Source organism: Crocodylus siamensis, chromosome 8 (genome assembly GCF_052110815.1).
Source record: "Crocodylus siamensis isolate JL-2025a chromosome 8, ASM5211081v1, whole genome shotgun sequence".
NCBI lineage: Eukaryota > Metazoa > Chordata > Crocodylia > Crocodylidae > Crocodylus > Crocodylus siamensis.
The window spans coordinates 15,565,876-16,586,452 of NC_143402.1; the positions used below are offsets into that span (position 1 = coordinate 15,565,876).

General features: G+C 44.0%; 7 protein-coding genes and 1 long non-coding RNA gene across 20 annotated transcripts; 4 read left to right on the forward strand and 4 right to left on the reverse strand.

Moving 5' to 3' along the window:
- Positions 1 to 48,454: 48,454 nt before the first annotated feature.
- TMEM164 (transmembrane protein 164) lies at positions 48,455 to 150,008 on the forward strand. 2 transcript variants are annotated; one of them, XR_016443990.1, is made up of 7 exons: positions 48,455 to 49,006; positions 99,670 to 99,719; positions 112,267 to 112,333; positions 131,430 to 131,508; positions 144,247 to 144,347; positions 144,736 to 145,161; positions 146,370 to 150,008. XR_016443990.1 is itself a non-coding variant. In XM_090061404.1 (6 exons), the coding sequence occupies exons 1-6, from the start codon at positions 48,620 to 48,622 to the stop codon at positions 144,940 to 144,942; spliced, it is 891 nt and encodes a 296-aa protein (XP_089917530.1). In that variant the 5' UTR covers positions 48,455 to 48,619; the 3' UTR covers positions 144,943 to 150,008. The 2 variants fall into 2 exon arrangements, 1 of the variants encoding a protein (XP_089917530.1); XM_090061404.1 differs by having other exon boundaries at positions 144,736 to 150,008.
- Positions 150,009 to 154,314: 4,306 nt separating this feature from the next.
- On the reverse strand, positions 154,315 to 321,837 carry AMMECR1 (AMMECR nuclear protein 1). 2 transcript variants are annotated; one of them, XM_090061402.1, is made up of 7 exons: positions 321,728 to 321,837; positions 271,395 to 271,933; positions 219,973 to 220,083; positions 176,069 to 176,183; positions 165,131 to 165,221; positions 163,187 to 163,283; positions 154,315 to 158,802 (listed from the first exon to the last, which is right to left on the reverse strand). In XM_090061402.1, exons 2-7 carry the CDS (start codon positions 271,853 to 271,855, stop codon positions 158,688 to 158,690), a joined length of 990 nt encoding a protein of 329 aa, XP_089917528.1. In that variant the 5' UTR covers positions 271,856 to 271,933; positions 321,728 to 321,837; the 3' UTR covers positions 154,315 to 158,687. The 2 variants fall into 2 exon arrangements, with proteins under 2 accessions (XP_089917528.1, XP_089917529.1); XM_090061403.1 differs by lacking the exons at positions 219,973 to 220,083; positions 321,728 to 321,837 and having other exon boundaries at positions 271,395 to 271,991.
- Positions 321,838 to 375,021: 53,184 nt separating this feature from the next.
- Positions 375,022 to 433,490, reverse strand: CHRDL1 (chordin like 1). Of its 5 annotated transcripts, none has more exons than XM_090060255.1 (13): positions 433,142 to 433,490; positions 432,926 to 433,051; positions 430,835 to 430,980; positions 428,821 to 428,933; positions 422,562 to 422,655; positions 395,113 to 395,258; positions 393,474 to 393,567; positions 387,195 to 387,262; positions 384,968 to 385,142; positions 381,262 to 381,456; positions 380,241 to 380,408; positions 378,869 to 378,958; positions 375,022 to 378,006 (listed from the first exon to the last, which is right to left on the reverse strand). In XM_090060255.1, the coding sequence occupies exons 2-13, from the start codon at positions 432,976 to 432,978 to the stop codon at positions 377,876 to 377,878; spliced, it is 1,473 nt and encodes a 490-aa protein (XP_089916381.1). In that variant the 5' UTR covers positions 432,979 to 433,051; positions 433,142 to 433,490; the 3' UTR covers positions 375,022 to 377,875. The 5 variants fall into 5 exon arrangements, with proteins under 5 accessions (XP_089916381.1, XP_089916382.1, XP_089916380.1 ...); XM_090060256.1 differs by lacking the exon at positions 432,926 to 433,051 and adding an exon at positions 431,247 to 431,356 and having other exon boundaries at positions 433,070 to 433,201; XM_090060254.1 differs by having other exon boundaries at positions 387,195 to 387,259; positions 433,142 to 433,164.
- LOC149858122 (uncharacterized) lies at positions 433,483 to 443,793 on the forward strand. The gene is made up of 4 exons (XR_016443847.1): positions 433,483 to 433,654; positions 434,719 to 434,866; positions 435,150 to 435,303; positions 443,582 to 443,793. It is a non-coding gene; the product is annotated as an uncharacterized LOC149858122 (long non-coding RNA).
- Positions 443,794 to 447,720: 3,927 nt separating this feature from the next.
- On the forward strand, positions 447,721 to 658,497 carry PAK3 (p21 (RAC1) activated kinase 3). 3 transcript variants are annotated; one of them, XM_090059184.1, is made up of 15 exons: positions 447,721 to 454,667; positions 596,294 to 596,490; positions 606,382 to 606,482; positions 611,221 to 611,374; positions 612,283 to 612,320; positions 615,440 to 615,571; positions 618,410 to 618,572; positions 626,841 to 626,904; positions 632,061 to 632,109; positions 635,015 to 635,127; positions 636,389 to 636,506; positions 637,307 to 637,406; positions 637,881 to 638,077; positions 649,268 to 649,405; positions 651,186 to 658,497. In XM_090059184.1, the coding sequence occupies exons 2-15, from the start codon at positions 596,316 to 596,318 to the stop codon at positions 651,273 to 651,275; spliced, it is 1,632 nt and encodes a 543-aa protein (XP_089915310.1). In that variant the 5' UTR covers positions 447,721 to 454,667; positions 596,294 to 596,315; the 3' UTR covers positions 651,276 to 658,497. The 3 variants fall into 3 exon arrangements, with proteins under 3 accessions (XP_089915310.1, XP_089915311.1, XP_089915309.1); XM_090059185.1 differs by lacking the exon at positions 447,721 to 454,667 and adding an exon at positions 454,761 to 454,971; XM_090059183.1 differs by lacking the exon at positions 447,721 to 454,667 and adding an exon at positions 541,174 to 541,361.
- Positions 658,498 to 668,313: 9,816 nt separating this feature from the next.
- Positions 668,314 to 767,175, reverse strand: CAPN6 (calpain 6). 2 transcript variants are annotated; one of them, XM_090060578.1, is made up of 14 exons: positions 767,026 to 767,175; positions 744,591 to 744,676; positions 743,561 to 743,732; positions 704,457 to 704,588; positions 702,881 to 703,089; positions 701,633 to 701,825; positions 695,979 to 696,172; positions 694,395 to 694,472; positions 692,968 to 693,163; positions 689,698 to 689,820; positions 686,906 to 687,108; positions 685,076 to 685,197; positions 675,527 to 675,663; positions 668,314 to 673,827 (listed from the first exon to the last, which is right to left on the reverse strand). In XM_090060578.1, exons 3-14 carry the CDS (start codon positions 743,720 to 743,722, stop codon positions 673,645 to 673,647), a joined length of 1,932 nt encoding a protein of 643 aa, XP_089916704.1. In that variant the 5' UTR covers positions 743,723 to 743,732; positions 744,591 to 744,676; positions 767,026 to 767,175; the 3' UTR covers positions 668,314 to 673,644. The 2 variants fall into 2 exon arrangements, with proteins under 2 accessions (XP_089916704.1, XP_089916703.1); XM_090060577.1 differs by lacking the exon at positions 767,026 to 767,175 and adding an exon at positions 753,382 to 753,451.
- A 6,393-nt stretch (positions 767,176 to 773,568) lies between these two features.
- On the reverse strand, positions 773,569 to 901,173 carry DCX (doublecortin). Of its 2 annotated transcripts, none has more exons than XM_090059853.1 (7): positions 900,634 to 901,173; positions 898,570 to 898,960; positions 878,318 to 878,658; positions 814,177 to 814,279; positions 808,926 to 809,063; positions 792,603 to 792,697; positions 773,569 to 786,615 (listed from the first exon to the last, which is right to left on the reverse strand). In XM_090059853.1, exons 2-7 carry the CDS (start codon positions 898,931 to 898,933, stop codon positions 786,559 to 786,561), a joined length of 1,098 nt encoding a protein of 365 aa, XP_089915979.1. In that variant the 5' UTR covers positions 898,934 to 898,960; positions 900,634 to 901,173; the 3' UTR covers positions 773,569 to 786,558. The 2 variants fall into 2 exon arrangements, with proteins under 2 accessions (XP_089915979.1, XP_089915980.1); XM_090059854.1 differs by having other exon boundaries at positions 808,941 to 809,063; positions 900,634 to 901,172.
- A 7,606-nt stretch (positions 901,174 to 908,779) lies between these two features.
- On the forward strand, positions 908,780 to 964,034 carry SERTM2 (serine rich and transmembrane domain containing 2). 3 transcript variants are annotated; one of them, XM_090061191.1, is made up of 2 exons: positions 908,780 to 908,895; positions 960,193 to 964,034. In XM_090061191.1, the coding sequence occupies exon 2, from the start codon at positions 960,817 to 960,819 to the stop codon at positions 961,093 to 961,095; it is 279 nt and encodes a 92-aa protein (XP_089917317.1). In that variant the 5' UTR covers positions 908,780 to 908,895; positions 960,193 to 960,816; the 3' UTR covers positions 961,096 to 964,034. The 3 variants fall into 3 exon arrangements, with proteins under 3 accessions (XP_089917317.1, XP_089917316.1, XP_089917315.1); XM_090061190.1 differs by lacking the exon at positions 908,780 to 908,895 and adding an exon at positions 952,382 to 952,532; XM_090061189.1 differs by lacking the exon at positions 908,780 to 908,895 and adding an exon at positions 954,573 to 955,007.
- The last annotated feature ends 56,543 nt before the right edge of the window (positions 964,035 to 1,020,577 follow it).

Consider the following 1,020,577-nt stretch of genomic DNA (forward strand, 5'->3'; position numbering starts at 1 on the left):
ATTTCTTCAATGACAGAAGAATTTTTTAAACACTCCTTTAGAAAAACTTGGAAGTTTATGTTTATTCTCAGTTTAGTAACAACTCCCTGCTACATGCTTCCATTATAGAAAAGTCTAAATATAAGCTACTAAATTCTGCCTCCTGTTACAGCGGCTTCTGGGAAATACCACCCATGTAAACATCCTCCCATCCCCCCAGCTAGTGCAGTCATTCTGGACCAGTTCCTCTGTTGGACCCTGACTCAGAGGAGTGCCAGAGGAAGGAAGAAGAGAGGAACGCTGAAGCATAAATGGAACAGCCCTGAAGCTTTTTATAATTTACGGATATGTTCAGACAGGCTCCAAAGTACCAGAAGGTGCCAACTTCATATCCACTTAATTCCTATGTTCAGAAAAGGAATTGAGCAGTGTTACCACTTTTGATCTGAGCAGTTATTAACCAACTTTTGGAGTCTGGTGCGTGGTTTCCATTAGCAGCGCCAGACGACTACTAAAGCTGTGCGAGGCTTCAGACCCTGCTTCAGATCCAGAGAAACTTTGGACGTTTTGGCGTCCAAAGTACCATGTCCAGATCAAAGTGCTAGCTTTGTTAGACTTTCTGAAGTGGTTCAGAGCTTCTGAAGTGCTTCGGAAAAGCTTCAGAACTGCTTCAGTGATCCGGCCATAGGGTATAATGGGGAATCAATGAAATATCTATAACTTTGTTTTCTGTCCGCTTTGGATGAAATTTGCAGGGGTGGTAGCCTCTGCTGACAGCATGAAGTCTGCCAAGTTTCAAGAAGATTGGTGTAGGGGTTCAGGGGGAACTGCACTCCAAATTCTTGAAAGCAAAACTGAAATCACATATGTGTGTTACAACACAGGCGGGTGAAAACTGCAGGAGTGATGGCCCCTGCTGAGGACACAAAGCCTGCCAAGTTTCAAGAATATCAGTGTAGGGGTTTGGGAGGAACTGCACCTCAAGCTGCTGACAGGCAAAACTTGTGACACAGATGACCCTGTGTGTATTAAGACACAGCGGACTGAAAACTGCAGGGTTGGTGGCCCCTGCTCAGGCCAGAAAGCCTGCCAGGTTCCAAGGAGATAAGTTCAGGGGTTTGAGGGAAACTACACCTCAAGCTGAGCACAAGCCAAATTCATGACATGGGTGACCCTGTGTGTGTTAAGGCACAGCAGGGTTAAAGCTGCAGGGATGGTGGCCCCTGCTGTGGCCACGAAGCCTGCCAGCTATTGAGGCGATAGGTGCAGGGGATTCTGGGGCCCTGCACCTCTAGCTGCTGGCAGGCAAAACTCGTGACATGAGTGTTTGTGCAACTCTGTCTGTCTTTGTGTTCTCAGCAGGGGCCACTACCCCTTCAGTTTTCACCTCCCTGTGTTGTAACACATAGCCATGGGATGAGTTTTGCTCTCAGGAATTTGGGGTGCAGTTCCCCCTAAATCCCTGCACCGATCTTCTTGAAACGTGGCAGACTTTGTGACCTCATCAGGGGCCACTACCCCTGCCCCCACTCAGAGACCTGGGAAAATATCACCTTTATTGTAGGTCCTAAAGAACAGCTTCCCCAGTCGCAAGGTATTTAGATACCAACAGTATATACATGTTTATTACATGGAAAAAAGAAAATAACAAAGCCTTATCAAATATAACTCTAAATACCTAAGCTATTAAATACCCCCAAATACCCCAAACAACAGAAGAAACTCCCAAATAACAAACAACCCCAAACAACAAGCCCTCTAGGTCTTTTTGTGTCGGTTTCTTTTTGAGAACTTCTCCCATCTGGGAAGTTGCTATTTTCTCCAATAAAATGATGCAAGGAAAAAGAGTCTCTCTCTGGCTTGCTGGGGAAAATCTGGACCCACTGACTTCTGCTTGCTATTGGTGCTCCTGGGACTGGTGCTGAAGTTTACTGGGTAAGACCAGGGGGGCCACTTTCGGGTTTGCCACCTCTCACTGCTAGGAACCATCACCAAAGGCCGAGATTATTTATTTTTTAAGGAAAATTTTTCATGTCCCAGGTCAAATTAGCCAAATCAGTTCCAAATCCTTTGAATCATTCAAGAACTACATGTGGCCTTACAACCAGCAAGTATCTTCCACCCCAAATGTTTCAGCCTAGGGTTTCAGATACTTCCCAATCTTTTGGCAGGCATCCTACGGGTAGACCTGGGGTTCAGATGCCCCCGAGTTTTGCTTGCCCTCAGCCATATGGCCAAATCTCCCATTTCCATAAAGTTGGGATGTAGCCAAGATCCTCCCACTGGAAGCTGACCAGTGGGAAACTAACTATGAGGCTCTTGTAGGGAGTCTTGTCCACAAGCACACAAGGGTGCCCCTGCTACTACATAGTGCCATTTCAATTGCATTACCTTGTTTATGGTATTTCACTTGAACCTACCACATGAATAGAAGTTTGCACAACACACCTGGATAAGATATTTGATGGTGCCTATTGCGTTAGACCCCCTCAGCACCGATTCTTTTTCAAGTCATGGTGAGCCACTCCACTGAATACATTTCAACTTTCTCTTCACTCCTTCAGCTGAACTGTACCTTTCTTCTCCATTTCCAATGATTCCTGTTTCTTCAGCAGCTTTAAACGTTTGGCAGGCATCACCAAACAGAAACCCAAACCCAGAACCCATGCATCTCCCCCTCTCTCCACCTGTCACATATGATTAGTGCAACCCTGTGCTGCATGGAGGTGGAGCAGGACCAGGTTGCCCAGTGCCTCATTTGCATATACATTTTTGGAGGATCCCAGGTCTCATGATAAGAACACCCAGTTCCAGTCATGAGTGGGGAGCTAATTAGCACACAAATCCTTTGTTGGAGTGGGGTTGGGGGAGGCATCTGGAGTACATACACATACTGAGGAATGCTGAGCTGTGGGGTCACAATGGTTTGAAATGCTGTTGACTCTTGGGGCCCAGCTCAATGAACTATATTGTAAATCTGAGCCCTCTGGCTTTGGACTAATATCATTTATAGTTCATATTACATATGGGTATATAGAATCTAATTAGTAGGGGATCATCTTATATTTGAGTAAATCATTAGTCTGTGTGCATGACTGCGTGTAGACACACGTCCTACTGTGTTCAGGGAAACGGGACTGTAAATATAAACCTGTTTACACACAAATATACGTACATATAGATAGATATAAGCAGGGGGGTTACATTTACAAAATTCCATTTCCCTGAACACAGTAGCAAGCAAACAGGAGACAGGCCTTGCTCAGAGCTGCAAGCCCCTTTTTTAGGTAGCTTTCAGCCCAAAGGCTCTCTTGGGCTTTTTCTCTGGTTTGCCAGTGGGATGTTCAGGGCAGGGAAGACAAATCAATTAAAGATAGGCAATTGCGGAGCTCAAGTTGAAAGGCATTCAACATCTAAGTGGATGCTCTAATTTAGAAGGAACGTGGCCTTAATTCTCATTTAATAGCATTTAAATTGGAACTTCAGACACTGGGAGCCACTACCAACAAACTTAAAGTCTCAGTCAAAATATTGGGGAAGAGAAGCAGCCACTAGCAGAGCGAGTAAATGCAATTCACCGACATTTAAAAGTTTTGTTTAAATCAGTACATCTTTGGTGAGAAGTACTGGTTTTATAGACCTTTTCAAACTGTGTATTATGAGGAAAATCAAAAGATAGAGACATGGCTTACAGAATTAGATAAAAGATTCCAAGCGAAGGGACCACCTACATCGTTGCCCATGAGTTTTCTGTGTTTATTAATTACTTGTTTAGCTTGTTCTCTTTTTTCCATGGTACACGAAACTATACAGCCTTGGAAGTCAATCCTTGACTCCTCTCACAACACTGTGAAACAGCCAATTTGCATTATTTATAACGAAGAAGAAAATTCTTGTGTCACATCTCTTCTCCCTTACCAACGCGTTTTATGTTTTGAGGGTATGGAGCAGCTGTACTCATGTCTGTTTTCATGACTTACACAAATCCCACCCTCCATTCTTGCAAGAGTCGTTACAGGGCAAGTTGTGCAGACATCTGCAGTCACAATGAGTTTTGTTACATAATACTGAATCCCTGATTATGTGGCTTTAGACCCACCTCATACATATACATGGGCTCTCATGTGTCTTATGATTTATACATGCACCTATAAACAGCGTTTTCAGTGAAAGCTTCTTTTCTTACCTTCTAAAAGCCATGGTGTGATTTTAAATCTACTTTCTTTTCCAGAAAGTCAATGACCAGCAGTAACCTCTTGTCTGGTTGGCACGTCAGCAGTACATATGATTCATTGTGCTGTTAATTCCAAGGCAAGCATTCGTATTACCCCACCCTGGATGTCCATGAAATTTCAGAGGCAGTGATTTACCGAGTTCAGCAAAGATAATGGCTACAAAATCTTACCAAGGTGTTTTAATGTATTTTTATCTCACACCTAAGCAAATTCCTAGTTACTTAAAGATAATGGATCAAACTTAGAGCTGTGTTATCCCCACAAAATATTACTGAGGACAGTGGGTGTGTACAATATATGAAGGATAGTGAAGAATTTAGTGCTATTATTTATGGTACGACTGAAAAAGCCTCACTCAGAATTGGGTCTTTATTATTTTAGACACCAGAGAAATACACAGAGGCAGGCAAATACTTCCTGGCTTTAAGAATTTGTATGCTAAGGCAAACAACATCAACTGCACCAGCTATTCTGGGTTCACACTGTCACAGGGTACCATCTCCAGGGGTGGCCATAAAACTTTATGCACAGTCAGCCCTGTTCTTACCCACCATGCCTTGATATTAATTGTTATTAAGAATGTGGGAAATTGCCCTGGTCTTATCATAAGAACCACCAGGGTTGTGGTCAAGTTCTTATGAGCCAATTGTGAGGCTCTGCTCCATTCCTGCACCACCCCAAGCCTCTCATATGACATCCTCATTGCTGTTCTTTCTTTCTCACACAGCCAATCTCCGGGCCCTCAGACTGCCTGGTCTCTCAACTCAGCCCCTCCCTGGGTTGCCAGGCCCCTCCATCTCCCCTGTGGCCCCTCTCTGAGTTGTCAGACCCCTGTCTCTTGTCTGGCCCCTTTCTGGGCCCTCAGACCCCTTGGTCTTTCACCTGGTCCCTCTTGGGGCTGCCAGGCCCCTTTGGTCTTTTCCTGGACACTTCTGGTCTCCCACTTTTCCTGGCCACTTTTTAGGCCTCTGGACTCTTCCAATCCCAGTCTGTTCCCAGCTGCTATCTAGGACTCAGGACCTTTCCAGTCCTACTCTGTTCCCAGTCTCTCTCTGGATCCCTGGGCCCTTCTGGTCCCACTCTAGCTCTTGGCCCAACTCAGAGTCTCCAGACCCTTCGGGTTCCACTCACTCTCAGCCTCTCTCTCAGCCTGTGCACCCCCTGACAGGCCACGTGCGCCGCTTAGCCAATGGGCAGGGGGGGCAGGAGGGGCAGGTGGGACATTAATTTAGGATGCAGAAAAGGCTGAAGTGCTCAGTGCCTATTTCGTCTCAATCTTTGCAGGCAATGTCAGCTCCCAGACTACTGCACCAAGCAAGTTAGATTGGGGAGGAGGTGAGCAGCCAACAGTGGCAAAAGAACAGGTTAGGGACTATTTGGAAAACCTGGACATATACAAGTCCATGGGGATGGATGAGGTGCGTGCTGAGGGAGTTGGCTGATTACAGAACCACTGGCCATCATCTTTGAAAACTCATTGCAATCAGGAGAGGTTCTGGATGATTGGAAAAGGGCAAACATAGTGCCCATACTTCAGAAAAGGGAAAAAGGAGGATCCAGGGAAATACAGACCAGTCAGCCTCAGCTGCTGGAAAAATAGATCAGGTCCTCAAGGAATCCATTTATAAGCACTTGAAGGAGAAGAAGCTGATTAAGAACAGTCAGGGTGGATTCACCAGGTAAGAGTCATGCCTGACCAACCTGACTGCCTTCTATGATGAGATAACTGGCTCTGTGGATTTGAGGAGATGAGTGGATGTGGTATACCTTGACTTTAGCAAGGCTTTTGATACCATCTCCCACATCATTCTCAAAGGAAAGCTAAGGAAGTATGGGCTGGATGAAGTAAGGTGGATAGAAAAATGGCTGGAACATTGGGCTCAGAGGGTATTAATCAATGGCTCAATGTCTAGTTGGCAGTTGGTATCAAGTGGAGTGCCCCAGGGGTTGGTCCTGGGGCTGGTTTTGTTCAACGTCTTCATCAACAACCTGGAAGATTGCATAGAGCGCACCCTCAGAAACCTTGCAGATGACACCAAGCTGGGGGGAGTAGTAGATATGCTGGAGGTTAGGGCTAGTATTCAGAGTGACCTAGACAAATTGGAGGATTGGACCAAAAGAAATCTCATGAGGTTCAACAAGGACAAGTGCAAAGTCCTGCACTTAGGACAGAACAATCCCATGCACCAGTACAGGCTGGGAACTGACTGGCTGGGCAGCAGCTCTGCACAAAGGGACCTGGGGGTTATAATGGACAATAAGCTGAGTATGAGCCAGCAGTGTTCCCTTGTTGCCAAGGAGGCTAATGGCATACTGAGCTGCATTGGTAGGTGTGTTGCCAGTAGGTCCAGGGAAGTGATTATTCCTCTCTATTCAGCACTGGTGAGGCCACATCTGGAGTACTGTATTCAGTTTTGGGCCCCCCACTACAGAAAAGATGTGCAAAAATTGGAGAGAGTTCAGCAGAGGGCAACAACAATGGTGAGAGGGCTGGGGAACATGACTTACAAGAAAAGGCTGAGAGAACTGGGCTCATTTAGTCTAGAGAAGAGGAGGCTGTGAGGGGATTTAATAGCAACCTTACACTACCTGAAGGGTGGTTCCAAAGAGGATGGAGCTGGACTGTTTCTCAGTGGTGGCAGATGATAGAACAAGGAGCAATGGGTTCAAGTTGCAGCAAGAGAAGTTTAGGTTGGATATTAGGAAGAACTTTGTCATTAGGGGAGTAGTAATACACTGGAACAGGTTACCCAGAGAGGTGGTGAAATCTCTGTCCTTAAAAGTTTTTAAGACCCAACTAGACAAAGCTTTGGCTGGGATGATCTAGCTGATGATGGTCCTGGTTTGAGCAGGGGGTTGAACTAGATAACCTCCTGCGGCCCCTTCCAGTCCTAATTTTCTATGATTCTATGATTTCAGCATAGCAGGGTTCTATGCAACTGTCCAACTGTTATAGCATGAACACAGAAAATACTGTGTGATTTCTTTTTCAACAGTTTGCTATCAATTCAGATTTCAAGGAAAAGCTACCTTTAGTCCTGGGGGTGGATATACAGACATAACACTTTCTCCTATATCTATAGGTATAAATACATCTAAGAAGTTTTGTGAAAAGTCACTGTGAAAATTTGGGGGGGAATCCATCTATGGATTATAAATTCTGTTTGATACTGGGGATTTTCTGTGCATGCCTGCATCAGCTTGCAAGATCTATTTTGAATGTTAAGTTCCTCTTTGTTACTCTATGCCTTCTTTGTTATTGTGTTATCTCTATATTGGGATGAAATTCCTGGAAAAAGTGGCATAACACTAGCAACAACGGGTCAAACATCAGTGGGATCTATATTAAGTTCAAAATTTGTTAAAATGCATGAAGTATGTTGACACTCAGACTTCAGCCTTCAATACCAGGTACAAACATTATGCTTTTACTTTTATAAGGGATCAGAAACCAGAAAAGAAGTTCAGTACACAAAATCAGGCTACACCCATAACAGACCAGAAGTTCAGCACACATAGACTGGTTTAAAAATGGCGAAACCCAGTCTAAGATTTGCCCCACCACCAACAACAAAAGGGCAAATGTGTGTTCATTTCACTACCAATCTAAGCTACGCCATTTACAGACAAACACATAAATTAAATTTATTCTGCCTCAGGCTTTTTGAATGGCTGTACCTAGCCCAAAGGAATGCAGTACAAACAAAGAGGCTGGAAGTAACAGTATCTCATCCATCATACCATAAAGATTTTTCAGGAAAATACATAAGTTTCATCACTATTTCCATTAGGTTCAAACAAATACAACTGTCATTTGTGTCTCATGGTCCTACATGAACACCTGCTAATCCGTATGGCATGCAGCTGACAAGATCATCTCATTAGCAACTTGCATGGAACTTGGAGGGACAAGCACAGAATCCTGTGTCTTTTTCCAAGTGGAGATAATGCTAGGAAACCAGACCACATACACATGCTGCACAGCTGGAGCATCTCTATAAAAAGTTGTCTTAGAGAGGCAATTTAATTTTATAGGCAGGAAGTCTTTCCATGCTATTAACCAGCCTTGTACATGGAACAGTCATTTTGGCTGTAACTAAGCATTAGTTTTTTGGGACACTGCTAGCTTCTCTTTCCCAACCATGACAAGTTCAAACTTCTTGTCCTCACAATCAAGAACCTCTATGACCTGACTGCTTTCACGCCATGCTAGTGCCAACACATTTTTCAGCTTATCCAAAAATCTATTCTGCACTCCTTTGCATGATGCCTCACTCATGGAATGCCTCCTTTGAAGTGATTTCCAAGGTCATCCCCTTTTTTTTCAAATATGTTCAGATGAAATTAGTTAGTTAATTCAGTACTACAAACCTACTCCACATGCTCAAAAAATTGAGTCAGCCACCCCTCCCCCAAACTGGAGATTTTTAAGACAGAGTTTTAAAATAAGAAAACAGAAGTTGGGTGGTTCTTATTTTATTTCTATTTTTTGAGCCTTTAGAACTCAAGTTTTCAACCTTTTTTCCATAACCATGAAAGCTAGAAATTTACTTTAAAAATTAAAGCAGAAAATCTTTTAATTGTAAAACTCTAGGAGTTGGGGTATGACAAATACACCAAACATCATGAGGCCCTGGAAAAGTAGCAGGAGCTAGCAACCCAACTAACTATTGGATAGGCTAAGAGATAGCTAATATAATTATCTTTGAACGTGGCTACACAGGAAACCCTCATTATTCGCAGGCTTGGCATTCATGGTTTCAGATATTCGCGAATGCTGAACCCGCATTGTAATACACTTAAAAGAGCTCCTCAGGAGCTTCACACTTGCTGCCACCGGGCTTCCGCCGCTGCTGCCAGGCTCCCACTGTCACCAGAGCAGCCATGGGCCCCCCAGCCACCGGGAGCACTGAGTTCATGAACGCAGTACGTTCTTCGCGGATTTCGCCATTTGCAGGGGATATGAGAACATATTCCCTGCGAATGGCAAGGGTTACCTGTATATTTTTTTCACTCTTCCCCTTTTTTGGTCTGTTTGTCACCTTAGTCTTTGTACAGAAAGCTTAAGTTTTATCATTCTGTACATGTGAGTAACACATTGTTCAATAGTGTGGAAAATATTGTTAAGACTTTCATCACTATTTTTGTGACATTCTTTGTAAACTTATTAGAAGGTTTTATCAACATGATTTCTCTTTTTTTCAGACAAAACATCCACTCTTACCCACAGATGTTGTGCATTTTGTGGAAAGATCCTTTTCCTTCAGGATATGGAGTTGTCTATATAATTAAACTATCCTGCATTCATCAGCAGAGGATCACTATATCCTGCTTATGTTAGGCCATGTGTAATTAAACAGTTATAATTTAGCTTAGTATTATCTGTGCAGTTGCCAGTAAAACTTCCTCTCCCCAAGTTGTACATTTTATTTTGCAATACTATCTAAAACTTAATGAGAAAGTAAAAAAGGGTGTGTTTTGGGTTTTTTTTTAATAAATCAGTCTTGTCCTATTCAAACAAGGACACAGGAATAAGGCTGAGCATTCAGATGGATCTACAGTTCTCCTGGAAATATTGTTATTTTATGGGGCGAATCCTGATAGCCTCATTCTACAATCACAAGAGAGATGGAGGCACAGAATTTATGAAGCTATGCCATTGTCAGAGTGGGTGAGCAAACCATGGCAGGAAATTAGGCAGATGAAATGCATCTTTGTGTGTCTTGGCTGGTCAGATTATCATCTCTGTGGGAAAGTGCTTGTGTATTAAGTATCTAGTGTTCACCTGGGGGTTGGGCCGTATTTGGAGTCTTTACTCTCTTGCACTACATATTATTAGTATGAACAATTACCAGAATTCCACAACTTTTATCTAAGAATTAAGCATTCTCGTGTCCTTTTTACAATTACATGTTTGTTATGTTGATATTTATGTCTAGTCTAAATAGCGAAATTCAGAACTGATCAAAGGAAATACCTGTGTCCTACAATGCCACAGGGTGTCATTAATATGCACTAATACAGAACAATTGTGTGAATAATTGAATGAACACTGAATAACTTACTAATACTGAACTCAAAGGAAGTTAGGTGCTTAATTACCTTTTAGGGTTTGAACTTCAGTGGCTGGACATTTGTGTGGATAAAAAGAACATCCAGCATTTTTAACAGTTAATGCTGACAAATTGGAAGGGGTATAAAATTGCATGCCTCAGGATTTGAGCCAATCTTAGAATAGGAATAGAGTGAGTCTTTCTTAGGGAGCACTTACCTGTGTAAGACAGCGTTTCTTATGCCTTCCTCTGAAGCATCTGTAAAACAGCTGCTGTCTGATAGGATACTGGCCTAGATGGATAAAGGCTATTCTAGCATGACACTTCCTACATACGTAGTTAAATTTTCAGTCAGTCTGTTTCCTGTGCCTTTGTAGAATAAATTGCTCTTTGTGATCTATTTCCACATCCTAGAGAACCGCATATCTTTGCACAGATATTTCTGGCTTCATAGGCAAGCCTAATATATAAACATACACAATGTGTTAACAGACAGTGCCTTGATTCATTTGAGAAGGATAATTCAGTTCTTATCTTCCTGTGTCCTAGCGGAAAGAATGTTTGCTCCAGTTCAGCACGTCTATCCCAGGGACATACTTTCCTCCCCAAAGCTATCATGGAAAATTCCAGGCAGACTTTAATCATCCATATTTTTAACTTTTTGGTAGCAACAACGTCATGATTTGTTTTGTGTTCGTGTGACTATGGCAGTAAGCCTCCCTTTGCTCTTAAAATTAAAAGGAATTCTAATGGCCCCAGTGATGCAATCTGTATGCTGTGTCATAGACTTGAATTTTATGAACAAAGCAAAGTGTATGTGTGCGTATAGCCCAAGCTTTTGTGGTCTGAGGCTCACTTCATCAGCAGGGATCCTGGTTTTCTCTGATAAAAAAAATCCGCAATTTTGGGTTTTAAAAAAGTAAGCCAAAATCCACATTTTTCTGTGATTAAAATGAAACACCCCTAATTTATGGTGCAATCTTATAACACTTAGCCACGTTTTATCTGGAACTAATAGGAGCTAATGTATAATAATTAAAATCGCTGTGTAAATATAAAATGTCCCATGATTTTCCATGTCATTATCTCTTTCAAGCCATACCCTAGAGCTTCATGTAATATATACTCATGTGTTCTGACACTGACAGAGCAATCTGATGAACAGGGATCTTGGTTTTCTCTGATAAAAAAAATTCCCACTTTTGGGATTTAAAAAAATAGGCCAAAATCCACATTTTTCCATGATCACTGGTTCTCTATTAAATTAAATCCACTTCGAAGTAAATACCATTATTTGTAATTATACCAGGTTCTGTCTGAAGAGCTTCTTCAGTATCTGTATTACATCTTGCCAACAGATTCCATGATAATAAGTATTCATCTGCAGAGAAAGAAGCTGTATGAATTCCAGGCCTGTTTTCTTACTGAACAAACAAGCTATGACAGTTCAGTTAGATGATGATGCTGGACAGGTTTCAGTTGAAGCCCATGTTGCATTGTGTGGCAGAGCACAGGTTATGCCTGCCACTTTAAGGGCTTGAGCAGGCTGCAGATCAGCCTGCAGGTGGGAGCAGATCCAGTCGGGGGGTCACATGGCACCCAGGAGGCTGCCTGATTGGTGTAGTCAGGGTATAAGACAGGCCCTGAGAGCAGAGCTGGGCAGTTGCAACTGGGGAGCTGAAGGGTGAACATCTCCCAGCCAGAGCGCTGCTGCTCCCAGAATACCTGGAGGCCAAAAGTAGGAGCTATGGGAATGGAGGAGGTTCCTGGTCCTGGGGCATGACCTGAAACTACACCCTGCTGGGGTTGCATAGTATGGTGGGGATGCCTGTGGCAGGGTAGTCTCCAGGAAATGCTGCACCAGTGCCTCCCTAGTGAGAGGCAAATATGGAGCACCATGAAGCCTCAGCCCCACTGCCTTGTGGGTACCCTGTGGAGGGGGAAAGGGCAGGGGAGCACACACTGAGAGAAAAGCACAGGGCCAAGGCCCAAAGAGTGGGACCTGAGACCCATGGGTTGTAAAGCCCAGAAGGCCCAGTGAGGGGGTGGAATGAGAGCTGGAGGCCACGTAGAGTAGGGTTCATGGCGGGGGGGGGGGGGCGGGGGAAGGGCTGAAGGACTGCACATAGGGTGGCCCAAGTAGAGGCCCAGTAAGGGGCAGAGAGAGAGCGAGCCCAGTGAGGCCAGAACAGTGGGCCCAAGAAGGGTCCAGAGGAGCTAGGTGGTCCACTAGCTCAGAAGGTGGATCTGTATGGGAAAGGGCTAGCTGCCAAGAACCTACCCAGAGAACCTCAACTGGTCAGTGCTGGGGCCAGGACTATGAGGGTCAGAGGGCAAGAGTGCCCACTGCAAGGGATGGCCAGAGCCAACTGCCTGGAGTCCTGACTGGCCTAAGGCAAGGCCAGGGCCTATGAGGCCAAAGGTCCTGGAGGGAGGTCACTGCCAAAAGGGAAAGGGGTTTAGCGGGGTTTGCAATCCAGGACGATGGTGGAGGTTGGGCTGCCTGAGTAGGAGGGATCCAGGGTGGGGTCCAAATGTCAGACTGGAATATTGTGAGCCCCAATATGGGGCTGGTGCTATATATAGTGACCTGAAACTACACCCTGCACCATATAGTGATGCCATCTACGAGGCATGGGACATGGTGTAGGGTCGGTACAGAGCCATGTATTATGCCCTTGGCATCGGAGCACTAAATGGGCAGCCTTCTGCCTAGGAACAACTTATCAGTTACATCAAAGGCATGAGTCAGGTGGGCAGGCCAGCTGCAGGAAAAATCCCAGGTACAACATAAACCTCTCTACACGGCCTTCTTCAACCTCATGAAAGCCTGCAAGTGTCAACTGAGAAGCACTATGGAGAATCCTTTTGAAGTACAGACCACTGAAATTCCTCATCATTCTTTGCCTGCTTCATGATGGTGTGCGAAAGGTGGTGCTCTATAACCAATCCATCACAGAACCCTTTGAGGTTAACATGGGAGTTAAACAAGGCTACATAATCCACCCCAACACTCTTCCTGATATTCCTTAGTATGGTGTTACATCCAACCACCAGCAAGCTTCCAGTTGGAGTGGAGCTAAACTACCACATGGATGATAAAATGTTTAATCTCAGCCAACTCTGAGCCAAAACCAAGACCACACCAACCTCAGTCATCAGGTTCCAGTATGCTGATGATGCTGTACTGTGTGCTTACTTGGAAGCAGACCTTCAGGCAATCATTGATGTCTTTACCTAGCCATACAAGAAAATGGGACTGACACTTAACATTCAGAAGTCTAAGGTCCTCCACCAACAAGGCCCTAATGGACAGTCCCCAGCTCCAGTTATTCAGATTCATGGTGAGATTCTGGAGAACGTTGAGTATTTCCTGTACCTTGGAAGGTCTCTCTCACAGCAGGTTGACATCGACAAGGAAATCCAACATCACCTCAAATGTACAAGTGCAGCCTTTGGATGCCTGAGGAAACAGGTGTTTGAAAATCGCAACATCAGATCTGAAACCAAGCTAATGGTTTTGGATCTGAAACCAAGCAGCCATGATCCCTGCTTTACTTTACAGAACGGAGATGTGGGCAACATACAGGAGACACCTCAAGTTACTGGAGAAGTACCATCAGCATTGCCTGCAGAAGTGCCTTTGAATGCAGTGGGTAGAGAGATTCACCAACATTAGCATTCTCTCGCAAGCAAACACCGCAAGCAGCAAGACGATTATCCAACTTAAACCAAGTTAAAATTTGTGCCAGGAAATTGTCATTAAATAAATCAGGAGAGTCCAGCATCATTAAATCCAGTGATAATATTACATAACATAAAAGCATAATTGGAGAAGAAACACAAGCTGCAGGTCTACTCAAAATGGTTATATTCATGTGGCTGCTGTGCCATTTAAATACAGATTTAAACTCCACAAGAACAGAAAGTGTTAACAAGGTTGGAGCATAAATATTAAAACCATTTGAAAGTTTAGAGAACCCTATCTGTGCTTTGATAAGATTTGTTCAAAGTTCCAGCTTCAGCAACTGCTATAATATTGCTGAACTGGAGCTGATTAAAAACATTCTCCTATACTGTTGCATTGACACTTCCTTTTCTAGAAGCTGGTTTACCAGAAGAGAGGAACTTTATACCCTGAGTGACTCCATGCACATGAGAAAAAAGACAATCCTACAAGTCTAGATGAAATGCATACGAGTGAACTGTGTGACTACCCGACAAATCAGACACACTATTGCTACCAATAAAAATACCATTCCCCTTAATCTGTTGATGGTACAAATAAGTATATTCCAATTACAGTAAAGTGTCAAAGGTCTACCTGAGCCTTGGTGACCTATTGGACTCATTTGGTTAGATACAGCAGTTCCTGTAGCCTAGCATGTAAGGGAGTGATGTGGCTAGCATAAGAACTGGGTGGTCATTTGGGTAAGAAATTATAGAGAGATACAGATTTCCACCTGTGTGGCCTGGACATGATTCTAGAGCAGTGATTCTCAACCTTTTTAGACTCAAAGCACCTCTTGTTAGAATTGAGACATGCCTCTATAACTCTTCTGACCTGTGCAGCACCATATTTCAAAGTCTAACATTTATTACAGTGTTTACCTCATTGCAGAGGGGCCAGGCAGTGCGGGTGCGAGAAGACCAGACAGAGAGAGCCTGCCTTTATCGGCTTATCTCTTCACATTTCCTGCAGTACCCTTCAAAGGATCTTGTGGCACCCTCAGCATCCTGCCTGAGAACCATTGTTATAGAGTGAGGCTTGAACTTGGGTCTCTGGACCCATAGCAAAGCATCTTCACTACAGAACTGGTCAACATTTTGATCTGAAGGCTACATTATGCTCCACTAATTTAAGTGGCATATAAAGGAAACTTAAGGTACATAAATTGCCAAATTCTGGTATTTTAACAGGTCTCTGTCCCTCCAGACTTGTTATCCAGTCAGAGGTGTAGCAACTCTGAACCCGGGGGAGCCACAGTGCACAAGGCAGTACTAGCTGCTGTCATGCCGATTGTGGCAACGTAGTCAGTCAGGGCTGCAGTGGCAGCTATTTTTGTGCCCCTGGAACAAAGGTGTGATGCTGCCTCAGTTGCCCCTCTCTGTTACACCACTGTACCCAGTTATCCCTAAGGTGCACAAGTTAGCCACTCAGTGATAAGTGTTCAGATCTTCTGACTCAAAAAGCACAACCCTCCTACCACATTCTAAGCCTGCATCATACACTTTTGTATATCTAGTAATAAATGGGTGAGTCTTTCATTAATATTGGTTTACAAACTATAAGTTTGTGTGAAGTAGATTGTGTTACCAGCCAGACAAACTGACTGAAAGAAGGGAATGACAAAAGGGTTTTATACAACACTGGTGGAAGTAGAAATTCTGACAGATATCACACAGTATGCAGATAAAGGGTGGATTGTTGCCTGCAGGGCTTACTAAACCCCAGACACACAAGCTCAAAAAAATGAAAATAATATGTTCAGGTCTAAACCAGGAGAGAGTCTTGACAGCTACGTGCATTCTTAAACAATAATGGGCTCCAGTGGAGGATGTTCTTTAAAAAGAAGCATTCACAAAGGAAAACTTAAAAAAAAAAAAAGCATGTTTAAACCCTGGAGTCTCTCTACTGAAAAATTTATGATGTGCCGGGGTGAATCTGCAGCAGAGTAAGCAATTTATTCTATTAAACATTGCACCATTTTTTTTACCATAAATACATTTGGTTAAATGGTTCTTTACTTCCAGCACCATAGTGAATGCTGCTGCATCATAAGCTGAACACTTAACTAGAGCTTCTCAAAACCGTGTTTAGTTTTCAGTGTGTTCACATGAGCTCTGTCTGGCATTTTGAACCGTGAATTGCTTTCAGTTCCAAATTCAGATTAAACTAAACATCAGCATAAACCACAGTTGGAGGAAAAGAGCTTTACAAGCATTTATTTGTATTACCAGATAGTAAAGCCATCAATTCACGCATGACGCATGAGACAAGATAGGGAAGCCATAGTTTCCATGAGTCACTTCACAGTTGAAGAAGTTGGACCTAGGAAGAACTCTGAAAATCAATTTTTTTAAGCCACTGAAAGCACCATAGATAATTTAAACCACAGCGGGCATGTCTACACAAGACGCTACAGTGCAGTAGCAGTGCTGTAGCTCATTGCTACCGCACAGTTGCATTGCCAGGCACTAACTGTGATATGACACTACTGCACAGTAGTAATGAGCTACTGTGCAGTAACATCAGAAAAAAAATGTGTAGCAACAGTACTGCACAGTAACTCCGATTAGTGCACAGTCATTTAGTGCGTGCAAGTACTTACAAGTACTAAATGACAGTGCAGTAACATCTGCGCAGTCCACCGCTCATGTAGATGCAGCCACTAGTGAAACTAAATTTTCCCCACTCAAACTGTAAAGGATTCTTTTCTACCATGCTTCTGCTACGCAGCACAGAGCAATCTGTGTGTTTGGGGGTGGGTGGTAAGGGGAGTCCTTGGGCAAACAGATTAGTTTTTGGATTACACTCATGCAGAGTTATCAAAGAAGTCATAGGAAAGGCATAGGAAATATGAAATATGACTATCTGTTAAGTTGAGCTGCTGAGACCATAGTGTGCATTTGGAAAGTCTTGTTAAAAATAGTTTACCTATATTCCTGTGAATAGTCTAAAGCAGGACAGTACGTGAGATCAGATACTCAAAGCAAAGTAACTATGACTTTCATACAGAATAATGCAAGAAGTGTGTGGCTTATTGACTTTGAAAACAAGCATTGTGAAATATTGGACTAGGTGGAAAGTAACAGAGCTGATCTTTGCAGAAACTTGGGGTAGATAAGCAGTTTGCAGCTCACGAGCCTACTAATTTTTTGCATGTATTTAGCAGCAGTGCAGGAATATCTGCAGTTCATGGGTCTCTAGTGGCGGACTCACTAAAGCCTATTGTTTTCCAACAACAATTTTTCTATGAGAGAAGTGAAGGACTTACTAACTGATGAGTAGGTAATGCAGCTACAATTGATAAGACTTCACGGGTGGGGATAACATGCTGAAAGATAGGATCTTAATAACAAGTCAAGTCAGTCTCAAGGCCGCTGTGACCTTGAATTATGCACATATGAAGAGATAAGTATGCAACAGCAAGCACAGGTCGCATATAGTATAAAATAATAGCATGTAGTAAGGGCACAGATTCTGCAAAATTTCTGCTGCGTGTCAAGCACTGATGAAAATATACAGGAAATGCCACAAAGTAAACCATTTTAAACTAGTGTGTCATTCAGACAAACAGAAATGGATAGGACATAGAGTAAATGGAACTGGAGAACATTCTGAAGGAGTTCAGTGCAGCAGTGATGACGTGGTGTTCCTTTTTTGGCTACAGTTTAGAATACAGATGAAAACAGTAATGGAACATATGTAGCTAACTTAAGTCCAGAAAGAATACCTTTAAAATCAATATTGATACTATGGCACAAGTAAACTGCATCCCTGAAACAGTATACACAAAAAGTTTGACCCACTTCATTAAAACAGCACTGCTTTGTAAAAGATGGAGGGCATGTACTCCATACAGGGAGTGGGGAAAAAGGTCACGAACTAGATTTCTATACAATAAGGACATCATTAAAGAGAATTTTAAAAATTACTAACTCGATTAAAAACAAACAAATTGTTGTCACAGCAGTGAAAACCATAGAGAGATACTGTACCAGGTACAGTTGAGGAAAGATATCCCAATATGTTCATAGACATAGGATAACTCTAGTGTCAGTAGTGCCTATGGAAAGACTGCCACTAACAATAAGGACTAAAGTAGAAAAAGAACTTCTGCATCTGCACAGTTGGGCATAACTGTGAAGCTGGATGAACAGTCAGGATGAAATAGCTTGATGATTGCATTATGGGGGGAAAAAACCCATACCTACATATACAATTTGGTTATTAGGGGTGTGCAAAATGGTCCGTATTCGATTCAGATTTGGCCCGAATTGGGGAGAGTATTTGATTTGTTGATTGTTGATTTGGACCACTGTCCCCGATTTGACAGCTCCTGCCCCAGTGTGCAGAGCTTCAGCACCCACTCCTGGCCGCCTTCCACCACTCCACTTGTCCGGCATGATGATCCACCACCTGTGGGTAGTCCCATGCCCCCTGCTTCCCTTCTCCCACCGACCTGGCTGCTGAGACCTAGAGTACAGGCAGCCCCTCCCTCACCCATCTCCACATGTGCACACTCCTGCACACACACTCCATCCCCCATGACTCCCACATCCTCCCCACACACCTGCCCACCCCACCATGTACCCCACTCCCCACACACAATATTCAAGGGTAAGGCTTCATTTTGAGCTATTATGCTATAACCTCTATATACATTACTCAGAAAAGCATAAACCAGGAAAAAAGAATTTTAAATAACATTAAAATATGTTATAGTAGATATTTGATTTTAGTTGATTTTTTTATCTATAATTTGTTAAAATGATATCTTCTGAAAGATTTTATGTATGCAGCCCTGTAGCAGGGAGGCAGAATCCACCCCTGCTAAGCTTACCTGGCAGACAAGCCGACACTGAAAAATAAGTGGCAAAGCTAAAATAAACATAAGTGCGGCCACATTTAACTGCATGCAGGAGAATGATGTCAGGGGCATGTAAAATTTAAAATGGATGCCAGGACTGCAAAGTGGGTAGAAAGACTCCTGACTGCAGGGAATAGAGGGCGGACCCCTGGGCAGGGCCTAGAATGGGAGACATGCTGGTGTGGAGACAATGGTCGACAAACACCAAACCAGCATGCTCAGCAGACAACACCAGACCAGGATGACTTGCAGGAGCTTCCTTTGCAAGGCAGAAGGAAACTGAAAGTGATGGTTTTGAGCAGAAATCGTAGTAAGAAGCTCAACCTGGTATTGAGAATTCTGGCTGGGGAAGACATAACTGGCAAGCGGCAGTAGCTCTCGGGTAAAGAGATAATTCAGTTGTGGGCAGAGATGGGGTTGTACCCATGCTATGAGCAATAACAGCATGAGAAGTCACCCCTGAAGAGACAGCGACCCTAAGGGGGGGAGAATCACTAAGTGGTTGAGTGTGGCCAGCATTTTTTCGGTTTATGGCAGCCTGGATTGTAGCTAATTATTGTTCCAAATGCAACTTAATGGCAATTTCTGTTAATACCAGATTAAAAAGTTTAATACAAACAAGCCATATTCTGCACCATAGGAGATCTACAGTAATACTAATTAAGCCAGATAATCTCATAAAATCTACAGCTGTAAGTAGGGCTCTTGAATGGCAAGCAATACTTGAGTTACATACTAAAATTTGTGAGCCAGGTCAATTAGTTAAAAATATATAAATAGTGGCAGACACTTTCCTTATGCCCCAACAAACTTAGATTTATATATTTGCTATGCATAACTATAATAATATAAGTTTTGGGGGTGAAATTAAAGTGTTTGACATTCTCAGGAAATAGCAAAATTCACTCTGCACACTGTACTGTACAATCATTCACTAGCCAGTGTTCATAGTATTCCTATGAGGAGAGGATAGGATAGGATTCCTATCCCAATTGTACAGATGAGGAATCTACACAAGGGGAGCAGTAGTCAGGGTTCAGCATTTTCAAAAATTGCTGCCAGTTTTCCTGTCAAGTTTTGGATGCCCATACTTGGGACAGAATTGGCCCAGTTTTCAGATATGAGTACCTGAAACCTGGTGTCAGCTGAAGGCATGGATTCTTTAAAGCTCTGGAACAGGAACCGGATCAAAGTATCTCAAACTGGGTGCATCTACTGAGATGTTTACTGTAGAGCTTCCTAATTAGCTCCACAGTAGTATCAGTGTCTACATGTGCGGCCCTATTAAGCTGCAGTAGACTAATTAACTGTGCTGTAGATTAGTACTTGTATATACAAGTACAATCCTGCAGCGGCATTTTTTAGTGTGCAGTAATGCACATGTAGATCCTGACGGGCTGGCTGGGACACAAGGGTGCTTTAATGTAGGGTCTGCCTGCCACCTAGCCTCATACTGTAGCACCATCGTGTCCCAGCCAACCCCTCCACAGCATATTGAGCCAGGTCGGAGCAGCCCCAAGCTGGCAGGCTGGACCCCATGCTCCCTGCCACCTGGGGCTACTCTCACCTGGCTCAACATGCTGCAGTCCCTGGTGCACATGTAAATACAGTGCCCCAGAGCAATAAACTCTGACTCGGTGTGCACTGGAGTTGATTGTATTGCATGAATTTCACATACGGACATGCCCACTGACTCCCCAAAATTCAGGTAATTCAATAAAGTCAGAGACTTTTTAAAAAAATGTTTAAAATATATAGAATATTGCCTATAATATTTTTTATCTGAATTGAGAAGGCCAAGCAGCAACTTGACCAGAAGTCAAAGGAAGTGAACTCCACAGCCTAGATTAGAACCCCTGAATTCCTGGCTTTATTCCAACATTCAGAGCACAAAGCATCAGTCCTCCCTTTTCTTGCAGGTATGGCTAAAATACCCCAGAGGATTATTCACTTCATTCAACACCCAAAGCCTAAAGGGTCACTGAGGCGATGAGAAGACTGCTCTCCAGCTGTAATGTGAGAAGACTCATGCACCCTGCACAAACTGCTGTTGAGTGCGAGGAAGCCTGACAGGCTTTGCCACCTGTTCCTATGTATGTGTACAGAGATTATGTGCCTGGATTCATTTCCCACAGGTCAGAGCAGGTGTATCCAATAGCTGAAGAAATGTCCTCAGAAGAGTAGCTGGTATATTTACCATCATCTTGCCTCATCATAATCCTGTAGAAAAAAATATGGAAGCAAGCCAGGGAAACAGTTGGAACAGGTATGCGGAGGAGAGAGAAGAGAAAAATCGTTCTTCCTGGGGCTGGGACTTTCTGTTCCTACTAACTAAATGTGACTGTGGGTGACCAAGAAGCACAACTTGTCTTCGTGTGTCATCAGATTTCTTCACTGTTCTTCCCTGTTACCCTGTGCTTATTCATGCAACATTTTGTGCCTGCACTGTGCAGTCTTACACAAAACCCTTCCCAACAGTGTAGTGAACATTTTCCCAGTTGGTCCTCCTTCCGGTCTTCTTCAAGAAAATAAACCTTGCAGGCAAGGCAATGTCAGAGGACATTTTACCTTTTCTGTGTCAGCTAGGTAAAAGCCATTTGCTTCAAACAAAAGAAAGGGGGGCAGTTGTCCACTGTTGTCCCTGTCCCTAACCCTAACCCTAACCCTAACCCTGACCCCTTACTCACCGGCACTGGAGCCCTGGTGTTGCAACACAGGGCCTGGCCAGCTGCATGTTTCAGCACCAGGGCAAGGGGCAACCATAGAGATGCTCTGGCAGCCAGAGCATCTTACTTACTCAGTTTCCACTCACCCTACCATATGACTATCTCTCGGAGATGCATCTTTAAGCTGTTTGTTCTTGAAAAACTATGGAAAAGAGCCACAGCCAAGCCTAGAATAATTTTCTTCCCAGCTGAACTCCTCCCTAGTTCAGTTCTCTTCCACCCAAAATTCCCCAAATATTTTTTTTCTCGAAGAAACTTAGCTCCTCTGTAGGTGGATTCAATAACTCAGTCACTTCAACAACCTCCTAGTGCAGCCATGAGGACTATTAGTGCTCAGATACCCATTAACCCTTTCTTTGCCTATGTCGGGTTTATATATCCTATTACCACTATATCCAAAGCCCAACAATTATGCTTGCCCAGTATGTATTCCAGACCATACAATCAGTGCCCAGACTATGTCTTAAACATATGTCTATCTATACTTTTGATGAGTCCAGTTGTCTCATTAAACCCATAGTAGAATTAAAGGTAGATATGGTGTAGATAGGGATGGAGCTGCCTGGAGCAATGGGTTAAGCTAAATGACCTCATGAGATCCCTTCTGGTTCTATGTTGTTAAGATTATATAGAAAGGCTGCCCCCTCCATGCTGGAGGTCTGGAATTATCCAGACTCAGTGATTTGTGTTCAGAAGCAAAATGAACATGCTTTTAGCAAAATGAGCACCTGCAACCAGCGCTCCAGTGAACCAGTCCCTTCACTGACTTCACTGAGACTACTTGTGTGAGCAAACAGCACTCCAGTGAAGAGAAGCTTCAGCAGAAGGCCCCAATTCAAACTAATTGTTCTAGGATAATAGAAGTTCATATAGCTGAGATAACCTGCAAGAATGGATTAACACTGAGAAATTATAGTGGATTAAATGCTAAAATATCTAATGCTAATATTTAATAGTTGTGCTGGAGCTTTCACAACAAGGTTACCCAGTAAGTGAATGTATTTATTAAAATTTACATTCAAAAGAGAATAAAATACATTCCACACTCTAACCAGATTCCCTTGGATAAAGGTCTGAGAAAAAGTCCACCATTTTCTTTAATTCCATTATATTTCCCTGATCTTAAAATTATATCAATATTTTATAACTTTCAGCCATCTGAGAATGGTTTTAGCATTAAACAGTCAGCAGTATGTATTAACATTCTAATGAGTTTTTATCATTTAATGAGAAAGCTGCTTCTGCTTCTCCTTCTAATAGCTGATTAAATATACTTTACTGTCGTTGCATGTCTAGAATTTCTTTTTCTTATCTTGTGGATGTCTGTGATCTCTACGGAGAAATTGCAAATGGATGTCTAGAAACAGAAGGTGTTTAGAACATCCATGAACTGGGATCAGAATATCCCTCTTATCACTTTACCCTTGAATAGACAGAATCTTTGTCTATATCCAGCAGTTTCAAATAAAACAGTTTAGTTAACCAAAATAAATCCTTTTGAAAACAACCTTATCTTGATTTCAGAGTGTTTTCTTTTTGTTTAACTTAAACCTATTTCTGAGAGCTTTTCCCCACAAGTAAATTAATTCAGATAGGGTGCAAATTTAAATTAGAATAGCTGTTCCTGATTAAATCTGTGGGCATAGGGTCTTATTCTGCAATATAGGTACCTTATCTATATATAGATTTCTATCACTTCAGTTGAAATCTTTTCATACACAGTGTAAACCGTTGTGTGAACACACTTATACTAGATTAAACCTTGTTATTTCAAATTAGTTTGTTTTAGTATACTAACACAAACAAGCTAAATTCTAATGAACTAGGTTTAAAATGATCTATACATAGACTTGAACCAGATTAACTAAACTTTAAAATTATACCAGAATGGATTTGGAACAGCATGTACAATTTATGAATATAATAGCTAGACAGGGTTATTTTGTAGTTACGGCACGTATATGTAGTATAGTGTATACTATATATACATACACAGCTACAACAACTCTGACCCTGCTGCATGTATGTACTGAGTTAATTCAATAGCAACCTTAGGAACTACAGCTCAGGAAGGGGAAGTAAAACCCAATATGTTTCTTTCTGCAAACACTTGGGGACAATGTAGATCAATTCACTTCGGACTTAACTATATTGCTTTGGCAGCATACTCCAACACACCTCACTTATATATATTCATAAGCATACTCCAAACTGAGCATGTCTACAAGTGGGCATTTAACACATATTAGTCCAACTTAAGGTGCATTAAGGGTGCACGTCTACACATGTGTGCCCTTAATGTGCCTTAAAAATGGCTATTTTAAGCTAATCACACCTAAATTTTGATACCTGCATAAAGTAAGTACTGAATTTAGGCACAATTAGTTAAAGCACATTAATGCATGTGTAGATGTGTTAATGTGCATTAATGCACAGCCTTCAGTGCTGGGTTTGCTCAGCCATTAGTGGCCTGGCCAGAGCCCAGCCCCAGGGCTTCTGGCTGGCTGCCTCTCCTCCCCCAGGGCTGGGCTGCTCTCTAGTGACTCCTAGCTGCAGGCTGTAAAAGCCTCCAGCCATTTTGTGCCTTGAGGTACACACACCAGGAGCCTGAGGGAGCCTGCTGCTGTGTGCAGGAGCTCAGCAGGCCCTGTGTGCCCCCCTGGACAGGACCCAGGCAGCCTCTGCCCATCCTATCCCCTAGCTGGAGCTGCTCCTTGGCCACAGGTGAGGCTGCAACCTGCTGTATCCCTTGTCCAGCCCTGACATTCTGCCCAGGGCTGCTGGCCCTGCTCTCTGTGCCAGCACTAGGTGTTGGCTACAGCTGAGGCTGGGGACTTCAACTAAGGCATGGTCAGATTGGTATGAACTGTGGAGGTTTTTGCCCTCCTCTGTAGTGGGACCTCTTGAGCTTATATTGGCAATGTTTTATAGAAGTAGAATATTGGCTACTGTGGTTCCCCTGCTTTACCTGCAGCAGGCTAGGGTGTTAGGTCTGTGTTGTGTCAGGGTTAAGGATAATCTTATATAGAGTTTAGATTATGGTTGTATGGGATGGTTTGAATAGGGATGATCCTGCCTCAGGCAAGGTGTGAAAGGGGAAAAGACAGCCTACTGACAGGCTCTGGCACACTGGTTTAGGAGCAGCCTGAGCCTGTGGATTGGGAGAGAAGAGGGGCAGAGCCCAAGAGAGAAGCGGGCTGGAGAAAAAGTGACTGAGCAAAGAGCCAAGGACAGGAGGAGAAAGACAGCATTGGGTGGCATGGGGATGCCAGGGACTGGAGCTGGGAAGCCACGCACAACTACCAGAGTGGGGAGGAGCTGGCTGCATGCCCTATTAAGGCTGTGAGGGTGCAGTGGGGAGCCGCTGAGCCCGCAGAGCACAGCTCATTATGGGGAAGCACAACCCCAAATACATCTCATTGGATACTTATTGTTTTACATTTTACGTTCGTTTTCCTGAGTTTCCTTTATAAGAACACTAGTAACTCAAGGCGGCAGTGAGTTCAGTTACAGTGGCCTCAGCCCTTGCCAAAGCTTCTTTTTGCACCACTTTCATAAAGAACTGCAACACCCGCTTTCTTCTTTCAGTTCTGATCTGGGATAGAAAGCTATTTCCTATGACTTATGCAAAGCCAGTCACTGAAGATAAAACTCTATGGATGCGAGTGTATTATTATACAGAATAGTCATTCTGTTGAGGTGTTCCCTGGTATTCTAGTCTCCTTCCCTCTTCACCTGTCTCCTTCCCTGCCGCACCCTCTAGGAACTCAGACTAGCCATTTACTCCCACTATCCTGCATTCTAGAGAAGTGACCAGATCTTTGGTACTCAGGTATAAAATGGACCCTTTTCCATGGTCCAGGCAAAAGAATCCTGTTGGGAAAAGACTGTGCAAAATTATTCCTTTGAAACACTCTGCTTGGGCATTTGTCTTGAAGCTGCATATTCTGGGCAGGATTCAAAGGACAGGAACAATAACAGCTCAGTCAGCTACACTGGATAGGGTTTGGGCAGAAAAGATACTTGATAACTTTTTAAAATCTTCTTTCCATCAGTTCACAAAGTATAATCAAATGCCTGCTAAGTCTGAGCCTTCCTATCTCCCAGTGAGTTTCCTGGTCTGAACCAAAAAAAAAACCCCTACAGATTTGCTGCCTCTTCATGCATGATTGAATGCCAAAACATGATCTGTTATTGCAGAGGCCATCGACTAATGCCCTGAGCCATCAACAGGCTACTCATCGGACGGTCTCACATGATGTTAGTTAACACAAACCATGCCAAGGAGCTGAACACCTTCTAATTTCATTGCAGGATCAGGCCCAGAATCTTTTGGGGTTTAAATTGAAATAGGATAATTTTCTTAAGTTCCATGAAATCAAGAACTATGCTGTGTGAGTCTGTATTTCCTCTTTACTGGCAGCCATTATCACTCACTAAAACAGAAATATTTTTTAGGAGTGGAGAGCAATGATAACAATGTAATGGCAGCAAGAATTGTGCCACTACTTGAAAAGAAATAATTAGTTTTCTAATGTCTGAGAGGGAGTGGGGAACAAGATGGAAATATTTTCAGAGTGCATAACCACTAGGGGGCACCTTACTCCACAGAGTCCTTTTAATGAGATGGTTTAGAGTTAAGAAATCATATGTACTACATTGCCCTCCCTACAATATTAATTTTTGGCCCACAAATATTTTATAAGGTGTGTGTACTTGCACAGGAAGACAGTGAAAATCCTTATTTTCTTTCCTAAACCCCCCCCCCCAGAATGCATACTCTGTGTAATAATACACACGCATCCACAAAGGTTTAAGTTCACGGAATCAGCATGGAAAAACAGCAACAAATCCAGAAGAAATGACAATCCACAAAGTATCCTATAGCATTTCAGTGGGAAGGAGAGGGATTCAGCTATGGGAATTTCACAGCTGTTTTCAGCAGGTGTGTGCAGCATAAGCTATTTTGTATGATGCTGCATCTGTACTTCTGCTTTACTATTCAGTGAATACAAACTTTTATTTTGTTCAATAGGAATGTTTGATGCTTGACACTTGTTTCCTTTATGTGAGGATAAAAGACACTGGGATCTGTGAGAACAAGTATATTGCTTTTGCAGGAAAACCCTTTTTCAGGATTTGAGATGTTCTGACAAAGACAAAATGTTGTTACTCACCTGAGCAGGGCTTGTGACTTGTGGCCTAATCTTGCGACTGCTGAATGCGTTCATGTGTGTAGCAGTGGCAAGACCGAGTCCAGAATCAGTGCTCTGTCCCCTTGGTATAGGACCATCCTTTCCCCCACTCGATACAACAGCTTAAAGAAAAATAATAGGAAATGCTTAGGAAAAAGGAGACTTTAAGAACATTTTAGATTAAAAAACTAAAACTTTCCAGTGCTTTTACATCATGCCAAAACCAGCAACAGAAGAAACTGCATTTACCATAATCAGCCCATTTTCCTAATTAGATGGAAATTTTCAGCAGTTACAGAAATTAATATAATATGAAGAGTCTTAGGATGCTGGGCAGTCTGTACAGTCTCTCAAACAAGCAAAAACCTCATAAAATAAAATATCTACAAGATAAATGTGAATATTTCCAACATATGCAGAGGTAGGTATCTAGACATTAGCCAGCAGAAACATTTTTTACATTCCTAACTAAATGCAAGCAGCTACTGCATTGCAATGCTTAAATGGCAGAGGTAAGCATTTAAAAATAAGGAAAAGTCAGCTCAGGTTCAGTGCACAGGCTACTCTTGTCTCCTTGCACATATGTAATACAGTATGACCAACCTCAAGCATTCAAAAAATCATGAGTCCTTTTTCCCCCAAAGGAAAAAAGGATTTTGAATAGTACACTGAGGCTTTTTAATAGTACATTTGGGGCTCTTCGTTTGCCTCTTAATTTTTTGAAACAATAAGCTTCACATCTCAAGATTTTCTCTGCAGCCATGTGATGTAAAAATCACGGTTCGTTTCTTTGGAGGCTCATGAATATTAATGATCCTTTAGGCACACATTGTTGGTAATACAAAAGGTATATATTTGCAAATAGGGTCAGAGAGAGAAGACAAAAGACCAAACTCTCTGCCCGCGGGGAACACTTCCCAGCAGGCTTTTATCCCCTCTCTCCTGAGCATGTGTACAGAAGCAGGAACTCTTACAACTCATTTCCGGTTCATACAAACATATATGAAATGACGTCACGTCATACATCGCATGTGTATTATAATTAACTACTTAAGTATGCGGGGCGGATAGGCTTATATGTATTAGCTAATTGCGCTTGCTCAGAAAGTACTTTAGGTTACAAGAAGTTCAAACCCAAGGACAAGATGGCAATTATTCTTATCTGCATGAGAACGCTAAGGAGTATATGCTTTACTGTAACAAAGAGATAGTAAATTTGCAAAACAAAGAGAGAGAGTGATACCTTAATACAAAGAGCCCTTAGTAGCTTTTTCTTCAATCTCCCCCCCCCCCTTCCACCAGGGAGACAGGGAGAGCTGGCAGCCGTGCTGTTCTAACAACACTATTGATAATGCATTTTCGATAATATTTCTAACACATGAATAACTGGATTTTTAAAAATTTTTAATTAAAGCCCAGTTCTTGGTATGCTCACATGACTCCAAGACATGGAGCTTTGAGTAAAATATTTAGTATCCCAAAACTCATGAAAAACTGGTGCGTGGCCATACTTAATTTGGCCACATATTATTTCACAAGTGGCATAAAATAATGCTATCTTTGTTTACCAACCAATATCACACAGTTAAACATGTCCTCTCTTATGCCATCTCTTGTCTTTTAGGCAGGGACTGTCTCTCTTCATATGCAGTTCTAGCACAGGAGGTTCCCAGTTTTGATCACTGCTTCTAGGTGCTGTTGGAGCACACATAATCAAGAGAACATCTGAGTCAGGGTTATGTACCACATGGGATTTACAGCTCTTACTTTGCTGGTTTCAAATACAGGACCAAATCCTAACTGGTCTGAATAGCTGGAATTCCAGAATGAAACTTAGGGAAGTTGCGTGTATCAGGTATCTCTCAGGAACAGGCCAAGGGTAGTATTAAAGTCTCTCAACACTAAGAAATGACCTTCCAATTGTTTTTAAATGTATAATGGATGTTGTTGTGATCACTATGTTTGTTAAGTGGCCATGTTTGCCAATCAGAAAAGTTATACAGAGTTCTGTAATAGTTGCTAGGCAGACACCATAGTTGTTTTTCTGCCATCAATGTGAAAGATAAGCGGTAGCTAGAACTTTCCACAAGGCGGAGTCCAGTGCCAGTCAGTCAGCGCCATGGGCCTATCGAAAGGTGCCTCACACAAACACACCACTGCACGTCACCTAAGCTATAAAAGGAGCCTGCACCTGATCATCAGGGTCCTTCCTGCGTCCAACGGACTCGGAACGATTCACGGCAGACTAATACGGACACGGCTCGGCCTTCAGTGTGGCCAACCGAAGGAGGATGCAGAGACCTGCCTGATCCCGGTGACCTGAACCCCCAGCACCTACTCACCAGCCAGGTTCATCGGTCTCGCGCACCATTAGGGTGAGTTCTAGCCGCTGTGCGACTACATTGATATTCAGTAATAAAAGCTACCAAGCCTGTTCGCTGTTCTCCCGCCTATTCGTGATCTGTGGTAAGCCCGACCAGGGAAAGATCCTGTAACAGATGTCTGTCTTGAAGTGCAGATATAAAAATATGAGGACCTATCATCTGTAAACTGGTGTGGCACAACCTCTATTTGTACTAACGAAGGATCTCTTGCACTGCAGTCACTTTGGCGGTAGTGTTTGTGTCATGGCTGTCGACACTCCTAGATTAATTTCAAGATCTACAAAACTATTAATCCCCATCATTCTCTTTTATTCTCTGATTGTCCAAGTAATATTCGTGATCATAATTCATTGTCATCTGCCCCATAATACCTGTAACTTGCTACATTCTCCACTGATTCACAGTTTTATTACTCAGGCACTTAACGCCCACTGCTTCTCAGCCTGGCAATTTGAATTGCCACTAAAATGACAAAACCAATACAAACACTTATTATCTGCTTTAATTTAATAATATGTGTTCATCTAATATAGTTGCTCTGCTAGTCATATTAAAGAGGCAGCTACTTGACCTTACAATTTTTTAAACACTTCCTCGTCTTGCAATAAATAAATCAAGTTTTGGCTTACCTTCTTTTGTAAACTTGATTTGCCAACCAATCCAATTTAGAGCATTACAAATACTGATCTGCAAACCACTAATTCTAGAACTATTTATTCAAGCCAAAGCAAGGGCTCTTTTGCTTTTGGCAATATATTTTATTGCACCAATTGTTGTTGTTGGTACAATAAAAGATATTACCTAAAATCCTTTGCTTCTCTCATTTTCTGGCCCTTCACAGTTACAACAACCCTTCAACCCTATTCAAACTGAAAACAGCCACAAAATCAAAGAGCAAAGCATATTGTTCCAAGCTGGAGGACCTGTGCTATTGGTTTCATGTTTATGTTCCAGTTGGTTTATAACAAGCTTTTTCTTGTAAGCTTTTATGGCAGAGGTCATCTTCTTTGCTTGTCTGTACCATGGCCAGCATGGGGTCCTTGCTTATGATGAGGATTTAAAGGTATTATCACAATTCATATGCTAAATCATATATTCATGTGATACAGAATAATATGGTAGGAATACAATATTGACACAGGTGGAGCTGCATTTGTATAAATGAGTAAAACTTCCATGAAGTAGAGAAATTCGAGATGGTCTAGAGGTGTATGAACAACATGATAAAGGGAACGGAATTCAAGCTATATGAGAAAGCTGAAGGCACTTTGCATGCTTGGCTTGGAAAAAAGATTAAGAGGAGACTTATTACTTGAAAGACTACCACAAAGAAGATGGAGAAACATTGTCCTTCTTTTCCAGAAGGGGCAGGACATGTGGAGATTAAACTGAAGTAAAGTAGATGCACACCAAATCTCAGGAAACCTTAACTGCAAAAACTATAAGACAGTGGAGCAAGCTGCCTTGAGAAGTTGTGGAATCTCTAGTCAACATACACGCTTGTTTTAGCACTTATGCACTCTTGATGTTGTTTCTATGCTTTGTTTGGCCAAATTTCCTTCTTGAATCCTTTCTTTTCATGTCCTTGTGATAAGGTATTTAGCAGAATTTACAGATTTGTGTGAGGAAGTGAAGAGGCAGCCCGAGACAGCAAGAGCAGCTGTGGGCCAAGAGGCTTCATCACCTGGCACTGCCATGCCATTGAGGCAGGATGCTACCATAAAATACATTTTTCTAGCTGGTGCTTTCTCTGGATAGGAGGAAGGGATCTGGTGCCAGTCATAAAAGATCTTCCTATAACCACTTGGGGAAGAGAGACAACTGGAAATCTGAAAGGCTCCCAAGAACAGCTGGAAGTGGCATCCTGGAGCCAGGGGAGGAGAGTCAGGCAGACAGAACACAGTGTGGAGAAGGGGAGAGGAGTCAGGTGATAGAGTGTGGCATGGGAGCCAGCAGCTAGAGGAGTTGCAACAGGAGCCTAGCTGCAGAGGCTTCATATTAGGGAATGAATGCACCAACTGAAGAGTAATCTTTGGTACATCTGCTGGGTGAGTGCTGAATGAAAAATTAATTTTTATTTGTTTCATACATCCCGGCAGAAGCCATATAGGGACGGTGACTAGACTGGGAGGCATGGGACTAAGGCTGTAACCTACACTCATACCTGAGGGTGAGTGAGGTTGCAGAGCCAATGGGCCTCCTGTTTATTTCTATAGTGAGATGCTTGTGAGTGTCAAACAAACTGACATTGTGTTTCTTTTCAACATTTGGGGGTCACCTGTGAGTGATTCACCCAAGGCAAACAATATAGTGCTTTCAAGAACATGAACATCCTAATGGTGTGGCTCAAGCTAGGGGTTCAGGGGAAGGAGGAGCCCTTACACGATCAGAAGGAAAACCTTGGAACCGGACCTGTTCACATACTCTTTCTCCCAATTTAATTAAGTATACAATCAAATTGTGGCAGGTGAGAACGCGAGAGTGTGGGTCACCTGTGAAGAGGGACATTTTTTGAGGGTGTCTCCTTGGTTACCAAAATCAACAGACAATGCAAGAGGTACGGACAACTGAGATGCTTGGTGAAGACTTGACAATTCGTTGGACTTTTACAGGGCCATGCCATGAATGCTTCTGCTATAGCCTGTCAACCATGTGCCTTAGCACCCATGACACGCCAGCCCTCTTACTTCTAAAATGATTTCAATAAGGTTACATGCTAGTCTCTCACCTACCACAACTTTGATCTTACTTCTGTTAGGGAGCTAGTTCTGCTGGGTGATACCTTGGGACAGGGGCGGGGCAGGGGCGGGCAATTATTTTGGGCAGAGGGCCGCTTACTGAGTTTTGGTGAGCCATCGTGAGCCTCATGACAGGCAGCCCAGGGCAGATAAATATTACTTTTCTAAATTTTTTAAGGGCTCTGCGGGCCAGATAGAAGGGCTCTGCATTCAGCCCCCAGGCTGCATTTTTCCACCCCTGCCTTGGGTCCTGTTAGAGGAGTTTCTTTGTGGGGCTCTTGTGAGGGAACTCCCAGTGGGGTTTGGGGAATTTCCATGGGAATTTCCATAGCTTGGTCTTGCAGGTAAACGACTATGCATTTTCTCCTAAGCGATGATGCGTGCTTTCTGAGGCTTGTATCCATAAGGGATGGCGTCTTCCAAATAAGGGCATGATTCAAAACCTAAGATTGTGAGTGGCTCAGCCAACACTACAAAGTCTCAGCGCACCCAAACACCAGTGGAGACGTTCCAGATCGACACTGGGACCATCAACTTCGATTCGATCAGTCAGAGACTGAGGTCATGACGAGGATCGCACTGGACCATGCCTCACCGGCCAGAGTCAGCTCACAAGCTCCAGGACACCTGACTTGTGAGAGGCTAACAAAGCCTAACTGGACAGAAAGCGTGCACGCTTGGCAACCGGCTCTGACCAATAAGTGCCACTGATATGTGTTTATGTTTGTGGTGTTATTGTATGTTATAGTCACATTTCATGTTTTATTGTTATTTGTAACCATCTCTTTGTTGTTGAACCCGGTTGTTTAAATAAATCTTCTCCATGATCTAACCCAGAAATGTCTAGAATCTCAGATCCGGCCAACTATTATCAGGCTGCGACAGGCTCTACCCTTCCCTACACCCCACCCTTACCACTTCCTCGATGTTATGGGATTCTCTTATCATGGGGAACCCCTCCCCTACACTTCAGGCCATGTATGGCAAACCTATCTGAGCTGCCAGGGATCCACATTAGATCCTACTGTGCAACAAATCCCCCCATGGGGCCTCAGATTCTTGATCAAAGGTGCAACAACAACAACAAAAAAAAGGTCCTTCCCCTGTTGTGGGTCCACTGACAAGGTGTCCTTGTGCACTCAAACATTAATTCTTTTTAATAGTCCCAAAACAAACCAGAATTAATTCAACAAGGAGATGCCTTGTCTTTGGGGTCAATGCTCCCTGTCATTTGCCCTTGTCACAGTCCCACAGAGGTCCAAATTTAAACATCAACTTAGGCTTCAATCAGTTGTAATCCCCGCCCAAAAGACAAGCATTTTTATCAATTTATTTCCCCCATCTATGAAGCGAGGTGGTTTGTAAAGTCTCTCAATGTACTCTGAGTCACTTTTCCTCAATTTACTTTCACTCTTTTAACAACAAAAAAACCAGTCACCTCCTGGTGACTTCCACACTGAGCAGCCCCTCTCCCTGCTCTCAGCTCACCTTGTGTCATTCCTGATCTGGCTTCTCTTCAGCTCAAGTGCTCCACCACGGTCAGCACCAATCCTGCCCACTGGTACCTTCCTTAGCCAGCAAAACTCTGGTCACCTGTGCCAGCTGCTTGTGCCTGTCTGCCACTCACCACAGACCAGCACAAGTGGGAGAGTCCACCAGTGTCTTTTGTGCCGCAACACTGCAGTCTCTCCCCAGCTGTCCCTCTCTGGGGCAAGAAGTACTTCTCTGGGCTTGGTTGCCACCAATCCACAGTGAGCACTGACTCTGGAGTGCAGCATGGTGCTGCAGTCCTCAATTACAATCCTGGCTCTGCCATCGGAAGTTGCAGAGAAGGGTCACCTTTCCCTCCCCCCTTCTCAGGGTCTCTCTTTCCATACACAGGCAGAACCTGTTCAAAGTATTTCAGACCCACCAAGTCCATGATTCTCTTCAGACATTTGGGGCACTTACATTTGGGGCCTGTTGGTAAGCCTATGTTTCTTACTGCTTCTGTTGATACTATGGGATGAGTACTTCCATCTTTTGCTGATGTTGTGCTCATACACAGATGGCATCCTCCATCTTTTCCCTTTTAATTAAAAAATCTGTATCACATGTACATATGGAAGGAATTCACCAGACACACTTACTGTCTTTTTTGTATCTGCTTCAGTTTACATTTATTTCCAGGGACCAACGTCATGCTTTGTTTTCACAATATTTAAATTGGTGGGCACTACAATCAGTTCAAGTAACATTTAGAATCATACCCAGCTCTCTTTCAGGACCTTCCCTTAGTACATGTTTTAGCACAAACATAAAAACTTGTAAAACACCCAAAAAAAGCCATTCTGCTGATCAAAACAGGATACAAAGACCAAAAAGCCTGCCACAGAAACCCACCTCTCTTCTTCTACAGCACCCTTCCCACTGAGTTGTCTGAGCCCTTTACAGGAATCATGTGACAGCTGCTGATTTAGGTCTTATCAAATTGGACCGAGTTTCCTAGGGTGTAGTGGATATGAAATGATCTGTAAGAGTTAGCTAACTCACAAAATGTTCCAGCAGATCCTGGAAGCACTCTGCTGAGACATGCAGCACTGTGTGGGACCAACTCTTATCCTCCCCAATGAAAGTTCTGGTTCTGTTTTTGGCCCAAGTCCCATGAACCTTGAAGGAGCAGGCTAACCTGGTACAGGGTCATTGTACATTTTCTTCTTTTAAATCTTGTTTGCTATTTCTAAGATGCTTTAATATGCTTACTATGCCAATAACTGATCAAATACTCTTTTTCAAATAAGTAATTTTGTTCATTTGGAAGTAAAGTATGACAGGGCTTTAAATTGAAATAATCCTTCTACATGTCACACCCTTTGGCTATCACCTTCACTTTGACTGTGCAGTCTAAATGCTATTAATTACTAGAACTGGCTGGAGAACAACTTTCAAGGTTTCAAAGCTTGTTCAGTTCCTCAGTGGAGCAAAACTTTTCGAACATGTTCATGAAATGGAATTGAGTGGAGGCATCCATGCGGAAACTGAAAATGTTACCAGTAAATTCTGATCTCTCTCTCTCTTTCCAGCCCTGATTGTCCACCTGGGATCTCAGAAACCTTCCCGTCAAAACTTTGTCACATCAGTAAGTATCCCTGAAATGTCTTAGATTCATATATTGATATGAACTATCATAACTACCTCAGTCAATCCACTTCCTTATACTGTCATAGAGTTAGCTAATCCCCATACTTTCTGCTTGCTGTTTTGTAGATGTAATGGTCCATGACATACATGCTCCTGAAGTGTGAATCTTGGTTAAAATCTTACAAACCATGCTGATCATTAAAATAAAACTCTAAGTAGCCAAGACTGGTACATTCACTTTCTGTATTTCAAACAACAGTATTTTATCGTCCAAAGGCTAATTAGAAAAATTGTATTAAGAGCTGAACTGTAAAAAAGCTACAAGTATTTCCACAGATACCCATTCTCAAAACTCTCCAAATATGACCATGGGAACAGTCCCAACCTACCAAATTACCAGTATTACATAATTAGAACAAAGTGCAATTTGCTGAAAACAACAAGCCATTTCCAAATTACGTATGTCATATATACCACACGTATGTGTATATTTTCATGTATTTCATATATACTACACATTTTCAGATAAAATAACAATGCCAAAGTTTAAGTTTTGTTTTTCTTTAACCAACAAGGAATTAAATCTTTCTATTACTTCTTGTCCCAAACACATTAACTAACATTTTATAAAACAGCAGGGGGAGACTTTAACCAAGATTTAGCATAGGAATAACTGCTTTGTCTCCCTTACGATAGCCATCTGTCTTGCTTTTTGTACTTCATTGAGAACTACACTGTAAAAAATGCCTTGTCCATTAAGGAAGGTTATCTCATGGAGTTATAATGGTTATGACGACCTCTGGAATTGATTCTTTATCTTATTATCTATGGCTGTACATCTCTTAAAATTACAAGAACTGAGTGGTTAGTGCAATTCTTCATCACCAACTTAGTAATTAATTTTCTTTGTTTTGACTGAAACAGCATGTCTTTGTTCTTTAGAAAATAAATGTTTCCTTCTTTCAAATAAATTTAACAAGTTACACTCAAGGGAGTAAGATAGTAAGCAGAGATGATCCTAGCAGAGTGTGGGGCCCAAGGTAAATCAGCCTGTGTGGGGCCTGGATGGCCTGGATGAAGGCAGCGGTGATGGGTGAGACGTGGCAAGTGGCCAGACGTGAAGCTGGCGGTAGCAGCAGCAGCACTGAATCACCAGCTCTAGGCAAGCCCTGCAGGAGGGGCTGTGGCTATTCCACTCAGCCCCATGGGGCCCTCCAAAGCAAAGGGCCCAGGGAGGTCTCCCTGATTTGCCCCTGTCCCCCTCCCCCAGGGACAGCCCTGATAGCAGGCACTGGATACATTTTACTCAGAAACTTTTTTCCTAATTCTTTTAATGGTATCTGTTTCTCATTTGTAGAAATAATTTGTTTATATATGGATTTTTTTCAGTTTTTTTGAACTACCAAAAAGCCCAATCCCACTCTCAGTGTCACAGCACCTGTTCCCCTTTGCTTCGGCAGCCAGGGCGGATGCCCCATTTGCCCCCCACCCCCGTTGCTACAGTACTGCCCACTCTCATTAAGGAATACACATTTTGCCACTGATATAATTGGAAGCAGGACATCTCAAACCTGCCATGACCAAAGCAGATGAGATGACATGAAGCTCTTGTATCCCTTTCAAAATTAAGAGTTCTCAGAAACCATGCTGGTTTTATAAAAGTTATAAGAAGGCTTCCATACATTGCCTGCTTGAAGTGAGTCTAGTTTTCTCTAGAATGCCCCTTCACCAAATACCTTCATTTCTCCTTATTACCTATCATTTAGAATGTAAGGTGTTCAGGGCAAGGACTAGGTCCTCCTGTGTATGGTTCCTAGTACACTTTGAGCACTACTATAATAGAAAGAACAGGAAGCCAATTATATTTCCTGGATCTGAAGTAAAAGTACTGATGAGTATAAAGTCAAAAAAGAAAAATGGCAAAGTGTTTCAATTAAATTTTGGGAGACAGAAAGCTGGAGTGAAGTTCAGACTCGATTTATAGAATTCTTCCCACCATTCTTTCAGCACTGTCAATAAAACCCATCCATGAAACAGAAGATAGCTCATTGTCAGAATAAATTCTCATCGACTGATCAGCAATCCTGAGGGTCACTGGTGCTTGGTAATTTGGAAAAAAAAGTTATGCTTTTGTGAGCATCATGTATAGCACAATCCTTTATGTGTCTACTCTGTAAATCTCAAATAGCACCAAAGAATGTCCTGAGCAAATTCTCTTGTCAAAATATTTAGGATCAAGTTCTCTGCTTTGTTAAGGGTATGTTGGCCCACATAAGTGGCACTAAATAGCTTTAAAGAAGCCAGAGGAGGCCTCTCTGTGGGTAGAAATTTGGCCTCTTATTCCAACAACTGCCACCACCCCTAGAATAAGGGAGTAAAAAATGCCAGTCCTGGAGTGTAGTGAAACAGAACACTGCCTTGTCTAGTTCTCTACTAGTTAGAGCTGCTCTTGTACATAGGCAGAGGGAGAAAAAATTATTTGGGGGGAGGCTGAGCACTTGCACCCCCCCAACCTGGCAGGTACATCTGTGGGGGAAGGGGTCGAGGGAGGGAAAAGGGGCAAGGGGGCAGATTAAAGTCCCCATGGTGAGGGAGGGAGTGGGGCAGGGGCTGGGGAAAATGGGGCTGTGGCTGGCTGGGCAGTGGGACAATCGGAGCCCGCTCAGCTCACCCAGGGGCATAGGGGGGCTCTCACTGCTGTGCGCACCCCAGGGGAGGCACAGGGGCAGCCCAGGGGCCATGTGGCCCCCTATCTATGTGTAGGACAGAGGCAGCTGCTGCTGCACACTGAGCTTTGTGCCCTGCTGCCTCAAGAGCTATGCAATACCATGTGCATCCCGCTGCCAGGGGGGCAAGGGTGTGGCACAACCCTGAGGCAGCAGGCAAGTGGCGGGGACAGGTACCACCCCCCCGCCCCCTGGGCCTCTGCTGGGGTGCACACAGTGGTGGGAGCCCCACCCCCATGCCCCTGGATGAGCAGGCCAGCCTCTGATTGTCCCACCACCCAGCCCAGCTGGGGCCCCATTCACCCCTGCCTCTGCCCCACTCCCTCCCTCACTGTGGGAGCCATGATCTGCCCCCCTGCAGGCCCTTCCCCTTCACAGAATTGACTGGTACTTTCCTGCCATGCTGGGCAGCCAATGATCCACATGCTGAGCTGTGGTCCTGGCTACATGTGCATCTCTCCCCACCTCTGCTGCAGCTGCCCAGAGACCATGGCTGGGCTGCCCTGTGGCCCTACCCGCTGCCCCACATTGGGGGAGGGGGGGCTGAGCCCTGTTAGCCCTGGCCTTCTGCCATCTATGCTCCTGTCACATGCTCACTTCTTTCAGGTCAATGGCTGAGTGAATGAGGAATCTGCTATCAGCTTCCTGAAGAGTCCCATTCTGAAATGTTTTTAAACAGAGTTACAGCAGGGTGGAGAGTCTGTGAGATGAGTGTATCAAGAACAGTGGTTTTCATCCTTTTTTCATGTGCAGATTCCTAAAAAAATTCAAATGGAGGTGTAGACCCCTTTGACTTGTAAGTGTAGATATTCACATACTTTTGATTGATCATAGTCATCTTCATGGACCCCTTAGACAAAACCACTGATCTAGAACATAGTTAACCATCTCCTTTTGTCTGTCTGAAAAGGCAACCTCATTCGCCATATCTGGTAGACGTGCCTTCTCAGTAAATCAATTAGACTCTGTTATAAAGAATGACTTAAATAGCTTATATAATAAAAAGTAGCATAGGCCGATTTCTAGGAATCCCAATTCCTCACCACTTATTCCAAGGCATTTTATTCTCTATCTGGTTGCTCAACAGAAGAGGGGGAAAAGCACATTACCAAAATGCTCCTCAGTGCTACTTTAATGTTGATACTTTCCCAGGACAAGAGCCAGTAGTGGGTTTGCAATGTAATCATTAGAAAAATGTTAAGAGTGGAACAACAGGTGCCACACAACTCTTAATGAAAGCTTGTGCAAGTAGTTAAAGCAGACAAGGTATACTCCAGGGATTCTTTGTCTTAAGTGTATACAATAGCGCATACATACATCTACTTCAAAGCTAAGAGCATAAAAGTTATAATGGCAACTAAAGTAACTGTAGCTTTTTGGAGCCTGAATTTCTTGTCCTCCACAGACACAAAAAGTTACCTGTTTGCTCCCATGGGCAATTCAGTGTTGACTTTTGTTTTCTAAATCCTGAGTGGTTTGGATCCTGTTTTCCCTACAAATCGCCTTTCTCCCTGAGCAGCATCAAAATAATTGTTACCAGCTGGTCCCTACATACTAATGCTGAACACTGGTGGCAGTGTGTGAAAGCAATCTACTAGGTGCTGGAAATTGCTTTACCACTGGTCCTTTGTCTACTGACTTTGAGGACATGGTCTTTTGATTCGTGTTATGTTCTGGTGGCTGGAAAGATTCAGTTTGGGCAAGGGAAGTTTCCTTAATTGGCTTTATTCAATATATCATGGTAATTATTGTGTATTACTGTATTATGCATTCTTTGATGGTTACATTTTAATACTCTATAAATAATCAAACTTAGGCAAATAATTTACCTTTAATATTTGACCTTCTTTTTTAAGTAATTTATCCCACATATTCAAATTTCGACTCCTTTTTTCTTCACTAATCACATTATAATGCTTTTGATTTGTAATGAGGAAAATTGTCACATGCATTTAGTTGTGCGTGAAACTACTTAGATGGAGAAGTGAAAAATACATTTTTGTGCAAGTATTGGATTATCTTCTTTGGTGCTTAAAACCCATTTGTGGTTTTCTTTTAGAAATGCCTTTTCTTAATGGCAAGAGTCTGAAGCCCTAGCTCAGTGTTGCAACAAAAAATATTGTCCAGGTTATTTAGAAAACAAAAACCCTCCCTTCTCACAGAAACCAATGATGGTGGTCATTCATCTCTGCCTCTGTACAGCAAGTTTAATTTTCCACTGTTAAAAAAAAAATGGTTTTCAACAAGTCTGCACTGAAAGCATTGAACCAAATAAACCAGTAATAAAATAGAGTAAGATTATCAACAAAATTCTGCTTTCCTTGTTTCCATACAGAGGCACGGCAGATGGAGCTGGGCAAAGAAAAATACAACACATATGCAATTATTCTTCATAAAATCCTGCTGTGCCAATAGGTTCCAGCATGTATCAGCTAAATTTAAATTAGTCTCTACCTTAACATTAATTGAAATCAATTAACCAAATTATTTTCATTACAGAAATAAATCAAGAAAGAATGTTATGTCTTCTGACTCATGTATCGATATTTTAAAGATTGCTTCTCACTGTCCAGCACATTCAAGCAAAAGCACTGGACACCTCAGCAATAACTTGAACATTGCTAGTAAGTTTAGTTACTAGGTTATTAGCCTTTTTAATCGTGCACCTTTTCCCACAAAAATAGTCCAGCAAAATTTGAGAGTTTGTACTAAGAGACAAGCTGATTTTCTGCCCTGCAGAGAAAGACCCTGCTTGGATTTTTGCTCAACAGTATAGTAGCTGTTGCATTACTATTCAGGCAGCTGAGGGAATCAACTGACTTAATGATTAATTGTTCTTCACTGCAAAGCTTTTAATGATTTTCTCTGCTTTTCAATAGTTTTGATGTTTCACTAATCAAGTTAACCTTTCCTAAGGCAATTTTGCTGTCAGCTGGCTGCTTCTGGTTTCTCTCTTCCTAGTTCAGAGTCTTGGAGACTCTGTAGCTCTCTCCAAAATCATAGATCCACTCATGGAGACCAGTCTTCAGCTTCAGTTAAGCAGGAAAGGGTGCATGAGTCATCTTAAGATTAGGATTTGTCCCTGCTCTAGACAGCTTTAACTCTGAAAAAAAAAAAATTCCTTCATTCTGCCTTCCAAAAAAGAAGGTGCATATTATATTCTGGGGTATGTTGTATGTTTGAAAATATGGTAATTCAAAAAATGTTACTGAGTTTTGGATTGGAAGAAAAGATGCAGTGTTGGTACTGTGCTGGGAAAAGTTGAGTATCCCAGATGGATTCTGGGTGGGAAATTCTGCTGGGAGGCTCTTCTTATACTCCAATAATTAAGGCTAGCTGCAGAAAGCATTGAGAGGTCACTAGAAAGCATGGTGCCCAAGTAAGCGTTACTGAAATCCATAAAACACGGTAGTTTATTTATGGCTTGTATGAGTGAGGAGCAAAGAGCCTGACTTTTTCTTCCTGGTGTTTGAGATACTTTATGACACCTAATAACTAAATGGGTGGACACTTTCTATGTGTGCAATAATTCTAATGACTATTGTCTAAAGGAAGCTTTTTAAAACCAGATTTAATTCTTCTCGCTCACCTGTATAACTGTGGCTTCCTAGTATGTTCCAAGTATATTTAGTGGAGCTCTTTTACTGGATGAGCCTCAGGTCTCAGAAGCAACTTGAGGCGTAGAAAACATTTAGGTATATTGGCTCCGACATGGGTAGAATGGTTATACCACGGAAGAGCTATTACTTGAATTTTTCCTACATCTCAAAACAAATCTTGCACATAGCAGGGATTTATTTCTCTCTCTCCCCTCTCCCCCCCACCTCACCATTTACAATCGTTTTTGTTTCTATTAACCCTTCAGCTTTCGCATAGGGGAAAATAATTAAACTTCTGAAAGTGACAGAAATGCAGTTCATCTGAAAGCTGCTTCACATAATTGCAATCTAAACAGATTCACTAGCTGCTTTATAATTAAAACTTCAGCTTTATGGATTAAAAGCATAAAAATTTGACATGATTTTTTTAAACATCTATTTTGGATGCCTTGGATTGACATTTAATTTTTGTAGTACTGTCTGGCATGTGTTTGTGCTAAATTAGCTGACAAACAGAGCTGTGGATAAATGCAAAAGCCTTTCATCTGCCTTCCAAGTTACAAGCTTATGAGCCCAGGAAGAAAAATAATCAAATGCCCTGCTTTCTGTTGAACAAGTAGGCATTTCTTTCCATTCATAAGAAAACACACTTTGTCAGTGGTTAAGGGGCATAAAGTCAGTTAAAGTAACTGTAGAATTGCTCTGAAACTGGATTTATGATAGCCAAGGGCAAGGTCGGATGAGGCTGGCACACTGATTGGAACTTTCCTAGGTGGCTGCCTGTTGAACACTTCTGATCGCAAAAGTAACTTAAAAAAGCGAGCCTGTTGTATAACAACAAAGTTATGCCTGCCTGAGTCTGTAGGCACAATAAACCTGGGTGAAGAACCCCAGCTGATCTTAAATAAGCACTTACCTAGGGGCCTGCAAAAGTGTAGAGGCCAATACTTAAGTATTTAACCCAGGGCTGTTCAATTGGGGTTCATTTGCAGCACCCAGGCTCCCCCTGGCAGCGACTCCCTGCATTGCTTTGGTTGCTGCAGCAGCTGGAGTCACCAAGCTTCCTCTCCTTTTTCTGTCTTTCACTCTTGCACCCTTGTCCCAAGTAAGTCAGGGGGAAGGGAGTCAACCATGGACCTGTGTGCCCAGTGCAACAGAAAGGGTGCTGCCCACCTGCATGCAAAGTGCAGCAGTGGGGAGAGGGGAAGGGCCCAGCCCATGTGGTAGCAGGGGTGCTTATACCTGGCAAAGTGGGGCATGGCCCAAAATGGTGCAGCCCCTGGCTGCTAATAAGTTGGACAGCCCCAGTTTAGCTGCTGAGAAAAGATCATGGCAAGATCTTAATAGAATTTATTTTCTATCTGCTGTAAATGGTATTTTCTCCTGGTGCTGCAGGTGGGGGATGGATTGCTTTGGCTGTAAACAGAAATTGGGAATTTCAAGAATGATGTTTGACAAGAAGACATACACATTAATCTGGGAAAGAGGAAGATGCATACTCTTGTGCAAGCGTTGTGTGTAAAGGGAAAAAATAACACTGAACATAGTGTTAATATTTTGAATTGAACACGTTCCAACGTAAATGCACTCCGAAGGTTAGATGTAGTACACCTCCATTCCATGACTGAAGCACTGTGACAAGGCTAGAGAATTGCATTGGCAAAATAACCCGTCTATTTGTTTTTAGGGGTCAACCTGTTCCCCTGAGCACTACCGGGGGTTACAAGGAACAATGGCCGTAAGTTGACTGAGAGTAGGTTCAGGCTAGATATCAGGAGGCACTACTTCACAGTCAGGGTGGCTAGGAGCTGGAACTTACTTCCAAGGGAAGTGGTGATGGCTCCTACCCTGGGGGTCTTCAAAAGGAGGCTAGACAGCCCCCTACCCCAGGGTCATTTGACCCCAGCATCCTTTCCTGCCCATGGCAGGGGGTCAGACTTGATGATCTGCTTAGGTCCCTATGGACAGTATTCACCTATGGAACCTTTTCATGTTTTACATTTTAATTTGCTGGTTTTCTTATTTAATGTAGCGGTCCATGCTGATTCTAGCCATCTCAGGATATTTTTAAAATAGATTCTCAATGTTCTAGCATCCTGTTGCCTGTCACAGGACTTTAGACCTGTAAACTTTAACTCTTTCTGCTCCATGTCAGCCTCCTAATGCACCCTGTTGCCAACCATGCAAATGCAAGTGTGAACATGCAGACACAAGCACATGGTAAGGATAGACACATGAAAAATTGGTTTGTGTATTTTTAACTGGTGTGAAGCTGGGTAAATACTATTGTCTGCATGTGACTATTGTGTTTTTCTTGGACCTGACCTATGTCTAGTGGGAGTCTTTCCGTTTTCTGTTTTAGTTTTTAACAAATAGTCTCCCTATTTGTGCTCTTCCTCTCACTCCATCTCCTCTCCCTGTTGTTTTCATTGATGGCCAACAATTCCCTATCAGCTCTTTGTTCATGTTAGTAGGAAGCAGAAAAGAGGCTCCTTATTACTCAGCACTGCCAGAAGAAAGAGAGAGAGTCAGGTAGCAACTGGAGGGAGCAAGACGAAGTTTTGTTCACACTATATGGTCATGCTTTGAAGCACACACTGCTCTTTAGCTGACAAAGGATACAGAATAAAATGGAAGGAAAATGGACAGGAAGTGGCAAGACAAGGGAGCAGATAAAAACATAATGAAGAACCAGAATGGTCTTGTGAAGGTACTAGTTTGAGTTCAGGTCCAGAGTTTGCACAGATGTCCTGTGTGACCTTGGGCAAATTAGTGAACTTCTCTGTGCCTTGGCCCCCTTTCTGTACAATGGGGAAAACTGTACTCCTTTTACTCTATACTTTGAAGGGTGTTTCAATACTATCACATTGGGTTGGGCCCTTCTCTAATTATTTTTAAGTGGCCAGCATCTCTCTAACCAAATAACTTTTAAAAGCTTTACATTTAGAATACACAGTATGATTTTTTTTTTTGAAGCTCTGGCCTTTCTTTTTTTTTTTTTGCATTTGGCATGAGACATTAGGGCCCATAAACATAAGATTAAACACTCATCTTGACTTTTCAGATCATCTATCTTTCCATCAGTGAAGTTTTTATTAAACTATTCATCATTAAACTTTTTATTTTATTACTTGTGTGTATAAACTTGTACGATAGTTGAGATACACTCAGTCTCACTCCACTGATGTTAACAGTTCTACTAGGGATGAATTTGGAGCAATGTGCCAGTATTATAGAGTTTTACAGCATCTCTAACAGCTTTACTTTCTTATTGCCTGCACTTAAAAATAAAGTTAATTTGTTTTAAACAGTTTCTGCAAAAGAAGACATGGCTATATTTTATAGACAAGGAAAGTAAACTGCAGTATCCATAGGTAGACCTAGACTAGTGATGTAAAGGATAAAGTAAAATTATCGCTTATCTAGGCCCTGGTTGAGCAAAGCATTTAAGAGTATGTTTAACTTTTGATAGAGTTTAAGGAAACACTTAAAGTGAAGCATGTTTTTAAACAGTTTGATTAATGAAGATGGATTTATGTGGATGCTTATGCTATGCTGAATCAGCATGCTAAAAGAGATTCCTTCATCTCCTACTTTTTTCTTTGAGGGTCCCTGTTCAAACCTTGGTGGTTATTGTTTTTACTGTGAGGCACTGGCAGGGCCTTCTGTTCCACGTGAGCTCCTAAGAATTTTCTAGTTGATTTAGTGCAATTAGAAAGGATCCCTGTGTCTGTTTTTAGATGAGAATATATTTCCATAAGCTATCCTTTGCATCCCAGTATTTTGCACGTATTAGTAGGGCCTAAATTTAATCCATTATAATAGCTATCCTAGAAATACACATGCCACACGCTATACCGAGATAGGAAAAACAAGCAGCCCCACACCAGATACAAGCCTCAGCTGCTCATAGGAAATATCCCACTTAAGCAGTTTATTGCATCTAGCTGATGATTCCCTCTGTTGACATATGATATGTCTGTTTACAATGGATATCAAGAAGGTAATAAATTAGTGAAAGGAACAGAAGAAAGGTGGATAACAGGAACGATACATTTGGCTTAGTATTTTGTCAGTTATAACACCTAGCTCTTACTCAGTCTTTTCTCTAAGTCTCAAAGCACTTTAACAGAAAAGTGAGTGGAGAAGTGGGATACTGAGCAACAAAAAGGATGTACCCAATGCCTTCTACCAGGACAGTACTAGTCTACCTGGATGTACTCAATGCCTTCTACCAGGACAGGGGGAGAACTAAGTATAGAATCAGCTCTCCTAAATTCCAGTCCAGCACACTATCTGTTAGGCCACTCTGTCTAGTAAGAGATTGGTGCACACGGACTACGTAACTTAGATCATACATTTCACAGACCAAGAACTGTATCTTCTGATTTGGCAGCAGAGAAGTTAGAAGATAAATGGTAACATGAGCCTGAGCTAGATTTCACTGAAATTAGTGGGAAATAAGTAACATAACCCTGCTATTAGCTCTTGGGCTCAGGGCTTTATTTTTTAAATATTTTAAAGCTTTCCAAAGTCGGTCATGTGTTACTAATGAGTGACCCTCCTGCATTACACTAATATTTAGATAATTGAGATCACTCTACTGACTACAGGGTTCATTTGAAGTCTGATTGGTATTTTTGTGTATGCACACAGAAATAATTTGTGGGTTGAAAAGTCACAAACTCTTTTGGGAATTGCATTTTTCACTTTCATTTTTTTTTTTGCTGAAATCATCTTGGTTTTAATAAAAAGTCGGTAATATATTTCCTCTTGATACCATGTACAATGAGCCCTTAATCAATCTGAAGCTCTAGTAAAAAAATTAACTGGTTATTTCAAAGGTCTTCTTTTGTTCATACCAATAAAAAGTAAGGGTTTTGTTACTGCTGCTAAGATTTCAAAGGGGGGGGGCAATTGTGGTTGTTTTTATTATATGTCTCCTTACAATCATGCTTTCCCGTTCTAATGGGCTTCTAATTAACTCAATACCAAGATTAAGATTTAAGGCCTCTAATCTACTCTATAAGGCCTTTCCAGGAGATATTAAACAAACTGGTAAAGCAACAAATAAGTGGATCTCACATCTGCATGTATTTCACTCAGTATTTACATACCATAACTTTAATTGCTTTTCTTTCATCAGTTTATGCCTTTGGTCAGAGCGTTCATTCTTCATGTTCCTGGTCCAGAGAAGGTTCCCTATCACACATAATTCTGTATTTAAACAGTACACCAAAACCCTTCCCATGGGAGGCTCCAAAACTAGGTGAAAATTCTGTTCCTTCCTTCCAAAGCAGTTGGAAGACTTTTTATCAAGAATAATGCAGAATAACCTTTCATTTTACGTGTAGGAGATGCCTACAGGTTTTTGGCTGCCCCGAACAACCTAGACCACGTCCATGTTCTTCTGCTACCTCAGTCATGCACAATACAAGTTACTGCTGCAGCGAGCAACTCTGAGTTATTTTTACCTTTCATGTCCTTGTGAATTGGGTAGTAGGGAAGTTAGCAGAGGGTACAGAAGTCATTACTGAAGCCAAAGATGGAATTTAGGAGTTCTTACAGACAATTTTCCTTTGGAGTGGAAATTATTTCAAGGAATGTATCAAGGTTGTTATAGAGAGCTCCCCTAGTGTCCTTGACACTTGGTGGTTTAATAATGACAGAAGGCCTATAGCGATAAACCAGGGGTGGGCAAAATGTGGCCCAGGGGCTGGGTGTGTCCCACCAGGCCATTCTATCCAGCCCGTGGGGCCCCTAAAAAATTTAGAAAATTAATATTTATGTGCCCTGGGCTGCCTGTCATGCGGCCCTCGATGGCTTGCCAAAACTCAGTGAGTGGCCCTCTGCCCAAAATAACTGCCTGCCCCTGGGATAAACTCTTTGGGGCGTGGATAACCTTTGTTATTGTATCTCAGTACACTCCCGACTGAAATCTCTAGGCCCTTCTGTAATACAAACAAGAGTGAGATCAGACCCATTTTCAAATCTTTATTATTAGTAGTTTGTCTCTGTATTCATCCTTAAAACTGAATGTGCTTGCTTCTGACCACTAAAAAGATGACACTACTTAATGTTACAGTACAAGGAAAGAGCTGGCATATGTGATGCAAGAAGTCAGAAAGTACAAACTTGCGTTAAACAGCGACCTGCTGAAGACTTGCAGCAAGAACCAGCTCAGAGTACAACATACCCTCACTGTGGGCACTGCCTTTGTGGTAAGCTCTATAAAAATGAGACAGCTCTCGAGTCATCTTGGTATAAAATCTTAACTACCTTGACAACATCCCCTTAATCCACAATTCTACCTAGTTCACATGCAATCCCTGTCCTTTCTATAGAACGAAAAGGCCATACCTACAAAGTCTGGCATCCAAGGTAAAGGCCACAGTGGCAACCTGTTCTCACCCTGCACACAGATCTGGGGGGCACCCCAGTGCCTGGAGTGGTTGCCCCATGTTGCTACAGCACCCACAAATGTTGTGTGCCTCCCAAGGCTGGGGGGCACAGGCAGCGGTGGGGTGGGGTGTGGAGGGGGTGAGTGGGAAGCTCCCACAGGTGGCCGTGGCAGTGTCAGCAGCAAAGGCGGGGGGTGGCGAGTGTTGACGGGCGCCGCTGGTGGAGAGTGGCCAGGAGGGCGGTAAGCAGCGACCACTTGCAGGCGCCGCCAGCAGCATCGGCAGTAGCCACCCATCTCGGGGGAGGGGGGTGCACGTGTGGCCAATGGCGGCACCCACGTTCACGTCTTAGCAGCACTCCACCCAGCCCCAAACCAGCCCTGCTTGCGTCTAGGCAGCTTCCTGGGGTCAAAGTTGCAGAAAGGGACCCGTTCCGCCTCCAACCCCTCGGACGTGCAGACGTCAGGCCTGCCCACGTGAGCAACCCCCTGCAGCCGCGCGGGCTCAGCCACCGCCGGACACCGGCCGGAGCTCCGGCTCCCAACCCGCCCTCCTTCCCCAGGGGCGGGGGGCGAGGGGGTAGGGGGCTGCTCAGCACGTGACCGGAGCCGAGGGGGCGGGGCTGCGTTCCCGCGGCCTTTCGCACCGCCCCCACGGGCGGGGCGGGGCGGCGCAGCCAATCAGGGGGTGGGCGGGCGGGCGAGCGGCTGCCGGGCCCGGCGGGGAGAGGCGGCCCCCAGCGGCCGTTGAGGGGGGCGGGAGCGGAGCCGGGCCGGGCCGGGCCGGGCTGCGCCGCGCCGTACGCACGCACGGGGCCTGCCCCGCCCCGCCCCGCCCTGCCGTGAGGGGGGTGTCGGCGGTTCTGCTTCATGTGGCGCCCAGCCATGGCCCGCTACAGCCTCGGCGCCGCGCTGGACTGGCTGTACGGCGGCGTGGACCCCAGCTTTGAGGGCAACGGCGGCCCCGAGTGCGCCGCCTTCCTGTCCGGCCGCCAGCGCCTGCTGGAGAGCCTGGTCTTCCTGAGCCTGGGCGTCGCGGAGGCGCTGCTGGCCCTGCGGAGGATCCGGCGCCTGCCCGGCAGGGAGGAGGAGGAGGAGCGGCTGCTGCAGCGGGCCCCGGTCCCGCACGAGAGCCTGAGCAAGAACCTGGTGCTGGCGGCCCTGGCCCTCACCTTCGGGGTGGAGGTGGGCTTCAAGTTCGCCACCAGAACCGTCATCTACCTGCTCAACCCCTGCCACGTGGTGACCATGATGCAGGTGAGGGCGTGGGGGGACGGTTGGGAGGGAAAGGTGACTCCAAGACGACCTCCCCCACGAGATTGTGTACCCAGATGGGGGGGGGGCGCATGCATCACTCTTCCACCCATCGAATCTGTATCCCTGGCGCTCGTCTTAGCCCAGATTTGGGGGTTGGCATGGCTTGATCCCTGTAGAGAAGCAAATGAATCTAGCCGTGCGATTGCGTAATGTTTTAGGGGAACGAAGCCCTCTGTGATTGCGCTGTCCATCCCTTCGTTCCCTTTGCTGTACGGAGAGGCACCTAAGCAAATTGCCTGGAAGCTGTTTGGCGGCTCAGCTCCCAGAGCTAGTCTGCCTCAGCCTGCAACTCAAAGCAGGGTTTTCACTGCTTGCATTGATGATTTGTCAAGTTGGACCTTGGGTCACTCTTGTGTCACACCGGGTCAGAGCGACCTGTTCCTCCCTCGCTCGCAGCCTCCAGCACTTCAGGTCTAGGAAGTTGTGATTTGGCAGCTGTGCCCTTCGCCCCAACGCTCAGAGGTGACTGGTGCCCCTTGTCCTCCAAGAACATGTCCTGTCCTCTAACTCCGAGCTTCTATCACCTCTGGTGGCAATGAACGCCACGCTGTGTGAAAAAAGTTTCCTTTGTGTTTGTTTTAAATTGACTACCTGCTCGTTTCATGTTGTGACGCCTAGTTTGGGGGCTGGACTCTATGATATTCCAAGGTCCCTTCCAGCCCAGATGTCTATGAAATACGAAATCTTGTCTGGTGTGAGACTAGTCAATAATGAATTCCTGTTTGCTTTCTTTCCATCATTTAGTATTTTACGAACACTTACCGAACAGGCTTTGCCCCTTTAGACTCTCCTCACATGGAAGTCCCTCTGTCCTATAAGGATTGTGAGCTGCCCTGGGAAGTGATCAGGTTTTGTGGGCCAGGTCCTGGGTCCCTCTTTCAGCCTGAAATATAAAGCAAGCAGCCAGCCAGTCCTTACAGAAAGTCATCTGTGAGGATATGGATGGGAAAATTGGGTGAGAGGCTGAGATGCTCTGTCAGGGAGGATGTTGTAACAGCAATCCCTTCAGGCATTAAAACATCTAGAATGGAAAAGGTTGTGATCAAAAGATTAAAATAATAGGATGCGCATTTTACTCTTGTCTTTAGTTCTGACATGGGCATAACTTTTGGCATTTTGAGAAGTTGCCTTGATTGCACCGGGGCCACTTTGACTACATCAAGTCAAGTGTGTCTGTTTTTGTGGGAGCAGAGCACTTGTTTCCATCCTAAATTTATTTAAGTGAGAAAATGAAAACAAATCGGGCATCTTGGTTCTCATGCACCAAGCCTGCACTGGTAGGGTTGCAAATGCACAGGGGATTTGTTTTTTTGAGGGGGGCATTAAGATACAAATAACAAACAAACAAACAAACCCCAAAACAACCCTGTTCCTATTGGCAATGCTGAGGGAGTTCCCTCAGCATCCAGCTTTCTCCTTCTTTGTGACATTAAAAAGGATGGCTCTTCGGCAAATATCAGGCATATGGCAGTTTATTAACATTTGATTTATATGCTAATACCTGCCTAATTAATTTCTGTATGAACTAGGTTTTCATGATCAATGAATTGGCATTTAATGAGAGAGGAAAAAATATGAAGCTTGGTTGGAAAGAGGAAATTGTAGCTACGTTTGAACTGACCAAGCCCTCACTTGCAAAAAGCCAAAAGTGAAGAGTTCTACTGGTTGCTTTCAGTGACCTGGGAAATCCTGCTCTCATTGACGTCAGCAGCAGTTTACATTTATTTGAGTGGAAGGAGGCCTTTCAGAACTCAAATTATAGGGTTGGAATGGACCTTGAGGCTCCTTTCATTCAGCCCCTATCAAAGGTAGTTACTTATCCAGCCACTTTAAAGAATCTTCAATAGTAGTTCTTATAAACTTTTTTCTGAGCATTCTGGTCCATTGTTCTACTTTTGCATCTCAGGAAAAATATCCTAGCTGTAATGTAACTCTGTTGCTTTTTTTCTGCTTTCTGTGGCAATGGAGAATATTTTTTCCATTTTCTTTATGGAACCTTTGAAATATTTGAAAACTACTGTCATGTCTCCCCTTAAACACTCTCTTGTGCAAACTAAACATGCCCAGTTTCCTTCAGCCTTTCCTCATATGCCTTGCATTTCAACCCCCTGTATTATTTTCATTGCATATCCCCTGAAACCGCTCCAGTGTTTCACATATTTCTTAAGTGTGGTACCCCGAAGTGGGCACAGTAGTCTAGCTGGCTAGAATGGTACTGTTACATTTCCTGTGTAACACAATGTTTCTGTTAATGCAGCCCCAAATTGCTTTTACTTTCTTGTAACAACTCTCAACAGCCAACTCCTGAGCTTGTGTTTCTTTCTGCTAGAACCCATTTTTGTTAGTCTTGTGGCCAGCACATTGGATGTTCCTCATTCTCTGTTTATGCATTTATTTTTTTTCTTTATCTGAATACCTCATGTCTGTCTTTTAATTTAATTTTGTCTGTAGTCTTCCTTGTAATCATGAATTCTCTCCAGTCATGATCCACTCCTCTCCAATTTTTGACAGCCTTCACTTCTGTGACTAGTTGATACTTTTGGTTTGAGCTCTCTAGTTGTTGCCTCAGCTTTCTGCAACAAATTGGTCCTTATCGTAAGGTCTTACTGATGTTTTATATTTTTGCTTTTCCCATGGAGATCAGAGAAGTCTTACACAATTATTGCCCATTTAGATCTTAATTACTTTATTTCCCCAAATATAAGACAATGTTCCCCCCTCACCCCATTTAACATGTTGTGGGGGAAAGCCCCTCACATTGGAGCTGAGTGCAAGATGTGTGGGGTGTGGCAGGTGACTGCTGAACCTCTGACTCTGGCCCCAGTTTGGCTGCAGCTGTGACCCCAACCCTGGCACCACTGGCCCTTTTGCTATCTTTGCCCCTCTTCCCCCACCACTACTTCTGCCACTTCTTGGCTGTAGTTGGGTTCTGGCCTTGCTCCAACCCTGGAACGTGGAACACATGATTGCTCTGGACTCAGCTTGGCCCAGTAGCTGTGGTGCCATTGAGAAAAGCTTAGATCTGAGTTTCAACATTTGGAGCAGGGCTGGAGTTGTCAGTGCTGCAAAAGCTGCTGTAGGGCTAATCTAGGGCCAGGACAGCCATGTGCTTTGTGCCCCAGGCTGAGAAGCCAGAACTGGACGATGAGGAGGGGTTGGGGGCAGAAGTAGCAGGAGGACCAGGTGCCATGGGGTGCAGGCATGGAGCAGGGCAAGTGGTAGAGGACATGTGGGGGCAGGTGCTGGGGAAGCATGTGCTGGAATACATGGGCACAAGGGGATAGGCAGCAGGAAGGCAAGTGTGGGGGCAGGACAGCCCCCACCAGGGGAGACACCTTGTTGGACCTGGTGCTGGCTACTGGCAATGACCTGGTGAGGGGGCTGCAGGTGCTCGACCACCTGGGCAACAGCGATCATCGCCTGCTGGAATTCGCCATCCAGTGCAAGGTGGCAAAGGCCTACAGCAAAGCAGCAGCCCTAGCTGGACTGCAATGAGCTAAGGAGAATAGTTGGAGAAGCACTGAAGAAGAGTGGTCGCTCCTTAAGGAGACAATCCTCCAAGCCCAAAGGGAGGTAATCCCAACACGGATCAAAGGGAGCAGGAGGGCGCAAAAGCCCCCATGGCTCACCAAAAGCATCTGGGAATGTCTCCTAGGTAAAGGGAGGCACACACTCAATGGAAAGGAGGGGCCATCACCAGGGAGAATTATACTGCAGTTGCTTGGGGATGCAGGGGGGTATTCAGGAAGGCCAAGGCAGAGATGGAACTGGGACTAGCTTCCCGGATCAAGGACAACAAGAAGTCCTTTTTTAAATACATAGGGGGCAAAAAGAAGGTCCTGGGTAGTGTGGGGCCCTTGCAGGACGAGTTGGGAAATTTGGTCGTCACACCAGACAACAAAACTAACCTATTTAATGATTTCTTTGCCTCCATTTTCCTGAGCAGAGACCGGAACAGCAAACCACACTCTGGGCCCCCCTTAGACCACAGGGCACTTAGGCCAAGGGTTAGTGAGGAACTAGTTAGGGAACTTCTGGAGGGACTGGATGTATTCAAATCAGCTGGTCCAGATGATCTCCACCCCAGAGTGCTGAGGGAATTAGCTGCGGTCATTGCTTTCTCTACCATTGCAGGACCCCAGGCATGGCTTTATGAGCGCTCATGATGCTCTGGTATGGTGCCAGAGGACTGGAAGAGAGCCAATGTGGTTCCCATCTTCAAAAAGGGGAGGAAGGAAGACCCGGGAAACTGTAGGCCAGTTAGTCTTACCTGAGTCCTGGGCAAGCTTTTTGAGAGAATTATTCTGGCACATGTCCACGAGGGGCCAGCAGGGGAGATTATGCCTAGGGGCAACCAACACAGGCTCGTTAGAGGCTGGTCCTGTCAGACCAACTTGGTGGCCTTCTACGACCAGGTCACCAAATCCTTAGATGCAGGGCTAGTAGTGGACATAGTTTTCCTGGACTTTCAGAAGGCCTTCGACACTGTCTCTTACTCCGTTCTCATTAAGAAACTGGGAGAGTGTGGTGTTAATACCTACACAGTCAAATGGGTCGCCAACTGGCTGGAGGGGTCATTTTCAACTTGGAGGGATGTGGACAGTGGGGTCCCCCAGGGCTCAGTCCTCGGGCCCGCGCTGTTCAACAGTGTTCACAGTGACTTGGATGACGGGTAAAGAGCACCCTGTTCAAATTTGCTGATGACACTAAGATGTGGGGGGATGTGGGTATGCTAGAAGGGAGGAATAGGCTGCAGTCAGACTTAGGTTACAGGGATGGGCAGATGAGAATAGGATGGGATTCAACACTGACAAGTGCAGGGTGCTGCTAGGTTCTGGAACCAACTTCCAAGAGAAGTGGTGCAGGCTCCTACCCTGGGGGTCTTTAAGAGGAGGCTGGATGAACACCTTGCTGGGATCGTTTGACCCCAGTACTCTTTCCTGCCATGGCAGGGGGTCAGACTCGATGATCTGCTCAGGTCCCTTCCGACCCTACCAGCTATGAAACCATGACACAACACAGGTGTCAGAGGCCAAGGTGTTAGGCCACTTGATCCCCCCTGTTGGAGGCCTCATTGCTTTCTCTGCCACAGTTGTGGGGTGACAAATTTAAAATGACCCTCCAATAGTTGGATTCTGTATATGGAAAATATACAACACATTTTTCATATACAGAATCTAATTATTGGGGGGGGGGTGTCTTAAATTCAGGGTCATCTTAAATTCAGATTAATCTTGGATTTGGGTAAATCTGATATTATTACCTGCTTTAAGAATGCCTCTTCCTGACTTTTTGGTCTATAAAACCCACAGTGCCTCTCCCTTAACAGCACCTTGATTCTTTCCTTATATATCTTTGCCCAGCTGTGTTCAGCCAGCAGATCTTTTTCACTTCCTCTGGGATTCTACAGCAAGTGCTTACGCTTTTGGGGCATTGCATTGTCTAATTTTGCAGAGTCAGGGGTTAGAGGGTGGGACTTCTGGTCCCAAGTTGGTGACCAGAGGCCAGGGCACCTGTCAAGGGGTGGGGCTACCCTTGTGGCCCTTGACAGTTTGCCAAGACTCAAAGTGTTTCTCCAGCTGAAACAGTTGCCATCCCTGCCTTCTCCCCTTAGCTAGTCTAACCCCTGGCAGATGACAGACATCCAGGTTGTCACAGACCAGTTGTTTCCCAAAGTTTCAGACCTTTGCACCTTGCAACCTGAAAGGATTCAAACACCTGTACTTCTAAATACTACAGCAGGCTTTCAAAGGGCAAGACCAGGCTCCTTACAGCACTGTGGGTGAAAATCTTGAACTCTTAAATTAATTAGTATCAGCAAAGATTTCATAGCATTTTTAATGTTATACCCCATGGGATGCTGGCTTTCTGTAAGATGGTAGCAATTCTTGGTAAAAGTAGTCAATACTTGTCTGAGCTATTGGGCGGTATAGCTGATAAAATGGAAAGTGGAAATGTTGCAAAAGCTTAATAAATAGTCTTAAGTAAAATATTATGTTGAGTACTGTTACAGAGGAAAATAATATACCAGCGGAAGATTTTTGTACTGGTTCTTGAGATTAGATGATAAGGATATCAATATTGCATGAAATGTGTGGTGTCCATTTCATGCCACCACTCTGAACAGCATTTTTATGCTATGCATTTAGAAAAGCTGGGCTGTTAATAGCTCCCTTAGTTTATGGATAACTTCTAACTGGTTCTTTTTTTATTATTATTATTAATGGTGTTCTGAACAGTTGGGAACAAAATACCCAACTGCTTTTTCTACTAGCTTAAGGGCAAGTTCTTCTTAAGCTGTTTATGAGGCCTCTTATAAATAAAGAATGAGAACATTGCAGTATCACTCAGATTTGCAGTTGAAATGAAACTCCACTCTTTTGCTTTTGCAGAGCTTTCAGGATTCCCATAGTGATACACCTGATATCTTCTTCACCCATGGATTGTTAGTGTAACTGCAGTTGTGGTTTTCCAGCTGCGGTCTGAATGGAGGATGCAGATTGCATTGCTGTCTCCTTCAATTCCACCACCCTCCCCTTCTGAGAAGTGTGCTTAGTGGACACTGAGAAATTTGGAGGAATGATAGTGTTCCAGTGGTCCAGAAATCTTGAGACCCACTGATCTGGTGCATGAAGCACTTTACAAAACATAAGTAAGATGTCTCCGTATTGCTGAATTTGCATGCTTGTTAAAGTAGACTTTTTTATTTCAAGATTTTTTCCCCCTGTGTTTGTTTATTTATTTTACACTGCAGTTAAAGGTGTGGCTGCAGGTCACATAGACATTTCAAGCTAGTTTTAAACTCATAGCTATGTTGTCTAGCAAGTGTGTTATAGCATTACAGAGACCTGCCTAAATAGTTGGACACCTAGTATTGTTTTGATTGCCCTGTTATTCATACTTGAACTAGTTAGCCCAGGTGTGTCTACGCCCTTGACTGTTGTGGAGAGATATCCAAAGTCTCAAAGATCTTTATTAGATCCTTACAAAACTAAAGAATTTACAGAATTGTGAGTTGTTTTTTTTTAGCCAGTCTTTCCCAGATAGCAGAGCTTGAAAAAAAAATCACTGGTTTTAGAACAAATATTTGCTTGTATAGTTTAAAATAAACTTATCAGTTTGTTTCAGATTGTTTTAAACTTCACTTCCTTTCTTTTCCTTCCTGGTTTTTATTTTGTTTTCTTTCAGTTCCTGCTTCTTCACACTGAACAAGTGGATCCTCTCCTACTTGTTGCTTATTTTGGACTTAGTCCTACTTCCACTGAAGTTAGGGAAAAATATGATCATTTCTCCAACTGATGTTCAGTAGGTGAAAACATACCTTTAAAGCTTAATTCTACAATGGAAATAAAATGTTGTTGTCCTTGTTCCTGTCTGTTGGATTTTTTTTTGATCACTTGCTGGCTCATGTGTCTGAGGGGTACTTTATTCGCAGCCTCCACAGATGTCTGTCTTGCGCTACAAGAATTGCTGTCAGACCCACTGCTAAATTAATTGGTCAAGAATGAGATTTTTCCCTGGGTCAAGAACGAAAACTTACGTTCTTTTATCTCATACAGGTAAACCAGACTCTCTTTTTTAAATAGTTTCTGCTAGTTGAAAAAAGACTGGCCAAGCAGTGGGTAGCAGTTGAAGCTCCATGGACACTCCATCTTTGTGTCAGTCCTGTATCTCTTTTAATCTCCCTAGTGAAGATGACCTGCAGACTTCAGTCCTTTAGATTGGGTATTCCTGCTGTACTAACACTTGTTTCTCTTTTTTTTCTTTAAGATTTCTGATGATCTTATAAAGTTAAGGTTAATTTATAACTGATTAAATAATTCTGGCAAAACGGTGTTGTCTTCCTTAAATCTGGAAGATGTAAATATTACTGAGGGCCTTTCTATTGCAGTAGCCCTAGCTTCATTAACTTCTGGTTTTATTTTCTTGCCAGCTCCACAACAAACAAACATTCTCAATTCTTTATGTAAGCAATATTTATTCGGAAATTATCCTGAATTAGTCCACCCTTTATCATCCGGAGTGCTGGGTTAGGGCAGTAGTATTGTCCTTGGTATTCTCCTCTCACACATGCAACAGCGTGATCTTGGCAGTTGGCTTTTATTCTGCTCTTTTCCCAGTAAGCCCATCATTTCATGTTGTTGATTCAGTCGTAACAGTAACCTCAGCTATGATTAGTACATCTCAGGCAGGGTGTGCTCTTTTTATGTCATTTTTTTAGTGATGTAGGCTCAGCATTTAAGGGCAGTTGGAAAAACATTTTGATTTTTACGTGCCCCAAGATGTTAGAACTGTAGTGTTGTCCACAGCACATAAAGAAGGGAAGTATTTTATGTTGAGAGATTATTTCAGATCAGTGAGGCTTTTAAAGCATGATGGACAGAATTAATCTCTTTCTATTTGAAGCTGTCGATTGGGGACTAACTTTTATTTTTTTTCAGGTTACGGCCCTTATGATTTCAGCTTCTATTTCAGCAAATTTTGTTCCCATAGATAGGGTGGTTTTGCCACTTGTCATTTAAAATGACTGGAGGAGAGTGAATTTCTGTCTTTCAGAGCTTTTCTTTTCTACTTCCATCACAAAAGCCTATTGTTAGAATTATGATAGAATTTATGCCAAGAGTATCCACTGGATTTCTGTTGCTATCAATAAATTTTACAGTTGGGTTTTGCTTCTACTCTCTCTTTTAGAAAATGAGGGAAATACTTTGTGCTATCAGAAATATTCTGAAGTCTACAGTTGATATTCAGGCCTAGTGTCATCTTATGTTGTGGATGAATGCATACTGGGCAAAACTGAATATGGATATAGGCCTGCAGGTCAGGAAGTCCCAATCCACCCTAGACAAAGTGGGATAAAGGAGGCAGAGATGTAGAAATTAGAGCTGTACCAGCTGTACATTAGAGCTGCACCGATATATCGGTTGCCTATCAGATTGGCACCAATAAGGGAATATAATTATTGGGTATCAGCTTTTTTTCCCACCTGTTGCAGCTGATAATGCTTACTGATAATTATGCCAACTGGCCAGGGCCCTGGACACCTGGGTTCCCTCTCCCCCACAGGGCCGGGGCCCCCGGATGCCTGGGTTCCCTTGGCAGACAGGTGGGCAGCATTCTAGCCTTTAAGAAATCTGTGATGGGGCCATCTTCAGCTGCATTTTTTTTTTTTTTTCAAATGCCGGTACTTGTCCCCATCAAGTCTTGCTGGATTTTTCTTCTGTGGGGATCAGCTCTCCCCCCTGTACTTTCCTGCCACAACTTGATGCTACTTGGTTCTAAAGAAAAAGGGAGGCTGACCCACAGGTTCCCAGACAGGCTCCAGGCTCACCACCCATAGGATAATGAGCTGTTGCCTTAAGGGCAAAAATGCATGCATGCTCCTACCTCCCCTTGACATGCCCAGTGCTTTGCAGGTGGCTTTATAAATTTCTCTTTATGGTAGGGTCTCAGCCTCTGTGGGCTTACCCCCTTCTCTCTCTCTAGCTGGGCCTGTCAGTCAAAACCCATTAATTGGGGCTTGACTCTGAGGTGCTAGCTCTCTAACTCACTTGGGCTCAAGGTCCTCTGTTCCATGCTGTCTACAACACCAGGCCTACTGTCCCTTTTACATTGTGCACCCCCATGGCACTAGACTGTTGGGGCCTCAGCCCCCCTCGGCTTTGCCCCTGTTTCTGTAGTTAGGGCCTTTCACTTAAGTCCAGCTACTAGGATCTGGCTTCATGGCTCCTATCTCCCCTTCAAGCAACTTTGGGCTTGTGGCCCTAGTGCAGTGGCCCTAGGGCAGTAGGGCTTCTTGAGCCCTCTATCACAGTGACTCTTGGCGCTAATGAGGCCTCCTCTACCCCTACGGCCTCAGCCACAAACCACCAGCCCTTATTAACATCAAGTGTAAGCCATAGGCTCCTATGGCAATATAGTGAAAATAATAATAAAAAAATAAGAGAGGCAAAGTGCCCGCTTACTTTATGTGATTGTGCTTCTGTCTCGCCACATGGCATATTCATCCCAAAGAGGTGGCAACAGCTGCACCAGCACCATAGTTATCAGGAATCCCCCTCTGTGGCCTTCTCCACTTGCATTTTATATGGTTCTGGCCTTCCCCTTCCTGTCACCTGACCAGCTGGCAGGGCTTGATCCTTAACCCCTACTCGACTGGCCGGCTGTACCCAGAAAGTTCTGGATTTAAAGGGACCGCCCTGTTTTTTCAGCCCTTCATTGTGCTCTGCATTTGTCCTTTAGGTAAAATAGAAAACTTATAAGGTATACATCTTTCTTTATTCTCGCACTGCCTTTTTTAAGTTGCCTTTGTTAAGATGTCACTACTTAACAAAACTGAAACAGGAAGTAGTTGGCTAGCTTGCTAAATCTTGGTTTAATTTTCCCTAAAGGCAGTTTGCCCCGTATCTTTCCCATTGCTTTTATTGGGTGTATTCCTGTCAACAACTGAAGTTAGCAACAAGCAGTTTGGGGATAGTCAATAGATCTGTCTTACTGGAGCTTTTTTAGGAAGGAAGATCTCCCACTTCCTTTTATTTTAAGGCTGGGCAGGATTTTTTAGAAGTGATGTAAGCCACGTGTTCCTACATTCTATGGATATAGAATAACAAAATGCGGCAGCAGTTTATAACCTCAAAATCCTATAGGGAAGGTTGGCAAGATTCATGTAATATTACTTTAACTCCATCTTCTCTTATAATGGTTTGCGTGTTATCTGCTGCTGGATTCAAACAGTAGGACAGACTATTTGGAGGAAAAAAAGAAAGATTAAATCTGTTGAACAGTTGAGATCACTCCAAGGGGAAATCAATCATAGCAATTTGTAAAGGTCTCTTCATGCAGGCGCTTTCTCTTTTTATATTCTCTGGATAATAGTTTACCTAAAACAACAAAGGCCTTGGGGCTGAGCCAAAAATAACTTTTGGAGGTGGAGGTTGTTCTTCAGATATATTTTTTCCAGTGGAAGAGCACTGATATTTTGCTTTGCAGCAACCTGTGTTTTTTAAAAATTATTTGAGGCTTGGTGCAGTTCTGTAGTTGACTGGCTGAGTGCTGCAGATTTAAAGCTCATTTTGATCAGGATGCTGATGTTTTCATTTTTTCATGCTAAGCTGTGTTTAAAGCACACTGGCTTCATGAGCAGGATAAGCCAGTTTAGACATGTCACAAAGGACAAGGCACTAACTTTTGCCTTGTTTTCTTGCTTTACAGCTTAATTCTTGAAGGAGAAAGAGGCAGCCTAGCATTACTTAGCAATTATCCCTCTGGCATGCCATTGACTGCTACCAAATAGTTCAGTTCATTGTTCCATTAACTGGAATAGCAACTGTGGGGTGCTGGGAGGTAACATTTTAATGACCCCTAGAGCTGGTATTCTATCATACTTCTGCTTCCCTTTCATAGTGGGAAACGGTTAATCTGCAGCTGTGGCATATGTTTGGGGGAATGTACCATGCTTTAAAAAAATCTTAACATCTATAAATACTGTGTATCAAAATGAAAGGTGCGAATAAAGGCTTCCTACATAAACAGTTTACTCGGATTCAGAGACGGTGTACTTCAGCCAGTCACCAATAGTGCCAAATAGATCTCAGAATATTCCTTAAATGCAGGGTAGGAGACAGGGAAGAGCCCTCAGAGTACTTTATGTAGAGAGAGCCCCTCTCTACATATGGCAACAGTATCGCACACTTCTGGGAAATAAGATGAAGAGAAAATGACAATTTCAACACTTGTAGAAGCAATTTTCATAGCTTTGTTTTTTCATATGGTTTAGAGCAGAGGTTCCCAACCACCGGGCCATGGCCCAGTACTGGGCTGTCAAGGACTGGCTACCAGGTCGTGGTATAAGCCCCCTGCTCGGACCCCCAACTGTCTTCCTGGGCAAGCAGCTTCCTCCACCAGCAGTCATATGCGGGATTAAAGCTGGGCAGCAGGACAGCCCTGGGAGGGAAGCAGCCGGTTCCGTGCACCCCGTTCTGCTCCTGTGCTGGTCCACAGTGTAAAAAAAGTTGGGAACAACTAGTTTAGAGTGCATTACACCTGAATATTTATAGCTACACAAAAATTTTTCAGATCTTGTTCAAAGAAGCATAACTTGCCAAGAGTAATTTTTGTTGTTGTTGTTGATAATTTTATAATCTTGACATGCTTCTCTCTCTTGCTTTGCCTTGTCTTACCAGACTTTCTTCTTTCTTTCCTTCCTTCTTTCTTTTACTCGGAACCAATTTTCTCTGTGGTTCACTAGAAACCCTGAACACATTCTTCTTTTTCTAACTCAGGGATGACTTGAGATCCTTTTAAGGGTGCCACACAAAATTAGCTGTTAGGCATGGAACCACATACATGATTCATAAGATATACCCAGAGATTTCAAATTGGACTCCTTTGTGTCAAAACCACTCTAACCCGTTGTGGTTTTTCTGAGTTTTTTCTGTATTCCAAAAAAAAAAAGAAAAAAGAGAGAATGAAAGCTAAGGGCTGACACATTCTGAGGGATGCCTCTAGTCTAAAAAGGTTAAGAATCTGCACTAGGTCTTGTTGGACAAGAGATTTAGGCAATAAATAAGAAACTTAGATTTCTTGTAGACAAGTGTATGTTAGTGCACAGGAAAAAACCCATCTAGAGTGGGAAGGTAGGAGTGCAGGAGATACTGAATGGTAATATTAAAAAGCAAATTAGATAGTTTCATAGTTTCTAGGGTCTGAAGGGACCTGAGCAGATCATCGAGTCCAACCCCCTGCCATGACAGGAAAGAGTACTGGGGTCAAAGGACCCCAGCAAGATGTTCATCTAACCTCCCCTTAAAAACCCCCAGGGTAGGAGCCTGCACCACTTCTCTTGGAAGTTGGTTCCAGACCCTAGCCGCCCTGACCGTGAAGTAGAGCCTCCTGATATCTAACCTAAACCTACCCTCTGCCAGCTTGTGACCGTTATTCCTGGTCACTCCTGGCGGTGCTCGGGGGAACAGGGACTCCCCCAATGCCTGCTGATCCCCCCTGACTAGTTTATAACAGGCCACGAGATCCCCCCTCAGCCTTCTCTTTTGGAGGCTGAACAGGTTCAGGTCCCGTAGCCTCTCCTCATAGGGCCTGCCCTGCTGTCCCCTGATCATACGAGTGGCCCTCCTCTGGACCCTCTCCATGCTGTCCACATCCCTCTTGAAGTGCGGCGCCTAGAACTGGACGTAGTACTCCAACTGCAGCCTGACCAGTGCTGCATAGAGGGGGAGGATCACCTCTTTGGACCTGCTCAAGATGCATCTGTGGATGCATGACAAGGTGCGGTTGGCCTTCCTAACTGCCTCCCCACACTGCCGACCCATGTTCATCTTGGAGTCAATTATGACTCCAAGATCCTTTTCCGCTTCCGTGCTGACAAGAGGGGAGTTCCCTAACCTGTAGGTATGGTGCCGGTTGTTCCTCCCCAGGTGCATCACCTTGCACTTGTCTGTGTTGAATCCCATCCTATTCTTGTCCGCCCACCCTTGTAACCTGTCTAGGTCTGATTGTAGCCTGTTGCTTCCTTCCAGTGTGCCCACATCCCCCCACATCTTAGTGTCATCAGCAGATTTGAACAGGGTGCTTTTTACCCCCTCGTCCAAATCACTGATGAAGATGTTGAACAGTGCGGGCCCGAGGACTGAGCCCTGCGGAACCCCACTGCCCACGTCCTTCCAGGTTGAGAAGGACCCATCCACCTACCACCCTCTGGGTGCGGCCCTCCAGCCAGTTGGCGACCCATTTGACTGTGTGGGTGTCTACACCACAGCCCCCCAGTTTCTTAATGAGAACGGGGTGAGAGACAGTGTCAAAAGCCTTCCGGAAGTCCAGGAAGACTATGTCCACTGCTGCCCCTGCGTCTAATGATCTGGTGATCTGATCGTAAAAGGCCACCAGGTTGGTCTGACAGGACCTGCCACTGATGAACCCGTGTTGGTTGCCCCTAAGCATGCAGTCCCCTGCTGGCCCCTCCGGGATGTGTGCCAGCATAATTTTCTCAAACAGCTTGCCTAGGATCGAGGTAAGACTAACTGGCCTATAGTTTCCCGGGTCCTCCTTCCTCCCTTTTTTGAAGATGGGAACCACGTTGGCCCTCTTCCAGTCCTCCGGTACGTCACCAGAGTACCACGAGTGCTCATAAAGCCGTGCCAGGGGACTTGCAATGACCTCGGCCAGTTCCTTTAGAACTCTAGGGTGGAGATCATCTGGACCGGCTGACTTGAATACGTCCAGCCCCTCCAGAAGCTCCCTAACTAAATCCTCACTAACCCGTGGCCCACGTGTGCCTCCCCTGGGGCCCGAGGGGGGCCCAGCAGGGAGGTGGCTGTTCTGGTTCCTACTTAGGAAGACGGAGGCAAAGAAATCGTTAAACGTGTTAGTTTTGCCGTCTGGTGTGACTACCAAATTTCCCAACTTGTCCTGCAAGGGCCCCACATTACCCAGGACCTTCTTTTTACCCGCTATGTATTTAAAAAAGGACTTCTTATTGTCCTTAATCTGGGAAGCTAGTCCCAGTTCCATCTCTGCCTTGGCCTTCCTAACTACCCCCCTACATCCCTGAGCAACTGCAGAATAGTCCTCCCTGGTGATGACCCCTTCTTTCCATTGGGTGTAAGCCTCCTTTTTAGCAAGGAGACATTCCCGGATGCTTTTGGTGAGCCATGGAGGCTTGTGTGCTCTCCTGCTCCCTTTGATCCTGGTTGGGATTACCTTCCTTTGGGCTTGGAGGATCGTCTCCTTAAGGAGCGACCACTCTCCTTGAACACCTGGCTCCCCGCCCCCACCCCCGCCTCCGGGACCTCAGTGCTTCACCAACTATCCTCCTTAGCTCACTGAAGTTTGTCCTCCTAAAATCTAGGGCCGCTGCCTTACTGCATGCCTTTGGCGCCTTGCTCTGGATGGTGAATTCCAGCGGGCGATGATCACTGTTGCCCAGGTGGTCGAGCACCCGCAGGCCCCTCACCAGGTCATCACCCGTGGCCAGCACTAGGTCCAACAAGGTGTCCCCCCTGGTGGGGCTGTGCATCTCCTGGGTTAGATGGAGGTCCTGCACTCTGTCTAAGAACCTACGTGAGTGTTCAGACCTGGCTGACTGCTCTTCCCAGTAGATGTTCGGGAAGTTCAGGACATCTGAACTATTTGCAGAGATAGTACAAAGCTAGATTGTATTTCAGGCTGAGTGTACAGAAAGAGTTTGACTTGGATCATATAGTTGGCTGATACTTTCCATTTGGCTTTGTGGGACTTGACCTGAATTGGCAGATTTTGCTTTGTGTACCAGAGAAATGTAGCTCGATTTGAGTAAATAAAGAATTTTAACAAATTTTGTTAGAAGACCAGTTGGAGGGAGACCCATTGCAATGTAGCTTAAAAATTTCAAATATGTAGCCATGATGCAGGAGATTTCAGCTGGTATTAATTGTCAGAGTTACAGGCATGTAGTCAAATTGCTCTCTTAAAAAATATCTGTAATTCTTACCTAAGATCAGACTGGCTTTCCATGAGCAAAAGTCTGTATACAGGAGCATTTCTGATGGGATATCTGTAGGGGCAAATTCTTGGCTGGTGTAAATTGTCATTGTTCCATTGAACTCTTGAGGATCTGGTCCTAGAAAAATATCCTCCAAGAAACACTCACGCACTGCAAGATGATTCTGTTTCGAGCTATGTTAACTCCAAGAGGGAAGAGTTACAAGAGACAACATTACAGAAGTCCCTCATTTAAAGAGGGAAAACCATCCTATAGTCAGAATTGCAGTTCTGTTCTTAGCTGAAAGTAATTTGATTGCATAACTATAGTGATGCTAAATGGAGCCAAAATCAAATGTCCTTTTTCTTTAAAATATAGGAATCCTCTGACCAGCTTTTCCCTTTCTGGTTTCTCCAGTGGCTTAATCAGTTAACATTTTAGCAGTTCCTTTCTCTGCAAAAAGGATCAACCTCCCCATTTATATGATGGGCCAGATCCTGAGCTGTAAATCAGTATGTCTCTAGTGAAATCAGTCAGTGAAGTCGTGCCTGATTTGGATATCTGACCCTATGTCTATGATATGTTGAAAAAATGTGAAAATCCAATCCTGGTATCAGTGGTGTCTGTTCAGCTTCTTGGACAATATCTTTGGTTTTTGATAGGGATTTTATTTTCCTCTGGTTTATTTTTTTGTGTAAGGTGATTTGTCCTTTACTTCACAATGTTGATGAGCACAGAAGAAATGGAGCGTGTAAAAACCATGCCTTTCCCTTTCCAGAACTTCAAATTAAAAAAATAAAGGGTGATTTTTACAACCCATTATTTTGTGGGAGGGGGATTTATTTTAATCTACAATTACATTAATTTAGTAAGTATCTATTGAGCTAGCTCTGTATAGTGGCAAGGGATGGTGTAGGTCGGGGTGGTCAAAATTCTGTGGTCTGTGGGGCTGATTCAGCTCACCAACTAATTGTATCTAGCCTGTGGGCAGGCAGCAGCAAAGTCATGGGATCTGGCCTGCAGGGAGCTGGTGACTGGCTGCTGGGTCATGCTGGGAATGTCCTGTTCCCTTCTGCAGCTTACGCCAGTTCCTACCCTGTGTGCTGGAAGCAGTGCTGGTAGGTGCTGTCATCAGTTGTGGACGTAGCCAGTAAGTTCAAGGTAGGGATTGGGATGTCTGCCTGAGTCCACAGCTGACATTGCTGAATCAGTGCATCAGCTGCAGTCATGGGCAGTTGCTCCAATCCCCACTGGGAACTTGCTAACAGTGTCCACAGCTGAGGCCAGTGCCCGCTTGGCACTGCTTCCAACGTGCAGGGCGGGAGCTGGTATAAGATGCGGTAGGGGCTGGGACACTGTGAATCAGGGAGTGCTGTAGCTTTGGAGATGGTTGTGGGGGAACCAGAGGAGGGAGGGCTCCCATTCACAAGGACAGGTAGGATAAAGCTTATTACAAATATAAATATTTCAGGTCTTTCTTGTTAATTGTAACTACAAACTGTACTAGAATGCTTGTTACTAAAACTGATGCTTGGAATGGGTAGATGTAAAGACACCACCACCAAATTCCTGGGATATAGCAACAGACTTGGTCCTGAGCTCCTTTAGTCACTTTTGAATATTTTTTTCAGACTATGTACTTCATTATGTATGTAGAGATAATAGAGGAATCTGCTCTCTTCTAACTCAGTATCCTGAGGAAAGGTTTGATTTTTGTTTTTTAATTTTTTTTCTTTCCTTCCTGCCCTGTGGGTGGTGGGGGGAGGGTGTTAATCAAACCATATGAAGTTTCGTTTCTACATTGAATTATGCTTACTGCTGAGAGATTTTTTTTCCACTCCTGTGTGTGTTGCTAGTCGCAATTTTCATAGTTTTGACAATGATGAGAGGCGATGATATCTGCTCAATATGAGCTTCTGTTAAGAGGGTTTTATACTTCCAGTAGTTACAAGTAATACACTTCCTGAAATATTTCCTTGTATATAACAGCATAGTATGTATCATATGTTGCTTTTTTTTTTATACTTTATCGGTCTCTCCTTTATAGATAAATGCTCATAAACATCATCGAGGTGTCAAACTTGTCTGGCCCCATGGACCAGATGAGTGGAGTGGTAGTACAGTAGTCTGTGGGCCAGATGAGGCCTGTGGATCCCCTCCACGTCTCCTTTCCCCAGCATATCTGATCTGGCTGCAGCTTCAGCTGGTTTGTATGTGGTGTGGCTCCTGGAGTAACCAGAACAGTCTGGCCAGAGTGGCAGCCATGCTGCATGTGGTACCATGTCTCAGCAGCTCTGGTACTGTGCCATATGCAGTGCTTAGCTCCGGCCAGTTTGGGACCTGGAGTGCAAGCAATGCCGGCACGTGCTGCGTGGAGCACAGGTCCTGGACTAGCTGAAGTGGGCACCCAGTGTGGTGTGCATCTCAGAATGGGCGCAGGGTGGCCACCATGTGCAGTATGACTGCTGCTTTGCTTTGTCCAGGCTATGCTTCATGTGGTACACATTCTACCCATTCCAGGATTGCACTCTACTCAGCGTGGGTCCCAGGCTATAGTGCCTGCTGGCTCAGGTATGTGGGAGGGTGGAGGGAGGAGAGATGAATAAGAACTTAGTTTCTACTGGAGAATGGGGAAATTAGCATTTTACTTGATTGTTGTTCCCAGTGGTGCAATATGTTGATACACTGTTGCAGTCTTTCAATACCTCTCTCATCATTCCCTGCATACCTACATGAAGCAAGGACTCTAGGGCAGTGGTCTCCAAATTTTTTTTATCACGCACCCCTATCAGTAAAACATTTTTGAGCATGCACCCCAATATAGGTATATTTATATCAATATAAATAGAAGTTCTAATATTTTCTTCCTGCACCCCAATGGATCGTCTTGCACTGGGGTGCACTCACCCCACTTTGGAGACCACTGCTCTAGGGAGACCTTCAGTCATTCCCAAGGATTTTTGGACTAAGTAAAAGTCCCAGAATGCCAAAAGAGAACTCAATATAAGTCCCAGGAACTGGTAAAGTTTTAACACTTTTGAAACAATTTTTTGAAAAGATGTGGCTATTCAGAGACTAAGGATATGTCTACACAGCAGTACCATGCTGTGTAGAAATCCCTGATCTAGCTCCAAATGGGGAGCAGTACAGTAGCATCCATGTGGTGCTCTGTCTGGTTTAATTAGTGCAGCACTGTGCCCTGACTAATGCCATTCTGTTGCTTCCTGTTGCTTATGAAAGATTCAAACAGACAGTGAAAGGACCTGAATTTCATGAAAATTGTCAGGTGGATTTTAGGAGTTTACCTAATGGGTACTGGCTTGTAGCAAAAGCGTCCAGCTTCTAAGGTCCTGGGGCCCCGGTGAGGGCTACTCTGTGTGGGCGGCAAGAGGCATGCTGTGCTGACACTCCCTTCTACCTACCTCTGCACCCACACCTTCATGGGCATCCCCCTACCACTGCACTGTACCTCCCCTTTCTCCTCACCATCACAATGTGTGTGTGTTCACAGCCCCTCCCTGCTGTCCTCTTGGGGTGATCGGTGAGCACCCCTGTTTTCTGCCTTGGCCATGGTCCTGCACTCATCCTTAGTTCTCTGCACTTCTGCACAGCCATGTCCCTTAGAGCAAAGGTAGGAAATGGCAGCTGGGGGACAGAGTGGGGAGCCTGGAGACTCGATGCTAATGCAGCGTGAGAGGTTGGGGACATGATGGCTGGGTAGAGCCTGGGTTGGGGGTGGGGGTTGCATATTAACATTTTGCTTATAGTATGAGGAAATAGCAAGTCAACCAAGCCAGTTCCATGTTCTTTCTTCAGCCTCATTGCTGCAGTTTTTTTTCTCATACAGGATGCTTGCTGTTCAGCAGCAAAAGACACATTTCTTATGCTTTTAGTTGTGCTTCTTAAATTAGTACAGGGCACTACAGATTGTTCCCAGAGCATCTCTAGTTGCCCTGTTAGTAAAATTAGGAGCAGCATGGTAAATCTTTGAGTAGTTATAACTTCCCTAAAATGGAGGCCGGTTAAATTCTAATTTATAAATCACAAATAAAGTGAGACTGATCTCCCTGTCTAATTCTATTTAGTAGTGTATCTACATCTCTTTACACTATATCTCTTGAAAGAATGCAAAGCAACTGTACAGTTGATGAGCCTCTCCTAGATGAGCATTCTTAAAACTTGAATATGCTGCCAAAACACGAAGGTCTGATGCTAAAGGTTAGGAAGATAAACTGACAAATCATTTCCCAAGGTGATGGCGACTAATGGCCATTCTTAAATTGGTGGAGGGAGTTGTAATCTGGAGAAACAAAGCTTGCATAGCAATTTTGAAGTAGGAAGGATTGCTATAATAACAACTGACTCATATTTTATTCGGAGCTAGTGAAGTACAAAAGATTCAAGGAAGAAAAACGTGTATTCTTGTCCTGCAGCACTTTCTTATATTTTTGATAGAATTTCATTTTTTTAAAAATGGAGATAATACAATTACTTGAATTCAGTGCTGTGAAAGAGGATTGGGAGCAGTTGGAGCTTAACTTTGTGGACATCAAGTAGAAGAAAGTTGGTATATAATTTTTAATGTACTATGTACTTAGGTTGGAAATCTATAAAGAGAATGAACCTAGAAAATATCATTGTAGGTTTTTCATTTTTCCCCTTGCTCTTTCGATATCTGTAACTTTTTGCAGTTATTGAAACAATTATATGGGACTTTTCGTGTGTTACTCATTGAACCTAAACATACCATGAACAACTCTGTTAGTGGAGACTGAAGTTTTCTCCTCAGAGAATGCTCCTGCAATTCAGCTTCTTTTGAAATATGCTTTTATGAGGTCTTAATGGTGTATTGTTATGTCTATATGAGACACTTAATGCACAGTAAACTAATCCTACTGTGCATTAGTGCATCACGGCAAAGACTGTTAATGTGCAGTGGATGTATTCTGCTGTGTATTATGTGTCACAAAAATACTATGCATCTTTGCTATTGCACAGTAATGCTGGCTATGTTCATTTATATAGGGCCTCATATTAGAAGTACTAAACTTAATGAGCAGTAGCAAAGACACAGTAATGCATGTGTAGACATGCCCTGTGTGTACATAATGGTGGTGACTTCTCGGAGAGTGACTTGTGGTGAGTTCTTAGCATCTAGAAAACTTGTTTTTTGAGTAAAACTTTCTAGCTTGTTTTCTACGTCCATTTTCCTTTTAACTCTTTCTCAGGAGTTTTTGACTAGCATTATGTTGGCGGTACTTAATCCTAGTAATGGCAACATGTAAACAAGGAATTTAATTGCTTTTCCTTGGTCATTGTCTTCCTTTTTCTCTACCTTAACTGGAGACACATTAGGCAGGTCAGAAACATATAAGCTTTCATAGCACCTAATCAAGCTGTGTCTCCTATGTAGATACAAAGGGATAACTTTTCTTAGAATGGACAAAAAATATCATACCAGGATTTCTTTAGTACTCATGAAGTATGGAGTGAAAAATAGGGCTATATCTTCATTTGGTATAAATGAGTGCAATTCCACTGCTGCATAGGAATGTGCACTCTCTCTTTTCTAACATGGGAAACTGAAGCACAGAAAGAGTAAAGTGAAATTTGTTCGCTAACCGTGGGTTTTCCAATATGAGTTGGCTGGAAGGACTTGATGCTTTCAGAGTGTTTTGGCATTGGGCAGTACTTCATAAGCTCAAGGTATTGACTTCCAAGAGCAGTTGCGAGTGCTCTGAACTTCTGCAAATTGGGCTCAGTGTCTCAAGCTTGGTACGCAGAAAATGAGGAACCAAAAGTAGTGGCATGTAGAGAAGTGTTAAATATAAATGACATGCTAGTTTAAAACTGGAACAACGTGATACTGACAGGCAGAGAATCCACTTCTCCACATCAGCATTCAGTTGTCTTAACCATTGGATGGTCCTTTTTGTTCTACAGTCCATTGCTTCTTTTTGACACACCTTCCAACTTCTGTGATATGTAGTCCAGGAAATTCCTTCCCTTTTTAACGCTTGACTGTTTCCCAGAGCAGGTCCACCCTGTTGCAGTAAATTGGGTTGAGGTCCTGTGGAAGGAGATGTGAAATAATGTAATTAAGAGCTGTGTCATAATGCCTATGCATAAGAGGCTGAATAAAAGCTGTTTAATTTTGCATTTTTTGACTTTGCAACTTTCATATTCCTTTTAAAGTAGCTTTTATTAGTGCTATAATTAAGGGATCCTAACACAGAAATAAAGCACTCTGAAAAAACAGAACTTAGCTTTTCAGATTGAAAGCACTACGTGTTTCAAGAAAGTTGCTGCTGAATGGGATTTTTCCAGAATGGGATCATTTGTATTGTCAGCTAATGATAATATAAGTATGCTAGAAGCCAGTACATTAATGGCAAGTTGCTTGTTGTATTAAGATATTATTACTTAGGCCAGGGGTAGGCAAAATATGGCCCGTGGGCCCGCAGGGCCCCTAAAAAATTTAGAAAATTAATATTCATCTGCCCTTGGTTCCTGTCAAATATGCTGGAACTGCAGGTAAGGGGAGGGGGGGCAGGTGGAAGGGCAGGGTGGGACCCCGGGCAGGAAAGGAGCCCGGGGAAAAGCTGAGCACGGGGTAGGGGGGGAAGTGGCCCCTCGCCCGCTCAGTGGCCTATGCTGCAGCTGCTTGCAGCGCACCTGGGGCTGCTTGTGCCTTCTCTGGACAGCCCTGTGTGGGCTGTGAGTGGCTACAGCAGGGGGTGTCGACCACAGGGTGGGCAAGGGGCCGCTTTTCCCCATCCCGCACTCAGCTTTTCCTCGAGCTCCTTCCTGGCGTGGAGGAAAGTGGCCCCTTGCCGGCGCTCCCTGCTGCAGTAGCTTGCAGCCCACACAGGGCTGTCCGGAGCAGGCACAGGCAGCCCCAGGCAGGCTGTGAGTGGCTGCAGCATGAGACGCTGGCTACAGGGTGGGCAATGGGCCACTTCCCCTTGTCCACCCTGGTGCTCAGTACCACCTTGTAACCCGACCCCACTGCTCAGTACCACTTTGTAACCCAGCCCCACTTTGGGCTGCACATGGCAATAGCAGCTGCACCCTGCCCGTTTGCTGCACTGGGCAGTGTTTGCCACCGCTGCCTGTGGGCTGCCCAGCATGCAAGCTCTCCAGCAGCCAACACTGTGGGGAAGCTGCAAGCAGGGTGCCTGACAGGTGAGCCTGGAGCCGGCAGGGCCCAGGCTGGCAGCGGGGTGGGTTACAAGCTGGTGCTGAGTGCAGGAAAAGCGGCTCCTTGCTTACCCTGTGGCTGGTGCCCTGTGCTGTAGCCACTTGCAGCCTGCATGGGGCTGCCTTTGCCTGCTCCAGACAGCGCCTCCTGGGCTGCGAGCACCTGCAGCAGGGAGTGCCAGCCATGGGGCGGGTGAGGGGCTGCTTTTCCCCGTGCTCAGCACCAGCTCCTTCCCTGCTGGCAAGTGTGGGGTCGGGGCTGTGTGCGGCCCCCTGCCTGTACCGTGGGGCTGGGGGGCACTGGGAATGAGCAGGTGTGGGAGCCAGTGGGAGCACAGGGGCCACACCGGTGTCCCGGGGCCAGTGCCAGTGGGGCCCAGAGCAGGGTGGCAGGAGTGTGGGGACCCAGCTGGCAGGGGCTGTATGGAGCCAGGCCAGCTTCCCCCTCACCCTGCTGGTGCAGCCCAGCCAGGCTCCACAGACCCCTGCTGGCCTGTGCCCTGCTTTGGGCCCCACCTGTGCTGACCCTGGGACATTGGTCCCAAGATGGTAACCAGGAGGTGAGGTGGGGCACCTGTCAAGGAGTGGGGCTACCCATGCGGCCCTCGACAGTGTGCCAAAACTGTGTAAGCGGCCCTCCACCCAAAATAATTGCCCACCCCTGGCTTAGGCCAATCAGAGGTTCTATTAAATTAGCTTTCCTAGAAAGGGGTACATTTAAGAGTTACCAATGACTTGTCCGGGATAAGAGTAGGTGAACTTTTTATTCCTTTGGCTGCTTCTATAATCTGGTTTTCTCTCAATTCTAGATAATAATTCTGGGGTAGCAATGGAGAGTTTGTGTGGTGTGGTTTTATTATCGATGTCATCAGTTTTGCTGCTTGGGGGTCTGATCGCAGCTGAGCCTAAGTTAGTGGGACTGACTAAACCAAAAGGTTTTAAAAGCCAAGCTTGTGATCACTGAGAGCCAAGGAAATGGGACACCAAGCCGTGGAATTAGGTGGGTGGTTTTTGGCAAAGAAAAAAACTCAAGCAATTGTGACTTTAATAGAGGGACCCAAAGAGTAGCCTAGATAAAGAAGATGACAGGATGCAGAAGATGTGGGATGTACAATTACCTTTGGGAAGGCTTCTGTAAGAACCTATGGGTTTGTGAAGCACTGCCTAATGAAGTTAATGGAAGAGAAGATCTATGGTCTGGAGATGCAGCTGAAGATGATGCTGGAGTTGAGACAGTATTTTTAAGGATATAAAGAAGAAAGATGAGGCTGCATGTGAAATTGAGGATTTGTAGACACCTGTTAAGCAAAAGATCCAGAGGGCAGGCCCTCAGATGAAGGAATTAACTATGATGACAAAGCAGAGGAAGAGACTGGTAGAACAGAAATAGGTTGTCTGTACTGGATAACAAAAAAGAGAAACAAGGAGGAACAGAAAATAGTGTCTCATGGAAGAGGAGAAGAGCAACCAGGCCAACAACAGACAGCAAAGTCTGACTTTGCAGACAGAAGGCAGGTTAGAGCGCCCAGAGATTAATGTCAACACTAGGAAGAGGTAAGTATTTGTGACTTGGGACTCTACTCCTTGTGAAGATTTCCACATTCCTTACAGGATTTTGTCAAATTCACTCATCATTCATGAAGGGGCAAATGATACTTCAAGATTCCCACTGAAATCATTCCAGGATTACTCTGCCAGGCATCTGTTCAAACTTGCGGGTACTCAGGTAATCTGTAGCAGAATTTTTTCCACCTTTTTTGAGTAGGAGGGTGAAGATGTGATAAGATAACAGATAAGCAGATGGTTTAAGGACTGGTGATAATTGATAATTTGCTTTTTATATTTATTTTTAGCTTTAAGCAATTAATGCCTATAGCAGCTCACAAAGACACTCTCATGGACCCAGAGGGACAGCCTTCCATCTTCAGTGCCCTCTGTGCAAAAATGACATTTATTTCCTACCTTGGACTTTTTACCATCTTGTACCATCTATAATTTCCCAGAGCCTGGTGAAGGGACTTCGATCCCAAAAGCTTGCAGAAAAGGACAATTTTCTTGTAATTTCCCAGTTGGTTTAATAAAATGTATCATTTTGGAACCAAGAGTTCTAGTTTTTGTACATCTTCAAGTTTAGACATTTGACTTTTGTCCTAGACTTGAAGTTTCCTCTGCTGGATATGAGAGGGTCCATTTTGCACCATCACAGGAAAGTTTTTCCTTGAGTTTAAGGCCTGCAGCATAGTCATTATTAGGGAAATAACTCTAGTATCTAAGGAGTCTTGCAGCAAATGGATTCAAATAGTTTTAAAACATGATTCAGAATTTCTTCCCTTTCACACCCATTGTACCCATACTAGATAGGATTAAGTATGTATTATGTCCCTAAAGAAGTACAGTGGTATCTTTTGGTTGCTTTTCATTATAAAACTGAATTCTCTGGCCTTTTTCAGCAAGGAGAAGGCTTGTGTTTGTCTCTTTTGAGGAATGCACCGGACAGGAAAGGCATTTAGAGTATTGAATGTTTTTGCAAGTCATCTCTTACTTGGGGATCTTGAGAGCATCTAGATCAGATAAAAATAAATATATATCTGACATGAGAACTTAGTCTGAAATTGCCAAGTTCTGATATGAATTTAGAAAACACCAAAGTTTTGGGGAGCTCAGATCCTGATACTTTTAGAGCAGGGGTGGGTAATTACTTTGGGTGGATGGCTGCTTACTGAGTTTTGGCAAGTTATCGAGGACCGCATAGGTAGCCCTGCCCCTTGGCAGGTGCCCTACCCCCGATCACCATCTTGTGACCAGAAGTCCCTCCCCTTGCCCCCAGAAGTACTTCTTTCAGCAAGGGGTTTTGCCATCTCAGAACAAGAAAAATACCAAATTATATGTATTCTAAAAACCGAACATCTACAACATTCATTACTTTGATTTCAAAAAATATTTTGTCTTGATTTACATGTACATAGAGGTGATTGCAAAATAGCTTAAAATGAAGTCTTACTCTTGTATATTATGGGAAGAACATGGAGGGTGGGTATAGGTTTGTGGAGGTGCAGGTGTGGGAGCATGAGGGTGGGTATGGGGTTTGTTGGCTGTGTAGAGGGGAGGGTGTCTGGGGTGTGTGATGGAGTGTGGGGGTCTGCGTGTATGGTAGTGCAAGGGGGGTGTGCGTGCATGTGTAGGGTGAGGTGTGTGTGTGGAACTCACCCTATGAACACCCACACGCATACATAAACTCTCTGTCCATCCCTGTACATATGCATGCGTACACACACACACACACACACACACACACACTGTCCCTCCCTCCCTGAACACCCCCCCCCCCCAGCTCCTGACCCTGGGGTACTGGCGCAGGCCCCATGCTCCCACAGTTCATTGATGCAGCTGGGAGCTATGTGGTGTTGGAGTGGCTGACAGTGGGCAGGGAAATGGCAGCTACAAGCAGGAGAGAGTGGCAGCAAGCAGGCATGAGGGAGTACAGCAACAGCTTGGTGGGAGTGCTGGGCCTGCATCAGTGTCCCAGGGCCAGTGCCAGTGGTGCCCAGAGTGGGGTGGGCCTTGCTGCTGGGGTGCTGGGTCCTGCTGCCAGTTTCCAGTGGGTACAGCCCCTTAGACCTGTGCGAAGCAGTTAGTATTTGTTTCGGATTTGGATGTGGTCGATTCGGGGGACTGTGATTCATTTCAGTTCAGTGATTTGAATCTGTGTCCTGAATCGATTTGGCTGAATCTGATTCAGCGATTTGGCTGCTGCTGAATTGGCTGAATCTCTGAATCACACAGGCCCACTCTCTCAGTCCCCCCCATGGCTGCCATGCCCGGCCTGGCTCCGGCCCTTTAAGTAAAACAAACAAACGAACCCTGGACTCACCAGTTCCTTCCTGGTGGGTGGGGGCAATCCCCACTGCCCCATGCCACAGGGGGGTTCTTCCATGAGCTCCTCGAAGCCCCATGGCGACTGCAGGAGCTGGTGAGCCTGGCATTTTTTTGGGTATTTTTTCTTAAAGGGCCAGAGCTGGGGCAGGCAGGCAGCTGTGGCGAGGCTGGGAGAGTGGGCAGAGGTCAGGGGGCTTGTGGCAGAGGCTGTCCATGCAGTGTGGGACAGTGGGGGGCAGTGAGGATTGCCCCGACACCTGGCAGTGAGTGGGGGCTTTTTTTTTTAAACACTAGGAGTTGTGGTCAGGCAGGACAGCCATGGCAGAGACTGGGACAGTGGGCGGGGGCAGTGGTATATTGGGGGGGCTGGGGGAGCAGGCAGAGGATGGGACCTGGCAGGGGTACCCCCATGGTCCCCTCCTCCTGCCTTCCCTTCCCCAGCCCCTCCTTACCAGCTCAGAATCTGGGTCTATCTCCCTGCTGCAGCGGGCGGGGACTGCCCGAATCACTGAAGCTCTCAGAATCTTTTCTGAATTGATTCAGACCTTTTAATTGATCCATGATTCAGTTTGGATTCAGAGATTCGGCTACCTCATTGGACTGAATCTCCTCTGAATTGAATCAGCACTCAAAGCTTTGTACAGCCCTACTGCCCCTGGCTCCTGTCATCTTTGACAGGCAGCCAGAAGCAGATGACTGTTAATTTTCTAAACTTTTTAGGGACTCCACAGGCCAGACAGAATAGCCTGGCAGCTAAATCCAGCTCACGGACCATATTTTGCCCGCCCCTGTTTTAGGGTCAGCCTCTTAAAGATGGGGTAATTAAAAATGTTTCAGACCCTGAAAGTACAGGGCTGTGTAATACACTGCCGTAATGTACAGTAATAGCTCTGTTATCTGGCATCCCCCGGGAATGGGGGATGTCAGATAACAAAATATTTTGGCTAATTGAGTGGCCCCAGTCGCTGCGTCTGGGGCATCCCTCCGCCCCTCCCACGGGCTCTGTGGGTCCCACGGGGCAGGGAGGCAGGCCCCACACAGCCCTGCACAGGCTGCTTTGCCCTAGGCCATGGGGGCTTGGAGAAACTGGAAGTGCTGTGGTGGGCACTTCCAGTTTCACTTTATCTTACAAGCCGGCATACCAGTTAGTGGAGCACGCCAGCTTGTAAGATGCCTGATAGTACAGCTTTTGCTGTCTTCTGTGGTTAAATGCCTAGAAAAGACAACTGCTTGCTGATGAAGCAGTATTAGCGAGAAATAGCAAGGATCTCAGAAGCTGGTATGATTTTTTATTTATTTATTTTTTAGTCTCGTTTTATACATCTAACATCATTCAGGAAGCACCTAAAGACTTATTCAAGTCCAGATTTAGTTAGAGCCTGTTTCAAAGGCTAATGTCCATAGTTTTCCATGAGACTCTGGACAGTTTGGGTCTAAACCATCCAGGTTGGACACATCTTTACTTCCAGTCTGCTGTGGTTCACAGTCTGCTGCTGATCTTTACTTCCAACTGAGTGTAATACAAGACTTCACTCAAAACCAATGAGATTGAGTCATAGTACTGTTGAAGGAGCACAGAAGGCGTATTGCTTCAGGTAAATAAGTATACAGGCCTCCTTCATTCTTTTTCCATCCATAATTTTATATTAGAGGAATGTAGGGCAGCGTGGACACTAACTTGCCTGTCTTGTTCTGTGTTTTCCTTTCTATGAGTCTGGTTGCATTCCACTTGGCTGGGTTTTTGTTTTGGACTGGAGGCAGTAGTGGAGTCTCTCCAAAGAGATAATCCTTCTTTTTCAAGCTCATGAACATGTTTGAAAAGTTAGCATTTTCCAAGGGAGAGTGCTGTTTTCAAGGAACTTACAGACTGTCCAGATCAGATCCTCCCTGCTGGGCCCCCCTCGGGCCCCGGGGAAGGCATACCTGGGCCATGGGTTAGCGAGGATTTAGTTAGGGAGCTTCTGGAGGGGTTGGACGTATTCAAGTCAGCCGGTCCGGATGATCTCCACCCTAGAGTTCTAAAGGAACTGGCCGAGGTCATTGCAAGTCCCCTGGCACGGCTTTATGAGCACTCGTGGTGCTCTGGTGACGTACTGGAGGACTGGAAGAGGGCCAACGTGGTCCCCATCTTCAAAAAAGGCAGGAAGGAGGACCCGGGAAACTATAGGCCGGTTAGTCTTACTTCGATCCTAGGCAAGCTGTTCGAGAAAATTATGCTGGCACACATCCAGGAGGGGCCAGCAGGGGACTGCATGCTTAGGGGCAGGTCCTGTCAGACCAACCTGGTGGCCTTTTATGATCAGATCACCAGATCATTAGACGCAGGGGTAGCAGTGGATATAGTCTTCCTGAACTTCTGGAAGGCTTTCGACACTGTCTCTCACCCCGTTCTCATTAAGAAACTGGGGGGCTGTGGTGTAAATACCCACACAGTCAAATGGGTCCCTAACTGGCTGGAGGGCCGCATCCAGAGGGTGGTGGTGGATGGGTCCTTCTCAACCTGGAAGGACGTGGGCAGTGGGGTTCCGCAGGGCTCGGTCCTCGGGCCCGCACTGTTCAACATCTTCATCAGTGATTTGGACGAGGGGATAAAAAGCACCCTGTTCAAATTTGCTGATGACACTAAGATGTAGGGGGATGTGGGGACACTGGAAGGATGCCACAGGCTACAATCAGACCTAGACAGGTTACAAGGGTGGGCGGACAAGAATAGGATGGGTTTCAACACAGACAAGTGCAAGGTGATGCACCTGGGGAGGAACAACCGGCACCATACCTACAGTTTAGGGAACTCCCCTCTTGTCAGCACGGAAGCGGAAAAGGATCTTGGGGTCATCATTGACTCCAAGATGAACGTGGGTCGGCAGTGTGGGGAGGCAGTTAGGAAGGCCAACTGCACCTTGTCATGCATCCACAGATGCATCTCAAGCAGGTCCAGGGAGGTGATCCTCCCCCTCTATGCGGCACTGGTCAGGCCGCAGTTGGAGTACTACGTCCAGTTCTAGGCGCCGCACTTCAAGAGGAATGTGGACAGCATGGAGAGGGTCCAGAGGAGGCCACTCGCATGATCAGGGGACAACAGGGCAGGCCCTATGAGGAGAGGCTATGGGACCTGAACCTGTTCAGCCTCCAAAAGAGAAGGCTGAGGGGGGATCTCGTGGCCTGTTATAAACTAGTCAGGTGGGATCAGCAGGCATTGGGGAGTCCCTGTTCCCCCGAGCACCGCCAGGAGTGACCAGGAATAACGGTCACAAGCTGGCAGAGGGTAGGTTTAGGTTAGATATCAGGAGGCGCTACTTCACAGTCAGGGCGGCTAGGGTCTGGAACCAGCTTCCAAGAGAAGTGGTGCAGGCTCCTACCCTGGGGGTGTTTAAGAGGAGGTTAGATGAACATCTTGCTGAGGTCGTTTGACCCCAGTACTCTTTCCTGCCATGGCAGGGGGTCGGACTAGATGATCTGCTCAGGTCCCTTCCGACCCTAGAAACTATGAAACTGTGCACCCTCTGAGAACCAGGCGGTACTTCATGGTTTCAGTGGCATTTTGAACTTTTAAGCTGTGATTAAACATGAGCTTACTCTAGCTCCTCTGCTTATTATGCTCCTGACCACTGATGGAGTGCTAGGAACAACCTAGTTTCTGTGATGGATATACAATGTCAGTTTAGCCTGTAAGATGTTGGCGGATGCAGCTTGAGAGAGATTGTAACCAGTGTTTTCAAAAGCTTCAGTGCACCTTTTCCCCACCCTGAAATACCCCAAGAAGTTCTTACCTTCTCCTCTTTTGGCCCAAGGTGGAAAAACTTAATTTTACTAACCATGCTCTGTATGTTAATAACAAAATTGTCTTTTCAACTAAACATTGAACTCATTAGACCAGGGGTTGTCAACTGCGGGTACGCGAGAAGGCTGTAGGGGGTATGTGTGGGTGGGTGGGGAGAGAGTGCTGCTACTCAACATCTTGTGCGTCTGGCCGCACTCCCCCCCTTGTGTCCGGCTGCCAGGGATACACTGCTCTGTGTCTGGCTGCCAGGGGTACTTTGATCCAAAAAGTTTGAAAACCCCTGCATTAGACTGTAGGGCCATGAAAAAGCCATGATACACATATTTATTACCCTCTCTGAATTACACAAAGTGATTGAGTATTGGAAACAGAGGGCCTAGTTTTGAGCTGTCTCTTAGAACTGTGGTACACAAGCAGCTTCTCAGACGGGCACTGGAGCCCTGAATGCTGCTCTCTATGAAGGGTGCAATAGATAAAACTCAGTTAGGGACGCCAAAGGCACTAACCAAGAAATAAAGAGCAATTGTTTTCACTTTCATTGCTGAACTGAACTACTGTAAAAGCTTAAGAGCAATGTTAGCCATCTAAAGGGAGATGGATTAGGAGTAGTTGTAAAATGAAAGTGCAATTGAAATTCACATGAGAGCCATTGAAAATAAAGAACTAAGAAGCCAACACAAATGAGGAAAGAATTGGGTAAGAATGAGCAAAGACTTAGAGCTGAAGAGGAGTTTATGCACTGCAGGGCCCAGCCCAGCCTCAGGTGTGGCAGAGCAGAGTGGTATGGGGCACAGCCCTCCGTCCTCAGGCTCCCAGTGGTGGCCAGCAGGTCAGATAAGATCACTTGATGTCCTGGATACAGCCCATGGGCTGTATTTTGCAAACCCGTGTCCTAAATCATGCAGGGGTTCTTGAAAATTGTGCTTGTAGACTCTCAATGTTAAACACACGTTTTATGTAAATCTTGACCATATCTTTATGTCAGTCACATAACTTTAAACATCCCTTATCTTTAGACAAGTCTGTAGAATATATGCATTCTCATCATCAGCCTTTTTTTTTTTTTGAGGTTATTCTGAGATTGACCCCAATTCAGAGAGTCTACCTAGTTGCAGGATTGAGTAGCCCAATTGACTTAGGTATAGTAGAAATAGACGTAGGTACAATATTTCATGTTCAGTGTGTGAGGTGAGGAAAGTTGTCACTCAGACTCCTGGTAAAACTGGTGAGTATTATCTGTATAAATCCTCATTTGCAGTTCAGAGTATGCTTAAATAAGCTCTGTTTTCCTAGAAAGCAGGTTACGTGCATTAGTTAGCTGTATGCAGCATTTGCATGCCCTTCCCTACATGTGTGCGGTGAGAATTGGTTGCTTAACAGATGCAGGCATACCTCGGAGAATATCGCAATAAAGCGAGTCACACGAATGTTTTGGTTTCCCAGTGCATATAAAAGTTATGTTTACACTACACTGTAGTCTATTAAGTGTGCAATAGCATTATGTCTAAAAAAACAATGTACACACCTTGATTGTGAAGTGAGCAAATGCTGTTGGAAAAATGGCGCTGATGGAAAAATGGTGCCAATAGACTTGCTCGACGCAGTGTTGCCAGAAACCTTCAATTTGTAAAAAACGCAATATCTGTGAAGCGCAATAAAGCGAAGCGCAATAAAACAAGGTATGCCTGTATAAAATAGCATCCCAATGCCTCTTTCAGTACATTTAAAAAAAATGTTAATGTAGCTTTGGTTTCTTGCCTAGAAAGCCTAAAATACACTCTGGCTCTGTGGAGAAGATAAGCAGAGGAATTGCATGCATATAAACACTTTTCCAAATGTAGCTTGCAGCCTAAGACCACTGGGGATAATGCATCTTACAGTTGGAATTCATTTGATATGCTAGTAGTTTAAGTTCAGTTAAGATGCATAGTAGCTGACTTTCACTAGATTTTTTTTCTTCATTTTTATTGATTATTTTTCTTTCTTGAAAAAATGTTTTGTTTTAACCTGTTCTCTTACTTTTTCCTAAGTGCCCAACCAGTTCTACATCCACCCTCCAATGGTTTCTATATTATTAATGTTGCTTCATTTAGTCAAGGATCGAGGTAGTATTTGGGATGCTAATGTTGATGCTGTGTGTTTGTTAATTTCAGATTGGTTAGTAGTTTGTTTCGGCACCAAAGGTGTACTTGTGTTGTGTAATGCCAAATAAAGACACTGTACGTTACTCCCAAAAGGTCACAGTCTGAGGCAAAAGTTTGACTAAAAGCACTGGATAACCTGTAAGATTAAGGAAAGAGCGATGGTGGAATCTTGATGGAAAGGTTTTATTTGATGATGACGATTGAAAAAAAACAACACAAAACTTTTTAAAAACCTATCCTGGAAAACAGTGAGACAGGTGTAATGGGAAGGTCTTTTGGGGAAAGGCAGAAAGTAGAAGCAGCAAGGTAAGGGAACAATGAGGCTGTCATTGTGGAGTGAAAGGGCAATTGTTGGCTTCGATAAGAGAAAGTTCAAAATGTTTACTTTGTTTTATTGGGAACCTATGCAAACTTCCTCCTCCAAAAAAGGTGGCTCATGTGGCCATTTTTCCAGCATTTATGTGGGCAGCCTACAGTACAGTCTAATTTTTGCTGTCAAAATATAGCCTGTATTCTTTCACACTTGCTGTTCTAGGTAGTTAAATAATAGAAGATTTATAAACCCTGGATTGCTACCTTTCTGCTTGTCATTCTGTTTAGTCTACAGTTTTGTTTGCCTCACCGTGAAGGGAGCAACAAAGGTAGTTTGAAGGGTAAAAGGGAAGTTGCTGCATTTGTATGCGGAGAAGTCCTAGGAGACTTACATTACAGGTACTCCTCACTTAATGTTGTCCCGATTAACGTTATTTCATTATTATGTTGCTGATCTATTGGAGAACATACTCGTTTAAAGTCGCGCAATGTTCAGTTACAACATTGTTTGGCTGCCGCCTGCTAGTAGGTAACTACTGTGATGTAATTGGATTTGCTAAACACCGTTTTGCTTGAAGTCACATTTTTCAAGACTGTAACTACAGTGTCAAGCGAGGAGTAGCTGTATTTCTCAGATTATTTCTAGCAGTTAGGGAGAGTACAGGGTTCTTTGTCTTTTTTTCTCTGTGGCTCTTGCAAGGCGTTTTTCTTCAGCTGAAATTCACGGAAGTAAAGGAAATTCAGTGATAACACTTCATTGTGAGCTGTACAAGACAGTTGGGAGCCTTAGTATATACTTGGGTTCCCTTGAAGTCCTTGCCACTCCATCTTCACTCCTGGTATTGTTGTTTGCACTACCTGGATTAGACAGGGCAGGCCTGTCTGTTGCTTGCTACAGTTGTGCCTTCATTTGCTGCATGCTTGTAAGCTTAGTGTTTAAAAGTACCTGTTAATTAGTTAAATAGTTTGGTTTTAATTAGAGGATGCACTGATATATTGGTCACATATTGGATCCTAGCAGCCGCAGCATGCATGCAGCCAGGAATGCAGCTTGGCAGCTTGGAGAGCAGTGTCCAGCTGTGGGGGGGGTAGATCAAGGCCCCCACAGTGAGGGAGGGAGTGGGGCAGGGGCAGGCACTGCCCACGCAGGGCAACGAAAGTGAGCTCACTGGGAGCAGAACAGAGCCATGGGCAGCTTATTTGGGGGCGTAGGGGAGTGTGCATGTGTGGTGGGGCACCTCCCTGCTGCTGTGTGCAACTCCAGAGGAGGCATGGGCATGTGCCCCCCTGATTTGTGCATGGGGCTAGGGTGGGGTGCTCACCGCGGGTGTGGGGCCAGGGACTGTGCTGGTCTCTTCCCGGCACAGGGGGCTAGGTGGGGGCAGGTGGTGGCACCACTAGGAGGGGTGGCTACGAGGAACTTTGGGGTGTCTCTAGCCCACTCCGTAGCCACCTCTCCTGAGTGCAGCCCCGGCCCAGTCCCTCTACTGGGAAGAAGCCAGTGCAGTCCCTGACCCTGAGCCCACAGCAGGCAGCCCACCCTTGCCCCACACACAAATCCAAGGGACACATGCGCCCCCATGCCTTCCTCAGGGGTACATGGAGCAGTGGGGAGCCACCTCACCCCCCTTAACCTCCAGATGAGCCACCTGTGGCTGTGTCCTGCTCCCAGCGGGGTCAGTTTCAACGCCCTGGCTCGGCAGCACCTGTCCCTGCCCCACTCCCTCCCTCACCTTGGAGACCTTGATCTGCCCCCACCCCCCTTCCTCCACCACAGACTTACTAGCAGGGAACTGCTCACCAAGTTGCTGGGCTGCATATTAGCTATCAGATTGGTATTGGTTGATATGGCTGGTTACTAATTGGCCATCAGTATTGGCCAAAAAAATCTTTATTGATGCACCCCTAGGTTTAACAAAGCTTTTAGAACAGTGACACCCAATCTTCTGGCCCTGTGGGCTGGATCCTGTGTGGGGTTGCCATATGGGGTCAGTTCTTGGGCTTAATCTGGTTATACGCAGATGTGGTTGTGCACTGGCATGATTTGGCAAACTGAATCGCACGAGTCCAGAAATTTGGCAGCGGAGTAGCAGCAATTAATGCTGCCACTAATTCCCAAAGTCACATTTCTGGACCCTTGGAGTCCAGTTGAGCACCCCTACTATAGAAGCATGGCTAGAGTATGTTGGGAGTGGAGGGGTGTGTGTGTGTGTCTGTGTGTATGGGGTGTAATGGAGGGTGGGGGGGTACAAGGAGCCTTCCACATGCCGCCTCCCCCCCCCCCCCAGTCGCATACAGCCCCTGCCAGTGGTCGTGGTAACAGCAAGACCTTGGGGTGCTCATGGCCCGTGCTGCTGCCTGGTAGCATGCATGTGATAGCAAGAAGCGGAGCCAGGCCAGCCTGCTTCTGTCATGTGGGGCTCCTGGGACTCGCATGCCACCTGGCCAAGCTCCACACAGCACAGCCTGCTGCTTTCCCTGCTGCCCCCTCATACCCCATAAATTCACACCTTGCCCATTCAAGTGCTGCACTCCCACTCTCCTGCTGGGCGTGGGCCCCAGGCTCCATGTTCCTGCCAGCCCCATGCTCTGTGCTCCTGCCCAGCTGCCGTTTCCCTGCCTGCTGCCTGGAGCAAGCACTGCAGCAGGAATGTGAGGAGGAGCCAGTGGAGGCCAGGGAAGCCAGGCAGGTGGCCTGGCAGCTATAGCAGCAGCTCTGCCTGGAAACAGAGTGCTTGCCAGGGCTTGGGCCCTCCCCTGCATGAGGGTGGGAGAGAAGCAAGCAGGCTTGGCAGGGTACAATTAACTGGCAGGTGCCCATGGACTGGATGAAATCTCCTGGCTGGCAGGATCTTTCCTGCCCTAGACGCATCCAGTGATGAAATAGGGAGCCTATTGTGAAAGCTCACAGAGCATGGAGGTCAAACAAATGCATGTTTTCTACAGCTCAGAGCAGTTTGGACATCAGAAGTATTCCTCCCTCATCTGTTGCATAGAATCATCCAGGTTGTTACGGACACCAGAAACATTTTATACAAGTGGGGATGTACCCATCCCATTCAACTTGGCAGTCCGGTAGTACCTTTATAGGCATAAAGCACTTTCTGTAACTCAGTCTGTTGCCTTATACCACCTAGAGAGATGGCAACCTGAGACACCATTGTAATTGAGCAGAACTACAGTGCACATTCATAAGTAGTCTGTGAAAATGATTTGTAAGGTGGGGATGCCCAGGCATAGACTTTTTTGTAGTCAACCAGAATGTGAAATGCCAAAGCTTTTTCTCAAGGAGAAAAGGACAAGGCAAGAACACTATGATTTCACTTGCTGGGGCTAGGCAGCAGGGTTCTCAGGCCAAATCTACCTCCCAACAGAGAACTGTAAAATCCCAGATTTGTCTGTTTGCTGGGCTGGTAGATTTCTTATCTAGAACCTGCATGTTGCCTTTTCTGTAAAAGTTCCAGATGGATGTAAAAACCTGCCTCTTGGTTTGGGATGCCCTACTGAACTGTAGGGAGGAATCGCCTTCAGGAGTGTTGTCATTGAAAGAAAAAACTCAAATATGGGCACAAACATGTAAATACATCTATTTTTGCTTGATGTTTCTCACAAACATTAGCTGTCCCGTTCTTCACCATGTGTTTTTGGTGAAGTTGAAGTGAATGTAGGCCTCTGCTTATGCGTCTTTCATTGAAAGAGAATGTTAACGGCTGCAAAGATAGTAGAAAACCCTTGGTTATTTGTTTGTGGATCAGGAGGATGTGTTACATTTTCTAAATGACTGTTTTTCATTTTAAATTTTTTTTGGCAACTACAAATGTTTCTGTTGATTGAGTGAATATAATAATTACTTGAAATCTCTCTGAGCCAAGATAAAATTTTAAATTATTTTTTTCTGGGGTGTGGTTACAAATCTCTTCATAGACAGAAGCATCATGATTATGCTGCAGACTATGCTTCACTGACTTGCACTCTGAGCTTTGGGGTGCATTTGGTGCGAATCTCCCAGTTCATTCACAGCTTGGAATTCTTCACGTGTGGATGAATCTCCCCTAGTTAATGTTCATTCCACTAATAAAGCTAACCTATTTTAGGGCAATATTGCTGTCTGGCAGGGCTTCCCATTTCACAGCTCGTGCTGCTCTGCCTCCTTGCTCTGCCCCTGGGAGGTTTGTTTTAATTTTCAGTGGCCAGCTGAAATCTCTGAAATCTGGGACTGTCCTATTCAAGCCAGGATGTATGGTTACCCTACTCATTTCAGATTAACTTTTCCTGTGAAATAGTTCTTTAATCCCTGAATTTAGCTGACATTTGTAGCAAGATAGCAGTTTTTTTATTATGGAGCCAACTGTATTGCTGCTGGTTGGCAATGAGATAATTCTGCCCCTTATTCTGACCCCTTTTTAGATTTTTCTTGCATGTAGTGAACCTATCCAGTGTTTTCTGCCATACCAAACCATGTGTTATGGACTGTCAAAAACTGCCTTCTGGAAGAATGGTGGGATGGCTGTTTTATATAATGTGGTGGTCCTGTGCTGAACTAATGGCTATAAAACCTGTCAACATTTCTGCCTTAAGGATCCTATGCCTTTGCAGGCACTGAATCTAATTTGTGCACAGTTATTTTTCTATTTATAATTGAGTTGTTTTGATTTTAGACTGACTTTGAAATATGGATTGAAAGTTTAGCTTGAAAAAGAGCTTGACTTGTTAATCTCAGCTGTTTACTTCCTAAAAGTTTCACCTTTTCACGCCTGTCATTTGAAAAATGTGTAGATATATCTTTTAAATATGAAGGTTAAAAAACAAATGTTGTCAGTTTGTGCTAGATTTCCCATGTTTCAAGGCATCGGCGTAGTTGATTTTTGTTGGAGTTCCAAGTGCCCCAGCATCTCTGAAAAGGAGCTTCACGTTCACCCAAAATCAGTGGCTACTTTTCAGTGCATTGTCACTGAGGACCCTTTTGAAGAGGAACTGATGGCACCTGAGCTGTGCAAGCCAGTGTTACTTCCTTGAAGAGCATGGAAATCACTAAGTATCAGGCTTGCGTTTCTGATGCACAAGGCAATGACAGATGACTGTTAAAGCAAACAAACCAAAATATCCTTCAGTACCTCTGAAAATACTTCTATATGCCTCATCTGGGCTTGTGATTGAGATATAATTATGAGGTATATCTATCTGTAACACTGATATTTTTTTTTCTTGGAAAAATCTTTTTGCTTCTTGACCTAGCTCAAAACTGCATAATGAATTGTAATTTTTCTGTCTGTAAAAGGGTGATAAAAATTCTAGTCTGTCAGCAGGTTCTGGGATTTCTTGGGTGTTGTTAAGACTTGTGAGGTTCTTGAAAGAAAGGTGGTTGTTTTTGTATGTGTTACTGACCAAAGCCTAGTCTCTCTGCTTGTGACTTCTGGGTTTTTCTGTTCCTCTCTGCTTGCAACATTTGGAATAAAATGTAAACACTGAAGGTTGCATTTTTTTGGGAGAATTCTGTCCCACATTTTGTAATGCCTGTTTTGTAATTTGGTTGCATGTATGCAATTGTGTCTGAAAGGAAAAAAATATTTCCAGCCTGTTTGAAACCAAACATTAAATAATACAGATGGCTTATGAAGATAGGGAAGCTGCTGTTCCATTTAGGATCAATGAAACCTTTGTAAAATTTACCTATAGCTTTCTCAGCACAATCTTCTGCCAGAGGCAACTTGTTTTGTACTATGAGTGAGGCATCTGTTATATGCAATTTTTAATTCTGAACATAGCTAAAGGTGAGTGGGTTTTATCCTCTTTCCTGTTTTTATTTACCTTTCTTCTGTCTGGGGATGCCTTTTCATTACATGGGGCTATCATGCATGTTATATCAGGCACTATTCTGACGGCCTTGGTCACTGGGGGAATAAAATCCTGCCTGAATGTGATTTTTGTTGCTACCTACAGTCTTGCTGTTAGGAAGATTGTTATTTAGTAGTTAAGAGTAAGGAAGTGAGTCAGGGCTCCTGCATTCTACCCTTTTTCTTTTCTTCACCTGCTGTGACTGAGCAAGTTGCTTAGTCTCTCTTCTTCAGTCTAACCATCTGTATGGTGGGGATAATGAAAACTGTCTATATTGGGGGAGCTGTATGACTTAATGTTTTGTAAAGATCTTTGAGACTTGGAAGAAAAATATCTAAATCTACTTAAACTTGGCAATCTACTAAAACAATTCAAAAGATTTCCTTAATCTAGTATGAATAGCTAATAATACATGTGATTGTGTAATGGGCAGACAGAATCCAGGCCTGAAATTTTGAAAAAGGCAATTAACAAATATAACTTTGATTTATGTGAGATTAAGATTATTGTACTGTTTGGTCCATATAATTATTTCTTTAGATGAAGCTTTGTGCTCCTTTTGAGGACAGCAGCAGGAAGCTTTAGTACCACAGGTCTTTGAATCTCTGTGATGCAGAACAGTCCAACTGTAAATGAATACAGACTTACCAAATATCAGCTTTCCATAGTTTCTAACTTGGAAGTATCCTTAAAAAATCAGCTCTGCTTTAATGAAAGCCAGTGGTAAAACCAGTGAGATGCTGTTTTTTAGAAGTCTTTTTTGGAATGCTGTAACACTGTCACAAGAGGGTTTTTTTAGGACGTGTAATACAGAGGGACTTGCCAGTTCAATCAGAGTTCTGTTAGCCTGGCCCCTATCCCATTAAATGCACTCACAAGCATATTTTTAAACCTAGCAAGACTCTTAAAATAGGCTGTTAGAAAAGTATTAATTAATAACCTGGTAACAGGACAAAGGTAAGTTTCCAAATATAATGATTAATGCTGCTGCTCCTTTACAATCTTCACATACTGAAATTATTAGTTTTTTCTTACTAAGGCCAGTTCATGTAATGTTGTTTGTCATCTCCTCTGCACCAAAAAAAAGCGCCATGCACAAGACTTTAAAAGGCACTATCATGTTTAACAGCATGTTTAATACATTAAATATTAAATAGGGAAAGATATTAAAATCTAATTGTTCAGTACTCTTTACCTTTATCTCTACCTTTATATCTTTATCTCTGGTTAATAAGAATAGTCAGTTTCAAAGTCTAGCTAGTTTCACTCTTTAATGTCTTGCACCTTGCTGATGTTGGATTTGCAGACATGGCAGAAGATTAAACTATTTTCCCTTGGACTGGAAAACCAAATAATGGAAATATTTCTGTTGTGTAAAATGTCATGCGGCAGTCTAAGCACAAATAGTGCCTTAAACTTAAAGTATAAGTAATGCAAATTAGTGTTAAGGGAGTTATCATAGCTTCAGAAAGAAACTGGCATAAAGACTAAATTACTGGGCAGTTAACAGAAGAACTAAGTGTTCTGTGCAGTCATTCTTTCCATTTTGTATTCATGCAAAATTATAAATGAGTTTACTTTTGGCTATGTTTCATTAAGTATTCCAGAAAACAAGCTTAATTGGCATGAATAATCATGACAGCAACATTTAAACTTAAATATTTTCTGGAAATGAATTTTGAATTGCATAACTAACAAACCATGCAAATTCATTTTTTACACTCTTTAATAGAAGTTTACACCCTTAATTAATTCCATTCAATTGGAAAAAGACAGTATCATTTTACTCATGTAACACCCAGCCAAAACTTTGAATATTTCAATCAAAGGCTTTAGAGACCAAAAATGATTTGTTGGAAAAAAAAGATGAATAAATGCTAATTAGTCTCATTGAAATTTGGTTCTTTGTGAGCAGTTCCTGAATGGGGGAGACAAAGAAATTTAATCAAATACATTTTTGTTCACCCAGCCAGCTCTTATTTCTTTACCATTATTTACAATATAAAAATATACCAGGGGAGGTAATAGTTAAGGCAGGGTGAGTAGCCAGTCTTATGACTTTTTTGTTTTGCTTTTCTTTGTTTTGATCAGCTTTATGTCAGGAGTTTATAATAGGTGGTGGTGGTTTTTTTTTTTTACATAGCACTGCTGCCCTTCCCCGTTTCCTTTGTTGTGGTGTTGTATTTTCCTTATCGAGGCTCTCAGTTTTGAGGCTTGCTTAACTTGCTGCTGGATTTGATCTGTGCATTTAAACTATTGTATCAATAATAATAATAATGTTCCTACAGACTTGGGGTTTTTTTAGGTGCCTATTTATCATCTTAAAGCATCAGCTTTGTATACAAAACAGTATACAGAGTCTGTTTTTTACTTAAGAGTTGATTTGCTTTGTTAGCCTATGGTATTTAAACGTGACTTTAAAAATATGCATCCCCAGATCCTGATTAATCAAAGCAATTCTTTTGAGCTGAGCAACTAGAGTAGCTGTATCACCCTTTAGTGGTTAAAAAAAAGAAAGGAACTGACTGGAGTTTTAAACAGCAAATGTAATATTTTGTGACATCCACATCTTGCTGCCCCATTGTTCCTGCCCAAGAAAATCACAAATAGGGTAAGCATACTTTGGGAAAAACTGCTCTTTGAGGGTTTTTGGAGGTGGAGGATTGAAAATATCATTTGCAGCTCTGTTGTGTACCCCCTGCTGTGTGTTACTATAGGAATAGCAAAACCTGTCTTCCTATATCAGCTAATTCCCTTTGCTTGGGAGGAGGGAAGGGTAAAATTGGCCATGGAAGGACAGGCAAGCATGAAAGACTTTGCCAGGAGCCTTCTCAGGAATCATGTGCTGCTGCGGAGCAACTGTGACTTATCTTGGTTGCCAGCCTTCTCTTGGATCTGTACAGTTGGAGAGACCTTCCATAGACTTTCCTCCTCTGGCTTTGTGCTGTTTGTTAGCTTTTTAGCTGAAAATAGATAAAGAATTTCCTTGGTATCTACTAAAGCCTTGTGTGGTAGCAGATGGAAAGATTAATGTCTCAGCCCTCTCAACATACAGCTCTGTCCCCTTAAGACCAGAGTTGAATTATATTCCTAACCCCAAAACTGTACTTGTGTGCTGCACTGGTTGTCTGGAAGAGATGCATGAGAGGGTCAACAGAATCATTCCAGAGTTACCTTTTTTCTGTCTTAATTAAGCATTATGGTTTGAAATGGCTTTGACTTTATGCTCTTCCAGAGAGGAATTCTGGTCCTTCTAAGCACTTGTTTTAGTATGACTCGCAACCAAAAGAACTCTGCTTTGTTTAACCAGATTGTTTCTAGTGCTCACCATTGCAGTCACCTGTGAAAGACTGGGAGAGACCCAGATATAGTAACTAGAGGCTTAAAGTAGGTGTTTTTAGGGAAAAATAAATGTTTTAAAATTATTTTTCTAATTAAAATTATGTAATACTGATTCTTCCTAGATGAACAAATGAGAGGATAAGACGCCTATAACTGCCATCTGATAAAGGAGCAAAGTGCCCAAGGTCCTATTCCCATGTATTCTGAAGATGTACAGTATTTCTAGTATTTCTGTTTCTTTTGCCTGCGGCACAAAGATTTGTCGTGATTCTGGGGTTTTGGTTTAGTGCTACTTAAGTTGCTTTTCCTTCCTGAAAACCACCTTGATGCAGCAAACTTTTTGTTGTTAATACGTACAGAAAGTCTGGGTTATAGCTGCATAAGTGTTGCCTTCAATATTTTGGGATAAGAAAACAGCAATACTTTATTTCCTTTAATCCCATGCCCGAAAAGAAGACATAGAGAGAGATTTTTGGCCATCTTAGAAATATAGAAGTTACTTTAGGCGTAGTGTAGCCTGAGATAAGAGTCAGTGTCTTGAAAGCCTACTGTGGACAAGACACTGCACAGAATATGTATGAAGTTTGGGGCTGGCTAGCCCATTTTAACACATTAAAATATATATTACCTTATTGACACTAGCCTCTTGGAATGTTTTAGCTAGTACTGGTGCTTGTCTCCCCTTTTTATCCCATTTTTGATGAGCTGAGCTGCAGTGGTTAGAATAGAAAATCTGGAGTGCAGCTTTACAGCTGTGTTGTAGACTTAGCAGGAGACTGAGCAGGAAATTCAATCTGTATCTCAGTTTACCCAGCCATACGGCAGAGCACTTTCCTGCTGTAAGGATAGGCATCAAGTTGCTAGTGTGGCTAGTGAGCTGTAATATTAGTAAGGCAGTGCATATGGGAGTACTTGTGTGTGTGAGCCTTTGAGCATACTCAGAGAGCTAGGTGTTTTCAGAAGATGGAGCAGATTGCAAACCGAGTTCCATGCTGTTAAAATCTAACTCAGGATACCTAAAATTGTAACCTCCATACATCAGGTGATCATGGCTGCCTGTATTCCACCTTTTCCCAAGAAGGTTTTGGCTGCTTAGAGAAAAGATACTGTAGAAATATGTTAAGATGGGAGGCTTCTGAAAGCATTTGAGCATATGTTTTACATCTATTATTTTAAAATATTAATAGTGAGGATTCTAGCTAAATCCCTTCTCTTGTCTCCAGAAATGCAGCTTATATGCACATTGCTCTGAAAGGCCAGTCACAACAGAGAATTGCAGAACTAAAAGTACAAAAGGCCTCTGTAACCCCCTGAAGCCCTGCAGCTCTGTCTCCTGCTGAAAAGCTGGCCTGCAAATGAGCAGCCAGGATCATGTGCTTTGTATTTACTTAAAAAAAAAATATTTTCTGGCCTGTCTCTAGGGCAATGGATGTATTGTCTATTACAGTTGTATGGCCAGATCAATCTTCGTAATTGTGAGAGTGACTGAGATGTTTCAGTAATGCTACTACTTAGTCTCACTGGTGAAACTCAGCCAACATACAAAAAAGGTGGTGGTGTTTCATATACTGTTAAGTAATTGGAGTTCTCTGCAGCCTGTATCAGAAAAAGAAATGGCTGGTCCAGTTAGTATGTTTTGTTTTGATGATCGCTTCCAAAAATGGCAGCGGGGTGGAACTCCATTGTGCGAGCACAATTTGTGTCCCTCTAAGACATGAACTTTACTTCACAGGTGGCAGCTGCCTTGGGTCAAACTGCTGCCCATTTAAAGGTGCTGTGCATAGGATAAAGATCATAATGGGCACTGACGGACGTGAAAAGCCCCCGCAAACAGCATTTTACTGGAAAAGGAGGTGCGTTAGTTTGACCCGGCTTCCCAGTATCTGTATAGATTGGGTGATTGGGTTGGCTTTTTGGCATGATTACAGGCATTTTTTCAACCTTTTTTAAGGAGTGTACCCCTCCTGGACTGTACCCAGCAGCTGGTCGACAAGCAAGGAGTGCTGACGGCCAGCCGGATGTGAGGTGGGGGAACTTGGGCAGTGGCGCATGGTGGCGCACTTCCCAAGTACCCCTATTTCTACAGGTACCCCTGGCTGACTACCCCTGAGCTATTGGATAAAAACACCGCTGAAGCGTGCAGTCTATACAGATGTTGGGCGAGCTGGGTCAAACTAGCACAATGCCTGTTCTGGGCATGTGTGGCACTCAGCATGGGAGCGTGCCAAGCTGAAAGTTAAGGGCTGTTTTGTTTTGTTGTGGGTTTTTTTTTCATGTCTGTAAGCAGCCAGTGTGCCTAGATTTGCAAAAATAAATTTCTGCCATTGAGGCCATCCATTCAAATAAAAACTTTAAATGGAACTAATGGGGTTAGAAATCAACCTACATAAGGGCACATAGAGTAAAGATCAAAAGTTAGAACGTTTCCACCACAGGCTTCTTGACTTAGCCTTATGTTGTTTTGAAGCTGGTAAGAGAAATTTCTGTCAGCACTTACCGCTTGCCTTTCAGGGAGTGAAAACCTTCCTTAAAAATCATGATTTGGGCTATAATGTGGCATGTATCTTTACATTTGGTTTACGTACGTTTAGATATGGAGCAAATTGAATAGAACTATCTGGATTATTGCGTGAACAATATAGATTGAAGTGTTTCTGACACATTCTTATGTAAATTTTATTCTCCCTCCCTTTTTCTGTCATGCTTTTTCTGTTTTTTCCATAAGTGATTGGCTATTCTGCTTTCTTAGCCAAGCATGTGCTGTAAATGTGTGACTTACGTTGCTGTGATAACACTCGCCATGAGAAAATATTGAGTGCTGCTTAAAAAACTGTACTTTTGGGGTAACCTTGATGGCTCTTAAAGCTACACTGATCACAGTCCCCAAGCAGAGGTAGGAGTGTATGGGGTGATGTCCATATTAACAAAAGGGCGTGGATTGCGCATTCCTGGTTCTATACTGATCATGCAAGTATATTCTTGGCTGTCTTTGGGTTGTGCTTTGCTTTGCTTTTCTCTTTCATGTCCGGTCTACTGATGTGCTGCCTGCCCCTTCCCTGATCTGTCCCATGTCACACACACAAAGGCTGCCTATGTCACTTCTGGCACCTGTGCCACAGGTTGGCTACCCTGGTGTAGCTGGTATAATCCCTAACTAAATCTTTATACATTAATAGTATGGTCAGGGTGTAACTACCTTACTCCAAATGGCTGCTTCCAGCCTGTCTCCCTGGAGCTTTTTCAAGACATGTCAGATGTAGGTCAGAACGTGCCTCAGTTCTCTGGCAGGTTGCTGGTGGCGTTGAGCCTGCTGTCTCACTTCCAGAAGCCTGAGGCACTAACTTGGTACTGGGTTATAAATTAAAAAACTCTGAATATTTTTACAATTTGTCACGTTGACACATTAGACTTAAGACTTTTGTTTCTTCAAGGTTGTTTTCTCTCATCAGGTATCTTGTTCAAGGCCATGTTTTTACATGGTGCAAATGGCTAATGTGCTCTGGAGGTTAAATCCTACCTTCTTTCTCACACACTCTCTCCCTTCCCCCTCCCCCCTTCTTACAGATAAAGCAGTTTGGTGACACTTAGGGCACCTATACACGGCTCCTCCAATGCTCTGTATTTACAGTGCGTCAGAGCAGACTCAATTGAGTCTGCTGGAACGTGGTAATTACCACACTCTAGCAGACGCCAGCATTGTGTGTATCAGTGTCCTTGCACTGAAAAATGGCTTGCTCTGATTTTTAGTTAAAGCACCCCGTTGCCATTTTTCAGCACGAGGACACTGATGCGCATGATGCTCCAAGTGCTTTAATTAGAGCAGCTCACCCTGCACTCCCAGAGCATGTGTATAAATGCCCTAAGTTTCTAATGCAGTGTGTTTTCCACTCCTTAACGTTTCCATTTGCATTGATTTTTTTTTTTTTTTAAATGTTCAAGATAAATGTATTAGGAAACAGCTGGTGACGCCCATTTTAAAAACAGTGTGAAAAAAACTTAACTCTGTATTGTGCGTGGGGAAAGGCACCAAAGACAACACTTTCAGGATGTTAATGTAGAAAGCTCAATATTTGTAGATTTGCCATGTCAACTCAACTGCATAGCTGTATGTGTGTGCACTTGAACTTTAGTGACACATACTGTGGTCTTTATAACCAGTTTTAATTTTTGGCCTTACCTGGACTCCTGGAAATTTCTTCTGAGAGTGCCAGTGAGGCTGCTGCGTGGTGTGTGAAACTGAGTCAGTGTGGTAGAGGATGACCAGTTGGCATCGCTCTGGGTTCAGTACTCGGACTAGTGCTTTTCAACATGTTCATCATGATTTGGATTCAGGTGTTAGAAGCATACTGGCAAAGTTTGTGGACGACACCAAATTACTGGGGGGTGTGGTCCCGCTTGAGGACAGGCTGGGGATACAAGTTCACCTAGACAGCTTGCAAGGTGGGCAGATCAAAACTTGATTATGTTTAACACTGAGAAATGTAAAGTGGTCCATCTGGGGAGAAATAATCTGCAACACACTTACAGGCCCGGCGGTGCTACGCTTGCCAGCACCACAAGTGAGAGAGACCTGGGGTCGTGATAGACCACAGAATAAACATGAGCCACCATTGTAATGTTGTAGCTGGCAGAACGAACCAAATAGTTATGCATTTACCGATTTATCTCAAGCAAGACTAAGGATGTCATCCTCCTGCTCTACTTGGCCTTCTTGAGACTGCAGCTGGAGTACTGCATCCAATTCTGGGTGCTGCACTTCAGGAAGGATGTGGAGAAGCTTGAGAGAATCCAAAGGAGGGGCCACACACATGATTAGAGGTCTGGAGAGCAGGTCATATAAGGAGAGGCTGAAAGATCGGACTGTTCAGCTTGGAGAAAAGACGACTTAGAGGGGACTTGGCGGTGGCCTATAAAAAATATAAGGGGCTTTTATCAGGGCCTGGGGGAGCATCTGGTCACCAAAGCACCCCAGGGGAAGACAAGAAACAATGGACACAAACTGCTTGAAGATCGCTTCAGATTGGATGTGAGGAGAAACTTCTTTACGATTCAAGTGACTAGGGTCTGGTACATTCACCTACCATGGAGGGCTTTAAAAAAACACCTTGATGCGCACATCAGATAACCCCAGCAGTCTTTCCTGGCCAAGTACGGGGGGTCCCGATGACCTCGTGAAGTCCCCTCCAGCCCCTAACATTTATGAGTCTTTAACACAAGATAGAACTTAGTCGAGTGGTATAAAAACTTTGTCAGAAGATCTAGAATTTCTCAGCCACAAACTATCATATTAAAAGAAAACTTCTCAAACGCCCAAGCCCTTTGGGGAGCATCCCTTATTGTAACTAAAGTGCAAGGTTCAGGTTTGAGTCTGGATTTTGAATGCTCCAAAGATTTTTTTCAGTTCAGCATTTTATTTGCATATAATGCTACTTCCTACTTAGATGGTCATCAGAAAAAAAGAGATCTACACCTGCCATCTGATAAAGGTCTTCTTTACGTCAAGTGTTAGATGTACTTTCAAGTTGAAATCCCAGTTTTCTAGTCTGTTGCCCTAAGAGATTTTTTTTTTTTTTTTGAAGCCCACATAGCTAGCTTTAAAGTTATACTATTTATCCTGTTTATTCTGAGCGGTAGCTTTGTGGTGTGGACAGTTTATTATGTAACCGCTAAAACGATCTGTGAACTGTAATCCATTACGGAATCTCCATTTCTTGTCTAGGGTGAACATATTTGAACTTTGCAGGGCTGTGTGTGATACGACAGATACGATGAAAAATCTTGCCTGAGATGTGCAACTCCTTTTTTGCCTCTGTATACAAAGCATCAGTTAGAGGGCTATTCCCAGTCATCTATTGCATTCACTTTTGCTTATTAATCCAGGCCTTAAAAAACTACAAGACTTGTTATTTTTAATATAAGTCCTGTAAAAAGTCCTTATTGATTCAGAGGTCTCTCAAAAAGAACATGTCTTGGTGCTTTCAGTTGAATTTAATTGGTACCTTTTCTTACTCTTTAGCAACTATAGTTCTGCCTGATCACTTGTCCAGGGGTTGTGGAGGGGGAGAGGAGATGGATATTTTGCAGATGCACATGGTAATGGCTATATTTCATTTAAGTAGTAAGTACCTAGCTTTATTTTAGGGGTGCATCGATAAAGATTTTCATGGCCGATACTGATAGCTGATTATTAAAGAGCCATATTGGCCATTACCAATTTGTAACCGATTTGGTTAATGTGTTGCTGGAGGCTGTTGGAGCTCACCAAAAAAGTTTGTCAGTACTTTAAAATCTACTGACATAACCCTTTTTTCTGTGGCATGCTCCAGCAGTGTTCTGGTACTTAAAAATGGTGGTGGGGGTGCTTGAACTAAAGTTTGTCAAATAAGCTTTAGTTCAAATGTCGCTGCCACCATTTTTAAGAACAGGGATGCTTTTGAGCAGAGCAGAGCAGATCAGGGTGAGGGCAGATGCAGGCTGCCCGCTGTAGGTTTGGGGCTCTCTGCCCTGCTGCCTTTTCCCTGGGAGGCCTGCTCCGACTGTTCATCCCTTACCCACCTGGCAGCAGGAGGCACAACTTGGCACCCTCACTGCTGCCAGGTGGGCAGGGGGCATGTGGCTGGCAAGGGGCTTCCAAGGGAAAGGCAGCAAAGCAGAGAGCCCTGAGCCCACAGCAAGCATCCCACATCCACCCTGTACACAAATCTGGGGGGGTGGGAGTGCGCAGTGGTGGGGAGCCACCCCGCCCTGTACTCTTTGGATGAGCTCCCCGTGTGTCCGTTCTGCTTCTCACCCTGGCCCTGGGTCCCATACACTGCCTTGGCTGGCTAGTGCCCCCAGCCCCTGCCCCACTTCCTCCCTCACCATGGGGGCCCCTCCTGACGCCTCTTTCCCTCCATAGGCTTGCTTGCAGGGAGCTATTCTCCATGCTGCCCGGCTGTCTTCCTGGCCACGTGCTTGCGTGTGGCCGTGCACATGTGTGCGGCGCCCCTTGCATCTGGCTCCCAGCAGCCCCATGCAAGGACTCCTTGCAGGCTAGAATGCTGTCTGCCTGCAAGGGAAACCCCACCATTTCCTGGGGGAACCCAGGCATCTGGAGGCCCTGGCCAGAAAGCATAATTTGATTATATTTACTGGAGAAGATTATTGATTGCAATGGCCAAAAAAAACCCAATAGCCAATAATGTAATTTTTGCTTTTATTGGTGGTAATCCATTATGCAACCGATATATTGGTGCACCTCTAGTTTGTTTATCTAGCCGCATGTAAATAACCATATTAAGAAGTACTAGAATCAAAATATTTGTTCTGCAAATTGTGTGCACAGAACCAAGGATAAGAGTCCTTTAGAGTTAAAGCAAGGACCAACTTTAATATTTCTGCTGTTGCTGTTCCTTTAGCACTAGCATGGTCTGGTAGTAATTAAGTTGAACATCAGTCAGGTCCATCTACAATGCATGTCCTGCACCAGAGGAGAGAAGTACATTTTGTTTGAATAGACTTGGCATCTTTTTGGAGGCAGAGGTGGTAGAGACAGGCTTACTTTTAAATAAATAGAAAGCACGCTCTTATTTCCCCCGACACTTTGTGTACCCTTTCCAGTAGGTCACGGTAATAAAGCTGAAGTTTTATTTTTATTTATTTTAAAGATCTGTCCCAGGCTTTTATAATACATGTTTATTACAGTAGCCAGCTGTAGGCAGTGGCAGTGTAGGCGTTTTCTCAACGCTTGTGTAAGTGTTCATTTTGCATTCTGCTTAAGATGTATTGCTTCAGAGACCTGACCAGTTGGAATTAAGAGGTTTGAACACTAGAGGATTTTTATTTAGTCCCTCACAGTTGTAAGGGATAGCATCTCTGTTCAATCTCTACATTACATAGAGATCCAAACTAGATCTTGTTTGGTACGTGTGTGGCCCAACAGCAGATCCAACCACATACTGTGCCAGGAGCATTACATTACCTTTTGGCCTTGTGTGATGAATAACTAATTACTGCTGTATTTCATACGAGGGCTTTGGAAGGGCAGTTAGACAAGCCAGTTGGCATGCCTAAAGGTGACTGGTAATGAAGGTTATCCATAGTGAAAATGTTAAGGTAACCATATTTAGTAAGCCTTGGCAAGCTGTTAAGGGCAACCTTGATACCTTAGATCTTCAAGAGCTTGATCTTACACTGCTGAAGTAGAGCTTGCCATTGTAAATGCATGGGAATGTGTAACGTATTTAGCCCAAGATGGTGCTGAGCTTTGCTGGGGTTGTTGGGAGCTACTATGATTGAATTAGTTGATGTAGTTATCTGCTTTGACATGAGCTCTTGTGCTGTTTTAATAATACAAGGCTCTACAGGTATGTTGAGACCTCAGACTTAAGCTGCGTGGGCTTGAGGGAAGTTCAGTTGTAGAGGGTGCTCCTGCTCAAATCTCTGCATGGGTGATATGAAACCTATGGTTTGTTCATGCTGCTCAGCCTTTTTCTACTGCAAAGTTTTGCTGTAATCTAAAACAGTCCTTCAGCAAACTCAGTGGTAGATGCAGGTCTTCCTGTACTAATTAACTTTTACTGAAGCTTCCTGGGAGAGCAGGAAAAAAGTGTGTAGAAAAATAACTTAACTATAGTACTAACTTTTTGTTTTACTCTTTCAGATTTTTCTCCTTGCCTGTCCTCCTTGTCGGCTTGCAATGGTTCTCTTCAGGTAATATCTGTTTGCTTCCTTCCTGCATTTCTATTCATTTGTATAATGTATTTAGTTCCTAACATTTTATGACCTCAGCCATATATTAAAATAAATCATCTGGGTTCCTCATGTAATGTTCTGTAGCCTGGAAGGAGAGACGAGATGGACTGAAAAATGGACAGCAGTTTGAAAATATTCATGGCTTAAATAGGGGTTTGTCACCTGCTTGAATTTTGTGTGTGTGTGTTGGTAGCGGTCTCTGTTTGAACTCACCAAAAACACGTATGGATTCAGCAAATGCAGTGGTGGATGTAGATATTCTTGTGCTGATTAAATTCTAGGCTAGTGTAATCTGTATCACATGCCTTGTACCCTTTGATCATCTCCCCTAATCTTTTTTTTTTTTTCTAGCTTACTAACTAGGTTTCAGAGGATGTCAATACTGCTAGCTCTCTAGGATTAATGCAGCATTCTAAAAGCCAGAGAGATGAAGCTAAAATTAAATAGCTACACCAAATTGCTGAAATGGATTGATAGATATTTAAAGCTTTTCTTTCTTAAAAGCATGGCTTATTGGCCTTAGCTTGCAAGGCAGTACAAATACAAAATATTTCCTGCAGTAACAAAGGATTAGAGGAGATTGACAGCACTGTTAATATTTTTGGGTCTTTTCCTTCTGTAATAGGCAAATTGGCGGGAGCCTTGTAATGTAAATTGGATTGGACCAAGTGCTCTAAAACCATTGCGGGACAGTTCTTGAATTGCAAAAATAAAAAAGAGATGAGCAAGATGACATAGCAGGTCTTTTTTATTTAGAATCTCAGGGAAGTCGGACAGTTTACATCTTTACCAATGTTTCTCTGTAAGCCCAGAGCAAGTGACGATGATAAGCATTAAGAAAGGTGACAGTTTGGAAGGTATTATCTTGGTGTCCATCTGCAGCTCCCCAGTAACTGGCATGTAAAAGGACAGGTGCAGCTTTTCGAAGGCCTGAAACATAACCATTCACTCTGCTTCTGTATGAAGGAGGCAGTGTTGCTTAGTGAGTAAGTCTTCAGCACACCTTTATTTCATTCCCAGCTCTGCCTCTGGCTTGCTGAATAAGCCTTTGTTGAGGCATATGGTACAGCTTGCTGTAGACATTTTCATTAGGTAAAACATAACTCGCTCTTCCTTTAAAGATGGAACTGTGAAGAAGCACTTGGCAATCATGCAATATGGACAAATGAAAAACAAACAACATAGGAGGGAAGGACTTATGTCAGGTATTCTGCAATGGCTTCATGTGTCCTATCCTTTCCCATAGAAAGTGGAAACTAAATTGTGTGATAGGAGTGGACACATGAAACCATTATCACCAAATTGTGATAATCATTGTAGTTCTTCCCCTGCTTTTACCTCAATTTTAGTACAATTTTTGGCTTTCCATACCTGTAGAAGGTTTATTCTAATACCTGGCTGTGTGGGTTGAGGGTGAGGCTAGAACCTAGAAGAACTGCTTTGTTTCCCTGCCTTTAGTTCAGGGATGGCCAGCCTACTGTAAGTGGCACAGGCAGCCTCTGTGTGTGACACATGGCAGATCAGGAAGGTAGCAGGCAACAGTGCCAGATAAGGTAGGGAGCGGAAAGCAGACCAACAGAACAGACAGGTGAAGGGGATCAGAGTAACACTCAGAAGGTGCTGGTTTATCTTGCAAAGACAGCTGCCAAAGATGTGGGTCCTCTTGTTCTGGTTTGTGTGACCTTTGGCAAGTCGCATTAAATATTTTATGCCTCAGTAGCCTCTTTGCAAAACAGGGATAATGCTCATCCTTTGTGGCTGTAAGCTTTTCAGCTGCCAGATTCTTATCTGAGTGCAAAATCTGTTTATGATAGTTGATAATAGACTTATCTACTAGTCCTGGAGATCTTGCATCCCAGAAGGTCATCTTTCTCCTTGTACTTGTGATATACCTCATCTTCTTTTTGTCCTCTGATTAATGTTTTAGAAACAGGGTGATGGATTTCTGTGCTAGTGCTGTAGGCATGTTTTTTATTAAGTGATTATACTGTTTGCATCCCTCCAACTTTAAAAAACAAACAAACAGTGGGGAGAGGTAAACAGTAGGGCTGTTCAAAGCTTTGGTAGCTGATTCAATTTGGAGGAGATTTGGCCTGATTTGGGGACTGAATCTCCAAATCCAAATCGAATTGGGAGACCAAGTTAAAGCTCCAAGCCAATCTGGAAAAGATTTTGCCAATTCAGAGATTCAGCCATAGACTAAACAGGCAGCTGAAAGCTGCCTCCAGCTGGTAAGTCTGGGATTGGGGGAGGGAGGAAGGAAAGGGTCCAGGGGAGGGAACGATGGGGTTGGGGCTGGGACAAGCTGCCCAGCCAGGGCAGGGGGAATGGGATGTGGGTGTGAAAGTTTTGGGAGCGGGGACTCTGCCTTGCTGCCGCTTGCCCAACTGGGAGTGGTGGTGGTGGTTGTGGGGGGTGCAGCTGGATGCAGGCGCGGCTCGCTCCAGGTGGAAAGGTGCAAGTAGCAGCAGGGCATAGCCCCCACTCCCAGCGCTGATGTGGGCATAGCAGTGCTGGGAGTGGGGGCTGTGCCCTCCTGCTGCCCAGAGTGAGCTGTGCCTGCATCGTGCCCCCTCCCCTCCCATGCAGGCTGGATCCTAGCCCCTGCGGATCCGCCTGTTGGGGCACAGCTGGAGGAGCCACGAGAGAAGCCCCCATGGCAGTCTTGCCCAGCCCCATCCCCCACCCAGCCCAGCATCTTGGCCCTTTTTTTTTTTTTTTCTTTTAAAGTCGCGCAGTAACTGGCTCTGGCAGTGGCAATCAGGGGGGCCTCTGAGGGCTCATGGCAGGGCCCCCTGCATAGCAGGGAGCAGCAGGGATTGCCCCACTCTCCCCCGCTTGCTGTGTGTTGGGGTGGCTCCAGCAGTCAGCCAGAGCCCAGGAGCACTTGGCTCCAGTGGCCCCAGTTCCCAGGCAGTGTGTGGTGCCCTACCAAGTCATACTGCACCCACACCATGGGGCATACTGCCGCATGGGTGCGAGGCACATCGGGCGGTGATCCCTGCTGCCCTGCACTTTGAGGGGGCCTCTGCCTGGAGCGCCCAGAGGCCCCAGTTCTGATCCTGTAGCCGGTGAGTACAGGGCTTCTTCTTCTTTTTTTTTTAAATGCCGGGACTAGGTTGGGGCTGGGCGGGAGATGGGGCCAGGCAGGACAGTCACGGGGGAGAGGAAGGCACAGCTGGAGGAGCCACGGGAAAACCTGCAGCTGGCTGGCTGTGCCTGCCTCTACCCGGCCAATCCGAATCACTGAATCTCAGTGAATCGGCACTGAATCTTCCAAAGCTGATTTGGCTGAATTGATTTGGGACAGTGATCCGAATCTCTGAATTGAATCACTGTCCTCTGAATCTGAATCAAATACTTCTGTATTTGCATAGGCCTAGTAAACGGGATAGTCTCTTGAGTGTGTCTACCTTGCAATATTTTGAATGGTGCAACTGTCATTTTTTAAAGAAATAAAAATTTGAAAGCAGCCCAAAATGTCTCATCTGTGTTCATTTGTAAAAGTTATCTTTCATATATGCAATCTATTCCATTCATGGGGCTGGAGATTCTTTTTGATATTAATCACAACAGAAGTATTGGTAAAAATAATAACAGTTTTTAATCAAAATCTGGGGCTTGTTCAGTCTCAGTAATTTTATTTTTCAACAAGAGAACATTAAGTTTTATTATATGAAGAAAGGCCCTTAAATAACTTCATGTGTTGTGGTGTGTGTGGATCCTCCATTTTGATGTAAAAAGCAGGCAGGTTGCTGTTACCGTGAAATTAACCATGATCAACCCTGGAGAATCTAATCTAATTTAATTTTAAAGTAATCTAATAATATTAACCCAGGACATTGCCCTAAATTGTAATTAATTACAGTTGCAATTAACTTAAGAGTAACTGCTTAGGCTCGACACCCTTTTCTAATTCTGCTGCTCGTCTTGGATAGTGGGGAGGACAAAGGTGTGTAGTGATCATATCCAAAAATCTCTCTTCTCTCTCTTTTTTTTTAATTTCGTATCACACAGGGAGTTGGGGAAGGTTGGAGTTCATTCACATAAGAATGCTGAGTTTGAAAAAATGACAGTCGATAACATTCTCATCATTAGAGAGAGGTAGTTTGTTCTGTTAGTCTGCAGTTAAGCAGAAAGCAGGGCCATGTGGCATCTTATAAATTAACTTGTCCAGAGGGGCATGAATTTTTCATAGTCTACTTCATCAGAGGCTGTGAATAGACTGGCCAAGGACAGGATTACTAAGTGGAAAGGAATAAGGTTATTTAAATACAATGTATAGGGAAAGGGAGAGAAAAGAAGGAACATTTGAGAGGTGAAGGAGCGTTCAGCCTTTGTATTTAAATTACCTTACTCCTTTCTATTTAGTATTCCTGTTCTCTGTAAGTCCATTCAGAGCCTGTGCTGAAGTAGGCTGTAGCCTATGAAAGCTCATGCCTCTGAATGAGCTAGCCTGTTGGGGACCACATTGCCCTGCATTCCCATCATTGCTTTAAGATCACCAGTAGGGACTAATAGGCCAGTTCCCTTTTTTAAAATTCCTTTTTTCCACAAGAGAGAGGAAGGGCTTTTAAAATGGGGTGGATAAAAATCAACATTTTTTTTTAAAACTGATTTTTATTCTAAATCATATTTTAAAATTTTTAAGATGCTTTTTAAAACTGTCTTTATATAGGTTTATTTTTAAATCTAATATATGTTAAAGCTCAAAGATATCATTATGAACGAGGGATTATAATTTTAATTTTATACTATTTGAGACAATATATTCATGTGAGCTTTTTAGAAAAGTTTTATAAATTTCACAAGTTTTATATAGTTTTTTATAAAGTTTCACAACAGGCCATGGACTATATTAGGGGCTCAATCCTATGGGATTCCTGGAGGCTCTTCTATAGATTAGTAAAGATTAAAGAAAATCACTCTACCCAATGGGACTAGGACTCAGTGCTCATTCTAGAAGATCCCATTAAGTATCTCTGTGATGCTTAGTTTTAGTTTTCAAACTGTGGATTTGTGTCTCCAGAGATAACATTCTTGTTAACAGCAGTATATTAAGATGAGACAACAGGCCTGATTTACCTGCCCATCAGCCCTGTTGTTTCTCTCACTTCTCTCTAAAAGTGCAAAGTTTCAAGGAGTTAAATGAATAAAGGGTTGTTGGGGAGTGGAGTAGATCTGGGCAAGGAGGAGGAGATTTGAGATAAATGCAAGGAGGGAGGGTCAGTACAAACAAAAGAGAAACATTTTGAATAGTATCTTGAGGGATAAGTTTTCAATTATAGCCTCTCCATTGATTTGAGATCTGGTAAGGGAATGGTATGGTAGAAGGGAAAATCCTAGCATGGCAGCAGGCTTGCCAGGCCATAAACGGAGAGAAGAAATCAAAGATGAGAAGAAATCTAGAAGAAAGCGCCAAGCTAATAACATATGGCTGGCAGCACTCATTTGCTGTCCTCCTAATAAAGCGTGGCAAAAATATCGCCCAAATATCCACGATTAATCTAGTCCCAGTGACTTCACAAGTATCTGCTTCAATCGGAGTGGATAAAAATCAACAATTTAAAAAATTGGACTTTGAAGTAAACCCAAATAAAGATTGTTTTAATTTAAGATATGTTAAATTTCAAAGATATAATCACTATTGCACGATGATAACTTCGATTTATTTACTATTTGAGATAATATTGCTGGATAAAGTGTATGAGAGAGAAACTGAGCAGTGTTCAATGAGTCTAGAGGGGAAAATTGTTAACCTGAGTCTTGATGGGTGGAGCATTGTCTACAACGATCCAGTAACATGTGCTTGTGTGACATTGGAAGAAGGGGCTGTGTACCTTACAGAAACAATTGATACATCAAAGAAATGCACGCACAGCAGAACACTTACAAGAAGTAGCCCTAAAAGCTATGACAAACTGAAAAAAGTTCAAATGTCTGGTATGCAGCTTTGTCATAGGCAAATCTTCAAATGCATCAGAGATTAAAAGGAATCTTGAAGAAAGTGATGAAAGCCCCAAACTAATAACATATGACTGTAGCACTCATTTGATGCACCTCTTAGACAAAGACTTCACTGCTCCAGAAATAAAGGCTAATGTTGCTGAAATTGCAAAATACTTGCGTAACAACCACTTTGCAGTAGCTGCTCTGAAGAAAGCAGAAGGAACCAGACTAACTCTCCCACAAGACGTGCAACAGAATTCAGTAGTGGACTGTGTTGAGTGACATGTTGAGAACTGGCCTATTCGGATGACGTTTTGTGAACAAAATCGTGATAAAAAGACATGGAACTGGCATAGCCAAAGTTCTCAACAGTGGGCTAAAGAGAAATGTAGAACGTATGCTGACTATCCTGAAGCCTATTTCTGTAGCTTTGTTCAAAGTGCAGGGAAGTTGCTATTTTATTGCTGATGCTGTTGGAATTTGGAAGCAACTGAGACTTTGAAAAGAAAAATATGCAATGACAGAGTTAAAGTACAGGTACTAAAAAACCAAATGGATCAGTCGCTATCTCCAGCTCATTTTCTTGCCAATATTCTCAATACTTGGTACCAGGGTCAATCCTAAACTGCTGAACAGGAGTTGGCTATGACATGGGCATCTAGCAGTCATCCATTCATAATATCCACTACAATAAATTTCGGGGTTAAGGGTGAACTATTCAAGAAATATATGTTTACTGATGAGGTTGCAAGGAAAGCCACACCAGTGAACTGGTAGAAGTCACTTAAGCACCTGGATCCAGTAGAGACTCCTGAAGTGATAATCTAGCTTTTAACTGGAAGACTGATTTTGCTGCATAATCCAGTATTTTAAGTTTCTCATGTTAACCTGGCTGAAATAATCTATTTAATTTTTGTTAAAAACACATTTCACAGAACTGAAATAGTTAAAAATTCAAAGATACATACACTTGTTTTGTTAAAATAATTATACATGTTTGTTGTTGCAGGAAAAATGTCTAAAATATATGATCTTATTTTAGTTTTAAATAACCAATTTAAATGTCATCATTCAGTTTTCTGATGTAGCTGCAAAATTATTCTGAAAAATATCAAAATCACTCCTTAAAAATGTATAGGGTGTACCTTTTAAAAAATAAACCTACATCTGTCTCTGAGTTGTGAATAATATGTATTAAGGTATCAAACAGCAAGAATGCACTCTTAGTAGAAAGCAGTGATTAAATCGAGGCTTCCTGACCAGTGATTTAAACCAAATTGATTTAAGGAAGAATTTCTTTACTGTCCGAGCCCCCAAGGTCTGGAACAGTCTGGCAGCAGAGGTGGTTTAAGCACCTACATTGAACACCTTCAAGAGTAAATTGGATGCTTATCTTGCTGGGATCCTATGACCCCAGCTGACTTCCTGCCCTTTGGGCAGGGGGCTGGACTCGATGATCTCCCGAGGTCCCTTCCAGCCCTGATGTCTGTGAAATCAAATCCACCCTGAAACTATTTATGGGAGTTCAGCTTTGTTTTGAAGTATGAATTCCATTGAACAAGAGGAATGTTAAAGGTACACGGTAACAATTTAAAGACAGTGGGTCATACGTAATCAAGCCACAGAGGTGGTATTGTAAATGACCCTGTGAATTCTCCTGACTTGAGAGAAGTCACAGTGCATGCAGAGTTGCAGCAGTTCATACCTTGCTTGGAGAAAGGGAAAATGATTTAATCAGCTTTTGCGAGGTGTGGGTGTAGCAGGGTGACATCTCCAGAGGTGGCTGTAAGCCCCTAGAGGCCCCAAAATATTCCAGTTTTCCTCTGCTTGCTCTGGGGGACAGTCATCCTTTTGCTTACCTGCTATGTCTTGATGTCTTTTATGGTTAGAAAAGGGAAGCTGCCCCAGGGCTTCTGAAAGACCTGGGCCCATTCTAATGACCACCTGGTGGCTGTGGTCTTTGCCTTGAGGCCTAATTGCATGGCTGTGTTCCTCCCCATATTATGAGAGTCACTTGGCATTGCACTTTTAATACAAAAAACTGAACAGAATTTTCTAAAATGTCATATTTGATTATAATCGGTTCATTTATGTGGATGACTTGCAGTATATTTAAAGCAAAATACAATCAAGGGAAACAAGGAGACTTTAAATGGAGCCTATTATATGATCTCGTGTGTATCAAACTCCAGCACTGCTTGGAAAAACTGCAGCCTGTTGTATCTTGCATATCTTTTGCAAACAGTCAACTCTGTAGCTGACACCTGAGATTTGTTTCGTCTGGCAGACTCCATTTTAATGTATCCTGACTTTGATAACAACTTGCTTTTGTGAAATAATAAAAACTAGCAGTTAAATTTCACTTGTTGAAAGTCAGTTTGGAAGAAGAAATGGGGCATCTTAAAATTAAATGAGATGAGCAGATAAAATATTCAAAAGAGGATGAGATTGCCTCAGTCCTTGAAGGGCTTATTCCATTCTTATGCCCAGACCTTAAGCTGTTTCATTGAATTTGTAGTTATCTTTTGGTGTTACAAAGACATCTGCCCTCATTTGTGGTCTTTTGTTTTCCTTTCTACATGGGGATATGTAGAGAATTCCCTGGCTTTGCCTCTGGGAATGCTGAGTTGTCTCATCTAAAACCAAAACAGGACAAAACCCACAAATATTGATTCCCCTTGTTTCAGTAAAACTACTGAATTTTTTTTTCTTGTTTTAAAATTAAAACTACCCTCTTATGGTGCCTGGGAAGAACTGTTTCTGTATCTAGATGCACTTGCCATGGTTTTTTTTTTTTTTAAATCATATTGATTGTGATTTATGGTGCAGTCTTCAAAGATGCAATTTTACTTTTGACTGAATATTGTTGCCACAGTCAGAAGGGAAAGGAATACGTACTATGTAATTATCCCTGGCAGTGGTTTACCCCCCCAAAACTTCAGGTGATAGATGCAGTATCCATGTTCTTCAATAAGTTACTAGAACTGTTAGCATACATCTCTGAAAAACTGAGCTCCTGCCTCTTGATATTTCCCAGCTACTGTATATAGGGCTAATTCCTGCAGTCCTTACTTCTTACTTGAACAGGAGTTGTTCCTTAGTATAGAGAATAAAATAAATGTATTTATGGTAGACATTGTTTAAAGGGGACAAGCCAAATAGGATTTTCAGTTAGGCAAAAGGACTAAAACTGAAGGAATTGTAAATGGTAAAAGATTCTGAGCCCTCCTATTTTCTGATCTACTTCAGGCACCTTCCAGAATTATATTTAACCTGGTCTGTGTGGAAACCTTAACTAGTCTCATTTTTGTTTTGTTTACATATTACAGATTTGAAACTTGCGTTTCTAGATCGCTCATTAAAACGTTATATAAAACCCATCAGTGAGAACTCAGCGATGCCTTTTGCCATAGATGTTCTGAGCTCTGGGTGGTTGCCTAGTTGGGAGTAAAATCTAGTAGTATCTTCCAGAAAGCAGAGACACTTCTTCGGCTTTGCTATTTCATGGTGCATATGTCTGTATTGTTCAAGGCACAGAGGTGAGCTCAAAAACAATTTTAACTCTAAGTCATTCACTTGGTCAACTCTGTTTGTGCAGGTTATTTTTCTGTAGAAACTGGATTTTTTTTTTTTTAATATAGAATTTTCAGATGCAGCCTTTTCAGTGATGATATTTTTAGGCTTATTTCCTGCACCCCTCCTTGCTCACAGGTTGAGATGAGCTTATTCCTATAACTGTCTGTTCTGTTCTGTTCCTGAAAGTGCCAACTATGATTTTGGCCCCATTGTACTTTGCATGTAGGGAACACAAAATAAGGGACAGTGTCCTGAAGAGCTGCTGTCTAAATAGAAAAGACACGAGGGGAGATGGGCCTAGAGAGAAGTGGCTTCTGTAGATGGATGGCAGAGCTAGGAACAGACCTTGGTCGCTAGAGTCTGCTCCCGTGTGCTAGCCTCTAGATCATGCTATCTCAAAGAACTTTCTCTTGAAGTTGAGGCCAGCATGTCCTTCTAGTCTGTATCTTGGGAGAACATCAAGAAAAGGGACATGCAAATAACAGATTAGGAATGTCACTAGCACACACTTCTCTACCTGAGACCTCAAGAAAGGAGCAAATCATCAAACTTGGTTTCTCTTTTGAGTGCTGGTCTCTGGTGCTGTCATCAGATTTAAGTCCATCTCTTGTTCTGTATTAAACTACAATAGGCTTCTTTCCTTCCCTCCGCCCCTTTTATTTTTATTTTAAGCTGTCTTTTGTCAGGGGGCATCATATTTTTTAATAACCAAGGGGTAGAGCTTTTAAATACCCTTGGTAAGCAGTACAAATGGACATGTTACAGTTGTTGCTTGGTACTGTAATACTGCTAAAATATTGAGTTGAAAGAGTTGAAATAATTCCTAAACATCAGAAGCATCTCTAAATATTAGAATTAAGTGTTGTCTGGGGATACTCTGTGTAGCTGAATAGCAACCTTCTGCCTGGATTAAGCAGGCTTCCCACTTGATGTTTCCTGGAATTGCCTGTAGTGGACTATTGTGGCCATTTTTTCCCTTTCTATGTCTTATTGTTAGTCAAGTGATGGTTGCAAGCCTCGTGCCCCTAGCTTCCTTTCCCTGCACTAGGTTCACCACTGTCCAAGAATCCTGCAGTCCCCTAGCCGGGCCAGTTATAGTGCTGTGGTCTAGTTCAGGTCTGGGGCCTCCCACTGATTTCATAGCTGCTAGGATAGGCAGGGACCTCAAAGGATCATCGAGTCTGACCCCCTGTCACTGGCAGGAAAAAGTGCTGAGGTCATGTGCTGAGGACCCCCAGACAGGTGCTTGCCCAGTTTCTTCTTGAAGACCCCAAGGTAGGGGAGAGCACCATTTGCTGTGGCGCTAGCACAGCTCGGACTGACTCGATGCATCTATGTACAGAACAGAAGGAAAGATGAAGACTTTTGCCATGGCCCTGCCCTACCCCCTCCTCCAGCGGTGCATTTTCAGCCAGATTTGAGGCCAGTATTTACTTGCCAGGCACAACTGGCATATGCATTCCTTGAAGACATTTTATGTAAAGAGAAAAATTAAGACCTCACATTTTGTTCTAGAAATGATTTGTCCAAATAGGCCTGTATCTAATTTTAATCAAGACTGATGAAAGATAGAGAAGTAGTTAGCTGTATTAATCTGGAGCCAGGCAGATTACTTTTGCACCTTTATAGATTAAATCAGAGATGTATAGCTCAAATTTTTTTGTAAGCAGATTAAGATAACAGATCGTAAGAAAAAGTGACCTACCAAAGAATTATTGAAACATGTTTTTGACCTGCAGGAACAAGTACATTTTTCTAGAGGACAGTTCCCTACCAGTATTTAATTCTTCACAGTGTAGAGATACTAAATAATCAGGCACCAGCATGGCAGACAAAAGCACACTGTATTTCCAGTCATTGTAGTCTCTTTGAGTTTTACTTTTACTATACAATAGGAACATGGAGCTGAAGGGTATCTCCTTGTCCAAGCTGAGATTTCTGGAGCAGAACCTGCACTTTGACTAGTTAAGACTGTGTTAGCTGTTTGGCCCATTCCCCCCTATAAATTCCAGATAAATTGTTTAACTGGGTGTGAATCCTTTAGGTTTCAGAATGCATGAACAATTGAATGTGTATTTTTGTGCTTATTCCCTAAAATAAGAAAGGATTGAAGAACTGGAGTCTGTGGGGAAGGTGAGGGAGAGTTTGAAGGGCTGTAACTTTGCAGATGTTTGCCAGATAAGGGCAGGGAAGGGAAGGTTTCGCAAATCCTAACGTCCTTTACTATGGAACAGTAGAAAACCAGTGCTTTTCTGTAAGTATTGTACTTTTCTCAAGTAATTTGTAACCTAGCATTAGTGTGGACAGACCAGCTCCGGTCACAAGATGAAGCCTGATGTGCTGCGTATCTGTAGAGAGGATTTAAATAGGACAGGGTGTGTGAGGTTGGATGTGTCAGTAGCTCAAGGGGAAGTGACCAGCAGTCTAACAGCAGCAGTGGCTTTCCAGTCTGCCCACTTTTCAGGAGTTGCCTTGGTGGCTTTTGAATGTATAGTCATTGTGGACATGAATTGTTCTGCTACTTAAAGCATTTACAGATACTATTCAAAGCACATTTCTTGAACCTGTAGTTTGGTACCTTGCATTTATACAGCTGGGCAGGAACAAAGGCTTCTTAAACACCATTTTGACCACCTTCCCTATTCTAAAGGGGAAAAAATGTCACATGCCATCCCCAAACCAAACGACCTTTCACAAAAATATCTTTAGGAAGCTTTTAAAAACAGCAGTCCAAACAACTTACGACTCCAAAGCTCATTGGAGAAAGCATTCTTAATTTGGGAAAACATTTAAATCCTCTCAACTACATAGATGCTTATTTCTTTTACTGCTGCTAGCACTGACTTTATTCAAATTCAAACCAATACACAAAGCTTTTCTTACCGTTTCATGGAAGATCATGCTGCATAAAATATTTTTAAAGTTTTGTAATTCAGAATAGATTCCCAGGCTGTGACTAACATAACATCTTTTTTCTAAGGCTGCAGATGCATATGTTAAATGGCGCTCTCTTGGCACTGCTGTTCCCTGTGGTCAATACACGTCTGGTGAGTAAACCGCGTTTGGCTTTCCTCCTGTGATTTTTTTTTTTTTTTTTATTCTTTGTTTAAGATTTCTTATGTTTTGTAAAATGCGGTCTCCTGGAAAGAGGTTTGACATTTGCAACGGACTCGAGGCATTTCTGATATTGTGAGCTCCTCTGCAGGGCAAAGGTTAAGTTATAGTTAGGACCTAACTCCGCACTGCAGTGCAAGATTTGACCATTGCTGCATGGACATTGATGGTTGCAGAAACCTCCTTTTAATTTGATTCTTCAAGGATTTCTCTAATCTTGCAAACTAGAAATCTCCATTGGAAACATGCTGATTTGCATATCAAACTTGTGTGTTCTCCCCTTATATAAAGCTTGTATACATATCCTTCTGTTGTTAAATTATTGGAGATATTGAAAAGTGGCTGGCAGAGAATCCCATGTATAATGAATGACAATGAGATGTTGCCAGATTGTTAGATTATCACTTAAGTGGTAAGGCGTGGGAAGGCAATTCAGTATGTAGGGATAGAGAACTTGCTATACTTGGTCAGCTGGTAGGTCCATTGAGTAGGGTTTCCTATCTTCAGCTGCAGGCAGCCAACATACTTCACCTAGCTGCTTTGTATGTGGCAAATGGAAGTCCTTCTGGACTGCGGTAGTAACTGGCTTGCTTGCTGAAGCACTGTATGCTTAAGTTGAGTGTACTATTAATGGAGTATGATAAACAGCTACTTTTTATTATTCTAACAGAGGCAAAAGACTTCATCTTCAATTTTTAAATTTTTAGACCACACACAACTTATGAGAACAGCGTCTTTTTACATCCATTCAACCAAAGAGAGAATCCACATAGAAATAGTTTTAAAAAATCTGAATTCCACTCTATTCTTCTGTGCAACAAATCTAGAAAGGCCACCAGTACCTTTATTCTGAGGTAAAGTGGTTGGGTACAAAAGACTGTTTCAGGGCCAGGTTCATACTGTTTTACGCCTATGCCTGCATCTGTGAAGAAACAAGTTACTTACCTTGAGGTAAAATCAGATGGACAATAACAGTTTATAGCTTTCATATGAACTATCAGGTTATGATAGTGTAAAATGTACCCTACAGTTTGAGATGAGATTGTGTAGTACAGGTTAGTTTCTATGGTAATTTTAATTTAGTTAGCATGGAGTATAATAACTTTCAGAGCTACTGCATAATGAAGAAGCGGCCCAGAAAGTCTGTCAAGACAATGTGGGCTAAACATGAACAGCCATGTTTTTAAAATTAGGCAAATATTTTCAAAATGAAGTGCAAATGAAGACATGCCTAATCTGTGACATGAGTGATGTGAGGCCAACAAAACCTGTTGAGCATTTACATGTGCAAAAATATATGTACAGAGTATTTTACATGCATGAATTAAGTGTGGCAGTTATGTGGGTAGTTTCTTACATCAGAGTTTTCAAATTGGTTGCAAATTCAGCTGCATCTCGACAAATAAATTAATTCATTGGTGTCTGTGGTAGTAGTTTTCTGTGTCTGAACTGCTACTAGTATTGATGGTAACAGGAAGAATACTATCCTAATGGCTGTATCATGTTAAACATTCCTCAAGATTAGCTTTTGATGGAGATCAGTTATGCTGTTGTCATAAGCATATGCGTGGAATACTTGTATAGTGAAGTTCCCTATGAAAGCGCTGCTACCTGCATTATATAGTTACCCTATTTAATTCCTTTTCCTCATGTTGATAGAGGATATGGTACTTGTTTAGGAAATTAGTCTTCTTATAATTATAATAGGCATTATTTATAAGATGGTGTCAGATCTTAAATTTATCTGCTTAAGTGTTTATAGAGTCTTAATGGAATACTTGTCTAAATCAGCAGCTGCATAGTGACTCACTGAATTAATTATATTGTTCATTAGCAAAATTAATATGGACTTCAGCACTCCAAAAACCACCACTCCAAGGGAAGTGTCATTGCAAAATCTTGTTACTGGTCATCTGTTTTAGAGCTTGACACTTTTTTTTCCCCCCCTAGGATTAATTTAGAATAAACAATGTTTGGAGTCCATATTTAATATTATTAATAGCTTTACGTTGTTTACATGGACTACTTTGTTAAACAATTGATAGACTTTCGCATGTCATAATTACTAAAGAGTGTGGTCACTTGTATATATTAAAAAAACTTACAAAAAGAATTCATTGTATTTAGATACCATATCATTATGAAAAGAAGCATGTTTTAATGCACAGGATTCATGTACACCTTAGAAATAAACATGAAAAAATGCTTATACTGTTTAGTATAGAGAAATGTAAAGTTACAGATAAAATAACTTGTCTTTTTCTTTTTATGCTGCGAGGCCCTTTTTGGAATGTTAGATGAGGTTTTAACCATATTTGATATAAAATCCAAATGGTCAGCCAAGCCGGGATGTGAAGAAGGTACTCGAAGGACACCTGGAATGATACAGGATCTGAATGGTCATTGTCTAGAGACCATATGGAAGTTCTTTGGAAACTTGCTCCACTGAACTTACTTCTAAATGGCATAGATTAGAGATCAGTGTTTCTCAATTTATGGGTTGCTACAAGAGAGAGTAGGAGTGGAAGTGAATTGCGTCACAAAAAACAACATGGTTTGCAAGTCCTTGAATAATTTTACTACAATTCTAAAGCAAAATGTTGCTTCTTTCACTTACGTTTACTTCAACTCCTTTTGAAATGCACACACAAACTAAATGGATTTATCAGTTTTTTTCCTCTTCTATTATCATAACTGGAAGGGGTGGAGTCATTTTTTGTCTGAAAAAGAGGTCACAACCTGAAAATGTTGAGAAACACTGGATTAGATGATCCGTTTGCCAATGTCAAATATTCCAAAAACCAAGGCATGACTGAAAGCTGAGCAGAAGAGGAACACATGCAGAATTGCTCTGCATGTGCATAGTGCATTCATTCTTACAGTGGAGCTGTTCTGCTTGAAGCTGGCACTTGGAATGCTTGCTGAGTAAGTTTCATAGGACTGTGTGTGTGCTTAAGTAACTTGCTGACTTAGTTGCCCATGTCCATTGCCATCTTTGACTCCAGGATATTTCTAAAGAGCTTCTGAATCTAAACCTTTATCTTGAAACTTAGAATGTAATAAAGTATCCTTGATAGCAGAATTGTTGTTTAAAAGACCCTTCATAATATGATAAACTGAAGCTTATTCTTCCAGCATGAAATGCTGGGCTTGGTTCTTTGAGCTGGCACATGGCCTTGGCACTACTTAAATCTCATGCAAGCCCTCAAATAGAGGTATTACTTGAGTAAGGCAACCTGCACATTTTAAAATTCTGGATTAGTTAGTTTGCGGAGAACTCCTTTTAGATCCAGGAGTTCCAGCTGTTGTGTGGGGCAAACTGAGTTCACTGTGCTGGGGCCATTAAAAATTGGGAAAAGCTCTTGTTATTAGGATGGAGCTACTATAACTGTAACCTCTATCTGTATTTTTTGTGTACTGTTGAGCAAGGTTCTTTTTCACCCTGTAGCTGGCATAATGCACCTTTAATTGTTTGCATTTATTTTAAATACAGAATAACCAACCCTTGATCCTATTTTTTTCCAGATTGTAGAGCAGCAAAGTTTTCTTGATATTTTAGAACTGAAGTGTTGCTGTCAAAACCTGTAGGAGGAACATATTGGCAAAAATGTAACTTCCCTGATGTATCAAAATAGGGTGTGTTGTTTTTCCAAACAATTGTGACTTAAGCATTTAATATGTCTTCAAAAAGCTGATCAAATAGAATGTAATGTATGGGTATTTGCCTGAGCTATTGCTTATACTCTGCTTCTACTATTCACCTCTATCCCCTTTTTCTATTCTCTCTCCCCCTGCCCCCTTGGAGGGCCACCAAGAATTTTTTTTCTGGGAATAGTAGTGAATACTCTTCCTATATATACTAAGGCTTGGCTGAGAGGGCTTCTGTGGAGATGGGGAGAGAATAAAATCCTTCAGAATAAAATAATTCCTGCTCCCTGGTTTCTGGAGCAGCAACAGAATGACTCCAGCAGCTGTTATTGGTGGTGGTGTTCATCAGAATTCTCATTGCTACAATTTTCTATGTACGTGAATCAATAATCTTATCCTCTATAACTGCATTCATGCTCAGATGCTTCTTTTTGTCTTCTCCCTTCCATCTTGTGATGTCTCAGTGTGTGTTAAGCAACATGCCAAAGTGTGAGATTTTACTGTTTTTATACACTTCTGTTTATGATTTCAAGTTTTAAATAGGTGCTCTGATGATAAATTATATAATAGCTGCTAACCACAGTACCTTGGATTATGAAAACGTAATTATGATTTTGAGGGTCTTCATTGCTGCTTACAAACTCTACCTACTTGCATGTGTTGTAATTGGCATAGATGCCAATGGATGTAGCTTGTTGAGATGTAGGACTTCCTTTTGTAATGGGGTAATTCCATGCATTGACTTTCACTCTAGAAATGTTGTGTTTGCAGCTGGCTCTGTAATATTTGTGAAGAAAAAATATATCTACTGCTTAGAGATGTACTGATACAGGGATCCATTTTGTATCGGCACTGATAAAAAGGAAAATTGACATTATCAGCAATTGGCTTTTTGGCTGATGTGGCTGATAGTGTCATTGATAAATACCATGTGCATGTGCACAGCCACAGCATGTATGCAGCCATTTTGGCAGCTTGGAGGGCAGTGTCTGTCTGGTAAGTCTTTGCAGAGAAGGGGCAAGAGGAGAGAAGGGGTGTGGGAGGGGAGGGGACAGATCAAGGCTTCTGTGGTGAGGGAGAGAGTGGGGCTGGGGTTGGGGCAGACACTGCCCGCTGGGGCAGGAAATGGGACAGAGCCCCGAGTGGCTTGTCTGGGGTGGGGGTGGGGGGTGGCAGAGTTTCCACCGCTGTGCACACCCCTGGGGGAGGTATGGGGGGGCTTGTGCCCCCCCAGAACTGTGTGCAGGGTGGGCACAGGCAGCTGCTGTTGGCTGGGGCCAGGCTCTTCCTAGTGGGGGGGCTGGGCCAGGGCTGCGCTTGGGGTAAACAGTGGCGGTGCAGGGAGGGGGGGCTATAGCGTAGGCTACAGCCACCCCAAAATTCACTGTAGCTCCCCTATAGCTCCTCTCCCGGTGCCACTGCTGCCACCCGGAGTGCAGCCCTGGCTTAGGTCCGCCCTTACCTCACACACGGAACCAGGGGGCATGTGCCTCCCGTGCCACCCCCAGGTACGTGCACACTGTACCCGCCAAGAAAACTAAAACCAAAAAAGAATTAAGCTTTCCTGAACATTAACATTTTTCCGAATGTATGATTTTTGAAAAGCTAGCATTGGCATTAACGTAAAGCCTGGAAATGATTTTTCCTCCTTAAGCACTCCCTTACATTATGACATATTTATAAAGTTTGAGCTGACTATGAAGTGCAGACATCCTCTTGGCCTGTATGTAATCAAAAAGTACCCTTCACCTTACTAACATTTGTGGAGGGGTCAGTGATGCAGCATACTGTTTATTCAGATTATACTAAATTTAGGTCCTACCATAGACTGTTACATCTTCTAATTTTTAAACCGGTTTACTTAACTCTGGGTGGCCTAAGGCTGTTGCTTCACATGGTACCTGCTCTAGCCAGTCTCTGGGGGTTTGATCCACATGCAGCACCTGCACCTGCTGCTCTGGGGTGGGCATTGCATGTGGGGTAGTCCTGGACTGGCCAGAGTGAGTGCTGGATCTGGCATACAGGAAGGGGTGCTCAATATATTGCTCCCATGCCTGCCAGATCTGGCACTCGCTGGCTGGTCTGGGATCCCTGCTGCACATAGTATCCACTCCAGAGTGGGCACAGCGAGTGCTACAGAGGCTGGATCTAGCATGTGGTAAATGGGGGTGGGGAGGGGGGTTCAGGAGGGGTTTGTAGGCCTGATCTGGCCTGCAGGCCTGGCTCTGCCTGCACCATTCATCTAGCCCGTGGGCAAGTCCTGGGCCTCTCAGCTGTCTATGGGGCTGAATAAGTTTGACACCCCTGTTTTAAAGATTCAGATTTATTTAAATTAATAACTTATTTTTGTCCTCTCTAGCAATGTTAGGTTTTGTTGGAACAGTTTTATTAGCATCTTTATGATTCTGACATATAGTAGTAAGCTTTATAGATTTTCTTTGCTGCTTCTAGTTATTACAAGCCCTATGTTAAATTTTCTGAGAATCTAGTAATGTGTTTCAGCTGCAACTTGACCATTCATTTTCCTGACTTTAAAGTGTTTCAGATGCAACACATTATAGTTGCTTCAGTGTCTGTTTGAGCGTTTTAAGGTTTACGCATGTATATGTATATATAAAAAATGTATTATATGCATATATAATACATAGTGCAAGGAAGGTAGTGCTTTATTTTTCAAAGCTGTGGTTTGAAATATATTTCATTTTAAGTAATTTTCATTGCCTTCAGTTGATATCTTCCTCCTTCCCCACTGGGGTATCTCAGCCATCTTCTAGCCAGAATAGATGTTTGTTGCTGAGCAGCCTGCTAATTTATCAGTGTTAGCAGCTTGCCCAGACATGTACACACCAGCACAGTCTGAACTCAGATGGAAAAAATGGGATGCAGTAGAAATTGGTAGGTGTCTAGTTCTGTGCACACACCAGGGAGATAAAAACAGGAAGAGGTAAAAGGTGTGGGGCAGCAGATAATTGTTGCTTTGCTAGCATATGGATCTGTGTCAAGGAGTTAGTAGTGGGTGGCACAACTCAAGCTTACAATACCAATGAAATCATGTGGATGCTAGGGAGATGAATAATGTTTTATGTATTTAGGCTGCTCAGTTGGTGAATCTTCTATTTTGAGAATTGGCAGTGTTGGCTTTGAGGTGGGAAAAAGAATGCAAATAATTTTTGGCACACAACGATGGGCGTAACTTATGTAGCATGGTATAACAATAATAGCAAGAGACTAGGGAAACTTGCAGTCTTTTCTGATGATCTGTTGTGTGAAGTAGGGGAAATCACTTAAAGCTACTTTAAAACATTTGTTTAAGTGTCGAAAGATGCAGCTAGGGCCAAATTCTTGGAGGAAGTTATACTTTTTTACAGTAGGAACTAATGCTTCAGTGCTTTTGAGAATCCACTAGATGTGTACCTGCATGCTACCAACCAGAATGTACCAACCAGAGTCACTGGAGAACGTGCTGCTTCCATACCTGTGCTACCAAAAAGTATGCTAACATGTGCTTTGATCACATTTTTGTTTTGCTTTGTGTATATGAAAGCCCACTGATGTTTTTGGACACTCGTTTTTTTGCCATCTAAAGAGGTAGGAAGCAAAATGTAAGAGATGTTTGTAATGTAGAAACTGTGATCACAGTTCTGGTTTCCAAGACAGTTACTGATTTAAGTATTGCTCCATTGCATAATGCATATTTAAAATCCATGTCTCTAGATCAAAATAGGACCAATGTTGGCATAAAACAGCTCTCTCGGGTGGATCAACCAATAGTACCTAGTAGCGCTACCTCTGGGGATACAGCCTAATTTTTCACTTTGTCTTAACATTTTCAAGATTCCAGTTAGCAAAAAAAACAAAGCTCTGAAAGCATCAGAAATGTTATGCTTTGGAGTCTGATTAATGTAATATGAAGGGTCACAAAAATCAATTACTCCCCAAACACTTTGGCCTTGTAATGTCTCCATTGGAATCTACTTGCTTACAACTGTGGTCCTGGAAACTGATCTAAAAATGATTTGGAGACCCTCTGTCTACTCTGGTTCAATACATTTGCAGCCATGGAAAAGCCTGCATGTTTATGGCATAAACTAGACCATAAACTGGAATACAAAGGGATCTCAGGTTAGTGCATTTCCTCACACACACTGATGAGCTCACACAGCTTGTAAGTCCCCTTGGAATTTTCATTTTTCCTCATCTAGAGATCCTTCAGTTAACTTTTATTTTTTTTAAGTAAACCGTAACAAACAAGATATCTTACTATTCTAGATGGGATTTTACATGAAAAGCAAAAATATCCCTCATCTAGTTTCAAGGCAGAAAATAAAGGCTACGAATGAACATTCAATGAAGACCGAGATGAAACGGTTTTCTTTTTTTATCTAAAAAATGCTCTGCAGGAGACCAACTTCCAGCTGTAAATGTTTAGTAGTATGAAAAAAATGTTCACACATTAATTGGTATATCATTTGCCAAGACTTACTAAGCTTAGTAGTTATGCACCATACAAGTGGTTATCTGCCAAGATGATTCTAAGCAAAGTTTTGCCTAAGGAAACCAACTTGATATTTAAAGCTATCCACTTTCCCATTACTACCTTAGATACCCATTGAAGTCAGGCAGAACTTTTTAATGACTAAATGTCACTGAAAGGTTACCATTTATGAAGCAAGGAACTTTCAGTTGAAACATCAGTGAACAGCTTAAATCTTTATACCATTTCCACTGGCAACAGGCAGACATAGTGTAGAACAACAGGAATTTTATTTTAAATAGGGCATGGCCAGGAATATGAAAAAGCAAATGGAAAATGTACAGAAACAATATCAGAGATTCATAGAAGTTTCTCTTTTAGGACAATATTTGCTCATTAGTATTAGATTATAACATCCATCCATCCTGAATACTTACAGGGCTTTTGAATGTGTTGGTACATCACTTTCAGTGTGATTGTATTGAATTAGTGATCCTAGAAGGTTATGGCAGCAGAAAGCGTTTGAAAGGGAATTTCAGAGATTAGACAGTTTTACACTTGGAACAAAAGGGCATTGGGCACTTACTGGCTTTTACTTGCTGTAAAGAACATTTTTTGTATAATATCAAAAATGGGACTTTTTTTGCTTCTTTCTTTTTGGTGAGCAAGAATGAGAGATACCGAACATGAGAGAGAGATTTCTTTAAAAAAAAATATACCACCTTGCACATATTGAATAGGAATATATACTTCACAGGGAAGAAAGAAAGATTAAAGAGGTAACAGATGAAAGGCTTTACTTTTGGTTCCTAACACATTGAGGATCGCCATCCATGTACAACTACTCAAGCCCCATCCTGTCTTTTATGGTTCTAAAGACACTCTTGCCAACTTGAATTTTGAATCTGCACAGATATGCATGTGCAAGCAGCAGGTGTCCATTACATAATGCACAAAGAGTTAAAATGATTTTTTTTATTCAGACTGGTCTTGAAGTAGAGCATTTAAGGATTTTAGTTTATTTTAAACTTCCTGCCTGTCCGTAAGAGAGTAAAAAATGAAATATACGCTTTAAATTGCAATACGTGCAAATTCACATTAAGAGATTCTAAGAACTGAATTTTACATATTGTACATTAACAGCCAAACCAAAGGCAAGGGGGTTAGAGAATAGAAAAAAATATACCTAAAATAAATAGTTATTCTGAAGCATAGAGGACAGGTAACTGCATAGTCTCATACCATCCATTATGGGTCCTGACTTACAAAAACTTACCCATGTATTTAACTTCATCCTTTGTGGGATAACTTGTATAGACAAAGTTAATTATGTATATGCTTGAAGCATCTTGGGGTGTTTTTTTTCCAGATAACACTAAGGTCCCCTCTAGTTCAGGTAAAGGTGTGATAGGATCTGATGCATGGTACACACAGTTGTACCTCCGGCCGTGCCACATGTTCATGGCAGGAGGCCTGATTGTGGGATCCAGCATCAGATCCAATCCTGCCTTATTGCTGGTGCAGGGGGAACCTGGGTTCACCATCCCAGGCTCCTTCTGTACCAGCAAGTGGCAAGTTCCTGCAGCTGACAAAACTTGTAGCTGTAGCAGCACCCCCACGCATTACTGTGGTTGTGCTGTGGTTGCAAGTCCTACAGCTGAGAGGATTCTAAACTGTGGCAGTGCCCCATGGCTGCTGGGTCTGAGAGTCGGATCAGTTGTGGGATCCTCAGCTGGGGCTCCCAGCTGTGGGGGCATAGCTACCTTGCTACGTGTGCGAATTAAAGATAGATAGAAACCAGCTATAAAGTTATTACACATTCTCCAGCTCTAACTTTATAGCTGGATGGACCTTTTTATGGCTTGATAGTTACTTTGCATGTGTAACCAGCCTAAATTAATTGTAATGTGAAGAGGGGGCCTAAGTCTAGTGCAGGTCACAGATTTAAAGTACTAGTAGATATACACAGAAGAAGATTGAGATCAATAATATATTGTTGTTTTGACACTGACTCTAGCATGAGTTTTTGTGTGTTTCCTGTAGTGATAGACCAAGATTATATTCTCTTGCATGTTCCAATATTTGGAAACAGATTGATCATCAAATTAGGAGCTGTACTTGAATACTGGGGTTTGACCTATTTGGGTTTTTTCTAGCTTTTGTGACCTAACAACAAATAAGTTTTCCTCAACCTCCTATTTCATGTGGGATTAGTTCCAACTCCGGTTACCCCAGTTCCTCCAATTTTTCTGTTTTAGAAGTCTTCACGCCAAATTCATGTTCGTTTACTACTCTCTAGATTGTGTTCCTGCACTTGCCTCTCATAGCAAAGGCAGACTTTCTATTCTCCTGTTCATTAAGTCACTGACTGTGCTAATTGCAAATTTAAGTTGGATATAACTGGTGGATGAAACTGCTGAATTACAGTTAAATTCAAGTGTGATAATCGGGGGATCCAGGTTTTCCGTTTCTCAAGGGAAAACGGAGAAGAATGTAGATTTCTCTTTCTACCGACGGATTTCTCATTTTAATGGAGAAATGCCTGGATTTTCACTTTTGCAAAGAGCTCTCTGCAGGCTGGCAGAGTTGCAGCCTGCAAGGGGCTGCGGGGAGTGGGAGGAGGGTGGTCAGGCAGGGTATATACACACGGCCACCAGGCAGCCTGGAGAGCAGCTCCCACAGGCAGGTATGGGGGTGGGGGGAAGGGGGAAGTGAGTCCCCATTGGGAAGGAAGGAGGGAGGGAGTTGGACTGGGGTTGCTGCCTAGCCAGGCAGTACATGGCGCTTAGGGCCCAGGACTGGAATGTGCAGCCGTAGGGCCCTGGTGGGGAGCAGGACAGGGCTGTGGGTGGCTCATTTGGGAGGTGGGGGAGGGGTGGGGCTGGCTCTCCACTGCTGTGCACACTCCCAGAGGGGGCAAGGGGGGACCCGTGTCCCCCAGATCTGTGCATGGGTTGGGTGCGGGCTCGGGCTCCCTGCCCTGCTACGTTCTCCCGGGGCCTCTGCAGCCCAGCGGGTGAAACCCAGCATAGCAGAGCAGAGCGGGCCTGGGCAGGGAAGCTCCTTGCTGCTGCGAGCCCTGTGCCACCCTGGTGAGGTGTCCCCTGCCTGTCTGGTTTTCCATGATAAGAAACCCAAAATCAAATGCCAAGTTTATAGATATTTACAATTTATTTTATTATAGTAATTGAGGCACTGATAGGCTTCCAAATTACTTTAACATTGTAAATATATCGATAAAACATCATGTGCAGTTGATATCTGTATATAGAGAGGGTGTTTCATTTTAATCATGGATTTGGGGGGTTTATCAGAGAATTTGCTATTTTTTTTTATCAGGGAAAACCAAGATCCCTGGTGATGATAATGATGCATTTCCCTCTACAAAGCATATCACAGCAGAATAGTGTGGGGCACCTGCTGGTGGAGACGTCTATTTCAACCTGACATTTTTGTCATCACTTTCTATTTAAACCCAGTTATGAACCTCTGTGTTGGTGGTAGGAAAGCTGAATGAACGTCTGCCTCTAAAATGTGATTTAAGGAATTGTTAAGGGGAAAAAAATTTAAGTGAATCTGCTTCAGAACCAATACACTTATTGTTTTGCAGCTGGCCCCTTTCTGCAGCCTCAGTGCCTCTCTTTTAAATGGTTTTGTTGCTGCCTGTCATGCTAGCAATATTTTAACGTTCCTTTTTTTTCCCCTTCTCTCACATTCTGACAAAGGTATATGGGAATACTCTTATCTGCCCTGTGTCGGGTACCTTGCCTGATGTCCAAGCTAGAGAGCTGTGTGAATAATGTGAAAGTAACTCTTCATTGTGTATCAGCTTTTTGGCAGCTCACCAGCCTTGGCCTTTGTGGGGAATGGGCTTCTGGCAGGACTGAGTTAAGCTGTATTTATTGTATTGCTGACCTGCTCTTTTCCAAATGCCACTTGTAAAATAACATTTAGTTTGCAGGTCTCAATTAGGCCATTCTTCTGATCTGACAACTGCCTCTTCCCTGTTAAAAGATGTTCAAAGCTATCAGTGGACCAGCAGATTGGTGGGATACTGCCTGTCACCATCAAAGATGTGTTATCGGAGGTATCAGCTAGCTGTGTAATGAGGCCTGGTGGCTGCTTGCAGTGTCATTCCAGTACAGCATTCGGCTTCGTTCCAGTAATTCAAAGGTGTTTAAAAGGTTGAAGCACGGTCTGGTCTGCTTGCTTGGCAAGTCCTGGTGTCATGAAAGCACTCCATTCCTGGCTTACCTTGAAGACCCTATACTGACTGTGTCCAGGACAGTAGCTGATGACTGGTGTCCTAGTGGCGTCAATACAGACAGATGAGCTTCAGAATAACCTAGAGTCTAGAAGGAGTTTAAGGATTTTCTCATTTTCCTCTTGACCAGCAGCTCATGGTGAGGATGTTGGAGGGAGCTCCCTACCCAGGTGTTTGGGGGTGTCGCTGCAAACAAAAGTAGCATGCTTCAAGGTGCTCCTATACTACCAGTGACTGATAGAACCAAGAGGAGTAGCATGTTTTTTTTGTTTTGTTTTTTTTTTAAAACAAAAAGAGAGAGAAGAGAGCAGACACCTCCCAAACCAAACAGAGAGGTAGTTCATTGTGTATACTCTGTCTTTTCTCAAACTGCTGCCTTTATCCTGGCTTCTCTCAAACTAAAAGCAAACTGCTGCCTTGAAAAGAGGCTTACCATAGCCCTTGCATCAAGGCACTGAATGGATGTCCTGGCAGATTCAAGTTGGACCTAAGGCATATGAACTCTTAGGTTTATGGTTGTTGAGATTTCTTGGAGTAAGGGCTTAAGCCAACTGATTACTTCCCTTGGTACTGTAGTCAACTGCCCGGCAACTACAGGGACTGAGATGGTTATCTTTTTCTGTACCACTGTATCAGTCTGATGGAAATCTGAGATGGGCACAGGAAAGAGCCTGTCCTTTAGTGCTCCAGGTATCACATACTGTATCTCCTTTGCCAAGGCCTTAGAAGCAGTTAAAAGAGATACCCACAAGTTCAGATGATGCAGAGATGCAGTAGTCCACATCCTACCAGTATGTGAAATGAAGGCTTTAAAATCTTAGCATCATATTTATGATTCTTGGAAAGCATCCAGTAAGCCCATTACCATGTGCCCTGGGAAGGGGCACTGTTGAATCTGTGTCCTCCTGGGCTGCTTTTAGCAGCAAGCAACAGATGTGAATGCATTATGAGTCATACTCTTTCTGGGGGGTGGAAAAATGCAAATATTTTCCAGAGCGAACTTGATTTAAAAAAACCCAAATCCTTAAAATTGAGTGGTTTGAAACTATTTAGTTTCCACAATTCTGCATCGATGTATTTTGATCTTGGTTTAGTTTTCAGGGACTTCATGTATGTTTTCATGAAATGTGTGTATTGCAAATTTGTTTATTGGTGTTTTGAATCAATATGTGACATTATATCAGTATTAAAAATCTTTGGGCAGCCATGAGAAAAAAAGACTTCCCTGCAAGAAATCTTGTAATTTCACAATAGCTTTAAATGTTAGTTTTAAAAACCACAAGTAACAAACTCCAAAATTTTTAAAAGAGAGTTTACCGGTTATTTTGAATAATGTGAATTTTGGGGGTCTAGAATGGAGTGTTAGTGGGGGATGAAATGTGTGATAATGGAAGAAAGACTTGTGCCCTTAGTTGTTTGAAGACTATGAGAAAAGCAGCTAAACTTAGAGAGTCACTTCTCCTTTTGTTTCAAGTATCAGTTTTTCCATAATTAATGAGTCCTGTGACCTGGTGAACCAGGTTTTTACATGACATGGTTGTCTTTCTGATGAACTGAAACAAGACTGTGCAACATTCAGTACTGGAAACTCTTTTATTGCCTCTGACACTGCATATATCTTTCAAATAGTAATTAGAACTACTTGTACATTCAGAAGCTAAAAAAGTCTTGCATGTTCTGGCCTAATTCAGAAATGGCATTGACCCTGATACTAAAAGGACACAAAGTGGCAAATGCCAGGCAATAGTGATTTATACAGAACCATAGAAATAGGTGGCGAAGATCTATTCAGTCCTGCAGTCCCTTCCCCCACTGCAGGACAGCACTGTATAGGATACCAGTGGTTGTGTAATTTCCTGAAGCCACAGAACCTTTCCTGTCACTTCTGCTGCTGCAGAACCCCTGCCCGTGGTGCTGCGGGCCTTGTAAGCTGATATGGAGCCAGGAGATCTGGCCCGGTAGTGGTGGGGCACTGCATCCCAGCCTCCTGCGCTGCAGTTACCCCCAGTCTCTTTGCAGAACCCTGATGACCTGTCGTGGAACCCCAGGGTGTTGTGCAGTGCAGTTTGAAAACCACTGGAGTATACTGTCTGATGTCTTGCCCAGTTCTGTTCTAACAATTGGGTTTCTGTAGTTTCTGACCTTACTGCCAGGAAACAGGGCTAGCCTGGTATCACCTATGAGTATCAGGGTCAGTGGTTCAGGTAGCCTGAAAGGGAAAGGGGAGGCAGCCAATCAGTAGGTCGGGAATATTGCTGGGTTGCGGGGCTGGTGGTGATAAACAATCAGAATGTATAGGTTGAGATGTTTTTGCTTCTAAGGCTACTGCCACCCTTGGAAAGTCCTGCTTTGCTGCACCCAGTGGATTTGGCTGGGGCCCTTGAGCAAGGTCCTTTCTCTTGTAGGAATCTGAGGTTTGAGACCATGGGCCTTTTTGCTATTCCTGCCATCTGCCTTCTGTGCCTTTTGTTAACTCATACAAAAAACTAGAACTCTTGGTTCCAAAATGAAACCTTTTATTAGATCAACTGGAAAATGGCAAGAAAATTGTCCTTTTCTGCAAGCTTTCAGGATCAAAGTCCCTTCGTCAGGCTCTGGGAAAGTGTAGATGGTACAAGATGGTACAAAGTCCCCATAGGTAGGAAATAAACATCATTTTTGCACAGAGGGAGCTGAAGATGGAAGGCTGTCCCTCTGGGTCCATGGGAGTATCTTTGTGGCCTGTGTTGAGTAACTCGTTGATCAGGTAGAATTCCTTCCTGGAGGTGTCAGGTGGCTGGTAAAAAATCTTCCTTGTTGTTCTGCAGTGAAGTTTAAAATCCAAAAATCGGCTAAAATTCAGCATCTTCCATGTTTCAGGGGTGTACTCGGATGTTTCAGGAGTGTACTTTTGTTAACTCGTGCATTTCAGGGCCAGTATTCAGTTAGCAGGCTTGCCTCATGCTGGACCTAAAATGCTTGCACAGTGCTACCTTCCATTTTAGATTTCTAAAACTCTTGCATGTTAAATTATTTGCTAGTAAGAAGTGCACAGAATCGCTTAAATCCTGGGCTGGTCCCTTTTTTCACTGTCCTCATTTGGGAGGCACTTGGCCATTTTTTACCATCTTAGCTCTTGTTACATAAATGGTTGCTCATGTGTATTATCACCAGGGATCCTGGTTTTCTCTGCTTTAAAAAAATTCCCCAATTTTCAATTAAAAGGACGTAACCCCCAAATCCACATTTTTCTGTGTTTAAAATGAAACATCCCTCTCCCTGTCTCCCTCTGTTTTTCTGTTTCACTTTAATCATGGGAAAATGGAGATTTGGGTTGCATCTTTTTAAACCTAAGATGTTTTTTTTTTTAAATCGGAGAAAACCCGAATCCCTGATTATCACTCCATGGCACAAATATTTATCAGATCCTAGCACTGGGTGAGGCACGATTCTGTGTGGCCGTACAGTCCATCTTCTTTGTGTGCTCTTTTTCCTTGTAACCTGACTGTATAGCTTTAAGTGCCTCGTTATGTAAAAAGGAAGCTAGTGTTGTCTGTATCTTACCAGGAAATGTACTTGCATAATTAGCCAGGCCACAGAACAATAAATCTTTCATAGCATGAAAATGTTTGTTTTACACAGTAAATACTGTCAGTGCTGTTGCAACAAAACAAGGGTTGGGCTGTTCTCAAAAGTGTCCCCAGTAAAATGTTTGTGTAACTGACCTTTGTGTTGACTGATCTAGTGCAGAAGCCCTTATGAAATCGCAGGTGGCAGATAGAGGCTGCTCCTTGCCAGGCATGAGCGCAGTGTGTTGCATTGTTTAGATCTGGAGCTATTGTTTCCGTAGCATGAACTTTACAGTAGTACAGTATTACAAATCATCTTCTACTTGCTGAAGCCAATTTAAGCCCTTTTCAAGTTGGTTTGTTTCTCATTCTCTCATTTGTGCCCTCAGCTTCTTTCTCTCTTGTGAGTTACTGAAAGTTGAAACAAAAAAATTCAGAGATTGCAAGGAACTTCTTGCTTTTGCATGCTATTGCTTAATCATTTTATGTTTTTGTTGTAGACTGTTTGGACAAATATTCCCTATAAGCCTTTCAAACTTTTCTTCCACAATGGTTGTCTGAATATCATGGAGTTTGGAACCAGGTTGCTCCACTGTTTAGCATGATCAGTTGGTGGCAACCAAGGCTAGCAGAGTCTAAATATTATTTATTTATTTATTTTTTATACTGGAGTAAGGCTACAAGAAGAAAAACACTTTTTCTGTTAATAGAATCCTATATTGTCTTTCTGCTGCGACGGCTGCTACCAGCTCTTTTGGAACATGGAGAGCTTCATGCTCAGCCTCTCCTTTCGCTTGTCTCTCTGTTGGAACTATAGATTCATATGTTTAAAACATTGGCCCCTGTTATCTGATTAAAACATTGACATTTAAAACATTGACATTTAAAACATTGACCATGATGACCTGCAGCATTAACAGTTCAGCATTATATTGATCCAGTTCCACAACATGGAAGGGAAGATGTGGGAGGGATTTGCGCATCTCTGAAGCATCAGTACAAAAGATGGACCAGGCAGTGGGGTTTTGGAACATTATTAGCATCTGACTATAGTGTGGGTCTGTTTGTCCTGGGGGCTAATTGTTTGGTTTTGGGTTGGGTTGAATGATATGAACTTTAGTGTATTACATTTCTTTGAGATTTCAGTCTAAAATGATGGTAAAATGATGGTTTGAACATCTGAATTATATTAGGGACATAAGTCTGTCTTTCTGCTTTTCAGAAGTGAACCACACATATAATCATGGGACCAGATTTGAATTTTGAACCTATATTTTCCCTGTCCTTTCTTAAAATTTTGAATCTTTGAAGCTCTCATCTGAATCAATTTTATAGAAATTTAAAGTACAGATAAAGAAACAGAAAAACATCCTGGACAGGTGATTTTTAGAAAATGTATTGCATCAAGCTTTTCCCAGTGCAATGTTTTGTCTTTTAACAAAATACAGTAATGCCTGACTGGAACTGGACTGTGCCAATTTAGCCCAGTGTCAAAGGACTCGAATTCAACCTTGAAATATGTATCACTAGTTATGCCTCAAATTATTTCTAGCTAAGTAGTTCTATGTATTTTCTCCCCTAAGTGGAAAAATGAGTTCAGCTAACCACACAAAATGGTATATTGTTACGTATTCTCTTGAATGAAACTATGAAACTATTATTGGCAATCCACCTCGCCATGTCTGATTCACTTTGATTAAGAATCTTCTTCCCATGACTGTTACACAGCTTTAAGATTCAGACTTTTTTTCTCTATATCGATTTTCGCTGGCTTAAGGGAATTGTGGTAGTTTAAAATATTTGTGTATGGATTGCTGTAATTTGCATTAATCTCTGCTGGCTTGAAAATTGTTATGTAAAATGTATAAATGGGTATGGCTATTTCTTATTTTTTCTATGCATTTGGAAATGTATTGTTTAGAAAGTGGACCCTTTTACTTTTGTGCAACTAGGTGGTTTATTTACAGTTCTTTGTATGTGCTTTGCCGTCTTGTGAAATGATTTTTATGTTTCCTCCTGCTTGTTTTCTGTTTTTGTTTTTGCTTTATGCTGCTGGTAATTAGGTTAGCAGCAAGTTACTAGGGGACAACAGAGAATGGGCTCAGGTGGTTAATTTTTTTGCTTTTCTGTCTGGCTGCCATCTTTGCAATTTTTTCCTCTGGAACTACTCCTCTATTTTGTTTCTAGTACTTGAGAAATTCAGATTGTCAGTAGCAAGGGATAGTACATTTGGTACCCCCTGATTAGCATAAGAAGCTTGAAAATAAATTAAATTCCATGGAATTATAATGTGGCTTTTGACACTGAAGAAGAGGCAGTAGGTTGCATTCCAGTTGACTTGCCAACAGTACTACATAACAGTTAAGGACAGGTAGGATGCTTTTCTAGTGCCACCATGGGACAATTTTCTGGGTGAAACAAGCACTGTTGAATCATTACACCAGTCTGGGATCACAGGTACCAAGCCTTTCAAATGAGATGTAAGGAAATAGTGGTGGCTGTATCGGTTTCCAAGGCTACATAGGGACAAATGCCCATGGTACTTGTAGATGGTGTCTGGATGGTAAACTTACCATTTCTGGTAGTGCTGTCTGGCAGCCTGCTTCCTGAGCCAGGAACAGTGTCCGCCCGGGCAGGCTAATTGGCATTAGCTCTCAGCAAGGTTCATTAGTCCACTCCAACCACCATGTAGAGGTAGCTGCACTGTTTCTAATTAAGGAGGCAGCCTGTGTAGAGTGGCACTATGGTGGTTAATGGCAAGATTATGCCACAAAACATTTGTAGCACTTATCAGAACAGGGCTGCAGGCCCCGGTTTTCTGTCCTTATTCTGACATGGGTAGTTGCACATTCTCTTCTAAACTTTTCTGGGTGGAGTTGTATACACCTGTTCTTCCCTGCAGAAGTGAACCTGTTATGTAGTGCTGCTTTTGCTTTCTATCCTGCAAGTGGCTGCATTTTGGTTGGACCTGAAGAAATGTAAACCCTTACGCTGTATGTAGATAGTTTGCAGCATGCTTAATGTTAGCAAAGGTGCTTTGTAAATCAGTTGTGAACAACAGCATATATTTATAAATGTTTTCCTTTTTTCCTCAGCTTCCATTTGAGATGGAGATTTATTACATCCAGCATGTGATGCTTTATGTTGTGCCCATCTATCTTCTGCGGAAAGGAGGTAGGTTAGCAATTAGTCTTTAATATATGCAAAATTAATTTTAAATAATAAATATAGTGTGTTCTGTTGTGGGTATCAGCTTTTCCTTTATAAGGTTGACACATTATTGTCCTATCAGTGTTGTGGTAGAACCAAGGAGGTGCAGTCATGGATGAGGCCATCTTGTATTAGACACAAGCTGTGTTAGGTTTTCTGTACAAACAGAACAAAAAGCTAGTTTCTGCCCTAAAGAAATAATGACGCCACAATAACAACATATGTTCTCTTCTTAACCATTGTCCTCGCCATACCTTGTCAGTCAGTTGCGTGCATTTGTGTGTCCTTTTTGTCCTTCAGATGGATGTCTCTGCGTAAGTGAAAAATGAGATGGAAGGGTCTGCTTGTAGTAGCTTTCTAGTAGCTTTCGAGGTGAATGTGAATCTGAGAGTGTAGAGGGTGTTCTTTAATTTCATAGCTCTAATGAAATCTAGTGCTGGGTATTAATGACTCAGGGATTGCTTGCTCATTATCTTTTCTAATCGGATTCTTTACCTTTTACTTCCATGATTAAGATAGATAGTGGCTCACTGTGTCCAAGAATCCTGCCATAAAAAAATCCACCAGTTGTTTCTGATGTAGCTCTTTCCATTAATGTACTGAGAAGGTTATATAACACATAACCGTGAATATGGTGCTGTTCCACTCTATTTAGGGACCTGCTTCTAACCTGGCAATAGATTAACTCAGACAGTAGAACCTCATTAAATCCCAGAGGCCTCAGATTCAGTCTCTGCTGACAACTCCCAGAGAGAAAAAACATTAGAGTGTAGGTGGATTAATGCATGGGCCAGCCAGGCCCCTGCCTCCCCGTGAATGAAACCAGTGGCCAGGCTGGGCCCATGCAACGTGGTGGGCCGTGGTTGCCAGGCTCTTGTTTGCCAGGCACCACTGCAGCCGACTGAGCCACAGTGGGGTGAGCAGCCGCCCCTGGAGCTTGGTCTGCACCACATGTGCCCTGCAGGCAGCAGCTCTACACCCCTGGTGCCATCTCCAGTGTGGACCTGTGGGCAGGAGCAGCTGCCGCTCCTGCCCTGGGCCAGGGCAGCGGAGCAACCCGCTCTGGCCACTGCTTCTGCTGCACGAGCCAGGGATGGAGCCCGTGGCTTCAGGGCAGGGCATGAGTTACCGGGAGCTGCAGGCCATGAAAGGGGGTCCTGGGGTCCAGTGAATCTTAATCCACCCCTGCCTTACAGATTAAGTGGTTCAGATAGGCATAAGTTTTTTGCAGGCGTCACCCTACTTCATGACATGTCAGAAGTGTGATATTACAATTTATGACAGTAGGATACAGTCCAGTATTTGCCAAGAGAGGGGGTGCTCAAACCCCAGCCCATGGGCCAGATCTGACCCCTTGAGTTGTCATGTGGCCCATAGTTTCCCACAGGCCCAGAAATTTGGCAGCAAGAGAACTGTGTTTCGTGGTTTTAATCACAAGTGGTATAGATAATAATGAACATTCCAGATAAGTTTAATCTGCTGTGCTAGCTGCAAGTTTGATCAGTATTTAAAATACAGCAGTTGTTATATATAAAAAAAAGAAGCTAAATTGGGAGTGTCACAAACTGCTAATTAGTGCAAGATGTGGTGTCAACAGCTGCATAATACTTTGTATATCACTGGCTAAATGTAATTCTGGCAGTATTTCTGAACCACTAGTGTCTTGAGCTCGTTAGAAATCCTGGCAGATAATGTAGCCTGCTTACAGTACATGAGATTCTGCACATAGTTTTTAGGCGTTGCTGTAGGAAGTCTCAGGGGCTCCCATTTTTACTGCCTTGAATTCTGAAAGAAAGATTGTGTCACTTGTACTGGTGCATGCTCCAGATGAGTATGGCAGAGGGAAACAGAAAGAGTCAGTGTAGTTCAGCAGCTTCATCGCAGCTCCCCCTCCCTCTAGCTCTGCCCTCAATCAGTTTACAGCTATCTGCTGCCATCTAATGTTGGCGTGAAAGCAGTGAACTTTGATGCTTCCTGTGGGCTAGCAGACATCTGGGGAGATTGCCCTTGGCTGATTGCTGTAGTCAGGCACTTCTAGCTAGTGTTGCAGTTGGTGTCTGTTCCCTGACCAGTTAATACCTTGTTAATAATGTGTAAACTTGTGTAGTACTTGTGGCCAGTGTCACTGGAGAGGGAGCTGTACTATAACTATTACTGAAAAAATGTCAGTTCTTTGCTGATTTGAAGCAGTTCTGTCCAAAGGGATTATTTTCTGTTACCGTTCTGCCTGTCTCACTGCATCTGGTTCAAGAATTTTAACTCAGTCTTGTGTGGACCATTTTAACATCATTGACCTCCGCCAGCATAGGGTGATATAGATAGAGATGACTTCTTATTTGGGATATAAACTTTCATCAGTGGGTCTATGGATTATGATCTGCAAAAGTGATTGAAAGCACAAAGGCTGAGGAGAGGAAAATGGATTGTGTGTATACAGTGCAAGGGTACTTCATTGTACTGGGGTGCGTGCTACTATTGTACCTTCTGACTTGAGAGGATAGCGTTTCACCTCTAGTGAAGTCGAGCTCATTCCCCAAAAGCCACGTACCTTTGCCTTGAGTTTTATTTTAGGCCACTTTCTGGTTTAAAAAAAAAAAAAAAATCATCTGATAAAAAAATCATTTGAAATACTATGGCACTGAGCTCTGGCTACTCTGGTACGGCTAGCAGCTTGGGCCAAACTCAACTACCTGTTGAAGTTGATGCATAAAGCGGTTCGTTTCTCTGGAGGCCACAAAAATCACAGACACACACTCATTAGATGGCACAAAAGGTGTATTTGCAAATAGGGTCAGAGCAGAGTCAAAAACTCAGATTACTCTGAACCCACAAAGGAATTTTGCAGGCTGTATTTATCTTTTCCCTCCTGGGCACGTGTGCAGAAACAGGAACTCTTACAGCTCACTTCCGTTTCATACAAGCATACATGTGGTTACATCACTACATACATCGCATGTATAGTATAATTAACTACTTAAGTATGCAGGGCGGAGGGGTAAATATGCATCAGCTAATTAAGCATGTTCAGAGACTACTATAGGTCACCAAGAGTTCAAACCCCCCCCCTTCAAGGACACAGTTGAATTCCAGCTTCTGTAATCTGTATGAGAAAGGCTAGGGAGAAGCTGGGGGAGAGTCTGCGATTTAGCATAAGAAAAGCTGTGGCAAGGCTGGGAAAGGAAAAAAGTCCTTGGTAGTGTTTCTTTCTTATCGGGTGCAAGATGCAAGCTGTGCATTTCTAACAATATTCCATTTCTAACAAAGTGGTCCTTCCAGGACCAGAGCTGTGCACCACAGCTACACGGGCTGAACCTGTCTGTGATGATGTAACACTCTAGTTTTTAGTGCCGTCAGTTTGAAACTCTTAAAAATGTATCCATTTAGCAATGTACAAGTCATGGGTTTTTTTCTCCAGTCTCTCCTTGAGATCCCAAATGGATAAAATCAGGTAGGGCAGCACCTGAAGCATCAGCTTTCTGTGTTTCCTAGTTGATGTTGAGGCCCTGCTATGCTCTGGTTAGATTCAGGTGCCTGGTATTCATGTTTCTGTGCTGCATAGTGAACAGTGTAAGCTGTTGTATCCTGGCTGAGCTCTCTCTGTGCTGACTTAACATTTATCTTGGGGAAACCGGAGATATTATTCTCTTCCCTTCTTCCTTTTAGATGCACCATGTGGACCAATATTTCCCTCCTTAATCTTTACTTACCTTTCCAGGCCCACAGAGTGAACACAGTACATGTTCTTTTCCAGCATCATAGAGTCTTAGTAAAGGTAGAAAAGATCTCACGCCATGGATCAGACCAACCTTTGTCCTGTTTGTAACTACGTTATGACTGGTGGTGCAAAGCAGGTGCAGTGTTGACTTAAGTGGCCAACGCAGGAGACCAGCATTGCAGGAGAATTCACAGGGAAAGTACAGCTGCAGTTTTTTATTGGTCCTACCTTAACCCCCAACCTTGGAGCATTTTCCAAGTCTCATCAATTCCTGGTTGCTAAAAAAGGCCCTATTTAGCTAGAGATAAAGTATCTAAACTGAGGTAACTTTGGCTGATAGCAACAGCCTGTCCAGCTATGGTATGAAGGAGAGGCATAAAAACTGTGGTATAAAGCCACTGTGCTGCATCCCTGTTCCCTGAGGAATGGCTCTGATGACAGAATTGGAGTCACGATTTTGGATTTAAGAGCCAGGATCTGATTTAAGTAGTTGTCAGAGACTCCTGTTTTGCATGACCAGGGCTAGGTACAAGTTGTCAAAAAGCCCAAGGCTGAATCAATTCTGGCTTCTCGGGTTAGTCTAAGCTGTGTAGATTGAACCGGTAAACAAGTGAACAGACATCTGCCTTTGATTCCAGAAATGCAGCCACATGCTTGCAGTGGCCCAGGCCAGAAGCTGAGGAGTGCTAGAGCACACCTCCCTGCTTAGTTGGAGCAGACAACTTGGCTTACCTTACAAGGGGGAACGGGGGGAGCAAAGCAACCTGAGATGCTAGGAGACTGAGTTAATTTGAATCTGGAGGGGATCTGGGACAGAAGTTCAATAAACTAATTTAACCTTAATCAGTTAAGTCTGATACTACATCCATCCAGGTTTATCTTAAACTAGTTTCTGCCATTTTGAAAGTGGTTTATGTGCACTGAACTTCTGTGGTATTACAGATTTGAACCCATTTCTGATCACTTATACTGGGTTATGTATATTTCTGTCCCTAGCCCAGGTGTCCAAGATGAAAAAAAAAAATAGCTTGCTGTGAAGTAGTGCTGAAAATATTACAAACCATCATTGGCGATGCATGTGCCCCACACTACAGATTTGCAGCATGGGCAAAATTTGCTACTGGAAAATTCCGGTAGCAAACCCCCCCCCCAAAAAAAAAAAAAAAAAAGAAAAGAAAAGTAAGTGGGGGGCATGGTGCGCCACAGGAGCGTGTGCTGGTGCATGTGGAGGCTTGGTTCTTCCCTCCTTCAGTTTTGCTTTGGCTCCTCCAGCATGCTAGGAGCCTGGAGAAGTGGGGCAAAGACAGTTTGCCCCGCACCCAAGCACATGTGCAGGGGCATGCACAGCAGCAAAAAGTTCTGGCACAAAATTGCCCCTGCACGTGGGGATGCACCCAGTCAGGCCTCTGACTAAAATCTAATCGTAGCCTATGTTCTGCTTGGTAAACATGCTAGCGGTCAGCTATTTTGAGAGCTGTTTTCTACCCAGTTCCCACTGTGGTTTCAGACCACTAAGGTACAGTACATATGATTTTTGTTGCTAGACAGCTGCAGAAGTGCTGCAAGCATCACCAAGATCTTGCATGGCCTTCATTGACCTGTGACCTTTACTTCAATCAGAGAGGCCTTATGTAATATTCTGATGAGATTTTGGATGCCTACCAAAATTTGTTACCATTATCAGAATCCTTCATGACGACATGATCGCAACTGTCTTAAGCAATGGCACAGAAATAGGACTCTTCACTATTAGAACTGGATTCAAGCAAGGATGATTGTACCAACACTCTTTTCCATCTATAGTGCAGCTATTCCACACCTCATTGCTGATAGACTTCCATTGGGAGTCAGCATCCAATATGACATGAATGTGAATCTCTTTCACATCGACCGTTATGTTCCAAATCCAAGATAAACCAACAAGTCCAATACTGATCTTTAGCATGGGGAAGATTGTGTCATGTGTGCCCACTCAATTGAAGAACCACTCTTGATTTCTTCTGAGAAGTACATGAAATGCTTGGACCCATGGTCAACTTCACAAAAATTTTACCAGCCCACCACAAACCAACCAGCTCCTCATGCATACATTACAATTCTAATATTATAACATTCTTAATCTGTCTGTCCATAACGCTTTATTTGCACTGTGATTGGCTGACTGAAACAACCAATCAGAGTGTGAGTACAGCGTTGGGACAGGAGGTGGTAGCATGGCAGAGCGCTGCCATGATGGTGGGGACATAGGATGGGGGGACAAGGCCAGCTGAAAACATTGACAACGCCCCCAAATGCTAGATCATTACTATTGATGTTGCCTTTGGGAAATCATCCATACTGGAAGGACAGAAGAATGAAAGCCAGTGTTCTGACTCGAGGAAACACCACCAACGTTGAAACCATGTTGATGATGCACCAGCTCTGTTGGATAGGACATGTCATAAGGATGCCTGACAACTGGCTCTGAACATGGGTCCTACACTCCCAAATCACTGATGGTCATTGCTCTAGAGGTGGGCAAGAGGAAAGAATCAAGGATACGTGATATCACCAGGATCTGCTCCTTTCTCCTGGGGAACTATTTGCCACATCTGCAATTGAACATACAGATTTTGGATCAGCCTCCACAGTCATCTGCAGACTCACTGAGGCCTTCCCTAATTCACTGGAAGACTGCTATCCTTGTATCAAGGGACTGTTGTGATGACAATTTTGAGAGCTCAGACAGCACTAGATGCCCACTTTACTGTGCTGGGGCTGGCAAGTCACTTGGGTTAGGAAATAACCATTTTAAGTTCTAGAAAAGTGTATTTTGCAAAAGTGGCACTAAATAGGAAGGCAGTATGTGGCTGCCTCATTGGTGTTTGGCAGGGTGCAGCTTTCTCTCTCTATCTTGGTGACTCCAGCATGAATTTAGTTGATCTTCTGAAGGATTGAATGGAGCAGAGAAGAAACTCTTTTCCTGAAGAGGCGAAGAAGTGTTCTAGGAGGTCCAGGGCTTCCCTTTGCCTTCTCCTAGCAGCCCTTCCAGTCCACCAGGGCACCTTCCGTTGTGCCCGAGTGTCACACTTTCTCTTTGGCCCAGCAGGGGGAGCAAGGTTTCTATCATCCTATTAAAGAGTGCATGGGCTACCTCTCTTTGCACAAAGGTAAGGAGACTGCAAACTGAGGCTTGCTCTTTGTCCAAAAATGCCTGGGCACTAGTCCAAAATGCCAGGTGTAGCCAGCGCTGACTGAAGCAGTCTCACTAGCTTTGGGTAAGTGGTTGTTTAGTCTGACAGGCCAGTCTTGTTGGAGCAGATTCATTGTTGCACACCTGCATCCTGGAGCAGCACGCACACACCCACTTCGTAGTTAAGCAGATAGATCACTTGCTGGGAGCAGCGCCAGGATTTTCAGCTTCTGAGACAAGTGTTGCACCTTTTAAGCTGTAAAGGAACTGTCCCCCTGGCTCCAGCCACATCAGCCTCTCTCTGTTTTTGGCTCAGGCTTCCTCAAAGGCAACATCAGAAGAGACAAGTTTCCCGAGCATCGAGGAAGTGAGCAGAAAGCTCAGGAAACCCTTCTGGTGTGGAGTTAGCTTATTTTGTCAGATGAATGACAGCTGGAGCCAGCTCTTTTGGGGACATTGCATTGCTTTAACTTAGTGAAAGGATGAGTTGTGTTCTGTGATGTAGGAAGTTTCTTTAAGCATCAAGTATGGGGGAAGAATGACTCTTGGAGCTGTGAATCGGGTACTAGCCAGCATGGTGATTGCCACATTCAAGGCCAGTTGCACTTTTTACCTCTTCCCCACATCCTGGCTTGTGGGCTTTCTTCAGTTGGATCCTTTCATATTTTTTTTAAAGGCCTTATTTAATGCTAAGACACTGAAGGAGAAACTGGACTGCACTTGTTTGAAAAAAAAGCCAGTTTAATGGCAGTGGATTATCAACCTTCCACACAAGTGTCTGGTTGGGCAGAAGGGGGCAGTGGCTGCAATTCCTGATCATAAAATGTTCTGTCAGGGCAACCCCCACTTTCACTTAGTGTCATTCCCTTCCCTGCCACACTGAATCGCAAGCATGGCAGGCAAAGATCTGTGTTTGCTAACAGCCTTCTGTCCCCTTCTTCCAACAGTACTGCATAAAGAGATGAAAGGAGTGCCTGGTGCTGGCCTTACCCAGCATCTCCATTGAAGTCCTCGCATACTTGGTCCATGAGAAGCTAGGCTGATCCACTGAGGCCTTTCTGGTCCATAAATGAGAAGGCCAGTAGCCCAAAGTAACGACATCTGTGTAAATGGAAGATACAGGTTCTGGTCGGGACCAAATTGTGCTGAACTGCTTAGAGCCCAGATGGTTGCAAGATCTCTCCCCCCCCCCCTTCTTTTTTTTTCCCCCTGTGGAAAGGTTACAGGACACTCACCAGTTCTTCTGGCTAAACGTAGACTCAACAGAGACACAAGGGTGAAAACTGATTTCAGGTTGGTATTAGCCCCTGTCCCCTCTTGAATCCTTCGGACTGCTTCAAGGAGGAAAGATTGCTTTTGGGACTTGCTAGCTGACAATGAGAATGCAGGTCTGCTGGAATAAACTCTGTCATTAAGGAGGCCAGGGTTAATTTAGAAGAGCTGTTTTTATTTGAACTCTAGTGAGATAATGTAGCCTGCTCATCTTGTTTTATAAGCTTGAAATTGCTTGGATGTTACAGTCCCCATGGCTAAGTTCAGGGACACCACCTCCTTGAGGGTATGTGTACAGTCATGAAGCCAATGAAGACAATGCTCTAGATTGGGTTGGAAGAATGGTCAAATCCTAGAAAAGTACTAGAAAACTGAAATGACTGTAGAGACCTGTAGAACTGAAATAGAAAGGAATTGTACTCTGAACTCTTCTGTAGAATTGTGTTGCAAGGGCTTACTTTTCTCTGACCTTCTAAAGCCGTGTGCGCGCATGTATACACATGCACGTTAAATGCACTTACCACTTTCTGTTAAACTCTTTTGGATTATTGTTTATTTCTACAAGGGTTTGTGTTTCCAAAATGAGTTAAAATGAGCTTATAAATGTTGTATTACAGAGAACATTAGCATTAGTAGAAGACTGCACTAATGCTAATCAGAATCAGATCAGAAGTTCAGTATAAAATAAACAATTTCCAAGCATCCAACTGATAATCTCTAGCACAAACAAGTACTTTTGTCTGTGTATCTCAAGGCTTCATTTCTATTTTTTGATGGAGAAAGAGGTCACAGAAGCTGACTGACTTGCCTGCGGTCATCCAGAGTGTTGTGTAGAAGAACCAGGAACTGAAGCCAGAGCTCCTTTATACCAGTCCACATCCCACCCTTAAATTCTCACATCAGCACTGCCCATTACTGCTATTTTGACATATCAAAGCGTAACTTAAATTGAAATACACGTTGTCTTTTTGCCCAGCACCACTGCAAGCATGTAGCCTACTTGGATGATCCTGATTTGGAAAGGACTTGGTGATGCTGTGTCTTCCACTGCCTGGGGCTTCAGCGTTTCTGAAAACAAAGTTAGTCAGTGCTGGTATGTGACAGTTTAAATAGTTGAAAATGCTCACTATATATGAACATCTTATGATCCCTGGTGAATGAGGAGATAGGGAAGCTCCCTGCTTAACACTGAAATTGATCTCCCTGTGCAAGCAACAAACAGTTCTCTACTGAACCCAACACAGGCTACTCAATCAGAAGCTCAGCTTGGCATCTGCTTTTATTTCCACATGCTGTCAACAGGAAGTGTGCAATAGATGGCACATCAGAGGTCTGTGAAACAGAAGCCTGCTGTGTAGCAGGAGAGTTGTAGAGTAATAAAATCTACCATAATGCTTTTTTGTGGAGGGAAATGTACACATGTTGTGCAGGGTAGGAAGTTAAAATGAATATCCCCAAATATGGTCAAGAGATTCTGAGGCTTTTTATAATGTTTCTGCTGGAGAATCCTTGTGACTTTTTTTCCCTCCTTCGTTGTAAGAAACAGCACTGCTGCAAAATACATTGTCACTTTTCAGGGTCAGCAAAATTTGCTAATTAGATGTGGGAGAGTCTCATCCTGAGGTTCCACATACAAAAGAATTTCTGGCTGCTTTAGATCAATTTGACCTGAAGTCTTACAGGGCAGTACTTGCCACCACAGGCATGAGTACAACAAAAAGCACTGATTGAGCAGTAAAAAACCTCCAGCCAGTTTGCACTAGAATAGCTCTCCACTGCTTAGAGCACTGGACTGGGATGCAGAATACTGTGCTTCCATTTGTACTGCTGGCCTGCTTAGGGCCACTTTTATTTCACCTTTTAATGGCTGTATTTTCCCTCCTGCCCTTCTTTTTTCCGTATGGTTGTAAACCCGATTGGGCAGAGCCTCTCTCCTCTTAGGTTTGTTCACAAAATGGAGTCCTAACCATGAGTGTGGATGCTTGGCCTCTCAAATAATTCTGTCTTCCCTAACTACTCAATGTCATTGGGGTATTTCATCCATGACTGTAACTTTGCAAAGCTTCATCCCTCTTTGTTCTAGGCTGTCTTTCCTGAGACTGTTAGACCACTTCTGAAAGAGTAACCAGAGTAACATGTACACCAGGGGAGCCTATGCTGACCTTAGTGTGGTGGCAGTGCTACTTTACAGCCTTCTGGGTGTTGCATGAGGATTTACTGTAAAAGCAAGGGCTTCAATAAAATCCTTTGCTGCTTTTGTGCAAGTAGGGCCTGGCTCCCTCAACTGCAGAAACATGAATATACATAATCTTCACAAAAGCCCTGCGGCAGGTGTACGTTCTTTCCCTTAGAAGGAAACTTGGTGTATGGGCTTGATAATGCCTACCTGTTCTCTTGCAGGGTGCTACAGTGTGGTGAGGCTTACTGAATATCACTGTTGTTCAAATGAATCTGCCTGCATAGGTTTCTGAAGTGAGTAGGCTATAGTTTGTGTGAGATGAGGGGCATTGGAGCTTTTAGTCCATTCTGTCTCTGGTTGTAGAGGACTCCCCTCCGTGTTTTGCACGTAGTGCTTATTGCTGTTCAGATGCTTCCCACTCGCTTGGACCTTTGCCGACCCAGTGGATAAGATAATTTATAAATTGCCTTATGTTCTGAAAGCAGCTTCCCTACTTATGAATGTAGCTACATTTTGCTCATCAAGACATGGTGCAGAGTTGAAATTGCTTTTGCCTGTTTGGAAAAATGTTGCCAATACTAATACTATTTAAGGTTACAATGGGAGAGTTCCTAGCAAGGGATGCATTAATGCTGCTTTTGAACCCAAAAAAGCCCACTGCTTTGCATCTGTTGTGCAAGACATGTAGACATTTAAACTTTTTGAGAGTAGACAGAGACAGGTTCTGAGTGGATGGAGACAGAACCTAAAGGGTAGTTGAGGTTGGGAAGAGTATAACTTTCTGATGAACTAATTCAAATAGAGGTCATTTGCTATTGTGTCTGCACCTGTGAAGGGCAGATCAAGGTAAGGGTAGAAATTGATGAACAAGGAAGTTGGAAAATAATGATGAGGATTTAGACATGTAAAGCAACGTGTAAAGTGATTTATGAAACCTAGAAGGTGACGGTGCATTTTGTGGGCTTGGCACAGACTAAATTGACCTGGTGTTGCTTTGCTGGGATTATGAAAGGTAGGTTGTTACTTTTTCTGTTTCTTACATGCTGCATCCTTCACTGCTTTTGCTGCCTGCGCCAGTTGAAATAAAGCTAGCATAGTTAGCAGTTTGTGCCCTGGATTACCATGAAATCACAACTTTAACTTGGTACTGCCTAATGGAGCTGGAAGCTGTTGAAGGATGTTAGCAGCCCTCCTTTGTGCAGTGTCTCATGCTGTTACTTATTCTGATGTGATGAGACTAGTGCATCTTTGCTGTATGCAGTCATACATAGAAAACAAAAGGAATCAATTGCCTTTGTGATTTTATGGCTTGGGTATATTTTAAATCCTAGTTTAAATTGAAAAAACATATTCATTCTCTATTTTTTGCTGTAGCTCAAAAGGAGAGCATTGTTAATTTAACATTAAGAAATTAGATGCATTTTTATTACAGATCTTAGATTGGATTCTGCAGTGTGTGATGGCTCTAGTTGCCGTAGGACGCAGGGTCAGGTGTCGGTGGCTCCAGCAGTATTGGGGTACCTACAGTCCATTAGGAAAGTGTTACTTTTTCAGTAGCAACAATCTTTGTTAAATGTGCAGCCCAGTTTGTAGTGGTGTTTTCTTTAAGACTGTCTGATAGAAATGCCTCTCTGCATTCTTTTCTACCTCAAATGCAGTCTCTCACTGGCTGACCCACTTGGAGACAGAGTGTTTGTGGAGTCTTTCTGTTTTTGTGGTGTCTGATATAAGTTAATTGTGTAGCTGTCCATAGGTAATGCAGTATCAAGAGACACTTCCGTGTGATTGCCACTAGCAATATAACATAGTGGCTGTGTCTACACAAGACGCTACTGCACGGTAGCATTGGCAGGCACTAACCGTGATGTGATGCTACTGCGTAGTCCGTTTCTCATGTAGACAGGGCCAGCATCTAGCTCCATCCATGCCAGTACAACAACTGGTTTTGATAGGGTATTCAAATAACGCCTGGCTTTTGAAGCACCTTAGAAAATCAGACGCAAAGCTGTAAACTTTAACACACTGCAGTTGTCGGAAGAAAATGTGAAATTTTTTTGGCAGAAAAGACTGACTTAATATATTGTGTGGTGTTAACAATCACATTTAAAATGCATTTAGCCTTAAAAACTAAATTGGAAGGAAGGAAAGAACGAAGAAGCTGAAGTAGGGTACCCCAGGTGAGAAATGAGGCTCTTTTGAATATTTATTACCGTAAGAGCAGTCAGTAGGTTATCAGCTAGAGCCAGATGCCCTGACATTCATTCAGGGGAAAGAGAAGATTATTCATAAGTGTTTGATGGAGCTATCAATAATTCTGCTGAATATTAATGATTTTCTTTATCTTTTTTTATTTTCTTTTTTTAGGTATATACACTCCAGAGCCACTTTCCAATTTCTGGTGGGCTCTCTTGTCTACTGGGCTTATGTTTGTGTATCATTTTAGCATTTTACAGATCCTGGGACTGGTAAGTAAATGTGTATTTAATTGTACCCATGTATTACTCATAATATAAAGATGCTGGCTTTTCATAGTGTTTAGGTGCAAATGGATGTCTAATTTGCATGGACAATTAATGCTGTTATGTGCACAAATTAGTAATTGCACATGCTAATAAGGTTATTTGCATATCAGTCACTGTATTTGCACAATCACAGTAACTTTATATAAATTGGGCATGAGTGCTTTGAATTCAAGCCTTGCCTAAATGCTGAAAATTTGGCATATTTGTGCTGAAGATTTGGTAACAGGTTTATCTCCTTTGTTTGCTGGGGAGTTAAACGATGCTCTCTTTATTTCTCTGCCTCAGTGGAACACAAAATAATGCTGCTTTTTAAATTTGTCCATTTTCCTAGGTCACAGAAGTGAACTTGAACAACATGCTATGTCCAGCCATCTCCGATCCTTTCTATGGGCCTTGGTATCGAATCTGGGCATCTGGACATCAGACTATCATGACTATGGCTCATGGGAAGCTTGTCATCTTGTTGTTTCACAGTGCTGTCCCCATCTTTAAATATAGTGTGGATTTGCTTAGACTCCCAGCTAAGAAAATAGACTGACATTTCTCTCTGGAGAGTAGCACATACAGGAAGGCGAGACCTACATTCTTACTGGAAAAGAAAGAAGAAAATGAAAGGACAGTGTGTTTAATATCCCCTTGTCCCCATACAGTTTTTTTCCTTGTAGAGATCTCTATAATAGTGTGAAGGTTTTCTTGCAGCAGCTCTGTTTCACTGCCTGTAGCCAGTGGCAAAATTAGTGGCCTTATTCTGGAAGAGGTCAGTATTTTTCTTATACACTTTTTGCAGGTGACAATGGAACCTCACTATTCCCTGCTTCACAGTGCCCCAAATGGGCAAATCTGTCCATCTTCCAATACAGAGAGTGGTACTGCTACCTCGTTAAAGATGTTGCCATTTTTACTAAATATCTTTCAGTACTTGTATTGATCACCTGAAGAAACAAAGCTAAATTACAGTTGAACTGAAATGAACATGCATTGTTTCAAACTCATCATCCTGGCTTACATTTTGTTTGAATTTTGGAAGTTGGCTCTTTCTTGAAGCAACATATTGAAGCCTAGTCAAAAGGGTGACTTAGTGAGGTTCTATTGGGTTTGTTTAGGCTGGTTGAAGAATGGGGAACAATAAGAATAACTGGTTCCTTTCTTTTTTTTTAATTGGACTACTTGATTCTCAGCTACCCTGGGGTGGTGCTTGGCTGTTCATCGCATCTAACAGCTATCGTGATGCTTTGATTAGTATAAATGAAAAAGCTCAAGGGGAAATGATTTCAAGAAATAAAGTAGGGTGTAAGCTGTTGGGGACCCAGTATTTTCAGGTGCCTGTGAACAGAATGCATTAGGCGTTCAAGGGACACTGTCAGCTGAAACGGCTTAGGTGGAGAGAGAAATTACAAAACTTCACTTAGAGAATCTGAAATCTTACTTTAGATTTTTAGTTTTGAATGTTTCCTTCCCTGTGCCTGTATTAACAAGCATTGTACTAGGCTGTGAGGAAACAACGTAAAACTATTCTGTACTTGCTAATAGCCTACATACTTATGCAAAGATGCAAGCTAAATTGGTGTACAGGGTTTGACCAAATCACTCCAGCTCCCTAGTGTAGATAGTTTTACCTGTATGAAGGTGTTTATACCAGTCTTTTTCAGTTATAGTTAACTGCGCTAACATGTTGTATTGATTTTTTTTTTTTTTTTTAAACTAAATGTGCTTGTTTGCTTGCACAGTTTTTAAACTAGAGTCTACAACCCAGGAACAATATAACCAGTGTAAAAAGTAAACTGTGCGTCTTACTCTTCTAAAAGTGCAGCAATAAAAAGCTGCACAGATGAGTTAGAAAGTGGTAAATCTTGACAAGAGTTCCTGTAATTTCTGAAGTCTCAGGTTGTCCCTGCAGGCTGTTTTCTCAGTGTTGTCACAGGACTATAGCAGAAAGCTATCTTTTTTTTTTTTTTTTTTTTTTAGATTCTTTGTGTTGCATTGCCATAGCTATGACTGTGCAAGATGCCACCATACCTCTTCCTTCAACTGAGTCGCTCTGCAGGCATGTTCAGAAGTTAAGGTACAGCCATGTTATACCTCAAGAAGTAAGAGTTACAAACTTACTCTGATTTTTACAAGGGCAGGTAGAGGAAAGGGTGGACAGTGGACTTCAAATTTTTTACTCCACTTGATTAAAAAGTGAATGTTTTGCAGCTGATTTTAGCAGTCTGCCCACCTGTATTGTGATCTCGAAACCCTTTTCTGGATTCCCTCTGTGCCTGGCTTTGTGTGCATTATATACATGGTGAAGACCTTCTACTACCACAACTTGATAAAAAGGAGATTTATGTAGGCTGTCCAACCACAATTGTGCAGCTAAGTTTCTATTACCCTGACCTGCAAAATGCACATTCCAACTCCTTCCCTTCAGTAGGGAAAGCTGAGCCCTGGGTAGTGGCAAGGGGGTGCTGCTTCAGTGTGCCTGGCACTGCAGACACTTAAGTCTATGCTTAATTTGACTCTGATAGTCTCACTGTTAGTCGTACAAAGATAGGCATGTGCTTGTTGTTTGCAGCAATGGGTTATTCAGAGAGATGGGACAGCAGCAGTATTTCAAAGCCCAAATCCTTCAGCTGAAGAGCACTTAACTCCCACTGAAGGTTTTGCCATTTCCTTGAGCAGGAGGGCAAGTTCCATCCAGGCTGCTCCTCAGGTTGCAGGCTCCTACAGTAGTGTTGGGGGTTCAGCAGTGCCCCTTACTTGAATAAGCTTGATCTCCTAGGATCCTCTGGGTGAAAGCATACAAAACTGCCTCCCATCCCTCAGCTATTAAGGTTATCTTGGCTTATTTATCTGCCTTGCAGTCCATTGAGAGAGACTTTGGGCCAGAATCAACCTGTTATAACTACAGTGAACTGTGTTTAGAGCCTCATGAGGGATGAATTTGACCTGTCTCTTGAAATCATTTGTTTTTTTAATCATCTTACCCTGCACCTTCCTAACCCACTTTTACCAAAAAGTCTATATATTGCAGCTACCTTTGACAGGCAAACTCAGACCAGCAACAGTCTCACATTTTTTACAACAGCATTATCTACCTGCCAACATGAGCCTCAGGGTGTGCTAGATAAGCACAGCAGCAGATGCCCGATGCTGATGCCTATGGTCAAATAATGTGGCTGCTGGAAGTTTTCAGCTGCACAGCTCAGGTAGCCCAACCACAAGACAGGTCAGTCAGAGTGCAGAATTTCTAGCTCTTTTGGCAAACTGAACAATTCAGGAGCAGGCCTGGCAGCTTGGAGTTTGTTCCCTTGAAACTGAGAAACACTCCAGTGCATTGGCAACTGCCCCCGGTAGACTGCTCAGGCCAGTTTCTGAAAGGGAGGAGACACCACTGGGGGAACATGGGCCTCTCATTTGTTTGGTGCTGGTGTGGAAGGGGGGTTGCTTTCCTCTCTAGCAGTCTTGCTGTCTGAGTGAGAGAACTTTGCCTTCACTAGCTTGCACATGCCAAGTCACTCACAGGGTCCAGGAAAAATCAGTTTTAGGACTGAGCACCAGTGGACTGCACGTGCTGAAAAATGCATTCCAGTGCCCAGATCTTCACTAGCAGGAAGATCATTCCTGATTTTTCTTTAACATGACAGGAGCCAGGACAGTGTGGTAGAGTTAAAGCACCATGGTGTGGAAGGAGCCAGAACAGCCACAAGCAACTGTGCTGGTCTGTGCCAATGGAAGAGAGATCCCAAACTAAGCCTCACTTTACTTAGTATTCTTACTTTAAGGGTGTTGCATTCTTCAGTGGTAAAGTCACATGTGTACATTGAGGGCTTTCTGCTGAACGCTGTGCTAAACTACATCTCAAAAAACTAGCGCAGTTGAGTTGAATTTGTTCCGAAGGACCTGATGATCTTTCCAAGGCAGTGTTCTCCAGTGGTTAGGTGGGCCGTTCCAAGCACACCAGACTCTGCCCTTTTCTCTTCTACAGAAGCCATTAGTAGTTGTAAAAATTGTAAAGGGAATAGCGTAACACTTCTGCAGCATCATGGCTGGCAGTAGCTGTGGACATTAAGGTTTGGGTGCCAACGCTTCCAGCTGTGCAGAGGATGTTGACTGCTGTGTTTTTCCAAAGGTTTAGACACACCTGTGGGTGTGGTGTTTGAGCCATGAATCCATCTCTTGACTTTATTCCATGTAACTGCATTGGAATTTCTTCCACGTAACCAAAGAGGAATTTGCATCTTGTTTCTCTTTCTTAGGCTGAAGATTTAACAGCATGTAGTCATGCTTAAAAATGTACATACATCTCAATGGATGGAAGGCCATTGCCCCTGAACACACTTCTAGCTAGGTTTTGGTTTGACTTCTTTTAGTGCTTGAGAAATGCTCATTGACCAAGGCCATTTTGCTGTTAAGCAGATGCCACCTTGCTGAAGCTGAGACATGAGCAGTTGGTTCATTTGTGCACTTTAAGGTTTTAGAGTACCTCATTGTAGTGGTATTACTCCTCTGTCTGTGGCCTCAATCAGGGTTTTGATATTTCTGTATATTTGATAACTGAATGTTTTGTAAATCCTATCTGTGTTTCTCTTTCAGAAACAGCTATTTGCAACTGTTGAAGTACTTGATTTTTATGTCCCCAGTCTTGTCTGAAACCACAGGCATTAGTTTCCTGTACATTTGTAGCTATATGGAAGTCAGATGTACAGTTCTTTTTGCTGTTGCAGTTGTTTCCAGTTGCATTTGTTGTGTTATTAGAGGTGAGCTTTTCAGAAATAATGGGGTTTTGGTTTGTCGTTGTTTTTTTAGGTGGGTGACAAAAGAATTGTATACAAAGTAAAGAAGTGACCTTTGGAAAATGTCCTCATTTTAGTAGTGCATAACAAAGCTCTGAGATTAGTAAGGCCAAAAATAGGAAGGAGGTGTCTGATACTAGCCCCTATGTGGAAGGTAGGTTCATTAAGGCAGAGAAGACTACTTTGTTTTGTGTTTTTGCTCTCATTACAGTGATGAAATGCATAATAAATATCAGTTATTTTGTGAGCTTGTACTCAAGGTGATATTGCTGTACATCTGTTTTGCTACTTTGAGTGTCATTTAGTTAAAACCAAGCTGTTTATAAAATGGTTTTTTTCTTCAGGGTCAATTTTGTACTTTTTTTTTATTTCTGCATTTACTGAGTCATTATCTCAATGCTGCAGAGAACACAGCAGGCAGAGCAGTGAGCACACCCACAGTGTTATCAACAGCCGCGCTGTGCCAGGGAGCTGGAATCGCTGCATGCACTGAGCTGAGGCACACAGCTGTCTTTGGAAATCAGTGGTTCCAGTTGCCCAGCCCTCTGTCCAAGCACCGCATTATCTGGGTGCAGAGTGGAGTGGTGGCAGCAGGAATTGATGTGGGGGGTGGGGTTTGCAGCCGTATCTGCTGCTAGTTCTGAGTAATTTGTAAGTGTGACCTAAATTTTGTAAACTTTTTAATGTGCTAAAAACTTGGTGATAATTGCTAAGAAGGGGTAATTTGTATACTTGTACTCCTTGTTGGTCCCTACGTGAGGTCCAATTCACTGGTCTAATAGTTGTTAAATCTTTAATGAAAAGAATAAATATGTTCTAATGTACATGGAGTTGTTCTGTCATCATTTTCTCTACTCCAAATCCTGACCCTGCCAAGAAATCAGCAGTCACCTCCAAGTTAGGCCCTGGCTAACACTCAAGCACAAAGGAAAGTGGAAAAAACAAATGTACTTTTAAAAATGGTCATCTTACCTCACTGCCTGTACACAGAAATGGATCCAGCATTCTTCCTGACACAGTGCACTGTGTTTTCTTCTCCCCCCCCACTGTACTGGCAGAAGAACAGGAACAAAACATGCACAGATGATTTAAGCCCTAAAAGATTTTCTTCAGAAAGTCATGAATAGGTCCTTAGCAGCAGTACTTGTCCTACTGCATCTGAAAAGCAGTGAAGAGTTAAGCATTAGCAGAGAGCAATTGTCATGTCGCAGCAATTAGCTTCAACATGTGAAAAAAGTGGCTTCACACTGTGTTTCTATCGCATACCAGCAGACTTTTAATTGCAAAAGTTTTTTAGTGACTTAATTTCAGTGCCATGAACTAGTTAGCTCTGTGACAGGCTATTGCTATATGCTCTTCAAGGATGTTCATGGAAAAGTATTAAATCATGTGCATGCATGTTGGCAACCTCAGTGCATGAAAGCTGTGGGGTTTCATCTAAACAAGGTATGGAATCCATACTGTGTCTTCAGTGACTATTACAATACACAGAAACCACTGGAGCAAAGTGGGGCATAGGCCAAAATCTGTTGAAGTGATGTGATTTTTAAGGCCGAAAAGTAAACCAGAGATCTGTTTCGCTTAACTTTGTTCCTTTTGTGTTTTGATTATCATCTAGTTGTTTGCAGGTCTTAGTGACCTGATTGTATTGGTTATGCTTGTCCTTGATACTAGCTGTCAGTATCAAGGTCTGTCACCTAGAAAATGGAGCCATATCTGATAGTGCTATATATTCCTGGGGTGCAAATTAAGGGGGAGCTTGGGAGGGGGCTGAGCCCTCCCAAGAGCCCCTGATAAAATTTGAAAATCATAAGGGGAGAAGGGAGGTCCTCCAATCAGATTGCTCCTTCACTTCAGTGGACTTAATCAATTAACCAGTTTAATTTTTTTGCAGACCCCACTTCCCCAAGAGTCAAAGTACAATTCAAACCCTGCATATTTCCTTTCTTTCATTTGAAACTAGTGCTTCAGTCTATGAAGCACCACACTCTTTTAATGGCACCTCAGACATCCTTCTGTCGAATCTCAAGATGTAAACTTCTGAGAGCTGGTTACAGGTAGTTTATCTGAATATAGATCAGAGATTTCTGCACTAACTCCTGTTGCTGTTCAGGTGTAGAGTTCCTGCTTGATGCTGTTAGACTTTGCACAGCACTCATGAAATAAATACTGAAAGATAGTTACTTATTCATACATTTTTTTCCTTTTCCAGAGCGAAGAAAAAAATCTTCTTTTATATCTGGGTTTGTCCCTCCTTATTCCAAACAAGCTTCCTGCAGGTAGAGCAGGTCAGAGACGTGACTGCCCATCTAACTCTTGGCTGTTGCTCAAGCTGAGACTATTAAAGCTTTCTTAGAAGGCTAAGCTACTGCAGGTTACCTCTGCTAGAGAAAGACTAGGAGCAGGCACGTAGACAGGTCCTGTAAGACACCTGATGTGGTATAGGCTTCCTCCCCCTTTTTTCTTGTAATGCGTTTGTCCAGACCTTCACTATATTCTGACAGATCCACCTTTTAGAGAGATTAGCACCCAGAGCAGGAGACTTTCCTTATTTATCTTTTATTGGATAAAAAAATCAAAACGCTTACTAACACAAAAGAATCTCTTCATTTCTTCTTTCTAATGTCCCACCAAAAAGGGAAGGTTTGGACTACTTTCCCTCCCATTGACGTTTTGGGGGGGTCATGGACTGCCCGCTTTAAAAAAAGGGTACAAACGAGTCAGTCAAGTTTACTGTTCTCTCAGGCGAACACCGGGTCTGCGTGGTTGTTACACCTGGCAAGTAGCCAGGAGTAAAATCAGTCTCGACCACATGGTAATGAAACGTAAAAAAATTGGCACAAGAGAAAAATGGGCTCTTAGTGGAGCAGCTCTCCCTCCCCCCCATCCTGTTCATTAATCTTTTCCTTTCTTTGCTGACTGTCTGAAGGGCTTTAATGGAGGAAAACCATAGAAGACCTAGAACCTTAATAGTCTTCTGAAAAAGCACACTTTTAAACAAGTTTTCAGGATATTCTCTCAGCTGTAAACCAAGTAGCAACAAAAAAATCCACTTGAATGAAGCACTATGGACATTTATATATGTGCTCCGGAGGCAGGGGAGGGTGCTTTAATTAGCAAGCCATACTGATTAAAAGCATCTGTAATGCTCAGGTAGGTATCAAATGTCCCCATGCTGAAAGAATGGCAATGAGGCACTTTGAAACAAAGCTCATTCAATGAGCTTTAGTTCACAGCATCCCACTGCCATTTTTCAGGATGGGGCTGCTAATGCACATTTCCACATCCAACGCGTTGGATTTACAGTGCGTTGGAGTGGCCTCCCTGCATATGTATAAACGCCCTATTTGTTCCACCAGAAAGTGGCCACAAGCCTATCGAGTGAGCCCTCCTAAAATGTGGGGAATCCCTCAAGCCTACCAAACTGACTGAACTTATAGAAACTTTTTCCCAGATCACTCAACTATTCCTAAAACCATAATCAGGTTCTTGTCAAGGATTAATTTTACGTAAACAGAATTTGAATGGATTTACGAAACTGAAGTGTGAATTAGATTCTAGTTTTAGCTGCAGCAGAGCAAGACCATGCGATTACGTAGACACTTTTTCTAGTTGAACCAGTTTTATGGTGACAAAAATTGGTGAAAGCCTGAGAATTGCATCACCTGGGAAAAAATTGAACACAAATATTCCAGACAAGCAAGGGTGCCCACATTAGTGCCCATAAACTTGCTAAGAGTTAAGCACAGGAGAAATATTCTACATCTGTCTTAGCACAGCATCCAGAGAGTATGAAAAAAGGATTAGAAAAAGCATGAACATGTTTCAGAGCTCCTATGACCTAGGACTTCAGCAGATAAATTCAGTCAAAAACCCATTTTGAGGAACTCTCATTTCCCTTGATTTGGAGACAAAGTAGGATTGTTTCTCTCTCAGAACCAAGGCCATCTAATTTCTCTCAATCCTTTGAAAAGCCCAAATTAGAACAGGAAGCACATAAACCTTATGGACTATTCATATTGGGAAAGGTAAAAATCTGTCAGGTTCTGGAGCAAGAACAAATACCTTTTGTTAGTGTTCGTTGTTCAACTTAATCATTTGACTTGGGGGGGACAGCTCTTGAGCTCAAAAATTCAATGTACTTACCTTATGTTGCCAATTATTTAGAACAGATTGCCTTTAATGGGGATTTAGGAAAGAGTCTGCATGCAATGAGCATGACTTGTAAGTAATCAACATTTCTGCTTCAGTAGTAAAAGTATAGCCCTGGTTTAGTTCAAGGATAAAATTTAAGAAGTTAAATCTAAAGTGCAAGTATGCCAGAGGAGTTCTTCCTTGGGTTTCAGAGGCAAGCTGCTGTCACGATTTGTGAGCTGACCACCTTGCCTGGAATTGAACTAAGCTGAGCACTTTTAGTGAGGCATGAATAAGCAGGTGCCTAAGTTTAGAAACTACAAAGGTAACTGGGCAAGCTCGTAGAGCACAGCGGAACATCATTTGTACAGGAACTCTACATTTACTTGCACAATCTTGAAGCACAGATGGCTGCTTGTTTTCACAACTCATGCGTACACACCTCCCCACCTCCTCTCTCGGCCATGGAACATGACCAAACAGTTTAAGCTTTACCTGGTACATCTTGCACTACACTATGTGAAATCAACCTGGTAAAGAATTAGGAAACCAACTCAAACAAAGTAGCATTCATTACTTTAGGTAGTACTTCAGATGCAGCAGAGTATTCACTTTGCTGTGTGTATTTCTTTATTCAGCTTTATATTGCTCGACACTGAGGCACGTGTTCCTAAAACGTATTAAACGAAAGGAGAAAGAGCACTGCCAGTCATACCAGTAGGACTGGTTTTGCACAAGCTTGTTGAAAAGAGCGGAAGCCCTAAAGACTAAGGGCCTGATTTTCAATTTGATTCAAGGTGTTTAAAGTCAAGAAGACAGTTAGTTATTCTCAGATCTGAGCCCAGAATTGAAATTGAAATGCTGACAACTTTTACCAGTACAGCAGGGCAACTCTAGACTTACCACAGAGACGGTACAATCTGCACATATCCAGACAAGTAAGTTTTGTCCCAAGTTCTTACTGGAACCCAACTGCAAAACAATTCACGCAAAGTAAAGAAACATGAACAAGGAATGGCGATTCTTTTTCCTTATTTTATTGGGTAAATGATTTAAAAGGTAATAACAATAGTGTTAAAACTACTACAATATCTTTCCACAGCCATATCTCACAGACCCACAGATAACCTTCTATAGAATTTTTTTTTTTTTTTTGCTTTTTCCTCATTTTTAAGCCGTACTTATATTAAAATGCCCATTTCAACAGTTTCTTCACACTAATAGCAATTAAATGTGGAAGGAAGGAGGATCTAGTTAAAAGGAAGGGGGTTTCAGGTAATTTGCAATATTATTGTAATCAATAATCAAGTTAGAAGGAAGGAAAAAAAATAGGGGCCTTATGAGCTACTCCAGGTAGCTCTCAGCCCATTCGGCGCGTCACCATTGCATTCCAGGTAACTCATTATGCTGGTGAACAATGCAACGTAATTTTTCATAACATATAAAACACTAAAATAACTTAGAAACTAGATCCAAATATTTTGAAAAGAATCAACTTTGATATACAAAAACAGTCATAAGTTGTTACAAAAGTTCCAAACAAAAGTTTGTTTTCTCAGTGCGTTTATGTACCAGCGCAGTTACTGGGTCCAGAGCAAAGAAAGAGGTTTTTATTTTTTTTTCTTTAACAGTAATAAAAAACGAGGAAAACGTATCTTTGTATATAAAGAATCATTGCTGGTCTTAAGAATAAATGTAACCAGAAACCCTTAAATCTGAGAGGCACACTTTGGGTTTCTTATTTATTTTCAACATAAAAGGAAAGTCACCAGTTTATTTACCTGGAGGAAGTCCTCAGACTCCTCAAATAAACTTAATTCAATTAACATCACTAGCAAAAATCAGTTAGAAACTGTACAAAAATAAAAAAAGGTAACCCATTGAATCCTGCAGGGCATTCGTAAGGACTGGAAGGCAGGCTTAGGAGCAGCATTGGGCATGGCTGGAGGCTTCTTTGGTTCGATCTAACACACACAAGAGATGTAATCTACTCCAGACGACAATTTCAAAAACCCGCACGTTTGAAGACAAGTAAAGAGGTCAATATACAAACATCAGGGTGTGCCACTGTATTCGATTGCCTTGATTTAATTGTGCAGAACAGATCAAACTCTCGAGTGTGCCCTCCTGCTGCTATGACCAGCGGTGGGGTGGAGGTGGCGGGATGTGTCAGTGCTGCAGCACAGTCTGGGCAGAAGGAAGGCCACTTGAAGCATGACTGAGCAAGAGTTGCGTGTTAGCTGGAGGGGGCAGCTCCAGCTAACACACTTACAGCAATGGTTCCAAGGAGAAAGCTTTAAAGCAACAATTTGAAAACCACTTCATGAAATAAGGCAAACACAGATTACTGCTCATCTTCAGCTAAAACATTAACTCATAACCAGCTATGTGGCCGCATTTAACTTTGCAGAAAGTACCCAAAATTAAAATCTTCCTGCTAAGCCCTGGGCTGGGCTAGCAGGACATGCAAGCTAGAGCTACAGTTGTGAACTAGATTTCAAACTGCTGTTCTTGATCAGATTTAAGTAAACAGACCTATTCTGTCCCAGTGCATCACACTGAAATGTATGTGTGTTTTGTACAAATAAACCCAGTTACATATGAAACAATCCATAGCATTCTCGGCACTTACATACCGAGGAGGTAGGTGCCCTAGAAACATGGTAGAGAGACTGATTATTCTAAGCATTAAAAAAAAAAGAAGAGAAACCAGTATATTTCTGTGCATCTTAAACGAAGCTGATTGACCATGTTATCTGTAACAGATTTTTAAACGGATGATACAGAACTCTGGTCCAGAAGGGTCTGGCATTAATCCATTTGAAGCACACCTTCACAGTTTGTATACAGCCTTTGAAATATTTTTGAAGCAACAGCTACTGAAATAGAGACACAAATGCATTGTGCATTCTGCTGTGTACAAAAAGGAGACAAAAACTATCCTTTTTTTCCCCCCCAAACCATGGTGGGAAGTATTGCTGACCTTGTCCTTCAAAGCCTGCAGGATTGTTTATTTCATCAGTATATCATTATTACACTGGTAAGAAATTCTGTATAACATCTGCATATATCGAGGATTTTAAAAAAAATCTGATATGATTTAGAGTCCGCATGACCAGTCACGTGACCTGCTCAAGGTTGATTAGCACCTTTAAATACATATATATTTTTATTTATAATAGATCTTCTTAAAAAACTTCTAACAATGAGCTCATACAGAAGCATGAGCATGCTGTAACGAGATGATGGATAAAGATGGGGTTGGGTGACACTTTTTTTGCAGCAGACAGTATTATTCAGCTTGTGCTCAGTTTCCCTATAAGGGCAAGGAAAAAAAAATCTTTCAATCAGGTAGCCACCTTTTCAGTTTCTACTTTAAAGGCTATTCTATTTTAAAATGTTCCCCAAGTAGAAACAAGACAGCAGCAGCATCCAAAATATCCTCTGTATAAACATCTATTGATTTTTTGCAGCGGCTGCCTGACACCTCTCGGCTACTGAATTTTCAGGCCCTCTGTTTGTTTATAAATTAAGGCATCATAACGGAAAGTGTTAATATTTGGACATCAGATGCTGTGGATGAAGGAATACCAAAACCTACAAGAACCATCAAACTAAAGCAGCAAATCCTGCCTCATGTTACAGATGAACAGTAACAATTTATCAGATTACCTTTTGAAATATGAAAGTGTTTTAGAATCAACAGTCTGCCATTTGTTACAGCAACTGTATTCCCAGTAAACCACTCTTATTTTTCTTATCTGTCTAGTATTTACATAAATATTTTTATATATAAGACATCCATTATTTTGTAATAGCTGGGAATTTCTGCATTTTACAACATGAAGAGGAATTTTCTTATGATAAATGGGGTGCGTTACCCATGGGACACACGGTGAACTTCCAGTGGTGTTAACAGGAGTTCTGCCTGTTTCTAACAGCCTTACCATGTTCATGGCTTGCTACTCTGCCATCCATACCTTTAATAAATTCCATTATTACAGCTGCAAAAATTCTTGTTAATAAAGTAAGTTTCTCTTCTACACTGCACAGAAAAGTTAGACCACAACTATTTCACAGTACCTGTAGCTCTCCAGTACTGTTCCTGTATCAGGCAAAGACACCTAAAATCATGGCATAGTTGCCCTGTGCTCTTTCTGCAACACCATCACTATTCCGTCAAACAGTTACATTTTAATCTGGCTAATCATGACTTAATGAAACATAGGAAGCCTGCAATTAAAAGAAACAGTGGGGAGAAGAGAGATTCTGCTTCATGGTACTTAAAAGAATTGCAGTTAATAAAAAAAAAAATTAAAAAGGAAGAAAGAAGAAAAAAAGACACCAGATCGGTAGAGAACTTAGAACGTTTGCCAACGCATCTGGTGCTTTTGCTGTGTATTTTCCTATAGTGTTTACACAACTATACAGTTCTGTCATAGTCAAAGGCACTAAAATCTAAATCCATTTTCTTCCTAATATAATAGTCACTATTCACCAACTTGTTTTTAAAACAAAAGTGATTCCTATATTGAGACCATCAGAAAGGCATCTATCTCTTCTCTTTATTACAAACACTGGTTTGGTGCCTGATCCATCGAGGGCCATAGCGCCCACAACTCCCATGTAATGGGATGGGTGTTGAGAGTGGTTAGTACCTCCTGGATCTAGTATTTAAAAATCTGTAATCAGACAAAATAATCCTGAAAATGTTTCCTACAATCACTGCCTCTTATGCTAGGCACAGCAGCTCCTCTTCATGCCAAAAAGCATTTTATAGCTCACCTTTCAAATTCTGGCTTGGAAGTACTGGATCTGAGGCTTGGGTAATTTAACCATTTGAAAAAAAGCTGTTACTTATAGGAGTGAGAAACTCTATGCTTAGCATTATTTAGAAGGCTTATGCTGAAGATGTCATTCATTTTCTAATTTAATACTACCTGAATCTGATATGTTTAGTTCCCTGTTACAACTATTAATAACAGCCAAAAACGCCTTATTCAGAAAAATGAAATCCCTAATTGTAACCCTGAAACATTACACTCTTCCTTCCATCCACAGTCACAGAAAATCTTGATTGATATAATTCAATGTTAATGAAGTAAAAATTTATAATTTTATAAAAAATCCAAGGGTTATATATGCTGCAAAAAAACCTGCAGTGACTTAATAAAAAAGTATGGGATCTTTGTAATAATTCACTTTCTCCACCGTTGCCATGATGAGCTTAGCCAATGAGAAGCATCAACATGGCAACGGAAACTATCATCATAAAATGGTACAGTAATAGAGATAGCTAGACCAAGAAGGGGCAGGGTCTCCTGGGAAGAGGTCTGCAGAGAGGTCCAGTGACTGGTCATGCGGCTCAGTGTCAGGAATAATGGTTGTATGGCGGAAGGGGGTGCCCAATGCCATTTTGGAAGTGATGATGCTGACGATGGGCAAGATACTCGGTGTAGCTCATGGTCATCTTCTCACTACGGTACCTAAGAAGAGGTGAAGAAAAAGGAAAAAAAAAAAATCTCAGGAAAGTATATATGAAGCCCTGAGGAATACTGAAATCTTAGTCAGTCATGCGTTTTCCATACGTGTCAGATTGACCATGAGGAGACAGACCACCCCTGTTAGGCACATCCACACCCAGCAAAACCCTATGGATTTCCATGGGGTTCACCTGAATCCACTCTGTTCAGCTGTTTATAGCTCCCATGGAGGTGATTTTTTCTCAGATACATAGAGATATCAGAATGCCCTACCCAGAACAGCACCTGCCTGACCTGGTGGTCATAAATCAACTTCAGTTTGTAGAATCAGAAAATGAGGGTTGGAGCGGACCTCAGGAGGTCATATATAGTCCAACCCCCTGCTTAAAGCAGGACCAGCCCCAATAGATGTGGGAACCATATCCAGCCCAAATTCTGTGGGACCTTCTTCTCCTGCCTCTTTATTAATAGTGCCTTAGTCTGGGCCAAATACGCCTTTTATGTAGTGCAAGTGCAGAACCACTCCAGTGAAATCAAGCCAGAGCCTATTCTGTCCTTACAAGTACAACAGAGCAGGCTCTGGCTCTGGTTGTGCTCTAAATACTTTCTCGATAATTTAATTAATCACCAAGTTTCTTAGCAGAACACCACTGTTTGCACTTAGCTGTAAAATTTACATTTGCACTTAGCTGTGAAATCAGGGTCATGCAGTTACGGAGAGAACACTTCACCAGAGCCACCACGCAGTGGTTAGAAAGACCAGGGACATAAGCAGCACAAATTTACTTGACATCAGAGTGTTTTTTAATGATGTATTTATTTACCAAATGGTGACTGGCCCTGACTGAGAGATTATTTGTGGCTCTCTTCAGTTTGATGTGAATGAAGTACAGTGCTCGCAGTGTCGGATGGGTAAGCTGATCTGTGAATGAAATCCCTGCTACTCCAAAACTAAACCATAAGCTTGGCAGCTAATGAAGATGTTTGAATATGGGTCAAAGCAGGCCAAGGACAGCTGAACTAAACTAAAATCACATCTGTTCATTTAACCAGGCGGAAAGAAAATGTAGGTAGTAGCTCCCTCCCAAATTTGAAACCCCTTTCTAGACAGGAGGAGAATTCCACAGACGTCTAGGATGCAAATTTACTTGAAGCCTTTTCTTTTACAAAGAAGGCTGGACCTATTGACATCAGTTTGAAGTAGGAATAAAAAAAATGCACAGTTAACTGCAAAACCTGCATTCATCACCAGGCTGGCTATTTTTAGGATCTCATAACGGAAGAGAAGTTGAGCCCTGTTTCTTAGTTTAGTATCAAGGAAGAAGAAAAAAGAAGCTATTCAACTACATAGTTTTCATTTTTAACTTAATAAAAGGGACCGAAGCCATGTTTTTAGATGTGTTTCACAAGAGTTTGCTGTTTCAGTATTGCTCTATAGCACAATATTGGTAAGAGGTAGTTAAATTGCTAAGTACACACAATAGCTGATCAGGAAACAGAACAACAAAAACTGGCTTTTGAATGTATATTTTGATTACTTATTTTGCAGATAGAGCTATAGTGCAGTGATTCTCAGCCAGTGTGGTGACACCGTGAGTTGCCTTAAGGTCGTTTCAAGGATGCTGTACAATGTTAGCACTATTAAGCGTGCAAACGTGATTCACAAGATAAACCCAGAATTGTCCTTTAGGAATCCATGTGGTTAAAAACACCCTGACCTGCTGTGGGCTTTCCGAGTTCTTTGCAACAGAAGAATTGCTGCATTATTTTTCTATTGTTAAAAAAAAGAGAGTGACAACCAAGAGCTGGCATTTTCTGAGGGGAGCCTCAGTCCAAAAAGGCTGGGAACCATTGAGCTAGTATTTCTCTACTGCTTTGGGTACTATATAGATTTAAACAATTTCAAACGATCTTAACGGATTCCTTCTTAGCCCCTTGCCCATGCAGTCACCACACAACACAGGAGTGGAGGTGCGGACCTTCTTACGTTACTTCTCTGCAGGACTGGTTCTCTGCAAACAATGGCACTTCTGGACTCTGTGGAAGCTCCTATGTCAGAGTCCCAGTATCAACTCCTCCTACTATCTTCAGTTTCCCTTCTAAGCAAAAGTAACAAGTACCAGAACTGCAATAACTGAAAAGAAGCTCTGGCAGCACCGTTTGGAAATGTAATTGGATTCTGTGAACCCCATCTCCTCCCTTTATCTGTTATTACATTTATAACTAGAGAGAACAAGTCCAGGTCTGTCCCTTCCTAAAAGAAAAAAGGGAGGGACACACAAACTAGGAAAAAAGGTAATTTCAAAAAAACCCCTTCCCTTCAAAATGTGTAAAATGTTTCTTAGGAAAAAAATAAGCTGTCGGGACCATCCTAAAAAAGATCTGGGTTTTATGCAATGTAGCACATTCAGCTAGACCACACATGCTATTCTTGCAAGACCGGATCCCGTCAGTAATGCCTTGTGAAACACACCACCTAGTGGGTGATCATAACTTATCTGACGGCTGTTCCCAGCAATCATAATCTGCTTAATTTGACACAGGAATCAGCAACTAGTAGAAGCTGAGGTTTTGATACCATTAATCCTAAATTGGCCCATAAGTGGAGGTGGTTGCCATATAGCAGGAGTGGCCAACCTGCAGCAAAGGGCAGGAGCAGAAAGCAGAAGAGCAGATCTAGTAGGGGTAGCAGATCACAGTGGCACTCAGAAGGGCACAGGGCTTAATTTATGGCACACATGCCAAAAAGATTGGTCCCTGCTGCTATACAGTTACCCTGAACATTTCATGGAGAGAAAGTGCTCTGTTATGCCACTCATGGGAAAGGTGCTCCTCTCCTTGTGTCAGGTAAATGAATACTACTTTGTCACAGCTCTTTTGGACTGGTGCCAAGAGAAGCAAAATACTAACTAGACTATAGCCTTATGCCCTTTTGATACTGAACTTCCATCCCCATCATCAGATCTTGTAGGGATGAACACAGTGGCGAGCACTGACAGTATTATGGCTAATGGAAGTAGAATTTCACTACGACTTTTGGGAGGAATTCAGAACACATGTTTAGCACCAATTCATTGTTTTGTACAAGGTGAGTCAGACAATATGGTCTGACATGACTTTGGTGTCAGGAAGTCACTTATCAGGAATAAGACTCTCCAGAGACGTGACAGCTTTCTAGTCTCCAGGAATAGGTATTTGTTACAAATAGTACTTCTGGAGAAGCTGAAGTGAGTCATTTGTAATCAATAGCAGGCAACCTCCCAAATGACCAGAATTATAAAAATATGCCTCTGATATGCATGTGCAAAAACTCTATTCAAAAACCTACTCCTATGTTATTCAATTGACAGTTCAACCACTGAGAGTGCTAAGGTAATCTTTAAGCACTGGACTCCTCCATCCCCATCTGATCACTAGCCCCCAAGAAAAGTCTGAGTCAACAGGCCTTGCAACAGACTGAAAAAACCCTCAAACATTTGTCTGTGTGGATGGACTAGATTCAAGGACTCTCCCACTGATAATGCCTTGGCTCTGGCGAACGGTGAGCAGCAACCCAGTTATCTACTGTCTGCTGCAACACAGCTGTTGAGATAATGTGAGCCAGCCTCTGCAATAAAAGGATGCAAAGGCGTAACATTAAATAAGGTCTCACCTTTCTTTCAGAAAGGGATCAGTGTTCCCGTAAGTGGGACGGGTGCCATGATTTCACAGCAGCAGAAAGATAAAATAACCTTGTCAAAGCAAGACTTCCGAATGTGGAATTGTGCAGGTTTCTCTTCCCACCCCTCCCCAGTGCAATGTCCCAGGAAAGCAGGAGCTGCTTCATCCTGCTGATTTTTCTCTGTCACAATCTCTAAAGCACTCACATAAAATAAAATATGCAGGGGGCCCTTGTTAAACATTAAACATTTTTCCCTGCTTAGTGCTAGCAATTCGCATTATGTTTAAGGAGGCTGCAAGAACATCAAAAGAGCTATTCACCCAAAAATATTCTCAGATACAGTATAGACAAAGGAAGCCTTTACTATCAACCCTTTAGCGGACATTTATAAGACACGCATAACTCATGACAATAACAAAACAACGCATCTTAGTTATAGTGCTGTATTTTCTCACATATAACATATATATCCCTTCCCCCTGCCCCCAAGCAGCTACTGGAAATTGCAGTGCATATACCATGCAAGAAATACGGTAAGAACAGGATCTGCCTGTTATGGGCAGGTGAAAGTAAAATCTGCCCTCGCTCTGCTCCACAACTGCCACTACTCAGTTCCTACACGGAAACTTCTTTTTGTCCCTTCATTTTGCCTTTCAAAAAACATGCTCCAGATTATACTGGAGCAAGAGGTATGTGAGGACATATGGTAACTCCCATAATACATACCTGGTCAGTTTTATAGATTTCCTGAACTCATTAGTAATTGGAGCTTTGTAGCCTCCTTTCCTCAGTAAGGAATCTATGGTCTGAATGTGGTCCCATCCTGTGGAATTTCATCAGAATAAAGACTGGTGAGGAGCAAGCAATGAAACAGTCTTTGCATATAAAAATATTACTTCCCGCTATATTTTTACAACTACTCTGCTAAGTACACTGAAAAACTTTCCTAGAGCAGTAACATGTACTAACAGCAGCATCTTGCAGGAAGTACCATGTACATGTTTTCTTCCAACATAAGGAAAAGCAAGTTTATTCTCCAAGACAAAGATCTTGCATGAAATTTAAAGACAGACCCAATATGCACGTTTTCTGGATTTGGGGGGGCAGGGGGAATCCCAGAACTACATCTTTTAGAATTAAGCCTTAAGGCAAGGTTATGCATAACAATCACCCTTTATATAAGTATATAAAGTACAGAAAGCCCTAGAAAAATGAAGTTGCTATTGAAAATGCTGTAACATGAGCAGGCTTGAGTGTCTTAAAATCTGCTTTTAGGAGGCAGAGGCAAAAGGAATGAAGTAGCCCAGAGCTCATTACAAAACAGCACAAGATGTTTCAGACATCTCTTTACAGTGTTGTTAGTGCTACAGTGATGTTTCCAATTTTAGAACTACAGTATTATACAGCGTGGGGTGTGTTAATTAAATTACGGACTAGAAACCCAGAAATAGTTTAAGCTCATTATTGTTCTCCATCAAGTCTTCTAAACTATCATTAATCAATACACAGTTTTGAAGACTTGATACAACATGCAGAAATTGAACCAGACATTTCAGATGAAAAATTTAAACTGTTAGATACATTATTTCAGAAGTATGCAATTTTTAGAACATTCACATATGTATATAAAAAAATCAAATGTTTCAATTTTGGGTACTTTAAAGACACCAAACAGTTATATGTGAACAGAGTCTATCAGACAGACACGACAAAACAACAAAAGATTTTGACTAAAAAAGTTCATGTAGCAATGTAATGAAACCTATCTTAAGCAATCACCTACAGGTTCAATAAAATCCCCTTTTAAAGGCAGGGTAGACAATATTACAGCTGAAATCTTAGATACATTTAAGAGGTTTCTAAACCAAGAGCTGCCCACTGAAGGTAGTCTTTAGTGCAGGTTTCATTTTATGCCTTAAACACCAACATTTAACACACAAGGAGGCAGAATTCCAACAAAAACGGAAAAAATACTGTCGTGGCTGGAAGAGAAGAATGTTAGTAAGTTGTCAAGGACACATGTTTAGCATCACAGACTCGAAACAAAACTAGAGTAACATTTTTTTTTCCAAATAACCAAGTTACAAGGCTCTGCCTTTGGTTGAGAGACAGACAGTTGAGTTCATAAAATTCTTTTGGGATGTTCAGTAAGAAACAAGTTCCTTTCTACCCACCCAAAACCAATGGGAAACAAAAGCTCTTATGGAAGATTAAGTGCCAGCGGTGAGAGCCTAAGAAGAGAAAGAACTTCAGCCTTTAAGTTTAGAAAGAACTCTGCTCTTAAGATCCATAACCAGTGGTTATATCACTGAGTTAAAACGGTTTAGCATACTGAAGACATTGTAACATACTGACTATATAAAAAACAGATTTTAACCATCATAAAATATGGTCAGTAGCACTATACCACCCACTACATTTATTGTGCACATTGCTACTTTCTTGCTGTTTATTTATGATGTGCTTAAACTGTTAAAATTTACTGGAATCGTCCCAATAAAGGGATTGATTTTAAACAGACACATAAATGGCATTTATATGAGAGTCATTCCTTACAATTAAATATTGCTCCATCATCTGACATCAGTGCAAGGTCAAATATTGCATTTTAGGTTTATATGTATGTTTAAATTCTTCACCAGATCATATGAAATAAAGTGCAACAATGACCTTGCTCCTTTGCAACCTCCGGTAAGTAGGTGGCGGTGCGTTTTGATCCTTTTTCATTGATGAATTCTATTCTAATGCCATGTACACCCACCTGAAAGAAATGGGCAGTTTTATTAGTACATTAAAAAAAATAGAAACAAGAAATTTCTAACATGATCCCAAGATGCAAACGTATTTATAAGAGGTTTACCCAGTTTTGGAATGTTTCATTTTAAGGCTACTGCTGAAGTGATTTTAGTCCTCTTGGATGGTGCCCAGCTGATGGCTCTGCCAGGGAAAGGGCAGTGCCAGCCTTCCTTCCATTTTTCCTATCATGTGCGCACATCTTCCCAAGTGCAACATCTCTGGCTCAAAGGGACCACTGCTTGAGACAAGAGGGTAGTTCAACCTCTATGCCCATTCAGTGCTTTTCTGACACTGATGAGAAGGGTATCGTTTACATTACACGAATGGACATCCACCACAATATGAAGTAATTGCCAGCTCTGTTTCATAGACAACCAAACAGGCTGGCAGATCTTATGACTTGTGGCCACTAAAAACTGGGACCTCATGTGAAGTTGTAGCCTAGTGATGAAAGGCCTGATCCCACTATCCCTTGAGCTTTCCCAGTTCCACTAATGTATGAAGGGGGGAGAAAGGAGGGGCAGGGAAGGGTTTTCAAAGTGCTGGGAGCCAAATAACTTCTAATGTTGTTTCCACAGAGCGACGGTTTTGTAGTTCACCATTCCCTGCCAATAACGGAAGGGTCAAAACTGCAGACACAAGGGCTGCTTGTGGACATTTAAAAACCCCCCAAAAGACAGCTATTTACTTTAAACTCTGCATGCTCCCACGCTGAAGAGGCAGTGCGTTAGTTGGACCCGCCACACCTGATGTCTGTAGAGACCAGCTGCTTTAGTGGAGCTTTTCTGGTGCTTTTATCTAATTGAATTGATTGAATCAGCTATTAGTTAAAAGCCCCCAAAAGCCCCGCTGAAACACCCGGGCTATATAGATACGGTGGAGCTGGGTCGAGAGAACGTGCTGCTTCTTCCAGTTTTGGGGGTGGAGGTTTAAATATCTGCAAGCAGCCAGGTGACTCTGAGGTTCTGACTGCAAAATAGCGAGCGTTTAAAGCACTCCCATTTTTGAAGGTAGAGTCCTTTTACTATGAATACCTGCTCTTGAATCAAGTTGGTCAGAAAAGACCTCCAGCTCTGTGAGGTTTTCTCTACCAAAAAACTGATGTGTGCGCTGCTTTTCACTACTACATAGTTACATACATTGAAACACAAAATATTAGTAGTCCCATATTATTCAGTCTTGTGCTCCTGTGACTAAGATAAGTTTTTATTTAACTCCTAAGGCCTTCAAGTGCATATGAAAACAGGAGCCATATGGGCGTAACACGTTACTGGTTGGTTTGTTTGTTGTTGTTTTTTTAAGAACAAGCTAATTTGATTTAATCAAAAATTATACAAGGATTATACGAATGGCAGCCTGCCCTACAATGTTTGCAATACAGCTAACAAGCAGAAGCTTTGGTATAGCAAAGGAAAAATGTTCTGGATAGCAGACTGCCCAATACACTCATATCTCAAGACAAACATAATTCAAACAATTAAGCGTAGCATTTTCATATGCAATATGCGGAGAAGGGAAAAAAGATTTGTCTCCTCCTCATGATTCTACCATGTCTTAAATACGAACAATTGCTCTATGTGATCACTTCGTATCTTTATTCTCCATATCGCTAATTATTCTTTCATCTTCTCAGTACCGAACCTGAATTTACAAGCATAGAAGCCAAATCTGTACCCTTGGAGGATGTAATTATGAGCCAAAGGGGTCTCTTATGAAGAGCAGAAACTTGGGAATCAGAGGTTTAGCCAGATCTTGTTTGTTTCATTCCTAAAATTATGAAAACCAACTGGTAACTTTTGTGGACTACTAGCACACATTAGCATGGCCCACCTGGGTAAGGTTAAGAGATCCCCTTTCATCAGCGTAGCAACTTGTACCCATTTTAACACGTTTGTTTTATCAGACAATGTATTAGAACAGAAAAGTAATTAAAGGACACTGCCAAAATACACGGCCCCCAAATAGACCCTGCCCAAATGGTCAGGCTGATGTATGGCAATAAACAGTTTTTAATTTCCCCAAAGTGTGGAAGGAAAGTAAGGGGCAGAGGGGGAGAACACATACCAACCCTCCAAACAAGAAGTGCAATACTTGAGAAATCGTTTCCACAGAGATGCATTAAAAGAGAAATTAGATCGGGATTGGGGTCTTATGGTTCTATATATCATAAGCAAACGTTGACTAGGTTACCGTCTAATTTTAAAAAGGTTCAGTAAGTGGATTTAGTGAGCAATAAAATGCAGAAAGAGAAAAGTGGGCAAGAGCAACAAGAGGCACATGTGGCTACACACCTAGCAGACAACTGAGGAGTCAGTTTTAGCCCATTTTGCTTCTCCAAAACAATTTGCAGAGAAATCACTTAGGTACTGGTGTAGCCTCTTTTATGGTAACAGCATGCTAGGGAGGGTATTGATGTTTGATTTGTCACTTAGAAAAACAGCAATGCATTTATTGCTCTTAGGCAGAAGCAATGAAGGAGATCTGCTGGAGATGGTAAAATGCTCATTTTTGCTGTATTCACCAATCAAACCAGCACCTGACAACGGCAGGTCATAAGAGAACTAAAATGCTATCAGCCTGGAAGCCCCTATCTGGTAATACCGAGGTGTAAGAATGAAAGATTTCACGATGGGCTTTATTTGGGATTTATCAGTCTACCTATCAAGCAGCAAAAAGACCAATGCAAAGCACTGAGGGTGCATCAATACTAGCCAGGGACTGCACAAGGCACAATTACAACTAAGCATGGTGCTCCCACTCCACACAGACAACTACATGGGTGCAAAGGAGCAGGCCCTGAGTGTGTTCAGGTTCACTCCTGTGGGAGTGCTTACTGCCACACGTTAATGCTCCACGCAGGCAGCTACATCCCGTCCGTCCTAGGGTACAGCATGCTCTAGGAAGGCTCTTGCCCATATAGACCTGCTCTTCATTTTCCACATAAACCTGGTTTAAAAAGTAGACAATAGTGGAAAAGCGATCAAGAGGTTTTCATGAGGGGTTTAACAGAAATGCCAACAGCATGTTAGACATGATGTAACACCTAGTGAGCAGGTAACTGCGCTTCCCTAGAGAGGAAGCAAAAGTCCACGGAGAACCTAAACAGACTATCCGACCAAAGATCATGGAAAAGACAGGACAAGGTATATGAAGCAAGACATCTGACACTAGCAACCCTTCCCACAAATCCACAGGGCAGGGAAATTGTGCTTGCAGAGTGTAACAAGTTGATTTAAACTGCTGTACTGAGATAAGTGGCTTCTCTTAGCTAAGCTTTAAGTTGAGGGGAGCAAACTTAAGTTAAAGGAAAATAAGCCACTTCAACTCAAATAAGCCAAACTCAAACCAGTTTAATTATATAAATTTAAAACAGATTTACATTATGCAGGGACCAACTTTACCACGTACACAAAACTAGAGTTTCCAACAATCACTCCTGCAGGTGAAGGATAAAGGGCAGGTGGACTCGTATGAGGCAATACAGGAACTGTCATAAGGTGTTAACTGAGGTATAATTGACAAGCCAGATTACTGCAAAACTTGACCTACCCAAAGTCCATGAAGTATTGCTCAAATTAAATATAAATTACTGATTTACGGCAGTGTGGGCCTGCAATTCACATATGTGCAATTCAGCAGCACAGCCTTCTAACTCACCTGATATGCCTTGTAGTTAAATATGGAAATAAGCTGCACAGAGCTATTCTACTGAACAGCAAATACACCACATAATTGTAAAAGTATTTTCTCATATTATTGTTGCAACTGAGCAGTGACTTATTTGGAACAACCTGGAGCTGAGAAGGGAAACTTGAGGAGAGAAGAAACTGAAGTGTCAAGGCAACACTCTCTGAACCAAAACACTTCTTCAGGACTATACAGTAAGAAAAATAGACTGTAAGATATAAATCAGCTTTGCCCTAGAATAAAAGGTAGGCAGTGAAATCCACTGCTTTGAGCCAGGAAAGGGACCAGAAAATATGCAACAGTCTATCATAAGAGTAAGTCCAGCCCTTACTGCTTATTAGAAGGTTCTATGAAGATACATTTTAAAGTTTTCTTTTTAAAATGTCACGAGTTTCCCTTCCTTTTGTATTTAACTAGAGAACCAAGCAGCAGCTCAAAGGCCTTTACTGCTGAGTGAATTCTTCACACTTCTCTGTAACATTCCTAAAGCAATTAGCAGCAACACTAAAAATCTACAGCTTGGTGTCAAATACCAAATTATTTATTAGAAACATGAAGAGAACCTGACCTAGAAACCTGGTGTGTATGAGCACTGGATGTTAGGCTGTAGTATACGCTCATCTGCAGCCTGGTGGGGAAATACAACCTTATCCTTAGTGTTCCCACTTACTAAACTTCTCTTGTGTTTTTTGGTTGGCATATTATTGCTTGGGGTCCACAGGCTGATCATATGCAAATGCGTTCAGACAAAATTTAACCTGAACCCAAAGTTCAAGTAACTATTTTCAACTTTTTTTATATATGATTTGGACCTGGCGTGCCAAATACATCTTAAGAAACGGTGCTCTTGCAGTGCATCTCTAGCAGGGCCAGAAGGGAGAAAGAGTAATTATCACAAGCTTTCCAAGAATTAATCTGGACAAGCGTCCTGAACATCAAGCCTTTTGAAGTTAGTTTTCAACTGAAAGAAATAAAGATAATCATAAAAAAATTATTTCCATTCTGCTTCCAACCATCCTACTGAGGAGTATAACAGGCCTGAGCATAACGGTCCTTGAGAAAATAAATTTGTATCCAAGAGGAATTTATCCAAAGCACTTTCAAAGAAAAAAAGCACAAGGGCACTGCTAAAAAACCACACTACTGCACACATAGCAGAATGAGGCTGTTCTCCCACTATCTGAAGCTGGTCACATTTGCTGCTCTCTCACAAAGCTAAGCAGGATTTGACTGGCAGTGGTGCCAAACCCAAAGCAGAGTCCTGGAATTCCTGGACACAAGATAGGAAGCAGCAGTGATGTCTCTCTTCAAATTCACTTTCAGACCAGCATTCTCACTCCAGCCTTTGCTCAGGGAAACTATGGCCACCTACATACTCTGAGGACTATTAAAAACCACTGGAGCAGTGGCAGTAAAAGGACTATTAAAAAAATTCAAGTATTACAGAGATTTTTCCCCACTTTACTTACTCCCTTCCATGCATAAAAGTACTGAGATACTGATGGAGCCTTACATTATCTGTATGAATTATATTATAAGCACCTCTAGGCATGAGATGTTTGGCATATACCATTAACTCATCTAGCAACATGTACCTTTTACCAGACCATACTTGTTCTGTAAGACATAAGGTTCCCCATGACTCCAAAAAGCTAACAAACAAACAAAAAAAACCCCCCCACCACGTTCCTCCCTCCTACACTTGAACTCTAAGTACAAAACTAACAGCACATTATTGCAGCTGTAAGTTGAATGTTTCAAACGTTCAAGTGAAAATAAATGTGTCAGGAGCTAACCTCACTGCACTCTCACTGGCGAACTGTGCCTCAAGTCAGATTTTTCCCCCCAGGAAAAGCAAAGATGATTTTTTTGAATGGCCTTTGATAAGTGCCTGACAGATTAGCTAATTCTGCTTTAATAACCAAAAAAGGACGATGGATCAATTGTGCCATCATATTTCATGACAGACCTACACTGCTTATTATTTTCTTAACATAACATTTATGTTGCATCTGCAATCATTGCAACTGTATAACCTCCTTAAACAATATCAAATGTTTATAAGTGATCCCAAGATTTGTTTCTACATTTACTAAATGATTATAAAAGGTAATAAAGAGGTTGGACTGACAACAATAGAAGCTGATCCACAAAGGTGTTATAAACACCAACACTATATGCACTTCCCCTGCGCATCCACAGCCCCCTTTTAGGCAACAAGATATTTTGGTGTCCCTGGTCTCTTAACTAGTGGGTACAATAGATCTGACAAATCCTTTCCTGTCATGAGAAGCTCTGACAATTACTATCTTGTTTCATACGCAGCAATGAGAAGCCACCTTTCAGTCATGAGCCACAACCGTTTCAGCTAATATTTGAAACCAGACAGAGCTGAAAGAACTTTTGTCTCATTATTAAAGCCATGGTGTGCCAATTCTTTGACTTTTCTATAAAATTGCTACCATATTATTGCTAGGGGGACAACCAATTCAAGGAGAAGATATCCTTAGTATTTTCAGAAGCCGAAGCTGAAAAAATACTAGGTATAAACTAACTTGAACCTAAAGCATTGTGAATTCACACGACAGAGTAGTGCAAAACCAATGGAGAAACTTGGCTAATCTACGGCTTCCAAATGATGATGTTTGCAGATGTCAGGAAAACCTGGTTTCATATTGCTAAGCCTTCTCAAGAAACAGGAGTTCAAGTTTCCTTGTTAAGATCCGTGTCTTCTCACAACAGAGTTGCTGACTGTAAAGATACAGAGCAGTCCCTTCGAGACAGAATGTACAAGCGAGTGAGGGGGAATGAATGAACTCTGACAGCTTCCAGATTTTCATGAATTTAAAATGATGGTTGTATAATTAGTTATATATGAAAGACAAACAAGATTCCTCCTTCCAGATAGTGAGAGTCTGCCATACCAAAGCCTGCCTCATGAGACATTCAATGAGCATATTTCATACTTAATCCCATTCCATCTTCTCTACCAGGGCTTCTAATGCAACATGGCCTCTCTCAAGTGATCAGAGATATGGGACTGAGAGATGCCTCCCTCTTTTCAGAGTCTACTCATGCCTATCAGAATCCTTTTGCTTAAAAAGAACTTGAATCTAAGTGTATTGCTCAGCAACCTAGCAAAGTGTTGTGTTAGTGCAATTTCCTCTTTTTGGAGTATTGTATTGTAAGAAAACGTCCTACCAAATAATGCACAGGGTGTCCTCTGTGACATGCATAGAGAATAAACTGTACACTGGTGCTAAGAATCAAGAGGAAAAACCTCAGGGCAAAATATTAAGTATTTTGTGGAGGGAACTGTAGTTTTTGCAGGGAAGGAAGGAAGGATCTTACTGGAAGGGTGAAGGAACCAGGAGAGGTGTTCGCAATAGGGATGGGGAGGGAAAGAAAAAAAGCTGATTTTTTTAAACGTTGGGGGCTGGATGGCTGCAGGGTGACTGGAATGGGAGAGTGTGCCATCTGATATAATGGTGGCTGTGAATGGGTATGGATCTTGTTTCCTCCGGGTCAATGGTATTAAACAGTATTTTACCTCCATGAGCTGCCTTTCCACTAGTCCACTACTAAGGCAGAGTTACCATTAAAATGCATCCCAGAATTCATTGCCTGCCTCTGAACGACTCCCTTTGTGATGAAAAGGCTGTTACACTCCACATGGGAAGCACCTGGACAGGGTAATGGAGAGACATTTTGTGGGAGGAAGACACTGTTTAAGAGAAATGAGGAAACAATGCATATATGCCTGGCACCCATTTCAAAGCTCCATGTGAATGAACTACTAATGCACAGTGCAATTCAAATACAGTCATGCGTCAATGAAAACCCTGAATTATTTGAATGGAGTATTTTTGCGAACCACTGGACTAAAACAGTCCTTGGAAAAGTAACTAGTAAGGGGTGCACACCTTTCAAAAAGTGAAAATGGACGCAATTTGAAAAATCATATGGGAGCTAATGGCAGTCAATTCACTCATGTCTCCTGGTTACTCGCCTGAAGTCTCTGCTGCAAAGAGGATCTCCCACTGCTTCTTGCAACTGAAAAACTGATCACTCCAGTTTGGGAAAACAATTCATTAACCAGTGGAAGGAAGTTCTATCAGTCTGCTTCAGGATATAGGAGGCACTCCTGAGTCATGTCTTCGAATCATCGTGTCTCTAAACCACAGCACTGCAAGCTGTCTGGATCTGCAATTTTGAAATATTTTGATTTCCGTCAGCAAATTGCTGAATTAGCTCCCACAAGATCATCAATAGCATACCTATAGAAGGACTGTCTCCTAACGAGGCTGGTGCTTTTCAGATGATCTGGAATTGAGCATTATAGCAGATGGAAGACCCAGAATCTCTTTAGATCATATTCTAGCCATCCTGAAATGTCTTTTTGCCATTGACATTGCATAACTTGCAGCTCCCTTAAAAGAAACATGGATGACATAAGCTGTCTCACTGGAAGGGGCATGTGCAGTGACAATTATTTTAAGCACTAACACGGAAGTATACATTTTTCATTTTACGTAGAATGCCTGTGCCTCACCTAGAATTATATACGGCACGAGCACCTGAAAAGCAACCCAGACGTGCAGAAAGGCTCCAGGATTCTGCAATATCTCAGGGGACTGACTGTATTGTGGCCACATTTTAGGTGTGGCCACATTTTGGCAGATTGGAAAAACCTAGAATTAACATGCCTGTAATACCAGCTCCGCCTTCCTACTCGCCCTACCCAAAAAGCTATGGTTCTGCTTAAAGAGCCATAGAGAATGTGAGAGAAGATTTTTTTTGTAGAATTCTTTAGCAAAAAGCTAGCTCTGTATTAGGCTAGGCTGACTTATTAATTCTATATAAAGATCATTTCTAACAATGTAAAGTAATTTGTATACAATCCTATGAGTTTCTTCTGTTAAACTCTACAGGACTTTGCAATAAAATTTAGAAAATGAAAGCCTGAAGTTAGACAGAATATTTAAGACACGAATTGGAGATGGGGTCCAAATTGCAAAGTTCTGATTAAAGTTTTCCAAAAGTGCGCTGTGTGTTCTGAACTGGGGTTTCTGTTTATGTTCTGCTTAGATAAAATATTACAGTTGTTTAAAAAATATATATTTATTTGATTGACTAGACTAGCTTTTATAAATCTGTTTTAGTCATCACGTAATTTTTAGGGCATTGGCAGGGAAAGGAGGGGCAAACTTGAAAAGCATGTCTCAATTTGGAAAGCTAATTATCACTAGACTGGTCTGTACCAGACTATAGCATAGAATCAATATCAGTGTACATTCAAAATGTTATATAAAACTATTCCTAAACATACTTTTTGCCAATTTTTAAAAGTTAAAATAATTCAAATCATTCAATTAAGTCCTTACCACCACCAGTTTTAGAATAAAATATTAACAAATGTGTAGCAAGGAAGTTAAAACAACTTCAACTAGGTAGTTTAAATTATTGATTTGTGTCCTCCAATGTTTCATGTAAAAAGCCACTAAAGCCACTACTAATGCTTGAAAAGCAGTGGCCCTACACAGCATACATTCTATAGCTCAGAGTAAGTCAATATAATGCTCTGGACAAGTACAAAGTCATCTCTGAGTAAATCTGACGAACAAGATATAAATAATGAAAAATGGTGTTAATGGTGAAAATATTCATAATTCCTCAAAGGAAACTTGCACTTATTTTGCTCAGCAGCAGAGAGGTTCAGAAGACAAGCTGCCCCTGTCATTATGAATTAACTGTGAAATGCATTTTTATTTAAGTTTCCAATCATTGTACCCCTGGTACTTCTGAGAATAATGCTACAGACAGCCATCTTGATAGAACTAAGGCTGCTTATGACTGACAGTAAGAGCACCCAACTCCAGATACTCAGCACCCATTTTCATCCTCCACTTATACCCAGTAGAAAAATATTAATGATCACAATTTTGGAAGCTAAACGTCAAGCATTAGACTCCCTTATAATGTTAAACTTTATTAAAATCAAGATGCTGAAATTTCATTGGTGTTCCTTGGACTGGACCACGATGTGTCCATTATTGTCACAAGCAACGCGTCTCAGTAAAATTGCCACATCCACTCAGAAATGCTCACTGTAATAAAAAAAATTAAACATGATGCCAACTGCTTAATTTATGAATTTCATGCTGCTGTGCCAAAACCAAAATGTCCACAGTTTCCTTTAACCAAAAGAAGTCAAAAGGATGCTGTTCTCCATATAATACTGAATAGAAACTAATGATACATTTAGTTCTCATTGTTTAAGGCAGCAGTTGCCAAACTGACAGACTGTGCACCACCAATTTAAAATGATACAACCTTAAGTACCACCAGCAAATTTTTGTCACAAACTTATTATAATAAACCTGTTAACACGTACCACTGACAGGTTGTCTGTGTACCACCGATGGTACTCGTACCACTGATTGGGAACTGCTGGTTTAAGGAATTAGTGGGCAAAGGTTCAATGAGACTGGTCTGTGTTATTTTCACTAGATAAAAAGTTTTCTAGCTTCAGCCATTCACAGCTCATTTCTAATTTTGGGCAAAGACACACTGTGTGCTTTCAGCAGCTTAGAATCAAATGCCATAGCAGTTTGGTACATCTTCTTCCAATACCTTATTCTGGCAGAATAATGGACTATGATCAATTTGGTATGCTCTGTAGCTACCAAGTTACAAAGAGTTTAAGCCACAAAACTGAAGGTAAATTTCAGGGTAATAGCTATTTGGACATTGCAGCACTGAGCCTTTAAAAAAAAAAGACGACACACATATCAGTGGTACATCTGATTTCTGCAGGTCACAATTTTCCTTTGACAATGCAATGGGCATAAAAGGGGCCCCTCTTTATCGATTCCAAACCCCTAGAACATAGAGCGTGACAGATCTACCAAGACACTTCTCTTGTATCCATGCAAAAATATGTGAAACAAAAGGGCATGTATCTAAATATTATATATAGATATATATACACAAAATAAAATGTTGAAATATTTAGATAGATGCAACATATATTGCAACATTTCAGTTTTATTCTTCTTAGGTTGGGAGGAAATGGAAGCTCATTGTATCAATGTTACTTCCTTAATAAAGATCTGAAATCCTTACCTCCCAATCCAGGTAGTCACATACATCTTCAAAGTTAGTGAGTAGAGACACTGAGCAGAAAAGCCGTGGCAGCTCATCCCTCGTCATGGGGGGGAAACGGCTATCTTTAAGGGCACTGTTGAAAACAAAATATATTTTTCAAGTACTACAGCTTGTTGGTTAAGCTAAACCCACGAATTAAGCTACTGAAAAAGGACAAAAGACAATATAAAAGCTGATGTAATCAGGACTAATCTGACAATTCAACAGTCAAATGTGATTTTGCAGCTTTCCAATCCTTTCCTCTAAGGCATCTGCTTTTCAAATTTCTTTGCTGGCAAACTTACATGGTCACACTGACTGACCAGAGTCCAAACAACTAGGTTTCCTGGGTGATCATTCTCTGCTGAGTTGATTTTGTTACCGGGATGATCTAACTAAATCAGAAAGAAACACTTTTGGGGGTAGTTATTTATTTATTTTTTTAAAAGACGAGTCATAGTATGTTTGTTTTGAGAGGATTAAACAACAGTGTTAGGAGGTGGAAGGACTATCACGCTGGAAAAAAATACATTGCAAATAATCAGAAACTGGTAATACTCTAAAATATTTAACATATCAATGTAAAAAAGCTGAATAAACAAAATATTAATGGAAAATTAAGAAACGTCAATACAAAAGAAAAATACTCATAAGAAACTCTCACTGGAACTCAACACTTGTGAAATTACCAGACGTTCAACTACTCTGCAAAACAGAGGTCTGAGTAATTCTGATGTCTAAACATCCTTGCTAATCCTCAACTAAGATATGATCCTGTGAGTAAATATACAAGATAGCTAGGCTTAGCAGGAGTCGATTTTTAATAAATGGTGGTTTTACCTCACACTCACAGGCCGACGGAAAAATATTTCTATTGTTAATCATCAACATTTATAGAAAGGGGTGGTAAGAATAGGCTGCTGCTGCAGTGCTGAGACAGCCTGCTGAGCAGTGGCTGGAGGTGGCGGCTGGGCTGAGCATTGTGTCCGTGTTTGTGCCCCACCAGCTTGGTGCCAATAACCCGGGCCCTCCCTTGCAAACTCAGGCAGGAGCCAATGGGCAGAACAAGCCACTGGCTGCAGAGGGCACATGCTGCGACTGCCATGGGATAAAGGAAAGCAGGCACTGAGCTAAGAAAGGCTGTGCGCAGGGGCCAGGTGGCAGGCTGACAGCAATTTCCCTTGCACATACTCTTCCTCCTCCAGCCCAACACGCAGCGTGTCCCCACACCCTTGTTTCCTGAAAACTTAAGTTGATAAAAAACAAAATGAATGCTTAAAAATAAACTCTGATCTTAGCTGATGAAATTATTTAAAAAATAATTTAAATTCTACCAAGCCTAAAGACAGCATAGCAAAATAGAAGGGAAAGTGGTCCCATATATATCAGATCTAAATACCTTTTACGAGAGAGAGAGAGAAAGACGATGGTTACAGAGCAGAGACTTTGTAAGCAATATAATGGCATCTTGTGCAAGGTTTCGTAAAAGAAGTAGAAGGTAAATCAGGAAAAGCTTATAATGAATACAATACACTTCCATTTCCTAAACTTGGGGGTGGACACACGGCATGTGCCTGTGTTTAACCGGAGGAAGCACTGTTCCATAACTGACAGATTCTCCTTCCTGGCTGAAACAAAAAGTATCGAAGACGGGTTTAAGGATCTCTGTTCTTCACTAGGCTCTTTTTTTTTTCTTTTTTTTTTTAATTAAATGTGGACAGCCACCAATTCCAAGAATTAGCTGGACCGGGTTATGATTCTTGGATATGACTGAAGCAAATCCTGACCACTACTGAAGCAAATCCTGAACACTATTACATGTGTAATTGCAGTCTCTAGGTCCAATCCAGCTACAGTGTGAAAGAAATATTCCTATCTATGGCAGGATACAATTCACTCTCACTCAAATATATTTGGAATGAACAGGGCTGGAGATCAAAAAAAGGTTTAACTGTTATACATATGCTTTATTCAGAGTTAATTCCCTGTCACAAATCAGTAGTATAAAGCAAATCATGCTTAATGGAGGAATTTTAAAATAAAGTACAGTAGAATCCAGGAAGATGAGGGGTAAACTGGCCAGGGAATATACATTTGCAGCAAAACAGCAGCACTGGACTGCTGAAGTACTCTAGCCGATAGCTGTAATTTTTACTTCAATGGGCGCTAGTTCTCAATCACCTGTGAAGGGCCACTGATATGCTCCAAGTGAATGCAGAAGCCGAGTCCTTTGAAGTAAACGCTAGAGCAAATAACTGAGCAACTCATCCTTAATTTCAGGTATTCAGGTTGTAACTGTACTGGTTTAGAGGAAAAGACAAACTGACTGCCCAGAGGAGTTTTCCATCTTTTGACTCTTCTGTGAAATCCTATGAAATACAAACTTTCATTTCTACCCAGGAGAACTTTTACAATCTTTTCTCCAATACCTGATGAAGGGTGTTTGTATCCCAAAGCTCGCAATTACAGTATTTTTTTTGCAAAAATCTTGTTGGTCTAATAAAAGATGATATCTCTACTATGAGTCCTGATTGCCTCATCCTTAATTTGGCAACTACCTCCAAATTAAACAGACTGTGAACCATACAGAGACAAATGATCTGGGTTCAACTGCATACATGTTATTTGGATGCAAGGATTCAAAAGATTATCTAAACACACCTAACAAGAGTAGTGGGGAATATTAAAATCCCTTTGAAAAAACAACTCTCATAATTTTAAAGAAAAAGAGGATGCATTCAAATTTTCACTCTGGGTATAGATAAACCCAGTTCACCATACAGATTGAGCCAGGTAAGAGATTTGCTATACTTAACATAAAGAAGAATTTTTAGCAAGTCCAAGCTTCATACCATAATAGACCCCAGAAAAACACCACGATGGTACGGCTAGGACAATAACTAGATACCTTCTTAAGAAAAAGGAATATGCTTGTGAAGAAATGTAAGCAAATTGCAAAACCCTGTGCCACAGTTTAGCCATCTGAAAACGGGGATAATATGAACCTACATAAAACTATGAGAACTTTGGAAGAAGCATACAAGCATTTACATTCACAGACAGGGACGATGGAATGGTTCTTTGCTGACAAAAGCTTGAGTGCCAGGAACACTTTCTCACTGCAATAATCTGGTAAATCATTGTTGATCTAGTAACTTCTGTGCCAGGCTACTTTTGAAGAGAAACGTTGCATTGAAAAGAATTTCTGTATAGTAAAGAATATGCCAAATGAACATACACAATATTCAGACACTTAACTGCATTTTTCAAAACCCAAAACAACTGGAAAAGTTACTTTCTGAGAAAATCTTTAAATTTGCTATTCTCAATTTTGAAATTTTAAAATCAAGATATTAAGTGACATGAGACTATCCACTGCCAACCCGGTTTGCTTACATTCTCAGTGCCTGGTAGTCTACCCACATCAGCTAATATAACACTTAACAGAGCCAGCTAGTCTTACTGGTATTTTTAAACCAAAAATTCCTGTTCTTGCACTCTCTCATTGACAAAGCCTTTCCCTCTCCCTTTTTTCTTCTTTTGTTTCATGGGTCATGCTTTCTTATTTAATGTCTTGCTTCAAATAATATACCAAGGCCCTGATCTACAAAGGTATTTCAAACAATCACAGAACTGCAGAAAGTTTGGGTTGGAAGGGACCTCAGGGGATCACATCTAGTCCAATCCCCTGCTCAAGGCAGGACCATCCCCAACTAGATCATCCAGCCAAAGCTTTGTCTAGCCGGGTTTTGAAAACTTCCAAGGATGGAGCTTCTGGGTAACCTGTTCCAGTATTTTATTACCCTCCTAGTGAGAAAATTCTTCCTAACATCTAACCTAAACTTCCCTTGCTGCAACTTGAGCCCGTTGTTCCTTGTTCTGTTGTCTGCCACCTCTGAGAACAGCTCCATCCTCTTTTGAATTTCCCTTCAGGTAGTTGAAGGCTGCTATTAAATCCCCTCTCAGTCTTATCTTCTCTAGACTAAATAAGCCCAGTTCCCTCTGTCTTTCCTCAAGTCATGCCCCCACAGTTTCACCATTTTTGCTGTTGTATTTAGGTGCCTAATATCCCTTTGAAATCAATGGGAACTGAGACCCTTAAGTAACTATGTGAATCTGCCCTTAAGCTCATTGGGGCCTGCATTAGGGTTACCATATAACACATCCTCTTTGTGGGTTCTCTGATCTCCAGGAGGGTTTTTTGAAATCTAAAACAATGTCCAGGATTTTGCTCTGCTCTGCTGGCAGGAGCAGGGGTGAGCCATGGGAGGCAGGGGACATGATGTGTTCTGAGTGCACACACACATGTGGCCAGTATGCAGCCAGGCAGGATGGCAGGAGCAGCCCTGGCATCTGCATGCAGCTAAAACTATGGAAGGTGGGGGGTGGAGGGCCGTGGCTGGGGGGCTGTCCAGGTGTGTAGGGGAAGGGGGAGGGAATGAGTGTGTGAAGGGGGGGGGGGGGGTACCTGTTGGCGCTCGGGAATGGTGTCTAGGTGCGAGGGCTGAGCCAGGGCACAAGGGCGGGGGGGAAGCGCCTGCCCCTCTTGCAGGGGAAGGGGCAAAGGAGCCCTTTGGAGGCAGTGGGGAGCTGCACAGCTGGGCTAGTGGCACTGAGGACTGGTGCCTGTGCTCGCAGGGGCGGAGCACCCAGGAGATGCTGCCTGGGGGAGAGGGGAAGGGGAGGGGGAGCCAGGTTGCCTGGCAAGGTGCAGGAGCCCCAACCTGGAGCGCGGGGTGCTACAGGTGTCTCCTCTTCCTCCCTCCAGCCCAGGCTGGGGCCAGACTCATTCCACCGCCACTCACACAAGCTGGAGCTACTGCAGGTGCCTCGTTACAGCCCAGCTGGGACTGGGGCAGCTGAGGCCCCCTCCAGCAGGGCTGGGGGAGCAGGTCTGTGGGTTGACAGTGAGGGGCACTGGACAGGGGGGCAGAGGGCCGTAGGTGGGGAGTGTGCAGTATAGGCAGGGATGTGGGGCTGTGGATTGGGACTGAGGGGCACCGGCTTGGCCCGGGGGGGGGCAGGGGACTGCAGGTTGGGAGTGAGGGGCACTGGCAGTGCCACGGGGCTGTGGGTTGGGAGCGAGGTGTCCCCCCTGACAGGTGTCCTCTTTTTTGGAACTGGAAATATGATAACCTTAGCCTGCATTGTCCTGCTAGGGGTGAAATCCTAGACCTAGGAAGTTAGTGTTAAAAATTCCAGGGACACATTCTCAGCTGTTGTAACCATCACAGATCTACAGCAATTTACACTAACTTAGGGGCAAAGACACCATCCTAGGAGCTTAGTAGAACAGCCAGCAAAATGAGACCTCAATGCTAAATGAAATCTCCGAGCTCTACTGCAACAAATGGAATACTTTGAGCGAGATGGATAAAATCATGACAAATGTGAATGAAGCCAGAAATATGAGATTAAGAATTTCTAGTACAAAAATATCAGAAGGAGAAAGGAATATACAGCAAAGATGAAAGTCTCAGTCAAGACAATGAAACTGAAAATGTGTAACACCTCAGTTTTGAGGCCTGCTGCACAAAAAACCCCCAAACCTTTGAAATGTTCATACTTGGCACCCAATTTTGGCTTCAAAAATTTAGAAAAATAAGCATCAGTTCAATTTGCATACTTTAACATTTTTGTGAACCTTCATGGTATACTCTTACAAATGCACAGATACATCGTCATAAGACTGAAGCAGTTCAGAGGTGCTGGTCATTAACTCTATAGTTAAGGATAAGTTAGAAATTTTCAGAACAGCATAACTTTAAACCTTCATTTTGTTACATGACAGTAAAGAAAAAGAACACATAGTAACCCAAGTTATTTTATTATATTCACAAGATGGTTTGATGAAACCCAGGTTTATATTGAAAATAAAAATGACTTATTAAATATTTCTCACTGCATCTCACCTTTTTTCCCCTAAGGTGCCCTTTAAAAGAACGCAAATGCACTGGATTTTGTACTTTTATCCACATATTACTCTTTTTACTAATTAATGATTTAAGTTATAACCAGGCAAGGTTTCTTCAGGTCATGATTTGTTTAGACTTAGTTCAGTTAACTTAGTGCAAATAACTGAAATGAAATGTGTCAAGCCAAATCTTCTATATTTAGCAATGATGAAGTCATATAACCACTAAGGTAAAAATGGGGCAGAGGGAAAGAGACATCAAACAAGTACTTTGTTGTAAGACAACTCTCCCACAGTACCTAAAAGCGTTTAAATAATAAATGGCATCATTCTTTTTTTAAATTATGAAGCTCCATTTCTTCCACATGGCTTTGAATCGTCATGATAAGCTGAAAATTTGCTCTACAACAAATGACGTATTAATGACATGTAAACCTTTTGTTTGGAAAGGTTTCTTCTACATTCATATTTCTCTACAATAAGAATATGCATGCCAGTAGCATGTATTACTATTACTGCTAGTAAAGGAAAAAAAATTCACAGGATAAGTCAAATCAGAAACTTTCCAATAAATCTGCATTCTTTTGTCTTGTTTTTAAGAGCAATGATTTATATGGTAAATTATATTCTAAATTGAAAAAAAGTGCCAAAACCCTCACAATTTTTTTTATACTCACCAATACATGACCTTGCTATTGTTACCACTGTTCTTCCCCAATCTCCACTCCAGATCCTCTGTATCATTTAGTTTAAACTGTTTACACTGCTATGTAAATAAAGCCCAAGGGTGTCTGAAGATATTTGTGTTGACCATGAATCAAACTCCAGAAATAAAGTAATACTAGAAGCAGCATTACGGAACATAAAGTTATACTGGCTGGCTCTACCTGAAATATTCGGCTGAGGTTTATAGAATTAGCCAGTCTACCCTGTTGAACCATTTTATCCAGACTGTGGAGCTGGGGGGGATTCAGCAGTATTTCAACAGCAGTGGCAACAGCAGCTGAGGCAGAAAAGCCAACGCACCTCATACCCCAGCTGGCTTGTTTCAGTCTCCAGCTGGAAAAACAACTGCCAACCACTGGTCTAAGTGATTTGACCTGTCTGGGACCCAAGAACTTGACTTAAAACCATTACTCTGCCACCAAATGTGACTTGAGCATTTTGAATACATTAGGTTTCTTTTTCCTGTAAAACAGGGAAATGCTAATCTGTCAGGTATTACATACAGCAATTAGGCTGCATTGTACTTTTCTACAATTGTCTTTTCTACCACCTTAGCTAAAAGCTCTCAAATGAAAAGAATCAGACACTGTCAGAAAACATGAGATAAGTGGCGTGGGGCCAGCCCGTACAAAACAGAACTGTGTTTCAGAGCATGTCCCGCAGCGGCCAGAGTGGGCACCACATGCTCATCTTCTTCTGGGCTGTGCAGCATGGCCCTACAGCAGCATGCAGCTGCTCTGGTCTGTGCTACGATGTGGAGGCCGCTCTACAGCTCTGGGATGCAAGCTGGAGCAGGTGCAGTGCACAGGGCATGGGGCCATTCAGTGAATCCTGTGCGCTGCCTGTAGGCCACACTGCACCTATGGGCAGCACTAGGGGCTAGATGATACAGCTCTGCAGGTTACGCCCAGCCTGCAGGCCATAACTCTCTGAAACCCTAGGATTAGATTAACTCAGCTTCTTTCTTATTTTCTCATTATTTCAGTGTCTTCCTAATAAAAGGAAAAGGTATTTGCTATTACCAGGATTTTAATTATTCCCTATGGGAAATCAGGTACTGGCTTTAAGTGTGTACTATGAAAAATGTCAAACAAGAAATTAAAGATGCCCAAACATACCTATGATAAAAGGGGCATGAATGTTTTGCATGGTCTAATTGATCTTTGAACACAGAAGAATTAAAAGATAATACAATACTAAACCATTCCAAAGTTCAATCTAACGTGATGAACTTTTCTTAGAACAGGAAAAAGTCTTGCATCTTAAAAACAGTACCTTTATTCAAGCTTGGATATCCTACTGGGTACAGTACAAGTAACTGCCGATCATATAAGCACTATTGAAATGGCAAGCTTTTCTATGTTACATAAATATTAGGTTTTCGCAAATAAAATCCAAAAGAGTACATACATTCCCCAAAGTATATTTCAGACATTCAATTTAACCCTAGTTTTTATACCCCACTTCACATTCAGGTTATGGAGAACGCTAGGTACCTCTAGATAAGTTGAAGGGTATCCAAAGAGAGGGAAAAACAATTGTTAGAAGTAGTTTAAGATACAAAAAAAACCCAATAGGGACAATACCAGGAATATTTTTAGCAGAGTTTTACTATACTGCAAAATCTCCAACAGGAGACTTCGTATCACTTGATTTAATTAGGTCAATTATGGGAGTGGAAGAAACAAAACTCAACGCGCTGATTGTGGGGGTTTTCCTGTGACTCCTATATGCATTAGTAAGAAGTGTGTGCAAGAATACAGAAATGCTAAAAACACTGTAGGCCGATTTTGATCTTGCCCACAACTGTGTCCGATTTGAAACTACAACTTGTGAAGCTCAAGGCTAAAAATCACTCTAATAAGTCTTTTTTGGGTCCTGTGTTGTTTTGCAATAAGGGATGTGAACAGCTGTAAAGTACCATAACTTTATTAATGACACGTACATACAATTACTCTTAAGTTTGGATTAGGTACTGTGTCCTTGTGAGGTGTTTCTGAATGATATACTTGGATTACTCCAAAATTATACCATATATAGGAAATACACAACTTCATCTGAAAAGTGAAGGAATTGTTGGTAAAAGTCCATGCCTGTAATTCATCATCTAATAGCAAGTCAGGTCAAGTGACTTGCCCAAAGGGTATGACAGCCAGCTTGAAATAGAACCAACTATTCTCTGGTCTCTGCTGTACCACACTGCTGTCAGCTGCTGGCTCTTTCAGTCCAGGCATTAGAAAGTTAGCTACATTCGGCCAGTTTAATCTATTGTGCCATCAAGACATTCTTAAAATACTCTAGAGTCTCATTTTCTACAGTATTCTAGTGCATATTGGAGGCAAACAGAACAAACTAAAAACCACAATATATACAGGAGGTTTAAGTGGTTTTAAAAACATTTTTGCTTTAGCTACTAATACGTGATTTGCAAGATTTTAAATTCCAAAGGAAAAAAAAAATCAAGTTCACCAATAGCCTGGATCCCACATGCAAAGGTGTAATGGTTATGGTTAGCATTTAAAGGCTCACATGGTGATTAGGCATGAAAAAAATCAGATCTCACAACAACCAAGATTATTTTGAATCTAAGAAATCTACCCGAAGTAAAACTCAAAGCAATAACCAAAGTTCTTGTTGTCCAGGAGTTAAGACATAACTTCTTATATTTGTTCGTAGTAGAGGAAGTAGTAGTAAACAAGCTTTTCTAGGCAATGTTATAGATTACACTAGTTATGAAGGCAAATACCTTTACTGAAGTGAGCCAAAAAACAACACAATTTATGGTAAATAATTAAGTACTAGAGACTCTATTGATATTCAAGTCAGCAGTTTTCCTATTTTCTTCTATACTGTATGGGAATAAAATAGTCTTTGATAAAATTCTTAATACTAACACATCCCTGGGGTCTAATGGATTGAAACAGCAGAAACAAGATATAAGGAATATTGTTAACCAAAGATTTTGTATGCTTGGCTCTATCAGAGAGCATATAAAGGGCAAAGAACCAAAAACAAAACAATCAGATAACAATAAAAGCACTCAAATGACTTAACTGGCAGAAGGTTTTTTTCAGGTCATCTCTGTTGAAGGGTTGGAGGGGACATAGGTGAACTTTCAGGTACCACTGAACACTTCCTCAGGTCTACAGGCCTAAGGTTTGCATGTGCTATATAGTGGGTCAAACAAAAACATTTGCTCATTCACAAAAACCTTTCAAGATGGCTTTAAGCAACCATCATTTATAAAGATATAAAATCTAATGTCATAATTAGCTTCCAACAATGCTAGCAGGCAATGGTTTCTTCTTGGTTAAATAGAATTCATTTGGACAGGTTTCCTCTACAGTGGAATGTGTCATATTTTAACATGTTACTATCTGCAAACAATTTTTAAAGGCCAGCAGTGGGGGGGGAGCATAAAATACCTATGACAGCAATCCTTGAATATGAATCTTCAGTAAATGCATATGTCTAGTATGGAAAAAAAAGTTTCACTTCATTAAAAACATGGCTAAAGCAGATCACAATTCATACCCCATATGCCATTGTTTACAAAGGAATGAATGCCAATACATTCTACGTGCCATAAAAAATTGCTAGAATAAAGATCACATAAAACAAATGATTTGCTGATTTTTAAAGCGGAAATGTTGCACTTTTTCAGGAGCTTTCTAAAAACAATTTTTTAAACATGCATGCATTTCCCCCACTCCCACCTTCGAAAACTGGGATCAGAGAAGTAAAAACAGACACATTCCCTTCTCAGTTACATTACTGTAAATCCAGAGCAACTCTTGCTGCTTCAGACGAATGTCTGAAATCAGAATCTGACTCAAATATGTTAGTGGACTCACTAGCTCTAGGTGTTTTATATCTTATTACTATTCACCTTTTGATCACTGGATCAAATGCCCTGTAGACAGTGGAAACATTTCAACAGATGTTTGGGAATCTGTTTGAAGTCTCAGCTTATGTTCTTGACAGGTATTGGCATCTCCCAAAGACCACACACAAGCAGCATACATTTCTTTGTATGCAAAGCCAAAAATACTTGCTGGTACTTGACACGAAACCCAAGTATTAAATAAGTATGGAAACAACTTGAGAGAAGATCCTCTCTCATGAGCATACAGATAGATGCCTGAGAGCAACATGAGAAGACTGCACTAGTATTATATCCAGTGTTTCAAGCTGGCACTAAAACTTTACTAGCTCTGCACCCTGTTACAATGCAATTATGTCCCACAACACAACTGCAGTATGCACATACCAGGCACCATAACATTCTTTCAGTTTTCAAAGAACATCAGTAGAGGAGGAGGAGATGTATTGCAGGGAAGTTTAAAAACAGTCTGTTATTTTAAACATGAGCTGTCAGGCCAAGAAAATGGACATGGGAGGCTGACAGCAAGACAAAAACAATACTAGGGAGATGGCAAGAAAACAATTGATCCTAGAAGGCCACAGGAAATTAAGAACTCAACACGTAAAAAAAACCTCATTTTAGTGTAATTGAAATAAAAAACATTTTCATATAATTGAAAACGCTAAGTTACAACGTTGTAAGTTCTCTTTATAAAAAATATACTATTTGGAACCTAACCCCAATATATTCAGCCAGCTTTTTTTTTTTTTATAGTTAAATTTATATACGGTAGAATCTTTGAGACAAATTGCAAATATCAGTAATACTGAAGTAGAACACAGTAGAAAAGTAGGCAAAATTTCTATTCCAAACATTTATAAGAGTAACTGAAGAGAATAAGTTAGACCATGGGGGTGTGTTAAGATATGTGTGGACGTTTGGTTCCCCGGGGACAAGTAGCGGTGGTGCACCTTGCGTTGCGGCTACTTGTCCCTGGGGAAAGCCCATGCTATGGGCACTTTAGTGTTCAGCAGGCTACCTTGGGGGTGGTAGGGGAGGCTGGGGCCAGCACAGTGCTGGCCCTGGCAGCCATACCTGGGGTCCTGGGGGCCTCCTGGGGCTGCAGCTGCAGTGATCCTGCCAGGCAGAGCAGGACTCCGGCAGGCCTGGCTCCACTTTTCAGTACTGCATGCTGCCTGAGTGTGCGCTGCTCCGTTCCCCCCCCGCCGCAGTATTTTTTTTTTGACCCCTGGATATCCAGAGATCAATAAATCCTGTGGGGAGAAAAAAATGGAGCAGTGCACACTGGGGCAGTGTGCCCTTGCAGTGCAGAGTACATGAGACTGTGCAGTATGTGGCACTGAAAACATGTTTGCAGTGCCACATACCACATAACTGCTCTTCTGGATGTGCCCAGGGAGTCTAGCTTAAGCTGGATCTGGGTTCCTCATCGGCTGGATGTGGACATGATGGCAGCAGGTGTGCTGGGGTTCACACAGCCACCGCTCACTCCCTGATGCCAATGTACGTCTGCCAGTGGGGTTCTGTGCCCTGGATTTCAGCGGCAAGCCCTGCCCCCACTTGTCCTGCAAGACATACAGCATGGTTCAATGGGCTAGATCCATGGGTCATATGTTTGACAGCCCCAGATTAGACTTTTTATGTTAACAGATGCAGGTCATTTTCATCCAACTCCTTCAAAACATTTGTATGCAAAATATTGGTAATTATTTAATGGTAAACTGCCAGAAATACTAATACTATGCTTATATTAAAACAATATGGTAAAAACAAACTAAATATAAGCCTGTCAGCCTGATCCTGATATAGGACTAACTATTACACTGGCAGGTAAAACAAAGATCTAATGACTGGAAGTTGAAATTAGACAAAAAATAAATGTGTTAAAATAAACATACAAAAGCAATATAAGACTGACACAAAAAACAGCGATGGGATAGAACAACTCACAAAGGATTGCTGAGAATTCACAACCACCGGAAAAATTAAAATTGGATACTTAGGTAACTAGTTCAAACAAAAAACTAATTTAGGAGCTGTCCCATGGCTCACCTTACTCGGGTAGTCAACAATGATCACAATGGTACCTCTGACTACAATCTTTTACTTTGCAATATGATGTAATAATTAGGGGTACCAAGCAGTATGGTAGAGATAGAAAAGAGAGTTATAGCAATGAGATCATGTTATTCACATTACAGGCATGTAAAATTCTTGTGATTTAGTTCAAAGGCTTCTTTGAGAAACACTGCTGACTCACTTCTGAGCATCTTGGAAGCAGCAAATATGAAGGTGGAAAACTGAATGAGAGCTGAGAAGGCCTCCAATATAGGAATGACAGAAGAAAATACAAGATGTTTGTAGTGAAACTGCTCAAACTGAGCAAGTAGGCTGGGGCACCAACAGACACGAAATTGGTGATGAGGCCATGAGTAGAGTAATGTAGGTTATGGAAAATGAGAGAAGCAGAGGAGAGATTCAAGGGCTGGGGATGATATAAGTATTATTCTACTTTTGCAAAATGAAATAGGTTATGAGAGGTTATGTGACTCATGCTATTTGAAGTGGCTTGCATGCAGTGAATCACTGAAAGAATTAAGAATAGAACTCAAGAGTCATGATTCCCAAAAGCTATTACAGTCTTTTGTACCGTATGCTACACAGAACAGAGCAGTATAGCTCCCAAAGGATTCATCAAAATTGGCCAGATTGGATCGATCCCATTTGAATTAATTTCAGAAAGGTTTTATTTATTATTATAATTATAAACATCATCATCAACTGGCTTTTTCTAAACCACACTGCTGTAACTAATTTTGCCATGACATACTTAATATTTCCAATATTCATAATGGGTGCTATGGCAAATATCATGGTAAACTTTATGTCTGAGTACCCATGGGAAACAGTAGTTCTCAGAACAACCCAGTGTAGCACTGAAAACCTCGTAAAGATCTTATTTTGCACAGTAACACCCCTCTTACTATAACAGGTACATTAGACATTTGCATCAACGACCAGTGTTCCAGAAGAACACTTTTCCTTGACTTAAAAACCGTCTTGCACCCTCTGTCCCATACAGGCAGAGCTGTATTTAGCAGAAATGGTCTAGCTAACCCACCCCCACACCCAAGGTGTAGAAAGGAGAGACTGCAGGCAAGGTATACTACCAAAGAGCCTCTGAGCCTAATTTATGAAAAACATCCTCAGAAATGTGGATCGGCCAGGATGCGTGTCAAAGCTCCTCAATTCTATCTGGTTTTGACAGATCTCTGAAGGTAATGAGACAATGGATGATAGGACTTTCAGAAGCATTTGCTAACAATGCTTATTGTTTTTTTCCATTGCATGGTTACTGTATTGCCCCCGGTACACACAGTTTCAGAGAGGGAATTAGGGAGTTCCTGTCAAATGGATCATCAATATTTTCCTAATGAAGCTCCCAGCAACCAACATAATTCACCTTGGCAAAGGCCAAGCAGACAAGCAGCCTCCATCCAAGTCATACATCACTGCTAATTTTCGAATTAGAAGACCAGTGCAAAAAACACTGCACCGCAGAGAACAAGCTTATCGTAACTAAAACAAGGCCATCCAGCTTTCAAGCGGTCAGGGGCTGCATGCCCACGTGCTGCAACAAGACAAGCCACGGTCCCCCCAACCCCAATGCCCCCGCAGTTGAGTGCCTCATGGATATCTTCCTGTTGCGTCATGCACCAGTGCCCCTCCCCATCACTGCCCCGCATGCCCCTGGGTTCACCCTCAGCTCCCCACACTGCTCCACACCACCCCACCTCCCGGGGTGAGTGCAGGAAGCCAAAGCTGGAGCGGGGAGGGGCAGCCTGGAGACTGGCTACTATTGCAGCCAGAGCTTTGGGGGCAGTGGCAGGCAGGCAGCAACACGGGGGGCCACAATGTAGCCTTTTTGGCATGCAGCCCATGTGCCCAGTTGGACTTCCAAAGGAAGTTGGACAGACCTGACCTAAAAGATTCTCCTAGCTTTCTCTGTGTAGGAAAGCAGCCAGCCTGGCAAGGTCCCACGTGACAATCTTCTAACAATCTTGAACGACTGCCACTAGAAATTTGCCAACATAAACAGAGATGGCATGGAGTGATTTAAATTCATCATCAAATCACTTGAATGCAAGGAAAAGGAATTTATTTACATTGTCTTTTTTCAGGCAGACTGCAAAATTTCCAGGAAACAAAACAACTGTGAAATGACGTGCGTTTCCTGAACTCTCCCTTACAGTGTGGAGACAAAGGGAAAGAACAACACTTCTGCTTCCTGCACAATTCTTTGCTAAGTGGCAGTTGCAGTAGTAACATACACATTTTTGAATACTCTCATTGCCATTTGGTTCAGAGATTATGATGCAAAGTGCGAAGCATAACATGTTAGTGCAATGCAGCATGTACCAGCAACTCTTGGTGCTAGAGCATGGAGACAAGGCACCGCTCTGGCATCTGTTTTTAAACAATTTTTCAAGTTTCTTAAATTAGGAGTAAGCCAGAACATTCCTTCCAAATATTTTTGTCCCTACAAGTCACTGACTTCACACTTGTAGTACCTCAGATTCATCCATGTTACCCAAAATGGCATATTTTCTAGCCAAGCAAATGAATGAAGGTAACAACAGGAGATGCTACTGGGAAACTTATTAGAAGCTCTGTACCTAAAATAATATTGCTATATCACCATGGTGACAGTGACAGACCCAACAGCTTGGAATGGCCACGATATTCATCTTCTACTGACAAGAACAGTTACTGCAAGTGAAAGTGAAAAGGGGCATGCTGGGACACGATGGTCTACATCTCTCATCAAAAGGTAAGCATCTGTTCTCTTGATCTCCTACCCAGGATTTTAAACTAGGTTCACCGGGGGATGAGGATGCTGAAAACAGGGTGAACCTAGGATCAATGAATCACAAGCCACGCACTGGAATGGTCCATGTAAGTACTAAGGGGCCCGTTAGGCATCAGGATGGGGGGGGGGGGGGAACAAGGGCACCCATCAGGAGTGGGGGGGGGATTAGGTGTCTCTATACTAATGCTAGGAGCATGGGGAATAAACAAGAGGAACTTACACTTCTGCTTGCAAACAAAGACTTTGATCTGGTTGGGTTAACAGAAACCTGGTGGGACCCTGCTGATGACTGGGCAGTAGGCATTGAGAACTATAAGCTGTACAGACAGGATAGAGTGGGAAAAGGGGAGGGGGGGAACGACATTGCTCTCTATGTTAAGAAGAAACATGTCTTCAATTATCAAGATAGAATTTGAAGAGGGGCAAATTGAGGTACTATGGGTCAGAATACAAGTTGGTTGGGGTGAAAAGGACTTGGTAGTGGGGGTCTATTACAAACCGCCACACCAGGAGGATGAGTTAGACCTAGGATTCTTGAGGCAGCTCTCAGAGGTGGTACACTCAAGGGACATGGTTATCATGGGTGACCTAAACTACCCCGACATCTGCTGGGAAGAACAATCAGCTAGATCTGCCTGTTCACATAGGTTCCTAAACAGCATACAAGATCTTCACTTAACACAGGAGGTATATGGTCCCACTAGAGAAAATCCCTTACTGGATACAGTGCTTGCTACAGGGGATGACCTGGTGGGTGATGTTCAGATACAGGGTAACCTACGGGATAGTGACCACCAATTGTTAGAATTCACTATCCGGAGAAAGGTGGGAAAGATAACTAGTAGGGTAGAAGTGCTATAGACTTCAGAAAGGCCAACTTCAGTGAGCTCAGGAGATTAGTAAGTGAGGCACTGAAGGGCAAGAGCATTGGTGAGATGGGAGTCCAGGAAGACTGGGCGTTCTTCAAGGGAATGGTATTTCAGACACAAAAGGAGACCATCCCAGTGCACATAAAGGGAGGCAAAAGAGCCAAGAAACCCTCTTGGCTGAACAGTGAAATCCAGGAGAGCCTAGGGGGAAGAGAGAGGCTTACAGACTGTAGAAGCAGGGGGTAGCCACCAAAAAGAAGTATGCCTGCTTGGCTCACACTTGCTGGGAATCAGTTAGGAAGGCCGAAGCAGAAACAGAACTCAGGCTGGCAGCAAAAATTAAAGACAGCAAAAAGAAGGCGCATGGTAACACAGGACCCCTACAGGACAGACTAGGGCAACCAGTAACAGATAATAGGGACAAAGCTGAGCTCCTAAATGAGTTCTTTGCATCTGTATTCCTGAACACAGGTAAAGACATATTTCCCAAAGGGGCTATAGATAGATACAAGAGGGACTCCAACCCACCAACAGTTAGCGCTGACCTAGTGAAGGTGCATTTGGATGAACTGGATGTGTTCAAGTCAGTAGGCCTGGATGATCTTCATCCAAGGGTGCTGAAGGAATTGGCCAGTGTCATAGTAGAACCACTGGCACGGTTGTTTGAGGACTCATGGTGCTCAAAGTGGAGAAAGGATGACCCGGGTAACTATAGGCCAGTTAGACTCAATTCTATCCTTGGGAAAACCCTTGAAAAAATTAAGGATCACATTTGTGGGAGTCCAATAGGAAAAATAATGTTGAAGGGCAACCAGCAAGGCTTCACAGCAGGTAAATCCTGCCTGCCTAACCTTGTTTCTTTTTACAACCAGGTCACAAAATGCTTAGATGCGGGAGTTGAGGTAGCTGTTATCTACTTGGATTTTAAAAAGGCCTTTGATACAGTGTCACATCCCATTCTCATAAATAAATTAAGCGGTTGTGATGTAGATTATTGCATGGTCAGGTGGATGAAGTACTAGCTAATGGGGCGCACCTAGACAGTGGTGGTAGATGGGTTGTTTTTGACCTGGAAAAATGTGGGCAGTGGAATTCCCCAAGGTTCAGTCCTTGGACCAGTGCTGTTCAATATCTTTATCAGTGACTTGGATGAGGGCACAGAAAGCACTCTGTCCAAATTTGCAGAGGATACCAAATTATGGGGCAAAGTAAACACACTGGAAAGCAGCGAAAGGATTCACGCAGTTTTGCACAGGTTGGGAATATGGGCAGAACACAATAGGATATAGTTTAACAAAGATAAATACAAAGTGCAGCATCTAGGGAGAAAGAATCACCAACACACCTACAGATTGAGAGGTGACTTTCTAAGCAGCTCAGCAGCAGAAAGGGATTTTAGAGTCATAGTCAACTCCAAAATAAACATGAGTCATCAATGTGATGAAGTGATAAGTAAAGCCAACATTTCGTGCATTAGAAGGTGCATCACGAGCAGGTGTAAGGAGGTGATACCTCCTCTTTATGCAGCATTGGTAAGACTGCAGTCAGAGTACTGCATCCAGTTCTGAGCACCACACTTCAAGTGGGATGTGGATAACCTGGAGAAGGTCCAAAGAAGGGCTACTTGCATGGCCACAGGCATGCAGGTAAGATCCTACAAGGAGAGATTGAGGGACCTGAATCTCTTCAGCCTCCGCAAGAGAAGGCTGAGAGGAGATCTTGTGCCCATTTACAAATTCATCAGGGGTGGCAGAAAGGAATAGGGGATACTCTGTTTACCAGGGCACCCCTTGGGGTTACTAGGAACAATGGCCATGAACTGATGGGGAGCAGATTTAGATTAGACACTAGGAAAAATGTCTTTATGGTGAGGGTTGCCAAAATCTGGAATGGGCTTCCAAGGGAAGTGGTGCTCTCCCCTACCTTGGAGGTCTTTAAGAGGAGACTAGACAATCACCTAGCCGTGGTCAACTGACCCCAGCGCTCTTTCCTGCCCAGGGCAGGGGGTCAGACTTGATGATCTACTGACGTCCCTTCCGACCGTAAACATCTATGAAATCTATGAGAGTCATCTTTAAAAATCTTTAAAAATTCAAGTCCCCTCTACAGATTTATTAAGGAAGAAAACTCCTTCCCATATTGCTCTATTTTTCATATGCTTTTTAAAAAGAATTGTGGCATTTAATTTCTGAAGGTGGAAACTAGAACCATTTACACACCTAGGACATACAGACCTCTTACACCCTAGGTAACAGACTGCATGAGTTACTGTGAACAAAAGTTTAAAAAAAGTTATTTGAAAGAATAAATTCAATTTTAACAAAAAGGTTAAGTAATTCCAAATCAGGAAGGCAGCAATCTTTTAATATTTAAGAGACCGTAGCTTCTTTGTAAAGTGTCACAATTTTTTCAAGTTCGGTAACGAAATACTAAATACTATGTCCAATTTTCCATTCATTTTTTCAGTTGCATTTTATTAAGTTAGAAGCACAAGTTCTGCATCTACTGGATGCAAAGATCCATTTCCAGTTAGCAAAGCTGACTGATGTGAAAAGAATGCTAAATGCCCAAAGGGCATACTGGAATCCCAAGGCATCTATTCCAGCACTGAACTTACACTTTGTTGGCCTCACATTGACAGATTTGTATTTCAGGAGACAAAGACTACACAGTAAGATTCTCATTAGAAAAATGCCACTAAAAACAGTTTAATAAGATGTCCTCAAAAAAGTGGAAGTGCTAATTCAGAACCCTAACAAGGAACATCCCATCAAAAATCCCAGGCATGTATTACATTAAAAACAAGGTCAGAATACAAAATAAAGAGAGACAGGGCGGGAACAAAGATAAGGTTTGAGGAGTAGGTTGCCTCATAGGGCAGGGTAGGTTAGCAATAAAATGTAGGCAGTGCAATCCTGCAAGTTATTTTCTAAAATGTAAACCTATAGGTCTATTTCTGTACAGGTTAATTGTTTACATTAAACTTCAGAGGGGTGTCATTCACCCAAAAAGCTCTTTAGTGATTTTTCACTCCTCCCAAGACATTTTGAGGAATGAAACTCTTCTTCAATTTATCTTTCAATTTAAATACTTCATGGTTGCAGGAACAATCTCCTAAATGTGGACAGACTGTAACTGAGACAGTGTTGTCTTCTGGAACCTGCAATATCTGAAACCATTCAAAAATAGGCTAGAGTTACCTCCATCTCAACAGACGTTAACTCACAAGTTTAACAATGATACAAGGAGTCAGATTTTAAGTCACTGAAATTGCATGATTGTGCCAAATATTGGCTAACAAATTAGACTGTGAAGCCTGCTTACAAAATTGGCTGTTTGTACAATACTGTCTCACTAAGAAAGGATGATTATGCTTTGTAATACTAAGAACAACATTTTCTGCCACACGCTGAAGATACTGAATATTAATTACAATTTTCTCTACAAAACCAATAAGGGAGAAAAATCCTATCTTGTTTCCTTTATAAATTCACCATCCTTTCACATTTAATTAAAGAAGTAGATTACATGGTAAGATTTCATTTGTGAAGTGTTAACATTTAGGTTTCCTATGGGCAGAAGGCACAACCATATACCACACACTGACCTTACTTATTCTGGTCAGATGGAAGAAAATAATACTAATTCATGCAGCGTTTAACATCAGTGTAAACAAAGTCTTGAGATACGATGCAATCTTGCTGTCACTGAAGTGAGTGCTCTGCCTCACTTCTGTAAAAGCAGAATTATACTCCCAAAAGTCACTTGAGTTTATCAATTTATTCTTGAATACAAAATATGAGGTCTTGCTGCCACTAGATGCTAATGTTACATGGAAGCTTTCTTCAATGTTACTAAAACTTGCTTCTGCAATGACAACTACTAATGAAATTTGATGATGTAGAACAGTGTTTCTCAACCTGGGTGCCACAGCCCCTTGGGGTGCCTTGAGATCATTTCAAAGGTGCCATACAATGTATGCACTATAAGTGTGCAAACCTGACTAACAAGGTAAACCAAAAGATTAAATTAAATTCACAGTATTAAAAACATTCTGACCTGTTGCAGTCTGAGTTCTTTGCAAAAAAAAATTGCTTTTTTTCCTATAGTAAAAAGTAAGTGAAAATTAAGAGCTGATTTTTTCAAAGTGTGCCTTGAGTCTATAAAGGTTGATGTAGGAGCTGAAAAGCCACAAAGAATTAGAAAGTGCAAATTTTCAGACACAAAGCAAGGCTGTATTTTGGCTAGAGGGATTTAATTAATTCTTTGTGATTATCTATGATCTACAAGAGCCAGGAAATGGAAGATGGTAACAAGAACAAGTCAAATGGTGTTCCATAGACAAGAACTTTCATGTTTATTCCTCAAATTATGCATTCAACAAAACATATCTGAATGGATTACAAGCATGCCCTGAACAATACATAGTTTAAATCAGTAGCAGCCAACCTTTCCCCTTCCTCCACTCCATCTACTGCTGTGCTTTCTGCTTCCTGCTCTATCTGCTGCTGTGCTGCCTGTCCCCTCCTTGATCTGTGAAGTGCCAAACATGGAGGCTGTCCATGCCACTTTTGGCATGCATGCCACAGGTTAACCATACCTGGTTTAAACTATTTATGTGGTCTTCCCTGTTTAAGATGTACAACTATCCATCATACACTGATTCTACACATTGACAGAGCAATGCAGAGTAAGTACTGTCTGACACCTGTGCTGAATGTCAGAATTGAAGATTTTTGTAACTGTTAGTCCAGAACCTTTCACGACCCCATAAATTAGTTTACGCTTGAATGACTTGTTTCGTTTCAAAGATCTTTGTCACTTTGATCATTTTAGTAGGAAAAAATAAATAAGAAGGATCAAAACCTACAAACAAAAAGTGGATGCATCTTGGTTGGACAATGAATGCTAAGTTAATCATTAGAAAATTTCACTCACACATTACCATATTAGAGGCGCATCTGAACTAGTTTTGGCAAATGGTTGAAATGGACTTTGGATTTGTACAAGGTTTGATGTTAAGACTATGTTTCTTTATGAAAAACTTCTCTGTACCATGCATTTCCATTGAAAAATGACTAGAACATCATCTCACAAGATTATTTGTCATTATTTTAAATAATAAATAATCTACATAGGTTTTTGGAGGTCTTTACTTTGATTTTTTTCCATTCTGCTGAATGACAGAAAAAGAACTTCTGGTAAGGGAAAAGCCAATAAAGAATTACGATGTTAAGGAATAAATACAAAGACTAAGCTATCAGTGCTATAGTATTCAAAATGGTTTCCACATCAGATACCAGTGCCCAAAGACAGAATTATTAGACTCCGAATCTCCTTTTCATAAACTAAAAGCTTCTGGGATTCAGATGTTAAAATTCTGAAAGAGCTGATTTGGGGGGGGGGGGGGGGGTGTTGGCCCCCAGTCAAGGTTTTTTAAACTTCTTTCCTGATAAAATTATTCCTCTAAAGCATTCTTACAACTCAGGCATACTAAAACTGACAATATTCTTCATTCAATACTGCCATGTTACTGCACAGCAAAGCAGGCAACATTTGTATTTTCCTGTAATGAACCCTGCTCCCTTCGTTTTATGGATTGGAACAGAATGCTTGAACAGTTTTATGGATTGAGCAGAACACCAAAAAAGGAAATTTAGCACATATGAAGAGACAGATATGCCGAAACTGCTATAGGTTAACGATTCAATAAACAAGATATGAGGGGGTTGGGGGATAACTATAATTTTAAAAAGTTTGAGCTCAAAAACTTTAAAAAATCCTTTGAAGAATTCCAGTGTTTGACAAGGGCTTCTCCCAAACTGTAATTCATTTTAATTGCTGTTTATAATTTGTGTCAACCATTTCCCCTGTTTTTCGGTTATATATGAAGGAAAATGTCTCACCCAGTTACTCTTGCCGACTACCAGTCCAATTTATGAAAAATGCAATTTCACAGTAATAACTTAACTGGTAATGCAATTGTCATAGGAGCATCACTGCATGCAGACAAGCAAAGGCTGACAAACGAAGAAACTATTTTCACTTTGATACATATCAACGGGTTTCAACATTAACCGGAGTCACAAATTAAAGCAATCTTAGCACCGTGAATCACATTTTTACAAGGTGTCAGCAATTTATTCTCCTACTCCGACTCACCTGCTCCAGAGGTATTAAGGTTTTTAATGCCTCAATTTAAAAGCGACTCCAAGTAAATTTTATTTTTCATTATATTGCAACAAAGTATAAAAGTAAATGGCTTGCAGTGATTCCTCTATGGTACCACTCACACACAACATCATCCAATACACAGAGAATAATGAAAGCAGTGGCAAGAGCTCCCTAGGTGGGTTTTGGGGATTTTTTTTTTGTTGGTTATGCTCTAATAGTGGGAAAATATAACCAAAAAATAATAATAAAAAAAAAAAATCACTCCTTTTTTTTATTGTATGAAAATACATACCCAATTAAAAAAACAGGAAGCTGAAAAGAATCTCTATCCACAAATAATCACCTTAAGGAGATGTTCAAGAATTTTGTATAGCTTCAATTTTTTCCTTACATGCTCCTGAAGCCAAAAGTAGGTGGTATTTTAGTGGTATTAAAGGAATCCATTTTTTCTGGAAACCCAGAGATATAAGGGTTGGCTGTATCTGTATCTACCTGTAATATTTGAATCCCACATTGTAGTGGGGAGAGAGGGGAAGGGAAGGAAGGAATAGGACATAGATAAGGAAGAGAGTAAGAAACTTAGAATTAGCATATAATATACATTGAAACTTTAAGAGTCAAAATAGCTGATAATGGCAGACTTCTGTGACTGAGTTTCACATCAGCCCTTTAAAAGGTAAGGCTTTAGACATAAGTGTTCAAGCCAAGTACAAAGGTTCTGGACTAGCCGATCATAACAGGATAAATCAGTTAGAGATGCGCTTATATTAATGACTATATTAAACATCCTGCAATTAAGCTGGAATTGCATAGCTGTGGTAGCGGCTCAATCTACTCTAGGTTAGAATAACCTAGATGAAGTATGTTCCATACGTCACTTAATTCTAACAGGTTTCAGAAAGTAGCGGTGCTTATTCAACAGGTTCTATGCTTCCGATTCCTTGTAGGTCATAACCAGCATGAGACTCGAGTCTCTGCACAGTGTTGTCACTCCCTCCCTGAACCACCAACATCACAACACTACGTTTTATCATGATGGAATAGATTAGGACACTAGAGAAAGCCTGCCAATTCCTTGAGGCCATGTAAAGATTTTTGTAAATTAACAGGATCGCTCTGTTTAATTCTGATAAATTCTGCATTTTTTTAAGTATATCACAGGCAAGGATATTGACTGCATTTAACCTCCTCAACTAAAGTAACATAGTAAAACCATAATGGACTTTGGAGAGGTTTATTAAAAAAGAATCTGAAGGCACTACAGAAATTGATCTATGTCTGCTTGAAAGCATGATAAAGAAGGGGCAGTAAATCCACTATTAGTGAATGATATAAGCCTAGTAAATCAAGCCTACAATTCTAGTACAGCAAGTGGAAAGACGTTCTGTTAATTAGTAAGACTTATTTAATTGCAATTCGGTTGCATTAGAATTCACTTTACCCAAATCCTTAAAAATATGAAACCAAAGTAAAATTCTCTGCCCTACCCTCCATATTCATAACTCCTATAAAATAATAAAATCTCAAATTTCATCCTGAAAGAAATGCATCCATCTCTGTCATACCAAACCCTGAAGGTATGATGTGTGTTAGAGGTGTGCGAAGCGGACCGTATTCAATTTGGATTCGGCATAAATTCGTTGATTCGGATCACTGTCCCAACTTGATTTGGCCAAATCCAAAGATTTAATTCTGATTCAGCGAATCAGCGATTCGCCCATAGACACAGCTTTAAAAGTTTTTTCTACGTACCTCAAGGTACCAGGCACAGCTCATGATCACTGCAATGCTGGGTTGTATAATTCATCAAATCTCTCAGAATCTCTCTGAATTGATTCGGAAGGTGCCGATTTGATTTGGAGAGATTAAAGGGTCTCCTGATTCGATTCGGAAATTCGGCCGCTTTTTCAGGCTGAACTGCTGCTGGATCGAATCAGAGATCAAATCTTTGCACAGCCCTAAGTTGTATGATGTGTGCGAACTTCCCACAGCTCATTCACTTAGAAAGAAATTTTGCTGACATCACGATTGAAATAGTAAAAGTAAAAACCAACAAAAAGTCTTTAAAATTTAAAAGGAAAGATTAAACAAAAAAATCTGCTGTTAAACCAAACTGCTGTAAATATTACAACAGATACTGAGAAGCAAGTATGTTCCCCAAACTCATCTAACTCATTCTGATGCAAAGAAGGAGACTATGGTAAATTCAAGGAGCTTAAATCTTCTGAATTATTCACTTGACTTGTAAAAAAGGCTTTATTTACACTTATATCCTTTAATGTTGAAAAACAATTTATGCACACATCCCAAATGTATTAGGCATTACTAATTTTGGAACTGGAAATATCTTAAGTGATACCAATTTACATTAAAAAAAAAAAAAAGAAGAAGAAAAGCAGACACTTAATATTCCATAATTAATTTTCAATCTAATGCCTTTTAAAAAGCTGGAAGAAGTAAGAATTTATAATCAAAAAAAGATAATTGGCCCCATCGTTATTATTCTAATTGTAACACTTGCAGGAAAGTTGCAATTGAACCTTTTAGGTTAAACCTTCGAAACCATGGTTAACAGTCTTAGATTTAAGTTACTGTTTTGGTTTGGTTTTTTTGTGATCAAAATACATGCACCACAGGTATTTAGAAATCTACAGCAACAGAACTGCCAAGGAAAAAATTTGTCAAATATATTTTCTGTAAATACTCCATAACATAATAGGAACCAACAAAGAAAAACTACTGTATTTACTCAAATAGAAGAAGGCAACCCTGATTATAAGATGACCTCCCCAATAATTAAGATTCTATACCTGGAAAATGTATAAATTTTTTATCATTTTCCAGGTATAGAATCTAATTATTGGAGGTTTGCCTTGAATTTTTCCCCCCTCCCACTGCTACAGTAGAGAAAATTAATCTGGGGGATCAAGTAGTTCTTTGCTCTTTCTTCCCCCACAACCGCTTCCTCTCTCATTACCATCATACTTTGCTCTCCCTGAGCATATGGAAGTGAGGAGCAAACCTGAAAACAGTAACTTTGAAATTAAACATGACTATAGCAATTTTCATATAGCACCTATAGACTTAGTTCATCCAGAATTGATGCACGTTACATTTTTTCCGAAACTGCTACAAGTTGTAGCATGGTTGTTTTATAAACACACTCTCGAACAGCACTTCGGCACCTATAGTGCATGTCTGCAAGTGCTATTAATTCAACTGGATAAACTCTGGCACAGTTTGCAATGGAGTTTATTGCTCCTGGGTGCCATGTTTACACATGCGCCCAGGACCACCGCACGTTGAGCTAGGTCAGAGTAGCCCCGCCTGGCAGGCCCACGTGCCAGCTCGGAGCTTGCTCCGACCTGGCTCAACATTTGCAGAGGGACTGGCTGGGGCATGAGGATGCTTTAGTGAGGAGCTAGCCAGAACCACCTTCGTGCCCCAGCCACCCACCTCAACATCTACAAGTGTGTTACAGCAGAGGAAACACCACCACCACCACAGGATAGTATTTGTATTGACAAGTACAATGCTGCAGCAGTATTTACTAGTTTACTGCAGCTTAATACGGCTGGAAATGTACATGCTGAGACTTTTACTACAGAGCTAATTAGGCATCTGCAGTAAATATCTCAGGTAGACATGTCCACTTACATGTAGTAAACTATGCATGATATTAATTCAAAATCAAAAGACTTATAACTCATTGCATAGGTCCCTGGGGTGGGCCCCACCAGAGGCAACAGCCTATCCAGTCATGCTAAGACATAACACTGCATATCCAGAAACCTTCTGACAGCCCCTCTCTCAGCTTGGGGCATACGATTAGTTTGGCCCTGCTCTCCACGGCGACCCCACAGCTCAGCACTGCCCAGTATGTGTGTATATTCCAGATACCACCAACAAGGATCCATGTGCTAATTAGCTCCCATCCGTGACTTGAACTGGGTGCTCTTGTCACAAGTCCTGGGATGATCCAAAAATCTATGTGCAGATGGTGCAGGGCAACTTGGTCCAGCTTCACTTCATGGAGTGTGGGGCCACACTAATCACACGTGCGAGGCTGAGAGGGGCTGACAGAAGGATTCTGTGTATACACTGTAGCTCAGTAGCTGCTCACCGTAACTTGAAAAAGAGTTGGCGGTGAGGGAGACTGCACTTAATGGGCATTACCATATCTTATTCAGATGGACTGCCCTAACTCATCTTTGTGATAGGGGCGCATCAGCTAAGATCAAGTGCAGTCGCTCCACTGATCTGGTACCTGAGCCGAAACGCATTTAAATGGCAGCGTGTAGCTTAGGGTGCACCCCCAGACCAACTGCAGACAGGACTCCCTAAAAGAGCCTCACAGTTAGCTTCCCATTGGACAGTTTCCAGCGGGAGGATCTCAGCTACACACTTATTTTATGGAAATGGAGGGACACCTCCTTAGCTTGCTCCTGCAGCCGTTGGCTGACACTGCTGGAACTTCCAGGTGAGCGCGATTGGCCATGGGGGGGACCGCTTCTCCTGGCACCCCCACTTCCCAGCTGGTGCTCTCAGGGGGGACACCAGCACTTTTGCCCCCCGCCCAGGAACACTGGCTGCAAGGGGGTGCCCGTGCACCCCCTACATGTCGCCACTGGCCATATGTTTTATAGTCATGCTCAGTGTTGGCTGTATTTAATCAACTTCATAGTTAATTTCTAATGCTGATCCTATGCTGCTTTTGGCAGCAGTTAAATGATAGACAATGTATTTAGTGAGATTTTCTTGTATGCGATTAAAAGATGAGAGGCTTTTATCCCCCATATCAACTGGGGAGAAAAAACCCTCATCTTGGAATCGAGTAATTACAGTAAATCAAATAAGAACACGGAAGTTACTGATGTGTGTGCATGTAATCCAACAAACCAGACGTGAAAGAGAGAGTTCTTGCTACCTCTTGTAGTTGAATTTCAAGGGGGAAAAAGTAATGAATGTAATAGTACTCTAGAATGCCCATTATCTTGATGAATGGATGGAAGGCAAACACCCCTGATGTTGGTCAATGTCTTGGCCTGTTTTTTAAAATGTGCCCCACATCAATACGAACACCATTTAACTTGGACTATGCTCAATCTACGTCTTCTTCAGCAAGATGCAGATCTTTTACATAACAGAACTATTTTCTATGTCTACAAAAGAGATGTAAGCCTCTCTGCTGTCCATATACTTATTGAAATTTGAGCCTGGTTGAGTTCCCATGTATATATTAAAAATGAAAGGAAATAATATTGATACCCTTGGCATGCCATGCATAATGGACCACATAGACAAGGTACACTTATACACCGATTTATAAAAATTGGTCTGATTCAACAAAATCATTTAGCATTGCCCCAGTTTATACTTACTAGGTCTCATACATAGGCTATAATTCACCATGTTGAGAACTGATGCATCAAGATGCCAAATGAACCTCTTCATGCTTTTTGAAGAGCAGTTAAAGAAATAATCAATATTTTCATAAGATCTCTTCAATGCATTGAGTTAATTCCAATATATATCAGATGCCTTTACAGAAAGCCGTTCGCACCTGTGCCAGATTTTCTGGTATATACATTAGAGGACTACAGATTTTGTAGCCTTTCTGCCAGATGAACTGCATACATTTGGAATTCTTGTATTCCTCCATTTTCCTACCCCAACAAAACTCCATTTTTCACCTTCCCACGCTCTTCTATTTCAGAGACTCCCTGTAACTCTTCAGCCCAGAAGTTACATCCTCCTCTATTTCCTCCTTTTGGTTTTCCAATTATAGTATAAGATGTATACAGCAGGCTTACTTGGCAGCCAAAACATGGAATGGGGATGGCTAATCATTCTAGCCCATCTCAACCACTGATCAGGTCCTGTCAATGTCAAGGCTGTTATTAGAGGGGCAAGACCCCATGAACAACAAACAAGGTAATGAACCATAATGAGGTGTGAACAGCTGAATATAGGCTGTTCCCAGGTGAATTTGTCAGCATGCTTATTTCGGTTTAAGTGGTGACCTTATTACTGAAATCAATAGGATCTGACAAATGCCCAGTGTCATTTGCTTAATTTAAAGGGCTGACCCAGTTTCCCAAGGGTATCTTAAAAGAAATTATATCACCAAAAATCAATAGTGTTCTCTCCACTGATGACTAGAATATTCCCTGAAATTCTGTAACTGGTTAGAGGAGGCATTCACAAATCATTCTGTTATTTCCAAACAGAGAAATGCCAGCAAGCTGAATGCAAGGACTCCCAAGCTTGAGTAAACATATATTTCAGCCACAAATCTGCCAATTACAATCCTCCAGATTATTAAATCTCCAGTGCCAGAAAGCCTTTCAGCAGGCACTAAAACTAATTCATATGCAAATACGACAGTTTCAAAATGAAAGACGTGCAAAAGTTCAGGTCACACAGCCCTATCTTTCTGCCTCCATTCTGTTAACTTCAGGTTTCATGCAGTACATATTTATTTAACTCACTGGACCACAAGCAAACATGAAAAATTCAGCTCAGCTACACAGTAAATATTACTACAGAACATAAAAAAGTATAGTGAGGACATGCATGGCTACGAGATAAACTGCAATGCAGAGTGCATACATATTGATTAAATATCTTCCTCTAAAAAACCGAAAAGATGAGATTCTGCACTCCCACTGAAGTCAAAGGTAGCTTTGCCACTGACTTCAGTAGAATATGGCTGAATTCTACTTGCCTAAAAACGGCAAGTAATTTTGTCTGGTCACTTTTTATGTGAATTGAGCTACTGAAGTATACAAATTGTTACATGTACATTTAAACTGTTTCTAGCTCAGAGAGGCTCCAGCCCCGTAATAAAGGAAGTAACACACCTGTTAGGTAAATCGTAAATATTCCATTTACAGTGTATCCTAGATTTTGCGTTATTAATGGGTATGTTACATCTATTATATATCCCAGCCCAATCCTTTTTCAATACATCTTGAAAAAGAAATATTTTAAACTGAAATAGGTTTAGTCAGCTTTCCAAAACACAGAATTCCAAGAGGGTTTTCCCCTCCCCATCAGAAATTTGTTCCTCCTCCACACGCACCTTTTGTGAAACGGTCCTTGGAAACCCATTTAAAAAATAGCAGTAGTATTTTCACACATTTACAGACCGTCTGCAAACTGGTAAGAGTTTATAGATAAGAAAAACAAAGTCACTGCTCCAGTAAATGAGAAAACAGATCACACACAGAGAAGGGGTTGCCCTAACTAATGAGGCGGCATGCGGTGCAGAGACCTCCGCAGACAAAGCACAGCTGCTGCTCTTTGCAGTAAAGGATTAGCAGTCTAGGTCAAGGGGGGGAAAAAAAAAAAGGCTGCTCTTTGTAGGGAGTGTAGCAAGCTGCAGAGTGCGTCTTCAGGATAGAGAAGAAAGAGAAATCTATCCAGCTCGCAAACTGTGCAGAAGCTACTGGGTACAACTCACAAGCCACATCAATTTCTTGACAGACAGTGTACAAATAATACAGGCAGGATAACAGCCACCCACTCTTAGGGGCCTGAAACCATTTTGTCATTTGTAAATGCTGTTTCCCCCCCCTCACAGCATCATGTTTTATAAAGATGAAGTGTACATGGTTTTCTCTTCACTAGATTATATGCCAGCTTCATCCTGCCCATGTGGCTATGACAATAACGTCTGCAAACTGCTGCCGTGGAGACAGTGGGAAAACATTTTTATTGTCTCCTATAAGAACGGAAGCTTCCTCCCCACCCCCAAGAAAAACATGTAATAGGCCTTTAAAAAAATTAAGAGAATTCTAATTCTTTCAAACATAATTTAAACTGTCTCCTTAAAATCACTAACACACAAAAATGATCGATCACACAGTAAAGACAGGCTACATATTTTTCTCCATATGTTTTAAAGAAATTATTCACAGTTGTTGAACTGAAAATAATCCAATGGTTTAAAGAAAAAAGTCAAATTAACTTTTAGTAACCTAACCAAATACACTATTATAAACATTCATGCTTAGTAACCTTGGTCCGGGTTCAGGGACAGAAAAAAGGGAATCTTTTTCTGAATTTGGATTGTCTCTTGCATTTTTCTATGTCAATGTGTTTCTAATCTAGTATTTCATTCTAGAACACAGAAAACACTACTTACACATCAATTAAACTAGTGTTTGAATTTAGCAATGACTGGTAAATTGTAAATAATGTGGCATTTATTTCACCCTGCGGTATCGTATGCCATTAAATTTTACACATATCAAAAGCAACAGTCACACTGTTGAAGGTTCCCCCTACTTTTTCCTTTTCTCGTCCTGCTAAATCAAACCAGATTCAAGCCAAAAGAAACCTACTGAACTGAAAAGTGAAGTGCAATAAAAAAAAAAGTAAAACCTTCTATAATTGTTCATTTGAATGACGTCAGAGTTCTTCCCTGATAAAAGCCTGATTAAATTTAGTTTCAGACACTGAATTACACAATATGTTAGCAATTACTGTTTGCAACAAGGACTCTTTGCAAGAAAGCTGGTCCTGCAGTATATAACAGATGGATAAGTTCCCCAGAGCAATTAGTTGTGCTCATACTTGTCAAAGCGTTCCTTAACATCTGTAAGAGTTCCAAAAGTTCTTGTGGGAGCTATTTACATACAGTACCTCTCAACCTGTCAGATTAATTATGGAACCACTGACCCTTTTGCTATAAGGAAATTACAGTAAAAATGAAAAGCGTTATACCAGCACAGAGGAATAACAGATTCAAGCTTAAAATATGGGCTACGCAACAGATTCTGGAGTTTCAAAAAGATATTTATAATGCAGGGATACACCACAACTATTTCTATCAATTTGTCTCCTCAAAGGATTCAGTGAAAACTGTTACAATGAAGGTGGAATTAATCAATGCTGCTACTCTTTATGTGACTATAAAAAACAGAGGTAACCTTTAAATGCACCATTTTCTGCATTCCCAAATATAACAGACTGAAATACAACTTTTGCACAGAAAAAGCAACTCAGAATAAATAGATTCCAGAGCACGTCTAAGAAATTGGAAGGGGGGAAAAAAAGACAATACATGTTTTATAAACTACATCACTGTAGTGCCATCTATAGCTAACGTACATAGTAGTAGGCAACCATCAATCCTCTGAATCATGGTGTATGTGTAAAAGATCTAGTCACCAAGACCTAGTATGGAGGAGTGGAGGCTGCCAAGACCTGCCATCCCTTCTTTAGACCACTGATAGGAACCTACTTAAATTGTGGTTTCACAGCTTTTGTGGAAAACACAAAAAACAGCAATCTTCACGATTGCTGCAAAAAAGTATTAGCCATAATTTTCCTAGAAATCAACCGAAAAAGCTTTAAAAAAAAGAAAAGAAAAGATGCTGGCTCCTCAGTGACAGCCAGCAGTCCTTGCTGCCATTACAGCCTGGCCTCACAGCCTGCCCAGGAAAGAAAGACTAGGGTTTTTGAGGAGCCCTATACTTGTCTTACTCTGGAGGTTGCAACATTATGGTATTTTATAGCCACCATGAGCAGCCCCACCACATTGCCCCCAGGCCCCCCCAGTCAGTGCAGTTTACGGTCATACCCAGGACCCAAGGTACATGGAAAGATGTATAAAATAAATCAATTAGACTTATTTTAAAACAGGTCATCAGTGTACATAAGTACCACCAAAAGGGGGACTGTTCATCAGGGAAGAGCAGAAGACCGCACCAAGAATTTGACAACTGACCAGCGACTGACACAGTTTCGTGGTCATCTTAAAATAGATTTCAGATACGTATGTGTTTCTGTCAAAAAAGTAACCTAATAGTAAGCAATGCCCTTAATATTAGGAAGTAAATTTATAAATGTAAGAACATACAGTTCAAATCTCTTCCAGAGAACACACCCCTGAGTTTATTACAGCCTGTCTGAGCTGAAAGGCCCACAAGAACCAGGAATGCTTTGTTTAGTAAGGACCAGGGCAGAGACCTGCAAAACGGACTCTTCTGGACTGCTCAGAATCTGAACTGAAATTGTCCTGCCACGCCAGGTCTGGAGCGCTGCTCATGCTCAACCAAACCTGGGTAACTCCATTTCTCCTTTCAAAGAACTTTCTACAGGCTCATCTGTGCAGCGCTAGAAAAGGAAGCAAATCTTTTTGATAACATATTGCTCTACCCCACACAGCCTTAACATGAAGGCTTCTTAAAAACTGCACTGTTGGTTCTGTATAAAATCTAGTACGTTTTCCAACTAATGAACATTAATTCTCATCATTCTGAGGCAGAACAGAGCCAATTCCATTGCAAGGTCTTCAGCTACCTTTGTAGAGAATCGAACAGAGCTAATACTGGCCTCTGGGTACTAGTCCTACACGCCCCATTCATGATATTTCCTCTGTATATGATCTCAGGAGGGAGCAGCAGAAAACATCTAAATGGAGGAGATGAAAAAAAGTCTCTACTGCATTTTTCAATGTGTCAGCATACATTGAAAAATGCAGTAGAGACGTTTTTTCCCCACAGTCCTTCCCACACAAGGCAGCAAAGTTTAGAGGGTTTAACAACTTCCACTTTTCAAAGCCCTTTCTCCTTTGCATCTCTGATAAGGCAACCAAAAACTGTATAGTTCACATAAAACTGCTCTGTAAAGCAAAGCTTTTCCGTTTATTTATACTGAATTGGATATCCCAGCACACTGCCACAGCAATTGAATCTTCCCCATCCCAGTGTGGGTTTTTTTGGGTGTAAATTATTACTTAACTGAACCATATCGAGCCCATAATAGATCAGCAGGTACAATCAGTTTTCCCCATCTTTTCACTTTTTCTCCAAAGTGAAATGAAGTAGATGGAAATCCTATCTGTCCATTTTAAATACAGGGCTGGCATTTAATCACCAAAGGAAAAAGCTGAAAAAACAGGCCTAAATAAACTCAGAAATGACTGCCATCCTACTGTTATAGCCCAGCCCTGAAAAACCTCCAGACATGCACCAAGCCCATCCTTCCGAGCTGACAAACTCACATTCTGGGAGCTTTCTGAGGACATTATAAAGAATGTCCTCTCAATGTACAAAAAAAAAAGTAAAAACTTAATTGAAAAATATTAGCAAGTAAGGGCACACTGATAAAGACTTTTGGGGCCAATGCTAATGGCCAATTATTAATGAGCAATATGGGCCAATACTGATCCAACTGGGGAGGCATCGGGGGTGGGGGGCATGTGCCCTCCTGAGCCATGTACAGAGTGAGGGTGGGCTGCCACTTCAGGCTGGGGCCAGGGGTAGCACTGGGCTCTTCCCGGGGCGGGGCCTGGGCCAGAGCTGCGCTCGGGACGGACAGTGGTTGTGCTGGGAGCAGGGGGCTACAGTGACTTTTGAGGTGGCTGTAGCCCAACTAGTAAGGACACCCTTGCAGTGCCACCACCTGCCCCAAGTAAAGTTCTGGGCCAACCCCCCGCTCCTCAGCAGCCAAATCTGCCAAAAGAACCTGATTTCCGATGTCTATTTCCCTTTTATCAGTGCCAGTAGGATATGAACTGATGTACTGGTGACTTCTATTAGGAAGTAAATTGTCCTTTATTTGGGTGACTTAAAATACAGGCTAACAACATTCAGAACTCTGCCAAGATGCTGTAACACCGATGGTTTCCAGCTCTGAGGCCTTCCCCTAATCACACACCCCTTTTCCCTCCCCCCCAAAAAAAATTATTTTGGGTAATGGATGATGTCAATTAGTACTTTGACACAGAACCAAAAGGGTGTCCCAACTCAGCTGAAATGCTGGCTTTGAACCAAAAGGGTGTGCACCGTAGTGAAGTCAAAGAAGACTGTGAGGGAAGAACTTGAAATGCCATGAAAGCATCGTGGGAAAGGACAACTGGAGCGCCTAACCACACAGATCCTCCCTGACACCAGTCTGGAAAGGCTGAGTAATCGGGTGTCCCTAGTTATAGGTCAACACAAAATAAGCATGTATTTTATAAAGCTTTTTAAAAGGAGAACATGCTCTTAATGTGCGTGGTTCCAATTCCCGTTTTCTATACATTTTTTATACTGCCTATAGTTTTTTAAATTAGAAAAAGCTATATATTTTTCATCCCCCTAATTTCAATACAGTTTTCTTACTGATACTGAATTACACAAGATGAGAGTATTAAAGTAAGTGTCAACTTAGAGAAGCTGCTTGCAACAGTCCTGATCTGCGTATTTAGAAAGTGGCAGAGAGGAGGGAGACAGGAAACTCAAACACGAGTAGAACTCTTTGCTGTATTACCTAAGGCACACTATTTATCTAAAACATTTTAATAAGCATTGATTAAACTACAAAATTCCACTTTTTCTGAACATTATATTTCTGGCACATTTAAAAAAAATACTGACCCCACCAAACAAGTTTACATTATCTATGTATGGCCTTTGTATACCTATACGCAATGTAATTCACATGCTATAGTTTGTTTTAGTTATCCAGCAGGTCACAATATTTTTTTAAATCCATAAAGACTGATCTAATTTAGGGGAAAAGAAACAGTAACCTCTTCCCATAAAAAACACTGCTGAGAGGGACCTCGCATTCTATTTAATGTGCTGCACCCAATACTTTGTTCCCCTGTGATGGCCTTCTCATCTCTGACACTGATATTTCATAGATACAGATGCAGGGTTCTAAAATTATATACAAGACAAGACAAGCATTTAATTAAACATCATTGTATATTTACAAATGATATCTAATACCATTTGACAGTACCTAAAGGTATAACACAAGCAATCATTCTTTGAAAACAGATACCTCACCACAAAAGAAACTCCTGACCAGAAGAGCTTTCCAACTTTCCACTCTTCTGTGAAATATGAAACATCATAACCTAAAAGGAAATATGCCTCTACATCCGACTTGCCACCAGACAACTTCAAGGTAAAAAGACTGTTTCATCTTTTCTCTGTGCCTAACCTGGACACTATTCCAGACAGGAAATTTTACCAGACCTTCAGCTCTTCTGTGAAATATGAATTTTCATTTCTACCTAGGAGAACTTTTACAATCTCTGCTCTGTCCCATGCCTGATGAAGGGTGATTATGCTCAAAAGCTTGCAGGTAAATATAATAATTTGTTTGCAAATATCTAGTTGGTCTAGTAAAAGATATTACCTCTTCCACAAGTGTTGATTCCTGTTAGGTATTAACACACTAAACGGTACTAATATGCTATCCTGTTAGGTATTAACACACTAAACAGTACTAATATGCTAGTAATTAAAACAAAGCATTCATACAGGGTACTTGTAGACATGCAAGATGCAGTTCATCATAGAAGACTTGACTGAGTCTGCCAGAGCACATTAATTAGCATACTCCAGAAGCGCTGGTGGATTGTGTATTCAGCGTCCCCACACTCATAATGGCTTTAAAGTGCCCCCACCACCATTCTGAAGCGCAGGATGCTGAATATGACATACTGCAAGTGCTTTAATTAAAGCACCCCCTCACACTCCTGGAGCATGTGTAAAGGTGCCTATAAAGACCAGAGTCAATTCTACGTATGTTTTTGAAATTAGGAAATTTTTTTTATGAATAAATTATTGTATAAACACATACCACCTTGGGGTGTTTGACTGCTTTATCAAATATCTTTCAACTTGAAGATAAGCAAGGAATGCTGTTACAAATGTGCTAACAATACTCTGACTTAAATTTCCTTTAACAGTTTAAGAGACAACCTTGCCACTTGTATACATCAAGAGCAACTCATAGTGAGATTTTAATACAAGATAAAGTTGAATGCAGATGTTCTCTATTATGTTAAAATAGAGGTGGCCAAAATATAGTTCACAGGTCAGATCCAGTCTGCCAACTGACTTTATCTGGCCTGCTGGCAGGTGGTATGGGTGGCAGCACTGTATGGCATGCCCTGGGCAAGTCATACTTGGGCCCTGGCTTCTGCTGGTGGGTCGCACTGTGGGGCTCTGATCTCTGCTGGCACGATGGGGGGCAGCGACTGGAAGCAGCAGCCCTGCCTGTCCGCCTCCCCCTCCCCCCAGGCAGAGGCCTGGGAGAGGGAATCCAGTGCACCCAGGGATCTCCTAGACATCGCAGGGGACACTGAGCAGAAGCAACCCTGCCCACCTACTTGGCACCATGCAGCGCCAGCACAGGCTGGAGCTGCTGCCTGCCAACAGAGGTGGGGGCCTGAGCACAGCTCAGCAAGGGCCTGCCATGTGGTGCTGGGCAGGCGGGTGGGGCTGCTTCTGCCCAGCATCCCCTGCAGCTCCTGGTAGATGCAGTATAGCCCTGCAGACACTGGGCACTACCCACCAGCAGAGGCTGGGGATCGAGCACAACTTACTGTGGGCCTACAAGGTCAGACTGTATCTCCCAGGCACCGTAGGAGACACTAGGAAGAAGCAGCTCCACTTGGCACCGCACAGCAGACCCTGGGGAGCTGCACTCAGGCCCTGGTAGTTCTAGCTCCAGCTGCCACAGGGGATAGAGCTTGGCAGGAGGCATCCATGCTATCCTGTCCCACCCTGCCATCAAGGCTCCTGAGAGCCATGAGGTGAGAGGGGGTATGCTCACACATGCCAGGAGCCCTGATGACAGGTCAGGACAGCACAGAGGCAGGTGTGTACGTGCGTGCATGCATGTGTGGTTCATCAATACTTGTTAACTGGCTCTCCAGCCCAAATAATTGCCCACTCCTGCACTAACATAATTAAATACAAAGAGCATAATACTGGAACCATCTCTCTTAAGGTAAAATCTCACATGCACAAAAAGTGTTATAACTTCAAAAGGATAATTGGGGTAAGGGAAAACATTTATGAATCTGGAAGAAAAAACAAGGAAGACCGTGACATGAGATTTTATCAAGTGCTGCACACTGTTTTCAATAAATGTACAAAGAAATCCTCTGAACAGATATTTAAAAGTTGTACAACATAACCAACATGAAAATCGCAAGAAAAGCAGCAGCTAATTTATAGTACAAATTGTGAACATGAACAAACTTCTACTGAATTCAGAATTAGTTTGTCCACTGAGAAAGGCTTTGCTAATTAACCAAAAATGTCAGACCAGCTTATTTTTCAGATTTAAGGCTCTATTATATATAAACCACCTATTTCCTAGCCATGCTTGACAAAGTAAACTACACTGCCTCTCCTCCCATTATTCATTTTTGTGGAAATGTAATCATTAACATTAGGGTTGCTGGTTGACTGTCGATATTCCTGAAGGGCGTTTATGCCTGAAAGCCTGCAAAGAACAGTTTTTCCAGCTACAGTAAAAGCTCTCTTAATCAGCGTCCCCTGGGAATGGGGGATGCCGGATAACAAAATATGCCAGTTAATTGAGCGGACAGCGTTGCTGCTTCTCCCACAGCGTCTGGGGCATCCCTCTGCCCCTCCTGCGGCATCGCTGCTCCTCCCCCGGACCCTGCGGGCCCCACGGGGCAAGGAGGCAGGCCCCGCACAACCTCTTATGCCCCCAGGCTGTGGGGGCTCAGCAGTGCAGGCTGCTTTGCCCCAGGCTGTGGGGGCTCAGACAAACTGGAAGTGTCACAGTAGGCACTTCCGGTTTCACTTTATCTTACAAGCCGGCATGCCAGTTAATTGAGCATGCCGGCTTGTAAGATCCTGGTTAATAGAACTTTTACTGTATTTAGTTGGTCTAATAAAAGATATCACAATTACTCAAAGAACCTTGTCTGCCTGTCATCATTAACGTCAGAAACTCAGATTCTATTTTCTGATCTGAACTCTGCTCTGTACAGGAAAACCTGAGTCTCATGTGGCTCAAACAAGACAACAGCTCAAGAGTAAAAGTAGCTCTGAACTGGGCTCATTTAAAGCAGGAAGCAGAAATGACGATGGCAGCTGCCCCTACTATCCTCATGTTTAATGATCTGATTAGCTGTGTCATAGACTTCCCCGGGATATAAAGTTGAGGTTAAAGAGACTAAAGATGCATAAAATAAAAGTGGTAATTTCTGGTGGAAATCAGCGTGAAGAAAAGTAGCCCAAGAATTGGAACAACGTAATGAAGGCTGCACAAGAACCTGTATATTAATCTTAAAACAAATAAACAAACTCCAAGAAGTACCAGAGTTCAACTGAATGAGGAAAACAGTTTACAAATACAGGCTCATGAAGTATCAGGCAGGGTCTCGAGCAGCCTGTGCATGTGGCATGCGACAGATTGGGGAGGGGACAAGCAGCATAGCAGCAGAAAGGGCAGAAAGCAAGGCAGCAGGTGGGGCAGGGAAGAGAAAGCAGAGCAACAGATCGGGCAGAGAGAAGGGATTGGAGTGACACTCAGAGAAAATGCAGGGCTAATGTGTGGCCTGCCTGCCAGCAAGATTGGCTCCTACTTTACTAAATTATTTGAGCCCTGATTACTAGATAAATCAGTAGGATGAATAGACTCTGGAGACAATTTTCCTTTCTGTGCAGCCAGAGCAGAGAGAACGTATACACTTTTCAGAGTACAAGCAAGAGAGAAGGAAGCAGACCTGTAACATATTTTTAAACACCCGTATCAATTAAATAATAATATTTACAATTTTTTTTTGTTATTGGCTGATTGTTGATCCCAAACCCCAAACAGAACTTGAATAGAAAAATAAGTTATTAAAGGAAAGTCTCGTATTCTCCCTTTTCCTCAGTGTTACATTTCTCTTCTCACATCTCTCGCTCTATTCTAATTTGCCTAGAGATTTTTTTTTTTTTTTTCCCTGTTTTTTTGCACCGGTCCTGGAAGCACTAATACCAGGTCAATGCATGGAGTGGATGGAGCACGCTCCGGTTCCACCACCCAATACCAAAAAGAATCTGCTCAATATAGACCTCCTGTGGAGGACATATCAGAGACAATTACCCTGGGGAGCTCGCCTACGTGGTCACGCTGCTTCCCCTGCCAGGTAAGTATGGAAGATTAAACCTGTCTCAGTCTGGAGCCAGTAACACTGCTCTCAGCTGGATCTGGTTAGCAGAGACAACATAAGGCAAACCTTTTTTTAAAAGGGCTAGTATACTGTGTTTCACACTTCCAGGTCACTGCAGCAGAGGAAACAAAGACTGTTTCATTATGCTGACTGTAGGTCCTCAGGCTGTCCATTATAGATTTAGGGGCCTCAGACTCCAACTTTACCAACTTCTCTCTCCTCTCTTTCTTTGTCTGTCTCTTCTCAAAAGTGTCTGCCCCAGGGATGTATCCTACTCTTGACAGGCTGGAGGAGCCAAACCACTGTTGAAACTGATGTACTTTATACTTCTGGGCTTGCTAGACTGATACATTTCTTTATGCTCTGCTAGCTTAAAATGCGTCTTCCAACTATGAAAAAACAAGCGAATTCTAACCAAACGAACATGCAAAGGATTACTAGCTAATGAACATTTTATTTTACTCAGTATCTCCACTTTAGGAAAACAATAATTTAATGTGTCGGTGAGAAGTCTTCCTGCTGAACACATGCATGAAAAATTGGTCATCTTCTTCCGAAATACTGTTGTAACCTGCTTCCAAGTTAAATGTATTTTATTTTATTACAAAATACAAGGTATTTTTTCATAAGGTAGGCCAAATCAAGTGATCATGTGAATGTTTAATCCTTGGTAAATTCATGTCAGCATTAAATTAAAAACAAACTGTTTTAATAAAAGTTTTGCAAAGAAAATGGTATTTTGATAATAAGCTTCCTTCTTTCCCCTTCCATATTTATAGATCTCTGAAGAAAACTGAATTCTACAAAATAGATTTGATTAAAAATACGTTACTTACATTGCTAATATTTTAATATGGGTATTCTCATCCTTTCCTCACGACTTAGGCAGATGCATCCAATTAATGATGAGTCATTCTACATAAATTTCCTATTAAAAACATGCTGGCAATACACTAGTGTACATTGCTTAAAATGGGACTCATTCTCCCCTCATATCACTACCTTTTTGTTCTGAGACTGTAAAAGAAGGGTGGGTCTGGCTTTCAAGAAAGAAGCTACTCATGTTGGGCTGCTAGATTCAGCACCCTTATTTTAAAAATTACATTATGAAGAAGGAAGAGAATCAGCTATACTTTCCAGAGGGAATGAAATCTGACGTACTAATTTTCCAAATGTTATTGCTGCTTTTGTATCTAAACCATAAGAAGGATACCTTCATGATCTTGGATGCCTACATGATTAGTAGCAGGACAATCAAGTTTAACAGCACCTTTATACCAACCTGCTCACCGGAATTTGGCTGCAACTCCAGAGAAACCAGTCAACTCACATACTAATAAAACTGAACTTGCACATGGAACTTCATAGTCAAAGCTTGGAATTCAAAATGTTACGGTCTAAATTTAAAAGTATTCCAACACCAACTGATGAGAATGTTTCTTTGTTTTTAGAAAGACAGCTGTGTATATTCAGAAAAGGCTACGAATTCTAACAGACGCAGAAAAAGCCACAACGTAGGGTATCTCTAGAAGTTGCTAGAAAGGATTAGAACGAATCAAAGAGGCAACTTTTTCAAGAACAGTTATCCCCGCCCAGCCCCAAATAACTAAGTTGTCCTCCTGATGGTAAAATACGATGAGGTCCTGAGCGGCCTTTTTTTTCCTTCAGTTTTCATCAAGCTACATTTTCTGAATTGGATGGCCTTTCATATGCAGTTTGCTCTGTGGATTAGTTACTGAAAAGCATCTTCAATAATTTCATTTTCTTGTGGGAATTCTCTTTTATCTTCCTCAAGTACATTACTGCCCACACACTGCTGGTTTAAATTAAAGTGTCCTAGTTTCTGACCCTTTCTAATGGAGCTCTATAAGCCCTATAGCATGAAAGTTGATGGCCAGTGTCTTCTGGTCTATTATTTCTCTAAATATCTATTTCAGAATCTCCTTGACCAAAATGATGGATATCTATAAGCTGTTTCCCTGATTTTTGTGGGGATGGGATGGGAAAAAGAGGAAGGAAAAGGCAGAGGCAGAAAATTGTATCAGAGGACATGCAGAAACAGTAGTAACCACTCTTACTGTTTCTCCTCTTTCTAAATTTCTGTGAAACAGAGACAAATGTCACCATGATCTTACTCAAAGGCAATGCAAAAGCAAAAGTCTCACTGACCAAACTCACCAAAGTACAGCAACCACGTCTAAAACCTTTTTATTACATTTTCCCCCTGCATTTGAGAGATTCCTTATAGAGATAAGCAAGTCTGTCAAACCAGTTGTAAAAACTGTACATACAGTCACTGCTTTATAAAGGTTTGTTTAAAAAAAAACAGACTGCCTTATAGTTATTTAAGTAGTAGGTTTCTTTTCTTTTGAAAAATACTGAGTTGCAATTACATTTTTCCATACTCAAATTTAACTTTAACTTCCCATTACAGCTACTTCCAAGTGGCTTGGTATATTCTTTCAGGCTAGTTGACCAACATTTAAATAGTGCACTTCAGGTACTTCGATTCCCTTAAGTTAGGTGCCATTTCTCACATTCTCATTGCTTTCCAACTTCTGATTTTAGGATGTGACAACAACAATCACCCATGATCACAGGACTGCACAACTCTTGAGAACTAGAAGAGTCCATGTACAAAACTGCAGTAAATCTATGTATTTTAAACCCTGTAGATTCTCAAGATTATGAAAACCTAATTTATTATCAACTCTTTCATGTTTACTAATTATGTTTTAGCCATTTCCCCTTCATCATTTCATTGTTTACATAAAACTTTACCCCTCTGGTATAACTTTTTTCACCACAGCCTCTTTGCTGCATACCTCAGCAGTTGTCTATTACGTTTTTAAAACCACACATTTAGACTGTAAGCTCTTTGAAAAAGGTTTTCACTATGGCCACGTAACAGGTGTTACATTTCTACTGGGAGAATCACTGCTCTCCTGGTAGAATCTGCAAGAGCACATGCATGTAGTCAATTCCGCCCAGGGAGAAACATCATACACATGTCACCTTGAAAGATTTCCCTTGCAAAAGATACTGTTTTTCAAGAATGGACACCTGTAAGCTTTCCTCTCATCTTGTCATCTCCCTAGACTGCCTAATTTGGGGAATGGGCTGAGGGCTCTGCCCCACTATTTCCCTCCTCAGCTGGATCACCCTGATCTGGGAAAGACCCAGAGCGCAAAGGAAAGGAGAAAGGTGCAGGCTGAATGCCTGTAGTGATCCTTTTCTGGAAAGATTTCCAGCAGTAGAAATTTTTGAGAAATTTTCACCACTAGAAATGAAATCCTGTTCGACGCCTACATCTCTGTAGGGCTTTAAACCAGTTTAGACCACTAGGTGGTACACAGTGTACAAATTAATAATAATGTATCATGGCAAGGCATGCAAAACATGTTTGTTTCACTGACCACTTTCATTGCAGAATTTTTAAAGAGCATGGCCAAACATGTGCCAGGCGGTGGTAACTGATGCAAAGACAACAGTCAGGTGTTCTGCAAGCTTACAAGGAATTTGCGGAGATGAGGTGTTGAGCCACTTTATGCATTGACCGCTTAGCCTGAGGTACACTTTTGACTTTTATCCCGGTAATCGTTCACATAGAGAGACAATTAATTACATGCCAATCTAACAGTATTTAAACTGGGATGGTGGGGCTTTTACAATGAAGGAAGGCTAAGATATTGTACTGGAAACAAATTTTCATTCTGAAAGTGGTCCGGAAATACTAAGGAATAGGGATGGGATGGTAGCCATCCTAGATGTCTGAACATGCCAGAAAACAGTTTCCACTGTGGAGTTCTACAAATAAAGACTAACATCAACTTTGCCTGCCCTTTAGAAAATTAAAAAAGCTCAGAAAAAAACTAAGTATAATGCTTACTAATAGCTCTAGTGATGTATTTATTAGTTTTTCACTCTGTGTAAACGGAAATGGGGCAATATTAAGGTGAATGACTTTAGGTGCAGGTCAAAAATGAAGGATTATGCTGTCAGGGAGTGAAGATCATCACTTACCTCCCTAGTCCAGAAGGTTCCCACCCAGGGGCTGGATGTATCTGAAGAGTAACATGTAATGGAAATTTGTAGCATTAAATTAACTGCAGCTGATTGGAAGCACCTGATGGAGAAGAGGTGAGAATACCTGCTGTTTTAGAACTGTGTATATGGTAATTCCAAAAACTGACTTTCTGGTCTTCTGCCCTCAAACTCACTTTTAATCTTAAAAGTTGTTTGTGCATTGGGAAAACACACAACTATAAATGAGTTACAGTAAACCACTGGAGAGTAGTCTTTTAAACAAAATAAAAAGATCCACTATGGTTTTAATTGAAACCATAATCCCACAGCACCAGTGGTCACACAGCTGAGAGATTTAAATAGTGTAAAGGAGTTAAAATTTTGGTTGACAAGTTCAGCAATACAGCAAAAACCTCTATTTTCCTAGTGCAGCATTTAAATGATGGAAACTGAACCTCCCCCCCAAACTAAAAACCGAATCTTACCTAGTAAGTGTGTACTCCCTGAGTCCTGAATGCAGGTTCATGGCAGAAAAAGTACCTATGCATCCACGTAATCGCTTATCTCGACCAATCTTCCATGTTACAAACAGGGGGCTGTTTTAGGAAGGAAAAAAGGCATGTGTGATTGCAGAACTCTTACAAGCATTACCATATTGATAGCTAAAGTAATATTTCAATAAGACTGTATTTTTTTCTGGCAACACTGGTCCCATCTCTAACTTACTTGTTTCTGAGCTAGTTATAGTATTTTTTTTAAACTACTTTTGCCTGACTGTTGTAGAAAGGCCCACATCACTCAAGCATATAAGTTTTAGAAACTAAACTAGAAACTAGCTACATTAATCAATAGCCTGAGATGCAAATCTTTTTGGCTAGCTGTTTCATTGTGATGTTGGATTTCCTGTCCCAGCTTCATTACTCATAAGCTTCTATTTAGAAAAGAAGAAACCCTTCCTCAGACGTCTCAAAGGTGCAGAAAGTCCCTAAAAGCCCTCCCCAGAACAAAGAGGAAAGTGCATCCATTCACATCAGTCACAAAGAAAATTCTTGGTCCTTTTCATTATGAGCTGAGAACAGCCGGAATCTTTTGCAAGCCAAGTGAAAAGTACGTAGGATTCCTGGTTTGCAGGCTAAAAATATAAGTCTGCACAAAAGAAATATTCTATGAGATCCAAAGTCAGCTTTGCTTTAGCAGCCCAGCTTCGTAAAGATGAAGAGTGCAGCAGAGCAAAGGCCAGCGCAATATCTTCTTTGAAAAGAATCCAATTCTGAAGCCAGCCAGAGCAACAGCTTCCGTGTTCTGTGTTGCACAAAAGCCTTAAACAGTTCTACACCTTAACTAACAGCTGGTGTGCAAGCTCTGCTCACCAACACTTACCATAACAATTTTGCAAATGCTCATTGCAGTCAAATGCCTCTCAAAGATCCAGGCCCCCTCTCAAAAAACAAAACAAAAAATCAATAGCTACTCTGCTGAAGTGAACAGTCATACAGGTAAGATTTAAAAAAGCTACTCTAATGCTGTGTTCCATCCCTTTCCATCATTCAGAAATTTCAGAGAATGGCAGGAAAATTTAATCCTCTACTTCTTTAAACCGAGCCTCTTATCAATTTACTGTGAGGCAATCTGAATTCTTGTCCTCACCAGGCTCTGTGATTCAACTTCAGTGGCATATAGGCACACTCTTGTAAAGGAGAACTCTATTTTAAATTAACAGAAGTACTCATATATACAAAGTTAAGCACATGCATAGGTAATTACACAATCAAGGCCTCTCTCTCACTCAGCACAATTACGCAGTATGCATGGATATTCTACATTCTTAGGTGTGACAGTGTGCTCACCTTAAAACAATATTCAGATACACTGACTGAACTGTACACACATCAGATAGCTTAGAACAAAAAACATACGCTGACTCAATTGAAGATGAAAGATCAATAAACAAAAATATTTAAATGGAGGAGGGCAGGCAGGCAGGCAACCACAATTCTTTGATTCAAAGCTTTTCTCAGAACACTACAACACTGGGCCGAAGTATAAAAGCCAGCAAATTACAGTGACTTGAAATTTTCCAGTCTACTCATTGCTGGAGAGGAACATGGGAACAGCATGCAGGAAAACCAAAACTGATTAATGAAATTTAACAATGCATATTTTAACAATGTTGGTAAAATATACCGAATGCAATTTTAACCTAGGAGTTCACTGTTATGCAACGTATTCTGCATATCTAAATCAAATTATTTTATGACTTACTTTCTGCTAAACTGCACTGGAGCATTACATTCAGCTGACTGAATTTTGGCCTCAAACTATAGTCTCTGGTTTACAGTATGGCCTGGCTCTCCTACATCAGGCATTTGTTCCAGGCTCCTTGTTCTCACACAGGGCCAGCACTTAGAAAAGTAAGGAAAGAGACAGAACTTGGCTCAAAAATATAGGGCACGGCTGGGCATATGGACAGAAACTAGAGGAGACAAGAATAAAATGCAGTGGCAAAAGATTCCTGGGGTAGCAGCTAATGATGTCTGATGAAGGAGGAACAGGCACATTGGGAATGTCATGAGAGAGAACCTGGACACAGGAGCCAAGGGGAGAATGAGAACTCTGAGTTTAATAGTACAGGGTCTGGGTATGGGAACATTTTGAAAAAAGAAAAAATAATAATGTGATTTTGTGACTGGGGAGAGTCAGGTGTGCATAAAACCAAAGAAGTACAAAGATACTGATGAATTCTGGGCAGCAGGAAAGGAAGTTCACGTGGTCCCTGATCCATTCACTGTCCTGAACTTTAAAATTAAATTTCTTGTCCCAGAGATGCTGGCACGTGCAGGGGGCTACAAAGGAAGAGATGAAAGTTTTGGAAAGAAGAGTAACAATACTCTGCTCTTCCCCCAGCAAGTTGAGCATCTGTATTCCAGACCTAGCACACCCTTGTTTGTCTCTTTCATATAAGCAGTTTGCCATAAATATGAAATATAGTCAAAATTGGGGCCCCAGATGGTAAAGATGTAGATAGAACAGTGTCTATTAAGTGGTCTATGTTGCAGAAATTGTGGAAACCTCCATTCCATCCTCCAGACACTGTTCACATCAAGTAACTTCAGCTTTTGAGGCAAGTTTGTGAATGGACCAGACCATTGTGGCATAAGTACATGTCAGACCTGGTCCTAACACATCAGCTGTATTGTACTAAAGCTGATACACTAAGGTACACCGATTTATCTAAACCAGCTGCTACTACCTCATGCACTCCTGAAGATGCTTCCTTACCCAAAGTATCTTTAACTCATTGCCCTCTCAGGCTGCAGAGGCAAGGCTGAGATAAGCTGAGTCCACCAAGTTTTGCATTAAGTTTTCTATTAAAAAATATCCTTACAGTGGTCACTTCACTCCAGAAATAATAAAACGACTGGAACAAGGTAGATCCTATCTGAGCTAAAGAATGGAACAGGACAATCCATACATGGATCTAGGAATAGCAACAAAGTTGAAAACGGTTGCCTCAAGAGAAACAGCAGTAACAATAAATTCTTCTGCTGTCAGCTGAGAATAGAAGTGCAAAATCATGACTGAATATAACATTTCACAGATCTTATAACAACAGACTTCTTCCTCTACTTTTCACAACAAGAAACTCTCTCTTTTGGAAAACTAGACCGAAAAGCATCCAAAAATTTCTCTTCTGTAAAAAAGAGGATATCTTCCTCTCATCCCTCCCTTCTCTTAAGCCTCAGAGAGTAAAACATATTTTAATTTCAGATAGATAGACATTTAATTTATTTTTCAGTTTCTTTATGGTAGATAATCAGTCATTAAAACCTCTTCATTTGCATGACTGTCACAGTTCATGTGAAAATAAAACAAAGACTTTTTAAAAAAAAAACAGGCCAATGGTAAAATGACAGGTGGCAATAACTATCCTATTGATCATTATCAGGTTTAGCTGCTATGTAATCGGAAAGTAGTTACCTAAAGTCATAGGCCCACGAACTGGTCATGAAGATAAAACCTGAATTTCGTAAATTGCTCCATTTTCTTGACGTAATAATTTACAAGAACATTTTTGGAAAGTAATCACCATACTTACCTGAATCCAAGATGACACTGAATTTATGACAACCACAGCCAATAACTAGACTCTAGATAGGGAACTTTTATAAAATTGTTATAATTTTCCATATATAGAATCTAATCATTAGAGGGTCATCTTAAATGCACCCTCCCCCCACCACCACTGCAGTGGGGCAAGCAGCAGCAGGAGTGTAGCTGGTAGGCGAGCAGGCAGCAGTCACCAAGTGGCCTGACCCCTGCTGCCTGTCACTCATACTGCTTGCTCCTCCAGCTTTCTTTCCCCCCACTGCCTATATCCCCTGCTGCCTGCTCCACAATTTGCACTCCTCCTACCTGTCCCCCCCCACCACTTACCCTCCCCTTCCAGCTCCAGCTGGGGTTCCACTACAGTTGAGGGCAGGAAGCACAGAGCACATGCTGCTTCTGGCCCCAGCCCAGTTATGTAGCAGCTTTTGTGGCTGCAGCAGTTTCAGCCCCAGAGTAGGGGCCAGAGCTGCTGCTGCTACTGTGTGGCCACACCGGGGCCAGAGGCAGGACATACTCTGTGCTCCCTGCACTCGGCTACAGCAGGGCCTCAGCAGAAGCTAGGGCTGAGTGGAAGGTAAGGTGTGGGAAGAGCAAAGGCAGGGAGAGCAGAGGCTATGGGGGGGCACAATGGTGCAAGCAGGGGCTGCAACTAACTCTGATCCTGGGCTCGGAGTCAGAGTTGGAGCCATTGCCCCCCTCCCCCTGGATCTAAAATGAGGGGCTTCCCCATGTTGAAAGGTGGGGAAGGAAATCTGTCATAGATTTGAGTAAATATGGTAGGCAGCTGCAGCCACATTAAAATCTTTGCTTTTCTAAAAGTTCTCTCTCAGCTGAAAGAAACTTTACATACTGAAATTTTGTAAAGCATTAAAAGAGATTATCTTCCATGTCTAAAACTTCTTTCTTCTTCCCTTAGTCAGACCAGCAAGAGTCTGTTCCTTTCAGGGCTGACGAACTGAGGAAGAAGCTAAAAATATTCTATCTTCTTACTTTTAGATTTTCAGGGCTCACACTTTTTTGGGTACCTGACAAATCTGAAGAGGAACTGGATAGCTCTAGACATTTTTTCATTGTTCCTCCTGTTCTTCCTTTATATTAGAAGGCCAGAAATAACCATAATCTCATCTAGTCTAAATCTGGTATAAGAAACTAGTATTTTACCCAGTTACCTCCATTTTGCGGTCAATAACTTGTGTATTAACTAACACACAGCTTCCAGGAAAGTGGTCTTGTTTTAATCAAGAAAATGATGATCAGGTTACTTCCAGCACCACTGTGCTGTCTTCCCCTTGCTCAGAGGCAAGTGTGAATAAGATTCTAGTTGGAGCTCAGGATGATTCGTGTGCCCTTTATAGTAGGATTATGAGACTTACTGGCTGTATGCCACTTTGTGGACGTGTAGAATTTGTTGAAGCAGATATTCTTTGTTTACTTAGTTACATTTTACACTCTATTTTTTTTTTTAATCAAATGGGAATTCCTTCTGGAATTAATAAATGGCAATTTTAGATGGGTTGCTTTTACATGGATCACTGAAAGATGTACAGTATTGATGAGCAGAGCTTTAAATAAGAATGCAGCTATACAGTTAAATTCCAGTTTGATCATCAGGTGCTGAGCTAAGAGTAGGAATTACTGGTTGAAATTTTACAGGTCATGCTAATGCAGGCGGTTAGACTGGAAAATCCAAGTGGTACCCAAGGTGGGGACATAAGAAAAACAAGAATGAAAGTGCCTACCAGAGGCACTAAGTCCACGGTGCGCCCAGTAGGAGGACAAACATCAAATAAATCTGTTCATAAACGTATTAAGCTCCATCTTAAAACTAGCTGTATTTCTTACCACTACTACACCCCTGTTGGAAGGCTGACCCAAACCCTTGCTCCCCTGAGAGTTAGACACCACCTTCTAAATTTCCTTATAGCCAGAATGTGCCCATTTGTTCTTGGCCTTTACCTTTGTTCTTTACCTTTCTTGGTGTTTGTAAAAAAGGTATACATTTATAGGACAAAAATCATATCCTGCTCAGCCTTCAATCTGCTAAGCTAAACAAGGAATGGTCTTTTAGCTTCCTCTGGTAAGACAGGCTCCCCATTCCCCGATTATCCTAGTAGCCTTTCTGGGCACCTCTCTTGCTTGAATTAATATTTCCTCAACATAGGCAGCCAGAATTGTACACAGTATTCTACATGAAGTCTCACTAGGGCCCTTTACAATGGTATTAATACCCCTGACCCCCTTAGAAATACCTCATCTGATACATTTTATGATCACATTTCCTGACTAATAATCTCTGAAACATTAAGTCTTTCCTGTCATTCAAAACGAGGGAGAGTTTTTATTTTTACATCAAACAAAAATGTTACAAAACCCCCAATAATATGAACTAGAGGCACTTTGCAGGAACCAAAAGCCAACTTTTTTACAACCTTCTTCAGCTTTTTATTTAAGTTGCATTCTTGGTTTCTTCCCTGTTTGTTTAACCTTTTAAAACTTACAGCATTTTCCACATACCTTGAAACCTCTAATGAGTCACCAATAAGCTTGCCAACTGATACAGAACTGTGCTGATCACAGGTTCAGAGAGCCAAACTACAACTCTTGGAAGGATAAATATATTTAAACTATAGCTATATGAAAAAAAACTTTCAGTCTGGAAGCCGAACTGGGGGATGGGGAAGCTAGATTCACCCAAGTGGGAGAGGAGGTTTTCCTTTTTCTCCAATAACCATGGGCACTTATCCAGGATGTTGGGAGATATTAGCTAAATGCCTCTTCTGTCGCTTTCCTGAGCAGATCTGAATTCAGATCTCCCACTTCCCAAGACAGGGCACTGGAGGGTACTCTATCTTTTCCACTGACACTCTTTCATTTTGTGTAAATATGTTAACATTCACTGGAGCAGATCAATGAACTTCCCTGGTGACCATACTGACAAGCAGCCCAGAGAATCACTCTCAATAAATATTTAACTATTTTACACAGAGCAAAGCAGCTCCAACAGGAGGCACTGAAATCACTTTTAGGGTCATGGTTAGACACTGACCTGAGAGATGCCTAGATCCAAGCCCTTGCTACACTGAATGTCTGAAGCAGAACAATGTCAACTGGAGAAATAAAGAACACCTCAGCCCAGAATACTGGATAGACTGGAGATTAGAAGATGAGCCTGGGAGGTGGAAGATGTGGGTAAGAAGCCCCTCATAAAATCATAGAAAACTAGGGTTGGAAGGCACTTCAGGAGGTAACCTACTCCAACCCCCTGCTCAAAGCAGGATCATTCCCAACTAGATCATCCCAGCCAAAGCTCTGTCTAGCTGAGTCTTAAAAACCTCCAAGGACAGAGATTTCACCACCTCTCTGGGTAACCTTCGCCACCCTCCTATTAAGAAAGCTTTTCCTAATATCCAACCTAAATCTCCCCTGCTGCAACTTGAGACCATTGCTTCTTATTTTGTCATCTGCTACCACTGAGAACAGTCCAGCTCTATCCTCTTTCAAACCCCCTTCAGGTAATTAAAGGCTACTATCAAATCCCCCCATAGTCTTCTCTTCTACAGACTAAAGAAGTCCAGTTCCCTCAGCCTCTCCTCAGAAGTCATGTGCCCCAGCCCCTGAACCATTTCGTTGCTCTCCACCAGACTCTCTCCACCTTGTCCACATCCTTTCTGTAGCGGGTGGCCCAAAACTGGACACAGTACTCCAGATGTGGCCTCACCAGTGCAGAATACAGTGGAATAATTACTTCCCTCGATCTGCTGGCAATGTTCCTCCAAGTGGAGCCCAGTATGCTGTTAACTTTCTTGGCAACAAGGGCACATTGCTGACCCATATTCAGCTTATTTTCCCCTGTAACCCCAAGTCCTTTTCTGCAGAGCTGCTGCCCAGCCAGTCAGCCCCCAGGCTCTAGTGGTGTATGAGATTCTTCCGTTCTAAGTGCATGACTTTTGCATTTGTCCTTGTTGAACTTCATGAGATTTCTTTTGGCTCAGTCCTCCAATTTGTCTAGGTCACTATGAATACTAGCCCTACCCTCCAGTTTACCACACCCCACAGCTTGGGGTCATCTGAGAACTTGCTTAGAGTGTACTCTATGCCATCTTTCAGATGGTTAATGAAGATGTTGAACAAACCTGGCCCCAGGACCGAGCCCTGGGGCACTCCACTTGATATCGGCTACCAACTAGACATAGAGCCATTGATTACTAGCTATTGAAACTGATCATCCAGCCAACTTTCTATCTACCTTACAGTCCATTCATTCATTCAACCCATACCTCCCTCAGCTTGCTTGGGAGAATGCTGTGGTAGACTGCATCAAAAGCCTTGCTAAAGTCAAGGTATATTTCACCCACTGCTTTACCTGCATCCACTAAGCCAGTTATCTCGTCATAAACGGCAATCAGGTTGGCAAGGCATGACTTGCCTTTGGTGAATCCATGCTGACTACCCCTAATCACCTTCTTCTCCTCCATGTGCTTAGAAATAGATTCTTGGAGGACCCAATCCATGATTTTTCTGGGGACTAAGGTGAGTCTCACTTTACTGCAATTCCCTGGGATCTTCCTTCTTCCCTTTCTTAAATATGGGCACTATAGTTGCCCGTCTCCAATTGTCTGGGACCTCCCCTCATTGCCATGAGTTTTCAAAGATAATGGCCAGTGACTCTGCAAAAACATCAGCCAACTCCTTCAGCACTCTTGGCTGCATTGCATTGCATCCAGCCCCATGGATCTGTACACATCCAGCTTTTCTAAAATAGTCGCTAACTTGGTCTCACGTACAGGAAGAAACTGAACCTAGGTCTCCAAAGGGTGCCAGTACATTAGCACAGAAGTTGCTCCAATGCATTGTAATTACAGCACACCAGAGCAGACTTGATTAATCGAGTCAGCTCAAGCATAGTAATTATCACACTCCAGCAGCCTCCCGCATTTTGTGTGTCAGGTCCCCATGCTTCAAAGTGGCAGCAGGAGCACTTGAACTAAAGCTCATCACCACTGCTGCCATTCTGAAGCACAGGAATGCTGATACATGACATAATGCAGTGCTTTAATTAGAGCACCCCTCTGAGTCACCCTAAAGCACTGCCACCGCCTCCCCTGAGCATGTGTAGAAGTGCCTGTGTATTAAGTGAGCATCCAAGCCACTCATCTTTTGGATTACGACAGGATATGATGTACTACTAGCTTTGAAAAAAATATTTTCCAGCCAAAACTATCTGGCAGATTCACATGTAGTTTCAGGAGGAACGAAGCTGCTTTTCTGGAAATTTACTGTTTGCCAAAAAAATCTCACATTGCTCTAATCTAAATAGATCTAGTAAGAAAGCAAGCTTTGTAAGAGGTTCTCAGACTGTGGCCCACAAACAGCTGGCTGATCATATATTATTTGCTTTCCTCCTCATTTCCAGTTGCCAAACTATATAAACAATTGCTGCCCTTGCTGCAAGGATGAAATGGAACTACAAGTGGTATAGACAGTCTGTCTATGAAAATGTCATCCAAGCCTAAGGGTTTAAGACCCTGTCATCTATAGTGCACATGAGAATTCTTTCTTCAGCTTCGCTAACATATTGCAATTGTTACTCTAAATTAATTACTTTACCTTTCTGCCCCCTTCCCCATGTTTTCATTAATTAATAACCTCAAACACAGGGATATTTCAAACTTGGCATGAGGAGAGTGCCATCTTGAGTAGCAATTGACATACACAGCATGTTGAAAGAAAGTGTAGGAAAGGGGTCCCTTCTCCAGCAGCACGTTCACTAACACCACTGGCATTCCTGTTAATGATTTACAACTGAAATGTTCTAAAATTACCAGAGATCTACTGCTATGCACTGTTGCTGGAAACATTTAGATTAAAGGCAAAATACTCAAAGCTACTTTAGTCATAAACCAGCTATCACAGCAAGAGTCAATGAAGCAAGGCCTTGTCATACTTCTACTATCAGGCAGATGCATTTAAAAATAAAATTCTGTCAATGTAAAGAGACATGAGATCAAATTATCATTCAATTAAATCTACTGGTAAAAAAAAGGAACAAAGAACACAAACTTTTCAATATGCATGTTTACATTACACTCTTTTCTCAGTTAATGAAATACTTCTATGCATGAGTAATTACCTAGATTGGGTATGCTCCAAAACAATAAAAATGGAATGTGTGTGGGGAAAAAAGTGTCCACAGAATAAAGATGCTTTGCTTCAACTCCATGAACATTAGAGATGTGCTCACTGATTTGATAAGAATTGCTTCCACTTGGTATAAGCTCAATGGATATTCAAAGTACTGTGAAACATCATCATGGCATGCTGATTTTTTACCTTGGGTGGAAATTAGGGTTTTGTCTTTACTTGAGATCTCTCAAGAGTATTTTTCTCTCCTATTAATTCTCCCTAAGTAGGGTTCCTGAAGATACTCTATTAGTATCTCTATCAGCAGTCCAGCGTAATACAATTGTAAATTCAGTAATACTTAGTAGTGGACACATTTACTTACATCAGTGAAAAACACAGTGGTAAATACTAATACGTCCTATTTAGAAATTACCAGAATCATGACACCAACAAAGTCAATGCTGTGTAGAGATTATAGAGCAACACTGGATGCCATGAACTCCTGAGATCAGCCAGTTCTGAAACCATTTATTGTGTTAGCTTGAGCAAGTCAAAATTTGTAACAGAAAACATTCACTTACAGAAACAAATGAAAACCACCATCAAGGACGGTTACAAATTCCTTAGCAGAGTTTCTAAGGAAGTTTATGTTACTCCCAAACTGGGCATTAGTTGTGTCTTCCCTAATCCCATATCATCCACCTACGAGTTCCTTTCCCCTTTTCTCAAACACTGGTGTGTTTCTGGGGCTTGCCATTTTCCTCCTGAGCTACAGAAAACCTGAGCCAGTATGAATTTCTTGTTTTCCCTTTTGTATACTTTTTAGTGGTTAAAAAGCAGGTAGGCACCGTGTTTTAAACAGCACAATCTTACTAATTTCAGTAATACTACGAAAGCCATTTAATCAAAGCTCTGAAGTGGGATTCATAGAGAGAGGGCCTTAAATCACAGAACAGGCATTTACAGAAACGGATAAAAAAAGAAACTGAAAGAGCAGGGTTTGAACACCACTGCTGTACTTGGGTACAATGAAAATACTGACAGAATACAACTTTACAGTTAGGCTTCTGCTGGTCTTTTCAGGATTAAAATAAAAATGCACTTCTAGTCTATCAATTGTTCCCACTCACCAGCACAATTTGTTACGTTGCACTAGATATTTGTTTCATAGCAGAATAGTTAAAAGAGATGTAAAAAAATCTAGAAGTCAGATCATTGATTTATTTTCTAATTTAAGTATTAATATGGTAACCTATATTAAGATTTATAATTACTACAATCTATTACATATTTTAAAATTAAACAAACAGGAGTGTGCATCTGCTGCTAAAGTTGTAAAAAAAAGTCAAACCATTGAGGTAGTCAAAGTTGCTGCCTGAGCACCTGGAACTAGAAGGGATAAAAAATTAGCAAGTTACAGTAAACCAGAGCAAGGATTTACCATGTGTCAACCAGTCCATAGTAACTAAGTGCCCAGTTTTATCACAAATGATAAATTACGAGTTCAGGTTCATTTGCTGTGGAACGGGGGGAGGGCATGCGGCGGCACACAGACAGTTACCAGAGTAGCTGATGCACACAGTAACTCTTTGTCCCCTGTTAAATTCATTGTAATTTGTTAGTATGACCACAACCAGGATTTGCTGAATCAGCTATAGCCAAAGACAGCCTCTTGCAGATGCAGGGTAAATATTTTATTTCAGTTTATTTAACTAGTTTAGTTCAATGACTGTTTCACTGAAAATTGAAAAAAACTGATCAGAAACAGAAAAAATAGACTTGGCTTCCTCTGCCAATTTCTGAATAGAAGAAATAAGGCAAGAGAAAATGTAGTAGTTTCAGCATCCTATAGAACACAGCTAGGCCCTGCATGCCCCAGAGGCCACATCAGTGGAACTACACACCATAGGGGCTGAGCACTAGCAAGGTCACGGGCTCCCTAGGTTGCACCCTACATGCAGAGACAGGTGCACTGTGTGTGTGGGTGCTCCATCACACCACACAGGCAGGCACTCTCCCAATGCACCATGAACAGGCAGGTGAGCCTCACCAGCACACAGTGTGACATCGTACCTCACCTGAGCTCCCTGTGGGCTCCCCCAGTACACTGTGCTACTCCGGCCTACCAATTTCCCTGACGACATGGGCTGGGCTGACCTGCCCTGGCCCCCGGCAGGGATGCCAGGAGAAGGAGGGGGAGCAACAGGGGCAGCAACGGATGGGTGGGAGTTTGGGGGCTGCATGTTAACTCCTTATCGGCCACCAGCTGGATACCCTTGCTGTAGAACACACTGACCAGAAACAATTGGTTCAATGTATTAATGTATTAACTACAGGTATTGCACTGATTAAAGTTATTTGGTTTAAATGAGACATGTTTTGATAAACTCATTTCCCTTATGTACCCAGCACACTGATTTAATCAGCAACTGTTTTCGTGAATTTTAGTTGAACTCTAATTTACATCCAAAAGAAGTTCAAACAAATCAGAGAAATCAAAAAAACCCAACACCAGTAAAAGAGAAACGCATCATTTACCATTTTAACCCTCATGAGCATGTTACATTACAGACCTGCTTAAATAAATGTGAATAGCTGTAGTGTGTCCTCTGGGTTAGCAAACCAAAACACCTTCCAAATGTAGTGTGCAGATGACCACTGTTGCAGCTAAGCATATGCTAATAGTTATGACCCACGAAAAGCAACCTCCCTTTACGAAAATAACTAAAAAACAAAAATGCAAATCAAGATCAAGAGTGAAATCAGAATGATTTAAATCAATCAACCCACGCTGCCAAACAGTTGATAAAATGTGGAACTTGACTATATATGAGCTGCAAATATCTGAAAGGAGTTACAAGTGCACACCACCACTTCTATTTTTCTTTACCCTTCTCATTACATGAATTCTCTGAAAAACCTTTGAACTATCAAGTTGATTGTATTTGAAGCTTAGTATTTATTATTATAGACTGCCATATGGATAGAAAATTTGCAGGCTTTTTTTTTCCTAATAAGGCCATACTATGCTATTCATATGGTATATTTTAATGCAATGATATTGCACGATTAAGTTAAAACATTAAAACGTTTTAGTAACCAACTCATTTGGGTTAAATGTAAAAAACAAACAAACAAAACTGATAAGTACCGTGCATTCAAGTCACCTTTTAGATGAAATGTGTGAACATAAGTATACACACTCTTTACTTTTCTGTTTCTCCTTGGCAATACTAACCACAATCTTCAGGCAATTAAAGAATCCTAGTAATAGCAAGGAGATTTATGCCATTTATCTGTATAAAACAGCATTTCCTCTTCACAACCCTGCTACAACACTGTGAATGCCATCATTTCTCCTGAAACATGAACCACTTTTCCGCTTCAAAGGCTATCATGGTAGCCCTTCTAGACCAGGGCTAGGATCAGGTTGGATCTGGTCCTCTTGCCTGGGGCTTCAGTGGTGTTCGGCAGGAAGGAACTTTGCCGATGCTGTGGGCAGGCAGCTGGGTGGCTGGACGGCAGAAAGCTTGCTGATGCTGTACTGCAGCTAGGTAGGTGCTGGGGTGAAAAAGCAGCTGTAGCGCAGGCCCACCTGAGCCCCAAGATGGGTCTTTTGGGCTGAACACAGGGAAATGTTGCCAACTGCTAGAATGGGGGGAGGCAATCTTTTTGGTAGGTAGCCAGATTATCCCCACAACCTTGCCTAGTGCCACTCTGATCCCTTCCCCACTCCCCACCCTCTGCTCTACTTTCTGCTCCCTGCCCTATCTGCCACTGTATTGCCTGTCCCCTCCCCAGTCTACCACATGCCATACAGAGGTTGCCCATGATGCTTATGACACCTGTGCCACAGGCTGGCCACCCCTGCTTTAGACAATAACAGTACTTTGGCAGGAGGGTGTTGAGGGGCTAATGTGCAACTGAAAAATATTAGGTCACAGATAGTTAAACTATTATATGACACTTAACCTAATACCTTAATAGTTGAAATAAGCAGCACAGAATAAGGATATTACTTAAAATAAAAAGCAATTTTAAAATACAGTTAATTTACCTTATTAGCTTGTGAAAAACACTGTCCCTATTTTTCAGTTCATTCTTAAGTCATTAATATGCTGAACTGCTATTTGGTGTGCACACACTTTGTTGGTTGTAATAAATCTAAGTTCCTCTAATGTAGTAGAGGAACAGAACATGTTGTTCATCACTGTTCTTACTGATGCACAATGCAAGAAATACAGCTCAGCAATGACCTTAAAAATCTAAGGAAAAATTAAATATGAATTAAGGGACTAATCAAGAGATTCTTTCATCACTTTGTTTGATGGCCCATTTACGAGTTTTTTTGAGGTTGTATTACTGCTTAGTATTTTCACAATAGTAACGGTCAAACTGGATCTCTGAAGTACCAAAATAAAACTTCACTAATTATTTTGAAAGGTTTAGCCGTGTCCTGCCACTGACAGAGCTGGGGTCTCACACCTGACCGGACAGTCTATTTGCACTCGCCTGCCATGACTTTGATAGAAAGGAAGGAACCACCAATGTATACAGTCCTATGAGACAGCTCTGGGACTTAGGAGGTTGGCTCCTCATTGCAGGGCTCCACCATCCCCATACCTTGCCCATGCCACACCTGTTGTTATAAATATGGCCAGCACAGTTCTCCCCTACAGGAGTCACCTCCCCCTGGTCTGGCTCTCCATATCTTGTTCCTGGTTCCCAAGCACTCCCCCTGCTCTTCCCTGTACAGGTCCCAAGCCCACCATCTCACAGTCCCTCCCAGCCCTTATCCTTCAGGGCTCGGTCGACTAGGAGCAATGCCTCAAACTCACTCCCACATGCATCCCCATCTCTTCTTTCTTCCAGATCTCTGGAGAGGCTGCTCACCCCACCTGGATCAGACTCACCAGCCGAGATGTTGCAGTTGTCTCATCTGCCTGCCTCCACAGGTATGTGGTTCACTGGGACTCTTCTCTTAGTTCCTCCTGTGGTCGGTCCCTTGCTGCTGCCATTTTACTGTGCACCCGTGGGGTCCTCAACGTGGGCTGCTCCTTTCCAGACCAACCCTGTCTGCCTCCTTGGTGTCCCTTTAGTTCCCCCACATTGGTCAGCTGCATTGGCAGCGGCAGCTTCCCACTGGCTGCCTCCCCAGCTCTTGCAGCTGACCAAGCTAATCATCATCCAGGTCTTCTCACGGTGTTTCACCAACTCAGTTTTTCCACATCTCCTCTCTCTGCCTGGGCTCCCCGCAGTAAGTTGTTCTTTCTTCTTTGTTCCTTCGGGATTTCATGGCAGGGCAGGTTTACTGCCCTGTCACAATTATAAATGTTTACTTTGCCTCTTTTTACAAGCAAATTCTTAACAATAAGAAACAGGTTTTAGTAAGGTCATGTTCGTGTTGTACCTTTCAAATAATTTTACAAGGCTTACCAGAGGAAAAAAAAGGTGTTTAAGAGTTACGAACATTAAGAGTTTGAATTCAGCATGAGAATACTTGTTAGTCTTAATCCAGTAATAAGTAGGGCTGTCAAACAATTTAAAAATGTGATCGTGAAATTTGATTAGTTGCATGCTAAAAAAAAATTAGTTGCAATTAATCACAATCTTAATCACACAGCAAAAAGATCAAAATTACACACAGAAAAACTCAAAGTTACGCAACATCACTTTATATTGTTGGGAGGTGGGTGTGAGGTGTGTGTGTGTGGGGGGGATATTTGTAAAGGAGTGGGGGCTATGGGTGCGTGTGTGGGCTTTGGAGCCCAGGGAAGGAGTTTCCTGCATGCCCTTGCAGGATGTGGGGTACTGTGGGTCAGTAGTGAGGGGAAGCAGCAGGGCTGGGGATGCTGTAGCTTGCGAATGAGGGGTAGAAAAACACACACACAGACAGCCCAGCAGGTAAGTCTGTGAAGGGGAAGGGGCATGGGGGAGAGAAAAGGCAGGGGGGCAGATCAAGGCCTCAGTGATAAGGGAGGGAGTGGGACAGAGGCAGGGCCAGGGACGGGTTGTGGGACAAAGCTGTGGCTCAAGAGCATGGGTGGGGGTCCCTGCCACTGTGCGCACCCCCAGACGAGGCATGGGTAGCATATATCCCCTGGATTTGTGCGTAGGGTGGAGGCGTGCTGGGCTATGCACCCCGCTGGCATTGCCCCAGGAGCCGTGCGACACCATGCTGTGCCTCCTGCTGCCAGTCAGGCAGAGGACGTGTAGCGCAGCCAACACGTGACTTCCACAGGAAAGACAGTGTGGCGCAGAGCCCAATGTGCAGCAGCAACCCACCTCTGCCCTACACACAAATCCAGGGGACATGTGCCTCTCATGCCTCCCCCAGGTTGTGCACAGCAGTGGGAGCACCCCCCCTCCCCCATGCCCCTCACCCCTGGACATGCCACAGCTTTGTCCCACGACCCGCCCCAGCTCCAGGGCCCCATTCACCCCAGCCCCTTCCCCTGTCTCTGCTCCACTCTCTCCCTCACTGTGTGGGCCTTGATCTGCTCCCGCTCCACCCCCCTTCCCCTTCACATACTTACCTGCTGGTTGCTGCTCCACACGCCACCTGGTTGTGTTCCTGGCCACCTACAGGCTCCTGCTGCATGTCTGTCTGCGTGCGCCCCTCCCCACCACTGCAGCCACCTGGAGCCACGCTTGGGCTGCCCTGCCCTATAGTGCAGCCCCGAGGCAGCGGTGATGGCAGCAGAGCAGAGCCTGGGCTCAGATTTCAAAAGCATGTGCGCAATTAACACATTAGAAAAATTAACACAAACAACAATTAACACATTAATCACAATTAACTGACAGCCCTAGTAAGTTCTTTTCTGATTCTACCTATGCTGCTCTTGTACCCAGTGGAGTGAAGAGAGAAAAGATTATTTTTGGGGAGCTTTCCTTTCTGCCAGTTTAATAATTAAATGAATTGGCATCATAAAGGCTCAAACCTAGGCCCTTATAAGTTTCAAAGCCTTTTAATTTTGAAACACAGTCAAATGATGAGGGGAGATGGCAATGCCAATTTACAATATACAAGAACATTGCAACAGTAATTTCCCTTAGCAGCTCTGTACAGGAATCATGCAAAAAACGATGAATTAATAGATCATCCTCCTCCTCTGTGATAAATGTGATGAGAAATTATTTTGAAGAAAATATTTTTTTTCCTTCTACATTTCAAAGCATTAGGTGCAGACTTTAGGTGTGAACAGTTTCTGCTTGAGGTCTCTTTCAAGGACTATCAATCAGGACCTGCGGTAGAGGTGTTTTCTTTTATTAAAACAACCAGATTTTCACTTTGCCGCTAGACTAATATGGCTACAACCTGCATACCTTTCAAGGACTAGAGAACTATCAAATTTTTTTAAATCAAAAGAATAAGCCTGAACAACCAAACAGTAAAATGACACTTTAAAAATTAGGTTTACTTTGGTAACAGCTACTATAAAAAAAATTCCTCTATGGACTTGATCCTACACATGTAGCTCCTATAACTGTAGCAACAAATCATCTCCAAATTCAGTTCATCCACTCCTTCTGATGTCTTTTTAAAAAAACTCCCACTTCAGTCTTCCATACCAGAATTCATAATTTTAAGCTGAAACACAACCAAAAAACAGATATCTAAATAACAAACATGTATGCTCTCCCCCTTATTAATCCATGCAATTAATAATGAACTTGTAGTCATTATTTCTAGAAAGTTTAAGCATTTCCAGGTTTTCCTATACCTTAAAAATAAATGCATACATATGTAAAAGCGTTACCTTCTAATTTGTAATCACATTATACTTGGGGACAATGCTGGCATGTTCAAGGAACCACACATTGTTTTATCACAATAGAAACATATCTAGAGGAAACTAAAATAAAAAGCTATTCAGAATTTCTTTTAAAGTACAAGTGACGTTTATAATTAGCACAAATTGTCAGTGAAGTCTGCTCATATACACAATGCCTACCCTGTTTAGAAGCATACAAAATTGGACTTTTACTAAACATTTTCAGACGTCTCCAGCCTTCATAGCAAAAACAGAGCCATTACTTTATTAAAAACGTTGATCCTTTCTCTATTTACAACCATCTTGGATATATTCCACACACAAAACAAGCTACCACTAAACTTAAACTTTTAAAATCATCAAAACTCATTCTGCTACTGATGTTTTTCATTTCAACGTATTATTTCTAGGAAAAAAGCACACCTTGAAATATAAATATTAAAGCTTTCCTATTTTTTGTAAGCTTACAGTGGCATACAGTCTTAAATTTTGTATTAATTTTTAATGTTTAAACTTGGGTCACTGGCATATATGGCAATGGCTTTACAAAGGACAAACTCTTGACAGATCACGTCCCTAATCCAACTGCACCTACACTAAATCCAGCTGTACATGTATTAAAGAGAAGTTGATCATATTTTCAAATGCAGTCTACTCTTCTAACATAAATAGTCCCCTTTCACCAAAAATGTTTCTTTACTGCCTCACTTTTAGTGATAAGAACTGCAGCAATACAAAGGAAACAAAGAGAATAAAATAGTTTGGTAAGTGAAGAATATCTTATTAGACAAACTGAATTAAAATGTAGGATACCCAAAAGACATCTGCTGAAAAAAAACAAGATTGGTCTCCCCCTTGTGACTAAGCTTTTTATTAAGCCACAAGACAAGCTATCAAAGGATGTCAGAATATCACAATGAATCTGACTATATTTTGAAACTCCCAAGTTCTCCTTCCCATATGAGAAGTTGAGAGAGGCTCTGTTGTTTGAGACACACTCTGTTTCATAGTTTCTAGGGTTGGAAGGGACCTGAGCAGATCATCGAGTCCAACCCCCTGCCATGGCAGGAAAGAGTACTGGGGTCAAAGGACCCCAGCAAGGTGTACATCTAGCCTCCTCTTAAAGACCCCCAGGGTAGGAGCCTGCACCACTTCTCTTGGAAGTTGGTTCCACATCCTAGCTGTCCTGACCGTGAAGTAGCGCCGCCTGATATCTAGCCTAAATCTACCCTCTGCCAGCTTGTGACCGTTATTCCTGGTCACTCCTGGTGGTGCTCGGGGGAACAGCGACTTCCCCAATGCCTGCTGGTCCCCCCTGACTAGTTTGTAACAGGCCACGAGATCCCCCCTCAGCCTTCTCTTCTGGAGGCTGAACAGGTTCAGGTCCCATAGCCTCTCCTCGTAGGGCCTGCCCTGTTGCCCCAATCATGCAAGCGGCTTCCTCTGGACCCTCTCCATGTTGTCCGCATCCCTCTTGAAGTGCCTAGAACTGGACACAGTACTCCAGCTGCGGCTTGACCAGTGCCACACAGAGGGGGAGGATAACCTCCTTGGACCTGCTTGAGATGCATCTGTGGATGCATGACACAGTACGGTTGGCCTTCCTGACTGCATCCCCACACTGCCGGCCCGTGTTCATCTTGGAGTCAACGATGACTCCAAGATCCTTTTCTGCCTCTGTACTGACAAGAGGGGAGTTCCCCAGCCTGTAGGTATGGTGCTGGTTATTCCTCCCCAGGTGCATCATTATGTTGTCCCCTTCCTTCAGCCAGTTGGTCAACTATATCCACCAAAACAAAAAGAGCAATTGGAATAATAAAAAAAGAAGCTGAACAAGCTCAGTCTGTGGGGTATACTGTTTGCCTGAAGCAGCAGTTCCCAACCCTGGGTCATGACCCAAATGATGGTCATGGGGGCAATGCTGGCGGTGCCAAACAGAAAAGACGAGCCATGCCACATGCCAGGAGCTCCCCCGCCCCCAGGCCGTCACCGCTCTCTGCTCACAGCAGTGGGGCATGGAAAAAAAAGGTTAGAAACCACTGGCCTAAAGGTTCACAGATGCTAGGGTGGGAAGGGACCTCAACAGATCACTGAGTCCGACCCCTTGCCTAGCCAGGAAAAAGTTCCGGGGCCAGATGACCCCAGCCAGGTGCCTGTCCAGCCTTCTCTTAAAGACCCCCAAGGCAGGGGAGAGCACCACCTCCCTTGGAAGCCCATTCCAAATTTTGGCCACCCTTACCATGAAGAAGTTTCTCCTGATATCGAGTCTAAATCTGCTGTCAGTTTGTGACCTTTGTTCCTGGTTAATAAAGCCCAAACATGGCTGCATCTGGTTCTTGAGACTTCTGGGCAGAATTAGCACCAAAAGTTGTGTTATGATGACCCTACCCAGTAAATCTCAATGGCCATGCAATCTGACAAGCCATCAGTGCAGACCAGTGCCTTGCATAACTGGCTATATCAACTCAGTGGCTGCAGTAATGCGGAACGCAGAGTGCTACATGGCTGGACACATGGATTTGTTTACAGGAGTGGTGGGCAAAGTTGATGAAAGAAGAAAAAGATGCAGAAAAAGATCTTGGATGGGCAGAAACTCCGAGTCTTCTTCAGAAGCAAAGACACTCTTCGTCCATAAGCATTAGCCAAGGACAGTGGAGGATGGGCATACATGCTTGTAAACTTTCAGTAAATGGAGAGACAACATGAGAACAGCCTCAAATATGTCACCACATACACCAGTGACTATTTGGAATACTTGTTTAAAATGAACAGAAGCAAACTGGTATGTACAGAATGTCAATGTCTCCAAGATGAGAAATGAGAAACAGTGAGATACTTAAGGGCATTCCTTAATTTAAAGAATGTGAGTTGTCCCAATAAAGATGACAGGATTACAGGCAGTCCTCAGACTTTCAACACAATTAGTTCCTGAAAACTGCGTCTTAAGACAAAAATGTCATAACTCAGAACTAATTTTCCCATAGGAGTGATATCAATGGGGGATTGGCTTCTTTACCACGGTTGTCACGGCAGTCGACACGGCTGTGTCCAGCTGGTAAGTCTGTTGTGGTGGGACGGGAGAGAGAAGGGGCATGGAAGGACAGATCAATCCCCTTGCAGCGAGAGAGGGATTGGGTCTGGGACCTGGGCTGGGGCAAACGCTGCCCAGGGAGGCAATGGGGCAGCTCGCACCACTGCGCACCACTGGTCTGGGACCTGCTCGTGTGGTGTCTTGTCCAGCAGCTCTTGCCACTGCTCCCACCACCAGTCCAAGATGGCATGGGGTGAGAGGGGTTGCACCAGGCTGACAAGAGTGAAAGGTGCTGGGAGTGGGGGCTACGTCCCCCCTGCCGCTTACCTAGAGGGTGCAGGGCTGGCGCGAGACTGAGCCACTGCACTGCTGCTGGACAAGCAGCACACAGCGGCGGATGCCAGCCTGGTCTCCCTGCGCCTCCCAGATGAGCTGCGGCAGGGCATGGGGGGGGGCATGCCCCACAAAAACTTGCTGCAGCCCCCACATCACTCCCACTCCGCAGCCCATCCTGGTCTGGCACAAGCCCCCCCATGCCCCTGCAGCTGTTCGCCCAGATGGGGCAAAGCCTCTGCTCATCTGGGAGGTGCGGGGAGGCTGGACCAGCTCCCACCACTGTGTGCCACTTGTCCAGAGGCAGTGCAACAGCTCAGTCTTGTGCCAGCCCAACGCCGGCTGGGCAAGTGGCAGGGGGGCATAGCCCCTGCCCCCAGCACCTTATGTCCAGCTCTGGCCCCACCCGCTTTGCACTAATCCTGAGGCATACACCCCCACACCATGCCCTCCTGGACTGGTGGTGGGAGTAGTGATGAGAGCCACCAGACAAGCCGCCACACTGGCAGCACACAGCAGTGCAAGCTGCCCCACCCCCTCCCTGGGCAGCGCTTGTCCCAGTCCCAGCCCCAGCCTCAACCCCTCCCTCACTGCAGGGGCATTGATTTGTCCCTGCATGCCCCTTCCCTCCCTCCCTCCCACCACAACAGACTTGCCAGCTGGATGCAGCTGTGTTGGCCATCATAAAGGCAAAACCAGCATGGGAACCTTGAAACAGGGTATCAATTTACAAATGTCGTAAATGCCGTTTTAATCGTAACTCAAAGTCATATGTTAAGGACTCCATGTACTCAAATGCTTAAGTACCTAACTGAATCAGACCAGAGATCAATTTCTTCAGCATCTTTGATAAACAGGCTTTAATGTTGTAACTAGTGAAATACAAGCATGGCCTGTGCAGGAACACTTCGCTGTTCAAGAAGCAAGCATTAACACACCAAGAGGAAAACACCCCCTCAAATGGAAGACAAAGGCTAGATCCAGACATGCAGGCACGTGTGGTTTGTAGCACTGCAAATCTCTTTGTAGCATCAGAAGTTGCACATTAATCAGTGCTTGGCACTACTAATTTGCAACACTGGGGCAAAATTTGTTACCAGGATTTCTTGGTAGCAAACCCTCCCCCCTCCCCCCCCATAACAAAAAAACCCAAAAACTCCCAAAGAAAAACAGTGCAAACCATGCCAAAGTGGCAAGTGCTGGGACAAACACAGAGATGGAGGGGCAGGCAGTCCAGGGCTGCCTGCTCTCCCAACTCCATGCACCATGGAGCCCCCATGCTGAGGCACCCTGCACCCTAGTCACCTGCTCCTGTTGGCTGGGGCACAAGATGCTTCACGGCAGGAGTGCAAGCAGCCTTGGGTTGGCTGCTTCCCTGTCTCCATGTGCCTCAGTGAGGGGGCTCCCTTGAAGAGCCCACACGCGGAGGTACACTGCACCCCAAACATGCCTACTTAAGCAGGAGGAGCAGGCCACAATGGTTCTTCGCAGCTCGTGCCTAGGGCTCACTGGTTCTTGAAAGCCAGACGTGCAGGGGAGGAGGCAGCTACAGGACAGGCATCTCCTTACATGGGAAGCTGGAGTCTTCTAGTGATGTGGGGAGGCTGCTTCCCACAGGTTGGGGAGTGGAAGCTGCACTGAGGGGTGGGTTTGGGGAGGGAAGCAGTTTAACCCAGAATGGTGCTGCCCTGGGAAGCGCCAAGCACAGGAGGAAGCAGCTCTCAATGGGATGGCAGCAGGGGGTCCTCCACTTTCAGAAGGTGGCTCCAGAAAACTTCCTCAACCCATCCATTCTTGCTCCCTGATGTTCCACGTTCTCTAATTTCAGAAATGCAGCTGAAAATTGTGACTTAGATTGGCTGAAGAGAGGGAGGGAGAAGGTAAGCAAACCAGAGAAGGAAGGCAAGGAAGTTTATACTTGCCCCCAGCAATTTAGGCAGGATTTGCAGTGCTACTTGCAGACAGGGGCCAAGATCCTCAGACAGCTATAGCGCAGCACTTCTGGAAAATCAGGTTCCTTTCAAGCATCTCAGCTGAACCCTGCAAAAACCCTGCCCCTGGGTTTCATGTATCAAGGCAAACCCAGAGTGAAGGGGTATGGCATATCTCCCTTGCGCAGGGAAGAGGAGGGGCTCCCTCTGCTCACATCTGCAGAAAGTGTCACTAAACTCAAAGAAGTTGTGGAGGGGTGCCTCAAGTTTAAAAGCTTGAGAATTACAGCAGTAAATAGAAACAAAAGCTAGTTCTTCCAGTAGCACTTAACACATATTTCTACACTGTGGAATGCACTACCTGCTAAGCTATTTGCAGGCAACATGGAGGAGGGAAAATCATTTGCTAAGCAGGCGTGATTTTCCTATTTTCTCCTGTAGAAGGTTTACACTATACATTTTAAATCAGTTTAGAGAAACCTACAATGATGTTGCACAATATATTCACAAAGTAAAGTGAGGGTATAAAATACTGGTATCAGGAGCTGTGAAGGGAAATCTGACAACCTGGGCTTTTGTTTTGTTTTGCTAACTAATGCAGGTATTTTTCTCCTATAAATTAATATTTTGGTTTAACAGCTAAAAATATATACAACTTACGGTTCTGAAAAACATATTTTCTTTAGAAATAATGGAAAGTTTCTTTTAGTTTGCATAAACAAGATGGCATGTTATTTGTTACTGTGTTTCTCAAACTTATTTAGGGATTTCCTTCTTCACTCAAAGAATAGTATATTCTTTGAAGTATATATAATAAATGTTCCTTAAAAATCATTCATGTGGCTCAGACAATGTCTTTTAACTGAAAGTCCTCTTATGTATGAATGTGTTAGGAAGCTCTGCTCATCTACACAATATATATGAATAAGTATATTTATATAATCATATATATGTAATATTAAAAGATGGACCTTCATCTAAAAGGAGGTCAGAGAGCAATTAACACGTTAAGAAACACTAATTAATCTTGTTAAAACTAAGTTAAGTGAAACAATTTAGCAAGAAAACATTCTTTAACTATCCCTTTTTTAACTGGTTTAAGAACTATTTTACATCTATTCCAGTAAACTGGCCACCAAGTTATAGGAAGGCTGTCTGCAGGGCTCCAGGACTAAACACTGCAATGCAGCAGCTTCAAAAAGGGAGTACACTGGGATTATACGAATAGCTGACAAGAGGTGCAATAACATCCCAGAAGAGAGTAGGTGAAAGTTTCTACTTCTCATGTATCGTTATTGTCTCCCAGACATCCCTTGATTGCGCAATTTCACACTTGAATGCCAGCCATCTGAAAATGCCTTCTCTTGCATTTTCTTCCTCTCACAAGATGACTCACCAATTTTGCAGTATGAATTAGTGAGTTTGTTGCATATGAATTTGTTAACCCTAGCAGTTCACTCTCTTAAAATCCATATTTAAATGTGACATGCTATGTAATGACAAAATTTCACAATTTAGAAGTGGTCACACATGTCAATTTAAGCACCATTAGAAGTGTATCCAACAGTTCTAAAGGCTGAAAAGTTTGATTCCATTCTGACTGTAAAAGCTGCTGCACCTTCCTATTCAAAGCTGTTCTGGTTTGCAGCCACGGGCCATAGACGCACATAAAACTCAGAATGATTTTAATGTGGTTTACATTTAAGCAGACAGACATACAAACATATTAAACCTATTTAGATCTGTCTGGAACAGTTCAAAAGTATACCAGGAAAATCAAGTACTATTTTAAACCAATCCACTGTGAACTGATTTAGCATTAAATGTGGACAGGGGGCTACTTAGTTCTTCGGGCATCCCATGCTACATTGCTTTCCCCACACACACATATATGCAGAGACACACTGCTGCAAGTGGCCACTGTTACGTAGCCAGAACTCCACTGCCCAATTTTTTCCATTTGTTGGCACTTTTCAATCAATGAGCTCCCTTGCACTGCTTGTTCAATAAAAGCTATCTTTCTAACAACTTAATGTATTGGCCAAGTACTGTTGTGGCCAAGTACTTCCCAAGCCAGGCACGCGTATGGCAGAATTCAGTCAATCACGGGCTATTGAAGTTTACTGAACTCATGTTTAAGAGAGAAAGGAACACAGAAAAGTGAGAATGCCTCCAGCCATAGGTCACCCGCTCTTGGGATTCCAAAAAGATGGGTGCAAGCACCTCTCTTCCCCCATCTTGTCCACATGAGACATGCTAGGCTGGGTGCATGTTCCCAACCCCTGATGTAGAAGCCACAACACTTCATTCAACTGTGAATCCACTCCCAATCAGTGACACTTGGGAACTGCTCAATTCTATGTGTTCACACCATGTCCAGCAGTAATGTGAACCCGATCTGGGGCATTTTGAGACAGTTCCATTGTTACGTGTCCACACCCACATATGCTGACTACTGACTAAAAGAAGTTTGCTATATTTTATTCTTAGCAGGGCATGACCAAATTATAGAAAAGTATAAATTAATCTTTCTTGTGACAAGCAGCATTATTTAATACATTTGTTGAAGTTACAGGGCTGCTCACATCTGTGCAATCCCACTGAGAATAAAAAGGTGTCAGAATGGCAACCGAGCACATGATTGGATATACAGAACCTACGTGACTGGTGATTATGATACTGCACAAGAGAATCTACCTTAACTATCATATCCCAGGTTGAGCTTGCAGGTATTGCAATTCAAAAAATGTTTTTACTTGTAAACTGAGCATTTTAATTTGGAAACCCCTTAAAAGAATAAATGTGGGACAACCCCCCAGTCCTTTTTGCAGGTCCTATGACTATTTCTATATTTAAGACTGTTTTGATAGCCCCCAAATAAGCTGTAATTGAATATAACTATGTCTAGTACCACTGCAAAATGCATAGCTCATTAAGCAAGATTCATAACCATCTCAACGTATAGATATATGTTGATACACTTCAGCCTTACCAATCCACAATGTTTCTGAAAACCCTTAAGTTTCTGCTCTGAAGAATGCATTGGCTTATTTATTACTGACTGTTTTCTTGCTTTTATTTACTGATGGATATTCAGTTTTGGTCTAAGATCTCACTGTTATAAGGTGCCATATCAAATATGGACTCTTAAGGCATCGCCGGTTAAAAAACACCACGTAATACTGTATGAAACATTACAAAAAGCACAGTATACAGTTTTCTTTCTAAAAAAATATATATATATACACTATAGCATCTCTCCAACAGCAGAATGTTCTCAGTGGTGACAGATGACGGAACAAGAAGCAATGGTTTGAAGTTGCAGCAAGGGAAGTTTAGGTTAGATATTAGGAAAAACTCTCACTGGTAGGGTGGAAAAACACTGGAATATGTTACCCAGAGAGGTTGTGAAATCTCCATCCTTGGAGGTTTTAAGACCCATCTAGACAAAGCCTTGGCTGGGATGGCTTAGTTGGGGATGGTCCTGCTTTGAGCAGGGGTTGGACTAGATTTGACCTCCTGAGGTCCCTTCCAACTCTAATTTTTGATCATTCTATGATTCTATAAAATCCTGCAACAAGGATCTCTGTTGGGAACCATGTTAGAGATGCAATACAATCATTATGCAGTAATAAAGGAAGTGCTGCTTGAATGGGTGGCAATGCCAGGACAGTTCAGTTGTAAGCCAGAAAGTAGCGCATGTTTCAAATTTCAATGGGTGAACTGAATTCTGACACTGCAGTTCCCAGTCTCCACTTCCACTGAGATGCTGGCTTGTTTGCTGAGACTGCCAACAAATGAGTTGTTTTTACAATAGCTTGTATTGTGGACACTTGGCCACCAAAAATCATGAATACATTTGGATGGTTGTTAATCATTAAATTATAGACCTAGAAGCAAGAAGCTTCAGAAACACCAGTTCTTAAAGTTCACAAAGTCTTAAAGTCTTCACAAGTCCTTTGTTTATTTTAAGATATTAAAACAAAGTCAGAAAGACTTAAAAACAAATGGCTCAATACCCAAACAGGAAAGCATAGAGCCAGGGCTGGAAAAATTTACTTGCTAGTATTAAGTGGACAGGTTGTTTAGCAGGTGGGAGAGGACTAAGCTCTCTCTGACAGAAGGATATTTTTAATGAAAGCTTTAAAAGACTTCTCGTCCATATGGCCAAACAGATAACTTTCCAAATGTGAACTGAATGTAAGCTAATTTGGTATCACTGGAGGCTGCTCCAGCACCTTTGTGGCTGATAGCAGCAGCAGGGTGAAGTTAATAAGATTTTCTGCTGCTACTACTATTCAGAATCATGAATGCTCCAGTGAAACTATTAGTCCTTTCAGTTTAATGTTACAGTTTGGAATGGTTAAAAACAGTGGTCCAACACACAAAATGGACAAGGGAGGTATAACGACAAGAGAACAGAGAATGTGGAATAATAAAACTGAAGAATCACTTTTCCACTTCTAGCAGCCAGAAGACCCTAGAGCAAGGAAAGACAGAATAGAAATTCCTGTCCCTACGTACAAGACGATAAAACTTACATTCACATGCGCTTATCTTAACACTGATTTAAAAAAAAAGCCAGGCAGGCCTTAGTTATAGAAATTACGGTGCCTGAGCTATTCACACAAAGTTATCCAACCACCTCACCAGTCAGGATGCCTGCTCTCCCTTCCTTATCTATGTCCAATTAATAGATTTCAATTCTCCAGCACGTAATAGCATATAATGAATACATGGGCCTGTTCTTCATACATAAGAGGTATATTCCAACAGCATAGAGCAATACAACCCACAAAAAAGAGCTTCCAGTTCTAAACTGGGAGCTTTACCCACATTCATAGCATGACACTGTCCACAAGTACAAATCAGTTCTGTGAATATTCATACAACCAAGTCATTTGGGATATGTTGCATTTTGAAATGTAGTGACTGACTAAATGCAGCATTCCTTGATAAACCCCAACTAAGCATGACACTACTATTCACTAGGGATACTTCTGGAGTAAAGCATACAGAAAAATTTCTTTGAAGGAGATGTCATCTTGGCCTTCCAGCTTTTCTCCTCTCTACCCTGGAAATGATAGGCCTGGACCTGTGCCCTGGTGAGCAAAGGAGAAGGGGGAGTTCCGATTTTCACGATAAAAAACCCAAAATCAAACACCAAAATATATAAATATTTAGAATTTATTTCATTATAGTGACTGAAGAACTGGTAGGCTTCCAAATTGCTTTAAAATTGTAAACATATCAATAAAACATTGTGTTCGATTGATACCTATATATATAGTGATGTTTCATTTTAATTGCAGATTTTGGGGCTTTAATCAGAGAATTTGCTTTTTTGTTTGTTTGTCAGAGAAGATCAGGGTTCCTGATCATTAGCTGACTGCTGGATTCTCTCTTTGCTCCTGCTTCTCACGCTACTGAATTTGTTTTACTTCAGACTCATTTCTCTGCCCATTATGCTCCTTTCTCCATTTCCTTTTCAGAGGATCCTTTTATCCCTCACCTAGCATTCTTCCATGCATCCTCCTCCCCTGCTGTCAACTTACCTTAGTAGTGTTCCTCCACTGAAAAAGCAATGATTGCAATTAGCATGTCACGTGCCTATCACTAATCATTTTGAATGCTGTAGTCCTCTCCCAAACCCTCCTGGGTTTTGTTTCTTTAGGTTCTACATTCCTAGCACAATGGAAGTTTGACTTTGATCAAGGCCTTTGGGCACTACCATAATAAAGCGATCAGAACATTCCACATTTACCCTAGTCAGTCATAAAATGAATGGACACTATGTCTGAAATTTCAGACGTTAAATATAACAGCTCACGTTATCAAAATATTGCTTAATGTATGAAGACCGTGCACATTTGCTAACTGCAATCAGTGTAAAAGGTGTACTAGAAGAAACTTTGCAGCAATATCATAAGCAGCCCAGTACAGCGTACCAGCAAATTTTTAGGTTATTAAACCATCGGAGCTTGTAATATTTAATACAATTATACAGCAATAAGTCTGCTTACATTATACAACTGTTCAAATTTATGTTCTGACCTATTTTAAATACCCAGCTTTTCCCTAAATTGCACAATTATCAAGCAGAGCAGAAACATTCAGACTGCATAACTTGTGAAACTTAACCGATCAATTCAGTGTCATTATACATAATTAAAGTTATTACTTATTTCACAGACTATATACTCACCTGAAGGAATTAAAAAAAAAAAAAAAATCAGACCCACATCTATGCAGCATATTTAGATACACCTTAGAAAAATAATCCTACTCCCTCATATGCATTGTCCTTATGCATAGCGAATAATCAGAATTATACTTATTCCTTTGAGGTTGCATACGAATAATTAAAAACAACTTGTACTATGTTTTTAATAAGTTGTATGTTTTGGTACAGAGTCATTTGGAACTAGGGAACTACTAAAACAAAGACCACAAAACCTAGCAACTGTAATTTTCCTTTGCTAATAGCAATGTGTAGACAAGATAAGCTAAGAACTCTAGGTTGTCATTCCAGTTCTGGTCTGATCAAATGTGTGGCTTTGGTTAAATCACTTAGGCTATGTTTTCAAAGATGTTTTAATTTGGGTGTCCAGCTGAAAATGCATCGGGGTTGATGAGATCAACGCATACCAGAACATAACTACCTACCCAAACCCCAATGTCTCGCAATTAGGTGTTCATAAATGAAGGTCCCAAATCAGCTAGTATATAAGGAAATGTTGGAAAACTCCCTCTACTTCAGTTAATATGCCCTCTAAAAATAATATTTAACCCCAAAGTATGTGGGAAAGCCTACAGTCGCTCTAGGAATATTAGTATCATTCACTCAACTTTTAATTAATGCAAGTTACTATGATCAAAGGTAACTGGAAACCTTGAAAGTAGTCGATTGATGTAAACCACCAAGTAGAAATTCTCAATTTAAACAACTGATTTTAATAAATTTTTCCACTTGTGCTTCAGTTATTTTCTAAAGAAAGGTGTGCTCTCATTGGCTGATATAACCATTAAAACATAGGGATGGAAAAATAAATACAGCTTGGACATTTGATTTGGTACATCTTTTTGCTATCTAGGAGGATATAAAACTTTATTAGAAAATGTTAAAAATTAACTACATGCTATCTTAGCTCATTGGGCACAATTACATAACAGTATTTTCAGATTCCTATTAATTTTGTGCGCAAGTACATTAGAAGATGGTGAATGATATAATATACTATACTTACTCAAATCCAAGGCAGTTTCCCCACTATTTAACACAAAGGAAAATGGCCCTTATCTTGGATTTGAGTAAAAGGCAGGAGAGAGAGGGGAGCAGACAGCTGCTCCAGCCTCTACCCAGGCTTGGAGCCACAACTGTTAGCCCCCAACACCCTCCCACCTCTGCTTACTCTCTGTCCTTAGCCTGGAGAACACAGCATATGGTTGCTCTGCCCCCGGCCTGGCCATGCCACTGTCATAACTGCTGCCGCATGGCCAGGCTGGGGCCAGAAGTACTGTGTGCTCTGTGCTCCAGGTTGGAACAGGACTGGACCTGGGAACCAGGCTGGAAGGTAAGTAGAAACACTGATATGTAACCATAAACTATCAGAATAGTTGTAACTTCAAAATTTGCCTCTCTCTTGAAGAGAGATACCCATGACTGAATGAGAGGAGGGGGAAACGAGTTTTAAGGCTTTAGTAAATATTTTCTGGATTCTTGATGGTGAAAGAATTTACAAGAAATGAGAGAAGAAGGAAGTGGAACTGGCAGCTGGAACTTTTGTCCAGTCTAATCTCTGCTGTACTGTATACCCATATGTGCGTAGGAAGGGCACAGAGGGACAAGTGGTGGCGGGGGGCAGAGGCTGCAGTGGGGAAAGCAAACACTGAGGGGGGGAAGAGGGTGGCAGTTGCCAGGGGGCACAGGCACAGCAAGGGGGTGCAGGTGCAAGGGGAGGCAAGTGACAGGGAGCTGCAAGTGGTGCCCTGACACCTGTCCCCCTGCAATGGTGGTGGGAACAAATTTAAGATGATCCTCTAATAATTATAGAAAACTAACAAATTTATACATTTTCCATGTTGAAATTTAATCATCAGAAGGGCATCTTAAATTTGAAGTCATCCTGGATTCGAGTAAATATGGTATTGCTTATTTATTAGAATAAATTTGTGTTGAGCAGCTGAATTAAATACAACTTTTAATTAAAAATACAGAATCATCCAAAACTCAAAATTCAAGTAGAAAGAAGCTACAAAGCAGGAACATGCGACCATCCAGGTAAGCTCAGTGGACAGTCCTGCCACAAAGTTGTTTCCTGGAGTCAGAGATAAGCTTTCAGGCCGGTGATGACTTCCGTAGTCTTTCCATCCACCAGGACTGTCCTTGAATCCCCTACCCACAAGATCAAGGACTTTATATAGTATGTTACTTATGAAGTGGTATTTATAACTTGACCTGAATAGCTGTGCATTTTTCCTGATTTTTTTTCTTAATATATAGTCAAGCATGCTGCCTCTATTAGCTAGAGGCCCATGGATTCAGCACATTTGTATTTAAAGCATTTTAAGTGTAAACCTTAACATTTTTTGTGTTTAATTCAGATTTCTTAAAAATAAATGCGTTAAAAAAACACCACCCCCTGAAGTAAAAAGCCTGATATTTTACTCTCTGGTAGCTGGGGCTCTCTGGTAGCTGGTAACCCTCTGTTGTTTTCTTAATGGGGTGATAAACATTGAGTTAGGGATGATAAACACTGTTACCAATTCCCTGTTGGGCTGGTAAGAAGTGGAGGGAGGATCCCTTCCTAATCAAAGCATCCTGCCAGGGCCTGGCTACACCCCCCCTCAGCTCAAAGGGGAGGGCTGCTCTAATGCTCTGCAGCTTCTAGCCTGAGCCACTGCAGGCATGTGCCTGCATTTCTGGGATGTCTGCACAGTTACAAACTGATTCAGCCTAGTCAGGTTAGACTAACTTGCAAAGGTTGAATCAATTCAGGTATTTTGAATGTCTGTCCCTAGCTCATGTGCCAGATTTAGCCCTGAAAAAAACAATTTTCAGAATATAAATAAATACAGCAGCTCCTGTGGACCACATCAATGTAACACACACACACACGAAGTGGGCAGTACAGCAGAGATTAGACCAAAGTTCCAGCTGCCAGTTCCACTTCCTTCCTCACTTATTGCTTGTAAATTCTTTCACTGCAAAGAATCCAGAAAATATTTACTAAAGCCTTAAAACTCAGTTCCCTCTCCTCTCATTCAGTTACAGGTATCTGTTTTCCTTTAAAATCCAGTATATTCTAGATCATGATGCACAACTTGTTTTAAAAATTAACCTCATTACTTTTTTATTTGTCTCTTGAATGAGAACTTACTTAAAGCCTTAGATTTTCTTCTAAACTAAATCTTATAAATCATTAGAAATAATGTTAAATCAATGTAGGCTGTACCATTCTTGTAATGGTACTCAGAAATACAATACACCCTGTGGAGCAATGATCCAGTGGCTTATAGACAGAGCATAATACTGAAGGTATTTAGTCAATTGATACTAACAAGCATATTACTTCCACATTATAGGTAGCATCTTTCAGCTGTCCTCTTAAGTCAAACCTATGCGATTTAAAACAAGAAGTTCCCTAATTAGTTCTTTTCTGATGTTTTTATATTAACATTTCCAAATCTGTCAGCAATAACCAATTCTGAAGTTCATTTAATTCATAAACGACTGCTTAAAAAAAAAAAAAAGGAAGCAACTCTACATGTACTAGCGATTATAAAACACAACAAATACCTGAATTTTCCTTAAAAATATTCTTTACTGCTACAGATCTGAATAGGGGCCAGCCAGTTTAGTATCAGATATCTAGTTACAAAGGGAAGGGCTTCAGAAATGGAAAGTGTGCTATCTGACCTCCTGTACAAATACCGACTATCAGGTTCTGCCAGGAACATGTCAGACCCACCCCATGCTAACTCCCCCAAGACTCCTAACAATACTAAGGCTTACAGGATATAGTACCGTCCATCAGACAGGCAGCTATTTACAGTTTTATATTTTGTCAAAGAGTTTTAAGAAATATATGGCATTAATCTGAATTAACAGAGAGAGAAAAATGCGTCCACAACAAAGTTTCAAGAATTCCTTCTAAAAATCACTCTGTCTCAGATTTCATAAACACAAGCCAAACACAAAGTAAGAAAGCCAGAATCTTCCGGCTATAAAACTTCACGTGTGTACATGAAATCTTCAATAAGATGCATTTAAATACTGTCAAAATTCAAATTTTGACAAATTTATTATCCTGGAAACATTGTAAAACACTAAGTCTGCATAATAAGCTTCGCCACTGATGTGGTCTGTGGTCTACAGAAGCAGTATTTTCTATGTAGCTAATGGGCTGTACAGTAACTAGAGGGAATCCAGAACTTTATCCTGAAAACTAAATGTACAATATATTTTATAAATGATGAATTATTGAACTTCCTCAGTTATACCATGCGGAAACAAGGTATACTCCAAGAGTAATGATTCAGTTCTTTTAATACAGAGGACACTCCAATAGGTCTGTAACAAAAAAATTAACAAAACTAGTCATTTCACAGAGGATAAGTGCAGTTATTTTGTATACAATTTAAAAAGTAATGCACTTACAATCCATGCACAAATCCCAAACAATTCCAATTAAAAATTCAACTGTCACATTTGAAAGCCACTGCAAAATAAAGCTTCGCCTGCGGAACAAACCACTGACACAGAGGGCGAGATTATTTTGCTCATACATCATTTGTGGATCAATTAGTCAATGGAGTTTCTAAAGGCCAAACCACTAAGTTAAATCTTCATCCCAGAACACACAAGACTCAGCAACCTCAACTGTCAACTTGCTAACAACTAAATTTAAAGGCATGTGTAAAACTGCAATATCTGTTTACTGGATTACCAAAATTGTAATTCCTATTATAGAGATTGATCCTATTAAAGATATTACCATAGTTTTAAATAGCTGTTGCTTTCTGATCCGAGTACCCTTGCTCAGGTGACAGGACTCCCACTTTTACACATCCCATGATAAAATCCCACAATTCTCCCACTCCTATATCAAGAGCATCCTGCATTTCAATCATGCTTGCCTAGCAGGTCTCCCTAGATTTGGCACCTGTTGTTTTTCCTGTCAAGAATATGAGATCAAGTAGCCTTCTTACAAACATAAATGCTGTTTATTTTAATACTGGCGGGGGGGAAGCATTGGGCAAGGGAAGAGAATGAATTTAAAAAATCATCAATGGGCACATCTAACCTTACCCAAACTGGTATCCCCTAGAAATAAGCTAGACAGGCCTAACATCTACCGTCTTCTGATAACCTAGTGAGATCTCTGTGTCAGTCTAGCTCCCCTGAATAACACCCCCTCCCTTGAGTGTCAGGTTTAAAACTGCCAGTATTGCTTTGGCTTTGCAAGTTCTCATGCTTCAGTTTTGCTCATCAAAACCAGTTTTGTAAATTGGCTGGAGCCAGGAAGTAGAATCTTCAAAAGTAATATTTTGGAAATGGACTCTTATGAATCCTTAAATGTTTGCCAAGAGTGGCCTATCTTGAACCGCTGTTTCCGTCTCTCATTTTTCCTGGCAACCCTCCTCTTAAATTAAACCAGTAAGTTTGTACTGCAAACATCTTAATAACCAAGTCAAGATACACTTATAAAATTATAGTACGGGACAAATTATGTCAGGTTACAAGAACAATATTTGTTCTTCAAACACAATGCCTCTGCAAAGCCATGCTACTGACTGACATACCCCTCTCTGCTGGAAGCAGAAGGTGATTAATATTGATCTCCCCAATAACAGAACAGTTTCTTTCCACAGGTAAACTCTACTGATCTCTCAGTGTCAATTACCGTTTCCTCTGTCTTCATTTGTCTCTAAAATTAATCAGTTTTAGACCTATAGAAATTCATTCCCATTTTAAGATTCAGAGTCCAATCATCTCTGTTTTTATCCATAGACTTGAAGATCATACGTCTGGAATGCAAGTCTGGAATGTCAAGGACCAAACCATAACATATCTGCATATTAACCAATATATAATGGAAACTTAAGCAGGATTAAAAAACCCCTCATTTTTTTAACTAAAAGTAATAAACTCATGGTAACAGGCTGCAAAGAAAAGCTGCACCTTGCCCTTAACAGGCTGATCATTTGCAGTTCCCAAAGGCAAAGTTAAATGTTCATTCTTTCCAAACCAGTAAAATTGTTGGACTTCTTACCCCCAGGCACCAAAATTTCCTCAATGCTGCCATGCAAGAAGCCACTGAAGAGCTTGGATTTAAAACAAACAAAATAAAATAAAACTCTTTTTCCCAGAGAAACCTATGACTCAAAGGGATCCCCTGGGTTGTTAAGTCCAGTCTCCCTGCTACCATAAGCACATGGATCATATAATTTCTTCATAAACTGATCATGCTGCATTTTAAGAGCAGTTAAATTTCTCACCTCCCACAAAGCCTTTTAGAAGGCTGTTTCAAATCCTCACTTTCTTAATTATTAGAAAATTTTTTTCTAGTTTCCTGCCTAAATCGAAAATTTATTCATGACCAGTTTACAAACATTTGTCCCAGTCCCAAACATTGTCCTTCAGCTTGAAATAGCTGTTTTGCCATCCTGAGATACATTTATAGGAAGCAATCATCCCCTCTCAGTCTTTGCTTTGCTGTGCTAAATAAGCCAAATTCTTTCAGTCTCATTTTAGCAAGATAAGCTCTCATCAGCCATTCTAGTAGCATTTCTCTGTACCTGTTACAGTCTGAATCCACCTTCCTTGCCAAAGAGACTCCAGAACTGTACACGGTATCCTAAATGGTATCTCAGTCAGAGCTTTGTACAGAGCCCGCCACATTTCTTCTGGTGATATGATAACTCATAAATCACTTGCCATTTTCAAGGATAGACTATGAATCTTTGATATGATGCATCACAAAGTGATTAACACACCCAGGGCCGTCTCTCCTTGGTCCTTCCCAACTGATGAGCTCATCTTATACCTGTTATTATTCTAAGTGCATAACATTAAACTGTGGTATTTACATTTCGTCCTGTTACTATTCCAGTTGTTAAGGTCATTCAGTTCTTCCTGTATGATATTCTGATTACTCTGTTTTGACAATGCCTTGTCTTTGTTTAAATGCAATCACCTTGGATTGAGTGATCACAAGTTATGTTTTATGCCCAGCTCTTCTGCAGTATCCTTGCTACCTTACAAAATAAACCTGAACTATGCAGAAGGTAGGGTAGAGTGCTATGTTAGAGCAGAGACACTTCAACTCCAGCCCACGGGCCAAATGTGAGCTCCCACAGATAGGAAAATTTAGCTGCAGGGGACTAGTGGCCCTTAATACTGCCACCCTCCCGCAATCCCGAATTACCACACCCCCTTCCTTCGCACAGCCAAACTGGGGCTGGCCCACGCCCCCTCTTCCCCACACAGATAGGCTGGGGCTGGGCCACACTGCCTTTCCTCACGTGGCTGGATAAGGTCACCCCCACCTTCTCCTCTCATGCCTGGGTTGGGACCAAGCCACACCCCGCTCTCCTCGTGCAGGTGGATGGGGTCCCAAGGGCATCCGTCCCAGGCACCAGACTGGGGCCAACAGCCACACCTGGCCTGCTGACAGACTAGGCACTGCCCATCCAGACCACTGGGGAAAAAGCTTGGGGACCACTGCATTAGAGAGTTACTCAGTCAGAGGCATGAACTTTCATAATCTCCTTTATCAAATGCTAGGAACAGTAGAAAGAAAAAATTGTACACAGAAGGAAAAGAGTCAAGAGGAGGGGACATTGCTAAGGAAGGTAATAAGTGAACTGATTAAATCAATAAAGATGAACAAGGCAGTTAATATCTGGAGGGACACTGACATGATAGTTCAGGTTATGGGACAAGAATCTATGGGCTCCTATACATGAGCAGGCTTGATTAATCGAGTCTGCTGGAGCGTGGTAATTACCACGCTCCAGCGGATTCCAGTCTCTCATGTATCAGTGTCCCTACACTGAAAAGTGGCAGGCGTGGGGGCACTTTAACTAAAACTCAGCAAATGAGCTTTAATTAACACACCCCTCACCCCTGCCATTTTCAAGCATGGGAATGCTGACACACGAGATGCTGCAGTCGCTTTAATTAGAGTGGCTCTCAGAGCTGCTTTATTTAAAGCGACCCCCCCCAACACACACAGCACATGTATAAATACCCTACAGTTCCTGTTGGAACCAACATTAATACAACCCAGCCTGTGGTGATTTCTTGTTCCAGGTGGCTTTTAAAGGTTTTTTTTATTTAAGGACAGCTACTTGGAGGTCAGTGATGGACCGTCCAAAGATGTTAAACTGTTCCACTACAGTGTGATTCTGGAACTGATGGCAAATTGGCATTCATTCTTTTATGCAGGGCTTTCCCCATCAGACCAATTTAGACAGCAGAGTGGCGCTATAAGCAAGTGATGGCATATATGGCATTGGTGGAGGAGCAAGTACATGAATCCCAGATGGTATAATTTGTATTGTTCTGTCCAGTGATGATCTGGCCCATGTTGATCTAGGGGGCACAACTGGGGTTCACACCAAACACTGGTTTAGTGGAAATAGGAGTTAGGGTAGTCTGTTGCTGGAGAAATATTATTTGAGGCTGGAAGGCTACACGTAAGCCAGGACAGGCCTGTCCCTCATCCCACACCCACCCCACACCAAAGCTCGCTTGAGATGGTCACCAATTTCCAGGAGGGGCTGAAGGGAAGTAATAAAATATTTTCCTTCTGCCGGGCCATTCCTAGGATCTGAAAAAACAGACTGTTGCCAATAAGAGCTCCTGCCTCTGAACCAGCCAGTTTGTAACGTGCCTTCCTCCCCTATATTCTGCCCGAATTCAGGCTAACATAACTAACCCCTAAACTAGGATAATTTTTTCTTGGTTCAATTACTACTTGACATAGAAAACCATGGATTATTACATCAAGAAATATGTGTGCCCTACCATTAGTAGTACCTATGCCCATCTATATCTGGGGAGTTACAATCTCCCAAAATGACAGCTCTATGAAGAACTTTCCTGTAATATTACAAATATTTCTATCCATATCCAAGTGAACCCCACGAGGCCTACTGCAAATTCCAGAACTTCCCCAAAATTATTTTGACTTCAATCTGTTTTAAGGGAAAAGAGGAATAGTACGAATAGAACAGTAGCAGTTCAATACTAGCCCAGCACATTTATTTCTCTCCTTCTCTCACAGCATATGATCCAGCTGTGACTATTATTCCTCTGTGCCTCCAGTATATTACTCAAACACCTTGCATTAGTCTACAAACATTTCAATTGTTTCTTACTGACAAAAAACTCAGTTCCCTAGCCAGATGAGGTAGTCTTTTCAATAGCTGTATTGACCACCTGACTGCTTGCAATGGTAATAACTCTGTCCTTTATCCTTCTGAGGTTCCTTTATCCATTACTGCATGATTATTTTCCTATTTGTGCGCTAAACTTGGCATGACAATTACCCAACTTTCGCTGTTTTTTCTTCGTTTAAAGCAACAGTTCTCAACCTTTCTAGACTCAAAGCACCACTCAGAAAATACCAGCTCTTAGATTTCACTCTTTTTTGATTATGGAAAAATAGAGCAATTCTTTTGTTGCAAAGAACTCAGGAAGACTACAACAAGTCAAAATGGTTTTGAGACTAGAGATTCCTATTTGAAATCTCTGAGTTTATTATATGTATATGCTTGCCACATCATCCTTGTTGAGAATCACTGGTTTAAAGCTATCATGGGTCCATGCCAGCCTGGGAATTAAATGACTATTAACCACCATTAGCTACTTTTTTCTAGGAAGTCATCCTATAGACTAACAGGTCCTAAAAAGTTAAGGTTGCTTTTGTGGAAGGTGGTGCTTTAGTTTTATCTGACAGCATACTTGATAACAGATCATCCACTCCCACAGAAAGCATTAAGAAGCAGGCAAAGGAGGATGCCATGACTATTGCCCACAGGGACTATAAAGATTTCTACTGAGAAGTTTATAGCTGTTGCTAGTAAACAAGGAAGAATACTCATTGATGGATCTGACCTACTATAGATATAGCAGTGACTCATTTCAGCTCCAAGAAAACAATGACTTTAAAAACCATATGCACCAAATCTACTACTTCAGTTTAAATAGTTCTGAGTTGAGTCTGAACAATTCTCTGGCATGCCTCTTCAAAGGATTTTGGTTATAGGTAAGAATAATCTTATTACAGAGGACTTTTCATCAGTCACATTGCAACATATTACAAATGGAGGAACTCAGACACAAAGCAGTGGCATGACTCAGGGTCACCCAGCAGACCAGTGACAGCTGAAAACAGAATCCAGATTTCCCCGGGCTCAGTGATGTAACTCCAATGATACTGCCTCCCCTAGTCAACAGGAGCAACCTCAACAGTCAAAATTTATGGAAGCCCCATTCCTAGGAGGATGCAAAGGCAAAAAAAATATCAACTGCATAAGTGCCTGATAATGTGACCCTCAGACAAATCTGATTCTCTATTTGATCCAAAAAAGGCTTCATCTCTGGAGTGGTTTGAAAACTGCTGATCCCTCCAACAACAGATCCTTCCAAGAGGTATTAGGCTGCTCTAAAGACTTACGCATTTGAGCCAAGAATGTTTTGGAGATCACTCTGGCCTTCCTCTTACTGCAATTTCTACCGAAGCCTCAAATCATCAGAAACTCCTACATAAAAGGAGAGTTTAAGGCTGTGTTCCCTTTTATAATAGTCCAGGATGCAAGTTCTATTTATGCAGCCTATCCACTGGAAGAGTGTCTGCCATCTAGACACTCAAAAGACAAACACTCTTGAAACGAAAAAACAGGGAAAAAGCACATCTCCCAATTGGTACAGACTTCTGATTTTAAACATCCTGCAAAATAATGGCGAGCACAATGAAACTAGAACTAAACTTTTCCTAATAATTTAGCACTTTCTCCTACAAAATAAAATAATTAAAAGTTTTTATTGGTAGTGGGCCTGCATATAAGGATTACAAATAAGAAATCAGACTGGGGGCCTACATAATTTAGTGCCCTTTTTGGAATTGCCACGCATAAGAGGTATCTGAAGAAAATACAAGACACCCATGCTGTGGATAATTACAGAAAATCCAAATTACCATAGATACAGAGGATGGGGTAGGGAGAGTGATATGGGAGTTCCATCCTAATCTCAGTCAGGGATTTACTGGTTCATGCCTTGAAGCAGAAAAAAGCAATGTATTCACCTTATAAATAGCATGAATATTCTCTATGCTATTTTTTTTTGCTTTCGTGACAAATAAGAGTGCCCATCTGCTACTGAGCATCTTTGACATTACTGAAATCAAAATAATGTGTAACAATATGGCGCAGGGTAAGAAGCCAGCTTCAAATAGGTATACTCCAACCATTTATATTATGGAAGTGAAAACTTAACACCTCTTGACTCCTTAAATTCCTCCAGCCACCAGGAAATGTCATGAAGCACTGATTTCTCATGCTCCTAAAAACATACACTGCTTAGCTCAAATTTTCATTTTAAAAAGAAGCCACCAGTAAGATAAGAGGTAGCAGTCAGGCTTAATGCTAAAAAATGAGTGGACCACAACAGTCAGGGGCACATACGAAAGCATGAGCCTTTTTTGAATCCTGATGTATTACTGACCTCAAAATAGCTGAGAAAGAAAGGGTAAGTTGCATTCTTCTTTTATAACCTCTTTATCATATCTGATCTTACCTGTCTTTTCCCCAAATTAAGGAAAAGGAAGAGTTTCACATGCATTTAGAGTATTGAAGAATATAAATATATTAATTTTTGTCACCTATTTTCACTACATATTTGAGGTTGACTAGAATTGCCCTTGTATTCCAAGTGATCATCACAAACCTAAATTATTGTCCTGTGTTTTAAGAATCAATTATCTTAATAACTTCAGGTTTTGTCACTGTATTAACAGATCTGGTTCAATAACCTATTTTCCATTCAGTTTTTCAGTGCATGGCCCACAGCGACTCGGAGTATAATATTGAAAAATACTACCTACCTACCCTTACTTAGGCCTGCCTTGGTTGGACTAAAGCCAAATAAAGCTCCACTCTTACCGTGCTCATTAGACCACATACTTTAGGAAGCAGCTTCCAGGAAGAGCTGTACTTCCCTCTTTTCTCTTCTGACTACAAGCCTCAGCTATTCCCACCTGGCACGCTTTCTGGTTTCCCACACTGCCCTTTCCTCCATTTCCAATACTCTCAGTACAGAGACCGAGATCACAAAAAGTTGGTCCACTTCTGCAACCTCATTTTCTGACTAGTTCTCCATCCATATCATCTGATAATCTGCCAGGACACAGGGGCAGTACAGTGGCTAAGATACAAGGGGTGCTTTTTTTGCCCATTTTTAAAGTGATTGTTACTTTTTTAAAATAGTAACAGCACTTGGGATTACTGGACTGAAAGCCTCTAAAATGGGACTAAACAGACAGAAGCTGATATTTACTGTATAAGTAAATTAAGTCGTGAATCCAATTAAACTGGTGAAAACGGAAATGTCATTCCTTTTACACTGATCATCACATAAGTCTTGCTGACTTCCTAAGTGTCTTGACACTTGCCTATAATAAAAAACAACTTTGAAACTTTTTTTTAAATGAAAATCCAGCATCTAATTTTCTCCAGGAACACCTGAAGACAAGGTCTACCTGAATTAGACCACTAACTTTTTAAATATAGGATAATGAGCGAAGACAACCTTGTTTCTAGTAAGAAGATTGTAATGGAAACCCTAGGCCTTCTTCCTCCTCTGAATCTGATACAGAGAAGACAATGCTACAAATCTGTTAGGTGGTAGAGTAGAGAGGAGGGACAACCCACCTCTGCTGGGAGAGACACAAGGATGAGTTACAGTGCTATGTTTTATTTCTTAAATGTTACAGTCCTCAGAGTCCTTCCTAAACATAACCCTGCCAGGAACACTTTAAAAAGCAGGGGGAGGGGAGGCAGAGGGAGGAAACAGGACCATAAATTAGTTATTCTGTGAGATGGAGAGAGAGAGAAATGGCTCCTCATAATCCTGACGAGGACAATGCAGTCACAGGATATAAAAGCATAATTGTCCTCCCAGTGACCCCGTCTCCTCACCTCAGGCAGCAACAAGGCTAATCAGGACAACTTGTGGAAGCCAGGGCAATTCTAGAACCCAGCCTTTTAAATATAATACAATAATATTGGCTCATACAGTCAATGTGGGGGAACACCAATGCAGCCTCAACCAGCATTTTCCCCTGAAGGTGAACAAATGCCAGGAAAACTAAGGCACTGTCTGTCATCACATAAATAGACATATCAATAGGCCAAAGCACAAGACACATGGGGTGAGTCAAAGAGTGAGAATAAGCAGTGGTAGCAGAAAGGATGCCACGTACAATTATAGAGATGGAGTACTGACAGCTGTGGGAGGGACAACTTTTTGATCTCAGGAAATCGCTATGCAGGAAAGGAGGTTTTGAATCTTTTTGTGAAGATAAGTTGATTAGATAAAGTTATGCTCATTTACCTCACTAATGTGTGCCAAGTGATTGTTGCATCCAGGTTTACTTCCCTTAGTCTTTTGTATATCAATGTAAAGTGAAATGCTGGAACTTAATGAACAATTTACCAGTGAAAAAATATCCTATTATTTTAAGCTACAAATTCTTAGCACACATTTGAAAGGTGTGTACAACTGGACTCTTCCAAGTTGAGTATAAAGAGCTGATTTTCAAGAGATTAAATGTTAGTATAAAATGTAAACCACTTATTTAATGACTACACCCATATGCCGATGTGAAATGATTCAGTGTTAAGCACCAATATAAATTTCCTCTTTTCAAAGATAAAGAGGTTGAAAAGTACGTGTTCAAAATACAGTATCATAAATTAAATAAAATTTATAGAAATTTGCAGAAATATCCATTGTTTTATGGATTCTGTGACCTTAATAAAAACCATGATTAATGCAAGACCTTAGATAAGACTAATTCATTCTATTTCTTCTGAAACAGAAAACTCCACAAGGTAATACAACCAAACATAACACATTAACTGAGGTAGATGAGATACAAAAAGGAAGAACATCTAGATCAGTGGTTCTCAACCCTGTTAGACTCAAGGCACCCTGTTTGACACAAGGTACCCCTCAAAAAATGCCAGCTCTTAGTTGTCACTTGCTTTTTTGATTACAGAGAAATAAGAGTTCAATTCTTCTGTTGCAAAGAATTCTGAAAGATCACAACAGGCCTGAATGTTTTTAACACCATGGATTCCTATTTGAAATAGTCAATGGAACAAAAGAAAAGAAATGCTATCTTCCTTCTTGCTCCCCAACTGTCTCTTCTTCCCCCCCTTTCACTATCAGACACACATGCTAGGTTAGGAGGAACAAATAGTTTTTCTAAATAAAGCTAGTATTGCAACTAACCACAGATTACACATGAGCAATACAAACTTTATGCTAAATGCTTCCAGATGAAACAGAGAAAACCCCAGGTCCTCCTAAGAGCATCTACAGTCTGATTTCCTGTACTGGAAACTCCTGAAAGTTTCTGCCTCTAATATTAGGATAAAAATCAGAGTATTATTTTTACTGGAAAATGAGGCTGACATTCAAATCAATAGCACACACTGCTAATAAAGCCCTCTAAAACAGCACTCGCAAACACTTGTAACCTAGGTAACTTGCTGACCATGCCTACAGTTGCAAGACTGCTTGCCCCATGTGCCCTGCTGAACAGTTTCATATTTTAATTCTCTATCTACCAAATACATTCAATTAAATAGAAAAGTGGCAGAAATGACAGAACACTATGACAGATGTTTTGAGTTTATCATCTCAGTGCTTCCTCACTCATGCAAACATATCAAAAGTAAAGCCTACTGGCAAAGGCACATTCTTTCTGCAGCCTCCTGATACTTAATCATTTTGCTTGCCATACAATATCAAGGCATATTCACAATCTTCCTTTCAAATACACCAGGAATTCCCTGAAGAACACGGACTGGCAGCCAATACACTAGGCATCTCTTACTGCACTGCATTTCCAAAAAGTTCATCTTACAAGACGACACTTGGAGAGACTTGCTGGTCGTGTCCAGACGAGTGTAGATGTGGGGTATGTGGCATTGCAGACCCGCCTGTGATGCCACACATTGCACATGCAGGTGTGCCCCACACTGCTACCTTGCAGCATAGGGGAGTGGGGGTGAGGGAGTGACCCTGGGAGATCCCAGGGTCAAATAAACCCATGCCAAGAAAAAGTGGAGCGGTGCATATGGTGGCAGCACATTCTGCCCAAAACTGGAGGCTGGGCTGCCAACCAAGCTCCCAGCTGCAGCAGCTCTGCAACTGCAGCTCCCTGAGGCCCCCAGGATCCCAGATAAGGCTCCTGGGGCTAGCAGAATTGCTGGTCCGAGTCTCCTGTACCCCACTTGTGGTAACCTGCCATGCGCCAGAGAGCACGTGGTACAGATGCCACCCAGGGGCAAGCAGCAGTGGCACAAAGTGTGCCCTGCTACTTGTCACTAGGGAAAGAAACAGCTATGTGCATCTGAACACAGGCACTGGGTGCATCTACACATGCCCTTTACTGCAGAGTAGACTAATTAGGGCTGCAGTAAAGCAACACAGCTGACACCTGCATCAGTATTAGGGCCCAGTAAACTAATTAACTTGGCCATAAGATAGTACTGTTGGGGACAGCACTATCTTACAGCAGAATAATGAAGTGCAACAAAATGTAATTTTGAAGTTGTGCCTGTGGTCAGCCTAGCTGGGGAGGGGGGTGTCAGCCCCTCTACTGCCTAATGCTGACCCCCATACCTCCTGCCAGCCCAGGCCTGCTGTACCCTGGCTCAAATTGCTGCTGTCCCGGGCACTCAAGCAGCTATGGAGTTTATTGTGTCACATTAATTGCATGTGGAGATATACCCACTGATATGCAACTGTGTTCAATATTCAATAATAAAGGCCATTACAATTCTGAATAAAATTGTTCATCTTTAGAGTTTATGAGAGACATTTTATAGAAGTAATATACTACAGAATATTATGGTTTAAAAACAAAGAAATTGAAGAGAATCAAATCTACAGACTGGGTACTTTGATCACCACCAAACCCTTCCCCCACAGTACAAGTGACATCTCTTCTGATGGCTGTTGATCTTTAGGAAAAGACTAAGCTAACAATTATGCCTATCCCTAAAATTATTTTGTGATATAGACTCCATTTTCACCAAAATAAAGAGCTCTGGAATAAAAATAAAAAAAGCAAGCCACTACTCTTAAAAGCAGAAGATGAAACTTTTTGTAAAAGTAATATAAAAATGTAATATAATAAGCTCAATTTCTTTAAGCAGTCTATATAAGCGTGGCTGAGTTTGAAGATTATGGGTTTTTTTGTTTGGTTCTGTTTTTGTAAGATCACATGAAAGTTTTACATTATAATCAAAATATTTACAGAGAGACACACTAATGAAGGCAATGGGTGGGTAAAAATAATAAACTGCAGAGAATAAGTGACCCAAGACCATATGAACCCAAGACAAACTCGCATACATAAGAAACACATAATTCTCTGGATTTCCAAGCTGTAACATATATAACCCAACTTTTATCACAGTCTATTAAAATACAGGGGCAATTGAAAAAAAAGCATAGTACAACAGTTTAAAGTTTTGATTAAATTGGTCTTGGGGCTGTAGAGGAAGAAATGAAGCTTTTTTATACACTTGAAGTAGCAGCAAACCACCATTCTCTCTGGATTCATGTATTAATAGCATAGTAAAAATTTGTAGCCAAGTCAAAGAACAACCCTGTGCCCCACCACAAATAACAAAACCCCCAAAAACTTGGAGTATAAAACAGGAAGCAGGGCACACTGGAAACTGTTCTTTTCCACAGGATCAATTTACACTCAATCTGGGCAAAAACAAATTTTAAAATCACATTTTTCCAGCCCCTGAAAGCTGATAAGCATAAAGGATCACAACGTATATAATTTATTTTAATGTTATTGTTACACTAAGAAGTCATTGAAATTAGCTGAGGAGGGTTTTTGCTACGAACAAAACTTCAGTAAGGAGATTTTTATACAGCATCTTTTTCTTAAAGGTTGTCTCATGTACAGTCTGTTCTTCCCACTTTAATAAGAGTACAACATTACAAAAGAAAGGAATAGGAATATTAGAAGAGAAAAGAATTTGTAATTCTATATGTATATGGAAGATAGGAACTGTTGGGGCAACAACAGTAATAGGGACTAACATCCAAAACATTTTAAAGGAAAATATTTACTCAAGTCATTTGCTTATTTGCTCCTTTAAATATATATACAATTGAGATTTAAATACCTTACTATTTTACTGATGTTGCAGTAAAGTAGCCCAGTGGTGCTTCATGCCCTTCTAGAACGTGGAGAGTGGCTAAACTTAAACCACTAAACACGAGGAAAAGCAAAACTAAGGTAAATGACACCCCCTGTCATGCAAACATCACTCCTTCCCAGGAACTAGCACTGCAAAATAGGAAAGTCTGCAGAAGGACTACAAACACTGCACCATGCAAAGGAAGTGGTGCATGCTCCATCTCTTGAAATTTTTAGTTCAAGGTGGAGTCCCTGGAGACCCCTCTGAAAGATAACACTAGCTAAACAAGTTATTAAACTCAATACAGGAATAACTGGACAAAATTTTATGGGCTGTATTATAAAGGTCAGATTAGATGATCTAATGCTCCCTTCTGGCCCTAAAATACATAAATCCATAATAAGCAGATAAGAGGGAGGATTAAGAGAATGAGCCGTTGCTTGTGTTGTGTTCCAGATTTTAATACCAGCATTTGTGCACACCTGCTGTCTTCACTTGGTTAGGTGTTATTGTACTGCAGGGTGATGAGCAGTTGGAGCAGCCTGGCACTGAGATACAGGGAGAGATGCATCAATAACTTGAGGGGTCAAGTACGTCTCATTTCAAAGATGAATTTTGTAGACTGTCAGACATCCAGAGGTGTCTTCTCACCACAGGGATTGTCAACAGTCTGGTGGCATACGCAACTGTTCTTCAGGGCTGAGGAAAAACTAAAAGAAGGCAAGGTCTCAAAATAATTCTCAGGATTAGTGTGAAGGGGTGGGAAATCTAGGATGGTTTGTGTGGAATCAACTCAGAATATAGGTAGCTTCTACTCATCCCACTTGACCTAAGCTTGAATTGTATTATGATGCTCATGTGCTCTCTTCCTAGAGCACTGGTAAAGAGCACCAGTAGGCATGACTAGCATGTCGAGGTGATGCTCAGGGAGGGTAGAATTAAGTTTGCATTGTAGGGCTTGTTTGTACCTTAACTTTGTTTTTTCTGGTTCTCAAAGTTTTAAGTTTAGCACTCCACATTCCAGAAAACCATGAGCTACCACAGGACAATCTCAAGTTTGCACCAACTGAGTATTTAGACATTTAATTTTTCCTTTTTTAAGAATGATTTATCAGAAGCCTCACATAAGATAGCCCTGTTTTCCCCTTCCAGCATCCCTGGACTTGTCTATCCATTGAAGCCTCTGCCTGCCCGGCCTGTTAGAAAAGATGTACCATATGCCGACAGAAAGCATTTTTCTGCCAACAGTTACTCCCTGAACAAAATCAACTAAGACAGTAAAAGCCCTTTTCTATTAGTATTGTTGCATCCAAACCAAGGGTCTGTTAGCACAGGTAAATCAACTACCGGATATAGTCTTTTCATGCTCCTAATTAATTGACAGTTCCATCCCAGCAAAACTTTGTAGCATAGACATGGCTTCAGATTATTCTGACAACATGCAAGTCCCTTTACTGCCCAGCATCCTACCCTGTTTCTCTATCTGTCCTGCACAGGCTGGTTCTCTCTACAAGGGATGAAGCCAGAGGAAGGAAGGAGATGTCAGCATGGGAGGGAGGATGAAGAGAATGACCAGGAATCAATGAAGTTATTTTTTAAGGGGATTTTTTTAAAGGAACCATGAATGTAGGCATTTTAAAGTGTAAGGTGGTCAACATCCTCTACAGCACACCGTATACCTCTCCTTTCAATGCTACTCTTCAACACACTTCCACATACCTCTTCCAGTGCACCAGCTCAGGATCCCTCCATCACCCGTGCCCCTTCAAACTCCATGCCAAACTTCAGGCTTGGGACATTGGGAAGGTGGGAAGTGGAGTATGGGAAGCACATGTACCAGCAGGAGGTAGGAAGAGGCAGGTACAGATCCTACTCCAAATATGGGTCAAGTGTATAAAACAATGGTCCTACACCTTTATCTAAAGGGTAGAAAGTTCAGACAGGTACAAAGACATACATGCATCTCAACAGGCTCTGTCAATTGAATAAAAACAACCACAAAGTTAAGCCTAAACTGAAGCAATAGCTCAGAGATTTGAGCTGCTTCATGTATCTCAGTAGTTTCAGATCTGGTGAGTCCTTAGCACACCACTGGTTTGCTCAATCTCAGCACTGCAAGCTTGGGAGTGCTCCAAACACATCTTTCCTCAACGCCCCACCTCATCTGAGCATGGTGCTTACTGCATACAATTAGAGTATGGTCGTTCCTTGCTCCCCAACCTGGTTTCAGTACTGTGGAGCATGAAGGGGCACAAATAGGGAGGTATAGATATGAGAAACTTTTTGAGCACAGAGTTGAAAGCCTTACATCCTGAACTGCACAGCTTTTACTCCTTTCCACTCTCATACATGACTCTGACCACTCCTTTTCCTCTTGCAAAAACTGCAGCCTGGACAAGGGCAAGCCCATATTCCTCACCTCAGAAGGCAGAAAGGGGAAAGAGGAGTGGGCTCCTGGTGTCTCCCCTGATGAGGGCTGGAACAACAATGAATACAAACTGTGGGAAATGGGAAGTATGTAGGGAAGGGAAGAGGGAGAAAGAACAGACAGATCCCATTTGAGCCACTTTTTAGGGTGGGAAGAAGAGGGAAGATGCTCACTTAACTTTCCCCTGCTGCCTCATGATTCCACTCCATCAGCACTTTTGAACTTTCAGATAGCCAAGAATCACGCTCAAAGAGACCTCTATTCGTGGAGTAACTATTTCAAAACTACTTTTGTCTATCCCAGGTTCTTAAAGCCCCAGTCTCACAGGTTTCCATAAAAGAGCCTTGAACAATCCCTTGTACTAGTACAGGTGACAATTTAGGGGGTGTACTACCCACACACAATAACTGTGCCCTTTAAGGGTTACGTGCCCCAATGCCTTTTGCTTTGTTTGGGAGCCTACTCCCATTCCTGCTTGGTGCTCCAACACCCCCCCCCCCTCTTCTGGGGCAGAGTCAAGGAAAAGCTATACTGTACAAATTTAGAAATATTACAAACAACTCATGTTTGGAGAACTGTATATCAGAAACCCCTTGACCAAATGACCTGCCCACCTGTTACCTCTTGAGGATGTTGGGTTCTGTTGTTCAGAAAATGCATGAGTCACAATTATATTAAGCTAACTGTTCACTAGAGAGTCTTTCATCTTCTCTCTAATTAATGCTAATTTTTGGATTATACCTCTAAAACAGAATCTGCACATGGACTTTAAGGAAAAAAAGACTGCTGCTAGACCAGAAACATCTGTCTCAGGCCAAATCTTCTAAAAGGATCCTCTGCAGAATTAAGGCAAGGGATAAAGAAATATATTCATTTGAAAACTGCCAAGGTTGTAGCTATACACCGTAAGTTTAAGCTCTAACTCAGGAAAAAATTACCATTACTATATGTCTCCTATGCTGACAGACTGCATGCAAACTCTTTGACTGTTAGAAGTTCTGCTGCACCTACAAATTTTGCACAAATAAATTGTGTGCCAACCTGAAATCCTACACTTAATGCTGAATTGTTTTTTCAATATTGCTTCTCCAGCAGGATGGAGGATGTTATATCCTAACAGAAATTCTGAGCAACTGACCTCAGTGTCATAGTTCAAGCCCTACACTTGTCCAAAAGTTTTCCAAAAAATTGCAATTTTATAACAGCTCACTGGAAGGGAGGTTGTAGTCTGATAATCTCTTTGTTAAATGACCCTAAATTTGGACCACACAACCTAGACTGTCTCAAGCAAAATTCGAGGCGATTCAAGTAAGCGATTGAATTTTAAAGCGATTAGAATAAATGACCTCAGAAACAGAAAGTAACGTTAAACCTTAAATAGTGGAGCTACAATTAACATGGGGGAAGAAAACTGAAATTAACAACTGGTTACTAAGCACAGGAGGAAGTAAACTCCCAAAGTGCTCACTTGAGAGAGCTCCACAGGTAAATTTAGTTTTTACCTGTGCCTTGGTTTCCCTGCTCTGTAAAGCAGGGACAAAGATAGTGAACTCTCGTGTAAAGCACTTCCAGACCTAATAAAAAACATTACATAGAAGCCAGGCGTGATCATAACAGCAAATTAAATGGAGGCATCATTCACTTCTCCTCCATCGACAAAACCATGAAGTGCCAGCTGCAGAAAGTTGAGCACAGTACCCCACACTGCAGAACAGACATGGGGCAGTCAATCTTCCATGCAGTGTGGTAGTTACTAAATATGAAGCAGGTGAAGCAGGAGTTCCTAGGCTACTGGACACTACAAAAAGGAGGAGTTGCATTTACAAAATAAGGAATAAAGCACCCCACAGCTGAGATACCCGTCCCAGCCACCATGCCTCCCCTCTTGGTCCTCAGCTGTCTATACGCAGGAGTTAAGAAGAGTGTATAGATGGGACTTGCTCATCAGACCCATGGAGCTGGGTTGTCACAATGGCAGTTATGGCCACCTAGGAGAGACGCAAGTCCTCAGTATTTACCTAGCAAGGGGATCTCTTAAGGGTATAAAAAAAACACAGGCTACATCTGGAATATGGAGGACACACATAACACATGACTGACAAACCAAACTAGTACTATGACTGCGGGTACACAGTTGACGAAGGAAATTCATTAGGACATATTCTCCATCCCAGCTTGGTGATCATGGGGCATACAAGGACCATGCTGGTACCAACAGCCTCACATGGCAGGGCATAAGAGGTCACTTGCTCAAGAGCCTGGAGGAGAATTTACCGGGGACAGAAGTGGAGAAGGCAGCGGAGAGAGGCCACGCAAAGGTACTAAGGGGTCATATGGGCACTTTGACCATCTGGGATGCAAACTATTCCCAAGGGGCCTGCAGGAAGCATGGTTTTCAGGTACATTGAGTGGAAAGGGTGAAAGGATCAGGAATTAAACTAATTACGGCTAGAGACAGTGTGCAGGGGGTCCAGTTGTGCCGTCCCCAGGAAACACTAGCCAAGCGGGGATCAGGCACCAACAGAGTCATGAGCTATCTCCCCGGGGGTCCCGGGTGACGTGGGGTCTAGAGGGAGGGGGCACAGAGGATACCAACTCCGAGCCAGGGCTCCGGCACAGGGCTGGCGGGCACGGGGGGAGACATCCCTGCGGCAGGGAGTCACGCAGGGCGCCGAGGGGTCGAGGCTCCGGGCCCGGGCGCGGTACTCACTAGGGGTCGTTGGTGAAGCGGGGGCTCCGCGGGGGCTGGTAGCCGTACAGGTGACAGTAGAGCACGTCGAAGCAGAAGCAGCACATCTCGGCCGACACCACCATCTTCCTGCAGCCGGGCCCGCCGGAGCCAGCGCCGGGGGAGGCGAGCAGCGAGGCGGCCGGGGGCGACAGGCCGCCGGGGCCCCCGCCGCAGCTGGGCGGCAGCGGCGGGGCCAGGGCGCAGCCGGCGGCGCCCCCCGCCAGCCCCCCCAGGCCGTTGAGGCGGGCGCCCGCCGGCGGGGCCAGCGCCCCCGGCTCGCCGCCCCCCGCCGCCGCCGCCCCGCCGCAGCGCGAGCCGCCGCCGCCCCCCGGCCCGGCCGAGCCCGACGGAGGCGAGCTGGAGAGTTTCTGCTTCTTCACCCCGCAGCAACCCGCCGCCATCTTGGAGCCGTCTCCCCCCACGCAGCGCTTCCGACCCATGGCGGGGGGGCGGCCGGCCGGCCGGGGGACGTGCGCCCGCTCCGCCTCCTGCCGGGCCCGCTCCGCCTGCAGCCGGGACTGGGGACGGGACAGGACGGGACGGGAATGAATGGGGGCGGGGAGAGAGGCCCCCAGGCAGGGAGGGAGGGAGGAAGGAAGGAGGCAGAGAGAGAGAAAGAAACAGCGCGGAGTTAGAGCCGCCCCGGCCAGGACTCGCGGGGGCACCGCCGACCCGGGCCCCCTTAAAGCCCCCCTCCCCAGTGTCCCCCACTGCCCCCTTAATGACCCGCCACTTCTCTCCTGCTCCTCCCCCCATGACCCCCCCCGCCCCGAGCCCCCTCAGGACCCTCCCACTGCTCCCCCCAAGTCCCTCCCCAGGACCCCCCACTGCCCCGAGCTCCCCCCCAGGCCTCCCCACTGCTCCCGAGCCCCCTCCAAGACCCCCTTGACTGCTCCCCCACCCCGAGTCCCCCTGGCTCCTTCCTGTCCCCTGCTTTGGACCCCTCTCCGGCTGCTCCACCACCCGGAGCCCCCTCGGGAGCACGCCCTCCCTGGGTTGCTGCAGCCAGGCCAGGCACCCGCTGGATCACTCAAAGGACCAGAGTTGCCTGTAGGAGGAGAGGAGGGAAGGGGTTGGGGGGTCCCACACAGGAAGTGACCAAGACTCCCAGGCTTGCGGGCTCTGAGCAGGAGCAGCAGGGGCCCAGAGCTGAGGGACCATAGGTGTCCCCTGCCCAGACTCAGCCTTCCTTGCCAGGAGATGCCCTGGCCCCAGTGGGGGTGGGTAGAGGTTTCCTCCAGCTGTGGAAGTGGCCCAAGTGCTGGGAGCTCACCTCTGTGTCACCCATCGCTGGCTTTCCTTTGCCAGGGGCCACCCCCTATGGCAAGGGCTGAATGTGTGTACAGAGACGTCTCACCTGGTCCCTTACTAGATGCAGCCCCCTCTGGCCTGCAACCTGGAGGCTTTTCGTTTTAGACTAGCAATGCTACTGAGCCAACTAGGACAGGGAGCGGAGACTTAGCCTCTCTCGGAGAAGCAGTGGGATAAATTTAGATGGGCAGAAAGTCATTATCCAAAATAGAAGCTCTCCTCCAGGGAGTTGTGGTGGCCAGAGCTCAGCAGGAGCTCTGTTTTGCATCTGATGTTGAAAACGGCATCGTCGCCGCCGGCATCACCGCAGCCTACTCAAGCCTGGGCCTTGATTCAGTGTAGATTTGGAGGGAGGAAAACCAGCCATTAAGTCTCTAAACTGGCTTCCCAGTGAGTTGCTGGGCCTCCTTGGATGGCACTCATCCAAATCATGGTCTGCTTTGTTTTGTGAAATCAGGTACAGTTACAGCCTGAGGGGATTCAGCTGCAGGCAATAATAGCGTATAAAGCAGTGGTTCACAAGCCTTTTGGGTTGCATGCCCTTTTTTTTTTTAAGTTCATTATACTGTTGTGCATGCCTACACTTCTATGTTATGGATAATACAAAGTCATCTTTTCTGTCAGTACCATACAATCGCACAGTAACTTCTCCAACCACTGACGACAGGGGTGTCAAGTATACAGCCCTGGGCCTGATCCAGCCTATGAAGTCGTGTCATCTGGCCCACTGAGCTTGCAAGGGCCAGGCATTTAGGGGTGGGGCAACCAGCTTTGGCATTAATCCCCAGAGCTTCCAGAGCTAATGCAGCAGCTCAGGGAGTTGCAGGTTACCACTGCTGCTATACACCCTGCCACTGAATCTCAGGGTACACAGTGCTGTTGGGACTTGTTTTGGCAGTGGCAGGGCAAGAGAAACCCGTGTGGCTCCCTGAGCTGACAGCAGCTAGGGCACCCATCGCAGTTAACATCTATGCTCACCCCACTGCTGGAGGTGGGTCCAAATCTGACCCAGAGGGTCAAGCAAGTTTGTCTCCCTTGAACTGAGAGAGCTTAGTTGTTTCTGGGTTTTTTTGTTTTCTTTTTCTTCCTATTCTTCCATTTATATTTCCTCTTTCCTTGGTTCTGCTTTTCCATTCCTTGTTGCATGATCTCTAGAAATTTGCTGCTTACCCCTGGGGATAGGTGTAATCCACTTGGACACAAGAGGTTCTAGGTAAGCAGGGAGAGAATTTAGATCACATAATGCAGATTTTCCCATCTTTTAATTCATTTTTTTAATGTTTGGGCTTGGTGAATAGTGAAAAAAGGGGAAAACCATTTTCTCCTTTCTTGAATAACTTTTAAATCCTTCTAAGACAAGGGCAGCATTTTCCACTTACAGAATCCAGTCATTCAATTTCAGTTAGCAGTGACACCTTCTGTTGCTTTTGGGAAAATAACTTTCCCAGGTACTAGGTCTAAATTTTTCTAGATTTTAACCACACTATATTATTTAACCTGAACATGGATAAAAATATTCAGCAAATAGATGTTGGAAAACTTTATGATGTTCATGAATCGTGTCAGCCTGGCACAAAATGTACACTCTTCTTTCAGAGAGATTCAAGTTCTGCCTAATGCCTAGGTTCCAGTGCAAAATTAGGACAGTATTGCACTCCAAAAAAAGATCATTTATAAGAGTGTAATATTACACTTTATTTTTTGCTTAATTTTGACAGTTGTCTATGACAGAGATGAAAGTTTCCATGGTGTTTTAGAATGGAGGCAATTTAAACAAACTCTCCCCCCCAGGAAAACAAACAAACAAAATCCCATTTTGCCTTGGTAACATGCCCTTCCTCAGTACAATGTTTTCTGCTTTGTATTTCTGAACTTTTGTTGAGCATGCACTGGCTTCTGTATTTGCCTGCAACTTAACAGTGCCACTGGTTTCTGTGCCACTACTCTAATTCAAGTGCTGTGTTGCACCTTGAGTTTTTATTTTGTTTGAGAAAGCAGTGCACATATGAATACATCTGTGAAATTACTTCTTAGTGCAGTCAGGAGAACACAAAACGTATTGTAAAATAGATTTCTCAGTTCCTTGGAATGGGAAAATGTTCAGACCTGTGAAACAGTTTGCCTAGTCCCGTGGCAAATTTCCTTTTATGTTTGCAGAACGGGTTATATAGTTCTGATTCTGCTGTCTTTGAGAAACTGCCACATTTGTTTTTATGAGCCCCTAGCTTCAGTTAAATCTTGTACATATGTTGTTGGTGTTCAACTCGCTTTAATTTTTTAAATACAGAAAACCCTAGATCATTCAGTTTCTTCATTTACACAATACTACTTTATTTTGCCAACCTTGGTAGATATTTTGTTGTTGGCTAGTGACTCTGCTCTGACTAATATACCCTCTTATAGAAAGTGAAGTCAGTATGAATATCAACATAAATCTTTTAAAGATACAACCATATGCTAGCACTGTACTTGGATAAAATGAATTTAATTTAGACATGATTTGGCCAGTCATAAATGATAAGTGCAGTAGTTCTTCCTGACTACAGCTCTCTTCAGCAGTTTTGCTCACCTTGGCTTCACTGAAAGATCAGACCTCCATAAAGAGTTTAGAATTTTCACTCGAATAAAAAGAGATTGGAAGAACCTAAGGGCTTAAATTAGTTAAATCTTTTAAATTTAGGATGAAAAACGGTAGTGTAAACAACCCTGTCAGGCCCTTAGAGATAAAATTAAAAACTGCATTCAAGGTGGGAAGACACTTCCAACCAGTCCAAGGCTACGTTCTACATACCCCTCTTTTCAAACTATTACTGGAATTTAGCTATTGGGAAAGGTGGCATTTTACTGGGCAGTCCAGCTCCCTTTAATGTCAAGGGAAAATTCCAACAGACTTCATAGGGCTTGGGTTGGGCCAGTAGAGCTGGCTCTTGAAACTGCATAATGGAAACAGTACTAGCAGTGCCCTACACAATACCCCAGTGCTCCCCACTATTCTGCCTCATTAATTATACCAGTTGTATTCTATATTCATCTACAAAGTAATCCATAAAATGGACTACTTGTATGAATAAGGATTACTCACCCAGGCAAAACTTTGTAAAATAAATCTCTTTAATCCCTCAGTACCTTTGCTTACATGTCTGAATGTACAGAGTTGGAAAACTCAAGCTGTTCCACAAAGTTAGAAAATAATTACTGTATTAAAATGTGTTTATTAAATAATTGATTCTGGCAAATGCAGTTTCAAAAGGAAAAAAGGTGTTTATTAAAAATTTTATTGGAGGCATTGCAGAAAATGTGCATTATGTTCCTTATTATGTTGTTATTTATTTGTATGGTGGCAGCATGTAGGGGCCACAGTTGTGGATTAGGGTCTTGTCATTCTGGGCATGGTACAAACAAAGACCAAAAAAAGTTCACCCATCATGAAAAAGTGTATAATTAAGACAAGAGCCAACATATGGATACATTAAAAGAAGAGAGCAAGAAAATGAAGTGTATGTGTATGCTGCTATTTAGAGTCCTCTTTAGCTCACTCAAGCCAGTTGCTTGACCTTCCCCTCCCCCCCAATGTACAAGTTACCTTGCAACCACTACACTTTGTGCTTTCTGGTCTAGGGCCTTACCCACTACTTGCGTCTCCTGTGATTGGTTGATATTACAGGCAGGAAAGAGAGGAAGCGGGGTGCTAAAGTTAAAAGCAGGGATTTGTAGTATTGTTGCTTGCCAACTCCCTGTAGCTTGCAGTGCCTGGTTCTGAACAATGTGTAGATGGGAGCAGGGCTGGTTTCAGGATCTGACTCCAGGGGTAGTCTGAACCACATCTAAGGATGGAATATAGGGTTTTCAGTGTTAGGCTGGTCAGCAGGTTTGAGCTTATGCTCAGCCTAAGTAACAGTGTAGGTGTATTCAATGTTAGTGGGGACCAGCCTTTTTGTCAGGGTGCCACAATGTAAGCCCTGTACCCTCCCTGAGACTCTGATCCCCTTCCTCTGCCTGTTCCATTGCTGTTTTCTGCTCCCTGTTTTATCAGTTGCTATGTTCCCTGGCTGCCTATACATGTGCTCATTGGCATTCTAATTAGAACACTTCAACATTGCCAGTGTCACACATATTAAGCCCCTGCACATTTTAAAGTGGTCACAGGGCACTTTATCTAAACTTCATTGGATGAGGTTCAAATAAAGCATTGCACAGCCAGTTTTAAATGTGTGGGGGCTTACTACATGTGACAGTGAAGCATTTTAATTGGAGTGGTTGTCCAGGAGCCACTCTAATTAAAATGCCCTCCCCCATCCCCAAGCATGTGTATAAGCAGCCCATTCCCTTCCTGATCTGCTGCTTGTTACACATATAGGCAACCCATGCCACTTGTAGCAAGCATGTCATAGGGTAAACAAAACCAGGCAGCAATCATTGTTTCACACCAGCTGCATAACCATGGCCTATCATTTTGTGGGCATCATGTCTAATTATTAAAATAGAAGGCAGGATAGATTTGCACCTTATAGGGTAACTAAAAGTGTTTGGGGGAGTGGGTATATGTGTTTACACATACATACATGCACACAGCACAAGCTTTCCTGGAATGAAATTCACTTCATAAGATGCCGTGAAAGGATATGCATGAAGCACTATATAAGGAGAGAGTAATTTGTGTTAAAGTAACATGCAGGGTGGTTTCACAACACTGAAATTTCAGCATTGGTCAATGTGAAACAATGGCAGGATTTTTAATGAACAACATCTGGAAGGGACCTTTGGTCTCTTGGTTGGCACCATATCTTGACTGTCACAGAGTGGGGCCTAGGGGCAGCCGTGATCCCTCCAGCGCCCCCTACGTGTCAAGTAGGCGATCCAGCACCCTCTTTTCTCACCCGCCACGTCTTGTTGGTATATCTAAGTTTCTATGGGAGGCTGCCTTTGATCCCCTTGTACATGGTGTTATGCTGAAACTATCCCCCGTTCCATATGAGGCGACTAGGTCCACCCCAGCCTTAAAGGGCTATGCGTGCCTCCTACCTGCCCTTTAGCACACCCCAAGCCTCGCAGCTCTTCCAGACATTATCAGGTCCTTTTCTTTTCTGCGCCCTCCCCAGCACCCCTGGGCTTGTCACGTACCCAGTGCCCCTCTATCCATTAGCCCTCTCCGGCTTACTGACAGTACTCTTCCCAGTTGGGCTCAGGCAGCCTGAGCCTCACCTGGCCCCTTTGACCCCTCGGAGTCCCCACCACTGTGGAGCCCCTCTGGGACCCTTTCCCGTCCGCACCCCTACTGGGGTTTCTGTCAATTCCCAGTTGGGCTCAGGCGGCCTGAGCCTTACCTGGCCCCTTTGACCTTTCAGGGTCCGCACCACTGGGGAGCCCCTCTGGGATCCTTCTCAGTCCGCACCCCTCCTGGGGTTTCTATCAATAGTATATGCCCCCTCCTGGGACTTCGCTCAATACTTGCCCTCACCGGGGCTTCTCTCTGTACCTGCCCTCTCATGGGGCTTCCATCAAGTACGCACCCGCTCCTGGGGCTTCTCTCTGCACTCTCCGGGCTCTCTGTAATCACAGACTCGCCCTCTCCGGGCTTGTCTCTCTAGTAGCACCCACCCTGGGCTTCTCTTCACGTGACTCTCCCCTTGGAGCCTAACACAAGTCCCTGCAGACTTCTCACTGGTGCTCCTTGCCAGTGGGGCTCAGGTGGCCTCAGCCGTGCCTGGCCCCAAAATCCTCTTTGCCTTTCTCAGGGCTAGGGTCTTGTACCCCAACTACAGTGCCCTCACCGGCACTGTGCCCTTCCCCAGGGCTGGGGTAGTACACCTCGCAATGTAGCACCACACTCCAGTGCTGGGAGCACCCCCACTTTACTGGGGCACTCCTCAAATGAGGCCTCCTCCATCCCCTTATAGCCTCACCTGGTCCTCTGGTCTAACAGTAACAAAACAGAACCATAAGCCAAACGGCTGTAACACAACAGTAAGCCTCCTGGCTATAACATAGGATCTAAGCTCACTTGGCTCTCTAGCAATGGCCTCCCAGTCAGGGTTCTCTCCACCCTTACCATGGTGCAGCCCCTTGCGTGCTCAGGCCGCACCACTCGTCTCTGCTCAGCTCTCCTGCAGAGCTCCTGCACCTCACACTGCTAGCTAGGCTCCAGCCTGGGCTGTTTATAAAGGCCCGGCCCTGCCCCCTTCTGGTCACCTGACCAGCACGGTTGCCCCAGCAACCATCACCTGCGCTGCCCTTGTGATGGGCAGCTGCCCTTATTCCTTCCTAGGAACAGGGCACCGGCATGACCCTGTGACATACCTTCCCCCTTAAGTTCAGCACTCACCAGGCCAGTCTTCCAATTCGCGAGAGGTGTTATTGCTCCAAGGTCCTTTCTGCTCTTGGGTTTTCTTCCAAGATTCAGCAGTGCATATACTGGAGGCAGAGGTTTTTAGGCACCTCCTGCTTGCCTTTTACCCGAGGTGCATCATGCGGGATTTCTTGGGATATACCCACCACAGGTAGTCCCCCCACATTAGCTAGCCTTGGTAAATTGCCTACTACATTGGCCGAGTGTCCGCTCACTCTTTGAAACCTTCTTCTGTCCAACATTCTGGGTCTTTTCTCTGCAGTCACGGGTCTATTTCTGGCGCTCATCCCCTCATTCTGGATATCTTGCAGCTTACCCCAGATTTCCCATTGACACTTTAGTGCCCTCTGTGCATCTTCTTCCTTCCAGAATTCAATTCTCCCCTGGCTAGTGGACCTCCGGCTAGGTCCCTTAAAAATTTCAGCAAAGGCTACCTCTCCTACTTTGGCCTCTAGGACCCTCCTCAGCATCCTCCATCCTATTTTCTTGGGTAGGCCAGTCACATATAGCTGAGGTTGGCCTTGGTCCCCGTGCTCCTCTTAGCTGATGACTCCTCCTTATTTTTCCCCAGACCCTCCATTTCTGTCCGCTTTCTTTGGATGGACCGTGTCCCTGTTTACTGAGCCCCTTTCTGCCATCGTGGACTAGGGATCTTTGCTGCCTCTTTCTTACCTAGAAAATGCAAGGGTTCCCTGAGGGGGAGTTTGTTTAGCCAGCTCAGTTACGGCTCCTACTGCCGAGTTAGTTGTTTCTGGCCTCTCCACCCCACATACGGCTCCCTCCACCCTATCCTGTGGAAAGGGCAGCCCTCTCAATTGTTCCTTTACATGGCTCATTTCTTGGGATCAGTGGTGGAAACAGCATGCCCATGTGAGGTCCCAGTATTCTTGAGCCGACAACAGAACCTCCTTCTTTAAGGCCTCCAGTCGCTCCATTATAAAGCCCTCTTCTCTAGCACTCCTCCCTTGCTGATCTATTCCAGCTCCCTCTCTAGGATCTTCCAAGTTCCCCTTAGGGGAACATCCCTTTTTCTTTAGGCCTTCCGTTAGTTTAGGCCCAGCCTTCTCCACACTTGCCTCCACATTTTGAGAGAGAGACACAGACTTATGAAAGCTCTCCATCTCATCCTTGACGGCTTCCCTCTCCCTGGCTAATTGCCCTTCAAGATCTTCCGACTGCTTCCTGAGCGGGTTCATCATCTCCAAGACCTGCACTTCTTGCTCCACTAGGGTCATGGCCTTTAGCTCCTCCACTTCCCTAACCTCGTGGACCTCTAGGGCCAGCTGGTTATTGGCCTCCAAGAGGCCAAAAGATACACTGGAGAGAGTATCTCTCTCCAGTGACTGAGCCTGTTCCTCCATGAGGTCATTTTCTGCTTTCAGGCTCTGCACTTGCACACTTAGTTCCTCCTTCTCTTTCTTACAGTCAGCTAATTCTACTTCCTTTTCTGCCATAAAGACCTTGATTTTTTCCATCTCTCTCACTATGATCTTACTATTTTGCTCTGTTTGCACCTGGCTCTCATTTAATTCTGCTTGCAACTCATCAACCAGACATTCTGCCCCCAGGCATCTTTCCTGCCAGCTCTCCGTGTCCTTATGGAGTCCCCCTATCTGTTCCACTTGGGCATGGAATTTCTTTTGCAGCACCTCTACCACACCCCTGGCTACTTCCAGCTTCCGCTGTGTCTCCTGCAGTTCCCCTGCCTTATTTACTCAGGCCTCCAGAGACTGTGCCATCCAGGCATCCATCTCTGCCTGCATCCTTCACAGCCTTTCTTCTCTGACTTGACCCTTCTGGGCCTCTTGGGCCAACAGCCACTCTAATGCCCTAGTTTTTTCTGCCTCCTCCGCCATCAGGTGCCTAATTTCTTTTGTTCCCTTTTCTTTCTCGCCTAGCCGCTCTAGCATTGCGACCTTAGCCTCAGCCCTCTTCTTCTGGGCCTCCGCTAGGGCTAAGTCACGCTCTAGCTGGGCTATCCTTTCTGTCAGCTCTTCAAGTCTAAGTCGCCAGAGGAATTTTTCCTGACCCCCCCCATAACCCCGTCCTGAGCCATAACTACCCTGACCCCGTCTCTCTGGTCCAGGGCCTCAGTTTTGTTCAGGACTTCTGAGCAATGGGTATCTTTACTCATCTCCCCCAGGCAAGCTATCGTAAAAATCCTCTCTTTCCGTAACATCTCTCTTTTGGCCCCGCTCTGGGTTTGTTCTTCCCCCTTAAAGAGGGGAACACAGGTCTCTTACCCGCGCACAGCCGGTTTCCTGGCCAATGCACCACTTTGTCACAGAGTGGGGCCTAGGGGCGGCCGTGATCCCTCCAGCGCCCCCTACCGTGTCAAGTAGGCGATCCAGCACCCTCTTTTCTCGCCTGCCACGTCTTGTTGCTATATGTAAGTTTCTATGGGAGGCTGCCTTTGATCCCCTTGTACACGGTGTTATGCTGAAACTATCCCCCGTTCTGTATGGGGTGACTCAGTGCACCCCAGCCTTATGGGCCATGTGTGCCTCCTACCTCCCCTTTAGCACGCCCCAAGCCTCACAGCTCTTCTGGATGTTATCAGGTCCTTTTCTTTTCTGCGCCCTTCTCTGGCACCCCTGGGCTTGTCATGCACCCAGCGCCCCTCCTCTGGCTCCCCTGGGCTTGTCACGCACCCGGCGCCCCTCTATCTGTTAGCCATCTCAGGCTTACTGACAGTACTCTTCCCAGTTGGGCTCAGGCAGCCTGAGCCTTACCTGGCCCCTTTGACCCCTCAGAGTCCCCACCACTGTGGAGCCCCTCTGGGACCCTTTCCCGTCCGCACCTCTACTCACAAAGGCTGCCCTTTCCCGTCCGCAACCTGAGCCTTACCTGGCCCCTTTGACTCTTTGGGGTCCCCACCACTGGGGAGCCCCTCTGGGATCCTTCTCAGACCGCACCCCTCCTGGGGTTTCTATCAATAGTATACGCCCCCTCCTGGGACTTCGCTCAATACTTGCCCTCACCAGGGCTTCTCTCTGTACCTGCCCTCTCATGGGGCTTCCCTCAAGTACGCACCCACTCCTGGGGCATCCCTCTGCACTCTCCAGGCTCTCTGTAATCACGGACTCACCCTCTCCAGGCTCATCTCTCTAGTAGCACCCACCCTGGGCTTCTCTTCATGTGGCTCTCCCCTTGGAGCCTAACACAAGCCCCTGCAGGCTTCTCACTGGTGCTCCTTGCCAGTGGGGCTCAGGTGGCCTCAGCCATGCCTGGCCCCAAAATCCTCTTTGCCTTTCTCAGGGCTAGGGTCTTGTACCCCAACTACAGTGCCCTCACCGGCACTGTTCCCCTCCCCAGGGCTGGGGTAGTACACCCTGCAATGTAGCACCACACTTCAGCACTGGGAGCACCCCCACTCTACTGAGGCACTCCTCAATGAGGCCTCCTCCATCCCCTTATAGCCTCACCCAGTCCTCTGGTCTAACAGTAACAAAACAGAACCATAAGCCAAACGGCTGTAACACAACAGTAAGCCTCCTGGCTATAACATAGGATCTAAGCTCACTTGGCTCTCTAGCAATGGCCTCCCAGTCAGGATTCTCTCCACCCTTACCATGGTGCAGCCTCTTGTGTGCTCAGACCGCACCACTTGTCTCTGCTCAGCTCTCCTGCAGAACTCCTGCACCTCACACTGCTAGCTAGGCTCCGGCCTGGGCTGTTTATAAAGGTCCGGCCCTGCCCCCTTCTGGTCACCTGACCAGCACGGTTGCCCCAGCAACCATCACCTGAGCTGCCCTTGTGATGGGCAGCTGCCCTTATTCCTTCCTAGGAACAGGGCACCTGGTGTGACCCTGTGACACTGACATGAAGTTCTGTGTTTTAAGAAGGGATTTATTGTTCCATATAGTTGATTCCCATTAAAGTCTCTTCAGAGTTTTGCACAGAGTTTGATGTCAGGATATGATGCCAGCCAAGAAAAAAAGGTCCCGATACGTTGTTTATTGACAATCCTGCCCATGTTTCGCATTTTGAGCTATGTTGTAATTTTACCATGCTGTGAAGCCAATCTGTGTGCTATTTTAAAATTAACATTTTTTTACAGACATCCTTCACCCTTACCCAAACATAGGGTTTGGTCTTGTGAAACCATCTGTGCACAGAACTTAAATTGCAGCTTTGGGCATGGGTTTGGTTGCTGCAAATAGTATATTCTAAAATGTGACTTGTCAAACCCAACAGATATATATGTTCAAACCGGAAACTAAAAAAGTCAAATTTAGATGGTGTTGGTGGAACCAAAAAAGTTGTTTACTTTAAAAAGCTCAGCGTAACACTTTCTAATAAATATCAAAGCAGGTAGCATAGTGTTCATATGTGATATTTTATTAACGAGAAGAGTCTTTTAAAGTATTATATTGAGACAAAAGCCCATCCTTTTTTAAATTATTATTTTTTTAATGATTTATTTTGCAGTCTTAAAAGCAAGATTATCTTGGTCAGATTCTCAGCTGATGTAAATTCAGTATTAATTCCACTGAAGTCAATAGAACTATACTGATTTGACTCAGACATATTATCAGTAAATCATAGTGCTTGTTTTCAGTTTAGCTGTTTGCAGTGTGTCTCTGTCACATTTCTTTCCTTGATAATGTGGATATACTCACCATACATATTAATAGCCCCTTTCATTTTTAAAGGGCCGCAAAATTCTGACTTTGCAAACTGATCTTAATTATTTTAGAACAATATGGAGGGATCTTGTCCTCACGCCACAGAGATATAGCCATCTCCTATATGAAATGGAAACAATTTAACGGGACATCCCCACACTAAACCTCTCTTTAAGGTAAGAAAAAAAATAATAAAGTATCTGTTTTCAAGTTAATGAGTTATTTAGATAGGATATAATTATTCAAATTAGATTTTAGCCAAGTCATCAGTGTTACCTTACCTATTATTTTCAAAGAGTGCCACTGGGTTTTTAATAGCACAAATTGTCAGGACTTAACTTTTATATCTTATCTAGAAAAGTTTACTTACAACATATATTTACATTTTCTGAAATACATAATTCCTTCAGTAACTGAAGTGGTGTTGAATTTTCATGAACAAAATGCTGCTATTGATTATGGTAACAAGAATTGCTACCATGGGAAGAGGCTAAAAAGCCAATTTTGATCTTCCTTTTCTTTCATTCCCTGTTCATTTTATTCCTCAGGTATTTGTTTCAAATCCTTGTTAAATGATTTAAGTTCTTGTGATTGCTGCTCTTGGTAGCTGATTGCATATATTAACTAGCTTTCTGTGTAAAGGAATTCCTCCTACATTCCTCTAATGTCAAACTCTTAGCTTGGGTTCGTGCTCCCTTGTTCTGGTATTTCACACTAGCTTTAATAGAATTTTAGCTATATACTGTCTATCCCCTTCAGACAGATGGGATATTTTTCAGAAGACTGAAGAACTATTTTCTTTCATCTTTCTGAATAGCAAAAATCACATAATCCTGCTGGCCCTCTGCTGCTCTGTTTCTGCAAAAACTATTCATGTTAAAATGGCCTAGAACTGCTTGTGCTGTTCTAAATGGGTCTTCATTAGGTACCTTTATCCATGCATCACAGAACATTGTTGGCTTTTGTTTTTTATCTACTTTTCATTGACTGTGCCAGAGGTTTGGGAGTATTATATTTCTTAATAACATACATCACACACCCTGAGTATTTCTTTTCATCTGGTTTTGTAACAGGTTATTATTAAAGAAATATTTCCTTCTGTTTTTTCCCCTCCCTCCTAGACTCATTACCTTTCTTTACATTCTGTACCCTAGACTGCTTAAACATAATATTTTGAGCCTGCACATGTCATCCTGAATTTCAGGTCCCTCCTCATTTCTGTGACTGGTTTCATAAGATCATTACTTTTATTACCTTATTGCACTTACTAATTTTGACAATTTTATAAGTAAAGTAAAGTAAAGAAAAGCTGCTCCTGACCTACTGAGTTCACGCTAGCAGATTCAAGTGATTTGCAGTATGGATATCATTGTTTCATGGCTGTCAATCAGGACTCTTTAAAAAGCACTAAGCAGATTCACTTAAAAAAGCCAAGAGATATAAATAGTATGTTAATTAACAACAGACATCACCCTTGTGGCAAAACGCCAGAGGAGTTCCAGCAAAATGTGCCTCATTGCAGCTGTTGCTTTCATCATTGGCTATTGTAGCAATCATTAATTCAGCCTCAGTATTGCTGATCCACAAGGCATATCCCGAGGACCTCTGTCATCCTTGCCTCAGCATGCTTTTCCTTATTCAGTACTTCAAATTGTTCTTTATATATTTACTGTACCAAAATCTAGTCAAATCATGTTAACTTTCCATTCTGTTAACTCTTTATTGTGCCCTCAAAATGTTTTATATGAGTTCTGCAATCTTAGACCCTGCTCCTGCAAGCATCTGAATAAACTGAATCAAGTTGAAGGAACTTAGCATCTCAGAAAACTGGAACTTAAATCATACATTTGTCAGCCCTTCTGTGGTATTCCTGTTTGTCTAATTTCTATTTCTTGAAGTTAGATCTCTTTTCACACATGTATAACTCAAAAATAGCTCCAAGGAATTCAGTGGAATTTCATTAGTGTAAAACGAGTCAGTCCAGAATTAGGCCCTACAAATCTGTAGTTTCCCATCTTACATGGAAGTATGATTTAAGCTAATGATACATTGATGTTTTCCAGTGAAGTTTTAAATATACCTGCTAACTTTTCCCTTTGTCATCTTAGCTATTATCTCTGCTGGTGGTCCAAATTGCCTTCTGCATTTCTCACTTCCTTGTAAAACTTGTTCATTCCTCTCCTCCCTCTTCTGAAAGCAATCTCAAGTTAATAAGTTAACTGTTGTCTCCATCAGAGGCTCTTCTGTCTCATTCACTGTTTTTCTCTTCTTTATTGATGTGATTCAGGGGTGGATTGGGGGGCTGGTGTGCAGCGGTGAAGTTGCACACCTTCCACTGTGAAGGTTAGGTGTCAGCAACTCCATTTCCCTATACCAGATTTCCCAACATGGCCTGAGGCACAGCTGGAGGCACCAGGGGGACCAAGCAGGGAGCAGGCAAAGCAGGGGGGACCCACCTGATGCTACTGCTGTTCCTAGCTGACCCAAGGGTGGGGAAGCCCCAGGACCTCTCCTGGTCACCTCCTGCCAAGGGTTGCAGGGAGCTGTTACATGGGCTGCCCAGGTAGTGGTAGGTTTGAGTCCCTGCTCCCTACCGCTCCACCACATTTCCCTCATGACCCAAGGGTACCAGCTTCAGGGAATAGCTGTGTAGAGTGCAGGGCAAGGGTGGGGACAGCAGTAATCCCCACCACCACTACTGGCACCTGCTTTTGGACCACAGGGAGCAGCCAGGGGGAGGGCAGGGAGCAGGAACTCCTGGAAGGCAGGGGATTGCCACTGATGCCCCCACGTCTGGCCCTCTGCATCGTTGCTCCCACAGCTGGAGCCCTTCAGCCAGCAGGTAAAACAGGGTGGAGAGGGAGAAAGCAGGGACTTGACCCTGCCACTGCCATAGAGCCCGGCACCCTGTGCAGCTACTCTCCCCAGCCTCTGGCTGAAGTGGGGCAGGAACTGTCCTTAGTCTTCCCTATCCCTGGGTCATGTCACCTGGAGACAACAGCAGTCTTGAGACCTTCTGCTCCCTACCTTTCCCCTGTGGTCTGGGAGCATGTGCCAGATGGGGATCTGCCTGCCGCTGTGTTGGTCACCCTTTCTTGCACCTGGACTCGACGCGTAGGCAACCCTTCTGGAGATGGTGAGAGGTTGAGGGAAGAGAAATGATACTGTCTCCCACAACATTCTCATAGGCAAACTAAGGAAGTATGGGCTGGATGAATGGACTAAGGCAGATAGAAAACTGGCTGGAGCATCAGGCTCAGAGGGTAGTAATCAATGGCTCAATGTCTAGCTGGCAGCCAGTATCAAGTGGAGTGCTCCAGGGGTCAGTCCTGGTGACTGTTTTGTTCAGTGTCTTCACCAGTGACCTGGAAGATTTCACAGAGCGCATCTTCAGCAAGTTTGCAGAAGACACCAAGCTGGGGGCAGTAGTAGATACACTGAAGACTAGGGCTAGTATTCAGAGTGACCTAGATAAATTGGAGGATTGGCCCAAAAGAAGTCTCATGAGGTTAAACAAGGATAACTGCATAGTCCTGCACTTAGGATGGAACAATCCCATGCCTTGGTACTGGCTGGAGGCTGACTGGCTGGGCAGCAGCTCTACTGTAAGAACCTGGGGGTTACAGTGGACAATAAGCTGAATATGAGCCAACAGAGTGCCTTTGTTACAACGAAGGCTAATGACAGACTAAGCTGCATTGGTAGGAGTGTTGCCAGCAGGTCAAAGGAGGTGATGATTATTTCCCTCTATTCAGCACTGGTGAAGTCACATCTGGAGTACAGTGTTCAGGTTTGGATCCCCCACTACAGAAAGGATGTGGACAAATTGGAGAGGGTCTAGCAGAGGGCAACAATAATGGTGAAGGTGCTGGGGGTCATGACTTATGAAGAAAAGATGAGGGAACTGGGCTTGCTTAGTCTAGAGGAGAGGAGACTGAGATGGGATTTAATAGCAGCTTTCAATACCTGAAGGGTGGTCCCAAAGAGGATGAAGCTGGACTCTTCTCAGTGGTGGCAGAACAAGGAGCAATGGTCAAGTTATAGCAAGAGAAGTTTAGGTTAGATATTAGGAAGCATTTTCTTAATAGGAGGGTAGTAAAACACTTGAAGGGGTTAGCCAGAGAGGTGGAATCTCCATTGGAGGTTTTTAAGACCCAGCTAGACAAAGCTTTGGCTGGGATGATCTAGTTGTGGCTGTTCTTGCCTTGAGCAGGGTGTTGGACTAGATGCTAAGGTCGCTTCCAACCCTAATTTTCTATGATTCTGTGATTCTATGAAGGGGTGCTGAAAGTGGTGGTGTAGAGGGGAGTCTCACCTTCTTTGAGAACTCCAAAAGGTCCCTGCTGTGGCAGGATAGTTAATGTGGCTCTTTAAGAGGTCAGCAGCCACCAGCAGGTGGGAGTCAGGGCTAATTGCGGAGTCAGCCGACCGAGGGTCCTGGCAGGTGAGGCTGGGCCTGATCATGGGAGTCATCTAATTGGAGGAGGGTTGGGTTTAGATAGGGTATAAGCTCAGATCCTAAAAGCAGGGCTGGCAGTAACATCTTGGGAACTGGTGTAGGAACATTACCCAGAAAGAAGGCTTCTGCTTCTGAATGCTAGCAAGGAAAATAACATCTGGAGGTTTGGGTAGGAACTAAGGGGATGGAGGAAGTTTCTGGGGACCCAGTGTAGGGTCTAGAGCTCTGAGAAGGGGACTGAGCGCCTGGGGCCTGTTGAGAGGCCAGATGAGCCCAGAGTGGGGCCAAATGCACAGGGGCCTATTGAGAAGCCAGGCAAGCCCTGGGAGAGGGGCTGAGAGTCTGTGGGCCTACTGAGGGGCCAGGTGAGCTCTGAGAGAAGAGCTGAATGTTTGACAGATCTGGTGGAAGCTAGTAAGCGGGGCAAAGTACTGGGGACCTACTGAGCAGTCTGATGAGCCCAGAGAAGGAGGGGCTGCATAGGAAGACCTATGGAGGGCTCAGGGCAAGCTCAGAGAGAGGAGGTGATCTATGGAGGGGCCTGAGAGAGTGGACCCACAGAAACGAGAGGGCTGACAACACAAGATTGATCCTAGGAATCTCAACTGGCCTATGCAGGGCCAGCACCCAGGAGGGCTGAAGGGTGAAATGGCAGAGATGGCCAAAGCCGGGACAGCCTGGAGTTCTCAACTGGCCTGAGGTGGGGCCAGGGCCTAGGAGAGGCCAAAGATCCTCATGTGGCCACAGCCTAGAGGAAGAGGGTCAAGGATGACAGTGCTTGGTGGTAGGCCGTCTGATGAGGGATCAAGGAAAGGGATCCAAGAGTGAGCTGGGGGCCAGAGATGGAGGATTTGGCTGTGGTTAGCAGCCCAGGAGCAACGTAGGACATCTGGAAGGAGCCCAGAGAGGGACAAGTACAATCAGGAAGCCCTTAGACCAGTTCTGGGTAAGATCTGAAACTGTACCCTACTGGGAGTGGTTAGCATGATGAAGCTGCCTGTGGCAGGCTCCATTAAATGCTACTCCAGGGAAAGGCGTGGGTGGGGCACTGGAAAGCCTCAACTCCTAGTGCACTGTGGTTTAATCTGAGGAGGGGAATGTCACAGGAGCACTGAGGAAATAAGTAGAGGAAATAAGGAGAGCTGCCAATCAATGGGGCAGCTCAGGTGCCGGTTGCCATGGCAACCAGGTGGGTCATGTGGCCAAAAGGGGGCAGGGCTAGGCCTTTATAAACAGCCCGGGCCGGAGCCTAGAGAGCAGTTCCCCTCTGACAGCCTCAGCTGCAGCTCTGTGGGAGAGCTGAGCAGCAGAGTCAATGATGGCGGTTTGACTGCCTGCAATGATGCAAGGGGAGAGAGAGCGAGAGCGCCTGGACAGACGTATGGGTGAGAGTCAGCATTGTATGGAGTTTATATTAAACGCCTGGCGCTTATGTTGTGTTGTAGCCGGCTGGCTGACTCTTTTGTCTACTTATGGTTAGACCAGAGGACCGGGTGAGGCTCTAGGGGTGAGAGGAGGCCTCACGGGGACTCCCCAATAGCTTGGGGGATCCTGGTGCCCAGTGGCGGGGCACAGTGTGCCGCGTGCCGCAGGGGTGCTTGGCGTGGCCGCGAAAGGGCGCTTAGACTCCACAGGTGGCAAGGAAGTGCGGGAAGCGTGGCACAGACCCCAGAGGTGGCGAGGGAGTGCAGTGCAGGCCACAGAGGGGGTGAGGACATGCAGGAGGCGTGGCACGAGCCCGGGGAAGCGTGGCTTAGACCCCAGAGAGGGGGCAACAGGCCCTAGGCAGGCCACATACTATATCAAGCCACCCCAAGGCGGGCGGCATGTATCATTGACAGGCACCCAAGACGGGTGCGGGCCAAGGAGGGTTCCAGAGGGCTTCCGCAGCAACGGGGGGGCCCAAGGAGCCTGAGGGGCCGGGTAAGACTCTGGCCGCCTGAGCCTACCGGGACGCACATAATTGGATGATAATCATTGGCAGGATCCAGCAGGGGTCAGGTAAGGCTTAGGCCGCCTGAGCCTAATCGGACGATGACTATTGACAGGACTCAGAAAGGGCCAGGTAGGGCTCAGGCCGCCTGAGCCCAGTTGATATAAAGAACTAATCCAGGTAGGGGGGCCAAGCCTGGGGGGCGCCAGAGAAGGGGCGCTGGTTGCGGATTAAGCCCAGGGAAGCCAGAGAAGGGGTGTAAGGGCGGGCCAGCCCAGGGGGCGCCAGGTAGGGTGCAGAAGGTTAAGGACCAGACAACATCCAGGAAGAGCTGCGAAGTTTGGGGTGTGCTACAAGGGAGGTAGGAGGCACGCACTGCCCATAAGGCTGGGGTGAGGGCACCCCATTTGGAACAGGTGTAATACCAGTGTGGTGTCATAGGTGCAAGTAGGCAGCCTCCCATACTGAACCTAAGATCAAAGACGTGGCGGGCGAGTTGAGGGTGCTGGATTGCCTAATTGACACAGCAGGGGCGCTAGCGAGTACATGGCTGCTTGTAGGTTCCCACTCTGTGACAGGGAAAGGCTACGGGAGCACACCCTGACAGAAAAGCACTTGGCCAGGGAAGACCGGGACCACGTGGGTGCAGTAGCTCGGTGAGGGGCCTGTGGAATAGAGTGCAGGACCAGTGGGGTCTGAGGGCCTGGAATATGTAGGAAAGTGGAGGACCCAAAGGGTCCAGGACAAGAAGCCAAAAGGCTGTGTGGCTAGCTTGCCAGGAGAAGCTAACAAAATTGCAGAAGGAAAAATAGCTGCATAAGTAGAACATTAAAAAAGGAGGGAGAGTTGTTAACACCTGTGGAATGATGAGCTCAGAAAGAATCTGGTAGATCATACTGATCCATTAATAAGTTGACTCCCTCACTGCTGTCTGAATAGAAATGGTGATGGTGCTGTCACTGCCAGGCAGTTGGTTTTAAACTTTGGATGGACCAAGAATTAAAGAGAGGTGTAACTGCACTGTTCCAGATCCACCCTGACTTTGTATATTAGCTCCCTTTGACCTTTTTTCTTTAGGGTCTTGTTACATGTGCTTCTTAGTCCCAGAGACAGACAATCTAAATGCATTTTATCCTGTTTGTATGGTGGGTTACTCCTTCACTCATGTATGCACAGCAGTTCCATCAAGTGATGCATAATTCAGTTGTATTCAGACTCCAGAGAAAGCCCCCTCGACTGTATAGCTCAATTCCTATGTCAGTTTGTTTTGAGGCCAGTGCTTTGGGTTGTGGTTTCTACTATTACAACTATATTATCCATTTTGTAGAAGGGCTTCCTGAATGAAGAGCAGCCATTACACCCACCAGCTTTACTAAGAGTCCACCCAATTCCAGCATAATGATCTTTATTTATGTGCCACATTTTGCTTCTCTTTTAAGCATATCTATACAGGTTTCCTTTACTTTATGCTGTACACATGTTCCTGGAAAATGGTGCATAACTCAAATTTGCATAAAGGGAACCTTCTTTACAATGCAACAAATATGGATACATTCCAAGACCTCGACTGTACTGACCCCCAGACCCACTTCTACTACTCTTGCAAGACAATTTTGGTACTCGTCAATAGCAGACGGTACACACAAGCACAGGGCACTATCATAATAGGGGTGGCAGCTGCATAAATGTGTGTCGCAGACAACGAGTGAAAAGCACAGATCCACACAGGAGATTATATTATGGTGCATGTCACTCTCACAATGCACTACACAAAGTGGCTCCTGCCGTTTTCCACCAGACTGGTCGCGTAAGAGTGAATTTATTTTGCATATAACAAATTTTTGGTATAAAAAGGGTCATTGCATAAGAGTGAATTCACACACACAGAGCCCACATAAAGTGGGGGAAACCTGTATCCAAGAACTGTGGTCATCTGATATAACAGGTATAAAAGCAAAATTATTTTCTGTTGAAGTGATTGATACCTAACCTAAAAAGTAAAGTAAATCACAGTTTACCATGATGTAAGCCATAGTAAATTAAAACATTAGTTGCTTATCTGCTTTTATACAGCAGTTGTTATTAGCTACTACAGGCTAGAAGCCTAACTAGTGATTGTCAACCAGAGTGCCTTGAGATCCTTTTTGAATGGTACTTCAGGGTGCCACACAATACTAGGTGTGTGGACACCTAGATATGATTCACAAGATGCCTTCAGAGATTTCAGATAGGAATGTCTACTGTCAAAAGACTCTGACCTATTGTGGTCTCTGAGTTCTCTGCAACAGGAGAATTTTCTCTATTTTTCTGTAATCAAGAAACGCACAGAAGGCAAGGTTGAGAACCACTGATCTAAATGGTATCAATGACATAAAGCCCAACTTCTGAATTTTTAGATTGCATGTTCATTTTTAAATTCTTTGTTCACAGTTAACATTCTGCTGTCATATTTGTTGCTAGAAGTTGTCTGGAGCAACAGGGTTTGGATTCATGCACCACAAAATCGGATTGGGGATGCTTGTCTAATAAACAGTGGCAGTGTTTATCCAAACAAAATACTTATCTATGTGGAATGAACCTAAACACTGAAGACTCAAGCAGCCTCTACCACTTGAGCCAAAGGATATCTCCCTTAAGTATTAAGTTAGTAGTAGGCTGAATATGTACTGAGCCATACTGTTCCGTTTTCAGCTGGGGTTTGATACTGTCTCCCCTAAAAATATTTATTTGTTACTGTTTATTTTTAGTTTGAATTTCTAAAGAGCAGTACACTGATGTCTTTATTTGATAGTGTAGTTGTAGCAGGTTGTCACTTCTCTCACCAGGAAGTTTATTTTTCCTGGGGCAAACTTGTCCCCATGGAATACAACATAAACAACGAAATAAGTATACAAACAACAAATGGATAAAGCAAACCCTGTGGTCCTTCCTTAGACCCTGAGAGGACAACCCTTGCTTTGTGCTTCCCCCTCAGCACCATAGCTTTCTCCTTCTCCCCCTTGCTCTCCTCCCTGGGGGGTTTTAACTTCCTCTAGAGCTAGCTAATCATTCCTGTTAGCTGTCCCAGTGCTCCTAGGCAGTCAGGATATTACCTAGGCAGCTAGGCTACAGTCCTGAGCCTCGCATCTTGTTACACATCCCTGCCCATTCCCAAGAGTAGAGCCAGGGATACACTCTTCCATTTTTTTTAATTCCCCCTCTCAGGAGAAGTCTGCATTTGCATGTGCAATCCCAGGGTGGTGGTGTATTGAGAAATCAAAAGGCTGCAGGGACAGCTACCATCTTGTTAACCAGGGGTTGGCTTTCCTTGTGGCATTAAGCCATGTTAAAGGGGTACAGTCAGTGACCAAATGAAAACGAGCCCCTAGGAGGTGGTAGTGGAGGGTCTCAACAGCCTGGTTAATTGCTAGATGCTCCTTTTCTATCGCATCATATTTCTGCTCTCGGGGATGGAGCTTTCTGCTGAGGTACAAGATGTGATGTTCTCCATCCTCAAACTCATGGGACAAAACAGCCTTGTTCCGAGGCATCTGTCTGCAATATAAACTCCTTTGTTATGTCCAAGCTGTGCAGGGCTGGTGCACTACTTAGTAGTTGTTTTACTGTCCCAAATGTTGCCTCACACTTGGGTGAGCACTGAATCCTTTGTGGTGCCCCTTTCCACAACAGGTCAGTTTGGGAAGCTGTAATTGCAGCAAATTGTGGGATGAACTGTCAATAGTGTCTTGTCAAGCCCAAGAATAACTGCACCTGCCTTTTGACTGTTGGCACTGGTAATTCCATCAAGGCTTTTATTTTCCTGATTGCAATAGGAATCCTGATTGTGCGATTACCCAGTATATATCCTAGGTAGCTAAGCTCTGTGTATCCCAGGTGACCTTTAGCAGGACTGTATTGTATTGTCTGCAAAACTTCTCTCACCCACTGGAGGTGTTCTGCTCACATGTTGACAAATATTACTTTGTCCCCATAGGTGGTTGCATATGCCCAAAGTAGGAGGAATACTCTATCCATCAGATGCTAGAAGGCTGAAGGGGCCCGTGGAAACCAAAAGGTAGAGTCTGGAAGTGTCCAAAAGAGTCCAGAGCATTGCAAAAAGCTGTGATTTCTTGGGATGCTGGGTCCAGAGGTATTTGCCAATACCCTTTGGTTAAATCCGGGGTAGTTATACATCTCACATTGCCTATTTCTTCCACCATTCATCTATTCTGGGCATAGGGTACATGTCACACTTTGAAACTGCAGTGAAAAATTTGTGAAAATCAATACAAAATTGGATGGTGTGATCAGGCTTCGGCACCAAAACAAGTGGGTTGTTCCATTCACTGGCTGATTCCCCTACTACCCCTAACTCCAGCATCTTTTTAATCTTTTGTTTTATCATTTTCCTCAGCTGTGCTAGAATTCTTGAGTATCCCTTCTGAATTGCACAGCACGGCTTGAGGATAATTTGGCATTCAATTAATGTAGTTCTGCCTGGAATCCCTATAAACATCTCTCTAAAATTTTGCAGTAGGCTTTTTATTTCAGCCCCCTGAGTTGGGGTCAGAGACTCCCCTGGCACGAGGCCTGTCACTGGATCGGGGTGGGGGGGAGTCCAGAATTTCCAGGCCATCTCCCAGGAAACACGTAGAGACCATACAGGCCTCTAAGGTTTTCCAGGGCTTTAGCAGGTTGATGTGATATCTGCAAACCCTGCTTCTTCCCCACTAGGCAAACTTCATAATTTACCTTGCCTACCCTCTGCTGGACCACAAAAGGGACTTGTCACTTGGCCAGCAACTTGTTCTCAGAGGAGGGGAGGAGTAGTAACACTCACTCTCCTGGCTGATGCACCTGCAGCTGGGTATTCTTATTGTACTGCGGTTCCTGTGACTGTTGGGCAGCTTTGAGATTTTCTTCTGTGAGGGCAGCCACCAGATCTAATCTTTCTCTTAGTTTCAGAATATATTGGCCTACATTCTATGGTGGCCTGCCAGGATTCCTGCAAGAGGTCTAACATGCCCCATAATGTATGAGCAGGTCCCAGTTCAAGAGGATCCAAGTTCATCCTGGTTCCTGTCAACTATGCCACCTGCTACCCTGAGGTTGCAGCAATCTGCTTGGCTTTGGCACAAACTGTGGCCTCTGAACTACTATTGATATTTATTTATTTGAACTGTAATAATTAGACATTATGCTGACTAATAGAACTGGTACTGGGGGGCCTTGTGAGTGGGCCAAGGGGCAACCTGCTGGCATTCTGGAAAGGATATACAATAGTCTCTTGGTATACCCCAGGCCAAAAAAAACCCTCCCCAGCACTCCATCCTGGGTCTTTTCCATCCCTAAATGGCCTCCCCATACATCCAGGCAACCCAGGCTCAACCACAGCTACTGGCCCCGCTCTCCCCAAGTCAAAGCGAAAGGTGTTTGTTGTGGGAGACTCCATCCTGCGGGGCACTGAGGGGGCAATCTGCCGCCCCGACCCCTTAGCCCGGGAAGTCTGCTGCTTCCCGGGGGCCCGCATCTGAGACATTGCAGAGAGGATCCCGCAGCTCCTCTGGCCCACAGACCACTACCCCATGCTCCTTATTCACGTGGGCACCAATGACATGGCTCGGAGCACCCCCAGCCAGGTCATGAGGCGCTACAGGGATTTGGGAGCGGGGCTTAGGGGTCTGGGAGCTCAGGTGGTGTTTTCGTCGATCCTCCCAGTCTCGGGCTATGGGCTGAGGAGGGAGAGGAGGATCCACGCAGTCAACCAAAGACTGCGTTGCTGGTGTCATCGGGAAGGCTTTGGCTTCCATGACCACAGCCTGCTCTTTGGCGAGAGAGGCAGCAAGCTGCTGGGAAGAGATGGCCTCCACCTCTCTCCCCTGGGGAGGAGGCTCTTCTCAGCCAGGCTGGCTGACCTGCTCCACCGGGCTTTAAACTAAGCCCGCTGGGGGATGGGGGGACTGCTGCCACTGCTGGCCCGCTGGGCGACTCTTGCAAAGCCAGCAGACCAAGGCACTTAAGGGAGCCCACCCCTGCCCCAGCCCTGGCACAATCTGTGGGCAAGGCAAGAGCCCCTAAGGGCACACTTGCCTGCCTGTACACTAATGCCAGGAGCCTGGGTAACAAGCAGGAGGAGCTTGTCCTCCTGCTCAGTGCAAAGAATTATGACATCATTGGGATAACGGAGACCTGGTGGGACTCCACCCATGACTGGACCACGGGTATAGAGGGCTATACCCTGTACAGGAGGGATCGTGTTGACAAAAGGGGTGGGGGTGTAGCTCTCTATGTGAAGGAAAGCTACATGTCCCTGCAAGCTGATGTTGGCGACCGGCATGGACAGCTAGAGACTCTTTGGGTAAAAATTCGTGGGAAAAACGGCACAGGGGACACAACGGTGGGAGTCTACTACAGACCTCCCACTCAAAGTCCTGAGCTTGACCAGGAGTTCACCTAGGAACTGACTGAGGCCGCTTGCTCCAGGACCTTGGTTGTCGTGGGTGACTTCAATTACCCGGACATCTCCTGGGAAGATCACTCAGCAAAATCCAAGCAGTCGCAAAGCTTTCTCTCGTGCTTGGATGACCTCTACCTGACTCAAGAAGTCTATGGGCCAACGAGAGGCAAAGCACTGATCGATCTGGTACTGGCTACGGGGGACGACCTAATCGGCGACCTAGTGATCGATGGGAAGCTGGGTGACAGTGACCATGAGCTGATCACCTTCACCATCCGCTGTAAAGCTGGCAAGTCAGTCAGCAACACAGAAGTCCTTGACTTCAGAAAAGCTGACTTTGACAAGCTCAAGAGGCTAGTCAGTCAGGCCCTCAGGGACCGTGACCCCTCAAGAAGAGTGGTTGCTTCTCAAGGAAGTGATCCTCAATGCACAAGCTAAATCTATTCCAACATGGAGGAAAGGCAGCAAGAGGGCACAGCAGTCCCCCTGGCTCTCTAGGGACCTAGCAGACCTCCTGCGGCTAAAAAGGAAAGCCTACAAAAGATGGAGGACGGGATTCACCTCCAAGGAGGATTATTCTGCACTGGTCCGGTCCTGCAGGGAGCAAACCAGGAAAGCCAAGGCTGCAACTGAACTCCAACTAGCTTCAGGCATCAAGGACAACAAAAAGTCCTTTTTCAGATATGTGGGGAGCTGGAGGAAAAGCAAGGGCAATGTTGGACCCCTGCTAAACCAGATGGGGCAACTGACAACTGATGCCCAGGAAAAAGCCAACCTATTAAATAGGTACTTTGCGTCAGTCTTTCATCAGTCCCATGGGACACCCATGCCTGCTATGGGACAGGGAGATCCGGGTGATGGGGATCCCCTACCCTCCATCAATGCTGACCTCATGAAGGAACACCTTGAGAAGCTGGATACCTTCAAGTCAGCCGGCCCTGACAATCTGCACCCCAGGGTACTTAAGGAGCTGGCGAGTGTCATAGCCCAGCCCCTGGCACGGATCTTTGAAAACTCCTGGCATTTTGGTGTACTGCCCGAAGACTGGAAGAAGGCCAGTGTGGTGCCGATTTTCAAGAAAGCCGGATCCACTCTCCTCCCTAACTACAGGCCCATTAGCCTGACTTCTATCCTGGGGAAGATCTTAGAAAAGTTTATTAAGGAGGCCATCCTTGATGGACTGGCCCAGGCTAACATCCTAAGGGATAGCCAGCATGGATTTGTTGCGGGTAGGTCTTGTTTGACCAATCTCATTTCCTTCTATGACCAGGTGACCTATCACCTGGACAAGGGAGAAGAGATTGATGTCATATAACTTGACTTCAAAAAAGCGTTTGATCTGGTATCCCACGATCACCTCTTGGCTAAACTGGCCAGTTGTGGCCTTGGCTCCACCACGATCTGCTGGCTGGGAAACTGGCTCCGTGGTCGGACCCAGAGGGTTGTACTCGATGGCAGTCGCTCATCGTGGTGCCTTGTGACCAGTGGGGTCCCTCAAGGCTCTGTCCTGGGACCCATACTGTTCAACATCTTCATTAATGATGTGGACACTGGAGTCAGGAGTGCACTGGCCAAGTTTGCCGATGACACCAAACTTTGGGGCAAAGCATCCACGCCAGAAGATAGGCAGGTGATCCAGGCTGACCTGGACAGGCTCAGCAAATGGCCGGACGAGAACACCGAAAACTGCAAGGTTCTCCACCTTGGGAGGAAAAACCTGCAGCATCCTTATAGGCTCGGCAGTGCTACGTTGGATAGCACTACAGAAGAAAGAGACTTGGGGGTCATCATTGACCACAAGATGAACATGAGCCTGCAATGCGATGCTGTAGCTAGTAAAGCAACCAAAACGCTGGCTTGCATCCATAGATGCTTCTCGAGCAAATCCCGGGACGTCATTCTCCCTTTGTACTCAGCCTTGGTGAGGCCGCAGCTGGAGTACTGCGTCCAGTTTTGGGCTCCACAATTCAAAAAGGATGTGGAGAAGCTTGAGAGAGTCCAGAGGAGAGCCACATGCATGATCAGAGGTCAGGAAAACAGATCTTACGATGACAGGCTGAGAGCCATGGGACTCTTTAGCCTGGAAAAGCGTAGGCTCAGGGGTGATCTGATGGCCACCTATAAGTTTATCAGGGGTGACCACCAGGATCTGGGGGAACGTTTGTTCACCAGAGCGCCCCAAGGGATGACGAGGTCGAACGGTCACAAACTCCTGCAAGACCGTTTCAGGCTGGACATAAGGAAGAATTTCTTTACTGTCCGAGCCCCCAAGGTCTGGAACAGTCTGCCAGCGGAGGTGGTTCAAGCACCTACATTGAACACCTTCAGGAGTAAATTGGATGCTTATCTTGCTGGGATCCTATGACCCCAGCTGACTTCCTGCCCTTTGGGCAGGGGGCTGGACTCGATCTCCCGAGGTCCCTTCCAGCCCTAATGTCAATGAAATCATGGGCTAGTTTCAAAACCTGGCTTGGTACTGCTTTGGGACGAATAGCTGGGACTGTCAGGTCTTTGGTCACCCTCATCATGAGGTTCCCCTTGCAACTAAAAGTGTGGGTCCTATTTTGCTAAGCTTGCATACACTATGATCCCATTGGCCCAACTGAATAGTGCATAATGAGGAGCTTATACTGAATCCTCCCTTTGTTCATGAATGAAGCCCTGGCCTTCCCCCACTTGGTCCAGTCTGCTCTCCCAAGGATCCCCTGAGGTTCCCTGATCCTTGGCATCCTCTGGATGGGGGTTCAGATTGCATTGAACCACAACCCTTTTTCTGAGCATTTTGTCTGACTTGAGAGGGTCTTTTGTCTGACCCACTGCTATTGTCAGCATGATTTGGGTTGAGGTCCAAAGAGCTCAGGGTCTGAGAAGGGGAATCTCTCCCCCAGCTCTGGCTCAGTGGGATTGAGGTTAGCTTGGGTTGTTTTCACTCTCCAAGCCAACTGTTTCAACTTAGGGTGAGACTGGGGCTCAATGGCCATCAACACTGGGTAAGATAAATAGTTAGCTACTGTAGCTCACATGTTAACTTCATGCTTAGCTGGAATTTGAATTGTAGTCAGGTATCTCCATGACTACAGGAGACATAAGCACATTCACCTCTCAGGATGTCTACTTGCTTCAGAAATCACTCATGGACAAAAGTCTGGCCACAGCCTGAATCTATGAGCCCTATGACAAATGAAAAACAGATAAACCAAAACCTATGGTGCTTCCTGAAACCCTGAGAGGGTAACACCAGCTCTGTGCTTTCCCCTCATCACCACAGCCTTCACTTCTTTTCCTTCTCCCCCTCTCCTTCCCCTTAACTCCCTTCCCCGGGGGTTTTTAACTTCCTCTATGCCAACTTCCTCAGGCTTGGGCAACTATTTGGGCTAGACGGCCACTTAGGCAGTTTTGATAAGCTGTTGTGGGCTGGGTCAGCACTCCCACACCCCCACCTGCCATGCCAGGCTGGGTCAACGTATCCATCTACCCCACCTGCAATAGCTCACCAAAATGTCTTAAGTGGTAGATTACTAGACCTGAGAACAGATCATGGCTCTGCCCTGGACCCATGCTGTCACTGCCTGGTGATCCTGGCCCCAACCCTGGGGACTCAGAGACAGGCCCTGGACTTCTGTAGGCATGGGCGCTCATGGCCAGGTAGATGGGATGGGGTCATGGGCAGAGCTTGGATCTTGGGCAGTGACTGTGTGGGGTCGAGGCCTATGGCAGAGCTGTGATCCACCCCCTGCATGCCCCACCCACCTGTCCCACTCCAAGATGCCACTCCCCACCTGCTCACAGCCCTATCCCACCCATCTGGCCAAGTGTGTCCTTCCCATACGGGTCCTGCTTCAGTCTCTATGGAGACCCCACCTACCTTCTCCATCTGGTGTCCTTGACAGTGAGTGTGGGGTGGATGGGCCAAGGTGCCCAGGCAGTGGGGCTGGGGCTGGTGGTGGTGGTAACACTGGCAGCATCAGTCAAAAGCACCTGCCACCACCAGGGATAGCAGGAAGTGGAGTCTGGCCACTGTGCTGCCCCATCTCCACTGCTTCCCCAGGGATGCCAGGACCAACCACATGTTCCATTGCATGGGCTGACTTTTGTACCTGGGCCAGGCATGGCTGAGGGACCCACTATGGGCCAGATAAAATCTGTTGGTGGCCCAGATCCAGCCCGTCCACTGTATTGTGCCTGCCCCTGCTCTAGGGCTAGCTAGTCACCCCTGTCAGCTAGCCTACTGCTCCTAGGCAGACAGGCTATTTACCCTCTATCCCCCTGCAGCTAGGCTCTAGCCCCTAAGCCATACACCTTGTTACAGTAGTCTTTGGGTACTATTACAAAGGGCAAATCAGATCCAGTATGTCATATGTAAGAAAATAGTGTTTGAATATTTCAGTAATTTTTTAATGGATTCTGCCCTTTCATGTGCCATTTCAGCTACTTGACTTTTAAAATGGTTTTCTATCATTTTGTTAATTTAAAAGAAGTCCACCAACAACTTGATCTCTGTGAAATGCAGTTACACTATATATAAATACACAATTTTTCTCCTGTGCTCATTCTGTTTTTTGTTTCCATAGGGCAAAATCCTATCCATTTTTCCCAACATTAAAATTCTATGGTGGCCTATAAGTATCCAATTTCTAAATTCTCGTACAAAAGAACAGTTGTGTTGTAGCCATGTGATCACCACATGAATACTTAAAGGGCTGAATTCATGTGTGTTTCATTGTATTATCACTGACCATTATATGGAGGGCTACAGTGTACCTTATTATGTTGCTTGTATTTTGAATAGTAAAACATTTGACTTAAATTATAACCATCCATACTTCTTAACACATCTATATTTTTAAAATTTCTGATGCAATTTGCTACATTTAGAACATGAGATTTAGAGTATAACAGATATACTTTAAGACATTTCTAAAATGGCCCTTAGAATTAGCTCTTCACCTGATTTCGCTGGAACTCGGAACTATCAAAGAAAAATATTACGTTTGCCCTTTGATGAACAATTACCAAGTGATACATGTTCAGAGGAGGAAATTTTATTTTATGAGTCCAGTAACTAATAGAGAATTAGAATAAAACTCCTGTGGGAACACATTTGACATTCAAATGAATAACAGATGAGTTCATTATGATCCATGCTTATAAAAAGAATGGCAAATGAATTCATAATTATTAGACATTTAAAATAACACATTCTCCAAAAAGATACTATACTGCATTAAATACTAGGCTGTAGTTCAGCTGTAGGGCTGTGAAGAATCTGCAATTAAATGGTAGCAAGGCAGGTAGCTACAACTCAATGACAGCCTAAATATTTCGTCATCTGCCACATCTTTTTAACTGCTTGTTCACCAAACTAATAAAGACTCTTATGTTTCTGAGTTAGGTTTGAAATTTACAGACAGATCTTGTGCCTGAAGAGGGGGAAGGGCATGGATTAGAGTATATGGTGCATAACAGAGTTATAAGTCAGTGTGTGTGTGAGAGAGAGATTTGTGCATATGGCCAATGATATATGAATGCCTCAGTTTTAAGTGTATCCTGGGCTGAGTTTTTGTTACAGTTATTTTGCTCATGAGCTGGGTGGACCGGTGTATGCCATGAATACCACTGAGGACAATTACTATTTTTCTAGGAGCAATTTTCTCTAATACCAAATGCCAAGGCTTCACATTAGCATGCTGCTGGCTGTCTGGCAGGAATGGTATTCTGACCCCTGCTTTGCTATGTGGTGACACTGAAAACACAGGGGTCTGTAAAGGTTAACTTTTCTCTGCCCAGACAAGAAGAGAACGGACATGGAGGGAAATGGGAGTAGCCAAGAACAAGAGGGCACAAGATAACACAGAGCTAGGTTGCATGAGAAAGAGGGGGAAAGGGATAATATATAGGGAAAAACATGGCTGCTCCTAGAACTCCTAGCTTGAAAGGGATCATCAGAGAAGGACTCAAAAGTAGAATACCTTATGGGTGCGGTAGACACTGTTCACACACAAAAAATGGCAGTCTCCTCCTTCTCCCTCCCCCAGTGCTTATAGTTTACCATAGTGATCTGCATAGCACTTGAGGTGGTGGTTGGGGGAGAAAAGCTTGCTGGCCCAACTATGGCTTCCCTCTATCAAGCCACATGCATGGATTTCTACCACATGGATTCTGACCCAGGAAAGCCCTCTGGTTATTCAAGGACTAGAACAGAAGGTGCCATACACTGTTGATGTTACTACCACTATATTGGTTGGGGAATACTTGTGGGAAAGGTCCTGTCTAAATAGATTTCAAAATCAGTTTTGCCACATGCTTCCTGACAGGTTGTTTCTTTTTCAGTTGGGATAAGTCTGCAAACCTGCCATTTTTTGCAGCATTTGTAGTAGTCAGTCAGTTTCCCGTTTCAGCACCAATATCCTGATTCGCTGGGTTATTCCAGTTTTACCTCTCTTATGCTGAGTAAAACAGGGTGGCAGGCTGCCCTACCCTTTTAACAGATAATGGAACCCACCCAATTAAGCATGCAGGGAGTTACAGATTAATTACTGCTGACACATTCAGGCAAGTGTGGCTTCTTAGATTCCATCATTAGAATTAGGGAGGTAGGAGTAGCTCTCATAAAAATGGAAAGAGGTTTGGGTATGGGCTCATCCTGTATATAGCAGCTATGGGAGTAGCCCAGTTTGAGCAAATGACTCAAGGCGAGGCTTATGTAGTACTATTCTGTAATTTCATTTGTTTTTATAAATTCCCTTGTTTAAATTAAACCAATCCCAAGAAGGGATGCTTTTTGGTCCTTTGAATGGTGTATCGCTTCTTTGTTCAGAGGTCTGAGAGGACTTCTTTACTTTAAATAAGTTTTTAGCTGTAGAATATGCTCATACAGGACAAATCTTATGGTTTATGAATCACCGTAATTTGTGGTGCATTGACTTGCAATATATAATACCTTTCTTAATCTTATGGATGAGTAATTATGGTAAGTAAAAGCAACTGGCAGTGATTGTAATGCTAATGGTAGTCTTCATTTTAAACATTTGTTTAGAATAACCTCAGCCTGTTATTTTACTGTTTAAGAACAAACCTTCGTCAAATTGTATTTGTCTACTACTGAAATGCTGCATTAGCGTTCTCTAACCAAATTAGGTCTAATTGTTAATAACTAATTGACCATAGGACTATTATTAACAGCTTTATTTATGCAAAATAAGGTTAAAAAGTAGTTAAATGTCTTACTTTCTGCATAGTAAATTCTACATTATTTCAGATTAATCCTTCAGAATTTCCTGAGACCAGCATGTGATTCCTTTCATTTTATAGGGAAAAAAAAAATAAACACATGCAATATTGGTCTCAAGGTAAAATGTTTAATAGGAAGAAAACAAATTATTCACGTGTAGAGAAGTAGTTAGCTATGTTAGGCTGAAGTCAGGCAGAAGGCAGGGTAGAGATGCACCTTATAAGTGTATCCACGTGATAGAATATGCTTTCTCTCTCCCACATGTGAATAATGCTACAATCATATCAGTAAATTCATGCCAATAAAGAAATCGCACATCAATGGGCGCATCTAAACATGCGTTTTACTGTGGAATTGACTAATCGGCTATGCAGTGGTGTCACTGTCCATGTGTGTACCCATATTAGGGCACACTAAATTAATTAGCTCTGCTGTTGTGTAGTAGTGTCCAGGACAGGTCATTTAGCGCATGGAAAAGCACACGTAGACGGTTACCAGGGCTAGCTGGGGCACAAGGGTACTGCAGTGCCAGGGTGCACTGTAGCATCCTTGTGCCCCAGCCAACCCCTCTGCTGCTTGACTCCACAACCCAGAGCCTGGAATTGACCTCCCCCAAATCCTCTGCCAGCCGAATCTGTTCCACCCTGGCTCAAACAGCTGCAGTCCCAGGTGCACATGTATATGCTGCATTTGGGAGCAGCTGACTTGGGTGCAAACTGCACCCAGAGTTTAGTGAGCCATGCTAATTGCATGTGTTGATACACCCAATACATACTAAATAGTTACCGTATTTTTTAAAGAAAAATTAGAAGTTTTATTTTTTACTGTTGGTTTGTTTTGTTGTTTTTCCCCCCCACACACACACATCTCCCTACCTATATGACTTAATTACCTTTGCTGAAATAGCTGGGTAGGACTCGAAGGGAGACATTTCTTTTATATCTAGTGGATATTTATATTTTTCATATGGTCCCATAAAATAATATAAAAATCAAGTCTGAACTGCTCTGATGTAGCTATACTTACTACTATGATAAAGCATTTTTGATCAACCTTATATTTATGTAGGAGTGGGGCATTGCTTATGAGACCTGTATACCTCATAACTAGTTTTACAATATAACTTTTAATTCTTTTTTTTAGCTGTTTGCTGAGTGCAACATTTTGGAAACTCCATAGGTCTATTTCTTTTTTAAATAAGCAATATTATATCACGAAATGTACTAAAGGAACAGGAAAATCATCAGCTTCTAGTTCGATCGATTTAGTGATTGCTAGGTGTAAGCTCTGCCTTTCCAAAGGCATTCCTTTCCATCTGTCCCCAGTTGTAGATAGCTAGCATAGCGCGTCTTTTAGCTAACATACAAGGGGAGAATTAATCTAATCACAAATCATATTCCTCTCTCACTGGGATCGGGAGCTGACCCTATACTACCACACTGAGACTTTTACAATTTATCTGCATGAATTATTAAATATATTTTATTGTAATAAATTTAAATTTGCCACTTATTTTCTTGCACACTATTGAGTATGGGCCATTGCTATTGGATTGCATGGCTGCATGTTGGTTTGTAGCACGTTCTCTCTCTTCAGTTCTCATGTCCTAGGAAAGTAATGTAATGTTTGCTTTGCAGACACTGCAGCAGTGTTCTAAAATAAGAATAGTCTTCCCCGCATTATTAAGTTATATGGGGGTGGCTGGTTAGATTTCTAACAAAACCCCCTAAGTTTTGGTCTTAAATTACTTGAGTGTATCCCTTTTAGATTGCTGAATGCAGGCCTTAAAATATAAACAATATTCATTGTTTACAAATCTTATTCTCAAAGACAGAAGTACCAGGGAATGGATATTCCTTGTCCCAGGGATGCTTTCACAGATCTTGGTTCATATTTCTCTGTCTCTTAATTGGCAGAGCTAGTGGATTTAGGGTCCAATCCAAAGATCATGAGAATCTTTCCATTGACATCAGTTGATGACAATGAGTTGTGGATTGAGGCTTTTGCGCGGGGGGAGGGTTGGAGGGAGGGGTTATATATTCCCAGGTGTCTGAAACAAAAGAGAAGAGAAGGAAGGGAAGCATCAGTGCCCCTAGGGCAGTAGAGAAGCTGGATCCAATGTGCTGGTTCAAATAAAAGATGAGAGCACCTTAAGGACCCGATGCCAATGGGGACCAGTGTTACAGAGTTATGCTATCTGTCTCTGCTCCAGTGTCTCCTGTGCCATAATGAGAGAATGGGGTGGCTGGCATAGGACGCAAGTCTACCAAATGTATAAGCATTCCCCTCCTCTGAAAGAATTCTCCACTGGCTTTTTGAAGCCAAAATCTGGCACCATTGTACTGAGTGGTGTAAACTGGCTGGATGATAATGGAGCATTGTGCCAAGAAATGGGAGGTAATCATTGCTTCTGTAGTACTCAGTATATGCTGGGGAAAACGTTCACTCTAAGAACTGAACAAAAGCATAAATTTAAAGAGACTAAGGAAGGGCAGGGCTCCACCTGCTGTTTACTTTTCTTTAGTTTTTAGAATTGTTATTGCCCACCTCATACTTCATAATCTTGTACTGTGCAGGGGCATGGCTTGGACTATTAACATTTTGATGAATAACTTCCAGATGACTGGAGAGAGAGAGAGAAGAGAAAAGTGATCCTTCCCATAAATCAAGTTCACTGTGCCTCAGGACAGGACTTGGATATCTACTGCTGGGTGTGTTTTTCCCTCTGTGTAAAAGCAGCATATTCACTTTTTCACCTTCTCTTCCTCAGTGTACAAAGTGTACAATGAAGGACCTTGATATTTTACAGTAGGGGTGTGCAAAGTGGGCCCTGTTCGATTCAGATTCGGCCCAAATCGGGAACAGTGATTGGATTCGTTGATTCAGATCACTGTTCCCGATTTGATTCGGTCGAATCTGAAGATTTGGTGCCGATTCAGAGAATCAGCAATTTGGACATAAGCACAGCTTTAAATGTTTTTTTTCTACATTCCTCGAGGTACCAGCGTGGCTCATGAATGCTGTGATGCTGGGGTGGATGGAGCATCCCACAGGAGCACGGAGGGCCCCCCACATGCTTGGCAGCGAGCCTGGAAGTGGACTGAAAGTACTTCTGGTTCACTTCCGGGTCAGCTGGGGAGCATGCTGGTGGTCCCCCATGGCTCCCCTGGCTCAGCAGTTGGCTTCAGGGGGACCCTGGGTGGCCCCCTAGACCCAGGAGGCACCAGTTGCCAAGCCAGTGGGATGTGGTGGGGGGCCCCCAGTGCGCTCTCCAGTGGATCCAGAAGTGGACCAGAAATGCTTCTGGTCCACTTCTGAGTCTGCTGCCAAGCACACTGAGGAGCCCCCTGTGCTTCTGTGGGACACTTCATCCATCCCAGCATCACAGCATTCACGAGCCACCTGGTACCTTGAGGTATGTAGAAAAAACATTTAAAGTTATGTCTATGTCTGGATCGCCGAATCTTTCCGAACCTCTCCAAATCGATTCAGAGGGTTCCAATTTCAATTCAGATTTGGAGATTTGGCTACCAAATCGGGTTGACTCTCTGCTGAATCAAGAGCCCAAGTGCAGTTTGCGCTAAAGGTTCGCACAGCCCCACTGTACAGTTTGAACAAAGCTATCACTAGGGAAGACCCAGTCAAAGGTAACAATAAAAGAAACAAAGCTGTACAGAAACAGTGTTTTTGGTTTTTCATTTACTAGCAAGTCACAGGGCCATAACATCCCAGTCCAGCTGACTAGAACTTTGCGATTTTTCTCCTCCATTAATAGTACATTTGCTTTAAATAATGAAGTTTAAGAGGGAATTAACCCATTTATGAAATTGGGTTGAATCAATTCTGAAAATGTTAATATATTGTATTAGTTTGTAAAAAAAAAAAACAAAAAAAAACACCTTTTTGACTTGATTTTAAAATGGTATTTTTGTTTTAAAAATGCCTTTTTAAAAAAAAAAAAAAAGCCCAAGTAAGTAAAAGGGGTTAATGACTCCAATATGTAACAAAGCACTTCATTTTGGATCAAACAGTGTTTTGGGCTGTCTTGAGATGAAATTTTTCCATTTTCATTTGGTTGAGAAATCTGAAAAATACCTGTCTGACTGTTAGTCTTTTTTTTTCTCTTGGAGAGGCAAGTCCATTACATGCTGGCCCTAATCATGAAAACTGCAGGTGAGCCAGAAAGACTGAGAGTTTTCCCCCTTAGAATTTCCTCGTAGTCGTCATGGGGGATGATGTAAGGGGGAGAGAAAAATAAATAAATAAATAAATAAAAAGTCTCCGAGCAGGAGCCATCCTCTTGGAGGATAAGTTCCTCTGCATGATAAGCCTCTCTCAGCATTATGCCCTGTACAGCTTTGCTGCCTACTGTGCTCTGTTCTACTCTCACTCTTTAAAGAGATGAGATTGTTGACTGGGAAATACCATAGTTTTAATGGGGTCATGCATGGGCTGAGGTTGCGAGATGGGTTCCTTCTGATCTTGGTTGCAGGATCTGGGCTGTGAAGTATAACTTAATTGCTAATAAAAAAAAGGCTATGAGAGTCCCTGCTGTTTCCCCTGTGCTTTGTGTATCTTTTCCTCTGTGCTCCTCACATCAGATACCAAGTAAAAATATTCCAAATAAATAAAACATTACAAGGCAAAGTTACCAAGAAGGAGATCAGAGACAGACTGAGGATCTTGAACTCTTATCAAGCCAGCCCGGGCCTACCCACCTTTTCAGAGGCTGCATTTTTAAGGCTAGGATACCATTAGGGAGATGCGTCTCTTATTTTTCTGTATCAACATAAGTGTCTAAATCCTATTTCACCTTCACACATCTAAGTGCCATGTACAGCTTGGCTTCTACTGGCACCTGTGGCAGAGTAGGACAAACTATGTGGGAAGGGGGCCATTAAGGGTTTGGTTGTTGTTGGTACCCTCCATGTCCTCCATTTAACATCTAATCATATTTTTAAAACTTACCCAACATTGCAGATGTGCTGGGGTGATTCTAATTTGGTTGGGCACCTATGCAGCCAGATTAGCAGCCTATTGAGCACCTAGAGAAGGGAAGTGTAGGGTGCACATAACAATGCTGAGTCACAAATCATGTAGGTGCTAAAAGCTGCAGTTATGTGGCTAGGTAAGTGCCACTTAGCCATGTGAAGAAATAGGATCTAGCCCCATGCAATCAACTAGTACTGTAACACAGGTGGTGCCAACGCTGCACTGGCACTAGGCACCCTCACACTGTCCTGGATGCCAACTTAAGGGGGAGAGGGAGTGCAATAAAAAGTGGCTGCTGCTGGCACCAAATGCCTGGCCATGTCACTACGCTATTAGATCAACTCAGAAATTATCCTGACAGGCTTTGTAGAGAAGTCTTTTCAGTCCTGATTGTTACCACAGGGGTTGAAGGTTGGTACAGTTTCTAGGAGAGGCTTGGAGGATTTTTCAAGGGGAAATAAAGGCGATACATGGTGCTGGACAAAATGCTTCACCCTTTGATTCAGCAAGATATGTAACTACATATCAGACTGTTAGCAGGTGAATTGTCCTGTTGACTTCTGGAAGGGAGGTTGTTGTTTTTTTGTTCAGTATATTTCAAAGTAGCCTGGTTGTCTTTTTTTGTTTTTGTTTTTTTGTTTGTGTCATGATAGCACCTAAAAGTCCCAGCTGATTTAGGGGACCCATAAACACTACTATACAGACTCCATACTAGTCATCCTTGCAATCTAAATAACCAGACAAAGAAAAAGTGGGAGTAATGAAGTTTTAACTTAAAATTTACAGGTAGGGAATTGAGACAGAAAAAAAATAAAGGTGCTGAATCATTTGCGTACAGATGTTAAAAACAAAAAACCAAAAAAACCCCAAAAAACAAACAAACCCAAAAACAAAGACCATGCTTTACTGAAAGCAGCAGTCTCTTAGTTGGATTGAGCTCTGCAGTATCTACATAGATCAGGCAGTACAGCTGGGATTTTTGGCATGTTTTATCTAATAATTGATTCAATCAGCCAAAAAAAAAAAAGCACCACTAAAACACCTGATTGATACAGATGTTAGGTAAGCTGGGTTCAACTAACATGATGCCTCTTCTGGGTATGTCCTGGACTTGGTGTGGGAGCGCACCAAGTTTAAAGTGCCAGGGTTTCTTTGTTTCGTTTGTTTTTTACCATCTGTAAGCGGCCCTATGTGCCTAACTTTCAGCATACGAGCGGTTCATTTAAAAAACACACTGAAGAGTCTACATGCTGATTTTTTCCAACATATAATTTGATACCTGAAACATTTTATATTCATACATTTCTAATATTGATTATCCATTTTGATATTTGATTGCAGCAGATATTGCATGTTCTATTCAATTTGATTGCTGGATTTTTAAATGGAGCACAATAACCATTTTCTATACAGAAGCACATGTCCAAGCTTTTGTGTAGGTCTCATTTTTAGAAAAAAAATGAAAATCAAAAAAAAAAAATCAGACTTTAAGTTTGCTTACATTACGCAACTATTTACCTACACCCACCCTTATCATGCACAACAAAGAGGGTGGGTGTAGGTAAATACACATTGCCTGGAAATGCACTTCATTTTGGATCAATGAGAGTGTTTTGGGCTGTCTTGAGATGAAATTTTTCCATTTTCATTTGGTTGTGTGAAAGTCATTGTCTATAAGGGATATTTCATTGCCATTTAGAAGTAATAAGACAATCATAACATAATGGATCTTAAAGATGGCTAAACTGTTTTTGGATTACTATATTGTAATCTAAATCCCTATGTCTGATACTAGGAGAATAATGACACAAGATCCTTTATCATTACTATAACAATTAAGATGTTTATAGCCAAAGTGAAAATGTATTCATATTCAAGCAGTTTGACTTCATTTAAGGTTCTGACAGCATTTGAATTAAATTTGCTAAAGTCAAAGGAAATTTTTCTCATGCAGGCTTTGACACACTCTAGTGGTAGGAAGTTGCAAAACTGCTTAGGTTATGAAGACCAGTCAAGGGCTAGACTTGGTTCTTTGCCAGTCTGTTTTTTTTCATGTTCATATGCAGTAATGTTGCAATGGAATAAGCTTTTAGTCTGTCATTTAGCAATTAAGACTTTACCAGTCCAACCATAACTTCAGTTTTACTCTTATGTATTTTGATTTTATTAAATGTTGTTAAGGTGTTTATCTGCTCTGTGTTTGTTGGGAGCCTCACCCTAACCTGAGTCTTCTGTGCAATGCCACAATAACAGTGTTGGGTAGTCATAATCTGTGACATCCATTCACAAATTCTGGAAAAAGTTTCCTTTACTTAGTCTGTAAATTATACAGACTTCAGGCTACCTCATCTCTTAACTAACCACCATCAAGTAGCAAACCAATATTCATTTTGAATCAGAACCTACATATTTTATAGCCAGACCCTACCCAAAGGTAGCATTTTGGTATCTCCTGGATAACAAATGTGGCATTGTCATATTGTGTGCTTTATTTTTGCTTGTTGTAGTTTTCTCTTATCTTATTATCATAGTCTTAGTTTCGGTCTCAAAAAATTTACAGTCCGTGTATGAGCACTCGCATGTATGTGCATGCAAGGAATCAGATTTCTGGGAGCAAATCCTGAACACATTTAGTTATAAGACCTGAAATTGATGTGCACTAGTCACTTTCACAGTTGCTAATATCAGCCCTGAAACTGACATTACCTACTCAGGTCCAGCACTCTTCTCTGTGTATGGTTTGCAAATACTAGCTCTGATCAAAGATCTTGAACCCTCTTACACGCAGTGGAATGTCCCATTTCAGAGAGTCTTCAGGAACACTGGGTTATGGTCTTGAAATTTGGGACTGCACCCAGGTAATCTGGAAGGGATGGTCATCTTAATGAGTCTCAATGAGCACAATGCATTGTGATATCCGGCTTCTAAGCACTATGACAATACTGATTTGAAATATAAAATTAACAATAATAAAAGCAATAATATATTGAGCCTCAAAGAAACAGTTATTTTGTGCTATGTTAGAAAGGGCTCCCCTTAAAGGTAAGAAGGATATACCATTGGGCCACATGGGCTTGTGACTCAATAGACTTTAACTCATTTCCTGGCTCAGGCTCAGACTTCCCATGTGACCTTGGGCATGCCTCTTTATTGTATGCTTCCATATCTTTTTACAAAATATGGGGATGGCTTTGTGCCATCATTTGAGGTGTTTCCCTAAAATAGTGTTGCAGTTCTATAGAAAACAGATATTAGGTCTGCTATAGAGTGGTTTACTTCTCTTTTTTTGTCCTATTGCCTCCAGGGCCATCAACCAAACAGAACACTCAGTTTCCCACTAGAGCAGACAAGTAGCTTTAAAGGCCAGACACTGATTTTTGTACAGCTCTATTTTGCCAATATATTTCTCATTGTTCTATAGTAATACAACTTTCAGAGAATAGTATGTGCCTTTATTTGAAGATACAGGTTTCCCTTACCAACCATAGTTTTGCCAACCACAGTTTTGAGTATCCACGCTTAATATTCTATATACCATTCTGGCTACCATGGTATACATTTTTGAGTATCCACACAGTTTTCCATGGCCACACATCAGCCCTCCACCTGCCATTTTTTTCATAAGCCTTTTGTCTCGTCAACCACAGTTTTGCCAACCACAGGAACTTTCAGGAACATAACCCCAGCTGTTGGCAAGGGAAGCCTGTACATACTTCATTGTTACGTAGCCAATAGGGCCTAGCTTTGGTAAGCAATTAATTATTCAGTGACTTAAGGCAAAACTATTAGACATATGTTTCCTGTGTCTTAGGAATGCAAGTCCTTTTTATATTTTTAGTAATGTCTTCATTTTTTACCTAGCCCCTAATCCAAGCTAGAATATGCCAACCCATAAGTGAGAAGATGGATGAATGAGCATCTAGAGATAATACCACCTTCTAAAGGCTCAGTCAGTCATACCCACTAAAGCATCAGTAGTTAACCTTAGGTCATCATTATCAAATGGAGCTTTGTAAAGCTGCAACATGGAGACAATTCTCCATAGATCTACAGAACACTATTATAGTGACAAAGCACTGTTGAGAGGTTCAGTTTATAGATTATCTGTGATTTTATTCTTTTCATCTTTGTGTTTTTAACCAATGCAGAATAATTCCATTTTAGGCTTGCATTAAGACAGATAATTTTTGCTTTGCAGATAATTATTTTAAAGTTCATCTGAGGGGGAAAAGAGAAGGGTAGGGAAGGTCAGAATCATATCTTGCAACTTCCATGATACTTCTTCCATTCCACTGCATTGTTAGCTTCCAAGTTACTCAGGAAGCTACATGGTGGGAGAGACCAGTTCTTAACCACTTATGATTTTGATGTGATGACACCTGTCCGTCCTCCCAGGATGTTCACCACATTCTTGTTTTCTTCCAATTCCTTATCATCAAAAAACAGCCAACATGCTACTGCCTTTATTTTATTTTTTTAATCATAACTATTAAACTCCAGTTCTCATTGTTCTTCATTGACCATAACCAGAGCCAGTTTCATCTTAACTTGCTTTTGTGCATTACAGGTTGTGAAGTGGTGTCACCAGAAACAGCACATTCATATTAGACCAATAACTGTTACTACCTGCACAACAATAAGTAGATTATGCAGGGGCCTGACTGTGGGGTGCAGGGTCACATCCTCTGCAATTGCCCATTGGGGCATTTTTTTTCCCTTACATTTCCTTTATCTGTGTAACAAGTGGGCATCTTGAGGCTGGTCTCAATTATGCCTACCCACTTGTTTCCAGGCTAACCACCTGCCTGTCTCACCTGCCACACCTTGCTGCTCCCAGTTGATAGGTTGATCTTAATTATGTGGGAGCCTGCCCTTTAGCTGCCCTGCTGATAAGACCTCTATACACACTCCAACCTCTCCTTGATGTGTCCTATGCCTTGCAGATGTTTCATATGGTCTAATAACTGGCCATATCGTCACGCAGTTTAACAACCAGCCTTATCATACACCAGGCTTCCAACCTTATCCCTGAGCCTATGAGCCCCTTCCATGGGCTCCTAGTCCCATCCATAGGACCCAAGCCTCTCCTGACTCTCAGCCCCATCCTCAGGCTCCCAGCCCCAACCTCGGGCATCAAGTCTGCCCCATCCTTGAGCTCCCAAGCCCCAGGCATCCTATCACTCTCAGGCCCGGATCCTCCCTGGGCTCCTAGCCCCTCTCTGCTGGGCCAGGGCTCCAAGCCCTGTCCACCCCTGGAGCCTCACACCCCACTTTCAGGTCCCTGTTATAGATTAACCCACCAGGGATGTTGGGGCTGGGGTTATCAGGCACCCCTACCTGCCTTTCACTGGGGAGATAACTGACCTGGCATTTCTTGGGAGCTACCCTACCACAGATAGCTCCACTAGGCCCCCCTTCCCTTGCAGGGTGCAGTTTTCTGTCATGCCCAGGACAAGCAACCTCCTATATCATCCACATAGTTCCCCCCTCCAGACTGAGCAGCAGCTCAACCAGTGCTTACCTTTGCAGCTCTTGGCAACAAACTACTGCCCACTCTGCAGTTCAGGACTCAGTTCTTATAGTCCAGCTAGGCACTGTTCCCCAATCCTGCAACCCTGCCTAATTAGGGTTTTCAACCAGCTCCAGCTGCTTGCCTGTTGCCTATGCCCCTGTAGGTAACAGAGATCATAGTGCTCTGTTACAGTCTCCTTAATTTGCTGCTGAATCAAGTTAGCTACAGATACCAACACTTCCTTAGTATGCTCTACCAATTCTTGTATTTCAAGGTGCATTTAAGGTATGAGAAGAAGTTACCCATGTTGCCAGGAGGGGTGATGAGTTCAGTCAGTGTGCTCACATCAACTATCAGCCAGAAAGCATAGGGTTTGTATGAAAAGGGAGGGGAGGGAGGGTGGAGGGGAGAGAGTTATAAAAGAAAAACTTTAGTAAGTGTAACTAGCTCTGTCAGAAATCCTATGAAGGAGAGGTGTTTGGGACTGTGAATTTTAAACTTCCATGGAGTTATGACTGATTTTTAGGTTTCAAGTTTCCTATGAAATTTAACTTCAGAAACTTAAGGTTCCTATACATGTGCAGGGAGCCTGTTCCCATGAACTATAATTTCAGCATGTTGGAGTAGGCTTGATTAAGCGAGTCTGCTGAAGCATTGAAATGAGTGCACTCCAGCATCATGTGTATCAGTGTCTCCACACTGAAAAATGGCAGCAGGGCACTTTAAAGCTGGTTCAATGAGCTTTAGTTTAAAGCGCCTTACTGCCATTTTTCAGGGTAGGGGTGCTGATGCGCATGATGCTGTAAGCACTTTCAATTAGCGCGGCTCTTGGAGCTGTGCTAATTAAAGCGCTCCTCTCTGCACCTCCTGGAGAACGTGTATAAACACCCTTAGAAATGGCTCCTCTCCTTCCTGGAACTCCTGACAAAAATAGAATGAAAAATGTTGGGTAAGTGGTCAAGGAGTTCCTGTGGCATTTTTATCAGCTAATTGGCATTGCTGAGTCACAGGGTCAGCAGTTATCCTGCCCCAAACAGGGTTGTTCACCCATGGCTCTATGCAGATGAAATTGTATTGCATCTTGCTAAGGACACAGCTTCCATAGACCAGTGTGACATACTTATGGGCACTGTTGCCAGGCACTTCAAAGCTTACTTTATAGACACGGCCTAATTCTCACAACTGTCCTGTGACATCAGTACACACAAACGTTACATGGATGGAGAAAGTGAGACAGAAGTTTGTGCCCAAGGCCAGGCAGTGAATCAGCTTTGAACCAGGCTGAAGTTTACAATGCAGTATTCCATCTAACACTACCAGCAAGATCAGTTTTCAGGAAGGAGGTAACTTTGAACAGTACATCATGCAAATATCCTTTGCTATATGCAGGACAGACTCCACTTCCTTGCCCTTATCCCTACCAACTGTATGTTACTAGGTACTGTTGTATTTGACTGCTTCCCATTCCTGAAAACAATATTTTGTCGTCTCTTCTTGGCATTATTCACCAACTGGATAAAGAAGATGGTCTCCTGATACTGGAAGAGAGTTGTTGATAGTGTGGTGATAGGCTGTGAAGAGCCTTAAGAATGAGGACAAGTAGCTTATGTTTGTGACTGAGAAGAGACGGAGCGTTAAAGAGAAGTGGAGATATGGTCAGAAGAAGCTAGGAAAATTATTGTTGCAGCAGTATTCTGAATCAATGTGACCGGGGTAAGACTGTATTTTTCAAGGCCTGAAAAGAGCTGGAGTAATTGATATGCAGGATAATGAGAGTCTGGGAAAAAAGCCATTGGCTTTGTTGATTTGTGAAGGTAGAAAGAAGATAGAAAAGACAATGAATTTAAGATAGCATGCACAACGAATCTGCAAGACTTAGATGAAGTCTGGAGAGAGGCCCAAGTTACTGATGTCTCTGCCATTGTTACTGGCATGGACAATAGGCAAGATGGTGACATAGTCCTGGTGATTAAGAAAGGATATAACAGGGAAGGTTTGGAGGCAAGATGGTTAAAGACTCCATTTTAGTCGTGTTGAATTTGAACCTAATGGCTATTGATGAGTTGTCAAATTGTGTCTTGACTGCTGACTATGAAGGACTATCGCTGGAATTCATCCATCTTAAAAGACACTAGTTTCTTTTTTTTTCCAAAGTATTTTAAGGAAAATTTAATGAATTCAACAGTTTTACATTTAACACACACAAGCATTAAGTTCATCTGTCTTAAGACTTTTATCATCAAGTTAGTTACTTGATGTCAGCTATCTAATCCAAAGGATTTATTTCTTGTCAGCATAATAAAATAGCATCACTCTAACTGCAGATGTTTTCAGTCATTTAATAGAATCCAGGACCTGCCATCTGTAAATGAATATCTCTAATAGACTATACCCCATACTGCTAATATAGGACCTGACTGCATTATAAAAAACCATTATGAGCATTTGCACAGGTTTCGGATTTTGAACAGTGTTTCAATTACAAATTGTGTCAGTACTGCGATCATGAAAAGCCTTCTGGATCATGTAGGTCAAATATACTGTAATATATAGTGCAATTGTATCATTTGCACAGCAAGTGAATGACCATATCCTTACTCCTTTAACCACAGTTGTAGAGAAACACTAGTGATGTCAGTGTGCAGTCCATATCTATTACTCTATACTCTATTAATAGAGTAGAATATGACCTATCGCAATGGTTATCACACTAAGTACAGGAAAACAGGACTGAAAGGATTGACCCCATCATATAATGCTTTTCATAAACTGGTAAAGATCTCTTGTAACACTCATTAGTTTTTGTTTGCTGCCACTACTCCTTCCAGGCAGCTGTTCCAGAACCTGCCTCCACTAATGGTTAGAAACTTTCTTCTAATGCTTGTCTGATATTTATGCACAGCCAGCTTATACCCATTTGTTGTTGTGCCAACACCATTATTTAGCTTAAATTATTCTTTTTCCTCACTGGTGTTTACTATTCTACTGAATTTAGAGAGAGCAGTCCTATCCCTTTTCAGCTTTCATTTTGTTAAACTAAACAACCCAGGTTATTTCAGTCTCCTCTAGTATGATAGTCTCTCTGTTCCTTTGATCATCTTAGGAACCCTTCCCTATACCTTTTCCAGTCTGTGTTCACATTTCTTGAAAGTGGACAACCAGAGCTGGTCACTGGTGAAGTCTCAATTATGTTGTGTACAATAGATCTACCGGAAATGTTGCTTACGTTCACCTTTTTCTCTGCCAGGACACATTAATCCTTAGGGTCACCCTGTGATCAGTTTTTACCTGCTAGTCTATCTCCTTCGTTAGTTCTAACTTTTGAGCTTCCAGGTTTAGCCATAATTATTATTAATCCCTCAGTATATGACCTGGCACTTTGCACTGTTACTTTTCATCCCATTTTAATTACTCCAGTCTCACAGATCATCCTGCTATTTCTGTGTGATATCCTGCTCCATCTCTGTATTGATGATGCCTCCCAACTTTGTCGTCAGCAGATTTCCTTTGTACAGACCTACTCTTTCTACTGTATTTGTATCTAAACTATTAATCAAGATCAGTTCCAGGATCTATCCTTCAGGAAATGGACCAGTAACCTCCCTGAAGCCAAATAATTCCTCTGTCAACACATCTCCCCAATTGAAGTTACCTTGGATCTGGAAATACCATGGTGTAATGCCACAGGGCAGTAAAATGATAATTCCGCCATGTATTTTTCCCAATGTTAAACAAGCTTGTCAGTAGGACAAGCTACAGGTTGATCACTTAACACATCTCTTTACTCCTGTATGTAAGGGAACTATATGACTGTCCAAATGACAGAATAAATATCCTTTCAGGCCATAGTCTGACTATGTAACAAGCTCTATTTTTAATCCATCTGGGTTCCAGTCTACCCATCCCCCATATTTTTTAAATGTATATTTATATGCATTAGCTCTTCATAGCAATCTCTTTTAGCCAGAGCTCCTGATGACTGCCAGCAAGTTTTAGGTATTCTAAAACAATGAGGCCCTGATCTGTGGGGCAGCAGGTGCTTATGCCATATTAACCAATATATTGAAAATTCAATTAACCCTTATTCACCTGTGTAGTTTAAGCCAGACTGTGGCTGCTACTGTGCAAGCAACAAGGGAGAAGAAGGCATAAAGAGTCCTTGCTTCCATTTTCTTTGTTTTCCTATGTAGCAGTCATTTGTTGACCCCAGGAGAGTTTACCAGGATTGCTTGTATCTAATGATGCCAGTGCATCTCCACTCACTGAAGTGGGTGTGTAGGACATTAGATAGCAGACTGAGCAGGCATGGGAGGAAGGACACACTGGGCACATCTACGTGAGACACTACTGCTCAGTTGTTACTGCGCATTTATTTAGTCTTGTATTAGCAAGTACCAAATAAGTGTGCAGTAACCAGAGTTACTGCACAGTAGCTCTGGTGAATGTCTTTTAGGTGATGTTACTGCACAGTAGCTGAATAATACTGCGCAGTAGCGTATTAGCAACTCTGTGCTGTCACGCGCTACTGCGCAGTTAGTGTCTTGTGTAGATGCACCCACTGTAGCCTGCAATGGGAGCTACCAAGTTAACAAGTGTTGCACACAGATTCTCCACAGAGTAATCACAGCCAGCAGCAGCAATATGCAACAGAAACTGGATGCTACACCATCTCTCCATGCACAAGAGAAGTCCCAGGCCCTCTCCACCAGGGACCTTGAATTTCCTGGGAGGGACAGGAATGATCGTTATCTCTGCAGCAGCATCCTCCATCTATAGTACTGATGCATGCTAATCTTGTTCCTGACAGGAGAAATTTATGGAGAAGGACCATGTGTGAGAGGGTGGCTAGCTAAAATATTAGGTGCATTAGCACAGGTAATTTGAAGACCATTTGGAGAATTTTTAGTTTCTTTAAAGTGTATTGCTTTAGATCTTGACTAATATCAGTAGGGATTTTTACCTTTCAACAGGAGAATTCACCTAAGCTGTGAACTACTTTAAAAATGAAAAGTTTATCTATATTTGTTGTCATTTACTTCTGTATTTTGGTGGTAATTTCTGTTTTTGAATCAAAATGCAGAAAATTAAGGTACAAATTCCTAATAGCAAAATTTTAACATGTCATTCCATAAAAAAAGTCCAAATAGGTATCATTTGAATAATTGATGGTCACCTGCATAGGTTTAATCATGGGCAACTGGTGCCTCCTGATTCTGGGGGGGCACCAGCTGCTGATCACCAACTGGGGGTGTGTTTCCCAGCGGCCGATCACTGACCGGAGGAGAAGTCCCCCAGCGGCACTTCCACCAGCACTTCCAGTTTCGCTGCTGGCGCTTCTTTTGCTGCAGTGGGGGTACACCAGTGCTTCTCCCAGAGCCCCCACTTCTGGGGGCCAATCTCGGAGGGGGTGTGTGTCTCCCCTACGCATCGCCAATGGATTTAATACTTTAATGAGTTTTATTGCATTGAATTAAATATTAAGCCCTTTAGGGGCCTGTCCTGGAGGCAAAACTGCCTTTGATTTCTGGCTCTGCAGCGAAACTCTTCTTTGAGAGGAGAGAGAGGGTCTGGTCAGACCTGTTTGCACTATAACTCTAATGATACATAGGCAGTCCTTTAGTAACAAGAAACCCCAATTTCTTTGCTAGCTTTTTTAGAATAGTTGTTCAACATGCAGCCACCTATATCTCTTTCTTTCTTTCTGTTTTGGTTTCTGTGAAAAGATGCAGAAGCCTGGCAAGACTTCCAGCCAGCAGGATGCTAGTTCTCTCCTCGCTCAAATCTTCCAGATGAAGTAACACAACTGGGTCAGAGAGTAAAGGAACAAGTTTGATCTCTCTTTAGTTTTATGCCAGTTAAGTTCCATTGACTGTCAGTGAAGTTAATAGGATAAGAAGTGAATTAAGCCTTAACAGCCAATCACAAATTCAGAGGGAATATAGGAAATGAAATATACACTGGGAGCAAAAGGGAAAGGACACTTCAGAAGAGGCAAATATGCCACCCCAGGATCTGTTCCAAAGTCTGTTAAAATCAGTGGGAGTTTTTAAAATTGACTTCCGCAGACTTTGGCTTAAGCCCCTAGTGTGCTGAGCTATAGTCCAAAGTGTCCTGGGTGGTTCATTTTTTGTGTTTGGTTCTTTGTGTATCCACCATTTATGCCCTCATTCACATAACTCAGGCTCACCAGTGCCCAAGAACAAAGCCTTGAATAAAAATCCTGCTTGTTGAAAGCCTTTTGTTTTGTTGCTGAATGTGCTGGTCCACTGCACCAGCCTGTACTCCCATAGATATGTCCAGTTATTTCTTGTTACCCTTCAAATCTGCCCTCTTGTAGTAGACGATTCACCGAGCATTTTCTAGTTTAAAAAAAAAAAGAAAATGAATTTCTACCTTACCAAAAAAGTGGCAGGTGAAGGAGGAACAGCCCCCTCCGACTGTTTGAGAAGGCAGTGCTAACTTCTGTTTCCACTGCAGACTGTAATGTCTGAGCGTTTTGAATGTCTAAGCATTTTATATCCCATATGGGGCTGCATTTGTACATTATGCTCTTGTTTCCTCCTGACAGTAGATACAGAGAGCAGTTGATTACTTATTCTGTTTGAAGGCCCCCCTTACCTCCAATGCAATGGCAAGTTTTCCAAAATGTCTCTCTTAATTGGACAACAGACACTGAGCTGCAGTCAAATGTTTGGATGCTCTAAATTAAGCCCTGAACAATTTTCTCTTTCTTTTTGTAATCATGATATCACCAACCATTAAAGGGTATTTTTTTAAAATTCCAGTTTTTCCAGAAAGCCTCAGATGGGGTAAAAAAAAAGAGGGGGGACCCCATTTCCGTTGACTAGCTAGAGCATTTGGTTTTTAAATGAATCATAAATAGAAAATGTTCCCCTTCCTGGGGTAGTTCATATATATAAGAAGTCCCCAAGCATACTTAAGTATTTTCATCACTGTTTCAGTAAAACTGTACATGCTGTACATCCTTACAGAGCATGCATTTCTGTGAAGATATGGAAGGGAACTGCATGATAAAAACCTATTTATTTTTGGTATAAATAGGTCTGCTGCTTTTAGTTGTACACTTGGTGTATCTTTGTAGTGTTCACACTGATGTATAGCAGCTTTAAAATATTATTGCAAAGCCTGTGTACAAGACAAGAAAGCAATGTATGTAACTGGAAATCAGCTAGAGCAGCTCCTTTTTTATAACAGTTCTATTTACAGTATACATAAAGCAGGTCCCAGATTTGAATAATTTACTGAGCTAAATAATAAGACTGACATTCTTTCTAATATAGGGACACCCAGGCAATAGAAATATCCACAATTCAAGCAGGGTGAAAAATTACAGATCTCCAAAACGTGCATAAATAGAATGGAAAAAAGAAACTGAACAAATCAGTGTCAGTCATTGATTTCTAGAACACACAAAGAGACAGTGAGTATAAATGTGTTACTTACAAGTGCTGAAGATTTTAGGGAATGAAAATGGAGACCAGAAGCTGGAGACTGCCTGCCATGCCAGCAGTGTTGATTTGGAAGCGATGGACACAAATAAACGTTCAGCAAAGCTTAAAAAACTGCAATGCAAGGTTAGCCAAAAGTGTCCATGTCCTTACCGTGCTGTGGCTGGCAGGCAATCCGTGTCTGGGAGCCTTCAGTCCCTCTAATCAGGCTCCGGGGATTTTGTTTGCAAGAGAGATTGTCCTTTAAGTGATCAGTGCAGGAAAACAGAGAAATAAAGAGAAATGAACAAATTGTACAAGGCAAATAGCTGCAGGTCTTTAGCATGCTCCCTGCGTTTTCTTAAGCTGCATCTGCAGTAGAGAAAATGTCCCAAAAATAACTCAGGCTGCCAATGACTTGCTGAAACCTGAGAAAGAATTGCTGAATTTAAAGATCTGGGTTGCTGTGGGTGTATGATTAAAGTGAGAAATTGCTGGCAGGAAGAACCTGGGATGAAACCACATGGTTAAGGAGCAACTTGCAAGTTCACCAGTGTCAGGACATGACCTGACCTCTGATTTCCCCTACTCAAATCCATGTTAGTTAACCCTTAAGATATCTGTATAAGAGAAAATTTGGTCCTCAAACAGAGGGAGAGGAAAGATGCATAGATGACCAAAAACATTCTTCCCAACTCTCCCCTGTGATTCAGTCACAGTAAGTTACAGCAACATCCTGCTGTCTAAATATTAAATCTCTGAAACAAAGTGGTACTGGCCAGAGGTCTTGGGAAATATCTATTTTTAACTTTTGGAAATGTTAGCTTTCTCAAGGTTGATTCAAAGAGGCTAAACTAACCCTAAATTGTAAAGCCAGTGCCAGCTGTAGATTGTAACCATTTTAGACTATTGAATATCTTAGTGTAAATGCCAACAAGAGACTGAGATTTGAATACAAGAACGTAATTTGAGGTAATCTGAGGAATATAATTTGAGGATTAAATTTATATAATAGGTTAAAAATTATTTATTATTATAGGGGTAATTTATGAATTTATGTTACAGAGTCGAACGTACGTATTTATGATGCAGATTATGGCCTCTATTAGGCTGAAACTGACTGTGAAAGAAGTCCTGTTGCCTTGGACATTTAAAACATTGCTGAATAAAAAAATACAAAATATTTCATATGGAGCAGTCCTGTGTCATAGGAAACTGGAATATTATATTGAGGGACTGATTATTCTATGAATAAACAATAATGGATAAAACCCTGCAAAAGGAGTTTTCTCCTAACTATGACCAGTTTAAAAATGAAAGATGGACAAGTCCTTTTCTGTTTATTCTGGTGTCTTGAATTTCAAAGCCAGGTTCTAAATCAAACTTAGATGAGTTTTTCTTAAGGAGTTGGGTGGAAATGGATTGGGTGTAGGACCTGGGATAAACGGAGTAGGAAGAAAAAAAAAGAACTGCAAGGAGGCTGGAGAAGACAGAAACTGAGCGCAGGAAGATTGTTAATGGAGAGGGGAAACAGACTATGTAAGACTTCCTTTGGTGCCAGACTGTTGGGAGTAGAAACCTCCATCTGCCCAAATTGAAGTATGCAGTCCAGGTCTCACTTTCTGTGTAGAGACTTGCATTTTAATTTGAAACTCTCTCAGGGAAATACATAGGTTTCAATTCTAGGAAAAGTATTTTTGTGATAAAGCATGGTTTCTTGAATCCTATGTATCCAAAAAAGACAGTAAAGTTCCTAAATCCTGATGCTCCAGAAAATTCATCCGTCTAAAAAACTGTCCCTCCTTCCTACCTCAGATAAGAAGATTAAAATGTTTTTCTTTCTGCTAGAAAAGTTGTCACATACTGACTCTGTGGTGTTCCCTTTTTCTCCCCTATATGGGCTGCCCACATTACCAGTAGCAACACAGAGGTAAGGGAAAGAAGAATAGTTTCTATAGGGCTAAAAGGTCTCTGGTACAGATGAGCAGACAAGGACAGGAGTGGAAGGAGCCTCGACCTCCATCTTCATTGCAGGACTGGGAAGGAAAGGTATTCCCTGGGAGCGTCTGCATGAGATGTTTCCTGCAAAATTGCCCAATTACCTCTTCAGTAAATGTCTCAGCGCCTACATGGCCACTGGAAACTAGTAAACTCCGCAGCAGGGGAGTATGTATAAATACTAAGTTATACGGAGTTTTTTTATGCACAGCATTGCACATGGAGACATTGATCCGGCTAGCTGGGGCACCAGCGTACTTCAGTGCAGGGGCTGTTTGCCTGCTAGCCCCGAACTAGAGCATCCTTGTGCCTCATCCAGCCCCTCCGTAGCACTGAGTTGGGTTGGAGCAGCCCCGGGCTGACATGCTGACTCCCCAGGTCCCCCTCCAGCTGGGGCTGCTTTAACCCAGCTCAACATATTGTGGTCCTGGGCAAGTGTGTACATGCCAGAGTTTATTGAATTGCATTAATTTCACATGTAGATGTGTCCCCTAAGTAGCAGGGAGAGGGTTGGCACAAGTTACTCTCGCTCCCAGTTTCTCATTTCCCACCTGCATCTGGAACAAGTAGGAATTAGGCAGATTTCAGCTGTGTTTTGCCTTTTGTTTATGGCTCCGGGAAAGCCACAGGTGAACTTTACTATGTGTTTGCACCTAGCACAACAGAGATTTGATGCAAGGTCGAGCCTCTTACTGCGATCAGAATAGTGCTGCTCCTGGTGTTGGTGCCCTGTTTTCAGGCAGAGAGCATGCCAAAAGTCATGCTCAGTGGAGAAAGCCAGTTAGCAATTCCAACCCCACCAATCTCAAGCATCAGGCTAGAAACAGAGGCAGCAGACAATCTCTGAAATAAGCAGTCATGTGCTATTTATGGGATTTTTTATACCAAGATTTTGGTGTTTTCATGTATACCAATACTGTATACCAATATTCTGCTGGTCATTAGGAAATGCAGAGTATTGGAAGTGATGGAGCACTGAGCTATATTCACCATTGGTGAACAAATAATCACGTCTCAGTCATGTTCTGCAGCATTTGTCCTCAAACAAAAGGCAGGAAGTACCAGTGTGAATCCAATAACTGAATGCATTATCCCAGGTGTTTCAAGGCCAGCTCAGAAATGTGACTTCAGTCAAATCCATGTCTCTGCTCCAGTCATTGTGGCAGCAAACAGTAATGTAAAGATTTTTGTGAGTATGTTTTTAGAAGTTATTACAAGTTCAAAGCAGTAAATAATGGTGGCTAGTGGTGGCTACCTTCAAGACAGAAGGTAAAGTACAAGGAAACAATTGGTACAGTAACAGTCAGGAAAGACTACTAGTGGTTGTGTTAACAGAGATACTGTATATTTAAAAAAGTGAGAATTCTGTGCCTCAAATAAGCTGATTAATTCAAGGTCTCATTATAAAGGAGTGGTTTATGCAACCCCAAAAAAGCATCACCAGATCTTGAGCAATTGGAAACTAAGCATGCAAAACCTGAATCTCAATTAATACTGTCATGCTAGAAGGACTAGAAAATAAAGTATTTATGAGAGATAAGGTTTGGTTTGGGTTTTTTAACCTAAAAATAGCTTAGGACAAAAGTAAGATGAAAAAATGCTGCAAAATGTAGTGAAGAACAGATGGATAGTTTGGCATAAAGCGGGAGGTATAAAAATGTATTTGTCATTTTTACAATGAAGCACTCTTACAGAGTTTATGATGCTAGGTATCTGCAGAGAGGGGTCTATTGTGTGTGATTATGCTGCTGCTACACATCTTTGAGCATATTTAATATCAAACTGTCTAGTGAACAGGTGAGGTTAAATCCTAATTTTTTTATTCAGTCTTTACTTGAATCTCCATTAACTTTGCTTTTGCCTAAATATGCACCAAATATAAACTAATTCATAGTCTCATCTTTGGTCCCTCTAGGTATAAGGAAGTATCCAAATTCTCTTTGTTCTTATCCCACCCAAAAGAACATTCCCATCAGTTACAATTTGTCTTTACCTGTCTTAACAAATCTTTTCTAGGAGATGGGCCCACAAGATAAGGTATTCTCGATAAATCATATATGCTCAAAATTGTCATGCACATTACAGTCTGCATTTCAGTATTCAGTATGCCTTGAGAGCACATGTTTTTGGTCCATGGTAACCATGGCATAACTGGCAGGGCAGTGGGAGGGATGGGGCAACTGCCCCAGATGCTGACTGGGGGTGTTAAAAAAAGCAAGGAAGAGTGCTTAGGGATATATGTCTTTCAAGCCATATATCTCTATGCGCTTTTCCTTCAATAACCCAGTGCATATGTTAGGGTTATAAGTTGAGGCCCTCTAACTGAACTTGACATCTCTTTCCACTGAGAGACTCTGGTGTTGCTAATACTGAGCAAACTGAGCTCTATAGGGTATATTAGTACAACAGTGTTATTGAACTAGGTTGTGTGTGGAAGTTCCTAGCTACAAATTTAACTGATGGCCATTTCCTCGATCTGGAATGTGCCTGAAGAATACAACATTTTAGAACTGTGCAAATTCATGACATAATTCATACAGACTCGAAGTAGCTTATGGCTCTGGTTCTAGGCTGTCTTCACTGGCTTCTAAATAAAATCTTGTTTCTGCCAGTAATTCTGTTTTTGCTTTCTTTGCTTTTCTCCAATGTGTTATTCGCTTTTCAATCCTTTTGTCTTCTGCTCTCTCCTTTTTGGTTTTCAGCCTTTTTTTTCTGTCCCCCAAATCTGGAACATCTTCTCTCTTGCTTCAACTCCCAACCATCAACCTTTCCCAACCAGTTCCACATAACTTCTCATCACATGCTACACCGTCCAAGTCCTGGGCCATTGTTCTGCATTTTGTCTTTTCTTAAAGTTTAGACTCATCTATCCTAACACATTGAGCTTAATTTTTGTAAAGCTTCATGTACTGACAGCAACTGACAGTGCTATAGAAACCTGTGGTAAAACTTATTTGATTTCCTATAGGGAATTGACTTATGAATTCTGTGAGGTCCTATAACAATTCCTCTGCAATCCACTAAAAAGAAAAAAAAGCTAAGGATCCCACAGGAAAAAAACAATCCCCTTTCCCCTCCAAAGCCTTGAATTCTTCTGGAAATGTCACCACAATCTTCCACAACCCATATTGGATCTGTTTCAAAAACTCTAGCTCTGCTCTGCTATATCTGGCTAATGACTAGTTCCAGAAATTTTCTCTGGTGATCCCTGCCTGAGATGCCAAGAAATCAATTGCTTCAGTAATGCCTGTGAGTTGGATGTGTCAAGGATATAGTTTGCTCCTCTGAGCTTATAATGAAACATTTTATTATAGCAATTGCCTAAAGGTACTAATTTGATATTTTCTACATCTGCTTGGACTGAGCAATTTGGGGCTGCTTTAACAAGTAAAGACAGTGTGGTAAGAGATTTCTATCTGCAGTCATCAAAACGATAATAATGTCTGTGCTGCAAAGACTTGGGAGAAACCCAACAGTACATTTGTGCAATATTGTGTGTATAGTTGTATAAATTGAAAAAAGGTAGGGGCTAATCCTGACTACTTCCAATTCCATTATAAAGAAATTAAGATCTGTTAAATGTTAGAGAAAAACCTGAACACAGCAGTTTAGATTCAGGTGTCTTATATAGATGTAAATCACCATAGCTCAACTGGCTGTAAGGCTAAGTATGGACATTCAAAAACTCTGAGGCAGAATCAATGTGGATTTCTCTAAAGTGCATAGATTGGATCAAGAGTGAATGGACCACAAATTTGCCCTTGGGGTAGGGCTAGGAGGGCAAGCAGATACCTGCACTGGCTGAGGCCAGCGTGGGGGGCAGTCCTGCATACCTCCCAGTCTGCCAGAGACTGCCGAGGGTAAGCTGAGTGGGGACCATCCCTGATGGGCTGCCGGGCATATGCCCCCAGCCCCCTGCTGACACCATGGACACTCCCCTGTGCCTAGCCCTAGACTTCCAGGAGAGCCCCAGAGTGGGTTCACCATGGTACAACCTTCCTTGCCACTGCCAGGCATGCCGTGGTGACCTCCTTTGGAGCTTTCCTGGAAGTCTAGGGCTAGGTGCAGAGGATAGCCCGTGGTGACAGCAGGGGGTCGGGAGCCTGTGCCTGACACCCAGTCAGGGATGGCCCAGCTCCATAGAAGGAAGGATTGGGTTCCCAGGTCCCAGTCCTTCCTTCCATGGAGCATTCATGTCCCCATTACTTGGTGCAAGCCTCCCGGACTGCCAGGAACATCTCACTGGAGCTTGGCAACAGTGGCAGCTGGCAAGATGCGCCAGTAAGCCTAAGAGGCTTGCGTTGGACAGCAGGGCCTAATCCTTCCTTCCACAGAGTGCTTATATACCTGCTGCCTGGCACAAGCCTCTTGGGCTCCCCAGTGTGTCTTGATGGCTGCCGCTGGTGCCAAGCTCTGGCAAGACACACCAGGCAACTCAAGAGGCTTGCGCCAGGCAGCAGGGCCCAGTCCTTCCGTCCATGTAGCGCTTGTGTCCCCACTGCCTGGCGCAAGCCTTCTGAGCTGCACAGCACATCTTGCCAGCTGCTGCTGGTCCCAGGGTGCAAGGGGCCCAATCCTTGCTTGTATGGAGCGCTCATGTCCCTGCTGTCTGGCACAAGTCCCCCTCCCCTGCAACTGTGTCTGTGCTGGTTGGGTCTGTGATAGCCCATTACATTCAAGCACCTGGCAAGTGCTAGCTTCTCACCCTGCAAGGGGAGGGCCAGCGAGGCCCCAAAAGCGCCTGTGATGCCAGCGGACAGCAACCTATAAGTTGAGTCAGAAGGGGATCTGGTACTGAAGTTCAATAGACTGGTTTAGCTTAAAGTGGTTAACTCTAATACTGCATCAGTCCTGGTCTATGTTAGACTGGGATCCACCATTTTTAAACCAGTCTATGTGCTCTGACCTTCTGTTCTGTATATAGATCAGTTTCCGACCACCTAAATGAGAAAAAAAAGTGTCATTCTAGATTTGTGCTTTCATAACTAGAGCAGAAGTTGGTTTAGTGAATAAGTACACTGACTGCAATGGAGATTTTGTCTAAGGACTGTAGAATCAAAGGATTTGCTGTATGGTCAACTATCTGTACAACACACTGGAATATTAACCAGTATGTGTCTCTAGTGGTCTAACTCTAGTCTTCTAGTGAGTATATCTGTTACACCTTTGGAAGCCAGGCATTTCTTTTAAGTACAGGTGGCTAATAATATTAAGACAAGGAAAATAAAAAGGTCTTGCCAGTTAGTAAAAAAAAAAAAGAAGAAGAAAAAATTAAAACGTAGAATTTAAAAAAGATTCAGCGTAATATCAAATCTGTGTGATGTGTTATGAGTAGAATTACAAAAGGAATTCTGTTCAAACACAGGTTTTAGAATGCTGCTTTGTTCAATGCAGTACATCTTTCTGCTTCTGAACAATACTTTTCAGTGGTGGTGCTAATGAATCATTTCAATGTTTTAATTTGTAGGAAAAAAATTAATAGAACTGCTTCAAGGTTACCTGTAGTTCTCAGCATAAGGTCTGTTGCAATCTAATGTAAACTGAATGTCCAGATGGTGAATGAATATAACAGCCATTTATATAGCATCTGCAAGAATTGGCTGGCATTCGCATTCTTCCTCTGAGCTTCCAACCAGTTCATACATTTTCGAAATGGTGATTTTCACTCTTGTGTTACCTTCTTCCCACGCATGTATTTTAAGGTTAAAGACCAGGTTTGCTGCCCTGCCTAGGCACTGTAAAAGCAGAAGCATCCACCTGCCTCCCCCCTGCTGAGGTTTCCTACATCAGAAAGGAATTCTGTGTTGCTTTCCTGTAGTTGTCATGCAGGAGCCATGTCAAGGGTGTGGCACCATGGGAAAGCAGCATGCCTTTTGTCTATCCTGAGATGGTGCGCAGTCCTTTAGGGGCCATTGCCAGGCCAAGAAGAGGGTCAAGGAACCCAAACTGTCCTTCTCATGCCCCACTTATGCTTTACTGAAAGGATTTGGCCACAGCAGAGTATCCGGTCTTAAGTATCCTAAGGCAACACACTATACATTTTTCTGGCCCTCCCTTTACTCCACTGTCACAATATTGCAAGAAGCAACTCTGGCTTTCAGGTGACCCAAGAAACCTCTTAGCTCAATGGCCTCCAAAGCACTTTCTTTGAAATGGGCTTTTATGTAGAAGATTCTTATTTAGCTCTGCTTGTCACCACTTAAACTATGCATCCAGAATATTTATTTGTCTCTCTCAACCTTCATGCGTCATGTTGTTATTTCATCTTGGTCAGCAGGACCAGTGCCTCATTTATATATTTTTCTATTTATAGGAGCCAGCTCTTTGTTTTTTTAATCTCCATGTATGTTTAATTTCAGCTGCCACACTAGAGATACCTCTTGCTATTCATGGGATGAGCAACTTTCTTTTTCTTGTGAAAGACATTTGTCGCCTTGTCATCTGGTTATTCTGCTGGAATTTCCCTTTGGATTGCTGTATTTCCGCCTCCTATATAGGACCTTATCTCATCAGACCTTGGAGGGGCTGGTGAGATGCCAGCATACTGGAACAAACAATGGATATGAACACCGCTGAATTTTAGGAAAGTTTAGTTCTGGATCCTGTTTGGGATCATTCTAATCAGAGCAAGATTTTCCAAATGAAGAACTTTTTTCCAAATTATAGATCAGAATTCTAGTTTCATTTCACAGAATCAGTCCAGTAAACCTTATAAATATGTGCTTAATGATGAATTGGCTTTCTGATTTCTGTGGGACTATGCATAGGTTTAGAATGAGATATGTACTGAAGTGCTCTGCTGGCTCAGATCTTAGCATCATGGTGGGGTTGCTGCTGTTCAGGATGTTTGATAGGAGTACTGGCTGACAGAGCCAAATTGCTGAAGGTAAACTCATACCTTTCTTTCTGTCATGGGGCTGCTCTTCCTGATCTGGTGCTTAACTTGCTTGTTTTTACTTTTACTTTTGTTTTTTTATGATTTTTTGCCACTCCAGTCCTCAAGTGAGTTGCATTATAAATTGAATGTGCCCACATGTGCCTTTGTGGAGGTGTTGGAAAGTGAGAGGGTGGCTTGTGGGGCCTCAGACATTGTTTGTGAGACTTAGGATGACTGGACTGTGTAGTTGCATCTTTCCAGAAAGGGCATCAGACATGAGGTCATAACCTGGGAAAGGACTCTGTAAACCCAGTGCTAGATACAGTCACAAGACTTCCCTACGTGAACCCCTCTCACAACTGACTAGTTCCAATACAGTGGGGTACTGGGTAGTTTGCGCAGATGAGCAAAGGATTGCTTTGTGGCAAGGGTTACCAGTACAGTATATACTGATGGCTTTGGTCTCCTTCAATAAGCAGCCATCAACTTGGTTTAGTCACCCAATTGGTATGAAACTGTTGGAGGGGGCTGGTAAGTCTGGCCCAAAATGTACAATTAAAAAGTTGTTAACATAACCAAAATAAATGTAATTGGCAGTTCTGGAGACACAAGGAAGAAAGAATCACATCCTCTGTAAGCAGAAGTTCTCTTTGCACCTAAACAGGTTTTAACTTTTACCATTACAAGTGATTAGCTAAATATTAAGGTTACTGTCCCACAGTCTCTCCTTGCCCACAAAAAAAATCAGTAAGAGAGAAATTTGGCTGAGTAAGAACTATGAGATGGGGGGTCCTAAACATAAAACCAAAGAAAATAATGTGAAAGGAAATGAGTTGCTAAATCTGCTTTCAGAGAAAGTTAAATTTTCTATGCCTTGTTTTGGTTGCTAGAGGGCAGCATTGTATAAGAGGTTAAGAGGATAGCAACCTCCATTTCCCTAAGCATCTAAATGCTTGGAGTTTAAATGTGGTAGCTTTGAAGCATATCAGTGGGTCTGCAGTTGTAGGATTCCAGAAACAGCACATATAAAACAATTTCTAATTTGATTGTTTTGTCAGTTATTGTTACAGTCATACACCTCCATATTTCCCATTCGCTTTTGGTTTAGCACAAATGCTTCAGAGACCTTATCTTTTTTAATATGCAACAACCAGTGAGGAGTTAGTTAGGGTACTTCTGGAGAGGCTGGACGTGTTCAAGTCCGCTGGTCCGGACGATCTTCACCCTAGGGTTCTACAGGAACTGGCCGAGGTCATTGCGGGACCCCTGGCGCGGCTCTATGAGCACTCGTGGTGCTCTGGTGAGGTGCCGGAGGACTGGAAGAGGGCCAATGTGGTCCCTATCTTCAAAAAGGGAAAAAAAGAGGACCCGGGAAATTACAGGCCAGTTAGTCTGACCTCAATCCTGGGTAAGCTCTTTGAAAAAATTATCCTGGCACACATCCAGGAGGGCCTTGCGGGGGAATGCATGCTCAGGGGCAACCAACATGGGTTCATCAGTGGCAGGTCTTGTCAGACCAACCTGGTGGCCTTTTACGATCAGGTCACCAAATCATTAGACGCAGGGGTTGCTGTGGATGTAGTCTTTCTGGACTTCCGGAAGGCTTTCGACACTGTCTCTCACCCTGTCCTCATCAAAAAGCTGGGAGACTGTGGTGTCAATGCCCACACGGTCAAATGGGTCGCCAACTGGTTGGAGGGCCGCACCCAGAGGGTGATAGTGGATGGGTTCTTCTCGACCTGGAAGGACGTGGGCAGTGGGGTTCCGCAGGGCTCGGTCCTCGGGCCCGCACTGTTCAACATCTTCATCAGTGACTTGGATGACGGGGTAGAAAGCACCCTGTTCAAGTTTGCTGATGACACTAAGATGTGGGGGGATGTGGGTGCACTAGAAGGGTGCAATAGGCTACGAGCTGACCTTGACAGGTTGCAACGGTGGGCGGATGAGAATAGGATGGGGTTTAACACTGATAAGTGCAAGGTGTTGCACATGGGGAGGAAGAACCGGCACCACACTTACAGGTTGGGGAACTCCCCTCTTGCCAGCACGGAGACGGAAAAGGATCTTGGAGTCGTCATTGACTCCACGATGAACATGGGTCGGCAGTGTGGGGAGGCAGTCAAGAAGGCCAACGGTACCCTGTCATGCATCCACAGATGCATCTCGAGCAGGTCCAGGGAGGTGATCCTCCCCCTCTATGCGGCACTGGTCAGGCCACAGCTGGAGTACTGCGTCCAGTTCTGGGCGCCACACTTCAAGAGGGACGTGGATGATATGGAGAGAGTTCAGAGGAGGGCCACTCGTATGATCAGGGGTCAGCAGGGCAGGCCTTATGAGGAGAGGCTACGGGACCTGAACCTGTTTAGCCTCCACAAGAGAAGGTTAAGGGGGGACCTTGTGGCCTGCTACAAACTGGTCAGGGGGGATCAGCAGGTATTGGGGGAGTCCCTGTTCCCCTGTGCGCTGCCAGGAGTGACCAGGAATAACGGTCACAAGCTGGCGGAGGGTAAGTTTAGATTAGATATTAGGAGGCGCTACTTCATAGTCAGGGTGGCTAGGGCCTGGAACCGGCTTCCAGGGGAAGTGGTGCAGGCTCCTAGCCTGGGGATTTTTAAAAGGAAGTTAGATGAGCACCTTGCCGGGGTCATCTGACCCCGGTGCTCTTTCCTGCCAAGGCAGGGGGTCGGACTAGATGATCTACCTAGGTCCCTTCCGACTCTAGCTACTATGAAACTATGAAACCAAATAAATAGATTGTGAAACTGACTTGTTTCCCCATTCACTCTTTTTTGTACATGAAGAATAATCCACAATCAGTTTGCCTTTCCCCCCACTAGATGGCATTTGTAAAGTCTGTGTACAGCTGTCCATAGTTACCAGGCAAATTATTGAAACTCATGTTGCTTAGAACTGTTTGGTTATAAAATTTGTGAGAAATTATTGCCTTGGCTTGCTTCTGAGTGGACATGTTGTTTTCTGTTTTATCTCACAAGGCAGTCTGTCTAATTTTTGTGGCTGTTTTTTTAGTGTTCCTTACTCTAACCCAACACAGCATGTAGCATAGGGGCACTCAGACTGGAAGTGAATATCGATTCAGATATGTTTCTGATGCATCTGCTTACAGAGCTCATGAACACCCAGGTGTTCTAAATTTGCTAATCTGGAGACTCATTAAATGTTCTAGTTCAAATATTTGTCCAGTTGCAAAATTAATGATGCACAATTTACATGCAACTCTGTTGACATCAGTGAAGGTTTTTAAATGGGGGTGGGGAGGGGAGGACAGAATTTATGTTAAATCAATGAACTCACTATTTTCAAAGTAGTAACTAGTATTTCAGGTCCGCTATATGACACCTTTGTTAGTCACCTGAAACAAAGATGTCCAGAAAATGAATGACTACTGCTGATGATCTGTCCGAAATGCCACCTGCATAAGAGGGCAATAATGAAGAACCGGCTATACTAACCATGGTGCCAGAGGAACTTCCTTTGGTTGGGAAATCTCTCATTGCTGTTTTTGGGCAGCTCTAAGTCCCCTTCAGTTGGTGTGATTCAAAGAGCAACTTAATCCCAGTAGAGCATCCTCTCCAAGGTCTTATCATCTTATCTCAGCTCAATATAGGCTCCCCATCTTAAGGAATAAACTGCTGTGTTTGCTGCATGGTCCATGGATATCTTCTAGGATCTCTGTAAAGCCAGGGCCAGGTACACATGGTTTCTCTGGCCCCTCCCCTGGGACCTCCCATCCCTTACTTGAGGCTATTTCTCTTCTTTGGAATCTCTGCTGGGTGCCAGTGTGTATTCCTCACTGCCCACTGCCCCACCTGTTCCTCCCTAAGCCCGCCCGCCCCAGGGGCCCTCTGCCAGTGGAAATCTGGGACACAAACCCCCCCTGAAGTCTGTATTGTTACCTGAAATTTGGTTTAGGCAAGAGTCGAGTGAGGCCCATAGTAACAAACATATTTGAAGAGTGAGGACTCGCACTGTAATAAACAACATGGAGGCAATCAGAATGTTTATGCTCAGGAAGGCAGCGTTACAGGAGTGTATTCATTATCTTTCTCATTCCATTGTTGTTTGTTGAGAGAATAAAGCAATTACTTTGTAACTTGACCTCGCAGTATATAGTCCGTTAAGCACCCGCCAAGCTGGCTGGAGCTGACAATCCATGGCTCTATGTTTTTTTTCTTTTCTTTTTAAATCTCACTTTTTATTTGTTTTTAGCAGCCTAAGAACATACTCCCCCCTCCAAAATAAGGAAAATAAGTGCTCAGAAGCTATTGCCTTTGGATTATATACTTTAATGACAGCAATGTGTGCTCATGAGTATGCTTAAAGTTGTGTCAGTATTTCCATTAGAGGCTTTTATTTTATGGATTTATTATTTGGCCATAAAACTATACTTTGGGCTGCAGCTCAGCAGACTAAGAATTGGCACAAAGACAAACTTGTTTCATTAAATTAAAAAAAAATGTTTAGCCATTCTAAATTAAGTTAAACCATAAGGGCCAGATTCTAAGATGGTGCAAATGGGAATGGCACTGTTGAAGTCTGTGGTTTGTTCCAGGAGGCAACCTGGCACTTAAGCCCTACCAGCACCGGCTGCTTTTTAGAATACCTGAATTATTCCAAAATATTTTTCATTTAAAAAACTAAATTGGTCACATAATTAGGGCATCAGATGGGGGTAATTATGGGCTAGAGCCTGTTGCTATTCAAGTCATAGGAAGTTTTGTCTTTGACTTCAAAGAGAGCAAGATTATGCCTGTATTTAGAATCAAAGAAAAGTAGAGCTAGAAGGGAATCTCGTTCAAACCCCTGCTTGAGGCAAGGTCATCCCTATCCAAATAATTCCATATAAGTCCTTGTCTAACCTATTCCTAAAACTGCACAATCAACACTGTTACACAAGTACATGGAATATGGTCAAGACATCACAAAGCACCCTAACCTGCCACAGGTAAAACTGGGTGATGAGGTCTGTCAGTGTCCTGCTCCTGGAAGGGTTTTTAAACTGCTCTGAAGAAATCCAAGGAAGAGGGCCATGGCTCCCACTACAGAGGAAGGCAAACCACTCCACTCTCCCATAGTCCTTACCAATTTGATGGTGGGGTGAAATTTATTCTTGATACCAAATATGGCAATTGGTCTGTCCCTAAGTGGAGGGGCAAAACCCTCCAACTTGGAACGTCTTGGTTTTTATCCCAGCAGGAGCGCTGGTATGTCTCCATCAAAATCCCCAGCCTTGGAGGCCTGGAGCCCAAAGTGAAATGCGTAGGGAGTTTCTGTCCAGTCTTGCTTTCTATACACTTCAAAACACTTCCAGCAAACTCTAGTTAGTCCTTATTGACATATCTTGTGGACAGTGCCTGTAGAAGAGCCAAAGATTGAACAATACGTGGAGACTGATTCTGCTGGTTGCTCTAGACGGGAAGTGATGCATGTTGGTGCAGTGAAGTAAGATAGCAAACCGTTCCTGACCCAGCTCCTTTTAGAGTCAGTGAGAATTGTCCTGTTGACTGCAGCGGGAGTTGAAACAAGTTTCCAATACCAGTGTGTTTCTTGGAGGTTAGAAGGAAGCTTCCCTGAAATGGGACGCAGCTCACCTTATCTCATGTACAGCAACCAGTAGATGCCATTGTTAGTCCAAGGCATGGGCTCCTCTTGGGACAGATTGCAGACTTTACTCTTCACGTTCCCTTCCCCAGTGCTACAATTACTTCATTTTGTAAATCAGTGCTTGTCTTCACAGGCTCACAGCATGACATTTCTTTTGATTGTTTGTGTAGTTTTTAGTTTCACAACTAAAGTACAAAAAACACTTTTAGCTCTTATTTTAAAAACTAATTTTTTTCTGGGAAGCAAAAGGCAGCCAAAGACACACAGTACTGAATAAGTCCAATTATGCTGCATTCTTGTGGTTGAATAAGACACAGAGCAACTAAAACAAACTAACATAAACAGGGGAAGCCAAATTAAATACTTACGTTTGTATAGGCAAGAAGATCCTGTGCCTTGGAATGTAATTCAAGCTTGATTTATTTTTTAAATAGACAGTGCATAAAATAGTTCAAGATCTAGCCAATGCAACTTGAACTGAATATTTTTTCATCAGGTAAAAAATCAACTAATAAGATATTTCAGATTAACTTAAATCTTTGCTCATTACATAAATTGACACGTCTAAAGAAAGCATTGTACAATCAATCATGGCTTTTTATAATGCAAAATCAAATTATCAAATGGAGACCTGATGCCAAATGGATGGGGGAAGAGAGAGGGAGAAGGAGAGAGGGAACACATACAGTTTGCACAGCACTGGAAGTGTGAAGTCCTTCTTGAAGCAAAAATGAATGTGGTATGCAAGGAATGCAGATGTTTATCTATATATCATTGCCACTGGGGCTTCACACAGTCCTCCTTTTAATTGTGCCACAGAAGGGCTTTTGGATTTTTACAGAACAAATCTGACCTTCACATTGCTTCCTATTTGAATGTGCTTTTTGCAAAAGAAAATAAATGAAAATGTAGGTATAGCATGATGTGGACATTAAGAAACGGACATGCAAGGGGTCAGCACAATGTATGGCAGCTAAGGATTTCTTCATTTTTTTTTTTCTGAAAGTAGCATAATTTACTGGCATAAATGATTTGCTTCAAGCTGTGGTTTTTGCTCTGCTCTCTGTGGTCTGTTTGGTACTGGCTGGTGGTCATCAGAAAGCTGTCTGTAGGACCGTTTCTTCTCATCTTCTCTTGATTCACAGTATCCCTCAGAAAATGCCAGCTCTTAGATTTCTCTCATTTTTTGACTCTGGAAAAATAATACAGCAATTTCTTTGTTGCAGAGAACTTGGAAAGAACGCAATAGGTCAGAATGTTTTTGACACTAGAAAGTCCTATTTAAAATTTCCGGGTTTATTTTGTGAATCATGTGCAGGAGTTTGCACATATAATGGTGCTCATAGTGAGTAGCAGCTCTTGAAAAAGGATCTTACAGCACTCCAGGGTGCCATAGCTGAGAATCTTTGTCATAGAGGCTATGACAATTTAACCTTAATTCAACATAGCAACTGGAGCCCCAGCCAGCTGGGAAGGACCCTGTCCCTGCGGCCTGGCCTGGCTCCATCAGCTGCTCATCTTGCCTGGGGTTGGGGCTGCGGGATTGAGCTGGGGCAAACAGCAGTGGTGGGAGGGGTGGCTATGAGGGGCTAAGTGGTGGCTGTGCTAGGAAGAGTTTGGGGGGCCACAGCTACCCAAAAATTTACCTTAGCCCCCATAGCCACCCTCCTAACCCTGCCGCTGCCACCACTCACCCTACACCGGCTGCGGCAGCTCTGCCAGCCCCACTCCCATCCACAGCACACTCCTCTCTCAGCCCCGCCACCAGGAAGAGGCTTGCGCTCCCCAGCCAGACTCCAACCGGCGTGGTCCCCTAAGGGAAAGGGAGAAGGTTTATTCCCCTTTCTCCTTGAAGGACCCCAGCTGGGTCTGCCTGGCTGGGGTTGCATGGGGGCGAGCAATGGAGGCAGCAGCTGGGGCTGGCAGACCCCTGCTGGGGTCCTTCAGTGGGAAAGGAGAGGGAGAGGGGACTAAACCCCCTCTCTGCCCCATTTGCCTTAGGTGGCCATGCCAGATGGCTTTTTGCCATGCCCCCCGGCCTTGAGAGCAGAGGGGCACGGCCAGCCCTGCTCTCTGGAGCAGAGAGCACATCCCAGCCTAGGGCTGCAAAGCATGCTGGGGTGTTGGGGGACTCTGATTTAACTTAAATCAGGAAGGGGCCTGGGACAGCATTTCCATAAACTGGTTTGACCTCAATCAGTCAAATCTGATATTACATTCAACCAGGTTGATCTTAAACCAGTTTCAGCCATTTTGAAACTAGTTTATGTGCCCTGAGCTGCTGTTCTGTTACATGTTTAAACCAGTTTCTGATCACTTAAACCAGTTTATGTGTAACTACTGTCCCTAGTCATGGTCACATGCAAAATGGAAGTTGAACTATGGTCTTCATTAAGGACTAGTCTATCTGAGAACCTCTGCTGTTGGTGATTTGATTAGTATTTTCAGAGTGGCTATTTGTAGGGAGGAAAACTAAGGACTGATTTGGTTCTTTATCACAGTAATTCCTGAGCAATGACAGTTCATCGATGTCAATGGATTCACCTCAGAATTACTGTGGTAATAGAGTATGGAGTTTGTCCGAAGTCTGTGTCAAAACTACAAATATTAATGCTGATTTGGCTGGATTTAAATATACTTTTTAATTGAAGTCATTGAACTGTCTTATCTTGTCCATATTGCAAGCCAGTCATTGCTAAAGATTTGTAATAGGCCTTTTAAATTCTGTTGTTAATGGTTACCACAGAAGATGTCCCAGACATTCAGTATCCTGTTTTGGAGCCTGTATCTTGAAGTTCTTACTGAAGGAAAATTCCCCTTGACTTTACATAAATTAGGCCCGTATGGGAGTTCGACCAGAGTAATGCTATGGGACATGGCCTGGATCTGCTGTTTATTTACTAGGATTTCCAAGATCAAACACAAAATTTCAACATCCCTAATTATGTCAATGTATTACAGTCCAACAGAGGAGATCTCCCCCCTGTTTTTCTTTTTCCCATTTTTCCTCTTTCTGTCTATTCTCTCCCCCTTACATTCTCTCCCTCCCAGAGTTGTTTATGGAATTTTCTTTCATCATTTTGGCAGATCATATGGCAGGACAATTCCTTCTGAAATCCTAAACCAAATCACTGGCTGGAATTTTCCTTTTAGCATTTCTTGGTTTAAGACCCAGCCTTGCACACATTCACTACATGAAAGGTTACCAAACATGGGTTTGGCTTATGCCATTTATACCAGCATTATGTTGTAATCCCTCTGCAATTTGCTGATCCATGTTGCCCCATTTCCTGTTCTTGGGATCTGTAAACCAAATGTCAGAATTTTATTGTCTGAGGCCACAGCTTTCAAAATTGGGAGCCAGCTGTAAATAGTCAAGTTTCTATTTAGACAGCTATATAAATGGCCAATTTTTCATAAAACAGTTCCTAGTGGCATCAGTGGGGTCACAAGGTGTTCAGAACTTTTTAAAAATGGGACTGCTTATTTAGGTGCCAAGGCATCCACTGTTTGAAATTCATGGATTCTGCATATAAAAAAGGATTCACAGCTCTTTACATTATTCACTAACTCCTCATAGTATTTTTATATGGATGGTTTCTTAGCCCATATTTACTAGCAAATAAGGAACTATTCTGATCATACTGGCATATACTGTTCTCTGTCTTCTGAAGCCAGCCATAGTGTCCATACTCTTGTTCTACAGTGATAATGGGAGTCAGACCCTAAGGGTGTTTATACACATGTTTGTGGGGGGGCAGGAGCACTTTAATGAGAGTGGCTCTTGGAGCCACTCTAATTAAAGCGCTCCGAGTGTCACATGTATCAGTGTCCCCAGACTGAAAAATGGCAGCGGGGGCACTTTAACTAAAACTCAATGCTCTATCTAAAGCTCATTGAACTATGTATTAGTTATAAACATTACTAGGTGTTCAGGACTTTTAAAAAATGGAGCTGCTTGAACTAACTCTAGTTAAAGTGCCCCTGTTGCCATTTTTGAGCCCAGGGACGCTGATACACATGATGCTGGAGTCTGCTGGAGTGCAGTAATTACCATGCTCCAACTGATTCAGTTAAGTGAGTCTGCTCCACCTCGCTGCACATGTATAGGTGCCCTAAGTGATTCTTGTTAGGATAATGAATCATGGTCAGATAGAGTGGCCATTGGTCCTATTTTATATCAGACTGTCCTGTTTTTAAACCGTACGTCCCCCTCCATTCCTGAATGAGGCCTGGACTGAAAAAAGTCTTGTTTTTCAGTTTATTGGTAGAAATACATGGCAGTGAGTTGTCCTTGCAGTTCTCTTGGCTGTGCCTAGAGGTAGGGCAGTGCACAGCCAGGAGGAGCAGGGTTTTAAGCCAGCCAGGCAGAAATGGAGAAGGGAGCCTTTTCTGTGGTGGCCCTGCCCCTTGGCTCTGATTGGCCAAGGGGCCCAGTCACCCCACCTCTCACTGGTGATTAGCCAAGGGGGGCAGTGGTCTTGCCCCTCACCAAGGGGATGGCCTGTATCCTGGAGATGTCAGTGGCTACCCTAGGGTCAGAGTTTGAGGTAGAACCCTGTGGCCCTGACTTGTGCCACCTCTAACCAGTAAATGGCATGCCTTTGATTTATTAGATATAATAGTACCTCTCTCACTGGGCAGTTCCCAAATAAATTATTCATTTGGTTATAAATGATACATGCCATTTTTGTGTGTGTTTGCAGAATGTGCAACTTAACCAATACCCAAGAAGAAGACAAGAGAACAGCTGGGCCTGAGGCTGTGGAGGGCTCAGAGTGGGACTGCTATATTCTGTGCAAGGTAATGGAAAACTTTACTGTTCTTACTGTTTTGGTGTGGAGTAATTTGAGCTGTATGGCTATTTTTATTCCCTTCTGTTTACATTCTTGGTGCCCTTTTCTGATTTTTTTCCCCGTACATATATGTGCTTATTCTCCTATCTTTAAGGGATACTAGGCAGAATTTTGCTGGAAAAAAAATTGTAGCACAGGCAAATGCAGATGCAAGAGTTCTGTAGTTACACTTCTGTTTTCTGCATTAATCCACTTTCCATGCTCTCTATATTTTCTGTTTATGTGCACCTGCTTCCTAATTAAACTACACACCAGCATTAGATTTAACACCAGTCTACTGTAGTGCAGCTATTAACCCTTTCAACTGCTTCTGCCCTTCATACCACAGACCCATGTGGAGAGGTGGCAAATGAATGGAAAACCTAGGGACTCAGTCCTCATCCATGTGGGGCTGATATTGGTACAATGGAGAAGAGCAAGAGGAAGAGCTCTGGAAGATGTTACATTTGTGGCACAATTAAAATGTACCATGTTGTACCATTGCACCTGTAACATGCCAGGCATTTAGCCAATTTATGGTGCAATAAAATGGCAAACCAGACAGAAAGATATTTTTCTATATTAAATGTGGAACAACTTTGTGGATAGTTTGTATCATGCTTTAAACTGTCATGTGGTTCATCAGTGGCAGGTCCTGTCAGACCAACCTGGTGGCCTTTTACGATCAGATCACCAGATCATTAGATGCAGGGGTAGCAGTGGATATAGTCTTCCTGGACTTCCGGAAAGCTTTTGACACTGTCTCTCACCCCGTTCTCATTAAGAAACTGGGGGGCTGTGGTGTAGACACCCACACAGTCAAATGGGTCGCCAACTGGCTGGAGGGCCGCACCCAGAGGGTGGTAGTGGATGGGTCCTTCTCAACCTGGAAGGATGTGGGCAGTGGAGTCACCCAGGGCTTGGTCCTCGGGCCCGCACTATTCAACATCTTCATCAGTGATTTGGACGAGGGGGTAAAAAAGCACCGTGTTCAAATTTGCTGATGACACTAAGATGTGGGGGGATGTGGGCACACTGGAAGGAAGCAACAGGCTACAATCAGACCTAGACAGGTTACAAGGGTGGGCGGACAAGAATAGGATGGGATTCAACACAGACAAGTGCAAGGTGATGCACCTCAGGAGGAACAACCGGCACCATGCCTACAGGTTAGGGAACTCCCCTGTTGTCAGCACGGAGGCGGAAAAGGATCTGGGGGTCATCATTGACTCCAAGATGAACATGGGTCGGCAGTGTGGGGAGGCAGTCAGGAAGGCCAACTGCACCTTGTCATGCATCCACAGATGCATCTTGAGCAGGTCCAAAGAGGTGATCCTCCCCCTCTATGCGGCACTGGTCAGGCCACAGCTGGCGTATTGCGTCCAGTTCTGGGCGCCGCACTTCAAGAGGGATGTCGACAGCATGGAGAGGGTCCAGAGGAGGCCACTCGCATGATATGGGGACAACAGGGCAGGCCCTATAAGGAGAGGCTACGGGACCTGAACCTGTTCAGCCTCCAGAAGAGCAGGCTGAGGGGGGATCTTGTGGCCTGTTATAAACTAGTCAGGGGGGATCAGCAGGCACTGGGGGAGTCCCTATTCCCCTGAGCACCGCCAGGAGTGACCAGCAATAACGGTCACAAGCTGGCAGAGGGTAGGTTTAGGTTAGATATCAGGAGGTGCTACTTCACGGTCAGGGCGGCTAGGGTCTGGAACCAACTTCCAGGAGAAGTGGTGCAGGCTCCTACCCTGGGGGTCTTTAAGAGGAGGTTAGATGAACATCTTGCTGGGGTCGTTTGACCCCAGTACTCTTTCCTGCCATGGCAGGGGGTTGGACTAGATGATCTGCTCAGGTCCCTTCCGACCCTAGAAACTATGAAACTATGTGGTTAGTATCCCAGACCAAGATTGTGAGAATGGGTATGGGAGTGCCTTGGGGTTTGGAACAAAGCCTCCCCCTGGCTGATCTCTGGGATCAGGCAGGGGACAGGCCCAGGTCTCAAACTGGGACATGGCTGCCACCAGCCTGATCCCTGGACCCAGTCCTCATGCCAGTCTCTTGGTATGTGGCCCTTCAAAGGGCACTCCAGGGAGCATGGAATCAGGGACAGGTTCCTGATGCCACACGTCCTGAAGCACTGTTTAAAAGTCCAAGTGCTGGGAGATTAGCATGGGGGACAGATCCTCTATGCTAGGCTCCTCGTGCTGGTGGATGTGTGATTTGGATCTGAGGAATTTTATACCCGATCCCTAAAATCATGTATCCTGCTGTGCATGTCTGTCCTGGCAGGACACACAACTTTCAGGATCAGGCATAAAATACCTTAGAATCATAGGCCGCATCTACACAAGATGCTGACTTTGCACTTGTTATTGCACAGTGATTTAGTACTTGCATACAAGTGGAGTAACTGTGCAGTAGTATTGCCAAATGGATTTTAGGTGACAGTGACTGCACAGTAGCTCATTCCTACTGCTCAGTAGCATTGCATCACACTTCATGCCAAGCAACACTACTGTGCAGGAGTAAGAAGCTACTGCACAGTTAGTATTTCATGTAGATGTGGCACAGTAGTGTTTCAAGCACATTCCTATTACCATCTACCAGGGGCCAAAGATTAATCTAAGCAATCTTTCTTTTTCCCCAAGCCCTAGTGAGACAGGGGCTGACATTGCTTCTTGCCCAACTTAGATCAGCCTCAGGATTGATGTAAACTATACCAGCTCCTGTCCTCAGCTCTGCTAGGCAAGCAGCAGATAGTGTAGTGTGTGCTCTGCTAGCACACCTCCTATTCCATTTCCTCCCCCCCTAAAAACTCCCGACAGGCTCCCTGTGTGGAAGGAGCATAGATAGGCTGCATAATCTTAAGATTCTTCTGGGCTGGGAAACCTTTGGTAACTTTCCAGTTGCTTTATGCTGCCATAACTGTGGAAAGCATCTGAAAAAGTCCTGAGAGTTTCAAATATGATCATATTAGGCAGTCTGTGGAATGCAGCAAGATTTTATTTACTACTGGGGATTTTCATATGATGCCTTTCATATGATTTCAAATGACTCCTCCTTTCATATCCAGCGGTAAGCACACCATTTTCTTTCTTTCTTCTTTTCTTTTGGAAACCAGACAATCTCTGATTCTAATACAAGGATATGGAAAATGTCGACTATTTGATAACCGAGCCTGTCCTGCTGTATGGCATATTACCTAATTGGAAGCTACTCTTGATAAATTTTGAGACTTCACCCAAATGAATTATTCACCTGGTGGGTGGAGTGACATTAATTATGATGCAGCAGACCTGAGGTCACTGCATCTCTTCCCAATGTGTGGTCTCTGAATAATATGGAAGCCTGTGAGTCCCTGAGGCAGTGATCTCTTCGTGAAAGAATTTAAGAAAAGAGAATCTCCACTCCAGCTAATATCTGCTATGTTTTTCTCTTGCATCCTTGAAGAATCTGTTCAGTACTTTCATACAAGTAACTGATGGTCCTGGGATGCAGTGCAAACAGGATCTTACCAGACAACATCCTCTTAACAGCCTTAAGTGGAAAGACAGCATGCAGAGAAGGAAGGGATATACATTGTCACTGTTATCTTGTGGGGAGCATTCAAAAGTCAGATAATGTAGAATCTTGACTCCAACATTTTCGGGGCATCTAAATATAACCTCTAAAGTCCATCTATAGGTATTGTAAAATAGTCTGATTTTCAGCAGTAACTACTTATAAATCAAACTGAAGCCTATGGTAATTACATGTACTTGGCACGGTTGAAATTAGACCACTTTTAATTTGGTGCCTAAATGTAGATTTAGGAGCCCGATTTTAGGTGTGCAAGTTTGAAGATGTTGGTTCCAGTCTGGTCAACACATTGTAGAATCATAAATCAGAGAAGCAAAGACTGCTCCACCTTTTAATTTCTGTCACAGGTGTAGTGTGAGGCAGGTAGGCCTGCATCTAAAACCTGAAACCTCCAAATTGTGAGATTAGAAGGAAATAAAAACACACATGCAAAAAAAATGTTTTCACTTGTTTAAGTTAAAGTATAACTTTCCCTTAGATTTTGTGTGCCAACACAACAACACTTCTGTTCAAAATTTCTCTGTAACGCATCTGTCTCTCAAAATAGAATTGTTTTGTTCCTCTCCAGGTATAATAGGGGAACTCTAGAATTAATGATTTTATTTCTAACTTTTGGTCTAATATTTTATAATTATTTCTGAGTCAGGACTTTTTAGGATGGATAAAGTATACATTCAAGACCTTTAATGCCTCAAAATACCTACTGACTTTCTGAGGTGGAGGGGTTTTTTTGTCTTTTGATCTCTGGATTTTTCTTTCTAATAACTGAGGTTCCTGGAATGGAATTGTTCCTTGTTTGCATAAAAATGACCTAATTACTCCAGCGATGGTCTGGTGATGCCAGTTGACCTTGGATCACGGGCAACTGGTGCCACCTGAGTTGGGGGGGGGGGGGCACATGCCCCATCCCCTCAGTGGCCAGTCAGCAACTGTCCCCTGTGGCAGATCTTGCCGACTGGGGGTGGTGGGGGCATCCCCTGAGGCTGATCTTGCCGACCAGTAAGCATGAATGGTGCTCATGGAATTGCCAGTGGCACTTGACCCTCATGTACTCCCTACATGTTGCCACTGCCTTGGATGGTCGCTCCATTCTTGTTTGTCAAAGTCTTGTCCCCATCTTCCAAAACTTGATGAAAGGAAGAAGCCATGCTGCTGACGTGCTTGCTTTTGGCTTCAGTGAAACCTGTGCTTCTTCTGCATTCCTAGGTGGTCACTAACATGCAGCTAGCTAGCAGATCTTCCTGTTAAACCTCAGAGTCCTTTATGACCACCAGCTAAGCTTTTCAACCTTGTACCGGCTTTGTAAAGCTGAGTGAAACCACAAGAGTCTCAACAGCTATCCTACATAACCATTTTTTTGTTTTGTTTTGTTTTTCAGTTTTTATTTGAAGAAGGGCATGTCTACCTCAGCACTTTTGCATTTGTTTTTAACTCCAGCAGATGGCTAGTAGTCTGCGTTGAGGGGGCATGGGAGATGTGTCTGCAGAAATGTATTTAGTTAGAACATATAACATATATTTAAGGATAGTTCTTTGTATACCTAAAAGAGACCAAAGTTAAACAACTTTTCTAAAAGATTGCACAAGTTTCTAGGTTTTGAACCAGAGAAAATAAAAGCTGGTTTTGTAACCCACCTAGCATTGGTCTGATAGGTATCTATGTTAGCTGCCATGTTAGTCTTTCTGCAACGTGTGCCTGAACTGTAATACTTTCAGGAAATTTGACTCGTGAATTGATCATTTCTTATGAAAACCATTGTGAAATCCAGAATCCTTGAAAGCCTGATGTTGTGGGTGAGTGTTGGTCAGCCCAATGACTGACCAGTTACCCATAATAGATCTGTACTTCTCACATCAGTGGCTCATTTTCTGATTTATTGGACATCATCCCATTTGAACTTGCTTCTCATCTTTCAGTTGGGTATCCATGGTTCATCTTTTTTCCATGTCTTGGGGTTTAGATTTTCTGAAATCAGAACCATGCACTCTGTATACATTTGGGCCCTGTTATAACACTCCCACAATTACAGGTTTATTTTCTTAGAGTTTAGCAATTCAGACTGATGGGTACCCTTTGAAATCGCTTACTCATAAAAAAACCTGAATTTAGATGGAGCCTAAGCTTTGTGGTGCTCTTGCCAAGCTGGTTGTATGCAGAGTATTTTCACATTAACAGGGCTGAAGAAGCAGGATGTATATACTACGTATATTTAAAGTAATGTTCTAGAAATTGACACACGATAAGGAAAGAAAAACCTTGTGAATACCCAGTTTTTATATTGATATAAATATATCAATAAGGGGAGGGATCTTCCCCAAAATTATACTGGTACAATCCTTGCTGTATATGGAATTACAGTGGTAACAATGGGACGTATTCCACTCCCCATATAAGATTAAGCTGTAGCAACACAAGTATATTTATAATACAATTGTAGCCATGCTGGAGGGGTTTTCCTCTTTTAAATCTACCATTAGAATTAATTCTACTGGTACAATTTGTATTTTGAGAAACCTTTTCAAGTGAATTCCAGGGCTTGTGGATACCTTCAGTTTTGGTCTGCAAGAATCTTATACATAAGTGTACTCAAGATTGAATTTTTGTCAAATGTATTGATTTTTAATTCTTATGCTGTTCAATAACCTATTCTTAGTCACTGTCCTTTACGAAAGTGAAAAGGGCCAAACAATCTTCCTGATCTCTTTCCCATTGAAGTTGCATGTAGATGATTCAAAGCCAGAAATTTGAATCTAGGCCGCTTAATGAATGACAGTGCAAGAGCAAGTTTGGAGCTCAATCCCCCAAATTAAAAAACCTGGAGTTCCAGCCAGAATCCCAGGAAAGATCCCAAATGGAAAAAGGCCCTAGTTTGGGTTATATTAGAAATCTCAGGAAGCAGTCATTTTTAGCCTAAGGAGAAGGAAATCCCAAAAGCTCAGTTGATCCCATGAAATTTCTTTTCACCATTTGGGCCTGACATAGGATGAGATTTTGCTGCTATCAAAGTGGAACCCCAGCCTAAGAATTACTTGTGTCCTAACATCAGCCCATTGGAATGTCCATGGCATGGAATGACTAAGACGACAAGCAGCTTGTGGACAGCAATTAGCGTTACTATCCAAGCATGTTAAATAACAACAGGGTAGCAAAGGCGGAATATGGACTCAATTCACATTTGCAAAGATATCCCCTTCACAACTGCAGTAGTGGCAAAACTTTGCAAAAGTGTAAATGCATATCATGCTCTAAAGCAGGAGCGCTCAACCTCTAGCTCATGGGCTGAATTTTTGGGGCTATATCATTCAGCCTGTAGGTCCCCCCACAGGTCCAGAAAATTGGCTTCAGGGGGGAATGGCAGCATTAGTTGCTGTGGTTTCCAAAGCCATAGCAATTAATTCTGCCACCGCTCCCCCCTTTGCCAGTTTTCTGGCGCCATGTGGAGCTCTGTGGGATGGATAACACAATCTTGTGCACAGGGCCAGGCCAATATGCAAGGCTGGGTTGGTGCACGGGATTGTTCTGTAGCCAGATCCAGTGCGTGGAGCCAGACTGGTGTGCCAGATCACACCCTCATACCAACCTTGTGCACTGACCCGACACTGGATCCAGCCTCTAGACTAACCCCACTCGCAGTTTGTGGTCCACACCACTCATCCAGCTTGCGGGGCCAGAAGGTTGGGCATCACTACTCTAAGGAGATTTGCTGTGCTTGAACTCTGTAAAGAGCTTATGTATAAATGAGAATCAGGCCCTAACCCCTTTTCTGTGAATTTTTGCATTCAATGAATGGCATTGTTAGAGGTTTGCTTGTTCCATTTTTCTTACATATATGTGATTTGAAACTTATTGTTTTCCAGTTCAAGTGCTCTTCCCCCTGCATTTGATTTTCAGTTTCTTACAGCTCATTGTTGCTTTTGTTCTAAACTCTGCCTGTATGTTACAGATGATGATGCTGGAATAGTTTAAGAAATCTGATGTCCAGTACTTATTCACAAACTGGCTTTACTCCAAAGATGACCCGTTTCATCTGATCATGATGCACCTTACTCATGTGAGAAAAGGCTGCCATCTTGATAGTGAACAGCTGCAGTATGATTGTCTGCCCAGGGAATAACTGTCAACTGATAAAATACAGCGTGCTCATCTTGCACTGCATGAAAGTGGTCTTTACTCTTTTTCGTCATGTAAAGCTGAACTTTCTTAGATTCCCCTTTGTCTGGAATGATTTCAGCAGTTTCCATCAAGAAAATGTTCCAAGGGAAAAGCTAGTTCCCCAAACCAGATTTACAACAATCACCTTCTTACTCTTATTCAGTATAGAAATGCTTAAATAAATTAGATAAAATAGCTTAACAGTGCTTTATATCCTTTCAGAACATGGAAGTTGGACAATACAAATTGAAACTTTCAAGATATTTGAAAAATACACAGGCAAACAATATATAAAACATCAGAAAACCAGAAAATACACAAGGAAGGTAGTACCTTCCCTTTCCCATTCTATGTACTTTTTCCTCTGCACTCTAAATGACAGGGAAGACAAAATCTACATTTCCAGGAGATGCAGAAATAGCACTGAAAGCTTTAGAGATTTAATTACAAGTGTCACAATTCATGGTATTTTTATTAAGGCTGGTTCTAAACAGTCATTTGATTGCATGAAAATCTTAATTTTAATTAAAAGAATAACTACTAACACTCAGCTGCAAAAAATGCTTAAAAACCATGAACCCCAAAGGCTCAAAAACAAATAAAAAGAGCCCAAATGTTGTCATTTTAAAATGCTATTTATTTTGAACCAATGTAATTATTGTCGGCACGGATGCATGGTTTTTGATAGCTGGACATCAGCAGTTACCTCCCACACTAAACATGTATAGATAACCTTCCTTCTGCCCTTGTAGAGAGTGTATCAGGAACAGGGGCAGGCACAGAGTCTTGCCTACCCCATGGAAACCTGCCATTGTCTCTTCCGCATTAGCGTCACAGTTTCAGCTCTGTACTGATGTTTATATATTGTCACTGACCCTCACTATGCTTAGGATAGTAGTATTGACACTATTGTAGCAGCTCAGGCTCACCCTACCTCACTGCAACAACAGAAAGCTAAGGCACACCTGTATAATACAGAGAACACTTCTGCTACATGTTAAAAGTGATCCTTCCATGTACAGTTTATTGCCCAAGCCAAAACAAGAGCTCTTTCCTTTTTGCCCTTAGTTGGGCAAAACTCCTGTTGAGCATTGCCTGAATAATGTGTCCAGTATTGGAACCATTATAGGCTGCAAGTTTAGTACTTGCAGGTGTTCACAGCTAACAATATTGAGCATTTGTACATGACATGGGGGTTTAATTCTACTTAAACTGAAGTGGTGTTTTTTTAAAAACACTGCTTTAATTTAAGGCGGAGTAAACCCCCCCGTGTCATGTACACCCATGTCAGAGACCGATCCTTACCTGCCTCTCCAGTGGCGGAGAGGGGAAAATGAGCTGCTGGCAGGCAGAGCAGTCCCTGAGGTGCGGGGGGAATGGAGGGGAGGGGCTGGTGCTTCCCTCGGATGCAGCAGTGGCCAGCACCCCCCAACAGCACTTGCCTGCAGGCACCCAGCTCGGGCAGTCCCTGGGGGGCACCGAAGCCGCAGAGGGAAAATGAAAATAAAGCACAGGGATAAAAAAGAGGAAAAAATGTGCAAGGCAGTTTTTACTCATGTTTTATACTCTGTAGCTCATGCTGAAACCAGAAGAGAACTTTTTTGTACAACTGGTTTTATAGGGTCATGTTCCACTTTAAAAAGTTCAGCATGTCAATAAGGATTTCAACAAATGGTAAACTGATATTTATTATCAACAAAGACATTTAATAAAAATAGGAACATGTCTGAATTTTTAGATGTGCAATGTTGCTAGTAATGAAAAATGTGGGTGGTTTTTAAATCAAATTATGTACTCGTCTCATTGAAGTTATTTGAAAAGGTTCATTGACTTCAATAACAGTAGGATGCAGCCATGAATATGGATATTTATTGCAAGAAAAAGTTGCTTGTAGTAATGACAAATAACTGTCAGGATCCTGTCCCAGACCCTCAATACATGGTCATTAGAAGATTAATTCCTGTTACCTGTCATTTCATGTACATAATCATTTCAGTCTCTCTTCACATCTTGTTAGACTGCAAACTGTAGGGCAAAGACTGAGTCTTCATCTCGTGTTTACTCTGGGAGTTTCACAATACATCTCTGATCCCATTTGGAGCTTTTGCTTGTTGCCTTAAAATACACATTATAAAACAATAGTAATGTGCTAATTGTGGCAGTGTTACTTAGATTGAAAATATGGAAGCACCTCTATTTTTAGCAGTAGGAAATAATCCTCAGTACAAGCAGTGTTCTTACTAGCTCTTTAGTGGCTGCTTAGGAAGTTCCTGTGTTTTCTGAAGTGGGCATTGATCATGAGTTTTATCAGAGTTGAAAACAGTGGATCTTACCAAGCACTGGGTCATAGCTAATTTGTGTAAATAAGGAATAAGGAAGAAGAAGTGGCTGGGATGATATCTCATGCAGTTAGGGTCAACCTTATGTGCGACGGTGCTCTCAGTGAAATTTATTGTGTAGCCCAATTAAGTAGTATCTTTCCCAGCCTTGCTTTCTGTGCCTTCTCCATCCTCATTACCTTTTCTCTCTCCTCACCTTCCTTGGGCAATCTTTCTTCAGCTACTTTGTCTGTCTTTGTGCTTTCTAACTCTTTTCCCCATTTGCCCAAGTCCTACTACAGCCTTGCATTTTTGGTGAGGTTTCTTTTGCACATTATGGGAAAGGCCTCTGGATGATGGTAGGACATCATTTGTAGATTTATGTGGTGCTGGACTGCACAGGAGGGGTGTAGATGTGTGAGAAGCCTTTAGGATTCCAGAAGATATCAACACATTAGCTGTAGCTGTAGCTCAGTTCAGGTTTTCCTAGATATTTTTACCAGAGGACACTGTCTAACAACCTGGGTGAAATTCTCCCACAAGGCTATTTGCACCATTTAAGTACCCACTTAAGCTCTGTATTATATGTATGCCTTTTGCAGGCCTTCTGTGCAATGTCTAAAGCTCTGTTGTATAATCCTCTGCACAAGAAGATGCTAAGAGGGCTTATACTCTAGGGACAGAAATTATACATAAACTGGTATAAGGGATCAGAATCTGGTACAAATCTGTAACATAAATAGAAGTTCAGTGCACGTAAACAGCTATCAAATTGGCTGAAACTGGTTTAAGATAAACCTGGATGGGTGTAGTATCAGACTTAACTGATTTAGGTTAAAACAGTTTAATTAATGTCTGTGTCAGATCCCCTCCAGATTCAAGTTCTCTCATAGTCCCCCAGCATCCCAGGATGTTTTCTACCTCCCCTGAATCCACCTCCCCGCTTGCAGGGTGGGTGAGCTAGCCTTAGCTCAAGTTGTCTGCTCCAGCTGAGCAGGGAGGTGTGCTCTAGCACCCCCCAGCTTCTGGCCTGGGCCACTGCAGGGATATGGCTGCATTTCCGGAATCAAAAGTGAATGTCTGTTCACTTGCTCATTGGTTCAATCTCTGCATCTTAGAATAACCTGCAAAGATTGAATCACTTCAGCCTCAGGCTTTTTGCCTGTCTGTACTTAGCCCAGATTACAAAGCAGACAATGGGTGAGGGTGGGAATGGGAAAGAGGAAACAAAATAAGTGACCCTGAGCAAAAGTCACTCAGGAGGTCTGGGGATTGATCCCAAGTCTCTTGAGTCTCTATCCAGTGCCCTCTCATCCAGAGCACACTGCTTCTCTCAGTCCTGCCATCAGCACATTACATAATGTTAGTCATATTAACAGTGATTATCTTTATCGAGCTGGAGCCAAAGGAACCTTAGCCTGCTTCAGGGGAGGTGGGGATATATTACATGATAATGACAGGATGCAAGAGCTGTCCAAGAACAGTTTAAGTTGAATGTATCTGATATTCCACAGATATAAAAAAGGCTGCAGGTGGCTGCTCTCTCAGCTTTGCCCCTTGACTCTTGGATTGTGGCCCTATAGAGGATTTTCAAACACTTCTATGTGGGATAATAGTCAATGGAAAGCTGCCCAGATGAAGCTTGTTTCCTACTGGGAGGAGGAGAAATTACCCATCCCCATGTTCAGATGCTTTGTGCACAAGTGCTTCATTTCTGTCAACAGACATAGTGTAGAAACAAAAGTATAGAACTGTACTTTCAACCACAGCATCTACTCAGATCACTCACGTAGAACAAAAGGATCTAAAGGAAAAAGGATCTCAGTAATAAAAATATGATGATAGAATGTGACCAATATATGATGTGTGTATGCACATGTGCGTGTGTCTGTGTACCTCTCTATATATTATGCTAATATTTACCATATCCATATACTTGTCTGTTAGGGCTGCATGAAATTTCACTGAGTGTTTCATTTCAAAGCTGCTTCGTCTCATTTCGAACTCGAAACAGCAAAATTGAATTGAAACAAAAAGCTTTGAAACAGTTTTGAAACCAGTTTCAAAGCAGCCCAGTGGCAGGAGGCAGGGGAGAGCCAGGGCTGCACTCCGAGTGGCTCCGCAGCCCCGTGGAGCGGAGCCCAGTGGTGGGAGGTGGGCAGAGCCAGGACTGCGCTCTGCCTCCCGCCGCCGGGCTGAGCTTATATGCCTTGCATTCACACGTATGAAGCAATGCTCCAGTTTGTTTGTATATGCTGTTAAGTGTACTTTGTTCTACGAGTGACAGTTACAGTTTGCGTTATTTGATATTTGGCCTGATTCAGAGTTTCTGCTGGCTTCAGTGGCCTTTGGATTGGACTGTTAAATGTTTTCAGAAAGGTTTCCTTCAATCTTCGCTAAACTTGGATCACAGACAAATGAGATGGATGAAAAAATGTGTTTGGATATTGACACAAAACAAAGAACTCTCCCTGCAGTAAGGCTATCCCCCAAATATTTTTTCTTGTATTTTCTTTTACTCTAAAACTATTAGTGAAAAGTTTCAAGGCAAAACCTGCTTCCCTCCTAGTTTAGACTCTCTGATAAATGAAAGGACTCAACTTAATCATATGGTTAAACTTGTTATATAAAATCACTTTTTAAGCAATTAATATTTGAGTGAAAGCTTCTCCAGAGAGAGGCCACAATGGAGCATTGTTGTACTATCAGATTTCATAAAGAGACTATTTTGCCGAGCTTATTTTGTAGAAAAACAAAACAATAAAAGCGAGCAAGAAAAATTCAGTATTTTTGGAGTTATTTGCTGTGGCTTATCTTTGTTCTTTGCTGATAGTAAGGCAGACTTCTCTACAATTTCAAATCTTTTTTCTTGGAGTGTTTTAACCTAATTTTTTCTCAGTGTGATTGTAGGATTTCATTAGTTTTTTTTAGTTTCCTAAGAAAGAGAAATGTTTTGGCATAGATTCACAACAGGCTTTGATAAGTTCCAGAAAAGTGACTGTTATGCAAATACAAAGAATGAAAAGAACTTGTTATCTTTAACAAGAGGTTGATCGGATGTAATAAAAGTTCCTTGTTAATTTACTGAATGTTAGCAGCTATGCTGTTAATGAATTTATAATCAACAACATTTGATCTCCTGCGGAAGCTTTTGTACAGCTCCCCCCAAAAAACGCTTCTGGAGAGAGTCCAGATAATTTCCTTTAATAGGGATTAAAACTTTAAAGGGGCATTGCTTTATGGTGACCCCTTTTTGGCAATTTATCAGAATACTTCTGCAGCTGCTGAATGTAACAATATAAGTCCATGGAGGGATGTAACTTTTTTCCTCTCGGATTGATTTTATTTTAAAATGAGTAGCATATTGTTTACAGCAACTCTGACAAAATAAAGAATCACAAAAATGAGCTACGTGAGCAGGAAAACTTGGATGTACGGGAATGGCTCCAAAATGTTGTTCATGTAATGTATGTTAAATGAAGTCATTATATTAGGACTTTGAAACAGTCCTGCACAAATAGACACAATGCTGTGTTTTTAACCAATTATGCTATGTTTAGAACTCTGAGAAATTGTCTGTGTTTTTAACATAAATTAGGACTGACATTTACATGAGTGCGCACAAAAGGCTGCCCAAGCACTGAGCTGGATTTATAGGAAAATTTTCCTGTTGACTCATTTTGATTTTATAACCCCTTTTATGGTCCTGTGTTGTTTTTTTTCCCCTTTGGTTCTCAATTACTTTCATATTCCACAAGGTTCCAACCTCTGTTAAACACTATCATGACTTTTTGATATAAGTACCAGTGCCAAAGTGACAGATGGACAGGGTAGACAGACGGCTCATGTAATCCATACTATGCTGGCTTTAAAAGTCTATAAAAATGTAATAAAGAAAAGGGTCTCATTAGCTAGAAGCAGGGGGTTGATTGATTTGCAGGCCACACTCATTTTATAGCCACCTTCTGTGTGAAAGTCCACCTTGCAGTGTGAGCTTGCCTGGTCTGCCCTAGCCTGTTTGCCGGTTTAGTTAAATTTCAGATACTCTTGGTAATGTTCAGTTTCAATCGCATTGTTATCATGCCTTCTACACAAGCCTAGCATCCAAGAATAGTCTCTCCCTCACAGTTCAAATGAAACTCTTATTTCTGAAGCCAGGAGTAAAATGGGTAAAATGCTCACAGCAAACTTTTTGCCCAGGCCTTGAATGTACAAAGGACAGAAACGGTAATGACCTTTTGTGACTAAAGGGCAAGATAGAGGAGTACTATCACTCTAAAAAACTTTCCTACAACTCTGATAAACAACATCCTAAGTATTTGGGGCAGACGGACACTGCTAATTTGGCACGTGACTGTATTTTTTTTGTTTTGTTTTTTTATATAATTGCCCCCACCATTTCCCTGTGTAGTCGGTTTCCTCTGTTGTTTTCTCCCCAGAAAAAAAGGCTTTGTATAGCATCAGTACTTTTGTCCTCTTTGAATCCTGCATGTCTTCTCTGCTGCTGCCAAAAGTTATCAGCAGAGTTAGAGAGAAAGGCAAATAACATTGTCATTGTGGAGTCTCATGAGGCAGCTGAGCATGCAAGAGCATAGGAAATGCCCCATTGGCTCAGTGCTGTGGTACACCTAGTACCTGGTTGGGGGATAGGGATAGTGCACTGGATTGGGACTCAAGAGACCTGGGTTTTATGCCCAACTTTGCTATTGGCCATGGGGTGCAGTTGAGAAATCCCCTTTTTGGTCTTTCTCTGCCTCAGTTCCCTTGTTTATAAAATGGGACTATAATGATACTGATTTGCCTTGGGATGAGATAAAAAATATTGTATTGGAATTAGTTGTTGCTAGTCATTTAGTAGTGCTCCCAAATGTATTGGTAGAAATTTAATAATAGACAATTAATGAATAACCCATCCATAGGAGATATTATTGAAGAATCTCAGCTAGAGGGATGTTAACACGTCTGACACCCAATGGTATATAAATCCTTTGAAATCTTTCCCCAATCTTATGTTACTGGAAACGTTCTTATTTAGTTATAGTTGTTGAATACATAATTGAGTCTTATTATGAAATTGTGCTTTCATGGTCTCTTGTGGCCATAAGTTCCAAAGATCTGTGTATCCGTTATATTACATTCCTTTAAGCAGACTGCTTGTTTTTATTTGCACATGGAGTTTTACTCAGGAGTTCTATGTGCTATTTAGCTCAAGCTGGGTGCGTCTACGTGAGATGCTTACTGTGCAGTAGTGTCACTTGGCACAAACCATGATGTGACACTACAGTGCAGTACTAATGAGCATAGGCTGTGCGAAACAGCACCCTTTTGTCTTGACTTCTGTTTCACCGTTTTGAAGGGATAGTGTTTCATTTCACTGCTTTGAAGCTCTGTTCCGTTTCATTTCATCAAAACTGTTTCGCTGTTTCAACATGTTGAGAAATTTTGCCAATAGGCTAGAATGGGGAATCATGAAAATGCCCATAACTTTGTCATGTCTTGATCTGAATGGAAATTGCAGGGTTGGGAGCCCCTTCTGAGGGCATAAAGCCTGCCAAGTTTCAAGAAGATAGATACAGGGGTTTTTGTGAAACTGCACCTCAAACTGTTCAAATCAAAACTAATATCACTTGCTGGCAGTGGCAGCATGCTGTCATTCCGCATGCAGATCTGGGGGCCTGCTTCCCCCCGGGAGGAGTCTGGCACAGCCCCGCAACCCTCCGGGGGCGCATGGGACCAGAATCTGTGTGTGGGATGACAGCAGGCTGCTGCTATCTGCTGGGGCCAGCACCAGCACTGGGTTCTTCCCAATGCTTGGCACAGGCTATGCTGAGCAGACTTGAGTGCTGTTGCTGGTGCTGCCCCAAGCTGGCAGCAGCAGCCTGCTGTCATCCTCATGCACAACAGCTGGTAAGCGCGAAGCTTTAAAAAAAAAAAAAAAAGCCCTGTGTGCACCGACTCTGGCAGTGGCCTCTGGGTACTCGTAGCAGAGCCCTCTTGCGCAGCAGGGACAGCGGAGATCGCCCCCCCTGCCTGGCACCTGTGCAGCAGCTGCCACATAGTGCGGGTACAGCGCAGCTTGGCAGAGTACCATGCGCTGTCTGGGAGCTGGGGTGGCTCCATGCATCAGTCGGAGCTCCCAGTTTGATTCCCCAGCTCTCTGATTGCTTCCCCCAGCTCTCTGATCATTCCCTCAGCTCTTCCCAGGGAGCGCAGCCCCCAGATCTGTGCACGGGGTTTCAGCAGGCTGCTGCTGCTGGCTGGGGAAATAGAGCTGCTGCCATCACCAGCTGGCAGCGGTAGCCTGCTATCATTCTGCATCATCCGGGGGCCTGTCCCACTCGGGAAGAGCTGGGGGAAGCGATCAGAGAGCTGGGGGAAAGATCAGAGACCTGGCAAATCGAACCGGGAACTGGTACCTGAACAAGAAAATTTCCCCAGCCCCCAGCTCAATTGCCTCAGCTCTCTGATCATTCCCCCAGCTTTTCATGGGGGGTGCGGGCCCCCAGATCTGTGCACTGGGTTTTAGCAGGCTGCTGCCACAGGCTGGAGCCAGCAGCAACACTGCAGTCTTCCTGGCACTTGGCGCAGGCTGTGCCGAGTGGTTGTCGCTGGCCTCAGCCCCCAGCAGCAACCTGCTGAAACCCCACGTGCAAATCGGGGGCCCACACCCCCTGGAAATGATTAGAGAGCTGGGGGATCAAACCACAAGCTAGATGTCAATATCAGAGCAATCCTTCCCCCCCTCTTCTCTCTCCCTCTCCTTAGTTTCTGTTTAGCTGCAAGCAAGCCTGGCTACGAAACTCAAAACGTTTCAAAACTTTTGAAATGTTTCGAGTGCCCTCGTTTTGTTTTGAAGCATTTGGTTTCATTCTGATTTTGCTGTTTCGAGCTTGAAATGCATCGAAACAACTTTGAAGCAAAACACCCGTCGAAATTTTGCACAGCCCTACTGTGCAATAAGCATCGCCGGGCAACTATGCCAGGATGCTACTGTGCAGGAACACCGGTTACTGTGCAGTCATTTAGTACTTGGTTATGGAAGTACTAAGTAACAGTGCAGTACCAACTGCACAGTGGATGGCTCGTGTAGATACACCTACTGTGTCTGATTCTTTTCCAGACCTGAGGGAGGGTAGCTTGTGTCCAAAAATTTGTCTAAGTTCTCTTTCAGCTATAGAGGCAGCCCAGTACAAGACACCGCCCCCCAAAATCCTTACCTCTCACATCATTTTAATGATGTGTTGGGAAAGAATAGAATTACTTCCCTTTAAAAAGTGGAATTTCAAGATTTCAATTACCATTTTTAACTCCTCCCCAGTTCTTAAAGGAACATACAAAGATGAATTAAGATTTGGAGCAGTTGGGATCTCTTACTGGGTAGTGAGATTTGGGGTTTCTAGAAATGTCCCTGTGTTTAAAAAGGCTGAAAACAGAAATTTGTCAAAGGAATAAATAAATCTAGCAGTAACCAAGTCCAGCAGTCATTTCTGAAATGTGTCATCAGCCCATAAAATTGGGACCAAGCTTTATGTAAAAAGCACCCCACAATGTTTAAACCCCATTAGGAGAATCCTTTGGGATGCTTAGGTCAACCCTAATTACAGCAAGAGATTATCCCCCTTTTCCCAAATTAAAATATTCCTCTTCATTTAGAGAAGCAAGAAAACCAAATAATTAGCTCCCATGTGATGCAATTAACTGGGCAACTGATTCCCATGGTTTAATGCTAAATCCCAACCCCAAAGAATGGGGTCTTCAAAGCCCCCTACTGGATGTGAGCAGCCAGTTTCCATTAATTTTAATGGTAATTGGGTATCCAACCCCTTAGACAGCTTTGAAAAACCTTAGTCAGATGCTTTTCCCACTCATGGCTGCAACACAGTGGATACCCAGTTACTCAGCTACTTTTCCCAGAACACTGTAAGGTGAGGGTCAGAGGCAATAGTACCATCCCAAATACAAACGGGTGTATTTCCACCTATGAATGTTTTATTCTGGAAAGCTCTTATCCATGTTCCACTCTTACATGACTAAATTGCATGTCAAAGTACATTACAAGCCTGCAACAGGAAAAAGAAAGAGACCTTTAACAAACAGATATAATACTGATTAGGCTTTTTTGGACTGCACAAAACAATGACTAATGTTAAGATATTTGTTTTCCTCAAACCCATCCAAACTTATTTTTTTAAGCATAATAGTTCCATCAGTGGTGTTTGTGTTAACAGTCCCCCAAAACCACGGGTTTCATCATTTAAGAATGACCCCAGGTCACAGCATAACTAAAAAAGCCATAAAGCCACCATATCCTACTCATCTATTTGCAAACATTCAAAGTCAGCAACCTGGGTTTTCTTCCTTATGCACTTCTATTGTTCTGGACAGGCAGTTACTACACAAAAAGATCAACCTCTTTAACCTCACATTAGAGGAGCTAGTTAGAGGAACCCATGCTTCACAAACATTTCAGAAGAACCAAATGGGAGAGTAGTTCACAATACATTCACATTCTCCGTTGCAGTGGCAGGGGCTGTTACTAACTTTCCTCTAGCCCTCATGTAATTCACATTTGGTGCTGTCTTCTGTTGGTTCCTCAGCTACACTGTTGTCAGTTGTGTTGTTTAAAATGTATTATAAATCTGTATTTCCCTCATCATAAACCAGTCTGGAAAAGGGCATCTGTACTGGAAGCTGTTTTTCTGCTTTTAGTGACTTGACACTTTGGCTCTTTTATGTAGTGAAACAAGTTTTAATTTTCTTAACATAGGCCAGGCATGGTACATAAAACTCTTCCCCCTAGGGAGGCTTTTATGTTTGATTCTTTTAGTGGCAAAGCTTTTGAATTTCTCTCCTTGATTGACTTGATTATGATCTTCCCAATGTATATCCTTCATGTTGATGAATTCCTGGTAGGGATCCCCAGAGGAGTTTACAAGGCTTGAAGTTAGATGAAACAAAGGAATTAAATTATCCCTGCAAATGTTGCTATTAGCAAAAATGAAGTGGAATATTACAACCATCAGTGTTTAATGATTTCTTGGGGGGTTTCTAACTGAGAAAACTGTAAACAGGGGAAGGGTGCTGAGTACTTTTGGACATCAGGGTTGTCTGGAGACAAAAGACACTTTGGAAATTTAGGCTAAAATAACTATATGACTCAATATTGTGCTGACTAAATTATCTTTTGTGTTGCACTACTTCTGAGAAGGAAGAAGGTATATGGTAGGAACAGGGAAGAAGAAGGAGACCCGTTTTGGTCAATGCATAGCAACTTCCAGAGTCCGCAAACTTACTGATATCAGGATTAGCCAGTCCACTAGCTCAGGGAACATTCAGCTTGAGAGGTAGCTTCTCCTAAATTGTTGCTCCAAAAGTGACACGTAGCAATTCATTTCACTGTCCTTGCTAACAGGACATAGCTGGCAGTGTTCCTCTTTCCTTCCTCTTCCCACACAGCTTGCCCAAAATTGGGAGGGATTTTGCCCTCCAGTAGTGATATCCAAACTTCATATTCTGTGGCTAATACTTAACCCCTTCCCCTCCTCCCCTTGCACACACTTGCCCTTAATGAGGGGCCTTTCTGGAGCAGCACAGCTGCCCACCTTCCATTCAGCTGTACGCATTGTACTTCTCCAGAGAGCAGGAGGCATTCTGAAACTTCCCCAAATTATGTATATTCAAATGGGATTTCACAGACACTGACTTCCCCAACCAAGACCTTTGCCAAATAAACTGGTAGGTTTCCTTGGAAGACAGGAAACAGTTCACAGAAGATCAAATATGACCAACGTAGGAAGAAAAAATCCTATGTTTTATTTCATGTGATCAGCTAGGCCTTTTCTTCCTGGGCATTAGATAAGATATGTTGACTGTAGTACTATTTTATTTTTGAACTTTCCATTGTTAACCTTATTACAGAGAGAACAATATGAGCATTGCTTATAGGTCATGAGGGACACACGTTGTTGATCTTAAACCTGAGTTTCAGAGAATCAGGCCTCTTCTAGGTCATTCCAGTTGGACAGCTAAAAGGCTCAAGTGACTTTTGAAAGGTTTGCATGAAGGTAGCATGTCATACCTGTGTTTCTGGGTACTATACCTTTAAATCTAAGATATTTGTTTTCAGCTGCATACAGAGTTAGGGACATTTCAGGAGGGAGGATCTTGCTGAGTGAGACCTATGCTCTGCTTTTCCTCTTGCCGTTTTTATGTTTATTCTTTGGTTTTCCTGAACCTAAAACAAAATTGCTTCTTTGTAAAAAAGAGGGAAGGGGAGGACTGTTTCCATTTTCAAATTTTGTATGCAATTTCGTTCTCTCTTTTTAATTAAAGAAAATGTTTGGATGGGTTTGTTTTCATCCAGTTCTAAAATTGCCTCTGCTGGGCTGGAAGTAACTAGAAGAATTGGGAGGTGAAGGCAGGGCAGACAAAGGAAGCTTCAGTAAGCACAGGCAGTAACTTAGGCCTGTTCTGTAAGACACTAGATATTTTTTTAACTGACGAGAAAAGTAGTAGAGAATGAGAGATATCCCATGCACTGCTTAACTTCATCTACTTTTGCATCCTTCTCCCACCCTACTTCATTCATCAGCGCTGTTGTAGCCAGTTGAAAGTCCTATCCTTTTCTTATTCTAAGGCCCCTAGCTGACATTACACGTAAGGTGAGATTAACCTGTTAATATTAACCTGACCACATGTTCAGGCAATTTCCTAATTTCCTGACAAAACTGGAAACCAGTCACAAAAATATTCCACATAAGATGTAACAATTTTGTTGCTCATTTCCATTTGTGCCTTAAATTGAACATATGGCAGGTGATCACCTATAACAGTATGATTGTTATCTGACCCCTGATCCCAAAATCATGTGGCTCCTGAGCCAAATGGTAGGAAGTGCAATTGCTTGGACTGGGAATCAGAGCCCCATTGCACCATTAAATGAATGTGCACCTGGGTCCTAACTTACCTTGGCCCACCGTTTCTTGTCATTCCATCTTGACTTCCATAATATGAATAAAAATAATGTAAAATAAATGACATTTTAGAAACCTTGCACTACTGACCTTGAACATTTATTTAAGCTCCCTGCTTGTGAAAAGTATGTGGATATAGATCTGTATATTAAGAGGGTTGATCTAGAACACACTTTTGTCAGGAGTGCTACAAATGAAGCTTTGTACCCTCCCAGAGTGCCACTCTGATCTCCTCCCCCTTCCTGATCTGCTGCTCTGCTTTCTGCTCTGTCCCCTTCCTGACACGCCATGTACCACACACAGAGGCTGCCTGTGCTATGGGTTGTCCGCCTCTGACTTAGAGAATAACCCAGAGAATAACCAGTCATAAACTCCCCCTAAGTATATGATAATTGCCTCAAACTCCACTTGGACAATATGGTTATTTTGACAGTTATCTTTTTTTCATTCCCCCTGTGAATCACTGCTGATGATTTACAGGCAACCCCTACTCTAAGACGGTGGGAGAGTTAACTTTCTGCCTAAACTGTTTTTTTCCCATGACAAATGGTTTTTTTCCACAAGACACAGTTTTTGGATGTGTCTGTTTTCTATGGATGAATTTGAGTATTCTGTTGAAAAATCAAATTCCTGAAAAAAATGAAAACTAAAATATATCAATTTGGATATTCCACCCTGAGCATGCTTGTGCTGTTTCTGTGGCAATCTTGAGACCACTGTGGAGAAAATCACACTGCCTCCTGTTCATGCCACACACAGAGTCAGAAATGAGGCCTGGAGGCATGCTGTGGGTGTGCCCCATGGCAGTTTACAAGCAAGTAGGAGACAGCAAGATCAAGAGTCATGGTGGGGACATCCCCAGGATGGTGTCACTGCCTCATTTCTGAGTTGGTGCCTGTGTACCAAACTGTGGAAGAATTGTCAATGTTACCCAAGATGTTTGTGATAGTTTTAGCTTGATTGTCTCCTTTCTGGGCTGTGCTGTATTATGCTGGATATGCTGCACTATATCTCTCATGATGCAGCATGGCCAGGGATTCCCAGGATGCAACACCTTCCCTCACTATTTTGAAAGTGATCGTTGGTGATGCGTAGGAGGTGCACGTGGGTGCACATGCACCCCCTGAGATTGGCCATGCCCCCCCGAGAGAAGTGCCGGCAGCACTTCTGGGTTTCTCCTGCCTAACCCTGACCCTATCCCTAACCCTAGTCCTCCCGGGTCAGCAATCAGCCGCTGGGGGATTCCCTGGGTTGGCAATTGGCCACTGGTGCCCCCAGTATTAGGAGGCACCAGTCACCCCTGAAAGTGGTGATTCATGTGGTCTGAAAAGGGGACCTGTCTTATGGAGAAAAATGGAGGCACAGGGCTTCTGGCATACCTGGAGACACCACTGAGGCTCTTCCATATTGAAATATTTCAGTTGTCAGTTTTTTGTCTAAAAGTCCAAATGTTCCATGGAAAAATTCCATGTTTTCTACAAAAACAAAATGTTTTTCATTTTTAAAAAGATTGTAATGCACCCCCCACTATTTTTGGACTGTTTCTAACCACCACCCTGGATACTAATTGGAATGCATGCAGAGCCATTACTGATCTGTTTTCCAGCATACACTAAATTTATGCTTATTGCCCTCCAAAGCTTGCGTGAACATGATCTCTACATTTTCTAAACACCTGGCTTCTTTCAGACAGGCTGAAAATTAACAACTCCCCCAAATATGAAAGCTTTAAACCTTCAGTCCTTTAAAAACACCGCTTCCCACTGGTGCTAACCTCCTTTTCATTGCAAGATAATTAACCTTCACTTCTGTTATGCACCCTCGCCTTCAGTGCGGGACTCTGCATAGCTCCCGTCATGGTCAATTATCTAGCAAGAGAGGTCCACAATGGTAGAGACTATTGCTTAATTGTTATTGTGGAAGCCTTATGCAGCGTGCCATTGCTGGGGCTCATTTACAATTCTAACACATCCAGCACACCCTGCATCAGGAGTCCTGTGAACTGGACAAAAGTTAGAAAGTAGCAGCGCTGTTCCTGGCCAAAAGCTCATTAAGATACACATCTCCTTCTAGTGAACATCACACAGATGACACAAGCAACTCACTCCAAACAAGCAACACTCTTTTGTTCTGCCTTGCTCGGCCTTTCAGATATAAAGAATTTGAGGGGCTCAAAGGGCCAGCTGTGATGTGAAGGGAACAGGTTTAAAATAGCTCTCAAGGGCTGTAAATCCTTAATGATCAGATCTTTCATTGGTCTTGGGACATTTGAGGAGACTCAGCCAGTTAAAATTTTTGTTGATTACTTCAACAGAGGCCCTTTGTTCATATTATCTTGCAGAATAATTAAGCCAATGCAAGCAAGCTCCTTTAGCTATATACATCATTAAAAACTTTGATTGTGATTAAGCAGACTGTTGGCACAGAGAACACCTATTCACTTCATAATAGAGTGCCATCACTGCTTTTAACACGATTTTATCCCAAAACTCTTTAATTTTTATATTTTGAAACAAGGAGTTTTACAGGCTATGGAATGGTCAGTTCTATCTGCCAGGACTAACAAGAGGTGTGATTGAATATTACCATACAATATAGCTCCAGTTAAGTCTGCTGAACTCTTTTTAGTCTGGATCTTATCACAGATTTACATAGGACAGTAAAAGGAAACAAAAGGCAAAACCAAATGAACACCAGTGCTTTGAAAAACAGAAACTCTGCAAAGCAGATATAGTGTATTCAGCTATTCTAGGATAGTGAGGGACTTTGTGTCCAGACAGAGCAGTTCGAGATTTTTAATAGTGGGCAAAGAGATGTGAACACATATAAAGCAGTTACCAGTTGGGTGGGAGATCAAGATGTAAAAACACCACGTCAGCCCATTTTATCTTGCTTAAAAGTTCATTTTAGGGGGATCTGCGTCTAATTTTTTCTTTTCCTTCATAACATTGGGAGCTTGTATGGAGAAGTCAAATGCCAAAATACAGGTATATGTGGTTTATAGCCACATATCACATGGCACTTTATTAGAAACAGAAGCCCTTTGATCAATAAACATTTTCAAATAAATTTGTTCACAACTTTCTTTGTTGAGTTACAAGACTGGGATAGGGAACCTAGTATGAATCAGAATGGTTCTCATCTTGAGGGCCCCCAAATCTAACCGTTCTCTTTGTCCTAGGCTGGATTCTCTCCTTCTCCTGGCTGCTCAGAGGAATAACAAATATGATGTCTACAGAAGCAGGAAAACTTTCAATAGTGTTTTATGGAAATTGAAAGTACCTTTCTTTTCTATATATATATATATATATATATATATATATATAAGATCCGCCTTGATACCTACTCCAGCACAGCCAGAATTTTCTTTCTATTAGATAACTCTGAGGCATGGCATGGTTTAGGGAACATCAGTAGACTGAGGATTGGGGAAAGATTGGCAAGTAGAACTCAACTTCTCTTGTTACCAAGATGTTTCCCTGTCTTATTCACCCCTTAACACTTCTTTTCAGGCTGCCACAAAGTTAGTGCATTGGCTATATCTATAGCAGGAAAAAAGGTACATTTTTAATGTGTTAACTGACATATTAAACCCTTAGCAAGTATGATCAAAGTTGCTGGAGCATATAAGGTGTAAGCTACTTAAAGTAAATTCTAACGGGGAGTCCGAGGTATTCCGTGACCAGCCTATGTGTATTAAAACTGCACAATCATTGGCTTCAGGCAAGGTCTTTGATTAGGTTAGCTACACATGCTATTAGTGCACTAGAGGCTTACTGCGCAGTAAAAGACCACACAGTAAGCCTCCCCTGGAAGCACAATTACACATTCACCCTGTTGGGAGCAGCCCTGTACAGAGCTGGTCCTTCCCTGCTCTGCCTCCCTGCAGCAGCCAGGGGAACTCCAGGCTCACCTGGGGTGCTACCCCGGGGGTTGTCAGGGGGTATGGGGCTGATCCTGCCCCATGCACATCCAGACACACCACTGTCAGCCACCTTAGTGCCCAGGGGTTTCCCCACCCAGCAAGGGGCTGGCAGGGAGCTGTCCTACCAGTGGCACAGCTCCTGGCCAGCTCTGAGCTGGGTGGGGATTTCCCACCCAGCCTGGGTCTGGCTGGCAGCTGCCCCAGTGGTAGGACAGCTTCTGGCCAGCCCCTGGCTGAGCAGGGAAGCGGAGAGCTCCCCAGCTCCAGCACTGCTTGGCTCCCAGCTCCTGTGGGAAGCTGGGAGCTGCGCAGCACGAACAAGGGGGACAGAGAGTGCCCCTGTCCTGGCACTGATCGGCTCCTGGGGGGAGCTGGGAGCTGAGCAGCACCAGGACTGAGCCTCCTGCTAGTGTGGCTAACTGGGAACAAATTTGGTCCTAGCCAGCATCTACATGAGCGCTGTATTTGCAAGTACTAGCTAACTGCACTGTAGACTAATTTATTGTGCAGTGTCTGCTGCACATGATTACACAGTGACACTTTACTGCACAGTAGATTAGTCTACTGTATCATAAAGCCTCTCATGTAAATGCACCTATACAGATTCAAATTAGATTCAAAGTGGTGACCACACTCTATTTCTTTTATTAATCCTTTGGGTTTTCAGTCCTTCAAATATTCTGTATTTGGAATTACTCTCCATTTTATCCTTCCTTCATAAGTCATTGATGGTATGGTTGATCAGAAACCACTTTGAGATCTTCTGACTGAACGTGCTGTAGAAGTGGGAACAATGGCTGTGGAAGAAAAAAATTCAGAAAGGAAAAACAGAAAATTTCATATTACCTTCCTAACAGTGTAATGTTATAGGTTCGACTTTTTCTATAAATTCCATTCTGTTTTTAGTGATAATTATTCCAGGGCAGATCTTTACCAGATATAATCAGCATGGAGCTACGCTGCTTTACATCGGATGAGGAATCTGATCCTTTATGTTTCCTTTGAAATCCTACTTGAAACTATGTCAATATTGAACTTCACAAACATTCTTAGAGCTTCTTATCAGGGCTAATATTATACAGACCTTTGTTTTAAATAACAGTGACTGCTAGTGTATTTCTGGGATGGTTCTTTCTCAAAGAGCTGTGTAACAAGAGATCTGTAAAGCCTTATTCTTCTGTGAATGCCTCCCTTTGCTTTAAGAATCTCTTAGCAGATTGATTGTGCTGGAGATGGCTTTTGAAGCATGAGCTTCATTTTAGAGGTAATCCTCTGCCAAATGCCCCTTTCTATATTTTAATCAATGGTCAAGAGATGGATTGTCTGTTCAGAAACGTTTGTTTATACTAAAGGGACCATAAAAAATGGACTCCTGTTTTCAGGAGCGTGCATATGCGTGCATGTGTGGTTTGCAGTGTCTCAAAGTAGTTTGGGGCACTGAAAACTGCAAACGGTGCATGTGCACCCGTTTGCCACGCTGCTAGTTTGACACTGGGAGATTCTGTGGACCCTAGGTAAGACTGCTGGGGCTAGCGCAGGTGCTGGCCCTATTCTCCCCTCCCCTCCCTGGGTCACTTTGCTGCTGCTATTTGTCCTATTGGAAATGTGCACCCCTGGACGTGCACACTCATCAGGACACGCCCTTTATATCCAGATGCAGCGTTTTTGCAGCTAACTTGCAGTTCTCTTCATTTCTTCAGGGTTTTCTTAGCTTCCTGTTAGACAAGGAAATTATTATGGAATACTTTATCTTAGGTCTCTAGCAGTAGGGGCAGTGGACACCATGAGCATTGGTAATTATGATAGCTTTGTTTGTCTTTATTAAAAGTGATCTCATCTTGGACATCATTTGGATACTATGAATAATTTCCAGCACATGCTGACTAAAAGAACTTGGGAACTATCTGCAATCTTAGGTCATGGGAAGTACCCAGTCTCAACAGCAGGAGGTTTGTCAGTGTCAAAGTTTCTAAACAGTGTGTGAGTTTGGACTAAGGGAAAAAATAAGACTAGGAAAATATTGCTGTAAATTTCAAAGTCTGCATGAAAAACATTGTGTAGTTTAGATGAGTGATTTATGATGATATGAATTTTCCATTTTTTAATTATTGTAAAATGCAAGTTTTTCTCATCTGAATTTTCACTGAATTCAAAACAACTATGCAGTTTTTTCTTCCTCCTGTGAAAGTGATCCCTGGAACCAAAATAGTGGCAAGTTTTTGAATACCAGAGTTGTGTCAGGTGCTGAAATTGGAAACTCAAAATGATTGACTTTTCCATGCCTTGCACTCTGTTCTACCCATTTCCACTGGTGCAAAGTGAGTGTAGAGTGCTGCTATTCTGACTTGGTAGCTTGCTTTTATACCCAGTTTGCACTGGTAAAATGGCAGTGTTTAGGATATTGAAGAATCAGGCCCAAAGTCTTATAAACATCCTTGTACAGGTCTGTGTGCTGTCTTTGGACCATGTTTGAAAGGATAGTACAATGCTGCTGTTAACTGGGTGCATGTAATTAACACATATCTGGAGAGGTTTAGCTTCTTACATGAATCAATTTATTTCTATCCAAAGCAAGGATATATTTCCCAAAAATGCAGACTCCAGAGCATGCCCCCAGGTACACGGTCATGTAGAGCTCTTAGAACAGTCGACAGAAGCACTGTGCACGTATCTAAGGGGAGAATTGTCTCTTGAGTAGGCGCTTACCATCAGAACTTACGCTTTCTATCAAAACACTGGCTGGATTGGCTGAATTGTTTAAATAATGCCATTTAATGTATCGGATAACTACAAAGTTTTCATAAATGATAATGTGCTGTTACTAAATCAGCGGGAAATAGTAGTAGGATGAGGGAAAAGACCAGAGGGCTTATTTGTATTACTATTAACTTGCATTTTCAGTGCTTTCTATTCCCAAATATCCCAAAGGATTTACATGGTATGTACATAGGAAACACTTCACTCTCCATGGAAATGCAGCTATTTCTATTTATTGAACAGCATATAGCACAGCTGCAGCATATAATATATAGGAAGTGAAAATAAATACCATATTCAATTGAAGCTACAAAGTTTAATGGAAAGTCCTTTTTCTCCCAGTGTGGATGTGGGGCATGAAATTCAGTGCTGTGCAGAAGGCCTGTGAAAACTTTATGCATTACTTACATCCCACATAAGCTGTGAAAATATGAAGTAAGACAGTCTGAACTGATCCTTTACCTTGACCTGGCCCTTTGCACACAAGATAATTTAACTAGGAATGAACTAATTGGAGTAACCATGTTAAGTCAATGACTCTTGGTGGCTGAGGATGTGTAATGTGTATGTGATATGTTTAATTCTGGTGTACTGTGAATTGGCACAAATTCTTCCACGTTGATTCAGAGTTGAGCTGTTTAGCTTTGTAAATAGTTTGGCTCGCAAGAAAGAGCTCCTCTATGCTATTTGAGAAAGTTGGCCAATGGGATTTGCTCATAATAATTCCATCCATTAATTATAGGAATAATGAATAGAAAACTAGTTTTCCTTTAAGGCTTGAACCCTCTTGGTGTTGAGTACTCTGGTTTTGTTTATCGAAGTGTATGAGCTCATCCTTGACCCCCGGTGCTCTGAGTGTATATATATATATATAAAGAATGTGCATAAGGACTGTGGTAGACTGAAGCTGGACTGTTCAGCATCCTTCATGCTCAAACCCCAAAACTTCAGTATTGAGGCCCAGCCCTGTATTAGTAAGACTGCATTCTTGTTTGCATACTGCTATAACCAGTTGTAAACTAGTGTTAATATATCCACACAGGGGTTGTACTGATTTAACTAAATTAATTCAAGGGGGTGTACAAATAAACTCTGAATCTCCTTTGTTCTCACTGATATAGAAGAAGTACAATTTTTCCCCCTTCTCTCCTCTTATCACCTCTCTTTCCTTCATCTCATTCTATGGCAGTAGCAGTGAATGTTTATATGAGAATATTTGTGCTGTTCATTTGTTCTGTTTCATGGTCATTAATATGGATATTGAATACTACATAGTTCTTGGCCTTTCAGGATATGGGTAGAAATCCTTGCCAGTAGATGTTGTGATGGTCCCTACCTGCACCCAAGGGTATTTACACCCATTATTGCACCCATTTTACTATTTACCTCTTCTGAATTCTAGTCACATGTTTATTTGATAAATACCAAATTGTATGCCTTGCATGAATCAGACGTCCTCTGTAGCAGGCATCAGATTTGTATCCAGGCTTTGTCTAAATAGCATTTTAAAATATTGTTGTTTCTTTTAGGAGCTATGTCTTATTTCCACACCTTATGCTTCTTGGCTCTCATGGTAGCTCTTCTGCATTGCTCTTAAGTATATGTCTTCCTAAAACACATGGTGAACAAACATCAACTTCTGTAAAAGGTAAGCAAGTCAGAAAAACCCTACAAAGCAAGTATTCCGTTTTTTTTCAAGCATCGTGGCAACAAAGCAATAACATTTAAACCAAAATGGCAGTTCTCCTTTAGTCACAAGCTGTTTTCAGGCAAGTTTGTGCTTTATCTCAGAGCACAAAAATGATCAAAATTGTACTTTACTTTTCCCTAACCTCAATAGCAAGTCAGTGAAATGACTTCAAGAGGCCACTAAGCAGCTGCTGTATCACATCTCTCAAGGCTTGCAGCTGAGGTTTCCAGGATGACTGATGCACTACAAAGTGGAGAGCTGGCAAAAGAATGCAGAAAAGATGTCAGGAAATACATGTGAAGAACTGTTTGAAAACTACCTTTTGTTGCCACTTTTAATTTTTGAAAAATTTTGAAGGCAGAGTAGATCTGCACCTTATATGCTAAATAAGATCTATAAAAAGCATAAACTATAAAATTACGAGAGAGTGAAAGAGAGAGCATAAGATGTATACAAAGAGAGCATATATAGCTTATTTAGTTAATCAGTAACCTGCCTTCTGCCTGGTTTCAGACTAATACAAGTGACTACCTCTCTCTGAAAAATGTTGACCATTTAAAAAAACTATTTGAAAAGCAGAGTGATTTTTATTTTATTTTTTTTGGGGGGTGTGGCAGGGAGGGGAAGAAAATCCCCTGAAATGTTTGCAAAGATATTGTTAGTAAAATGTCTGCGCTTGACCAGCGGGGACAAATAGTTTGATCCAATCACTTATGTTCTTTGATATTTCTGGGAGCTGTCAGGCCCTTTTAAAACCTGCTCCCACTGATATGAAGGGGAATTTTGCAGCTGAATTGAATAGGAGCCAGATGCAACTTGAATTTACTTAGGCCTTAGCACACCTTTTTGCTCAGTTATTGTGAACTTCTTGGAAAAAAGGAGAGAGCTATTTTTCAAAGCTTCAAATTCACCGTTGGGCAAAGAAAGTTAACATACAAGGCACTGGTGCCACTTGATAGGCACATTAGTTCCACGGCTTCTGAACTTGAGTAGTGAATAAGGTTTATACTAAACTATCTATCCCTTTGACTGTGGTGACTTTTGGCTGAAATAAAACTCATTGCCATATCTGAACAAACTGAATTAGCTATAGAGAAATCTAGGTTGAAACTTAGTTCCTCAGTTTGAAATTGACTTCTGCCTTTTGTCTGGCTGATTCGATTTCTTGCTTACAGTTGTGTTGATTTTATGTTGTTAAAAAGGGACAGGGTTATGGATTATACTTTGTGTTTATTCATTAGCATTATTTTCATTTTTTTGCATGCTGAATGCAAGCAGTGGAATGTTTTAAAACCTCAGTGCAGAACAACGCGTTTCTTAAAACCCAAAGAAAAGCAATAAATGGAAGTGAGGATTAGCTGTGTCAATTCCAGTCCCCATACAACAGATGTCAGAAGTATTGGCTTTTGAAGGAGATGGATAACAAAATAGGCATCAAACAGTGCACCAAAATTACATAAAGGCTTTATGTATTATCAGTTATTTTGGATATATTAATAACCTGTATTGTAAAATGGCTTTCGCTTTGGTCCTAATAGAAAATGCATGAAAACAGAGGGTGTGTGTGTGTGTGTGTATGTATGTGTGTATATATATATATGTGTATATATATGTGTGTGTGTGTATATATAGGCATTACAACAGAACACAGCATTAAATAGGGTAGTTCCTTCTGTATCTCCCATACATGAGCCAAAGATGATTCATGCTCTGCAACAGAGAGAATGATATAAGTTATTTCACCCAAGGTCTACTGCAGGGGTGCTCAACCCCTGTCCCATCAGCCAACCCAATCCCTGGCACTTTGTCACCCACATGCTAGATTTGATTTGCAAGGCAGCATGGGGCCCAATCCCAATGTGTGTGGCTAGGCAGAGATGGCATGAGGGTCTGGAGCCTAATTCCCACATATGGGTCAGAGTGGAGGAGGTACAGGGTCCTGGAGCCCCAATCCTAATGCATGGAACCTGGCAGAGGCAGTGCGGAGTCCCAGGCCTCTGATCCCAGGCAGAGGCAGTACAGTCCAGATCTAGGTGTGTGGACCTGATCTTGCGGCATGGGGTCTTATCTGACCCAGGGACCAGCCCTGCACACCTCATTTGACTTGTGGAGCTAAAAGACTGAGCACTACTGCCTTACTTGAAGGTGCTCACACAAGTTGATGATGGGGTTGGAATGAAAACAGCTGTGGAAGAGAATATTGGCACATGCTAAGGATGTGTCCTAGTAGTAAGGGGGAAATATTTAGCCTCATAACAGAGCCTTAATAAATGGAGGCGAAGGATTTACATGAACTTAAGATGAATCTATAGATGACAATGAAAGAAGAGAAAATAATTTAAGGAAAAATTTCCAATGAACCCAAACTTTAGGTTTGAAATACATCCCAGCTGTACAGCTTCTTGTCTCAAACACATTTACCTTTCCAAGATTTCATGGTCTTAGTTTTATGTAATTTATGTTGATTGTGGTTTTTTTCTGATTTTATCCAAAGTTATCCTGTACCAGTATTTTTCATGTAGCACAGACTCGTTATCTCAGTGTTTACCAGGTGATCTTGAGGTTTAGTTGTTCACATTATGTAATATGTCCTGTATTGATTTCATAAGCCTCAGGGCCTAGTGAATTGTTTTAGTTGGATGCCTCAAAGCTTTGCTTACATGAATTACTAGTACCTTGCTGACTGAATTGCTGCACTTGCCAAAGGGCAAGGAAAGAAAAGCTTACTCCTGCACCAAAATCTGGTTCAAGGCCCTTGCATCATAGTGTGGCTGTGCTGTCTATCTTCTGTGGCCCAGCATGAATTAGACCCCCTTTTCTGACCAGTTAGATCCACTGTCCATCTTATTTTACTGGCGTTGCACTACAAAACAGGTTTCTTAAAGATAGATTATGCTAAACAAACCCGAGAGCTTTTTTTTGAGAAAATAAATGAAATGTACTGAAGCACAATTAGTGACTTGCCTTCCCACATTCATATGGAAAACACTAGCAAGGCTAAAAAATAATATCTCCAGAGTCCCAATTTACGCAAAAGGCCACCTTTCTTCTTGTCTTTCATATTGTTTCTTGTATATAAATTACTAACATGTATGTGTAAGAGGGTGCTCCGTCCCCTTAAGAGAAGCCAGCCCTGCAGAGTAGCTGCAGCTGTCAGGAGGCTGCTGATCAAGGAGTAGCTCACTGGGAGCTTAAAAATCCCAGAGAGAAAATCAGTAGGGAAGCCAACTATGAGGGAACAGTTGTGAGTCTGGGGCAGGTGGTGGGCTGAACTGCTGGCTACATGGAGGGACCAGACTGCTGTGTAAATGCCAGAGCCACAGGGGAACACCCCATCTTGCCCAGTATCAGGGACAGGACAAAAAGGTTTGGTTTGCTTGTTTTGATGATTTAAAGACTCTGCTTTATCAGTATGGACTGGCTGGGGAGCACCGCATGGAGCCAGAGCCTACCTGGAGAAGCCCACAGACAATGCAACCTGCTTACAATATGTAAAAGATGAACTTTCTATAATAATGGTGATGAGAGAACTCTGTTAGTGTTAGGCATTTGGCCCCATCTCTAGGGCTGCCTCTCTTGGGTGAGCTACGTGAGAATGGGTAGCCCAACACTGGGGCATTTAGGGCACCGACAGATATGTAGCTCCCCACTAACTCATGTTGTTTCACAGAAAGCACCATGAGTTAGTGACCCCCCTGACCTAACAGACATTTGCTGTTGGGTGGGGGCTGGGGAATTGAGCTTCACTTCGGAGCTGATCCAGCAAAGCGAGACTGCCTATCTGCAGCCTCTCCTCCCAGGTCCTCCCCCTCCCAGCTCTGGTGCTGTCTGCAGGATGGGAGGGAGAAGAGGGAGAGGCTGGGGTTTTTCCAGCCTGCACTAGAGGGGGGTCAGGTGGATTGGAGCCCCCCCTTGGGGGAGCTTTGGAGCGCCTTCATCTGAGCATTAATTTGAGGATTTGTCATGCGATTGGGGCACTCACCAGGGCATGGCTGGAGAACACTTTTGGGGGGCCAATCACACAACAAAACGTCACTTCTGTCAGCCCCCTTAAAGTGATGTAGAGATAAATGAAATACAGGCATCTTCTCTCTGCTAAGCTCTAAGCTCTTACATGAATAGTTGGTGCTGTGGCTGGGCACAGAGCTTTGTCTCTACATACTCAGTTCCCCGTCTACCTCAAGGTATACAGCTTGTCATATTTATTTCTGTTATAAATGGTTTTGGTACCTCATTTATACCAACAAAATATTCAAAATCTGTACTCTTCTGCAGGGGGTTTTGCCTGCTAGTGCTGATGAATTGAGGTCATAAAGTGCACTGAAGTCAACTGAGCTGAGGTATACTGGTGTACCTCATATCCTTAAGTCCTCCAAATCAGGGTCTAAAAGACCTTCACTTAATTTCCTTGGCTAATCCCAGAGTTCAGTCACACAGTTAGTCCAGTGTTTTCACTGGACCACTCCCTCAAGCTAGGTTTGCCAACTTGGCTGGTTCCTGTTGAAGCCAGTGACGGGCTTAAAGGAGTAAATGATACATACTTGCAAACAGGTGGATTGAAGCCACACATTTTAGGCCTGCCACTTCATTGACAGAAGTTCTTTTTATTAACAACTTTAGAGTTTATTAATTTATAAAATCAGATCAAAATGATAGAGCAAGTACAGAAATAAGTACCATATTGGGCTTATGTCCTGTGAAGAGGATGAAAACCATGACACTGTGGACTTTATTGTCTTATGTGAGAGGAAACTGTAAAAATGTAAAAACTTCATTTACTAAATGGTCCTTGTTTTTTTTCCTTAAAAAGTGTTTATCATACAAATAAATACACAATCTGAACCCCATCTGTTCTGTCACAAATACAAAAGGCAGTTTGTCTCCTTCTGCGCAAATAATACAAACGGTGTACACTTACTTTCCACATAACAGTCTTTGCTCATTAGCTACTGCTACAAACGCACTGTACCAAGAGGTGAGCCGAACATAGCCCAGCTTTTGTCTGTGGCTCTTTAGGATGTCTTTTGCTATATCTTCATCCAAGGAATGTTCATGTTAATACATGCACTATTAGAGCATTTATAATAAACTTTTACATTTTTACAGCACATTTCAACCCAACAGACCCTAAAGTGCTTTACAAACTGCTTTTCCCACAACTACATTGTGACCGTCTCTGAAGTGGAACATACAGCTGTTTAATATGACACAGCAACATTACACAAACAATTTAGGACTAGGAGTGATCGCCCCACCCATTTTAAACACAAAAGAGAATTTAAGGAAGGAGAATATAATTACCCAATTTGGCCAGCACAAGGAACGATCTCTTTTATGAGAAATGCCATAGGATCGTTTTTGGCCGGATATAGTCAGGGCTTTGCATATGCTTAGTAGTGTCAGTGCCTTGTCCTGATCCTATAAGATTTTACTGACATCAAAGAGAGTGTTTTGTCCTTGCAAATCAAAGCGGGATGTCAGAGATGCTCCCTTCTGGCACACTGTTTTGTGATAGGGATGAAAGTGCTCTTAAAAATCTGCTCTCTCCCCTGGCATGGGGCCAGGAGTGCTATGAAGAACATGTATATAAAACACTGGGTATATATCCTTCCCCAAATCCTTATGTCTTCACTTAGTCCCCCTGTTTCTCCTCTTCACTTTGCCATCTGCACCCCTCACTTGCCTATTTGCTCTTTGTTGCTAATGCGTTCGCTGCACTCCTGGCTACTGCAAGAAGCACTGGTACGACTGGAAGAGCATAAAAGCTGACTGCCTCTTAGGACTATAGCAGCTGCCACAGGGAGGTGCAAGGAGTTCACAACTAGGACCAGAGCTCCTTCAAAAACTGTAATAGTACTTCTGGAGCCAGAACTGGGTCAGTGGCTTTCAGCACTGAATATCATGCATCTTAATACATTTTATTAACATGCACATAATCAAAGGGAGACCTAGAGTGCCATCACTGGAAAATCATGGTGGAGCAGATGGCATGGCAGGATTTTTTAAGGTACAATGAGCACCACAAAACTGTGGCAGCTACTATGAACTTCAGTCCCAGGAGAGCCAGAAGCTTGATCTGAAGCCACTTCCTTAAGGTTTTGTTTTAATGTGTGTCTGAACAGCAATGTTCCCGTCTAATTCTGGAATAAGAAGTGGAAGATAATGCAGCCACAGTCAATTGGTCCTTGGAAGTGACTTCAAGATGGAAGCCACAAATTGGTGTAATGGGATTTCATATGGCTCCTCAGAGGCCACATTTTCAAAGCCATGGCTTTATATTTCAATACAGAACTTTTCTTTGAAACCAGATATCACCTTTATCAAGGACATTATGCAGATACTGTAATTAACTTTCACCTGTGAACTACAGATCAACTGAATAGCCTGGATTTCTTTTTGTATGAAAATAATGGTCATGATGGAGGTGCCGTAACATAATGGCTTGATAAAAGTGCTCATTATTTTGCCATTGGAGAGATTTGCCCTTGACGTTATGCTTGCTGAGATTGGAACGGCCACTGTTAGAACAATGCAGAACACTGTTATTGTGGCAATTATTGTTAATAAATTATGTGATATCCAAGACATCTAATAAGTCATTAATCACTGTGACTTTAACCCTCTAGGGATTTTCAATAATGATCCAAGTGCTTTGTGTTCTCCTGCCATGTTAGTTTGTAAAAGCAGTTTATCATCTGAGGCTATGTGTTAACAGGGCCTGTGAGAATGCAACTTTGAGGCTGCAACAGAGAGCTGATATTTCACTTTTCACTTGGAGAAATGGGCGGCGGAAACCAAGTGAAAACCACTTAAAAGTGAACATTTTCTTAAATTTCTACAAAAATATAGTAATTTCCACTAACACCTGCTGCTCCACTTAGGTACTCAGTTCCTTCAACTGTGAGACATCATCCAAATGGCAGTAGACTGGTTAGAAGCTCGTTAGTTTAAATCTGTTTTTATGTCTCAAAAACAAGTATTGTATCACTTCTATTTCCCCCCTGCTAGAAAAATATGAGTCATTTCAACACCAGAAGTAGTATAAACTCAGCACAGGAAATAATGCTCTCCATAACTCCCCCACATTTATTATATGTCCTTCATTTCATTAGCTTGAACAACTTGCCAAATAAAAAAAGTTCTGTTTTCTTTTTTAACTTGTAAAGAAATGCAACTCTAAGAAACTAAAGTCTCCCTTTCCCCTTCCCCTGCCAATAATACAGAGCCTTCTAGTCTTTTTTGAGGAGATATTTAAATGGTTGACACAGACCACTACACATAAAGCAGCAAATTTGCTGTGCATGATGTGAATAATTACTGCATTATAGTTTGGGTTTTTAGGGCAACTGTTGACTTAAGCAAAATAAGCCTGCAGTCCAGCTGCAGATCCAAGTTTTCATAAGTTTTCTTGTGTTTCCCTCTCCAGTGCTTGTCTTCCTTAACAGTGACCCTTTTCAGACTTTTCAAGGTACAAAACCTTTACCAAATCCTCCAGCTCAGTCCTGCACACTCTGATTTCACACATTTGGCTGATCTGAGCTTCTCCCTCGCTAAATATTTTCCACTGGCCTGAAAACAAAAACACAAAGCAGAGAGATACAGACTTAGAAAGGGCATGGGCAACTTTGAGTCATTTACAAACACTATCCAAACAAATTCAAAATGTTTGAAGGGAGAGTTTCTAACCCTCCCATGGAAAATATTTGAAATATCTTACAATCATTTAGTATATCCCTGAAAGAGAATTACATTAGAAAAATCATTAAGGCCCAGATTCTGATCTCCCTACTCTGCTCCTTGCTGTATAGGTAGTCCTACTTGAATTCAGCCACTTATGAAATAGAGTGTTGTGCCATATGCCAGAAGGGTATTAGAAACTGAACCTAAGCAAAGCAAAGTAGAAGAGACAAGTTTAACAAGGTTAAGGTCTCACACAACTTTCACTCTGCCTACCTTTGTATTTGCAAATCATGTTTGTTGGGTACTAGCATGTGTATATTTTCTTTTATACAACTAGAAGTCTGCTTGTCAGTGATGCCGCTCCAGGTTTCAAATCGTGAGATGAAGAGCATAATGGACTTTCTCAGAATGACAAGATGCTAACAGAAAACTGACAAAATCACTCTAATTTTTTCACATTGCTGCATTCTGATTATTTAAATTTATATTCACAAATTATTGATTCCAGAGGTTGGAAGAAAAGTAGCAAATTTATTTGAGTTTGTGGAGTAAAGTTAGTAGTGTTAGAGCGATGCTATAGCCATGATGGTGATCCAGGAATTAAGTGAAAGGCAAGGATTTTTGAGGGGTGATATTTTTTTGCTGGACCAGTTGGGATAAAGTTAGACAAGCTTTTGAATAAAGTGGAACACTTTTCAAGGTTAGTATTATATTGAAAACTGAAATCTGAAGTCACAAAAATGTTACTCACTTGGAGTTGTCCTGGTTATTTGCTTGAAGTAAGGAAGATCTTCAAATTCTCTCTTGGATATTTTCTCAATGTAAAAGTGACGCAGAATCCCTGTGCACAGCAAATGATAAGAGCATGGAACTGAAGACACATATACTGCTCTGGCCAATCTTGTTGTTCTGATTGTATCTAGAACTACCAGCACGTTGAACCACATTTTAGAATAACCCTTACCAATAATTTGGATTTTCAGCATATTTTAATTGTTTTCATTTGCTGCTTCAGTTTTATGGTTTTAAAGTGGTGGAGAATGTTACAGAGATAGGAGACTTAGTTTCCTCACTGGCCCATACGACTCAAGCCATCTCCATTACAGATGAAGACAGGATCAGAGCACAAGCCAAAGACTGGTGTCTTGAGAAAAAGCAGAGTGACATTTTGACTTTGATCATTATTTTATCTAACTGCAGCCAGCCAACAAAAGATGTACCAGAAGGGTTTGTGTCCAACTGGGTGCATATGCCAGCGACACTCAGTATCATCCATCTTGTGCACACCTTTCTGATGGTTGACTGCATAGATTTAAGTATAGCTTTGCCTTTAAAATGAACTATACCTTTTCTCTTTTTTTAAGAGGTAGAGAATAAAACCATTTTGAATTTAAAAGGGGGTCTCAGAGCTACCTGTAAAGTCTGAGTAAACGAGCCTATCAAAGCTCATCCCAAATTTTCAATATTTGGATACTTCAGTATTTTTGGCACCTATCTCTAGTTTAATTAAACTGAACTAAATTGAACACTGCCCTCACCTGGGCAAAATTAGAGCTATTCAAAAAGGTATAGACTCTGCACTGCAGTACTAGTAAGAAATAACTAAGAGAGTTTGACAGAAGTGGGGCAGATTTATGCTTCTGTAATAGGAAAATAAAAGCTCTAGCCCTGTTGCCACAGTAAAGGACCAAGCAGCCTAGAGCTGTGTTTCTCAACCCAGGGGTCACAACCCCAGGTGAATTACAAGAATATATGAAAGGGTTGCAAACAGACTTTAAAAATGGATTCTCCTTTAAAGAAAAACGTGGGAAACTGTGGCTTTTTCCTTGCTGGCTAGCAGAGCTCCAGCCTGCAAGGGGCTGCTTGGGGCCCCCCACTGCCCCACACACCTTCCCTCTGCCCTACACACTGGGGGGCTGAGGCCTGGGGGTGGGGGCACTGCGTTGGGGCTGGCCATTGAAGTTTACAAATGAGTCCTGGTACAAAAAAGGTTGAGAACAAGTGACCTAGAATAAAGAATAAGGCTTGCTGTAAAGTCCTAAGCAGCCAATATTTGTAAACCTTTACTGGGGCTTTAAATAATGAAGAAAGCACTAGTTAAAGAAATAATTTCCTCTGCGCACCTTTCCGAATTGTCCAAACATGTATTTCTACTTGAGGTGGATTTTCCATCTCCGCTGCAATTTTTCTGATGGTTTCTCCTTCCTCCATGAAGACAGATTCATAGACAGGAAGTGTCTCTTCGCCACAAAAATCATCTCTGCTGTCAAAGCTCTGACTGGGCATTTCTTCTGTAGAAGAGACAAATGAAGCTTTAACAATGCCTTTCAGAACTTACTAGGCTCACACTGCCAAGCAAGTGTTTTAAGTTCCCCTGGCTGCTGCAGGGGAGCATCTCAAATCAAATGCAAAAACCAACTGGGCACCCAACAACCATTGGTATGACTGGTATATTTTAAACATTTCTTCTTATATTCAACACAATCAATCATTTGACAAAACATTACACTTGACTAACAGCTTTTTACTAGCTCTGTTCACCCATTTACACTAATGTCCTGTAAAAAATGAATCACCTGATTAGCATTGTGGAAAAAATCTATAAGGCCATTTTCTGTTAGCATTTATTTTAAGAATCTAGTTTACAGTATTGACACAAGTACATTTTTATCCAAGACTTCTGAATTTTAATGGTATATGATTTAAAAGCAGAACATATATTATCTTAGTGTAAATATCCCAGTGCTAGAAAATAAATTGAATATATTGGGAAGGTTATAAATGGGCTGAGCTGGGAGAGTGAGAATTTTCTTGAATCATTTCCAGGAAGAAAGTGAATCTCAGGGTGTGGGACAGATTTTGTTCTGAACGGGTGTCAAAAAGTCATGTTAATGTTAGAGAGAAAAGGAATGGAGGGGTCAGAATATGCAGGACTAATTCTGTAATTCTTCTGTCTACAAGAAGTGGGGAGGGCTCAGAAGAGTGAATGCTCCATCTCTTCTGTTTTGCACAGATTGCCCTCAAGACAAAACAGAGCAACAGAGACAAAAGCTGTTCTTTTTGTATTGTGCTGACCAAAGACCTAGGTCAAACCCTTTAGCATCCAAAGCAAAAAGGCAGTCTACAATCAACTCTTTGTTTTACCTGGACAGACTTTACAGCATTTTCCTTCTATTTTCTGAGGGTATTTGCAGGGGTATTGTTCTGGACAGTGAATTTTCTTACATTCTTGTTTGGTGATGTTGCAGGTACACAACACACACTCAACGATTCCAAACGCCCGGAGATGAGGATGCCAAGATTCACCGTGTGAGTATGTTTTCCCATTTGAAACACAGACTACAATAGAACAGGAGAGGAAGGTAATGACATCTTTTAAAGTTACTTTGTATGGTAAAGAGTTCCTAAGGTTCCAGTAAGGCCATTATTGAATTATAACCTCTGGTTTAGTGCATGAGGCAACAATGTCATTTAAGTGCAGTCTCTAATCCTCCTAAATTACATACCCCTACTTAAGGTATATTTTCTACTACTGTTTTCCAGCCCAATCCCTCCCCTCTTGATATTAATGGGAGTTTTAATTTGAAAGCCCTATCTCTGATTTCGTTAGGATATTGTGGGTGTGCATGGGTGCAAAGACTGGCTCTCCTCTAGCTCATGCATGTTTGCTGTGAGCCCTCTGTCCCTACCAGCTGGTTTATGATCCTCATTCAGCACTGTGTACCCACACATTTCTTCAAACTGAACTTGCTTCTGCTCCAGACCCAAGCCAGGAGGAGACCAGTGCTGGTCCACAATTAATTTATTCTCACAACACCCCTGGGAAGCAGGGTATTACAGCAGGCCAATGAACAGTGGAAAAATCCATATCTGGTGAAAGCAGACTCAGTTCTCACTGAAATGGAGTTATGTCAGTTTACACAGAGCCTGGATTTGCCTTATAAACATTGCTTCTTTTTAAAGTTTCATATATATAACGCAGAATGCAAACTAAACCAAAAAGGTGAAAGAAAGGACAGTCTGATTTGAAAAAGCAGTTAAAATGAAGCTTGGATGTGTTGTAAATATTTCTAATTCTTCTAATATGTCATCATTTTTATTAATGCTTTTATTTGTTAAATATGTTCCTCTTTTGCCTGTAACTTTCAAAAGCAATTTAATTTTTATCTGTAATCTGAAATTTACATCTAACTGGTAACAGATGTGACCAACTGGCTTATGCTTTACTAAGTTACCAAGATTTATGGTGGGTGTTCTTTGTAATGGATTGTCTTTCATGGAGGTTATACTATCATTTGGTTTAATAATTTATTACTTTTTTACTATTTCTTCAGAGCTGTTTTTGTTATAGAGGTGGAAATAGTTTGTTTCAGACAAATGAAGTGTTCTCTTTACACTAAGACCATAATGAGGAAAAAAAGAAACAGTAAAAATTAGATAAAATTGGTTAAACACTCAAATATTTGGTTGTAAAGATACTTCTCTCATGCTTTAACAATGTATTATTACTATACATTTGATATGGTTTTTTTCAACCAGATTTCTCCAAATGCCATGCAAACATAATTGTCTCCTATTTTCTCCGTATTTGTAGACAGGAATAATTATCACGGTGTTAAGTATCTTTGGTTGTGTCTATATGAGATGCTAACTGCGCAGTAGCTTTATTTTACTGTGCAGTAAGCGTGCAGGGCAAAACCACACTACACTGCTGCGCAGTAGTATTAAGCTACTGCACAGTTAGCATCACTAAAAAGCTTTGTGCAGGTGCTACCGCACAGTTGCGCCAGTTATGAGCATTGATTTAGTACCTGGTTATACAAGTACAGTACTAAATTTAATGTGCAGTAACTACAGTGCATTAATGAACCTGAAGATGTGCCCAGTTATCCCTGTTTTGCAGATGGGTAAGGTGAGGCAAGGAAAGGTTAAATACCTAGTCCTAGATAACAAAAGATACCTATAACCAAAAACAGAAATGTTACCCAGAAGTTCCAGTTCCCAAATCTCTACTGTATCCACTCTGTATATATGGAAATGTCATTCTCTGTGTCCCTGTATTGGTACAAGATTTGCATTTCAGTATAACTATTGTTTGTTCATTTTTACCTTTATAAAACATCTCAGGGTTTATGTGCTTTAATTAATAAAACACACATGCTAATTGCACTGAACAAAAGAAAAGACTTGGTCAGCACTGATTTCCATCACAGAGCAATCTCACTCTCTGAGCAATGACCTCCTAAAGTTGTCACTGGTACTATACTATGTACAGAAGTATGCCATTCATTTGTAGGCTTTTTATTTGCTGAAACAAATCAGTTAGAAAGTGCTTTGATGATGTCTTCATGTGTGCACTGGATGTCAGAGATATTGCACAGAGTGGAGATTCCTGCTCCTAGATTCAGCATAAAACACTGGCATGATCTGAATGTTTTTTCATGGTTGTTCAGGTGGATAATAGAGATCCTATGGCCAACATTCCTTCTGTTAGTTAATACCTTAAAAGATTAGTTGGCCCTAATACAAAGGCTTTTAACTCTTTGTGGGTCATTTCTGAGTGCACATGGACTGACTTTTGTGTATAGCTGCTCTTCTACAGCTAATTCTTTTACTGCTATGTGGGCCTGCTCCTGCAAGGCTTTTTTCACATAAGTAATCCCTGCTCACATAACTAGCCCCACTGAAATTAATAGGAACTGAATGCACTCAGCACCTTTCAGCATCCTGCCATTTGTCAGCACATAAAACCTGCTGCTCCTTTTAAGTTGGGGATTCGGTTATATTCCCTGCTTTTTTCTTTTCTTCCTCTAATCCTTGGGGAACGTGGCTTAGTCATGCATGTATAAAGGTTTCCATTTGAGCTTGAGGTCCTAATGTTCCCATAATGCAATATGTCCTATATCTCATAGATTTTAAGGTACATTATGTTTTTGAAATGCCTTGCCTGGTTCTCAGTGCTTTGTTTTGGGTGTGACATCTTTGATATAATATTAAATTATAATTTTGATATACTCTGATATTTGCTATTGACAGTGAATTTTTGTGTACTAGGGTGCATGCTACATGCCCACTGCAAACCATCCAGTACTGTTTATTTACTAGGTTTGGGCATGTACAAAGTAGGGGCTTGTGTTTTGGTGTCAGTCCACGGCTCTGCAAGGAGGCAATATGGACACGGTCTGTGTGGCATTGTTACCCTTGAGTATTAGATAACACTTTAGTTTGAAACAAATGGAAAGTCCCGTTCAGCACATAGGTACAATAGTCTTCTACTATGAGGATGGCTCGGTATATCTTGGCACTAGTGAACATGCTGATACTGTAGTAGGACTCCACAGTCTGAGGTTTCTGAGGTAGCTTAAACACATTCACTTATAGTTATAAAGCCTAGCAAATAGGAGAGCCTATAAAGAAAATAACTGAAACCAGACTCCCCCCATTCTTTGAGAGGCTAGTTCAATCACTGTGTGAGCACAGCAGCAGCAGCAGTGGTGACAGCTGCTCCCCTTCTTCATCAAATTAGAGTGCTGTCACATGAAATCATGTGACAGCCTCCCAAAGTGATTTAGAAACAGCATGGAAGAGCAAGTCTCAGGCATGGTCAAATGCAGCAGCCATCATGTTTTCCACCACAACCTACCCTCAGCCAAGATGCATGTCCCTGATGTCAGACCTTTGATAATTAATTAATAAGTAACAGGAATAATAAGTAAAAAGTAATAATTCTTTTTCTTTCTGAATTACAAAATTTAGTCATTTGCAATGGCTCACCCAATTTTTGTTAATACAGTTTTGCAGTTAAAACCTGATCCAGATTGGTGCTACTGGCAAGATGACTTCTCTTTACCTCGTCCATGCTTATGCTTGTTGTTGATGACAATCTGTACTATAGTTCCTGATGCTTGCTGGGGGTCAGGAAGGACTCCACGGTTACTCCTGCCACCAGAAAATCGTGGCACGTTGGCTGCCTGCCGAGCAGAACTGGGCAATGTGTCATAGTGGGAGCGATGGTATGAGTGCCTCTGCATGAAAAGAGAATGAGTACAGGAATGAAAATGTCTCATCACAGTGACCCAATCCAAGAGCTGAAATTTGTGTGAAGGGGCTGCATTAAGGTCTCTTGTACAATCAGTTTTGCCACTGACCTTAGGCAAGCATTAGTTATCAATATTCACCTCTCCCAGAAAAGTGACCTAATAATGCTGCTACAGGGATATTCATGGGTGGGTTTCCCTCAGTCTCTCCTGTTGAAGCAATTACCTTCATAAAAAATACTTATCTGTTCTTTGAGTCAGATAGTGACTAACTCCATAACCCTAGCATGAAGGCACTACCTGGGAGGTGGGACATCCAGTCTCCACTTCACTGAATATTTAAAAATTTTATACAAAAACTCCAGCAAGAGAGATTGAGCAAAATCCACCCCACGTGCCCCTTCCCTGGGAAGTGAGAAATACAGGTTCAACTCCTATTAGGCAAAAAAAGGAACTGAATCCAAATGTCCTTTGTTCTAGGTGAGTACCCTAAGCCCTGGGCCATAGGGTGAAGGGTGAGGGCACAATCAGTCTCCTGGCTTTTGCTTTTATTACAAGTGCCTGGAAACAAAATGTTCCATTTGGGGGCAAGCAGAATTTTGCAGTTTTCTTGTTCTGGCAGAAAAAACAAAAACAAACCCAAAACTACTTTGTCTTAGTCCAGGTTAATCTGAACCAAAATTGTTATTAGATTTTTTTTTTTGGTTCAGCAGATGAAATGAAAAGTAGTTATTTCCCTGAATGGGAATCCTTCCCTTAACACTGGCTCAAGCTCCAAGTGGACACACTTCCTTAAAAAAAAAAGAAGAGGAACAAGGAAAATCTCCATAACAAGATCTGTAGTGTGATCAGCCTGTTTTAACTAAGTCAAGGATAATATGGGGTGGGACCACAGGCGTAATAGTGGCACAGACCTTGATTTGCCTTTCTCTGTATAGAATCTGTATAGAAAATTAGAGTTGGAAGGAGGTCATCTAATCCAACCCCCAAATCCTATATGGTCATCTCAAAGCTTTGCAAAGTGGGCATAAAATGTAAGCATTGTCATACATGTGGCATACCCGATTCAAGGAGATGCAAGGCCATTGAGAATTAGATCCAATGAATGGAAATTTCCTGATACTGTTAAGAGTTGTTTTATTATTGTAGTTACTGAATGCCAGTAGATACAATAATAGAACCAGTGCAATAGTATAATAGCTTACAGAATACCACTTGTATATCACTGTGTATTTACTCGATATCAATGGTGCTATATTTCACAATGTTTCTGTTGCCCTACACTGAGGGTTTCTAACTTTTGCTGACTCACTGGCCACAGAAACGGATATGGAGTTTTTGTTTGGGAACAAGATACTCTACGAGGCAAAGAAAACAAGCAGTGTTCCTCTGCCTTCTACTGAGAGCTATTTTTTTAAACAAAGGGCACTGTATTGTTTCTGACCCCAATCACTGTAGCAGATGTTACAGTCTCCAGTCATGTGCTGACATCTCAACAGTCCAGGAACCACAAGTGGTTTTAGGAGGGAGAGTGAAGCACAAGACACAGTGAAAGAGATGGGAGGCAGACAAGAGGGATGTGGTAAGACCAGGCCGTGGAAGAGGCTGTCGAGAGAGGCCTATTCCATCTTCATCCATCTATTTTGCTCACTCTCTAAAGTGCCTTTGACTCCCCGGCAGTACATTTAGGCTGGTGGCAGCGGTAAGTGAAGCACGCTGCATTGTTGCTAACACATCTCACAGGCAGAAGGATACCACACTTACGGGTCAGTGGGAAGAGGGGCTCTAATCCACCACAAGAGGATTTTTGTTCATTATTTCGTCAACCTTAACATAGATTTTTCATCTCAGTTGAAAAAGCTAAGGGCTGACAGCACAGTTCAGTGGGAAAAGGCATTATTTGCTAGTGTCAGCATTTCTGCTAAATTCACTCACACCAAGGCAGCTCGGTGATGAGTTTAGGAATAACCATCCCTTTAGATCTGGGGATGTGCACAGCTCATCAGGAACATGTGACTTTTGGTGACAGGCCAGACTTACAGCTTCTCTGTTGGCTGGTTGGCGGAAGATATCCCCATCAGAATGCTCCCAAGAGAGCTCACCGTCTGCTAGATGCAAAATAAAACAGGTTCCGTTATGGGAGAAATTGTGCTATGAGATGGTTCTTCCTCAAAGACCTTAGAGACAGGTAACACGCGAAGCATTAGAATCAATATTTAATACTAAATTATATTTAGCACTAAAGGAACAAAGTATATTTGTGTTGCATTTTCCTTATAGGTTTTTTGTTAATTTATTTCCCAGGCGTTATTTTGAACCAGGGAAGTTCTTTACCTGTTTATAAAGCCTCCCCTGTGCCACAAATAACTTATTTAGAAAGATCAGTAGCAACAATCAAGGCATAACTCTCTGGATACAACAGTGTCTCTCTGAAGGCCTCATGTGCAGTAACTTACACTAAACTGAATACCAAATAGACTCTGTAGGACTGGATCTTGCACAGGCCGGTAGTTTCTCATGCTTGCATGTTCATGACGTTACAGAGTCATAGCCAGAAGGCATTTTAGAAAGCCTTCTAGTCCAACTCCTGCTCAAGGCAGGATCATCCCTGTCTAAACCATCCCAGACAAATGTTTGTTGGACAAACGGTAAAGATTCCACAACTGCTGTAGTGCTTAATCACCTTCATAGTTAGAAAGTTGTTTCTCATATCTAGCCTAAATGTCCCTTGATGTAACTGGACCCATTACTACTTGTCCTGTCCCTGAAGACAGAGCAATCCATTGCTCATCAACCTCTTTAAAATAGGGTTTTTGTATTTGAAGGCTGCTATTAAATCCCCTTCAGTCTTCTCTTTTCCAGCCAAAATGATCCCATTTCTTCCAGCCTTTTGAATGCTTCCAACATTCCCTCTTATGACACATTTTCTAAACCACTAACAGCACTGTTGTTGAACTAGACAAGCAGCCTGCAGGATTATATGGCTCATATCACTCAGGGTGCTTAAAACCAGGAAGAAAGCACTATAAAGACAGTCTGACTTGTGTTTTAGAAGAATATGGAATCAGGGAGAGATTAACTGAAACACTCTCAATTTCTCTATGTAATCCTGGAGGAGTTAAATACTTCCGAGAAACAATGAGGGGGATTTACAAAGGAAAACACTGCCCCTCAATGTAAAACTATGATTTAGGGAAAGTAGAAATATAAAGAAAAATCTCAGCTGCCAGTTTCTTGATGTTTTCCATATACAGAGAGCTTTGTAAGTGTAAACTTCTACAAATGGATGAGCATTGAGCACTAGGCCATAGGAGAATAATGGTGGGGAGCATTTGGTGCTGTTTTTGAGGTATAAATAGAAATACCTTCTTAATTACAAGACTGGGCCTGGAATATAGACTGACATTTAATTGTTTAAATTATTCTAAGCCTGACTGATACAGGTATGAGTTATTTATTGGAGATCTGGGCTTGAAAAGTAGTACCCCAAACATTTTGGTTCAGATCCCCATATAAATGCATATGGATTCAGTTGGTTTTAAAGTGTTTTCTTCAGAAGTTACAAATATCCAGAGTCCTTTCAGGGAGCAGAAATTGGCTAATAATACATTTCCCTGAGTTATGCTGATATCTTCATGCAAACACACTGCTTCAGCTTGTGTTTCATAGTAACAACAGGGGTAAGATAAATAAGCTTTTGCAATGTTGAAGACAAGGTTAGTCAGGAAAGAAATATGATTTTAACTATTTTAATAAATGGCTATAAACAATGGAACATTTAAAAATATTATGTAAACGCAGACCTCAGAATCTATTACAAGATCTCGATCTCTTCCAGTATGTAGCCCATCCTCCCTCTTATCTCTTCTGCTGAATTTCCAGCTATGATTAGCTTGTTTCTCTTAGTGATTGTCCCTCTGTTTTAGGTGGCTCTGACTTTTCCAATGTAACTATGGCATGATGCTTCTTGCTTTGAAACTCAGTCTGATTTTTGTAATTGGAATGGTTGGTTCCAAATCCAAGTCACCATATAAAGTAAAATTATGTGCTACCATCCCGAGAAACTAAAAATAGCAGTCAGGGAACAGATGCAAGGAAGCCGATGATTGGCTAATGTTTACTTCATTGCACAATCGGTATATTTGAATGGAAAATGGTAGTTTGCAAAACAGCATGCCAGGAGACAGGAACCATAACCTGTTCCTGTCTGAAGCCAAAAAGCTTTGAGGTCAATTTGCAGAATAAAATGTTTGTTGGGAAGTAGCAAAGCCTATCAGGAGACTATATTGGTCCCTCACTTGCTTGTTGATCTCTTTGCTCCTGTTGTTCCTGCCTCTTCAGTCAATGCTCTTTGAACACATCTACATGAGACGCATTAATGCTCATTGGCCTAAATTAATGCGCATTATGGGCATGTGTCTACATGCATGCGCCCTTAATGCACATTAACTAGGCTAATTGTACTTAAATTTGATACCTGCATATGGATCAGTTTGATACCTGCATACTAGATAGCTATGGCTAGATGGGTTGAGTACCGCTGCCTTAATCCATTTAGCACTAAATAAAGATACCATATATATTCAAATATGAGAAAACCCTGATTTTAAACAACCCCCCGATAATTAGATTCTGTACATAGAGAACTTATAAATTTGATATAATTTTCCAGGTATAGAATTTAAATATTGGAGGGTTGTCTTAAATTTGTCTCCCATCCACTGTACAGCAGGGAAAATAAATCTGGAGGGTAAGGTAGCCCCCTTGCTCTCCACTCCCCAAACTTCTTTGCCTTGCATCTCATTCTCCATCTCCTTAGTGTCGGACCCTGCTGTCTCTGAGTGCATGGAAGTGAGAAGCAAATTCAAAAAAACTGACTTTGAAATAAATATAGCTAGAGTAATTTGTATATAGTACCCATAGAATTAGTTTACCCAGAATTGATGTATTTTTTGAAACTCCTGCAAGTCTTAGCACAGGTACTCCAAAAGCACACTTTTAAGTAGCACTTCGACACCTACTTACATATATATGGGTGTGTGTACTTCAGATATCCCCCACGAAGGATCAACATACTAATTAGCTCCCCCCACCTCTTATGACTGCAACTGGCTGTTTTTGCCATGAGTCTTGGGATCCTCCAATAACTTACATGCAGATGAGACAGGGGAAACCTGGTCTGGCTTCACCTCATGGATGATGGGGACACACTAATCACATGCAACAGGCTGAGACCAGGGGTAACAAAGGGATTCTGAGTGTTTGCAGCCCAATTTGTTGATGTTTGCCAGAAATGTAAGGCTGGTGAAGAAACAGTAATGATTGGAAATGGGAAAGAAAGGCACAGCTCAGCTATGAGAGTGAAGAAGAAGCTGAAATGGATGCAATGTAGTGGCTCACCATGACTTGAAAAAGAGTAGGTGCTGAGGGGGACTGCACTTAATGAGCATTATAATATATCCTATTCAGAAAAAAAAGTAGGTTCCCATCAGTATCTCAGTTTTTTGGCTAAGATCAAGCATTTTTGGCACCAAGGGCAGGATTTCAGGGTTGGCTCTGGTCTTCCTGGTGCTAGCCTGGTGTTGCAGTGTCTCTAGGCCTTGTGTCAGGTCCTTCGTGGGGGTGGGGGGAGAGTGGGGAGGAGCTGCCCATTTTCTGTGAAGGACCACTCAAAAAAAAAGGTTCCCATCAGTACATTTGTCCGATATGGCCATGTATTTTATAGTCATTCTCAGCATTGGCTGCATTTAATCAGTTTCATAGTTGGTTTCCATCACTGAACACATGATGCTTTTAGCAGCATTTCAAAGATAGCCCGTGTTTAGTGAGGTTTATTTGTATGTGGATAGATGAGGGGCTTTTATCCATGTGCTGACTGTGGGGGAAAAACTGCAAAAGTTGAGGATTCAGATCTACAAGTTTGGCTTAGACTTTCTCTAGAAGTAAGCCAAAGGATTAATAAAGGAAACACTGATTATCTGTACGGAGGGGACATTTTATGGTCTAACACACACTTACTAGTAGAATATCAGAGATATTAGAATACAGCTTAGTGCTTAATTTGAATGAGAACAGTTGACATCATCTTAAAAATTAAAATACTTATTTCTTTTACATTAGAGCAGGTCAAGGAACTTGTACTATATATTAGACATATCCATTTTTCAAAGCTCATTTACCTAGAATACGACTAGGTATTTTAATACTTCATTTGCATATAATCCCATTACTATAACATAACTTTATCTTCACTGTATTATTCATTTTTATTTAGGGAAGCAAAACACAGTGTAGCAAAACTCCCAGGTTTTCTTTTTTTTAATTAAAAAATACATTCCCTCCCCTTCCCCAACCATTTGTGACTTTCTCTCTGCCCCCTCTATCCCTTATAAGTAGTTATAAGTCATTATAAGCCATAGTTAAGTTAAAACATAGGATAAGCTTTTGTATGCCTCTACTGTAACAAGCCCCTTTTATATTGTCCATATATCGTTGTGAATAGTGCTCTGTTATTTTGGTATTGATTTTTACTGTTTTATATTGATATTGTATGATTTAGGCCTGTTCCTGTAAGTTAGTTAAAGTAATGTCAAGTCTCCATCTTGTCTTTTCAAGTCTCCATTTTGTGTCCCCTGCCCAGGCATACCCTGTTGTTAACTGTGTTGCAACTGTGACTCCTACCTACCCCTCCCATGTAAATTGGTTCCTGGGTGAATGAGACTGTTTGAGACATAATGGAAGCAGGCCTAAGAAATAGTTCCTACTGAATGACCAGACCATCAGCTTAATGACCAGACCATCAACTTAACAACCCTACCACTGACTTGCATTGACTTTCCCTGAAACCACAGACCTACTCCCAGGACCAGAGAAAAAACCCAATATTTGAAAGACAAAGACCCTCCAAGAAACCAGCAACATGGAAACAAAGAACAGAATAGAAACCAGCAACTCCACCATTGTATTCCACCAGACAATGAGGACACCTGGAACTGCATGACTTCATATGAGCAGGATCGGCCCTTGCCTGGGCATGTCCTCCCCAGTGGAGTGACAGGTAGCCCACCCCTATAAAAGGGGTGGTAGAATGTGACCTCTTTGCAATGCCCTCCAACCAGACCAGCACTACGCCATTCCACCTATCTACCCAGAGGCCCTGTTGGCAACCCCCTCTAGACAACACCTTGCTGGAGAGACCCCAACTGGCCACTGAGGATCAACTCTCAGCCTGGACAGGTAGCTATCACCCACGTCTTCCCTCCAAGCAAGGGACCTGAACTCTGTTTCTTCATACCTTGATTTCTATCCCTCTACCAAGCCTTTTCCCTCCTGCTACCATTGTGTGTGCGTGTGTGTGCGCGTGGGCGCGCACCAATAACTTTGTGGGCTGTCTAATAAAACTGATATTTTTGGACCCCGAGCTGGTCTTTATCTTGCTGCAGGCTGCCCACTTAATCCCCACTCTCTTTGCCCCGACCTCTGACCCAACCTCGTGTCTAACTCCTGTTCCTCTGTCCTCTGGCCCTCTGCTCCCCATCCTGGATCTCTGCCACCTTTGACCCCTGTCCCAGCTCTCCCTCTACGTGCTGGCTTTCTGCTTCCTGGCTCTCCACCACCCCTCTGCCCCCTCCCAGCTCTAACCCCCAGCACTGCTTTGCTCTCTGCCCCGACTCCAACCCCCAACTCTCCTAGCTCTGCTCCATCACCTCACCTCTCCTGACCTCCTGGCTTCTCTGTGGGCTTCCTGCTCCCCTGGCTCACTGCTAGTGCACCACCTCCACCTCCTAGCTTTCTTTCCCTGGCTCTTATCTGCCTCCACCTCCTGGCTCTCTACCCTGGTTTTCCCTGCTGCCTCTCCAGCTTCTCTTCCAGCTCTCCCCGCCCCCCCCTTGAACCCTCCCCGATTTCCTACCACCACTTCCGTTGCCTCCGCTCTCTCAGTTCCACGGCCGGCTCTCCTGGTCCCATCTCCACCATCCAGGGCCCCAAGTGCCCTCTAGTCACCAAGCACCTCAGTTAACCCCAAGTGCCCCCTAGTGTTAACACACACAGCCAGCGAAGTGCATGTGTGTATATGTTCATGTGTGTGTACCTATAGTGTTGATGTGCAGTTTGTGTGCGTGTATAATTTTTGTGTCACGCCTTATTTTTGTGTCATGCCTTCCTGCCTAACAGCGCAATATTGAGATTCCAAGCATTGATCTGGCACGTGTCAAATCAACAAGAAGATTATAATGCAGAACCTGCTAAATTGCCGTTTCATTTCCAAACTCTTGGGGCATGCTTGCTATATGGTGTCTTTTAGAGATTGTACTTTACCTCTGCAGACTGGGCAGCAGGACTCCGGCACAGAAACTGGGAAAGAACATGTTAATTTAGGACAAGTCTTCAGGCCACAGTATACATTTCCTTCCTGCCATTAAAAAACAAGGACAGTTTAGAGGTGATTCATACAGTACTATACATTTACCTATGTGCCACTCTAGCATCTGGAAATAGGATGCTGTTTGAATAGCTTTCCTTGACTGTCTGGCCATATGGTTTAATGTATTTTTCTTAAAAAATGTAGTAACTGTAGGTTGCATGAACCTGGGATGAAAATAACCAGGATTTACAAGAGAGATGTAATACAATGCCAGGCTTTACTGCCCCAGTCCCACCAATGTGTTTCAACCTTAATCTCAAGGAACCATATTAAGCAATGATTGGGTAGTGCAGTGTCTTAGTCAAGGTGTGCTCAACCTCTGGCTCACAGGTCAGATCAGCTCGCAGCAAGCGGGGTTTTGAAATATGGCAGTGGGGGAGCCCCAGACTGTGCACTGAACAGGGAGTCCAATCCCAGTGAGCAGGGCCAGACAACGGCGGTGCTGGACCCTGGGACCCAATCCCAGTACACAGGGCAAGGAGAGGACAGCACTAGGCTACAGACTGGCCAATCCAGCCCACAGACTGGCCCTGCAGCAATCACCTGTCCTACAGGACTTAAAGGCTGCACACCACTGAGCACTAGATCTGTTGATCCAGAATGCACTCCTGGTTGTTTGATAATGGAAGCTATGACAGCCACAGTATGAACAGTTGTATAATTACTCTGTTTTAAAGTCAGTGGATGGAGTTACCACTTCAGAGTGCCCTTCAGATAATGTGGTATAACTGTTTCCTCTGTCTGTTCATATCCCACAGTAAGTGAGGTTGAACTATAGTAATTTTGCTCTGAATGAAAGGGAGGGTAAATTATTGCAGTTTAGCTTCAATAGGAGGAGACAGATAAAACAGCTTTACTGTAGTAAGCAAGTCAGCATCTCCATTTCCCTCCCTGCTCTTAGACCAGTATAATTGTTGTGTATATTCATTCCCTTAATCAGTGAAGATCTGATGTGGCCAGCTTTTGTTATGAAGAACTGAGCAGGATTAAATGATTATTTCAGTTCACACTGTGACTGTAAATGATTATTGCATAGCGGTAATGTTTGGGCACTGAGAAACTGGGGCTGCATTTGGACTGGTGACCTAGACATAAAATATCTAGGGCTCAGTATCAATACCCTGAGCCATTTAGTTCCCATTTGTGGGACTCTTATCAGCTGAATCCAGAATCACTCTGATCTCCTTCAGAGATTCAGTGTTGTACTTTCCATAGCCAGGTTAAAATGAAATATTATATGAATGCCAGTAGCAATATTTTACCTGCTACCGAACTGTGTGCAGGGTGGGCTCATGTAGTGGATGCCTGACAGGGCAGGCTTTGTCTACTGCGCTCTGAGCAGGAGGTAGCCTGGCATCCACCTGGTACTGCATATTGGCATGGACTACAGTTTTGTATGCCAGGGTTAACTCCTGATTTCCAGTCTCACTTACCATCTACTATTGTACACTAGTTAAACCTCGGTAGGCTGTCTCCCAGCAGTGAGAATCAAGTGACGTGTCCAGCAGGGTTCAATCAAATGATGTTACTTACTGAGCAGCTGCACTGGGCACACTGGTTGGGCTGTCTGTTCTGAAAAAGCCCTTCTGCCACAAACATTTCCCCATGGTGGTAGGTTGTGCCATTGTACTCGCAGGACTTCCCAGTGATTTTACTGCTCATCGAGAAAAGCGAATCCTCTGGAACAAATGAAAAATGAATGCTTCATGCAAGAATCCTGGCCAAGTAGTTTAACTGTGAGTGCCAGCAAGTGGGAGATTAATCCCCACTTCCCCCAGCCCCAAAATGGCAGTTGGATTAATAAAGGAAACACTGATTTTTATAGCTCAGTTTATTAAATGTAAACACATATAATCATGATACTATATTTAAGTGATACTCAGTAGATGTTATTTTAACTGTAATCCTCTCTCCTGCCCTCTCTCCGCACAACGGAAATTTTGTCTATATTCTTGTTATTCTCTGGAGCTCTATGGTCAAAATGTAATAAATACCAGCACTGATGGCAAAGTCTCGTGCTGCTACAGTACTTTACTGAGAAAGGCAAGCTGCTGCTTTGCTGTGGATGCAGTTAGGGTAGGTGGGAGTGGTACAAGCAGGCTGATTACACAATGATTTTTGGTACTTTTCTATGGAGAGATTTAGGGCTACTGTACACTGCGAACACAGCTGTTAATACCAGTTTTCTAGTGTCACTTCAGCTTTCCTGAGAACTATTACTATCTTTATTTGTAGTGTAGAAGCACTTCGGAGTCCTTGTCATGGGCCAGAACCTATAGTGGTGGGTACTGTATGCAAATAACTAAAAGATGGTTCCTGTCCCGAACAATGTAAATGGAAGAAACCATGTTACTAAGAAAGCAAAACTTGTTAGCAACAGTGCCATGGGTTACCTTCTCCTTACCATCTTTATACCATCTTATAACACTCTTCTAATGCATTGTCCATACTGGGCAATGAAACCCTGGGGAAAATGAACCCTGTTAAAAGGAATCTGGCACAAGGACTAGCTATATATCACCACGCTAGCTTTTCTTCATAAAATGGGTTATGCCTGTCAGTAACGCCTTTTACCTGCACTAAATCCACAAAATGTCATAAAGCTGATAGTTCTGTTTATATCTAAATTAATTTTTAATATGCAAATTACTTAATTACAGTGGCAGAAAACAGCACATACAGAACTGCACACCATTTGGCAGTGATAATCCAGTTATACTCCTGCTGGCCCAAATCATCACCATTATGAGCCAAGTTTTTTCCTAAGACCTACATTCTCTTCCAGCTGCAACCCTAAGTTAGGTTAGAACATCCCCTAAGTTGTATAACCCCTAATCTTCTGTAGTTAGGGCAGTAGCCCCCAAAGGGACTGCCCTTCAATGAGTTGTGGGTAAACTCCCTGTGTGCCACTTGAGTAGTGCTCCTGGGGCTATGATTCTGGCAATATACATTTTATATGCATGTCAGTCGAGCACACGGAAATAAGTATAGGCACTTTCAAGCAGGAGTTCTTCGGAAATAACAGTGCAGTATTTGTTCTTTGTAGCCAGAATCACTTCAGATTTCTAGGAATGCAGCTGATATTTCATTTAGTGGGTTTGGGGTTTCACGTGAAAGAAACCTGACCTACAAAATCATGCTTTGCTGTAGCTTTTTACTATCTGCCAGATCATTTCCCATAAAACCCTCTCCAGAATTATGTTCCCCAAGTATGTAGGGTTTTTTATCTTGGCGCCCAACCGAAAAACAATAGGTGTTGGAGTTAAACTTTGACATTTAGAGCCCTCCATAAAAGCATTTATTTTGGTTTGCTGGCACCACAGAATATTAATAATCTTTTGAACAGGGGGAGATTAGTAAATGTCAAATCTGAATGTAATATGTGCTGGTACTGGGCCTACTGCTGTGTCAGAGACAGTGCCAAGGTATGGAAGTAGGTTAAAGCAGAGGCTGGCAACCTTTAAAAAGTCATGGGCCAGAACAATCCGGCTCCGGTCTGACGCGGGCTGGGTGGCTTCAGCGGCATGTCAGTGGCCTGCATCAGGGCCAGACAGCTGTGAGCTGTGCCTGTGCTACTGATACTTTTCTCAGCCCCCTACCCTTCAGTTGGGGTGTGCATGCAGCTTCTAGGGAGGTACACCAGGGGTGGGCAGCTGCAAATTGCATCTGTGCTGCTACCACAGGCACAGCTGTGAGCTGCCTGGCTCTGGCATAACTACAGCTTCCTACTCACTGGAAGCTGCATTCATGCCACAGCCCTAGGGGCAAGTGGGGATGGGGAGAAGCAGCAGTGGTGCAGGCACAACTGGAAACTCCCAGGTCCTGACACAGCTCCTTACTGTCTAGCCTTTGTGTGAGCATAGGTGCAGGCACAGGAAAATCCCTCCAGATCCACCAGATCCAGGCTGTGGGCTGGATGTTCTCAACCCCTGGGTTTGAACATTGGAGTGGTTAGCACTCCTAAGCCTACTCTGTGTACTTAAGAATATCATGGGTATTTTTGGGAGGTGTATGCAGACCAGCATTATTATTTTAGCCTCTGCTATAAGATTCCTGAACCTATAGGCTAGGGACAGACATTCAAAAAGACAGAGCCTGAATTGATTCAATCTTTGCAGGTTAGTTTAACCTGGCTAGCTGAACCAGTTTCCAACCATACAGACAAACCCTCTGGACTGAGGAAATCAAGGCACGTGCCTGCAGTGGCTCAGGCTGGAAGCTGGGGAGTTTTAGAGCAGCCCTCCTTCCCCTTCCACAGAGCTAAACTGAGGGGGGTGTGACCAGGCCCTAGCAGGGCTCTGATTAGGGAATGGTGTGAACCACCCTGCATGCAGTCCCCAGCATTTCAAGGGACAGGGGTGTTGCCAGCCTACAGCCCCGGGCTAGCACTCGGAGGCAAGTGGGGTGTGCAATGCATACGTCTGTTGATGATACGGAAATTGTCACTCTCCCTCCCTGCTTCTGTATACTGTCTGCAGCAAACTGACAGGCAAGCAAGCCAAGCGTGGGATGGGAGGGAGGGGGGGAGCTGATAACAGTGTTTATCACCCTTATCTCAGTGTTTATTGCCCCATTAAGAAAACAACAGAGAGACATTACCAGCTATCTATTGATTCAGCACAGACCCAGCATGTAGTCTGCTGCCTAATACATGGACACCTTAGCAAAGGCATGGGGGGCAGGGAATCTGTGCTTAGCAGAGAGTGGTGATGGGGAGGGAGGGGAGCAAACAGCTCTTCTCAAATGTTTCCATGGAAGGACATTAAGCTACCTGTTGATTAGGTCCAAAAAGCCTGTCTGCCTTTGTCTCTCCCACAGCATGGAGTGTAGCCAGCATGTGGTCTGCTAGCTAATCCGGAGGTGTCTGCTAAAGCAGAGGGGCTGGGGGGGAATAATCTTAAACCAGCAAGGGGTCTGGTTTTTTACTCAAGTGGGGGCACTTGAACTAAAGCTTGTTGAAGGAGCTTTAGTTCAAGTGCCAAACTGCCATTTTGAAGTGTGGGGACGCTGATACAGGAGATGCTGCAGCACTTTAATTAAAGAGGCTTTTGAAACCACTCTAATTAAAGAACTGACCCCCAATCCCACAGCACATGTAAAAATGCCTAGAGTGCAGAAACGTGGGGTTTGTCAAAAAACCCCACAAAAATCAGCATTAACATTCTTGATCATTTTCAGCTTGAAAAGTTATTAGAAGGAAGGCAGGAAACAACTAAAAAGCTAGCTAATTATCAGCGTGACTGTAAGAGCATCTGATATGAGGGACTCTCTGAGAGACATAAGAGGTGTCACTGAGAAGGGGAGCGTCAAACCTGGTGGAAGGTGTAGAAGGCCAGAAGTCTAATGGCATACAGTATACTATACATTACAAAATTTCCCACATCTCCCACTGTGAATAGCATAATGCTGTGACAAAACTTGCACTCAACCCAGAGGTTTGGGCCTTTCTGTGTGGTTTTATTGAGTAACAACATGTGTTCTGGAGTAACAGGACATACGCTACAATTAAGCACATCCTTTGGAAATTGTAAAAAAAAAAAAAAAATCACAGCCACAAAAGGAATGAGGTACCATGTGGAAGGTTGCTCTTAGGATTCTGTCCCTTCCAAAAATGTGGGCAGGATCAAACCCCTGAGCTCTCTGCAGCTCCTTAGAGAGCATAAAAACATACAGCCAACTGTTTGTGTGCACTGGGCCATACATGGTGGTAAAGGCAGCTTTCCCAACCAGGCAGTGGTTTCTGCATATTGCATGCTTTGCAATTATAACAGAACTGATCCAAGTCAAGATACAGCGGAATAGCAATGCTGCTTCTGCAATGTATTGCTATATCCATTTAGGAAGCCTTTTTGTAGTCACTTGCAAGCAGGTAGCTCATAGCCTGTAGTTTGCAAAGACCAAGTCACACTGTACCTTTTTATGGTAAATCAGAATGCTGGAGCAGCAAAAAAAATATGCTGAAGACACTTTAAATCCAATAAGCAACACTGCTATGTGAAATCACCATAAAACCCCAGAGGCTTTGAATTATGGCTCCTATGCCTGGTTTATGAAAGAGTTTTTAGAAGACCGTTTGTTCATGTAGTTCCTTCTTACAGAAGAATACCACCATGGGACCACAGAACTGTTGGAGAGTTCTCAGGACTGCAGGACATGGAGGAACACTCTAAGTTTTACAGACCTTATACATCATTAGTGAGTCTAGAGACTGAAGTGCAGATTGAGCAGCAACAGTTGCTGCCTTTGCAGCTGGAAGAAAGAGGAATGACACAAAAAAGACAGTAATGGCAGTTCATACAGGCAGCTTACTCCAAATGTCATTCTGACCTCTACCTTGCTTTTCAACACTCATAGATTCAGTGCTCATCAGTAAACCAATCAATAGTTAACACATCTTTCAACTCTGCTAAATATCTAGACATTTCAGACAGATGTTTAAAAACATGAAAGAGCAAAGCAGGAAGGAGACAGGAGAGAAAATTGTAAAACAACCTGATGATGAACCTCCCTTTAGACCAGCTCCAGAACCTCTACTCTTCAAAATTAATACTCATTTAAAAAATAAAATAGTCAGGAGGTAACCCCCTATTAATTCCATACCAACTCTTATAGTGGAAGCAGATGCAGCAGGAAACTGAGCATCAGTAGAAAAAAGGAGGGATGAACATCTAAGTTGAGTATGAGGCCAACGTGGACACAGTGCTATCTAAGTAGTTTCAAGAAGATCTTTTCTTTGCAAAAATAAGACATCCACGGTTGTCTGTACCTCCTCCATGCTGAACCTGGACCACTGCTGACAAGCACATTTTACCTACTCACCCCACTGAGACATGCTAAATCTCAGAAAGGAAGTGATCTAACCATATTGGAGAAATCCTGACCAGACTCCTAAGACGAGAAGCCTAAAAGCAGGGGATCTAACCCTCTGGTGCAGCTGCAAGTACATGAAAGTTCTCCTCTCCAAATACAAGTATCAGAAATACACCCCAGTTCCTATAGTAGACCATTTTGCTCATCTGTATTTCAAAGAACTGAAGCCTGCAGTAGAGAAACCATAACACATGGGCACACAAAGCTCACTAGGAATCATACAAATGTCCACTCCCACAAAGAGGGCTTAAGTGTTACACTGATTTTGTACTGACCCTCTGAACAGCCACAGGAGAATATCACTGGGCATCTCCAGATGAGTGTGCACATGCATTTTCCTGAGGACAAATAGCAGTAGCACATAGTTGTGGTACTGTTTCTTGTCCCCAAGGAATGCCCCTGCACATGCACTCTGGCACAAAGCCAGTTGTCCCGAGTGGGGTAGGGGAGGCTGTGGCCAACCCAGGTGCTAGCCCCAGAAGCCCTACCCTGGGTCCTGGGGGCCACTCAGGGATGCAGCAGTGGTGATTCAGGCATGTGGAGCCTGGGTGGTAGCTGGAGCATGGCCCTGGTTAACCAGGCTCTGGTTTCAAGCAACGCATGCTGCTGCCACATTTACCACCCTGCTTTTTTTCTGGTGTGGTTTTTCTTTGACAGGAGATCCTGGTGTCAAACCCCACCCCCCTGCCATGCTGCAAATTAGGAGTGCAGTGAATGCATGCATGCTGTTTGAAGCACCACAGACGGGTTTGCAGTGCCACAAATGGCATGTGCATGCTCATCTGGACACACTCACTATATTGGTGGCCCCAGTTCTAAAAGCACTTATGCACCTGCTTGTCCTTGAGCACACAAGTGGTCCTCTTGATTTCTAAGACCCTATTTAGGTGACTAAAGGAAAGCTTGTAGGTAAAAGCTTGTGGGATCAGAATCAACATGCAATAAGTGCAACAAAAAAATACAGAATTGTATGTTGGAGGCTGTGTGAGAGAGCATGGTTGTCCTCCACAGATACTGCATCTGGCTAGAATTGTAAGGAGACTTTGTTTATACTGTATGTCTGTATACAACTTCTGTCTGGTGCAATTTTTCTCTTTCCTAGTGTGCAACTGCCTTTCTGGAACTTGAAATTGCCTTCTCATTTTTTTTCCATGTGCTCTTTAAATCCAGCCTAATTAGACAGCTTCAGGTTCCCTCATGATATCATACTCTCCTGCAGACTGTGAAATTAGAGTGATCGTGGCTTGTTTTAGGAAGTGTTAGGTTTGTGCTTTGAAGGAAGGGCCTTGGCATGGATCTTGATATCAGGATAACTAATTCTGTGTCTCAGTTGAGATGTGTTAGAATTGGATTAGATTAATTAACTGCAGCTATACAGTACTGCTTAAAGCCCATGTTTGTGAACCCTGACTCCTAATCAGGATTTTTCTCAAAGCTTAACATCGGACTTTAATGGCGATAGATGGCATTGCATTAATTAGCTGCCTATGCAAAGTGCCATGCGAATTATCTGTGTGAATCCATCTAATTAACTGGGTTAAACCTTAACCTTCCTTTTTGGCATTCATAATACGTCAGTGCAAGGAATGGGAAGCATGGAGGATAAAACATTTTACAGCATCACTGGAAACAAAGAAACCTAACTTGTGATTGACAAGCTTCCTTTAAGGGCCCAATTCTACAACACTACAATTGGTGCATAATGCATGGCCTTGCCCTTGACTTCAGTGGTCTGCAGAGAAGGCCTTAAAAGTCAGTAAAATTAAAAATATTTATCGATAGGTAACGTTAGCATTAAATAATACCAGAAAGATAAGATGTATGCTCAAGCTCAGCACATAGCTTAATATGGATATTTATCCCTTAAGCAGCTTTAGGTTGTGCCTATTCATAGAATTGTTTCATAATACCATGCCTTATCACAATTTGTGGTTGTCTTTACTATTCTTCAAGTGCCCTACTTCTCCAAACTTCAAGTTTCAGCTAGTAGTAACCTAGGTTGTATGCTGTTCACTGATGTGCCATATGCTCTATATATGAAATCCAGGCCCCATTAAAGTCAAAGAGACATTACTGGTGCCAAAATTTCATAGTAGCTTCTTGCCATACTCGCTGTAAAAAATGTAAGAGATTCATTGATTTGCAGTAGAGAGGAACAAGAAAGTTCGGCATAAATTCAGATCCACTCAACAGCATGGATGTAAAAGTTCAAATTGAAATGGAATGTTGTTGGATTCAACTTCTACTTTACCAGAGTCTGTGAAAACCTGGGGTGAAAAGTGAATAGAAAGAGTTATATCTTCCCACCCACTTACACAAGAGGAAAGAACCTGAGATAGAGGGAAGTCCTACTTACTGTGAAACAACAGGGGTGATGCATTAGGATTAAAATAGTTTGGAAATTTTCTGACAAAACAGTATTTTGCCAGAAAAATATGGACCCATCAAACCTGAAATGTTTCATAAAAACACTGGCCAGTTTCCTGACAGGCTGCCAAAGACTTCACACTTTTCCAGAAAAGCCTGCCACACCAGGGAAAAGTTTGGAGGTCCTGAGGATTTTGACTTGAGCTTGGGCTCTAAAAACTTCTGGGTTCCTGGCTGCAGGGCTGGGAGTGTGGAAGAACTGGGATGGGCTTCTAGGGTCTGCAGTTTTGAAGTAGCCCTACTATAGGGACCTCACCAAACAGGGGACCCTGGAGCTTTCTGGCTTCAGGGACTGCTGACCCCAGAAGCTATACAGTCCCAGTGAACATGTTTTACTACGATAACCATGCATGGCAGTATTTATAAAACATTTTTCTGCAGAATTTCTGATTGACAAAAAATTTCAAAATATTTGGCCACCCAATGAATCAGAACAAAGCCAAGTTTTGAAATATCTAAATTTCCCACAGACTGGAAATCCTGACTTCTGCCTAGTTTTAATGATAACTGCCCGCCTTCCTGGAATCCTGGAAAAACGATTTCTTGAGGTGCTCCAAAGTATAGAGGAGGAAAGCGGAAGTTATTTGTAACGTGATCTGTTGCCCAGGTTGGGGGTGTCCATATAGAAATGCCATGGGGAGTTAATGCTGCATGAAACAGCATGAACTCTTGTAGAGCTTTTTTTTCTGTAGCATTAAGCAAGCAGGAGTGCTCAGCCGGTGGCAGGGGTGGCTCTTTTTGGAACTTCCAAGTAGGACTGCTGGCACTTACATGGGTAAGGGCTCTGGTATCCAGGCTCAGAGGTTTCATAAGAAACAGTAAAGATTTCTCCTTAGGTCATTCTGGATAGAAGTTGCTGTATACATGTATAATTATTAACAAGCGATTTAGTATGTGATGGCTTTTGAATGCTAGCTTGCGGACTGGCTGAACAAAAAATCAAGCCAGTCATGATAAATTCTTCAGAAGTTTAGTTTTTTCTTCTGTAAAATCCAGCCTTGTACATCGAGACAGAGCTGGCCTGAGCCAAAATGGCACCCTGTGAAAATTTGCATTTTGGTGCCCTGCCCAGACCCCCTTAGGGTCAGTGGCGCTGCTGCAGGCAGTGGCAGGCAAGCAGGGTTATGGGGCGCAGTCTGGGGAGGTGGAAGGACATGGTGCTCCAGACAGGCGGGCGGGCAGGCAGCCACTGCTACTTCAACCTGCACTGCCCAGCCTAGCTCCTCCAGAGCAGCAGCTGGAGGTGAGGGGCAGGCTGGACTGGGCACTGCTCCTCCTGCCTGGGGTGGGGATTGGCTGGGGCAGGGCAAAGGGAGAGCACTGCTGTGAGCACAGGGCCTACTCACACGTGTGTGGGGGAGGGAGGAGGGGGCACCCCCCCCCGACCACACTGCCCTAAGCAGTTGCCCACATCATCTACCCCTAAGTCTGGCTCTGCATCAAGAAAAGAAAACAAGTCGCCTCTGAGTGATTAAGTGTACATAACTCATTTAGGCAGTGAAGGCAAATAACTTGGTTTACCCCAAATTGTTCTTACTTGATGTTTAGATATAATACAATCTGCAGCAGTTCATGGGGTGATAGACATGCAGTTTCTCTGTTATACAGGACAATCGTCCTAAGCTGGAGATCATACAGCTTTTCCTAGAAAGGTCTGTGTAAACTGAATTCAGGAAGTGGGTTATGTTTCCAAAATCCTGACAATATCCTGTTTTGGATCTCCCCACATTTGGGGAAGGGGGATGTATTACTCTTCTGTTGCATCTCTTTGAGAGGGAATTCTGGCTATTCCTTTTTGCACTTTCCTGAACACTCTCACTATTATTTATTTTAGTAACCAGAATGGGGGCTGGAGTGTATAGGTGCTAAGGTGCATGGTTGACAGCCCAGAGGTTGCAGGTTTAAGGCAGTAGCAGAAATGCACACAGTATGTATGGCCCTGGCAAATTCCAGCAAGTTTGCAAATTCTGCTAAATACCTGTCATAAGGACACAGGAAAGAAAACTACCTGAACAGCTGGCAAAGATGATTTTTTAAAATCCTACAGTCTCTTGGCTTGCTGGTTTAGAAACTTTTTAAACTACAGCATTCAAAGTCACCTACACTAAGTACAGATATTCAAAAAGCCTGAGTCTGAATCGATTCAATCCTTTTAGGTTAGTCCAAACTGCGTAGATTGAACCAAGAAGCAAGTCAGTAGACATTCACTTCTGATTTTGGAAATGCAGCCACGTGCCTGCAGTGGTTCAGGCTAGAAGCCGGGGGGACTAGAGTGAGCCCTCCCTTCCCTCTGGCAGTGGCTGGAAGGAAGCTGGGAGAGAAGCCCTCTGAGGGTCTTCCCCCCACCGTTTGAGCTGAGAGTGGGGTGGGGGGGGGGCATGGCCAGGCCCCAGCAGGTCACTGAGTATGTTTGGGGAGGGGTTTAAACCCCCATCCTGCCCTGCATGGTCCCCAGCCGGGGTGTGCCTGGAGTGGGAGGGGGGAAGCAGCCCTTGCCAAGCTTTTCCCTGCTCGCTGCTCAAGTGGCAGGGGTGGAGGGCATGGTCAGACCCTGGTAGGAGTGGGGGCAGGGACTGCTGCACTGCTGCCAGTGGGAGAGGGGATGGAGAGGGGATTAAACCTCCTTCCCCCTCTTCACCTCAGGCTGTTGGCCTAGAGCCGACATCTAGGCATGTCCCTGTTGCTGCCATCCCATGCTGGTGGGAAGGGGGAAGGGAGTGGGGTTTAAATGCCCCCCACCCCCAAGTGATGAAAAGCCTGGCAGGGGTTGCTGTTCCCCCACTGGACAGACCCCAGCTGCAGTTGAGAGCAGGCTTTCCCCCTCACCCCCAGCTCAAGTGGCGAGGGTGAAGGGCATGGCCAGATGCTGGCCCTATGCCAGCAGCCTGAGGTGAAGGGGGGCAAGGGAGGGGGGCTTACACCAGGTGGGGGAAAGCCTGGCAGGGGCAGCCAGATGCCAGCTGCAGTCTAGAGCGCCACCACCACGCCTTTCTCAGCCAGCTAGAGCAGTGATAGTGCCCCAGCTAGGGAGCAGAGCAGCAGGGCCAACCCTGTTCCACTGGAGCAGACAGCACAGCCTAGTCCAGGGCTGCAAAGCACCCTGGGCTGCTGGGGGACTGTGAGTTAACATAAACCAGGAAGGGGTCTGGGACAGAATTTCCTTAAGCCAGTTTGATCTAAATCAGTTAAGTCTGATACTACATTCAACCAAGTTTATCTTTAATCAGTTTTGGCCATTTTGAAACTGGTTTATGTGTACTTAACTTCTGTTCTGTTACAGGTTTAAACCAGGTTCTGATCACTTAAACCGGTTTATGTGTAACTTCTGTCCCTAGCCATAGTGTCATTTGTTGACAGGGATGGGCTTTTAACACAGTCAGAAACACTACTCGCTCAGCCTGCCTTGTTGTTTTTACTATTTGTTTTATGAACTGGCCTTAAACAATCAAGTACCAAACAATATGAAATGAATCATAAGGTCTAATACCTTAAGACCCTACCATACTGGGAACTATTCTGTTTCTCTGGGTCTTTTATAACTGGAGATATGACAGATCACAAATATAAATCCAGACAGGATTTTGTAAAACATATTTTCTGAATCATTCATAGAAGTTAAGTATTCATAGAGGACCAAGGAAATAAAGATTTGTTTCAAGGACTCTGAGACTGAGGCAAACAATTTAGTTCTGCTGTAATTCAAGGGTGTCTTTGCTAAAAGACTCCTTGGTTGCCTTCTCCTGTACACCCTTCCCCCCACCTCTTCCTAGGGTCTCTCGTACTATGAAAGAGCTTTGCTATTCACTACAAGCCTTGTGGAAGGCAATTTTAACTGAAGGCGGTAGTTCCAGGCCCTGCAGCTGATGCCTAGTTGCAAGAAGCCCTCTCTGAGCCCTGTCTAGCTGGTGAGCCAACTGGCTGTCTCTACACAGAAAGCAGTTAAACCCAGTTTGTTTCATTAGTATATCCTCGTGGTTCAATGGCTTTCAAATAGGGTAAGACTTTCATGGTGTGGGGGGCACAAGAATATCAATGTCACATGACATTAATGGGAAGAGCAACACAGTGCTTGGAAATGGTCAGATTGTGACCATCTTGATACTGCAGGGGCATAGGACTGGACAAGGAGAGATGTGCTCTCACGTAGGGAGCTTCGTTGGGAATGTTTAATCCTGTCTACAGAGAATCTGCTCTTACAAGTACATGTAGGAGAGTCTGATCCAACACTGGATAGTATGTAGTGAGATGGTAAGTCAGGAACATAGTGAGAAGTCAAGAAACTGATAACCACGGACCCATATTTGGGAGGCTGTGAGGCTGACTATAACTATTGTCTAGATAAATATTTGTGTGCATGTGTCGTTGTTTTTGATGGAAGTGTATTGTTAATCTTGGCCCAAATAAAATGGAAGCCGAGCTAAATTAAATTCTTCTCCAGGATAATTCTCACACAGAAGTCAGCAGCAAAAGACAAGGGATGCATAGTGCTCAGTTGTCATTTTTTGTCACAGTGATCAAGGCCAATTTAGCTAATGACCCTGTTAAGGATAAACTCATACTTAGACCCCTGAATATGAAGTGAGGTTGTATAAATTAATAATGACATTTACAGTTATCTATATGGAGGGCAGTTTCTGGATAAAATTTTGCAGTGACTTAGTACAGTAGGTTAAAATTGGTTTAAATTGCTTGGGAAATGGGTATAGATACACAAATATGGACAAAGTAATTCACACTGATCTGGACTTCAGCAAACACACAAATCAGGCCAAAGAAGTCAAGGAAGCCAAGAAAGAAATTAACATGTAATTGTAAGGTGAGATCCTGGAAATTTGCTTTGTTTTAAGCCAGCTTGTATGTTGATTTTGCTTCTTGCATCTCTAGCTCCCTTCCGCTCCTCCAGAGTGGAGCAGAGAGATTTCAAGTGGGTCCCAGTGATTCCAATGGAAGTACTGCTAGAGCAGGGGAGGGCAATTATTTTGGGCGGAGGGCTGCTTACTGAGTTTTGACAAGCCGTTGAGGGCCACATGACAGGCAGCCAGAGGCAGATAAATATTATTTTAAACAAATTTTTAGAGGCCCCACAGGCCAGACAGAATGGCCTGGCGGGCCGCATTCAGCCCACCCCTGTGCTAGAGGAAAGGGCATGAATGTGGAGTTGAGGCCTTGAAAAAATAAGAAATGAGATTTTTCTGCGCAATGTATGAATTTCATTTTATGGCCAGCAGTATTTGAAATCAATGAAAAAATGAAAAATGTACGAGCTGTGCTTTGGCACAGGTTTTCTCACTTTAGTGGGCAGTGCTGTTTCCCATTACATTACCCCAGAGAAAGTGACTTTGAAAGAAATTATGGCTGAAATTCCTGGTAAGCAAAGAAATGTGCTACATTTGGGATGACAGATGCTAATGCTTTTGGTACATGGTGGATTGAGAAAGCAGGGACTAGTGATAAATCTACAAACTGCACAAGGCTGAGTTTCTGCCTTCCTGCCTGATCATCATAATGCAGGGGTTTTCAGCCTTTTCTGAAAAGGCAGTGTGGGATGGTGGGTGGTGGCTGCCACATGAGAGCTTCCCCTCCCCCTGCTGTGTTTGGCTGGCCGGGTGGCACCTGTGCAGCCCGCAGTGGGGTGCCACTGTCCTCGCCCGCCAGTCCCTGCTCCTGGGAGGTGATGGGGGGGGTGGCAGCTCCATCCTCGCCTGCCCATGCATAACCCCTACGGCCTTCCCAAGTAACCTGGTTGACAACCATGTCATAATGAATTGTAATAATACTGTTTACCAGTATTTATCTCCCCCACAACCCCCATCCTCAGCCAAACATGCACAAGGCTTTGGAATTATAAAACTTTAAAGGGCTGACTATTTGGGAGTAAAGTTGCTCAGCATCTTACAGGGTCAGGCCTGAAGTTAGGGACTCAAATACTTTTTATGTGGATCTTTTATTATATGGAACTATTGAGAGCCATCCCCAAGTCTTCTAAAGCTCCGTTGTAAAAAAGGGCCATAAAGCCACTGAACCTGACAAATTTAAAATGCCCTTCGCATATAGCAAACATATACACATATAACACACGAATGGATATATAGTAGATGTTTTCGATCCGAGCCTTCAAGAGGCCGAGAAGCGATCCATTCATGATATATAATATACATGTTCCTACCTGCTTCCTATACATGCTAGGTATACATTACGCCTGTGCAAATAGGGAAGTATTCGATTTGGATTTGGATTTGACCGATTTGTGGACAGTGATTCAATTTGGAGATTTGGATCTCTGTCCCGAATAGAATCGGCTGAATCAGCTTTGGAAGATTCAGCACTGATTCGGAGCGATTCAGTGATTTGACCATAGACTATAATTGGGAATCACTAAAATACCTATAAACTTGTTATTTTTTGGCAGATTTGGATGAAAATATCAGGGTTGGGTAGCCCCTTCTGAGGGCATGAAGCCTGCCAGGTTTCAAGGAGATAGGTGCAGGGGTTTCTGAGAAACTACACCTCAAACTGCTGAAAGCAAAACTCATGTCACTTATGTGCATTAAGGCAAATTTGGATGAAAAGAGCAGGGATGGTAGCCTGTACCAGGGGGTCTTCCCAGTGCTGGTTAGATCTCTGCCCACCCACCTGTTTCTGGGCCAGCCTCCCGCCCCTCTTTTGCTCAGGCAGAAACAGCTTACAAAATGAACGAAAGGCTGAAGACAGAGGCTTAATATGCTGTTTCCATGTTCCTTCCCCAAAGCACTGTGATTGGAAGGGGACTCAGAGAAATATCACAGTCACTGGCCAGCTACAGATGTCAGTCTTTCCCCCCCTGCTCCCCCTCCCTCTTGTCAGTTTCTGTTCCAGATCTCCAAATCTCTGAATCTTTTTCTGAATCTTTTCTGAATTGATTTGGAGGTTTTCTTGGTCTCCTGATTCAATTTGGATTTGGTGATTCGGCCTCTGAATCAGGCCAAATCTTCTCCAAATTCAATCAGTGACTGAAGCTTCGCAAACCCCTGGTAGACACATACCCAAAATATATGACTCATTCTCAGCTCCTCCCCCCAAATCAAAAAGTAACGTGACCAGAGGAATGATGCATATATCTGGCTATTTCCAGCTATCAAGATGGCTCCTTGAGAACCTAGACAGTCATGTATACTGTAAACATAAGCAGCCCCGAGGCTGCTCTGACTTGCAGTAGGATCCAAACCAGCCTCCATTCAGTCCAAGAATAAGAGTACTAAAAAGTGGTACAGAGCCCTTTGCTCCCTACTCCCTAAGGGTCTGTGGTGCAAGCAGTTTGTTAGAAGAGTTCTGCTTTAAAGTACTAATGTTATACTTAGAAACTGTGCTCACCTAAAAGACACTAAAAAGTAGGCTTTGATCAGAAGTCCTGTTTTCAGAATCTACTTATAGCAAAACCTGTAAATGTAACGTTGGCCTTCTAGCCCCTGGTTCAACCCAAACTCTGTTTAAAAAAAAAAAAATACCCCAGGCCTTTTTTTAAAGAGAAGAATCACATGGTACTGTAATATGGGAAATAGATCAAATAAACGATACTAGCATATTATTAATATAGTGCTTTTCATTCACTGATATTACAGATATCCAAGCACTTCAGTATATCATAAAATCCAGCTTTTGTATATCCTCATGTAACTCCACTAACATTATGGAACAGTGAAAGCAGTGGGGTTTCAAGGATGTGTTTGAAAGTAGCAAGGGTTTTTGGGGTGATATCTTTTGTTGGATCAACTGAATGGTTGGGATAAAATTAGACAAGTTTTCAAATGAAAGGCATTCTTCATCAGGTCCCAACCATAGCCCAATAAGAGATATCACCCGAAAAGATCCTTGCCTTTTACATAATTCCTGGACTATCACACCTATAGCATCGCTCCACAGTTAAAAGTAGATACGTCTTGGTAACTAGAGTCCTAATTAAGCATTGCCTTGTGGTCACTTTGTGGCACAAAGCAAAGCTGGCACAAAATTACTTCACAGCAGGTGTTCTGGGAATACCCACTGAGGGAGCCCTGTACCCAGCCATTCTGCCAGCAATGCCTAACTTCTGCAGCAGGCCTTGGAAGTAAGGGGCATTCCCTGGCAGAAGCAAACCTGAGAGGGTGGGTCAGGTAGAAACCAGTACCCTGGTGAATCTATGCCCTTGCAAAATCCTGCAGGCATCAGACCACAGGTTAAAATTACCTCTAAGTATTTACAGTCTAAGTACACTACTTTCACAGGCATTACTTCCAGGGCCAACTCCTACAGTTTTCTCTTCCATTAAAGTCAAGGTACTTTTGCATGTGCTGTAGAACTTGGCCTGTAGAAATAATACTTGACTGGACTCTTACTCAAGACTGCATTGACTCTGTGCATTTGCTGATTTGCTAGCACCATCACCATGTTGTTGTTGCCCTTGCAGGCTGTGCTGTATGAGAGGTGGGAGGGGAGAAGATTCATATAGCTCCTACACAAATGTATCTCTTCACAACCTGATCTAAAGTCCACACAAAAGATTTGGGATCATGACTATATCCCTATTTGCTATGGTAGAAAGCCAGCTCCCTTTTCATCTGCTCAGTCATTTGTCTACCTTATTCCTTAGCATTTCTTGATAGTAGACCATACTGCAGTCAACAGCTTCATGCCTTTTCAGAGGGATTGCACCCAAGCCTGTCAAAGCGAACAACTACAGAGAATTTGCATTAATCTGAGGTCCACATACAACTAGTATTTTCCTATACTTGATTCATCACAATCCAATCTGATATGGTTCTAACATTTAAATACATGTAAAAGAGTTATTGTAGAGTCTAATGTTTTAAAAGACATTTAGCTGTGTTAATTTTTTAGCACTGGTTGAAGGTGACACTACATTTCAAATTGAAAAAACTATCCTCTATCAAACAAGTGCAAACACAAGCACTAAACCAAATCCATATGTGCAGCTCCCAGATGCAGGTGTCAAACACATTAAACCACAGAATGCCTTATGTAAAAGTAACTTAAATTACTGGGTTAAGATCACAAAAACAAAGTTAAGAGGGAAGACTTGGTCTTTAATACATTCAGCCTTTTGCATGTATATGATTGCTCATGACTTACAGGTACCAACAGTGCCGTACCTAGGCAACGTGGGTTTTCACACTGAGCAGAGTTAAGGATATATTTTCAGTTTGACTGCTCTTCTTTTTTTTTTTAGCACTATTGGGTTAAAACCAGACTTTTCATATTATTTTAATATGTGTTTGTACATCTTAATTTCCTGTATTTTCTTTTATGGTGATATAAAAAATGTCCAGTGAAAGTCTGATGGAACCATAAAAAATTTCTGTGTGGCTCCATTATACTTCATGCTTTAAGGCTGAACCATTTTATGAATCATTCCAAGCCTTTCACAGTACCCAACTGCGTGGAGTTTTGGTTCATTTGGAAACATGCTCAATGCATCTTTGAAGCTTTGCTTAAAAATATTCCAAATTAGCTATCCCAGCAGTCCAAGGTCCTGAGGTGTTACAACCTCACAGTCTATACACAGAAATAATGGCTTATTTTAGGGCATTTTGAGCATCTGATTTTCAATTTTTAATGGCCTAAAAACACTGTCTGAAGACACATAAAGCCAGTATTGAAGGTGAACTGCAATGCATAACTGAATATTGAGCTGAACCTAGGTTAGCAGATGTGAACATACCAAGAAAAGTCTGTTCTCATTATGTTTCCAGTTCATATTTAGGAAGTGAAGACATTCAGTTAAGTTACATTTGAATGCTGGCTACTTCTTTCAAGCAAACCTTCAGGAATTTGAGGTTTACTCACTGCTGGCAATGAGTGCTGACAGTGAGTGAAAACAAGGATAGTTGGCCACTAATTTCTGATGCTCTTTAAAGTTCTGTGAGCCTTTTATGCTCCAGATTGTGAGAATACTGAAATAGATTATTTTCCTGAAATTTGAGGTCATGAAAATATCAGTTGTGCCATCTTGCACCCGAACTGCACATGAAACTATGGGCCCATCTAGCCAGTCAAACACTTAAGTGGCCATCTGAGCAAATGAATATCCCATAAGACACTGAAATAGCAAAGGTTAGCAGTGACAAGCAGTCTGTGATCTTTCTGTATGTGCAGCATGAAGGGAAACGGAGAGAGTGAAGAATCTCTGGACAGCCATGGTAGACTCCCATACAATACATGAATCTGGAAGCCCAAATTTATTTTTCCCTTTAACAAACTCTGCTTGAAAATTACTTTATCCGTTCCTTGATGTCAAGAAAGATGATTCTAAACAAAAGGCTGCAAATGTCTAAAGGACTGCTGATCCCAGTATGTCTTACTGGTAAATTCTCATGTGTCTTCCTTCAGAGGTTATACAGAAATATAATGATTTGGATGACCCATTCAGGCAGAGAATATCTTCAGTGGTCATGCTACTTGTCAGCTCAGAACATATTGCCATAATGTTTTCTGTAAGGTGTTTCAGCAGCAGCTTTCAGTGCTGTCTGCTGCCCATGTGATATGAACAGTAGGGCTGCTTTGGAGTCATTACTATCTTATTACACTTATCTGTTACATCAGGCACTAGCACCATGGCCTTTGTCAGTGAAATTCAGTCTTGGCTGTTTTAGCATAGCATGTGTGAACTCCTCCAAGTGCTAACCAGTGTGTGACTGGCACAGCATAAGTGTGGAGTTACCCTGGCCCACCACAAGAAGTGTACTTGTTGATTCTGTTAAGAATCTCAATCAGCACGAAAGCTGTACTTTCCACGTCTAACATTATTGACATCTTCCCCGATTTGGCATTTCTCACTTAAAAAGTTCTGCCAGCACAAACAGTTCCCAGTCCATGACTGATGCAGAGATTCTTACCCACAAATCTGTAATCCTAAATCGCCTGAAGATCAAGATGATTTAAATGGAAACACTGTTTCTATCAATCACATTTGGTGGATTCAGAATCAGGGTCAAAATCCTTCTTCCTCCCCGCTGCCCCCCACGGGAGAATGGAAAATTGTTCCGTCCTAAATTTGTTTTCTGCCAGTGACTCCTGCTTCCAGTTGATTTTAAAATATTTCTCCTTAATTATTAAGCCTTCCATGAACTGGCAGCTGTTGCCATTCTGTCGTCTTCTCATCAACTCAGTCCACCCTGATGGGGGGTTGTGTATTCCCCATACAGTATTGAAATAGCAGTATGTTCTAACTCCATTGCCATGTCCCCTGCTACTTTTACATGCAGATCATGTCCAGGGGGCAAAGTAGGAGAGGGTGCCACTGCCCTGGCATGCTTCCCACTTCATCCTGGACCCTGCAGAACTCCCCCTTCAGATTGAGAGGAGGCTGACTGCTCTCTGCTAGATTTTTCTTCACTCTGACTTTCCTCTCCCTCTCCTTCAAATATCTACACAGTACTGAGCGAAGTAAACTACTTCTGACAGGCTCAAGAGCTGGTTGCTCCAGTTGCGATCTGGAAATTATTTGTGGTGTGGGATGGAGGGGTTCATAGCCAGCGGTCAGTGGATCTTCTGATGGAGTCTTGCCGCCTGAGACTTACGGAGCTAAAAAGGCAAATAGTTTCCATGTAGAAGCTTGTGGGGGATGGAGCATCCCCAGTCTCCCCCCATGGTGGGGGAAAACTAGCAGGCCTCAGGGATGGAGCTAAAGGAGGGCAGGTTGTCAAATGCTAACTGGGACCTACATGTGAAACATGTCAACTTCACTGGCAAAACTCTGGTTTGCTTGCTACCTGGGCCTTTATCTGGACTCCCATGTTTTAAGCCTTCCTTTGATCTGATGGGAGACTCAAGAGAAAACTTCAAGTTTCACCCCATAAGATTTCTGCTTCTTCATGCTCTTTATTCCCACAAAAAGGGGGACATGGACCTAGGGGCATGTGGGTGCTGAGCCATTATTTCACTTTTTCTGCTATTAATATTTTCTCCCAACCTTCAGAACAAGTGCCAATTCTTCTGCAACTCAAAGACTACATATGCTGCCCACACGATGATTTGTGGCTGATACAGCTTTGTAGTGGGGGAGCTATGGATTACATTGTGGAACACCTTGAGAAGCATGTGTGAAGACACTATATTGATACTTTTGCCTACTGAATCTGAATCTGGCCACACTGAATCTAGTTTCATGGGTGTTACTTCACTCTTCAGGTTGGTGAGTTGAACATGAGGGTATTAAAATCCCTGCAAAGATCCACATGGGTTAGAGTTGCAAATTGCAGTTTTGGATCTGAATTCCCATATAGACTGAAGGTTTTGGATCTTGGATTTTAGGAGTCAGTCATGAAGGTTGAATCCAGGTTCATATTCCAATTGGAGCCGTGCAGAGAGCAGAAGGTCTATGTCACAGAGGAGTTTGGAATTTGGAACATTTTTTAAATTCTTTATGAAACAGAATCCAAAACAGGGGAGTTAAAAAAGGTTGCTGGGAGACCTGAAGCTCTGGGAGTCTCAGCAAGGTTTCAGAGAATAGTCACTGAAATCAGACTGTTGTTTTCATGTTGACAAAGTTGCATTCTCTAACAGAAAACTGTTCCCTTGGGGAATTTCCAGCCAGTTCTAGGTGTGATCCTTGGACACCTATTCATGACCACCAGATTGCAATCATTTACAACTGAGTATGACATGCACTGTAACATAGATATGCCTCTTTATTTACGTGTAATATGCAAGCCACTGGGCAGTACGAGTTCTCAGCACAAAGGTGTGCTTACACTGCAGAATGGAGTATATTGGGGAAATGATTAAGCTACCTCACACACCAGAAGCAGCAGATGGAGCTTAGCCTGGGTTAATATACTCAGAGTGGGTTTTATAGCTCACACTGAGTTCCAAGCTGCCAATGCTAGAGTGCTTCCAGTCTCCAGGTTAGCTGGGTTATCTCTGTGCTGCACTCTGCAGCATAGCCATAACCTTTATTTTCTAAGTGATATTCTCATCTGACACTTGTAAGAAACCTGATCCTGTCTGTCCTCATGTTAGGCTTCAGTATTTATATAGAAGCACCTGGCATCTTGCTGTTATAGTTATTTCAATATCTGAATACAAAAAAAAACAAAAACCAAAACCCTTTCAAAAATGGACTGAATTTGATACGTGCCTGAAAATAAATGTGTTACTAATCATGAACGTTCCTGGAAGCCAGTGTGTATACTCTGGATAGCAAGCTTAAAAAATACTGGACCCAGATGGGCGGATTCATATGCCAACATGCTGAATTATCCACTGAAGTTTACTGGAAGATCAAAGCAGCAAGTGGAATTTGGAAACCCTACCTAAATACTGAAGTGCACATTTTTACCTCTATCATAAGTTTATCACCCTTTGTAGTTAAATTGTCTCATTAAAACCTTATACCTTACTTTGAATGTGCTATATGGGAATGACAAAGACACCATGTTCAATATAAAAATGATACGATTTATGCTATAAATAAAAGATGCATTTATAAACACATCCATGGTCATGCAGTACCTACAGGATACACCTACCTACCTTAAGGACTAGTGAGTCAATTTTTCTTGAAAGGTGGCGTATTGACAAGCCCACTGTCCTCTAGTTGTCTACAGAACTGATCCAGCACTCAAACTGGAGTGTTCCTCTACTCTCCAATTTGATAGGACTTGTTTAATCAGGTCTTAGGTGCAAATCAGGACCACGTCTAGGTGAGCATGGCCATGCAGTATGTGGCACCATATACTGCACATCCAGGTGTTCTCTGTGCTGCAAGGTAGCAGCGTGGGGGTGTTTTTTGACCCTGAGATTCCGAAAAATAAAAAGCAGGGTGGTGCACATGGGACAGCATGTGCTGTCCAAAACTGGAGCTTGGCCAGCCAGAGCCATGCTCCAGCTTCTGGCCAGGCTCTGAGCAGCACGATCACCACTGCTGCAGTCCCAGGAGACCCCCCAGCACTCCCCACCCCACCCCACCCTGGGTAACTTGCCGTGAGCCAGAGGGCACGTGGTTTGGGCATTCCCTGGGGACAAGTAACAGCAGCACAAGGAGCCCTGTTGCTAATTGTCCCTGGGGAAACAAACGTCCACACTAGTATGGATGTGGTCCAGGAGTCCAGGCTCTGAGACTACCAGAAAGAGTGCTGATCATTGTGACGTTCTTTCTGGATGAGGAAACCTGTCCACAAGGAGCTGGACACTCAGTGTGCACAGATCACAAATGTTTCCAATATGTGACACCAACTGAAGAACAATCTCCATTTTCGTGGAGAGCCATGTAACATAATGAAAATCTAATTCTGGTAACAATGTACATGTTTCCCAGAGCTGTAAAAGGGAGGATAATAGACAGGTTTGAAATGCACAGGCTTTGGATTGACCAACATCATTAAGATTCAGCAAGCCCCAAAAAAGGGATTATGGAAGGGTTTGCAATGAACCCATGCAAATAGAGGGAAAATGAAATGATGATTCATAATAAGTGCATCTAGCAGTTGGTTAGATACACTCTACATAGTGCAAAAGAGAGCGAGGTGAAAATTGCATCTCTTTATGCCAGCAGAATTGAGGGTTCTCTACATGGAGAGACATTACATGGGGAGAACACCAGCAGCTTCCCTCAAAGGGATTCCCTCAAGAACCTCTTCCACTTGAGCTGCTGTGAAATGTTGCCTCCTTCTGACATTGTCTCTGCTTCAGTAAATAAGGAGGCATTTGTTTGGGCAGTTACGCTCTATAATGTTCATAAAAGGGCAGGAAGAAGAATCTGAAGTCACTCTGATTCAAGAACTATTCATTTCTAAAATAAAATTTTGGAAGCTCAGTGAGAAACACCCATGACTGAATCTTACAAGCATTTAAGAAGAAAATCAAATGGACTGTCAGACACCTTCAAGCCAAAAGAATGATTGAGACCATACCATGGGCTTCTGCACAAAAGATATTTACATTTCCAACATGCCACAACTTTGGAAATGTAAAGCATCATGTGTGTTGAGAAATATGGGAATAAAATATGAGATTTCTGTTCTAGTCAGGAATGACTGTTGCTATTGAAGCTAAGGTATCCAAGTATGAAATGTACAATCAATGCAGTAAGCAGAATGCAAAAAACCCTCTGAACCCACATGAGATTTCTAATTACATCTTTTTCAGTGCTGGTGCAAATCTATTTGATCTATAACAAAATGATCCACTATTAAATAATCTTTATGCACAATTCTAAATAAGCTGCTGCCTACTGCATAGGTTAGCAACACAACAACATGCTGTATGTTGCAGTTTGACCACATGGGTTTCCGGATGATTCTAAAAAAGACAATAGACCACAGTCCATCCACAATCATTTTTAGCATTTTTGATAGATTCAGATATACAAAGTCAGATACTTGCAACATTAGCAGAGAAGCCAGCAAAATAGCAAAGGACTTGATTTAATAAGAGACCTGTGAACTTCCATCCTCACCATCGTTGGAATATTCAGCACAGATCTCTGTTGGAGTCACCAGCTACAGCCTCACAGGCAGAAAAAGAGCCAGAATCTAAAAAGCTTCTTGGACCAAACTTAAGTAACCCAGAAATATTAATCATTAATTATCATTATAGCTCCAGATGGTCACGGTTTCATTTTGTGATGTACTGTATAGTACGAATATATAACAAAGAAACAGTTATTCCCTAAAAACCAGTTCTATACACAAGAAAGCTAGGAGAAAGCCATTTGGTATTTTTTGGCATCCCCTTTCTCTACTGCAAGTGAGATAGTTTCATAGTTAGTAGGGCTGGAAGGGACCTGAGCAGATCATCAAGTCCGACCCCCTGCCATGGCAGAAAAGAATACTGGGGTCAAACGACCCCAGCAAGGTGATTGTCTAGCTTTGTCTTAAAGACCCCCAAGGTAGGAGCCAGCACTACTTCTCTTGGAAGTTGGTTCCAGATCCTCGCCGCCCTGACAGTAAAGTAGCGCCTCCTGATGTCTAATCTGAATTTACCCTTGTATTCCAAAAAACAGGTTGCTGATGACCTGCCATGGTAATAGTGATATCACCCACTCCAAGGTCAATGTAAGAACCATTCTCTCAGTGCTGGAGAGAAACAGATGTGATCTAACACAACCAAAGGGAAGACTCTGTTTCCTTTCCTTTGAGGATCTCCAGGATTCTACTGACCACTCCTAACCTGGCCATTGTTAATTAAAAACACCAAAACAGAAAAAAAAGCCTCCAGATGAATGAGACATCTCAGTAGCAAAGCCAAGCCACTGCAAAAAAACCCTCCTTGGAAAACAGGAAGGGTGCCTATAGACATACTAGGGCGTAGGGGTTGGTAGGGTACTTTTTAATTAGAGGAGTTCCCGGAGAGACACTCTAATTATAATGCCTCACCGTCATGTGTATTAAATCTCCTGTGTTTCAAAATGGCTGTGGGGATGCTTTAATTAACTCATTTGATGAGTTTTAGTTAAAGCACCCCCGTGACCATTTTGAAATATGGGATGCATAATACACGTGATGATAAGGCATGCTGGAGCTCCAGCAAACTTGATTAATCAAGTCTGCTCTGACGTGTTCTAATTAGAATGCATCAAAGCATGCCCGTAGGCATCCAAAATGATCAGAAAGCCACCAATGTCAAATAAAATGCAAAAAAAAAAAGGCCTTTATCTGCCTTTTTGGGTATGTATTTTGGGTCGTCTGCCGTGATTTCTATCCTATCAGTGTGATCTGTGTTAACTGTTTTTTTTTAGTTTGTAGCTGTGTTTTTTGCATGTGGATAGTACATTTTGTTTATATTTGGTTAAAAAAAAAAAAGACAGAGGAATTTCTTGGGTTTACCATCACTCTGACATAGGGCACAGCTATACCACACCTGGTCAAGAAACTAGCAAAACATACTTTCTCCAAGTAAGATTTTCTCTCTAATACTGAATCTTTAAGGTTTAAGATACACATGTTGTTGTGGGAAAGCAGTCAGAAGACGTCCGTGTGTTTGCCACAAGCTAGCACTGGCCATAGAGTTCTGCCTTCTTAGAAGCTCCTCTCTCTCTGCCCACCACCTTTAGCTACTGGTCCAATTTCCTGGCTTGCTGATGAATGCCTCCAGCCTGGCTTTTATTTCTTTATTGTATAGGTCCAGGGAAGCTGCAGGCCAGGACTGCACTTTCTGCCAGTTGGTATTCAGGTAAGGCATGTACGAGTCCTCATTTGTGAGGGTACAACTTCTATTACACTTTGGAATGCAATTTCACAGTGAAGTGTTCAAAGTGTTGCTTGGAATACAAATGTAGACAGGACAAAGCATTATAAATCTTCCTGGAGGGAGAAGTCCTGCCTGGGTGAGCAGGAGAGATTAGGAGATAGATGCAGTCAAACTAATAGGTTCAGGTTTTGGAACAGCTGCGATCCAGAGACCTTCAGAGCTACAAGCCAGGCTTGCTAGCTGATGTTTGCAAGAAACTCAGCTCCCCCGTGGACAGGCTCCAGAAGGAGGCACAGAACAGACGAAGCAGTGGATCATGTTTGCTGTGCAGAGGGTCCTACAGGTGTGTTCTTTATGCCACCGAACGGTACAATGACTCACAGATCTTTGCTCTTGCACACCATCCTCTACTCACCCACTTCAGTAGTGAAACAGCTCTTTTCCTCCGGCAATGAAATTCTCTGGAGAGAGCCGAATAAGTGTTTTTTCTGTGGTGGTGCATAAGTACCTTTTCTTAATGGTCAATAATGGGTGCCATAAAGAAAGAAATTAGGGAAACCCCCAGATCAAACCTACCAACCATTAGGCAATGTCAGGGATGTTGTAATGGCCACATGAAAGATCCTGCCTGGTCTCCTTTATACAGTAGCTCTTAACCAGGGGTGGGCAATTATTTCATCTGGAGGGCCACTTAATGAGTTTTGGTGAGCTGTGGAGGGCCACAATGATAGCCCTGGCCCTTGAAAGGTGCCCTGCCCACTAACCCCTGACCTTTGCCATTGGAAGTACCTCTCCTTGCCCCCAGAAGTGCTCCTTTTGCAGGAGGGAGTGCCATCTTGGAACCAGAAAAAAGCCAAATCAAATTCTAAAAGTCAAACATCTACTATAATGTATTTTAATGTTATTTTAAAAATATTTTTGTCCTGATTAATGTACTTTTGTGTAGCATATATAGAAGTGATTGCACAATAGCTCAAAAATAATCTTACTCTTGTATATTGTGTGTGGGGTATGGTTGGGGGGTGTGTGTATGGTGGGGTGTGAGGTGTGTATGTCTTTGGGGTTTGTGAGGGTGTGTGGAGCTGTGTGTGTGTGTGTAGGGGTATAGGGTATGTTGGGGGGGGGTGTATATGTGGGAGGAATGTGGGGGTTATGGGCAGGGTGTGTGTGTGTGTGCGGTTTGTGGGGTGTGAGGGAGGTTGGAGGACCCAGTTTCAGGAGCTGCACGCAGTGGCAAAGAACAGAGCCAGGCCACCCTGGCTGACCTGCCTCTGTCACACAGAGATCACATACAGCACCTGGGACTCACGTGCTACAAGAGGGAAGCCCATCACAATGGAGCCAGCTGCCTTTCCCACTCCCTGCTGCCATGTGCAGCTCATGGGACTCTGCTGAAAGTCGCAGGGAGCCCTGCTCCCTGCTTACCTGGCTCCACTTCTTGCCACTACATGCAGCTCCCAAACCTGGCTGGAGCTGCATGCTGCCTGGGGGCTGTGCCCTCACAGGCCACGAGCACCCTGAAGGCCTGCTGCCTCCTACTGTCACCGGCGGTGACGCTTGTGTACCATAGGGGCATGTGGGGGGGTCCCCCCATCCTCCCTCACACCCCACAAACCCCACACACACCCACACCCTGCCCACCCGAGCTCCATGCTCCTGTCACCCCACTAAGCTTGGGTCCTGGGCTCTGTGCTCCCACCAGCCCAATGCACCATGCTTCTACCCAGCTGCAGCTTCTTTACCTAGTGCCTGGAGTGAGTGCTGCAGCAGGGACATGAGGAGGAGCCGCTGGAGGTGAAGCCGAGGGGAAGCTAAGCAGGTCTGCTGGCAGCTGCAGCAGTGCCTGGAAGTTGTGAATGCTGGCTGGGGCCATGGCCCTCCTGCGCAGGAGGTTGGGAGTGAAGCATGTGGGCTGGGTGGGGTACAATTAATTGGTAGACACCTATGGGCCAAAGAAATTGCCTCGTGGGCTAGATGCAAACTGTGGGCCTTATTTTGCCCTCCCCCACTCTTAAAAATAAGCACGTACTAAAATGTACAGTCTGGAGGAATTTGCTGTACAGTATCCAATCACATTTTCAGTCATACAATTCTACAATGCTGCTCCTCTGATTTACAACAGTTCTTATTCATTAGGAAGCTAAGCTAAAATATGAGATATAGGGCTGTAATTGTATAGGGCAAATCCTACCCTGGTTCTCTGGTAAGATTACACGATTACGCATTTGACATAGCATTTTAGAACTACTCATTAATGTAGCAGTTTGCAAGCAACCATTTTTTAATTCTGAGCCTGCTTTTGTTGTAAGAATTAAAAAGAAACCCAAGAAAAAGAAGCCACTAGAGGAAATAGTAGCGCTGATTATAATAAAGAACATGTCTGTTCCGTCCCATGTCACAAATGGGGCATCTAATGGGGTTTGCTTTATGAAAGCTACTCAGCATTTTTCTAGTACTTCTTATAACCTAGCACAACCCCAGTACATCTTAGAGAGGATTGTGGTATCATAAATGTGAATTACCTGGGCACCGTGGGCAGCACAGTTGTGGCACATGCACTGGGGTAGGACAGTGTAGGTTTGGACATCTTATTCTGCTGCACAGCACGTTCCCATTCTGGGGGAGGAATGCAACAATAAAATAAATTAATGTATTGGGTCATCTTACATTGTTCAGCTCTCTATTCTGCACCTAGCTGTTCTGGTGCTGAATGTATGAAGGTTGAGATTCTGATTTCAGCTGAAATCTAGAATACCTCACCTCATTTTGATTTACACTAGTCACTGAAGGCACCTATACATGTGCTAGATGTCTGCTCCAATGCATGGTAATTAACACGCAGCCTCTGCATCATATGTATTCAGCATCCCTGCACTTCAAAATGGTAGCAGGGGCTCTTTAAAGCTTGAATGAGCTTTAGTTAAAGTGTCCCCTCTCCCCCCCATTTTGTACTATGGGATGCTGAATACTTCAAAAACAGTGGCTCCTGAGAGCCCCCCCATCTGCCCCGGAGCACAAGTAAAGATGCCCTGAGATCTGAATGCGGCACAAATCTACAAAATAGCATAGATGCTTTAAGTTCAAAAGAAAAGCCTAAATTGTGGGATCAGAAAAATTTTCACTTATGTAGTCAAGCTGATTTTGAACCAAATTATATTCAGTAACTGCTTTTCCAAAGCTCAGGAATAGATAATGAATAGTAGGTCTCCAGGGCACCCCCTGTTGAGGATTAGTTCAAGACCACAAGAGACCATGAGGTCTGCAATTTTTCTTAAGGCTGCAGAGATTCCTCTGTTCTTATTTTATTGGTTCCCCAGTAGACAAAGAAAACCAGCTGGTAAACAGTCATTTTTCTAAGAAATCTGAGCAGGACTTGGGAATAGTGTTCATTATTCACATGATTAACGTAATATTCTATTTGACCCTATCTAGGCTTGATTTATAATTAAAACATAGGGCATTTTCAGTCTTCTGTGTCTGCAAACCATCTACATTATTCTAGAAAATACTGACTGTTTCAGATTTCCACTTCTCCAACCATAATTCATACCCTGATTTAGCTGTAGAAATTACTTGTGTTTGTAACAGAAAAAGACCTTCAATCTGAACATTTGTCACAGCTTGTAGTTTAAGGTGTACCTTGAAATAAATCCTCTTAATTTTCACATGGTTATCAGAAATATACGACTGGTACAACTAATTAATTTCCATTTGATTAGGTTTTAACTTTCCCTACACACAGTTTCCTTGTATTCATCATAAAGTGCAGTTCTGTTCTGAAAAAAGTCTCTCTCAAATGGGTAGTAATCATATTCTAGTATTTTGTGTCTCAGTGGGTACGTTTACTCTAATTTACTCTAGAGTAAACCTACCCCAGGCAGGCATCTACTTGTGTAGGAAAGCAGAAGTAGATTTGTTGCTCAAAGCAGCAGTCTGCTTCTGCCCCTACCAGCCCTGCACTGGCACCCTGCAGCAGCCAGAAGAAGCTCTAGGCTCCCCCAGGTGCTAGCCCACGCAATAGCAGTGATCACAGGGCCAAGAGACAGCTGTCTCTTGGCAGGGGCTGGGAGATTGTTCCCTGTCCTTGGGAGCTGCCTGGTGCCAGGGCGGGCTCCAATGGCAGAGCCAAGGCAGTTACAATGTCCCACTGCCATGGCAGCATGGAGCTCCCAGCCCTGGCTCCCTGATCAGGGGCAGAGGGCTTGGAAAGAACTGAAGGGAAGGGGCAGGATGATCCGTTGGTGGGCCAGCTAGCAGCAAGCCTCTGGCTGGGTAGGCAGTCCTCTGCCTCTCCCCTTCAGCTCTTTCCTAGCCCCACACTTTGATTGCCTGATTGGGTCTTAGGGATGGGACCTGCCCTGACTGAGACAGTTCCCAGCCAGCCCTGGGCTGTATGTGGAAGACTGCATGTGCAGCCTAGAGCTGGCTGGGGACTGCCTAAAATGGAATAGTCCCCAGCCACCTCCAGGTTGCACATGCAGACTTCCCCATGCAGCCCAGGCCTGGCCAGGAATTGTCCCAATTATTGGCAGGTCCCGTCAGCTCCATGCTGGGCAGGGAATTCTCCCTGTGCACGGAGCTCCCAGCCCCAGTTCCATTGTGGAGCTGGGGCTGGTAGATAACAATCCCGCAGCCCCGGAGTGGGGGTTCAGAGCTCCCTGCCGCTGAGGCAGAGGGATATTGTATCTGCCCAGGCTACGGTGGTGGAGCCTGGCTTGGCCGCAGGCAGCTCTGGAGGGGAAGGAGCAATCTCCCACCCCCTGCTGCCCAGCTGACCAAGAGACAATTTTCTCCTGGTTAGCTGTCTACGCATGCCATACTGTGCAGTAGTTACTCCTGAATACATTTGCTACTTGTATTTACAGGTAGCAAATTTATTTGAGATTAGAGCAAACTGCTGTGCAATAGGTGCCCACATGTGCAGACAATGATGATTACTGCACAGTAGTTTGCTTTAATCTCTAGTAAAGCATCTCATGTAGACACGCCCAGTGATTGCAAATTGGAAGTGCTGGGTTTAAAAAACAGGGACAACTTTTAGACTGTAAATTCTTTGGGGCTTGAGTACTCATTCACTATTGGTCTCTACAGTGCCTTGCAGAACAAGTCACCAGTCTGGTGGGTTGACAGGCACTGCTGCAATATGAAGGTTAATGAATACTATGCTACTTAAAATGGATGTGGCTTCCTTCATTTCAGTGGAATTTTCCTTGCTTTCACCAGCAAAAAATTTGACCCACAACAGACTGTCTTTTATTATTACTTACTAGCCCTGAAACTCACCATGGCTCTGAAAGCCAATCTGGGTCCATTCCTTCTTGTGCATCATTACTTATAATGAAAGTTCTCCAAGCCTAAGTTTTGTTCTCACTAACTGCTGGACCATCCCACTGGCTTCACTGGATTCAAACCGGTAAGGAAGGCCAACCGCACCTTGTCATGCATCCACAGATGCATCTCGAGCAGGTCCAAAGAGGTGATCCTCCCCCTTTATGTGGCACTGGTCAGGCCGCAGCTGGAGTATTGCGTCCAGTTCTGGGCGCTGCACTTCAGGAGGGATGTGGACAGCATGGAGAGGGTCCAGAGGAGGGCCACTCGCATGATCAGGGGACAACAGGGCAGGCCCTATGAGGAGAGGCTACGGGACCTGAACCTGTTCAACCTCCAAAAGAGAAGGCTGAGGGGGGATCTTGTGGCCTGTTATAAACTAGTCAGGAGGGATCAGCAGGCATTGGGGGAGTCACTGTTCCCCCGAGCACCGCCAGGAGTGACCAGGAATAACCGTCACAAGCTGGCAGAGGGTAGGTTTAGGTTAGATATCAGGAGGCGCTACTTCACGTTCAGGGCGGCTAGGGTCTGGAACCAGCTTCCAAGAGAAGTGGTGCTGGCCCCTACCCTGGGGGTCTTTAAGAGGAGGTTAGATGAACATCTTGCTGAGGTCGTTTGACCCCAGTATTCTTTCCTGCCATGGCAGGGGGTCGGACTAAATGATCTGCTCAGGTCCCTTCCGACCCTAGAAACTACGAAACTGTGAAACCTTTATATGCAACTAAAATGTAATGAGCAATTCTGTACCATATACAAATAGAATTCAACTCTCTTCCTATGCTGTAAGGGTGCCACTAAAAAGCAGTAAACATTGTTTTAGTTGCTGCCATCTGCAAATCAAACTCTGAACACATGCAGAGGAGCAGCTGGCCTGAGCACTAGAGCTCTATGTTTTAAACAGTACATTTCAGGGTAAAGTAGAAATCTGGCAAGTTACAAGCACTGCAATTTACCTAAAGCTAATTAACAACACTGCTGTTCCAATGCCAGCACTCCCACTTACAGGAGATAAAGGATTACCTGGAGTTACTCTGCTTACTTAGAACCTGGAAGTCTTTCCTTTAAACAAGTCACAATAACATACAAAACACCATGAAGGATTTTTTTCCCTCTGATGCATAAATTGGTTGGTTTGGGTTTTTTTTACCTTCTTCTGAACCATCAGAGATTAACCGTATTTGCAGATGGGATATTGAGCAGGCTGGTGCTTGGAGGTAGTAGAGAGAGCTGTCTCAGGTGCCTGGCCCATGTGACTTGCTCACATGCTCAGGGTCAGACCAGTTGCTGGATCTGGGGTCAGGGAGGAGTATTTTTCTGGCTCATAATTGCAGGGATTCTTGAGAGTGGAGGATTCACTTTTTTTGGCAGCATATCGGGTATAGTTCACTTGATGAGACCATCTTGTATTTCTTACTCAATCATTTCCCCCAGTTGCCTGAGACTTGGACATTGGTGGCTCCCTGATCTCTCCTTTTCTCTGTCTGTGGCAAACTACAGTTTAGCTTGTTATGATTAAAATTGCTGGCTAAACTGAAGCTTGATATAAGGTGCATGAGTGAAACTTAATGGCCTCTGGTGTATAGGAGGTCAGGCTAGATGATCCAATAGCCCTGTTTATCATAATTTATCTGAAATAGGGTAAAATAAGAGCCCTCCTCACTCTAGGTGACTATTCAGATGGTAATCCCTTGGGCCATATCTTTGCTCAGCAGAAAACTTAAGTGGCTAAGCACTAGGGAAGTCCACTGGGAATCTTCCCTGTTAGTCAGTTTACAGGATGGCGGTACATTCATGCCACAGCTCCAAGATCTTTAAAAAAAGAGGGAGAGATCAATCAATCAGTGGTTCCATGTGGTTTCAAGATCCATAGGATGGAGGGAGCCACTTCTAGGTGATACCTGGCAATAAGCACCTCTGGCATGGTCTCCTCCTAGCATGAGCTACTGGTGCCTCCTGAATCTTGGGGGGCACCCACAGAAGCTGCCGCCAGCGGTGGCCCTGTTGGGGGGGGGCACCAGCCCTACCAACAGCATCAGTGTTGGCCATCAGGGGAGCACCGGCCCCTTCGGGGGGGCACATGCACCCTTGTGCACCCCCTATCAGTCGCCTCCTAGCCTATGCCTCCTAGCCTACTTCTGCTTCCCCAAATCCATGCATAAGTCTTTCTGCCATTCTTGACATCCACATCTGTGTGCGTCTATGGGTCATGGAAATAGGATCTTCCGTCTTTGAGTCTATTTGTGTATGGATTGGCACGTCTTGTGGAAGTTCTCATTTAACTTTAAACACTATGGGGCTTCCCCAGACCTTAAGAAAGCCTTCTGCTTACTTTACCATTTTTCTTCCCTCCTGTCCAACTTTTCCCTAATGTCATTGGTCAATGGTCTATCTTCAGATTGCTAGCGTCTCTGGTGAATTCCACTGCCTCAATGAGGTACAGCCCTTAAACATTTAATGAGTGCTTTTTTCCAAGCACTAATTCCAAAGAGGTTTTAAACATCTGCGTGAAGATTATCAGCAAAAGTGAATAAAAATCTGCCTAACTTAAAAAGGGGACTTTCCTCTTTTCACAATGCTACGTAGTCGCGTCATACTCTCTCTGCTTCACAGATGTGCACCCCTGCCAAGCTTGTGTGCTACTGTTTGTAAGCCTCTGTGCACAGAAGTGAAGCAACAAATTCCTCAGCATAAATGCTGCAGAGAGCCCACTATTTTACATTTGCTGGGGAATAAAAGATAAGAAGACTATGTATACCATTAAAGATAGCAGATAGATCGCTGCATTTAGAGTATCTTGGCCTTTTGGCTAAGATCAAGTGTAGATCCCTTTGGTTTAGCCATTTTAAAGTACTCTAAGGGAAATTTTTTGCCTTTAGATATGCCTCCCTCCTGCAGCTATTTATGATACTACCAAGGAACTATAAGGGTGATATCTAAGCATCAATTCAAGGCAGCTTAATTATATCTCAGAGGGACCATCCTTTTATGTCCAAGTCAATTCTCCCTCCTTCCCTCATCCTTCATTAACTCTGTCTATTTGTAGTTGTTTCTACAGATAGGCCTCCTTGGGAAAGATCTCTCTATTCTGGTAATACTTTACTGGAGAGCTGGTTTGCAGTTAGATCAAGCGTAGGCTCAGTCTGATCTTCCATTCTGGTAACAAGATAAAGATTGCACTTGGATGCCAGGATTAAACTATTTAAGATTCACTGCAAGGAATGTACAAAGCTGCTGCCTAACGAAGGAGACGACATGCATGATCTGGGCATTTTTTGGTGGTCTTGGTTTCCTCTGTGAAGATATCCCATAACTAAGATTCTCTGCCTCTTTTCTCTGCAGCTGCCAAGGAAGCCAGTAGGAGATGGACACATCCACAGCAGGTCTGGGCCACACAACTTCATAAAACAATGTTGAGAACATGCAGAAGGTCTGGAGATTGAAACCTGGATTTACCTCTGAGCAGAGACAGTTAACACAGTAAACGAGTCCATAGGGCTCTAGGTAGGGATGCCATCTTTCACCTACACGGTACTTCTTATCTTGAAACACACAGTTTGTCTCTGAATCTGTTAAAGTAATACACAATAGAAAGAGCTATAGATAAATCATACCATTCAGTGCATAAACGCAGCTGTAAGTACATAATCTGTGTAGGATTCTTTAACTCAGTTTGTAGAAGGTGCAAAGAAGTTTGTTGTAAAGAACTCCATTTTTTCTTTTCATGCAGAATCCTATTTCAGCATGAAGATGCTTTAGTTTCAGACAAAGAATAACAGTTATTTCATATGGTGCTTTTTATGCTGGATTAGTTCATTAGCCTTTTACTCCCTAGAGGCTTGTTTAAATTACAAATTAAAAATCATGGTCATTCAGCCAAATTTGTAGTAAATAAAATGTTCCCATTCCAAAATCATTGCAACAGCTGTTGCTTGGGAAAGGCCCAGGATCTGGTCAGCACAGGTGTTGAAATCTGGGATTACAGAACGAGGAAACATGTATTGTACTTGTACACGTTCAGTATTTCTGTAGCTCAACAACTTGATCACAGAGGAGCATATTATGCTATTTTTAAACAGTTTTCATCAACCTGCAAATGTATTGCTGTTTGAGACATTAGGGGTCTAATGTGCAGTAGATGCCATTCTCTAATTTGGAAAGCGCATTTTTTGCAGTTAGTCCTCTTGCTACCTGTTTGCTTAGCAAATATTAATGTCCTGTCTCTCACTCCTGCTAAAAACTGTGAAGGCATCTTGTTATTATACTATCTCCACGACAGAGATACTCACTCTTGTCAAGCCACATGATAAATGATCACCCTCATTATAAACATACTCCATAGTATCAAAAAACCACTTGTCCCCCAAGCACTAAATGAGAGTGGAATGAATGTTCTTAGCATTCAGTCTGCTAAAAGCAGGTAGCAAGATGCAAGGATTACTAGCAGCATGTGTGAAGTGATCTGCTTTCACTTCAGACAGCTGCACTGTGAAAGAAATTCAGTATCTGAAAAACTAGTGAGTTGACATTGCAGCCGACAGTTTCCTAAGTTGCCTCTCTTCTGAGTGTGGATAGCTGTATGCTTCTTTGGTGGTACATAAACTGAGTAGACAAAGGAATGCTTCCTTTGGACCACCTTCTTTTATTTTGCACTGCATCCACTAATTTAGGATGAGAAGCTGGAAAAACTGCTGACAATAAAGAGTAGCTAAAAATTTCAGCTGTAAGAATAATTACTGAGCTATGCAAAAACTGGCCAAAAGATCTGGACATGAAGGCAAGGAAAAACACTCCAGGTGCCTCCCAACAAAACCGTAGTAGTCACCGTCGATGCTAGAGTGTGTTGTTAGTTATTTCTTTCTGCCACTCAGCTTCTTCTGAAATGTGTTAACATCTCCCACAGATCATTGGTTTTCTGGAAACAGTCCCTTTGTTTTGTGTGCTTTTCAATACATCTCATCAAGTTTTTGACAGTGCTTGGACCCTTACTTTTCTCAAAGGGTAGATCTCATCCAGTTCAGATGAGGTTGTTTTTGGAACATGATAGAACTCTTTTGGAAGAGGTTTACACTAGCCAAAAACCTCAGCAGAATAGTCTTATGCATGGGACAAAATCCAGATAATCCGTCAGATGTTTACAGAGGTCACTAAAATGGAATTAAGCACCCTTTATTTAGGACATTTGAAATAAAACAGATTCTCCAACTGATGTGTTATGTTCTTTTGGAGCAATGAAAACTGCATGGTTTTAAAGAAACACCAAAATGTAATTTGACTTCATTGTACTAAATGAAATTGCAAATGAGGAAACCGCTTTGCTGAATTATGATCCTTTTAACATAAGGACCCTGCTAAAAGACCAGTACTTCCAACATTTGTATCTGAAGATTTGTACTGCCGTGTGTGTTAGACAACGCCCCCCCCCACGCACAGACGTATGAGAGATGCATTTTTCTGGAAGTTTACTTACGTTTTATTTGTTCCAATTTACCACCATCTATGAAAAGGAGACAGAGCATAGTGTGCAAGATAAATCGAAAGTTCTCCAATCTCCACTTTTTTTTCATTTTTGCCAACAAAAGGGAAGAAAAATCCTTCAAAATACAGAATATTGAACTGTTGGGAAGAAAATATGAAAAGACTTAAGACTGATATTCTGTGGGACTATGTAAGTACACCTCCAATACGATTTCATGCAAAATGTAAAAGTTTTAACACTGCCAGGACAAATATATATATATATATATATATATATAGAGAGAGAGAGCGTCATTTAGAAAGAGTGTCATTTAGTGGAAACATCTTAAGCTTCAGATGAAACTGCTTTGCTTTTGGAAAAGGGACACCATTCTCTGTCATGAAATTCAAAAAATCAGTATTACCTCCTATGTAGCCCTTATCTAATTCCAAAGCAGAAAAGCAGTGCAAATTCTTAAGGTCCTTTTTTTCACAAGTTGAGTTGCAAGCTCTCGCTTGAAGAGAAGCAGATCTTCTGGATGTAAATAGGGAAATATGAATGTTGTTTGTAATGCCTTAGCTGGTCGCATCATAAGATTGAATACACTTAATATGTTAACCCTTTAATGTGCAGTTAACTTTTAGTGTGAAATCTGGGCCACAATGAAGTCAGTGGGAGCTTTCTCTTTTACTCGAGTACATTCAAGATTTCACCATTAGTTAACTCGTTCCTCCCCCATGCACACCGCCTAAACTCCAGTTATTTGGGGACTCTGGACAATTAATTTCTGAAGAGTTAACCCTTACAGCTGCTTTGAACCCTATGCTGATAACCCTTGCATTTAGCAGTTGTATCTGGAAATACAGTATAAACATGATATCCAGCCCTTTAGTACCCAAATCCTGTCAACAAAGAGCAGAGGTTTCTTGGAGAGCTGCATTGGTGTCATACTTTCTACAAGCATAATTATATTGTTTGTTTTAAAATGCTCTTTACAGTAAAAAGAAGAAAGTGATCAAATTGTATTTAACCAAATCTGGAGCTTTTTAAAAAAAATCCGACTTGGAATTAGGGTGTTTTCTTCTTATTCCTTATGAAAAACTCTTCCCCTGTTCAAAGGAATTTACCAGACTAGTCTTTTTTGAACAGTCTTGATATTGGACTTGATACTGACCTCTGTAAAAGTCTGCAAAGCCATTTAGTATTTAAAAGTTAAAACAATGATATAAACTGCTTTATGAAATAAGTTCTATTCATTTGAGATCTTTGGCTTATATTAAAAATAGATCACAAATCAAGATTTCACAAGGTTTCAGCTGATACACAATCAACACAGCAGTATTTACTAAACATGGAGATAAAGAAAAATAAGGACATGTTATTCAGGAATACAAGCACTGAGAAAAGGAACAACACTCAACATACTGGGGCAAATGCTCATTGTAGAGACTTTCCATTTTAGACAGCAAACAACTAAAGAGTAATAAACGTTACAGTCATCTAGGGAATCGACGTTACTTTTTATAAAAACTTTCCAGGCAGGAATGTTCTTTCTGACCCGGGTTTCTGTAACGTGACGCTGGTACTACGGGTGATTTTTGATCTTTTTACGTGTGTATTACTCTCTTCACCATGCTGTCATTTCTTTGCCCTACCTCAACACAACACAACGTAACAGTAAGAAATGCTATCCATCCTAGCGACTGAAAACCACATGGCCCGGCCCCCGTTTGTATTGTAGTGACTCCTAAATCATTTAAAGTGCATGTGAAAATGTTCACAAGCCGAAAGGTGCTTCCTCTGCACAGAAGCAAAAGAGCGGTTCACCGTCCGTCTTGGAAGCAGGATAGGAAACTGTAATTTAAGGAAAAAGTTTGATTCCCCATTCTTCCCCCCTGGAACATGTCGGTCTCTCACAGAACCATTTCTAAGCTGCACTTTTTGGGGTGTTTAAAATTTAAACCTTGCCATTTAGTCTCTGCACAGCATGCAAAACCCCAGGGCATCACTGGGCCTGGCAGCAGCAGGAACACTTACAACCTCTGGCCTCTTCTGCGGGCAAAACCTAGTTACAAAGGGAGCAGGATTCATCCTCCATCCTACCTCCGAGCTCCTTCCAACCCCGGGGCAGGGCAAGGGAGGGAGGAGTTGATCATCGAGCTGTGCAAACGGTCACCCGGAGCCGGGAGCGGCCCCTCCTCGCGCGCAGCCCGGTGGTGGGTTGAATCCCTGGCGAGGAAAACCAACCTGCTGAATGCCCGCCGCCCGCGGGGCCAGGGCTGGACCCGGGGCACCAACCTGCGGGGCCGGCACCTGTACCTGCTGCTGCGGCTCCCTCGGGATGCTGAGCGAGCCGCGCCGCGCCGAGCCGAGCCGCGCCGCGGGGACTGGCAGCCGCACCGCCCCCGCCCTGCCCCGCGCTCCGGGGCGGAGCTGGGCCGCGCCCGCGGGAGGCGCTGCGGTGCGGTGCCGGCGGGCCGGGGCTCCGTCGCGGTCAAGGGCACGGCGAAGAGCGGGGGCAGCCCGCCCCGCGCAGGAAGGGAGGAGGAGCGGAGCCGGCACCAGCGAGCTGCGAGGGCATCGCGGAGGAAAAGCCTCGTGCCGGCGCCCGCCTCCTCCTCAGGGCCGGCGCGGGAGCCGTGAGGGGAGGCGGGCGCTCGCCGGAGCCTGGGGGAGGTGCTGGGGCGGGCGGGGTTGTCGAGTCCGAGAAGCGCGGGCTGAAGGTGAAGGGGGCTGGTAGCAGCCTGAGAGGATGGAGCTGGGCTGGGCTGGGCTCAGCGGCGGGCCACAGAATAAGGAGCCAGGGGGCTAGGACGCTTTGCCCCCCGCCTGGTGAGGGTCTCAGCCGGGGGGGGGGACTACAGGTGATCCCCTCCACGCCCCATCTCTCCTGAGCCTAAGACTGCCTAGGACCGGGTGGTATTAGTTGCCTTTTTAAGTGGGGTGGGTTTTTTTCAGCGCTAATTTCTGAGGCGTAATAAAATATACTGTGACAGAAAAATAACGCTGCCTTCTGGAGCTGAACGTTTTGTAACGTGCAGACACAGTCCCGCGTTGTGCATCTGTTTGGCTCCAGGGGAGTGTGTGTGGGGTGCCAGCCCTGCACAGGCGGGAGCGACTCTTGTTTCCACCGTGGGCGAACACGAGAAATTCTCCTACAGGGTTGGGAGCCCCCGCTGCAAAATCACTGGCGAGGCGTGAGCCATGGCCAGCGGTGGGAACATGCACGTGGAAAAACAAATGCCAAGACAATGGGAATGTTATAAATTCCCCCTCATGGGTAGAAAACCCGATTCATTGAGACCCTGCTCCTGCAAGGACTCATTCATGGAGTTTCCCACTGTGGGTCGAGTTTAGTATTTGCTTAATTCTGTGTGACTGGACCACAAAGCTCAGAGTTGAAGAGGAGCAGCACCTAATGAGATCTGGCCTTTAAACATGTTGCCTGGTCAAATTGCTTGGTCTCCACCTATGATTACAGATGTGGCATGCAAACAACCCCCTGCGTGCGCTGAGGGCCTCAGCTCTGAGCAATCCAACCCCTGAACACTCCCCTAGGAGCCTGATCCAAAGTCCAGGCAAGCCGGTTTAAATCAAGACCGAACGTCTCTCTAGGGGTTATGGAGGCACAGGCACTTCACTGATTGCAGGATAAAAGAGACGTGGAGTTTTACTGCACATCAACTACTCTGTGGCAAGTCCTCCCATGCATCTTGTGTTAAGTAGAAGCCAAATGTGCTCAGTGAAAATGGAGTAACTTTTTGCATTTTGGCTTCTGCTGAGAAACACCTGTTTGGAAGGGACCTCAGTGGTCAACTATTCCTGTCCCCAGCATGGAGACATGATTGCTGTTCCTAAACTATCCAAGATTGATGCTTAGCCAACCCCTTTCTTAGAGTCTTCAAAGAAGATTTCACAACTTTCCTATGCGTGGAAGAATACTTCAGAATCTCAGTTTAACAGGATTCAACCCTGTGCATGGAAATCCCAAAGGAATCCTAGACCATTGCTCTGACCACGAGTACTGGACATAAATCATCTGGGGTAAGAGCATGCATATGGTCAATAACTGCAGAATTTTACCCACACTTTTACCCACACAGTAACTAGTTTAGGTGTTCATATCCTAAGAGAGAGGTTTTAGTTTTTAGCCAGAGGCTTGATGTAGGAATTACAAGTTCTCTGGCCTTGCAGAAGATCAAAGATGGTTGTACTGATCCTCTTCATTTTTTTTATCTATGGGAAAAAAATCACAGTTGTGTTGGTGGCTTAGTAGGTAGCAGTTTTCTTCCAAGCCTGCACTGAATTGTTTTCTTCATGATGTTAGGAGCTGAGGTGCCATCTTCCAGATGAGATGTGAACATAACCAATGGCCATGAAAGAGGAGCAGCTTTGAAAGAGCAGGAGCAGCTGACATCATGTCCTGGCCAAAATCCAGCATAACATTTCACTCTAGTTTTCGGAGGTTGCATAATACTACAGTAGGTTAAAGTCTTCATTTCTCTGCTAGGTCTCTAAACTATTATTTTTGTTCTGTAATTGGAGTGATTATATTTTTCTGTTATAGAGATGGTTGAATGTTGGTGAATTACCAGTAAGTAACCTTTATGTAGACGCTACATTGCAGAGTATGTATAATAGGATTTTTGCAAGTGCCTACATTTCAATGAGAGTTCAACAGCTAATTATCAGTGTTGTTTAAAATGGAACCCCAAATTGGTCATTCTGTTTTTGTCTGTGTCATCTTATAAAAGTATACTGCTGACTTTCTCTTGACTGTGGCTCTGACACGTTTCCTTATTTTGCCTTATAGAAAAACCCAAGATAATTTAGTAGGGATGAAAATATTATTCTGTATAGCTACACAGTATAGTAGAGAATGAGATCCTTTCTACAGAGTTTGAGTTGTCTGGTAAAACTCTGTGGAAAAGAGAGAATTATTTATTGGGTTCTAACAGGTAGTTCAAGAAAATGAGGGGCTAGCTCAAAGTTGTCATTTTCTATTAAATTCTGTGAGATGATGGTATAAGGTCAAGGAGACAGGTTGCCCTTGCAATGACATGCTTGGGCTCAAGGCTTTCTTTGAAAAATAAAATATAAAGCATGTATCTTGGCTCCCATCAATCTTGGAGCCCCAGGGGACTGACTAGGCTTGGGAATGCATTGCCTTTTACTGAGGTGAGGACCAAGATAGATTGGAGGGGAATTGAGAAGAAAGCTGGTAGTACAGCTATTCACAGTGGGTTTATTTCAGCTGTTAAAATACCACTGTTGAGCAATTTTAACCTTCTGAACCAAAGAAATTAAAAACTAATGCTATATCAGTCTTGGTCCACCTCATTATGCCTTGCATTGTCATTGCAGCTGATACAGCTTTGTATTAGAGTCTGTGACCTGTGTGTCACCTCATCTATGTTGCAGTACTCAAATACAATGCACACAATAGGTGCACAGAACTAATAAACTCTGGAATAGGGTTGTACTTGTAAATACAAGTAGTAGCTTGCTCTGGAGTTTTTTCATGTGCAGCAGTGCATAAGTAGACACTGCCTGGCTGGTTGGGGCATGAGGGTGCTTCAGTATGGGGGCTGCCTGCTGGCTAGCCATGCACTGAAGCACCTTTGTGCCCTAGCCAGACCTTCCAGAGCACATTGAACCTGGTCAGAGTAGCTCTGAGCTGCTGTCAGCTGGGGCTGCTCCAGCCAGGCTCAATGTGCAGCACACAAATAAACTCTGAAGCAATATGCTTCATGGTTATTTGCTCTTGGGCACACATTCAAATGGCCCACCCAGGAGCAAAAAACTCTGGAACTTTATTTGTGTGCACTAATTGCACATGTAGACACACCCTGTATTCCCTAAAGCAGTGATTCTCAACCTTTTCAGACTCAAGGCATCCCTTGTTAGACTCAGCCCCTCCCCTTTTTGGAAAATGCCAGCTCTGACGGTTCACTGTTTTTTGGAGTTTGGGGAGAAAAAATTGCACAAAACAACATTTCTCCCCTTGCATCCCCAGGGATGGGCCTTAAAGACTCAAGGATGCCCCTACAGTTTTAAACAGCTCAGAGATTTATCCATGTGACTCTCATTAAAGGTAATGGGACTTATCCAGCCAACAATCCGTGAAACTGGCAATTAGAGCTCCATCTCTTTATGTTGTGGATGAAGCTAAGATACTTAACAATGCTCAGTTATCCCAATCTAATTTCTCAATTCATGTGGCAATAAGAAAGAGCAAAAGAGAGCCCACATAGATTCAAACCTATCAATACTACATCTTGGTGTATTTGAATACTAGCTATTAGCCCAGTTATCCAAATTTAGGATGACAGGTGCCTAATGGAGTCTTCATAAACATGCATAACTTGATTTTCCCTTTAACTGTAACAAAATGTTTTAGCCTGAAATCAGGCCTAGGAGTCTGAAAATTTATACAAGTGTGAAAGAAAGCTTTAGAAATTGTGAACTCCTGATTTTTTTTGCATTCCTATAAGAGCTTAAACAAAATCTTTTGGAAGATGTATTTAGCACTCCCCCCTCCCTCCCCTCCTTAAAGTTATTTGCAGGATTCTACAATAAAAGTTTCATCCCTGAGTAAATGTTTGTTGCTGTGCTTAAGCCATAAATGTTGAACTTCATCATGGAAAAGAAATCTGGACACTTGTGATTACAGTGGGGACTGACGCCCTGGATTCTCAGCTCTGCCATTTGCTCTAAAATAGGTTTAGATTAAATTAGAAGGAGGGAAGATGAGGATGAATGCCTTGAGATGAATGCAAATCCACCACTACATCCATCACAAGTACTTCTCTACTTTTATCCAAGGATCTCAGTACAAAATACTGTGACTTTTACGCTTTTGGTAAGTTTCTAATTTAAAATCCTGATTCATGAAAGTCAATGGAAAAATTCCCATGGACTTTTAGATATCTTTGGTATTGGTAATACTTATCTGCCTGGTGGAGTTATTGTGAGGTTTGACCAATCAACTACTTAAAAACTCTGAGATCCCTGGACAAAAGTCTCAGTATTTTGAGTCTTGAAGTCTCAGTCATGACTGTCTTGAATCATGATACGTGTCTGGAATTAGTATACCAATGTACTAGAAAATATACTAGAAAATATCAGTTTCTAGATCTGTCAGAAAATTGCCCAGACCTAAAAAAGTCTCCAATTAATGATCGTGTAATGGTAAAGTAACTGTGACAAAAACAAGAAATGTCAGAGAAATGTAAGGATAGCTTTAAAATTAATTGTGTTTCAAAGAAGGTGCCACTAAACCATGGGTGAGACCACTCTTGTATGTGATAGATATACAAGCCATGCATGCAGAATACTATACTTGCAATGGATATAGTGGTAGATTTGCATTCATCTCAAGGCATTCATCTGCATCTTCTCCCTATCTGATTTAATCTAGACCTATTTTAGACATATTATGTAAGTGCATAATTATGGACATTCTTTCCTCACGTATAGAATTCCACATTAACTTAAATGGGACTACTTGTCTGAGTATTTCTCCTATGAACAAAGGATCCACATAAAGTTATAGCAGTTAAGTGAGCATTATAGCACCATAACCCAGCAGTTCACTGCAGGCAAAAGTGTCACAAGAGCTATAACCAAGATAAACAAGCAATTGAAGTTGGGTCTTTAAGACAGCCTAAGAGAGGTAGATGTCCAAGTTACCATGAGACTCTCTATGAAAATAAGAGCTGATGTTTTAAAGTGTTTGTCTCTTTCTCTCCTATCAAATCTTCTCCTGCTCTGAAAACCAGATGCTTGAATTTAGACCTGGTCTAGTTCCGGACAGGCACATAGCTTACTGTCAGTGTTGCATCTTAATCTTTCTGACAGCAACCTTTGATCTCTGATTTGTCCTCTAGGGGTGTTCATCCACTAAATTCACTTTTTAGAGGTGATTCCCAATGATGCCAGAATGCTGGCTTCTCACCTTGCTTTAACACTATTGATTAAGAATAAGTACGTTTCATATTTTCCTTAATTTTTTTTTTTTTGTAAGTCAGTAGGGGTTGGTGCCTTGCCTCATTTTGAAAATGTCAAGACTTCAGTGCAGGCCACTGGATGAGCCTTTGCATGAGTGAAGAGGGGGATTTTCAGTTCCCAGTATATGATATCAAAGTACAAATCTATAATTACTTAAATTCTCATGATGCACAGCTGTATACAGAAAACATATATATGGGTGAATCAGACTCAAGCTACAACTTCACTTGATAAAAAGTTACAACAGTACAGGTCCAGCAGCTTTTTCATGCCTACATTTTCATCATGTTCTATGAAAAGCAACATAAAATCTTCTTTGCATGAAAGTTCACTTAAGTTATAGAGTGAGATTTATTCTGATTGTCTTTTCAGTGCTGCTGTATCCCTATCTGTCTCTGAAAATGGCAGAGTTCATGTAAAAGTTCTTCTCTACAATTGCAATAGAACTCTTGTGCCTCTTTTATCACCTCCTTTATTGCAATAGCAATAAAAGTTCTTCCCTACAATTGAGGCTACAAGATACCTTTTCAGCTGATACAAATCTGCATTGACTTCAATAGTTTTTTAATGGTTTTCACCAAAATGTAACCATGTACCTAAAAGGCAGTTAAGTGTCTGCAGACACTGCACCATGATGTAGATGTAGTTGCAGCCAGGATGCACAAAGTAGGCTCTATTCATTCTCATTTTCTGAGGCAAAATCAGGCAAATGAAGAAGACCAAATGGGACCCCAAATCTCAATTCAAATATGCTTTTCTAAAAGCATGATTAGTTCTGCTAATCTCGCCTCAGTGAGTCAAAGACAATAACAAAGAGGTTACGTAACACCTCCCACATTATGTAATTCTTTTGCACAGAAAATGTACTGGTCTGACAGAGCGTTTGAAACCCATTAGTGGAACTGAAGTTGCCAAATGAGACTTCTCTAGGGAGAACAAAGTCAACTGTTTCTAACATGGAGCCAGGAGCTGCCCAGTGCTGAGTACTGTCCACTCCTGTTGATGCCAGTGGGATGTGAGGGTATTTTGCCCCTTCCATACTTGGTCCCAGTGGTAAGAGTGGTAACTATACTACTGATAGTTCAAGAGTTTTCTTTCATGTTAATAGAAATATCATATGTTAACCTCAGAGGAAAAGATGAGACATCAGATTTTCTACATGCATTTGGAATATGCATTTTATGGAATCCATCACAATCTTTTCCATAGTCTCTTTAGGATGTTATCTTGGGCTAATTTAGGGTCACACTTTAGAACCACTGGTGGCATGCATCCTGTTGCCTAAGTTAGAGAGCAGGCCTTGAACTTCCTTCAACAGACCTCCAGGAACCTTTCACTCAAACAGTGGTGCATGTGAGTAGTCTTTGACCATTCTCAAAAAGCCTCTATGAACTTTCAACAGAAGATGGGTTGAGTGGAAATTTCCAAGGGGATGCTGGTGAAAGTAGAGCCTCCTATTTGAGAACAATTATCTACAGAGAAGTTTTAAAATAATGGTGTTTTCTTTCGTCATAAAAACATTATTAAATACAGAGTGAAAATAAACATCTAGCAAAGGACACTGTTCCTGGTGGAAGAGTTTCTTTTATTCTTTCTTATCCCAGCTCCCTGCTTGCAGGGTCCTGTGTGAATGTGTAGTAGTTTCCAAACTCAAGGCTATGAAATTATCAGGCCTGGACCAAAGCCAGTACAAACCAATTTATTGGGGTCCAGCAATTAACTAAAACCTAGAAAGCTTGATTAATTGTGGCATTGCTCAGCAGGGAGCATTCAGGAAAAGACCCAAGGACTGAACTCCATGCAGGGTCTCTGTTCTACATCCCAATTTGCACTGTATGCCAAGAAAAGTTCCTTCTCCATAGCCACCTTTGCTATATTTCTTTGCATCATGCACAAAATAATGTTGTGATGCTGGCAGAAAAAATGTTAGCAGGCCCTAAGCGCTGAGTAAGTAACGATCTCATCAGAGCACATACCAGTTTAATTTTGTGTCACTGAATTAATTTCTCTTTGTAACCTACAGAGTGGGCTATACTGTTTAAAAACTTGATTTGCTAAACTTCTCTCAGGAGTGCCATCTGAAGGGTCTAGCACTCCCCTGATTCCTTTAATTGTAACGTTGTGCAAGGGAGACTCAGGGCTTAGTAGCTGGGCCGACTTGTTTAGGCTCAATGTGCTGAGAACAGGGTTACCAAACCAAAATAGGTTGGTCTGAATGCATACAACGGTGCTTCAAAATATATAATACAAAGCAAAGAATCCAGTAGTCCCCTCATGTACCTTTTAAACTTATAGAATCCAATAGCTAATGATGGGGAAAAACATCCAGTGATATAAAAATTTGTCAAAATGAGCAGTCTGCCTTATAAAACCCCTGCACATGGCATGGCAATGGTTTTCAGCATTATTTCACATCCTATTCTGTATCCAGCTGCTGCACTTTCACATTCTCATATTTAAATAGTGTCATACACAGACTACTGAATCACATCAGGCAATGCATACATTTCATCTGGGCCCATCATCTGGCTGTGTATAGGGTGCTTTGGGACAGTCAGTGAGGTAGGAAGGGCGGTCTCCTCCAATGTCACTACATTTATTAGGGATTCAATACAGTTAAAAAAGAAAAGATGTTTGCAGTGGAAATGGGTTTGTCAGAGGTCATCTAATTGAATCTAAAGCCCTGGCAGCCCTTCACAAAGCCTGCCAGGAATGGCTGAGTTGCTAATGTTTAACTGTGAATACCCAGGAGGGGTCCTTGGCAGGGCTGAATACAGTCAATTATGTTATTTTTCTAAATATTAGTGACTCAGCTGTCTCTGCTTGTGAAGAGCTGCCAGGGTCACAGATACAATCAGCCAGTCCCCTCCCCCACTTCCAGGAGCAGAGGGAAGTTTTTAAATACAGCATTAAATCATCCTATTGGGAGGTGCACTGATTCAGGCTATTTTTGACCTTCAAAATGGCTGCCTGCAACAAGCATATGGCTTTGGGAATTTGTGCACCTTGTCTTGGTGGCTGTCACATGTTGGGGGTACACAGGCCCTGGGGACATTTTCATTTAAAAACACCGTGACTTCTGATCCCTGATCCCAACAGCTTCACCTCATGCATGGCACGAGGCACAATGTTGGGATCAGGAACCAGGTGCCAACCATGCCCCTTCTACTACCAGTAAGTTGAAAGCTGGGTGCCTGAAGCCTAGCGTCCCTGATCAGCTGATTGTTGGCCCCAGTCCCAGGATGGCACAGGGGTTGGTTTGAGGCCCTGAACTGTCTCAGGACCAGGACTTTTTCTGTAAAATAATTTTCCATATCCCAAGCCAAATTAGCCAAAACAAATCCCAAATCTGAGAGTCAGTCCAGAACCATAAGTGGCCCTACTCTGGCAAACCTCCTCCAACCCTACCTGGGGCTTCAGATGTTCCCGAATCCTTTGGCAGGCATCTTACTTGCAGGCCCAAGCCCAGCGGCTTGGGTTTTGTTTGGTTGCCCCTAGGTTTTGCTTGCCCCGAGCCATATGGCCCCAGGGGTGAGCTAGGGAGGAGTCTCCCATTTCCATAAAGTGGGCATAAAGCCACGGTTAACTATGCATTACTATGCATTACCTATCCCATGCCAGCAGAGAGGTCTTCCCCGGTGTGACTAGGAAGCCACCGTGGTGGTGATCATGGCATTTCCCCTGCCAGGCAAGCATAGGACTATGCTTGATCTGAGCCCACAAGAGGCTTAGCCAGGTCTGCTCAACGGTTTCCTCCCCAGGAAGGTTAAGCTCCTTGTCTGGCAGTTGTGGGGGGGCTGCCGGGACAGGGGAACACAGGTTTGAGCTGAAGTACTTTCCCCTCAGGGATTTGAAACCAGAGTGATGGGGTTTAAAGTTGCCCTGTGGCTTCTCCTGCCAGGAGCTTTTGATCTCCTGTGCCTGGCAGCTAAGGAAGCTACAAGGCGCTGGGATTTAATGTTGCAGGTGAGGGAAACCCTTTAGCTCCCCTGTCCAGGAGCTTCATCCCCCACGTGGAAGTTATACTTCTTGGTGGGGGGTCCCTAGACTTCCCCTGCTGGGAACCCACAGGGCAGTCCAGGGCCCAGCTGGAGAATTGGGGCTACCCTGGAGGTACGGACCGATAGTTGGCACTGGCCCTGAGGCAGCCTCTGACATGCCACATACTCAGTTTAAGGCATCATAGAAACCAGCCATAAGAATACATTATATGTGCAATATTTTTATATTCCCATTTTATGGTACCTTAAATTGGATACACCTGTAGTACTGTTGCCATTTATGCCGCAATTAATATATTCATTGTGGCATAAATGTAATGTGTAGAGTGACACTTAGGCACTTAGGTACCACCACTGAGGTCACAGGAGTAAGTAAGGCTTGCACAGTCAAGCCCAGGAGGAACGACCTAACCATTCTCTCTTTTTCTCCAGAATAATCCCCCGGTAAGTTATTTGTTTAGTATCATAACAAGACAGTTTCCTTCTCCTTTTCCATTAGGTAAATTTGCTGTTTATCAAAATGAGGAACGATGAGCCATGATTAAAGCTGGCCTGGCACAGCATTAGTAGGTTCTGACCAGAATTCACTGCACAGCTCTGCCAGGTCAATTTTGTCCTGCTGTGCTAAGCCTGAGCCCTACATGTGCATGAGTTAGCAAGTGCACTGCACCCTGCCTCTGCAGCTCTCCTACTTTTCCATCCCTGGTCATCGCATAGTTTTTGCCGAAACACCTTTTTCTTTCTACAGCATCCTTGATTTTCTGGCCATGTTCCAGTGCAGAGCCCTTCAGATATCCTTCAGGTCCTGATCTGCAGCATCCAGCCTGATATCAGAGGTGGAGAATCCATGGACCATTCTTGGAGAGCTAGTAAGCAGTTTGGCCCAAATCTGGGGAATGTTTTGAAAATGGGGAGGTTTCTTAATTTACTGTTGATAAATTTTCTCTCCTGTTCTGTGGACATGGGTAGCTTGCAGTGATTCTGACTCCATAGCAAATATTTTGCCAACATATGTCAAATATAATCTTGCTCCCCTGTGTTTAATATGAGTAGATACAATTTCCCTTTAAGTAGCTTCAGGCCAGCACAGGCATGAGCTTAGCAGCTCTCCCCAGTCTAGGAACGCTATGCCTACAAGGCAAGACACTTTTATTCTTTTCAGTCACTTTCTCTTCAGGAGTTGAAGACCCCATAACTGATCTCTGGTGGGTCCTTTTGATTTTTCCATCTTGATGAAGTGCATACAGTGCTTCTGCTATGGTGTGCTGGAGGACTAGCCCCCACAGAGGGAGTCAATACTCCCAGGTTCTTCTCTTGTCTTGGGCACTGTTTTATGATACTAGTTTGGGTAAATTACTGCTGTGTGCTTTGGTGCTTTACTTTAATACAACAGGCATATTACCCTTCTCACAAGGATGGCTGGATTTAATTACTGAGTGACATACAAACATTATCATTTTAGTCTTTTTAATCATATAGATTTATTTAAATAATATCCTGTATTTGTGTAGGGTGACATGCAGTCCAATTCAAAGGGTTCATACAAAGTCCTCCATGCCACTTAAAGGCCACTTCAAATTAAATGCCAGGCTGGTTAGTACCTTAGAAATACTGTCGCTAGCTTAAAGTCTGCATTGAAAGCCTGAGTTTTACTTACAAGCCCTTAGCATTGGGGTGACCTTCCCATTTAGGGAATGTGTGCTGTTTGAATGATTCCTTTGTAACTCTCTCTCTGTGTCTCTGTCCCTCTTTCAAAAAGGGGAAAGCAAGCTAGCCTTTGTTAAAGCTCAAGTTTCTAGAGAAACAAGGTCTAATTCTCCATTGAAGCCAATGGAATTATGCTGTAAATGAGAAGAGACGCAAGCCCATTGCATTTGAATTTATTTTGCCTTTGTTGTTCAATTTTGTACGTGCCTCTTGGAAAGATGAAACTTCTCACAAGGTTTTGGTGGCCCAGTAGTTTTCCATGCTGTAGGTATGGCATGGTTCTGTGGTGGAAGGTGTCAGTCCATAGGCTGAAGAGCTGGTTGGCTGCAAAATTTAGTTTGACATATTTTAACAATGTTTGGCATGCTTTGTTTTAGCTGTTCATAGTTACTCACAACAAGTATATGCCTAATGGGGAACATGTTGGACCCGACTGTCCTCTCCCTTACAGCTTCAGGTGCCATATAAATCAATGATGCAAAATGATTTGAAGTCAGAATCAAGTCCAGAGCATCTTATCCTGCACCCAATGAAGTCAAAATAAGAGCTCTGTATCCCTTTATATAAATGTATCAGTGTAATGCCATGTGCTGGAGGGAAGGAAAGTATTTTCACGTACTGTTTTTTTCTAGCGCAAAAAAATACATTTTTTTTTAGAGGCGAGGATTTTTTGGGGGTGATAACTTTTATTGGACCAACTGTGTGGTTTTTGAATGCAAGACTTCTTCATGAAGTGACCTCTGAAGAACGTTGTGCATTTGAAAGCTTGTCTACCTTTATTCCAACCATGCAGTTAGTCCAATAAAAGATATCATGTCCCAAAACCCTTGCCTCTTGCATTATTCCTGGACCATCACAACTATGAGTCTAACACTACCATCTTGTTTTTTTTACTAATTCCACAATCACAAGTTATTCAGTTTAACAGTCCTCATAGCCTTCTACTCACACCCTCCTTACCATTTGATTTTTCATGCTGTTTAAACAGTTGTGATATCTAACATGTGACAGCTTATGAGGTGGGCTCTCCAATAGAAGGAAGAGATGCAAGAACTCACTGGTGGCTTATCTCTTAAGAGCTCTAGCCCTTTCTTTCCATTCATAAATATGTGTCATAAATATATAAATTCTGTATCACAAATTAGCCACTATTTTATGACCCCTGGCCCACATACCAAAACACCAGTGATATAAGCAGATACAAGTCTACAAATTTCAGCTGACTTTCCCTTATTCGAGGCAGTCTTAACACTTGTCTCTAGCAAAGCTTCTTTATATCAGTAACTTCCAAAGCACTTTCCATTTGGGGTAAGTGCCTTGAAATGAACATTAAGTTTCATTGTCTCCATTTTATAGAAGGAAAAACCAAAGCAACAACAAAGAAAGTGGATTGCCAATGTCACAAAGAGTTAGTACCTTTTTTTCTTGAATCCCAGTCCAGTATGCCCATTTATTGGACCACGCTTCTTTCGTTTAAGGATACCAGCGTTCTGCCTTTGGATGTATGTTTTTTTCCTAGTTTAATGTTTTGTGTGTATCTGATTCTCTTTCTTCCTCTGTTGCAGCTGTATTATGATATTCCCATTCAGGTTCTGCAAAGATTTTGCTCTGGTCCTCTCCAAAGGGGAGGACCTGATATTTCAAGTGGGAAAAAATACCATGCAGAGAAAACAAAAGTATTAAAAATGTGATCCCATATAGGAGGCAAAATCACTTCTCAGTTTGTTTTTCTTTTTGAAGTTCACCTTCAAAATTTACACTTAGGGCAGCCTTATTACTGGAAAGGGATTAGCCCAGGCAGATTCTATGAAGTGGACATGTTTAAGTTATCTTTAATATCAGAAGTGGAGTGATTGTTTTCTTTAATATGGATGGCAGCACCAATAAAAACATACAAGTCAAAGAGTGCAGTACTACAAGATCACAAGTCTGCTTTTATCTTGCAGTGAAGTTATATTAGAATGATTTTTGCTTGGAAACTTTAAAGCAGGACTGCATCCTTTCATGCTGAAATCATATCTTCTACTAGGATTATTTGAGGATATAAGGTTTCCCTTGGTTTCTTATTTTCCCTAGTCCTGAACTTGGACTGCTGGCACCCCCCCGCCCCACTCTGCTTATGACTGAGTGCTGACCTTCAATCGAATCACCATACATTTTACAATCATATTGAACCCTACTCTTGTAATTCCAGACTAATTTTGTGACATTGATATTGTAGATCTTAATTAAAATGTCAAACCTTTTATATCTCGGGTAATGACCATACAGGAACTGCAAGGTTTTGCTTCTGAATGGTTAACCATCCAAAACATTCAGTGTGGGACTGAAGTCACTGCAGTTGCACCAAGTCTGAGTTTGGCTTTGCCTTTATCTCTTTTCCCCTTGAACATACACTAACACAATCCTGCACCTGTCATGCTCCATGTAACCACAAAGACCTATGCAAGAATGCCAGGTAATATGGCCCTATTAGCTGAGTCCTGAGCCTCTCATTAGTTGAAACAGCTAATCAGGGAGAAATGTTTGTGGCTTTGCAGCTGATTACAGGGCAGGATTAGAAATCAAAGTAGTAAAAATACCTAAGTCCTGTCTATACTGTAGTGTTTGCTGTCACTGTCACTGCGGGGTGGGAGCAGGGCGGGAGAGAATGACACTATAATTCTTGTTTCACTCATACAGACTGGGCTAGAATACTCTCACTCATCAGTTTGCTCGTTCCCCAGTGTGTTTGTACAATCTTCTAGTTTGGACTCAGGAAAGTTTTATTGCCTTCTTTAGTTCATGGTTTGTTAACTGGGGGTATTCTGGGGATGGGTGTGATGGGTGGGGGAAGCTACTGCTATTGTTCCTGCTCTTGTATTTATTTGGGCAAACTGGCAACTCTTGTTTCCTTTTGGTTTAAGTAGAGCGGGTTGTAATTTTCTCATGTGAGCCTTTTTTACTTTGCCTTTTTAAAAATAAATACGTATTCACTTTTAAACAAGGTTACTGAGCTGGTACTGAGCTTTCATTGCGCAGAAAAGTCAACAACTCTTTCAGCAATGAAAACATGTTTTTTAAAGTTGTAAAGAATCTTGAACACATGAAAAATAACGATCCCTTTTGAACAGTTCAAAACAATAATAATGCTGCAATTTAAAAAAACAAGTCCCAGTGTTTACTAGCTTTTTGTTTTGAAAATTATTTTATTAAGGTACAAAAGGTCTTTGAGCAAAGGCCCCTTTCTCTTCCTGGTCCATTTTTACCATTGGAACAGCAGAAAGGGATCTTTTCACTATCAGTACAGAGAAATGTTACATGGCAGCTCCTTCTGATGTCACGTTGACACCTCTGTGGCCCTCAGACAATAACTGACCAAGGGATCACCCATATCAGGGGATTCTTGATTCAGTGAAGGACTCTCAGCAATACTAACTTTCCAAGAAAGAATCTGCAGTGATGGAGATGATGCCCCTGCTTGTCCTGTACCAGCTTCCTGTACCCTCTGTGCAGATTTCTATACAATGTCTTCTGTAGTGCAGGGGAGGAATGAAACATTGTCTTGTAGATGGCAGAAGCCCAGCTCTCATCAACATGAGGGAGGTCACCATGGAAAGGGTCCTTTATGTGCATAGATCTTTAAGGCCTCATTGTTCTTTACATTGGTGACTACTATTATGAGAGCCACATCCTAAGAGAAAGATACAGCATCTAGTGCTTGGAGTTTCAGACCAGAAGCCAGAAACTCCCACGTTCATTGCGTTCTTCTGACACAATGACCTAATTGAAGCAGAACATGAGTTTGAAAGGAGTTATTGCCTTTTAAGTTGTCAGCAGAGATGATGACACTTTAATGGGGTTTCACAACCATGATGTTGAATTTTGAAAATTTATATTCATAGCAAAAGTTGTTGGTTTGGAAAATTGTTCATGCCTTCATGATTAAAGACAGGCCATAAACCAGTTACTCTTCAATATATACCCTGGTAGGCTTATAACAACAAATTTAACAAGGAAGAATTACCTTGGCTAAGATGCCTCATTTAATTCATTAGTGGAATCCTGCCGATGGTAGCAAAAATACCATAAACGGTTTTATAAGTCACAGTATTATGAAAAAGTAATTAATTTAACAAATACAGCATACAAATAGGGCACCAAAAGCAATAGGAGGTGGCATTAACCATCAATAGTTAAAATTGGATTTTGGTCCTGTAGATTTCCTATCCTTAATAATGGAAACATAGGAAACACTGTCACTCAGTGGTGGCAAAGAGGTATTGCTAGAAAGCAAATGCACAATGATTTCCTCAGCTGATTGCACACTTCTGGGTTGGTGGCTTTGTTCTCAACAATTGATTAACATCAACATGCAATAAATGAAGACTGGAGATATGTTTTTACACTGCATTGCATATGACACAATTAGAAGAATAAAACCAGCAGCAAGTGTTAGTGATTTGGAAATGCAGATTAGTTTTCAGGGTGCATCAAAATATACAGGCCCTGCTCCTGGCCTCAGTTACAACCGTGTAATTGAGTCACTCGTTTTATACTGATGTAAGGGAGACTGGAATCTGACCCACATATTGTAGGCAAATACTTAGAGCCTTCAGTTCCTATAGCAACAGAAAATATACTTATTTTGTTTGTGTGCAGTACAATCATAAGAGGTTCAGAGCAAACAGTATTTATAAGGGGCATTGAACCTGAACCCCTTCTCCCACATCCAGAGAATGTGCCTCTGTGTGTCTGATGTACTTGTTGGAGGCAATGTGATGGGGAAGCCAGCCTTCCTATTATCTGTGCTATATGTGGTCTGCAGGTAGTCTGGGGGTTTCAGTCTGGCACATATTGCCTGCAATAAACTCACTGTCATTTAAAAAATAATGATGGAAGAGTCATCCCCCTCCTTTGCTCCTCCAGCAGATCTAATCATCTCCTAGTAGGAGATGTTGAAGATCTCTCAGTAGCCTACAAATGCATTTATTTGGTTCCCTTCGATCTCTTTCTACAGGTGAAGTCATTATTCTGTCAACAGAGAATTTCCTCAACTCCATCCAGATGTCTGGCTAGTTAATTCAACACCCATACACAAAATGTATTGAAAGAAGATGACTCAGAGGAAGCTTTGCTAGAATAGGGAAGCCTGTTGAGCACTTTCTTTTTCCACTGGGTTGCTGGCAGTTTTTAGAGATCCTGACCTTCTAAATACTGCAAATACTGCCAGTGTATTATGAAGACACTGGACTGGCACTCAGGAGTGCTGGGTTTAATCCCTAGCTCTGCCATTGACCCGATGTGACCTTGGCCAAATCACTTGATCAGTTTGTCCCATTTCCCTGCCACCCCTTTATTGGGACTGTCTCTGAAATGTGCCATGTTTAGGCCAATGGGGCTTTAGTCCTGGTTGGGACCTCTGGGACTTATGACAGCAATGAATTAATGAGTAGCGATGGGCAGGTTCGTAAATGCTTGCAGGGCCAGGGTAAGAACAGCAGCTCTGGTATTCCTGGTAAACCTCCCTGAGCTGAGGTCAAATGAAACACACAAGGTCCTCTCCCTTTACGCTGTGAAAAGTCTGCAGTCTCACCCCTGCTTCCTCCTCACTGCAATCACACACCAGTATTTTCTGTTTTGTGCTGTGTGCCCTAATGGTCACCATCTGCTTAAGCCTTCTTCCCTAGCTTGTCCCTTTAACCTCTGCTTATATCCCCTCACCCATGCACTCTACCTGGCTCTCTCAACTGGCCTTTTCAGGAGAACCATCTTGCTGGTGTGAACACTCACATGAACCCTTCTTCCCTTGGACTGTACACTGGAAAACTTCTTCTGTCTAGTCTTGCCCCACAGCTATGAAGCCGATGGTCTTACCTAAACCACACGTCCCTATGGACGGTGGACCTTTCAGAGGAACGTGGGAGTCACTAACCCATCATTCTACCCTGCAACCTTAACAGGCAGGTGTTTGTTATTGTACAAATACAAGACAGCAGGTAAATGTACCATTATTTGTTAAGGAAATCAGTGGCATGATATGGAAATAAGCAGATTTTGAGAAGAAATAATCTTCCATTTCAATTCTTCTCTTGTAAATATTTCAAACGTGGCAGTGGTTTGTTTTGTTTTTTACTTCAAGCTCATGATTTCTAGGTGCATTTATTTCCTTTGGGGATTAGTTTCTGCTTTATTAACAGCAGATTGTTTTTCATCCTGTAGCAATTATGTAGAGGAATATATAAGTTTAGGCATGGGGACATTATATTATTATTAATCATAGAATCATAGTATCATAGAAGTAGGGTTGGAAAGGACCTTGTAAATCTTCAAGTCTGACCCCCCTGCCTGGGCAGGAGAAAAACTGGACTCAAATGATCCCAGCCAGGTAGGCATCAAGCCTCCTCTTAAAGACCCCCAGGGCAGGAGCCAGCACCACTTCCCTTGGAAGTTGGTTCCAGATCCTAGCCGCCCTGACAGTGAAGTAGTTCTTACGGATGTCTAATCTAAACCTACTCTCCAACAACTTGTGGCCATTGTTCCTTGTTATGCCAGGGGGTGCTAGGGGAAACAAGGTCTCTCCCAAACCCTTCTGGGGTCCCCCCGAGTGAGTTAATAACACACTAAATGTTAATAACAAAATGTCATTTGCTAAATTCCAAATAAAAGCATTAGAACTAAGAGAATGAAATAAATGACAGCACTTTACAAATGGTGAACCAGACACGAAGTCCAGGAGCGACCAAGAATTGACGCCTCTGTGACTTTGTGTATCAGTACCGTGGGTTCCTTTGTACCAGACAAGATGGAAGCATGTAGGAAGCCTCAGTCCATGTCCCATCCTGATCCTGTTTGGCTGAGCTCTGTGCCACTAGATTTCTGCCTTAACTCCAGGGTGAAATCCTTGTAGAGGTGAGGTACTTGTCAACTGTCTGGGGAAAGCTGAGGTCAGCCAATTGTGGGGGACAGTCTTTACCTTAACCTACCTTGCAGTCAAACCTACAGGTACTCCTTCTCCACTGGGATTTTATAGCAGGAGAGTGAACCACCGAATCATAAAGTAGGGTCGTTTAGTTCGGAGCCCTGCCTGAGGCAGGATCATCCCTATCCAAACCAACCCATACAATTCATAATCTAAATTCTACATATGACTACCGTCAATGATGAAAACATGTTAGTTTTCCCACTGTTAAAACCTCCCAACTTTTTCGCAGTGAAGACGGCCTGAGTCTTTACAACTTAATGGTTGTAAATCAGTGACTGTAATATGGTGGGTTGAGATACTGAATAGACATATGGTACCTCCATCACTTACATATTACTGCCATGTATTTTATTGAATTATCTGGTGAACTGATACCTTTGTCTGTTTTCTGCATGTCCTGTACCCATAACTGGACTTTACCAATAAACACTGCCCCAAACAAACACACACGGGTAAGAGCAGACAGCACATTAATTATTGCTGCTCTATAACCTGTCAGATAGCTTTTCAGATACTCAGGAAAGACTTACCCTTCTGTCCAGGCAATGGAAGTGCTAGTAGCAAGACCAAGCTGGACTTAGATTCAGGATTCCTGGTTCTGTTTGTAGCTCTGATGTTTGCTCTGTGACCTTGTGCAAGTCATTTTATCCCAACATTATCAGCAATGTGGGATAATAAGATTGACCTCTGTATGGGATGTTATGAGGCTTCATTAAAGCACAGGCAGTCCTCGGACTTGCAACACAATAGGTTCCTGAAAAGCACATCTTAAGCCAAACTGTTGTAACATGGAACCAATTTTCTCATAAGAAACAATGTTATAAATGGGGGATTGGCCTGATACCGTATTTTCACAAAAAAAACCCTCAGAATTTTGTACTCGATCCATTACAGATGAGTAATATAGCTACATTAATGTATTTATATTGTAAATAGCAATCACATTGATTTGGAAGGACTTCTTTGAGGTGACTTTACTGGATTTTTTTAAAGGCTCTGGGTTGGACTTTTTGAAGGGTTCCTGGCTGGAGTCTTCTCAGGAGTCTTGGCTGCAGGTTTTTCTGGAGTCTTGTCTGCTTTCTTAAAGAAAGTGTCCAAGGAAGTTTGGACAGATGTTCTCCAGGGAGATGAGTGATGCAGTGAGCTTGTTCGCTGGTGTGGTGTGGCATTGGATCAAGTGTTGTAAAGCTGAAACTGATGTCATAAAGTTGAAATGGGGGACTGTCACTTCAGAAACACTGTAAGTGCAAAACGTTGTAAGTCGAGGATTGCCTGTATTGCCTGTAAATTATCTTGGGCTCCGTGGCTAGAAGGTGATTTAGAACCAGTGTTACAAACATGAGGCGTTGTTCACAAGAAGAAAGGTATACTCTTTTTTGTTACTTGACACACGACACATCCATGTGCTAAAAACATAGCATGGACAAAATAGTTGTAGTTCGACCAGGAGTTAGTGGGTTGATGTAAAGCTGAGATACTCCAGTATTGTTTATCTTGATTAGCAAACGTGTTAGAACCACAAACGGCCCGTCTCTCCTGTGATTTTACTACGTGCCAGTTTCCACATGAGACTGTATCATTTCCTAGGGAAGGCAGACCCACAGAAGGAGCATGGAAGCTACCTGCTGTGTGGCAACAGCAGTGCTCTTAAATGTGTGAAGATTACTGGGAGAAGGTAGAGGCAGAAGAGCTGCATGTCCTGTGCTTCAATTAAATTGAGGGGGTGGCAGACTCAGCAGCAGGCAGGCCCAGATAAGCTGTGGAAAGTGGACAGGTTGGGCTGATTTCACCATCTGGCACCCAACCAGCAGAGCTGTGCATAGTAGTATGTCGGCCAGCCTAGCCCAGGACTGTGTGGGGGCTACTTCGGTCTCACAACTGGAAGAGGTTAGCTGCAGGTTGACCGGGAGAGAAGTGGTCATTTGCCTGTTTGTTTTGTCCAGGGAGACTTGGGTAAGTGCCCCCAGTGCAGTTGCTCTGAAATCACAGGGGCATTTATCTTTCCTTCCCTTGACATGTGAATTAATATTATGCATGGGTGTATGAAAGGAGGAGGTGGGAAGGCTGTTGGGATCCAGGGAGGGATTTGTTGGCATCTGTGGTAAAAGCCATCTGCTTTCATCCCACCTCAGTGAGGCTGGATGCGTCTCCACAGGTTTCATGAGTTTATTTCGTTAATCTGGCAAGGGTCAGTTGATCTCAGTTGTATGCACACGTGTTTGAGCAGGATCTCAAACACTTAAAATATCAACAGGGCTTTTACCACTTCATGAAGCCATCAGCTTTTTCCACTGGTTTCTATGAAGCTGCTAGGTTACACCAGCTGGATTCATTTACCTATCTGTTTACACCAGCTTATCTAGACCAGCGGTTCCCAACGGGGTGACTGCAGGCACCATGGATAAAACTGCAGAAGAGCACAAAGGAAAGGGAAGCTGTGGATCTGGTACAATTTTACATCATGGATGAGATGATCGATCCATCTAGATTCTGAACTCAAATATTCATACTGGCGCCCACTGCTTTTCCTTTTAAATTCAAACGTGCCCTTCGGCACATAAAGCTGGGAACCCCTGCTCCAGACATGTACCCAGCTTCCCTCTCCGAGAGACCTGCGCACCTCCCAACTATTTAAGAAGAGGAACAAACTATTTCTCCACCTCCCCTTTTCTCTCACCTATATGGCAGAGAGCTGGGTTTGATTTTTTGTTGCTTGCGGCTGACTGTCCCGCCCGCAACCAGAAGAAAGACTGGGCTGCAAACAGGGCCGGGCCTGGGCGAACTGCGGCGGGCTCCCGGTGCGTTTGCTCCGTCTCTTCCCAGCCCCGAGGCGGAGGCGGAAGCGGGCGCAGGCCTCCAGGTGCTCGAGGCCGGGCGGCGCGGCGCAGGTGCCTGCAGGAGAGCGGGGCCAAGCTCCTCCTCGCCGGCTGCACCGCGCGGGCAGCTCCCGGCCCGGCGAGGGAGGGTTCACTTCCGCCCGGCTGCAGGAACCACAAGTCCCCGGTAGATGAGGATCAGGCCAATCCCGGGCGTCCGCCCCCGCGCTGCGCACCGGCGCTTCTCCCGCCGCCCGAGCCACGTGGAGCCGGGAGCCCCGGGGCCGCCCCGCGGAAGCTGGAGCATCCTTCAGCCGGACCCGGCCCGCCCCGCCCCGCCCCGGCAGGTGTGTCCTCCGCGGCGTCGCCCGGCCCTGGGCGGGGACCCCGCGCTGGCGGGGCCGGGGGAGGCGCCCCGGGGAGCAGGAGGGAGACGGCGCCCAGCCTCCTGCCCCTGCCCGCCGGGTGGGGTGCCGCGGGCGGCAGTCGCAGCCCCCTGGTCCGCGCTGCCCCTCCCTCGCGCCGGGGCTCGAGGTGTCATCGGTGCCGTAGACGTCGGGCGAGACCTGTCCGCGGCGTCGCAGGTCTTTCCGCAGGGGAGAGGAGGACCGGTCTCCATCCCTTTCCTCCCTTCTCTCTTCTCCGCTTCAGGTGCGAGGCGCCGCATCTCAAAACGGTTGTGGATGTAGCACTGTCGGGGTCAGCTGAGGGTGCCCGACGCCTGCGGGTGCGCTTTCGGTGCATCCTGGTGGCGATTCCCCGGCCACAGTGAGGTCTCGGGCTGTCACTAGGCTGGGAGTTGAGAGTTGGGCCTCTGCACGCAAGGCCCAGTCCAGCAAAGTCCGTGCTTGAGGATCACCCACAATGTTGGTGACATCGGCATTGGCAAGGATGCTGGCATTTGTGTCGTGATCTTCCCATTTGATGCAGAGGCTTTTATTATGTCCACCAGTCTGAATAAAAGCAGTGTGTTTTTTAAGGGCATTCAAACCAACGGTAGCTTAACCTAGTTAAGATGGCATTAGTTGTAATGAGCAATGGAGTAGTTGAAAGACAGCTGCAGGTATCCTCTTTAATACTGCGGTCTCACACACTGGGATTACTCTCAATTTCTTTAGCTGAAACAATTGGCCAAGTAAAATTGTGGGGTTGGGCCTGCAGTACTGAAGGAAATGGGAACTTTGCTTTATGGATTCAGTGGGATCAGGCCTTATATTCCTCCTTGCCCTTGTTACTGCATCTACCTATAGTTCAGTGTTTGGGTTCTCGTTCTTAAAGTATGTCTTCCTCCGGTCACAGCAGTGTCCAACGGTGATGTTACAGCAGGTTTGTGCAGTACCGTAACTTGTAATTTCTGATGCATAGTATGGATTTATTAGGGCTGGGGTGGGTATATTTGTCTCCATTTTCCTAAAAGCAGACCTGGTGAAAATCTGAAAATGACTTGTTCATTAGAGCTGAGATTGCTCCCCTTGCCAGCAGGAATGATGAACAGTTTCTCAGAGGAACATGATTTGTCAGGTTCATACTAGGATTCAGCTTGGGATGAGCTTATTTTAACTGAAGGGCCCAGTGTAGTGGCTGATGTAATCAGTGGACTAGGTTTTTTAAAAATAAAGAGACAGTCAGTACAGTTAGTACAACTATTTTTATAAGCCTATTTAAGTAGGAGAGCTTTAGACCCATTCTTAATTTGGGATCAAAAACCTGTTAGTACCATTCAAATTCCCTCTTTGATTTGCTTCTTGAATATATACATTATGGTGGACATCGCTGAGTGCTTAGCATTTCAGTGTCCTTTGATGCTCAAGACAAACACACTGGCAGCTGAGGTCTGTATGTCCTGGATTTTGCTTGGAATAAGAAGATGGAGGCAGCGACTTGCCCGGTGCCTGACAGTTTGCCGCAGAGGGGTGGGCATTGCTTTTTGCTTCCTTTTAACACCACCCCAGAGAGAAGAGCAATTCATGGGATCAGTCAGAGCATTCATGAGCGGGGAACTGAAGCAACTGTAGTCATGGTTCTGCTGTCTGAACGTAACTGTTTCTTCAACACCTAGAAACAGACCTTATAATGCTGCTTTTAAGCTAGAAGAATTGTGTCGGCACCCTGTTACACTGTTGTGCAAAACCCCATGCCTCTCTCAAGGCCGTGATGATCAGTGAAACACTCTGGGAATCTGTAATGGAGCACTGCATGCTACTTTCTAACAACGGGACAGCGGAAATAACTTGGGGAGCAGTGGGATAACGCAAGTAGGAATTTTTAACTAGCTACTCAATCTGTTGCCTTACTCATTTTCTTTAAATAAAATATGAAGGTGTGTTGAAAGCAATTTAAAAGTTCAAGTTCTAGAGCATATGCATCAGGCTCTCTGCTTCTTTCTAAACAGACTAGAATGACTTGACAGCAGTTCAACATTTGTAGCTTAGCCTACTGTCAAACTGGTGTAGTGAGTGTCTGACAGTCTCCAGCTACAAAGAGTTTTAAGAATGGGCTGAAAGCACAGCTCTCATTTTCCTTATGAATCTGTAGAGAACGGTTTTTCTGTTCTTTCTTTGCTTTCTTTTGAATAAGAATAACTTATTCTGGGCATATGAACAGTATGCAGGGAAAGCAATATGAGTGAATTATAGCATTGATCTTTGATGCTGCCTTGGTAGAGGCTCTACCTTGCTGGGAAGTGTAGATATTGGTATAGTGCTCAGTATGGACTGTACGCAAGCTTGGTGCCGCCATATCTGAGCTTTGGCTGCTGTGTAGCCAATGTAACCTCTCTGCTGTACATTGCCTGTCTTTTTGCATCCTCAACAGTGATCATAGTTGCTCTGACCTCTTCCAGCCAGATTCAGGTCTATGCAAATCGCAACTCGGGGATTAAAGAGTCATAGATTATAGAGTTGGAAGGGACCATAGTGGATCATCATGTCCAACCCCCTGCCCCTGGCAGGAAAGAGGACCGAGATCGGATGACCCCAGCCAGGTGACTGTTAAGCCTCTTCTTGAAGACCTCCAAGTTAGGTGATAGTACCACCTTTCTTGGAAGCCCATTCCAGATTCTGGCCACCCTTACTGTAAAAAATTTCTTCCTAATGTCTAACCTAAATCTAACCTCCACTAGTTTGTATCCTGGCTCATGTTAATCTTGGAGTCAACTATGACTCCAAGATCTCTCTCAGCCTCTGAGCTGCTGAGGAGGTCATCCCCCAACCTGTCGGTGGAAAATGGTTGGTTTGTCTCTCCTCTGGCTGAGGAGATGGGGGTTGCCTTAACTTTTTCTCCTGCTCCAGTGCCCCTGACGTTACAGCGCTGTAGAGTAGCAGGTGTATAAGCAGATGTCGATCAGTCCTTCTCCTGAATGTTGTACTTCCTATACACTCTCTGCACTGTGGGCCTCTGCTGGGAAAACTGTCAACCCTTTGCCTCCTGGCAGGCTCCCCTGGAGTGGGGAAGAGGTGTATATTTTGGTTTGTAAGCACAGGCAGTAGGGGTTGCAGGTGTTCAGCATGTGAAAATGAGACCACGTGCCAAAGTTTTTTTGAAGACTGACTGTGATCCTTAGACTTGTACCATCACTTTCATGGAGACATTGTTATCTCTGTCCCTTGATGTGATGCCTCTGCAAACTTGCAGGGGTTCTAATGATGCCACGTATTACTGCTGACTGACATGTAATTTGCTCACTCTGCCCCTGAATCCGTGTTGGTGCCCTTGCTTTCCAGAGCCAGTTTTCTTTAGTGATATTAGCTTGCCTTTTCCCATGCTGAAACTTTGTTGTTTTCTGCTTGTTGTTAAAATCTCTCTGGTTCCCTTGGTATTACCTCTGTCCCTAGTGGCACCTGCTACTTCTCTCCATGCAAGCAGCTCAGTTTGGTTTGCATGCTCTGCAGGGATTCCTGCAGTTGGCTTAAGGTCCTGCCCATCCTGCAGTGAATGTTAAAGCAAACTGCCCCTGCTAATACCACTAAGAAGTCTAAACAAGTTTCCATATTCTGGTTCACAGCAGGGGAATCAGCCAACAGACTGTATTTTAAACTGAGGTTGCATGCTTCTCTGGGGGTCTGAGCACAACAACTGGGAAAGGGGTGATGGGGCATCCAGAGAGCAGACGTCTCATTGTAGCCCTTTTAATGCTCCTTAGCTTCACTAGAAAGTATGACCTGCTTGAAGGGGAAGTCAGAGAGGATGGAAGTATTAGACCCCATAACTGATTAGGTGACCCAGCAACAACACAGTCATCTCTTGAGCTGTTAGGTCACAATTAGAGTCTGAAGCGTGAACCAGAGCCCTGTAGTCAGGTGAAAAGGAAAATCCTGGGTAGTAGAGTGCTTTTGCCTGGTCAGGGCCTTGTCTCTACTACTGCTCTTAGTTGTATTATAACTGGATCTCTCCTGACTCACCTGAGGCTTGTGTGTAAGCCAGGCCTTTCAGAGGTCATAATCAGCTACACTAAACTGGGGTGCTGGAATAGCTATCGGTTAAATATTTTCCATGATGCACATCCAACTTCACCATTGATGGCACTTATATGTTGTGCTTGTACTGTGCCACTTATTGCAAAGGAGACCAAAGTAACTGATAGGTGGCACAGGGGTCACTTTCCCTATCTCTGAGATGCAGCTGTATCTAGGGTGAAGTGCAGCTGCAGCTAAACAGAGTACAACACAGTAATCGACATATGGGAGCTGGTACAGCCAGCACTACTTTATAATGCAGCAGTAGCTCTCATGGCCTACTTGGACTTATGGAATGAAGCATTTTTTTCAGTTCCAACTTCATAATGCTCTGACTGAAGCAGAAATCGCAGCTCTTTGCATAGAAGTTGGGAGAACCGCTTCACGACTGCCCCCCCTCCCCAAAACCCATGCCCACCAACAAAACCAAAGTTTGCACACTACAAATAGACCACATCTATTCTGGTCTCGCTACACTAGTGCAATCTGAATACGTTTGTGTGTTAGCAGAGCAGCATTACATTTGAAATTCTTAGTTGCCTTGACTTTTTCTTCGTGTCTTAGCTGGCTTCAAACTATGCTTCTGGACGATTGCCATTCCTGAAGGTTAATTTCACCGAGCTTTTGGACTGGACGTGTAGGCCCTGCAGATTTTCTGTTTCCAGTTTTAAACAGATTGTCACTGGCTGGCACAACAGCTGCATGGAAATACCCACTCAGTAGGGAAGACATTGGGCCTGAAATACCTTGGAACATCAGTAAAGATCAGCGGGGCATCGGTAAAGATCACCTTAAATTTATGTAGATAAAACTACTATTGGTTATTCTAGCATAATATATAACAAAAATCTCTTTCAGTTCTCTAGCATTATTAGCACCTTTTTGCTCCTTAACTCTTAGGATGGAGCCAGACTTACCCAAAGATGCTTTCACATCTGTACGTCAGATCATTCTCCCTGTTAATCTGTCTCCAACTACATTGGGAGCCAGAAGGTTTTGCCTGTGCTGGGATGCCTCATCCAACAGATGTCTCTGGCTGCGTGAGGGAAATGTAGCAGGATATATATACAGGGTAGTTTCCTGGGTGGGTTAAAGTTCTGTGCTGTCTGAAATGTTTGCTGAGGGCGCTGAAAGGGAACGTTTCTGGGGCTGTAAAACTCTCCAGTAGTGATGTGTTGGACAACTTGGTTATTTCTCAGGCGTGTTTTGTCTGCTTGCTTTGGTGATTTAGTGGCTCTCTGCCCTCACCTACCTGATCAATACCTTATTGGGAAGAAAGTCCTGATACAGTGGAATTATCATTTGCCCCAGGCAAAGCTGAGGACCACTGCAATATGTCTTGTACATTTGCAAGAAGAAACAGGCTTGCCCTAAAGAGCTTATATTGAAGGCCCCACTCCTGTCATTCCTTCCTTTTTCACGTCCTTGCAACAGACTGTTTAGTAGGACTCATGGATTTGTTAGTCTGACGGCTGCACCGTGGATGCTTCTGTTGTAGCCTGAAACGTGTGACTTCTGGGCTGTCAACTGTGCCCCTTAGTGCCCATGCCACCCTAGCCCCTGCTCCTGTGGTTGATAGTCAGTGATAGTGCAGGCACTATGTTACTAAAATCAGTATCCCTGTTATATAAATGGGAATCAGACAGAGATTTTGTGACTGGCCTAGGGGCATACATGGAATCTGTTGCAGAGCTAAAAACCAAATCCAGTTTCCCAGAACATTGTCTTACCCTGAAAACTGTCCTCTTCCTCTCTCCTGTCTGTAACTCTGGGCTCTTCCTCAAGTTCCAGACAGTGCTCTTCCTCCTCCGCTTTCTGGTAGACCTGGGCAGCGTTGGGAAATCCCAACATTTTTAAGTTTGTTCCTTTTTTAGCATTTTCATAAAAGCTCCGTTTGGCTTTTTTTTCCAAAATTAAATCAATGCATGTTTATGGCCAAATGCTTCCATTTGAAGAAGCAATGTTTTCCAATAGGAAAAAAAATCTTCCTTTTGAAAATTCTTGATCACCTTGACTGTATTAAACTAGAATGCGAAGGATGCAATGTGGAAATGCGTCAGTGTGACCATGTCAGGTCACTTCTGCCCTGCATTTTGCATATTGTGGTTGTTTTTTTAAGTCAGTCTGTACACTCCTCTTCATTGTATCCAACTGGTTGATTTTTAATGTTGGTGTCTCAGACGTTGCAAGTATTTCAACTCTTGAAATGGTTGCTACAGTACAAATAAGCCTGAGGATTTAGGTTGAATGTGTGGGTGTGGGTGTGTGTAGCATAGATTTCTTGTAGAAGTATTTTTGGTGGAAAGGATTTTAAGCAAATCAGTCTGAGTCAGCAGAACCCAAGCTGTGGGTCTCCAGCAGCAAGCCTGTCAGGAGGTGGGAAGTACACAGCAGGCCTGAGAGAGCTTTGTTCCAACAATTTCTGCCCCCTCCCCCCCCCCCAACAACAACAACAACAAAATGTGTTGTTTTTTGAGTCACTGATATTTTCTATAAAGTATTTTGTTGGAAAATAACTTCCTGATCAGCTCTTCAGTGGAATCTGTAGTTCCAAAACAGGAGGAGACAGAATTCTGCCATAATACATATGAAAACCCTGCAGTTATCTCTGGTTTCTAGGCCTTGATCAGACAAGTGCTGATCCAGTTTCTCTCCTTCCCCTTGATGAATGTACCTGGAGATCCTGCAGGTTGCACAGGGTTGAATCCACTCTTCTGCACAGTTGCCTTTGCAACATTCAGTTTGTCTCTGGGTGCAAATCTAGTCCTGTGTTGTTTATTTCTTACGGAGCATCCTTAGGAGGTCAGTCATTTGCCCCAGGCAAACCTGAGGATCACTGCAATATGTCTTGTATGTATACAAGAAGAAATAGGCTTGTATTAGGTGCTGTACAAAAGCACAATAACAGCCCTGCCCCAAATACTTACCATCTAACTGTACCAAGGGTACAGTTCATCTGATGGTTCTTCTGTATCTTAACTTGTCCAACTCTGACAATATCAGAATTTGTAGACTGACCTACCTGATAAATGCCCTTTCCTAATGTGGGCGTTAAACCCTGAAATTGCAACGTTCGGGCTTAGCTGTTCCCTCCTGTCTCTGACCCTCCAACCCCATGTTTCCTTCCCTGTAATTTTTTTGTTAAGCTCTACAAGGTAATTCATGTTCTGTTAATGAAACCTTTTCCAAAAGGCTTGGGCAGGTCAAAGAACCTTGACCTGAGCATGATGATGTATTAAAAATCAGTTAAACCCTGATTGAATTTCCAGTGATAATTTCTGACTTAGTCCTCTGTGGTTAATTTATGCAGAGGTTATCAGAGGGCAATAATCAAACAATCTGTCTTCCATAATAAGACAGGAGATCAGATGGGAAAGCTGAGCTGCCTGGCAGTTGGTGTAGTGTTGTGTTTTAGTCAAACGTAGGAGTTGCCATACCAGATCAGATCAGAAGTTTAGCTAGTCTGGGAGTCTGCCTCTGGCAGTGACCAGTACTAGATACTACAGATGAAAGTGTAAGAACTCTATATTGGGCAGATGTGGGCTAATATGCTTGCTACGCTAGGTCTCATTCTGATCTCTTAATGGCTTAAGCCGTAGACCATAAGGTTGAACGTGTCTTCCATCCTCGCGAAATAGGATCATTCTGGATATTCTTGTAAGTTTCCAATCCCTTTTTAAATCTTGTTAAGCTCTTGGCCTGAGGAATTTGTTCTTTGTTGGGTTCTGTGTTCTGTGAAAAAGTATTTCTTACCTGGTTTAGCTTTGCTAGTTCGTGGGCTGGTGTGAAGGGATGCTGCTGTTCTACAGAAGTTGCTTTGTTCAGATAAAGAGGAAGTGGTTTAAGGAAAGATGGGGGTTAAAACTTCTCTTCCCCAAGAGGTTCAGGTTGAGACATTCACTTTATACCTGTACACTGTAATAGATACACTGTACTAATACTATTAATAATATTATTACTAATACTAATACACTGTAATAGAAAACATTGTGCCTGGAAGTCAAGCCATTGAAAGCAGTGAAACTGGTTTTGGCTGACACCTCATTTAATATCTCTTGTAACTCATTTCATTGTGCAGGACTTCGTTATAGGTGGAGCTTGGTTAGCAGGACTCTCTTCAGTTTTAGGGAAATGTGTTTATTACTAAAGAAACAATTAATCTGATACTTGAAATAATTTAGATTACATACAGAGTCAGAAAAAGTTTACCTGAATAACCATATACACCTGGGGAAAATACTGACAAAAACTATTGTCGAACTGACCTCCTCTCGCACAACAGGGATTCACCCGTTGAGTCGCACTGTCAGCACTGGCTGGACAGAATCCCCTGATAAAGGATGCACTAGATACCAAATTGGTATTGATTTGGGGAGGCTGCATGGTGAGTCATGGCGCTGGAGTCGAATGATGTGGTTTCTATTTTTGACTCTTCTGTTGACTTGGGTGAGGTTGGGTAATTCACTTAACCTTGTCGTGTTTTGACTAATTGTGCAATGGATGCAGTAACATTTGCTCATCGTTGTGAAGCCCCTGGGAAGTTGTGAAGAAGTGCTGTGTGAGTGCTAAGTGTTATTTTACTATTTAGTTCGCTGAACTTAATTTTTGCAAAAAAACCCTTAGAACAGTGCTTGACACGACCTCCAGCACCATTTCAACCCCTGCATCCAGGACCACAGCAAACTGCTTAACTGATGCAGAGAACCAGCAGAAGGCTTTACTGCTCCCGTCTTCTGAACATCAGCCTTTGTAGCTTGATTTTCCCACCCTTGCTGGACTGGGCTAGCACCTGCCCATGGCAGATGACAGGAGGTTTCAGAACAGTGTGGGATCTTGCTTGTGCCATACCAGCTGCAAGACTGCCATACCAGCTGCACAACAGAGGCAAGCAAGTGAAAAATGGAGCATCAGCTTTAAGTCTGTATTTCTGGGCTTTCTCTTTTTAGCACTAGAGAAATGCTTTGTTATGTTTCACTTGTAAGTTTTATTCACATTGTGAGTTGAGGAGGGGAGAAAAGGGAGCTCTATTTTTTATGTCCTTCCTTGAGTAGTTTTAATGACTTCTAAAGTCTTCTCCTTACACAATTAACAATCTTTCTCACTCATCTGCTAAGCTGTGACCAGTACATCTTGGGGCCTGATCCTGTCAGGATAGCTACGGTATTTCTTCATGAAGAATAAGGGAGATGAAAGATTACTTTACTTTGAAGGGGCTTTTCATTCCTTAATTGTTTTTCTCTTTAGGCATTCAGGCCTTTATTGTGGAGGACTCTTGGTTGACTAAAGAGCCAGGGAAATTCTGACATCACAAGAATCAAGAAAGTGAAAATTGAATAACCGAGGGGGAAAGGATTTTTAGTCAGGCTGTTTTAATGCTCTTATTTTTGTCTAATATTTCAACACCATCACCTCTTCAGCAGACCCCCAACTATTCCTCTAGCAGATTCAGTGAAAACTGGTTTTAATTATAACGGATCAATTTTTTTATTTTAAGTATTTCACCATGTCTGCATTACTCTGCCTTTGTAGTACATGTTCACTGAAGGATATTAAAAGCATGACCCTTCAAAACTACATTTGTATTTGTTTTACTCTTCCCATTTATGTTCTGCAGCGAATGTAAAAAGTCTTACTTTTGACCTGGACTTACCTGTAGTAAAATGTAACAGCTTCTCTGTCAGACCCTGTGCTTATCTTTGGAATCCCCCTGGAGGATAGATGCCCACTACCACTATCCTTACGCCCACAGGTAGTATGCCAAAACATGGCAGCGTGTGCTGGCCTACTTACATTTCCTACCTAACAAACAGTGCTGAGAACTGAGCCACATGTTCCATACGCAGCGTGGCCACCATTCATTTTTGGGGGTATTTTTCTTAAGTCCTCAAAGCAACTGAAAGGAAGGAAGCAAGAGGTGTGGTTTCCACCCCATCCACCTCCCCCAAAGAGTAGAACAATAATCACAGTTGTTAGATATTTTGCACCTCAAAATGGCCTTTAGCAGTCTGCTTAATCAGGGTTAGAAGCTAGAATCTTGATGATGTTGGTTAATCACAAAATCATCTGTCTCCTGGAACCAAAAGAAAGATACTGCTGTAATTCAGTGATGGTACCCTGATTTCACTGGTAAAAAGTCTCCAAGTCATTTAGACACTTTAACTGATTCCCTGTTCTTTCTGGACAGTCTGTACAATTTATAGCATTCATTAAAGAGCGCAGAACATGATGTATAAACAGTTATTTGCTCTTGCTGCTCAGATATGGCTTCTTGATCTCCTGCCCCACTCCAAGTAATGCTACTGTATTATTTGTGTTTGCAAGAGTAAAACCAATGAGATGAGGACTTCTTTTTTTAGTTGTCAAGTAGTACATTGGCTTTAGGGAACGAAAAGTGTTACATGAGAAATATGAATAGCACCATCAACAAAAGATTTCTCTTGTCCCTTGTGCCAGTTTGTGTTATGCATAAATGCTATTTTTAGTTGCTTCACCATCAGCCTGGGCCTGGGATCCTGTGTTTGTGTCAATGTTCTGCCATCACTAGCAGGCAGATCTGTTTGCAAGTAAGGTGTACCAGGCTTAGAAAGCCCAGAATGCAGTACAGTAATACCTTGGTTAATGAAGTAGATGAGTTCTATGATATCACTTTGTTTTCAGAAACTTCATTATCAGAGGTAGAAATAACATAGGAGGTATAGGGATGCGTTTCAGGACTTCAGAGAAGAGGTGCGGGGGTGGAAGAAAGAAAAAATAACTAAATACTCCATTAAAGGCTTCCCACAGCTTCCCCAGCCTTGCTTGTGCCTCTCACTCCCCCCCGACAGCCTTGCTGTGCCCCTCAGCCCCCAGCCCTGCCAGGGATATGGAACTCCCTGCTTGCAGGGAGCTCACTGCCGGCTGACTTCGTTATAAAGGAGCTTTGCTCCTAGAGGCTTTGTTAATGAGATATTACTGTACTTGATTGTCCTAAGATCCATATTTCTGTATCCGTAGCACTATATTCATAGCACCCATTCCTGGAACTTCAGCAGACTGGGGTATTTTGAGTGTGAATGAGGTAAGTGGGGACTCCACTTCCTTCAAACTGTGTACATTTTTGTGGTTGCCCTCTACCATCTCCCAAAATGGGTAATTCTGAAGGGGACTGCACTGGATGGGCTCATGGTAGTGTCTTACAACAGCTGTTTTGTCTACATGCCTGAGTAGAGAACGGGTGTGATATATAAGACACCCCTGTGTATTGCCAGGAAGTGAAAATGACCACTTGCATTACCCTGGGCAAGAAAATAAATTGTGTCAGTGGAGAAAAGTAGGTTAATGATTAAGAGGAAGATTATCAAAGAGAAAATTCACTGGGAGATGGACTCCTGGCTGCTGTTTGTGCCTCTTGGAGGGAGGATCTTCTCATAAGACTCTAAACTATCCCTTAATTTGTAGATGAAAGAATCCCTCCCCCCCCAATGTCTCCTTTCAAATTGCTTTTCCATATCATTGCCATATCACGCTAGCTATAAGCTGTATGTTCTTAGTGTCTTGGAAGCAGGCAAAGATTTTATAGAAACTGGCTCTCAGAATTACACAGTTGGCTAAAAAGATGCCAAATGGCACTGTTTATTATGAATAATCCACATTTGTTTAGCAAATCCAATGCATACCACTGGTGGTTTTCTCGATTCGCACAGTAGTTGGATCTTTCGAATGTGGTTGCTTGTGAAATATTTGCAACTTGTTCTCTTCAGCATTGGCATAGTGGCTTGAGTCTTTGGACTTGTTTTTGTTCTCTACAAGAATGATTTAACAAGGAGAATAACGGGCATGACTTATGCATGTTCTGGTCCACCCTTTCAGACTAATCAGGGTTCATGTTAACACTCCTGAAACATTCCAGTTTAACACAGGTTTTCACAAAGAATCGGGGCTTCTCCAAATAGTTGTGAATGATGAATAACTTGACCCTGATGATCACAGCAAGCCAAATTTGGTACTTTTATTATTAAGTCAGTGTTGCTCGTTTTGGTAACTCTTTAATCAGAGTACTGCTAATTACAGTCTGCAACATTTTCACATTTTCTACTTTGAAAAAATTTTCTTCAAAATTATCTCCACCAATAAGTTTGGAAAGCTGCTGAACAAGCAACAAGGATGCATGGGAACAGGAAAAGGGGAGGCCAGGGCTTACTACTCTCAGGCATTTTACTACCATTGGAAGATCTGGGTATAGCCTCTAACTCCCTTTCCATTCATGCACATGCATCTCTGTCCTAAGGTTAGCAATATGTTTAACCCAGGCTATCTGGTCCAGATAAAGCCAGGTGCTGTTTTCACTCAGTGTCACCCCTGAAGGTAGGGGTGCACCAATAAAGATTTTCTTGGTTGATATCAATTATTAACCAGGCATATTGGCCAATACCAATCTGATAACCGATTTACAGGAATGCAGCTGGGCAGCGTGGAGAGCAGGTCCCTGCAGGTAAGTCTGTGGAGGGGAAGGGATGTGGGGGAGGGAAGGGGCGTGGTGAGGACAGATTGAGGCCTCCCAAGGTGAGGGAGGAGTGGGGCAGGGGCTGGGGCTGGGATTGCTGCTCAGCCAGGGTGGTGAACGGGACCCATGGCTGGGGTGGGGAGTGGGACAGATCTGGGGCCACATGCCCCCTCTGTCCTTCCAGGATGTGTGCCCCCTGGATGAGCTGCAACTCTGTCCCTCACCCCACCCCAGCTGTGCAGCTCCTGCCCCAGTTCAAGCCCCTCTCCCTCCCTCACCGCAGGGCCTCCATTGCCTCCCCATGCCTCTTCCCTCCCCGCTTGCCTTTTCCCCCACAACAGACATACCAGGCGGGCACTACTCTCCAAGCTGCCAGGCTGTGTGTTGGCAGTTGGCCAATAAGGTTTGTTAAAAATCAGCCATCAGTATTGGCCCAAAAAATCTGTATTGGTGCACCCCTACTCCTTATAGATTGCAGGTGAAAATGTGGACTCTGAGCCTGGGGCATCGTGAAGACCCTAGTTGTTTGTTGCTGTATACTGCACGCTGATGCGGCTGAAATGGGGAAATTGGGGAATGTACAGAAAGTTGGGTGGCGAGTACTTGGCACCAAGTGGAAGTGTTAGCTCTTTTGAAGTCAAAGGGAGTTTTGCCATTGACTCTTATAGGGCAGGATTTCAACCCATGTTTTCAGAGAGGCCAGGTCAGTCCATGATTTTTTTTTTCCATGTTTGTGTGCAATGTAGTCTTGTCCCACACGATACTATCTAGTTTGTTAGCTAAATGTAGTGATTTGAGCTTTCAACTGATTGCAGCTGCAGTGGATTGTATGCAGAATTAGAAGCCATTAAAAAAAAATGTAATTTTAAGAACTAGAGGTCATTTGGCCTTAAGTGTTTAAATGCATATTATCAACTATTGCTCATTTCCTTTTGTCATATGTCCTAGAGTTTGAATGATGAGCTTTTAGAGCCCAGCAAGGCTACAAAGGAAGTGGTTTCCTTTATTGCTTGACTTAATGGTGAAATGAGTTCTCTCGTATATAATGAAGCACTGATTACCTAAATTAAAAAAGACCCCAAACAATGCTGTTGTCTCATTTGGTAGAAGGCGAGAGATTTTGTGGACAACTGAAGGCAATCTGTGACCCACTCAGTGCTATTCTTATGCTAATGTGAGAACCGGTATCCCGGGCACCATCTGCTGTCCCTGAGGTCCTGGCCTTGGGCATTCAAAATGGGTTTGCTTTATTAATGCTAGGCCATCCAGAACAGGAGTGGTGCATTCGTTATTTTCCATAATATTAGAAGTTCTAATTGCATGAATACAGAGATAATTGTCACTTCTAATAATGCACTACAACACGATAGCTACCATTTTTTCCAGCCTCTTAGACAAAAGTGCTGTCTTCCAAGCTGCAAGCAGTTTGAACAAATCTATGGAAGGCTCTTCTTGTTTTTCATAAAGATGGTTTTACTTCCTGGGAAGGTCATTTCATTACATCTGCGATTGAATTCATTTGATTGCTCTGTATTTTAAGTTTTGTAAAAGCCCCCCAGAGAAATGGATGAATGTCTTGATCGAATCAAAATTTAATAAACAGAACATATGATGTGATTATTTTTAGAAGGGCCAAGAGGGTCCAGGCTATCAAACAGTTCCAGCTGGACTGGTGAAATCTGTTGTAGTTTAAAGGGTGCGATTAATAATTTTACCCAAGCTTACTGGTATAGTGAATGGCTAACTGCTTCATTTTGGGCCACTTAATAAAGCCTTCTCTAACAATAATTATACTTACAAGTATTAGAGCTATGTAGCTCAATAGGTATTCATGTTACTTCAATGAAAAATAATTCCCTTCCATCTAAGAAGGAATAGTAGTACTTCAATAGAGAATAATTAAGTCTCTCAACAGCCCTACGATGTAAGAAGCTATGCTGAAGCAATGCTAGTATTTCTTGTGAACAGGCCCAGGGATGAACCTGTTAGTCCCAAGTGCTGTGGTGTCCTCTGCCTCGGGCAGCTTGAAATTAAATATAAAACAAGAGAAAACTGAGGGATACAGGTGTTGGGGCCCCAGGAAAATGTCAGGCTGTGGTAAGCAGCATGATACTGTAGTGGCAAACCAGGTGCCTAGTTGGTGTCGTGTGTATTAATAAAAATAAAATATCTATTAGATATAGATGTATTATTCATTATACATTTATAATAAATAGATCTGCTCTTGTAACTTAACCAAGTTCGCACAACGAACTGTACTGGGAACAAAATCTAGGGGTCCTGACTCCCAGTCCCATTGCGTTTGTCACACAGACTTCATCCCTTCTGCAACAAGCAGAAATGATTTCCCAGTTTCTCTCCTGGTGAGAACTACCTGTACTCTCCATTCTGCACATATTTGTATGTACTCAGATATGTGGTCGTGGGAGAACAACTAGTGCAGCATAGGTGCTATAACCATTTTTTTCTAAACTTGTCTCATTTTTTTCAATTGTGTGAAGCACGATCATTTCAGATGTAGAAAAAAAGTAACTGTGTTAGTTAATGCAGATACTTAAGCTTGAGGAAAGGAGAATAGCATCATCACTGTTTTATGAGAACGCTACTGGCAAAACCAATCATGTTTTGATGTTCCTGTTGGCTCATTCTTTGTGCTGAATTAAGACCATTTGAAATGCAGATCTGGCATCTCTCTCTCCTCCAGAAGTTAGCTTCATCTTAGGTCTCAGCCTCTTGAAGACCCACTTCAGATCTTCCAGAAGTCTTGACAGAATCGTCTAGCAAAAATAGGACTGCCTGGGCCTGATATTCTTAACCCTGAAAAAACTAAAAATGTAGGAAACACCTTTTCTACTTAGTGTATGTGCAAGTGCCCCCACCCCAGACAGACACACACGTACTCTTCCCCCTCTCTTGGCCTCAGTGCTGACTTTATATATCACAACAGTACAGGTAAGAACAGTTTTTACCTTTGATCTACCTTGCTGTTAAATTCCTGCACATTGTCTACAGGGCAACATGCACATATAGGAATAATGCTAGCAAAGAGAATGATCATTTTAGAAATGAATCCAGACAAAGTTCTTCTTTAACTCAGCCAGAAAATAGTGCTTTGCCTTTGTTGCATTCAGCACGTGGGAAAGAATCCTGGCTTCTTAACTGGGTGCCATTGTGAAAGATGCTAAGAAAGAGCTGTGGCAGTGTTGTAAAACAAGCCCTAAGGAGGAGACAGATTAGAATTGCACTGGCATTTTCAAACATAAAATATAAAGTACAAATTTGCAGGAAATCCAAATATAAGGGATGATCTCTTCATAGCTGATCTACTCTTGTATTCCATTGCAGTCGAAGTGATGTGAGAGCACTTGGCTTTGTACGAGGTACGGCATTATTGGAGAGGTACTGTCTGCCTGCTGGTGTGTATATCTATGCGATAGTCACAGAGTATTCAGTCATGGTATTGAAAAAGTAATCCCCACTCTCACTCTTCTACTATGTGCACGTCAACCCTGAGTTGTGGCAGTGAGCATGTGCCCCCAGCATCACATGTAAGGTCTGGCCTTTTGGCATGCTCAGGAGGGCAGGTCCAGCCACCTCCTGGCTATCCCATCATTTCTGCAGATGACATGCATTGAATGGGAGGGATGCCTGGGACTTGTTTCCTTAATGGCACAACGTCAACGTGTTTCTGGCCTGGTGATGCAACTCCTCCATGTGGTGATCCTGCTGTGCACTACTTGCCAACTTAGTTCTGAAGTTCGTCAGCATGTATGAGCACGTCCTTATACCACAGCTGAGTGTGGTCCTCCAGCCTTATGTGGAACGGTCATTACATTTTATGATATTTTGGAGGTTCAGGTCTCTCTAGTAAAAAAGAAAATGCTGTGAACCAGTATAGCTCTGAAACTTGAACTAGGACATCCCATCTAGTGCTCTAACAACCTGACCATACAACTGTCCTTGTTTACTGTCCTGACTTGCTCATGGATTGATCTGAAAAACAACCATTTTAACAGAATTGATTTTTCATGAAAGCACTTGAAAGGCTTTCTTTTCAGGCCTGTACAGAATGGAACTTCAAAACTTGTCATTCAAAATCATTGCCCTCTGGTTAGCCCTTGTACATACCACCAGGAACTTCTGTATTTCTGTATTTTAATAGTAGAGGATGTTATCCAGACAGCATAAAATATTCCCTTTAATGCATAAGCGGAGAGTAGTTGGAGAAATATTTAGGATTCTGCATGATGCAGTTCTATATTGGAGTGTGACATGCCGCCAGTAAAGCCTATTCTGCCTGAATTGGCTTTGGAAGCAGCTGGTGTCTATACCTAGGCAGGCAGGCACATCAGGTATTACATGATGCTTAACAGTAGTGTTTAAATGCATTCTGATGTTGTTCTTGATTGGTTTGTCTGGCCTTGGTCTTTCAACTGAGCGAGGATTAAATTCACATTTTCAACATTTATTTAAAAAAAACCCCTAAAAATGGGTTTTTCTGTTCACTGGAAAAAACTATTTGTGGTAAAAATTGGTTTCTGATGAATGAGGAAAGCCAGGAATTGGGCAAGTGCTGCCTGTTGTTAGAAATTGGAGTTAGTGCTTTGATGTATCAACATTTTGTGACCCTATTGTGCTTTCATTGTTTCAGGAAGAGGAAGGATAATCCCTTCAGTTTGCTTGTACTTGAAGGATGCGTAGGGATATCTGTCATGATCTGCTGAACTTTGTTGCTTTGAGAACTTGCCAAACAGCATTTCTGCAAAGGACAGAGAGGCTCTTACTGAACCTGTGTGTGGGGTGTTAAACAGCTTTTCAAGCCATTTATCACTAGGCTGGGAAGCTCCATTTTCTAGAAAGCCACCAAAAAAAAAAAATACTGAACTGAGAAAGTTCATCTGTGTCCAGAGAAGTTGAAAAAATAGTTCAGAGGAAATATGAATTCAGAGGTGGAGTAACTTTGTCACATCTTGTATCCTGTTTACAAGTCTCTACTAAGAATGTTAGTTTGGTTGCTTATATAATTATCTGTGGGTGCATCTACATGCAATATTAAGGCACCCAAATAATTCCTGTGCAGTTTGTGCCAGAGTTTTTTGCTTGCTCCTGGGCACAATGTCTTCATGTGTGCCGGAAATGGTAGCATGTTGAGCCAAGGTGGTGCAGCCCTGGCTGGTAGGAGGCCTGGGGGTCAGCCTGCCAGCCCAGGGCTGCTCTCCCTACCTCAGTATGCTGTTGAAGGGCTACAGTGGGGGACTAGCCAGCAGGCAGCCCCCTCACTGTAGCACCCTTGTGCCCCAGCCAGCCCAGTCTCCATCTATGTGAGCGTTGTGGCAGAGTAAAGTACTCTGCTGCAGGATAGTACTGGTATCGGGCAGCACTATCCTATGGTGCAGTTAATTAGTTTACTTTGGCCTAGTAGCTCTGCACGTGTACACACTGACGTTTTACTGTGGAGCTAATTAGGCACATCAGTTGTAAATGTCTTGTGTAGATGCACCCTGTATGTTGGAGTATACATCACTTTTATCCTCTTCTCTGACCTAGCCTTTTTTTACTATGGCTTGATCCATTGGTTCAAAGTGCATCAGTGACACGGAGAGAAATGGTACCATGGAGATCAGTGGAGAAGGGTAGCCTAGTGGGTAAGATATTGGCCCTGAACTTGGGGATACCTGGGTTCAATTCCTGTTGTGACTGTGGACCCCCTATGTGACTTGATTCAATCTACACATGCAATTAATGTGATTGAATATACTCTGGCCCAATATGAGCGGGAGTAAACTAATCTTGATCTCACTATCTACACATGGGTTTAAGAGCAGTAATTTATTGTACTGCTGGATACAACTGGTATCTGGCCATGCAGCAGTGCAGTGAATTAGTCTACTGCACTCTAATTGCTGTGCATGGGTAGACAGTGATGTTTCACTGTGCAGCAGTTTAGTCTGCTGCACAGTAAGGCATCTTGTGTAGACACGCCTACTGAGCTTCTGTTCCCCATTTGTAAAATGGTACTTCCATCGTTTGTAGGAAGATTGCAGTAAAAAATGCATTATGCATTTTCAGGTATTCATATACAATGACAGTTGTGGATATTTCTCTCTTGCTCTGCATGGTGATCTTGGGCTTAATTTAGTCTCTGCACCATGGTCGTGTCTAGTTTCAGGGTAAGAAGGACACATTCTGACATTTCATGATGTATTCAGATACCAGGTCCCATTGTGCAAGACAGTGGAAGTAGACAGGGAGACAAACAGTTTATGGGCTTGGTGTTTGATTAGAGGGAGAGGACGAATACAATGAACAGCATAGTTTGTTGTGCGAAGGGGACCCAGAGACTGGCTTAGGTATTGCACAGCCTGGCCTTCCACACAAGAGTAGCAGGCAGAGGTGAAGCGAAGATGCTATGACCAGTGACCTGGCCAGCCTATGGTGACAGGGACGAGGGCCAAAGAAAGATTATGCTGGCCAGAGGAATTAGAATGATGGGACTGCTGATTGCACCATTGCTAGCAGGAGCAAGAATAGCCTGAAAATAACTGGCCATGTTCAGATAGCCGTTGTTCAGAAAATGAGTGCGACAACCCATCCTCCTCAATCATTAGGCTTCCCTTTTCTCCGAGTTCCATTTAATGTTCACTCCCACTCCTAAAGTTTTTGAAATGTAGTAAGATTTCATGGTCTGCTTCACGTCCTTCTAGTCTTGCACAATGATGCCTCACTTCTAAGCAAAGAGAGAGGCTTCTCCTAGAAGAGGGAGAGAAAAAGCTGAACAAAAACTAGAGAGCTTCCCTTACTGGGCTTGGATTGTCTTTTGTCCTTGTTGTGGTTGATAGACATTGTGGTTGTTGTCGAGTGCTACCAAAACACCGTTCTACGCTACATGCACTCGCTCAGCGCGGAGTATTTCGTGGCTAACTCTGCATATAAGGCAACTCATTTGCAAAGCTTAATTTAAACTGGTAGATCAAGAAACGCTTGCAGCTCAGCATACACTTCCTCCAGAGAAAGGAATGTTTTTTCATTCCTGTCTTATTTCATATTTCACAGCTGCAGTGCAGGGTTTGTCCTCTTTTTATTTCCACCCCCCCCCTCCCCCCCCGCCTAGGGCCAGTGAGTATTGAGATGCACAAGGTTTTAAAGGATTATATATTTTCATATATATAGCATTGATGCCTGCTTTGGGAAAACCATGTATGTTTAGTTTGTTTTACAGAAGCCTTTTATTATCACAGTTTGGGGATTTGAGGGGGGAAGGCTGTAAATATGCATGTCTTGCAGAAACGTGCTGTATGAAGATAGGCCTTTCAGCTTCCATTAAGCAGGACAGATTGCTGGGGCCTTTGCTCCTGCATCCATTTTTCTTTTTGAAGTGGCAGTTTGCCTCCCTCCCTCTGTGTTCTTAAACATCATTGGCAATAATGCTGCCAATCAAATCCAGTGGAGTTGCCTTATATACCAGTTTCATGTATGGGGTGGAAAAAAAAGGTGTCTATTGATAAAGGACCAAATTCAGCCCTTCTGCAACTCTGTTAACTTGGGTGAAACTGCAGTGGGATGCATGGGCTTGAAACAGAGAGATGCTGCTCCAGTATCACTTATTAATGTGATTTCATCCTGGCAGGTGTACTGAATTTATCATGTGATGATGTGAGAGGCTTTTGGATTTTTTCGAGTAACAAGCTGAGGTTGGCTCATAGCAGGATCCACAGTGCAAGACAAGTATGTCCGTCTCTCCCTTTGTGGTGACCAGAGATCCAAACCTCAAAACCTTGTCGCTCCAAGCAAAAGACCGTTTACTTTTAGAAATAACTGTGAACTGCTTCTAATGGACATGGGAGCATTGCCAGATCTCATGCTTTTTATCCTGAGCCTTGCCATTGTTGAACCCCCCCTTTAGCATCCAAGCTCCGGGTGGCACTCGGGAGAAGCGTTTGCTTTTTGCTCAAAGGAAGTTTCTTGCCCTTCTTGTTGCAGGGCTAAAAGTTTGAAGAGATGACTCCTGAAGGAACGAGGCAAATAAAATTGATTGTTTTGAAAAACCTCTTGTGTTTTAAGCCAGCCTCCTGCTTTTTTATTTTTCTGGCCTGACTAAGAGTTTTGAATGCCTGGGGAGGCTTCAGGGACAAGAGGCCTGATTTTTTCACAAGTGCTTAGCACTCAGATGCAGCTTTTGCAGATGCTCTTTTCCTAAAAATCAGACCCAAAAAGCCCTGTGAGCAAACACCTACCAGGTGTTGGATGCGTAGAAGCAATGAAGATCTCATGGCAGATGGAGAGCCCTGTGCCCTGCATCATGTTAAGAGTGGATTGTCTTCCTCCGCATGATTTGCTCCAAGCTAGGTTTACGTGAAGTAATGATAGAGGCGCTTGTGACCTTTTGTGGTTTTTAATGAATTAAAATATTACAAGCGTCACCTAAGCATATGCACCCTGGAGGAAATCTGCATAACCAAGATTTATATCTCGGGAACAAGCTAGGGTGAAATGAGGGAGTGATGGAGAGGAAGGTAAAAAAACATGCGACAGAAAAAGGAAGCCAGAAATAATCACTGACAAGGAGATTCAGAAGTGAAATGGTGCACTCCAGGGCTTTATCTTGCACAGCAAGCTCACTCCATGTGACATCCTAGCAAAGACAAGGCATAGAAATACTTTTAGTGCTGTCAGCTATCATGGATTTTAACATGAGTGTTACATTAGATGTTTTTTTCTTAAAGTTCCCACTTCCGGATTCATGAGAATCTTGGCTTTCAGTGATGAAAAATGAACTTTCTTGCAGTCTTGCAGAAAAGCCTACTAATGTGATCCCACCATCCCTTGGAGCCTCAGAAATAAATAAGTGCAATGTTGTTTGGTTTTAAAAAATCACAAGATTATTTAAAAATAAATGTCACAATTTTTTCAAGGCCTAACTCTTGATTTCTAATGCCTGGGGTTGGCAGTTCCATAGCTTTTTACTGCAGTGTGGCTTGTCAAGGTTGGTCCTTCTTACCCTTGTTGTTTACCTCAACTTACTGCACCAAGATCAAAAATAACACACCTCATCCTAGCTACAGTTTTACCTTGGGTAGCTCCTTTAGTTTATAAACAGTCATCTGTTGCAGTGAGGACAGCCTGGATGAAGGCTGCAAGCTGAGCAGAGGGTGTGGGGCAAGTAAGAGCAGAAAGAGAAAATCAAAGATTTGGCATGCATTCTGTTTAAATAACCTGTAGTTTGTAATACAGATAACAAGGGAGAAATTGCATTACGTAAATCTGAAGAGGCAGTTCCCTTTTAAGAGTAAGCTTTTCATAGAGTGAAGATCCATGTTTGGTTCCCTAGCAAGAAATTCAGGAGCTATAAGCTCTAGTTTTTTATTGCTGAATTTTGTGTGTGTGTGTGTGTGTGTGTGTGTGTGTGTACATATGTGTTTATATATGTGTGTGTATGTCATAGTATGCATATATTTGTATATTAATATAGTATAAATATAGACATCTTTTGTGTGTGTATGTGTATAAATGGCTCTCCCCTATGTCCCCTGGGCTTAGCGGGCTCAGCTTGTAAGTGAAGATGAGAACTATAAGTGTGTGTATGCATGTGTCCAAGGGAGAGAGGAAAGGAGAGCCCTTAATATGGACGTATGATAAATACTCTAGCTGCTCATTTATCAAATAAACATATACACATTGAAAACAAAGCCCCTCTATGCTGCGAGCACAGCCCAACTTTTCTAACAGGCCCCTCTCTCAGTCTGCTGAAAGGGCTCCTTTCATTGCACTCTCTTACATTTGCTCTCTGGTTCAGCAGGCAAGCGCTCTACCTCCATGCTCTTGCACGTTACTAAGCCTGTCTCTTTCTTTGGAAAGCAGACTGTGTGCTGTGAAGTAACCTCTCCAAAGAGACCTGTCACCTTTTCGTAGTGTGTTGTAAATGTGCATCGTGTCACTGTAAAACAGCGAAAAACCAAAGCAGGGTTTTCATAGGCTGTTCGGGGAAGGTGGGGGCTAAATTGGATTAGTAAACACTGTGCCCATTAAAGTGATGCCATGTGTGTATGCTTGAGCAGGGAAATTACCTTCTTAAAAGTATCTTACAGAAATCCTTTGGGTTGAGTATATTTATTTACACTTTTTTTATTTGTCGGACAGACAATGAAGCCCGACAAATAAGGCATCTGTTTGCCATACAATCAGCCAGCTGGGTTGAAATTCATTTGGATGTAGAGAGCTTATTACATATTCAAAACAAAGCGCATATTAGCTCTTTTAATAGTGGCTGTCCCTCTGGGTATTGATTTGCAACATGGGGGAGGTGTGAGCAGGTGTTGGGGAAGGGAAGGGGAAGTCCTAGTTAAAGAGAGTGGGACCCCATGTTGGGAAAGACATACTTGCTATAGAAAATAGGGTTTCATGATAGAAAGGATAACAGCCAGTGCTTCAGAAGAAGTGTTGGGTAGTGAACACTTTTTTGGAGACCTGACTCTGTTGATGACGAGAATGGTTTGTACCAGGGTATGAATGTAAATCCAAAAATTGGATTGAGTCTAGCTCTGGTCTGGGCTAGTGGAAAACAAACTGCAAATAGATCATGGTCTGTGTGGCTTGAACATCACCCAGTAGTTTGGATGCCTTTTCTGAACCCCTTGGCTTTGCAAGGTTGCCGTGGTGACCTCTGGCTACCACCATCCATGCTTTCATAACCTTGAGACCAAACTATTGCAATGTGCTCTGTGTGGGGCTGCCCTCGATGACTGTCTAGAAACTGCAGCTAGTGCAAAATGTGGCATCCTGCCTTCTGACAAGGTTGGGTCACTGTGAACACAATGCGCCCGTGCTCTAGAGCTTGCACTGGCTCTCAGTAGCTTTCTGGGCACAATTCAAGGTGCTATTTTTGACCTATATGACCATAAACTGGGGTGGGCAATTATTTTGGCTGGAGGGCCACTTAATGAGTTTTGGTGAGCTATTGAGGGCCACAAAGGTAGCACCGGCCCTTGACAGGTGCCCTGCCCCCGGTCACCGTCTGGGGACTGAAAGTCCTCCCTTTAAACCCTGACCTACTGGAAGTCCCTCTCATTTCCTCAAGATATACTCCTTTTTGGGAGTGGGGGTTGCCACCTTGGAACGACAAAAAGACCAAATCATATACTAAAAGTCAAACACCTAAAATAACATTTAAACTTTATTACAAAAATATATTAGTCATGATTTGTGTTTGTGTAGTGCATATAGACGTGATTGCATAGTAGGTCAAAAATAAAGTCTTACTCTTGTATATAGTGTGTGTGTGTGTGTGTGTGTGTGTGTGATCGGGGTTTGTGAGAGGGCCTGGCTTTGTGGGGGGGTTGTATATGTGTGGGGCAGCATATGGGTGTATGGGGTTTGTGGGGTGTGAGGGAGTGTGGGGGGATGTGGGGACCCCAACACACTTCCCCCCCACCCTCCACCATGGTGCACACCCCCTGCAACTGGCAGCAGCAGCAAGCCCTCAGGGCGCTCGTGGCCTGGGCAGGCCCCTCCCTCACACTCGCACCCTGCCTACCTGAGCTCTCTGCTCCCACTGCCCCCCACCCGGGCACAGGGTCCACACTCCTGCCGGATGGGTTACAGTTCATTGATAGGTACCCATGGGATGGGTGAAATTTTCTGGCAGGCTGGATCTGGCCAGCGGGCCATATTTTGCTTTTGCCTCTGGGCCCTATGTGTCTCAGGGACAGCTTTCTTCTTTACACCACATCATGAACCCTAAGATTAGCCAGGAGCAACTTCCTACTCGTACCATCAGTGCACTAGACTCTCTTGCTGAAAGCACAAGATCTTGGTAGTTGCTCCATAGCTTTAGAACTTCCTCTGTTTGAGGTCCACGAGAGCCCCAAGTACATTTTCAGTAATGCTGTACAACCTTCCTAGCTGGGCAGACCTATAGTGCACCCGGCTAAGCTGGGAAAATGTTTAAGGAGCTTTTGTTTCATATTCTTTGCCATTTGTCTGGTATATTGTTTCTGTCTCTAATTGTAAGCCGCCCTGTGTCTTTATGGGGAAGAGTGGCATATACATGTAATAAATAAAGATCAGTTGTTTCTAACAATTTTCTGCTTCCAGTTGGGTTTTATCAGTAACACAAGAAGAGCCTTTCTCCAATATTTTAGTGGTTCAGCTTCTAGCCAAAATTACACTATCCTTTCTTAACCTCAACAATGGTTTGAGAGGGGAATGGTTCCTCTTGTCTCTGTGTGAGCCAACTGGTGGCATAGAACTGAGACATACAAAAACGGTAGATCCGTGAAGAATGATTTTGGTCTTTCCTTGTCTAGGTGATGGAGTGGACATAACTTTGATAGCAAGAATAACAAGGATGTTTGTAATAGTACAACAGGGCCTCACTCCAGGTAATCAAAGGCAAACAGCGATACAGCTATGTCAACCTTAGTTGGAAAATAAGCGCTCAGGATTCAGACTGAAATTTGACCTCGTCCCTGTGCGCCCTCCTGCAGGGAGACAAGGTGTTGTCTGCACTACAGCTGTTAATTGAATTTGTGACCATTGACCAGAGTGGGTGACTCTAGATGCCATTTATTATCTGTATACCACGTGGTTAAACCCTGTTGAAACTGTGACAGCTACTCTGCTCCCTGCTGAGGGCTAATACAGGTGTATGCAATTGTCAACTGGTAATTGTTTTGCTGTCCTGCAGTCGGGACTTTCTCCTCATCCCCAACCAGACCTGTGTAACCCCGGCCACTGGGGAGGAAGTCTTGGCAGATTTTCCCAATACCCAGCGCAGCTCTTTGGACAGGGGGTTGTGGCCTTCTGCAGGGTTATTTACATAACTCTATTTAGCTTTGATTAGTCAATCTTGGGTCTGAGTCTCTTCCTGACAAGGTGTATAATGCAGTCTTCACAACTTTGCTGATAAGCCAGGAGCACTTCAAAGCACAAAGAACAAATTTATGTGCTGCTCGCAATCTCCACTGGGGATATTGGCTCTCTGTGTCCCTTTATCAGTTCTTTTTTTTTGTGATATAATCAGGAGGTAGCAAATATTGAAGTATTATTAGTAGCTGTAGCTGTCAGCGCTCTGGGCAGAATTGTTTACTCTTTTGCCATGTCTCAGCCAAGAAAAGAAAGGCAAATTCACACTTCTAGAAAAACAAAAGGTTATAAATGTATAATAAAACACTTTTTAAAGAAGGACAGTGATGTGTGCTGAGCAGAGCTGGTTTTTATTGGAAGCAAAACATTGCCTTTTTTTAAAATTCTTCCTCATTTCATTTGTAATACATAATTGGGAATGTCTGGCTTCAGTAACCAATAGATTTAACTCTTTATTTGCAATGGTAACATGAACACAATTGCTGCAGTAACTACATTTGGAAAAATAAAAAAGAGGAGAGAAATTTAAGTTCAGTGTCTGGGGAAAAGCACAGAAAACAAAACAGTGCTAAGTAGCGGATTTGCCTTGTTTTCACATTTTTATTGTTGGCTTTCAAAGGCTTGCAGAGGTCTCTGAAGAGGGGGCACGAGGGGTTTTGAATGAGGAAATAAGAGCAAGCAGCCTCTTTTAAAACCTAGTCAGTCTCTTGCCCTCCTTTTTAGCTTGAAAGGCCAAGGGGAAACTTGAACTGAAAAGGAGTAAATTGGAAACGGGCTAAAGGAAGTGCTGCATAAAAACTGTTTAGCTGACCCATGGAATTTATTGCCACAAGGCGTCATCAAAACAAGCCATCCAGCAGGATTTGTGAAAGGACTGGGAAATGTTAAGAGCTCTAATAGATTTGGCAGCTTTGCAAGCTAAGGCAATGTTAAGGGCAATCACACATTGTACTTCAAGGCATAAACTTACTGCCTGCAGTTATAAGAGGCATCCCTCCCACCTACTTGCTCTGTATAGCATTGCCTAATTAGCAGTGGGCATGATCCTGGAACATGGCTTTGAGAGTGAGCCTTCATCTGGTGAGAGAGTGATTTGCCTTCATTAGGACTATAAATGTGGACAAAGGTCTGAGGTCTTGCTCACTGTTTCCCTCCTATAGGTATTGGCAGAATAGAACACTTCTGGACAGATCCTTCTTTGAGGAACTGTGCAGGTAGCAGTGGTGGTGTGGAAGGGAGGAGTATCAGTGTGTGGGGTGAGAAGAGGACTCCTAAGTGAAGGAAGCAAGATATAAAACCATTGCTGCAGTCAAGTGGAGTTGCCAACACACATCTGTTTGTTTGTTTGGTTTTTTTTACTGATAATGCAGACCTTTCACTGACAATCAAACTATTTTTATTTTGGTTGGTGTTAAAAATTTGAACCCAACCCTTTTTACTCCTAGGGCCTGACAGAAGGCTTATGCTTACATTTTGTAAAACATGTCAGTAAAAACATGTCAGCAATAAGGTTTGGCTGTTAGTAAAAAAACCCCTGCATAATGTCGGTAAAAAACTTGGTCTTGGGTTTGCAACCCTGCTCCTAGATGATACAGTCTAATGGTCTCTTCCAGGATGCATTATGTGGTATAAAGTCTTATGGCATTTCTTAAAATACTGTTGGCTGGAAGGTTACTTTTCCATGTTTCCTTCTGATTTCTTTCCTGTCTTTCACCCATCATGCCCAATGGGTCAAACAAATTCTGCATGAGAAAAAGCGAATGTAGTGGGGAAAGTGACTGCGTCATTTCTTCATCACTGTTGAAGTGATCCTGAACCTGGATGGAATCAGTGAGAGCAGGTTAGATCTTGTTATGTTCTGCATTAGTTGCTCAAGACAGGCTGTATGTTGCTTAATTAATTGATTAACTCTCCAATCTGCATAATAAAATGTTGTTGAAAAATATTTAATGATACCACCAAGTATCCTTAAGCTAATTAAAAAGATATTACTGGGAAAGAGAACTGCTCTGAGCCACATGGGAAGTTTTCAGGAAGCACTTGGGGCATTTCAGGCAGGAAAAAACACTTATTTGCCTGTTGGCTCTAAAAGGGATAGTCTGTGTTTTTAAACCTCCACCTAAAAGTGCAAAGGTCTAATGCTCCCAGGGGAAACCTCTTATGGGTCTTGTTGTTTGGGGAAGAATTTTGCTTTCAACGAACAGCCACCCCAAAGGAAACTTAAGCTTTGTTTAATTTTTCAACTGCTTCTAGTTTTTGCACCTAAAACTTTTCAGTTCTTCAAGGGAGTGCACATAATACACTGTGCTGTTGGTCTCGTCCCACTGAAGTCAGTAAAAGGTTTGCTATTGAAGTATGTTACCCCCAAAATGTTTTCCTTTGTATGGAAGGGAGTTTGAGATGAAGGATTTGATTTAATGTCCTAGTCATTCTCCCTTTGGCAAATTCCCAGTTAGGGTATGTGTTAAATCTGCCACATGGGGCAGGCTCAGGTTCTCTGTCTTTTCCTCCCACCTTTCTAGATTCCTTCTAGGTTTCCCTTCCTCCTTAGTAAGCCCTGAGCCTTGTCTTCAAGCCACTCTTCCTCCACTTGTAACATGCTATTGTGGCGTTGTGATGCGTCTTAAAATGTGGCACCAATATGTGGGGGATGACCTGCAAAGGGCCTTAGCAACCTCTGCATAAGGCTGCTACTCTGTTTTAAGGAGGTGGGTCTGAGCCACACAATTCAAATTTTACATATTTAACAAGTCACTTGCATCAGTGCTTTGGTTTAGGCCATTGCAGAGTTTGAAATTAAATCCCATGTTCTCCAGAGCTTAAGTGTGCCTGACTGGTGCCAGGTTCTAATAAATATTCAGCCTTTCCCAAAGTATGGGGTGGTTGGCTTTAGTTGGGTGTGTTTCACAGTATACTAATTTTATTTTGCAGCCATTTTGCACCTGGGCTCTTTGGAGACTTCAGTTCTCCAAGCTTGTGATTTTGTATGCTTTCCTTTGTACCTTCTCCCTAGGCCCGTGAAAGGTTGGTGAGGGAAGCTGTCTAATTAGAAAGCTATGTGGTGCTAATGGCTAAGTACAGACACTCAAAATCCGGAGGCTGACTTGATTTGGTCTTCGAAGGTTAGTCTAAACTGCAAAGATTGAACCAATAAGCAAATGAACAGACATTCACTTCTGAATCAGGAAATGCCGCCACATGCCTGCAGTAGCTGAAGCCAGAAGCCAGGGGTTGGTAGAGCACAGCTTTCTAGCATGTAGCCAGCATGAGCTATGTGTTTGCTTCCTCTTCCTGCTGCACCCAAGATCTCTGGGATTTGCAGTCCATACTCTTAACCGCAGGACTCCGCAGGGTTGCTTATCACTTCTTCCTGCTTTCAGGTGTCTCTAGGATTTGCAGTCTACAGTCACAGCCAGCACTAAGTATGCAAGGCAGGGCAGCTCTGTGCTCGGGGGAAGGGAAGTTTAATCCCTCTCCCTGGCTCCAGACCCTAGCAGGGGTTTGTCTGTGGCAGGAGTGGCAGTGAGCCAGCTCTCACTGCCCCAGCTAGGGAGCAGAGGGGCGGGTCCAGCCCTGCTCACTGGAGCAGACAGCCCAGCCCAGCCCAGCATTGCAAAATGGTGGGATGCTGGGGAGTGTGATTGAACTTGAACTAGGAAAGGGTCTGGGACAGAAGTTTCATGAATAGGTTTGACCTAAATCATTTAAGTCTGATACTATATTCAAGCAAGTTTATCTTAAACCAGTTTCAGCCATTTTGAAACTGGTTTATGTGCACTGAACTTCAGTTCTGTTCCATATTTAAACCAACACTTAAACCAGTTTACGTGTAACTTCTGTCCCTAGCCCTAATGCTGAATAACTGTGCAAGTCCAGCTGTGTGGTGCCTGCTCTCCTGTGTCCCTGCTGGTGTGGGATGGTGGGCTCACCGGGGACCGGGGTGAAGTGTTTACAAAGGCGCTGCGAGAACATGGGCAGAGCCCCAGTGTCAGCTCTACTCACTCGAGACGAAGGGGGACCCTGTGAGCAGAAAGTGTCAATTTTGTCTCATGGTCACGTCTGGCAGTGTGTGTTCCTTCCCGTGGCGGTGCCGGGCGGGTTCCCTTCCCTCATTGGTATTCATTCGGTGCGTGTTGTCTTCTTGCCATTTTCTCCTTGACAGAAGAGGAAGTCCCCAGAAATTCCACATCCCGGCGAACGTGAAACTCATGTTAAAACCCCAGCAAAATCAGGCTTGAAAATTGCTTTTGGGCTTTGTGGCAAGAAAGGAGGGGTCAGGAGGAGATGCTCTCCTCACCCTCACCCACGCTTCGCCCCCCTACACAGTTAGCTGAATTTTCCTTTGAGGAAATCAAGCAGTGTGTGTGGCCAGGGTCACAGGCTAATAGAGGAGAATTCACCGAAGGGAGAGTGAACTGTTAAGGGCACATGGGTCTCCTTTCAGGCAAACAAATACACTTGCAAGGAAATCTGTTTGCTTTGCTACTTTGTCTGACTTACCGTATGCTGGATTCTCTGGGAATTTGAATTGCACCTGTAAGGCCTGTGTTTAGCAAGTCAACAGGGAGCTGTAGAAGTTTATGTTAGCCGTGGATCTGGTTTTGTTACCTTTGTAATGCAGGGGCTCAGGTTGTCTGGGAAGGTGGGGTTTATTTATTTGCAATATTTCTGTTTCATGTTAATGTTTATCTTGCTGAACTATGGAGAAGATTGAGGGTGCTTCGCAGTTAAATAATATATTTCACCCAAATGTTCTTCACCCGATGTAGGAAGGCTGCGGCATAATAATGCAGCCACCTCTTGGGAGGAGGGTGACGGGGAGACAGTAATTGTGCATCCCTGGCAAAAGAGATCTTTTGGAGCATTTGCTTGTACAGTGAGACTCACAACGCTGGCTGTATGAAAAATAATGCTGGTCAAAGGTTTTCAACCAATATCTTCTACTGCAAATGTGAGATATAATTTAAAACCAACTTTGTTTTGCAGGACATACTGTCTCTGTTTCTGTCTTTCTCTTTTTATTTCTCCATGAAGAAGTTCTAAACAAGCAAAAAAGAAATTAAAAACCCTAACATGAAAATGTAATTTGAAATATCATAAAAGATATTTTTAAGTTCTGGGTTGGTACTTTGCATATCAGAAGATGATTTTTTATGTACAAATCCCCCTTCCATATAATTTTATATATAATGTACTTTGTTGCAAATGTTCACTAGGAGAAGAAATGTTTTTTGGCTGGCACTGAGAATATTGTGGGTGCTTTATCCCTTCTTCCCCCACTCCCCAGCAAAGCAGATTGTCCTGGGTCTTAGCCATCTCTTTCCCTGGTATTGTTGTGGAGAGATGGCATGCCTGTGATGTAATGAAAGAACATGCTGTTTGTATTTAATTTGGACCCTGATAAACACAGTGGTTAACCAGAGCTAAAAAGGGAATTGCAGGGTTAGTTGAGCAAAAGGAAGAGCAATGTGAATCTAATTTGACTCGATTGTTAATCACAAGGAATATTTTTCAAACTGTTTCTGAATCATTAGGGGGGAATGCATAATTGGAAGAGCAGTTTCTGGAAGAAGAGAAGTGCTGGCTTCTCTTGGCCGTTTGATCACGGTTCCCCGTTGAAGATGCTGGACGAATCAGATGGGGTTTGGTTTGGCACAATGCAAGATTAACCATGGTCGATAAGTGAAAACCAGTCCATATGTTGAGCTTTGGAAAAGATGCATGTGGTTTTGCTTGCCGGCTCTGTGGTGGGTGGGGCATCTCTTAGATCACTGGAAACTGAAGGCACTCGGCACCCTGCAAGATCTGGCGCCTTAATTGATTTAATATGAGCTGCAGGCAGACTTCAAAGACCATCCCTTAACACCAAGTGTGGAATGAGGAATCATTTCTCATAGAGTTAGCAGGACTTTGCTTACACCATCATGTCAGTGTGTCCCCACGGGACCATTTCTAAGCATCCCCTTCCTACTTGCACCTTGTCCCTTTTCCAGTTTGGTGTTTGCAAGCAAATGTGAGGGGCTGGGGATGCTCAGGAAGGGTCCACTGGCCTCTGCAGTGATCACGCCTGGTGGCCATTCTCAAGACTCTGGTCTCCCTTGTGCTAGACAGCCCTGGGGGTGAGCAGGGTCACAGTGTTGCTGTGTACCCACTGCACCCGAAGAGTCTCTGTGTCAGCACTTCCTATGTGAGGATGTCACAGCGCTTTGCAAACTAGTATGAAGTAAAGAAACCTCATGATATCTTTGGGATGGTGAGGACATAATTGTCCACAATTCACTAATGGTTAAATGAGGTGTGAAGCAGTGAATGACCTACACAACCTTATGTACAACATGGCATTGTTTTATATCAGGAGTGATTTTAACCCAAGTTTGGGGCAGAAGTGGGAGACAGAACTCCAGGTTCTGACATCCAGTCCTGTGCTTTTACCATGACCTCCCCCACTGCTCACAAGGGTGTAGAGGCCAGGGCCAGGTGAATACCTTATCATAAAGAATAGGTAAGCAGAGCGGGAGTGCCTTTTCTCAAATTTGTTCAGCAAATAATGTTCAAACCCAAAATAAATTCTTGTGGTTGAGCTGGGCCTTGGGAGAATTCAGGATTGGAATTTGAACTGTTTTGATTTGGACACATGCAGTAGATTGGATGGGTGTTACTCTGGGAGTTTTTAATGTCTGCTTCGATTCAAAGACAATCGCATGAATCTGATTAAAGTGGATTGTGTACTATGTACTCTTCTTTCAGAAACCTCTTTGTGTATTAGAAACTAAAAGTTATAGTAGCTACTATCAAAAGGTGTTCCCCTTATTTAGAGGCAGATGAGATGAAGGGTTTGAACCAATGTGTTAGAAACCCAGAAAAGTAGTTGTGATTGGGGCCTTGGATGGAAGCAAAGAAACAGAGCTTTTTGGGCACAGGACTTGCTGGAGAGGCAGATGTGGGGACTTAAGAGCAAAAAAAATAAAAAGCCTGGTTGCTGCTGTTTGATGTGGCTGGGTCCGGGGAAACCTTTTCTGTAATCAAACAAAACAGCATCATTATATTCAGTATCTCTTCATTATCTCTTGATTATTTATTCATCATATCATGCATGTCTTCATTACATGAACATAAAGCCCCAAATACTATTTAATACCTTGGGCTAAAGGCACTATTTGCTTCTCTTCCTTTATTGGATGAAAATAACTCCTGGAATCAGTTTTCCAATGGATATGCCAAGCATTGCAAATGTAAAATTTATTGCTTGGAAGGGGCTCTTAAAATATACTGTTTCACCCAACGTTTTTAATGAGAATCTCATTTGCTAGAGGCTTCCAGAAAAGGGAAGGTAAAGGAGTGTAAACATGGACAAAGTGAAAGGAGTGGAATAAGAAGTCAGCTAAAGTATTTTGTCACCGTTCTGCCCAGGCCTGGTAGGAGCTGTGAAGTCTATCGTACCATGTGATTTATTGGCCAGACTTTCTCCCCTCAAACGTAACATTTTGGGTTCCAGCAACAGTGGATCAAAACCAACCTGTACTTTATCCTTCTCTAGTAATAGATATGGGTGAACAGGGTACATTTTTGCTACTTCTGTCTCTTTCTTTCTCCAGAGCTATGGTTCCTGGAGTTTTTGAGTCCTTCTAGACTGAAATTTGAGGGACAGCCTTGATTTTCCTGGGTTTAGAGCTTGCAGGACAGTCCCGGGAAGGACTGATGTTGTGAACTAACCTGTTGTGTAGCGATGCTACATCCATGACTAGGTCACACAACACCATGCCATGGTGATGATCAACTCTGTGGTACAATTATTTTGCCCTTCAAGGATAATGTAAATGGGTGGGTTTTGCCAAAGCAGAGGTACTGTTCATGAAATAGTGAGTTAAGGCCTTACCCTAAGGTGTTGTCTTCTGGGACTGTGCTGCATGCAGCTAAATCCTAGAAGTCAGCTTTGTCAGGAGAATAAATCTGTGTCTCGCTAACTTACAGGATATACAGACTGGCATGGTTTTTCCAGCTTGTTAGGCTCATTTAAGGAAAAAGTCTGCATTTTGCTAGCTCAGCACTCTTGAATCCACCTGATTCTCAGCCATGTTTTAAAATTAGGATGGTTCTATACGAAATGAGCCAGTTTTCTTGTTCAACATGTGAGTAAATATCAGATTCGTGGAAGGTGATGGCTAGTTCTTCTTCAACCCAGGCGTCTTTTGGAGCATGGGAGGTAGCAGTGAAAGCTCGTTTCTCTTTCTTCCGGATTGAGGTGCCCAGCACTGTTTTGTCGGCCCTGTCTGACAAGGTAAAAGGGACTGACTGTTCAGTGCCCCTGGGTGCCTCTATGCATTCATTAATCTGCTGTAATTACGGCGCATTAAGTTTTTAGTACCTGTAATGACAAGTACTAACTTAACATGCCATAATTGGCGTTAATGCTGATTAGTGCAGATGAATGCTTTTTAAGTGACATTAATGTGCTTTAGACTAAATCTGCGCATTAGTATGGGTTTTACCTGCTGCGTTAATGTGCAGTAGAATTAGTCTTCTGCACATTAAGGATCTTGTGTAGACGCACCCCTGGCTCTTATTTTTGTCCCTCTGCCGAGATAGTGACTGTCAATTGAGGCCCTCGTGTTCATGTCAAGTTTAGTAACTTTTGGGCAGTGCACTTGTACGTCATAGGTTCAGCAATGGCAATGGAAAAAGGCTGCGCCCTCTGGCTCATTTATGTTACCAGGAAAAGACTTAGCCTAAAGCTGAAGTCATAGGCCAACAAGAAAGTGGTAGATAGAAATCCCAAATCAGTCAAACCTCGCTCGCTTAAACTATCTCACTTGAATGAAGTTTATCAGATAACCTTTAAAAGTCTCTCTTAATCTTGGTAGCTCTGCCATTTAGCCTCCAGCAGGTCTTATGTTTCCTGAATTATTATTCATTTTAATTTTAAAAAAAAATGTGTAAAAATCAGAGGAGGCATTAAAGGGGTGTGTAGAGCAGAGCAGTATAGCTCCTTCTAGATTGGAACAGAAGGGAGTGGATTGCTGTCCAACTGGCTGGAGAATCCAATGCCAGGTAATACGAGCTGTCACCGCACAACGAAGCCACCGTGTTCCTTCAGTGACAGTTAGTGGCTCCCTGCTCTCTCGGGCAGAGCACAAATCACTGTGGGAACAATTCAGATGTTACTTATACAGGCCGTGCACTGGTGAGACTCCACTGGCCACAAAACAGCTACTCCTGGCTTAATGCGAAAATCAGTGAGATCTGACTTGGGCCCTAAAGATTCAATTATTGTGCTTGCAATGGAAGGAATGCTGCTTGGGAGGCACTCTCTTCTTACAGAGCATGATGCTAGCAGTGGTGCTGGGGGAGTTTGGCCAACAATGTCACTTGGTGCTACTTTCTTCCCTGCCATCATTCCCCTTGCACTTGAGTGTGTGCAGGATAATGTGATATAGCCATGATCACATCCCTGTCCCACAGGACACTTCCCTGCAGGCTGGGGGATTAGCATGCTCAACCATCTAACCAGTAAAAGGTCACTGGGTAGGAACTTCTTGTCTTGGCTTTGCACACACCTTCTTCAAGTGAGGTCTATGCTGGCCTGTGATTAGTGTTCAGCACAGGTAATTAGTAATGTTCGACATAAAGGCTGTCCGACTGAGAAGCCAGGAGCTGCTCACCTCATGGGCTGTACCAGTGCGGGCTGCTGGCCCTCCTGGTGCCCATCACTGTACTAGGCACTCAGGTGCTCCCTACCCCATGCTGCACCAGGCACAGGGGTGCTTCCCCCATGCTCAGGGTTGCCAACCCTCTAGGACTGCTCTGGAGTCTCCAGGAATTAGATATAAATCTCCAGGAGACTGCTTAGAGTCATCTGAAAGATAAATGATAGGGCATTCATTAAAAATAAATATTAAATGTTGAATCTGACTTATACAGTAGTCTAGTGGTTTTTTAAAAATGTAATAGTAATGTGTATTCGCCTTCCTCACGTAAAGTCTGTATACCATAATCCACAACTGATAAACGTGCCTGCGTGCTAGCATATGTGTTGTGTGTCATGGGCATGTTGGTGTTCCAGAAACCTGAGGGATAGATTCAAACAGAGTTGGCAACCCTTCCTGTGTCCCCCCCACTAACCCTTGGTATATAGGGGCTCCCTCCCTTCTGCTACACTGCAGGCGTGAGTGCATGTGCCCCAGCCCCAAGTCTAACTGTTTGGACATTGGCTCTGCTTGCACACCTCACTGCACTGGTGCCCCACGCCATCGAGTTCCCTGAGTGCTGTACCAGGCTGCTCCCATGCCTTCTCTCCCCTTTCCCCTAGGGCTTAGCAGGAAGCAGAACCCAGAGACGGGGGGAGCCGAGTCCTTCTGGCTGCTGCAGCAGGAGTGGTGGTGGGAATGACAGCTGGGTGGGTACCTGGAGGCTACAAGTTCACTCTTTGGCTAGGTACAAAGAGTCAAAAAGCCTGAAGCTGAATCGATTTAGTCTTAGCGGGTTAGTCTAAACTGCACAGATTAGATTGAAACAGAAGTGAAGAGACATTTTATTCAGGAAATGCAGTCACATGCCTGCAGTGACTCAGGCCAAAAGCCAGGGGGGTGCTAGAGCACAGGTCTCTGGCTGTGTGTTCACTTCCTCTTCCTGCTGTCCCCAGGGTCTCTGGGATTTGCAGTCCAGACTCTTAGCAGCAGGACTCTGCAGGGTTGCTCATCACTTCCTTTTCCTGCTTCCATGTGCCTCTGGCATTTGTAGCCCACAGCCGCAGCCAGCAGTAAGCAAGCAGGGCGGGGCAGCTCTGTATTCCCTGTGGGGGGGTGGGGAATGGGGGAAGAGAAGTTTAACACTAACCCTGGCCCCAGACCCCAGCAGGGGTTTTCCTGGGGGTGGGGAGCAGTGAGCCAGCCCTCGCTGACCCAGCTAGGGAGCAGAGGGACAGGGCCAACCCTGCTCTCTGGAGCAGACAGCCCAGCCCAGGGCTGCAAAACGCTGGGATGCTGAGGACTATGATTGAACTTGAACCAGGAAGGGGTCTGGGACAGATGTTTCATAAGCTGGTTTGACCTAGATCCGTTAAGTCTGATACTACATTCAACCAGGTTTATCTTAAACCAGTTTCAGCGTTTTGAAACTGGTTTATGTGCCTGAACTTCTGTTCTGTTACTGGTTTATACCAGTTTTTGCTCACTTAAACCAGTTTATGTGCAACTTCTGTCCCTAGCCCCTATGGCCTGCAGGCCACCAGTTAGCCCTGTTCTGCATACTCTGCAGGGAGCAAGGGGTGGTTTGTCGTGGCTGTCATTTGTGCTGGAGCATAGGACAGTGCTCCTTACCCCTTCCCTCTAATCTCCTTGCCCTCTACACAGGAATGGTGATAATTTGGCCCTGAAATCTGGGAGTGAAATTCCCAAAGAAGAGATGTGGGATTTATCTGTTTTCATGTTCTCTGGGGCATCGTGTGGATTTTAGCTGCAAGGTACTGATATAAATGGGCCTATTCAAATGGTTTGGAGATCTGCCCTTTCTTGGCTCTTCCAATGCATGAGTGCTAGCTAGATGCTGCTGACTAAATCCTTTCTAGAATGTGTTGCTCACACAGTGCATCAATGGGAGGTAGCACAGTATTTGCAGAGAGTAAGAAAAGATGAGTGAAGTCATGAATGTTAGAGAGAAGCAGAAATGCACAATGCAGCCTGCTTGCTTTGTAAGATCATTGCACTGAAATGATTGTTTCCATTCATAAATGTAATTACCACAGCATTGGTGTGTTCTGACCCATACATTCATCTCTATGCAGCTATGCTACCTTAAACTGTGACCTGTGAGCTCTTGCAAGCTAAAAGAGGTTAGCCCAGGTTAGGATCTGGAGGCGTCAGATGGTAGTACTGGTGATCCAAGGAGCTGTGCACTTCTCTCTCTGGCAGTACTATGCTGGCAGTCCAATACGGTGTTGAAGTAGAAGGATATGGACTTGTTACTGAGATGCCCCTTATGGAAGTCCCTGACTGCTAATAGCCTGTTTTTTGCGGGAGCACAGCCATCAGCCCTAATGGCCTGGCATTTCATTCTGCCTGCAGATATTCCCTGGTGGGTCTGACTGGCTACAACATTTTTTTTTTTTGCGCCTTGCCTTAAACCATTGGCAAGCATCATGCATTGATAGACAGCTGCCGTGCTTTACCGGAGGTGGCTGCACTTTGCTGGTGGCTCATGTCACCCTTGTATCTATGTTGTACATTAGCTTGTAGTGGATTTGGCATGAGAGTTATTGTATGCAGCTGGATTTTGCAAGGTGTCCAAGGGAGTTAATTGCTGAAATCCCATTAAAATGTAATATAATTATATGGCTTGATTTTATTTAACTGTTTTTCACTTATTTATCTTTTCTGTAGCGCACAGTGAGTTTTTTGCATTCTGCTCCCTATGCTGCTGAAAAGCTTTTTTCCCATGTGGTTCTAAATATTAACCATTTATTCTTTCTATTTTAACACCACAAGCAAGAACCATCAAGCTTTAACAGTTCCCGTCACAACGATGCATTCTTCCGCACCTATGTTCAAAATCGATGATAGGACTAAGACGACAAATTCTCGTGTGTCCCCCCCCAAGATAAACACATTGGACTGGTTGTAAGTAGTCAGGAATTTTAAAATGAAACGAGAAAAAGACCTTACGGTTGAAATTTGTGTAAAATAGATGGAGGATTATCTGGCAGAATTTGTTATATCGGCTTCCTGCTGCTTTCATTCCTAATTGAATTAAATGAAATTCGGCTCTGCAATGATAATGCAAGCAAAAGAAGGATGTGAACATTTTCTGGTAGCAAAGGGAGTTGCATTGATAGAACTGAAAGAGACTTTTCCCATTATGGCTAAAACTGCCCATGGGACACTAGCTTATTAATTTCTTCTCGATGGAAATGTGAGGCTAGAAGGGAGAATAAGGAAGGCAGTGAGGGGGAGGGTAGATCTGGTTAAGATTTTAAAGGTAGCTGGCTGGTGTTGTGGGCTAGCGATCCTCCCAGGGCATCCTGGTGAGATGTTAACTTTCCAGCTGACCCAAAACAATAAAATTTTAAAATATTGTGATCTCTGTGTCCCAAAGCATTTTGCATTGCAGAGCATGGGCTGTCATGACAGGTTGTTGTGAGGACTTGAGCAATGCAAGCAATTACAGGAGTGTGGCTTTTCTTGAGGAAAACACCCAGTCACTTAAAAATAAGAGGAAGGGGAAGAATTTTCCTTCTGTCAGGCGAGAAGATAATGAAACTACAAGAAAAGTTGGAAAGAGGGCATTTTTCCCTATCAAAAAAAGACCCTGCCATTTGGCATGATTAATAATCTGGTTAGGGTAGCAGAACTGAGTGCCTTCCTGTAGTCGGATCTGAACTCTGTGCAATCAAGTGGCATGAATAATCTTCATTAATTTTGACTTCTGCCTTCATGAAGTTGGAGCCCTGGAGTCATGTGCTGGGCTGCTAGTGGGCCACTTCTAATTGTGCACTGCGCTTGAGTTACATTGGGGTTATGTTTTGTCAAGTGTGCCTAGCATTTGGAGAGATGCCCTTTTTTAGTGTAAGCATAAATGGTACCACCTGGGTTTTATTTCTCAACCTTCTTCTCTAGAGACAGTGGGACTGGACAAATAATTTCTTGTCCCATTTTTCTCCATACAAAAGTCCTTCCTTCTTAGGGTTACCATATCTCCAGTACCAAAGCAGAAGACACCTGCGGTGCCCCTCGCTACCAACCCACACTACCCCACCCCTCCAGGCCATGCCGATGCCTTTCGCTCTCAACACACAAGGACGCACACCTCTACATCCCCCCTCCCCATCCTGGGCAGTCCCTCTAGCCCTGGCCCTCCAACCCCACTTCCCATAAACTTACCTGCATCCTCCTGCCTCCATTTGCCCCAAGCAGCTCCTTGCAGGCTGGAAGGCTGTCAGCCTGCAAGGAAAAACCTGCTGTTTCCTCCTTTAAAGAGGAAAATCCATATTTTTCTGCAGCAAACGGGAAACCCAGATCTCTGGTAAACATGCACCCTACTAGGGCAAGCTGGGAAATGCAGTTCTACCAGCAAAATCCCAGACATTTGTTCATATTAAAAAAACAAACCACCCGGATGCAGATCAGAAGACCCAAAAAGAGAAAATATCATCTGGGAAAACTCGGATGTATGGTAACCCTATTCCTCCTGACTTGTGGCTTTGAGTAGGTCACCCGTCTCTCTACATCCTTCCACTGCTCCCATTTCTCCTACTGATTAGACACAAACTACTCATTCTCCCTTAAGGCCCTTCACTTTGTTTCCCTCCCATGTTCTGCACCATCATTTCTTGTATGCAAGAGTTTGTCTTTTGCTTGGGAGGTGCCTTGATGACAGCCATCCTCACCCACGTTACATTGTCAAACAAGCACCGTCATCCTTTTCCTCGTGCTGCCGTTCATGCAGTAGAGAGGCTCCCAGTAAAGACCTGCTTCAGACCCCTCCTTAACTCTTTCTCCCACTGTGATGCCTGTAAGCCCCTTTCCTCCACTCCTCACTACAGTTTTGCACCAGTACTTGCCATATTTCCCAGCAATGTTTTACTGTTTCCTTATTCTCCGTCTATTGCTTTTTGTTTTATATTTTGTTCATAGGCTTTTTGAAGTAGAGACTGAGCATGGGTGTGCATTTGCAGCCCTTGATGCTTTGGGGATTTGGTCCATGACTAGGCTCCTAGCGCTCCTGTAGCAGTTATTTTGTGCTCAGCTAACAGACTGTGCCGTTCAGCCTAAGACCCCTTGCAGAGAGCTCCTGGCCAGCGGCTTTCCCGCTTTCTTAACAAGGTGGGTTTAAGTTGAGCTCTCCTGCTGACCACAGCTGTCATAGGGAAGGAGGCTATTTATGTATCAGGGACCACCATGTGTGTTACTTGACTCCATAGCTTTTTCCCCTTCTCTCTATTGCTCTTCTACGTGACCTACCACCACTGGTGACAGCCAACAACCAGATGATTAACCAGACGGATACATACAACATGGAGGCCCCTTTAGAAACATGTATTATATGAATAATTCATTTATTTTAATGACATTTTTCAGTGTATAGACAGCCAATACTGTCACAGAGGATCTGTCTCTGATCTTACGCAGTGCTCAGCCCAGTCCCTGATTTTTACTCTGTTTATTCCCTGCAGCCAGGAACAAACTGGCTGGGGTCCACAGCTAGGGTACAACAAGACACAGATCTTTTCCTTCTCCTTGAATGTGATATGAGCTGTGCTGTTGTCAGCATTTCCAAGTGCAGTTGCCAGGCTACTTGACCAGTCAATAGCAAATGCTCCTTAATCCATTTCCCACTTCTTGATGACAGCCCTGTGCTGGCCAGATCAATTTTAGGACTGTCACTTATGTGATGGCCTCTTGCTGCGAGGCTCTATCACGCTGGATTTTAAGGAGAAGGAAGAAGAGGAGAGAGCTTGGAGCCATCAGCACTTCGTTACCTTCTGTTGAGGCTCGGGCCAAGCCGGGAACTTATTGCTGAATGTTCTTTTATTTTACATTAGCTTTCAGGATCAAATTCCCTTGACAGGATTTCTGTGACAGCCTTAAATACATAAATATAGAGGCCTCTACTAATTCCTGGGGGACCAAAGACCTTATATGTGAATAATCTCACCTCCTACTTCAGAACAATAAAAAAAAATGTGTATTATGCACACCCACAGTCTAACTTCAACAGCCTCTCATCTGTTGTGTGGAGCATGTGTCTAAATATTTTAAGGACAGGTATCGAGTTACTAGTGTGGGAGTGATTCTACAAATAGGGTGATTAATGTTATTATGACACTGACTGCGCCAACACTTGTTAAGTGTCTAAACCGGCTCTGTCTCCAGCAGCTTGAACTGTCTGCGGCTGGACTGAGAGCTTGTGTAGCTCATGCAAAGGGCTGTGTCTTTTCCTGAGAGGCTGGAATTTCTATTTGAACATAGCCATGCAGCGTGCTCTGTACCTTAAAAGGGGGATTAACCAACCAGTTAGTTTAATACTTAAATGTATTTCCCTTTTCCATTGGACAAGTATCTGTAGGCTATAGAAAAGAAAAAATCCAGCACGTGTAAAGGTAGCAAGTTCTCCAAGGACTGCTGCATTCGAACAGTTGCTCAAGACAGCCATTTCCCTAGCAGATGACGAGGCATCATGATTAGCATTCAGGTTGCCTCTTCTTGGCTTTCAATTGAATACATGTGTAGGGGTTAATTAAGGCTAATATTGGACTGTATCGACGTGAGGAAGAATTGCTACCAGAAGACCCCTGCATTGTACCAACAAAGTATTCCTCGTATGAATGCCGCTTACCCCAGTGACACTGGGCTATTATGACATACACACACCCTCAGCAAAATGAGACTAGCCTGCTAAAAGGAGAGGTTTGCTGATGTAACCATCCGTGTCCGGGATCTTGTATTTTGGTACCTTTGGCTGGCATTGGGATGCTGGCAGAGGACTCTAGTGCAGGGGCGGGCAATTATTTTGGGCAGAGGGCCACTTACCAAGTTTTCAGAAGCCGTCGAGGGCTACATGGGTAGCCGCTCCTTGACAGTTGCCCCGCCCCTGGTTGCCATATGGGGACCGGAAGTCCAATCTGCTAGCCCCTGACCTTTGCCATTGGAAGTCCCTCTCCTTGCCCTGGACGTACTCCTTTTGGGTGGAAGGGTGCTGTGATCTGAAAAAGTTATATATATGTACAGACACGCATACAACATCTACTATAACCTATTTTAATTTCATTTAAAAATATTTCTCTACTGATTTCTGTGTTTACAAAAAGTGTATCTAGAGGTATATAATAATAATAATAGCTTAAATACAGTCCTACTGTGTGTTTTGTGTGGGCAGCAAGGGGGTATAAGTGGCGGTGTGGTTGGGAAGAGTGTGCGCGCGCGCATGGTGGGGTGTGGGTATGGTGGCTGGGTGTGCGCTGAGAGAGAGCCGGGGCCGGGATACCAGCTCCACAGCGTGCAGCTCTAACACGCTGCATGTGAGCCTCGCATGATGCAGCCAGGCAGACCCCATGCCTAGGCTCTGTGCTTCTACAACCCTCTCCAGCCCGGATCTGCCAGTCCCAGGGCACTTGCACAGGCTCCGTGTTTCTGCCTGCCACCACCTTTCCCCGCGTTCCCTTCTGCAGGCTTGCCCGCTGCTCCCTGCAGCCCCCCACTTCCTGCAGTGCTCCCTGGGGACCACCGTGGCTCCACCGCCTGCTGCGTGCCACATGGGTCCCACCGCTCCCCGCAGCTGCCACTTCCTGCACTGCTCCCCACAGCCCCCTGCCACCGCGCCACTCCATGCAGCCCCCACCGCTCCCTGCAGCCACCACTCCCGTCCAATCTTACCTTATTTTCCACTCAGACGGAGGGAGGGGGAACGGCGCCGGGGGCATGGGGCCGGAAGCCACAGGGGCTTCTGGTTGGGGGCTGAGGCAGAAGGGTGCAGCCGGGCTAGACTTGTTGTTCAGCCACAAGCTCCTGCTGAATCCTGCTGCTGCTAGCTGCATGTCATCTTTGACAGGCGGCCATGGGCAGATATAAATTAGTTTTCTAAATTTTTTTTAAGGCTCCACGGGCCAGACAGAATGGGCTGGCGGGCTGTATTTTACCCACCCCTGCTCTGGTGTAATCGTGGCGCTGGTCTCCAGCCTTAGCATGTATTCTTTGTTGATGGTGACCAAATTCAGATGTTTCCCTGTCTCCATCACCAGTGCTGCAGGCTTGTCTACCTTCTCTGTGCCATGCTAGTGAGCATGGCTGAGCGCTGCCCAGGCACTCATCCTAGCTGACCCCAGCTGACTTCCTGCCCTTTGGGGACCCCGTGATCTTATGAGGTCCCTTTCAGCCCTAATGTCTATGAAATCTATGAACAAGAAAACTTGATGTGCATAATGGTGGTGTCCATGGGCCTGGCTTGGAAGTGGTATCCTAGGTCTCCTGAGATGCCTGATTGATGTTTGGTTTAATAGGAAAGAGATGAAGGTGATGCAAGACACTTTCATACAGTTGGCAGTCCCAGCTCTTTACCCCTGCCAAATCAGCACGTAGTCATTGGAGGAGTGGCTTGTGTGAAATTTGCTCTTCCAAAGTGGGACCTGTGCCTCATTCCTACTGGCACAACGTTCTTTCAGGTGCATTCAAAGCAGAAGCAGATAAAGACCATTCAAGCTTATTCTAATTTATTTAATTATTTTTGGTGATACATTAATGCCTGGGCTTTGTGGAAGGGCTTTTGAATAGGTTCCTGACTGGCACTGCATCTGCTTCTTTATATAGTCATTAGGACTGTTTGCATCAATGTAACAAATTTAGGAAACTGGCATCTCAGATCAATTCAAATGAGGGTTGCTGCTAAATTAAATGAATGCAAAGGTCAGACGGTGCTTCATGTTCAGCGCTAATCAACTTCATGTCTGCTGAACTGCATACAATCCAAGTGTTACTTTCTCGTTGCCACACTAACACACCCAACTCCAGCTCCTGGTTTGATGAGCAGGTTTGTTGTTTCCATTCGAAGTTCACTTAGGAATCAAGGCCTGTCTGGTTCAGAAAAGTGGAAGCCAAGTACCTTTTGCTTGGTAGTCATTTCTTTAGACTCTGGATCCTGGCTCTTTGGGATGCTACTGTGACTGGATGCTAAATTTTGCAGTCTGATTTCAGTAGCATCCCATATTTTTGTACTGAGGATTTTGACATGGGGGAGCTTTTGCTGTTCAACCTGCAGGGAATGAATGTAAGACTGAGGTATAATTTCTGTGCCTTAGTTCCAACTATTTAAACCTCCCACTGATTCTGAAAAAGTAGGAATTGGCTTCCATTTCTTGCACCGACAAATCATTCGCATCCAGCACTTTGATCTGTACCTCTCGCAGTGTGTTACCAAGGCAGGCAGCCTCATCATTCCTGTTGTACAGATGGGGAAACTGAGGCCTGGAGCAGTGAAACCCAAGGTTACACTTTAGACGAGAAGCCAAGCCACAAGTAGCATGCAGGTCTCCTGAGGCCTTATCACCTAGGTTATCCTGGGCGCATCTACACGTTCATTAGTGCGCAGTAGTTACTGTGTGTTTAGTTTAGTACTTGCTTAATGAAGTACTAACTAAATGTGCAATAACTATAGTTACTACACAGTAGTGTCAGTGCACAGCTTTTTTGTGATGCTTACTGCGCAGTGGCATATTAGTATGGTTTTTGACCGGCATGCTACTGTGCATTGTTATTAGGCTACTGTGCAGTAAGCATCTCGTTTTGATGCACCCATTGCTTCTGAGGACCATAGTCTGGAGCTGAAATGCATTCATTGTACATTGTAGGAATAGCACTGAGTGTACTTGTGCAGGGTGACAGCACAGCCCCGAAGCAGAGCGCTTCTCCCAGAATCATCCAGTGGACCTGCCACCTTGGTGCTGAAAGAACAGAGGCAGAAGTAATCTGGATGGGGAGATTGGATGGGGCTGTTGCTAAATCAGAGGTGCTCACTACCCGACTTGCATCTGATAGTCCCTCTGGATTAAGCTTCTGCAGCTTCTGTTAACAGTCCCTCTGGTTTTTGAAATCTAAGATTTCATTCAAGCCTCTACGGGGTTTGGTGTGCTGCATTCCCCTTGCCAGGAGTTTTGCAGTGGAGCCCCTGCGTTCAGCCAGGACTCCTGCTCACCTTCCCTCCCAACCCGTTCCCTGCACCTGCTCACACTGTTTGGCCAGATCATTCCTGCCTTGTCTTTCAGTCCCACCTAAAATTCACTTTTCTTGCATTCCCTTCAAGCGGCAAGTTAGCCTATCAGGCCTTAGTGGGAACTCAGGATGTGCCCATATGTTTTACTGTTCCTTGTAGCGTCACATCTAAGGTCCCTGAGGCAGGCATGAGTGTCCTGTTTTCTCTGGACCCTGTAAATAAAAATTGTAAGTATATTTATGACGTGCATGGACCACAGTGTTGCCTGTTTGGCTCATCTCTTCTTCTCTTGTTCTTGCCATGTAGGGTCTTCACAGCAGCTTCTCTGCCAGGTTTGGTGAAAACTAATAGGAGACCCTATCTGCTCCTCTGGGTTCCCAGGGCACAGACTGGTTGGTCTGCCGAACACCCATGACAAGCTAGCCTGAGTACTCGCCTAGCTTCTGTCACTATAGTAGTTTGGCACATCATGATCTTTTCATTCTGTTTAGCCTTGCAACACCCTCGTGATGGAGGGAAGTACTGTCCTTCATTTTACTGCTGGAGACCTGAGGGTGCTCAAAGTGCCTAACTCCTTTTGGACGTTTGGGCTTAAGAAACTTCCCAGGACACACGGAGAATTCATGGCTGAGCAGCAAACTGAGCCCCAGCGTCTCTCCGCAGCCCAGCCTGACCATGCTGCCTGACAAGTGTGGACCCTAGGATCTGAATTTCAGCTTCCTCTTTCTTTCTGTCCCAAGGTTAGTGATGTCGTTTCTCAAATTTTTGGTTGATTTAAAGTTAGAAGCAGATTTGAAAATCCTGCGGCCTGCTGACAAATCACCTCGTTGATTTATCTGTACCCTAAATGAAATGTTCTGAATTATCCATCTTTACGTCATACTTACAATGTGAGTGACTGATTTAGAGATGCTGAAGCCCTGCCATTAATGTATTGGGTCTATAAATCCTGGTGGGCAGGTTTTAAGCGTTGATTTATAAACCCAGATCCGTTTCTTTCCTGCAGCGGTAATGGGCACCCAGAAAAGTTTCTCCATCTAAGTGCCACAAGTCTGGGTAGGGGACACTTGACACAAGTTCATCAAGATGAATTCACTCTGAGCCTTGCAGGGCTTCACACATTGGAGTTTGGAGGTCAAATCAATAACTCACATCGATAAGTTAGTGGACAGAAGAGAGTGAGGCATGAAAGAGGGTTGAAAATGCTGGTTTTATTTTTGACAGAAGCTCTGGAGATAAGGAATGGAGCTGGGCTTCTCATACCTGTAATGCTGGTTGGGTCCTTGCTTAACTGCTGCTTTATGGCAGGTGGAGTCATAGCAGCTCACTATAGGGACATGAGAAGAGAGAGATGCATGGCATTTAAAGTGAAAAGGGACTTGTCACATCCTCTAGTCCAGGGCTGGAAACCTCTGGCAGCTGCAGATCCAGCAAAAAGCAGGGAAAACGGTGCAGATAAGGTACGGAGGAGAACAGAGCGGCAGATAAGGAAGGGAGGAGAGAACAGAGCAATGGATCAGGCAGAAGAAGATAGCAGTGGCACTCCAGAAAGTGGTGGGGTTTACTTTGGGGCATGCTGGGCAAAAGGTTTGGTCACTTCGGTTCTTGTCTGACCTCCTAAATTATACAGGACACAATACCCATGTTGAGCCCAACAACTCCAGTAGCATGTGGTTGAATTAAAGCTGTAAGGAAAGATTTTTGTTTTTTGTTTCCCCTGGAAAATTGTACTTTGGGGTATGAAATATGTCAATTCGTATTTGAACAGCAAGGGGCCTTCCATCCCTGCCATGTTTTGCCTTAGGTCAGCAGCGTGCCACAAGCAGTGCGATTTGTGTTAAGTACCACATATAGGAGGCTTGTATTTGTGACTTTTACCTAGTAGCCTATTCATTCATGATTCTTCATGGGCAGGACCAGGATACAGAAGTTATAGTGGCTGCTGTTATGCACGTTTCTGTCAAATAAGCTTTGAAATGCTATCATCCAGCAAACCGAGGGAAGCTTATACCAGGTCTGATTTTTGTGATTGCTTGAACTGGTTTTATCCCAGTATGACTGCACTGCTGTATATTGCATTATTTCAGATAAATGCTGCTGCAGAGGGAGGAGGATCTAGGCTCTACTGATGGGAAAATCATTTACCTCTCCATTACCGGTGCAGGCACTGAAATACTTTTTGAAATGTTAACAGGCTTCAGCTGATGAAACAAAGGGACATTTTAATTAGATTAGGGATAAAACAAGACTGCCCCCTCCTGTATGCTTTTACCATGCTAGGTAATGCTGAAAGCTGCCTGAATTAATAAGTGTGGTGTCATGGGTGTTAAAGCATTAAAACATGCTTTAAAAATTACCTCCTGCATAGCGAGATCTGTTGAGGCATTAACATTTCTGGAGAGTTTGGATTAATAGATCATAAACAGAGCTGCAGGAGAGTTAAGGAGACTATCTGATTTGAGTGGTCTCCAGAGAGCTGTAACTGGACAGGTTGACTGGATTTCTGTAACTTAATGGTCTCTCTTTTTTCCCCCCTCCCTGCTCTGTATTTGGATGCTCTGTGTATGGCACATTGTTGTATGGGTGTTTATACAGGGCACATGCAGGCACAGCTTTTTGCTGTCTGATGGAAGAGGTTTTCAACAGAAGTGGGAGATGTTTTCTCTCTAGTAGACACGAGTGTCTGGGTGGCTGCTGAGCACAAAATAATCTGCTACAGGCTGAGCACCAGATGATCCGCTGCTGGGGGTTGTTTGGTGGGGACCTTCAGAGGAGCAGGTTTTGGCATTTACATAAGGACATTCGCACCTGCCAGAGCTGGTGTTTCAGGTTTTCTGCAGACCCCAGTTTGTTGGCTACACTTGGCTTGTGCTTCTCAGCTTTAGAACTGGGGGGATTGAAAACATTTCTTTCTCTAAAGTGAAAGCTAAGAGTCTGAGCAGTGCATGTCTCAAAGAGCCTGGCTTGTCTTAGTGTGTCTGTGCCTTAGTTTTGCCCCGTTTTAAAGCTGGGGATGGTGAGTGCATCTGTGCTTTGAAGTAGCGGTGGTTCCCTGCTCCCTGCCCATCTTCAGCAGATCACTGGATGCTCCTCTCCCACCCATATCCCTGAACGGTGGGAAGGGCTGGGCTTGGATTCCAGCGCTGTTCTGCATGTTGGCCCATTTGTTTAAATACACCAAACCCCTCGAATATCTTGTAGCACAGCCTGGGAGACAGGTTAACAAATCGTCCTGCACTTGATGTTCCCAGCAGTTTGAGCATCTAGTAAGCACTCACTGATTATTACTCACCTCTGGATTTTTAAGTATTTCCTCCCACTACAGTTGACTTATTTTCAGCTTTGGGAGATTAGCCTGTCTGAAGTGCCGAGTATCTCTGACTGGCTGGGACTCGATTCTGTCTGCGTGTGGATAATGGAAAGGGACTGAGATCACCTGCATGTAGGCAGCCATTTGTTTTTTGCTCGGTGATTAGTTGCTCTGTCTGTCAGAAAAAGGCCTACAGAATAAATGTGTGTTGGTTGCAGTACTTCTTGTGTTAGGAAGTTATCATCTCTCCTGTCTAGGAAGTCCAGAGATGATTTGCTAGTGGTAGCACAAGCTCTTTGAATAGGGCTTTGTAGCAACCAAGAGGAGGACTCAGAGGATCCAGAAGAAGAGCTGAGTGGCTAGGTTTGCACTGAGTGATAGTCAACTTCTTAAAACATTTGGGGTGCAATCCAGGTGCCCTTGAAGTTGATGGCCAAACTGCTTCAAAAGCACCTTTGATGCTTTCTGGTTTTATGTGCAACAATGGCTGATGGAGAGGATTCAAATCTTCAGGCTGATCTTTATGCCATAAAATACTCAAAGCACTGCTGCTGCTGTTACTTCTACCACAGAAATCCCTAGAGTGCCCCCAGCAAATTGGAGCTCCGTTATGGTAGGTGCTCTACACGCATATAATGAGCAACAATCCCTGCCTGAAAGAGTTTGCAGTCTAAAGTCACAATGCAGCAAGGTACTTAAACGTGTTCCTAGCTTTTAAGCACATCAGTAGCCCCATTGACTTTAGTGGGCTGACTCATCTGTTCAGCTTGAGGCATATGATTAAGTACACTTCTGAATCAGGACCTAGGTACGGACAGGCTTTTTCTTTTGCTTTGACTTGTACCCCATGCCCTGCCCCCTCTTCCTCTTCCTCCATAGCCCATCTGCCAGCACATATAGGAATCTGTCATCAGCATAGCTTGGCTAATTTAGCTGTATTCTGGGAAAGAAGCTGCCTTAGTAGCCAAAATGTGCAGGGTTTTGAAACCTCACAAAATGCTCTTGGGAATTGAGAAGAAATAGCATTGTTGACATGAGCGTTAAACCGGAAGCCTAATGCAGAGAACAATTATTCTGTACCTTTTTTAGGCTTATAGTGAAATTTGTCCTAAGTCCCCATTCAGGTGGCTAACAAAACAAGGGTTGCTTATTAGAGGTGGCCTTTTGTACTAAAAGTGAAGGAGAACTGTACTTCAGAATTTGGAGACAACTTGCCAGAGAGAGCAGCTGTTTTATAGGTCTGCCTGTTCGTTTTGCACCTGCCATATCTCTGGCTTCACCCATACTGCCCAACCTTGAATTCCCTCTTCTAGGAAAATCCCAAGCAAGTCCCAACCAGTAAAATGTCACAAAGGAATTGAAGGATTGTGTTTGTACTCCATGGTGTATCCCAGGTACAGTTTGGCAGGATGGAGTACCATGCAAGGGGCCAGCTGGCTTCAGCCCAGCTGACGTTGTCTTCCACATCACTCGAGGATCCAGTCTAACTAATATCTATTAGTTCGACTGTCTGCGTCCTCCGTGGTATTGCTCATGTGGGTAAGACAAAAGGAGCAAGTAGGAAGAAAGATAATTAAAGGGGACTAGCAAAGTGTTGCTTGAAGGGAACATAAATCTAATGCTATGGGCACTTCTTTCAATGCATATTTGATATGGACACTTCTCTTTCTTTTTAAAGGTACTGAGGAAAAGGCAGAATTATATTATGAAAGGCAGAGATGCATTTGAGATACAGGGGCAGCTTGAGATTTAATTGAGAGGCTATTATTCTCTGCGTAGACTCTTTCCTTCAGAAATCTTTACATTTTAAAATGCTTCACTCATGCTCTTACTGTCTCTTTTTCCTGTTTTCCTTCTTCCTTTTATATTTTTACATTCTGGAGCCAATGAAGGACATGGCTGGGAGTGCAATGCATGCAAGAGAGGAAGAGAGTCCCATCGAATGTTTTAGTCATGATTAATGGTCATTCATTTACTAGATAGATTTTTCTCTCCATGCAAAGGAAGCAGTTTTCTTAATGAGAATATCTGCGTACGGCAGTTTGTGCTGGAACACTGAATAAATACTTAAGTTATGAAACAGAGATGGGCATCTCAGACTTGCTTTTTAAAGCAAGGTTTAAAAATGAACTATTAAAACAAAAAATGAATTTCCTTTCTTCTGGCTAAGCCCAGATGTCTTTCTTTAGTTCTGACACAATCCTTAAACATAGCCAGCTTCACTGACCTCGGTGATGATTTTTTCCTTTTTAAAAATGAAATGAGGTCATTACTGATATATTCCAATCTTGAAACGCATGCAGTAGGATCTTCTAGGAATCTGCTTGGTCTCAGAGCTCATGTTCGGTGTGTGTTTTCTTATTTCAAATATACTGGGCAGTGAAAATGACTTATTTGTTTAGATTTCAAGCCCCCACACTGACAAATGCTCATCCAGAACTTAGTACCTTTTCTGGAAGGAAGTGCAATGAAGGAAAGTTGTGTAAGACTTCTTAATAATAACACTTCTGTTTCTAGCCGATTTTATGTTTAGGTGCTCCTGCAGTAGTGCGAAGTGGTCATGTTTGCCAGCACTGCAGGAGAAATATACCTTGGGGAACAATGTCATTTTAAATTTTCAAAATTAGTTGCTGTCTTGAATCCTGTAAACAGAAGCTAAATTTTGAGTCCAAATCAGCTCTGAGAGCATCTCCATTAACCATTTGTTTCACTAGAAGAGAGTTCTTTTGAATATCATAATTGCTATTGCTTTTATAGAAAATGTTTTAAACCCTTATTCTAGACACAGGCAGAAAAATTGTAAAGAGCAGTTTCTCCATGAGGGTAATTGTGGGCAAGGCTTCTGTGCCTGTGATGGAGAGAGCACAAAAGATCAGGATGGCTGAATTCAGACAGACACTGATTTGGTTTTGTTTTTTCCTTGGGCAATTTCTTTATATTTGCACAGAGCTCACTGTGTTCATGGCCAAGATTTAATGAGCAAATTTTTGACAGTTCTAGCGAGTGTTGACTTTTTCTCATTCCTTGCTTGCTCATGCCGGCTCACCCAGTGTGGCGCACACTTTATAAGCTACCCATTGCCAAACGGACTGGCAACCTCCAGTGACGGTTGCTGCATGGCATACTGGCCAGTGGCACTCTAGTGTGCCACGTGGAACTGGCTGCATTGGCAGCCTGTCCCCTTTGCTTGGGGGAGGTAGAGGAGGATTTATTTCACACCTTCCTTGGGTGCCCCTGCCTGCTGCCACTCTTTGCTGCCCTTGGCGCCTTGTTTGAGGCGCTAGACTTGGACCTCTTGGAGGCTTTCTGTTTGTTTCTTTTCCATATCTGGTGGCAGGTGTGATCTGCCTGGCCAACTTTCTGCTTGGACAGACCCAGATAGCCATCCTCAAGACCCGCAGCTGGCTTGCTGGGGCCAGTTCTGATGATGCCCTGCAACTCTTTCAGTTCTCGGTCCGGGTGCGCCTGTCACTGGAATTTGAATATTCGGCCCTCCGGTGAAGCAGACCTGCCTTCCAGGCACGTTGGGCCATGCAGGGGGTGCTCTGCAGTGTTGAGGGCGGCTGTTTGGTCCTCTTGCTGTGATACGGCTTGCCCTTTCCCAGGGTACCGGCAGGGGTCTGAGTGGGTTGATGTATTGGCTGTTTTTGTTTTTAGACTGTGAGGGCAGGGCATGCCGCCAGGCTCTGTCTGTTGTACCGGGGTCCCTGCACAGGCCGTCTTGTTTGTTTGCTTGTTTTTTTTTTTTATTGCTACCCTCTTTTCCCCATAATAAACATTTATAAAAAGTCAAAAGTCTCTCTTCCCCTCTTCCCCCACTTTCTTTCATGTTAGGAACATGGGACTGCAAACAACGTCCTGGGTCATTGAATTCAATTCCTTGCTGTTGCAGGAGGAAGGCTGAGCAGGTTTAGAGCGGCATACGCTTAGAGACTAACTGGTTCAGAGAGGCATAAGCTTTCATCACAGATGCTATGAATGGACTTGCTATTGTAGGTGACCATGTCATATAATATGTTTTATAAACTAATGAAGCTCAGTAAAGACGAGTAGTTAGTTCCTCCCTTCCCACCCCCCAACTTCTCCCACAGTACTTCCATTGGAAATCTATCCCAGTACCTCGGTACTCTGTTGGTTAGATCCCTTCTGGTATCCAGTCTGAATTCATGGCCAGTTTATGCCCAGTCACCAACTCTGCCTGTTAGATTTTTTTTTTCCATCCATAGGACTTAACCCCCTCTCCATGCATGTATAGAATGGGATTGTGGCCCCTTTTAGCCTTTGCTTTGCTTGTCTAAACAAGCCGTTTAGTTTCCACCCTTCTGATAGCATGTCCTTTACCCTCATCATCCTAGTAGTACCTTTCCACATCCGTTCCCATTTGAAATAATTCTTCTGAAACAGTACTCCAGACGCGATGTTAATGACTCACACAAAGGTATTGATACTTCCCTTTCTCTGCTGGACAAACCTCCTTGATGCATCTTCAGATCACAATTGCCTCTTTCAAGGCTGCAGTCACATTGGAGACTTGTAGTCATCCTGTGATCAACTTGTACATCCTGATCCTTCTCTTCCTCTGTTTCTGTTAATGACCTGATAATAAAATATTTTTACAAGCCTCTAAATGCATGACCTTGCATTTTGAAATTGTGAAATGTCAACGTATTTCTGTTGCTTCAGTTCTCAAGACACCTGCCTTAGTCAACCTTGGGGAAACCCCTGCTGCATTTATCTCACCTTCCACTTACCTTTATGTTTTCTTCAGTTCTTTCATTCAATAATGTTCCTAAGTGCATGTACACTTCTGAATTTGGAGTAAGGGCCTCAAGTTTGCTGGTTTGCACTTCCTGACTTGAGGCTCATTGTTACAAGTCAGCTTTTGTTTGTATCCTTCCATTTATTTTAAGTGGAATCAACACCAGCCCTTTTCTCCATTCTTCTGCAGTACCATTGATAGTTACCAAAACCTGGTCTCCCCTTGTTTCTGTAACTCTTTGGTGAAGAAATCTATCAGTTATCAAATTCATGAATGGCTAGCTACTACCTTCTCCATGATTAGCAACATATTTTCTCCACTTTTTGTCTGGGTTGTTGAAGTCTCCTGTAATAAAACAATTCTTGGTAGTATTCATCTCACTATAAGCACTGCAGAAAACCTCTGTTTATATCCAGATCCAACCTTGGGGGTCTCCCAGCACCATTCATTCGTAGAACTTTTTACTGTCATTATTCAGGGTGATTTTGGTCCAAATTCATTCTGTTTTATTGATGCCATCTCTTTGTATTTCGTTGTAGTCTATCATTTAACGTACAATACCATCCCACAGCCTTCTCTTTCTGTCTTTCCTGAATAGGGAATAGTCTTCAATACCCGTGTTCCAGTCACGGTTGCTATTCCCCCATGTTTCTGTTGCCAGTTGCACATAATATATTGGTAGTGAAACTTCCTTCATTTTGTTGCTCAAGCTCCTTGTATTCATTTATAAACATCTTAGTTGCTTCTTACTGAGCACACCCTCTTTCCTAGTCCACAATCCTTACCCCAGCCATATTACCTACTTGACTGCTGGTTTCAGGATTGGTATTTTCTTTCCCTTCCAATGCCTATCCTCCTCTCCACCAATATTCTTTTTTGCACTGTCTCATTCTCATTTACCAGGCTTTTTCCCCTTGTCCTATGTGCTAAAACCAGGCGTGGAGGTTGATTCTCCTCTGACTTACTCCCTCATTTGTTAAAATGAATCTCTCCTGTTTTCTGTCTTTGATTCCAATGCTTCTCATGGTTGATATCCTAGACCCTTCCTCATAGAACAAATCATCATTATTTCAGACTGAAAAATCCTGAAGCTCATTTGCCCTTGCTTATTCAGTCCTTGTTCTCCCCAGTGATCATGTCAGCAAAAGGGTAGTTTGGTTGATATACCAGTAACTTCTTCCAGACTAAGAAATCTTATTACAATTTCCTTTCCTTTCCCAGATGCACCATGCATATACAGACATGTTCTTTCATTCAGACCACCAAACAGCCTTTTGACACTCCTGTACAGTATACCTAGTGTTCTGCATTCTCAGTTTTTATTAAAAAACAACAACAAAAAAACCCAGGAATTTTTTGGGGTTTATCTTCGAAACATAACATACCTTTGAAGCACAGCGGCACTTTTAGCTTATTGGCACCACCCATTTTTTCAGTTCAAATCCCTGCTAATCAGCATGAGTGAGGAATGGGCTATTCCCCACTTGTGCCAGTTAATGGGCATTTGAACTGAACAATGGGTGCAAATCAGTAAAAACCAAATTACTTAAAAAATAAATAAATCAGGGAATATAGAAGTGAAAATCGGTAAAAATTGAGAATGTGGAACACTAAGTGACATGCCTGTGGTATAAGCAAACCAAAAAACTGGCTTGATTTCATCCATGAATTAGAAATGTAGACAGGGTCTTGGTTCAAGCATGAAGGCGTGTGATTTGAAGAACGGCTCACAAACACCCGTTGTATTCTTGCTGGTACCCTCTGGGCATTTGGACTGTGAAGATGTCTTCACTATTTGCGTGAAGCCCATGTGATTTTTAGTAAATACTTTTTTCTTTAAAAACAATTAGGCATGCATCTAATGCAAGGAATCTTTGTTTTTTGAGCATAGCAGGAATTGCACGCAGGGTTTCTACATAGCTAAGGAATGAAATGTGTGCTGGGGAGTTCAGATTCTTTGAGCATTTAAAAAAGCTTTCTTTCCTTGCTCAGTTAGGGAAGGCCGGCTTTGGTCATTGCTATTGCTTCTTTATGAATAGAATTGTCCTAACCTAGTCATTAGGGTTCTCTCTAACTCAAGGCACTAACATTCATTAATGAATGGGACACGCAACTGTGAGTTTTATTAATGGCGACCACACTTGGTAGGCATTCACACATCAGAGTAGTTCCCAAGGTCTTGGTACTATCTGTGTGGGGATCACTGGGAAATCTGGCAAGAATTTTGTAGGAGGAGCTGTATTGTCTTTGGTTTCTGGAGAGATTGCAAGGGTTGACTGATTAGGGGAGCATTTATAAAGCCTTAGTACAGTGGGCCAAATCTTCAGCCAGTGCAAATATAGAAATCAGTGGATCTTCATGGATTGACCCCAGCTGACAATCAGGCCTAATATTTGTTTTTCCAAAGGAAAGGGCTCCATCAGTCTTATAACACTGACTGTAGGACAAAGAAGTGAGGCAAATTAATGCTTGTTCTGTTAATTGCCCAGTGGCTATTCTCTCAGCACAGATCTCCATTGACGTGCCAGAATAATTTGTGATTGTGTATGACATAGGAGAGCTGGCTTGTAGGAAGTCTGTAGTCTGAGCTGTTGTTGTAGGAAGGCTAAGAAAAGCAGGTCATCTCCTCTCAGCCTTGAGGTTTTGGAAGTAGGTACGCTTTTCAGGTCTGGAGGAATCAGAACTCATGGCAGAGGTGATATTTTTTATTAGACCAACTAGATATTTGCAAAAAAAATCTTTATTTGCAAGCTTCTGGATACACTCACTCTTCCTCAGGCATAGGAGAATGCAAAGATTGTAACATTTCTCCTAGGTGGAAATGAAATTTCATATTTCACAGGAGAGCTGAAGGTGTTGTAATATCTCCTGAGTGGAATAGTTCATTTTGTGCAAATTAGGCTATTTACCTCAATGTTGTCTGATGTCGAGCAGGATGTTGGATTATGTTTCCTTCTGGTTATGATATTTCATATTTCACAGGAGTGTGGAGTGGTAGACCTGCATCCCTTTTCAAGTCTGTGTGTTCATCTCGTCTCCTCTCATCACTGATAAATTTATCATCCCTTTAGTAATGCAGAGAGACAGAAAAGGTGGGTTTGGGGTTTTCCCTCGCCCTGGGCTCAATTCAGAGGTGCCATTGTATGTGTTGTGTTGTTAAATCTAAAATGAGGCCTATAGCAAACTGCTCCCATCCAAAACACCTATGCAAAGCACTCTGAAGACACCCCAACGATGTGGGGAATGTGACTGGAAGGCAAGGAGAGTGCAAGAAAAGCAACTAAGAGGAGGTGCAAGGCTGCCAGTAGGAGGGCAAGACTGACTCTTTTGCCTCTTTGATATACAAGTTGCACCTATTTATTAGCACCTTTCTTGCAGCTTTTTTTTCATCACATCTCATTTTAGCTCAGGTGTTCGGAAGCTCTTCCTGGCCTGGTCTGCTGTATCTGTTGTGTACAGGTGTGCCGTACCTGTCACCTAGTTTTCATAACATACTTGACTTTAATAGGACTGAGCTTTAAATAAGAGGATTGTCTGGCTGCAATAATGTGCAGCACCTTGTCCCATCAAATGCAGCTGAATGATGTTTCACAATGGCTGAAATTATCACACCTAGTTTAAAATCGCACCTAGTTTACTAGGAGATCAGTGTGTAGATTCAGTGAAGTTCAGGTCATGTTACTGAAACAGGGTTGCAGGATTGGAACGAGGGGCTGGACCTTTTTTCTACGAAACGTCTGTAGCTCAGGGGCTTAGCAACTGCTCTGTAGTAAAGACGTGTGAAGCGTCCATGTCCTTAACTTTTTATAGGAGGCGCATCATTTTACTGCTTCGGTCTGTGCAGGTCTCTCATTTGGTATGTATGCAAATCTAGCTCAGCAGCAATGGCTCAAACAAATACGTCTGAATCACAATCCAGGCATGCAAATGAAATCGGTTCCCTTCCCGTCTGCAGCTGGCAAAAGTCTAGTTGCAGAGATGGGCTTGGGAGTGAGAGCCTGATAAGGAAGCAGTAGGAAGATGCATGCAAACCCAGGGAAGAAGAACTACCAGAATATCTTCAAATGATAAAACTGGATCAGGAAGTGCTGCGCCTCCACTGTATCGGGACCGTACATTGCTATGATCTGAATAACTCCCAACTGTCTGAGTACTGATCTGGTGTTTTGCGACAGCTCTCGCTGGTATGTTTTGGCATTTTGAATAACTAAATTAATTATAATCTGAGTGCCGACAGCATGCTCAGTTTGAGACCAGGCACAGAAACAGAGACTGTTCAGATGGTCTTTTCATCTGAAGGCTGCTTAGCAGGAGCTGTGGATGCTTTAGCCCTTTGATGGATCAGGCACAAAGGAACTGGAGAAAGCACAAACTGCAGAATGAGCAGACAGCAGAGACAGGTAGTGAGGCTCATGTGGGAAAACTGGGCTGTTTTCTTCCTAGCAGTTCCTTGTGTCCCGTGTGACGCTCGGACAGATGGATAGAGCACAGAATAATTATACATAGCAGCTTCCAGTTGGTCACAAGCTCCACACAGCCTTTTCCTCTTGCTCTTTGATCTGCCTTTAGCATCGAGCAACTTGTGTGACTGCAGCATGACACCCTGGCTTTGTTGTCAGACCTGGAAATGAGCTACATCAGAGGCTTCAGACTGTTGGGCTGTGTTTTGTGAAACACTGAAGCAGTCTGTGTTTCCATGTGATTTCTGAAGCACAGGCCTCATGAGCTTGACTCCCGTCACGTGAACTCCTTGCGGTTGTTTTTCACTATTGCAGGCCACCTTCCCTCCCCCCAGGAGATGGGTGAGCTGGAAAGAACTACCTGCCTGTTAACTAAGACTTTTTTTTAAAATCCCGTTTTCATTTCAAAACCACTTCCTTTCTCAGCATTGGCAACTGCTGGGACATTGTTCTGGTGGCCTCACCCAGAGTCAGCATTTGTAGCAAACACATTGTTATTGGGTTTGGAGTTTGTCTTTTACTCTCAGAGTTTATGGACATTTTTTCTCCCCTTCCTGTCTGCCAAATGCTTATGCAGTTCTATGCCAGGGTTGTCTGCTTCCAGAGGGTGTCTGGGTTGGCATGGGATCATCTTGGACATCCAGCCTCTGCAGTGCTGCCCTGGGCATATACTCAGCATTATGGATCAGCTTCTTCACCCATCCTACAGCAGTTTCCTGCATCATTTTTAGCTTTTCACCTTTGGCCCTGCATGAACTGATGCCGTTGTCTGGAATAACTGCATGATCCTTTGCTTTTATGCATCTTTCAATGTAAACCACAGGTTTGGGTCATCACTTGGATTGCATTTCTTATTAACTGCAAAGTTTTCCCCACTCTTTCGTCTTTGCCAGAGGACAGATTACACCCTATTCCAGACAAAGACTTGTTTGAAATGTTCTAAATTTGCCCTTCGACTTGGAAGTGAATGGACAAGTGCAGTATTTTTTTTTTTCCAAGTGGGTTCTTGATTACGGCCTTAAAAGTGAAGGGCTAGTGTAGGATTAAGCAAGGTAAGGGTAGGTTGTTGCTGTCTGTGCACAATGATTTCACCGACCCATGGAATTCAGAGATGGGCAAGACCTACAAAATCTTCCAGTCCCCTATAGCTGATAAACACTCTTGAGTCTGAAAAGCTCTATTCATTCTGTTCGTATGTTTTTTTTCCCAGTTGCTAAGGCTTTTTTTGGAGGTCAAATTGGTTACTTTTTGTTTGCATCTTTGTAGTAAGTCGCTTTTTTTTTTTTTTGTACTGTATGTGACAACAGGGAATGAGAGGTATAATCATGATGCAAATAATGCCATCTGTCAGCCTTACCTGTAAAGCGGAGTATAGAGTGATTGCCACTTGCTTTTAGTAGAATCATTTTTGTTAGGAAATGGAATTTAACTACAGGGACCGGATGTGAGCACGGGGCATAAGTGACAGCCATGCAGGTAAGTACACGTCACTCACTAATAAATAAGAGTCATAAGGCTTGATTTATTATTTTTTGACAAGCACCTGCAGCTCCCTGTGTGTCTAAAAACTGATGCTGAGAACTTCTGAAAAGCAGTTCCTAGGCACAAAAGACCTCCTGGCTCTTAGCTTATCTTAGGTAACCCCGTCATATCACCTCCTCCGTAAACTTACAGTCTCTGCCTTGAAATCACTTACATTTCTCATCCCCACTACTGCTTATTTATTTAGCGAATGCAAATCCATGAAGCCAAGCAATAGCCTCCTCGTTAACTGAGTTCAAACTTATTAATCCACATCTTAGTTTGCAGAGGGGACACTCCTCAGTGTTGTGTGGCATTGTTTGCATCTCTCCACAAGTGCATGATGGGTTAGCACTGAAGTCCCCGCAGCGAAGGCTGGCTTGCAGGGACTTTGGCCTGTCCTGAGCCTGTTTAGCAGGGACCACTCCTGCCACTGTCTCCATTACCATAACTGGAGGCTATTCTGGAATCTTATTCCTTTAATGGTTTGCAACTTGTGACTTCCAACCTAGATTTTTTTTTTCCATGGGGAGCATATTACTCATTATCTTAACCATGCAGGAAGAAAGGGAAGGGCTTTGGTTTCATTGGGTCACAGTTTAATTCATCTGGGACCACTGCCTAGCAATAAATTGTAAAAAGCTGGGTGTTGGTGTCATTCTTTCCTTGAGCATTCATACCTGTATGGGGTGGGGGTGGAGGTGGGGGCGTGCCACCAGCCTTCCTCAGTGCCTAAGGAGGAAGCATGGCTTACTTTTTAAAGCATGAGGCTAGGAGTCTGTTCTGGTGTCTGTTTCTGGCTCTGCCACTGATGCACCTGGCACCCTGGGCAAGTCCTCCTGCTTTTGCTTTTATGCTCATGTCTGAAAGGGCTAAAAAGCAACACATGGGTGTATTTAAGAGGTGTAACCCAGTTAACACAGGGCTGTCCAACTTCTGGGTGGCTGGGGGCTGCCGTGGCTGCTTGGTGTGCTTCCCCCCCACCAGCCTGCCATGTGTGTCCCCCCTGCCCTTGCCAGGATGTGATCCTCACTGTGCCATACCAGTGGGCCCCAGCTGCAGGTTCCCTTAGCCTTGGAAGCTGCCTCTCCCCCGGGGCTGAGGGGCAGGAAGCAGAAGCTGGATGGTTTGTGGGGGGTGGGAGAGACTTTGGCAGCTGCAGCTGGAGCAGTGGAGGGAGAGGTGCCCAGACTGGGACTCTGGGGGCCGCAGGTTAATCCTTGGGGTGGCCGCATTATGGGCTGTCAGTTGTGCAGCCTGGGGTTACTACAGTCAGTATTAATTGCTTACGAAGTGATGTGGACCTTTTATGAGACTATATTAAACAAAAAAAGATGAGGTTCCTGCCCCAAAGTGTTTACAGTTTCTACCACTGGGATTTGTCTGGACACAGAGGCTTGCTTATATGGATCCAATTGCAGTTTTTTCTCCCTGTTAAGATGACTGGAAACAGGGTATCGCAGGGAAGGGATGACATGTGATAAGGAAGATGGAGGATAAGAGGATGGGCCACATTGGAGGTTAGTGGCTTTGCAGCATACAAATAAGTTGAAGTAACTTACTCTATGGTTACATAGTTAAAGAGTCTGAATTACTTGCTAATGTAACTGTGGATTCCAGTGAAGTCCATTAAGGATGTATTTGACTCGAGGTTAATGAGAGCAACTGTAGAAGTCAAGTATTGAGCCCATCGAAACTGGAGATGAAGCAGCACCACTTTTCCCTGCTCGTATCTGTGCGATTTTTTTTCTCATCCAGATCTTATTTGCTTTTCATTCTGGCAGGTGATTTCAGCCTTCAAGCTTTAGACTCTTCAGTTTTTTTCTTCTTTCATCAGCCTTTGGTATACGTACTTATGGGCTGAGATTAGGTCTGGACGTTCCATTATTATCACCTTTTAGGAAAGGTGAATCTCATGAGTTCTGGTATTTTGCAGAGTCCCGGCAAATAGTCAGGCAATCTTATGAGAATGTCAGCCCTTGCTGAAAAAACAAAGCATGGAAACCCACATCCAAAAGGCTCAGTTACTAGAAATCAATTAAAAGCCCAAATTTCTTATTCTTAAAATCTCATGTTTTTTAAATAGAAGTGGGGGGGATAAAACAGGGCCAGAGGCTTTGCACAAGAAGTAAAGTTCATATTTTAGCTACCTCTGTTTTGTGTCTAGCCTGGCTGGTTATGGAGACAACCTCCTTCCTGGAACCCAATGCACCGATGACCTCCTGGGTCTGCAACCTGATTGAAATAATCTCATTAGGGGCCTGCTGTATCAGAGCATCAGTATCAAACCCGTCAGCCTTTTAAAGCAGTGACAATCCAAAAAATGCCTGCTTGTTGTCGGGACAGAACATGGTCCTTAATAGTTACTTAGAGCAGTGTCAATTCTTTATCGGTGAAGTGGAGCCCATTTTAATGTAAGCAAATTGTGGAAATGTCAGAACTTCTTCAGTGGCCCTCTAACAAAAAAAGAAAGAAGCCAGAGACATGCTTGTGGTGCATTGCACAGGTGTTTAAATGATGCTGGTATGTGCTAGTTGTGTCCCATCAGTGGGAAGAACTGGAGCATGCCCATAGGGTCCGCTGATATCCTAGCTCTTGGCTCCTCTATAATTGGGGAAGGGACCAAGTCATGGTATGTCTCAACTGCCACCCCAGTCGCAGCACCAACATGAGACATCACTCTCAGGAAATTGTCTGTCTCTGTGTTTCTCTCTTTATCTTTTTTCACTTGAGAAATGTACTAGTTAACATGGTTAACATCTAAATTGTCATCCCTGCATTTGTGTTATCACCTCATGGAGGTGAATGGCACATATCACTCTTTTTCAGAGCTGTTGTTTCAGGCTCTCTGCAAACACAAGCAGACACCTGGGTAATTACTATTTTTTTTTTTTTCTGAACATAATGGCTAGAATTTTTTTTAATGAAAATTGGGATTCTGAAGAACAGGATAGTAGTTTTCAGGAAGGTGCCAGGATGGCATATAAATGTATGCCAACTTCTCGAGTCCTAACCAAGCAGCATCTTTTAGTCATAAATGATCATGTTATCCCAGCACAGGAGCAGCAATCTCATATAGTTCAGATGTTTCCTTAAATAGTCTCACAAATGTCCCTGGAAAACCAGAAGGAGATGAATACATTTGACTTTGTTTCCATAGTTGATGCTACCGTAATTTCCAAACTGGAAAACCAGGAAGAAATTCTTTTTGATTAAAGTTTTTGCTTTTGATTCATTGATTCCATGCAGCAGAAGCCAGGGCTACCTCCACCCAGTGACAGGACTTCCTCATAAAAAGGTCTCTCCCTATGGAAGTAGCTCATGAACAGATAAGGTGCCAGCAGATGGCACTCAAGAACATGCCACGTTGCGCACCGCAGGGAGGTTCTTGCGTACAACTCTTTACATGCAGTTCTTAATGTGCCCGCTCTAGTCCATTATTCTCTGCATAAGACACAGGAAAACTGAAGGATAAGATATTCAGGCACATACAAAGTGCATATAGTTGACACGTCCAAATAAACGCTTGCTCACTTGTAAGAACACGTCCCATCCTGAGTATTTTCCGACGCAGATTCAGGCAGTGGACAGCTGGTGACCATTTCCTTGTTTTTTGCCCTCTGCATCTTCCTCTGTAACCTCATCTCTTTTTGCTAGCAAGGTCCATAGATGACATTTGAACTTGCCAGCAGGAAAATAAGTTGTGTGTGTAAACAAGTTGGCATCTCGTACAGTCAAGCAAGTAGGCAGCCTTCATCTCAGCACTTCTTACGTGCCTGGGGAGATGGTGGTTTCACTAAGGAAAGGAATCGATTTGCACTCTTTGCAATTTTTAGTAAGCTTGTAGATTGTAGTTGTGGTGCCTGATCTGTGGATGGGCAAAGGACTTAAGTGTCCTCTGTGGCTGCCCAGTGCCTTTCACTGGGCTTAATGAGCTCAAATCAAATAGAAGGTGTGTTGTAACATCATCAGGGCTCAACAAAAAGTGGAAATTCATCCTCTTCTCAGAGCTTTACATTGGGGGTCCTAATGTAAGAAATCCAGAACTGGGAACAGGGGAACACAGCCTGAGTTTCCCTGTCTCTTCCTAGTGCTATCTGAACGCCCTGCCAGATGACTGTTCCTAGTTCAGAGGAAGTTTGTTAGGAGTAAAGTGCTTTTATCTTCTAGCACTGAGTTGTGAGATCTGGGTCTTGATTATACCAGCCCTGACTCCTGAGGGGAGAAAATTGTGGTATTAAATTCCCATTAGACTCCAGAGAGCTGAATGGCATCATCTGCTGTTTGATGGCTCACTTCGGCAGCCAGAGGTAAGGGAGGGGCTGGCTCCTCTTGTCATTCAGAAGAACAGTGTGTTCCCAGTCAATGGAAATTATCATAGATAGCTCCAAGGAGTAAGGATCAGCATGGAGAAAGCAAAGGCTGAAGAACTCCCCATTGCCCTCTTCCCTGGTTCTGGGAGGAGAGATGGTAAGTGATTCATCATGCAGCTGGGACATAATTGGCCATAGTAATGTGCAGTGAAGTACACGGGGATGTGCCAATCGCTTTTGTTATACATTTGTCCGTATGTTATGTTCACTGCTGTTGTTCACTTTATGGTGAAATCAATGTACTCCAAAGCCTTCCTCATTTCCGGGAGTGCCTGGTGGCCATGTGAAATTCAATGTAAAAGCGCTTTGTGGCATTCTTCATGCTATCATGCGACCTATGTGAACAGCTGGTATCCAGTTTGCTGCTGGAAGGCAGAGACAAGGTAGCACAGGAGGGGCAGGTAGTGGAGGGAGCATAGACATTATAGTTTTCATAGATTTCATAGACATTAGGGCTGGAGGGGACCTCGGAAGATCGAGTCCAGCCCCCCAGGCTGGGGCAGGAAGTCAGCTGGGGTCATAGGTTCCCAGCAAGATAAGCACCCAGTATGTCCAGCCTGAAATGGTCTTGCAGTAGTTTATGGCCATTCAACCTCGTCATCCCTTGGGGCGCTCTGGTGAACAAACATTCCCCCAGATAGTGGTGGTCACCCTGAAAAACTTGTAGGTGGGCCATCAGATCACCCCTGAGCCTGCGCTTTTCCAGGCTAAAGAGCCCCATGGCTCTCAGCCTGTCGTCGTAAGGTCTGCTTTCCTGACCTCTGATCACACGCGTGGCTCTTCTCTGCACTCTCTCAAGCTTCTCCATGTCCTTTTTGAATTGTGGAGCCCAAAACTGGACGCAGTACTCCAGCTGCGGCCTCACCAAGGCCGAGTACAAGGGGAGAATGACGTCCCGGGATTTGCTCGAGAAGCATCTATGGATGCAAGCCAGTGTTTTGGTCGCTTTACTAGCCGCAGCATCTCATTGCAGGCTCATGTTCATCTTGTGGTCAGTGATGACTCCCAAGTCTCTTTCTTCCGTAGTGCTAGCCAGCGTAGCACTGCCGAGCCTATAAGGATGCTGCAGGTTTTTCCTCCCAAGGTGGAGAACATTGCATTTTTCGGTGTTAAACACCATCAGGTTCTCGTCCGCCCATTTGCTGAGCCTGTCCAGGTCTGCCTGGATCACCCGCCTGTCTTCTGGCGCGGATGCTTTGCCCCAAAGTTTGGTGTCATCAGCAAACTTGGCCAGTCCACTCCTGACTCCAGTGTTCACATCATTAATGAAGATGTTGAACAATATGGGTCCAAGGACAGAGCCTTGGGGGACCCCACTGGTCACAGGGCACCACGATGAGTGACTTCCATCAATTACTACCCTCTGGATCTGACCACGGAGCCAATTTCCCGGCCAGTGGATCATGGTGGACCCAAGGCCACAGTTGGCTAGTTTCACCAAGAAGTGATCATGGGATACCAGATCGAAGGCTTTTTTGAAGTCAAGATATATGGCATCAATCTCTTCTCCTTTGTCCAGGTGATAGGTCACCTGGTAGTAGAAGGAAATGAGATTGGTCAAGCAAAACCTACCTGCAAGAAACCCGTGCTGGCTATTCCTTAGGATGTTGGTGTCGGCCAGTCCATTAATGATGTCCCCTTTAATAAACTTTTCTAAGATCTTCCCCAGGATAGAAGTCAGGCTAATGGGCCTATAGTTAGCTAGATCCACTTTCCTCCCTTTCTTGAAGATGGACAACACATTGGCCTTCTTCCAGTTTTCGGGCACTACACCAGAGTGCCAGGACCTCTCAAAGATCCATGCCAGGGGCTGGGCTATGGCGCTCGCCAGCTCCTTGAGTACCCTGGGGTGCAGATGGTCAGGGCCGGCTGACTTGAAGGTATCCAGCTTCTCAAGGTGTTCCTTCACAAGGTCAGCATTGATGGAGGGCAGGGGATTTCCCTCACCCGGACCTCCCTGTCCCATAGCGGGCATGGGCGTCCTATGGGACTGATGAAAGACCAATGCAAAGTACCCATTTAATAGGTTGGCTTTTTCCTGGGCATCAGTTGTCAGTTGCCCCATTTGGTTCAGCAGGGGTCCAACATTGCCCTTGCTTTTCCTCCGGCTCCCCATGTATCTGAAAAAGGACTTTTTATTGTCCTTGATGCTCAAAGCTAGTTGGAGTTCAGTTGCAGCCTTGGCTTTCCTGGTTTGCTCCCTGCAGAATATTCCTCCTTGGAGGTAAATCCCATCCTCCATCCTTTGTAGGCCTTTCTTTTTAGCCTCAGGAGGTCTGCTAGGTCCCTGGAGAGCCAGCGGGGCTGCTGTGCCCTCTTGCTGCCTTTCCTCTGAGATGGAATAGACTTAGCTTGTGCATTGAGGATCGCTCCCTTGAGGAGCAACCACTCTTCTTCAGCTCCCCTCCCCCTGGGGTCGTGGTCGCTTAGGGACTCGCTGACAAGTCGCCTGAACTTGTTAAAGTCGGCTTTCCTGAAGTCAAGGACTTCAGTGTTGCTGACTGACTTGCCAGCTTTATGGCAGATGGTGAAGGTGATCAGCTCGTGGTCGCTATCACCCAGCTTCCCACTGATCACTAGGTCACCGTTTAGGTCATCCCCAGTAGCCAGTACCAGGTTGAGCAGTGCTTTACCTCTCGTTGGCCCATAGACTTCTTGAGTCAGGTAGAGGTCATCCATGCACGAGAGGAAGTTTTGTGACCGCTCAGATTTTGCTGAGTGATCCTCCCACGAGATGTCCGGGTGATTGAAGTCACCCATGACAGCCATGGTCCTGGAGCATGCAGCCTCAGCCAGTTCCTGGGCGAACTCCTGGTCAAGCTCTTGACTTTGTGTTGGAGGTCTGTAGTAGACTCCCACCGTTGTGTCCCCTGTGCTGTGTTCCCCAGGGATTTTAACCCAGAGGGTCTCCAGTCGTCATCCACCCTGGTCACCAACATCAGCTTGCAGGGACATGTAGCTTTCCTTAACATAGAGAGCTACACCCCCGCCCCTTTTATCTACATGATCCCTCCTATACAGGGTATAGCCATCTATACATGTGGTCCAGTCATGGGTGGAGTCCCACCAAGTCTCCGTTATCCCTATGACATCAAAATTATTTGCATTACGCAAGAGGACAAACTCCTCCTGCTTATTCCCCAAGCTCCTGGCATTTGTGTACAGGCAGGCAGGTGTCTCCTTGGGCTCTTGCCTTGTCCATAGATTGTACCAGGGCTGGGGCAAAGGTGGGCTCCCTTAAGTGCCTTGGCCCGCTGGCTTTGCAAGGGTTGCTCAGCGGGCCAACAGTGGCGGTAGTAACCCTGTCCTCCAGCGGGATTAGCTTAAAGCCCTGTGGAGCAGGTCAGCCAGTCTGCAGACCTGCAAATAGCCTCTTCCCCACCCTGAGGACCTCATTTAGGTGTGAGAACTGGCCCTGTGGAAGGGGACTGTGCAGGATCTGCATTACACATGGGCCTGAGCACTGACTTGAGCTTCGTGTTGGGCTCTATGGCTTACTTGGAAGATTTCTGTAGCCAATTTTATTGTGTATTATATGACTAATTAACAAAAGCCAGGGGCCAGGCTCTGTGTCTCCGTTGCAAGCTGCAAGTTGCTGGTCTTAGCTTTGTCTCTTGTGCTGGTCCTGGATGTGAGCGAGTGTCTCAGTGCACTGGTGCCCAGCCCGGCTAGTAGTTTCCCAGCTCTGTGAAAGGAGGCTGCTTTCCCCCTAAACCTGCTCCTTTCCTTTGAGTCTTTAGGGCCATGTTTCACCTTCTGCTGCGTGGAGGAGATGACATCTCAGTCTGTTGAGGGGAAGCTCATGCTCTCACTGTGATAAGCAAGGACCTGTGCAACATTTCTTCCCTGCTCTGTAGAGAGTGCTTTTCATGTGCTCTCCCTAAGTATAGGTAGAGCACTGGCTCCCTGTGGAACAAGCACCCTCTTGTCTCTCCAAGCCCTTGCTCTCTGCGAGCAGAGTGCTAACTAATTGGCCTCTTTCTCCTCATTTGGAGCTGAGCATCTGTTTGGCAGCTAATGAGAAGCAGCCAGGAGAGGACTAGTATCTGACAACACAAACAAACGTTTCCAGTTTACTGCAAGGATGCTACCGAGTGTAATAGTCTGGATCTCAGAGCCAGGCAGAGGCAGACGGGATTAGCATACAGGTTGTCTGCTGCATGAGAGACTCCCATCCAGAACTACTTTGGCTAGGAAGTGCGAGGGAACAGATACTGATCTCCTTTATTCTGGTGAAAACCCAGGGTGGTACTTCTGCCTGCTGTGTGAGCTGGATCTGAAATGAACCCTTTGTAAATTGAGTTGAGTTATTTTTATTTTTTTCCATCTCAGGAGTTTATTTATACATCTGCTTTGCTCCTCCCCACCTTTTGAAAAAAATCCATACCTTATATTTCATTTGAAGGAAACTTTATTTCAAAATAACGTTTCACTTCAAAATATGAAGTGAAATGTTTTAATTTCTATTGAGGAAATTAAAAATGCCTTGCAATGGAGCAAGCGAGTTGATTTGAACAGAAACCGGAAATGTTTGACCAAAATGTTTTTCATGTTTTTCTTTCATCAAACGCTTCCCAAAATTTTGTTGCGGTCAGCCCAGAGCAGCTCTTTCTTGTTGGGCGATTCTCTTTTTTCCGCCACCGAGTCAGAAGGCCAGTAACTCTCACAGACTCAAGTCATTAGTGCAATTTTCCACGAGCATACTGCAGGTCTGAGTGAGGACCAGGGATTACAGCCAGATATAGCAAAGGAGCAGGGGTAAGTTGTAAAGGTTTCAGCAAAGAAGAAATGGTAGGTCTAGGCAGAACCAGCCCTGCCCATTCCCACGGCAGGGGGTTGGGGAGGATCTCAGCAGCAGAAGGGAGGCACTTTTGAATAGCCAGTTTTCCCAGGTCACAACTAGTGCAAGCAGGTCTGGAATCCAAACCACAGGAGCTGTTAACATGTGCAGGGGTGCTAACATCTGGGAAACCCACTGTGGAGCAGAAAAGCTTGCCTGCCCTCCTGGTTTAAAAGGGAGAGGAAACTTCAAGCTGTACCTAGGGACCTACCGAATTTGTTATTTTGCAGTTTTTGTGGAAACCACTAATTCGGTCAGTCCCCATGAAGAAGCATGGAGTCTGTGGAAAAAGTGCAAAATCGGCAGCAAGGGGGGTGGAGGGCTGGGAAGAGAGAGCTGCAAAAACAAAACGGGACAGAAAGCCCTGGCAGCCTGAAGGAAGGAAGGCGGGGTGCAATTTTCTCAGTAGAGCGTGATGCACCCCACCGCACGTCTGGCTAAGGGGCCTCAGAAGTGACTCACAGATGGCCATCTGTCAGTCTCTGGGGAGTGGTGGGACTTCCGGGGGCCCTTGGCCAATCAGAGCTGAGGGGTGGGTGCCACACTGCACTGTGAAAATGGTGCCCGGTGCCATGCTCAGACCACAAAATCGGGGCAGCCACCCCTTGTGGACTGACAGATTTAGAGAGACTTAAGCTTTCATAGGCTACTTTGTCAGATGCTGGCAGATGCTATGGGACCATGCATCGCATCTGACAAATTAGGATGTCGCCTATAAAAGCTTATGCTTCAGCCCCATGCTGGTGCTGTGTGGATGATCCTAACTCTGCTTTGTATTTTATGATAATTTCCAATGAGGCCCTTCAGGATTTTCCTTTTGGGTGCTGTAACTACACTTGCCTTGAATGGGCTCCACAACCCGAGTGAAAACAAAAGCTGCAGCTGCTTTAAAACTAGAAGTTTCACTTTGCTGGATTAGGTATAAATCCGTTTTCCAGGAGCTAATGATCACATACATCAAACAGCATCTGTAGTGGTTTCCTGATACTATAGTATGAGGTTTTGGCCTTTTCTTAGCTGTATTCCCTAGTCCCCACTGGACGAATATGTTTCTTAGCAATAACTCTGACATTCCCTAGTAACTGGATATCCCAAATGTCTGAACGAGAAGCTAGGTACTGATGTTGTTCAGCCTTGTGTCTTCAGGGAACCAGCTCCCTGACTACCACACAAGGCAATGACAGTTTAAATGAGATCACCAGCGAGGGCATCACGGGGACAGAAAAAGACAGGAGGCATTTAATTTTTTTTCTCTCATGGGAGAATGAATTAGTATTTTTAAATGCACTGTTTTGTGTTAAGGATGACTGTGCTTCTCTTTGAGCCTATAATAATTCCCAAAGCAGCTCCCATACCGTTGATGGCTGTCAGCACAACTCACACAACAAATGGGCTGTGCTGGTTTGACTCTTATGAAACAAAGGTGTGTTTTGTGCTGGCTGCTTGTGGCAGGCTCTTTTGTTGAAGCAGCTTTGCCCAATGTGAAAACATACCAGCTAGTTGCAAAGTTACTTTGAGACAAAGAAATATTAGGACGTAAAACACGCAATACAATAAGGCAGCTAAACTAACCCTGTTTGAAGGGACTGCACCTTCCCATTCAGTGAACCTCTTGCAGAAAGGCTGCTGAATTACTTGCTCATGAAGGGAGATTGTCCCTTCTCTTAAGTTTGGGAGTGAGCAAGAGGCAATGAATCCCTGGGTTTTAGGTCTCAGTAATGCTAGAAGAAAGAAGCGTCTCCTTGAGGCTGCATGCCAGTGTGAAGGCTGGAGAGCCGATGTAAGTTCATGGCCCTTTGAGAGCTATGATGATACTACACCCATCACCTTCATAAATTTGACTTCCGTGCAATGATTTATAGTCCTTTTTTTGACTGTGTTATTGCATGGTGGTCATGGCAGTAAGCCTGTTGAAGAAAAGATGCATAGAACTTGCCAACCGTGGAGCAAATAAAATAGTTCATTTAGTGCCATACCAATCTCCAACATGATTCATGTTAACTGGTCACCTCAGTACATCCCTTTTGCTGCCACTCCCTAGGAAGTAAATAAGTAGGATCAGGAAGGTCAATCCATTTTTTTGTGAGAGCTGCATTTTGTCCAATGCATTTTTAACAGTGCAGTTACCAGGAGGAGGTGCCTTCTTCCTGTTGCACTAAGGTTTCTGCAATGGTCTGCAGACTACCACTGCAGACTTTCATGGCCAGAGGAGAGGGGTGTTAAACTTGCAAGATTTGTTACTGCAGACTTCTGTTCCCAGAATTCACTGGAAAGTTTCTGACCAGCTCAGTTTTTGACCCATCCTTCCCCCTTGAAAATAAGTTGTTTTGTTCCTGTTCTGTGACCTTTTGTCTTAAAAACAACCATTGCCTTTGCCTCTGGTTGGTCTAGGCAGGCCCTAGATTTCTCAGCTAAATGAATGATGAATTTGTGGGGCAGCCCTTTTCTCTTCTTGGTGTTTGCAGTTATACACATTTAACAGAGCCAGGACTTCCAGACTTCATTATTTCTTAAATAGTTCTCTTTGGGCATGTCTACATGAGCTGTTTACTGTGAAGTTGCCTAATTAGCTCTGCAGTAAATATCTCAGCGTCTACACGTGGAGGGCTATTAGGCTGGAGTAAATGAATAAACTCTGCCTCGGGTTAGTAGTTGTAAATGCAAGTACTGTCCCACAGTGGAGTTTTTTACTCCACAGCAGTGCATGTGTAGATGGTGACGGGGCTGACTGGGGCATAAGGGCGCTTCAGTGTGGGGGCTGCCTCCCAGCCCTGCACTAGAGCACACTCATGCCTCAGCCAGCCCCTCCACAGCATGTTGAGCCAGCTTGCAGCAGTCCTGGGCTGGCAGGCTGACCCCTCCGCAGGTACCCTGCCAACTGGGGCTGCTTCAACCCAGCTCTACATGCTGTAATCTCAGGAGCTCCTGAACACACGGTGCCCGGGGACAATAAATTCCAGCTTGATGTGCACTGGAGTTTATTGCTGCTCATTAATATGCCCATGTAGATGCACCCTTTGTGTCTGAGCAGAGCTGGAAGCAGTCACAGACAGTAGCAAACATGAACGACGTGTGCCCCCAGAGGCTGGGGGGGCATGGTGACTGCCCGCAGGTGGCTGTGGCAGTGGCGGCAGTGAGTGGGGAGCTCCTGCAGGCAGCCACAGGGGTGGTGGGGGTGCGAACACCGACCAGTGGTTGGCAACTACCCACAGACGCTGCCAGTGGTGTTGGTGGCAGGGGGATGGGGGTGGTGAGCATTGACTGCCCGCAGGTGCTGTTGGCAGCACTTCTCTCAAGGGGTGCACCGCCAATCTTGGGGGTGGACATGCACCTCTACGTGTTGCCAATGGTAGCAAAGTGACTTGTTGCATTAACAAATCTGCAGCTCTCACATTTTATTTGCTCTATGCTGGTGTGTGACCCAGGAGTGAAACAAGGGCTTGCGCACGGCTATAGAAAGTAAGAGGAAGAAATGAGGGGAAGGGTGTCAGTCACAGCCAGGCTGGTGGGATGTGGCAGGCGGGTGAATTACTTTTTGAAGAAATCTTGTGCTAAAGAGATGGTAACATTGAGGATGTGTGGAGGGAAAGGGGAAGTGGCTCTGTTAGGCTCTGCTGTTTCCTAGTACATTTTCCATTTGTGGTAGTGACTTTGTGGTCAGCCAGCCATTCAGAAGTCCCCTTGTTTGAAACGTGGTGTTGAAATCTGGTTTTCTTTTGACCCAGACTGAGAAGTGTCTCCCGGATTGGGATTTCTCTTTTAATTTGCATCATTGCTGGAAATGATTTACATCAAAAGGCAGGTTCATGAACTAGCTCTTTGAATTATGCTAAAGAAATGATTCCCACAGCATTCCCCCTCTTGCATTATGGCTTACTTTGGGCCTCTGTCCTAGTTGGCTTGCCGCCCTTTTTCCTTCTCCTTGTCATTGATTCCTTAATGCAACCTTACGTACCTGTAGAATCACTTCAGGCACTCTTAAAGCACTGAATACTTGGCCATCGCAGCTTGCAAGTCCAGGGAGCTCAGGAGCGATAGTGGGGAAAGTGAGCTATATATTCCCACCCTCACCATAGTTGAGTAACTCTTGAGGCTCCAGCCTGAGTGATAACGAAGATCCTATGATTAGCGAGAAACCAGGCAAAGGTTTAAGAAGAAAAAATATCATAAGCAACTTTGGCAAGAATGCGAGCAAAATCCAGTCAAAATGCCATTTCCCATCTGATAAATCTATTTGGGAATTGTGCCTTGCATAAGCAGAAAGGGGCATGGCCTTGATCTCAAAGGTGTTTTCTAATGCCTCATGTGTATATTAACTAGTCTATTGGTAACTTCTTGTATCCTTTGGAGCAGTTCTCACCTGCAGTTATTTACTGCAGTGAATTTCATCTGTGACATTTTTTTTTTTAAGTTTATCCCTGGAGCAGCGCCACTGAAGTCAAGATGGAGTTGCACCAGCAGTGAATTTGACCCATTAACTCCGAGTCCACTTAGATCAATAGAAACTTAATGCCATCTGTTCTCTTTGCTTGGCACAGCTGCAGAACAGTATAGACACTGAAGTCCAGAGAGAGAGACTCAATTATTGATCATGACTCTAATCTTACACCAGTGTAAATCAGGAGTAACTTCATTGATTGTCTCTGAGTAAATCCTGACTGGGCGGGCTCAGAATCAGGCCTGTTGGGCTTTTCTAATAAAGAGTAATGCCGTAGTGGGTAATACCATGGAGGATAGATAATTGCTGAAGAATTTATTATACTGAACTAGTGTAACCACACACCAGAAATAATCTCTCATTGTGCTCTTAAGAGAATTAGCCTTATTCTGAATTGAAAATTGATTGTGCATCAGATTAACTCCCAATAATCACCATTTGCCAAATTATAATAAAAAAATGGAGATAACTGAATTCTCTGTGAAAATAGTGGGATCGTTCAAGAGTCATCCAAGGCTTTTCTGTGTATCCCAATGGAGTCTTATTGGGTTCCTTGCAGTCAAAAATGCAGGGACCGAATGTTGGGGGAAGAATAGAAAACATAAACAAAGAAAGGCATGAAAACAGTATTTCATCCTGCCTGGTGAAATCACTACCCACTCGAATTTTAAGGTTGATATAAAGGTTTTTAATCCACATAAAGTTGATACCATTAAAAATTATCTATTTATTACCTTTCAGTTATTGTATCATCAGGATTACTTTAAAAGACTTCTATTGATTTTGGAGGATCAGACTAAATGGTCAAACATATGGTGAAGAGAGATTTTTCAAAGGTACTTAAGCGTCTAAAGAGATAGATAGATATAGGTGCCTGGTGGGTTGAAGTCTATAGTTTAATACCCAACCTGCTTAGGCACTTTTGAAAGTCGTACTTGGCTCCTTTCTTTGTGTTTAGCTTAAATAGATTTGAAAACTTGGCCTGAAATCCAGGCCATCTTGAAATCAATGGAGTTAGTATTTCACCCAAGATGTGAGATGGTGATGCTAATAGCTTCTCCTTTCTTTTCCTTTCACTAGCATGTCAAGGTGGCCAGGATGCTCTGGTTCTCCAAGCAATATTGTCTTTTGTTAATGCTTATAGTTCACAAGCCCTGGGAAGTGATAGGTCAATTTGAGGTCTGTGAGAAGCAAAGCTTTTCAAACTGAAATCTCTGCGTTTTATGAAGTACATGTTGAGGAGAAATTGCTTGTTCAGAGTAGTAGGATAGAGGGGCCTCCACCTCTAGGTTGTCTACCCCTGGCTGGTAGGAACTGAAAGCAGGTTACATGCTGGTAACTGTCTTGACTCATGTGAGTTGATATTCTCTATCCAGTCTTAATAGACAGCTGCCCTCTGTCTCTAGAAGAGATGAATGCACCATGGAGACCGAAATACCGTCTTAGGGCAGTAAATGAAATCCCAGCTCTACCAAATCAGTGGGAGCTTTGCCAGTGATTTTTACAGGACCAGACTTTAGCCTGCTCTTTCTAGACTAGAGTCAAGTCATATGGGAGTGAGGTTGTTCTGTAGCTGCCTGTGCTATACAGGTTTCCCTCACTTTATGCAGGTTCTGTATGTGTGAATTTGCTCTTGTGCCATGACCCTTTTTATACCAACAATTTGTTATATGTGAGGTAAATTCAGGCTTGAGATCAGTGCGGTGAAAGCCCGCAGTTAGCTGCTTTGTGGGAGTGACCTGCACCAAAATATAATCTTCTGTGTGGCTCTGTGCTCCTCACTTGTTGTCTGCGACATGTGTTTCTGTAGCTGCCATCCCCATTATGGTAACGTTCACCACCACCCTCTGCTTGTGTTGTTGGCGAGTACCAAAATTGTCTTGTAAAAGTGGTAGAAATGGGCCTGGGGGTCAGTGCAGTCAAGGTCTTGAAACGTATCCCTATTTGTTACGTTGTCAAGTGGGTCCCCTTTAAGCAAATTTGAGTTATGGGCTGTTTTCCAGGAACGCACGTACAGCATAAACCGAGGGAAACCTGTATCTGTTCTGTGAATGACCAGGAGACATCAGTCTCCTGAGTTCTTACTCCATCACCTATACTAAATTTGCTGAAGATGTGAAGGGGGGAAAAAAATCCCATGCAAAGTAGATGCCTGTATCCTCACGTAGGCCCTTCTGTTCTGGAAACATAGCAAAACAAAAGTGCTTTGAGCAGGGAAGAGCTAAGCAGACTATCTGAAAACCAGTGGCTGCAGTGTTAAAAGCTGTTAATGCCATTTCATTTGCTAAAAGCTGTATCAGCTTTAATTGCACATAAAAAATGCATAAGATGATCCTGTCTCCTTCCTTACTGCACCTAGTGAGTACGCTTGCCGACTCTCCTGAGGATGTGGGACCTGTTGTAGAAGCAACACCTGAGGCCTGTGTGACCGGGATGATACAAACTGTGTGGCAAAGCATCCACGCCAGAGGACAGGCGGGTGATCCAGGCTGACCTGGACAAGCTCAGCAAATGGGCGGACAAGAACCTCATGGTGTTTAACACCAAAAAATGCAAGGTTCTCCACCTTGGGAGGAAAAACCTGCAGCACCCTTATAGGCTCGGCAGTGCTACGTTGGTTAGCACTATAGAAGAAAGAGACTTGGGGGTCATCATTGACCACAAGATGAACATGGGCCTGCAATGCGATACTGCGGCTAGTAAAGCGACCAAAACGCTGGCTTGCATCCATAGATGCTTCTCGAGCAAATCCCGGGACGTCATTCTCCCCTTGTGCTCGGCCTTGGCGAGGCCGCAGCTGGAGTACTGCGTCCAGTTTTGGGCTCCACAATTCAAAAAGGATGTGGAGAAGCTTGAGAGAGTGCAGAGGAGAGCCACGCGCATGATCAGAGGTCAGGAAAACAGACCTTACGATGACAGGCTGAGAGCCATGGGACTCTTTAGTCTGGAAAAGCATAGGCTCAGGGGTGATCTGATGGCCACCTATAAGTTTATCAGGGGTGACCACCAGGATCTGGGGGAACGTTTGTTCACCAGAGCACCCCAAGGGATGACGAGGTCGAACAGTCACAAACTCCTGCAAGACCGTTTCAGGCTGGACATAAGGAAGAATTTCTTTACTGTCCGAGCCCCCAAGGTGTGGAACAGTCTGCCATTGGAGGTGGTTCAAGCACCTACATTGAACACCTTCAGGAGTAAATTGGATGCTTATCTTGCTGGGATCCTATGACCCCAGCTGACTTCCTGCCCTTTGGGCAGGGGGCTGGACTCGATGATCTCCCGGGGTCCCTTCCAGCCCTAATGTCTATGAAATCTATGAAAATACAATAAAAAGCTGCTGTTGAGATGCTGTATCACTGGCAGAGAGCTGACATGCTGCTTTGGGTAAGCTTTCTGGCTGTTGCAGGTCCAAGATGTAGACCTAACAGCTGAGGTACCTTGGCCATGGTTGCTTTGGTGATGCTATTTAATAATGAAGCTCTTGCCTTAAATGACCCAGTGATGAGAGACTTTGAATATATTCAGTTTAGAAAACGTTCTGCTGATTTCTCTTCAGGGCATTAAGGGCCTGATCTCAAGCTTAATGAGCCTCTTTGAGGACTTGTCCCTATGGAGCCCTATCCTGTGTGAGGCTGAGTCTCCTCAAGGCCGCATGGAGATCTTCTGAGAGGCACTCGGCATTATGCAGGAAATCTGCAGCTACAAAATTGTCCAGTGAGTTTAGGGGCCTCAGTTTTGGGCTTCCAGCTCAGGATGATTTGAGCCTTCTTTGCAAATATGCTGGGCTTGCATTGCTTTTGACTGGAAAAGGGGGAGCTCAGTACCTCTGAAAATTAGGCCTAATAAGTTAGGCTTAATAAGTCACCTCCTGTTGGATGCTCAGGATGAGTGATCCCTCGTGAAAATGTTGGCTTAAGTGTTTAGCACCTTGGTCCCCACTGATGCATGCATCTCTGATCTGTCCTTTCACAGCCCAGTGAGTTGTGTTGGGTTGGGTTTAGGATCAGATGTCATGAATGACATGTCTGCATAGCACTTCAGCAGGGCAGTAATTTATCTTCACACTTACAGCTGAGCCTGAATGGCTGCCATTGTGATTAAGTTGGAATCCAGCAGAAAACCTTACCTCGGGGGTGCATCACTGCCCAACACATGTGGAGGCAGATGAGGCTATTCTTACACCCATTTTTACAGCTTATTGAGAAAAAAAATGCTTGAAACATTTTTGATGATTTTGTTAAAAAATAACAAAATAATTTGAAACTGTAGATTTGCCTAGGAAGCAGGCCACTTGGGAAATAGTAAATATGTGGCCGAAACAATGGCAGAGACGCAGTAATGGCCTATTGCAGGGGCGGGCAATTATTTCAGCTGGAGGGCTGCTTAGCGAGTTTTGGTGAGTCATCGAAGACTGCATGGGTAGCCCCACCCGTTGGCAGTTGCCCCACCCCCGGTGGCTGTATTGGGACTAGATGTCCTGCCCCCTAACCCCTGACCTTTGCCACCGGAAGTCCCTCCCCTTACCCGCCTCCCACAAAATACTCCTTTTGGGAGGAGGGTTGCCGTCTTAGAACCAGAAAAAACCCAAATCATACCCTAAAAGCCAAACACTGACTATAACATATTTTAATTTTATTACAAAAAATGTTTTTGTCATGATTTGTGTTTGCGCAGTATATATAGAGGTGATTGCATAATACTGCAAAAATAAAGTCTTACTCTTGTTTACTGTGTGTGGGGGTTGTGAGGGGGTGTGGCTGTGCGTGGGGGGCATAGGGTATGTTGGGGGTGTGTATATGTCGGTGGGGGTTGTGGGGGAAGGGTGTGGATGTGTAAGGTTTGTGGGGTGTGTGGGGCATGTGGGAATCTCTTGCACACTCCCCCACATAGCACACAGCCCCTGCTGCCGGCACCAGCAGCACGTGGGGAGGCTCAAGGTGCTTGTGCCCAGAGTAGGCACCCAGCGAGGTGCGACTTCAGCCAGTGCTGCATGGGGAGGGGGGCAAGAAGCGCAGCCTGCCCGGCTGCCTCTATTGAGGGGGCTCTGCATGGCGCGGTGCCCCTGCAGCTCCCGTACAGTACCGGGGGAAGCCCTGTGCTGGACTCTGTAGGGAAGCAGGGTGTGGGGCTTCTTCCATTCCCGGTGGAGCTCGGCGGTGGCAGGGGGTGGGGAAGGCAGCTGGCTCCAGCACAGGGCTTCCCCTGGTTTAAGTGTGGGAGCTGCAGGCGTGTGACGTGGTAGAGGTGGGCTGAGCAGGCCATGCTCATCGCCCTTGAACACAGCTCTGGCTACAGTGACGCACGAGCACCCTGAGTGTCCCTGCCTATGGTTGCTACTGGCAGCAGGGGTTGCACGCCATGTGGGAGAGTGTGTGGGGGGGACCCCACACCCTCGACCCTCCCTCATACCCACACCCTACTCAGCCAAGATCCGTGCTCCCACCCGCCCCAGGCGTGGCCTCTGCACGTTTCTGCCTAGCTGCATCTCCACCACCCCCGCTGCTTCCCTACCTGCTGCCCGAAGGAGCTGGATGCCTGGGAAGCCAAGCAGGTTCCCATGGGGGCAGCTGCAGCAGGGGCAGCAGCAGCCCCACCTGGAAGCTGCGTGTGGGCTGGACCAGGCTCTTTCTTCCACGAGGGTGGGAGAGAGGCGCAATAGGGTATGTTGGGGGTATGCATATACACAGGCGCCTTGCTCCCAGACTTGTGGGTGGAAGGGCTGGGTGGGGCTCAGTTCGCTAGTGGTTGCAATGGGATAGTTGAAAGTGCCTGGCAGGCTGGATCCAGCCCATGGGCTGTATTTTGCCTTCCTCTGGCCTATCGGGATCTTATATCAGCAGGACATCCTGTTCTACATCGGAGACTTACTTGTTATATCTGGGGTTCCCGTAAAGCTTTCCCACTTGTTCTTCCAATAATAAGCATCTGTAGCCGTTTCACAGCGCTCTTCACCCAAAGCTCTGAAAGGGCTTGATACAAATGGGCAAATACAGTTGCTTGTGTTTTTGTAGATGGGGAAACTAAGATACAGAATGACTTGGCCAAGTTCACTTGCTACCTCAGGGGGAAGGCCAACTGTGGGTGAAAACCTAGTCCTGTGGCAATGACATTTTACTCTTGATGTTAGTACAGTCAGGACCTGACTCTTCAAGTTCAGAGCTTCATCCACTAGGTATTGCTTAGGCTGGGCTGTTTTTTTTTTTTTTACTTTGAATACATGTGACACCTCCCACCTCTTTAATATGCTCTTACTTGCTATTATAAATAAAATGTTTCAGGACTTTGAGTCAGTTCAAAGCAGGAGATTGCAATTTCCTCAGACAGACAAGTTTTGCACAAGCGAGGACGTCACTTCTCTTAATCATAGCAGGGCCTGTCCTTTCCTCTGGTGAGTTATGGTGAGTTTGGATTCTGTCACTGGCTTTCATTTGTTGTGCTATCAATAGCTGGCTACCGTTTGTCATTCCTTTGCTGGCTATCAATTTTACTATCTGCTACTAGCAAAATCAATCCCACTCAAAGGCAAAGTGCAACATAGGAAAGAACTTACCGGTGTCTTCTGTGCATTCTGGAGGCTTTTGAAAATCTGGCTATTTATTTTGCCAGCTTGATTTATTGGGCAGGGGACTGTCTTTTTGTTCTGTATTTCCCTAGAACCTAGCACAATGAGGTTTTGTACCCTGATTGCAGCTCCTAGGTGCTATTGCAACACAAAGACTAAACAAGGAATTAGAAGCCTAATATTAGGCAATGGAGTGTGAAAGTCTGGGCATTCCACTTTTAAACGGTTTATTTTATCAGAGTTTAGGATTAGTGGGACTTCTTGGGGTTGTAGAGATGTGGGGTAAATTTTGGTTTCTCTGACTTGGGGATGTGTGTTTAATTAAACATCTTACTGAGCTCTGGTTTAAAATGAGCTGCCTTGTATATCCCCACTGCTTTTACTGACAAGATGTGCTGATTGTAATATAGAAAAGAAACATTTGAATGATGGGAGGCAGCATTATCTGGAGGACTGTGTACAGGTCTGGCAGCTGGAAATTTTCTCTCTTCCATTCCTGCAGCTCACAGAACCAATAGGCAGCTTTGAGCCTCAGTTGTTCCCTTCTGTAGCACTGGGGTAACAGTACTCTAAAGGCTGTTGTAAGGTTTTTAGGATTTAAAATGTCACGGGCTTTGCAGGTATATTAGCTCAGATCAGGCAGAAATCTTCCTGTGGACTTTTCCATCCATCCTCGCAGTTGGGAGGCAAGATCTGCAAATGGGATTTGTGGCTCTGAGGCCCATTATCTGGCCCATCTTTATTGTAATAAATTTCCTGTTGCATCTAAGCTGATACTTGCCTTGAGGGTTTAATATTATCATCCCCACAGAACTTCAGGCTACTTTTAACTATGCTAGTTCCAGGATAGGGGTTAAATATCAGTTGATTATTAACAGCAGTTACTGACACTCAGCAACTGCCTAATGAGGCATAATAAGTATATATTAAGATAGATATCTATTAAACACAGTCATAAGAGTGGATTGGTATTTAATTGGCATTTGTTAATTTTCTTATTACATCTAAATTAAATCCAGAGTTGAAGCATCAACTTGTAGTGTGAAAATTACCATTGGAAGTTAAAAAAAAAATGTTGAACTCACTAATAAATAAAGCTTAAAAAAATATAAGTTGAACTATAATAAGTAAATTATATAGTATAGAATTTGGGGGTCGGGTTTTTTAAAACAGTGCAGTGCAGGAAAGATGGAGACAAGGAATCATTCAGTTACTTATAGCAGTCGGGGATAAAAAGGTAGCTGCAGTTATATTGATGTAAATTCTTCCACCCGTCTTTTCTGCTAAATAATGCAAGTTTTTTCAAAGATCATTCCTTGGAAGGGATGTGTAACAGCAGCAACTAAGACCTTTAAAACATGTTCTCCTCCTCTGGTTTGGGTTGGGAGGTATGTGTGTGGGGGGCGGGCAACAGTTTGTAAAATACATTGGTCAAATTTCCCCAGACTCAGGTGTGATGCTGACGCTGCTCCCTGTTCTCAGGCAGCGGAGACAGAAAAGCATCAAACCATAAGACAGGTCTTTATCCTGCTCGTATTGCTGTCAATGGCAAAACTCTCTGACTCTAGCAAAAGCAGGATAAAGATAAAGAATGATTAACAGAAAGATGCAAAAGACTGAAGAGTATGCAGGGACAAAAACATTTCCCAGGCGGAGAAGTTATCAGATGCTAGGAGCTAGGGAGGCAGGTGAATTTCTTTAGGTTCTCCCTCTATGTATGAATGACTACAGACACAGCAGCCATCACGGAGCAGAGGAAGTCTGCAGTCTTCTTGTCCATCCACCTCTCTGACCCGATAGGATTCCTTGGTACTCTTCAGTCATGGTGCTCCAGTGAGCTGCCACTCTCACTTGTCACCTTCCTAATACACAGGGCTCAGGGGTCATAACCCATAGACCTCAAAGCACTTTCCAAAAATGGATGAGTAACACCACATCCTTTCTACATGGGTAAGCTGAGGCAGGCTGACTCAGTGACTCCCCAAAGGTCACACAACAAATCAGTGGCAGAGCCGGGACTAGACTCCAAGTTGCCTGGTTCCTAGTCCCATGCCTCGTGCCTTGCCCCGCGCTGTGCCCGTGTCCGCTCTGCTGGGTCTAGACATCGAGCGCTTGGTCGGGGCTGCCTGCAGGCGCTGCAGGTCAGTTCCTCGTTCTGCTCCTCTGCTTGGATATCCACAGGTCCCAGGTCCCACGACGGAGCCTGTAGGGCCCACTCGCTGTCAAACAACCTAACTTGTTTCCATTGCTGTGTGTTGTTAGGTGTTTCCTCTCTAATGAAGCTCCTGTGCCAGGCCGGCTGTTCTTGTTCCAGCAGCGACAAACGTTCCCCCTACCTCTTCTGCTTGCACGTTTCCCTCAGATGCACTAATGATCGCTAAACCTTTCTGATGGCGGGACTCCTTTTTGTGACAACCTTATTATTCGGTTATCAGGAGCTGACACTATCCAGGTTGTCACGACAACCAGCCATGATTCAAAGCTGCTCTGAAAGGTCTGAACCTCCAGGCAAATAACCAGCCCTTAGCTCTCAGCAGATGCTCAACCCATCAGCCAATCGCAGGGAAGCTGGGAAACCATGACATCATAGTCCAACCAGTCCAAAAAATTTAATTGTTAGTTTTCAGTGTCCCTCCTTGTCACTTTTTCTCTCCCCTGCTCAAACCAACTCGGCGCGCTAGGCAGGGTGGCTAAACCATCCCTGCAGTGTTATCCTTTTCCAACCTCGCTGCTGCTGACTTGGATTCATGCTGCCTGGTGGGGGAAGTGGCAAATGTGTAACCCAGCCCACCAAAAAACCAACAGCATTTCAGCTAAGTAATTCAGGCTTGGTTAGAGCTCGTTTTCTGCAGGAGAAGGATTGTGCAATCCAATCAAAATGCTGGCTGCTGCTAATAATACTAACAGCCATTCAGTCATTAGGACCCAGATCAGTTATGTTGGCTATTTTCTTTAAGATTGGGGAAAAATAGTCCTTACCACTGATTTCCTTTGCAGGACCAAATCTCTTCCAGCTACTACTGATTATTATAGATTATTAAAAGATTGGAAAAAAAAAAAAGAACCTCATTTCCCCCAGTATCCAGCAGCCATGCTGTACTGCAGCAAGTATGTCAGGTTTGCCTCTGAGGTGTGTTAAACACTGTCAGAGCAGTTCCAGCCCTGCCAGAGGTTGGTGCCTAGTGGAAACCAGAAGAGGGGTTTCTCAGTGGCATTAAGCCTCAGGTTTGGCATGCCAGGACTACTCTGCCTGGTACCAGGGATCCAATTAGTGTGGAATAAATTAGAATAGTAGTGACCCAAGGATTTCCAGGGAGGATGCTTCTGCTTTCTGGTTACTGAGTTTTCCTGAATTCTGACACTGTGGAAATCGGGTAAGCACAAATTTGTCTGTTTTTAGCAGACACTGACCCTTTTGTCTAAAAGCACTCACCAGTATGGCTGTCCCAGCTGAGTGAATACTGGGCTCCTGCAAGCAGCTCGTGAGCCTGTGCTTGGCCTCTTGTATGGAGACTGCCAGTCTTGCATGCACCTAGATACATGGTGCTGGGTGTCAATAATCACTTCCGGGGAGTGCTGAGTCTTTTCAGGGGACACTGAGTCCCCAAGAATTTGGTGCAATGAAAGTGCTGAGCATTATAACTATTACGTATCCACTACATTAGGGTTTATCAGGTTAGACGTGCAGCATGAGCTGTGCCTTCTGTGCCCTCTGTGCTACTGCTTTAAAGGTCCCCAGATATGTTGCAGAGATATAGGCAATTACCCTATTGTGCTTGGCCAGTATAGCCCTTGTCCTTTCCTTCCACCGCAGCGCATCACATTGGGGACATCTGAATATAGTCGTGAGGAGGTTTTTACCATAGGGCCTCACTTTGTTGGTGTCTAGAAGCAGCCATTGGGCTCTTGCCAGCAGGAATTGAGTAGATGCAATCAGTTCTGTGCCACCTTCTGCCACAGCAGATGTGGCAGGGACAGCCGGGGGGATGTGTCTGAGGCACCCTGTGCTCTGGTTACTCCAACTGTTCCACAAGGTGCAACAATTGGGGTTCAGGTTTAAAGCAGGTTACTTTGACAGGCTCCAGGGGCAAAATTGGCACCTAACAGAGTCCTGGGGAGTGTGACCTGGGGCTTCGGCCACTTACCTGGTTGGGGCTTAGTGCTGGGCTGACTGAGGTATTTGGTAAAGAAGGCCAAGCATAAATGCCACCTCTAGCTTTAGTCTTTAGATACACAACAGCTCAATATTGCATTTTCATTTCCCTTTGCCAGGCTTTTGCACCAAAAAACTTGCATTTCCCTTGCCAGGCTTTTGCACCAAAAAGCTTGCCAGGCATTTGCATGCAAGGGGTATATTTAGCAGGGAACCGTCTCTCCTGTGCCAACCTTGTAGGAAAGAGGTAGTTGTTTGGTGATCCAGCACAGCTGTGGGGATCAAGTTAAGCTAGATTCTGGCCTGTCCAAAGGGTCCTACCTGCTGAGCAAGTCCAGCCTGAGAAGCAGAATTTCAGTGCCCTTGGGCCTTCCAAATTCCCTGGCCATGAAATCATTGCAGCGGGGAGGGGGTGGCTTTTAACCCTTTGGAATACCAAGCACAGCGATGTTCCCTTTGTCTGTCTGCCTTGAAGCATACAGGGACCTTTCCAGGTAAGTGTATGAGCCTCAGAAATAATGGGGTGGGAACAATGGATGTGCTTTTAGGAGACCTTCCCCATCAAGGACCAGAGTGCCTGTGTGCCAGTGAAGTTCCATTTTTTTGGTGATTTTTCTCTTTTTGGTTTTGCTCATCCCCCTTAGCCAGAAGGATGGTATAATGTGACCAGAGGGATTGTGCTGATTCTGTTTGCTCCTGCAGTCTCTTTGCTGCTAATTCCCTCTTGTATCTGGTTATCTCCCTCATTCTCCCATGTGTGCTTCCCTCTCCTGCTTTTGTTCTTTACCCCAAGATCTCGTTCCTTTCTGAGGTCCCATATAGTGATGACTTCTGCCTCTCTCCTTGCACCAGAATTTCCCTTCTTTCTTGTCCTTTATTTCCCTGTGAGGGATCTTCTCCTGAAGATTGGAAAGGGAGACTGCCAAAAGTGGGGTAAACTTTCAGGAGAGCTGCAGGGGTAAGTTTATGTAGAACTAAGTCCATACCATTATCCTCTTCATGCCTCTTGTTTGCTACTAAGCTTCAGCCCATCTAGTCTAGTGTAGTCACTTATTACACTCATAACTCTAGTACCAGAGCACCTCTGTCGTTGAAGACTGCAGTGGAAACTCTGTGAAGGGGCTGGCTCCAATTCAGACAGTTGGCTTGAGTACTTTTGAAAATCCCATCCTACCGGGACAGAAAGAGAGAAGCAGTTCCTCATGCATTCGTTCAGATCTAGCTGCCGCGAGGCCTGAAAACTTCCCCTGTGTTCTGACCCCATTTTCTTCCTATTTAAATTACCTACCAGCACAACTGGTCCCCTGTTGCCTGTAGCATGGAGAAGGGATTTCCTTCTTGGACTGCTTGGAAGTTGCTAGGTTTGCCCCTAGTGAACGTTGGCATTATCCGTGCAAGGTTGACCAAACATCTCTCTCTGGTTTGGGAACAGGCATACCAGCTTGCCATATACCTTGTACTGTGAGCATATTGGATCTCACAAACTAAGTAGCATTGTACTACAGCAGGACTAGGAAAAAAGACTTTTGAGAAACCTCTTTTGCAATAGGAAGGGGTGGGAATGATTCAGGAGGGGTGCTTTTCCAAGTCATTATTGATTCAGTGACTCAGCATGGTGTCGTCACTTGAGGAGCCAGTCTTTTGAATGAATTGTAAAGCTAAGACATGATCACATGTGGTCACTGAAGATCACAAGGCACTTCGCAGGACCGGAAATGCTTGTTATTCTAGCTTGGATAATTACCTTTGGTTTACCTAAATTTCTTCCCAGGTTTCAACTAGGAAAAGGTAGTCTTTATTTCTTGTCCAAAAACTATTGTGTTATGCAGCATAAGTGTGTTAAACAGTTGGCATGCCTCACCCTAGAGGTGGATTCATTTTAGAGATTGAAAAAGTGGTTGTATTTTATGATTTTTTTAGACTCGGGTCATTGTCACTAAACTGGAATGAGTTCCTGCTTTTCCAACTATTATGTTATATATTAATTCAGTTATTTGGTTTGGGGGAAACAGTAACTTAGATCAGACTGTCCTGGAAGATGTGATTCTTCAAGCACTTTAAAATCCTCAACTGGGGGGTGGGGAAGGGAAAAACACTGAAAAAAAAAAAGGGAAATGGGAATCTTCTGAGGCTAACCTGTGGCTTATTGCATCAAAGTGTTCACTTTGTTCCAGACTGGCCAGAGGGTTGTGCAGAATTAAATTATTGCTGCAAAATCGCATAGAATTCAGCAGTGACTTGGCATGATGTTTAGCTGAAGGGTTTTCTGGGAACCTAAATGAAGTTTCCTGATATTTTTATCCTTTCACTGCACGACAAGAAACCAGTGTCACAATCTAAGATGCAAACCAAAGTTACAGCTGTCAGCTAGATATACCTTCAATATGATCAAAACCAAAGATTGCAAGAGCTAAAAAGACCTCACTCTTTTGCCGTATCATTGTGGGTTGCAGGAGAAGTTTACAGTGCTTCTGTCTGTAATCTGTGCGTGCAAGAGAGAAACATAGGACCTGTATAGAGAAGCAGACCTTTCACCATCACACTGAACTTGTGTGAAAACAGTGGGTAAGAAATACAGTGTCCCACTATTCACTCCTTGGCTGAGCATAGAAAATAGTTTGGGATGAGGAGTCATTTATTTTTCAAAATAAAGACAGGAGTGAAAGGGATGAGACTGCATGTAAAGCTTTGTCTCAGTCTGTGTGTACATTTTGGGGCTGGGCACTTAATTTTTTTTTTGTTGATCTGCTGCTTGTGAGCAGTTTCTTGCAGCTGCCTTGTGTGATTTTTCTTCAAGTTTCTAGATTCCCTCTCCCACTTCAGCTTTCTCTGCGCAGACTGCTTTGAAACAAAAGATTTGTGTATTCCAGCCCTCTCCGTGCTATTAGTAGTATTATTATCTGCTCCCGCCCAGCCAATGAGAGCAGGCCAAACCTGGTGACGACATGGGCTAGGGAACAGCAAGGAGGCAGTGAAGCATCCAAGCTACTAATGTTAGGATTGGAGGTCAGAAGCTGTTCTACAGGGAGAATGGGAAGCCTGCAGATGGACTAAGCCAGAAGGGGGGTTGCTTTTGATGACAATACTAGACCTTGAAGGTGGACAATCGGGTGCAGTATGACAGGACAAACTGCAGGTAATGCCTTTATTTTTGCTGTCAGGCTGTCAGTGCAATTGGTGCCTTATCGTGTGCTGTTGAGCTGGGACAGGAATGGCCTATGGTCGCTTTTCTTAAAGCTGCCTGCAATATACATTATAAATAGCCATGTGTTCTGTTTATCTTCGAGATTCCCATGCCTGTCACAGCCGCCGGCTAGATTGAGGGGAAGGAGATCAGCCAAGATTTTTGATGCTGGGTGGGATATTCGGTTGTGGGGAAAGGCTAGATTGGCGTGTCCCCGGCGTTCTGCATTTTTTCCGTCGGTGACACCTGTATTATCATGTAGCATCTGGATTTTTTTAAAGGGGGAGACTGGTGTGTTATGGCAGGGAACTCTTGGCTAAATAAAATCCAGAAAGCCGACGTCGGTGTCCAAGTTGTGTCAACACAGACGCCTGCTGTAGAAGCTGTCTTTGGTGTGTTTCAAATCCTATCCCAACAATGCAGTTCCCTGGGCTGTGCTTCTGCAGAGGAGTGAGAAAGCCTTTTTCTTTTGATCCCTGGTGGCAAAACGATTCAAATTCCCCGTTTTAATTGCACTTTCTTGTTAAGTTTTCCCCAAATCAATTAAACATAGGAGCGTTTCTCATCTTCCCCACACACGCATGCTGGTGGTTTGTGATGCCACAATGAAGCCTGTCCTTCTCTTGGGTTGTCCCTTTGTCCCAGTCTTGTACACTAGCCAATTGAGGTAGTGTTACAGCATGATGCCTTGCTGTTTCTGTCTCCTTTTCTCTGAGGGGGAATGCTCTCCATACTGGTGCCCCCTTTTATCTTCTATCTTTTTGAATCCAGCTTTTCCTGGTGCCAGGTTGGAGCCACACTTCAGAGCTCTGAGCCATTTTTTTTCTTTAGTATTATTCAGCATACTAATGTTATGTACTAATATTCATTCTGTATGGTTTCTGAAGATGCTGTGGGCCTGCGAGACAAAGTGTGAAAGACTTCGGTGCGGGGGCCTTGGGGTTTTGATTCATTTCTGTTTCTACTGCAAGTGAACTGTGTTGGGGTAGGTGGCACACCAGCCAGTAGTTAGCAAGTTATTTTATTGGCCTTTGGCAAATGAGCTTGCGCCTTTCATGCTTCCCGTGGCTCTTAAATTTAACCCACAGCAAAGAGTATTTGGGCTATGGGTTATTTTTCCTGACTGAAAGGTAAATGGTAAATGCTGCTGTTGGCAGGGGAAGCCCCGCGTGGCTTTGGGAAAGCAGAAGGTCAAAGATCAAACTCCACTTTGCTGAGTGACTTAGAGATGATCTGCACCTTCCCGGCAGGAGAAATAGGAATCACAGTCAAAAGGGTGCAGGGAGAAGCAGACACTAAGGTCTGCAGACGGCAAACTGTCTGCTCGAGGAGGGGATAAAAGAATATGCTGGGGCCTGTAGGGATGATGAGATGAAATGCTTTCCAATGTCTCCTGTCATTTTTTTTTTTTTAGTTAATGTTGTGCAGTGTGTGGCCCGAAGGGGCGGCAACAGTGGAGAGTCTGGGACAGGGGGAGGGTGGGTGGGGAAGAGGGAGCGGGAAGCGTGGCCTTGGTGTGGAGCGTGGGTCTAGGGATAGTCGGGGCAGAAAGCATGTGCAGAGGCAGAGTAGGAAGGGTTGAGAGCATGGAGGGGAAGAGGGTGGGGAATGGGGTGGCATAGTGGAGGAGAAGGTAGGCAGGTGAAAGGCAAGGAAGGCGATGAGGAGGGCCCAGTAGGAAGTGGTGGAAAGCGGCAGGTGAGCTCGTGGTTGGGGGAAAGCAGGGGGATGGGAGGGTAAACCTTGCCCCTGGAGTGAGGCAGCACTATGGAGCTGGATGACTTCACGGGGAGAAGAGCCAACGTCTGGCAGCTGGCAAACCCCATGCATCCCTGTGTGGGAGCCACACTGGGTGCCTCCCTTCTCTGGTCACAACCAACTTTTCTTCAGGTTTTCCACCATGGCTCCACCCCCAGCAGTAGTTGTTGGAGCACTTGTGCAAACAGGACATAGCATTTCAATCATCATGCCTCTAGACCTCTCCTGACATACATGACATGGTGCTTAGAGACCTGATGGGCTCTCTACGCTCCTGTAGTGCCGGTATCAGCAGTGAGCACCTTTCAGTAAGAGTTTATTGTAGACAGGGCTCCTGGGCACTCACTGGACTAGTGTGGTGTCCTGGGTCTGGGTGGCAGGATGGGTAGGATGCTCTAGGATTGTAAGGAGAAGTTGTTCTTGGCCTGGATGAGCAGCTAGGCAAGAAATGAACAGGCAGCTTGAACTAGGTCTGAGAGAGGGCTTGTTCCAGGCTCCAGGTCCGAGTGGATGGCACCGATCCTACTTGTTTAGATACTTGTGGCAATTAAAAGCTCATCTCAGGTGCACTTGTGTCCCGGGTGTGGTGGGCTTTTCTTGCATGATAAGGTTTCATGTCCCTCTTGTCGGCAGCAAAAACTTAGGAGACAGCTGAAGCTTTAGCAGGAGGCATTAAGCAAGGCAGTCTGTATGGGTAATCCTGAGCATTGTGCTATTTGCTTTCATCTGCTGCCCAGCGTCAAGTCTCTGACACCTTCATCTGGCCCAGGCAAAGGTGCCACCACCATCCTTTGTGGAGGTTTGCCTCTCTCCTCCAATGCAGGGTCTCAAGGAAGCCATGGAGCAGCCATTGCTTTAGATAAAAAAGCCTGTTCAACCTCCTTGGGTGAAATCTTTGCCCACTGATGTCAGTGGAAATTTTGCCATTGGCAACAGCAGGGCCAGGGTCACATCCCTAGATAGACATGCTCAATTTGCTCTTCCTTGTGTGACAGATTGACCCTCCCATTTTGATCCCTGTGCCCCTGCAGCAAGGCCTTCTTACCTCTGGGCTTTATTTAGAGATGCACAGAATTTGCTTCTGGGTCTGGATTCAAACCTCCCCGGAATTTGGCAGGCACAGTAAAGGACCCACTGTGGACTTACGATATGGACAAATAAGCAACAACTGGTGCAATAACTGTTTACATGCCTGGTGAGAAGTGCAAGCTAAGCCAGGGTAGTGTACCCCTGCTGTACACTGGGCCGACTTGCCCCAGCTCATCTTTCATTTACTGGGAGGTAATGGTGGTTGCATATAAGCAGTTTACTGTGCATCAGCTGTTCTCTAAGTTTGTGCCTCCTATCAACTGGTTTTCTTTTGATTGTTTGTCCATAACCTAAGAGACTAGATCAAATGTCCTCAAAACATGAAGGTTTTTGCAAGTCCCTTTATCATTTGAACCTGGGTTTTTGTATCAGTCAGTTTATACTTGCAAGTTGCTGTTAACTGTGGGTGTTAACATCACTGTTGGCCCTGGCCTGGTCTCCCTGGGCTTTTGATTTCCGTTCCCTATCGTTCTTAAGCATAGACAGGCAGGAGCCCTCTGTGATGTTCCTCTTTCACTATCTGCCTTGGCTTCTGTCACTGCTGGAGTCTTTTCTTAGTAGCTAGATTCAGAAGTCCTGATTTCCGGTTTCCCTGCTCTGTACATGATGATGAGTCAGTACCAGTCAGCAACTCCTGCGTTTTACAGAAGTGTTTTGGACCATAAAATACTTCTGTTTTCTTTCTACTACCTTCTTCAAATTTTAGGGAGAAGTTTCATAGTGATGCACTTGTAGATCAGTGGATCAGTGGCTAGTATCATTAAATCTGACAACCATTCCAGCATTCCTGTGTTAAATCCATGGATATTTTGTCTTTGCCACTTTCCTTATCAACCAGGAAAGGTTTAATGCAGGGCCAGGATCATGTCCCTAGATAGACATGCTCAACTGGCTCTTCAGTATATATTTTCTCTTGAGCAAGAAGCTACATTGCTAGGAGAGGGTACTTCATAAGGTAAAACCAAGGTGGTACCAAGTCTGAAGAGGCCAAGTTGGAAGGAAAAGTTTAAAGGAGCAGGAAAAGAGCAAAGAGACCCTGAGGTGACCCAACAGAAGATTTCAAACCTGATGAAGATAAATTGTTTTTATTGAGAACAGGGTTCAAAGGAGAGAAGAGAAATAAATGAGGCACTTGGGCAGGACTGTTTCATACCAAATATCCAACATATGGAATAAGTTACCGGAGAAGGTGAGTGAAACGGGGTATATGAGAGTTCAAGGGAGATCAAGAGCTATTGCATCTGAAGAAAGAGAAAAAGCAGGCGAGCAGGGTAGGAAAAGCTAATACAACCTGTGGTTTGAGGCATTTTCCTGTTCTTGAAACTGTCATTAATTTCCTTAATATTTTGAAGCTCTGTTATATGTCAAGTGATGGTTGGGATGGACGTGTAGATGGTCACTGGTTCTAGAAGCCCGTCCATCCCATTGAAAACTCTGGGGAAGTTCAGATCCAATTCTGGGATTGAAAGTCTTGATTTGGACCCATACAATGGTGTGTGGTAAATTCTCCCATCCTGTCCAGCAAGCTGATAGCTTGGGAGGTAACACAAAGAAAGTATTGTGAGAGCATATGGGTCTGGGTAGTGGTTTGTCTTGGCACTTCCAGCTTTGATTCCTTCCTGATTTGATCAGTGACTGAGTTGAATGCTGTCATCTGTGAATGACAGGCAGCTGCAGTGGCAAAGCCTCGTGGGACCTTTGTTTTGAGCACAGCTGAGGGATTCTGGTCAAGTCTACACCTGCCCCTTTCCACCACTTCCTACTGGGCCCCCCTTATCGCCTTCCTTGCCTTTCACCTGCCTACCTTCTCCTCCACTATGCCACCCCATTCCCCACCCTCTTCCCCTCCATGCTCTCAACCCTTCCTACTCTGCCTCTGCACATGCTTTCTGCCCCGACTATCCCTAGACCCTTAATGTGCCTGAATTTTCTGCAAAGTGCTGTGGGGCACACATCTACACATGGGCCCCTGTTGGCAGCAAATTGTGCCTGACAGGAGCAGTCCAGTCTAGGGCTCTTCCCACTCTGCTCTGTCCCCATGTAGCAGCCAGGAAGAGCTCCAGACTCCCCTGGGTGCCAGCCCCGGGGCTCGTCCTGATCCACATGTGGCTGGGATTCAGAAGTCCCGGCTGCCAGGACATCTTTCCTGGCCACATGTGGATTGGGACAGGTCCTGATTTCCACATAGCAGCTGTTTCGGCAGCACCAGGGTTTAGCCAGGCAGCAGTGCGCTACTGTGCAGTAGCTAATGCGCCATTAATGTACCTGTATTTCCTGGTACTAGCAAATAGCGCGTTATCCTAATTTACTATGCAGTAAATCCCGTGCACATGTAGACATTTACTGAGCATTAGATTAGTCTCTGTATGTAAGAACTGGAAAGAGGCAGCTTTCTGATAACATCTGGTTGACCTACTCCAGGAGAAATGGTTCATTTCTGGTGGCAAAGACTATTAGCTATCTGTGGACCTTGTCTATGACGGGACACAATGCTGGTGGACTGACTGTCCTGCCCATGGAACGGGGAGTCCACTCAGGTTGCATCTTCTCCAGTGCCTGGCAGACATAGGATTTAATTCTGCTGTTTCTAGTTACACAAAGCATCTGTGACTTCTGTTGGTAGCAGTGTGAGTAATGACTGTTCAAGGTCAGGCTACAGAGATCCTTCACAAATTCCCATAGGAATTTTGGAAAAGTCCCTTTTAAGCATCTCTTAAATAGGGTTAACCCCTACTCAAACAGGAGCTTTGCTTTGAAGATCCTTAGAATTGCTGAGCAGAGGTTGGTCTGCAGTTTGCATTGTTTGAATGAACTTTGGGCATGTGGGTGGATAAAGCACATGGGCACACTGAAGCCAAAAATTACAGACACTGTGTAAGTGGTGTGTTTCAGGCAACCTGTGTGAGCTGTACCCTGAAAGAATGGGAATGTATGGTAGAAGCCGTGTAAATAAATGCAGGAAACTACAGTGCCACAGTGAGTAGGAATTGAAACTGGGAAGCACCAAAGTTAAGGTTGACAGCATCACCTTTAGTCTGCCCCTTGTCTGCACACAGCATGCTGTAATCATTTCTAATGGGACCAGGACCAAAAGAAAACAACTGCGGGTGTGTATTGTGACATGTTGGGACTAAGGGTGCTGCCATTACTTGGATGAGGGATGGCAACAGGGTCTTGTCCCACGTGTCTTATCCACCTCTTTTCTCTTACCATTCCCCATGGAGCAGCAGCTAAATCCTTCCCCTCCCTGCCTCGGTGACACATGGGCCATGTTTTCAATGTGTTCTTCATGACAAGAAGGGCTACGCATTTGCTTTTATAAAGAATGGAAAGTGGAATGTCTGATGCATTCCCGACTCCTGAAGTAGGCCCCTGGCATGGGTCAGTAGTGCCCATGCCTTCATTTGGCTCAGCATGTGCCCACACTTGCCGGTTTACCAGGTGGTATGATACGCTGTTTACAGGAATTGATTTTACAACCTTAGACTTACTTGGATCTAAAACAACCTGTGATTACAGTATCACAGGCTGTGTCACGATGCTGACCTCTGACTGGCCCCTCTCATCTTCTTCCTAAATTCATGGGACTGATCCCACAGCATTTTGCATAGGAAAGACATCTGGGCTTTTGCATGAGCAATAACCCAGCTCACATGTATGCCAGTGCTATGGGTTTATTTTGGGAGTGTCTGTGAAAAGGGGTTCTGTGTTGGGTCAGTAGTGAAGGTTGCAACTTTGTGAGTTGTCTTTTGATCCGCTTCTCCCCATTGTGGAAGAAAAAATCCTTTAGAACTGAAATTTCCCAACGCTTCCCTGCAGTGCCCAGATGCCAGCTCATATTTATCAGGTGCACCCAGCCACAGTCCTCATGTAACACAGTTTGCAAGAACTGGAGCTACTATTGCCTAGTAGACTTTGGGGCAACAATGCAAATCTCTTAGTTAAATTTCAGAACTTGGTTTTATTCAAATGTTTACTTCAGCCCTTGTGTATATCTGCTCCCTGGATGAGCTTGGACTTGTATCTGAGACATCCTTGTAGAGAAAGGCAGGCACACTTGTAGAGGTGAAAGTGTGGAAAAAAAGCCTTTAATTCTGATTCCATTCTGTAAAACACAAACTGTTGTACCTTGAGCTCAGGTTCACTTGTATCAGGGCAGACACTGACACCACAGCTCCTATTGGTGCATGAATATTTCAGCTACTGAAATGATGCCTGTGTGCTCCAGAAAAGAGCTTCCATGTCCTCATTTGATCCTTTAATGAACAGGCATTAGGCTGGCTCAGGTCAGCATCTTGATTATTTCCTATGGACGTGGTGACTATTAGCCACATTGTGTGTGTTGTCCTGTGACCTCCTCTTCATTACTGGGCCTCTGGGAGCTCCAGCTGGGAATGTGAGGTTTGTAGGAAAGAAGAGTAAAGCAGCAGATTTGAGCTCTGTTTTACTGTGCCCCCAAACACCATGGATGGTGTTGTTTTTTGGGGTGGTTGGGCCGAAACATTCAGGGGGAAGTTGCTGAAGGGTGCATCTTGCATTACAGTACAGCCTTTCTTGTTTAAGATTTTTAACACCATTTTCCCATGCTCTTCCTTTGTGTCTTCCTCCTGCTTTTAGCTTTATATGTTCCAATACCATCCCATATGCTTGATCCTTGGCTTTCATGTAACAAACTCCCTGTCTCTTATCCACTCTTTACAGAAGCCTCCCTCTGTTGTCCCAAGTTGTCCCATTACTTGTACTTGTCCGAGTTCAGGCCAGATTGGGAAGGGCTCATGGAATGGGGGAAGTGAGGAGACTCATCTCCCTTTTGTTTCCATGTGAAGTGCTGGTCACAGCTCTAGTCCATGAGCCCATGAGCTGCAGATAAACTTCCCAGCTGGTTCTGACTGCTATTGAGCACCCCAAAGGAGTCCACACTGCATTGGTTACCAGAACTGGCCCCTGTACAAAGAATGAGGTTGTTTTTTCAATGTGTGTAGCAAGAGCCTTGCTGTTCAGTGGGCATGTCTACATGTGCATTAATATGCTTTTCCTAACGTGCATTAAATTTAGTACCTCCAATGTGAGGTGCTAAATAAATGCACATTAGGCTGTCCTAACGTGCAGTAGCCTATTTGACTGCATGTTAAAGTAATTGCATGGTTTTTGACGTGATGTTTTAATACGCAGTAAGATAGGCTACTGCGCATTGAAGTGTATGTGTAGACATACCCGGTGCTTCCAGACTACATATCTGTTTAAGGTAAGGATGTCAAACAAGTCCTGCTATCTGGCCTCCGGTGCTGCCGCTGGGTTGATTGAACTCATACGAGGCATAGTGTGTGCCTGTGGACCCGAGTTAGTCTGCAGACCGGATCTGGCCCATGGACACTCTCCTCTCTCCCTTACCCCCTCTATCCCCTCTGCTCCCAGCCTACCTGATCCGGTGGCCACTCCATCCAGTCTGAGACCAGCACTGTATGTAGCTTGGATCCCAGAGTGGTCGGAATGGGTGTCATGTGTAGTTCAGTCTGGCTGGAGCAGCCATCGCACTACACGTAATGGCTACCCTGGCCGGACCACGCCACACGCAATGCCTGCTCTGGGATGTGTGCTGCGCATGGATCCCACTCCAGCCAGTCTAGGACCTGCACTGAAGGTGGTGTTTGCAAACACCCTGTGCAGTGTGGATCCTGGATAAGTGTGACACTGCTGTTCTAGGGGGTTCCGCTGGGGTTCAGTGCCACCACCCTCAGTGCAGCCAGTGACTGCATCCACAGTCCGACTCTGGTCTACCTGTTCTTCTTAGCATAGACCTTGTCTTTTTTCATGCCCTGTGAAGCTTTCTGGACACTTAAGGCATCTGTATATATGAGCAGCTGTGATACCAACTTACTTGGATAAGAGACATACTGGCACCTTTCTGCAATGAGCAGAAGCAGTAGGGCCTTGGGAGCACATAGCCTGGTAAGAGAGCTCTCTTGCTCTTAGTAACATCAGGTCATCCCGACCTGCCTCTGCTTGTTCAGGCAGATCGCAGCAGCAGCACATGGATAAAGTTTAAGCCAATGTCTGAGGTCAACTGTCCAGTTCTTGAATTAACCGTTGGTTTAGTCTGTTTTATTCACTGAGTCATGGTTTCTCTGTATATGGAAGCTCCTAGCATATCCATACTGGTATCATTAAACTGCTGTAGTTACCTGCGTGTTACCTGCTGTGTGGATGCTGTCTTCTAGAATGCACAGGACTACTCCAAGGGAGTGATTACACCGGAAAGATATTGCTGATATTCCAAAACAGTGGTATTTAGACATCTAAGAACCTGATTTGCAGCTATAATGGCTAACTGGAGTGTCTCAATGGTGGGACATGGAGCTTTCTGCACATGGTGCTTGTACTGCTAGAGCTTAGTATAGCAATGCAAGGAATTTTCCCTAATGCAGTTTATGTCGGCATTTGCTTCTAGGAAAGAATGGATAAAGACCTGTCCATGTGTTTTTCAAGCAGCCTCCAGAACAGAAGTGTCTTAGATCCATCACCTAGCTTGCTGGTGGGTTTCAGTCCCAAGAAGGTCTTTTGTGATGGCTCTGTTCTTTCATGCAGCACTGTAAGATGCTCCACAGAGTTTCATGGAGCTTGGAAACAAGTTAGTTGAATCCCTCCCCTTCCTGCAGAAAGGGGAGACAGGAAGAGACTTGCTTTCCACCGCTCAGAAAATCAGCTGGATTTCTGATGCTGGCGTGAGAAGTTTACAGGCAGCAGATAAATGAATTGAATGCATTTCATCAGTGGCTGTGTTCAGAGCTCTTGTGAGCCTTCAGTCAGACTATTGCTTTATTTGAGAGAGACTCCGTTCATATAAACTTATAATCAACTCAAACAAGACAGCCAAAGGTGCGTGGGAAAACAGAAGCACTGTGCGGTGAAATGACTTTCCAATGGTTGCACAGCAAGTCAGTGACAGAGCCAGCAGTAGAAGCCAAGTCTCTGCCCAGGGTCCTTGCCCACTGGACCACTCTACCTCTCACTAGAGCCAGTAAACACAACCGTATATTTGCACCCACTAGTGGTAAATATCCTTGGTAAACATTGACTTTTGTACCTCAGGGAGGTGATAGCATTGAATAGTAACTGTTGTGTTTTCAACTGATTTCAGGGCAAATCCTGTCATTGAGACAGTCCAGTTAGCCATTGCATCTGCAAATCAGGCACTTAGATGCCTAAATAACAGGGTTTGTATCTATTACAGGAACAATTAACTACAAGACGATATTGGGCTTGCATTGAAGGATCCCCTTGAAAAAGCAGACCCATTTTACTTCTGTCTGCCTCTGCCAGAGACCTACAGGAGTTCTCCGGGTCCAGATCTCCAGAGATTTCAGAAACTGAATCCTGACTTAATATGAAATGCACAGATGCAGTTAGGCACACTGTACAGGGTACCTTGGTATTTGTGATTTAGTGAGGTGTGCAAGTCAACAGATCCTGTGATGATGGCACTATAAAGACATCTAGTGTATGTGTGGGTGTGTGTGTACAGAATTTAAAAAAATGTTATGACCATTTTGAAATGGAATCAAAACCTTTCTTTTCCCAGCAAGCTGCTTGCTGTGTTTTGTGTGGCTGTCTGGGTCATCAGGTAGCCACTAACACATTACACAGGTGGCCACATAATGCAGTGTGATTTATAATGGAAGAAATAAGAACTCCCCTGAGGATGGAGAATTTAATAGCTGTTCAGACACTTTTCATGGCATTTCACTTGTTTGGCTCTATACACATATGTGCTTGGGTCCCCCCATGGAGGCATGTATGTAAATGTATTTTGGTGTCTACATGTCTTTAGAAGATAAATTGTTACAAAAATAAATTGGTTTCAGGAATTTCTGATGATTCTAGCCCTGTTTTTTAAAATCTTGTTTTAGAATGTTATTGAATTTCTTTTGTGCATGATTTTGGGAAAACTCCAGCCAAGGCCCACATATAGTCAAATGAATCAGCCTCCCTTTTTGCCATAAGTAATTGGCAGATTTAGCTGCAATGCAGTTTTGATGTATGGCTAATACAGTTTTTCTTGCTTGATCTTGGGAAAACACTGCAGAAGACGTATGATTTTGAGCTGGTCTCTTCTTGCAGTCTCTGAACAAATAGGAAAATGCTTTTCTGGAAAAGTTGAGGCTTGCTACAGGTTTTCCATACTAAACAGTATAGTCATTTCAAGGCTGCTGTTGCTGCAAGTTTCCTGTAGAAAATATATCTTTTGTTACATACACGTGTAACTGGGGAATGGAATCTGACTGCTGTGCACAGGACTTTCTCGGGAGGATGTCGTTATAGCAATTTCAGCACGCTATACATATTGCTAGATGACTGACTGTTTCTGTGCTGACACATATGTAAATAAACATACTGTAACAAAATGAAAGTGATTTAAAAAAATACAAAGTTCACTTTCAGAATTTTCTCGGTTTGCTGCATTAATTTCCAGTGGGCTGTGGGGATTGCTATGCAGTAGCCGCTGTTTAAAACTCAGTATTCACCCTACCCATAGGAACTGTCCCATTTGCCTGTAGCTGAAATAGGAAATATGATGGTGAACTGTAAAAAGTCAGTGGGAACATCTACACAGGCATTAATGCGCTGTAATTACAATGCATTAAGTTTAGTACAGGCAGTCCTCGGACTTACGGCACAATTGGTTCCTGAAAACTCGGCAAAGTCGAAACATCGTCACTTGGAACCAATTTTCTCATAAGAAACAATGTTATAAATGGGGGATTGGAAGGCCCGATACCCTGTTTTCACCAAAAATACCCCAGAATTTTGTACTTGATCAATTATAGATGAGTAATATAGCTACATGAATGTATTTATACTGGCATTGCATCAGATCAAGTGTTAAGTTGAAACTGGCGTTGTAAAGTTGAAACAGAGTGTCAATTGATAAACGTTGTAAGTGCGAAACATTGCAACTTAAAATGTTGTAAGACGAGGACTACCTGTACTTGTAATAACGGAGAGTAGTACCAGCACATGTCTTTTAGGTGACACTAATGCACAGTAGACTAATTCTACTGCGCATTAGCACAGCTTTTGCCATGATGTGTTAATGTGCAGTACAATTAGTCTGTTGCATTTTTAGCATCTTGTGTAGATGTGCCCAGTGTCCACCAAATATTGCTGTTACTTCCTGATGGAAGCATGCTTTTTTTTCTTTTTCCTTTTTAATGGAAAAACTGTGGTACTTATACCATTCAATAATTATTAGTAAGTCACTGTACCTCAGTAAAGTAACAGCATTGAATGGTAAATGTTGAATTTTGAATCACCCATGTTGTACCAGAACACTGGTGTGGAGGAGCCCACATTTGTATACTTTAAAATACTGTATTTTCTTGCACACAGTGTGTCCTGGAGTAAGATGCAGAATGAAGAAAAAAAGACCTTTCCTTGTAGTAAGTAATTGAGTAGCGGGAACTAGAGAGCCGAGTCTGCTCATTGCTCCAGGGAGCTGAGCCTACTCATTGTTCTACTCACTGGCTGTGTCTACGCAAGATGCTGACTGTGCAGTAGCCTGATACTACTGTACGGTAGCGTTGCATGGCAAAAAATGTGACATGGCGCTACTGCACAGTAGCATCACAAAAAAAGACTTTTGCCGGCACTACTGCCTGGTAACTTGAGTTACTGTGCATTTATTTAGTACTTGTATAAACAAGTTGAAAGGCCCAACAAGGTATAACAAGTTTATACAAGTACTAAATAAGTAGTAACCACTGTGTAGTAGCGTCTCATGTAGATGCAGCCACTGTGCATCATATGCAGACTTGAATTTTACTTTTGGTCAGAAAGTGGTAGAAACTGCTCTTACCATGTTTCCTTGCATATAGCGTGCACACCAATTTCTAGCAGCTGTTTTTGGGGGTTGTGGAGGGAATGTATTTTATATGCGATAAAAATGATACTGTGATTGCAAAACATTGTTATATATACTTCATAGCATTGCAGATAATTAAAATGAAACTGTGTGAGTTATTTATTATACTTATTTGTATTACTTATTTTTGTTAAGGTTGTGCTTGGGAGACTTTTTCATGGACCAGGACTGCATTATGATAGGTGCTGCCCAACAAAATAATAAGGTGGCCCTTGCCAAAAAGAGATGACAATCAAAGCTATTCGTCTTTATGTTTTCAGATACAGAGAGCATGAGCACACACTGTCATTCCATCTAAGTCGGGGTTGGCAAAATGGCAGATCCGGCCGGCAGCCAGACTTCACTTCCCAGCAGCCCCTGCCTGTATGGCTGGGGCCGGTCTCCATGGAGACCTCAGCCGCAGCTGTGCTGTGATAGCAGGAGGCTGGAGTTGCCATGGAGACCAGCCCCAGCCATGCTGGCACGGTGCATGGCAGGGCAGCTGGGACCTTGTGGTGGAGGCAGCTTGGTTTGGGACCAGGGCAGAACCGTGATCTGCAGCCTGAACGCCCCTGCCTGGAGCGTGCAGGCTGCATATTGTGGCTGTGCACTGGCTTCTTGCAGCAGTGATGGTGTGGTCCTGAACTGGGGTAGAGCCACGATCTGCTGCTTGTGCACCCCTGCCCAGAGCGTGCAGGTTGTAGATTGCAGCTCTTGCCCTGGCCCCAGACCAAGCTGCCCCCACTGCAAGATCTCAGCGGCTCTGGAGCAGCCTCCTGCCCTGCCACACTCCTTGCCAGCACGGCAGCCCCAGCCTTGTACTACCACAGCACAGTTGCCACCGGCCCCAGTCATGTGGGTGGGGACTGCTGGGAAATGAAGTCCACTGCCAGCTGGATCCAGCCCATGGGCTGCAGTTTGCTTGCCCCTGATCTCAGTGGTCATTCGGTCAAAAAAAACACCAACAGGGAAGAACAAATATAACATCTCCATGAGAGAAACCCCCAGGGGTTGTCCCTGCAACATTTGGCCCCTGAACAAAACACAAAATGGCAGGTCTTTCACAGCGCAGAGGAGCGTCCCTGGCATTTAAAGATGCAGTTCATAGAAAACAGATTCTCCGCTCAGTGCTTGGTTACCTACACAGCACTTCTGCTCATTTGGTTCCCTGTTTTGTGTGTGTGTGGAGAGAGATTCTGTACACGCCAATTTGGCTGAAGTTTGCTCTTTTTCTCTCCAGTTCACTGGACAAGTGTTTTATGTTTTCTTCAGCATAACTTTAGGTGGACATTGTTTTACCCTATTCTGCAACTTGCGCTGTCGTGTACGTAACCTTTTTCTTTTCTGAGCAAGGTCATTGCATCACGATGCAGTAGTCTTCGGTCTTTGGGGTAAAAGATCAGCTCTGCCTCTCATGTTTTTTTCTGCATTTGTTTCTTTATAAAAAGTGAGGAAAAAAAAAGAAAAAGTCCTGATTCTGGCCTCTTAAGCTAGTCAATGCTTAGAGAGAATAATACGTGTGCTGTGGGGTACTGAAGGGCCCTTGGCTCATAGAGATGTCGCTTTGATACCTGATCCACAATAAGAAGCACCAAAGTTTTAAGTCAGAGGAGCCTGGGGATGAAATTACACCTGTGCTAGGCTCGGACAGGTTAAACTTTACAGAAACACACAGGTAGCAAATTATCCACAGACTGAATTGCAAAGGAGGGATTTGAAATGGGTTTGAAAAAAACCTGTTGGGTAGATTGGGTGTATAAAAATACTTTGCTCTTGTATAGCACTTTTCATCCCTAGATCTAAATGTGATCTAAAAGGAGGGTCAGCATCATTATCCTGGTGATAGCCATGGGAAAACTAAAGCCCAGTACAATGAAGTTTTTTGCACAGCAGTTAGAAGCAACGAACCTAGGCCCCCCCGTTCTGTCATTAAGCTTCATTGTCTCCTTATTTGTTATAGCTTGGACATGTGTATGTGACGTCTCTCATGTGCCAGGTTACGCCACAATAGATCACCTATAGCCAGTCTGAGGTGTACTTGAATGAGGCACATACACTTTCAAAATGGAGTTTGTTCACTTAATGAAAGGGATTATATGACATAGTTGCTTGTAATAGCAGGAGATGACTCTCTGACCCAGGAGGTCCCTTCCAGACTGATGTTCCTATGTAACCTGAGATGATGCTATCTAAGCTACGCGGAGATGCAAGTGATGTAATTTCACACTGTTTGGCCGAAACCCCACTAAAGTCAATGAGGCTGCACAGGTTTAACTGAAGGTTGACTTTGGCCCCATGTATTTTAGCTGGATAATATTTTGAGGGTGGGAATGTTTTGATTCAAGTGAAGGCAGTTTACAGAGCAGAGTGGTTATTTCACAGTGATAATGCGGGAGTTTCCATCTGCTCTCAACATTGAGCAGCAAATGTCCAGTGTTGGTTATTTAGTTACTATAGTTAGTATATTTAGTACATGCTCTTTACACAGTGAATGAGGAATGTCTAATTTTGGTCGTAAAGTTGCAGCGTCTTCATCTAGCTACGAGCAGGCCGCCATTCGGTGTTGATATTATGCTTGAAGAGACTAGAATAGAGAGAGTGATTTAAAAGTATATGAAAACTTCAGAGTTACTGCCGTGCTGCACTCCATAGACACTGGGAGCTTTGCAGTGAGGCGACTCAGATGCTCATGCTCCAAAAGCTAGAAGAGAATCTCCATTAGCTCTTAGCGGGGTATGGCCTGCAAAGCACGATTCAGCCCTCTACTTATTTTACTTAGTAGAGGGCAGTTGTAACATGCAGATGGTAACAATTTCCTTGCAGTAATATTTTTGTGTTTTGTAATGCTTCTTAATTCATTGCATGCCAAAAAATCCAGGGGCCCTTGCAGGCCTGGCAGCTCGGGTCTGCCACTCCTATGATACAGGTTATATCTGTGCAGTCTCGAATCTGGAGATCCCTGTTCTGCAAGAATTGAAAGGATGCAGTACAATATTGTAAATGAAGTGCTACAGACAAAGTTGCTATAGACAGCTGGGGCTGATTGTAACTGTGACCATGGGTGTTTTTTTCCCCCCATGTCTGAGTATTATAGTGGTGAGGAGAGCATTATGAGCTGTATTAATTTGATTATGCAGTATTGTTGTTGTTTTTTTGGTAGAGAAATCCTAGCAACTAGTCTGTAGCACTTCATCTACAATATTATATTGCATCCCTTTAATTCTTGCAGAACAGCAGGGATCTCCAGAGTCCAGACTGCTCAGATATAACCTGTATCAGGGGAGTGGCAGACCCAATAGAACTGCCCAGCCTTTTGTACAAAAAGCTTTTGTTCCTCTTATTTAATGCACTAAATTTCAGGGAAACATTGATTTCATTTCTCCTTGTTACTTGGGATTTGCTGAGTTATAGCTGATGACAGCTTTTTCTTGTCCTTAAAGGGTCATTGTTTGTTTGTGTCTGTTTGCAAACTGCAGAATCATGGCGTAGGGGAAAACAAGAAAGACTTCAATATGTATAACTGAGTTTAGTACTTTTGTTTTTTTCTTGGTTTTAAAGGCAAGTGTCATAAAACAGCTTCCAAAGTGTTGATATAGGCTCATAATTTTCTTATTGATGCTATTAATGCTGCACATCTCCTTGCTCCTTGGTGGACATCCCTGCCTGCTAGCAGCAGCAGACTGAGACCAGAGCTCTTCCCCATCAAAAGAAAAAAACTTTGGGCCAGCTGTAAATGCTGGAGCCAGATTTCTCAGGCTGCTCTGTTGCATCCTCCCTTACCTCTCCCTGCCCTGTGATGACATGAAGTTGAAGCCAAAGTACATTCAAATCCAAGAGGTCTCAGAACTGATATACCACAAACCATAGCATCCACCAGTTTGGTCCAATTAAATGTGAAGTAGTTGGGAATGAATGAGGTCATTGTTTCAGTTTGGGTAAGAGAGGAGCCAGCTCCTGAGATCCATCGGAGGATCTATGAATCCCCCACGAGCAGAAATTGTGCATGGCAATGTTAGCAGTCCTAGCAGAAATGTGATCATTGCCTTGATTTTGTAGAGCAGAGAAAACCAAACTTGCTGTATGATATTTGCAAAAGGCAGGAAACTGCCATTTATCCTTCTCATCTTCCTTCTGGAAAGAGAGCCAGGTTACAAATGAAAAGAGCTGCTAACTGGATCTCAGGAGCTCTCAGGATAGTGGTAGTTTGGGAGATTTCCTCAAGTCTGAATCATTTTGCAATCAGGCTTCTGCACTTAAATGGACTTTGAAGCTTGTTTCTGAGTTAAGCACTGGGATTGTTTAGCATAAACTAATCTCCTTGAACTGGTAGTCTGGGTTAAATGTGTCCTTGCTGTTTTGTGGCATATGTTTTAGTCCCCAAGGAACTATCCTTATGGAAAAGAGTGTCCTTTGAGTCATCTTCTTCCTCTATTTACATGATCTGAGCTCACATTTTTGTGTAATTTCCATGACACAATCCATGTGATTGTATTAATATGTGAATAGCTGATGTCTTGATATGACACTTCTGAATCTGGTAACTATTGCACCATTTTTTGTTTGCTATATTGTTTTGCTTTCTCCTCGGCACATGATTGTTACCCAGCTCTTTCAGTTGCTAGTTCCCAAATCCCTCTTCTTTTTCAGAGGGCTCCCTTTTTCCATCTCCAGAGATCTGAGGATATACAGTGTGAAGCTGTCTGCTGGCATGGTTTATACAAACCAGAAACAGTTTACATCCTGAAAGCATTTCCCTGCATTCAAGAACAGGGGTAGGCAATCTTTTCTGGCTGTAGCAGGAATGACCGTCCTGGATCACAGGCAGGCAGGTGGGTGGTGGGAAATAGTTGCTGCCTCTGCTTGTCCCTGGGGTGTCCCCACAGAGAGCAACTCCATCTGGAGTTTGTCCCCATGGCAGCATTAGGCGAGCACTAAACGCTGCTGAGATCTCACGTCCATGGGCCAGATCTAATGGCTCTGTGTTGCCGGCTCGCAGACCTCAGGTTGCTAACCCCTCTCATAGAAAGAGTGCATCTGTTCAGGGAGACTTCCCACCCCAAAGCACTGAGCCCTCTGGGACACCTGCAGCTTGTTCTTTGAAGTGCGTTTGGGCTCATTTCACTTTCAGAGGGATTTGGGATGTCATTCCTGTTTATACCCTCCTCCGTCTCCCCTCATCAGAATCATAACCACATGCCTATACTTCATGATATACCACTTGTAGATATGAACTGGACCAAGGCATCACTTCACAGCATCCAACAGCAAGAATTACAATAGTTTTCCAAAAATCCTTGAAGTGACAGTTTGTTTGAGGAAGACACTCCCTTTTCTCCTCCCCCCACCCCAATGAATCCTGGCTGCTAAGTATTAGGAGTTGTCCTTGTAGTAAACCTTTACTTCATAGCAGCATCCATGGATCTCACTAGTCTTGGGTGCTGGTCAAACTCAGAACCCCGGCCATGCTTACCGAATGGCCAGCCACGTGCTCAGGCTCTGAAAGATGCAACAATTTCATGCTTACGGGGTTCAGAGAGCACCTGGGTTTGAGTCTGATTTTGCTGCTCTTGGCTAAATGGAGTCATCCCACAGACATCACTGGAGTGACTCCTGGAGTAAGGAAGGTGATATTCCCAGTAAGCTGTGGCACAACTCCCTCCTTAATAAGAAATCTTCCCTTTTTGGTCCGGTCTCAGAAGCATGTAATGTCTAAAGAATATCTAGGACCTGTGTCACACAGATGTAGTTCACAATTCAAGGAAGAGTGTAGTTCATGGTCCATTGGCCACAGCACTGTCAATGTTGCCAGCGCCAGCACTGCATCATAAAACAACCATGTGTCCTAAATTTTGGGGCTGTCTCCTGGTACCTGAACTATCTTCTGAACTGAAAGCAGAATAGGGGCTGCATAGACAGCAGACTTCCACATGATGCTCTCTAATCCGGGCTAAGGCTAATATCGTTGACCTGAAGGAACCGCTTCCATGAGTGAGATCGTTCTTGGGTCTTGGTGCCCTGTGCAGGCTCTACTCTCCATGCTGAGTTTGCCAATGATGGTGTGCAGCACAGGTGTAATAAAGGATCCATCTATACGCGACCAAAATGATGAACATGGACACTTGGTAGATCTTCAGATCCAGAAGCGGTTTACATCAATATCAGTTCCAGTTAGTGTGGCCACCTTTGAGTGGTGTTATGGGTGGGCTATTGGTTCTTCCGAGGGGAGCCTCACCCCGGGGTTGAAGCAGCATTGTTTTTCTCCTGCTCAGACCTGGTATCTGAACAAAGGCCTAAACTGAGCACGCCCCACTAGAGACAATTGTGAACTTCTCTCCTAGAGATGCCACTTGCATTTCCCTCACACAAAAAGCCTAGCAGGAATTGTGGGAGTGCAGAGGGTGAGAAAGAAGGTTAAGGAATGGAGAGCATTTTGCTCGTAAGCGGTCCAGTGAGAACAAACCAAGGAAAGGTAAGCCACATCCACAGTAGACAAGCCTTTGGGAAAAGTCCCCTCAAAAGAGCAAGGGATGTTAGCTTGACCATTTAACACTTCTAGGAAAGAAGCAAGATGTTTTATATTCTCTCTGCACCCTTCAATGCAGCGTCTTAGATTTTCCTGAAATATTATTTCAGATCATATTAGGCTCTTATCTATTCTGTCCCAGTATTGTTTGCAGCTTAATGACATGTTATTGTATGGTTCTTTATCATTTGACTTACTTGGTCGTTTGTCTCCTGGGAGGAGGGGAAGGAGAAGAGTTATTGGCCCCTGCTTGCTTGATGTTCTGTAAAGCAAAGTCATGTAGCCACTGATTGGGGTAAGGGGTGCTAATCTGAAATTGCGTGCTGATTGCACACCTCATGTGCATGCCACACTATGATAATCTAGCCCAGTCAATGTAGTACTCTGTTACCCTGTATCCACCTAGTTTGGTAGAAAGGAGATTAGTGAGATAGCTGGATGATACAAAATAATTTTCTACGTGTGCGCGCACACACAGACACATATGAATTGGATTTTTGACAGCTCTTGCTACCAAGTTATCAAGGACTTTTTTTTTCCCTCTGCATCTATAGAAATAGGGACCTACCAAACTCATGAGTTTGCAATTTTCACGGAAACTGTGAAAAAGCGTGGGAACTGTGAAAAAGCAGGAAAATGTGGTGAGGGGAGGAGGGAAAGGAGCTGCAAACTGTCCCACCCCTCCTTGAGATTTACCATATGTCAATCTCCAGGGAGAGGCGGAACTTCTGGGGCACCTCAGCCAATTAGAGGTGGGGGGCAGCACCGCTGTGTCTGCTACGAAAATGGCACCTGACGCTGTGCTGGGACTGTGAAATCTGGAGGCAGCCTCCATAATTTAGGTAGGTCCCTATAGATAAGGTGAGGAGGAGAGGAGAACAATTCCCTGAATTCCAGAGCAGTTGAAGCGCTGCATTCCCTGTTCCTAGGGGTAGAGTGACACAAGATCTGCCGCTGGCTTCAGTTTCTGGAGACGTATCTAAACTAGCTTTAAGCTAACTGGCTTGGATCTGTTGTTGTAGTCATTGCAGCAAGGAGCTAATTCACTTTGTTCTGTCTGCTCATGCTGCTGTCACATCTAGTACAGTGTAAACACACTCTCTGTAAGTCAGTAGAGCAAAGAGGGGCACACCATCGTCCCATTAGCCTGGCAAGAAGCAAGCTCACAGGCAGGTGTGGGCTTGATTGTATTAGAGATGTTACCCCAGTATAGTAAAATTGGTTTAAAATCCTCTAGTCAAACTATGCAACCCCCTAATTCAGCCAGCCTTTTAACTGGTTTAATCCCTGCCTTTGCACAGTTAAATTGCCAAATTACACTCTGCTGATTGAAGCAAGAGTTAAACCAATGTTGAGCGATGAAGAGATAAATAAGAAAAATTTGTTCTAATCTAGACTAATCCAGTGTCATTTAGGTGAAGAAGCCTCAGTCGCCAGGGCTCTCTCAAAAGATCATAATCCAAGACATCAACTCTCTTGCTAGGGCTCGCATCCAGCATTGTGGCCTCATTGTGTTAGAAAGGAAGGGCACATTTTAGTTGCTAGTGGCATGCCCATTAGAGACATATAGCAATGGTGGAAAGCGACAACAATACTTAGCACTTTAGAGCAATTAGCTAATTAATATTCTACATAATATCCCCGTGAGGTAGGTAATAAACTGGTGTTTTTCAAAAGGACAGAATTAAGTTAGGCTTTTTAACTTGCTTCGGCTCCCTTGAACAATCAGAGCCTACAGCATTCTGTGAATATTCAGCCCGGCCTGCTGATGGGACCAGAGCTCTGTTAGAGCTGGGGAAGAAATGGCTTCTCCATCACAAGAACGTTTTCTGAAACTACCAGCTCTGCGCCATTCCTGCTCTAGACCCTGTGTAGGTGGCGGAGGAGAGGGCTGATCAGGTGAGTTCACAGGAGGCCACATCAGGCTCCTGTTGAGAGAAAAGGAGCAAACCCCAGCTCTGGTCATTATTGCCAGTGACCCAGAATGAGCGATTCAAACATGAAATCATCTCGCTGGATGCTGGAATAGCAGGAAGTCTAACTCAGGACCAGACCTTTGGACCTTTGCTGTGCATGTCAGCAGGGGGTTGGAAGCTGTATTAGGGGCATTATCAGTCCTGGTGGCAGAAGGACTTTGTGTTCAGCAGGGGACATTACTGCAGGCCCCTGTCCCTGTATTTAAAAGCAGGTGTACAGATGTCCTCTGGACATGCTCTGAGACAGGTGCCATTATTAATTTGATTCCTAATTCCATGGGCTTATTATGGGATGTGTGTATGGACAGGTCTTCTCAACCCTTCCATTTCCTCATCTTTGTTCTCACTGCAGACTTGTGGGATTTGAGTTGCAGTTAGTGTAGTGAGCCTTGGGGTCTGCCAGCATGGCACGTGGTGTCCCTGTGGTCTGACCCATCTGCCAGCTTTTCCCTGGCCCCACCTCACCTCCAGATTCTTACCGGTGCAAATTCAGTGTGACTTTTGGGTTTCTGTGGAGACAGTCCCTGGAGCTGGGGGTGGCTTCTGTCACTGGTGGTGGGGGAGTGCCACCCAGGCACTCCAACCCGTGGTCTCCTCCTCCCCTGTACCCACAATCCACTCTTCTGGTAGAAAATCTCTAACACAAAACAGCAAACTAACCAGTTGTAACTTTAAACATAAAGCCCCCATAAACTGTGGGGCTCAAGCCCTGCTTCTCAGGCTGGCTAGCTTCTATCCCTCCAGCCCTCAAGTACCTCTCTCAAGCTGGCTTGGCTTCTTGCTGCAGCCAGTTCTCTCCTGCGAGCTCCCTGTCTTCCCACAGCCAGGGCCACAGGGTTAGGATCTGGGTTTATATGCCTAAGCCCAGCCTTCTTCCAGGCATGTGACTGGATCTCTTGCACTGGGGGTCAGGTGCAGCTAATTGCATCAGGACCCCCCTGGCCTTTAGACCTTGGCTCAGTCCACCTGCTAGCTGCTACCCTGAATTTTCTGCCTTCCCCTACCTTCCTAGTAACAGGGCCAGGGGTTCCCGGTTACACTTAACCTCCTAACTTTCAGGGTGGGCTTTGTGTGGGAGGTAAGGCGAGACACAGGCAGTGTGCAGCACATGCAGTGGCACCTCCAGGGCTTTTTATCATTTAGCTTGAGCAGCAGAGACCCAAGTTTTGCTAGTTGAAAGACCAAGGCTCTGGCTGTGGCTGGGTAGCAGAGTATGAAGATTTATCTAGTCATAGCACATTGATCATTCCAGGAGTGCTTTCAGATTATTGGATTTAAGGATAGGTATATTGGAATTTACCTATGTGCTGTCATGGGGTTTAATTAATTAGTGTTGGTAGAGGGTTTTGTGAGCCTGAGATAAATGGCTTTTCAGAAGAGCAAAATATTATCAGACTTCATAAATCTTTCCTTGATAATACAAGAGAAATATTTTTAAAACACAGAAAGCAATATAGAAACGCCTTCTGTTCCTGGAGCGGAAGCTCTTACTCATGTTAACGCTGCTGCTGATCATAAATAATAATAAACAATGATGTTGCAGCCTACGATTTTGCAACACACCCACGCTAAAATACACAGATATTCCTTTGTGGACGCAAATTAGGCTAGATCCCAGGGTGAACTGGACTTGTGTGCATGCTTGTGTCCAGGGACATCTATGTACCTAAGCCAGGAGTGAGTGCAGTTGAGAATGGAAGCCAGAAATGGCAATGCAGTATACACCTACCCACCCACCCACACGTATGCACACATTGGGCCTTCCCCGCTGCCACCTGCATCTGCGAGTGCTTGCCAGCAGCATCTGCGAGTGCTCACCGGCTCCACCCCCACTGCAGACGCTGCTGGCGGTGTCTGCGGGTGCCCCCCCAGACTCGGGAGGCACCAGTTGCCCATGATGCAAGGCTATGTCATCTGAGGCCTTGAGTCTCCTACACTGTACATTTTGTACATTTAATATTTGGTACCTGGTCAGCTCGTTGAAGCCAAAGTTTACAAACTTGGATGCTTAATATTAGGCCCCGGTAGCCATGTTCAGATGCCTGAATAAGCCTAATTTTTCTGATGCGGTGCTTACCTGCAGCTCTTTTTGATTCGCCTCACTTCTGGGGGTTAGACTAGGTGACCTCCTGGGGTCCCTTTCTGTCCTTCATTTCTATAATTCATACCGTGACTGTAGTCGGAGGAGAAGACCTCGAGTATCTTGTAGGACTGGGCTTTGTCTGCCTGCATTTTGTGAAGCAAAACTAATTTGGTGCTTGAAAAGAGCACTGAGCTTCCCGACTGGAAAGAGCCCATCTGTAGCTGGTATCTTGTCCATAGGAGTCTACCCTTTGGCTTTGAGCTTTGGATTGGACTAGTTATCTAAGAGTATCATAATGAACTCTGATGATGATCTTAGATAACTCTAACGAATAATATCATGGAAAGAGCCTTCCTCCTTCCAAAACTGTATGACTTGTGCAATTGCAGCCAGCTTTTTTAAAGTTTGATTTTCCTCATGAATAATTTGTTGTTCCTTGTGACAATTTCTTTGCCACTGAAGAGAAGGGATCCAATTTCGTACCTTCTCTAGCAACAAGACGTGTGCTTACAAAGAGTGTCAGCCATGTTCGTACCTTCCAGCATTGCCTTCTGTTTACAAATGTATCTATACCTTGTGACATGTTTGCTAATACAAGGTAAATATTTGCTCCTTTTTAGCGCATCAAGGTTTTCTGTTCTGTTTTTGATGGCAAATGCAACATTTTGAGCAGGAAGGAATGATCATATTTGCTAAAGAGTTTTCAGTTTTCAGAGGTGGGAGGATGATTAACTGTTAGGAGTCCAAACAAACTAAAATTTACCACAAAGGCGATGTTTATCTGAAGTTCCCCAAGTGACTATCAATGGCAGGGTCTACACTACAAACGTCTGCTGAGGTGTGATCTCTGACCAATGGGGCTGTGCCAGTAAAGCCCCTACCATAAACAGTTTACTGGCAAAACTGGTGCAGTTTATTTTACTTATGGGGGACACAGGGTCTGCGCTAGCAGCTGTGCAGTTTTCTGGTATAAGCCACCTAGACTGGCATAGATGTGCCCACAGGGCCCATGACTCTACGTGCATTTATGCTGGCTTAAATTTCCTGCACAGTAAGCGGGAATAGGCTGGTGTCTACACGTGCAGGCATTAAAGTGCATTAGGACTGTTTGTGGATTGTTACTGTGCAGTAAGGTGTCTACATACGCATTACTGCACAGTAACTAATCGGGCATAAATTTGATACCTGCATCATGCAGGTATCAGATTTATGCTTGAGTCTGCATAAGTTACCATATTTACTGCACAGCAATTTTGGTTACTGCACAGTAAATGTGCATGTGTAGATGCACCCTGTATGACCTTGGACAAATCACTTAACCTCTTCCTCATTGTCCCCTTATCTGCAAGATAAAGATACCACTTACATATTTAATAAGAGGGCTATGAGATTGAATTAAGTCCTTTGAATATACAAGGCATATTACACTTTCATTTATAGCAGCTGGTCCGCCTCATTACTGTTGCACAGCTGAAACAAAGGAGCAGTTATCCATAAAACACTATGTGAAGCAGTAAGCATTAGTATTAAAATGGCATGCCTTGTTTGGGGTCCTTGTCATATTTTAAACACTGGTGCGCTATTGCTGACTCCAAAAGTACAAAATTAAGTCAGGCAAAATCGTGAGATTAATTTAAAAATCATTCATTAGATTTAAAAAGAAATCACGTGGGAATCTCTGTATTGGCCTTCTGGGTCTTCAGCATTTGTGGTTCATGTCTTCAAGCTTTCCTTTTGAAGGAAGGGGGAACTAGAAATTTTTAAAACAAAAGGTGAACGTGAAATGCAATGAAAGAAATAGGAGCAGAGCACCTCTGTGTCTGTCGTTCCTGATATCACAAGTGAATAGTGCTCTTCAGACCTTTTCTCCTGTCAGTTAGGTTTCGTGAAGCTGTGGAGTCTCTGTATGTTGTCAGTCATTAGACTCTTTACACTTCTTGCACTTGGGTTTTTGCTGGGTCAGTGGGTATTACATTCTGGAGCCTGGCTACTGTCTTTAGTCATGTATACCCAGCAGAATCTGCCAGAGGTGGGACAGAGGGTGTGAGGGAGCTGGATGGTTCATTTAGTCCAATATGCCAGTACCCACCTTTTATATCACAGATGGTGAATACTTGGACAGATTGGGTAGTGGGTTCCCAGTCAATGATGATGAGTAGTGACTTCTTTTATGTGCTTTTAAGGCTTTTAGATGAATGCATATCCACAGCTTAGCACAGTTTGGCTCAGTGGTTTTCAGACAGGTGTATGCAGCACTTTGCTAAGGGGTGCATGCCTGAATTTTAATAATGGCAGTGGAACTTTTCTGTGGTCAGTCCATGGTGAGTAATGGTGTTTTGCACCTGCCAACATTGGTGTTGACAATTTTCTTCAGGAATGAACATGAAGATTTACATTAGTTATAGGTGGTATGAGTGGCAGAAGGGCACAAGGCCACTGTTTTTGCTGAAAAATTTTCGACACTACTAGAGGTTAATCTACCTTTTTCTAGTTTCAGCAGCTGCAATAATGTCTTATTGCACCAATTCCTTCTTCAGTCTCTCCATAAGGGTTAACAGAAATCTGTGTGTTAGTGATTTCTTAGGTTGCACATGAGGGCCGTTTTCTAACTTTGGCCTGCCCTTGGAGCATGTCTTGCTATTCTGTCACATGGCTTCACAGGGCCCACACGCCTGTCCCCTCTCTTCTCAGGGTGCCATGTTGTATTGCAATCAAAGAGATCCATAGATTAAAAAGACAATATTTTTACATTTTAGTCTGATCTCTTGGCTAGTGTAGGCAATAGGAATTCCCTGAATTAATTCTTGTTTGAGCTAGAGCACATATTTTAGAAAGACATATGACCTTGATTTAAAGGATTTTAGCGACAGAGAACCTATTGCAACTCTCAGTGGGTCTTTCTATGTTTAATTGCCTTCACTTTCAGGAATTTGCATTTACTTCTGGCTTGGCCAATACTGAGCTCAAGCTTTCTATGGGAATCAAGGACAATACAAAGTCCTTCTTCAGATACGTAGGAAATTGAAAGAAAAGTAAGGGCAACATTGGGCCCCTGCTGAACCAAATGAGGCAGTTGACAGCCAACACCCAGGAAAAAGCTAATCTCCTCAATGATTACTTTGCATTGGTTTTTCATCTGCCCAAGAGGATCACCCTGCCTGACAGGACACAGGACTACGAGGGTATGGGTGACCATATGCCTACATTTGGCGAAGACCTTGCGAGGGAACACCTTGAAAGGCTGGACATAAGTCAGTGGGCCCTGATGGAATGCACCCAAGAGTGCCAAAAGAGTTGGCTGACATCATAGCTTGACCACTGGTGTGGATATATGAGATCTTGTGGCACTTGGGAGAGCTTTCTGAAGACTGGGAGAGGGCCGATGTGGTGCTTATCTTCAAGGAAGGAAGGAAGGAAGATCCAGGGAACTACAGGCCAATCAGTTTGACCTCAATCTCTGGAAGATCTTGGAAAAAATTATCAGAGAATCCATCAACAGCAGGCTGACAGAAGGCGCCATTCTGAGAGACAGCCAGCACGGCTTCCTTACAGGTAGGTTGTGCCCGACCAACCTCATCTCCTTCTATAACCAGGAGACGCATCACCTGGATGGGGGAAGGGGGTTTGATGTCATTTACTTGGATTTCAGAAAAGCCTTTGACTTGGTCTCCCATTATGTGCTTATGGCAAAACTGGGGAACTGTGGCTTTGACAATCTTGTGGTCCAGTGGCTGGGGAACTGGCTCTGTGGTCAGACCCAGAGAGTGATAGTTGGTGGAACTGAATCAACATGGCATTTGGTGACCAGTGGCCTCCCTTAGGTTCACTACTCAGACTGGTACTCTTTAATATATTAATTAACTATCTGGATTTGGGTGTCAGAAGCAGACTGGCTGAGTTTGCGGATGACACTAAACTATGAGGAAGCGTGGTTACATTGGAGGATAGGTTGGGGATACAGGCTGACCTGGGTAGGCTTGCAAGGTGGGCATATAGAAACTTGATGACCTTCAACATAGAGCATCTTGCATTTCTCTATCTCAGGAGAAAAACCCCACATTAGACCTATACGTTCGGCAGTGCTTCACTCACTAGCACTACATCCAAAAGAGATTTGGGGGTCCTGAGTGCCTGCAAAATGAATATGAGCTACCAATGTGATGCTGCAGCCAGCAAAGCAAATAAAACCCTGGCTTGCATCTACTGATGCATCTCAAAGAAGACCCAAGATGTCATTCTCTCACTTTATTCAGCCTTGGTGAGGCCTCAGGTGGAGTACTGCATCCAATTCTGGGCTCCACACTTTAAAAAGGATGTGGAGAAGCTCAAAAGACTCCAGAGGACAGCCACGCTCATGATCAGATGTCAAGAGAGCAGGCCTTATGAGGAGAGGCTAAAAGGCATGATGTACTTCAGCTTGGAAGAGCATAGGCTCAGGGGTAACTTGGTGTACACCAGGATCTGGGAGAAGGTCTGTTCAGCAGGGCTTCCCTAGGGAAATCAAAGGTCCAACAAACTGCTAAAAGACTGTTTTAGGCTGGAAGAGCTTCTTTACCGTCTGAGTCTCCAGAGTCTGAAACAGACTTCCCTTAGGAATGGTGCAAGCACCTACCCTGGACACATTCAAGATGCATTTGGATGATTATCTTGCTGGGATCATCTGACTCAAGCTGACTTCCTGCCCTTTGGGCAGGGAGCTGGATCAGATGATCTTGCAAAGTCCCTTCCAGCCCTAATGTCTATGAAGTTTATGCCTTTGTCCATTTTCGTTTCCAGGGATTGAATCCTACTGTCCCCTTGTCTGCTAGATTGGCAAGCCCTTTGATCAAATTACCATTCACCGTGGAGGTCCTTGCAGACAGTGCTCACATCATCTCCTCACTTTTTCTTTCACTATAAGTTTTGTTTTCCAGTTCTGTAAGCACTCTTGTAATTGTTTTCTGAACCATTTCCAACTTTTCAGCATTCCTCTCGGCGTGCAAACTCAAAAACCGGCACAGAACTCCAGAAGGGGCCACACTAGAGTCAAGTACAGATGTCACATGATATAATAATAGACGTATAGCCACCTCACTCCTGCTTAGTATTCCCCTGTTTATACAAACAGTCCTTTTAGCTACACTGGAAATACAGCTGAGTGTCCACCATAACTCTTAAGTCTTCTTCAGAGTAACTACTTCCCCCATCCTACAAGTGTGGCCAAGTCCTGAGTTAGGCCTGTTGTACCTATGCGCAAGGCATGGGGAGCTCCGTGTGTCAGAATGAAATCCACAAAAGCCAGCAGGCCGAGTGGGGAACTGCCCAAGCTAGATAAGGGGAAATATTGAGGTTCTGAATTCCCGCTCCTCTGTGGGGTGTAGGCATCTCCCTCTACTTGGGAATTAGCCCTGAATCCTTTCCTACAAGTAGGCAGCTAAGATTAGTTGGATCAGAGACAGAATGGGAATGACTCTCTAGATTATACAACCCTGGATCTTGTATCAAAGACGTTTCTAATCTCATTTTGCACTCCCCTGCTGCCCAAGAGTGTCTGGCACGCCTGTGTGTCGATTGCTGTACACTCCAAGTGGTATTGTCTCTTGTTTTGTGGGTTTTTTTATCGACAGTCTGTATTTGCCCACTGGCCTCAGAATGGTGTTAGTTTACATCTCCAGTGGTTGGTCACATTTCTTCAGTCTAATCTTGTTGCTTATCACCCTTGTTGGGAATACACTGCAGCTGGGTGTACAGTCTAGCTGGAACAGAATTGGTCATTGATCTAATGGCAGAGCTGCAAGTTTAGCGGTAGAGTGGCTGGCAGCTGTATCTGCAGCACCCGTGTATCGAGAGTCTGTGGATCTGCTAAAATTGCTGTGCAGATATTCCCTTCACTGGAAGTCTCTGTATCCCCAGTCAGCGTGTCCTGCTGCGCTTTTTTCCCCTTGTGGATGCTGCACCATCCAGAAAGTGGTTGTTTCCCACACTCCATACACCATTTCCCATAGGCTGGGCATTTTTCTGTCAGCTTTTCCAGTTGCTTTCCACAGTGTTTACACTGGACCGAGCTATCTGCCCTATCTCTGTCCTGCTTTTGGGGTTTCTCTGTGTTCTGCACCGGAGAGTCATTGCTTTAATCTTTTGCCTGGGTAGTCTGGCTTCCTTTGCTATTTGGAGGCATTCTTCTAGGGTTCTTCAGTTTGCATTAAGTCTCTTCTGGAATTGCATTATGAGAGAGGTTTTAATTCCTCCGAGTGTTACATGTGGACGCTAGAGTTCTCAGCTCTCTGTAATGTAATTTCTTTCTTCTTGGTCTTGAGCAGACAACAGTATTTCTCTACAGTTATCATGTGTCTGGGGCCACAGCATTCATCAAACATTTTATCAGTCGTACCTGTGTTTTGAACGTTATTCCTAGCAACAGTTGAAGTGCTCATTCCTAATCCTTTTCCCAGCAGCAAGATATTGAAAAGTTTTTACATTGATTTTTTCCAATTTCAGATTTATATTAAGACTCACTGCTTACTTCCACTGCTTCCACGCTTATGTGCGGGGATTTTTTTTTTTGTTGGAAATCCAGCATTCCTAGTAGTCTTAGATATCCATGCCACTTTTTGCTCAATTTTATGTGCTGCTTTATTAGCTTATTTATTACCCTCTCTTCCTTGCTGTAGTCTTGGTAGATGGATCACGGCCACTCTTTCATATCTCATATGCAAGCGTAATTATGAAGTATTTTCCTAGCTAGAGAGTAATGGTAATGGAAATGTAGCCACCAAATCAAAAAAAAAAGCTTTTCCAGTTTTATATAGGCAAAGCCCCTAGTTAATTCAGAGTGGATCATGTGTACCCAGAGGCAGCCAGCCAGACCCTCATTTGGAAAGACAAAAGGATTCAAACAGACAGAGGTGTAAAGGATGCTGTAAGCTTTCTTCAGATGCAGTAAGCTTTTTATATCTCACTGGCCTCTGCTTTCCTCTCTGGTTCTCAGGTCATCATCTGTTGCCTTATAAAATCCTCAATTAATTTTCTCCAGTTTTCTTTAAGGGCTTGAGGTTACTGTAAATGGGAAGCGGGCAGTGGTGGGCTCCAGCCACCAATGGGGTGAATGCTGACGCCTTGTTTTAAGGAAGATTTTGTTTGCAAAGCTTTCCTGCCATCATTCTGATGTGTGCCTGGTGCAGAAAGGCTGACACACCAGGAATCTATTTTGGTTCTCCTTTTCCTTTCCCCCTTCTCTCTTCTTCCCATGGTTGGTTTGTGTGCATTTTTGATGGTTCCTTATTTCTGGTGCTTTTGTACATGACACTGGAGTTCCCTGTTATGGGGAGAACTTGCATGTCTGTAGGACCTTGCAGTGGAGATCTCAAACTGCTTTACATGTGGGTGTTAAAAGCAGGAGCTCTATCTTTTAAGCAGGTGCATGTGTGCACTTCTGTGCATTCCTGATAGTGCACACACAAGCTGGAGTTGTATGTGAAATCCCCCCTCACCCCATATATGGCCTTATGTTCCTTTTTCAGAAGATTTGCACTAGCTGCTTGAGAATTTGGGCCCTACCTCCTATAAGGTGGGTAAAATTACTTCTCCTGATAGCAAAACTGAGGCCTGGAGTTTAAGCCACGCAGCATAGATTTCATAGACATTAGGGCTGGAAGGGACGAAAGCTGGGAATACATCGTGCTTCCCACTGGACAATATCTAGTTCTAGATGCTGCCAAATCTAGTACCACAAAAGACAAGACACTCTTAGGCTCAAGTTTGTGATGGGGTCAAGAACAGGTGCAGAAGGTTGCAATATGTCTCCTTTAAATCTAGATGAGATGTCGCTTGTGAAACTGGTTTCCTGTTACGACTTCAGGCCTTGAACAGCGAATTAGAGAGCCACTCTGATGCAAAGCATCCTTTTTCCGAGTAATCAAACCTACATTTGCCTTAATACAATGTCAGAGAGGGTATAAACCTACATGTTTTCTTTTTTTTCTTTTTCTCAGCTAGCCTTAAAAAAAGCCAACCTTTTTTGAGCTAACAATAGAGTCTATAAATTTGGCTGTTCTGTTTTTTTAAATGATTGCTTCAAACGTGAGCATAGCAGGCAACCTGAGCTGTGCACATGCTGCTCCATCCCCCTTCTGCCTGGTTGAGACACCTCATGTACCCCAATGTAGATGTGCCATTACACATGATAAGTTCACAGGTGAACGGTAGATGCATGGAACAAGTCAAGAGTTAATAAAAAGTCTGGTGAAGAACAAGTAGGAATATTGTCCCTGCAGAACTAAACTGGGACAGGCCTGCCTACCTATCGGTGTGCCCTGAAGAGAGGTGATTGAGACTCGGGCGTGTTGTAACAGGCAAATCTGTTGGTTAAGTGTCCTCCCCTGGTTCAAGGAGAAGAAGGGGATTTCTACATGTCAGAACAAAACATAATGCTTTTGTCTTGGGAGATGTCGTCACAAAAAAGATTTTTATATGGTAGTGGTTCCAACTTCTAGTGCTTGGTGGCTGAGAAGAGCGTCTCGAGCACTGGCAACTATTGCATATTCTTCATTCATACATATGTGGTGGAAGAAGTGATTTTTGCAACCATTGGACTTCTGTTTTCTTTTTCCCTATGGAAGGAGAGCCTTGTCCAAGTCCTGGAGTCAGAAGATGTGACTTTGGTTCTTAATTCTGCCCAAAGATCCTGTGTGATCCTGGGTAAATTAGTTAATGCTGTGCCTCCATTTCCTCATCTTTACATGTGCTTAGATATTTTGATGGTAGTTGTTTGCAACAGATTACTTTTCAAATGACAGATTGGAATAATGAAGGAGTTAAATGAGTTGAAATCTGTAAAGCACCTTGAGATTCTTTGAATGGATGAGGCAAGGCAAGTGCAAATGACTGGTTGGTTTAATTCATTCCAAAGGCTGTCACTTAGCAGCTTGACCTGCTGTTCTTTTCCATAGCGTCTGTGGGTGCGTTCAGACAAGCGGCACCGCAAAACTGCACACATTGCACATGCAGGCATTCACCATGCTGCTAATTTGTAGCGTGGCATGTTTTCTTGACACTGGGAGAGCCTGGTGTCAAAAAAACTCACAGCAGAAAAAAGCGGGGCGGCGCATATGGCAGCAGCATGTGCTGCCTGAAACTGGAGCCTGGCTGGCTCCGGCTGCTGGCCAGGCTTTGGACACCAGGATTGCTGCTGCTGGAGTCCCAGGAGGGGCTGGACTCCCAGGATCCCTGGTAAGGCTGCTGAAGCCAGCCCAGGTGCTGGCTCTAGCCTCCCCTACCTAGGGCAGCTTGTTTTGTGCCAGAGTGCACATGTACAGGCATTCCCTGGAGACAAGTAGCATAACTATGTGCTGCTACTTTTTGTCCCTGGGGAAATGCATGTGTGCACACGTCTGGATGCTCCTCATGGTGGCTATTGATACAGTCTGCATACATCTAGCACAGTGGTTTTCAACCTTTTCTCATTTGCAGTCCCCTCAAAAATTTCAAATGGAGGTGTGGACCTCCTTTGAATTGTAAATGTGGGTTTTCACATACTTTTGATTGATCATAGTCATGTTTAGCAGACCCCTTAGATGTAGTCTGTGGACGCTTAGTTGTCCATGGACCACAGGTTGAAAACCACTGGTTCAGAAGAACACATACCAAATAAGTCATAGTTTCATAGTAGCTAGGGTCAGGAGGGACCTGAACAGATCATCTAGCCTGACCCCCTGCCACAGGCAGGAATGAATGCTGGGTTCACAAGACCCCAGACAGGTGATCATCCAACCTCCTCTTGAATTTGGCCAAGGTAGGAGCGAGGACCACTTCCCTGGGAAGTTGGTTCCAGATATTGGCCACCCTAACTGTAAAATATTGCCTTCTGATCTCTAACCTAAGCCTGTTCTCCATCAGCTTATTACCATTGTTCCTCGTCACCGCAGGTGGCGCTGGGGAGAAAAGGGCTCTGCCTATTTGCTGTTGATCTCCTCTGATGAGTTTGTAGGCAGCCACCGGGTCCCCACTCAGCCTCCTCTTGCTGAGGCGGAACAGGTTTGGGTCTCTTAGTCTCTTATCGTAGGGCCTGTCCTGAAGCCCTCTCGCCAAGCGGGTGGCCCTCCTCTGAACCCTCTCCAGGCTGGCCACATCCTTTTTGAAGTGCATCGCCCAGGACTGGATGCAGTACTCCAACTACAGCCTGACCAAAGTCGCATAAAGGGGGCCGGCTGGAGATGCACCTTTGGATGCATGACAAGGTATGGCTAGCCTCGCTGGCTGCGGTCTGGTGTTGGCGGCTCATGTTCATCTTGGAGTCGATAATGACTCCAAGATCCCTTCTGCCTCTGTGCTTTTGAGAAGGGAGCTCCCCAGCCTGTATGTATGCTGTGGATTCCTTCTCCCAAGGTGCAGCACCCTGCATTTGTTACGTTGAACCCCATCCTATTCTCATCTGCCCACTTTTGTAGTCTGTCTAAATCTGTTTGCAGCCTCTCTCTCCCTTCAAATGTGTCCACCTCGCCCAAGTCAAACATGCGCTGCACCAAGAGTGGGGAATTGCATCCTGCCCTGGGATATGTGCATCTCCAATTGACTTCTGGAAGAGACATGCACATATGTCTGAAGAGAGAATTTGTTTTCCACTGTATCCCACAGGGAGGGTGTCACCAGGGGATAAGCCAAAGTAACTAAAATTGTGAAAATTGTTAAATATGGTTTTGGAAATGCACAAGACTGGAACATTTCAGCTGGTTTCTGCTGCTCATGTTTATCATGGCATATCTTCTGTAAATGTGTCAAACAGAGAACAAACTTTAGGGGAGCAGCAGAGGTACTGATCTCTGCAGGGCAGGAAGGGGCCAGGGTGGCTTTTGGGCTAGTCAAGCTGCTTGAACATGCTTATTTTCTACCTCAGTTATTTTTCATATCAACAGAATCAACAATGCTGTGAAATGATTACTAAAGGCAGCTCTAAAGCTCTCTGAGGAGGTCATTAGGAGTTTAGATTACACAAGGAATGGAGAATCGAGAGATTTTATTATTTACAGATCCCTTTCTATACTGTGAGGCCTAGCAAGAAAGCCGTTATGGTCCAAGGTGCTGTACATAGACATAGGAAAAGTCCTGCCCTGTTCCAAAACCCCCTGAAGTCTATGTAAGTAAGACAAAAAAAAAAACAACAAACCCATGGAAAAATAGAAGAAAATGGAGGTAGAGACACATTAATGACATTGGAGAGACATGCTGGGTCTTACAGAGGCAGCCTGTGGAGGAGCCAGAAATGCCTTGTCTACACTAGGACATTATACCTTGCTACAGTGGCACAACCTCCATGATGCGGTGAAAGTATACTGCTGTAAAGGCGCTTTATAATTGTTAAAGTACAGGAAGGGAATGCACTGTTGTAATATAAGGCACAGTGATGCCTGTACAAGGGCTTGTGGTGGTATGAACGTCAGTTCAAAGAAAAAGTCAGTGAATGGTTATACTAAAATTAAGTGCATGTAAATTTAAGTGCATGTGTCCCAGTCCAGCCCCTTCCCAGTAAACTAGCCTGCTTCCTTGGCACTAAAATTGTAGTTTCTCCTGTAATCAGTCTGTGCCGGGGAAGGGGGGATGGATAGTGTTCCTACAGTCCAGCAATGCAGTAATCCATCTTCCCTGACAATACGCTCTCAAGGACTTTGTGTTCCCCACTCTGTGACACATGGAACTCGTTCAAATGCTGTCAGACAGAGGAGTTGAGCTTCGTGTGCCAAAGTGCATTATTTGTTCTGTGTTCAAAGGTTTGTATATGTGGGAAAGGCTTACAGTTGTACCAGTGTAATAGTACCATGGTGCCCAAACTGGTATAGCTCTCGTATGTGAGCACACTTTTACTCCAAAATAAAGGCATGGCTACAGAGCAAAAACACATATGTTCTTAACTCGTGTTGGCTAACCAAGTTAGCTAACCAGGATTAAAATAGCAGCAACTTGGGTTTTAATTTGGTTAGAAGCTCATAATTCAGGACCAGTAGACTTCAATTTGTGTGTCACTTTAGTTAAAAACAAAGTTGCCTTGTTTTCACTGCTGTTTTAGGTCAGGTTAAGGACACATCCTTTCTTTTTTTTTTTTAATTTCAGCCTATTTTCAGCTGCTTTCAGAGCAATAGGAGCTGAACCTAAATAATGGACCAATACTAGAATAAACACAACTACACAGGGAGTTAAAAGCATGCAACTGATGGGTTTTAAATTCATTCTTTATCTTATAATAGTCGTATTTCATTGTGTAGACAAGTCCTAAGAAAACACTGAATCACTTGTTATGTGCAGAGCAAGGTTCTTTTATGGGTATGGCTGATATCTGTTATTGCTGTATAAAGACTTTAACATTGGATTGTACAAATAGATAGGGAAAATGTGCAAGTTGTTTGAATTTTGCAACAGAGAACTGCAACATTAAGAATGGTCTTGCGACTTTCTTCTCTCACAGGCCATCCTGATTTTGTTGCCTGTGCTTCATCAGACTGAGGGAAACGTGTATCAGAGTGAGAAGGCAGCAAGTTCTAAAGGCAAAATTATTTCTGTCTCTTCTAGCTTTTTGGTACTGCCTAGGCGGGATGGATACAGTGGGCAGGGGCAATGGCACTCAGTCTTTTCAGTTTGGCTTGTGATTTGTGGAAAGCAGGTATTGGAAGGTAAGCTGTTCTGGGAGTGGCTCTGACTGCAGCCTGAAACCAGAGTAGCAAATAGCCAGTTGGAATTGCTCTTTTTTTCACTCTCCTTGAGTGTTATATGTGCATGAGCGATCCAGGGAGTGGTTGTTTTCTGTCTCTGGGGCCAGACATCTCTTTCTGATCTGTGATGAGGTCAGTTTACTGATGGTGAGACACTAGTCTTAGTGGTATACTTTGCAATAGCTCTTTACACAGGCTCAGCAGTATGCAGGAGTGTTTGAGGGGCTGAGCAACCCTGGGGAAATTGCCCCAGTGTGAAGGAGACTTAGGGCCTGTGTTTGATTCCACTTAAGTGCCTTTAAAAAGAAGCATTCTGGGGTCGTATCTGTTGGCACTGGATTTATGGCCCAGGTACCTTATTCAAGGCAGACCCAAACCCTCAGACAGACCACTTCTTTCATTTGATAATAGGCAAATGTTATTGATACACAGTGATAGCAGATGAGAGTAATGCAGGCAAGGCAAACAACATTATCCCTCCCCTCCCCTGCCCCCCAGTTCCATTTTTCTACCAGTTTCAGGGTTCACAGAAGAAAAGGTACTTCTGGCCAGTGCACAAGTTTCACTCTGTGGTTCTTTCTTCAATGTCAGATGTCAGCAGCCTTAGAGGTCAAGGCCAGAGGCCCACCTGCCATGGGGTGGGTAAGACAGGCCAGTGGCTTGCCCTCTGCCCATGGTGGCCTCTGGTTCCCCCCTCAGGGACATTTTGCTGCTCTGAAATCCCTCCCTTTGTGTCTTTTTCCTCTGATGACTCTCTATTTCCAGGCATTATTGATCGGTCTCCCTATGGTCGTTATACTGTCCGCATTTTGTTCTGTCACCATAATTCTTTGTTACCAAACTCTTCATATGCACACATTTTAATTTGGTCATCTACCAGTGTCTTAAGCTGGGCAACCCCGGCCTCCTAATTTGGTCTGTCCACCAAAACCAGAAATCCCAGGGACTTTGCAGCTGGTCACTGTGACCTGGCCTCAACATGTCAAGCCTATCTTTGTTATGGGTTTTTGGGGATCACTGTGATACATGTCTTTAATCTCCCAGGATGTGTATGCCTGCTTGCCTGTTGGCCTCAGACACGGTGTCTGTCTAGAAGGCTGTGAAACTTTGTCACAAACGAGCTTTTAGAAACCAGTTAACCCTTCCCCTGGACTCTTGTGCTAAGGCAATTTCTACTTTTCCTACCAGCCAGTTCTTAAAAGCAAATCTCTAAATATAGTTTTTTAGCCATCAGTAGCCACATTGCACTGTGTTCCAGCAGTTTCAGGCTGAAGTGGCGGGAAAGCCATCACATAAGATCCACCCCAGGGTTGCTTTGGCTTAGGCTGGCAGCTATACTAGCCCTGGCACCAGCCCAGAATCTGCTCACACAGCAGTGCAGGTGTGGTTACAGCCTGCACTAACTTATAAATGCTAATTTAATCCAGCTAGTGCAGGTAACAGCAGCAGTGAGAACGGTAGTGGTACATGATTTGGTACTCTAGTTGTTAGCATGTACAAAGCTGCTGCTGTTGCATCCTTACCGCTACCTCTAAATGATCAGTAGAGTAATGAAGCCCAGGTGCAGAAGCACCTGTCCTGCTTATGCCTTCCCCTTGTAGATGGACCATTGGAAATGCAAATGTTTGGTCCCGCTTCTTCCTGTTTGGACAAGACTAAGTCCCTTCCCCTCCCTGTACATCAGCTCTCCCATTTGCAAGATGCTTGCTTACTATTCCCCATCTGAAATGGATATACAGCAAGGCTATATTGCCAATAAGTATTAATACTCTAGCCCTGAAAAAGGTCTTGAGTGGTTGACTGAGTGGCCAGAATCCTGGGATTTCTGCACAATTTGTACATATTACTTTTGTTTTTATTGGAAATGCACATAGGGAAAATGTGTTTGCCAGGACCTGCTCTTGGCCTGGCTCCAGATCATGCGGGGCAGAGAGCAGCTTTAATTTGTGCCTGGGCACTCTCCTTCAAGAGGCTGAATATGGCGGGCCTGCATTGTTATTAATTTGGTCTAGAAGCACCTCAGTCCAATCTGCTTAGATAGAGTGCTCTGTCCTGCCACGACTTGATGTCATCACGTAAATTCTTGGGAGCTGGAGGAAATGGACTGACGGTAATCCCAGTCGCTGTAGGCCGATCTTCTTATGGGACTCCAACCTCCCCTTTACCCCACCCTAGCCACATCAGATTCACTTTGGCAGCAACGTTCAGTGTCCCAGCCTTTGTTCAATTTCTGTGAGCTCCATACAGCTCTAAGCTTGGGTGCAGACTGATTATGAGGAGACAACTGCACACGAGACTCTCAATAACAGTTGGTCCTTGGGTGTAACCTCGACCCGAGACCAACAAGGTAAATAGCAGACTAACAAAACACAGTCCACGTCTTCATGCTGCTTTGGGGGCAATGCTTTGGTTTCTATTATTCTTCAGTTCTTCTCCCCTTTGACACATTTTAGTCAGGGGCTATAACTGAGTCCTTAATGTAGCTTTTAAAGGAATACTCCCTCCCAAATAGACTGATGAATAATTAACAACAAGTGAATAATAAAAAAAAGGAAATGAACAAGAAAAAAAACTCTCAGGTACTTGTCCAGGCTCCTCGCTTCTTCAGTGGGTGCAGGGCTGCTGCTAGTAATCATCACAGTCTATTCGCCCTGGGTCCGTAGCTGGAAGCTCCGGTCTCTCCTAAATACTAACTGGGAACCCGCCTTCTCTTCTCAGGATGGTTCCCCCGGATTGGTAAGTGACCCTCCAGCCATTATCTACTCACTCGTGTGTAGGCAGCTCCTGCCTGCTTGAGGCCTGATTCACTTCCAGTTTCCGACTATCCCAGAAGTGAGACAGTGCCATGCTCTGGCATTGTCCTCCTCACTCTGCCCCTTACTGGGGCCATAAGTAAACCTGCCAGATGCCTCTCCTCCAATCTGGAGTGAGAGGCTACTTTTAAAACACTGCGTCTCTGGCACAGCACATTTTGTCAATTTTGGAAATGGGTAAGTGTGGGGCTGCTCTGCTGCTGTTCCTGGCAGTGTTGTTTGATCTTCTGCAGCTCTCGCCTGATCTCCGGTGGCTCTCTCACCATTCCTTCGCTGTTTTCCTCCTTGGTGTCTCATTGCTGTGCTGAAACCATGATGTCTTAATCTTATTCTGGCCATGCTGTTCATTCAAGTTTCTTCCGTTAGGTTTTAATTTATTAGATCACTTCAGTGTCTCTTAATCTTAATCTCTATTATTAATTTCATGGTTTAAACATGTACGTTGTTGAATGGATGCCTCTGTCTAAAGAGCCTGCTGTTGGGTATGAAGATCTTGCTCCATGCTGAGATGTTCTAAAGAGGTCCAGGCTTCCTTACATAGTGGCCACAAATGGAAGTCAGAGGTCTCATAAATCTGCGATATTAGAAACAGGTAGTGGAGGTAGGGATTTGGAATCTGGAGAACTTCAAGGATGGCAGCATGGAGAAGCAATAAGGGATGAAAATCTTGAGAGAGACATTATTTCATCGCATTGACTATTTCTGGCACTTCAAAATATAGACTGAGTAGGCAAAATACTGGGGAAGGCTGTGGGCAGGTGGTTAGAACAGCAGATTAAGGGATGTGACACCCGAGTAAAGTCTGCTTTAAAATTTCTACCAAAATGAAATTTAGTTAAAACATAATCTTTGCAAATTATTTGGTTTGATTGTGACTAGCTCTAATACTATCTGTTGTTACTGACTCTGCTAATGATTTAGCCTATAGCCTCAGCCATGTCACATGGCTTTCTGTGTAGAAGAATGGGAATAATTTAGATCTGGGTGATTATGTCCAATACGTTTTGATAAATGGTTACTACAAAAGAAACATCCAGTTAATTCTGATTGCCTTCACTTCCTCTCTGGTTTCACTTTCTGACAGTTTCATAGTTTCATAGTAGCTAGAGTCGGAAGGGACCTAGGAAGATCATCTAGTCCGACCCCCTGCCTTGGCAGGAAAGAGCACCGGGGTCAGATGACCCCGGCAAGGTGCTCATCTAACTTCCTTTTAAAAATCCCTAGGCTAGGAGCCTGCACCACTTCCCCTGGAAGCCGGTTCCAGGCCCTAGCCGCCCTGACTGTGAAGTAGCGCCTCCTAATATCTAATCTAAACCTACCCTCCGCCAGCTTGTGACCGTTATTCCTGGTCACTCCTGGCAGCGCACAGGGGAACAGGGACTCCTCCAATACCTGCTGATCCCCCCTGACCAGTTTGTAGCAGGCCACAAGGTCCCCCCTTAACCTTCTCTTGTGGAGGCTAAACAGGTTCAGGTCCCGTAGCCTCTCCTCATAAGGCTTGCCCTGCTGACCCCTGATCATACGAGTGGCCCTCCTCTGGACTCTTTCCATATCATCCACGTCCCTCTTGAAGTGTGGCGCCCAGAACTGGACGCAGTACTCCAGCTGCGGCCTGACCAGTGCCGCATAGAGGGGGAGGATCACCTCCCTGGACCTGCTCGAGATGCATCTGTGGATGCATGACAGGGTACGGTTGGCCTTCTTGACTGCCTCCCCACACTGCCGGCCCATGTTCATCGTGGAGTCAATGATGACTCCAAGATCCTTTTCCGTCTCCGTGCTGGCAAGAGGGGAGTTCCCCAACCTGTAAGTGTGGTGCCGGTTCTTCCTCCCCATGTGCAACACCTTGCACTTATCAGTGTTAAACCCCATCCTATTCTCATCCGCCCACCGTTGCAACCTGTCAAGGTCAGCTCGTAGCCTATTGCACCCTTCTAGTGCACCCACATCCCCCCACATCTTAGTGTCATCAGCAAACTTGAACAGGGTGCTTTCTACCCCGTCATCCAAGTCACTGATGAAGATGTTGAACAGTGCGGGCCCGAGGACCAAGCCCTGCGGAACCCCACTGCCCACGTCCTTCCAGGTCGAGAAGAACCCATCCACTACCACCCTCTGGGTGCGGCCCTCCAACCAGTTGGCGACCCATTTGACCGTGTGGGCATCGACACCACAGCCTCCCAGCTTTTTGATGGGACTGATTTACCAGTGTTCTGGTAAATGAATTTACTGGTATGAATCTTCATGGAACAGTGAATTTTAAACCAGTGGCTTGAAATCCTTTAGTAGACGTGAATTTTGAACTCTTAAACATTAACATTCAGATCAGAAATCAGCTTTTTAAACATGGTGTTTATCCAATCAGAGAAAAGCGCCAGTTCCCTATTATTCATGTGACCTGGTTAGTTTGAATTGGACATGGCTCAAATTTTGTATATCCAGTACTCACAATGAGCTGCTTGTGAACAGCCCAGAGGCCAAAAGTTACTGGTAGAAAATTTTCCGAGAATAATTTTGAATAATGAATACGTTGGAGAAAATTGTAAGCTGCTCACAGGTTACTTGCAAACAGAAGCAGAGTAAATCGTTCGTGAAATGATTCAGTCTGAATAATTTGCTCAGCTCAAAGAGTGCTTACCTGCTTGGTATATTAGGAGGTTTAATTGACAAACCATTGTAAAGTGCTGAGAGACACTTGTATGAAAGATAGTCTACAGAGGGAAGTGTTAAGGTTTATAGAGTTATAGCAGTTAATTCTTTTTTGTATTATATTTGTCCATTGTTTTTTCTTGTTACTGATTGCAAAAAGGCATAATGGTGATTGAAACCATGTATGCATGTTCCAGTAAGAATCAAAAGTTTCTTTTATTCGGAAAGTTAGACACAACGGGACGTCTTCACAAGTGAATGCGGTTCGGTTAGCTTTGATGGCATTGTGCCTACTTTTGCCAGTGCTGAACTTGGCCAAATTCATCAAGAAGGAATTACTTCAACTATATTCTGTGCAAAAAAATTCAAAAATTCCAGCGGTCACACAAAAAGTAAAATATAATTACTAATGCGGCCAAATACCTATTTCAACTGAATTCCAGGGAAGCTAGAGATAAATGCACAGATTAATGTTTATTTTAATTGTGTAAGATTTAGAAAAATATAGGCACATGATATTCTGATATGAGACTGGAAAGAACTGTTATAAATGCATTTAATTAATGCTTAACATAGTATGTTAGTACCAATATACAGACAGGCCCTAATTCTTAGCTACAATTTTTCTGTTTTCAGTGGAGTTCACAGGAGTAACTGAAACTAGAACCTAGTCTATATAACTGAATGGTAAATTATCTTTTGCAGGAGTTTATATTTATAACTAGAGAGCTGTATGGAGAAGAGCATTGCATCTTTAAGTTATGCAGATCTGCTATCTGAAAATTGGCAGTTCCTCTCAATCAAGTGCTCTTCTTAGAAACAGTTTTGCTGCATCACAGGCTGCAATAGCATCTCTGAGGCTTGGGAAATGAATACCAGTATTTCTGGATATTGGATACTCTTTTTGAGTTTTAATTGGATCAGGCCATCTCTGGTTGCCGTGGTCTGAAATAACGTGACTCACATAAGAAGGCTATTCAAGATCTGTTTACAGTCAGTATTGCCCAAATATACTTCATCGAAAACCTGTTTGAATTAATGGGACTAGCAGGCAACCTGGACTAAAACTTGGAACTGAATTGATGTGTTTATGTATGTGTATGTACGTGTCCTTGTTATTTGGATGCTTCTTAAATTGTTTTGCCCCTACTTTTTCTGACTTTGGCGAAAATTGTTAGCAGAAATACTATGAGACAGGTTACCTCAAATTGGGAAAATGAGTCATGGAGTAATTAGAAACCCAAGGGGCATCTATGTACATGTTTCGGGGTAGAGGAGGGGGCACTTTAATTAGAGAGGCTTCAGGAACGCCTCTAATTCAGGCACCTGTGACGTCACATGTATTCAGGATCCCACACTTCAAAATGGCAGGAGGGGCGTTTGGGCTAATGCTACTTCAATGAGCTTTAGTTCAAGCACCTGCACCACCATTTTGAAGTGTGGGGATGCTGAATAGATGCGATGCAGAGGCTGCTGGAGCACGTTAATTAATACACTGCAGCAGACTTGATTAATTGAGTCTGCTCTGACGCATGTTACTTAGCATACGTTGGAGCAGACGTCTGGCACGTGTATAGGTGCCCATGAATTCTAATCTCTTGTTGTAACCATTAAACTGTGTCCCATACTAAGATAAAGGAGGGGTTATCAAGTTACACTATGGAATCTGCACTTTTAGACATGTAAGGCCAGAAAAACGTTGTGTAAGGGGGACTGCATGAGTAAACTACTTAGTATCCTAAACCTTTAGTCTTGGCAGCCTTCTGTATTGAGGAGAAGGATCCTTAATACAGCCTCCTGTATTAAGTATCTGCAGTTTGAAGGGAAAGGAGCAGAATTCTGCACTGAGTTAGGTCTTATCCTGCTGCAACCTAAATATCTACGGGTGTGTTGGCACATCACCCTATAACGCACTATGGCGACATAGTGATCACGTGGGTCTACACATGATCAGCCACTATGTCGCTGTAGCGGTGCGTTCCCCTGGTATAGTGCACTGCTACAGCAATGTAGCAGTGAAATCTAACCCTGTACAGCTCACATGGTGCAGTACAGGAAGTGACTGCGCCATGCTTTACTACTTCCAAAGGGAGGTATTAAAGCATGGCGATGTGTAGATGTGCCCTATGTGAAAAAGCGTTAGAGCTGTTGGCCTTTGTAGAGACTCAGGACAGAAGTACAAAAATCCCAAATACAGATACAAGAAAGAAAGAGAAAAGAAAAGGGCAAAGGAAAAAGAGACAGCAGAAACAGAAGAGGATGAAAGGATCTAAATAAATGGGAGAGGAAGAGAACAAAGGAGAGAAGTGCAGAGGAGGAAAGAGATTGCAGGAAGATAAGGTGAGAAATGGAGAAACTATAGTCACTGATCCCAGGGAATATCTCAGCCAGTGCCCCGGCATTTCCTTTGAAGTCCCTCTGCAGCCAGTGCAGAGAAGCACAGTGAAGGGTTGATTGGGACAAGACTGGTGAATCCAGACTGTGTCAAAACTGTCCATGGCTTGACCCGGCCTGTACATTTTGTAAATATTAGGCCTTTGTGAATAGGGAAGTATTGGATTTGGATTCAAATTCGGCCTATCTGGAGGACAGTGATTCAATTTCGTGATTCGAATCACTGTCCCCATTCGATTCGGCCAAATCAGAATCAGAGATTCGGTGCTGATTTGGAGATTTGGATCAGCCGGGGAGAGGGAGGCACACCTGGATGACTGCAGGCTCTCCTGAGGCTCCTCTGGCTGTGCCTGCCTCTCCCGTGTGGAGGAAGCTGCAGGAGAAGCCCCCATGGCTGCCTTGCCCAGCCCCAGCCTTGTGGCACTTAAAAAAAAAAAAGCCCTGTGTTCATCGGCCGCAGCGGTGGGGATCAGGGCCCCCGGGAGCTCATGGCAGAGCCCCCCACCCAGGGCAGTGGGGGCAGCATGGATCGCCCCCCATCGCTTTGCACCTGCATGGCAGCTGCTCTATGGCACGGGTGCAGTGCAACTTCGCAGGGCGCTGCGTGCTGTCTGGGAGCTGGGGTGGCTCCACGTGTCAGCCAGAGTCTGGCACTGCTCAGCCCAGGCAGCCCGAACTCCCAGACGGTGCGCGGTGCCCTGCTGAGCTGCACTGCATCCATGCGATGCAACAGCTGCCACGCAGGTGCCAGGCTTGGGAGGCTGGGGTTGGGTGGGGGATGGGGCCAGGCAGAGCAGCCACGGGGGCTTCTCCCACAGCTCTCCCACCCGGAGAAAGGCAGGCACAACCGGAAGAGCCAAGGGAGAACTTGCAGCCACCCGCCTGTGCCTGCCTCCTCCGGGCCGATCCGAATCAGCACCAAATCTTTTCCGAATCGATTTGGAGGCTTTGGATTCTATTCAGGTCTTTTAATGAGTCTCCCGATTCAGATTTGACGATTTGGCCACTGAATCGGGCAGAATCTCCTCTGAATTGAAGCTTTGCACAACCCTAGTAAATATGTATAATTAAATATCCTTTCAGCACTGACTGTCTTAACCAAGAAACCATAGCACATAATCCTGAGTTACTGTATTGGGGGCTAGCTGATACCTTTATGGATATGCCCATGCAGCACGGTGAAGATGCAATTGCCGCATGGTAAGTATAACTTTATGTGAGGTGTAGCTTCTCTGGAAATAGCAGCAGTGGAAATATGGCTGCCTGAGCAGCAGCTATAAGACAAACTCTTTAGGTGCTTTGGGTACGTAATCCTGTTGCTAGCCCAGGTTGAGGCTTGAGCTTCGTCATCTTTCCTGCTATTGTTACCTTAAAAGCTGCAATCACACCATCCTTTGCTTTTACAGATATGCCCTCACCTTTAAAACAAATGATTTGGTTGGTAAGTAGCCTTGGTAGCCTAGCTTTTATAGACCACACCCTTGTCTTCATTTGACAGCTCCTGGAAGAACAGAAGTGCCATAAACTGAGTTTCTATGTTATATATTGTTCCTGAGTCCAGGGCTTGCCTTTGTATTGGGCTGCAGCACTTCTAAAACCAATGAATAATGTGACTCCTTAGGTGGATTTAAGTGGTACTCTGTAGTCTTCAGCGTGAGTACAGTGAAATAGCAACGAAGGGCCATTGACTTAGCTGAGGTGCCAAGGCTTATGGGTTAAGAGGCTGGAGAGAAGCCCCAGATAATATAGTTAAAGCATGTTTCTTTATTTGGCATGATGGTCTGTTGCTGTAAAGGCTTCCTAAGTCAGGGTCATGAACAGGGATCCTGGTTTTCCCTGATTAAAAAAACCAGCAAATTCTCTAATAAACCCCCTCAAATCCATGATTAAAAAGAAAGGACCCCCACAGCCCCCTGGCTCTGCTGGTACCCCTCGCCTCCTACCCACAACTCCTGCTCCCCCGGCCCTGCCAGAGGGGGCCCAGCCGCCAGGGCTATGGGGCCAGGGATCTGGGTATGCAGCCCCCACCCGAGCCCACAGTGGGCAGCCTGCCCTGCCCCTGCCCCTGCCCCATTCACAAATCTGGCATCCCCCAGGACCATGCAGCAGTGGGCAGTCAGCCTGTCCCCCTGGTCGAGCCACTCCCGGCCCCATCCCACTCCCTGCCAGGGCCCTGTGGCTGCGCATCCCTGCCAGGGCGCTGTGGCTGCCCACCAGTTAGCAGTCTGGTCCTATTGGGTTGCTAACGCTGGCCGGTCTTGCATGACTGACATGGGGAAGACTTAGGGCCTTCTGACGCATTACACTGTGAACCGCACGTATGCTGATGGGTGTCAGTTCCAGCACAAATTTGGAGCAGTTGCTTCAGCCCAGCAAGGGCCTGGGGGACTGAAAGGTAAGAATCCCCCCAACCTCTCCCATTCCAGGTTTCCCCCTACTCTCGCAGCTCCCTGGTTCCTCCTCCCTGCCTTCCCCAGCCCCTGTGGCATTACTTACTTGTGGCTGCCCTTGCTGTCTGTCCCAGGGCAGCGGGCAAGGGAGGGTTAACCTGCAGTGCCCTGCTGCCAGGCTGCTGCTTTTCTGGGCCAGAGAGCAGCAGTAGGGGTAGTGGCTGGGCCGTCAACTTAACCCTTTCCTGCCTGCTCCCGTGGGACCAACAGTGCAGACAGCCACAAGTGGTGGGGGAACAGGGGCAGGGGAGCAGTGAGCAGGGATCTGGGGTGCTAGAGATGGGGGTGGGAGGTGGGCAAGAAGGCCTGACTGGGACCAGTGGAGGTGGGGGGAGTGTTTACACTAAGGTGTAGCCTAGGGTGGCCACACCTTAGTGTAACAGGAGCTGGGTAACATGGATCAGAGATAATCCTGACCTGGGGTGGTGTAACTACTAGTTTCAGGTGTCAATGTGTGGACAGCCCAGGGGTTAAGTGCTCCAGGAGCTGCCCAAAATTACTGTGTAACAAGGCCCTTACTGATTCTCAAGTCAGTCTATATTACTGTTTTACTGTAGGGGCTTCTCAAGAATAACTGCTTATTCATACATGTGCTGTAGGTGTGTTTTATTCTTGGGACCAGTGGATTTCCCACCTCTGTTTCCTTGTTAAGGGATTTACTTCTTGCTTCAGACTGGTGCTCCACAATGCATGCATTTTATTTTATTTTTTTCCCAAGAATTAAATCGGTAGCCCCTTTGATTTCAGGGAGAAGCTCAAGTTTACGACTGGATTGAAAGCTAATTCATCATGAGTTCACCATGAGCCTGGAATAATAGTTTTGAGAAGTTTGATCTGCGCCTTTGACCTCAGTCAGGGCCCTGTGGATTCTGCAGTCCTTTGGCCATTGAACATGCTATTTCCACCTTGGGTTTCTGCTCTTGCTGTAGCAAGGTGTTGGTGTGTTGTTTCCTGTCTTTCTATCATTCTGGGACTGCCTTCCCCTGCCTTTCACCCTTCATATTTCCCACAAGGGAGGAGCACAGAGCATGCTCCTTTTGGCGTCCCATGGAGTGAAGCACTGTGGGGTTGGGAAGCCGGAACTGGGGTCCGTCTTGCAATCAAGCACTGCAAGGGACCACTGATGTAGGACTGGCAAGTAATGATGCCTTGGGAATAACTCAGCAGCCAGCATCTGAGTTGCTGCTCAAGTTGGCTACACATTGCTCACCTTTCCTAGCTTGCGAGGAGGTTGGGAGCGGGTTAACAACAGGACAGTGATAGACCATGCAGCCAAAGTACCCAAATAAGCCAGTAAAAAACACTCTTCATAGAAACAACCTTTTACAAAATAAGCATCATCAAATCTTAGGTCTTGAGTCTTCAGCTGCAAGCCATAGATGTATGTATGTGATTGGGACGTGGAGGGGAAAAGGAGCCAAGGATATTTTATGGAGACAGAATAAACTGACCATACCCCTGGGTTTAGGGGCACTAACGTTGTCCAGTGATGCATGGAAAATATGGGGCTCCAGTTATAATGAGGGGCTGTGGGGGCCTGGAGTGCACTGAGGTGCACAGCTGACTGCCTGGAGGTCACAAGTTTGAGACTATAGTGGAAACAGTGGTGGTGCTGCCTGTCCCGTTCCAGCAAATTTGTGAATGTTGCATCCCTTGTCACAAGGAGACAAGAAGGAAGGGGGATGTGCATGTGATGACAGGGCTCCCCCATGGGAGCTACGCACTCCCTGGTTTGTTGTCTGAGCACTGCTGAAAAGAGCACTTCAAGCTTCGATTTGAAAAGTAAACTCCACGTGCAAAAATTTAAGACATCTGCAAACATACAAGCAAATAAAGATAATTAGTTTTGACCTTCTGATCTTGTCAATGCCTCTGAACAAAAGGAGACTTATTAACAACTCTAACAGCATCTGACTGGGAATGGTCGAAGTGCTGCCAATAAGCGGGAGAGCTTAATAATAAGCGCTTCTTTAAAGTGTGGACACGGTGCTGTCTCATTGCAAATTGCAGTATGCTGACTCATTAGTGTCACAGGAAACAATTGTCCCAGGATGCAGTATAACGTGGTTTATCACACTGTTAACACTTCTCAGCACTGTAAATCCAAAGCATTTCTACACTTAATGGGTCTTATGGCCCTAGGTTCTTTGCAAATATATCCCAAGATAAAATGGGACAAGACAGCACAAACTCTGAAGTTAGAATCTGCTCAGGTAAGTGGGTTTTCTTTTGCCTTAGTGCAGTGAAACACTGGTAGGTTTGACATTTTAAACAAAAAAAAAAAAGACGGCACCTAGACCTTGAGCAGAAAAAACAAATTCTCCCAGTATGCCTTGCCTCCTGGTTTACATTATCTTGTTTCTTTTCTCTAAACTGGTTTTAGAAAGTCAGTATTAACTGTTAAACCTTTTAGGCTATTCCCCCCCCCCTTTAATTTTTTTTTTTTATTCGGAAGTGAATAATAAGGCTTTGTATAATTGTTGAAACTGAGCCTGAAGCAGCCGTGGACAAAATATAGTGTTCCTTTCAATATCTTGGAAATAATGACATCATAGGCAAATTGGGCCAGAAACCATTAATAGTATTCTTTGTGGAAAGAAATCCCATGGGAGGACCTATTTCAGCAAGCCGGCATTGTTTACAAACAGATACAGTAACAGACACAGTCATCCCACTAGATAGGGCAGCTGAAACTTCATACTGTACAAGAGACTTCCCAGAATGCCCTTGTTTATTTTTGGTAACAAACTGAAAATGCTTCTGATGGCTTTGAGAGCTCCTGGTGTTAATGATCTGGGAGGCTGTCTTTGGCACCCTGAAAGGGATTCATAGGGTGTATTCAAGTGAGTGCCTCTGAGGTCACTGCTGCCATTTAGCTCATTGTTTGGAAGAAATAGTTAACATCCTGTGAGGCAGGTACATGTCTCTTCTGTGTGACTGGTTGAACTTTTTATAGTACACATGTGGCTTGCACTGCAAAGTATCCCACAGCTGTGAAACACAGCTGTATCAGTAGGGAGCAGGCTTGTAGGGCACAAATGGTGTTGATAAAGGTCTGTATGTGTGCTTCAAAGTGAGGTACTCTTATGCAACTACCCACTGACATTTGCTGTTAGTACACATATGGAAAAAAACGGCTGGAGATGACTTATGGCTAGATCCTGCTGCCCTTACACCGAGAAGTACTTTACTCTGCAGGTACTTAAACTGCAGTCAGTGGGGCTAACCGAGTAGATGTCTACTTGTTAAGAGTAAAGGGAGGAGAATCTTATCCATAATAGGAATGTTATGTGAAGAGTGGGCCCATCTACACATGCGCTTCAATGTGCATCAGCCTATTTTAATGCACATTAAGGCATCTTTAAAAAAGTGCTTTTTACTTAATACAGGCAGTCCTCAACTTACAACATTTCGAGTTACATCATCTTGCACTTACGTTTATAAATTGACACCCTGTTTCAACTTTGTGACATCAGTTTCAACTTTACAACGCTTGATCCAATGCCACATCACCCCAGTGAACAAGTTTGCTATGTCACCCATCTCCCTGGAGAACATCTGTCCAAACTTCCTTGGACATTTTCTTTAAGAAAGCAGACAAGACTCCAGAAGAACCTGCAGCCAAGACACCTGAGAAGACTCCAGCCAGGAACCCTTCAAGAAGTCCAACCCAGAGCCTTTCAAAAAATCCAGCAAAGTCACCTCAAAGAAGTCCTTCCAAACCAATATGATTGCTATTTACAATATAAATACATTAATGTAGCTATACTACTCATCTATAATTGATCGAGTACAAAATTCTGGGGTATTTTTAGTAAAAACAGGGTATTGGGCCTTGGTTCAGGAACCAATCCCCCATTTATAACATTGTTTCTTATGAGAAAATTGGTTCCAAGTTACAACGTTTTGTCTTAACACGCTGTTTTCAGGCACCAATTGTGTCATACGTCCGAGGACTACCTGTAGGTTTTAAAATGGGCTAATGTGCACTAAGTGTCCCTTGAAAAGCGTTCGCTTTAGTTCACATGCATTAAGCCAGCCTAATATACATTTTTCTAGTACCTCACAATGGAGGTCATTTATATGGATACATTTTTGTGCTTAGATGCACTGAAGATCCAGCATGCCGGAGCAGATGTGATTAATTGAGTCTGCTCCACATGCAAGCTGACGTGCATGGTGCTGCATTGCTTGCAGTTGTATAAGTGGTGAAATGCATGTCAGCATGGAGAAAATGGCAACGGTGCACTTTTGAACTAAAACACCTTCTCTGTGTTTTAGTTCAAAAGCAGACCGCCACCATTTTCTGCATGCTGAGATGCATTTTGCCACTTCTACAGCTGTAAGTTATGCAGTGCTGGGTGCTTTTCTAAGCGCCTGGCACTGTGTGCTTACATGTGTAAAAATGCCCAAAAGTACTAAATTTAATGTGCGTTACCTAAAACTCATTAATGAATGTGTAGATGCACCCAGTGTCACTATTTGCATAAACTGTGCTTCATCATCATTTTTTTTTTGCTGCCATAGTTTGGAAAACTCCAACACTTAATTACATGAAAACACAGAAAGCAAAACCCCATTAATTGTAAAATATTGGACATCAACCCACAAAAGCAAACACTCTGAGTCAGTTAAATCAGGTCAGATCTACACCTGATAGTTATACTAGAATAAGTGTGTCGGTTGGAAGCGTGGCTTTTTTCTGGTCTAATTATAAGGGTACAAAGAGTTTCACAGTTATATTGGAATAGCTATTCAGTTTACCTGGTTGGGCAAAGCTGTGTTGGGGTATATCACCTTTACATTGTGTAACTTTGTCCACAGTAGGGAAACTGTACCACTTTAATTATGGGCTTGTCTACACTAGAACAGACTTTGCTCCTGTAGCCATGTTGGAATACTTTAGACTGGCAGAGCCCCCTGCTGGAGAAGTACTATGTGACAGTAGAAAAGGTTTTCTATTGGTATGGAGCTATTCCACTGCCCTAAATGACATAGACTAACTGTCGTGTTGGTAGAAGTGTGGCTTCTGCAAGGGTTTGGCTGGCCTGGACCGAGGGAGGGGGTGAGAGGTGGGGAGGGGCAGGTGTACGTTCATATGTTCCATTTTTCCTCCTCCCTTCCAGCCAATACAGCTATGTTTACGAAACCTTGTTGTAGAGACCTGGCTTATACTTGTATACGCCTCAACTTCAGCTACTGCATAGTTAGAGCTGTACAGCTTCCTACTGTAGATGAGATCTGACAGCTGACATGTCAGGGCCTAATTTTCATTATAGTTAGGTTCTTACCCTGCTAGGGTTAAAAAAAAAAAAAAAAAAAGATGTGGAAAGGGTGTAAATAGGAGTGTAAGGGGGTCTTTGTTATATCAGTGTCACATAAAGGATGACTGTCAGGGAAGAACTCCCAGGGAGGATTAGGTAATTGGTGAGCACATGCCCAAATTTCCACTTGGACTGGAATAGATCTGTGGGGTAGCAACTGTTTTTTTCCTCTGTGTTTTGTACAGTGTCTAACACAATGGGGTTCTGATGCATAACCAAGCACACAGACCATGCAAGCACATAAGAATAATATTTATTATTATGGTAACACATCAAGAAACAAACAAACAAATATGAAAATAATCTTAAGTCAGGAGCCTGGAGCAGAAACCTAAAACTTTACAGACAGCACAGCAGGATGCTCTCCATGTTAATATGTGTGTGCTCATACAAGGAATGTGCCTTCCATCCTTTTACCTCTGTCCTGAGACATCTAGTCCCACCTGTGGTTTGTTCTCTTTGGAGTTTTTGTTTACTAGAGGCTGTTTGTATGCTTCAAAGACGAGAACTGGGTTGAAAATGGCATGTAAATGTATGTACACTGACCACAGAATGGTATAAGGACAGAATTGCAGACTCTTCCAAGCACTGTGTACTCCTGGCCATTGATTCAAGGCCATTATTGTGTCAAGGGCTTTAGAGGGTCATTGACCTGAACAACTGTAATCATTTCCACGGGTCCAGCATCAAAGCTTTCTTAGAAATGCTTTAGAATGCAGTTCAGTGAGCCAATAGACCTGGCACCACTGTATGGGAGACACCTGTGCACTAAGTCCCCACATTCACATTTCTTTAATTCAGGGGTGGACAATTATTTTGGGCAGAGGGCCACTTACCGAGTGTCGGCAAGCCATCGAGGGCCGCAGGACAGGCAGCCCAGGGCAGATTAGTGTTCATTTTCTAAATGTTTTAGGGGCTCCGCGGGCTGGATAGAATGGCCCGGCTGGCTGCATTTTGCCTACCCTTGCTTTAATTGATAATTGTTGTCACTTGCTCTTTTTCCCCCTAGAGCAACAGAAGTTCATAAAAATAGGATCCTGATGGGGTGCTTCTTTCTGTCTCTTAGGTCAATGATATAAGTCCCACCTAGGTCACCGGTGACTGCTAGATTGTTATCTGGCAGGTACGAGTTGAGGATCTCCATTCAGTACCTACTGAGTGAGATTTAAAGCTTCACTTCTTGTAAAAGCCCGTCGCATCCCCACTTCAAGGTTATCATGCATTAGGATGTACTGTATATACACCTCATATATAGGTACTGGCTATGGGCAGAGGGTTTGAATTTCAGTGCTTGTTAATCTGTGATCTCATACAGGCTAAATTCAGTTAGTAAATACAGTAATACGAGAGAGAAAAACACCATTTTGTGTGCGGTGCTATTGAAACAAAAATGACAGAGACTAAAACCATATGTGTTTTTATAACCAATTTAGACTATAGTGAATTTCTCTCACTTCTGGACAGATCTTTTAGTTTTTGCATGCATGTAACTCTCACTGAAGCCAATGCAAATTTTTAGTTTTAGTAACCCTTAAAAATTGGTCGTGCTAGTGAAAAGATCTTGACAAAACTTTATTTATGTCACTATGAATACAATCTCTGTTAGGGTCTCTGACCAGTCCTGCAACCACACAAACGAGTAGCTTTTCCTGGCCCTAAACTTGTGCCTAGGCAAGTGTTTACATTCATAACATAGTGCCTCCGGACTTGATCTTGTAAGCAGAAGGGCTGCCATCTTTGGATCACTCAGTGGGATTGACCTTGGGACCTCCAGAGCTAATAGCATATGCTGCTATATCTTAAGCTTGAGAGCATAGGCTCCCTGGCTGGCAGCTGTAACAACATACATCATCAGCACAAAAGGAGCCTTGTAACACACGTTTGCCAGTGGTTCACATAAGCCCTTCCCAAATAGAAATCAGAGGTTTTGCGAGGCAAATTGTTAAACTGTAGAGACCCTTTAAGAAAAAAGTGGAATGTGGACATGGTTACTTGAAAGATCCTTCCTGAATAAGATTTTATTTCTGAGAGTTATGTATTCAGAGCTCATTTGACCAAATCACCTCTTGTTTGTCATACTAGTTTGATATTATTGTCTTTTGTATTTCTGTTGCAAATATACCAGAAAAGTTGGGAGATTTAATATTTGTCATGCCTTTCCTTCCTTATATCTACTTGCAATTCTTGTGCAACTATTTCTAGGTATTTTAAATTCTCATGAATGTATCAGTTCAGGGAAAGCAGAAGAACGCCCAGTGATCAGCCTCCAGTCATGTACCAAGATCACACAGCCCATGGCTTGACAGATCAGTCTACAATGCCATCGTGAACATCCACGCAATACCAGAATGTTACAATTAGCTCTTAAACATCCCTGCTGTAATGTACTGGTATGGAAATATAACAGGATGGAGGGAAATCCAAATGGTTTTCAATGTGTGATTATTGTTTCTCATTTTGTTTTGTGTATTGAGTATGAAGGAAGTCTATTGCTTATTTTTATGGGTAAAAAAATTAGTGCTTCAAAATCATTTGTCGTAGTGAAAATGCTCCCCTTCTGAAGCTATAAACTCTCAGGGACAAACTTTTTAACCAGCATGAAGCAGGAAAGAAATAGAAATCTTTGTGGTCTGCTCTTTCCCATGACAAGTAGTTTCTTGATGATCTAAACATTATACATTTCGGTAAACATCACTAAATTTTGCTTTATATGGCCTGGCCTGGTTTGTAAACAAGCAACAGAGAAATGAGTTTCTAAATATAATTTTTAAAACTGTACCTGGGCTGGAAATGCTTTAACACTGTTTTTACAGTTCTCATGTCTACTATGAGACAGTGGGGGCCAACCTTTTTGGCAGGTGTGCCACAAATTAGCCGGCACCATCCCCAAGTACCACCCTGATTCCTTTCCCTTATCTGATCTGCTGCTCAGCTTTCTGCTTCCTTCCCCATGCTCCCTGCCTAATCTGATGCCCTAGTTTTTGCTCTCTGCCTTGTGCTGCCTGTCTTTCCCCAGTCTGCCATGGGCCACACACGAGGCCTGCCTATGCCACATGTGGCACCCACGCTGCAGGTTGGCCAGCCCTGGCACAGGCAGTTTGAGTTGGTATCTAGTACCAAGAGGACCCAGTTCAAAAAGCTGAAACTAACTTCTATTACTCATAGCACCTGTAGCGTCTTCTCCCTTTCCCATAACTCCAGGCTTGGTGTCCCTTCTTCACCAGGATGCTCTGTGTTGTGCCATTTGCAGGAGGCTGTGAGGGCTGCTGAAGATGTCCGATAGTCTGGATATTGAAGAGAAACCTCCAGCCCCTCCGTTGAGAATGAACAGCAACAATCGTGATTCTTCAGCACTGAACCACAGCTCCAAACCACTCCCCATGGCCCCAGAGGAGAAAAACAAGAAGGCCAGGCTGCGCTCCATCTTCCCAGGAGGAGGGGATAAAAGTAAAGTATCAGCAGTACAAATAGGCCTCTCTCTCTTTCTGTCGTTTGTTGGTTGCTGTGTTTACTTTCCTCCTCTGCTTTCTTTCTGTTTCAACGGCTGAACATGGTAATTAAAAACCTCCCCACAGCCTTATGTTCCTATTACTCTGCTGCCATATTTTGAAAGAGGAGGAGGTGGTGTTTAATTAATTACCATGGTATAGTTGACTGGCCAATAACATGCATGCTGTATCTTGAAATGTATTAAATTACACTTACAGTTAAGTACAAGGGGGGTTGTACAGTACAAGCGGGGGATTTGGTTGTATTTTTTTAAAATGCATTTGTAGAAGTAAAGGAACAGTGCATATTCCATTTTTTTAAAAATGTTTTTGTGTTGAAAGAATAGGGAGAAGGCTCTTGCATTTCTTTGAATCTTCATTGATAAGGGAAGGGGGTATCTTTTTCAATTCATGTTCCTACGAAAGCCAGAGGTGCGTGTGGGATTTTTTAAAGTCAAGATTTGGTGTTGCATCTTAGAAATGCATTGAAATGCATTGGCAGGAGAGCAGTGTCATTTTGTATTTTAAATGTACTTGACAAGTTAAGGGAGGTAATTCTTGAACATTATTCAGTGCAGCAGGACCTAAGTTATGAGGCTGCGTTGCATCATTTGAATTTCAGGTGCGCAATCTTCAAGTGAGTCTTGTATCTGAACCAAGACAAACCATGTTACATCTTTCCCCTTTTTAAGTTTTTCCATGGGATGACTAGGAGCACCTGAGGTGCTGCAAATGGTCAAGACACAGTAAACGTTCTGTGTCAGATTCTGAACCATACAAAGGGAAGGGAAAATGATCATGGTTAATGCTCTTGCCTTGTAACATAATCATAGTCACTCTTCTCTCTTCTCTCTTCAAAGGGGCTATTAATTTCCCATGTTAATAAAGTTTTAAAAGTCTCTAAAAGCTGCATTTCAGTGGCTGTGTGCAGACTGGAAGGGAAGGGAGGAGGTGTTTGAGCTAATACAGGACTTGGGGAGCAGATGGGAAAGCACTATTTATTGTGGAGGATGTGCCAGACCTGAGCCAAGACATTCAGGGGACTGAAGAGTTGTCACAGTCTCTGCATAGGGCTGAGGTGGCAGGGGTCTTGATTGGAGGATAACTTGGACTAAAAAAAGAGAGGGTAAGGCTTGTGGAAGTGGCACTAGACAGTCGATTTCAGAGACAGTGCGGGGGCTGAATAAATGAGTGTATGAGCATATGAGGGATGTCTGCACTGGGTGTGTGTGTTCAAGGTTGCAGGGGGTTGGGATGTGTGAGCAGCAGGGATGTTGGAGCGTCCACAGGTATGTTAGGAGAGAATTAGTGGGAAGGGGAGGTTAGTGGTTAATAGCAGGTTTTGAGTGCATGACAGTGACTTGTGGAGGGACGGGTTTGTTTGAGGGTGTTAGAGGTTGAAGAGGAGTGGGAAACTGGAGTGTTGGTGTTGGGGTGTTTGGGATGGTTAGAATCATAGAAAATTAGGGTTGGAAAGAACCTCAGGAGATCATCTAGTCCTGCCCCCTGCTCAAGGCAGGACCATCCCCAGCTAGATAACCCCATCCCTGCCATGATTGTGCTGTGGGGGTCAGTATGAAATAAGGGTGAGTCCCTGGAAAGGGAGTGATTGAGGAGGTATAGGTGTTATGAGGTCTGGGTGCAATAGGTGTGTCTGGGGGTGTATATACCATGAATCAGGGTTGTAGTAGGGATGACTAGTATTAGGGTATGGGTCAGAGGTGTAGTAGTGATGACTGGTTATACCTGGATTGGCTTTGGGGTGTATGTGGTACAGGTAGAGGCAGGGTCAGATGCTGGGGAGGGCTGGCCGGAGGTACATGTATATCAGGGTTATCACTAGGCTGAGGTTGATAGGAGCAGCAAACTTAGTCCTTACCTGATTGATCCCTGTGGCTCAGATGGTCTGAAGCGCCACTGCCCTGGGGGGGTTGCAGGCCGCACAGACATTTCCCTGCCAGTGGCTGGAGCTTGTTTCCTGGCTGTGACATGGCTGATGGGTTTGCTAGCCAGTGCAGTGTGCAGTGGATGGAGCAGTGGACTGGGGTCGGGCAGGAGAAGTGAGTTGAGAGAAGGAAAAGGCTGCAGCAGCTGTGAGAATGGCCCTGTCTATTGGAAGCTAGAACAAAAGGCCTGGCATAGGGAGGGGAGGTGGAGAGGAGCAGGGAAAAACAAATGTTGGAAATAAATTACATGAGAGGCAAGGATTTCATAGGGTGATACCTGTTACTGACCAAACCACTTGTGTTGCTGGGATAAAGTTAGACAAGTTTTTGAAGCATTCTTGCTCAGGTCTTGTATTCGAAAGCTTGTCTATCTTCATCCCAACTTCATGGTTGGTCCAATAAAAGATATCACCCTAAGACATCCTTGCCTCTTGTCTAGTTTCTGGACCATCACAGCTGCAACATCATGCTTACACTACTGTAACGTGGGAAATGAAGAAGAGAGGGAGTAAAGAGGGGGGAATAGAGCAGAGAGCAAAAGAGAAGGGGAGGGAGGGAAGCCTGCTACAGAGAAGCAAGCCCACTTAAGAGCAGCATCCTCCCTCCACCTAGATAGAGGCTGCCTTTCACCCTGCAGCTTCTTTCTGTGCCCATCTCTTTCTCTCCATGAAGGGGATGATGGTAGGAGCTGGCCATGTATACTAGTCAGGGCTTTTCATGTATGCTAGTCAGGGCTTTTCAGCCAGCCCGGGCTGTGGGGTGAACCCAGAGTATTCCTCTGCTGGCCCTAGCAAAGCCCAAAAAGTCCAGAGGGGAAGTTTTAACTTGACTCTTCATAACGAGCAAAATTAAAACCTGTCTAAGCTCATTCAGTTCCTGGACTGACATGTGTCACTTCCCCATCTGGCTGATGGCAAAGTGGTGTTGGATGTCTCCTGATAGAAAATATACTGTGGCTGAGGTGGTACTGAAAACAGAAATGTAGAAATGTATAGCTCTAGGTGGAAACCCACCAAATACAATTTGATTTTTCTAATCAAAGTAACTGCAGAAAACATTCAAGTTTCATGACTTGAAAGCACTACTAAGTAAACTAGGATTTATATTTAACTTTTCTTGGGTGATCTAGTGAGTTGCAGAATATACAGCTTTGACAAGGGTGTGCCAAATCTCTTAAGGTGAAATCTTTTTACTGCTGATTGGTAGGTCAGGAGATCAGAGGGCTCATGCGTGCTTCCTGGACTCACACAATGGCACCCACTTAAGAGTCCTACTTAAAAAAGACAAAATGACTAAAAATGGCCATTCTGACTCAGTGCATCTGACTGCTGCATCACAGATTTATTGTGGTTGTCAGCTACTGAAAGCATGTAAAAAGCATGGGAGGGAAGCATAATCTCAGGCCATTTCTGCTTACACAGACTAGGATGTTTTGGTCCTTTGTTCCTTCATCACGCAAAGGATGTGCAGTGTTGCTCAGAGAGCTCTGTCAGAGTGCTTGCTTCATGTTGGTTTGACAGCTGGCGTGGTATGAGAGTTGCCTAAGCTGACCAGCGCACTGTTGCTTTGTCTCCTTGGATGACTCCTGTTTGATTATCTCCCACCTGTTGCCTCTCAGCTTGCATTTAATTTGTAAACTGGGGTTTTGGTTGTAGCTGTGTTGATCTAAGGACATAGGCAGGCAAGGTTCTTTGAGTAGGTGTAATATCCTTTATTCGACCAAATGAGTAGTTGGAAACAAGTTTTTAGCAAGCTTTTGGGTGCAGTCACTCTTCTTCAGGCATAGGGAGTCTCTCCTGGCCTGAGACTCTTCTTCAGGCATAGGAAGTCTCACACTTCTTCAGGCACAGGAAGTCTGTGCTGGTCTGAGACTTTTTTCCAGCTACTCAGTTGGTCTAATAGAAGATACCGCATCTACTCAAAGAACCTTGCCATTTAATTTGCAAGCCCGTTAGGGCACAGACCATCTTTGTTCTGTATCCAGGACTGGAGCTCTTCAGTGCTTCCACTGTAAACTATCTTAGGGGTGTAGATGGTCCCTGTCATGATGGAATCTGAGGTCCTCATGCTCATGAATGCAGTGATTCTCATGACACTCCAATGAGTTAGCCCTGTCGGCCCCGTTTTACAGGGGGATGGAGCACAGAAAAGCCAGTTAACTTGCCCAACACCACACTGGCAGTCTGGCAGAACAGGGAACTGAAACCAGGTCTTGAGTCCCAGGCTATAGACTTAATCAATAGATCACCCTTTCTGTCGAGCATGAGGAGTGACAGCACTGTACAGATTGTTCAGCTCCTGAGCGTTTCTCTCCAGCTGGGCAGTCCTTTCTAAAGAGGATTGGAAGCAGAACTGTATGAGGAACCACACTGAGTTTGGCAGTTCAAGCTGCCTTTTTCCATTCTCTCTGAATCACCTCTAGTAGCTGCTCAGTCATAAAAATTACTATCCTGTGGCAGGAAGTGGTGGCCCAGTAAGGGAGTTACAGGAAATGCAACTAAAAGTATTTCAAGAAGAACTTAACCACATGGGGCTACATGCCGTTTTCAGCCACGATAATGCAGATCCAGAGTTGTAGGAACAGTATTACATTCAATGAAGCTATTCTTGATTTAGATTAAGGTGAGAGCAACATCTGGCCCCTGGTTGTTAAATTCTCTCATATGGGTACAGGATAACAAAATAGGAAGAATGATCGGGTGGGGATATGGAGGAGAAAGAAAAGAGTGGAGATGCTAGGGTGTAACAGAAAGGTGAAGGATGGAAGACCATGATGATGTGGTAAAAAGACAGAGAAGAGGAAGGAGATGGAGAAAGGAACAGAATGAAATGCAGATAGAAGAAAATGAACAGAAATGAAATAAGCAAATGAAAAGAGGTCAAGTTATTCTCTTCTTCACAAGAGAAATGAAAAAGTTACCACTCAGCTGAGTCACAGCTCACTGCTAAACAAGGACCTTTTTGGCATAATAATGATGTGATTGGGAATGACCAGACAGAACACACTCCATTTCGTTGTCATCTTTTTGATGTGCAATAATTATTTGCAGAGGTGGTGGATGATTTTGCAGTGCCCATGATTGGACAGCTGGGCTTAGCTTGTCCAATTTATCAGAGAACTTTTATAACATAGGCAAGTAAGAATCACTAATCTGAAACCAGCAACTCTGGTCAGCTGTCCCTTCCGAGTCAGTCCTTTTTGCAGTGCATTTCAGCACTTCAGATGGAATGGATGTAATTTGGCTGCAGGGCATAGACAGAAGTGTCAAAATGTTTAGACAGCAGTATTAAATATAGACATCTAATTCCTTATTTAATTTACATTTTATCAGTGTTTTGAATACAGGCATTATGTATGCAGTCTGTTAAGCAGAGGTCTGCTAGGCACACGTGCCGAGTCTCTCCCCGTAAGCCAGAACGCTTGTCTCCAGGCCCGAGTGTCCTGTAAAGGACAAGTTGCGTTTTTAATGGAACATATTATGAAACACCTTATTTCACTTATAGATTTGACTGTTCCTTTAAGCTGAACTTGATGACCCTTTAAATCTAATTTTCACTCCAATCACTTGCCAGCGCCGAGATAGGAAAAGCCAATTTTGTTATCCTCAGTAAAAAGTTATGTATACTGAAAAGATATGACATCTTGTTGCTGGCAACATCTATCCTGAAAATTAAAGTACCAGCACCTTCTAGATAAAAGGAAAAAAATGACCATGGTATTTCTATTTGATATATTGCTGCTGTCTCTACCAAGTGCCAAATGAAAATAATTTATCAATTAACATTGAGTAGAGATTGGGATCTTGGACAGAAATGCAGCAGATAATTATTTAGAGAGGAAAAATGGAGCACTATGGACATAAGATGAGAAAATTCAAATACCATATATGCTTGGGATGAAGAGCAGAGTGGGTTAACTTGTGGGGCGGAGGGGAAATTCATGCTTTTTTTGGGTGCCTATACATGAGGAGCAAGGCTGCTCCAATGTGCTGTAATTATAGCGCATCACAGCAGACTCGGTTAATTGAGTCTGCTGGAGTGTGGTAATCACCACAGTCAAGCGTACTCCAGCATCTTGTGTATCAGCATCCCCTCAGTTAAAAATGGTGGCAGGGGCACTTGAACTAAAGCTTGTTTAAATGAGCTGTAGTTAAAGAGCCCCCAGTACCATTTTTATGCGCAGGGACACTATACATGGGATGCTCCAGGTGCTTTCATTAGAGTGGTTCTTGGAGCTACTCTAATTAAAGCACCTCCCCCTACACACACTCCTGGAGCACGTATTAACGCCCTTCTTTGCCAACTAAATGAAAGTGTAAAGAGGCAGTGAGAAGGACATAGCGGGTTCTCCCTCTGAGATAACATTTGCACAGGTCAGACTGGTTTGCCTGGTTTGTCCATGACCAGAGAGGGGCCCAGTTTGCCTTGCATATTGTATCACTGTAGAGCGTGCCTCTGTGCAGAATGTGCTCAGCCGTTAGAGGAAGGGCTGCGGTAATGCCATTGTTTGGCATATCGCCTCTTAAGGAAAGGCTGAGTAAAAAGTCACCCACTTAGTGTTTAAATTAGAAGTCTGGCTTGCCTTGGATGCAAAGAAAGTGCAAAAAAGAAGCTATTTACAACTCCCTCAATTCATTAAGCTCCATGGTGCTCTGTGTCAATAGAACCCATGTGTGGAAATAAGTCACTCCACAAACTAGCCTTCCCAGTAATTGTTTTTCTCTGGTTAGTTTGGCTATCATGCTCATGCAGCCAAAGAGTGTGAAGGACAAATGGAGGGAATGAGCAATCACTTTCTGGCCTCTTGCTAAGCTGTGGCTGTTGCACATTTATTCATGTTGTTATTGTATTAGTAACATTTCAAGATCCCAGTCGGAGCCCCATTGTAATAGCCAGCGGGCTCATCTGCATGAGACACTTAATGTGCCTAATGACACTGTGCAAATATGTGCAGTATTATTTGGCATTTGCTGGTGCTACTGCAAAGTAACTCTAGTTACTGCGCACTTAGTGAGTACCTCATTAAGCGAGTACTAAATTGAATGCTCAGTAACTACTGTGTGTTTAATGAACGTGCAGACTGTGGTGGGCCAGTAGCAGGTGCTCTTGCGTTGAGCCACCCACCTCACTGCGCCCAACCACCTTCCAGGCTCCGAGTGCCTCCCTAGGGGTGCCTTGCATCTGGTTGACCTCGTTCCTGGAGCCCACCTGCAAGCCTGGGGTAATGCTGCCACCACCCCAAGTCTGGAATGATTGTGGACCCGTGCCCTTTGGGAAACACAGGCCTAGCAATCCTTGAGGGGACTTGACCCGCTGCAGAAACTTGGAGTGTTTCCTTCAGTCTGAAGCACAAATAGTGGTCTCCCTTAGTCAGCTGAACCAAGAGGTCCCCAAGGCATAATCTAGAGCCTCTTCCAAAAAGTCTCCCATGCTAGGTACAAAGGAGAACTTTATTGGTTACAAGGAGTAGGTTTGAAGTAGGGTACAGGGTAGAACAATATCAGAGAAATCCATTAGAGCAAACAGTGGCATGGTGGCCTTTGATTACACATCTGTATTACTGCAAGCTGTATATCTAGTTAGATTTCAGCTAGCTTACTTATGAGTATCATCCAGAGGCAGGTGGAGATTTCCTCTGGAGGCAAGCAGTTAATTGATCATGAGTTTCAAGAGAGAGAATTTCACATGGTCCAGCTTCTCTCTGCGTTCTCATCGTGGCTACTGCTCCTCCTCCTGGGGGCACTTATAGCCCTTATGACCTCATTTACCTGATTCAGTGAAGGCCAGCAACTTTTGGCTCCCAGCCAGCCAATTTGAATTGGATCACTGGTTGCTGGGTAGACTGGCAGTGTTTAGCTCCCTCCCAGTCATGTTGGCAGTGCTTAGAAGAATAGGGAGCTTAAGCCCCCCACCCAGGTATGTGATACCAGTCATGTAGGCAGAGGGAGCAGGTTTCCCCCCTCCCTCAGGTTACAACTCAGGGTTACCTGAAGCTGACCGGGCAGAGGTGCCTGCCCTTTGCAGTGATTTGCCCTCCCCCCCCAAAAAAAATAAAGTAGCACAAAGCAAGCAAAAATTGCATGCGCCAGGACAAACAGAAATGGGTGAGCTAGCAGCCCAGGACTACCCTAACAGAATTCATTGCATGGGCACAAAGATTTCACCATGGCACTTAAAATTCAGTATGTCAATGGAGATGCTTCTAGTTTTACAGAGAGCTGAGGTTGTCATTCATAATGTATCAAATACATTTGACAAATATGAAAAATAAGTGCGCCTGACATCCTTGAATTTGGTCACCAGCTAGAGGCAAAAACTTTTGTTCACTGTGCAGTAAATAAAACTGGACTTATGTGCGAGGTGGTCACTCAGTTCTTCAATGGAGAGAAGCTCTGCGAAATGGGTAGCCATAAGAGTTGATACTTTTCGAAGAGCTGTAACAGCGCAGGTTCATGGGTGATCTGATGGCCACCTATAAGTTTATCAGGGGAGACCACCAGTATCTGGGGTAACGTTTGTTCTCCAGGGCTCTTCAAGGGATGACGAGGTCAAATGGTCACAAACTCCTGCAAGACCGTTTCAGGCTGGACATAAGGAAGAATTTCTTTACTGTCCAAGCTCCCAAGGTCTGGAATAGCCTGCCATCGGAGGTGGCTCAAGCACCTACATTGAACACCTTCAAGAGCAAATTGGGATCCTATGACCCCAGCTGACTTCCTGCCCTTTGGGCGGGAGGCTGGACCTGATGATCTTCCGAGGTCCCTTCCATGCCTAATGTCTATGAAATCTATGAGGGAATGCTGAGGCACTTCAAACCTTTATTGATTTTTCACAGGAGACGCCAAAATATTTAGGGCAGAGGTAGGCAACCCCTGGCACAGGTGCCAGAGTGTGGTACACAAAGGCATTTTGCTTGGCGCGTGAACATCTGGGTGGACGGCAGGAAAGGAGCCGGGATGTACTGCCTCAATCAGACCTCTCGCAGCTTCCCCATGGTGTGCCCATGGCACACCAGCATCTTATAAGTCAAAATTGTGAGTGTTTTTGTCACTCCGGCCAAAAACGTTGCCAACCCCTGCTTTAGGGGCTGATTTGAAGGTTTAAAAAAAGAAATTGGTCAACTGGAATTAGCAAGTGAATATGAAAGTTTGATACAAAGGAGAAATGATGGTGAAAATGACACTGCAGTTATCTGACAACTTTACCTATATGCAGATGGCCTAAGAAGGCCATTTGTTTAACATAGCCGGGCCTTTGATAGCTGGAACCTGGATCAGATGAAGAAAATCAAATATAAACCTTGTGAGTAGGGCCCTGCCGAATTCACAGTGGAAGTGGGCTGTGCTGCAGCTCCTTTAATCTTGCAGGTTCCCCTGCATGCTCCTTTGCCGCTAATTGGTTGAGGGGCCCTGCTAGCGGCTCGCTCCTGATTGGCAGGGAAGCAAACACCATGGTTTTAAGCATGGCACCGTTTTTGCCTCCCTGCTGGTCAGCCGCAAGCAGCGGGGCTGCCCTCCACCAATCAGCGGTGGGATCAAAAAGAGCTCCTTATTTAAAACTGCAGTCTTCACCTCCCTGCCAGTCGGGAGCGAGCAGGAAGTGGGGCCCTTCCAACCAATCAGCAGTGGGCGGCTAATGGGGGAACCTGAAAGATTAAAGGAGCAGCAGTGCAGCCCATTTCTGCTGTGCATTTGGTAGGACCCCACTTCTGAGCCAACCCTAAATGGAGCATAGCCTTAGAGAGGCACTCAATGAACCCGGGCCTGCTTTGCCGATGAAATTCCCTTGGAATGAATGTGCATCCCAGTTCTAAAACAAATGACTGCCTGGACTAAACTTGGTTGTAAAAATTTTTGATGAAAAACTATGCAGAGAATAAGCGCATGTTAACATTTTGCCTCTAGCCAATAAGAAGAAAGAGAAAGAGCGTCCTGAGATCTCTCTTCCTTCAGACTTTGAACATACGATTCATGTGGGGTTTGATGCCGTCACTGGAGAATTCACTGTAAGTAGCCTCTGTATTGCACCTTTGGTCAGTTTTCTGATTGACAGTGAAATAATCTTTTATAGTCAGAACATCAGAACAGCAGTCAGCCTAAGGGGATGGGGGGTGGGTATCGGGGAGGGACAGAACCAGCTTCCTACTTGTTGGATTTAAATATTTTGAGTAGTTTACCTCTGATTCAGACGCATCTTTTTTCCTCAAAATATTACCGGCAGAGTGCCTGTGGAATATAAGAACTAGGAAAAAAAACCAGGTGCATGCTTGGTTAAGTTTTGTAGGGTGCTTCAGGGACAGATTATTCACCGTCTCTGGAAAGACACTAAGAAAAAGCACAGACATACACACAGACACATGCACACAATCAGGTAATCAGGCAAGTTATTAGCTTGAATGTGATAGTAAAGTAACAGCACCTTTTGCTTCTAATATTAATCACAAAATGCATGCAGTGTGCAAGTAATGGGAAACAGTCTGATATAAAACTCCTTGAAGTCAGTGGGAGATGTCAATAAGTTTGGGGTCCGGCCACTAGTGAGGTGTTAGAATCAGTAGGCCTTGTAAAATGATAGCAAACTTGCTTCAACTTTTCCCAGCTTTGCCATAATAATTATTGCAGTTAGATGGAAAATAAGTAACTTTCCATATCTTCAGTCATCTGTGAGCTGATTGGAAGATTGTGCGATTACAACTTACTGAATAGTGGAGAGTATTGCTATTGATTAGCTCTAAAAATGAAATGCACAGGATGGGACAAATCATTTTGTGGATTGCTGGCCAAGGGGCCGGTACCTTCCTGAATCTGGGTGCCAAATGCAATGCTGTGATTTTTGCTTAGGTTGCTACTTTTGTCCCTTTATTACATTTCAACCATTTGAAACCCTCCTGCACCCTTCATAAATAAAAATCAGCTAGCAATAAAAAAGCTAGTTGATGGCAACACCTCTATGTAAAGGAACTAACATTGAAATGCTCTTAGTAATTTGGAAATATTTTTATATTTAGAATATTTATATTGGATTTTAAAGAATAAATGAAACTTAAAGTCTATATACATATATATGTATTTTTTAATATTCTGGACCAGATTCTGAGATCTTAACTTGAGTGGGAATATTTCTCAAGTATAGCCCAAGAAGAAACTCAGTTTAGATCTCAAGCATTAGTCTTTAAAAAAAAATTACAACAAAATATCCATTTCAGAATGTTTTTACTGTATTTTCTCTACATTGTTTGTCAGTCTCTTTCTCCTCCTTTCACTGTAGTTACTTCATAGATAACTTTAATTTTGTCTGGTGAATAGTTTGCTGCCATTGTTTTTCTTCCTTTTGTGTTTAAAGTTTCCATGTCTTTACCTGTCCTTTTTTTATGTTTTCTTTCCTTTTCTTTTGTGTTCTCTCTTCACTTCTCTGATGCCTCCTTTTTCAGTGTTTTTTCCTTGACTTCTGTTTTTTCTCCTTTCTCTGTTTTCTTCCCCTTCTGTTCAGTTTTCTGTTTTTATCTCCATTCCCTTTCTTCATTCCCTCTATCTTTTGCCTGGAAGAGAAGTGAAATGGATCACAGCAGTATCCCCTGGTACACCAATAGGAAGAAAACCAGGTGCACACTTGGTTAAGTTTTGTAGGGTTAGTTTTGTCAGCTGACCCCAAAAAAGAGGTGGTGAGGCAGTCTGCTGGCTTTTTAGAGATCACTCTTTGAATCAATTTTAAAAGTGCTGTCACCATAAACTGAAGCAACATAGAAGGACTGCAGCATCAAATGGTTTTACTTTCCATATCTAATGCCGTCAGCAAAACATTAGCACAGGTCTTGGGTTCTCAGAGAAAGCATCACTTGTTCTGAACTAACGATGAACAGTTCCACTTCTGTTCAAATGATTTCTCTTTTAATATCTCAGAGTAGTGGGCACTGATTTGCTGCTGTTGATTGTTATACAATCATTTCCCCAAGAATACATGCTTACTTCTGTAGCATGAAAGTGCAGATTGATATTCAGGAAAGTGCTACCATGAAGAGATGGCGGCAGCATCTGGATCTACCCAAGAAAAGACTAGTGATTATAAGGTTTGTTGGCATAGGGCTTAATTTTGCAGTCTTTTGTGGAGCAAGATATACTCATTCAGGTCAATCTGAAAGTTTGCTCCATTAAAGACCATAGTTTTGTCTCTCAGCTACCTGTGACCACAAGACATAAAGTACTGTGTTACATTTGATTTCCCTGATTTGTCCCAACCTGGACACACATCCTGTGTCAGCCAGATAGTCTCCTGGTAAGTAAATTTGGTGGAAGGGACTGCCACTAAAACACAACTTTTTAAAAAAAAAAATCCCCTCTGTCTAGTTCTTACGCTGTCTGTCTCTTTCAAAAGTTTGGAAGTGCCATGGGAATGTGCAAGAAATGTGCAAATATTCTTTAATTTCAAACCTTTACAGTGGTTGTTATGCCAACTGTGTCTGCTCTCCTGGTTATGTGCAATGCACAGACAATTTTCTAACACCTAATGTTAATCATCCTTCTGGCTATATTAGCTGATTGCTGTTAGCTGCATCTAGAATCAGAATTGGGAACACCTGCATGGGCTCCTGAGTTTTGGCTTTAAAGCTTTAGCATCAAGCTGTGTTTAGTACTCATAAATGCACATTAAATCTTCATTTCGCTGTGCTTAGAACAACCATGATCCCTAAGAATTAGAGCATCAAGCACCAGATGAAATTGGTTGGCAACTGTTGGATGAAGGCGTGCTTCTGTTGTATAGTTTTATTTCAAAGCAGCTGCTGCACTTTTTTGAGGGAAGGGAGATGTGGGGTGTTTTCTTATTGAAGGAAATTTCATAAAGCATGCCTCTTCATGAAACAGTTTCCTGACATCCAGTCTAGGATAAAGTATGGGTCACATACCAATCTTTTAGTTTCCCAAGCAAGACTGCAGCCAACTGGAGAAAGTCATGGCTTTAGATCCAAAGAAGTTGCACATTAGTCATTTAAAACTATCTTTTTCCAGAGTAGACAAAGATTTTCTCTCTAGCACATATATGTTACTTGGATTACAGCAATATATGATCTCCTAACATGAAATCTGGATTTGACCACTGCTTTCTCAGTTGCGTTTTAGTCATCTGTGCAGTGGCCAACTCTGAGCTCAGGGATGGAGAAGTAATAGAAAAAGTTGCAGGGAGCCACTGAAAATTTCTTACCTGATTATAGAAACAAAACAAAATAAAAACATTTTTTTTAAGGAACACTAATTTTTCAAGTTACTTGCCATTAATCCTCAGTAACACATTTTTACAAGGGAGAGAGAAACTGGTTAAAAAAAAAAAAAGGAAATGATGCTTCCAAACTTTGGAACAAACGTGGTTTTTCTGTTTTCCTAAATCTGTCTTCCTGTAGCCTGTCCACCACCTAATCTATTTGGTACCTATCTCATAACTCTCCCATTTTAGATGGGGTTTTTCCCCATTTCGGCCCATCAGTTTCACCTCCTTACCACCTTCTAAGTTGTCCCACATTCTGTTTTAACTTTCTTTTCTTTCTTTATTTACGTCCATTACAGCCAGATCTCTATGGCTCACAGATGTGCACAGGGAAGCTCCCAGAGGTGCGTCACAGGCCCAAAAGAAGCTTGCATCAAAGTGCTTCTTTGAGATGTCATAGCACTGCAGCAGCAGGTTCATGTGTGTGCAGTAGATTTGTTGCTTGGCTTATCCCACTTTTTGTCATTAATCCCAAACTCTGGAGGCCCATATCACACATTGTTTTGCCGAGAACTTCTTAGGAAGACGCCATGTAAAATGTCTAGATTGGGGTGGTACCAAGGGTATGCTTAAATGCACTTCAGGTGTAGTCCTCTAATTCAGTAAGTCCTCCAATTCGCTGGTAGATGTTGGCTGTGCAGTAAAAGGGGAAAATCATAGGTTCTGAAATTTAGGAAATTATACTGGATGTTTAAAACAAATTCTCTAAAATCAAATTTCAATGCAAATCTGTGGCTTTCAGTGATTGGACCAATTCTCCAATGCCACCGTCGCTTGTAAGATGATTGAAAAGTCATGCAAGGCTTTGGCAGTTCTAGCCTATTTTTTGAGTCCCTACCTCCTAGAAGTGTTAATAACAAACATAGAAAGCTTTAGGGGCTCAAAAAAGAGACTTCCTTAGCACCAGCTGTGTTACAACTCAGTGTTACAATTTTGACCACTACTTGCAAATGGCCAGCCCTCTCCTCTAAACTAGAAACCATCCCCCCTGATCTAATATTGTGACGTATCAGGGATGAGGTTCATCTTTGAATCAGAACATCAATTATGATTCCATGAATGTATTTTTTCCATTATTAAGCATTGCGAATCCAGTGTAAAGCTCCTAAAATACACTGTGTTGTCCACAAACCTAGAGTAGTTTTGTTATGTCTGCACCAAATCACCAGGAAAACAAGCTAAGCCTTAAATCATTATTCCATGGAAGAGCAGGGTTGATTTAAAGATGAGTTTCATGCACTTTTTTTCCTGTCACAGTCATAACTTTCTTTTTCTTTTTTAAAGTTGGATCCTGGTTTTAGCTCTATATTTTGATAGAGAAGAGAATGAGTGCATCTACAGTATATAAGTTTCTAATTTTAAATGTAAAGCGTCAATCAAAGTTTCTGAAAGTAATCTTACAGGTAGCATGGATTCTTGGTAAGGAACTATATCAACTGTGGCTACTGAGTATTTTAAATCAATTTCTTCCCACTTGGCATCCACAGGGAATCCCAGAGCAGTGGGCCAGGCTACTACAGACCTCCAACATAACCAAACTAGAGCAGAAGAAGAACCCACAAGCTGTTCTAGATGTCCTCAAATTTTATGATTCCAAAGAGACAGTTAACAACCAGAAATATATGAGCTTTACTTCAGGAGGTGAGTCAAAATTGTGCTGTGCAAAGAAACCCCCTGGGAGTCAGACCCAAGCAAGCAAATGTGGAATGTCCTTGAAGTGAAACAGGAGGGACCTGAATGCCATTCTGATCACAAGGAAGGATCAAAAGCTCTTGAATTAAATGCTACATTTTCCCCAGAGATGTAGTTGCAAACAAGGAAGATTAATTGGAAATGCTACTTGTTTTTGCTAGCTTTTTTTTCCCAGAACTAAATACGGGCATTGAGTGACTGAAGAGAAAAGCCACCAGTGCTTTCTTTCTGAAGCCTCAAGTACTGGTGACCAAACATTTTGTCTACATTTATCTTGCTTCCTCCATACAGCTGGTTCCTCACTGTGTCCTTACCACCTTGCAGCTCCTAGGTCGTGAGGCAAGGTGAAACAGTGTGGTCTGTTTTTGGATTAAGTGGTGGAACACAACAGCAGCAGGTTATGGAGTACCATGTTGTTGGATGTATCTTTCAATTTAAAGAAAATAGTTCAGTAATTATCAAAAGTGTCTGACTACTGAGCTGCTGAAGAGATAAGTGCTGTGTATGAATAGGTGAATTGCATTTACAGATTCACAGAAGTTTAGGGCTGGAAGGGACCTCGGGAGATCATCAGGTCCAGCCCCCTGCTCTGGGCAGGAAAGATTTAATCCAGAATTTTGGGTCATGTGGTATGTTATAAGGAGCTTGACCCTGAAAGATGGGAGAAAGGAAGGTACCTCTGAGGTAGCCTTTGTAGCGTCTTTATTCTGGGGAGTTTGTTTGTATTAAGTAACCATTTCTACCGAAGTGCGGTTGTGAATGAAACCTGATGTTGTTGGGAATGCGCATGTCCAGGATTCCTCAGAACAAGTGTTGTTATGATAAGCGTCTGGTTAATTTCCCCTTGCACCTTTCAGATAAGAGCGCCCATGGATACATAGCAGCCCATCCTTCGGTGAGTGTAAAAATAACGGTATATTTTCGTTCACAGTGTTTGGGTGAATGGTGGTGGAATAAGCTGTATCTGGTATTAAGAATGTCAGGCTCCACTCCTGAGAGAAGTCGCATGCGTCTTTGCAACAGCGGTGTTGAAACACCATTGGATAGTCTTAATTTTCTGTCAATACCTTTTAAACAGATGAAAGTCTGAGTTTGTTGACAGAGAATTGCTTATGATTCCCAGTCTTTTGTGGTTTATATAATTCAATACCATGTACATTACAGGCAAACTAACACATTTTAATGCAATTTTTCCAACTTTGTTAAAGGCATCTTGAATAAATGTTGAACTTTGTTCTTTCTTTGATTCATCTGGTTATACTACTGCATATAAATGAAGCTATAATTGATGTGCAACTCACTGGAACCACTTATAAGAATGTTTTAAATAATGTTCCATGATAATTAATGCTGAATTACAATGGAAATCCCAAAGATGTACTTATGACATCCACATTAATATTGACCAAATTTATCAGTGTTAATGTTAGTAAATTAAATACTGAATGATTGAATAGGGAGTTAGCCTTTATTTTGAAGTGTTAAGTAACTTAATTTTATGTTCTTGATTGCACAGTAGAGATTGTCTATAATAAATATTCACAGTGAAGTTTTCAAGTTGGGGCTACTTTCATTATATAATATATTTCTACAAGAAAACCTCAAATACACAGGTATATTAGTAGAATAGTTTTTCTGTGAAGTACGTGCAGTCATTATAGATCCACTGAGAACTGTAGATGTACTAGCCAATTGCCTGTCAGGAATGACCTGGGGAGGGAGCATGTGGGGTGGAGGCTGCAGTGGCAGGGGGAGGGGAGGAGCGGGCCTGGGCCTGATGCAGGGGAGGACCAGGCCCGAGGGCAGGGAGAAGCCGGCCCGCCATGGTGTGGGGAGCAGCGGGTCCAGGCCGACCCGGCAGGGGAATGGAAGTAGCAGGCTCAGAGCTGACAGAGGGGAGGAGGGGGTGGGGGAGGAGTGGGTCCATGTCTGAGAGGAGAGGGGAGGCCCAAGCCTGAGCCAGGGGAGAAGGCAGACCTCTGCAGCAGGAGATAAGTGGGGGGGAGGGCATGAGACCAGTTTTGGTAGCCTGGCCCCCACCCTCCGTTCCATCCTTGTCACCTGCAGGAAGCACTGGCCTCACCCCCCTGTTCCACGCACTCCATTGCCCCCGCTTCCACTGGAGCTGGCCTCGCCCCCCCCTTTCTGTCCCCTGTGTCCCCACCATCATGGCGGTGCTCCACTGGCTGCCAGCTCCTCTTGGAATGCTTGTTCACACTCTGATTGGCTGTTTGTCAGCCAATCGGAGGATGACTAAGTGTTATGGACAGACAGATGGATAGACTTAGGTTTTTATAATATTAGAATGGTTCCTACAGGATGTAACTGGTAGCAGGATTGTCAAAACACACATGGCCATACAAGAGAGTAACCTACTCAAAGGAATCCTGCCCTAGAAGGGAGGTGGGAGGACTAGACTAGTACAAAACACTTTGGGATCTTACTGGTTGAATTCTACCTAGTAATGTAAATCTGGTATTTAAATAGATATTCAGTGTATTATATGTACTATAGCTGCACAATTCTAGTGCTATCACATTGACCCTGGAAATGTGAAATATAAGTATGAACTCTTATGGTATCACAAAACATACTATACTATATTACATTGTGTGGCTTTTTTCAAAAGTTTATGCTTTGCATCCCAGTGCAGTACTAGTAAATAGGAAACTGTTCCCCACCTCCAATAGGACAGTTTCTCAGTCCTGCAGAGTTGGATGATGATGTTTTAAGTAGCAAGTGGAGCTTTGCCACAGTATTTGGATTTCCATTATGTAATTCTGAAATCCTGGTGTCTTTGGAACTTTTGCTACAGGTCCCTTTTAACTGTTGTATGGTAGAATTGCTCTTTGTAGGAAGTGAAATCTATCTATCCATCTGTGTGTGTGTGTGTGTGTGTGTGTGTGTGTGTTTAAAAACAAAAGATTGAAGGCAGTAGGAGGAATGAGATGATAAGCTATTTTGCAAAATACAGGCACTAACAATGAATGGTCCAAATACTATTTTCTGGCCCTTCTGTTTCTGTTGCTATATAGTGTGTCCAGTGGCCATTTTAGATATAATGCATAAAATGATTATTCAGGCTAGATACTTTTATGTAGCTTGAGCACCTGCCTTGCTAATGACCTAACATACTCTGAGTTCCTTCTTTCTTAAAATCTCTTTAAAATATTTAGTAAAGATAAATTTTACCACTCCACTCCTTCACTAGCAAATTCTGGTTAGTGTGATTATCACCATTCATGGTGGCTGGTCTTAAAGGAACAGCATCCCCATTAACTTGATGATATTGTTAAACTAATCATCTGGCAAATTGACACAGCAATAAAATAATGTTATTAGATGAAGTTGATGATGACAATGAAAAGGAACTGCTAAACAGGAAAACATGACATTGAAAAAATTGTAATGGTAATTATCCCAAGGGTAAAATAATGTAGGGAAAAAAGAATGCATTTCTTAATAATACATAATTCCCTGGTAGACTTAATGAAGGAGCCTTTGAGCTTTCAAGTGCATTAATTAGCCTAACAGGTAGACCTGTTAGCTTAATTAACTGCTACCATTTCTTCGAACACAATGCCAAAGCAATTAACCATCAACTAGAGGTGACTTCTAACTCCTGCATACATTCAAGTACTGTTCTTTGTGAAATTAATCTTTCACTAAAGGTGTAGGTGAATGATTTATATGCTTTTATTTAATTTATTGCCCTAGTAATGCAGCCCTGGATACAGTTCAGTAGCCCAAATGTAGCAGTTTCCTAAGGCAAATCATCAATAAATAAAAGGCAAACACTAAAAACTCCAAGATGAATTAGCAGTACATGCATTTATAAAACAAAGGTACTATGCTATAGATAACTAACTGAGGTTTCTACAACTGCATGTAAATACAAAACACTTCATTCTATTAGAGTAACATTTACACTATAAGGTAGTACCAAGCCTTCCATATTCTGTCTTTGAATCAATAAAATGAACAGTTATTTATGCTACTGTTCTTTATCCACAGAGCACAAAAACTGCATCAGAACCTCCATTAGCCCCTCCAGTTTCAGAAGAAGAAGATGAAGAAGATGAAGAGGAGGAAGATGATAATGAGCCTCCACCTGTTATTGCACCACGACCTGAGCATACAAAATCAGTAAGTCCCTAGCAGCTTTGACGATATGCCACATGGTGTAATTTGGAGATAAGACTGTTTATAATAGGAACATGTGCAGAATCCCTTGGATGAAGATGCAAGGGTTAGTATCCTAAAGAGGATTCTTACTTCACAGGAGCCTGCAGAAAATGGGAATTTCCCTCTGAAGCTCATCACTTAAACCTGATCTTTTTCCTGTTATACCAGTAGTTACTGTACCTTAATGTGCAATCAGATGTGCATGTCTTGAGGTTCATTTTCTCCATAAAGAATTTAAATTAGCCACTTACTTTAAAAATATGTGTTTCAATATATATACATCTCATACGTATGCATGTATATATATTTTATGTTAATATATATGATAGCCCAAAGCTCTTCAAGTTACAGTTCATTGAGCACATACTAGTGGGCAGTGGAAAGAAGGCTTAGACAGCACTTTCTTTCCACTTTGCTTCCTGCAGAAATTGGGAGAGAAAGCAACAGAGAGCAAGAGAGAGAACAGATGTAATGAGACAGAGAACTAATGGGTGAGAGGAAATGGTGTGATTTCTTCTTCTAACAAGACAAAATGAGCGATAAAAATATGGGCTTTCCTCATACTGGCTTCCCAGTACACATTTGCAGATGCAAGCAGTTGCTGTATTTGCTACAGGATGGTAGACAATTATGACAGGGAGCAGTAGTTGATATGATGGCCAATCAAAGAAAAGAGACTCATAGAACAAGATAACGTGTCTGTTAAGATATGGTCCCCATTATGACAGTAATAAAGGTAGCATTGGAAGTGGTCATGGCAAAATGTACTGCTGCAGATAATGAAAATACAAACCATCCAGAAAATATAAACCAGCCCTATCCAGTGCTGCCACACCAACCCATTTGTTGTGCTTGGGTTAGGCAGATGTTAGCTTTGCTGTTGTCGTGGCACTGGATCCTGGTGCGTTGCTCCTACCAGGCATTTATGGAACTGTTTGCTGCAAGCTTAAAATCTGTAAGATTTCATATCCTTACTACAGAGACTTCCATCACAGATTGGCTAGATCTGTAGTTCAGTTAGGATTGATTTAATGCAAGGGTGGGCAAAATGGCAGATCTGGCCAGCAGCTGGACTCCATTTCCCAGCAGGCCTTACCTGTGTCACTGCATCTGGTTTCCATGGAGATTCCAGCAGCAGCGGGGCCATGAAAGTGTGGGGACAGTGTGCGCAGCTTGGCGGGGAGCTGCTCTGGGGCTGGGGCTGGGATCTTGTGGTGGTGACAGCATAGCCTGGAGCCAACGCAGTGCTACAGTCCGCTGCTTGCACGCCACTTTGCCCACCCCCCATCTAAGGGGTCATTACATCATTCTACAGGTTCTAAGACCCAATATAATAAACTAGCTTCTTTAAAACGCTTGTTTTTTGTGGATGAGACCAAAACGGCTCCAAATCAAAATATTCATGTCTGCATGTCATTTATTTTTTTTTAATGGCTTTCTTCCCCCGAAGAAGAGCTAAAGGCTCTTTTGAGAAGCATTAACTATCCTGGAAGTACAATTTATTCCTATTCACAAGCATCTAGGATTAGATGCTGGTAGATTCAAACAAATCGTGAATTCCTTCTTTGATTTTTTTTTTAACTTGGGTAAATAGCCTTTGAATCTGGAAGATTTTTGCTTGGATAAAGATTTTAGAGTTTGGCCAGAAATAAATTATACAAGACCTAGATTAAACTTAGAGGTCTGCTGGGTACTTCTCTGAAGGACCTTGTTTAGTTCCTAATTTCAGCTACCTAAAGCTGGAAGTACTACTGAGGCAGTACACTGGACCCGCAGGATGATGGGGATGGAATACTTGATAGTGATTTTTTGGGCCAATTTAAATGACTGTCATGGTCAGACAAGACTGTGTTAAAATATCAGCTACACACCCTGTGTATTATTTAAAGATCTGTCTCCTGGTTAAAAACAAAGATGGCCTATACACGTGCTGTGGGATGGCGCTCTCATTAAAACTCCTGCAGCATCTCGTATATTCAGTGTCCACATTTCAAAATAGCCACAGGGGCATTTTAACTAAAGCTCGTTTGACGAGCTTTAGTTGAAGTCTCCCTACTGCCAGTTTGAAATGTGAGATGCTGAATGCACAAGCCCGTTCAGCATGCTGGAGCGTTTTGATTAGAAAGCTCCAGCAGACTCGGTTAATCCAGTCTGCTCCGACACGTTCTAATCAGAACAGGTCGGCACACAAGTAGAAGCGCCCAAAGGTTTTCGCTACTTGTTATTCCACACTGTTTTCTCTGGAGCCGTCACAGCTTCTGGGAGGTGAGAAGGAATCTCTCCTGCCTTATGCATCATCAATTGAATTTTTAACTAAGTTCCAAATGGAAAATTCTGTTGTTGCAGATGTTGACCTCTGAGCCAGGAAGAGCCAGGCTTGATTCTCTGTTCTTAGGCTGCTTGTGTAAAATGAGCATTTTTGCTCCTGAATTACTTAGTCGCAATGAACATGGAGCCCTAGTTGTCAATTTTAGAGTCTGCCTTGAGGGCCTAACCAGACTGTAAGAAGGTCTGTGTCCCCTGTGCTTGAAATACAGAATAGCAAGCAGCACACAGAACCTGAAACAGGAAAATGCCCATAAACAGGAATCAAACCGACTTAACTTTCCTTATCCAGGCTTTGTGAAACGCACAATCAAACCTAAACACCTTAATATAATATGTGATTGATGAAATAAGGAAAGGAATATGATTTGAGTTGTTTTTGCAGATTTGTAAGATGACAAAAGCCCTTAGAACATAATCTCTGGTGTGTCTCCCTACCTGCCTTTCTGACTGAAAAATCATTTTCTGCCTCAGATTTACACGCGCTCTGTAATTGAACCTGTCGCTGCACCACAACCAGCTAAAGAAGCTACCACCCCCCAGCCTGAGAACTCAAACACAAACACGTTGTACAGGAACACGGACCGGCAAAGAAAAAAATCAAAGATGACAGATGAGGAGATCCTAGAGAAATTGAGTAAGTGTCCTGGCCTGACTTCTGGCTTGACAAGGTGGCCTGCTGCATCTGTCACCTGCAGTGCATTTGTTGAAGGATTGTCTCTAGTTTCTTGTCGCTAAGACACTTCCATATTATGTACTTGTGATTATTGGAGGGTGAAAAGGGATGCTGAAAATTCCTGCTCAAGGGGTGACTATATTTGAAATGCTGGTGACCCCTTATGTATCAGACGGAGAGGACATATCTGAATAAGTTGAAAGCTATGGTCTTTTAAACCCCTGTGCACTGAGTTACCAACAAGTGGCTACAGATCTGAGCTGAGGAGCATGTTACTATACTACTTCTGTAGTCACCGCGTGTGCTGCTGGGCAGCATGCTCTGCTTAAGGTATATCCGTTCCCAGCTTGCTGTGGCATTATGCCATCGGTTACTGCTGCTTGCACAATGCACTCCTCCTACTCCTCCCATCCCGCTGCAGATAAATTCAGCAAAGAGGAGGTAGCCTGGGTCTTACCTCCAGTTAACAGCTCAAGTTCAACCCGAGGTTCAACACCAGGTTTGAATTTGAGCTGGTAACTGCATTGAAATCTAGCTTACCTCATCCTCCCTGCTTCTTGAGTGGTAGAAAAAGGAGATAATTGTGACTTTATCTTCATTACCACGCTGCGTACTGTGGTGTTATATATATCAGAGATTAATCTGGCCTTGTAAGTAATAGCATCCCTGTAAGGCATCCACTACTGGACTGCAGCCACCTCTTGCGTGGAATGCTACAGCTGTTCATAGTCAAGAGTACTGTTAATGTGCCCAGCAGTTTAATGCAAGAACTAAAGCTCACATCCACAAAAGGATTTAAATGCCTAATGTGGGATTTAGGTGGGATTTGGGTTCCTAAATCCAAAATTACAATCCTAAAAAACCCTTGCTCACATCTAACCAAAAGCTGAGACATGATTCTGGTTTGGACCTTAAAATTTCCCAAGCATTTAAAGTTCTGCTTTTGCACATGCCAGGGGTCCTCACAGAGCTGTTTAGTGCCTACTTCAGGCCTAAGCCCGACCAGGATGTGGGAAGTAGATGTTCCTCATCCTGCCTTCTGTAAGAGAGGCGTTCTCACATCACTCCTGGTAGGTCAGTCTCCATACACACAATGCAAAGGTGGCTGTTGCTTTCCTTCAGAAAAGATAGGGGGGTGGGGAGAGTTCTGCTCTTTTAAGTAATAGTATAGCAATCAGATCACTTGCCCAGGAGAGATCCAGGTTCTGTCCCTGAAGACATTAAAATCCACACATCCTACCTCCTCGTGGTGGGCCCTAAGCAGCAGACTGTTCCTTGGCAGAACAACTTCCTCCCTCCTTAGTTGATTTTTCCTTGTAGGAAAGAAATACCAATTTCCATTGTGCCAACAAGAAGGGGGCAAGCAGAAGCATGGCTAGGACTCTCTTAAGAGTCTCCAGGCATTCAAGGACAGTTTGACCTTTTTACACATATCAACTGTGGGATAAAATGCATAAAGTCTTGACCCCCATGTTCGACATATCCTAATGACTCACTCTGCAGTGTACCTCTCAGAGTGCTGCCTATTTTGCATCTCCCTTCTGTGGTTCCTAACTCTCTCCAAGCACAGTATAGAGAGCCTGGGACCCTAACTCAGGTTTCTGGATTCCAGGCAGGACAGACACTTACCTGTTAAGCTTCTGGCATTTAATTTGTAGGCGCCTAAATCCTCCCTTAGTAACATATTCAGCTGAAATTTCAGAAGGAATGGTAAGTGAGCAGAGCAATTACTTGAGTTTAGACCTTTGTTTGATGTCTTCTTTGAAAGATGGAGCCCTCTGGTAGTAGAGTGGTCTTTACCAATACCTTTGTTTCATTAATGCTGTGAAATGAGAACAAAGCTTCAGAGAACCACTATCACTCCCTGTGGTACCTAGGGGCATTTTGACACATGCAAGTGCTGCATCTCTTGCAGTTGTATAAGTGACGAAATGCACGTCCGTGCTGAGAAAATGGCAGCAGCGTGCTTTGGTACTAAAACACATAGCGGATGCTTTAGTTCAAAAGTGCACCGCCGCCATTTTCTGTGCTCTGGCATGCATTTTGCTGCTTGTACAACTGCATGTGGCAGAGCACAGTGTGTGTCAGTTAGTGTGCAGAGCAGACACAATTAATCAAGTCTGCTCCAAAGTGGCAGATCTGCGGTGTGTCACAGAATGAAAAGGTATGTGTATAAATGCTCTAGGTATCCCTTGGACCTCTTCCACTCAATCTGTTTCCACTCAGCTTGCAGATTCTGGTGGAATCTCTACAAAATAGTGTGCTATAGTTACCGTTTAATTTCCAGTTCTAAAGAGTTTTAACCATTTTGATTTCCTCCAGCCTTCAGGAGGTCTTGTCTTGAATATGCTGGGAGTTTTTGTCACTGTTGTTTTTTAAATACTGAGTAGTTGTTGGGGTTTTTTCAAAATGCTCCATTCTTGAAGGACAAGAGAAGTGTTCAAGGGTGCATGGGTTGGATTTGGAGCCCAGATATTATGGATGGAGACCTGTTATTAAATCAAGATAGATAAAAGTGGAAGGATCTTACAAAATAATAACAAATGTGCCCTTCATAGGAATCTTCTGGAGCTTAGTTTACTTTTGAGCTCTACTGATGGTAAAAGTGTCCAAAAAAAAAGAATAGAGAGAGAGTGAGCAGGTCTCAACGATCTGGATAATTAGATGCTGATTAAAATGGCGCCTCTGCAAACCTCTCACTGAAGCTGACTATCAGTATGTACAATGTGCACTGTGCATACCCCATATAAGACTTTGTCATGGTTAATTCCCAACTAGATAAGCTGATAATGATTCTAACTGTGAGCTGCCCAAAAACCGTGAATTGGTTGTGGTCCAGCTATTTCAAACCCTGATGAGCCTAGAGTGAAATAAGTTTAATCAGGCTCCAAAGCAAAATGTCTGTCACTGCTGTTTTTGTAACAGATGAATTTTCAGGTTCCTAGAATACGCCAATTCAGCCTGTCTTCGTCTCTGACTAGTTGTCAGACACTTGCATGAGACAGAGAATGGAGAGGTTTAGGTCTCTCTTAACATTTTATACTTTGCATGTAACATTTTGACATATAATGTACAGATGTTTGAGGTAATCTATAATGCAACACCTTATAATTGGTGCTGCATGAATGCATCATCTTTACAGCAGACAGCATGGTTCTTCACTAACCAAGCAAATATATCCCTCACTCTACTGCGCAAACTTGTACTAACATCTCTCCTCTTCTTCACTGCCGAGCAGTGGGAAAGCGATGCGACTCCTAAAGCTAAAGTCTTAAAAGTGGGATTTCAAGCCCTGCTGTAGATTTTTCCTGCAGCAATTACATGCCTTTTACAGGTTGATAGGACTGTTAAGCCTTGCATCTCAAAGAAGTGATGGGATAACCAGATGACCAGTTCATTGGCCTTAGCTTCAGACACAATGAAAATAATGACTGATTTGTGACAAGCTGTATTATCATCTCTGAGTTTCAACTTATTATAAGAGGCAGGATGGCCTCCTTAGCTGAGACTAAATAGATGAGGCATGCTTTTTGTATGAGTTCTGCTGGCACACTGCAGGCATCACGTAGCCGTTCCTGCAGCCATGGATTATTCAAGACGTATAGCTGTAATTGCTCATGTAACTCAGATTAACGTGGTGTCCTTGGTTTGCTTCCATTTATTTCTTTGAAGTATTACCACTGGTTCTCCTTTCACTTTCTTAAGAATGTGGTATTCATTTGAGCAAGGCCTCTGCAGGTCTCCTACCAGCAAGTGTCTGAGGTAGAGATTGAAAATCCTGTTACGCTTTGAATAAGTTGTCTGAAAACTGGAGCACTGTACTCTTTTCTGTAACTATAGGCAAAGTATTCATAAGCGTATATACTTTTAGTTTTTGACCCCCATGACATCTCTTCTTTAATCAGTCTCCTTGTCTCGTCACCCAGAATTGATTTTTACATTGTTTCTACAGGGGAGTTCTCTAGTCTTTTTTATCTTAAAATTAGTTTCTTAATTCTCTTTTGTTTGAAATAACTTAGTGCCACTGTCATTACATGGGGAATAAATGCTGTAGTATTGAGCTTACATAAACTGCAATTTTCTATAATGAGATCTGCAAATGCACCAGTATAAAATGTAAATGGCCTGGTTCTGTGTTCATGTATATTGGGCTTAGGACCTGGTAACAGAAAGTACAGAAGAATGTATTTAAGTCTGACACTATTCAGGACACTGAGTAAGCATGCTTACATACTGCTTTCCTGAATCAGAGCCTTGCATTTGTATTACTGGTTGACTTCAGTGTAGTTCTCTTGATTTGCATTATGTAAAGAGAAAGGGAATCAAAGCTGAAGTAACCAGTTTTCAAAATGGGTGGTCAAGCTGGACACTTGAAGATTGAGATACCCAAATCAGTAGCCACTTCTATAGAATTTGACCAAAATCTGTTCATTCATCTCATTCCTTTCTGGTTTTTTATATCAGAAAATAGGCAGCTTGTTATGCCTCTTTGTGACCTGAGGGTCATCTTAATGGTACATTGTTATCATTAAATGGGTTTTGAAAAATGCAAGAGGGAGGCACAACTTTAACAGGAGTTTTTCCTCTTACAATGATTATAATAATTCTGGGTGCAGCACTGTAGAGAGTCAGTGATTCCTAGGTCCAGTTACCAGTCATGTACCCAGTGCTGCATGACTACTCTTTCAGGACAAAGTACTCCTCTATTCCCACCTCCGGCTGCTTGGCAAGTAACTTGACTATGCACGTCCAGTAGAAATGGAGTCCAAGATTTGCTGCTTCTTCATACTGGTCAAAATCCTTTAGGCTGCAGAATCAGTTTATAGCGAAGATCTGTTATAGCGAAGTAGAATACAAGTCCTGTCTTGCATTATACAATTCAGTGCATTCCCTCTTGTATCCTGAAACTCACTTCTTTTGTAGGGAAACATCACTCTCCTCTAATAGGATTCCACCAAGTGAAACCCTTTGGACTATATAGGCAGCAGGTTTTAACTAGTTTTTAAAATAGTGCAGCACACAGCCGGTGCTTGGAGATAAACAGCATTCAGCATTGGTTCAGCTGCACCTGTTGTCTGCTATCAGCACCTTTCAGTGCAAGCTCAAGCTGAAAAGTAATTGCCACTACTGCGCTGGGGAGAAGCCAGTCTTGGTTTATTTGTCCCTGCTGTGGAGTGAAAAGGAATCTGACTGGTCTTGAAGTACCAGCTACTAGATGGGGAGCAAAAGTGTATTTTGCCCAGCAGCTAGTGCTCCTTGCTTTTGTAGGGGATTGATAGAGGAGGTTGCTGCAGCCAAAGTGAAGAGAGGAAGCTCTTGGCCTAGATGGACCATCCCTGTTAGAGTGACACCCAATTGAGAATAAATTGTCTGGTACTGAAGAGAGTCCTCTGTCCCACAACTGATTAAAGTGTAGCAAAATGTCTTTCGTATTACAAGTGACATTTCAGAAGCCACCATCATGGGTTGCTTTTTTTAAAACAACCAACATTAGTCATAATTTTGTTGTTCAATTATCTTATAACAGAGGTGCCATCGCACTGTGATTCTGTATGCATAGGCGACTAGTAGGGTGGACACAGGTGAGGTATGTGCCCCCCCTGACAGGACCATGCCTGCCGCCGCCAGTGGCATCTGCAGGTGCTCAATGTGCCCCCCCAGCAGGTTATCCCTGCTGCCAACACCAGCAGTGGCATCTGCGGATGCTCGCCAGCTCCACCCCTGCCACTGATGCTGCCGGCGGTGTCAGACTCAGGAGGCACCAGTCGCCTATGTCTGTATGTCCAGTGATTGAAATGACACAGAGGATTTTGTTCTACAGTCTTCAGGATGAAACCCTGGGATGTATTGTTTAATTTCATTAAAAACAATATCCTTGCTTGAGTGCCATTTTTATTGTAAATACATTTTACATTGCTGCTCTGCATCTAAAGGAAGGCCTTGTTCCAGTGCAAGGCACAAGCTTGCAGGATGCAGCGGGCAGCAGCCCCTGCAGCAAGTGCGAGGGGATCAGACTTGATGGCATTTTAGCTATCATGGTGTTTTTAAGTTTTGTTTTGAGAAGATTAGTGAGAGGCTTGAAGAGTGGCTGTTTCCCTTCAACTGATACCGTATTTATCAATGTGTGGCAATTACTACTTTTCCGCCTGAGCGTCAGTTGGCTAGCTCCTCCCTCCCTCCCTCCCATCTAGCTCAGACTGTTAAGTTCTAATGAAGTCCCTGAAATAGTCATTTCAGGGAACACGTGACTTGCAATTCAGTGGTGCACTCAGAATAGCTGGTGCTGCACTCTTGTGGGATGAAGCTGCGGGGCGGATTGCTTTGGGCTACTTGAGAGAGCAGTGAGATATCCCCAGGTAGCAAACGTATCTGTTCTGGTCAAAAGTGAATCCTAGCTAGTGACTCAAAGGACACAGGTTATGTGGGTAGCATAGCATACCCCAAAGCCCTCCTTCCTAGCAGGTGTCCAGTAGAGATCTGGCCTTGGTCAGCAGGATTCCTTTAGCAGGGGGTATCCCAGGCGATACCTGTGCTGCTTCCCCTTGCAATGGCCAGGTGGACAGGCAGCACTCGGTCAGACATCCTTCAGCAATAGATACCAAAGGACTGGGCTCCAAAGCAATGCCATAGGCAGCAGTAGGAGAAAGACAGATGTATTTGTTTCTGTGTTACTAATTACAGCGACTGGCAATTTAACAAGTTTTCTACCATTTGGAAATGCAGTTAAACTGGTTGGTGCATGTGCACAGAAATGTATGTGTGATTATCTGTAGATTTTCAGACATGGACAAACAAGAAATATTTTCACCTGCTTTTTTCCCCCCCCAGCAAAAACGAATAATCTCAAAATGTTCTAATTATGGACATGATAAATTAATTTTTAGCAGCCTCCTAAATCTACTGCCATTATATCTCAAGTGCTTGTATTTTATTGAATCTTAAGTGATAAGATAAATTTTTTTAAAATCTCGTTTTATTAAACCATTTTATTTTGACACTTCAGTGCTTGTATTTTATCTTGGAAACTGCTGGCCCAGGGAATAAAAGAAATATTATTATTTTTTTAAATATTTCTTTTGATTTGATTCTATCCTTACCAAATTTTGGCTCCCTTAGTTGACGCCGACACCCTTTTTCAGTTACCGCTCTACCTTGCAACCCATTAACACTTCTGAGCATGCGAAAAATTAGAACGTTATTAGCATTTTTTTACTTTGAGTGGGACTTGTGTCCCCATTATTCTTAAAGCTTTAAAAAAATGTTGTTTCAATGTATTTATACCATTATGAATAGTGGATCTGAAGTCTCAAATCTGTTGTTGCAGTATTGTAGCAGCAGGTGGCAGCGCTTCATCTCCCACTGTAATTGAGAGAAACTTATAACATTATTGCCATAAAAAAATGTAAATAAGTTTTAAAGGAAAGTTGCAAGTATCTGTCTGAAGAATGTCGCCGTTCTCAGAATCTATTTGAATTTCCTTTTCATTTATTAAGATTAGCATGTGTGCACTGTAGAGTACCTAAGTAACATGTTTGTTACAGATCAAAGCCAGCGGGGAGACAAGCAGCGTTACTCTCATATAAATTAGACAAGTTAGATCTTTTGACAGCTAAGCCTAGAGAATAAATAATAAACTGCATAATTCTCAAAGACCCACTAATAATTAGTTTGATATTACTCCTTAAGCAGGAGAAATCATTTGCTCAGTAAACCATGGAGAGGCAGATGGAGAGCTACTCCTGAAAATGTTTTTATCATTTGCTTTCCATTCTCTAAATGGCAACTATTTTCAAAAGTAGAAGCCAAAACAAAGCTGGATTTAATCTATGAAAGTATTAAACCCTCTTTGGAGCCATACCAAGACTAGCTAGCTCTTAGAAAATATTAGTATTGTTATTCTATGTCTCATTAACATTTAAACAACAGACAGATATTCATTTGCATGTTTATTCATTCTTTAATTCATATTAGTGTCTTGTATATGTTCTTCCACATACCACATGTTTTTAGTTTCCTGTTTTCCTGCAGAGGAAAATATATTCCTCAGTGGTTCAAAGAACAGCAGATGCCACCTGAACGATTGAACTGTTGAACTTATTTTTAACCAGAGTCCTAACATATAAACTGAATATGAACTGCACATACTGCAAGCAATACTTGTTTATTTTTCCCAATAAAAATATAGCATGTTCTTTCTCAAGTGAGCTTTCTTGTTCTCCTTTCCTACAGGAAGTATTGTCAGTGTTGGAGACCCTAAGAAGAAATATACACGATTTGAAAAAATTGGTCAGGGGTAAGTACAGTTACCTTTTTAGATAGATGAAATACTTTGCTAATATGTATCTAGAAAGTATGTCAGTTCATACTCACAGAATCCTCAACAGTTGACAGGATTTGTGGTTTCCCTTAAGTATTAGGATTGTAAGGAAGTATTAAGAGTTTACTGACTATTGTCTATTATTTATCTTCTCATACTAATATGAATGAAGACATTTTGATATATTGGCCTGATTCTCTTCTTCAGCCACACTGTTTGCAAATCGGTAGAAACTGCATTTAAAACACCAATGTAACATTTGTGGGAGAGAAGAATATGCTGTATGCCTATTGTCATCTCTTCCATCCCTCCATGGGACTCACTACAACAGTATAGCTGGTTTAAAGCCTTCACAGATCTTGATGCAGGTTGTGTTAAAGTCTACCGGCTTCAGGAAAGCAGGTGGTGATTTAATTACTGAGAGAAAAATCTTTTTCTGAGGAACCGTGAAGGTTAAATAAGTCAAAGCAACTTTATGTGTAAGCAAGTAAAAGGTACTGAGATTTCCTGGACAACTGCCATTTGAAATAAGTGTATTAGATATAAACCTCAGTATGATATTGGCTTTTTTAGAAATTCCCTCTGACTGGCTGCATCACAGGAATTGAGTCCCAGGGAGATTAAGCATGAGAGATACTCTCACTGGAGCTGTCCAAGACAAGGAAGAGTTAATTGCAATCCTTAGATGAAGTAAATGAATGCTAATACCACCTTTCTCACCACAGCCAGAAATCTTTATTTTTAGACCAAGTAATATCTTTGCTTGACTGATAGCCCTCATGAAATCTTATGGAAAACTTTGCTCAAAATCCTTTAAGCTGGGATTATAAACAGTGGGCATGTCTACACATCTGTTTTAATGTACTGTAGCCTATTTTAATACTCATTAAAGCATCACTAAAAACCGTACTATTTAGTTAATGTGCATCAAAATAGGCTAATACTCATTAAGTGTCACTTAAACACCCTGGGCGCCTATATACATGCACTGAAGCTGCTCTGACATGCTGTAATTACAGCACAACTGAGCAGACATGATAAAGCGAGTCATCTGGAGCGTGGTAATTACTGCCCTCCAGCAGCCTCCAGCATCTCGTGTATCAGCATCCCTGTGCTGAAAAGTGGCAGCATCAAATCAGCTTTAGTTGAAGTGCCTCTGCCACCATTTTCAGTTTGGGGATGCTGATACATGAGACGCTTCCCCACACACAGTCTCAGAGGACGTGTATAAATGCCCTGTGCTCTTTAATTAATGGGCATTAAGACAGGCTAATGCACATTTTCTTAGTACCTCACAATGGGAGGTACTAGATTTAACGCACGTTAACTAAAGCACATTAATGCACGTGTAGACATGCCCAGTGTCTTGTTATTCATAGAAACAAATCTTTTCTGGGGTTAGAAATGGGAGAAGCTTTTGTAACCATTCTATTGGTAGTATAAGAAATGTTAAAGTTACTTTGGGCTTATAGCATCAGCAGTGATGGGCTTCTAGAATCAGCACTTATATTCTAAACTTCATTGAGAATCTTAATTAATATCTGCTGTACTTTGGTATATTAGACAACAACCGGGTCAATATAATGAAGATGCTGTTTCTTTACGCTCAGGATTAGGCAGAGAGAGTAAAACAGAAGCATCAGTTTTGCTGATGGCCCTAGTCTGTGGGTACATGGGAAAGCTGTGTAGCCACAGAAACCAACTCTGGTAATTTCTTGCCTGTTCAAACAATAAAGGAGAAGAATGTTAAGTCACAGTGAACAAGTCTTTCTTTAGCAGGGCACCTTACCCAAGAAACAAAGTTAATACCAATGGGCTGCATTTGTCAGGGACCTACACATTTAGATCATACTATTAACAAAATATTTATTTTGATGCTAAGCCATTGATTTTGAAAGATGAATGAGCAGAAAAGTTCAGATAAAGTAAATGTTATTTGTATCTTTACCCTGAATTGAGCTTGAAATACCCCATGACTACTATTGAGCTCTGCTTAAACTATATATGAACATCCAGAAGTCTGTGTTAACAGCAGGCTGAGGGCTGTGTGAGGGCTGAGTCCAGTGTTTCAGAAGTTGTGAAATATCAGATTTAAAGTTGCCTATGCATTCTTGATTCCTCTTCTCTGTATGTGTGCATTATGACACAGTCTGTACCTGCTTTTACTTATCTGGTGTCATGAAGGTGGCACAGGGCACATCCCTGACACTGATGCAATCCATCCTTCCCTATCAGATTCCAGGGCCTAGTCTGAAGCATGGCTTTTCCCACAGCAGCCAAAATAGTCATACATTTGAAGAAATAGCCAAACAATTTTAATTGAACCCTTAAAAATGCAGCTTCAGGGTTGTACAGTAGAACGTGCTGGAGAGCCTTAAGCACTGAGATTTTTGTTGGCTTTACCTCTTATATATTAGAATGACTTTAAAACATTATGGCTTCACTCAGACCTGCAAATAAGAAAATAATGAGAGACGTTACTTTACCTGGATTTAAAAAATCATGCAAAAACCCTTAGACAGAAAACTTGTTCTCCTGAGAATTCTGATTTTGCACCTACAGCATTTTCAATTAGCGACTGAATCATTAAATGCTTCCTTCAATGCAATATTTTTGCATTCACCCATTGTTTTTAAAAAGATGGAAAAATATACAATGACTTTATATAATACCTCAACATACAGTGCAACCCTGGTAGAAAAAACACCCCTTTTTCAGTGTATAAGTTGGACAACAGGTTAACCTAACAGCCAAGCTGGAAATATACTTTGACTGCCATGCTGTTAGAGCTTTGCTTCAGGTATTTTACAAGTGCGAAAAAAGGAATAGTTTACGTGCTCTGCATACGGATACCAAAACAGAATCAAAGCATGTAGGAAGCAAGGGATGTCATCGATTTAGGCTTTATTTTGTAATGCGGCCATGAATTAATGTGCATATTTAAAGAAATGAGACCTAGCAAATGAGATGGTGTGGACACCCATCTGCATATGTATTTACTTAATGTTAACGAAGATGACATAGCTATTGAGCTGGTTTCCTGTGTTCCACTGTTAGTAATCAGATACGCTTATATTAAACATAATAATAGACCAGGAAATGAGTGGCTAGCTCTTTCAGTAGCTTCTAATAAAGGGGACTATCGATTTAGAGTGCAAGACTTGATTACCCAGAAGACTAGTGCAAAGAAACGTTTGATTTTAGAGAAAGATGAATAGTGTGAGCAGTCACCCATCAGTGCTCCATCTGGTTAGTAAACAGAGCAGACTAGTCAGCAGAGTTGTATTTGGGGATAGGTAAGCTTTGGTGCTCAGTCCTAATATACTCCTTTCATATTAGGATCAAGGATATGACACAATACCTGTGAAATTTGGGTTGCTGGTGGTAGAGAAGGGAACATTGGCACAACTAATTTTTAGCTTTTCTAACATAAAAGAGTTTTCAGTATGTAGACGTGAGCAGGTGAGATCTTGGTTCATCTTTGCTACTTGCATTATACCCAGGACCTGCCACTTCCTAGCTTAAACCTACAATTTTGCAAAACATTTTAAAAGTCGAGTACTGATCAGAAATGTTAGCCATGTAGACTTCAGAGTCCCTAATGAAAATTACAGACTGTTTGCAATCAATATACAGCTTTACTTAAAATACCCATCTATCCAAACTCTTTGCAGATGGCCTCGAGCATACAGAAAGCATCCTCATTTAAATAGCTGTTTTTAAATAAACCCTGACAGCCCTGAACTCAGGAGGTATTGCTCAGTATTAGCCACTCTGAGGAAATGTTGGATTTTTTTTTCTGAAACCAAATTAGATTAATCTCCACAATTAGTAATAGAAAGACGCATTTGCATTTATATTAAAAGAATCTGTAGCATGTCCAGCGATAACAGGGTTTCAAACACGAACATGCTGGCTGTGGTGCCGCCTGCACAAAACAAGGAAGCCTGTCAAGTTTAAAATGCAGTGGAAGGAGTTCAGCTTCCAGGTGATCAGCACTAACACGACAGTCATGTAAAGCTGAGCAGCACTACCTGGCTTCAGTTCTAATTAGCTTGTTGTCCGGTGTTCTTGATCAGTGAGCCGCTTCCTAAGTAAAGCCTCCCACCTCCCTCCTCCTATTCCCCTGCTGGCTTTTGCACTTATTTAAATGTTTAATTACTCAGCTGAGCAGGAAGCGCTCTCTAGATGATCGCAGTATGAGGGCTAGTCCTGTGATTCAGGTGTTAGCCTTCAGTGGGTTTTGCAAATGTTCCCACAGCCCGCCCCGCATTTCAGTCCAATGGGTGGTTTGCCTTCTTTCCAATTCTAATCCGTAGAAGCAGTGCAGAGAAAGAATCGTTGCTCACTGGGGACAGATGGTAAAAAAAACCACAGTCTAGCTTGCATATGCTGATCAGTGTGTCGCTCTGATTTCTGGTGGCTCCCAGGCAGATTCCGGACCTGCTTCAGAAATGAAGTGGGGGTGCAAGGACTGTGAAGAGTGTTTTGTATGTCTCACACCTTGAAACAAAAAGCTGCCATGTGGTTGTTGAGGCATAGGGGGATTTGAGGGCTCTCGCTTATTTATATGCATGCATTCTTGGAGTCTAGGACTTTGCAGGTATTATTACACTTGTGAGATTCAGTTAACCTAGTCACTAGGTTAATGTACACAATTAAACAGCCTATGAAGTAATACTGCAAGTTGACTTGGGGTCAGCCAAGGACTGGGCCATCTCTCCCTGAAGGAAAACCTCAGGTTTCCTTAACTATCCACAAGGTGAGATCCACTTCATTGTCCTAAATATTGGTGACTTGAATTGATATCGGTGACAGCAAGGAAAGTTTAGGTTTTTAGGGAAAACTTCCTCGCTCGGAGGGTAGTAAAGCACTGGAACACGTTACCCAGAGAGGTGGTGAAAGGTCCATCCTGGGAGGTTTTTAAGACCTGGGTAGACAAAGCTTTGGTTGGGATGATCTAGTTGGGGAGGGTCCTACTTTGAGCAGGGGTTGGACTAAATCTCCTCAGGTCCCTTCTGACCCTTATTTTCTATGCCTTATAAATATTTTAAGCAATGATGCTGTGCATGCATATAACTGTGATCGAACTATGTGAGTCTTTATTTCCTGGTTTCTGCTGTTCTTTCTAGGGCATCGGGTACAGTTTATACAGCAATAGACATTGCTACAGGGCAGGAGGTGAGTTCTAACATTCACCCCAAATTTTTGTGGTATTTTTCAGTATCTCCTTCTTCATCAATAATAATATGCCTTGTTGATTATTCACTTATTTTACATTAATGTAAATGAGGCTTCTTTGACCACCTGAGAAGAAACCCTGGCTCTTGTGAAAAATCAGTGAGTTTTGCCTGTAACTTGAATAGGCCTGAAATGTCACCATTTGTATTAAGTGCCCACTTGTTACTCATTCCTCAAATAAGTTCTTGTGTTCTGATGAATGTTGTCTGATGAACTTGTAGCCTAGCATCTTACACTGTTGTGTCATTCTTGAATGGAGTATTGCATAGAAAGAAATATGTAAATACCTGTCAGATATTTTACACCATGTAACTGTCCTGGGTTAGAAAATAATGTAGGTAAATCTCTGAAATGCCTCAAGTTTGATGCAGTTAGATTGGTACTGAGGTACTTATATCAATTTAATTTATATCTGTAAACACATAACTACCAAACCGTGTGCAGCCCAGCCCACAGATTGCATAGAAATGTAAGCTATCCAGTCTAAATATGCAGGACAACCACAAGACTCTGGATAACCCCATGATGGAAGATGCCCACCATTTGTCAAACAGCTTGGGCCATCTCTAGTTCAGAAAAAGTTTTCCCATACTGACTTTAGGAATAAGTATGTTTCAATATAGTGACTGAAAAGATTTGTCGAGTAACATGGTGAAGAATAACAGAAAAAGTGTAAGAAGAGACGTTATGTCTTTCATAGAAGGACAAACTAGCTCTGTTTTAATTATTGAATATATTAATGCAACAACCTGCTGTCTGATTATCTGATGGATATTCCCATCATTTCATTTCAATTTATCTTGATCACTGATGCAAAGATAGTCCATAGCCTTTTCTATACCACTTTTCATCTTCAAAGTACATTGAAAGTATTAATTTAAAAGACAAAGTACTGTTAAAACACAATTTTATACTTTAGTGATAGTGAAGTTGGTTAACCCTGCCCATTTAAAAACAAGAGACGCTCAAAATTAAGGGCAAAAGTCTGACCGTAAAAGATGCAGCTATGCTGAGGTCATTAATCATAGACAGGAGATGACACTCCAGCTTGATATATGTGTGACCCTTTCGATAGCTGGTCACAGATTCTACTGTGGAAAAATGATCAAGGTCTTGAATGAAGGATGTCTTGACTTACTTTTCAGGTTTGTTATTTTGAGGTGTCACCTCAAAGCAGTTTCATCTTTTCAAACCAAAGCTTTTTAAATTATGCAAAAACCTGTATAAATGTCAACATTTATAAGCTGGAGTGACTCAGGAAAGGCACCTAAAGCCATAACAAAATAAAAATGCTCTTGCTTTCAGAGGTGTTGAGCCCCTCAATTTTCAAAGTCTTCAGTAAAAGCCACCGGTTGTTGCATAGGCAGACAAGGTTTTCTTAATCTTTCACAGACCTGCATTTTGCATATTGGCTTCTGTTCTACCAAGGAGAGCGCACACAACACCAACAGACTCGCCCTATGCCTGAAGAAGGGTGCTTATGCCTGAAAGGTTGCAAAGAACAATTTTCCCAACTGTTTAGTTGGTCTAATAAAAGACTTCACATCTACCTGAAGAACCTTGTCTGCCTCTGTCCTTAGACCAACATGGCTACAACCAGCAACCCTAAAGCTGGTAATTACAGTCTTTCAGGGTCAGCTCTAAACTCATTACATTTGTTATACTACTAATATATATTAACAGGATTTTCATAAAGGATGTGATGGCTCAGAAGGAGCTATTAACTTCTCTCAGGATGCCTTAAGTTTAGGTCCTAATACTGCAAGCAATACACATTAAGTGGTTGCTGGATTGGGCCCAGCAGAAACTTGGTTTTGTGGAGGCCCTGCAGTGCATGCTCCTGTGCATTCCAGGAGCCTGAAGTGTGGAGGCCTGGGCTGACTAGGCAAGGAGCATGGCTAGGCGAGGAGCGTAGGGTTGGTATCCTCATGGTGCAGATGTAGGACAAGACTGGGATGGGGGCAGGAGAGAAAGGGTCACTCTTTAGGAGAAATGGTCAAAAGAGGCTGTGGTTTCCTTCCAGTGCTTGTAAATGCAACTCAAGATTCTTGATGCTCACCATTTTGTAGCTGTGAATCCTACTGAATCTTACTGCTTAGCTCAGGTGGCAGAATGGGCATAACTGCAGATTACTGCAGATTGCAGTTTGACTGATGCCATGGGTATTGGTATGATGCCACATGACTGAATTTCTGGTTTTGCAGTTTGGGTTTCTAAAAACTTAGGAAATTACATGGACACAACTTTGATAAAAGATAAATTCACAAAGCCAAGCACTCAGAAGTTAGTGCAAATTAAAATTGCCTATGCAACCTTAATAATAATTTTTGTGTGCAATTGATATATACATTTTATATCATTTATGTAATAGGATCAATAATAATATTCTGGATAATAGTTATCAAGCGTGTATTATTGCTATAATATTGCCACTGTTATGCATTTCCAAAGCACCAGTCACTAATTGCACTGCAAAAATGAATTAATAATCTATGGAATATACTGAAATGATGTTAGAATAATCTAGAAACCCCAGAGTAGCAAGCTAAATTTGCAGTTGATATTTTTAAAATTATTTTGTATACTTCACAACACAAAGCATGTAAGGCAATGTGTCCTGTAATTGGCACCCAAGTACTGGTGGAAATAGGGTGCGTTTCACAACACGGAGCCTACCTTGGTGATGTCAGGTACCAAGCCCAGATGCCTAATAAAAAGGGAGCCTGGTGTAAGTGTTCAGATGTTCTGAAACATCTGTTTCCAACCACACTGATTTCTCTTTCATTCTGGTCTGCTGTAAATGCATGCTGTTATAATTAGTATTTTTAACATAATGTCATTTTAGGTGGCCATCAAACAGATGAATCTCCAACAGCAGCCCAAAAAGGAACTAATTATTAATGAAATCCTGGTCATGAGGGAAAATAAGAACCCCAACATTGTTAATTATTTAGACAGGTAAGCTGTGGCAGCTATTCTCCTTTTAGAGCTTGTTTATGTATTGTGGGTCAAAGATTAAACCCCCCCCCCACAGAAACAGGTGGGCTAAATTTTGTGATCAGATGAGCTCATGTATACTTGCACATCTCAATGGAGTTATTCTTCACATAAGCTCTTTAATTTGTTTAAAAGATATGTTTCGAAAATTTGGCCCAGCATGTCCCTTTTTGAAAACAACTTGGCGATTTCAGAAACCTTTGTATTTTATTAATCAAGTCCATTTTCCTTATTTTATTAAGGGGACTGGTAAACAGAAATGATACCATTTAGTGCTTCCCAGTGGAATACCATTAAGGAAGTCTTTCAAGGAAGAAAAGAGGCATATTGGTAGTTTTACATTCATTTAACAAAAAAACCCAACATTATACAATTACGAATCTGATTTAAAGAGAAGTTCCTTTGTCAGGGCACTTCATAAGTGTATGCATTATTAGTTTCTAAACTGTTTTTTATATTGATGGAAAAGACAAAATCTTTGCTTTGGATAAGCTGAATGAAGAACACGCGTCTTCAGTTGAGTTGTATTTTATAGGTGGCACACTAAGGCATTTCTTTCCTCATCTTTATATAATATAAAGATGTTTCAAATTGTTGACCCAGTTCTACTCTCATTTGCACACAGCTGCCATAGGCTGGTATAGAAATTATCTTACTGCTCTTGGAATATCTTATTGTGATATTGTTATACATATTATCATCTGAAATGGGGAATATCAGCATCCCAGTTTAACATCTACCTTCACCTTTTCTAAACTGTAGTTTTATTTTCTAAAGTCTAGGATATAACTCTACCGCATAATGTACTTGTGGTATTAAAGAATAATGCCTTTTTCATCTTGGGTAAGATCTTTCCACTATCTTCTTTGAGCCACTGAAAATTCATTAATGCATTTATTTCTATAAGACACCATCACCTTAGCTTTAAAAGAAAGTCACAGTAAAGCATTGAGGAGGAGGAGGGCCCACCCATCTTTTATGTTAACAGTTTTTCAGGGACTCAAGTAGGGTCATACTCAAATAGGCTCCTCAGTCCAGTTAAACACCTAAGAGGTGGAGTAGGATCTGGTCCTGGGGCCTACAAATTCTTTTCCAACCAAAAGAGTGACCAAACCCAGTCTTCTATGAAAAATGACCAATCGATCAAATCAACTGTGATTGTCTGAAGACAGTTCTAAAACAAGTGTTCACATTTGCATCCGTCTTTGCCTTCTTGTTTCAGCTACCTAGTAGGTGATGAACTCTGGGTCGTTATGGAGTACTTGGCAGGAGGCTCTTTAACTGATGTTGTTACAGAGACCTGTATGGACGAAGGACAAATAGCAGCTGTCTGTAGGGAGGTAAGAGGTGCTGTGCATGGATATGCTGGCTGGCATAGTATCATGCTATGGTAAGGACATGAATGGGCTCATACTCCCACCTTCAGTTTAAGGTGCCTCTCTAATATCAGAGAAGAGCGTCAGAAAGGAGGTCAGAACTATGTTATATTAGTAGCCACCATCCTCGTAGCAAACCGCTGTTCTGATGCTGTTCTTTCTGATGTGCCTCTTTGCTTGGTGTTTCTGGGATGGGCCATCACTGAACTGTATTCCTTGCCTGTAAACAAAATAGTCTTGCCACAGAATTTTAAAAGCTGCAAGTAAAAATAAATGCTTACTTCACAAAGATGCAGCTAAAAATGAGGGACTTTCACCTAAAGCAGAGTTAATTTTTGAAAAATGACTAAAGAGATATTTTTAAACCTGCTATAGATTCTAACAATAAAGTCTTTGTCATGCAGCCTTCTGCCAAAAACTGGTCCGCTCCTTATTGAAAGAACTTTTTTTTTCTTTTTTGGCAAATAATACTTTGTCATATGGGCAGAGATGGCGAATTCACTGTAGCAGCAATCATTCCGTCTGTGCTTTCAGGGTATAGTCTGTAACAATAATTGACATTTCCAATTCAAAAGCTAATGTGCCTTCATTTAGAAAGTTATTATTCTAATAGTATTGAAGCAGCAAGCTATTTCACTTGACAGCACAATATTCTGCCATTACTCACAATTCATCTAGAAATTAAATCTTTCAGAGACTTTTTCCCCCCGTGTGATGAAGTCAGACCATTAATTTTTATGTTTATGTTCCTTTTTATATATCAGTGCCTGCAAGCGTTGGATTTCTTGCATTCAAACCAAGTGATCCATAGAGACATCAAGAGTGACAACATTCTTCTCGGGATGGACGGATCTGTCAAATTGAGTAGGTATTCTTGGTCAGGTGGCATTATTCCAGCAAAAGTTGAAGAACTGTTGCTAACTGACTGCCAGTTATCAGAAGGGCGTGATAGTGCATTAGCCAGTGTCTGGTAAGAAAGATTTGGTATGAGAACAATTTTAGGAGCACAGGGAAGTATAGTATCAAAGTATTATATTGAAATATAGATTGGCCGTTAATTTTACTTGATTGTATGTTTCTAGAGGCTAAGCTCCCATCTAAAGGCCTTAACAAAGTGTAGTTTCTTATGTGAACAAAAGCTACAAGCTCAGGCTTTGATTTCAGTGAGCTTAGATAGTTAAATTGAATATTTGCTTGGCCACTCCTTTTATGTGAACAAGAACATGGCTGTGTTTCCAGCTAGATACATCAGTGTACTTTTGCATGCCTAACTGAGAGTATATATTTGATTGCTTCATCGTCCAAGCCAGCTTTAACCACATTTCGTTTTCTCCACAGCTGATTTTGGGTTCTGTGCTCAGATCACGCCTGAGCAGAGTAAACGGAGCACAATGGTGGGGACCCCTTACTGGATGGCACCGGAAGTGGTGACGAGAAAAGCATACGGCCCCAAAGTGGACATCTGGTCATTAGGGATCATGGCAATAGAAATGGTGGAAGGAGAACCTCCGTACCTTAATGAAAATCCTCTCAGGGTAGGTTGCATGAAGAAACATGTGGGCACCGTTCTTTTCCAGCCTCTTAAGTTTCAGTATAAAATCCTGTCCAAGCCACACTAGCCTGAAATATTTTCACAAGAGGACCAGTTCTAACAATGTCCCTGCAGCATATCGCTGTATTCTGTCACCTCCGACACATGGACGAGGCAGCCTCAGAAGAGTACTGACATGGAGTCAGTCTACAAATGTGTTGTTTTTGCCTGGAGGGCTGTTTGAAATGTCTCTCTCAGGATGTCTGCTTGTTTTCTGAAGCCTCCTTCGTCTGTATCTCTGATGACAAGGATCTCTCTATTCCAAGTATCTCTGTTGACGAAGTCTTTGTGAAAAGAATTTCAAACAGAAATGCAGGAAAAAGGGAGTTTTGAAACACAGATCAGCACATATTTGTCAACTGATCCTTTCATGAAATGCCTTCTGCTGTACTAAATTCTCTAATTATTTATCGAGGATATTTGCGACGGTGTATTTTAGTACAAACATTTTTTAGGACAAAACTGTGGCACTTATACTGTTTATATACAGTTTCTCAGAAAAAAATGAAAATAATTATATTTGTTTCCTAAGTTAATACATTTTCATATAACATGAATATTAAAGCAAAACTGAACATAATTACATGAGTGAATGAAACGCTTTTCCTCCCCTAAGGGTGAATTCCTTGTGGGATGCAGCAACCGAGCCTGACGCAAGCAAGGACAATATGTAACTCCCCTCCCATCAGGGGAATCAAGCCAAGGGCTTAATGCTTTATAAATAATTAGAGACTGAAGAGTAGAGACAACTAGACCACAGTATAGCCTGTAGATTTCATGAGTTCTGGGCTGGATTTCCTCTGGTCTGTGGTATCCAGACTGCACACATTAGCCCCTTGTAACTGCTGCCTCTGCAAGAACCTACTGGGTGTGTCCAGATGAGTGTGCACGTGCCTCTTGCAGCGTCTCAAAGTCCTTTGAGACGCTGCAAGAGGCATGTGCAGGAACAAAAAAATGTTCCCTGTGCTGCAGATTTGCGGTACGGGGGCAAAATTAGACCTCTGGATATCCAGGGGTCAAAAAATACCCTGGGCAAAAAAAGGGGGACAGGGTATGGTCTAGGACCATGCCTTGAGTCTACCAGAAGTTTGGGTCCTTCACAGAGACACTCTGATAGTCAGTCAGAGAGCGTCTCTACGGCTGGCTCTTGCCCTGGTGCTGAAGCATACTGCCTGCCTGTGCAGGGCAGTCAGCGTACCAGCCAGTATGCTGGTGCCTGCCCCCCCTCCCCCCAGTCACTGACTGGTGTCGGGGGGGGCATGTTGACTCCCCTTGACTCAAGAGGCACCAGTCATCCATGGTACCAGCCTCAGGGAGCTGGACCTGGGCTCTGTGCTGTTAGGCTGGTAGGTTGGGCTGTAGCCCCTGTGGGGGGGCATATGGCTCCTGTGGGGGAGCAGTATGTGAGCTGTGTGGGGAGGGGCTGCACTCCTGAGCAGCCCCCACGCAGTCCCCCCACAATCCATCCACACACCCCATGGCCCCCTACATCCCTCCACAGCCACCCACAAGTGCTGGCCCTAGGCTCTAGTTCCCCCTGACTGCAGATCTGCAATGAGCCAGGTAGGGTTATTTTGCCCCGAGTGGCACAATTTGCCCCACATCAAAGTTCATGTCCAGGCATGTGTGCTGAGGCAAAAAGCCCTGGCTCAAATTTGTGTTGCTTCAGTTTGAGCTGCTGCAAGTACATGTGCTTGCATATGTGGATGTGCCCAGAATTAATACTAAAGGAAAAAGGGGATTGGTCATTGCCACTAAAGAAGGAATGTCAGTGCAGAAGTGATCTGCATATTCCGTGTTTCACATGAATAAAAGCTACAGGGTTAGGCTTTCTTAGGTACATTTATATCAAACACTCCTGGTTTTCCTGGAAAACTAGGCTTTTTGGGAGTGGTGCTCACAGAAGGGATACTGCAGCTTCCCGAAATAGGGAGCAGTCCACCCTGTGGGATGATGCAAGGTTACAGTGGGGGCTTTAGACCTAGAAAAGTTGGGTCCTGAGGCTGGGAGGGGACATTCATCGTGATACTGATCAAGCATACTATGGTAGGTATAAGAGAAGACACATGTTACTACATCTGTGGTACTACTGAGATGGCCTGTGAGTGGCACCAGTTTTGCTGTGCTCCCTTGTGAACAAAGCATTCAATACATTATCAGGCTTCTCACAGGAACCTGCTTGCCCTGTGTTTGGCCTCAAATCAAGCACGGTCCATTAATGACTCTAGTCACCAGCTTACCAAATGGCTCTCTGAAATGCTACAATCCTGCTACCTCTTTGATGCCAACAAGCTGACTGGAACTCCTTTTGGAGGTGCAAGACAGGTGTTGCAGAACTAGTTAGGCTTCTTACCTTGGCTGCATTCTCATTTGGTTGTACCATTTCCCACCCAGAGTAGACTGGTGGATTTTTTCACAGTAAGATGGGTGAAAAACTGGGTAATGGGATGCACCCAGAGAGTGCTGGTAGATGGGCCAGTTTCCTCCTGGAGAGATGTGGGCAGTGGTGTCCCCCAAGGCTCTTGTCCTTGGACCAGTACTGTTTAATATCTTCATCAGTGATTTAGATGAGGGGTTGAAAGCACTCTGTCAACTTCACAGACAGCACCAAACTGTGGGGTATGATAAACACACTGGAAGGAATTCAGTCTGATATGGATAGACTGGGGAAGTGGGTGGATCAATATAGAACGCAATTTAACAAGGATAAATGCAAAGTGCTGCACGTGGGGAGAGAGAATCTCCAATACACTTATAGACTAGAGGGTACCATTCTGAGCACCATGGCAGTGGAAAGGGAGTCATAGTTGACGCAAAAATGAACATGAGTCGCCAATGTGACCAGATAATAAAGTAAAGCTAACCGCACTCTTTCTCGCATTAGCAGGTGTATCACGAGCAGGTCTAGGGAGGTGATACTTCCCCTCTATGCGGCACTGGTGAGGCCAGAAATAGAGTATTGTGTCCAGTTTTGGACACTGCACTTCAAGAGGGATGTGGATAACCTTGAGAGGGTTCAGAGGAGGGCTACTCGTATGGTTGAGGGCCTGCAGGTAAAATCCTATGAAGACCATCTGAGGGACCTGAATCTCTTCAGCCTCTGGAAGAGAAGGCTGAGAGGTGATCTTGTGGCTTTCTACAAGCTCATCGGGGGCATCAGCAGGGCATAGGGGACACTCTGTTTACCAGGACACCCTTCGGGGTTACTAGAAATAACTACCACAAACTGAAGGAGAGTAGATTTAGGTTAGACATCAGGAAGAAATTCCAAGGGAGGTGGTGCTCTCCCCTACCTTGGAGATGTTCAACAAGAGATTGGACAAGCACCTGGCTGGGGTTACATAACCCCAGTGCTCTTTTCTGTTGGGGGCAGGGGGTTGGACTCAATGACCTTTCTGACCCTATAAATGTATGAAATCTGTCCTTACTCTCTGTTCCAAGGGGTAAACTCTTTAGGGCATCCTCAGTGAAGGGTCCGTGCATCCAAAAACACTATTCCTGGATGGTCAGGGCAGTTTCTAGGAATCTGCTTGTTTGGCCAGGTTTTCAGCTGACTTGCATGTCACTGTGATTGTTGCATTTTGTCTGCATACAGGGAGTGCTGCAAGGCTTGAAGCTGAAAGGGATTTTATTTTATGAATGATTGCTTTAATAATGTAAGGCACCTAGGTGCTATTGGTGCTGGCACCAATATAAATGTATAAATAAATAATGAAGGCATTTAAAAGTCATTAATCAAAAACTGAGTTAATAGCTGTCCTGATGCAGATGCATGTGTCATTTCCCAGACCTAGAATAAACATGTGCCATCCTGGTCAGATTCTTTATAGCCTTTTCACTAGTTACAGAGAGTCCAGGATACATATGCCTTTCTCTGCCCTCTGGAGAATTAGCTTCTAGTTCCTGAATATACCCTGCAAGTGTTAGGTTCATTTCACAGTGATTATAAGCGTACCAGAGATGTGCCCAAGCCTTAATACAAAAACTATGCTTTGAAATCCATGCTGGCTCACCCTGACTTCAAGTAAAAAACAAACATATTTTGACTGTTTCATCTCTAAACTTCAGCGCATCAATTTTTGCAAAATATTCCCGGAGTACCTGACATCCTACAATATCAAACTTCAGAGTCCTCTGTAAATCAATCAATGTATCTGAGTGACCCATAAAAGTACTGCACATTGCTTTCAAATTGCAACTGTAAAATTATCAGCTGAATCCTTTCTGATTTCTTGCTATGCCAAATACATTCATGAACTTACCCACCCTTTGTAGAAATCCATTTACTACATATATAAAATTTTCTTATGTTTTTGGTATAGGATAGTTTTTTCTCCTGATGTCATTGGGGATAGTTACGAGACATAAATGTACCCCCCTCCCTTTCTGCTTCCCTTTGCCATAGCAATATTCAAAGGCTGCAGTGTCTGGCCAAAGCTGACTGTTCTTTGTGACTCATGTATTATGAAGAAAATAGCACAGTGGATCAACAAATAAAAGAGCTGCTGTATTTAACTTGCTGCTCATGTTTAATTTTGAATTCAGAACAAGGCAGATATAACTGGTACATCGCTCCACTACTAAAAAACTTCTGGGTTTTTGTTCACCTCGGAGTAATTCATCTAAGTGATCCTGAAGTAAAAACCTAGAGAAAACAAAGTTGCATAATTTTTACCAGGATGTAAACTTACTAAAGTCACCTGTAAGGGTGACCTCATGAGTGTGTCATGGTAATACTGGAGCCCTTCGTCTTCAACTACATTGTTCAGCTGGATTCCTTGGTTTTCAACTCATACATATGAGTTACCATCCCCAAATGCCGCTTTTTGAAGCAGTGGTCAGTAGGGGTCAGTAATTTTTGGCATCTGTTGGGAACCAAAATTCAGCTTGATGTTATGAATGTCTTCGGTACACATGGAGTCCCGCAGGTGGGACAACTGAGAAATCAATTCAGCTATGAATTCTGCAGCTCTGAGAGATGTTGCCACAAATTAAGTTACCGTGGATGTATCTTGGTGTGAGTAAGATCAGAATCTGTCCTAAGAATGTGGGAACCCTCTGATAACACACTGAACTATCAGTTTGCTTGTGAGAAGCAGTTGCTGTGAATGCCAGGCCCTATATTTTAAGATAGTAACAAAGTCATGTGTACTGAAATGCTGGAGACAGAGCTGGCGGTGTTTTAGCAGGGACAGTATGGACTGGGGATTTCCAGGCCTATGATTACCATTCTGAAAGTCCAGGCTCAGAGATTCGATGGGGGTCCCACAGTTCCTTTTTGCAAGCTATGCAAATTCTGTCCTGGTAACGATTCAAAACGTTATATTGCAGCAACATCCTGTGGAGGCATAGACAATCAAGTCGGTTGCCTTTCTATGCTCAGGTCACAAGTGAAGCATGTCTGTTGATCTTCACAGTCCTTGTCTGTGCCCTTTCCTCAGAACTGTGTCGTGATTTCATAGATTTCATAGACATCAGGGCTGGAAGGGACCTTGGGAGATCATCGAGTCCAGCCCCCTGCCCAAGGGACAGGAAGTCAGCTGGGATCATAGGATCCCAGCAAGATAAGTATCCAATTTACTATTGAAGGTGCTCAATGTAGGTGCTTGAACCACCTCCAATGGCAGACTGTTCCAGACCTTGGGGGCTCGGACAGTAAAGAAATTCTTCCTTATGTCCAGCCTGAAACGGTCTTGCAGGAGTTTATGACCGTTCGACCTAGTCATCCCTTGGGCCGCTCTGGTGAACAAATGATCCCCCAGATCCTGGTGGTCACCCCTGATAAACTTATAGGTGGCCATCAGATCACCCCTGAGCCTACGCTTTTCCAGGCTAAAGAGTCCCATGGCTCTCAGCCTATCGTCGTAAGATCTGTTTTCCTGACCTCTGATCATGCGCGTGGCTCTTCTCTGGACTCTCTCAAGCTTCTCCACATCCTTTTTGAATTGTGGAGCCCAAACTGGACGCAGTACTCCAGCTGTGGCCTCACCAAGGCCGAGTACAAGGGGAGAATGACGTCCCGGGATTTGCTCGAGAAGCATCTATGGATGCAAGCCAGTGTTTTGGTCGCTTTACTAGTCGCAGCATCACATTGCAGGCTCATGTTCATCTTGTGGTCAATGATGACCCCCAAGTTTCTTTCTTCTGTAGTACTATCCAATGTAGCACTGCTGAGCCTATAAGGGTGCTGCAGGTTTTTCCTCCCAAGGTGGAGAACCTTGCATTTTTCGGTGTTAGACACCATCAGGTTCTCGTCTGCCCATTTGCTGAGCTTGTCCAGGTCAGCCTGGATCACCCGCCTGTCTTCTGGCGTGGATGCTTTGCCCCAAAGTTTGGTGTCCTCGGCAAACTTGGCCAGTCCACTCCTGACTCCAATGTCCACATCATTAATGAAGGTGTTGAACAGTATGGGTCCAAGGACAGAGCCTTGAGGGACCCCACTGGTCACAGGGCACCATAATGAGTGACTGCCATCAATTACAAGCCTCTGGGTCCGACCACGGAGCCAATTTCCCAGCCAACGGATTGTGGTGGAGCCAGGGCCACAACTGGCCAGTTTGGCCAAGAGGTGATCATGGGATACCAGATCAAAAGCTTTTTTGAAGTCAAGATATACGACATCAATCTCTTCTCCCTCGTCCAGGTGACAGGTCACCTGGTCATAGAAGGAAATGAGATTGGTCAAACAAGACCTACCCGCAACAAACCCGTGCTGGCTGTCCCTTAGGATGTTAGCCTGGGCCAGTCCATCAAGGATGGCCTCCTTAATAAACTTTTCTAAGATCTTCCCCAGGATAGAAGTCAGGCTAATGGGCCTGTAGTTAGCCGGATCCACTTTCCTCCCTTTCTTGAAGATCGGCACCACATTGGCCTTCTTCCAGTCTTCGGGCACTACACCAGAGCGCCAGGAGTTTTCAAAGATCCATGCCAGGGGCTGGGCTATGACGCTCGCCAGCTCCTTGAGTACCCTGGGGTGCAGATTGTCAGGGCCGGCTGACTTGAAGGTATCCAGCTTCTCAAGGTGTTCCTTCACGAGGTCAGCATTGATGGAGGGTAGGGGATCCCCATCACCCGGATCTCTCTGTCCCATAGCAGGCATGGGTGTCCCATGGGACTGATGAAAGACTGATGCAAAGTACCTATTTAATAGGTTGGCTTTTTCCTGGGCATCAGTTGTCAGTTGCCCCATCTGGTTTAGCAGGGGTCCAACATTGCCCTTGCTTTTCCTCCGGCTCCCCACATATCTGAAAAAGGACTTTTTGTTGTCCTTGATGCTTGAAGCTAGTTGGAGTTCAGTTGCAGCCTTGGCTTTCCTGGTTTGCTCCCTGCAGGACCGGACCAGTGCAGAATAATCCTCCTTGGAGGTGAATCCCATCCTCCATCCTTTGTAGGCTTTCCTTTTTAGCCGCAGGAGGTCTGCTAGGTCCCTGGAGAGCCAGGGGGACTGCTGTGCCCTCTTGCTGCCTTTCCTCCGTGTTGGAATAGATTTAGCTTGTGCATTGAGGATCGCTTCCTTGAGAAGCAACCACTCTTCTTGAACTCCCATCTCCCTGGGGTCACAGTCCCTGAGGGCCTGACTGACTAGCCTCTTGAGCTTGTCAAAGTCAGCTTTTCTGAAGTCAAGGACTTCTGTGTTGCTGACTGACTTGCCTGCTTTACAGCGGATGGTGAAGGTGATCAGCTCGTGGTTGCTGTCACCCAGCTTCCCATTGATCACTAGGTCGCCGATTAGGTCGTCCCCCGTAGCCAGTACCAGGTCGAGCAGCGCTTTGCCTCTCGTTGGCCCATAGACTTCTTGAGTCAGGTAGAGGTCATCCACGCACGAGAGAAAGCTTTGCGACCGCTTGGATTTTGCTGAGTGATCTTCCCACGAGATGTCCGGGTAATTGAAGTCTCCCATGACAACCAAGGTCCTGGAGCAAGCGGCCTCAGTCAGTTCCTGGGTGAACTCCTGGTCAAGCTCAGGACTTTGAGTGGGAGGTCTGTAGTAGACTCCCACCGTTGTGTCCCCTGTGCCGTATTCCCCACAAATTTTTACCCAGAGGGTCTCTAGCTGTCCATGCTGGTTGCCAACATTAGCTTGCAGGGACATGTAGCTTTCCTTCACATAGAGAGCTACACCCCCACCCCTTTTGTCAACATGATCCCTCCTGTATAGCCCTCTATACCCGTGGTCCAGTCATGGGTGGAGTCCCACCAGGTCTCCGTTATCCCAATGACGTCATAATTCTTTGCACTGAGCAGGAGGATGAGCTCCTCCTGCTTGTTACCCAGGCTCCTGGCATTAGTGTACAGACAGGCAAGTGTCCCCTTGGGGGCTCTTGCCTTGCCCACAGATTGTGCCAGGGCTGGGGCAGGGGTGGGCTCCCTTAAGTGCCTTGGTCTGCTGGCTTTGCAAGGGTTGCTCAGCGGGCCAGCAGTGGCAGTAGTCCCCCCATCCCCCAGCGGGCTTAGTTTAAAGCCCGGTGGAGCAGGTCAGCCAGCCTGGCTGAGAAGAGCCTCCTTCCCAGGGGAGAGAGGTGGAGGCCATCTCTTCCCAGCAGCTTGCTGCCTCTCTCGCCAAAGAGCGGGCTGTGGTCATGGAAGCCAAAGCCTTCCCGATGACACCAGCTCCGCAGTCTTTGGTTGACTGCGTGGATCCTTCTCTCCCTCCTCAGCCCGTAGCCCGAGACTGGGAGGATCGAGGAAAACACCACCTGAGCTCCCAGACCTCTAAGTCCGCTCCCAAATCCCTGTAGCGCCTCATGACCTGGCTGGGGGTGCTCTGAGCCGTGTCATTGGTGCCCACGTGAATAAGGAGCATGGGGTAGTGGTCTGTGGGTCGGAGGAGCTGCGGGATCGTCTCCGCAATGTCTCGGATGCGGGCCCCCGGGAAGCAGCAGACTTCCCGGGCTAAGGGGTCGGGGCGGCAGATTGCCCCCTCAGTGCCCCGCAGGATGGAGTCTCCCACAACAAACACCTTTCGCTTTGACTTGGGGAGAGCGGGGCCAGTAGCTGTGGTTGAGCCTGGGTTGCCTGTGGGAGCCGGCAACTGAGTAGGCTCTGCCGGGGCTGCAAGAGGTGCGAACCTGTTGCTAAGCTCCGGCGGGGCAGGGGCCTTGGTGTGGCGGGCCTTCGGGCCCTTGACCACCTTGGTCCATGCCCCTGACTGGGCAGAGCGGGAGGTCCCAGAGTCCTCCTTAGTCCTGGAGGGAGATGCTGCTCTCCCCTGCGGCTCCCGGGGGAAAAGGGCCTGGCAGTAGGAGTCTATCTTCTGCTCGCGGTCCCTGATGGCACGCAGTCTCTGGCCTGTGGCCTGGAGCTCCTCCAGCTGGCGCGCCAGAGACCCCAGTAGGGAGCAGACCGCGCACGGGGAGGTGGCCATGCTCCCGGGCCCCAGAGCCTGAAAAAGGGACAGGCAGCCCCCGCAGCCAAGAGCCAGGGGCTCCGTGTGCGTGGAGCCCGGGACCATGGGCCCCGTCTGGGTGGCCGTCTCTGAGGTGCCCGATGGGGGGGCCGCAGAGCCCGAGGGGACACGAGGGGTGCGGCGCGTGCCCATCCATGTCATGCCTCTGGTAGGCTGGCTACGGCTGGGGCTGACTACTCTGGGGGGTCACAGGCAGGGTCTCGTGCCCTCCCACGCCCTCTCCTGCACGGACTCCGCGCTAACTCGAGCGCCTGTTTACGCAGCCTGTTCGCGCGGCTCCGGTCGCGGGGCTTCCTGCGGGGGCTGGGCCAAGTAGGGGCCTGGGCGGCGCTTGACCCCGCCAGGCTCCACGCAGCCACCTCCTCCCAGGGAGCGAGGAGTTAACCCCTTCCCACCACGAGCCCGCTTACCTCCGGCTGTGCTGGGGGTCGGCGGGGGGGCTGCTGAGGGGGTGTCTGGGGGGCTTCGGGGGAGCGGGGGCGCAGCGGGCTTTCACCCGCGCATCTCTCACTGCTCTGGAGTCTGATGCCTGGAACAAGGAAGTCAGAAAGGTTTCAGAGCAGCCTGGAAGTACAGGATGTCTGAAGTCTGTAGTCAGTTGTCTGAAGTCAGTTCATGAGGGCCCTAGGCTGAGTTTTGTCCATGAATATGAAAAGCCTGGATTTAATAAATGAGTGGAAACAAATGTTGGTTTTCCCCCCAAATTCCCAAACTGGGTGGAATTCAGTCCTTGGGATAGAAGAATTCTCCAGACTTGTAGTTGTCACTGTTTTTGTTTTTCAAAATGTATTTCCAGCCCTTGTAGTTGTGAGGATAAACTATGAACAGGAAATGAGCAAGTTGGATAGAGTCTTACCTTTCTAAGGTGTGAATTCATTCATCTCAATGGGTGGTTTACTTGGAAGCATAAATTGCAAACTGCTTCTCCAGGTGAGGAAACCCTTGACCATCACTAGCTGAGGTGTCCCAAGCCCCCCGTTCACTCCCTAGCAACTTCTGTGATGCAGTTATGCATTGGCACTAGAGAACATTGTTACATTTTCGAAGCATGGAAACACCATGAAATATGTGGAAGTCAATATCAAAATAATGAATGTGGCCCTGCCATATGGATAGTATTAATCATTTTCCTATGTAGCTCATTAAAGCGTAATTTTTCATTTAAAGAAAGCTGATATGGAATTTGTAGACTGCTGTAAAAGATCTGGCTTACAGGCTTCCATTCAACTATGCATCTCCTTTGTGTGCATAGAAATGTGCACATAAATTAGGCACGACATTGTACGTGTCTTTTGAAAATGAGGCTCTAAATTTCTTGTCTTCCCATCCAAGTTCAAAACTGACTCACTGCACCAGAGTGCTAACTTCAAAATTCCTTTGATTGCCAATTGCCTGGAATTGAATGAAAATGTCTACTGCAGTCTTCTGTAAGCATTGTTGGAGGAAAGAGTTAGTGCTGCAGAGATGCACTTTAATATTCCAGCTTCCTTTGAAGTATGTATTTAGCCCTGTGCTACACCTAGAAGTTTTGTCAGGTCCTGTCTACTGATGCTTTGTCTTCGTAAGGGCCTCTGCCAGTGTAGGGTTGTCATCAAAAAGCACATTCTGAACTTCATTCTAAAAAGGTGGCTGCTATGGACTTGGCCTTGAACACAAAAAACTGTGTGAGAAGCTGCGGACCTGAAAGAAAGAGGTTACACTATCTGGGTTTTTTTTTTTTGTCTCTAGGCATTATATCTGATAGCTACCAATGGCACTCCAGAACTGCAGAATCCCGAGAGACTCTCTGCTGTGTTCCGAGACTTTCTGAACCGCTGTCTTGAGATGGATGTAGACAGGAGAGGATCTGCCAAGGAGCTTTTGCAGGTAAAATGGGAAGGGAAAGGAGGAGACTGCAAGTGAAAAGTGGCTTTTATATCCTGCAAATATGAGGGTGATCTCATGTGTTCACTTGGAACAGTTACAAGTCACTGTAATGTTGCATGCTAAGGTTTAATACCATTTCTTGCCTGCATAGCTCTGATTTGCCATTAGAAGTCTGGCGTGCAGGGACATAGTTAAGAGCCAGGACACTTGAGCTTCATCTTTGCTCTGTGGGGGGCATGGGGCAAAGTACCTCCTGGGATGCTGGAGGGCGGCAAATTGCTTGTTTTATCTCCATGGAGTAGACTGAAGGAGCAGTGTTAATATGTGAACTTACTGTGTCACCCAGCCCACTGCAGTCAAATTTTTGCCTTCTGATACAAGGCAACTCAGGTGAGTCTTCAATTAGAACTTGTGCATCCGTGCTTCTCAATACAGGATCAGGGCCCCCAAAGAGTTGGGCTAATTTCATCCTTATGTTACCTAGGAATCGGCTTTCCCTTGATAGCCTTCAAAAACTTAAATAGTACTCTGTAATTTTTAAATTAGAATCATGCATTAGAACCAGCGTTTTCAAGCCAGGGGAGGAGTGAAGTTCTGGAACACCTCCCAGTGGCTAGGGACAGACATTCAAAAAGCCTGAGCCTGAACTGATTCACTCTTTGCAGGTTAGTTTAAGCTGCACAGCTTACCCGGATTAATAGCTGGACAGGCATTCTCTGTTAAGTCAGGAAATGCAGACACATGCCTGCAGTGGCTCAAGCCAAAAGCCTGGGGGGTGCTAGAGCATGCCAGCCAGCCACTCTCAAAGGGGAGGGAAAAGCGATGCCCTCCAAGGCTCACACCCCTCCCTGCTGGCACGGAGGTGGTAGCCCCAGGCACCACCTGGGGCTAGCAGGACACACAGGATGCCAGCCACCAGTCGGGGTGGGGGTGAGGGACAGCTGCTGCCAGACTGAGGAGTGGGGATAGGAAAAAAAAGTCCTTTCTCTGAAGCAAGCATGTATTGAACCCAGCAATTTGCAAAGCTTATAACAGAGAACAACCAAAAAGCTGTGCCTAAGCTAAGATACAGCCCAGTAAAACATGGCATACACAACTTAGTTTAACTTAAAATGTAAAGCAGGAAGACAAGAGAAAGCCTTGCATAAGTCTTACTAATCCTGAGGGCAGAGTGTTTCCTTACAGCCAGGCATTCAGAAAGGCTATGTTTAGGTTTTACAGGTTCTGCTTTATAATGTAAATGTAGTGCTCTGCATTCTTTGATCTGCAACTTCCAGCCCCACCCCTGCTCCAGCTAGAGAGCAGAGAGGAGGGGCCAGCTGAGCCCAGAGAGCATGCTGGGATGCTGGGAGTCTCTTCTTTAACAGCAAGGGGTGTGGACAGACACTGCATAAACCAGGTTGAGCCAAATCAGTTAAGACTGATACTACATTCAACCAGGTTTATCTCAAACCAGTTTCGGCCATTTTCAAACTGGTTTATGTGCCTGAATATCTGTTCTGTTACAGGTTTAAACCAGTTTCTGATCACTTAAACTGGTTTATGTGTAATGTCTGTCCCTAGCCAATAGGAGTAGCAGAGGCAAACAACCAGGTTTAAGGTGGTGTTTGATCAATTCTTGGATGGAAGTATGCGAGATGGCTACCTGGACCCTGACCCAGGAGCAATATGTTTCTGTGTTCTTAATTATAGAGCAACCACAAAAACACTCCAGGAAGACTGTCTGAAAAATGTGTGTTGGAAAGGAAACTAATCTGCTCTTCTTATTCTTTTTTGGTAGCATCCATTTTTAAAACTAGCCAAGCCTCTCTCCAGCCTGACTCCTCTGATTATTGCAGCAAAGGAAGCGATTAAGAACAGCAGCCGCTAGCACTGAGGGCTGGCTTCACCCCACACCAGCTCTCTCCAGAGCAGGACTGAACAAAAACTCTGTAAAACCTCAACTCTTGTGCTGCAGGACAGGTGGGTAGAAGGACAAACCGTCACAGTCATGATGGGGGCCAGCAGTTCTCTGGTTCCCCAAGGAATAGAAACCTATCACGTGTCTTCTTCCTGCTCTCTGGTTCCTTAATATATTTCTAAGATGAAACAGGACCCAAGACAGAATGGAAAGGTAATGGCTTTGCTATCTAAGCTATTTCCAAGGTAAAACAACTTGGTAGCAAGACCCCCAGTGAACGTTTTATGTTTTACTTTTAAACAATTGGTTGTTTCTTAAAGATGCACAATCCCATTTTTGGGATTTGGGGTTTTTTGGGTGTTTTTTGTTTTGTGTTTTGTTTTGCTATGGCTTGGAATTGCAGCGAAGTCCTGCATTCAGCTCCTTCAGGACGGTATCATCTTTTGAACACAGCCTGCTCTCTAGCGTTTGCCCATTCATGGTACCATTAGATAAGGAAGAGAGTGAAATTGTATTTCCAATCCAAAAATGTATCAAGAGCAGAGCAGATGAAGCATCCTTTGGAGATGCATACTTTTAGCCATGAATATCTAGTGTTCGGGTCCCTGGCAGCTTGATTCATATAATTAATTGTACTATTTTTGCCTTTGTGGGATTTTTTTAAAAACAAGAAAAGCAAGATCAGCAAGTTTGCTCATAAAGTGCTCGTCCAATAGTACACTATCATCAAAATGTCAAGTGACAATGGGCCCAGTCTAGCTAGGTGCCGAGTCTCTTTTCTTACATGCTGAGCACCCAGAGCTCCCACAGAAGACTAAGTGAAGAGCACTATCACTGAAGGGAGCTGAGGAGGCTCAACCAATTTGCAGACAGCACTCAACCCTGTGGGATTGGACCGTAAGAACTACAAGTCAACTGATGGCAGATCTTAGCCTGTTGTATCCAGGCCCTGGCAGCCCTGTGGAAATGAATTATTACCTGACCTAGGTTTGCATTGGTGTAGGGGAGGGGCAATCTTAGCTCAGTGATATTTTTAGTTCTGTAAACAGAGTTTGCCTGTCCTCATGTCCACATTGTGTCTGCTGAAGAAGGGTGTGTAGCATCTCTAACATTGCCAATAAATTGGAGGGATCCATTCCTATGAACTCCTACCCAGGCGAGCAATCTAGACGTGAGCAATCCCACTGAAATCATGAGGACTACTTACGTGAATAAGGGCTTGCAGGATTTAGTTCTGCATGAGTGAGTATAGCAGAAGCCGGAAGAGGAAAGGCATCTAAAAAAAAAAGGGCAAAGGCAAATATAGGAAGAAAAATGCAGACTGGACTACATAAATATTCTTACAGCCATAAACTGGGTCTGCTTTCAACTCTCCTCAGTGCACACACCAAACACCCCATAATGCAAGTGTGCACTTGTCGAGGGGAGACTAACTCCTGGAAATGACTGAGGATTGTGCTGACTACTACATTTATCTGTAAAGGAACAAAATGGATTAATTAAGCAATTTGTATTTTATTTTTACTCAGAAGTGGCAAATTTGAGTAGTTTTCACTCAGCAAAGGAGTTTATATGGATTTTTGCTGCTGTATTTTAGTAAGATGACTAAGTCAAAATCCAAGCCCTTTGAAACAGCCTTGGATCCTGGCTGTGAGTAGCGGAGGTCTTGTCACTGTTAGTAGAGCCTTCTAATGCAGATCAAGGCAATTTTCCCATTGAGCGTGTCCACATGTGCATTTATGCTGGCTTAAATGTACTGCACGGTAAATTACTGTGCAGTAAATGGGAATGGGCTGGGGTCTACATGTGCTGGGATTAAAGCAAATTAATGCTGTGTGTGGACTGAGTTGGGACTAAAGTGAGTTCCAAGTCAGTCTATACACAGTGTTACTGCACAGTAAGGGATCTACACGTGTGTTACTGTACACTAACTAATTGGGCATAAAATTGATACCTGCATCATGCAGGCATCAGATTTATGCCCAAATTGGCATAAGTTGCCATAGTTACTGTGCAGTATGGGCATGCATGTGTAGATATGTGCCTGTACTGCGCAGTTATATTAGGTTACTGCGCAATAAATGTGCACATGTAGACGTACCCATTGAGGGCCTGATGCTGCAAGGTGCTGAGTGTCCTTGCAAGGTGCTAGATGTCTTTAACTCATGCTGTAGTTAGAAGGAGTTTATGGTGCTCAGCCCTTTCCTGGATTAGGTCTTTAGCCCTTGTTTGATTTGGGGTTTTAGTCCAGGTTTCCTATTCAGGTCTTCATGTTGTGACTTTTCTTCGGTATCACCTACTGGCCAGTCCTCACTGTTTGATTGTTTTCTTTGAAGCTTGACTGAGGTGGCATTAATTAGTTTATCATAGTCAAGTGTTAATGAACCTTTCCTGAATCACCTGGGGGGCAGAAGAAGTTTATTTATTGACACCCAAACAAGAAAAGGTCCTTCCCATCTTGTGAGGTGATAGTTTTTTTTCCTTGTCAACCCAAGCTAGATATCCAGGCAATGCGAGTTAAGGCTTGAAAATCCAGTGGTTCAAGCACAGGAAGGCCCATCTTTGTTGTGTAACGAGTCAGTGAATAAATAAAATGCATTTAACTTTTACACAAGTAGTAAACAAGCGACAGTTTCTATTTCCAGTGTAACTTTTACTTTCCTTAGCCACAAAGGTGCATACAGATATCTGTCCCTTGAAATAAAATCAGTTTTTCCAGAGCGTCTCTGCCAGGCACAGAATACAAAACCCTATGTTTGAGAGATTATACTATTTGATTTACTGTTTTTCCATATTTGTTTTCTTCAGCTCTAAAGATGTTGGCATCTTCCCCAACCCTATCCTTCAAAGCAACCCCAAAAAGATAAGAGATGATTTTTTTTTTTAAATGGTAGCTTCAGTTCTTCAGGACAGTGCACACTCCAGTCTAGGAAATATTATTGGCTCTAGCTTTTTAAATGCAGCTGTTTTCATAAGAGGCCTTAATTTTTATTTTCGTTTTTAAAAGTGTTTATTTTATTTTGCAGCAGCAAATCCAGAGATTTTACACAAAAAAAATAATTCCTAGGATACTGACAAGATACTGTTGAAATCCAGTTCCTGCCAGTGACTCTATCCAACATGCAAGCCCCACTTGAATTCTTTGTAACAGGGACCAATTAGTTTACATGCCTGCTAATGGGACCGGTAGCATCCCTAAAGCCCTTTGCTTTGGGATATTCTGCAGCACTAAATGCTGTGCGTCACCAGATGCAGAAAGATGGCAGCTGCTCTTACAGTTTCCTGAACTAGGAGGCCAACTTCCAAGTGGAATACTAATGTGGAAAGCAGTCTGGAGAGGGACAAACCTTGTACATGACTTACAGGCTCAAGTAACAGCACATTAGGATAGGCATTGCCCTTGCAGAAAGAAAAAGAAGCAAACAAATCCAATAAATCTCTGGTACCATCTTGATTGCTGAGAGGCATCTCTTATATATTTTTAAGAAGTATTAGAGAGACCTGCTGCCAAAAGCATATATATATATATAGATAGATAGATAGATATATAGATATATCTATATCTATAGATATAGATATATAAGGATTTACATATTGTACGTTGGTCAAATACTTTCATTCCAGGTTCTAATAGATTGGTTATTTGCCTTTTTCTATTTTAATTTTCAAGTCATAGTCCAGTAAAGCTTTATCTAGCTCTTGAATATTATTCCAGTCCGCTGTCATGACAAAGTGTGAAAAAGGCCCTTTTGCTACCTGGGGATCCAGAAGGTCCTGAGAAAGGAACAGGACAGCAGTAAAGTCAGGGAAGCTTGAGAAGCACAGTACAGATTATTTATTTAAGAAAAAAGAAAAGGGGGTGGGGGAATAAAAACCTTATAGACGTATTAAGGCTCCTGCCTGCCTTCACAGGAGCCCAAGGAATGACTGGATCTTACAGTGCTCTCAGGTCTTGGTGGCAGGCTCGGGCAATGGTGGTGTTATCACCTTTCATGTCTCGTCTGCTATTGTAAATATGTGCGTCTGTTTTCCACCGTTGGCTACTGGTTGGCCAAACCTCATTGTGCGCAGATGAATTTGAGTATTTATTTGATCTTTCATTTTTGTTGATCAGGTTTCTTTGAGGCTAGCAGGTGCATCTCAGCATTATACTTCTGTTAAATAACCTCCCTGATTTCCCTCCATTCTGAAACAAAGCACATTCCAGCCACTAGGAAAGGGAAACGCTAAATCATATCCTATTGTTTGTGAAGATGTTACTTCCAATATTTAGCCAGAGGTTTGGTGACATAAGGAATATTCCTCACCCCTGTACCTTGAGCATGTAAATAAGTGGATTTCTTTGTTCAATGAGTTTGTTAACAACTTGATTCATAGCAGAGAGAATCCATAAAACCTACCATTGAAGACAGGAGAAAAGTTTGCTTTGCTTGAAATACCAGGGCATGCACAGTAAAGCTAGATTGGCCCGTGTGAGCCTTGCAAAGGCTCTTAGTCTACATGTTTCATCAGTGGATTGTCAGTTATTCACATGCAGTAACTTATAAGGGGTGGGAAAAGTGACTCCAGTCCAGAAGGCAGAGCCTCCAGCTTTTCAAATAGTTTTTTCTTTGGACTGGAGAAGTATCTTCATTTTTAGTCACCTATTTTGAGAGAGACAGGGAAAGGACAATCTCAGTGTTTCAAAGGAGACCATTCTGATATCTCGCTTGGGTTTCTGCTGGTACCATGTGAAACAACAAAACCCTTCCCTTTGCTCTCTTTGATGTAAAAGGGTAGTCCTTTATTTTCTCTCTTTGATGTAAAGGGGTCATTGCTTGGCTGAAGCTGGTAGCAGCTCACCTGCACCTTCCCCTATGTATAAATGTTGTATAGCCAAGATAGCCTACTGGGATTGTGTATGAACGATGTGGTGGTGAAATCCACTTGCTTTGGGCCTGACACTGGACATGTGCATCTTTGGGAGTAGCGGCAGTCTCAAACACGGTGTTGTGGGAATGGCGAGGAAGGGGAAGGACACTTTTACTCTCTTCACTGGTGCCTTCTGCTCGGTCATTAGGGTCTAAATTTGCAACTGTTCCTATCCCTGCTTAGCTACTCTTGGTGAGCGAGCATTCAGAATCTGACCCTGACTATGGAAACTGTGGACAACATAACTCATCAAGTTGATTTAATGAGAAATTACCTTTTTATATAATTTTGGTGCATAGTGGCTTTGCACTTGATGTTTTCCTAGAGGACTAACCGTGTCTGCATTCCTGTTTATATGCCAGATGCTGCTGTTTCTGACCCAGGGACACCCACCCACTCATGCTTAGTGCCCATTTACTGCAAGGCATAGCCAGCAACACCTGCTTTGGCCAGTTATGTACTGAATGGTGTCAAGGCGAACAGGAAAATAGAATTGAAATCAGGAGCAATGAATGGTCAGTCTGAACGAGCAGTCATGGATGGAGTGCAGAAGGGGCTAGCACATACTTTCAAACCTGAATTTCACTTGCAGTCTAGGGAAGAGGAGGGTATGAATTTAGTGGTTCTTATCGGTGTGTCCTCCTCGCTAGCCTTCACTCCTTTCAGGGGCTTGGAATAGCTGAAAGATTATTTCCAGAGAGAGAGAGAAAGCAGAGGTTAACTCTTGCCATCGTTGCTGTTCATAATCTCATGCTTTTGGCTACTCAAGTCTTTCTACTCCCTCTCTGTTGCTTCTGCCCAAGGTGGCTGCTAAACAAGACCTTGTAACTGGCTGAGATAAAGTAGTCAGGCTTCTCATTTCACTCCCTTCTAGACTGCCTGTTTACAGTAAGGCTTTAAATCTGTCTACTCAACCTGGAGAATGGGTCTATTGCTTCCATCATGTGTGTAGCCTCCACTAGAGCACTGCCTGCAGTCCCAGGCCCATTCCTGAATCTAGGTCTCCTCAGTGTTACTCGCTGGCATCATATTGTAGGAAGCATGGGGGAAGGATGTCAGCTTGACTTGTTTTAAATGAACATCCTTTTGCTGCTGAATGTTCTCTGTTTCATCTGTCCAAACTTACTGCATACTTAGGGGATAGATGTAGGGCTCAGCTCATCTATCATGGAAGTCAGGAAGAGTTTTGCTGTTGACTCCAATGGCAGTGTGACCTGGCACTTAATTAGCAGGTCCTAGGAAGGCATAGATATCTATGCTGAATGTTACTATGTGCTGGCTGCTAGAAATTCTCCCCTGGCTAAGTAAGGGGGTGAAAGAGGATCCTGACTTCTCTCTCTCTTTGTACATGGTACGGTGCTTAACAGGTCAGAATAGGCCAAAAACCATGCCGTTGAGGCATGCAAACCTTTTCCATCCAGGCCTGCTAAGATTTGACCTCTAAGCTTCCAGGTTACAAACGAAATGCAAATGCAGTCGCTTTTTGCTGCACTGTTTTAGGCTAGCACTAGGCAACGTTGGTAGATCTGTCAACAGAATATTGTCGTCAGCCACGAAAGGCAAGTCGGCTCTTCTTGATGCAGCTCTGACAAGTGACAAAGGCCTGGTGGGGAGAAGAACTAATGTTGTGAGTACAACTTCAATCCGGTGGCCAAGCCAGGGTGTTCTTTTAGAGTTACATACATGGGCTCATACTGCACAGCACGTGTGGGGCACACGCACATGCTCCATTCTAGTGAAGTCTGGCACAAGAATTCTGTGACCTTTAACTGGTGTGAGTCTTAACCAGCTCTAAGCCCCAGTTCAACTGGTTCACAATGATACTGGTGTCTGCTGGATTTTTCTTCAGGGTATCCAGACAAATGTACACAGAGGAGGATCCTACATTTTCATTGTTTATCAGAAATGTATCTCATTTTGCTGTACATTCCTTTTTTTAGGACGTGTTATCTGTTTAAAAAAAAAAAAAAGAAAAGAAAAACAAAACAACGTGTAGTGAAATTCTTCTGTAACTTTGGATTAAAAGGTACTTATGAGCTTTTTAAAAAGAGAACTAAGTTATTTACTTTGTAAATGTGCTGATGGCATGGATCCATCTTACTGACCTCAGCAGCCATTTATTTTTTTTAAGATTTTTTTTTTTTGTTTCCAATATTAAGTTATTTTAAATTGTGGTTGAAGCAATAGAAAATTGAAATATGGATTGTGCATGACTGTGTCTTGAGTGTAAAAATATTGCAGTTTGAAACTTGGACCTAAAGTATTGCAAATAAAAGTTATAAATACCAATGAACGGTGTGTTCTCAGCTCTCTCTGGAGGCTTTTCCCGGGAAATAGTTTATAAGTACCATGGCTGGATTTGATGATCCAAAGCCCTGGACATATTCTGATACGGGGGCTCCTGTAGCTCTACCCTCCCACAGAGTCTTAGTCCACTCTCCACCCTGTTTCTTCCCTGAAAAGCAGGAGCCCGCAGTTGTAGCAGGCCTCTTCTGTACCTCACAGAGGTAGAGATAGGTGTGTTGCCATCTGGCATGACTGGGTGAGCTAGGCCTCTTGCACTCCACTCTTCTTACCACGCATAGGGTACATCCCCACCAGTGGGCACATGCATTTCCCCAGGGACAAATAACAGTGGCACAACGTGTTTTGTAATGGTGCATGGCACGTTGTCCAGGGTTGGGTAAGAGAGGCTGGGGCCAGCAACTGTGCTGGCCCCAGCATCCCTACCTGGGGTCCTGAGGGCCTCCGGGAACTGCATCCATGGCGATCTTGCAGCAAGAAACCTGGCCAGCAGCTGGAGTGTGGCTCTGGCCGGCCAGAGTCTGGTTTTGGGCAGCGTGCACTGCTGCCATATGCACGTGCCCCTCCCCCTGCTTTTTTTAGGTGCGGGTATTTTTGACCCTGGGATTTTCCGGGGTCAGACATCCCCACCCCCAGTGCTGTGAATCAGCAGCACAAGGATCACCTGCATATGTGGTGTGCAGCACTGCAGACAGCCACGTACCACATTTCCACACTTGTCTGGACACATCCATGGAGTCCTTAGTGGGTGGGACTGGTTGCCAGATTCTTCCAGTATCTTGGGTTTTCCAGTTAACATCTCCTTGAGATGCATAAAGTAGTTCATACTTCCCAGAGATCGCTGCAGACATCCATAAATATCACTTTGTTTTGCATGAATGTAAATGGCCAATATTAACAGAGGGCAACACAGTCTCACCTGCTGTCCGGCATTAATGAGTCCTTCTGCCTGCTTATCCTTTCCCAACTGGATTCTGGAGTTCCTGTATTTCCTGGCATTACCAAGCTAGGTTGACAGCTACTTCAGTGCCCCCCACTTGTTCAGATGCTTCACCTAATGTTGTTTTCAACATCTTGTACTTTGCCCATGTTACTGTATATAATCATAAAACACTGGAAATGAAAGTGCCATATTATACAGATAGAGATTACTCAACCTTCCTTTTCCCAAAAATCATAAAAAAGTCTTCTCAGATCATTCATGTTGTTATACATAGAAACATGATGTTAAAGAACACAGGTGAAAAATATGATGGCAAACAAACAGCTGAGCACTGAAAAGAGAAGAAATGCCCATGGAGCCCTATCTCACCCCTTGCACGTACTCGTTTTGTGCTGGGTCAGCCTTACAGGTAGGTCAAGTTGGCAGCCATGTACCTTGGGGAGAAATTAAAGGGGGTTGAAAAGTAAATTCAGAAATAAAAAACATTCACTGGCAATAATTGTTTTCCATTAAACTTGGCAAACTGGTAATGCCACAGAATGTGCTGTCAGGCAACAGCAGTCCGAGGTGGTGCTTTCAGATTGAATGAGAAATTCATATTGGATGTTTGGTTGGTTGATCTCTTTCTGGCTAGCGGTCTTCAGTGATCGGGTGGATGGTCATGACCAAAACTGGAAGTGATAGTGTGATGGTCTTCTATGAAAACAAACATTTTTTCTGCAGTCGAGCATTGCAGACGAAACACTGGAAGCAATGTCTACAATGTAAAACTGCTTTACTTCCAGCTGATGCACGGGAATTGTCCGGTCATGTATGTTCACCCAACCAACACGTCTGTGAGTCTACCTCTGAAAATAGCTTTTCTAATGAGAAGAGTCTCCTGGCATTCGGACAGGCTTGAAAAAAGAAAACAAAAAAGCAAATGTCACCAGTGAGGGGGTGTCATTTGTGGCTGTAGCTGTTTGTGGACAAGCAACTTTTATGATTACACAGTTATTCAAGGAATATGCAGGAATTAACAGAGGAAACAACTCTGAGCATTGATGTTCTGACAGATCTTTCCAAATGGTGAGTAGATGAGAAGAGAGTTCACTTTTTTGTTTGTGAATCCTGGGCAATTTCAAACAAATAGTAAGGGTTTTCCTTCGTATAGTAATGGAAAGGAGTTTTTAGCTTCCCACTTTTCATGCCAGGTTTCCAGTGGAGAATGTATAAAGTGAGATTGGCTTTTACATTCCTGTTTATTTATTCTGCTGCTATTTACTTCTAGAGATTTTGCTTTTACTTGGCATGCTTACTTGAGACTGGAAAACAAAATGAATCTCCTAGAGAAACAAAAGTAATCAACAGTTTGCATGAACAACTATCCTATAGAGAGCGTTTGTCTTGGAAATTAGACTGAAATGAATTTGTAGGATTGATAAAGAGAAATGATGGCATATTTATGCTCTGATTGAATATTGGCAAGGTGGTTTGGAAACATTTTTTGATTTTATCATTCTCCACAGAATGGTTGAACTATTTCCAGTTTAGGAAACAGGCTGCATGGAGCAGTGCTGGGGCTTGAGGATGTGGAGGATGGTAAGTTTACCGTGGCGACATGGATACAGCCACTTGCTGAAAGAGTTTTCCAACTTAAGGAGTACCGTAGGCTGTTCAGTTTTTTGTACAATTTCTTGGAAGCACTGAAGATGCTGCACAAAGCTTTATACCACATGCACTGCTTTAAGCAAAGTGGTAGAAGACAGAATGCCTGTGGAAGAGACATCCTTTGACGTAAATGCCCTGGATTTTTGCATGCAACTTCAAGTTTTTGGCAGGCAGCTGGGACTGGAATGCTTCCAAAACACAGCGTTGGCATTTCTGTGCAAAAATAAGCTTTTGCCCTCGTTTCTAGTCATAACCATGGAACTCAGGATTCTGTTAACCTTGTCTGTCCCTGTTGCAACTGGGGAGTTTTTGAAACTTAACCTTACAAAGATGAGCTTGTGTCCTTCCAAGGCTCAATTTCAGTTGGGTCTCTCTATAATTTCAACTGAAAGCCAAATTGCAGAGAGCATTGTTCCAAATGATGGCACTAACAATTCACAAAGTGAGAAAAGTGTAAGTCATAGAATCATAGGACATGAGGGCTGGAAGGGACCTCAGGAAGCCACTTAGTCCAGTTCCCTGCTCAAACTAGGACCATCCCCAACTAGATCATTCCAGCCAAAGCTTTGTCTATCCAGGTCTTAGAAACCTCCAAAGATGGAGGTTTCACCACCTCTCTGGGTAGCCTGTTCCATTGTTTTACTACCCTCCTGGTTTTTCCTCATATTTAACCTAAACTTCCCTTGCTGCAGTTTGAGATGGTGAAAGAACCCCCTACCAGCCTCCATACTTTTTGGGTTGCCTGTTTCCAGCCTCTTCTTTCACTCATGTGCCTATCAACCCATGGGAGCGGGGAAGCTTTCTCCCTCTGTGGCCAGGTCTATTGTTAAACTTCCTGCCTTTAGCCTAGGAGGGCAGGCGTTGGCTGGAGTCTAGGTCAAGGTGTGATGCTTTTCAAATTGGTTGGTCGGCCTCAAGCAACCCTGCCCCTGATTGTGTCTGGAAGGTGAGGTCAGGGGAGCTATTTGAGAGGCTCTCCAGGGAGAAGCAAAACCATGTTGGGACGTTGACGCAACAGCTGGAACCTCTGCAACCCTCACTCTCTTCTGCGATGCTGAAGCGAGTAAATTACCAGAAACTTAACTAGAAAGGTAGCTTATAATAATTTAGAAGCATATTAAATGGCTATCAGGCTAGTTTTCTTTGCTCTGGGTAGTCTTTTGATACTTCTCTGATTCGTACCCTTCCCCAAGCCCACCCTCTGTACCCAGTAAAGCTATCTGCTATACAGGGGCGGGCAGTTATTTTGGGCAGAGGGCTGCTTTACTGAGGTTTGGCGAGCCATCGAGGGCCACATGACAAGCAGCCAGGGGCAGATCAATATTAATTTTCTAAATTTTTTAGGGGGCTCCGTACGCTGGATAGACTGGCAGGCTACACCCAGCCCACGGGCCGCATTTTGCCCACCCCTGTGCTGTAACATACTTTGTGGTACATGTTTGAGAGGGGATGGGCATGCCTTTGTATTCCCTTGGCTTGGATGACTTAGGAAGGCTACTCAGGTTAAAGGAAGCACTCCAAGATCTCGCAGGGGGGTCAAGTGACCTCAAGGTCTACAAGGCCTGTACACCTTGGGGGGCACAGGGCTGAGCAATGACCAGACCCTGGGTGGTGGAGGTGGCAGTTATTCCACACTTGTGGGTGTGCCCCAGTAAGGTGGGTGGCTTGGTGCACAAGTGGCCCCTACTGGCCCGCCACAGAGACCGGTGCTCCTTGTTCTGTTGTCTGTCACCATTGAGAACAGTCCAGCTCTTTGGACCCCCCCCCACCTTCAGGCAGGTGAAGGCTGCTGTTCAATCCCCCCTCAGTCTTCTCTTCTCCAGACTAAATAAGCGCAGTTCCCTCAGCCTATCCTCATATATCTTGTGGTCCAGGCCCTTAACTATTTTTGTTGCCCTCTGCTGGACACTTTCCAATTTGTCTACATCCTTTCTGTAGTGTGTGTGTGTGTGGGGGGGGTGTCTTACTAATGCAGCCCACGATTAGCCTTAGAATTAGAAGAATTAACCTTTTTCTCAACAAGGGCACACTGTTGTCTCCTATCCAGCTTGCCTGCCGTAGCCCCCGGGTCCTTTTCAACAGAGCTGCTGCTTAGCCAGTCAGTCCGCAGCATGCGGTGGTGCATGGGATTGTTCTGTTCCAAGTGCAGGACTTTGTACTTGTCTTTCATAGTTTCATAGTTTCTAGGGTCGGAAGGGACCTGAGCAGATCATCTAGTCCGACCCCCTGCCATGGCAGGAAAGAGTACTGGGGTCAAATGACCCCAGCAAGATGTTCATCTAACCTCCTCTTAAACACCCCCAGGGTAGGAGCCTGCACCACTTCTCTTGGAAGCTGGTTCCAGACCCTAGCTGCCCTGACCGTGAAGTAGCGCCTCCTGATATCTAACCTAAACCTACCCTCTGCCAGCTTGTGACCGTTATTCCTGGTCACTCCTGGCAGTGCTCGGGGGAACAGTGACTCCCCCAGTGCCTGCTGATCCCCCCCTGACTAGTTTATAACAGGCCACGAGATCCCCCCTCAGCCTTCTCTTTTGGAGGCTGAACAGGTTCAGGTCCCGTAGCCTCTCCTCATAGGGCCTGCCCTGCTGTCCTCTGATCATGCAAGTGGCCCTCCTCTGGACCCTCTCCATGCTGTCCACATCCCTCTTGAAGTGCGGCGCCCAGAACTGGATGCAGTACTCCAGCTGCAGCCTGACCAGTGCCGCGTAGAGGGGGAGGATCACCACTTTGGACCTGCTCGAGATGCATCTGTGGATGCATGCCAAGGTGCGGTTGGCCTTCCTAACTGCCTCCCCACACTGCCGACCCACGTTCATCTTGGAGTCAATGATGACCCCCAGATCCCTTTCCGCCTCCGTGCTGACAAGAGGGGACTTCCCCAACCTGTAGGTATGGTGCCGGTTGTTCCTCCCCAGGTGCATCACCTTGCACTTGTCTGTGTTGAAACACATCCTATTCTCATCTGCCCACCCTTGTAACCTGTCAAGGTCTGATTGTAGCCTGTTGCTTCCTTCCAGTGTGCCCACGTTCCCCCACATCTTAGTGTCATCAGCAGATTTGAACAGGGTGCTTTTTACCCCCTCGTCCAAATCACTGATGAAGATGTTGAACAGTGCGGGCCCGAGGACCGAGCCCTGCAGGACCCCACTGCCCACGTCCCTCCAGGCTGAGAAGGACCCATCCACTACCACCCTCTGGGTGCGGCACTCCAGCCAGTTGGCGAACCATTTGACTGTGTTGGTGTCTACACCACAGCCCCCCAGTTTCTTAATGAGAACGGGGTGAGAGACAGTGTTGAAAGCCTTCCAGAAGTCCAGGAAGACTATATCCACTGCTACCCCTGCGTCTAATGATCTGGTGATCTGATCGTAAAAGGCCACCAGGTTGGTCTGACAGGACCTGCCACTGATGAACCCGTGTTGGTTGCCCCTAAGCATGCAGTCCCCTGCTGGCCCCTCCGGGATGTGTGCCAGCATAATTTTCTCAAACAGCTTGCCTAGGATCGAGGTAAGACTAACCGGCCTACAGTTTCCCGGGTCCTCCTTCCTGCCTTTTTTGAAGATGGGAACCACGTTGGCCCTCTTCCAGTCCTCCGGTACGTCACCAGAGTACCACGAGTGCTCGTAAAGCTGTGCCAGGGGACTTGCAATGACCTCGGCCAGTTCCTTTAGAACTCTAGGGTGGAGATCATCCGGGCCGGCTGACTTGAATACGTCCAGCCCCTCCAGAAGCTCCCTAACTAAATCCTCACTAACCCGTGGCCCACGTGTGCCTCCCCTGGGGCCCGAGGGGGGCCCAGCAGGGAGGTGGCTGTTCTGGTCCCTACTTAGGAAGACGGAGGCAAAGAAATCATTAAACATGTTAGCTTTGCCATCTGGTGTGACGACCAAGTTTCCCATGGCGTCCTGCAGGGGCCCCACATTACCCAGGACCTTCTTTTTACTTCCTACATATTTAAAAAAGGACTTCTTATTGTCCTTAATCTGGGAAGCTAGTCCCAGTTCCACTTCTGCCTTGGCCTTCCTAACTACCCCCCTACATCCCTGAACAACTACAGAATAGTCCTCCCTGGTGATGACCCCTTCTTTCCATTGGGTGTAAGCCTCCTTTTTAGCAAGGAGACATTCCCGGATGCTTTTGGTGAGCCACGGAGGCTTGTGTGCTCTCCTGCTCCCTTTGATCCTGGTTGGGATTACCTTCCTTTGGGCTTGGAGGATCGTCTCCTTAAGGAGCGACCACTCTCCTTGGACACCTGGCTCCCCTCCCCTCCGGGACCTCTGCGCTTCACCAACTATCCTCCTTAGCTCACTGAAGTTTGCCCTTCTAAAATCTAGGGCCGCTGCCTTACTGCATGCCTTTGCCACCTTGCGCTGGATGGTGAATTCCAGCAGGCGATGATTGCTGTTGCCCAGGTGGTCGAGCACCCGCAGCCCCCTCACCAGGTCATCACCCGTGGCCAGCACTAGGTCCAACAAGGTGTCCCCCCTGGTGGGGCTGTGCACCTCCTGGGTTAAATGGAGGTCCTGCACTCTGGCCAAGAACCTATGTGAGCATTTAGACCTGGCTGACTGCTCTTCCCAGCAGATGTCCGGGAAATTCAGGTCCCCCATGACTACCACATCCTTGGCCTTCACTACCTCTGTGAGCTGACCTAAGAATTCCTGGTCAAGCTCTTCTCCCTGGTTGGGAGGTCTGTAGTAGACCCCCACCATTAAGTCCCTTTCCCCTTGACTGCCTTGTACTCTAACCCAAAGCACTTCAGAGTGCCCCTCCCCTGACTCCTTGCTAATTAACGAGGATCCTTAATATAGAGCGCCACGCCCCCACCTCTCTTTCCTATCCTGTCCCTCCTGTACAGCCTATAGCCCTTGACATTCACCGCCCAGTCATGTGTTGCGTCCCACCACGTTTCCGTAATCCCCACTATGTCCGGGCTGGTGTCAGCCAGGAGGAGGGTGAGTTCCTCCTGCTTGTTGCCCATACTACGAGCATTTGCATAGAGGCATTTGAGGCCTCCTGTGGGTGTGTGTACTGACCGCCTAGTCCCAGCGTTACCCTGGCCCCTCTCTCTCTCTTACCTATTTGTTTGCTTCACTCATTGGTCTGGGCTGGGCTGTAGTTGTGGGTGCTGTTTGGTCTGGCAGTCTGATGTTTCCTCCGCCCTCATCTTCCCCTTCCCCCGACGAGCCTAGTTTAAAGCCCGCCAGAGGAGGTCCGCCAACCTAGAAGAGAACCTCAGGAGACTTCTTTTAGTCTAATCCTATTTGTCGAGGTCTCTCTGAATCCCAAGCCAACCCTTCAGTGTATTATTTCCCCGTTCTTCCCCCACAGCTTGGTGTCATCTGCAAATCTGCTGAGGTGGCACTCCATCCCATCTTCCAGGTCGCTGATGGTATTGAACAAAACCAGCCCCAGGATCAACCTCTGAGGCACTCTGCTTGATATCAGCTGACAACTAGACATCAAGCCATTGCTTACTATCCTCTGAGCCCAATGATTTAGTCAGTTTTCTATCTACTTTACAGCCCATTCACCCAACCCATACTTCCTCAGCTTTCCTATATTTGCTCTATATAGAGCACTATATTTTTTTCCAATCATCCAAGACTTCTCCAAATTGCCATGAGTTTTTCAAAGATGATGGCTGGCAGCTCTGCAATCACATCAGCCAACTCCCTCAGTGCCCTCAGGTGCCTTGCATCCAGCCCCAGGGACTTGTACACATCCAGCTTTTCTAAATAATGTCTAACCTGTTCTTTCACCACTTTTGGCTGCTCACCTCCTCCCCAGACTGTGTTGCCAGGTGCAGTAGTGTAGGAGCTGATCTTGCTTGTGAAGACTGAGGAAAAAGAGGTGTTGAGTACTTCAACCTTTTCCACATCATCTATCACTAAGTTGCCTCTCTGATCTTCCTCTTGTTGCTGACGTACTTGGAGAAACCCTTCTTGATACCCTTCACATCCCTTGCTAGCTGCAACTTCAGTTGTGCTCTGGCCTTCCTGATTTCATCCCTGAATTCCTAAGCAATACTCTTGTACTCCTCCTTAGTTGTTTGTCCAACTTTCCACTTCTTGTAAGCTTCTTTTTTATGGTTTAGCTCACTGACGAGTTCCTTGCTAAGCCAAGCTGATCTTCTGCCATACTTGCTATCTTCCTGTGCGTCAGGATGGTTTGTTCCTGTGCCTGCCTTAGCTGATGTGTAACATATATGCCTATGGTTTGCCAGAATTATTAACACAGAGAATGGAGTTTTAGCTTGGGAAGCACTGGGCACTCGTAACAAGACATGAAGCTCTGGAGCAGTTTCGCTGCATGGCATGCAAGTCCATTAGAAAGTAGGGTAGACTTGTATCTTCTAGACTAACCAAGGTAGATATATGACACTGTGACAGGACTTCTTTCTGCACTAGCTGTACTGCAGTAAAACTACTTCAGTTAGTCCATGATGCAAGTCTACCTAGGATGCAAGTCTACCTTGCCTTCAGACTAACACACATCTCTGCAAGTCCATTGTTAGATAGGAAGTCAGGCTCTGAGCTGCTTTGAACTTGCTTCAGCACTTGGCCTGGATGTTCGTGTCTAGCTGTGGTGAGAGTCTGCATCCTGGAGGAGAGGCCGGGTGCTTGTCCGTGGTGGCCTGGCAGCTGGAAGGAGGTGTGTTTGGGTGGGTTGAGCACTGGGGAGGCAGGGTTGGTGTAGATACCCCATATGGTCAGGGTTCTTGTGGCTGAGTTCGTGTTTCATGCCCCATTAGGAATAGAGTGGGAAATGCATGGATCAAACATCCCCAAGTTCAAGTCTCACTTTAGCTCTTCTCTGATGGCGAGGGGGAAAAAAGATGTGCACATCTCCTCTTTAGCTGAGAAACACAGTCACGGACAGAGCAACTGATGCATTACTATAAAGAAGAGCATGATGTACCGGCTTTGTTTGTAAAATGATTAGACTGCCCTAAAGCAAAAGCAAAAGGAAAGGAAAAAAGAAGGGTTTCTGAGAACAGTAGAGCAGCATTGCCACCTCGTGGGCAAGCTGGGTCTTGACAACTGAGTGCTCACCCCAGCCTTTTAAACTAGTTTTAATTTCTAGTTTCTAACTGGAAGACTGTCACTGTGGAAGCTTCCTTTCCTTAGTTCAGCTTACCTGTTTTGTGTTTTTTTATCATCCCCAGTTACACTAACAAAAATGACAGCAGTGCAGATAACGTAATAAAAAAGTTTATTCTCTAGCAAGTATAGAGATGATCTCTCACAATATAAAAGTACCAATGCTGCAAAATGCTTATACGGCATGAAAAACAATAATGTGCAAGAGTTGAAATCCATCTGGCAGGCGTGAGCCCAGCTGAGCATCACAGCCTCATGGCAGAGTTGCATTCAAATGACATCTAACACCTACTTTTTTCAAAGGGTGGGGGGTTAATTTAGGGTGATTGGTTTAAAGTACTTATGGTGATGGGATGTGGGTGGGTGCTGATTTTCAGAGGCTCTCCTTGCTTCTGTTAGACATGCTTAAAAACCTCTGAAAACATCAACCCACACTGCTGTGGGACCTATCTACATAAGTTCATTGACCCTAGAGGCAGCCGTCATAGAGGACAGTCCAGTTTTCTGCTACTCTGTTCTCTATTGATACGAGACCAGATGCCTTTATGTCCTCTATTTTACTCTGGAAGAGAAAAATAGAGGACATAAAGGCATTGGTTTTGTATCGATAGAGGACAGAGGACTGTCCTCTATGATGGGCACCCGGGGTGTGACTGAGGCCTTTAGCAAGCAGAAGGTGGAAAGGAAGCCAAGGCTTGATTCAGGCAGGTGCAGTGTGTTGTCACGAGTGCCTGCATTTGTGGGAACAGGTCTTCTTGTGAGGGACACCTTACTAGCACTGGGGCACAATAGAGAACTGGGCTTTTCTCCAGACTTGGAAGAAGAGTGGCTAGCACTATGCTTAATGAACCCAGGGCGCCCATCGGGAAACACTTGTACTCTTTACACAAGAACCAAAGGGCAGTGACTGCTAACAGTGGCCAGTTAAATGGGTAACGAGTTCACCCTCTCATGAGCCACAACTAACTTGTGGAAGGAGCGGCCGGAGCCTATCCCAGCACAAGCTCCAGCTATTTAATTCGTGTAGCTACAATGCATCAGCAAAGGATGTGGCTCTGAGTCTTCTCGCACAGCTGTGAAGCTTTTTTTTTCTCTTGATTTAAGCCAGAATATGCACAGAATCAGGCCTCAGTGGATATGGGGATGTTTGCTCCTCCATCTGAAGTATCCAGCCTCAGACGCAGCCGGGAGCAGTGGATGAGAGTACCGTGCCCATGCTCCTGCACCAGTGCAACGCCAGGAGAAAAACCATGGTGAGGGAGGAACGGTGAAGCCCCACAAAATGCTTCCTCACACTATAGTGGCAATTGCTAAAATGGCATAATAGTTATAGTGCTGACTTTGAAAATGCGGGGGACTCTATCAGGCTGTGTCTTCTGCTGTGCAAATCTACATTGAAGGTGATGGAGCTGTGCTAACTTGCTGTCAATCTGATCCATTTTTCCCAAGGAGCTGAGAGACGGTCACAGTATTTAACAGACGGTGAGCACTGCTTGTGATATGTAGCCCCCAGACACCTCCTGTTAGCACACAAAAGTCTTGTCCTCCTCCCTCCTGCATTTCCCAATGAAAATATGTCCTTCAGGGCGGGGAGAGCTGTGTTACAGCAAAGCTATGTCTACCACGCCTATGCTGGAAAATGGGATATGTTGAAACTGTTAAGGTTTAATTAAGACAAACAACTAAAGCCCATGCAAAGTGGTTCCTTTCCAACTCTGGACACATTACTGTGCCTTGTGCTCAGCAAATTCAATCTATTATTCTCCTTGGAGATGACTGGTCCTGTGAGCCAGGGAGCCATAAATCAGCATCGGCCTACGCTTGGCTGAGGGGAGGGGAACTGGGCATTTTCTGTGCTGTAATAGTGTCTGTAGAGGAGAAGACTGAGGAGGAGGGAAGGGAGCTTCAGAAAAGAGAAGGGCTAGAGATCACATTGGGGAGGGGAAGGCAAAGCCTCAGTGAGGCTGGATGTGGATTTTGTTCACCCTATCCAAGACACAGTGGGGCTTGGGCCAAAGATGCGGTAACCACATGTCTAATTCACTTGCAGGGTACAAATGAAGGCAAAGAAAAGGTTAAGCAGGGGTGTTTGCAAACTGGCAGCACTGAACATTTTAATAGAGCCAGCTCAGGGAGGCCTAGGACTGCATCTACAGCCTGGCTTGGCCTCTCTGTTTCTGCATTACTCAGCCATTGCCTTCCTACCAAGGGCAAGAACGTACAGAAACCAAAAGAAGTCTTGCTCTAAAAAAGTCAGAACAAACCCATTCAACTTCTGAGGCCTTTCCACGGGCAGGACTGCCAAACATTTTGTCTGTTCTCAAAAAAATTTTCTTGCTTGATACGACACTGCTTTTTCTACACTCTTTGTGTTCTGTAGTGATGTCCATGACTTTAATGTGTTATGTTTCTCTTATAAGCAGAAACCCATTACTTACCCTAGCCTCATAGACACAAGAAGATGCATAGTGCCATGGGAAGATGCCATTTCAGCCCTACTAGTCCAACCTCATCTTCCTGGGGTCTGGCTTCAGGAACAGACAACACCCAGCTAAGTCTGGCTTCTTCCCCCTACCAGGGCCTGTTTCCATCTTCCATATGGCTGGGTAGGGTAACAAGGCAGTCAGCTGCCTCAGTGAGTCACAGACCCCAATGGGCATTCCCCAGCTTGCATTAGCACCTGCTAATAGGCAAATGCTGCCCAGGCTGTTGTTACACTGACATCTCATTTCCAAACACTAATTAATGCAGAACCACAGATAATCCTATTGATCATAAAATACCCAACTCCTTCATACATGCCAGGCAAGGTGGTGTGCTGGAACCATGCCCAAGGCAATGCTCCCTCTCCATTGTCTGAATTTACCAGTTATTAGTATCATTAAGTCAACACTTGTCTCTCTTTCTGTGGGACAGCCTTGCAAGAAGGGAATGAGACAACACAACCACCCGAGCTTTGATGACATTAGGTGAGCCCTCCCTACTGCTTCTTCTTGTCAGGCCAGCATAGCTGCATGCCACAGGGTAGAGACCTGCATCTCTGGGATTGTAATTTTTGCAGTCTCTAGCACCTTTACAAGAAAGCTGAGCTGCTTTGTACCTTCGTGTATACTTGGGCAAGCACACAGGAGCTGCTACAGCCCATGTTTCTTTTAGTTTGCAAAAGGCAAAGGGCTTCTGCCAACACACGGATACATGATGCTACCTGAGGGCCATACCCCACTTCAGAGTGGCGCACTGCTGAGGGGACAGTTCTGCTGACTAGGATACGATTCAGTCCACAGGAGCAGCTTTTATTGTCTGTTCCACTTTAAACATCTGTTTCTGGGCCCTCCTGGAGCTCATGCAGTGGAGGCTTTGCTGTCCTGGCAAGGCTCCACCCTGAGCATCCCTCCCTGCCAGCTGGTGAGACTTCAGAAAGATGCCTTGTTTTAAAATCTGGGACCTTGCATAATTATTGTGCACCTGAAGAGCACAAGTCTCTTGCTGGCTTGCACTGCTGCAGGTCTGAAGTAACTCCACTGTCGACACCGGAGTTACAAGGGTGTCAAAATAGTGGGCAAAGAGATTCAGGCCTGGTAACTGCCAGCAGCGCCTCAAGCAGAGCCCAGATGCTTTGTGATGTTTGTACCCTGCCCTTAAAAGCATTCTTGTTTGGCCGGGGCCTGAGCTGTCTGGGAAAGCTGGATCTTTACACTCCCGCAGATGCATACTTCCCTCTCCCAAAAGAATATCCAGAAACTCATTCCTTTGTAGAGAGTACAATTATGCAAATTATGCAAAATGCATGCATATACTGGCATAATGTGAAACTGGTTAGTCACAAGCCTTTTCAGGGCTAAATCTGGATATGAAGATTTGACACATGAAACCAAGCCAATGGCAGTCAACTAGCACAGTGGCAGATTCATTTGTGTGTTTCCCTCCCTGCCTCAGGACACCACTCATCTCATTTTCACACAGGGCCAGCGGGGTGTTTCAAGCTGCAGAACAAATCTCCACAATATTTTGCAGAAATATTCATGTAATTCTGCCCTAAAGCATTTCACCCACTAGAAAAAGATTCACAAGATGCCTGGCATTACTTCCGCATGAGTGAAAATTCAGCCCTACCCAGGATTCAGCCGCTGTCTGAACGTAAAGCTGAAAGCTGAACCCCAAGAGCAGAATTTGCAACACTAACACTGAACAGGCGAATGGTGAAGGGTCTGGAGTTCATTATGAATTGATTTTACACCTAGAATTTGCTACCTCGCTCAACGGCACAGGTGCTTTCTGTTCAAGGGAAAGCTAACTAGTAGGCTACCTGCAAAGGCTGGAAGGAAGCTTCTATCTCGGCCAACTCTGTGGGAGAACTTAGTCCTGTGATACAGCTGGTTAAAGGCTATTAGTCCCTCACACAAAATTGGGTGTGATAAAAAAAATGCTAGCCTACTACAGCTCTACCTTCCAGACTGCCCCCAGGAGGGCTGTGTCCTCCTACAGTGAGTCCTTGGTACCATGCTCAGCAGTACAAGCGGCATGAAGGGAACGTTCAACAGCAAGGACAGCCCTCTGGTAAAGTGTCTCACGTATCAAACTGCTATTCAGACAGGCTCTTGTGACTAGAGGCTCTTCTTACTGAGTTTCTACTAGGTCAAAGCCATCGCTGGATTTGTAGGTGCCCTTCTCATGGTCAGAGACCTCAGCTTGCTGGCTGGCTCAGGAAGAAAGAATATGAGGGTAAGTCCAGTGGTCTTTGCCCGGGCAAAACTCACACTAGTTACACTGTTCAACTGCTTAGTCCTACTGCCATTTGAACACTGGGATTCCTCTTCTGCAGGGTTCCCTAGGCCTATTAATAAGAGCAATTGTAGCATTATATAAAAGGAAGCCAGTTTCAACTCATTTAAGACCAGAACAATCTGCCTCATAGATGAAAGCCATGCTATTAAACGTTTCCAATAGTGGACAAGCATTTGGGCCCAGGATGCCACCTTTGCCCCTTACCCTTCCAGGTGATAACATGGAAATCAGCTTCTTTCCTGTCTGGCTCCACTCTCATTGCCATAAAAAATATAACATAACAAACACATTGCACTGAAGCCCTCCAAAAGTAGTCAGATATGCTGTAATATGATTTGTCATGATATAGTGCAATGCACCAAATATCTGGGAAGGACAGATAGTGTGGTGGTTTGTAATGAGCTTGGTCACTGAATTACTGTTGCCCCCTACTACTATAGTTGCTGCATGATATATTTTCTTCCTGTATAAAATCCTCTCCTGCTTATAGCTGTGCTGAGATGGGGCACAAGGGGGCTTTTCTTTTAAAATGATTTATGGTTTTGTGCAATTTTTGCTCCCAAGTCACTCACACTGAAAGCACAGACAAGGCCCCCAGCCGCGAGGTGACAGCTTTGTCTGGGTCCACAGGGCTTTGGTATTCATAGCTCCATAAAGTCATCGCTGGAAACAACCTTGACGGTGATGTGACCCGGCATTTCGTCTGCTTCTCCGCCGCCTTTCCCTTGGAGCTGCAGAGTCTGCTGTTCTCTGGGGTCACTGGGCGATGCTGCCAGCAGCACTTGTCCAAGGAACTGGTCACACAAGATGTTGCTGTTCCAGACCTACAGACACAATTGCGAGGGAGAAGAAATAACTGGAGCTGAGACGCTGCTTTCCTTTCAAATACTGCCTAAGAGAGCCCTGGCAGATGAGGGGCACCCGTATCAACCCTTTGGAACAGAAGGAAGGAAGGAAGGGTGTGTACTAAATGGGGCTAATTTCCTAGGGCCTGAAGCCTGCTCTATACTATGCATATGCTATGCAAATAAATATGCATCTATGAATCTGTGAAAATAGAGGAATATACAAACTCATAATAATACTCACTATCCTACCTAGGAAATGAATGAAAATGGGATAATTGGGTCCAGCAACAATAACAACCCGCACCTAATAAGATGCCGTCTCCACCTCACAGCCCCTCCTTGCCCCCGGATGGCTGCTTTATGCTTAACTAGTTATAGCCCCAGGGGAACTGCTCTTGCAGCTGGTTTTTGTCCATGTCTCCTCTGACCCACATATGTCTCCTTGGCAGCTCTACCTCACCACATGGGAGAATCCGCCATTGCCAAGTACAAGCAGCTTTGAGGCTGGTTTGTGTTGCTAGAGAAGCACATAGTTCTCCTGGGGATGTGGATCTGGCTGAGACTGCAAAGCCCCTGATTACTGAAGTAGTTGCCTGATTTACTCTAATTGTTCTTGGTTGAGCTGGGAAAGTGAAAGGGGTTGAGTGGATTGTTGCAGAAAGATAGGAGGGGTATTGCCTTGGTACCCACTGGTGCTCAGAGTAAAACCTGCTTGTGATGATGCACAAACCTGCCCTTCTTGTCAGCTGTTTTTTCAGGTTACGTTCACCCATGACTATATTCTGAGTTTTATGATGATAGCTCTTCTATCATTCTTTTTTGCCCATGGGGGACCAAGGAGATACCTTTCAGCTTAGGAATGCCAGGTGTCAAGACATGGCATCCCAAATCAATTAACTTTCCTTTCTCCCCTATCAAGTGGGGGTAAAGATACTCTAGCACTCTTGTAAAATATTTTGAGGTCCACAAATGAAGATTGCCATGTAAGTCTTGGGTATCAATAACAGTTACTATATGGAGAGGAAGCACCATATTTATTTGGATACCACACATACTTGTTCCCATGAAAATCAGAAGCTGTATGTTGGGGTGTGGGTCTCAAAAGAAGAAAGGGATTTCTGAACAGCATTGATTAAAAGCATATTTGATGTATGGCTAGGTAACCTTCTTCATGTAGGCCTACCATAATATCCAGTTGTCCTATCCTATATCCCTAGTCTTGCTGAGTCAGTCTTACAGCATATGTGAATACATGCAACTGTGATAGGAACAAAGCAGTGTTATGCAATGTGTTACTTGTTCTATTACATTACTTATTGTCAAGTCTTTTTTTCTGTATTCTGCCTTCCCAAAACAAAGTGTTTGCCTTGTTCAGGAGCATGCAGTATACGAATAAATATGGTCTCTATACAAGGTCAGTATAAACAGCTGAATTGCTCCAGCCAGTGCTGTCATGGAGAAGCAGTGATTCTCGCAGCCTGGGTATCAGACTAGTGAAGAAACAGTTAATGCTTGTCAGACCCTCATCCCATCAAAGTCAAATTTATTTAAAACCACCTGCTACTTTATGTCACTAAGATACACACAGGTACCATGGAAGGAAGTGAGCTTTTCCCCCTCACATAATGTTCCTCTTTTTGCTGGCACTGCAGCACACCCAGGTTCTCTTCCTTACCTGGACAGTAATGGGACAGTCAGTGCTCTTTCTGTAGAAAACTGCTTGCATGTCAAAAATGGCATTGACAGTGTCTTGCTGGACAGCACAGCGAACTTTCTGATTCTCACATTTAATGATCACGTACGGGTCTGCTCCTGAAACAGTGAGAAAAATCTGTATTGGGACTTGGAGTGTCAATTTTCACTTGGAATAGCTGAGAAACTGCCCCAGACTCAGAGAGACACAGGAGTGAGTCAGAGGGAACAAGGGTCTCCTGCCTGCAGAAGCAACCAGGCTTGGGACTTCAGTAGATGGTAAGTCAGAAGGCAAGAGAGCTCAGGCTTTGGGAAAACCCTGTCCTGTCACTGGCCCATAGCAAGAGGAGGTCACTTACCGCCCTGTGCTCCACCCTTGGAGACTGAATCCTTCCATCTTCAGAGCTTCTGGCTACTTCTGCCGAAAAATGTTTGGAAAATGACACTACAGATGGCTCCTACTCAACTCATCTATGCAAGCAGCACCTCTCCAAGTTTCATAATGCCTGTTATATAAAAACTTTTTCCATGCCTGGAGGTGAACAAATTCAGCCATGGCTGCCTTGAGAGTTGAGGTAGTGGGAGGAAAATGTGCAATACTTTTCCCCTATACATCATCACCAAGTGCAGCCTCAGTCTGAATAATGGAAATCTAGTATCTAAATGCCCACAAAGCAGGCCCAAAGGCTTGCACAGCAGTAGCATCATCCTCCCAAACTTCTGTTATGGCATTTGCGTTGCTACTCTCATGCTTGTAACACACCACTGGTCTGCTCACTGAGCCACACTGGCTGGATGGAAGGGAGGGCAGGGAAATGCGAAACAGAGGAAGGAGAAAACAGGATCTAAAGCTTTCCAAAGTATGATAAGAGTTTGGTCCAAAGTCCTGAGAGAAGGTCTGATGAGTTGGTAATCAGTGTATTGCTCATTCCTCAATAATCAAGAGAGAGGGCTCACTTGAAGGAGTCACATGAGTTTTGGGAGTAGTAAAAAGTCCCAGCTTGCTCAATGCTTTCTCTCTTGTCTAAGTGCAAGGCCAGCCTGCAAGGGTTCAGATCAGCAGCTAGTTAATGGAGACCAAGAGCCATTATTGACCTAGTGAGAATCCTAGCTATGCCGTTCTAGCTGCCACCATGACAGCTTCTCCTGCCTCAGTGGGGGCCAACCTGTATGGCAGACATGACACAAATTAGTCTTGCGCTTTCCCCGATTGCCATGCCAGTCCCTTTCCTCTGCCCAATCTGCTGCTCTGCTTTCTCCTTCCTGCCCTGTTCCCTCCCCAATCCGCTGCCTTCCACACACACAGGATGCTCATGCCACTTGCAGCATGCATGCTAACACACATTGACCACCTTTGCCCTACCATACTTACACAACTGACAAATGGTCTTTCTGTCAGCCTGCCACAGAGATCAAGTTGCATGAAAAGATAGGACTGTGGCCAAGACCAAAAAGCAGACAAAAAGGATCCCAGGTGGAAAAGCAGAGGCTTAATGGGGCATTTCACAGCCATGACATTCCCCTTTGTTGTGTCACTGTGCAGAAGGACCAGGGGAGAGGTGCAAGGGGCAGGGAATCATAATGCTACTGTGGCCTCACCTGCCCGGTCCTGCCTGCCTGCAGGCAAAGGCTGCATATAAAGTAACTAATAGCAAGTACTCAAATAATAGCATGTGAATAAGAATAAGATACAGAGATGTTTTAATTGTCAAAGACAGTGACGTTCTCCTTCTGTCCCTGCAACAAGAAGCACGGTCACTATGGTCCTCACCATGCATCATGAAGGAGAACTCTCCTGCTCCCCACGCCTTTGAATGCCTAGAAAAAGTCCTTCCCTTTGCCTTTCACCATAAAGCAGGAGCCCATTTGTCATCCTGCACTGCTTAAAAGAATATTTGCAAAATGAATGGGCTGGCACTGCTATTATTAGGAAGCCTGGGGAAGTTCAAAGTAAATCAAAGGTGATTTATACTTGGTCATCTACATGAAGAACAGCTTTGCTAACCTTACAGCTCCATTAAATAAAAGGATACAGTGCCCACATTTCTCAACATTCATCTCTGCATAAGAGCTAGGCATGCACCCAGTGCTCATCAAAAGAAGAAAAATATTATTCATGTCATTTTTACAGATGGGAAACAGAAAGCACAGAGAGGCGAAGCAACTAACCCTTCCGCCAAAGCCACAAGCAAAGAGTGATAGCGCTGAGAAAAGAAGCAATGCCTCCTGATTTCTAGTCTAATACATCCACAAGGCCACAATGCCTCATCCCCTTCTGGTCTGGCATATTCCTGCCTCACCTCTTCTAGGCATCTTCCCGGTTCATGCAACAGTCTTTAAAATGAAACCATGAGCCTTCTCATCAATCCTCTAACTACTGATGCCAAAGTCTGTGTTTGAGCGTAAAATTACATACTGAACTTTGTATGCCGGATTTAAATAGCTGGGCAGAAGGGTTGAGCATCTTACAATTCCTACTGAAGGCCACAGGAGGAGTGCTCAGAAACTCTAAAATTTAGACCACTTTGCTTCACATCAAATACAGAGAGGCCCAGCCCAGGCCTTGGAGCGTGAAGCTGCTGGCCTGCATCCTCTGTGGTAGAAGTTCAAGGTCTAGTACAATGATTCCCACAGGAAACAGTTTTGTATCAGAAGATACAGTTTTGCCAACCCTAAAACCCTGATAGGAATGTGTCAATCTTGATGACACTTTCTATGGGAAGGCATTAAGAGAATATTGTTTTGGCTTTCCCATTTCGTTCTGATAATGTTGAAATACTGGCTCTCAGAAAGGTAAAACATCTTATAGTGAGGTCATCACTTTGATTCATTTCAATCTGAAGATTATATTATAGTGGAATATGTATGTTGACAGTATATTAATAGGGCATATTTAATATTGCCTGCCTACTTTGACATAATCTAGATGAACTATTTTGACATAATTTAAAATATTCCCTTTTATAGAAATGCATGGTTTTGTCGTTTCCAAACCAAATTGTTTTCAGAGCTGACTTTCCATGGTAGGTTTTGTAATTTTGACTTCTTGTTTTAATTGGTCCCAAAAACAAATCTTGAAACATCAGAATTTCCCCTGGAATGGGACAGCTATTTTCTGATCACCTCAAATTAGGACCGAGGCACTATATTACTTTTCCATTTCAACATATGCATTGTATAGGTTTCCTTCTGGGATCACATTACTGGATCCAATTTTTAATGAAGGCATACCTAGCAAAGGCAGATATCTAATTTGCCAGACTTCCTCCTTCCCACATAAAATGCTTTCACCTAATCCACTGATTCTTGATGATAACCCTTTTATAAGCAACTTCTCATCATCTTTATTAAACGGTGTCTCTTCTAGAATAAGGCCTGTCTGGATGTTGATATTTTTCTGCCCCACAAACGGTTGTTTGCTGGGCTTTGCTCAAAGAGCTGGACGTACGAATGCCATTTTCTTTTAGCCACAGATTTCAGCGACTGTTACTATTTAATAATTGATTATCACATATGATTTCCCTAGAATATATCCACCTGGTCCAAGAACAAATGCCAACATCTCACATAAGCCAGAAAATGGCTGCTTCTGAAACAGAAAGATCCAATGTGACTTAAGAAAGAGGACCAGGCTTTCATACATCTGTATTCTGACTAAACCTGGCTATCACTGTAATAGGGCTGTTGCCCTGACAACATATAACACTTACCGCAGAAGGGAGCAGTTTATTGGCTACTTTAGTAAATGATTATTTTGGTGTCACTAAATATATTGATTTAGCCTGTGGGACACGGAGTTACACCAGGCTGTGCTACAAGCGACAGGAAAACCCACCCCTTTGCAAAGAGATCTTGAAAATGGACTGGATCCAAGTCAGAGGGGGTCTTTAAAAAACAGTGGCAAGTACTGCAGCCTTATGCAAACACCAGAGCAAGACTGCAGAGCAGATTGTTCAGAGCAAGCGCGAGGTGCAAAGGAACAGAGAGAAATACACCAAATTCTCAGTTAATGGGCATCTCTGCCCTGGCACACAGAGCTGTTAACCAAGATAATTTATTGAGCAAAAGAAGCAGGAAAGCTAGCACGTGCAAGAAACTAAATAAACCTGTGTGCATGCTGCAGAAATCAAGAATAAGTAATTAAAAAAAAAAAAAAAAAAAGGATGAAAGGTGCCAGTGCAGCCACGTTCAAGTTTGAGATGCCAAATTCTTGACTTCACCAGGAAACACAATAAGAACATAAGAAGTACCCACTTAGCCCAGGGCCCCATGTCTCAGTGTCTCACAGTGTCAGAGGATGGGCGCTAAGGGGAAGAGCACTTATGCAGGGCTGATCGAGACTGATCTGCAGTTTCCAGAAGAAAAATGATTCAAAAGAGATGTGATGCCCAAAGATATGTGACAAGACAAGATGCTTTCCCTAAAGCTTTAAAGGGTCTGACTGTGCTCTCCCTTTCCCTTGGTTTATTCATACCTGTGCATCATAAGTGCACAAGTTAACCCTACTGAAATGGCAGCATTATCACACCCACTTTACGCAGGTGTCAGTAACCAGAGAAGATGCAAGGCGGTGGAGGGGGACTCAGAGAGCCATTCCTCTGGCAGTTTAGGTTTGAAAGTCACACCTGCAGAGCAACCCCAGTCACGCTTCCATGACTGATGCCTCATCATAGAAAGGACATGGCAAATCCAGGAAAGGATAATGCCAGGGCGGAAATGAAGCTGCAATCTAATATGAAAGCAACTACACCGAGAGAGGAGATGCTCACCGCAGTCTCTATATGACTTTGTCAAGAGATTGGATAAGAATCAGCTGAAAAGTGTGATCAGGTCATTGTTTCTTGGGGATCTCCTCTGAGAAATCAGCAGTCATATTCTTTGCTGTTGTACACGCCAACAGAAGCTTTCTGTGTGATGTGGAAATGGGTTCTGCCATTGCTCAGTCGGGTAAAACTGGACCAAATAAAAACTGGGCAAAGCCGGGGAGACGTGTCACTTTGTTCTTCACAAATGAAATGCCTCTGGGCTTGCAGTTGCTTAGATTGCTCTTTGCAACGACGACTGCTTTGTTCTGTGTTTGACCAACCTAAACCTGGTTCGGGGGTGGGATGGGCAGCCACCACTGCAACGTAAGCAATACGTAGGTAGAGGAAAGTGCCCAGAAGGGTGTTAGCCACTTGGCAAGGAGGCCACATTTTGGAACTGGCTCTGAATGCCTCCCTGGGAAATGTTTTCTCTCTCTCCTCCCCTCACCAGAGGCATTTCTTGCACCTTCACTCTTTCTGTTCATCACATCACTATTAGGGAGAGGCATTAAAAATACTGGGTTAGAAAAACAGGGAGCTGTTAAAGACAAGACTGAAACTTGTGAATCCCATATGGTGCTTCACTGAAAACATGTCAAAGCATGGAGGCTTATTTGCTCTGAGAAATCAGCTGTGATGAAATGACCCTGACACAGTAACTGGGACAATTTTACAGATGGACTTGGGAAAACCAGAGGGGAAGGAAGGGGGAATAAAGCAAACAGCTCTTCTTCATCCCCTTGCAAATCTGCCACCATAATCGGCTTGGAGATTAGTTGGCTACATCTCAGCACAAGTTTACTCAAACACTGGATGCTTCCAAAAGGAGCAGCAAATATGCATCTGGTAGCTGAAGGGCCAGACTGAGTGGTTAACCTCATTAGCTGCAGAAGATCAGTCACTTTTCTGGACAGGACAGCTCATCTGCAGCAGCAGCAGCAGCAAGTAGAGCCATCAGAGCAAATGTCTTTAAAACAAACAAAGCAGCCTTCCTCTGGCAGGAGGAAACATCTGGAGGATAACTAAATCATGAAGAAAGCCACAGAGCAAACATGCTATGGATAAAGCTCTACTCTGCTTCAGTTTTTGAGTACCTTTCTCAGAAATATGTCTTTGACTCTCAGATATTAGAGACAGGCTTGACGCAGTGAACTTTACATCCGAATCTAAACTCCCCCCTCAAATTTAAGGAGATTTAAATCAGGTGTTTCAGTGACAGCACTGTGGGAACTAGTCCTAACCATGACTGCTTATCCCAAGTAAGGATTTAAGGAGACCCCCCATGATAACATTATGGAGTGTGAATTTGGCTAGAAATTGTGTGAGCTGGAGAGAAGTACAGCAACCTCTGCATGTTCAGAAGAATCTCATTGACATTCATGACCATCCATACCGTCTCTCCACCCCAAAGGACCCTAAAACTGGCTTATACAAAACCAACAGCTGATATTTTCAACCTATGTGTAGCATATGGAAGTAGAGGGTGGGGAAGGAAGAAGGTGGCTAGGGACACTACAAAGGAGAGAATGAAAAGCCCTCAACCTGGGTTAATAAGCATTAACAAAAAGTAACGGGTAAAAACAGGAAAAGAAGAAGGTCATTGTGAAAGGCAAGGTCTCAGTGATCAGGAAAAGTAAAGTAATCTGTGTATAAGGAGGAACCAACCTTCAACAACATTTAGAGCATAGACATGCTTCCTCTGAGCACCGGACATGCACGTCCACTTGATCTACTTATTTTCCTCTTGAATAATTGTACTGAGTATACCTAATGCTAGGGAAAACCCTCACTTATCATTCCTTGTTGCTGCTTTCCCTTGCTGTCCCCTAGTATTGATTAGTGAGAAAGCTGTTATGGCTTATTGCCTCTGAAGTAAAATCCATACCGTTATGCTCCAGGACCAATGGGGAAAGTTAAGGATTGTGGACAATGATCCAAAGGACTGCGGCCCACGCTGGACCTGGACTCCTCCCACGAGAAAGCAGATTGAAACTCACTGAGAAACCCGGTCTTTCCAATTGCCAACCCCTACTTCTCTCTGGGAGCGGTATGAAAGACTGATTCCTTGATTTGCTTGTTGAACGGAAATATAAATATATATATATTTGAAAAGTTTGAAAACACCTGAAATGTCAACTTGAAACAAACTGCTGTTGTTTTCTGGCAAAGTGAATAACCAAAAAAAGAAAAAAAAGGTATTTCAAGTTCAAGAAAGAGGTGCCTTTCATTTGGGGTTTTACCCATTCACATAAGTAAATTTGGCCAAGTTCAAAATGGCACGTTGTTTCACTTAATAAAAATCGGCATGTTTAGTTCTAAAAAAAAGTCTAACTGAACAGGTTTTGTTTTCAACTTTTTTTCCTGTTTTTCTCCAGTCAAGACATTTCATGAATTTGGAACATATTTGCAAATAGATTCAGTTATCCCTAATCTGCATTTTATAGCGGATGAAATATTTGATTAGAAAATGTTGCCCAGCTCTCCATAATACATACCCCTATAGGTTCCTTACACTTTTTAATGTTTTTCTTGTTCAATAAATATAAATTACCTGTTTTTCAAAGTAAGCCCCCATCCCAGAACTAGTTGTTGCTAGCCTTAAAATCAAAACGGAGAAAGATACGACTCAGATCAAGAACCACAGATTTTGTAGATAGTTCCTATTAGTTGCTGATTGTAAGTCCCTGTTGTACGTTACTGACAGTCACAATGAGACAAATCACATTTTGCTTCCTGAGCTGAAGCCTATATTTTGGCAGCTACGGGAGTTAGTTTTAATAATCTTGCCAACACTGTAACTGTGTTAGGAATTGCAAAATGGTAGAAACCAATTCCCTTTCCCTCCTGCTTTACTTTAGGGAACATTGGAAGAAAATGATTAAGGAATCTGAAAACAGGTGGGAACAAATCCCTTAAAACCAACAGTAGTTTTTGAGGGAATGAACAAGACTTTTTTTTAAAATCACTGTTTTTTACTGTTCTTGTCACCATATCTCCCTTTGGTCTTCTCTATCCATCCAGCCAGTCTGCCTATCCCTCCAAAACAAGGCTACTTGTACATCTGAAGTTTAATCACACAAAATGTCATTATAGCTGTGCAAGAAAAAACCAAGTAAAGCAATTTCCTAGCCGCCCCCTTCCTTGTCCCCCGAAAAGACAAAAGGGTTAGCATGAATGGTTAGCAAGAAGTGCATTGTGCCATAAGGGACGTCACTAATGGTTTCTGTAAGAGGACGGGGACAGAATTCTACGCAGCAACCTGCTTGTGATCAGAAGGTTAGGAATGCGATTCAACACGGCTCTCACTGACATTCATTACTGCCGACGCTTCTTGACCCTCTGGGATACCAGAACCCCCTTTACAAAACCAGCAGCGGGTGTCTTCAGTGGTACAACACACCATGTAGGTCACGTGTGGCAACGTTTTTTGGCTGGAGTGCCGAAAAACCCACAATGTCTACCTTGGAAGGTGCCAGAGTGCTGACAAGCCAGAGCCCAGAGCAGCTGTTTGCAGCCTCCCGGCTGTAGCCGGCCCACAGAGCCCAGTTTGCTTGCAGTGGGGCTTGCAGCCTCCCAGCCGCCTGCTGGGAGCAGCCTGGGCTCCGTGGCTGGCAGCAGCTGCTTGGAGCCTGGGCTGGCGGTGGTGTGCCGAGCAAAATGCCCTGGCATGTCATGCTCGGCACGCGTGCCGGGGGTTGCTGACCCCTGATGTAGGTTATGGCCATTGTGGGAGTGGGGTAAGGGTGGAGAAGGCTGGGTTTAAGAGTCTTGTTTTGCAGTTCTCCTACAAGTCAGACTGTAATTACTGCTTCACTTTAAGGGGTTACAGCAAGTGAGCTCCTAATCCCAAACCAACCAAATCTCTGAAGTGTTCTCTGGAGCAAATGCATCCTAGAAGCAATTGTTTCAGTAGCTGTATTGGTTCCCTGGTCTTTCTCCCTACCAACTACTTAGTGCTAGTTGCCTCTGCTTGTTTCTCCTTTGATGATCATGGGACAGAACTTAGTTTAGTTGTACCAGATGGAGGAGGATGCAGAAGGTACAGGGCAAAGGATGGAGGTGGGACAAGTCAATGAATTAGCACTTGGTGTCATGCACCACTCAGCTTCAAGACTGTTCCCTTGATACACACAGACATACAACAGTTGATGCCATACAAGTCCTGTCACCTCCCTGTGCCTTGGTGTACCAGCCCAAGATGGTTGCAATCTTACAGTAATTGTTTCACAGACATATTAAAAGTGAGTGCTTTCAAGTCCTTGGATGAACTGTAGCTAGGTAGGTGTTCAGTGTCACACACCCCATTACAGGGAGCCCTTCCTAATGACCTCTCAGTGGACATTTTTCATTGACAGAATGGACAACCCTGAATGAAGGAAGGGACGTAAGCTGAAGCCATTACTGTGACTTTCTGGCTAATCCCCACCACACAGTTATCAAATTGACCGCCTATTAGTCACCATCTAGGCCATCACAGCTGACATTTGGCTCTTGTTTTGTGCTGCCTCCTTAACCCTGGTTCTTCTTTTGTCCATATAAAAGCCTATTCCAGTATAACAGGGCTCCAGAAAAAAAAAATACAGTCTCCCCAGACAGAATTTGCTAAGGTTTAAATTTTCAGTTCCTTAGAATAATTTGTGATCATTTGCATATCAAATCAGCAGGGCTTTGCAGAAGCGTTAGCAGCCAACAATTCCTACTTCTCTACAGACATTCTCATTACTTACCACCGTATCTGTCTTGCTTTTGTAGGCCCTCCACAGAGTGAATTTTAATTTGGGTGACTCTGCGAGGGTAACCACATAAGAGGCTCCAGCATGTCCATGTAGGCTTATCTGACTTCAGCTCTCTGAAAGAACAAAGTTATGCAATTTTGATAGGGGTAAAGCTTTGGTGTTGAAAGCAAAATAGCAGAATGGTGAATGTTGGCCTTTCCAAAACATCTACATTTGCTGTTCTTTTCCTGTATGTCACCTGGGGTGGTTTGTGTTTACAGGAATAACCCAGACTTACATGAACAGAAAAAGTTATAGCATCTCTTGCATGGCAGCTGCATGTGGACAACCAATTTTCAAGACATCAAAAGCTTGAGAGAGTCCAGAGAAGAGCCACGCGCATGATCAGAGGTCAGGAAAACAGACCTTACGATGACAGGCTGAGAGCTATGGGGCTCTTTAGCCTGGAAAAGCGCAGGCTCAGGGGTGATCTGAGGGCCACCTGTAAGTTTATCAGGGGTGCTCACCTGGATCTGGGAGAACGTTCGTTCACCAGAGCACCCCAAGAGATGACAAGGTCGAATGGTTATAAACTACTACAAGACGACTTCAGGCTGGACATAAGGAAGAATTTCTTTACTGTCGGAGCCTCCAAGGTCTGGAGCAGCCTCCCATTGGAGGTGGTTCAAGCACCTGCATTGAACACCTTCAAGAGCAAACTGGGTGCTTATCTTGCTGGGATCCTATGACCCCAGCTGACTTCCTGCCCTTTGGGTGAGGGGCTGGACTCGATGATCTTCTGAGGTCCCTTCCAGCCCTAATGTCTATGAAATCTATGAAAAACAATATCAAAGCAAAACAAAGATATAATGGACCTAAGTTTATTTATACACTGGTTTATTTCAATTGAGTTGTTCCAGATCTATGCTGGGGTAAATGACAGACGAGCCAAATCCAACTACTCTAAAAGGCCCAGTCTAGTTGACTTAGGGGAAGCGTGTGGTTTGGCCTAAGACAGTGGTAATGGGGCTGGGCTCTTTCCATCTCAAGATCCCCACATTCAAAGTCACTTGGTTGGTAATTATGCTGTCGGATGGTTTACCAGCGGGAAATAAATCTGGTGATCTGTTGTGCCCCAAATTAAACACAAGTCATCACCAGCATATATTACCACTCATCTTAAAAATGTCACAGTAAAGAGGCTGTTGGCTGTAGAGAGGACAAAGATAAAATGGGCCACGGAAATGCTTAATTTGTCAACCCCTGGCATTGAAGTGGCCTCCTCAAGACCAGGACATTGTGGAGGAAGCTGTCTCCACTTTGCTATTTCCACGTACTTTGTGAAATATACCTACCCTGACTGGTTTAAGGGCTCCTGCTTATTACAGAGACCTCATCACAGTCTCCTGGTTTGCAGATGAAAATATCTGTGGGTACAACTGACATCATTGACATATCCACTGTTCCAAGTTGTGGGAAGAAGATGACAGATCAGGAAATGATATAGACTCCTACCCCCAGACATATTAGCACCCCAAAATTGTACCTTTACAATAGGGGGATTGAGCAGGGAATCAGAATGGCCAATCTTGGCTGCCTGCTCTTAATAACAGAGCTAAATAACAGTGGTCTGATTTCCAGAGGTGGTGAGTATCCACAACTCCTAGTGAAGCAAAAGGGGATGAGAGCACTGAAAATCCCAGGAGACTAATTTTGATCAAGTTGTCAAGAAGAATCACACATCTGCCTTACAGGTAAGTGGTATATTGAGGGTAACCACTTCTGTGGGGCAGAACAGGAGGAAGTGGATGAAGGGTCCATGTTGTATAAAATACAAGGTACCTAAGTTTTGATGGTTCGTCTGTAAAGAGCCTCAAAATGAACTGAGAAACAACACCAGGAAGGAACGTCGTCGGAATGAGGACGTAGCGGCCTTTCTGAAGGAGCTTGTTTAGGAACACGGTGCGTGTGTTGATGTACGTGGATGTTGCCACTCTCTCTTGTATTGTCAGCTTGTGGATTCGGTATTCTCTGTTGTCCTCCACCTATAATCACAAGGAATGAGAGACATTGGATGCTTGTTTTGGATGCACGCTTTTTGTACACTGCTTGGTCCTGGTTTCTGGTGATAAGTGAATTCTTTTACAGTGACATGAAATCACAAAAGAGGAAAATCAGTTTTTCGAGCTGGTTAAAGATTCTAAGGTAGGATGGTTCAGACAACCATCACCAAATGGACAGACCACATTTTCAAAAGGCTGAAGTTAAAATACATAGCATAAATTTAGAGCATGTCATCCAAAGGTCTCACAGTCCATTGCAAGGATTAAGCATCTTATGCCCGTAATAGAGATGGAGAAAATGAAGAGCAGTCAGGAAAAAGTGACTTGCCCCAGGTCAAACAACAAGGGAGTAGCAGAAAGCTAGCCACCCAGTCCAGTGCTCTGAACCCAGTGCCTCCAAAATAATGTGTGGGGAAGATATTTTGTGAACATAATGTCATGTATGTTATGCATATGTCCAACTATAAGTGTGGTGGAAGCTGCTTTAATTTCAAAGGTACAATTGCAAGGAAATCAATAAGAGCATACATCAACAGGTGCAGGCGCAAAACTGGAGCTGCAGAACTGTAAGATTAGCAGAAGGATTACCTGGGCACTCATGCACACGCACATCTGTATGCGCTTAGCTGCACTGCATGCTTGTGTAAGCAGAGTGCCAAAAACACCCAGAACCTCAACTTGAGATGTTGGCATGCCAGAGACGGATGGCGGGGATGCTGCAAGGGGCTCGATCCTTGCTGTGGCAGCTCAGCCCTAGCCCCTTCCCCAAGGCACGTGTGCCAAGCCAAATGCCTTTGCATGTCACACTCTGGCACATGTGCCAGGGGTTGCCTATCCCTGCTTTCTACAGTATCATTTAAATATACATATACTCCTCCAGTTACTTAGATCCCAAAGATGGAACTTTCTTTACAAATATAACTCTCTTTGCTTCGGTCAAGCAGACTTTGGCCTGTTTACCTTCACATCCAGTTAATTAGTGCATCTGATTGAACATTTCCAAACTAGTTTACTGCCCAACAGGGGAAGGATTGAAATACTTCTTGAAAACATATTCTACTTTTCAATTCTCTTCACTGAATGCATTTATTAAATAGGCATGGAGACGGAACAGATGAAACATTTTCTGTAAGGATGAATGATTTCATGGTACCTCTAATAGATGTTGTTAATGTAAAATGATCAAATTTACATGCGCTGAATGGGAATGCTGATTTGCTACATACGGCTCAATCACATTTTGTACTGATCTTTGTGCTAGGGACTAGGTTTATGCCGTGTCAAGCTGACTTTTGACTCCCACAGTAATAAAATAACAAAATACTGCTGGACAATGGACATCCTTATAACCTTTCTAATTACTGAAAAAAATCTAATGGTAGAAAAGAAAATTCACATGTACTGCAGTTCTGGTAAACTCTCTTGCAAATGCCATGGTATGCTATGTTTACTCTCCACTTACAGGAGACTAACTTTCTAACAAGAAAAATGTTTTTTTCTCCCTAAATAAAGCAATTACATTTTTTAAGGAAATGTCATTTTGGACAAAATCGGAAACAACAATATTTATCTGCTTTGATTCCACCCCCAATCTTCTTACTTGTTTCATTCCTTTTCTTCCTTCTTTGGGCCCCCTTTATTCTTTTTTTATTTTAGTGCTGAATGCAGTACAGCAAATGATATTCTAGACTTGTCTTTCTTTTTTCCTGTCTGTTAGTTTTCTTTCTATTGCCTTGTTGCTTTTGAAAACTGTCTCAACTTTTCAGAGTAGCAAAAAGGAAAAAAGAAAAAAAAAAGAAAACAATTTGGACTCTATTTGGTCAGCTTGTAATCCATCTATTAGGTGATCAACTGTTATCCTATTCTGGTCAGCTTAACCCCCTGAAAAACCATTAATAAAAAAGGTGTGCAGGTCCTCCTTTTTTAGACTGCTGCTTTTGTGCCTTAGTTTGAGAGCTAAAATGGTAACAGTGGATTCATCAATAGATTTACAGGGACTCGAGGTGGAACAGGATCTGCCTTTGTTCATTCCACTGCACTTATCAGTCTCTATGAAAACAGAAGACAGAAAAAGGAAAGGGAAAGATTAAAAAAAAAATTTCAAATCTCCCGCCATTTCAAATATTTGTTTTGGTGAAATGTAGGAAAACATCTCATTCCAAAACCTGCAAAATGAAAATTATTGTAAAAATTCTGTATTTTTTAAAAAATGTCCCAACCACCACTAGCATTTTGTGAACTGCTGTATAATACGATCATCATAAATGCCATGCTGGAGACTGCCAGTAGATGGCATGGCAGTGTACTGGCTTAATGGGCATGTTCATGTCTCCAAGTGGCTTGTGGCTGGGGCTTGGCCTTTGAGGCTGAAGGTGTCCAAGGGCAGCCATCGTATTTGTACCCATGTGCGGTAATGGTGTGGGGATTTTGCTGAGAAGTGCGCAGTTAGATCCCACTGAGTGAAATAGGCACCTGCCTTCCCAGTATCCCAGAGCTGAGATGAAGCTGCATTTGGGAGCAGGTTTCCTGAAACCCCACCAGGTCCGAATGAACATGCAGGTGACGGCCTACCTTGAAGATTTCAAAGCCAGTAGGGAAGTTGTCCCCTTTCCCATCCTTCCTGTACATGCGCCGGTCCTGTTGCTGCAGTGAGATCAGCACTTTGTCCTCAGCTTTCTTGATATCGAAGACATACTAGCAAGGGCGAGAGGGGAAGAGACACAGGACAGAGAACAACCTGTTAAGAACAGGACCTCTTCCAAACTGCATGTAAGGCATTACTAAGGAAGACTAGATATGGAAACAGGGTTGTCCACAGAACGAGGGGTCTATATCGAGGATGTGTCCTATGAAAGTCCTAGTGAGAACTTAATTATAATGGTAGGAATTTTGAAACTGCTAGTGTCACAGATCACGAAGCCAGGGAATCATCCAAGCATCATCCAAGAGCTGTTGACGTACAATGAGAGCTGATGTCCTCTGAAAGCAAAAATAAAAAAGGTGAAAAAAGGAAAAGAGATAAGAATAAAAATGAAACAAATGTCATGCTGGGTCTCTGTTTATTTGGACCTGTTTTTTTCCAGGTATTTTTATATGAATCATGACCTGCAAATGAAGAAAGGGTTTCTGTTTTATGAAGTAAATAGAAAGCCTGAAAAGGATTTTGACTCCACATCCCAATTAGTCTTCCAATGTCAGGAATCCTATTTTGCTCTGTCCTGGATTTGTGAGAGAGCTTTGGAAGAGCCAGAGAAATGAAGCAAGAGGGAATTTTTCATCTTTAACCAAGTCATCCTATCGCAACCATTTAATGGGCATTTGAGTAGAACTGGCGTTAGTAAGACCAAACAAAACTTAAAAGCATTTTATATAGTATTTGTAAAGGGATTTCCTCTCTCAATGAATCAGACTTTGGTTGCTTTTTACTCAAGCTGTCACTATTATCCCAGTTCACTAGCGACTCGGAGCCTTCAGAGAAAGCAGGGCAGACAAGGCCAGCATTTCTACTTCATAAAGATCAGAGTACTTTTTATATCATAAAGCATCCAAAGGTGCAAAGCTGATGTTCTTTTCCCCTTCAGAAACTTCTTTAAGTTCCATTTTTTTCTTGCTCTTGCAACTAATGGACAAAACGAAGTTGCAGGACATTGGCGGAAAGGGAAAATGGCACCACATCATGTTAAGCTTAGGCAGATTTATGTCCTCCAACCCCTCAAAACCTTTGAGTGTGGAGCTAATGAAAAACAGCAGCAAATTCTCAGTGGAGGCCAGCTGTGTGCTGGGCTCACCATGTTTCACGTTTTAAGCAGACTGCTAGAAGACTTGAACTAGTCTTGCCGGAAATACAACCTCTGGGATGGTTAGTATTTTCCCACCAGGGGCTGCTGGTGAGCCCTGCTTGCTGAGCGGGCCACGAGATGACCTCTGCTGCAATAGTGCCCCCTTGTCCTGTGATGGCTCCCTCCCTCTCTCCCTTCACTCCTTCCTTACCCACGTGCTCCAGGGCAGCATCACTTAAACTGTGATGAAATACCAATCTCTTGTGGCGGAGGCTCGAGTACAGCTGCCTCGAGAAAATCAATTCCTTCCCAGGCCCCTAAATATTCTTTCTTTCCGTTTTGGCTGTTTTCACTCAGGAATCAACATTTATATGGATGATGTGATAGCCCTGGCTCTCAAAGGGGCCCAGCTAGTCTGCAGAGTTGCTCTTTACACAGCGGTGAAGCATCTGTCAGTCTTCACTGAGAAATAATTTCATTCCCAGGTCAGGAATCTCAATATTTCCCAAGATTATCTGATCAACCAAACAAAGCCCAGGTTCCTGTGTGTGGCTGCTACCTGGCTTTCTATGAGGGCTGTATCTTGTGTGTGATGTCAATATTGGGATAAAAAGCACAGGGACTGATGAGAGGACTTGCTTCTAGAATATCCCAAAAAACACCTTGTCCCCAAGGAGGGACAATATTCAAGATAAAGATATCTAGAGACAGAATAGGAAGAGGAAAACACATAGCTGCATCCACATCAATGAGTTAAAACACCCGCTACGCCACACAATGTTGGTAAATCATATGATCAAGTACCACATTTGTTGTATGTGTAGTGATTTTGCAGAATTGAAACCCTGAGCGCTCAGGAATGTCTCCCTGCGACTGTGGGCACCACTGGTTTGCAAACACTTCCACTACACTGATAACCAAGATGTTAGCAAGCAAGAAGAACGAGCAGCTGGCTGTGGGCCAGCGTGCGTATTCTGGGCTATCAAAATACTTGAATACTCTGATTTTGTAGGGGGAGTGGAGTGCTTACCAACCCTACTGAAATATATTTACTTCACAGGATGCCTTAGAATTAGACAGCTCCCTCTCAGAGGATAGCAACCGTCATAATCTCTAAACTACTGTAGCATGTGCCAGTGGGACGGTAATTTAATTTTGCCTTAAGCTAACATAAAGATATCCCAGCACTGCTGTTAGCAACCTTTTAGTCAACCAGCCTAGAGACAGAGCCTTAATAAAAGAGCTCTTTTCACTGTATCTGGCACGACTCTCAACTAAACATTAGGACCTCTTTCTTTCTTTTTAGCAGCTAAACATGTAAAAATTAGACCTGCACAAACACTGGGAAAATACCCAGAATCCTAATGAGGAGCAGCCAGCCTTGTTAACTGAATAAATTCACAGGAGCACGAGTCCTGTTGAAGAAAGACGTTTATCACCGACAGAGGAGTAAAGATATGCTTCTCTGCCTGAATGAAAGGACAAACCAGGAATTACAGATGATTCCTAGCCTGAGCTGTGAAGATTGCAGCTCTGCACTTGCCTGCTATGAAAATGGGGGGAGTGCTGGTAGACGCGGCCCACCTAAGTGGAGAGGAGGCACAAAAACCTTTTCAGCAATGGGGAAGATGCAACAAATGGAGAAGTCAATTTTTGAAGTAATACCGTGAACATTATATGCCGAGCTCCTGTTGACAGTAATGGAAGCTTTGTGTCTCATGCTGCCCGCCCTGGTGCTGAAAACGTCTAACAGAGAGAGCTGCAGAGCGAGGAGGTGGGGTAGAAAGTGAGCGAGCAGGGTTGGAAATGGAACCTGGCCTATAACTAGGTCATTCTCAGCTGCATGGTTCAGGTTCAGAAGAGCCAACAATGAGTCCTGGACAAATCCTTAAACAGTTCGAAAAGGTACTGAAGAGGCTGCAGAAGCACAAAGGCTGTTTCTACAGTGAAACAATAAAAATGCCCAACAAGTTTCAATTCAGGAGCCACTGTTCATAGCAACTATTCCCCACTTGGCACTGCACAATGTGGCAAGATTCAGTCTGTGTAAACAGGTTCCCACCTGGGGGTTTTGTAGGAAGGTGGCTTGGTTATCGAAGCATCCTCCGGAGCGGTTTAGCAATGGTTCTGAATTCTTTGTCCAAGCCCCACGCACCATTCTCTTTTTCCAAGTCTTGTGGATACTAAAGCAGGAAGTGTTCATAATCCGGCACACGTCAACATCTGTGAAGTTCTTGCACCAGTCCTCAAATGTCATCCTGAGCCAGGGTTCACAAGCAAAGTAAGGTTAGTAACATATGGTGAGTAAAAATCATAGTTTGTGGCAAAACAACTCACGGCAGCTTCACGCAGCTCAAGATGAGGCACTGCTTTGCCTTGACCTTTACCTATGAACTACCTGATTCACCAGAAACCTTTCGAAATAAAAGGCCCACAAGAAAATCAGAGTATAACATAGGCAAAGAGCAACTCAGTGTGTTCATCTAGTTCCTAAATGTGTTTCAGTCTAGAACTGGATCCTAAAACGCAGGTTGTAACTACAGGGTTGCTGTTGGTACCACTGGCCTGGCAAAGGGAGATTGGAATTTCTGTATTTGCAACACAGAAACAACCAGTTCTGGTCACCCTCTTATAACACTCTGGTCTCCATACACGGGCTACTTAATATTAATATCCATGGTGAGCAGCTGATTGGCCATGGAGGAGCAGTCTGGCGTGCCACACAAGAGATCATTTAACTCCTTATTCTTAGTTCTGACAAAACTCAGCATGCTGCAATGATGCACTGAAACTTGGCACGAGACGGTTTTTCACAGTAACCCCTACCCTGTGACTGGGGTGATATATTGGTAGGTTAGTAGAAAAGTCAGTAAATTCCTTCTGAACTTTGTGGACTTTTGTGATGGAAATAACACGGTGGGCCTCATGGGTCTGGTGCTTAAGCAAAGGAAACTGTCCGAGCTCCAGCGGGTCTCAGGGATACAACATCCTATGGCAGAAAAATGCAGATTGGGCTCAAAATTAGTTGACTGCATATTTACTTCTAGATAACTTGGTGCTGCAGTGATGGGTGAACTGGAAATTCCTTTAGCACATTGCACAGAAGGCACATACAGGTTTTGATAAAGTTTGGGCAGGTATTTGAACTCTGCTATATACAACTTAGCACGCGAAGTAACTTGGTATGAAGGGCACCTCGCTAAACACTAAAGTATCACAGACAGGCTTTAAGCCCTCTGAAATTTAAGGATTCAATTAAGTCTCAATATTTCTGACACATCTTTAAAAGGTTTTTCTTCAGCCGTGGCCACTCCTTCTGGAGGGTCTGAAGAAATACAGGCCCAATGCCAGAAAGTGGATTGCCACATGTTCTCATTTTTTCAAAGACGTCATTCTTGCGGTAGTTATGATGCCGTGACTACTACTAACTGCTTAACTTAGCCAGGCCCCAGTCCAGAATCCCCAAGGGATACAGACATTTCTACACACCAGAACTCTCCATCGTTTCTAATGGTGAGTCCCAATCTCTTACGCTCCGATTCACTGACTTTCTTCCACTCTTCAGAACTAAAGGGAAAAAAAAGGAATTGGTTTAGTAAGTGAAACAAATGGCACCTGGAAAAAACAGCTCCTTGAAATATTTTCTGCAGTCCCACCCCTCTTTAAATAATGTCAGAGCACTAACAGGGTGTATCATATTCACTATAGGGATATACTTCCAAATAATCATTGATTTGGAAACACTTTTTTGAAAATGATACATGGTTGAAGACAAATTGATAAATTGTAAAGAAGAATGGTATCAGTTTTCTGTGACAGTCCCTCCCTTAGTATAGAGAGAAGTTGGCTTGAATGGGTAGATTTGGGTGATATTTCCACATGAAAATGACTTTCTTCTCTCAGAAAGTACATGGGTATATTCAGCCTGGATTCCCTCTTGGGTAGTTATCAAACTCTTCATCTTGATGGGAATATCTAAATATCTGGTTCTCCCTAAAGAAGAATGTGCAGAGCTTGAGCTCTTCCTGTCATCAGAGAGCTCTGATAAGAAACTCTTACAGGATACTAATAGTGCTTGGCTGCTGGGACACCGCCAAGGTACCAAGAGTAATGCACAAGTGAATAAAGACCTTGCACACCAATTCCCAGCCCCTTTCCAAAGGTACTCTGCTCCTCACAGGACTGACTCCCAAGGTGGAGGTTCATTAGAACAGATGATATTTTATACTAAAGTTAATGGGATTTTTGCCTAAGGACTGCAAGAGCACTTCAGGGTGTTGGATTAATCCAGCCAACTTGTTTTCTGCCTACATCAGACCAACTGAGCCTTTTTATTCAAACTTGAAAGCAACAACATCCTTGACCTGCGACAAAGAATGGACAAGAAAGGCGGTGCACCATCAGTTAAGGGTGCCATATTATTAAGTGTTAGAGTAATGCTTAAATGGCCTTGAAAGAATAATTGAAATGCACTGCATGTCGGGTGATGGAACCCAGCCATCTGAGCGTGCGAGTCTCTCTGCTCTACCCTAACCACTGAACAGGTCCCTGCAGAACAGCTGACCCATACGACGGTCCGTTTCAAAACAAGAAATAATACATTTTGCACTTCTATCACATCTTTCTTCACAGGCTCTTAGAGCTGGTTGTAAACAAGGCCTCATCAAAGCCTGGCAGAGTGTTTTACAGAGGGGAAATTTGTTACAGAGACTTTAAGTAACTTGCCCAAGGTCACATGGGGCACAGCTGGGAACAGACTTCCTGGCCTTGGCTGATCAACAGAAGTCCTAACCACAGACTCTTTCCAGCCTCCAACAGCTTGGCAAAAGAATGCCATAAGGATGACAGTCCAGAACGTGAAGCATGCAACATCTTGCTCGCTACTCCAGGACGTGGTCATCCCTTGCTCATTGCTTGCTGTGCTTGGCAAGAAATGTCAAACCGCTGTGTACAGTCAGCGAGCCTCATGTCTCATGGAATGACAGCGTTTCAGACTTCTTAATCGTGCATCTAACTCTCAGCATCCCCATGTGACAGGTAGATTCCTCTGACTCCAGAGCGAGCAGCACTTACCTGTCACTCCAGGCTCCATGCCACTCCCTCCTGCCCCATGGGTTCCTCAGTCTGATCATGAACAGCTTCTCTGACTTGGAAAAGCATCTATGCCTCTTTCCTAGGTGCACCTTCCGAACGGCTGTCACCGAGTAGGCATGGCCAATGATCAAGCCACTCTCTGTTTCTGCCTCCCGGTCATTGGTGGATGAAGTCTGCAGCCCAAAAAAGAAAAACAACAGAAAGAAGGTTATGGTCAATCTCTTACTAGAGGTGGGCTCTAGCCTTCTAGGATAAGGTTAACTGTTCCTTCCAAAATACTGATATCAGTAATTAAGATAACTCTGGAACTTGCAGCTTTCCCACGATTTTGGTCATGCCTGATATTGCCTTTAACTTGGATATGGCCTGATGGAATATTAGCCAATCATTCTGATGCCTATCCCTCTATTAGCATGAAATTAATACCCATGGAGGAAAAACAGTAACAGCTGAGGCCAAGCGTGATACAAGATGTGGCAAGAAATCTTTGTGTTGCACTGTCCAGACTTTGTCATTATCCTCGATACAAGGATGATATCTGCCAGGGGTGCAAAACAATCATCACATGACCACTGCCTACATGCAGATTGGTGCCTACGTGCAGATCAAGTTCCTGTCCCCACCACCACTCATCCATTGGCGCAGGACTTAGTTTCTGGGAGATGTTAACATCCCTGGCAGAGGACTATGTGTGACACCTTTTAATGTAGGGAAGCTGGTGCACAAGCAACAATCACATGAGCTTGACAGGAGGGAGCCCTGAACCCAGTGGCAAGGATATCCAAGACAACTGGAGACCTCCATCCCACTGCAGCCCTCATCCACCTTCACAGCTTCAGGGAACCAGCAGGTCCTCAAGTTTTGCCAGTGGGGTCTTCAGGAGTTCGGATGATGCTTAGTCTGGGATCTCACCTCCGATCTGCTCACCAAGGGAGACTCTACCAGGAGTATAAGACTCCAGATGACACAGCTCTGAGAGTCACTGGACTACACAAGGTTACGGTCCAAGGAGGGGCAAGACTGGGTACCACATTCCTGAACTGATCTAGGGTTGGACATGGCTTCTTGTGCTGAACTGTTCCAGTCAATGGCTTTGTTAAGAATTAGACTGATTTGATGGATTTGTTTCCTTTTTGGCCCCTAAATCTGTATTTGAGCCCAGGTCTCTGGAAATATTAAGTTGGCATACTCTTCTGCTGACTTCTTAGTCCTGATCTGCCAACAAGCCAAGAAAATTGACACGTTTCTTCTGTACTTACAAGACCATCTATCTATTTTATGCATGATGGGGTTAATCCAATTACCCCTGGAGCCATTGTATTTAATCAGTTTTGGACTGGGCTTTGTCTTTTACTGATATGAAACCTGATCCTATAGACCTTCCTTACTCTCTGTGGAGTCAAAACTCCTATTGTGACAGTAAGAAGTCAGTTATTAGGCTCTGACACAGTGCATTGCTTAGTTCCCTGCATGTAGCATGCAATAATCTAACTGAGTGGTCAGCAATGTATGACCCACAGGCTGGATCCGTACCATGAAGCCTTTGGATCCAGCCCACAGATGTGAGGTTTTGGCAGTGGGGGACATGTTCTGCAGGTGCTCTCCCATGCCTCCATGGGGAAAAGGGCCAGCTGCAGGGGCTTTCCCCGTGCGGCCCGGGAGGCAAGTGGTGGCGGCAGCAAGGCTCTAGCACCTGCCCACCCACGCCTAAGCCACAGCGGGTCATTCCGGCTTGCAGCTGGAAAAGGTTGCCTACTCCTGATCCAACTCACATCCCTGCGACTCTGAAATCCTGTGTTCTGGTATGAGGGAAGAGACAACTACAACTCTACAATTAATTAGGAGATGTTCCCCCTCCTTGTTCCTCTTGGGATATAGAAGTATCTGATAGAGTAGACTGCTGCATTTGAAAGTTTATGCCTTTCTGAACCAGCTAGTATGGAAAGTGGTGCCCCATCCTACCCTGTGCCTGGGTTTATTAATGTGACAGAGCTCCATTTTCTGGTTTCTTGGTATAAAGTAACAACAACAACAAACAGCAGCCGAACAAATTCTCGACACCTTTTGCTCTCCGGTTAGTGCTTACTGCGGATCTCGAAACTGCAGGACAAATACTGAGGCCTCAGTGCGTTTCAGTGACCACAGCCTACAGAGCTGATACGTCGTATCAAGAGCTGCTGACATTTCTCACAGGTTAGGCTTTTTCCCTCCGATCTAATACTTTCTTTCACTTGCATTCCTCATAAATAAGAGAGAACAAGGTTTCCATGACAGCACAGAAATCTATCACCATTCCTGCTCATTAAAACTGCAGAGCTAGAGGGTTCTCCATTAGCCTCTTTGCTCTTCTTATCACCAGCACGGCGCTCAGGTTTGCTACCTGATATTTAAGCCATTAAGACGAAACAAAACAAAATCCACAATAAAGCAAATTTAAACATCGCCTTTCTGTTTGAATTTCCGCCGCAGAAGCTCTGGGATATTTTGTGAACAAAAGACTGTTTTGGCTCATTTGCGAATTGGAACAAAAGCCTCTTAAGTATTAAAGGCTGCTCATTTAAGCAGCACAGTGGCGGATATAGCACATTTATCATAGCTGTGAGGGAAAATGCTAGCGAGTCAGTTTTACACACCATGCTAAATCAATATGTATAGTCCCCAAGTAATAATGTTTGGAGGCATTCATATTTTATTTGATTCAATGGGCAGAACTATAACTCCAAGGGAAAATGGGAAGCATTACAAGTGCTTAATTTTATTTTTATTCCAACCACCTAGCCCTTTGCCTTTTCCCCTCAAGCTATTTCTATTAAGAAATAAAACCTCCCTCAATATTTGGCAGAGATAATTTCAATCATCCCCTCCCCTCCTGAAACTCCCATCCCGTGTGATCATGCCGCTACGTGTGCCAGCACAGGACTGGGAGGAGGGTTAGTGACAAGGCTTGTCAGATAATGAATGGTGTGTATTACATATAAATAAATACATTGGAGGCCAATTTTGAGTCATAAATGTCAATCTAAAACCAAAATTAGTGGGTTCTAAGAAGCTGCTGGGATGCTTGTTACAAATTGTAGCTCGAGTGCCTCAGTGGTCCGATTCTTGTGCGTACATGGTTTCCCTGGTTGGACAACATCTCCCATGACGCACCATGCTCTCCCCCCTTGTAGCAGGAGGAGGCAATGTCTCCTGGAGTGGCATGGCCATGATGCATGGTTCTTTGGGGGACATCTCCAAACACAGCTGATTTTCTTTCTAATCAGAGAACAAGCGATACCTTTAGGTTACTACTGGCTTTCTGCTGCAGAAATAGGGCCAAGCTGATTGTTGCAGGGTCCAGGCACCACTGCCAATGTATTTAGACCAGTGATTCTCAACCAGGGTCCCAGGGCAGATCTTCTGAAGGGTGCCGTGAGGTGTAAGGAGATAAGTGAGGAGTGAAGAGATAGGAAACTAAACTAAATGCAGACAGATGTAGGCTCAGGCTTGTCGCTGCCTGGATGATCCTCCCTTATATTGTAAACTGAAAGTACTGACCAGTTAATCATCATCATGACATCTCAGTGAAAGTGAGAAGGAGCTCAGTCTTCATTTTACAGAAAGGGGAATTAAAGCAGAGACAGCCCACAGGGGCCAGCCTTCATGATTATGGATTTCCAAAACTGGAAGGAGAGGGCAAGGCAGTCAGGAGTTGTGTCAAGCCTTAGCGCCACTCTTACAAAACCACATCTTCCAGCCAGCATCCTCAGCCCCTACAACACCACTCCATAAATAACTAACCAACACAAATTCACAGGAGATATTAACCTGCGTGGTGGCTGACTTGCTTTCCTTTCACTTGCGATTCAACCCTCCTGCTAGGTGGGCTTTTGCAATAGAGCTCAGCAGTTTCTTAAGTGTAATCTGATGGCACTTGTACACATGACAGGGCTTTAGTTCCCCTAAACTGAAAATGGTAGGTCTTTAATTGGTGGGTTTTAATTGTGATGATTAAAAACCCACCATTTCGATTTAGGGGCTTCTGTGACTGTTATGGACTAGTGACAGTCCACTGGCAGTTCACTCCCCCAGGAGGCACCTGCCTGCTAGTGGCCCCAGGGAGTGCTGCTGCTGCTGCAAAGGGAAGGACTGGGGCCCCCCACAGCTCAAAGGCCATCGGCAGCTTGCCTCCTGGCTGTGGGAGACAGGCAGGCTCTATGAGAAAAAAAAAGGATCAGGTCTCTCGCCATTTTTTTTTTACCCCTTGGTGAAGCCTGCCTGCATAAGCTGTTGCTGGTTTGCGCAGTTGCAGGGGGCCCAGTCCTTCCCTCCACACCAGCAGTGACCCCACGGCCACCTGGGCAGGATGCTCGCTGCATGGGTGCTGCCCCAGCTCACAGGTAGCACCCGGCCTGATCCAACAATGCACAGGGCACTAGAAGTTTGGGTGTGCTCAGGGAAGCTTAGGCTTGGTGGGCTTCCAGCGCCCTGTCCCTGCCACCTGGGACTGCCCGGGAATGGGCTGGCTTGCCCCTGGGCCAGTGTGGGAAGGCAGCAGGAGAGTAGCTGGGTGTGCTGGTGGCCAGAGAAGGCAGTGAGGATGGTATACGGGACGCTGGAAACCTGCCAAGCCCGAGCTTTTCCGAGCGTGCCTGGGCTTCCATCACCCCTTGGACCATCCCTGCCACCTTCTCTGGCCACCAGCACACCCAGCCATCCTCCTGCTGCCCTCCTGCAGTGCCCCATGGGGAGGCGGCAAAAAGTGTCCTGTGTGACATCTACACGTGACAGAGTTTTTGTCCACAAAGGGGTAATTTGCCATGATCAAACTAAAATACATCATAGATGGCTTAAGTTGCCACCGGCGTTCCCTCTAAGCTGCACGGCACGCGCAGCCGCACTCATGCCACGCTGCCAGGGGTGTGCTTGCGCAGCCGTGCATGCCACGCAGCTTAGAGGGAATGCTGGTTGCCACACGCAGAAAGAAATTTTGACATGAAAAAACATCGCTCATGTGAACATGGTGATGCCATTATGCTAGATAAATGGTAATTTCTTGTCACTTTTCATCATGTGTACATGGCCACATCATCACGTGTACAAGCACCCTAAGGGGATTTTACGCTGGATTTTGACAGGAGCAGATTTAGATGAATGATTGGCCTCACTGACAATCCTGTCCATTGGCTAGAAGTGCCTGGGGTCAGGGAACATTTGTTTTCCCTGTCTATAAAGCACTCTAAAGCACTGGCAACTTGATGTTTGGAAAACCAAGTTTTTAAACAGACTTAGCAAGAAATTAAACAGTTTATGGAAAAATGGCACCCACTTCTCCAACTGGAAGGAAGTATATATGCTATGTTTGCTTGTTCAAGACACCAACTGGGCACTTCCCTCCATTCAGAAAGAGCAGAATTTCAGATCAACATTCAGGTCAGTGGCTGGGCAAATGACTTTGTGGTTTCCCAATTATGTTTGGTGGCTCTGGGAATTGTTCTTGGCTGACAGTGTTGCCAAGTCATTAACTTTCTATGTAGAAAGGCTTCCCAAAAATACAAATTAAGAATACACCGATTATGTCTATGCTAATATTGCTTTCTACCAGGCAAGAAAACTCATCAGAATAAAACATTAAAACAAGTCTGTGCACATACCGAGATATAACAGCTGATTAACCCGCCTCTTTCATGTACTTTCATTAAGTCATTAAGCAGCTTCATTTGCTCAGAAATATTCATGCCGTATTTCCCTTGTACCATGTCAATGGATTCTGCCATGGCCCCGGTGAAGTCGACAAGGGCATCTGCAGCACTGCCCCCATCCAGGGCTTCGTAAGACCCAGCCAGCCTGCAGGAGAAACAGAACAGACTGACTCACTGTCCGACTCTTAGAGAGCATTTCATTCTGCTTGGTTCTGTGTAAACTATTGGTGACAGACCAGAAGAAAAAGAGCCTATATGTATCCTAAGATTTCTGCCCACTGGGTTGGTAGAGAAGAGTTGCAATGTAGAGGCAACATGCAATGCATGAAGGAATACCTTAGTGGAGATTTTGTGGCGGCAGCACAGCTATATGTTTTCCAGTAACAGTATCAGTGGGTAGGCCTGTACAAAGCAGCTAGCATTCGCTTTGGATTTGGATTCGGCTGATTCGGGGGACAGTGATTCAGTTCGGTGATTCGAATCACTGTCCTGAAATCGTTCTGGCTGAATCACCAAGCCAGGCCCATCCCCCACCTGCTCTCCCAGCCCAGCAATGGCAGCCCTGCCCACCCCAGCCCCTTGGGAAAAAAAGCCCCACTCAGCAGGTGCTGCTGGGTAGGGGGGCAGGTGATCCCCGCTGCCCCCCACTGCACCACAATGGATGGGGGGCTCTGTATGAGACCCCTGCCCCCCCAGCTCCCCATGGCTGCCCCACCCACCTCAGGTCTGGCCCTTTAAGAAAAAAATCAAACCTGAGAAACCTGCCCCTACTCACCTTTCCTGCCCAGTGGGCCCCTCAAAGCCCCAAGGCCGCTGCAGGAGTGGCGAGTCCAGGGGGTTTTCTCTCTTTTTTTTTTTTGCTTAAAGGGCCAGAGCTGGGCTGGGCGGGACAGCTGTGGGGGAGGGCTTGTGCAGAGCCCCATATGCAACATGGGGCAGTGGGGGCCAGCAGCAGCACCTGGTAAGCGGAGTTTTGAATCGATTCAGACCTTTTAATTTATTCTCTAATTTGATTTGGATTCGGAGATTCAGCCACTGAATCAGTCCGAAACTCCTCCTAATTGAATCACCACCTGAAGCTTTGCACAGCCCTATCAGTGGGGAAAACACAAAGAAATATGGGAGGGAAGAGAGAAGCAAGGAGCAGGTGGAGAGAGTGGATTTTATTTGTGGCTAAAAGGACTCTGAGCAAATTCATACTTTGCATAAGCTTTCTCCAACAAGGCACTCCAGAATTCATTCTCCACATTCGAATGGCAGAAGATCAGCTCTCCATTCATTGTTGGCAACCGGTCATCTATGACCACATCAGTCCACTCTCCAAAACACCAAAACCGGAAGTGGAATATCCCTGCATATTTCTCTGGTCTCTCTGGATCCCATTCTTGTTCCTTAAAGCTTGGAATAACCTGAGAAATCAAATGAAGCAAAGTTTACCAAACACAAACCAATGAGATCAATTCAAGCGACAGCTTGCCTTGGGAAGCAGCTAGCTACCACAGACAGAACTACTCTGGTAGCCTTGCTAGCCTTTGGAGAGTTAAAGCTGAAATCTGAATGTAAGGACACTCAATTCCAGCAGTGGTGAATTTGACTCCAAGTCCCCAGACTTTGTACAAGAGAATGAAGCTTAATACTGCTCTTTACAGAGGCTAAATGCCATTGGGGTGATTGCAGGTGCTCCTTGTTTCTGCTATAGCCTTTGCCAGATGCACAGTGGGCACATCTACACATGCAATTACAGCACATAAATAAACTGTGGAGCTTATTGTTTTGGAATGAATTGCTCCCAGGCGCACCATTTGAACGTGCGTCTGGGAGCAATTAACTCCAAAGCAATAATCTCCACAGTTTATTCATGCATAGCATGTGGAGCCAGGTCAGAGAAGCCCTGGCTGGCTGGGGCCCCCAAGGGTTAGCCTGCCAGCCCATGGCTGCTCCCCCTGGCTTAACATGCTGTGGAGGGGCTGGCTGGGGCATGAGGGAGCTTCAGTGCACGGCTAGGTGGCAGGCAACCCCTGCACTAAAGCACCCTCTGCAACATCTATATGTGTGCAGCTGCAGTTTTTTTACTCCGCAGCAGGACAGTACTTTAATTCAGTGTTTCCTAACCAGTGTGCTGTCAGAAACGAACAGGTGTGCTGCGGAGTTTTGCCATGGCAATGAGCTACGATATGAGGATAGGGAATGCCTTAACGAGCGTGCCGCAGAAAATTTTTTTTAATGTAAGTGTGCCTTGGGCTGGAAAAGGTTGGGAAACACTGCTGTAATTTACAAGTACTATCCTGCTGCAGAGTAAATTAGTTTACTTCAGCCTCATAGGAGTGCATGTGTAGATGCCGAGACATTTACTGCATAATTAATTAGCCAACTGCACAGTAAATGTCTCATGTAGATGCACTCAGAGGGGACAGGGAGTCTCAGCTTGGTGGAGAGTAGCTCTCTTGGGCTCTGGAAGACATGCAACAACAAGCCATGGAAGTATCTAACGTGTGAAATGGGCAGCATATGAACATGACCAATGAAGACGTGGACACCCCACCTCAAGAAAGAGTGCTTACCAGCTGTAAGTGTTTCCCAAAGGTATGGGACAGCTGATAGTGGGGTACTGGTTATGCAATGGTGCCACTGACAGGAAGAAACACGAGCTGGATTTTTCCTGAGAACTACCATTCAGCAGCTGGCCCACCCCGCCAAAGGAAACACTGGCTCCAGGTTGTCAGATTTCCTTAAGGAACAGATATTATCCCAAAGACTGAGCAGCATAGTCACCTACCTTTTGCCACAGATTCTCCCAGAGAGCCAAACAGGAGCAAGCTGCCACAAACCAGCAGTTTCCCAGTGTCCCTTGGTGTAAGTCATGGGAGCTGATGCCATTCACAAACAGATGGGGATCTTCGCAGAGTTCCTTACAGAACAAACCAGGAGTTACTGGTGCACCCAGGAGAGAAGATTTTTAAGCAGCAGTGAGAAATGGAAATGCCTTGAAGAGGGACTCACTCCCCCCGAGCCTCGCCAAATGGTACAAGCAGGAAGGGGCAGAGCAGTTCCAGCCCCGACACAGCTCCCTCCTTTGCAGAAGAGTTGTTGCGGGCACTCGTAAGACTATCATAGTTGTCCCCTTACACAAGTGAAAACTTTTGCTGGTGACACGTCATAAATCCAGTGAAGAGATGGATAAGAAAGTATTCATGAGCATGCCACAGCAGTACTTCCCTGACAGTTTGGGTAGAGATCCCCTGTGTCCAGGAATTTTCTACAGCCATATGGGGCAAGATGGAAGGAGATACCAAGATGAAGGTAGTAAAAGGAAAAGAAGGGAGTTCTTCAGGTAAGAGCATAGGCAGAACAACATGTTCAAGGGAGGAGAAGCAGAAAGCTATTTCCACTGACAAAAGGCTATTAAGATCCTCTTGCTTCTGTCTTGGTCACCATCATGGCTGGTCCTTATGTGTGAACTGGGCTCCACCACCACCAAGTGCATGAGCTGCTATAGCTTTTACTCAAGAGCTGAGCCTTCTCATTTATCATGAAACCTCCACTGTTTCCCACCAACACTCCTCTATCCCCACCTCTATCCACTCATTTCTTCTGGACCCCAATTCATTTCTAGCAATAAGGAGCCAACACACCCTTCGTCTTGCCACCTCCTTCATTTCTCTCCAATTCCTAAATGGCATGAGGGCACCCCTGGCTTTGAGGTACTAAGATAAATACCGGGAGGCTTAGGAACATATACTTTTTGGTAGTTTCCGGTTTTGTTATCGCTATGCTATGTTCATCTTGCCTTCCACACAAAAACTCTCCCTGCAGTGCCGCAATGTCATCATGCTGTGATCAGTAATTGCTGTCTGCGAACCTGCAGCCATGGACTTCAGCAAGCAGCACCTTAGAAGTCAGGCGCTTAGTGACCTGAACTTCACACGAGTAATTGGTGACAGCTGCAATGATGCATACTGATTTCAATCTGAGTGCCACTAGGAATGCTTCAAAGTCTCTCTCTCAGGCAAGGTTTAGTGGCAAATAATTACTGTTACCTAGAGGTCAGGAAGATGTAAGAAGAGAATACAATGAGAAGTTCTGCTGCTGCATGGTGTTAGAGTAATGACAGACCACAAGGCTGCTGAAGGGAAACTTGGATGTTTCAGATACCAGTGGCTAAAAGGAAATACAACCCCTGAAGCTCTAGGAGATTCCAGTTGTATTGCAGCCTTTCCCATCCTATGCCAGCATGGCAATAAGGGGGCTGTACGTCTGATGCTGTAGGTTTTCATTGTCCTTTTGATGCAGGTAAAAGGTGATATCAGTTTACAAAGATGTCAGGGCTACCTCTGCACATAGTTTTCAACTCTCTTGCCATTGGGCTGTGGTAAACACCAATTCAGCGGAACCTGTTTTCATAACTTAAATATACGATCTAAAAACTTGTTTTCCTAATTTGGTAGAGCATACTTTAATCTGGCCCATACTACCTTCAACTCACAAAGAAGAAAAAGGTACTGAGTTTTCAAAATAATTTAAAAGCTATTTCTCCAGACCATTTTCCTCATTTATTTACATGAATTTTCAACTCTCTGAAGACAATGGAAGCTCGGGGTGCAGAGCACTCACTAGCCATTATAAAGCATTTTATTCTTCTGTCAGTTACTTTTATGAGTATATTAGAAAAGCGTTCTAGAAACATTGAACAATGTATGTTGTAAGAGTAAGTACATGAAAAATCAGGTATCGCTGCTTTCAAGTATGCCCAGAGTTACCTGCCTGACCTACAGATGCATGAAATCACCTGGAACATGCAGTAGCTCAGGACGGCAACTTAGAGGATGAACCTTCAGTTGATGTAAAGAAGATAGCTTCAGACTATGGCAACTATCACTAGCTGACAATGTAGCCCTCGCTTTGCTGTGGTACTAACTATTGGAAAAGCAACTTGCATAGGCTTTGCAGTTATGCTTTCCAGTTTGCCTTTCTATCTGAAATGATGTTTTATTGGTTTAATTAGCATGGGGTAATTTACCCTCTGGAATAATACTGTTCATGCTTCTTCCTTGCCTCAAGAAGCAAAAACAATATTATTTTTTAAAGAACTAAAGCACAACCAGAGTTGACAAGTCCAAAGAATATCTTATCTTCTTTGCTTCTCCTTGCCAACCATACAAAGCTATCTCTTTTTTTTTTTTTTTTTTTTTTAAGAGCGAAGTGTGTCTAGTATCTCAGATATGCCTGCATAAAGTGCCCCAGAGCAGCACGCGTCAAAATGCTAAACATGTGGATATGATTAGAGGTCACTGCCCATTATGGCCCAAAGTAAACACTGAACAGATTTTTTTTTTTTAATAAACAATGCCTCCTTTCCATTATAGCTGTATCATTTTGTAAAAGATCCTGCTTAATGCATTCTTACTTACTAAAATATCTGGCAGACTTGGACTGCCTGAGACCAAGCAATCACAGTGGTAAATGACTTACTTGACCTGTAATTTTATAAATCACAGGCACTTGAATGGCACCTACTCCCAACATACTTTGGAGTAATAGAATTGGTTTATGTAAGTCAGCCAAATAATTTTTAAAGTTATATAATATTTAATTCCAAACTTTTACTCAGTTTTGTTATTAATTCAGAATATTACTTTCTAAAGAGGCTTTGGTAATCTGGAGTAGATACCTCTAGAAGAGTCAGAAAAGATGGTCAGCTCCCATCCTGGGGGTACACTACGCTACAGCTGTCTCACCACCAATGGCCAATGATGTTATATCATGGGCGTTTGATAATCCTGTTACTTGGAGCTGTTAGAAGGCTGGTCCTGATCCCATATGGGTTATTTAGATGTAAAGTTAATGAATTTAGTGGAATTGCATGGTGTAGGACAGATGCAAATGAGATCAGAATGAGGTCCAAATTTTACCAAGACTCCCTCTTATACATAACGTGTCCTTTGAGTTAGACCCAGTATTGCAATTAAGATGTCTTAAAGGGCTATTAGGATCCAACATCCAAACCTCCTACTAAGTTTAAAATGCCTAAAAATGCCTCGGCATCTCAGTACCCAACAGTTAGGTTTCTTAAGTCATTTGGAAGAGAAGGGGGTGTTGACTCTATGGCATACAGGGGTGGGCAATTATTTTGGGTGGAGGGCCACTTGCCAAGTTTTGGCAAGCTGTCTAGGGCCGCATGGGTAGCCCTGCCCCTTGAGAGATACCCTGTCCCCTTGTCACCATCTTGGGACAAGAAGTCCTGCCTCTTAACCCCTGACCTTTGCCACCAGAAGTCCCTCCCCTTGCCACCAGAAGTACTCCTTTCAGCAAGGGGTTTTGCCATCCCAGAACCAGAAAAATACCAAATTATATTCTAAAAAGAGAACATTTAAAACTTTCATTAATTTGATTTCAAAAAATATTTTTGCCCTGGCTTACATGCGTTTGTGTAGTGCACATAGAGGTGATTGCACAATAGCGTAAAATGAAGTCTTACGTTTGTATATTGTGGGGGTGGGTGGGTATGTGGGGTGAGGGAGCATGTGGGTATGGGTGGTATTGGCTTGATCAGGTGGCCCCTTTCTCAGTGGACTGGGTTTTGTGAAACCCCTCCTTAGGCATCTAACTCACTCTACATCTAGGGCGTGTGTAGACAAAATGGGGGCCCTAAATTGAAGCGGTGGGTTTTTAAAAACACTGCTTCAATTTAGGGCCAATTAAACCCCTGTGTCATGCACACCCCCACTGACTTACCTGCCTCTCCAGTGGTGGGGAGGAGGGGGCAAGCTAATGATGGGCGAATCATCGGACTCGATGATCTATTGAGGTCCCTTCCGACCCTAGCATCTATGAAGTGGTCCCTAGACTGTGGGGGGTGGGGGCGGGGAGGCTTGTGCTTCCCTCTGTGGCAGCAGCTGACCCCCAAAAGGCGGTGCCTGGCTCAGGCAGTCCCAGAGGGCGCTGTAGCTGCGAAGGGAAGCACTGGGCCCCCGCACAGCTCAGGTAGGCAGGCAGGCTCCAGGGGCAAAAAAAATCAAATCAAAAAACAAAAAACAAAACCCAGGCTCACCACTTTTTTTGGGTGAAGCCTGCCTTCCTGGGCTGCTGCCAGGCTGCCTGCAGGGCTTCCTGCAGCACTTTGCGCCATGGTTCTACGCACAGCAGACTGAAGTCATTTAAGGCACATTACACGCCCACATTTCCTACAGCAGCTGGAATTAATGTGCAATACGCCACCAAGACATGCAAACACTGCCACCATTGAAGTGGTGCAAAAACATTCAGTCCGCTTTAAAGTGTTGTGTGCACACAGCCCTCATTTTGTCTACACATGGCCCTAGAACCTAAGCATTCAGCTGAGGTTGTGAATTCCTCTAGGTAGCACAGCACCTAGGAAACAGGCATGATAGTGCTGAAGCCGCCTTTTGAGAATGTAACTTTTTGATCTATGCTCTTAATGTTAATTTTCCACGTCTCCAATGCAAACAGCAATATAAATGTTTTCGCCATGTAAGGACATGCTGTGTTTTACTATGAAACATTAAGAAATGTTAAACTCTATTTTGGACACAGTGCTAATAAAAGCAAATTGTTGTATCATTTGTATACGCAGAAAATATTCCATCTTTGAAAATCCAGCTTCCCCCATAGCGCTTCACTTACGAATACACACGCAAACATAAAAACCATTTGCATTTGCAAATCTATAATTGTACAGAGGCTGCATGGTCTCCAAAAGGGACGCAAGAGGTTCTCTGTGCTTCAGATTCCACTGGGAATGATAAGATACCCATCCTCCCAACAGATGTGTATGTGCGCGCTGTGCTGTTTCTCATTTTACTATTCTGAATGTAATGAAATTACCTGAGATTCAATACCACTTACATAGTGAAGCTGAGAGAAATGCAGTGGCTGGTTAACCTCTTCTGTTCTGTTTTAATTGGTTTGTCTCTTTCCCCTGAGGTTAATAAACGAACTGGTTAAGCAGCAAGTTCACAAAATGCAGAGCAGATCAAAGTGGTACGCGACACATCAATACACTTGGCACAACATATCCGCATAGTGTAGGCTACAACTTTAGCCTGCATATATTGGTTTTTATTCTGTTTGGGACTGACAGATTACAGGGTGGGATTTCACTGGCTAATGGAAGTGGATTGGGGCAGTTATGTTGCTTGGAAAAACGTTTTGCTTCTTTGCTGCAGCAAAACTTTCTTGGGTATTTTCAAAACCTGATGGGGAACTGCTGAGAGGTCAGAGACTTACCAGTTTTATTTGAGTCGCCAAGGATTTTTTTTCTCTATATAACAGGTTCTTTGTAAGCAACCCAGGGCCAAAATCATGAGACCATTGTGACTAACTCCAGTCTGAAAGAATTGCTCTGAAACGTGTAACATAGAAGTGACTGGAGGGCAGAGGGGATAAACGTTTAACCACCTGCACTCACTTTTGGAACAACTGACTCTCCAGGAGCAGAGTGTAAATATAAGGAATATACATATTTCTGCTTAAATATTACCAGAGTCCATAAAGTAATTTTGTCCCTTTGCTGTTTAGATGGGGAGAAAAACATACAAAAAACTAAATTCACTCACTCCACCAGCTTACAAAAGCTTCTCTGGACTTGCTTTGTAAAGCATCCCAAGAGGCTAATCCAGTGGTTCTCAACCTTCTTAGACTCAAGGCACACCTTGGAAATTTCCAGCACTTAACTGGCACTTTTTTTTTTTTTGGTCAAAAAACCAGAGCAGTTTTTCTGTTGCAAAGAACTCAGACACCCCAACAGGTCAGACTGTTTCGGACGCTACTGATTCCTACTTGGAATCTCTGGGTTTATCCTGTGAAGCATGTTTTGCACACCGAACAGTGCTAATTAGGCCTGTACAAAGTGGCTAGTATTCACTTCGGATTCGGCTGATTCAGGCGACAGTGGCTTGATTTGGCGATTCGAATCACTGTCCAGAATCGATTTGGCCAAATCTGATTCAGAGATTTGGCTGCTGCCGAATCAGCTGAATCTTCAAATCACCCGGGCCCCATTTGCTGCCCAATCTCAATGGCTGCCCTGCCTGCCCCAGCTCCTGGTTCTTTGGAAAAAAAGCCCCCACTCACCGGGTACCACCAGGCGGGGGGCAATCCTTGCTGCGCCTCACTACCCCATGCCATGTGGGGGGCTCTGTCATGAGCCCCCCAACCCCAGCCACCTCCACGGCTGCCCCACCCTGCCCAGCTCCAGCCCTTTAAAAAACCAAAACCCGCCCACATTCACTGGCTCCTGCCCAGCAGGGGGTGATCTCCGCTGCCCCCCACTGCCCCACGCCACATGGGGGGCTCTGCCATGAGCCCCCTGAAACCCCAAGGCCACTGCAGGCAGGGGATGGGGCCTAGCAGGGGCCCCACCCCCATGGTCCTCTCCCCTCTCCTCCAGCCCCCCCCCCGCACCCCCTACTTACCAGCACGGAGCCTGGGTCTAGCTCCCTGCTGCAGTGAGCAGGGATGCCCCGAATCACTGAAGATCTCCAAATCTTTTCCAAATCGATTCTGAAAGCTTCAAATTGATTTGGACCTTTTAATTAGTCCCCTGATTCGATTCGGATTCAGGGATTTGGCCGCCGAATCAGGCCGAATCTCCTCTGAATCGAATCAGCACCCGAACCTTCACACAGCCCTAGTGCTGACATTGCGTGGCACCCCACAGCCCCTTTGAAAGGATCTTAGGCTACCCCAGGATGCCACAGCACCCTGGTTGAGACCACGGGGCTAATGGGATTTGGGGGAAGACTCAAGAGCTCTTTAGCCTTGGGGCTAAAGAGAGGGTGCAGACAGTTGTGAGGGTAAAAAGAGAGTAACTGAGAGAGAAGAACAGGACAAAATGAGGAGGGTTTTTGAAGCTGAGATTTTCAAGGCCCACGGAACTGAACTCAACTCCCACGGATTTAGATTTGAAATCTAATCTATTATTAAATATCTTTTCATTTTGTTAAATACTAGTCATGATGTTCTAAACATGAGACCTCTTTGCTCACCCATCAGACATATAGGATCAACAGCCTTCTATGCATGTTATATGTAGTACATCTCCCACGCTATCCATTTTCTCTGAGATAATGGGAACACAGCTGAGAAGTCTTTCCGTTTTTTTCTTTTCCACTTTTTCCTCCTGTCCTCTCGTTACACTAGGCCCCGAGGGCATCAGGGATGCTGCTGACTATAATTTCTTCTTTCTGCTGTGTCAACTGTACTGAGTGTAGATGGGAAAACTCACTCTCGGGTCTGGCTGCCCCATGGAATAAGAAACAATAACAGAACAACAGGGAAGTGGGGAGAGAAGCACTTGCTGTGATATTTGAATGGTTTGGGAGGTAGGAGAGACAGCTTGTTTCATAATAGTTCCCAGCTGTGCTGGCACGTACACAAGTCTAGCCCAGTTTGGGCTGTTTGTCAAGGCAACGACATTTAATAACAAAAAATGATATCAGTTTGACTATGCCAGATGCTTCCATGTGCACAAAAAGCCTTTTACAACCTTGTTTTGTCTGAGGCTGCTCTGCCTATGGAATTATGGGGGGGAAGTCTTCAGTAATAATACCAGACAATGGGTATTTACATGAGCCTGGAAGTGCCTCTGAAGGACATGTAGGTGCGGTGTGTCCAAAGGCCTTGCATCATAAGGGATTTAAGGCCCCTGTTTATGTATGCTGGGCCAAATTTCTGCCCTTGACTTTGTGTCTATCCCTCCACTGAGCCCACCAGTGAAACAGGGGCAATGTGTAGAGGTGCATAGGGGTGCACATGCGTCCCCTGAGAGCACTGGTGCACCCCGTCAGGCTGCACTCCCTGTTTAGCTGGCGGGCAGGGGGGACCACCAGTGCCTCCCCTGCAAGTGGCTGCTGAGATTGGCTGCTGGAGGCCCTCCTCAGTCAGGATCAGCTGCTGGGGGACACCCCCGGTTAGTGGGATTGGGCACCGGGGATCCCGTCCCCCAGTCGCTGACTGGTGTTGGGGGGCGCATGTGCCCACCCTGACCCAAGAAGCACCAGACACCCATGCAGTGAAAGGAGGGTGCCACTTTTATAAATTGAAATCCAGCTAGAAGTAGGCAAGCTAATCCAAAGGTAAGAGCCTGTCAGGTCTGTGCATGGCTGAGCAATTGCAGGCAGAATATTTAACTGGTACAAATAAGCATAGCTTCATTCAAGTTAATGGAAATACGAGATTGATAGCACCTGGGGATCTGCTCCTACATAAAAGGATAGAAAAATCACATACAGAGCACCAGGGTTGGATTTCAGTAAACCCAGAGTAACTTCTCTGACAAGATCTCCAGATTTGTACTTGTATAGCAGAGATCAGACACTGGCTTTCAGTCCAGTCTGGATGTATCGAATTCAAAGGCCACCCACCTAGTAATTCTGGGTTATGCTGGTTTCTGAAAACATGCTTTTCAACCAAATTCTTGGACTGGTGTCATAAGATGGGAGACAAGCAAAATAAAACAAAAGGTTGGAAGTCATCATGCACAAGTCTTCATGACAGTGAAATATTCAGCAATGTCCCAGTAGAGAATAACTAACTCCCAGGTCTAGACATCTGAACTTTTGCCCTGCTGGCTAAAGAACTAGCTGTTTTGCTGGGCTGTCAAAAAGCACCATATTGCTGCCAGGGTCTTAGCTTCTCCAGGTTGATCCAGTCTCAGAGGAATGACATCCAGGATAGAGACTGTGTCTGTGGCCAGGGCGCTATGTAGGAATGGGAATTAGATGTTTACAAAAGGAAAGTTAGGCAGCGCCCTGGACAGTGAAGGACTAGCACTGAGTCGTGCCAGAGATGATGTCAAGAGTGGAAATTGAAGAAAATCGTGGTTTATGCTACCTGAAAGCCTGGAGAGAAAGCCTGTGTTACCTGAAAGCCTTCCTGAGTCTGAGAGAGTTATGTTACAGGAACTAGAAAGGCCTGTTGTGGCATTATGTACTGTGAAATGCTGTCCAATTTGACAGAATTACTATATGGGTGTTGCTCTTTTTTCCCTCCTTTTTTTTGTTATGAGTCAAACTCATGAAAATATACTACATAGATGTAGTGCAACAAAAAACCCAGAGAGCTAAAGTTGCTTATGCTCTTCTCTAAAACAAAGTCCTTCTCTCAAGCTCTACTTTCCCAGTCCTCCTAAATAGGATTTTTTGTGGCTGTAGATGTTAATCTCTTCACTGCAGCCTGTATCCTTGAGGACATAAGTCTATAATTTTCTTTTCCAGATACTTGTGTCCCTTAGCCACCTGAAATCCCCACCAAGAAATCCTAGCAAACAAAACCTGAAGGTAATTAAATGCCTTCGACCAGAGGTTCTCAACTTTTTTTGTACCAGGACTCGTTTGTCAACATGGATGGCCAGTCCCGACTCAGTAAATAGTTTAATTAGACTCTACTGGTGCCCTGAATGCCCAACCCATTGCCCTGCCTTCTGGTGCCCTTAATGCCCAACCCATTGCTCCACCTTCCCCAGCCTTCCCAGTGTGTGGGGCAGAAGGGACCCCAAGCAGCTGCAAGCAGCCCCTTGCAGGCTGGAGCTCTGCCAGCTAGCAAGGGACAACCCAGTCCCCCATGTTCTTCTCCTTGGGAGAACCCATTTTTAAAGTTTGTTCATGATGCTTTCATATATTCTTGTGACCCACTTTTGGGTCTCAATTCAGAGGTTGAGAAACGCTGCTTTAGACTATATTTAATACTACTATTTGAAAAGGCAAAGTCAGGCAATTAATGCATGGAAAAGTCTGGGGCTGATGGCCTTGTTATATCTAGAACAATTATTTTATCTACCCTCTCCATCCCACTAAGACATCCATGGTGCCAGTCTGGTAATGGATAAAACAACCCGACTCTTTCAGGGCTTTATCCAAGATCAGTTTAAATCAGTGGAAAACTTCCTTTAAGATTGTCATTGATTTTACTGGGTTGTGAATAAGATATTTAAATATTGGTCTGCATCCTCATCCTAGCAATAGGTGGTCGAGGATCATATATTAGAAGTCTGCAGAGGCTCCACTGATTAATTTAATGCTGTGCCATAAATACTGCAGAGAACTGAAGCCAGTGCTGCTAGACCATCAGGAACGTCTTCTACTACACAGCTGTAACCTCAAGCCATCCCAGTAATCTACCATCTAGTCCTTATTTATGTATGGTAGGTCTCTGGGTTATGGTCGACTCATCTGACTCATTGCCGCAGACTGAATCTGAGCTACTATCACAACCGTGAAAACGACAGTGTCCAGTCTCTTCTGCCCGCAAAACAATATTAAAAAATTATGTGTGACGATAAACACTATGAACCATCTAAGTGGTCAAAAGGTTGCTAACATGGCAGATTTACAATGAAGAACAGTAACACACAAAAAATATTGCTAAGGAACAATAACAATTTGTTCAAGGGATAACACAGAGACGCAACAAGGAAAGCATCATGCATGGCAGTCTGTGAAACCACCTTGGTCATTTTAAGGAATCTCACTGCCTGCCTAAACATCTAAATACCATTATAAAAAATGTAACATCACAAACACCACATAGCATTTCTCATTTCATAGAACTGAAAATGTTTTTTGACCCTACTGCTAAAATGTCACGGCACATCATTTCTTAGAGGCGGAGACAAGCTACCTAGGACATCTTTGGGCTTCACTCATTCCTCAGAAATTAAAGTCATTGCAGGATGCTGCACATTTGAAACAGTTCTTTAGATCTGAATGACAAAAGCGAGGGAGAACCTCCGACTGCAACAGCAGACAGGGCACCCAAAGCTGGAATGGATTAGCTCCAGCGTGTTTTCCTCATGAGCTAGCCACTCAGAATGCAGTTCCCATCTTCGTTAGAATCACTCTTATTTTGTCTAGACTTCTGTCTCCAGATCCAGCATCTGATTTTAAATCCTTATTACAGTTAAAACCGATTCTCACAGAGTCAGTTTCAGTTTGTCCCGAGGCAACGGATGATGGCACATTAAGTTCAAACCAAATACTATTCAACTAAAGATTGAGGATCCAATCCTGAGCCCATATAAACCCATATTTCTCTATTATGACAACACTGCTTTACTCTGGCCAAGGATCTGTCTCTAGGTACCTGGCTTCATACAACTGAGTATGCCAGTTAGGATGGCCATAAGGCATTGTTCTGCCAACACCTCACCTAGATTTGTGGTGCCAGTAGACATGCATTTGAAAGGATGCATTGCACAGCAGATTTTTTGCCATTATGCATTTATCTCCGTATTTAGAAATATAGTTTTGAAATTTGAGGTTTCATAAGCAACTGTGTTTTAGATCTGCAAAACTAGTTCAAGATTTTTATTGTTTTCCTTTGACTAATTCATTAACAGGAATTAGCCACCTAAATGCCATTAAAATATGGCTTTTAGTGAATAGATATGCAAAACGCAAGACTGATCATCAACCCGTTAACCTGCCTGATCAGGGTCAGACTTGCCATTTATAGTCCTAATTTTTTTCACATGTGCTTTTTCCATTTATTTTTCTTCCTTCAAAACTCATTTTCTGTCTCCATCTCCCATTTCCTTTTTTACTGCTGTCTAATCTATCCTTCCACTCTCTATCATCATGTATGCAGGTTTCTGAAGAAGTAAAATAACAAAAGAAAACAAAAGGGAACAAAAGAGGGTCAGATCTTGAGAGGAGCTTGGTATTTACTATCCCATTGACATCAATATGGGTTGTGGATGATCAACCATGTTCAGAATCAATCAGGACCAAACTGGACAGTGGCCTTTACATACCACCTAGATGCCAATATCCAGAGCAACTCAGCTTGAAGTTTTGAGATCCTCATTCATCCTATTTATTAACTCAGTCACGGAGGTTTCTTCTTGTTTGGATACCAACTGTACCTGACTGAAACCCCATAACTACTTTCAAGATAATCACTATCAAGGCCTAGCAAATTTCCTGTTTAGATCCAAAGGCTGACAATAAAGTAGATTCAATCAGGCATAGCTACAGACTTAAGACTTGTGCTTTATTGGGACTAACAAGGCAATGAATAGCTTTGTGAGAATGTTTACTTGGTTGTGATTTTATTGTGGTCAAAGTTTAATCAGCTTCATCTGTGTGGTTGAATTGCTAGATGCCTAGAAGATATCACATTGTAAAGAGATGCCATGAAATACATTTTATTTATTATTTATATGAGGCTGTATGATCCCCTGTTCAGTTATTGGGAAGATTAGATGGGTATTTTGGTTTTCCTAACATAGAAGCTCTCCGAGTTTAGTTCTTAAATGTAAACTAATTAATGTCTGAAACACTCTTAGAGTGCATCTATTTTACATTACCCATACATTAAGGAGGAAAAGCATCAGTTACTTGTCAGGAAATTGAGACAATATAATAAATGAGAGGTAAAAAAGCACATTCTCAATAAACTGCAATTTAAAAAAACCTTGTGGTTTCAGCAGTTTAAATAAACTCAATAAAATAGTCAGGATGCATAGTAGACACACCTGTGAAAAACAGTTCACCAGGGATAACATGAACTCTTATCACTTGGGTCTTTGCAACCTGTGTTCAAAACAAGGTCCGTCTCAACTAGAGGTTATACAGAATACATATGAATGAATGTGGAGTTGTCCACCAGGAGAATAAGTAATGATTCAGTGAACAGCATGTAAGCCAGCAATAAACAGCAAGCTGCAATTAGTTTTATAGCTGCTGGTTGAGGCAGCAATATCAGGCTTTATCAGCCACAATGTTAGTGCACGTGCAGTTACAGAAGTCCGGAGGACCATCCAGCCCTTGCTTACTTATGCTTATCAGTACTCTTATCAGTGGATTTAGCGCATAAATAACCCCGCAATTTCCTACAAAAGAACCATCTTCCTTGGATATACAGTTTTAGATTAGAACTTCCCCTACACTTCCTGTTCTAGATATACCTTCCAAAACCAGACATGGACTGGTTTTTTGTTTCCGGCTCTCACGAGGCCAAGATATGACAAAATTTCTTCCTAAAATGTTAGGAATTTAGAATCATAGAAAATTAGGGGTAGACAGGACCTCAGGAAGTCGCATCTAGTCCAACCCCCTGCTTAAAGAGGGACCAGCCCCAACTAGATCATTCCCACCAGGGCTTTGTCTAACTGGGGCTTTAAACCCTCCCAAGGATTGAGTTTTCACAATCTGTCTAGGTAACCTGTTCCAGTGGTTTACTACCCCCCTAGTGAGAAAGTTTTTGCTAATATCTAACCTAAACCTCCCATGCTGCAATTTGAAACCACTGGTTCTTGTTCCATCATCTACCGCCACTGAGAACATGGAGCGAGTAAGAACACGTAGCCTCTTGACATTTCCATCTTTTATGACAAAAGACCTCTCCAAAGCTGCAGATATCTTTATAGATCTACCATCAAGAACTAAAAACTTACACAAGAAGTTTGGGAAATTTTTACATGACAAACACTGGCTAGTTTAAAAACCAACCAACCAAAACCTGGATTTCAACGCTACCTCCTGATTGTTACAGAATCAGTCCAGTCTCATATTCTCATATTTTCATTTTGTCATATTCAATTTCTTTACTACTTGACATGAATCTTATTTTGGCCAGCTAAGGCCTTGAAAACATTATCCATCACCCAGGGAACACTACAGCAATTACTCAGGATGCTTGTATCCAATAATCACATCACTCTGGTTCATCACACAGGCCACTTCCTCAGATAATTAGTCATTTTAGCTCCACCCGAGCACAGAAACACTTGAGCATACTGAAGCATACTTTACCCATCTTATTCAATCACATTCCAATTGCCTAAGGAATGTCAAAGGAAAGCCTGAGGAAACAGCAGTAGAAATATTTGCTTATTCTCCTCAGATACAAAACCAGCCTGTTTGTCCTAAGGTTGTCATTTGCTAAACGGTTTTGTCATACAATGTAAGTATTTATGGGACTGCCCCCCCCCCCACCCCAGAATACATTTTACAGCTTTTGCCTGTATTAGTATTGGGTCCATACCAGTTCCAGGCACAGTACCCCAACAAGTGAACCTAATATGTTCACCACTAAAAGCTGAGACCAAAGACTAGCTATAAATTAGCATACTTTCATAGGAAGACATGAAGTTATACTGATTTAGATTAGCAGATGATTTAATCCCGCAATTTAATTTATCCTTCTAAGCAGGGATGTGCAGGTTTGTTTTGCTTGCATTCTAATCTGCTTGAACATTAAGAGATTTACAATGCACCCAAGCTCACTTGAGAAAGCCCCATGAAATAACAGGTGAAATATGTCACATTTTTGGGTGTTCATGGGGCTTCTTAATCTTACACTCTCACTAAATCCCTGGGCATCTGGAGTTTTACATATCAATCAGGTCAGCACACAGAAGAGGTACCAAATTTCTGGCATGTCAGTGGGCAAGTCAGTTTAGACAAGATGACAGAGATCAGGGTTCAGACAGGTTTTTTGGCTTGTGCGAAGCGGCTAGTATTCACTTCGGATTAGGATTCACCTGATTCGGGGGACAGTGATTCAATTTGGCCAAATCTGATTTGGAGATTCAGCTGCTGCCAAATCTACAAATCGGGGGGAGGAAGGGGGTTGGGAAGGCTGGCAGGGGTCCCCCCATGGTCCTCCCCACTCTCCCCCAGCTCCTGCCCTGCCCCTAGTACTTACTAGCTCAGAGTCAGCTGCAGCTCCCTGCTGCAGCCACTGGGGACTGCCTGAATCATCAAAGTTTTCAGAATCTTTGCTAAGATTCGGAAAGCTTTGAATCAATTTGGACCTTTAAGTTGGTCCCCTGATTCAATTCGGATTCAGAGATTCAGCCACCGAATTGGGCCGAATCTCCTTCGAATTGAATTACCACCCAAAGCTTCGCACAGCCCTAATGTTTTTACCTTTGATGAGAAAAAGGAATTGCAATGTTAAGCTAAATGCACAGATAGAGGGGAAAAGGTGCGTCATGCACAAGGACTGCAACAAGGTGGACAAACCAAAGCACTCACTGAGAAATGTATTTATCCCAAAGTGCTTTGGCCTATTCTTTGTTGAGAGAGAAGTCAGATGCCACTATTTTCATTCCCCTGTGATAAAATGCAGTAGCATTAACAAAAAGGGATCATAGCCCCCAGATCATTATCCTGGTGTTTAATATGTTGTCAACTTTGACATTATGTTTTCCAGATGGCCACAGGATGGAAGGTTTGAAACAGAAGAAAGTCAACATGACAGTTGTCTAAATTTTGTTTCTCTGGCTTATGCTGAATAGTCATATAATCCAAAACTCAGCCATTTGAGAGGGGAAACCATAGCCCATGTCCATGCTGTAATGTATCAACAGGGCCAAAGGAAACCCTCCACCCTATTCAGGCTTCAGCCAGATTATTGTTTCCAGGTTTCAGCATCATCCTGCAAAAGAGATATGGTACCATTTGGAAGCTGTCCAGAGGAAAGCAACCAAAGTGATCAGAGGTCTACTTTAGAAAACATGACCGATGAGGAAAAGAAGGAAAGAACTGGGTTTATTTAATCTAGAGCAAAGAAGCCTGATGGGAAATATGATAAATGTCTTCAAATAAAACAAAAAGTTGCTATTCAAAGGAAAACTAGAAACTGTTTCCATGTTCACTGGAGATCAGACATTTTGTTGTATACCAAGAACAACTTTCCAATTAAAGGGATAGTCAAACACTGAAACAGATGACCTAGAGAGATTACAGGATCTGTCACTGGGGCTTTTCGATAGCAGTTTAGACAACTGTCTCTCAGGAACGGATGAACAGTAGCTGATCCTTCTTTACGACAGGAGAATAAACTGGATGACCTCTTAAAGACCCTCCATTCCTTATTTTATTTGATCAGTGAGAGGCCCTATGTTTAAAACCCTAAATAAACATATAACAATATAACCATATGCAATGAAACTGACAAACCAGTCCACAAAAATTGGGTGGTAAATCTCTAAATAATTTGCAAGACTTTCAATGATGCTGGTGTTCAGAGCAGATTGGAGTCTACTTTGGATAAATTTTGAGCAGGTTATGCACCTAAGTTATTATGCAACCCACTGACAGATCTAGACTGGAAGAACTAAACACTAACCCCTCCCTCAGAAAAGGCTCAGCACCAGTCACCTGTGATAATCCGTCCCATCATACAGATAGATGTGACTGAGCCAAATGGATCCTGATGACCTACCAGACCATATGGAGTTGGTTTTGCCTACTTAACTCAACCAACTGCCAATTCACAACTCAATAAACTTGAAACTCAAACACGAATCATGAAAATTATACTAACATCCAGACAGTAGGGAATAAAGTTTGTTCTGAATTTTGACAGCACTGCTGCTGATGGGAAACATTTTATAGGTCTTCACTGGAGTAGCAAATTAGGAATGGATTTAAACATTGCAATGAATAGATAATACAACTCTGTAGGTGCTATATACATAGATACAAGACAGACTTTTTAAAAGTTCCTCAACCTGCAAAGCATAGGAAAAAAACTTCTTTCTGTTAGCTAGAAAAACATGTGGTTTTATTTAATTTTTTAAATAAAGGAAACAATTTTTTAAATAAAGGAAACATTTAGGGAAATATGAAGGAAGCATGATGTACTGAAGTCAAAGGAAAACAATAAAAATCTTGAACTAGTTTTGCAAATCTAAAACACAGAGGCTTACGAAACCTCAAACTTCAAAGCTTTATACTTCTAAATATGGAGATAAATGCAGAATGGCATAAAAACCTAATGTACAATGCATTCTTTCAAATGCATGTCTACCGGCACTGCAAATCCAGGTGAAGTGTTAACAGAACAATGCTTTATGGCCTTCCTAACAGGCATATTTAGTTCACAATTTTCCTTGAATGAAGCCAGGTACCTAGAGACAGATCCTTGGTCAGAGTAAAGCAATATAGTCATAATAGAGAAATATGGGTTTATATGGGCTCAGGATTGGGTCCTCAATCTTTAGTTGAATATTATTTGGTTTGAACTTAATTTGCCATCATCCTTTGCCTCAGGACAAACTGAAACTGACTCTGAGAATCTGTTTTTAATTTAATATGGATTAAAACAAACAAAACCTGATATTTTAAACTTTTGAGAAAATATACTGAGCCCTGAAAGCATGGTGTTTACCATCTAGAGGTGACAGTGAGATCTGTTTTTCTAGCTTTTCTCCTTCAGAGACAACAATAACAATGAAAAGGCTCTACCCAGTCCATGGGACAGAAAGATAAATTAGCAAAACTGCCAAGACAGAAGATAAAATATTGGCATCTGCAGTGCTGTCTGCTTGGCGAGCATATGTGTAATTTATAAATGTTTGCTTGTAATTACATCCCTGGAAGATTTGGGTGAATAATGCTGTTGACAGAGTCACCATTTCCAAAACTTTATTCTTTTTTTCAGCTCTAAATAAATGCCATAGTCATGAAAGCCTCCTGGATGGGACCAGAAAGAAGATAAAGGACGGGAAGTGGTTACGCAAGCTTGTCAACACAGTTCTGTACCTTAGGAGTGGAAGGGAGGAATGACAGAACTGGGCTTCAGGCAACAGAACATGTATGTTCTGTTCCCAGTTCTGCTGCAGGCTTCCTTTGGGAACCTGAGTAATAGTATAGCCCTGCCTTACAGGGTTTAAGGCACTCAGTGGATACATCTACATGTGAAATTAATTTGAACCAACAAACTCTGGAGCAGTTTAAACCAGAGTAAACTACTCCTGGACACAGTGTCTACACGTGTGCCCAGGACAGCAGCAATCTGAGCTGGGCTGGAGCAGCTTAAGCCAGGGCCAGGGGTATGGGGGGTCAGCCCTGGGCTCTAGGTGGCAGCACTGGCTGGTGGTGGGGCTGGCTAGAGTATGAGGGTGTTGAAAGTGCAGGCAGGAGTCTGGCCCCTAGCTGGCTGGGCTGACTAGGCACAATTTACACCCATGGTCAGCATCTACACATGTATTTAATTGCAGTTAATTATCCCACCAGCAGATAGTACTGTCCCCAACAGCACTATCTTACACAGGTATTAATTAGTTTACTGTGGCTTATTAGCATTGCATGTGTAGACAGTGATGCTTTACCACTATAGTGAATTTAATAGATTTCATAGACATTAGGGCTGGAAAAAACCTTCCAAGATCATCAGGTCCAGCCCCCTGCCCAAGGGGCATGAAGTCTGCTGGGGCCAAATGGTCCCAGCAAGATAAGCATCCAAGTGCATCTTAAAGGTGTTCAGAGTAGGCGCTTAGACCACTTCTAGGGGGAGTCTATTCCAGACGCTGGGGACTCAGACCATAAAGAAGCTTTTTCTTATGTTCAGCCTAAAACGGACTTCCCAGAGTTTGCGACTGTTACACCTTGTCTTCACTTGGGGTGCCCTGGTGAACAGATGTTCTCCCACTTCCTGGTGCACCCCCCTAATATACTTACAGGCTGCTACCAAGCACTCCTTGAGCCTTCACTTTTTCAGGGTGAAGAGTCCCATATCTCTCAGCCTTTCCTCATAAGACTTATTCTCTTGTCCTCTGATCATGTGTGTGGCTCTCTGGGCTCTCTCAAGTTTCTCCACATCCTTCCTAAAATGCGGAGCCCAGAACAAGATGCAGTACTCCAGCTGAGGCCTCACCAGGGCCACATACACCACGAGGATGACTTCCTGGGTCTTGCTTGAGATGCATCGATAGATGTAAGACAGGGTTTTGTTTGCTTTGCTGGTTACAACATTGCACTGGTGGCTCATGTTCACCTTGTGGTCAGTCGTGACCCCCAAGTCCCTTTTAGTTGTGGTGCTAGAGAGCTACATTACTGGCGAGCCTATAAGTATAATGTGGAATTTCCCCCCCGAGGTAGAGCACCTTGCATGCCATCAGGTTTTGATCCCCCCACCTTGCAAACCTGTCCAGGTTGGCCCAAATCCCCAGCCTATCCTCTAGTGTAACCACAGTTCCCCATAGTTTGGTGTCATCAGCAAATTTAGCCAGTCCGCTTCTGAAACCTGCATTTAGATTAGTTTATTCTGCAGTTAAGTGCATGTGTAGAGGCAACCAGTTACTCTGATATAGGGCCCATATAGGCACATAGAAAGAGACGCATCTACTAGAAATTGTATTGAGACCTCAAGCTTCATGCAGCTTGGTTTCACGCAGCCACCACACGGTAAGTTCAAAAACAGAGCTCCAGGTTACAGCTGAAAGACTCTATCAGCCTACGATTAGTCTGATCTGTTAGGCTTGTTCCACTTCAACATGCTTTTTCGAGGAAAAATAATGCATGCAACGTCAGGAGAACATTCCCAGAACATTTAACCGATGTGAAACTTCCAGAACAAACAGAAACCTGAGAGGTCCAGAGTTAATGATAATACCACTCACAAAAAGTGGACCATTTGACCTGAACACACTCTTTTAATACGCTGGAAGATGTTGTCATAAACCATTTCATATCCACGCTGGTAGAGAAACATCTCTCAAGAGGCGATACCCTGATTCTACTGAAGTCAATGACAGGACTCTTTCAGGCTCTGAAGCAGCCAAGATTTCACCCAAGCTGCTTTATCGACAACGTGGCACATGGAGAATGGGCCATGGTTTTCCTTTTGTGGGGCTGAGGACAGGAATCCCACACGGGCAATTTGTCAAACACCTCCACATAGTTTGGCGAACAACCTGGCTCTATTCCGAGGCCTTCTGAAGTGTTTGATGGTAAAACTCAATCATCTGAACTCATGGCTATGGTGCAGAAAATACAGCAATCTTCCAGTCTAACTACTCGCCACTATGGCACTGAGCAACTCGGGGTTCTGAAGGATGGTGTTCTCCTAAGGTGCATATATGTTTGTACCGCTTGTTCCTATTTTCTTTGTGACGAAGGGCGCTCTGTCTAAGTGTATGTCCAGCAAATCTGCAATCAACACATGATAGGAGCAGGATGACTGGAACTTGGAAAGCCAGAGTTTCAAAGACAAGCAGAGTTTCTGCATGCAGTAATCTGGACAATAAATCAGCTTTCTTGTAAGCATGAGAATGGGAGTCTACATTAAATATTGCACAAGAATTTCAGCCCATTGCACGCTTGGAGCTCAGAGCTGAATCCCCGCAAACTGTTCTTCACTGAGCTCACCCTAGCGATGGTCTGCAGATCAAATCCAAGCTCTCATGCAAAGAGCAAATTCCTATCTGATACTGGGAAGAGGGTGGGAACTGTGCAGCTGGGAAGCGGGTGACAGTTATTTGACTGCAGCCCCCTGACGGTCACGTCTTGGCTATGGGCAGCATGAGCTGTTGAAATGGATTAACTGATTAATTTCTCAGCATAGAAATTGGATCCTAGTTGATTTTTATCTGGCTATTTGGGTGGGGTTCTCAGTGCAGAGCACTTCCCTGCTCACAGTCTAACTAGCCGTCCGTGCCAGTCTTCCAGGGACATAGGAAAAGAACCAAAGGTTCCTGCACAAAACCACAGCCAGGGCATGCTTTAAAAACAGCAGCCAATCTGCCTGTATATAGCAATGGGCCTTTCCAGAATAAAGCGGTTTTGCTCCTGCACGTCCTATCATTTCTCCATGGTTCTTGGATTCATTTTCCAATAAAGCAGCAATGCATTATCTATCTGGAGTATCTATGTTTTCCCATCTCTCTCATTAATGGATTCAAAAACTGGCCTTTCAGGAAAGCAAAATTTAAATGTATTGCTCTCTGCTTGTTTCAAAAAAAAAAAAAAAGATCTTAAAAGATGTGTTTTGGACCTTTGCAACACTGGCTGTGATCCACATACTGCTTTCCAATGCAGTGCATTTGCTCTGGATTTACACTTACATAACTATGTGCAGCCAAAACACAACCTCCCTCATTTCATACCTCTCCTCTACCCAAATTCCTGCCAATGTTATGTGCTAGTGGCATGGCATTTGGAGTGTACCTTTAAAGACTAAGCTTCCCACACAGGGAGTCTGACCGAGCCAAGTGAAGCTCTTGTTACAGTTTCATAGTTTCCAGGGTCGGAAGGGACCTGAGCAGATCATCTAGTCCGACCCCCTGCAATGGCAAGAAAGAGTACTGGGGTCAAGCGACCCCAGCAAGGTGTACATCTAGCCTCCTCTTAAAGACCCCCAGGGTAGGAGCCAGCACCACTTCTCTCAGAAGTTGGTTCCAGATCCTAGCTGTCCTGACCATGAAGTAGCGCCTCCTGGTATCTAGCCTAAACCTACCCTCTGCCAGCTTGTGACCGTTATTCCTGGTCACTCCTAGTAGTGCTCGGGGGAACAGTGACTCCCCCAATGCCTGCTGATCCCCCCTGACTAGTTTGTAACAGGCCACGAGATCCCCCCTCAGCCTTCTCTTCTGGAGGCTGAACAGGTTCAGGTCCCGTACCCTCTCCTCATAGGGCCTGCCCTGCTGCTCCCTGACCATGCGAGTGGCCCTCCTCTGGACCCTCTCCATGCTGTCCACATCCCTCCTGAAGTGCGGCGCCCAGAACTGGACGCAGTACTCCAACTGCGGCCTGACCAGTGCTGCATAGAGGGGGAGCATCACCTCCTTGGACCTGCTTGAGATGCATCTGTGGATGCGTGACAAGGTGCGGTTGGCCTTCCTGACTGCATCCCCACACTGCCGGCCCATGTTCATCTTGGAGTCAATGACGACTCCAAGATCCTTCTCTGCCTCTGTCCTGACTAGAGGGGAGTTCCCCAGCCTGTAGGTATGGTGCCGGTTGTTCCTCCCCAGGTGCATCACTTTGCACTTGCTGGTGTTGAATCCCATCCTATTCTCATCCACCCACCCCCATAACCTGTCTAGGTCCGATTGCAGCCTATTCCTCCCTTCTAACGTACCCACATCCCCCCACATCTTAGTGTCATCAGCAAATTTGAACAGGGTGCTTTTTACCCCCTCGTCCAAGTCACTGATGACTTCTGTTATATGCTAGTCAGAGCCATTAGAAGACTAAAGAAGATTCCTTACAAGCACCTTAGTGAGGGATCACTGAATGCCAGAGAGACCAGTGCCATTTGTGACCCCAAATTTAACCAAGATGGACATCCGTACCGTCATTGCTGTAGGCACCCAGGGATTTCTGAGGAGCTACTCTGGATTTATACTGATGTAACTAAGAACTGAGTTTGACCCTCACTTTTAAATTTGTTTTTACTGCAGGTGACAGTGAAATGCAGAACTTCGGCTGCACACAGTTATTTTACAAAATCTAACATAAAAAGTAAGCTCCTAGCTAAAGAAGTAGTGAGTATTACCCTGGGTGTATTTACATGTATGCTTTAATGCATATTAACCTATTTTTAATGCACATTAAAGCCTCACAAAAAACTTCTCTTTCATTAATATGCACTAAAATAGGCTAATGTGCCCATTTCTAGTATCTCACAATGGAGTTACTAAATTAAATGTGCATTAGCAAAAGCACATTAATGAATGTGTAGATGCACCCACCCGTGTTTCAGTACCTGAAGTTACTTAAATCTGAGTCACATATATCTTCCAGCTCAAACCTCTGACAGCAAATGGTTTAATTAAAGCATCAGCTGGATGTAAGGCAGGACATACAACACTGTGTCATACCCACTGTGAAGAGATCTGTTTCACTGCTCATGTGATTCATCTTAGCACACAAAGAGCAGACCCAGCAGCTCATGCCCAGGTAGTGATTTCTGAAATTACACCCCTTTTCAGTGGGGTCCCACAATCAAAAAGAAAAAAAAAGCCCCAAAGCAAGATGGCCTAGGAGCGATAGCTTGCTGCTGCTGTCTGTCCTCTTTTCTGTGGAGACAAATAAATTCCTAAAGAATCGCCTACTCTCTACTGGAGTTTCTGTGATTTCCTCATACTAATCTCTGATGATGCACGCCGTCAGGCATGGTTTCCAGGGCTCCTGTGAGATGTGCTCTCTTAACATCAATGCCAGGTTGAAAGATTGTAGTTGACTGTAAGTGCCTAGTCTCACCTACACACCAAAGAATTTCATCCCGAGGTCATTTCCGCAGTTACTCCAGAAATCAGCCCAAAGAAAAGATGGGGGGGTAGAGTGGGATTAAGGTGTGCAAATGCAGTTGATGCATGCATATTAATTCAGCTGGGGAACTTAGACCTGAACTTCCCTACCTGCTGTTCTACCCTCTTTATATATCTCTGGGGGTAAACAAAGGCAAATAATCAGAATAGAAAAAAAATCTTAGAAGGAAAAGAAGAGTACGTCAGAAAAAAGAGACTATGAGAAGCACATTGCACAAGGGAAGGGAGGGGAGTGAAGATCTTCATCCGTACTAGGGAAGTTACCTTCTGTTCAAAACACAATCAAAATCAAAATCAAAATCTTAGGGGACAAAAATATTCATGGAAACTATTGCAGGATGACCAGTGTCTCAACAGCCTGGATGTATTTGGCTAGAAACATGGTATTCTTAGTTCCTCAGGAGATCTGCACAAGGAAGTCTGTGAATTTTCAAGAGCCACCATCAACAAATTCTAAACTCACTTGGGAAAAAATATGAGCGCCTTGGCCAGGGTTATTAATTAGAAGCAGTTAGAAAACTCTGGCCCACCCCTTGAAAGTTGCAGAAAAACAAATACTGGTTAGTTTTCATCAGTGAAAAGTCTCAAACTGTTGTCCAAACACATAAAAAACAAAATATGCTTTATTTTCAACTGAATATTTTCAGTTTGGGGATTTCCAATGCAAATGAGAAATGTTTGTGCACTTTTCACTTGAACAGTACATTGAGCTGAACCAACCAGCCCTATTATCAATTCTGAAAACAATTACAAGGCCTTATTTGGGTAGGAATAATTATCAGATTGGTGTGATATGTCATCTTCCATACCAAACAGCTTACTATCTTGGATGTAGGATCAAGAACCTTAAGCATTTTAATTACTGCTCTATTTAGCTTGGTGCATTCTATATGGATTTAGGTTATTACAATTGTTAACACCAGCAGGAAAAGAGGAGAGGAATATGAATCATAAAGAAATAATCCACTTTTGTCTTTATCTATCCCAGAAAGAAAGTCTGAATAATGCAAACTATGGAAGTTTTTACCCGTTTTAGCTTTCTTTTCTTTTCTTTCTCTTTTTCAGTGTTAATAGCAAATTAGTTTTCAGAATCTTTTTACACTCTTCTACTGATTGAAGCTAGTAGAGAGTTTTACCAACCTGGAACCCTCTAAGATACTATTTGAAGACTACATATTTTTCCTTTTGATCTGAAAGCGAAAGTGATTCTATTTCCCATCTAAGTACTAGAAATTGGTCAAAATTGAATTCTTAATCCACAACACGTTGAATTTCATAAAACGTACAGATCTGAATTGCTTATAGTTTAGCATTTACATTTTTCAGAAGTGATAAGGAAATGTAGAAGCAGCTTTCACTGACACCATGTGAAAGACTTGCATGGCACCCTTTACATGCCTGCTGCTGTACAAGAGTGGGTGGAAGCATTCACTCTGCAGGTTTATTATAAGCATGAAGTTAGCTTTACACATATTTTCTGAAGTGCAACTAAAGAGCGAGAGAGACACTTCCAATCTGAGAACAGAACAGAAATATTCACATGCTGGCCAAAAGATCATTTTAAATGAGGAAAAAGTGATTTCTTAAGTATTGCCAGCATCTAATTGGGCTATAAAGCATGGCAAACATTAAACAAAACATACACGTATGATGCACCCACAACCAGGATGCCAATACAATCATTGTAAAGATCTCGTTTTAATGGATTAAAATGTCCTTTTCATGCACAAATAATAGTCTATCATTTCTGTCTAGGTACTCCTGGATATGGTTTTCATGACAGCATTCTTGCAATTCTTGGTATATAGCAAGTTTGAAAACGAAACAGACACCTAAGATAAGACCTTGAATTACTATTTTAAACCATTAAACTTAAAAATCCCAATGCTTCGATAACAAACTTCAACGAGCTCGCCAAGTCTGAATTCCAGCTGCTTCAACAAGAAACGAGGCTCAGAAGGCAACTGGCAACTTGCATTTTAACCTTAAAGAAATACACGTCCTGACGAAATCCTTGCTACACAATGACCTCGGCTTGGCTTCCCCACCCCCCATCTAGCCAGAAATTAAATCCGACAACCTAAAGACAATGTGACTTAATTATAACTGCATCATCCCTCGCAGAATGCTGCTGCCAATCCCTGCTATTTCACTATGTGGTTGCTAGGGCAACCCGCATGAAGAGCATGCTTTTGTGTTACCACATGCATGGGCTGGGAGCTGCGCCAACCTCTGAGATACCACAGCTGGGATGGAGTTAACATCTTCCTCCCCAGGGGCAGCGCTTTCTTTTCTCTACAGGGACTCCTCAGTCAGTTCTCAGAAAGCAGATCTTCCTAGGTTTGGAAGTGTGACAACTGCATTCGAATGATGTAGGGTTACAACACAGCTCAGCTTAACCAGGGCCAAGGACACTGTAACCCCTGATCAAATCAATAGTGCCATGGTGCTAGACTCCATTCAGAGCCTGCAATGGCATTCACAGCCCGCTGTGAGCACACGGCGCTGGGGTGCTGAATACACAGGCTAACTAGAAAGGAAAGAGCATTTATTGTCATTTAAAAACCATTTTATTTTAATGGCTCTGCTCCTCCCCCCACCACTGCAAACAAGCCCACATCCTACAGAGACAACTATATCCAGTACCACTGCATACATAATTTCAACCTAGACAGCAAGATTAGTATTTCTGCTTACACCAGCCTTCACTGCAAGACATGTTCCTGATAGACTAAAACTCTAATCTAGAACATTTCTTGAAAGAGATACTGTCATAATTTTTGCTACAAAGCTCTGTTTACTGTAAAGTCTGCTTTTGCATACAACTCTTTATGCATATTTTCTAGGACAGGCTTCAGGACAAAATTATATCAAATGTGCATCTTGATTCATTGCTTACCATAAAAATGTGTCTTGCCCGTTCTCAAATGCTTTGCACCCAGATGGGTTTAGGGAACACCTAAGAAGAGGCTCCACGTGTTTTTATTTTCTCATTGCTGGAGCAATAGAAAATAACTGGAGAATTTTGTGGTCAAAATCAGCATACAAATGGATTCTTAATAACAGCTTGGCCTTAAAATATTGACTGCTTTCTTAATGCATTTACAGCTTATCACAAATAATGACAGTGTATAATGCTGCATTTTATAATGTTAAATATTGTAATTTCTAGCCTCTTTTACAATGCATCTCATGTAGTGGTACAACATTTCAGTGGCATGCACATAGGTTTGCTGCACACTGTTATAACGTAGGCCTCTAGGACCCACCTCTCATTTGCATAGGGCAGCCATGGTGTGAGGTGCGAGCTCCTCTGGGTGGGGACAGCAATCTGAGTTTCATGTTAGGTTAGTTCATGGTCAATGTTTTAATGACCTTCTTCCCTGCGCACAGTCACTGGCTCTTTATTTTGGAGTACCTAAAGGGACCTGCCCACCCCTGACAAATACAGTAGTAGAGGTCAGGTTCATACTGCACCCTGCATCCCTGGCACCCATTCTGCATTTTCCCTGACAACCCAGTGCTAAAAGCAAGCAGGACTATATGCCACATAAAAGGATCCCCGAAGTCTCTCTCAGGTTGGCAGACCCAAACAGGCCCCAACTTCCCATTCCTACTCAAAAGGAGAAGGCTAAATTCATTTTAGACCTGAAAAAGGTGCTAAGGGCAACAATGGGGGAAAATGGATTTCACAAAAGTAAAGGGTAGGTCTATAGGAGGATGCTACTTGGATTAATTCGGTCATTTAGGGTGCTGGTACACGTGACGCCATTACCACGTACACATGATGAAAATGTCACTTTGTGTGGCTTAATGTAGGGTTGGCTAACCTGCGGCTCCAAAGCTGCATGCGGCTCCAAAGCTGCATGCGGCTCTTCAGACGTTAACATGCATCTCCTTGCACCTACTGAAGGTAGAAGTAGCGAGGGGCCTGATCCTTTTTTTTTTCCCCAGTGGAGCCTGCCCGTGACAGGGGGATGAGCTGCCAGCGGGCTGAGGGGCCCTTAGCTGTGGAGGGGGACAGTCCTTCCTTCCGTGGCAGCGGTGCCCCTCAGGGCTGCCCAGGTGGGCTGCTAGCAGGCCAGGTGCTGCCCCAGCTTGGGATTGGGGAAGAGTTGGATTGGACCAGGTGCTGCCTTTGAACTGGGGCAGCACCCAGCCCGCTAGCAGCCCACCCAGGCAGCCCTGGAGGGCACTGCTGCCTCAGATGGAAGGACCAGGTCCCTCTGTAACTCAGGCTGTTCACCCCGCTGACAGCCCGACCCCCAGCCATGGGCAGGCTCCACCAAAAAACCAAAAAAAACCCAACTGGATTGGGCCCTTCACTGTAACAGTGATGGAAACCCCTAAATTGAACTGGTAGGTTTCGATTAAAAACCTACTGTTTAAGTTTAGGGGGCACAGAATGCAACCCTAAGGACTAATCCCCGCCCCCCCTTGTACAAGCCAAAAAATTAACTGCAGTGAGTTGAGGAGTGTCTGCTTTGCTATGTTGGTTTAAGGCACTTTCCTTGTTCATCATCATGGGTCTGAGCTCATTTCCATTAAACCCACGTGACATTCTGGTGCAACCTTCTGTCGCCCAGTTCTGTGCTCGTGCTACGCTGTGGGACGCCTGCCGGAAACTCACGGGAGTTCTAGCACTGGAGGGCAAACTGAAACGCCCTCTCTTCTCCCGCCCTTCATGCACGTTACCAGCACCCTTCTTTAGGTAGAAGAAAGGGCTCCTGGCTTAGTCCTTTGATCAAGGCAGTTATTAATATGCACAGGGCATTGAGAGTTACTCCATACAGATGGGCTTAGCTCTTCTGTTTCGCAGTGCTTCTCGGTGCTGCACCAAAACAGATCACAAAGGAGCACCAGAAGGATGAAAATGACTAGTGACTTCTAGAGGGCATTTAATTGAGACAGCTCTACTCAGTGGCCCACCACAAAGACCACTGATTAGTAGGGCAAAGTAGTGAAAGAAACTTGAGATGACCAGCAGTGCTGGAAAAACTCCAAGCTGCATCCCTAGGAATCTGCAGAGAGCTAACCCCCGCGCTGTTAAGAACAGCACACTAACATGAGGGTGGCCCACAGCAAGGGGAAGTGTGTTGTCATTGTCACGTGGAAGCTCATCACCTGCTACTAGCCCATAGCTAACCAGTTTGGTGCTGGTAGGTCTACTGTTACAACTGTTCTCTTGAATGTCTGTGATGCTGAGGAGGAAGTGGCTGGGCTGTGCTTACATAGAGGGGGCTCTACTGATGTAATCTATACAGCTATTCTTTGTTGCCCACATCAGGCCAAAGACTTTATCAACCAGAAAGTGGCATGAGGCTCAGCTGAAGTCCATGGTGAACACCACTGGAAGCCCAATGTTAACACAGTCTGGCAATATCCTTGAAAGCAGGGTATTTAGACGTTCAAGCCTATTTGCTGTAGTGTTAACACTATTAAAGCAGTGTTTGCCCCCCAAACCTCTAGGGCCATTAAAGGTCACTCTGGGAAGGCCAGTTTACCCTCTGCTTCCCTAAACTATGAAGCCTTTCCTAGCATGCTTGGACGAGAGAAAGGAGTGCCTTAACTTTACTCCGAGTAGCTACAGAGTGGATTACTGCAGTGGCTGGTGTGTTTGGAGGACTCACATAGGTGCTGGTGCCCCACAGCAAAGCTAGAGATTTCTCAAGTGTGTGCCTTCTACAATAAAGAGCAGCTATATTTTGCACAGGTCAAGAGTCTGAGGAACAGGTGAGAGCAGGAGGTGAAAAGACCAATTCTCCTCCAAGTCAGGGGCACAGGAAGGATTTCCAAGGCCTGTACCATGCTCACAACAACCAAGATGTTTTATTTATTAGCTGCAGCTGACTGATAATCTTCCAACCAGTTACAAGCATACCAGGGCCAGGAAATAAATACAGGGGGGAAGGGGAGGACAGACCTCCCGCCAGCTGCTGGCACCTCTGACATTTGCTTGTAGCACAAAGCTGGGCAAGTCAAGGAACCTCTTGCCAAGTTTCCCAGTTTGCAAAACAGCAATAATGCAGTACAGTCTAGTTAAGTTGCGTCTGTAGAGAGATTTGAGCACCTGGATTTCCACTTCCTCCCACTGTTTTGGTGCTGGGATGACCCCATTCAAAGTGTGGGTGAAATTCCAACAGAGTACAGGATTGGGCCCAGAAGGGATTGTACAACAGGGGGGTTTTGTAGTTCTTTTTTTACAGCTTGGAATGAGCAAATAGTGGTCACTGTTTTGCAATCCCCAGCTTTCAAGTCAGATATTTGACCCTTGACAGCAGGGAGTTAATATGGATTTAGAAGAACAATGAAGCCATTGTGCAGATTTGTCCAGGACTCTCAGATCTTTAGGAGTAACATTCCTGGCAAGAGTCCTTCCAGGCTGTCTTACAGCAGAAGAACAGACTTGGTCTTTCTGGTACCCTAGGGTACAATTATAAGCTTTTCATAAAAGGAAAGACGCAGAGTACAGCAAGAGCAGTGTGTATAACTGTAGAGAAACCTGCTAGACCTGGGAAAGAGCCAGCTGGGAAAACCCAGAGATGCAAACTATAGATGCTCATTCTGGAGGAACAGAGCATTTGTTTTTCCCTGCAAATAATTAGAGAACCTGTCAGTGCTCTTTGATGGGAAGCATGCCCATCCACCACGCTCTCCTTGTGTATAATCAAGCACACCCTCCCTTAACTGGGGGAGGGGGAAAATCACTGTTATTCTTTGCTTACTACTGACAAAGATATAATTTTGATTAAATGTCCTGTGATAGCAGAGCCTCCGAGGCTTTATATTTTCTTAGTTTACATATTTTAAAAATATTCGACACAAAAATCTCCCCCTCCAAAAGAAAAAAAAAAATCCTTTCTTAAGATAACGGCACTGGCCTGTGATAATATATCCAGAAGTGCTCTAGTATCTGCTCGCCAGTCAAAATTGGTGCTGGGCATGAGGTATGATCGCCAAAGAAAGGAAGTGCTTCCTCCATCCAGGGGTTAATTTGGGCAGACAGCCGAGGACACAACCCTTTACCAGCAGGAGGTCAGAGAAGAGAGACTATTGGGCAGGGGGGGAGCAGGTCTGGGGGTTAGTCCGATGCTTCCTATGGAAAACACTCATCCCTCTGCCCCCTCCCTCCACCTCCACCACCGCAGGCTTCCCAACCGCTGGCAGATTACCAGGAGTTTCCCTGCGTTGTGAGTGCAAGAGACCAAGGCTGACAGGGATTTTAATCCTAAAAGTTTGAAAATGTTATATCAAAAACAGTTTTAAAAAGGAAAATAAAAGAATCCTTAAGTTTTTCCACAAAAAAATAAAATAAAGTTGTTTAAGTCAAAACTGGTTGTTTGTTTTATTAAAAAGACTGGGTGTCAGGATTCTCCCCCTTCCCTTCCCCCCACCCCCTCAAAAGAGGAAATCCTTAACTACTGTAAGAATTTAATGGGATCTTAAAATTTCTTTAAAAACAAGGCACTCGCATTTTTCAGCTGACTCTCCCACTGTCTTATCCGGACAGCACCTTTCTTCCCCGGCTCTCAGGTCTCTTCTCACAGGGTCAGGGGATGTCCCACATGGTCCCTTAGGGCACTGCGCAGACAGAGGAAGAAAGTGAGAATCTCCCTACAGTGCATGGCCCACCTATAGGAGGCAAGGCATGGGCGCCGGCATAGCGACCGGTAGGGAGTGCACGGGGGCGCACGTGCCCCCAATGGCCGACACTGATGCCATTGGTAGAGTTGGTGCCCGCCCTGACAGGCTTCTGGAGGCACCAGTCACTCAGGGATGCCAGGTCCACTTTACTCGGGGGGGGGGGGGGGGGGGGGGGGGGGGGAATGTGCCTCCCCAAAGATCAGTCAGCAGCTTGGGGGTGGGGGGGCCCCCATGACTGATCTTGCCGACCAGTGGCCGTGGGGGGGAGCCCCTACCCATCTCACTCACTGGCTTCTGGAAGTGGCCGCGGCGCTCCCACTCCTGGGCTGGCACTCACGGGGGGGCCGGGGGGGCCTCTGGTGCTCCTGCTGGCCCCCTTGCCCATCACCTAAGCGGGGAGTGCAGCCTGTCAGGCATGCATGTGCACCCCAATGCAACACCACTGAGGCAAGGAAGTGTGCACACTGCAGGGTACTTACCCTTGTTAGTCTAAAGTCAGGGAGCAGGCAGGGTAGATATGCACTTTGCAGGTTAACTAAATAAGATATATAGAGAGTATAAGTTTTTGCAAATTTGAGCTCTCCATCAGAGGCTGTGAAAGGTGTACATACCAGAAGAGGAGGGAAGGGTCGGGGATCCACAGCTCTCCTGAATGACACTGGATAGAGTTTGCATGCATCTGCACATATGGCATATGCGGGATTAGAAATATTAAATTGCGCATCCTAAACAATAGCAAACTCGCTCCCCATTTGCCGAGCCTTCGGAAAGCAGCCTGGACACCCCACCTTGTTAATTAAGCCCCAGTTCTCTCATTCTGCAATCAAGAAGTGGTACACAGATGTCAGTTAAGCCTGATTTTTCAGAAGCCCTCAGCACCCACAGATGAAAGGGATGTAGGTTCAACTGCCCACTGCCTGAGGGGGAGGTGGAAAAGAGAAGTGGGGAGGCCAGGACCATCAGTAGATCACACCTCAATCTTCCCAATGCACTATGCACAGATGGGGTGGGGTTTAGAGAGTAAAGGGACTGGAAAATGGGAACAGGGAGTTTGCTACCTGACACAGCAATCAACAAGTTGGATTGATTTACATTTCATTACAAAAAGGGAAACAGTTTCAACTTTTTCTTCAAAAAGTAAGTTTTCTTCCTTCAGAAAGAAAATGTCTTGCATTTCATGACGTACCCAGAGGAGGGCATAACGTCTCAGGAAGCGAAATAAAATTGAGGAGTTCTAAGACGCATGCAATTTAGAATAAGTCCTCATCAGTTTAAGGAGATATTCCAAGGGCAATTAAATCTTTCCAGCACAGCAAGTTCCCAGCAGGAACCAAGTGCCAATGCTGTGCTGCAGTAACGCCAGGAGTGTCTGGATGTACTTTGAACCCATGACCTTCTCATCCAGGCTGCTAACAGAATGACTCCATCATCACACACACATTGCTATTGCTGCACCAAAAAAAAAATCAATTCTCTAATGAATAGTGCCTGGAAGAGACCTGTCCTTTTGGCTCCCCAGCCCCCTCCTAGCCGACTGCCTGAAGAGTCTCTCCAATAGCAGCCCCAGCTCCCTGCCTCTGAATCCAACCATGGTGGGGTGACTGCAATGCAATGCCATGATGCCTTTTGTCATGCATCAGATTCTTAATTCTGGAGTGCAACACCCAATAAACACCAGGCTGGCTTTGTTCCTCTTCCCTGGAGAGGTGTGGGGTTTTTTTTGTTTTTATTTTTTTTTAAAAAAGACAAGTAATTAATGTCTGAGTAGCCAGCTCTTCTGCTAATCTGACAGGGACTTGCAAGGAGAGCACATGATCTTCCTTCTTGCCTGGACACCTGCAAGCAACATCCCCCCACACCCACTAGAAATCCTCTCCTTATCACAGCAACCCTTCCTGACAGAGCAATCTCTATAGACACAGCCTCCTAAGTAGCAATTTTGTCTGGAAAAGCCAACATAGGGTTTAAGCAAGTGGTCAGTATAATCGCATACTAAGAATAAACCACACCGGCTGGGGTGTTCTCATCTTTCTGTAGTAAAGGTCCAGATGACAGTGAGAACTGTAAATAAGGATATTGATATTTGGCATTTACCATATTTATTCAATTAGAAGATGAGGTTCCCCTCCCCCCACACACATACTTTTAGCATGGGGGAAAAATCCTCTGGCCTTACAATTGAGTAAGAGGTGGTAGGGGCAGGGGTTAGGGCTGGAGCTGGAACCACATCTACTGCCTGCCCCCTGCTGCCTCTACACACCAGCCACTCTTCCTCCACGGCCCCACAGTCCCCCCTCATCTCCCCACTCTCTCCCCCTCTGCTGCAGTTCTCCTTTCCTTTGCTCATTGCCAGCAGGTGTCATCTAAGGGGAGGGGAGGTGCAATGTGGAGGGGGAAAAGGGTGGGGAGACAGAGGAAGGGAAATTAGGGCAGCCACAGGCTGCAGGGGGAGGCAGGCACAATGCAGGAAAGGGGGTAGGGGAGAGGACAGAAAGCAGGAGGATGCCTGGCTCTCATTGCCTCTACACTGCCTACCCTCTACCACCTGCCCCATTACTACTCCACACCTGTCCTACCACATGCCCCCAACTGCTTCCTGCAGTTTGTCCCCAGCCATCTGACCCATTTTTACCCCCATCACCACTTTCCCCACTCCCTGCAGGGCAGGGTCCTAAACATCCCAGGAGGTAGTGTAGGGGCTGGAGTCCAGACAAGGATTAAGCCACATAATTCTCCAATAATTAGATTCCAGACATGGAAAAGTTACAAATGTATTATAATTTTCCATGTATGAAATCTAATAACTAGGAGGGTCATCTTATATTTTGGTAAACATGGTATGTACTCTTTGCACAGCCAAAGTGTGGGATAAAACCTGGTGTATTCAGCCCCACACCATCCTGGTGGAATATGCATTATGATCTCTGACAAGGAAGGACATTTAGCAATTTGCCCAAGACCATGGAGAGAGTCACTGTCATTGCTGGATTTATTGGTAAGGTGTTTCTGGCTCCCCCTTCTATACCCATGCCATAAGACTAGGTCTCTCTCTGAAGAGGTGCCCATGGGGAAGCTATTTTCACCAAGGCCAATTACTTAGGCAGCCAATGTATTAAACAGAGTCTTTGAAGAATTTGGAGATATGGGAGGAAGGTCCTTCCACACAGGGAGAACAGAAGACTTAATCCTGTGTGGATACAAAGGATTATTGCCCAAATGCCACTACACAGAACCAGCATACCCCCTCCTCCAGTGCAGAGCCACTAGAGCCATAGGACTGTTCCCAGCTCTACGTCACCCTCTTGTGCAAACTCAACCTCCCATCTGAGACTTGGCTACTGTGCAATATGCTTCAGCCATTTCTCTACCAATATCTGCCTAGCAGCAGCTCCCTGAACACCCGGCCAGGTGGTAAAACTGGACCGATCCCTGGAGACGGCTTCAATTGTTGTTAGGCCTCAGTGGCTGGTGGAGCATCACACACTGAGGAAGGCACAAGTGGCTTAATCCTCATCTGGACTCAAGCCCCTATACTGGGCCTCCCAGGATGTTTGGGGCCTTGCCCTGGCCTTGCTTTCAGTGGTTTCATAACGTTTTCCCATTTGGGGAGGAAAATCCCACAGTAAGCAAGAAAATGCTGAAGAAATCCCCGTGTCACAGCACAGGGTCTCAGGGGCAGCCCTGATCTCCCCTAGTGCCCCCTACTGTGCCAAGTTCATCTCAAAGCATCCTCATTCTCACCCACCATGTCTTGATCTTTTATTTATAGCTATAAAAAGATAGATAGATATAGATATATGGGAGGCTGCCTTTCATCCCCTCAGATATGGTGCTCTGTTGTATCCTGGCCCCTATTCTGTACTGTGCGACTCAGTGCACCCTAGCCTTATGGGCTATGTGTGGCTCCAACTGCCCCTTTACCACGCCCCAAGCCTTGCTGATGTACCGGATGTTGTTTGGTCTCACAACCGCACCCTCTGGCGCTCATCTCTCGCTGCCCCCTTCGCTCTGGGGCTTCTTGCTCAGGTGGCCGTAGCCATGCCGGGCCCCAGCTCTCCTCCTCAGGGTCTCCAACCGCCACAGGGCTCAGGCAGCCTTGGCCTTACCTGGCCTCCAATTCTCCGCTCCCCTTCTCGGGGCTGGGGTCAGTGCACCCCCAATGCTGCACCCTGTCTGGCACCGGGGTCCCCTACGAGGCCTCCTCCAACCCCCGATAGCCTCGCCCAAACCACCAGTTGTAACGGTAAACAGGAAAGCTCAAGCCCCTAGGCTGCAACATAAATTCAAAGCCGCTCAGCTATCACATTAGTCCCGCCACATCAAGGGCGCTCTATCCTTGGCCCCGTCTCGAAGCTGTACCTGCAGGCTAGTCTCTCCTCTTTGTTCAGTCCAGCAGAGCTCCTTCCCCTACAGCTGCGGGCAGGGAACCGCCTGCCTGGCCTCAGCCTGGGTTTAAATGGGCGCCAGGCCCTGCCCCTTCCTGTCAGCTGACGCCCACTGGTTACCCTGGCAACCCACAGCTGGGCTCCTTGCTTGCTGCTCCACAAGTAGCAGGCACCTCAGGGCCCTGCTACACCCTGCTTTTGTGCAGAACCCAGATTGCTATTTGCATAATGAAATTGCTTTCACTCCCCCCTCCCCCATGTTCATCTTCATCTCTTAATTGGAGAAGGTGAGCATACAGCAAAGAGATTTTCTCATTCTGCTTACTGAAATCCCTTGTGTTTTGATATTCATGTTTGCAAGATGGACAGCATTTGGAAAGAGTCTAAAACTACCCAGACAGAACTGGGCTGGTCCCACCTGCCTTCCCTTGTGTTTGACAAGAAAGTCCAGTTCTGGGGTGACACTGGGGGTGGGAGTGGGAAGCAGAATAGTCTCTGGCTAGGGAAGTGTTCAGGTTTCTAGGAGAAAACAACCCAGAAGTCTGATGCTTGGAGACGATTTCCTAGTCCAAACAGGGACCACGGCTAATAGGCCAAATGCAATGCACTCACAGGCAAAGAACTACTGTGGGCCAGATCCTACTTTGCCTTCCAGGAACCTAAATCCTCTTGGGTGCCCAATGTGACCCTGTTCATCCCAGTTCTAATCCCTTAAAAAGAAAGCAAGCATTAGTGCACAGAGAGGTGGACCCTCCTCCTCCTCAAGTCTGTGAATTCATCTCAGGGCTGAGATGAAGGTGCCTTACAGAAGCGGAAACACTCATGACTCTTCAGAGGCTTGAGGAGGCTGGAACAGGATCTCATTTAGACATCCAGTAATTAAATCCAGTTCTGGGCCTATATCATTGAACTATAAAAAGGCACCTCTTACTTGTATTTGTCCAAACAGATTATATCCTCCAATAGAATGCATGGACCATGCAAGCTGCATGGTCCAGCAAAACTGTAGAGGGTTTTAATTCCTTTTGATTTATTTGCTTATTTCAAACTATGACTAACTTTAGGAATGCAAAGGAAACTAACCATAAGCCAAGTGCAAACAGATTAACAGACAAATAAAACAGCGTCAGTGACTTGAAGTTTATACTACATTAGCAGGAGCCGGAAGAGATGGATGTGACATTTGGTTCCTATTAAGGCAGATGCTAGTAAAACGGCACATGGACATCAGCACAAATAACCACATACTAATTGCAACCAGTCAGGCAATAGTTGCTGTCTTAAAACATTAAGTCCCTGGAGTGAAACCCTGGTCTCACTGAAGCCAACAGCAAAATTCCCACCAACTTTAGTGTAGCCGGGGCTTCACCCCTAGTTTGCATTACCAGTAAAGGAAGAGTAAAGTCCTCCACTAATGTGGTACCTGGGCCCTATGCACATCTGGGTCTGTGAGAGAGGGACAAAGGAAAAGGGTGAGGAAAGGGCATCCTAGCATCTTTAGACCCCAAAACACCCAAAGGAATGAGGAGGATGAAAGTTTCTCTCCCTTTTTAGGCATAGCACATATCCTTCCTCAGGAAAACAGACCCTTTTCCTGTCCATCCTGTCTTATTCCACCATGGAGGTGGTTTCTGTATGCTCTCTCAGGTTTGCTTGTAGTATCCCTCTTTAAATAGCTTGAGGGCCCTCTAATGGGTCTTCTGCCCTGACTGCAGAAGCCACCAGCAACACTATATAGGTGCAAATGTGTGTATTTCCATGTAATTAGTACATGTGGTATTTGGAACTCAGTTGGGTCTATACAGTTTCCTCCGATTCCTAATGTGCATAGAAAGTAAGGGCAATACTTGAAGCTCAGGCCAAGTCTCTGTGAACAGGGAGTATTTACTATATACAAATAAAGGGAAGATGCTGCAACCTACTAAAAATGGCTGCTAACTCGCTCAGAGCTCAGCGGCAGCAAAAGGTGTTCAATAGCTTTTGGGATTTTTCTTACGCTGAGAATTATACTCACAGAGTACGATTTTGCTGCTCAGCCCACAGGAGTCTGATTACCTGCTGCATCACATTTCCTTGCTGATACACCCACAGCTCTCCTCACTGCTAGTCCCTGCCCTCTGTCAGAGAAGCTATATGGATACACTGACGCACAATACTTCATATCAACTACTTAAAACTGTGTGGGATTAGCAAAAAATTTCCCCTCTAGGCACTGAGGTTTCTTTCCCTATAAAATTTAATTAGGATTTAAAAGAAGTTCTCCAAAAAACTTGAGAGTCATAATAATTGTGGAAAGAAGGAAATCTTTCCCATAGTTATTGGAACTGGTTTATAGAAGAAAACTGTTATCTACTGTAGAATTTTAATTAAACACACAAACAAACTAGACCTCACTTTCTATAGAGATTTTCTACAAGCAGCACATTTTGTGACAACTGATACAAGGCACCATCACGGAGGGGACACTGCGTTACGGAGACTCTGGGTCTGTTCCTGTATGGTAGCTCCCAGGTTTTTTTTAAAAGGCTCCCTGAATTGGCAAGGACAGAAAAAATCCTATTACACCATTCTGCTATTTTTCATTCTATAGTAGGCCACACAGATACATGCCTCTGTAGCTCAATCCAGAGAGCATTCTACTGGATGCTCCGTTACAGGAAAGCAAGGTTCTTTGGGTAAACCTGGTATCTTTGATTAGAGCAACTAAAATAGTTGGAAGATTTTTTCTTTGCAAGCTTTTGGGTACAAACACCCTTCTTCAGGCAGAGGGAGCGCCTACAGTTGTTTTGTGGTCTCCTGGATGGGATGGAAGCCAGTATGCAAGAATGCAGGTCAGTGAAAATGTAAATGCCTGGCAGTGAGGGTTAGAAGGGTGGAGACACAAGGTGGGGGGAGGGGAAAGATGATCTGGTGATGGACTGTAAATGGTAAATTGTAGAGAGGTTACCTGGGGTATCAAAAGGTAAGGAGGTTATAAAAAATGTGCCAGAAATCCAATGTCTATTTAGTTGATGGTTTTTTGTATCCAGTAAATTGATGAAGTGAAGTTCATGGGCTCGTCTGTGAAGGGTGTTTTGTAAATTCCCTTTGAAGATTAGAACTGAGAGTTTGGAGAGAGAGTGGCTGTCTTGTGAGAAATGTGCACCCACATGTGCAGACATTCACTGCACATAAACCAGTTGCAAAATGGCTGAAGCCAGTTTGAGATAAACCTGACTGAATGTAGTATCAGACTTGACTGATTTGGCTTGAACTGGTTTATGCAATGTCTGTCCCAGACCCCTTCCTGGTTTAAGATAAACCAGACTTCCCCAGCATCCCAGCATGCTCTCTGGGCTGGGCAGGGCTCTCTGCTTGACAGCAGGGCTGTCCCCTCCCTCTGTTCCCTGGCTGCAGCTCTGGCAGGGAGGAGGGAAAAGAGCCCCCCCAGCACCAAAGAGGACCCCCACCCAGCCCCACAGTGGTGGGGGAAGGGAAGGAGGGGGAAGAGTTCCCTCTGGGGCCAGGCAGCCCTGTGTGCCCAGATTGCTCTCGGCTGTCAGGGAGCCACTGGGGTCTGGCCATGCCTCCCCCAACCTCAGCTCAAATCCCCTGTGGAAGGGAGGGCTGCTCTAGTGCCCCTGGGCTTCTGGCTTGAGCCACAGCAGGCATGTGCTGAATGTCTCTCTGCTTGCAAACTAGTTCACTCTTTGCAAGTTAGACTAACTTACAAAAACTGAATCAATTCAGGCTCAGGCTTTTTGAATGTCTTTCCTTATCCAAAGTGATTCTGCCAACCCTTGCTGATGAGGCAGAAGTTGGGTTTCATTCACTAGGAATGGCACAAGTTACCTTTGGTCGTTTCCACTCCACTGTCCCAGACAGATGTCTCTTGTAGAATAGGGATTCGTCTGATGCTGGAAACTCGGGATCTTCAAAGAGGTTCCTTTGTTTGAGACACTGCTGCTTGAGCGCGTGATATTTCTGATCTTTGAAAAATTTCAGCGATGACATATTCCTCTACCTAGGTTAGATAAAGATTGTGTCCATTTAGAAGCTTGAGTCATTTTAGATGATTCTCCTCCCTACTCTCCATCTCCCTTCGATAAACACCTAACAAGTAGCTCTAGGCAAAATTAATTGCCAATCTTGCATAAAGGTGGGTTTACAAATTAAATTAGACTGGGAGTAGATAGCAAAGTCTTAAAACAAAAGGATTTCTACATAGTAGGATAACAGGTCATAACATTTTGAGTAGGAAAGAACCAGGAAGGCAACTCATCAGGAAGACAATTCTGGACTGGGAGATGTGAGATGACACTTCCTTCTTTTTTTTTTTTTTTTGGATTCTATGCGGCCGAAAGGTAATTTCTGGGTCTGAGCTGCTCTGGGAAGGCTCTTTTCTCTTTTTGGTTGACTAGCCCTCTTCTACATTTGTGTGCAAAGATAAGGAAAAATGATAGGTAGATCAGACTTCCAAAACTATCTTTTGCAATTTAAGTCTATATGCTTTGGCTGTTTTTGCCATCTTTGCTGTTTTTGTTTTTTTTTTTTTTAATTTAAAAACTAGTTAATGGAGTTTCCTGGCAAAAGTGTTCACAGAAACAGCAGATAGTTGCAAACATTGTTGGGGAATTAGGAAACTTATTTCTATGCTTACTTTGATTACAAGAAGTAAGAGTATCCTTTCTAGGAATATGAACCTGTCATGTATTTTAGCTGACCAAATTGTACAGCTCAGCTAGTAGGTGCATGTTCCTCAGCAATTTTATTACAAGTCACAGACCAAATAACATTTGCAGAATTTACCTGAGCTCTTGAAACACCAAACACCATTTTTCTACAGATCTGTTTGAGGAAGTGGACAAGAAACTGAACTCACTCTGGAATGAGCTTCTATGGCAAATTCTTGTTTTAGGTTTCCCCTTCAGTTTTCGGAAACGTATCCTCTTCTTGCCTTGGGGTGATCTACAACAGTAAGATGCAGAGTTTTTATTTCATTGGTAAGAATATCCTCCTAGAAGATTATACGGCAAAATGACACATGACAGGGCATCACAGTATCTTGGTGGTCCTCCTCTTAAGTGTTCCCACTGGAGTGAAATTAGCAGTCAGATGTACACTTTTCCTTGCTGCAGTTATTTGCATATCTACCAAAGCTGGCCCAATAGATGCAACTAGGCATGGCAGGTTTCCTTTAAAAGCCCAAACCATCTACTTTGTGTGGATGTTACACCACATCTGTAGAAGCCAACACTTGTCAAACAAGAGAATTACAATCCCATAGATATTTAAAGCTTTCCATGCGTCAAATCCTGAAGTGCCTGCTTAACAATTTACTCATACAAAGCTTCAACTGATGACAAATGAGAATTTTGCCCGAGTCAAGATTTTGGGTGAAATCCTGACACAGTGGAAGTCAAAAGAGAAAAACTTCCACTGATGTCAAAAAAATGGGTCAGAGTTTAGATAAGCAATCTCTTATCGACTGAGCTTTCTTCTCTATCAACAGGACAACAGCCTTTGGAAAAAAAAAAAATACAAGTTTCCTTTTTTCTTAAGAGCCGTTTTCTCATTAATTAACCCAAAAAAAACACACTGTAACAAGATACGTTATTTGGCAGATGGCCTCCAAGACCGGCAAAGATAAGTAGATTGATTCACACCTCCCCCACCGCATTCTTCAAAGTCAAGTACAGAATAATTTGCCAATTATAAAGAGATCGCTGAAGGAAAAAAATAGTTACTCTAATTTGCTTGGAATATAGATTACAGCATGATAACACTCACTGGCACTTCCTTCCATTAGAAAATCTCCGCTGACTAATGAGGATCCCAAAGAGCAAGTTAATTTGCAAGAGATACAGTTGTTTGCAGAACAGCTCTGGGGTGACAGGGTTTTTCAACCGTCATTGCATAATTTGCAAAGATAGGTTTGTACTGACCCCTTCCCTTTTCCCTCCTTGGATTGGACATCCCAGTCTTTTCAGGATTAACATCCCTCCCCCACAGCCACTATGGCCCAATATATAGAATAAAGTTGTAAACCAAAGAGCATAAAAATTAAACCTAGCAAAACACAGACAAGGGCTATTCTTTCTGGACAAGATTGCTGGAGGCGTGGGAGTTACAGGAGTGCCACCCTCCCCTTTCAAGGGATAGCTCGGTCACAAAAGCACTCACCTAGAAGCAGGAGATTGCGGCTCAGTTTTGTCATCTGTCTGAGAGGCATCCATACTCCTCATCTCCCACGCTCCTGCGGAGCACCCTTACTACCACACCATAGGCTAATCAGGGTGGGGGACTCCAGTCACCCTCTTAAAGCTGCGATATGGAGCAAGAACGGATCAGGAAAGGATGCATGGGGCCACAAGGAACAGGCGGGAGAGTGACTGTAGTTTAGTTATTCGGGTCCTTGCATTGAAGGCGAGGCTCCGGTGTCCTGGTCCCTGCTCTCCAGGTGGGTTTTGGATTCCTTGTGGCTTCTTGACCAGTGCCCTAACTACTCGGCTCCAGTCACACTCTTTCCTGCTTTTTTCGGCTCTGCAAATCTTTTCAGCGCAGTAGCTTCCTTGCCCATCACCTTGGTTAGCCACTGTAAAATGCACACATCTTACATTGCCAGCTGCACATTCAAATATATAAAGCAACTCTTGGCAACATCTCTCCAGTGCCTTAGAGGGCTGCCTACTCCATCATGTAATAGCAAACATAAGCCACACACAGGGTAATAAGTGGTTCCCAAAATATATTACTACAGTTTGGCGAGCCTCCAAAGAACAGCGATATAGCCAGCAAGCAGAGGAAAAAGTCTAAACAAATCAGTTGTTTCTAGTCAAGGCTCCCCCTCCTTCACTTGCTCAAGCTGCAAGATAGCTCTGCACTTGTACTGGGTTTAGACTCTCCAGACTAAGCTCTCTGTCCCTGCTAAGGAAGCTCGGATTTGCTCCCACTAGTAAAATAATAATCGAATGTCAGACACGGAAACATGTTTGGAGCCATCTCTACGTCTGGAGCTCCTATTGAAACCATTCGGGACAGGAGAAGCTCGGCACTGCTAAGAAGTTGGCATCAGGAGTGAAGGAATCTTTTTCCTAACCTGCAAAACTCCGATTAGGAGCTACCCTCCCCTCAGCAGCCTGGAGAGGGGAGGACCTGGAGCTTTCCCCCCTCCATGATAAGCCTCCACTCACATGGCCCCCTCTTCTCCTTTTAACTGCAAAAAGAGTTAAATATTTACTTACACTGACTATTGAAAGATGTTCCCCCCCAGCTGGAGCAAGCACGCAGCTAAATCATATTCAGCATAGCTGTAAAATGTAGACTCCTGGCACTCTTAGCAGATTTGGTTTAAAGGGACACTGACTTGAAACCTAACGGAGAGCTGAGAATAGTCCCAGATACTCCTCCTGCCTCCCAATGCCCCTATCAACTTGCGCGCTCTTGCAATCATTTTCTTTTTTTTAATTCCCCCCAATCTTTTCCTTTGTTCCTATGCACAAGGCCACAAAAAAAAACCCCAAACACTGGAAGGTAATGAATAGTCTTTACAAAGGAAACTATGAAAATTGCACTCTAACTGCTACAAACACCCACAGGGTTACAGGACAGCATCCTCAGTTTTCAGATCTGTCCATAGGTCACCAAGTACGAAGCATTTTAGAAAGCCTAAGCGTGAAGCAGAATTATTTAGAAGCAACTGGTGCTTCTTCAGCATCAGTTATTTTGTTTGATCTACAGCAGCTCTCTCTCAGACGAGCTGAAACAGCAATTCCTTGCCCCCATCCCACCCAGTCAAAGCAAGTACTTCGAATTCTGCAGGCAAACACCTTTCTGCTTGCCTGCAGCGAGTCCTGCATTCTAATTTGAATCTCTCTTCAGGCCCAAATTGTTGTAAATACATCGGGGAGATTATACACAGAGATACAGAGCCGTGTCCTCCACAAGGAACTCAGAGCAACTTTCACGCGCAAGCCAATACTAAGAAGTTCTGAAGTTTGGATGAGAGCTCTGCCCCCCGTAGTGCGCTTCTGCAGGGGAGCTCACAGAACCAAAACTTTAGGACATCTCTGTCCTATGGCCCTCTGAACTGCACCCTGATCTTTTGGCATCACCCCATATGCTTTCCTAGGAACTGGGGTAAAATCTTGGTCTGCTGAACTTTTAAGGATTTGGGTAAACTGCATGCAAGTAGCACTAGAGCCCTGGTTTTAAGCGGCTTCTGTCATTTTTTAGACCCCACGTCCAGATCGATATTTCACCCAGGGAAAGTTTCTTCCAGCGGGTATGAGTAACCCTTTATAACACCCAAATTACTGAAGGCCCCTTTCTATCTAGGAGTCTGCACCCTGCTAGATGTTGTGTCAACACATGCTTTCATTTCCCGCTGAGCAGAACACCTGCTCCATCACTTCCTACAATGCTGTGAGCAAAAGACCTGCCATGTAAAACCCACAGCTTTCTGTTGTTGTAATGAACAGTTCACGCTCGAAGAACTCCTTCCACAGCAACCTGTTAGGCCCCCGGTCCAGAAAAGTAGCACTGCAGCCAGAAGCCCGATGTCACTCTATAGCCTGACTATATAGTCTCCCTGCAAGGAGAATGTTACCACTTGTCTTTTTCTGTTTGCTCAGAGATTTAAGATTTTGACAATGGTCTGGATCAGTAATTAAAGCTGGGTAAATTCAAGGCCATTGCGAAACGTTCGTATTGCTCGGGACCTTTCTGGAAAGGAAAATACTTGCATCTTGGATGATGCACAAGTTGCAGCCTGTGCTCCGTGGGTAACTAAATGGACACAGTGCGTTAGTCCTCCTCTTGTTCCACAAAAAGAGTCACTCTTTTGAATTTTCCATTCAAATATCACATGCTAGATCTTTTGAAAACCTCAGGGAATCTGGTATTTGTTCAGCACGTGTTTAAACTAGGTGAGTTTGACTGGACAAATCTTTTAGAAACCAGACACAAACAATAACTTATCTACTCTAATACACTCTGAGTGCGAAGTATTTTTAGCTGCATGACTTCACTGCCCCTGCCTTTTACTTTCCAAAGAGAGTCAGTGTAATTTGGGTCAGCCAAGGGGATGGCATTGAACAGGCACAGAGATGCAGTACGAGGCCAAAGCAAACCAGACAGAGGTGGCTGTTACCACAGGAAACTCCTCAAATTGCCCCCAGTGCCTTTCAGTACTGGCATGCATGACTATCAGGTTGCAAGAGAAAGCTTCACTAAAGGACTTGAGCTCAAGCAGGGCTGGATTAACCCTTTAGTGGGCCCTGGGCGAACGAACTTGTGAGCCCCGGGCTGGTCAAGACCCACCTCTGCACCCCAGCACCGCTGCCTGTGGGGAGCTGGGCTCGGAGTTACTGTCAGGAAGCAGCCGCTGCGGTGGCAAGGCCGGTGGAGGGGAAGGGAAGGGAGGTGGACAGGGCCATTTGCATCCCTGCCAGAGGGAAGCCAGCCACTCCCTGGCAGCTCATGGCCTTAGACATGTGCCTAGTTTGGCTATGCATTAATCCAGCCATCGGCTCCAACACCCATCTGCTCTGCAGTGGTAGCAGACAGTGCCAGTATGCAAACCAATCCTTTTCTTTTTGAACTTGGAAGAAACAAATGGTCAATTTGTCGCCACCAACATGTTGCCTGGAAGCTAGAGGGAAGGTTCATGACACAAAGAACAGGTTTAGCTTAAGAGCTCAAAGAGAATCAAAATATTGTGGACAAAGATTACCTTTTGAGAGATGCATTTAAGACGCACAGGAGTTCTAATAAGAAAGAGCTGGACCCTGTGGGTATGGAGTAATCAGTGATAGAAAAACCAAGGTTTGGCCCCTTTTACTTGTTAGCCTGGATTGGGTTTAGCCACATGCTCATCAATCATCTCTTGAGTGAAAGGGAGGCATTTTAACTCCCACCCCTTTCTATGTGTAGGGAGATACTCTTTATGAAGTCACAAGCTAAGCTTGCAAAACCACTCTGGGGTCCATTTAAGTGAAAAGGTACTGCATTACATATCAAGCCCCTTAAAATGACATTACATTACTCCAGTAGCTATTATCTCACTGCATGCTAATGCATTACTAAAGCCTGAGGGCATGAACAGGGGGAAAGGAGTTTCACAGGTGTAGTTAATGCCTGCTCTTCCTAGTGATTACACACAGATGGAAAGAGTCCAGCTAAACTGTGAGTCTAGAGTGAGTTGCTGGGCTGACAATTAGGGAAGAAAAAAGTCTTTTACAGGAAAACATTTAGCAAGTTCACTCCCACACAGAATTATCAAACTCCAAGTCCTTTGCAGAGCTCCAAGTCTTCAAAAAAAAAAAAAAAAAAAAAATCAGAAAGAAATATTCTTAGATGCACTGATTTCTTTCTTTTCATACAAATTGCCCTTTGTATGAAAATTTATCATCACACAGCTGCCTAGAAATGATCTGACAGCCACTTTTCTCCACAAGGAGAGCAAATTACCCACTGGGAAGTCTAAAGCTAGGGACAGAAGTTACACATAAACCAGCTTAAGTGATCAGAAACCAGTTTAAATCTGTAACAATGAAGTTCAGTGCACATAAACCACTTTCAAAGTGGCCAAAACCAGTTTAAGATAAACCTGGATGGATGTAGTATCAGACTTAACTGATTTAGGTCCCCCATGCCTCTACTCCCAATCCAGAGCAATACCACTGCTCTAGCTGAAAAAAAGCAGGTAGGGGGCAAAACCCTAGCACTGGACCCCAGGAAGGAAAGGAGGGAAGCCCTTGGAGACTTTCCCCCCATTCTTGCTTGTGGGGTGTGGCCAAGCTCAAGCCCAGGCTGGGCAGCCTGGCTGAGTGTGACGGGGAGTGTTAACTTCCTTCACCCCCGCTGCGGTCTGCTTGGCTGAGGCTGGGGGGAAGCTGTCAGAGGCTCCCCTACTGCAACAGGCAGCATGCACAGGCCCTGGCCCAGCTAGCTTAGTGTCATGGTGGTGGTGGCCAGGGATGGATGGGGACAGGGGACTCAGATGGCCAGACTTGGCTGGGGCCTGGGCATCTCTGTTCGAGCAAGGGGCAGATGAAGCCTCTGAGGGCTTCCTGTTGCAGTGACTGGCAAGCTGGGAGGCATGCTCTAATGCCCCCCACCGCCCCAGCTTCTGGCCTGAGCCGCTGCAGGTATGTGGCGGCATTTCCAGAAACAGAAGCAAGTGTCTGTTCCCTTGCTTATCAGTTCAGTCTATGCAGTTTAGGCTAACCTGCAAAGATTGAATTGATTCAGCCTCAGGGTTTTTTGACTGCCTGTACTTAGCCTAAGGGTTTTCATAAGACAGTTATTTAATAAGATACATGAGGAGTCCTGGGAACAGGGAGCAGAACCAGGTTCCTGTTAAATTAGGCCTTCCCTAATTCCTGGGCAAGTGGCTTGACAAAGAAGCTGCTGTACAAAAAGGCTGACAAGAAAAACTCGGTGGCAGCCAACCTTTTTAATTAAGAGACTGCAATGGTAAGTACATCTTACATGCTCTGAGAACACCTGCTGAATCAAGGTCCCAGGGAACTTACAGCAAAGGAACACCTAGGTTTTGGATCCCAACTGGCTTTGGGTATAAATCAAGCACTAAGTGCATTTTTACATGTGTTGTTGGATGTGGCACCAGGCACTTTAACTAGCAAGCTGCATCAATAAAAAGCGCCCATGCATCAGCCTTGGCGCACATTCCCACGCTGAAAAAATGGCAGTGGGGTGCTCTGAACTGAAGCTCGTAGACGTGTTTTATTCCAAAATGTCCCACTGCCATTTTGCCAGTGCGGACACGTGCAGTGACACTGCTACACATGAGGTGAGAGGCTGCTGAAGCACATCCATTTCCATGCTTCAGCAGACTCAATTCATCAAGTCTGCTCTGATACGCTGGATTTCCAATGCATTGGAGCAAGCTCCCCACATGTGTATAGGAGCCCTTAGCTATTCAGCTCATTCAAGCCTGGTAATTCTAGTTACGCCCAGTGAGTACAACTGGGAAATTTGGAAGTCAAAATAGTAATGTACCTTTGGGGTTTAGATGTCTCCAAGATGAGCATCAAATGAGCCAGGAAATCCTGGATTACACCTTTGGATTTAGGGACCTAAATTTTCCCGTGAGTCTTACCTCAGGCGTTAGAGTCCTTTTTCAGATTTAGCCTTCCATTAAATGCTTCAGCCAAAAGTTAATATTAAAAAAAAAAAAAGTTGATGCTCAAATCAGAATTGCGAAGGAGACCATTAGGTTTAATGCTGTTGGGCGAGTGCAGGCAAATAAAGGCTTTCATTTATCATAGTGTTAATGGGCTATATCTGTTCTCCAGCAGAGCACCTTCTAAAAGAAACATGCACACCGATGTCCTTTACATTTCCTGCGTACGGCTTTGTGGAATCTTAGCTGTTAGGAAAACTGCATGAGAATATATACACAGAGTTAAAGCATGCACATCTATCCAAGCTGGAGGCTTAATGAAATTTTAAGAAGCCTTTCAAAAATAATAGTTTTTCTTTTCAGCGGTTCAAAGTGTACGTGCAACCTCTCCTTTTCTGCTTTTGATAAAAAAAAAAGAAAAGACCGTGAGAATTTACAATTTTCCTTCCTGTTGCTGTAACTGCAGCTATTGTTTTACCACCATCAATGCAGAGCTGTGCATTTTATGCAAAACTCTATTTTAAGCGGATAAGTTATTCTCCAGATAAGTTTAAGATATGGTTATTCCCTTTTTATGGATGGGAAAACTGAGATATGATGTGCAAACAGGCCAGTTTTTAAAGGCATTCAAATAGATGGGATTTTCAGAAGTATCTGCCTTTAAAATATAAGTGCCTTACCCAATAACAGCATTTTGGATTCACATTAAACCTGGAGTCTGAGAGTTAGTCCTTAAAACTATTAGGTTCTTGGTTAGGCAAAAGATAACTTTCTATGTTTAAACAATGATAGATTGCTATTAACATTAATGAAAGCCAGGATGTCCCTAGCAAGCTGTGCAAAATCTGCCAAAAGCCATGTTTGTTGGTTCTTTCAAGACATTTCTCTCTCTCAGGGGTAACTAAGGAGGGAACTTTGTCTTCACAATCCTAAAAAAAGTCCTGTTCCTGCTCTCAGAGTCACTCAGTTTTAAAGCCTGTGACTATATATGTTAACAAGTGACTGCTTTAATACTCTTACATGATTCTGTAGAAACTTATCCTCTATTTCAGAGGCATGCACTTTAAGAGTTTTCTTTTTTTTTAAAAAAAAAAGAGAGGCTCAAAATGCCCACGTGAGATCTGCAGGAAAAGTGGGAACTGACCGCACTTTCAGGTGCTCAGAGGAGGTTAATTTCATAGCCCACTGAACCTGACACAACAACGAGATTTCAGTTTCAGCTTTCCACCACCGCTGGCCCTCGTCTGTTGTGTGTGTGTCTGTTCGCTAGCCACATCTGTGGAACAGAGTCCATTCAGTGTTAGACTGTAGAAATGCCGGTAGTGCTGTTTTTTGCAATAAATCGTTTACAGTGAACGCTTAGCTCAGAGTTCAATATCAAATCCAGGATCACCTAAAGTATATCCAAGTCACAGCTTTTTCTTACTGTGCATGTCCAAGTGATTATTAATACAGAGAGTGCTGGTTTTTGGTGACAAAGCAGAAAATGCAGTAAATACAATTTTATATTAACGCTAGCACTTACCTGGATTAGCACATTTCTGCTCCTGAGCCGTCAAGCACATAAGACCTCCAAAATCAGCACTGCAAACAGAGTCCCCTGGCTTCTTAACCTGAAAACTTTTTGGACTGTACCAAGATCAGATCCGAGGGGAGGCTCAGAGTAAGTTAAGGATGACCCCCTCCAAACTTCTTGTGCAGTAATTAATTATGAGTCATAAGGGAAAATGGGAAAATGCAGCTAGAATAAACCAGGATGTTTTATTCTGTCATGGTAAACTCTGCTAGCTGGAATTCTGGTAAAAATTGTGAAACAAGTTTTTTAAAGAGGCAGATAGGGGAAGGCAGTTTTGTAGGGATTATAGACATTCCTTTGTGGATAATAGATTCTTTTGCACCATAAAAGTGATATGTGCTGTTAGTTGACAAAGTTCCTCTGATAGACAAGAACATATGACAACACCTTTGCTGGAGTCTTTTTGCACTGCTTCTCTGACAGAACAATTAGAGGAGCAAAACAAAAGTTTCACTGAGCTCCGTAGTTTTGCGGAGCAGAAAAGCACAACGTGCTTTTGGACACCTCTGTATTTTGGGGGTAGCCCCAAATCACAGTTCAATTTAGAGTAGCCTCTGGGGCTGCTCTATATTATTTTAGTCTTGCATAGCTATTGTAAGCCACTATGCAAAGCCTGTTCTGGCCACAAGCCTTCAAACTCATTTCAGGATATCACAGGACTATCTTACTGTCTCTGGTTCGTAAGAGGAATACCCCTTTTTCTGGCCAAATTCCTGCCTGGAGAAGCCACTGGAGCAGCATGAAGTAGCTGTGACATGGCCTAGACCCAGGGCCATAAGGAAGTAGATTGCTCTATTGGTCTGTCTAGGGCTGGTAATAGGAACTCTTAGTTGTGGTCCTATCATGGACTTCCTGAATGAACCATCCCAGTTCACTGAAGTGATGCCTCTATCTGCCCCCCCCACAACTTGCCCCAAAATATCAACTCACAAAAAGAAGAATTATTCTACTACCTTGCACAGGTGGCAGCATGATTCAGTTGTGGTCAAATAAACTTTTCCATTTACAGCCCTTGGCAGAAGTCCAGAGAAGGTCTTGAACTCCTACCTCCAGGAGCAACACAAGGCAAATTAGCAGCTGGGACTCCTCCCACTATAAATACCCACCTGTCCTAAGTCTGAGACCTGCAGTTTGCAGGAAACCCTGTAATGAGGCTCATCCCCATTGAAGGCCCCTAACCTGTGTAGGTACAATGTTCTGGTGTTCCTTGTTCTACCATGCTGCTGCCACCTTTCAGAAGTGGCTTTGTCCTTAGTGCAGTAATCTGTACTGAATTGGTGCTATCAGGCATCCTAATCTAGAGACCAAAGTATTATTTTTCCCTCCCCAACTCAAAACCCAAGTGCATTAGCTACATGGAAGCTATTCTCTCATGAGCGAGGCACCTACGCCAGCCAACTAGCATGGGCTTTGTTGTTTCAAGTCATTATTATTGGTCCAGTTCCTGATAGCTTTACATATGCAGTCTAATTGAATTCACTGCAGCTGAGCTACTCTTACTTGTGGGAGTCAGGCAGTAAGACTCTGCTCCATTAACAATTACTTATATATTTATCCACTGTGGCCCTGGTCTTCTGCAAACAAATGCTGATTGCTGTCAGTTGCACACTTTCCACCAGCTTTATGTTCATCAATTATTCATTTATTTGCACGGGGCAATTTGTTAATAAAACATAAGGTTATTTTCCAACAGAGATGCTCTTAAAGGCTGCACATGTGTTTGAGTAATTCCAATTTAAGCAGTTTTGTAGTGAGAAAAACCCCAGGGGGAATATTTGAAACTCAGTCAAGATTCACCTATGGTTTGACTGGTGTTCCTAGTTTGGCTTTGAGAGTAGGGTGAGGAGTCAAGGATACCAGTCTCTTGCATGTGGTTCTTTGAGAGGTTTGGACACATCTGAACAGGAAATTGCAAACACACCTCTTCCTGCATTTGACTGGATCCAGAACACAAATGGGTTATATTCAGATGACGATCTGAGCCCCTCCCCACTTGAATCTGATTTCAACCTTCCTCAGGTGGTAGAATCACCCCATACCATAGGAGTGGTCAGGAAAAAGACAACCTGTAGGAAACTCCCAAACTGTAAAGGGTTACCTTCTGCCCTAGCATCGTCACTTATTCCAGCAGGAGCTGCCTGCAGAGGGATTGGGTGGTCCATGCACAAGTGTATCTGTGGGCAATATTTATCTTGAATAGAGTATTTTAAAAATAATTTGTAACAAGAATTTCAAACACTGTTAAGTAAACATGCAAGGCCTGGGCCTGCTTTCAGTGAACAACCTCCCTAATTTTAACCTCAACAGCAAGGTGAAGCCTCAGGAGGGAACCAGGATTGGAGTCGGAGCTGGTGCTTGCAAGCATCCCAGAGGTCAAGGCAGGAAACAAAAGAGTATTGATAGCTGTAGCAGTGGAGAAGGTGGAAGGGCAACTTGTTCTGAGGATAGAGCAGGTTGATATGAGGAAGGAGATGTGGGAATGGGCTCCAAGTAGCCACAGCTTGAGGAACACAGCAGCTACATTTTCTTGAGCAGGCCAAGGGTCAGGGTATCCCTTTATAAAATGCCCATAATTATCGTGTTCAGCTAATGCCAAAGAAGTATGCAGACAGTGCAGCTATATCATCGCTCAAGACCCCTCTCCCCCTAACACACCAAAATAGTTGCACAACACTCTGCACCAACCTCCTTTCCCCCACCTGAGGGTCAAAGCGCGTCATCTCCATTGGGTCAGAGCAAAACAAAGCTGACCCCTCAGAGACATTACAGCGTGTGTGCTCATTTCCTGCAATTCCCGTCCCACCCCGCACCAGGGCTATAACCATGACCTCCACAATAGGCATTGGCGCTGCTCACCGTAAGTATGAAAGGCAAGGGGTCCTTTAGTCCATATCTGTTACAGCCTGAACGCCAAATCACTGGGGAAGTCGGCAATGGTGGCTTTCATTCAGCTTGGTGTTCTCCATGTTCTGAAGTTGCCTGGCCCATGACCAACACCGCTTAGAGCAGCCTTACCCAAGCATGGGGAGCATCTCCAAGTCCCAAAGGCAGCTCTAACTTTTGCTTGGCTGCCTGTGCTAGGAGCCATGGACCGTTGCAAGAAGTGACCCACAAGACAAGACAGGTGTACCAGCTCCTGGCTGGCCCATTCCTTACTTCAGCATGCCACCACTGCGGGGGACCTTGGCAGGGATCTATGTGCAGCTCCTCTGTCTGTTTTCCTGACCCCTTCATGAAGGGCTTTTCCCCCAGAGGTAGTGTCTATCTGAATTCCCATAAAGGGGCTGTGGTGAAGCAGATATTTGGGTTCTGTATCTCTGTGATAAAGGTCCCTCTGAATCGTATGCTGAAAAAGAATGAGATCTAATTACTTGGAAGGCAAAAAGCCTCTTTTTGGATCGGCCTGACAGATCTTACCTGAGGACGGTGATGCTCAGACCTCAGTCTCCAAGCCACTCTCAACCCATTAGTTGTGGCTGTTCACCGAAAATATTATCCGAGTTGTTTTTCTTTTTTAGGGCATGCATAGGTTATGTGTTTTGTGCAGTTACGTAAACTGTAATGCATGCTGGGCAAATGTTAACTACAGCAATATCATTTTTATCTACTTTTATTTTATGATGGCATCTGATGAAGTGAGCTCAGGCTCACAGAAGCTTACACGCCTCTGATTTAATTAGTCTATACAGTGCATCTCTACCCTGCCCTTGTTTTTCTGTTAAACTAGGATGTGTTTAGCACAATTCACCTCGGGCACCTGTGTTGTTGTAGCTCCTTGGTTAATACTGACTGCTCCTGCAGGTCCTGAGCCCTGACTGAGAGCGCCTTGATGTGTGGAGGGAGAGCAGAGCTTTGAAAACAAAGGGAAAGGAGAATTTGGCCCAGTTAAATAGGGGAGAAAAATGAAATTGTAGCCTTCTCACTAGATGGCAATGTTGTTCAAGCTTAGCCTGCTGCTGACCGGCGCTCGGCCCTCCTGGCTTGTCTGCGATTGAAGAACCTGTGCATTTCCCAGGCAAAGTTAGACACTTGCTTGCATTAAATGTGAATCTCTGCAGACCTGCACCACCGCACAGCTTTCCTACTCATCCTGGCTGCGGACAATGCAGCGGTGCGGCCCAGCAAGCCAGTCGTGCTGGTTTGGCTCTTCGGGGCAGCTGCTGTCATCCTGGCTGCGCACACCTTTGTTATTAGATTACCATAATACCTTGCAGCCTGAGTCATAGCCTAAATCCCACCGTCAAAGATAGTCCCTGTCCTCAAGAATGCATTGTCTAATGGAAGAAATAGCGCTATACAGAGGGTAGAGGGTGGGGCTCAAGCCTTGCAGCAGGTGTGTTATCTTTGAGAGGGAAGGAGGAAATAAGGGCCTGAGCACATGACATATTTATGCCAGATTTGGACATCTGCGGACCCTGGGATTAGGAACAGACAGGTATTCTGAGGTAGTTACATGCAGCCGGCTGGTAGTACCCCATTTTGCCTCAAGGTATGCGTGGGGAGCAGATAATTGCCTGTTGGCCTTGAGTCGAAAGCTACTCCAGGATAAATCACGAACACGTGAGACTAACACTTGCATCACGTATGCTGGCACACTTCGACTTCTGACTTTTCCGGGGGGAATTCTACCCCAGACTCGAGTAGGCTATAGCAATGTGCTGTTGTGTAGTGGGGTGGGAGTGCTGTATGCCATAGGTCTGTTCTTTTTTATCTCAGTGGAAAGCTTTGCAATATCAATATACACACGTGTGTGCCCAAGCCCTGCAGTAGTGTTCTCTTGAGACTTAATGGGGCAGTGGGGGCCTGCTATAGAGTTACAGGCACTCCAGGGGGTGGCTCTGGCTGCATTCACATGTGTGGAGCTATTTTGACAGTGCAATCATGTCTCTATTTAGCTACCTCTGCTGTTACTGTACTATTTGTATAATATACAAGCAAGCCTGAAATGCCCGTAGAAGTGCTAAGGCAGATTCTACCATGGGCTTTGTCCATTCGTTTCTTGGGGTTTTAAAAGACAGAATTTAGTCAGTGCATTTTCCCCCGAGTTGATAGGTTCCCGTTGCTGAAGAAGCCAATGCGTATTGCCCGTATAGGGACTGTATTATTCAGGCTGTATATTAGTGACGCTCAAAGGTCAAACAGTGAATAGGGTGATAGCTTAATATTTGATTTTTTTAATTTGACTTCGGCAAGCAGATGCAGTTATGAGAGCCATGCCAGAAAAGGCAATTTCAGTTTTCTGAGATTTCCATTAATACTTAAGAGGAGCTGTCCAAGTTTATACCATCATCTACTACTTCAAGGTTGCACTGTGCTATTTTGCTTAACTTGGGTCCTTCCAATTATGCCATATATTGGAATATCTTTTCAGAGTGGCCATTGAGAGATGCATTGGGCTTTTACAGTTTGTTCTTTTTTCAGACTAATTTTCTTCCTGGTGATATAATCAAACAACTTCACAATGACAGACTATTCCAAAATTGACAAAAGAACTGACAGAGCAAAGTTTCAAGGATTTCTTTGCTGGATTCTTCCATGGCTTGTAACAGATACAGCCCCAAGACCGATTTTTTCCAGTAAACACTACCATATGTCTATGAAATCCCAGGATACCATATCATTCAAATCCCAAATACTGTATCATTCAAATCCCAGAATTGATGAGCCAGTAGTTGATCCTACATCCATTGACTTCAATGAGATTAAGCTCAGGACCTTACTGGACAATTTCCCTGAGCAACGGACAATTGACCGTGGATGAAGAGGTGTTTTTGTCACTCGTTCTGTTCCAGTCTACTTGGCCACGCAATGGCAGCATATATATCTGAAGTAACAGCGCTGGTGACATGAGTTTGGAGTCTAGCTTTTGCAGTGTGCTGCAAATATTTTGAAAGGGGGTTTCAGTATGGGATCAAGTCCCAAGTACGGGATTTGTGAGCCCTGGGTTCAATTTCCTGCTCACCTACAGACTCCCTGGGTAACCTTGGGCAACTGACTTAGCCTCTTTGTGCTTCACCTCCTTGTCTGTAAAATAGGAAGTCATGGGACGTCCCTACCTGCCGCTGAGCAGGGCAGCTGTGAGGATTCATGTAGTTAGGTGCTCAGATACTATGGTAATGGGGGTCAAAGTAGTCTCCAAGATAGATACTGCATCCAAATCTGAGGGCAATAAGGCAAACGGTTTTTATCAGAAAAGCTGAAACCCCTCACATTTCCCATTTATGGCAAAAGGTCTCAGTCAAGCTGAAAAACATCCACACAAAGAGGAAATCCCCAAGGGGACCCCCAGTGCATCCTTTCTGTCCCTTTGAATTGTCATTTGTATTCTGCATGTCATGTAAACATTACAGATTTAAAGGGTAGCCGGTAGCACTTTTGTTTCCCCCTGGGGCTTAGATAAAGCCATTTCCATCTCAGGGCCAGAGAACAGTTCAAATCAAGAGCTTCCCCCTGCATTTAGCTGCCTCAAAATGAGCTTAAATCAAGGTACCATTGAAATGCTAGGCTAAGAGAAACATCCAGTGGCATTTCCTCGTTCAGGGGCATGCCGAGGGATGATGTTACAGAAATATCTTCCATCGTAATCTGACAAAATGCCCGACTGGGAAAATGAATGAGCCGTTCTCCCTCCTGCGTGGTGAAACTCAGAATGCAAACGGGAACCCAGAGCTCAGCCTGGCTTAGGTTCATGTGGAGGCAAAGGCCCAAGCTACATGTTTTAGTTTCCTAGTTATGACACTTGCATTGGTGACACTTATAGGAGTCAGCAGTTCACATCTGGTTTGGAGTCATTAATGGCTTCACCTTGAAGGCTTTGCCATATAAGGGCCGTTTTTATTTACCAGATGAGCAAATGTTAGCAAAGCACATATCATCATCTATTGGGTGGGCTGCCTCACAGCCATTAAACACATGGATCCTCCAAACAAGGGAGCCGTGTATGCTGCAGATTATGGAAGCTATTTGCTATTTACCAGGCACATTTACATAGATCTTAGCTGTCAGCACAGAGCTCTGGGGAACCATTCGTTACTTTGTGTAAGCTGCTTACCACGACATTAAATTTAAGATGAAGCCAAATGATACACCCAAGGAGCCTTACAGGAGAATGAAATTTAAAATGGGTTCAATTCTGCCTTCTCTTCAATTTAAATCTGGCTTTAAATGTCTGTTGTGGGGGAGACTGACAATTTAAGAACAGCCTCAACCATTCTTTGTAGCTGATACATTTTTAGCTTGGTATCATAGTATCATAGAAGTCGGGTTGGAAGGGACCTTGTAGATTTTCAAGTCTGACCCCCCCGCCTGGGCGGAAGAAAAACTGGACTCAAATGATCCCAGCCAGGTAGGCATCAAGCCTCTTCTTAAACACCCCCAGGGTAGGAGCCAGCACCACTTCCCTTGGAAGCTGGTTCCAGATCCTCGCCGTCCTGACCGTGAAGTAGTTCTTACGGATGTCTGATCTAAATCTACTCCCCAACAACTTGTGGCCGTTATTCCCCATTATGCCAGGGGCTGATAGGGGAAACAAGATCTCTCCCAAACCCTTCTTGTCCCCTCTAGTGAGTTTATAGACGGTCACCAGGTCCCCCCTCGGCCTTCTCTTGTGAAGGCTGAACAGGTTCAGGTCCCTCAGTCTTTCATTGTAGGGTCTGCCCTGTTGTCCCCGGATCATGCGGGTGGCCCTCCTCTGGACCCTCTCCATGTTGTCCACATCCCTCCTGAAGTGCGACGCCCAGAACTGGACACAGTACTCCAGCTGTGGCCTGACCAGTGCCACGTAGAGGGGGAGGATCACCTCCTTGGACCTGCTTGAGATGTACCTGTGGATGCACGACAAGGTCCAGTTAGCCCTGCCAACCGTGACCTCGCATTGTCGGCCCATGTTCATCTTGGAGTCAATAATGACTCCAAGATCCCTTTCTGCCTCTGTGCTCTCAAGAAGGGAGTTTCCCATCTTATAAGTGTGCTGCTGGTTACTACTGCCCGAGTGCAGCACCCTGCTCTTGTCAGTATTGAAGCGCATCCTGTTTTTGTTAGCCCACCCCTGTAACCTATCCAGGTCTTGCTGCAGTCTTTCCCTCCCTACTAGCATGCTCACCTCACCCCAAATTTTGGTATCATCAGCGAATACACAGGGTGCTTTTCACCCCATCATTCAAAGCACTGATAAAGAGATTGAAGAGCGCGGGCCCAAGGACCAAGCCCTGGGGGACTCCGCTGCCCACTTCCCCCCAGGTCGAATATGACCCATCCACCACCACCCCCTGAGTGCGACCCTTCAGCCAATCTGCAATCCATCTGACTGTAGGCATCAGTGCCACAGTTGCCTAGTTTTTTAATGAGGATGGGGTGGGAGACACTGTCTTAAAGGCCTTGCTGGAGTCCAGAAAGACTACGTCCACGGCGACACCTGCATCCAATGCTTTTGTGACCTGATCATAAAACGCAATCAGGTTGGTCTGACATGACCTGCCCCTAATGAAACCGTGCTGGTTGCCCTTGAGCATCACCCCTGAAGCCGGCCCATCACAGATGTGCTTCTTGAGGATCTTCTCAAAGAGTTTCCCTAGAATTGAGGTAAGAGTGACGGACCTATAATTGCCCGAGTCCTCCCTCCTCCCTTTTTTAAAGATGGGGACCACGTTGGCTATCTTCCAATCATCTGGCACCTGGCCCGAGCACCAGGAGCACTTGTAAAGCCAGGCCAAGGGCCCTGCAATAACCCCGCTAGCTCCCTCAACACCCTGGGGTACCATCCCTGTCTATAAACTTAAATAAGGCTGTTGCTTGCTAGTTACATTGCAGATATCCAGGGCCAGATCCTATCTGAGGGCGTGTTTACATGTGTGCTTTAGTGTGCAGTAGATTAATTTACTGCTCAGTAAAGCATCTGCAAGTGCATGACAATTAGGCCAGTGTAGACTAATTTACTGCACTGTAAAATAGTACTTGTGAGTATGAGACTGACAGTGCAGTAAATTACTGTGATTAAATGCACATGTGAACAGTGGTGGGGCTGGCTGGGGCACGAGCATGCTTTAGGGCAGCACTCGGTGGCAGGCAGCCCTCACACTGAAGCATACCGACGCCCCAGCCAGCTGCTCTGCAGCATGTGGAGCCCTGCCAGAGCAGCCCTGGGCTGGCAAGGGACCCAGAGGGCTGCTTTGGTGGGCCTCCAAGGGCAGCACGAGGGCTGGCTGAGGACAAGGGTGCTTCAGCATGGGGGCTGCCTGCCAGCTATCCCTGCGTTGAAGCACCTTTGTGCCTTAGCCAGCCCCTCTGCAGCACATGGAGCCCCGTTGCAGCAGCCCTGGGCTGGCAGGCTGACCCTCGGGGTCCTCCCAACAGGCTTCATCTGCTATGCATAAAACAAACTCCAGAGCTAATTGCTTCAGAGTTTTTTGCTTCTGGGCACACATTCAAATGATACACCTGGGAGCGAAAAAACCCTCCAGGGCAATAGGCTCTGGAGTTTATTTGTGCACATGGATCCCATATGTGAATCACCAGTGTCCTGTAGGCAAGTGTGGAGTAGGGTGGCCATCACAGAGGACAACCTGGTTGTCCTCTGTCCTGTATTGATAGGAAAACCAATGCCTTTATGTCATCCTTTTCCAGAGAAAGATAGAGGACATAAAGGCATTGGGTTTCATATCAATACAGGGACAGAGGACAGAGAAGCTGGAACCTGGACTGTCCTCTATGATGGCCACCCTAGTGCAGAGTGAAGGGACTCCCCACCTTTACCTTGAAGAGGTGCCACTACAAAGAAAAAAATTAAAGAATCATTGGGCCAGCGATGAAGCACAGCCTGATACTGTAACACAGCGAGGTGGGTACTCAGCTGGGTAAGGGATAACCAGATTCTGGTCACTGCTCCAAGCATTTTATCCTATGACTGTTTCATTTAAAACATATGAGCAGGGATAGGAGCCCCAGCTCTCCTCTCCCAGGCGAGTGCCATCATGCTTCCTCTCGCTCTCTCCAGCACCGCTGAGTTCTTCCCTGCACATCTTCTCAGACTGGATGGAAGTGTCCCCTCTCCGCATAGCAACATAACCTGCACTCCGGTACTTCTGGCACTTCCCAGGGAAGTGGGAAGTTATGTAAATCCCCTCTCAGCTGTAACCTCCCAATTATTATACAGTGGGGAGGCGGGGGGAAGTGACACCATGCTCTCAAGCTCCCTCTTTCATTTGGAAAGAAAGTGGCAGTTGCCCCTGTAGTCTGCGGGGAGTCAGACCTTGTAGGCATGTGTTGGACTCCAAGAGCTGCACCACATTTAACTCCTCACAGGTTGGGTTAATGCTAAATAAGTCTTCTTAGGAAGGGCGCACACACTCGGATCCAGTTCAGGCATGAGGTAGGTGCTGTCCTGACTGCCCCCACTAAGTCTGCGGTACTTCTGGGTATGCCTGGAGACAGAACTGCTGATGCTGGGAAACCTGGAAGTCAAAGAGTAGGTACCATTGGGGCTTGCGTACCTACAGTGCAGAGTGGCAACTGGAGAGGGGGTTTTCAAGCTCACAGTGTTGGACTTGGGTGCCTAAATTGAATGCAAAATGTGTGCTTTTTGGATAGGACGCTAATGACTGGGCCAGGGTCACAGAAAAGCAGGTTACTTGAGTCATATTCCTGTGCCCCAGATGTCCTACTGCTTCATCCTAAGTAATATTCCCCGCTTAGTTTGAAAGTCACGTGATTATCTTGGAGGGGTTTTTTTGCAGATGTGCTGCAGAACAGCTTTGTTGATCTAGTTTTTGGGACCAAGGGTCCTAAAGCAGACTATTGCTTTTTCTTTACCTAGCTCTGTGTCAAGGGCATCTAAAGGTGGCTTTGCAGTGAGCATGCAGGAGAACTCATGGAGTCTGCCAATGCCCCAGTGACCACCACATTGACTGGGAAAGTAGTCTGGAGCTCCTCAGCTCACAGTAACCTGGGCCATGTCCCTAGCACCCATGCGCCTGTAAAGAAGGTCCAGGTGGTGTGCTAAGTGTGATACAACCTGTTAACATACAGAAATAAAGCCACCTTTAGATGCCCTTGACATAGAGTTAGGTACAGAAAAAGCAATAGTCTGCTTTAGGTCCCTTGGTCCCAAAAACTAGATCAACAAAGCTGTTCTGCAGCACATCTGCAAAAAAACCCCTCCAAGGTAACTGCCTCTGTGTGATCCAGGCTGAGAGATGCTTTAAGCTTATAGTGGCATAATGAGCTAGATGGATAGATAGGAGTACAGAGTCTGTTTTGGGACCAAGGGACCTAAAGCCCACTATTGCTTTCTCTGTACCTAGCTCTATGTCAAAGGCATCTAAAGGTGACTTTATTTCTGTATATTAACAGGTTGTATCACACTTAGCACACCACCTGGGCCTTCTTTACAGGCTCATGGGTGCTAGGGGTATGGCCCAGGTTACTGTGAGCTGAGGAGCTCCAGACTTCTTTCCCAGTCAATTGTGTTGGTGGCTGGGGCATTGGGAGACTCTGTGATTTTTTTGAGACTCTGTGCTCGTATCCACCCACCGAACTCATTAAGCCACTACAGGCTTAAAGCTCTTCTCAGCCTGGATCACAGAGAGGCAGTTAGCTGTGTTCAGCTGGAGTCAGGGTAAAGTTGCACCCTAGAGGCTGTCTAAAGTACTACCACGGCCCGCTTTCTGCCTAAACCTGAATCAGGGATGACAGCGGGAGGAGTCCAGGCTAAAACCCAGTTAAGTGCCCGAGGCAGTGGTGAAGTGCAGTCGCGCTCTGACGGGGTGGAGGGACGCTGCTGCACTTGCATATTTTACCGGTCAAGTAATCCTTCGCTGCGCAGCTCTGCTGTCTGTTAGCTGTTCTTGGTAACCAAGATCCTATTTCACAGCCCTGCACATTGCTTTTAACTAATTCCAACAAAGTTATATTTGTTTTTTCTTCAGTTAAGCTGACTAATGCAAGCCTAGGCCGCTAGCCTATTAGCAAACCTTCTAGTTTATTTTGAACTGGAGAAAAATGTGTATTGTTTTATATGTGATGATGTACCTCACCCTCTGCACCCTCCTTTCCAAAATCTTAGCTACCCTGACGAACCCTGAGCAGACACTGTTCTGACACATCCACGTACAGAAGGACTGCGATGCCAAATCTCATTATCATATACCACCACCACTCTGGCTTGTTCATGCCTTCCTTAGCACGCCATAAGCTGTTTACATCTGGCACTAGTTATCTGGATTTTTTCTAAGGGCTTAGAAATAAGTAGTTTGTCCAGAAGATGCTTTGAATCTTTGGGATCCATGCTCTTTTCCAGGGCACGACAGCAGGAGCAATAAGGTACAGTAGTGTTTCTCAACCTTTTAAGTAGCAAGTACCCCCTAACTTCTGAAAATTTTAATAAGTACCCCAACACTCAATTTTCCAGGGGATTTTATATTTACAGATGAATGTGTGCCATATGTTGGAAGAAGGGCCGTGTATATAAGGCCATGATATGACAGATGTCTGACCTGGTGTGGGTGAGGTTGCCACCTTTTACACCAGGGGTGCACAACTCAAGTATGTACCTGGGCTAGATGTGATGTTGGCTGAAGTTAGGAGGGCTGAAGCAAATTATTACTGGGGAATTTAAAGCGCTGCGCAGTGTGAGGTGCACCAAATTTTTTGCCATAGTTTTGAGAGGAGGAAGGGGCAAGAGAGGAAAAGAGGGCGAGAGAGAGAGAGTGTTGGGGTACCCATGTACCCCCTGCCTGTGTTTCGCATGCCCCCAGGGGTACGCATACCAAAGGTTGAGAAACTATGAGGAACAGCACTTACAAACTGAGACTTGGGACTTCACGTGACCTTCGGTCATGTTGCATACAGCCATTCTAGCCTCAGAAGAGTGGTAGTTTCCTCAGGGGAGTATTAAAGTATAGAAAAGCCAGTCCAATTTGCCTTGATATTCATGCTCTTCATCTGCATTGCTCCTTTGTTAACAACCTCCCTACATAGACCCTTTCCACTGGCTATTCGTGCCCACTCCCGGTGAACAGTTAATTAGCCAGCCCAGCTGGCTAAGGTCACTGCACTCCAGCTTTACCCCCTACTACACCTGCATTACAGCACATTGTTGTATGGTCTTATTTAATATTTGATTTCATCATTGCTGTGTTTCTCTCAAGGTCCATATTCCTGCAACCGTATCATCCTTTGAGCAGGACAAAACCATAAGACATTCCCTGCCTTCTGCATGTTGTAAGGCATTTTCAGTCCCTGCAGGGAGGTGAGGGGGTTAGGTGCTGGGAGTCAGACACCTGATCTGCTCAGGCACTCTGAAAATCCCATTAGACACCTGTCTGCATCTTTACCTAGTTACCTCTGAAAATACAGTGCCTATCATCTGGACAAACACCCACCAGCATGTGTTTTGAAGACTACCAATGAATTGTTTATTCTGGTGGAAGCTGTCATTAGATTACAGGATTTTACGACACAGGATACACATGAGAAAGTGTTCAAACTCCACCATTAAGCAGCCAGTGACTGCATTGGGCACAAGAAGTCTGATGTTTTAATCCAGATGCCAAACATCATTGCCAGTGATTCACACTGAATTTCACAGTCTCCACCTACCTTTCAAGGAAAACTGCTTGTCCAGACAAAGAAACCTTCGTACTTGCATGAATGCCAGCTTGTATTGCAAACCTGATACGCTGCTAGGAACCTGCAAAAATAACCCAATTCTCATTGTCTCTGGCTTCACCAACAGTGCCTTGCTGTCAGTCTCAAGGTGACTAGAAGACGCTGTATAACCCCCTTAATGACACTTCTCCTTTCTCAATGCCGAGGTTAACAGAGCTCACAAAACACCTAAATTAGAAGATGACACACACTCATCAGGGCTGGAGCACATTTGTCAGAACAATTTCAGTCTGTTCTAAACAGCTGTTCATTTCCTAACATTTGCCTGGGCGCAGCAACTGTGAGAATACCCAGGCTTAAAATAAACAGGCTCCCATAGCAAGGACATCATCATTTTGATACATTTAGCAACCTTTAATCTCTCTCTCCTCTGTTGAAGCCTCACTTGTTTCCTGTGGTATTACAGGAAGCTGTTTTAAATCAAGCAAGGCAATTTCCCTAAAATAAAGCACTCCAGCACTTATACATAATGCATGCATGCATACAGCAACCTTTACTGTGATACTGAACTTGGCATTTCATCATGCAATGGCAGGGAAAGACAAGGAAAGACATACTGAGTAAAAGTCGCGAATATGCCTGCCTCTCCATAAGACTGAATTCACCCATAGTGAAAGGTGCTTTCCTGAAAGCCCTGTCCTCCCAAGTTGTCTCATGGATTTGGGATTGCAGGATGGCACTGTTAGAGAGTAACTGGCTCGGAGAGGCATAAGCTTTGAGGTGACAATTTACTTCGTCAAATTTAGGCACTGCCTATGGAAGTTTATGCCTTGCCTCTCTGAACCAGGCACCACCCTGCTCCACCTTCTGCTGGACTTCAGAGTAACGCTGTTAACTACCTGTGACCGGACCCTGCCCAGTGATGCCATGATGGCCTTGGTGGACATGCACTCCTGTTCACTCCAACCCCCTATTCTCACCCTCCCAGGCTCTGGCCCTGTTTTGTTCTAGCTCAGTTGCAGCCCCTTAAAGCCCCTGATCAAGATAAGGCTCTAAACTGCGTGCTCCTCAGGCACCCCTGGGTGCATCTACACAAAATGTTTTGCTGTGAAGTAGCATTGTTTACTGCACATTAAGCATGTGTGTCTGCATGTGCACATGTTTGATGCACAGTAACACTTGCTAATCACAAGTAAATTTGCTACCTCCAAATGCAAATGCAAATGCAAATGCACCCATGTTTACTAACTGCGCAATAGCACTGTGTAGATGCCTGACAAGAGCAAATCTGCTCCTCATTTCCATCCAGCCACCAGGGGGCGGGAGATTGCTCCCTGCACCGCAGGAGCTGCCTGCTGCTGGGGCAGGGTCTGCCACCAGAGCCGAGGTGGAGACTACGACCCCCTGCCCTGGCAGCAGCTCCAAGCCCCCCGACTCCAAGATGGCGATCAGGGAGCTAGGAGGCTGGGAGATCCTTATCTTCTAGCACCCGCTCCACAACAGTGGGGCTGGCACTGGGATATCTTTATCTCCAAGCCTGAGCTCCAGTCACAGGGCTTGGGCTGGAAGACCCTTATCTCCCAGCACCAGCATGGTCATGGGGCTGGTGCTGGGAGAACCTTATCTCCCAGCCGAGCCCTGCAACTGCGAACCTTTATCCCACGGATCTCCCAGTGCTCGCCACGGATCTCCCAGTGCTCGCCTCAGTCACAGAGCTGGCTCCCTGCTGGTGGAGACTGGGGAGCTTGGTCCCTGCTCAGCTCCGTGAGTGCAGAGTTGGGTGGGGATCGGTGCAGGGGGCTGGGACCTGCCCCTCCTCTGCAGCTCTTTCCAAATCCCTTGCCCTGATCAGGGAGCCAGGGCTGGGAGCTCCCTGCTGCTGGGACAGGGGGACATTGTCTCCACCTTGGCAGCTGGCAGCTCTGCAGGGGCAGGGAGCAATGTCCTAGCCCTGGCCTGGAGACATCTGTCTCCTGGCCCAGAGCTCCCTGCCAGCCCCTGGGTTAGCACTTAGGGGGAGCCTAGAGCTCCACTGCAGGGCCACAGGAACTGAAAGCAGTTTGCTGCCATTAGGAGTAAATCTGTTCCCGCTTCCCTATATGTGTAGATGTCTACCCCGAAGCATTTATTTGCAAGTAGTTTACTCATGAGTAAACTGCTCCCGGATCCAACACACGTGTAGACACAACCCCTGTGGCCTACATACCTCCCCTGTAGCCATCAGCTGGTGCTCCATTTCAAAACCAAAACCAAATGAAAGACACTGTTTTCAAACAACTTCCCCCACCACTCTGGGTAAAAAAGTGTCCTGGCAGACCACCTCCCTGCTCTCAGGGTGTTTGGGTGTCTACTAGGGTGTCTCCTTCAGCACCTCTCTCCTGGGAGTCAATGCAGGAAGCCAGACTGGCCCCCTTCTTGCAGGTGCTGGTTTTATATGCCCTGGTGCCCTGCTCCCTTTAGTCAGGTGATACCCTAATCCCGCAGAGGGGTTTCTCCTTCCATATAACAGGCAACCTGCCCCTCCCTGTTGAATCTTAGCCTTGCTGCTTGCAACATTTATCCCACGGCTGCCTGGGAATCTGCACCACTCCCCCAGCTTATTGTTGTGCAGCTAGCCTGGGCCCAGCTGCCTGCCTTCCTACCCAGGCAGGCTCGACTGCTGTGCTTTCCTATTTCTGGTGGCTCCCTGTTAGAATAATAGAAAATGAGGGTAGGAAGGGCCCTCAGGAGGTCATCTAGTCCAACCCCCGGCTCAAAGCAGGACCTTCCCTAACTAGATCATGCAAGCTAGAGCTGTGTCAAGCCTGGCCTTAAAAACCTCCAAGGATGGAGATTTCAGCACTTCTCTAGGTAACCTGTTCCAGTGCTTCATCACCCTCCTAGTGAGAAAGATTTTCCTCATATCCAACCTAAACCTCCCTTGCTGCAACTTGAGCCCATTGCTCCTTGTTCTGTCGTCTGCCATCACTGACATTAGTCCGGCTCTGTCCTCTTTGGCACCCACCCCCCTTCAGGTTGTTAAAGGTTGCTATTAAATACCCTCCTTGGTCTTCTCTTCTCCAAACTAAATAAACCCAGATTCCTCAGCCTCTCCTCAGAAGTCATGTGCCTCAGCCCCCAAACCATTTTCATTGCTCTTTGCTACACTACTTCTCTCTGGTTTGAGCAACAGTATTTGACTCTATAGTCAATGGCTATAACCGTGATTGCTGCTTATTCTGTGCAGAATGCAGTTCAAACTGATGGACGTTTAGGGTCCTTTCTACTAGAGTTACTCCTTAGGCAGCAAGTTTGATTACGTCCAGTTCTTGCACTGCACTGCAATAAGGACGCCAGACAACAACAGCTGCAAACTTATTCATCCTTTCAGCACTTACCATGTGTGGAGTAATCAAGCAGCTTACATAAAAAGGGTGGAAGGTTTCAGACAAGTAAAAACTTTCAAAAGGAAATAATTGATGGGAAATAATGGGACTTGTTACAGAACTGCTGGCTTAGATCTTGTCAGGAACACGGAGGAGTAATGCAGGAGTGTTACTTTTACAACAGTGGCGCTCAACCTTTTTCCCCAGTGGGCTGGATGGGCAGTGCCCAGCTCTCTCCATAGGTCAGATTTGGCCTGTGGCCCTGGTCTGTCACCTGGGGCAGGTGCAATAAATCCCCATGCCGCCACACAGAGTGGGGCAGGGAGCAGCCTGGGTCCTCTCTGGCCGTATGGGAAGGGCTTGTGGCCATGTGAGGAGAAGGGACTCTGGTCCAGCCCCATCTGGCAGTGGTGAGAAGGGGCTCTGAGAATATGGCAGCGCGGGAGAGTAGCAGTATCAATAGCCACTGCTCCCCATCACCAAATTTCCTGACCCGTGGGGAGCTCCATGGGCCACATTTGGTCCGCAGGCTGGAGGTTGAGCACCTGTTTTACATTATCATCAGCAGGGAAGGTGATTTACAAATAAGGTATATGAGACTTGAAACCTGCCCCAAAACCATGTGTGGTCTCATTTTGGAGCCTTACCTTGCATATCAGTCTTGCGAAGTGTCCTGCCACAAGTTCAGTGGCACAGCCTATGTTCATTAGCAGCACTCCCATGAATTAGGTCAACAAGAATTTTGCTGCTGACTTTGATAGCTCCATGTTTAGATCTGAAAAGGCTTGCGTGACTTTTTTACTACTTTCTCCAAAGTGTTCATTTGTTGTGACTTTGATTTTATAGTATGTGATGTGGCCTGAATTTCCAAACTATACACACGTGCGCATGTGTGCACATGCACACACCTGCCAAAAGTGTGAAACTGAGGGCTATGAGAGGTCACATATGTGCACACAGAACTACTCTTTGAAGATCAATATCTATATATTCTTGGAGCTGGCACAGGAGGAGAAGCAGATGATTGTGGTGGAAGTCAAGTATTAGAAGGGAGATTTTAGGAGGGACTTCAGATATGGCCTAAGTGAGTCTTGATTTGCAGCCTAAGTCTCTGGTAGAAGGATCTTGTCTACAGAAAGATAAAGGTAAAAGATAACTTCATTAACCCTTCATCTACAGAGCAATCCATAGCTGACCTCACCGATGAACACATTTCACAGAGCAGCGTAAATGCCCAGACATCTGTAAGTGTCCCAATACCTTGTATATCTGGCTACCATATTTGGAGCTAGAATTCAAACCACAGAATCCTTGGGTTATTTGCAATGGACAGGCCTGACAGGGAAAACATATGTTTCATTTGATTGGAACCAGATTTGTACAGCCTGCAATGGTTGAGCATCAAGAAGTACAGCTTAGATCAGAGCCCAGCCAAATACTTTCCAAGGAGACCACAATTTTATTTCAATCTATACAGCAGATGCAAAAAAGAGGCCACTGAAACGTGGGTTAAAGCTTTCAGAAGCAAATATATTTATTTTCACTGCTGGTGTGAAACTTTCCATGCCAGGAAACCTGCGGTGAATTGTGTTTATATACTGACCTATGCAGGGGCAATGGGAATCCCTAACTCTGAAAGCTTTCTTGTACTCTGTTTTACACCGATGTGAAATCAAGAGTAACTACGTATAGCAGCAGCGCTCATGGCTATGTAAGCAGAATCAGGTGTTTTCCAGCTACAGGCCTTATTTGCCAAGTCCCATATTGGCCCAATTGCATTTGCAGATCTCCTCTTACACTTTCTAGAGCAGCTGCTATAGCCATGCTTAATATACACCACGGACAGAGTTTTAAATCTCTTAAACAATTCCCTTCTATAAGCTGAAGCATTAACTCTTCTGCATCTTATTGCATTCATCTGACATTTAATCTCTAGAAAAGGAACCAAGATGCTCTGTTCCCTTTGGGTTACTCAAAGGCCAATGCAGAACAACTTCTAAAGCATTGACTCAACTTTTCTGTTCGTGTTTGCTTCGTCTTCAGTTCACGCACATCCAAATACATGCTTTACTGGTGCTTTTCTGTTGCTGGATTCATGACGTGAATCACATTTTGAACTTGGTCTTTCACTGAACACAGTAACGTACTGTGCGCTCTCCTTTCAGCATGGCCAAGCACAGCATGTCAAAGGCAAATGGATGCTGGTAATCAGCCAAGTGGTGAAACACGTGGGTGGCTAGCCCTTGCATTGTTGCTGAAGGGTGCAGGATCGTTTCTGGAGTGAGAGGGTTGAGTGTGTTGACCCTTGTTCGTTTATGGTAAGGTGACTACAGGAAAGAGGACAAAGGCCTCCTCCCGAGCATGAGATATTGAAAAGAGTCTGAGCTTTTCATGAAAGAAAATATGAGTTCCAACAGCTGTTGATGAAGGCCAAGTCGAGTCAGTGCACTCAGTTTTAATTTTGGAGATCTGAAGAAGAAACAAACAGAAAATGGCTTGTACCATATAATTAGATGAATGGGTTTATGCTGCATTAACATGTTTAAGGGCTTAGAGTTAAGACTGTAATTGGCTGTAATGTGGTTTCGCCAGTCTTTCTGTGAGAAAAGAACTTGGACATTTTCCTGCCCTGTGCATAAAGCAAGCAGAAATACTACCTCTCAGATCCTGCTGGACCCCCAATGCTAAGAAGACCCTGCATAGGCTGTAGCTGGGCTTCTGCTCAGGGGTGAATTTTGGCTGAGGAGGCCAGGCTCTGTCCAGATTTGAATCCACTGCTATTCCAATGACTTCAGAGGGTTTATGGGATGTAAATAAGTAAAGAGCTAGGCTTTGTCTTTTGTGGTATCACAAATGCAGAGCAGCCTCTTTAGTAAAAATGGTGGGTTGGTTTCCAGGCCATGATGAGTGTGTATCTCCTTTAGTCAAGCACATATGGTCTCTTCATGAATTCAGTATAGTCAGGAATGCTCCCCCCTCCCTATTTCCCTTTGTGCATATACAGCTGGGATTGATCTCAGGGAGATTGGGAACAGCAGTAAGTGAATCCAGCTACAACACACAATGTATTTGTGTGTGTGTGTGTGTATACACACACACATACATATACATATATATATTCAATGTATGTTTATCAGGCCAAATAAAAGAATGAAAAAGGTTGTGTCAGCCTAAATACTGAAACCAAATTTTATTTTTTGAAAGTGACATTACACACATCTTGCAAATGTACATTTAGATGCAAAAACAATGAGTAATGAATATTGAGAGCAAAGTGACAAAGTAGACAGGTCCTCTGCTGCATGGCATTGCACCATGGGAATTTTCAGAGCTGGGGAGATGATCACAGTAGTAAAACAGTTCACAACGCCTCACAAAAGTGGATTTTTGCTTTAGAAAGCCATGTCCTCTAACAAAAGGAAATACTACTATGAGAGAAGAGGCACAAGGGAGAGAGATGTGGATCTAGGTAAGTTTCGGTTTTTGCTTCAGGTAAGTTTGTTTCCTTTGTTCCTTACAAGATCCATCTTTCTGAGTGATGCTGTAGTTCAAAGCCTTTGAATTTTTTCTGTCTTCTGTTGCAAATAGAGCCAATGTTACCAAATAGCAAGCCCTAGAGCCTGAAAACAGAGTCTGGGATATGTAGGAGTTGTTTTCCAGAGGTATGTTCATCCTCCCACACCCTACTGTCCATTTAGTAAAATCAAAGAGCATATATTCAAACTCCGCAAATAAAGATCCAGGGGGCTATTTTCCTTAAGAGAAGCCCTGGATTGGGAAAAATGATCTTCAAATACATCCCATGCCTAACACTTCAGTTGCCATGGATAAATGAGATCACATTGTTTAGCAATGATGAGATCCTGTGACTAGTTAACTAGTTGTGTAATTTGATCAGAGGCAATATAGAACTGATCTCTATCTGTTTTATTGTAGAGTTTAGTGTCAAATCAAAAGTAACAAAGGCTTTGTTCTGTAAGATACCTACCATAAACTGAAAAGAATCTGTTGAGAACTGCTTTTCAAACTTTGCGTATCATTTTATTTATGTCCAAATCTATAACTTACAACCACGAGAGAATGAGGGACAGAGAGAGAGAGAGACAGAAACAGAGAGAATCTTTTCAGCAGTAAAGGAAGATTAAGAAATGAGATGCACAATACCATGCATTTACTTTCAAAAGCTTGTTCACTAGCAAGCTAAAGTTTCTAAAACTACAACCACTAATTTACATCTGTTCGCTAAGTAATTGCGTTCTACCTACAGCTATGGAGCAGAAGGTTTTTTTTTTCTTTTTTTTCCCTTTAAAACGTCAATAAAAATGTCTTCTGTACAAGTTGAATGGCACAAAAGGTGGTAAAATTGCTAAATAACTCACCACAAATGGAGAATGCAGGATTAGTTCAAAACATGCATGTACTGTGTACAGGTAAGCAAGGAATCATTGGCATAAAGCTGCAATATATTACAAGATGATACAACTGAGACATTTTGGCATAACCTCTTGCCTGTTCCTATTCCTTTAAGAGAACTTCCAATTATGCAGTCCAAAAGGAAATTCAAGATATGTCCCCAAGCAGTAAGTTAACAATGGTAATGCTATTGTCTGAAGAAAAAATTCCACCCTTCCCAAAAAAGCTTGAAAAGTCAACTTAACACTGCATGTAACACTGTGGCATGGTTATGGAAAATTCTTGCCAAAATGAAATGTTAGATGGATCAATTATAGGAGAACAAAATCCTCGTTTAAATTAATAACTCTTTTTACAACATGTAATTAGTTAAATACGTCATTATTTAAACAAAGCAAAACAAAGTTTACCAGCAAATACAACTCAACCCATACCACCAACATGTCCTCCAAGGTTATGTACAAAGAGTTTAAAGTATACCAGCTAAACTTTAAACTCAGCTTCCCCACCCCCTACCCCCCGCCCACTGAATGACAATAGAAAATACATTGTGGCCTCTCGGTTATATTATATTGCAGCTTTGTTATTAATGATGCTATCATACAAAATTAATTAATGACCTAAGACGGTACTCAATGATCAGGTTCCACTTCAGCTGCACATTTCCCTTAGCACAACTTACTTCCCAATAGAATTGCAGACTAGAAAAACTCCAAGGTCCTTATGAGGAATAAAAGGCAATGCACATTCTTCAGAGAATGGTGGCATGAAGAACCTGGAGTTGACTTCAGAGTGGCTTATTGTAGCTTGTGATTATAACAGCAATTAAGAAAATAAGCAAATGCTAGTAACAGCAAAGTCATCAAGCTGCTATTCCTTTCCTGTGCTTCTAGACTATACAGTGTGATAAGATGCAGAGTGGAAGTGGAAGGTCATCCTCTCAACTTCCAAACCATGTTGCAATTTTGTAGAATAGAAGGAGATTTACTTCAACAGTTCTCCTCTTCCTCAGAGGCCTGGGGATGTTTTCTAAACGGATAATCGCAGCCATATTCTCAGTGCCATTGTGGGAAATTTGCTCAGATCCATGCAATTTAAATAAAAATGAACTAACACTAATTTACACGTCAGAATTCAGCATGTACTTACAACAACTCGTAGGGTTTCTTGCTCTTACATTCAATACTTCTGCTTCACTTTATCTATAGACACCAACTGATAAACAGTGCAATTAATTCCCTAGACATTCTTTTTCTCAAGGAGACACATTATTAGACATTACACTAAATTTCTATTGTGAAAGAAAAGAACAAAATGCGTCAAAGGTGTACTGCTTTGGAAATACAGTACTTCGGAGACGTGGCTGGAATTTTAGAAATAAGACATAGGTGTAAATTTTTCAGATGGAACCAGAAAAATCCTTCAGTGCTAGGACTGGGCTTTTGCTCTGAAGTTGCAGTCAGAATATGGTCTTCCTCCCTGTTCAGAGGGAACCTGATTCAAGGTTTCAGTTTGGTCCTTTACAGACAAAGGGGTTAGTTCTTTCTTTCGGTTTTGTACCTGGGCTTACTTGAAATCAAAGTTTCAGAGTCAGGGTTTTATTTCATGCTCATCTCTGCCTAGTGCTGCCAGTATATCTGGGTATGACTCCATGTGTTTTGGAATGAGACAATAACTTTTGACTATTTTGACCATTTTTTGCCTAGTTTGTTATGGTTTTTAAAACTTGATAGATCTAATCTAGCAAATCAGTGCAGATTCCAATAGTCAAATTTGTTTTCACTGATTAAACTGGGGGTCTTTAAGAGGAGGCTAGACATACACCTTGCTGGGGTGGTGTGACCCCAGTGCTCTTTCCTGCCCAGGGCTGGGGGTCAGACTAGATGATCTGCTATGGTCCCTTCCGACCCAAACATCTATGAATCTCAAATACTCTAAAAACTCCCTTAAGAGAGAGAGAGAGCAACCTTGTTTCTCATATAAACCTGAAGTGGTTATTGGCTTCCAAAAGAGATGGGCCAAGCACCTCGGATAAAATCAAAACTAGTTGGGTTTACCTCAAAACTCAAAGTGAAAAACCCTAAATCTTCTTTTCTATGTTCAAAACCATTTGGCAAAACTTTCCTCTCCAAAAAAAAAAAAAAAATCCATAAGCCATTATTCAACTTGGTTTCAAATAGGGCTGGGCATAGAAATACTAGGACAGGTAATATCTGATCCTATCTACTCTCTGAGCTCAGGTCTTCTGCTATCAGACTGAGCCTTCATCTGATCAAACATGCCTTATAGCTGAGAATCTCAGGGAACTAACTGATTTTCTGAATTCCTGGCCTGATTTTCAGGTCTAAAATGCTTCAAACAGATGCTTAAATAAGTGGAACCATTTCTGCTTCTCCTTCACTAGCCATAAATTAATTCCTCTATGTATCACCTACCACTGAAGTATCACAGAAGTATATAGGGGACCACCAGCTGGTACCTATTGCATTTCCTTTGCAAATACTAAAAAAAAGATCCCATAGATAATTAGAGTGAGCACTGTTGAAATCATCACCAACTTCTCTGCTCAGATAAACAGATTGAGTTCCATTTATTTCAGTGGAGTTTCTGTTCATTTTAGTCAGCTAAGAATACACTTTAGTGGTTTTCAATAGTTAAATGTTACATTATGTCCATGGGATTCTACAGTGAGGATGCAAATCTACCATCTTTAATGAACAAACTTCCTCTAAAAATCAAGAAGAATTTTGCTTGGTTGATCTGTCTTTTAGCATTCAATTCACTAATGCCGTGTCACCAATGATGCTGAAAGAATTACCCAGAAGAACATGGGGCCTTATTTGTCTATACCCTCTCTCCAGCTTTGCTTTCTAATGAATTTTTGTGGATAATTTGGATGCCCCAGTGATAAATTTTAAAATTCCTTTACATTTTTTTTTTCCTTGTCTTCTTTAACCCAAAGAACTTAAGTCACACTGACCAGTATGGACAACCAAACAGTTTAAAAGCTCTATTCCTTCTTCCCCAACACAACAAAGTGGCAGTGCCTTTTACTCAGGCAACAACCTAGACAACAGTCGTATACCAAAAGTGTCACAGAAAAGAAATCCTGCTTTATGTAGAGCAGACTAGGATACCTTGGATCATGCGACACAGCACAACACCTTACAAGTGGAGCACCAATGGGGCTACTTATAAACTACACCAAGCAAGGAAATAGGGATCAAAATCTGGCCCTACAATAACGAAACAGGTAGAATTAAAATAAGACCATAAAAAAGCAGAAGATAGGCTGGATATACAAGCTCCTGGAATAGGCCGATTGCAAGAATCCATGGGCGAGGTCCCCTGCACTGCCTTATTCCTTGATTAACTCCCGTAAAATCAGCAGCTCTCTTTATACAGTCAGAAGCACTGTTCAGTCTGAGTGTGGCAGCATGGCTCACGTCCTGATGAAAGGGGATGAAGTATTCTGAATTATTTGTAGAGTCGCGTTAGTGGTCAGTAACTCCACAAACAAGATCAAGAGCAGGTCCAAACCATCAGTGGCTCTGCCAGCACAGCTCAACAAGATAATACAACCAGAAGCTATCGTAGCTTCCCTCTGCTTCAAGTGGGCTGCTCTGCCTGTGTTTTCAGCTGTGCTCTTCGGGGAGGGCCTTGGGAATGTGAGAGGCTCTCATTATTTTTTGTCCGTGTGTGTGTGTCTTGTGATTTCCCAAAGCACGAAGCCTGTCTTCTCAGGAACCAGGCCCTGGTGATACATGCCTATTTCTAGTCCTAGGCAGAGGGATAAAAATTACACGGAACAAAACCAGAGGCGGGGGCTGTCACTTGACAAAAGGCCATGTCTTCCCCCCTACTCTTTTGAGTGTGACACAGACTTTTATGTGCTGGCAGGAAAAAGGGACAAAGGGACAAGAGGAGGAATTTCAACTCAAATCTTTTTGCCCACAGCCAAGTATGACTTTATTTTTGTGACTGGGAGGGGGACACAAATTGTCACCGCAAGCTAGCTCTAGCCAGCTTGGGCACTGGTGGAAAACACACAGCCACGCTGCCCCTGCTGCTTTTCAGCCCAGAGCCAAGCAGTAGCTCCTCCCTTGTCCATAATGTTTCCGTTTGTTCATTACCCTTGGTTTCTCTGATCCTTTTATTTACTATTTCTGCATGTGTCAGACTGGGACACTTCCACCTCCCTGCCTCTCACTCTCCTTCCAAACAGATTTTATACTATTAGGACCTTCAAGCATTTTGCTGTCGCTCATTAAGGACCTCCTAATAAATGCTCTCTACTACTCTTCTTGGAACAAGTCTCCTTTCTTTGTTTCCAGTCCCAATGGGAAAGAAAAATGCCAACTTTCTTTGTCAGTTGATGAGCTCTCATTGCTGGAGTTGCCAGTTCCCACACTGGATCAAACCAAGAGTTCATCTAGCTCAATATCTTGTTTCCAACTGTGGCAAGTAGTGGATACTTCAGAAGAGAAGTGAAAGAAATAGGGCATGTGTGTATAGAACCAGCCCCTGTAACCTCCCAGTTACCAGCAATTATAGGTTTGGGGATGCCTTAAGCCTGCGGTTGTATTCCTGATTGTGGTGTTTAATAGCACGTGAAGGACCTATCCTTCATCAACGCCTTTCATTTCTTTTTGACCCTGGTAATACTATTGGCCCCACCACATCCTGTGCAATGAATGCTGCATATCAGTTATGTGCTGTGTTTTTCTGTTTGAGTGAGGTCTGCCACCCAATAATTTCATTAGGCACATCCTAGTTCCTGTTTTATGAGACATCTTATGAGGCACAGAAATAGCAGTTCTTGATTCATTTTTTCCAGACTTTGCAATTTTATCGACCTTGGCCATCTCTCCTCTCTTCCCTTTAGGCATCCTCTGGCTGCAGTTGTTGCGTGCAAGCTGGCAGAACCAGAGGAACTTTAAAGTGGGTTTCAGAATCTTGAATTCTAGTTCACTGGGTGCAGAGATCAGGAGCAGAAACGTGTTGGCTTTACTAAATACATTAGCACAGAAAGCAGAAAGACAATTGTTCCCCATGAAGGGATATATCTGCAAACCAATCCAGAAAAAGATCAGTTGAACAACAGGTCCCCTGGCTTCTGGGATGTAAGGCCGCTGGAATCCTTAGAGTTAGAGAGATGCAGCTGGTTCAGTGCTTACAAATATAGGGCCCAGCTTTGGGCTAGTAGCACCAGAAGCCCCAAACAGGCATATACGTACTTTGCAAAAAGAGGGGTTTAGCAGGAGATAGTATTCTGGCCAGAAGCAATAGCTCCACACAGCCCAGAAGCACGAACAGTTTGGGGACTGGATGAGAGTGCAGGGGCCTGTTTCTGGGCCTCAATAACTCACCTCAAACCGAGCTTGTCAGCTGTGTATATTACTAGAGCTACTGGATTTCAGGTCAAGAAAAAAAGGGAGGGGAGGAAACAACACTCAACAATAGGATCCGTTACTGTAGAAGTCAGAACACTTGGACTCCTAATACACAGCCCACTAGGAAACCTTACTAGCCTCATCTCATTCCTGAGACACCACTGAGCAGGACTTCTCAAAGCCACGGGCATGGTGTGAGATGGCATCAGTGTCACCACTCAGAATGAACCTGTGATAAACGATACCATCATTTTCCCAGTATGTTAATGGAGAATCAGCTGGATAAATATGAGACTGAATAATAATCTCAGCAGGCTAGATATTCAGGGAGTCTGCCCCATCTGCCAGTTTATATTCAGGCCTAATTGGACTTTTCAGTATTACTATGTATTTCTGAAGCCCAAAGAGGGGAGATGTATTGGAAGGCACTCTTAAGGGCTAAGTACAGACGGTCAAAAAGCCAGAGGCTAAATTGATTCAGTCTTCTCAGATTAGTTTACGCTGCATAGATTGAACTGATAAGCAAGTGAACAGACACTCACTTTTGATATTGGAAATGCAGCCACATGCCTAAAGTGGCCCAGGCCAGAAGCTGGGGGGCATCAGAGTATGCCCCCCTGCTTGGTTGGAGCAGACAGCTTGGGTCAAGGCTAACCTGCTCATCTGCGGGGGGGGGGGGGGAGGTGTTGTAGGAGAGGTGCAAAGTATCTTGGGATGCTGGGGGACTGTGAGTTAACTTGAATCTGGAGGGGACCTGTGACAGAAGTTTAATAAACCAATTTAACCTAAATCAGTTAAGTCTGATACTATATCTATCCAAGGGTATCTTAAACTGGTTTTGGCCATTTTGAAAGCAGTTTATGTGCACTGAAATTCTGTCATGTTACAGATTTGAACACGTTTGTGCACATTTATACCAGTTCATGTGTAATTTCTGTACCTAGCCACAGAGGTAACAGTTTTAAATTCATGTATCATTTCTATGTTATCACTAGTAAAGCTATTACCTTATTGCAAACACACATGCCTCTTTGAACTGGACCACTCAACCTAGAGGTGAGGAGTTCTGCCTTGTATTCGCAAACTCTTTAAACCATCCTAATCCAAATGACCAAGTAGAACCTGGAAACCAGCTTACTCTGCTTTGATACTGGATCAGCAAAGTAACATTAATACTTGACAGCATGTCTGTAAAATCACCGATAAAGACAATAAACTATTTTCTTTCCTCTCAGCTACATGTAAATATTTATGCACGGTATAATCATTTGTACATGAGAATCTCCATGCACAGTTTCAGATTTCTCTGCTTGGAACAAGGCAGAAGGTCTTCTTTCTACCTATCTTTGTATCCATTTTGCTTCTTTATTTCCTAAGAATTCATCTTGCTTCTATGGAAATTAATGGAAATTTTCCCCATTGACTCAACAGGTGAAAGACAGAGATTTATTAAACATCCTACTGTGCTCCCAATCAAATGACAAAACTTGCTGACAATACACGGAATAGGATCGCATCTTCAGGGCTATACTGTGCCCATAGTGACTTCCACTGATGCCTGTCAATGGAGTTGCACCTCAGCAAGGATACAGTATGGCCCCCAAACAGCAATCCCAGAACATAATGAAACAGTGCAGTCAAAGACATTCTGAAGCAAGCACCAAGACATCAGAAAAAGGTCTCATAGTTTTCTAATCTTAAAGGAAAACATATTTTTGTACCACCTTTACTTATTCAAAATGACTTGTGATATTGTTTGGTTGTGTGCCAGTATCTTTTTAGTTCCTCTACCTCTTATGTTCATTCAAAATTAGGGTTTATGGAAAACATTTGAGAAAGGTTAAATGACAGCTGGCCCATATGTGAATAATGGAAAAGGTGAAAGAAATGCAGTCCCTGTTTTCTAGGCAAAACTAGCTTTTCCTGATAGCTGAGAAAGTAATTCAAAGAGAGTTCCTAGCACCTGGAAAGACCATGTGTTAATTTGCCGAGGTTAAGAACAGAGAGCATTTTAGGACAAAAGGAAGCCTTACATCTCATCACAAAACCATACCAAATTACAACTGAATCACTAATCTCTCTTAAGTCTACTACAGGGGCTCCATAGATGTCTATTAGAGACAAGATTTGTAGAGCTGTTTTAGCTACACATGTTATAGCAGAAGATGATCTGGCTCATAAATCTTAGGATTTAGATATTCAAAAAAATAAAAATTCAGAAGGATCGGTCATTAAATGTTATACTCTACGGCCCTGATCTTCTACAGAAAAAACTGCAATGCATTGCAATGGAGGCTTGGTTCCTTTATGGCTTGAGAACTGCTCTAATTCCTCCTTAATTTGGATATGCCTCATCCATAATATGCAAGCACCATGAAATGTACCAGGCATAGTAGAAATAAAGGAATGAAGTCATATCTCACAAATAGACCTCTAAAAAGCCTTAAGTTTCCACCAGTGCTGTTTTTAAATGCTGTATTGTTTTAAAACTCTGTAGTGCTTCAATTAGTTTCTGAAAACACATAGAGAACCTCATGGGGGAAATTAGACAGCTCTTTTACAGCAGAATTAATATGGCAAATCCTTAGATCCTGCAGTTTTATGTACTTATAAGAGAAGAAGAAGAAGAAAAAAAAGTATAAACTTTGGAGGATACAGAAGTATTCCTTTAGTTTGCTCCTAGAACTCATCTAGACGGTTTTCAAGGCAGAACTCAAACCCAGACTTAAGTCCTGCAGAAGTCAGCGGGAATTAAACACACGCTTAGATGTTTTCCTGAACCAGGCCCATTCTGATGACTATAATATTCTGCCTGCAATTCATTTCTTTTTGTCCTGTCTGTTTTCAGGATCCGGTGAAGCCAAAGATACCTCGCACAGTATGTACGCTATTCTACATGCATTTCTGTACAAGTACTCATGCAACAGCAGCATTACGACAGACTAACAATGTGTTACATCTGAAAGGCTCACAGACTTCTACCTACAGTCCAGGTATCTCTACCTGGAAAATTGCTTCTAAAACATGGGAGTTTGAACTCTTACCCTGTTTTACTTGTGGCTTTTGCTGGTTTGAATGGCTATTTTTTCCCTCTGAAGAACGTGGTTTCTTTGCTTAGGCCTCTCCAAATTCCCTTGCTGATGCATCATATGGTCAGAAATGATCATCAAGCTCAGCCCTTGCTCCTGAGCAGTCCTTGTGACAGTGACACCCCTTCTATAAGTAAGAGTTTGCAAGTTCTGTGATGTGTCGCTTTGAAGAACAATCCAGGAAGAGTGCTGGGAACATTTCTTTAGAAAGGTCCCGTAGGAGGAGCTCTTCTCATTATCTAAATGGTAGGTGCAGATGCAAAGGTAACTATCTACCTCTGTATCTGTGTTACCCAGATTGTTCCAGCTTTGTCTCAGGCAAGCTGACCTGGATGGATATTGGAGAACAGAAATGTCATTTCCCAGTAGATTTTTAAACACTGTGGACTACTGCTGTTCGTTACATGCCTCAGACCTCTTACAGATACGACAGCCTGGATGTGCAGGCTATTGATAAGTTGTTCTGCAGTTAAGGAAGCCCTTAAAATTAATGCTGTAGCTGGTCTCTTGCTTCCTAGATTGACAGGGACTAGGAGACGGGCAGCAAGGCACTTTGGACCATGGATACAGAAGGAGCACCTTGCATCACTCAGGTAACATGTCCCCTGTCTAATTAACAATTGTCATTGGCACTCAGTTCCTGGTTAGTCAACTTGAGCAAGTAAGATGGTGGCTACTGTTCAGAGCAGGATCTCTAGACGGGCTGAAAGTGAAAGACTGATGGGGATCCTCAAGATCCCCCGAACAAGGAAATGGAGGAGAAGGGGAAAGGATGGTCATGTTTTTGTTGTGTCAAAGGCAAACGTGTCTTCTCATTGTTGAAAGAAAGGCCCTAGATTTAATAGTATACTTTGCAGAAACAAATCACAGTCTATGCTATCCTTCTACTTAAAAAGCCATATTTTCAAGAATGGTCTCTAATTTAGTACCCATGTGAATATACACCCCAAAAACCTTTGTCCACAAACAACTACTCCTTGCCGTTATTCAGCATCAGAGAATCTGAAAGCACTTTTCTAACTTCAGTGAATATGTGGCCTCACAAACCTCCCGTGAGGTAGAGCAGTGTTATTATCCTCCTGGTACAGACAGCTATAGAGGCACAGAAAAATGGAGACCTGCTCCAGTTCATACACAAAATCTAGCTGAGTATTGAACTTTGGATTCCTGACTGCCACAACTGTGCTTTGTCTCCACGGCCATCTTTCTTTAATACAGAGCTTTCCCTATGAGGGAATGTGAATCTTCACCTCTCTAAACTGCATTCAGGTGTCTTGATGCAGTAGTTCAAATATCCAACTCTCAGTCATGTGGCCAGGGAGTTACACATCTAAATTCAGCTGTTTGTAGGCGCACAAATCATTTTGTGGGAAAAACCCTAGGAACCAATGTTTGCACCTAAGACTACTGGGTGAAAATTTGGTATAAAATAACTCCAATCCCTTGGTAATCCAAATCATCATCTTTTGGATCATCTCAGCTGCAGCTTGCTTTTATATATTGTATGTATCGCTTTGTGAATTAAAAAAAACCAAAAACGCAGCCTGTACAGAGTGTTAATAGTAGCAATGCAAACTAACAAAATACAAAGTGGCTTCTGAAAGGAATGAAACCAAATCATCTTCTAGCTAAGCATTCATGTGGCTTCAAACACCACGACTCCGTAATTCATTCTACTCAAAGGGATTGAAAAGAAATACGGAAATCTGCATATGTGCTGAAAGAATGTAAAAGAGAGCAACACAAAACGCTTGTTTGCAAGGACTTCATTCGGGTCCGGTTCTGTAGTAGTCAGTCTCACTGAAAGCTTATTCCGTAAGAAACAGAGGCAATACCAACTAGCCTAAACCACTACAGTCTAGGCATAGTAAAAACCACCAGTTCTGTGGAATACAGCGATGAGTCCCGTAGGATTCATTACTGATTAATAAAAGCGATGACTTTCAGTAAATCCCCTAAGAGTTTTTTCTTTTCTGCTAGAAGAGTTTCTTTGAACACCTCAAAGTTCCATCTGTGATATAAGCAGAGCATCTGGCCATAGTTAGGAGTATTGAAATGTAAAGAAAAACCTTAAAAATGCTAGCTTAAACATTACAAAAACTATCAAAACATTCATTATTTCAAATCAACTTCCTTTTTTCCTTCAAGTGCCTGTTTGGCAGTGACAACAAGATTTCTAAACTAAGTTGTTATTATTACTAGTTTGCAGTAGTTGTTTTTTTGTCATTTTTTTCCTTAATGTGTTTTTTAAACAAAAGAAAATTACCAGCTTTTATAAAAAAGAAGGAGCTTGAATACTTACTCCTAAAACACAGATACAAGTTCTTTTCTTATAAAAAGTGTATTGATTTCTTGCTATAAAAAGCGACCTAGAGGTGTCAGACCTGAAAACAAATTCTCACAGTGTTTTCAGCGTTGGATGTTTACAAGGCATTAAGATTATAAGCAGAGATAGAGAGATACCATGCCGTAGATATAATAACTTATTATCAGCCAGCATTATCTTTGGGTTTTACGATACATCTGGTTCATGCCAGACACTTAGCTGACATATATATCTTAGCTTACTTATTAGAAATGTCCCGATATATAAATGTATGATGTCATCATTGTGCTATACAAACTTTGCTCACTGTCTTAGGCAGCATTTCTGAAACCGGTCCAATATTCTTTGTTCCACATTCTGGTGGCATCCTAAGCCTCTTATGGTAATAAGCCATTTCCTTTCCTGCTATTCAGCAATGGAAAATGACAATAGAGAGTACGCATGTGTGAAAATCAGACACAAAATGAGACGCAGATCTGCAGTCACAGAGCTGCTACTATTCATCAGCATTGTGAGAAGGTAGAAAGGGACATTTGTTTTCTTTTAGCGTTAGAATAATCAACAGGATTCACTTCTGTAGAACTAGTAGGGAGCCATCAATGTCTCTACAGCCAATCATAAATTCATGCAGTTAGAGCAGAAGAAGAACTAATACAAGAGAAGGGGAAATCATTGGCATGGTAGCCTGAGATTGCTGGCAATGCCCCTTATGCATCCCTGTAAAGTTATCCAGCAGAATGGTATCACTCTATCCCTATAAGTTGATAAGTGTTGATTTGTGGCACAGAAGATAAATCACAGAAAAAAAAAATTACATAGAATTGTGTGTCCTTTGATTGATTTGAAAGCACCCAGTCACCTATCTGCTTCATTTGGCAGAAGTACTGTACTGTATTTTTAACAGAGCTTGTAGCACGGACAGTTGGCATTGTGTTCCTTTACATGGAATCCCCAAGAGAATCAGAGTCGTCCAAAGACAGAGGCAGGTACAAGTCCTGTAAGAGGAAAGGACAAAATGTTAATCCCCACACTCAGGTTCCAGTAACAAGGAGACAGCTCCCTGATTCGGTTCACTGGAGGGCCTAGGAACAGGGTGGAAGTCTCCTTGATGGGAGACTGAATAGATAAGCCAATTGTCGGAATCAGTCATGATTTGAAACAAAAGCATTTGCACAGTGGGGAAGGGGCGGGTGGGGAGGTCTCAGTAAAAAAAAAGGCAGACTGATATTCAGTGACAATCAGAGAGAAAAACCTTTCAGCCACTTCACAGTCAGGGTCTATCTATTTAACACTGTGCATGAATGCAGAGGAGCTTTTGTTAAATGGGTCAGTTTATTTTAGGTCCACAGTAAAGAGTCTTATCCCTATCTGACAGCTGTGCCTTGGCCACTTCTCTAGCACGGCTCTCTCTAGGAGGTTGACAAGAACCTGAGGTGTTCCATGATATGGCCCATGTTTTACGTCATCGCAGCTCTTTATGAACCACAGGTTTAGAAATGAGTCCAGGCGGCAACATTTGGATCTGGCTCCGGGTCTAAACTTATCCAGTAGGGCTGTGCAAAGCTTCCAGTAGCCCTGACTCAATTTGGCAGAGATTTGGCCCAATTCGGTGGTCGAATCTCTGAATCCAAATCGAATCAGAGGACCTTTTAATCTCTCCAGTTTGAATCGGAACCCTCTGAATCGATTCGGAGATTCGGACAGACCCAGCTTTAACTGTTTTTTCTACATACCTCAAGGTAGCAGGCAGCTCGTGAATGCTGCGGCATATGGGGTGTCCCACAGAAGTGCAGGGGACTCCCCAGCACACTTGGCAGCAGATCTGGAAGTGGACCAGAACCATTTCCAATCCACTTTTGGGTCCACTGGAGAGCGCGCTGGGGGGGCCCCCTGCACCCTATACGGCTCAGTGACTGGTGCCTTCTGGGCTGGGGGGAGGCACCCAGGGTCCCCCTGTGGCTGATCGCTGAGCTGGGGGGGTGTAGGGGCTTCTGGTCCACTTCCGGGTTTGCTGCCGATGGGGGGGCCCCCTGTGCTTCTGTGGGATGCTCCATTCACCCCAGCATCGCAGCAATCACAAACCATGCTTGGTACCTCGAGGTATGTAGAAAAAAACATTTAAAGCTGCGTCTATGGCAGAATCGCTGGTTCTCTGAATCAGCATTGAATCTTCAGATTCAGATTTGGCTGAATTGAATCGGGGACAGGGATCTGAATCAACAAAACAAATCACTGTCCCCGATTTGGGCCGAATCTGAATTGAACAGAGCCCGTTTCGCACACCCCTATTATCCAGCATTCTTCTAAATAACAATTTATGTATTCAAACCATCCCTGGGAATGTCAGAGCCCTCCTTCTTCCTTACTGAACCCAGTGTTATGTACAGAAAAGGGATATAACACACCAAAACATGAACAAACTGAAAGAATCAGCTCAAAACAATGAGCGGGCAGGGAATTCTCACTAGAATATATACAGTGAACGGTGTCTTCAGCTTTAATTCTTTAAACTTCAGGAAAAGACAAAAGATATTACTTTATCAAACACTAGAAATAGCTTCTGGGAAGAAAACAATGATGCAAGAATCTTCAAGTAACCTAACATGTTACACCCGTGTCTGCTGATTGGCTTAAATCCATAGAGGAGCCAATAACTGATCATCCACCCTCAGGGATCACCAGCAACTGTACATTTTTCGTAGGAATTCAGTGGAATGGCCATGAGTCGGCCAGCCGGTGAACACAGATGAACTATTACACATGGCGAATTTATAATTTTAGTTAAAAGCATGCAGAAAATATTCCCATCCCCCAAATACCAATAAACTCGACAGTATTTGAAAAGTATTTTCAGATCCTTAATTATTGAAGTATGAAGGAGAACTTACTTTGATAAGTAAGATCTCTAAATATATGTAAGCCACTACTGGATGCAGACTGTGGGTGAGATTCTGTTCTGAATACACCGGTATAACTCTGGAGTAATTCTAAGAAAGTAAGTGTTATTCCCCCTGAGCAGCTGAGATCAGAAAACAAACTTGAGGGAAACGTTGCTGAGGCAAGTGTAGGTTGAGCCATGGTTTTGCTAAATAAGGCAAACAAAACGTGGAGGCTGCACAACTATAGGGGTATGTCCTGACAAGCACGCATGTGCAGGGGTGCACATTTAATGCAGGACAAATAACAGTGGCACTGCTATTTGTTCCCAGGCACATCCCAGGTGGGGTAAGGGAGGCTGGGGGCAGCACCTGTGCTGGCCCCAGCAGCCTTACCTGGGGTCCTGGAGGCCTCCCGGGGCAGCGCAGTGCTGAGCCAGCTGCTCAGAGCCTGGCCAGCAGCCAGAGAATGGCTCTGGCTGGCCAGGTCCAGTTTCTGGTGGTGCTTGCTGCTGCCATGTGCGGTACATAGGAATTTTTTTTTTTTTTACACCAGAATCTCCTGGTGTCAAAAACTCCCACTGCACTGCAAATTAGCAGCATGGCAAATGGGTACGTGTGTGCCACGTGCAGTTTGCACTGCCTCAAGTGGATTTGAGGTACCACAAACTACATGTGTGCGCTTGTTGGGATGTGCCTTAAGAGTCTTCAGAGAGCTCAGAGCAACTTCTCAGCTGGTATAAATTGTCACAGCTTCATTGAAGGACTGGAAAAGAGCCAATGTGCTCCCCATTTACAAGAAGGGGAGAAAGGAGGACCCGGGGAACTACAGGCCAGTTAGTCTCACCTCGGTCCTTGGGAAGACCTATGAGAAAATTTTCAAGGAGCAGACCTGTGGGGGCCCAGCATGGGAGATAATGCTCAGAGGCAACCAACACAGGTTCATTGTGGGCAGAGCCTGCCTGACCAACCTTGTTTCCTTTTACAACCAGGTCACCAAGTCCTTGGATGCAGGTGTTGAGGTAGATGTCGTCTACCTGGACTTCAAGGAGGCCTTTGACACTTTATCACCCCATTCTCATAAAAAAACTAGGTGACTGCGGCATTGATGCCTACACAGCCAGGTGGGTGGCAAATTGGCTAGATGGTCACACCTGGACACTGGTGGTGGACAGGTCGTTTTTGACCTGGAGGGACGTGGGCAGTGGAGTTCCCCAGAGCTTGGTCCGGGGGCCTGTGCTATTCAACATCTTTATCAGCGACTTGGAGGTTGGCATGGAAAGCACGCTGTCCAAATTCGCTGATGACACAAAGATGTTGGGGGAAGTGGGTACACTGGAGGGGAGGGACAGAATCCAGGTAGATCTAGACAGGTTACAGAGGTGGGCAGATGAGAATAGGATGAAAATCAACACAGACAAGTGCAGGGTGCTGCATCTAGGGAGAAGGAACCAGCAACACACCTATAAGCTGGGGAACTCCCTTCTTGTCAACACAGCGGCTGAAAGGGATCTTGGAGTCATTGTTGACTCCAGGATGAACATGAGCGCCAATGCGAGGAAGCTAACCGCACCTTGTTGTGCATCTACAGATGCATCACAAGCAGGTCCAGAGAGGTGATCCTTCCCCTCTATGCGGCATTGGTCAGGCCACAGTTGGAGTACTGTGTCCAGTTTTGGGTGCTGCAGTTCAAGAGGGATGCAGCTAACCTTGAGAGGATCCAGAGGAGGGCCACTCACCTGGTCAGGGGGCTGCAGGCCAGGCCCTATGAAGATAGACTAAAGGGCCTGAATCTATTCAGCTTCCACAAGAGAAGACTGAGAGGGGATCTGGCGGCCATCTATAAACTCACCAGAGGGGCCCAGCAGAAAATAGGTGAGGCTCTGTTCCCCCAGGCACCACCAGGGATAACAAGGAATAATGGCCACAAATTGATTGAGAGCAGGTTCAGGCTTGATATTGGGAGGCATTACATTATGGTTAGGGCTGCCAGGCTCTGGAATAGGTTCCCAAGGGAGGTGGTGCTCTCCCCTATCTTGGGGGTCTTCAAGAGGAGGTTGGATAGATATCTGGCTGGGGTATTACAATCCCAGCACTCATTCCTGTCCAGGGCAGAGGGTCAGACTTGATGATCTGTTCAGGTCCCTTCCGACCTTAGAAACTATGAAGCTATCTGCCCACCTAAATCAGGTGTTTGATAGTCATGTAACCCTCCTTCTGGGGGACTGTGGTGTAGACATGCTTCAGAATGGCTGAGACAGGTCAATTGAAATCAAAAGGCATTTAAACACATGCTCCGGGAGGCATGGGGGGGGGGGCGTGCTTTAATTATTGCAGCTACAAAAGCTGCGCTAATTAAAAGCACCCAGAGTGTCACATGTATTAGAGTGCTTTAAACTAAAGCTTGTTGAACCAGCTTTAGTTTGAAGTGCCCCACCACCACTTTTCAGCATGGGGACATGGATACACATGATGCTGGAGGCTGCTGGAGAGCATTAATTTCCATGCTCCAGCAGACTTGATTAATCAAGTCTGAAATTATGGCGTGTTGGAGCAGGCTCCCTACATGTGTATGGGATGTGCCCAAAGGGACTATTCAAAATGAGTGAGGCTTGCATGAGGTCTCATAATAAGCAAAGTGTAATAGTAAACCTTGGCACCCTAATGGTCTTTTTTATTCTCAGGACTTATTTTTATCTGGTATCACTGAATGCTGCTTCTGGTTGACAGAGATGCTCTGTTTGTTAAATGAAAGCATATGATTTCCAAGGCAGGGTAAGATACCTTAAGTGAAACAATTATTGATTTATTGGCTCTCAGTTTTTAGAAATGGTGCCACATAAATCTGAGGAACACAATCAGTTGAAGGAAGAGACTCCTAGTGGAAATATAAGTTGCAGTGCAATTAGATTTTTCCCTTACTGCATCAAAGATCATTTGCAACATTATTTGTCTTGCTAGTGACTACCTCTGTAACACTGTAACACACTGAAGCATAAGACTGTGTTTCAGCCATGAAGGGACACTAAGGTGGCCCGAAGAATGTCTATAATTTATTTTCTTTGTTTAGAGACACCTGTTTTCAGGAAAAAAAGAAGTAGGAAAATCCTTTAACTCGGATGCTTTCAAAAATATATTGTAGTCATTTGACCAAGTGACTGCCTAATTCTAGCAGTTTTTCTAGCACCACGAAGACGAGAGATTCTAAGAAAACCACCTGATTGTGCGCCGCAGAGAATGAGGTCATGAAGAGCTCTGATTGGCTGAAATCTTGACCATGCTGAAGTCAATAGCAAAACACCCATTGATTTTGATGGGCCAGGATTTCAGCCATTATATTTATATTAAAGATATGTTTAACACTGAATGAAATCCTCTTGAAGAACAACTTAGTCTGTAGGACAGTTAGCTCAGAAAAGGCATCAGAGGAAGCCAGTGGGAAGGGTGGCTGTGCAGCAGAACAAATCACTATTGCACTGTTTTCTTAGAGATGGTCCCCTGAAGAAAAGGTCCACTTGCGGTCATAGATGAAAAGCACGTAAGTTCATAGACCCCTTGCTACCTTTCAGAGAGCTTGGTAAGTTAGAGAACATAACCAGGAAAAGCAGCCAATGTCAATTATCATACCAGCACAAGAAAATAATTACCTGGTAATTTATTTCCCATAAAATAGAACGAGTTAAAGTTGATATTCTAATACTTTTGAGGATAATGTTAAAATCAATCCTTATAAGTTCACTAATATCCAGATTTATTTCCTTGTTTAACAGGCCAGAATGGTGTGCTGTGCACCTATCAAACTAGAAATATTAGATGACTGTATATAATGAATGAGCCCATCACTAGACCAAAAAACTCTTACAAAGGCTGACCCATGTTGAGGGCACAGCCATCTGCACTGATCTATACTAGGGATGTACAACATAGATTACTATCTATGCCTCTAAAATGGACACCTAATTACTATATTAGGTGTAACGAAAATTCTTAACGACAGGGCAATTCTCTGCCAGTTTAACCAACAATGTGACCCGGAGTTAAGCCATTTCTTTATATGTCCAGGTACAAAGAGAACTAGATTTAGTAAGGTATAAGAAACGTAATACCTTGTGCTTACGGAGGCTCCCTGGACTGGTTGGCGTGGAGATCGGAGACTGCTTGGATTTGGGTGTAGAGAGCTGACTGCTTGATGTACCATTTGCTGTCACAAAAGAAAACAGAATCCAGCAATGAATTTACAAGCAAAATCACCAGACAGATTATGTCTCGCTTTCCCAGAGACAGAAACCATCCAGACAGTCAACATCAAAAGGTTCCAGCTTATTTCATCATTTATCCAGAAAAAAAATAATCAAAAGAACAAAATAATTATTCACCAGGCTTAATGTTTCAGCCATTTCAAATACTGGGCATTACCATAAGAGAGGCGAAATATTTGATTTTACAAACAATTACAGGTATGAATCTGTTTAAGAATCCATTACAAAATAAACATTTCAGGGCTTCAAGTGCCCTTAGACAATTTAAATCATCCAATCCTTACTACTGTTAAAGAAAATCAAAGTCTTTAAATAGTTTAGATCCTTAAATGTGACAAATTATCTTCTGAGTTGATATATTAGCTTGGACTGTGCTGAGTGCTGATGCTCTTTGAGGTACTAGTCATTGTAAAGGTAATGGGCAAGGAAGTAGCTGAGGCCATTTCACCACTGCCCTGTGGAGCTGGCAAGGAGTGAAAATTCCCTCCTCTTAAAGGCAGTGAATGTACAGGGCAGCTCTGCTTTTCATCTGTGCTTCAAAGCTACAAATTGGCCTTCTGGGTTCTTTTAACCATAAAAAAATAATTCAACTTTCTTAATAATTTAAACTATGGTTCATTTAAACCAAACCTCTGAACAAAATGGTCACATAGCCTATTAGCAGCTGGATTTTAATCAAAGTGAAGTAGCCCAGACCTAAGTGAAGTAGCCCAGACCTATGCCAGAGACAGTTGCAATGGACAGATCTATTAGGCTAAAAAAAAAAAAGAAAACAGCAAATTACAGGAAAAACCAAACAGAAATGCATTAAGGGAAAAGTAAACTCTTGCTGTCACTGATGCTCTTGAAAATGCGTAACAGCGCATGTTACCCGGTGTCACTTTAAATCTTTTATGAGGCCATGCCATGTTATGTGATCTAGGTTTGGGCTGTACTAGATCCCATATGGTGCATATTGACTCTAGACACCAGACTTCGATTCAGATCTTGCTCACGTGGCTTTTAATGGAGTAACTCCGCTCCTCTATAATGGTCTGGAATTCAGAATAAGGCTGGCTACGTCTTAGTTTGTCACCCCAGTGGGCCCTTCCCTTCCTGAAGCGGGCTAAAAGCTTTCATTACAAAAGTATAAAAATACTTTTGCCTTTCACCTCTACTGGAAGAGAGATTTCCCTAAGCTATACAAGATGTTATTTATGCAATTCAATTTCCCCAAACTAAAACATAACCATTTTAATTGTCATTTTCTTAAGTGGCAATAAACACTGTCAACTCTCTTGAGAGCTCGACTGAAATGATTCTCTTTTTAAAGAAGTGTGATATGATTTTGAAGTTTTACAGAGAAGGGGGAAAAAGTAAAGTGATGGGGCTGGGTGACTCTCTTCTTTCAGTCTGCAGCTGCCTATGCATCCACTTACTGGAAGTGCAGGTAGATGTACAATTAGGCCCATAGGATTTCTACATTCAGTCATAGTAATTGCAGGTCCAAATTGGGCATGTAATTGAACATGTATTTGAACCCCTAAATGTTTGAAGATTGGACCTATAAAATTTATTAAGCATGCTACTGGGAACAGTGACAAGGATGTGGGGAGAATGCAAGATAAGAGTTCAGATAAGCAGTGCAAAGGTACCTTAAACTGGGAATAAATGCATTTTCATGCACTTTTAGGCCACTTTACATCATCAAAACCATGCAAGAAGCTTAATGCAAATAAGAATTGGAGCCCAACGGTACTCACTGCTGTAAAGTCAACTGGAGTTTTGCTTGGTAGAAACTGGCAAGCAGTCTCCACTATGTAATAGTTAACTATGTCATAGTTCTGGGCCAGCTTAGTACAGATCATGACCTAAATGTGCAGGTATAGAGATCATTTAACCTTAACGTGATGGTTTACTCTCATACTCCATCACTCCATGGTTATTTCAGCTATGAGCAGAACTCTAAACCACGATCAATTCCTATTCTGCCTTGTTTTTTTCTGAGTGACAACTGGCCGAAAACTCAGCAAGGCTCTCATGACTGAGCCCAGATTTTACTATCAATCTGGCCTCCTCCTGATGAATACTGCTATGCAGCACATGGCCCCAATCTAGCAAATGCGTGTCATGCTTAGCTTCAAGCCCAGACATACTCCTGTTGATTTCAGGATCAGCTTGATAATGCACCCCCTGAAGTCCACAACAAAGCTTGGACTGATTTTGGTGGTGCAGAATCAGACCATATGGGCCTCCGTGCTCTGTGGTGAGGAGCACAGTGCTTAGTAGAGGTGTGTGAAATGGGCCATATTTGATTTGGATTCGGCCTGGATTGGGGACAGTGATTTGATTCGTTGATGCGGATCACTGTTCCTGATTCGATTTGGCCAAATCTGAATCTGAAGATTTGATGCTGATTCGGAGAATCAGTGATTCAGCCAGAGACACAGCTTTAAATGTTTTTTCTACATACCTCAAGGTACCAGGCACGGCTCGTGAACGCTGCGATGGTGGGGCGATGGAGCGTTCTATGGGAGCGCGGGGAGGCCCCTCGCGTGCTCGGTGGCAAAGCCGGGGTCTGTTGGGCAACGCGCTGGGGGCCACCCCCACCGTCCACCAGCCTGGCAATCAGCTGCGGGGGCACCCTGGGTGCCCCCCCAGACCCAGGAGGCACCAGTCACTGAGCCGGGGAGCCGTGGGGGGGGTCTCCTGTGTGCTCCCCAGTGGACCCGGAAGTAGACAAGAAGTGCTTCTGGTCCACTTCTGGGTCTGCTGCCAAGAGTGCTGGGGAGCCCCCCATGCTCCTGTGGGATGCTCCATCTGCCCCAGTACTGGAGTATTCACAATCCGCCTGCTACCTTGAGGTATGTAGAAAAAACATTTAAAGCTGTGTCTATACCTGAATCACTGAATCTCTCTGAATTGATTCGGAGGTTCTGATTCAATTCAGAGAGATTAAAGGGTCTCCTGATTTGATTCAGATTTGGAGGTTCGGCCACCGAATCGGGCTAAATTTCCGCCAGATCAAATCAGGAACCGAAGCTTCGCACAGCCCTAGGGCTTAGCTCCTTGCTGGGCTGAGCTATGAGCCCCTCTTTGAGAACCATTACGGGTTTTTTCTAATTGTTAAGAATGTGGCCCTTTATCTGCATTTCCATTTGTGGGACAATCCCAAGACTGTACCTCTAGTACTTCGAGCCTCCATCACTCCTTTCTCTATCCATGTCTTTATCTGTCAGTATTATCTAAAGAACAGTTTCCCTTTCATTCATTTTAAGGAGTTACTGAAATGGCCTGTTTGTGCGTACCTCCATGTTACGACTGGAAGTTCATTCTCTCTGATGTGGTTTTGTGTTTAGCCATTAAATATAATTGCAGTTTAATATCCTGTTACATTTTACCAATTAGCATTTTATAAATACAGATTAAAAAAAAATATTGAAGCCACAGAACCAACCTGTGGCAGAGAGATTCACAAGGATATGCATCTCCTATGTTTCTCATTAAAGCTGAAGGCCTGAAATACCTCTCCACTATGTGGTGAACGATCTACATTAGGTAACATTACATTGGGACACAGAAAAGCCCTCAAATACAGGTAGCAATAAAAGGACTGCATGAGCCGTGGCTGTAGGTACAAAGGGGAGAAGTTCTTGCCTCCTTCTCACTGGTGCCACTACACACAGGCCTGGCCAGTGCAGGCAATTCTTTCTTCCTGAATTTCTTAACACTGTACTCTTAAGGCCTCTGGCACACATTATGCTGAAGACATGATTAATCTGTTTGGTTGTTATCTGGCCACACATTAATTCAATTAATGGCATGATAAAACAAAGAGCAATGCAACAAATGAATAACAACTTTGTGGCTGGTTCCCATGAAGTCATTAATTGAATGTGTGGCCAGTCTGGTGCTCCCAGCCATGGGGTATGCCCCAGTGGCTAGGAGCCCCATCAGCTGGGGGCTCCCAGCCACAGGTGATGCTTTTGTGCCCCTGGATCTGGGAGCCCCGATCCCATACGTCTGTCCTCCTGCCATGCACGTGTGGCATAGCAGAAAGCACAATTGTGGGGATCCTGCAGACTCTCATCACACTGTCACTTGTATGTCTGCTAGGGACCTAAAATCCCATTTCTGCTCTAGTTTTTGCAAAGCTGTGACAACTTGTGGATTATTCTATGGGATATGAAGTACCTGGCAAATCCCTGCTCTACCTCATTCAGATGACAAATATGAACCTCAGTGTCCCACATCCTAATGACTCCCAACTTCCAAGAGGGACTTGACAATTTCCAGTCTCTCCTGTTGAAACTCCCCTATTTGTCTAAGCCATTTAAATACTTAAGTATTCTTTGAAGTGGGCACTTGAATCTGTATTTACGGCATCTCAGGTGTGTGAGTAATCTGAGCTAGGAAGGTCTTTTCCCTATCTCTTTCTTTAGTCACCAGTCCAAACTGGAGTTGATAAACTATTCCCGTTACAGTTCTGAAGGACTGACATTTACCAATGAAAAAAATATACGTCCAAAAACAAAAAAATCTGTTCGGTCCGCAGTCTAGAACTTTCTTTTTAAATTCAGTGCTTTCTGGTCAGGTTTGCACTGCATTCCTACATAGTGTCCATCCTAACAATCCTTTTCTTAGTCCCCCCAGTCTTGACCCCTAATCACCTATTGACCCAGTGCTTTCATTTCTTGGATGGCCTCATTTATCTTGTCTACCATCTACACTTCCTCCAAGATGCTTTTAAATTCCAGTTCTTGCTACTGTCTTTGGACCAAAATTAGAAAGGATGGCAATTACACGCTGGCACACAAGTGCAAGTCTGAGGAAGTCTAAATTGATGCAAAACCCCTTGCATTGAGGACCGGAGGGTATATGCCAGATCCACTTAGACTTAGTGCACTCACTGTGATTCACCTCTACCGCTGTATAACCACCTCTACAGTTACTGATACTTAGATAGGCTTGTGAAAAGAAGTCAATTTTCTTTCCATTAAAAATTTATGCCATTGAGAAATTAGTTTACTCTTAAATGGTGTTTGAAATATTGTTTTAACAGAGGATTGGGGACCCTTCCCCACCCTCATCACTTCAAGCAATTTATTACTGAAAACAGAAATTAACTTGTCAAGCATATGGGAAAAAATGGAAAATAATGCATACTGGCCATGGTATTGTAAAAGAACCCCTTCACCCCAGGAAACTGAATAGCACTTCTCTGCAGTATCAGTAATATCCTTTGCACATACATAGTAGAGCTGGTAAAATTGCTAACATTCAACCGTCAGCGTGCAAAAATACCCCCCATAATTGCTGCAAGGGAGTAAAGAAATTGCCTGATATAAAGTGACTTTTAAGTACTATTGCAGCAATATTAATATTTTATGAGTGCAGTCAAAAAAAGGGACATTTACAGATATAACAGCCAAATCAGTAATTTGACTAAATTGATATACATCATTAGGAGCATCCATTCCCTGCTTTTCAGTTGCAGAAGTAATTAGGAAATAAGGCTTAATTTTCTCTTGGCCTTACAGTCAAAATTACTATTCATGACCCAATGTCTAAAGATTTCTTCTGAACTCAAACTGAATGCAAGTGTGAAGTGTAAGGACCAGACTCTAATTGGGAAAAGGTCTTATCATGCTGCTGAATTTAACAGCGTTGTGGTGTTCTGTGGTACTTAGGACAGTTATGATCCATATAAGCAGAACTACTTGAACTTAAAATAATTTAAAGATTGAGTTCATATTAACCCTTTATTATTTCTGTATGCAGGGGGTGTAATTAGCAGGGATCCTGGTTTTCCCTGATTAAAATTTTTTTTTTTTAAATTGCAAATTCTCTGATAACCACTTCCAAATCTGTGATTAAAATGCAAGGCCCCTCATTCCCCCCCCCAATCCTCCTAGTGCCCCTTGCCCCCAGCAGCCCTGTTAGAGGGGCCCCCAGCTGGCCCCATACCCCTAGCCCCCCGACAGGAGGCAGCAGCTGCTGCAGTGGAGTGGAGCCTGGCTCCCCCCACCAGCTGCCTCCTGCAGGCTTGGGTGGGGGGGGTGGCTCCCTGCTGCTGCACGCACTCCCAGGGGCCTGGGGGGACCCATGCCCCCCAGATCTGTTCAGGGTGGGGGCAGGTGCAGGCTACCTGCTCCAGGCTTGGGCTCCTACCCTGCTGCCCTCCCCCAAGGCCTCTGCAGCTCAGCCAGTGTTCACCAGCTCTGCCCCGCCACTGGCAGTGCCTGTGGGTGCTCACCAGCTCTGCCACCACTGCTGGCATTGGAAGGCTGCAACTCTGCCAGACGGAAAATGCTCTTTGCAAAACTACAACATCCATGGGTTTCTCCATTAGAACGAGAAATCCACGTTTTCTTCCGTTTATTGGTGGGAAACAGAAAACCCAGCTCCCTGGCTATCACGGATGCCCAGGCAACTTGGCTTCTTGTGCAGATGCATTGCAACACAACCTTTAATACCATGACTATATGCCATTGTTTTCCACACAGCCCCTGCCTCATTCGATGTACAGAACCCGTCCTACTCTGGAAGAGGGTTAGTGTTGTGCAATGAGCGCAGCAGAAACCTGGGAGAAGAAAAAGGAAGATCACATGGTTACGATAGTTGAAGGTGGCTCTTCAGGACCAAATTTTGTCCCTGCCTCTGCCACAGAATTCCTAGGACATGTCACTAAAATGGCACTTCTCACACGTGGCTGCAAATAGCGTGTCCTTCAGTTTTGAAGTATCTGACGTGAGGCTCCAGGGACTGACTTACAAAAGTGCTGAGCCCTCACAGATACAGATGGAGTTAATGAGACCTGTGCTTTGAATGCACACTGGGCTATAAAATGCAAAGTAATAGAGAAAAATCCAGGTCCGGGCATTTCAAATTGGACATTTCAAAGAAGACAATCTGATACCTCACCTCAGCACTTCTAACAAAGGATAATACCATCCTAGTTTTGCTTACAGGGTACTGTGAAGACATTTGGGTTTAACAAGTGTAGTATCAAGCAGCTGACTACATAATTATGAGCAGAGGCTCTTGTTGTGGGCTCCATAGAAAATCAGAAAGAGAATGAATAATTCTGTCTTCAGAGCAGGGTTCAAATTGTATGCAATAAAGCAGCATAGGACAATACTTTGAACAGTGAAGATAAAAACAAAATGGTAAACAGCCGTTTCCTCAGTGAGCCCTGGTCATTCAGTACACTGAATGAAGCACAATTCATGAGAAAAAGTAACATCTGATGTGTAAAGACTGCAATATAATGCATTTGAGTAGGAAACTGAATTAAAGTTACCCAGAAATCCTTCATTTAGACATCTTCTAACTTTTGAATCCTTGACTTGAGTCCTTGACTTTGTGCTGGTAACTGTCTTTTAACATAGCTTTTTTTGTATATGTAATTTATAACACACAATGTAGATTGTCAGTTAGCCAGAGGATAAGTATAAGTGGGAGTAGATAACAGGCTGGTTTGAGTGCAATCCAAAAGACATCTGCTGCCTTTTCAACACATTCATTCATAATAACCCTTGGGAGCAAGTCTGCAGTCAGGACAGAGTGACGTTCTGTATCTATTTTGCTAATTGTCGCTGCCTTGTCGATATGCTTTTGTCTGTCCCAAACCTCCCATTAGAGAAGCAAGAAATTAAAGTCCAAGAAGAATCCCTCACTGTTTGATCATGGGTTCCCCAAGCCAAAGTCAATCCAAAGCCGCTAGCTGGAGAAGGTCATATTTAAATTTAAAATCAATTACCCATGGATTCTCCCGAGAATTGCTAAGGGCATGCTGACATTAATAATTTCCTGCTAGAAAAATCACAGACTTCCCCAATTGCAGAGCAAATATTTATACAACAAACCCTGAATTCTACTATCTCTGGAGGAGTGAAAAGGTCTGGCAGAATCATTTCTCCAAGCCTGAAAATAAAAAGCTCATGTGTGTTGTGATGTGGCTGCTAGAGCACCTTTGATGATGCAGAATCACTCGTATGTCATGGAAAGAATGACAGTAATCTATTAAATGTTACCAAGAGATGCTACACAAGTCTTTCAAAAGGAATAAATACAAATGATAAATGACAAAAACAATACTTTCTCCTCTGTACTCCACAGCTAAAATACAGCTCTGCCAGCTCCTTCACTACCTTAAGAGCAATATATTAAGAAAGCCTATTGCCTGATTTTGATGTTATTCACATTGGCTTCATGATGGTTTAAATCCTTTGGGTCACAGCATGCATTCATCTTCCTTTCCTGTCACCTTTGCATCTCCCCTGCTCTTGAGCTGACCACGATGCATCTGAGTAATGGTCTAATTCAAAACCCTCTTGGGATTGCTCACCTTGCACGGGCAGGTAAAAATCCTTTGCAAACTTCTTTTTGCCAAACACATAATAGCTAGAGCACACTGTCCTAGGGCCATGTCTGCTCATATCCATACTTCCTCCAACATGCTCCCCGAGTCAGGAGAGGAAGGGTCTACTGTACAACACTCATCAACCATAAGAAGGGTGTTTTGTGGGTACACTTTCATCCCTCCTTTGTACCCTGTCTATCCTGCTCCAAGCCATTTCATATCACAAAGTGGCACCAGTTAGCTTCACAGAAACATAGGGCTTCAAGGGCCCTGAGGTAGGATTAAATGTATCTGCACCATTCCTAACAGATGCATGTCTAACCTTTTCTTAGAAACGTCCAGTGATAGGGATTTAATGACATCTTTAGAAACCTGCTCCAATTTAACTATCTTTACAATTACAATTCTTCCCTACTAGTCTCCAACTTAAATCTCTTTTACTGTGAAATTAAACTGATCACTTCAGGCAATGACACAAGTGACATGGCTGCAGAGTGCTTTAAAAGGGCCCGATCCTGTGACAACCTGAACCCTCATGTAAGGGGGCACCTTCACCAACTTCTGTCAGTGCACACCGGGAGCAGGGCTGGGCTGATGCAGTCTGTGCCCTTCTTGTCCTATCCTCAATGGAAGTGGAGAACAATTGATCACTGTCCCCTTTATAATAATCTACTATATACTTGAAGTCTGATATAATATCCAGCTTCAGTTCCTTCTGTTCCTCATAAGCTGCATTTGCTAAACCATTTCTTGCTTGTTAAAACTCTTCTGGGTTCTCTCTAATTCATCTGTGTCTGTCTGGTAGAGCAGTGTGGTTCAAATCTAGGCCCAGCAGTCCAGCTGAGGACTCACTAGTGCCCAGCAGAATAGTTATCTCCCACCATGTGTTACTGAGGGACTTTGTTGGTATGTCTCAGAGGAGGACATTTGCCTTTTTCTGCAACAGCATCACACTGTTGACCCATGTGCAGCTTGTGGTTTATGCATTGCTCCCAAGCTATAATGATCTCAATGAAATCCAAATCAGGGCCTGGGATTATAGTTAGATGGGCTTTTAGGTAAAGCCCTGAGTCATAGAGAAGTAGGGCTGCAAGGGACCTCCAGAGGTCATCTAGTCCAACTTCCTGCCTGAGGCAGGATCAGCCCTATCTAAACCATTCACCCCTAAGCAAATCATAATAAGTTATGATTCCTTCTTTGCTCCCACTTTCTCCAGGGGGAGCTAAATTGTTGAGGCATATTCTGGTGTGCAGCTCTGGAGCTTGGGGGATACATGTTTCACTCTACCCATGCCATACTTAATGGCTCTTAGAGGGAAGCAGCAGCCCCAGTGCCTGGAACAACAATCCAGGAGACCGTGTGGAGGATGGAGGTGAAAAGGCAAAAAGAGATTCTAAGGAAGCACATTTTGAACTAGCTGGATCTCAGCACATTTGATTGTATTTAATCACGTTGCGAAGACCTATTTGAGAATCCATCAATGGAGGAGATCCGAACTCAGAATCAAGAGAGGGAATCAAGCTGCGCTTTGGGGAGGGGGGCACTGGATCCAAACAGAATGACGGAGGCATCACCGAGAAGCTGAAAACACAAGGACTCCAGCAGAGGTAGGAAGGAAAGGCAGGAACCCCAAGGGTGACACAGTTTGCTCTCACTGGATTCATCCAGACAAGTGAGCACATGCCTGTTGTGGTGTCTCAAAGCAGTTGAGGATGCCACAAAAGACACACTAAGAATGAAATAATTGTTCCCTGTGCTGCATATTTGCAGTGCAGACTCTAAATTTGATACTGGGAAATCCTGGAAATTTGATACCGGGTATATATATTAATATATATGTTAATCATGGAAGACCACAGATTTTTGGGGTATTTTAAAGAGTAAATTTTGGATTTTTTATCAGAGAATTAGCAATTTTTAAACAGGGAACACTAGGATCCCTGCTGGTGAGACAAGTGGCAGGACTCAAACAGAGGAGCCTGCCCAGGGCTGGCACTGGGGACCCAGCTGAAGGGTAAATGAGGTGGCTGACCTCCTGGCCATTTGATGGCTATTACGCTACTCAATCAGAACAGCAAGATTTATGAAGTCTGATGAATAAAGAGATGAAAGGACAATGCCAAGAAAACAGTGTTCAGCTGTTCTTGGGGACTGGCTAACTCATTTTTGGAGGACAGCTTGAAGAAGGGTGGGTTAGGATGCCTTGAGAGAACTGAGACATTCATGCTGGATCCATGACCTGTCCAGACAGAAAGTAGGTGAGCTTTCTGAAGACACACTGCAGCAAAAAGCAGCACATGAAAACAAGCCCTGTTCTCCCTCCAAGACCAGTTAGCTGCAGCTGTGAGCTGGTACTATCAGCACCGCTGCCCTTCTGTGCACAGGCCCCTTTGTCCTGATGTTTGCTTTGAATGACAGGTGTTTAATTCAAGGATTTCTTCTCTCTCCTCATTAATTGTGGTTATTTTGGGATGGGATCTGATTGTGTGCATATTTGGGTGGGACTCTGCCAGGGTTGCTATAATAACGACTTTCAAAGAATAATTGGTACATTTCAATTTGCATCAAGCTGGCAGTTGGTGTAATTAAGTGGCTGAGACATAGCCCCCTTTTAAATATTTCCTTAACCATTAACATATTTATTACATGGATTAGATTTCCCTTTGTATCCTGGCTTCATTCTGGAGCTGTCCCAAAATGGCCCCTTGGCTCCACAATCAAGGATGACGTGCTGTGCACTTTCAGGTAGATTCAGATGTCAACCAGCGTGCTGAAAAAACAATGCCATCCTCCCTGTGGACCTCAGATGAAGCTGGTACTCCAGGGCATGGAGTTCACAGGATGTCATTGCTCACTAGCAAGGTAAGCAAGCAGAGGGGAGCAATGGGAAAAAAATAAAGGGAGAGGACCTGAAATGAGTGACCACCGAACCCTGCAAGACAAACAGCAGCATCTGCGAGAACAGGTTGTGCTGGGATCTACAAGCAGTGCTGGTTGCTGTAGCTGCTGCGAAGGCTGGGAGTGCTGCAGGAATGCTGCACCTTTTCATTTACCTGCTTACTGTGACAATTTACTGCAACAGCAATAAATGGATTCATGATAAACTGGCTATGGGACAGGCTCAAGGGATTGCTCTGGTCAATAGTTAAAAAAAAAAAGAATTAAGTTCAGCTTGGCTTCTTCTTTTGAGTATGGGGGAGAAACAGTGAAGGAAGGCAATGGATGGTAAAGCCAATTAGGCCCTCCTGCATGAAGATCTGAACAAGATGGACTGGGAGAAAAGGAAAAGGCACAATTGAGTAAGGAGACCATGTATACTCACTCCTGCACTGGGATATTCCTACTTTGTATTCTGTCAGCCTGAGACCCATTAGTTTTGGTTTCTGTTGGGATTAGACACCAAACAGTGGAAAAGCAAAAATCACCTCTATATTTTTTCTGCAAAGCAGCTTTTCCATTTGTGCACTACAGAGTGCTGAACAGATACAGATATTACTGCCCCCAGTGATCAGGACCTGAAAGCGCATGAAGCTCATGTGATGTGCCCAAGGTCACAGAATGAGTCAGTGGAAGAGACAGGAATACAACTCAAGGTCTCCAGACTCCCCACACTGCATGGCAGCTCCTCTTCTGTACAAAGGTCTCTCTAAAGTTTGGAAGTAGGAAATATTTTATTTATGCTGATGTGTAAAAATCAAGTGTTTCTGGGATCCAACAGTAGGAGAAGAGGATGCAGCATTTTCACGTTATCAAACCTGCATCATCAGAACAGCACAAACCATCTGTCTTGAAGCAGTTCTCTCTTTTCGTGTGCTATAACAGAAACCCATTTCCTTTTGTCCACCTCTGTTGACAGCATTAGTCTTCTTGTTGATGAATGAGGCATAGTACTGCACACAGAATTGCCTTAAGGCTCACACTGTCTGCACTGATGATGTGTACACTCAGGGCAACCCTCTTGACTAATGTCCAGATTGGAATCCACTACTACATACCCATGCATTCAGATCCTTACTGTTGATGAACAAAGTGTAATTTTCCCATCTGGTCTTACATAAAAACAGAACAATTAGGATGAGAAACAAGAAAATACTATTCTAGTTTATATTACAGGTTTCCCTTAATTTATGTGGGGTTTTTATATGCAAATTCACTCTTATGCGATGAGCATATTTAGACCCATAATTCATTATATGCGAGGTAAATTCACTGTTATGTGATCAGCATAGATGCGCCCCCCGCCCAAGCAGGTAAGTCTGTGGGTGGAGGGGAAATGGCCGTGGCCCCACTCAGCCCAGCCCCGGCTGCAATGGCTCCCAGGAGCGGCCAGGCCCAGTCTGCACTGTGCTCCGCCTCTCCCCCAGGTCCTGGGCTGCGCTGTGCCATGGTGCAGAAAGCTGGTGTCGGCTGCTCCCAGGGCTGCTCCAGCATGGGCTGGGGTGAGCGCAGACAAGCAGAGCTCCGGCCAATGTGGGGCGCAGCACTCGCCCCAGCCCCGGCTGGAGTGGCCCCAGGGGGCAGCTAACACCAGCTGCCTGCACCAGGGCACAGCGCAGCCCAGAAGCGGAGGTGAGTGGGGACAGGCGGAGCACAGTGCAGCCCAGCAGCTGCCGGCAGCTGGCGCCAGCTGCTCCCAGAGCCGCCGCAGACAGGGAGTGCTGCTCTGTTCCCTCTGCTTTGCTGCCTTGTGAAGCCCTGGGAGTGGCACCCCCTTCCCCACCCCTTCCCTAGTCCCAGCCTCCCTCCCTCCCTCACCTCCATGGGAACCTATCCCTCTTCGTTACACTGTAAAGTGGGTTCGCTTTATGCGACTTTGATTTATGCACCGCTCTCCAGGAACGCAGGCACAGCATAAATCGAGGGAAACCTGTATACAGGTCCTTATACTATCCTCCTCCTCATCACTATAATGTCATTGTAATGATTAGTGCCCAGACAATGTTTGTGTGGACAGCTTTAGGGTCAATCCAGGGCTAATGGACATGACACTGGTGCTAAGAGATTATGCTGAAGAGTTTGAATATACTAGAATCTGGGAAACTTTACCTTCTGGGAAAAAGAATCATAATGGAAAGGAAGGAAAAGGAAACCACTTGTATAAGAAGGTGCTCTAATAAGTTGCAAAAAAAATTGTCTGACTTGAAGCACAGATTCCTTCTGCATCCTTCTTCAAATAACATACGAGAGATTTGACTAAAAATAGGTCAAATAATCTTCTGTTAATTAGGAACTTATTCAGCATTGCTTGTCTCTTGCAATTCGATGTCATTGAAATCCAGGAAAACCTATCAATTGCTTATGCAAATAGGCTCTTCCCCCTCAAGGACTGCATGCATAAATGTAATCCATGGTCTCCTGCTGCTAGCTGTAACTCCAGTAATGACCACTGACATTGCTATATCCAGAAATGATAAACAGTTATAACAATCCTTCATACAGCGTGACAAAGCAAACACTGGATATGTACTGAACGTAGTAAGAGAATGCCAGATTCACTTCTTTGTTCAGAATGAATCACTCAATGAACACAATAATGCAGAAAGCAGGGCAGGGCAGAGTGGCACCTTAAAAACTAACTGATTCAGAGAAGCGTAAGCTTTAGTATTTCATCAGATTTTGGTTACAAAAACTTCTGATAGCATGTGATGAAGTAAGCTTCTGCTTATGAAAGCTTATGCCTTTCTGAATCAGTTAGTCTATAAGGCCACCCTACCCTGCTTTCCACCTAACTTCAGACTAATATAGCTAGCTGCTTCTCTAGGAACACAATAGTTATCATAGCTATATCATACTGGAGTCTGTCCATGTAGTCTAAAATTTTGCTTCTGGAAGTGTAACTATTAACACCTGATGCTTATGAGGAAGATTTAAGAGACATCTCATAATACATTCTGGGCCTAATTCCAAACAGAATGAAATCAATGGAAGTTATTCCATTGAAAACAAGCTCTGGATCCATGCCTTCAATACAGGATCCAGGCAGTTATTGGGAGAGCCAGGGATTACAAGGTGCTATGATGTCTATATAAGCTATTTAGGCTACACCAGATCTGAGTTTGAGAAATGAATGGAATAATGAAGGAAAGTCTACAATGATCATCTATCAAAGACTGAATTTGATGCATACCATTGGCATTGACCAATTTATTTAACTAAATCTTTTCAGCCTTTTAAGAACATCATGGGATCCCAATAAATGTTCTGCTTCTGAAGAGAAACATTTTAAAATCAATTATAAGACTTCCGCTTTCAAAGAACCTTTCCCAAGGTCACTTAGGGTCATTTCTCCATTTTCATATATTGAATTACAAGGTAAAAATGGGGCGGGAGAAGGAAAGACATTTCTGGTCAGATGCTCTCTGGGGGTACAAAGTCTCCCTGCTCCTCCTCATCCCTTTGGGTACTTCCAATTTAAGATGGGCAAGTATTCTGGAACCTGCTCTGTTACCTGGCCCTTCAGGGGGTTTGGGCACTTCAATGAGGAACCATTTCTGGGGCTCCCTAGGAAGAATCGTTCTGACAGATGACATGAACATCATGGAGCCTATTGTTGCTGTGATAGGATTCCACCAATCAAATACCATAGGTTTGCACAGAGCATTCCCTATGCGCTCATCACAGGTATGTGAGCAGATGCTAGACACATTCTCATTTTCCACTGTGGATGGAGGGGGGCATGCATTTCCTCCCCTTATATATGAAGAGCAAATGCAGCAAATGGAAATAACTATTTTCTCTATTTCCACTACTGTCTGGGTGTCTCAATGTCATTTTAAATGAGCCTATGACAAGCTGTCCCCAATGGGCAAAGTTCTTGGCCTTCATTAAATAGGATTCAGGCAGGAATGTGTCTTGATTATACAATAAATAACACTTACCTTGCATGAGAAGTCATTTTGAACCAAACTAATCTAATGGAAAACCATGCCTCATTTGACACAAATGGAATGAACATTAGCTCTCTCTACATAGGTTCACCATCTGATATGTGCTTCTTTTCCTCTCCCATTTTGTTAGATCTATAGGCTGTTGGACTGCAACACAGCTCCAGGGTCACTACAGTCAGACCTCTGCTATGCCAAGCAACCCTTTCATACAATCCCACTCAGAAATTTATCACACTTCATCTTACAGGTTGGGTTTTTTGCCTTGACTACTGGAAGGATTACAGGATTTCACCCTTCTGATGGTTAGAAACTGCTTAAACTTATTCAGGGCCATCCTCAGCCCATTTATTTTTGTACCAACAACATGGTAGCTTAGCATAAATAGTTATTCTCCCTCCTGACACTTACTCTTTTGATGTATTTATAGAAAGCAATCCCATGCCCATTCAGACTTCTTCCAGTCTCCTCTTGTTGACTAAGCTCTCCATTGCCTCGTGATCCTGGTAGCTCACTCTGCACCTGTTCCAGTTTGGGTTCAGCTTTTTTGCACATGCATGGCTAGAACTGTATCTATCTATATGCAGATAAGGTCTTAACTGGGTCTTGTACTGCTTCCCCTATCTCTACCAGGAATAACTTGCCTGATGCATCTCAGAACTCTCTGGGATAGTTTGCTTTATCTATTTCAGCCTGTAAGCTTTGGAATAGACAATATCCCCCCCAAGAGCTTATACAACAAGGCCTTCGGTGCTGTTGTGATCGTCAGAATTTTTTATCATTCAAATAAACAAAAGCGTCACCACTGAAAGTATAGAAATGTTTATCAGAAATGCCTGGCACACAGGGAAATGCACAAAGCCGCTGTCTCCAAAGATGCATGGCATTTTCTGCTCCCTCTGGACAGAGTCAATATTCACTCACCAGAAAACAATCACTCACCATCCTGTTGGTTACCTGAATCGGCTGGAGACTTGCTCCGGCGCATAGGGGCAGGGCTCTTTGCTGAGCTCTTCTGTGGTGTTGGGGACGACTTGCTGCCTGCAGCAGTTGAAGGGCTCCCTTTCATTACTCGGCACTCTAGTAAAGCAAATGGCAATCAGAGTTAGTCATCTTAATGGCCTTCTACATGCGGTGGGTTTAACTGATAGGAAACACCTCAAGACTCAGGTATCTACGGCATGATTTAACTAAAGAACTAAAACACTCAGAGATAACATAGTGCTATATAGTCTCAAAGTCCTGTCCAGAGTCTTCTGCTTCTGGGCAGTTGGTACTTCCATGTGGGGCGCAGGGCACCAGAGTGGAGACTCCCTCCAGGGGAGAAAAGCATCAAAATCCAACTGAGCTCACCTAAGAGAGTCTCTTGCTCTCTCAGTGTGGCCTGCAAGGGAATTGCACTTCTGCACTAATACTCCAGGTGGATTTACTGCCAGTGGAAACCCAGAGCCTTGGTTTTACTGGTCTCTAGCAGCCCATTAAATAATCAACACATTAATCTCCATGGCATAATGACAATGGTCAATGTACACCAGGGAAAAATTAGAATAAAGACCAGTTAATCCACCTCCTGCCCAGCTGAGGCAAGGGGAAAGGGTGATACAATGCAGCCCATGCTAATGAGGACATGTGCAGTAAGGACAATGGCTGAAATGCACTGAGGTGTGGAAAGCTGGCACAAGGCTCCCTGCACTACTTAAGTCCCACTTATAGCTTTGCATTAAATACTTTAAGTAGGGTCTGGGCCATCTGCACCAAGGAGCGTTTCTCCCCGCTTGAACAAACCACTTTCAGTGATGTCTCCAAGCCACAGTCTGCTGGGAGTTGCACCATGTGCAGGGAAGAAGAGTCTTACAAAAACATTTCTCGTCTCCTGTGCACTTGTTCTTTGCTGAGCAATTTATCTCTTGGACTGATGCTCTTAGGCAGATAAGGTGCTAACAGCCCAATGATTTCCTTAAAAAAAAATATATATATATACACACACACTTAGGACAGGAGAAAATGAAGCAGACTCCACTGAAGCTGCTGAAAGAAGTAGGAATGCTGCAAGGTTCACTGAATTATAAGTTCCAGCATCCCAAATCTTGAATACACGGGTTCCTTGAATGGAGAGATTACTGGAGGGAGGCTTACTTTCCCCATTTTTGAAGGTATTAATTTAACCCACTTTGAGGGAAGAACAATAAGAAGGGGGTTTCCCTCTCTTCTATACTGATTAGATCCACCTTATAGTGATTACAGGGGCTGTACAGCTCCCTTTTACAGTTTGTCTTTCCAGGGAAAAGCTCAGCTCAGCTAGCACGGGTTTTGATCTGACGCTCCCTGGACTGGATCCCCTAAGGGAAAATGAAGCAAGGCATAACATACAGCAGGCAAATGATTGGTCCATTGAAAACAAGTGCACGCTCGCGTTCTCTCTCATTGTAACTGTTCAAAGTTTTTTCCCCTGGCTTGAAATGAGGCTGCCAGCTTCATTCCTTTTTTGTTCCAGACTGTGCTAAAGAGTTTGCTATTGGGTCACGGAGTATGAGAACAAAAGAAAATTATTCCATTCTTCCACTGCCCTGTGCTCTAGGGAAAATGCATGGGGCTAAATTAGAATGAGAAAGGAGACGACTCTCTTTGCTGTGTAGTGCCAAACAATGGATAAAATAGTGAACACTGTACATCAGACTCAGGAAAAATGTCATGTTTGCTAAAGAATGAAGTATTTTATGGATGCTTTGATGGATGTGTTGAGTGGGGGCTGATACTCTGGGCTCATCTGATGTATGCATCCTTTTTCATCCCATGGATGCACCATGCTGGGCAGTGCTGTGCTCCAACCTACTAAACCACCTGCTGCGTGGTGCATGCCAGAGTGGTAGCAGTAGAATTAGGTTTGCAGAGCACTGCACCTGGGCTCATTACCTCAGTCTCTCAACGATCTAATTAGAGCTCGCTGCACTAAGATGGCTACAATATTTCAAGTGTCCACAGAAGAGGAGAGTGCTTCATCAGGGTGCTGCTGGGTACAGTAGTTGGACATGCCCAAGCAGAGGGAAGGATGCAAGGCCTGCCAGCATTTCCCTATGATTCATAGATTATAGAGTCAGAAGGGACCCAATGGATCATCGTGTCTGACCCCCTGCCCCTGGCAGGAAAGAGGACCGAGGTCAGAGGACCCCAGCCAGGTGACTGTCAAGCCTCCTCTTGAAGACCTCCAAGTTAGGCGATAGTATCACTTCTCTTGGCAGCCCGTTCCAGACTCTGACCACCCTTATTGTAAAAAAAGTGTTCCTAACGTCTAACTTAAATCTAACCTCTACTACATTGCACCCATTATTTCTAGTTACTCCCTGACTGGTAAAGGAAATAATGTGGTCCCTCTTACGACACCACGCGCAAATCGTGGGTCAGAGCTCCGTAGGTAACTGATTTTTCTGTTTAGAGACTAAACTACAAGAGAGGAAAAGTAATTTTTTTCTTTTGAATCAAAAAAGGAATTCTGTGTTTCCTCTTAAAACAACTGTTAGTAAAAGTGAGGCAAATTTCTAAAGGAAACATTATTCCAAATTAAAAACTCAAAACATTTCATCGAAAAACTGGTCAATGCTTTATTTTGCCTTTTGCAGAGTGTTTTACTGAAAAGAGCCTCCATGGTTTTGTCAAATGTTTTGTTGGCTCAAAACTGATTTTTCTGGGCAAAAAAGAAAGATGCTTCCAATACATTTCACCCAGTTTTACCATTGGTGAATTTTGATCTATTAAAGGCCACCATTGTGTGTACCTAGACAGAGACACCCAGAAACGGTGAGTAAACTCCTGACCCCATTGAAGTCAGTGGCAAAACTCCTATCGATTTCAAAGCAGCCAGGGTTTCCAGAGTTTTTAATAAGCTGGCTCTGAAACTGCCTCTTGTGGCCTAAGGTGATGCTGCCAAGATCAGAGGGGATAAAAGAGACAGGGAAAGCTAATCCTGGAAGAGCGCAAGAGCTCAGCAATAGGAAACACAAGAATGAACTTCTGAGGAGAATTCAGGAGGAAAAAGATGACAAAAAACATTTCTTGTGCTATTTCTCATCTTGTCTCCTAGTCTCCCATCAGACAGGACCTGACAGCCAGCGATCCGAGCACATGTCTTCCGAATGGGCAGGCAGAAGTGCCCGTGACAGAAGAGATCTGAACAAGTGACATTCATCTGCAAGACCTCAGGAAACACAAAGATCCTCCCCCACAACCCCAGTCACTGTGTTGTGCGATGTGCAACGCGGAAATAGGTGCTGAAGAGTGGGCAGATACAGAAAGCAAATGGACCTTCATCTCTTTGGGAGAGGTGCTGAGCATCTGCAGCCCTTGTTATTAATATCAATGGCAGCAGCGAGTGCTCACAGCCTCTGGAAGCCAGACCAGGGTTATTTTTGTTAAAAGACGGCCAAGCTGGAAAAATGTGCGGCATCCATGGGCGTAGACACACAAATCTAGGCTTCCTGTTAAGCTGCTCTGCTAGGACTTCATCCAAACTGTTTTACAGTATGGAAACTCCCCCAGAGCTTGAACTGCGTGATATTAAAATATAAACAAAGTTCAGGTTACAGACACACTGAAGCTGAACAAGGGATTCTTTTCTGCTCTGCAAAGCTTCAGTGTAATTTTGGAAGCTGTTTTTGAGACACCAAGACCTCCACAGCATTTAAACAGTTATGCAGGTCAAAAATACTAGAGCCAAGTAAAATCTGGCTCCGGACAGGGAGGTCAGAGCTCCTTTACACTGTCACTGTTATCAAACACAAAGTATTGTTTGGATTTTTGCACTGCATTGGGTTGGTGGCATAGAAGAGTACATAACTGATGAACACAGGAGAGTTAAGTACCTTGCGCGTTTGAGGAAGCAGGGAACTGCAAGTTTAGGAACCACATTTTCTGCCACTGTAAATGGACACTAGCAGACAAATAAGCCCTAGATGCCTATAGTCACTAGATAACTGCTGGCACCTACCAAATTTCTAGTGAATCTCTACAATTAAGCTATCGGTGTTCTTTGCTAGTAGAGATTTCAGGCTGTCATTTATCATAGAGACATGCAGGCCTATAAATGCATTGCTGCGGTTGGACTGGAGACACACAGTGGTGATGTCATCCAAAAAAGGGATGACATCATCTATTTTTTTCCCCACTGGGTTTCAACACTTAGGCATTTTCTTCAACCCATACAAGCATATAGTGGTGTATGGCATTTTCTATGAAAACTCTCCTTGCTCCCATTTTATAGACACACTACCTATTTCAAGTACAAGAGTGACAATTACTGGGTGTCAATTTTCATGCTTATTACTCAGGAAAAATGAGACATCTGGACATAACAGTGAGGACACTGGCTAACAGATTTTGTTGCTTGTCAATTAGTATAAAATGTTGGCATATGTAATGAGTAGTATACCTATTCTGCCTTGTGGCAAATAAGTCAGTATTCATCAGATTACAATATTCACTGACTGTTCAATAAACCAGAAGGAACCTGAATTACACATGCTAAATCTTTTTTTTTTTTAACATACATACTTACATTCAGGCAGTCCTCAGACTTATGACACACTTGGTTCCTGAAAACCATGTCTTAAGTCAAAACATCATAACTCAGAACTGATTTTCCCATAGGAAACAATGTTATAAATGAGGGATTGGTTCCTGAACCAAGGCCCGATACCCTATTTTCACCAAAAATACCCCAGAATTTTGTACTCAATCAATTATAGATGAGTAATATAGCTGCATTCATGTATTTATATTGTAAATGGCAATCATATTGATTTGGAAGGACTTCCTTGAGGTGATTTTGCCGGATTTTTTGAAGAGATCTTGGCTGGAGTCTTCTCAGGAGTCTTGGCTGCAGGGTTTTCTGGAGTCTCGTCTGCTTTCTTAAAGAAAGCGCCAACAAAGTTTGGACAGATGTTCTCCAGGAAGACGAGCAATGCAGCGAACTTGTTCGCTGGCGTGGTCTGGCGTCGGATCAAGCATTGTAAAGTCAGAACTGATGCCAGAAAGTAGAAACAGGGTGTCACTTTATAAATGTTGTAAGTGCACAATGTACTTGAAATGCTGTAAGTCGGGGACTGCCTGTACATATAATATTTGTGGGCCTTTCTCCAAAACATGCAACCTGATGGGAATCAAAGGTAAAACACAGAATGAAGAACATGTTGAACATTACCGCTTTCATCCAGAGAAAAATCATCCTGCGCATAGCGGAATTTTTCTGGACCGCAGGCAATAAACACATCATCATCCCCAAAGAAATCGTGGAGACAGGTCACCTACGGAAAGAGCAGAGTCATTCATTTTATTTTTAATTGGCAACATTCCTATCTGCTGCAATTTTAATTTACACACAAGGCAACCCTTTCGCTCTTCGATGTCTGCGCTGCTTTGACATTGCACAGCACACTGAGTATTCCAGGCGGATCAAGCACAAAAGCGCAATTTGGTGGGGGGGAAGAGGGCAAAAAAGAACCATGTTGCAAAATACAGTGATGTGTGACCTTTCTGATCTATGCACGTGTTGACAAGCTAGATTCCTCATCATCTTGATACAGATGCTGTTAGGCTACTTGTAAAGTGCAGGTGTGGCCCTTAAAGGTCATGGGCCAGAATGTGATATCATTACTCATGCCTCCAAGAGAGCCTTCCAAGAAGCAAGAGAGCACATGAAGGGTAAGGTGCTACCCAGCAGAGCACAGATCGTGGAATGCCACAGTAAACACGGGAAATTGTGGCCGTGAGGTTGGGAAATGGTTGTAAATGCTGAGAGCTTAAGTGGGACATAGAGGCACAGACAGAAGAAGAGGATAAATGAGCCAGGCACTGGCCCAGAGGCATCACAGGATGTGCCTCATAGCTCCCAGGCATGCAGATGGCACATTCTGGCCATTGTGAAGGGTAGCGAGTAGGTAGGAGACAGCATAGGTTAGCTGCACCCTCTTTCAAGGAGCCAGGCATCCCCTGGGCAAGGGGAACGGGGCACAGAGGTGGAACGTCTGCCGGCCTGTCTGCAGGTCACACAAGGGAAGGGAATGCTATTTAGACTCTCACCTGCACCGAGTGTCAGCATGCAGTACAGTCTGAATGAGAGCAGCAAATCTGCTCCAGGACAAGGTGCATCTGAGAAAGTACTGTTTCTCCCTGTGACTTAATCTTTCCATAACACTTCATTCAATAGGGAGAGGAAAAGCTAGACCTTACAGGGGAAAGATGGGCAGCATGCGACAGGCAGACAGTAATGAAAGGTTGTGGAAAGACATTGCAAAGGAGTCTGGGAGTTCTGTGCTGCAACCCATCCACAGATTAGTGCAGAAGGGTCTCGGCTGGCTGAATACACTCCCTACTTATCTCTGATTGTGCTCAGAGTTTGCTGGCATTGAGGAGGACGAGACAGACAGGAATGTCTGAGATGGACAGCAGGAAGAGTCTGGTTTATTATAACTTTGGATAGTTCCTCTCTCTACTTCACTTTCCTAAATGGGTGGAAATAAGCATCTTACAGCCTAATGTGCTCCAGACTCTCGCCTTGCTTTGTTGGAGCCATATGGAGCCAAGATGGAATGGAAGCAATGCACGGCCTGCAGGGCCACAAATACACTCCATCAAGGACACCGGCATCTGGGCGCAGTTTTGTACCTACTCTGGGGGTGGGGGGCGCTTGAATTAGAGAGCTTTAATTAGAGTGACTCCAAGACTCCAGCATCCACACACTTCAAAGTGGCGGTGGGGGCACTTGAACTAAAGCTCATTCAACAAGCTTTAGTTCAGACGCCCCTGCCGCCATTTTGAAGTGCAGGGATGATGATCCAAGAGATGCTGGAGTCTGCTGGAGCACAGTAATTACCACGCTCCAGCAGACTTGATTAATTGAGTCTGCTCTGCCGCACAGTAATCACAGCGTGTCAGAGCAGTGTCTCAGCATGTGTACAAGCACCCGGAAATTGTGGAAATGTCAGACTCCAGGGCAGGCAACCCTCGCTGTTCTGCTCCTTTCCCACCAAAATGCCCTGTGAGGTAGGGAGCGTGAAGCAGAGTGGCACATAGAAATAACCCTTGATTCTTCTGATTGGCAGGTAAGCGAGAGTCCCACCAGTATTTTTGTGATGCCTGAAGTGACGTTACATAAGTTGTGCAGAAAATCAAGCTCTGCTCTGCTGGTTGGCTCCCAAATTAGTACAAGAAAAAGTGCAGAAGCCACGAAAAATGAGCAAACCCAAGGCTCCAAAAAGGATGCCACTGGCCAAGTGGGCAGGTTCTGGGAGCAATGTCTTGGGGGCATGTCTAGTTTCAGGATGGACTATGCTCTACATGGGCAGGAAGGTGAATCAGATTGGCTGCTGCCCAGTCTTTGGCCTCCTTTCCTATGTCACAGGAGGTAAATGATTGGCCTGACCGAGATAAAAGATGATGGTATAAAATGACCATAGACCAGAGATCGGAAAAGTTTTTGGCCAGAGTGCCAAAATCACCCCAACCTCTACCCGTGCCTCAACATGGCGTGCCAGAGATGGGGGAGCCGCAAGGGTCCCAATCCTCATTTCTGGTGGTGGCTGCATGTGTGCCTCCAGACAGGCGGTGGGGGTGGAACCAGGGTTGCGCTGCCCCAGCCCCTTCCCCGCCATGCGTTGTGAGCTGCATGTGCACCCACCACCGCCACGGAGCCAGTGCCAGGGCTCCAGAGCCCAGTGCAGCTGTTTGCAGCCATCCCAGGCTCTGGGCAGCTGTAGCAGGTCACTGAAAGGCTGAAAACAGCTGTGCTGTGCTCCGCAGCCCTGGCACCGGCTCCGTGGTGGCGGCAGCTGCACACGTGCCTCTGGGTGGACAGTGGGGGAAGGAGCCAGTGTTGTGTGGCCCCAGGTCCCTTTCTGGCCACGTGCCTACAGGCGCACGCACAGCTGCCGCAGCCACAGAACTGGTGCCAGGGCTGCAGAGCCCCATGCAGCTGTTTGCAGCCTCCTGGCTCCAGCTGGGTCTGGCTCTGGGCATGGCTGGCAGAAACTGCCCAGAGTCCAGGTCGGCTGTGGTGTGCCGAGGAAAATGGCCTCGCGTGCCATGCTCTGGCACATGTGCCAGGGTCTGCCAGTCCCTGCCATAGACTGCCTTCTTCCCTACTAGCTAAATAAGATGGGAGGTTATTCCTAGTCCTGGTGTAGGTTTTCCCTCCTGGAGCCTCCAATAGTGTTACAGTGGGACCGAGAGAAGCATTTTGCCTCACTAAGGGATGCTGATTCCTGAAGCTCCCTCACAGGAGAAGAATATTCACTGTGCTTCCCTGTAAGAGATAAAGCATGTGCTCACCTCCACAGCTGACCAGCACTGTGGGCCTGGTTCTCCCTTCTGTCTTCCCTGTATGAGTGGCTTGTGTAGCAGCAGGCATTATCAAGAAGAGCCTGTGCTTGGTAGAGCATGGGAAATGCAACTGTTACTGGCTTCTGTGCTGGAAATAATGGGAGAGGAAGCTATCTGCACACTCAGTCTCTTCACCCTAAGGGCACCCACCCTCATCATTCACACTTTGGCTCTGGATGCAATGAAGGAATGGACGGTTTCTAACTAAAGTGAATGATGTCACCATATTATCCCTGAGTTATGTGCTCAGAACACAAGCCCAGCAATTTCACAGAAGATCCTAAGGATATGGGTGGCTCCATTCATGGCAATAGGAACATCGGAAAAGTTCTGTGACTCTGAAAGACTACCCATTCCTGCACTAGGTGGAAATACCAAGGTCCTTGACACCTGGTAATAACCTTATTCTTTCTACGTAACAGTCATGATATGGGCATAGTTAGCTTATAATCAGGTGATCTCAACAGCATTTGCTTCATTATTCCTCACCCACATTCCTGTCTCTTTTTGGAGACAAACAGAGGTTATGGCTTGCTCTTCAAGACACCAGCTATGCTTCCCTCTATGCTGTGCAGCACTTAGTAGGGTGGGGCCCAATCCCAATCTGTCTCCTGATGCTACCTGAAGTATGAATAAGTAGCAGTAATGCTCTTCAGGAAGGATGCTGTCTTCTGCCATCCCCACTGTACCTACAGTTGTGACAACATAACTACACCGTGACAGTGAAATAATGGATGTGATTACCCAGTAACAGCAAGATAACTACATTCATGGCGACTCCAGTGGTAATTACACAGTGACACATGGTAATGCTCCTGTGTGATTTCTTAGAAACTGCAATTAATCCGAGTCATCATTTTGCAACAACCAGAAGAATATGTCCATGAGTGTGTTTCGGAGAGAGTTACACACTCAGACCTGCTATTGTGATCTGTTTGCCTGACCTAGCAGCATATCAACAGCTTCTACTCTGAGGCCCACTCTTACACCTTTATACAATGCTTGGAAAATGCAGATGAAGTGCTAAATAATACTGCAATTGTTCTGGAGAGGAAAATGTTGGTTGGGAAGTTCTGAGAGATCCTATCACAACTGCAGAGAAATGGTGGGGAGAACACGCTAAGGATGGACTTGCTCATTAGGGGCACCTATACAGGCATCCAATGCCTGCTCTGACTCGATTAATCGAGTCTGCTAGAGTCTGCTAATTAGCACGCTCCAGCAGCCTCGGCATCATGCCGATTCAGTATCCCTGTGCTTCAAAATGGTAGCACTAGAAAGTGAGCTTTGAAGTGCCCCCACTGCCATATTGAATTTATGAGAAGCTGAGGGTGCTTTAATTAGATTGGCTTCTGAGAGCTGCTTTAATTAAAGTGTCCTCCCCTTCCCCCACAAACCCTGGAGAATGTATAAAGACAGTCAAAAGGATTAGGGCCCCTTTAAGAGACACAAAGGCATCTCTGCTCCCACTGCTTTTCTTTCATGCTGGAAAGTTATTGAATGGATGCTCTGACTAAACTAATCTGAACTTGCTAGCCATGGGTAAGGAGCGCAGAAGCAGGGAAGGAACAACTGTTCCAGTTGAGGATTGCTCCAGCACAGTAGTCTGTATTCAGATCAGCCTGAAGTAGCAACCAGCAGCCTCCCAGAAAGTGGGTGAGTCATGAAGATACCTCTATTTCCATTTTTCATCAACATTACCCGACTAATTCTCATTCACATTTTCAGTGGCTTTTACAAGAAGGCTTTAGATGGGCAGGTGATGGCCACTGCTTTGGCCTGGTGGTGGTTAGATGATGATGTCTTTGTGGTTGGTGTGTACATTTAATGTAATAGAAAATATCCTTCAGGTCCTAGCAGCATACAACACAGATGCACTGTGCAGAGCCAATTCAGGGTGTGTTAGTTCACTCAAGGAATTTTTAAGCTCTGAGATGAAGGGCAGCACAGATGTTTTTGCTACTGAATGCCTTCCAACCCTCTGCCCTCATCATAACATCCCAACATTCAACACAAAGTATAATAGAAAACTAACAATATACATGAATTTAGAGACCTTGATTATGTCTAAGCAAGATAGAGAATTGTCTATCCCGTGCAGCCCCTCCCTTACTAAGTCAGCTTGCGTTGTACTTTTGGGGGTTTTTAAACAGTAATTTACTATTATAGATTCTTTATAAAGGTGTAATAATGTGATCAATAGGAGGAAGGATGGATAGACAGTGTGAGGGGGCCAGGACCCCTAGGGGCCAGGGTCGAGCAGGGAACCCCGGAGTTCCGCCCAACTTCCGGGGCCTGACCCGGAAGTTTGGCCGGGAGCTTAACGTTTCCTGGAACTCGGATCGGGCCGGAGAGGGACTGGCCCGGGAGAATAAAAGGAGCCCACCTACCCCAAGCAGGGGAGGACGGAGGCTCCAGCCGGAGCCTGCCCTGGGAGCTGCAGAGCCGGGAGCTGCGGAGCCGGGAGCCACGTGGTGGGAGCCGGTGGCAGTGAAGCCGGGAGCTGCGAAGCTGGGAGCAGTGAAGCCGGGAGCTGCGGAGCCGGGAGCCACGCGGCAGGAGCCGGCGGCAGCGAAGCCGGGAGCTGCGGAGCCAGGAGCCACGCGGCAGGAGCCGGCGGCAGCGGCCCGGGGAGCTGCGGAGCCCAGGACCGCCCCGCAGGAGCCAGCGGGGCAGGGAGCTGTGGGGCCCGAGGCAGCAGCGACCCTCGACGAGCCAAAGGTAACAAGAGGCCCAGCGGCTGCCGTGCCAGAGGAAACTGGGAAGGGAGGCTTGGACAGAGGGACTCTTCTGGCGGCTGCAGGCCGCTTGGCTGTGGAAGAAGACCCGCGGGCAGGGAGGCAATCCTCGTAGCCCCCCCCCGGGTCTATAGAGACAATCCATAGGGGTAAGGACACCCCAGAGCTAGAGGAGCAATCGGCACCAGGGTAGGCTAGGTGCTGTAAGGACTCCTGGAGAGGGTCCGGCAGTGCGAGGGTGCCCCCCCCCCCCCCCCACTGCAGGACTAGGACACAGACAAGGGAGCCCCTAACGGAGGCTAACCCCGGAGGACCGGGCGAGGGTGTAGGGGAGGAGGAGCCCTCAGGACCCCTGGAACTTGGAGACGAGGTACCCCATCCGGACCGCCAGCTTCCCCGTACGGGTGAACCCCCATATTCCATCAAGTCGTGGCAGGCGAGATTGGCGGAAGCAGGGACGGTCCGTCACATACCCCCTCCTCTCCAGGGGCCGTCCGGGGATAGGGGGACTCACGGGAGGTGACGCACCCCCATCCCCTCACAGACAGATACCAAGTTATGAAGGGAATATGCAGAACAGGGCTTAATGATCAACTAACTAAGCCCATAGTACACAGATTTCCCAGCCCTCCCCCCATATTGGTTTTTTTTAAAGCCCATAGGAAATTATCTACAAAAAGACTATCATAATGCCACACTCAGCTCACAAGATCCAGACTTCATAAGATAATGAGATTCCCCAAGATAACTGCTGGGCCATTTTTAATTCGGCTGCCTTGTGTATTTACCAGCAATGTGTCATAGTCCCCATTTCTTTTTCAATGATCGAATATCAATCTTAACCTAGGTTTTTCTGTGACTGAGTGTTCTGAATATACCGGATGTTCAATACTATCAAGACAACATTGTTGGAGTAATGTTCCACTTTTGAAATGCGCAGATCTTGCAGCTTCAAGACCAGACTGTGGCCAGCTGCTCCACTGATGCCCAATGGAGGAAGAACACAATGAGAAGACATCGATGTGCAAAGCCTCCAGACACAGACAGTCAGAAGAGATCACTTGGCAAACAAGGCTGTGCCCTGCAAACCTGGTTGTTCCAGGAGAAATTCGATCTTATTTTGTGTTGGATGATACAGACCCATTCCAATGCAGACCTGTCCATAACTGACGTGACTGGCACCTTACTTTGCTATTTTTATTTCTGGACTTAATTCTAAAGTCACATGGTAGATCTTATTTTTTCATTTTTTTATGGTGTCCTGTTTATCTCGGCGTGTTGGTGAAACTAATAAATATTTCATGTCCCTTACTTATATATGAATCAGCCTGAATCATTTTAAAAGTTTGTTTTCCATTTTGGTTTATTCCAGTCAGCCTCTCTAATTACATTTAATAATTAGTCTAGAACACCATGGAAAACCCCAAGAGAAAGCACATGTCAACAAAAATTTATACCAACAGATATCTCGGAAATCACTAATTTGTTCTAAATGCTGCATTTTGCTGTTAGCTATGAATGTATTAAGGAATAGCGCCAAACACTGATAACAGCTAGTGATCACTAGCACCAAGCTGCTGGTTGAAAAATATTGATACTGAAATCATGATACCATTCTCATGATACAGGAACAATGTTATCAAAAGCCAGAGGGACAGTAAGATTTTATCATTAACATTCAATGGCACTGATTTTCTATTCATCAGAATCCGCAACAAAAATCTACAGTAGACAGAAAAATAGCATTGCTTTCTGAAGTGTGTGTGTGGGATTAAAGGAAGACAGTGCACACAATGCTTCATTTGAAATTCAAGATTAAAGGGACATTATTGATTTAAACACCAGACTGCAGAGAAGTGTTTACTCTTCATATTTCTCCAAGCTTAATGAAGTCCCTTTCACTCTCCAGTTCTCAGTGCTCCTTTATTTGGGATGTGGGAAAATGTTTATTTATCACAAAGCAATTATTTCTACTGGATGTCACAGAAATTTCATTATTGGTTTTAGGGTTTGGTTTTTTAAATTTTAAACTAAATTTTGGAAGCAGTGCATACTTCTAATGGAGGAAGGGTGATATAAAAAGAATTGCATTCAGAATTAAGTGTTATGGCTGGCCTAGATGAGCAAGTTCCCTTGTTCTAATAAAAAGGGGTTTTTGCATGACAAATATCATTGTTTATAAGAATCTATATTCTCCAAAGACCTGGGTCTGCCAAGAAAGCACTCAAAGCTACTGGGTCAGTAAGGGTCATTTCATGTAAGTAGCAAGAATCGTGCTCCTTCGCTCTCTGCACAGAAGGTGCATTTGCCTACTCCCCTGTGGAAAGGAAACTCAATCTAGTTCACTGAGGTCAATACCATACCCGCCATATGCAGTCCACTGACCCAGCAGCAATCCCCGCCCTGGCAGTAGCCTCCACTTGGACTTCATAATGACACAGCTAATCTGGATCAATTATCTTGCTATATTCCCTTCCTTGGTTGCAAAAGCATCACACCAGCCACCCCTGGAGCACTGACTTCCATCCATTGCTAACTCCACAGAGATTTCTCAGTAGGATCTCATGTCTACACCAGCGATTCCCAACCTTTTTGGATTTGAGACACTTCCACAGGAATCAAGATTCATTTTGTGAATTGAGTGGCACCACATTTCAAAAACTCATTTATATATTACCTCCTTGCAGAAGGGAGTAGTAGAGGGGGTAAGAGATTGGCCAGATAGGGGCAAGCCTGAAACTGTGCTTATTGCTTAGCTCCTCACACCTCATTTATTTCCTCAAACAGCACCTTAGTTGAGAATCACTTGTTTTAAGAGATTAGGCAGGCCGGCTGGGGAGGTGAGTGGTAGGTACCCCTTCTGAGCTCTCAAATTCCTGGTGCTCTGGTGAAGTGCCCGAAGACTGGAAGAAGGCCAATGTTGTGCCAATCTTCAAGAAAGGGAGGAAAGTAGATCTGGCAAACTACAGGCCCATCAGCCTGATCTCTGTCCTGGGGAAGGTTTTGGAAAAAGATTATCAAGGAGGCCATCCTTAACAGACTAGCTGAAGGCAATATCCTGAAGGATACCCAGCATGGGTTTGTTGTGGGTAGGTCTTGCTTGACCAGTCTCAATTTCTTTTACGACCAGGTGACCTATCACCTGGACAAGGGGGAAGAGATTGATGTTGTATATCTTGACTTTAAAAAAGCCTTTGATCTGGTATCCCAAGATCATCTCTTAGCAAAACTGGCTAACTGCAGCCTCAACCTCACCACGATCCACTGGCTGGGGAATTGGCTCCGCAGTAGGACCCAGAGGGTGGTGGTTGACGGAAACCAATCGTCTTAGTGCGCAGTCACCAGTGGGGTCCCTCAAGGCTCTGTCCTAGGGCCTATACTGTTTAACATCTTCATCAATGATGTGGACATTGGTGTCAGAAGCGGACTGGCCAAGTTTGCCGATGACACCAAACTCTGGGGTAAAGCATCCACACCTGAGGACAGGAGGGTGATCCAGGTGGATCTTGACAGGCTTATGAAATGGTTGGATGAGAACTTGATGGTGTTCAACAATGAAAAATGCAAGGTTCTCCACTTTGGGAGGAAAACCCTGCAGCATCCTTATAGGCTCAATAGTGCTACACTGGCTAGCACTACAGATGAAAGGGACTTGGGGGTCGTGGTTGACCACAAGATGAACATGAGCCTTCGATGTGATGCTGTAGCTAGTAAAGTGAGCAAAACACTGGCTTGCATCCATAGACGTCATTCTCCCACTGTACTTGGCCTCAGTGAGGCCGCAGCTGGAGTACTGCATCCAGTTTTGGGCTCCACCATTCAAAAAGGATGTGGAGAAGCTTGAGAGGGTGCAGAGGAGAGCCATGCACATGATCAGAGGTCAGGAAAACAGACCTTACGATGAGAGACTCAGAACAATGGGGCTCTTTAGCCTAGAAAAGCGCAGGCTCAGGGGTGATCTGGTGGACACCTACAAGTTTATCAGCGGTGCTCACCAGGAGCTGGGGGAACGTCTGTTCACCAGAGTCCCGAAGGGATGACAAGATCAAATGGTCACAAACTCCACCATCACTGATTCAGGCTGGACATAAGGAAGAACTTCTTTACTGTCCGAGCCCCCAACGCTAGGAATAGACAGCCGCCGGAGGCCGTTCAAGCACCCACTTTGAACGCCTTCAAGACACATCTGGATGCCTATCTTGCTGGGATCCTATGATCCCTGCTGACATCCTGCCCTGGGGCAGGGGGCTGGATGCAATGATCCTCCGGGGTCCCTTACAGCCCGAATGTCTATGAAATCTATGAAATCCTTGAAATGGGCAATAGTGAAGGACATCTAGAGGCAAGTGTGGATGGGGAAATCCTGAGCACATTCACTCAAAGGTTGCTAGGAAGGCCTTGTGCCAGAAATGAGAAGGGTCTGTGGAGTACAGAAGTGCAGGAGTGAGCCCTGTGGGCTGTTCTGCAGCAATTCAACCTTGCTGGGATGATGTGGGTGGAAGTCTGCAGAGAGATCCTGTGGAATCCACTGCAGCTGGCTTTCAGCTGGGAGGGGACAATCTAGTTTCCCGACAGATGCTAAACCCCCTCAGTGCACCTTGGTTTCACTGTACAAGATTTGCTGATCAGCAGCACCTTTTCAAGACTTGTACCAAATAGAGGCTGTCCTAAAATCTCTCTGAATAATAGCAATGGCAGATGCTTATTTTGCAGCTGGCTTCATATGCTCTGTCTATGACCTCACACCACTGCCTGGAAATGCTTGTGATGTCACAAGTGGAATATTGTGATGGATTCAATTGAAGAAGGAGCAATCAAGAACAAATTTTGTGGTAGCATCCTTAATAGCATAAAAGGGAAGGGAGAGAGAGAGATATTACAAAGATTATACCTGCAAAATTGTGTCTAAATGGGATGTTATTACCAGCTTCCAGAAGGCAGCAGCAGTATTTTAAAACTATAATTCAACAGCAATTAAAATAAATGAAAGGAACACAGAAATTAAAAGCCTTTATCTCCCCCTTTTCTGCCTGGGCTTAAACAATGTGGCTTCATTTAGAAGTCTGAGTCACTGACTGGAGCAAAATCCTTCTGTGCTTTAAAAAGCTAGCACCTCCTGTTTCTTGGATGACTCTGCTGAGTGACGCATTTTCCTCTCTCTGCCTGGCTAACTGGGTGACTTCACTGTCATTTTTAACCTACTCGAAATATCAGGGTCACCGCAATGGCAAGTTGTAGGCAGCTGCTTCTTACCTATTTGCTACACACCACATGACCAAGCTCTGGTGACCACAAAGCTAATATTTTAGTGCAGTGGTTCTTAATCGTTTTGGCCTTGAGGCACACCTTCAACATTTTTGTGAAATGAGTGGCACTCAATTTTAAGACCCAATGCATTTATTACAGTGCATACCTCCCTGCAGAGGGGCCAGGCACGTGGGCTAAGGGAACAGCTCAGCAGGGACAAGTCTGACCCCATGCTTATCTCCTCATAATGTGTGGCACCCCGCAAAGTATCTGGTAGCATGAACGATGCGTGCCCCTGGCAGCTGGGGGGCACGGCAGCGCTGGCAGTGGCAGGAGTGCAGCAGCAGGAGCACAGCGGTGGTAAGTGGGGAGCTCCTGCAGTCGGCCATGGTGCTGTTGGTGACAAGCGCCGATCAGGGGTTGTTGGCCACCCGCAGACACCGCCGGCAGTGGCGATCACTGACTACCTGCAGATGCTGCTGGTGGTGTCGGCAGCGAGGGGGGGTGGAGAGCGGCAACTGCCCGCAGGCACTGGCAACAGTGTCGGCGGTGCCTTTTCGTACCAGCGTGCAACCCCTATGCATCACCAATGTCTGGCAGCCCCCCAGAGTTCGGTGACCCTTGCTGAGAATCACTGTTTAGCTAGAAACTTTAGGCCACTTGTACATGCCACAGAATTGGCCTTTAAAGAGGCTTAATGTCCTTTTGTACTGCTATAAGGGTACAGCTGTTTGCACGTGTTGGCGGCCTAATGTGCCATAAATAACTCTGGGACGCAGCAAAATAAAACATCTCCAAGGTGGTTTAGTTTGCCACGGAGGGAAAGCACCGGGCCCCGTGCATCCCAGGGGCTGTGCAGGCAGCCTGGTGACAGCCTGTGCAGACAGACTCCACTGAAGGAAGGAAAAAAAAGTGGCCAGTCTGATTTTTTTTTCTCCCCGGAGCCTGCCTGCCTGAGCTGTGCGGGGGCCCGGTGCATCCGTCCACAGCAGTGGTGCCCTCTGGGACCGCTCAGGCCGGTTGCTTGTGAGTGGGTGCCACTGGGGCGTATGCTGTCTGTGACCTCACACCCTCTCCCCCTGCAGCTCAGGGACCGCTTGGCCGGCCGGCAGCTCGCCCTCCCCACCCCACCACTGGAGAGGCAGGTAAGGGTCGGGCCCAACTCTTGTGTACAGGCCACGGGGGTTTACTTCGCCCTAAATTGAAGCAGTGTTTTTAAAGGCTCACCGCTTCAATTTAGAGAGAATGAAACTGAAATAAACCCCCATGGTGTGTACAAACCCTGCTAGTTACTAAATTGTCCCTCTCTGTCTTCCAAGAATGTGGGGTGATACAGCATCTCTTTGAACAGGAAGACGTAACAGGGAGGATCTTGTCTTCTTCCCATTGCAGAGAATTGTTTTACCAGAGGTGCTTAATCTCGGCCCATGAAACCAAGACTGCAAAAAATGGTCAGGCATTGTAATAGGCAACTATTTGTAACACCTCCTTTACCCCTGGGATTTGTGCATAACAAGCCTCTACACTTCAAACTTCTTCTAAATTAAGATAGTGAAGGTTTCAGAAGATGAGCACGGGAGACCCCCTTGTGTGGGTCCAAATGAATTTTTGAAAAGCGCAGCACTTTCATATTGCAGGCTGAAAGGGGTGTTATTAATTATGGGGATGCTGTTATTGGAAGAGGCATGGTGCTGCATCTTTAATGAGCTTGCTGAATCCCAACAAGCCTGAACATGAGACCTTTTAATAAGTTTTTTCTTCCTCCTTTCCTTTTTATTTTAGTGGGCCCTTGTTTATTCTAGGGTTTTACCCTTATCAGATTTCTTCCATTTAACCCTTTAAAAGAAACATTGGGAAGAGATCTTGGCATGTGGGAAGATGCAGAAATACTTGCAGTTTTGGAGTTCCGCCATTTCTGTGAGGCTATGCTTCAATGCAGATAGTTATCTAGATACTTAGATTTCAATCCAGAGCCTTCTCCTTTATACTTGGAAAATGCCTGGCATGTTTTAGGGTTTTTTATGGCCAGAGCATGAGGGAGAATTTCCCCTTAAGTATTTCAGAAAACTCTTCTGTAAGTTAGTGGAACAACGAAGCCATAAGCCATATGTGTCTGAAACTGCACTATGATGAGTAAAACAGCATTGCAAAATTCAGGATCTCAAACCATCTGCTTAGCTGAAGACTGATGCATGTACAATCAAGGAGGCATGGTACAGGAACAATAGACACAGATTTCTTCTTTCATCGTACTGGAACCAGGGCAAAACAAAGCATAGTCGTGGTGGTGCTCGCCCCATCCTTGGGGGTCTTCAGGAGGAGACTGGACAGGTATCTGGCTTGGATCACATGATCCCAGGTTCAGTGACCCTTTTCTTGCCTGCCAGGGGCAGGGGTTCAGACTAGATGGTCCACTGAGGTCTCTTCCGACCCTGGAATCTATGAATCTATGAATCAGGATGAATCTGAGTCTATGCCTCTATCTGTATGCAGCTAACAGATTTTACCAAGATCACCTCTTCTCCCAAAGCTCCTGACAGCTGCCAGAAACAGAGAGCTTTTAGAAGATTTAAGGGGAGAATTATGATGTAATGGAAAATGAAGATTTGGCACTGGATGACTTAGTATCCTAGTAATATAATTAATTGATCAACTAATAATACTCAATATAGTATTTGGAATAGTTTACAGATACGATTGCAAATCCCAAACAGACTTTGTTAACTGATTTACAGTTTACACCTCTGGTTTCCTTCATTTTAAAATGGAGATGTTTGTGTTTAATTATCTTTTTACTTTATAGGCGGACTCTACATGCTTTGTGAACTACACATTTACCCAAACAGAATTTTTTTTTTTGCTGCTAGGGAAAACATTGTTCCAGCTTTTTGCACAGTGAATGAATGAATAGAGCAAGTGTAGACTACATTTTTACAAATTCATTATGCAAAACTCTAAACGAAAGATCTGTTTTGAATAACTGGTGACTAGATCTCTGGGCTGGATCCTCCTTACACAACTCTCCATGGCAATAGGCTATAACTTGCTGGGGAAAATTCTGGGTCTATTGAAACCAGTGGCAAAACTCTGGCTGACTTCAGTGGAGCCAAGATTCACATTTTGACTTGAAGTTTGAAATCACTAGCAGCTGGAGCAGAGCAACAGAGTTGTTAAGCACCACATAAAATGTAGGCGTTTATGGGTTATAAGAAAGCCCCATCTCATTAGAGGTCTTAAATTAATGAGAGCAGGTGAGCTTGTAAAGCAATAAGCTATTGCATGCTTATAGGTTGGTGCCTACTTATAATTAGCTACTGAAGTTCATGATGGCTCCTGCGTGCCAGTTATGTACACAGAGGTTATGCACAACTGCACCATCCCTGCAAATCCTTCCTGGAACTGCCCATTACACAAAACCAACCAGTTTGGTGCTCCATACTTTCCTGTTTTCTGTACTACTTAAACACCTTTCTGCTATGTCAGCAGAATGCTATCCCTGCTTTCCCATGCTTTGGGGCACTGTGCACCCTGAGGGAATATTATGATAGAAGTCCCTGCACCCTGATGTCAGGAAATGTGGCATTTCACTGAGAAAAGCCTATAGCAAGAATTTCAGTGGTTTAAAAGTTAGTCAGTCAAGTAAGCTGCCTTGTCTCACACTTTGCTTCTGGTGTAGATGTTTTGGTAGGAAAAAACCTTCTACTGAGGCCAATGATTTAGTCTTTAAGTTCTTAGCTGGTTTCTTTTCATAAAGTATCTGGCGGTAATTCACACTCCCCGCAATGCAGCCTAGGGAAGTCCAGTTTCCACTGCGAGTCAGCCTGGTGCCAGTCAGGTGTTTGGCTTGATGTGTTATGGAATTTGTAGCTTGTATTTGCACAATCTCTAAAATAATTTGACATCTTTGCTATTTTTATCACTTACACAAATTCCTTTTAAATATCCAGAAGCATGACAGAAAAGAACATCCTGTAGTTTATAAAGGACCAGACTCTGACAACTTTACCCACACTGGGTGGTATCCTGTTTCACGGTAGTTACACTAAAGCCACTGGAACTATCCAGGGACGAAATTAGAGATAAACTAGAGTAAGAGTTTCAGAATCTGTTCCAGAAGGATTTGGCTCTGATTCTTTGACATTTCCTCAAGATGCATATGAGATATTGATGTACGAACATAACCAGAACTCCAGGAGGCTCCCTGCATGAATGGGGGCTACCCTAAGAGTACTGATGAATCAGGCCCCAGGTTATCTAAGAGCTGCTAACATATCAATTTGAAATAAATTGGAATGGATCCTGGCCAGTGGCCAAGCTAATGCATAGAAACATTAAAGGTGAATAGAATACGCCTAGTGAACTTCTGGTACCTCTAAACCATGAGAAAATCAATTAGCCACAGGAAGACTCACCAGTTTGTTCTCTCTGCTCCATACACATGTGGACTACAGATGAAACAGTGACCTGGATAAACCTAGGAGGGGCTTAACATGTCTAGAAAAAGTTTGTTTTCATGTAGAAAAGAATATATCCAAAAGATACACAGGTCAATATTTACCATCTGCTCATACTGTAGAGGGAATGAGAGCATGGACACCACAGGTTATTAAGAAACAGCAGCACCTTTCCAGTGACAAAGCTCTGAAAGAAATGTTGTAGATGGGTAGGAGGCAGGAGTAGCAAGAGGAATTCCCCACGCAAATTCTTAAAGCAACCGTGGCATTTCTGAGTCCTGTGGGATTTCCCAAGTGTCCTTCCTGGTTGTCACCCTACTTCACTCTTGTAAGGAAGTAAATTATTAAATATAGAACATTAAATATAAGAATATAAAAGAAGCATATCAGAGGCTTCAAAAGTAGCAGGCATACATGGCCTCAGGCAACTGACACAGCTTAAAAAGGGCAGTGATGAAAACAAGGACATGGTGAATCACCTATCTGCTCAACCTCAGGATGAAAACATTGTAGGGGCTGAAATTTTCATTTCATGAGATTTCCAGCAAAAAGTCCATAAAATCCAGAGCTGTAGCACATCCCATTATGCGAAAGTCCATTAATAAAGAAACAGCTGTTGCTTAGCTTTACATGCATTTTTCCCCCTTCATGCTATGGCAAAAAATGTTAATAACTAGTTCGACTTCTACTTAATTCATGCTTACTATTGCACAGCACTCCAAACCCTCCACCTGCCAAATACGTTCCTGACAAGTCCTTACCACCCACTGCGAGATAGCAAAGGAAATGCTCTCTTTGTTCTACTGATGAGGAATATGAGACACAGGGCACATCTACACGAGATGCTTGACTGAGAAGTAATGTAATTTACTGTGCAGTAAACATGTGCATCTACGCATGTACATGCTTCCTGTGTAGTAAACCTTGCTAACTGCAAGTAAATTTACTACCTGCGAATGCAAGTAGCAAATTTACTCCTGATTAGTAATGGTGCAGTTGAGCTCGTGTAGACGCCTGACTGGAAGCAAATCTGCTTGCGATCAGTTGGCTCCCAGGGGGGCGGGAGATTGCTTCTGGCTCCCGGGACCTGCCTGCTGCTGAGGCTGGCTCCACCACCGAAGCCCAGGTAGAGACTATGTCCTCCTGCCCTGGCAGCAGGGAGCTCCAAGCCCCCACTCTGAGATTGCGATCAGGGAGTGGGGACTGGAAAATACTTATCTCCCAGTCTCGGCTTCACCATTTTGATTAGGGAGCAGGGAGCTGGGAGATTCTTATCTCCTGGCGCCAGCTCTGCAACCAAAGGGCTGGCACTGGGAGACCCTTATCTCCCAGCACCAGGTCTGTGGTCACGGGGCAGGTACTAGGAGCTACCTGCTGGCGGGGCTGGGGAAACTGTTCCCCATTCAGCTCCATAATCACAGAGCTAAGTGGGGAACAGGCTCCCCAGCTTGTTGCCAACATAGCTCCACACTTGTGGAGCTGAGCAGGGAATAGGCTCTCCAGCTCCCACCCTGCGATCATGGAGCAGGAACTGGGAACTATCCCAGTCAGGGGCAGATCCCTGCCCTGTGCCTTGATTGGGTGTTTGAGGCACAGGGCTTGGAAACAATTGCAGGGGTGGGGTAGGTACTAGCCCCATGACCTGATCTGCCAGTGGGGCAGCTAGCAGTCAGCTGGCTGCTAGCTGCCCCACCAGTGGATGGGACAGGGGGCTCAGACCTGCCTCTTCCCTGTAGCTCTTTCCAAGTCCCCAGCCCCTGATCAGGACACTGTCCCTGCCCTAGCAGAGCCAGGGCCAGGAGCTCCCTGCTCCCAGGGCAGGGGGACATTGTCTCTGTCCTAGTAGCAGGCAGCCCCCTTGGGGGCAGGGTGCAATGTCTCAGCCAGGAGACAGCTGTCTCCAGGCCCTGGGCTCCCTGCCAGCCCCAGCTCCTCCTAGCACCCAGGAGGTGCCTATAGTTCCTCCAGTGGCTGCAGAAGCCCATTACAGGGACTCAGGAAGCAGGAGCAATTTGGTGCCATTAACTGCAAATCTGCTCCCACTTCCCTGCATGTGGAGGTGCCTGCCTGGGAGCATTTATTCACAAGTTGTTTATTCACATGTAAACCGATCCCTGATCAAATGCATGTGTAGATGCACCCACAGAATAGTTAAAAGCTAGCCTATGGATTTATCACTAACATGGTATTAAGCAGGAGCCCCAGAAGCACACCAAGAACCTAATTATAACTCAGAGACTTGAAATTTGCTTCCCTATCTGCTCCAAGGTTGAAGTAATAAACACAGAACGTTCAGCTTTCATAGATTATTTCCCCTTCCATTTTGGCCCAGGTCTGTTGGCAAGGCACTGAGGGGGACACGCACCAAGTTTTCACAGGTCTCTTGCTCATGCCTATTTTCAGCCAGTCAATTGTGGAAGCTGCTCCTTCCTCCCATGCTTGCAAAGGAAAAGGGATACGTTACCCTCCCTTTACTGCCTGTGCACACTGGGAAAACGCATCTTCCCTCAAGGCCACATATGAGCTCCTGCCTCTCACTTCCTGTCTAAATTCATGAGCACTGGTACTATTGCCTTAAAAAAAGCATCACATTTTCAAAGTAGTTATTTTGTATTTAGTTTTTCCTGATACTGGACATCTAACCTGAACATTTCTACTACTAATAGGTTGAACAACTACTTCAAAACATTTCATTTACCTCTGTGCATCATGGACTGGTTGGGGATTTCCACTTGGGCCTGGTTCTATGTGGACCTTAGTAAAAACCCACATAAAGAGATTCATTTGATAAAAGGAAGTGATGGATCATGGATTTCAGCTCTCAGATGATGAATCTATTCCTGTTCCAACAAGCCCCTTCTCTCCCACCTTCCAATGTGCGTCATCTCAGAAACGTCAGACAAAATACATCTCCTTTACAACCCACATGCTGCCTTTAGTCACAGTCAGGTAATCCCACCAAAATAAAGGGAGAGTAGGGTCATAAAGGTATAAACTCCTGAAGGTGAGGAGAAGAAACGCTGCAGCAATCTGCATGCCTTTGATGATAATTACCGAAAGAGGCAAAGGAAATTATATGAGATGTGAATGAATATTGGTGACCACATGAGATATGGAAAGGATTTGCCCAGTGTAACAGTCTCTCTTTAAACACTATAGTTATAGCACATGGTTGTATGGCTTCCCGACGTCAGTAACTTCCTTTCTAGGCATTACGAAAAAAAATCAATGTCAGACATAGCATTATTGTTGTTATCATCATTATCAGAGTCTGCTGTTCCCACAGAGTTTTGCCATTGGGTGCATTTAAATTTCTTCCTTAATTACAATTTTGATCATGGTGGTTTTTGTTTCAGGAGTTTGCCTAAAACCTAGAAAAAATTCAAATTTAGCACTGGAATCATTTTGTTTTCACCTAATTTCTGTTAATCTTCACATCAAGCTATTAAAATATTTCTAATTAAGCAAGTCTTTTCCAGTTCAGCTGACAGCTAATAGAGTAATGGAAATTTCAGCATTGTGCCATGTGTTACACCACATTAGGATAGACATTAACACTGTTAATCAGGCTACAAGATAAAAATACTTTGCACGGTATGGATAGCTAGGTTGTAGAAATGAGTGTCTTAAAAATCTCTCAAATGTAAACGTCTCTTTTATGCTAAAATATGTCCCGTCCTTTCCATGTCTACAGGACCAGTGACAAGTTCTAGCTTAGTATGCAGTAATGTTAATGGAATAATTGATGCAGTAAGACTGAAATAGATGATGTGTAAAATGGCAGGCTGCATAATTGTCTGGAGTCAGTTCAAGCATTTCTGCAGTGAAAAATAGTCCTGTTTTATAATCCTATCACGTTCACTTGCTGCCGTAACAGGGAAATTTTGTTTGGAAAAGATCCCAACCTTCAGTTGAATTACCTAGGGGATTCTGGCAGGCAGGAGACTGCAGTCACCATTACCCTTACCCTAGCTACGTAACAAGAAACAGTAGAAACAGCTGCAGTGTTAAAGGCACAGGACAATTCTTCACATTGGTGTAAATGTCATTAATATAATGAAAATGCATTCCACAGGCTCCCTCTTCACCACAGGACAATGGCATAAGGGTGTCTGCTAATTGCACCCTTTTTAGTATCCCATCTTAATTCTGAGTTTCCTTAGATTACAAAATATTACACAATAGCAAAGGGAGCAGGATGCAAGGAGAAGCAGGGAGAATTTGGAAATTATGGATTAAAATGGGGAATTCCCATTGTTGAAACATGCAAGAACCAGCACCAGAGGCTGGTTTTTTAGACTATCCATGCATCTCCCATTTGGTTTAAGAAACAAGCATAACTAGGCATAGAGTCAGAAATGGAATTAGATCCATTTCCTAAAGGATCTCTAGCTGTCATTGTAACTCTGCTCTTTACACAGGTGGAGAGTTCATTATATGAGCTCATTTTCATAGCGGGCTTTGCTTGACTACAGACATCTGAATACTATTCTTCCCTTCCTCATTTATTGCATGAATTCATCAGCCCTTCACACATCATTCACTCACAGCCTCTTCCCCCTCCCCCCCCCCGAGATGAAATATGTCATTCCCATGATAAGCATGTAGGACACGGGCCTTGCTGGTGTGAAGAACACGAGCATAACATCTGCCCAGCAGAAATTCTCCCATTGTTGCCAATATACACTGTGTTACCACTAGATTGGTTCTTCTTAACAGCAAACTTCTATGAGATAAGAAATAGCACAGTATAACGCTCTGCTGCTGTTCTTATCTTCCCGTTGACAGAGATTACAGATTTTTGGCACATTTTCCTTATGGGTTTTTGAGCTAGATAGTTTTCTCAGCTCAACCCATGTAAATGAAAGTTAAAGCCATATCATTCATCAGAGTTACTCCGACTTACGCTGCGGTAGCAGAGAACAGATTCTAGCCTGATAGCTGCACCCAAAGATCCTTCTAAAAGAATATTATACCACCTCTCATCAGCTTGAGCAAAATCTGCCACATTTAATTCAGTTAAACATACGGGTTCATTTGTTTCTGTTGTTACAAAAGCCAGGAATAAAGTGAGGTTTCTCAGAAACATACCACTCACTTACAAACACACACACATTACAAGATGGTTTTGAACACCTGAGTATGAAAACAAATGTAAGCACAAAAGGCCAGATTTCAGCTGCTGCGCCTAGTCTACGTTGAACACAAAGGAGTTGCATCTGGGACCAATCTGACCCTACATCCTGATTAGATATACTAACAGCACTTCCAAACCTTTGCATTATTGCTTGTCACTTTCCTTGTCACTTCCCTTTGCATCTTTTCCCTTTCAGCTCCGAACACTTTTGACAAGTAGTTCTGCAATATCAGCCCCTCCTGTGAAAAGCCTTTTATACTCAGAAAGCAAAGTGGCATGCTTTAAACTTGCTCTGCACTGTCATAAACATCCAATGCAGATACCACAAACCTGACTTTTCAGAAACAGCAGGCATCTGCACTTCCTTGCGACTTCCGAAGGAGTACCAGAAGCACAGCATCCCTGAAAATATGGCCCATTAGGAATAGGAGGAGGTAGGCAATCGCAGCACAGACAATTCATTGACTTACCTTAAGCAACTGCGGTGCCTTAGTCCTAAGATAAATTTCCACTAGCTTTTGCCTTATCTCATAAGAAATACTTTTCAAGCAGAAATATATTTCCCACAGTGAAGGCTGGGCTATTTCACTTAAATAGTTCTATATTAAGCTGGCTGGCTTTTTATTTTCTTCCCATTTTTTCTTTGAAACCTGACCCGATAAGAATCTGTGAGCAGATAAAAGAAACAAGCCGCCATCCGTAAAATATCAAGTTCTGACAATTATCATGCTGGTGTAGTAAATGCTTGGAGCATCAGATCTCCTACTCTGTTAGCACACTCGAATGCTTCAACAAGCATTTTGTTTTTGCTTTGCTGCCCCAGACTCAACCATGCTGACATGATATAAAAACTACACCACCAACCTTCCTTTGTAGCCTCGCTAAATATTTGGCTACTTTCCGCCAGAGAATATCCATTCACCTCTGTTCTGTTTGTGTTGTTCCAAGGCACATCCCTTGGACAAAAGGGAAGAAATAAATTTTGGCAATTTTGAGAAAAATTGAGGAAAATTAACCTTCAATAATAAGTGATATATTTTTCTTCCTGACACTCCTTCAACTTCAGTGCCTAGGGCAGTATTAACATTTCCTCACTCATATTCCTAACTTTTTGAAAATAGTTTCCTCAAACTTCTTAGCAAAAGTGCTAACAGCAGCATATTTCCTTATTTAACTGTTGTTGAAAGTTTTTGGTGGGATCTGATCCTTTTTTTTTTTTTAAACCAAGCCATTGTAACTTTGGGGTTGGATTATTTTTCACAGGGAACACACAGAAGCTGTGGAAACACACAATGAACATTACAGCAGCTTACAGTAAAAACAGAGAGGAGCTTTAGTGAGCTCAGTCAGATCTGCATTCATAAGCATGCCTAAGTCTATAACAGAGGCGGGCAAAATATGGCCTGCGGGCCATATTTTGAGCTACCATTTCTGCTTAGACGTTTTTGCAAGGTTAATTTCATTCATATAGTCTGAGGGAAGCCTCCCTCTCCCCCATATATTCACCTTCTTGCTGAGATTTTCCAGGTTTGGTCTCTGAAAGATGATTTGCTTTCTAAAAGTTTAACCAAAAAACACTGAAAAAGTCTAATTTCCTCATTTTGGCATGATGAAAATGGTATGATACAGCCAACTCATTTCTGTGCCACTTAGCACCAGCAAAGATTTGGCTCCATATGCTTTTCCCATTTATATACAGATATAAATGGGAAAAGCATATGGAGCCATAGCCATCTGTCTGGCCTTTATTTCTGAATAGTTGGGCAGCAAAACCTCTGGTAGGAAGGAAAATAGCCCTCTTGTAGGAAAAAGTTCCTCGTTAAATTTGGTTTTGAGGTAAGAGAGTCATGATTGCTGGAAATCACAGTCTGTGAACACACAGGATATTCTGTGCTGGAGTCTTGCTAAGGGCTGGATTGTCCTTCTTAGGAGCCACAGTAAGCTAGAGAGAGTCATGAAAAACATTTTACCTTGGTATTCCTTGGTAAAAGCCGAATAACTCAGGCTGTTAAGGGGCCAGATCTGGCCTCTTTACTGGCTCTTTTGCAAGCAGCTCCTAGTCTTCTCAGAGGTGTGCTAGGGCAGGGGGTCCCAAACTGTGGTATGCATACCCCCGGGGGTAGGCAAGACATCTTTGGGGGGGTGAGCAGGAGAAATCATGTAATGGTGGATTTAATTTTCATTGAAATAATAATTGGCATTTAAGGGGTTAAAATATAAAATGCATGCTGGCAGGAGTATGGGGGCAGCTGGTACATCTGGAAGAGGGTACACAATAAGAAAATGTTTGGGAACCTCTGGGCTAGGGCATCATTTAAAGCAGAGGTGGACAAAATATGGCCTGCGGGCTGGATCTGGCCTGCCAGGCCATTCTATCCAGCCTGCAGTGCCCCTCTACAATTTAGAGGATCATTATTTGCTGGTGGGTGCCTGTCTGAAAGCCGAGGAGGTGCCAGTGGCAGGAGCTGCCAGCTGCAGCAGCAAGCAGCTCGGGTTCTGGTTGCAATGTGACCCCCAACCCCTACCTGACCCACCCCACTCTGCGCCCAACTCCCCAGAAATTTCTAGAGACTGGAAGCTTCTGGCTAGCACAGATTTCTGCCCCGGTGATCCTGTAGCTGTTCCCCAGCCCTCCCTCATCCGAGAGCTGAAATTCAGGTTAAAAGGGAGGTGGGGGGGAGGGAGGGACTGCTGGCGATGGCCCCACTTTGTAGGGCTTGCGGGATTCTGGCTCTGTGCCTCCAGAAGCCACTCCTCGCTAGAGTACCAGGAGCACCGTGTGGAGGCACGGAGAAGGCCCAGTGTGATTGTGCGAGACTTCAGTGTATGCGTGGGTATGGTGGGTGCGGTGGAAGGGTGAGTGAGGGGTTATGGTGAAAGGGTGGGTGTTTGTGTGGGAGGGTGTGGGTGTGTGTTGGGGATATGGTGGGAGGTGGGGAGCCAGTCCCACCTGTCCCATCCCGGCTGCAGCGTGCAGTTCCTGGCTGCAAGACTGGGACCCCTATGGCATGGCACAGGGCCAGCCCGGCCTGTCCCAGCACAACATGGTTCCGGCTGCGAGGCTGGGAACTGCATGGCGCAGCACAGAGCCAGCCTGGCTTGGCTTGGCCCCTCTGTGCCATGCTGTGTGGGTCCTGGCCATGCAGCAGGGAACCACATGCTGCTGGGAGGGGATAGGACAGGCCAGGCTGACTCTGAGCTGCACTGCAGTTTCCGGCTGCAAGGCTGTGACTGCACGGAGCCAGACCTGCCTAGCTGCAGCACGTGGTTCCCCACCGTACCCCCGATACATACTCCCACCATACCCCCAACACATACCCTGATACATACTCCTGCCGTAGCAAGGGTGGGAGCAGGTGGGGCAACCACCCTAGGTGCCAAAGTGAAGGGGTGCCAACAGGTGCTGCCCAGCCAGGGCGGGGCATGGGATGGAGCTGCAAGTCGCTCACTTGGGGGGGCACCATGATGGGGGAGGGTGGTTCCTAGTGCTGTGTGCACTCCTGGGCTAGCATGTAGGGGAGCATGTGCCTCCCAAATGTGTGTGCAGGGCAAAGGCAGGTCGCTGCTGTGGGCTTGCCCCAGGCACCAAACTTCCTTGCTACGGCACTGGCCCCCCACACACACTCACACCCACCCACCAAAACCCAACACTCACTCCACAACCCCCACCATATCCACACACACTGATACCCTCTCACACATCTGACTCCCACCATCGTTCAAAACACACCCATTCTCTCCCACAGCCCCTCCACACACATAACATATATATATATAAATATGTGTGTGCATGTGTACACACACACACACATCTCTCTATATGGGGGTGCGTGTGCGTGTGTGTGCACGTGCATGCATGTGTGCACGCACGTGTGTGTGCATGTGTAGTGTCCAGGGGAAAGATCACAATAATCCCTTTTGCATTAGTAGTGTACAAAAAATATATGCAATGCAAATAGAATGTATATCATATTATAGGTTTAATGTAGGTTTGTACTGTACAGGAATATCCACTAGGAAGATGACTATTACTCTTTCATTTTTTTCAGACTGACCTTCATTTTTAGTGTTAATGAATGGTAGCAAACAGAAGCATGAAAATAAAATTAGCAATGCTCAGAGCAACCCACTTTATCAAACTCAACAGTTTATAGGATTAGCAATGGATTCAGTACAAATCTCTGCTCCGGGTATTATATATAAGATTTATGCCAATTAGCAGTAACAGGGCAAATTATTGGGGAAGAACATTCACCATGGTTTCAAGCTTCTTCTATTGTTACTCCACTGTGGTCGGATGTCCACTTAAGACACAAAGGTCCATTGATACATCTATTTTTCCCATCCCTAAAGGCATACTTAATTTCTTGTAAGACTTCAAGGCATTGTTTCTTAATGGCAATGAATGCCACTAAATGGTTCCCCCTCCAAACAAATCTTCCAGTAGCTTCTCCCAACATCTTTAGGTTCTGGTTATCTTGCTCTCATCAGAATCTCAAATATGCTACATTTCTAGGTTCTTGTATAGACTTAAAATGGACATGATCCAAATCCTACTGAATTCAGTGCAGTTTGAATCAGGCCATAAAACTGCTCCAGCAATGAAGCAAGGTGAGGAAAGAATTGCAATCATTTATTGCCAGATGTCACTTGAACAATGGGAGGTGTCTGCGTGCGTCTATCAGACGAATGCGTCCACTGGTTTGTGGCTCCTGTGGGCACCAAGGCAGGGAAGTCAACATGCATGTTTTTTTGGTAACCACATTAGAAGCGACAAGTGTACAGAATGGATACTTTTCCCCAGAAGCTCTCCTGTTACTTGCTGGTGACAAAGAACAAGCCAGCAAGCCAGCCCAATGTCAGATACCTGTCCCACACAGCTTATATCTAACCTGCTGTTTTGCGAATAACTTTCAATTGATTCTTTATGGCTGCACCCTCATAAATCACTGTAATTCTGAGTCTTAGGCTAGGGACAGAAGTTACATATAAACCAGTTTAAGTGATCAGAAACTGGTTTAAACCTGTAACAGAACATAAGTTCACTGTACATAAACCAGTTTCAAAATGGCTGAAACTGGTTTAAGATAAACCTGGCTGACTGTAGTATCAGACTTAACTGATTTGGGTCAAACTGGTTTATGGAACTTATGTCCCCAGACCCCTTCCTGGCTTAAGTTAAATCAGAGTCCTCCAGCACCCAAGCATGCTTTTCAGCCCTGGACTGGGCTAGGCTGGGCTAGGATGTTTGTTCCAGAGAACAGGGCTGGCCCTGCCCCACTTCTCCCTAGCCGGAGCTCCAGCTGGCTGAGAAGGAGGTGGAGACTGCAGGCACAACAGTGTCTGCCTGGCTTCCCCCTGCCCCTGCTCCACCCTCCCCTTGCTCACTGCTCAAGCTGGGATTCCTCCTCTCCCACAGCAGGGACCGCAGCAGCACAGACCCCAGCTGGCTAATGCTGAGAGGTGTCTGTGTCTCCAATTACAATGGAACAAAGTGCCTTTGACACTGTATCTCACCCCATCCTCATTAAAAAATTAGGCGACTCTAGTGTCGATGCCTACACAGTCAGATGGATCGCAAATTGGCTGGAGGGCTGCACCCAGAGAGTGGTGGTGGACGGGTCATTGTTGACCTGGAGGGACGTGGGCAGTGGGGTTCCCCTGGGCTCGGTCCTTGGGCCTCCACTGTTCAATATCTTCATCAGCGACTTGGATGAGGGGGTGAAAAGCACCTTGTTCAAGTCTGCAGATGACACTAAGATGTGGGGAGAAGTGAACATGCTAGAAGGGAGGGACAGGCTACAACTAGATCTGGACAGGTTACAGAGGTGGGCAGATGAGAATAGGATGGGTTGCAATATGGACATGTTCAAGGTATTGCACCTGGGAAGGAAAAATCAGCAGCATACCTACAGGCTGGGGAACCCCCTTCTAGTCAGCACAGAGGTAGAAAAGGATCTTGGAGTCTCTATTGATTCCAAGTCGAGCATGGGCCAGCAGTGTGGGGATGTGGTCAGGAAAGCTAACCGCATGGTGTCATGCATCCATAGATGCATAATGAGCAGGTCCAAGGAGGTGATACTCCCCCTCTATGAGACATTGGTCAGGCCACAGTTGGAGTACTGCTTCCAGTTCTGGGCACCGCACTTCAGAAGGGATGTGGACAGCATTGAGAGGGTCCATAGGAGGGTCACTCATATGATCAGGGGGCAACAGGGTAGGCCCTATGAGGAGAGACTATGGGACCTGAACCTTTTCAGCCTACACAAAAGAAGGCTGAGAGGTGATCTGGTGGCTGCCTACAAACTTTCCAAGAGGGACCAGCAGGCAATGGTAGAATCTCTGTTCCCCTGAGCACTACTAAGAGTTACAAGGAATAATGGCTAAGCTGACTGAGAGTAGATTTAGGAAGCACTACTTCACAGTCAGGGCGGCTAGGAGCTGGAACCAACTTCCTAGGGAAGTGGTGCTAGCGCCCTACCCCAGGGATCTTCAAAAGAAGGCTAGACAATCACCTAGCTGGGGTCATGTGACCCCAGCATCCTTTCCTGCCCATGGCAGGGGGTCGGACTTGATGACTTGTTTAGGTTTCTTCTGACCCTACCAACTATGAAAGGCAGACAGAAAAGTGTCCACTTAGGGCTTTTAGGAACTAATCAGCAGCTCAGCTGGTAATGTCCCTCCTTCCTTACAAATGCCTTGGCAAAAGCTGTTTAAGAAAAGCTTGAACTAATGAGAGAGGCTTTGTTTTCTTGATGAGCTGATAAGTTCTGTGTTCTGATAAGCTCCCTGCTGGCTTGCTTGCTTCAAAGGCTGCAATCTGTCAGTGTTCAAGAGGGGACAGAGAGAGGTGTGAGAAATGACCTGGTTTGCGATGCACGGGACTTGTGAGTGACTGTCAATTTGCTGCAGACAGTATGAAACGCAGGGAGAGGGAGATTAAGAAGCTCAGTACCATCAACAGATGCATGCACTCCACACAAGCAGTCCTCCCTCCCCCCAGCCTCCTTTTGCCTCAGAGTGCTAGCCATGGACAACACTCCCCACCCCTTGAGCAGCGAGCTGGGAAAAGCCTGGTGAGGGCTGCTTCCTCCTTCCCTTCAGACACACCCTGGCTGGGGACTGTGCAGGCTTGGGTGGGGGTTCAAACCCCTCTCTAATCATAGCATCCTGCTGGGCCTAGCCCCTCCCCCTAGCTCAGCACTGTGGAAAGAATGGGAGGGCTCACTCTAGAGCACCCTGACTTCTGGCCTGAGCTACTACAGGCATGTGCCTGCATTTCCTGATTCAAAAGTGAATGTCTATCCACTTGCAAATTGGTTCAATCTCTGCAGGTTAGACTAACCTGCAAAGATTGAATCAATTCAGGCTCAGGCTTTTTGAATGTCTGTCCCTAGCCTTAGTGTCCTGATGTGACTGAAAAAGTACCTCTATGGGCTGGTTTGTCATTCTATACCAGTTTCAGAGGCAAGGGTGTATATTCCTATCTAATTCCCTATAGGGACAAGTTAGGCACACAAATGGAGACCATCTGCCTTTGCTCTGACTAATATAACTGATAATTTCTCAGCCATTTTACTCTGGAGGAAGAGGGTTTTTATAACTAGTTATTTACAACTGTGACAATCATACTAAAACAATTTTGTGTGTGTGTGTGTGGGCACAATTCTATTCTTAATCAAGATTAACTGAAATTAAATGCCTTTAATTACAAATTATACAGCCCTTGGCTACTGTACAGATAATATTCTGACATTTATGCCTCATGACAAATAAGATCTTTACACTGCTGTAGCAAATCTGACTGTAATTATTTTCTGGATAGTCAGTGTCAGAAGATGCTGACACTGCAAAAGGTTTTTAGTATAGTAAGCCCGTGCTGATGGTTTAGTCTCTAATCCCTTCTTGTACAACAATTTAAAAAGGAGCCATTTGCTCTGACTTGACTGAAAACAAATGCACCTTCTTGCACTGAGGGCTGCAGATACCTTAAATGACTCTGCTCATATTTTTAGTGGGAACTTGAGGGGATCCTGTATCTTGGTAGTGCATTTATCTGTGGCTTTTCTCCTTTCCCAGTTGAATTATAATATGAGCAAACATGGGAACCATCACACATTTTAAAGCCAAATTTGAAAAATTGATTTCAAGGTTTTCTTGATAGGCAGCTGCTTTATTATTTAGAAGATCTTGACATGCAAACTCCACCTATTAACATTCAAAAGGAATGCGTGATCAAAGCCACATTACAGATTCATTAGTGATGATTCTGTCTAGAGAACGTTTGCCTACTGGTTTGCAGAAATGGGATTTAATGGTAATAGCTGTGATAGGTTTATGCTCATAAATGCTTGCTGAGTAATCATACACTCCCATTTGGAAAATGTTGCTTTCAGCTGTATAATACTATATGAGGGCTCAGTCCTGCAGGTCCCAACACACAGTAGTTAGTGAATAATAAGAATCCATGGAAATAAGTGTGCTCATTGCCTTCAGAATTGCTCAGGATGGTGGTGCCTCAGTTTACACCTGTGACATCTTTGGGACTAGATTTGATGTAAAGCAGAGATACTAGGCCAAACTCTCCCCTAAGAACAAGATTTTTCAGAACTGGGGTAAATCAGTCAGTTTCTAGGAGCAACAAGTTATTTCTTAATGCTGGAGATAGGGGTTTGGACCACAGGATTATAAGCAATGTTCCCTCTCCAATGTTACTATGTAGTTAATGTTCATATGATTATGTATCCCTCACCCTGCCCATGTCTGCCTGGCCCCCTTCACCAGCACTTGTTCCTTTCCCCTGAGGCTGTATCAACTCCCTGCCTGACCACCTGTCATTTTTCTGACAGGCAATATACTGACAATGGGAGATCCACAGACTCAAGCACAATGTACCCAAAAGACCTGCGGTGGCAGCTAGATCTACAGAAGAGATTTAAAAAAGACGCTCCTGTAAGGAGATTTAGAGGGCTCCACACATGGCTTCTTAACAGTCTGTAACAGCCAGTCCGAGAGTTTTGTGCTACACAATGAGACGTAGAAGTGAAGTGTTTTATCCCAGCGTTCAGATTAGATACCAGGAAGCATCTCTAAACCAGGAGAATGGGGTTGTAATCTGCCAGATTTATTCCTGCTGAGCATCATACTTACAGTGCCTGGCCATCACTCCAATGCATATTTTATTATGTTACTACATATTTTATTACACTTTTTGTACAGATCCCTCCTGCATGTTGCTTATGCACTGATGCATAAGAAGTGGCTATATTTTTTTTTTAAAAAGGGAATTCTGTAATCTATCCTACTGCCCCAAGCAGGAGTCTGTCTTTGCACCATCCTTCTACAGCAGTGAACTGCCTCTAGTTTTGCTCTCCTGGATTTCACAGCACATGTGTTTTTAATTGCAGTCACCATGAGGCCCGGCCTTATTTTCCTGATCTCCCCTCTGGACCTTCCAAGGTCCTTATACCATCCATGGTTACTGGAGATACCATCTAGGGCCAAATGCTACTCACTTTCCTCACCATGGGCCAACTCTTCCACTCATGAGCAGTCCCCTCAACTCACATAGGTAAAGACAATGCATTACTGGAGGAAGGGTTTGCTGCTTTTGGCCTGAAGTTTGTCAAATAATAGAAAAAAAATCACCCTCATGCAAAGGACAAGTGTAAGGTCCAAGCAGAGCTTATTTTAAGCACTGAAATTAGATTTATGTACAGTGTAGTCCTTGAGTTGGCCCTTGTGAAGCTTACCTTTGTGAATAATTATACAGCGAAGGACGTGCCAAGACGTGCAATGAATATTACACCCGGTGGGTTATTTAACCATGTCTAGAGGCACTTGGCCCCTAAACTCTGATGGTTCAGGAGAAAATATATAGGCACAGAATGACAGATAGGCAACGGATTTGAAAACAGTCCAGGCTAATCTAAATGAGTTATTTGGAACTATATATGAAACCCTGATGACCATTTCACGTCATAGAAGCAGGTTACATACACAGGTTAAAAACATGAGTTTAAATCTGACCGCAGGATGGTTTCATCATCAAAACTTCAAAGATCACAATTTAAAGCAGCTATTCAAGCTGCCACAATATAACATTAGCTCCAATCCGGGGAAGCTTGGCCGCCTGAAGAAATTACTGATGGTTTTAATGACTCAAGTTATGATTTAAGGAGCCTGAAAAAGCCCAAGGAAAGTGCCAAAAACATTTTTAAGATACATGTGCAGTTACAGTTATGTATCAAATACAATTTATATATTCTACTCAATGTAATATTGGAGACTGTTTCTCCAGCAAGTAAAATGTAAGTATCCTAATTTCATTGTTATTTACTTTTAGCAAAATGCATCTTTTCCCCTACTTTACAAAATGCACCTTTCCCCAGTATGCCTCTGTCCATATATATATATATATGATTAATTAAGAATCAGTGCAAAGTTACTTCTTTGTGAGGGCAAAACTTACCATCCCCTTCACCTATTGTCTTCCAGACAAACACAGAAGTTCCTTGCTTTATAGTCTGAAGATCAACAGATTAAGGGATTCTGGAGTAAGTGGGGGAAGTACACTTCAGATTTGAGGATCCTCCCTATTGGAAGCTCAGCCATCAAATTATTAGATCTAGGGATGTTTAGATCAACTTCAGTTGCTCCTGCATTTGAGTGAAAGGAGGTCTTTAAGAAGCCAAGGCGCAAATCAAAAGGAGTTTTGCAGATCAAAGACAACATCTTATGCTACACCCAGCAGCTAAGGAGATCTCCTCCTCCCCCGCAAAGGCTATAATATATTCTCCCAGTCCATACTGCCTAAGATGCTATAGTCACATTGCATTTCTTTTAAATGAACCCTAACAAAATAGGATTGGATGGGAAGATTAGAAAGGGACAGATTAGTGTAGAGAGGCCCAGCTGTATAAGGAGAAGCAGGCTGTAAAAGCCACCTGGGATTCCAGTTCACAGATTATGAATCCTTTGAGCAAAGGAGAGAATGAAACACTTCAGTACTTGGCTCAGCTATCAACCTACCATAATTTTAAGGCCCTTCCCTCTTCCTACTATGGAACTGACATTTTGTCTGGATAGGTGCTGGCCAGCTTAACTTCTGGATAAGTCCCATTCTTAGCTAGGTGCTAGGAACCCAAATGTACTGCACTGGGTGAGCTTAAATAACATGAACCACACTACCTACATAACACTGGGCAAACCAACTGGCTTCCCCATCCTTCCTCTTGGCCTCACTTGAAAAGGAAAATTGATGAAAATGCTCCTAATGGAGCCCGATGGGGAAATCAATTAGGACAAAAACCAAGAATAGCCTCCAACCACTTTTTGCAAGGAGGGAAATGCTAAAAAGTCCCATGAGAACTTCCTTAAGAGCACTTTTGGAAGGAAGCAAGATGGTTTTGCTCCCAGTGTTATATGGGTGACATGCTTTGTTTAAACTGAACTCAATCAGGGCAGTGTGTTAGTTTTCCACCCTGTGCCCTGCAAGCATTTGGAGCAAACACAATGTCATAGGATATTAAGGGCTCTTGACAAAGCTAAAATATTTAGCAGGGACATCTGGTTGTTGTCTCTTGCTGTCATCATTAGGGCATTCTTTATTCCACAACCAGATGGAAAGGGAGTGAGTATGTATGAGGACTCCTGGGGACATTGGAGGTATTTGGCAAAGCTGCAAGTTTTGAAAGGTGTCCTCCTATGAAAGGCTTTGTATAATATATAACTTTAGTTTAAAAAAGTCAGGAACCCTCGCTGTGATGTTTGGTAGGTATGGAGTAGAATGCTTTGTGATGCTGCAAGCACAACAGGCTTCATTTGGGCCAATTCTCTTCTATTTTCCGTGCAGAAAAAAGTTTTTGTTATCCTCACTCCTACAAAAGCAGTAAGGAACAGAGTCTCCCTCCCACCTCTTTCTACCCCGCTAATGCTATGAATTCATCTGCTCCATTCCACGGAAGTAGGCTATTTACTCCATGTTTGGAATTGTGTGCCCTTTAGCTCCATTGTCATTTCGTCTCTTACATCTTTCCATCCCAATCTCTTTCCAACAGCAAATTCTCCTCTAGCTCTGGGGGTGAGAAAACAGTTATTTCAGCTGTTCGCACCTCCAACTAGTTATCTGTTAGTGATTCTTCAGAGGCAGTAGAAGATGAATGGACTTTCTTCTTCCCCAGAAGCCCAGACTTGTCTACAGAGGTTTATTCTAGCAGGTGTGAAGTACACCCAGCATAGCATTAAAGCATGGTTCAGCACTGGTGTCATGAATTTGGTGCAATGGGCAATGAGGAATACATATATCCATTTACAGTTCTGCAGTGAATGAGCCTACATTAGTGGAATGGAGCAGATGAATTCATGGCCTTCAGGAGAAGAGTCAGGCCAGTAGGGAAGAGTCCTGGATTGGGATTCAGGCCGCTTGTGTTATTTCCAGATCTGTCAGTAGCCAACTGAGCACCTTGGGTATGTCAAAGGGAGCCAGGTGCATAAAGAGCTTTGAGGATCTGAGCCTTCACCTCTGTGCTTTGCTTTCTCCAGCTGTAAAATGAGGATAATGATACCCTCTATTGTAAAGCAGGCTGAACCCTAATGATAGACTAGCCTAAACGCTAGGTGGCGTTATAATGTTGAACTTCCACTTCCTTGTCTTTTCTTCCTCATGGATACACCACTTCCCCAAATTTTATCTTCTCAAGAATGTTGGTCTCACTTTGTCTTGAATAAACATATGCTCCCATGTCTGTCCCAAAGAATTGGCTCTGGTTCTATTTAGGGATAAGCCAATTTTTGTGAATCATTACCAAGCTTTTAACGAAAAAATGACCTGAAAATAGTTTCTACCCCAGAGTCAAAGCTTCACTCCCACTGGGGCCCATTTTGAGGGGCTGATTTTTGCGTGATGTTCCATCCTACAAATACTCTACACATCTCTCACTGTAAATTGCGCAGGCTCTAGCTCTGCAGTTCTCCACCAGCAAAGTAGTCGCGTGTTAGAATACTTGCTGGGCCGTCCTGGGAAGGAATCCAGACTCACCACAACATCAGTGTCTAACTTTGAGCTTAAATCCATCCACTTTGCACCAGTGATTACTGCATTTGAGCTTAAGTTGACGCCACTTTGATTTTGACACAATTTGCCATAACCTTTCTTTCACCATATGCCAGTCCAATGACAAGGATTTTCTCCCCCCACTGCTACCTTCCAGAGGCACTAAAACTCCCTCCTGCAGTCTACAAGAAAATGACTTGGTTCTTTTCCCATGGCATCCCTCTTATCCTGTTACTGCAGGCATATGCAGTAGCTTCCCACAAATTAGTCATGTTTACAACTTACACTTCTCCCTCCCTCCCTCCTGCCCCTTCACAATACACTTCTTAGCTCAAATGTTAAAGCAAATCAATCCAGGTCCATAGATTTACCTTATGCCCTTCCTCATTTCCTCAGAAATGGTAACTTGAATGCATAAATCTGACTTCTGCCTTATTCCATGGGGAGAGAGACAGACAAGTCACTGTAACATCTGCTGTATGCATTAGGTGTTGAATGCCTGATATACTTGAACTATTTGAACTCGATTACTGAGGACAATGGGCCAAATTCTGCTCTTGGTTTTTTTGTAGTCATTGGGCATAATTTGTATTAATGGGCATATAAATGAGAACAGAACTTGGCTCAATGCCCAAGAGAAACTTTTGGAGATTTACCATCCAGTAGCTATGGGCTAAATCTTCACCTGGTACAAATCAACATGGCTCACGGATTTTAATGTAGCTATGCCAATCAGTTGATATTGTCATGTTTTAAGCTCTCTTGTGAGCACTGGAGTGCAATAAAAGCAAGTAACACATACACACAGAGTTGTTTTCTGAGAAGCACACATCAGGATAGCCAACCAAGCGTTCTGTCTCATCACACTTTCTCCACTAAAAGGGCTGGATATTATGATAGACAGATGATCACCCCTCCTCTCAGCTGTATGCATTGGCATTATGCATCCCACAACCCTGGTGGCAGCTGGTCAGGTGCCCAAGGTTCCCTGAGTTAGGTCTCTAACAAGTAGCACAGCAATTTTCATTAAAGCTCTGATTTGCTGCAGTGGCCTCTGGGAGTCTGCGTACCTGCCACAGAATATCCCCTTAGGGCTTGACTGTCCACTGGTCTCTGCTTTGCTTAGTTTTTCACATCATTTGGTTTTTCAAATCATTTAGTTTTTCAAATCATTCCCTTTCCAACTTAGGAATGTCCTATCCTCGTTTTGCACTGGTGAAGAGCAATAGAGAATCAGGCTCATGGTGCTCACTGGAGGACTTAAAAGGTCCCCATTAATAGGCATGAAACTTCAACTAAACTTCATAGCTTGCAAAGGCATGGTTAGGCAGGCTGCCATGTCATAGCTGACAGGTAGCTTTGGGAAGAACATGTTACTTGTCTAGGAAAGATGGATCACTGAAGAGCACCTACAGTCAGGAATAGATGACATGGCATCTGCACCCTCCACTTCTCAGCTACTCTGCTCCCCCACCATCCCTTTCCCTATGTGAGTCAGGATACTACTCCATGCCCTGCTGAACAGCTTCAATAGGCTACCATGTGCTACTATGCTGGAGATGTACATGCTGCAACAGTCTCTGAATAGCAGACAAACTGAGCTTATCATCTGCTCTGGAGGTAAAACAGTAGGATATGGTCTCTGACAGACACTTCACCTGCCGACATACATAGAGCTTTCCTGGCTCTGAGAATGGCTGGGACCTTTGCACAGTCTCTCAGTTCAAGATAACTCACTATGTCTGTGCCTGAGACTACAAGGAGATAAATGTATAGTAAAGTTATGTAAGCTGAGATAAGGGTAATTAAATCTCACACTGCAGGGCATTAGATAAACAAGGTAGAGATCAGAAAGGAATTTTACCCTCTTGGCAGCATTATAAACTAGGATATAATCTATCATATGGGAATGATTTCCTTTTTGTTAGAATATCAGGGACTGCTGTTGTCTTTTATGATACTCAACTTGACTGGCCAGTGGCCAGCACCATCCAAGGTGGAATTTCAATCTACAAACAACCCTGACACATTAGCTCCTTTGGGATGAGGCAAGTCACAAAGGCCAGGACTAACCATGAGAACTGGCAACAAAGCACTCTCTTAAAAAGAGATTTGGCCACAGAACAGTCTTCCAGAGGTGATCAAGAGAAGCCAGATTCTGTGCACCTTTCAAAACCTTCCTCTTTGAAAATGCCTTTCCAAAGTAAGAATACCATTCACAACACTGACCCCCCATTCAGCTCCTTCACTCCTCTCCAATTCCATCATTTTCCCACCCACAAATGTGGTATTAATAACATATTTTTTAAAAAATCCTCCCCCAAGCAAAGCTGTAACTTCTAAAACAGAGAAATGCCTGGGAGCCCTAGTGTCTATATTATTGCCAGTGAATTTATGTGGAAGGTGCTTGATGGATGGCAGTAACATCCAAAAGACATACGGGGTAGGATTAGTCAGGCAATTCTTACATTCTGGAGAAAGGGGAGGGAATCTTGCATTAAAATGAGAAGAGCCTAAATTTTTCGTGCTTGGAACTAGATCAGAGCTGAATGCAATTCATCGCAGAAATAAATACCTCATCTATATTGGAAGCCAACCCTCCAGAGTCAGAGTATGTTTGGATCTGGCAATCTGGATTAAGACCACTTCTAATCAAGATGTAATTGAAAAGTATTATTGAAGCTTTCCACCCCTCCTTCAGTTGATTGTTCTCAGGCAGAACTTTTTTGATAACACAGTGTGTGAAGAGCAAACCCACAACCTCCTGCTCAGCACTTCTATGGCTGCACACATGTTATATAGATGGACTAATAAAACTCTACTTCCTGAACCAGATTGTTTGAGAGGTTTGGATACTTCCCACTGGTCACTGAGGCAAGAGGGCATTCAGCCCAAACTTGACTGCGAGAGATCACCCTAGAGTAAGAACATCATCTTATTTAAATCCTCTGGCATTTTAGAGCCCAAAATGGTCTTTTAAGATAGTTCTTCTTCCTTCTCCAGAGGGAAGAGGGAAAAAGGGGATTTCTGTTTAGTTGTCCTTAGTTGTGGCTTTGGCCATTGGTGGCAATTTGCAATTGGTATAATCTGGCACAGCTCTCATGTTACTCTAATTTACCACAAGGAAACAGGCCCTGCAGAGAGTTTTCACCAGGATCAAGGAAGTGCAAAACCATCATTCTGCCCTCTGCACCTGCCTGCTCTCTAGTTCATACATCTAGTTCACCCCATGGTACAGAGCCATGTGAACAGCTCATGCTCCACCTCAGATACATGTGAGTGACACAAATAGCAATTGAAAACAAGGTCATTAGGGAATCAGCCTTGAGTGAAAAGTCCTTTGTGAAGCAAATAGAGGACAAAGGTATTTTTTGAAGCTTTTTTCTTTTTGGTTAAAAATTCAGCTCATTTCCACAGCCAAAGGAGCTCAGCTTTTCCACTGTGCTGAAGCAGTTGTTAAACAAAGGCTTTGCCGGTAGCTTGGTTACATCACCAGTGTTGGTTCTTGGCAGACTTTTGAAGGCAGCATGTGATTAACATATCAACAGAGATGCTGAATGATCAATTCTAGACAAGCTGACTAAATTAAGCTAACATTCTGTTTAGGAAAGTGCTATACAAGGATACGGTTACTTAGAAATTATTCTTTCCAGATGTTTGGGGACATCAGGATAGGTTGATTTCCCTCTTCATGCGTCTTTTGCTTTGCAACTTTGAGAGGGACAAGAACACAGCCTCTGGCTCTGAACCTCCTCAGATGCTAGGTGTTATTTGGCAACAAAAGAATAGTGGCACTGTTTCACAAGACAGTAATCCAGTGCCCAAGTACATAAAATACCAGATTTATCCTAATGAGGCAAATGGATAATTGCTGATACAAAGAGAACAATGCTGCTATTATCAGTATCATGCTAAAGCCCCTCCAAACACTCTTTCCAAATACATTTCTAAGGGTAGGCACTTAGGGAGTGTAGACAAGTGGCAATGAGAGAAGTAGGGGTGGGGGATGGAAGAGGAAGGATAAGAACTGCGTGCTGTAGTTAGAGCCAAGTCTGAGAGCCATGTGTAGAAGTGGTGCAGATCAGTGAAGGTGCACTGTTGTTGACAGCTGCTGAGAGCTACAGTGGGATTGGAGCTGGCTCTCCATCTGAATATTGCCTATTAGACTCTCTCATGTATTATGTCTCTGACCGTCCACAGCAGACACATTCCACTGAAAGAACATGTAATATTTCTAATGTCAAACTCAGGCTGACAACCAAATGGCCTTTTTCTGGCATCACTGTCAGTGAAATTTCAGCAGGCTAAGTTATACTTGCAGTTTTAAATCTGATATTTGTTCCCTTCTAAATCTGCCCTCAGTGATACCTAGACAACCAGGTACTCAGCCTCACCTCAGTCACTGGAAAAATCATGAAGCAGGTCCTCAAGGAATCAATTTTTAAATGCTTGGAGAACAAGGTCATTAGAAACTATGGTAAGTCATGCTTGACTAACCTTATTGCTTTTTATGATGAGATGACTATTTTTGTGGATGTGGGAAGAGCAGCAGATATAATGTACCTTGACTTTGGCAAGGCTTTTGATACAGTCTCCCACAACAGTCTTGCAAGCAAGCTATGGAAGTAAGGGTTGGATGAATGGACTGCAAGGTGGATAGAAAAGTGGCTGGATCATCAGGGTCATAGGGTGGTAATCAATGGCTTGATGTTTAGCTGGGAGTTGGTATCAAGTGGAGTGCCCCAGGGGTCGGTCCTGGGGCTGGTTTTGTTCATTGTCTTCATCAACAACCTGGAAGTTTGGATGGAGTGCACCCTCAGCAAGTTTGCAGATGACATCAAGCTGGGAGGAGCAGTAGATATGCTGGAGGATAGGGCTACAAATTTGAAGATTGGACTAAAAGACTCCTTACTGAACTTCATGAGGTTAAATACAAAGTCATGAATTTAGGATGGAACAATCCCATGCATGAGTACAGGCTGGGGACCAGCCAGCTAAGTAGCAGCTCTGCATAAAAGGACTTGGGGGTTACAGTGGACAATAAGCTGAATGTGAGCCCAGCATACTCTTGCTGCAAAGAAAGATAACAGCATACTGGGCTGCATTAATAGAAGCATTGCCAGAAGGTCATGGGAAGTGATTATTCCCTTCTATTCAGCACTGGTGAGGCCACACCCGGAGTACTGTGTCCAGTTTTGGGGGCCCCACTACACACAGGATGTGGACAAATTGGAGAGAGGCCAGTGGAAGGCAACAAAATGGTTAGGGGGCAGGGGCACGTGATGTATGAGGAGAGGCTGGGGGAATTGGGATTATTTAGTTTGGAGAAGAGAAGACTGACATGGGATGTAATCAACTACCTGGAGAGGGGTTCCAAAGAGGATAGAGCTGGACTGTTCTCAGTGGTGGGAGATGACACAACAAAGAGAAATGGTGTCAGGTTGTAGTAAGGGAAGTTTAGGTTAGATATGAAGAAAAACTCACTAGAAGTGTAGTAAAGCGCTGGAATAGGCTACATGTAGAGGTTATGCAATCTCTATCCTTAGACCTTTTAAAGACCCATCTAGAAAAAGTCTTGTCCCCAACTCTAATACAGTTGGGGATGGAGTTGCTTTGAGCAGGGGGATGGACTGAGGTCCCTTCTAACCCTAATTTTCTATGATTCTAACCCTAGCTTCAGGGTACCTGCAGATATGACACTTATTGACCCTTGACCTGGTACTTAGCAGTTCTCTTATTCAGACAGAATCCAGCTTCCTCTCCTAACTGCAGAACAAACAGGACAAGACGGGAGAAGCAAAGAACCATATGTGACAGATACTTGTCATTTAATGCATGCTGGGAGAGTGTTCAGATACCACAATGAAAAGCTAGTAAAAGGGACCTGAATAACCTGGGAAGGCCCAGTGAGGGCCAGGGCTGATTCTGGCCTCAGTAGCTTTGGTGTGCAATCAGCCAAGGAATCTAGCATGCTACCGAGTATGAGAAACACTGGAAGTGGAAGAGGCAGGCTGAGGTGAATGCAGGGCCAAGGCCTCTCATGCCCCTTCACACCAGCTGTCAGGTGCACACAGAAACACATGCTGTGCCCTGCTAAATGGTGTAGAAGTAACTGCCTCAATATGTGCATCCCCAGTGATCCTGGAGGCATTGCACCTGCCTCAGACTCCATACCTCTGGGACCTGCTGTCATTTCACACAGCTCCTCAAACCCACCCAACAAGTGGATTTAGGCCTGTGTAAACCAACTAAGGTTCTGGCTCACAGTCCTTCACCTTCTTTTACAGCTAATACCTTAGGCTATTCAGTCAGAAAGAATCTAAAACTCTTATCTACTTCTAATTACTTTTGCTTGTTTACCTTCTGCATTTATTTTAGCAGTGACAGTGAGAGGAGACTAATTGGTAGAGGTAGGCAGCTGCTACAAAAGAGTCTCTAGTGACATTCAGACATGTAACACTGGGGCCTTCAGTTTAGCTGCAAGGGTCTTCATTTTCACCACTCACAGATATTAGGGGGTTGGTGTAAACGAATGAATCTCTGTTGTATCTGGCCCTTGGATGGGCAAAATGTTATCATAGTAGGGTCCTATCAGCACAGTTGTGTGGCAATGGGGGACCGTTTCTGTGCTATCCCCCTAGCTGCTCCTCAGCATTTTGGCTAGGAACAATCAAGACTAGGAGACAGCTGAACTCCAAGACTTCCAGGCCTGGGGCCTGCATGTAGGATGCCTGCCTAAAAAAAAAGTCCCCACCCCCATATTTGCCCAATATGGGCTATGTATTTTATAGCCATGCTCAGTGTTGGATGCATTTAATCAACGTCATAGGTAGTTTCCATTGCTTAGCACATGCTGCTTTTGGCAGCAGTGTAATGACAGGAAAATGTATTTAGTGAGATTTCCTTGTATGCGATTATAAGACAAGGGGCTTTTTTCCCTCTGCCAGTTAGGGGGAAAACACCTCCTCTTGGAATTGAGTAAATACAGTATCACAATTACATTAGTCACTCTGGATAAATGACACAATGTGATTATCAAAGTCATTAAAGCGGCGCACAATGGAATGCATAAATAAGGGATAAGCTCATCGGGTTGGCCATTCTTTTCATGCCCTTCTCTGCAAATTTTCCAGAAGTTCCTTCCCGTCATAAACAAACCACATTCAGGACCACGAACAGCTCCTTTGGGAGACAGCCATTTTCTGATAAAATGCCCATAGCACAGTTGCCTTCCCCCCACTGTTCGAGATTAGTCAAAAAAAAGCAGCTCATGGGGATAGTATGTTTTGCGGTCACAGGCAGGTTTGTTAAAAATGAGAGAAGCATTTACAAACGAAGTAATAACCCTCATCTCAAAGCTGTGTCTCTTGCTAACGTGGTCACCACTAAATCCTAAATTACAGTTTGTCAGCAAGGGGATTTTCCAGTTCTTGCTCCACAGGACACAGCAGTGATGGTGAGATCATTCCAAAGGGACAGCCACAAATGCTTAAGTGAGCTATAGCTGATTTCTGTTTAAAACAACACAAGTGTAACTCTTTGCAAGTCTAAACACTTCCCCCAGCCAGCTGGCTCCAGAGAACCAAGGCTTTTATATAACAGCAGATTTGACTCAGTGCACTGGTTTTGGATCCAAATGTTCAAGTGGTGGCACTGGGAGAATGAGCTCTGAAGAAAAAAAACAACTATAAAGGTTCAACTACTTTAAAGGGCCTCTTTCGCAGACTTAATGCCCAGGGGAGGTATCTTATGAGGACAGGGCAAACAACGAGCAGCCAAGAGAGACTGAACTACAAGAAACAGGGACATGGGATAAAGAGCTTCTGTGGTGAGAAATACATTGAAACAAAAGGCTGATTCGGAAAAGTTCTAGCAGTGGAAATAATGAGGCACATGGATACAACATTCCTTCCAAATGACCAGTGAACCACAGTTGCTAGCAAAGCTTTATACATGCTGTGTTCAGAGTTGGGGGTAAATCCTCAGTTGAGCTGAAGGTCAGCATCTTTGCTTGGGCATGCAATTTTCTGCTGCTAGCAGGGAAAACAAGCTTGCAAATGAACTGTGAGTGCAATTCCTAGTAAGTGCACATTTAACTGCTTGATTGGCACCCACAATTGTGCCTGTGACATGCAGTCTCAGCTGGGCAGGAGTGGCATTCACATCTGAAGCACATCCATTGTGCCTGGTGATATAGCACTGCTATTGGCTCAGCTATAACGTGAAGCATAAAGATGCATTCTTTCTATATGTAGAATCAGGTTACCAGGATGTCCCCCAAAACGTATGGTAATGTTTCCAGAAGGACTGGAGAGCCATCTGAATGCTCCAGCTCATTCCTGTGTCCTCCTTTGAATAGGAGAAGACTGATTTCTAATAAAAATAACCTTTTTTCCCCTTTTTGGTTAGGTTTTGGATTGTACTGCAAAACAAAATGTAAGACTCGAGAAGGTGATGTTTTGCTGGCAACTGTGCAGATAACACAAAGTTAAAATTATAATGGTTTAATTACATGTGGCCTAACATAAGCAGGATATGTTCATATATCTCAGTACTAGCAATTCAAGTTTGAATAAGTTACAGCCATATGCTGTGGCCTTGCCTCTTGTATAGGTTCAGTCTTTCGCCCAGATGCCATGGATTATAATGGGACATCACAGTGAGATGCTATGTATTTTGTTTTTAATTGAAATCTCAGATTTTGTTGAATAGGTATGTGATGGTCTGGTTCCAAAGCTCATTGAAACTAATAGGAAGTTTTCCTTTGTTTTAAATTGGCTGTGGATCAAGCCTTGCTGCTGATTTTTAAACAGGAATCATCTCTGAAACACTGATAAATAAATGCATGGAAGAAGGCTGTCTAACTGCAGCATACATATGGCATTTCAAGTAAGTAGGTCTCTATGTTTGAATTTCTATAAGAGTGTAAATGTCCTGGTTTTCTCCAGAACAAGACTGCAGTACTATTTGATTGACATTTTCTGCAGGTATAAAAATGGCAAGCCTACCTAACAAATGAGAATTATCACATTTCTAGCTTCAAGGCATAACTTGGCTGCTGCAAGGGTCAGAAGGGAATATCTTCTTCCTCTCATATAACACAATTGAATTGCACAGTGCTATATTTGGGGATGCCTACTACTATGGTAACAGGGAATGGCCAGTGCTGGAGGCAAAATAAAGGGCTTGATGGACTAATAGCCATATGTGGTATAGCAAATCCTATGACAATTTAGAAGTGTAATCTCCTCCATTCTAACAGAAATGGCATGGTTCCATCCTCCAAACAGTCCGAAGCCTAGAGTCACAGTGTTACTGTAAATTTATATATAGCAGGATTATTTTCAGTATAGGATGCATTTGTCAAACTGCCAACAACGGTTTACTAGGAGTTTCTTCCCCAGTGGTGCTGCAGAGGATTTAAGTGTGACATTCCTTTCAGGGTAAGGAGATTAGGTTGCTACATTTACATAAGATTTGCCATGGAGGATCAATTCATTGCTCTATGAAGGCCAATACCTTTCCTCTGCAAATGGCTGATACCTACCCTTTCAGAGAAAGAAGAAAGCAACTCTCTTGTAAATAGTGCACTTGGGTCTCTATATCATAATGTTCAGAGAGGTAAATTCCTTCAAGAGCCTTTAAGTGATCAGTATACATCCTAAAGTATGAACTATTGGGTAGCTTTTATTATGATCTTCTCTGTGTAACTGTATGGATGGTTATAAATCAGAAGATAATTGCAGAATGTAAAAAAGAACATCAGATTTGGGAGTAACAGAAAAAATGCATGTATGCACGGGGTACAGGAAATAGCCTGAAAGAGGCAGCTGAGACACCCTGGTGAGCAATGTGGGATGAATTCTGTTTGTCTTAACTGCCTAGATAATGAACTGCAGATGAGAAAGAAGAGTAACTCAAATATGTGCCTTAACAAAGAAATACAGCACTAGGCTGTGGCTTTCTTCTTACTGAAAAGGTTTTTACATGGAAAAAAAACCCCATTCTTTGCAAAGGTTTGAGTGGCAGGTTCCTAGGTGTGAATTAGTCACAGCCATTGTAAATGTCCTATATTAGGACATTTTAGAGGTTGCTTCTTTTAGAAGCTGCTTCCCTCCCATTGTCATGCTGCAGTTACCCTTACAAAAGGCACCGCACCTGGTACGTGCCTACATAAATAAGAAAAGAGTGTCTAAGGGTGTGGAAACATGACATTGCGGGTACAAGACATTGTCATTTTTCCTAGGGTAATTCGTATTCCAAGTATAAAGCATTTAGATAAACTATCCACCATCCTCTTCCAGCAAAGCCATGGCTAACCCAGCACTCCTGCTCCAATAGAGAGTGTTTCCTGAATTCATGGGGGTTTGCTTGACTTCAGGGCTGAGTCCAAACCACAGAAGGTTAGGCCAAGTGGACTAAGTTCCCCCACCCTCCTGTCCGTGTGCACTAGTGAGAATCCCTTGTCCTTGTGCACAGATAGATGGATACTCTCCCACCTTGGGCCAGTGCAGGCTAGCAGTGCTGTATGTGTTTGAATCTTGAGGAAAAGAAATATATTGTGACATTCAAATATATTGTAGCATTATATATATAGCGCCAAAGATAGCATTCACTTAGGAAGGTCCATGCCAAGAAAATACCACTACCACTTGTGTGACTTACCTCCATTGATGATCTCTAATTTCTCTTCTGGCCCCTTTCCCTGCCCAGACATCCAACCATAGTCTGTGCCTGGCTAGTTAATCAATCATCTCAAATCCTTATGAGGTGAACATTATCAGTAGGTCAACTAAAGAAGGAGTTGGTGTAGGAGCAGTGATTGGGGTTTATACAGTTCCCTATCCTATATGCTGGGCACTAGATCACTCCTTGTTTGCTCTCCCCTTTCCTCTGAAACCCATTACATTGTTTTAATCCTGCACAGAGGTCTAAGCTCATTATATCCATTTGGGGCAGTGGAAAAGTCAGATTTGTTTTGATTGTCATTAGACAGATGCAAACTGCAATCAGTATGACTACTGCAAAGAGCAACAGGCAGGGCATTTAATATCCAACAGAGGGCAAGCAATTAAAAAACCTTCACAGATGCTTGACCCTAAAGAGCCAAGAACAGATGAGAAGCACCAGAAGTTTATGTCCACCCTTTTCATTTGATCCCATTAGCTCCCTCTCTGGCCAGACAAGTGCCTTTGTCCCACCCATTGCTCATCAGGCTCCAGCAAAGGAAGACGCTCTTAAGGAGGCCAGAAATAGTTCTTGCTGATGCTCTCATTTCTATTAAAAGTTTGACTTTGATTCAGCTCCCTCCGATTAACGGATACGAGAGAAAGACATAAAAATTCTGCACAGCTGTTTGAATCCGACAGACCTGACCTCCCCAGCTGAGCTCTTTGTGCTGTGGAAACCGTCACCTAGCAACGGGGCCTTGCAGCTGCCAGGCTACAAAAAAAAGTGAAAGCATGACTTATGGAGAGGAAGCACATGTGAAGAGGAGAAAAGGTGGGGACTGGATCAATCTCTGCTTTGTCTCCTGGCCAAAATGTGGCACAGGGTACAAGACAAGTGCATTGGCCATGGTACAGACAGACCGTTGATCATAAAAGATGCTCCTCTGCTTTTAGGCGCTGGACCTTTTGAAGAATGAAAATAGATGGAGTTATGGTGCCGTTCGAGATCCACTGTACCATTCCCCAAAAGATTTCAAAACATTTTACAAATATGAAAAAATCAAGACCCACATGGCATTCCTGTGGAGTGGGTAAGTATTATGATATCCATTTTACCAAAGGATAACACGAGGTAGGAAGTATTAAAGAATGAGAGAGAGAGACATGCATGCAAATTAGATACACAAATAAGCAGCCTGATCTTGCCTTATATAGGTGCTTGCATAGGAAGAACTCAAATTCGAAAACCCTGACTCAGTAGCCACCTCCAAGAGCTAAGCTATAACTGATCCCGCAAGCCCCAAATCCCCGTCTCCTGCTCTAGCCCCTGGAAGACTGTGTCCTTTGTATGTCATACCAAACATTGGCTGGGGCAACTATCTTCTTTTCAGGTTTTTGAAAAGTCAAGAGATACTTATAATATATGCACGACTCCATTATTAACGAATCAGTAGTTCAGTGTCACAATATTCAGTCTACAACCATCCTATTGTAAACTCAGTTCATATCGTGTCTTTTGGGTCAGATTAAATATTGCACACAGGCAACTGGAAAGAGTCCTAATCTTTGAAATCAGGTATTTGAGAGATTATAGTCTCATCATGTGTTTCTGCAAAGGTAAAGTTCCTAGAGAGGGAGCATTTATATTCTTATCTGTGATTTGATACCAGATTAATTTTCCAATGTGAAAGACACTAGGAAATCCTTATGAGGTAGGATCAGATGGAGAAAAGTTCAAGAAAAAGGAAAAAAAAGGGGACAGATTTTTATAAAATCTTTTAAATTAAGTTGTGGTTAGTCATTTCACAGAGTTTTAAAAAATCCTACATTTATATCAACTAGTTATATATATACTTGGTCATAATCAGTCATCCTTATGGTTTTCATTTCATTTTGATTCTGAGTCACACACATCATCAGGCTGTAAACCCCTATGACTACAGTTGTCTAAAGAGTAGAAAATCCACAGTGTTATTTGCTCCAAAAGTACTAGCAGAAATAAGATTCAGCAGCTGCATAAAGAAGACTCAATGCTCAGCTAGTATTAAACTATGCAGGTTCTTGTTTCTAATCCACTGTGAGGGGCTTTCAAGTAGGCAAGAATAATACTCTTGGTTCCCAGTACTGGCTATCTAATTCCAGTCTTTGATTCGCTTAATTTACATGTAATCCTGCAGTCTGCCAGCAATTGATAAGGTTCCTGATATGTGTAAATTCAAGCAGAAATGTAGTTATTTCAGTCATCTTACTGCCTTTTGGATAGCTCAGCCACAGGAAGGAAGGCAGCTCAGGTTAAACCTGCCAACAAGGCTTCTAATTTATCAGCTTGGACTATTTGTTCTTGCACTATTTTATTCTCTAGGTTTAAAATTCCTGAAAATTTCAGTGACTGCACCTGCACTCATTATATTGGTTGCCTTCTAGCTTATTAATGTAGCTTATAGCTTACTGCACATCCTGAATGGCATGGAGGGAAAAGAAGGGCACAATGTTACCTCCAATTCAATAGTATCATCTTGCAGCCATGAATAATGAGCACAATCTATAAAATATGTCTAAGACTCAATTTTTCACTGTCAATCAGGGACAGTGATCCGAAGCAACTAATTGAATCACTGTACCCAGTTTGGGCTGAATCCGAATCAAATACAGCCCATTTCACACACACCTAGTGAGTACATAGATGCACTTCAAAAAGAGAGGGAGATGAGCTCAGAAATGTTTCTTTGGACATCTTATTCCATAATTATCTACTCTATAGTTTCTGCATCTCTTTCCAAAGCAGCTGATACTGAAGGTCTTAGAGATTGGTCCCTCTAGTGCAATATTCTGCCAGGTATTGGTGGTTCCTTGGTTTCCTATTTTAGGTTATTCCTATTTATTTCCTATCCCTTTGTTTCCAAATGTTTATTTGTTGTTAATACTGAATTGGTGGGAGCATGAAGCTGATTGTGAATTAAGGTGTGCAGTATGGGATGGTTTAAGCCTGTCTTAAACATCCTTCTCCGTGGCAGTTAAATATTGGGGTATTTTGAATGCCACTCCATTCTCTGTTCTCCATGAAGTCCCCAGAATTTTCTCTTGTAAGGCCTGATCCTGATCCCATCAAAGTTTAATGGATTTGGCTAGGACCTTTGGTGCTGAGCAGAAATATCTCGAGCACAAGCTTTTCCCCACAACAATTAAATAATTGCAATCGTAACTGTGACCCTAGAGGGACACAGAGCAAATCACTGAAGTCAAGGGGAATTTTGCCATTGATTTCACACCTATCATAGAATCATAGAAGTCGGGTTGGAAGGGACCTTGTAGATCTTCAAGTCTGACCCCCGACCTTGGCAGGAGAAAAAACTGGACTCAAATGAGTCCAGCCAGGTAGGCATCAAGCCTCTTCTTAAAGACCCCCAGGGTAGGAGCCAGCACCACTTCCCTTGGAAGTTGGTTCCAGATCCTAGCCGCCCTGACCATGAAGTAGTTCTTGCGGATGTCTAATCTAAACCTACTCTTCAATAATTTGTGTCCATTATTCCTTGTCATGCCAGGGGGCGCTAGGGGAAACAGCGTCTCCCCCAAACCCTTCTGGTCCCCGCTAGTGAGTTTATAGGCAGTCACCAGGTTCGCCCCTCAGCCTTCGCTTGTGAAGGCTGAACAGGTTCAGGTCCCACAGTCTATCACTGTAGGGTCTGCCCTGTTGTCCCCGGATCATGCGGGTGGTCCTCCTCTGGACCCTCTCAATGTTGTCCACATCCCTCCTGAAATGGGGCGCACAGAACTGGACACAGTACTCCAGCTGTGGCCTGACCAGTGTCGCGTAGAAGGGGAGGATCACCTCCTTCGCTCTGCTTGAGATGCACCTGTGGATGCACGACAAGGTCCAGTTAGCCCTGCCAACCGTGACCTCGCATTGGCGGTCCATGTTCATCTTGGAGTCATTAATGACTCCAAGATCCCTTTCTGCCTCCGTGCTCTCAAGAAGGGCGTTTCCCATCTTATAAGTGTGCTGCTGGTTTCTACTGCCTAAGTGCAGCACCCTGCACTTGTCAGTATTGAAACACATCCTGTTTATATCAGCCCACTCCTGTAACCTATCCAGATCTTGCTGCAGTCTTTCCCTCCCTACTAGCGTGCTCACCTCACCCCAAATTTTGGTATCATCAGTGAATTTAAACAGGTTGCTTTTCACCCCATCGTCCAAATCGCTGATGAAGAAATTGAACAGCACAGGCCCAAGGACCGAGCCCTGGGAGACTCCGCTGCTCACTTCCCCCTGGGTTGACTATGACCCATCCACCATCACCCTCTGAGTATGACCCTTGAGCCAATCTGCAATCCACCTGACTGTGTAGGCATCAATGCCACAGTCACCTAGTTTTTTAACGAGGATGGGGTGGGAGATGGTGTCAAAGGCCTTGCTGAAGTCTAGAAAGACTACGTCCACGGCGACACCTGCATCCATTGCCTTTGTGACCTGACCATAAAAGGCAATCAGGTTGGTTTGACAAGACCTGCCCCTAACAAAACCATGCTGGTTGCCCTTGAGCATCATCCCTGAAGCCGGCCCATCACAGATGTGGTCATTGAGGATCTTCTCAAAGAGTTTCCCTAGGATTGAGGTAAGACTGATGGGCCTATAGTTGCCCAGGTCCTCCCTCCTCCCTTTTTTGAAGATGGGGACCACATTAGCTGTCTTTTAGTCATCTGGCACATGACCCAAGCACCATGAGTGCACGTAAAGCCGTTGCAAGGGTCCTGCAATAACCCCAGCTAGCTCCCTCAACACCCTGGGGTGGACAGCATCTGGACCCGCTGACTTGAACACATCCAGCCCCTCCAGAAGCTCTCTAACCCGGTCCTCCCCAACCTGAGGTCTGGAGGCGTTCCCCTTGAGTCCGTCTGGCATCACGGCGGGGAAGTCCCGGTCCCTGCACAAGAAAATGGAGGTGAAGAATTGGTTAAAGTGTTCCGCTTTCTCCTCTGGCGCAACCACCAGATTGCCCAGCGTACTTTGCAGGGGCCCCACATTACCTAGCATGAAATAAATAGTTATGGAGACATTTTGGAACCTTAAAGGAAGTTTAAGTGGGCAAGGGAGTTTCATAGATTTCATAGACATTAGGGCTGGAAGGGACCTTGGGAGATCATCGAGTCCAGCCCCCTGCCCAAAGGGCAGGAAGTCAGCTGGGGTCATAGGATCCCAGTAAGATAAGCATCCAATTTACTCTTGAAGGTGTTCAATGTAGGTGCTTGAACCACCTCCGCTGGCAGACTGTTCCAGACCTTGGGGGCTCGGACAGTAAAGAAATTCTTCCTTATGTCCAGCCTGAAATGGTCTTGCAGGAGTTTGTGACCGTTCAACCTCGTCATCCCATGGGGCGCTCTGGTGAACAGACGTTCCCCCAGATCCTGGTGGTCACCCCTGATAAACTTATAGCTGGTTGAAAAGGTTTGCAGTTCAGTGCCCTCGGCTGCCATAAACTTTAATATATAGTTACCAAATCTCAGCACCACTCAGGAGTGAACTTTTAAAAGGCAACTCTGAAATATGCTTAGGGCTCACCTAAGTTTGCGTCCCATTAACATCAGTGGGAACATGTTCAACTAATGATGAATGCTTTTGCAAAGTCTCTCCCTATCTGTTCTTCATTAAATGAATGAATAGCTTATTTTAGTTAACTCATCCCTGATTCAATTCAGCTGAATCCGAATCTGAAGATTCGATACCAATTCAGAAAAAAAAAAATATAAAAATCAGTGTTTTGGCCATAGACACAGCTTTAAATATTTTTTCTATATACCTCAAGGTACCAGCCAGGTGTCCAGATTGTGGAATAAACTCCCTCCAGAGGTGGTGAAATCACCTACCCTGGTGGTTTTCAAGAGGAGACTAGACAGTCACCTCACTGGGGTCACTTGATCCCAGTTGTCTTCCTGTCTTAAGCAGTGGGGCTGGACCTGATGATCTGTGTGGTCTCTTCTAGCCTCGAACAATTTATGAACCTACGAATAATTTGGCCAGGATGAAGAGTACCCAAGTATTTCTGCTCTTTGTTATCCATCTCTTTGCAATTTTCCAAATCATATTTTATTTCTCACCTCTCGGCTATTTAATAGGGCTGTGCAAAATTTTGGGAAGCCATTTCATTTTGGATTCAGTGTTTTGAAGCCGAAACGGGCCTTCCAAAAATGGAAGGCTCTGAAATGAAACCTAACCATCCAAAAAGCTTCGGAGCCAGGCTTGCAGGGAAACAGAAACTAAGAAGAGGGAGGGGAAAGAGGGGCAGAAGGACTGATCGATATTGACATCTGTAGCTGGCTAGTGTCTGTGATCTGTCCCTGAGGTCCCTTCCAATCCCAGTGCTCTGGAGGAGGGACAGCAGCTTGCTGTCATCCTGCATGCAGATCTGGGGACTCGCACCCCCCCAGGAGGAGTCTGGCATAGCTCCACAGCCCTCCCATGGGGTGCGGGCCCCTGGATCTGTGCACGCAAGTCTGCTCAATACAGCCTGCACCGAGCACAGCCCCAGCTCCCAGACAGCATGTGGTGCCCTGCTGAGCACCATGCGACAGCTGCTGCACGGGTGATCCCCACTGCTCCATGCTGCACAGGGGGGCTCTGCCATGAGCACCCAGAGGCCCTGATTGCCACTGCTGCAGCTGGCGAGTGCAGGGCTTTTTTTAAGTGCTGGGAGGCTGGGGCTGGGCAGGGAATGAGGTCAGGTAGGGCAGCCATGGGGGCTTCTTCCATAGCTCCCCACTGCCCGGGGAGAGGCAGGCACAGCCGGAGGAGCAACAGGAGAACCTGCAGCCTCCCGGCTATGCCTGCCTCTCCCTGGCCAATCCAAATCTCTGAATCAGCACCACAACAGCATTGAAACTCTGAAACAAATTCAGCCAAATCTAAATGGAACAGTGATCCGAAACACTGAAATGAATCACTGTCTCTGAAACAGCGAAATCCGAAGTGAAACATAGCTGTTTCGCACAGCCTTTCTCTGTAACCTCCACAAGAGTCTCTTGTGAAGAGCTGTGTCAAAGACTTTGTGAAAGTCCAAATAAATGACATCACCTAATCCTCTCTGCCTTTATTTTGACACACTCTAATAACTGATGCCTGTAAGGGAGCCTAGATATCTTCATGGAACCCTAAATATTAAAATTCACCATCAGGAAGTGATGTCTTCAGGCAAAAGTGGAACCAGGCCTGCAGACCCCAGCCTACAGATTGAATGTCAGATCAACAGCACACAGCAGATGGTGAGGGCAGGGAAGCGCAATGGAGGATACTAGAGTCGTGCACTCCCCCACTGCCCTGCAGGCAGACTGGCTGCATAATTATTCCTGTGGAGCCAATATAGCTTATTGTTTTCATTGCCCTTCAGACAACAGATCACAGACCTGGACAACTGGAAGGACTCAGCCTCTCATGCCAATTTGGCTGCTGCAAATGAGTACTAATTCCTTCTGCTAAAAACCCTTCAGAAGGTTTCCTGGATTAAATTTGCCTGCTTTTCCGACATGTCATTTTCCTTCATTTTAAATTAGTTTCCCATTTGAAATAAATCAGTGCCAACCAGATCACTGCTTAGAACAACTGCTCATGAAATACCTTTGTATCAAAACATTTCCTATGTTCTACAAATGCAAAAAAGCATCTAGCATCAGTACATATCTATTTTTCTATTTCTTTTTTCTTACAATACACAGATCATCAAAAACTGCCAGACAAATACCAAAATCTCCTTGCTATTGATTTTTACCCATCTCAAGAAGAAATGAATAGTAAAATGAATTAATTCTGAAGTGAAAAGTAAGTTCCCAGAATAAGCAGGTGTAGACACTAAGAACAGGTCTGCTGATGAAAATCCTCTGAAATAGACTGACCTGGCATTACACTGTTAGCTTCAGATATGCTGTTATAGAGAGTCCACACAACTATAAAGGGAGAGCTTTGATCCAGGACACTAAACTGATCTTCAAAACTCTCAGTGGGGCCAGTGGGAATCTGGCACTAAGCTTGGAAGAGATGAACAGGGCTCTGAATCTCTCCATCCTCAAAACAAAGCACACTTCTTATGCCTTTAACCAGCCCACAATAGTAAAACAAAAATGGGGCAGTAAAAGGGTTGAGCCCTTGCTGACTGGAAGGAGAAGGCATGAGAGGGAATAAATGATGAAATCCTGGAACCATTCATGTGAATGGCAAAACTCCAATTGGACTTCAGCAGGGCCAAGAGGGTTCACCCTATTGATTATACCTTTGTCGTAATCAAGAGGGCTGTTTAAAGTCTGAGCTGATGGGAACCGGGCAAGAGTCTATATACATTCATACATCACAACATATAGTGCTAGAGTTTCTGTCCTTTCTTGCCAGCCCTAGCTGGGTGGGTCATGAAGGCTACGGACAGACATTCAAAAAGCCTGAGCCTGAATTGATTCAATCTGAAGGGCAGTCTAACTTGCCTGGACTAAATCAGTTTTGTAACCAGACATCCCAGAAATGCAGGCATGTGCCTGCAGTGGCTCAGGCTAAAAGCTGGGGGGGCACTAGAGCAAGGCTGAGCTGAGGTGGGTGTGGTAAGGCCACTGTGATTACGGAGGGGTCTCCCCCTTGATAACAAAGCAGTTATCAGCTCTGTTATGAGCAGTTAGCCCCGCATCAGAGAATAAAGCCTCACTCATTACTAGCTCTTCTTAAATAGCTTTTTCCAAGGGAAAATGCGTATCAGCCTCTGGCATCTTTACTATTCATTCCATCCAGGAAGAGCACGCAGCAACTGCAGATGCTTTCTCAGTCTGACAAAGGGTTTTTAAACCCAAAAGCTTGCTAAGAAATGTTTTTCCAACTACTTAGTTGGTCTAATAAAAGATATCAGATTTACCAAACAAACCCTGTCTGTCTTTTCCAAAGGAAGGAATGTAGGGACATTACCAGCTAAGCTGTTGTTTAGCTTCAAAAAGCCCTAAGCAGACTCTTTCCGATCTGCCCTATACAGCATTAGCTAGCATACCACATGCTGGCTATGGTGTGTGTTGTGTGAGAGAGGAGGAAAGAATCTCTGCTTAAGCCGCGAGTGGTGAGAGGGGAGGGAGGGGAGCAGGGGGAAGTCAGCAGACCCTGCTATGCCTGCAGGTCTCTGCCGGAGCTGCAGCTAGGGAGCAGAGGGAAGGGGCGAGCCGTGCTGTGGAGCAGAGAGCCCCGCCCAGCCCAGAGAGCATGTTGGGATGCTGGGGGAATCTGATTTAACTTAAACCAGCAAAGAGTCTGGGACAGACATTGCATCAACCGGTTTGACCCAAATCAGTTAAGTCTAATACTACATTCAACCAGGTTTATCTCAAACTGGTTTCAGCCATTTTCAAACTGGTTTATGTGCACTGAATATCTGTTCTGTTACAGGTTTAAACCAGTTTCTGATCACGTAAACCAGTTTATGTGTAATGTCTGTCCCTAGCCGAAGTGTGAAATGTTCTCTCCCCAGACACACTGAGGGTGGAAGAGGTGTGCTGCCTCCTATACTACCTCCTGTTACCCAGCTTACTCTTATAGTATGAATAAATGGAGGAATTAAAGCACTGAGGCTTTCCTATGGTAAGACTAGTACCACTGTTTTTAAGGCTCCTTTAAATTCCACGAACCAATGTTCCTCATGGAACAAGAATGATAAAAGTAAAGTAGAAATAAGGAAAAAGTGACAATGATAATCCAGAACCAGGAACACCAGTACTGTATATAAAAGTGTCAGAACAAACTCTCAGGAACATAGTTCTCTACAGTAGAAATGAAACATAACTCAGCACCAAATACCTCTTACAGGAAGGATTTTTCTTTAAAAAATTGCAGCAAAAATTTTGTTACCAAGCTGCAGGTCTGAGAAGGAGAAGGGGAAGGATACTAGCTATCATTACACAGGCCTCATCCAAAGCACCAAAGTTAATTGGGAGTTTTATATAAGCTTTCCATGGAAATTCTGGCATTAATATAATTGGCAAAGAGTGGAAACAGGGGAGGAAGGAACTTTTGCAGTTTGGTTTTAAATAGACAAGTCATCATCACTAACTTTGATCTGAATTCTTACAATCCTGTGAACTAAAGAACCCTACAAGAAAGGAGTTGCTTCACTTCACTTTATTTGCCAGAGTAAATGTGGCAAATTTAGCATATTTTTACCTTCTGGGCTGAGTGGGAGCAAGAGGACACTTGTCAGCAATAAGGGTTTTAATATGTGCGTGGGTCATATGGGAGTTTAATACTCATTTGTAAGTGTGCCTTGAGCATGAAGTAGGCATATTTTCAGAAATAATTAAAAAATGCAAATTAAATCACATACAGCGTCACGCAGAGGAAGAAGTCCAGGATCTCATAGATCTCTGCCTCCCTAATTTTTATGACCTATGATAATGGAAACAGGCAAGTTTGAGAATTTAATTGTGGCTCTTTGAATATTTTCACCACACATTTAGGGATACATTTATGAGAAGTTAACTTATCCACTGTATCATATAATAAAATCCTCAGAGAATACTTGAGAACTAGTTGATTAGATCTGTTTTAGGGTAGCAACAGAAGTTGCACATAAACCAGTTTAAGTGATCAGAAACTGGTTTAAACCTGTAACAGAACAGACATCCAGTGCACATAAACCAGTTACAGAATGGCTGAAACTGGTTAAGATAAACCTGGTTGAATGTAGTTTCAGACTTACCTGAGTTAGGTCAAAACGGTTTATGAAACTTCTGACCCAGACCCCTTCCTGGTTCAAGTTAAATCATAGTCCCCCGGCATCCCAGCATGCTTTCCAGCCCTGGGTTGGGCTCTGCTGTCTGATCCAGAGAGCAGGGTTGGTCCCGCCCCTCTGTTCCCTAGCTGGAGCAGTAAGGGCTGGCTGACAGCCAGTTTTGGCCATTTTGAAAGCAGTTTATATGCACTGAACTTCTGTTCTGTTACAGATTTGAGATAGTTTCTGATCACTTATACTGATTTATGTGTAATATCTGTCCCTATACATAATGATTTACCACAGGGGAAATGCTATGAGGCAAAGATGAATTTGCAAAGAACAATGGTTTTGCTTGTGCTTAGGAGTTGAAACTCTTTTCTTTCAATCAGACTGGAAGACTCATGCAGGGCTCAATAAATCCTCACTATTAAACTACAGAAGGAATTAAGAGGAGAGGAGCACATTTTTAAAATAATAGGATTAGGTACCCATGTTTTCTCTGTGCTATCAAATAAAAAAAAAAAAATGGAATTTGAGGGACTCAAGGAAACTAAGACAAAGAAAAAGACACACGCTCCACATCCCTCTCCCCAAGATATAGCCAACTTGTGAAATCTTCAAAGGGCTAGACTTGGACTGCTGAGACACTTGTAGCAATGCAAGCTAATATAATGCTATAATGCAAATAAATCTGGGTCTTTGGCATTAACCAAGCATAAGCTAATTACCCCCAGGCCTCTGGAGGGAATTCTTTTACTCCTCTCATCTTACAGTGAGGCAGACACTGCTAAGTACAGGGTGGGACTATTTCACCACCTTCTTGAGTATCCCTCACAGACCACTGGAGCAAATGCATTTGTGTATTTTGGTCCAATGTCAGTTCCTGATCACATCTACATAAGTGCATTATTGAAGCCAGCAGAACTATTCTGAGACAGTGCAGAATTTGGCCCACTACCTGTAATGACAGCTGGGTAGCAAAACTGTGTGACTGATTTAAATATTTCCAACTGTCAAATGAAATCCAGAGCAGCAGATCCCAACCTGATCGAATACGCTGTTTTCTCCACTACAGCTGGATTAGCCACATCTGTTTCCTCAGCACTACTGCAACCGTACTGGTTTCATCCGCATTCTCAATTGCCTTTTTGGCTACGAGCCAGGAATCCCCATCAGTCACCGACTCCGCACCCATTCGTTCTTCACGATATAGTTCTTTCTCTATTTGATTTGCCTGTGCCCACCCTCAGTACAAGCCATATGAAAAAATTCACAAATGCTCCTTTTTTAGACAGTAGGGATGAGCTGCTCCTGTCCACATTCGCAACTGCTTTGCAAAAAGTACAATGAACTTCACCTATCACCTGTTGTATCAAATTCGTGTTGAGGCAAAGATTGCTGGAGGGGAACATTTTATCAAGGCTGGAAATTCTCTGGTGAATATGACCTCAATGGCCTGACATATGAATATGTATAATTGATCTGGTGAGACAGCTAACACTTGGAAGGAACAGAAGAGCTTAGAGTCTCCTATAGATGAAAGTCAGTGGAGAATGCATGGATGTCCCCTTTACCTCCATGCTTAAAATGATCCTGAAAATTCTAGGATCATTGTAAAATACAGATTACTGCAGTTTAATACAGCTAGACAATTATTCCATTGCCCTATAATAATTGATTATGGCAGAAGAATCCAGGAGATATGGAAAAAACCCAGAACTTAACACCATTTATTAAATCAGTCACGTCTTTTAAAGATGCAAGACAGCATTTATTTCTGCTTTTTTGCCATAGGAATTTCATTTACAATTTGTTCAATGCTAGCACAATTGGGTCCTGATTAGTGGTAGGCAAAAGCTCACAATATTTCTGGTGGTTGACAGTTAAAAAAAAATGTATGGGTTTAGAACAAAAACCATTTGAAAATAAGTGTTCATGAATCAAGTATTTGGAGAAAAATGTTTCACATTGAAACAGTTCATATAAGCCAAATCAAACCACTTTATTTTGCCTTTGATCTTAAAAATAAAATGAAAGGCAATGCTGACATGAAAACTTGTTTACAGCACAACAATTCTGCCTTATTGCCAGTGTTATGGGGAGCCCGATCCTGGGCTCCCCCTGAGCTGGCAAGAAGCAGGCACGCACAGCTGACAGAGCTCCCAGTTTCGGCTGTGCCGCATATCTGCTGTGGGGACTCTCGGTCCTGGCTGCAGGAGGTACACTTCACAACCCTTGGGGATCATGGCAGCTGCAGTCCCCAGGGCTCAAGGGTTTCACGCTGGGCACAGTGCACCCCTGCAGCTGGGAGCCCTGTTACTTGACACAGGGGAGTTAGTCGCAGGGGAGACCCTGCTACACATGCAAATTAAAACTCAATAGCAACCACCTATAAAATTAGTACACGTTTTTGCAGTCTTAACTTGATAGCTGGTTGGAGCCATTTATCATGCGATGGCTACTTTTCACATGTAGCTGGTCCCAGGGTAACTGTGCAATCAATCAGTTAATTGTGCAATACCTGTAACATATAGAGGGGGCCCCATGGAACTGGATTCTGCAACAATTACTCACTCCAGCCAATACCTACCCCCTGCTTATGTGAACACATCAACCCAAGTGTAGCAAAACCAGGCTTGTCACTATATCCAAGAAATATAACAGTTTAAAATAAAAGACAGTAAATCTTTTCTATTAGCCACGTCAATCAATGTTAAATTAGATTGAGTAGGTTGCTCCCTCCGTGCCATCATGGACACTGGATCAGAGCTTGTAGGGTCCTGCCTCACTTTTAGATATACACACTCAATAGAAGTTGCAGCCATCTAATTGAGAGTAGAATTTGACCCATTATCTTTAACTGTGGTGCATTATTTTCTTTGTCCTTTGTCATTTCCTAGATGACTGTGAGAGTGTAGGAGGTAAATTCCTGTTGCTTTGATACTCTCCATCTTGGCTCATGTACAGTCAGCTCTTTGAAGTCCCACCACTTAGGAGCTACAGTGTTCCTGTCAAGAGGTGGTGCGCTCCCAGCAGAGACACCGCATGAATCTAGCTACACAAGGCACAGGGCAGTAGAAATATGAGCAAAACTAAGCTAAAAATAAATAAGCTTCTTAATAAACACAAGATGCTTACAGAGCAGTTTCAAGGGAAATGGAAATATTCCTCCACAGAGAGGAAGCTTCATTTTATGTTTGCAAAAAGCCAAAAACCTAATTCCACTGATGTTATATTGTATTTTTTCATACACACCCTCTCCTACCCCAAATAGCTATTCTTCATCTTGCTGGGTGTTAGCCATCCATTAAAAGTAATTATTTGTAGGCCACTGTATTTTGCTGCTAATGCCTTCATTTCTACAGTACTCGATGACTCTGCTGACAAGCAATGTGGAAAGGCTTCTAAATAAAATAAATAATCATTTCCCTTCATTAAATTACAGAATATGGACTCATTAGGGATGATTTCTCTTTGTACATTCCTATCTTTTCACAACAGAGGAAGCAACTTTGCTGTGATGACACTTAAATTGCAGGACTGTCAGGATTCTTGTCACCATTTCAGCTTTGAGGAGCTTGGGGCTTTGCATGAGTATCTTTTTCAGGAAATAAACCACTGTTTATTATAATTATGCATTCAAAACCTCTTTCTAGTATCTAGTGGGAGGGTCAGGATTCATGGTGCAGAATTTTATAAGGGATCATGCCAGTCGTGGCAGAAAATTTGGATCAAGTTAGCAAAATTAAGAACATATGTAGGCAGGAGACTTCAAATACAGGCTGAAAATGAAAAAACCCCCCGAAAAAACTGAAAGAATCTTTAAGTAAAAACAAAGCACAGGTCAAATTTGTCCCTTGTGCAGCTGCATGGATAGATGTAATAATCAGCAGGGATCCTGGTTTTCCCCGATTAAAAAAAATAAATCACAAATTCTCCGATAAAAAAAAATTTCACGCCCCCAATCCATTACTAAAATGAAATGCCCCCCACCCTCCACAACCCCCTGGCCTTGTCGGTGCCCCTCCCTCCCCCCTACAGCCCTCCTGGCCCTGCTTATTGCCAGTGTTTTGGGGAGCCCGATCCTGGGCTCCCCCTGAGCTGGCAAGAAGCAGGCACACACAGCTGACAGAGCTCCCAGTTTCGGCTGTGCCCTTTTCCCTTCACCCACAGCCCCTGCCCCCCAAGCCATGCCAGAGGGGGCCCTCAGCTACCAGGGCTACGAGGCCAGGGACCTGGGTCTGCAGCCCCTTGCGGGAGGTGGTGGCTGCTGCAGCCGAGCGGAGCCCAACTCTTCCCCTGCTGATTGTTGCTTGCCTGCTGTGGACTCGGGCAGGGGGGCAGCTCCCCACTGCTGTGCACACTCCTGGGGAACCCATGCCCTCCAGATCTATGCACAGGGCAGGGCGTGCTGCAGGCTCGGGCTCCTGCCCTGCTGCCCTACCCCGGGGCCTCCATAGCCCAGCGGGTACGACCCACTACTGCAGGGCAGAGCAGGGCCTCACAGGAAAGCTACTTGCTGCTATGAGCTCCACACTGCCCTGGCAATGCATCCCCTGTGCATGTGGCAGCAGTGGGGGCGGCTGTGCATGGTTGTGCCCCTCATTGCCGCTGTGAGCACAGGGGGGTGCATTGCCAGGGCAGTGCTGAGTCCGCAGCAGCAAACAGCTTTCCTGTGCACCCCTACCGTTCCCTGCAGTGCTGGGTTGCACCCGCTGGGCTGCAGAGGCCCAGGGGAGGGTAGCAGGGTGGGACCCTGAGCCCACAATGTGCCCTGCTCCCACCCCACACACAGATCTTGGGGCATGGGTCCCCTCTACCCCCAAGGGATGTGTGCAGCAGTGGGGATCTGCCTCCCGCCCCCCGCCCCCCGCAGCCCTTTCCCACTCCCTACCGGGGCCCTGTGGCTGCACATTGCTTCCCTGGGCCCCAAGTCCCGTGGTCCCCCTGGCTGGGCAGCAGCCCCAGCCCCAGCCCCGCCCAACTTCCTCCCTCCCCCTGGGGGCCTCATTCCCCTCCCCCCCTTACCTGCCTGAGCTGTGCCTCCTGCTTCATAGTTAGTAGGGTCAGAAGGGACCGAAGCAGATCACCAAGTCCGACCCCCTGCCATGGGCAGGAAGGATGCTGGGGTCAAACGACCCTGGCTAGGTGATTATTCAGCCTCCTTTTGCAGACCCCCAGGGTAGGAGTGAGCACCACTTCCATTGAAAGTTGGCTTCCATGACTGTGAAGTAGAACTCCCTGAACCTCAGTCAACTTGTGGCCATTATTCCTAGTTACTCCTGGTAGTGCTCGGGGGAACAGGGACTCTCCCGTTCCCCACTGATCCCCCCTGGTAAGTTTATAGATGGCCACCAGGTTCCCCCTCAGCCTTCTCTTGTGGAGGCTGAACAGGTTCAGGTCCCGTAGCCTCTTCTTGTCGGGCCTGCCCTGCTGCCCCCTGATCATGTGAGTGGCCCTCCTCTAGACCCTCTCCATGTTGTCCACATCCCTCCTGAAGTGTGGTGCCCACAACTGGACAGTTGTACTCCAGCTGCGGCCTGACCAGTGTCACATAGAGGGGGAGGATCACCTCCTTGGACCTGCTTGTGATGCATCTGTGGATGCATGACACGGTACGGTTAGTCTTCCTGACTGCATCCCCACACTGCCGGCCCATGTTCATCTTGGAGTCAATGATGACCCCAAGATCCTTTTCTGCCTCTGTACTGATGAGAAGGGAGTTCCCCAGCCTGTAGGTATGGTGCCGGTTCTTTCTCCCTAGGTGCAGCACTTTGCACTTGTAAGTATTGAATCCCATCCTATTCTCATTTGCCCACCCCTGTAACCTGTCCAGATCTAGTTGTAGCCTGTCCGCCCCTTCTAGCATGCTCACTTCTCCCCACATCTTAGCGTCATCTGTGAACATGAACAAGGTGCGTTTCACCCTCTCGTCCAAGTTGCTGATGAAGGTGTTAAATAGTGCAGGCCCAAGGACCGCGCCCTGGGGGACCCCACTGCCCACATCCCTCCAGGTCAAAAATGACCCCTCCACCACCACTCTCTAAGTGCGGCCCGCCAGCCAATTTGCAACGCATCTGACTGTGTAGGTATCAACGCCACAGTCACCTCATTTTTTAATGAGAATGGGGTGAGAGACAGTGTCGAAGGCATTCCTAAAGTCCAGAAAGACTACATCTACCATGACACCTGCGTCTAAGGATTTTGTGACCTGGTTGTAGAAGGCCACCAGGTTGGTCTGATAGGACCGGCCCCTAATGAAGCTATCTTGGTTGCCCCTAAGCATAATCTCCCCTGCTGGTCCCTTGCAGATGTGCTCTTGGATAATTTTCTCAAATGGCTTCCCCAGGACCAAGGTAAGACTAACAGGTCCTCCTTCCTCCCCTTTTTGAAAATGGGGACCAAATTGGCCCTTTTTCAGTCCTCTGGCACCTGGCCAGAGCACCATGAGTGCTCATAAAGCCATGCCAGGGGTCCCACAATGACCTATGCCAATTCCCTCAACACCCTGGGGTGGAGATCATCTGGACCTGCTGACTTGAACATGACCAGCCCCTCCAGAAGTTCCCTGACTAGGTCCTCTCTGACCCTGGGCCTGGCTGTGCCCCTCCTGAGTCCATCCAGGGGGGGCCTCACTGCCCTCCTCCCACTCCTTCCCAGCCCTTTGCAGGCTGGAACTCTGCCAGCATGAAGGGGGCTCGTTGCAAAACTGCAAAATCCACAGGTGTCTCTGCTAAAATGAGAAATCTGCGTTTTCCTTCAGTAAACAAATCCCGGAGGCGTCTCACGCAAATCCCGGGACGTCATTCTCCCCTTGTACTCGCTCTTGGTGAGGCTGCAGCTGGAGTACTGTGTCCAGTTTTGGGCTCCACAATTCAAACAGGATACAGAGAAGCTTGAGAGAGTCCAGAGGAGAGCCACACGCATGGTCAGAGGTCAGGAAAACAGACCTCACGATGACAGGCTGAGAGCTATGGGACTCTTCAGCCTGGAAAAGCGCAGGCTCGGGGTGATCTGGTGGCCACCTGTAAGTTTATCAGGGTGACCACCAGGATCCAGGGAAATGCCTGTTCATCAGAGTGCCCCAAGGGATGACAGGATTGAATGGTCACAAACTCCACTGTGACCAATTCAGGCTGAACATACGTAAGAATTTGGAATAGACTGCCGCCAGAGGTTCAAGTACCTACTTTGAATGCCTTCAAGACACATTTGGATGCTTATCTTGCTGGGATCCTATGATCCCTGCTGACTTTCTGCCCCTAGGGAATAATTGTAATAAAATTACAATCTCATTTTTTCTTTTCATGAAATGGTATTCTATGAAAATATACTAGACATGCAATTAAAGTGGAATGGGTCTGAAAGAGTTGTTTTATGCAGTCATTAGTAAAGCACATAGTCCAGGGCAGTATTAGACAGCATACTCGATAAAATATCCTCTCTCTGTGCAACTTTCATGGGTATTTCTGGAGCAAGGACTGAGTACCTATTGAGCGCCAAACTGCGATACAGTTACTCCCACTGAAAAGAACTTTGTTTCACCAGTACTTCCATTAAGATCAAGAAACCATTTACTACAAGAAGACTGGAATCCCCACTGTAAGGATTTAGGAGCACACATTGCAACATGGCAGCTACAGACACTGGCATGTGGAAGGAAAAGATTAACGCTGATTCTAAGGGTCTAATGCTGCAGTGCTTTTCTCACACCAATACAAGGAAGCTGCTGTAGCGCCCCAGACTACATAGTGTTCATCTCTGGAGTGGGACATTAAAGCAGCAGCAGGACTTCACTCAACAGCTTGTCACCAATAACACATCAGGAAGCTGCATTTTCAAAAACCCCTGTAAGGTGACCATGAAGAAGAGAGATATTCTGCAGTCCCCTCTCTCTCATATGTACACATACATGTTTTTTAAAGATATCTATCTATCTATCTATTGATACATATAGGTACAGATACATACTTTTCTCTCATATATACACTTAAATACATGATTTCAGAATTATAATTGTATGTGCATGTGCATACATACATATACTGATACTCACATGAGTAGTCCCATTATATGCGTGTCTAGGTATACAAACATACGTAAGAAGAAATACTGCTATGGTAATAAGGTTTTTGTCACTATGGCCGCTCCTTCAGAAAAGAGAGAAAATAGCAACAGAGGCTAAAAATGTTCACTTCAATTCCAGGAGCCACTGACAGCTGTTCAGTTAACCAAACAGCTTTCCCACATGAAGTCTCTTAGTTGCTCCACACTCCTTCAGGGGGACGCCACTGCAACTGCAAGGGCGGTGTCAGGACCTCATTAGATGGTCTGCTACCCATCCCACAGCAATGAGGCACACTTCAAAAATGTCCCTGAGTCATCAGCATATGTACAGCTGAGGCACTTCACAATAATCCACCCGACTGAAGGTTCACACTTTTACCCATGAAGGTACCACATAACCCATAGATTTTCCTGCCAGCTACAGAGCTAGTCAGAAGAGTTACTCTTGAGTTAGTTTATCCTGATTAGCCTCCTGGCAAGAACAAAGATAGTCAAGTAGAAGATTTTGGTCTAATAGAAGATTTTGATCTAATACTTCCAGGATATCTTGGCTATGATTACCTAAGAGCCAAGTCAACCTACAGTACAAGGCACCTGAATTACTTATTTATTTAGAAACCTATTTGGAGAACACGCAAAACTCCCGGGTGTTCAGGACAGTGCATCTGTTTCACCCAGACGGCTGGCTGCATTCTTTGCCTGATATTAATACCAGGGACAATTTAGTAACATAACCACTAGCGTGAGAAGTCTGGCTTCTAGAAAAACAGATGGCACTGGCTCTCTCAGGTTAATTATAGGCTTCAGAAATTGTTCACGTTAGTCAGCAATGCAATAAAATTAGCTAAAAGAAAGAAAAGGAGTTCGCAAAATGCCTTACCTGTTTCCCATCCAAAGTATACAGCTTTTTGACCACTCCTGTCTCCAGTTTTATAGCTTCAGTGATATCAGTAAGAACTTGCTCAAACGAGTGTGCAGTCTTCTTATTCAAGAGCACACGAACAGCCTTTCGGGGTTTCACCCCACTACGGATGATGGTCACCAACTTGGGCCGCACAAAATCCTTGTTCTCCTTTGCCTGAGCACTATTGCTGCTGGCCAGAGACTGAGGTGCTTTCTGGTTGGCTGATGTCTTCACATTGACAGACCAATTGGGGTTCACATTCTTGGTATACTCCACCTTCTTGAAAAAGTTGTCAGATGAACAGACGTAACTTTCCCCTATTGAAAAAAGAAAATGAAGACAGGGGTTATTATACCAATATATGATGATGATGCTGGAAAACAGAATGGTTTCTCAGTCTTTCCCACAACATTTTCTTTCCATTTTTCATAGAAACGTCATTTTTTACCATTTGATTAGGTCTCCTAAGTCTTTATTACTGCAATATCATAGTGATAACAACACAGCTAAAAGCAAGAATTTCCCCTAAACAAGGGCATATGAACTACCCACAGCCAATACACAACCCTTAAACTAAAGAGAAACCGGAGGATTAAAACCAACAGACCAAAGGCCAGGATTTCAAAGGTTTATCTACCTCAACAAGCAGATGAGGCATCTAGTGTGATTTGAAAATGCACTGAAAGGATCCAGGTATCTACTTGTGCTTAGTAGCCAGGCTAAGAGGTCACATTCCTGCTCCACAAACCTTTGAATTAAAATCCAGCTGTTCAAAATTAGTTTCAGCCTTTTTTTATGTGTTTTGCAGTCATGTCTATGGACTCCTGTCTGCCTGCCTGGGCTTTCACATTATGCTCATCACCATTTCAGCTGCCATGGAAACATGTGAACATATACAGCTGTATAGATGTATTTTTTGAGGGAATCTGAAGGACCCTAGAGATTTATTACTGAGGGGATAGACTGTAAAATAGTCTCCCCAGGGAAGTGATAGGAGCTCAACCATCTGAGTCAGTTCAGGCTGACAATGCAAGACAAAGCAGTGCACTAAAAGAAAAATTTGCAGTGGTTGGGCTGAAGGATAAAATGAGCTCATAAATTTTTCTCCCTCCATATAGTTGTTATGATTTTTTACAGAAATTAAAAGCCTATGCAGGAGTCTGGAAAGTTTAATGGATTTTTAAGATGATCTTGCAGCCCTTTATAGTACATTTCTTCTCTGTCTCTGTTTCTAACCTAGCTTAACATTATGGTTTGAATTATTTCAGGTGAGAGACCATGGTGGGGAACTTGCTGCATATTCTTGCATGTTTTCTGTTGGGGACTCAAATGCAATTCACCCTGACATCCACCTTCTATAAAAATGCTCCTGGCCTAACCCTCCACTGCTGGGGACTGCAGAACAGCATTTAATCCTTGTGCATACACAAATGTCAAATGCTACCAAATCAGAAATCTCCACTCACTTGCACCAGGGTAGTTTGTTTGCACATTGGTTCTGTTTCCTTTACACAGCCGTTGTAACAGCTGTGTAAGCCAAAGTACATGTCAGAAGAAGAATCAAGCCCTTGGTGTCCTCGTGACTGCATGGGAAACTAATGGAGGCAGTGAGGAGCTTCCTTCATGTGACATATGGCACAGCATTGATAGGTTTATAATACAAGATTATAGGCTTACAACAAATGTGTGTTTAGCATTTACGTCTTTATTACTGCTCAGATTTTGGCGTCAGGTAAGAAAGCAATGGAAAAAATATCCCGTATAAATTTTCCTCTGTTCTTCCTGGAATGAAGAATGCTTACATTTCTTTTTAGATGCTTAGCTCCGGGAGCACAGGCGCTTTGTAGTCAAATGGGCAGCAAGGCATGTGCATTCATGGTGCTACACAATGATATGCAAATAGTCAAGCCGAGAGGAATTAACCATGTATGAACAGGAACTGGGAGCTGATGACAAAATGTCCCACAAGAAAGTGAGATACAAGAGGTGAAAGAGCGGCAAGAAACTTGGGATGATTGATATTTTTAACTAAACTCAGCTACGTACTAAACTGACAACAAGGCTGTAATTTCATTACAGGACACGGATGAACCGTATACATCCCAGTTTGTGACATTTCTGTTGCCAACAGGTTCCCACCATAACATCTTGGGTATATTGCCTATAGCTGAAGCATCATAATTCCTTATGCATCTGGAATTGTACTAAGTAGAAGTGTAACGATATCCAACAGGGCTTTGTCCATTATAAAGAATTCCCATTGGAGATCTTGATCATCTTTCAGTGGCACCTAATCCTTTAAGTCTTTCAGATTAATAAATGATAAACTGCTGCTTATTAATGTGCTTCAGCAGAGCAGCATCTGGTATACAGGAGGGGCCCTGCTTTTATCCAGGTCCACAAACAGCTTCTGAGACTGAAGCACAGGGAGAAGAGCTTGACTCGCTCAGTGAGAGCCAGGCCCCCCTCAAAACCGAGAGCCCTTCTAGGCACATCATCACTGGCTGGCATGGGGCTCCCCATACACACATACGTCCCCAAGGAAGGATGATGTTACTTTTAAGGACAAGACTGGGAATCCCATGACTGGGGTGTTATTTCCCATTCTGCCATAGGCCTCCTTGGAGTCACTTAACTAATCTACGCCTCAGTTACTACCATGAAATAAAGACAGTAATAGCTCTCACCTTCATTAAGGTTTACATAACACTTTAGAAAGCTTGGATAGAAAATGCCACGGATGAGCGAAGTATATATGTGTTCAGCGTTCTATAAACACACGAGGCCTTACAAAGAATATTTTCCATTAATAAAATTAACGTTTTAAAATAAACGGCAGAGGTTCCTGCGCCCTTTTGTGGAGTGCTATTACAGGCTGCTCCAGCAGAAACCGCTGACATTCCTCTGTGCGGTGCAGATCTCTAGCATATAGGTAACACTATTCCAGCGGAGTGAAGGCAATATTCCCTTTCTCGCAGGAAACAGTGGGCCTGAGAAGTCCAATAGTTTCAGATGCGGGTGTTTCAACTCAGGCTTGTGGTCACAACGTTCTTTTTAAACCCAATCCTTAGTGAACACTTGGTTTGCATCACAAACCCAGTACAAATTTTGCTTCGATTCGTGGCTGGCTCTCTGGAATCCAGAACAGAAGCAGAGAAAACTGAGCTAGGACAATAGATCTACATGGAAACTAAAGATCCCTTCTCTTTCCTGAGCCACAAAGCACATGGGTTTTTCTTTAAATCTCAACTTCAGTTTATCTACATTCTAACCCTCAGCTATTTGGTGGCCCCTGATTTCAGATATATCACATGTATTATGTTCCTCACAGGGAAGATTCCCTTTTATATTCTTCTTTCCCCTTTCATGTGCCAGTTGGAGGCATTTTTGTAATACTCTATTACCTCTCAGTCTAGGGCTCTATTTATTAATTAGATGTATTATTTGATATCAAACAACACCACCAGCGATCCTAGTGATAGCACAGTGAACAGGCACCCTGAGCATTAGGAAGCCTCCAACACCAATGGATTTCCAGGGACAGATAGTGGGGAAAGGAGGGCCGTGGATATTTCTCTACCCACGTGTCTCTCTCACCTTAGCAGTTAATGGGAGGTCAAGGTTTATGACTTCTCCTGTCATGGAGAAATATAACGGCCATAACCACAGCATCGTGTGATTGAGGACGTGCGTGATATATCAGACTGAATGCGGGAAAAGGGCACAGAGCGGTTGCTGAAAGCCAAAATAGCAAAGCAGAGACGCCTCTTGCCCCAAAAGCTGCACTCCTACAAAAATCTGCTCATACGCTTAGCTCGAAGTCAGATTGATATGAATACTCCCATGCATAAGTCATTAAGCTGCTGAGCACATGTTCAGTAAGACAGCAAGAGTGCACCTCTATTCAGATATAAGGAGCAGCCATTTTGTTGCATTCACTAGGCACAATCCAAATGGCAGCTTCACAGCACAAAGATCTGTCCTCCCCACCTCAGAACAAAATCTCACTTGCACAGTACTGTGGGTTTGGGGTTTTAAAGCAATAAAGTATCATGGCATTAACAAAAAGTTCTTGCTGATGTGGTACCAAGCCAATGGGGGTTTTTTTGTAACACCGTGGAGCCAGACAGCTGCAGGAGTATCTTCTATCATGATGCCAGAATAGTGAAAGCAAAGCCCATCTGTGTTACAATGCCAACACGCTGCAGCTGCTTATCATGAGCTCTTCATATGATGCCTAAATGCTACAGAAGTGCATTATCAAGGCACCAAAGTGGTCCGGACATACGTTTCTTTATCATAGCACAGGTAAGAATTTGGTTCAAAGTCATGTAAAAAATTACTATACTTTATGTTAGAAGCTAAGCTTCCTATTGATAACTAATAACTCCACTATGACTTTAAATTAACTGCTGCTTTTATTATATCTAATTACTTTCTCATGATGCTCTGTAAAGTTGCAGAGTGATTATGCAGCTACTAAATAAAACACATCTTCTCTACAAACATATATATACACACACTTTTTTAAAAGAGTGCTAAGCTAAAGTTGAGAAGTTTCAACTATTCTCTTTCACAGTAAACCTTAATCCCACCTTTGTGATCTCCCTTCCTCAGTAGCTAAAAATTTTTAAAAATGGAGGAACCCTTTTTCAGGTTCTTAGTTTGCAAATTTTCCTAAGTGTAATAAATTTTGCATGACGACCTTGCAGGCAAGAGTGGAGAAGGTGGACTGAGGCAATTTTGCCAAGTTAGCTGCCAAAATTTATTCTGCTAAAGAGTCTCCTGTGGGTTAGGACTGGCATTGCTGCTTCTCCGTTCTGCTGTCTTCAGTTCCTGCATTTTACATTGTGCCCGACTTCAGCTGTGTGGAATTGTGACCCCAGCCTTAGCACCTGGCCTTCTGCAGGACTGGGCTTTCAATTTCTGCCCCTGAACCATAGGGCATCCTACTCCCTGAACATGGTTTCCCCCCTTCTCTGACACTTTCTTCAGCCCTTTAGATATTTGTTCAATACAGCTTTTTGAAGTTAGAAGTTGAAGGTGTTTCTGTTTTCTAAGTTATTCTACAAGTAAGTGGACAAATAATCCAATGGAAACTACCAGGATAATTCAGGTGGGCAGAAAGTAACTACCCAACCTGGATTTGGATCATGGCACTAGTCATATGCAGTAGTGCAACAGGTTACCAGGAGCTCCTCTAACTAATGCAATAAAATTTAGTAGTAGCGTCAATAAGGCTAGGGACAGAAGTTATACAAACTGGTTTAAGCAATCAGAAACTGGTTTAAACTTATAACAGAACAGAAGCTCAGTACACATAGATCAATTTCAAAATGGCTGAAGCTGGTTTAAAATAAACCCGGTTGAATTTCGTTATCAGACCTAACTGAGTTGTGTCGAATCAGTTTATGAAACTTCTGTCCCAAACCCCTTCCTGGTTCAAGTTAAGTTACAGTCCCCCAGCATGATTTTCAGTCCTGGGTTGGGCTATGCTATTTCCTCTAGAGAGCAGGGCTCTAGCTGGGGCAGTGAGGGCTGGTTGACACAGGGTCAGGGGGCAAGCCTACCTGGGGATACAGCCCAGTTTGCAGGGGGAAGCAAACCCTTTCTGGGGTCTGAGACCAGGGAAGAAAGTTAAACACCTCTCCCCCTGCTCAAACTTAGTGCTGGCTTCAGCTGTAGACTACAAATCCCAGGGGTACCTGGAAGCAGGAAGAAGAAGTGATGAGCAAACCTGCAGAGCCCTGGAGCTATGATTTTGGACTGAAAATCCCAGAGATCTTGGGGGCAGCAGGAAAAGGAAGTGAGCACACAGCCAGAGAGTCATGTTCTAGTGCCCCCTGGCTTCAGGCCTGAGCCATGGCAGGTATGTGGCTGCATTTCCTGAACTAAAGGTCTTGAGTCTTTTCACTTTTGTTAAGAAAGGGCTAAGTCATGAAGCCTTTTCACTTCTGTTTCAATTTAATCTGTGCATTTTAGACTAGTCTGCAAAGACTAAACTGATTCAGCCTCAGGCTTCTTGACTGTGTGTACTTAGTATAAATCTCACCCCACACTGCAGGCACTCGCAGCCTGCATGGGGCTGTGGGGCACTGGGCGTGGGTGGGTGGGGAGGGGCCACTTCCCCCCCATGCACTCCTTCTCTGCCTGGGGTCCCCCTCACCTTACCTGAGCTTCCCGCACCAGGACAGCCTTGTGCTCCCAGCCCAGAAACTATGGCTCGGGCTTCTGGCTGGGGGGTGGGGCCGGGAGGGCCCTGCTGTTGTGGGAGGCCGCTGGGCTTTCCCTGGGTCCTACTGCCCTCGGTTCCTGTCATTTTTGAGAAATATTAATTTTCTACATTTTTTTAGGGCCCCGCAGGCTGGATAGAATGACCATGGGCCATATTTTGCCCACCCCTGAATTAAATTAACTGAGAAATTACTAAAGAGGAGTATGCCTCCTCAGCTCGCAGTTGTAGGGAGGCAGTTAGAAAGGCCAAAACTACCATGGAGCATCCCAAGTCAAGTCAGCTGGCCCTGACAACCTGCACCCCAGGGTACTCAAGGAGCTGGCGAGCGTCATAGCCCAGCCCCTGGCATGGATCTTTGAAAACTCCTGGCGCTCTGGTGTAGTGCCCGAAGACTGGAAGAAGGCCAATGTGGTGCCGATCTTCAAGAAAGGGAGGAGAGTGGATCCGGCTAACTACAGGCCCATTAGCCTGACTTCTATCCTGGGGAAGATCTTAGAAAAGTTTATTAAGGAGGCCATCCTTGAGGGACCGGCCCAGGCTAACATCCTAAGGGACAGCCAGCATGGGTTTGTTGCGGGTAGGTCTTGTTTGACCAATCTCATTTCCTTCTATGACCAGGTGACCTATCACCTGGACAAGGGAGAAGAGGTTCATGTCATATATCTTGACTTCAAAAAAGCTTTTGATCTGGTATCCCATGATCACCTCTTGGCCAAACTGCCCAGTTGTGGCTTTGGCTCCACCACGATTCGCTGGCTGGGAAATTGGCTTCGTGGTCGGACCCAGAGGGTTGTGATTGATGGCAGTCTCTCATCGTGGTGCCCTGTGACCAGTGGGGTCCCTCAAGGCTCTGCCCTGGGACCCATACTGTTCAACACCTTCATTAATGATGTGGACATTGGAGTCAGGAGTGGACTGGCCAAGTTCGCCGATGACACCAAACTTTGGGGCAAAGCATCCACGCCAGAAGATAGGCGGGTGATCCAGGCTGACCTGGACAAGCTCAGCAAATGGGCAGACGAGAACCTCATGGTGTTTAACACCGAAAAATGCAAGGTTCTCCACCTTGGGAGGAAAAACCTGCAGCACCCTTATAGGCTCGGCAGTGCTACGTTGGTTAGCACTACAGAAAAAAAAGACTTGGGGGTCATCATTGACCACAAGATGAACATGAGCCTGCAATGCGATGCTGCGGCTAGTAAAGCGACCAAAATGCTGGCGTGCATCCATAGATGCTTCTCGAGCAAATCCCGGGACGTCATTCTCCCCTTGTACTCGGCCTTAGTGAGGCCGCAGCTGGAGTACGGCGTCCAGTTTTGGGCTCCACAATTCAAAAAGGATGTGGAGAAGCTTGAGAGAGTGCAGAGGAGAGCCACACGCATGATCAGAAGTCAGGAAAACAGATCTTACGATGACAGGCTGAGAGCCATGGGACTCTTTACCATGGAAAAGCGCAGGCTCAGGGGTGATCTGATGGCCACCTACAAGTTTATCAGGGGTGACCACCAGGATCTGGGGGAACATCTGTTCACCAGAGCGCCCCATGGGATGACGAGGTCGAACAGTCACAAACTCCTGCAAGACCGTTTCAGGCTGGACATAAGGAAGAATTTCTTTACTGTCCGAGCCCCCAAGGTCTGGAACAGTCTGCCAGCGGAGGTGGTTCAAGCGCCTACATTGAACACCTTCAAGAGTAAATTGGATGCTTATCTTGCTGGGATCCTATGACCCCAGCTGACTTCCTGCCCTTTGGGCAGGGGGCTGGACTCGATGATCTCCCGAGGTCCCTTCCAGCCCTAATGTCTATGAAATCTATGAAATAACAAAAAATTGTTTTTCAGATATATAGGGAGTAAAAGGAAGGCCCAGAGCAGTATAGGACCACTACTGAATGGACAAAAGCAATTGGTGACAGACAGGGGGGACAAGGCTGAACTCTTCAATGAGTTCTTTGCCTCAGTGTTCCTAAACGAGGGGCAAGACAAGTCTCACAGTGGGATCGTAGAGAGACAACAACAGGGTGCCAGACCACCAAGCATTGACCCTGAGATAGTGCAGAGTCACTTGGAAGGACTGGATGTATTTAAGTTGGCAGGCCTGGATGAGCTCCATCCAAGGGTACTGAAGGCACTGGCTGATGTCATTGCACAGCCACTGGCAAGAATATTTGAGCACTCATGGTGCACGGGACAGGTCCCTGAGGGCTGAAAAAGGGCCAATGTGGTCCCTATTTTCAAGAAGGGAAAGAAGGAGGATCCAAGCAACTACAGGCCAGTCAGTCTCACCTCCATCCTTGCTGAAGTCTTTGAAAAGATTATTAAGGCTCATATATGTGAGAGCTCAGCAGGAAAAATTATGCTGAACGGAAACCAGCACCGGTTCATAACAGGTAGATCATGTCTGACTAATCTAGTCTCTTTTTATGACCAGGTTATAAAACACCTGGATGCAGAAGTAGGGGTAGATATCGTTTACTTAGACTTCAGGAAGGCCTTCGATATGGTATCCCATCCCATACTTGTGAACAAGTTAAGAGGCTGTGACTTGGATGATTACACAGTCCAGCGGGTGGCAAATTGGCTAGAGAGTTGTACCCAGAGAGTGGTGGTGGATGGGTTGGTATCGACCTGGAAGGATGTGGGCAGTGGGGTCCCACAGGGCTCAGTTCTTGGACTGATACTCTTCAATGCCTTCATCAGTGACTTGGAAAAGAGAGTGAAGTGTACTCTGTCCAAGTCTGTGGATGATACAAAACTGTGGAGCGACGTAGACACACCGGAGGGCAGGGAACAATTACAGGCAGACCTGGACAGGTTGGACAAATGGGCAGAAAACAATAGAATGCGATTTAACAAGGAGACATGAAAAGTGCTGCACCTAGGGAGGAAAAATGTCCAGCACACCTACTGCCTAGGAAATGCCCTGTTTGGCAGCACGGAAGCAGAAAGGGATCTTGGAGTCCTAGTGGACTCTAAGATGAACATGAGTCGTCAGTGTGACAAAGTCATCAGCAAAGCTAACGACACTTTATCATGCATTGGAGGTGATACTTCCCCTTTATCGGGCACTGGTCAGACCACAGTTGGAGTACTGCGTCCAGTTTTGGGTGCCACACTTTAAGAGGGATGTGGATAACCTGGAGAGGGTCCAGAGAAGAGCCACTCGTATGGTTAAGGGCTTGCAGGCCAAGCCCTACGAGAAGAGACTAGGGCACCTGGACCTCTTTAGCCTCTGCAAGAGAAGGTTGAGAGGCGACCTTGTGGCTGCCTATAAATTCATCATGGGGGCGCAGAAGGGAATTGGTGAGGCTCTACTCAGCAAGACACCCTGGGAGTTACAAGAAATAATGGCCATAAGCTAGCAGAGAGCAGTTTTAGACTGGACATTAGGAGGAACTTCTTCAGTTAGAGTGGCCAAAATCTGGAATGGGCTGCCAAGGGAGGTGATGCTGTCCCCTACCCTGGGGGTCTTCAAGAGGAGGTTGAATGAGCATCTGGCTGGGATCATCTGAACCCAGCATTCTTTCCTGCCAATGCAGGGGGTCGGACTTGATGATCTATTGAGGTCCCTTCTGACCCTAACATCTATGAATCTATGAATAAATTCTGGCACAGTTTGTGCTGGAGTTAACTGCTCCTGGATGCAGCGTTTACCTATGCGCCCAGGGCCACAGCAGTTTGAACTGGGATGAAGCAGCCCCAGGCTGACAGGCTCAGGTGACGAAGGGCACTGGGGCATGAGAGTGCCCAAACAGCTGAGCCATGTGACTAGGTAGCAGACAGGGACCTGGCCCCCTGCAGCCTGGGCTAACCGGGTACAATTTACACACGCAGGTCAGCATTTACACATGCATTTAGGCATAGTTATTTTCACCATCGTAAGATAGTATGGTCCCTAACAGTAATTAGTTTGCTGTAGTAAAATAACATTGCATGTATAGATTGTGAAGCTTTACACCTTAGCAAATTAGTCTACTGCACATTAAGTGCACATGTAGGTGCACCCACAGAGAGACAGCACAAGCTTTTATGAACCCAACTTTGTTTCATCAGATGCTGTGAAAAGACAGCATAGAGCAGAGTATATAGCAGAGTGCATGAGTGAGTTTCATGCAGCCCGAAGTCTGGCCTTCCTACCCATTGAAGTGAGTCAATACTGCTTTGTACAATTTCCTTGGGATAAAGTGGAAAACCAGCACAGGGAATAGACAGCACAGGGAAAAGACAGCAGTTTTCTTCACCTGCGTTCCATCTCCTTGAAACTCCTTCCCAGTGGGCTGTACTATTTGGAAAGCCTTCTACTAGTGGTCCTATTTATAGTACTGTTTTATACAGAAAATGCTGTTTGAAAGACATTAGCTGACTCCTTTACAGAAAAGAAGTATGTATTTGGAGAGAAGAAAATAAATCCTGGTGGTTTGTTACTAGCACAGCTCAAGGTCTGTAACTTTCCTTTCAGAAAAAATGAAGCCCAGAACCTCCTGTGCTTTGTCATTACAGTCCTCCTGTTGAGACATGAGGTTACCTTCTCCACTGTGGAGAAGGTAACTCTGCTAAAATCAGACTTCCGCTGTGACCTTGCTCACCATGTATTCACCTTACAAAGGATGGTGGAGTATGTGGCAGAAGGCCAGCTCTGTTTCTCCCCCAAAACTCTGCTCGGTGACAGTTTGGTTGGTATGGGCCCTGCAGAGGGTACACACCTTACCCTATCTCTTTAGGTAACCTGAGCTGGATACATTCCTGAGGGAGGGGGGAAACCTGCTCCCTCTGCCTACGTGATTGGCATCACATACCTGGGTGAGGGGCTTGGGCTCCCTGGTGGGCTACAGACTGCCGGTCTGCCCAGCAAACACTGATGCATTTCAAATTGGTTGACTGACAGCCAACAGGTGCTGGCCTCCATTGGACCAGGTAAATGAGGTCATAAGGGCCATATAAGTTAAGGACTGCCCAGAAGGAAAGGCAGCAGCCATGAGGAGAACTTACAGAGAGAGAAGATTGGACCATCTGAAACTTACTCTCTCTCTCAAAACTCACGATCAAGGAATTGCCTGCCTCCAGAGGCAATCTGCACCTGCCTCTGGATGATAGTTGTGAGTAAGCTACCTGAGATCTAACTAGATATATAGCTTGCACTAACTCAGATGCGTGATCATAGACTACTCCAGCCACCCTGTTTGCTCTATGGGATTTCTCTGATACAACTCAGCTCTGTACCCTATTCCAACCCTACTCCTTGTAACCAATACAGTTATCCTTTGTACCTAGCATGGGAGACTGATTGGGAGTGGGCCTAGATTATGCATTGGGGTTGCCTTGGTTCGGCTGACTAAGGGAGACCACTACTTGTGCTTCCAACCGAGGGAAGCATCCCAAGTTCTTGAAGTGAGTCAAATACCCTTGAGGGCTAGTAGGCCTGTGTTTCCCAGTGGGTGCAGTGCCAGAATCAAGCCCGTCCCTGAGTGGTGGCAACTCTACCCCCAAGCTAGTGAGTGTGCTCCAGGAAGGGGGGCGGCCAGATGTGAGGTGCCCCTAGGGAGGCGCTCGGAGCCTGGAAGGTGGTTGGGCGCAGTGAGGTGGGTGGCTCAGTGCAGGAGCACCCTCTACTGGCCCGCCACAGAGTATGCATATTCACTGTTGGTGATAAATTCATTTTCCACTCACCCTGTGCACTGTATTTATGCAACTCCATTGGGTCAGATCCCACAACCCGCAATAATATCCTCACTTACACAGTCATTACTCCAGATTTACATCAGTGGAAGTGACACATTTTACCTCAAATTGTCTTTCATAAAATGTGTAAACTGTACAGAAAACAGGAGCCAGGGTTCCCTCTCTTCCAGGACAGGGTCCACCTCAATGGGCCACCACTAGATACCATATTTCTTGCTTTTCAGAAGATCCCATGAATCATTTACTCTTGGCTATCCTACAACCTGGTTTCAGTAGGCATGTTGGAGGATAATCTTAGCTCAGCTTAGAAAATAGTTTGCTGCTTAGGGCACCCTGCTGAGATGTAGGAGAGGTGGGTGTACACCTGTTGAGACTGAGAAGGTCCTAGAAGAAGACATTGCTTTGCTCTGCTTCTGATTCCTGGTAAGATATTTTCCTTTTGTGCTGTCAGGATCCAATTAGATTGCAGCATGATGGAGGCATCTTAGGCTGTGCTAAGGCACCTGATTGAGACACAGGATGGCAATATAGGATCACTCCCCCGAGCCTGATTGGGTTCGTTTAGAACAAGCAGAAGCTAAATTAGGATTATCATTTCAGGAAAAGAGGATCTGCTCCTTAATCTCTCTGCACCACAGTTCCCCATCAGTACCATAGGAGATAAGATCAATACTCCCTTTCCCTCAGCTTTGCCTATTTAGACTGTTCTTACTCCAGGAAGAAACTCTCCTGCTTTGTGTTTACACAGCATCTAGCATGGCAATGTAGGTGTGCCTTTAAGTACTACTGTAACCAATAATATGAAACATCAGCACAGTGACAGATTGAACCTGTCAGGTGAGTGGCAGTGGCTTTGTCTGAAGGAAAATAACTCGCCTCCAGTGAACTGAGGTTAACTCAGTTTTTGCCTATATTCCCTGCTTTCAAAAAAAGGGGAAAATGTAATGTTTGTGTTTGGGAGCTGAGAAATTACTATCTTGCTGTAACGGACCTGTTAGAAAATGCATGCTCACAGTGAGCAAAGGCATTGTCTAGATATCAGAGGTAATCACAGTCTAGCACGGGGTGGGCAAAACATGGCCCGTATGCCAGATCCGGCCTGCTGGGCCATTCTATCCAGCACACAGGGCCCCTAAAAAAATTAGAAAACTAATATTTATCTGATCCTGGATGCCTGTCAAAGATGACAGGAACCAGGGGAAGTAGGACACAGTGAAAGCCGGTGGCAGGACCCAGCGGCAAAGCCTGCCTGGCCCTGATCCCTCCAACCTCCCCCTATCTCCCCACCACCTGAAAGCTCCTGCCTAGCAGAGGCTTGTGGCCTGGGACCACAGGGCTGTTCTTGTCTCCCTGCACCAGAGAGGGGAATTCAGATAAGAACGTGGGGGGAAGGAAGAAGGGGAGGGCCGTAAGCGATTGCCCTAGTCCTTGTGGCTGTGGGGCTGGGCCAACTCCGGCCAAGTCCTGCGGTTGCAGCCATGAAGCCAGAGTGCCACAGTGGCAGGCAGCAAAGTGGGGAAAGGGAGGATTGTGTGGGTGGGGGGAGTGGTAGCAAGCTGGTGCACGGGAGCTCAGCAACAGCACAGGGCTGCACCAGTGTCTCAAGGCCAGTGCCTGTGGGACAGCAGGAATGTGGGGCATGGGCTGGCAGAGGTCTACGCACCAGCAGGGAGAGCAGGGAGTCAGATTGGCATCATAGAGCCCCTGCAGGTTGGGACCCCACACTCCTGCTGTCCTGCTATGGGGTCTGCCAGCCCTGGCCCCAGAACACTGGCATGGGCCCCAGGCTCCTGCCCAGCTGTCGTTGCGCTCCCGCACACCCACTCGTTCCCACTTGCCCCGTGCCTGCTGCCGCTTTCACTGCTTCCCTGCCTGCCTGCCTGCCGGCCGGCCACTCCTGCACCACACGTCTCCTAGCTGCATGGCCGGACCGCGGAAGCATGGGGCCCATGCCAGTACTCTGGGGCCAGGAGCAGCGGGGTGGGGGCTGTGTGCATGCATCTGTGGGAGGGAAGGAGAGAGCAATGAGGGAGGGACAGTGTGAGTGTGTGTGTGTTCATAGAGCGAGTCCCACATGCACACCTGACCATACACATGCACCCACCCCCCACCCCAGACTGCCATACATGTGGACCACCACACCCACACCCTGTACCCACCCTCTCCCCACAAACCCTATACCTACCCACCCATGCTCCCTCACCCCACACACCTATCTACCCCCACAGACACCCAGCCCCCTGTAAACCCCATGCCCACCCAAAACCCACATATCCATACACACACCCACATGCTCCTTCACCCCACCCCCACACCTATCCACCTCCCACAGCTATACCCACCTCCCATGCCCCCCACAATATACAAAAGTAAGACTTCATTTTAAGTTATTGTGCAATCACCTCTATGTACACTACACAACAAAAATATTTTTGGAATTCAAATTGATGAATGTTCTCGATGTTTGATTTTTAGAGTATAATTTGGTATTTTTCTGGTTCAGAGATGGCAAAACCCCTTGCTGAAAGGAGTACTTCTGGGGGCAAAGGTCGGGGGTTAGGCGGCAGGGCTTCCGGTCACAAGATGGCAACCAGGGGGTGGGGCACCTGCCATTGAGCCCTCAACATCTTGCCAAAACTTGGTAAGTGGCCATCCACCCAAAATAATTGCCTGCCCCTGGTCTAGCAGGAACTTCTGAGATGATGTGAGTTGCCCTAATACCAAGAACTTCAGAAAAGACTACAGAATACATTTATTTAGCACCTTTCATGGTCACAGTATCCCAGTGTACAAAGGAGAGCTTGGCAGTACCAGAAATGTGGGTAAAGGAATTTGTTAATAGGTTTCCAAAAGTCTGGGTCATTAGAATGTTTTAAGGAGAGATGTTGGCCAGGCTTATCCCCTATTTTTTTCTAAAACAGTCGTTTATTTACCTTCATCCAGAATAGCCACTAAAGATGGGCCCTAAGATGGAGGTCACCTGAAACATTTGTAATGGTGGAGAGATGTCCAAGTGCTTTGCTGAGCCTCAGCAGTGGGAACGAGCCATAGATCAAATGTAGGGCTAAACCTACACTATCTGGCCTAGCTTAAAAAAGTAGCAACCAGCTGAAGTGCAGAGACATTATGAAGAACGAACAGAAATTGGTTCCTTCACTGGTCAAGATCCAGGCTTACTAACAGAATCCTGCCATTACACTCAAATATCTCAAAGTAATAATTAATAAATCATTTCTGTTCACTGGCACCGTAAATATAATTTCTGTTTGCAAAGCTGTGGATAAGAGTGTTTCTTGTGTTAAAAAACTGAAACAAGACAAATACAAGGCAAATCATGAGAACTAGCTGAGGAGAACAAGGTTGGAGGACTATGGGTGAAAAAGCAAGGTGGTGGGACTGTGTGAGAAAATGGGTTTTAACAGAAGCTCTCGAGGAGGAAGAGAAGGAAGTTGAGAGACAAAGGCAGAGAGAGTACTTCAGGGCCAGGAGAGAGTATGAACAAAAGTACAAAGCCAGGCTTGAAAAAGAAGGATTTAGGCATAGGAAGAACATGGGAGCAAGGGACATCAGTGCATATGGGCAAAGGGTATGATGATTGACGAGCCTCCACTGTAAGGATGGGGAACTTCAGCCTGCTGTGGAAAGAGAACATTAGTCAAAGATGGTATTAAAAAAGGGAGGGTGATGCAGTTAATGTTGTATGAAAGACATGTAACGGCCCAATTGCAGACAGCAAAGAGGACTAATTTACCCGAGAACCGTGTTGAGGAGAATGGTTCTATGCCATCGCTGTCCATTCTTCTAAGTTTGTTGGAAGCCTGGAAGAAACATTTTATTGGGACCCAAGACTACACTCGTTTTGTGAGTTCTCTTCATCGTTGAGATATACACCCTTCTGCTCTTCAGCTTGTGTAAGGTCAGGATAGTTGCAAGATTTAAAAATAGCATGGTACATTTTATATAGGGTTGTATTAAGGTGTATTTAGGGTACCACCATGTTACAGCACATGTCTATATGACATAGATCAGAGAACACAGAATGCAGCACTTAGTACTACTAATTTTATGTGTTTTATAAAAAGTAGTTTATAAAGACCAGTCTTTCCCTTTGGTGACTACCTTTCCCAGTTATACTTTATAACATGGCAAATGTTGTTATATTGTAGTTGCATCCCAATTATTTTTCATTGAGCATTAATACTAAAATTAGCTGCAGGGGTTACATGAAACAATGACCATGCAACTGCAGTGTAAATACAGTGTGATTACAGTGACTGCCTTAGGACCAATTAGTTTTTTATTCTTTCTGGTTTTCTGAAAGCAGATTATCATTAGTGACATGAGAATATTATCATCAGCAGTTGGTAAGGCAACAAGCTGTTAGCTTTACATTTTCATTCCTGGGTGGGGCTTCCTTTGTTTTTATTCCATTCAGATCCATGTTTTCATTGGCTGAGGTTCTGAAGGAGGACACTGCCACACTGTCAACTATGTTTTAAATAAAGAATTACTTTTCACAATCATTTCATTGATGCTATTTTTTAAATTGCCATTTTGGCGCGGCAAGCTAAATCCAAGCGTCAGCACCCCCTGCTGTAATCTAAGCAATTAATTTAGCGATGCCAGCAGAAATATACCACAATCCTGAAAAAGTAAGATAGTGATGTCCATGCAAATGTTTATAAAAACGAAATGTGACAGATATGTTGACTCCCATGACAAAAATGGAAAAAACAACGGGGATTACTAGGTTCTTTTTCTGGAGTTATTACTGAAAAGAGAAAAAGTTACAGAAAAAGCAAAATCTAGGCAGCAACATGATGATCCTGGCGCAGGCAGGGGGTTGGATTAGATGCTCTGTGGAGGTCCCTTCCAACCATACTTCTCTATGATTCTGTGCAACTGGTACATGCCTGGTATGTTTAAGATATACCAGAAAGATTTTTGCATTCTGGGTAAGATTGTAGGGAGGCAGGGGTGTGGATTTGTTGTACCAAGCGCCTGAGGGCAGTGGAGAGGAGGGGTTGTGGGGGGCAAGTATGGGAGGGTCTTACCTTACAGCAGCTGCTGCCAGGGCTGTCTCCCTGCATGCTGCCTCACTGAGGCAGGAGGTAGGGTTAGCTCCCTGAATGCTGCTAGGCTGGGGCTAGTGCAAGCTCCCAGCACCTTGCCCATCTGGGGCTGCTATTTTGGCAACCTCAACAAAATGGTACCCGGGGCTGGTGTGTGTCTCTTCACCGTACCCAAGTTCCACGATTAGGACACTGAAAGATTGAAACTGGATGTGTGACATCATTAGTTGGCAACCCCCCCCCCCCCCCCCAAAAAAAAACCAACCACAACACAAAGGAAAAAACCCTGCAAAAAACCAACCATCACACCTCCATCTGTGTGAAATCAATTCTTAATCTAATTGCAATGGCACGGTGATAAGGTATATAATTTTCAAAGACAGAGATCGTGTAAGACAACCTTTATACTTTTCTAGTAAAACTCTGAGTAGTGATACTTGGTATAGTACTTATTCGGAGGCTGTTTCATTAAAAAGTTACTGTAGGAAAGTGAGCAAACATCTATATTCTCATTTTACACATGACACAATCTGGGGACAAAGAACCATCTTCAGTGTTGCACACTGAAGCCAAGTACAGACAGTCAAAAAGCCTGAGGCAAAATTGATTCAATCTTCGCAGGTTAGTCTAAGCTGTGTAGATTGATAAGTAAGTGAACAGACATCCATTTTGATTCTGGAAATGCAGCCACATGCCTGGAGTGCCTCAGGCAAGAAGCGGGGCGGGGGGGGAGGTGCTAGAGTATGGCTCCATACTTGGCTGGAGCAGATAGCTTGGACCCTGTGAGGGGGGGTTGTGGGGGAGGTACAAAGCATCCTGGGATGTGGGAGGATTGCGAGTTAACTTGAATCTGGAGGGGATCTGGGACAGAAGTTCAATAAACCAATTTAACCTAAATCGGTTAAGCCCGATACTACATTCATCTAGGTTTATCTTAAACAAGTTTTGGCCATTTCAGAAGCAGTTTATGCACACTTAACTTCTGCTGTGTTACAAATCTGAACTGGTTTCTGATCAGTTAAACCGGCTTATTTGCAACTTCTGTTCCTAGCCTGAAAGCTCTTGATGTTATAGATAGTACCTTATTCTTTACAACATTCTGCCTCCCATTAAAAGGCAAGGGCTTTGTGACTTTCCCCATAGGCGACTGGTGCCACCTTCTTCGGGGGGCACATGCCCCTCCCAGTGACTGGCAGGGGGGAGCGGGGTGTCCCCCCACAGCCAATCTCACTGACCAGGAAGCGGCCATGGCATTCCTGGAAGTGGGCATGGCACTTCATCCAGTCCTCCCACTCCCTGGCCGGCGCTCACAGGGGGGAGCATTGGTGCTTCAGCCTGCCCCCCCTGCCCGTTGCCTAAGTGGGGAGAGCAGCCTGTGAGGGGGTGCACCAGTGCTCTCAGGGGTTGTATGCACACCCCCTATGCACAGGGTGCACATGCACCCCCTACCCATCACCACTGACTTCCCAATAGTTTCATTGAATGGGCCAGGTCTGTCTGAAATAAAATGCCTGTCAACATGTGGAAATAACCAGTATCAAGATAAATGTCGCCTTTGTAAATCCAAAAAAGAACCAGACAGTTGATTTTTTAATTGAATAGAGAGCACCAGAATGATGATGGATGTCCTCATCTCTGTTGTTACATAGAATTATGTCATTTGCAGAGACTCATCCCAAGGTGGTAACATAAGATAAAGTGGCAGTGACCAGGTTGTGATATCATTCTGGAAAGTCTTAATGGCATTTCCAGAAAATAAGACGATTTAAGATGGCAGTCCACAGATTCAGAGGTAAGTCACGTGGCAGAAAGATCTCTGGTAAGCGAGGACAAACTGAACAACAGCCTGCTCAGGCTTTCCTGATGAATCTGAATTTGAGGTGGCATTTTGAAAAATGTGCAATTCCAACAATTCAACAAGTAATAAACGCACACACAGGAACAAAGACATTCCAGGGAGGAAATCTACCTTTAGTCGATGTGCACATTCATACAGAGAGAGAACCTACAAAAACACCATGCATATTTCCTTCCCCGTACAGCCTACAGACATACAAAGCGCAGCACTGGCAAACGTACAGACATGCCTGCAGAAATACTCTGCATAATCCTCCCCAAGATACCCAGACACACCCACACGGTCCTACTGTGCATATTACCTTCAAGACACACAGACATGACCACACAGACATGCTGTACTCATAACTCCCAAACACACTCACAGTTGCCTGGTTCATAGCCCCCCAGAGATATATCGACACACCCACACAGATGTGCTGTGCACATCACCACAGAGATAGCGACATGCGAAACGACCCCCACAAATGTACTGTGCCAGTCGCCCATAGAGATGTGGGCACGCCCATACAGACGTATTGTGCTTATTGGTGGCAAACATAAAGGACACCGCCCTAGGGAAATACTGTGTGCGCCCTCCCCGCCCCCCACTACATATGTACATATTTCCAGAAGTGTTAAATACATCTTCCCCAACACCCAACCCTTCAGGCATGCTGTACATATTCCTTCCAACATACTGATGCTATTCTGTATCTTGTTCAAAAATCTTCCTTCCAAATTGAGACACCCCTTTCTAGGCAAACCAAATATCCCCACTGAATGCAGCTCCTCCTCCAGCACACCCATATAGTCATACAGCGCAAACTTCTCGGCTACACAGATACAATTCACACAAATACACTGAACTATTGTGCCCAACTCCTCCCCATACACAACCCCTATGCTACTCACACACATCCCCATGGGAATACAATGTGTCCAAAAATTACTCCCATACACACTCACAAATATACTGTGCAGCCCCCTCAAACACACAGTCACCCCAAGCACACCGTGCACAACACCTGCAACCACAGGCACACAGACATACACACCCCTGGCCATATCCACCGAAACACCCGGTACATGCCTGTATATTTACGTGCCTCAACTACAGGCATGCAGAACCCCTTCTCACACATGCACTCATACACACTTTCTATCACACTGCCTCATTTTTGTCTTTGCATACTTTATTTTATTTCTAAAATGTTTTTCAGTCCCTTCCCCAAAGCTCTGGCTGCCCATTCAACGAATTACAACCCCACAATACAGACAATAGTATAGTGTCATCTATTGGTCACAGAAGAAATGTGACTGTCGAGTCACAACCAAGCAGTGCTACATAATTCTCCCCCACCTCCTCACCTGACCGTAACTCAACCATCGGACATTGCTAATTACCTTCTTCCAGTTCATCCATGCTCCCGATCTTTCTGGCTCCATCAATGGTGTAGATGTAACGAACTCCCTGAGGCAGGTTAATGTTATCAGACAGGGACCTGGTCAGGTCAGCCAGCAAAGCGTCGAAGCTTCGGAAGCGGTCAGAGGACACAGCATATACAATCCCCTTGAAGTAGCGGTCCCCATTGCGATAGAAACGCACCTTCTTTGCTTTCTTCTCGTTACTCAGTGCCTGTAAGGTCCTGGTTCGGTAGAAGCTACAGTGAGCACTATGAGTAGGGCTAGGCAAGCCATTCATACGTGAGCCTCGCATGTTTCTGGACGCCTTATCTCTTTCGTCAAAGTGTCCAAAATCAAGTTCCATAGTTTGGTGACCCCTAAAGATCTGAAGCTGAGTGGAGGGAAATGAGGAGGAAAGAATATGAACAATATATTAGACTGATCAAAACCCAAATCTGGGAGAAATTACATGCACTCCATGCCTGGGCTTCTGTTTTTTGAGAGCAGAATTGGTTTATTTTAAAAGTGACCTGTATCCTGCTCACCCTGACCTAAATTTGTATTGATTCTTGGGGGTGGGGGAAAGAGGGAGGGATCTTGGGCTTTTTAAAAGGATCCAATTATGGGGGAGGGGATGTATTTTTGAATAGCAGCTTAGACTTTGCACACTAAAGTTCCTTGCCGTTTCCAAGTGCAGTAAAATGAGACTTTGGGCTGGATAGCTGCAGGAAAATGATAAGCAGAACTCCCAAATCCTGTCCAAACAACAACAGTTGGCAATGAATTAAACCCTTGAGCCTTGCAAGATTTCCTTTAGCTGCAGAGAATGAGCAGATCCCTCTGAGCTGGGTTTCAATCTATGGACTCACAGAAGGACCCAATGTGTCTGAATATTTCAAATGAGGACAAAACTGGTATTTCTGAAAGAATGGTCACAGGGGAATAGGCATTTTCTTTGTGACGGGCTGGTCAATAAGGGCTAGCAATCAGATACAGCAGTCCCTCCCCCCACTCCCCAGCCCCCCTCGCAGCCCATCAATCAATTTCTGAGACCATCCTACATTTCCAAGAAAAAAAATGTCTGAAAAATCTGTCATTGCTCTGAGGGTTCGATGAGCTATTGTCAGTTCACAAATCTGTCCTGGATTCAGTTCTGGTCCTATTTAATCAGGAGGGGGAAAAAAGAAAATAAATGGGGTATTTCTTTTATCTTTCTTTATCTTTCTTTCTTCCTTTTTTTTTTTTACCTGAACCTTCCCATCCTTAGGGAAGTGATTTCATTGTGGCAACTATCTTTGTGCAAGTATTCACATTGTGCCTCTGCAAGCACACCTTTCATTGTTCTGAGCTGTGGTGTATTACGGGGAGGGAGAGAAAGAGAGACTGGAGCCCGAGAAAGGTAGCCCTCTGGGGAAAATTGTACTGAGCCAGAGATCAAACAAAATGATGGGCGATATTTGTATTTTCTTTAAATGAAACTTAGTACCAAAGAAACAAAAATGCAATAAAACCAAAAGACTCCCCCTAGACTTGCAATACAGAAACCCTTCCAAGGCTGTCACTCCACTGGGCAAAAACTATTTAACATGCACCTCACATACGTTAGCAGTGTGTTCACACCAGACAGAAATGGGATTAAAATCTAGTGGCTCAGTGATCAGCTCCCAATCCTAGAAAAAGCTGTTGCTCTCTTTCCCCACCCATCAGATTTGCCAGAACAGTTCCCATTTTCTGCATTTTACAATGTCACCGTGACCTGTCCAAGATCTCATTATTGTCTCTAACATGCAGCAGAGCGGCAATGGGTAATGCCAGCAGTTTTCACATAAATCCCGAGTTGCAAACATTTTCTCTCTCAGTGCCAGTTATGCTACATGTGCTTTCATGGCATGCATAATGCAGTGGAATATTCAAGCAACTTTCCAAATGAATGGGAGGTTTTTCCAGGATTTTTTTTGGAAGCTGCAGATGCTGTGACACACTTAAAAGAAGGTTTCTTGCTTCCCTTTTGTATCTGACATCTGTTTCTTTCTGCAAGAAGTCACTCAGAAAAGCTTTACTCACCGGTTTTCAGCTCGCAGGGTGGAGATGCTGAGAGAAAGAAAACCAAGCTCCCTCTGCCTTTGTTGTCTGAGCTCCAAGCAAGAAATTCCTGCCAGGGTGGATGAGACTTCTCCTAGGTCCTAGTGCCTTGTGCGCCCCCTCATCAGAAAACTGCCTCAATGGTTTTTGAGTGACTGATCCTCGGTTTAAAATCTCCTTGGCTGTGTTGTCACGGAGAAGAACAGCTTCATTCCAGTTCTGCCTGCATTTATAGCTAAGCAAGAAGAGTTAATGGGGCAGTCTCAAAGTCATTGCTCACTGCTTACTGGAGGCAAAAGTCCCACTGACTTCAGCTGATCTAATCACCCCAGCAGCATCTGGCCCCAGTTTGGTGGGGAGCGGGCAGGGAGTAATTACATGTATGCAGCAGGGTTAAAGGACTGCAGCTGCAGGGGGGGAAGAGCTTTCACAAGTAGCATGCAACCAGTTTTGACTTGCATGTCCAGCATGTCACAAGAAAGTGAATAAATGTGCGCAGGGAGGCGAAGGGGCCTCATGAACAGCTCATCGAATTCATCGTGGTTTCTGTGGCTGCAGGAAGGGGAAAGGAGAATCTGACGCTGTGGCTCTGCAGTGCTGCACCTTATCATAATTTTTCTTTGTTAATATTTTTGGGATGGGCCAAGCTTGAACCCTGAACCCCCTTTTCCTTAAATTTCCCAGGGGCACAGAGTTGAGTAACTGGATCCAAATTTGGCCCAATAAATTTGATTCTGGGTCAAATCCAGCGCTAGAAGAGGATAATTTTCTCATTCCAGAAACAGACATTTCACAACAGCTGATTCTTTATGTTTCTGTCATCGAAGCCAAACATCTGAAAGCCATTCACATTTTCTGGTTGCTCTTTGGAAGGAGGTGGTGATCCCTGTGAGATGTACACTGCAAAACACCCATCATAATTCACACCCCTGTTGCTATTGGTCTCAGTCTGGTCCAGGATAGATTGGGCCATAGAAACAGAATGATCCTGTCACCCCTGAGGAGGTCTTTTGAAACCAAGTGTATTATAGGGGTATAGGAGGTCACTCTGCAGAGTTGGCAACCTGGTACATTGCATCAGTATCTCCTTTGTACAGATACGTTTTATAAAAAGAAAACAACAGAAGTGACACAGATGAAGTCTCTCTGGGTGATATGTATTTCAGCTGCATCTATCCTGAAAGGGCACAGGAAGTGTTTACACAAATGAATCAAAGGTGCTCTTGTTTGTTTTACTGCCACTTCTGTAAGCTCCACCCTGACACCTAATGGAAAAGGTTATCTCTTAACCCTCCAAACCATCATTTGCCATTTGTGGAAAGTATTCTGATGGAAGATAGCACAGCATCAATGGACAGCTCATGACTTTTTTTTGCATGTAAGCAACGAGAAGATAAAATACAATACAGTGGTCACACCTCAGTTACAGAGCACATGGAAAGGCCCTTCTTTTGAAATAGATTAAAAATAAAGTAGAATCACTATTGACTCCAGCATGATCCTATGCACTTGCATTGACAGAGATACAATTTCTCTAGTTGATGATCACAGCACTCATCCTGCTTTGTCCCTCAAATGATTCGAAAGATGCCTGAGGCACTTCCTCTATATTAGTTCCTCTTTCATGCAGCCACTATCAGAGAAAGAAGATAAGTCAGTAGCCCCAGTGTCAGGGATGATGAAGACTCTTTCAAACCAGTTTCTTTTGTCACCCACAATGACATGAATCCAGAGTAACTTTGAATTACTCCATATTATTCTGATGCTAATGAGCACTGAATCCGACACTACACACAGCCGGGGGCAACCAAATGCAATACGTGAAGGAGAGCCATTTCTAGAACACTTTGGGGAATCCGTGGACACGGCCCACCTAGATTTATTGTATACTAATGTCAGGGGTCAGCAACCTTTAATTGCAGGCTGCCTCTTGCGACCTTGCACCCCAGCCCTCCCTTCTATCTACTGGACTTATCCTCATCATCACCCACCAGCTACTATCATTTCCCATCTCCGACACTGATGTGGTGCCACAGATGTGGTGGTGTGGGGCATTGCAGGGTGATGGAAGGCACCTCAGCGCAGAGCAGGAAAACCAGACGCGGTGGATGATATTGGCAGAATTCATTAGAGAAATGCATGACCCAGGACAGAAAAGGTGCTCCCCAGCCCCCACCACGGTGTGCTGAACACCTCACCTTCATGGGCCAGATCCAATCTCTTCACAGGGTGGATCCACCCCATGAGCTACACAGGTTGCTGATCTTGGCTATTGATACGTCCTTTGGCCCCAGTACAGTTACTCCTGATATAAAATAGGTTATATTAGTGTCTAAATCACTATGGGCAGGATAAGTGATTGAGAAATCGGGAATACATCTCTTTTCGTCCCATCAATAATTTCATTTAGCTGAAAAAGTAGGTTAAATTTAGCCCCCCAGATTAAATTACCTGTTCTAAATTAGGTGAATTGTCTTTACCTAAAGCAGAAAACATTTGGTCTTTTCCCTGTGTAATTAAATCTTCCTGGCAAGGCAGTTCAGTCCCTAGTGGCAGCTTTATTCCATCTTGGAGTTATCACGATACTTTTTGAAAGCATGGAGAGAGTCTGCCAGTCAAAGGCGATTTGTACCTAACCCCAGTGCACCAAAAACCCTGACTGACATCATTGGCTCTTCCAGCTCCTGCTAAGTGTGTCACAAACCTGCCATGCAGCATCCTTATTCCAGAAACGCTTCCTGATGGTGTGATGCATTTTGCAGTCAGCATCCAGTGTAAACGATAACTAGCTGAGGTCTGACTGCTCTGGTGAGGATTCTGTGATAGCATAGCTAAAATTCTAGCTGCTAATTTGCTTTCAAGAGAAGTCTTTTCAAAGCAGTCTTGGGTCCTTAGGCACATCTGTTCCATTAATTTTCATTTACAACCCCTTCTACTGCTTTGGAAAAAAAATCAAACTTGAGTTCCCCCTTTTAACAATGTTTTTTACAAGAATTTCAAGGTCAAGGCTTTCAGAAATGGCAAAGGATTTGGGGATCTTCAGTTTTTTTGGAGTCTAATATAAAACATCTTGAAGGAGCCTGCTCTCCAGGGGTGGGAGTCCTCAGCACTTTGTGACTTTCTAATGAGGCTCCCAATAAGCACCCAGAAACAGATCTACAAAGCCAACAGTCATTTTTGAAAGCCTTAACCATATATCACATGTATCAGGAGTCATTAGTGCGATTGGTGTGCGCCTCCAGGAACTGCTCTTATAAAGGTCTATAGAGTAAAGCCTCTCTGCACAACACTCTGAGCTCATACGTGATCTGGAATTGGCAGGCTTTCACAATATAACATTTGTTTCCTTTTGAGATTTATTTTAATAGGAACCACACACATCTGAATATCATGTAAACCCCCACATTACAGAGCCACGTCATCCTGCCTGCCTGGGAGGGAAGGGAGGAACCATTGTATCACCAATCCTCCAAACCCCGGTAACTCAGGCCATGAGTTCACTAAACTGGAACAACTTGAGGGTAGGAAGGGTGGGTTACTGCTAATCTCCTCCCGTATTCTTTATAGGAACAGCATCTGGTAAATGAAGCCACGGCCAGGTCAGCTCACTTGGAACCGTTCGTACAAGTGGGCTGGGGGGGCTAGAAGGTGCCTGAAGGGATGTGGGACTTCTCTACAGTTCATCTCAATCTTCAGCAACTCCCAGAGATCCTCCAAGCTCTCTGGGGATGACTAGCGTGTCTGGCAGCTAATCTCCTGCAGCACTTTGGGAAAAGGAAGCAAACCTCACTGTCCTCTGATGGAAAAATGGGAACCCCATTGTGAGTTCAAACTCATGCTATCTATAGGTTATTAGCACAGGAAACAATGCTTGAAGTGATTTACTAACTCACTCGCTGAAAACAAGCCCATCATTACATCATATCCAAATGTGATTAAAATACGCAATCTCAGCCCAAAAGAGGAATGCCTCTCCCACTAGACTGTGCTCTGGTCCTTCATTCCCCACTACGGAAGGCAAAGCAGCCACCTTTTCTGAATCCCAGTGATCCTTTCACATGAAAATGAATTCCCTGCACCAAATAAATAAATGTCCCCAAACCCCGGAGGGGCAAAGTATTGAGTTACATAAGCAGAGTTCTAGCAATTTTGCAGTAGCTAAGAGCATTGCATTTCCCTTTAAACTGTGGAAAGGTGGGCTTGCAAAGCTTGCAAAATCACGGAGAAGTCTCCATCGCTTTCTTTGGCTCTGCCCCGGGAGACTTGCAGACCCCTGCAGAAATTGTCAGTATGTTTCTAGCTGACCTGCACTCCGTGATATATGATCTGTTAGTCCCAGTCAAGGTCACGACGGATGGATTTCCAGAACAGCCATTTTTCAAGAAATCCAGGTGTCTCTCAGGGGAAATACCAGACCACCAAGATGCTTTTCCTACTGGCTGGGGAAAATCACTTTCCTGGCAGGGGGTAGTACCCTGACCGAGGTAATGCATAGCTAGCCTCCCACTTTCACTTCCAGTGGGAAGATCTTGGCTATATGCCAACTTTATGGAAATGGGAGACTCTTCCCTAGCTTGCTCCTATGTCCAGGCAGCTGAGGGCAAGTGAAACTTGGGGCCCTCTGAATCCCAAGCCTCCAGGCTTGGGCTTGCACATAGGATACCTGCCAAATGATTTGGAAGCATCTGAAGCCCCAGGTGGAGGACGTTTGCTGGTAGTACGGCCACATATGGTTCTTGAATGAGTCACAGATTTGGAATTGATTTGGCTGCTTTGACTTGGAACACAAAACATTTTCCTTAAAAAAAGAAAGAAAAAATCTCTCCTCCTCTCAGGTTGCCCATTGGCTGCATTGTACAGTGTTGCAAATAACCCTTTGAGCTCAGTGAATAAAAACATATATATCTCCTAAAGCAGTGTATTATTTGAAATTACCAACTGAATACGTGATTACCAGCTGCTCACAAAATGCCTCCTAAACGTAATGTGGATTTGGAAGATTCTTTCCTGGGCAAATATTAAATAATGGAAGGGTAAATCCCATCAAAGCCATCAGAAGGGATCATGTCACACTCGGGTTGAAAATGCAAGATGTTCCCTGTCTAACAACGATCTCTGTCAGCTACCTACTGTCAATAACACTGCCGTGACAATGGCAGCACATACTGTAGGAAGAGGCCTGAATGGCCTCTATTTTAAGCATGAGATCATGATGCTATTTCAGAAATGTCTTTAGTTTTACAGGGGATATATCTCCACTAAATACTTGTCTCTACATTCAGGAAATCCCAAAGAGAGTCTGACAAGGTTGCTGCATTAGTCACATCAATTATTCGAGGGAAATCTCTTCTATGAGACAGAAAGTAAGAGCTTTCAAATGAAAATAAAGTATCAGCCTATTCTTCAGTTTATTCAGAAGGGTATTTTATAGCATGCCGGGAAATAGCCTTCTGTTTAATCACTGAGGTATGATGGCGTCTTTCCATTACTAACTATCCAAAAGCAAAGAGGGATCCGAACCGAGACTCTAGATCCAAACTCTCTGCGCTGTTCAGGTTGCGTTATGATTTCTTCTTTGCCTCATGTCGGCTGTGGCTAAAATAAGCTCTGCACACTTGCCCCAGCTGGGACACTTCAGAAACCAGCACTTAGGCAGAGCAGACAGCTCAGGAGTGGCCTCATGCTGCTTGGACTGGCCCTGAGCTTCCCTCCAGTTAGCGTTTGAGTGCAGCCCTAGGGCACATAATCAGAGCTGCTCCAAACTGTCTACCCTGCCTCGTTGCTAGTCTTCGGCGTGCCTGAGTGAGAGTGACTGGAGGGGCTTTTTCTTTTTGACAGAAGACATGCAGTTGGTGTGGGAGGGAATGGGGTGGAGCCCAGGTACACGTGCCCAAGAATCTTCAAAATCTGCCTTCTGTTCCAAATCTTTACACTCATGTCTTTTATAAGTTGTGTTATTAATGGTATTCTCTAGTATGTAGAGGCCCCAACAAGTATTGGAGCCTCAGTGCCTTAATCACTGTTCAAATGTATAGACCAGGACTTTCTCTGCCTAAAAGTGCTTACAGTCTAACCACACAGGCAAGTACAGAGGGGAAGGAAGGATTGCCTGCCCTACATGTTAGCAATAGGGACCTGTGTCACTAAGAGTTAGGTGACTTTTCCAAGGTTATGCAGATCACCTGTGGTAGACCCAGCCATTCAGCTCAGAGCTTCTGAACCCTGCTCCACTGCCTGAACCAGAAGATTGTCCTTTATAGCAGCATTTCTCAATCTGTGGGTCTCAACCCAAAAGTAGGTTGCAAGGATATATAAAAGGGTCCCGACAAACTTTGAAACTGGATTCTCCTTTAAAGGAGAAAAACATGGGAAACCATGGCTTTTCCCTTGCAGGCTTGCAGAGTCCCAGCCTGCAGGGAGCTGATTGGAGCTGCTTGGGACCCCCTTACCACCCCCCCACCCCACACACTGGGTCCTGGGGGTGGGGGCAGAGGGTAGGGAGTGGAGGGCACTGGGTCAGGACTGGCCATCAATGTTTACAAATGGCTGCTGATTCAAAAATGGTTGAAAACCACTGCTTTATAGCACCAAATGAACAGAGAAAAGATGTGGTCAGGTCTAGAAGCCAGAATCATCTGAGTGCTAAAACCAACTCTGAAAAGACACCTTCCATAGACTTGGTGAGACACTTATCAGTCATTATTTTTCAGCCCTTGACAGTGCATTCAATATGGCATAAAACAAAGAGCAGAAAAAACTGGGCCTCTGTTTCCCCATCCTTACAAAATTGAGATAATAACATTTTCCTGCTTCTCAGGTGTGTCACAAGAAGCCATTGGCATTCCCACAGTAAGTGCTTCATGGATGAAAGGTGTTCCAAGTGCTAAAAAATAATAACTCCAACCTGCCTCCAGAAACAGCACATGCTCAATATGCTCCAGCATATCTCCTTTCCAAGGTCAACATTTATTGTTAATGGAAATGGCTTGACTGTTTCTAGGGTTTCCTTGAAAAAACCATTTTGTCCTTCCCCCCAGTTCCCCATGGTATCTCTTACCCCTTCTATGCTCTTAAGCTGTAGAAAATGGCATCTACCTAATGCAGCATTAGATTTACTGAGAACATGCTAATATTTCAAGCCCCTGATGTTGGGTGGGCTCCACAAAAGAGCTTATGGAGAAGATTCATATGCAGTTGTGACAATATAGGGAGTCTATCATCAATCCATGAAATCTGTCTGATTGTATGACACTGCCACACCACTGAATGCCTCTGTGTAGAATTAATCCATAATCTTCATCACATAGATTTGAGACCAGCAACAATAGGAGGCCTTTAGACTTTGGAGAATACCCATTCAAATGATGTACATTTAGGACAACACTCTGTCTGAAGCTAAAAGAACCATATTTCTCCAACTGACTGGTAATAGGCTATGATGTTGGGGTGGGCAATTGTCCCAAAAGTAGAACAAAACCCAGAAAACCTGAGAGATTCAAGGGCAACTCAGGGGAAGACACACTGGAAGAACAGACACACTTTTGGAGAGGGATGAAATGTCTCTGCTAGAGTCAAGGCCTAAAGGGCTGGGTGGAAGGGACTGCAAGTAGACTCCATAATTTAGAAGAAAAGACTGACTCAAAGAGAGGAGCGCTGGAGAGAGGAAATAAGAGACATGGACTCAATTCCTGAAAAACATTCCAGAATCCCACGGGGAAAGGGGACAGGGGATGCTATTTGGGTTATTGCTTTGCCTGGACCGCTCTACTCCTCAGGCCAGGTCAACTGAAGAATGGTTGGTTTGGGAACCCATACAAAGCCTTGTTCTGTTTGCTTTTGCAGTCATATCCCTGAAGAGGTGAACTGTTACTCAGAGCTTTCAAAAAGTTGGATAGAAAAAGTATTTTAGGCTTTGGTGGCTGTCAAGGGGGCAGTACTTGTCCCACAGGTTTAGTGGGTTGGATCTTGGGATCTCAGCTCTCCAAGTGGCATTCAAGAGAAAGGATCTCTCTACAGAGAGTGTGCCTAGAGACCCAAAGAGCTGCCTTGAGTGAGAGTTGCCCTCACTCTGAAGTGTCCGGGAACTATAGGATACGTGTCACTAAGACAAGTGGACGTATGGATATAAATGTAAGGGCATCAAAGTGCATACAATGTGCACATGAGACAGCAAGAAGAGGTAAGCTGCCCTGCCTCAGGCTCATCCTGGAATTTTGCCCATTAACTACATAAATCTCCAGCGAGGTATGTGAATATTATCTTTGTCCTATTTTACATAAAGAGAAACACTCACATGGAGGTTCAATGATTTTCTTAAGGCCAGATACAAGGCCATAGCCGGGTAGGGATTTGGACCCTGTTGGTTTTAATGTTCAGTCCACAATGCTATGCAGCCTCTTCATACTGATTTACAGTCTTTTCTAGGTACATATTTTAGATGTGCATACTTCAAGTACCTGAAGAGCAATTATAGAGAGGATGAAGAAAGGCTTTACTCTGGCTGTAGGGGACAGTACTAGGAACTGTGGCGGTCAAGGGGGCAGTACTTGTCCCACAAGCTGCAGCAGAGGAAATTTAGGCTGGAGATTAGAAGGAACTTTCTGACTGGGGTGCTCATGGGACCAGGCTACATAGAGACATTGTGCAAGCTCCATCCCTGGAAATTTTCAAGACCAGATTGGACAGGCTGGGGAGGATCCTGTCTAAACTAGATGATGTTGTGAGGTCCCTTCCAGCTCTGTTATGATGCTATGATCCTATTGCTGTCTCTCACTCACACAAACATGGTGCCTGTGGACCTAGGGCCATCTCTTTTATTAAGCATAGCAGCATGCATATATATGACAGAAGACACTCTTTACTGATAACACCATTTGCACTGAAGTCTGCTGAGGCTAGAGCCAGCTCATATCCTCTGGATGGAGAATGTAGGTGCTGGAAATACTTGGGAAAGCAGTAAGGCCCTGAGGAAGCCTGTCTGTTGGCAGGAGATGAGTAATCCATAGCTGGAGCGCTGATTCTGGCTGAGCTCAGCTGTTGTGCAGCAGCACTGGGCTGTCAGTTCCTTAGCAGGAATCATTGTAATTCAGCTTGGCCACCTCCTTTTACCAGTAGTAACAGCTGAGAAATTGAGGCTGCTCCAAAAGGCTTGTGCATTCCCTGAGGAAGTGCAGAGCAGACTTGGGGGAGCAGGAAACAGGGCTTTTGTGTGCACATCTTAGCATATTCAAGGGGATTCTGCCGTAGTCTTTATTTACCCTTGAACTTCACAATGAACAGCGCTAGTGACTGCATTTCTGCACCAGGACGATAGAAAACCAGCTCTTTCTGCATCCTATTGTTCTGTTATCTCCACACACATCTTTTATCTGGGAAAAAAGGAGATGTGATAATCATCACTCCATCTTCACACTAAAATCCAAATATAAGTCACTACTGGAATGAATAAAAACCCCATTGAATTATCCAAATTCAAAGGAAATTATTTTTTCTCCTTTTTTTTTTTGTATCTACCTCATGCAAATTAAAGCACATGAACACATTTACAGATCCCTGATGTTTCAGTGGTGTTTAGACAATGAATTGAGATTCCCAGCCTGCCCATCTGCAGCCTCTCCTGAAAAAATAAACTCTTCTAAGCAAGCTGCAGAGAGAAAAAAATGCTAAAATATATTAGAAGCACCAGGCCAGAGACATCCTCAGCCATTGTAAACACATGGTCCTTGGCTGGGTTACCTTTGTTTGGAAGCCAGGCTGGTTCTTCATGAGCCAAATCTGCATTGAACTGGCTCAAATGCACCTCACTCTCGCAGAAACACAGCACAGCACAGGTACCTCATTTTTATGGGTGTATGGTCCGCTGTCCCCACTCCCTACTCGAAGTCAACTGAAGCTCATCTGCCCCTCATATGAGGAACTCTTCCCTGCCTATTGCTGACTACAGCTTGTGAGGTTCGTGTGACCCACTCAGAGGATACAGATGCTAATTTGCAGTCAGGTCACATTGCGGATTATTCCAAACTACTTCCCTCCTGATGTGTATGTATTTGGCAACCCGCGGGAGGATGAGGATGTAAGGAGAGGTAGAAAGAGAAGGTCTGACAAAGGCTCCTCAAGTCTACAGCCTTCCCTGACAGCCCAGGGCAGAGCTGCACAGCGAGCACTTCCTGAAGACTCAAAAGCTCCAGACTGGGGCTCTGATGCACTTACCAGGCCAATACAGGAGATCAGTTCAGGCATCGAAAATGCTGACCAGTGAGCCATCTCTGCTGACTTGTGCTGGCCGACACTGCTCTTAAAACTCTCCATTGCATTGATGCCTGCAAAGAACGGGACCAACAGTTAGTTGATGGGCTATGACCAGTACCAACCATGCTGAGCAGCATTTCCTCAATAGTTCCTCTTGCTCTACTGTTTGTCTATTCCCAAGACTTATTCTCATCGTCATAGTACATACTTAGATTGTAAGCTCCTTGGGGTGGTATTTGGGCTGTGTGTTTGTACAGTGTTTCACACAGTGAGATCCTGCTCCAGGATGAGGTTTCTTGGGTGCTATGGTAATCTATAAAATAGCTGAATACAATAGAATGAATCTCTGTATTTGTCTTTGATAAAAATAACCATGATCAGTATCTTATCAGTATAATCCACTGATACATCAGCTCTTTTCAGCTCCCATTTTTACAAGTGTATTTCAATACTCAAGACGTGTTAATATTTTTCCAGCTTTATTATTTATTATCCTTCACATTTGATTATAGTGCCATAAAATGCTTGCACTTTACTGACAGCATTTTTCTCCATGTATTCATGGCACCATCATGGAAAATTAATGGGAGCTGCAAATGTGAGGGAGGAGAGGACATCTAAATGCACCTCTTCTTTGTGTGCATTATTTTTTCTTTCTGATCTATTAATTACATGCCTTCTTCTATGATACCCAGCACTGCTAATCCCCAAACAGCAAAGATTGTGTGGTTGTTTCTTGAGAACCTATGTACAAATGGAATCTAGATTTGGCTTCAACCCCAGCTTTTTATGAGCAACCATGGGCAAGCCACTCTTCAGATTACTATATCTGAAAAGCAGGTGGCTCTTTGCAGCTGACTTGTTTGGGACAGAGAGGAAGGACATGGGGGCAGACTATAAACATTTAAGCACTAGTACAGGAGAGAAGGACCACACAGTCGGACAAAGCCAGAAGGGCTAACGCTGGAAACCCAGTGTAAGAGAAGGATGCCTACAAGCATGCTCTCCAACTCATTCATGCTGTTATGTGTTCACAAGCCGGGCACGTAAAGTTCAGATCTGGATCAGAACTTCCCCACCGGTCTGAGCTATTGAGACCCTTCATTACGGAACAGTCTTAATGTTAAGTGTTTTTAAAACTAGTATCTGGAGAAGGGAATTAGCAAGTGCAGTGATTTAAATCTTTGGCAAGCTACCACTGGAACTTCCTGGGATCACTTTCCCCCTCCGCCATTCTTTCTGTTACCTGTGCCTGTCTCAAGAGGTGTGAGCTGGCTCTAGGCAGGTGCTCTTCTCCCTGCCCCAGATTGAAATCAATAGAGAAGCACGAGGTAGAAGGCCCCTTCTGCCATTTTCTAAAGCAGAGAGAGACGCAATTCATCACAGCCCCTCTTTACTAACTTTTCCAGGAGAAATGACAGCCCTCTGTAGAATCTGTAACCAGCTGGAAGTCCAGCTCACCACCAAACTTCATAAAGAGGAGAGGAGATTAACAGACAGACTGGATTCTTCCAAAGCTACAAGCAAGCTCCAGCATGCTTATGCCTTTTTTGAGTGTGTTTAGAATAGGTAGATGATCCTTTCCACTGAACTCTTTCCTCTGCAACAATTCCAGTTTCTTCCTCTTCACAAAAAAACTTGCACATGAAATGCTGCATTTAGTCAGAATGGCAGTGATTGGCACACACTGAAATACCTGCATCAACACTGGCTAGGTTGTAAAAAGCAGAATTTTACTACTGGCCGGCTAGACAGAGAAGGGACCAGTGATGAAATGCCAATTGGCTCCTGATCCAGAATAAGCCCAAACTTTAGGTGTGTTGGGGTAGTCCATTCCATGCTATCCTGTTTAATTTCATTTTTGATTCCTCAAAGTTTCCTGCCATGGGCTTACTCTTTGAAGAAAAAGTAGTAGTGAACGGACCTAATGATTTTTCGCTCAAGGAGGGTTTAATGGGAGCTAGTTCAAAATAGTTGTTGCATTATGTAGGGGCTCCAGGTATGTACTGATAATAAGTAAGAACCCAAACACTGAATGGAGCAAAACTCTGTCAAACTCCTCGGTTTTGAGTGATAATAATGCAGGCAGAACTAAAACCAGAATGGAAACATCCCTGAGCTGTGTGGATTTCAGCTGGGAATCCATGCTAACATTTTGTAGATCTGATAGGTCCAACTCCATATAGCCACAAGACAGGAAGTATTAAAGGACTCTGTTTCATCCTGTCAGCTTTTTGTATGCTGATAAGTAGGAGTCTAAATATACCATATTTGTCCATGGGGACTTACTTTTCTTTTTCCTTGTGTCTTGTGCATCTTTGTATTACTCTTAGGAGAAAGAGTGGCATGGTGGGATTAATTTATGCAATTCCAATTCTGATTCATCAGTGCAGGAACAGGACTTTTTGTTAAATATTAACAAAATCTTAACTGCAAACAGTGCTTTATATTTTAGAAGTCAGAGCCTGACTTGGAGTGTCTTAAACATTACAAGAAAGCAGCAGAACACTTTGGTCTTTGGTTTCCTTTCACAGACTGTGGTAGAATAACGATGAACTGCTTCATCGCTCCGCTGAGTTAATATTTCATTCTGTTTTCCATTAGAAATCCAAACAGTTAGTTGGCTTATATTACGCTTCCACTTATTCAGCAAAAACTCCACCCCCTGGTATATATAGTGTACTCCTTATAGTTATTAATCGGAAGAGAAACATGTATCTAGCATTCTTTCAAAATATTTTTTATCCAGTGTTTGTTTAAGACTAATGCCGCATTTTTAGCAGCGCCCCTTCCCATTACTTGTCACCAAAGCATGCTCTAAACAGCTATCGCTGCTTAATTGTGGTTGCCCTCTGATGTCTGGTGCAATTATAAGGCAATATGAGGCCAAGCATCACAATTAGAGATTGCTCCAAACCCTCTCATTCTTTGGGTGGGGATCCAAACATCTGGAGATGTTTAGAACTGGATTGTGTCTAACTGGACAACACTAATTTGAGACCTGTAGACCACCAACCATGTTGTTATTTCTCAGGACAGAAAATGTAATACTAAAAACATTATTTTTATTCACTTACTTCTATATTAGCTCTCATTTTGAGTATTTGTTTTAACCCTCTCCTTTCCAGTATCATTTTCCCACATGCGATCAGCAGCAAAGTGAACGTGGCCTGGTCAGCCCTATGGGGCATATGTCATCCTTATGACATATCTTAATGACTTTTACATCCCTGTCACACAACGTGGTGTAACATGGAATTCGCTTCTTGCCCTCCTCAGAAGGTTTCTAACTTACTTATTTTCAATGCTGGGAAATATACCAGTAAGCCACATGGACTAAGGCTTGCGGGAGATTTGTTTAATGGGATATGTTGAGTGCACTGGTACTCTGAGTCTCCATTTGGGTGTGAAGCAATGCAAGGATGTGCAGAACGCATGAGTGCATCTAGGGGTTTGCCATCGGTCCGGCTGAAAATACTTCTCTCTCACAATCCTCATAATACTGTGCGCTATTCCCTTCAGTTCTGAGTATCTCAAAGAAGACAATGATGCCACCCTGTGGTGAAGCTGAGCACCAGTGGACTGTCCTAAAATCTGCTTCCAAAGCTCATCGGTCACAAAGATTTCCAGTACTAATGGCGAGATTATGCATTAACTTTGCCTGCGTCTGCAAGGGGGCGAGAGGAAGCTTTTCCCATCTGTATCCCCACACAAGGGCCAGGCACAACCACAGTCACTGTGCTCACTGTGCTCTCTCCTCTTCCCCCTGGCACCTCAGGGCTTTGTTATACTTCGCATTTTGAGCTGCTCAAATGTTGATCAGGGTTAGTGCTAGCTCAAATTTGGAGCAGTCTTAAAGCTAAATGCCTTCTTTAACTGTCCCCCACTTGCACAGCTGTGACTTGCCACTAGACGGCTGGCAAGCAGGGGGTTGACCAGGAGCTACAGCTCAGAGTTGTTACTACAGGGCTGGTGGAGCAGGTTGGGTTTAATCCCCAGCTAGGGCAGGAGCTCCAGGTGGGGATGTGTGACAGATGGGTTGGGGCAGGATAGGAACATGAAATTGGGAGATGGAGAGTTAATGGGATGGGGTGGGTAATGAAATAGGAGGTAGAAAGGTGGTGTGGGAAGAGTGGTGAAATGAAGGAAGTCAGCCCCTGAAGGATAAAATAACAATAAGTAAAAAAAAGAAGCACTTAAAAAGAAATAAATTAAGAGGAAATACATTAGAGAAGGTCTCATGTTTTAATAAACTGGGATCATGCTTCCCAGGGTGGCTGGGAGGTAGGAGTGGTGTGGGAAGGTGTATTTGGAGGATTTCCTGCCCCAGAAAAAAAGACCCAATTCATGGAGACCCTATCTAGCCCTTTGCCTTATTCCTCCCCCACCCCTCTAGACCCCACTCCTGGACCCACCTGTGCCTTGCAGCCTTGCTAGCTGGCATGTGCTCTGCAGGCTGTTTGCAGAGGGTTGTTCACCTGGAGGTAGGAAGGTCACACCTTTGGGGTGGGAGAAGTTGGCTTGGCACCAGAACCACCCCTTGGGCAGTACGGTTCAGGGAGTAGGAAGTTTGTCCACACAGAACAGGAGGTGGGATGTTGGAAGACTGCAACTTGGGCTGCTCATCCATGGGGAGTGGCCACACATTAGTGGAACATGAGCTGGGTAACACAGATCTGGGATAAACCTGCCCTGGAGTGACATAATTTTAAGTCACCTAAAGTGTGCTTAAAACTAGTTGCAGGTGTTAATGTGAGGACAATCCAGAGGTTAAGAGCTCCAGGAGCTCTTAATATTAATTGTGTAACAGGGTCCTCAAAATGATGCAAGAAAAAGCAGAGCATTGACCAGTCAAGCAGGCCCTTTCCTGGGGCAATGCACAGCAGCGCTCTCCAAGTCGTGTGGTACATTCTTCAGGCAAAACCTTAATCTCATTTGAAGGCAAAGTGAGGCCACATAGCCTTCCCAATACAGGCACAGTTTGACTATTAGTATTGACCAGTGGCTTGTAGTTATTGCACTGTATCTGCATGACACTGAAGAAGCATCAGGACTGTACTGGGCTACTGCAAGCCAAATATTTAATGTCAAAAATGATAATTTACAAAAATGAAGCTGAATTTGTTATTTTAAAAATACACGTAACAGGCCTGGTCTTGCAGTTATACTTGCCTTTCACTCAGTCAGTAGGAACTTTGCCTAACTGAGGCCTGAGTTAAAAAATCCAGAATCTCAGAATCTGACAGGGTTTTGTAGAGGTAGAGCCTATTTTTATCCCCAAACAGCTAAACTTCCCTTTTCCCTACCACAGATGTGCAGTCACAGCTGGTTAAATATCGCTATGCTTCAATAGCACACAACCAATTAACGCAACATGACTGAGCTATATTTAATCTGTATTCATGTCATGCATTTCTAAATTCACTTGTTTGGACTCCTGTCTGAAAAACAGGATGGATGCATTTCATAAATGAATAAACACGAATGCATTTAGCAGGAGTTCAATGGGTAGGCCTTATCCACATGTATTTTATATTCATAATTATTATTTGACCCAGATTAAAAATAAACAAGGATCCTCTAAGGGCTACAAATACTAATCTAGAGTCCAGTCTCTAAGTGATGGAGGTTAGGAAAGCACCTTCACTGGGTGGCATTAACCGCTTGCTGCAGTGTGTTTCCACTTATCCTAAAAATCAGAGTTTGAGGGCATTGTTGGAGACAAGAAACTGGAATAGACTGACCACTGGTGCAATCCAATATGGCAGTGCCTATGTGCTTATACTCCTAATTGTTTTTTCTTGGCTCTCACTTACAAGATGAACAGAAATTGCTTGTTAGGTTGCCTGCAACAAAAAATAGCCATTGATTATCTTTCTCCTTAACATGAGATTACGGCCAGATGCATCTGGTGGTAGGTAAGGGAGATATATTCTGTCACTCCATAGGTCATGTTTGCTCTTTCCATTTTCATTCTGCGCTCATTCCATATTTTTGCAATTTTCAGAGTGTCCCCTTTTCCTCAAAATTAATGTCCTTTGAACTCATTTGTGGTATGTTTGGTTTCAGACACATCCTTATTAATCACTTCCTAGATCTATCAAGTATCTATCTTATTTTACTGAACCCAGAACTGAACTTTATAAGGCAGAAATTGGAGCAATTCTGAATTTCTCACAGTATTATGAGATCATTTTCTCACATCTTATTTACTGCAACCATCAGTTTCCCAGTTGCATGGAATCCATGTTCTCTGTCAACTTTGGTGTACAAGTGAAAAATGAATGGCTACTCCATTTTACATCACAGGAATGTAATTTTCTCAATGGGTCATATACATGCAAAAACTATATCTACTGGAAATTGGATCTTCCATGAAATGCTGACCTTCTTGAGCAAACCAATGAGAAGCCAATACCCCTGCCCAAAGTGGATGGACCTCATAAATGTGCCTTTAAAAACCCATGGGATGCACTCCCTTAAAAAGCACACAGAGGATTAACATTATTGTTACATACATATTGCATGTTAACATGCCTTTATATATAGTGACTAATCCTTTTCTTGCACTGATATAAAACCAGACCAACTACCCCCATTTCAGTTGGATTGTTCCTGATTTATACCAGTAGAAGTATGAGGAATATTAGGTGCTTTGTAAAATGGGGTTCAGCACCTACTTTTCTGATTCTAAGCTTTTGTGATTTACTTACATGTATTGTATATAACACTAACAAAAGAGAAGCTACCTGCAAGCTATTTTTATGCAGAAAACACATTACTGAAAGCTTGGATAATATGACAGAAAGCTAAATTTCAGAAGGAAGAGGTACAGATCTTTGTCAACACTTATAGTCCATTCCCTCTGAGAACTCGTATATGCATGAATAATCAGCAGGATAGTGGGAGGTGGAGAATGAAAATACTCAGCAAGAACGCGTTTTGTCTTCTTTAAACCTTCAGGTGGTCTAATTCCCTCTCCAGAAATCTCTAACAAAGCCAAATAGTGTCAGTCAGACTTCCTCAATGGGTTTCATTTAGAAAGAGTACACATCAATATTCAAAGTCCCTGGCTGCGTACACATGAGAAGGGGCATGCGTTTGCAGCAGCACAAATAGTAGAGGCACAAATTTGTGCTGCTACTTTGTGCCACAGTGCATGCGCCTATCCATGCGCTTTGCAGTGGGACACATTGTCCCACTGCTCCACGTGCTGCAGGTGGGGCTGGCTGGGGCACAAGGTCTAGCCAGCAGGCAGTCCTCGTGCTGAGGCAGCCTGAGCCCCAGCCAGCCAGGGGGTGGCATGCGCTGCAGAGCCCCTGCACTGCGGCACCCTGAGCCCCAGCCAGCTGCTCCCTGGCCTGGCTGCTCCCCTGTCTCCATATACCTCATGTGGACATTGCGGTGGCTGGGGCACAGTGTGCCTCAGCACGGGGGCTCTGCAGCAGAGCCCCTGCACTGAGCCACGCAGACACAGGAAGCCGCCAGCCCAGGGCTGCCTATTCCTCCGTTTCAAGCCAGGTTGTGCCCCAGTGGAAATCCCAGCAACAAATTTTGCCCCAGCTTTGCAACTGAGCAGTGCCGTGCACAATTTAACATACAGCACATTTTGTTTGTGGTGGCACAAAGAGGTTTGCAGCACCACAAACTGCATATGCCTGCATGGCTGGATCCAGCCCCTGAAGTCTTGGGTCCATGCTATTTAGGTCCAAAGGCAGTTTTAATACTACTGGGAGAAGGTAAAACACCTCTCTTTGTGAACCATGATGTAAATGTCAATGCTAATGACTTCCATGGGCTTACCAATTTAAAATGAAATGGGATGCTATGGGCTGCACCTTTGTCTTGGCTAGAAAAAGGCTAGGCTGAACATTTCAAATGAACAAACAAACTAGGCACCTACCTCTATATTTTTGCAGCTAGATAAGGGCCAAAATTGGAAAACTACTTGGCAGACCCATCTCCCATTTGGTTGTAGCTCTTCTTCACAACCCTTAGCACAATCTTTCAAATGCCCAAGGAAAAATAGGATGAACTGACAAAGAGAAAAATACGACAGGAATTTCCCTGTCCCAATTAATTGCTAAGTGCCAGGTCAAAGTCCGAGAATACTTATATCAGTGTGAATTTATTCAACTCTTTCCATCCTTCTGACTGTCCCTGTTTCTATTTCATGGGAGGATGGGAAGGTAATTTTTGTTCTTTTCTCTGAGGATCACCTGGCTTTCTACAGCTGTAGAGAGCCTTTGCTGGGCATTAATATGGAAAGGCTGTAGGGCTGTGGACAAAGAAGGCAATTTGTCATGCTCACAGACAGATATAAAACACAGCTACATTATTTAAACTTTCTCTCCCTGTCCCTGACACTCACACCTTCCCCCAGTTCAGCTTCAATGGTAAAGATACTAAGTCCAAGTCCTACCAGTGAACTTGCAACTATAGAGGGAGCCATATAACTGGGAATTTCACAAGCCTTGCACCCTTCTTGCAGGTTTCATACAATTCATGCCTTTATAGTCCCTTCAGTTTTAAACAAAGTGGTCTGCAGTGCCTATTTCTCTAGCAAGCGGATAAGACCTCATGCTGGCAAATCTCAAACATTCTTAACTGGCAAACCGGGATGGTGCTTTATTATCAAATTCCCAGGAGTCCTCGGGACAGCTGACTGGCGGAGTGGACGTTACACAGAATCAGAGAGTCAAAGGACTGGAAGAGACCTGCAAGATCATCAAGTCCAGTCCCCTGCCATAGGCAGGAGGTTAATGAATTCAAATTAGCTTGATGAGGTGCTTATCCAGCTTCCTCTTGAACACCTCCAAAGATGGTGACCACACCACCTCTGCTGGGAGCGTGTTCCAGGTTCAAGTTACCCTTATGGCGAAGAAGTTCTTCCTTATGTGCAGTGCAAATCTCCCCTGTGTTAGTTTGTGTCCATTGGTCCTTGTCCTCCCGAGGGGTGCCTTCCTGAAGAGTTGCTCCCCCAGATCTTGGTGCTCCCCCCCAATGTACTTGTAGGCAGCTATCAAGTCACCTCTCAGCCTCCTCTTACTCAGACTGAATAGGCCTTGTTCCTGGAGTCTCTCCTCATAAGGCCTATCCTCCAGGCCCCTTATCATGTGGGGGGCGCTTCTTCATAGTTTCATAGTTTCATAGTAGCTAGAGTCGGAAGGGACCTAGGTAGATCATCTAGTCCGACCCCCTGCCTTGGCAGGAAAGAGCACCGGGGTCAGATGACCCCGGCAAGGTGCTCATCTAACTTCCTTTTAAAAATCCCCAGGCTAGGAGCCTGCACCACTTCCCCTGGAAGCCGGTTCCAGGCCCTAGCCGCCCTGACTGTGAAGTAGCGCCTCCTAATATCTAATCTAAACTTACCCTCCGCCAGCTTGTGACCGTTATTCCTGGTCACTCCTGGCAGCGCACGGGGGAACAGGGGCTCCCCCAATACCTGCTGATCCCCCCTGACCAGTTTGTAGCAGGCCACAAGGTCCCCCCTTAACCTTCTCTTGTGGAGGCTAAACAGGTTCAGGTCCCGTAGCCTCTCCTCATAAGGCCTGCCCTGCTGACCCCTGATCATACGAGTGGCCCTCCTCTGGACTCTTTCCATATCATCCACGTCCCTCTTGAAGTGTGGCGCCCAGAACTGGACGCAGTACTCCAGCTGCGGCCTGACCAGTGCCGCATAGAGGGGGAGGATCACCTCCCTGGACCTGCTCGAGATGCCTCTGTGGATGCATGACAGGGTACGGTTGGCCTTCTTGACTGCCTCCCCACACTGCCGGCCCATGTTCATCGTGGAGTCAATGACGACTCCAAGATCCTTTTCCGTCTCCGTGCTGGCAAGAGGGGAGTTCCCCAACCTGTAAGTGTGGTGCCGGTTCTTCCTCCCCATGTGCAACACCTTGCACTTATCAGTGTTAAACCCCATCCTATTCTCATCTGCCCACCGTTGCAACCTGTCAAGGTCAGCTTGTAGCCTACTGCACCCTTCTAGTGCACCCACATCCCCCCACATCTTAGTGTCATCAGCAAACTTGAACAGGGTGCTTTCTACCCCCTCATCCAAGTCACTGATGAAGATGTTGAACAGTGCGGGCCCGAGGACCGAGCCCTGCGGAACCCCACTGCCCACGTCCTTCCAGGTCGAGAAGAACCCATCCACCACCACCCTCTGGGTGCGGCCCTCCAACCAGTTGGCGACCCATTTGACCGTGTGGGCATCGACACCACAGTCTCCCAGCTTTTTGATGAGGACAGGGTGAGAGACAGTGTCGAAAGCCTTCCGGAAGTCTAGAAAGACTACATCCACAGCAACCCCTGCGTCTAATGATTTGGTGACCTGATCGTAAAAGGCCACCAGGTTGGTCTGACAAGACCTGCCACTGATGAACCCATGTTGGTTGCCCCTGAGCATGCATTCCCCCGCAAGGCCCTCCTGGATGTGTGCCAGGATAATTTTTTCAAAGAGCTTACCCGGGATTGAGGTCAGACTAACTGGCCTGTAATTTCCCGGGTCCTCTTTTTTTCCCTTTTTGAAGATAGGGACCACATTGGCCCTCTTCCAGTCCTCCGGCACCTCACCAGAGCACCACGAGTGCTCATAGAGCCGCGCCAGGGGTCCCGCAATGACCTCGGCCAGTTCCTGTAGAACCCTAGGGTGAAGATCGTCCGGACCAGCGGACTTGAACATGTCCAGCCTCTCCAGAAGTACCCAAACTAACTCCTCGCTAACCCCTGGCCCAGGCGTGTCTCTCCCGGGGCCCGAGGGGGGCCCAGCAGGGAGGTGGCTGAACTGGTCCCTACTTAGGAAGACAGAGGCAAAGAAATCGTTAAATATGTTAGCTTTGTCATCTGGCGTGATGACTAAGTCTGCACCCTCTCAAGCTTATCCGCATCCTTCTTGAATGGCAGTGCCCAAAACTGGGCACAGTACTCCAGCTGCGGCCACACCAACACTGAGTAGAGAGGGAGAAGCACCTCTCTGGATCTGTTGGCAGCACATCGGCTGATGCACGCCAGAGCTCTCTTTGCCCTGCTGGCAGCTCCATTGCACTGTTGGCTCATATTCATCCTCGGATCAATTGTGACCCCTAGGTCTCATTCAGATGCTGTGCCAGCTAGTGGGCTACCACCTATCCTATAGTTATGGTGAAGGTTCTTCCTAGCCAGATGAAGGACCTGACACTATTCGCTGTTGAACGTCATCTGACTCCAATCAGGCCATAGAACCAGTCTGTCAAGGTTGTCCTGGATCCTTGCCCTATCCTCTTGTGTGCTTGCATTTCCAAACAGCTTGGTCTCATCCACAGACTTAATCACAGAGCATTCCACCCCCTAATCCAAGTAATTAATTCGTATGTTAAAAAGCATGGGTCCAAGCACCGATCCCTGTGGGACATCACCGGAGACTCAGGCTGTGCGAAACAGCAGGGTTCTGCTTCGACTTACGTTTCAGCATTTTGATGGAAGTGTTTAATTTTGAGTTTCGTTTTGTTTTGAAAGTACCATTCTGTTTTGTCAAAACAGTTTTGCTGTTTTGCCGTTTCACCAATAGGCTATAATGGAGAAGCATGAAACAGCCTGTACCTTTTTCATTTCTTGCCTGATTCCAATGCAACTTGCAGGGGTGCTAGCTGCTTCTGAGGGCATGAAGCCTGCCATGTTTCAAGGAGATAGGTGCAGGGGATTCTAGGAAACAGCACTTCAAACTGCTGACAAGCAGGAGCCAGGGTGCAGGAGCAGAGTCCTGTGATCCGGCAGGCAGAGCAGGGGCCCGCACCCCTGGGAGGAGCCTGGCAGAGCCCCTGCAGCCCTCCCAGGGATGCGGGTGGGCCCTCGGTCTGCCTGCCGGATGACAGGAGGCTGCTCCTGCCGCCTGGGATCCAGCGCTGGGGAACTCAGGCTGGATGGGGGAAGCGCCTCCTGCCGCCGGGTTCAGTTCCCAGCTCTGGGGAACTCAGCCTGGCTGGGGGAAGCATTATTGGCTATTACAGATTGGTTATTGTTGTTCTGTTTGTCAAGATGGGAAGCTCTCAGGACCTAGACAAATAAAGCTAGCACTCTTCTAGCATACAGAAAATAGGGAGATTGGATTCCCCAGCACCATGTGGCTTGATGCAGTCTCATTTTGTCCTTGATGGATAAAAGTAACAATATTGTCTTCTCATGCATTCACACTGAGCCTTATGATAACTGATGTTTCCTTGACAGACCCCACTCTTAGAATCTGGTGCTCACATTAAAATCCCAGCTTTCAGCAAAAATAAGTAAGTTTCTAGTCCTCAAGATGGTTGAAAAAAGCTTGAAATCCCCAAGGTTCAAACTCGGAATGGCAATAAGATGAAACATGTCTCTCTTTACAAAGGGAAAAAGGAGGTCCCCAGGAATTACAGGCCAATCAGTTTGGCCTCAGTCCCGGGTAAAATCCTGGAAAAGATTATCAAAGAATCCGTCACGAACTGGCTTACAGAAGGCAGTATTCTGAAGGATAGCCATCATAACGAGCAGGTCATGCCAGACCAACCCTATCTCCTTAACTCGCCACCTGGATAGGGGAAATGAGGTTCATATTGTATACCTAGATTTAAAAAAGGTAGGTATTTGACCTAGTCTCCCATAATGTTCTCATGGTTAAATAGGAAAAATGCAGCCTTGACTACTTTACGGTCTGCTGGCTACGAAACTGGCTCTGTGGTAGGACCCAGAGAATTCAGATAGATGGGACTGAATCATCATGGTGGGAGGTGACCAGTGGCATCCCTCGGGGCTCAATACTCAGACCAGTGCTATTCAACATGTTCACCAATGATTTGGTACAGGTATTAACTGCAACACCAAACTATGGGGAGCCTGGAGGGGGAGGGGGGCACGAATCAGTTTGGTTACAGTGTGAGACTTTAGATCATGAGATGGGAAAGAAAACATAAGCTACTGTGGGGATTTTTTAGAAATCTATGCTGGGCACACTTACTGCAGTTTGCGTGACATCCCTTTTTTGCATTATTTTTGCTTCTCTATACAGTGTGTGTGTGTATATACATAAATATATATTAGAATTTATATTTTGGAAAAAAGTGTCTTCTTTCACATTTTTAAATTTTAACACCCCAGGCCCTGCGCTTTGAAGGGCCCTGCAGAACCGGGTGGAGCGGCCGCGGCGACTCTGCGCTGCCACTGCCTTCATGTCCGGGCACTTGGCACCCCCACCTCTGCTGCCACCGAATCCAGCACCTCCAGCCACTCAGCACCCGGGCCGCATCTGCCGAATCTCCCGCCAGCTTCCTCCTATCCCGGGCAGGGCCCCGCACAGGCTGATATGCCCCGAGCCCCGCATCCTGCTCGGGTCACCTCTGCCTGACTTGATCTTTGAGTGCTTAGGATTGGCAATATTGTAGTCAATTTTGCATCCGATGACTTTGTGCTTTTTGAGACAAAGACAGTCAGGGAGAAAAGTTGAAGTGCAAAGCAAAAACAAGCAGAGGTGTCTGAAAATTAGCATTTTGTGGCAATTTTTCTGTCTTTTAATTCCAGGTTCATTAAAAGCAGAATGGAGGAGAGTCAGACTTTTAGATTGTACTGGCTTTGGATGTGAACAGCTTCTAAGGGAAAACATACAAAGCAGAGTGAGGCAGGGAGGGAATTTAATTTAGTCGATATTGCATTGAAGCATTATCCATAAAGTACCTAATGTAATTCATGTCAGACTCAATGAGGACATCATGATAGCTAATTAGTGCTTTGTTTACATGTAGTCTGGGGAGGGGAAGCTGGAAAGAGAAGATTTCAAATTAAAACAGACACAGAGAGCAAGCGCTCTTATTCTCCATTGCACAGGGCAGTTCACAGTACCAGCCTTCTCTGCTCACATCACATCTCACAGTGCAACAGCAGTTTGAACAACAGCAAGCAATTTGGAGGAAGGTTTTATTATTTTTAAATAAAATTTCAGGTCCCTGTATTACTTGAGGCTGGTTTAACTATTTCATAGCCATCCTGCTCTTGTTGCTATCCCAGTCAACCTGCTGTTATGTGCAAGGCCTGCAGATAACATTAAAACCAGGAGGTGGCGACAGTAATAAGTCTGCCTTTATAACGGCTGCTCCGGAGGAATGTGTGGTATGAGAAAGACCGACTCCATAGTGTTTATTTGTAGTGCTGGATTTCCCTGCTTTCCCAGCAGGAGGAATAGACAATGGAAGGAAAGATTAAAATCTAATGAGATCCTTAAAAAATATCAAAGACTACTGTGGATACTTGACTGAGCTTGGGAAGATCAAAGCAATAGTTGAAAATAGTACATATGCTTTTGAGGCCACAACCCATTATTTTAAATTATTCAAAATCAAAAAGCAAAGGCTGGATGTAAGATTTTTATGTCAGTCACTGGTTTGGAAGGGCTCAAGCTTCTCCTGTCAAAAGTTAATCAGAGTTTGGGATTAGTCGGAGCGGGGAACTGAAACCAAGGGGCCTTTAACTCCTGACCACGGAAGAAACCTTATTCTGGAGGAGGGGTTAGGACTTAATAGGGACCAGTCCGGGGGGAAGAGGCTGGAAAATGGTGGTAAGCAGAGAGAAAGCACACAGGGAGTGGACTGTCTTCATGCCTATGCAGTGACAGGGAAACCCCACCTAAAATTGGTGGCCATTTACTAATATGTTGGCTTAAGCACACATAGTAAATTCAACAGCACATCTCTTCTAACTGCAAAGTGAAGCCAGTACCTGTAATCTGGAAATCTGGAGCTGCTGTGATGAAGGGTGACTTCCTGCTCCCCCCCTCCCCCCCAAAAAAATTATGAATAGGCTTATGGTCATTTGTGTTGGCTGAAAAGCAGGCAACCTTAGGGGCTGAAATTAGATTTAGACAGAAGCACGTCTGCTTATTAATATTCATTTCTCATAATTCCTATCAATTCTCACTGTAATCCAATCCAGGTTTGAATAAATTGTTGATCAGTCATTTACAGGAGGCAGCAGTGCATGTATCTGGATTCATTAAAAGGAGCAGGGGGCAAAGTGATGCATTAGTCTCTGCGGGTTTGATTTTGCTAGAGTAGGATTGAACCCATCTGTTAGCACAGAAACCTTCACATAACATAAATGGACATTAAATTACCAGAGGTCTGTGATGTATAGAAGCTAGTATCATATTTACAATGTTTAGGTACTACAAGTGACACAAAGTTGTGTGTGTGTGTGTTTGTGTGTGGATAGGGAGACAGAGGAATATTTATATATACACTAGATAGATTTGTCTAATCCATTTTTGTATCACCTTCTCTTTGTTTCGTCTTTCTGCATTTATATTTGTCTGAATTTTCCACTAGGTTATTTTGAATTCTGGTTTCCCTGCAATTAAAGACCTGGAGATTTAGAAATAAAAGACCTCTAAATCACGTAAGAGCAGATAATATCCAATCCTAATACAGGGACATAGTAGAGGCCCCATGCTATGGACTTCCAACCCTGACCTGCAGAGTGTGGAGAGGCAAATTAAAGACCAGGGACCATGGGAAGAAGGGGAATGTGCCAGTGAGGTTTATTATACATAGTCTGAATGGCTGGGGAGGCAGGCAGCGGCTGAGGAGGAGGATGCGAGGGTACATTTACAAATGTTTGTAAACTGCTCAGATGCTACAGTGACGGGCAGTGTATCGCCAAACCTATGGGATTAATAGCTGTCATCTTGGACCAGCAGATTCCCCATATGAAGCTGGTGAGCTTAGCTATTACCGGACAGTTGAGCTAGCTGTTGTAACCTTAGGTGAGGTTGCCCTGTAAGACTGGTTTCTGGGGGCACTAGCTCAGGTATTCAGCATTTGCTTTCTGGTTAGCACTGAAGCCAGTGTGCCAGACCTTTGGTTTGTATTGTGGTACCTGTCTCTGGGTCTTGACCCTGGCCTGGCATCGTGCTTCCTGTCCTTAAATCCTGACCATGTACATGTATCTCAGTTGTTCCAGACTTTGGTCCTACCATTGGGGCAGTTTTTCCAGGCCCTGGTCCTTTACACCTATGAGCAAATTAAAGCAAAGGTGGGTGAATTAAACTCTTGGATCCAAGCACGTCATCTGTCTGAAGGGTTGAGGGGTGAGGTGTGTTGTGAAGAGCATAGCTAGAACCTGCAAACACCAGGCAAGAAACAATATCCAATCAAGCACCAGCAAACCACCATCTCAGACAGGCACGGGTGGGACGAATGGTTCTTTCCTAGAGACTATGACAGGGGAATGCCCTTGCCATCTGCTTTTCCCTCTTAATCATTACCAAAATGAGTTGAAAATTAATTCGTTCCTAGTATAACTTAATTTACTAAAACCAGTAGAGTTACTCCAGGGATGATTTAGACCACTAGCTGAGCAAATATTTGCAAGCACTAAGCATCTGTAGTCATAATGTTGAAAATGGGACATCATTCAGGCTACAGAAAAGAAGAACAGGTTAGCTGGAGAAATGGAGAGGGGAGTACTGTACATGTAACTGTGAGGAGGGTGAAAGAGAGAATAGGTGGGGAAAGGCAAGCCTCAGAATGGAAAACTGAGCATCTTCACTAGGGCCACTCCAAAAAATCTGGATTTGAAATTTTGACCAAAAAAGCCTTGAATTCAGAAACATATTTTTGGGGAAAGGGTTTCTCCTCCTTTGCCCAGCTCCTGTGCATCTAAAGATATGGCAAAATAAAAGGTGCTCAGATTAAGAAATGAAGGACCATGGGGTGCTTAGAGAAGAGCATGGATACTGTGCAGCCCCTAGGGTCTGGCAGATGACTACGATCTGGCAGATGTGCATCCAAAGTGAACTCATTTCATAGGTGAAGATGGAAACCCTCTGTTTTGATACAGCAAAGGCAGCAAAAATGTATTCTCCTGCCACGTATTTGTAAAGTGTGAATTTACCATCTTCTCTGCTGAGAGAGGAAGGGCAGAGGTCACCAACTGCTGCAGAAAAGCTATTCCAGCACAGCATGCAAACCCTCCACTCGGTGCTGATTAGTGCTCTTACCCTGCCGAATGAGAGCAGCTCCCTCTCCCAGCTTTGCCCGTGCACTCCCCCTGCAAGGTGAAAAAGCCACTTAGGCAGGATTACTGTGCAAATGAGGGTGGTCTGCTGGGCTAGAGGCTGTAAGGGAGCAGCTCAGGTTTCCTCTGGCTCAGCCCAAAGGAAATGGGTTCAGCTTATATATGCTTGCTGTCTGTGCCATCTACTGGGCACTTCCTAAGCGCACTGGTCAAGGTCTTAAAGGTCCAGATCTTGATGTGAGCTGAGGGTGCTCAGAGCCTCTCAGAATCTGATCCACACAATGAAAATGCAACTCTTGTGATGGCTTTTCTGGATTGCATCAGTCCTCAATGCCAGATGCTACAGAGGAGGTTTCAGTGCCTCATTCACAGCCACTTCTCATACAGCAGCTAATTGTGCCAAACTGAGAGGACAATATGGGCTACCAGATTCAGAAGATTTGGCAACTGCTCATCAATCTGATGACCTCAGAAAGGCAGAGATTGTTTTCGCAGAGCCACTGTCCAGACAATGCGTCTTTCCAGTGCTGTATCAATGAGGTTTGGTGCCCAGGGCAAAGCCTGCCGTGGCAACCTGCCCTTGCACTGTCCAGATCCAGGGGGCACATGCCCCCCCCCATGCTTGCCTGTGCATGCAGCAGTCCTCCCCCGCTCCCTGTGCCCCCCAAAATGAGCTGCTTATGGCTCCATCCTGTGCCCCGCACTGGCTGGGCAGAGCCTGTTAGTGCCCCTTCGCTTCAGCACCCAGGGCAGTCATCCCGCTTGCCCCCACCTTGCTATGGCACTGTGTCTTCCCTCTCCCCTCCTCCCTCAACCCCCAAGGCCTTTCTCAAGAAAAGTTGCTCTACTGTTTAAAAAACTGTGCATGTGAGAGTCATGCCTACAGAGAACAAACCAGGATATTCCTTGCGCTGCAGAGCCAAGAGAGACCATCTCTGCTGGAAGCGGAGCAGAACAAGACTTCCTTTATCTTGTCGATCAGTAATGATCTGTTTTTAAGGGGAAATGTGAAAGTAAAAATACTGCGCTATGCCCCCAAACGACAGTGCTGAAGCATGGGTTGGTTCTAGGGAGGTAATGTTACATCACTGGACAAAGGTTTGAAATTTCTAATTCAGGCTGCTTGGCACACAGCAAACAGAAATTTCCATGACTGCTCAGAGCATTTGTCCATCTAATCCTCTATGATGGCTCTGACAGTGCCCAATACAGATCCTTCAGTGGAGAATGTAAAAATACTGTAGGAAACAGCTGTGCAATATCCTACCACAGGAGGAATTTTATCCTAACTTCAGTTGTGTTCGAGGGGTTTTTGTCCATTATGGCTGTATTGTTTGGTTCTCTGGGAGCGCCTGTGCCCTTTGCACTTTGGCACGCAGCAAGTTACCCCTGAGGTGGTAGGGGAGGCAGCCTTACCTGGGGTTGGGGGGCTCCTGGGTCTGCAGCAGCGGTGATCCTGCCAGGTGGAGCCTGGATGGCAGCCGCAGCATGGCTCCGGGTGGCCCAGCTCTGCTTTTCATCGACATGCACTGCCTGTGTTTGCGCTGCTCCATTTTTCCCCCCATCCCCTGGGTATTTTTGACCCCTGGATATTCAGAGGTCAAAAAACCCCATGGGGAAAAAAATGGAGCAGTGCATGCATGGGCCTTTGCAGTGCAGAGAACACTTAAATCTGTGGTATGTAGGGCTGCAGACATGTCTGCAACGCCAAATACTGCACGGCTGCACTCATCTGGATGCGCCCTATGAGGCTATAAATATTTTCTTGTGTAATGATAAATGAGCTCTTTGTCTAGATGGCTGTTTACACTGTTTTCTTTTGAATCCTACTAAACTTTTGGACTGCTCAGTGATATCCTGTGACAATCCCACAAGCTAATTAAGCCACTTTCAATTGCTTATGTAGCATCCACTACTGCATAGGAATTGTATGTAAATATTATTGTTTAAAAATGACTATTTACCTTGAATAAGACTCTTTGATGGAATGCACATTGAACATATCTGATGATGCACACCCATCTATTTATATTAAAATATATGCAGTCTTTTTTGGAGGGGTTTGCTTCTTGGATACATATTTCAAGTTATCCTCATTGACAGAAACCCCCAAATGTACCAAAACATTACTGGCATGAGTTAAAATAGTGATCAGATGCAGCACTCATCCCAACAGTTGTGCAACTCTGTTGTGTTAAGAACTTGCACAAATATGCCTAGAAGCAGAACGCCAGCACCTGGGACCTTCCCAAGCATACACAGACTGCTAGACCCTATATATAAATGGGTGTCAAAAAACCACCCACTAAGCCAAACAGTCTGTGGATGCACATTTTGCTATTGCTGAAACATGAGAAAGCTTCTGGTTACACTTGTGGGAAATTTTCACTATGAAACGTGAAAACATGTAATACATGTCTGTTTTCAATGCAGACTCCAAAATGCTCCCAGGGTCAAGGAAAGGTTAACCTAAGGTTTAGGTGTGTTTCCAGCAAATGACGGTAGAGTGGCATCTTTCTGTCAAACCTTGTCAGGTCTTGCACTTCCGGTCCTTAGGTGAAATGTGGCCAGGTGGGTGCATGAATTTGAGGGTCTCAGCACAGAACACAGAAGGGAAAATCCAAGTCAGTCAAATCCCTAAGAAAACAGTTGGTATGGAGCCATGTGGTTTCTTTTATTTATTAATTCAATTTATATCTCACACTATCCATAAAGGTTCAGAGCAGCTCTTTCTCTCTCATTTCAGGACTGACTCTACCTGAACCTCTCTACAATCATTGCCCTGTGTACATGGGAGCTTTGGGTCTGGCAGATGGCTAGTCTAAAAAGAGAAACAGGGTCCTTTTTATGAAAGCAAACAATTCTGTGTGTTCTTGATCTTATATTTGCTCATTGCTTCTGTGTTTCGGTGCAACTGCACTGTGTGAGCTATGGGCATTTGGTTTTTAAGCTTCCTTTCCTGCTCAGCACTTTCCTTCCCTACCCATCACTCATTACATCAGCAAGTTCTGGTGCTACATGCATCTTATTTTTTATTCCTTAAAACCCTTCCGGTGTAGCCATTTCTTACTCAACCATTCCCTTACATATGAGTGAAATTAATTTCACCCACCTCCATCCATGAATGAATGGAAATTATATGGCTCAAATGGGCAAGGAGATTGGTGTAGCTGGAAGGACTGAACGCCTCCCACTGAGGCGTTTCCTTCCAGTGACAGTTTTGCAATCTGCCTTTAGTCCAAGCCAGAAGCACCAGGAGGGGAAACTGATCCTGGGGGCAGGTTGCAAAGGGCAGTGCTATGCTCTTCAGTCTTCAATACTGAAATACCCTACTGAAGGGAAGCAAAATTCCCCTTAGGTTGCTACCATGGGTGACTGGTGCCTTCCAAGTCTGGGGGTGCACCAGATCACCGACCGGGGAGGGGGGTCCCCCAGCAGCTGATCGCCGAGCCAGTGGTGAAACTGGAAATGCACTTCTGGTTTTGTGGCTGGCGCTTCCAAGGGGTGCATGCCCAATCGCAGGGGATGCACGTACATATGCACTCCCTATGCGTTGCCAGTGATTGCTACTCTACAGCTGTTACACCCCATTGTGGAGGGCATTAGGCCCACTGCATCTACAGACCTTCCCAGTCTACCCCCAGTGTGGGGCTGGCAGAGACATGTCTACTACAGCATGCCAGGGGTGTAGCAACTTTTTTCTGTGAGCACTGCACTGTCAGCCTCTTCTTTTTTCATTCTGCTTTTCACCCCTCCCTCTGTCAAGATAGCATGGCAGCTGGCTGTGGTGCTACTGACACACTGAAGGCAAATACTTAAACTTTTACTCCAGTGCTACTCAGGTAGTTTCATGCACGAGAGGGCCAGAAGAGACCAGAAGATCATGTAATGACCTTTCTGGCAGCCCTGGACACTTCAGCTCAAGATAAAACTGTCAGGCTCCTCGGTCTGCAATGGGGTCTCCTCAGACACATAGGGAGCCCTGGGTGAAGTGACCACTGCCCCAAATTTTTGGGACAATCCTAAATTTCACAGCTGTATCCAGATGTCCCCCAGGAGTCCCTGAAATACTAACTTCATCTAAAATTTGAAAAATTGGTCCCGAATCATCCTACACTCCTGCACCGAGCTCTCTTGAGACACCCCTTGGCTTTATGCTGCAACAGTTGAGAAGCCTCTGGTTCAGGCTAAATTAGTTCTGGCTCTGGACATTTGTAATAGGCCTCAGATCTGGGTGGCCTAGATTTTGGCTCCCCAAAACTGGTCCTTTTACCCCCTCCTCCCCCACCTTATTCAAACACACCACATCTCTGACTTTCTGAGACAGGCTGAGCTGCCCCTGTCTCAGAGGAACCCATGGGGATGCCTCCGACTCCATAAAACAAGGTCTTCTTGTAATTATTAGTTTAAAATATATGAGCAGGGGGGTCCAAACTTGAAGGGGTCCAGAACCCAGCTAAGACCATGTAGACAATTACACAACACTTACCACCACAGACTCTAAGGGCCTGGTATTGCATTTATGTCCACACACAAGGATTATTTGTGAGAGAAAGCAACACATCTGGTAAGAAGTGTTTGCAAATTGGGGTTCTTGGTGTCCAAACTCTCAGGGTTAAAGCACCTGCAGAAGATAAGGGATGCTGAAGACTTTACCCAAGCTACTTGGTCCATCCCAGCTGCAATCACAATGCCAGAAAAGTGTAATAAATAAATACATTCATGTCTCTTTAAAATAGGAAACAGGGAACACCCCAGGCACAGATCACAGTCCGCACTGGGGAAAATACAGTGGTGGGAACCTAGCCCAGGAGCGCACAACTCAGACTTCACGGAGGGCTCCTGGCAAGGCGCACTGCCCAGTGGAGGGCTGGTGCGAGCAGGATCAGCTCTGCTGGGGGGTAAACCCTCCGCATATCTGCAAGCAGGAAAGCACAAGCTGATTAACAAACTACCTCCTAGCAGTGACAAAGGATTCGCCGCTTTGCTTCTCAGTTCCTTTTTCATTTAATGAAGTGATTTAATACAGAATTATGGTGAGACACTGGGATGGTCCCAGCAGGCCTTACGTTGTCCTCTTCTGGCTGCAACAGTGTCTTTTAATGACTGAAATATTATCTTTAACCCTGATTTTCTGTTCCCTCCCTTGGCAGTTCACATCTCTGCCTCAGCTTTCTCTATCCTGCAGCTGCAGGAGAAACAGCTCTTCAGACCTCTCCCCAGGAGAGCGAGCCCTGAGAATTTCAGCCTGGCCTCGGGTACTTGAGGTGCCAGCTCCGCTCGGCGCATTGGGTCAGTCGCACTCTCTCTCCTGCTCATATTCAGGTTTCCTTTGGCTCTCAGGACCAGCTTCTATGTTTTTGTCTGCTGCATAGAGACCTTGTAACTCACAGTTACAATTCCCAGGCCAGTCAACACTTCAGCTCCTTGCATTTGAATGCTGTGTATTACTGTTGACTTCAATTAAATCATGATGCTGGCACAGAACAGTGTTCAAAAGTGAAAAATGGGGCCTGATCCAATGTTAGGCACAGTATCAGCCAGGTCAGAGTGCAACCACCTCCCTTATAGCTTAGCGCTTGAGTTTCCCATTCTTGCAGCATTGGCTTAAATTGCTCCAGCTTTCTCCTTGCTTGATTCCCTTGAATTTGGTCTTGTTGCATAGGGGGAAAATACAAACCCCATTTCCACTTTTGTCTTTGCAGACCACATTTTTAAGGAGATTGTGAGCCATCTCACCTTCCCCCTAATTTTGGGCTTGCAAGGAATAATGGATGCAACTTTGCAAGTGTCAGTCATCACAAGTACATATAATAGCACCAGTGAGGCAAACGGGTTGGTTATGGGTGCAGACAGCTAGCAAGCAATAGTGTAACAAGCAGTGGGAAACTGGTGCACAAACCCCAGGCACCCACTTAGAGGGGGCCCAAGAATGGCAGCTCCTGCAGCTCACCCAACCCCTGGATGTTACACCTCTGCTAGCAAGGCATCCAAATCCTTTCATCATTATTTTGCGGGTGGAAAATAGAGAGCCAGGTTTCCAATTTTAGTCCTTAGTATCCTAAAACTCAAGAGAGCTAGTCTCAAGGGAGCCAAACTTCTTGGGCATTTTCCTTCTTTTCTTTACACTGCTCCTAACACACCTGCATATAGCCAGACCCTGGCCCACCTTACAGAAGTCAGTGCTAATCGACAGTCTTCCCCTTAGTGGGCTCTTACCAATAGGGATGCCAATGGTGCCTTCACCTCTGTGACACAATGGTTCATTGTGGCATTGCAGTGCAAGGCCATCAAACAGTCACACAATATCAGAAAGTGACAGCGTTCCTCAATACAGGAAAGATGTATTGAGGTACTTCAACACCCTGAGCACCCTGAGCACTTAACATGCAAGATGTAGTAACAGGAACACTCCTGCTGAATCACAAGTGAGTGACATTGGAGTATCTCCCTCCCTTTCAGGCAGGGCGGAATATTTCCTGCTCAGAGAATTTATCCTCTTTTTACAGTGGATTATCCAAAACCCCTTAGACACTTCCCCATTCCTTGCCTGGCTAGTGAAATGAGTCTCACCTCAGAGAGCAGGGAATCTGATATGCGCTGACTGTCACAAGCCGAAGAACAAAGAACATCGATGAGCATCAGTAGCAGTGAGAATGATCTCAATATCCTGCTGCCAAAGAAGCATGCATGAAGCATGAAGAGTGACAGTGCCACTTTCAGACTACGGAAACGTGTGAACTTTGTGATTGCTGTACTGAGCAAAACGGGTGCAGATTTCCTGCAACGGCAATTATTCCTGTGTGAGCTTTGGACACCGTAGGGGTGCTATGGCTACTCTGTGAAGTGTGAGTTCAAGACCTGCTCTGGACTCATGCCAAAGGCTGCCACCAGTTGACCCAGCTGTATGTGGGTAGCTGGGGAGCAAAAGGCAGCTGGAAGTGACGCTAGCTACATTATTGCCTTGACTTCCATTGGCTACACAGACAGATGTGCCTCAGTCTTGCTAGTTTTATCAACTACTAAATCTGGGAAGACCCTTGACTTTGTGTCATTGCAGAAGAATTAATTCTAAGACTGTCCTTTTAAGGAGAAAGACACTTACTTCATTTTTAGAAGTAAATGAAACAAGGAGAATAATTTTGGAAGAGTATTGCCTAACCCCTATTTAACTATGTGTTGCATATAGCTTATGCGCATACAGACAATATGTGTTGGCAGAAGAGTGCACTTTTATCCCAGATTACCTGTAACAAACTGACTGTAATTTTTACACAAAGTGCAACTAAACTGGGGGGAGTCATAGTCACTGGATATTAATGGTACTTATGTCCAAAAATATGAGAGATTTCTATGAATCAAATTGGAACGTGTCATGTATGTACAATAACATTGCAAGGGGTAAAAATCCTCCTGGCTGCCAGGTTGGCAGAAGTGATCAGCTAGGATCAGAAATAAATCTAAATTCCCTTTCAAAGAACTGTAGGGGCGCCCAGCACAGCTGGGGGGCATTATGGGATTTCACTGGCAAAGGAAAATGGACTGCAGTGGTCTTTAATTGCATTGGGTACAACAGTTCCTTTATTTCTCTGTTATAGGGGAAAACCTAATCTATTTTCAGCTGAAGGCCCAGGAAACTCAATTAAACCAAACACCCCTCCTAATACAAGGGTTGTCCCTTCTTAAAGGCAAGCATGAGTACAGGAATAATGTATGCATTTAAGTGTTACCCATGTGGTAGCTTTAATTATTGTAAGCAACGTGATTGGGTTCCCATGGCTTCAAGATCTGTCCAGCCCACCAGAGCCAGACAGGATCAGTTCAGAGAGTGAGTTACTCTCTTTTCCTCTGCAGTATCTCACTATTTGCATGTGACTTCTTGTGAAAATGAAACCTTTGTTTGCCCTTCTTGGAGATGTCTCTGTTGTTGATTTTGTCTAATATGTGATTATGCTTTGGCCATGTCTGATGTTCTCCTGAATCCCAAAGGAAAAGGAGACAAGGAGAATCATTTTGGAAGAGTATTGCCTAACCCCTAGTTAATTATGTGTTGCATATAGTAATGGGGGTGTGAGGTAGGAAATGGACATTTTACAGCCACCGTTCAAATCATGAGACCACTCTATCTCTCAAAAGTATGCAGTGGATTATGTCCAGTTCTGGAAGAGCCCAGACAAGCAAATATATGAGAAAAGCTCTGTTCCAGAAAAATATCTGTGTCTTTGTTCCAGAACAAAATATCTGTGTCTAATGGGAAAAAAAGGGCAGAGTGGAAAAGAAATACTGTTCTTTAGTTCCTGGATTGTCCAAAATATCTACTCTGGTCCCTCTTGCCACAGCAAAGCCACAAACCACAGCCAGAAAGCACCCTAAGAAAACCACCCTAGAATATGCTTGAGATAAAGGAGTGAAATGCTACCAGTATGGAAAAGCCATTTATCGCAGGCTCCACTCTGGCAAGCCTCCCACAGAGATCTGGAGGCCAAATCCTGACACAAAAAACTCACGGAGTTAAGTCTTGATGGTCAGACCGACTGTCTGGCCCACAGAAGTCCCCGTGAAGATGTTTTTCAATTTATCTTCGTTCTCGAATCCCCAGCGACTGCACAGAGAGTTTTACTTGGGCAGGGACTGAGGAAAAAAACATAAACACAGGCCTCTGGATTTAGCTCAATTCAAGCACTTTGCTTGAGTGAATTTGTATAAAGACTTAGATCTATTTGTTTAATTGAAACAGGAAAACGCATGGAATGTGGAAAGCTGCATGGAATTGTTCGGGGCTGCCTTGGAAATGAATATCCCAGGCGACTAGGTTCGAAAAGAAAAAACTAAGGGAGAACCTTGTGTTCTGGCACAGAAAAACAGGCTCCAGCATCCCAGACTGCTTGCAAGCTACAGACAGCCCCAGAAAAGCAAGTGCATTTTCCTCTACCACCACTAGCTTTGTGTTTATTCAAATTATCTCTGTATATCCATAATTAGCCAGAAATTTATTTCAAACCAGTCATAGGATGTGATATGCTTTAAATATCAGTGTCTAGCCCAGAGTTCAAATTACATTTTGACTCAGGGGAGGAGGGGGGTCTTAAAAAAATTAAAGTAGTTCATTGATTAACAAGTCCATCTAAGTGAAGGAGCAATCTGATTGTAGACCCATCAGGTTATGATTTTCAAATCTTAAAGGGAGTCTCTTGTTTCTTATGGGGGGGGGTGCTCAGCCCTCCCTCTTCCCCCCCTTACCCCCAAGTTCCTCAATTCACACTAGCCACACTTCTCAAAGACACCACTTGCTTTAAAAACGTCAGCCTCAGCAGCAGATGCCTGGCAAATCAGATAGCAGGGGAAGCAAATTTACACACAGACTTTATAGACATGGCAGAGGCGGTAGCTTCAAGAATCATTAAGCACTGCACTCTTTCAAAAGATAGGTAGGTCACATATGCTGAGTGATGCCAGAGCCAACATATATGATGAAGAGGAAGGGAGCACTGGCTAAGTGCTACCTGCTCAGGGAGTAGGCTGGACCCTGCAGCAGGGAAGGGGATGAGAGGGGAAAGCATGGCACTATATAGGAGTTATTGTTCTGAAGAAGCTAAAAGGTGCAGCAGGGCCCTCTCATCAAATGCCTGAGACACTTCCACAGAGATTTGCCAGATGGAGTTTATTTGTGAATGATAAATGGACTGTTTGCATTTAAGCAGGCAACATCCTCATTGCAATTAGATGGAAGCTAAGACTAATGTATTCACCGGGGTTATTTTTTTTATAGAACGGAGGAGAAATCCTTGGTTGTTTACTTGGACCCGGATTCCAAGACAATTGAAAATGACCCTGTGATTGCACTGGGTTTGGATCATAGCAAAGGCTTGTAAAAACAAATTGCTTTTAAATGTAAAGCACTAGCATTGCTGTAGGTCTGATCCTCCCTCCAGGGCACAAGGAGTGGCCCTTTGAAGTGAACAGGATTATTCAGAGTAGGGCCGTTAGCATGGAGCCCTGCATGCAAATCCAGGACATCACAAACACTTGATGCTCATGCTCCATTTGTAAAGGGAAATCAAAGTTCACAGCACATTTCCTGCTATTTAGTATTTGCTTCTTTTCTTGATTATGTCCAGCCTGTCATTAGTACTATAGACTCAGCAGGGTAAAATGTCTGCAGAGGGGCTGCCTGGAGAACCAGCTCAACCATCTCCCTTTCATTTAAAGTGACTGGTGACCCAGGAGCAGGAGCGGGAGCTGACATGAACTGGGAACAGACATATTCTTGACATCACAATGTCGATAAGTTAGCAAGTTGCCATCAGCATTTCCATAAGGCACGAAGAGACAACAACAAGAGCGTTTCAGAGACTGGTGCATGCTTTGAGCAGATACTGCTATGGAAGCCTGTGATGGTTTAACATGTCATATCTCCCTAACAGTTAGCTGGGGCTTTAATTCTCTAGATACATATTCCCAAGTTCCATTTCCTTCAGTGGAAATTACACGAGAGAACAGAATCGGACCCTGGATGCCTGTATATAATTTAAACCCTGCTGAAACAGTAAAAGGACCTTGCCCAGATCAATGTCCATTGCCATTAAGAACCTGCTCTGGTCTCAAGAAGCAATGTGTGCAGTAGCAAATGAGATCCAGTAAATAGCTGGGTGCAGATTCCTTTCTGACCTAACTCCTGCTGCCATAAGCAAACATTTGGTCATGTCTGATGCTATTTTAACTCTCAAAGGAAAAGGAAACATGGAGAGATTTTAGCAGGGACTTTAGCTCATATTTATTGTCTTCTTTTGTTTCTTGGCCAGTAGGTAGCCTCAATTTCAGGCAATAACTTTCTGTTGCTTTCGTCTGTTGTTCCATTTGATTTTCACAGCCATAAATCTTTACATTGCAGGAGGGTTTTTATCACAGTACAAAGATGTTAGGCACAGTCAGACCAAAATTGCTGGCTACATTGAAATCCAACTGGATTTGCTGCTCAGATACATGCTTTCATTATTGCCCCACATTTGCTGGGGCCATTTCTGTTTGGGGTATTGACTAGTAAAATAATCTCCATCCGCTGCTGACTTTCACAAAGGTTTGTGACACCCACCTTCAGGCCTCTATGCTACAAGGCAACACAGATGTCTCAACTGAATTACAGATGGAGAGGGATCCCAGGTGGATAACTGACTCTCCCTCTTGATTGAGGTCATGGGTCCCACTTTACACTGCTCAAGTCCTTCTAAAAGTGGAAGCATTGGCGCAGTAGTATAACTAGGGTGCAGTGAGCAAGGCACTAGCCGTAGGCATTAATTATGAGTGGGTACCAGAACTGGTCTCCCCAGGAGTCTTTGGCACAGCGGTGCAGCCCTGCACTGCACTTGCCCAGCTGTAGAAGCCAGACAGCACAGCACTGCATCAAGCGGCGTATCTGGAAATAATGTCCCCAACCCCTGCCCTGGGAGCCTTTGTCAGAGCAGGCACAGCTCGGCACCCAGTATGCATGTGTCAGGAGGAGGGGAGAGGGAATGAAACACAGGGTTTCTGCCACCCAGCAGAGCGGATGCTGTGAACATATACCTGCACCCTCCTCACCTTTTGCCCGAGGTTGGCTTGACCCGCTGAGTCCCTGACCCACCTCTGATTTGATCTCTTGCATACCTGAGCTGGGTAGCCTCCTGCCTCACACTCTGCTCGACCCTCTGGATCCCTGACTCGGTTCTCCAGACAGATCTCCTGGCTTCTGGTTTCCCTGCACTCCCCTCATATGTTGGTTGATCCTCACCCTGGGTGATCCCCAAACCTGGCTGCCTATGGCCTGGCATGACACCAAGCCCAGAAATACCTGCTCCTGGTGCACCAGGGAGCACTGGCAATCTAGGAGTGTTGGCAGTCTTGAACCAGCTCCAGCACGGTGCTGGGACCAGGGCAATCAACTGACAGTCAGTCTCAACCCCAGCACTGCTATCTGGAGCTACTCCCCCTGGGAAAAGTCAATGCAATTGCTACAATACAATTTCACTTAGATTCGTTTTACTGCTTGAACTTGTGGACACTTTCACTGTAAATGCTATTAACATGCCCTAAGTATAATGTTCATTATGACCCTAAGACTTTCCTTCCCTTCAGCTATGCTCCCACCCCCCACATCGACAGCAGCTGGCATATCCCTGCACTCCTCCCAATTCACTGTAGATGCTCAATGAGCTTCTTCGCTGGGATGGGCTGAAGGTGAAAGGAAATGTGGTTGGAACAAAATACAAGAGTAGTGTGCTAGTCCAGAGTTATGCTTTCTAGGGGACAATTCCAGCTGTTATTAATTAGGGCAGCCCTGTGACCTGAGTCCCAAATCTTTCCATTTGTCACAGAGGATCATGTCCTGCTCACTTAACTCATTTAAGCCTCATCACAATAAGGTGGAAACACATTATTATTATTACCATTGCAGCCACACTGAGTGTTAATGACTTGTGTATGGTGATTAGATTAGGCATCTCCAGTCCTTTAGTCATCTGCAGATAGGTGCACAACTCCCCTGTTGTCCCAGTCCTGGGAGAGATGACACAAAGTGAGCGCAAGTATCTGCAATGCAGGGACATAACATAATTAAGGGACAGTTCTGGGAACAGTCATCTGTACTGAGCGTCAGGAAGTCTCAGGCATTGTGGTCATACTCTTATATTACAAAGCATAGTAAAAAATGGGTGGGTAAAGAATGAATGTGTCTAAGGGAACACAGGCTTAAGCACAGTCTTCAGCATGCTAATGAATTGCTCAGCAATACACTTGTCTCAGGCCTTACTTGTCCTAAAAGACAGGAACAGCCTGACAGCTGCAGAGCCACAGTCACATTAATGCAAAGTGAGCTGCCCCTGAGCTTCCTGTCCTGCTCATCACTTTTTACCCTGCATTTTTATGCATAACACTTGGTTGCGGAGGCCAGCTGTGGCTCTGGCCAGAGTACTGGCTCTGTAAGAATGGCACATTCTTTCCCCGCACAACCCTGTTACCTGGGCACGTTCAGAGTCATTTCTGAGGACAAGAGTAACAAAATAAAAGTTTGTAGTTCTCATTATTCCTTTAGACCAGAAAAAGCTGGGAGTGGAGTTCTCCCTTGATTCATCAGCTGAAACTGTGAATGCAGAATTCCCATAATGTAATTCTCAAAGAACCTGGCTGGACTCTCAGATCCTGGGTTCTTTGCAGGAAACAGCAGTAAAAAAAGAAAAGAAAAAGAAAAATCCTTGTTTTCCCCTGATAGACTGGTCACATTTGGTGTCAGATTATTAAGAGTCTGTTGGAAGTTGGAGTCAGACTCTTCCTTTGATTTAGAATTGACAGGGAAATTACTATTTAATCACATAGGCCCCAGCCACATGTTACATGTATTACGTTATTAACTGGTTAATCTCATAATAAATTTAGACCGGCCACATGGTTGGATAAGGTAATTATCACACCATAAAAATATCCATCCAGCTATAAAAAGAGACAGCCCGCCACAAAGTTAGTGTTTGAAAATGGATAACAACTTTATAGCTGGTTTCTATCCAAATTTAATTTGAACATGTAGCTGGGCCCTAGTAAGACTGAAGTATTGGCTGGTCTCTGTTAGTATCCAGTACCAAACAGTTTTAAAAAAAGATATGAGACCTCTATATAGCGTATAGGTGAGACAGTCTGCCCTAATGCAAGCCTCACCTTGCTGAAGGTGGGAGGACAGTTCCCACAAACATTATTAAGCACACACAGGAACAGAAAAGGGAAAGGAAAAGGTGGAGGCAAGCAAATATGAAACTGCAGCAATAACCGCACATTTCTACAGCTTGAGAGACCCTCTTTCGCACACATTCGCACACCTTCTTCATTGTCTTTGTTCACCATTGCCCAGCGAGGATGCTGTGTTTAGCAGGCTGCTTTGTAGGAAGAATGGAGACTTGCTCTTTCCCTTGGAAGGAGCATGATTTAAGTTTTAATGCAACATCTGCAGCGCAGTCTTGAGGCTTTGTAGCTGATGCCTGTGCTTCAGACAAAGCTGAGTTTCTAGGAACCAAGAGCTCAGGAGCATGAATCTAGGGCCAAGAGCACCATCCCTTTCCCTAGCATGCTTTGATTTGTATTCTTTCCTCATGTTGTGTCACGTCACTGCTGGGCTCTGTGAGACAGCTGCCCTCAGCAATGGTTGCTCTTCCGTGTTAGGCAAAGCGATTCGGGAAGGAATAGCCTAAAAGCACGTTGGGCTCCTCAGGGATAAGAGAGAGTGTTGCTTCTCAGCCTCTTGTAGGCTCAGATCAGCCAAGGGACTATTATTATTAGTCTGCAGTGTTACAGTGTCAAGACTGTTTATGTTAGGATAAATGAGGGCTCAGCAGCCTTACAGCCAGCCCCAATGCTACCAAGTGAATGCAGGCATCCAAGGCCATAGAAGCTCCAGCAGTTATCTTCTCTGATGCGACTCTTGGGTCCGGTGCCTTTTTTTCAGGCACTGAATTGAAATATCTATTATCATTACATACTAATGAAATGAGGGACTATGGGAGTTTTCCCTTCCTCTGTAGCAGGAGGCATGATCTTTTTCATTGGATCTCTCAAGCATGTTTTAACAAACTATTTGTCCTTGAAGTGGTAAGACATGGACAGTGCCCTCATCCCCCCTGCTTTGTGTGTGGCAAGACAGGGTGTTTTGCCAGTCCTGGCCTGGTGGTTGTGCAAGAAGATTGCTCATTCAGCTTTAAGAACAGGTTAGACAAATACTCGTCCAGGATGGTTTAGATAGGAATGATTCTGCTTTTAGCAGGGGGTTGGACTTTGTCGCTTCCTGAGGTCTCTTGCAGCCCTACTTTTCTATGGTTCCAGCCCTATGTCCACAAATCTGGGACACGAACATGAACTTTCCCAGCCAGAGGGGCGAGTGACGTGAATAACTGCCCGGGGGGGGTGCCACACACATGCATGTGCACGCATGCACACGCACATACGTGCACACGTGTGAGCAGCCCACGCTTACAACAGCGCTCTCCCCTTGCCCCATGCCAGCTGACCCCACCCCAGGCAGAGGAACAGCGCCCAGCCCAGCCTGTCCCCCGCTTCCAGCAACTGCTCAGGAGGAGCCAAGCTGGGTGGTGCATGTAGCAACTGCAGCGGTGCTCACCCACCTGCCTGCCTGGCGCTCCATGCCTCTCCACCTCCCTGACAGTCTGCACCCTGCCTGCCTGCCTCTTCCTGAAGCAGCACCACTGACTTGGGAGGGAAGTGGGGTGGAGGCAAAATACAGGTTCACCCAGGGCACCATTTTCCCTAAGGCTGGCTCTGTCCCCAGTAAGCCTCAGGACCAAGACCCCAAATGCAGTACTCCAGTCTGAATGCGCAGTCCAGGTCCCACGGCCCATTCCTTCTTGGGTAGCTCTGTAGAGAGCGCTAGTTGGTGTCAGCAGTAGGAACTGGACTGAAATCACATAGGCTAGGTACAGACATTACATTTTTACCAGTATAAGTGATCAGAAATTGGTCTATACCCAGAACAGAAGCTTGGCACGCAATACCCTTAACAGAGGGTGGCTACCAATCTAAACCACACTGCTTACAGGAAACCAGGCAACTTTGATCAGTTCCACCTCAGGCCTTTTGAATGTCTGTACCTAGCCCTACAGACTATCTATCATTGGTCAAAAGATGGTGCCTTTTGAATGCAGCCATCAGTTAAAACCCTTTAAAGCAAAAGGCCTGCTTAAGATAGTCTCTGATTGTAAATTTGCCCAAAAGAAAGCCATAAACATGCCCAAGCAGCCCAACTCCATGCTGATAATTGACAAAGAAATACAAAATGAATAACATGTTAACAGCTTAGGTACTCTAGCAATCTTTCTATAACAGTGCACATTGTGTATTTGTAGGGTAAAAAAAGAAAGAGATTATTAAAAGACCAAATGGTGAACTTCATGAAGGAAACAGGAAGCACAGTGTACCAGAACCATGCGGCAAATTTTCATCTATAGAGTTTTTATTTACTAACATCCAAAAGTTGCCTTCATCCATGCAGCAGCTGAAGAATAAAAAGAGAGATGACTTTGTTGATGACAAACTAAAAATAAAAACAGAGAGCTCAGTGTTCGGATGAAAGAACCGGATTTGGTCACTCTATAAGCTGTTTGTTCAGTCACTTCATGCATCTTCAACCTTCCAGGCAGTTGACTCCTGAAAACAGAAAGGAAATGTGTTTTCTGACAAGAAGGGCTGGGAGAGGAATCCAAAGCTGGATATTAAGAGGCAGGCATGCCAGTTAAGTACACAGTCACAGAGTAATAATTTATTCTTTGCTCTGCTAAAAAAAGTCATTAATCGGGCCCGACTGGCGAGTCTCCTGTATTTGCTCCATTGCTTCCCTGAAGGCTAGTGAGAAAGACCATGTGACTCTGCTGTTAGGCATGGCCTCAGAACAAAGGCCATGTTCAAGCAGCCTTGGACTTCAGTAGACAAGGGGCTACTGATGCAGCTCTGCACTGTGATGTGCCTTTCTCTCTCCTGATCTGCCAACGCTTCCTGATTTTTATGGGGTTTGAAATCCAGAATTCCAGCTCAGGACCCATCTCTAATTAGCATTGTCTTGTAATGCTTGGCTTTTGCTATCTGCCCTAAGCTGAGCGAGAAGGATTCACGTTCCCATTATACCTTCTCCTCAGCAGATCACAAGATTTCTCCCTTTGCACCCCCATTGACGTAGAGAGCCCTGGGTGTAAAAACACACAGTGGAGTTCCACTCGGCAAGACTTGGGTCACAATTTATGGAGTCTGTGGCAGCAAGTGGAGCACAACTGGACAAGACCTTACTGACCCCCTGAGCAGAGGGCTAAGAGTCAGGGTATAGGACAAAAAACAGCAATGGCAGAACTGGTGGAGGTATGACTAGAGAGGGAAGTTTTGCAGTTGGGAAGAGGCCCATGGTAGGGAGTAAGTAAAGTAGGAGAAAGCTGGGAATGGGACACTAAGCATGGGCTGATTTCTACCATGCAGGAACTTACAGACTTAGCAAAAAGATACCAAGAGGCTTCCACACAGGATCTCTATGTCTTCCAAATAGAAATACCATAAGAATGGCTTGTCTCAATCCTGGGCACCGGTGTAATACATCTGATTGTAACTGAGAAATGCACAAAGATGTCGGGGAAAAAAATCAGATTCCGAATCACCTCCACTTTGGACTGAAAGTCTGGGCTGTTTCTATGAATTCTTTTATCTTAGGGTCTCAAAGCATTTTACCCAAGTTGCTGAATTATATCTGACAGTACTCTCCTGAGGTAGGTGAGTATCATTCCTGATTTTACAGATAGGTGCAATGAAATGCAGACAGATTAAGTGACTTGCTCAAAATCATAGGGCAAATCAATGGCAGAGCAAAGAGTAGATCTGTTGAGTTAGTCATTGTTTTTTAAGCCCCCTGTTCTAAAGAATACACCATGCTCCAGTCAGTTGTATTTTGGTGGAGTTCATTGGCTTCTTGCTGAAAATGGTCATATCTGAAACCAAATGTGTGGGTGGGACAGAGTTTTCTCCTGTGACATTATGCAAATGAGACAGAAAAAAATGCTTTTTCTTTAAGACTAACATTCCTAAAGAACTGATATGTGATGTTACGGTGTTCTGCTCACAGCATTTTCCTCTCAAGATGAACTGCTGTCATTATTATTTAATAGTTGTAAATGAAGAGATGGTCCCCTCTGAATACAGGCACAAAGCCATCTGTTAATGGTGAAACACATAAGTAATGCAAGAGGCATAAGAAAGTGACTTAGCTACTTCTCCAGTTAGCACTTCCTTTGACCCATATCTGTTTCTTCTGTGCAGTGGACTTTGTGATCTGCTTGGGAGCCTTTGATAGGACAAGGCAGATCTCTGAATGTTTAAAAAGCTTCTAAAGCTAGGCCTGAAAGGATCCTTGCCAGGAAGTTCGTTTTCTTGGCTTGTAAGATTTGAGCTCAAACCAAAGTTAAGTCTTGGATCTGCAAAAACCCAACATTTCAGGGAGGCTGTACAGATCAAGCCAGTACTGTAGCAAGGAAGTTTGGCGCCCAGGGCAAGCCTGCAGTGACAGCCCGCCCTTGGCCTGCATACAGACCCGGGGGGCACATGCCCCCCCATGCTTGCCCTGGAGTGCATGCAGCAGTGGGAGCCACCCTCTCTCTGTCCCTGCACCCCCTCCCCAAACAAGCCACTCGCGACTCCATCCTGCGCCCTGCCCCAGCTTGGCAGTGCCTGTTGGCGCCCCTTCACTTCGGCGCCCAGGGCGATTGCCTCACCCGCACCCCGCTTTGCTACGGTACTGGATCAAGCCCTTTTCCACCTAGCTTCTCTCCTTCAGTACTTTCATTCCTATCCATTCTAGCATGGTGCCATTGCATGTGATAAAGTCATGTGCACTGCCTTGCAATTGTAATTAGATTTTAATGTACATGTTGCCATTTGAGACTGCCTTGAGCACTGTCTGTGCTGTGAAACCAGCCACCTTTCACGGAGTCAACTATCACATCTAATAGCAATAGTCCTATGAGCTGTTCCTGTGGGCAGAAATCTGCATGGACCCTGCTGGTGTCAACATGGCTCTTTGGGGCCAAAAGGGCCTAGTTCCCAGACTGATGCTGTGTAGAGGCATCAAGATCATTTCCACCACATGGAAAGGAATATGCCAGATGTCTGAAGAGTGACTCATCTGTTTGCTCAAGGAGCAGCATTACTCAACACCGATGGGAAATAACCCTTCCAGGATTGTAATGGAGGAGGAGAGAAGAGGGGCAGAGATGCGTGGTGGGAGGATGACAGCGAAGCTGGGAAAGAGCAGGAGCATCTTGCAGGATCCATCAGGAATATGGAGAATTTCAGGAAAAAGAGATGGAACATGCCAGCAGAAATATGCACTGATTAAGTGACATTGAAATTGCTGGCCCTGTTGTTGTGGCTCTCTGCTGTTTCTCCTCAGAGACACAGCCCCACTGTAGAAATTGTGAATGTTAGTAAATTCTGTTTTTTATTGAATTCCTGCCAAATGCCACCTTGTCCGCATGGATTATTTGTATGTCATGAAGGAAAGCAGCCTATTCACATGGAAGACAGTCCATTACCTTGTTGCTAGAAAAGGATTAGTTGTTAATATTCACTGTACATGGTCATCAGTCTTGTTAAGATCATCTGTGAAGCAGCACAGTTGGACCGTAAAACAAGCCTAAATAATGACTTCTAATATCAATGCCTATTTCAACTAATGAAAATGAAAAGGGGTTGCTATGCTCACATGGGATCAGGAATGTATTCCAGCAATGGCCCAGACCCAAACAGACTACAAGAGCTTCTAGAAATTCACCCAAGTCCCTTGGACCTAGGAACTGAATTGAATTTCTTGAGGATGGGAAATTTGGGATTTACCTTATTTCAAAGGAGAGGTTAAGTGTACTACTTGGGATCAGAGAGCCAGGAGCTATCCCTAGCTGTACCCCTGACTTGCTCTCTGACCCTGGAAGCTTCAGCCATTTGATTTTGAAAGGTGCTGAGAATTGGAGAGTCCTGTGGAGCTCGTATGCTCAATCAGCACCTCTGAAAAACAGGGAGCTCATCTCCTCTCTGACCTTCTGTCTTCACTGAAAGATGGGGGAATGAGATCAACACATGCCACAGAACATTGCGATGGAAGAGCTTCATTCATTAGTACCCGTAAAATATCACTTCTGGCCACTGTCACCCCCTACTTTATACTCATCAGGAGTGGAGCGAGAGTGGCTCCACTGTGGTGTGAATGCTTGTGCACTGTGAGCAACATTTTGGTACATGGACACGTGGTGAGGCACTGTAATACTTAAATTATCTATTACAGACAGGGCCAGATATGTTTAATCTATTCACTGTAATGATGAATGCAGACAATCCACCTTCCTACCAGGAGTTGCTGTGAGAAGGACTGTAAAAACCCTGCAAAGGAAGCAAGGAAATCTGTCCCACTTGCTGGTTCACAAATGGACCTGGAAAAGCTGAGAGTCAGCATTGACTGTTTCAGCTGGCCCTGCTTGAAATGCAGAGCTGAGGCTCACACTATTCTATGCAATCCCTGTAATCTGGTGCTTATACCATCTCTGGGATTTAAAATACTCCCTTCCTCTTCATAAGTTTATTTATCACAATGACACAAAATTCATACTCCAAGGCTGCTCTGCATGTAGCATCCTGTGTATGACCACTGAATACTTAAAATAGCAACGCAAATGATAAATGTTCCTAAAACACCCAGCAGCTGCATTGACCCAGGCAGACTGGACTCCTGGTTTGTAACCATCATAGCACCATGCTCAGAGATCCGACATGGAAATTTTGTTGAAGCATCCATTACAAAATCTGTTGCAGCGAATTGAAGGGCCAGGACCTGCTCTCCAACACAGCGTATGACAACAACACTCTTTGTTCACTCCTTTCATAAAACAGGGCCAGCATCTCTCCATCACAGGCCTATCCCTTGTAATGGGCTAAGTTGTGCACCTGTGAGCAAGCACACACTTCAGCCACAAGCGTGGCTATAGCACATGCAGACATTCCTGTGCTAACTTTCAACCAGCTGGACCAGGTATTGGATAGAGGCACTCTGGCAACCCAGACACCAGCACAGGCTGCACAAGTCAAGCAGGGACCCTGGGAACTTACTCAGGCCACTAGTTCATACTGCTATCACATCCTTGCTACTACTAAAACCCAAGAGAGCTCAGTTGAAGCCAGCTTAGGGGCGTCCAACTGTGGTGCAATCAGCTCTGCAGTGCAGATGGAGCCATATCCTCACACTATGCTGTAGGCATGCCCCCAAGCATCTCCACTGTCTGCACCTGAGTGCAATGCCAGGGGTGTATTGTAAGCCACCTAAGGAGATTTTCCAGAAAAAGGTGCATCTCAGAAGCAGGAGGCTCTGGTTCATGCCTCTTCTTAAGATCATCACATTCCAGTGGGCATCTGTTAAACACTTCCATAGATATAAATAATAGAAATTATGGAAATATATGGCTGGAAGGGCTTTCAAGTGATCACCTAGCTCATCCTCCTCCACTGAGGCAGGATAAGGACATGGACAGATGAATAATACCACCACTTTAAAAGTGGGGGAGATTCACCATTGTTCAAGAGAATCTGTTGTAACTATTTTGTCAGCCTGCTCCTATCTTGTGGTGAATGAAAACTAAACCAAGACAACTTAGCTCTGAGTGAAACAAGGTCAAGTTACCGTATTTTAACTTCACTTACAGTAAGATAGGAGTGGACAGATAAAACAGTTGCAGTGGATCAACTAGAAAGCAGTAAGCCCTCTTCTTCTTTGCAAGATAAATGTTTATCTGCCACACCAAGTATACTTAGGTCATCTCTAATAGCTATTTATGTAGCCTGCTCTTAAAGGCTTCTAACGATAGGAATTTGACAGCCTCCTTAGGTAGCTTCCTGTAGTGCTTCACTATCCATATTGGTTAGATAATAAGAGAAAACAAATCTAAATAGGTATCTTCCTTTCTGCAAATTAGGCTGATTTGTTCTTGCCCTACCTTTGGAGGTCATAGAGAACAACTGATCATTGCCACCTGTCAAGTCTTCACAGCCTGGAAAATTTTTATGTTCTTACACTTGCTTCTATTTTCTAATATTAAACAAACCCAAACCCACTTCTTTCAACCTTTCCTTATAGGTCACTTTTTCTAAATTGCTTGTCATTCTTGCTGCTTCCCTCTGGACTCTTTCCAATTTGTCTACTTCTTTCTTAAATTCAGGTGCCCCAAACTTAACACAGTTCTCCAGCTCACCCAGTGCTTAGCAGAGCAGAGTAATTACCTGCTAGCTCTTATATATGATTCTCCTGTTAATGTCTCCCAAAATGACATTGGCCTTTTTTTCCAAGAGTATTGTGTTTTTCATTCCCAGTGCGGATGCCAACCTAGTTATTTCCCACTTTGTATATGTGCATTTGACGTTTCCTTCCTCAGAGTAGGATTTTCACTTGTCTTAATTGATTTCCATCTTGTTGAAGTCAGACCATTTTTTCCAATGCAGAAAATCATCTGCAGTCTACACCTGTCCTCCAAAGCCCTTACAACCTGTCCAGCTTCTTTGCTGTCTCCAAATTTTTAAAGTCCATTCTCTATTCCTCATCCAAGTCAATAATGAAAATATTGCACTGAACTGTGCTCAGGACAGGTTCCTACAGCACTCTGTTGTATACGTCTTTCCCATTTGACAGAAAACTGTTGATAACTACTCTCTATGTGTGTCTTTTTCAGTTAGTTATATACACCCATCTAAAAGTAGTGTTATCCATACAGCATTTCACTAGTTTGCCTATGTGAATACCACATGGGGCAAGAGTCAAGAAGTATCACATCTACTGCCTCCTCCATTCAGTAGACCAGCTCTAGAAAAGAAGGAATTGACTTGACATAATTTATTCTAGACAAATCCACCTTGGCCATTACTTTTTTACCTTATCAGCCTCTAGGCATACACAATTGTTTAATGATTTTTTTTTCCCTTAATATTGTTCAGATATTGAAGTCAGGCTGACCAATCTATAATTCCCATGGTCCTCCTTTTCCCCTGTTGTAAAGGTAAGTACTGCATTTGACCTTTTCCATTCCTCTGGAAGCTCACCCATCTTCCATAGGTTTTTGAACATAATTGCAAATGGGTCAGGCTGGGGTAGGGACACCAGCCTTCCCCCTATAGTTCACCTACCAACATAACTGCCTGGCAAGTAAGGAGGTTGTATAGAGCATGCTCCTAAACATAAAGGCAGTAGCTATGCTCCCCAGGCACTTGAGAAGACTTTGTGCAGTTCTGCAAAGTAGCCAGCAATAGACTTGTCTCTAGTAGCCACTAGCTGGGCCAAAGCTACTAACATGGAGAACTGGGAAGCCCACATATACTTCCCTCCCTGTGTCCTGCTGTGGAGGGTTTGAAGGTTAAGTGAATATTGGTAAAATGCCATGAGGATGTAGAAGTACTATGGCCATGTGCAATTAATAATATGAGCAGCTCGTGGAGCTGAGCTAATAGTCAAACCATCTGGCCCGGCTTTCTAAGACTGTTCCCAGGGGAAAGATGGAGTTACAGGATGAATACATCCTAGATTTCCATAAGTCAGCCCAAGTCCAGTTAGCTAGAGTATCATGAGATAAAAAACTGATTTCTACTTAAGACCATACCTCATAGACTTCACTCAGGGAAAATCATCTGTTGACTTATAAGAACAGGAGGTTTTGCTGCTTATGGGTCAGGGGAAAAGAAGTTGTGATGACAGAGGAGAAATCATTGCTAGCAGAATACTTGTGTATAGAGAAAGAAGCAGCCAGTGATCTCCAATAAGCTGTGCATGCAGTATGAACAATATTCCCAAACACAGAACAAGGTTCAATCCTTTCCCAATTCAAAATTACAGGTCAGCTAAAATGCTCTCAAGCCTTCACAGCTGGGGCTTCGACTTCAGCTACGGGTTTTGGTCACAGTATTTCAGAGGGCTCCAACTGTGTGAATGTCAGAGTCCCAGAATTTGCAAATCTCTGTTGAGTGCAGAAAAGAGACACTTCACCTTGGCTCTGAATCTTCCCCACACAGAACCCTATTCAGTAATCACAGGAGATCACTTGAGTTTGAGGCTGGTGATATCTGTTGAAGAATCATGAAAGGGCTCAATAGCAGATGAGTGAGGGAAGAAGGGGTTTCGAAAGGCACATGCCCTTTCTTTGTTAACTGCATCTATATTGAAAGCAATATTTCAAGATCCAAAAATACAGCATACACATCTTGTTCATGGGACAAAATCCTTGTATCATAGATCATCCCCTATACTACAGGAACATCTTGTACATGCCTTATCAAGGTTTCTGAAACAAGCATATTGCTTATGGTTTATTAAGTCCAAAATATTATAAGACAAGACTAGGATCATGCAGAGCAAAAAAGTCGCCATTGAAATGATAGGTCCAATACAGGAAGCAGGTTTATATAAAACAGGTATGGATGTGAAGTTTCACAGAGGTTACATTTTAAGCAACTCTTGATCCTGCACCCCTAAATTTTCAACAGCTGTTGGCAAATGGCATCAACTGGCAAAACTCATGCATTTCTCCAAGAAGATTTGATCTTGCACGTCTCTTGGTATGCATGATTCTTTTTATTTTGGCCAGCTCAAGGAAGACAATAAGGAAGAAGCCTTACATGTATCTTAGTGACTTAGGGGCCATTCAACCAGCCAAGTATTTACCAGACTCAGCTGGAAAATTGCAGCATTTTCTCAAATGCATTTATCTTTATTATACCCTGCCAGAGAGAAAACAAGAAATATGGGACTGGCCCTCCAGCAAACAGTGGTGCTGCTCTGCAATGGGACAGACAATTTACTGCAACATCATCAAAGGAAAAATAACTGGAGCAGAGAAGAGCAGATCTACTGATAGGGAGATAGGGCATTTCATTTCAGCTGTGCCTGCCAGCAGTGTGTGTGTCAGGGGTCTCAGCATTTCAATTATACACTTGCCTTTTTCCAGGGGCTCATAACTCAGCTGTAAAAATGCATTCCTAGCTAAGCAAGACCTATATGCTTTCACCTGCAAGGCTATCTGCTTGGGATCTGCGGGGTAAGTGAAGACGGTTTGTTTATAAAGAATTTTTCAAAAAAAAATCCAGTGAACAAATTTGGGGTCAATCTCTCTCTATAGATTCCTGTTCCTTCAGACTCAGTTTGTCCATGCTGCAGGGTAATGGGGGGATTCAGTGTCCATGGTGTAGGCTGTGTGACTGCCAGGCTTGCTATCGGGGGTAATAATGCACTAAAAAGGAAAGAGGAAACCAAATCAGAAAGAAATGAATTTGAAAGGCTTGACTTAGCTTTTTGAGAGGGAAGTTCATTTTTTCTTAGTCTTTGTCAATTCTGGAAACTGAAACCCCAGAAGAATGGATACAATGCAGGCAGTGAAGCCATCCCCCAAGCCCACGGTGCCTTCACTTGTGTCTCATATGCTATCTGTACCCGTAGACAAGGCATTCAGTTCTTGTGGCTCAGTTCAAGCCTTGGACAATCAGTTCGGACTTCCATTATGTAGTGGACACTGTCTTATTCTTTCTAGTGCATGCAGGTCCACTAGAAAGTAGTCTGAGAAGCAAAGTTCATTTTGGGAATCAGTCTTCAATGGAAACGGCTTTCTTATTGATGTGCAACCCTACATGGACACAGAGAAGGCAAGAAAGGGTAGGTGGGTATGTGTGTGTGTGCACACGCATGTGTACACACACGCTTGCATGTATATGTGCACACTTGCATGTATGAACACAAGGGATGCTTATAAATAATTTTCCATATTAGCACAAAATCTATGCACCATAGCTGAAAGAGTGGAGCAGGAAGAGCTCCTTCCATGTCCTGCTGATTTATTCCCTTTTCTCTCTATCATGCGTGCCGAGATGCAGGATGGAGCCCACTCTTCTAATTGCCACACTAAAATGTACCACTCCTCCATTGCCCACTGTGACTCAGTGGACACCACCTGCCCACTAAAGAAAGTGGCCTGCCTTACTATTAGCTTGCTTAGGCTTGCCAGATTGCTCTCCCACCTGAACGTGTCCCTTGTCCCTTTCCTGAGGAGGGAAACATCTTCTCCCACTGCAGTGAAATGGCTGGTGAGTGCAATACGTGCTGCTGGCAGAATTGTGCCTCAGTACTGTTGTCATAAAAGGCAAATGGGAGAGATAGAAAATGATTTTACAAAATAAAACAAAGAAAATCGTACTGTCTCACTTCCCTCCAAGGGCCGTGTCTCTCTGCCACCCTCTCAGACCACACCTACCCAGGTAATAGACTTATCCTAATATGTTTTTGACTCGGATAGTAAATGTAAAGGGGTCACAAGTATTTGGGGATTTAAATAATTGGCTGCTGGTCTGCAACTGATTGAGGTACATTGGTCTAATGGTTTAATGAGTAGACTGAGGTTCCTGGGATGTCATCTTGACTGCCACTAATTTGTTCTGTCACCCTGAGTAGGTCACTTAGACCTCTCTGTGTTTGGAGTCCCACTTCTGTAAAGTGGTGAAAATAACATTGCTCTGCCTCACAGCTGTGGCGCTTAATGCACTGTGTGCAATGCTTTATAGTTCTCAGGTGGGAGATGCTACTACATGTGAATTATGGCTTCATAACCACAGGTGAAGCTTTGCCTTGTTTCACAGGAAAGAGCCAATACAGTGTCTTTCAATCCGAAGCTTAGGAGCAACATTTCTAATTCCATTTCACGAGACATCAATGCCAATCACGAGCCATTGATGCCAATAAGGAATACAATCACAGTGGTCTCCTCCTGTAAAAGATGCTTTCATCCCACAGACAGAAGGAATTGTTTAGGCTGTTGCTCATTAAGTCTGCAGTGAGGTTTTTCTAGCAAACACACCATTAGGTGTTAAATAAAGCCCTATGCACTCTCCAGAGACTATGGAAAAGTTAACTGATTTCTCCTCCAGGGTTAAGATTTACTTCATGTCTGGCTGCTGTGTACATAGCTGAGTCCATTTGCTGCCCGTTAGCTCTAAAGGGTTAAAGAAAGGCTTGCACAAACTTTGCTTGTAGTGTAGCTTGCAGCCTCTGCTTTCCCTCTCTCCCCTGATGAGGTATAGCAGTGCTGGAAGAGAGCTACCTTGCCTTCTACAATCTAACTGTTGCCTACAGCAGCCAAAGGAGGGAACTGGCTGGCTCAGACTGCTTCCATTCAAGCATTCAGGCACTTGAATAGAAGACTTTCCCCTCCTCTCTCTTGTTGCACGTGAAGGATGAATATCAGCATTTATGCTCTTAAATCAGGCTGTCAGTTGGCATCTCAAGAGCTGGAATAAGAGTCATCCCTGACTACTGTGTTGCAAAACCTTCAGTTCAAGAGCAAAGAAGAAAGTGCACTTGTGCTTTTTGGGAAGAAAGAAAATATCTTGGCTCCAGAGACGAATCTTTCTTCAAAAACCTGTTTATCCAAAGGGAGATAGATGTTCTTAGGCAGATCATCGGCAAGTTCATCGTCTGAACCAGATACTTTCATGCTTAGCCCCAACAATTCTGCTTGCTTTGAAAGGTAATTATGCTTTTAAAATTCTCATCTATTATCATGCAGGCTGGTATAGCTGAGGCTCTGACATGTTATTTTACACCTTACTGTGAAAACAAAAATATACCATCTGCCTCTGAAAAACAAAACCGCTTTTAAATCCCTACTGGAGAAAAGGCAAGACATAGGTGGAATTGATATTTTAAATGCTTTTTGTACTTATTCAATATTGATTTTTTTTTTTTTTTTAAGTACAATCTATCTATAATGCATACTATAGTGCTTGTGTTCAATACCAGATCTTTCTGCAGTGGCCAGCCAAACAAATGAAGGTTGAACTACTAGATTAAGAAAACCCACGAGTGGCTTCAGATTACCCCTCTTGCTACAAAAGTCATTCTGCTTATTTCTATTCTCAGCTCTTTCTGCTAGTTTTAGTATTAGGTGGGACTGCAAAAACAGCTCCCCAAGGCTGCCCCCAGTTTCAGAGATGCTTCGTTAAGTCTTAAAACTTCCTGATTACAGAAACTAAAGGGGAGCATCTACCTGGATAAGAGCATTTTCTGCAGCTGTAGATTAGTCTCATCTTGCCCTACAGATTTCCAATCAATTTCTATTCCTATAATACGCTGTAAGGTATGGAGTGGGTTAGTGCTGGGGTATTATTACAAACTGGCCGAATGCTAAGTTGCCAAGATTGCTCAACTCCTTTTGGCTCCACCTTTGGGGTGTATGAGGTCAGCTCCTTTCAGGACATGGCCCACTGTTCTTTCTCTCTCTGCTACATACTTTGAGGGCACAATCATGTGATGATATTTTGTACCAAGCTACCACTTCTGGTACTACTATTATTTTTTAGACCAGGTAACTAGCTTAATTTAATCCTCACTCAAAACTAAATTATCTCATTTTAATAAAAGTCTCTGGAACCAAGTTTTCACCCACTGAAGTCAATGGCAGCCAAGAGTACTCTATGCCTCTCAGGACTGGACTGGACTGTCCCAGTAATGAAGAGACTGTTAAGAAGTAAGTTTTGATGAGCAATTTGGATCTTAGGGGATTTGGTTTCTACTTCCATTTAATAAACATCTACTGAACATTTTTTGATTAAATTGGATGCTCCCGAAGGTAGATGGAGAGACCTTCTTATTCTGAGTCAAACAGCTGCAATCTTAACTTGCATTATAGATTGGTTTTGTGAAACATCTTTCCTTATCAGATTGGCTTACCTACTTCTATGTGCATTCAGCCTCCACTGCTAGGTAGCAGGATGAAGTGTTGCAGAAAACAGCTTGAAATATTGTACCATCAACTTCTGTGAAAATAAAGGAAACTTTTGCAAAAGTCAAGCAACTGGTCATTTGTCCAAAGAGACAATGACAACAGAATTTCAAATTCCAGTATTTAAATCTGAAATTCTTTTTATGGGGCATGATGGTAAAGGAATCATCTCTGGAAAGGGCAGAGTTAATTTCTCAGCTTTCAACAGTTCAAATAACGGAAGTCCCTTGGTTGTTACCAACAATTCTGTATTAAAACATTTATAGAAATAAAATCCAGGCTAAATTTCCACTATTAATAATCTCCAACATTAATCTCTCCCTTTTATTAATAACTGCCCAGTAAAAGTTCATTAATTTTAAGGTCTTGGTTTGTAATTAATGATTGTGCCCTAAATTCCAGATTAATGTCCTTCGCCTCAAACAGCCTAATTTCTAAGTAGGTAAAGCCATTAGCCGCTCTTGTCCTTAGGGACAGAAGCAGGCTCTGGATTTCTCTACTTGCTAAGTTATCAGCAGAAATGGGGCAAGGGCAATGTTCTGTGCTTTACTCAAAGAATGTGTTAGACTGCATATCGATCGCACTTCATTACAGGCAGAGAAGTCGTATCGAACTACAGTGGGTATAAATGGACAAGCCCCTTCCATGTCTTATTTCTTACCAGGCCAACATAGTGAAGCTTGTTATATGGATCCTTCCCTGCTAGTTTTCTCCCTAAGGCCAGCTACAAATTCATTTATGCTCTCCCTTCTCAGCTGTCTCCTCTTTTTCTTTTTCTCCTATTAAGGACTCATAGCAGGCATAGCCCACTAGGGCAGAAAGTAAATTAAGGATGGAAAAAGTGCAGCACTTTAGTAACTTGAGACCTTCTGTTTTCAAGGGCACCTTTTCATAACGAACAGGTAATTAATGCCATGGTCCACATTTCCAAAGTCACCCATAACTTGGTGTCTCAGATCTCTAGTTCTCAAAAACACTAAAAAAGGACCTGATACCCCCACAGGGCTAGGCACATGCCCCCGTGGAAACCAAATACCTCCAAGCTACCTCAGTTTGGGCTCCAAAAAATGGAGACACCCAGAAATCACTCTTAGTTGGAAATGATGAAACATGGAAATCCAAGAATATTTGGTTTGGTTCGGTAGAAGTGTGTTTATGTAATTTTTGGTTTTTTTGGTTTTGGCTTGGAGAAAGCAATGGGAGAGGGCTGTGGTAGAGAAGAAATGACAGAGGATTTTGAAGTGCTGAGAGACAGATTCCTCCTAATCTGTTTGAGGTCAATTTAGCACTTTGATTTTAACCTTCTGCTCCCAGGAAGATGGGTGATTACTTGCTGATAACTCGCCTTATTATAAAAACACAGTCATTAAAGGCACACTGTTTTTCTAAGATCCAATCCATGTCTTTCCTTATTTCTTAGGAATTTGGCAGGTTAGCTATAAAAAATCACTTGACATAAAATGTGACAGTCTGAAGTAAATAACTTACATTAATTACTTGGGCAAAACTAGCTGCTTCTGTCTTGGCAGTCCAGATGTCTTATGTTGCTGATGGGAGTTTTGAGGGAGATTTGCAAAAGCATTGAAGGGATTGAGGATTTAGGAGTCCTGCTGAACTTTAATAGGACTTGCTTTTATGTGCTTTTCATTTCCAATACTCCCCTTTCACTCACTGTCCTGTAGGAATCCAAAATACTAGGGAATCTGTTTCACACATTCAACTTAACTCTTACTAAGTGCAGTTAAAATGCAAACAAATTCGCCTTCAAGCAGTTTAGCATGTATTAAGTGCCCTCACGGCATTGCAAAGTTGTTCCCTTTCAGACATGGGTCATCTCCTAACACGAATACATCGCAGCACCTCAGTAACTTCCAGCTCTTGCAAGTCAACATGTGACAAGGCCCTTAATCCTTGAGGCCCAGTAGCAATCCTGCTCCCATCGGGTTAACTGAGAAACAGCACTCCCTGGGCAAGGGGAAATTGTGCTACAGAAACACTACCGCTGACACTTCAGCTTCAAGCATATAGGCTGCCAAACACAAATCACCCAGGAACAACGGGCTTACTCCCCAGGCTAACTGGAAACGTGGTTTTCTTCCACGTTTTTTTCCGTTAATTCATGTGGCTTTTGTAGGAGGCTGACTCATTTGCAGCCCTTAGAGCTAATGGGCTGGCAGGAGTTAGAGCAGCAACTGGGACTATGATACCAGCGTACCTCCCTCCGCGCCAGGGCATAGAGCAGCGCTGCTTTACACTTATAACACAGGCTCCAGCGGACCACACCAGCAGCACAGCCCAGCTCGGCCGTCGTACTATCAGGCACAAGCTGCCCGATATTCCTTAATTTATGTCATCATTTCAGTACTGTTTGAAACTAAGGGGTATTCCAGCAAGCCTGGAAGTGAGGTAAAGGCAGTTATGCCAGCATCAGCCCACTCCCACCGCCCAAAAATACAGGGTCGGGGGAATGTAGCCACTCTGCCTCAATTCTTCCACATAGTCTTCAGCCATGTAGATGGCTACGGCTTGAAATAGAGTTCGCCCCCTACCCCCACAGTAACAGAGTCCCTTGGTGAGAATCCAGCAGCAACACAACAACAGGTATCCATTCAGCCCAGCCAGGCTGAGCATTCAGCACCCTCCTCGGCACCCAGCCACAGGCTCTTATCAAACTGCCAGGCCAGGCAAGGCCTGGTCTCTCTTATCAAAATACCAGGTTGGAAGTTGCCCAAACAATTCCTGGCCCTAACCGAGCTTCTTCCCCGGCCACCAGAAACCACCTATTAGTTCATCTTTCAACTGCTTACAGTTGCTAGGTTCCCTCCTCCTTCCCATTTCCTAAACCCAAGAGCCAGCCCGGATGTAGCAAGGCAGGACTAAACCTAGGGGTGCTCTTTAACCCCTCTTTGGTCAGCATGGGGTTTGCACCCCATGACGAGCACTTTCAGAGGACGTGTTACAGAACGAACCCTTGGGCCAGTTTGGCAGTAGCACCGAGAGGACCTGCAGGGAATTTAAAATGTACTGCTCTTCCTCCAGAAGAGCATAGGGCACCAGCTTATGCACAGAAATGGTTGAAAGCTTTTAAGCAGAACCACTTTCTGGCAGAAAATGCCATGTGGTCAAAACCAAGGCGTTTTGCAAGAACAGGTCAATTTTAGTGAAATTTCCAGTGGAAAAGGACTGAATCAAATTGTTTAGACTTCCTGTTTCATTTGGTCTTTTATGCTCTACTGCAGCGTTTGTTACGTGGCAAATACTTCACATTATGTTATAATCCTTCAACGTTATCCAAGCAAAACATTTTTACTTCTTCAATATGAAACCTTTGGACATTTCTGAATCAATTTTATTTCTGAATTTCTGTTCTGTGAGCAATTTCGACGTGTTGATTCTCTGTTCCAGCTCAGAACAAGAATTAATTTGGAAATGTCAAGATCTGCATGGGACAGAAATGACTGGAAATGGTATTTCTATGTAAGGGAAATACGTGTGGGTGCGCACACAGGCACAGTTCCTACCTATGGTTTCAGCTAAGTACCTAGTACCTGTGATCTTAGCTAAGATAAGACTTGCAGGGCTCCATATATAGGAAGTTAGTAGGATTTTGCAGGCACTTCTCCATCCACAAGACTGAATGCTGGACTAGGAATTCTTTGTGAAATAAGCAAAGTAATAGTATCCTTCCTCTAAAGGTATAATGTGCCTTTATTTACACATAATGTTTTTCCTAGTCTCTGGATACTTTACAGGATCACGTCAATTGATTCACTTAATCATTTCTTTACAATTCCTAGCAAATGCAGGAATCAGCACTCTAAACACAGATCAGAGCAGACATCAGTTTCACATCATCTTTTATCTCTGTCACTCTACAAGCTCTGTTTAACAGTTGTTTTTATTCTCTCCTCTCACTGTTTTTTCCTTTTAGGAAGGCTGATCTCTGACTGGCCCTAATGAAAGAATCATTTAAAGGTGGGAAGCAGACAAGACTTGATATTCTTTAAACTCTGTTTAAATCTACTCATTGATGCTCCTAACTAGGAAAAGCAGAGATCATCAATCAGATAAGCAGCGATAAAACAATCCTGCCATACTGCTTAAGGATAAATCATCTGCAGTGTGATCAGTTGGCAGAAAGTTCACTTTGTTTGCTGAAAAAGGAAAGCCTGGAAAGAACAAAGCCTTACAACAACTCAGATGTCAGTCCTAGAAGATGACTGAAGCATTATATCCTCTGGAGAGATTTGGGCAAAATAAAAACCCCGTGGTAACATGAAACGTGAGATTTGATTATTTTTTTTTGTCACTGTAACTAATAGGACATGTGAGAAATGACTCCCAAAGGCTCTTCTAGGGCAATCTGCTTAGCTCAGTGGGCTGGCATCCTCAGCACCAACATCGATATCCCTCTTTTTTCTGCAGAGCACTGGTGAGAACTTCTCCATCCTTCAGGTGTAAGTGCCCTCTCTGCACAGCTCTGCATGAGCCTGGTGAGGAAAGGCAACATGTTTACTAGTGAATAGAGAAAATGGACAAAACCTGACAGTGAGCAATGACTGAGATTTATTTTAAATACCGTGGGAATCTAACTGGCCGCTCCCACTTCCCAACTCTGGCTACAGAAGTAGATACGACCACAGACAAATATTCCAACTTGTACATGTACGTGGGTTTATTCCTGACACTCCTCGCCATTCTTCTCATCCTGCTCTTCACCATGCTGTTACGCTTGAAACATGTTATCTCCCCAATCACTACTTCGCCAGAAAGCACAGAGAATGTCCAGCAGTTCACAGATGTGGAGATGCATGGCAGGATTCCTAGCACGTAACGCACCAGAAGGAAAAATGCTGGAAGAAAGAATTCTTCAGGTCAAGAATCGCTTCCTTTTGGTCAAATGTACAGAGTGGGGAATGGCAAGCTTTGTCTGCCTGTGGTTGGGTATCCAAGAGGACTGCAAGCAACATGTTTTGAAAGGTTTTATTTCAGTGAGAACAGAGGAAGACACTTGTCCTAAAGAAAATCAGAAATATAAAAGCCTATTTGCTGTCAGGAAAGAATCAGATCCCTCCAAACAGCCTTGCAGCAAATATTTAAAGCTACCATAATAACAGCCAAAAAGCAAAGAGAAACTTGAACATTTCCCGAAAGATATATCCACTGAGCTATCTTCCCATCTATTATAGGAACACATTTCTTGTATGTAAAAAGAGCGGAGACAACAACATTTTTTGTCACACAAGCTTACTGAGTACACCAGGCACATACAAAACTGAAGAGTGGCTTCTGAATCCCCTGACTTCCATCCTATGCCAGAAGGAAAAGCTTTCCAGAAGAAAAGTGTTTTTTTTTTCTACTCAGCATAGCAGATTTGCAAAATGCAGCTTCAGAAATATATAAATGTTCGCTTAATGAAATATGCATCACATATTGGGGCTGTTAATTACTTTGAAACATTAAAAATCAAATGGTGGATAGTGCATGTAAGCTATCAAAAGAAGAATGTTGATTAAAAATGAAAGAAACTAAAGGCAAAATGGTATTTGCACAAAACGAGCAGTACTTGAAAGGAAAACTCAGGGGCAGGTTGCCTCTACATCCCTGCCCTTCCTTTCTAGGAATTGAGTTGCCTGCAAATATGCTTATTTCTTTCAACTTTCCAGTATCTCTCAATGATTAAAATGCTAGTTAACATTTGTGAATTAAATTAATATTGTTGATCTTACTAGGCCCAAATTTAGCACAACCTTTTCCATGTTGGGTTATCCTCCTAATGCTTCTCCTCCTCCCCTGTAACAAAGACTGAAAAAATGCCAGCACCCAGAACCTGGCACTGCAATAATGAATCAGCACACGTAGCTTTGTACTTTAGAGTTATCTTAAATAACTGAATAGTTTGCATGTAACTTTAAAGAAAAGCCTGTGAGCACCATAAAATAGGTGTGAGTTTCAAGACCTTGGCAGACCAGTTGGAAAAGAAAGAAAAAACTATATTAAAAGTATGAAATGATACACAGGCAAAGTCCTTCTAGTTTCTTTATATTTAAATGTACACTACCCTCTGTTAAATAAACAGGGACTTTCTTCATGTGGATCAGAAAAATGAGCATCCAATATGACATATCAATAATGTTGGTGATGTTGGCACCACTATCCCTTGCAAGAAGCCTTTTAGCTAGAGATAATCTCAAACTCATCTGTACAGGTCATCAGTTTTGACTAGCATAGTTTTTACTCTAGTCTAAATCTAGCCTAGTGATAAAGCTCCCTGGTGCTTTCCACTTTTATATACAATCATTTGCCAATTCCCCTCTCTCTAAGGGCCTAGAAAGTACAAACTCCCCACACACAAACAGTGCTAAAATTAGAAATGACACTGACTCCACAGCCCTGTGATAATAACATGAACTGGTTCTTCCAGGGCTTCAGAAACTGCAGTATCTTTATTTACATTCTCCAACTGGGCTGTTCTGGACTGGGTGTTTGCCTCCTTCATCTGTCTCGATAGGAAAAGATGGTGCGCTACATCTACGCTGGACATGTCTGCCTTCCATCAAGGACTAGCGTTGTTGCCACTGCTGTTCCTACTAGAATATTGTTTAAAGATCGCTTCTGCATATTAAATGGTATCATGGTCAATATGGCTTCTTGTATATACAAAGTACCCCAAGAAAGGTGAAGTCAACATGCAAAACACCTAGTGGAGTGGCTGCATGAGCAAATCCAACAGTTAATATGCTTTCAGCAATAACACCTATCCAGCCCTGGACATTAGAACACACTTACCTGGAAGCTTATGGTAGTCCAGGAGACAGGCCAGCCTTAACCCTTGAGCCAAGGGGTCATCACTTGACTATATAAGATGTCAGTTTTATTTTTCCTCTGAGGAATGGCATCTCTAGCAGTGCAGCATTAGCCTGATGTACCAAGGAGCCCAGGTTCTGCTTGCTGTGGGATGTAATCTTGGCATGCCATACTGCCACCAAGTCATACTGCCTTGGACATCTAAAAAGGATATGCAAAATGAGTTTACTTATTCTTTTTGTTTAGCAACAAGAGCACATAATAATGCAAGTTAAAGTATATATTTATCTAGCACAATCTTAACTTCATTGCCATCTTTTCTATGGCATTTCTGAAAGGGTACCAGACCCTTCCTATACCCTTGTAATGATTGCTAATCTAAAACAGGAAGAGAACAATTCAGACATGACAGCTGCACATGGAGGGAATGTCCTACCTCCGAGAGACCCAGGACCGAACTGCACATTGTGCTAAATGGTCTACATGCCATTAGGTGTAAAGCAAGATGACAGAATCAGATTACCCAGTTCTCAAGAGTGGGCAGCAGGATTGTGCTTCTGCTTTTTCTGTTAAAGTTCCTTTAGAGTTCCTATAAGCGTTAACAAGAGTTCCTTAATTGTTGAAAAATAAATTTCATGAATATATTGTACATAAAGGATCGATCCATTTTATATGAGATTATAGTTATATCATAGAATATATTTGGGCAGATACTATATTTCTAAATAACACTGCCAGAAAAGGCAGCCTTTACTACCAACAGATATCTTTACTCTTCCAGTGTTTTGTGTCTCCGTTTCAAGCAGAACGTAGCTCAGTATACCAGATACCCTGGTATGGTCCCTCGACAGGATATTTACAAGAGCTATACGTATTTCTGTTAGAAAGAATATATTCACAGTATGTGTACTAGTTGTCTTTACACAGCTAGCAATTTTAAAGTCGGCTTTTCTCATTAAAAATGTTCTCCCATTTTGAGCCTTTTGGATTTTTTTTTTTATTCCCACTTGTAATTTTCAGGAGCACAGGATGCCTAGGGAACAAGACTGCTGAAATTGCTGTCACAATTGTAATTAAGTTGACAGAACTGGATGGACTTTGGCATTATTTTGGTTATGTTGAATCATAACTGCAGTTGAAGCATGGAGTCATGGGCACTGTAATGCCGTGGGTGTAATTTCATCACCCTCCCATCTCCCCAAATTGGTGTGCTTCCCACTTGTCCATCTGCTAAAACAGTTTTTCTAAACATAAAGAGAAATAGTATAAAACCATTGTGAATCATCTGGTGGCTTTGTCCTTTTGCCATCATACACCTACGGCCAGATTCTGCCTCACGTAGAGTAAAGTACTAGCTTCCAGTGCTCCCACTGATTTCAGTTGAATCACTGGGAGGAATCTACTACCAGAAGAAGAAGGTATGATGCCACGAAAACACAGCTGTGAACCCATGCAATTAAGTAAGCCCTGTTAATTTTCTGTGGTGATACCAGTATCACCAGAGCTGGGGCAGATAACTTCCATCCACCCTAGCCCCAGGAGGGCACTGGAATGAGGCTTTAACTAATAGAGGCATAATCCTTGGGACAAGGCAGCTCCATGTGTCTCTACCTATTTCCCCTTCTATGTGAATCACTGCAATGGTGGAGTCCAGCCCAGCATCAGTCACACTGTCTGAATCTTGTCCACAGTCATCAGGAGACAGAAGCTGTCGCTGTTGTCCCTAATGCCCCCCAAACTCTTCAGCAGATTTATTCTAATACAGGGGCAAGTTTTGTCTTCCCAGTCCCCTTAAAAATGGGCATAAACCATAATCCTTACCTTTCTGTGGGCTTCATTCTTCGCTTGTCCAACCTGCATGGTTTTTGTTAATATTCACACTAGTCCTGCATTAATAAACCCTTGAGTGTGAGCAGAGGGGGGTTGTTTAAAGAATATGTTTTTGGATAAACACACATTTTTACATCATCACAGGGCTCCAGCAGTGAATTTAACTTTGCAACAGCAAACCTCAGCAGAGGGGGATCCATGTCAAGAAACTTTCTTGTTTATAGTAGGAAGAGGGACCAAAAATACATTTCCCCCCATCTCTGATTGAAAGCCACAAGACAGGGGCCAAGGCAATGCTGTGATCAGGAGGCCTCAAATGCCTCTACACAAACGCTCATAGTATGGGAAACAAGCAGAAGGAACTCACCCTCCTGTTAGCTGACACCAACCCAGACATAGCAGGGATCACTGAAATGTGGTGGGACCCAATGCATGACTGGGCGGTGAATGTCAAGGGCTATAGGCTGTACAGGAGGGACAGGACAGGAAGGAAAGGTGGGGGTGTGGCACTCTATATTAAGGAGGAATACCCATCCTCTTCAATTAGCAAGGTGTCAGGGGAGGGGCACTCTGAAGTGCTCTGGGTTAGAGTACAAGGCAGTCAAGGGGAAAGAGACTTAACGTTGGGGGTCTACTACAGACCTCCCAACCAAGGGGAAGAGCTTGACCAGGAATTCTTGTGAGGTCAGCTCACAGAGGTAGTGAAGTCTAAGGATGTGGTAGTCATGGGGAACCTGAACTTCCCGGACATCTGCTGGCAAGAGCAGTCAGCCAGGTCTGACCGCTCATGTAGGTTCCTAGCCAGAATGTAGGACCTCCATCTAACCCAGGAGGTGCACAGCCCCACCAGGGGAGACACCTTGTTGGACCTGGTGCTGGCCATGGGAGATGACCTGGTGAGGGGGCTGCGGGTGCTCGACTACCTGGGCGACAGTAATCATCGCCTGCTGGAATTCACCATCCAGTGCAAGGTAGCAAAGGCCTACAGCAAGGCAGCAGCCCTAGATTTCAGGAAGGTGGACTTCAATGAGCCAAGGAGAATAGTCGGGGAAGCACTGAAGTCCCGGAGGGGAGGGGAGCCAGGTGTCCAAGAAGAGTGGTTGCTCCTTAAGGAGACGATCCTCCGAGCCCAAAGGGAGGTAATCCCAACATGGATCAAAGGGAGCAGGAGGGCACACAAGCCCCCATGGCTTACCAAAGGCATCCGGGAACGTCTCCTAGCAAAAAGGGAGGCGTACACCCAATGGAAAGGAGGGGCCATCACCAGGGATGACTATACTGCGGTTGCTCGGGGATGTAGCGGGGCAATCAGGAAGGCCAAGGCAGAGATGGAACTGGGACTAGCTTCCCAGATTAAGGACAACAAGAAGTCTTTTTTTAAATACACAGGGGGTAAAAAGAAGGTTCCGGGTAATGTGGGGCCCCTGCAGGACATGTTAGGAAATTTGGTCGTCACACCAGATGACAAAGCCAACATGTTTAATGACTTCTTTGCCTCCATTTTCCTGAGCAGGGACTGGAACAGCCACCCCCCATCTGGGCCCCCCTCAGGCCCCAGGGGAGGTGCACCTAGGCCAAGGGTTAGTGAGGAACTAGTTGGGGAACTTCTGGAGGGACTGGATGTATTCAAGTCAGCTGGTCCGGACGATCTCCACCCTAGAGTACTAAGGGAATTGGCTGAGGTCATTGCGGGACCCCTGGCACGGCTTTACGAGCACTCGTGGTGCTCTGGTATGGTGCCAGAGGACTGGAAGAGGGCCAGCGTGGTTCCCATCTTCAAAAAGGGGAGGAAGGAGGACCTGGGAAACTATAGGCCAGTTAGTCTTACCTTGATCCTGGGCAAGCTTTTTGAGAAAATTATTCTGGCACATATCCACGAGGGGCCAGTAGGGGAGATCATGCTTAGGGGCAACCAACATGGTTCATTAGTGGCAGGTCCTGTCAGACCAGCCTGGTGGCCTTCTATGATCAGATCACCAAATCATTAGATGCAGGGGTAGCAGTGGACATAGTCTTCCTGGACTTTCAGAAGTCCTTCGACACTGTCTCTCACCCTGTTCTCATTAAGGAACTGGGGGACTGTGGTGTAGACACCCACACAATCAAATGGGTCGCCAACTGGCTGGAGGGCCACACCCAGAGAGTGGTGGTGGAGGGGTCATTTTCGACCTGGAGGGATGTGGGCAGTGGGGTTCTGCAGGGCTCGGTTCTCGGGCCTGCGCTGTTCAACATCTTCATCGGTGACTTGGATGAGGGGGTAAAAAGCACCCTGTTCAAATTTGCTGATGACACTAAGATGCGGGGGGATGTGGGCACACTAGAAGGGAGCAATAGGCTAAAATCGAACCTAGACAGGTTACAGGGGTGGGCGGATGAGAATAGGATGGGATTTAACACCAACAAGTGCAAGGTGATGCACCTGGGGAGGAACAACCGGCACCATACCTACAGGTTGGGGAACTCCCTTCTTGTCAGTACACAGGCAGAAAAGGATCTTGGAGTCATCATTGACTCCAAGATGAACATGGGCCGGCAGTGTGGTGATGCAGTCAGGAAGGCCAATCACACCTTATCATTCATTTACAGATAAATCTCAAGCAGGTCCAAGAAGGTGATCCTCCCCCTCTATGCGGCACTGGTCAGGCCGCAGCTGGAGTACTGCATCCAGTTCTGGGCGCCGCACTTCAAGAGGGATGTCGACAGCATGGAGAGGGTCCAGAGGAGGCCACTTGCATGATCGGGGGCAGCAGGGCAGGCCCTATGAGGACAGGCTACAGGACCTGAACCTGTTCAGCCTCCAGAAGAGAAGGCTGAGAGGGGATCTAGTGGTCTGTTACAAACTAGTCAGGGGGGAACAGCAGGCACTGTGGGAGTCCCTGTTCCCCCGAGCACTACCTGGAGTGACCAGGAATAACAGTCACAAGCTGGGAGAGGGTAGGTTTAGGTTAGATATCAGGAGGCGCTACTTCACGGTCAGGGTGGCTAGGATCTGGAACCAACTTCCAAGAGAAGTGGTGCAGGCTCCTACCCTGGGGGTCTTTAAGAGAAGGTTAGATGAACATCTTGCTGGGGTCCTTTGACCCCAGTACTCTTTCCTGCCATGGCGGGGGGTCGGACTCGATCTGCTCAGGTCCCTTCCGACCCTAGAAACTATGAAACTATGACATGTGAAGTCCTGTTAATTGGTTTCATTGACCCTATAAGACCTTGATTTACTCTTAGGCCTTATCTTCACTAGGGGAAAATGAGCCTTTACCTCATAGGAGCTACCAAGTGTCCAACTCTAGTGAAAGAAGGATGGTTGCAGTTTTAACACAGGTGAAATTAAACCCTAGGCTCCCTTTTACTCTTTACCTCAACCTTTAACTATAAATGTTATAAACTGGCCTGTCTTAAGATTTTGCATTGCATTAATTGACTCATGGTAGCTATCATGCTAACAGTCTAACTTTCCCCTCTGAATACTGTAGATTCTGGATACTTCATAGGGTTACATGCCTAATTGCCTTGTAAAAATGAGAATTTGTCAACTAACTGAGGGTGATATATAGCTGTAGCAAACAGCTTTATGGGACTGTACAAGGATTGCTACAGCTTTTATTTTAAAGGACACAGCTTCTTCAATCAGCTGTAGAGGACTGCTGACAAGCTCCAGCTGAGCAGAGAAGCAATACTTTTTAAAGAAGGAGCCACAACAAAAAGATGAGTGATTTGTCCTGCAGTGGACAGCCTGCTGTAACTTAACCAGGTTCCAAATCACCGGGATAAGACTGATCTGGGTTGCACTGTATGCATCGTTCAGAAATGTCTGCACTTCAACTCACTGCTTATATAAACTGAACACAAATGTTTGCCCAGTTGTCACGTTTAATCCTGAATCCTGCAAGAAATGTGTGTGTGGTGACTACTGTCATGCTAGTTAACATGAAATAACATACACATGTTAAAACATGACTGCATATTCAAATACAGTTATATCTTATGGGGATAAAAAACAGGATTTACAATCTGTCCAGTCACCCTCTATTAACTTTCCTTGTTGAGACTCCTGGAGGAAACATCCACAGGGAATGAGGTCTGCTTAATAGTCACAGTATGCTTGGGTAGGACTGTAAATATGCCAAGGAAAAAGGAAAAGCATTCAAATGTATTCATATGCATTCTGATCAATGCCTAACAGGCACCAAGAGAGGATCTGGGAGTCAAAGCAAAGCTGGGGAATGTATTCATTAGTGTATGCCAATTTACAGCTGCCATCTAACCGCAATATTTAGTTTACAGCTCTGCTCAGCATTCACAGCAGATGCACTCCACATACATGTTCACACACACGACAAAGTGGTGCCATGTTATAGTTCTGGTTTCAAGATAGAGTTTAAGCTCCATAAAGGGCTTTGGGACCTCCATCACCAGCTATTATTTACAGCAGGTCATAAAGGTTCAAAAGGAATATGAGGCATTTATAGCTTCTAAAGTTCACCTTGGTGCTTCAAAAAATTAGCATGTGCCTAGGCATCAGCATAAACCCAGCAAGGAGCACAGCAAAAATTAACTCCTTGATTAATGTGCTCACTTTTTTCCTCCCTGGACTACTTCATATGCAAATGTTCCACTCAGTCCTTTCATGACAGAGGAAGACTAAGCCCATCTTCCAAAGCCATTGATCTTATGCTTTGAATACTAATCCTGAATTAAATGCATTTTAGATGCTGTGGTACTTGTCAAAAGTATGCAGAGAATTTTTTAAGTCTAGGCAAGAGGAAATCACTCAGCTGCTTATGATATCTGGTGATTGTGGAAGTGGATCAGTACCAGTCAAGAACAGTTCTGTTGAACCGGATGCAATTAATAAATAATCCCTATCTGAGTTTTCACAAGAATTTGGTTTACAAGTAAACAGATCGACTGGAGATAAAAATTATGATTAACTATTCAGAGAAGGACATTTCTTTCCCTTCCTTCTCTTGTAGATGCATTAATTGATTTCCCAAATATAATTCACACATGCTAACAACCACAGTCTTTCTAAAGTGACTCAAGCATTCATCCTGCTTTCTGAGTCAAAGTATCATAGGTCTTAGAGCTATCACATGAGATCTTAGGAATGGTTTCTGTTACTTTCTAACTCTTTTTCTTTATGCCCAAGCTATATTTTTGCTTTATACAGAGCTGACACACTAAACTTATTCCTCCAAAATATCCTGAATGACATTGTAGGTACAGTAATCATATATCTGTTGCTCACTCATATGGTCTTATGGACACAATCATCTATCCAGATGATCCATTTAACGCTTTAGTGCTAATGTACTCAAGTGTTATAATAACTCTTAATTGACTGGAAACCTACTAAAACAATGAGGCATTTTTTAAATTGTTAATTACTAATGGAAAAAAATTACAACAACCCTGCTAAGGTTTCAATTTCTGATCTTGTTTTTTCAAGTGTCTGCTCTGGTAATTTGAAGCATTTTGCAGACCATGAAAATGTGGAAAGTACCATCTGAGTAATCAAATTGCACTGATGGGCTCCAAAAAAGCTGTAGCCACTTTAAGCTAGAAAAATAGTGACATCAATGTTAGGCTCAAGTGCAATTTAGGAAGCTGACTAGAGTAAGGACTATGAAGGAATACAGCACATGTAAATCAGTTCTTTAAATCAGTTTTTGGCAATGCTGTTCAGGTCCATCCAGGCACAAAGTCTTTGCTCTCTTCACCCTCTACCCAGACTGAGATCAGCCAGCTTAGGACCAGTACAATCTAGCCCTGGGTGTTTGTTTTCAATCCTTGAGCCCTTCATTATACAAAGTTAAACTCTTGGTCTGTGTGTGAAAGATCCCAAAAGTCCTTGAATTTGACTTGGTCATCTTGGTCATCAAAAGTATGTCTACACTGAACTGGGCTCCTACTCAGGCATTGTCCCTCTGCTGTCTATATACAAAATCTTCTCACCCAAGTGTGGTGGTGCTTTAACAGGGGCGGGCAAACTCCTTTGAGGTCATAGGTGAATGTCTGCGAAAGGCTCTTTCATACTCAGGCTGGCACCCTGCCCACTTAGCTGTGAGGATGAAGGCTACCACCTGCGTACTGATAGTCACCCAATGTTTTTCCATAATTTCCGCCCGTTCTCAAAAGAGCAACCGAGACAGAGACCCCCCAGACATCCAACAGTCTGAACAAGCTATCACAGATAGTGGAAGCAATATAACCATATTAGTACTGAGCCCCACTTTGGCTCCTATGAACAGCCACTCAGCAGGACTAGTTTGGATAGAGTGCCACGCTACAGCAGCCCTACTGCCTCTGATAGCTGAGCTAGCCTGGGTATCACACTGAAATGCTTTGCACTAGGGCTGTGCGAAACAGCACCATTTCGTTTTGACTTCTGTTTTGCCGTTTTGAAGGAACAGTGTTTCATTTCACTGTTTTGAAGCACTGTTCTGTTTCATTTTGTCAAAACTGTTTTGCTGTTTCAGTGCTGTTTCGACATTTCGCCCATAGGCTATAATGGGGAATCACAAAAATGCCTATAATTTTGTCATTTCTTGCCTGATTCAGATGACAATTGCAGGGATGGTAGCCCCTTCTGAGGGCCTGAAGCCTGCCGAGTTACAAGGAGATAGGTGCAAGAGGTTCTGGGAAGCAGCACCTCGAACTGTTCAAAGCAAAATCAGTTGCCGGCAGTGGCAGCATGCTGTCATCCCACATGCAGATTCGGGGGTCTGCTCTCCTCAGGAGGAGTCTGGCACAGCCCCACAGCGCTGCGGAGGTGCACAGGCCCCTGGATCGTTGTGTGGGATGACAGCTGGCTGCCACTGCCGGCTGGGGCCAGCGCCAGTACTGGGTTCTTCCCAGCGCTCGGTGTGGGCTATGCTGCACACATGCAAATTCAGGGGCCTGCACGCCTTGGGAGGGCTGTGCCAGACTCCTCCCAGGGGGCGCAGGCCCCTGGATCTGCATGCGGGGTTTCAGCAGGCTGCTGCTGCCGCCATCTGGGGAAATAGCCCAGAGCCACCGCCATCACCAGCTGGCAGCCTGCTGTCATCCAGGGGCCCGTGACCCCCAGGAAAAGCTGGGGGAAGCAATTAGAGAGCTGCAGGAAAGATTGGGGCACTGGGGAATTAAACCGGGAACTGGGTGAATATTCAGGGGGGTGAATATTCAGGGACCAGAACATTCCCCCAGCTCCTGGTTCGATCCCCCAGCTCTCTGATTATTTCCCCAGCTCTTCCCAGGGGGTGCGAGCCCCCGGATCTGTGAGCTGGGTTTCAGCAGGCTGGGGCCAGTGACAGCACCACAGTCTTCCTGGTGCTTGGTGTGGGCTGCGCCGAGCAGCTGCTGCTGGCCCCAGCCTGCAGTGGCAGCCTGCTGAAACCCCATGCGTATATTAGGGGCCCATGCCCCCTGGGAGAGTTGAGAAAATGATCATAGAGTTGTGCCTGAGTGCGCTCAAGTTTCAAATACCCTTGTTTTGTTTCAAAGCCTTTGGTTGCATTTCAATTTTGCTGTTTCCAGCTCGAAATGCATCAAAACAGCTTCGAAACAAAACACCCATCAACATTTTGCACAGCCCTGCTTTGCACAGATACACAAAGGAAGATCACACTTGGTATTCGCTTTCAAGGTTATTCACATGAGCATAAAGACAAAAGTTGCTGCTGTTGTTGTTCAGTACACAAACAGGCAGGAAAGAGAAAGAGAAAGAAAAAGAGATCTCTGAGTATGCCTTGCCCTGACTAATATCTGCGTCATACAGTGAATTTTGAACCTGTTTACAGTTATACAGTAGACGCATGAAGGGGACAGTTGCTTTTGAAATACAGCAAAGTTGGTCTCTTCATAGACAGATCTGCAACTAGCTGAGCTATCGGGGAAGAAAGGGATCAGAATGCTGAGACTGCTTTTTCTTTGTTTGACTTCTACATGTGATTATCCATCCTGATGCATTATTGCTTCACTGCATCACTTGCCTCTGGATCCAAGTTGTTAAACAACAAATCATCTGGCATCAGGGTAAACAGTATTTTGACACAAAACAATCAGAAAAAAACTGTACATGCAACATGCTGGCGATGTGCTTGTAATGACTGGATGATGTTCTTATTATTTTGTTGCAATTTATTTAGTTTGGTTTAGAATGAATAAAAGTTCCCCAAATGTATAACACTTCTATGAAAATCAGTGTTTTCACTGATTTATTTTTTTATCAAAAAGAAACACTCACTGCTGGGATGTCTGAAAAGTCTCTTCAGTCAATTCTGAAAAGCTCCATGAGGAAGATGGACCCTTTCACGTTCATCTGAGCTGGAAGCATAAATCTGAGGCTGGTAGACAAAGCCTTGAGCTCTGTTATCACTTTTTGCCACTGAGAGGCTGGAGTAGTCCTTTGCATTTTACATTTAGGTAGTTCAACATCACTGCTCCTCTCTTCCCTAGATGGACAAACTGAAACTAATATTGACGATTTGCTCATAGTCGTAAAAAAGCAGGCTTTGTAAGGAGCACACACTAGACAACTGCAATCAGCCCTCCAAAATCTGTGTGGATTGTACAAATGGGCAGAAGATACACGCGGGTATAATACAAACTGGTGATTTATACAGTGGTGACACCAAGAAAATGAAAATGGTCTCTGTGGACATAGATATTTGAATTGCAGCTTTCTTCTGGAAGCTGTGTGCTTTGCTAATAAAACCATTCATATCAAAGTCCACAGCAGGCATGGCAGGTTAGTTATACGAATGATTCACAGAAGATCACAAGGAACACAAAAGTGACCTAAAAAGACAAAACTGGAGCGCAGATATGCTTGTCCTGTCATGACCGACTAAATAAAGTCAGAAACAAAGCAGTGATTAAAACAAGGTTGCCTTTTTTTTTTACTTTGTTTACTGGCACTGAATTTAAAAATAGGTGGCTGCGAAGCTCACAAAACAAGGTATGCACCTGTGAGGGAGAAAAGGAGCTGACGGGCCCCGAGGCTCCCCGCCCAGACGCAATCACACTAATCTCGCACACACCGGCCCAAAACGCCGGGCGGGAACTCACCTCTTCCAGGCGCATGGAGGAGGGAGGAGCAGAGCTGGCCAGGGCCGGCATAAAAGAGACGCCGGAGACGGCTAGAGCAGCGGCAGAACCGGAAGAAGGGTGCGGAGGAGCCGATGCTGGTGGGAGCACCCTTGAGCAGATGCGAGCCGTCCTGAGACGTGGCCGGACCTTCTGGGGTAAGGGTAAAACCCCAGCAGGACTTGGGAGCCTGGGCAAGCAGCGCAGTGAGGCCACGAATGGTTTGACGCCGCCGGGAGTACCACATAGACTGTAATACGGGGGCACTTACTGATGGTGAAACCACCGCACCCATAATCGAGAGGACTGAGTAGCCTCGGGGAGCCTTAGGGAAGGCTAAAGAGCATATCAGGGGCTACAGAAAGGGTGCTAATCCCACAGCGGACAGGGGAATATCAGGGAGGTCTGCTGAGGATTAAAGCAGCCTCCTCGCTCTAGTGAATCCCTGGCTGCAACCTTTACGTTTACCTTCTACATTTTTTTCTCGGACATTGTGAGTGATATCCTAACATGTGGCCTGCCAAGATAGGTGGTCACTACCCGGTGGAACGGGCGAGGGTGTAGGGGTGGCGGAGCCCTCATCAACGCGGGATCCCCGAGAACTTAAGGAGTCTCACCTTTGGACTGATGCGTGCCGGACAATCTAAACTGAACTGGATTATCATCAAAGTCGTGGCAGGCGAGGTGGGTGCGTGCAAGCTACAGGTGAGCGACCCCTTAGCAAACGGGAAGCAGTCCTGATGCAGGGAGGCGGTGGTGACCCCGAAGTCGCACCCCCCCCGACAACACCCAAGGAAAGGGGAAAATGCAGTGGGAACCAAAGCAATTTATAAAGCTCAAAACTCAGAACTTTAATGAGAAGTGATTATATAGTATATGTTACTGCAAAGTTTTTTCCAAAGTGCTTGGTGTCTTTATATGTACATCATCCACTGTACCATGAATGCTTTCCCAGAAAGGGTTTGCTAAGTGAAAACTAAGGATAAATGCTGCATGACACAAATTATGCTTCCTTTCTAAAATAACTTGTCTAATGGACCAGTGAAGCAAAGAACTAGGGCGGCCATCATAGTTGTCCTCTGTCCTTTACTGATACAAAACCAGATGCCTTTATGTCCTCAATTTTCCCCTGAAGAGAGAAAGGCGTTCGGTTTCATATCAGTAGAGGACAGAGGACAGAGTAGCAGAAAACTGGAATGTCCTTTATGATGGCCACCCTACCAAGAACTAATCCCATACTAAGCAGTGTAACAATCAGTATAAACAGCACTTGCATCAGTAGGGGGTACTGCACCTATGTCTTCAGGGCAAGTTGCCATGTTTTATGTTACGTTGTCTTGCTGAGACAGGGGCTAGCAGAAATGTAAGGCCTACCTACATTTGTCACATGTAGTGCAGCAGTTGTCACATGTAGTGGCCCAATGAATCATTAGATTTGTACAAGCAAGTAGTATAATAGCACTCTTCAATGGATTTTTTTTTGTCATACACATAATGTACCATCATAAGAGACAGTTGCAACAGATAGCCCAAGGACTGAATGGACACTAGAGACTACATTAGCGTCTTACTGCCACAATGGGTCCTTTCAGATCAAAGTGAGACTTTGCACTGGAACTTAATGTGTTTGCTCAGGAAAGATGAACAACAGAGTCAACCCAACTGGGAATGCAACAGGTGGTTCCAGCGAGTCTAGGCATTTATTACTTATCACTTAAAATAACGCTACCTCTCTGGCAGCAGACAACAGAATATGGGAAGCCCACAGTATCCAAAACAAGGAACAGCTGGAGACAAATAAGAACCATCAGCCTGTTGCTGATGGGTGCAATAGGTGCAAAAGGCTCCTGGGTGCAATGGTCCTGTGACCTCATTCTTTCTTCCAGATGTAATTTAAAGTCTCCTTCAATAGGCTTTCACTGGGGCTGGGATCAAGAGCAGGAACTTAGCTTTATTCATGCCCGATTTATACAATGACACTTCCCCTCTCATTTGTGCCCTACAGCATCTATAGTCATTACTGCCATTGAACATTTGCATCAGGAAAGTACTGATGTAATTTTATCTTCCGTGAATGTGATTTAAAGGTGAAATGAGCCTGCTCCATGTGACTAACCAACTCTCTGAGGGCCACTGTCACATGTCCCAGGGACCAATTTGACAGCCACTGTAGTTGAAGGACTTTTGAGCTCCCAGGTGTGTCTGTTTCTGGGAGAGGTACACAGATTGGCTTAATTTTTACAAGCTAATGCATAAGTATGAATTAATCCTCTTATTTCCCCTCTCCTCCCCTCCTAAAGAACACCAAACTCAGCAAACAAGGAGTTTCCATATACTTCAAGCACTGGGACCTGTTGTCTAACCCACAGGGAATCTCCACCCTCCAGTGTCAGACCCAGCCGTGACAGGGGATTGACCCCTCTTGTGGAGGGCTGGGTGGTTTGCTAATTTAAAAAGAACCAGGTCTTTGGGCATTGACACTGGCTTTTTGCCTCTTCCTGGAACAGAACAGGTGCCTCACATCATGTATTAAAAATATATAATATAAAAATAATAATCTTTAAATAAATTCCACATACGGCTTCCCTCTAGGAAAAGCTTTAAAAAAAAAAACTTTTTAGAAGTATGAAGGGTCTTTCTCTCACTTGTGGTGAGCAAGCAAGGCTTTTAAAGGAATGAAAATAAGAGTTATATTTAGCATTCACCAGAGCATTTAGCATCATGTTTCTTGAATAAATCTGCTGGGTTGGAAACTTGGAAGAGGACATCATATTAAGAAACTGATCTGGTAAATCATAATGATCTCATTCTTAAAAGATTTCACTATATACTTTTGAGTACTCAGATCATGCTCATTTATCATTATTCCACTGCTGTGTTGAGTCTGGAAAGGCTTGCAGCCATATTCCACATTGGATTTTTTTTCTCTTCAGTCATATCAGTCTCCTGAATAACCCACAGCGGAGGTCTGGAACTTCACTGGCAATGTCATGAATCAAATCTGGGCTGGATAGTGGAGAAGAGTGAACTGAAGTACAGGGCTCAGAGTGTGGAAACCTAGGTTCTCTCCCCTGTGCTGTCACAGATGCTAGGGACAGACATTACACATAAACTGTTTTAAGCGGTCAAAACCTGATTTAAACCTGAAACAGAACAGATATTCAGTGCACATCACGTAAACCAGTTTGAAAATGGCTGAAACCGGTTTGAGATAAACCTTGTTGAATGTAGTTTGAGACTTAACTGATTTGGGACAAACCAGTTGATGCAATGTCTGTCCCAGACCCCCTTTCTGGTTTAAGTTAAACCAGACTCCCCCAGCATCTTGGCATGTATGTTCTCTGGGCTGAGTGGGGCTCTGCTCCACAGCAGAGCTGGTCTCTCCCCTCTGCTCCCTGGCTGGAGCTTGGCAGAGACTGCAGACTGCTCCCTCCTAGCCCCCCACCCCCTGCTAAGCAGGAATTCCCCCCCACACCCTTCCGCCTTACAGATAGGTGCTTGTGTATTAGCCAGTAGACCACATTTCATGCTGTGGCAGATGGAGGACAAAGGCAGAATCAACAAGTAGTTGGTCTCTGTTGTCTTCTTATTGGGCTGATAAACACTGAGTTAGGGGTGATAAACACGGTGTTATCAATTCCCTGAGTGTCCTGCCAGGGCCTGACAAAGCCCCCATCAGCTCAGTACTGTGGAAGGGAAGGGAGGGCTGCGCTAGTGCCTCCCAGCTTCCAGCCTGAGCCACTTCAGGCATATGCCTGCACATTTAGGATGTCCATGCAGTTACAAAGTGATTTAGCTTAGCCAGGTTAGACTAACCTGCAAAGATTTAATCAATTCAAGTTCAGGCTTTTTGAATGTCTGTTCCTAGCCAGGCTCACTATGCGACCGTAAGCAAATCACTTCCCCTCCTATAGATCAGCCTTTTCATTTATTGTTGATTTCAGAAGTGGGACAGGGACATGATTTTGCTCTTAGTTTTCTTTCAGCTATTAAGTATCTTCCCTGGATTTACTAAGCCCAAACTGAGCATGCCTTCCTTACAACTAGAGGGTGGCAAAGGCCAAATTCTGCCTTCAGATGACTCCTGATGAAATCACCATTTGCCCTTATCTTCCTAATTATTTCCTAATGTTAACAGCTAACTAGGATTTATGTGGCTAAATCTGGGTAAATGTAATGTTACTAAAAGTTCTAATATTGGCAGCTCAGGGTCCTGAAATCCTCTCTACGCTGAGGAAGTCCACTAAACCATTTCAGCTCAGATGCCAAGAGATGTTTTGGGGGCAGAGCAAATCATTGCTCAGGAATATTCAGTGTCTCATCTGAAACTTAGTAAAAAAGTTCATGTTGTGATGATGACTTGTGATGATGACTTCTGATATAAGCATGTCTGGAGCCAGAACTGAGAACTGTCGATTCACTGCACAGAAATCAGTGTCTACACTAAGATTTTTACTGGTAAAGCTAACTTGTCAACAATCATACATGGCAACTGACCTAGCTTTGACAGTGAAAGTTTTGAGTATAGACTCAGAGTTTAAATGCAGTGAAAGCCCATAGCCAACCAGGGTGACAGGAGGTTGAATAAATTATTTGATATTCTCCTACAATTGCAATTTATCTTTCTTATGCCCAGAGCATTTTAGCACAGCAACTGGATTACACATACTTTCCATGGCTGTCTAATTTATTGAGAAATGTATTATAATTGCAGTTCTTTAAGATTTTTAGGATTTCCAGAGGGAACTGGTTCTTTGCAGAAGGAGGGCTTTGCTTTTTCCATTGTGGGATTCATACCATAATTAGACAAAATGATGGACTAAGTCCCAGTGGAAAGAATACACTGTAATTGGTGTTCATTTGTGTTAGATAAACCCATGGAGACAACTCTCTGGTTCCCTTTATTGCAGCTGCTTTTGAAGCACAGTGTTCAGTTTGAAATTGATGTATCATTATTACTTAAATACCCATAAGTGTCTTTCAGACTTGATCCATCCAGCAAGGTGTTTAGGGCTAAGCAGCTGAGAGTAAAATATGAGTAATCCTGTCTTCCTCCAAGAAAAAACAAGCGGCCCCCGCTCCCTCAAACCCATTTCAGTTGTATTTGTCATCAACCATCCTAAGCAGCAACACACTAACTTAAGACCACCAATGACCTTCTCCAATGCCCTGTGTTCTCATATTTCCCAGAGCAAAAGTCCAAGGGGAAATACCGGACACAGGCCAAATATCTGTGCATCAAAGCAGATCTCTCAGAAGAATTTGTTCCAATATGCACAGGACAGAATTGAGACACAAAATAGCTGATAACTATCAGAGCAAAAGTCCCAGTCTATTAGAGAATGAAGCTTATTCTTATCTGAAGAAATATCATGTATGGAAACTGATCACATGCCGATCTTGAAGTTGATCTAGTATATCATCAGTTATTAAGGAATTAACCTAGAACCTGGAACTTACCTTACCTTAAAATGAAAAACATTAGTCTCAGAAACATCTGCCATCACCCTACTGTTTGCAAAATCTAGGATGCTAGCAATTAACACAGTTACATTCACCTTCACCACGAATGTATCTGTATGGAATAAAACACAACAGTATTTTTTTTGTATATGCAATCCTTTCAGCTAATTAGCACCTCGGGGCAGGTTGTTCATAAACAGAAAACAATAAGGGACTTGAAATATATCCCAGCAGTACTCTGCGCACCAGACCTAGGCAGGACTTTATCTGTATCTTCATCAACCTGTCACCTTTGAAATAAATGGAAATTTCAGGTCCAGAGCTCTTGTGTACCAAAACATGAAACATAATGCTCTGAAGAAATAAGGAAATGTGACAGTCTGCCTCTGATGAGATTACCCCATTTCCCTCTGATACTATATTCTTCTACTGAAAAAAATCACTGCTTAAATGAACTTGTGTTATTAGCTGTGCTAATAACATCATCTTCAAACCTCTTCATCAGTGCACAGTGACAGGCATGTCCCCAGCAGGAGTCCACTCTTTTGCCATATCCAACGTTGAGAAAGGATCAGCCACTAATCTGCAGGCTGGTTATGTGATATGGATTATTTCACCAAAGGCCACTCCTTCAGTTTCAGATCAGCTTGCTGGTGATCTAACACTGTAATGCTGTTACAGCGCTGACACACTGCTAACAGACAATGGTCTCAATCCATTGGGCAAATATCCAAATCCAAATGTGCTGCCAAAGAACCAAGGACCAATGGCATCACTGTGAAATGAAGTAACTGGTGATGCATACTGGTCGCCTCTCCTGAGTCTGACGGAGGCAGAGTGATCCATTTCCACATCCACAGCTCTTGTCATACTCCTTGCACGGATTAATTAAAAATGTTGATCTAGCCACATCTGTCAATCTGATATTTTCACATGCACTGCAATTTATTTAAATGGCAAATAAGTCAATGACTAATCTTCAATTGATAGCAATTTTTATTTATTTACCCTACATTTTTTTCTATATGGGATTAATGCTTTAACTATAGCATAGTGCAGCAGGAACAATGGTTTCTAAGGTAGCAGCTAAAAGGAGAGGCTGTTATCCAGAAAAAATGATAAAAGAACAGGTCTGTTTAGGTCCATAGTACCTTTCGGTTTCCACAGTTAAAGGGAGAAGCAACGTTTCTGTTGCAGGAAGTATAGATAAACAGACAGCCATGCATAAGCATGCTTCAGACTAAGGCAAACAGGATTATTGTGAGTTCAGCAATGTTCCCTCTAGGGAAAGAGTAATAAAAAAAACAGTCTTGTTTTGACATCAGTTTATCTAGCAATAATCACCGTCTCACACAAAACACTAAGTTCTGCTTCAGATCCAAGTCAGCTAAGTTACACCAAGCATGAATGTGGCCCCTTATATCTTGCAAGATTATTATGATTTTTAAATAAATGACCTTTAGCTTGGAATTGTGAAACAAGATGCTCTGAAGCAAATCACTGAACATTTGTTGAGTCATAACTGATAAATGGGAATACAGCGTGGGCACACACATACACAAATATATATATATATATGTATGTGTGTGTGTGTGTGTATATATATATATATATATACACATATATGCATGAGCACACAACTTTCCAAATTCATTACAAATGTGAATTGATTTCTCTGGGCTGTTTTCCCTCCCTCCTCCCTCTCCTGTCCCCCCTCCCTAACCTCTCCCCCATAATTGAAGTACCTAAGCTGGTTCTATTCAATACTTAAGCTGGTTCTATTCAATACTTAGCAACAGTTCTGTTGTCTTGTGTGTATGAATTTCATGTAGTGCTATCAACCATCTGTCTGACCTCTGCATAATTAATATTTTTCAATATTTCTAGTGGGGAATAATTTAACATTTAAAGAAGCACAGGAAGCATGTTAAAACATTTATGTTTTTAATATGGCTTCAGTCTGGCTTAGAACTTCTAATACACAAGCAAATAATGATAATAAAGAAATGCAGGCACAGACTGGATAGTTTAAGCATCCCAAGTTCAACATCAGGTTGATCACCACCACCTAATGGTGGTTATTAGACTGCCTGTAAGTCATGCATTGATAGGGACAGTGCAGGCTGACAGGGACGTCAGCGGCACACTTGCTGACAGTTGCAAAGGATCATGAGTGCATAAATAGACCAAACTCCCCTGTCCTCCAGACAAGGGTAGGATAGAGCCATACTGGCAAGGCAGTGAAGGGAGAACAAGTGTTCCCCATGCATGTGCCATAGCAGTTTTCTGGATAACAAGAGGCTTTAATTCCCCAGAGCCATGAGGCTGGGACCTTTCATAAGAATGACAATCAGTACAAGAAAACACAGCATCAGGGTTGAACCCTATGCTTTTAATGGAGAAAAAAGGGAGTGGGTAGGTAGGGTTTAAAAGAATTGCAAATTCCTCCTTTAATGGTCAGGTAGCTGAGACAATGACTTGGCTGGGATGCTCTAGTTGGGGCTGGTCGTGCTTTGAGCAGGGGGTTGGACTAGATATGACCTCCTGAGGTCCCTTCCAACCCTCATTTTCTATGATTCTGTGAGAGAGCTCTTACACAGTGTTTGCCAGCATCCCGTACATTGCAATTCTGAATATAGCAAGGTTTTCAAGGTCTCATGCCCTGTTCCCTGTATCTCTCTTCATCTGTTGTGAAATTAATCAAATGCAGAAAGATTCCCTTCTCCTTTTGTTTTGGCGATCAGCTTGACGATGAAACAAAGAGGGGCAGCAGGAGTAGCAAAGACAAAAATATCTTACAAAAATGGGGGTTGTAATGAGGAACTGAAATTTAAAAATGAATCTGCTGCTTTTTGATCCCAGCAGTGTCTGTGCATATGGCACTGCCCTCTAGTGGTTAGATAATATATTAGACTTGTCAATGTTCTGGCACTTTTCATTTTCCTACATAGAAAGATGCAGCTTTTTAGTTAACGAAATGCATTCGTGTTCCAGCACAGTCTTTGTTTAGATAACGACAGTGTCCTATCATCACATGCAGAGCTATATTGAGGGTGGACAATTCTGGCCACCTAGAGCTTATGCCTAATAACACAAGATTATTTAGGAATCATATTGTAATTTCCTGCAAACTTATGCATCCAAATGTATTTCAAATATATGGCATGTAAAACTTCACATGTAATCAAATCATAAGGTAGTTATTATATGTATATCAGCACGAGCTGCCTTTGGAGAACAAAGGCCATTGATCTGAAGAGCGCTTGATTTGTCTGAATGAAAAATAAATGTAAACTAAATATAGATACTTGAGACATTATGCTGAAATCTGAGCAATGAGCTCACATAGTGGGCTGCTGCTGATGTATGTGTTAGTGCCTGGCACACAGCAATATAATATTGTGTGTTTTTCACAGAGAGCAAGGAACATGCCCGACTGTCACCAGCTGATGTTCCCTAGAGGATCCGCAAGGGACTGGTTGCCAGGAAACATCAGCCATATTGAGCCTCACAGCCAGGGTAGCTTTCCTCATGATATATTACAAATTCCCATTTAGCTTTTGCAAAGGCTAATATTTTGACCACTGTGCACAATATTTTGTTACATTTTCAGTATTCAGTGTTTCACTGTGCACACTATTTTGTTACCTTTTCAGTATCGCTTCTTGTATTGACTGCAAATTATTTTGGGTTTATTTTTATTTTTATTTTTACTTGGTTAGTTTTTGCTGTTTTCCATTTTTGTCATGCAGCATTTTTGCTCCATGTATCTGAAAGGAAACTCACAACAGTAAATAGCTACATGGATCAAAATGAGGGCTACAAGATCCAACCCAGCATGTTAGAAGCCAAATCCTGTTTCCCTTACCTAAATTGGAATAAAATCCAACCAACCTAATTCCAACCAACTGGCAGGGCAAAAAGCACTAGTGTGGTGGCACCATCCTATTGATTCTAGTGCAGCCCAGTAATTCAGCATCATAAGCCCAAGCATTCAATTCATGAGATATTCCCATACTCTGTTAGAGTGGTGGTCAACCTATCTGACCCAGATTACTGGTGCAAGTCTGGCCCATGGACCAAATCCAGCATGGGGTCAGTACACAGATTGGTACACAGGTGTAATTCTGCACACCAGCCTGGTCTCGTATGCCTGGATGTAGCTGCACACCAGTGTGATCTAATGTGCAGGGCTTTGCCATCTAGCCCACAGGGCTCTTCCATGACTCTGGAAATTTGGCAGTGGGAGGATAGGTAATTAATGCTGCCACTACCCCTCCCTAATGCCAAATTTCTAGACCCATGGGGAGATCCATAGGGTGGATGATTCAGCTCCATGGACTGGATCTGCCCTGTGGGCCAGACATTGATCATCACTGCCCTATAGTAATTTACAGTAGCCTTTTACTCGAAAGGGTAGAGGGGTATGTAGCTGTGACAGGGGGCTGTCTTTGACTGTATTTTTTTAAAAAAAATATGCTGGTAAGTGTGCCCCCGTCAAGTCTTGCTGGATTTTTCTTCTCTGGGGATCAGCTTTGCCCCCTTTACTCACTTGCCATGACTTGATGTTACTTGTTTCTAAAAAAGAGGGAGGCTGACCCACAGGTTCCCAGACAGGCTCCAGGCTCACCACCCGTAGGATAATGAGGTGTTGCCTTAAGGGCAAAAATGCATGCTCCTACCTCCCCTTGATGTGCCCTGTGCCTCACAGATGGTTTTATAAATTTCTTTTTATGTTGGGGAATCAGCCTCTGTGGGCTTACCCACCTTCTCTCTGGCTAGGCCTGTCTGTCAAAACCCACTAATTGGGGCTTGACAATGAGGCTGTAGCTCTCTAACTCACTTGGGCTTAAGGCCCTCCGTTCGACAGCAGGCCTACTAGCCCTTCTACACTGTGCGCCTCTGTGGTGCCAGACTGTTGGGACCTCAGCCCCTTTGGCTTTGTCCCTCTTTCTGTAGTTAGGGCCTTTTGCCTAAGTCCACCCACTAGGACTTGAAGGCTCCTATCTCCCCTTCAAGCGACTTTGGGCTTGTGGCCCTAGTGCAGTACCCCTAGGGCAGCAGGGCTCCTTGAGCCCTCTATCACGGTGCCCCTTGGCACTAATGAGGCCTCCTCCGTCTCTCCAGCCTCAGCCACAAACCACCAGCATTTTAACATCAAACATAAACCATAGGCTCCTATGGCCATATAATGAAAATAATAATAAAGAAATAAGAGCGGCAAAGCGCCCGCTTACTTTACGTGATCGTGCTTCTGTTTCACAGGGGGGTGTATTCGTCCCAAAGAGGCTGCTGCAGCTGCACCATAATCATTGAGAGTCTCCCTCTCTGTTGCCGCTCTGGCCATCTCCACTTGCAGTTTATACGGTTCTGGCCTTCCCCTTCCTGTCACCTGACCAGCTGGCAGGGCTCGATCCTTAACCCCTACTCGACCGCCCGGCCACGCCCGGAAGGTTCTGGATTTAAAGGGACCGCCCTGTTTCTTGGTAACAGGGCTAGGGTTCCCTGTTATAGTAACAGACAAACAAAGAGGTGTTCTGGCTTGGATTAGACTGTACGTCGCTCATGAACGCCATGTGCCCCTGGAGGCTGGGGTGGGACACGGCGAGCTCCTGCAGGCAGCCACGGTGCCGTCGGCAGGGGCAGGGGTGGTGAGTGCAGACACTTGGCAACCACCAGCGGACACCGCTGGCAGTGGCAGCGGTGGCCAGTGGCAATTGGGGAACACCCGCAGACACCACCGGAGGTGTCAGTGGTGAGGGGGGGTGGCAAGCAGCGACCATCTGCAGGCGCTGCCATCAATGTCAGCGGTGCTCTTTTTCAGGGGGTACACTGCCAAGATCGGGGGTGCACATGCACCCGTGTGCACTCCCTATACATTGCCAGTGATGCTGCTATTACTTTACTGTACTTTGCAATTAGCTGTGAGGAAGTAGGAAATAATTTGTTTGTTCTGAGTAAACAGGTACCCCAGGGTAAGCTGCAGCTAGACAATACCTATGCTGTACAACAGTAGCTTTGCCCCAGTTCTTTCAGGAGTAATTCTTCACTGGATTGGAGATAAGTTATCCAATTTTAAGGGCTTGCGTCATCTGTCTGCTACATTTTTACTCCAGTGTAACAGCGATAACACAAATTAAGATTTTCTATGTAGTCTATAAGGGCAACATGAGGGCAAGAGGTAGTCTGGGGAAACTGAGATGTGGAACAACTATGACCAGTTCATTTTCATGCACTTTGCTACTGCTGAATAATAAAATTATGAAGCTTTTAGGGCAAATTCTGGCAAGCTGAGCTGAAAACAAAGAGACAGCTTACAACAATTTCAACCGCAGAAGCACAGAAACATTTCAGTCTAAGGGATAAAGAGGAAGGAGGACATTCACTACATTTCTCATTTATATAAAATAGGACAGGTTTTAATGCTATTTTAAGTTTCCTTTCCCCTCTATGCCATCAGCAAATCATAACAGAATTACACTATCTCATGTAACGTGTGAAGAACAGATGACAGTGGCAGATTAAGATTTACTGGGGCCCTGGGCAAACAGAAACTCAGAGGCCCCCCCATACTGCAGCATGAACTCTAGCAGGGCGAGGAGCCCCTTCCCTTCCTGGTGATACTGCTGGCAAGGATGGGGAGGGCCTCTGTGCCCTGTGGGGGGGGGGCTGGGTGGACCAGGCTTGGTTGGGGGTGGGGTGGCACATGCCCACCTCTCTGGGTTGCTCCTGCCACCACCCCCCGCCTGTCCCATGCTGCCAGAGCAGAGCAGAGCCAAGAGGGGTGAGGGCAGATGTGGGCTGCTCATTGTGGTCTTGGGGCTATCTGCTCTGCTTGCTTTGCCCAGGGGACTCCATGCTGGTCATGTGCCCCCTGCCACCTGGCAGCAGGCAGCACAACTCACTGCTCCCACTGCTGCCAGGTGGGAAGGGATGGACGGCTGCTGTGGGCTTCCTGAGGGAAAGGCAGCAAGGTGCATAGCTCTGAGCCCACAGTGGGCAGCCCACATCCACCCCGTGCACAAATCTGGGTGGGCATATGCTCCCCCCATACCTACCAGGAGTGGCGTGTGGGGCAAGCAGTGTGCTCCAAAGAAACACCTTGGAGGCACTCAGACTGCAGCTCACTGCTGTCCCATGGGGGACACCTCAGGGCTGGGGCTCATGCCCCAGAGATGAGAGGGAAGATAGGGGTGGCTACTTGGCAGTGACTAGCTCCCGGGTCCTGGCGGGGCTGGTCCCCGGAGCCTGCAGTTCCCCACTTGCTTCCCCTATGCAGCACCAAGGGACAGGCCCTGGGGACGAGGGGAGGCCAAAGTACCTGCCAGGCACCCGCTGCTCCTCTTCCCACCACAACCAGAAGAGGGGCGGATACGTGTGGCCGGAACTGCTTGCCCCACATCTGCCCGCAGCGCAGCTGGGATGTGGAGCTCTGCCCCTCAACTTGATCTGCAGCCTTCTTCAGGCAGTGGCCACCATGAGCTGGGGGGACAGGGTGGGAGGCCAAGGAAAGGGAGGGGCAAGGTGGCCCTGGGGGACAAAGCTGGGCTCTGTGGGCTGGCACGACCTGGGGGCGGAGAGCAGCGCCGTTCCACATGGTCCTGGCTGGTGCCAGAGCCAGCTGCACCAAGCCAGGCCAGTGTCTTGAGGCTGGTACCACCCTCCACTCCCTCTCCTGAGCCAAGCCGCAGCAGTCAGTGCAGATGGGCCTGACATGGTGCAAACAGCAGGGGCTGGGAAGTGCAATGGAAACCCACTGTTTCCCAAGGGAAGCCAGGCACCCAGGGGGCCCCTGATTGGCAGGGGACTTTGGGCCCAGACCCCATGCATGAATTCACCTGTGACAGATGGACATATATTTGCCTTCTGTCCCATATTGCAGGTCCCCTTTTAGGAGACTGTCTCTTTTCTGGATTCATCTTTTATGCCACCCTCTTTCCACTAACCTTTCCCTCGGTTCTCCAAGGAGATCATTGTGTGGGCCATGACTAAGAGCTCTGAATCACTAGTGGTCCCTCTAAATCACTAGTGGTTCCTCTAAATCAAGGTACAAGGTGTAGATCCTGGGTCAAATCAGACTTAAACTGCATGTCTCTTCCAGATAAGTGAGGTTATAGGTGTAAATCAGGACAGAACTGAATTCTGTAAGTGTCTGACTTTTTATTCCTCATATTAAAATTCTCCTGACAATTTCAGTGCACTCTGCAAATGTATTTGACGTCCTCTTCTACTTCCCTGTGCTCAGTGAAAATGATGCTGCACTTCTCTTCGTTTCAATGTTATTTTCAAAGGCTATATTCCTTTTAGTCCATATGCAGTCAAGTGATGCATGTGCAACATACTCCTATTGCTTGAAGGGAGGAGACTGGTCTTCAAGGATGCCAAGGAGTATGAGGAGTTGGTGTCACACACAAAAAAGAGTTAATTGCTCCTGCCCTTTTTACCTCCTGCCCTTTTTACCTCCTGCCTTTATGCAGTACTTGCATTCTCCATATTTTATAAGTTACGGTGAAGACACAGCTAGTCTTGCAAACCACTTCAGTGATATTTGGGGCTGATAAATTATGGAAAGGAAACTATCTGCAAATCATCCTACAGGACAAATTAAATTTCGACATTCATGAAATAAAAATGTAAAATGTACAGTAGCCAAAAAACGGATCTTGGTTTTCAGTGATTCTGAACACATAAAATGATAAGAGAGGAAAGTCTTCCTCTTCCATTACATTTTAATTTTGTCTTTCATACTTTTATTTTATAACAGGCTTACACTGAAACAACCATTATTTATTTGGCCTTATTCTAAGCAGGCTTGTGTATAGCATCTTATTTATAGAAATGTTAAGAACAACCCTGCGGAGGAAGAGGTCTGTAGGGATAGGCTATCAGTCTTGGACATCTGGGATTAAATAAACTGAAAACCATCCTTGACAGACTATTGCTATAAGGTCTGGACTTTCAAACTGCTGAACGCACTCACCTGCTTCACCTTCAGAGGATTAGGTCTATCTTCTTTGAGAAGCAGAAGCATATTTTGATAACAGTTTTGAATAATGAACACGTTGGAATAAATGTTGCATATAACTGTGACAAGAAGTTAGTGCAAAACTCATAATATGTCTGGGGTCTATATACATATAGATATAGATATATATATTGTAGAATGTGACCTTGATTGTTACCCAACGTGTCATAATCCTAAGGAGCCCTCTTTCTGGTTTAAATTGTAGCTCCTAGTTTAAATTTATTCTTGTAATTAAAAAAATTACAAGAATCATTCAGCAGGCTTTAATATAAAGCAAAAAACAGTGTCTGCTGTCTGGAGGAACAGGTACCGATAATTTATGTGGGCCTGTATCAGAGACTGATAATCTTTGAGTTATAGCAGGCAAGATGGATTTGTTACCTCAACACCATGGGGGCACTTTACTTTCCTGAAAAGTTTGCATTTGTACTCTCCAGACATGAAATTTTCTTATGTGTCCTCTATGTGCAAGGTCAGTAAAGGGTCAACAGACATTAGTTCCCATATCATCATGCCTCATTTCTGGGATTTTTTTAATGTTCTCCATCTGCATGCTCACACAGAGCCAAAGCTTTTTGAATTTACAGGGCTTCCCAGTAAAATAGAGAACCTGGAATGGAAACACACTTGCTTGTTTCCCTCCTGTCTCCCTGTGATCTTAGCTTTGTTTGTGCGTCATTTGGGTTTATTGAAAGATACCCATCTATCTGACTCCAGGCAAAAGGCAGAGTCCCAAAAGTCTGCAATGCCCTTCTCAGGAAAGGGGAAAGACCACAAGGTCCCAGATGCAATGTCTGGAGAATGTGGAAGTTGCTAGCTTTTATGGGATCGCTGCAGTCTCACTGTACCTGGTGCTTTTCTTGAAGTCCTCACTGCTGGAATAACGAGACTGCATGAGAATCTCAGCTATCTTTTTTAAACAGTCAGTTTCTGGCCTGCATTGTAGCAGAAAAAAGTCTGACCAAGTCGCCCAAGCATACCCAGGGATCAGGAGGCAAAAAGAAATGCTGAAAGCATGTTTTCAGCTCTCTTGAGATTTTAAACCCAATTTCAGGGTCTTCTTGAGTCTATTGATTTTTAAGGTGTCAGGCTCATCAGCTGGGTCAACATGGGCTAATTACTTCCTTGTTGCTTGATTGCCCTTTACCCACTAGTAAAGCACTCAGTCCAAACACAGTTAACCCCTTATTCCTCTGGATGTCAACTACTCAGGGAAACTGAGATCTGCAACATCATTATAATGTTAACACACGTAAATCAGAAATATCACAACAAAACCATAGTCTGTCACACATGGGTTGGCAACATTTATCTCTGGACAAAAGAAAGGGTAGGTGTAGGTTGAGGTTGCAAGCCCAGAAAAAGGATGCCAGAGGAGGACACTGAGTAGAGACCTGTGGACAAAACTCTGCCATCTTGAGAAGGCAATAAGAAAGTTGGCAAGTGAGCAGGCGAGCAGCAAACAGAGAAAGCAAACAGGGCAGTTTGCAGCAGTTCACTGGGAACATGGGGAGGAAGGAAAAGAGGATCCAGGCACAGGACCCTGCTTTAGGAAAGTAAGTGAGCCAGGGCTGTCCATGTGTTTGGCTTGCTGGTGGGTTGGTGGGTTGTGTGCTTGCTGAGAGGAAAGAGGTTTGCAGGGAAAAGGGAGCCCTGCAGGATCAAGGAACAGCAAACAGGTAAGCTACAGAGGAGTTTGTTAGGGAAGGTCTGCTTGGAAAAAGGCAGGAAGTGAGAGGCAGCACCCAGGGAGATGGCTGGAGGATGTTACAAGCCCAGAGCCACACTTCCAGCTCTTCCTCTAATTGCACCTATGAGAGTTGTCCAGGAAGGACCCACATACTGTTGGGGCCTCTACCCAGGTCCTGGTTTGGTGCTGTGCAGACTGAAGCTTGCAGTCACGTTAGGCAGGTGAGGGAGTGCCTCCAATGTGTGAGCAGTACTTTCTGGGGGTGCCTCAGGGAGAAGTCAAGGGAGCTACAAGAGGGGGTAGCAAGGCTCTGAAGCATCAGAGGCAGTGCTAGAAAAGGAAGAGGGCCTGAACTCCCAGGAAGGTGGAAGCTGGAAGCTTGTGACTTCTGGCAGCAAGAAGAAATAGTCACCCATCCCCACCTGCAGCAGTTTGCCTGGAGAAAAGATATGGAGCGCTATCAACAGAGGAGGAGAAGTGCATTACACTGGTGGAAGAAGCCAGGCCAGGAATCCCCAGGGTGGGGAGGATCGAGACCACTGCCACCAAGAGGAAGTGATGGGTGGTGATTGGAGACTCCCTTTTATGGGGGACAGCTGGATCCATCGGCTGGCCTGACCTGTCATCCCAGGAGGCCTGCTGTTTGCCTGGAGCCCAGATCCAAGATGTCACAGAAAGATTACCAAGACTCATCTGGACTTCTGACTACTACCCCATGCTGCTCATCCATGGGGGCACCAATGATACTGCCAGGGGTGACCCTGAGCAGATCAAGAGTGACTACAGGGGTCTGGGTGCAAGGATGAAGGGTATAGGGGCACAGGTGGTATTCTCCTCAATCCTTCCAGTCAAGGGGAAGGGCCCAGGCAGGAGTGGACACAGCCTGCAAATCAATGAATGGCTGCACAGGTGATGTCACCAGCAAGGAGTCAGCTTCTTTGACCAAGGGATGTTCTCCCCAGAAGAAGTATTTCTAGGAAGAGAGGGGATCCAACTGATGAACAGAGGGAAAACCATCTTCACAGACAGGCTCACTAATGTAGTGAGGAGGACAACATTTTAAGTTGTTACCTAGCCACATTTTCAGTCAATTAATGGCATCAAAAAGGAGGAATAAGTCACAAAGTTATTACACAAATTATGTATAATACTTTTGTGACTCCTTACTATTGTGCCATTAATTGAATGTGTGGCTAAGGGCCTTGGTTCATCACCCCCATGATTGAAAATATAGGGTTGTTTATCCTACTTTGAACTTTCTGCTTTCGCTTCTAAACCAATCTCCATATTTGGGGGCAAGAATTTTACCCCTTGGCCAGATTGAGATGGATTGTGGGGGTTTTTGCCTTCCTTTGTAGCAGGGCCCATGGCCCTTGGCCTTGGGATCTCTTGGGCACACCTGACAACATTTCATGGAAGCAGGATGTTGGCTGCTGTGGTTCCACTGCTTTAGCTGTAGTAGGTTAGGGTGTTGCATCAGAGTTGACAGTCCTCTTATGCAGAGTTTAAATTACGGTTTATATAGGATGGTTTGAATAGGGATGATTGTGCCTCAGGCACTGGGGGGTGGGGGGGGGTGGACTAGATGACCTCTGAAGGTCCCATCCAGCCCCACTTCTCTATGATTCAACTACTTCTTTTGCTGCCTCTCTCTGCCCTGTAGCACATGTCAGGCCCTAACTTTGTCACCTCTTCAGAAAGTCTGGCTCACGGTAAAGTCTGATCACCTGCCCGACAGAAGGAACATGAAAAGGGGCAATGGTTATCTCTTGGTGCTACCTAGTCAATGATTCCAACTTGCATTTTGGGGGCAGAGACATGAAGGCTCACCAGCACCAGCAATCTGGCCATGCCGGCGGTGTCTGTCAATAGGACTCAGCTGTGAGTGCATCAGTTCATGGATGATGCCACCTTGGAGGCCGTGATTTGGACAGCCTCCAAGGCTAAATGCCAGCGAGCATGGGCTTAGTGGATTTCCTTTGGAAACTCTGTAACCTATCGTAGCTGCTTCTCAGAGCCTGGGCAGGGCCCAGGGGAGGTGTGATGCCTCAGTCTAAGGAGACTGTATCCTCCTTGGCCTCATGGGGGGGGGTGGGGGACAGTATCCAAGCAGAGAAGCACCCGCAGTGAAGCGACAGGAGGTGGCTGAGGGGGGATTTTTACGGGCAAAGGAGCCCTTGAGCTCCTTGAGGGCTGGGCAAGGCGTGCCTTGCAGCTTGGGGCAGAGATGCCCCCGCTAGACAGGTGTGAGCACAGGGTGGGCTGAGGCATGACTCGCTCCTGTGACGGGGAGCAGGGGCACTTGTCTGCCTCATGACACCACTGGCACCGGCCCTGTGAGTAAGGAGGAGTGGAGGCACCTCAGCTTGAGTGTCTCATAGCAGCATCACAAACTACTTCACCCAGCCCCAGCCCCAGCCCCAGCCCCAGCCCCAGCCCTAGTCCTAGCCCCTGGCTCTGTCTCTGTGAGGCTGCAGCCGGGCCATGAAGTCAGCCTTTGTCACTGTGGGCACCACCCGCATCAAGCTCATTGCCACCGTCTCTGCCCCACCATGTCTGCAGGTGAAACTGGGGGACATTCTTCCCTCCTGCCCAACCTCATGCCATTGCCACCTCTATGGGGAGCTCATCCCTTCTGCAGGCTGCACGTGCACCCTGGGGACCGCCTCCCTGCTCTGGCTCTCCCAATAGCTGCCTGAACCCCACCCCCTGCGTGTCAATGCTGCTGGGGTGCCCGGTGGGAGAATGGTGGATGTCCATGCACTGCTGGTCCCAGCCCAGCTACCCAAACCTCTCTTTTCCCTCCACCCCCTTTTTCCCTTGCTCCACCATCATGCCACGTGGTTTTTCCTAAGTGGAGTTCTGTTTTCCTTCCCCCTTCGTCTTGAACTGTTAGCCAGAAATTACCAATGACCCTAATACATGGTTCCTTTTAAAGGAAAAGAGACTTGATTCAGTGTTAACTATGAAATAATTTTCAAACTCTTACAACATAAAGAAGCTGTTTGAATTGAGTTGCTACCTATTCGTTACTACAAAATAAGCAGTTGAACCAGAACTTCAGAAGTGGGAGGGGAGAAAAATATCCTTGTATAGTCCAAGTGACTAGATACTGATCACTACTCTATTGTCTTGCACTAGTCTCTGTCCATTGGCCTGTTCCTTTAGACTATTAGCTGTGTAGTGCATGGATCATACACCTTCCTTTACATAACACCTATCACCAGACTGGTGCTATCAGAAACTAAGTATAGCAAAAATGTTGTTTTTCTGCAGCCCAGAATCATACCAAGGCTGGATTGCACACAACTCTTCCTCCACAGCTAGTCTACTAATTCTGCATATTTTTGTCACAATAAATTGTTATTTACATGCAATGCTGCATTCACAAAAACTATTTTCCAAGATGCTAAAAACTGCTCTCTGAAGTCTTCCTCCTGACACATTTTTCCTTGTGACAGATGCTGTTTGCCTATTTGTTGTGTTTATCTGAGCGTACATTAAATTCGGGTGTAGTATCATCATATGCCTATTGCACTGTATAAATAATAATCATCTTAAGTGTGCCATGAGAGAAAACGTGATTCTCATTATCCAGGGTGTCCCTTGTTCCTTTTCCTTTCCTAAGTTCTGACACTCACATAGCCTTTTGTATAAGTTTTAGAATTAACTTGAAAACAGAAACAAGTAAACTTGAGAATAGGAGGGCTTGTTTCATATCCAAATGATCATTTGACAGCTGTCTCTCTGTGTAGAATCTATGATTAGTCAAACTGCTATGACATTTTCTTAGGGTGTTCTTGATGTGAGGAATTAAATGAACTCAGCAGAATTTTTTGAAAAAAACAAGGCCTTTAATTAATTTAGCTAAGAAGGCCTGTTACTTTAAGCTGTTGGCTCAGTGCTTCTTTTTCCGGTCTGAAAGGTTGAGAGTTTGATAACCTGCTAAGTGAATCTTTGACTTCCTGTTGTAATGAATTGAAAACCATAGGCCATTTATGAAATTAACATCATTTTCATAATTATGTTTCTTTTTCCACTTAAGGAGTCTCTTTTTCCTTTCAACATGTGTCCTTCATCTTCAGTGTAATGTCAAAGCCACATAAGGCAACTACAGAAAAACAATGGTGGGTGGAGGTAGGATTCTTCCTTAGAATTATTATGAATATATCATTTCACCTTTTTTTGGGTCTGTTTTACCAGAACCCTTGTGGAGACATTGCAGTCAATGGATTTATTGCTCTTGAACCCTTTCCTTCTAGACAGCCAGAAATATTTGCCACATTCTTGGATAAAATTCTTGTAATTGAATAAGTAAAGCAGAAAAATGAAAATGTCAGTGTACAAGCAAATTGTTCCAGTGCTAACTACTTTAATAGAAAATCCCATGTACTGGAGCTAGTCCTCTTCCATACTAAGTTAACATAAGTATGCCCATTCATTATCAACAGATATTAAATTCTTCCCTATTCAATGCCAGCTTAAGGTCATATGACTTTATGCTTTCAATAATATAGAGTCCATAGAGATAAGGAGTGTGGTTTAACTTTTGTTTTCATTGTAGCTAAATTAGTTTAGTGAGACACAACCTGACTCTTGCAAATTAAGTCTAGCTGAGAGAGCAGTCAACAAACACATCTAACAAGCAAAAAGATATTACCTTGCAATTTTCAGTCATGGTCTCTTATTATGCATTAAGACTTCAGGGCTAAGTACAGGCAGTCAAAAACCCTGAGGCTGAATTGATTCAACCTTCACAGGTTAGTCTAAGGTGCATAGACTGAACCAATAAGCAAATGAACAGGCATTCACTTTAGATTCTGGAAAGGCAGCCCCATACCTCCAGCGGCTCAGGCCAGAAGCTCCGGGTGCTAGAGTATGCCCTCCCTGCTTGGCTGGAGCAGACAGCTTGGGTCAAGGCTAGCACACTCACCCTGGGGGAGTGTGGGGGAGATGTAAAGCATCCTGGGATGCTGGAGGACTGTGAGTTAACTTGCATCTGGAGGGAATCTAGGATGGAAGTTCAATAAACCAATTTAACCTAAAACAGATAAGTCTGATACTACATCCATCCAGGTTTATCTTAAACTGGTTTTGGCCATTTTGAAAGTGGTTTATGTGCACTAAACTTCTATTCTGTTACAGATTTAACCAGTTTCTGATCACTTATGCTGATTGTGTGTAATTTCTGTCTTTTGCCTAGAGGAAAAGGGAGAGATTCTAAGTAAGTTGCACAGTGGTTCAGTCAAAAGAGTAGGGAGAGGAAAAACAAATGACTAGACTGCTAGGTTGCTTCATTCACTCTGGTAATCAGAATCCAAGGGAGTTACTGACTGGGTAAAGGGGAGATACCTCAACAAGAGTAAGGATCAGAAGTTTTCAGTAAAGCAACAGATGCCTTTGTCAGTGGAAAATATGAAGTAAAATTGTTTTAAAAAAACAACAAAACAAAACTAGCAAGACAAATGCTGGTATCTTGAGTGCTGAGTTTTGGGCAACATCTGACCTACCCGTAGTCCTCTGCACATTTATAATTGTTGTGATACTGATCTTACTTCAGATTAATTCCAGCTAAAATGTCAGTGTAATCACTGACAACAAAACATCATCACTAATCTGTGTGCACACCAAATTAACCCACAGCTGAAAGCAGATGAAAATATGTAGATGATACTGTTTTCATTGCCTGGCTTCCAGATGTCAAAGATGACAGAAAGGAAAATTGCAGTGATTCTTCACTGTTCATCAGCTGCCAGTCTGGAATTTAGAAACATGAAATAATATTCTGCTTCCAACTCAGGTTCCCCTGCTTGGAAGGATCATTCTCAATCTAAAGCTCCATTACAGAAATAATAATTGTGTAAAGTCTTCATACAAACTGAACGTGGTAAGCATGCTTACTTTGCTTTCTGCCTAAAAAATGTACTGTTCCTGATACGTTTTCTATTTTGCATTGTTCCTGGCTGGCTGTGAAAGGGAAGCTGACTACTATAATTAAAAAGCCTGGTTTTGCATTTGACATCAGAGAAAAAACAGATTCAACTGTGGACCACTTATCAGCTGAACTCCCCGATATATATTCACATAGGTCTACCACTATGTACCACTGAATGGATCAGGTAAGTTTGCTGTTTTATCTGCCTGAAAAGCACACGTTCTATTTCCAGCTTTGGCATCCAGCCAACAAAAAATTAAAGGTTTTTTAAAAATCGAAATCAGTGTAGCCAAAGTATACTGTAAAGGTCAAAACTAAAGGCCACATTCTCCCCTTTTTATTCCTGGCAGTACCTTATTTCTCAAAAAATCACAAGGATTTCACTGATTCAGTTCCCTAAGGAAGGTATCCTACTATAAAGAAGCAAATCAAAACCTAGCCCTACATTGAGGTCGATCAGCCATTTAATAAAGGTCTTTCCTTATACTCTCAGAAGCCACCACATCACAGAGCTCTCTTACATTGAGTGGGATATCTTTTGGTTAAAATAAAGTTTTGCATTACATAGATAGAATCAAACTCTGCTACAGAACCTAACCCTTGCGGTTGGCGAGGGAAACCTGCACTGCCTACAGACCAGAATCAGGGATCAGGGCCCCATTATGCAGAACAGTGCATACACATAAATTGTTAGTAGTAGAGTTTTATTATCTATTAATTATTTTTTCCAATGTAGCTGTGTGATTTTTCAGACAACTATGTAACTACTATAAATATAACAACTACATGAAAAGGACTGGGAATTAAAGGACCAAAAAGAGAAAGTATATATTCACCTCACCTTTGACATTAATATATATATGTAGATATATATGTGCATAATCCCTGCAGAAGACTTCAGAATTCTTACTCTGTTGATCCAACATCTCTCAATTAATTTTTGTTCTTTTTATAATGAATTATCAGCGCTTTCAAAGAATACAACGAGAGCAAGATAGAAAGGTGTTGAGATATTTTTGTGAATAAATATAATAAAAGAAGCATGTGTGTTTGTGCTATGGGCAGTAATAGATATTTTGTAATAAACAGGATTTATTCTGGTTGAAATACATAACAGTTTGGACAATATAGAACGTATATCAGAGGTTTTTACAATATGGTAGGCCATGTCTAGGTTCAGTTAAGCAGATTAACACATTTTAAAGCATGACATGCCCTGTCTATGCCACAAGAAAAAAAATCTGATTAAAGCTACATTGTTTAAAACACAATCATTGTGAAATTTGGCTCTTTGTAGGCTTGATCATGTTCTTTTTTCCTTCTAAGCTAGGTCCAAATATTTAGTCAAATCTTGATTTGAATTATTTATAGAGTTGCATGCCATTGTAAGGATTCCTGCAGGTTTTGGGGAGAGTCAGGCTGGACACAGGCATTGGTGAACTGGGCAGCCGCCCATGGCCTGGACAGAAAGGGGGCCCCAAAATAGTAATTTTTAAATTATTATTATAATTATCTCTGGCAAAGGGGGGGCCTGATACTACAAATTTGCCCAGGGCCGCCAGGAGTCTAGGTATAGTGCTGGGAAGAGTGCAAATAATTCTACCAAGCTGAGAAGAGAAAAAATATCCATAGAGAAAGAAGATTGCTTGGGGGTGGGGGGCATATTATATGTACAAGACACGCAGAGCATCAATGAAATGGAATATTTCTGGGATAGGAGTTTGGTAGCCAGCCAGCATATAGAACAGCGTATCATAACTAAGGAGGGTACATTTTAGTCATCATTAAAAGATTCTGGTATAGTGAGAAGCATGTGGGGCTTTTGAATACCTCTGGAAAGAAAACAAAACTGTTTTGTAAAGTTTCATGTCAAATAAGCTTTATTTGTAAATATAGTAAAAGCTCTATTATCTGGCATGGGTGGGGAATGCGGGGGGGGGTGTGCTGGTAATTTTAAAATGCTGGTTACCTGAGGCAAAGTTTTTTGGCCAGATGGAGTGTGGAGCCAGGGAGGGAGGGAAGAGTGGGGAGGGCGGTGTCCGCATGCACAGAGGTGGCAGCACAGGATGGTGGGTGGTGGCAGGCATGTGCGAGCTCCGCCCCACTTTTCTCCCCCAGAAATTCCAGTTAGTAGAGGGTGCTGGTTACTAGAATGCCGGTTAACACAGATTTGACGTAGTTTAAATGAAAGCTAAACTCTTCTTTTCTTTAAAACCTTGGTCATGTATCCACTGGCAATAAGATAGTTGGCAAAGAGAAAAGTCAGGACCTTCAGCATTAAAATGTTCTGCTTGAAGTAAGGGAGCCTCTGACTAGGGGCTTGTGCCCTTATTACTATATTAAACCAAGTTGAAACTAGTTCCAGAAAAATTTCCTCAACTCATCAACACAACTTTCACACACTTTTGCGTGAAAAATGCTGGTACTTTTCACCCAAATTTCATCAATTTCATTGACATTAGGGCTGGAAGAGACCTCAGGAGATCACTGAGTCCAGCCTCCTGCCCCAAGGGCAGGAAGTCAGCTGGGGTCAAAGGATTCCAGCAAGATAGGCGTCCAAATGCTTCTTAAAGGAGTCCAGAGTAGGTGCTTGCACCATCTCTGGAGGGAGCATATTCCAGGCCTTGGAGGCTTGGACAGTAAATAAGTTTTTCCTTATGTCCAGCCTAAAATGGTCTTGGAGGAGTTTGTGGCCATTGGTCCTTGTCATCCCTTGGGGTGCTCTGGTGAACAGATGTTCCCCCAGATCCTGATGCACACCCTTGATATAGGCTGCCACCAGGTCACCCCTGAGCCTGCGCTTTTCCAGGCTGAAGTGTCTCAAGGCTCTCAGCCTCTCTTCATAAGGCCTCTTCTCCTGTCCTTTGATTGTGCACGTGGCTCTCCTCTAGACTCTCAAGCTTCTTCACATTCTTCCTGAATTATGGAGACCAGAACTGGATGCAGTACTCCAGCTGTGGCCTCACCAAAGCCGAATACAGCAGGAGGATGACATCCTGAGATTTACTTGAGAAATATCTATGGATGCAAGCCAGAGTTTGGTTTGCTTTACCAGCTGCGACATCACATTGGTGGCTTATGTTCATCTTGTGGTCAACCATGACCCCCAAATCTCTTTCGACCTTGGTGTTAGTGAGTGTAGTACTGCCGAGCCTGTAAGCAGGCTGCAGGTTTTTTTCCCCAAAGTAGAGTACCTTACATTTGTCGGTATTGAACGTCATCAGGTTTGTATCTACCCACTTCTTCAGCCTATCCAAGTCAGCCTACATCACCAGCCTATCCTCAGGTGTGGACACTATACCCCAAAGTTTGGTGTCATCAGCAAACTTGGCCAGTCCACTTCTGACACCAGTATCCATGTTGTTGCTAAAGAGATTAAAGAGAACTGGTCCAAGGACAGAGCCTTGGAGGACACCACTGGCCACAGAGCGCCATGTTGATTCGCTTCCATTGACCACCAGTCTCTGAGTCTGGCCTTGCAGCTAATTCCCCAGCCATCAGACTGTGATGTAGCTGAGGCCACAGTTGGCCAATTTTTCCAAGACAAGATCATGGGACATCAGATCAAAGGCTTTTTTGAAGTCCAGATATATGATGTCAATCTCTTCTCCAATTGGCTGGCTTATCACTGAATATAGGCTACAGTCTGAGTTAGCTTTACTGAGTTAATATATTAGATGCTGATCAACTCATTAGCTATTTCATAGTGTAGCTATTACACTAAAGATGAAGCTTAGATGCAAGAAACTGAATAGTCACTGTGGCCTGCCAGGAAGAACAGACCATATTGTGCTAGGCATTGCAATGACTGGGCACAGAAGGCCCTGGTACGTGTGATGGGGGGTTAGTCCTTCAGGGTTACATTCCATACCCCTTAAATTGAAACAGTGGATTTTATTTTTCCATCACTGTTTACTCAACATCAGTCTTAAATCTCATGAAATGCTCAGTGTGCTATTCACAGTAAATTATTGCAGGGGGCGCCGCATAACAATCTACCCCGCTAATCTCTTTGTACTAAATTACAACAAAGGGAGCCGCACACTGCTAATCCCTGCTACGGGTGATGTCTATAGCTCACTGATACTTACAGATGACTGAAAGTGGTACAATTAATTTGTGTCATTTCATTAATTTCATTATTTTACACATATTTTACATGCATTTTTAATTGATTTTTTCACCAATATCTTTAAAAATTTTATTTTTATTCTTTTCATTCCTGTCTTTATTTTTATTCTTGTCTTATTTTTTATTTTCCTATTTTATCAAGGAAATTTTATTTCATGTGTAAATCCACTTGTTTTTTCTTTCTCCTCAGTTAAACAACCACCCATATGAATAAGGCACTGAAATGTTCTGAGCACTTATGTGCATAAATCTGCACCTTGTAAATTTATAATATATATCTTCACATGTATATTGGAGTGTTGTGCCCTATCTGGAACTCTGATAATATGCTGCCTGCATTATCTCTCATGGGGGTGTGGCTTTCCCAATTCTGGAAGACACCTGGAACACCCCACCTTCTGCTGCCACATTCCTGCACCGTTGGGGGTCATTCAGTGTTTCCTTTCCATCCCCAGACTGCTCGTCACATCTCTGTTTGGGTCTCTGTTCCCATAGCCCCCCAAGTCCTGGATTCTTTGGGCTGGGGTTATGGAGGTAGATGAAGTTGTTTGCTGCAACGTCCTGTAGCAGCTGGCATATCTCATGTATCACCAACCCAGCCATGCAGGGAGCCATGCCAATCTGATTTCTGATGAAGCGGAGGCTGGTAGGAGTTGCCAATTTCATGATGGCCTTGGCCACCCTCTTTTCTGGTGCGATGGGGTGACACATGGCTGTGTCCTAGTGTTCAATGTGCAGTGATAGCAGGGAGACTAGGTGCATAAATGAGTCCCTACTCATGCGGAAGTGCTTGAGCCACTGTTGACTATTCAAATCAACAGTACCATACGCTCCTACCAGTCAGAGCTGCTCATGTGGGCCCAGACCTTGTGATCAATGCTTTGTAAGTTGATCCATAAAACCCTGTCAGCCTTGAGATCCACAGCTTCCTCTTGGTTCTCCAACTCTAGCTCAAAGCTATACCATGACTGGTATACCATGACTGGTATACCATGACTTGAGAACCCGCTACTCTGCATAGGTGCCTTTGTAGAAGGTCCATCACAGCCTGCATTGTGTTCAGTAGCAGTATCTCTGCATTATTGAGTGCCTCTATCCTCTGGTTGGACACCTCCAGGGCATCCAACAGCATCTGCATCTCCTTGCAGATTCCATCAGGATTCATAGAAGCCATATTGTTATGCAGGACACAACAGTTACTGTTTTGCTTAGATTACTACCTGCTTGCACTAAGAGGGTTGAATAGATAGGGCTGTTGAGTAGGGTCATTAGCATTATAACAGCTCTGCTCTTTACATTTCAATTTCTACACACCTTGGGTTCCTGTAACTGCCCCTCTAAAAACATGGGGTGTCCAATGGCTCTTTACATTTCAATTTCTACACACCTTAGGTTCCTGTAACTGCCCCTCCTCTAAAAACATGGGGTTTTTATGACCCCAGAACCCTGTGATCCACCTAGGGCTGCAGATAATAGTGCTTAGTGGAATGATGAATAGATCCACAATGAAATATCACATCAGCAAACACCCTAACCTGGCAGAAGAAATGTGGGTGTGAAGTCCCCATGCTCTTTTTGCTCACAGAGCTGTAGTCCAGCTGGGCTGACTTCCCATCCCCAGCGCAAGATCTGGCAGGAGGCAGCCCAGCTGGGCTGCTTCCCAGTGCCCCGCACTAGATTGCACCGGGAGCAAGAGGCAGTGTGATCTAGTGCTGGGCTGACTCCCCATCCCCATCCCCAGCAAAACTCGAAACTGTCAAAACAGCCTTTCTGTTTCACCGGAATGGAACAGAACAGAACTGAACAGGTGTTTCGACTCGAAATTCAAGACAAAACAGTGTTCCCTCAAACTGTCAAAACTCAAGGCGAAACGGAATGGTGCCATTTTGCACCACCCTAGTGGACTGTGTCTCAGTACTAGCACTAATGGAAATCTGCTCATTTGACCTTTCCTAACAGAACACCTGTGACATCCATAGCCTGCCCCAAATTGTCCCACAGATCTTCCATTGTCCAAAAGGATAGCTACTAATGACTTGCTGCTGTGCATACCCAAAATTCTTTGCCTGTCAGCTTGCCATGACCTATCAGTCACTCAGTTGTGCTCCTGAAGCTCTATTTGGTCTGAAGGGGGGGACATTTGTGGTTCAACAATTCAGTCTTCTGCTCAGTACCTGCCTTTTTTCCTCTGAGTGCTCGATGGATTTCAGGGGTAATCCCCAAAAAATCTAAAACCCCAACCTTTTAAGGAAGAGGTGGTTACAGGAACCTGGGCTGTGTAGGAATTTATATGTAAAGAGCAGGGCTGTTAATGCTAATGTCCCTACTCAACAACCCTTAATTTGGGGTTCAACCATTTCAGTGTTCTGCTCAGTGCGTGCCTTTTTTCTGCTGAGTGCATGTCATTGAAAAGCAAGTGTAGGGAGATTTCAGACATTTGTGACTGCAATATTACTTAGTAGTTCCGGTGCCTTGATGTCTGCCATAGCTCTTGATATGCTAATGGGATTTATTCAAAAAGCTCTAAGGTGGACTTTCTGAACTTGACTGCGAACTGGTGGATGAGACAGCGCAGATCTGTAGTAGTCTGTCCTGCTCCCAGGCAGGAGTGGGGCTGACGACAAGCAGGCATAGAACCATTGCAAGGAGCCTAGCAATTATTTTCCAGTCCTCTTGGGAATGCCTCCTGTACTCTGAGAGATCCCTGTAGTGGAGGATGGCCATGGATCTGCCCATAAGCAGATGAATCTGTCTCACCATCTCAAGTAGCCAATGCTCACAGTCCCTGAGGGCATTTATGATCCTGTCCGTGCATGCATTGGTGGCAGCCTGCCTCACTAGCCTGCGTACCCTTGTTGGTGGCATTGCAAATGGAGCTGAAAAATCAAGAAGTGTGGGAAATGAGCCAATTAAGGATGCTCGGTGCTCTAAAAAGACACACACAGAGAATCTTGTGAGTGGATAAGCAGCAGTCAGCCCAAAATGACCGAGACGGGGTGCCTGGCAGCAGAAGCAGGTCCCGAGTGGTTGCAAACAAGTACCCACTGGCTTTGGCCACTGATGTACCTCCCTGCCGTGAGTTGCCCTGTACCTGCCTATACTGCCCACCAACTCCTGGGGTCTTTAAAGCACTATCCTATGCCACATTGCTCAAGGAGCAATATACATCTTCCATAATCAAGATGAGACCAGAGGAGGGACAGATTGAGGTATTGTAGGTCAGAATGTAAGGGGATCTGGGGGAAAGGGACTTGGTAGAGGGGATCTACTACAGGCTACCACATCATGAGGAGCTGAACCTGGAATTCTCCAGCCAGCTCTCAGAGGCTGTACAGTCAAGGGACATGGGTGTCATGGGTGACCTAAACTACCCAGACATCTGCTGGAAAGAGCAGTCAGCTAGATCCAGCCATTCATGTAGGTTCTTAACCTGCATACAGGACCTTCACTTACCACAGGAGGTATACGGTCCCACTAAGGGAAATGCCTTACTGGACTTGGTCCTGGCTACAGGGGATGATTTGATGGGGGATCTACTGACACAAGGTAACCTAGGGGACAGTGACCAACACTTGATTGAATTCACTATCCAGTGTAGGGTAGGAAAGATAACCAGTAGGGCAGAAGTGCTAGACTTCAGAAAGGCTAACTTCAGTGAGCTTGGGAGATTAGTTTGTGAGGCACTGAAGAACAGGAGAATTGGTGAGACAGGAATCCAGGAAGGGTGGTCACTCCTAAAAGGAGCAATCCTATGGGCACAGAAGGAGACATTCCCTTTGTGCAGAAAAGGGGGCAAAGGGACCAAGAAACCCTCTTGGCTGAACAGGGAAATCCAGGAAAGCCTAGGGGCAAAAAAAGAGGCATATAGGCTGTGGAAGCAGGGGGTAGCTACCAAGGTTGAGTATACCTACTTGGCCTGCACTTGCAGGGAGGCAGTCAGAAAGGCCAAAGCAGAAATGGAACTTAGGCTGGCAACAAAAATTAAAGACAACAAAAGTCCTTCTTCAGGTACACAGGGAGCAAAAAGAAGACACAGAGTAGCATAGGACGCCTACAAGACAAACTAGGGCAATTAGTGACAGATGGGGGGACAAAGCTGAGCTCTTCAATGAGTTTTTTGCCTCTGTATTCCTGAACTTGGATCAAGACAAATCTCCCAGTTGGATCATACACAGGCATAAAGGGGAAACCAGCCCACCAACTGTTAGCAGGACTTAGTGAAGGGACACTTGGAGGGACTGGATGTGTTTAAGGCCTAGATGAACTTTATCCAAAGGCGCTGAAGGAATTGGCCAGTGTCATAGCTAAGCCACTAGCACAGCTATTTGAGCACTCTTGGTGCTCAGGTCAGGTCCTAGAGGACTGAAAAAGGGCCAATGTGGTCCCTATTTTCAAGAAGGGGAGGAAGGAGGATCTAGGTAACTATAGATTGGTTAGTCTCACCTCTATCCTTGGGAAAACTTTTGAAAAAATTATTAAGGATCACATTTGTTGGAGTCCAGCGGGGAAAGCAATGCTAAAGGGCAACCAGCACAGATTCATAGCAGGTAGATCCTGCCTGACTAACCTTGTTTCTTTTTATGACCAGGTCACAAAATGCTTAGATGCATGAATCGAGGTAGATGTCATCTACTTGGATTTTAAGAAGGCCTTCAGTACAGTATCTCATTCTATTCTCACAGATAAATTAAATAACTTGGTCGTCACACCAGATGGCAAAGCTAACATGTTTAATGATTTCTTTGCCTCCGTCTTCCTAAGTAGGGACTAGAACAGCCACCTCCCTGCTGGGCCCCCCTCAGGCCCCGGGGGAGGCACACCTGGGCCACGGGTTAGCGAGGATTTAGTTAGGGAGCTTCTGGAGGGGTTGGACGTATTCAAGTCCACATCAAGGGGAAGAAATAGATTTGGGGCTCCTGAGGCAACTCTCGGAGACCATAAAAGCTAAAGAGGCGGTGGTCATGGGGGACCTAAACTACCTGGACATCTGCTGGGAGACACAGACAGCAAAGTCCCACCGCTCACACAGGTTTCTAACCTGTGTACAGGATCTCCACCTGACGCAGGAGGTACATGGTCCCACTAGGGGGAATGCCTTACTGGATCTGGTATTGGCAACGGGGGATGACATAGTAGGGGACCTACAGATCGGTAGCCATCTGGAGGACAGTGATCACCTAAAAGTACAATTCAACATAAGGCGTCAAGTGGGTAAGGTAACCAGTAGGGTGAATGTGCTGGACTTTAGGAAAGCTGATTTCAGCGAACTCAGGCGATTAGTGAAGGACGCACTGCAGAGTAGTAGTTTTGAAATGATGGGAGCCCAAGAAGGGTGGCTGTGCCTTAAGGAAGCTATCCTTCAAGCACAAAGCGAGACGATCCCCATGCGAGGTAAAAGAGGGAAAGGGGCCAGGAGGCTTCCCTGGCTGACCAGAGAAATCCAGGGCAGACTAAGGGCCAAAAGGGGAGCACATAAAAAGTGGAAACAGGGAGAGATCACCAAAGAGGAATATACCTCTTCTGCTCGTGCTTGTAGGGAGGCAGTTAGACAGGCCAAAGCTACCATGGAGCTGAGGATGGCAACCCAAGTAAAAGACAATAAGAAATTGTTTTTTAGATATATAGGGAGTAAAAGGAAGGCCCAGGGAGGAATAGGACCCCTGCTAAACGGGCAGAAACAATTGGTGACGGACAGAGGGGACAAGGCTGAACTCCGCAACGAGTTCTTCGCCTCAGTGTTCCTAAGCGAGAGGCAGGACAAGTCTCTCACTGGGAGTGTAGGGAGGCAGCAGCAAGGCACCAGACTTCCATGCGTGGACCCTGAGGTGGTGCAGGGTCACTTGGAGGAACTGGATGCCTTTAAGTCGGCAGGCCCGGATGAGCTCCATCCGAGGGTACTGAAGGCACTGGCCGACATCATTGCAGAGCCACTGGCGGGAATATTTGAACGCTCGTGGCGCACGGGTCAAGTCCCGGAGGACTGGAAAAGGGCCATTGTGGTTCCCATTTTCAAGAAGGGGAGGAAGGAGGACCTGGGTAACTATAGGCCAGTCAGTCTCACCTCCATCCTTGGCAAAATCTTTGAAAAAATCATCAAGGCTCACATTTGTGAGAGCCCGGCAGGACAAATTATGCTGAGGGGAAACCAGCACGGGTTCGTGGCAGGCAGATCGTGCCTGACCAATCTAGTCTCTTTTTATGACCAGGTCACAAAACGCCTCGACGCAGGAGGAGGGGTGGATGTCGTATACTTGGACTTCAGGAAGGCCTTTGATACGGTATCCCACCCCATACTGGTGAACAAGTTAAGGGGCTGTGACTTGGATGACTGCACAGTCCGGTGGGTGGAGAATTGGCTGGAGGGTCGCACCCAGAGAGTCGTGGTGGATGGGTCGGTTTCGACCTGGAAGAGTGTGGGCAGTGGGGTCCCGCAGGGCTCAGTGCTTGGACCGATACTCTTCAATGTCTTCATCAGCGACTTGGACGAGGGGGTGAAATGTACTCTGTCCAAGTTTGCAGATGACACTAAGCTATGGGGCGAAGTGGACACGCCGGAGGGCAGGGAACAGCTGCAAGCAGACCTGGACAGGTTAGACAAGTGGGCAGAAAACAACAGAATGCAGTTCAACAAGGAGAAATGCAAAGTGCTGCATCTAGGGAGGAAAAATGTCCAGCACACCTACAGCCTAGGAAATGACCTGCTGGGTGGCACGGAAGTGGAAAGGGATCTTGGAGTCCTAGTGGACTCCAAGATGAACATGAGTCGGCAGTGTGACGAAACCATCAGAAAAGCCAATGGCACTTTATCGTGCATCAGCAGATGCATGACAAATAGGTCCAAGGAGGTGATACTTCCCCTCTATCGGGCGCTGGTCAGACCGCAGCTGGAGTACTGCGTGCAATTCTGGGCGCCGCACTTCAAGAAGGATGCGGATAACCTGGAGAGGGTCCAGAGAAGGGCCACTCGTATGGTTAAGGGCCTGCAGGCCAAGCCCTACGAGGAGAGATTAGAGAAACTGGACCTTTTCAGCCTCCGCAAGAGAAGGTTGAGAGGCGACCTGGTGGCTGCCTATAAGTTCGTCAGGGAGGCACAGAAGGGAATTGGTGAGTATTTATTCACCAAGGCGCCCCTGGGGGTTACAAGAAATAATGGCCACAAGCTAGAAGAGAGCAGATTTAGATTGGATATTAGGAGGAACTTCTTCACAGTTCGAGTGGCCAAGGTCTGGAACGGGCTCCCAAGGGAGGTGGTGCTCTCCCCTACCCTGGGGGTATTCAAGAGAAGGTTGGATGTGTATCTAGCTGGGGTAATGTAGGCCCAGCACTCTTTCCTGCTTATGCAGGGGGTCGGACTCGATGATCTATTGAGGTCCCTTCCGACCCTAGCATCTATGAATCTATGAATAAGTCAGCGGGCCTGGATGATCTCCACCCTAGAGTTCTAAAGGAACTGGCCGAGGTCATTGCAAGTCCCCTGGCACGGCTTTATGAGCACTCGTGGTGCTCTGGTGAGGTACCGGAGGACTGGAAGAGGGCCAATGTGGTCCCCATCTTCAAAAAAGGTAGGAAGGAGGACCCAGGAAACTATAGGCTGGTTAGTCTCACCTTGATCCTAGGCAAGCTGTTTGAGAAAATTATGCTGGCACACATCCAGGAGGGGCCAGCACAGGACTGCACGCTTAGGGGCAACCAACATGGGTTCATCAGTGGCAGGTCCTGTCAGACCAACCTGGTGGCCTTTTACGATCAGATCACCAGATCATTAGACGCAGGGGTAGCAGCGGATATAATCTTCCTGGACTTCCGGACGGCTTTTGACACTGTCTCTCACCCTGTTCTCATTAAGAAACTGGGGGGCTGTGGTGTAGACACCCACACAGTCAAATGGGTCACCAACTGGCTGGAGGGCTGCACCCAGAGGGTGGTAGTGGATGGGTCCTTCTCAACCTGGAAGGACGTGGGCAGTGGGGTCCCCCAGGGCTCGGTCCTCGGGCCCGCACTGTTCAACATCTTCATCAGCAATTTGGATGAGGGGGTAAAAAGCACCCTGTTCAAATTTGCTGATGACACTAAGATGTGGGGGGACGTGGGCACATTGGAAGGATCCAACGGGCTACAATCAGACCTGGACAGGTTATAAGGGTGGGCGGACAAGAATAGGATGGGCTTCAACACAGACAAGTGCAAGGTGATGCACCTCGGGAGGAACAACCGGCACCATACCTACAGGTTGGGGAAGTCCCCTCTTGTCAGCACGGAGGCGGAAAGGGATCTGGGGGTCATCACTGACTCCAAGATGAACATGGGCCGGCAGTGTGGGGAGGCAGTTAGGAAGGCCAACCGCACCTTGTCACGCATCCACAGATGCATCTCGAGCAGGTCCAAGGAGGTGATCCTCCCCCTCTATGCGGCACTGGTCAGGCCGCAGATGGAGTATTGCATCCAGTTCTGGGCGCCACACTTCAAGAGGGATGTGGACAGCATGGAGAGGGTCCAGAGGAGGGCCACTCGTATGATCAGGGGACAACAGGGCAGGCCCTATGAGGACAGGCTGCGGGACCTGAACCTGTTCAGCCTCCACAAGAGCAGGCTGAGGGGGGATCTTGTGGCCTGTTATAAACTAGTCAAAGGGGACCAGCAGGCATTGGGGGAGTCACTGTTCCCCCGAGCACCGCCAGGAGTGACCAGGAATAACGGTCACAAGCTGGCAGAGGGTAGGTTTAGGTTAGATATCAGGAGGCGCTACTTCACAGTCAGGGTGGCTAGGGTCTGGAACCAGCTTCCAAGAGAAGTGGTGCAGGCTCCTACCCTAGGGGTCTTTAAGAGGAGGTTAGATGAACATCTTGCTGGGGTCGTTTGACCCCAGTACTCTTTCCTGCCATGGCAGGGGGTCGGACTCAATGATCTGCTCAGGTCCCTTCCGACCCTAGAAACTATGAAACTGTGATGTACATGATTACATGGTCAGGTGGGTGGCAAATTGGCTTAGGGGTTGCACTCAGAGAATGGTGGTGGATGAGTTGGTAAGATGTGAGCAGTGAAGTCCCACAAGGCTTGGTCCTTGGACCGGTGCTGTTCAGTGTCTTCATCAGGGACCTGGATGAGGGCATGGAAAACACTCTGTCCAATTCACAGATGATACCAAATCATGGGGTAAAGTTAACACACCAGAGAGTAGGGAACAAATCCAGGCAGATCTGGACAGGTTGGAGAAGTGGGTGGAACAAAATAGGATGCAGTTCAATAAGGACAAATGCAAGGTGCTGCATCTAGGGAGAAGGAAACACCAGCACACTTACAGGCGGGGGGATAACTTTCTCAGCAGCACAGCAGAAGAAAGGGATCTCAGAGTGACTGGTTACTCCAAGATGAACATGAGTCGTCAGCGTGACGAAGTGATCAGTAAAGCTGGCCACATTTTATCATGCATTAGCAGACGCACAACAAACAGGTCCAGGGAAGCGATACTTCCCCTTTATATGGCATTGATCAGGCTGCAGTTGGGAGTACTGTGTCCAGTTTTGGGTGCCACACTTCAAGAGGGATGTGGACAACCTCAAGAGGGTTCAGAGGAGGGCCATTCATATGGTTAGGGACCTGCAGGCAAAGCCCTATGAGGGGAGACTGAGGGCCCTGGATCTCTTCAGCTTCCACAAGAGAAGGCTGAGGTGATCTTGTGGCCACCTACAAATTCATCCCGGGGGGGGTGGGGAAGGGTAGCAAAAAGGAATAGGAGATGCTCTGTTTACCAGGGCACCTCTTTAGGTAACTGGAGCCCCTATGAGTCAGTGGTGGTTGGCGATGTAGCAGCAGGTGAGGACCCCCCGGAGGCCCTGCCCTGTGCATTCACATTGATCCAGTACCTCCATTAGCAGCTGAAGGTATCTGTAAAGGGCCATGTCACGCAGTGGGGTGGCCCTGTTGCTGTGTTTTGGTGACATCCCTGCAGAAAGCAGCCCGCAGCATCTCTGCTTCAACACAGCACTGGACCACAGTCCTATTGTGTCTCCACTGGCATATTCTCCTGGCAACATCAAGGTAGATGTGCCCATGGACTGCAGACAAACTAGTGCATGACCTCAGGGCCCCCCAGCACCCACACCAGGCTCTTTGTTTCGGCAAAGGTCCAGTTGGACCTAGACCTATGCACCCTAGTCGACTCCATTATCCCCTGAATGTCAGACATCTTGGATCAATAAGGAAAACCCCAGTGAGCTTTGCACTCAATTTGTAAGTCTTGAGGCGACAGGGCCAAGAGAAGTTCACCTTCCTCCCATTCTGTAGTTGCTGAGCAAAGTTTGGACATCAGACATGCTGGCACCGGGCAGGGTCAAGGCAGGGAGGGGGGCTGTGCACCAGTGGCAACTTTGTATACTTTTAGGCATACTTCTTCTAGATGTCTTTTACCCCTGCTGTCTTTTAGCCCCATGTGTGCCATGGCACAGTAGCAGGCTACACAATAAGCCATGTACTGAGAGTTAGGCCCTTGATGGGTACCCACAGACTCCCTGTTGGGGCATGGCAGAACATTGGACTACCCAGTGACCCATGTGTCAAGTTACCACACCCAGTGCAATATGGTCTGGACTTCTGAGCAGTTCAGACATATCTGGCGAAGGGATGAATGCTGACAGAGCTCATGTGATATTTCATAAGAGCAGGCATGCTTAATGCTCATGCGGGGCTCACAGAACTCCGCTTGTCAGGTTTACGTAAAGCCAGTGAACAACTTAATTGCATAAGGGGGACTATTACGCCACAGCCAGCTGAAGGGGTGTCTCATAGGTGGAGGAAAAGTCTGGGGACTTTTGCTGGGCACGGAAGAGCTATGCTCTGTGACTGTTGCAAGTTTTGGTGTCAGCCAGAGGCAACTGTTGCAAGTGTTGGCGCCAGTCAGCGGCTCCCCCCAGGTGTCCTCAAACATTCTTTACGCACAAAAACCTACAAATTATAGCGACACTTGGTGGTCAAGGGGGATCATTACACAAGAACTGTAGTGACATCCGATGGACAAAGGGACTCGCAACATATTCAGTGAATTACCATGTACACATCACAGATTTACAGCTGTACCATTCCAAGTTGTGTCATAGCAAACTAAACTGCATCAGGATAGGGATTTGTTTATGATAACACAAACGCACTTAAATCACCAAAAACTCATATACATGTAGAGTATGACGCCATTAAGCCACACAAAAAGGCAATTTTCATTGCATGTACAAGCACCCAGAGATATCGCAAACAATAACTCATGCTCCCTGTGACATGGCACAAGTTATGCCCTGTCCCAAAGTACAAAAAAGGGAGCCATGGATAGAGATGACTCACCTGTGGGTTGAGAACCCCAATGAAGTATGGCAGGCCAGGACATGGAGCGAATTGATTTTTGCCGAGTGCCACAGGAGGAAGAGCAGGCAGAAGAGGGTCCTGAGTGGGAGGACTGCACATATTCTTAGGAGAGCCCCAGACTTTCACGGGGAGCTTCAGACTTTCACAGTAGTGCATTGGCCAGGAAAAGTTCTCTCGTGAAGATTTGAGGACCTGGCCCCATGCAGGAGAGAGGAAAATGGAAGGTGTGTTGGAACGGCCAGGTGCAATGGCACCAAATGATAATGGCACCAAACAGGCCCACCATTTGATGGTACAAATTATGCAAGCACAGCAAGCATAGATGGAAGAACAGATGCAGGTGAGATCCCAGGAGGCAGAAACTTGAATGGCAGTGCTGAGTCTCTAGCAAGAATTAAGCAAAAAGATAGATGCCTGGCAGGCAGCTGGGATGAGTGCCACAGAAAAATTCTGGATACCTAAGATGACAGGGGAGAATGATGTGGAAGTGTACCTGGAAACCTTCGATAGGACAGCCATTGTGGCAGGCAAGGACCCACCTAGATGGGCCTGCCTGCTACAACCATTGTTAACAGAACTGGCCCAGGCTACATATAGGGCCCTTTTGTGAAAAGAGGCTAGTGACTACCCTACCGAGAAAATGGCTATTTTCTATAAGCTAGAGCAGCGGTTCCCAGTCTGTGGTACGTGTACTACCAGTGGTCACAGGCAGCCTGTCAGTGGTACGTGTGCCCTGCTTGGACCCACTGCCCATGAGGGTGGGAGTGAAGCAACCACATGTACACCTCCCCCAAACATACCCTATTGCACCTTGCTCCCATCCTCATGGGAGGAAGGCCCTGGTCCCACCAGCACACAGCTTCTGGGCAGGGCTGCTGCTGCTGCAGCCCCCAGGCACCTGCTCATCTTCCCCAATCTCCTGCTGGCTCCAGGAAGCAGGTGGGGAAGCAGCAGGGGTGGTGCTGCAGCTAAGTGAGATTGCGGAGGGTGGGGCTGGAAGCAGTGCAGAGCCCATGACCAGAGAAGCGGCAGCAGCACGGAGCTCAGCTGGGCAGGGTGTGGGTGTGAGAGAGGGTGGGGGGGCATGGGGACTCCCCATACTTCCCCCCATGGTGCACAGCCCCAGCAGGTGGTGGCAGGGACAGCAGCAAGTGGGGCACTCAGGGCACTTATGCCCAGCACCCATCAGAGTGTGGCTCTGGCCAGCACAGCGCATTACAGTGAGGGGTACAGCCTCTGGAAGGCTGTCTGTATCACTAGCACTCCCTGCACATATGTGCAATTCTTGCACTCGCCAAGCATGGGAGGGAAGCCACATGTGCTGGAGCTAACTGCTTTCTCCACCAGGGCTGCGCATCATGGGAGGAAGCCCTAGGTGCCTTCCCCTGGCGTGGTGGGGAAGACAGCTGACTCCAACGTGCGGGGCTTTCCTCCCATGCCTGGCAAGTGTGGGGAGCACCGACAATACAGACTGTCTGGCGGAGGACGTGCCCCTTGCTGCAATGTACAGTGCTGGCTGGCGCCGCACCCTACTGGGCACCCTGAGCATCCCCACCCGGTGCTGTACCACAAGGGGAGTGCACAGGGTCCCCACACCCCACAAATCCCACATACCCACACCATGCTCTCACAATCCCCCAACATATCCTATGCTCCCCCCCACGCACACCACCTCACAAACCACCCTACTATACACACCCCCACATCCCACCCCACACACACTCACACCTCCACATCCCACTATATGCACACATACCCACACTCCACCTTAAGTGCTGGTGGTATTTAAGGTTGTATTGTTTTAAATTGGTGGTGCAGTCTATCAGAGTTTGGGAACCGCTGGTCTAGAGATTTGCCCTGAATTCTACTGGCAACAATTCCTGGCACCAAAAAAACAGGAGGAAAAATGACCAAGGATTTTGGCTCAGGTGCTGAAGGACACTGTAGAGTGCTGGATCCAGCCGGGTGGGAAAACTGTCACAGAAGTGTTAAATATCTTTATTCTTGAGCAGTTCCTGGAGGACCTGGATTAAGAGATGCAGAGGTGGGTGAGGAGGCACCAACCTCACGGCATGGAGCAGGCTCTGCGACTAGCCAAAGATTTCTCAGCAGCTGAAGAAGTAGGGACAAAGGGAAAGGTCCCTAAATCTGGGGGACTCATGAAGAAACCTGATGGGATGAGAACTGGAGCAATGCCAGGGAACACTATGGGAGATCAGGAGATAATTTGCTTCAGATGTGGGACACTGGGATATATCGCCCGACAGTGCCCAACAAAGGTGGGAGAGCAATGCTTTTGGGGAAAAGAGCCAGAGATAACAAGGAGAAAAGTTCTGGAGCCAGCACTGGAAGACCAGGTGGGCTATAGTTTTGGGAGGCTGAAACGATCCAGTGGGGTTCCTAAACCAGTGACTGACATGAAGATTGGTACAGTGATAGTTCTGGCACTTCTTGATTCGGGCTGTGCACAACCTAATATAAGAGAGGGAATAATAGACCCACAGGCTGGCAAAGCTGAATCAGATATCAGCATGGTAGGCATCCATGGGGAGTCATGTACATACCCCTGATGACAAGCGAGTCTGAAGAGGATGGGGAAAACTGAAGAGATGGCAATGGATTTTGCTCAAACATGTCCTAACAGTATTTGGCAAGGTAAAGACTGGCCATGCTTTTATGAGGCCTTGGACCGAGCCCAAGGCTGGAGGGAAAGAGAAATCTGTGAGGAAGGGATAACGGATTCATCAAAAGAGGGGCTGGTGGGAGCTAACTTAGCAATACATGAATCTGACAACATTACTCAGGAACTGGATTTAGGAGAAGTGATTAGGGAAGGATTTAGAGATGAGCAAATCGTGAACCTGCTTACCGGTGGGTATTTGCTGAAAGCGTGGCCAAGCAAGAGGACGTAGTGCTGTGACCTGAGCCGGTATTGAAGTGCTCTCGCTTTGAGGTAAGGAAGCATGTACCCTATTGCATAGATAAGGGGAGGGCATAAGGGGAGAAGATTGTGCAGATCCTAGTCTGATGGCAATATCAGGAGCGTTTGATCCAAATAGCTCGTCCTCCCAGTGGAAGCTGATCTGGGGAGGGATAAAACTATTGCTCACCTTACCCAAAGCATGTACTGGCCAGGTCTACACTAACAAATTGAGCAATTTTGTCATTCCTGTATGGAGCATCAGCAATATTCAGACATTCTCCCACCAAAGGCTCCTTTGCACCCCTTAAAGGTTATAGAGAAACAGTTTGGCAGAATAGCACTAGACATTACAGGTTCTTTTTCCCAAAACTGCAGTGGGATATCAATTTGTCCTTGTAATATTGGATTATGCTACACGTTATCCAGAAGCTATCCTGATAAGGACGGTAACTGCGCCCATAGTGGTGGAAGAACCTATTAAGTGGATAGTGCTGGTGGGGATTCCCCAAGAAATACTTTCTGATCAAGGGACCAATTTTATGTCCCAAATCCACAAGGGGGTTTGCGAGATCTTAACGATCTGTCAATTGAGAACTTCAGTGTACCATCCACAAATGCGTGGTTTAGTGGAACGGTTCAATCATGCAGTGAAAGCTATAATTAGGAAGAGTATTCAGGGAGATATTAAGAAGTGAAAATTGAGCATCCCATTCCCTCCCCTCACCTTATGGCTGCCGTCTGGGAAGTACCACAGGCCTCCTTGGGCTGCTCACCTTTTGAAATGATTCATGGTCATAAACCTAGAGGCCTGCTGGATATTATTTGAAATAAGGTGGAAACAGGGTGAACTGCCTAATGAGAAGGGGCCCCACCTCGTAGCACAGCTTAGGGAGCGTCTTGAGTGAGTGAGATAAACAGTGAGGGAAAACCTGGAAAACAAACTCACCAACAGCAATACTACGATCAAGGTACAAAAGTGAGGAAGTTTCAGGAAGGGGACCTGGTGTTGGTCATGCTACATGACCACCTCAGTAAATGGTAGTCAAATGGCAAGGCCCTTTTAAAATCCTGAGGAAGGTATGGCTCACTAATTATATGGTAGAGTGACAGGGGTCTTGTAAGACTACACAAGTTTATCATGTCAATTTATTAAAGAAGTGGGAGACCTGAGAGAGTTGTTTCATGGACCCCCAGAGCTCTGGACACTGAGTGGGGCCCAGATCGTGCCAGTCTCAGAGTTGAGAAGAAAGAAGAGCTGGTGATTGGTACTCAACTTCTGGAAGGGGGAAGACAATAATTGTGATGAAGGAATTTGAGGATGTATTTACAGAAATTCCTGGGAAGGCCAAAGAGATCCTGTATAAGATTAATACCCTCACCCCTGGGTCGGTGGTGAGAAAATGCTGGAGGAGGTTACCACAGGCATTATACATTTCAGTGAGAGAAGATTTAGAACAAATGGTAGAGAGGGGCATTATAGAGGAATCACAGAGCCCGTGAGGGAGCACCCTCATGGTGGTGCTGAAACCAGATGGTGGAATTGATTTTAAGAAAGTGAATGCAATTTCCTCCTTTGATGCTTTCCCAATGTCTCACATAGAGGAAATGTTAGAAAAGATTGGCCAGGCAGAGTTTATCTCCACCCTTGATTTAACAAAGGGTTACTGTCAGATCTCTATGGCCCTGGAAGATAAGAAAAAAACCGTGTTTGGCAAAACGGGGTTTATTCCATTTTACATGCATGTCCTTTGGCCTGCACGCAGCAGCAGCATCCTCCCAGCACTTGATGGAGCAAATTCTGGCCCCCCATCAAGCATATATCGATGACAGTAATTTATCTGAAAACCTGGGGATAATATATTCAGCATAAAAGGAATGTCTTGGAAGGTCTGAGAAGGCATGGTCTGATGGCCAATCCTAAGAAATGCTCCTCAGGGCAAAGAAAGAACAGGTATTTAGGCTTCAGATTTGGTCGAGGGAAGATTCTACCACTAGCCAACAAACCAGAGGCCATTCGATCATACAACCAGCCACAGACCAAGAAGCCCAAGAGAGTCTTCTTAGGAATGGTAAATTATTACTGTAAGTTCATCCCATGGTTCTCTGAAACAGTAAAGCAGCCAAGGTGCTGCTGAGAGGCAAAAGAGGGAGGCAGGTGCTCTGGACCCCAGAGGCTCAAGTGGTGTTTACAAAAGTAAAGGAAGCATTGTACCAAGCCCCGGTGTTGTATACATCCAATTTTGAGCAAACGTTTCCACTGCATACAGATTCTTCGGCTGTTGCTCTGGGTGCAGTGTTAACACAATGGGTTGAAGGGGAAGAATGCGAATAGCTTTCACAAGCCACAAACTATCACAAGTTGAAGCTCAATGCTCAACAATTGAGTGGAAATGTTTGGCAATTAAGTAGGGAATCAAATTATTCCAATATTATTTATATGGAAGAAGTTTCATTTTGGTGGTTGCAGATATTTAAGGCAGAAAATTCTAGGTTAACATGGTGGGCACTTGCCTTGCAACCTTTTTCGTTTTTCATAGAGCACCTATCGGGAAGCTAAACATTGCGGCAGACTTTCTTTCCCGAACACGAAATGACCTAGAACCTGAGACTACGAAGGTGGAAAATGAGACCCAAAAGTGACCGTAAGAATGGAAACATTCAACCAAATGATAGGCCTTCACTAGGAAGGGGGGGTGGGGGGGGATGTGTGACAGGGCAGAAATCATGCCCTGTCTCAAAGTGCACAAAGGCAAGGGAGCTGTGAATGGGGGTACCTCACCTGCAGGTTAAGAACCCTAATAAAGCATGCCTGGCCAGGACGTGGCTCTATCTGATCTTTGCTGAGCACCGTGGGAAGAAGAGCAGGCAGAGGAGAAACTGCAGAATAGGCTCTGAATGCTGACCTGGAAGTTAAAGTGCTAGAGCTGGGTGATTTATTTTGCCCTGGAGAGGGGAGAGCTGCGGGAGCAGGAGCTTGTGCTAGGTGCAACAACTACTCACCCCCAGCTGGGGGTCAACAGAATCAGCAGAGGAGGATCTGCAGTGACAAAACTTACCCAACTGAGATCTGGTACAAGAACATCGCATCAGAGGTTTGCAAGGAGTTCATTTGGTGAGTGAAGCATGATGGTTCCTTAGCTAAGAAGGAAGAAGAAGAGAAGGCCAGCTAGAGAGATCTGCCCTGTGAAGAGGAAGGGCTTGCCCCTGCAACAGGGACAGAACATGAAGCCAGCCAGGAGACTGAGTAGGCTGGCTATGGTGCTCATTTGGGACCTCTGAATTAGGACAGAGTTGAACTGAAGCTCTGGTGCTATTCTGAACACTGGACAAAGAGGGGAGGAAGATAATCATGAGAGCAGGCAAAGAAGCAGTATTTTGAGATTTTGAAGGCAAGTAAGCTTGTGTACGGACTTAGAGACAGCTTGTGTGAGTGTAAGCCCCAGTGCTGGGGAACGGGTCTTAACCTATGCAGGGAGCAATTTGGAGGCATTCCAAGTAGTGTGCGAGTACCCTAAACATGGACTAAAATTCAGAAATTGCACCCCTAAAAGACTGGTGTGGTAAGAGAAGGGTAAGGGGATGGAGAAGCCCTGTGAAGCGGCCAGGCTGCTGGAGGAATTCACAGAATCATAGAAAGCTAGGGTTGGAAGGGACCTCAGGAGGTCACATCTGGTCCAACCCTCTGCTCAAAGCAGGACCAGCCCCAGCTAGAGCAGCCCAGACAAAGTTCTGTCTAGCCAGGGCTTGAAAACCTCCAAGGTTGGAGATTCCACCACTTCTCTAGGTAAAATTGCACTAAGAAACAGCAGTTTGCCTCCCAACATTTACTTTTCCCTTCGGATTTTCTTTAACATCAAAGGCATGGTGGGCGAGAACCAAAGAGGATAAGCAAGTCCTGAGTGGGAGGACTGCGCATATTCCTATGAGACCTCCAGATTTTCACAGGGAGCATCAGACTTGCATATTCCCCATACCTTACACAGGGAGTTAGACAGTCCAGAACAGCAGTAACTGTGAGTTACAAATGGGCTGGAAGTAGGAGTTGTGAGTGGGAAGTCATTGGAAATGCTAAGGACAGCAGCATCTTAAATCCCACCTATCCTGAGCATAGAGGAATTTTATGCCTTCCTATGGGGAGATGCCTCTGTTCACTCAAAACTGACAACCCTGAAAGTTCTGGATTTGGACAGCTAAGCATTTTCTTTCAAATCCTGAGCCAGGGTCAGTCCTTCCTTTCAGAAGAGCTGGAAGAGGACCTCTCCACACTTTTAAAGAGGAGCGTGATGATTGGAACATTCAGCCGTCTCCTTTTTATGCATGTCAACAGTTCAAACACTCACCCAAGATGTAACAGACCTGCACTAATTCTCTCCCCTTCCTGATGGATTCAAACCCAAACAAATCTCACCTTTCGGGAGAGTGTCTTTGCCTATGTGTCCCTAAGTAGTCTGATGGCTATCTCAGTGCTTCCAGCTGAAAAGGTTCCACTTTGCACAGAACCATGCGGTGGTCAGTGTCTCACTGAACAAACTCTGCAATATGCCTAGGTGAGGGTGGTTTGTCCCAAACCAACACATTGAGAGAAGGGCTCCCAGGCTGCATTGTTAGTTCCCCTCCTGTCATATTCCAAAGTGTACCTGGTTCCCTAAGAGAGGGGTGTTCACATCACAAAATCTGCAATTGGAGGTGGCAGTGTGAGCAAGAAAGCGGGAGGTGGAATGGGCGCTATATTAATGAACAGTTAACATGCCTAGTGGGCGGGGCAGGTTGCTAGTGCAATGAAAAGAAGCTTGCATATCTAGTGCTCCTGCTGTCTTTGTTCTGCAAATAGAGGCATTTTTCTCAAAACCTGGATACTTACACAGCATTGTAAAAGAAAGTAAAAATCAAGAATGCATGAGTGCTTCGTGGGGCCATTTTAGGAAAGAAGAGGGTGGAATTGACAACACTGTCAATTTACAGGCTGCTGCATCTGAATTGTTAGTGTGGACACCTGGGCTGTTTGCTATCAGGTGGGATTTCCTGCTGCTAGGATAATTAATTCTGGCCCTGCTAGCATTATGGCCTTAAGTACCAGCAACTATTTTTAAAAAGTCAATTTTAATGGTAGGCATTGTGGACTGTGACAACATCTATTTGAATATTTTGTTTCTGCTACTAAACAATAAAGTAATGATGCGACTAGTACTTAATGTCACTCCTGTAAGTACTTTGTTTTTGCCTAAAACAAGTAAAAATAAAGCTTTATGTAGGTTTTTATGGTGTCCAATTATACCCCTCATTAACTGTGACATAATCAAATATTGTGTATGAAGATAGTTTCTATATGTATTCCAATACCGTACTATATCCAGTTTATTTACTGTACGATGGAACAGCAATTTTTTTTCGGTTCTCCAAAACTGTATCATAATTCTAGTTCCATTAGCAGAAAAAGAAAAAACACTCTTTGATTAACATTTACCACCACAGAGCTCAGCACTCAGATGATGCCACGGACAGCTTAGGCCAGTGACTCCGCCAGGATGCCATAGCACTCCGTGGTGCCTTGAGATCCTTTCAAGGGGGACAGCTTTGGCACTGTTAAATGCACAAACCCGATGCACAACATAAACCCAGGTAGGAATCCATAGCATCCAAGACGTTTTAACCTGTTGCAGTCTTCCTGAATCCTCTTCAGCAACAGAACTACTCCACTGCTTCACCATAGTCAAAATGAGCAAAAGCCAAGAGCTGTTTTGTTTTTTAATTAAAGTTTCCTGTACTCCTAGCCAAATCAAATTCCAAATCCATGAGTCACTCCAGACCCATAAGTGGCCCTACTACCAGCAAACATCCTCCACCCCCATCTCGGGTTTCCGATGCTCCCAAATCCTTCGGCCGGCATCCTGCACACAGGCCCAAGCCGAGAGGCTTGGGGTTCAAATGCTGCCAGGCTTTGCTTGCCCTCAACCCTATGGGCGCAGGAGCCTTCCCTTTCCATGAAGCGGGCACAAAGCCAAGACCATCCCAGCCGAGCAGGACGTTCACTGCCCATGCCCGCTGCTGGGTGCCGCAGAGCCGTCTTCCCCGGCACAACCAGGTGGTCGTGGCA

Excerpts from the sequence above, each read along its gene's own strand:
- TMEM164 (XM_090061404.1), top strand. The coding sequence starts at position 48,620 with ATGTGGCGCCCAGCCATGGCCCGCTACAGCCTCGGCGCCGCGCTGGAC. Across the intron at positions 99,720-112,266 it reads CTTGCAATGGTTCTCTTCAG|GCTGCAGATGCATATGTTAA; the intron begins GTAATATCTGTT and ends CTTTTTTCTAAG. Across the intron at positions 131,509-144,246 it reads CTATCTTCTGCGGAAAGGAG|GTATATACACTCCAGAGCCA; the intron begins GTAGGTTAGCAA and ends TTCTTTTTTTAG.
- AMMECR1 (XM_090061402.1), bottom strand. The coding sequence starts at position 271,855 with ATGGGTCGGAAGCGCTGCGTGGGGGGAGACGGCTCCAAGATGGCGGCG. Across the intron at positions 220,084-271,394 it reads CGCTTCACCAACGACCCCTA|CCCCCTGTTTGTAACATGGA; the intron begins GTGAGTACCGCG and ends TTCCTAAAACAG. Across the intron at positions 165,222-176,068 it reads GTGACTACCTGGATTGGGAG|GTGGGTGTACATGGCATTAG; the intron begins GTAAGGATTTCA and ends CATTTCTTTCAG.
- CHRDL1 (XM_090060255.1), bottom strand. The coding sequence starts at position 432,978 with ATGATCAACTCCTCCCTCCCTTGCCCTGCCCCGGGGTTGGAAGGAGCT. Across the intron at positions 422,656-428,820 it reads TTAACTGTCTCTGCTCAGAG|AATGGGAACGTGCTGTGCAG; the intron begins GTAAATCCAGGT and ends TTCCTCCCCCAG. Across the intron at positions 378,007-378,868 it reads AATAACCAGGACAACTCCAA|GCCAGTGGAAAATATTTAGC; the intron begins GTGAGTAACATT and ends TTTTGTTTTCAG.
- PAK3 (XM_090059184.1), top strand. The coding sequence starts at position 596,316 with ATGTCCGATAGTCTGGATATTGAAGAGAAACCTCCAGCCCCTCCGTTG. Across the intron at positions 611,375-612,282 it reads TATGAGCTTTACTTCAGGAG|ATAAGAGCGCCCATGGATAC; the intron begins GTGAGTCAAAAT and ends TGCACCTTTCAG. Across the intron at positions 626,905-632,060 it reads TTTGAAAAAATTGGTCAGGG|GGCATCGGGTACAGTTTATA; the intron begins GTAAGTACAGTT and ends TGTTCTTTCTAG.
- CAPN6 (XM_090060578.1), bottom strand. The coding sequence starts at position 743,722 with ATGTCATCGCTGAAATTTTTCAAAGATCAGAAATATCACGCGCTCAAG. Across the intron at positions 704,589-743,560 it reads TGGAGTGGAAACGACCAAAG|GAACTCTGCGAAGATCCCCA; the intron begins GTAACTTGTGCC and ends TTGTTCTGTAAG. Across the intron at positions 703,090-704,456 it reads GGGAGAATCTGTGGCAAAAG|GTTATTCCAAGCTTTAAGGA; the intron begins GTAGGTGACTAT and ends TTGATTTCTCAG.
- DCX (XM_090059853.1), bottom strand. The coding sequence starts at position 898,933 with ATGGAACTTGATTTTGGACACTTTGACGAAAGAGATAAGGCGTCCAGA. Across the intron at positions 809,064-814,176 it reads TTTTTCTCTGGATGAAAGCG|AGTGCCGAGTAATGAAAGGG; the intron begins GTAATGTTCAAC and ends TTGCTTTACTAG. Across the intron at positions 792,698-808,925 it reads TTCAGGTAACCAACAGGATG|CAAATGGTACATCAAGCAGT; the intron begins GTGAGTGATTGT and ends CTTTTGTGACAG.
- SERTM2 (XM_090061191.1), top strand. The coding sequence starts at position 960,817 with ATGACTGAGATTTATTTTAAATACCGTGGGAATCTAACTGGCCGCTCC.